Below are 933,521 nucleotides of genomic sequence, written 5' to 3'. Positions count from 1 at the left end.
TCCTCCGAAATGTGTGCAGGTCCCCAGCCTGTTTTAAGTGTGCATTGTGTCCCATAGTCTCCACCGCTTGGGACCATTAGTCAGGTGCAGTGGGTTTTAATCATCAGATGCATTCACTAGTACAGAGAATTCTGTTGCTGTTGGCTGATGCATTGGCATCTAGAAGCCATGGGTCTCGCCTCTGCCCCACTGTGGAACTGGTGGCTCCTTGTACATTTGTGAGCTCCTGTGCACCGCTTGCCTGAGCTCAGGTCCCCTGTGAGGTAACCTGGTTCTAGCCCTTCCCTCCGTGTCCCTGTCTGTCCCCAGCCTTACTGCTGTGAGAAGAGCCAGTGTGGCGGCTGTCCCTAGGCACACTTCTAATGCCTTCAGCTGGCATCCCAGCTGGTGAGCGCCTGTACAGGGCCAGAAGCCTCAAGCCCCACACAATGAAGAAGAAAAAAAAAAGTCCTAGGAGGAATCCCAGTGAGCAGAAAAGTGTCCTGTGAATCCAAAAATGCTTGCTGGCTCGTGAGTTTGGTCCAAATAGAGTTGATAAGTGTATTTCATTTTGTTCCTTTTTACTGTGGTAAAAGTGAGAGCACCGAGCAAGGGTGAATTTATACTGAGTCTACCATCTTGGGGATGGGGCTTGAGGTAGAAAGGCTGGAAGAATTTGTAAAAGAGATAGGACTTACCTGGCACTCTCTGCCCACCATGGGAGGAATGCAGTGTCTGGGTGCTGTCCTCCTCAGGGTTACATCCAGATGGAGCCTGGAGACAGGACATCGGCAGCCCTTGAGCAGGACAGACAGAATGAACACACGCCTAGACATGCAGACTCTCTGCAGGACACAAGTGCTCACAGTCGGTCCGCACACTCAGAACACATAATTCACATGTGTAGATATGTCACAGTCCTGCATTTGGGTCCCATGATGAAGGAAGAGGAGATGCTTGTTGCAGAAGAGCCAGGCCAGGCAGAACTTGTCTATCCCTAAGGGGTTCAGGAATAAGAAAAGGGGTGCTTCTGGAATCCAGTCTGAGTTCAGTGTAAATGCCAAGGGGTCTTTTTTTTTCATTGCTCCACAAGGCAGCTCATGACCTGGGGCCCATCTCTGAAGAAAATAAGGATAAATAGTGTCATGTGTTCCTATGAATCAAGCTCTATGCAAGGTATTTGGTGATAGTTGATGATGAGCGTTCAGAGAGGGGCCTGGGGATGTAATTCAGATGGCAGAGAGCTTGCCTTGCATGTGCGGGCCCTGGGTTTGATCCTGGGCATCACATAAACTGGGCGCAGTGTTACACTCCTGTGACCCCAGCCCTCAGAAAGTCAGAACATGACACCCGTCTCAAAAAGGAAAATATTAATGTGTTTGTAGTTGGCAAGAAGTATATTGGTACGTGGCTTGGGCTGCCAGAAGTGAAAGGGAATGGTCTAGGTGGGTTTTTTGATAAGCATAACCAGACTGAGGCGCCCATTTGAGGGCTGCCTGCATTATTCTCAAACTGAGGCCATGGCTCCTGCATATTAAATATGTGAACCTGTAGGAGCTGGGAACGTAGTTGAGTGTCTGGGGTGCCGAAGGAGCTTCCTTATTGGGGAGGTTATTCTTAGAAGCACCTAAGTCTTATTGAGCCAGAACTGGTGTATGATTGGTGCAGGCAAGCTGCCTGGTAGCATTTTGAGGTCAAAGATGACTATTATGGTCTAAAAGAGGAAGTCATAAAGTTGGGCCACAGGAGACTGGCTGACGACCAAGAGTAAAGTCTTCAAAAATGCTGCCTATTCAAGTGTGGAACTCCAGAGAGGGCACACTAGGGTTACCCCTGGCACGTGGCTTTTGGATGCCTCCTTAAGCCACCTTGCCCAAGAGTGATGTGCCAAGGTCTCTGTAACTGTGGGACTGGGCCTAAAGCGGTAAAACTATACAGCCAAGTTGTCCTTAGCTACGTGTCCCACAGTACACTCAAAACTAGGGGCTTTTCACATAGTTCTAAATTTATCTTGATTCTTTTTCTTCGAGACCAAAGCACTTCTTTGGGAAGAAGAATACAAAGTTCTATGTTTTCATATTTTATTTAAAACAGCCTGTAGTAGCAGAGACATTGTCATCTACCTAAAAGCTTTTGTTTTTAGAAATGGACATACATATCTCTTCTTCTTCTTCTTCTTCTTCTTCTTCTTCTTCTTCTTCTTCTTCTTCTTCTTCTTCTTCTTTCTCCTCCTCCTCCTCCTCCTCCTCTTCTTCTTCCTCTTCTTCTTCCTCCTCTTCTTTCTCCCCCTCCTCCAGCTCCTCCTTCTTTCCCCCTCCTCCTCTCCCCCCTCCTCCTCCTGCTGGAAGATAGGGCCAGGAACCCAGGCCGTGCACGTACCAGGCAAGTGCTGTGCCATGCTGTGAAGCCGCATCACACCCCAGCCCTGTCATTTCTTCTTTCCTAACAGTATCATTCTAAAGCGTTCACCAGTGTGTTAGGAGACAGAAATGCTTCTGTAGCTTATCGCTGGGTATGCGTGCTCTTTCTTTTCTCAAATCCCAAAGGGGAAAACAATAGGAACATTAAAGTTAAAATAATAACATTAAACTTTTTTAAATAATTGGTTAAAATAATAGGAACATTAAAGTATTAAATGCCAATCAACTCATTGTACTTAAGTGTCTCCACAGGATTCCTCTGTGTAATAGCCCTGACTGTCCTGGAACTCGCTCTGTAAACCAGTCTGGCCTCAAACTCACAGAGATTCACCTGCCTCTGCCTGAGTGGTGGGATTAAAGGTGTGCGCCACCACCACCCAGTGAAGTAACACTTCTTTATGTCTGATGGAGACTTTAGCCCACAAAATAGCCTGTGAAACCAAAGGGAGACCTTTAGGTATGAAGAGAGGCGGGTCCTGGGCTGCCCCTGTCACATGGGCATTTCCAAGGGACTGCCTGGTCGATTAAATGAAGGGCTTGATGCCCTTGTCCTGGATTGTTGGGAATGGGGTGGAAGTGGTTTGTCAGGGGAACTGAATGCACTCGCTTGTCTTTGGGCATTACATAGGCCTGTTCTACAGAGAAATTGACCATTTCACCCTGAGTTGCTGTGAGCTGATGTGTGTGTGTGTGCGTGTGTGTGTTGCTGGCCTTACGGTTAAATGGAGATGAAGCTGCAGTACGAACTCCATTGCCATTGTCCTGGGTTTTGTTCTGTACTCTTTGAAACCTGACACCCACGTTGACTGTGTGAAACCCATCATGAGAATGTTATTTAAAGTTGTATTATAAAGTCGCCTCCACTAATTATTCAGTACTGTAGCAGCAAAGTATTATTTGTAAGAATCCGGTTATTTTTATACTTATATCCACTTTAAGTCTGGCGTTCTAGTCAGCAAAAAAAAAATTGATGCAATAAAATTAATATCATTCCCATTGGTTTTCTCTTAAAACAAGCAAATGAGTGTGTAAGAAGTTGTGTTGTGTTTTGCTTTGTTTTTTACCAACATGTCATTTAAATAGCTGAAGTGAATAGTGGATTTCTGGATAGCAAAGAGAGGCCATGAGTCACCTCTCCGTTCTCAGTGCCCGGAAGTGAAGAAACACTGCTGAAGATGAATGGGTAAATGGAAGGGTGGATGGACAGACGGACGGACGGACGGATGGATGGATGGACGGACTGACCTCCCTAGGTGACAAAGGCCTAATTCAGATATTACATTCTCTCTGTCTCTAAATCAGAGGGTGTAACTAGGTCAGACACTGAGCATTTGCTCCTAACGGCTGCCTGTGACCAGTCCATGCCAACTCCTCTTGTCATGGAGATGGGACAGTAGCATGTCTGAGAATCTGTGGAGCTGTCAAATCAGGGTGGCCTTGGAATGTGGCTGCCTGACTTACAAAGGTTCACTAAGTATTTATTAGTTGCTTCCATGGACGCCTCTCACACACTTTACAGAGGGAAAAATAAACCCCTTGGCACCAGTGGAGGCTAATAGCCACAGCGTGGGGCATGAGGGCATCCAGTCAGCAGGCTCAATCAGGCTGTAGCTTGTCAAACATTCCTGGATGGCCAGTACCAGCTCTCTCTCCAACCCCTCCCTCCACTCAGCCTCCAGGAAACCGGCCCCACTGAGATCTTTACAGGGTCCTGATGTTGGTCCTGACCTGTTCCTGCTCAACTCAGCCAGACATTGGAAACCATGACAACTGCAGATTCCCCTACAACTGTATGCATTTAAGGTGTGCACTATGATGTTTGGTATGCACAAGGAACTGGTTCCTGCACAGACAAAGAAATAATCTATCATCCCTTGTATCTGTTTGTATAGTAACGTCAGATCTTTCAGCAAATATTTAGCATTTAATACACTCTTAACTATACTTTTTGGGTATCTTAGTTACATTTTTTAACCTTCTTTTCTCTGTCTAACCCACCCACCCCTCATTCTCTTTATTGTGACTCCTTCAGACTCCATGTGACTGAGGCCGGGACATGGGTGGCTTCCAGAGATCCACGTATTGGAAACTGGGTCCTCATTGTGGCAATTTGGGGAGATGGCAAGACCTTTAATAAGTGGGACTAGGTAAAGAGTCTCAGGTCAGTTAGAAATGTCCTCACAGAGGAGAGATTATGAGACCCCCCTTGTCTCTCTTTGTCCTCTAGTTTTGTGATTGTGATCTCTTTCTCGCATACAAACTCTTCCACTGTGGTGTGACAGCCAAGAGGGCCATCTCCAAAGCTTGGTCAGTCCGTGAGAATGTGTGTGTGTCAATCCTAGAGAATGTGTGTGCGCGTGTGCACGTGTGTGTGCCCTCTTCCCCATCTCCCCTTTATTCTTCCTCTCCCCCTCTTCTCTTCACTTTTTGAAATAAGGGCTATCACCAAACCCAGACTCCTCCCACCTCAGTGTCTTGTGCACCAAGATTACAGACTTGGGCCACCCTGCCTGGCAATCTCTTTTGCGTACATCCTCAGGTCTTTCATAATAGCAGTGAACACACACATATAATGTACGCTAATGCATGCATGCGAGGAAGGTCATGCAATATTTATCTTTCTGCCTAGCTTACTTCGCTCACTAAACTATCTCCCCAGTTCCACACAATCTCAAAATAGAGGACCCCTATCCCTTTCTTAATGCTAAGTAATATTATATATCTATACCAGTTTCTTTAGACATCCATCAATGGACAGTAAGGAAATTTCTACATTTTGACTAATGCAACATTTTGATAATGGGTTCAAAGCCAAGAGAGGAAGCCTTTTGCCCACACATCAGAGTGGGGGCTGCGTGTTTAACCCACTTGTGCCTCTGCCTGGCTGAGCCTCTGCCCCAGAATGCAGTTTGCTGGGAAGGAAAGTTCTCCAAGTGTCTTCAGACTCTCAGCCTGAAGACTTCAGCACCCACAGCCGTCTGTTTTCCAGCTTGGGAAGCAGATCCTGGGTGTGTGGTGTAGTGATCCTCCCGGGCAAAGTCCTCCTGTGTCAGTAGGTAAAAGCCCTGGCAGCTTTTGGCTCTGAAAACGGCATTGTGACATCATGCAACCCTTGGCATGGCGATCAGGAACTTCGGATTAGAAAGACAGGGCCATACCAGGAGTAAATGTCTCTGCTGCTTTTTACTGATTTTATCAAATCATCCAGCACCGTCAGTTGGTAGGAGGCATTCTTCTACACTTCCCTGCTATTTCTTCACAAATCACCGTGGCAGGCCTGAGTCTACCCCAGTGTCTGAACCTCTGTATCCTGATGGGAGGATTAGGATAATAATTTCTGCCTTAGGAAGTTGCAAAGATTAAAGTGTAACACCTGATTCTGTGTTACCCCCTCGGTACAGTTCGTGTGCGAGCCGGGCAAGGGCCTGGAGTTTGAAAGAACACACAGAGACCTGGGTCATTCGAAAGAAGATCAGCCTTGGGAAAATCCTTTTATACCTCGCTGCTGCACAAGGATTTCCGCCAAGGCAGGTGGGAAATTACCACACCAAAGATGAAGTCAACAATGCCGTACAGTTAATCACCAGGCAGGGTAGAAGGGGCACAGGAACAAACAGAATGTTTTAGCTGGCTGACCAGAAACTGTCCTCAAGATGCACCCCAGGAACAAGGGCAGACCTGGGCCCTACATTAAAGAACTCGTAGGAAATCATTCTATAACTATCAAGAAATGATACATATTGATTCTGGTGAACAAGAACCTCCTGTCACGAAAAGAAGGAAGAGACATGGAACCCTGGATGTCACTATTCACTGTCCCTGGTGGCTTGAGCTTGGCCCCTTCACTTCCATAGCCTCTCCCCCCCATCAACATAAAGGGACCAGTTAGCTCAGTATCATACTGTGAGGACCGACAGCACTGTAGTCGTGTCTGATAGTCCGTGCTCGGGTCTGGCCCACAGCTAGTAAGCAGTTACTAAAGCAAGGATGGATTAGTGGGTGCACGAATCATAAAAAAAAAAAATCCTTTAAAATCAAAGACTCTGGGCTTGGAATGGTGGCTTGTGCCTATTACGCTAGTACATTGGAGGCTGAGGCAGAGGGATGACAGCAAGTTCAAGGCCAGCCCGGTCTGAATCCTGAGTCAGAGGACAGATTTGAGGTGCCCAGCAAGGCACCTCTCTCAAAGAAAGAGGAGACAGAGGAAGACAGAGAGAGAGAAAGAGAGACTACCAGACGTGTCTAACCTGTGGTCCATGGACCACATTCAGGACCCCTATGAATGCTGCTCAGCACACTTGTAGATGAAGCATTGTATTCCAGTGTCCAAAGGTTGGACACCTGTGGCTTTGTGGAAGAACTATGCATTACAAAGCACTTAAAAAGAACAGACTAGTCTAACAGGCAGAGATGCTGCCCCAAGGCTGTTTCAAAAGCATTGTGTTAGGTGAACAAAAAAGAGGAAAGAAAACTGGGTGGGCTGGAGACATGGCTTAGCAGTCAAGTATGCTCACTGCTCTTGGACCCGGATTCTATTCTCCACACCCACATGACAGCTCACAGCTGCTTGTAACTCCAGTTCTATGGGATTGATGCCCTCTTCAGACCCATCTGGGCTCCTGCACGCACATGGTACACATACATAGCCACAAAAAATGCACAAATATTTTCTTTAACATAAAAGTCTACACACTGAGTCCATCTATAGTACTTTCTAGAAAAGATAAAACTGCAGAAAGTAGAAGAGTGATTGACAGGGTAGGTGAAAAGGAGATTGTTTTCTTCCAGCCATGTGGTAGCAGGCCCTTCCCCAGCCCCTGGAAGGGACCTGCTTTGACTAAAGGCACGGGAAGGAAGACGAAATGTGTCACTTCTGAGTGACACTTTAAGAATTGGCATGTGAGGCTAGGTGTGGTGGCGCATACCTTTAATCCCAGCCCTTGGGAGGCATGGACAGGTGGATCTCGTGAGTTCAAAGTCAAGCTGAGTACATAGCGTGCTGAGACTAATGCCAGAAGCATATCGCAAAGCTGGCTGGGTTCCAGTACAAAGTAAAAGGCCAGGCCAGGTAGCATAGGCCTGTCAGCCTCTCTTCTCAGGAGTCTGAGGCAGGAGGACCACTGGAGAGCCAGGCTCGGCTATACTGTGAATCCAAGGTTGGCCCAGGCAACTTAGTGGAATCCTGTTTTAACATGTGAAGAATTAAAAAGATCTGGAGATTTAGCTTAGTGGCTGTGTGCCTGCCTAATATGCACAAGGCCCTGGCTTCAACCGCCAGTCCTAGGCCCAGCACCGCGAAAGCAAACCAGAAACTTGCACTTCGTGGTGTGCGGAGCTTTGGGGGCTTTTGAGTAAAAATCACCTCAGTTTGAAACTCTCCAATACTGATCAATAGCCTTGGGGCCTTAATGAATTTCTTAACTAATCTAGCTTTTCACTTACCCATATTAATTTCTAAAACTACTACTATAATTCTTAAGCCAAATTTGAAGCAAGCTTTTTTTAAAAACAGGACAATGGACACTGACCAGGTCCATGCCTGGGATCCCCAAATTTGACCACAAATTACATCAGTTAAAGGCAAAACCCACAAGGCTGTGCACTTCCCACCTTCCTCCAAACGGGAGCAGAGGGATTGTATGAGCTGACCTGAGCTTGTGGGAGCTCATGGACTCTGGAGCAACAGTTAGGGAGCCTCCATGGGACCGACCTAGGCCCTCTGCATGTGTGTGACTCTTTGAAAGGCCGCTAGCAGTGAGATCAGGACCTGTCCCTGGAGCTTAGCTGGCCTTTGGGAACCTGTTCCCCATCTGAATCACCTCACCCAGCCTTGATTGCCGCGTGGGAAGGGGGGAGGGGACTGGGAGGAGAGGAAAGAGGAGAAACTGAGGTCGGTATGTAAAATAAATGAAAAATGTTATTTAAATAAAATTTTTAAAAAAAGAATAGAAAAATCTAGAGTGTTGATTCTTCTGATCATTTCTACTTCCGTCACAGATGTTACTCTACACAGTGACCATCCCCAATAAAGTGGGGATTGTACTGGCTGATGCAACACTATTTAATAATCAGTCTATTTTTAGCCTGGTGATAAGAAGGTTAATCAGGAAACAATGTCCTTCCTATCTCTCCACGTGCTCATTCCCAATGTGGCGTCTCCTGTTCCTCACACTGGGATTGGGTGGCTCGCTAGTTTTAAATTCCTCAGGACCCCCTGTGGTCTTTGTAAGCCCTGAATGCATCACCACCACACCCCACACACACATCACTCACACCCACCCCTCCACACCACTCACACACCCCCACACCGGTACACACACCACTCACCCCACACCCACCCACACACACCTCTCCCCCACCCCCCGACACCTCCACACCCCACACCCCTCCCATACACCCCACAAGCAGCTCTCACCTCGCCCATAGTATCAGAGAAGCTGTCTAGCCCTGAATTTGCAATCCTGCCTGGGCAGGGGAGCTGAATCAGCAGAAGTTATCGTAAATATATAAAATTGGCAAGGAGTTTTTTTTTTTTTTCAAAAGCCAAAATTTGTGCTCCATTTCAATGCTATCTTGTTGTGAGGAGATAATTTTCCTTCCATTTGTTTTGCTATAGACATGCTTTTATTTTATGAATTGTTTCTATCTCTGGGTTTTAAGTGACGGAAGACGAGAACCAACTCCTACAAAGTGTGCTCTGACTTCCACTTTTGAGCCATGGCGTGTGTATCTCTCCACACACAAACAAATAAATGTAAAAGAAAACATTTTATATAGACTGATGCTTTGTGAGTATTTACTAAAGGAAGGCATTGGGCTCTTCACTGTGGATGAAGCAATAGCAATGGGTCTTGGCTTCTGTGAGGGTCAAAGTTATGTGTTAAGTCTTAATCACTGTGCCTGAGAGGTCTGTGAAACTAAAAGGCCTCTGGTCTGCAAGCCCCTTGCCCAAGGACACAGTTTCTGAAACGCTGGCAGCAATGGTTCATGGGAGATAACAAGCCATGTGTCTTCACTCCCCTAAACAAGTTTGTGTAGCCAATCTGCACCAGGTGGGAGGTACGTGGGCAGGAAATACGTCAGGATGTATGCTTGCCCGTGATTGGACCTCGCAGGAAAGGCAGTGAACTATGGATTTTGCCTTTTTAAGCCCCTCCAAATCATGACTCGGGGCCATTTTCTGGGAAACCACAGAGTCCATCAGCCTGGCCAGTATCTAATTAAAGCTTACTTCAGATTTGACTCTAAATTGTGGCCGTGGCCTTATCCCCAGGCGGGATTAGCCTTCTACATACTGCCAGGCTTTTCTTAATCACATTCCTGATAGCCTTCTTTTTTTTTTTTTCCAACAAAGCCCCTTTTATTTACTTAGCTGTAAGAAATTTCCTTTATTAACTAAACCTCTGGGAATTTTCAGCATAAGATTTAGTGTATTAATGAGCACCAACACCTGGCTCTGAGGCTTGCTCAGCCTCTTCCAGTCCTTAGCCAGAGTTAGAGGAAGAGACATCATTGACAGAGACCAAGTCAGGGGCTGCGGTCTTCTTTCCCTAGCTGGACAAGCTGCTCAACTCTCGTCCAGAACAGGAAAAGAGGCGGTTTCTCAGAAAGATTAATAACGAATTTGACAACAAATCAGCTCTAACAATTTAGACTTATCAATATATTGGGCCAAACTCTAATTTCCTTTTTATGTTGCAGTTTATTCTTTTTGTATGTATATTTGTATTATTAGGATTTGTAATCCTAATAATTTTACTCTCTGTGCAGAAATGAATCAACTCAGGGCAAAGAAAAATCCCTCAACCTGGAATAGTCTCATCTTGCTTTGGGAAAAGGCTTCTGCTCCTCAGTCACGCAACTGATGAACACACATCCCCCCTCCCCTAGGTGTTACTTCTGGCCCTGGATGTTCACACAGGCAGCTTCTGATGGAACTATCAAGGCACCTGGAAGCACTCACTATGCAGGCAGCCTTTGCAAAGGTCTTAAAATCAACCCCCGTCAACAGTCCATGAGTGTGCGGAATGGCTGTGCTTTCCCAAAGACTTCTGCTATTCCATTTCATGAACTAGGCTCAGAATTATCAGGAGCCAGAGCAGCAGCGGCTGCGGCAGCAGCTCCCTTAGGTAGAACCTCAATCACCCGAGGTTTGTCAATGATACGGGGCTGTCCAGTTTCCCTTCTCCATAATGCCAACAACCCATGCTTGGTGACCCTCTCCATACTTGGAAGATTTGATTCTGAACAAAAGCGGGCCACCTGTTCTCTTGGCAGACAAATCAGGAATCCCCCAGAGGTTTTAGCTGATGTTCCTGGGAGGAGGCCAAAGCGCCCACTGGCTTTGCCAGTGGCAGCCTTCTTGTCAATGATTAGCAGATTATGAATGACGAAGAACACTTGATTTTGTTGTTGTTGTTGTTGTTGTTTGAGGTGCTGAGAGTGTCCCAAAAGTCTAAAGCCTGTGATGTCCATGGCTGCCTGGGCATTAGATGGGTGCATCAAGCTGGCAGCAGTTCTGTTTAGTAGCCATATTGAACATAGCTTCCTGATAAGCTGGCTCTACTCCTTCTCTGGAAACCACCATCTTGATTTATTCCATTTCTCAGGATTACCCAACCATGGGCGGGCACTGGCCGCAACCTGGGTTCCTCAGGGTTTGGTTAACACCAGGACATCTCCTACCACAGCACTAACAGGCATTATGAATTCATTTTGCTGACACACCGCAGTGGCAACCCCACCGGGGATAATCCAAGGGCTGTCCACTGTCCACTTATCAGTGCGGTTCCTCCCTCCTCTGCAGCATCAGGAAAACCTTTGATCATGAGCGGTGTTACCTTTTCTCCTTCCTTTCTTTCATGCTCTGGCTGACACTCAGTGATACCCATGGCGTAGAGGTCACTGAGCACACTGGTACAGGTTATGTGCCACCGTGTAGGGAATCTTCCACCAAGAGGTAAAAGAAATCGGCGGTCAGCACCAGCTACAGGCCGCAGTGCCTCAGGGGGAAGAGGCAAGCGTCCGTCCCAATGCTCAGCCAGGGGAGGGCTGAGCTTGGTTCTGGCCTGGCACCCAGGCCCCCTTCCTGCTCTTGACTCCCCCTACCAAACCTGAGGCAAGTGAGGGCTGCAGCATAGGCTGCAGTTTGAGTAGGGTTTCCTGGGGGACCTTGCAGCCTAACCCCTTCATGATGGAGAAGCTCGTCAGCAGTCAGTCCCAGTGCCTGGGACTCAAACTCCCGCTTATGGGAGTTCCTTCGGGCAGAAGGAACCCTCCGCCGTCACCAGCGCCACCTTGGCCTTTCCACTGGCGCCTGCCACCTCTGCCATCAGACAGCCTAAGGGGTTGGCTGGGCTGACCACAAGGCTCTGGTACCTAGGGGCAGGCAAAGGTTACCCGAGGAGATGGCATGCTGCACCGCACATGTGGGACCGGAGGACGCAAGCCACGTTGCCCCTGACAAACTTCTAAGCTATGAAACAAGTAGAGAGTCACACTATAAAGAGACAAACATACTAGCGATGTAGTTCAGATGGAGTGCTTGCCTGGGTTCAATTCCCAGTACCCCCCAACACACACACACCAACACACACATTGCTGCATTAGTGATTATTGATACAATAAAGGTTTGTTGATAACTGAAGGTTAGCTGACAGCTCCTTGGACACCATGGTCAGTGGTCAGTGACAATAGCATTCTCTCATTCTCTATCGTGTGTCTCACCCCTTCATTCTGGAGCAATGGCTAGTGGCTTGTAGTAACGTAGGAAATGCTCCTGGATGAACACACATGCTTGGCTTCTGCTTATAATATATTCCCAAGCCTGGTATGGCAGTGCATGCCTGTAGCCCTTGAGAAACCTAGGCAGGAAGATCATGTGTTTAAGTTCAACCCAGGCTTCAGATTGAGATATCTCAAAAGAATAAGACAACAACAATAAATTATTCTCAGCTGTCCTATGACTATGTCTATAAGTTGGTATTTCCGTGTCTTATGTCTATTAATAGAATGTGTTGTAGGCCTCATAGCAAGGTTCAGGATCCAGGCCTTCCTGCCCCTGTATGCAACTTCCCATTGCTTGTGTGAATAAAGGGATGTGGCAATCCAAAGGTAATAAAGTATGGTAGGTATCAATTGACTCATAGAGATCCACGCTAGATAAGACTTATCACTCGGCCCCCACTCCCTTTACCTGTAAAGGAAACTGAAAGTCAGAGGAAAGGTTAGATAGTTGTGAGGGATTTTAACAAGACCGAGGGTCTAAATATCCTGCTTATTACACTTTCCAGGGCATGTATCACTTCTGAAAATACACACTAGAAGAACATGGGAGTTACAGAATTCAGGAGGAAAGCTGACCAGCCAGCTCAGCATGGCTGACAGTTGAGGCCCAACTCCATAAGAGAGGCAGAAGGCCCTCCTCATTCTTGAGAAAGCCCGATTGGAGGAGACTAGGCAAATGTCTGTGTGAACTAGAAATGATGTGCTGTGCTGTGGTGTGCTGTACTGTGCTGTGCTGTGCTATGGTGTGGTGTGCTGTGCTGTGCTATACTGTGCTGTGGTGTGCTGTGCTGTGCTGTGCTGTGGTGTGGTGTGGTGTGGTGTGCTATACTGTGCTGTGGTGTGCTGTGCTGTGGTGTGGTGTGCTGTGGTGTGCTGTGGTGTGCTGTGGTGTGCTGTGCTGTGCTGTGCTTTGCTGTGCTGTGCTGTGCTGTGCTGTGGTGTACTGTGCTGTGCTGTGGTGTGTTGTGCTGTGCTGTGCTGTGGTGTGCTATACTGTGGGGTGCTGTGCTGTGCTATACTGTGGGGTGCTGTACTATACTGTGGGGTGCTGTGCTATACTGTGGGTGCTGTACTATACTGTGGGGTGCTGTGCTGTGCTATACTGTGGGGTGCTGTGCTATACTGTGGGGTGCTGTGCTATACTGTGGGGTGCTGTGCTATACTGTGGGGTGCTGTGCTATACTGTGGGGTGCTGTGCTATACTGTGGGGTGCTGTACTATACTGTGGGGTGCTGTGCTATACTGTGGGTGCTGTACTATACTGTGGGGTGCTGTGCTGTGCTGTGGTGAGGAAAGCACAACCCTTGAATCCTGTGGTTAGTGCCAGATTTGTCATACTTCATGTTACTTAATTCTCCAGGACCTGATTATTTTTTAGTTTATAAAAGCTGCTCAGAACTGTCTTCTCAGAGTTGACTTTCACAATGGACATCATGATATTCATCCCAGCACTAGAAAAGCACTCTGGAAGATAGGTTTGTGACCTCCACTGGGAGTCAGGTTTAGTCCATCCTAGAAGAGATGGTGACCACTCACTCATTCCTCTGCTAGTCTTCAAGATGCTTTTGAGCAAGGATAGGCTCACACCAGAGGGTAAGAATTCGTCTCCATTGAGCTGAGAGCCTAGAAGATGAAGGATTGACAAGCAATGCTGTAGGGATTAGTCCTCAGCTGTCTGTTCTTGGAGGGTTCACAAACTAGACTTTAGTATTGCATTTGAAATAGATAAAACAAATAGAACCATATTCTAGAAGACATTTAAAAGAACTGTATAGGAGCTAAATTTTCCTCTCTATACGTGACGTTAAATTGAGACACAGCCATGGTTTTGTTTGTGTCTGGCTTATGGCTCCTCTTGTGCCCTATGCTAGCTAGCATCATGCAGTTGTTACAGACTGTATGGTCTGCTCTGATTGCTTTGCCCTGCTACTTGGCACACTATATATGGTGCAGTTATAACACACCATAAATGCTGTGCATATGGGTGTAACCATGACATTCCATTCTTTCTTTAAAAAAAAAAAACCTTACCGTTGTAGTAAGTGTGAAAACAAAATGAAAAACATTTTCAAATGATTCACTTTTAGGTCACAGGACAGATTATTTGGGGATGAGGAGTATGAACATGGAGATGTGGGGAGAAAGTGTCACTCTGTAGCTCTGCCTGGCTTGGAATTTAGTATTTTAAACCAGGCTGGCCTTGAACTCACAAAGCTCTGCTTGTCTCTGCCTCCTGAGTACTGAGATTATAGGTGTGCGCTATCACACCTAGCTGAATTATTCAGTTAAACAAGTTAAACAAAGCACGGTATGTAGAGGTAAGTTAAAAAAAATAGATTGCATTAATATTGACATATCACAATGCAAGAAAACAACTGTCAGGACAAAAAAAGAGAACAGTTGAAAAAGACTATCTCATCAGAGTATATTTCTTCAAAAATTTAAATAATGAAAGTAAGACTGAACCAAGCTGGGCTGTAGTGGCGCACACCTTTAATCCCAGCACTCAGGAGGCAAAGGCAGCAGGATCTCTGTGAGTTCAAGGCCAGCCTGGTCTACAAAACAGATGCCAGAACAGCTAGAACCATTACACAGAAAAACCCTGTCTCAAAAGAGAGAGAGAGAGAGAGAGAGAGAGAGAGAGAGAGAGAGAGAGAGAAAGAGGCTTAAACCTAAGCAAGTTTTTGAGATGCTCACTGTCAGCCCAGCAAGGAGGGCCATGTCAGAACATGCCAATTAAATTGTACTTGATTTAAGCAATCAGAAAACAATGTATGCTGATGTAGGCCAAAAAGGCTTGGTTCTTTTTCTGGCTGCTCAGACCCGAATAATCACACAGGAAACTATATTAATTGCAACACTGTTTAGCCAATACTTTAGCTGTATTACTAGCTAACTCTTACATCTTAAATTAACCCATTTCTACTATTTTATATTTTACCATGCCTTGTTTATTAACTAATTGATGGACAGTCAGGCTTTTGTCTCGGTGGTGGGTGGGGCTTGAGGCTTTGGGCTGATCTGCATTTGTGCTGTCGTGAAAGATGCCGCAGTGAGTAATCATGTGTGAGTTTCGTGTGGACATACTTTCATTTCTCCAGTACCTAACTAGAAACAGAGCTGCTGGGCCCAAGAGTGATTCCACGTCTACTTCGGTGTCTCTGAAGCACTGCCGTCTTGGTTTCTAGGTTTGGCTGCATGTGTTCCCTTCTCATTCGCTGTGAACGAGAGTTCTTACTGTTCATCTCTACCAACAGAGGGCAAGGCTCTGCTTGTTGGTAGTCCATGCCGTGACTGCCTGCGATGCGGGGTTCCGCTCGCATTTAATTCCCTGGGTGGAGAAATTACCCTGCTTCCTTCTCCATGCTCGGTCCACATGGGAACCCAGCCCTGTAGAGCGTCAGGGCTCCTCCACTTAGCAGAGGGCGTCAGGCAGTGTGTCCTTTGATCGTTAGCTTTGTGGTCCATAAACCCAATTGCTGAGCTGTTCTCTAAGAAGATACTATTGAAGGGGAGGAGCTTTTCCCCCAAGGGGCCCGCAAACGTTTGCAGGGAAGTGAATTGAGGGCATCTTGACTTGGTAAGCGCTAGCATGCAACCCATCCTGGGCAGAAGCCCCACCTCCCACCTCTTCATAGATCTCCTTCCTCCGGTTCCCCAGACACTAAAAAGGGAGCATTCTGGGGGAGAGATGTGATATGAAATTTGCAACTGGCCTTAGGGCAAAGCAGAGTACTGAGTGAGGCTCTGGTGAGGAACTGGAACCAGAGAAGGGCTGTCTCGAGGGAGGAGCCTTGCTTGGGAGTCAGGGGTGGAGGTGGGAATGTCTTCGGGTCCTAACCTGCCTGGCGGCTGCTGACCAACACATAGCATCAAAGGCTAAAAATAAAAATCCAAGTACCCCTTCTCTAGCACACAGACCTTGAGCACTTGGCCTGAACCGGTGGCTTGTGTTACCCTAGAGCAATGGTTCTCCACCTCCCTGACACTGTGACCCTTTCAACCATAAAGTTATTTTCATTGCTGGCTCATAACTGTAGTTTTGCTATTGTTATGAATGGTAATGCAAATATCTGTGTTTTCCATTGCTCTCCAGTGAAAGGGGATCATTCAATCCAAAGGAGTCGGGACCCATAGGTTGAGAACCTGACCCATAATGGTCCCTAGTGCCTCACCCTAAAAGGCCAGTGTCAGAAAGGGAACTATGCTGCCTAACCAGAGAACGAGCTGTTTCCTTTTACCTATTCATTTCGATCCCTACACAGCAGACAAGGCCCAGTATCTGCTCTTCACTGCCCTACAAGGAAGGACCCATTCCCCCTGAGAAGAATTCTGAGAGCTCACGGGCTGTGTTTCTGTCCATGGTGTCTATTCTCCACTAAAACTTTGATAGTAGGGACCACGCTCAGTGGTTAAGTGGCTTACAACCACCCATAACCTCAGTTCCAGGAAGCTGACACCCTTTTCTAAAGAATATAAAAGGTATAATTAAGGATTAGTGGAGGGCTGGAGAGATGGTTCAATGGTTAACAGCCTGGCTACTCTTCCAGAGCTCCTGGGTTCAATTCCCAGCACCCACATGGCAGTTCATAACTGTTTGTAACTCCAGTTCCAGGGGTTCTGACACCCTCTCACATACATGCAGGAAAACACTAATGCACATAAAGTAAAAATTAAAAGAAAAAGTCCTAAAACCAAATAAAGAATCCCAATGAGGGCTGGAGAGATGGCCCAGAGGTTAAGAGCATTGCCTGCTCTTCCAAAGATCCTGAGTTCAATTCCCAGCAACCACATGGTGGCTCACAATCATCTGTAATGAGGTCTGGTGCCCTCTTCTGGCCAGCAGGCATACACACAGACACAACATTGTATACATAATAAATAAATTAATTAATTAAAAAAAATCCCAATGATAGGACACAGTTGCCTGAAGTTGAGAAGCTCTGATTCAGGCCACTCTGTGCTGTGACAGGGACGAGGCCCTTATGCCCTACAGGGAAACAACCAGAGAAAAGCACATGTAACTCATGAAAAATGTCCCCTCCCACCACTAAAAGAGGAAAGTGCGCAAGGGCTGAGCTGGACGTGGCTCTCCTCTCCAACTCCTTCCATGCTTAAGGCCCAGCGCACAGGAGTGCTGACTTCCAATTTTTTTGAGACAGGGTCTCATTGCAAATTCCCCTGTTTATCTCTGGAGTCCTGAGACTAATGGCATGTACCACCACATCTTGCTAACCTCAGGATACTTGACAAATTACAAATCTTCTCCATACTCTGTATATGATATTTTGCTTGAAATTCACTTGCAGTTTTAAAGATATAGATGAATTTTCTTGTGATTTTTAACATTCAATTGTTTGTGTGTGTGCATACATATGTATATTAGTATGTGCGCATGCATATCACAGCACATGTATGGAAGGAGTCTGGGTTCCAGGAATAAAGTGCCTCACACTTGGTGTCAGATCCTTCACTGGCTGAGCCATCCTGCTGGTCTATGAACTGCTTTTAAAGTTTACATCACAACCACAGACAGAAAAGAATGAATTTTCTTGGCTATAAATAGAAAGTAACCACTTTCTAATAATAAAAATAGAATATTGAGTCTAGGTGGACATTTTTGACTGCCAAAGGCCCTCCCTGAAGCCAGATCTCCTATGAAGAGAGCTACATCTGCATTCAGGAATAACTGAAGATATGCTTGGTGAGCCTAGGATTTCCTCTTTGTGTAATCAGAAAAACTGAAATAAATTCAGAGGCATAGCTTCACACGCGGGCGCACACAGACACACACTCACAGACACACACAGAGACACATATACACACACAGACACACACACACAGAGACACATTCACACACAGATACACACTCACACACACTCACACTCACATTCACAGACACACACAGAGAGACACATATACACATAGACACACTCACACACACAGAGACACATATATACACACAGACACACACTCACACACTCACTCACACGCACACTGAATCTATGTGACCTGCTGCTATGTATGGAGAGACACCTGAAAGCCACGGGGCTTCAGTGCAGTGTGACTCAGCTCTGCCTGAAACACATCCCAAGCCTACATTTCTGGATGGCTGGACTGTGGAAAGTGGACAGGAACAAACCAGAATGCCTATGAACCCCAGAAAGTACAGACAATCCGTTTGTCATTTATCGGCTTTCCTCCGGGCCAGGCTGCACCCTGAGGGCAAGTTTTCATCCCTAGACCCACTCACTCTTTGTTTTTTAAATCTCAGTCAAACTTTTCATAAATCCAGTTGGCAAGTAGAAGAGGAAGAAGTGAAAAGTCAAACTTCCTGGGGGAAGTGTAGTAATATGAGCGGCGGCAGGGCTGCGTCCCCAACACCCCAGCCACCTGCTCGGCTAGCTTATGCCCCAAAATAATTACATGGACACTGTATTCTTTTAATCACTGCTTGGCCCGTTAGCCCTAACCCTTACTGGCTAATTCTGATATCCCAATCAACCCATCTCTAACAATCTGTGAGCACCAGTCTTACCGGGAAGATTCTAGTTCAGAGCTTCATCACGTGTGTCTGCCCAGGAGCCGGAAGCATGGCGTCTCTCGTGAGGCGGCTGCTCCCGAGAGGAGAGCTGTCGAGTCTGAGCTCACTTCCTCTTCCTCCCGGCATTCTGTTCTGTTTACTCCACCTACCTATGTCCTAACCAATAAAATGGGCCAAGGCAGTTCCTTTATTAGCCAATGACCTTCCTCCATCAGGGAAGCCCCTTTATGGAACTTCTAGAAAATTCCATTCTAGAAGATAGATTATAAAATGCAATTAAGTACTGCATTAAATCGATCATGATGTGATAAAAAAGTATTAAGAGTTGACTGACTCAGTGGGGTGAACTGGTAAAATTTACAGGTCAAATCCCTGCCCCTCGGGAAGGCCAAGAAATTTGGGAACACGGAGCCAGTGCATAAGCCTCATGTGTTGAACCAGGTTAGATCACATCTAAAATATACACAAGTTTGAGGCCAGCCTGGGCTACATACTGGGTTCCAGGCTAACCTGGGATAGAGAGTAAGCTCCTATCTCAATGAAATAAAGCAAAGGGAACCAAAAACCCCACAGACTGGTATCTGAATCTCCCTTAAACCCCAATAATTCCACGTGGGAAGACAAAGCCACCATGAGCAAGCTTATCTGGTCCTACTGCCCCACAGGTCCCATTTGGTGTTCCTGTTTCCTTCCAGCATGTTCTTTCCATGGGCTGCTCCAGGACAATGGTCACTGGCTGCCCATCCCGCTCAGGGAAGTTTATTTCCTGGCAAAGCAAGGCTGTTTTTATAAGGGTTGAGGTTGAGGGTTTAGCTCAGTGTAGTGTGCTTGCCGAGCAAGTGCAAGGCTCTGGGTTTGAGCCCCAGCACTGGGGATGGGGGGACAGGGAAGCATGGCTATTTTATACTTTTTCTAACTCTTTAATCTGCTGCTACGTGGGTTTTCATCAAAGGAATTGTGAGCTGAGTTGTGTCTCCAACCCTGGGTGGAGATGTTTCACGGGGCCAGGAAGATCACTAGGTTACTGTCTAGCAGGAGGTTTACTGGCAAAACAATAAGGACAAACCATTGTCCTTACCCTTAGACGTTAATCCAGGGATAAGCAAGACGGCCCAGGGGATGTGAAGTGGCTTTACAACCTCTGTGTCCAAGGCTACTGCCCTGAGTTCCATCCTGACACCCACGTGGTCAAAGGAAAGAACCAGCTCCCAAAAGTTGTTTTCTAGGTTTGTGCACCCCGCCCCCAACCACCAGTAAATGTAATTTTAAAAACTAGTTCATCTAAATGGGGCTTAGCCTGTAGTCCCAGCAATTCAGAGACAGAGGTGAGATCATTGTGAGATTGAAGTTAATGGGTCCACGTAGCAAGTTCCAGGCCAGGGAGGGTTATATTGCAACACACACACGTGGACATGGACACAGGCACACAAAATAGCAAGTAAAACTAGAGTAATTTTTCTTTTAGCATTTGCATGCCTTTAGAATTTCTCCCACCTGTTCATTCAGCGATTGAACTTTCTCTGTTGTGAATTATTCGAGCATAGCAACACCCTTTTTGGAGAGCAAATGACCCAAAAGCCCAGTGAACCCACAGCCTCAACTCCTCGCCTTGCTCATTTTGCATTCCTGCTCCCTGCACCCAGAGCAAAGCCCACAGCATTTATCCACCCATTCTTTCATTTTCATAAATACTTACTGAGCCAGCTTTCTATCTGCCAGCTGTTCTGAGGGATGGAGACCGGGTGAACAGGGAGGGACCACAGTCAACTAAGCCATAAAGAGAAGAGGCGGGCTGGATAGAGTCCACTGGCTGAGCTAATCCTTTAGATAAGGCAACAAAGAAGACCTCTGCCATCCTTGTGCTGAGATAGCTGGTGACTTCTTAAGCTGCAGTAGGCTAAAGTCCACCCTGTGTGCCAGGGCCTCGGAAGTCCTGCATGATCAGGGCCAATCTGTCGCTGACAATACCTTCTCCCAGCCCACTAAGCCTCAGGGCTCCTCAATCCCGCAGATCTGCTGTTAGACTCCCAGCCTTTGTGCTGTCTGATGTATCCGCCTGGAGAAAAGCACGATTAATAAAAACTCGGGGTCAGAAATTGGGGTTCAACCTGAAGATCCGGAAAGCAAAACAGCCTCAGGCTCTTACCTCGTCCTCAGTCTGAAATAGCGATCCTACATCCAGGAATCTCAGAATGAGACTGTCTCTGAGAGTTGTCTCCCCCTCTCCTCCCGTCTTATATTCTTCTCTAAGGCTGGAATTAAAGGCATGCATCAGTGGGATTAAAGATATGTACTGCCTGGTTTCTATGCCAACTAGTGTGGTTACTAGGATTAAAGGTGTGTGTTACCATAACCTGGTCTGTGAGGCTGACCAGTGGGACTGTTTTACTCTGAATCTTTAGGTAGACTTTATTTATTAAAATGCAATTGAAATGCCTTTACACTGGGCTGTTCTGTTCCTCCTGAGTGTGGTCGTGCACACCTTTAATCCCAGCAATCAGGATGCTAAGAAGGGGAATCATCGACAGACAAGGCCAGCCTAGGCTACATAGTGAAAACAAAACAACACAGTAAGATTAATAAGCAGATAACAGCATAAAGAAGAGAGTGGGGAGATGGAGATGGATCAGTGGGTGAAGCTTTTGCCCCTGGATGCATGTAAAAGCCAGTAGGCACGGTGATGCCTATAATCCCAGCACTGGGGAGAGACAGGGACCCCCACCTCCTCCCAGTAATCTGTCTAGATAGACTAACCAGAATTGGCAAACTCTGGGTTCAACGAGATAAACTGCCTCAATAAAGTGGAGAGTGATCAAGTAGATACCTAGTGTTAACTTATGTCTCTATGCATGCGGGCACATACACACACACACGCACGCACGCATGCACGCACACGCACATGCACACACACGCACACACACACATGCACACAGGCACTTACACATGTGCCTCTTCTTCCCCTCTTGCTTTTTCTTCTTTTAGTACAAAGTCTCACTGTGTGGGTCAGGTTGGCCTCCAGCTCATAGTCCTTGGCTGGGACTTTACCTTCCTGGATCCATAGTCCAGAGCCAGGGTTCCTTCCCCACAGGAGAGATGCAGGATATGCAGTGAGTTTGCTCTTCTGAAATGACACTGCCACTCAGTTAGGGTAAAGTCAATAAAGAAACTCAAGAATCTGTGAGCCCAGTAAGAAGTGAGCCTCCACCACCCAGAAAATGCAGCAACAGAAAGAACAGGTTCCATAATTGTGGGATGTTGGAGTCTGAGCTGTACCCAGCTAGAAAGTGCTGGGACAGAAGACAAACTGATTGCTGGTTCACACTTTCAGGACTTAATAACTCCTCTGCTTTTATTTGGTGTGTGTGGTAAGAGGCTGTTTGTTTGTTCCCGGCTGCCCAGACCAGAAATAATCACACAGAAACTATATTATTTGCAATACTGTTTGGCCAATGGCTTAAATGTATTTCTAGCTAGCTCTTATATCCTCAGCTAACCCATCTCCATTCTGGGCATCACCAAGAAGTTGTGTCCTACTGGCAAAGTTTTGATGGGCTCCAGCTGAAGGCATCTGTCTCCTGCGGGCAGCTACATGACTTCTCCCTGACTCTACTTCTTCTCTCTGTATATCTCTTTTAGCCTGGCTTTATTCTGTTAAGCCATCGACCAAAAGCAGCTTCTTTATTCATTAACCAATAAAAAGCAGCACATATACAGAAGCACCTCCCACACCATGCCAGAGGAGAGTTGATTTTCAAGGCAGGGTCTCACTATCATAGCCCTGGCTGTCCCGGAACTCCCTCTGTAGATCAGGCTGGCCTCCACTCACAGAGATCCGCCTGTCTCTGCCTCCTGACTTCAAGTGCTGGGATTAAAGCATCTGCCACCATGTCTAGCCTCTCAGATTGTCTTGCTGCCTATATTTTTCCAGATAAAGCCAGGGAAGAGCCAGGGGACAGGGCTAGCAAGTCCTCCATCCCTGCCTAGTCATATTCTTTGTTCAGTGTCCACAGAAGTGGTTCAGAGGGTCATAATAAATATTCCCACTGAGTAATATGGCGGCAGCAGCAGACTCTGGTGTGGGAGTGTCGCAGCCACCCCTCCTTGGTATCTTTGTTGTTGCTATTTTTTGAGATTTATTGTTTTATTTGATGTGTATGAGTATTTGCCTGTATATATGTATCATATGTGTGCTCTTTTTAAAAAAAACTGATCTTTAATTTTTATTTTTTTAATTTTTAGGTGTGTGTTTTATATACATGTTATATATGTGTGATATATATGTATGTTACATGCATGTGAGTTTGTGGGTACATGTGCCCAAGTGGGCACAGGCAGAGGCCAAATGTTAGGAGGAGAATGTTGAGTCTCATCTTCTATTGCTCTTTGTCTTATTCTGTTGAGTTAGGGTCTCTCACTGAACCAGACACTTGCTGCTTTGGCAAGCTTGGCTGACTGATTACAAGCTCTTGTCTTGCCCTCCAGTGTTGGGTTAAAAGCATCTGTGGCCATGCCCAGATTTTTACATGCAAGTTGAGAATTTGGAAGCATGAGATTATCATGCTTCTTATATAGTCCTATATAGTGAGACCCTATCTAATACATACATATGGATGGAGGGAGAGGTGGGTAATAAACTCTTGGGACTCCAAAACAAGAAGACAAAAATTAATTTAAAATAGGAAAATTTGGGGCTGGAGAGATGACTCAGCGGTTAAGAGCACTGACTGTTTTTCCAGAGGACCTGGGTTCAATTCCCAGCACCCACATGGCCGCTCACAACTGTCTGAAGATCCAGTTCCAAAAGATCTGACACCTTCACACCAATGCACATAAAATAAAGTTAAATAAACCATAAGAAATGTTTTTAAAAAATAGGAAAATTTGGACTGGGATGTTGTAGGAGGCTACTTGCTCATTTCCCAGCCACCCAGACTCCTGAAATAACCACAAAGAAACTGTATTAATTAAATCACTGCTTGGCTTAGGGCTTTTTCTTATTAATAAAAAACCATAGTAAATTCATATCCTAGAACACTCTACAGAAATGAGGATTTATTGACACATATTATATAAATGATACACTATGTGAATATAAATGACACACTATAAAAATGTGTTAAAAGACCAAAAGGGAAAAAAATACAGCACATGGGTAGGATACCATTTATGTCAAACTCTAGAAAATGCAAATGAGAGAAGTAGATCAGTGGCCTGGGGCTGGAGTGGAGCAGGGACCAGAGTCTCTTGGTTGTATATCTGCAGAATTCACATGTCTACCAGTGATCAAAGTCCCTGTACAAGTGAACTGCACAGAATCTGCTATCATAAATTAGATCCCATTAAAGTTAATCTGTGAAAAAGAAATAAAACAGAAATAAAATTAAAAAGAAGAAAGCTGATGGAGGAAGGTCATTGGCTAATAAAGGAACTGCCTTGGCCCATCTCATTGGTTAGGAGATAGGTGGGAGGAGTAAATAGAACAGAACGCTGGGAGGAAGAGGAAGTGAGGTCAGACTCAGCTCTCCTCTCGGGAGCAGACGCTTCTGCAGAGAGACGCTATGCCCCGCTCCTAGGCAGACACACGCGATGAAGCTCCGACCTAGAATCTTCCCGGTAAGACCGGTGCTCACAGATTGTTAGAGATGGGTTGATCGGTATATCAGAATTAGCCAGTAAGGGCCAGAGCTAAAGGGCAAAGCAGTGTTTAAATGAATACAGTGTCTGTGTAATTATTTCGGGGCAAAAGCTAGCCGGGCAGGCGGCTGGGGTTTTGGGGACGCAGCCCCGCCGCCGCTCCCTATTACTACAAATGACGCCCAGACGTGTGGCTAACTAAACCCACTTAGAAAACCTGAGAAGGCTTAAAAATAAGGGAGAGAGAGTTTAACACAGATTTTTGCTGTTTGTTGGTGGCGTGCTGTAGAGAGATTTCCTGATTCGGCAACAGCAGCAGAAAAAAACGCTGTGTCATTTCAAAGCGTGGCTTCCTGGGGCTGTGCCGCCAGTGCAAACTCTGGCTTTATGTTTGTATTCCCGCTTGGGATCGGAAGGAGAGTGCTCTGAGACCGTGAAGATGACTCAGAGCTCCCCGCCTGCTCCTGGGCAGAAGGCAGAATCAGGCTTAGGCAGGCGGAAGAGCATGGCAGATTCCTGCCGCCATACAGGGACGTGTTTTCAGACTGCGCAGTGCTCTGCGTGTCAGATTTGGATGTTACTTGGATGAAAAAAATTTCTGTGCTGCACGCTCAGTCTCAGAATTAAACTGCTGAGTGCCGCTCCTACCTGGTAGCCCCAGAGCTAGCACAAAATGGTACGTCCTCCGTTTTGAAATTTTCCTGACTCAGCAGCAGGAACAAACCTGTGTTGTTTTAAAAATGCTGGCTTTCTGGGCCATCCTGCCAGGGCAAACTCTGACTGTTTGAGACAGGAGGGCCAGCTACTGAGAGAGGACTTGAGTGTTGTCTGTTGTAGCTTGCTGGCTGGCAGGGACCTTGAAACGTCATAGAGGTGTGGCTATAAACATGGCTGCAGCCTGTATATCCGCCATGAGGCTGGAAAGCTAAGGAATGGACTGGATCTAGCTGGCAAAGCCACGCTTTTAGTCCTACTGAGATTGCTTGCTAAATAAAGGACTCATGTGGTCAGAAAAAGAGAGATATACAGTAAAGAGAGATTCAAAGACAGAGAAAATTTCTGAATGGTTTAAAGTGTGCTAAAAATATATGCAAGCTGAAAGTTGAATTTCTTAAAGCAAAAAACAAAAAAGGAAGAGAGTTGTTGTGTGTCGTAGTACACACCTTTAATCCCAACACTTGGGAGGCAGAGGGAGATAGACCTCTGTGACTTCAAGGCATGGTAGCACACACCTTTAATCCCAGTGCCTAAAAGGCAGAGACAAACAGATCTCTGTGAGTTCAAGGTGTAGTAGCAAACACCTTTAATCCCAATGCCTGGGAGGCAGAGACAGGCGGGTCTCTGAGAGTTCAAAGACAGTCTGTCTGCAGAGTTATTCCAGGTCAAAGATATACGCTCAAAAAGCAAAAAGTTAACCTAGGAATGTCACAGCTTAGATTCTTAAGTGCCTAATGATTTAAAGGCGTAAATCAAAAGTGCTCCTGGATAGTAAAAAATTGCAGATTCACAATAGGACAGATTCAGACCACTAAATGAGTCACACTGTTGGATGAATATACGTAGGCTTGGGAGAGAGAAGAAAAAGAATATAGAAAATAAAGTTAATGTTAAAAAAAAAGGTAAAGTCTTTAAAGAGACAGAGTACAGATAGTTAAGAGATTAAAAGAAATAAAGAAATATAAGCCACGTAAAAATGGAAAATTCACAGAGAGTCTGGATTATGTACATTGTATTTTCTTTAAAATTTTTGACTGTGAAGGAGCTAAGTACAGAGAGACATTTCATTATATGGGCTGCTAAGCTGAACCTGCACATATGTTCTAAAGGTATTTTGATTTCAGAATTTGGATCTAAGGATATGATGCTTTGGAAAGGAGTTTCTTATTTTGTTTTCACAGAGGATGAGACCCTGTTCATTTCTTCTATTCCGATTTGGTATGATGGACCACGTCCTCCTGAAGGGTTGCTGTGAACATCTTCAGAAAATTGCTTTGCTCAACTGCCAACTGATATGAAACTAGCACACAGGTTATACTATGAAAGACCTAATTAACGACGCCCCCATTCAGCAGGAAGCGGTTTGGAGAGAAAAAACTGTGCCCATGTTCCCAAATATAGTTTATAAATGTTCTTTTACATTTAAAGGGGGATATGATATAGGACTTTTCATGACAATGAGACACTCTGCTCCTGGCAGCACCAATCTACTTCAAGAGGAAGATGGGCATCGAAGAGGCACCTTATGGAGTTTGATAGCCATTTGGGCAAGAAACTGCTCTTGCCTGGACTATTGCATAAACTGGACACAGAGAACCCGCAGAGAGAGGACTACTGAACTTGCCTAAGGTGAGATGATCTTTCGGGGTTCCTGATTCATGAAAGAGTCTGCGAGACGTTCTGCAGGACACAACAGATAGTGACTGAACTGACTTTGAATTTTCCTGCTTTGGGGAAATGTCTGCTGCAAACTATGGGCCTGTAGGCTGAAGATGGATGCCCCAACGGTACAGAGGAACTTTGAGTGACTGTCCAGGCAGCGAGATGTCTCTGTCATTTCTAGAGTTTTAAAAGTTGCTTTTTTTCTTGTTTGTTTAGGTAGTATTGTATCTTTCTGGAGTCTTTGATGGAGTTAAGAATAGTTAGTTATAGTTTTCCTTAGTTATGATAAAGATTATTGTAACTTTTACTTGATAACTGTTTGTTATATGTAATTTTGCTATGTTAAAGTTAAAGCCTTTTTTTTTCTTTTGTTTAAACCGAAAAAGGGGAAATGATGGAGGAAGGTCATTGGCTAATAAAGGAACTGCCTTGGCCCATCTCATTGGTTAGGAGATAGGTGGGAGGAGTAAATAGAACAGAACGCTGGGAGGAAGAGGAAGTGAGGTCAGACTCGACAGCTCTCCTCTCGGGAGCAGACGCTTCTGCAGAGAGACGCTATGCCCCGCTCCCAGGCAGACATACGCGATGAAGCTCCGACCTAGAATCTTCCCGGTAAGACCGGTGCTCACAGATTGTTAGAGATGGGTTGATCGGTATATCAGAATTAGCCAGTAAGGGCCAGAGCTAAAGGGCAAAGCAGTGTTTAAATGAATACAGTGTCTGTGTAATTATTTCGGGGCATAAGCTAGCCAGGCAGGCGGCTGGGGTTTTGGGGACGCAGCCCCGCCGCCGCTCCCTATTACTACAGAAAGCAGCTGGGCAGTGGTGGTACACATCTTAAAGCCCAGCACTCACAAGGCAGAGGCAGGCAGATCTCTGTGAGTTTGAGGCCAGCCTGGTCTACAAAGTGAGTCCCAGGGCATCCAAAGATACACAGAGAAGCCCTGTTTAAAAAAAAAAAACAAGTAAAAACAAAAACAAACAAACAAATGAATGACAAAAAAAGAAGAAGAGGAAATAAGAAGAAAAGAAAGGAGGAGAATATGGAAAAAGAATAAAAGATGCCTTTAAAGTCTGGTGCCATTCAAGCTGAGGGGAGCAGTCACAACATGGTTAGTCTTGGATATCGGTGGCCATCAGGGTTCGATGGGCACCTGTTGGAGTTCCAGGTCTTGTGTCCATGGACAGGGATCTGAATGGGAACACGCGGTTGCAGCAGAAGCAGAGAGACTATAGTGAGAAAGGTTAGCCACTCAGTCACACTGTTGTGCAAAGGATAGGGACCTGCATTAACATAGGCAGGCCATATGAGTCATTGGATAGTGCAGGGCTTCTCCAACATGCTCTGAGACATGTAGTTCTGCAAGCAACTTCATATGTCCCATGTCTGAAGCATTTGAATCTCCACCCAGGGGTGTGCTTTTTGATATTGTAATGTGCCGTAGGTGATGGAGGAAGGTCATTGGCTAATAAAGGAACTGCCTTGGCCCATTTCATTGGTTAGAAGATAGGTGGGAGGAGTAAACAGAACAAAACGCTGGGAGGAAGAGGAAGTGAGCTCAGACTCCACAGCGCTCCTCTCCAGAGCAGATGCCTCAGAGAGACACCATGCCCCAGCTCTGACCCAGGATGGACTTAGGCTAGAATCTTCCCGGTAAGACCGGTGCTCACAGATTATTAGAGATGGGTTGATCGGGATATCAGAATTAGCCAGTAACGGCTAGAGCTAAAGGGCCAAGCAGTGATTAAAAGAATACAGTGTCTGTGTAATTATTTCGGGGCATAAGCTAGCCGAGCAGGCGGCTGGGGGGTTGGGGACGCAGCCCCGTCGCCGCTCTTATTACTACAGTAGGTCCCCCTTCAGACACTGTGCGCTCTATGCCTCCATCAGTCACCCCAGAAGTTCTAGACAGCCCTCTAGAGATGGGAAGTAACTAGGGTAACTCCAGCCTTCCTCCCTGCCAGACGGCTTTTTCTGTTAATTTCATGTCAATTTTCAAGGCCTCCTGGACCTCACTCTCAAGCCTATGAATTTACCTCACACTGGCTGTAGCAAAACATTTTAAGGGCAGAAGAGATGGTTCCACAGCTAGAAAACTTCCCACTCTTCCAGCAGACCCAGGTTTGGTTCCCAGTATCCAAGTTCGGCAGCTCATAACCACCTGTAAGTCAGCTCCAGGACATCCTCTAGGGCTCCCCTGCTTATTCTCTCAAGACTGAATCTAGAGCTCACCTTTCCCGCTAAACTGACTAGTCCTTAGTGGTCCCTAGAAAGCCCCAGGATCTGCCGCCCCACCCCTACACGGGGGTGATAAACCTGCACTATTGTGTTCATCTTTTAGCATGGATTCTGGGGTCTTGACTAAGCTCCCCCACGTTACTGATTAAGCCATCTTATCATAATCTTTTTCTTTTTTGTATCTTTTTTTTTATTGTTTTTAAGGGCAGGTACCCACCAAGGCTAGAGGCATGGATTCCCCGGGAACCGGAGTTACAGTGTCAGTGTGAGCCTTCTGACCAGCACACTGAGAACAGATCTCCATTCATCTGTAAAAACAGGGAGCCCCTTCGACACCTCTAAATCAGCTCTTCAGCCCTCTGTCATATTCTTGAGTGGAGACTTTAAGGACAATAGGAGCTTCTGGGCGTTAATATAACTTTTAAATTGAGGACAGAGTTCAGGTTCAGGATAAAAGTCCTGAGAATTGTTGTTACATCTTCTTCTGGGTGGGGCTGGACCTTAAGAAAGGAAGGGATTAAGAAGGCCTAATCAGGTGACAGAGCTGGCTCTGGAGGCAGGGGCAAGAGAACAAAGGGCTAACCCAGCAGTCTTCCCCGAGTCTAAATCTGAGGCTCTAAGTGAGGCCTCACTCCAGCCTCCTCTCAGCTCCCTGTGTTCCGGTTGAATGAACTGGATACACGGAGCCCAGTGTAGAACACAGATGAACTTATTCTTGGGAAACTGGAGCACTCTCAGGGGAGAGAGTGGACAATGACCACAAAGGTCCCAGGGACCATTGCCATCAGACACACTCGAGGGAGGTGACGGTAGATGAAGACTGTAAGACCCATAGTGCCAACTCATACTAGAGTGAGGTTTATTCTAATTTTCCAAAGTTTTTAGATGGACAGCTTTTCTGAGGGCCAGTGTCTTATCCAGGTGATCAACAGGCCCATTTGGAGTAAGTTTTGTTTGTTTGTTTGGTTTTTTTTTTTTTTGGTGGTGGTGGTGGTGGTGTTTCAAGACAGATTTTCTCTGTGTAGCCCTTGCTGTTCTGGAATTCACTTTGTAGACTAGGCTGGCCTCGAACTCACAGGGATCTAACCACCCTCCTCTGTCTCCTGAGTGCTACCACCGCCTGCCCCATTTGGATTAAGTCTTAAGAGGAGGAATGCTAGTAATGCCTTTGTTTCTCCTCTAGAAAGCCAAGTTTCTACCCAGGGCCAGAAATACAACTCAGAGCTGAGCGCATTAGAAAGAGTGCTCCTCCATTAACAACAGCCATGTTTTGTCAGGAGGATGCAGCCTTCTCTTATCAAACCTCAAAATGCTGCTGCCCCACCTCTCTCCCTCCCCTCCCTTTTTTTAATAGCAAGAAAGGAGTGCTTTATTTTAGTTTCATGCTATAATTTGTGTGTGTGTGTGTGTGTGTGTGTGTGTGTGTATGAGAGACAAAGCCTTGAACTTCTAATTCCAAGTCCTGGGATTACAGTCACGTGACACCACGCCCAGTTTATTGTACACTCCAGGCAAGCCCACTATTAATTGAGCCAAGTCTCCAGCTCCTCTCTTAAATGTTAAGGAAAAGTGAGAATGATGTTCCCTCCCCTTTCACATGGGGATTGTTCTGTTGGTTCGTTTAGCTTTTGTTGGTTTTGAAGACAATCTCACTAGGTAGTCCTGGCTGGCCTGAAACTCTTTATGGTGGACCAGGCTGGCCTCCAACTCCCAGAGATCTGTCTGCCTCTTCTGCCTCACAGGTTTTCTCTTTGCATGTGGAATTTCAAATTCAAAGAAGAGGCAATTGTGATACTTGCCCCTTGTTAAAATAGGGAACGCCTCAGTTGGCCGCCCAAGCTGATTATAGGAAAGGGGGTCCTTCCCACAATGACCTACAAGCCTGTTTCTAATAGGAGCATGACAATTTGGGGTCTATGTTCAGGTAAAGTGACATCTGAGAGCCAAGGGAGCTTGAAGATAGGATAATAAAGTTTCTAGAGGTGAGCACTGAGAGAAACCCAGAGCTGGAGTCCACAGCAAAGGATGAGAGAAGTCAAGTCACAAATAGTTTGGGGAAACACCAAAGTACTAAACAGGGATGCTTGGAACCACAGGTGGAGAAATGGAATTCCTGGCAGTCAGAGGGGGGTGAGGCCTGAGGAGGTGACTCAGTAGCAAAGGCATTTGCCACTAAGCTGATGACCTGAGTTCCATCCCTTGACCCCACATGGCAAAGGGTCAAGAACCCTATGCATTGTCCCCTGAGCGCTGTGGTGTGCACACAAAATAAATTCTAGTTTTAAAACAATTAAAAGGAAGGCAGCTATGCTCACTACTATACCACCAACGCCACACCTAGGCATCCTCATGAATATTAACCTTCATCAGGTGATGAAAAGAGACAGAGACAGAGACCCACATTGGAGCACCGGACAGAAATCTCAAGGTCCAAATCAGGAGCAGAAGGAGACGGAGCACGAGCAAGGAACTCAGGACCGCAAGGGGTGCACCCACACACTGAGACAATGGGGATGTTCTATCGGGAACTCACCAAGGCCAGCTGGCCTGGGTCTGAAAAAGCATGGGATAAAGCCGGACTAGCTGAACATAGCGGACAATGAGGAATACTGAGAACTCAAGAACAATCGCAGTGGGTTTTTGATCCTACTGCACGTTCTGGCTTTGGGGGAGCCTAGGCAGTTTGGATGCTCACCTTACTAGACCTGGATAGAGGTGGGCGGTCCTTGGGCTTCCCACAGGTCAGGGAACCCTGATTGCTCTTCGAGCAGATGAGGGAGGGGGACTTGATTGGGGGAGGGGGAGGGAAATGGGAGGCGGTGGCGGGGAGGAGGCAGAAATCCTTAATAAATAAATAAATTTAAAAAAAAAGAAAAAAAACAATTAAAAGGGGTGGGGGGCAAGACAATCATTTGCATCTAGTTTACTGAGTGTTTAAAGACACAGTAGGCTTAAGCAAAGGTGAGAGGTCAACCCTGTCCAAGATATAAAGAGATTAACTAAACGCATTCACCTCTAACTGTGCAAGGATTTCTAGAAGAAACTCTGAATTCCCGAGTTGTTCTGGACTTTGAGTCAAAGAACTCATGTTGAAACTGAGTTCGGGTCATCTCCAGAGGGAAGCAGTCTACGGTATATGACCAGATTCTAACAACGCATTGCTTTTGTCCATATTGACGTCAGTTAATGACCGGACTTTGGACTTAAAAGACAGTTAAAACTCCAGGTAGCTAAGGAGAGGAGCTATTTCCTCCTTGGATTATCAAGCAAGAACAGCCACCATGAAAGCCTCCCTGCTTCTCTCTCTTGGTCTCCTTTTGGCAATCTTGGGTAAGAAACCCTTTTCATTCTTGTAACTTGATTACTTCAGTCAGCTTTGTGGCTTCCAAAACAAAGCTGCAGGCTTGTGCCTACCGCTTCTTGAAGCTACTGGTAGTCTTGACGTGGGACCATTTTCTATAAAGGAAATTTCTTGTCCAGCTGCAAAGACAGCGGTAGCAAAAGAAGTCTAAGAGTGACTTTGAGACGCAGCAGGGCAGAGGTTTGTCTGTATAAAGATGGCTCAGCATTTCAAGGGTCAGGTACCCTGCAGTGGCAAGCTGGCTCTGTCCTGTGATGGTCAGAGACCAGGGCCCAGGGAGAAAACATCTTTGTTTTCATCAACTCTTGAAATTGGGGATCACGGGCCAAACAGAGCATTCCCGGTGTTGGTTAGACAGGTGCCCCTCTTCGGGTCTGGGGAGTTATTTGGGGGTGAGTGGATGAGCAATTTGCCCATGTGTCTAAGAGAGGACTCCAGATCTGGAAGCCAAATGCAAAAAGGAATAACATTTGTCAGGGTGGAAAGAGGAAAAGAAGCTGAATTCAACTCAGAAGACAGTTTGTTTTGCTTTGTTTCTGAGACAGGATCTCAGGCTTCCAAGGCCGATTGTACTCTGTGTATAGTGGATGAGCTTCAGCTTCTGTGCTGGCTTATAGGCATGAGCCAACATGCATGGCAAGACGTGACTCTTTAAAAGGTCCTGTTACATGTAGGGGTGCATACGTGTAGAGGTCGGAGGACTTGCAGGAGTGATTGAATTCAGGCTGTCAGCCTTGACAGCAAGCTTCTTTCTTCACCTATTCAGTCACTTTTCTGGCCCAGGATTTGATTCTTCTGAGAGTGGGTTTCAAGCTTGGGGATGGGGAGCTGTCCTAACAGGAGAGCAGGCTTTACCAGACCTCCCCTGCCAAGCCTGAACCACACCCTGGGGCCAAACCTACAGGTCCCAATAAGAAGTGGTAAAACAATCTATGCGACTTCCCGGAGTCACCATGAAGAAGGAATGCCTTCTGTAAGACACGGGAAGAGGATACTGAGAAGGGACGCTCCTCTGGGAGGGCTTGGGCAGGTGACTGGAGGTCAGGGGAGCCATTGTCATTGATCTAAAGATACCTCTAAGGCATAGAAAGGAGTCTTGGCCCAGTGAAGTCCAGCAGGGGGGCAGGAGGCAGAAGCAGAGTCCATACCTCAGAGGAAGGCAGGCAGGGATCCTAACACTGTGCAGTGAGGGGTTTCTTCCTATGTGATAACAGAGAAGGCAGCTCTATACTGAAGAGTTGCAGCCCATGGCCAGAATCACCTGGGCACTTATCTGCCCTTATATCCAATTTGTTGTTGTTGTTGTTATTTTGTTATTTTGTTTTGTTTTGTTTTTTGCTTTTTTGAGACAGGGTTCAAGACAGAGTTTCTATGCGTTACAGCCCTGGCTGTCCTGCAGCTCACTTTGTAGGCCTTGAACTCACAGAGATCCACCTGCCTCTGTCTCCCGAGTGCTGGGGTCAAAGGTGTGAGCTACCACACCCTGCCCTTGCATACAATTTTTAAACATTTGTGTTTGCTCTTGTTTAAAAGTAATTTTAGTAATGTAGACTGGCTGTAAGATGTTCAGGCCACCCAGAAATGTTTGCAACAAAGTGAGCACCTGCCCCACCCTAGCATCCCACTGGCACATAGACTACAGGTTTGGTTTTGAAAAAGATTTTTTTCATTCCTATGGAATCTTGCGAATTTATCTGTATGTGTGGACGGAGCTGCCACGTCAAGCATGAGTTCCGCGTCAGTCTCAGCAGCCGAGGACTTGTACACCTCCAACTCCCCCACCTAAGTACTTACTGGACAATGAAAATGTGCTCAGATGAAATCCAATGTCCCCTCAGCAGGCACCGCTTGCCAATGTTTTGCTTTCTCTGAGCTCGATGACTGCTTTTTCTCCAGGGCATCTAGTGGGAGCCAACATCTCTTACTACTGAAGGACTTCCATCTATCAGAAGGATTTGATTGTGGCGCTCAGCTAGCATTAGCTATGATATGCACTGGACAGAGTGTTGGCCCTGTAGTATTCCAGAAAAGAGCCATTCAGGGAACACTTTTTTCTCATTTAAGCCAATGGCACCTTAGAGGTGCTCTGTAGGTGTAGGCTATTGTGTTGGTTAGAAAACAGCTCTCAGATCTGAGGGAATAAAAAGATGGAGGCTGGGCCTGGGGAGTTGCCCCAGTGTTTACAGCCCTTGCAGAGGACCTAGCCTCAGCTCCCAGTACCCACGATCATCTGGAACGCCAGTTCCAGGGGATCCAACACCCTCTTCTGTCCTCCACTGTCTCCTGCATGTCTTTCCACAGACCCCTGGCCAAGTTGTAGCTAACACAGTGACACATGTTGGGCATGGTGACTCACATGTGATATGAAAGTAAAGGGTGGAAGCCAGGCATGGTGGCTTAATCATGGGAGAACTTGGAGGCACTTGTGTAGTAATGAGGAGTGGGCTGCATTCCCACTGCCCGGCTAGCTTAACCCCTGAAATAACCACACAGAAATTGTATTAATTAAACACTGCCTGGCCCATTATCTCCAGCCTCTTATTGGCTAACTCTCACATATTAGTTTAACCCATCTCCATTAATGTGTATCGCCACTTGACTGTGGCTTACCAGAATGAGTCTAACCAGTGTCCGTCTCGGAGAGGAGAGCCATGGCATCTGCCACACTGCCTTCTTCCTCCCAGCATTCTATTCTGTCTACTATGCCCATCTAAGGGTTGCCCTATCAAAAGGCCAAGGCAGTCTCTTTATTAAACCAATGAAAGAACACATAGAAAGAAGATCCTCCTACACCATTTCCCCTTTTTCTGTTTAAACAAAAAGGAAGGCTTTAACTTTAACATAGTAAAATTCCATATAACAAAAGTTATCAAGCAAGAATTACAGTTACAATATTTAGATCTATTTTATCTTTTATCATAACTAAGAAAAACTATAACTATCCATTCTTCAACTCCATCAAAGACTCCAGAAGGATATAATATTACCTAAGTAAATGAGAAGTAAGCAACTTCCAAAACTCTAGAATTGACAGAGACATCTCACTGCCTGGACAGTCACCCAAAGTTTTTCTGTACTGTTGGGGCATCCATCTTTAGCCTACAGGCCCATAGTCCAGCAGACATTTCCACAAAGCAGGAAAATTCAAAGACAGTTTAGACACTTTCTTCTGTGTCCTGCAGACAGTCCCACAGACTCTGTTATGAATCAGGAACCCCGAAGGATCATTTCACCTTTAGGCAAGTTCAACAGTCCTTTCTCTGTGGGTTCTTTGTGTCCAGTTTATGCAACAGTCCAGACAAGAGCAGTTTCTTGCCCAAATGACTATCAAACTCCATAAGGAGCCTCTTCGATGCCCATTCTTCTCCTGAAGTAGATTGGTGCTCCCAGGAGCAGATGTGTATCATTGTCATGAAAAGCCCTAAGTTATTAAAACATTAAATGCCATATTCTGTAGTCTTTGAAGGATATGAAGAATGCCTTTCTAACTGAAATATATCTCTATATATCTAGAAAATCTAACTAACATGACTATAAGCTTGACTATTATTGATGATTATCCATTAACAACCTATATTTCCTAATTATACATTAAATTTTGAAATGAATTACACAATCACAATACTTTAATCAAGACCAGAAATATACATATAACAAGATTGGCCTTAAATTTATATCAACAAAGCAAAATTTATACCAGTGCAAATTATTCATATCTATATCATATCCCCCTTTAAATGTAAAAGAACATTTATAAACAATATTTGGGAATATGGACGTAGCTATTTCTCGCCAAACTTTTTCCTATTGTATGAGGGCACTGTTAATCAGTCTTTCATGGTGTATCCTGTGTGCCAGGTTCATCTCAGTCAGCAGTTGAGTGAAGTAATTTTTTGAGGGTGTTCACAGCAACTTTTCAGGAAAGCGTGGTCTATCATACCATATTGGGATAGAAACAATCCACAGGGTCTCATCCTCTGTGAAAACAAAAGAAGAACCTCTTTTCCAAAGCATCATATCCTTAGATCCAAATTCTGATGTCAAGATAGCTTTATAATACACATGTTGGATTAGCTTAGCAGACCACACAATGAAATGTCTGTATTTAGCTCCTTCACAGTCAAAAAAATTGAAAGAAAATACAATAATACACAGAATCCAAACTCTGTGTGAATTTTCCATTTTTCCATGGCTTAGTTTTCTTTATTTCTTTTAATCCATAACTATCTATACTCTGTCTCTTTAAAGACTTTACCCTTTTTTTTTAAGCATTAACTTTATTCTCTATATTCTTTTTCTTCTCTCTCCCAAGCCTACGTATGTCTAGCTAATACAATGACCCATTTAGAAGTCTTTTACGTCTGCATTTGTCCTATTGCATTGTCTGTAACTCTTTGCTGTCCAGGAACATTTTTGATTTGTGCCTTTAAATCGCTAAGCGCTTAAGAATCTAAGCTGTGACATTCTTAAGTCAAAAACAGGTACTACGGGCTTGCCCCACCCAGTCCAACATGACAGAATCGCTTGTGCCTCAGAGCCATTTGGTGCCCCTGAGCCATGCACAGTTACAGGCACACAGCAGTCCACATTGCCATCAAGCAAGCCTTAGCACTTTATTCACAAAATCCCATTCAAATGCTCTGTCTCCTGCAGGGGCCAGAGGTAGCGATGGTGGCACAGCCCAGAAACTGGTATTTCAAAACCGCCACTTTCTAGTAGACCTGATCCTGCTACCTACCCAGGCAGGAAGAGCTGTGCCACAGGCATGGTCTCAGCTACTTTGTTCCCAACCCTGAGTGGGCCCACAAATGCTCCATAGCCAGAGTTTGCACCAGCGCCAGGGCCCAGAAAGCCTTGTTTTAAAATGGTGTGGCTTTTTTTTTTATGGCTGCTGAGTTAGGAAAAACCGCTAGCAAACAGCAAAAAGCTGTGTTAAACTCTCTTTCCCTTTTAAGCCCTCTTAGATTTTATGTGGAGTTAGTTACCACGTTGGAGTGCCACTCTGCAGTAAATAGGGCGGCAGGCTGCGTTCCTGCCTGGCTTCTGGCTGCCCAGCTAGCTTAACCCTCGAAATAATTACATGGAAATTGTATTAATTTAAACACTGCCTGGCTAACTCTCACATCTTGATTCAACCCATTTCTAATAATCTGTATGTCACCACGAGGGTGTGGCTTACCAAGAAAGATTCAGCATGTCTGACCAGGTGGCTGGCTCCGTGGTAGCTCTCTCTGACCCTGCTTTCTTCCTCCAAGAATTCTGTTCTGTTCTACTACGCCCAACTAAGGGCTGCCCTATCAAAAGGCCAAAGCAGTTTTCTTTATTCAACCAATGAAAGCAACACATAGAAAGAAGACCCTCCCACACCACACTTGGGAGGCAGAGGCAGGCTAATCTTCATGAGTTTGAGGCCAGCCTGGTCTACAGGACAAGTTCTAGGACAATCAGGGCAGTCACAGAAAAACCCTATCTCAGAGAGAGAGAGAGAGAGAGAGAGAGAGAGAGGAGAGATCATCTTGACCCCATGTTAACAGGTTCTTCACACGTGGGCATTTATACCTGTCTCATAGGTCCCATCAGGCACAGAGTAAGCCCTTGATAAATGAGAACATTCCAGGAGAGGGCAATAGTGTCCACATGTGACTATGACCAGCTAATGACTATTTTCTTGGCCCTAGAAGAACAATCGCTTATCTCCTTGTCACTTCTGAGCTACTAGTATCTAAGCCCTGTCCAAAGTAAAGAGCCAGGCTGTGCCCCAGGGACTGCCAGACCTGTGGAGGAAGTCAGAGTGAGTCTTCTGAGTTCTGTATCACAGGGCGTAGAAGCTGCTTCCTCCCCACAAAGGTTTTTTTCCCCTAATTTGTATAATCTGATATCAATATCAGAGTTCTTAGAGACAAGAGGAGTTCTGGGAAGTGGGTCACTAAAAGTCACTCTTCCAAGCATCCTGGGTGTTCTAGAAGCCACGAATGCAGCTTTGATATCTACCATAGTCTTTAGACAAGGATCACTTACTTATATTATTCTCTCCAAGTAGATGTATCTAGACTTTTTTGTGGATAAATACACCAGAATAAAACCTGGGCTAGCACTCAGAAAGATTGTGAATTTGAGGACAGCTGGAGACCTGTCTCAAAACAAAGACAAAAACAAAAACAAATCCTGGAAGAACTTTAATCAGGATTTAATGAAGTATTTCTATACATTCTATGTAATTATTCTTTAAACACTTCCTTCTAAAGTTCCCCTTCTACAGACTACCAACAGAGAAAACTGCCATGCATCAGAGAACTGGAGCAGTTGCCTTAAAATAGAGGAAGTCACAAAAATCCTCTTCCTGGTGACAGCAGCGCCACCTTGTGACACTTTTAATTGTCTGGGAAATTATTAACCACAGATTGACAGTTTCCCAACTATAGATATACATTTTGTTATTACTTGGTACTAATCTCGTTTTTACTGGGATATGGTCTTCTGTAGCTCAGGCTATCTCAAAACTTGATAGGTAAAAACGGATGACCTTGAAGTCCCAAGCCCCTTCCTTCTGTCTCCAAAGTTCAGGTACTTATATCAGCATTTTTTGGTTTTCATTTTCATTTTTGAGACACGTATCCCAGGCTGGCCTCCACAGGCATATACATCCCCCTGACTTGGTACTCTTCGTAATAAACATTATCACCCCAACTCTACACTAAGTTCTCCATAGCCATTGTTAAGCTGCGTTAGGTGTCAGAGTTTTCAATAATATTTTCTATTTTTGCCTTTTTAATTTTATTTATTTTTTTGTGTTTAGAAGTTATGTAGGGGCTGGAGGGATATGTCAGTGGTTAAGAGCACACTGAGTGCTCTTCTAGAGGACCTGGGTTCAATTCCTGGCAACCACCTGGCAGCTAACAACTATCTGTAACTCCAAGATTTGACATCCTCACATAGACATACATGCAGGCAAAACTCCAATGCAAATAAAGATAAATTATTTTTGAAAAAGAAGTAGTCCTATGTTTCCACTTTTAACATAATCATATATATTCATTTTTCCAGAAAATCCTAAGTTGAGTACTGATTAGAAATGACAGTATTGCCATTATTTACCCAAGCACTGTCTCCTGACACTTGTCTTCTTTGTTCTCTCAACCCAAATCACAACAGCCTCTCCTTCAACTACTGCCATCGAGCCTGGGGTACCTGAGAATCTACTTGATGACAATGACAGCACAGAGTTTATTCTAGTCAATTTTGGTGATAATACTTTAACTGGTTCCTCTGGGACAACCAAGTCTGGCAGTACTCCCGATCCCTCTTGGGAACCCGGGTCCGGCAGTACTCCCGATCCCTCTGGGGAACCCGGGTCCGGCAGTACTCCTGATCTCTCTGGGACAACCGAGTCTCCTGGTGTCTCCTCACAGACTACCTCTGCAGGTAAGAGTGATCCCTAAAGTCTCCTCACTGGGGTGCACAGCACTGAGGGTGTGATGTGTTGTTGTGTTCTGGAGAAGAAGAGAAGTGGTCAGGGTAAAACCTCAAAGTTCAGTCATGACAGATGAGCCCCTAAACGAGCAATCAGTTGCATTATTTACCTTCCTGCTGCTACCTGTCAGCTGTGGAGTGCGTGTTTTATGAGTCTGGTCTTTGTGAAAGCTACCCATAGCAGAACTGGAAGCAGCTTCAGGTTCTCTCAAAAGACCAGGTTTGACTAAGCATTGGCTTGCCGGCCACCCTAGTCTTTAAGGAAGAAGTCAGCACTATCCTGGAATCAGTCAAGATGATGACTGATCACAATTTGGAAACTGAGTCAAGCCTTTGAATTTGAGCCCGAGGGTTAACAAGTCAAGCAATGGCTGTCTTCAAACAGTTGCTGACTGACCAAGGCCCAAGAATAGCCATTTGTGTGACACTAGTCAATGTTACTAAAACAGAAACCGCTTGGTTCATTTTGCCAAGCTTGGTCTAGAATAAGTGTCATCGAAGTTCGTTGGTGACAGAAAAATGGTACATATTTTAGGCGTTGTGAGCAATACAGGGTCTCTGTTAAAGCTGTTAACTTCTGGCATTTTAACATAAAAGCAGCCATGCCAATGTAAAAATGAATCTGGCTATATCCCAATTCAACTTTATTTATAAAAATAAAGGGTTGGTTAGTTACAGCTTAGGAGCCTTAATTTACCAACCTGGTCCAGATAACTCCTCAAACTCAGAGTTTAAAGTTCAAATACACTGTGCTGATCTCAGAGAAGGAAGATAGGACCCAAAGAAAATAGTGACTTGCCCAAAGAGAATAAGTTTGTATCTCCCAATACTTTTGATAGTTTTCCTTGCTAGATCTAAGAAATGAGTAGGTAAGTCAATAGAACTCAGCCTGTCTATGATGCTGCTTCCCCAGTCTTCTATGTATAGAAGGACAGAGGGATCACAGCCATGGGGACAGCTGTGGTGGACTCAGGGATGAGAGCTTCTCCAGGCCACTCCGCTTCCTCCTCAGCAGTCCTGTGTGAGCTGCTCATGCTGATTGGCATGAGGCAAACTGCTCCTCTTGGCTTCAGTGGACTCACTTAAGACTTTGTAAATAATGCCAGGCAGTGGTGGCACACGCCTTAGTTCCAATACTCGGGAATCAGAGGCAGGTGGATCTCTGAGTTTGAAGCCAACCTGGTCTACAGAGTGAGTCCCAGGACAGCCAGGGCTACACAGAGGAACTCTGTCTCAAACAAAAACAAACATTTTGAAAAATTTCCAGAATCTATGGAGAAGGAGATGAAGAAAATGGCAACCCGTGGCTGAGACTATAAGAGCACTTGCCTAGAGTGCGTGAGGCCTAGTTTCAATCCTCAGTACTGAATAAAGAAAAGGAAGGGGAGGGAGGGGAAAGGAGGGAAAAAAAGAAAGGGAAGGGTGAGGAAGGGAAGGGGAGGGAGGGAGGGAGGGAGGGAGGAAGGGAAGGGTGAGGAAGGGAAGGAGGAAGGAAGGAAGGCCAATCAAGATCACCATTTGCTCACCCACAGAATATCTTTCTTCCAATCTCACCAGCTCCTGGAAAGAGGACCTGAGACACAAGTGTCTGAGTTCAGGAGCCATTGTAATATTTCTTTATTCTGCATCCTCACTCACAGAGTTAAGGGTGTAGGGCATCCTAGTTCCTCCCCCCAGAAAGCTCACTGGGTTACCCAGGCCTTTCTACCCTGAATGAACCTGATATGAGAAGCTTAGCAGGGTGGGACTTGGTTCATACTTAAATGGGAGGAAGTTCACTGGGTTAATCTGTATTTTCTCTCCTTTATTGCTCCCTTTCTCCCTCCAGTTTTTCCTTCCTTTTGAGACAAAGCCCTTTTCTGTAGCCCTGGCTGGCCTGAAACTTGCTGTGTAGACCAGGCTGGTCTCAAACTCGCAGAGCTCCCGTGACTATCTCCTGAAGGCTGGGATCAAAGCATAAGCCACATGCCTTTCTTCCCTTCATGAATGTGTGCTGGCTCTGTTCATCAGAACACGACATCTCATTTCCCTTTGGGACTTCCAGCTGTCCTGCCCTGTGTGGTCATGCCACACTAGTCTGTAAAAAGCTGCCATATTTTAAAAAGGGTTTGGGGAGGCCTACCTGATGGCAGAGAAGCAGTCACTGAGGTCCCTGAGCTCTGAAGAGTTCTGAAGATTCTTCACTCCTCAGGATTAGAAAGCTGCCTTGCTTCTCAAGCAGAGCTCTGTCCACCAATCTCTAACCTTCACCATCAGGGAGCACTCAGCTCCGAACCCGTAGCATTGGTCTTCACCAGAGACCGAAGCAAACACAAACTGCTTCCAGCCCTTCTAAGAATGTGTTGTAGAGTCATAGAATAAGGGTATGGTGGCCAGGGGTGGTGGTGCACACCTTTAGTCCCAGCACTTGGGAGGCAAAAAGCAGGCAGATCTTTATGAGTTCAAGGCTAGCCTGGTCTACATAGCAAGTTCCAGGACAGCCAAGGCTACACAGTGAGACTATGTCTCAAAAGAAAAACAAGTGTGTCTAGAGGGAGGGTGTGAAGAGCAGACGTGAGTCACCAGGGGTTATGGCTGAGTTCTGTGAATTTGTAATGCCTTTCTGTTGATGGAGCGGTGGCGGGTTGCGTCCCGCCACCTGGCTAGTTTTACCCGAAATAATTACACAGAAACTGTATTCTTTTAAACACTGCCTGGCCCATTAGTTCCAGCCTCTTGTTGGCTAGCTTTTACATATTGATCTAACCCATTTCTAATAATCTGTGTAGCCCACGAGGTGGCTTACCAGGGAAGATCTTAACCTGTGGCTGTGTCGGGTGGGAGAATCATGGCAACTGCCTGACTCGGCTTCTTTCTCCCAGCATTCTGTTCTGTTTACTCCACCAACCTAATTTTCTGTCCTATCAGGGCCAAGGCAGTCTCTTTATTTAACCAATGAAATTAACACAAAACAGAAAACTCTCCCCCATTATTTCCCCTTTTTCTGTTTAAACAAAAAAGAAAGGCTTTAACTTTAACATAGTAAGATTACATATAACAAAACAGTTATCAAGCAAGAATTACAGTTATAATATTTATATCTATCTTATCTTTTATCAAAACTAAGGAAAACTATAATTATCTATCCATTCTTCAACTCCATCAAAGACTCCAGAAGGATATAATATTACCTAAGTAAACAAAAAATAAGAAACTTCAAATTCTAGAAATGAAAGAGACATCTCGCTGTCTGGACAGTCACCCAAAGTTCCTCTGTACCGTTGGGGCATCCATCTTCAGCCTTCAGGCCCATAGTATCCAGCAGACATTTTCATCAAGCAGGAAATTCCAAAGACAGTTCAGTCACTATCTGCTGTGTCCTGCAGAATGTCTCGCACACTCTTTCATGAGTCAGGAACCCCAAAAGACCATCTCACCTTTAGGCAAGTTCAGCAGTCCTCTCTCTGTGGGTTCTCTGTGTCCAGTTTATGCATCAGTCCAGGCAAGAGCAGTTTCTTGCCGAAATGGCTAACCAACTCCATAAGGAGCCTCTTCAATGCCCATCTTCTTCTTGAAGTAGATTGGTGCTGTCAGGAGCAGACATGTCTCATTGTCATGAAAAGCCCTAAGTTATTAAAACATTAAATGCCATATTCTGCTGTCTTTGAAAGATATGGAGAATGTCTATCTTACTGAAATATATCTCTATATATCTAGAAAATCTAACTAACATGACTACAAGCTTGATTATTATTGATGATTATCCACTAACAACCTATATTTCCTAATTATACATTACATTTTAAAAATGGACTACACAGTCACAATATCTTCAGAAATACATATACATATAACAAAATTGGGACCTTAAAATCCATACCAATGCAAATTATTCATATCTATATCATATCCCCCTTTAAATGTAAAAGAACATTTATAAACAATATTTGGGAATATGGATGTAGTTATCTTTCTCCAAACTGCTTCCTGCTGAATGGGGGCGTTGTAATTTAGGTCTTTTATAATATAACCTGTGTGCCAGGTTCATCTCAGTCGGTAGTTGAGTGAAGTAAATTTTTTGAAGGTTTTCACAGCAACCTTTCTGGAGGGCGTGGTCTATCATACCATATTAGGATAGAAGGAATCCACAGGGTCTCATCCTCTGTGAAAACAAAAGAAGACCTTTTCCAAAGCATCATATCCTTAGACCCAAATTCTGAAGTCATACCCTCATGATATCCGTTCTGGTTCCACTTGGCAGCCCATGTAATGAAATGTCTCTCTGTACTTAGCTCCTTCACAGTCAAAAATTTTAAAGAAAACACAATGTACACAATCCAGACTCTCTGTGAATTTTCCATTTTTAGGTGGCTTATTTTTATTTCTTTTAATCTATAACTATCTGTAATCTGTCTCTTTAAAGACTTTACCCTTTTTTTTAACCATTAACTTTATTCTCTATATTCTTTTTCTTCTTTCTCTCAAGCCTATGTACATTCATCCAACACTGTGATCCATTTATAGGTCTTCTATGTCTGAAATCTGTTCTATTGTGAATCTGTAATTTTTTTTACTATCCAGGAGCATTTCTTATAATGTTAAGCACTTTGTAAAAACTTAAGTTGCACCATGTAGGGGTAATACAGTACTTCCTGTTTACTGCCAGTCTAAACCTTAACTGCGCTGTTGTTATGGTAATTACGATCTTTCCTGCCTGAGGTCAGCACAGTTCAGCATGGAGCAGCCGCTCCTGCCTCAGATCCATTTGGTGCCCCTGAGCTGCCACAGTTCCAGGCACACAGCAGTCCACATTGGAGCCACAGTCAGCTGTTTAACTCTGAGACTGAGCGTGCAGCACAGAAACTCTTTTCATCCGAGTTACAGCCAAATCTGACACGCAGAGTACTGCACAGTCTGAAAACACGTCTCTGTATGGTGGCAGGAATCCACCATGCTCTTCTGCCTGCCTAAGCCTGATTCTGCCATCTGCCCAGGTGCAGGCAGGGAGCACTGAGCCATCGGCCCGGTCTCAGAACACTCTCTTTCTGATCCCAAGTGGGAACACAAACATCCAGTCCCATAAAAGCCATTGGAATGCTTTAAAGCCAGAGTTTGTACTGGCAGCACAGTCCCAGGAAGCCACGCTTTAAAATGACACAGCTTTTTTTTTCTGCTGCTGTTGCTGAATCAGGAAATCTCTCTATGGCACACCACCAACAAACAGCAAAAATCTGCCTTAAACTCTGTTTTTTGTCTGTTTAAAATTAACTTCTCTCAGGTTTTTAAGTGGATTTAGTCCATCAGGTAGGTGGAGTAAACAGAACAGAATGCTGGGAGGAAGAAGCCGAGTCAGGCAGTCACCATGATTCTCCCACCCGACACAGCCTCAGGTTAAGATCTTCCCTGGTAAGCCACCTCGTGGGCTACACAGATTATTAGAAATGGGTTAGATCAATATGTAAGAGCTAGCCAATAAGAGGCTGGAACTAATGGGCCAGGCAGTGTTTAAAAGAATACAGTTTCTGTGTAATTATTTCAGGTAAAGCTAGCCAGGTGGCGGGATGCAGCCCGCCACCGCTCCATCAACAGAGTGGCGCCCCACGTTGGGCACTAGATGAAGGCAAATGCGTAATTCACAAACAATCCCACACCAGTTTGGAATTATGATTTATAGAACGGTTATTTATTTAAAGGGGAAAAAACTTACAGATCACTGTCCCAGACAACAGCCCTCTGCACAATCAGGAAGGGAGTCTAGTCACCGGAAGCGGAGCAGGAAGTAAGAGAGAGAGGAGAGGGAAGTGGCTACTTTTTTAAAGGGAGAACGACCACACCCCAATGGGCTGGTATCTCAGCGGCTATTGGCTGAAGGAGCAGAAGGAGCTCCCGCAACACCTTTCTCCTCCATCTAAGGTCCCCAAGATCCATGCAAACCTAACCCCTGTGGAGGATCTGCTTCTTGTGTTAACCTGAATACCGAATGGTTCTGCGTGTGTGCAGAAGGCTACTACTATCAAAATACAACATCATCATGTGAGAAAGGTAAGTTCAGGGGATAACCACGCAGAGCCCTCCATCCATACCTAAAGTGGGCTTTAGCGGATCTCAAATGAAAGTGAAAGGGGCAGAAGACAAACCGAAGGCAAGGAAGGGCCAGGGAGAGTTTCTTGCTTTTGTCCCAGCCAACCCTGGGGGAGGAGAGATGGAGCAAGGCAGATTGCCAGCAAGCTGGACTGAAGGAAGGTCTGCTGTGGACTGTACTAGATAGAAACCTTCCCTCCGCTGCTCTGGGGTGTACTAATACAACATGAGAGCAAGCGTTGCCAGAGCCCTGAAAATCTAATTTCTGGGGATCTATTCTTTGTAAACAATCCCCCCAAAGCCCTTCTATTTTAAATAGTGAGCATTAAAGCTCAAGAATGAAAAAATAAGCCAGATATGGTGACACGTGTCTTCAATTCCAGCACTTGGGAGGCAGAGCAGGCAGTTCTCTGTGAGTCTGAGGCCAGCCTGGTCTACAAATGGAATTCCAGACCAGCCAGTAGCCAGGACTACACAGTGAGACCATGTCTAATGGGGGAAATGAAAAGGAAAGAGAAAAGAAGAAGAAGAAAAGTATCTTATGTTTTAAACATAAAATTGAAGCGGCCCTATTAACATTAAAGAGCTCAGAAAGGGTTTCCCTGGTTTTCAGGAAAGACATTCCCTGGAGAGATTGGCGTGAAAATGGCTGAAACAACTGGCTTGGATAATAAAACCTCTCCAGCCTATCAAGCCTTGTACAGAAAGGTTGTCAAATTTGTAAGTATTTTCCCACTTTCCCTTCTCACCTGGCCCTGCAGGGGGTGGAGCCTGTCTTCATGTGGTCACATGGCACAGTTGTGTCTGTTGTTGACAAAGTAAACTGTACCCCACCGGTGGGCAGGACGATCCCTCCGGATTCTTGGGCCTCCCAATGGTTGAATGGCTGTGCACGGGAGACGGAGCACCCAGCATAGACCGGCCATGCCTCCGGAAAGCAGCCTCAGGACGCTGCTCCAGACCTGCCCGTTACAGAAGTTATGGGTTGGTTTTGAATAGACAAGAGCTCTAATGGTGTCTTAGATTATTTCAGAGCAGGCTGGCGCTGTGACTTAGTAGTAGAGTATATTTCTAGCCTGAGAAAAGTCTAGGGTTTTATCCCATAGCATAACAACTTATTAATAATTCATTATTTTGTACTGGGGAATGTAACTCAGTGGTAAAGACATTTTTCTTTTTATCTATGTTCAGATTTGCATAAATTTCTATACCAATATGGCTTATTTTTACCTGTAATAGAGGAACTATATCTGACACTTTCTCCCTCCATTTTCAAAATAAATGACAAAAACATTTCTATTCTTGAGAGTGGTGTTGGCAGGGAAAGAGTGGAGTGTGGAAAGCCATTCTGGAGCCACAGTTGTTGGGCCTGGGAAACTCTCCACAGCATCCAGCCAGTCAGTGTTTAGACACCTGAGCTCAGCCAGGGCTGGGTGTTCCTGGGGGAGCCAGGGAGGTAGCAATGCATTCTTATTCTAAAGATAAGCCTCTCCACTCCACCGAGGCAATAATCCGAATCAGACCAAATCAAACCAAATTAGAAAAAGCCCAGGTTTAATGGATATGGGGGGTGGGGAGAAACAGAAAGACCATGTGTTTGTTCTCTGAGGGGCAGTTTAAATAGTTTGTGGATGTGGTCTTGACCCTCTCTGGAGAGGGGACACTGTTTGGCAGGCTTTTTCGGAGGTGGAGTCTGGACTGTGGCAACTCCCAGGGGAGGGGGCTTGAAATGGAACTTTCCACCCAACATTCCAAAATGGATGCCAGGAGCTGGGGTGAAGCCCCACCCAAACATCCCAGACTCTTTGGTATAGGAGTGTCAGTGGCTGGGGTGAAGCTTCCAACTAAACACTTATGGTTTCAAAGAGTGTTTTTGTTTACCTGGTTTTAGAGAGGTTTTTTTTATGCTCTTGCTCTTTTTAAAATATTTTGTTTTTTGTATGCGTGCATGCACAGTTGTAAGTACTGTCACAGTGTCTGTATCAGAGGACAATCTTCAGGAGCTGGCTCTCCTTCCACCTTGCTGAGGCATGGCCTCTTGTTTCAGGCACACTGGTGATACAGCTCATGCTCTTAGGGCCAGCACTAGAGAGGGGGAAGCTGGCCCATCTCTGTGAGTTCAAGGCCAGCCTGGTCTACAGAGCGAGTTCCAGGACAGGACAGCCAAGGTTATTCAACACAAAGAAACCCTGTCTCAAAAAACAGGGAAAGAAAGAACAAAAGAAAGAAAGAGAGAGAGAGAGAGAGAGAGAGAGAGAGAGAGAGAAAAAAAATGAATGAATGAATGAATTCTGGGATTACAGATGTGTGCCACTGCTCTTATCTTTTATTTCTTAAGATTAATTTATTCATGTATTTGTGTATATGAGTGTTCTGTCTTCATTCACACCAGAAGAGGGCACCAAATCTCATTATAACAGCATAACCATGTAATTGCTGGGAATTGAACTCAGGACCTCTGGAAGAATGTTCAAGTACTCTTAACCATTGAGTCATCTCTCCAGCTCCTGCATCCATCTTTAATGTGGGTCCTATGGCAGATGGCTTAGTGGTATAACACTTGCCTAGCGTGTACAGGGCCCTGGGTTCAATTCCTAGAACCATGAAATAAACAGATACCTAAATATACAAATGTAAAGTGAAAAGGGCTGGAGTAGAGCAGTTGCCTAATATGTGTGTAGCTTAGTCAGTAGAGTGCTTGCTCCTAGATTAGATCTCCAGCAGTTTATCATCTAGGTGTGGTGGTACAAGCCTGTAATCCCAGCATTTCAGAGGTGGAGGCAGGAGGAGAATCAGGGGTTTAAGGTCATCCTTGGCTACATAGTAAGTTTGAGGCCAACTTGGACTACATGAAACCCTGTCTCAGGAAGGGAGGGAGGAAGGGAGGGAGGGAAGGAGGGAAGGCAATAGGAAGGGATAAAAGAGGGAGGGGGAGGGAAGGAAAAAAAGAGAGAAGGGAGGAAGGGAAAAAGAAAAGAAGGAAAGCAACGTTTAAGCCTAGAATATAATTTTAGAAATGTTTCACCTTGATTTTATATCTATTCTCCTCCACAGTTTGAAAATGCACTTAATAAGACTAATTATGGTTTTGGACAGACTATAATTATTAAAGTGAGGTAAGTTTGCTCTGCCCCAGTGAGCTGCTTTGGAGGCAGCCTGTCTTCACTTCTGCTCTTCTCTCGAGCTCCCACGTCACGAGCCATCTTGTGTTAAGAAGAGACAGAGACAGCCATGGGGGTGGGGAGATGGCTCAGTTGGAAAAGAGTTTGCCCACAGCACAGGGAGCTAAATTTGGATCCCCAGTACCCATGTAAAAGCCTCACTCGGTGGCCCATGTTTGTGAGGCTCCCCAGTGCTCAGGGAGTGGAAACAGTGGATCCCTGGAGCTTGTTGGCCATCCAGCCTAGCCAAGTTGGTGAGCTCCAAGTTCAGTGAGGCTGTCTCCTACCCCTTCACTAAAGGGCCTGCAGGTCTATATAGAGCCATGGCGTTACAGAATGTGTTTGCTAAAGTCCCCAAGGATAAGGGTACTTTAGGAGATAACAAGAGAATTTAGGAGACAATGAGAGGGTAAAACTGGCTACTATGCTCAGAAATGTTTGGTGGTCTAGGACAAAAACAAGTAGAACACACCCACATACAGGAGAAAGCTCATGTAGCTGACAGGGACATCATCTTTCAGATTGCTTATGATGGATGGAAGGGGTATGAGCCTGTGCTCATGATCCACCAAGATACTATGTAAGAGCTATAGGCTCAGCTCTTGTCTGCTGCTGGCCCACAGGCTTCTCTGCAGGTTTGGCATGGCCAAGGTCTACAAAGGCAGGTGGAGGTAGTTAGAGAGGAACACACTGTGGTAAGCTCTGGTGGTCAGCCAAGGCCTTCACTGGCGGTTGGATGCTTCTTGCCAGAATGGCAACTGTAATAAAGTTTGGGGCCCAGAAAGGAGCTGTGGGTAGAGACTTATCCATCCTAGTAGCTCCAGGTAACTTCCTGATCATGGTCCAGTGAAGCACATCACAGGACAGGATGTAGCAGGTTATATGAGGGAAGAAGATGAAGATGTAAGAAACAGTTCTTGGGCAAACAAGATGGCTCAGTGAATGGAGACACTTGCTGCCAGCCTTGATGACCTGTGTTGGATCCCCAGAATTATGGAAAGTTGTCCTCTGACCTCCACATGTGTGCTGTAGCACTCATGGAGACATACACATGGATACATACACGTGTACACAAACACGCACACACACAAATAAATGTAATTTTAAAAAAATTTAAGTTCTTTCAGTATGTCAAGAACAATGGAACTCCAGACATGAAGGAGGCTATGAATAAGAAAACTTATGGCGCACACCTTTAATCCCAGCACTCGGGAAGCAGAGTCAGGCAGATCTCTGTGAGTTTGGGGCCAACCTGGTCTATAAGAACTAGTTCCAGGACAGGCACCAAAATTACAGAGAAACCCTGTCTTGAAAAACAAAAAACAAAAACAATAAAAAAGAAAAAGAAAGAAAGAAAACTCATGCTACTATGTGAATCTAGTAATGAGAAAGAGCCCAAGAAAGAAATTAAAAAGAAGTAAGGGCTAGAGAGATGGGGTCAGTGGTTAAAAGCACTGGCTGCTCCTCCAAAAGACCTAGGTTTGATTCCCAACATGCATGTGGTGGCTCACTCTAGTTCCAGGGCATCTAGCACCCTCTTCTAGCCTCTGTGGGGACCAGTCATACATACAGTGCATAGACATACATGCAAGCAAAACATACACACAAAATATAAAATAAAACTTATTGTAATATATTGAAATGTAGTAACCCCTCCCCCACAAAAAGAAATACAATGACCCCAAATATCCCTTGCCCAGAAAAAGATTGAATAGCTCAAAACAAGGTAAACGTCCTCAGAGCTTAGGAACAGTTTAGGAGCTAAAGTAGTTTTCTGTTATGTTTTTTTTTTCTCATAAACACTTATTGACCAAGCAACTAAAAAGAATGATATTAAGGTGGAGTGATGTCAGTCAGCTTCCATATGCAAGCACACACACACACACACACACACACACACACACACACACACACACACAGAAGAGGTGCCTAGCCAGAGCTCTCTACACAAGGAACTGTGTGCCTCGGTGATGCCTCTAATACCATATGGACTCAGGCCAGGGTGAGCAGGGTGTGGCCCGGAGAAGGAAGGCTGTTGGTGGTTGCTGGGCATCTTGTTCACATGGACCAGGCATCATATGAACTAGTTTGGTTGGATCCTTTGGTTACAAATCATACCTCATCTATCCCTGGCTTGAGAACTCCAAGTGTCTTCCAATAGATTGTCGTTTACATTGTAGCCTCTCTGAGTACTTGTTAACTAGAAGCCACCAGGCTGAAAATTTGACACTGTACCACCCAGGCCTCCATCTGTGGTCTACAGTTGTGGAGCTAGGACAGTGGGTCAGCACAAGAGCTCAAGAGAGTTGGACATCAGGGAGGGCCACATACCATGTGTTGACTCCTCGGTTTGATCCATCATGGACATCTTTATTTCAGTTTTAGTGTCTCCCCTTCTCAGTCAACAAGATCTGCAATGCGTGCTGCTGCTGAGACGATCGTCAATGTATCAGTAGTAAATATGTTTAATAAAAATACAAATCAAAATGAAAATACTATATCTGCTATAATTAAAGAGGCAGTTACAAATGACACCGACATGGAGAACTATACTGGTAAGTACTAAATAACTTTACTTAAAGTTCGCCTAAAGATCTAACTTTCTGTTACTTTTTCCATTATATGTGAGGAGGGTCAAGTCAAGAGAGAGACTGTTGTCTTCAAATTTCCTTTTTTGGAGGGTGGGGGTTGGGACAGGGTTTCTCTGTGTAATCATAGCTGTCCTGGAACTCACTCTGTAGACCAGCCAAGCCTTGAACTCAGAGATCCTTCTATCTCTAGTACTGTACTACCACCAACCAGCTCCAAAAAAATATTTTATTTAGTTATTTTTAATTATATGTGTATGTCTGTGTGTAGGTATGTGCACATGAGTCTAGGTACCCAAAGAGGCCAGATGTCTAGTCCCTTGGAGCTGGAGTAACAGCTGCCTGATAAGGGTGCTGAGAACTAAACCCAAGTCCTTTGGAAGAGCATCAAGTGCCCTTCACTTCTGAACCATCCTTCCAGCATCACATTTTTTGCTTTTTTAGTGACTAGCACCTCTCTGACCTAGTTTGTAAAGCCAATTTCTCCATGTGAGTGTGTGTGTGTGTGTGTGTGTGTGTGTGTGTGTGTGTGTGTGAGAGAGAGAGAGAGAGAGAGAGAGAGAGAGAGAGAGAGAGAGAGAGAGAGAGAGGTGGGTCTGGAAATCAACCCAGGTATTGTCCCTCAGGAGCCATCCACCGGGAGAGTTCTGAGCATCCCCCGAGTGCTGGGATTAAACCTAGGACCTCATGGATGCTAGTCAGGTGTTCCAGCACCGAGCTACTCCCAGAAGTCTACCTTTTTAAAGTCAAGGTCTCGTTTATCTTTGAACTCCCTGATTAGGTTAGGCTGGTTAGCCAGTGTGCCACAAAAGACTCCATATCCCCACTTCTCCAGAGCTAGAATTACCAGTGGGCACTGCCATGCCTGGCTTTTTTCTGTGGATGCTCAGGATTGAGTTCAGGTCCTCAGGCCTGCACAGCAAACACTTTACTGACAGAGCTGTCTCCCCAACCCCTAATTTCTGTTCCTTACAACATAAATAAGCATGTTTGCTTAGTTTCCCAGTACCCTTTCTCTTTTGTTGGGATGTTGTTTTGTTTTGTTTTTCGAGACAGGGTTTCTCTGTAGCTTTGGAGCCTGTCCTATAACTCACTCTGTAGACCAGGCTGGCCTCGAACTCATAGAGATTTGCCTGCCTCTGCCTCCCAAGTGCCTTTGCCTCCTCATGCCTCCAAGGCATGCACCACCACCCCCTGGCCAAAGACTCTTTTTTTTTTTTTTTTGGTTTTTCGAGTCAGGGTTTCTCTGTTGCTTTGGTGCCTGTCCCGGAACTAGCTCTTGTAGACCAGGCTGGCCTTGAGCTCACAGAGATCCGCCTGCCTCTGCGTGCGCCACCACCGCCTGGCTCTGGCCAAAGACTCTTATCAACATGTTAGGACCTGGAGCATAAGTGCTTTGTGACACAGCTCTCCTAAGGGGCCTCCCTCATCTATCCACCAATATGTTTCTTCTTGGGCTCAGAAGTTTGTCTAACATCACCATAACCTCTGGGCCCTGGGCCTTGTTTGGTGCTAGATAGGACTTAGCACACACATGAAGAGTCTGAGAGTCCCATCAACATGGACACTGAGCACAGGTGATCTTCAGCTAAGAACAACTAAGGCATTTCTCGGGATAATCTTCAGGATCCCCCCAACTGTAGTTTTCTTATTTTTACACTCTCAAGTCATTGCTATGTCTATAAACCCTGGTACAACTGAAACTAGTCGGTGAGTTCTGAAAAATGCTTTTTGGACCACCTCTCTGCACATCTCCCTCCCCCTGAAGCCAGTCGTGGGCACTTAAACAGATGAACTGAGAACCACAAGCTGACACCTAGAGATAGCCTCTGAGCAGACTACCCCAGACGGAAACCAGTGCCCCAGTTTTCCTGCTCTTCAGGTCTAGTCACAAAAATATATTCTCTTCTGGGCCTTCTTTTTCTCTAGGCTTTCTATTGGAGGTTCTATTGGCTAATTTTATGTCAACTTGACACAAGCTAGAATCATCAGAGAGGAAGGTGCCTCAGTTAAGAAAACGCCCCCATTAGATTGGGCTGTAAGCAAGCCTGTAGGGCATTTTCTTAATCAGTGATTGATAGGGGAGGACCTAGCCTATTATGGATGGTGCCACCCCTGGGCTAGTGGTCCAGGGTTCTATTAAGAAGGGTGGGCAAGCCATGAGGAGCAAGCTAGAAAGCAGCACCCCTCCATGGTCTCTGCATCAGCTCCTGTCTCCAGGTTCGTCCCCTGTTAGAGTTCCTGTCCTGACTTCCTTTGATGATGAGCTGTGATGTGGAAGCCAAATAACCCCTTCCCTGTCATCCTGCTCTGTGGTCATGGTGTTTCATCACAGCTATAGTAACCGAACTAGGGCAGAACTATTCTCAAGCTGCGGGGTTTGCTGCAGCTCAGGCTCTTTATTAGAGAGGAGCAACACCACCCTTCCACCCTGTACCCCCTCCACTCTCGCCTCTCACCCCAGCGCTTGCAATCCATAGTCAGACCAGCATTCTCGGAAAGCTGTTCTCTCAAGGCATGCTCCTGCTTAGAGTCTTCCAGAGGATTGTGTGGCTTAGGGAATAACAGTCAGGGCCTGGAGAGATGGTCAGTGGTTAGTAACGCTTGCTGTTTAATCGTGAAGACTGAACTGGAGCTTGTATTGCAGCAACCTTGTCAGGGGCCTAACAAATACCTTTAACTCCAGCTACAGAGACTCTGATGCTCTCTTCTGGCCTCGGTGGGAATCAGCATACATGGCATAACACACACACTGAAATTTTAAAAAAAAAATTAAACTTAGTGTCAAAAACTGAGCACACGCCTTTAATCCCAGCACTTGGGAGGCAGAAGCAGGTAGATTTCTGTGAGTTTGAGGCCAGCCTGGTCTACAGAGTGAGTTCTAGGGCAGGCTCTAAAGCTACAGAGAAACCCTGTCTTGAAAAAAAATTTAAAAAAAGGAAAAATTAAATGATATTGAATAGCGAGTGAGCATGAGGCAGTGAAGAGCTTTTGTGGATTATATGGGTATGCTCAATGTGTTTTTGAACTATTTATGCCTCATACAGAAGAATATCTGTGTGACTATTATGGCTGTGACGACAATGACGACGGCTGCCAGAATCCTTTACAATGCGCATGCAAAGCTGGGTTTACAAGGTCGACCCCACAGAATCCTTTTTGTCTTCGTAAGTGTCCCTGCTCCCAAACAGTCTTCACAATTCTCACTTTCTCTTCTCTAGTGTTTCCTTTCTTTTTCTTTTTCTTTGAGGGGGGCAGGCAGGGGTTGTTTCAAAACAAGGTTTCTCTGTGTAACCCTCCTAGCTATCCTAGAACTCTTTCTTTTTTTTTTAAATATTTATTTATTTATTATATATACAATATTCTGTCTGTGTGTAAGCCTGCAGGCCAGAAGAGGCACCAGACTCCATTACAGATGGTTGTGAGCCACCATGTGGTTGCTGGGAATTGAACTCAGGACCTTTGGAAGAGCAGGCAATGCTCTTAACCTCTGAGCCATTTCTCCAGCCCCTAGAACTCTTTCTGTAGACCAGGCTGGCCTTAAACTCACAGAGATCCGCCTGCCTCTGCTCCCTTCACCCCGCCAGGGCTGAGATTAAAGGTGTACACGCAACAGCACCACCTGGCGTCTTGTACTTTCAAAAGACAAACTTGACTGCTTGAGTTCCCATGGCCTAGGAGCTGCCTAGGTGGCCCATGGTCATCTTCACAGAAGACACATTCTTATTTTACTTAGAAAAGCCAGTGTACAAAATTGTATGCTATCACATGCTATATTGGAGTTGAAGAGACTGTCTCTGTGCTGGTGAGGTGACTCAACCAGCAAAAGCACTTTCTGAACAAGCCTGAATTTATTCCCCAAACCCAGATAAAGATGGGAGGAGAGAACCGACTCTGCCCATTAACTTGTCCTGTGACTTCACAAATGTGCTGTGGAATATGTCTGCCACCACACACACACACACACACACACACACACACACGTGCATACATGTACGCACACACACTTTTTAAATTTTTTTAAAATATATTCTTTCTGATAATGACATTGAAATCACTTTATCTTAAAGCTCTCGAGTGTTCTAGGTCCTGCAGTGCAGAGGAGAGGAAGCAATGCTTAAAGAATGGTGACGGACCACTGAAGTGTGCGTGCATGCCGGGCTACCAGAGGTCCACCGATGATGGCAAGTGTGAACCGTAAGAAACCACTCCATCTTTGTCTCGTCACAGCATAGCGAGGCTAGAACTTGCAGCACATATGAAGGTTTAGCATCAGCTGGTGAGCTGGCATGGGTTGGCAGGTTCAGCGTATCACTGTGCCATCATCATCCAAGAGTTTTGGAGCAGTCTGCATCTCCAGGAACCACCATAGGTAGGACCTATCATACAGTCGTGAGAAACGTGTTAGGTGCCCGCTGTGAGATGAGGAAACCAAGATGAACATGAGTGACAGGCTCTTGCTCACCAGTTGCCCCTTGAGAGAGGCCATGCTACTCCATGCCTCTTGGGTTCAATTTCGCCTGAATTGCCAAGCCTTCCTGGAGTTCAGAGGAGCTCTGTTCAGTCTGTGGCAAATGAAACCATATTGGATTGAGCACACCTCACCATACTAGAACCACGTGGAATATTCTCTTGGAAAAGTGGTAGCATGAAGAAGATAACAGAAAGAGCAAGGAGGACAGAATGAAAGGCAGACAGGAAGGGAGAAATGGAAATTGGGGTGGGAACTCCAGCATACTCTCCACAAGGGTTTTAATGTGGCTTCCTGTTGTGACTGTGTTCCAGGTGTCCCTTTGGCTATAGTGGCCAGGACTGCAAAGACCGTAAGTATCGACACCCTAAGTTACTAAACATCCAAGAAACACATGTGGACTACATCCAGAGTCCTCCCCACTCCGCCAGTCTTCCGTCATGCACTGAGAGAGAAACTCAGCTTGGAGTTTGTCTCCTGGGTTCTGCCTCCCATACCCACCCTAAGGTGATGGGCAGCAATAGTTCTGCTGTTGGAAACAACAGAACTCAGACCCAGGGGTGAGCTGGTGCCTCTGGACCCCCTCCAGACCAGAGAAGGGTCATTATATCCTTAGTCATCATACTCAATTTCTGTATTATAGACGGTGCTTCCAAAAATGGTGGGTATTGGTGAGCATTTAGAAAGCAGGCATTTAAGTTCTCTGGTTGGTCTTATTAAATCTTATTATTCATTCATTGGTTTGTTTATTTGTTTTGGAATCAGGGTTTTACTGTATAATCCTGGCTGACCTAGAACTGGCTATGTAGACCTAGGTTGGCTTCAAACTCACAGAGATCTTCCTGCCTCTGCCTCTCAGGTGCTGGGATTAAAGGTGTGTGCCACCACCACCTGCCATGAATGAGTTTTCTAGCGTTTGTCAGGTTAAGTGTTTGGAATTGGTGTGAGAGTTATGTTCACAGGCTATTCTTATGGTCATATTCCAAGAGTCCATAGCAGCCAGGCAGAGTGTTGAATGTCTGTAATCTCAGTACTCGGGATGCCGAGGCAGGAGAACCCATCCTGGGTTACATACCGGAAGGTCTATAGCACAAGTCTGAGGTAGAAGAGTGTAGGCATTCACAGTCTCCCCCTTCATAAGATATTCACTACCTGCCTCCTCTACTAATGACATGTTTAACCCTGACAGAGGGCAGGCAATGGCAGGAGAGATGGAGAGGGAGTGTAGACCTCAGTGAGGTCCTCCACCCCACGTAGCCCAGGAAGACCTGGCTGCCAACAGTGCCTTTTGTATTTGGGATTTCATAGCTGGCAAGGCTGCATGTAATGGTTGTGAGTTGCAGACCACCTAATGGTAGGGCATGGTTAGGGCATGAAGACAAGGAGAAGGTGGCAGCAGAGATGGGCACCTGTCCTGTGTGCCTCTCTTCAGGGCTGGGAGACAGGAACCTGATGGAGCTCACACTGAGACCCTAGAAACACGAGTCCCTATGCAGTAGACAGCAGGACCAGATTGTTGGAGGCCTCTGTTCCAGTTTTATTTCTGTTGCTGAGACAAACACCCTGACCAAAAGCATTATAAGAGAGAAAACTGTGTTTGGTTTATAATTCCAGGTTACAGTCTACTATTTTGGGGAAACCAAGGCAGGAACTCAAAGCATTGCAGTCTACAGCCAAGAGCAAAAGGAGAATGAGCGCATGGTGTATCGTCATAATGCCTGAATAAGCATTTCCATTTTAATTGCGGTCCACTCTCAAGGACCACGGAGCTCAGCTGGAGCCAGTCTGAGGGGGTTGCTCTGCTTGTTGTGGCCCAAGATTTTAGCATCTCTTTAACAAAAGAGGCATGCATCCCAAAAGTCATGACGGCCTATTTAATTTCTTTGAGATCATTCATACGGACAGGCTCCCATGTATCTTCCTTGATGACCCTAGGGTTTCTGGAACCAATCACCTTTTTTGTTGTTATTACTGGAAAGGCATGTAGAGCTGTAGGTAGAGCTTTGTGGAAATTGTCCCTAAGGGATTTATCCACAGATGTAGTTAAAATTTGCCTTTCTACCCTTTGCTCTTCTTCATCAGAATTTAGAAATTCCTCAATCTTTTCAATTCTATTCACCATTGCTTTTTGTAATGTCTGAATCTCCTGTCCAGAATTATGTTCCAAAGCCTTTATTGAGGATTCTAAAGTATGAAATTTGTCCATTAGAGATAACTTGTCATCTTTGGACATAATTTTTATGGCATAAACCGTGCCTTCTTGTATTGATAATCTTTCCGCCAATCTGTCATAAGCTTTAGACAAAATTCGATTGTCACATTCAGCAGTTTTGATTCTCTCAGTTAATGTTTCAGTTCCTACAGAAAGGGACTGCTGGAACTTACGATCTAATTCAGCTGTTCCTTCTTCCATAGTAATGAATTTCTCCTTAACATCAGCCTGTACCTTTTCTAGATTTTGCTCAGTTAACCGAGTCATGTTAAACAAAGATCTGTTTTCTTCCTGGAGAACTTCAAACTGATTCTTGAGAAGATTGTTGTCATTTTCAATAGTTTTTAAACGTTCAACCTCTGCCTTAAGAGATTTGATCATTTTCCTATTATCAAACCAAATAGTGCTAAGGAAAATTAAGAATCCCAGAAATATCCATAGATGTGGGGTGATAGACACCTCTTGTAAGATCTCCCAAATGGTACACTCAAAAAAGCTGTTGAAATCTGAAACTGTTACATTCTCAGACATTTTATGTATAAAAGAAAAAATTCTTTTACCTGTAATGACCAGTTCCTGCCAGTGGTGGTGAAAGAGTCCACTTGAGTCCACGTGGCCTAAGTCTGAAATAAATGACTCAAAAACAAAATTGAAACAGACACCAGACTGATAAGTAGCAATTGGGCCAGAATGGCAACAGAGAGAAAAGCCTCCAAAGTGAACAAATCAGAGGGATGCCGGCCTGCTGGGGCTCGCAGGGCGGCTGTCACGTGACCCGAGCACTGGCGGAGGTGGGAGGGGAACAGAGACTGATCACGCTGTTACAGAGGCGCTGCTGATTTCAAAACGCCAGGAGTGCTAGCTCTCCCGTCCCGCTTGATTCTCTAGCAAGCAGCAGGGAAAATCGAGTCACTCAGAATCTCAGCTGCTTCCGCGCACCCAGGGAGACCACCGCCAGGAGCAGTGGCCCCAAGAGGCTCCGATTTGGGCCGGGTCTTGGCAAAGCCCCACGGGGAGGGCACCAAATGTATCGTTGTAAATAAATGCAATGCAGATATTAAAGAATATTTACACTTTAATGATAAACTTACTGAACCGAAGTTCCCGCGTGGCACAGGAGGTAGGAAGGAAAAGGGGCCGGAGCCTCCTCCTGCGCACCCATTTATCTGTAGGCATTCACCCGAGGCAAACCCGGCCCCCTAAAGGGGCTGTCTTAACCCTACAGCATGGATCCTTGTTTGCTGCTCTCTTGCTCCCAGCTAGCTTTGTTCTCTCCTACTGTTCAGGACTGCCTGCCTAGGGAATGATGCTTCCCACAGTGGACTGGATCTTCCTGAATCAACTAACAGTCAAGACCCCTCTGCCCCAGGCATACCACATAGGCTAACCCCGTTTAGATAATGCCTCATTAAGACTCTCTTCCCAGCCTAGGTTGTGCGGAGTTGACGGTTAAAACTAACCAGGACACCACTCTTGTCTTTTCCCTTTCAGCGTTCCAGCTGATCCTCACCATTGTGGGCACCGTTGCTGGAGCCCTCATTCTCATCCTGCTGATTGCATTTATCGTCTCAGTGAGGTACGGGTGTGCGTGTGTGTGTGTGTGTGTGTGTGTGTGTGTGTAGATGCTGCTAGATAAGCTGCTTTCCAAAACATACTCGTGGGTGGGGAAGAGCAAACAAACAAGGCAGGCCTCTCTCCCACAATAATTTTTTCTTCTTTAAATTATTTTCCTTCATTTTAAAGGAATTGTTTGTTATTTTTATGTAAGTATGTATAAGTAGTTTATGCACACATTTATCTATGTATGCTTTTATAAGTCCGTGTGAGTACAGGTGCTTGAGGAATCCAGAAAAGAGTATTGGATCCCCTAGAGCTGGAGTGATAGACAGTTGTGAGGCACCCAGACTGACGTTGGGACCCAACAGTATGTGTTCTTATCCATTGAACATCACTCTAGCCCTTCCTCAATTTTACCTTTTTAAGTGATTATATATATATATATATATATATATAGTTTGAAAATTTTTGTTCAGTTTTAGTTTTGCTTCACACTAATCAGACCCAGCAATCAGTTTTCTGTGGCGTTAATCACTCTTCACAAGAGGCAAGTGTGGTGGTGTTCCCCTTTAATCCGAACACTCAGGAGACAGAGGCAGGCGGATCTCTGTGAGTTTGAGACCAGCTAGGGCTATATAGAGAGTCTCTGTCTCAAACAACAGAAAAACCACTTTCCCTTAGCACCATTTAACTTGTTATGCATTGCTATACACGCCTGTACTCAATCCTTGGAAAGTGGAGTCAGGAGGATTAAGAGTTTAGGGCCATCCTCAACTACATAGCAACAGGTTTGAGGCCAGCCTTGACTACATGAGATCCTACCTCACCAAAACAAAATCCAGGAACGGGTCTGGGGCTCAGTTGGTAGAGTGTTTGCATAGGCTGCATGAAGTCCTGGATTTGACCTCTCATAGCACAAACCAGATGTGGTGGTGGCTCCCTGTCATTCCAGCTCAGCTGGTAGAGGCAGGAGACTACATAAGGAGTTTCAGGCCAGCCTGGGCTCTATGGGGCAGCCTCGAAACAAACATATATTTAATTCCATTGATGATGTCAAATATAACTTCCCCCCAAAGCATGCACCTGCCTAGTACTCTGCTGAATGACCCTCAGCAGGGTCCCAAGGCAACCTCTGCAGAAACCCCGGGTTTTAAAGTGGTCAGGTCATCTCAGCTTGGTGCCTTTGGTCTCATAAGGGAAGGGAGGTGAGGTCTCTTTAGCCATTCAGCAATTTCTAGCGATGCTGCCGCTCTTCCAGCTGCCAGGAAAAGGATGCTGCTACCCTCTTCCCATCGGCATGTGCCCAGTGGGCTCCACATTGTGAGGCAGCTGCTTTCTCCCCTAATATTTAGCTCAGACATTCTGGCCTTTTCCCACTATAACTGTAGAGGATGGACAGATACCTAGTTCTTTTTGTTTTGTTTGTTTTTGTTTTTTGAGACAAGGTTTCTCTGTATAGCCCTGGCTATCCTAGAACTTGCTCTATAGACCAAGCTGGCCTCCAACTCACAGAGATCTGCCTGCCTCTGCCTCCCAAGTGCTGGGATTAAAGGTGTGCACCACTGCTGTCTGAGATATTCGGTTCTTATTCTATTGTTGCTGTTTTCTTCCACTTTGATGTTAACCTTTCCCAGAGCAAAACTAGAATAAGCCACAGGGCCATCCCCACAATATCTAGCTTTCTCACTTCTAGGAAGAGAGGCAGAACATTCTTGGTTTTGTAGTAAGCCTATGTCCTCTTAAGGTAGTTGGCTGACTGTTCTGGCCCTTCAGGAACCAGAGTTACTATAGAATTGGGTGGCCTTGTGACAGTTTTTTGTTTGTTTGTTTGTTTATCAAGACTTTTTTGTCCAGGCTCTTAGCTCATCCTCAGAGTCAGGGTTCTTGGAATTACAGCATGAAATCTTTCCTCCTGTGATCAGATCTTAGGGAAGAGGAGTCTTTGCTAGAGAGACTTTCAAAAACAGGGTTCCCAGGGCAAACTGAGCTAGCTATCTGAGGCACCCAGTGAATGCCATCCCCAATGTGACTGAAGCACAGGTGGCCTGCGTCGTAGATGCAGCTGTCCCTACTCTCTTGATCTGGGGAGTGGGACTATGGCCCGTGGACAGGAAGACAAGCAGGTGTATAATCTGGGTAAGGTAGGGCGATGGCCCTGTGAGCACAAACACTTACACTTGGCTTAGAATTCCCACACTAGAGGCCCCCCGAAGTGGCCCAACCAGTCCTATCATCCTGCCAAGCCTTCTTTCCTTTTCTCCTCATTGTACACGTGTGTGCAGTTTGTTCTATTTGTGTAAACACATATGTACTAGTGTAGGTACTATGCATGCTGGTGAACGTGTAGACCCAGGGTTGCTGTTAGGAGGCTTCCTCTGCTGTGGGCTCCTCCGCCAGCTGAGGCAGGAAGCTTCCTCTGCATGGGGTTCTCTGCTAACTGAGGCAGGAGGCTTCCTCTGCCGTGGGCTCCTCCGCCAGCTGAGGCAGGGGGTTTTCTCTGCCGTGGGCTCCTCTGCTAGTGGAGGCAGGAGGCTTCCTCTGCTGTGGGCTCCTCCACTAGCTGAGGCAGGAAGCTTCCTCTGCATGGGGTCCTCCACTAACTGAGGCAGGAGATTCCCTCTGTTGTGGGCTTCTCCGCTAACTGAAGCAGGACCTCTCAGTTGCACTAGGGCTCACAGAAATGGTTACTCTGGCTAGCTAACTTATTCCAGAGATCTCTCTCCCGAGTCCCCCCTTCCAAGTGCTAGAGGGACAGGTGGGCCTCCATGCATGCCCACCTGACATCTGTATGGACTCTAGGGATTCCAACTCAGGTCCCCACACTTCTGTGCCAAGTGCTTTGAAAGCAGAGCCTTCTTCTCAGGCTCCATTTTCCTCTTCTAAGACCATGGTATGCTGAGCGCATCTCACTCACTGGATGTTTCTTTAGGCATTTATTCTGCTGGTGTCAGACATAAGTCGTGGTTTCTCTTTCACTTCTATTAGCTTCATAACCAACTGAAAAGCACACCTAATGCCAACGTCGGCCTGGGCATGGTGGCACACCCTTTTGTCCCAACACTTGGGAGATCTCTGTGAATTCAAGGTCAGCCTGGTCTACATAATGAGTTCCAGGACTGTAAGAGGAGGGGGGATTGCTTCAAGAAACTTTGTTGCCATCCTTAAATCCTAATTCATTTTACTGATTATAGTTCCAAAAACAAAAAGAAGAAGGTAGAGGAACAGAAGTTGATTGATGAAGACTTTCAGAACGTACGAATGCAGCAGACCGGCTTCAGCAATTCCGGCTTCAGCAATTCTGGCTTCAGCAACTCCCGCTTCAGCAACTCCGGCTTTAGCAACAACTCCGACTTCAGCAACTTCAGAGCTGGCAACAGCATCTTCCCCAAAGTCAAGACCCAAAATCCTTATGTAAACCAGCGAAGCATGCCTCGCCCTGACTATTAGGTGAGTGACGCCTCTGACTTTGAAGCATGTAATGCCCAGGCAGGGGAAGCTGAAGCAGAGCTGGAGAGGCGGCTCTTGGAGAGGACCTGGGCTCGGTTCCCAGCACCACAGCCACCCCTCCCACAACTCTAGTTCCAGGGGATCCAATGACCTCTTCAATCTCTACTAGTTCCAGGCAAGCACATGGTACACATACATAAATGTAAGCAAAACACTCATGCACATAAAAAACAAATCTGCTGGGCAGTGGTGGCATAAGCCTTTAACCCCAGCACTCAGGAAGCAGAGGCAGGCTAGCCTGGACTACATGTGAGCTCCAGGTTAGCCCAAGTGGGGCTACATATCAAGACCCTAGGACATAAAAACAAAACAAATGTGTTGGAAAATACCAACAGCAGAGAAACCCAGTGTGCTGGGAGCAGTGCACATACCTGTATCCCAGCATTTGGGAGGGTGAAACATGAGGACCATGTGCCTGAAGCCAGGTGACTTAGTTACTTCCATTGCCATGATAAGACACCATGGCCAAGACCAGCTATAGAAGAGATTACTAGAGGCTTGCAGTTTCGGAGGGTGAGTTCATGGCCATTGTGGTGGAGTGTGTTGGCAGGCAGGCAGGCACAACACTGGAGGAGCAGGAGAGCTCATATCCTTAGGAGACAGAGAGAGCTGACTGGGAATGGGAATGGGCTTTTGCATGAACCTGCCTCTAATGGCACTGCTCCTCCGCCGGGGCCACACCTCCTAATCCTTCCCAAACAGCCTCCTCCCCCAGGGGCCAAGTATTCACATGTGTGAGTCTATGGGGGCCATCCTCATTCAAACCACCACCTCAGGCTAGGCTAAATAGATCCTGCCTCAAAACAAACAGAAACACCCCAAAGACATAAGGGAGAAAGCCAGAGAAGACAAGGGTGTTAATTGCCAAATCTCAGTGTTCTCTTGTTGCAGTTTGGAAATCTTTTCCAAGCCTCAGCTCTCTTCTTCTCTCTCCTCCTGTATAGAATGAGAAGAATTTGGAGCCCTCCCTAGCCCAGCCCACACGAGCTGTGATTTTGAGTGTTTAGAGGACAAGAGAAGTGGGCAGAGACAAAAACCTGACCTCCAGGGTTCTGTCTACCCCATCTGTCAACCCCTCTGAGTGTGGACCTGTATGAAGAATGCAGCTCCCTGAAGACACCTATAAAATTAAATGTACATAGACACTATGAGCCTTGTTAAGTGTTGATTTTCTCCAGTTAGTACAAAATGCTAAGATGGTGATTGGTGGAGGGCTTTTCTTTCCCGGTGGGCCAAAAGCATTTCCAATCTAGAGGGAGCCCCCTCATAACCCGTCCCTGGGCAGTGCCGCTCCTGAGCTCCAGACTCTGGCCACCTGTGAACAGTCAGTGGCTTGTGGTAGGGCCTCACTCCAAGAACACAGGCACGAGACAGAAACATCTCCCAGCTTTCTCAGGAGGACTGCCAGCATCCAGGAACCTTCCAAGGAGAATGAGGAGGCTTGGATTAGCTCTGTCCTCCATGGGGACATTCAAGTCTTTCAGATGTTAGTTGGTAGGAGAAGCATGGAGGGAAACCATGAGCATTAGGTAGTAGAGGGAAGCCAAGGAAGCCATTCTGGAAGGGCAAGTGAGGAAGAAGGGAGCCGGTGGCACCTAGTCCCTTGGTGTCCCTCCTCAGACAGCAAATGGGCACTTCTCAGGGGCTGCCCTCCCCAAGACATAGATCCTGGGAAAGCCATAAAAACAGGAGTCCGTGTGAAGTCTGGAGCTGTGTCAAATGGCCCAGGCATCCACTCTATGATGCAGTTTCCACGGGTACTTCACTGGGCCTCAGCCTGCTCCACGATGGAGGCTTAGCAGTGCCCACCAACACCCTTGTGCACACATACACGCGCGCACACACATGACAAATACACACAGTAGTCTTTTTAAATGTTTTTAATTGTGTCCTGTGTCTATCTGATGTCTGGTCCTCTCAACTGGTACTTTTATTTGTTAATATTATTTGTATTATTTGTTTTTGACTGTTCATTGTGAAAAGCAGTGATGCAATAAAGCATCTTTGATACACGGTACTTTGGTACTTCTTTCTTGTTTTGGGAGCTTTGGGGGATACACACAGCAGCAAGCCTCATTTTATTTTGTTTCTGTTTTGAGATAGGTCTCATATATCCCAGGCTGGCTTCAAACGTTCTACATAGCAGAAGATAATCTGAAATTTCTGACCTTCCTGCCTCCAGCTCTCTAGTGCTAGGATTACGGTGTGTGCCACCATGCCTGGTTTATGTGGTGGATAGGGATCATACCAGAGCTTCACGCATGCCAGACAACCCCTTAGCAACAAAGCTAGCCTTAGTCCCTAGCATATGTCTTATTTCATTTTTTAAGGATCTGTTTTATTCTGAAGTGTGTGTGTGTATGTGTAGGTAGGTATAGATAGCCATGGAGGCCAGAGGCTTTATATCCTCCAGAGTTAGAGTTAAGACAGACGAGAACTGTCTGAGATGCTGAGAACTCAACTCAGATCCTCTGCAAGAGCAGTAAGTACTCTGAACTGCACAGTCATCTCTCTAGCTCTCCTCCCCTCTCATTTTAAACAGATAATGTGGCATGTCACCCACACGCTACTGACATTTACTGCCTTCTTTAGGGGTTTTGGATCACCCACAACATTTTAACATGTCATAGATCATGTTGGCTGCTATCCCCCAAACACAACTCCATGACAAGTAGCCAGGTGGGACTCGTGCCACTCCTTGGTCCAGGGATGGGCCCAGGCTAATCAGTGAAGTCCCATTCTTCTGCCACTGGAGTGGACTTACGCAGAATACCTATGTAATATATTGAAAATCACCGCGTGCTATATCAGTTTGTTGAAAGTCCATTCTGGGAGCAAAAGAATCTCTTTTGTCCCAGACTCAGAATGTTTCTTTAAAGTATTTTCCCAAACTCTCTATCCCGTGACTGGTGAGATGATGTGGCTGATGAAGACCCTGCTGCCAATCCTGACAATCCGGCTTGGATCCCTGGGACCCACATGGTGAGAAGAGAGAACCAACTCCCACAAGTTCTCTATCCTTCACACTCAGAAGGCAGAGGCAGGTGGGTCTCTGAGTTCAAGGTTAGCCTGGTCTACAGAGAGAGTTCCAAGACAGCCTAGGCTATACAATAAAATTCGGTCTCAAAATAAAACAAAACAGAACAAAAAAACAAATAGATATACTTTTCTGTCCTGAGTGCCCAATTCTGGAACATGAGAAAGGAAAATAGATAATGATGTTAAAAGATGTTGTGTCCTTGAGAACAGCTAGAGGGTAAACCATTTTCCATAGAGGTTACTCTTGTTTATTCCATGGTGTAAAAATGCCCGTGGAGGAAAGAGAAAGCTGGAAGCCCATCCATGGAGAAAAAGCTCAGTCAGGAACTCCAGCTGGCTGCCTCAACCTCTGGTGTGGGAGGTCCTTCTGTCTATGTGTTGCTTTTATTGGTTAATGAATAAAGAAACAACTGACTTGGCCTATAGCAAGGTAGAAGGAAGGTAGAGTCAGGGAAAAGGGATGGCGCTGCCGGAAACAGACACTGGGAACTTTAGCTGGTAAGCCACAGCCACATGCGATACACAGATTAATAGAAGTGGGTTAAATTAATATGTAAGAGTTAGCCGATAAGAAGTTCAAGCTAATGGGCCAAGCAGTGATTTAAATAATACTGTTTTATGTGATTATTTCGGGGCTAAGCAGTCGGAACCAACAAGCGCCCATAATGCAACAAACCTCCCTAATTGACTTCTAGCTGGATGTTGTAAGTCATTGATTTGATGTGTGAACTTAAGTTCCAGGAGGAGGGGGAGGGAGAGAGAGGCAGAGGATAACTGTAAAGACAATTTTTTAAAGACTCACGTTGGGAAGAATCCTGTGACAGAGGGGTCTGGGTGCTCTATGAGTCATGGGAGGTTGTGAGCTACCTGATATAGGTGCAGAGAACGCAGATCCCGAGCCCAGAGGAGCAGCACAGGCGTTTAACTTCTAGCCCATCTCTCCAGCTCCCACAAAGCACTTTTGTTAGCTACTAGAGTCCACGAAGAGAAAGTCTGCGAAAACTGACTGGCTAATGCAATCAATCACCAATGTTGGTCTAAGTGCAGGATCTACCTTCAGTCAGCCCACCATTGCGATTTGCCATCCCAGACTTCACTTGGGGCACACAACCTCTCTAGTTCACGGGCAGCTTCAGCTTTAGTAAGCTTTGAGCCTGGTCCCTAAACTGTTCCATCTGTTCGCCTCTGACTCACAACGTGCCAGCTCCCAGCATTTCTCAAGCACCTGAGTTGACAAGTTTTCTGGGCTTCCTGGGCCGCTCTTCAGAGACTCGCTGTTGTGGTATGAATACAAATAGCATTCTGAAGACCAGAGGTAGTCATGCACACCTTTAACCCCAGCACTCGGGAGGCAGAGGCAGGCAGATTTCTGTGAGTTTCAGGTCAGCCCCAACACCATCTCAAAAACAAACAAACAGAGTCTGTAGTCCAGGCTGACCCCAAACTTAATTTGTAATCAAATATAACTGTGAACTTCTGGTTCTCCTCCCTTCTCCCAAGTGCTGGGATTGTAGGTGTACAGGATTTTCTGATCGAAACGGCCACATTAAAGACTTGACTGCAGTTTGTGCTGATACTACAAGTAATTAGAGATGGGGCCGGAGAGATGGTTCGGTGGGTAGAGGTGACCGCCGCTTAGCCTGATGACCTGAGTTTGATCCCCAGAACCCACATGATCAAAGGAGGGAACTTGATCTCTGCAAGTTATTCTCTGCCTTGCTCTTGCACATGCGTGTGTACACATATATGCATGCTAAAATAATGAAGTATGATTAAAAACTGAAAAGGCTTAGAGATAATGACGGAATGGCAACTCTTCTCTTCTCTCTAGTTACAAGTTATTCCCAAACTGCGTCCCCTCCTTCGGGTTCCGCCATCTGCTGCCTCTCACAGACAGAGTCGACAGTTTCAACGAGGAAGTGAGGAAGCAGAGGGTGTCCCGGAACCGTGATGCCCCCGAAGGGGGCTTTGATGCTGTGCTCCAGGCGGCTGTCTGCAAGGTAAGGCCGGTGGTGAGCCACCCAAGCACGCGGCTCCGTCCACTCTTACATCAGAGGCAGAGCTCAGCCACACCTCGGGGAAATCTCTAGCAATCAAGTCAGCTGGACTCGGGATGAGTTGAGCTTGTCCGATCTCCATGGCGGGGTGTGGCTCTGTGCAGTGGGATAGTGTCTTTGCCAGGCGACAGCTGTGCTGTGTTTATGCGTTGGCTTTTTCTCCCCTGCAGTTTTTTTAACCTTAAAGATTGCCTCACTGAGGAATCAAGCTGGGAAACAGAATCACTCAGTCTTCGGTTGCATGTCTGTGTTTTTGTTTTCCTTGTTTCTCTGTGACGTGTGAATCCAGAAGGAGGGCACAGTCAGAAGTGAACTTTGACTTTGAGAGGTTCCCAATTTGGAGAAATCTATAAGTGGGAAATTGATAACAACTTATTGTTAAAGTAATTTTCGGTCAGAGGAGCTTAACAGAAACAACAGAAGGTTAATCATTCTGCAGCTCGTTCCTGAAGCATGTGTACGGTGTCATTTGGCCCATCCTCCTGGTGTGTGTCCAGACCTCAGCAGTTCTCAGCAAAGCTCAGCAGTGTCTACACTGGCAGTGCGTTCTTGTTTTAAAAGATTTTTTTAAAAATGTTACATATGTGAATTTTTTTGCCTGCATGTATGTAAGTATGCATGCTCAGTGCCCATGGAGGTGGGAAGAAAAGGACCTCAGAGTCTTCAGAACTGGAGTTATAGACAGTTAGTTGTAAGCCTCCCTGTAGCTGAGAATCGAACCTGGGTCCTCTGGAAGACCAGAGAGTGCTCTAAACACTAAGCCATCTCTCCAGCCTCTTGATGATGAGTCTGGGGGTTCATCAGCTGTGGAGTGGTGGGGTTCACCAGCTATGGAGTGGTGGGGTTCATCAGCTGTGGAGTGGTGGGGTTCATCAGCTGTGGAGTGGTGGGGTTCATCAGCTGTGGAGTGGTGGGGTTCACCAGCGGTGGAATGGTGGGGTTCACCAGCGTTGGAGTGATAGTGGTAGGAACTCTTAGACATTTGGGAGGTCTGGAGAAGAGAAGAGGTTAAAACCTAGCTTTGAAGCCATACCTTTGATGCCGCTATGAGGACTTTCTCATGGAGCCTGTATTGTTGTTTCCAGTCCTGGCCCGACTAAGATTTTTTTAACCCCCCTGTAACAAGGACTGAAATGTGCCCCACGTCCATAAAGAGATACGCTTGTATGCCAGGTCTTGTGACACACGCCTACAATCCCAGCACATGGTAGGAAGAGGCGAGATTGTGGGGGGAGCTAGAGAGATGGCTCGGCAGTTAAGTCCCAGCACCCATATGGCCGCTCTCAATTGTCTGTAACTCCAGTTCCTGGGAATCAGATGGCCTCTTGGGGTGTCTGTGGGCACCAGGCACACAAACATTCATATATATAAAATAAAATTTAGGAAAAGTAATTAAAATAATTTGTTTAAAAGGAGGAGATTGTGAATTTCAGGCCCCCAGGAACAGATGGCATGACTCCGCCCACCCCACCCCCATCTAAATACATAAACAGACCCGTGGGAGTCTTGCTTTCCGTTGAGCCCGTGCTTCGATATTTCTAGCTAACCCCAATCTCAATTTATAGCTAGTCCCATCTTAGGTTCATTAAAATGTAAAATCATTTAAACTTATTTAAGTCTGGGAATAAGTAACTTTTATTCTTTTCTCTTTGGCATCCAGCCCACAAACGTAAGGAACCCTGAACTTGAACGCAACGGACTCTACCCGGCCTACACTGGACTGCCCGGATCAAGGCACTCCTGCATTTTCCCAGGACAGTATAACCCATCTTTCATCAGCGATGAGAGCAGGAGGAGAGACTACTTCTGAGTCCAGGAGGGAGAGGGCCCGTTTCTCTGAGCCACTTCCCCAGACCTCTGGCTCAGAGGACTGCACGGAGAGGGAGTGCCACGCACTAGCTGCTCCCAGGACTCGTCAGAGCCACACTTGAGGGGTATGACCACAGTGGAAGGGGACAGATGGATGCGGAACCGCAGAGCGCTCGTTCCGCGCTGCTATCACTGTGAACGTGAACGTGGGCCAGTACCGAGTCTCCGAAGGTCTGGCGCTTAGAACTGGCTGACTTCCACAGGCAACCACTAGGCGGCATCATTTCCAGGCCCCAGTTTCCCCGTAATTTGCACTTTAATAGATTGGGCAGGGAGGTTTCATTTTTGACTCATTCCCAGGCTGTTTCGGAAAGCCTTCCTTTCCTAGGATACTTCTACAGGCCTCAGTCTGGTGATTGACTGGCAGCTAGGTGCTGGCACTTTCGTTTTCCTGCCTGGTGCCTTGTGCTAAAGAACAGATGGAGGTAAACAGACCGCTGTGATGAAGCGATGCTGCAGCCAGGGCGTGGAATTTTAAGGTTTCTAGGTTGCCTGTGCTCATTTCCAAGCAAACACCCCAAATGAGAACTTGACCTTTGCAAGGTGCAGCACACGGCTTCCATTTGTTTTCTAAGTCAAGGTGACACGCTTGCTTACGATTTATTGATCTTACTTTTCCCAGCAAGAACGCATCAGGGTAGAATAGTTTTCATTTGGTATTGTTTCATTAGGCGTGCCCAGCTGCCCCTTAGCGAGTCCCAGCAGGCAATATCAGGCTGGTCCTCCGTGTGGTAGGGTGGTCTTGATCTATGAGGGAATGGCATGGGGGCCTGGGACGCTGACGCCCAGCGTGGAGCCAGAGTCTGCGTGGCCGTAGCAGAAAAGGGAGAGGCGATCTAGTGTGTCGCCACTGTAGTCCCCACGGCAGGATGTGGCAGAGGGCTGGACTGAATAACCAGGCCTGTTTCCTGCATCACCCAGCGTTTTGAGAAGCTGCGGGGTTTTCCCAAGGAAGAACAGGGAGCTAGGAGGGAGTCACAGGTAAGGGTGTGTGCCTTCTGATCTTTGAACCCACAGTGTCCACAAACTCATGGAAAGTTTTAACCACTATTTACTCGCTGGAGAGGGAACTTGGTCATTTCTCTCACCCGGTTATCAGAATGTCTGTGTTCTTGTGCAGCGCCCCCTGGAGACAGAAGTTTGGCCCGCCAGGGGTCTGAGAGCTTGCTTCGGGGAATGGAAGTTTTGTGTCTTGTTTATTGTATTGTGGGAGCCCTGTGTGTGTGTGTGTGTGTGTGTGTGTGTGTGTGTGTGTGTGTGTGTGTGTGTGTGTGTGTGTGGCGGGGGAGGCTCTGTGCTCTGCGGAACTACAGTCATTTATCAGTGTGTGGAATATCCTGGTTTTGGATGAAGAGGTCAAAGCATTGTGCCCCCCCCCCCCCCCCCCCCCGTAGCTGGGAATTCAGGGGTGTATCTTTCTGGAAATGGGGCAGCTGTTTGAAATAGATCTGTGTGTATTTGTTTGGGGTTCTCTGGTTCCTCCGAAATGTATGCAGGTCCCCAGCCTGTTTTAAGTGTGCACTGTGTCCCATAGTCTCCACCGCTTGGGACCATTAGTCAGGTGCAGTGGGTTTTAATCATCAGATGCATTCACTAGTACAGAGAATTCTGTTGCTGTTGGCTGATGCATTGGCATCTAGAAGCCATGGGTCTCGCCTCTGCCCCACTGTGGAACTGGTGGCTCCTTGTACATTTGTGAGCTCCTGTGCACCGCTTGCCTGAGCTCAGGTCCCCTGTGAGGTAACCTGGTTCTAGCCCTTCCCTCCGTGTCCCTGTCTGTCCCCAGCCTTACTGCTGTGAGAAGAGCCAGTGTGGCGGCTGTCCCTAGGCACACTTCTAATGCCTTCAGCTGGCATCCCAGCTGGTGAGCGCCTGTACAGGGCCAGAAGCCTCAAGCCCCACACAATGAAGATTTTCAGAAAAAAAAAAATCCTAGGAGGAATCCCAGTGAGCAGAAAAGTGTCCTGTGAATCCAAAAATGCTTGCTGGCTCGTGAGTTTGGTCCAAATAGAGTTGATAAGTGTATTTCATTTTGTTCCTTTTTACTGTGGTAAAAGTGAGAGCACCGAGCAAGGGTGAATTTATACTGAGTCTACCGTCTCGGGGATGGGGCTTGAGGTAGAAAGGCTGGAAGAATTTGTAAAAGAGATAGGACTTACCTGGCAGTCTCTGCCCACCATTGGGAGGAATGCAGTGTCTGAGTGCCCTCCCCCTCAGGGTTACATCCAGATGGAGCCGGAGACAGGACATCGGCAGCCCTTGAGCAGGACAGACAGGATGAACACACGCCTAGACATGCAGACTCTCTGCAGGACACAAGTGCTCACAGTCGGTCCGCACACTCAGAACACATAATTCACATGTGTAGATATGTCACAGTCCTGCATTTGGGTCCCATGATGAAGGAAGAGGAGATGCTTGTTGCAGAAGAGCCAGGCCAGACAGAACTCGTCTATCCCTCAGGGGTTCAGGAATAAGAAAAGGGGTGCTTCTGGAATCCAGTCTGAGCTCAGTGTAAATGCCAAGGGGTCTTTTTTTTTTTCATTGCTCCACAAGGCAGCTCATGACCTGGGGCCCATCTCTGAAGAAAATAAGGATAAATAGTGTCATGTGTTCCTATGAATCAAGCTCTATGCAAGGTATTTGGTGATAGTTGATGATGAGCGTTCAGAGAGGGGCCTGGGGATGTAGTTCAGATGGCAGAGAGCTTGCCTTCCATGTGCGGGCCCTGGGTTTGATCCTGGGCATCACATAAACTGGGCGCAGTGTTACACTCCTGTGACCCCAGCCCTCAGAAAGTCAGAACATGACACCCGTCTCAAAAAGGAAAATATTAATGTGTTTGTAGTTGGCAAGTATATTGGTACGTGGCTTGGGCTGCCAGAAGTGAAAGGGAATGGTCTAGGTGGGTTTTTTGATAAGCATAACCAGACTGAGGCGCCCATTTGAGGGCTGCCTGCATTATTCTCAAATTGAGGCCATGGCTCCTGCATATTAAATGTGTGAACCTGTAGGAGCTGGGAACGTAGTTGAGTGTCTGGGGTGCCTAAGGAGCTTCCTTATTGGGGAGGTTATTCTTAGAAGCACCTAAGTCTTATTGAGCCAGAACTGGTGTATGATTGGTGCAGGCAAGCTGCCTGGTAGCATTTTGAGGTCAAAGATGACTATTATGGTCTAAAAGAGGAAGTCATAAAGTTGGGCCACAGGAGACTGGCTGACGACCAAGAGTAAGGTTCTTCAAAAATGCTGCCTATTCAAGTGTGGAACTCCAGAGAGGGCACACTAGGGTTACCCCTGGCACGTGGCTTTTGGATGCCTCCTTAAGCCACCTTGCCCAAGAGTGACGTGCCAAGGTCTCTGTAACTGTGGGACTGGGCCTAAAGCAGTAAAACTATACAGCCAAGTTGTCCTTAGCTACGTGTCCCACAGTACACTCAAAACTAGGGGCTTTACACATAGTTCTAAATTTATCTTGATTCTTTTTCTTCCAGACCAAAGCACTTCTTTGGGAAGAAGAATACAAAGTTCTGTGTTTTCATATTTTATTTAAAACAGCCTGTAGAAGCAGAGACATTGTCATCTACCTAAAAGCTTTTGTTTTTAGAAAAGGACATACATATCTCTTCTTCTTCTTTTCTTCTTCTTCTTCTTCTTCTTCTTCTTCTTCTTCTTCTTCTTCTTCTTCTTCTTCTTCTTCTTCTTCTTCTTCTTCTTCTTCTTTCTCCTCCTCCTCCTCCTCCTCCTCTTCTTCCTCTTCTTCCTCCTCTTCTTTCTCCCCCTCCTCCAGCTCCTCGTCCTTTCCCCCTCCTCCTCTCCCCCCTCCTCCTCGTGCTGGAAGATAGGGCCAGGAACCCAGGCCGTGCACGTACCAGGCAAGTGCTGTGCCATGCTGTGAAGCCGCATCACACCCCAGCCCTGTCATTTCTTCTTTCCTAACAGTATCATTCTAAAGCGTTCACCAGTGTGTTAGGAGACAGAAATGCTTCTGTAGCTTATCGCTGGGTATGCGTGCTCTTTCTTTTCTCAAATCCCAAAGGGGAAAACAATAGGAACATTAAAGTTAAAATAATAACATTAAACTTTTTTAAATAATTGGTTAAAATAATAGGAACATTAAAGTATTAAATGCCAATCAACTCATTGTACTTAAGTATCTCCACAGGATTCCTCTGTGTAATAGCCCTGACTGTCCTGGAACTCGCTCTGTAAACCAGGCTGGCCTCAAACTCACAGAGATTCACCTGCCTCTGCCTGAGTGGTGGGATTAAAGGCGTGCGCCACCACCACCCAGTGAGGTAACACTTCTTTATGTCTGATGGAGACTTTAGCCCACAGAGTAGCCTGTGAAACCAAAGGGAGACCTTTAGGTATGAAGAGAGGTGGGCCCTGGACTGCCCCTGTCACATGGGCATTTCCAAGGGGCTGCCTGGTCGATTCGGCTATATTTTAAATGAAGGGCTTGATGCCCTTGTCCTGGATTGTTGGGAATGGGGTGAGAGTAGGAGTGGGGTGGAAGTGGTTTGTCAGGGGAACTGAACGCACTCACTTGTCTTTGGGCATTACCTAGGCCTGTTCTACAGAGAAATTGACCATTTCACCATGAGTATCTGTGAGCTGATGTGTGTGTGTGTGTGCGTGTGTGTGTGTGTTGCTGGCCTTACGGTTAAATGGAGATGAAGCTGCAGTACGAACTCCGTCGCCATTGTCCTGGGTTTTGTTCTGTATTCTTTGAAACCTGACACCCACGTTGACTGTGTGAAACCCATCATGAGAATGTTATTTAAAGTTGTATTATAATGTCGCCTCCACTAATTATTCAGTACTGTAGCAGCAAAGTATTATTTGTAAGAATCTGGTTATTTTTATACTTATATCCACTTTAAGTCTGGCGTTCTAGTCAGCAAAAAAAAAATTGATGCAATAAAATTAATATCATTCCCATTGGTTTTCTCTTAAAACAAGCAAATGAGTGTGTAAGAAGCTGTGTTGTGTTTTGCTTTGTTTTTTTACCAACATGTCATTTAAATAGCTGAAGTGAATAGTGGATTTCTGGATAGCAAAGAGAGGCCATGAGTCACCTCTCCGTTCTCAGTGCCCGGAAGTGAAGAAACACTGCTGAAGATGAATGGGTAAATGGAAGGGTGGATGGACAGATGGATGGATGGATGGATGGACGGACGGACGGATGGACCTCCCTAGGTGACAAAGGCCTAATTCAGATATTACATTCTCTCTGTCTCTAAATCAGAGGGTGTAACTAGGTCAGACACTGAGCATTTGCTCCTGACGGCTGCCTGTGACCAGTCCATGCCAACTCCTCTTGTCATGGAGATGGGACAGTAGCATGTCTGAGAATCTGTGGAGCTGTCAAATCAGGGTGGCCTTGGAATGTGGCTGCCTGACTTACAAAGGTTCACTTCCATGGACGCCTCTCACACACTTTACAGAGGGAAAAATAAACCCCTTGGCACCAGTGGAGGCTAATAGCCACAGCGTGGGGCATGAGGGCATCCGGTCAGCAGGCTCAATCAGGCTGAAGCTCGTCAAGCATTCCTGGATGGCCAGTACTAGCTCTCTCTCTGACCCCTCCCTCCACTCAGCCTCTAGGAAACCGGCCCCACTGAGATCTTTACAGGGTCCTGATGTTGGTCCTGACCTGTTCCTGCTCAGCTCAGCCAGACATTGGAAACCATGACAACTGCAGATTTCCCTACAACTGTATGCATTTAAGGTGTGCACTATGATGTTTGGTATGCACAAGGAACTGGTACCTGCACAGACAAAGAAATAATCTATCATCCCTTGTATGTGTTTGTATAGTAACGTCAGATCTTTCAGCAAATATTTAGCATTTAATACACTCTTAACTATACTTTTTGGGTATCTTAGTTACATTTTTTAACCTTCTTTTCTCTGTCTAACCCACCCACCCCTCATTCTCTTTATTGTGACTCCTTCAGACTCCATGTGACTGAGGCCGGGACATGGGTGGCTTCCAGAGATCCACGTATTGGAAACTGGGTCCTCATTGTGGCAATTTGGGGAGATGGCAAGACCTTTAATAAGTGGGACTAGGTAAAGAGTCTCAGGTCAGTTAGAAATGTCCTCACAGAGGAGAGATTATGAGACCCCCCTTGTCTCTCTTTGTCCTCTAGTTTTGTGATTGTGATCTCTTTCTCGCATACAAACTCTTCCACTGTGGTGTGACAGCCAAGAGGGCCATCTCCAAAGCTTGGTCAGTCCGTGAGAATGTGTGTGTGTCAATCCTAAAGAATGTGTGTGCGCGTGTGCACATGTGTGTGCCCTCTTCCCCATCTCCCCTTTATTCTTCCTCTCCCCCTCTTCTCTTCACTTTTTGAAATAAGGGCTATCACCAAACCCAGACTCCTCCCACCTCAGTGTCTTGTGCACCAAGATTACAGACTTGGGCCACCCTGCCTGGCAATCTCTTTTGCGTACATCCTCAGGTCTTTCATAATAGCAGTGAACACACACATATAATGTACGCTAATGCATGCATGCGAGGAAGGTCATGCAATATTTATCTTTCTGCCTAGCTTACTTCGCTCACTAAACTATCTCCCCAGTTCCACACAATCTCAAAATAGAGGACCCCTATCCCTTTCTTAATAGTTTCTTTAGACATCCATCAATGGACAGTAAGGAAATTTCTACATTTTGACTAATGCAACATTTTGATAATGGGTTCAAAGCCAAGAGAGGAAGCCTTTTGCCCACACATCAGATTGGGGGCTGCGTGTTTAACCCACTTGTGCCTCTGCCTGACTGAGCATCTGCCCCAGGATGCAGTTTGCTGGGAAGGAAAGTTCTCCAAGTGTCTTCAGACTCTCAGCCTGAAGACTTCAGCACCCACAGCCGTCTGTTTTCCAGCTTGGGGAGCAGATCCTGGGTGTGTGGTGTAGTGATCCTCCCGGGCAAAGTCCTCCTGTGTCAGTAGGTAAAAGCCCTGGCAGCTTTTGGCTCTGAAAACGGCATTGTGACATCATGCAACCCTTGGCATGGCGATCAGGAACTTCGGATTAGAAAGACAGGGCCATACCAGGAGTAAATGTCTCTGCTGCTTTTTACTGATTTTATCAAATCATCCAGCACCGTCAGTTGGTAGGAGGCATTCTTCTACACTTCCCTGCTATTTCTTCACAAATCACCGTGGCAGGCCTGAGTCTACCCCAGTGTCTGAACCTCTGTATCCTGATGGGAGGATTAGGATAATAATTTCTGCCTTAGGAAGTTGCAAAGATTAAAGTGTAACACCTGATTCTGTGTTACCCCCTCGGTACAGTTCGTGTGCGAGCCGGGCAAGGGCCTGGAGTTTGAAAGAACACACAGAGACCTGGGTCATTCGAAAGAAGATCAGCCTTGGGAAAATCCTTTTATACCTCGCTGCTGCACAAGGATTTCCGCCAAGGCAGGTGGGAAATTACCACACCAAAGATGGAGTCAACAATGCCGTACAGTTAATCACCAGGCAGGGTAGAAGGGGCACAGGAACAAACAGAATGTTTTAGCTGGCTGACCAGAAACTGTCCTCAAGATGCACCCCAGGAACAAGGGTAGACCTGGGCCCTACATTAAAGAACTCGTAGGAAATCATTCTATAACTATCAAGAAATGATACATATTGATTCTGGTGAACAAGAACCTCCTGTCACGAAAAGAAGGAGAGACATGGAACCCTGGATGTCACTATTCACTGTCCCTGGTGGCTTGAGCTTGGCCCCTTCACTTCCATAGCCTCTCCTTCCCAGCAACATAAAGGGACCAGTTAGCTCAGTATCATACTGTGAGGACCGACAGCACTGTAGTCGTGTCTGATAGTCCGTGCTCGGGTCTGGCCCACAGCTAGTAAGCAGTTACTAAAGCAAGGATGGATTAGTGGGTGCACGAATCATTAAAAAAGAAATCCTATAAAATCAAAGACTCTGGGCTTGGAATGGTGGCTTGTGCCTATAACGCTAGTACATTGGAGGCTGAGGCAGAGGGATGACAGCAAGTTCAAGGCCAGCCCGGTCTGAATCCTGAGTCAGAGGACAGATTTGAGGTGCCCAGCAAGGCACCTCTCTCAAAGAAAGAGGAGACAGAGGGAGACAGAGAGAGAGAAAGAGAGACTACCAGACGTGTCTAACCTGTGGTCCATGGACCACATACAGGACCCCTATGAATGCTGCTCAGCACACTTGTAGATGAAGCATTGTATTCCAGTGTCCAAAGGTTGGACACCTGTGGCTTTGTGGAAGAACTATGCATTACGAAGCACTTAAAAAGAACAGACTAGTCTAACAGGCAGAGATGCTGCCACAAAGCTGTTTCAAAAGCATTGTGTTAGGTGAACAAAAAAGAGGAAAGAAAACTGGGTGGGCAGGAGACATGGCTTAGCAGTCAAGTATGCTCACTGCTCTTGGACCCGGATTCTATTCTCCACACCCACATGACAGCTCACAGCTGCTTGTAACTCCAGTTCTATGGGATTGATGCCCTCTTCAGACCCATCTGGGCTCCTGCACGCACATGGTACACATACATAGCCACAAAAAATGCACAAATATTTTCTTTAACATAAAAGTCTACACACTGAGTCCATCTATAGTACTTTCTAGAAAAGATAAAACTGCAGAAAGTAGAAGAGTGATTGACAGGGTAGGTGAAAAGGAGATTGTTTTCTTCCAGCCATGTGGTAGCAGGCCCTTCCCCAGCCCCTGGAAGGGACCTGCTTTGACTAAAGGCACGGGAAGGAAGACGAAATGTGTCACTTCTGAGTGACACTTTAAGAATTGGCATGTGGGGCTAGGTGTGGTGGCGCATACCTTTAATCCCAGCCCTTGGGAGGCATGGACAGGTGGATCTCGTGAGTTCAAAGTCAAGCTGAGTACATAGCATGCTGAGACTAACTAATGCCAGAAGCATATCGCAAAGCTGGCTGGGTTCCAGTACAAAGTAAAAGGCCAGGCCAGGTAGCATAGGCCTGTCAGCCTCTCTTCTCAGGAGTCTGAGGCAGGAGGACCACTGGAGAGCCAGGCTCGGCTATACCGTGTATCCAAGGTTGACCCAGGCAACTTAGTGGAATCCTGTTTTAACATATGAAGAATTAAAAAGATCTGGAGATTTAGCTTAGTGGCTGTGTGCCTGCCTAATATGCACAAGGCCCTGGCTTCAACCGCCAGTCCTAGGCCCAGCACCGCGAAAGCAAACCAGAAACTTGCACTTTGTGGTGTGTGGAGCTTTGGGGGCTTTTGAGTAAAAATCACCTCAGTTTGAAACTCTCCAATACTGATCAATAGCCTTGGGGCCTTAATGAATTTCTTAACTAATCTAGCTTTTCACTTACCCATATTAATTTCTAAAACTACTACTATAATTCTTAAGCCAAATTTGAAGCAAGCTTTTTTTAAAAACAGGACAATGGACATTGACCAGGTCCATGCCTGGGATCCCCAAATTTGACCACAAATTACATCAGTTAAAGGCAAAACCCACAAGGCTGTGCACTTCCCACCTTCCTCCAAATGGGAGGAGGGATTGTATGAGCTGACCTGAGCTTGTGGGAGCTCATGGACTCTGGAGCAACAGTTAGGGAGCCTCCATGGGACCAACCTAGGCCCTCTGCATGTGTGTGACTCTTTGAAAGGCCACTAGCAGTGAGATCAGGACCTGTCCCTGGAGCTTAGCTGGCCTTTGGGAACCTGTTCCCCATCTGAATCACCTCGCCCAGCCATGATTGCCGCATGGGAAGTGGGGAGAGGACTGGGAGGAGAGGAAAGAGGGGAAACTGAGGTCGGTATGTAAAATAAACGAAAAATGTTATTTAAATAAAATTTTTAAAAAAAGAATAGAAAAATCTAGAGTGTTGATTCTTCTGATCATTTCTACTTCCTTCACAGATGTTACTCTACACAGTGACCGTCCCCAATAAAGTGGGGATTGTACTGGCTGATGCAACACTATTTAATAATCAGTCTATTTTTAGCCTGGTGATAAGAAGGTTAATCAGGAAACAATGTCCTTCCTATCTCTCCACGTGCTCATTCCCAATGTGGCGTCTCCTGTTCCTCACACTGGGATTGGGTGGCTCATACCGTTTTGTCGCTAATTTTAAATTCCTCAGGACCCCCTGTGGTCTTTGTAAGCCCTGAACGCATCACCACCACACCCCCCACACACATCACTCACACCCACCCCTGCACACCACTCACACACACCCACACCAGTACACACACCACTCACCCCACACACATCCACACACACCTCTCCCCCACCCCCCACACCTCCACACCCCACACCCCTCCCATACACCCCACAAGCAGCTCTCACCTCGCCCATAGTATCAGAGAAGCCGTCTAGCCCTGAATTTGCAGTCCTGCCTGGGCAGGGGAGCTGATCAGCAGAAGTTATCGTAAATATATAAAATTGGCAAGGAGTTTTTTTTAAAGCCAAAATTTGTGCTCCGTTTCAATGCTATCTTGTGAGGAGATAATTTTCCTTCCATTTGTTTTGCTATAGACGTGCCTGTATTTTATGAATTGTTTCTATCTCTGGGTTTTACATGACGGAAGGCGAGAATCAACTCCTACAAAGTGTGCTCTGACTTCCACTTTTGAGCCATGGCGTGTGTATCTCTCCACACACAAACAAATAAATGTAAAAGAAAACATTTTATATAGACTGATGCTCTGTGAGTATTTACTAAAGGAAGGCATTGGGCTCTTCACTGTGGATGAAGCAATAGCAATGGGTCTTGGCTTCTGTGTGGGTCAAAGTTATGTGTTAAGCCTTAATCACTGTGCCTGAGAGGTCTGTGAAACTAAAAGGCCTCTGGTCTGCAAGCCCCTTGCCCAAGGACACAGTTTCTGAAACGCTGGCAGCAATGGTTCATGGGTCAAGCCATGTGTCTTCACTCCCCTAAACAAGTTTGTGTAGCCAATCTGCACCAGGTGGGAGGTACGTGGGCAGGAAATACGTCAGGATGTATGCTTGCCCGTGATTGGACCTCGCAGGAAAGGCAGTGAACTATGGATTTTGCCTTTTTAAGCCCCTCCAAATCATGACTCGGGGCCATTTTCTGGGAAACCACAGAGTCCATCAGCCTGGCCAGTATCTAATTAAAGCTTACTTCAGATTTGACTCTAAATTGTGGCCGTGGCCTTATCCCCAGGCGGGATTAGCCTTCTACATACTGCCAGGCTTTTCTTAATCACATTCCTGATAGCCTTCTTTTTTTTTTTTTCCAACAAAGCCCCTTTTATTTACTTAGCTGTAAGAAATTTCCTTTATTAACTAAACCTCAGGGAATTTTCAGCATAAGATTTAGTGTATTAATGAGCACCAACACCTGGCTCTGAGGCTTGCTCAGCCTCTTCCAGTCCTTAGCCAGAGTTAGAGGAAGAGACATCATTGACAGAGACCAAGTCAGGGGCTGCGGTCTTCCTTCCCTAGCTGGACAAGCTGCTCAACTCTCGTCCAGAACAGGAAAAGAGGCGGTTTCTCAGAAAAATTAATAATGAATTTGGCAACAAATCAGCTCTAACAATTTAGACTTATCAATATATTGGGCCAAACTCTAATTTCCTTTTTATGTTGCAGTTTATTCTTTTTGTATGTATATTTGTATTATTAGGATTTGTAATCCTAATAATTTTACTCTCTGTGCAGAAATGAATCAACTCAGGGCAAAGAAAAATCCCTCAACCTGGAATAGTCTCATCTTGTTTTGGGAAAAGGCTTCCTGCTCCTCAATCTTTCAACTGATGAACACACATTCCCCCTCCCCTAGGTGTTACTTCTGGCCCTGGATGTTCACACAGGCAGCTTCTGATGGAACTATCAAGGTACCTGGAGGCACTCACTATGCAGGCAGCCTTTGCAAAGGTCTTAAAATCAACCCCCGTCAACAGTCCATGAGTGTGCGGAATGGCTGTGCTTTCCCAAAGACTTCTGCTATTCCATTTCATGAACTAGGCTCAGAATTATCAGGAGCCAGAGCAGCAGCAGCTGCGGCAGCAGCTCCCCGAGGTAGAACCTCAATCACCCGAGGTTTGTCAATGATACGGGGCTGTCCGGTTTCCCTTCTCTATAATGCCAACAACCCATGCTTGGTGACCCTCTCCATACTTGGAAGATTTGATTCTGAACAAAAGCGGGCCACCTGTTCTCTTGGCAGACAAATCAGGAATCCCCCAGAGGTTTCAGCTGATGTTCCTGGGAGGAGGCCAAAGCTCCCACTGGCTTTGCCAGTGGCAGCCATCTTGGCAATGATTAGCAGATTATGAATGATGAAGAACACTTGATTTTGTTGTTGTTGTTGTTGTTTGAGGTGCTGAGAGTGTCCCCAAAGTCCAAAGCCTGTGGTGTCCATGGCTGCCTGGGCATTAGATGGGTGCATCAAGCCAGCAGCAGTTCTGTTTAGTAGCCATATTGAACATAGCTTCCTGATAAGCTGACTCTACTTCTTCTCTGGAAACCACCATCTTGATTTATTCCATTTATCAGGATTACCCAACCATGGGCGGGCACTGGCCGCAACCTGGGTTCCTCAGGGTTTGGTTAACACCAGGACATCTCCTACCACAGCACTAACAGGCATTATGAATTCATTTTGCTGACACACCGCAGTGGCAACCCCACCGGGGATAATCCAAGGGCTGTCCACTGTCCACTTATCAGTGCGGTTCCTCCCTCCTCTGCAGCATCAGGAAAACCTTTGATCATGAGCGGTGTTACCTTTTCTCCTTCCTTTCTTTCATGCTCTGGCTGACACTCAGTGATGCCCATGGCGTAGAGGTCACTGAGCACACTGGTACAGGTTATGTGCCATCGTGTAGGGAATCTTCCACCAAGAGGTAAAAGAAATCGGCGGTCAGCACCAGCTACAGGCCGCAGTGCCTCAGTGGGAAGAGGCAAGCGTCCATCCCAATGCTCAGCCAGGGGAGGGCTGAGCTTGGTTCTGGCCTGGCGCCCAGGCCCCCTTCCTGCTCTTGACTCCCCCTACCAAACCCGAGGCAAGTGAGGGCTGCAGCATAGGCTGCAGTTTGAGTAGGGTTTCCTGGGGGACCTTGCAGCCTAACCCCTTCATGACAGAGAAGCTCGTCAGCAGTCAGTCCCAGTGCCTGGGACTCAAACTCCCGCTTATGGGAGTTCCTTCGGGCAGAAGGAACCCTCCGCCGTCACCAGCGCCACCTTGGCCTTTCCACTGGCGCCTGCCACCTCTGCCATCAGACTGCCTAAGGGGTTGGCTGGGCTGACCACAAGGCTCTGGTACCTAGGGGCAGGCAAAGGTTACCCGAGGAGATGGCATGCTGCACCGCACATGTGGGACCAGAGGACGCAAGCCACGTTGCCCCTGACAAACTTCTAAGCTATGAAACAAGTAGAGAGTCACACTATAAAGAGACAAACATACTAGCGATGTAGTTCAGATGGAGTGCTTGCCTGGGTTCAATTCCCAGTACCCCCCAACACACACACACCAACACACACACTGCTGCATTAGTGATTATTGATACAATAAAGGTTTGTTGATAACTGAAGGTTAGCTGACAGCTCCTTGGACACCATGGTCAGTGGTCAGTGACAATAGCATTCTCTCATTCTCTATCGTGTGTCTCACCCCTTCATTCTGGAGCAATGGCTAGTGGCTTGTAGTAACGTAGGAAATGCCCCTGGATGAACACACATGCTTGGCTTCTGCTTACAATATATTCCCAAGCCTGGTATGGCAGTGCATGCCTGTAGCCCTTGAGAAACCTAGGCAGGAAGATCATGTGTTTAAGATCAACCCAGGCTTCAGATTGAGATATCTCAAAAGAATAAGACAACAACAATAAATTATTCTTAGCTGTCCTATGACTATGTCTATAAGTTGGTATTTCCGTGTCTTATGTCTATTAATAGAATGTGTTGTAGGCCTCATAGCAAGGTTCAGGATCTAGGCCTTCCTGCCCCTGTATGCAACTTCCCATTGCTTGTGTGAATAAAGGGATGTGGCAATCCAAAGGTAATAAAGTATGGTAGGTATCAATTGACTCATAGAGACCAACGCTAGATATGACTTATCACTCGGCCCCCACTCCCTTTACCTGTAAAGGAAACTGAAAGTCAGAGGAAAGGTGGTATCCCAAGGTTAGATAGTTGTGAGGGATTTTAACAAGACCGAGGGTCTAAATATCCTGCTTATTACACTTTCCAGGGCATGTATCACTTCTGAAAATACACACTAGAAGAACATGGGAGTTACAGAATTCAGGAGGAAAGCTGACCAGCCAGCTCAGCATGGCTGACAGTTGAGGCCCAACTCCATAAGAGAGGCAGAAGGCCCTCCTCATTCTTGAGAAAGCCCGATTGGAGGAGACTAGGCAAATGTCTGTGTGAACTAGAAATGATGTGCTGTGCTGTGGTGTGCTGTGGTGTGCTGTGCTGTGCTATACTGTGCTGTGCTGTGCTGTGCTATACTGTGCTGTGCTGTGCTGTGCTATACTGTGCTGTGCTGTGCTGTGGTATACTGTGCTGTGGTGTGTTGTGCTTTGCTGTGCTGTGGTGTGCTGTGCTGTGCTATACTGTGGGGTGCTGTACTGTGCTGTGCTGTGCTATACTGTGGTGTGCTGTACTGTGCTGTGCTATACTGTGGTGTGCTGTGTTGTGCTTTGCTGTGCTGTGGTGTGCTGTGCTGTGCTATACTGTGGGGTGCTGTGCTGTGCTATACTGTGGGGTGCTGTACTATACTGTGGGGTGCTGTGCTATACTGTGGGTGCTGTACTATACTGTGGGGTGCTGTGCTGTGCTGTGGTGAGGAAAGCACAACCTTTGAATCCTGTGGTTACTGCCAGCTTTGTCATACTTCATGTTACTTAATTCTCCAGGACCTGATTATTTTTTAGTTTATAAAAGCTGCTCAGAACTGTCTTCTCAGAGTTGACTTTCACAATGGACATCATGATATTCATCCCAGCACTAGAAAAGCACTCTGGAAGATAGGTTTGTGACCTCCACTGGGAGTCAGGTTTAGTTCATCCTAGAAGAGATGGTGACCACTCACTCATTCCTCTGCCAGTCTTCAAGATGCTTTTGAGCAAGGATAGGCTCACACCAGAGGGTAAGAATTCGTCTCCATTGAGCTGAGAGACTAGAAGATGAAGGATTGACAAGCAATGCTGTAGGGATTAGTCCTCAGCATGTCTGTTCTTGGAGGGTTCACAAACTAGACTTTAGTATTGCATTTGAAATAGATAAAACAAATAGAACCATATTCTAGAAGACATTAAAAAAAACTGTATAGGAGCTAAATTTTCCTCTCTATACGTGACATTAAATTGAGACACAGCCATGGTTTTGTTTGTGTCTGGCTTATGGCTCCTCTTGTGCCCTATGCTAGCTAGCATCATGCAGTTGTTACAGACTGTATGGTCTGCTCTGATTGCTTTGCCCTGCTACTTGGCACACTATATATGGTGCAGTTATAACACACCATAAATGCTGTGCATATGGGTGTAACCATGACATTCCATTCTTTCTTTAAAAAAAAAAACCTTACCATTGTCGTAAGTGTGAAAACAAAATGAAAAACATTTTCAAATGTTTCACTTTTAGGTCACAGGACAGATTATTTGGGGATGAGGAGTATGAACATGGAAGTGTGGGGAGAAAGTGTCACTCTGTAGCTCTGCCTGGCTTGGAATTTAGTATTTTAAACCAGACTGGCCTTGAACTCACAAAACTCTGCTTGTCTCTGCCTCCTGAGTACTGAGATTATAGGTGTGCGCTATCACACCTAGCTGAATTATTCAGTTAAACAAGTTAAACAAAGCACGGTATGTAGAGGTAAGTTTAAAAAAATAGATTGCATTAATATTGACATATCACAATGCAAGAAAACAACTGTCAGGACAAAAAAAAAGAGAACAGTTGAAAAAGACTATCTCATCAGAGTATATTTCTTCAAAAATTTAAATAATGAAAGTAAGACTGAACCAAGCTGGGCTGTAGTGGCGCACACCTTTAATCCCAGCACTCAGGAGGCAAAGGCAGCAGGATCTCTGTGAGTTCAAGGCCAGCCTGGTCTACAAAACAGATGCCAGGACAGCTAGAACCATTACACAGAGAAACCCTGTCTCAAAAAAAAAAAGAGAGAGAGAGAGAGAGAGAGAGAGAGAGAGAGAAAGAAAGAAAGAAAGAAAGAGGCTAAAACCTAAGCAAGTTTTTGAGATGCTCACTGTCAGCCCAGCAAGGAGGGCCATGTCAGAACATGCCAATTAAATTGTACTTGATTTAAGCAACCAGAAAACAATGTATGCTGATGTAGGCCAAAAAGGCTTGGTTCTTTTTCTGGCTGCTCAGACCTGAATAATCACACAGGAACTATATTAATTGCAATATTGTTTAGCCAATACTTTAGCTGTATTACTAGCTAACTCTTACATCTTAAATTAACCCATTTCTACTATTTTATATTTTACCATGCCTTGTTTATTAGCTAATTGATGGACAGTCAGGCTTTTGTCTCGGTGGTGGGTGGGGCTTGAGGCTTTGGGCTGATCTGCATTTGTGCTGTCGTGAAAGATGCCGCAGTGAGTAATCATGTGTGAGTTTCGTGTGGACATACTTTCATTTCTCCAGTACCTAACTAGAAACAGAGCTGCTGGGCCCAAGAGTGATTCTACGTCTACTTCGGTGTCTCTGAAGCACTGCCGTCTTGGTTTCTAGGTTTGGCTGCATGTGTTCCCTTCTCATTCGCTGTGAACGAGAGTTCTTACTGTTCATCTCTACCAACAGAGGGCAAGGCTCTGCTTGTTGGTAGTCCATGCCGTGACTGCCTGCGATGCGGGGTTCAGCTCGCATTTAATTCCCTGGGTGGAGAAATTACCCTGCTTCCTTCTCCATGCTCGGTCCACGTGGGAACCCAGCCCTGTAGAGCGTCAGGGCTCCTCCACTTAGCAGAGGGCGTCAGGCAGTGTGTCCTTTGATCGTTAGCTTTGTGGTCCATAAACCCAATCGCTGAGCTGTTCTCTAAGAAGATACTATTGAAGGGGAGGAGCTTTTCCCCCAAGGGGCCCGCAAACGTTTGCAGGGAAGTGTATTGAGGGCATCTTGACTTGGTAAGCGCTAGCATGCAACCCATCCTGGGCAGAAGCCCCACCTCCCACCTCTTCATAGATCTCCTTCCTCCGGTTCCCCAGACACTAAAAGGGAGCATTCTGGGGGAGAGATGTGATATGAAATTTGCAACTGGCCTTAGGGCAAAGCAGAGTACTGAGTGAAGCTCTGGTGAGGAACTGGAACCAGAGAAGGGCTGCCTCGAGGGAGGAGCCTTGCTTGGGAGTCAGGGGTGGAGGTGGGAATGTCTTCGGGTCCTAACCTGCCTGGCGGCTGCTGACCAACACATAGCATCAAAGGCTAAAAATAAAAATCCAAGTACCCCTTCTCTAGCACACAGACCTTGAGCACTTGGCCTGACCCGGGGGCTTGTGTTACCCTCGAGCAGTGGTTCTCCACCTCCCTGACACTGTGACCCTTTCAACCATAAAGCTATTTTCATTGCTGGCTCATAACTGTAGTTTTGCTACTGTTATGAATGGTAATGCAAATATCTGTGTTTTCCATTGCTCTCCAGTGAAAGGGGATCATTCAATCCAAAGGAGTCGGGACCCATAGGTTGAGAACCTGACCCATAATGGTCCCTAGTGCCTCACCCTAAAAGGCCAGTGTCAGAAAGGGAACTATGCTGCCTAACCAGAGAACGAGCTGTTTCCTTTTACCTATTCATTTCAATCCCTACACAGCAGACAAGGCCCAGTATCTGCTCTTCACCGCCCTACAAGGAAGGACCCATTCCCCCTGAGAAGAATTCTGAGAGCTCACGGGCTGTGTTTCTGTCCATGGTGTCTATTCTCCACTAAAACTTTGATAGTAGGGACCCCACTCAGTGGTTAAGTGGCTTACAACCACCCATAACCTCAGTTCCAGGAAGCTGACACCCTTTTCTAAAGAATATAAAAGGTATAATTAAGGATTGGTGGAGGGCTAGAGAGATGGTTCAATGGTTAACAGCCTGGCTACTCTTCCAGAGCTCCTGGGTTCAATTCCCAGCACCCACATGGCAGTTCACAACTGTTTGTAACTCCAGTTCCAGGGGTTCTGACACCCTCACACATACATGCAGGAAAACACTAATGCACATAAAGTAAAAATTAAAAGAAAAAGCCCTAAAACCAAATAAAGAATCCCAATGAGGGCTGGAGAGATGGCTCAGAGGTTAAGAGCATTGCCTGCTCTTCCAAAGATCCTGAGTTCAATTCCCAGCAACCACATGGTGGCTCACAATCATCTGTAATGAGGTCTGGTGCCCTCTTCTGGCCAGCAGGCATGCACACAGACACAACATTGTATACATAATAAATAATTAATTAAAAAGAAAAAAGAATCCCAATGATAGGACACGGTTGCCTGAAGTTGAGAAGCTCTGATTCAGGGCTCTCTGTTCTGTGACAGGGACGAGGCCCTTATGCCCTACAGGGAAACAACCAGAGAAAAGCACATGTAACTCATGAAAAATGTCCCCTCCCACCACTAAAAGAGGAAAGTGCGCAAGGGCTGAGCTGGACGTGGCTCTCCTCTCCAACTCCTTCCATGCTTAAGGCCCAGCGCACAGGAGTGCTGACTTCCGATTTTTTTGAGACAGGGTCTCATTGCAAATTCCCCTGTTTATCTCTGGAGTCCTGAGACTAATGGCATGTACCACCACATCTTGCTAACCTCAGGATACTTGACAAATTACAAATCTTCTCCATACTCTGTACATGTTATTTTGCTTGAAATTCACTTGCAGTTTTAAAGATATAGATGAATTTTCTTGTGATTTTTAACATTCAATTATTTGTGTGTGTGCATACATATGTATATTAGTATGTGCGCATGCATATCACAGCACATGTATGGAAGGAGTCTGGGTTCCAGGAATAAAGTGCCTCACGCTTGGTGTCAGATCCTTCACTGGCTGAGCCATCCTGCTGGTCCTATGAACTGCTTTTAAAGTTTACATCACAACCACAGACAGAAAAGAATGAATTTTCTTGGCTGTAAATAGAAAGTAACCACTTTCTAATAACAAAAATAATAAAAATAGAATATTGAGTCTAGATGGACATTTTTGACTGCCAAAGGCCCTCCCTGAAGCCAGATCTCCTATGAAGAGAGCTACATCTGCATTCAGGAATAACTGAAGATATGCTTGGTGAGCCTAGGATTTCCTCTTTGTGTAATCAGAAAAACTGAAATAAATTCAGAGGCATAGCTTCACGCGCAGGCGCACACAGACACACACTCACAGACACACACAGAGACACATATACACACACAGACACACACACACAGACACATTCACACACAGATACACACTCACACACACTCACACTCACATTCACAGACACACACACAGAGACACATATACACACAGACACTCACACACACAGAGACACATATATACACACAGACACACACTCACACACTCACTCACACGCACACTGAATCTATGTGACCTGCTGCTATGTATGGAGAGACGCCTGAAAGCCACTGGGCTTCAGTGCAGTGTGACTCAGCTCTGGCTGAAACACATCCCAAGCCTACTTTTCTGGATGGCTGGACTGTGGAAAGTGGACAGGAACAAACCAGAATGCCTATGAACCCCAGAAAGTACAGACAATCCGTTTGTCATTTATCAGCTTTCCTCCGGACCAGCCTGTACCCTGAGGGCAAGTTTTCATCCCTAGACCCACTCACTCTTTGTTTTTTAAATCTCAGTCAAACTTTTCATAAATCCAGTTGGCAAGTAGAAGAGGAAGAAGTGAAAAGTCAAACTTCCTGGGGGAAGCCCCTTTATGGAACTTCTAGAAAATTCCATTCTAGAAGATAGATTATAAAATGCAATTAAGTACTGCATTAAATTGATCATGATGTGATAAAAAAGTATTAAGAGTTGACTGACTCAGTGGGGTGAACTGGTAAAATTTACAGGTCAAATCCCTGCCCCTCGGGAAGGCCAAGAAATTTGGGGACGTGGAGCTAGTGCATAAGCCTCATGTGTTGAACCAGGTTAGATCACATCTAAAATATACACAAGTTTGAGGCCAGCCTGGGCTACATACTGGGTTCCAGGCTAACCTGGGATAGAGAGTAAGCTCCTATCTCAATGAAATAAAGCAAAGGGAACCAAAAACCCCACAGACTGGTATCTGAATCTCCCTTTAACCCCAATAATTCCACGTGGGAAGACAAAGCCACCATGAGCAAGCTTATCTGGTCCTACTGCCCCACAGGTCCCATTTGGTGTTCCTGTTTCCTTCCAGCATGTTCTTTCCATGGGCTGCTCCAGGACAATGGTCACTGGCTGCCCATCCCGCTCAGGGAAGTTTATTTCCTGGCAAAGCAAGGCTGTTTTTATAAGGGTTGAGGTTGAGGGTTTAGCTCAGTGTAGTGTGCTTGCCGAGCAAGTGCAAGGCTCTGGGTTTGAGCCCCAGCACTGGGGATGGGGGGACAGGGAAGCATGGCTATTTTATACTTTTTCTAACTCTTTAATCTGCTGTTTCATGGGTTTTCATCAAAGGAATTGTGAGCTGAGTTGTGTCTCCAACCCTGGGTGGAGATGTTTCACGGGGCCAGGAAGATCACTAGGTTACTGTCTAGCAGGAGGTTTACTGGCAAAACAATAAGGACAAACCATTGTCCTTACCCTTAGACGTTAATCCAGGGATAAGCAAGACGGCCCAGGGGATGTGAAGTGGCTTTACAACCTCTGTGTCCAAGGCTACTGCCCTGAGTTCTATCCTGACACTCACGTGGTCAAAGGAAAGAACCAGCTCCCAAAAGTTGTTTTCTAGGTTTGTGCACCCCACCCCCAACTACCAGTAAATGTAATTTTAAAAACTAGTTCATCTAAATGGGGCCTAGCCTGTAGTCCCAGCAATTCAGAGACAGAGGTGAGATCATTGTGAGATTGAAGTTAATGGGTCCACGTAGCAAGTTCCAGGCCAGGGAGGGTTATATTGTAACACACACACGTGGACATGGATGCAGGCACACAAAATAGCAAGTAAAACTAGAGTAATTTTTCTTTTAGCATTTGCATGCCTTTAGAATTTCTCCCACCTGTTCATTCAGCGATTGAACTTTCTCTGTTGTGAATTATTCGAGCATAGCAACACCCTTTTTGGAGAGCAAATGACCCAAAAGCCCAGTGAACCCACAGCCTCAGCTCCTGGCCTTGCTCATTTTGCATTCCTGCTCCCTGCACCCAGAGCAAAGCCCACAGCATTTATCCACTCATTCTTTCTTTTTCATAAATATTTACTGAGCCAGCTTTCTATCTGCCAGCTGTTCTGAGGGATGGAGACCGGGTGAACAGGGAGGGACCACAGTCAACTAAGCCATAAAGAGAAGAGGCGGGCTGGATAGAGTCCACTGGCTGAGCTAATCCTTTAGATAAGGCAACAAAGAAGACCTCTGCCATCCTTGTGCTGAGATAGCTGGTGACTTCTTAAGCTGCAGTAGGCTAAAGTCCACCCTGTGTGCCAGGGCCTGGGAAGTCCTGCATGATCAGGGCCAATCTGCCGCTGACAATACCTTCTCCCAGCCCACTAAGCCTCGGGGCTCCTCAATCCCGCAGATCTGCTGTTAGACTCCCGGCCTTTGTGCTGTCTGATGTATCCGCCTGGAGAAAAGCACGATTAATAAAAACTCGGGGTCAGAAATTGGGGTTCAACCTGAAGATCCGGAAAGCAAAACAGCCTCAGGCTCTTACCTCGACCTCAGTCTGAAACAGCGATCCTACATCCAGGAATCTCAGAATGAGACTGTCTCTGAGAGTTGTCTCCCCCTCTCCTCCCGTCTTATATTCTTCTCTAAGGCTGGAATTAAAGGCATGCATCAGTGGGATTAAAGATATGCACTGCCTGGTTTCTATGCCAACTAGTGTGGTTACTAGGATTAAAGGTGTGTGTTACCATAACCTGGTCTGTGAGGCTGACCAGTGGGACTGTTTTACTCTGAGATCTTTAGGTAGACTTTATTTATTAAAATGCAATTGAAATGCCTTTACACTGGGCTGTTCTGTTCCTCCTGAGTGTGGTCGTGCACACCTTTAATCCCAGCAATCAGGATGCTAAGAAGGGGAATCATCGACAGACAAGGCCAGCCTAGGCTACATAGTGAAAACAAAACAACACAGTAAGATTAATAAGCAAATAACAGCATAAAGAAGAGAGTGGGGAGATGGAGATGGATCAGTGGGTGAAGCTTTTGCCCCTGGATGCATGTAAAAGCCAGTAGGCACGGTGATGCCTATAATCCCAGCACTGGGGAGAGACAGGGACCCCCACCTCCTCCCAGCAATCTGTCTAGATAGACTAACCAGAATTGGCAAACTCTGGGTTCAACGAGAGAAACTGCCTCAATAAAGTGGAGAGTGATCAAGTAGATACCTAGTGTTAACTTATGTCTCTATGCATGCGGGCACACACACACACACACACACACACACACACACGCACGCACACGCACATGCACACACACGCACACACACACATGCACACAGGCACTTACACATGTGCCTCTTCTTCCCCTCTTGCTTTTTCTTCTTTTAATACAAAGTCTCACTGTGTGAGTCAGGTTGGCCTCCAGCTCATAGTCCTTGGCTGGGACATCCCCAGACTGAGTCTTTACCTTCCTGGATCCAGAGTCCAAGCCAGGGTTCCTTCCCCACAGGAGAGATGCAGGATATGCAGTGAGTTTGCTCTTCTGAAATGACACTGCCACTCAGTTAGGGTAAAGTCAATAAAGAAACTAAAGAATCTGTGAGCCCAGTAAGAAGTGAGTGTCCACCACCCAGAAAATGCAGCAACAGAAAGAACAGGTTCCATAATTGTGGGATGTTGGAGTCTGAGCTGTGCCCAGCTAGAAAGTGCTGGGACAGAAGACAAACTGATTGCTGGTTCACACTTTCAGGACTTAATAACTCCTCTGCTTTTATTTGGTGTGTGTGGGGTGTGTGTGGTAGGAGGCTGTTTGTTTGTTCCCGGCTGCCCAGACCAGAAATAATCACACAGAAACTATATTATTTGCAATACTGTTTGGCCAATGGCTTAAATGTATTTCTAGCTAGCTCTTATATCCTCAGCTAACCCATCTCCATTAATCTGGGCATCACCAAGAAGTTGTGGCCTACTGGCAAAGTTTTGATGGGCTCCAGCTGAAGGCATCTGTCTCCTGCGGGCAGCTACATGACTTCTCCCTGACTCTACTTCTTCTCCTGTATATCTCTTTTAGCCTGGCTTTATTCTGTTAAGCCATCGACCAAAAGCAGCTTCTTTATTCATTAACCAATAAAAAGCAGCACATATACAGAAGCACCTCCCACACCATGCCAGAGGAGAGTTGATTTTCAAGGCAGGGTCTCACTATCATAGCCCTGGCTGTCCCGGAACTCCCTCTGTAGATCAGGCTGGCCTCCACTCACAGAGATCCGCCTGTCTCTGCCTCCTGACTTCAAGTGCTGGGATTAAAGCATCTGCCACCATGTCTAGCCTCTCAGATTGTCTTGCTGCCTATATTTTTCCAGATAAAGCCAGGGAAGAGCCAGGGGACAGGGCTAGCAAGTCCTCCATCCCTGCCTAGTCATATTCTTTGTTCAGTGTCCACAGAAGTGGTTCAGAGGGTCATAATCAATATTCCCACTGAGTAATATGGCGGCAGCAGCAGACTCTGGTGTGGGAGTGTCGCAGCCACCCCTCCTTGGTATCTTTGTTGTTGCTATTTTTTGAGATTTATTGTTTTATTTGATGTGAATGAGTATTTGCCTGTATATATGTATCATATGTGTGTTCTTTTTTTAAAAAACTGATCTTTAATTTTTATTTTTTAATTTTTAGGTGTGTGTTTTATATACATGTTATATATGTGTGATATATATGTATGTTACATGCATGTGAGTTTGTGGGTACATGTGCCCAAGTGGGCACAGGCAGAGGCCAAATGTTAGGAGGAGAATGTTGAGTCTCATCCTCTATTGCTCTTTGTCTTATTCCGTTGAGTTAGGGTCTCTCACTGAATCAGACACTTGCTGCTTTGGCAAGCTTGGCTGACTGATTACAAGCTCTTGTCTTGCCCTCCAGTGTTGGGTTAAAAGCATCTGTGGCCATGCCCAGATTTTTACATGCAAGTTGAGAATTTGGAAGCATGGATTATCATGCTTCTTATATAGTCCTATATAATGAGACCCTATCTAATACATACATATGGATGGAGGGAGAGGTGGGTAATGAACTCTTGGAACTCCAAAACAAGAAGACAACAATTAATTTAAAATAGGAAAATTTGGACTGGGATGTTGTAGGAGGCTACTTGTTCATTTCCCAGTCACCCAGACTCCCGAAATAACCACAAAGAAACTGTATTAATTAAATCACTGCTTGGCTTAGGGCTTTTTCTTATCAATAAAAAACCATAGTAAATTCATATCCTAGAACACTCTACAGAAATGAGGATTTATTGACACACATTATATAAATGATACACTATATGAATATAAATGACACACTATACAAATGAGTGTGTTAAAAGACAAAAAGGGGGAAAATACAGCACAGGGGTAGGATACCATTTATGTCAAACTCTAGAAAATGCAAATGAGAGAAGTAGATCAGTGGCCTGGGGCTGGAGTGGAGCAGGGACCAGAGTCTCTTGATTGTATATCTGCAGAATTCACATGTCTACCAGTGATCAAAGTCCCTGTACAAGTGAACTGCACAGAATCTGCTATCATAAATTAGATGCCATTAAAGTTAATCTGTGAAAAAGAAATAAAACAGAAATAAAATTAAAAAGAAGAAAGCAGCTGGGCAGTGGTGGTACATGTCTTAAAGCCCAGCACTCATAAGGCAGAGGCAGGCAGATCTCTGTGAGTTTGAGGCCAGCCTGGTCTACAAAGTGAGTCCCAGGGCATCCAAAGATACACAGAGAAGCCCTGTTTTAAAAAAAAAAAAAACAAGTAAAAACAAAAACAAACAAACAAATGAATGACAAAAAAAGAAGAAGAGGAAATAAGAAGAAAAGAAAGGAGGAGAATATGGAAAAAGAATAAAAGATGCTTTTAAAGTCTGGTGCCATTCAAGCTGAGGGGAGCAGTCACAACATGGTTAGTCTTGGATATCGGTGGCCATCAGGGTTCGATGGGCACCTGTTGGAGTTCCAGGTCTTGTGTCCATGGACAGGGATCTGAATGGGAACACGCGGTTGCAGCAGAAGCAGAGAGACTATAGTGAGAAAGGTTAGCCACTCAGTCACACTGTTGTGCAAAGGATAGGGACCTGCATTAACATAGGCAGGCCATATGAGTCATTGGATAGTGCAGGGCTTCTCCAACATGCTCTGAGACATGTAGTTCTGCAAGCAACTTCATATGTCCCATGTCTGAAGCATTTGAATCTCCACCCAGGGGTGTGCTTTTTGATATTGTAATGTGCCGTAGGTCCCCCTTCAGACACTGTGTGCTCTATGCCTCCATCAGTCATCCCAGAAGTTCTAGACAGCCCTCTAGAGATGGGAAGTAACTAGTGTAACTCCAGCCTTCCTCCCTGCCAGACGGCTTCTTCTGTTAATTTCATGTCAATTTTCAAGGCCTCCTGGACCTCACTCTCAAGCCTATGAATTTACCTCACACTGGCTGTAGCAAAACATTTTAAGGGCAGAAGAGATGGTTCCGCAGCTAGAGAACTTCCCACTCTTCCAGCAGACCCAGGTTTGGTTCCCAGTATCCAAGTTCGGCAGCTCATAACCACCTGTAAGTCAGCTCCAGGACATCCTCTAGGGCTCCCCTGCTTATTCTCTCAAGACTGAATCTAGAGCTCACCTTTCCCGCTAAACTAACTAGTCCTTAGTGGTCCCTAGAAAGCCCCAGGACCTGCCGCCCCACCCCTACACGGGGGTGATAAACCTGCACTATTGTGTTCATCTTTTAGCATGGATTCTGGGGTCTTGACTAAGCTCCCCCACGTTACTGATTAAGCCATCTTCCCAGCCTCCTTATCATAATCTTTTTCTTTTTTGTATCTATTTTTTTATTGTTTTTAAGGGCAGGTACCCACCAAGGCTAGAGGCATGGATTCCCTGGGAACCGGAGTTACAGGGTCAATGTGAGCCTTCTGACCAGCACACTAAGAACCGATTTCCATTCATCTGTAAAAAACAGGGAGCCCCTTTGACACCTCTAAATCAGCTCTTCAGCCCTCTGTCATATTCTTTTTTTTTAATATTTATTTATTTATTATGTATACAATGTTCTGCCTACACGTACCCCTGCAGGCCAGAAGAGGGCACCAGGCCTCATTACAGATGGTTGTGAGCCACCATGTGGTTGCTGGGAATTGAACTCAGGACCTTTGAAAGAGCAGGCAATGCTCTTAACCGCTGAGCCATCTCCCCAGCCCCCCTCTGTCATATTCTTAAGTGGAGACTTTAGGGACAATAGGAGCTTCTGGGCGTTAATATAACTTTTAAATTGAGGACAGAGTTCAGGTTCAGGATAAAAGTCCTGAGAATTGTTGTTATGTCTTCTTCTGGGTGGGGCTGGGCCTTAAGAAAGGAAGGGATTAAGAAGGCCTAATCAGGTGACAGAGGTGGCTCTGGAGGCAGGGGCAGGAGAACAAAGGACTGAGGAAGCCCATTGACTGACAGGTGAGCACTTCCTGATGCTTGGTAGAGGTGACTTCTGTGATGTCACCCAGCAGTCTTCCCCGAGTCTAAATCTGAGGCTCTAAGTGAGGCCTCACTCCAGCCTCTTTTCAGCTCCCTGTGTTCCGGTTGAATGAACTGGATACACGGAGCCCAGTGTAGAACACAGATGAACTTATTCTTAGGAAACTGGAGCACTCTCAGGGGAGAGAGTGGACAATGACCACAAAGGTCCCAGGGACCATTGCCATCAGACACACTCGAGGGAGGTGACGGTAGATGAAGACTGTAAGACCCATAGTGCCAACTCATACTAGAGTGAGGTTTATTCTAATTTTCCAAAGTTTTTAGATGGACAGCTTTTCTGAGGGCCAGTGTCTTACCCAGGTGATCAACAGGCCCATTTGGAGTAAGTTTTTTTGTTTTTTGTTTTTGGTGGTGGTGGTGGTGGTGGTGTTTCGAGACAGATTTTCTCTGTGTAGCCCTTGCTGTTCTGGAATTCACTTTGTAGACTAGGCTGGCCTCGAACTCACAGGGATCTAACCACCCTCCTCTGTCTCCTGAGTGCTACCACCGCCTGCCCCATTTGGATTAAGTCTTAAGAGGAGGAATGCTAGTATGCCTTTGTTTCTCCTCTAGAAAGCCAAGTTTCTACCCAGGGCCAGAAATACAACTCAGAGCTGAGCGCATTAGAAAGAGTGCTCCTCCATTAACAACAGCCATGTTTTGTCAGGAGGATGCAGCCTTCCCTTATCAGACCTCAAAATGCTGCTGCCCCACCTCTCTCCCTCCCCTCCCTTTTTTTAATAGCAAGGAAGGAGTGCTTTATTTTAGTTTCATGCTATAATAATGTGTGTGTGTGTGTGTGTGTGTGTGTGTGTGTGTGTGCGCGCGCGCGCGTGTGTATGAGAGACAAAGCCTTGAACTTCTGATTCCAAGTCCTGGGATTACAGTCACGTGACACCACGCCCAGTTTATTGTACACTCCAGGCAAGCCCACTATTAGTTGAGCCGAGTCTCCAGCTCCTCTCTTAAATGTTAAGGAAAAGTGAGAATGATGTTCCCTCCCCTTTCACATGGGGATTGTTCTGTTGGTTCGTTTAGCTTTTGTTGGTTTTGAAGACAGTCTCACTAGGTAGTCCTGGCTGGCCTGAAACTCTTTATGGTGGACCAGGCTGGCCTCCAACTCCCAGAGATCTGTCTGCCTCTTCTGCCTCCCAGGTTTTCTCTTTGCATGTGGAATTTCAAATTCAAAGAAGAGGCAATTGTGATACTTGCCCCTTGTTAAAATAGGGAATGCCTCAGTTGGCCGCCCAAGCTGATTATAGGAAAGGGGGTCCTTCCCACAATGACCTACAAGCCTGTTTCTAATAGGAGCATGACAATTTGGGGTCTATGTTCAGGTAAAGTGACATCTGAGAGCCAAGGGAGCTTGAAGATAGGATAATAAAGTTTCTAGAGGTGAGCACTGAGAGAAACCCAGAGCTGGAGTCCACAGCAAAGGATGAGAGAAGTCAAGTCACAAATAGTTTGGGGAAACACCAAAGTACTAACCAGGGATGCTTGGAACCACAGGTGGAGAAATGGAATTCCTGGCAGTCAGAGGGGGGTGAGGCCTGAGGTGGTGACTCAGTAGCAAAGGCATTTGCCACTAAGCTGGTGACCTGAGTTCCATCCCTTGACCCCACATGGCAAAGGGTCAAGAACCCTACGCATTGTCCCCTGAGCGCTGTGGTGTGCACACAAAATAAATTTTAGTTTTAAAACAATTAAAAGGGGTGGGGGGGGCGAGACAATCATTTGCATCTAGATTACTGAGCGTTTAAAGGCAGATTAGGCTTAAGCAAAGGTGAGAGGTCAACCGTGTCCAAGATATAAAGAGATTAACTAAGCGCATTCACCTCTAACTGTGCAAGGATTTCTAGAGGAAACTCTGAATTCCTGAGTTGTTCTGGACTTTGAGTCAAGCAACTCATGTTGAAGCTGAGTTCGGGTCATCTCCAGAGGGAAGCAGTCTGTGGTATATGACCAGATTCTAACAACGAATTGCTTTTGTCCATATTGACGTCAGTTAATGACCGGACTTTGGACTTGAAAGACAGTTAAAACTCCAGGTGGCTAAGGAGAGGAGCTATTTCCTCCTTGGATTATCAAGCAAGAACAGCCACCATGAAAGCCTCTCTGCTTCTCTCTCTTGGTCTCCTTTTGGCAATCTTGGGTAAGAAACCCTTTTCATTCTTGTAACTTGATTACTTCAGTCAGCTTTGTGGCTTCCGAAACAAAGCTGCAGGCTTGCGCCTACCGCTTCTTGAAGCTACTGGTAGTCTTGATGTGGGACCGTTTTCTGTAAAGAAAATTTCTTGTCCAGCTGCAAAGACAGTGGTAGAAAAAAGAAGTCTAAGAGTGACTTTGAGACGCAGCAGGGCAGAGGTTTGTCTGTATAAAGATGGCTCAGCATTTCAAGGGTCAGGTACCCTACAGTGGCAAGCTGGCTCTGTCCTGTGATGGTCAGAGACCCCAGGCCCAGGGAGAAAACATCTTTGTTTTCATCAACGCTTGAAATTGGAGATCACGGGCCAAAAAGAGCAACCCCAGTGTTGGTTAGACAGCTGCCCCTCTTCGGGTCTGGGGAGTTATTTGGGGGTGAGTGGATGAGCAATTTGCCCACGTGTCTAAAAAAGGACTCCAGATCTGGAAGCCAAATACAAAAAGGAGTAGCATTTGTCAGGGTGGAAAGAGGAAGAGAAGCTGAATTCAATTCAGAGGACTGTTTGTTTTGCTTTGTTTCTGAGACAGGATCTCAGGCTTCCAAGGCCGATTGTACCCTGTGTATAGTGGATGAGCTTCAGCTTCTGTGCTGGCTTATAGGCATGAGCCAACATGCATGGCAAGACGTGACTCTTTAAAAGGTCCTGTTACATGTAGGGGTGCATACGTGTAGAGGTCGGAGGATTTACAGGAGTGATTGAATTCAGGCTGTCAGCCTTGACAGCAAGCTTCTTTCTTCACCTATTCAGTCACTTTTCTGGCCCAGGATTTGATTCTTCTGAGAGTGGGTTTCAAGCTTGGGGACGAAGAGCTGTCCTAACAGGAGAGCAGGCTTTACCAGACCTCCCCTGCCAAGCCTGAACCACATCCTGGGGCCAAACCTTCAGGTCCCAATAAGAAGTGGTCAAACAATCTATGTGACTTCCCGGAATCACCATGAAGAAGAAATGCCTTCTGTAAGACACGGGAAGAGGATACTGAGAAGGGACGCTCCTCTGGGAGGGCTTGGGCAGGTGACTGGAGGTCAGGGAGCCATTGTCATTGATCTAAAGATACCTCTAAGGTGTAGAAAGGAGTCTTGGCCCAGCCAAGTCCCCCAGCAGGGGGCAGGAGGCAGAAGCAGAGTCCATACCTCAGAGGAAGGCAGGCAGGGATCCTAACACTGTGCAGTGAGGAGTTTCTTCCTATGTGATAACAGAGAAGGCAGTTCTATACTGAAGAGTTGCAGCCCATGGCCAGAATCACCTGGGCACTTATCTGCCCTTGTATCCAATTTGTTGTTGTTGTTATTTTGTTTTGTTTTTCAAGACAGAGTTTCTATGTGTTACAGCCCTGGCTGTCCTGCAGCTCACTTTGTAGACCAAGCTGTCCTCAAACTCACAGAGATCCACCTGCCTCTGTCTCCTGAGTGCTGGGGTCAAAGGTGTAAGCTGCCACACCCTGTCCTTGTATACAATTTTTAAACATTTGTGTTTGCTCTTGTTTAAAAGTAATTTTAGTAATGTAGACTGGCTGTAAGATGTTCAGGCCACCCAGAAATGTTTGCAACAAAGTGAGCACCTGCCCCACCCTAGCATCCCACTGGCACATAGACTACAGGTTTGGTTTTGAAAAAGATTTTTTTCATTCCTATGGAATCTTGAGAATTTATCTGTGTGTGTAGACGGAGCTGCCACATCAAGCATGAGTTCCGCGTCAGTCTCAGCAGCTGAGGACAGGCAGTGGGTCTTGTACACCTTCCTCCTCCCCCACCTAAGTATTTACTGGACAATGAAAATGCGCTCAGATGAAATCCAAAGTCCCCTCAGCAGGCACCGCTTGCCAATGTTTTGCTTTCTCTAAGCTCGATGATTGCTTTTTCTCCAGGGCATCTAGTGGGAGCCAACATCTCTTACTATTGAAGGATTTCCTTTCCCAAGGCATCTAGTGGGAGCCAACATCTCTTACTATCGAGGGACTTCCATCTATCAGAAGGATTTGATTGTGGCGCTCAGCTAGCATTAGCTATGATATGCACTGGATAGAGTGTTGGCCCTGGAGTGTTCCAGAAAAGAGCCATTCAGGGAACACTTTTTTCTCATTTAAGCCAATGGCACCCTAGAGGTGCTCTGTAGGTGTGGGCTATTGTGTTGGTTAGAAAACAGCTCTCAGATCTGAGGGAACAAAAAGATGGAGGTGGGCCTGGGGAGATGGCTCAGTGTGTACGAGTGTTTATAGCTCTTAGAGAACCTAGTCTCAGCTCCCAGTACCCACGATAATCTAGAACACCAGTTCCAGGGGATCCAACACCCTCTTCTGTCCTCCACTGTCTCCTGCATGTCTTTCCACAGACCCCTGGACAAGTTGTAGCTAACACAGTGACACATGTTGGCATGGTGACTCACATGTGATATGAAAGTAAAGGGTGGGAGCCAGGCATGGTGGCTTAATCATGGGAGAACTTGGAGGCACTTGGGAGGCAGAGGCAGGCCAATCTCCGTGAGTTTGAGGCCAGCCTGGTCTACAGGGCAAGTTCTAGGACAACCAGAGCAATCACAGAAAAACCCTATCTCAGAGAGAGAGAGAGATCATCTTAACCCCATGTTAACAGGTTCTTCACACGTGGGCATTTATGCCTGTCTCATAGTTCCCGTCAGGCACAGAGTAAGCCCTTGATAAAGGAGAACGTCCCAGGAGAGGGCAGTAGTGTCCACATGTGACTATGACCAGCTAGTGACTATTTTCTTGGCTCTAGAAGAACAATCGCTTATCTCTTTGTCACTTCTGAGCAGTGCACTAGTAGCCAAGCCCTGTCCAAAGTGAAGAGCCAGGCTGTGCCCCAGGGACTGCCAGGCCTGTGGGGGAAGTCAAAGTGAGTCTTCAGCATTCTGTGTCACAGGGCGTAGGAGCTGCTTCTTCCCCACAAAGGGTTTCTTTTACTAACTTGTATAATCTGTTGTCAATATCAGAGTTCTTAGAGACAAGAGGAGTTCTGGGAAGTGGGTCACTAAAAGTCACTCTTCCTAGCATCCTGGGTGTTTTAGGAGCCGCGAATGCAGCTCTGATGTCTACCATAGTCTTCAGACGAGGACCACTTATTTATCTCATTCTAAGTAGAGGTGTCTAGCCTTTTTAGTGGACAAATGCACCAGAATAAAACCTAGGCCAGCACTCAGGAAGATTGTGAATTTGAGACCAGCTGAACTGCATAGCAAGACCTGTCTCAAAACAAAAATTAAAACAAAACAAAAAGCCTGGAAGGACTTTAATCAAGATTTAATGGAGTATTTCTATGTAATCTATGTAATTATTCTTTAAACACTTCCTTCTACAGCTCCCCTTCTAGAGTCTATCAACAGAGAAAACTGTCACGCAACGGAGAACTGGGGCAGTTGCCTTAAAACACAGAAAGTCCACCTTGTGGCACTTTCAATTGTCTTCCTCTAAATAATCTGGGAATTTATTAAACACAGGTTGACAGTCTCCCAACCATAGTTATTAATTTTGTTATTACTTGGTACTAACTAATCTCTTTTTTATTGAGATAGGGTCTCCAGTAGCTCAGGCTAGCCCCAAACTTGATAGTTAGCAAAGGATGACCTTGAAGTCCTAAATCTCTTTACCTTGTCTCCAAAGTTCAGGTTTCTCAGCATCTTTCGTTTATGTTTTCATTTTTGAGACATGGCCTCATGTAGCCCAGGCTGGCCTCCACAGGCATCTACATCTCTCCTAACTCAGTACTCTTCGTAATAAATATTAGCAAACCAACTCTACACTAAGTTCTCTATAGCCACTATTAAACTACATTAGGTGTCATAATTTTCAATAATATTTTCCATTTTTGTCTATTTAATTTTATTTAGTTTTTGTATTTAGAAGTAGTCACGTGTTTCCCACTTTTAACATAATCATATGTATTCATTTTTCCAGAAAATGCTGTTGAGTATTGATTAGACAGTTACAACTAGTTAGACAATTACTGTATTGACTGCATTAGTAATGACAGTAATTGCCATTATTTATTCAATGCACCATCTTCTGACACTTGTCTTCTTTGTTCCCTCAACCAAAATCACAACAGCCTCTCCCTCAACTACTGCCGAAGATGAGAATCAGAACCCAGAAGGGAATCAAGCTGACAGTAATTCGACTAAGACCACTGAGGAGTCCGAGCTTTCCAGTAATTCGACCACTGAGGAGTCCGAGCTTTCCAGTAATTCGACCACTGAGGAGTCCGAGCTTACCAGTAATTCGACCACTGAGGCGCCCGAGCTTACCAGTAATTCGACCACTGAGGCGCCCGAGCTTACCAGTAATTCGACCACTGAGGCGCCCGAGCTTACCAGTAATTCGACCACTGAGGCGCCCGAGCTTACCAGTAATTCGACCACTGAGGCGCCCGAGCTTACCAGTAATTCGACCACTGAGGCGCCCGAGCTTACCAGTAATTCGACCACTGAGGAGTCCGAGCTTTCCAGTAATTCGACCACTGAGGCGCCTGAGCTTTCCAGTAATTCGACCACTGAGGCGCCCGAGCTTACCGGTAATTCGACCACTGAGGCGCCCGAGCTTTCCAGTAATTCGACCACTGAGGTGCCTGAGCTTTCCAGTAATTCGACCACTGAGGCGCCCGAGCTTTCCGGTAAGTCGACCACTAAGGCGCCCGAGCTTTCCGGTAAGTCGACCACTAAGGCGCCCGAGTTTTCCGAAGCTAACTCTACCACTAAGGCGCCCGACCTTCCCGGTAATTCGACTGAGCCCACTAAGACGCCTGACCCTGCCGGTAAATTCAACTCAACCCCCTATGACAACTGAGTCTCCTGGTGGTGTCTCCTCACAGACTACCTCTCCAGGAAAGAGTGATTCCTAAAAGTCTCCTTTCTGGGGTTCACAGCACTGAGGGTGTGATGTGTCGGTGTATTCTGGAGAGGAAGGGAAATGACCAGGAAAAAAAAATTCAAAGTTCAGTCATGACAGACGAGCTGCTAAGTGAGCAATCAGTTACATTCTTTTCCTTCCTGCTGCTCAAGCTACCTGCCAGCTGTAGAGTAGTGTTTTACGAATTAAGCCTTTGTGAAAGCTACCCACAGGAGAGCTGGAAGTAGCTTCAGGTTCTCTCAAAAGACCAGGTTTGACTAAGCTCTGGCTCATCAGCCACACCAGCCTTTAAGAAATCAGCTCTGGTCCAGTGGTGGTGGTGCACGCCTTTAATCCCAACACTTGGGAGGCAGAGGCAGGCAGATCTCTGTGAGTTCAATGCCAGCCTGGTCTACAGGACAGCTAGGACTATTACACAGAAAAACCCTGTGTGTGTGTGTGTGGTGGGGGGGAGTCAGCTCTACCCGGAGTCAGTCAAGATGGTGACTGATCTCGATTTGGAAACTGAGTCAAGACTTTGAATTTGAGGCTGTGGATTAAGAAGCTAAATAATGGCTGTCCTCAAACAGTTGCTGGCTGACCAGGGCCCAAGCATAGCCATTTGTGTGTCACTACCCATAAGCCAATGTTACTAAAACAGAAGCCTCTTGGCTTATTTCTCCAAGCTTGACCTAGAATAAGTGTCATAGAAGTTTATTGATGACAAATAGTACGTATTTTAGGCTTTGTGGGCAATACAGGGTCTCTGTTAAAACTGTTCACTTCTGACATTTTAACACAAAAGCAGCCTTGTCAATGTAAAAATGAGTGAACTTGGCTATATCCCAATAAAACTTTATTTATAAAAATAAAGGGTTGGTTAGTCATGGCTGAGGAGCCATAATTTACCAGGCTGGCCTAGAGGACTCCTCAAGCTTCAGAGTTTAGAGTTCAACTACTCCTTGCTGATCTCAGAAAAGAAAAATGGGCCCCCAAAAAACAGTGACTTGCCCAAAGAGAGTAAGTTTGTGTCTCCCAATACTTTTGATCATTTTCCAAGTTTTCCTTGCTAGATCTAAGGAATGGATGGTTAAGTCAATAGAACTCAGCCTGTCTATGACGCTGCTTCCCCAGTCTTCTATGTATAGAAGGGCAGAGGGGTCACAGCCATGGGGACAGCTGTGGTGGACTCAGGAATGGGAGCTTCTCCGGGCCACCCCGCTTCCTTCACAGCAGTCCTGAGTGAGCTGCTCATGCTGATTGGCATGAGGCAAACTGCTCCTCTTGGCTTCAGTGGACTCACTTAAGACTTTGTAAATAATGCCGGGGAGCGGTGGCATATGCCTTAGTTCCAATACTCAGGAATCAGAGGCAGGTGGATCTCTGAGTTGGAAGCCAGCCTGGTCTACAGAGTGAGTTCCAGGAGATACACAAAGAAACCCTGTCTCAAAACAAACAAACAAAAACTTTTTTTAAAAATCTCAAGAATCTATGGAGATGAAGAAAATGATGGCAATCTGTGGCTGAGACTGTAGTTCAGTGGTAGAGCACTTGCCTAGAGTGCATGAGGCCTGGTTTCAATCCTCAGTACTGAAAAAAAGAAAGGGAGGGAGGGGAAGGGAAGGGAAGGGAAGAGAGGGAAAGAGAGGGGGAGAAGAGGGGAAGGAAAGGGAAAGGAAGGAGAGAAGGAAAAGGAGGGAAGGGAAGGAAAGGGAAGGGAAGGAAAGGGAAGGGAAGAGGGAGGGAGAAAGGGAGGGAGAAAGGGAAGGTAGGAAGGAAGAAAGGAAGGAAGGAAAGACAACCAAAATCACCATTTGCTCACCTAAAGAACATCCCTCTTCCAATCTCACCAGCTCCTGGAAAGAGGACCTGAGACACCTGTGCCTGAGTTCAGGAGCCATTGTAATATTTCTTTATTCTGCATCCTCACTCACAGAGTTAAGGGTGTAGGGCATCCTAGTTCCTCCTCTCAGAAAGCTCACTGGGTTGCCCAGACCTTTCTACCCTGAACAAACCTGATCTTGTGAGAAGCTAAGCAAGGTGGGACTTGGTTCATACTTAAATGGGAGGAAGTTCACTGGGTTAATCTGCAATTTCTCTCCTTTATTGTGTGCTTTCTCCCTCCATTTCTTACTTCCTTTTGAGACAGAGCCCTGTTCTGTAGCCCTGGCTGGCCTGAAATATGCTATGTAGACCAGGCTGGCCTCAAACTCCCAGAGCTCCTGTGTCTACCTCCTGAGGGCAGGGATCAAAGCATAAGCCACCATGCCTGGCTTTCTTCCCTTCGTAAATGTGTGCTGGCTCTGTTCATCAGAACGTGACATCTTGTTTCCCTTTGGGACTTCCAGCTGTCCTGCCCTGTGTGGTCATTGCCACACTAGTCTGTAAAAAGCTGCTATATTTTAAAAAGGGTTTGGGGAGGCCTACCTGGTGGCAGAGAAACAGGCACTGAGGTCCCTGAGCACTGAAGAGTTCTGAAGATTCTCCACTCCTCGGGATTAGAAAGCTGTCTTTGTTCTCAAGCAGGGCTCTATCCACCAATCTCTAACCTTCACCGTCAGGGAGCACTCAGCTCCAAAACCGTAGCATTGGTCTTCTTCAGAGACAGAAGCAAACACAAACTGCTTCCAGCCCTTCTAAGAATATGTTGTAGAGTCACAGAAAAAGGGTATGGAGGCCAGGGGTGGTGGTGTACACCTTTAGTCCCAGCACTTGGGAGGCAAAAACAGGCAGATCTTTGTGTGTTCAAGGCTAGCCTGGTCTACATACATAGCAAGTTCCAGGACAGCCAAGGCTACACAGTGAGACCATGTCTCATGTTCTTTTGACTAGAAAAACAAGTGTGTCTAGAGGGTGGGTGTGAAGAGTGGACATGAGTCACCAGGAGTTATGGCTGAGTTCTGTGGATTTGTAATGTCTTTCTCCTCCATCTAAGGTCCCCAAGATCATTGCAAGCGTAAGCCCTGTGGAGGATCTGCTTCTTGTGTTAACCTGCTTTCTGAAGGAGTCTGCATGTGTTCAGAAGGCTACTACTATGAAGTCTCATCATGTGTGAAAGGTAAGTTCAAAGGATAACCACAGCCGAGCCCTGCATCTGTACCAAAATGAGCTTTAGCGAATCTCAAATGATAGTGAAAGGGGCAGAAGACAAACAGGGGAGAGTCTCTTGTTTTTGTCCCAGCTAACCCTGGGGGAGGAGAGATGGAGCAAGGCAGATTGCCAGCAAGCTGGGCTGAAGGTCTGCTGTGGACTGTACTAAATAGAAACCTTCCCTCCGCTGCTCTGGGGTGTACTAATACAACATGAGAGCAAGCGTTGCCTGAGCCCTGAAAATTGACTACTTGATGACAAGACCTTGATCATGGTGTGCCTTGACAATGCTAGGGCACAGAGGCAGAAGAGGGTAGCAGGCTGGGTGCCTGATCTGAGCTGTCAGAGTCCAGAAATGAAGTTTTGAATGACTACAAGCTGGCTTAGATCACCTGGTGCTGTGGGGACCAAAGCCTGCCTGCCTGTCTAAACCAGCCGCTCTCAACCTTCCCAGTGCTACGACCCTTTCACAGTTCCTCACGGTGTGGGGGCCACCAACCATTAAATTACTTTCATTGCTACTTCATAACTATAATTCTGTTATTGTTATGAATCATAATGTAAGTATTTGTGTTTTTCGATGGTCTTAGAAGGCCCCTATGAAAGGGTCATTTGACCCCCAAAGGGTTTACCTCCCATAGGTTGAAACCACTGCTCTAAGTGATTCCTTTTTGTTCTGCTTCATGAATAAGAAATGACTTTCACTGCTAGAGCAGGCAGTGGTGTAGGAGGTGAGTGCACTATGTTGCCGTAACAGTTAGAGATATGCCCCCAAAGTCTGTATCTTTAATACTAATAATCCAATTTCTGGGCATCAACTCTATGTAAATGATCCCCGAAAAGCCCTTCTATTTTAAATAGTGAGCACTAAGCTCAAGAATGAGAAAATAAGCCAAACATGATGACACTTGTCTTAAATTCCAAGACTCAGGAGGCAGAACAGGCAGTTCTCTGTGAGTTCAAGGCCAGCCTGGTCTACAAATAGAGTTCCAGACCAGCCAGTAGCCAGGACTACACAGTGAGACCGTGTCTAATGGGGGAAAAGGAAAAGGAAAAGAAAGAGAAAAAAAGAAGAAGAAAAGTATCTTATGTTTTAAATGCAAAATTGAAGCGGCCCTATTAACATTAAAGAGCTCAGAAAGGGTTTGCCTGGTTTTCAGGAAAGACATTCCCTGGAGAGATTGGCGTGAAAATGGCTGAAACAACTGGCTTGGATAATAAAACCTCTCCGGCCTATCAAGACTTGTACAGCAAGGTTGTCAAATTTGTAAGTATTTTCCCACTTTCCCTTCTCACCTGGCCTGCAGGGGGTGGAGCCTGTCTTCATGTGTCTGTTGTTGACAAAGTAAACTGTACCCCACTGGTGGGCAGGACGATCCTTCCGGATTCTTGGGCCTCCCAATGGTTGAATGGCTGTGCACGGGAGACGGAGCACCCGGCATAGCCCGGCCATGCCTCTTGAAAGCAGCCTCGGGACGCTGCTCCAGACCTGCCCGTTACAGAAGTTCTCGGTTGGTTCTGAATAGCCAAGAGCTCTAATGGTGTCTTAGATTATTTCAGAGCAGGCTGGCGCTGTGACTTAGTGGTAGAGTATTTTTCTAGCATAAGGAAAGTCTAGGGCTTTATCCCATAGCATAACAACTTATTAATAATTCATTATTTTGTACTGGGTAATATAGCTCAATGGTAAAGACATTTTTCTTTTTTCTATGTTCAGATTTGCATAAATTTCCATACCAATATGGATTATTTTTACCTGTAATAAATAGAGGAACTATATCTGACACTTCCTCCATTTTCAAAAATCATGATAAAAACATTTCACTTCATTTCTTTTCTTGAGAGCAGTGTTGGCAGGGAAGGAGTAGAGTGTGGAAAGCCATTCTAGAGCCACAGTTGTTGGGTCTGGGAAACTCTCCACAGCATCCAGCCAGTCAGTGTTTAGACACCTGAGCTCAGCCAGGGCTGGGTGTTTCTGGGGGAGCCAGGGAAGTAGCGAGGCATTCTTATTGTAAAGCTTTTACGGCCCAATACTACCCCACCTACGCAATAATCCAAATCAGACCAAATCAAACCAAATTAGAAAAAGTCCAGGTTTAACGGATATGGGGGGGGGGGGGTGGGAGAACCAGAAAGACCATATGTTTGTTCTCCGGGGGGCAGTTTAAATAGTTTGTGGACGTGGTCTTGACCCTCTCTGGGGAGGGATCACCATTTGGTGGGCTTTCTCAGAGATGGGTGTCTGGACTATGGCAACTCCCAGGGAACAGAGCTTGAAATGGAACTTTCCACCAAACATTGCAAAATGGATGCCAGGGGCTGGAATAAAGCCCCATCCAAACATCCCAGACTCTCTGGGTATAGGGGTGTCAGCGGCTGGGGTGAGGCTCCCAACCAAATACTTATGGTTTCAAAGTGTGTTTTTGTTTACCTGGTTTTAGAGAGGTTTTTTATGCTGATGCTCTTTTAAAAATATTTTATTTGTTTTTGTGTGTGTGCATGCACGGGTGTGAGTATGTCATAGTGTCTGTATCAGAGGACAGCATTCAGGAGTTGACTCTCCTTCCACCTTGCTGAGGCATGGTCTCTTGTTTCAGGAACAATTCATTTTCCAGGCTAGCTGGTCCTCCAGCTTCGGGAGGACCACCTTTCTCTGCCTCCCTCTCACCAGAAGAATGCTAGGATTCACTGGTGGTGTGTCTCATGCCCTTAGGGCCAGCACTAGGGAGGAGGAAGCTGGCCCATCTCAGTGAGTTCAAGGCTGGCCTGGTCTACAGAGCAAGTTCCAGGACAGGACAGCCAGGGTTGTTACACAAAGAAACCCTGTCTCAAAAAAACAGGAAAAAAATAAAGAAAAAGAAAGAATTCTGGGATTACAGATGTGTGCCACTGCACTTATCTTTTATTATTTAAGATTAATTTATTCATGTATTTGTGTATATGAGTGTTCTGTCTTCATTCACACCAGAAGAAGGCACCAAATCTCATTATAATGGTTGTGAGCTGACATGTAGTTGCTGGGAATTGAACTCAGGACCTCTGGAAGAGTGCTCAAGTACTCTTAACCATTGAGCCATTGCTCCAGGTCCTGCATCCATCTTCAATGTGGGTCCTATGGCAGATGGTTCAGTGGTATAACACTTGCCTAACATGTATAGGGCCCTGGGTTCAATTCCTAGAACCACAGAATAAACAGATACATAAATATATAAATGTAAAATGAAAAGAGCTCAAGAGTAGAGTAGTTGCCTAATATGTTTTTAGCTTAGTTGATAGAGTGCTTGCAACTAGGTTAGATCTCCAGCAGTGTATCATCTAGGTGTGGTGGTACAAGCCTATAATTCCAGCATTTCAGAGGTGGAGACAGGAGGTCATCCTTGGCTACATAGTAAGTTTGAGGCCAACCTGGACTACATGAAACTCTGACTCAGAAAGGAAGGAAGGAAGGAAGGAAGGAAGGAAGGAAGGAAGGAAGGGAGGGAGGGAGGGAGGGAGGGAGGGAGGGAGGGAAGGAGGGAGGGAAGGAGGGCAGGAGGAAGGGAGAAAAAAGAGAAGGGAGGGAAAGGAGAAAGAAGGAAGGAAGAGGAGGATAGAGAAAAGAAGGAAAGCAATGTTTAAGCCTAGAATATAATTTTTTTAAAATTTCACCTTGTTTCTACATCTATTCTCCTCCACAGTTTCAAAAAGCATTTAATGAGACTGAGACTCGTTCTGATTATGGACAGACTATAATTCTTAAAGTGAGGTAAGTTTGCTCTGGTCCAGTAAGCTGCTTTGGAGGCAGCCTGTCTTCACTTCTGCTCTTCTCTTGAGCTCCCATGTCATGAGCCATCTTGTGTTAAGAAGAGATAGAGACAGCCATGGGTGTGGGGAGATGGCTCAGCTGGAAAAGAGCTCACCCACAAGTACAGGGAGCTAAGTTTGGATCCCCAGGACCCATGTAAAAGCCTTACTCGGTGGCCCATGTTTGTGAGGCTCCCCAGTGCTCGGGGAGTGGAGACAGTGGATCCCTAGAGCTTGTTGGCCATCCAGCCTAGCCAAGTTGGTAAGCTCCAGGTTCAGTGAGGCTGTCTCCTAGGGTATACTGTCCCTACCCCTTCACTGGAGGAGCTGCAGGTCTATATAGAGCCATTGTGTTATAGGATGGGTTTGTTAAAGTCATCAAAGATAAGGGTACTTTAGGGGAGACAAGAGAATTTAGGAGACAATGAGAGGGTAAAACTGGCTACTATGCTCAGAAATGTTTGGTGGTCTGATGGAGGAGGGTCATCTGTCTGTTATTTTCATTGGTTAATTAATAAAGAAAACTGCTTGGCCTGATAGGTCAGAACATAGGTTGGTGGAGTAGACAGAATGCTGGGAAGAAGGCAATGAGGCAGATGTCATAGCTCTCCTCTCCGAGATGGACGCAGGCTAGAATCTTTCCCAGTAAGCCACCATCTTGTGGTGCTACACACATTATTAGAAATGGGTTAATCAAGATGTGAGAGCTAGCCAATAAGAGGCTAGAGCTAATGGGCCAAGCAGTGTTTAAAAGAATACAGTTTCCATGTAATTATTCCGGGTGTAAAGCTAGCCGGGTGGCGGGATGCAACCCGCCGTTCCTTCTATAGTGGTCCAGGAGAAAAACAAGTAGAACACACCTACATACAGGAGAAAGCTCATGTAGCTGACAGGGACATCATTTTTCAGATTGCTTATGATGTATGGAAGGGGTATGAGCCTGTGCTCATGATCCACCAGGATACTATGTAAGAGCTTTAGGCTCAGCACTTGTCTGCTGCTGGCCCACAGGCTTCTCTGCAGGTTTGGCATGACCAAGGTCTACAAAGGCAGCTGGGGGTAGTTGGAGAGGAACACATTATGGTAAGCTCTGGTGGTCAACCAAGGCCTTCACTGGCAGTTGGATGCTTCTTGCCAGAATGGAACTGTAATAAAGTTCTGGGGCCTAGAAAGGAGCTGTGGGTAGAGACTTATCCATCCTAGCAATTCCAGGTGACTCCCTGGTCATGGTCCAGTGAAGCACATCATGGGACAGGATATAGCAGGTTATATGAGGGAAGCAGTTGTAAGAAAGGGTTTTGGGATCCGCAAGATGGCTCAGGGGGAGGAGATACTTTGCTGCCAACCTTGATGACCTGCGTTGGATCCCAAAAATTCTAGAAAGTTGTTCTCTGAACTCCATATATGTGGTACAACACTCATAGATACAAACACAAATAAATGAAAAAAAAATTTAAAAATTTAAGTTTTCTCAGTATGTAAAGAGCTATGTAACTCCAGACATGAAGGAGGATGTGAATAAGAAAGCTCATGCTGCTATGTGAGAGAATCCAGTCTATGAGAAAGGGTCCAGGAGAGAAGTTAAAAAGAAGTGTGGGCTATAGAGATGGGGTCAGTGGCTGCCCCTCCTAAAGACCCAGGTTTAATTCTCAGCACTCACATGGTGGCTCACTCCAGGTCCAGGATATCTAGCGCCCTCTTCTGGCCTCTGTGGGCACCAGTCATGCATGCAGTGCACAGACATGCATGCAGGCAAAACACTGATACACAAAAAATAAAATAAAACTTATTGTAAAAAAAAATGTAGCGAGTCCCTTCCCCCTGGAAAAAAGATATGCAATGACCCAAATGTCCTTGCCCAGGAAAAAAATTGGGCAGGTCAAAACAAAAAACTTCTTGAGAGTTTGGGAATAGTCTGCTAAGAGCTAAAGTAGTTTTCTGTTAGGATTTTTTTCTCATAAACACAATACATTTATTGACCAAACAACTAAACATAATAATATTAAGATGGAGAACAACTGATGTCAGTCTCTGGCTTCCATTTGCTTGCACACACACATACACACAGAAGAGGTGCCTAGCCAGAGCACAGAAGGAACTGTGTGCCTCCGTGATGCCTCTAATACCATATGATACCATATGGACTCAGGCCAGGGTGAGCAGGGTGTGGCCCGGAGAAGGAAGGCTGTTGGTGGTTGCTGGGCATCTTGTTCACATGGACCAGGCCATCAGGCATCATATGAACTAGTTTAGTTGGATCCTTTGGTTACAAATCATACCTCATCTATCCCTGGCTTGAGAACTCCAAGTGTCTTCCAATAGATTGTCATTTACATTGTAGCTTCTCTGAGTACTTTTCAACTAGAAGCCACTAGGCTGAAAATTTGACACTGTACCACCCAGGCCTCCATCTGTGGTCTACAGTTATGGAGCTAGGAAAGTGGGTCAGGACAAGAGCTCAAGAGAGTTGGACATCTGGGAGGGCCACATACTATGTGTTGACTCCTCGGTTTGATCCATCATGGACATCTTTATTTCAGTTTTAGTGCCTCCTCTTCTCAGTCAAGATCTGCAATGCGTGCTCCTGAGACGATCGTCAATGTATCAGTAGTAAATATGTTTAGTAAAAATACAAATCAAAATGAAAGTACTATATCTGCTATAATTAAAAAGGCAGTTGCAAATGACAACGGCATGGGGAACTATAGTGGTAAGTACTAAATAACTTTACTTAAAGTTTGCCTAAAGATCTAATTTTCTGTTCATCTTTCCATTATATGTGAGGAGGAAAAGTCAAGAGATGGATTGCTGTCTCCAAATCTCTCTCTCTCTCTCTCTCTCTCTCTCTCTCTCTCTCTCTCTCTCTCTCTCTCTCTCTCTCCAGGGTTTCTCTGTGTAGCCCTGGCTGTCCTGGAACAATCTGTAGACCAGTCTAACCTTGAACTCAGAGATCCTCCTGCCTCTGCCTCCTTAGTGCTGGGATTAAAGACATGCCCCACCACCACTCAGCTCCAAATTTCCCTTTTTAAAATATTTTATTTAGTTAGTTATTTAGTTATTTTTAATTATATGTGTAGGTATATACACATGAGTGCAGGTGCCCAAAGAGGTCAGAGGTTTCTGATCCCTTGGAGCTGGAGTAACAGCTGCCTGATGTGGGTGCTGAGAATTAAACCCAAGTCCTTTGGAAGAGCATCAAGTGCCCTTCACTTCTGAGCCATCCCTCCAGAGAGCATCACAGTTTTGATTTTTTAGTGAATGAAATTTCTCTGACTTAGCTTGTAAAGCTAATTTATCCGTGTGTGTGTGTGTGTGTGTGTGTGTGTATGTGAGGGAGGGATGGTGTCTGTAAGTCAGTCCCAGGTGTTGTCCCTCAGGAGCCATCCACTGACTCTGGCCATCCCCCTAGTGCTGGGATTAAACCTAGGACCTCATGGATGCTAGTCAGGTGTTCCAGCACTGAGCTACTCCCAGAAAGAAGTCTACCTTTTTAAAGTCAAAGTCTCGCTTATCTTTGAACTCTCTGATTAGGTTAGGCTGGTTGGCTAGTGAGCCACAAAAGACTCCCTATCCCCACTTCTCCAGAGCTAGAATTACCAGTGGGCACTGCCATGCCTGGCTTTTTTATGTAGGTGCTCAGAATTGAATGCAGGTCCTCAGGCATGCACAGCAAACACTTTACTGAGGGAGCCATCTCTCCAACCCCTAATTTCTGTTCTTCACGACATAAACAAACATTTTTGCTTAGCTTCCCAATACCCTTTCTTTTTTGTTGGGATGTTGTTTTGTTTTGTTTTTCGAGAGAGGGTTTCTCTGTAGCTTTGGAGCCTGTCCTATAACTCACTCTGTAGACCAGGCTGGCCTCGAACTCACAGAGATTTGCCTGCCTCTGCCTCCCAAGTGCTTAAAGGCATGCACCACCACCCCCTGGCCAAAGACTGTTATCAACATGTTAGGACCTGGAACGTACATACTTTGGGACAAAGCTTTCCTAAGGGGCCTCCCTCATCTACCCACAGATCTGTTTCTTCTTGGGCTCAGAATTTGTCTAGCATCACTGTAGCCTCTGAGCCCTGGGCCTTGTACTGTTTGATGCTAGATAGGACTTAGCGCACACATGAAGAGTCTGAGAGTCCCATCAACATGGACACTGAGCACAGGTGATCTTCAGCTAAGAACAACTAAGGCATTTCTCAGGATAATCTTGGGGATCCCTCAACTGCAGTTTTCTTGTTTTTACACTCCCAAGTTATCACTATGTCTATAAACCCTGGTACAACTGAAACTAGTCGGTGCCAGTTCTGAAAAATGCTTTTTGGACCACCTCTCTGCACATCTCCCTCCCCCTGAAGCCAGTCGTGGGCACTTAAACAGATGAACTGAGAACCACAAGCTGACACCTAGAGATAGCCTCTGAGCAGACTACCCCAGACGGAAACCAGTGCCCCAGTTTTCCTGCTCTTCAGGTCTAGTCACAAAAATATATTCTCTTCTGGGCCTTCTTTTTCTCTAGGCTTTCTATTGGAGGTTCTACTGGCTAATTTTCTGTCAACTTGACACAAGCTAGAATCATCAGAGAGGAGGGTGCCTTAGTTAAGAAAACGCCCCCATTAGATTGGGCTGTAAGCAAGCCTGTAGGGCATTTTCTTAATCAGTGATTGATAGGGGAGGACCTAGCCTATTATGGATGGTGCCACCCCTGGGCTAGTGGTCCAGGGTTCTATTAAGAAGGGTGGGCAAGCCATGAGGAGCAAGCTAGAAAGCAGCACCCCTCCATGGTCTCTGCATCAGCTCCTGTCTCCAGGTTCGTCCCCTGTTAGAGTTCCTGTCCTGACTTCCTTTGATGATGAGCTGTGATGTGGAAGCCAAATAACCCCTTCCCTGTCATCCTGCTCTGTGGTCATGGTGTTTCATCACAGCTATAGTAACCGAACTAGGGCAGAACTATTCTCAAGCTGCGGGGTTTGCTGCAGCTCAGGCTCTTTATTAGAGAGGAGCAACACCAACCACCCTTCCACCCTGTACCCCCTCCACTCTCACCTCTCACCCCAGCGCTTGCAATCCACAGTTAGACTAGCATTCTCGGAAGGCTGTTTTCTCAAGACATGCTCCTGCTCAGAGTCTTCCAGAGGATTGTGTGGCTTAGGGAATAACAGTCAGGGCCTGGAGAGATGGTCAGTGGTTAGTAACGCTTGCTGTTTAATCGTGAAGACTGAACTGGAGCTTGTATTGCAGCAACCTTGTCATGGGTCTAACAAATACCTTTAACTCCAGCTCCAGAGAATCTGATACCCTCTTTTGGCTCTGTGGGAACCTACACATATGGCATAACCTAGACACACCCACACATATGCACTCGCACATGCACATACTACACACTATAAGATTAAAAATTTTTAAAACTTAGTGCCAAAATCCGTGTGTGGTGGCACACATTTTAGTCACCTTTAGTTCCAGCACTCAGGAGGAAGAGAAGGGTGGATCTCTAAGTTCAAGGTCAGCCTACTCTACAGGTGGAGTTCTAGGATAGCCAGGGCTGCACAGAGAAACCCTGTCTTTAAAAACCAAAACCAAACCAAACAAACAAACAAAAAAACCCTTAGTGTCTTTAACCTAACTCTAAATGTCACTGTATCTACAGATGAACCAAAGAATGCAGGCTTGTGGAGGCTCCCATTGTGGGCACTGTCATTTACGTTAGCTGACTCTATTCCCACAGCAATCATGTGAACAAGAATTATTAGTACCACAGGTGGAGGGAACTTGGACCAATCAAACATCAAATGACCTTGAATAGGGAGCGAGAGCGATGCAGTGAAGAGCTTTCATGGATTATATGGACGTGCTCAATGTGTTTTCATGCTATTTATGCCTCTCACAGAACAAACTCTGTGTGACTATTACGGTTGTGAACAAAATGAAGAAAAGTGCCAGGATCCTTTACAATGCAAGTGCCAATCTGGGATGTCAAGGCCGAACCCACTGGTTCCCTTTTGTATTACTGGTAAGTGTCCCAGCTGCTCCCCAGCAGTCTTCATACTCTCACTTTCATCGCTTCTCGGCCTTCTGGCTAAGATCAAGTGTATTAAGTGTCTGACTCTAGCTTTCCCTGCTCTCTCTTTCTTTCTTTCTTTCTCTCTCTCTCTCTCTCTCTCTCTCTCTCTCTCTCTCTCTCTCTCTCTTTCTTTCATTCTTTCCTTTTTCTTTTTTATTTTTTTCAAGACAGGGTTTGTCCGTGTAGCTTTGGAGCCTGTCCTGGAACTCACTCTGTAGACCAGGCTGGCCTCGAACTCACAGAGGTCCAGCTGCCTCTGCCTCCCAAATGCTGGAATTAAAGGCGTGTGCCACCATCGTATTTCCAAAGGCAAACATGATTGCTTGAGTTCCTGTATGTATTTTGACTTTAGACAAGAACCTGGGTTAAAAGCTGCCAAAATGGCCCATGATCAACTTCACAAGAGACACATTTACTTAGAAAAAGCAATGCACAAATTGTATGCTGTCACATGTTTTCATGGGGTTGAAGAGACTGTCTCTGGGCTGGTGAGATAGCTTCAACCAGCAAAGGCACTTGCTAAGCAAGCCTGAGTTTATTCCCTAAACTTGGGTAAAGGTGGAGGGAGAGAACTGACTCTGCCCATTAACTTGTCCTGTGACTTCACACATGTGCTGTGGAATAATAAGTCCTCTATCATACACACACATACACAAATTTTTAAAAAAAAATAATTTGTATTTATGTGCATTGGTGTTTTACCTGCACGTATGTCTGTGTGAGGGTGTCGGATCCCCTGGAACTGGAGTTACAGATAGTTGTGAACTACCATGTGGGTGCTGAGAATTGAACCCAAGTCCTCTGGAAGAGCAGCCAATGCTCTTAACTGCTGAACCATCTCCATCCTTGAGAAAAAAAATTTAAGAAGAGATTCTTTCTGAAAATGACCTAGAAATCACTCTGTTTTAAAGCTCGAGCGTGTCCTGGGTCCTGCAGTGCAGCAGACAAGAAGCAATGCCTAAGGAAGGATAACGGAGCACTGGAGTGTGTGTGCATGCCGGGCTACCAGAGGTCCACCGATGATGGCAAGTGTGAACCGTAAGAAACCACTCCATCTTTGTCTCGTCACAGCATAGCGAGGCTAGAACTTGCAGCACATATGAAGGTTTAGCATCAGCTGGTGAGCTGGCATGGGTTGGCAGGTTCAGCGTATCACTGTGCCATCATCATCCAAGAGTTTTGGAGCAGGCTGCATCTCCAGGAACCACCATAGGTAGGACCTACCATACAGTTGTGAGAAACGTGTTAGGTGCCCGCTGTGAGATGAGGAAACCAAGATGAACATGAGTGACAGGCTCTTGCTCACCAGTCGCCCCTTGAGAGAGGCCATGCTACTCCATGCCTCTTGGGTTCAATTTCGCCTGAATTGCCAAGCCTTCCTGGAGTTCAGAGGAGCTCTGTTCAGTCTGTGGCAAATGAAACCATATTGGATTGAGCACACCTCACCATACTAGAACCACGTGGAATATTCTCTTGGAAAAGTGGTAGCATGAAGAAGATAACAGAAAGAGCAAGGAGGACAGAATGAAAGGCAGACAGGAAGGGAGAAATAGAAATTGGGGTGGGAACTCCAGCCTACTCTCCACAAGGGTTTTAATGTGACTCCCTGTTGTGACTGTGTTCCAGGTGTCCCTTTGGCTATAGTGGCCAGGACTGCAAAGACCGTAAGTATAGATACCCTAAGTTATTAAACATCCAAGAAACACATGTGGACTACATCCAGAGTCCTCCCCACTCCGCCAGTCTTCCGTCATGCACTGAGAGAGAAACTCAGCTTGGAGTTTGTCTCCTGGGTCCTGCCTCCCATACCCACCCTTAGGTGATGGGCAGCAATAGTTCTGCTGTTGGAAACAACAGAACTCAGACCCATGGGTGAGCTGGTGCCTCTGGACCCCCTCCAGACCGGAGAAGGGTCATTATATCCTTAGTCATCATACTCAATTTCTGTATTATAGATGGTGCTTCCAAAAATGGTGGGTATTGGTGAGCATTTAGAAAGCAGGCATTTAAGTGCTCTGGTTGGTCTTATTAAATCTTATTATTCATTCATTGGTTTGTTTATTTGTTTCTTTTAAAAAAGGAAACACATCTTTATATTATTAAACAGGTGCAGCAAAACAAATGTAACATACCTTTTCAGAGTTAAAGTGATATCCCCCAGCATAAACAAATGTAACACATTTATTTGTTTTGGAATCAGGGTTTTACTGTATAATCCTGGCTGACCTAGAACTGGCTATGTAGACCTAGGTTGGCTTCAAACTCACGGAGATCCTCCTGCCTCTGCCTCTCAGGTGCTGGGATTAAAGGTGTGTGCCACCACCACCTGCCATGAATGAGTTTTCTAGCGTTTGTCAGGTTAAGTGTTTGGAACTGGTGTGAGCGTTATGTTCACAGGGTATTCTTATATTCCAAGAGTCCATAGCAGCCAGGCAGAGTGTTGAACGTCTGTAATCTCAGTACTCGGGATGCCGAGGCAGGAGAACCCATCCTGGGTTACATACCGGAAGGTCTATAGCACAAGTCTGAGGTAGAAGAGTGTAGGCATTAACAGTCTCCCCCTTCATAAGATATTCACTACCTGCCTCCTCTACTAATGACATGTTTAACCCTGACAGAGGGCAGGCAATGGCAGGAGAGATGGAGAGGGAGTGTAGACCGCAGTGAGGTCCTTAATCCCACATAGCCCAGGAAGACCTGGCTGCCAACAGCGCCTTTTGTATTTGGGATTTCATAGCTGGCAAGGCTGCATGTAATGGTTGTGAGTTGTACACCACCTAATGGTAGGGCATAGTAAGTGCATGAGGACAAGGAGAGGGTGGCAACAGAGATGGGCACCTGCCTCTCTGAAGGGCTGGGAGACAGGAACCTGATGGAGCTCACACTGAGATCCTGGAAACATGAGTCCCTGTGCAGTAGACAGCAGAACCTGACTGTTGGAGGCCTCTGTTCCAGTTTCATTTCTGTTGCTGAGACAAACACCCTGACCAAAAGCATTATAAGAGAGAAAAGCTGTGTCTGGAATTACCTGTGTAATTCCAGGTTACAGTCTATTATTTTGGGGAAACCAAGGCAGGAACTCAAAGCATTGCAGTCTACAGCCAAGAGCAAAAGGAGAATGAGCACATGGATCCTTGTTTGCTGCTCTCTTGCTCCCAGCTAGCTTCATTCTCTCCTACTGTTCAGGATGGCCCGCCTTGGGAATGATGCTTCCCACAGTGGACTGGGTCTTCCTGTATCAGTCAAGACCCCTCTGCCCCAGGCATACCACATAGGCTAACCCCGTTTAGATAATGCCTCATTAAGACTCTCTTCCCAGCGTAGGTTGTGCCAAGTTGACAGTTAAAGCTAACGAGGACATCGTTTTTGTCTGTTCCCTTTCAGCATTCCAGCTGATCCTCACCATTGTGGGCACCATCGCCGGAGCCCTCATTCTCATCCTGCTGATTGCATTTATCGTCTCAGTGAGGTACGTGTGTGTGTGTGTGTGTGTGTGTGTGTGTCTGTGTGTGTCTGTGTGTAGATGCTGCTAGATAAGCTGCTTTCCAAAACATACTCATGGATGGGGAAGAGCAAACAAACAAGGCGGGCTCTCTCCCACAATTGAATGTTTTTTTCTTATTTAAATTATTTTCTTTTTTAAAAGATTTATGTTATTTTTATGTAAGTATGTGTAAGTATTTTATGTACACGTTTATTTATGTATGCTTGTATAAGTATGTGTGAATATAAGCACTCGAGGAATCCAGGAGAGAGTATCATATCCCCTAGAGCTACCCAACCTGGTGTTGGGACCTGAACTCGGGTCCTCTCCAAGAACAGTATGTGTTCTTATCCATTGAACATCACTCTTCCTCAATTTTACCTTTTTAAGTGATAATATATATATATATATGTCCTTTATGTTTTAATTTTTTTTTTTTTTTTTGGATTTTCGAGACAGGGTTTCTCCGTAGCTTTTGGTTCCTGTCCTGAAACAAGCTCTTGTAGACCAGGCTGGCCTCGAACTCACAGAGATCCACCTGCCTCTGCCTCCCGAGTGCTGGGATTAAAGGCGTGCACCACCACCGCCCGGCTGTTTTAAATTTTTTGTTCTGTTTTATTTTTGCTTCACACTAATCAAACCCAGAAATCAGTTTTCTGTGGCATTAATCACTGTTCACGAGGGCCAAGTGTGGTGGTGCACCCCTTTAATCTGAGCACTTGAGAGACAGAGGCAGGCGGATCTCTGTGAGTTCAAGGCCACTTTCCCTTAGCACCATTTAACTTGTTATGCATTGCTATACACGCCTGTACTCAATCCTTGGAAAGTGGAGTCAGGAGGATTAAGAGTTTAGGGCCAAACTCAACTACATAGCAACAGGTTTGAGGCCAGCCTTGACTACATGAGATCCTACCTCACCAAAACAAAATCCAGGAACGGGTCTGGGGCTCAGTTGGTAGAGTGTTTGCATAGGCTGCATGAAGTCCTGGATTTGACCTGTCATAGCACAAACCAGATGTGGTGGTGGCTCCCTGTCATTCCAGCTCAGCTGGTAGAGGCAGGAGACTACATAAGGAGTTTCAGGCCAGCCTGGGCTCTATGGGGCAGCCTCGAAACAAACATATATTTAATTCCATTGATGATGTCAAATATAACTTCCCCCCAAAGCATGCACCTGCCTAGTACTCTGCTGAATGACCCTCAGCAGGGTCCCAAGGCAACCTCTGCAGAAACCCCGGGTTTTAAAGTGGTCAGGTCATCTCAGCTTGGTGCCTTTGGTCTCATAAGGGAAGGGAAGTGAGGTCTCTTTAGCCATTCAGCAATTTCTAGCGATGCTGTCTCTCTTCCAGTAGCCAGGAAAAGGATGCTGCCACCCTCTTCCCATTGACATGTGCCCAGTGGGCTCCACATTGTGAGGCAGCTGCTTTCTCCCTAACATTTAGCTCAGATCTTATATTCTGGTAACACATTCTGGCCTTTTCCCGGTATAACTGTAGAGGATGGACAGATACCCAGTTCTTTTTGTTTTGTTTGTTTTTGTTTTTTGAGACAAGGTTTCTCTGTATAGCCCTGGCTGTCCTAGAACTTGCTCTATAGACCAAGCTGGCCTCCAACTCACAGAGATCTGCCTGCCTCTGCCTCCCAAGTGCTGGGATTAAAGGTGTGCACCACTGCTGTCTGAGATATTCAGTTCTTATTCTATTGTTGCCGTTTTCTTCCACTTTGATGTTAACCTTTCCCAGAGCAAAACTAGAATAAGCCACAGGGCCATCCCCACAATATCTAGCTTTCTCACTTCTAGGAAGAGAGGCAGAACATTCTTGGTTTTGTAGTAAGCCTATGTCCTCTTAAGGTAGTTGGCTGACTGTCCTGGCCCTTAGGAACCAAAGTTACTGTAGAATTGGGTGGCTTTGTGGCAGTTTTTGGTTTGTTTGTTTGCTTATCAAGACTTCTCCATCCTGCTGCAGATCTAAGCTCTTAGCTCATCCACAGTGTCAGGGTTCTTGGAATCATAAAATCTTTCCCCCCTGTGATCAGATCCTAGGGAAGAGGAGTTTTTGCTAGAGAGACTCTCAAAAGCAGGGTTCCCAGGGCAAACTGAGCTAGCTATCTGAGGCACCCAGTGAATGCCATCCCCAATGTGACTGAAGCACAGGTGGCCTAGGTCATAGATACACCTGTCCCTACTCTCTTGATCTGGGGAGTGGGACTATGGCCCGTGGACAGGAAGAAAAGCAGGTGTATAATCTAGGTGAGGTAGGACGATGGCCCTGTGAGCACAAACACTTACACTTGGCTTAGAATTCCCACACTAGAGGCCCCCCGAAGTGCCCCAACCAGTCCTATCATCCTGCCAAGCCTTCTTTCCTTTTCTCCTCATTGTACACGTGTGTGCAGTTTGTTCTATTTGTGTAAACACATATGTACTAGTGTAGGTACTATGCATGCTGGTGAACGTGTAGACCCAGGGTTGCTGTCAGGAGGCTTCCTCTGCCGTGAGCTCCTCCGCCAGCTGAGGCAGGGGGTTTTCTCTGCCGTGGGCTCCTCTGCTAGTGGAGGCAGGAGGCTTCCTCTGCTGTGGGCTCCTCCATTAGCTGAGGCAGGAAGCTTCCTCTGCATGGGGTTCTCCGCTAACTGAGGCAGGAGGTTCCCTCTGCTGTGGGCTCCTCCATTAGCTGAGGCAGGAAGCTTCCTCTGCATGGGGTCCTCCACTAACTGAGGCAGGAGATTCCCTCTGTTGTGGGCTTCTCCGCTAACTGAAGCAGGACCTCTCAGTTGCACTAGGGCTCACAGAAATGGTTACTCTGGCTAGCTAACTTATTCCAGAGATCTCTATCCCGAGTCCCCCCTTCCAAGTGCTAGAGAGACAGGCGGGCCTCCATGCATGCCCACCTGACATCTGTATGGACTCTAGGGATTCCATCTCAGGTCCCCACACTTCTGTGCCAAGTGCTTTGAAAGCAGAGCCATCTTCTCAGGCTTCATTTTCCTCTTCTAAGACCATGGTATGCTGAGCGCATCTCACTCACTGGATGTTTCTTTAGGTATTTATTCTGCTGGTGTCAGACATAAGTCGTGGTTTCTCTTTCACTTCTATGAGTTTCATAACCAATTGAAAAGCACACCGAATGCCAACGTGGGCCTGGGCGTGGTGGCACACCCTTTTGTCCCAACACTTGGGAGACACAGGCAGGCAGATCTCTGCGAATTCAAGGTCAGCCTGGTCTACATAATAAGTTCCAGGACTGTATGGGGGGGGGGGGATTGCTTCAAGAAACTTTGTTGCCATTCTTAAATCCTAATTCATTTTACTGATTGTAGTTCAAAAAACAAAAAGAAGAATGTGGAGGAACAGAAGTTGATTGATGAAGACTTTCAGAACGTACGAATGCAGCAGACCGGCTTCAGCAATTCCGGCTTCAGCAACTCCCACTTCAGCAACTCCGGCTTTAGCAACAACTCCGACTTCAGCAACTTCGGAGCTGGCAACAGCATCTTCCCCAAAGTCAAGACCCAAAATCCTTATGCAAACCAGCGAAGCATGCCTCGCCCCGACTACTAGGTGAGTGACGCCTCTGACTTTGCAGCATGTAATGCTTAGGCGGGGGAAGCTGAAGCAGAGCTGGAGAGGTGGCTCTTGGAGAGGACCTGCGCTCAGTTCCCAGCACCCCCCCACACAACTCTAGTTCCAGGGGATCCAATGACCTCTTCAATTTCTGCTAGTTCCAGGCAAGTACATGGTACACATACATAAATGCAAGCAAAACACTCATGCACATAAAAACCAAATCTGCTGGGAAGTGGTGGCACATGCCTTTAATCCCAGCACTCAGGAAGCAGAGGCAGGCTAGCCTGGACTACATGTGAGCTCCAGGCTAGCCCAACTGGGGCTACATATCAAGACCCTAGGACATAAAAACAAAACAAATGTGATGGGAAATACCAACAGCAGCAAAACCCAGCATGCTGGGAGCAGTGCACATGCCTGTATCCCAGCATTTGGGAGGCTGAAGCATGAGGACCATGTGTCTGAAGCCAGGTGACTTAGTTACTTCCATTGCCATGATAAGACACCATGGGCAAGACCAGCTATAAAAGAGATTACTAGAGGCTTGCAGTTTCGGAGGGTGAGTTCATGGCCATCGTGGTGAAGAGTGTGTTGGCAGGCAGGCATGACACTGGAGGAGCAGGAGAGCTCATATCCTTAGGAGACAGAGAGAGCTGACTGGGAATGGGAATGGGCTTTTGAATGAACCTGCCTCTAATGGCACTGCTCCTCCGCCGGGGCCACACCTCCTAATCCTTCCCAAACAGCCCCCTCCCCCAGAGGCCAAGCATTCACATGTGTGAGTCTATGGGGGCCATCCTCATTCAAACCACCACCTCAGGCTAGGCTAAATAGATCCTGCCTCAAAACAAACAGAAACACCCCAAAGACATAAGGGAGAAAGCCAGCAAAGACAAGGGTGTTAATTGCCAAATCTCAGTGTTCTCTTGTTGCAGTTTGGAAATCTTTTCTAAGCCTCAGCTCTCTTCTTCTCTCTCCTCCTGTATAGAATGAGAAGAATTTGGAGCCCTCCCTAGCCCAGCCCACACGAGCTGTGATTCTGAGTGTTTAGAGGACAAGAGAAGTGGGCAGAGACAAAAACCTGACCTCCAGGGTTCTGTCTACCCCATCTGTCAACCCCTCTGAGTGTGGACCTGTATGAAGAATGAAGCTCCCTGAAGACACCTATAAAATTAAACGCACATAGACACTATGAGTCTTGTTAAGTGTTGATTTTCTCCAGTTAGTACAAAATGCTAAGATGGTGATTGGTGTAGGGCTTTTCTTTCCTGGTGGGCCAAAAGCATTTCCAATCTAGAGGGAGCCCCCTCATAACCCGTCCCTGGGCAGTGCCGCTCCTGAGCTCCGGACTCTGGCCACCTGTGAATAGTCAGTGGCTTGTGGTAGGGCCTCACTCCAAGAACACAGGCACGAGACAGAAACATCTCCCAGCTTTCTCAGGAGGACTGCCAGCATCCAGCAACCTTCCAAGGAGAATGAGGAGGCTTGGATTAGCTCTGTCCTCCATGGGGACATTCAAGTCTTTCAGATGTTAGTTGGTAGGAGAAGCATGGAGGGAAACCATGAGCATTAGGTAGTAGAGGGAAGCCAAGGAAGCCATTCTGGAAGGGCAAGTGAGGAAGAAGGGAGCCAGTGGCACCTAGTCCCTTGGTGTCCCTCCTCAGACAGCAAATGGGCACTTCTCAGGGGCTGCCCTCCCCAAGACATAGATCCTGGGAAAGCCATAAAAACAGGAGTCCGTGTGAAGTCTGGAGCTGTATCAAATGCCCCAGGCATCCACTCTATGATGCAGTTTCCACGGGTACTTCACTGGGCCTCAGCCTGCTCCACGATGGAGGCTTAGCAGTGCCCACCAACACCCTTGCGCACACATACACACACGCACACACATGACAAATACACGCAGTAGTCTTTTTAAATGTTTTTAATTGTGTCCTGTGTCTATCTGATGTCTGGTCCTCTCAACTGGTACTTTTATTTGTTAATATTATTTGTTTTTGACTGTTCATTGTGAAAAGCAGTGATGCAATAAAGCATCTTTGGTACACGGTACTTTGGTACTTCTTTCTTGTTTTGGGAGCTTTGGGGGATACACACAGCAGCGAGCCTCATTTTATTTTGTTTCTGTTTTGAGATAGGTCTCATATATCCCAGGCTGGCTTCAAACGTTCTACATAGCAGAAGATAATCTGAAATTTCTGACCTTCCTGCCTCCAGCTCTCTAGTGCTAGGATTACGGGTGTGTGCCACCATGCCTGGTTTATGTGGTGGATAGGGATCATACCAGAGCTTCACGCATGCCAGACAACCCCTTAGCAACCAAGCTAGCCTTAGTCCCTAGCATATGTCTTATTTCATTTTTTAAGGATCTGTTTTATTCTGAAGTGTGTGTGTGTATGTGTAGGTAGGTATAGATAGCCATGGAGGCCAGAGGCTTTATATCCTCCAGAGTTAGAGTTAAGACAGACGAGAACTGTCTGAGATGCTGAGAACTCAACTCAGATCCTCTGCAAGAGCAGTAAGTACTCTGAACTGCACAGTCATCTCTCTAGCTCTCCTCCCCTCTCATTTTAAACAGATTATGTGGCATGTCACCCACACGCTACTGACATTTACTGCCTTCTTTAGGGGTTTTGGATCACCCACAACATTTTAACATGTCATAGATCATGTTGGCTGCTATCCCCCAAACACAACTCCATGACAAGTAGCCAGGTGGGACTCGTACCACTCCTGGTCCAGGGATGGGCCCAGGCTAATCAGTGAAGTCCCATTCTTCTGCCACTGGAGTGGACTTACGCAGAATACCTATGTAATATATTGAAAATCACCACGTGCTATTTCAGTTTGTTGAAAGTCCATTCTGGGAGCAAAAGAATCTCTTTTGTCCCAGACTCAGAATGTTTCTTTAAAAGTATTTTCCCAAACTCTCTATCCCGTGACTGGTGAGATGATGTGGCTGATGAAGACCCCTGCTGCCAATCCTGACAATCCGGCTTGGATCCCTGGGACCCACATGGTGAGAAGAGAGAACCAACTCCCACAAGTTCTCTATCCTTCACACTCAGAAGGCAGAGGCAGGTGGGTCTCTGAGTTCAAGGTTAGCCTGGTCTACAGAGAGCGTTCCAAGACAGCCTAGGCTATACAATAAAATTCGGTCTCAAAATAAAACAAAACAGAACAAAAAAAAAACAAATAGATATACTTTTCTGTCCTGAGTCCCCAATTCTGGAACATGAGAAAGGAAAATAGATAATGATGTTAAAAGATGTTGTGTCCTTGAGAACAGCTAGAGGGTAAACCATTTTCCATAGAGGTTACTCTTGTTTATTCCATGGTGTAAAAATGCCCGTGGAGGAAAGAGAAAGCTGGAAGCCCATCCATGGAGAAAAAGCTCAGTCAGGAACTCCAGCTGGTTGCCTCAACCTCTGGTGTGGGAGGTCCTTCTGTCTATGTGTTGCTTTTATTGGTTAATGAATAAAGAAACAACTGACTTGGCCTATAGCAAGGTAGAAGGAAGGCAGAGTCAGGGAGAAGGAATGGAGCTGCCTGAGACAGATGCTGGGAACTTTAGCCGGTAAGCCACAGCCACATGCGATACACAGATTAATAGAAGTGGGTTAAATTAATATGTAAGAGTTAGCCGATAAGAAGTTCAAGCTAATGGGCCAAGCAGTGATTTAAATAATATGGTTTTTATGTGATTATTTCGGGGCTAAGCAGTCGGGAACCAACAAGCGCCCGTAATGCAACAAACCTCCCTAATTGACTTCTAGCTGGATGTTGTAAGTCATTGATTTGATGTGTGAACTTAAGTTCCAGGAGGAGGGGGAGGGAGAGAGAGGCAGAGGATAACTGTAAAGACAATTTTTTAAAGACTCACGTTGGGAAGAATCCTGTGACAGAGGGGTCTGGGTGCTCTATGAGTCACGGGAGGTTGTGAGCTACCTGATATAGGTGCTGAGAACCCAGATCCCGAGCCCAGAGGAGCAGCACAGGCGTTTAACTTCTAGCCCATCTCTCCAGCTCCCACAAAGCACATTTGTTAACTACTAGAGTCCATGTAGAGAAAGTCCGCGAAAACTGACTGGCTAGTGCAATCAATCACCAATGTTGGTCTAAGTGCAGGATCTACCTTCAGTCAGCCCACCATTGCGATTTGCCATCCCAGACTTCACGTGGGGCACACAACCTCTCTAGTTCACGGGCAGCTTCAGCTTTAGTAAGCTTTGAGCATGGTCCCTAAACTGTTCCATCTGTTCGCCTCTGACTCACAACGTGCCAGCTCCCAGCATTTCTCAAGCACCTGAGTCGACAAGTTTTCTGGGCTTCCTGGGCCGTTCTTCAGAGACTTGCTGTTGTGGTATGAATACAAATTGCATTCTGAAGACCAGAGGTAGTCACGCACACCTTTAACCCCAGCACTCGGGAGGCAGAGGCAGGCAGATTTCTGTGAGTTTCAGGTCAGCCCCAACACCATCTCAAAAACAAACAGGGTCTGTAGTCCAGGCTGACCCCAAACTTAATTTGTAATCAAAGATAACTGTGAACTTCTGGTTCTCCTCCCTTCTCCCAAGTGCTGGGATTGTAGGTGTACAGGATTTTCTGATCGAAACGGCCACCGTCTTCAAGAGTTCTGCTGAGCCTGCTTGCAAAACTTCATCATACCTGGGCCTGTTGACTGTTTACCTTCCTTCATAGAAGAAGGGGGTGGGGAGGGTCACGGGACCCTCACTTGCCTCACCTGAGTATCCACCACCACCCCAAATAGTTGCATGCAATTCTGCCCTGATGACGTGTGGTCATGGGGCACAGGACCAGAGAGGGTATAGGTGGGGAAAGATGAGGAAAGCGGGCTGTATCCATCTACACAGCTGTGGGGAAGCTGTGATTTCTGTGGGGTGCAGACCTTCCAGTGGGCTGGATTTCCCCCCAAGACAAGGTTTCTCTGTGTAGCCCTGTCTGTCCTGAAACACGTTCTTTAGACCAGGCTGGTCTCAAACAGAGATCTGCGTGCCTCTGCCTCCCAAGTACTGAGATTAAAGGCATGTGCCACCACTGACCAGCTCTTGGGACTGCTTTAAGAACACGGGTGTTGCTGCCCTTAGCCCTCCATAGAGCCCATTACTCTATAGAGTGAGCCTAATTAACTTATTGGTTCCCCCTGGTGGGCTTCTCTGGAATCACACCTGAGTTTGTCGTTGGGCCCTCAGGAGGGAGGAGTTTTAGCAACAGCACAGCTCTGCTTGGCTTGGGCATTGGGACAGCATACAGGACCAGGCATGTTACATTTTGGATCTTGAATGGTTCCCAAAGGCCCCAAACATTGCAGTTTGTGCTGATACTACAAGTAATTAGGACTCCTAAATAAGACCTGGCAGAAGGAAGTTTTTTGCGGAATATTATTTTAAGATGTGTTACATTTGTTTATGCTGTGAAATATTTGTTTAAAGATGCAAAGGTTGTTGCATTCGTTTATGTTGCATTTGTTTTTTTTGTTTTTTGTTTTTTTTTTTGGTTTTTCGAGACAGGGTTTCTCTGTGGTTTTGGAGCCTGTCCTGGAACTAGCTCTTGTAGACCAGGCTGGTCTCGAACTCACAGAGATCCACCTGCCTCTGCCTCCCGAGTGCTAGGATTAAAGGCGTGCGCCACCACCGCCCGGCTGCTATGTTGCATTTGTTTAACTCTATGAAGCCGTGTTACTTTGTCAAAAACACCTGATGGTCTAATAAAGAACTGAATGGCCAATAGGCAGGCAGGAGAAAAAATGGTGGGGGGGACAGCTGGGCAGAGAGAATAAGTAGGAGGAGAGGCAGGAGGAGTAAGAAGAGAAGGAGAGGAGGACGGTAGGGGCCAGCCACTCAGCTACACAGCCAGGCTCAGAGTAATAAAGAAAGGTATGTAGAATAGAGAAAGATAAAAGCCTAGTGGCAAAAGATAAAAGCCTAGTGGCAAAAGATAAATGGGATAATTAAAAAAAAGCGGGGGCTGGAGAGATGGCTCAGAGGTTAAAAGCATTGCCTGCTCTTCCAAAGGTCCTGAGTTCAATTCCCGGCACATGGTGGCTCACAAACATCTGTAATGTCTGGTGCCCTCTTCTGGCCTGCAGACATACACACAGACAGAATATTGTATACATAATAAATAAATAAATATTTTTAAAAAGCTGGCTAGAAACAAGCCACGCGAAGGCTGAGCATTCATAAGAAAGACTAAGTCTCCATATATTCATGTGGGAACTGGGTTGCAGGCCCCCAGAGAATGAAGAGTTAAAAAATCAAACTACAGAAGTTGGGCCACTGGGATCCCCTCCTTCTTCTCGATTTTACTTCCTGGCTGCCATGAGGTGAGGGGGATGGCATCCATTCCTGCCATGATGTCCTGGGTTGGGCAGGCCCCAAACAGCAGAGCTGAGATCCACAGGCCAGAGCCTTGGGAACTGTGAACCAAACACCAAGTTGGCCTCGAACTCACAGAGATCCACCTGCCTCTGCCTCCACCACCCCGACTCTTTATATGAATGTTTTAAATTTTATTTAATTATTTTTTGAGACAGTGCCTCTGCTATGTATCTCTGGCTGGCTTGGAACTCACTATGGAGACCAGGATATTCTTGAACTTACAGAGATCTGCCTGCCTTTGCCTTCCAAGTGCTGGGACTAAAAGACTGTTCCCCATGCCCGGCCAATTAATTTTTTTCAAGTGTTTGTGTGTGCATGTATGTGTGTGTGAATACAGACAGGCCTACTAGTGTGTACCACAACATACACGTGGGGATCAGAGAACAGTCGGTTCTCTCTTTCCACTGTCACGTGGATCCCAGGGGTGAACTCAGGAGCACCACCTGCTACCTGCAGATGCATCTTGCTGGACTCCCTTTCCTAAAGCTGATTTATCCAGTGTTCGTTTTGGCAATGGAGAGTAGAGTAACGTGGGGGGGGTCCAGATGTTCAGATACCAGCACACTAAAAAAAAATTATCTGAATAGATCTGGAAACCATCCTTGTCTCTGGCCAGGTTTTCCTAATTACATCTGCTCTCAGCCCAGAAAGGATGGTTCCCTCCTGTCCCAGCTCATTCCTAGATGCCAGGAAATTTGATGGTCAGTAGATGGCGCTGTCTCCTTTAACTTGTAGAAAATGACACTAGAGGAGCCATTCTTCCAAAAAGGCTTATTTCTAACGGCTGGTTTCCTTCCTCCCTCCCTCCCTTCCCCCCCTTCCTCCCTCCCTCCCTCCCTCCCTCCCTCCCTCCCTCCCTCCCTCCCTCCCTCTCTCCCTCTCTCCCTCTCTCCCTTGCTTTTTTGTTTGTTTTGGGACAGGGTCTCAGGTAGCCCAAGCTGAGCCTGAACTTGCTATATAGCCAAAGAGTGACTGACCCATCTGGCTACCACCTCCCAAGTGCTGGGATCGCAGGTGTACACTACCACATCCAAGTATAATCATTAACTTTATTTTTTAAAAGATTTCTTTATTTATTTATTATGTATACAGTATTCTCAGTATTCTGTCCGCATGTATGCCTGCAGGCCAGAAGAGGGCACCAGATCTCATTACAGATGGTTGTGAGCCACTATGCAGTTGCTGGGAATTGAACTCAGGACCTTTGGAAGAGCAGGCAGTGCTCTTAACCACTGAGCCATCTCTCCAGCCACCACTGACTTTATTTTTAAGTGTGGGTGTGCCAGCCTCAGTGTCCCCTCAGGGTGAGAAGAAGACTCACAGCAAGCGCAGGACTTAGATCTGAGGGCGAGATGAACCCTCCACTACATACCGTTCCGCATCACTTTCTTCATTCTTCTCCTGCTGTTCTCCTCTGTTCTGTAAAGTTTCCAGTTTATACACACACACAAAACAAAGGCAATTCTCCGAACTTGGACGTCCCTTTATCTCTGAAGGTCCCAATGTGATCCATATGAAAGACTCCTTTCCTGGCTGCATGTCCTGCCAAATGGAAGGTAGTTGCAGGGAGGTGGCTTCTGATATATCTCAGGGAACGCAGTGGAGCTGTGGCTGTGGGAACCAAGGTTATTGACTGTGTAACCAAATTTCCCACTGGAAGCCCCACAGAGTGGGGGGAAGAATGAATGACCCAATATACCAGTACATGGGAAAGAATTGTCCCCGATAATCCATACTCTGCTGAATCTTGCACCAGGGGAGAGTGCTTATGGCTTCACAAGAGAGCTACTGTAAGAATCAGCCGATATACAAAAGGTGGTGGGCCCAGAGCCTTGCGAACTGGGTTTATCTCCATCAGAACTCATTTGTTCTGGCGGGTCAGCCTTCTGCTCTACAAGCTGAAACCTCACTGCACGATTTCCGTGGACCACAGCACAATCCAGTGCCACAGTTTGCCTGTGAAAGTCGGAGCATCTTTAGGGAGTCAGTACTCTCTTCCATGGTGAACTCCAGGCACTGACCTCAGATTTTCAGACTTGCGAGGCAAGAGCTTCTCCCATGGGGTCGCGGGGATCAAACTACCATGCTGGTAGGGCTTCACGCATGCTGGGCACGCACTGTACCAACCAGACTGCTTTGTTGTTGTGTTTCTTGTTTAGGGGTTTTTGAAACCAGGTCTCACTATATAAGCTGTGGCATCCTGAAACCCACTCTGTAGCTGAGGCTGGCCTCGAACTTGTGATACTCTTACCTCTAACTTTATATCGTTGGTACTTCAGGAGGGTGCCACCATGCCTGTCTCAGTTTGATTTTGTTGAAACATTTGCATCATTTTCGCTTGAGCATAAGAGATCATTCATCATCTATTGGCTTCCTAAGATAACTGAGTTCTCAGTGCTAGAGGTTGAACCTGACTGTCATTCATTTCCCTCAAGCCCTGGATCTGTCACAGAGCTACGTCCCCAGTCCTGAGCAACACTGTTGCCACATCAGTGGCACATAAAACTAGGTACAACTGCTTAGATAATAAACAATTTATTTTGTGGCAATTTTATGAAATAAAACAAGAAATAAAGCCATTTACATGGGAAAATCCTTCGGTTAAGAAGAAAAACAAAAGGTTCCCAGTGAGAAGTTTCTGTCTTTCGTCAGCTTTTATGAGGTGAGCAAGGGCTGCTGGGATTTTATAGTGTTCTCTTGGTATTCTGATTTGTCCTCAGTTGACAACCCACAGCACAGAAAACAAGATTAGAGAGAAGCCTGGGGGAGCCTGGAGGAGCCTGGGAGAGCCCGGGGGAGTCTGGGGGAGCATGGGGGACTATGGGGGAGACTGGGGATCTGGGGGAGCCTGGGGGACTCTGGGAGAGCCTGGAGGAGTCTGGGGAGGCTTGGGGAGCTTGGAAGAGCCTGGGAGAGTCTGGGGGAATCTGGGGGAGTCTGCGGGAGCCTGGAAGAGCATGAGGGAGCTTGGGGATCTGGGGAAGCTTGGGGAGCCTGGGAGACCCTGGGGGAGCCTGTAGTGCATACGGAGTTCCATCTCACAGCTGGGAATTAGTCTCCTGTTGAAGGGCAGAGACTTGGGGCAAACCATCCAAACTGTCATTCTGCAGGCCTGGGAATACATTTCCTGAGCCCACATTTCCACAGCCACAGTGCCCTGGCCAATTCCAGAAAGCGTTGCTGTTTCTAGATGAAAAGCAGCAACAACAGCCAGCCTATTAGAGGGCATCCCTGGAAACCAGGCTCAGTTCTTAGTGCCTCATCTCTCCTCTCCTCATGATGGTTGTGATGTAGGCAGCAGCATTATTGCTCCCACTCAGAGGCGGAGAGAGGCGAGGTAAACAACTTGAGCAAGTCAGAAAGCTATGGCCAGGAGCACAGACTGCCCAGCTCTAGAGCCCAACTATATATCATTCATTCATTCATTCATTCATTCATTCATGCCAAATTATACACACAGGTAACTTTGGAGACCCACACTGAACTGGACACTGTCCTGTAGTTCCTGGACCTTGGTGACAGATACAATGGAGGAAATAAGGGGTTTATATTCCCAGAGCTCTTGAGCCTTTAGTCCGGAAGCTGAACAGAGCTGCCCAGGGGTTGAGATGTGAGGTTGAGATGCTGCTTGTTGCTCTTGCAGAGGACCTGGATTAAATTATTTTCTTTTATTTTTAAGATTATCTATTATTTTATGTGCATTGGTGTTTTTCCTGAATGTATGCCTGTGTGATATCAGATCCTCTGGAACTGGAGTTACAGGCAGGTGTGAGCTGTCATGTGGGTGCTGGGAACTGAACCTGGCTCCTCTGGAAGAGCAGTCAGTGCTCTTAACCTCTGAGCCATCTCTCCAGCCCATACCTGGATTAAATTCTTAGGGTCCATAAGATGGCTTGTCTGTAACTCTGATCCCATGGATTTGATACCCTCTTTTGATCTCCGCAAGAACCAGGTATGTGTGTGGTACATACACATACACAAAGGCAAAATACTCAATCACAGAAAGTAATAAATCTTAAAAAACAAAGTCACCTATAGTTTTCTGTTTTGTTTTATTTGAGACAGGGTTTCCTATGTAGCCCTGACTGTCCTAGAACTCACTCTGTAGATCAGTCTGGCCTCCAACTCACAGAGATCCACCTGCCTCTGCCTCCAGAGTGCTGGGATTAAAGGCGTGTGCTACCACCGCCTGGCTCACCTACAATATTCTTCTATTTGTTACTTATTACCTCAGGCCTGGCTCCCCTCTGTGAAGACCTTCCAGCTCTTTCCTACAATGCCCTGCTACTGTCTGACCAGTTGTGGTATCCTGCCCCTCTATGGTGATGGAAAGATCTTTGAAGTGTCTTCCCTTTGTGTGGAAACAGCAATGTCTTCATAAACCCAAGGCCATGCCCCTCCACCCCCATCTTGGTTCTCTGCTATGCAGAAAGTCCTCCACGGCATCCACGGAATGTAAACAGCATGCTAGAACAAAGAATGTCCTGCAACATAAAAGCAAATCAATAAAATCAAGGCTAGGAAAAGGCATCTCTGGAGGTTTTGTTGTTTTTGAAATAGGATTAAATGTAACCCAGACTTCAAAGTCCCGATTCTCTGACTCCATCTCTTGAACACTAGGATTTTAGGTGTGTGCCACCATCACAGCCGACAAAGCACCTTTGAGCCAATTCTGAGTGTGATTCGCCACTGTGGTGGTTTGGATGAAAATGACCCCCAGAGGCTCATAGGGAGTGGCACCGCTAGGAGGTGTGGCCTTGTTGGAGAAAGTGTGTCACTGGAGTGGGCTTTGGGGTTTCAAATGCTCAAGCCAGGCCCAGTGTCACTCTCTCTTCCAGCTGCCTGAGGATCCAGATGTAGAACTCTCAGCTACCTCTCCAGCACGGTGTCTGCCTGCAGGCCACCATGTTCTCTGTTATGATGATAATGGAGTTGCCATGGCCATGGTCTCTTCACAGCAACAGAACTTTGACTAAGACAATCACCATGAAAAATGTTTATGTGTGAGCATGTGCTGCATGCGTGCTGTCACAGATGTGCTACGGCACGCTTGTAGAGGTCGGAGGACTGCATTCTCTCCTGTCACCTCAGGAGATTGAACTCGGGACAGCAGGCCTGTGCACGAGGCCTCTACCAGCTAAGCCATCTCCCTGGTCCCCACTTCCATTTCCTTAGGAATACAATTACCCTCTAACCCATGCATATTCTCACTTCATTGTAGGACATCTGCCATTTTCCAAGGCTATCTTTTTCTGTTTTTAACCTAAGTTTCAATCTGAGAAAATGATATTACGGTATGGTTATAAGTAGACATTTGGACAATGGGCCCACCTGGATATTTTAATGGTGTCTCTAGTTCTCTCAAGACCTATCTCTACTGAAGCTTGCATGCTGGTGATTCAGAGTCTCATCTTCTGCTTCTATCCAGCAGGAAGGGGAAGCGTGGAGGACCGAGAGAAGAGCTCTTAGCTGTCTGGTCTGGCCTGGCAGTGACTCGGAAAGCTTAGTCGTGAGCCAGGACCCTCATCCCCTCAGCTTACTGGCTGGTGCCACATGCTGAAAGGCATTGTGTTCCCTCTCAATGGAGATTCAATTGTGGTTTAGGAATGAATGGCGCAAGGACAGCTCTAAAGTGGGAAGCTGTGTGTGGCTTGCCCTTGAGTCACATGACTTAGAAGACTAGTGATCAGAGGTGGCGTCCTAGGGAATCCTTTGCTTCCATTTCTCAATTTAGGAAATATAATGCAGATTCGATTAATGTTAATGGAACGCCTGCTGTGTGACAGGTGTCTTCATATGTGTGTGTGTGTGTGTGTGTGTATGTGTGTGCATGTGTGTGTGACCTAAAGACGTAAAAAGAAAGATTTATTCACTCCAAAGGAGGAGGGAACAAACAGACCTAAGGAAAGTTCTAAAGTCCAGCTTGGATCTTGGATTCGGTAGACGAATTTATTAGCATTGTTTATAGGAGTGCGGGTGATGCCCAGGCAGCTGTACCACAGAAAAGTCTGACTCCTGTCCACCAAGTTCCTTTGTTATTTATTTTTTATTTTTGGTTTTTTGAGACAGGGTTTCTCTGTGTAGCCCTGGCTGTCCTGGAACTCTGTAGACCAGGTCAACTTCGAACTCAGAGATCTGCCTGCCTCTGTCTCCTGAGTGCTAGGTTTAAAGGTGTGCACCACTACTGTCCAAGCTCCTGTTTTATGCAGTGTAATGGCATTCCTACTAGGGATGTGTGGCAAGTGATAAGATGAAGGATGCAAAGAAGGTGACTGTTAAGGATAAGGATTTCAACTCGAATCCATTCGTGACAGCTCCCCCAGAACCACGGACTCCTTTATATCCCCTAGGTGATCTGGCTAAATTAAAATAGGATGAAGGCCAAGCTCCTAGCAGTCCACAGATTGGAGCAGTAACTAGAACTGATCTTAGGCCTCTTGTCCCTTTGATTATATATTGGACAAATGGTTCGATTACTCAGACAAATGCTCTGGTGGATACAGGAGCGGAGGCCTCATTAATTTATAGAAATCCCCAAAATTTGAAGGGACTTCCTATTACAGTTACAGGATTAGGAGGAAGTGAGAGTCAAAGAAAGCAAGTCAAAGTGACAATGAGTGTATGGTGACTTCCCCGTGAAGAGTATACAACAGTTATTGTTCCCATCCCTGAATATATAATAGGGATAGACTTATTGAGAGAAATATCATTAAAATTAACCCATGGAAATTATCTTGTCATCCAAAAGTTATAGATATACCATGTTATTGTAGGGGAACTGCTGCAGGAGCCTGTTTAACTCCCAGATCCTACTAAAATAGTTCAATGTAAGCAATATCGAATGCAGGAGGGCATGAGGAAATTACCCAGACAATAAAAGAGTATGTGAGATCAGGCGTGATGATACCTGCAACTACAGAATGGAATAATCCCATCGGGCCTCTCCGGAAGTCGGCTGGCTCTTGGAGAATGGCTGTGGGCTATAGAGAGTTCTATAAAGTGACCCCTCCTCTTGAGGCTGCTGTTTTAACCCGGGAGAGACCTCAGTCAGACAGTGAGAAGCCCAAGCCCGTGATGATTTCTGGTGATGCATATTCCTGTGTTGTATTCCAGTGCAGTATGAAGAACGCCTATGGGTAAATTCCCGGGTGAAGTCCCCTGTCTTAGGGGCTTCCCACTCTAATTCTTTGTTTTAAATAAGCTTCCTTGTAGAATAAATTTCTCCCTATTAACTAATTTCATGGCTCTTAGAAGTTCTTTCTCACGGATTGAATTGAAAATAAAAGTCTGTGCACAGCAAAATGGCTAAAATTACTCGCCATTACACGCAGCTATAAGTCTACTGCACAACTGATACAAGATTGGGTTTAGTGTGCTGCCTAGGGCCTAGGGATAAAGCAGTTGGGTATCTCAGGCTTAGGCAACACAGTACCCAGCTGATTTAGACAGTTCTAACTTGATTATGTTCTCTCCTTGCCTTTGTCAGGGACTCTGATGGTCTGTAATGACTGTCTGATCATGAGAGAGATCGCTAGTTTCACTGCAGTATGGCATGTAGGACAACCAAGCTATAGCTTCCTGGAAGATGGAGTTACTCTGGATAGGAGTTAGATGACTAGCTCCATTACGGTACACTAATTTAACCTGTTTGCTTTTCTGAAACTATCACAAAACCAATTAGGTCAGAGTGGTATTGTACTTTAGAGGACATGAGGGTATGATGGTTCTTTTAAACAAACTCTAGTTATGTTGAAGATTGTGGTGGTTTGAAATAGTTCCTTTGGTGGAACTGTTTGGGAAGGATTAGGAGGTGTGGCCTCATTGGAATAGATGTACCAGGGGTGCAGGTATATTAGGTCTCAAAAACTCATGCCATTCCCAGTGTTCTCTCGTCCTCCTCCTTTCTGATCAAGATGTGAGCTGGCAGCTGTTCCCTGCCACAACGCTCTCACTCCGCCACCGTGGACCCTGACCCTCAGAAAATGTAAGCCCAAATTAAATGCTTTCCTTTACACATTGTCTTGGTGTTTGTCACAGCAACAGAAAACCAGTACAGAAACTAGTCATTTATGTGCATGTGTGCATGGCTGTGCATGTGGGATCCTCTGCAGTTGGAGCTACAGGTGGTAATGGTCCCAACACAAGTGCTGGGGATGCAACTCTGGTCTTCTCTGAGAGTAGTAAGCAATCATTCACTGAGCCATCTACCTCTCCAGCCCTGATGGAGGAAGGTCATTGGCTAAAAAAGAAACTGCTTGGCCCTGATAGGTTAGAACATAGGTGGGTGGAGTAAACAAAACAGAATGCTGGGAGGAAGAGGAAGTGAGCTCAGACGCCATTTCCTCTCCTCTCTGGGGCAGATGCAATGAAGCTCTGACCCAGGATGGACATAGGCTAGAATCTTCCCGGTAAGCGCACCTCGGTGCTATACAGATTACTAAAAGTGGGTTAGTCAACATATGAGAATTAGCCCATAAGAGGCTAGAGCTAGTGGGCCAAGCAGTATTTAAATGAATACAATTTGTGTGTTGTCATTTCTGGTGTAAAGCTAGCTGGTCGGGAGCCGGGCGGGACAAAAAGCAGGCCTGTAGCTCCTACAACACAGCCCCAAATGAACTCCCAGTTATGCGGAGACTGTCATATCTCACTAAAGATCAGAAATTCCATTCAAAGGGAGGCAGCTATGAGGGAAGAAGAGTAGGTCTTGGACTGAGGGGATCTTGGCACTACTGTTTCCTCTCACAGCTCAGTCCCAGTGTCTAATGTGTGGAGTAAATGTTCTCTCTGTAGTTGTGTGGGTTCACCCAATAAGGACCTGATGGGGCCCGTGCTTTGGGGTTCTCTAGGTCAGGTTCTTCTGACTCAGCCACTTAGGCAAGATGTCTATGAGACTAAGGATATAGGTACTATCCTATAGGTAGAGGACTTGCCTTGTATGCCTGAGGCTCTGGGTTCATCCCTCATAATCCCCACATAAACATGATCCCAGCTTTCTCCCTTTCTCTGTCTATTTCTTTCCATTCATTTTATTTTCTTTTTTAAAAAAGATTTACTTATTATGTATACAGTGTTCTGCCTGCATGTACACCTGCAGGCCAGAAGAGGGCACCAGATCTCATTACAGATGGTTGTGAGCCACCATGTGGTTGCTGGGAATTAAACTCAGGACCTCAGCAGTCAGTGCTCTTAACTGCTGAGCTGTCTCTTCAGCCCTTCATTTTACTTTTTTTTTGTAAATTTTTTAAATTGATAGTTATTGAACTCTACATTTTTCTCTCCCTGCCTCTCCCCTCCCCACTTTGACCCTCCCCCAAGGTCCCCATGCTCCCAATTTACTCAGGAGATCTTGTCTTTTTCTACTTTCTACTTCCCATGTAGATTAGATCTATGTAAGTCTCTCTTTGTGTCCACATTGTTGTCTAAGTTCTCTGGGATTGTGGTTTGTAAGCTGGCTTTCTTTGCTTTATGTTTAAAAACCACCTATGAGTGAGTACATGTGATAATTGTCTTTCTGTGTCTGTGTTACCTCACTCAAAATTATGTTTTCTAGCTCCATCCATTTGCCTGCAAAATTCAAGATGTCATTTTTTCTGCTGTGTAGTACTCCATTGTGTAAATGTACCACATTTTTCTTATCCATTCTTTGGTCAAGGGGCATTTAGGTTGTTTCCAGGTTCTGGCTATGACAAGCAAAGCTGCTATGAACATAGTTGAGCACATGTCCTTGTGGCACGATTGAGCATCCTTTGGATATATACCCAAAAGTGGTATTACTGGGTCTTGAGGAAGGTTGTTTCCTAATTTTCTGAGAAATCACCACACTGACATCCAAAGGGGTTGTACCAGCTTACATTCCCACTAGCAATGCAGAAGTGTTCCCTTTTACTACAACCTCTCCAGCATAAGTTGTCATCAGTGTTTTTGATCTTGGCCGTTCTTTCAGGTGTAGGATGGAATCTCAGAGTTGTTTTGATTTGCATTTCTCTGATGACTAAGGATGTTGAAGATTTCCTTAAGTGTCTTTCAGCCATTTTAGATTCCTTTGTTAAGAGTTCTCTCTTTAGGTCTTTACTCTCTCTCTCTTTTTTTTTTTATTGGATTATATGTTCTTTTGGTGTCCAATTTCTTGAGTTCTTTGTATATTCTGGAGATCAGACTTCTGTCTGATGTGGGGTTAGTGAAGATCTTTTCCCATTCTGTAGGCTGTCGTTTTGTCTTGTTGACCGTGTCCTTTGTTTTACAGAAGGGTTTCAGTTTCAGGAGGTCCCATTTATTAATTGTTTCTCTCAGTGTCTGTGTTGCTGGGCTTCTATTTAGGAAGTGGTTCCTTGTGCCAATGTGTTCAAGTGTACTTCCCACTTTCTCTTCTATAAGTTTCAGTGTGGCTGGCTTTATGTTGAGGTCGTTAATCCATTTGGACTTGAGTTTTGTGCATGGTGATAGATATGGATCTATTTTCATTCTTCTACATGTTGATATTCAGTTATGCCAGCACCACTTGTTAAATATGCTTTTTTTCCATTTAATATTTTTTGCTTCCTTGTCAAAGAGCAGGTGTTCGAAGATGTGTGGATTGATATCCAGGTCTTCTATTTGGTTCCATTGGTCCTTCTGTCTGTTCTTATGCCAATACCAGGCTGTTTTCAGTACTGTAGCTCTGTAGTAGAGTTTGAAGTCAGGGATTGTGATGCCTCCAGAAGTTCTTTTATTGTACAGGATTGTTTTGGCTATACTGGGTATTTTGCTTTTCCATATGAAGTTGAGTACCATTTTTTTGAGATCTTTGAAGAATTTTGCTGGGATTTTGATGGGCATTGTGTTGAACATTTTACTTTTTTATTGAAGTAACCATAAAATGGTCTGCACCCTTTAGGCACTGTGAGGAAACATTTAGAGAAATGAAAACAAATTATGAAAGTTTTGTTGGACTGGAAAAGGGAAGATTAAAGACTCCAACAGACTTCCTAGACTTCCTCTAGGTTGAAGGCCTGCCTGATGACAATTAAAAAAACAAAAAAAGATAAACTTTGTACACACAAGTATGGGCCCTCACATAGACACATATAATCATACACATGAATAAAAATTAAAATAAATGGCTTTTTGAAAATATTTTGAGTCAGGTGGTGGTAAGCAGTGACATTTGCCTTTAATCCTGGCACTCAGAAGGATGAGGCAGGCAGATTTCTGAGTTTAAGGCCAGCCTGGTCTACAGAGTGAGTTCCAGTACAGCCAGGCTTATGCAGAGGAACCTTGTCTAGGAAAACAAAACAAAAAACAACAACAAAAATATTTTATTATAGGCTGTTTCCATTAACATTTAAGACTGGCGGGCTAACAGCTTCTTTTGTAATCTGGATGCCACTTTCTGGCTCATTCTCAGAGGCCCTGAAAGCTAAATTAGTTTTGTCTACCAAGAATCATGGTGTATAAGGAGAGGAAAACTGAAAATAGGAAAAGTCTCCTATTCTTTTCATGGTAAAAGATACATAATGTAAAATTTATCATTTTATCCAGTTTAAGAGGATTGTAACAATATTAATATTCATGTTAGAATATTGGGTATTCTTTTTCCTTTAGAAAGCCAGGCAAGCCTTGAACTTGTGATGTATCCAAGGATGACCTTCCGTGTCTTTTCCCAAGGGCTGAGATTATAGGCATAAGTCATTGCACCTGCTCTAAACTGGCCTTTTTCAAATAAAAAATGATCTCAGCATTAAATATGTATATACTCCTGAGGGACAGTGGAAGGAAATGCCTTTAATTCCAGCAGTCAGGAGGCAGGCAGAACTTTGAGTTCAAGGCCAGCCTGGTCTACAGAGCAAGTTCCAGGGCAAACATTTAAGCAAGAAAAAACTGTCTGGAATAAACAAAAAGCCCAAAACAAACAAAAAAGTATACCCATGTTTCATAGGCATCCTCTACAAAAAAAAGAACCTTTAAAAATATTTATTTTATTTTTATGTATATGGGTATTTTGTCTGTATGTATGTCCGTGTGTGGTGTGCAGCCAAGTGTCTGCAGAATTCAAAAGAGGGTGTCAAACATCACACAGTTGTGAGCTGCCGTGTGGGTACTGGAAACTGAACCCAGGTCATCTAGAAGAGCAGCCACTGCATTTAATCACTGAACCATATCTCCAGTCTCCTATTCTTTTCATGGTAAAGATACATAATGTAAAATTTATCTTTTTATCCAGTTTAAGAGGACTGTAACAATATTACTATTCATTTCTAGAACTTTCCCATTATTCCCACCTGAAACTCTGTATTCATGAATAACTTCTTATTCTCTCCCCCATCCAGCCTCTGGTAACATCTGTTTTCCTCGTTCTTTGTTCTGGAGCCTTTAAACAGTAGAATGTCTGGGCATGGTGGCACAATCCTGCAATCTTAACCCTCAAGAGTGGAAGCAGGAGAATCAAGAATTCAAAGTCATCCTGTTCCGTTGCAGAGTTCAAGGCCAGCCTGGGCTAGATAGATCCCCCCCCTCCAAGATTTATATAATTGTTCCTTTGGGTCTGATTTATGTCATAGCACGTTTTCAACGTTGCAACAATTGTGTCAGGATTCAATTTCTTTATTTGGTTATTTGTTTTTGAGAAAGGGCCTTGTAAATAGCTCTGGCTGTCCTTGAACTCACTATGTAGATCAGGCCAGCCTCAGATTTACAGATCCGCTTGCCTTTGCCTCCAGAGTGTTGGAATGAAAGGTCTGTGCCATCACATCCAGCTCCATTTATTTTTAAGATCAAATAATAGATCGTCATATGTATATCTGACAACTTATCTGTGAACACTTTTGGATTCTTGTGTGTGAGGGGGTCATGAACCACAGAAGTTCTCAATTAGAAAAGGCATTTCCAAGCCAGCTTTAATGCAGCTTGGATTACTCAGGAGTCATGGCTTATGGCAGGTCTGAACAGGCTGGGGACCCGGAGAACCACCAGCTAAGACAGGAGGGGACTGGTGAGAATTAGGGCAAGTTGGATCATAGCACTTCCCAGGTGCAGTTTAGGTAAATGGTGGTCTGTGCCAGGTGTGGGACAAAGCGAGCTATTTCAGCAGCAATGAAGCACTCACCCTGAGAGCAGAGGAGATGGGTACTATGGGGCCTGAGCTTACAGAATGCATAGGAAAACTACTCTTGTACTTAGCGCAATATCCCTCCATCTAGCTGAACCATCCTACATAGTCCTGCCAGACAAATCAACTCTGGCACTGGCTGTCTTCCAGTTCAAAGGCTTTGATCAGTTCCCATTAGAAACACCACCTCCCCGCAGGAAGAAGTGTAGCCTCAAGGCCAATGCCCCAGGGGCAGGTAAAACCTGGGCTGTCTCCACAGCGTGATTTGTTGTTGTTTTGTCCTCTGGTCGTCATCACCCCCCACCCCCCACAGTTTCTCTGTGTAGTTTTGGAGACTGTCCTGGAACTCACTCTGACCACCAGGCTGGCCTCGAACTCAACGGAGATGAGTGCTGAGATTATATGTGTGCTCCACCATTGCCCAGTGCAGCATGTTTTTATCGGACAATGGTTGGCCTCAAGTACAAATTTTAAGTCAAAACAAAAGAAGATATTACAGAACAAGTCTAAGGATGAATTTTGAGGTTTGCTATGGATTGCTTCATTTTTGTTTACCCACACTACACTACGAACGGACTTCTGCCAGTACCATCCAGGCAAGAGTTTGGGAGGTAAGCCAAACAAAGCTCACGATCTAAATGCCTCAGGTAGGTTTTGTACCCACACCTACAGTTGGTTCTTGACCTGCAAAGGTTAGGCTGCCTTACTTAAATATTCTGAATTTGTGTGCAAAACAGCCCAGCAGTCACGTTAACCCTCAGTGCCTCAGTTTCCTCATCTAAATAACAGGAGAGATGTTATGAGTACTAAAGGAGTGAGTGAGTACACAGACAGACAGACAGCACTTAGCACGCTGCCTGTTCAGCAGTATGTCCTTGGCTTCACCTGCGCCTCTGTTCTACGTGTCCTCCCTTGCCCGTCCGGAGCGTGGCGTCTTGGTTGAACTAGGAGGACGCCTCTGTCCCATCTCTGGCGAGGCCCGGGCTGGCATGTGCTTCTGGAATGACGAAATGGCCTGGCAGATCCAAGCGGTACCTGCCGTCCCTCCTGAAGTCATACTGTGATTGTTTTGGCCCAAGTAATCTCTGCCGGTCTAAAGGAGCGTGCCCCGCCCCCTCCCGTAGCTGCTATGACCTGGGAGGGAGCCCCAAACTAGAAGTTTCAAACTCAGGACACCCCTCCCTACCCCCGACTCCCAAGTGCATCGGACGTGACAGCCACCTGGGCACCCCGGGACCTAGGCGTGCTGGCGGGTCCCGGAGCAGGGCGGAGCTGGTCCAGCCCGGAGCTCGCCCCGCCCCGTCCCGCCTAGCCGTAAACTGACCGAGTGGCGGCCCCCGGGAGAGAGGGGAGGAGAAAGCAGAGAAGAGTGGGGGCTGGCGGCCGAGGGAAAAGGGAAGGGTCGCTGAGAGCGGGCGCGCGGGGACTCGGCGAGAGTGCGTCCTGAGCGGCGACAATTCCGGGCGTCCCAGCCGGCCAGCAGGGAGGATGGTGGCGGCGGGGCGCGGGCCAGCCCGGCCGCGGGCGCCGTGAGCCCGAGTTCAGTGCCCGGCATGCGGCTGCGGTCCCCGGCCTCAGCCCCGCTCCGTCCCCCGCCGCGCGCCCCCGCCGAGCGGCGCGCACCATGCCGCGGGTGCCCGCGACCCTCTACGCCTGTCTGCTCGGGCTCTGCGCACTTGTGCCGCACGTCGCAGGTAAGCCGCGCCGCCCGCTGCGCTCTCGGGAACTTTGCTCGCCCCGTGGCCGCTTGCAGAGAGCCGAGGGTGTGGGGCACCCGGGCGCACCCCGGAGAGACGGTGGGGCGCGGGCTGCAGATCTGCGTGCACTGCCAGGTTCCCTCCCGGGCTGAGGAGGAGCCTTCCCTTCCTGTGTAAACAGCAGGCGTCTGGTGGCTGAGCCCGAGGGCGCTGGTGACGCGGGAGGGAAGGCCTCCCCGCCCGGTGCTGGGGCCCCAGTTCTGCTCTCGCCTGCACAAAGCAGCCCTTGTGGCCCACGGGGAGTGATGTGGGGGCCAAAGTGTGGCAGCCCAGCCACTCCGGAGGTCTTTAGATAGCGCAACTTTCTCTACGCCTGGTCTAAGTTGAAAGTTGTCACCTCTCTCGGCAAGTCCGAAGTCGTGGCCCCACCTGGGACTCCGCCGTCTGATTCTGTTCCTGTACCACGATTCACAGTGCTTTGACGGCGGAGTGGCTACTGGCTTTGCCTTAGCCAGATGTTCCCTTGTCCTGGCGGCGCTGGAGAAGCCTCAGATACCTGCGTTAAGTTTTCTGACTTGAAAGTAGCAGTTAAGTCCCTAGAGAAAGGATGCTAGTCGGCGCTGGGGCTGCCAGGGACGTGAGCTTGCTCTACCTTCTCCAACCCGCTCCAAGCAGGAGTTTTCGAACTTTCTCCTTTCCGTCGGAAGTCATTGTGTATTGATTACGGGTGCGCTATGCACTTTCAATACTTGTTTGTCTTTCTGAGCCCAGCCGTTCGTTGCCTGGCTGCTTGAGGGGAGAAATCTGTTCTCCTACCGCGTCTCATTTACATGAAGGAGGTTGAGGTTTCCATCTGAGAGCTGGGAGGGTGGTAGAGGAAACAAAAAAGTCGTTCAGGCCTCTGTCCTAACTTAATACTGTAGCAAGGCTGCTTTTATGGGAAAAGAAGTAGATCGGTGAGTCCCACCCCTTCCTATATCAGGCAACTAGTGGTGCCATCCTTGGTGTTCACGAGTCCCCAGGGAAACCCAAGGCGATTTAGCTTGAATCACCACCTTCTGGAATATATCTTTGTCTACTGACCTCACTTTAGGACAGTCTTGTAGTTTGAAGTTTATGCTCTTTTTATTGTTTGGTGGAAATTTTTTTCTTTCTTTTTTTATTTTGTGATGGTGTTTTTAAATTTTTTTTTTTTGTCAGAACAGCAGCCTTATATTAGTTTCGTGAAATTTAAGTTTGGGAATGGCTCTAGTTTTCTTCCAGTTAGACACTATTTGGTTCTAATGAAAACTCAAACATTTCCCATGGCCAAGACTTTAATCTTTATTAGTGGAGTACCCAGCTGCCTGTCTATCTGTCTCTACCCCAACTCTTCCCAAATTCACCCCTCTTCCTTATGCGCCCAACTTTATATCCATTTAATAAAACACAATGAAACCAGTTTGTGCTACCTAAATACTCCTAGCCCGGTGGTCTTCAACTTGAGCCTGGCTCTGCTTACCTGGGGCTACTACTATCTTAGAGAAAACTCCCTTCCCAGCAGTTAACTGTTGCCAATAGCTCCCTTTTAGGTTTTTGCTTTTTAAATGTATCCTCACCTGGCCTGGAACTCTACGTAGAGCATCAAATTTACAGAGATCCATTTGCCTGTACCTCCCAAGTGTTGGGATTAAAGGAGTGCCCCACCCCTCGAGGTGCCCTTCAAATTATTAGAGGCATTTGCTTTTCATTTGTATGTAATTTCATCTCCTTGGAAGTTGCCTTGCTTCTGAACAGGATTTTCGTCCCAGAGGTGGGCCCTGGAGAGCCACGTGGCTTCCCTTTGGCTTCAGGGTGGGAGCAGTGAGCCTAGGCCCAGGGCTGTTTGGTCATTGTACCTTATCTCGGAGCCTGGGCGGTTTGCTCCAGTGCCTTCAGAGTTAAGTTTTGTCCATTGCCCTGTGACCACAGCCTTGTCTTTTGCCCGTTTGTGCTGCCATCCCCCCACCCCAAGTCAGTAAAATGGTGGTAGACCACCAACCTCCGGTGTGGGTCACCTCCTCCTTGGAGTGCCCAGGTGCTTTGCCAGATCAGAAAGCATGGCTCATGCTGGCCCACCTTCTTTTTTTGTTACCTCTTCCTTGCGTCCTCCCTGCCCCACCCACCCCCTTTTGTCTTGAAAGGTGGCAGGAACTTTCTCCTGTTTTTTTTTTTTTCTCTTGCTGAGGGGAACATAATTTGAAAGGAAGTTCGTAGTTACCTGGGTTGGGGGGGTGGGGGAGAACGACAGGACATGGTGTTGCGAGGTTTGGTGCTCATGTGGGTGTTCCTAGATACAGTGTGTGGATCCTGCAGGCCACAGACCTTACATTTAAGGGCCGACTGGAAATAAGCCTGCCGTGTTGTCCCATCCTCACCCCCAACGGGAGGATCTTCTTATTTATTCCTGGGGCCAAGAGTCTCCGGGCTGGAACCTGACTCAGAAGGTAGCACAAACCAAGGAAGGGTTGCACGGGGGAGGCCTCCCATGCCCTCTCCCGCTCTAAGGCAGAGCGGGGAGTTTGGTCTCACTCCTGCTGCATGGCTGGAGTCAGGCTTGCTGCCGTGGTTTATTATTTTATAAGCAATCAAATGTCCTTTTCGTGGATGCTCTGCAAATCAGAATGCTTCCAATACCAAGAGCCCCTTGTTGCATTTTGAGAATGCAAGTTGGCAGCACGGTCCTCCTCACCCTGTCCCTGGCCCACCATGGCGGTGGGCAGATGCTGGGATGGGGGTGGGGCTGCTGGAATTTGGCTGGGTTGGCAGCTCCCTTTAGGTAACCAGGCCCAGGACACCGAAAAGCAAAGGGTGGCCTCGGTTCATAGACAACTGTTTCCCCTCTGGGATTTACGTTTTAACTCCACCGTCCTCAGTCAGGGGGGGCTTTTCATACAGGGGACTGAGGCAGAAGAGGGCAGGGTCTAATTAGGTCTAATTAGTATTCCTCCCCTGCTTGTTCTCCACGCTATTTAGCTACTGAGGCAACGAAGAATTAAAATATCCAAGTAGTTTGGCAAATCGCCCTTTGTGGCTGCCCGCCCTAGTAACAACTTTTTTTTTTCTTCTTCAGCCTGGTCATGGAAATATTCTGGGAAGTTTTTTAACAAGATCAGCAATGTGGGGGTGATTACACACAGTACTTAAATGAGAGGGCGGCTTTCAGAGGCTGGGGGCTGGGGGGTTCTCCTCACAGGTGTTTTCAGTTGGCTGGGGGAGAGCTTTGGAGCCTAAGGGGTTTGTTTTCCTTTTCTCCAGTAGGGGGAATTAGTTACTTTAAAGCCCCAGTTCTCAACCTATGGGGTCGTGACCCCTTGGGTCTCACGACCCTTTCACAGGGTGGCCTAAGACTGTCAGAAAAGCAGATATTTACATTATGATTCATAGCAGTAGCAAAAATTACACTTGTGAAGTAGCAATGAAAATAATTTTATGGTTGAGGGTCTCCACAACATGGGGGAACTGTATTAAAGGGTCACAGCTTTAGGAAGGTGGGAAACACTGCTTTAAAAGGCGGTAGACACCCATTTGCTGGTGAGGATTCTTTTTGCTTTGCTAGGGTGTGGGTTTGGGGTCGCGGGGTGAAGAGCCTGCTTCAAGACACCAGCTAACTCACTCAGGAGGCCGAGAGCTGCAGCGCGGGGCCCACCTCACTGGATCCCTTTGGCAGCCTTGCCAGAGTTTTTCTCTGTCTCTGGTAAAGCCAAGGACCTATCCCTTAGATCGTCTCGCCCCTCACTCAGAGTAATGTTAAACTCTTAGATCTCATTGGTCTGCTTAGATTCTTTCAGGCTTCCCGTTCTGCTGGATACCCCACGGCCTCCTGCCTTCTCTAACCACTGGCTCCTCAGGCTTCACTCTGCCCCGCTGGCCATGCTGCCCCCTGCCTGGACTGTCTTCCAGGTAGCTGCTGTTCGGCTGCTTCCCTCACACCCACAGGCCATGGGGTCTCCTGCTCAGCCATTCATGGCTTCTTTTCTTCCTTGACTTCTGTCCTCAGCACTTTCCCTCATCTACTGTCCTGACCTGCCCCTTCTCCATGTCTGTCTCCCACCCCACCCCCTCAGAGGCCTCACTTTGAAGTCAGGGTCTGTATGGGCAGCTAGCTGTTAGGAGGCACTTACTGGGGGAGGGAGACCACATTGCAAGGTGTCAAGATTCATTGAGCTGGAATCCATGATAAAGGCCTGGTCAGTGGCTTCGACCCCTGAACTGTGTTGTGTTGGGGAGGTTAGTTGACTTCATGACCTTCCTTTGCCATGACTTTAAAACCTTAGAAAGTCTAGAAGTTTAGAACTCCACACTCAGTTTTCCTACTTTCAGTATCTTACATTAACTACTGTTGTGAATTTGTCATAGCGGGTAAGCATATGGACACACTCTGGTTAGCCTAGGTCCTCTTCTGTTCTGGGATCCCGTTGGGGTACTACATTACTGTCATGTTGTCTTGGGCACCTCTTGACTGTGCTTTAGTTGGTTTTAACAGTTTAGAGTTCTGGTCATTCATTTGATAGATGTTGCTTCTGTTTATAGACACTGATAGGTTTTTTCTCTTGATTAAGAGGAGGTTTAGTTTTATTCTAGGGATAACTGGTTGCCTCCTCTCTCTCTCTCTCTCTCTCTCTCTCTCTCTCTCTCTATATATATATATATATATATATATATATATATATATATATTTCTTTTCAGTGTTCTACCTGCATGTATCCCTGTATCCCTGTGAGCCAGAAGTGGCACCAGACCTCATTACAGATGGTTGTAAGCCACTATGTGGTTTCTGGGAATCGAACTCAGGACCTCTGGCAGAGCAGCCAGTGTTCTTAACCTCTGAGCCATCTCTCCAGCCCCCTTTTTCCTCTTTTCAAGACAAGGACCCATTCATCCCAGGCTGGCCTCAAGCTCTCAGGTCCTTGAACTCATCCTTCTGCCTTCACCTCCTGGGCACTGAGCTAAATACTCCATTTTTGCAGTGCTGGGTCATAAACCCAGGGCTTTAAGCTGGAATCTAGCACTAACTAGCTACATCCCCAGCCTTTGCTTGCCTTAGTTGAGCTGTCTCCCGGGTTAGGAACACATGGAGCTCTTGCAGAGGACCCTGGCTTGATTCCTAGCACCCACATGAGGTGGCGCACAACGACCTGTAACTCCAGCTCCAGGGGATCCAGCATCTGAGGGCATCAGACAGGGTTTCTCTATGTAGCCCTGGCTGTCCTGGAACTCACTCTGTAGTCCAGGCTGTCCTGGAACTCAGAGATCTGCCTGTCTCTGCCTCCTGAGTGCTGCCACCAGTGCCCGGCTACTTTTTATTTCTCACTTAGCCATACTTTGGATAAACTTCGTAGCAGGGTCTTCATTCTTTTGTATAGCTACGTAGTATCTCATTGTATGGATAACTGTTTCAAAAATGGAAGGTTCACCACTTTGAGAGGTAGAGGTGCTAGGATCCCGAATTCAAGGCCAGCCTTGGCTACATAGTGACTTTGAGGCTATCCAGGGCTATGAACCCCCAACAAACCAATCAATTAAAACATGCAAGTCATCTCTGTAGAACTGGTGGTGTGGGTCTTTGGCAGATGTCTGATGTCCAGAAAGGCAGTCTGAGGATGGATAGATTGAGGTAGCACCTTGCTAGGACGTAGTTGAATTTTGTGGTACCATCATTTTGAGACATGACTATTTAGTTGCTGGATTCCGTGTTGGAAACCCTGTGTCTTGTATGACAAATGTATGGGGCACAGCTCAGGTGTGGGGAGCAACACCCCAGTGGCTCACCACCCTCAAGCCCGAAGGTTCAGGCTTATTTGGTACTTTCTTTTACTCACTTCCGCTATCCCGCGGGATGTTTTGCATCAGGGCATTATAACTGTTGTCTGTCGTCTTCACTAGTAGCTGTGCGACTTTGGATGGTCAGGGTGGGCCGCCGTGAGAAGGGCTGCCTAGAGCAAAGATGGCTTGGAGGGTCCAACAGAAAGTAAGGCCAGAGGACTGGCACCTTGAGCTGTTGGCTGTTGAGGGACCAGGCAGGAAGGGTTGGATTAGGAAAAACATTTCACACATCTTGGACAGACGATAGGCCGGACATGGATTGCCTGGATATGGCTGGTGAGAGAGGGGGCTGAGTCAATGAGTTTTGAAAGCAGAGTGTGTTTTTAGATCATATTTAGTAATAAACCTTGAGCGAGACTTGAAGTTACGGAGCTTCAGAGCGTGGAATCTGAGCTGGGAGCAGTGACTGCAGACAAGGAGAGATGTGGCTGCTGGCTGGCCGATAGCGCCTATCTCTGCGACCTAGACACAACATTGCGACACTGGTGAACTCGGGCTGCTTGGCCTTGTAGTCATTGCTTCCTTCCTTTTCAAAGGCTCCGTGGTGCCAGTGAGTCATGTGGCCAAATCCCAGCTCTGAAATATTAATAGGTGGAGATCAGATATGCCAAGGGAAGTGACTCTGTCACTGGGATGTGCGTGGCAGGCACAGCCTAGGGTTTGGGGTTGTGTCTGCTGCTGGACACCCCTCAAGCTCCAAGGAACAGCACCCGTGGCGACCGCTGTAGCTCTCACCTCCCCGGTCCAGAGCTCAGATATCAGCACTCACTTCATGCAGAGTGTCTGGAGTCTGGATTTGTCCCAAGGACAGCCTAATTTTAGGGCAGTTGAATGTCGTAAAACCACTTCATTATCGAGTGTGAATCTGGAGTATTAATAGAAATAACTACGAAAGCAGAGTCACTGGTGTTTTTATGGCTTTCCAATACGGTTTTTGTTTGTTCTTGTTTTTTTTTTTTGAGACAGACTCTCACTCTGGCCCAGGCTGGCCTGGAACTCATTATGTCCCATGTGTGACAACCCTGGCTCCCCCTCCATAGTGCTGAGATTACAGGCACGAGCGACTGCCCAGCCGGCCGACTGTTGTCACACCAGGTCTCCATCATGTCAGCCATCTCTTATTAATAGTTCAGGTCTTTGGAAGTGGTAGACCGGAAGACTCAGGACTGTCTATCAGAAAAGAGAATTTGCCCTGCTGGGCTCTGGGTCCTTAGCCTGGACTCCTGGGGCTCAGGTAATCAGAAGTGCTAGCTGTGAATTCATGTGGTTGTGAGGGCTCTGACCACAGACTCCTTTCAGGCCACAGTGTGATTAGCAATGTCTTCCAGGAGCTGTGGAGCTCAGCGGGCCACAGCCTCCTTGTGTCTGAGAGCGCAGGGACCACCTGCGGCACCCTGTGGCAGCACTTGACAGCTGGGACCCCTGTGTACCTCCTGGTCAATAGGACTCCTGTTCCTGGTCTTTGTCAGCTTTCCTTATGTGGCAGCTCAACTAGCTCGCCTGAAAACACTCCCACTTCTAGGCTCTAATGTCCCATAGTTCCATTACTTTGCAGAAGGGTGCGTGTGTGCGTGCATGCCTTTGTGTGTGTGTGTGTGTGTGTGTGTGTGTGTGTGTGTGTTTGCAGAGATGTGTATGTCTGTGTGGGGAGAGGCCAGGTGCTTTTTCCAAACAAGGTTTCTCTGTGTAGCCCTGGTTGAACTGGAACTTGCCTCAAGAGATCCGCCTGCCTCTACCTGCCAAGTGCTAGGATTAAAGGTGCGTGCTACCACCACCCAGTTTTTTATTTTCTTAAAAAACAAGCAAAAAAAAAAAACAAACCCAAAGCAAACAAACAAACAGAAATCCCCAAACCAGCCAGGAGGGCTTGTATGTGATGAGGTTGAAGAGGGGCAGAGAAAAGCAGCTTAGGTTTCTGACAGGTAAGGGCCATTTGGCCAAGACCGGAACATTTTGCAAAACACACACACACACACACACCTCTATTCTCAAGGGTTTCCGTAGATATTTGGAAATTGCTGCCTTACAACTGGAAAGGAGCCAGGCAGTGGTAGCTCACGGCTTTAATCCCAGCACTCGGGAGACAGAGGCAGGCGGATCTCTTGCCTGGTCTACAGAGCAAGTTCTGGTTCAACCAGGGCTACACAGAAAAACCTTGTTTGGAAAAAGCACTTCCCCCCTTCTCCCCCCCCACCCCACATACACATCTTTGCAAACACACACACACACACACGTGTCTGTCCCATCTCCATTTGGTACCTTTACTAACAATCTCACTCCTCACCCTGTGTGCCATGGCAACCACCATTCTGTTCTCTTTCTGTAGATTCCATGAGCTCGCTGCATGCAGCTGTGATTGCAAGGCTACATCCTTCTGTGCCTGGCTTATTCCTTATATCATAATATCCTTCAATGACTGGACTTTATTTTTAAAAACTTAACAGTTCGTTATAATGTATAAATTAAAATTTCATATCATTGATTATATATTTAAATTAAAAAATGTTTTTTGAGACAGGTTCTTGCTATTTAGCCTGCCTCTACCTCCCAAATGTTGGGATTAAAGGCATGTACATCCCTGCCCAGCAAAAATAAAAATAAATAAAACTAAAATATAAAATTTTGTATTTGTGTGTGTGGGTATGGGCCAGCATGGTCCCCTCAATGCATATGCCTTCAGAGACATCAGATTCCTTAGATCTGGAGGTATAGGTGTGGTGAGCTGCCCAGCCTGGGTTCTGGGAACCAGAGAGGCTCTTTAGCGGGAGCAGTATTCACTTTTAGCTGCTGAGTCATCTCCCATCCCCTGGTCTCACGGGGACCAGCCTTGACCTTTGGATCTTCCTGCTTCCTCTTCCCCAACACTGGGTGCACAGGTGTGTACCACCTCACCTGCTGTGGGAGGCGTTGATGGCGCCCAGAACTTGCTGAATGCCAGGCAAGCACTGCACCAAGCTACATCCTAGCCCTAGATCTATAATCCATTTTGAATTGCTTTTTGCATATGGGGTGAGTTAGGGGTATAGTTTCATTCTGTTACATGTGGGTGGCTGCTTGTCTCAGTGCTGCTTACTGAAGAGACCGAACTTTCATTGTGGTTGTTAGCGCCATTGCCGAAAATCTGTTGACCATAAATGTGAAGTTTTACTTTATGGGCTCTGTTTTGTTCCACTGATCTGTGTGTCTGCTTTTTAATTTTATTTTATATTATTTTTATTTTGGGGAGGTGTATTGTAAGGAGGTTGCTTGTTTGTTCCCGGCTGCTCAGACAGGCAGGGCCAGAGGTGGGGCTGGTTTTGTGGCAGGATGAAAAGCAGGGAGAATTTGGGGGCCGTGAGGAGGATAGGAGCCCCTCACTCTGGATTCTGGTTGAAGCCGCTCTGCAGAAAATCAAGAACAATTACCAGCTGTTTAAGGCTTCCTCCTTCCCATTTGTAAACCTGCAGTTTTCTAGGAATTTCGCCAGAATCCCCGTTTACAGAGAAAGGGCTTCCTCTAAAGAAAACCCTCAAGCAGCCTCTGGCTTCTGGTTTTTCTTTATCAGATTATAATCCCGCCAGAGGTGTCACTCTTATCAAGACACAACAGGAACTAGAGAGGTGAACGCGCAGTGATTAAGAGCACTGTGGCTCTCCTAGAGGACCCAGGTTTGGTTCCTCTACTCACAGGGAGGCTAACAACCATCTGGAAGTCCGGTTCCAGGAAATCTGACACCCTCAGGCATGGACGCTGTGCACCTACATCCGGGCAGGCAAAACTCTCCTGCACAAAAGCAAAATAAGTCTTTTCAGGGACCTCTTTTTCATAATTTATGTATTTTTATTTCTTTTATTTATTATTTTTATTTCTTTTGGTATTTAACTTGCATGTATGTCTGTGTGAGCCTGTCAGATCTTGGAGTTAGAGACAGTTGTGAGCTGCCATCTCTCCAGCCCCCTGTAAACTCTTGAAGTACCTTGAGAGACACCCAAATGGTCTCCATGGGTAATGCCTACTCTCCATTGCGGAGCCCACACTCACACATGGGTGTGTCTGACTTTCTTCTTATGCTAAAATGTCTTCAATCAGAATCTCCCAACTCTGCTTCAGAAACTGGCTAGTCCTGAAATTCTTCCCATGTTAAAGCCGTGAACCCTGCTTTGACCCAGGTCAAGGCCCGAAAAGATTAGGGAGCTCCATCTGCTGAGGGCAGTGGGAGCCGCTGACATTTTGATTAGTGTAGCTTGGTAGTGTATTGGAAATTGGCTAGTAAGAGACCGCCAGCTTTTGTTCTTTTTGTTCAAGACTGCTTTGCCTCTTTGAGATAAATTTTAGGATTTCTTAAAACAATTTTAGTGAAAAGTGCACAGGACATGGATAGGACCTGCATGGCTCTGCAGGTCCCTTTGGGTAGCATATGCCTTTTAAACAGTTATTCATTGTTCCAAGCCTTGCACATATCTGTACCAGGGTTTTTATTTTGGGCCACCAGCCAGCTCCCAAATAGCGATATGGAGACTTACTACTAGTTTTGAATGCTCAGCCTTAGCTTAGCTCTTTTCTGGCTAGCTCTTTTAATTCATCCTGTTTCTCTTTATCTACCTTTTGCCTTGGGCTTTTTACTTTTCTTTCCTTCTGTATATCTTTTACTGCTTCTCACTGGCTGGTGGCTACCTGGCTTCTGGCCCTGGGGGTCTCCCTTTTTCCTCTCTTCCTCCTTCTCCCTTTCCTCTTTCCTCTCAACCTAGATTTCTCCTATTTATTCTCTCTGCCTGCCAGCTCCACCTATCCCTCTCTCTTTCTAGCTATTGGATGTTCAGCTCTTTATTAGACCAATCAGGGGCCTTAGGCAGGCAAGGTGAAACAAATGCAACACATCTTTACATAATTAAGCAAATGCAACATAAACAAAAGTAACACACCTTTACACAAAGTAATATTCTGCATCATAAACAAGTGTAACACATCTTTTCCTAGCTAAAGTAATAATTCTCTAACGCATGTCACTCCATTTTTTTCCCTCCCAAGATAGAGTTTCTCTGTGCAGTCCTGGCTGTCCTGGACCTTGCCTTGTAGACAAGGCTGGCCTCGAACTCAGAGACTTGCTGCCTCTGACTCCCAAATGCTGGGATCACTGCCCAGTGTCACTCAACTTTTTAAAGCCTATTTAATGTGTGTGACTGTTTTGCTCAGTGTGTGTACATGTGCCATTTGTGTGCCTGGTTCCTGCAGAGATCAGAAGGCGGCACTGGATTCCTGACTAAAGTTACAGATGGTTGTGGGCTGCCATGGCCTCTTCAAGAGCAGCAGTGCTCCTAATTGCTGAGCCTTCTCTCTCACCCCTCCCTTTCTTTTCCTTTCTTTTCCTTTTCCTTTCCCTTCCCTTCCTTCCTTTCTTAAATTGGAAATCCCTTTCATTATTAATTTATTTCTGAGTTGTTTGCTCGTGTTTTGACGTTGTTGTGTATGTGATCGTTTTCTTTTCTTTTTACTTTTCTTTTTTTTTAGTGGGATAGTGGTTTGAGACAGGGTTTCTCTGTAGCTTTAGAGCCTGCCCTGGAACTAGCTCTTGTAGACCAGGCTGGCCTTGAACTCACAGAGATCTGCCTGCCTCTGCTCCCCGCCTCTGCCTCCTGTGTGCTGGGATTAAAAGCGAGTACCACCACTGCCTGACTGTGTTCATTTTCTTTATTTCTTTTCCAGATAGCTTGCTGTTAGTGTATAGAACTGTACTGATTATTTACAATATTAATTTTTTATTTGCTTTTGTATGTGTGCGTTTCTGTGTGTGTTTGCTGCGATGTGCGTGTATAGGTCAGAGGATAACTGTGGTTGACTCTCTCCTTCCACCTGTACGTGACTTCCAGAGATTGAATTTAGGTCACCATGTCCGGCAAGTGACTTTATCCACTGAGCTATCTTGTGGGTCTCTAGATGTAATTATTTTTATGATATTTAGTGGAACACGGGAACACTTTGCTTTTCCCTGTATTTCTTTACCATTGTCTGTTTAATTTTCTTTGTTTTACTTTCCTCCTTTAAGAACCGAACTGTTATCAGGCATGTTGATACATTTTTGTAATCATAGCCATTGGAGGCGGAGGCAAAAGGATTGGGAGCTGGGGCCAGAAAGAAAAGTAAGCAAAACCAAACAAAAACAAGAGTCGCGAACCTTCTTCCTCCACCCAGTGTGCACTTCTGTCCTTTTTACAGAGCAGTGACCAGTAGACCTGTTGGTCTGTTAGCGACTAATTGGGTCATTCTCATTCAGAGAAAATTGCTTGAGCCACACACACAAGCTCTGCTCTTGGCCAGAGGCCATCAGCACTGTTTCTGACAGGAAGGGAAAAACGGCCGTCAACTCCGCCAAGGACACCTGTGCTATTGGTGCTGCAGAGGAGGGATGAGGGAGGTCAGTAGATTTAATCTCACTGCCACAGTGGAGACCTTTCCCCCAGACAAGTGGGGTGGGAGAGGGAAGGCTTGTCTGGCTCCAGTTCCCTTCTTAGCTTCTAGCTTTTCTTTTACAATCAGGAATGTGTGCTGGATTCATTTTTAAAAGTCCTTTATTTTTATTTTTCGAGAAAGGGTTTCTCTGTATCCTGGAACTCTGTAGACCAGGCTGGCCTCGAACTCACAGAGATCCACCTGCCTCTGCCTCCCGAGTGCTGAGATTAAAGGCGTGCGTCACCGCTGCCCAGCGAAGTCCTTTATTTTTAAAAATTTATTTTCATGTATGTGTACGCACACGTTGGGTGTCCTGCTCTGTCACTGTCTCAGGGTCTCTCACTGAACCCGACCGAGCGAGGCTGGTGGTCAGCAAGTCCCAGCGGACTCTCTTCTGTTTGTTCCCCGAGCAGTGCTGGGGCTGCAGCTGTGTGTATGGCCAGGCCATGCTTTTTAGGCAGGTGCTGGGGATTTGAACTTAGGTTCTCGTGCTTGTGCCTCTGCTGAGCCATCTCAATAGCCCCAGAATCAACACTGCCCCTCTTCCTCCCTCCCTCCCTCCCTCCCTCCCTCCCTCCTTCCCTCCCTCCCTCCCTACCTTTGATAAGGTCTCATTCTGTAGCCCTGGCTGATGTGGTACCTGTCTGCTTCTGCCTCCCGAATGCTGGGATAAAGGCATGCACAACATTAAAACAAAACGTGAAATGAGTTTTGAAAGACGATCTCCCTGTGTAGCTTAGCCAGTCTGGAATTCTCTATGTAGCTCAGGCTGGTCCAGCTACTGATCCTCCTGACTCTCCTGCCAGGATTATAGACATGAGCCACTCTGCCTAGTGTTTTCTCAGTGCCTCACAGACACCCATAGGCTTTTCCTCCTTGACCTGTTAGATTTGCTAAATCGGTGGATTCTTTATCTTAGCCAGCATTGTGTTTCTTCTTCTCTAAGGGATGTGTGCTGACATGGAGTAGCTGCAGATTTTGATGAGATGGTATCCCAAGTAATTGGATTTCAGAATTTTATTTTTAACACCTAAGTGAAACCAATCTCCCCCCCCCCCCCCATTTTTGGGTACTCTAAGTGTAAAAGGACCTTTTCCTTCAGTCAAGGGAGGATGCGTTGAGTTACAGGGAAAAGAGATGGTGCCCACGTGGACACAGCAGAAGTAGGAGTTGCTAACGTAAAGGCACGTGCTTGGCAGCGACTCCGGAGACTGTGCTGGCTTCAGCAAAGGAACCTTGACCTGAAATTAGCACTGGGGTCCTCTAGCCCCACATCTGTTAAGGGAGTGACTCCCATCCTGTCCCTCTCCCAGGCACTTAAAGACTTAATTACTGATGTTTTATTATTATTAATTATTATTGCTAGCTCATGTGTGTGCACATGTGTAAAAGGCCAGGAGAGGGCATCTGATTCCTCGGAACTGGAGCTATAGTTGGTGGTGAGCTGCCGATGTGGGAGCTGGGAACGACACACTGGTTCTCTGGGAGAGCAGCAAGTGCTCTTAACCTCAGCCCTCCCTCCAGCCCTGCCAGTGATGTTTATGCCAGGAACTAATCAATGCATCCTCATCTCGCTTTGAAGGGCTCAACATCTGCACTAGTGGAAGTGCCACCTCATGTGAAGAGTGTCTGCTGATTCACCCCAAATGTGCCTGGTGCTCCAAAGAGGTAGGTGTGATGGGGAGGGAGAGGAGGGAGTGGGAGGGCTGGCAGGAAACCGTAGCACACAGATGTGCACCAGAAGCTGAACGGATGCTGGCCCACTCACAGGACTCTGACTTGTTCTGGATGTTTGCCTGAGTGTTCTACTGCAGATTAGACCTTCAGCCCTCACCTCAGCTCTCCGAGTTATTCTGAGACAGTCTTGTTAAGTTGCCTGGGCTGGGTTTGAATTTTCTGTCTAGCCTAACTAAGCAAGCCTTGAATTCGCAGCCTTCCTTATCTCTAGTACCCGAGATTGTAGGCCTGTGCCACCAGGCCCATCTCAAAGCTTCATTCTCTGGGTCCTTTCTTGTTTCATTTGTGTGTGCCCAGTAGGCAATGCTTTATTTAGCATTAAGCTATGTTCTTCCCTCAGTAGACAGGGTTGTTCACCGGGTCACACTTTTCTTTGTTTTTCATTATCGGGGACTGGATTCAGGGCCTTGATCTACCACTGAGCTAAATCCCCAGCCCGTAGATTCTGGCCCCTTTGTAGCGCTGAATGTTAATTGGAGAAACCAGATTGTGTTCTCTTTCATGTGGGAACCAGTGAGGGCTCGGCTGTGGTCTCCTGAGATTTAGACAAGCGTTCTGAGGAAGAGCTGAGCTTGGGAAGTGAGTTTCTTGTGTAACAATTAAAAGCAGGCCTTGGGCTGGTGGTCTCCATAAGTACCCAATGTAAAATAATGGCTCTGCCTTTAAAGGAAGTTTTTTTTTTTTTTAAAAAGTTTATTCTGAGCCACTGTGGCCTAGGGACAAGGATTCCAGTATGTTCTACCATGGACAAGTTAAATGAACTTTTGTAGTCACAGAACAAAAAGGAAGACAGACAGACATTTGCTGCTCACATTGGTGGCAGCATCTGGCAGGCTCTACCCAAAGCTGGGGATCTCTTTCATAGGTTCTCTTTTTCATTCATTCATTCATTCATTCATTCATTTGTTTATTTTTCTTTTCAAATTCTTAGTTAGAGACAGGGTCTCACTATGTAGCTTGGCTGTTCTGGAACTCATTATGTAGACCAGGCTGGCCTCCAACTCACAGAGCCCTGCTTCTGCCAAGTGCCGAGATTAAAGACATGCACCACCATACCCAACCCTCATTTTTTTTTATTTTTAATTATGTGTATATGGTGGGTTTGTTCAGTGAGTGCAGAGGCCAGAGCCATCAGATCCTCTGGGCTGGAGTTGCAGGTGGGTGTGAGCTGCCCAACATGGTTCTGGATCTCCGGGTAATATGCTCTCACCGACTGAGCCATCTCTCCAGTCCTATAGACTGCATCTTTTCTTCTGTAAGGTCAGTGATGGTCGCTTTTAATTGTCAACTTGGTAGAGCCTAGAATCGCCTGAGAGATGGGTCTCTGGACAGGCCTGGGGGTGTTTTCTTGATTACATTGAATGCGGAAGACCCATCCCAGTGGCTGGAGCCATTCCCCTGCCTGGGATCCTGGACTGTAGAACTCGAGAAAGGGAGAGGAGTGACAGCATGCTTCCGGCAGTCTCGGCTTTGTGATTGCGGGTGCATGTGAGCAGCTGCCTCAAGCCCCTGCTGCTGTGACTTCTTCAATATGATGCATGGTACCCTAGAACTGTGGGGGACCGTTCCTAGAACTTTGATGGACAGTTCCTAGAACTTTGGGCCAGAATAAACCCTTTCTCCCCTAAATTGCTTTTATTAGAGTCTTTCATCACAGCACCAAGAAAAGAAACCAAGACAGGGTCTGTAGCCCAGGCTGGCCTCAGGCTGCCGTGTAGGTGAGGATGACTATTGACTTCTGGTCCTCCTCCTTCCACAGGCTGTTCCTCCACATGTAGTGTGTGCACTACAGGAGGGTACGGAACTAAGCTGGAGACTTACACACACACACACACACACACACACACACACACACACGGGGACACGGGTCATCCTTGATACAAGAGCGCCAAATTTATTGTGCTTATATAGGGATCCTTATATGGGATTGTGCTTATATAAGGATCCTTAACTGATAGCCTCGTCCCAGCTCTCAGGATCTTTCAGCTGCAGGCCTCATCAGAACCCACTCCCCTGCCATTAGGGTCTTGTGCTCAGAGCAGCTGCAGGCACATGTGTTTTGCTCAGTTCACTCCAGCAGGCAAAGGGTCTGAGGCAGGCAAAGAAAGTCAAGGGGCCCCTATCACTCTTGGCTGATGTGGTGCTGAGGGTAGAAACTAGGACCTAGTACATGTAGGGCAAGCATCCTGCCAACTGAGCTGTATCCCTAGCTCTCTTTCATAGGCTTTTGATGCTACAGCACTCTTAGTTTTAGGATTGGTGGAGCCCGGAGTCTGCCATGCTCAGTGAGAAGTTTGTTGGAAAGTTGGATGAATACTATGGGTAAATAGATATTAAAGGGCCCAAGACTGCCCAGGAATATTTTGATTCTTGACCTACAGCAGTGAGGCTCTCCTTAATCATGAAGCTCTAGTCAGGTTGCAGGGTCCTTACTAAACACTCATCTTCCTTAGAGAACACCATTTCACTGTTTCCCATGGCATTCTCTCATGAATGTCATGGCGTGCCAGATGTCATGAATGACTGGCATCTTTAGTTATGGCCTATTTATTTAATGCTTATTAGATAGTTAGCCTCCATGGAATGATTTTATTTAAAAGAGATATAGCCAGGCATGATGGTGCATGCCTGAGATCCCAGCACTTAGGAGGCTTAGGCAGGACGACCTTAGGTTAGAGGCCAACATGGGCTACACAGCAAGACCCCATGTCAAAAGCCAAACAAGGGCTTGAGAAATGGCTCAGCCAGCAGTTAGGAACACACACTGCTTTTGCAGAGGACCCAAATTTGGTTCCCAGTACCCATACCCATGTGCAATAGCTCACAACCACCTGTAACTCCAGCTCCAGAGGGTCTGACACCCTCTTCTGCACTTGGAGAATAACTATGCTTAGGTGTACACATACCCACACATACAGACACACATATAACACATAATTAAAATTAGAAAGTAAAGTCAAAATGAAAATAAGACTGTCATTTTCCTTTTTCTTTTCTTTTTTGAAACAGAGCCTCACTATGTAACCCTGGCTGACTTGGAACTCTCTATGTAGACCAGGCCTTTTGCCTCTGCCTCTCAAGGGCTGGTATTAAGGATATAGTGTGGTTTTGTTTTATCTTTGGCACAGTGGCCATGCCTTGATCTACTGCTATATCAGCCAGCAGTTGTGACTCCACAGTTACAGGCCTGCTTCTCTGGCAGCAGCCCAGCTGCTCAGGCCATAGCTTGGCATGAATTCTGTTCCCCATGGCACTGTCTCTGCTACTGCTACTAAAGGTAGCTTTAACTAAATCTCTGTTCTGATTATAAATAAGACTTGAGATTCAAAGGCTGCAGTGAAAACCTGCTAGCTCAGAGAACTAGTTAACCTTCTCTCCTTACTGATATCTCTCTGAAAAGGCCCATTCTTCCAGTCTGCCGAGCAAACTGTGCCACTCCAAATCCCTCCCCGCTCCTTCTGGTGCATCTCTCTATCTCTTTCAGGTGCCCTCTTTCTGTCAACTAGTTGCTAACTCAGCCTCCTGACCCAAGGTTAATTTTATTTAACTAATCTAAGTGCAAACTCGGGGTTCACAGTGTGACCAAATATCCCTAACAATGTCATGCCCAGCTCTTTTTTTAAAGTCCTATAGGAAGGAATAGCTTGGGTGATGTTAGACATATTATTATAAAGCAATGCAAATATTAGGCAGTTGTTTTAGTGAGTGTTCTATTGCTGTGAGGAGACATCACAACTGCAGCAACTCTTAGAAAAGAAAGCATTTAACTGGGCCTTGCTTAGAGTATCAGAAGTTTAATCCATTAGTAGCATGGAGGGAAGCATGGTGCACACAGGCAGATGAGGTCCTGGAGAGGAGTGGAGAATTCTACATGTGGTTTGGCAGGAAGAGAAAGAGCCACTGGGCCTGGCTTGAGCATTTGAAACGGAAAGCCCACCCCCCAGTAACACACATCCTCTAGCAAGGTCACACCTACTCCCAACAAGGCCATACCTCCTAATCTCTCTCAAGTAGTACCATTTCCTAATGACCAAGTTTTCAAATATTTGAGCCTATGGAGGCTGTTTCTCTTCAAACCATCACACCTTCCTTCCTTCCTCCCTTCCTCCCTTCCTCCCTCCTTCCCTCCCTCCCTCCCTCCCTCCCTCCCTTCCTGGATTTACTGCCTTACAAATACAAACATGATACTCGGTCACTAGGAAAATGACATCATATACACCAGGATATATTTAGTATCAGAATTGCTGCCAGTTTGGCACAAAGCATGTCAGCAGAAGCAGGGAGGCATAAAGTACACTTTACCTAACATCTTGGTTCATGAAGGATGTGTGCTCTGAACAATGTTTTGCATGAATTAAGCACCATAGTAATCTCATTGTAAAGTATTAATACTTGGAACTCACTCTGTAGACCAGGCTGGCCTCGAACTCACAGAGGACCTGCCTGCCTCTGCCTGCTGAGTGCTAGGATTACATATGTATGCTGCCACGCCTAGCTGAGCTTCTTGTCTTAAAGGAAGTTTCCAGATCACTTTTCTAAACTGCTGTTAGAACCGTAGAGACAAACTCTCCCTTTGTGAGTAAAAGAAAGCAGCCCTGTCGTTTGGGCTGGCTCGGTCTGTGCAGTGTGGTGTGTGGGAGGAGTAGGGGATAGCTTCTGGAGCTAATAATAATGCACTTGTTTTATTGATGATATTCTGAGTCCCAGAGAGGTAGAGGAATTCCTTCAGAGCCAGACACATGTGTCCGGGCTAGCATTTACGAGCCTCACTTCGCTTCCCAACCTCAGATGACAGTGCCTCTTAGCGCATGGACTCAGCAACCCCCGTGCAGCAGGGAGTATATAACTGAACAAGGTACTCCCAGAAAGGAGTCTATATGGAACCAACCACTTCCTGTTTGTAGTATCTTTGTTATGAGCCTTCTCTGGAACTGTTTTTGGTTCTCTGTGATGTCCAAGACAGATCCAGGTTCTAAGGTACCTGCTTCCTGCTCACTGCTGTCCCTGGCCCACCCTTGACTGCTGAGACTTCTGAGTGTCACTTGGTAAAGCCCACATAATGCCTCACACTCCCCGGGGTGTCCCTTCTTCCCTTTGCTAACTACTTCTGCTTGTTAAGGATGAGTTCAAGCCTGTCTATTCTGTGAAAACTTTCCACAGTAGGCCCATCTGTCCGTCTGTCCATCCATCTACTCACCTGCCCATTCATCTATCAGAATATGAGAAAGGGAACTCCCTCCGCCGGTCACTGCAGGCATGGCTTTAATCTGCTCATTGCTGTGTCCTCTCCTACAGTTGCTCGCCTGTAGCGGTTGCTCAGTGGGTATCAGCTCGAGGACTTTGTCGGATGGCTCTTTATTACATGCCGTGTTCAGGTCCTTACTTGCTCATTGCTCTTGTCTCCCAGGATCTCTGTATTATGACCCTTCTCCCATACTTATCTCCTCTTACTGGGCTGTTTCCCTACCTGTTGCCAATGAAATAATCATCTTTTTTTGTTTTATTCATATCATACCCAGTATCCTTCTGAGGCTGGAACAGGAGTTCATATCTGATGAAAGAGGCTTGCTAAACAAGCATGCCGTGCATCTTAGGATGACTTTGAACGTCTGATGTCCCTGTTTCTACCCCCTAAGCCTTAGGATTGCAGGTGTGTTTGCTTGTTTGTTTACACAGTGTCTTATGATATAGATCAGGCTGGCCTCAAATTCAGCATCTGCTTCTGCCTCCTGAGTGCTGGGGTTTTCAGGTGTGAGGTATTTCACTGGCCCTCACGGCTACTGTTAATGTCTTAAAACATGAAATAAAGGTGACGTTACCCAGTGCCTAGCCTTACTGGATGTACATGAGGTTCAGACCAGGAGGGCTTCTAGTGAACTGAACCTCCCAAATGGCTGAATGAGTCATCTGATAAACAGCCGTTGCTGCCTATGAGCATATATGAGTAAAATGGGCCGTGGGTTCTGGGAGCCAGGGTCTCTTTTTTACTCTGTTTCTTCCTTTCTTATACAACACTTCCAAAAGCCTGACCTGATACTGACAATGAATAAATCATCCTAAGTGACACATCGTTGGTCTAGCCCACACACGGGGTCCCTGGCTAGCCCACACACAGGGTCCCTGGCTAGTCCACACACAGGGTCCCTGGCTAGTCCACACACGGGGTCCCTGGCTAGCTCACTGGGTACCCTCTCTGCTTGCACAGAGCCTCATTCTTGGCTGTACTGGAGCAGCTTCCCAACTCTGGGGTGAGCTGTCCCTGGGGCATCAATTGTGTTTTGGGATGCTAAGGCTGGACAATCTGGGAATGGTTTTGGTCTAACTTGTGCCTTAGCAAGACAGAGTAAGTACAACCCGTGTCTTCTCGGCCCCATTCTGGGATGCTGTCAGAGGAGCAAGGTCTCTCTGCCAGGAGCATGTGATACCCAGTGGACAGCCTCAGTGGGTCCTAGCCAGACTTAGCCAGAGTGGCTTTTTAATTTGTTTTCCAGACAGGACCTTAATCTGTAACCCAGACTGCGCTTGAACTCAGGATCCTTCTTCCTTAGCCTTCTGCAGGCTGGGATTGCAGGTGTGGGTGGGGTCCATCCTCGGTCACCACTGGCCTCATCTCCCGGGGACCCTCTGCCAGGGGACACTACCTCTGCATCCACTTTTCCTGCCACTGTATTCTTCTGTAGGAACTGAGTTGGGGGCAGCCCATGGTGTCCTGTCTCTCTTAGTACTTCCTGCTGGTTCTCTGCCTGCTTCTGCAGCATGGCCCGCTTGCCCTGCCCTTCTTGCTTTCGCTTCCTGTGGTTGTGGTGGGGGAGGGGAGTGGGGGGTGGAGGGGCTTCAGCTTGACTCTCTCTGCCAGGCTCTCCAGACCCTTTCCTACTGAGTAGTATACAGTCTGCCTTCTGTCTTTCCCTGTCCACTGCTCTGCCTCTGACCTCATGGCCTACTCCCTCAACCTGTTCTGGCCCACCTGACCCTGAGCCTCTTAGAACACTTACATTCCTTGTCCTGCCCAGCAAGGACACAGCAAACGCCATTAGTTTCTTATCTTCAGTGTTTTTAGGTTTTGGGACAGGGTTGCTCTGTGTAGCCCTGGCTGTCCTGAAACTTACTCTGTAGACTAGGCTAGCCTTGAACTCACAGATCCGCCTGCCTCTGCCTTCCACTGGGTCTAAAGGCATGCACCACCACTGCCCTACATCCACCACTTTAACTGCAAACTGTGCTCTTCCCTCAGTAAATTCAACAACCCAGCCAAGAATGAAAGCGGACACTGTGGTGGCAGACTGGGGCAGCTCACATGCTCTCCACTTCATTGTCTAAAACTCACACCACTACACCCAGCTACGACGAGAATGAGGAGATGGTGTAGCTGCGTGCCAGGACCTAAGGGAGAAGGAGTTGGGTGACCTAGTGATCTGTGCCTTATGTGGGCACACCAGTGTAGCCTGTAGGAGGCCAGGCTGAGGAGGCCATGGTCCCAGGAGGCAGGTTAGGGAGGATACCAAGGACAGATGTAGGCGAAGCTTGCACTCAGGTCTCGGGAACGTGGGTAGGTTGCTAAGGTGTGACTGTTAAGATTCAGTGAGATGCTGTGGTCCTGGACAGAACCAGGATGCTGGGAATTCCAGGAGAAGCACTAAGCCAGGCAAGGCTGCCATGGTGATTTTGAAGGGATTTGCATGGACCAGAAGTGTGGCCCCAGCTGGGGGAGGTGCCCTTGGCCTTGGTGGGTGTGGAAAGGAAGAATGAAAGAGTGGATAGGATAGGAAAGAGGTCAGAGTTTGAGGGAGACAGGTAGGGAAAGAGGAACATTCTGGGACATGGTGGTGGCAGGAAAGGTATCTTTATTTTATTTATTTACTTATTTTAGTTAGAAAAGAAATGAAACATGCACACACACATACACACACACACACACACACACACACAAGAAAACAAAGATAAAAACAAACAAACAAGCAAACAAAAAATTCCAAAAACAGTCTTTGGCCAACTCACAGTGAAATGTACATTCATTGAAAGAATCTCTCTGTGCTGGGCTGAGTAATCATAGTCATCTTGGTCTACTGTGGATGCCTCATAAATATTTGTGCACTGAATTAAATGAGCCGGTTGAAAACTGGCACAGCGATTTCTCCACCCCGCTCCCCCACCCCCAGCCACAGTGAGTTTCTGGCATGCACCACACCACACATTCTGGTTTGTCATCATATACCACCACCCCGCCTCCCCCTCCCCCTGCCCCCAGTGCAGGACGGCCTGCCAAGCTAGAGTGCAGCTTGCTTGTGCTGGTCAGAGGCTCTGGCCCTGCTGTATGCAGTGAGCAAGGCCAGCCTCAGAGAGTAGCCAACTCCCCTGGGCCCAGCTCCCCTGAAGTGTTCTCACCTGCTGGCCATGGCACTTCTTCCCTTTTCAACCCAGTGTTTGGACCCACTAGGGCCTGTGTTCTTTTCTAGGGCTATGGTTCCTCAGTCTCCCTCACTGTCCTAGAAACAGTGCCCTTCTTCCTACAAACGACCACCACATCTCTCGTCATCCGCAATGAGTATAGGAATGCTTTGAAATAGTGCAGAGATGGCCCAGCAGAGACAGAAGGGCCTGTGCACTCCGGCCTTGACGCCAGCCTGGTGGAGCTCCCCTGAGCCCTGGCCTTGACTGCTGGGAAGGGGATTTATTTGATTAGTGAACCGTGCAGCCTGAAACAGCACTTTCAAAGTGACCTCCAATTGGCAGGTGATGGAGGGAGGAGAGCCTGGTGTGGTGACTTGCAAGTTCAGGCTGGGAACACCTCCCAAGCCTTTCTTTGATCATTAGTGCTGTGTAAAGCTATCAAAGAGGATGTGGGTTCTCGTTTCTGTTCTGTCACCACTATTGGTCACTTGCCTGTAGCAGAGGCCCTTTGGGAGTCCTTAGGAGACTTGGAACAGGTGTTCCCATGTGGAGTCCTTGTTCATGTGGTGCTTGTTCATGCCCCAGAACAGTGAGCAGCTGCTGTAGCCATGCCATGGCCACTGGAAGTCCATCTTGAACTAGAGGAAACCTTTTTCTGTGTTGGGATAAGTCAGAAAGATGATCCATTTTTTTTTAAGGCCATCCTACTTGTCTCCCATCTAAAAGTTCTATAAATGTGCCAGACCTAGTATTTCCTCAGCTGCTGGATCTGTGGGGCGAGGTCTTCGGAGACAATGGCAGGTCTGACATTCGGGCAGAGGTCTGTATCTCCAAGACCACTGAGCACATCAGTGATACCGCTGCTCGGCTGGGTCTGGGAAAGGGGAACAGTCACCCTGCAGGTGAGATGGGCGGTGCTAAGAAGAGTCTCAGTGTGGTCCTAGTGCCGTTCCGTGTCCTTGCAGTCTGTAAGGGGTCCTGAGAAGAGGACTCCTGAGAAGCGGACAGGCTGGCTCTGACCTGGCCTTTGGCAGAGTCTAAGGCGGTATGGGAAGGACTGGGGGAAGATGGTCATGCCAGGTGGTGGTGGGGCTTTGTGATGGCCTGGTCCAGGCAGATGGAACTGTCCAGCAGTCAGCTTATTTGTTTGTTTGTTTTCGAGACAGGGTTTCTCTGTAGCTTTGGAGCCTGTTCTGAAACGCTCTCTGTAGACCAGGCTGGTTTACAGAGATCCACCTACCTCTCCCTCCTTAATGCTGGAGTTAGAGGTGTGCACCACCACCACTCGGCCTGCAGTGAGAGGGGTTCGGAGACTCTTTAGTTAAGGGAGCGGTGAGCCTTTCAAGCTCTGGGCAGCGCTTTAGGCTGTGGCTCAGAACCTCAGGACAGCAGAGTGCCTCGTGGCGCCTCAGGTATTGACTCTCCCTTCCCCTGTCCTGTTTCCTCCATCATAGCAGACCAGGTGTGACTACCTGGGGGCCAGTTTGGAAGCCTAGGCTTTGAAATCTTTGTCTCTGTCTCTCTCTGTCTCTGTCTCTCCCTCCCTCTCCTCTCTCTCTCTCTCTCTCTCTCTCTCTCTCTCTCTCTCTCTCTCTCTCTCGCACACACACACACACACATATACACTCCCCTTCCATGTTTATGGACTGTAGTCATTAAGAATTTTTTTTTTTACAGTGATGATTCTCCAGTGCTTAAACACATAGATTATTAAAAAAAAATTGGAAACACCAATCATTATAAAACCCAGAAACAAAATAACCACATGGGTCCAGGAGAGTGCATCTGCTTTACTTATTTAAAATACTGCATGCCGGGTGTGATGGTTATGCCTACAATCTCAGCAGTCAGGAAACTAAGGCAGGAGGATTACCAAAAACTTGAGGTCAGCTTGGGCTAAAACAATAATAAATTTTAAAATCTTCATGACTCCCCCACCCCTGACACAAGGTCTCACCGTGTAGCCCAGGCTGGCCTTGAACTCCCAGAGATCCACCTGCCTCCCAAGTGCTAGGATTATAGATGGGAGCTACCAATCCCAAAGCTCTTGACTTTTTAGCCTTAAAGTTTGCAGAGATTCTTAGAGTCATTGATTCGTCCTAGGACAGCCGCACCCGTGATGGAGGGTGTGCCCCACTGGATTCTTACGCTTCTGCCAGTAGTCTAGCTTCTGACACAGCGGGCTGGGGATACTGACTCATCTGAAGCCTTGCGTCCTTACTGCCAGCAGCCAGGGGTTGTGTGGCCCAGTGCTGGTATCCACCCCGCTACAGAAGGGAGAACAGCTTGGGCTCGCTTTGCCTTTGCCATAAAATGTCTTTTCCTGGTGGGACTTTGGCTCAGCCGGTAGAGTACTTGCTTAGCGTGAGCCCTGTCTTTCGCCTCTGGCACCTTATAAAACCCGTCCTAGTACTTGGGAGGCAGAGGTGGGTGGATCAGAAATTTAAGGTCATTTTAGGCTACAGGTAGCCAGCTGACCTTCAAACAAACAGTAACCAGATTTAAAAAACCAGACCCTTTCCCCAAAACTCCTCTGCACAGGTGTCATAGTTTATAGCAGAATAGATTTTTTTTTCATTTTAAAATTAATGTCTCAAACTCTTGGTGTCCCATGTTAGCTTTCCTTTCTCCCAAATCCAACTTAAGAATCAACCAACCCAATCTCAATCTTTCTCAACCTCCTTGGCCCCTCTCTCTTCTCTTTTCCTTTCAGGTTTTTTGAGATAGTCTCATGTAGCCCAAATTGGCCTCAGTCTTGGTATGTAGCTGAGCTCTTGAACTCCTGGTCTTCTTGCCTCCTGAGTGCTGGGAATGTCACTGAGACTCTCATCAACACTTCATCACATCTAAACATCAGTAAAGATGAAAATGGAAGTATTTTTAGTCTACTGCTCATTTTGTCCCAATGAAGAGAAAATACCTCTCACCCCCTCTACACCTACCCTGTGTAGAGGGGTTGTGTGCACCAGGCAAGTGTTCCATCACTGAGCTACACCCCAGTTCCTTGTTTTCATAGTCTACGTGCTTTGGGATTTCTGCTTAGTCTTCCTGTTTTCCTGTTTGTTATAATAACTCTTTGTAAGTGAGTGATGAGCCATGTTTTTTCTTATGGTTTAAGTTTACCAGATTGTAAGATTACCTTATCAGAAAAATGCAACATTTATAATTTATTTTATGTGCATTGGTGTTTTGTCTGCATGTGCATCTGTGTGAAGTTGTTGGGTCCCCTGGAACTAGAGTTACAGATGGTTGTGAGCTGCCATGGGAATTGGTCGTGGTTGCTGGTCCTCTGGGAGAGCAGCCAGTGCTCTTAACCTCCGCACCATCTCTCCAGCCCCCTTGTATTATTATTTTTTTTTAAATTTATTTATTATGTATACAGTATTCTCAGTATTCTGTCTGCATGTATTGCTACAGTCCAGAAGAGGGCACCAGATCTCACTACAGATGGTTGTGAGCCACCATGTGGTTGCTGGGAATTGAACTCAGGACCTTTGGAAGAGCAGGCAGTGCTCTTAACCACTGAGCCATCTCTCCAGCCCCGGTGTATTTTTTTTTTTAATGGTAAAAGACTTCAGCCAGGTGGTGGTGGTGGCACACACCTGAATCTCTGGTCTACAGAGCAAGTTCCAGGACTTACTGTCTTTTGGTTTTTCGAGGCAGGGTTTCTCTATGTAGCCTTAGCTGTCTTTGGCTGTACTGGACCTCACTCTGCAGACCAGGCTGGCCTCAAACCCACAGAGATCTGCCTGCCTCCGCCACCCGAGTGCTGAGATTAAAGGCGTGCGCCCCCACCGCCTGGCAAAGGCTTCTAGGAGCACAGCGCTGATGCTGTGTGTTCACACATATGCTCCCATGTAGCTTTGCTTTTCTTTCCTCTGCCCTTTCATGCTCTTTTCTTTTTGCACGGTGCTGGGATCTAACCCAGGTCTTGCAATGTAGGCAAGCACTATTTATACCAAGCTACAAACCCAGCCAATTTCTTCCTCTTGCTGAAAGTGTAGACAGGAGCATTTGATCACCAAAATGGAGAGTGGAAGCAATCATTTTATATGCTAACATTAGGTCACAGCAGACCCGGGTAACAGGCGCTTTGGTCCATCCTCTGAATCCTCCTGAGGCCTTGTCCGCTTTTGAACAGTGAAGACGGAGTGCGGGCTTCAGGCCCCACCCTGATGGCTGCCTGTTTTTGTCTTGTTTCTCCACCCAGTACTTCGGCAATCCACGGTCTGTCACCTCTCGTTGTGACTTGAAAGCAAACCTCATCCGAAATGGCTGTGGAGGTGAGATCGAGAGTCCCACCAGCAGCACCCATGTCCTTCGGAGCCTACCCCTCAGCAGCAAGGGCTCCAGTGCCACAGGCTCTGACGTCATCCAGATGACACCACAGGAGATTGCTGTGAGCCTCCGGCCAGGTGAGTGCTCCTCAGGGTGTGTTGTGTGCCAGGGGCTCAGAAAAGCCCAATGGGTGGGGTGTGCTAATGTAGAAAATGGGCTTGATTGAGGTCAGAGCCAGGACATGGTAATGGGAGGAAAGGTTCATACCGGGAAGCAGAGTATAAGGTCGCTGGAGATGAGGCCAGGTGGAATAGCTTGGCTAGGTTTTTTTTTAAGATTGTAGTAGAGGCCTTGCGTGCATGCATGAGGCACACATCATCTCTTCTGCAACAAACAGAATGAACAAGCAAACCCTGACCCCTCCCAAAATAACACAGTGTTATGGTAGAAAATGTGTGTGTACAGACATATATATATATACACATATGCTTGTATATACACACTAAATATATATTTAGTTACACACACACATATATATTTAGTCACACATCCTGCTAATTATTCTGCAGTTTCCAGTATTAGATAGAAAGCGAGGATAGTATCGGCTGTTATTCAGTGAGTGCAGTGTCAGGCAGGTGTGAGGGAGGGCCCAGCTCTGGGAGGATTGGTGATGAAGGTCAGCACTGGAAGGGTAGTGATGAGGGTCTGGCCTCCCGATAGGGACACGATAGGGACACACGCAAGCCACAAAGATGTTTTGGTAGAGATGAAGGCTTCAGAGGGGGCTGAAAACAATTGGAATCTCTGAAGTTCTAGCATCATTGTGAATATATTTCTCGAGACAGAAACTCTTGAAACCATGATGCCTCTCAAAATTTTGAAGACACAGTTTTAATATTTACAAAGAGAAACAGGCTTATGTTTATAAGAAACCCTCTTATGTGAGGAGAGGGAGTGTGGATGTTGTACTTAGCAAAAATCTCAGTTTACTGAGTGGATTCTTGCCTCCAGGGAGCTCTCCCATCTAGGGGGCAGCTGTCAGGGATGTGGGGACTAGCTCTTCCAATGTAAAGCTATAGCGCTACTTTCATGCCCTGCCCCCACCTCAAAATAGCATTTGTTGAGTAAAAAGGAACACTTACACAAGATCAGCCAAGAACAAGACTCAGCAAGACTTGAAAGATACCCCATGAAGGCCAGGTTACTATCTTAGGGTAGGTCTGAAGGAGAAGAGAGGGGGCTGGGTATTGGGGGGGGGGTAGGGAGAGGGAAATGGGGAAGGATTTCCTCCCTTATTCTAATTTTTTTTTAAATTTATCTTGGGCTAGAGAGGTGGTTCAGCCACTAAAAGTTACATTTCTTTGCCTGTCGTGGTGGCATACATCTTTATCCCAACACTTGGGGGGCAGAGGGAAGGCTATAAGTTCAAAGTTAGCCTGGTCTACATTTTGAGTACCAGGCCAGCCAGTGCTTCATAGTGAGACCTTATCTCAAACACAATTCTATCCATGCATCCATGCATGTATCCACTCATCCTTGCATACTTGCACACATGCATCCATCCATCCTTGCATGCATGCATCCATCCACCCACCCACCCATCTATCCACTGTGTGCCTGTGTACATGCGTGCGGAGGTCGGAGAACAGCTTGTGGAAATCTGTTCTCTGCTTCTACCACATGAATCCGGAGATCAAGAACAGACTGTCAGTCTTTTCAGCAAACTATCTCTCTGGCCCTTTGTTTTTATTATTGCTTTTATTTTTAAAATTTATTTTATGTGTGTAAATGTTGGCCTTAAATGTATTTCTGTGTCATATCCATGCCTGGTGCTTCCAGAGGCCAGAGGAGGGCATTGGATTCCCTGGAAAAGTTCCAGATGGCTTAGAGACACCATGTGGGTGCTGGAAGTCAAACTCAGGTCCTTTGGAAGAACAGCCAGTGCTCTTAGCCATTGAGCTGTCTTCCAGTTCCCCTTCCATTTAAAAAAATTTTTTTAAAAATATTTATTTACTTATTATGTATACAATATTCTGTTTGTGTGTATGCCTGCAGGCCAGAAGAGGGCACCAGACCTCATTACAGATGGTTGTGAGCCTCCATGTGGTTGCTGGGAATTGAACTCAGGACCTTTGGAAGAGCAGACAATGCTCTTAACCTCTGAGCCATCTCTCCAGGCCCCTAAAAAAGTTTTTAATTGCATTTTATTTGTGCCTGTGTACGTCAGAGGACAACTTTTTTCTGAGTCATTTTTCTTCTTCCATCTGAGATCAGACCCAGGCCGTCAGGCTCAGAGGCAATGTGCCGTGACCCTCGGGGCCATCTTACTCACAGCCCTCCTTGATTAGTTCTTAAGTAGTATTTCAAAACTGTTTTTCAAATTGAGACGTAATTCACATATCACACGACTGTATCATTTTAAAATGTTCGGGTCACTGGTTCTAAGTCGACTGAAGCTGGGTAAGCATCACACTGTCTGATTCCAGATCATTTTCCCACCAGCAGCTCAAACTAACAAACTATCTGTCCCCTTCTAAACCATCTTTTCTACAGTGCTACCCTCACCGCACACTCCTCCTCCATTATATAACTTCGGGCCTTAATTCATCCACGTTGTGAAATGTGCTTTCAGCTGGTGCTTTTGAGCCAGGGTCTCGCTGTGTTGCTCAAGCTGACCTGGAATTTGTGACCCTCCTGTCTTGACCCTCCACACCATGCCCCTTCCTTCATTCTTTTTATGGCCAAAGGATGCGCCATGTTCTTGGGCTGCGCTTTAGTTGACGGACAAAGTGTTTCCACTGGGCAATTCTGAATATTCATGTGCAAGATTTTTGGGGGCCATGTGTTTTCAATAATTTTGGGTCTATAGCTAGGAGTAGAATTGCTGGATCATATGGTAATTCTGTATTTAACTTTCTGAAGAACTGCCAAACTTTAAGCAGGGTTTTGTATAAATACAAGGATCATGTTTTTCATTTTATTTCAGCACTGGAAACCGTATGTCAGGATAAGATTTTTTTAAAAAAAATCCTTAACAAAAAGCTTGAAATTCTTAGGACGTGCATTTTAAGTAAAGCTTAGAGAGATGAGCAAAGGCAGAGATGGTTTTCAAACACCAGGACACTCAAAAGGTTCCTTCGAGTTAGTTATTCACCTGAATCTTTTAGTTTCTTAACTATTTCTTTTTTAAAAGTGTATTATTATTGTTTGTGTTGTGCACGCATGATGTGTGTGTGTGTGTGTTGCGCCACACATGTGCCCCAGTGTGTGTGTGGAGGAGAGAGGACACCTTGTTTTTGAGACAGGATTTCTCTATGTAGCTCTTTTTGGCCTGGAACTCACTCTGTAGACCAGGCTGGCCTGGAACCTGTAGAAATCCACCTGCCTCTGCCTCCAAGTGCTGGGATTAAAGGTGTGCGCTACCACGCCCAGCCAGAGGATAATTTTACTGATGGCCTGCGTTCCAATCCCTGGGATTCACATGAATAGCTGGATACAGCAGTGTCCTATGTACCCTTAGCATTGCCGAGATGGGAGGTGGAAACAGGAAAATTAGGAAAACTGCCTCCGAGTTTGCTGGTCAGCAGCCAGGAGTATATGGGTAAAAATACAGAAACAAGTGACCCCATTACTGAACAAGGTGGAAAGCAAGAACCAGCTTTGGAATATTGTTCCCTGACTTCCTCGTGTTGGATGCACAATGGGAACACACACACATGCACACACATGCACACACACACCACCACCACCACCACCATCACCGCCACCATTTATCTGAAGATGGCAGGAGTCTTTATTTGTGAAGATCCTGTCATGTCTTGACTTGTGAACAAAGCCAGTCTTGGAACTCTGTTCTCAGTCTAGCAGGGTTTCCCATCTGATGCCTGTTTCCAAGGACAAATGGGAGACTTTCTTATTAAAGGGAAGCCAGAGCAAAGAAAGTGTTAAAATCCCTTCCAGGCAGGCGGCTAGTTAGTACTTGATTACAGTGGGAGAACCTGTACTTAGGAGCGGAGCGTGGGCAGGAATCCTGTGCTAACCACAGGCAGCGCTGGGCGCTGTGAAGTCACGAAAACAGGGCAAAAGAGGGGCTTTGGGTTGAGGGAGGGGCTGCTGAGCTGGGGGTAAGGGTGGGGACCTCCTTTCTCTCAGGTGCAGGAGATCAGCTTCTCTTTGTAGTTCCCTTTATTGCGTTTCTCTGATCCTGCCGCTGGTCCCGAGATGGGGATTATGTGGAATAGCAATAGCTGTGCAAGCCTGTAGGCTCGCAGGTAGAGAGGGAGAGGGAGACTGGGGGGAAGGGGAATAACAGATCCAGGCATGTGGCTTGGGATGTTGTCACCAGAGGCAGGCACACACCAGCTCTGTGGGTGAAGGTGGGGTCCGTGCCCCCTGCTTAGGCCATCAGTTAGAGTCCCAGGCAGTGTAAGACAACAGCTTGCTGGGAAAGCGAGGAAGGGAAGAGTGTGTCTAAGTAGAGTCACACCCAAAGGTGGGAAAAGAGCCTGGACCTTTTCCAGGCAAAATCACTCCACACATGGCTCTGGTGCCACCAGCCTCCCTGTCACTTGCAAATCAGAGACGCCACCCTTGCTGGGCTGCCGGTGTCCTCCCCGCAGAGTGACGTCCCCACCGAGAGTGGATGAGAGTTTCCATCCCACAAAAACTGCTGAGGGAACACATTCCATGATCGCCAGAGCCCATGTAGGAGGGCATGGCATTTAAAGTCTCATATGTAATGGCCAGAGCTCAGCACGGTTGGTCCTACACTCCTCACCCTGTCTCTTTCTGTCAAACTGGGAGAAATCCTCCCTTTAATATTTATATCTTCCCCGTGGGGAGAGGCGTATGTATGCGTACACTCTCTCAGTGAGCTATTTCTCTTAGGATTTGGTGCCAAGATGTGGGCCACTTCCCAGTACAAAGTAGGGACATCTGGATTTTATACCTCACGTCCTTCTTCGCTTTCATAGGTGGAAAATTTGGAGTTAAATTTGCGTGCCTAAAGCTGTAGCCCAGGCAAACTGGAGTTTCTACAAGACCTTTCTGTCTCTTTTTATCCCTTCACGAATCGCTTTAATTTAAAATTGCTTGTAATTTTTAACTTTTTGAAGCATTGGCACCAAAGATTTTCTTGTGTGAGAGCTTGGATCCTAATGTGCAATATTGGTTTTTATCCACACTATGATTAATATCTTCTTCACTGAGGCAGAATTAAGTCACAGGTTGAAAGGAACTGGGGGCCTGCTGAGCCCTTAGTGACCAGGTGTGGGTTCAAACCTGGCTCTCCCAGCTTCGAGCCTGGTGCTGCCCTGCGAGGGGAGCCTCTCAGCTCCCCTGAATCCAAGCCACTTTTCCATCTGTTAATTGATGGCAGACTTCAGTAAGGTTGTAGTACATTCTGGATAGAAGATGGCCTAGGGGAATTGGGAGGATGGGCAGGTGTCAGACAGCACACCAGACCCTGTGAGGAGATCATGGATTTGGACAGAAGAGGCTCTGTCCACCTGTGGTCTGCCTGCCTGTGCGAAGGCCAAAGCTGGGTACACACAGGGTAGGGGCGACCTTCCTTCTCTGAGTTCCTTTCTACTTCTCACCTCTCCCCCAACCGCAATAGGCATCCATCCCATGGAAGGACCTGCCGTGTCTGCCAGATGGGAGCCAGAGGCATACCATAGCAGTTCGGAATTCATTTTGGGAGAAATCTTGAATATTCTTCTGTCTGAGTCAGACTCTGATTGTTTTTAAAAATAGGTTCACACCAACGGGCGACCCAAACTACATCAGTCTTGAGGCAGCTGGAACAGTGCATGCAAAAGCAAGTCAGGAGAAACAGCCACGCCACTCCAGCTACCACATGTCTGTTGTGCAAACGTTTGTCATTCTAGGCCCTGCTGTCTCCTGGAGGTGCATCCCGGCTTCAGTAGCTGCTCCCAGCATTGCTGGTGTCATGCTTAAATAAACCTAGGTCCAGGTAGCTTATGGAGTATGTCTTGTTCCCATCGGGAGGAGGAGAGGGAGCATGGAGAATTGGGTTCTATGTCTTACAAGGGCCAGGACTTAGCATATGGAGGAACGCTTAGCCAAGAGGGTGCAAGAGGCTTCGGAGCTGTGGCCCTGCACAACCAAGTGTGGATCCCTTGGATGGTGGCGAGGGCACTTTGGCTCTTGCATCTCTTAAGTACACACAAAAAAATATACCCAAATTTTAAATGCTCAAGAACAGTTCTGCCCCAGGCCAAGCAGGACACCTGGCAGCCCTGACAGGCCAGCGAGCTGAGGCAGACAAGTGAGCAGAACTTTGAAGTGATTTGTGTTTAGAAACAAAGACGTGATTTAGGGATTTTTATCCTTCAGTTACTTTCCTAACTTGGGCCTCTCTCCAAACCCTGGGTGGGCGGAGGGGGGTGAGCTAGTAGGTCTCCTCGCTTCCTCCCTTTAATTAATTCCCCCTTTCTATACCTGCTGGCCGTCTTACTAGAGAACCCTAATCGCTTTCTCTTCTTATATTTAGCACACAGTTTGGTAGTATCTTTTCTCCTTTTGCTCTTTTGTTAAGTGGTAAATACAGTATATATCCTGTACATAGTATGTGTATATTCTTTGACACTTTCATAGATATACTTACGAATTTTAGTAATTTTACCACCCTCCCTACCTAACCCCCGCTGTTGCCTTCTTTTAGGCTCTTCCATTGGAGCTCTTCTTCCTAAGTCTTCCTATTCTTAGATCTATGGTGTGTGTGTGTGTGTGTGTGTGTGTGTGTGTGTGTGTGTGTGTGTGTACAGGTGAAACATAGTCCTATCATTAAATCTGGAGCTAGGCTAGAGCCCAGCAAACTTCACTGGTCTTGATCTTACTGTCTCTGCGCCTCACAAATGTGCTAGGCCCCACCTGGCTTTTTATGTAGGTCCTGGGGATTTGAACCCAGGTCCCAATGTCTGCACAGCATCTCCCCGGCCCCAAGTTGCTGTCTTTGTCAGCCCTCCCACACCAGTTCTCATTCATGGCTTCCCTCCTGTTAATTCCTTTGCTTTCTGTTGGTCTATGACTTTCAACCCAGTTTGCATGGGCATATTGTTCTGTGTTCACAGCTACCCAGGGTCTTTTTTGCTGAGAGACAGAACACCACCACCCTTCTTCAGATGCACTGACATGACACGGTTTGGAGAAGACCACCTGGGGCTTCTCTCAACACCATATTCACTTCCAAGAAAGTCTTTCTTTTTGGTGGTGCACCTTCATCCAAGACAAAGAAGAGTTTTAATTGTGTGTGTTTGTATGTGTGGTGGTGGTGGTGGTGGGGTCAGACAAGCATTCTACAGCATAACTACTCCCATGTGGGAAAAAGATCTTTGGAGTGAGAATTCACCCTTTCATCTCAGCGAGTCATGCGGCCTCTAACGAGGGTGACCTCTCTGTCATCGCAGGTGATCAGACTGCCTTCCAGCTTCAGGTGCGCCAGGTGGAGGACTATCCCGTAGACCTCTACTACCTGATGGACCTGTCCCTCTCCATGAAGGATGACTTGGACAACATCCGGAGCCTGGGCACCAAGCTTGCTGAGGAAATGAGGAAGCTCACTAGTAACTTCCGGTTGGGTTTTGGGTCTTTTGTTGACAAGGACATCTCTCCTTTCTCCTACACGGCACCGAGATACCAGACCAATCCATGTATTGGGTAAGTGACTAGGAAGAGCCCATAGAAAGGCTAGTTAGGGGAAACATAGGCTTAGGCACTGAGTGACTAATGATGGCCACGTTATGTCCTTGGCCTACATGTGGGAATAGTGACTGTCATAGCGTTGTATGAGACTTATTTTCTTGCCTCACATGGCACTGTTCTCACATTAATATATTAGCCAGTGTCCTTGGAGAGCCATGGGTCCAGGGGGTGGGGAGGGGAAACAAGGAAAATCCAACTAGTACTTTCTCTTGGCCTGTAGTAAGTGGCATGCTCAGAGATACATGGTTTCAGTGGCTGGGGAGATGGCTCGGCTGAGTAAGTGCTTGCTGCCCACGCATGAGTAGTTGAGTTTGTAAATGCTGGGCTCTTGAGCATACTCATAGTCCCCAGCACTGGCCAAGGAGAGACAGATTGGGGTTTGATGACCACGAGTCTTGAAGAATTTGTGAGGTTCGGGGTCAGTAAGAGACTCTCCCCACGGGGAAAATGATACCTGATACTGATCTCTGAGCTCCACGTGCATATGTGCACACATGCATATGCATGACCACACACAATGCATACACACCAAAGGATAAATGCATTCGGGATTTTCCCTGTTGTTTATATCAACAACTATAATTTACTTCTATGTAACTAAATGAGAACCCTGTTTTAGTTTTAATTTTTTTTAGTTTTAATTTTGTATGTGTGTGTGTATGGTGTGTTTGTATGTGTATGCGTGTGCAGGTGTGTGCGTACCATGGCACATGTGTAGAGATCAAATGGTGCCTTTGGATATCTGCCCTCACCCTCCACTTTGTTTGAGGCTGGATGTTTTGTTGTCTGCCCTTGCACTGCATATCCAGGCTAGCTGCACAGGGTTTCAGCAATTTTGTCTCTGTCTTTTGTCTTGTTGCAGAGGACACTGGGGTACAGTCTGTCTTACTTAGGGTTTTCACTGCTGTGAAGGGACACTGTGACCATGGCAAGTCGTATAAAGAAAACATTTAATTGGGATGGGTTGCTTACAGTTTCAGAGGTTCAGTCCATTATCATCATGATGGGAAGCATGACAGCCTGCAGGCAGATGTGCTACTGGAGGAGAGAGTTCTACATCTTGTAGGCAACAGGAAGTCGACTGTCACGCTGAGCAAAGCTTGAGTAAAACAGGCCTCAAAGCCCACTCCCACAGTGACCACTTCCTCCAACAAGGCCATACCCCCTAATAGTGTCACTCCCTTTGGGGCCCGCTTTCTTTCAGACCACCATATTTCACTCCCTGGCCCTCAAGGCTTATAGCCATGTACAAAAGAGTGCATTCCGTCCAACTTTAGTACTAGTCCGTAACAGTTGAGTGATAGCCTTTCATAGTATGTAACAGTTTCAAACTTGTTTCAAAGTCCAAAGTTTCTTCTGAGATGCATGGCAATCTCCTAACTGTAATCCCCCTGTGAAAATCAAAATCAGATTTTATGCTTTCAATATATAGGATATACATTACCATTTCAAAACACAGGGAAGGGAACATAGCAAGGAAATACAGGACCAAAGCAAGACCAAAGATGAGCCCACAAAATCCAAACACTGAAAGCTCCATGTCTGATCTTCAACTGCCTTCAGTTTCTTGACTACAGCACACTTCTTTCTCTTGGGTCAGTTCCACTCCCTGTTAGCAGCTGTCCTCTGCAGGTGTCCCTGACACCTTGGGGTCTCCAGGGCAATCCAGGCTTCACCTTCACAGCTTCATGAAGTAGCCTCTCTGCGAGGCCTCCATTCAGGGACATCCCTGACACACACCTGGCCTCAGCAGCTTTATTCCGTAACTCCTTACTTCTGTCCTTAATTCTAAAGTCAGAACCATGTGACCGAAGCTGCCCAGGTCTGCTGCTTGCTAGAGCTGATACATGGCCCCCTCGCTCAGTTATACATTCACCAGCCTTCTGTGTTCCACTGCCTAAGCTTGGCTCTCCTAAAACTTGTTCAGTAGACCAGGCTGGCCTCAAACTCAGAGATCCACCAGCCTCTACCTTCCCAGTGCTGGGATTAAAAGTGTATGCCACTCCACCCGACTCTAAACTTTTTTTTGGGGGGGGGGGGAACGACAAGATTTCTCTGTAGTTTTGGTGCCTGTCCCAGAACTAGCTCTTGTAGACCAGGCTAGCCTCGAACTCAGAAATCTGCCCACCTCTGCCTCCCGAGTGCTGGAACTAAAGGCATGCAGCATCACCGGCCAGCCTGACTCTAAACTTTTAAATTACTTTTCATAACTTGGAAATTTACCTGGGTAGGACCTTGTCCTGAGGTCACCACTGCCTTTAGTCCATATCTTAATCCATTTATCTCCCTGGACACGGACTTAGCTCCATTCCACTTTCTGGTGCCCTTTTCTCCTCAAATATTTTTCCTTGCTCAGCTGGCTCCTTTTATTAGAAATCTCCCATCAGTGTTACCACTAATGTCCACACGATAGAGTCTGTACTAGACTGTTTGGAGATTTCTTCTGCCAACAGAATTAATCTCAAACTCTTCACTTGAGCCTCAGGCAGACTCTTAGGACAAGGACAAAAGGCAGCCACATTCTTCACCAAAATATCACAAGACTGGTCTCTAGACCACATACTAAAAGACTTCTCCTCTGAAACCTCTTGAGGTAGCGCCTTCCCCCATCAGTAGACTGGGCCACATCCTCCAACACTCTAACCTGATGGCAATGGAGTTGGTTTCTCTGTTTGCTAGTGTCTCAAGTGATCTGCGAGATGTCAAGATTGTGCAGTACAACAGCAGGCAGTGGTGATTGATAACTTCCAGCCTTTCCTTGTCTGAACTCCACCTTCAGCTTCAATGAGGCTGTGGAATTTAAGGCCCAGCATAGACACTAGGTAGGGGACAGCTAAGATTTTAGTTCATACTGTTGACAAATAGACACCTGGTTTAGATTATCCCATACATCCCATCCTGGCCTCCTCAGGTCCCTCGGGTCTCTACGCCATGTTTGCAGATGAGGAAATGAGGCCTGCAGAGAATACCTCACCATTATACAGATGGCTAAGGGGCAGACGAGTTTTAGAGCCTCTCACAGAATCCATTTTCTTCCTCATCTAAGATACTTTACCTGAGGCTAAGGAACAGCATTCGCTCCCACAAGCCCACCGTGTTTGCCTAGTCTGGACTGACAGTCCCCAAATCTCCACGGCTAAGTATCTGCAAAGCTGTCCTCATTTGTACAAAATCTGAGGAGGGCTGGATAGTGCTGAGGCTTGGCACCTCTCCTTCAGGGGGCCAGGCCTCTTCCATGTTGTGGTGGCTTCCTTCTGCCACAGAGGAGGGGGATGTGTTGTTTTAAAGACCCTGGGCCTACCCCCAAACAGCTTCCAGCTTCAAGCTAGGTTGGGTGTTGGGAGAGGCAGTGATGTCCCAGCAGTCTGTGTTATGAGCCCCCCTAGTCATGTTAATTTTATTCTTGATGCTGACCTAGATCTTCCTCAGGGTTCAGAAACCAACACAAAGATTGAAAAAAGTAAAATAAGCCAGGCAGTGGTGATGAATACCTTTAATTCCAGCAGATCTCCGAGTTCGAGGCCAGCCCAGGCTATACAGAGAAACCCTATCTAGGAAAACAAACAAACAAAAAATCAGAAAAATGAAAGAAAAAAAGCCCAGTAAGAAACAATTTTAAGTATAGATGTAGTCAAAGTTCTTTAAGCATAAAGAGAAGCTAGACATGATTTGTTAGGTGTAACTTCTTCAGGGCCACAGGTAGCCATAAACTATATAAACCAGGTTATGATTAGTGGATTTGGTCTCCTCCTCCTTTCAGCTGTCCCGAGGCCACAGTGTTGAAGTTTTGTTACTTACTGGGAACAACAGCATCTGAATCAAAACATTTCTTGGGATCCATTGGAACAGTGATTCCAAACTCTTCTTTCTGTCCCTGCCCTGACTGGGCTCAGACAGGGTGTGTGCACCCTCAGAGATGCTGGACTGGGAGCTGGCAGAGGATCAAGGACTAGTTTGGGGCTTAGCATCCGAATAGGCAAGGCTATTCAGAGTTCCCACTCGAAGCCCTCCAGGCAGACACAGTGGCAGACAGTGCAATTCTTGACAGCACTCTGAAAAGCTGTTCCTAAGACAGGAAATCAGTGAAGAAAGGGTGTTAGGTAGGAAACCTCAAATCTAAGCTGTGTAAATCTCTCTTTTGTAAGCCAGGAAGTATCAGGAAGACACTGCAGCTCTGGGGAGCAGGCTGAGCTTCCCACCCCGGGGTCGCTAGTCTCCCTGGGGCATCCCCTTTGCAATTTGAGAGGGACAGCACAATCCAGGTCTTGTAATCTAGCTGTCCCACATCAGGTCTGGGACAGCACACGGGTTGTTTGCTTTTCTGTTTTAAAGGCCTCATGAGTTAGTCACTGACATCTAAAAAGCAATTAGCCACAAATAACCAGAATTTTTAGGTTTTCTCCACTCAGCATAGAATGGACCAGACACACTAAATCTGAAGAAGTGCCGGGTTTACCGAGAGGAGAGAGAAGTAATGGAAGCATCAGATTCTTTAATCTGATTGACCAGTTTAATAACTGTCCTGAGTCACTGAGGGGCATCACCCGGAAATCCCGATACCCACTGACATCCCATTTTCGGTCTCCTGTTGAAGGACTTTTTTCTTTAACTGAGCTGACATCAAGATAGATTCATGTAAAAACATGGATGTGTAAAAACATCCCCATCACTGTTTATAAGTTTCTACCCTTTGAGTCTGAAGCCACAGTGGTCCTTGTCATTCCACTGCCTTCTGGCCTCTTTGTGCCTGAGGTGACAGGCTCTGCTTCTCTAATCCTGCTCTGTCGCGTGCTCTTGACTGCATCTTGGCTGGGGTTACTGTTGTTGACGTAGTTCAGAGCTTGATGGGCTGTGTCGTCTGTCTGGAAGGCTCTAGCAGTATCTCTGTGATTGTTTCCTCTCACCTACCTCCATGTTCATCCGCTAGTAGGTGTCAGATGGAGCTTCTCAGTCTAAATGTCATATTTCTTATTTTTCTGCATAGACCGTCTCCCCCCAGTTACATCATAGAAAGTTCTTCCAGGTTGCAATTTTGTTCTTCAGTTTGATCTGTATACTGAACCATTTTTGACCTCTGTGACTGTATTCTTCCTATCTATCTATCTATCTATCTATCTATCTATCTATCTATCTATCTATCTATCTATCTTGGTTTTTCGAGTCAGGGTTTCTCTATGTAGCCCTGGCTGTCCAGGAACTCACTTTGTAGACCAGGCTGGCCTTGAACTCACAGAGTTCCGCCTCGTCTGCCTCCCCCAAGTCCTGGGATTAAAGGTGTGCATCACTGCTCGGCTCTTTCTACAATTTTCCTTTGGTCCTTTTCTCGGATCCTTCTGTTTTAGGTACTTTGAGACTTTTAATTTTTGTTGTTTGTTTTTAATTTTTCTAGTCGTTTCCCGTCTGGCTTTTGGCTGCCGTTCTGTGAGCTCTTTGACTGTTTCAATGGTCCTTTTCTCAGGAGTTTTAGAGCATTCTGTTCTTGAGTGTGAGGTTTGCTGACATTCCTTGGGGCTGTTAGCCTCTCACGTGGTGTTAAATGTTTTCATTAGCTCATCTCCATCGGAGGCTGTTTTCCATCGATGCCATATGTCCTGGTGTCCTGGCTTTCTGTAGAGCAGTTTTAATTCCTGCTGCTGTCAGGGACCTTTCTGTGTTGGCAGTGGGGCTGGTTTTCCTGTTCATTTCTCAGCTGGGGGTCTCTCCTTCCTTCCTTCCTTCCTTCCTTCCTTCCTTCCTTCCTTCCTTCCTTCCTTCCTTCCTTCCTTCCTTCCTTCCTTCCTTCCTTTCTTTCTTTCTTTCTTTCTTTCTTTCTTTCTTACAGTCTCACTATGTAGCCCAGTCCTGGAACTCACAGACACCTACCTGCCTCTGCCTCCCAAGTGCTGGGTTTAAATGCTGGCCACCATCTCCCCGCAGTTGGGACTTTCTTTACCATCCAAGTTGGGAATTCTCATCACTAGGGACTAGAATGACTTTTTATTTATTTATTTATTTATTTATTTTTGGTAGAGGACCTGGGTCGGGTTCCAAGAACCCACATTGGTCACCTCTCAACTGCCTGTAATTCTGTAATTCTAGTTTCAGGGAATCTGATGCCTCTTTTTAGTTAGTTCCATAGCACCTGCATGTCCAGGGTACATAGTAATACATATATTTTTATTTATGTGTATGTATGCATGTGTGTGCAGTTGGTTGGTTGGTTTGAACTCATTAATAATAAACTCCAAGTCACCAATAATGAGTTGATGTCCCATTAAAGAAAGAGATAAAGCGCTCCAAGAGCAAGCCAGCTTTGACTCCTCTGGTTCGTGCTCTCCTCTGTCCTCTGACTGTCACATGAGTCTGACTCTAGCCTGCCTGAAGGCTCTCTTGTGAATCTGTCCCTGTCCCTAACAGAGGGCTTTCCTCCGTGTTTATTGAACAACACAGAGAGCAGCCTATGGGGAAGGAATGAGAGATATTTTTTTAATATAAATTAATCCATTTATTGCAGACGAGGCCCACCTCAAAAGGTAGCGCTTCCATCCACCTTTGGGGTCCCTCAGGCTTCTGACGGTGGACTTCACTGTGAGAACTGAAGTGGTGTGGGAGGTCCAGGCCCCAGCAGCCACTGTTTTCATGCAGGAACCACAGTGCCAGATGCCAACAGCTCATCTCTTCATCTTGGTCTTGCCACAGAAAGAGCACGTGTACTTGGCGTGCTGGCTGATTCAGTTTCTTCATCATTTTCCTGAGGGAGGCACTGTCGCAGGTCCCATCTCTGCTGGCGATCATGACCTTCTTGGTTTGTTTATGCATGTCTCTGGAACCTAAACCCAAGCCCAAAGAGGATGAGATATTTTATAGATAATCAGAATTTTGCAAGAGATTAAGTCACTGACGAGATAACAAACAGTATTGTTGCAAACATTGTTTATCACGTCACATCCAAATGTGATGTTCAACACTTATGGTAGATATTCTTTTTTTTTTTTTCGGTTTTTTGAGACAGGGTCTCTCTGTAGCTTTGGAGCCTGTCCTGGAACTAGCTCTTGTAGACCAGGCTGGTCTTGAACTCACAGAGATCCGCCTGCCTCTGCCTCCCGAGTGCTGGGATTAAAGGTGTGCGGCACCACCACCCGGCCTAAATATTCTTTTATAAAATTGTTTTCAACCTCTGTATTTGCTCTTTTCAACAAATAATACACATGTAATGTCTGAGTGGGGGCACGGAAGAGGACATAATTTAAGATTGCAGCTGAGCATTCGCTTAGGCTGTAAAAGCTGATTACATGGGAAATCCAAGGCATGCAAGGTTGGGTGCTACATTCTTCTCTTAAAGTCAGGTTAGATAAACAGGCTGGGCACACAGTAGGACAGCAGTCTTAAGTCTTAAGTGACTTCAAGATGTATTATTAACTGGGTGGTAAGGTTAGCCCCTTACTTAGAACTTGTGTATGTCTATGTTTGTCTATTTTATTTATGTGTATGCATGTGTGCTGTTGCCCAAGGAGGCCAGAAGAGGGCGCTGGAGCCCCTGGAGCTGGAGTCACTGGCAATCCTGAGCTGCCTGATGTGGGTGCTGGGAACTGAACTTGGATCCTCTGGAAGAGCAGCAAGCTCTCTTAGTCATTGAGCCTGTCTTTAGCCCTAAAGTGATTTTTATGTGAGGTTCTCTCTCTCTCCCCAGCCCCGTTTTATAAATTTATTTTTAATTATGTATGTGTTGGGTGGAGGGATTGTATGTCTGAGTGTAGTGCCTACGGAGTCCAGAGGTGTTAGATCCCTTGGAGCTGGAGTTACAGGTGAATTCAGTTCCTCTGCAAGAGCAGTCTGTGTTCCTAACCCCGAACTTCCTCTCTAGACCTCATGTTTTTCTCTCTTGCGCATAGCCTGCAGTGGATAGTTAACATCCTTGCCTCTTATTGTAGACTGGTGGTTGGAGATTCATGATTGGCTCAGTACTGCAGGTCTTGGTAGCATCCAGCTTTCTGCAGAGAGCGAGGCAGCTCCAGTCTCCCCTGGGCTCCTCCAGCTGCAAACCCAGGTTTCTTTCCGCCGACCTACTCCTTCTCTTCAGCTCATTCATTTACACGGCATTTTCTCTTCTCTTGTAGCCTTCAGTCATGGCTGTCTAATTGGATTTTTTAAATTATATTTTGTCTAGACTTTCTCTGTATTCAGGCTAAGAGAGGTGCCTTCCATACTAACTCATTCTACAATCTTGTCTTGAGTATTGCATCATTTCTAGAATTTGTCTTCAAACTAGATTCATTGTTTTTTCAAGATAGAGTTTCTTTGTATTCCTGGCTGTCCTAGAACTCTCTCTATAGACCATGCTGGCCCTGAATTTAGATCCTCCTGCCTCTGCCTCCTGGGGACTGGGATTAAAGGTGTGTGTCACCACTGCCCAGCTCTGGATTCACTTTTTACATGAATGCATTGGGGGGGAGGGGTTGTGTGCGTGCATGCATGTGTGTGCACACATGCACGCAGACACACACATAGAGCTCTGTACTTATTTATTTTTCATCTTCCTGGTTAATAGTCTTGAGTAGCTCTCTTCATAAATGTCCCTCCACTGGGATTCCATAGCATAGACACAGTATGTGTGGGGTAACCTCCTGCCTGGTGACTAAAACACAGATCTCCAGGCTACCCTGGAGCGACTCCAAGGACTAAGCCAGAAATCTGTCCCAGGTGGCGTGCTGTTTCAGTGATGCCTTCCCAGGATCTGTGTGGCAAAGCTGTGTCCCGTCAGAGGTGTCCCTGACTGGACTACAGCACACGGCCTGTAGTCCGGCTTCTCTGCAGGAGACAAGAGAAGGTCTCTTCAGTTCTCTGCAGCCAGAGCAGGTCTGCTCGCAGACGGGAAGGGAGGTGTAAGCGCTGAGGCACCATGGCTGCTCTTTTCTGCTCTCCTGCTTTCTCTTTCAGGGCAGTTATTAGGTCTCTCCTCCCGACTGTCACAACAAGCACACACCCAAGGCCGGGAACAACAGAAGGGACTAGGAGCTTGGAGGAAGAATGGAATGCATTTGTGGATGTGTTTCCCTCCCCTCTGTGCTTGTCTGTCTGTCAGATCGGTGTGGGCGGGGTCTCCGCTCCTTCTTCCAATGGGAACTCAGTGTCTACACTTGTTTCTATACAATGAGGAAGCTACACAAAATCTTTGGGTGGCCTGAGGTGTGGGGTTAAAAATAGCCGACCAGTCTAAGCTTAAGGTGTTTGTGAAGACTCAGTGCAGGCAAGGGAAAGAAGTCTAGCTGGAGAGGCTGGAGAGAAAAGACTGGCTGGCGGATTGGGGGGAGGGAGAGAGAGAGAGAGAGAGAGAGAGAGAGAGAGAGAGAGAGAGAGAGAGAGAGAGAGAGAGAGAGAGAGAGAGAGAGTGTTTTGGCATGGGGGAGTGGCGGGGCAGGGACAAGGGTGTGATCTGTCCCCAGCAGCTTGTGAGGTCTATGTGACAGTGGCATTGTGATTGTTAGCGGTAGGACCACCTCCTAGAGAGCCAGAGTTTGGCTCTCTGAAGAGGAGGGGAGCCTGCCTAGACCTGTCCTGGTGAGGCAGGGCTTGGCAGCAGGGATGGTGGGACCTCTTGCAGTTGCTAAGCCTGTTTCCCTTCCCAGGCACAGCCTGAATGGGATTCTAAAGCCTTCCTCCCAGGCCTCTTGTTTTTCTATAGAGAGACTTCATTTACTTGGTCACAGATCCTGCAGGTCTGGGCCAGACTGCCCCCCATGTCCGCTTAGTCTGCCCCCTTTACTCTGCGTCCAGCACACTGGCCTTCTTCTGTCTCCTTTCTTCATACGGCTCCGCTAGCGTTTCTTTTCTGTGGCTGCCACGCTCTGCCCCCTCCTTTATCCCAGGAACCCATGTAAGGCCTCTCTTCCTGTTTCTGTTGCCCAGGCTTGACGCTGTCATTGAGAACCACTTTCCTGTAGGAATGGGATCACTTACCGTGTCTCCTGAATACACGCATGTCTTTCAAAGCTCTCAGTTACAGATTCCCATTCGAAGAAGTTTAGATTTCTCTGGCGAGTGGATACTCTATCACTGCAATGTTATAAGCAAGTGATGGAGCAGAAGAGTGTTTTGAATTCCTGTTCCATTCCATATCTCTTCTTGGGCCAGCACTTTCCGGGGGTCACCAGTGAGCCCTTGGTCTTCCGGCACCTGCACATGTGGCCATTGTCCACCTTGGTTGTGCTGCTGGTCCCACTCATCTTCCAAGGCCCTCGTCCAATCTTCCCCCAGCCACAGAGTCTGCTACGATTCCCGCTTTGAGCCATTGCCCACACACTTCCGTGGTCTGGCTGTGTGCCTGCTGCCAGGGATGGCTGTTATTTATCTTTGTCCTCTCCACTCTGCTTATCCCAGAGGAGGCGGTGGGTGCTGGGTAAATGTTGATTGATGTTTTTCCTGGCATGCAGTGAAGGCCAGAACACTCGATTGATAGTTAGAGATGGGGCCGGAGAGATGGTTCGGTGGGTAGAGGTGACCGCCGCTTAGCCTGATGACCTGAGTTTGATCCCCAGAACCCACATGATCAAAGGAGGGAACTTGATCTCTGCAAGTTATTCTCTGCCTTGCTCTTGCACATGCGTGTGTACACATATATGCATGCTAAAATAATGAAGTGTGATTAAAAACTGAAAAGGCTTAGAGATAATGACGGAATGGCAACTCTTCTCTTCTCTCTAGTTACAAGTTATTCCCAAACTGCGTCCCCTCCTTCGGGTTCCGCCATCTGCTGCCTCTCACAGACAGAGTCGACAGTTTCAACGAGGAAGTGAGGAAGCAGAGGGTGTCCCGGAACCGTGATGCCCCCGAAGGGGGCTTTGATGCTGTGCTCCAGGCGGCTGTCTGCAAGGTAAGGCCGGTGGTGAGCCACCCAAGCACGTGGCTCCCGTCCACTCTTACATCAGAGGCAGAGCTCAGCCACACCTCGGGGAAATCTCTAGCAACAAGTCAGCTGGACTCGGGATGAGTTGAGCTTGTCCGATCTCCACGGCTGGGTGTGGCTCTGCGCAGTGGGATAGTGTCTTTGCCAGGCGACAGCTGTGCTGTGTTTATGCGTTGGCTTTTTCTCCCCTGCAGTTTTTTTAACCTTAAAGATTGCCTCACTGAGGAATCAAGCTGGGAAACAGAATCACTCAGTCTTCGGTTGCATGTCTGTGTTTTTGTTTTCCTTGTTTCTCTGTGACGTGTGAATCCAGAAGGAGGGCACAGTCAGAAGTGAACTTTGACTTTGAGAGGTTCCCAATTTGGAGAAATCTATAAGTGGGAAATTGATAACAACTTATTGTTAAAGTAATTTTCGGTCAGAGGAGCTTAACAGAAACAACAGAAGGTTAATCATTCTGCAGCTCGTTCCTGAAGCATGTGTACGGTGTCATTTGGCCCATCCTCCTGGTGTGTGTCCAGACCTCAGCAGTTCTCAGCAAAGCTCAGCAGTGTCTACACTGGCAGTGCGTTCTTGTTTTAAAAGATTTTTTAAAAAAATGTTACATATGTGAATTTTTTTGCCTGCATGTATGTAAGTATGCATGCTCAGTGCCCATGGAGGTGGGAAGAAAAGGACCTCAGAGTCTTCAGAACTGGAGTTATAGACAGTTAGTTGTAAGCCTCCCTGTAGCTGAGAATCGAACCTGGGTCCTCTGGAAGACCGGAGAGTGCTCTAAACACTAAGCCATCTCTCCAGCCTCTTGATGATAAGTCTGGGGGTTCATCAGCTGTGGAGTGGTGGGGTTCACCAGCGGTGGAGTGGTGGGGTTCATCAGCTGTGGAGTGGTGGGGTTCATCAGCTGTGGAGTGGTGGGGTTCATCAGTGGTGGGGTTCACCAGCTGTGGAGTGGTGGGGTTCACCAGCTGTGGAGTGGTGCGGTTCATCAGCTGTGGAGTGGTGGGGTTCATCAGCGGTGGAGTGGTGGGGTCCATTAGCTGTGGAGTGGTGGGGTTCATCAGCAGTGGAGTGGTGGGGTCCATTAGCTGTGGAGTGGTGGGGTTCATCAGCGGTGGAATGGTGGGGTTCATCAGCAGTGGAGTGGTGGGGTTCATTAGCTGTGGAGTGGTGTGGTTCATCAGCTGTGGAGTGGTGAGGTTCATCAGCTGTGGAGTGGTGCGGTTCATCAGCTGTGGAGTGGTGGGGTTCATCAGTGGTGGGGTTCACCAGCTGTGGAGTGGTGGGGTTCATCAGCTGTGGAGTGGTGGGATTCATCAGCGGTGGAGTGGTGGGGTTCACCAGCTGTGGAGTGGTGGGGTTCATCAGCTGTGGAGTGGTGGGGTTCATCAGCGGTGGAGTGGTGGGGTTCAACAGCGGTGGAGTGGTGGGGTTCATCAGCGGTGGAGTGATAGTGGTAGGAACTCTTAGACATTTGGGAGGTCTGGAGAAGAGAAGAGGTTAAAACCTAGCTTTGAAGCCACACACGGTGGCTGCTGCTTGCTTCCTTGGTGATCTGCAGGTGATCTTGGGTTTCTGGGTGTGTTTGCTGGGCTTGTCCTGTATTCACTTTCCCCTGTAATCCTTAGAAATGGATAAGAGCAAAGCCCACTGTTGTCATTTCTGAAATAAGATCCCCAAACAGCGACAGAGATGGCCAAGAGGAGGGAAAAGACATAGAAAACAGCAGTCTCTGCCTATGCCATGGAGAAGACCTGGGGGCTCCTTCAGAGTGGGAGATCGCAGTGGCGCACCATCGGGTGGCTGCTGGCCAGTAGCATAAGGGCTAATTCAGAGGTCGTGGTCCCTGGTGTGTTTTGTTTTTGTTTTACTTTTTGTAATCTGAAGGCCAGATGGAATCTTCTGAGTCATCTCTGAATCTTCCACGTGTCGTGAAATAGTTTATGGATTGTACTCCCCCACTTTTTTTTTTAACCAACATTCTGATTTTGATCAGAGAGGCATTGTCTTCACAGACATTCAGCCAAATTTAGCATTTTGTTAGGGGAAAAATAATGCAGGGGAAAAAAAAAGTAAGATTGCCCTCACCTCCTTACCCAGAGAATTTGGTAGATTTTCTTTTGGAGGAAGTCATCTTTAAAAACTGTATGGGGTGATGGGGTGGGGAAAAAACCTCAGCTGCAAGTCAGGCCTGGCAATAGATGAAGATGAAGATAGAGCAAGTGCTGGGACTGTTGGTGACTGGTCCCGAGAGAGACCAGAGTCCAACCTGTGTCTGCATAATCCTCCTTTGTCATCCCAATGGATGCAATAGTTCACCCTTTGAAGTTTGGGGTTTCAGAGGCTTCCAGCAGATTTCCTGAACTTACTCTTTGAACCTGGTGAGTTATCAATTGACTGAGAGGCACCGTGTGAGCTGCGTCAGCCTTAGACCTGTTTCATCATGGCCTTTGCTACAGGGAAAGTTAATCATTGTTTAGAATTCTGCTGTTTTCAAATTGCCAGTTTCTCTCTTTACTTTCTCTTCACGTCTGTGCTGTGGAGTTACATTTAGACGTGTGTTAACACATTTCTTTATCACTTGAAATTGCCTAATTTATAATGTCACTTTTCCTGGTTTATTATTGATTTTTCTTATTGTAGCAAAAGTATTAGGACTAGATAATAGGCTAGCTTTTGGTAAATGACTAGGCAGCAAAATCGTACTAAAAATCTTTAGCAGCTTGAGGGGTATGCTTATAATCCTAGCACTCAAGAGGGAGAGGCTGACTTATCTCTCTGAGTTTAAGGCCAGCCTAGTCTACAAAGTGAGTTCCAGCCAGCCAGGGCTACATAACAGGGCTACATAAGAAAAAAACAACGAAACAAACAGAATCTTTAGCAACTTGAACAATGCCTAAGGACAATTAAGAGTGGACTAATGAAGGCAGATTAAAAACCAGGGTTGCTAGAATGATCCTATTTGGCAAATAAAAGAAAAATGGGCTGGTGATATTACCCAGTGGATAGAGGCACCTCTGTCCTGGGAAGGAGAGAACCAACGCCCTCAAGGTGTCCTCTGGTCTTCACACAAATCTGTGCGCATGTGCACATACAGAGAAAGGAAAGAAAATGCTGGAAACAGGCCAAAATGATGGCAGTATTTTTAGGTTATAGAATTATATCTTGTTTTTATGTTTTTGAGAGGTTTTTACATTTTTGTATTTATCTAAATTTCTACAATGAATGTATATTATTTTTTATTATGAAGCATTTCAAACATAGTAATGGGAAGAACAAGAAATTAAACACCATGTCTATTGTTTACCCTTAGTGGTCACCGCTCATAGCCAATTGTGTTTTGTGTTCACAGAGACCCTGTCCCCCCATTATTTCAGGGATTGCTCAGATACCATTTACAGCATCCAAGCATTTCTTTGTTCACTGGGTCTGCTCCCATTTGCCCAGGTTAGAGGCTCTTCAACTTGGTCCTGCCGACTGGGTGTAACAGAGGAAGAAAGGAGCCCTGTGTACTTGGTTGGCTCTTCCTAAGGGCCAGAGTTGCCTGGACAGTCCGCCCTGCTGTGTGCACATGCGCTCCTCTGCTTCTGGTGACCTTTGCTGTTGGTGACGGTCGGAGAACAGGCCTGACTCACAGCATCACGGGTTCTTCTTGCTCTGGTTTCCCTGAGTTGGATTATTCATTATCAACCTGTGGGACTCAGGGTTCTGCATGGCTGTCTTGAGAGGCTCCTTCAACTGGGCGGTGGTGGCACATGCCTTTAGTCCCAGCACTAGGAGACAGAGGCAGGAGGACCTCTGTGAGTTCAAGGCCAGCCTGGTCTACAAAGCAAGTTCTAGGACAGCCAGGGCTACACAGAAAAATCCTGTCTTGAAAAACCAAATAAATAAAATAAAATCTACCTCTAAGGCATGCTGTATATTTCTTGCAAAGGTGTTTTTATGCAATTAAATTAAGAAATTAAAGGAACACCCGCTTCTCTTTAGGATTCTATTCAGGGCAAGGACAAGGCCCTACTTTTACTAGTGATAGCTTCTGCCAGCTGCTTGATTGCTGTCGGAGGCAGTTACTGCACCCACAGCTAAGTGATGTCTCTCTCACGCCAGCATCTCTTTCCAGTGTACAAATGGGTCAGAACTGAAATGTATCATTGCCTTTAATGCTTTATCAAGCCTTTAACTGAATTTTCTTATACCTTTTCTGGGTCAGGATTATGGTTTCTCCCTTTATCCGTTTTACTGTTTCCCTCAGAACTTTCTAGAAGTTGACTTTAAGTTGCTTATTCCTTATTCTAAAATTGTACTGGTTGATGTATGATGGGTGATTCAGACTGGAGCTATGCTTGTTTTTCTGATTTCCCAAACAGGAAGCATCCGGGACCTCAGGAGGATGAGGGGTGGGTGGGGTGGTGAACGTGGCCTCAGGGCTGTGGGTTCCAGAGTCTGTGTGCTTTTCCTTTGCAGCAGTGTCTTCAGGAAACTATTAAAAGTATTGGATCTCTCCCTGCCTCTCTCCCTCCCTCTCTTCCAACCCCCCCCCCCCGTGTGTGTGTGTGTGTGTAGGGAGAGTGTGTGAACACGGTGCGGAGGCCAGAGGATTTCATTTTTGCCGTGTGGAGTTAGGGTCTTGTCTCTGTTTCTGTGCTGCAGGCTCCAGGCTAACGGGCCGGCAAGCTTCCAAAACAAGGTTTGGAAGCATGACGCAAGTCTAAGGCCTACAAGAAATTAGACGGGTCAAGAGAAGCCAAAGGGTGACTCTGCTGTTTCCACCTCCCGCCTTGCCACAGGGTACTGGTGTTACAGATGAACACAGCCAACTCAGGTTCTGGATCAAATTGGGTTGCCGGGCTCGTGCAGCTAGCGTTTTCAACTGGCCCCTCGACTGTGATTTAATACACGATTTCCCATCACTCCACTAGTTTTTTGACGTTGCAAAGTCTGTGACCCGTGGTTTGCTGTGCTGGGGTTCTACAGCTGACAGCTGCTGGGTATTCTCACACAAGGGGTGGGAAATAGCTCAGTTTTACCAACAGCACTGGCAAGAGCTCATCTCCATCACCCTCTGTATAAACCAGCCACGTGCCTGCCTCCCTTCCCGTCATAGGAGGCATCTACACATGGCTGGCAGCCCCCCTCACTGACTGCGGCAGGGACAGGCAGCCAGGGGCAAGTCCAGGTGGCTCCAGGGTGCCTGAGGCTTTGCCTCTGTAATGGCCAGTATATCAGTTTCCTCGGCCTCCTTCATGGCTTCTGCACTCCAACTGCAGCAGCCTGGAGTCACTTATCCGACTGCAGCTGGGCTCTTGCACACGCTGCTTCCTTTGCTTACTCCCTCTCCCCGACACTCCTAGCTTTTCTTCATTTTCTGTCTTCTTAATAGAATTCATTGCATCAAGCTGTTTCCGCCCCACCACCTCCAGCCTCCTGCATCGCCATAGCCCACATCAGTATGGTTTGCTTATTCCAGCTCAAGAGCCGACGTTGACCCATTACACACACAGTGCATTTTACGCTAGGCTTCAGTCTTGGTGTTCGTTGTGCATTCTATAGATTTTAACAAATGCATAACTGCCTTCTTCCCATTACAATACTGTGGGGCTTCCCTGCCCCAAAGTCCCATGCTTGAATGCCATCCCTCCCTGAACCTGCTTTCCTTAAACATCAGTGTGTGTGTGTGTGTGTGTGTGTGTGTGTGTGTGTGTGTGTGTGTGTGTATACACGCATGCATGCATGTGTGCATGCGTGTGTGGTCAGGGGTGGTTCAGAAGTGGAAGACTGGAACTTGACCCTCTGACTTGCAAACATACTTGGACAAGCACTCTCTCCCACTGAGTGACCTCCCAGCCCCCTGGACTGCTTTCCCATTCTTTGCCTGGCCAACCTGGTTCGCTTGTGTTGCAAATGTCAGCTTGACTGTTTGTCTATCAGGGAAATTTCCCTGATCGATCGCCCTCACTAGGTCAGGGCATTACTTGAATGGGGTGTCTGCTCTTTGAGACACTATAGGTGCTGTCATTTTGCACTGCCTAGCACAGGCTAGGTTTGTTTACACACTCAGTGAGGGAACAGTGCCTTGTGCTCATAGGTGTCTCTGTGCTCCTGAAGGAAGCTCAGAAATAGCCCAGATCCCCCTGCGCCTCGCTCATCCACCTTCCCACCATGCTCTGCTGCCTCCGTGGCATCCATAGTGTGCGATACCCGCCCTTGGAAGTGGAGTTGGTAGTACGGTTATTAGCAATACTCTCAACTCAGTAGCCGCTCTGGTGGAGAGAAAAGGAAAGAAACTGAGAGAAGGACCCTGCTCTTAGGGCTTTGTGTTTTTTAAAGACGGGTTTCCCTAAGTTGCCTGAAACTCACTATGTAGACCAGGCTGGCCCCTTAACTCAAAGCAATCCACTTGCCCTGCTCCTAATCACTGGCCTTAAAGGCGTGTACCACCATGTCCAGCTACTGTTTTATTTGAGTTGGGGGATCCAATTGAGGGTAAATTAAGCATCCTTTTTATAAGCATTCCACTGGTTCGTATGAAATCATCGTTATTTGTCTGTCATTGATATTGCCTATCGGCATCTCTCCTACAAAAAAACAAACACTTTATTTATTCATGTACTTTCTATAGTGCTAGAAATCACTACGGGTCTTGCTTGCTCAGGCTACAACACTACCACTGAGCTACATCCTTAATCCCCTAATGGAAAATCTGTATAGTTCAACGTTCTACATTCTACATTCTACAGTGCCTTCAGCCCAGCTTGGCCCCTACTTCCCAGTCTGCACCAGAGATGCCCTGCCGTGCTCTCTGGGCTTTGGACTCGAGGTGGATGTTTGGACCCTGAGTCACAGGCGACTTCTTTCCTCAAGGAAAGAAATTCTACACTGTGGCCTCATTAACCACAGAGCAGATTTTTTTTTTCTCCCAAGTATATTCCATGGCAAAGTATGGTTAGAAGCAGGAAAAACAAACTCCTAAGGAGAACATGTTTATTGTTACAGAGTGATGGAAGCAGGCCCAAATGTCAGTGTGGTTGGTCATTCGGGAAGCCAATCCCACAATGAAAACTTGATTTCCCCCGTGGGCCATGTTTCAATTAAGACGCTTTGGTCCTCAAGCTCCGGTCTGCTGGGGAATCTGGCCAAACAAGCCGCCCCATCTCTTCCCTTCCTTCTCCACACCTGTTCCCTCTTCCTCTCAACCCCTTCTGGAAAGGTTAATGTACAGTGTTCTCTTGACAATCTGAAAGTCTGTTGAGTACTTACTGTGTACCCATGAGGTACAGTGAGGGGCGCGAGGTTGAGTTGGCCACAGATCTGCCTCTAAACTTAACCCTACTTGGAAGACAAAGAGAGAACGAGATCTAAGGAGCAGCTGGGCAAACGGGCCTCTTAGGACCCAATGGTAAATGACAGCCTTTCTCCCCTAAAGGCTGGCTCAGTCCTTTTACTTCTCCCGGGCTGTGCACCAAGCTCCACGGGTTTCTTTTACTCTTCCCTTTGAAAGTGATTGTACTGTCTCCTATCGTGACAAGTTAAGTAACATCTCCAAATTGCCACAGGTAGAAATGTCAGGGCCGGAGCTGGCAGGTGGATCCCTGTGCATGCATTAAATGTACTTAACTTTGACATTGGAGCCTGTGCCGTCTTTGAAATTACACAAGAGCAGAGAAGTGGGAGGGGTGAGCTTCCAACGAGAGCCTGGCCTAAGGCACCATTGCGGTTACCCACAACCCTGTGGGACAACTAAGATGGCCATACTGCTACTTCTCTGCGGAGTCACGACTTTGCTTTTCGTCAGGCACAGTTGGTCTGTAACTGATGGTGCTTGGGATTTCCACTGGGTGGTCCCAAGGCCAGCAAGCTGATGGAGCACGTCCCCAGCTTTCCTGTCTGTAAAATGGGAGAGCTTTGTGCTCTTCTATATCTGCCCCAGTTTTGAAAGTGGCCTCAAACCCACCAGTTCTGCTTCTAGGCTCTCAGGGAGTCAGACACTGCCATGGTCAGACACTGCATTTCGAAGAATGGATCGTTTTTAGCAGAGGGGAAGTTTGGGGTGAATGATTCTTCAGTGCCAGCTAGGACTATGGGGTAGTATTGACTTCCGGCTTAAGGACGTCTTCATGGTTGGAGGAATGATCTTGAGATGGGAGAGGCCCATCACCGAAGCTGATGGGCCTCTATTCTAGGACCGCATTTGAGTAGCTTTCCACAGAGATGTGGTGTTGTCTCCGCACTAGTGAGCCAGGGCAGTGAGCTACCAACACAGAGGCAGGCACCTCCTCCTGTTTCCTAAGATAGGAGAGACATGGTCTTCTCTCAGATTTCCAGACCAAATTCTCCGCAGGACATCCTTGAATGTGCCCCTCTGATTTGCCATGTTCTGGTGGTTCACACATGTAAGTAAGTGTTATGGAATGATTCTGGAGCCTTTGGTTCACTGTGACCCTAATGGAAGATGCATTTGACACAGGCCGTGTATGCAGGGCCCAATCAGAGGTCTGCAGGCCTCTGTCTCAGCCTTACCTTCCTCTTTGTGGACTAGGTCTGCCCTGGAAATTATGTTTTAAATGTATAGAGGGGTTACAAAGATAGCTTAGGGGATAAGAGCTTCCTGCCCTTGGAGAGGACACAGGTTTAGCTTCTGGTCCACATGGAAGCTCAGAACCATCTGTAACTCTAGTTCCAGGGGATCTGACTCCCTCTTCTGACATCTGCAGGCACCAGCATGCATGAGGTACACATACACACACACCAGGTAGACACACATGCATGTAAAATGAAAACTCTGTTTTAAAATGGTGATAGTAAGAAAGCAGAGATGGGTAGGTGGGTGGCGCTGTCCTCTGAGGGGAGATACTGAGAGGACTGTATTAACTGACTTCTCCTATCACAGAGGAGGGGAAGGGCCCTTCTAGCTGGAGGGGACACATGAGTAGCCAGGCGGCAGCAGCCTGGAGTCCCAGGGTTCCTGATAGGGAAGAATTTCTAACAAGGATTGCTGCTCAGTGCCAGAGCAGCTGCCTGACGAGGCAGAGAGTGGGTGTGGGCTCTGAGCCCATTGGCTCAGATGCCAGAGGAAAGATTCCTGCACCAGAGAGAGGCTGGCTCATGCTCACTGGGGTTCCTTACATATTTCCGTAAACACACATTCTTGGGAATGGCCCCTCTGACTTGCCATGCTCTGTGTGGTCCCTATGTGTAAATAACTTTTTACAAAATGGGTCTGTGGAACCTTGGGCAAGTCCTGGCATAACTGTTGTACTTTTTTGTTTTGTACTGGAGTTGAACCCAGGACCTGGTGCCTATTAGGCATACGGTTGTACCTCTGAACTATTTCTCCAGCCCTTGGGAGGCAGAGACAGGCAGATCTCTGAGTTCCAGGACAGCCTGGTTTACATAGTGAATTCCAGGACAGCCAGGGCTACGTAGTGAGGCCCTGTGTAGGAACCCCCCCCCAGAAAAAAAAAGTTTCTCTCCCCCAGTTCTCCTCCCTCTTCAGCACTCCTCTCCCTTCCCTCCTTCATTTCTCCCCAGCCCTCTTCAGGATTTTGGATCGAATCCAGGGCCTCATGCATGCTAGGCCGGTGCTCTGCCACCGAGCAGCTTCCCTAGCCTCCCGTACCCAGTCACTCCCTGGTGGTTTGGACTCGCAGTAGCTGGCTTGAGCCTGTTTCCTGCAGGTCTCATCAATATCCCTTCTTTGATTGTCCACCACAACCACCTCCTCCCGTATACACGAATTTTATTTGCTAAGCACAGTTTACTTTAAACTGGCGTCTAGCAGATCTTTCTGTGTCTTCCTCTGGTTGCCCATGTAGCCACTTTACTGCCCTTCAGGAGAGCCAGGAACAGGAGGGTGGAAACTATTCTCTGTCATGTGAAGGACCACTTTCCTTTGTCAGACATTGTAGCCACCGAGCGACTCCTTCCATCCTCAAGAAACTAACTTGCCCCATAGGTTAGAGACCTGTGCCCTCAAAATACAGAAACCAAGCCCCCTGCACCCCAGTCTCTTCTTCCAGACCTCAGGCTCTCTGGGGCCAGCTGTTGGAGATGAATAAGCCAGCGAGTCTGTCTGCGCCTTGGGGAGAAGCCAGCTTTTGTTTATTTTCTTAGACTGGGAAGGGCTGGTCCCCAACTCTCAGTCCCTACTTCTCCTTTCTACGGGCAGCTGAGAGAGGTTAGATTATGGGGAACTGAATGAGGAAACAGAGGCAACATTTAAGAGAGATGAGGCGTGAGAGTCCATTGGAGAAGCAGGGTCACAGAAGGGTTATGATCGCTGGGCTACAAGTATATTTTTAAGCACGTGGGAAGGAACCAGGGAGAGACTGATGGGATGTTCTCCAGAGAGGGTGGGATTTACCGGGCTGTTTTGTCTCAAGGAGGGAGGAGCCCGCCTTCCTTGGGGACAGTGAGATCAGAGCAGAGAGCAGGAGGCTTGAAGTTTTAGGATGGAGAAGAGGGTACAGACGACCATCATCTTTCTGGAGCTGCGGCACACTGTAGGGACTGGTGAGGAGGGGGCCCGTTGCTTGTCTTGTCACCTACACTGAACGTGGACTGAGAGGTTAAAAGCTGAAAGCTGGCCGGCAGTGAATTAGATACAGATCTGACCAGCAGACAGAGAAGCCAAGTGAACCGCAGTCCTGGCCGGGTACCAGGTTTCTTGCCGGAGTCCAGTGAGCTTCCGTTCCGCCCGCCCTTGACATTTTCATCCGAGGGCTGACCTTGATCTGTTTAATGACATCAGTTTTGTTTACGTGTTGATTTTACTTAGACTTAGAGAAGGGTTTAGCTGAAAGGTAGACCCTTTGGAAAATCATTTTCGAAAAGAGAACATTCAACTTGAAAATTAGGAAATGCAAACAAGGAGAAAGGAGATAAATATCACGGGAAGAGTGGCTGGCCGTGAGCTTGTGAGTTCGAGGCATAGCTGGGGGGTTTTGGCTCCATGAAAGGGGTGGTGGTTGGCAGTGAGTACAGTTACTGCCTCTTTACCACGCTGCAGGTCCGCCCCTGGCTGCCCTGTGTGGCGTTTTGTTTACGCCTTTCAACAGCTGTGTTTTATTAGCAGTTGTCGTCTTCCCCTTATAGATGAGCACACTGATATTTGTCAAACATTAAGTGCCTCGCTCGAGGTCACACAGGTAAGACGAAGCAGCTGTAGGGCTGGACCCAGATCTACCAGCCGCCTAACTTCAAGCCTGCAGTGGCGGCCAAGGAAAAGTGTCGATGTGTGACATTCCTAGTCTCCTCCTGGCCACAGGCATGCCCTTGGAATGTGTTGTGTTTAAACTACACTCTGAGCAAAACAAACCTTTAAAAATATGTGCCTTTAAAATGTTCTTTATTGCCTGGCGGTGGTTGCGCACCCCTTTAATCCCAGCACTCGGGAGGCAGAGGCAGGTGGATCTCTGGGAGTTCGAGACCAGCCTGGTCTACAAGAGCTAGTTCCAGGACAGGCTCCAAAGCTACAGAGAAACCCTGTCTCGAACCCCCCCCCCAAAAAATGTTCTTTATTTTATATTATATATTGTATATATTGTGTGGTCTTTAAAATAGCAACATTCATAAACCATACCCTGAAACTGTATATCTGGCATACTTTTTATCTTCTCTTTGCTTTGGGTTTTAAAATAGTCTCTTACATGTACCCCAGGGTGACTTCAAACTTGGAATCCTTCTGCCCTCAGCCTCCTGAGTGCTAGGATTACTCACACATATGTTCCACCGTACCTGGCCCCGTTTGAAGAAAATGACATGTATATTTACTCAAGAAACCATCATCAAATCCAAAATAATATCGGACTGGTGAGATAGCTCATCCAGGAAAGATGTTTGCCACCAAGCCTGACAACCTGAGTTTGAGCCCTAGGTCTCACTTAAATGGTGGGAGGAGAGAACCGACCCCCACAAATTGTCCTCTGGCCTCCACTTGGGTGCTTTGGCAGGCATGCAAGTCCCCCACCCCAGTCAATAAGCTAATGAACATATCATTTAGACCGTGAGTTTGTACCCCTGTCATTTCTCCTTCTGCATCTCCCCCAAGCAACCACAAACTGACTCTCACTGCACATAAGATGTACTTGCTAAAATTTTATATATACCGTACATTATTCTTTTTTGTCTGGCCTGTTAGACTCTGTGCCATTATTCTGAGAGTCCTCCTTGCTGGCAAATGTATCCACTCATCCATCCCTTTGTGGTCTAGCATTGCACCGTTACCCAGCAGTATATCTAACTGTTCACCTGCTCATGGATTTGGGCTGTTTCTAGTTTTTGTCTATTCCCAGAAAGCTCTATGAATATCAATGTTCTTGTCTTTTTTAATGGACATATACTTCTGTTTCTTTTGGGTTAATACCTGGAGCAGGTTAGCTGGTCTGATCATAGTGTTTAACGTGTTAAGGAATTGTCGGTGTTTTCCCAAAATATCTGTATCATTTTATAATTCCAGCCGCAGTGCTGTGAGGGGTCTGGTTTCCACAGGTTTTCATCAGCCTTTGGGACCAGGCGTCCTGGTTCCTTTTCTGTCCTTGTGGTAAACACCATGACCAAAAGCCACCTGCAGAAGGGTTTGTATTGGCTATGGTTCCGGAGAGAGAGAATCTGCTGTGGTTGGGGAAGCATGGCGGCAGGCAGCTGAAACAGGAAGCTGGCTGTTCACATCTTGTCACACAGGAAGCTGAGAGTAACCTGCAAATGGGGAGAGGCTTTAAACACACTCATAGCCATCCCCCAGTAGCGTACTTCCTGTAGCAAGGCTGCTCCTTCTAAGGGTTCTAGGACCTCTCCAAACAGTACCACCAAATAGGGACCCGGTGTGCAAACAGCCGAACCTCTGGCGACATTTCTCTCTTAAGCCACTACGCAGAGTCTGGCCGTGTAGTTCAGAATGACCTGAAATTCACTCTGCCCAGGCTGGCCCCAGACTCATGATCCTGCTTCAGCACCTTAAGGGCTGGGATTATAGGTGTGTGCCACATGGCCAACTTAACTTTGCCCACTTTAACGTGCATGCAGCAGGTTCTTAATTAATGCAGGGCTTTCTAACCACTTGCTTTGGAATAATTCATCATCCCTGTAACAGTTATGTGGCTTTACTACCAAGTAGTGAAAGAGGAGAAAGTGAACTGGTTAATCCTGGCCCTTGAATAATAATAATCTTGAGTCCCATGATAGGTTCCTTTATGTGCCAAGCACTTTTCAGATCTCCTGTGTAGAAAGACCCAGCAAGAGCCATGTCAAGCAGATTCAGTTCTGTTTCCCAAAGGCTTAGAGAAACGAGGGGCTCTTATAGGGCTCCACAGTTGGAGCAAAGCAGAGACTGAACGTAGATTCATCTCTTCCAGAGATGTTGGGCTCTAGGTCCCTCGGATGTTCTGTATCATAGTTCAGTAACTTCCTTTCAAATGAGGAATAAAACCTCCCTACCCAGTGTTGTCCCTCGTCTTGAACATGGAATACAAAACGCAAGTCTTCAACACAAATACCTTACGGGCAGCCAGACAGTAGGCAGTTTATTTTGAATATAAATACTCTGGAGTTGCCATGTTAAGTCTGCAAGCTGACAGCCTACGTGGGTGAGTTGACTGTGTTCTGACCCATTCCTGTGACCTGACCTCTGGGCCAAGGCTGTTGACACCGTTTAGTGATCAGGAGTCCACTTAGAGGAAATAGACTTACTGTTATTCGTGGAGCGGTGCCTGTTCCAGCTGCTTTCCTTCCAGCAAACGTTGATTTTGGGATCTAGCAGTCGTAGATTAAACACTGCTGTGTGCTGGGCTCTTTCCTGAGATGTCTCCTTCACTGTGCACACACATCCAAGTTCAGTGTTGTCTGACCCTTGCTAACCTAACCCCTCATCTGTCTGTGTCTCCCCCAGACCACAGAGAAGCTGCCAGAGAAAAATGAAACCTGAACAAAGCATTCAAAGATCAGTCTCACAAATGCAGTGCTTGTAGTTTAAAAAAAAAAAAAGGGAATAAAAAGGTTACTCAATCCAACTCCAAACAGATTACGGCATTTCCCCCTAATGTCTCCTGGTCTTTTAAAACAGAATTCTATGTTTCTCACGTGCTTGGTAATCATACTACAGATATCTGCTTCTTTGTTCCATCATCATTGTCTGAATGTAATTTCAGACTTTTTTATTCTGGTTTATTGAGACAGGGTTTTCTTTCCTCTGTAGCTTTGAAGCCTGTCCAGGAACTCACTCTGCAGACCATGCTGGCCTTGAACTCACAGAAATCTGCCTGCCTCTGCCTCCCGAGTGATTTCAGACTTCTTATAAACACAATTTCTAGTGTGGGGGAGGGGCTATCTCAGTTCACATCCCTGTTCCCATCTACTAGGATATTCATGTCTTTGCCCTTTTTTCCTTTCTCCCGATCAAACATGGTTATGCATAATTTCGTGGTACTTTTGTGACTAGAGTCCCGTGAAATAAAAATCACTGAGTTGACAGATAAATACTTCTTAAAGCTGGTGGTTCTTTTTAAAGTCTGGCTTATTGAGGGATAATTTATGTACTGTGGCATTCTCTCTTTTTAAGTGTATGCATACACATTTCAGAACGTGAAAATTAACAGACCAGGAGTCAGAGCCTACCACAACCCTGGCAGCTGCTCTACATCTTTTTCCTGTCCCACCAAGAAAAGCCTCGTCCCAGCTCCTGTCCCATGACTAGCTTGTCCTGGTATAGCTATGAGGGGGCTCCAGCTCCCCAAGATGTGGGGGTCTCTTTGCTGTGCCCCTTTTCTGTCTTTCTGCCAATGCCTAGAATGCCTGTTTCCTTTTCTGCTCCCTCCCTATTTCTTCTTCCCATTTCCTTGAAGGGTTCTCCTTCATCCTTCCAGAGCAGCTTGAGTTTTACCCAAATTGGGAAGGGCTTTCTTTACCTCAGCCCTCCATCACAGTCATCTCTTATCCTCCTCCTCCCCGTCATCATCATCCTCATCCTATCCTCCTTGTCATCATGAGCCTCTTCCTCCTCCTCCTCCCCATCATCATTCCCATCCTATCCTCATCGTCATCATAATCATCCTTTTCCTTCTCCTCCTCCCCATCATGATCATCATCATCATGTCCTCATCATCATCATAATCATCCTCTTCCTCCTTCCCATCATCATCATCATCATCTTGTCCTCCTCCTCCTCCTCCTCCTCCTCCTCCTCCCCTTCCTGGCTTCCGTTAACATTGTATTTGCCTTGCTTAATACCTTCATGGTATGTTGAAGCTGCTATTTTTTCTTTCTTTCTTTCTTTCTTTCTTTCTTTCTTTCTTTCTTTCTTTCTTTCTTTTTTTTTGGTTTTTCGAGACAGGGTTTCTCTGTGGCTTTGGAGCCTGTCCTGGAACTAGCTCTGTAGACCAGGCTGGTCTCAAACTCACAGAGATCCGCCTGCCTCTGCCTCCTGAGTGCTGGGATTAAAGGCGTGCGCCACCACCGCCCGGCCTGAAGCTGCTATTTTTATTTAAATGGAATATCTTTAAGAGCCAGAATAAGCTTTTTGTAGATCTGTGACCTTCCAAGGGATCTGGCCCACAGCAGGAAATGGGTAGCTGCTTATTGGACAAAAGTTACATGGTTACAAACCTGACTCCTCACTAGGTGACGGCTCTTGTCTGCAGCAGGTCTCCAGGCCTCTGTTGAACCCCTTTTCCTCTTCTCTTCCTTGTTTTGTTTGACAGTATGATATATTTTTCTGTGCCCATACTGCTTTTAAGTGGGATAAGGCAGCATCATAACTGTTCAGACGATGATGAGTGAGAGGGTGGTACTCAAGTCCTCATCTGCCGTTGAGAGGACACCAGCGTTTCACCTTTGGGGTCTATGAATCCCACCTCTGTGAGTTCCCTACCTAGTGGGTAGCATCTCTGACTCTTGGCAGAGCTTCAATTCTTCCTATAGTCAGCAATACATTCTGAGATGCCCTTTCCCCGATAGTAAAGAGTGATCGTGTATCCCAGTTCCTATGATAATTCTTGAGTGTCTTTGTACAATATTGTGGCTATAGTGGCTGCATATGAAGGTATGGAGCCCCTCCCTTGCCGTGGTTCTGTGTTTAGCTGAGCCTCAGATAATCCCACGTAGTGAAGCAGTATGGGAGAAATAGCTCATCTGATGCACTCTGGGCATTGAAGTGATTTCTGGAAGGACTGGAGAGCTCGCACCTACCAGGATAGATGGTATTTCTGGTGCTTCACTCTGAATGATTCCTGTCTACCAGGATCTGAAGTGTTTAACCATCATCTTCTACAGTGTTAGCCAGTGCATGTGATGAAGACATCGGGGTGGGGTCAGGCTTGTTCTGGAGCCCGAGAAGGAATCTTCCTGAGATGTAGCCTTTGGATGAAGTCAGGCCCGGGGAAGAGGGTGATGCTGGAGTGGGTGTCTAGGCATGTGGGCCTGTGTGGGCAGAGCTTGGCGATTTCTCATCTGTGCCTCTGTGGAGTGGGTCTAAGTGAGAGGCCATGCTGCGGGAAGGGCATGCCTCTGGTTCGGATGGTTTGGAGCCCTGCTGCCAGCTGCTGTCGTCTTGGATGATGCCCCTGGGCAGATTTGTTCAGGCTACAGCACCCTCTGTCTTCCATCTTTCAGGAAAAGATTGGTTGGCGCAAAGATGCTCTGCACTTGCTGGTGTTCACAACAGATGATGTGCCCCACATCGCGCTGGATGGAAAACTGGGTGGCCTGGTTCAGCCACACGATGGCCAGTGTCACCTGAATGAAGCCAATGAATACACCGCATCCAACCAAATGGTGAGGACTAGGGGGGCTCCCCTTACCTCTCCCTGTCATCCCGTGCCCGCCCTGTCCCTGGAAACTTCTTCCTTGGTCCTCAGTGCTCACTATGTTCTACTCCATCCTGGGGATCCAGTTTTGTTCATCATTTTGGCCTGTAACTATGGGACCTCACCCAGTGGCAACCACTGTACCCACCAATAGCTCTTAAAATCCTCATGGACCTCGTTAAACTGTTTCTTATCCTCCTTTCTCCTCACTTTGATTGACACCCCCCCCCACACACACACCTTCCAGCATCACTGCTCAATTCCAGAGAGCAGTGGCCTCCTCCGTCTTCCTAAGCCGTGAGCAGGATCGGCGGGCATTTGGCTAGACTGTTAGGTGCAGGAAAAGGAAAATTCTGCAAGGAGCACCCATAGGAAGCGGGCAAGCTAATTGGTGCTGGTGGCAGATGGCAGGAGGTGGAGGCGTAATGGTCCCCATCCCTCCTGAAGTGATGAAGGGGGCTACAGATCACACCTAAAGATGCTCCAGTCCTCATGCCCACATTTTGGGAGTGTCTGGTGAACCCTAGAGGGGCCTTTTTATGAGGGTCTCTTCCCATAACCTCTTAGTTCAGGAGTCGCTGTTGATCTTGGGGACTGGGCCCAATGGGGACCCAAGGGATAGATGCCTTCCGGGAGTTCTGCCTGCATGCAGGTCACATGCTGGTGGTGTCCAGCCAGTTGAAACTGTTGCAGTCTTGACTTTTGCCTTGGCCTTAGGACTATCCATCACTTGCCTTGCTTGGGGAGAAGCTGGCGGAGAACAACATCAACCTCATCTTTGCAGTGACGAAGAACCACTATATGCTCTACAAGGTATGGGGGGCGTGGCCTAATCTGGGTGCTCTTTCTGACTTAAAGCCGGTTGGTGATTAGAGTGGGAGTAGACAGGGTCAAAGGCAAACACTGTATCCCTTTCTAGCTATGCTTGGAGATAATAAGACTAAGGGGACTCTAGAATGTTCACATGACCGTGAGTGTCTTCACCAGAAGTTTGAACTGTTTTATCTAATGTAATTCAGAGAAATACCTAGAAAAATTGTATGAACTGTCATTATCAGAAGATGGCTGGAGACACGGGGCCTATTCCAGCTGAGAAGAAAAACATGAACTGAAATTCTGCATAGAGGAAACTGGAACAGACGCTAGGCAGCCTGCATGGCTAACTCAGTTTTCCTGCAGAGAGTGGGAGGCCAGGAGTGGCCCAGGACAGTAGCCCTCTCAAAAAGCAGTCAGTGGCCGAGAAAAGAGCCATGGGCTTGTTCAAGCCAACAAGTCTTTTCCTGGCTGTCACTCGGGCCACCATGCTGGTAATCACAGCGAGCTGCAAGTTGCACTCAAGCTCCTTGGAGAGTCACAGAGGACATCAGTCTAATCTCTGGCCCCTACGTGTATGATCTCAGGGTGGGTGCATACGCATGCACGCACGCACAAACTATTTGGCCATGCAAGAGCTCATGTGAGCTAAGTATAAACCCAGTTCACCCCTGATATCCTGTACATTGTGAAGGGGATGTTGTCAGGAATCCCTTAATCTCCTAAGAACTTACGCTTGATTGTGTCTCAAAGGCTCCTGCCTTATCAGTTGTGAAAATGCCACGGTGTCTCCTTGAATTCTGGATCTTCTTTGAGACTGAGCCTGTTTTAAATGATGAAATGGAAAGACACTTACTTTTTGTTTGGTGCAACATTGTGGGTTAAAAGTTGTCCACTGCAAACTGCGTGTTTAGAAGGACTGATTGCAGGCGCTGTATTGGGCTTTGTTTCACCAGGGGAGACATCCTCCTTGACTTGTCTCTCTCAGAATGGGAAGACCTGTACAGCTGAGAGCCAAGGGGCCTCTGGCCTGCTGTCAGCGCAGCACTCAGGAGTTGTGCTAGGACAAAGGGCTTTGTCCCAGAACCTACACATGGGTATCAAAAGGTCTTAGAAGGATACCCTTCATATCTTAGCTTCTTACTGATAAGATAGGGTGTCCCTTAGACACCTGGAAAGTGGCCCCCTCTGCTACATCTGAAAATGAGCCTGGGATTGCCAGCGGTGATGGCGAAAGAATCAGGAGGGCCAGGGTGGTCCCAGAGGGTGAGCAACTCACTCGCGGTCAGCCCTTCGCTCCCCTCCACAGCCGACTTGAGTGGACTCACCCTACTCTCTCTTGCCTCTCCCATGGCTCCTTCTCCAGCGTGTGGCATAGGAGAGTGGCCGGGCACAGTCTGTCCTTACTCCTGTCCACAGTGCACTGTTGACTCCAGGACGGAAGGTGTCTTAGATAGGGTTACTGTTGCCGAGATGAAACACCACGATGAAAAGCAAGTTATGGGAAAAAGGGTTTATTTGGGCTAGGCTTCCACATCTGCAGTCTATCACAGAAGGAAGTCAGGACAGACACTCCTGGAGGCAGGAACCCGGAGGCAGGAACTGATGCAGAGGCCACGGAGGGGGGCTGCTTACTGCTTGATCCCCATGACTTGCTTGGCCTGCTTTCTTATAGAACCCAGGACCACCAGCTCAGGGATGGCGCCCCCTACAGTCGGCTGCCCCCCCCTCCCGTCATCACTAATTAAGAAAATGCTCTCCAGGCTGTGTACAGTCCAAGTGTTAGGGAGGCATTTTCTCAGCTGGGGTTCCCGCCTCTGATGATTCTGGGCTGTGTCATGTTGATGTAAAATTAGCCAGCACAAAAAGTAATTCTTTGTTTGTTTGTTTGTTTTTCCAAGAATTTTACAGCGTTGATCCCTGGAACCACTGTGGAGATTCTGCATGGCGACTCCAAAAATATTATTCAACTGATTATCAATGCGTACAGTGTAAGTCACTGACTCGGTCCCCACTCCCGCCTCCATCCTACCCGTTCTGAAACACTGAGGCCTGGGAGCTGATCCAGGTTTGAATTGGGGCTTAGCTCTGTTCCCACCCCTTCTGTTGGGGACCCCTAGAGTTCAAAGTGTGGCTGGTCTGGACAGTGTCTCTGTATCCTAAAGACTTACATTTGGGCATTAGGGAAGATTTCCGCCTGGTTGCTCCCCACATCCCCTCTCACGGTCTGCACTTTGGTTCCTCACAAATCATAGTTTACCTTATACCTCCTGTGGCTTCCTGCTCAAACCAGATTTTCTCCTCCCTTCCTCTACACCCCATCCCCTACCCTGCCCCTTTGAGTCAGGGTCTCTCTACAGAACTGTGGCTGACCTTGAATTCACTGTGTAGACCAGACAGGCAGAGCTCCACGAGTTTGAGGCCAGCTTCTGCCTCCCGAGTGCTCGGATTAAAGGCTTATACCACATGCCTGGTTCTAGCTCTGACCTTTAAATCCTCACCTCAGCACCCAGAGCCAGAGAGGCAAAGTTTTCAATTTAACATACACATTTAATGGTTTTTAAGCTTTCGTTTACTTTTAGCAAGAGAACAGTTAGACTCATTTACGGGGACTCAATAGATGCTAAACGTGAAAATGGGGTTTGAGAAGTGGGTGCTTGTGTTTCAAGCTTGGGGCCCCTAACTAATGAAACCAAAGTGGGAATCAAACTGCCTGCCCCACACATTCACCTCTTCTCCCTGTGGCTGTCATTCCCTCTGTGGCTGTCAGAGGCTAGAGAGCCCACGGGGCAGAAGGTCTGCTGCTTTTCTCTCATGACCTGGTGACCACAGCTTCTTTCCTGAGGAGGGGTGGCCTTGTCTGAGCTCTGTGAGGTGGGACGAGAACATTTTTCTGGGCTTCTCTGGAAGAGCTACCTTTCAGAATTTCCATGTTCAGCCAGCTCCAGATCCTACAGACCACGGCATTTGGCTCCATCTGAGTCTGGCCCTCTGCTCCTATGACTTTGGTAAAAAAGGGAGTAATAGCCAGTCATAGTGAGCATGTCTTTGATCTCAGCACTTTAGTGGCTGAGGCAAGATGATTATGAATCCAAGGCCACCCTTGGCTATACAGCAAGACCTTGTCTTAAAAAAGCCAATAAAAAGGGGGCAAGCAGTGTAGCTCAATGGTAGAGCACTCACCTAGCATGCACACATTACCCTGATTCCATCCCCAATACCATAAATTGGCTCTGGAGAATTGGCTGTGTGTTGTTTGCAAGGATGGAGACACTCTCTGCCCCGAGAATTGCATGTAGCTGAGTGTTTTGTATGTCCATGCTTATGTGTGGGAACACTCAAACCATGGTGGGGTCTCCTGGATGCTTGGGGTGCTCTTTTCTAAAGATTATTTACTTTTATCTTATATTTTAAGTGTTTTGCCTACATGCGTGTGTGTGTATCTGATACCTGCTGAGGCTAGAAGAGGGTTGGATGCCCTGGAATTGGAGTTCTAGAGGATTGTAAACCTCCATGTGGATGCTGGGAATCCAACTTGAGCAGCCTTTGTGTATGCCTGGCTTAGGGGTGTTCTTTGAGTGGCATTTTCCCTGGCCAGGGTTTGTTGTGCATATATAAAATGGTTTCTTAATGGAAATTTGGGAACCTGGATGTCAAGGAACCAGGGGATCAATGGGGCGTCCACTCTGCCACTTAGAAACTGGGGTGGGGAAAATTTTTTTAGGCTGCGTTAGGAACTGGAGTGAATCCAGTTTCCCTGGGAAACTGTGGGGCCTTGGCATTGCTGCTTTGCTCTCTATCAAACTGCCTTCAGGGAAAACCTGCTGAGAGTGAAGGACACAGCAGTAAACACTGGAAACTCAACTGTGGAGACTACGAAACTACTAGACTACCATCGACAAGTATTCGGACTCAGCAGGGGAAGTTCTTAAGTTTCCTTCAGGCATAAGGGACACACAACAGAGCGTTCACATCTAAATAGGACAATCTGCTAAGTTGGGGACACGCACGCACCCATGAAACTTTCAAGTGCATTGAATGTGCCTATCACTCCCCAAGCTGTGGCCCTCTGGAGTTCCCTGTGTCTACTCCACTTTTGTCAAGATTGTGGGAGGTTGAATACAGACATCTGGAACTCCGGGTGCTGGAGGCAGAGCCCAGCTGGTTGCAACTGTGCTGTGCTCTGTCTCTTGGGAACCATGGCAGTGTTGCATAAGAAGAAACAGTGGTGTGTTGGCCTCTGCCCGGGTTGCTGACAGAGAATTTTAAAGCCCCTCTGTCCTAACTTTTGGTCTTTGACCCTGATCCCAAAGCTTCGAAGATGCCTCTGCCTTCCCTAAGGCACCGAAGCACCTTTTGCTTTAGTGAGATGACTCCTGGTGACCCTCCGAATAGCTTCAGGGTGGGCAAGACATTGGTCAGGCCAAGGCGACAGGGGTTTGAAACTTTCAGTATCACTCTTGACCTCCCTGGAGGGGACATGACAGAGATAGAGTTGACCACCCGTTGGTAATAATTTAAGCAGTCTTGTTCACATAATAAGGCTACCATAAACTTCCCATAAGGCCTGGGTACACAGCATGTACATATGGATGTGTGTAGAGGTTGGAACACTTGGTTCCACAGTGCACATTGCCCCATGTGCCTCTTCCATGTTGATCTACCCTTACGAATGTTCCAGTAATCATATAGAAGGTATCGTCCTGCATTCTTTGAGAGCATCCTACAAAGTCATTAAGACAGAGGTCATGGTAGGAACCCTGACTCACAGCTGGTCATGAGGATAAGTGACAACTTGTGACTCTGAAGGGAAGAGGCAAACCTGTGCTACGGAGCCCACAACCTATGGGATCTGGACACTGTTAGAGTCCGACATTAGAGTCTCATTGGATTAGGGCACAGCCAGGTGCTATCCATGGAGAGTTGCTTTTGTATGTGTAAGGGGTTCAGGTGGGGTAGTCCCACCCACACCCTGACGTCAGCAGTGTTGTTACATGGTGTGGAAGACTGAAGACGAGAGAGTAGGAAAAGTGGGGTGTTTTCCCTTCAGATCCCATCTTCTTGCTCCTGCCGGTCTGTCCGGTGGGAAAGCCTGCTGGACTTGAGGCTCTGGTGCCTTTCCTGCCTTGGAGTCTACACAGACCTCTCTTGCAAGAGGCGAGCTTTGGGCAGAGGCAAGGCTCTCAGTAGCTCTCACTAGCCTCCTTCCTGTGCTTTCCCACAGCCAGGGTCCCCCCATGGCTGTACGTGCTGGCACTGCCTTGATTGTTGGTACATTTCATGAGTCACTCATCTGTGACTACGTGTGGGTCTTGACTTTGCTCCCTTGAGTGTTGGCAGTGGCTTCATGGGGACGCTGGAAGATTCTGGTCAGAGTCTACGTAACAGATGAAAAGTTTGTGGTCTTTGGCCCGGTCTGGTTTGTGTGTGTTTTTCACAATGTGGAATTGTCAGCTCTTGGATTTGTAACGTTTTTCCAACTGTGCCAAACTCACTCTGTTGCTCTCTCTCTCTGCCCGAGAGTGTTTGGCAGCACAGTCTTGCACGGAGTAGAGCTGAAGGGAGATTCTCTTTCAGGGCCCGGGCCTGGGTGCAGGCTCAGAAGCATCATTTGGGCAGCAAGAGAGGCGCTCTGCTTATGAAGAGCGGCACCCAGACAGACAGACAGACAGACAGCACAGGGCCTCTCGTTTAAAGTGGGTGAGAGCAGGATGGGCTGCAAACCACTGGAGTGGCAGTGGAGGGTGACGTCAGAGTCTGTGGTGGATTCTGCCCTAGCAGAACACATGTTTCTCTTTTGGTTGTTGCCTTAACGTCTGCTCCAATCCCCGCCCCCCAACAGCAGACCCGACCTAAAGCGGTTGCAGATGTAACCTAACCTGGCACCGGGTATGAAACACAATAGCAGCTAAAGGGCTGACATTCTTGACATTGTCTTCTTTTTCCCCGATGGGGGTAAGAAACCATCTTCAGGGGCAAAGCTGGTAGCCATTGAGTAGATTCATGAGTCACACATGAACGTCCTCACGCGTAAGAACCGATTCCTGCGCCTTTGATCCTCTGATATGTGTTCCCTTCATTCTTTTCGGCAACAAATACATCTTAGGAGGCCAACTGTGGCCAGCATCGTATGACACGTGGCAGCAGGACATTGAACCAAGCACAGCCCTCTCCTGCAGGAGCTTGTGATGTTTGGGGGAGACCGACCCTTACAGCCACGGGGTGGGGCGACCTGGTGATTCACACTTTCCAAAGTCAGTCGTTTGTGAAGAAAGAAGCCTGTGGACATGGGATCAGAGTGAGGACTGGAGCGGAGGAGAGGTCCTGCCAGCTTTTCCTACCATAAATGTGAGGTCTGGACTGAGTCTTCACGATTCCTGCTCATGAAACAGCAAGGGAGGTTCTGATCCCAGAGGCTCTGTGGCAAGCGAGAGGGAAAATCAGCCAGCCAGAATACGGACTGGGGACTTATGGCCCATGTAAAGCAGAGCTCTCTCTCCCTCCCTTATTTTAAAGATTTTTTAAAAAAATTTTAATGTGTGTATGTGTGTGTTTGCCTACTTATATGCTGGCTCATCGGGTGCATGCCTGGTACTCTTGGAGAATAGAAGAGGCTGTCAGATCCCTTGAAACTAAAATTAAAGATAGCTGTGAGCTGCTATGTGGATGCTGGAAACCAAACCCGGGTCCTCTGTGTATAAACCAAGGATTTCAGCAGTAGATGTGAAAACTGACAATGACCGCTCCATGGTAGAGTTGAAGAGAAGGTTTTTATTGTAAACATGAGAGTACAGCCAGAGGCATCTGGAAGAGTCCAGAGCAGAGAAAGAAAGGAGGGAACTGAATATGACCAGCAGACTAGAGCAGGCTATGAGAGGAGATGGGGCAGGGGAGAGGCGAGCAGGAGAGAGTGGAGGACAGAGAAGAGGCCAAGAGAGAAGCCAGATGATGCATATGGTCACAATGTCAGGGTTATATGGGAATGAGGTGCTGGAGAAGTCTGGGTAGGGGTTGATACCAAGGAAGCCTGGAGGCCAGCGTGGCATGCAGTTGGGTGCACCAATAGGCACCACAGATAGCCATTTGGCCTGAGTGTTTCTGAACCTGAACCTCTGGAAGAGGAGCCAGTACTCTTAACCACTGAGCTATTTTCTGAGCCCCGTCTCTATACTTCTGCATAAATACAAATATAGTGCATATGCATGTATGCATTTTCCCCTTTGTGTATGGGTGTCTGCATGTGAATGCATATGTCAGTGCCCTGGGAGGCCGGAAGAAGGGTTAGCTTCCCTGGAGCTGGAGTTGCAGGAGGTTTTGAGCTACCCAGTGTGGGTTCTGGGAACTCTTCCTTTTAAGAGCACCCAGTACTCTTAAGCCCAGCCCCATTCTTCCACCCCTATTACCTTTGCATCAAAGATTTTATCTTCGTTTGGCCCACGCTCCTGAACATAACCATGGTTAAAAACATCTGTGCTTTCCGTCCATCTATCCATTCAGCAAGACCCTGTGCTGCATCCCAGAGGAGAAGGGCAAATGGTCCTTAGAGCCCACAGTGCCCTGGGAAGGCGGATCCGTAAATAGCTAATCATTTCAGCGGAAGAGGATGGTGTGTGTTGGGTTGCACTTTTGTGCCCTTTGGCCAGTTAAGGAATGGCACTTCGGAGAGGAAGCAGCTTTCAGAGGGATGGTATTTTTAGACTCCTAGAAGCCTTCTCGACAGTCTGTTGCAGAGAGAGACTAGTTTTTGTGGAGTGTTTTCAGCAAGCTGTGAACTTGCTGGGCAATCTGCATATGTCATGTATTCAAGCTTAGCACCACAAGCTGGAGTTAGCAAGTGAGCCTAGGTAGGGCGTGGGGGAGATAGCTGCACTTCAGTTTGTTCTTCATGGGGCAGCTTGGCTCTGTGTCTCCCAGAGTAAGTGAGTCCTGCTGTCTGTATTATAAACAGACATTTTTTAAAAAGTGCCTGATAAAATATGACTTCTAAATAAAGCCAGTTACATCATTTGGCCTCAGTTTCTAAAGCAACATCTTTCATAGTGACTTTTGAGACTGGGTTTCATTGTGTAGCCCTAGAACTTGTTATGGAGACCAGCCTGGATCCAGCTTATGGAGATCCACCCACCTTTCCCTCCTAAGTGCTGGGATTAAAGGTGTGTGGTATCACACTTGGCTATTACTTAGAGATTTTTTTTTGTAAGGGCCATGTGTGTATACTCATAATATTTGTATTACTTTATATTTCATACATGTATGTAATGTACTTTGATCTTCTGTTTGGCCCTAGCTCTGTAGCATCTTTTGCCAAAAGCGCCTCAGTTAAGGATGGGATCTCCTGAACCCCTCCTTCATTTATACCAGAATTATGGTTTGCGTGGTTCTGTGCAGACAGATAACCAGAGCTGCCTCAGCTTCATGGGTACAATGGCCGTGCCATGTTCAGAAGACACTTCACAATGTTCTTTCCATCCTCTGCCTCGTATTTCCTTTCTGCTCCCTCTTCTGTGACATCCCCTGAGCCTTGAGGGGGTGAAAGAGTGATATACATGGTGATATGCATGCCTCACTTCAGGCTGAGCCCTCGTAGTCAGTAATTCTCAACACCCTGGACAGTCCCGAGACTGCATCATCTGCTGTCCCCTGCAGAAGAAAGTTCCCCGGCCAAGTTTGAGCGCAGCGCTTACTTACGAATATGAACATAAACATTTCGCAGGCACTGTGAAACCTGATCATTTAGCAGAGCAGCAATAGCAGGTTCCCTACTGGTTATGGGAGGATTTTAAAAACCAAGAGGCGTATAAAGCATTCCACAAACCTTGTATAAACTAAATATACATAGGTATGTGACACCCAGGGGAAAGAGCGAATCACAGCCGGGCGTGTTGGCTCGTGCCTGTGGCAAGAGGATTACAGAGTTCACGGGCAGTCTAGACTACATAACAAGACCCCATTCCAGAAACAGAAATACACGAAGAAAACACAGCCAGGGAACGACATTGCCAGCAGTCCCTTGCAGAACTCCTTCTGTCACTGTCCCCAAGGGTAGCCATCAGTTCTGCCTGTCTCTGAATTTCACACTCCACAGCAAGGATACATTCCGAGAGACACAAGGCGAGGTCAGCCTTGTGCAAAGAGGATATCACGTGTGAACCTAGAAAACGGTGGAATGTACCGCGTGACTGTTTCTCTGTTGCTGCCTGTCACTCCTAGGCCCCAAACCTATGAGGCTGTCACATACTGAATACCACAGGCAGTTTAACAGTGGTGGCTACTGTGCCTCTGAGCATACAGTAGCTATGTACTAAGTGATGAGAAATTGCCGGCGCTCCGAATCTCTTGGGGCCACTATTATATATGATCTTCTGTGGACCAGAGTATCCTTATGAGAGAATAAATACAGTGTCTGCTCCTTTTCAGCAACGTTGTACACTTCAGTGTGTGTTCACACAGTTGTGTTTGATTTATTCTCTCTATTGTAGGCGCTCTGCTGTGTAGACAGACCGAGGCTTACTTCAGCCCATTCTGCTATTGGTAGGCTTTTGATTGCTTTCCCTATTCTTGCTCTGAAGTTGCTGTAGACATTTTTGGCAGCGCCTCTCTGACCGGCACATTTCTGTTGAGCATAATCCTCAGGGGAAGCTAGGACTAAGGTTGGCCTGGGTGTTAGAAGACATTACCTATTGCTTTTCCAAAAGCCTGCAACCAGCTTCCATTCCAGCCCGCAGCGTGAGGACCCCAGTTCCTCCCCGCTCCGTCCCATGACAGGCTACTTTCAGTCTTTCTTTTTCTTTCTTTTTTTTTTCTGTTTTAACATATTGTTTTTCCTTGGTGTTCATTTCACTCAATGTCTCGAGACACTAGTCTGCAGAAAAGCGTGGATTCTGTGATAATGTAGTTTCAGACTCATACAGGATGACCTCACCCAGTAAGGGATGGGTTTGAGTATGAAAAGAGGTGGGGTGGGTCCTGGATGAGCCGACTTTGCAGGATAGTAAGGAGCTAGCCTGGGGGAAGGCAGGTGCTGTCCTGAGTATGTGTGCACGCACGCATGCGCGCAAAACCCAGAGATAGCGTGACTAGATTTCGGTAACTGTGTACCTGAAGCGGAGGGTGGGGATGAGAGGTGGTTCTGAAGACGCAAGCGGGATGCAGGACAAAAGCCTTTTGAGGGAGATAGTATCACTTGACAGGTGGACCTTTATCAACCATTCCAAGCTCCCAGAGGGAGGCCCCAAGTCAGGTCTACCAAGGTGGTGTGTGGGACGCCCCCTGCCTCTAATTTGGCTTGAGCCTCCTGAGTTAGAGGAAACCATGTATTATGAGAAAGCCTCTGTGGAGAGGACCTCGCTGAAGCTGTCACTGAATTCTGAGGGCTTTGTTTTCTCCCTTTGTTCAGAGCATCCGGTCTAAAGTAGAGCTGTCAGTCTGGGATCAGCCGGAAGACCTTAATCTCTTCTTCACTGCCACCTGCCAGGATGGCGTATCCTACCCTGGTCAGCGGAAGTGCGAGGGCCTGAAGATCGGGGACACGGTAAGTGTTCATTCCTACTGTATAGGAGTTCTTGTTCGCCTGGGTGATTATTCTCTGATAAATGGTAGCTTTCTGGAGCCCTCTTGGGGCTTGTGTTCTGCCTTCTGGCCCAGCATCCTTCCAAGGCTGCTCTGTATTTTGTGTGACAGAACTCCAGTCCATAAACCCCTCAGGGCACTGCCACCTGAGGCTTCCTCAGTGATGCTTGGTGTTCTAGCCTGACAGGTGCAGTCAGGTAGACGAGGACAGACAGGAGTCTGGGGTCATGGCTTCCATTTCTCATCTTTTCTCTTAGCCACTAGGCCAGCCCTCCGGCCCCTCCAGTGAGCTTCACTGACCATTCCTTTCCTCAGAAAATAGAGCAAGGGAAAGCTTTTCTGTGCATGTTTCAGAGAATCTGGGTAAAAATAATAGTTTTTACAATGCCAGCCAATGTGGCAATAAGCCAGCTCCTCCTGCCTCAAGAAGTCCTGGAAATATCTGCGTATATCTAGCCAGGATATTAGGCTTTTCTCTGTAGTTGAAATTTTCTTTGGACTTCCAACCAGCTCCCAAATAAAGACACAGAGACTTATTATTAATTGTGAATGCTCGGCCTTAGCTTAGGTTTGTCCCACTCGCTCTTTTAACTTAATCTAACTTGTTTGCATTCATCTACATCTTGCCTTGTGACCTTTTACCTTTCTTTCTTTCATTCTGTATGTCCTACCTTCCTGCTTTTTCTGTGTCTGCCTGGCTAGCTCCTAACATCTCCCGATGTTTCTTTTTTTCTCTCCATCATTTTTTCTTTCTTCCTCAAGCCTAAATTCCTCCTCCTGCTTATTCTCCCTGCCTAGAAGTCCCATCTATACCTCCTCCCTCATTATTGGCCATTCAACTTTTCATTAGACCAATCAGGTGCCTTAGGCAGGCAAGGTAACACAGCAACACATCTTTACATAATTAAACAAATGTAGCACACGTTGCATAGTTAAACATATATTCTGCAACACCTCTCTCTTCCTGCCTATTTTCCACAGTGGTGGCCCCTCACCTACTTAGCACCACACAGGGAAACGTCCCACCTTTTCCCAACCCTACAGTGGTGTCTGACCACAAAAGGAGGCAGTTCAAAATATAGTCTGGAAGGTGAGAATAATGATAAGGAAGCAAATCCTTCTCCCAGACAGATTTTCCAAATACATTTCACATTTACCAACTTGAAAAGGTCAGCTTGTTAGGAGCATCATTACAAATGATTATTTATGACAATTAACTTAGGAGGCAATAAAGAACAGACCGATGTGCTTGTCACTAAATTCCCACTCCATCTTCCTGTTCATGCAGATAGGGCATTTAAGTTTCTATGGACCAAATAGAAATGGTGATAACAATTTCTATTTCAGCAATAAGTAATGTCAGTATAAAGATGTATCAAGTGTTTCTTCAACCATTAAAGAGACTCCTTTAAATAAAACTACTTGAATAATTGTCAAAAGTTGTATTTGTATTGTTTAGGTAAATGATAGTAATTTCTTAGTCAAGGTGAATTAAGAAAAAAACAAAAGTCTTGTTGAAGTCATGGGGTTTAAAGAGACAGCAGTTGGGGCTGGTGAAATGTCGCAGGCTTGCTGCCAAGTCTAGTGCTGGCCCGACTTTGATCCCTGGAACCCACATAGTGGAAGGACAGAGCTGACTCCCACAAGTTGTCCTCGGACCGCCACACGTGTGCCATGGCATACGCACCCCGTGCCCAAATTAAGTAGCAAGTAAATATAGGGACAGCAGAGCAGGCTGTTCTGAAGATGGCGGGTGGTGGACAGCCGTCAGTGGAAAAACAATGTGGGGTGAATTCTGTAGATCTCTGCAGGAGATGTGTGGTGCAGAGTCACTGGGCGTCAGCAGGCAGGCGGATCTGTAGCTGAGGAAGCATGCCTACCGTTGACAGACCTGCTCATCAAATGTGCCCAGGTCACAGAGCCGGGGCAAACAGCTGCTTATAAAACAGGAAAACTAAGATTTAAAAATTGTTTTAAAAACTGAATTCTGGTTAATTAGTTAATTATAATTAGCATCTTATATTTAGTTTACACTTTTAATAAGACAGAGGGAATGCAGTCTGCTAGTGTTTTTTGTTTTGTTTGTTTTTTAAGATAGGATCTCACGTGCCTAGTGAGTTCTGGGCTAATCTGGGCTACATAGTGAGACTCTGTCTAAAAATAAACAAACAGCTTGCTAAGAGCCAGTGAGATTTCTCAAGAGGGTCAAAGCACTTATTGCCGAGCCTTCTGGACCACATGGGTTCTGTCCCTGGGACTCACATGGGGGAATGAGACAACCCACTCTGCAAATTGTGTTCTGACCTACACATATGTGCCAGGCCACGTGTGCTCCCCCATCAGACCCTTACCCACCAAAATAAAGAAACGTGTTATAAAAATGTTCATAGTGTCCCAGTTGGGGCTGTGTTAATAGAAGTCTTTGGAACCCGAGACGCCAGAGATAACGGAGGCACTCTCCAGGTTACATGGCTTGTGGTTTTAGGGCGGAGTTTTTTTAGAAGGGAAAGTGACAAGCAGATGGCACATGCATTGGCTAAAAACATATAGCAAAACTGTGCTTGTGGGCAATGCCACCATGGGTTAGATCTGAAGTCCCTTCATCCCACCTTAAACAAACATAAGGAAACCGCAAGGATCGTCCATTGGGGCTCCTCGTGGAATACCGAGAAAGCACATTTCATCCCTCGATGGGCAGGAAACAGACTGGACAGGGAACATTTCTGTGTTCCCCTCGTAGCTTCCTGTGAGGAAGACATTGCTACCCTTGTGACAGATTAAAGAATCTAACCTATAGAATCAATGAACTGAAAGCACGAAGTTAAGGCTTTCCGTTCTGTAGTCCCCGTTCATTCTGTAGCCTGCACCCCCCACCACCTTACAATCCGGACCAGGTGTGGTGATGGGCCAGAACCTTCACCAGGGAGCAGTCTCCTCTGCATCCTTGTCATATCCAGCTCTCGTAGCCATCAGCATTGGTGGGCACAGAAAACCGTAATCCTGATGGGCAGCCTGAGACTCGAGGAGGGGAGTGAGCTGCCCAAGCTCACAGAGCTCCCTTGTAAGCTGTGGCCTCCCAACCTAGACTGAGCTATTTCCATCCAGACCAAGTCATCTTACCAACCATAGCCTCCCTGGCACAGGGAGCCATGTTAGCCGCCTGTACATAGGCGCTTACAGTGTGCCCAGTCAGGCGTTGCTGCTAACTCCTCCGTTCTTTTTAAACATTCATTTCTTTTATATGTGTTGCATGTGGGAGTCAGAAGGCAACTTGCAAGAGTGGGTTCTCTTCCACTGTGTGGGGCTCAGGAATCGAACTCGGGTCCTCAGGTTGAGCCGCACGTGCCGTTACCCACTGAACCACCTAGCCAGCCCGATTTCTGTGTCTTACAGTAGCTTTTCAGCTAGCTATAGTGCTCCATGTTAATGTGTGGAAATCTGAGGTTCAAAGAGGAGCCTGCAAAACTGGCCCCAGGTCTCACTCCCAACGAGCAGCAGGCAACAGGACCCAAATCACTAGTTATGCTACAGCCCAGGCCTTCTCCTTAGGCCTCAGGCGCAGTGGAGTGAAAGCTTCAGAGACGTTGGTGAGATCATGGCCACTGTCCTCCAACCCAGTGCACAGCTCTCATTTGTTTGACTGAGAGAGCTCAGGAAATCAGATGTCTGGAAATCAGAAAAAAGGGATTTCAAATGGAAATTTTCCTCCACACTGAGAAATCTCTGTCGTGAGACTTATCAGAGCATTTGAAATGATGATAAAGATGGTGTTTTCACCAATCCAGTTGCCTTTGGCCCATTTTTCTTTGGGATCCAGTGGCCACAGCCCTATGGAAATAGCAGCCGGTCCTCAGGCAAGCTTCTGCTGGCCCTTTGTCTTCTCTCTGTCCCGGTATTGTCTCTGTGTCCAAGGGCCACAGTCACATGGCCCCTCTGGCAAGAGCTGTGTGGTTTTGTTGTCTGGGTATAGATGGCTGCTCAGAGCTGCCCTTTGCCTGAGCTGGGTGTGTCGCTGTCCACCAGGGTCACGCAGATCCTGAGGGAGGGACTTTCTGGACGGTGTACAGCGAAAAGTGAGGTCTGAAAATTAAGGATTCTAAGGGGCAGCTGGGCATGGTGGTGTAGCTCAGGAGGCAGAGGCGGGTGGATCTCTGTGAGCTCCAGGACAGCTAGAGCTGTTACATAGAGAAGTCCTGTCTTAAAAAAACCAAAATAAATAATGAATGCATAAAAGAGTTTTAAGGGGCTAAAGAGATGCATTAAGGCTAAAGGTGCATATTGCTCCATATTGCTCTTGTAGCGGCCCCAAGTTCAGTCTCTAGCCCCCTACATTGGTTGGCTTACAGCTACACATTGTTCCTGCTCCTAGGGATCCAGGACCATCTTTTGGACTCCGAGGGAACCTTCCTCACGTGTGCACATACACATAAATTAATTGATTGATTGATTAATTTGGTTTTTTTTGGGTCCCTCACCTAAGTTTTGAGGTGGTCCCTCTCCATTCACCGATAAGCCTGACTGAGTTGACATTCTTAGGAGCTAGCGTTGACAAATCAGTATGCAGGTGGCAGCTTGCATTAGCACCCCACACAAAGGGCCCAGTGAGCCACTGTCACGGCCTTCGCACAGCATATTCCCCTGCTCTTGTCCATTCCTGGTGGCCCCGTACTTGGGGCCCACCTCTGCTTTTTATTTTTTTAAGATCCAAGTGGACTTGGCATCTGCAGAACCCTGGGATTAGGGTTCTGTATAGGGTTTGGGCAACCCTTTTGAGAGGGTAGGCTCCCTCAATGGAGAGCCAGAGCCATCCCAATGAGGTTAAGTCACCCGTCCAGCCAGAATGGCTAACTGCATCTGTGACCTTCATCTAGACTGAGTATCATGTCTCAGTATCATGCTTGTCCCTAAACCTTGGTTGCCAAGGAGTTGTATTCCAGTACCTTCTAGCCTCTCAGGGTTTGCTAATCCAGTAGGGAAACTGAACTGTAAGGATGGGAAAGCAAAGCAGACCTGTTTGCTGTTCCGACCGTGCTTTATATAGCATGCCTGTGTCTAGCAGGAGCCAAGACTAAGACAGACAGGGCTTCTCTCCAGTTATCAGACAGCAGGCCCCAAGCCAGACAGATAGACCTCTGGACAGAAGCCTTGACCGAAGAGGCCCTGGAACTCTGCTGGGGAGCCAAGCTCTCTTGACTTCTCAGACAGGCAGACAGTGTGAGTTTCCATGTCCTGGCTCTCTGTTCTCTCTCTCCCTCTGCCCCCCTCCCTTCCTTGCTTTCTGGATTTGCAAAGGTAGGTCTTCATGGGGAAGGAAGGTTGTGTTCACCAGAGTCAATAGCAAGTGCCCTTGGCCCTTGCTGCAGGCTGTTCTTTGCAGTCTGTTGAATTTCTGGTCTCTTCATTCACCAGGCACAGAAAGTGGCAGGAAGTAGCAGCCTCATGCAAATGTCTGGGAAGGGATGACATCAGCCTCCCAGAGTCTCCGCTTCCCTTCATTCTTCGTGGCCCCATAGATTACTTTACTCAGTCTCAGCCCCCAATCCCTGCCTGTGTGCAAGCTCAGCACATTCCCAGCTCAAGGCAGAAGAAAGCTTTGGAGAAGCCTATGACAGTCACTTTGGGGTCACCATCATGCTGTCTTTGCCTTGGCCAGGCAGCCGTTCTCTCTACCCAGATCTTTACATGAGTATCCATTGCCCTTTCTAGGAGGTGGTATGCTAGGGAATTCAGGCCTGTTTTAGGTGAACACCATCCCAGCTGGCTGTGTAACCAGACAATCCTTCTGCCATCATTGATTCCCTTGAAAGGAAGACAGCTTCTGCTGGGTTGAATGAAAAGGATGCTTGTGTAATGCTCATGTGTACCAATGCATTGTCATGAACAGATTTCAATGCTGTGTAGATCCCCTGTCTTGTTTCCTTTCCTGGAGCTCAGATTTGGACTTGTCAATCACTTCCCTTTTCTTCTTTCTCCCTGCCCTCCATAAAGATAATGGACGTGATGGGGTTAGCCTTGTCTGCAGCTAGTATGCTTCTCCTTCTGTCTTTTGATTCTGGGCTCCTGGACATTTTCTTCAGCTCACTTGTGTTAAAGTACCCTCTGTTAAGTATCATGGTTGATGCTGAGACCTGGGTGGTTGTTGTCAAGACCTCTGGGGCTAGCCGGGCGGTGGTGGCACACGCCTTTAATCCCAGCACTTGGGAGGCAGAGGCAGGCAGATCTCTGTGAGTTCGAGGCCAGCCTGGTCTACAAGAGCTAGTTCCAGGACAGGAACCAAAAACTACAGAGAAACCCTGTCTCGAAAAATCCAAAAAAAAAAAAAGCTGTGGTTTGCTGGCAAGCCCGACTCAGGCCTGTCTTGCTCAGTATCGCTACCCTGAATGTCCCCAGATGCCAGGGAATCTGGGAAGAGGCCTTTTGGAAATAATGCTTACACATGACCATTATCGCAATTGCACACCAAAGCAGGCTAGTGATGACGAGTCCTGGGAAATAAAGACGCCAGCCCAGATAGAAAGGTTCCCTTGAAGGAGTGACCGGGCATGCCTGCTTGAGGACGGGGTCCCCTCTTCCAGAGGAGTGCATCTTGGTGAGGTTCCTTCACCGCTCACCTGCTCGTCCTCATTTCTGTGGAATCATCGGGGCTTGTTCTGAAATATCCCAGGAGATTCCATCCCCACACAGCTCCTTCCTCTGACTAGGTATGGTGTTGTGGTCTAATTCCTGGAATTAGAATCTCCCAGCCTCCCTTCCCCTCCAGGCTGTGAGCAGCTGACAGGCAGTCTCCTGTCTGCTAGGTCCAGCTTGCTCTTGGGTCAAGGCAGCCTTTGAGAAGCTCCTCCCTAAATGTTTTATTTTTTAAAGTGTCCCTTTGTGTGATAGCTACTCAGGCGGTGAGTGTCTTTTTCAGCCTCGGGACTGTGGGCTGATGGGGAAGGATACAGCTGTAAGAACCGTGCTTGCAGGGAAGTGGGGCTGGAACATGAGAGGGACCTCGGGTGTGACATCCCGTCTCTTCTCCAACAGAGAGGGAAATCTCATTCCTGTGGGTCAGGTGACTGTTCTTTGCCCTGCAGCTCCTGCCAGGGGGCACCACCATCCCCCAGCATCTAGCCCACTACATACATTAGATGCTGGTTGAATGGATGATTTCTGAGATGGGAGAAGAGATGTGTACAGCAGTGGGAGCAGCGTGAGATGGCGTGGGAGATAAAGGGGAGAGCCAGAGCCATGCACACCTTACTCCTTGTGTATTTCTTCAGAGCCCCTCTCCTTGGGGTCTTAAAGGTGATGAGAATAGACCTTAAAGACATATGCCCAATTCCTGTTGAATATTAGCGTAGTCAACTCCTCTTGTCCATAAGATACCTGCGATTGCCAACCCACTGTCTCTTTCTACCAGGGTTCCACCTGTGTGCTGGACAGGGTAGATCTCATAAGGGGTGTATGTGGCCATGCCTCCTGGAGGTGAGGGGACGGGAACCCTGGCTTGCTATGGCTATGATGTCTCCTCTCCTTCTACCCAGGCATCCTTTGAAGTTTCCGTGGAGGCTCGGAGCTGCCCTGGCAGACACACAGCCCAAGCTTTCACCCTGCGGCCTGTAGGGTTCCGGGACAGTCTACAGGTGGAAGTCACCTACAACTGCACATGCGGCTGTAGCACAGGACAGGAGCCCAACAGCGCCAGATGCAGTGGGAATGGAACATACGTCTGTGGGCTGTGTGAATGTGACCCCAGTTACCTGGGCACCAGATGTGAGTGCCAGGAGGGAGAGAACCAGAGCGGGTACCAGAACCTGTGCCGAGAGGCGGAAGGCAAGCCTCTGTGCAGCGGACGCGGGGAATGCAACTGCAACCAGTGCTCCTGCTTCGAGAGCGAGTTTGGGAGGATCTACGGGCCCTTCTGCGAGTGCGACAGCTTTTCCTGCGCCAGAAACAAGGGTGTCCTGTGCTCAGGTAGGCCTCCGCCACCTTTGGTCCGAGCCAGACCCAGGCCTGGATGCTGTGTCAGCCCCAACCCTGCCCTTTTCAGGATGGTGGTAGAAACGGTCACGCTTCTGGCTGGCCTGGAAGAAGACTGGGGATAAGCCCTGCCTGCCACTGGCGCATGGTGGATGCCCACATGTGTAATATAACATCAAGTCTGAGGGGGTCTGCCGTGGGTCCCTTCTGGCAGGACTCACCCGCATAGGGCACTGATGGGTGGGGACTGGCCATGAAGGTAGAGCGTGAGGTAGGGCTAGGGGATGCGTGGAACAGGTCAGGCCCATGTGATGGTGTAGTATTATGGGATGTTACCCATGGAAAGCACAGGTGTGTAGATGTTAAGAGGACTGGGGGCTTCCTATAAGCAGAGCTCCTACGAGCACACCTCGAGGGTGGTCGGATTGAAACGTTCACAGTTGTTTTGGGAAGTGCAGGATATAGGAGTATTGTGGATGAAGGTGAGGGCACGTGAAAAGATTGGAACCCATGTGCCAACTCTATGACAGAGACTCTCCCACCGTCAGTGTGATGACACATTGGTGTTAGCTAGATGGTTCTGTCTAGGTTCACAGATAAAGTGGACTCAGGAGCAGCGGGTGTGGAGTTGTGAGAAACGAGACTGAACGAAGGACTCAGCACAAGCCTGGCACAAAAGGAGTACACTGGCTCCTGTATGGGTCAGAGCCGTGCCCTGGGAGCTGACGGTGCCAGGCTTAGCCTGTGGGTCCTTGGGCTGTGTTTAAAAAAACTCCCCGTGGTGGGATGGAGTTTCCTCTCCGCTTAGCTCCGGAGTCAGATATAACCGCTGGGAATGGTTTTGCTCCAGAATGCTGGTCAGCCTGTGTTCCCTGGAGCGGATTTGCCTGTGCAAATCCATCTTCACAGTGTGGTAGACAGAACTTCACTTGTCTTGACATTGGTTTTCCCATCTCTAAAGCTGACCCAACATTGCTTGCTTCTGCCTTACTTTGAGAATGGAAGGAAAAGACATAAACACGGAGCCCGAGTGAGCACAGAGCCCGGCAGGCACGGGGCAGTTGGTCCAGGATGTGTGAGAGACCTCTGAAGGAAAAGCTTAACATTTTCCCTCATTTGCTGAGTGAACTCACTTGTTTATCCAACCACCAGAACCCATAGTTCTGAGTTGCTGTCTTATACTGTAGAGTTCTGCTGAAGCATTTGTCTGAAAACTCCCTGCACCCTCTAACCCTGTGACCTCCAGGTTCTCATGGCCATGGATGCAGAGATGGGGGGGGGCAAGATCTGAAGCTCTCAGGTGAACAGCACGGCAGCTACTGACTTCCTAAGCTGGGGTGTCCCCCAACATACAAAAGTTAAGCTTGGTCCTTAAGGAACACTTGGGAAATGGGAAGTTGATGGTTGATGGCGGCGTGGTCAGATTGTGCTGTCTCTCTCCATGGAGAGCAGGACAGGGACCATCTGGCAAACCAATCAAGGGGCCTATTTCTCCCTCACTATTTCACATGTGCCCCTCCCCCACCCGCCCACCCTCTGTGTTGTCCAGAGAACTGCTTTTCAAGAGAACCGAGGATTGATTCTTGAATCTAGAATGTCCTGACTGATGGAAAGCAACGTTACAATCATCCATGCTTTCATCTCTCCAAGGGGGATTTTCTTTCCTTCCCAACCTTTCCTTATTAGTGTCCTTGTCTGCATCTGATTTCGTGTGTTGTCCTTCAGCCTCCCTTTCCTCCAGAGAAGAACTCGAATTACTTTAGTTAATTGCCGATCAGAACATTCTTGACTCTCATCGTACCTTCAGCTAGAAAAGCCACACTTGTTGAAATATGGAAGCTCTCCAGGTCTTCCTGGAGAAGGGGGTTTCTGCACTAAGGCCATTGTTGGGTTTGTGCATTTAAGGTGAGTTGAAAGCAAGCGTGGTTCTAGACGGGGAGCTCAATGGCCCGTGCTTCTGCGGGGAGGAGGTACCCCATGCTTCTTGTCTCTCAGACCATCTGGCCCTTTCTAGACGCAGCTGAGCGGTGGTGAACAGTTTCTTCCTCCAGCTCTGGCTACCCTGGCCAGCCTGAGCTTCCGCGCACACTAGTTTCTGGGGGTGGCTGCTCCGCTTGGGGTTTTCATGGGAGACAAAGTCTATTTCCTAAGCACTGTGTTCAGTCAGAAGATGCTGACTCAGGCTCTCAAACCATCCGCCTCAGCATTCTCTGGCACTTCTCCTTCCCCCTGGCCCCTGCAGCCCATCCTGGAAGTGGGTCTTGTGGTTGAGGTCTGTCCTGGGGAGGGGGGAGGGGCTGGGCAGTGTCCTGGAGGAAGTTGCTGAGTCAGAGTCAGGGCCAGGATTGATGGGGACACCCAGAGAGGCTTCTTCCATTTATCTGATTCTGTAAGTCCTCTGTAGGACTTACAGTCCTTGACCCCGACTGTGAGAAGGAGGATGGAAAATGCAAGAGCCTGCGGGTTTGGGATAGGTTTTCCATCAAAACAGCAGGCTGGGTCTGGAAGCCAGTGAGCAGTTGTTACGGTTCTGTGACACACCGTCATCGGACTCTTGCTGTGGCTCTCCTGGCCTCTAGAAGTAGCAATTTGCAGAATAGTTCTGTCCTCAAACCATTTCCGTGTGTAACGGGAATTTTCTGAGGCCCCTGTGAGGGTTTCTATTCGTCTGGTTCTTGGAAAGTGTTGACCCTTCAAAGTTTCTTTAAACATGAGAAGAGGTCTGGGTCTGGTGAGTTATTTTTAATGTGGTAAAAGAGACTTGCTCAGACCTTGTGCTTCTTGGTGATTTGTGTGCCCATCAGTCATCTCCTGGGATCTAGTCACTCTCTTACACGAAGCTGATGAGATTTTTACAGTTAATAATCTGATGGCCACCCTACCTCTTGGGTCTCACAGGATGAGAAATTTAAAATCTAATCAGTTGTAAAATTTTGAGCAGACCTTTTTGATCTTATGGCTGAGGCCCCCAAAGTACATTGTAATAGGGTTGTGTAATTTATACACCACTTTTATTATGTGGTAGATATTGAGAGCCCAAAGGACACCAGTAGATCTTTCCCGGAGATGGCAAATGGAGCATGGCACTTTCTTAATAAGCCAGAGCCAGCATCCAAGAACAGATCCAGGGTCTGCTAAGTCTCAGTAGACTTAAAACAGTTCTTCGGGCCTCTAACTAAAAGGCTCCTGCAATTAAAGGCTCAGCTTTGGGTTCTTGCTTCTTACCAAAGGAAGCACTGTCCATGACAATATTATCCAGGTATGTCGAAAGGAATTTCTCAATTCACAGAGATTAAGTAGGGCTTCCAAATTTAGCCTGTAAGGACAGATAGTTTGCATTCAAAGAAGGTAGGCCTGGGAAAGGGGCAGTGGTGGGAACTGTCTTTCCTCTGAAAGCAGCGGAGTCAAGATTTGCAGACTGGCAGGTAAACTCAGGAGACTGGGTGGTAATAACTTAGCTAACTGGTGCTAAGGACATGTCAGTGATGTCTCCCTTGCTGTCATTTTATTTAGGCATATTGCTACCTAACATTCAGTAAGAATTTGTTATACATTATACATTGATGACCCCCTACGCCAAGCATTATATTCTGCATGAATTAAGTTTTTCTTGCCTCTGGAATTTTCTGCTGGGGTTAAAGAATGGGCATATAAAACATAGCAAGCTTCTTCCTGCCTCTTCTGGATGTTTCTGTGAGCTTGAAAGATGAGAGGCAGTGGGGCAGGCCAACCTGAGCACCTGCCTTGCTCCATGTCTGAGTCAGTTCTTGGGAATGGAGTTGTCTCCCTGCTCAGGTCCTGTTTCCAGAAACTTCTTAATAGGTTGCCAGTGATTCTGCAAGGGGGATGATCTAAGAATTGGGTCCCGCCCCCATCATCCCTTTCTCTCTATTTGGAAAGGGAACTGTGCAGATAAAAAACCTCATTCCCAGGATTCTGCCTTTGATTAGGCCTGATCCATAAACTCATGAAGTTTGGCTTGAGAAGAACATAACAACATTTAATAAGCAAAATATGCAAATTTAGGGAGACCATGAGGATGCCAAAGCTTAGCTCTCCGTCATGCAGGTATAGGTACTATTAGCCATTAAACATAGAGGATAATGGTGTTAGAAATTTTTCAATTCATGCTGGGCGGTGGTGGCGCATGCCTTTAATCCCAGCACTTGGGAGGCAGAGACAGGCTGATTCCCATGAGTTTGAGGCCAGCCTGGTCTACAGAGCAAGTCCCAGGACAGGTTTCAAAGCTACAGAAAAATCCTGTCTCGAAAAACCGAAAAGAAAACAAAAGAGAAAAAAATGTTCAACTCTTAAATTTAGAAGTATGAGAGACCTCTGGTGGTGGAAACTAGTTGTTTCTGGTGCTCTTTCTTCTCTGTCTCAGGGGTTTAGCCAGCATTTCTGTTTGGTTCTGGTTTGGGGTACTTCAGTGCACTCGATCTGAGGGTGCCCTGTGTCCTTTGTGGGGAGTGTCCCTTCCTAGGAACACTGCCCTTGGAACACCAGCCAGATTCAGAAGTTCTCTGTAGTCTGGAATCGCTCGGGCTGTTTTCCTTCCTCTTTGCTGGGGCACATTTGGGGTTCCATTGCCCTCCAAGCTCATCCACAGCCCCTCTCCACAGAGTCCTTCAGATGAGCTCAGCCATATCGCGTTCTAAAGGAAGTCCTATGAAGGTGCTGCCTGATGCACGGAACTGACCTCAGGCGATGGGCAGGCATAATAATATAAGGAGACGATTTTAAAGCATTTCTTATGGGGGTGGAGAGATGAGTGGGGGTGTTAAGAGCATTGGCGGCTGGTCTTGCAGAAGATCTAGCTTTGGCTCCCAGCACCTATCTGGCAACTAATAACCGACTAAAATGCCAGCATAAGAAGTCCCCTATGCCATCTTCTGGCCTCCTTGGGTACCATGCGTGTGCACATACATACGTGCAGGCAAAACACTCATACCCATAAACATATGTCTTTTAAGCACTTCTTATGACATGGGGACTGTTTCCTTGGGAATAGATGGATGTTAGTGTTTTGCATGTATTGCTAGGAAATACTAAATAAGAGGGGTTTTGTTTATCTTGTATCACATGCCTTTCCTAATACCAGTCACACATAGTAGGTCAATATGTATTATCTACTTTGCAGAAACCGAGGCCCAGAACCTAGACTAAATTCCTTGAAATTAAAAAAAAAAATTAAAAAGAGGTCTTGCTCTGTTGCCTAGGCTGGTCTTACCCACTGGGCTCAAGCAATCCTCCTGTTTTAAGCTCCAGGCTAACTGGGAGGTGTGCACCACCCTGAATCACCTGCTTCCTGTGACTTTTTTTTTTATTTCGCCCTTTATTTTAAACAATTATTTTACGATAATGTTTTGAGCTATACATAGGTAGAATTTTTGTTTAGAACTTCTTTTACATTACAGTTTCCTAAGACCTGATAGTGCCAAGCTATAATGATTCAAACACAGTATCTAAACAAGTCTATGCAGAAGCAGCAGCTAATTCAAATGTTTCTGTGGGAAATGGTATATTGCATTATTAATTTTTAATGCTTAGAAACCTACCTACCTACTTTTCTTTTTTTTAATTAATTTATTTATTTATTAAAGATTTCTGTCTCTTCCCCCTTCTTGTGACTCTTGACTGCAGATGCAAACCAGAAGAGCCTTGAACTGCCTTTTACGCTGTGGCCATTTCTTCCAGGGTTGCCTTATTTTAGTTAGTTTGTGCCTTTGCCCAAACCTGGATTCCCAGTTTAGCCCTCAATGCCATCACCCTAGCATTTAGCCCACATTTCTATTTCTTGCCTAGTTAGTCTTTATCGTGGTCGAAACTTTAGGAACTACTGTGTCTGTTTTCCTAAAATGAATCTCCCTTAAGCAGAACAGGACTGAAGGACACGCATGGGCAAGGCGCTGAACAAGGTGCCCGTTGTGCTATTTATGACTCTTGTTTGCGGAAGGCACAGGGTGTTCCTCTCTGGATTTGGCAGATAATCTGGCTATTGTTATTGATTATCTTGAGCCCACCTTTATTAGCCTAGTCTTGTAAGGTGAACTGCCACCAAGCTTATGGAGTTGTTACTGCCGTACGTGGACACTGTGGTACTATTATAGATCCTGCCCCAGAAGAGCTGAGGAGGATGCTGTAAGCCACACCCTCACTGATTCTGCCTCGGGCCTTGGTCCAAGAAGTCTCCCTCCCCTGAACCTAGTGGGCTCTTCTCTGACCAGCTGGTCCTGCTGGCTCAACCCGGCTCCTGGCAGCTGAGCTGCAGTGTGGCCCACACATTTGGCACATTTGGCATTTCAGACCAATTCTGTCCGGTGAGAATGCTGCACCAGGCGCAGTGGCCAGTTTGGGGTGGAACTGGGCTGTGGTTCACCAACAGCAACGGTATGACACTTTGCCAGTGGTGTGACCAAGAAGGTGGTGAGTTCACACTTTCCAGACACGGCCTGTATCTCCCCAAGGTGCCTTCCAGGCAGATTGGGCAATTAAGCTAACCCCAGGGTGTGGAGCTGGCATCCCTGTTTCTCTTGGCGACAGCCTTCTGTTTCTCTTTCTGAGTCAGCACTCTTGGGGCCTTGACAGGGACTATGGTGTATTTTACCCAGAAGTATGCAGATTCTTTGAGACTAGAAAGAAGAGTTGATTAAAGAACATAGGATTCTTCTGTTTGTTTTGGGCTTTTGAGATAGGGTTTCTCCGTAGTTTTTGGAGCCTGTTTTGGAACTTGCTCTGTAGTCTAGGCTAGTCTCAAACTCAAAGTGATCTGCCTACCTCTGCCACCACCACCACCCTTTTCTTTCTTCCCCTCACTGCCATAATCTCCCCAGGACAGAGAGCTGGCCTAGAAGCCATGCCCTTTCCCTGCCTCTCTTGTGGTTGTTAATACTATCGTCATGGACCTAAGGGCCAAGGCCAGGAAGACTGTGGTATTCTTTGGGAGGGTCCTGTGGCATTGACAATGGAGCCTTAGCTTCCAGGACAGCACTGAGATAGCAAAGTAATGTGGGAATTTACAGAAACTCAGCTTAAAGCAATGCCACATTGTGATCATCGTTTGCTCCCCAGACCCAGGAAAAGCAGAGGATGAGAGCCACTCAGAGGAAACGCCATCAGTTGTCACAGTAAGCCAAGGAGAGAGGAGTAGCTGGCCCAGAGGCCAAGAATGAATCGCTGTGTGACTGCCAGCTGATGTGTGTGCTGGGAGATTGGAACATTGTATAGGAACAAAGCGGTGGGGCGGGGGAGCCTGTGACTTCTGTTGGACCATGGGGAGGGCCGTGGGAAAGGAAGGAAAATCCTCAGTTCTCTTCTTCATGGCAGCCCCAAAGCCTCTGGAGTTTGTGGATGTTTGTTGCTAATTTGAACTGCCTCGAGGATCATATTGAAGCCCACAGGAATCAGTGGTAATTGGTGTTGAGTAATGTCACGTTCTTTTTTTTTTAATTGAAGTTTTATTTATTATGTATATAGTACACGTATCCCTGTAGGCCAGACGAGGGCACAGATCTCATTCCAGATGGTTGTGAGCTGCCATGTGGTTGCTGGGAATTGAACTCAGGTCCTCTGAAAGAGCAGCCAGTGCTCTTAACTTCTGAGCCATCTCTCCAGCCCTGTGATGTCACTTTCTTAATGTTCATCATTGGGAGTCTCTTTCCCTAGGCCATGAGGTCTGTCCAGTCATCAGCAGCACGTCCTCGGTGTCCTCTGAGGGCCGGAAACCATGCTAGGCACCGGTCACACACAAATACAAGTTTATCATTGTGAGGGCTGATGGGGTAAGGAACACAAACCAACAAGTAGTGCACTTTCCAGGGTTTCTTTGCATATCCCTTGCTGGCCTGGAATGCGCTGTGTAGACCAGGCTGGCCTCAGAACTGTACTGATTCTCCTGCCTCTGCCAACTGGGTGCTGAGGATACAGGTATATGCTACCATGTCTGACTCTGGTCAGCTTCCAGACATAGTCCAGTCGAAGGGAGGAAGAGAAAGAAGAAGGGAGGGAGACGAGGAGGGAGGAAGGGCAAGAGAATGAATGTGAAAGTCAGGAAGGGAAATCAAAACTGCTCCCCTCAAGTGCCCTGTTCACGAGCAGCTCATCGTTCCTCTCTGCTCCCAGCCATGTTTCTCAGCTCTGTTGTCTGCAGGTGTCGGCTTCATTGGTCACTTCCCCCTCCGCCCTGAACTGAGTCCTATTTCGATCCAACCCTCATCTCCTTTGCCAGTGTCCTCTTTTCCTGCCTCCAGTCTCCTCTAGCCAGCTGCCCATTAGAGCTGCTCACATGCTCACCCCATCCTCTCTGGGGATTACCCTCTGGGGTACCTCCAGCAATTCTAGCTTGCTCAGCTGCACACACTCCCTCCTGAGTTCTGGGAGCCTCTCGCAAGCCCTTACTCTAGAATGTTCCCTGTTGAACTTTGTTCTTCCTCCCAGCCAGACCCTCCCAGGTTGTCTTTGTCTCCCTTTTGGTTTATCCAGTGTGAGGCAGAAGCCCAGAAGCTGCCCCATATCTCGCCTTCTCCCCAACCTTTCCATCCATCTCCACTGACCCTTTCCACTCCTTGGAAGTCCGTTCCTCCCCTCTGCAGCTACCACCCCAGTGTGTGCCCACACTGCAGCCAGAGCGATGCTTCCAAAACAAGACTCTGCTTGTGCCCAGACTCTTCGAGGCTGGCCAGACCCTGAGATGCCTAAAGAAATGGGCAGGTGGAGGATTCCAGGAGGTGTGGGGGGAGTCGGGTGGTGGGCTTCTTTGCAGAGGTGCATGAGGTGGAAATGCAGGTGTTATAATCTGAGGGGAGCAGATACTGGCTCTTGAACAGAAGCGCAGCACTGCCTGTGTCATATCAGGGTTGAGGGGATCACAGAGCCCCAGAAATAGATGTGAACACAGCATGGGAACTAGGAGAGGGCATGGGAGAGGGAACTAGGAAATTCATGTCCTCTAGGTCATAGGAGTTCATCCTCAAGCTTCCTCGGGCCCTGAAGGATCAAGTGAAGCTCTTGCCAGATCCTAAGCAAGCCTCCTGCTCCCCTCAGATGCCCTCCCTCCTCCACTCTCTCTAAAACACGAGGTTTGACGGAGGCATGCCCCAGCCTCCCAGCCCCAGTCACACACCAGTAGTGATGGTGGAGAATCAGCAGTTCATCTGTCCCTGTTCAACCGAGAAAATAAGGGAGGCCATGGCTGATTTAGTACCTCCGGTGGAATAAGCCGGGCGTATGCATGAGGCTACACCATCTTCACCATTTCATGCCTTGACCCTCTTTAAGCATTTAATTGTCAATCATGATTGGACTCCCCAGAGAGGAATCCAATCTACGTAATAGTTAGAAAACTACATAATAGTTAGAAGTACAAACTCTTGTGCTGGGTGTGGTGGCGCGTGCTTTTAATCCCAGTGCTTGAGAGGGAGAGACAGGTGGATCTCTGTAGACCCAGCCTGGTCTACATAGCAAGTTCCAGGCCAGCCACTGGACACTGTCTTAAATAAACAAACAGGAAGTATAGACTCCTGTTGCCAAGTGTTCTACCACTGAACCATATCCCAGAACCAAAGAATAGCTCCAGGGTCAAATGAAAATGCTTCATATTCCTGCCAACGGCCTGCTGTGTAGCTTGGGTGAACTTACTTGGCCTGTCATTTCCCACACCTGTTCAAATTAAGGTAATAACCTACTCATTACATAGAGTTATTGGGTAGACTAGGGTAGTTTGGGTACATGATTTAGAGTGGTATCTAGCTGTGTTAGCTTTCCAGGCAGTGACACAATGCCCAAGAAAATCAAAGAGGAGAAAGGTTTTTCTGGCCATGGTTTTGAGAGTTTCGGGATTGTTTCCTTGTCTCCTATGTTGAGGCAGCATAAGGGGCCTTAAACCTCATCAAAGCTGAGAACAGAGAGAAAGAAAGGCTAGAGGCCCAATGCCCTTCAAGGCCCCCCCCCCTCAGTGGCCTAGCGTCCTTCCACCAGGCCCCACACTGTCCCAGTAGTGCCTCCCTGGAGAGCAAGCCTTAAACACAGCCCCTTTGGGACATAGTCCCAGTCCAGGTGCATGGCTCATTGCCAGTGTCCTGTCCTTGGTTCTGAGCAGATATCTGTGGCCTGATCTAAGTGAGAGCAAACGTGAAAGCAAACCATCCATCCCTGTTCCGCGCTCACAAAGCCTTCCCCCACCCTGCAAGGTAGACAGGCACTCTCTCTGACTGTGGAAGGCAGTGGTCTGGCCAAGCCAGCAAGTGAGTGCTGAGATTGCACGGGGCAGAGCTCTCTAGACTAGCTGAGCTTCCTGGAGGGGCTGGAGAGAATGGCATTCAGTGGGGCTCTCTCAATGAGGCTGGCTTAACCAGCGGTGCTGCTTCCCTGTGGAGGAGCTGACCTGAGCTCAGGAGAGCTGATGAGGAAACTGTTGCAGGCAAGTGTACCTAGTTCCAACTGAGAGCCCTCACTATGAGGGAACTGGAAACATCCGTGCATCTCAGAAGTGTCTCTGTCACTAAGGTCTGTACAGGCAGGGGAAGTGTCAAACAGTGAGGTAGGGTCAGACACCCTGGCCAGCCAGGGACACCTGAGGATATCTATGCTCCCTTATATAACTTTAGCCTGTTTGTCAGCAGAGAACCAGGAAGAGTGTGTCTCCGGAGGGATTTCCCCTTCCTGTTCAAAGCTCCAGTTGGAGTCCTGGGTGTGTTTCTGGGCACATACTCCACCTGAGAAGACTGCACGCAGCCTGGCATCAGAGTGCCCAGGATGTCTGGGTGAGGAGGCTGCCACTCTTCCCACAGGCACAGAGGGAGACTGTGGGCCCTGACTCGGGGCATTGCAGGATGGAGACACACACACACACACACACACACAGCACACACACACACACCACAGCACATAAAGCTGTCACCTTGGTTCCTTATTCTCATGACAGTTGCTGGAAAGGTTTCACTCAGGTGTCTGGAACAGAAGTGAGACTGGTATTATGGTACCAGGGAAGTTACCCCAGAAGGACCAGGTCTTTCAGCACATACTCCTACTATTTATTTAACCACTTCCTGTTTATGGGTCTGTTCTGAGGCCAAGAGGGACTGTGGGAGATTGGTGATTGAGAGGGCATGAGAGTGGGAAGGCAACCTCGACCTCAGGGCTGTGAGGAGAGAGGAGGTGCACCCATGGGGGAAGAGGAGGAAGTGTATACACATGAGGGTGAGATGGGGGCATAGGGTAGGTAGGGGCCTTGAAGAGAAGGGTTCCAGGCTGAGGGCCATCTTCCCTTCAGCCTTCCCACAGTCAGAATGGGGGAGGAGCTGGTTTTGAAGGCTATGACTTCTGTTCACTTGAGACTCTTTGAGTTGAGTCTAGGAAGCTGAGACCCATTCTCCATTCTCCCTTCTCCCATCAAGCTGGTCCCTTTCTGGGCCTGTATCTGAGGCCCTGAGCCTGGCAGCTGGGCCTGCCTCGCTTTGCTGATTCAGAGTTTATAATCAAGTTTGAATTTGCTGGTGTTGAGGGCACCAGGGAACTCCCCGGGCTGGGCTCAATTGGCCTTTGTGCTGTCAGCCACTCCACCTAGACACATGGCCGTGGTCCAGCAGTCCCACCTGTCCCTGGTGCTGGCAGGCCATGTGGGTACTTTGTCCTGGGCATTGCTGCCTCAGCTTGGGTGTAGACCAGGTAGCCTGTGGGAACTTACAGCCTTGCAGGCCTTCGATCAAGTTGGCATGAAGCCTCCCTAACAACAATAGGAAGGTGGTATTTCCTGAATGCCAGGCATGTTGAAGTGTTTTCTGCAGGTTGGCTTACCTCACAGTACTACCTAGTAAGGAGGCATCTCTCCTAGCCTCGCTTAGAAATAAGACACCAAGACACCAGTCTTCAGTGCCTGCAGATGGGGGAGGAGGCAGCAAGCCAGAGTCTGATCCCAGAATCCTGCTGGCCACTGCCTCACGTTCTAGTGATTTCATTGTTTTTCCCACTTCTCTTCCATGGCCAATCTCGGCTTTATATGGACACCCCGCCCGCGCTTGTCCTGAGCCTGATGTCCCCATGAGTACAGAGTGGGCTAGGGAGGCTGGGCAGAGCCTCCTCTCTGCCTCAGTCCTTGGTTTTCCCTCCTTCCCCTCTAAGGTGATGCTGCCCAGCTGTCGGATCCCCTACTGTTCTTGTCTCTGATGTGGTCTCTCCTGTTTCCTGGAGTTCTCGGTGCCTACCTTATAGCTCTTCCTGCTGTCCAAGCCCCACTGTTCAGGGCAGCCAGTTCCGTCTTTCATTTCCAGGGCATTGCCACAAAGTGTCGTTTTCACTGGCAGGAAGGGAAACACCATGGGAGGGTTTAGGGACTTATCCAAGGTCACAGTACACAGGAAGGATTTGAACTTGATCCAGCCCACACCCCTACCCCTCCAACTTTCCACAGTCTTCTCCTCTCCTGCCAGTCTGTGGTTCCTTCAGAGTTCAGTTTCCTGAAGAATGCTCTATAATTCTCACGCTTGCTTCCCTCCTGTCCTTCCAGCTTTCCTGAAGGAGATGTCTGTGTGCACAGTCCTGCATGCTCGCCAGCCTGCTGGACCTTGGGACCTTGTCCTGGGGCCCCACTATCTGCCCCCTTTTTGACCTCCTTCACCTCCATGAAGCATTGATGCTGAGCTTCCTCTCACTGGCTCCTTTGCCTTCCAGGCCACTGGCTCCCCAACTCCAGCCCAGGCCTCTGAATAGCCAATATTCTGCTTGGTAAAAGCGGCAGGGAGGCTTGGCCCACAGCCCATACAAGCACTGTTTTGTGAATTCTGTAGAGCTGAATTTCTATATAAATAGGCACATTTACAACTTCCTGTCCATTTAGCCGCCAATCATTCTGATAAGGGAGGCACTGATCGTAAGTTACACGTGCAGGAATTCGTGGTGGTGCTTTTACTGTCCATAAGTATCCCTTCTCTGTGTGTGATGAAAATATATTTATGTCTGCATCATTGAGTTCAGTGCCCTCTGTCCTGACAGCATTATCATTTGGCTTGACTTCAAGGAAGAGGTCTCACTTCAGGTCCTCTGGGCCCTGTAGTGGTTATTGATCCTGGACGCAGGGGCAAATGTCCCTTGTCACTTTAATACACAGGTTTCTAGCACACGAGGAGAGGGCACAGCTGTGCAGATTCTAAGATGTTGAAGATGTTTGAGAGTGGACATTGGAATACCGATACACCGTGGTCAGACCGGTGGGGTCCTGATGCTGTGCGGGCTGCGCTTCCTAAAGGAGAATAGGAAGCTTTAAGCTGAGATGATACCAATTAACCTGCTTTGTAGCGCTGTGCCGTGGACTCTGGGGCTCAGCCCGCCTCCCTGGGAGAGATCACTGTTATTAGATAGGAACAACGGCCAGTGTGAAGGAGGCCACAGTGGCGCGTGCCACATCTCACCTAACTGCTTTTAGCTTTGATGTGTGTTCCATGGTACTGGGGATGGAAGGCGAGGCCCTGTGCATGTTCAGCACAGGCTGCACCGCTATACCGCCCGCCTACTATACCACCTCCCTAGCTCTTTTGCTATCTTTAAAAGGTAGCGAGCAGCCCTAGGTGTCATCAAACTGTGACTATTAGACAAGACTCCCTTAAGGACATGAGTGATTGTGGTCTCCACAGTGCCACCAAGTATAGGCCTTGGCTGTCCGTTCTCTGTTGGCTTTCTTTGAGTTTGCTTTGGAATTCTCAAGTACTGGAATCCAAAAGGCCACGTGTGGGGATTTTCTGTCCACCACAGCCCCTCCATTGATGTCCCCAGCCCTCTCCCAGGTAGCCTGGACTTTCACGCTGTCTGCACTGAGGGTTGGGGGATGCTTTCGGGACACATTGTATCTCTGGTGGGTCTCGTTCCCTCCAAGAGCTCTTGGTGGCCTGTATGTATCACCAGCTTTCACTGTCTCTTGCTTTTTGGATCTGGAGACCACTCGGCTATAGTACTTGGGCTGGGTGTTTGGAATTCTGGGGCCTGCAGCGGAGCTTCCTTGCTGCTCAGCCATCATGGATGGTGGAGCCCAGAGCTCTAGGCTTCTGAACCGAGCCTGCCTGTGCTACAGCAAGAATACCTGTGCATGGAGATCCTTGGTCACCAGAAAATCAAGGCTCCCTTCCCTTTAGCACAAATGCTAAATCTCAAACACAGCCTTGCCGTGGAGTAATACACGCCTCCAAAACTTTACTATCTTGGGATGTTGTTTGAAATTACGTGTGGACTACTTTATAATGCTGCCAAAGATAGAAGCAGAAAGAAAACAGTGCCTCTCAGTGAAACAGCTCCTGGTGCTCGGAAATAATCCTAGCCATGCCTTCTGCAATTCTTCCACCCTTTGTGAGCTATTGGAGAGTGTCAGAACTATACTGCATAGGCTAAACCTGGTGGGGCTTCCAGCTACTTGGGAGATTGAGGCAGGAGGTGAGGACTCCAAGGCCTGCCTGGGCTATAGTGTAAATTCAAGGCGGCTTGGTCAGCTCAGCAAAAGCCTGCTTCAAAATAGAAAATGAAAACTGAACTCTCCCATAAAGTAGGCTATGAAATGCATTAAAAAATATATACATGATGAATGGGTAGATATGATAAAGCCACATGTGGTACCCTCTGGCAGAGTACAGGAAATAGTCTTTACCTTTCTACAGGTTTCCCATAATGAAATGTTGAGCAAAGGTTGCCTTTAGCCATGAACCACTTTAATTTAATTTGAGCAATACAGTCCCCGGGGTGAGAGCGAGGAAGGCTGTGCATTTTAGATCCATTTCATATTTGAAGACTCCTGTGGGGGGCTCGCCATTGCTCAAGTCACATGCTGGTGGAGAAAGAGAGGTCATCCTGAATCCCATAAGTCTACAACCTTGTACGGGCACTTTCCCGCGGCATCTACATCACATGCCAGCTCCGGTGTAATGTGAGCTGCATTCCTCAGCCTCCTCCTGGCCTGCCTGGCATTTTTCCCTTCACAGAGGCCTGGCCATATGCCTCAGCCTATGCAATGCTCTGTGGCTCGGAGCCCCGGGGAGAGTGGAGAAGCTGTCATGTGAAGGAGGGTTGGGACACAGGGACACTCCAGATGGTCCTCCGGTCCCCTGAGCACATGAGCCAGAGGAAGAGGGCCAGGAGTTTGAGTGACCAGTAAAGAGTCTAAAGTTGGGTCCTAACCTGTACTATAGGCCGGATTCATTAGAGGTCAGGAGCATGCTGGGGTCCACTGTCAGAATAACCGACTCTGAAGTGGGGGTCACACTGAGCCCTGCCATGACGACGCCCACAGCTATGCTCTCCAGTCCTGCACTCATCTGTGGCTCAGTACAGGTAAACTCCTGGTTTCCTTGGTAACAGAACAAACACCAAGGGGGAAGATAAACAGTCAGCATTTTTTTAAATGAGCCATTTAGTGGGTGAAGAGATGGCTCAGTGGCTAAGAGCACCTGCTATTCTTGAAGAACCAGAGTTCAGTTCCCAGCACCCATGTCAGGAGGCCCACATCAGTCTGTTAAGTCTAGCTCCGAGGGATCTGACACCTCTTCTGGATCTGTGGTCTCCCACCCGCATATGCTCATAACCATACACAGAGACACACAAATAGAAATGACGCTTCCGAAAAGTGAGCCATTTATAGCACTGAAAAATTGAGATCCCCAAAGGACGAAGGGCCAGTAGTGCCCATGATTTTCAGGACACTCACATTGTGCCCCCTGGTACTCACAGTTCTCCGAGCAGTGTTGATGCTGCCCTTGGTACCTGCAAAACCTTGAGACAGTGCCTCCCTGTCCCAAACAGAATGATCTACATTCTGTGCTTTTGTTTTGAGTGAGTGTGTTTGCTAGGTGTCTAGCAAGGAGTAAGTAGCAGATAGACAGCCAAAACATCACATTGGGCACGTAGGCCATCCACAGAGATGACTGGAGGAGCCCAATGGAGTGAGCAAACAAACACCATGCTCACTGCAGAGATTTCCGATCGAGAGTCCCAGGCAGAGCAGAGGGCTTTCTGAGGAGGCGCCTGCGCACCTTCTTCCCACAACCGGCATTTTTATATCATGGGGTAAACAGTAGTAACCTCTGTTGGAGACGGTTGACCTTGCTGCTGTTCTCAAGAGCACAGTGTCTGAAACACCCTCAGCTATGTGCTGTCACAGGGCCAGGGGACATTTTCAGAGGACATTTGAAATAGACATGCTTCTGTTCTCAAGCGTCCACTTTTTGCAAGCACGTGGCAGTTTGTCAATTTAATTTCTATTACGCCTCCTCCCTGACGGGCTAGGGATAGGACCCATCCACACAAGGAGAGCTAGGCTGTCCCCAGTAGGTTCTCATGGTGGCCAAGCCTGCTCTGGAGGGTGTAGGGCAGGAGTTCAGGCCAAGGACACTGGGCTAGCTCCCAGGGCTCTCCTGCAGCTAGCTGGCTGACCTTCCATGGTTGTCTCTTCTACGCATCAGTTTCACCTCCCATGAGTTACACCTGCCTTGTGGGTTCCTGTGAGAACAGATGGAGCCAACAGCGCACAGTCCCCGCCAGACAGGACCGCAAGAGCACTTGAGTGCCAGTGAGGGTTGAGGCTCCACAGCCCTCCGTCTAGAGTCAGCATCTCGCGAGGACTCCAGAAGCAATCTGTGCTTGGTTTTGGTTGGGCCAGTAACAAGTCACCAAATGTTTTGAGCATCCCAGCAGTCTGGATCTGTTCTCTTGGAGTGCTGGAGGTTAGACATCCAAGTTTGTTTCCCCTGGCTGAAGTCGGGGTGCCTGTGTGGTTGTGCTCCCTCACACCCCTGGAGGTGCTAGGTTTGTCCAGGGCTGTGTTCCTTGCATTTGCTGGTTCTCATCTTCAAAGCCATTTACAGAGTGTCTTGCTTCCGTTGTTCCGAGTCACCTCCCCCCCCCCCCCCCCCCCCCCCGTGCTCCTGTCGTAAGGACCTTGTTGTGAGGTTTAGGGTCTACCTGGACCGTCCAGAAGAGGCTGCTCTGCTTATTCTCGTCTGCAGCTGTGCTTTGTGAGACTCACAGTTTCTGGAGTGGGATATGGGGGACTTTTTTCACTCATCAACTAAATCAGGAAGCTTTTCTGGACCAGGGTCTGGACCAATTGAAGCACCAGTCTAGACTCTGCCAGGGCATGCATACTGTCCTGTGGCATCCGCAGGCCCTCTTGGCTCTGAGGGTAAAGTCAGTGCCCTATTCTCTGTGGGATTCCTTATCCCTGGCGCATGGCAGGCACTGGGTGGCATGTGCTCATATATAAAGACCAACCAGCCCTGACTGATATACATGCGTGTCCTTTTAGGCCACGGCGAGTGTCACTGTGGAGAATGCAAGTGCCACGCAGGTTACATCGGGGACAATTGTAACTGCTCAACAGACATCAGCGCATGCCGGGCCAAGGATGGGCAGATCTGCAGTGACCGTGGCCACTGCGTCTGTGGGCAGTGCCAGTGTACAGAACCCGGAGCCTTTGGGGAGACTTGTGAGAAGTGCCCAACCTGCCCAGATGCTTGCAGCTCCAAGAGGTAAGGGCCTGCTCTCCACCCTCGCCCCAGGGCTGTCCTTCAGCAGGCAGCCCTCCCCAGCCAGCCTCCTGTCTACACACAGGCTGCCGGCCAAAACGTGCTAACAGTCACCAAAACAATAGCCGTGAAATGCTGGGGCTGGGGTAGGGAGGGGGTACTGGGGGGGGGGGGAGAAAAGTAAAACAGTTCACAAAAGCAGGATCACAGATCCATTCTAAGGAAATTTTGATATTGCGGAGTGATGGTTAAATGAGACGAAACTGGTTCTGGGTCCAGACAAAATGGAGCCTCGCGTGTGCCATAGGATAGTCTGCTCTCAAAAGGGAACGCGGTATACCTTCTTTCCCAAATGACTGAGCCTCCGCAGAGCGTCTCCCAAACAATGCTTCATAGACCAGGCCGTGGGAACTGCTGGTTTAAGCAAAATGTAATCGGAAGGCAAATGGGATGGAAAGGCGCCGACCTAGATAGGGATGCCTGAAGCGAGTGCAGGGGCTTTGGGCTTTTTCTGCTCTATTTATACTGTTAATAGCAGGGCTGAATGTAGAGCTTATCTAGGCTACTGCCACTGGCTCAGCCCAGAGGCGGGTCACACCACCTGATGACCGTCCTGGGCTCTGCGTGCCCGCCGGCCGCCAGGGTGCTACGCAGATCGGTTACAAGAGTCAAGTCACCCTACTGCCTGGAGCGCAGGGGGGACATTGGCCGGAAAACAGCTGTGTCATTCTCGGTGCTGAGGAACCAGGCAGCAGGGGAAACTGGGCACCAAGCAGAAACAAGGGGTGTTGCAAGCAGGCAGTGTTACTCTTTGGCGGAGGAGCGCAAGTGTGTGATTTTCTTTTGGCAGCTTTCCCTGCTAACAATGTCTGGCCAGGCTGATAATGAAGTGAGTTCATGCTCGCGGAGCCTGTGATAACTGTGTTCAGAAACGTTTGGAGTGGCTTGACCCTCCCTGGCCATGTGCCCCAGACAACCCTGGGCACAGGCAACTGAACCTGCCTGCAGATTGAGAGACAAGATAGGCAGGGAATGTGGCCCAGACACCATGCCCGAGTGGGTGGAATCCCAGCCCTAGTCAGCACGTTGTGTCCAAGGAATCCCCTGGCCCCATAGTTCCCAGCAGACCCTGGGGAGGTTCGCTCCCACTGCTCAGGGCACGTGAGGCTCGTGGGGAGGGGGCCTAGCTGGGGCAGTACACACAGTCAGTGAAAGGAACGGAAGCTTCCTCTACCTTCTTATGGAGCTGCAAGCAATGTGGAGCTGTCTTGGGGGAGCTAAGAGGCCTCAGGGAAAAACAACCCTTGCTTTGAATGTCTGAATTGCTAGGAAAGCCCAAAGATAGGGACTGGCCCTTCTCATCTATCCCAGGACCATTTTTCTTTTTTTTAAACAAAGTTCTTTTGATAACGGAATTTTAGGCCATTTTCCCACTTTCTGTTTTCTGAGAGGTTTTTGGATACTTTGGTCCTTCGTCCCTCGTGTTCTAGAACTAACCAAACACACCCTTCACTTTGGTGAGGTCACACTCGGCTCCAGCTGATTTTAATTAACGTGCCTTGCACAAACGCTCACTCCGCAAGCGGCGTGTTTTTGGAGAGGAGCAGACATGCTTTAATACACAACTGCGGTGCAGTCTGAGTTTCCCGGGGGCGGGGGGCCCAGTTCTAGGCTGCTGTATCCCCATGGGTTGTATGGAGTGTGTCCTAGAAGTGACCTGGAGCTGTGGCAATACAGGGAGCTGAGCGCCTGAGGGGAGGCGTGGGTTCCAGCCAACTGGAAACAGGCATCCTGTTTGCCGTGTGTTGATCCAGGAAGGCTGGCAGAAGGACCAGCAAGGGTCAGCATGAATGACCAGAGATAGGGCCACCCCTTTCTGGCCCCTGGCCAAACCTGCCTACCCTGAGGGGTGGGAGTGGGAAGAGGGACAGGACACAGATATGAGCCTTACTGTCTGGCTCCAACTCCGGAGTGTCTGTGTGAGATCAGCCCAAAGAGAGGAGCAGTTAGATTCCTAAGCTGTCGGTGTCCTCTCGAGAAAGTCATGGCCCTGTGTCTTCATGATCTACCCACTGTTCGGTCCTTATCGATGTCCAGAAGGTGGTCGGAGCATGTCCAGGAGGCAGAACACTGGGAGGAGCCCTCATCTGCTTCTCCTCTTGGTCTCAGCGTTCTCTGGAGAGTGGCCCTACTGTATGATGGTGCTCCCTCCGGTATCAGGGAACTTTCTAGACACCCAGCTCTTTTGGTCCCATGGAATAAGCAGGGTGACCTGCCCCCCTTGTGGCTGGGGTTTTGTGGGTCACAACACCTCCCCTGCACACTTGGCTCTAGAATCCCCACTCGTGTTCTTAGACTTCCAAGTGCCCTTCGCCAGAGCCTTGCTGCCCCCGGGCTGCTTGACCCCTACCCATTCTGTCTGCCATGGAGTTTGCTTTTCCTCCGGCACTGCCCTATTCCTCCCAAGGAGGCAGGGACCCTTCCTCTCTCACAAACTTTAACAGTGGCTTGGCTGAGGCCTGGCCACCCACTTGTGTCCCCAAGTTTTCTGTTCTGATGTAACCTCAGGCAGGAGACTGTCTGGACCCAGATTTGGTGTAGAAGGTAATAACTGTTCAACAGGGCATGATAACTAAACATCACAGGCGGTCACCCAACAGTGGGTGATAGGGAACTGAGAGGGCCTCTATTTAGAGAAAGCCTCTGTTATAAAACGTACCATCTTTAGTGTAGACCGGTTACCAGGTAAGTGGCCAGCAGGCCCTGAAGGACGCTGGCGGCTGGACACTGTGTGGGCATGGCAGGGGGAGGGAGCAAGGTGCCCAGACAATGGTGATCAAACCTTCCAGGAACCAGACTTGCCAGAAAGCCCCATCCTAGAGGTTGTCTCTGAGGGCGCGGCCGAGCCCAGGCATTGAGGCTTACTGCTAAAAGTCCTCTGGAGAGGACATAGTACAGTGCCCTCTCCAGCGAGTGACTCATGGGGATGCTAACACTGGCGTGACACAGGGCTTTGAGCACTGGCCCCAGGCACGTGGCGGTACTCCCAGGGACCAGGAGTAGTTGTTATTCCCCGGAAACCTTTACCATGTAGCTGACTCCTTGGCCAGTTCACTGAAGCGGGGTGCAGATTTGGTTTCTGCTGTTGGAATTGGGAGAATATGCAGCTGTATACCAGATATGCCTCTAAACTCACACATAGCTCTCTGAGACCCTGGGGCTTCCTTTTAACACCAGGGAGGTAGCAGAGCATCCTGTCCCCAAGGCCAGACTTGAGGAGTGCCCCCGAGCCTTTGGGATACTTTTAACACCAGGGAGGTGGCAGAGCATCCTGTCCCCGAGGCCAGACTTGAGGAGTGTCCCCGAGTCTTTGCGACATTGCACAGCAGCTAATGACCACATTCATTTTCTCAGAGACTGTGTAGAGTGCTTGCTGCTTCACTCGGGGAAGCCCGATAACCAGACCTGTCACCAGCAGTGCAAAGACGAGGTGATCACGTGGGTGGACGCCATCGGTGAGTGCTCTGGGTAGCTGTGGATAGCGTCTGGGGAGCAAATGGCCAAGCCTTCTGTGGAGCCCAGCGTAGCTTCCTTGGCATCATTGCTGGCTCCCCAAGGAGACCATGGGATGGGATCCTCACATACCACTGACAGGAATGTCATGCAGATATCAGTTTGGCAGCTGCGCAAAGGCTACTCACAGAATCATCACACAATCTAGCAACCCCGCTCTAAGGTATATGCGCAGAGTTGGGCCTGATTTTCACATGTTTACAGCCTTGGCTGTACTAGTCAATTGTCTGTTAACTGATGGATGATGAAGCAAACGTTCTATATCCATTCATAACAGGATTTTATTTTTAACCACAATGAAGAGCACTAATGTGATAACACATGAGCCCCCAAAACACTGAGCCAAGTGAAAGAAGCCACACAGAAAAGAACATAGGCATTACATGATGCTGTTTAAAATGTCCACAGTAGTCGGGCGGTAGTGGCGCACGCCTTTAATCCCAGCACTTGGGAAACAGAGGCAGGTGGATCTTTGAGTTTGAGGGCAGCCTGGTCTACAAGAGCTAGTTTTAGGACAGCTAGCATTATTATACAGAGAAACCCTGTCCCAAAAATTAAAAAAAAAAAAAAGAATGTCCACAGTAGGCAATGTCAAATTGAGAAAGAATGGGAAGGGGGTGGAAATTGAGATTATATGCTAACATGTGTGGATGTTTCTGGACACTGGTATAAAAATAACATTGTGAGTTTCCTAAATTGGCTACATTTTTAAATAATGTAACAGTTCCTGAGGGACTGCATATCTGAAGAGGGAGCGCTCAACCAAGGCTCGCCAGTGCTAGCCGGCTTGCCCTCTGCCTTGACCCCCGGCTGCTGTAAACTCCTGGCCCTCGCTGTGTCTGTCTCGGTCCTGGCTTCTCTCTGTAGACTCTCTTGTTCCCTCTTCCCTGGTTTTGATTAATTGCTTGGCCGGGTCATGGCATGGAGTATGCCGAGTCTGTTTATCCTGCATACATTCAGGGAGCACCCACCATGTGGCCAACCCTGTGCCAGGCTCTGGGGAGTTGAGAATTCTTCGCAATCTCTCACGCTCCTGCCTTTTGCCCTTCCCCTTCCAGGGCCTGGCTGAGCTCCTCTTGCACTAAGCACATGTAGTTAGGAAAGAGGAAAGGCTCCCTCCCCACCTCCCACAAACAAGCCTGCCCTTTGTGCGCAGCCCGATCCTCTGAGGGGACTCTACAGAGCAAGTATATGACTGACCCATCATTTGTCCCTAGGCTGGCTGACTGGCTTGCTTGCTTTTGTTTGTTTGCTTGTTTGTTTATATTTGAGTTAGGGTCTCACTATGTAATCCTGGCTGGTCTGGAAGTCACTCTGTACATCAGCCTGGCCTCAAACTCACAGAGACCCACCTACCTCTGTCTCCCAAGTTCTGGGATTAAAGGTGTACGCCACCACACCCGGTCTTATTATTTTGTTTCTGCTCTCAACTATATATATCCCAGGTTGACTTCAAACTTTCTATCCTCCTGCCTCAGATTTCTAAGCACTGGGATTATAATTGTGTGCCATGGTGTTCAGTTCTTCCTTGTGCTTTTTAAAACACACACATCCATACCGACTCTGAGGGGGCTGAGCGAGAAGGTTGGGTATTCATTTGGCCAACCATACCCGTTCATCTCCTTCCTGATTGAAGCTCCTGTTCAACCAGGTTGAAAAGGGGGAAGGAAGCACATTTAGTGTCATAGCATTAACCTGTGGTTGTGGTTTGGGACTAAGATGCCCTGTGGCCTGACTTCCTTTTCTCCAACCCCATTACCTCCTAAAGATCAGTCTTAAAGCCCTTTTGGGGACCTGGTGCTTGGGCAGTGACGCTGTCCACTCTAGTCAAGGGTGGTTTGGAGAAAGAGAAGGGCTGTGGCAGCTGAGGACGGGGTTTGTCAGGAGGGAGACCTGTCACAGGCAGAGCTGGTTCTTGAATGGCCTGACCTCTCTGACAGGGGCTCTTGGTATCACCGTGGAGTACCGCCATGAAGCCAGCCTCTCATCCAGAGAGCCTCGGCACCCAGCTCTTGGGGAGGAGCAGCCTCTTGTCTTCTTTCCTCAAATTAGCCCTGGAGACTCATCAGGTTTCCAAGGGCAGACACTCCCTCAGGCTGTTGCATCCAGCCCATTCATCCATGCCCACTCCCAACCATTGAAGGCTTCTTTCATTTTATGTCAGGACCAGTCAACACTTCAGAGGGCTGACAGTCCTAATGGGATCCATATGTCCCCAAAGTATTAAACTCAGCCCTGGGCCTGTGATCTCCATGTGAGGAATCTGAGCTCCCTTTAAAGCCCCGTGGCCCCTTTTAAGCCTCCCATCCTTTCCTGAGGTGCTAAGCTTCTACCTTCATCCATCGGCGGTTGGGCATTTCCCAGAGAGATGCTCAGGGAGTTTCTGCTTGCTTCTCTCCTAGTCAAAGATGACCAGGAGGCTGTGCTTTGCTTCTACAAGACTGCTAAGGACTGCGTCATGATGTTCAGCTACACGGAACTGCCCAATGGGAGGTCCAACCTGACGGTCCTCAGGGAGCCAGGTAGGTGAGAGCCCGAGGGGCCTTCCTCGGCCTGCTTTCTTGTGCCCTTCCCTATGGGGTGGTGTGTGCCTGTGAGCCCAGCACTCTGGAAGGTTGAGATGAGACATTCAGGGCACTTAAAGGCTAGCCTGGGCTACACGAGACCCTGCCTCAAAGTGCCTATGAGGAGTCAGCTTACCATACTGTTGAGGCAGAGGGCTGGGGCCATGGAGCTATGGGAGTGTTGCTGTGGACTGTGACCATGGAAGAAACATTAACATGCTTATTTAAGAGTTTAAAAAAAAAAGGCGGGTGGTGGTGGCATATGCCTTTAATACCAGGATTCAAGAAGCAGAGGCAGGTGGATCTCTGTGAACGAATTGCAGGGCAGGCTCCAAAGCTACAGAGAAACTCTGTCTCAAACAACAACAACAACAAAAGAGGTTTTGCAGGGAGGGTGCCGGGCAGATGGTCCCCCAGGGATGAGGTGTCCCTTAAGTTGAGGATCATCTGGGACTAACAGCCTGTGCCTCAGAATGACAGGGATTTCTGTATCAGCCTTTTCAGTCTTTGGATTGGGGAGGAAGCAGAAAATGCTTTGCAGATTCCAGGTCTCAGAATCCAGTTAGCAAGGTGAGCCCAGCTCCCTATGTGCTGATGGCCTTCTTGGCCAGAGGTAAAGGAGGTGTGGTCACGGCCCCGACAGCCTGTGGCCGTGAGGGCCGTGCTTAGGAAGCCCTGTCTTTGCTTGGAAATAAGCATGTTTGTGCCTTAGAGCTTGTCACTGAGGGCTGAGAAATGCCTGGCCCTAGCCCAGCCCTTTCGGAAGTGGTGCACGCTGTGTCCTCCCTGCCTGGTTTGTCCCGGAGCCTCTGATGTGAAAGCGGAGCTGTGGCCCAGCCTCCTACACTGGAGCTGGGCCAGGCTAGAGCCTCTGGGGCACAGCCCAGGAGGGGAAGTGTAGCCGTTCACCAGGGTGCTCATTTGCCACCGCTTGGCTGTGTGAGCTTGAAACAATTACTGTATTCTGTGAATCTTTTACTGTCTGAGCCTTGGGGAGACCACCCACAACCACCCCCAGCTTTCAGTCACACAGAAGTGAAGCTGGGCGGGCAGAAGGGAAGTTGTCTGTGGGGGGCAACCTTTCACCTCGGCTGAGGTCAGGAGGTGGGGGAGGGAGGGATGCTGATGGCTTTGCTCACCTGTCTCCTGGGCCCTTCCAGAGTGTGGAAGCGCCCCCAACGCCATGACCATCCTGCTGGCTGTGGTTGGCAGCATCCTTCTGATCGGGATAGCCCTCCTGGCCATCTGGAAGCTGCTCGTCACCATCCATGACCGCCGAGAGTTTGCCAAGTTCCAGAGTGAGCGCTCCAGGGCCCGCTATGAAATGGTAAGTGAGGGAGGGGTAGAGAAGAGGCTGCTGGCTGTAGAGCCAAGGCCAAAGGCGGCCAGTATCTTTGGTATTAGAAACAATCAATCCGATCAACAAAGAATGAGCTAGGTGTTGTAGTATATACCATATACACCTCCAGAGGCAGCAGGACTTGCAAGTTCAAAGTTAGCCTGGGTTTCTTACCAAGACCCTGTCTCAAAATAAAAATAATTTGGTGCTGTAGAGATGGCTCAGTGTGGTTAAGAGTGAGTTCAATTCCCAGCAACCATGTGGTAGCTCACAACCATCTATAATGGGATCTGATGCCCTTTTCTGACATGCAGCATACATGTAGAAAGATATGTATATATATATGTAGGGGTTTTTTTTTCTTTCTTTTTTTGAGTGTAGCTCAGTGGTAGCTCTGGGTTCGGTCCCTAGTACCACAGAACAAGCAAACAAATCTATGAACAGTGAAGAATCAGCTTCTTCCGTGCAGGGTGGGAGAATTACACACCCAGAAACCTCGAGGACATGTAGACCCCTGGTCCATGTTGGGTCTGCTGTGGGGCAAAGTGCCAGAGGCAGGCTCAAGCCCTCAGGTCTGGTGGGATGGTCGTGTGAACAAGTCCTTCCACCCCGGGCACCCTGCACGTTCAGGAGAGCGGAACTCAGAGGAAGAACCTCTGACACCTGAGCCTGTCTGCTCAGGCTACAAGGCAAGGGGGGCTTTCTGCCTGAGCATCCATTTCAGAGATGAAGATTGAAAAGCAGGGAGAAGGGAGGGAATCTCCCAGAGCCCCGAACGAGCCCAAAGCAAGCATCCCTGCGGGTGCTAGCCCTGAGATTGGACTAACGTCTGTGCTCTCTCATGCTTGCAGGCCTCAAACCCGCTGTACAGAAAGCCCATCTCCACACACACCGTAGATTTTGCCTTCAATAAGTTCAACAAATCGTACAACGGCTCAGTGGACTGAGGCTCCTGGTTGAATGGAGGGGGACCGAGGACACAGACTGATGCGTCTTGGATTGCTTTCCACCTGCTCACGCTAGCTAGGCGAGCAACGAGATGCCCTCCATTGAGCCTTAGGGGGCCTGCTACCCACACAGGAGGTAGCTGGCCATGACCCCTGGCTGCAGGCGGAGGCACGTGGGGCCACTTCCCTCCAAGCCAGGAGAAACGAGGAGACTCTGGCGTTCTCAGCTTCCCTGCTGCCTCTGACTTGCTGTCTTCCATGGCATGCTGAAGACGGGGCTGCCCTTCCGGTCCCCACCTGGCCAGATAGACTGGTATCTGGAAGAGTCTGCGTGTACAAAGCTAAAGCTCAGCCTGGCTTCTTCGGGTTGGTTGTTTTTTCTAAGAAATAAAAAGGTCACGCACGTATGGCGTAGCTCTGGTTACTGGCTCCCTGAGGACTGCCTGGCCTCTGGGGGTGGTGTGGTAGAACTGGGGGGGCGCCTGTTGAAGGTATTGCACCTTGCAAATGTTAGCCTTTCCCTCCTGTCCATGTCTGTTTAGTACTTTTGAAATGAAAAGGAAAGATTGTCTGGGATTAGAAGTAAAGACTGAAACCAAGCAGCTGTCAGTTGGTGTGGTGATCTGAGTGAAAATGCCCTCCCGTAATAAAGCCCATAGGGAGGAGACGTGGCCTTGTTGGAAGAAGTGTGTAACTGAGGGAGGGCTTTGGGGTTTCGAATGTCCAAGGCCCAGTATCTCTCTCTCTCTCTCTTCCTGCTGCCTGCGGATCCAGATGTAGGCCTCTCCAGCACCATGTCTGCCTGTGTGCCGCCGTGCTTCCTGACATGACAACAATGCCCTAAACCTCTGAACTATAAGCCAGCCCCAAGTCTAATGTCTTCCTTTATAAGAATTGCCATGGTCTTGTGTCTCTTCACAGCAACAGAAGCCCTAACTAAGACAGTCGGCTTCATATACTCTGGCCCGTGCCTCCCTTCCTGAGCGATCTTGAGTGGTCCCCGGTAGAGACCAACATGTTCATATGCTTTCTCAGGGACAGGACTTAACCAGACCAGTACTCCAGGCCTCCCTGAGGTGCTTAGGCAGTTAGGGTGCCGTTGGGCCTGCTGGGATGTGCTTAGAGTTAGAAACTGTACAAACCGTGCATGTTCCCACCTATGTCCTGCGTTGCTACAGGGTGGAGATGCGTGGCTTCTACACAAAACGTCTTACACTGTGTAAATCAGAGACCCTAACCAATACTTCCCTCATCGAGTTCTTCGGTCCTGCCTGGGGCCCAAAGTCCAATTTCACCTCAGCTTGTCTCCTCCGGTGCCATAACTCTTTAGAGGCCCTTCGGAGATGAGTGGTTCCCAAGTAGCTTCCTGACCTGTAACCAGGCTGTGGCAGGGGAGGTAGCTTGCTGAAGGTCAGGCTAGCTGAGGACCTTGTGGTACTAAGTAAGCCCTAGGCTCACGATGCCCTGCTTCCTTGACAAATCTTTCACTAACGTTATGATTCCTAAAAATTAATCTTTAGCCAGGCATGGTGACGCGCACCTTTAATCCAAGCACTGCAAAAAAAAAACCCCAAAAAATCAAATAAATAATTAATTAAAAGTAATTGATTTTTAAAAAAGTTTATGTGAATGAGCGTTTAGCTTCCATGTATGTCTGTGCACCGCATGCATGTCTTGTGCAGACAGAGCCGGAAGAGGGTATCGGGTCCCCTGGAACTGTAGTTAAGCTGCCGTGAGTCATCATGTATGTTCTGGAACCAAACCTGGGTACCGTGCAAGAGTCATCAGTAACTGCTGAGCCATCTCGGCCCCTCACTAATGGTTTTGTGACTGTAATGCTTCAAGCCTGCAGGACCTTCATTTCAAATCAATCTATTGTAAGTGTTGGACCAAATCTCCTTTATGTTCTTGGCCTGCTCTGGGGTGGACGCTTATTACCTGGGGCAAAAAACTGATTCTGAGTGTGCTTCCTCTTGTGGAACTTAGAGAAGGGGACGTAAGTCCCTTTACAAATATCTGAGACAATAAAATGTGGCTTTTTGAGACTTTCTAAACTGGAAAAAAAAAACCCACAATTTCGAAAAGAAAAAAAAAAACATTAGTTTCTCTTCCATTTACTTTGGGGTCTCCAGGAGACCATGAATTAACTTGTTAAAATCCTGTTTTCTACAGCCAGTGCCTTGAGCATGTGATACTCTTGAGCCACAGACTCAGGGTCACCGGATCCCTTTTTCCACCTGATGCTTAGATTAATTAGGGGTGTTTTCACAGCCACCCTAGAGGAAGAGGTGCCTGGGAAGGAACCAGCTGTCCACGGAGTCCTACTGCCCCCTGCTGGAAGTTCTTGGCGTAAGCAACCTGGAGACTGTGGCCCAAGGCCGGCCATGATTTCCTCATTTCTTAAGATTGCATAGTGAGCAGAAAGTGGTAACAAGAATGCTTCATTTTACAAAACCCAACTCCGTGTGTGTGTGTGTGTGTGTGTGTGTGTGTGTGTGTGTGTGTGTGTGTGTGTGTGTGTGTGTGTGTGTGTAACATGATTTAAGAGACAGGAATAGGTCCAAGAACAACTTTATGGAATTGATTCTTCCTATCTTTTTGTAAGTTCCAACACTGAACTCAAGTCTACAAGCTAATGAGGCAAGTGGCTTTACTCGCTGAGCTATCTTGTTGACTCTGTTGCTGGTTTTTTGTTTTTGCTGTTTTTGTTTGTTTGTTTGTAGCTCAGACTTTCTTAGAACTGTGCCGCCCAGCCTGGTCTTGAACTCATGGCAGTCCGCTTTCCCCAACCTCTCGAGTGCTGGGATACAGGTGTGCACTACCATGCTAGGATCAGGCAGGTGTCTCTCTGAGATTGAGGCCAGTGACGGGTGCCCTCCCTCAAGACCTCCTGTCGAGTCAGCCCCGTGGAGGAGCACCGCGGGTCAGCAGTGTGCATTCCAGGCTCCTGCAGAGCCAAGCAGCTGCAGCTGGTTCCGAGAGGCCCCCTCCTCCCGCTCCAGTGCTTGCCTTTCTTTAGTCCGTGCTCCACCCAGCTTGAGGAGACAAGCCCTTCACCTGTGCTTCCGCGAGCTCCTACAGCACCTGTGGTCACAGTGTAGGGCTCGTTCATCTGGCAGCCATGTTAACCAGTAGAAGCAGGAGCTGAAGAGCTCTGCAAGCCTTCGTCTTCAGCGCGGCGTCTGTTTGGAGTTTCCCTGCAGGGCAGGACCGACTCACATCAGCATCCGTCAGGGTAAAAGCTGGGCCAGGGTTGGCTCTGAGACTGAGCGGACTCAGCTCTGAATGATAGCTCTTAACAAAGAGAGAGGGTGGGGGTGGGCTGGAGGGGTGTGTGTGAATTTGAGACCAGGGAAGCAGCCACTCATCTTCCAGAACCTCAAAGAGAACCAGAATATTTGGATCAGAGTGAGGAAAAGAGGCGAAGCCTTCACTCCCACCACAGCAGAAGCCAAGGATCGTGAACATCGGTTTTTGCTGAGTCCCTTTCTCTCTACAGCCCACTTTTATGTATGTGAGGCCGTAGCGTGGCTCTGGCCCCACACCAGGCCCAACAGACCAGACAGAGGCAGTGAACCACGGTAACAGGGCTCTCTCGCAACGGTAAACTGGGTAAACCATAAGAAACAGGCCAACCTGTAGTGTGGGTCAGCGTTCTGTTGGTTGCCCTCAGAGGAACATGCTCTGTGGCTGTCAGGTGGGACTCTGCTGGCTTCTTACTGCCACTGGGAGGCCTGGGAAGACGCCTGCGTTTCTAAAGCTCTGTGGATTTGGGTATGAGGCAAGTTTCAGCAAATGTTTTGGTCTGGGCTATGGAAGTCCTGACAGAAACCAGCTTGGGTCCCGAAGAGGAGGGCTCAGTGTAGTGACATCAGCAGGGACAGGACTGGGTCCCTGTCAGACAAAACTGCACTGGGCTCAGTGGGCTGGTCAGGGTTTAGGTGGAGGGCCTAAGCCAAGGGAACCCTGAGACTGGATTACGCCGTGAGAGCACACAGCCTGGGCTCACACCTCATTTGTGCTGTGAGAAGGTCTATGACTTCAGAGTGGGCTGTCTTGGCTAGGCAGAAAGGTCAGAAATGCTCCTCCATTTAGAACTGCAGCCAATTTATGGTTTCTTTTGTTGTTTGTTTTTGAGTCAGGGTTTCTCAATAGCTATGGAGCCAGTCCTGGAACTCACTCTGTAGACCAGGCTGGCCTCCTCAAACTCACAGAGATTTGCCTGACTCTGCCTCCGGAGTGCTGGGATTACCGGCATGCACCACCACCGTCCAGCATAAATTCTTACGACCCCCACACTGGGTGCAATGGCGCACACCTGTAAGCCCAGCACTTGGGAGGTTGAGGCAGATGGATTTTTTAGTTCAAAGCCAGCTTGGTCTACAGAGTAAGTTCAGTACAACCAGGGCTACTGAAAGCTCTGACTCTAACAAAAAGAACCCCCAGAGCTTACACCTCTATTTATTGTGTTTAGAGATGGGTAAGCCCTAACGGGAACATGGGGTTGCAGAGACCATAGTGCAGGAGTTTGTAGGGTACTAGAAAAAAATAAGGCACCAAAGACTTTTCAGAAAGTCAGATGCATCTTTTGGTACAGGTTGCTAAAAGTTGTTTTTAAAAGTTGAGCACTCGGGGCCTTGAACCTTGGTTAAAATCTTAGCATGATGGGAAAGTGTTGTCTTGTAAGAAAGAGCCTTGTCTGCTGTATTAGGGAACCTCTCCCTGTGCTCAGTCATGTAGTTAAAAGCCCCAGGGTCTACTCAGTTCTGGAGACCTGCCTCGGTTGAAGGGAACGGCTTCTCTGATGGAAAGCTCTTGTCCACACCTGGAGGAGCAGAGCCCTTGGTGCTTCCACAGGGAAGCAACACCTGTCCAGCTTTGCCCTTGTCTTGGCCACGTGTCTGTCTGACAACACTGTCTTAGCAGTCCTGAAAGCCTAAGACTGCTTTAAAAGGGCCAGGGGTCCTGGACTCTGCCAGGTGGCTGAAGTGAGCCAAATGGTTGGGGTGAAGATCCCCTGGGGATGGATGGCTTCTAATGAATGGGCCCTCGGAGGGATAGAGAGTCACAAGTCTCTCCCGGTGTGGAGAGATCTGTCCTGTGATCTGTGGTTGAAGGCGTGGGAACCGCGGAGTCCATGCCTTTAGGGAGGAGTCGCTCTGCCTTTAGGGAAGCGAAGGGGACTCAGCCTTGCATTTTGCTGCTTTTCGGGTGTCTTTGGATCATTGCACAATTGATTCTGGATTTTGGCTTTCCTGAAACTCCAATGACTAACTCCTTAGATAATTTAAGCATAAACTGTTGATAATGAATAAAGCCTAAAAGCGTTGGAATCTATAAAGAATCTTGTAGTTTGGGGAAGCCCACTCTCCCGAGGTGTTGAGTAGTGGATGTTGGATTAGGTGATGGATTCTTTTAGAATTTATGGACCATTTTGAGGTTAAAATACTGAAACTTGCTCATTAATCATCCTTATTTTACTGTGATATGATGTGGGAGTGTCATATATCAATCTGTTGATTTCATTAGCTAAGCAATAAAGAAACTGCTAGGCCCATTGGATAGGCCCACCCTTAGGTGGGTGGAGTAAACAGAACAGAACACCGGGAGGAAGAGGAAGTGAGGTCAGACTCCACAGCTCTGCTCTCCGGAGCAGACGCTTCAGAGAGACGCCATGCTACCTGCTCCAGGGAAGACGCACGCTATGAAGCTCCAACCCAGGATGGACTTAGGCTAGAATCTTCCCGGTAAGCGCACCTAGGGGCGCTACACAGATGATTAGAAATGGGCCAGAGCAGTGTTTAAAAGAATACAGTGTCCGTGTAATTATTTTGGGGCATAAGCTAGCCGGAGCAGGCGGCTGGGGTGTTGGGACCAGCCCCGCCGCCGCTCCATATTACTACAGTGATAGAAGGTAGTTAGAAAATATTTTGACTACGGTAAATTCCCAATTTTGATGACTAGAAAAGGCTCTCTCTATATAACTAGTTATTCTGGGGGCTGGAGAGATGGCTCAGAGGTTAGGAGCACTGGCTGCTCTTCAGAGGTCCTGCGTTCAATTTCCAGGATCCATATGGTGGCTCACAACTATCTATACTGAGACCTGGTGACCTCTCTTCTGATTTGTGTATACAAATACACAGTGATGGAGTGCAGACCCTCAGCAGGCTCTTGACCAGTCTGCTGTTTCACATCCTGTTTGAGCAGAGATGCAATGCTAGACAAGGTGGGTGTGGTTCCATCCTTGAGGCATCACCGGTAACACACATCCATACACAGCACAGCATGAAATGTGAACAGTATGCACCTAAGCCAAGTTCTATACAGAAGGCGAGGGCCGCTCCTCACCTGGGCTTCTGTTTATTTGAAACAGGAGAGGTGTACTGTCCCATTTGGGAAATAGACTAATGGAACCAGGCAGTGGTGGCGCACATCTTTAGTCCCAGCACTAGGGAGGCAGAGGCAGGTGGATCTCTGTGAGTTCCAGAACAGCCAGAGACCTTGTCTCAAAAAACCATTTACTAACAGAGTATTGGCTTTATGTGGTATAGGGAAACCAGGGGCATTTTTGTTTGTTTTTGTTATTATTATTATTATGGTTTTTCGAGAAAGGGTTTATCTGTGTAACAGTCCTGGCAGAGTAATCCAGGCTTGATTTGGACTTAGTGGCAGCCTGAGCTTGTTTTGTTTTAACCCAGAAAAAGCTGTTTCTGAGCCGGGCAGTGGTGGCGCACGCCTTTAATCCCAGCACTTGGGAGGCAGAGGCAGGCGGATCTCTGTGAGTTCGAGACCAGCCTGGTCTACAGAGCTAGTTCCAGGACAGGCTCCAAAGCCACAGAGAAACCCTGTCTTGAAAAACCAAAAAAAAAAAAAAAAAAAAAAAAGAGCGGTTTCTGTGTAGCTGTTTGTGTATGTGCACACACATGCGTGGAGAGCAGAGCTCGACACCAGCCGTCTAAATTAACCTCTACCTTGTAATTTAATTTTTATGTGGGTGCCGGGTGTCATGGCTGGCACACAAAGATCAGAATCTTCAGGAATAGATTCTCTTCTCCCACCATGTCGGTCCCAGGGATTGAACCCAGGTTGTCAAGATTGGCAGAGGTGGGATTACCTGCCTGTCCATCCACTTTATTTATTTAGAGACAGGCTTATCTGTAGAGCGCTGGCTGTCCTGGAACTCGCTCTGTAGACCAGGCTGGCTTTGAACTCAGAGATCTGCCTGCTTCTGCCTCCTGAGTGCCATCCACCTTATGTTTTCTGGGGGGAGGGGTGGTTTTTGTTTTTTTTGAGACAGTCTCTCACAGAACCTGAAGCTCACCCATTTGGCTACACTAACCGACCAATGAGCTTCAGGGATACTGTCTGTCCATCTGTCCCACACTGTCAGCACCTCAACTTCTTGTGATATGCAGTAGCTTCTGGCTTTTACATGGGTGCTGGGGATCTGAACTCAGGTTTTCCAAGCACTTTACCGGCCACACGGGCAGAAATCCTGAGAGGATTCCTGCAGTGTTGGGAGCTGGTGGGGCCTCAGAACCAGACCCTGAATTCTCTATGAGTGGCTTGTTTTTCCTGTGTTTGCAGCTGCTCTGAGCAGGCTGCAGCTGCTCTGAGCACGAGATCCTGATGGCAGGGGAGTGGACTCTGATGAGTCTCAGCTGAAAGAGCCCAAGAGCTGGGGCATTGCTATCGGTTAAGGATCCCTATACAAAGCGTCCCCTGAGCTCAGTAAAGTTGGCACTCTTGTTGCTGGGGAATTGAACTCAGGACCTCTGGAAGAGCAGTCAATGCTCTTAACCTCTGAGCCATCTCTCCAGTCCTAAGTTGGCAATCGTATCAGGAGTGACCCGTCTCTGTATCTCTGTGTGTTTTGTATTTTTTTAAGTCTCTCAGCCCAGTTCCTGGCTCGTGCAACTGGTCCTGTAGTGATGCGGAGGTCTGACGGTCCAGAGCTACAGGTCCAGAGCTACAGGTACCGTGCCATATAGAGCATAGTACAGGACCACTTCGGTTCTAACACTGAAGCTATCTGGTTTCTTTGGTAGCTGCTTTACATGTTTGAACAAATTCTGCAAGGTTGGTGCAAACCAAATTGGCTATAGTAATCTTTAAAATATTTTCTTCATTTTAAGAAATTTTGTGTATTATGGGTGTTTTTGCTCTTGTCTGTACACCATGTGCCTACAGTGTCCTCAGAGGCTAGAAGAGGGCCTTCGATGCTCCTGGGACTGTAGACAGGCTGAGCTGCCAAGTGTGTGTTTGAACCTGATTCTCTGGAGGAACAGCAAGTGTTCTTAACCACAGAACCATCTCTCCAGTCCCTATAGTAGCCCTCCTCCTTTGTTAAGGGCTTTTTTTGAGACAAGGTTTCTCTGTATATATCAGAAGTGTGCCTGCCTCTGCCTCCCAAGTGTTGTGTTAAAGGCACACACGGCCACAGCCCAGCCCCTACAGTAGCCCTTTGATGCACATCTCTCTAGTCCTGAACTGGAAAAACAAAGCCAGTGTTTGAAAATTCTGCCTGTGGTAGCATAGGCCTTTAATCCCAGGACTCGGGGTACCAAGGTAGACAGCTCACTAACAGTTGTAGGCCAGTTTGGTCAACATATCTAGTTCCAGTCAGAGGTACAGCAACCAAGAATTCAGCGTGAAGTATGTATCACCATGCAGGGCCTGAAGAGCCAGCCACTTGGTTCCTTCCTTGTGTTTTAGGTCTCTGTGGTTGGTTCTGTACCATGTTACCTTTTGGAGCAGACAAGGGGACGTGAATGATAGCAAACACCAGAGTGGTGACCATTCTGAAACTGCTGGCACGTGTGTTTGGTAAACACACTTGGCATCTGAGGCTGAGGTGAGGTGAATTCAAGGCCAGGCTGGTTATATGACCAGATCATTTCTCAAAAAAAAATAAACCTACCAAAATGAGTTAGAGCCAATGTGTATCATGTCAAACCCCAGTCCTGAGATGAGTACCGAAAGTTCTAGTGGTGTATTTTTGTCCCGCAATTGTTAGGTTTCTATTGCTGTGACTAAAAGCACCTTGGGGAGGAAAGGGTCTTTCAGCTTATCACCCTTAGGTCCCACTTCATCACTGAGGGAAGTCAGGCCAGGAACATAGAGGCAGAAGCCATGGAGGATGCTGTTTCCTCGCTAGTTTACTTTTTTTTTTATGCAGTTCAGGACTACCAGCTCTGCCCACTGTGGACTGGGCCCATCAATCACTAATCAAGAAAATGCCTTCAAACGCATGTCCACAGGCCAATCTTAGATTTTCGCCATTAAGATCCCCTCTTCCAATGGGCAGTGGTGGTGCAAGAGGCGAATGGACCTCACTTTGAGACCATCCTGGTCTACAGAGTTCCAGGACAGCCAGGGCTGTTACAAAAAAAACCCTCTTCCCAAACATCCATGTCATGTTAACAAACACCTGGCACATTGATGGACCATCTGAATATTTACAAATCTCAATTACTACCTTTAGTGGGGCATAAATGTTCTCCTGATAGTCTTTGCTTATATACAAGCAAGAGGGCCAATTGGCAAGAGTAGTTGAGGCCACTGGGGAACACCTTTATGGAATAAACACTGGAGACATCTATTATTACAAAGCTATTTTCTTAGGTAAACTATGTAACTGTTAAATAGGGTGTTAGCATGACACTGCCATGCTGAGATCTGGAGAAGTTGGCAGCATTTTTAACTGAATTTTAGATGGATTGACTTGGCCAAAGATACTGTGTAAAAACCCAAAAGAGCCTGTACTACGTGCTATACGGTATTACACATGTAGCCACCACTACAGGACTTACTGTGCTACTACAGGACAGTATGCAACGGGAACTGGGCTGAGAGACTTAAAAGCACACACACACACACACACACACACATACACACGGGTCATCCTTGATACAAGAATGCCAAGTTTATTGTGCTCAGGGGAAGCTTATATAGGGCTCTCCATGCCCCAGCTCTCGGGATCTTTCAGCTGCAGACCCACCAGCCTGCCATCAAGGTCTCGTGCTCAGAGCAGCTGCAAGCATAGGAAAGACAAGCTGCTCACAGGGAATTCAGGGTCTGGGAGTCCACAGCCCCCAACAGTACTGTAGTTAGTTTAGTGGGTGGATCCACCCAAGACGTCTGTTCTCAAGAGGACCTTAAGCTTTCTATTTCCCAAAATGCTGACGTGAATACTGCAAAGCTTTAAAGCATTATGCTAATGTGTACTTTCCCTCTGACGGCCTGGTTTCCTAGGAATGAACTGAAAGATTGCTCTGGAACCGTGCATATGTGTGGACGTGAAACGTCAGGACCTCAATTTAGGTTTGCACCTTAACTCTGAAAGGATCCCTTTGGACTCCTGGAACCACCAGATGTCGGGAGACAGAGTAAGCTAACGCCTAGAAGGGACGTTTTCTTAGCATTTTCCAGGCACTAGTGCAAATTCACCCTGAGATCCATGGCTCTCTCTCTCCTGGCTTATGCCTTTACTTGATGGGATCATGCTGCAATTAGACCTCCTTCAAGCGCTTGCTGCTTCAGCTGCCTTGACTCCACTTTACTGGAGGGGGCATTCTTGCTGAGTGAAGTGTGGTGGCTAATCTTTTTATGAATGTGTAGACAACAGGGCGCTGTGTAAGCAAGTTAGCATACAGACTCTGACCATTCCATCTGATACACACCAGTATGCTCCAGTCTGGACTGTATACACACAGCTACCTGCTGAATGCTAACAGATCTTTCCTTCTGGCAGGAATAGGAACTTAAGGCCCCGCAGAAGATGTGTGGAGGGCAGAAACCAGGGTGATGGTGCTTTGCTCGTTAAGAATGTGAACCAAGGCCTGGAGAGATGGCTCAGTGGTTAAGAGCATTGCCTGTTCTTCCAAAGGTCCTGAGTTCAATTCCCGACCACCACATGGTGGCTCACAACCACCTGAAATGAGATCTGATGCCCTCTTCTGACCTGCAGGCAGACACACAAGACAGAATATTGTATACATAATAAATAAATAGATAAATATTAAAAAAAAAACAAAAACAACGTGAACCAAAGGGGGAAATGGCTCAAGTTTATCTGGAGAAGGGGGAGGCTGTGAATTCTATCTGCAATGGGCACACCTCTGTACTAAAAATTCTCCCTTTTAGCACCGGCAAAGACTAATTTAAAGAAAAGTTTTTTTTTTAAAATATTTATTTATTATATATACAATATTCTGTGTGCATGTCTGCAGGCCAGAAGAGGGCACCAGACCTCTTTACAGATGGTTGTGAGCCACCATGTGGTTGCCGGGAATTGAACTCAGGACCTTTGGAAGAGCAGGCAATGCTCTTAACCACTGAGCCATCTCTCCAGCCCCAAGAAAAGTTTTTATACATTTATGTGGAGCCACAGCAAGGGGAAATTGGATCCCCTCGAAGTGGAGTTACAGATGGCTGTGAGCCACCACGTGGGTGCTGGGAACTGAATGCTGACCCTCTAGAAGAGCAACAGTGCTCGTAACCACTGAGCCATTATGAGCCTCCAGTCCACATTAATGACGGTGGGGAACTGCTATTCCTAGGTGCAGCAGTCTGCCTCCAGATGAAGAGGAAGCTGGGGCTTTCTGACCGCTGAGAAGGATGAGCCAAAACTCCTGCTCCATGGTACTGAACGAGGTAAGTGGCTAGCTAACATTAGATGTTGGGGACTATTATTTCCAGGTGTCTAACTTTTGTTTCACTTTGTGAAGCTGTGTTATTGTGCCTGTCTAAAACACCTAATGGTCCTAATAAAGAGATGAATGGCCAATATAGCAAGGATAGGCAGGGCTGGCAGGCAGAGATTATAAATAGGAGAAATCTGAGAGGACAAGAACAAGAGGACATCGGGGGCCAGCCACCCAGCGAGTAAGGAGGAAAGGTATACAGAATAAGAGAAAGATACAAGCCCAGAAGCAAAAGATAGTTGGGATAATTTAAGAAAAGCTGGCAAGAAACAAGCTAAGACCGGGAATTCATAACTAAGAATAACCCTCCATGTGATTTATTTGGGAGTTGGGTGGCAGGCCCCCCAAAAGAACAAAAACACAACAATTAGATGTGACTGAAAGGAAGGGAATCAGAAAGGTGGTGGCTGCCCAACAAATACCAGTCTCGACGAAAGCAAGCTTTACAAAGAGCTTATTACAGTACCAAGACAGTGATTACACGTAAAGACCATGATATGGTAGTTCCAGAGTCTGTCTCTCATTGGCTCTGTGCAGAACCCCGAGCACAGTAAGGCACTGTTGCTTTGAGAACACCAGTCTTCAGCATCTTCTCATTAAGCAGCAAGCCTACCCAAATAAGCTTCCCAGGCAGCTTTTCTGTACACCTCAGCTGCTTCCAGCCGGTTAGATGCTGCAAGTATTCCCCGGCCTACAATGATGACATCAGAACCCCGTTTGCCAATCACTTCTTGAAGACTATTGTACTGTTGGCCGAGGTGATCCCCTGTAGAGAAACAAAAACCATTTACCATAATGCAAACTCAGGAGGTAATGGGACGCACTGGGTCAGTCCAAGATATTGAGGAAATCCAGAGAACATTTACTGCCATACACCTTACTATTCATAACCCTTTCTGCTACAATCCCAAGATCTCAGACCCTAATCCTTTGCGCTGGCACTGAACTCAGAAATCCTAGTGCTGGTATTAAAAACATTTGTCACCATACCTGATTAGATTTATTAATTTCTGTTGTTCTAGAAATGTTACGTTAAATGGGTTTTGATGCTTTTGATTCCTGAAAGCCTATGCTAACATGCGATCTGGTGAAAGAATCAGACTCGCAGGCGCTGACACAGCAGTCAGATGCGCTGGCTGCGGCGCTGTGCACGCCATCTCAGCGCCTCTCCCGCTGACTAAAGGTCAGGACTATCATCCCTCCACCCCACAGAGCCACAAGAGATTAAAGTAGTTTAGCCGGCTTTACTATTTTTCCCTCCAAGGGTGCTGCTCCCTGCTGACTGAAGTGATACTTCAAAACTGTTTCACAAACAGTAAAACCTAGTACATGCAAGGCCCCACTTTAGTCAGCTGGGACTAGTGGCCTACACACTCAGAGGGTGTGGTAGTGCACACTTTTAGTCCCAGCACTTGGGAGGCAGTTCCAGATAAAGAGAGATCCTGTCTAAAACAAACAAAAAAGTTGAGTGGCCTGTATAAAGACACCCGATACTAGAATGGAAGGGTTGAGAGAATGCAAAGACTTGAAAGACTTTAAAAAGTTCTGAGTTGACTTCCAAGGTCACTCTGTGGCGGGCTATCTGCTCCACAGATGTCATGTGCATGCATCTGCATTCACTGGTTTTCTTCTGACTCCCTTTCTATGAGTGTTTAACTCAAAGCAAAAGGCAGTGCTTTTCCCTAATGTTAAATACTATCTAAAATGATGTAGAAGGGATTCAAATACAAAGGCGCCCCCTGGTGGTAAACTACACGCACTTACAACAGAAGGTTTTGATGTCCTGTTCCATTTGTAACTAGGAAACAAACACCAGAGCTGGTTTATGAGGGATGAACCCCAGAACTTGTGTGAGCTAGGCAAGCACTCTACCAGCTGAGCTACACCCCTGAGTAAATAACCAACCCCCCTGTATACTGTGTCCTACAGTACAGTTACATTTTTTGTTGGCAGGCAGGGGTGAGGTGCTGGAAACTAAGCCCATAGCCTCATGGCAGCTAAGCACACACTCTGAGAATTACATCCAGCCCTTACACCCTAGCTTGCTCTTTTACAACTACATTTGAGACTGCTGAGAATTTAGGAGCCATAGCCAGGCACTGGCACATCAAAGCTGCTGACAATCGTCTGTTTAGCCAAGGTTTACCAGACGTGCTGGAACACGGAACAGGCAGCATACTCAGAGCACCAACTAGGAAATGCTAACCTAATATACCAGGTTTCTGGTCAGCATGGTGCCACATGCCTTTAGTTCAAGCACTTGAAGGCAGAGTTAGGCAGCTCTCTTCAAGTTCCGGGGCCAAGTAACCTTCTAAAATTAAACTGCAAGATGTCTTACAAATACAGTACAGGCCAAAGGGCTCGCTCATTGTTCTAGACTAAGACAACACCATCACAGCATAGCCCTTTACTCTGCCGTAACTAGTGAGCAAACTTACCTCCTGTTTCTAATTGAACTCCGGGGGTAAAGTGAAGAAACTCTGGTTTCATGCTCACTCGGGAGCCGGATATAAAGCCAATCACAAACCCACAGTGCTCCTCAGCCATCTCAACCTACACGGGATGTAACAGGCAGTATTACAAGAACACAGTAACAGAAAAATCAGCCCACGTAAAAGGTCCTAGAGATGACCCCTCCCGCCAACAAACCACGCTTGAAAAGAGCAGAACTTCCACAGTATGTGCATCAAACAAGATGCTGTAATTCTTAGGTGTAAACTGCCTGGAGACTCGCCTGCTTCCAAGGATACGAGGTGTATTTCACCATAGCTCTTGAAGATGTAGCTATTTCTTCCTAAGCAACGCCCTTCCAGCACTTTCCCTCTTTAGCCCCTGCTCTTCACTGGCTGCCTCATTCCCATACCATTTGCTCACAGGTACAGCGGGTTTGGCTTTCTGATTGGTCATTGCCTGAGACTCACAATGTCAGCCTTGCAGCCAGCTATTACCACCAGCAAGGGACAGCTTGTTCTTGAGACAGACCTCACTCCCAGACCTTTTATTTACTTTCAAGACCTGGGAAGCCAGTACTTATTGAGGGTGTTTTTTTAAATTTACCATAGGGGGCTGGATTGATGGCTCAGCAGTTAAGAGTTCCGGTTGCTGCTCTTCTGGAGGACCCACATTCCATTCTCAGCACCCACACGGTGGATCATAACCACCTGTCTCTTCAGTTCCAGGGAATTTAATGCCCTCTACTGGCTTCTGTTGGTACCAGGAATATACTGTACATGTAATCAAAGTGTTACTGTGTTCCTTCAACTATAAATATCATTTATCTACTTTCTAGATGATTATAGAACTATAAAATTACCATAGGAAAATGGGAAGAGCAATCTATAATTCAACCATCTTCAATTCTGCCTCAAGATGAAAAGACAAGCACAGATAGAGATGTCTCAACTGTCTGTAGTACATTCAAACCCTTCACCCGCTACAAGATCAAAGAGTTCAATCCAACTGATGTTAAGAAACTGTCAGAATAGCTGAATCGAGGAGGTGGGCATGAGAGGTTAGACCTTCAATGAAGGTCTTCTCTTGCCCTAAAACATGCAGCACACACAGACGCGCTCTCCACTCACCCCACACCGTCACTTACTGCTGCTTTGGTGTAGTTCCCAGTGGCCAAGGAGCCGGCAGAGCTCATTTCCGCAATCAGCAGGCATGCTCGATGTAAAGGCAGGCCCACTTCCTGCAAGCCTTTCACAACGCCTGAGCCTGGCACCACGTGGGCATTTACTACATCTGCCCAGGAAGCTATTTTAAAGATGCCACCTAAGAAGGAATAAAAAAGATATTTGCTGTGATTTAAAGAACAAAAATGAAGTAATTGCTCGCAATAGTTAAATTTCTTAGCCAGGCAGTTGGGAGGCAGAGGCAGGTGAATCTCTCTGAACTCGAGGCCAGCCTGGTCTACAAGGAGTTCCAAGACAGCCAAGACTATTACAAAGAAATCCTGTCTCAAAAAACAAAACCAACCAAACCAAAAAAGATATTTGCTAATTTTCAAACATAAATCTATAACCAACTATAAAGGGCTAGAGTTGACTACTTTTAAGTACGTTATCAGTGGACCCATCTGTAGCTCCGTCTGTACTACGCAGCTGACAGCTGGGTGAGAGGTCAGGAACGCTGATGGGCTGTTTCTTCTTTGTAGATTGAAGCTTGTGACTACCAATAAAGCTTATGCCATTAGAAGTTCTATGAAGATAGACATTCCCAGAGTACAAGCATAGTGACACCCTCAAATTCTCTTGAAGATGAAATTTTCACCCTAGAGAGATTTCTCAGCAACTTTACCCTCTACAGGTTCCTTGGCTTTTCCAATCTTAAGAGGCAACTGCACACATTTTTTGTTTTTTTGAGATAGGGTTTCTCTGTGCAGCTTTGGAGCCTGTCCTAGAACTCAGCTATAGACCAGGCTGGCCTCGAACTCACAGCCTCCTGAGTGCTGGGATGAAAGGTGTGTGCCACCATTGGCCAGCCTGTTTTTTTTTTTTTTAGATTTATTATGTATACAACATTCCATGTATGCCCATACACCAGAAGAGGGCACCAGACCTCATTACAGATGGTTGTGAGCCATCTTGTGGTTGCTGGGAATTGAACTCAGGAAGAGCAAGCAGCCAGTGCTCTTAACCTCTGAGCCATCTCTTCAGCCCGGCCAGCCTGTTTTTAAGAGCAGAAGTCTACAAGTGAAAACAGGTATAGGATTAAGCATTTCTCAGGCCACAAGCTGCTCTGCCTGTCTGATATCTGAAAAATAAAAGTGTACTAACACTTTATGCTGCAAAAAATATTACTTTTCCATCCTTTCCTATATTGGCAATTTTTAGCAGGGCCAAATCTTGTTTTGCCTGCCCAGAACTCACACATACCCGTCCAACAGCAGTTCACCCAGTTTTGTTTTGTTTTGTTTTTTTATTTAAAGGGAACTGACAGGGATCTCAGTCCAAGATGGCTAAAAAGATTTGAACCTTGTCCTTGCAGGAGCAGGAGTATTCCCCAGGGCAGCTAACACTGGAGTTTACACCCAGAGGTAGAGTGAAATTCCCTGCCTGAGAAACAAGTCAACAGAGAAAGCAGAATGAAGAACACAGCCGAGAGAGGGAAAGAAACAATGTTGAAGGTGTCACCTCACTGCCTGGATTCGACTGCACCTTTGCCAGCTTGCTCCATTGCTGACTCTCCAGAGCCAATTCACCTTCTCCCCCGTGGCCAGTCTATACTGGATTTCTGAACACACTTACCTTCATACTGCTTTTTTACTGTGTTTCCTATATCAGCAAACTTCCTGTCTTCAAATATTAAGAAGTCATGGCGTTTTGCCAGAGCTGCCAACTCCTCCATTACATCCAGAGTAAAATCATTCAGAATATCAACGTGAGTTTTGAGCATGCAGATGCTGGGCCCCAAGGTATCTGCTAGCTGCAGCAGCTCTCTGGCCTCGGATACATCAGCAGACAGACACAGATTGCTCTCCTTCTTCTGCATAAGCCTGAGAAGTTTTGAGGCAAGCGGGTGGACCCCGGGCAGCTCTGCTCGAGCACCAAAGCTGAGTTCTTTGCATGCTTTCTTCTCAGGAGGGGGAACGCCATTCTGATTAGCTGCTGCGAAAACGTTCTCCTGAATGAACCTCTTCACGCTCCCAACCATCTCGGCATCGATTTTTTTCTGCTGCTCGAGAATCTCCAGCATTTCAGACAGCGTGCACACAGAGTGGAGACGGATCCCGCGAGCCTGCAGCTTGTCCTTGCCCCCCTGCTCACGGTCTAGCAGCACAATGGCGTCAGTCACCTTCAGGCCCTCCTTCTGAAGAACTTCAACAGTTTCCAAAACACTGGCCCCACTGGTGACGACATCCTCAATGATCAGGCAGGTTTGCCCTGGATTAATCTCTCCTTCTACAAGACGCTTGGTACCTGAAACGGAAAAGCTTCAGTTGAAAGAAGTATATAAAATGTTTCAGCTATCTCAAGACATATCTGGGCCTATGCTTACTGTGTACTTACAAAGAGTTACGATTCTTTAAATAAGCTACTTTCTGTTGATTTTTCAGTGTGCCACACTGCTTCATTCGGTATCCTCTGTATCTCCAAATTACCAATTCTATAGAGAATGTTACAGTAAAACTGACAGTTATCTTACAATGTAAATAAACTCATTTTTCTGAACAAACGAGGAATTTCTTAAAGACCACTTATAATGAAAAAGAGAATAAGTCAGTATCATCAATAAAATCATTCTTTCCCATCAATATTGATGACAAGTTTATCACTCATGATCAACTGGCAATTTAAAGTCAGGTGTGGCACACGCCTATTATGTTCATACTCGGGAGGGCTGCTAGAGCCTTACCATCAGCACGAGGTCAGCCAGGGATGTGGGTGTGTGGGTGTGGCGCGCGCGGCTGGTGAAACCCTGCCTCAAACAAACAAAATAGGGGCCAAGGAGATGGCCCAGTGGTTAAGAACACAGACTGCTCTTACAGAGAACCTGGTTCAGTTCCCCGCACCCACACAACTGCTCACAGCTATTTGTAACTGCAGTTCCAGGGGATCCAATACTCCCATTTAGCCTCTGCTGGCAGCATATGCATGCGGTACACATACACTCACACAGGCGATGGGAAACACTTCACCACTTTTTGGACACCATAACCACAATTATATAATGAGACTTCTCTACCCTTAAGCCCCACTATAATCCACAAATTGTTAAGTAACTCAGGCTCTTCTTGGCTTCGTGTTCATTTTTGACACTCAATTTTGTATTTTCTACTCTCTATTATTTTGAAACAAAATAAGCAAGCATGGGAATCATTTTTTTCATCATTCCCATTTCTTTTCTCCTCACCCTTTCTTGACAAATGGCAGGTTTCACTAAGTCTAAGACTGACATAAGACAGAATACTTGCAGTTTTGTGAACACAAGAGGAAACAGATACATTCCTCATGGGCAGTTAATTTGTTTTTAGCTTTAAAATAGAATCAGCAAGTCACCACTTAACCCATGGCTAATAACTACACCCTCATTCCTTCCCCTCACAATGCTGTGTGGGGGCACATGTGTGGAGGTCAGGGGACCTGCAGTAGTGATTCTCTCCTTCCCGCATGGGACCCAGCGCCCATACTCAGGTCACCAGAGTTAGCTGCAGGTTCCTCTACCTGGTGAGCTATCTCTCTCAACTCTCACAATTTTAGAAGCAAATCCCAGATACTACAGTTTATCTTAAAAGATGTCTTCTAAAACTAACAAAGTATTACCAAATCAATATAAACAAGCAAAAATCCCAATAATTTTTGAATATCATTAAGTATCAACTCCAGTCCTGATATTTTTAGGTTGATTTTTCAGATTTTAAAGTAAACTACTTGATACTCTACTGTTATGGACCCCAACAAAAAATACGTTCCCAAGGGGTCTGAGTTTCCTAAGAGAAATCCTCTTCACGACTGCATGCATTTAAATATAAATATACCTAGAAGTATGTGTTCTTACAACATTTTGCTGATGAGGGAAGGGCCAATACAAAGGTCAGGGTTCACCAAGCACTCTCCCCAGTCAACACAAAGCTTTTCAGAATTACTACAGGAAGGACGTCTGGAGCATGTCAACAACTCAACAGCTCATCAGGCCTCTGAGGAGCTCTAGAATCACCGGGCCGAAAGAGAACAAAACCCTAGCAGGTTACACATTAACTTGAGGCTTATGCTATTTTTCTTTTACCATAATCCTTTGTTTCCTTCCTTCTGATGAGCATGGGAATCTGATTGGTTGAACAGATAACTGTAGCTAGTGGCAAGGCTGTGTAAGGAACTCCACACACACTGTCAAAACTGATCTCTGCATTTTTTGCCGTTTGGAATAAAATGTCTGCAACCTGTAAAAAAAAGGAACACAAACTTCCCATTATTACTACTACTTAGAATGCTACATGTGCACAGAGCAGCATGACAACAGAGAACACACAAACTTCCACTCTTACCTCTTAGAATGCTATTTGAGTTGTGCAATAGCCTAACAATATTGATGGAAATAAAGCCCCCAGGGAGTTTTTTTTTTAAATCAAATCCTAAGATATAAGTAGACTAATTTTAACAATTCACTGAGTATCTTAGCTCAGGAGAGAAGATATTAAGCAACTGACTTAGACCCATCACAATAATCTCGAAACCTGGCATGCAAACATAAACATGAACCCATTCAGCTAGATTCAGGACGACCTCTGAGGGCAACGTGACGTGGCTGACCTGAAGACCAAGGACACTTCCCAGACTCCCATTTTGCCTTGACTCTCTAGAAGCACGGCTGGTTCTATTTTCTGAAAGAAGCCTTCAATGAACACTTTCCTAAGTATAGAGCCTACTGAGTGAAATACATTTTATCTTTTCTACATAAACCATTCATATGGGGGAGGGGATTTCAAAACAGGGTTTCTCTGTGCAGCTCTAGCTGCCCTGGACTCACTGTGTGGACCAAGCTGGCCTCCATCTCAGAGAGCCGTCTGCCTGTGCCTCCCAAGAGCTGCTGGTATTAAACTCAAGCGCCACCACACCCGACCAAATCAACGTCTTAATTTCAGAATGCATCCTCCCATCCAACACTATCTTAGAGCTGTTCATAAACCAAGTTAGCTTTTCACAATATTTTATTCTTATGCTATCCATCACTTACTCTTGGGGGAATGGGCAGCTGTGTGTTTTGTAGATTCTCAAAACTGGACCTAAACTCAAGTTGATTTCCCTGCCTCAACCTCCCATGTGCTGGGATTATGGGCAGGTACCACCCCATGCCTAGCTTCTTTCTTGTGTTTTTAAAATTCTGTCATCATTTTTAAGTTGCAAAGTGTGCAATTTCTAGTACTAAAATCCAGAAGATATCGAGAATGTTTTCATCATTACCTGTAATGAATGTGGGAAGGCAGCAGGTGAGGGTAGTCCACACCTGGCCTGGTTACTCACAACCCAGGACCTGATCCCCACTAACACACAGGCATGTACACAAATGCTAGATAGATTATAAAAACTGGAAATTTAATGCTTCCCCCCAAATTTCACTTTGTACACAGAATTATTACATGCAATAATATGCAATACATATTTCCTCCTGTGGGCTTTTACTGATCTGTCATGCTTCTATACATGAAACTAAACTGATTTATATTTACATTAATTGAAATTTTTTGTTGTTGTTTTGTGTTTCAAGACAGGGTTTCTCTGTGAAACAGTCCTGGCTGCAAGGGCTCACTATGTAGACCAGGCTGACCTTGAACTCACAGAGATCTGCCTAACTCTGCCTCCCAAGTGCTGGGATTAAAGGCATTTTGTGCCACTGCCTGGCTTAATTGAAATTTAAGCGTACCAAGTTAAAAAAAAAACAAAAAACAAACAAAAAAAAAACAACTCACGATCTTAAGTCTGCTAGAGATTCTCTGGTTCTCTGGCACTATCATTTGTTTGGGCAAATACCTAAAACATAAGTCTGCAATCATAGAGTATAAGAAGAAATTTTGGAAATTTCTCTTTTAGTCAGATAAATATCATTTTCCTCCAACTGTTTATGAGTACATCAATTATTATTTATTATCAGGAAGTTAGAAGCATGCATACAATCTATTACTTTTCTGGGGGGCGAACATACCGAGAACACCTATACACATAAACTTCTTTTAAACTAAAAATGCTCATGAGAAAGTTCTCGGTAATACAGTTTCTCTGCACCAATGAGACACACCATTTCAAGATTCCTGAACGGCTGGACAGTGGTGGTGCATGCCTTTAATCCCAGCACTCAGAAAGCAGAGACAGACGGATGGACCTCGGTGGAGCCCGGTCTACAGAGTTCCAGGACTGCCTCCAGCTCCTCAGTGCTATCTTAACAAAGCTGCCTAGCCCGACCACCTGAATTTAATCTCTCAGCCCTCACGACACAGGGAGAAAACACACTCGTTGTTTCTGACCCTCACAAGAGTACCACGGCACGTGCACGCCCGCGCACACACACATGCAATAAATAAACCTAAATAGTCTTCACGGTACTCAATCTTCACACGAAGTGAGTAGCAACACTTCCACCCATTTACTCAGAGGACATCTGCCGATCAGCTGGCAGCTTGTTACGCTAGAAATGCATTATTTGACCGCCGACGTTGCGGCGACTCATATATAACCCACTCATGGTTTGAGAAGCACCCGGTTAGAAAACTCTAACGTGTGCAGTTTACCCCTAGTAACCAAATAAATACATTAAATAAAAATCTGCCCTCCTGGCATCCACCATGTGGCTTTAATTTCTTGCTACTGGCCATATACTACTAAATTGAATCCTTCGGCAGCTACTAATTTCTCCACCCGCCCGCCCTTTCCTCCCCCCAATTCTCACTTTCTGGGGGTTAGGTACACAGAACTCACTCAAGAACTTCTCCGCCTGTCAGAGCCCCACAGCATTTTTCCAACTCCCGCAAAGCACGTGTCGCACGGGTCGGTCAAGAACAAGGTCCCCAAGAGCCCGACCGACGGTTGCCGGCTTCCGTGCTCCTCCACTGACTCTCCAGACCAGCAGGAGGGTGGGTCTGCCTGCCTGGTCCGTGGGTTCTCCCTCATCCCCCAACTCCGGCCACACCCGCCACCTCCCGTTCTCCTTTCCCGCCACCCGGAGCCATCCTGTCCCTCTGGGCTGGCACCTGACTGAGGAGTCGCGGGCGGGACACGATGCCCCGCAGGTCGATGTAGATCGGGGAGGTGAGCCCGCTCTTGAGCACAAAGCTCCCGAACTTGAAAGCCTGCACGTCGTACAGCTCGGTGACCAAGAGGCCCAGAGCTTCGCTGGCGACCGCCATTCCCGCGCGCTCAGTTCGCTCTGGAAGCCCAGCCGCTCGGGGTCCGTGACGTCACCCAGAAGCCCCGCCTTTTCCGCCGCCCTTTCCGGCCTGGACTCCGGGGGTCTGTGCTTGTGCTAACTGCTTCCTGGTTGGGGCGCTGTGCTTTTAATATCTGCAAGCTGGATTGATGCTCAGCTTCTCCGAAGGGAGTCTGTAGGCCCTGCTGGTTTTTTAAGTTTTTAATTAGTTTTTTTAAGCTTAGCGTTTCCTTGAGTCATTCTCTTACTATAAGTATTATAGCAATTATCTTATCGTTGTTAGCCACCACTTCCCTAAATTCTTTCAGAAAAGTTCGCTATGACAGTGCTTGTGACTCTTCTTGAATTAACTTCACAACTGCTGGCATGGGAGAGTTGCACAGATATTTGCACATAGAACTAAATATAAAGCAGATCATTGTACACTCTGGTGCTGGCAAAGAAACTGCTTATTCAACCCTTACACCATCTGAAGTACTCAGGATAAAGAAGGGTGGCAAGGGGGTTAGGGAGGATGAACTGACAGTGTCAGGCTGTCTGGAAGAATAATGTTGGGCCGTTCGAAAACCCAAACATAATTGGTTTACAAATCCCTTCGCTGGCTATGGTGGTGCAGCCCTGTAGCCCTAGCTACTTAAGAACCTGAAGCAGGAAGATTGCAAGTTCAAGGCTGACCTGAGTGACTAGTGAGACTCTGTCAAAAATAATAATAAAAATAAATAATTATAGTATAATAATATAAAAATTCCTTGACTATATTTGTCTTATTTTAATGAAAATACCCCCAATGGTACTTATCAAACCAATTCTGAGATTTAATTTCTGTAGTCTTCGTTTTTCTAAAGAGATTTTGCTGAACTGCCAGTGTGAAAATCTATATATTCCTGTGTTTGTTTTGTGTTTGAAACAAGGTTTCCCTGTGTGGTCTCAGCTGGACTACACTTTATTATGTAGACCAGACTGTCCTCAGACTCACCGAGGTCCATCTGCCTTCTCTATCTCCTGAGTGCTGGGATTAATGGCGTTCACCATCACATTTGTAAAACGCATAGTTTCGACTTGAGAAACAACTGTCGAGGGCAGTAAAGCCTTGATTAAATAGACTTCAAATATTAAAACATTGTGTTCTTATTGCCAAATCAAAGCACGTTTCACCTTTGGGTGCTGCTAATTGACAGAGAACCGTAGCGTCACCTCCTCCCCACCTGTGCGGCACCGGGAGCCTTTGAAAGCCTGATCAGGCCTGTGTGGGTCCTCCCGGATGGTTGGACTCCTGCCAGCAGGAATAAACCTGTGCGATCCAGCGGGAGGCCGTTCTCTCCTTCACTGTGCAGTCCTGTGGATCAAACTCAGGTTCTCAGCCTTGGCAACAAGCATTGTTGTCTGTTCGGCAATCTTGCTGGTTTACTAATGGGATTTTTTTTTAAAGTTTCCCAAAAGCTTTCAAATATTTGGGAAGAAGAGAGAGAAAAATTACTCATGGGGGGGGGGGCAGGGGGCAAAGGACAGGAGTTTTAGTTAGAAAAAAAAAGTCAAGAGCCAGTGAGCTGGCTTGGTGGGCGAAGGGACTTGTTACCAAGCCTGATGACCTGAGTTCCATATCCTGGACCCACATGGTGGAGAGAATCAGCTCCTATAGATTGTCTTCTCACACACACAGACACTGTGGCTCAAACACACACACACACACACACACACACACACACACACACACACACACACACAGAGAAATAGATACAATAAGATTTTTAAGGGGGAGGAGACTAAAAATAGTATCTTCAGTATATTATATTTATAGGAATGCATAACATGTGAAATGTACATTTTGAAACTTCATCCACAACTTATAACATGTACTGCAGTAATCATAACAAGACAGCAGGTCGGCACTTTACAACATTACACGGAAGGGACCCGACTTACAAATAAAATATTTACAACCTACCTTTACAAAACAACATTTGTGCATACAAAATGAACAACTGCAGGAAGATTTAAAATAATAAAACAACCAAAACCCCAAACCCCAGAAGATACACTTAAGGCAGACCAGCAAGACACTGAAATAATTAAGGCTGTGGAATTCTTCTGCACCTTGAAAATATAGAGCTATTTACCAATACTGCGGAGTGATTTTGAATCAACTGTCACAAGCCTGGTGGAAGCAGGTACTTATATGTATATGTGTAATGGTCCCTATGGGGAAACCTGTCCGCTTATGAATAAGGCCTTTTAGCTGAATGGCCAGAGGAACCCACCACAAATTCTCAAAAGACTTTGGGGGAAGGGATCACTCAAAACCATGAAGTGTGGGCATGGTTTGCAAATCAGATATTAAAATTCAAATATAGGATGGGCATGATGGCGTATGCCTTTAATCTCAGCACTTGGGAGGCAGAGGCAGGAAGGTCTCTGGCCAGCCTGGCCTACAGAGTGAGTTTCAGGATAGCCAGGACTACACAGAGGGACCTTGCCTCAAAACAACAACAGCAAAAATAAAACAACAACAAAAACAAACCACACACACACATGAATTCAAATATAGAATTCTGAGTAAACAGAATCACATAAATAATGGTCCCAATGTGTTTCATAATTTGTTCGTTTGGCCATATGGACTTCGAAAGACATCAAATTAGTTCCCATGTGAATAGACTTCTCCACATATTATCCCTAATGGTTTTGAATGGTCCTAAATGGTTTTCCAGTAGAAAAACTGACCCACCTGGGCTGCCTGCAAATGGATAGATTTCTGCATATGAGCAATCACATATACATACATATTATACACTATATACATGTACAGATGTACATATATCCATATTTGCCAACAGTTTGCCCTTAACTGCTGCTGTTCTCTGCATAAATAGCATTCTCAAGGGTGTGTTTAGTTTTTCACAGTCTTCCTGTTTGTCCCTTTTCCAGTTTTATTTACTTCCTCACAGTAGTCTGAAGTTTGGCAGAAACAGAAGTAAAAGCACCAGGGGTAAAAAAATAAAAACAAAAGAAATTGAACACGGAGGTGATAGTTATGGCTTAAGTTAGTAGGAGAAGACAAATGCTTTGTTAACTTCAGGTTCATAGCCACGGTCTTTGAGGTCACAGTAATGGTCTCCAGGGACTCCAGGATTCGAACTTAGTTCTTGATGGAAGCGGGAAAACCTCCTATCCCTGGACTGGCAAATTGGCTTGGTTAAATTAATTCTCAGGAATTCCAAGACTTGCTATTTAAATGTTTTCTTGCTCTTCCCCATTCGCTGAAGGAGGTTTATCTGACTAAACTGTTAGGTTGGTCATTTGGATAAAAACGAAACCTGACCACAGTTTGGAATTTCTTAACAAACAGACTGATAAGAAAAGACAATAGCCTAGGAGTGCTAATTTTAGGCTTTTAATTAATAACTTTTAAAGATTAAAGCACTGTAGTAGAATGACTATATTCTCCTATAACTTCAACCTATATTAAAAAATAAGAGAAAATGTCTTTCATAAAAAATGTGGCCATATAATATTTCTGTACTCTATTTCCATATAGATTTTTCATGAAAAACATTTCCTATCAAAGCATCTAAGTTTCTGGACAAATTCCAGCCCCTCTGAGCTCTTTAGAATGAATGAGACAATGACAGCCTTGCGGTTTTCAGAAAATGACTATTGTAGTACCTTCTTTTCTGTTGGCGGACTCTATGTGAGCTTTGCCTTTAGCCTATCCTGGCTCTAATAATTCCTCCCCTAAAGGTATTTAGGTTTTTAAATAGAAAAGAAAACTCATGAGGTGCTTTTTACAAATAAATCTCTTGAAAGCTTGTATATGCTTGCCTCATCCAGACTCCATTGGAATGTTACCCAGGCAACAAAGGAGCACGGTCTACATTCCTCAAAACTCACCCAGTACAATTCATGGGCTGCCGTAGGACGTGATGTGTGGGTACCATGCCTACTACAGAGACCCTTTGTGTTCAGGGTATTTCCCCTCTCTTGGGACCAGAGGAGAGAGTTTCATTTAACATAGAAAAATAACCACTGTTTACTTTGTATCGCATTTTCTCCCTCATATTTTCACAGATATATTTTTTCCAAGTTCTTCCAGATAGGCATGAAAAAAGAAAGTAACGAGTGACTCCCAGGCATGGAGGTTTGGCAACGAGAGATTATTCTCGAAAGACCAGAGCCAAAGCTCTCCTTCTCTAAGTCCCATCCATCTTCTCCCTCCCCCCTTGCAAACCACTTGCCTTTTCTAGAAGATTCTTGTGAGACTCTAAAGAAACAAATTGGGACATGGGAGGGTGTTCGATCCTCACATCTGCCCTCCCGGTGAGGAAAGTAACTGCCTGGGTTCTTCACACAGTTTTTCTATATAGCTTGGGAAGAGAGGGAAGGGCTGGCTGTCTTGGAAGGCATCAGATTCTCATGTCTACCATAAGAAATACTGGAGAAAACAGCTTATGGACCTTCATGTCCTCGGCAACTCTCCTAATCTTTTCTGTAGATAAGCTCTTAAAGGGTGGAGATTATAAAATGAGACCAAATAACGTGTAGACGAGGAGCACCTGGAACTTCCAATAAAAAGCAATTGACAGCGTTTAACCTAGTGAGTTTGTAAATGGAATCTGAAGATAAGACTGTGGGAAACTGGAATGTTCAAAGTTATTGTCAATAAAATTCTACCACTGGCAGTGTGTAGCACTTTAAGGAAATCAAAAATATTTTATAGATGTGTCAGCTAGAACATCTTCCTCAACATTCTTAAGAGATGAATGTTCTCTCTCCATTTCCCCAAATTCCATCTTATCAATGGGAACATGGGGGCAGAAACAAGAAAGAACGAAATTTGGGATAGCTGAGATCAGTACTCAAAAACACCTGGTCCCGCCCTACATTCAGATGTTTTCGCTTAAAAGATATCTTAAACCTAAGGAAAAAATACTGCAGCATCAGCAAATCCAAATGCAATCTGACATCTTCACTCCCCACCGCCCCTCCGAAAGGCACTACTATCTGTAAAGGCTTTGCAAAGCACAAAACTGTGAGGCCAGCTTTCCCCTCGGCCTCCTCCACCCCCACTCAGGTTGCCGGTGGCTGGGAGAGACCTGCAGGATACATCACACATCACAAAGTTGTTCTTAGCAGTTTTTTACCACATTCAGGTCTGAGTGGAGAGAAATCTGCTTCATTTGAAGCGAATGAAAAAGGCGCAAAACATTATTAGATTTCTCATCAGGATCGTGGGTTGGCCCTGATCTTTCCCATCACTCTGTACCCCACCCTTGTAACATAAAACCAAGGAGCTAAAAATGATGAATAAACGCCAAACGAGGAACCTGGGGGCTGGCAGTTCACTCGGTAAGAACAACTGGGATGGTGGTAGGGGTGGGAGATTTTCTCTCCTCTCCCCTCTTCTTAGTAACAAACCACCCTGCCAAAACAGGTACAGGAGCGGGGCTCCCGGTTCTTCTTTATTTCCTAGCCCCCTCAATGGGATTGTTCCTAATTCCCAGCTTGTTAGGGAGAATTCTTGAGCAGAAACCATCTTGTTCCCTGTTGGAGGGACCAGGTGCTTTTGTGGCTAGGGGCCTCCCTGTTCATTTCAGTCCTCAAACTGTAGAAAGTGTGTCCCCTCTCTCTCACGACCTCTCTGACACTTGCCCTGTTCTAACGGCTGTATTTGGGCTGCCCCTCCATCCTTTCCTGTCTTCCCTGTGTACTCGAGACGACTCCATGCAGCTCCACAACTGGACCACCCCAACCCTGACACAAGCGTGCTGTGAAAACTTTGGCTCTGCCTAGCATTCTGTCACCTCACAACGTGCGTTCAATATGGCCTTTCTGTGGCATCTGAACGTCACTGTCCTGGGCTCTTTTCCTCCCTAGCAGAAACTCAGCCAGTCATAACAATCCTAAGTGACGCCACAAGAAGCCCCTCTCTCAAGGCAGCCATCATGGACAGAACAGACCTGGCCATGTCACTTTCTGGGTCTCTGGAGTCCTCGGAGGCTGCACTTTATCCCACAACAAGCCCTCTGGGCCCAGGCCTTCCTCCCTCATGCTACACTTCATCATAAAGACTTTAGTAAGCATGTTTTAAATACCATAGCATATGCTTTTATATGTGTGTATACATCATGGTTTAGGTGAAGAATGTGGAGGGTTAGCAAGCTCTGTGGGAGTGAGGCTTGATGACCCAGGGCCACCCGAAGACCAGGAAACTATACAGTCAGAGTCGGTTTCCACATATTTGGTTAATCCCCAAAGTACTAGGTGCTAGCTAATCTTATTGCTTTTGCTTTCCACTAATTTATTACTCTATAATCTCGGATGAGATGAGATGAGATGAAGGGTGGGTGATGAGTAATTTGGCTTTGAAACCAATGGGGGTGGGTGGGAAAATGAGTATTTTAATTCTCTATTTCCATCATGGGAATACGTGTTTTTATACAAAAAGTTCAGACTGTTCCCATCATTTCTTCTTGAAATAGTTAAAATAGTTTTGCAGCTTCCTTTCCCTCCCCAGATTCTCCGATTGCACTTTGTGCTACACGATTTCAGGTTCTCAATCCCTCTAGCAGGAGAGACACAAGGACATGAAGCCTGCTTTACACAAACACTTGAGTTATATTTTTAGAATATTATTTGCATAAAAGCATTTTTAAAAACACACTCTAGAAAACAAAGGGTGGATCATGTACAAACACAAAGTAACAAAAACTCCCCCACCCCCTCCAACAAAAAAAAAAAAACAAAAAACAAAAACCCAAAAAACAAAACAAAACCCATGAAGTGCCCTGGTTAATTTATTTTCCCTCCAGAGGGCACCGGGCAGTGAATAATCGTGTATGGAGAAAGCAGCATTGGCCTTGAATGCAATTAATCCTTTTAGTCCAGAGACGTTGGTGGCTGTGTGGTGTTAGGTATTGCTATCCCAGTTAAGAACCCACGCTGTGTTAGAGTGCTGGGTCGGGCTTTGCTCCATGGCTTGAGAAAGGACTTAGGACTAGCCTTTAAAAGGCTTATATGGCTGCCTCCTTTTGGTAAGCACCCCGAAGCTTCATGAGGGGTTAGGAATAAAGCGAGCTAACTTTCTGGAAACCGTATTCTACAGCTATGCGACCAGAAAGAACTGCTACGTGGCGCACAGGAGCTGTAGGAAAAGTTTCTATGTGCCCTTTTGTATGGACTCGTGATTTCCATCTACCTACGTCAGGCCTGGTGTGGACATAAAAAACAACCCCCCAACTCTTACTAGGTTTGGACCTATTTCCCGGCTTTCCCACAGGAAGAACTCTGAGCGATCAGAGAGTTCAGCGGGAACTTTCGATAAACAGAACCTCTCTTACTCAAACAACCCATGATGGAGGGGGACAATATCTCATTCACAGATCTCAAAAGGGTCACATTGCTTTCTCTTAATACACAGGTTCTGATAAAAGATTTCTATACAAGATTTATAAAATGCTCTAAAAAACTTGTCGTCTAATTGTGCTTAGTCAAAATAATGCAATGCTTCGGTAAATAAATTACTGTCTTAACGGGAGCACTCAAAGTTACCTAGGATTGATTTCATATAGAACTCTATATTATAAAACTCTGAAACCTGAATGGGATCTAGTATACTGTATGTGTATATGTATCCTGTTAAGAAACTATATCTAAGCCATCTAAAGCAGAATAGTTGACATCTCTGTTAAATAGAACTTTTAGCATAAATTTTCAACGGAGTCAGAAACCGACTACCCTCCTCACGGTGGGGTAGACGGCTTGCCCACTTAACCACCCATTTTGGAATGTACAATTAACATTTTCTACTGACTACTATCTTGTCAGCCTTGCCCTTCCTCTTTAATACTTCCTGCAGCTCTGCATGTTTACTTCTTCGGCAGAACCTTCTGGAATGCTCCTGGGATTAGGGTCACTCTTCTGCCACTCGGACCCCGCGGAACCACAGACAAGGTTTAAGGGAACCACCTCTTAATCCAGAGAACCACATGGAGTGAAATGATGAACACGGCTATTTACAGACACGTTCAGTCTTGCTTTGGTTCACACCGCACTTCTATGTGAAACCTCAGGGGCTGGGGGATGGCTAGGTCCCTTGGTTCACCCTATTGACGATGTAACTCTTGACATTGGGAATGGGCCGCACGTCGTTCTGGTGCTTGCGGCGCTCTATGAAGCAGGCCAGGCGGGAGGTGTCCAGGGGGATCTTGGAGTAGCTGCCATTGTGAGGCTGCAGCCACGGATGCTGCAGGCACGTGGCTGCCGTGGGCCGCCTCCGGAAGTCTTCCTGTAAGATGACGTTGATGAAATCCCTGGCGGCGTTGCTCACGCCACAGAAGTACTCGTGAGGGAAGCTGAAGTCCACCCTGCACACATTGATACAGGTCTCCTCTTTGCTCTCATCTAAGAAGGGGGAGACCCCACTAAGCATGACATACGTCAGAACCCCGATGCTCCAGATGTCTGTACTCAGGGAGACGGGGATGCCTTGGATCACTTCTGGGGCAGCGAATTCCGGATTCCCCAGCAGATGGTGGATGTGGAAGTGGCCTGAGATCTGGACAGCATCTTCCAAGTCGATGAGCTTCACTCGAGGTACTGGGATCCGGAGGTCAATGAGCAAGTTTTCAGGCTACAGGAACCCAGGAAGGCAGGGAGAAAAGAGGCAAGATCAGGTCTTTGCGGACTACCAGGTGGACTCTGTTAGCTAAATAGGATTCTGCTGTTCTTCAGTAAGCTTGTGCATGTGGGATATTCCCTATGCAAAGGCAAAGGCGGCTTCAAAGCATGGCATTGAATTCGCTAAGCTCTGAGTTTCGGTGGTACTTTAGATAAGTTGTTTGGCAGTGAAAATTGTGCCTTTGGGGGAGGGGTACAGGGCTAACTGTGTATTTCTGGCTGGCCTGGAACTTATGGAGATCTACTACAGTCTCTGCCTCCTGACTGCCGGGCTTAAACGTTTAAGCCCCTGCACCCAGCCTATGCTTCCCCACCCTAGTGTTAAGGATCCAACCCAGGGCCTTATGCATGCTGAGCAGGTGTTCTGCCACCAAGTCACACGTTATTCCAGAATAGCATGCCTTCTTTTTTTTTTTTTTAGTTAAATCACTGCTTGGCCCATTAGCTCTAACTTCTTATTGGCTAACTCGTACATCTTAATTTAACCCATTTCTATTAATCTGTATATCACAACAAGATCGTGGCCTACCAGCAAAATTTCAGCATGTCTATCTCCAGCTGCGGATCCATGGCATCTCTCTGACTCTGCCTTCCTCCTTCCAGCATTCAGTCCAGTTTTCCCTGCCTACCTAAGTTCTGCCCTATCAATAGGCCAAGGCAGTTTCTTTATTCATTAACCAATAAAAGCAACACATGGACAGAAGGACCTCCCACACCAGGTGAACACCTAACTGTGAGCCCCCTATATAGTCAAAAATACAACTTCCCAATATACATTCTCATTCCAAAAAAGTGGAACAGGATACAAGAAAAGATTCCACTGACGTAAAACCAAAACCAAATAAGGAAAACATTAATTCTTGCAGCTCCATGTCTTGCATCCAGGGCACACGATGGCATCATCTGAGCTCCAGCAGGCTTGGGCATCTCCTGACCCTCTGGCCCTAGCAAATTAGCATGCCTTCTTATTCAACCTTTGTTTTTGTAATGAATCAAGGAAATAAATAGCCTTTTAAGAAAACAGAAGCTTTTCGTTAAAAACAAAATTTTCTGGGCAGTGGTGGCAGACGCCTTTCATCTTAGAACTTGGGAGGCAGAAGCAGGCAGATCTCTGAGTTCAAGGCCATCCTGGTCTACAGAGTGAGTTTCATGATGGCCAGGGCCAGAGAAACCCTGTCTTGAAAGAACAACAACAACACAAAAACCAAACCAAGGAAAAAGAAAAAAAAATACAACTGTACATTCCTCAAGTTGGCCTCTGCTATTCTGCTGCAGCAGGTGCTGATTTTGCAATACCTTTATATCCAAGTGTGCCACCCTGCAGTTATGGAGGTACTGCAGAGCTTCCATGATGTCTCGGATATAGAAAGCTACTTTCTCTTCCATCAGCTCATCATGATTCATAAGGTAGTCCAAGAGTCGGCCATCATCCATCCTGAAAACAAGGAGGTGGGTAAAAAGCTGCTTGGGAGGAGACAGAGAATCGGCCCATGGAGAAAGCTTAAAAAGCTCTAAGATATCTCTTAATGGAGATTGGCATTACAACACACACACACACACACAAACACACACACACATACACACACGTCATGGGATATTAGTTGAGGATGGGTTACATTCATTTATGCTGTGGAATATTTAATGATGCAAAGATGTGTTACATTCTTTTAAGTTGCATTTGTTTAACTCTGTGAAGCTGTGTTACTTTGCCTGCTTAAAATACCAGATTGGTCTACTAGAGAGCTGAAGGGCCCATAGCTAGGCAGGAGAAAGGACAGGTGGGGTTGCCAGGTAGAGAGAATAGATAGAAGGAAAAAAAGAGAAGGGGGCGAGAAAAGAAGGAGAAGAGGATGCCAGGGGTCAGCCAGCCACCCACCCAGCCAGCCAGCCAGCCACAGAGTAAGAAGGAAAGAAAGGTAAATGGAATAGAGAAAGGTGAAAGCCCAGAGGCAAAAGGTAGATGGGATAATTTAAGAAAAGCTGGCTAGAAATAAGTCAAGCTAAGGCTGGGCATTCATAAGAAAGAATAAGTCTCTGTGTGATTATTTGGGAGCTGGGTGGTAGCACTTCCCAGAGTAAAAGAGTAAAAAAACCCAAAACCTAAAACTAACTATATACATATTTCAGAGCCCAAAGTGAGTGCCATGTTCAGAATAGAATGAATCACGTTACAAATGTGTTAAGCTCACCAGAAATCCTTAGAACCTTGCTTACAGAATGTTGACTTTAAGGTCTAACTGGCTTTAAGGTTAGGATGAGGGGAAAAATTGGTGCTTATAGTTAGCCTCATCTATGTTAAAAAGTATTTTCCCTTTTGACATTTTTAGATGGGAGAAATGTGAAGGAGGGTAAGTTTCGCCTTGGCATATTTGATTTCCTCTTAACTCCTTGGCCTTTCTGCACAGCTTGCCAAGTTCTAACCACTGCCTGGGAAAGTGGTAAGTGGAGCCAGGCATGTGCAAACTTGACGTCTGCTTCTTCTACTTCCCAGATGGTGGCTGCAGATAATCATTTAATCTCTCTGTCTTTTGGCTTCCCTGAAGCACACCATCTTTTAAAGTGGAAATAGCAACAGGACAGTGACATCAGTGACCTCAACAACAAAATAAGATCTGCTTCCTTGTCAGCCTTGTACAAGAACCCAGCAAAGCATTGAGGAATTAACACAACCCTAGTGTAATAAAGTGCTTATGGTAACTGAATGACAATGGCTGCTTTAGACTCAGGTTTGAATACTTGGTCCCCAGTTGGTGTAATTGTTTGGGAAGGACTAGGAGGTGTGGCCTCTTTGGAGGAAGTGTATGGCTGGCTCTGTGTGGGCTTCGACAGTTTCAGAAGTTTACAGCATTCCTAGAGGGTTTTCTGCCTTGTGCATGTGGATCAAGAGGCGAGTTCTTAGCTACTGTTCTAGCATCGTCTGCCTGCTGCCACGCTCCCCACCGTGATGGTCATGAACTCCACCCTCTGAAATGGTAAGCCCCGAGAGACTCTTCCTTCTCTATGACGCCTTGCTCATGGTGTCTCATTCCAGCAATAGAGAAGTAACCAAGACTGTGCTCAGTAAACAGCAGCTATTTCCAGGCTCCCTGTGCCCTTTTGTAACAACAAGTGATCCAACTCTTTAGGGAGCAATGAGTCATTTGAGACACATCTCAGGAAATGCCCACGTCAAGGAGTGTGAGCCAGGGTAAGAATAACTTCCAACCACATCTGAAACTTGCCTGACTGTTTTCATTTTCTCCTCTAGTTTGTTCCTTGCTGACAGGAGAAAAGGATGGAGACCCTGGAAAGTTCCCTACTTCCCTCTGACCTACTAGGTATGAACTGGGAGAGAACAGGACAGAGAGGGGTGGCACTGGGTTCGCTACATGCAACTCCCAGAGATACTTGAAGCAAACAACATTTACAGCAGCACTGCTCCAAGCCCACAAAGCACCAGCCACCCCACCCATCTTGGAGCTCTTCGCTAGTCTTCATCCTTCCTAGACCAGGGAATCGAAATCTCAGTTGCCTGGAAGAGGGTTCTACCAGCCATCCCTACTGACCATACAGGAGATCTACAGACAGAGCAAGATTCAGGGCATGGTTGTGCTCAGGCCTTGCTTCTCACACATCTTCCCTGACGGTCACACACACCTAACAAAAACCTGTTGCATGTTCTTGTAGCTCTGTCTAATGTATGATCCCTAGCATCTCCCACGCTGCATTTAAAATATTATTTATCTCTTGGTCTTAACTGTTGGATGTATAGCCTCAGAGTTTTAAAGAGCTGTGTCTTTCTAAGGATATTTATTATCAAGATAGTCTGCCATTCCTGGAATGTCTTGGAGGGAAAAGTTCCACCCTGAAAGAATCGGGTAGTAGAGTGGGGGTGCCATGACTATTGACTGAAGGACAAACTCCTGCCGTTCCGGCTCCACCCCGTCCATCGGCCTTCCTCCAGCAAACTCTTCTCAAGTGTCATCAAGCCCGAGAGTGCACAGTAGGAAGAAAATGAAATGTAAGTGAGAAACGCGTACAGATTACAGCTAGGGAAGGGAAATAAGTTCTGGCGGAAATAAGTACGGTGACTAGAGTTACCAATGTAAACTGTTAATATATTTCAAATAGCTAGAGAAGAGGTCCTTTTTTTTAAAATAAATGTTTTTGTTGCAAAGAAATGATGGATGTTTAAGGTGATGGATATGCTAATATCCTAATTTGATGATCACATCGTGTATACATGCAATGAAACACTGTACCTGATAAATATAAACAACCAAATAAACCTTAGAAAAATAAGAAAAAGTGGAGTGAGAAGATGTGGGTTCAGGGCCACACTCATCTGGACTTTCGTCGAGCTAGCGGTAAAGACCTTCTCTAGTCTCTGTCCTTGGTTTTCTAGTCTGTGGAATAGTACTACATTTACATAAGACAGGAGGGGAAAGGCTTATGTAGCACTTTGTAAACCATAAAACACGGTGAAAATGGAACTCTTGTCCATAAATTGTGGGCAGTGGACTGCAGCAGATGGGGACTTCTTTAGAGATAAGACCCCTGTACTCACAGTTCCAATATCAGGATGTAGGACGTGGGGGACTCGTAGGTGTCATGGAGAGTGACATATTGGGGGTGCTGCAGGTGCTGAAGCAGGGCAGCCTCGTGGGCAGCCTGTTCCTTCTTCTTCATTTTCTTGCTCACAAATTTTACAGCAACGTCTTTGCGGGTAGCTTTGTGGATGCATTTCTTTACAATAGAGAACCGGCCTCTGCGAGACAAAAGGGGGGGAAGGTTCTCCAAGGTTCATCAGTCAGCGGGGGGAGAGGGGGCCATTTACCAGAATACGTTTACAGTGTGTGCATGTGTGTGTGTGTGCGTGCTCAAGCATGCGTGTGTGCATGTGTGTGTATGTGTTTGAGCATGCATGTGTGTGTATGCATGTATGTGAGTGCTCAAGCATATGTGTGTGCAGGTACATTGTGCTCGAGCATGCGTGTGTGTGCTTGAACATGTGTGTATGAGTGTATGTGCTTGGGCATGCGTATGTATGTGTGTGTGTGTGTGTGGATGCATGTGCACATGCTTACTTAAATTGCCGAGACAGTAACATCATACAGGTTGAGTGTCCCTAATCCACATATCTAAAGCCCAAAATGCTCTAAAATCTGACAGCTTCTGAATGCAGACATGAGATCACTGTGGGAAGTTTCATACCTGACTTCATGTTGTGGTGAGTGACGGTCAAATGCAGGTCCACCAGACATAGCACATTAAATTACTTTCAGGCAAAGGTGTGCATGAAATATGGATGAACTATTTCAGACTTGGGTCCCATGCTCAAGACACCCTGCCGTGAACATGTGCACATCCCCTCCCCCATCAAGCAGTAGTAGAGATCTTTCTGGGGCTGGAGTCATAGCTCAGAGGTTAGGACCTGGGTTGGATTTCCAGCACCCAGTTCCAAAGTATCTGGTGCCCTCTTCTGGACTCTTCAGTCACAGGGCATACACGTGGTGTGGGTACATACATGCAGGCACTTAACTATCCTCATGAAATAAAAACAAATACATCTGAAACAAAAAGAGAGACCTTTCCTTCTCGGACCAGTGATTTGGCTTAGTAGAGAAAGGCACCCACTTTCTGAAGCAATAAGCCTAACAGTCTGAGCTTGATGCCTAGAACTCACATAAAATCAGGAGAGCAGGGACCCCACAAATTGTCCTATGACCCCTACACATGGGCTGTGGCATGTGTGCACACATCCCGCATAATATATACACATACACACTAAACATAATAAAATAAAAAGAAACCTTTCCTTTTGTACTTTTAATTATAACAATAATTTTTTTTAAAGTCATCTCTCTTCCTTAGCATCCTAGGGCTCTTTGAGATGACAAAGTATCATTTTTAAAAGATTTATTGATTTATTATGTATACAGTGTTCTATCTGCATGTTTACCTGCACACCAAAAGAAGGCATCAGATATCACTATAGGTGATTATGAGCCTCCATGTGGTTGCTGGGAATTGAACTCATGACCTCTGGAAGAGCAGTTAATGCTCTTAACCTCTGAGCCATCTCTACAGCCCCCCGAAGTAATATAATATTTTAGTCAAGATATTTTTATGCCATTTTGAGCATTACATAGAGGTGGGTTTCTTTTCTTTTCTAAGCAGAATATACTTCTGTACACAATAATGGAGCTGGGGAGATGGCTCAGTGGATAAGAGCACTGTTGTTTTTGCAGAATACCAGTGTTGAGTTCCCAGCACCCACATGCTGGCTCATTACTCTCCCTACCTCCAATTCCAGGAGCTCTAACACCCTCTTCTGGTCTCTGCAGGCACTAGGCATGCATGTGGTGCACAGACATACATGCAGGCAAAATAGCTATGCAGACAAATAAAATTAATTTTAAAAAGAAAGTAAAATGAAACCTTTTAAATTCCCACTTATTTTTATTTTATATGTATAGCCAATTTGCCTACCTGTATGTCTGTGCACCAAATGTGTGCAATGCTCCCAGAGGCCAGAAGAGAGTGTTAGAATCCTTGGGACTAGAGTTACAGATGGTTGTGAGCTGCCATGTAGGTGCTAGGAATTAAATCCATGTTCTCTAGAAGAGCAGCCAGTGCTCTTAGCCACTAAGCCTGAATACATAAAACTTTTCACAAAATTTTGTTATATTTTACCTACAGAGCAAGGCTGAGCAACTCCTTTGACCATAGGGCAATGAAATTAGAAGTGAATAACAAAATATAATTTAAAATCTCATACATATTAGAGCATTTTATGTAATTTCTACTGTATTGTAACTGGTTCAAAAATTAACCATAGTTGAAAAAATACCTAGAAATAACAATGATAATAGAAATATCATATATCAAAACTTGGTACATACAGCTAAAATTACACTTTTTAGGAATATTTTGTGGCTTAAAAATCTCCAGACTTTCTTAGAAAATGTTGATGAGACCAGCTTCCAACTCAAGCAAAGAAAAAGAAAAGTAGAAAATTTTCAGGAATGCACTAGCTGTTTTCCAACCACAGAGAATTCTTCTACACAAGATAGAAAGAAACCCCAGCTGAGGCAACGTGACACACACCTTTAATCACAGCACTCAGGGGGTAGAGGCAGGCAGATCTCTGTGTGTTCAAGGTCAGCCTGGCTTATAGAGCTAATTCCAGGACAGTAAAGCCACACAAAGAAACCTTGTCTCAAAATTGAAAAAAATAACACACAGAAAGAAAGACCAACAAAACCAAGTTGATCGTTTTCCTGTTGTGAGGTAGCTGGTCTCCTTACCTGCCAATCTCGTTCAGTTCGGTGTAAGCAGAATCAAAATTTTCCTTCCAAGAAATGGTGGCACCATCAGCGGCTGCATCTTTGGGAGAGGGAGAATCAACAAGTGACATTATGAATGTCATATGAAAAGAAAGAAAAGCTTCATAAAGAAAATCCAGCATAATAACCTAAGGAAAATAGCCCATTCTTATGACTAAACTTGGGGGCCTCCCAGTGGGAAAAGGCCGTGACTCTCTGGAAAGTTCTTTTTAAATGTCTGAGGAGAATTGACATGGCAGAGGCAGACAGGCACTCTCTGTCATCTCCTCGAGCAAAGGGAGAACATGGGACACGATCAGAAACGTAGTTGCCTGGAAAGTTAGAGAAAACATAGGAACGGGGAAGAACACTTTGAAGGAGAAGTCAGTGACGGTGAGGACCAGGGGAGGGTGCAGAGAGATTGAAAAAGCTGAGGGTCACGGAAGGAAAAAGGAAACGCCATGAGCAGAGCATGCCAGAGAGTTCTCTGCCTAGCACCAAAGTCCTCAGCCTTGGGCGAGTTCACCCTGGATACGGGATGACTGAACTTCAGCCATAATTGGTTCTTGTGTGAGATTTGGTAGTTCGGCTTGACCTTGTACGATGTGTTAATTGTCTTACACAGACACACACACACAAGCATGCACACTCCTTGGGATTTGTATTGTCTGCTGGGAATCGGGTCTTAGAAGTAACCAAACAAAAATGGTGGCCATCCCGAGCCACATTGAGCTGGTGGCTTGGAAAGAAGGGACCCATATTAGTAACTCAGTTCATAAGACTCCATACTGGTCCGTCACCTCAGCTCTCCCGAAACACGAGCTGGTGACACGCCCACAATGAATTCTGAGGACGTGTGGATCCAGGGTCAAGGTTTTCCAGAAAGTCACATGCCTGTCCATTGGCAGGCACCTGGCTGGGCTGACCATGACCTGCATGGTCATTTTTGGCCAAGGCCCTGTGGGGACTCCAAACTTCCTTTAACCACAGAGACACAGGTCTGCTGCATTTTAGGTATGACGACACTCCCACCCTTTCCTGTCTTGTCCTCAGCACACACACACCACATCTGTGTACTGCCTAAAGTGTCACCAATGGGATGTTTCTTCAGACCAGCAAGCTTCCTCCTTTAAAATGTCCATGGGACCAAGATGGGCAGAGAGCAAGGTGGGCAGAAGAAGAATCACACCGGTAATATCCATTTCTAGCTAGTTACATGTATATCTTACTTTCAATTTTATGTAGATAAAATAGATCTGTGTGGGAAACGAAATTCTGGAAAGGTGGGGCAAATAACATTTTATCTGATAGCAAAGTCCTTCGTCCAGGTTACTTTGCTCCCTCTTTTAAGCTGTTTAGCACTATAGTCCTGTGTTCAACACATGCTGGCCAGAGGCACCCAGGGGAAAACAAACTTAGAAGTCCCAAGAGGTCTCAGAGGAGGGCCAGAGCCAGAGAGCAGACTGGGACACAGGTCTCCTGCCTGTCCATCGAGGTTCCCCTGGGAAACCCCAGAAAGCCCAGGGTCAGCAATGGTGGTAGACCTCATGTTGGCTCCCATATATCTCCTGGAGACACTCCATCTGGTCTTTCAAAGGTGGCCGGATGGAAGCTGCCATGCAGCCCCAAGACCCGTCCCCATGGGATCAGAGATGCCAATGATTTTGCAACAGTGGTCCACTGCTTAGCTTCTGCTGGCTAGCTGCCCTAGGCTTGCTGGGACTCACCGTACTCTGGAAGGCGCACAAACTCCGAGGCTTCACTGGGGAGGCTGATTCCCCAAGGGTTGCTGGCACTGACCCGGAACTGATAAGGGCATCCGGGACTAAGGTCTTCAATGACGAGGTAAGTGTCCAAGGTTGAAGCTACGGACTGCTGCCAGACCTGGGAACCTAGTAGGCAGTTCCAAGGAGAGGGAGGGGGAGTCAAAGAGACGTTATTTCAAAGACCTTCAGCAGCCAAAGATAGGAAAATGGACAGAACCAGTTCAAAGGACAGGATGGCCACTGTCGGGCTCTGAAAGTTTGCAGTCCAATGTGGGGGATTTTGGCCCCGTTTCCTAAATAACATCAAATAAAGGCTGTGCAAGAAGTTGGCCTGTGGACTCTATCCCTTCTCAAATGTGCAAGCTGAGGAGCTAGCACTGACTTTACGTGGGGATATGTGGCAGCGTGATTGGGCTGTAAGAAGATACAGCAAAGTGAGAGAAAACATGCCTCTGGAAATTGAAAGCAAAATGAACACATACAGGAGCATGTAAGAATGTAAAAATACTCCACGCATGGCATAATTCTCCCCTTTTACTCCAGCTAAAGTTCACAAAAACCGGGTTGAGAAGGGAGCACTAGTCTTACTCGACAGAGGAAGAGATAGAGTCTCAGAAGTACTAAGCAGTTTGTCTACGAGAGCTTAGCTTCTGAGCGAGCTATGAGCTGAACTTGGAAACACTGAAGTAGGTTCTCTGGCTCAGCAGTCACACCTGGGCTGGCCTCCACAGCCTGCGGCAGACAGCTCAAGGAAAGGTGGAACTGAAGAGTCTTATAATCGCACAGCTCCCGCTTAACAAGGAAAAGAGGAAGGAAGAGCGAAGGTAACAATGGTGATGGAAAGCAAAGTAAAAAAATGATCTTGGGCAGGCAAGCCGGGCTTTCAGTCCAATTGGGTAATTTGTGATGTGGTTCGGAGCTGCGGTTGCGACAATCACAACTTCCTGGAAGTGCCTTTCTAAATGTATTATTATTTATTGTAATTTTACTATTATTGGGACAGGGTCTTACTATGTAGCTCTAGGTGACCTGGCTTGGCTTCGAACTCATGGAGAACCTGCCAGTACCTTCCAAGTGCTCAAAGGTGTGAGCCACCACATTTGGCTTAAACTAACTTCCTTCCTTCCTTCCTTCCTTCCTTCCTTCCTTCCTTCCTTCCTTCCTTCCTTCCTTCCTTCCTTCCTTCTTTCCTTCTTCCCTCTCTCTCTCCTTTCTTTCCTCACAGTTAAAGATACATATGTATATACATGCTATAGATTCTATCTGGTGGTGGACAGATAGATGTCTGACCATCCTACCATGGTTTCTGTTCTAGGAGAAAAACCACAGACTCGTCAACTACAGAGGAGGGTCTAGTGGGAGCTTGCCCCTTACTAACTACAGTGTTGTGTTTCTTTACTCCTTGGCCTCTGTTAAATAGGCTCCATTGCGCCCATCTATGTGATTGAGCAGGGTGAGTAGGACAATGCAATGGAGACACATTGCCACCTAGTGGCTGGGTCAGGAAGGCCCCAGGGAGTTTCCATTTGGAACCGCTGGCTGCCGTAGCCTGGCCCCGGGGTGCGCGAGCCAGGCCAAGTCCGGCGAATAGGAAGCTATATGAAGTCTCAGGTTCACGACCCTGAAGCCCTCCTGAGAGGAAGCAAATACAGAGAAAGAGCAACACACCTTCCTCGCGGTACTCCACAGTGTACCCCGAAATAGTGCAGTTCCCAGTGCTGGCCGGGGGCAGCCAGCGGAGGATGACGGAGGTGCAGCTCCTCTCCTGCGCGATGGGGCGGTTGGGGGCTGCGGGAACACCTGTGGAGACAGACAGCAGGGCGGGGCTGCTCCTCAGAACTCGAGTAGCTCCATAGTCTTATGAAGCCCTGGAAACATGCCAAACCCGCCTCAAATCTGGCGCATAACCTTGCCCAAGTAGCGCTCCTGACTCCAGGCCCAAGGGAGGCCTAGGAGATGGGCCCTGCTGCCTGGCAACCTCCTTCAATTAAACAGGAACCACGCTGAGGACTGGGGAAGGGCTCTTAGCAGGCATGCTTCTCTTCCCATTGGCCTGGGTTCTGCTTTAGAATTTGATGAGGGATCCTTTCTTCCCGAGTCTCAGGGTGCCCTGGCCATGTCCACTTAAAACGACCAATGTAAATTATCCGAGGCAGGAATAGGGAAGGCAAAATGTGGGCAGCCAAGGCAGTGGGGAGAGAAGAGGTTGGAATCATTGCTTAATAGGAACAGATGATAAAAGAGGCATATGGAAGGGTGGTGGTGGTGGTGGCCACAAACCAATGGGCATGTCCACAATGCCACCGAACTCTCCACTTTAAAGTGGTTAAGATGCTAAGTTTTGTTATGTTTTACTACAGTCAAGAATGCTTTAAAACAGATATAGATAGATAGATGGAGGGAGGGAGGGAGGGAGGAAGGAAGGGAGGGAGGAAGGAAGGGAGGGAGAGACGGAGGGGGGAGGCAGAGAGAGAGAGAGAGAGAGAGAGAGAGAGAGCACAGCATACCTTGCACCTTAACTGTAGCCGACGTGGACGCAGTTCCGTGGTCATTTGTTGCTATGCAGGTATAAATCCCGCTGTCTTGGGGCATCAGGTTGCAGATCTTGAGGGTGATTTCCCCAGAATCACTAGGACATTAAGTGCATCTCCTTCAGACAGTGAGGGGACAGTTGAGGGGCAGGTAAAATGCTGCCTGCTTGGTTCAGGGTGTGCACATGCCTCCAGCTTACCTACCACTACATTGTGTTACGTGGGGAAATATTTTTCTGGCTATTTTCACTGCCCAAATTTGTGTAAATAAGGAATAGAATAGGGATGGCATGATATATGAATTAGAAATAAATAAAATCCTGTAACCTACTGGTTTGCAACGCAATTATGAGTACTTTACACAAGTATCCTTGGGCTGAAATAGCTTCAATCTCATAAGTCAATAACAAATGATAAAACAGATTCAATAATGAAAATGTGTGTGTATTTCAAATCTTACACATGGGATCCTTGAAAGCATTAAGTGGGTGTTGGGGACATGGCTCAGTGGGTATAGAGCGCTTGGTGAACAGCATGAGAAGAGGAGTTAGTAACAAGCTGGGTGCAGCACGTGCCCGTGACCCCAGAACTGGGTGCTGGGTGGGTTGGGGAGCAGGCTGATCCAGAGGCTGCTGGCCAGCCAGTCCAACCAAAAGAGTAAGTGCCAGGTGAAGAGCAAGAGGTAAAGACACTTGAGGTGGACCTCTGTCCCCACGGGTACATGTCTAAGGGAGCGCGCACACACACACAGAACCTAAGTGGTAACTTTCTCACTTGCCCCAGAATGGCATTCAGAAACACCTCACAGAAGGAACTTCTCCGAAAGGGTTAATTCACAGGGAAGCCAGTCCACCCACTCTGTCGTGGATGGCTCCAGGAGGCTCACATGTTTAAATACTTGGTCCCTAGTTGGTGGAACTGCTAGGAAAGGATTAGGAGGCGGGGCCTTGTTGGAGGGGGTGTGTCACTGGGGGGGGATGTGGAGATTTCAAAAGCTCACACCAGGCCCCATCTCTCTGCTTGCTACTTGTGGATCAGATGTGAACTTTTAGCGACTGCTCCAGCCATGCCTGCCTGCCTGCTGCTATGCTCCCTGCCACCATGGTCATGGATTCTAGTACCCTCTGGAAGGAAGTAGAGTTTCCAAATTGAGTTTTCATGAGCTTCAAATTGAATGCTTTCTTCTGTAAGTCTCATTGGTCATGGTGTCTCTTCACAGCAATAGCAAAGTAACTAAGACAATATCCCTCAGGGTGGGACAGTGTTCTGAGATCTTCACGCTCTCTGCCAAACAACGACTCTCACACAGAACTGCTCAGGCCTATGATGTTTTATGGCCTGATCAGGCATCTCTTCTGGAAATACCAAGGAAGGCACCCTCACCTTTAACACACACACACACACACACACACACACACACACACACACACACTCACAAACACGTTAAGCCAATCAATGAAATGTGCTTGATTCTAGGTATTTCTCTAAGCGGCAGGTGAGCCATTAGAGCTTGTTATTGCTTGTCTGCTGCACGCAGCAATGCAGGGATGCTCAGAATTCCTGTGGGGGTGGGGACAAGCCAGCAGAATGGCTGGAGGCAATCACCCAAACAGAATTTTAGTGGAGAAGAGCCTTACATTTTGGAATGTACCTTCCCCCCTTCTCATAAAGTAGTTCTTAGGTAAGGACCAAATCACATCCCTATCTCTACGCATCCTGGCGGGCATGAAGCATTCCAGGGTGTTCGTTAGCTTTCAGTACTTGTGACAGATCTCCCGGGGGCCCTTGGATAGACTGATCATCTAATAGGGTAACTATAAGGCAGGGGCCACAGAAGCATTTTATATCCATGGTTAAGGCTTGGCCTGTGATTTCAAGGACAATGCTTTATTTGTTTATTGTAGGTCCAGCACAGGAACAAATGGTTCCTGTTAGCCTCCAGGATGCCCACCTGGTACTGGGCAGCACACACAATGCATGCTGGCACCCACTAGAAGTTCGGGCTAAGGGGCCAGCTTCAGAGTGAACAGTCGACGTCGTGCCTAAGACTTGAACACAGGGTGCTCCGGTGTGGGAGGCTGAGCCACCTGTGCCTTTAACTCAGTCTCTCTCCTAATCAAGGCCAAGTGTGGGACCCGGAATAAACTTGAGGGCAGCGCCTTGGGGGTGACTAGTAACCCAGAGGGACTTTTACCCAGAAGCCAGCCTCCACTGGGTGATCCACTTACCAGGAGGAGATGGTGGACGTGGCTGAACTGTTGTCAGTGTCTAGGATGTTCTGGTCTGGACCCTTCCAGGTGATGGTGGGCTTTGGCCGCCCACAGACTCTGCACTGCAGTATCACCGTGTCTCCAAGCAAGCAGGTCACATCTACTAAGGGCACGAGGAATTCTGGAGCCACTGCAATTGAATAGATGAACATCACTGTTACCACAACACGCTTACAATAGTCATTTGAGACTGTGTTCTCACCCCTAGAGATGGGCATCATGGTTCAAAGTGACCCTCAGCCTACCACTGTCTGATCAGAGCGCATTTCTCTGTATGAGAAACTCACTACGTAGACCAGGCTGGTCGCAAACTCACTGCGATCCCCCTGCCTCTGCCTCTGAGTGCTGGGATTAAAGGTGTGTGCTGACACCACACCCACCTTTGTGCCCCTCTATTTTACAGCAAACTTAGAAACAAGAGTCCAGCAGTGGTGGCGCATGCCTTTAATCCCAGCACTCGGGAGGCAGAGGCAGGCGGATCTCTGTGAGTTTGAGTCCAGCCTGGTCTACAGAGCTAGTTCCAGGACAGCTAGGGCAGAGAAACCCTGTCTTCAAAAACCAAATAAAAAAAAATTAGAAACAAAACAAAAGAGGGAAAAGCTCCGTGATGGCATAGTGTAGAAGTGGCATTTAGGAACATTTCACTGTACAATCTTTGGGCTTTATACAAACACATTTTTATTTATTTAGTCAAATATATTACATGCTGCCCACTTTCATTTAATAGTTTGTCTTAATTCCCTCTCCTTATCTACAATACAGAAAAATACAGAGGCATATCGCCATTGCTTAAGCTCCCAACCTTAAAGCTAAGTAGAATTTATGTAGCCAGCCCCTACATTCTCAACTCTATCCCCTTTAAAAACTCACCTTCTTGGATGAAATTTGGATTTAAGATCTGAAAAACACACGAAAGAAGAGAAAATTACTTGAATCTTTACGACTAAGAGAAAAATCATAGGCTTTACTGAGTCATTGCAAGTACCGATTGTGGCAATGACATCAGGACCCCACCCTGTCCCTGTGGTGTTATGGATGACCACCATCACAGACACCCTCTTCAACACCAAAGAGTTACTTCCTGTCTAAGATGGCCACTGGGCAGGCTGTGACCACCTTTCTTCCCTTCCTGTTGCGCTTTTTCAATATACAGCCCCACACCCCTCCCATTCAGGCAATCCACAGCGACGGTTTCCCCCACAAATCTCTGGCAGAAACAAAAGACCCAAGAGCGATTGGGCTGGGGCACTGCGGCGAACCTACCCAGTGGTTTCCTTCCAAAGGTTCCCTTCCGTATCTAGCCCTATGCAGAGCTTCCCTGGTTGAAGAGAAAGAGCAGTAGAGCCAGACTATCTATCTGGTCCCAGTCCACCTCTATGGTCCTGGCCTCCACAGGGGATGGGCAAACACCTGATCTTTGTGCTACTCAAGAGAGCAGAGGAAGAGTCAAGCCTAGAACATGTGATGTGCCCTGCCCAGAACACCTGGCTCGTCTAAAGGAGGCCACTCTAGGCTGCCTGGAAAGCTCTCCGTTCTCAAGAGGCCACTCACTGTGCTGTGTCCCCCCCCTCCCCCCCACGCAGTATCACCTCTCCCCAAAGGCAAATCCAGTTCTTAAACATCTGGCTTGTGGAAAGGCTCGAGCTTTTGTGAAGCCTGGGTCAGATGTCACCTGTTTTGTTCGCTGTGGTTGCATGCTCATTACTTAGGACCAATTAGAGATCATTATATCCTTCACTATAAAACGGAAGAAAAAACAACGCCCTATGACGTGCTATCACAGATACAGCTACAGTTGTATATGCCAAGTGCTAGCACGGTGCTTCTAGAATGAGGCCTGCTTAATCCCTGTTCAGACAAAGATGTGAGGCTCTAAGTGCCTCCCTCGTGCTGATCAGTCTGTGGGTAAGGCTCCCGACCTCCGCTGCCTCGTCAGGCAAAAGCTCTTTCCTTCCAGCTGGGGTGGAAGACACACTTGCCTTCCGGGAAGGAAAGCTCGGGTGCGGCTTTCACACGGGCCCCCAGTATCTGTCCCTGCATTCTACGAACGCGCACAGCTTCTGTGTGTTCCCATATAGAGCGATGTGCAGGAGCCCCCTGGAAAGATGCTGTTTCCTTCCTGGGGTTCCCCTTTGCACACTAACTGCCCATTTACACACAGGTTTTTCATGACCTGGGCTGTAGGCCCCCTTGCGATGCCAATTCTGGAACCCCGTGGGGACTCCAGCTTATTCAGTCCTCTCTATTAGTCTGAAAATGCCACTTAGAGCAGCTCGCTGAGCTCCTTTAAATTCAGGGGTACCCGTTCCTTTAAAACAGACAGTTCAGTCAGTGCCAGGACCGTATGAAGACTGCTCCTTTCTGAATCGGTGTGTAGTACGCAGCAGCACAGGGAAGAGTGTACTGGGGGTTGTACCCACGGCTTTGCTCGTGTTAGGCAAGTGCTTTGTAAATTGATTTATTTATTTAAAATGTTGATATAAGGCCTTAAAGCCAAAATGTTCAGGGCAGGCTTTAAACTAGGGTTTCTTCTGCCTCAGTCTTCTGAATGGCTGGGGTTACAGGCATGTGCTATTATGTTTGGCTGGCATTTAAAACAGAGAGAGAGAGAGACAGAGACAGAGACAGAGACAGAGACACAGAGAGAGACAGAGAGGAGAGGAGCGGAGGGGAGGAGAGAGAAGAGAGAGAGAGAGACAGAGACAGAGAGAGAGAGAGAATTCGTCCTTTGAGAACTGTATACATATATACAATGTATTTTGATTATATCAGCCCATTCCCTCTTCCAGCTCCTTCTGGAACTTCCTGCCACACCCCACTCCCAACTTCAAGTCCTCTTTTCATAGCCCACCGAGTCCACCCAGGGTTGTCCGTGTGCACGGGTCTAGGTGGTGCGCAGATAGCCCACCAGGGGCCGTTTACCCGAGGAACACCGACTCTCCCTCCTTCAGCAGCCTTCAATTGCCAAAGCTCCTTAGCTAGAGTTGGGGTTCGAATCCCTCTCCTATCTGTTGACTCTCTGACTGGCTCTGTCTCGTGCAGGCAGCCACTGCTGCTGTGAAGTCATGAGTGGCTCCGTGTGCCCAGAAGACACTTTTTGACAGCCATCTCCCTCCGTGGCTCTGATCATCTTTTCTGTCCCTCTTCTGCCACATTCTCTCCTGGCGGGGGGGGGGGGGGGGAGCTGTGATACAGCCTTCTCATTTAGGATTGAGCACTCCACAGCTATTGATGATAACTCTTACCAGCTGTGGGTCTCTGTATTAGCTGTTCACGGCAGAGAAAAGCTACACCAGTCTGTTGGTCCTGGGAGTTAGGAGGGATACGGTTTTTTTTAGGCCTCCTTCAGGCAAATTACCAGGCAGCCTTGTTGAAGGACCCCTGGAGGATGATCCGGTCTGTGCAAAGTAACTGATCTTCCACCCGCCAGCTTCCAGCCCTTGAGGCTTTTGTGGATGGGTGAAACAAGGAAGGATGTTACAAATAAAAGCTATTGAGTCTCACACCTAAGAGACTCTGTGTGAGAAGGGAGCAGAGCTTTACTTGGGGTAATCAATTAATTACGACAGCAGCACCACGGCACCAGCAGGGGGCGCAAAAGAGGTCGTTCACCAAGCAGTCTGGCTTAGGTGAGGTACACCAACCCTTTCTGTCAGTTATTTGGCAGAAAGAGAAGAGGCTAAGAATATTTCCACATGTTGATGGTGATTATTCAGTGCTGGGATTATAGGAGGCTTTCCTTCCCATTTAAGAAATACTATCTGATCTGTGTGTGGTCTTGTGGACACAGAAATACAAAGATATAGGCCCTACTTTCCATATTTATAAAACAGCATATAGTGTTTAGGTAACTCCCTCTCCTTTCCCCCCTCCCTTCTTCCCTCCCTTCCTCTCTCTCCTCCTCCTCCTCTTCGTCCTCCTCCTCCTTCCTCTCTCCTCTTTTCCTCTCCTCTCCTCTCCTCTCCTCTCCTCTCCTCTCCTCTCCTCTCCTCTCCTCTCCCCCCCCCCCTCTGAGATAGGCTATCTCTATGTAGCCCTGGCTGTCCTGGAACTCACTACACAGACCAGGCTGGCCTTGAACTCACAGAGATCTGCTTGTCTCTGACTCCCAAGATGGAATGCTATGACATTTGCATTCTAAGTTTGATGGATGGTAAGGACCAGCCCTCAACAGACCACAGAGCTCAAAACTTTGCTCCCTCCCATTTCCCGACTCAATCAGGACCCTGGGGACAAAGAACCTGAGTCTGAACAGACTGTCTGCAGGTGTGTACTTCCACCATGAGGGCAATTCCCCAGAGAGGAGGCGATGACGTCCCTGCCAGCAGGCTCACAGAGGAGACAATCGAACAAGTGGCAGGCTATCATATTTCATATATACTTGAGGCAGGAGGCATGGAACCCAGGACTTTTGTGCGCTAGGCAAGCACCCCACCGTGGAGCTACCTTCTCAGGTCCTAGTAGGAAAAGTTGAAGGTAGTGCTTCAATGAGAACACATCCCAGTTGGCTGCAGAGTGTGTTTGGCTCCTCTTTCTCATCATGGAATCCTGTGTCATGGATGCTACTGAATACACATTCTGTTTAAGGAATGCATACTCCTAGTTAGGATGTAGATTTAGTGGGAATGCTGGGGAGAAGCTTGACTGTAGGGTCTTATCTGGAAAGACCAGGGAAGCCACCCACCTTTGTTTTGGCCCTTTGGGTGGTCCATGGGCAGTTGTTGTCACCATGGTAATATTAGCACTGATCTAGGCAGCTTTATCTAATTGGCTTGAACTGCTCACAGCCACCTCCCTCGGGAAGCCATGGAGAAACACAGGCAGTGTGACTGATCCCTATCTCCTAAATGAGACAGGGAAACAAAAGTGTAAAATCCTACAATGACAGAGGGCTGGCTATGGGAGGCTTTGATTAGCTCAGTATGCTGTCCATCACAGTGTGGGGTGCAGTGGGCGGTGCTTGGGGAAAGCACTGGACTTTGTCATTGATGTCAGAGGCCCAAATGCTCAGCTTGGCTGCCTCTGTCCCACCTCTTTCCAGTCCGCTATAACTTTCCAGCAGGGACTAAGAACCTGGGCAAGGTCCATGCCAATGCTTTTGCTAGCTGGGACTGTGGATCACAGCCCCAGATAATTCTTTCCTTGTTCCACCCGAAGCAAATCCAAGTACGGACGCGAGATGCCCATGTTCTCCCACAGTGGTCTTCTTAGGAATGGATTTGTCTATGGCTCTCTATGGCTCCCAGGCCCATGAGGACAAGGACCACATTGTCTTCTTCATTGTTATTGCCTCCAAATTTAGCAAAAACTTGGCATGCAGTGGTCTGTATTTGTCAAACCATTGACATTTTTTAGGGGTTGGGATTCTAGTTCAGGGAGGTAAGATAAGAACACATCTTCTCCAGAAACTGGAATGCCTTTTGTTTTCTATAAATTGGCCATGTGACTTTCTCGGGAATCCCATTGGTCGGCCCAAGCCTGTGATTCAGCCAATGGTGATGGTGATCTTCCTTCCTCTGTGCTCTTCCAGTTGGCACCTTGGGGCCTCTGGTCACAAGCTGCCATGCATCCCAGCATCCCCTCTGTATTGCATATGTCACCAGTCACAGGTTGCAGATGGCAACCCTTCTGTGCTTTGTGTACCTTCAGTGTCATCAATCACGGTGTTAAACGCAGCAACTTCTGTAGTATGGGTCAAAGTTTCTTGAATCAGATTAACCGAGGTCACTCAATTCCTGGACTCGGATTTGGGTCTCCTGGCTGTCTTGTCTAGTGACTGATATTGATGTGTGCATGGACCTGAAGTTCTAATCATGTCTCAGATGTTTCTTGAAATTGAATGTTCCCTTCCCTTACAAACGTGGGCAGTCATCATGAAGGGACGGATGGGGAAGCCACGGAGAATTGGAATGTGAATAAAAATGGTTGTGGAGGAAACAGATGCTGTTCATACGTAATGTACATGGTCTCGCTCTGAGAGATGCAGGAGAGAGGGAATGCTGGGTAAAGTGTGTGGGGGGCGGTCGGGTAGAGGAAGAGGTGGACCGCTGGGGAATCTCGTTTTATTTGACCAGCAGAGGGCAGCAGGGAGCAAGGTTTCCCTGAGGCCGTAAGAACGAATTGCCAAGCAGCTTAGTTCCTTCTGTTTTTTTTTTTTTTCTTCAAAAAGCAGCGAAGCCAGGGGGAATGTTACAGGTCAAACCCACCAAGCCGAGTTTGAAGAGAGCTGGAGCCTTGTTTTTCTTGCCAGTTAGGGCCGAAGAGTCTGACTCCAAGAGGTGAGATTCTGTCTGGAAAACCAATTTTTCTAAATCCCCCATCACCCAATCACAAAGCACATGTAAGCTCCATATGGTACCGGATAAAGATGACTGAAGGAGACCCACACTGGATGCCCCCGACCATCTAGAGCTACCCGGGTGAAACAAAATCCTACACTGCATATCTCCAGCCCTAACTGCTCTATGTTTGCTTCAAGCTAATCTGAGCGCAGGGAAGGAAAGGGATTTAGGTAATATTTAGTTAGAAAGTAAACAGATATTAAAAAGATAATACTTCCTGGACTGAGGCTATAGCAGAGTCTTAGAACACTTGCCTCGTATGTGTGAGGTCCTGGATTCTACCCTCAGTGCAAAACAAAACTTCCTGAACTTTTTCTTGTGCATGTGGTCCTGGAGTTGGGTATGGTTTCTGATTTAAAGGTTTAACTATTCATAATTTCAACCTGACTGCAGCAAACAGTTTTCCATTTTCCTTTCCTTTCTCTCTCTCCTTTTTTTTTTTTTTTTTACAGGGTTTCTCTGTGTAGTCCTGGCTGTCCTGGAACTTGCTCTATAGGATAGGCTGGCCTCGAATTCACAGAAATCCCTCTGTCTCTGCCTCCTGAGTGCTGGAATTAAATGTGTGTGCCACCACTGCCTGACTACCGTTTTCCAATTTCTAAATGGTATTCCTGTTTCTCGGTGAACATTAAAGAAGCTGCAATTTAAAAATGCAGATACAGCACTGGAAAGCTAGCTAAGCGGTTAAGAGCACTGACTGCTCTTCCAGAGGACCTGGGTTCAATTCCCAGCACCTCCTGCTTACAAACGTCTGTTACTTCAGTTCCAGGGGATCTGATGTCCTCTTCTGGCCTCCTTGGGTACCAGACATACATATGAGCAAAACACCCATACACATAAAGTAAAAATACATTTAAATAAATTTTTTAAAAGTACAAATGCAACATAATCCCAAGAAGCAACAACTTGGGTTTTCCCAAGGATTTTATTGGCATTCAAGTCTAGGTATTTTTAAAAAAATCTTTCTCTTTCTCTCTGTGTGCGTGTGTATGTGTATGTGTGTGTGTGTATGTGTGTGTGTGTGTGGTATCTGTATAGGCCAGGAGAGGGTACTGGCTCCCCTGGAACTGGAGTGACAGGCAGTTGTGAGCTGCCCAGTGTGAGTGCTGAGAACTCAGATCCTCTGCAGGAGCAAGACTTGCTCTGAACTGCTAAGCCATTTCTCCAGCCCCAGACCCAGACAGCTTTTCCTGGGACTATGATTTCTCTCTGGCCCAACCGCAATGGAAATGTTTTCACTTATGCCGGTGTCGCAGCCTGTGAACTCTAGAAGAGGGTGCTGGAGCCGGAGTTAGAGTAGGTTGTGAACGGCCTGACTTTAAACCATTTATTGTTGTTGTTTTTATTTACTTATTTATTAGACAGGTTGTCCTGGAACTCGTTCTGTAGATCAGGCTGGTCTTGAATCAGAGATCTTCCTGTCTCTGCCTCCTGAGTGCTGGGATTAAAGGCGTGCACCACCACTCGGCTCAAATCATTATTTTAAAAGATTTGTTCATTTTATGTATATTGATGTTTTGTTTGCATGTACATCTGCAGACCAGAAGAGGGCATCAGATCACACAGAAGTCTGTGAGCTGCCAAGTGGGTTCTGGGAATTGAACTCAAGACCTCTAGAAGAGCAGCCAGTGTTCTTAAACACCAAGCCTTCTCTCTAGCACCCCAAATCATTTTTTAAAACGATTTATTTTTTATTATTTTATAAGTGTGTACATGTGTGTGTGTGTGTGATAAAGTGTGTCTATGTAATAGGCACATGAATGCAGGTGTCCAAGAAGGTCAAGATCCCCTGGAGCTGGAGTTACAGGGAGTTTAAGTTGCCTGACATAGGTTTAAACTCCAGTTCCCACCTCTCCAGTTCCTTCCAAATCTATCTATCTTTCTTTCTCTTTCTTTCTTTCTTTCTTTCTTTCTTTCTTTCTTTCTTTCTTTCATCATCTTGGTGGTTGGAGAACTTAGTTTGTATATGCGGTATTGATTTCTTGATTTTTCCCCCGAGATTTGCCTTGGGACTCATTAAGGAATGCTCCCTGAACTTGCAGGTGAACTTTGACAGAACGTGAATGCTTGTGTAAAGAGGTGAATGGGAGTGGTGGCTTCGTTCCTTCTAATGCTGCACTCTTGGGGCAACTCCTAGGTCGATCTGAAGCCTTATAGGTGTACAGCATAATGGAATGGGCTAGGCCCTCAGACTCGGGGGAGGTGGCTCAGGAAATACATGACTAACAGCACAGTGAGTGATGCCGGCCCAAGAAACCAACTAATGTCAACCAGACTTAACTTCCCTGGCTGCAATGGCTGTGCTCCTGAGTCACTGGGAGAGGGTGTGCCCAAAGCCCGGCATTTACCCCAGAAGCCAAGGAATCATAAAAATTGCTGAAGAAGAAATTCTCCTCCTACGAGCCTGAGCCTCTGCATTCAGACTTCCTGATGGATGTAGGTCAAGGTGAGGAGGGCACAGGTCAATAGCAAGGCCTCCTCTCACTGGTTGTATGACCTTATTTCTCTGAACCTACTTTTCTGGGAGAGGTGATTGGTTTTGATTTTTTAGTTTTATTGGTTTGTTATTGTTTGTTTGTTTGTTGAGACAGGGTCTCTCTGTGTAGCCCTGGATGTCCTGGAACTCAGTTTAGACCGGGCTGACTTTGAACTCACAGAGATCCACCTGCCTCTGCCACCTGAGTGAGGGACTAAAGGTGTGGGTTACCACTCCCGGCTGAGAGGTGGTTGTTAATGCTTATCGTCAACTTGGATAGAGAAGTGCCCCAGAGATTTATAAGCACAACTCTAGCCATGTCTGTGAGGGCATTTGCAGAGAGGATTAGTTAGGCTGGTGGTGATGGGGGTACCTGCTCTGAATGTGGGTGGCACCAGCCCATAGCCTGTTGAATGACAGACTGAAAAAAAGGACAAAAGGAGACAGCCCTCTAGTGTGGACATTCTCCATGTCTGTTTCCTGGCCACCATGAGTGACTGGCCTCCTCTCCCACACAATCCTGTCATCACCATCTTCAGCCTCATCTCTGGCCCAGAGTGTCAGGGCTGAAGGAACAATGACAGAGACCCGGGAGCTGTGTGGCTAAGCTCTTCCTCTGTTTACAACGGCTTTTCTTGGGAACTCGTCAGTGACAAAGCTATCACAGCTAGGTGACTGTGCCTCCCCTGATAGCCAAACAGAGCACAGCATGGAGGGAGGGCTGCCTTGCCTCAGCTAAGGTCCCTTCCTTGGCGGCAAGCTTCCATCAGTCCTTATAGGGAGCCAGGACAAATCTGGGCAGGAAGAACGTGCCTGGCTGCCAAGTCCATCAGATACCTTACAAAGCAAATGTTTTGTCAAAACGAGAGGAATGTGACACTCCACTTTCTTTTCCTTTCAAGAGTTCTTTTCATTAATTCTCTTATTAAAATACAAAAACAGGCTTCAGTGGAAACCTACTGGCAGCGCCGGGAGGTCGGCTGCCCGGCTGGTGTGCAGACGTTTCATCTGCGTGGCCAGGTTATTCTGAAGCCCTGAATCTGGGACGAGGATGCCAGAGTGTCTGAGGCAGGAGCAAACAGGCTAGTTCTTCGAGGCTTGGGCAGCTGGGACCTGGAATTGTGTTCTTTTGTGGGGTATGTGTGTGTGGGGAGATGTGCCAGTTCTGAACACTCACCCTGTTCCTGGAACCTGAGGTGGTCACCTCAGTTGCCATTCCCACCACCACTCAATAGCAGACAGCATTTCTTCCAGTTTGTTCTGCCATGGTCTCAGTACTTTGGGAGGCAGATGTGGTCCAGAGCCAACTCCCCTGACATCACCCCTCTGTGGTGTCCAGAGGGCTACATGTCAGTATCCACAGGCCTGCACACTAGGGACTGAGTCACCTGCAGGGAAACCCAGAGCTCAGGAAAGCTAACTGGCCCAGGGCCACATAGGTGCCAAGATCCAGAGTCCAGGTTTTCTGACTATGGTTTAGTCCCATTGCCTTTGTGCGGCTTCTGTTTCTGTCACAGATCAGCTCTGGGAAGCAGAGGAGCAGCATCCTCACACAAGGCGACTGGCAGTGGAAGACAGGCCTTCTCGGCCCCCAGGACCTGTGCTTTAGATTAAAGCCGGCCTGGAAATGGTGTCTTCTCAACTGTCACGGGAGGGGATGTGATGGGGGAAGAATGGTCAGGGAAGGCGAAAAACTGCCTCAGGGCATCTTCTGGTTTTCTTTTTTAAAATCAGTGTGTAAGTGTACACATGTCCACAGGCATGCATCTGTGTAGATGTGTGTGGATGCCAGAGGCCAATACTGCAAGTTCTTCTCAGTTATTCTCCACGGATGCAGCTAGACTGGTTGGCCAGCAAACCCAGGGTTGTCTTGTCTCTGTCTCTTCACCCCTAAGATGACCGTGCCCCACTTTTCCTATGATGCTGGTCCTCACGCGTGCACAGCGAGCACTATTGGCTGAGCCCTCCACCTACTCCTGGCTGCTCATTTTTTGAACTGAAAATTACAGCTTAGAAATTGTTTGATATGTAAGCATGTTTGCCTGCATGCGTGTATGTATGTGTCTGTGTGTGCCACATGCACGCCTGGTGCCCACAGAGGTCAGAAGAGGGATCAGATCCCTTGGAGCTGGAGTTGTGAGTCGTTGTGAGCCACCATGTGGGTGCTGGGAATCGAACCCAGGTCCTCTGGATCAACTGCTGAGCCATCTCTGCAGCCCCAGGTTAATCTTTTTGTAATTCAACTCCCTGTTTTAAAAAGGAAAAGAGCCAGGGAGATGGGAGATGGGGAGGCGGGGCAGTGGCTGTTGTTTAGTGGGCACGCAGCATGTTTGAGGTTATGGGAAAGTTCCAGAAATGAAGGATGGTGATGCTGCACAACATCGTAAAGGGATTCCCCATCACCGAGCTCCACACTGAACTCCATAGTAAGGATGCTCATCATGACACACCCATGCAAAGCGGTAAAGAGTCGGTGAGAGCAGAGGCTAGCTCCAACTTCCCAGGGCTCTCTTGAAAATGTTATTTTTACACTGATTAGAAATATCCTCCCCAATTAGCCTCCTGTTTTCAAGTGCCTTGGTTTGGCACCTTCAGAGCCCTTCTCCACAGTGCTTAGGGGACGTGTGAGCTCCCAAGGCCACCTAGCTGGCAGCTGGCAGCTGAAAGAGGCCAGAGTCTGTAGTGGCTCGGGTGGGGAGGGTCTTTCTGGAATCACAGCTTCTCACTCGGATAGACTGACCTCTGCTAAGAGGGCTATGGAGCTTTATTAAAGAAATTAAAATGCATGTAATCAATTGGGTTTGATGCAAGAACTGGGCTGAGGATTCTGATCCTTAGAGATAAAGGCCCGAGTCTGGAAATCGGTTCAGACTTTTCAGTCCCACTGATGGATTCAGGCAGGGGGGCAATGTGGGGCTGAGCAGCTGTGAAAACCCAGGGATGAGGTCCCCAGCTTTTCAGAGGTTTACGGATGGGACGTGGGACCTCCTGGCATAGGCTGTGAGTCCGAAGGGAACAGCCCTGGTCAGAGAGAGTGCAGATTTCTTGAGACAGGCCCTGACTGGGGGCAGGTGCTGGGCCTGGGTACTTGAGTCCTGGCTCTAGCCTGGAGTGTCACTTGTGGACACTGGGTGGTCATGGGACTGAAGAAGCTGGCAGGCAGCCATGTGGCTCTAAGCCTAGATACGGCCGTCATCAGTCTAAGTTGTGTGTGTGTGTGTGTGTTGTGAGAGAGAGAGAGAGAGAGAGAGAGAGAGAGAGAGAGAGAGAGAGAGAGAGAGAGCTGTTCCCAAGAGGTCCCAGCATTTCATTTTTATCCTCATTTGGATTTTTTTTGCATGTAACTTTCTGCACACTTCCCCTTCTCCCCAGGAGTTCAAGGAGAAACTAAACTGCAGGCATTCATTTTTAAAGTAGTTCCCCATGCGGTCTGGTGCCCGATGGACAGTCAGGTTGAGAGGGGGCTGCAGGGACCTTGTGCCAGTCTTGCTGTGACTGGTGGTATGGCCTGTAGTGCTGGTGTGTGTGTGACTACCACAAGCACTGGCTGACAGGGGAATGAAAAGCTATGAACAGTCTCTCTTAACATTAGGTGGCCAGGTGAATTCGAGGATTCGGTGTGCTTGACTCTCCTCTTAAACTGCTCTCAAGGTCAGCCTGTGTCTTCTTAAAGTTCTGTGAAAAGGCAAATACATGCTTGGATAGGATGCATCTGGTGAAAAGATCCCAGGAAACTGTCCTTAAAGGAACACACTCCCCAGTTGAGAGAAGTGAGAAGATGCTTTGGTGCCGTCATTCTCACGGAGGCAGAGGCATCTGTTCACAGTGTGCTCCGGGATGAAGTCAGCAGGGCGGGATGTCACATTTGGAGACCAGGCTTGGAGCAAGCACATGGGTGCACAGTGCCAGGTTCCGGGGTCCCAGGAACAGAGGCAGAGTATAGACTGGTGGGGCTGCTGTTCAGCTCACCGAGAATAGAATACACATCCAAAAGACAAGGTGAGGTTGGGCCTGCGGGACTTTGGAAAGAGGCCCCAAACTATCACCTTTGCTGCAAGAGGCTTTTTGGAGGAGGTGCAGCCATCTGGATTCAACCGGTCTTCAGCATGCACTAGCAGCCACGTTCTTCTGCCATCTTTGTTGCAATGATGTTCCATTTCCAGACCCCTTATGCTTAGCAGCTTGAGGTTCAAGATCCCGCTTGCTCTTTGTATCTTAAGTGGCTAAGCCAGCATCTGAGATGACAGCTACCATTCATTCAGAAAGCTCATGGATGCCTGGGAGGGTGAGCATGGATGGCCAAGGACTGTGGGACAACTGCTTTGGACTTGCTGGGGCCACCAGCATATTCATAGCCTCCAATCACACTCCCCCTTGAGGGGATGGGCTAGCTGAACTTTCTGCCTACGGGAAGCTTTGTACCCCAGTTATCGCCTTTAAAAACTTTGTGTTCACGTAGTGGCACGCTTTGGGGCTTTCTTCTGCCACCAAGAACATCCTGATGTCTTTGCTTGGGTGGCCAGTAGCACCTCCCAGGGGCCCATCTCACTCAGTCCACAAAGAGAACACCCATCTTAGAATATTAAGAACCTTAAAAATGGGTTCAACTTGCAAGCAGGGCTAAGGTGTGTGTGTGGGGGGGGGGTACGGAGCATCTGACTAGACCAATTAACTTTCTCACTGGATGACAACCAGCACATCCCTCTGTATCCACCTCTTCTTTTGCAGTGTGGGAATGTCATTCTGGAACACAGATACCTGGATCCTCCCTTCCCCTCCCCTGGCCTTCCTCTCCATTTAACTGACTCCTCCAGTAGACGCCAGCAACATCTAGGCGCGGTGATAAAAGTGCCACTTGTATCTAAACATTGGCCCGTGTGGGACCCACGCATGCAGCTGACTCTCCTATGAAATGAGAGCCAAGAGGGTCAGGAATCCCCTGGCTCCCCTGTTGCTCAGATACGTTTAAGCTGTGAATGCCATCACCACTTCCTCCCACACTGGAGTGCTTTACTGGCCCACACCTGCCAGACTTGGCTTCTGTGGCAGAACCCACACCCACAGGACACCGTTCTATTCTGGCAGAGCTCCCATTTCTACCACTAGCCTCTCAGCTCAGTTCAGTTCAGTCGGCTTCCTCCACAGCTGACACACCTGTTCTTAGGCCGCATGGTCTCTCTTGGGCTTTCTGTTGCTTTCACAATATGGAGGTGGCTTCTTAGGGATTATGTCAATAATAATAATAATCTATCTAAGTAGGTAAAAAGTTTTGGCTACACATCAAGGGTTTAGGGGAACCTACTGCTGTTGTTATGCTAAATGGACAAGTTGTCACAGTGTCTTCTAAATATTTATGTTTGTAGCCATGCTTGTAAGATCTGGAGGAGGCAGAGGACTTGATACGGCCGTTGCTGTGGTTATCTGCACAAGACTGGACCTGACAACATTATAGCAGGAAGGGGGGGGGGGTGACACATAAGGCCCTCCCCCTGAGGAGTTATTGTCATTGCTGGGGGTAGTGGGAATGGGGATGTCCTTTTTCTTCAGTGGTACAGTCACTGGTAGGCAGGGTGCCCATGCTCCAGTAAATAACACACCCATGCTCGTCCGAGGAACCCTAGCTTAACTCTGGGCACTTAAGAATAAAACAAAAACCATAAACATGGGAAGGTGAATTACTGGGAAGGCAGGGTTTGGAGTAATAGGGGGTAGATGTGATAAAAATACATTATATACATTTATGAAACTGTCAAAAACACACTTATAAATTATTTTGCATTAGAGGAATTCTGTAATTTTCAATCTATTGCTAGGAAGGGGACATAGATCCCATGTAAATGACATTCTAAAATGTCTTTTTGAGAAAGACATTTCAATCTACTCTGAAAGTCTAAATGGCAAGTCAAGCTAGCTCATGCTTGCTGATTCTCCAGGGTCTGTGCGTATGTAGAGACTTGGCAAAGGAGGTTCAAGATGGCAGGATGCTGTTCCAACTCCCATATACATGCAAACCTGGGGCATGGGAAAGGTCTTCCATATGCTCCTGCCTCCCTGCCGCTAGACCAAGTCTCTAGGAGAGAGGCTGCTATGTGGGGTTCTTCACTTAGAAACTGGGCCCTGGGTGTGGGCAAAGGAAGCATTAGTGTTAATCATTTCTTGCTTTTGTTCTTAACCAGGTGCACATAGTAAAGAGGAGCCAGGTCACTCAGAAAAACCTAGAGCACTGAAGAACTAGAGCCCAGAAGATCAAGATAAAGAGAAAAGGGGACAGGGGAAGAGGCAAGAAAATAGAGGAAGCTATAAGAAGAAAAACAAAACAAAACAAACCACCCAGTGGCTCTTACCCTTCAGCTGTGAACCAAATACCAACTAAGGCCGTTTTCTATGGAAAAACACATTCTATGTTTCAAATAATAAAGCTGGGTATTTTCTACATAAAGCCAAAGCTTCCCAAAGTGTTAAGGAAGCATTTGAGAGAAACACAAGGTTTTGTTTTTAAAAAGATACCAAAGTAGAGTTTCCTTCCCAAATTGAGGTGAATTTAGCTTTTCTTTTGTTTTGCTTTAGCTTGGACGGGACACCCTGAGACTCCCCTAACATTACAGAAGCACGAGCATCCTGGACTCTAGCAAGGCCACTGTCACCGAGCACACGGGCAAAGGCAATCATCGCAGGAAATAGGACAACATAGCTGCTTCTACCTCCATACTAGTATTAGGGTCAAGATCATCACACTCAGACTCCTCGGAACTGTTCGTCTCCTGGGTTGGCAGCATGGAGAAGGGGAAGAAAGAGAACACAGTTAGAACACAGTCGCCTGGCTGGAGAGAGGAGAACGTCAGAGAAGCGCGGACATGGGAAATGGGGCAGAGAAACAACCGGGGGCTTTTCAGGTGGAGTGTGGGTCGTCATGGCAGCGGCATGCTTTTGCGGGGACTGTGGACACCTGCGTATCACATCAGGAAGAGCAATGGGAGTGTCGAATGGAGCCTGAGTGCTGGAATGAAACTGGCCTCTCCCGCGAAGCCGGGCTTCCCACTTTCTTTTCCCCAAAAGGCTGGTAAAGAATAGGTTTTGTAGCTCTTTTGCTTGGGAAGGCAAAGCGCTTAGGACATAGTCAGTGTGTGATTTTCACTGTCCCCAGGCAAAGCATTTCAGAGGGGTCATCTTAAACAGGGAGAGCACATCCACGTTGCTCCCAGATGGGAGAAACCCCGGTCTGCCACACTCATGGTTGGTGAGTTCAAAGTAACAGATAATTTACAAACCAACTAGGACTTCACCAGTGTGCCTCCCTATTCTTTCCATGCACAGCGAGAATATGAGGACATTGTTCAGAGGTGATGCTGGGGAAAAGAAATGAAACTTTACTAAGGACACGACAGCCTTAAATGCCAAACCTCTGCCTTTGCAAGATCAGGGGTTTGGAGGGTGAGCCTGTAACCTGAACGTGTTCCCAATCCTAGGCTACTGGTAGCTTCGAGATGTTTAGTATGAGCCAAGCATCTTGCATCTCTAAGAAAAGAATGCAAGATGATTTTTGCGGTAAAACATCTTGCTTAATCACAAAAGGAAAGGAAACGAGAGGTACTTACTTGAATTGAAGGTGCCAGGAGAAATAAAAAATAAAGAACAAATTGATCTTGCATGCAAAATCCTGCTAAACTACTTCCCTTTTGGTCCCCACACCGGGCAGTAGATAAATAAGTAACCAGTCTCCACCCACCCAAACTGCCTGTGATAATGCCTCAGGGAAGGAATGGATGAGAGGGACCCAGGTCCACAATACCTACTCACTTTAACAGAGACTCTGTTGCCCAGAATATCCTTGGGTTTACGAGGCCCTGTGGCTTCATTTTTACCCGTGTTCTCCACTTCTGCCCGCTTTCTCATGCGTAGAGTATGCCATGAACATGACTTCCTGTTATACCAAAAAATGCACCAATCAAAATGGCAGGATGGGGCAGAGGGAGGTGGTGGGCGGGCTCACCACCACTGTCTATCAGATGAGATGCTCCGGTGAAGCCCCTGCCAGCTTCGGGCCCTGAACCTTCCGTGCCAGCTAATGTGGTGGCTGGGGCTGACATCACCTCCAGCTGGAGGTGAGGATAACTCTGAGCCTTCCTGAAAGGCATACCAGGTAAAGTGCAGCATTTGGAGAAAATGGGTACCGGGTCACCAAACTCGGAGATTTTTGATCATCCAATGAAGACTTCAAGGATCAGGGTGGTGTTTTGAAGGGCATAGTGGATAGGGAAGGGTGGAATCGGTATAGAATAGGAAAGATAAAGGAAATATATTTCATTCTGTAAAAACAAGCCATAATACCTCATATGTAAATAAGACCCAATAGAATGATTTTTGAGGTTCCCATGTTGTTATTTGTGTCTGGGGCGTGGTACGGTCAAGCACTGGGGAACCACCAGGGTTTCTGAGGAAGTTGCCGCCCACCTCTGGATACTTCAGGGCAAGGTTTCAACCTGTGTCCTCTATGTTATGACTTGTGACTCCAGGGCTCTGTCAGCCTCTAAAAGGTGTCAGAGTTTCCCTGCTGGAGCAAGGCCCAGTGTGTGCTCCCAGCGAGGTGACAGTAGCAATGCTCTTTCACATCGTCCCGATTTGGGGTCACAGCTACAGAGGGCAGGCTCAGAGCAGAGCCCTGGAATCCCACATCTGTCAGAGTCGAGGACAGCAAAGGCCACGACCTAAGTAAGCAGCATCAGGGTCCCGAGCAGCAGCTGCGTTTCATGCTTACAGGGTTTGCATGAAGTTAGTTCTTACACGGACTGGGTCCTGTGTTCCCCCCTCGGTGTTTCCTGGTTAAATATGGGACTCTGTAGACAGGGCTTGAGGGAGAAAACCTTCATGAAGGGAGAGGCGGGTGAGATTTAGAAGAAAAATAAACTATAACAGCAAGCCCCTCCTCCATGGTACTCCAGGGCCACCAGGAGCCTAAGGAACCCAATGTAGGTGTTCTACAAACATTTGCCGCCTAACATCCCGCCTCAGCAATTAACCTGAAGAGGAAAAATGCACCCGCAATTGTGTTCTCGCATGCTGTGGGAAGTGGGGTCCTCCTGAAGGCCAGAGCTCATCTCACAGCCTTGACCAGAAGCTCTCCAGGACTTCCCAGAGCCTCTGGCTCCAAATCCTCTACCCCAGTGAATCAGACGTGGACGAGACCTAGAGGACACCACTCTTAGAGTGCAGACTTTCGTCTCTTGTCTTTTATTCCCAAATCCACGCCCCTACCCCCAGGGTTATCAAGGACGTCCCCACTGAAAGGATTCCAGGGCAGGAGGTATACTATTTTTGTGTGCAGGTGGGGGTTATGCCTGCTTTTTGCCACCTCTGGGCTCCTCAGTGTGCTTGGTGAGAAATAAATGTTAAAAATAGTGTACCGAGGAGCGCAAGTGGCAGGAGGGGTTCAATTTCAAATTCTTCTTCCCAGAAGAACACGTCACCATGGTTTGGGGAGCTTCCATCTCTTGGCCACAAGCCCAGTGACTGATGTGAACATAGTCTGTGACATTATCCTGGGCACCATCACCAGTTCTGATCCCTGTAGTCATGCAGGCCCAGGGAAGGGGGAGTGAGTGGTCTTCGCTGAGAAACACCAATACCACGTTCAGTCAGCTGCTCACCTCCAGTGCCACCAACCCTCGTGAAACCCTGGCTGGCAAGAAACCCAGTGGCTAGTGGGTGCACCTATCTATTCTCTTTGCCCCTTCAACCTGTGACCAAGACATCCAAGGTGAGGAGGAAGGTAGACTCAGTGTCTTGGTAACGAGAGCACTGCCCTTTAAGAGGTACCTCTGTGAGATTCTGCCACGTCAGGGCTCTGTGGCCTTTCCCTCCAAGGTCTCCAAAATGCTCATCTCTACACTACACTAAAAACGGGCTGGGCTGATTTTACCGAGGGGCCACTTCTGGTTTCTGTGGTCACCCGGAGAGGCCAGGTGACATCAGTAGCTTTGGTTTCCTGACAGAGAAGGGCCAAAGCAGAGTGGTTCTGCTGGTGCCGGGGCTCTGTCACCTCATGGAAGTTCCTTGGATCCTCCCACGGGTGAGTGTGAAGCAGGGGAAGCTGTGGGAAAAGCTAACACCGCCTACACTAGTCACCCAAGGACATCAGCACCTCAAGGTCACCCTGTTGCTGGGAGCCCTCCGATCGCACCAACTTTGTATCGTTCCCCTTCTCTGAAGTCAGAGAAAATCCAGAGGGGGGTGTTTAGAGGAAAGGGCAGGGTCCAAGGTTTAGCAACAAAGGCACTTTTTATATAGGGAAAAACTGCCAATACAGTCAACCAACCCATAAAACAAAGAAAAGAAAGGAAAAAAAATCATTTTCACACTCAAAAGTCTGAGAATAATGAGATGGGGGAAAAAGGGTCAACTAGTCTTTAACCTCATTAAAACATGCTCATGGTGAAAATTTATTTTACATATTTAAAATAGTACATTTAAAATTATTAGTTACATTACAGGTACAATGATGAACATTGTGGCTCCTCATCATATTGCACAACCTGACTTTATCCATATGGGTTTCTTTAAATAGTGCAAAATGCTTTATACAGGAATGTGTCCAGAAGGGTTTTTGCAATCAAAAAGGAATATCTTACAAATTACCATGAACATATATTAAAGTGACAGGGGAGGAGAGAAATAAAAATAAAAAAGTTACAATCTGTACAGAGGAATTGCCATGGACAACCAAAAAAAAAAAATCCCCTTTTTTTTGGGAGAAGCAGCAGGCTCTGGCCTGTCCAGGCCTGGCATTTGTGCTAAGGTCGTTTTTGGGTATCAATCAAAAAATATATATATATATCAGTAACTTCATACAATATAAATAGAAGTCCAGTCCAGTGAGTCCCGTGGTGGGTCAAATGTAGCAACGGAAGGCATGTCTTTTGTCACCTAGGGTTTCAGTAGGGTTCTTTTCTTAACGAGTGGGGGGAAAAAGAAGGGGAAAAATGAACAGAAAATTATAAACAAAAGGGAAAGAAAATTCACCATCACCACCATCACCACCACCACCGTGACCCCAGAGCAATCCAGACACCCCAGCTAGCAGCAGGTCTGTTCCATTCCTCTTACCCTGACCCCACTGACGTCATCACGACAAGCAGCAGTGGTTCCCTACTGTGTTGGCATTTTGGGTTCTTTCAGTTTTGATTTTTTTTTTTAATGCACATGCTTCTCTCCCAGGAAGCCACGGAGGCACTTACTTGATGTTCCCGTCACTATTTTCTGCCACTGCTGTGGCTTTGGTGAGGGGTGCCAGGATGCTGCCTGGGACCCAGCCTTCTGCTGCCGGGGAATGGTCGCTGGCAGGCTGGTAGACCAGGCACATGTTCTGCTGATTGACGGCGAGGACCTGGACCACCTCACCTTGGCTCACACAGATTTCGTTCTCTTTCAGGGCATAGTAATCTTTGATTACCGCCATGGATGAGGTCCCGTTGCAGCCTCCTAGGTCGTTTTGCTAGGAGACAGGGGCAGAAGGAAACAAACACAAGGATGGTTCACACGGGCTTGCTCTGCACCCTTTGGCACGGCTAGAGGCCAGATGGCCCGCTGGCAGGATACAGAGCAAGCAGAACGCTCCTGAGTGAGGCCGTTTTCATCAGCATGCTCTGAAAGCCCTTTCGATAGCAATACAGTATTATAACCCAAGCGAACGGCTTCGGATGATGCCCGGAGAAAGCTAGACGCACATTCAACCTGGAAGCTCCTTCCTAGCATGCAGCCTTCCTGATGGCAACCTCTTGCTGATGGCAGGAAGAACCTGTTATCAGCACAGGGACGAGTAGGCACTTGGGCAGAGTGAGGTCAGGGCAAAGGTCAGGTCAGGGGTCACAATCCCCCTCTATAGAAAGAACATAGACCCTGGAATGCTACATTTTCCCCCTCTTTTTTGAGACCTCACTTGACACATAACCAGGACCTTGGACTCGTAATCCTTGCACCTCAGCCTCCCCAAGTGCTGGAATCACAGGCATGCATCACCGTGCCCAGCTCTCTTTATCCTTTGAAGAAGCATGGCTTGCCTGTGCTCCTCATCCTGGCCCTCTCTGACACAGGAGTAAGAATGGAGCTACGTCCAATGCAAAGGTAAGGCCCTGGGCTACCCTGTGAAATGGGAATCCTGACATCTCCCCGCCACTGTACGAATTAACACAGGAGGTGCTGCCCATGTGATCTCTTCATGCGAATCTATGCCCGGGCGGCTGTGTCTAGACAGACCTGTAACTCCCCAGGAGGCCAGGCTGCCTCCTAGGGCATGGTGAGAGCCAGAAAATCTTCCATAAGGCTGACAAAATGCCAAAGTGACTTCAACTGATTCACACGGGCAGGGTTTTTCTAGGGCAGAAAATTATTTCAGGTGATATGATGAAATAGGTGGGGGCGTGACTGCGTTACAGGACTGAACTTACACATCAACAAAGCATTTGAATAAAATCGGTATCAAGTAGTGATTTGGGAAAAGAACGGTGTCTATGAAATCGGACCATGTGGGTAAGAAATGCAGGGGTTCCGATTCCTAAGACCTAAGGTGTTCTGGAGAATACTCATGTCTGATGGGCAAATTCTCTAAGGTTGAAAAGTAAGTGAAGTCTCGGAGCTTGGAGCAGACACCAAGTCAACCGACTTCTAGCTCAGCATTTCCCCTCTTCTTTCCTATTCCACTGCAGTTCAGGATGAAGCCAGCTGCACAGACTAGGCCTCTGGTAGAAGGCCACTCAGTGGTGTTTGAAGTATGGACTATGGAGCCTAGCTTCCGCGGGTGCTTATCAATGACCAGCTTCCTCTTGCCACATCAGCCAATGGAGGGTGAGCTTCCTTCTGTAGGTGCGGGTGCGCGTGGCTGTTAGATGGGGCTGTCTCTTTCTAATATGGAAGCAGGAGCTGTGGTTCCTAATGTCACAAGAATCCTCCACATTTAGATGCTATCTGCCCTTTAACGCACCGTGCCTCAGCCAGGGGAAACTGGTTTCAGTTAATTACATGGGAAGAAAGAGAAATAAACGAGGTTCAATTAGACTTAATGGATTGCTCCTGCTAAGATAATCGACAGGAAAACAGGCCGTGTCCTTGAACGACCCCTGAGGTCTTCGAGATGGTGAGGGGATGAGTAACAAGCTGTCGCTTACCTTGCTAGCTTCAAACTTGTCCCCAGGCTGGTGGTAGTCGAAGCCCGGACTGCCATTGGAGGTAGATAGCTTCAGGGGTGGCAGAGGCGGGTTGTAGCTGGAGCCCTTGGGGGGCTTCTCGGAGCCCACAGGGACAGACGAGTAGGGTCTGGGGCTGGCTTGTGGGACCCTCGGAGGCTGGGAGCGGACCAGAGCTGTGCCCCTTTCCTTCCGCTGATACTCAATGGGTGACTGTAGTGCTGGGGGGAAGAAGAATGAGTTACTCTACTTTCAGGAAGCCCACAGGGAGGCAGAGGCCTTATGCTAGTGTGTGCGCATGCGCACATTTAAAGCGCTTCAGAAGGGGACTGGCTGCTGCTCTGACATTTAAATCTGCCGGAAGGAAGAAGTATGTGTAAATGTTGGCAAGAGGCAGTGCTCAGAATACATGAGTGTAGGGTCTCTGTGAAAATGGAGGGGACAAGGCAGGTAAGGGAAATGGGGTGCACGGTATCTAGGAAGGCTCAACGAAGCAAGATGCCCTCTGAAGAGGATGAACAGTGGCTGTATTAAGTAAAACTTAAAAGCTTTACATTCAGGTCCCATCGCTGAGGTGCACCTGAGGAACACGCACCTGGTAGCAGTTAGCAAACAGATTTAAATGGAGTAGGCCGAAGGCTTCCCACATCATTCAGGAGCCACTTGGAGGCCAAAGGCAAAGAGAAGCTAAGCAAACGTGGAAGGAGGAGAGAGCCTAGCTGGACCAAGCAAATGGCACTGGGGGCAACTCAGAGGATGGAGAACCACTGGCTTGGAGGGAAGGGTCAGTTCTGCTTCGCTTTACTGAGTTTAAGATTCAAGGCTCCAGGTCTAAGCAATAAAGAGGAACAGTCAGGAAAGGCCACCGTGGGCAACCACTGTATGAAGGGCTTTCAGGGCAGGCACAATTAGGGCATTTTTATTGGTGTTTACTGCAACGACTGTTTAAGTGGACTACCAGCTGCGGCCCTGTACACAGCGACGGGTGCAGCCTGCATTTAAAGACTGGACAGGGTCACATACCCCTTTCTCATCAGGTCTCGGGAGGGAAGATTGGCTGAGACGCCTGCACACATGTCTGTAAGCAGAAGCCTGGTTCTGTTCTGTTTTTACATCACCTTTCTTGAATGTAGAGAAATCTATAGTGGGCCTACCAGAGCACAGCCCCTAAGGCTCCTGGGAGAATTTTGTGGGCATTAACTACTTAGGTAACGATTACCTCGTTCAGCGACGTCCCCATCATTCACTATATTTAGGAGAAAGGTCTACTGGGACCACGTAAAATCTGAATGATTGACTGGGCCGAGAGCAACGTGGTTCCACGTTTATGTACATCACAGAACATTCCAGTACTTTCTTGCTAAGTAAGCGCTCTACAGAGTTGAGAAGTCTACCCATGGCACGGAATTGGGGAGCCACCTGGTTATGAGCAGTAACTACTCTCAAGCACTGGGAAATGCTGTTTTATTCAATAAACTTTGAAGGCTAGGCCTGCATTCTTTCACTAGCCTTAATTGGAATAACTACGCCTTGAGATCAGAAAGTATCTCTCTCACCTGAGAACTGATTCTGTCTCAGCCTTCTGATTGGCACAATTACAGACATGTACCACCATGCGAAGCTCAAAACGTGGGCATTACTAACAGTGGGCTTTTGTCTTTTGGATTCAGGTTCTTACTGCCTGGCTATCCCTCTCCCATGCTCCCCCTCCCTTCTCTGCTAGGGAGGAATCTCTGCTCTGACGCGGGGAACCACATGGAAGAACCTGCTCTGGAGTTGCCTGCTAACACATACTGTTTTTGCTTAGACAGCTTTCTTAATGGCTCCAAGTCTGTCTTTCCTCATCTGAAAAAAGGCAGGGTGATAATCCAGCCATGTCGTGCTGGTGTGGGGATGAAGGGTGAAGAAACAGACAGAACACTTAGTTTAACTCCCGATGCGGAGAAGGTGTGAATACATGGGAATCACTATTGTTAATTTACCTCTGGTTTTAGCTTATTAGTTTTTATTTTACTTTAGGTCTGAAGTGATTAGCTTAAAACCCTCATCCCCACTTCCATACTAGAAATCCATCATAGAATGCAATTTAGATGACTTACTCTATATATGCACATCTTTTACATTAAATCACCCTAACAACACGCTGTGTTCATCCAAAGTTGCATATTCGGAAATTATAAGCTATATAGATTTCAGTTTTAGTCCAGGTTGTTTAATTGTCAATATTTGAGAATAAAAAAGAAGCTTGGGGGCTGGAGAGATGGCTCAGTGGTTAAGAGCATTGCCTGCTCTTCCAAAGGTCCTGAGTTCAATTCCCAGCAACCACATGGTGGCTCACAACCATCTGTAATGAGGTCTGGTGCCCTCTTCTGGCCTGTAGGCAAACACACAGACAGAATATTGTATACATAATAAATATATATTAAAAAAAAAGCAGCTTGGGAGCTCTTAGTGCTCCACACCTTTTCCATTGGGAACATGGCCCCTAAACACTGTCTGTGAGCTAGAGACAGCACTGAATGTCCACGTCTGTCTTTAAAAGTCATGGGATCTTGAGCCGGGCAATGATGGTGCACACCTTTAATTCCAGCACTGGGGAGCAGAGGCAGGCGGATCTTTGAGGCTAGCCTGGTCTACATAGTGAGTTCCAGGACAGCCAGAGCTACACAGAGAAACCACGTCTTGAAAAACAGAAGTCAAAGGATCTTGTTGATAGCTTTCTCTTGTTTAATACTCAGGCTGGAACTCAAGATCCCACAAGTGCATGCTAAGCAGGTATAGTGTGGGAAGTCCTTCTGTATACGTGTTGCTTCTATGGTTAATGAATAAAGTTGCTTTGGCCTACGACAGGGCAAAATAGAGTAAGGTGGGAATTCCAAGCAGACTGAGAAGGAAAGAAGGCAGAATCAGGGAGACACCATGTAGCCGCCACAGGAGACAGATGCTAAATGGAACCTTGCCAGTAGGCTACAACCACATGGTGATGAATAGAGATATAAGAGCTAGCTAGAAATATGCATTAGCTAATAGACCATGCAGTAGATGTAGTGTGGGTAGGCCTGTCTTGAGGTAGGTGTAGTATAGGTAGCCATGCTGCCCTAGGGTAGGTGTGGTGTAGGTAGCCAATCTGTCCTGAGGTAGGCATCCACCTGTACACCCCAGCTTGGCCAGAACAAATCTAACTCCAAAGTCTCTTTTTCATAAAACAAGCTGAGTGAGGCACCGAGAAGCAACGTGTCTCACCCAAGGTCCTCAGCTAGGATGGCGCCTCTTACCTCTTCCCCCAGCAGCCATTTCCACACTATACCCATAGACAGTAAATGCTATGTTCACATCACCTAGAAGAGTCTAGAAACTGCAGCAGCAAGGAGACAGACCAAGGGAAGGCCTGTGAGGATATGTGTGTTTGTCCAAGTGCACATGGCCATGTGTACATCCCAACAGAGGTAAGTAGTACACACCAAGGTGGTCCAGTGTTATGTTCACATACATGTTTCAGTATGTATGGGAACAAAAAGGTCACATACCACAATCCTTGGTACTCACTAGTAAGAAGAGATGGGGCACCTGGGACACTTGTGGGCATGCACAGACATGTATGTACGGAGACATGCAGCTGTGTGTACAGAGCTCAGCTAAGAAGAGGCGATACACCTGAAAGCGATGTCCCGTGTGTCTATGTATGCATGCATGCATGTTTGTATATATACAGGTGCATGCTCATGAGACTGCCGTCAGCGTCAGGCCCAGCTCAGCAGAGCAGCACTGCCTCCCGGTCGTCCATCTCCACTCATACAAAGCTGCAGGTGCACAGCTGCAGCAGGGGCAAAAGTGAGACACAAACACCGCGTGTGCACGTGTGTTTCTCTGTGTGTGCACGTGTGTTTGTGTGTGTGTTTTAAGACGGGGTTTTTCTGTGTAGCCCTGGTTGTCCTGAAACTCTTTCTATAGACCAGGCTGGTCTCGAACTCACAGAGATCTACCTGCCACTGCTTCTCGAGTGCAGAGATTAAGGGTGTGAACCGTCACCTCTTACGGATGCCTGTAGGGTCCACATTATCTGAGTAACCACCAGTTTATTACTAGTGGGAAGCTGGGTACTACTGAGTTAGGCTTAGCAATCGTCTTCTTTGAAAGGGGCAAGGCCAGCTAGATGGGTAACTTAGCCAGGCTCTCACCTTCTGGGAAAAGAGGAAGGATTTGAACTGTTTTACCAAACTCCTAGGTATCAGTAGATAATCCTGGAGAGCCTATGAAAGGAGCAGCCACCCACTACAAGGAGAGAGAACAAGAATTACAGAACTTAGGTCCCTAGGATACAGGATGTGCCTGCTTGTTTTATAATTTCCCCTGAATTATTACCAGTTGTCCATGGGGACCACAAAGGCATACATACAAAATTTCCTATCGACAAATACCCCTTCAATTAAATACCCCTTTCTCCTACCTGTTTGTTCCATTTACGCCTCAAGTTAAGGGGCTTCTGAAGTTGTCTCTGGAGCTATATGAGATTGGAGACCATCTCCTAAGTCTCCTAAGTCTCCATGAACTTAGACCCAAAGATGCTCAGGGGTTAAGCCCCCTGAAATGGCCTTGCTAGAAGCAGGCCTATCACGTACCATTTAGGAAGTCCCTTTGTGTTTCTAGGACTTGATTGATGTCCTGCACCCAGGCCTGCTGGATGTCCGAGTTGGCAGCCTGCAGGATGACCCTCTCTGAAGTCTCCCTGTTCATGAGTGCAAACTTGCAGGGGTCATTGTCGACATTCTCCTCCAGGACCAAGTAATTCATCTGAAATGAAACCAGTTTATCCTTTTCATACTCAAGGAGCTAAACTAAATCAGAGACCCACTATTGTCCTTAAAAGCGGCTCTCTCTAAACTCCCACTTTGTTTTCACATGCATTTTATGTTTACATGGGCGCTCTGCCTGCATGTATATCTCTGCACCATGTTCGTGCTGGGTGACTATGAAGATCAGAGGAGGGTATCAGAACCCGTGGATCTGGAGCCACCACGTGGCTGCAGGGCACTGGACCCACCCCCTCTGGAAGAGCAGTCAGTGCTCTTAAGCGCCAAGACATTTCTCCAGCCAAGAGGACTTAAGGTTTTACTCTCAGGAAAGGTCTCCAAATCTTACTGTAGATCTAAGAGTAAAGTGTCTAGCTTCTTTCTGTCTTTGGGTGAATGGCATGACCAGGCATACTTCAAGATCATGCCGAAGACTAGACCTGGGCCTGTCATTGCTTCTCATGGTGATCACCAGGTAGCTTCAGCCCCCTGATGCTCTTTTGCTCTTTGCCCCTCTGCACCCCACTGCCCCTCTTTACCTTGATGCTCCTTTTGAACATGTAGCCTGGGGTGAGGGACCCCTTTCGGAGCAGTTCACTGAAGATGACGATCTGCTCAAAGAGAAACACACGCCTCTCCTTGGTCCGGGACTGCATGCCAGCATCCAGCTCAATCACATAGAATGTGTCTTGTTGCAGAAGCTTGCCCTGAGCGGTTAGGGTGCCCTGATAGAGACAGGGGTGCAGGGAAGGCCGTGAAAATCAGGGAGATGGGTTCAGCTCTCGCAGGCTACATGTTTCCTATCTCTGGGGAATGTGGAGATAGACCTGACACGAAAGCCTTGGGATCCTAGCCAGACACTGAATTGGGATCCAATTACTCATCTGGGATACGCTATGGAAATTTCCCTGTTCATGTAAGATTCCAAAAAGGAAAGGGCTCGGGTGATGGAGTCAACAAGAAATAATGCCCCAAATGCCAAAGGAACGAATGATCATGGCCTTATCTGTCCTTCCTTTTTGAGACAGGATCTCACTGCGTAGCTTTGGCTAGCCTGAAACTTGCTAGGTAGACTAGGCTAGCCTTGAGCTCTCAGAGACCTACCTACCTGTTTCCTGAGTGATAGGATTAAAGATAGGTACCACCTGGCCTGGTGCTTTTTTGTTCTTTTGTTTTTAAATTAGAGAAGATTGGTGATGTTTGGAGCTGGCCTTAGCCTATCCTCCCTCCCTGCTTTGAGAATCTTTCTGCCTGGTTTCTTTGTGGCATGGGCTTGGGGGTATGCTCATTGTTATGAACCTAGGACCAATTTGTAACCAAAGAGAGTACTAGAAACAGGATCTCAAAGAACCTGATGACTTGGGTCCCTTTCACCTCCTTCTATTCTTTAAGGTAAGGGTATTCGGAAGTTTTTGTTAAATAGATCAGCTCCAGTTTTTACAAGGCCAGAGATATTTCTCCGTATCTTGTGATCCTTCTTAAAAGGACTCCAGCTATCAAACCACACACCACCCAGCTGGGGTGGGAAAGCCTGTCTGCTTTCCTGGCTTGTAATCAGCGTCCCAGAGACATTTTCCAAGGGAATGTGTCCATCCAGCAGGTCTCACAGAACCTATCGGAAAGCGCCACCATTTTATCATTTATTTCTTTAATTGCTCTGCAATAAGAAGACTCTGACATCTGGGACAGGGGTCAGAGGGTCTATGAAATGTACTCTGTCTTAGGGACGACTTTTGCCCTTTAGTGCAAATCTCAGTCATGCCCTGCACGTGGTGCCATATATTCCAAGCATTCCCTGGCACAGGGGTCATTTTTCCCTTTGTGTTGCTGAGAAACACTGACTGCCAAGGTCAGCAGGAGAACAGGCTTATCTCCACCCGGTCCAAAGTTAATATTCAGCCAGTGCCCAGGTAGCCAGGAAAGCTCAACACTCTCCATTAACATTACCCAAGAACGCAATCTGGGGCTCAGGTAGTCAGCACTAAAGGGAAAAACTACAAGGTCTGAGAGGGAGACAGTGAGAATGAGGGGCCCAAAGAGGGAGGAGCAGCATGCTCACTGTCCTTCCCAAGCAGCTGTGGGAAGGCAGAGCAGATTCCCTGAGACTTAAAGAAGAAAATACAGGACAATGGTGCTTGATTTAAAAGAGAAAACTTCACATTCTCGTGTGTGGCTTTACAGTACACACAGACTCTCTCTCTCTCTCTCTCTCTCTCTCTCTCTCTCTCTCTCTCTCTCTCTCTCAGGTGGGTCAGACAGCACAAACAGATGGCCTCCTTCCACTCCATGGGCACTTCCCGAAGGGACTCAGAGAAAGCTAGTCAGAAAACACTAGGGCATCTATCTAGGTTGAAAAGTAAAAGGTAGCAGAGAACTTGATTTGCTTACAATAGCCCCAGACTTGGTGAAAGAAAAGGAGAAAATCTCTCCAGGCTGATAACAAGAAACCATCAATAAAGTCAAGAGCACATGTGAGCTCAGTAGCTCACTGATGTTAGCGTCTGACTGAGGTCTACCTTAGAGAGCTGGGAGCCCATGCAAACCTGCTGCCTGGTTCCTATCAGGCCGGGTCATGAAGGATGGACTAGAAGGGAGACAGTCCAAGGGAGACTAGAGGACAACCCCAAAACCAGGCTGTAGCTTCTCCCACTTTCAGGGACACCACAGCTGGCCTTCCTGCTGCACTTTATCTGGGCTAACCTGTGCTAATTTAGCAGGGCTGGTCTGGGTAGAACCTCTTTCCTAATTATCTCAACTTCCAGGAATCCCTTTGATCTAAAAAAGAATAATTCAACCTTAGACTCTGGGATTGCTGGGAAATAGGATTTTGAAAGGGGAGATTTGGACAAACACATAATATCACATCCAGAGGGAAGGTGACGAGATTCAGGAAAATGCCACTGGATCCAGAAGATGCTACCAACAAACTAAGGAGTGAGACTGGGAGGAAACCCTTCCTCACGGTGCCCAGGCCTCAGACTGGTGAGGAGACCTCGGTCATTTAAGCCACCTGATGTATAGTGTGTTCTGCTATGGTAGCTCTTCCAGACCAGTGTGTCATTTGGACATCTGCTTCCCTTAAGACTTGTTCCCTTGTCATGGAACAGAAAGGTGTGATATCTTAAACATTCGCTGATCTAAAAATCCAACCACGATACAGACTTCTAGAAAAGGCCTGCCCCTGAAGAAGAGTTCATTTCCCCACTTGGGTTCCTAGCTTATCACACATCCTGCAGATCCTTGCCTTTCTTAATCAGGAGGAAGGAGGGAGGAGACTGTGGCTCAAGCAGTCCCAAGGAACTCTGTCCCTTCCCAGTCCCCTTAGAATTCTGACCCCCCAGTTTGGTCAAAAGCGTATTCCTGCCTTATCACTGAACTTCTGCAATAGCTCCATCTTCCAGATCTGTGAACTGGAGGGGCTGTGGCGGGGTGCATGACGGCTTCAAAGGGAAGGACCTCTGTGGCCTGGCTCTTGTCTACGGGGGGCTTAGCAGCACTTTGAAGGGCTCACCTCAAAGCCCTGCAGGCGTCCCAGGTTCATCATGTCATTGCACCGTTTGGGAACAAGGCACATTAACTCCACCGCTTTCTGTGGGAAAGAACACATCACTCAGGATGGGGAACAGGATTTGGTAGGAAACTCGCAAATTCAGGGCTGGGAGGAGGAACTTATCTCCCCTAGGCCCTTTGTTTTCAGAGAGGGTGCGGTCCCTTGCTGCTCACTCTCAGGACTGTGTGGGGTTTAAATAGGACAGGCTGGTACTGGCACAAGGGCTCCACGTCAGTAGTGGCAACACAAGGGGGACATGTCACCTGGCCCATCCTTTTTCTACCTCTCGCTTTTTTTAAACTTTTCTGTGTTGCTTTCAGAATGTCCAAGCAACAGCTTAGTCTGGTTGTTAAAACACAGGCGGTTCTGACCTAAAATAACCTGCCAGGAATGGCTGCAACCTCTTTGGCTTTAAATAATCTCTATGGCGGCACAAAGGAACCACTTAGGAGGTAATCCTTAGTGTGTGCTGGGGGGATGGAAATGGAATAATTTGTGTTAGGGTCAAAAGGCACTTGGAGTCAGGGACAAAGTTGCATAATGAATCTCTGCAATTTTACCCAATGTCAAATGTCACCCTCTCTCCCTATATCCAGCAAGAGCCCCAAACATTAGTGGGCTCGGCTCTGGGCTGTTCCTGGACAGGATTCTGAAATTCTCAGAAACACTCAGTGTTCAGTAGCACTTGCCATGCCTCATGTTGCTGAGTAAGAGGGGAGTGGCTTGAACCCTGGACCTTCTGATCATCTTTTCCCTTTGGGGACGAGACACTGGACAGTCCCTAAGAACAGCGAGCATTATAAGCAGAAACCTACCTCGATATCTGAACACTCCAAACCAGCCTTCTCGCTGTATCGCAGGAAGTCCTGGCAAGGAAGGGCGTGGGAGGGTGAATCAGAGAGTAACATAGCCAGAGAACCATAAAAGAAAACTCATCGTAAAAATGCAACAGACTTCCCTCCCTGGTGGAGGTGGCGATGCTTTGTAGTGGCTGAGAAATGAAATGCCGTGAGTCATGTTTGACACCGAGAAAGGCTTCAGGATACGACAGCTAAGGCTGGGAGAAGGGACAGAGGGCAGGAGAGTGGCACCGAGACAAGACAGACAGGAGAAAGTCGAGTCTTTTCCCTTCTGCTTGACCTGTTTCCAGAAGAAAACACATCAAGCTAAGTCGTTTAGTATAAAATCAGATCTTAGGGACTATGGAAGGTCTCCAGGGCCACTCCTTCCCTTCTATTTCATTCTTCATTCTTTTCTTTTTCTTTCTTTCTTTCTTTCTTTCTTTCTTTCTTTCTTTCTTTCTTTCTTTTATTTATTTATTTTTTTGAGACAGGGTTTCTCTGTGTCGCTTTGGAGCCTGTCCTGGAACTCCCTCTGTAGACCAGGCTGGTCTCAGACTCACAGAGATCAGCCTGCCTCTGCCTCCTGAGTGCTGGGATCAAAGGCGTGCGCCTCCGACGCCCGGCTCTATGTCATTCTTATACTCTTGTTATTTTTGAGGGTTTTGCTGCTGCTTGTTTGCGATAGGGTCTCCCTCCACGGCCCAGGCTGGCTACATGCTCATGACCTTCTTGCTTTCATGTCCTGAATGCTAGGAGGACAGACGAGCGGCACCATGCCTGGCTTATACTTTAGTTCTCAAAGCACTGAGTGAATGGCTATAATAAAGGGAGACAGGGGGCTCAGGTGGAGATACTGTATGTATAGAGCTGGGGCCCTAGGCTCAGTTCCCCAAGTGAAAGAAGAAAGAGAAAGGGAGAGATGTGTGGGGAAGACAATAAATTAGAGAAAGAAAAACAAGTAGCAAGCAACCTTAAGGGCAGAAACGAGGGCCATGCAAGATTCAGGCGCAAGGCTGACATAGCAACCGGCCGTTTTCCAGGCTGAAGGGCAGCGGTACTCCCAATCGCTATACCCACTGCTCCAGTCTGAGGAGACACTTCTCCAGTCTGGGCACAGGTGCTCAGCTTCTTACCTTGAGTAGCAACTGGTACTTGGTTATTCTCTGAATGGGCTTGATAAGGAAGTCACTAAGGGTCAGCCTTTGATTGATTTCTTGTTTCACCTCCTGAAATACAAAGGTTCAAAGGGGTGACTCAAGCTCTCCAGAAAAACCTGAGAATCTTCCAGCTACAACTGCCTACCCCACCATTCATGAGCTAGGTGTCACACAGCCCCAAGGCCTTGCTTGGCTCCTGAGTTTTCACAGTGAGCACTGTCGCACCATGGTCCTCTCCCAGGGGCAGGTGGGGAAGATGGTGGCCGCAATCTGCTCAGGGGTCACATGAGAAGGACAAGAGTGTTCAGAGATAGTCTGTGATGGAATCTTTCTGTACACCAAGGCTTGGCGACAGTGTGTCCATAGAGGCACCCAGCGCTTCTTCAAGCCAAGGTGCCTATGCAGATGGCGCTGAGAAGCTAATGGCTCTGTGGGGGTAGGTTTCCTGTCCTGAAGGCCAGCGGCAGGGGCGCCTGTGGGTGGAGGCTCTGGGGTGTGTCTCAATGTGGCTGCCGTGGTGGATCTGAGTGGCTCACCCATGAGAAGTTGCTCACCTCAAAGTAGGCATCGTATTCAGCCACGATGTACTCGGAGCGCGGCTTGTTCTGGCAGTACCACACATAGATGTGCAGCTTCCGCTCCTGGGACGGCAGGAAATGTGACAATCAGGCACCTGCTTTCTGCTCACCCCTGCCCCCTCCTCGAGTCAAGAGCAGTTAAGAACAAGGAATGGTCACATGCAGGAAAGAACGGGGCAGTGGAATGACCAAGTGTGTTAAAAAAACAAAACCAGAGTGCTGAGAGAGAGAAAACCAGGAAGAACCGAAGAGAGCAGAGTTTTAGAATGAGTGGGTTGGCACCTGGGGAGACGGGAGACAGCCAGGCTCACACTCACGTGTTTAATGAAGAGCTGGGCCAGTCTGTCTTGCTCTTGGATACATTTTTCCAGTTCAGCCAGGAAAAAACTAAAAGGCAAGAGGAGAAGGAAGTTGTACTTCTTGGGCAGACACCAGAATGAAACAAGTGACTCCAGAATGAAACAAGTGACTCCAGAATGAAACAAGAGGCTCCCATCAAACACCCTGCTCTTCCGATGCGGGCGGGGGGCAGATGCTCCATTCCCGGTGGCACGGAACTTACTCTTTATGCCAGTCATAAATCTGGTGGATGTTTCCAAACACCATCTTGTCCTTTCCTCGCATGTCCTCAGGGACCCCCTTCTCTTCTATTCTCTTCATGAAGCCCTGCACAACAGAGGTGACGTCAGCAGAAGACTTTACAGACAGCGTCCTGGGCCAAGCCCCATCCCTCAGCATCCGTGTCAGCCCACACGCCCGCCATGTGGGGATCCGAAGACAGCACTAGGGTGGCTTCTCCCACTCAACCAGGCCCCAGCTCCCTCTACACACACTAAAATATTTCCTTCTTCCCTTTCTTTCTTCTTTCCTTCCTTCCCTCCTTCCTTCCTTTTTTAGACAGGGTTTCTCTGGACAGCTCTGGCTGTCCTGAAACTTTCTCTGTGGATCAAGCTATCCTTGAACTCAGAGATCCACCTGCCTCTGCCTCCTGAGTGCTGGGATTAAAGGTTTGTGCCTCCTCTCCCCCAAACATTAAAATACTTCAAGAAGAAAACAAAAATCCACATCCATGTTTTGTCTGAATTCTACTATTTTTATTTTCATTTCTGCAAAGCTCCCTAAAGTCCAATATGTACAGTCAATAGGTTAAGACACCTGGGCCCAGGTAGGGTCCAATTTGCTCCTGACCAGGCGAGCACAGATTGTATACACATTGTATACACACACACACACACACACACACACATACACACACACACGCCCCTGCTGCCATCTGCTTACCTCCACCACAATGCCCAGGTCCTTGACGTAATCCTTCTCGGTCTGCACCAGCTCATTGAGGACAAACCTGAGCAAGAGGTAAAGACAGCAAGGTTCCTATTCACTATCAAGCAAGGAATTTCCACTGTTAAGATCACAGGAACGTGATTTCAGAAAGCTTAACACAATACCACAGTCAAGACCCTCACATAACACACGAGAAAGATGTCTTCAGCACACACGGAGTTTCATTGATGAGATGAGGGTGCAGGGCTTGGGAGGGCCGTCCTCAGGGGGGCACAACAGTCAGGTGAGGGGGGAGTGTGCCCATTACTTTCCTCCCTCCCCCCAAGACAGGGTCTCATATTTCCCAGGCTGCCCTCAATTTCCCTAGACAGCCAAAGATGATCATGAAGTTCTGATCCTCCTGCCTCTGCCTCCTGAGTGCCAAGATTAGAGATGTAGGTTGCACAGCCAGTTCTAAGCAGTGCTGGGTATTGAACCAGGGACTTCGTACATACAAGGCAAGCACTCTATGAACAAAGCTACACTCCATCCCCTCTTGCAGAAACACAGGGTGGAAAGAACAATAACCACATTTTTGCAAACTGAGTTATGAAAGCGTTGAGACCAAGGGATCAGCATGAGACTTTTAGTCCTTTCTTTAGGCTCTGTTCTTATCTTAGTAAGAGAAGAAAGACGTTTGTGTGTTAACTAGCCTTGAAAGGCTGGGGAGATATTGAGTAAAGCTTCTACAATACATAATCTCCATTTATTCAGGAATGTATCCATGGTAACTGGCCTGGAAAATCCTCAGTCAAGGTCAAAGAACCTAGCTGACTGCAAATATTACGTGTTCAGAACTTTGAACACAGCATTCCCTACCCCACGATGTGGGACGGATAATGACAAGAGCATCTGCCTTTCTGGGTTCTTTATGAATTACTTTTATGTCCTAGAGCATTTATTACATACCAGTTACCCCATCTGGGTTTCCTCATGCTTATAACAAGGCAGGGATTGTAAAATCCTATCATCTAGATACTGAGATAAATGGGAAGGTTAGGGGGCTTGTTCAAACCTACAAAGTGAAGAGCAGAGATGGGATTTGAACCTAAGCATTTGGATCCAAAGACCATCCTTTCCCAGTAATCTACCGCCTAGGGAACAGACCAGCCAGGCCTCTGGCATCCCTGAGTCTCCACCCAAATGCCACTTCCTTTCTTCAGTTCTGAGAGTCACACACTGACTAGAAGACACTGTGGTTATGCACAGGGCCCCAAGGTCCTGTGTTTACAGGAGTCGGCAGGAGTTTTGCCTGGAGGCACACCGGCATAGTTTATTTTGGCCCAGTTGACAGAAGGGATGGCACTCTGAGATGTCAAAGAGGAGCGGTGACTGATACAACCCAGCAAGTGTTCTAACCCAGGAAGCAATTCATCTTCAATGCTTTTCTCCAGAGTGCAGAGAAGCTGCTGAGGTCAGGGCCTCAGAGCGCAAGGAGGTAGCAAAGAACACACGCTTGCTTTATCAGCGTTCTCTCCCTCCAACACACGATCCTGTATTTCAGGCCACAGGAAGGAGCTGGAGAGGGCAAATAGAAGCCTTCAGATGTATCTTTAGCATGGACCAAGTTACTTCCTGGAAGACAGTGGTAAGAGAAAACCCACAGGAAAATGAGAGTGGGAATTTGGGGCTGGCCGGCCCTTTGAGAGGAGGGCCAGTGCCTTGTTGCTGGGTACTGATATTTTTATCTTCAGTTGTTTGCTGAGCAATGGAGGTTGTCTTGGTTTTGGAGCCTCTAGGAAAGGGAACTACCAGGAAGATGAGATATCATCAAAGAAGTCTACCTGGTGTAGTGGGGAGCTCACCTAAAATCACAGTACTTGAGAGGCAGGAGAATTAAGAGTTTAGGCCAGCCTGGGCTCCATAACAAGACTCCTTCAGAAAACAAAACAAAACTAGATTGGTATACACGCTTCCCGAGGCAGCTCATGACTAACTGGCAAATGAGTTAGAAATAACGCAATTCTTTTCCATGTCCAATCCCTACAGTAAATGAATGGTATTCTTTGGTCTACCTAAAGTTCTTCCAGCTACATATGGACTTTGTATTAGTTATTTATCTTTTTGGTCTGACTAAATGCCTGAAAAAAGCAACATTGGTGTTCAGCCTAGTTTCCTCTTGCTTCCTTTCCACTCAGTACAGAACTCACACCATGGGATGATACCACATATGCTTGGGGTCACTCTTCTGGAAGTGTCTTCACAGATGGAGCCAGAATTGCGTTTCCCAGGGGCTTCTCATCCACTCAAGCTGACAGTGAAGGTTAAGCATCTTGTGACTGCCCCCTTACACGCTGGTAGGGGATGGGAGGCCTTCCACAGAGAATTCTGAGACTTGGCACTGGCTGGCCCCACCGCTAAGACGCTGTTCCTCCGTGGTGAGTTCCTTGCCTCTTCCTGCTCTCTGTGGGAACCCGGAAGAAGTAGTTTCAAACTGCAGCACGGTCTTACCCGTGCCTGATGTTCTTTAGCCTGCTCTGTTTTCTTTCTTCTCCAGGTTCCAACCTACTACTTAATTTATTTTGTTTGTCTGATTTCTCCCATTAGAATGTAAACCTGCCACAAGCGAAGATATTCTGTTGTTGCTATTGTTTGTCTTATCCATTGATTTATCCCGCTGGCGAGACAGAAGACATGCCCAATGGGCATCTGGTTAGTGGATGGGTGGTCAAAACTGAAGGGCAGCAAGTCCATTCCGAGTATCTTCCTCTTTCTGGACAAAGGCCACCTGAAATCTTCTCCCCTTGTACCTCTCACTTGGCTCTTTGGTGTCCTCCTGTCATCTGACTGAGCCTCCAAGTCTACACCGCCCTTCTAGCCTCTTAGAGTATTTACAACCGGACACCATTTCATCTGCTCTTTCAGGCTTGCCGTGAAGTCCAGCAGGTTGGCGTGAGGACGTAAACAGTAAGAGACATTCAACAGGTCGTTTCTCAAGGGGATTCAGGATATGGGAAGTGGAGGGTTTGATGAGAATCGGATGAGAGAGAGGCGATGGATACAGATGGGTACAGCTAAAAAGCAACAAGCGTTTCTAGCTTGTTCCAACAAAATCAAACATCTCCCTTGGATAATAATGTAAGTGCTACTCAGGCCCATTCAGTCGGAGAGACAACTGAAGGCACTGGCTCTTCCAAGGACCACTCGTTACCTCACAGGTCACTTTCCTGATAGGAGCTTCACTTCCCTGACATAAGCCGGGCTTCATTTTGACAAAAGACTGGAACCAGTTCCGGTCCCCTCCCCCGCTGGTGTCCCGACCACAGGAGAAGCTGGGGGAGATCACATGTTGGACAAGGTCCAGAAAATCTCACTTTGGAGATGACGGCTCATCCACTAAATTCTTGGGACCCTCCTGACCCTCAAAAGGCTCTGGGGGTGAACACAGATATTAGTTTACACAACACTTGCTCCTCTTCATGATGCAGTGACAGCCCTGCTTTGAAACCAGGCTCTCACTAAGATGTTAGCACTTCTGCTTCCAAGGAAACAAAGCCCTAAATGTTTACTCTGCATATCTGCCAGCAGCAAAAGGACTTGGCTTCAGTTATTTCTGCTCATTCTTGTGTCTGTGGCCTGGCGGATGTAAATGAGAAGACCCTTCACAGCTGCTGAAGAACCCATTCTGAGTGTTCCTCACAACCTCACACCCTGAGTTACTGGCAGCTTGCTTCTACAGGACTCAACTCCAAAGGAGACAGCTTAAGTTCTGGAAGGGCTCTGTTTCTGCTTTGCGGATGTTCAGAGTTGTCCTCAGAATCCCAAATCCCAGGAGACTGAGTCCGCATCAAGGTAGAGGACTCAAACCTTACACAGCACATGGGTTTTTACAAGATGTGAATTGTATCTTACCACTAGTCATTCAAAGCATAGGAGGTTCTTTCAGAAAGAAACCTACAAATGGATGTGAAGCCCAGGGAGAAGCAGCAGAAATGGGCCCCACCAGACAGAGAGCCTCTCCTATGTGTCTCTTACCTACTGAACCCGGGGGGCCATCTCTTCAGACCATCTCCACCAAACTTCTGCCACAGTCAGGGACTCTCTGGTACTGCAGACCCATGGTAACTCCCCCAGTTCTCTGAACCCTATTTTCTTTCAACATGTTTTACAGTTGTATTAGATCTTGGTTATAACCACACTTGTCAGTAACAGCTATCTCACAGAATATACCTCCAGCCCAAGCTTCATTAAGATGAATAATAATTATTATTCTTCAAAGTGGCTTGCTGATATCAGTGATGCACTGTACAGACCTGGTCATCTTCTAGAAAGGATGAGAGTAGCAGGCAGACAGCATAGGACCCCTTGGCTGCTGCTCAGCACACACATGTACCAGGGCGGGGTAGAGAGTCACTTACATTCTGCCTCTCAGAGCCTTGGCTTTCTGTTCTTCTTCCAGGTTTCTAGGAGGTGTGGGAGGGGTCATCCCCTCATTCAGGCAGCCTGTGGGGTCCTTCAAGCTCCCCCGATAAGAGCCTCCTTCCAGAGTCTAAAGAGAGAAGGATAAATAGCCTCAGAGCGAGCTCTGGTGAGTTATTTGCAAGCTCCGTGTCTGTCCAGTACACAGAGTATCCGTATGCCGCCAACTGCCCAGACATAATGAAATTGTCATGGCGACTTATCTCTGGGCGAGGGCTCCAGCAGGAAAGCTAACCACTGGGATTCTAAACCAAATATGGCATGGGAAAGGGAAACCAGTAGTAGGACCATTTTATGCAAATTGAGATGTAAAAGGAAGTGACAGGGCTAGGTGGTGGGAATCATACTTTGTTACATACGTGGCAGTACTTTGGTAGAAGACAACAAGATGCAGTCAAGAAAGAGCCAGCGGTGGTGGCCTTTTCTAAAAACATCTTTGTTAAGGTTATTTAACAAGAGCTTTCTTTTAGTAATCCTCATTTCTGTTAACCAAGGTGCTACTTAACTAATAAAAAAAATCAGGAAATAGATTAATACAGTGCTCTAGAAGCAGCTGAGATAAGGAACCTGAGGTCTAGTTCCAGGTCTGATGGGCACAGTGTACTCTTGCAAGGGACATGAAACTGTCTTGTGGGTCTCTGGGTTTTCAGATCAGATTCTCCATTTTAGCAAACTTTTAAGGAACAGAGATGATACTTGTACAAACTCCAGGAAAAGTTCCAAGTGCCGCACAGGTGAGTCTCTCTCTGGCTGGCAGTGGTAACAGTGACATACTCAAACCGTACATACTCAAGTTGTAACTGGCAGTAGGAACATACTCTCTGGGGCCAAACTAATATTTTAATGTATTAAGCTTACTTGCTTAATGTATATTTAGGATCTCATCACATAGGTCTTTGAAGATTTTTTAAAATTAATTTTGGCAGACATATATGCAATAAATTTTAGCTCTTTTCACTGCCCATTACCCCATTTCATCCCCCCACTTCTCTAGTTAAAACTCTTCTCATCTCTGAGTGTGGCAAAGAAATAGGGCTGTCTCATGAGAAAGGGTGGGAGGTTATTTGAGTAAAAGCAACTCAGCAGTGGCTGAAGAAAGTGACATCTCCCCCAACTAACTGTTAACAGCTGTTGGGGACAGGGGCTTAGGAGTCCTTTCCCCTTCATGATGAAATGTTGCTGGGTCTAATTCTGTACAGGTCTTGTGTAGTAGGATTTTTCTTTGAGACGCCAACTCACAAATGACGACATAGAGAATTATTATTAATTATGAAAGTTCAGTCTTAGCTTAGGCTTGTCCCGCTAGCTCTTATAATTTAAATTAACCTGATCTTACTAAAATATGTTTTTTTTTGTTTTATTAAAAATATTTATTTATTTATTATAGATACAATATTCTGTTTGCATATATGCCTGCAGGCTAGAAGAGGACACCAGACCTCATTACAGATGGTTGTGAGCCATCATGTGGCTGCTGGGAATCAAACTCGTGTCCTTTGGAAGAGCACACAATGCTTTTAACTGCTGAGCCATCTCTCCAGCCCTAAAATATGTTTTACCATGTGGCTTTTTACCTTTCTTTCATTCTGTATGTCTGACTCCCTCCATGTCTCATTGGTAACTCCTCTGCCTTTTGATTATCTCCTCTTCTTCCTTTCCCTCTACAGAAGTCCCGCCTATACCTCCTGCCTACATATTGGCTATTCAGCTTTTTATTACATAGCAATACACCTTCACACAGTATACAAATAGCCCACCACAGTCTTGTCAGACAGCCATAGTTGCTTTGAATTCATGTGTACAAGAGCCACACCATGTCTAGAAGACAAGGTTCTGCAAGATCCCACCCCGTCTTCCTACCCTTCCATTCTTTCCAACCCCTCTTCTGCAGTTTTCCCTGAGCCCGAGAGCTGGGCTGTATGTAATGCAAGTACCCTGGGCAAAAAGACCACTCAGTGACACTAAGCATTTGGTTCTGGGGATTGGTAGAAGCAATGCAGAGAGACAGTAATCCTAGAGATCAAGATAGAGGTGGGCATCTATAATACAAGCACGAAAGACACATGCCAAGGCGCCTGACTATGCCAGCCCCTATGGCTTCATTTAGTATTTGGAAACACCAGGCCTAAGACACAAGCCACAGAGATCAAAGAATGTAAAGTGCAGAGGTGGTAGAACAAAGGCTGTGGCTGGTCTGCACTTGGGAGCATCCATCACCAGCTCTCTCAGCTGCTGTATGTCAACAGAAGCCAAACAGAGGCAGGAAAGAACATTCCAGGGAGACGAGACAAAGCAAATGTGGTACCCGGTAGGAGAAAAGATGGAGAATATTAAGACTTGAGTCTTCAAACTTAATGTTGAACAGTGACATCGGCCTTCTCCCCGACTCCCCAAATTGGTAGACTATGCCAAGGATCAAACACGAATCTGTTGCCAACCCTAGAATTAAAAGTACCAATGATGTCTTCCAACTTGAGAGAGAGACAACTACTTTCCACTTGACATAAAGGTGTTTACAGAACAAGTAATCAACCGTGGATGCTGTTATATCCAGAGTAGCAGTATAGGCTAAAAATAAAGAAAGGTCGAGAAGGGTTGAGCTACATTTATAGACACAGGATTCGTAACCTGCTATTAAGGAAATTAGAATGTCTGGTGCTGAGGACCGAAAAGCCAGTGGACAGGCAGCCTTCCAGTACAAGTCCCCTGTGCCATCACCAGAGACAGGCTCCAACACAGATGGACCCAGCTGAGGACGGATCTGATTAGTGTCTTTACTTCCCATCTCTCTCACTGTCCTGTTGTGGCCTTTGTTCTGCGGCCTGTAGGCTGGTGGGAAGGCGAGTGTCAGGGCCAGCAAGCAGGCCGCTGTCTCCAGGGTGCATGGCACAATCAGCATGGCATGGTCCAATCTGTCTCCAGAGTGAAGGGCCTCTAAGGAGCTCAGTGTGCCACACGGGAATATCCGCCTTTCTCTCTTGACTTTGTTTGAGCAAAGAAGCCCGGCTATCTCTTGGAGAGGACTCTGGGCCAGTCAGGAGAGTGTCAGTGACAGGGAAATAAAGGGCCTGACCTAGTTCTTATGCTGGGCAGCCTGCCTGGAACGAGGGAGCTGGCTCTCCTGCTTATAGTGATTCCAGAGTGACCCCCTGTGAGGACCCAGCTGCCTGTGCTAAAGTTGGATACAGGCATCCAGCCTAGGGCCACCAGGGTAACTTGTCATCAGTGCTGTCCCCAGGAGGAAAGAGACAGTGGTTGCCAGTCTGTCCCTGTAGTCAAAACTTCTGCCCCACCTGTGGTTCAGGGCCACAGCATCCAGCAGATAAAAGAGAAGTGAACAAGGAAGGAACAATATAAGTTCCAAAGGCTAATCCAAGGTCAGGGGCTAGAAATGCAAAGAGGATTCAAATAGGTGGCTTACAACAGAGGAAGGCCACTGTCCCGGTGAAGTGAACGCGTGCCCTAGTCCCTGGGTCTTGGGGCACATGCCCTCGCTCTGCTCCCTGCTCATCCCTCATCACACAGTATGACAATCAATGCCTTATTTGTACAAAAACAAAAGCAATCAAGCATCTACGATATTAAAGACTGACTACCTGAAAACACTGGAGAAATGAGGCTGAATAGAGTCTCGGATCTTTATGATCTTCCGCACATTGGGTGTGCTGACAGAAGGACATGGAGGAGAGCGAAAGGGCCAGGCGGCTCCAGAGCGGGAGGGAGAGAGCAGAGAAGGACTTCATGGAAAAGGCTCAGACTCCCCAGGGGTCCCCAGATTCAGGGATGCTCAAGTCCCTTATAAAATGGCTTAGTGTTTTCATATAACTTACATTCATTCTCCTATATAGTTAACTAATTTATGTATTATTTTTAGTATAAAATGTAATGTAAATGCCATGTAATGATTGTTACACTGTCTTCCTTAGGGACCAGTGACAAGAAAAAAAAAGTCAATACATGTTCAGTGCAGATGCCAGTTTTCCCCAAAGATTTCTGATCTGAGCTTGGGTGAAGCCACAGAAGAGAAACACAAGGATGTGAAGGGCTGGATGTTCTGAGATATTAATTGGGAGGGTGAAGACTTCGCTGGATATAGCAACGGGAGAGCATTCCTGGCAGGGACTGCACTGTGAGAAAGGTCATGGAGTGGAATCACATGGGATGAGCTATAAACCTGCAGCAGGTAGAATTGGATGTGGGTGCAGATGGATGGACAGAAGACCGTGTTAGTGAGTGGCCCGTGTGTGTGTGTGCGCGCACGTGCGCGTGTGTACGTGCGTTCATGCTCTAGTGAGTGGGGAGGGGTGCTGGGGATCAGGGGTGGGTGGGAACCAGAGAAGGAAGAACTGACTTCACAAGGAATGACGTCCGATCCTGGAGACACACAGATGACATCTTAAAGAGTCTGTCTGGGGCAATTAAGTAGGAGAGTAACGTTGGACTTAAGTTTGAGAAAGATCACTCTCAACATTCCAAAGAGCTTTCCAGGTTACAGGAAAATGTTTCTGATGGAACAATAAAGGAGAGCGGGATTTAAAATCTTAATACTATGATTACATTATTGTCCAAAGGCTCTGACAGAAACACATGAAACCCTAACACTGAATGTATCCAGATGATGAAGATCTCTCTGCTCAGACTCTTGTCATTTTTCCAATTTTTCCTGAATGAGCATATATAAAGCTTTCATTAAGTGTTTTAAAAGGCAAGGCATCCCAATCACACATTGCCAATCACACAGAGAGATGCCAGACTAAACTCCGGGAGGGACTGGCAGCAACTGTACAGGCTGGAGGGTCCTTGGAGCATTAATCTTAGTGTGTGGACTTTAAGGAAGACTCCATGCTGGATTTCAAAGCTCAAGTGACTATCCTGTGGTCTCCTGAGTGGAGATCAAGGCTCATCCAATGAGATAACAGGGAAGACGCTGGCCCAGAACCAATCACCACGGCATACGGTCCCCTCTTAGCTGCTCCTATTATGGAAACTTCTTCTTTACACCCTTAGGATAGTTATTATACAGTGGGTGGGAAGAAGCAGAGGTCAGGGGAGAAAACAAATACTGGTTGGTGAGAGCAGAAAGAAAAGGAAACTTCACATGCTGTGGGAGGGAGTGAAGGGTGGGATGCGGTTCCTGAAGAGATGAAAGCTAGGACCATCATACCGCGCTCCAGCTGGGTGTGGTGGCACACGCCTTTAATCCCAGCACTAGGGAGACAGAGACAGGTGGATCTCTGAGTTCAGGGCACCCTGGTCTAAAGAGGTAGTTCCAGGACAGCCAGGGCTACACAGTGAAACCCTGTCTGGGAAACAAAACAAAATTCTGCCTTTTGCCACATTATGGATAAACTTGAAGAATCTGATGCCAAGAGAAATAAGCCAGACCCAGAGAAGAGAATGTCATATTATCTCTCTTATAAGAAATTTTTTTTCAAGAGTCAAGTTTACATAGAGTCAGAGAATGAAATCAAGGCTACCAGAGGTGGAAGGAGAGGGAGGGGGAGGAAGGGACAACAGAACTCTGAGGAGAAGGGTACAGATGTGTGACATGAACTGTCCCGCAGATCTAAGTCACACCCTGAGGGCTGCACTTAACATCAGGGACCTCTGTCAAACAGATTTGGGTATTCTCGCCACACAGGAAATAACCATGTGAAAGAAATAACAGTTGTGGTAACTTGCCTCTTAGTATAGTGAATGTGCATGTGTGTGTGTATGTGTGTGTGTGTGCATATATATACATATATATATGTTTCTCATGTTGGAAAGCTCACATTTAGACACTAATATACTTTAAAAAAAATATAGACTCTCTCTGACAAAAATGTATTAGAGCTAAGCCATTCTCACCAGGATGCTCAGCAATAGAGCATCTACACAGTGAAAAAAACTGAGGTGTGGGCTCTCCAGGCAAATGATACTACAGGATGGTGATTTGGGGTTTTAATTTTTGTTATTATTGTTGTTTTATTTTGTTTTTTGATTCAGGGTTTCTCTGTGTAACGGCCCTGGCTGTCCTGGAACTCACTCTGTAGACCAGGTTGGCCTTAAACTCACAGAGATCCATATGCCTCTGCCTCCCTTGCCCCTGAGAAGGACTGGGATTAAAGGCTTGTGTTACCACCACCAGGCAGGTTCTAAATTTGTGTTGGAATTCTAACCTTTCCTATTCCGAACCTTACGCATCCTTACCAGAAGGTTGCCGGATGACCCAGCTCCTGAAACATGCACCCCCCAGAAGGGGTATGATGGGCCATTGCTTCATCTCCTCTAGATTCTGAGCTTGTACTAACTCTACAAGAGCTATCGACTAAACAAGTTCATTGATGTAAAGGGACGGCAAAGCACAGACACACACATACCCTGGCCTGAGCCACATTCTGCCACAAGCTACCCTGGCTGCTCTCAAACCAGCAGAGACAGAGGGTAGAGTCTTGCTGAAGTCAACTTGTACATGTCTCAGTCACCAGGGAGAACAAATAAGAGCTCCCACTGGTCAGCCCTGCTACCTTGGAGGTGGGAGATTATCAAGACACAGCCACTGGGCCATGAGAGTGGAGTGAGCTGTTATGGTGTGCCACCAAAACAAGCACCAGGTGGCTTTCTTTCCTAGAGATTCAGTCCTGTGTAACAGGCAGGTGGCATAACACACTAGATTGTCACATGGCCAGGAAGATATGGCTGCTTAGCCTTGAAGGATGAAACCAAATGGTATCACCTACTAAACTGTAACATTCACCCACGACCATCTACTGGTTGGCAAGTACCAAGTCTCCATATCCCACACTAGGTCTTGGAAGCCAGAGACAACACAGTTCTTTTTGATTGCCCAAAGAGCTAACATTTGTAGATGCCTGCTTATCAGTGTGTGAAGCATGGCCGTGCCTATGCCATCACCTTGAGATTAGATTCAGGCCGACAGATTCATCATCATTAGGAATGCCGAAATGACAAGTCATTTCTCTGGGGCTATGCTATCAGTAGGAGCCCAGGACTGAAACCTTCACCTTCCTAGTTCTTCACAAACTTGCTACCAGTCAGAACCATAGCTGCTAAAGAATAAAAAAAAAATCTTATCAAGACTCACATGGGTGAGTGGTGGCACCTTTAATCCCAGCACTCAGGAGGCAGAGGCAAACAGATCTCTGTGAGTTCAAGACCAGCCTGGTCTAAAGAGCAAGTAGCAGGACAGCTAAGGCTACACAGTGAAACCTTGGCTTGAAACTCCGCACCTCCACCAAAAAAGACTCACATGAGGAAAGCAGAAAAAGTGTTTCTGGCTCAGAGTTTCAGTGAGCCCGGGAAAAGTGGGTTAGCTCTGCCAGGGGAGGTGTGGGCATCCTCTCATGTCAACAGACACACAGGCTGAAGACAAAGCCAGCAAGGAAGAGCGCTGAAGCGTCCATGATGCCCAAGGCTTCCCATGGAGGCTCTCCCGGGATTTATCTGTACTGCAGGCAAGCCTGCAAATCCCACTTTCATTCTCCAATAGCAGCTTCTGGAAAGCTGATGGGGAACCATGGTGCAACCATGCCCAAGGGACTGAATTGGAGCAGCCCTGGGACTTAGGGCCTGGGAGACCTCGCAGCCCTTGGGTAGAGCTAGGGAGCCAAATGACTTCTAAGCTCAGAATTTGATGTCATTCTTTGAACATTTAATAGAGAAATGTCTGACAGATTCTGTACTAAAGCAAACTGTAAAATGAAATGAGACTTTTAATTGGAAAGAACTCTGCTGGTTCTTCCTCACACCACATTAAGACAACTGCCTCCAGGTCCAGGTTCTTTCCTCTGGAGCAAGTATGAGACCAACCTTTTCCTTCCCACGGGAGCGCTTCAGGCATTGGAAGACAGCCTTCCCCACACGTTTCTCCCTAAACTTAATCTCCATTTCTTCAGCTTTCATTCAAATAACATGGACCACATGGTACAGGCTACTTCCTCCAGGGCCCTTCCACTTCTTTTAAGGACGTGCTAGATGGCTGCATCTAGAATGAATAGATTACTCATACACAGCTCATCAAGGTGTGGCTGAGCGGCTTGTAGTTCAGTGGCACCATTGACTCTTGACTTTGACTGAACTTTGACTGAGCAAGTGTGAGACTCTATCGTTGACACAAAGGCTCAACTTCAAGTGACCAAGTGTGTGAAGCCACTGGCTACTTTGACAGCCTCTATGCTGCTGTGCTCCATCAGATAAACCCAGAACTTTTTTATGAGCTCTTGGACTCTTTCTTTGAAGTGAAAAGCTAATGAAAAATAAATAGGAATTGATTTTAGAGGTAAAAAGGCAACTCCGTGTTCTCAAACACGGCTGAATAGCTTCCGTTTACTAATGTGCTCCACACAGTGGGTTGCTCCATGGCCGTGCTACAATGGGATGGGAAAGAAAGAAGGGGAGAAGAAAAGAATCAAATTTTGGTGAGAAAATTCTAAGACATCACTACTCCTTCATTCTTTTCTTAGTATGAGTTTGGTTTCGAGACATCTCTGCCACTGTGGGCTCCACATAGATCTTCAAGAAGTAATTATTGGTGGGAGAAGTTAATGCCTTTCTTATGGCAAACTCACCACAGAAAGGGCATTTTATTTGGTAGCTGTTTATTGAGAGCCTGGGATTGGGCCTGTGAACTCTGACCTCACCCTGTACCCCCTCCTCTCTGTCTGGGACATTTGCCCCTGTGGGGTATTCCAATAATTTTGCTCATGTCTCTAATACTAGTCCCATTGATCACATAGAGCAGAGCCAACAGTACGAAGGTTAGCAATAGTAAGCAGCGGGGTAAAGGTCTCCCCGAATAGAAGCAGATTCGAGTTTTTGGAACAAGTATTCGTGAAGAAGTGACTAAGTGTAAAGACCACTACGTATTAATGGAAGGAAAGAGCAATACCACCTCCAATAACTTACGAGCAGGGGAGAAATTGCAAATGCAAATACTCCGCTATTTTAACAATAACAGAGCTATTGCTGATAGCATGAAGCTTTGGGCACTACAGTGGGACTTCAGAGGAAATCTGGCCAGGACTGGTAGGGGACATCATTGTAAGAGATGAAACTGGGTGGGGCCCTGAAGGACTGCTATTGTGTATTAGATAAGCAAAAGTAAGGAGAACATTCCAGAGAAATGGGGGTGATAGGCACAAAAACTTGAGAGACAATAACAAGAGGGTGACTTCGTAAAGTCAACGCAGCGTTGCAGTGTCCGACAGCCACAGGGAAAGATGACAGGAAAGCGGACGGCCTCCAAGAACGTGCCTTCTCACCCAAACCACCATCTACTGACACCGTTTGTTCTCTGTTCGCAACCATGAGGCAAGGCGGCTGACCTGGGAGAGGACGCGCCACTGTCCTCCAGTCCCTAGGCCGAGGGGAGGAGGGTTAGCGGTGCCTTCCCAGCATAAGTCTGGTGGAAGAGCAGCGAATTAGTCGCATGAGAAGGGCAGGAAAAGCCAAACAGGTGGACCACAGAGAGAGAGACAGCAAGATGCTTGGAACTGCTGCCCTGTCGCTTACAATCACAAACATAGGGGGCCAGAGGGACAGCTCCAACCGAGCAATCCGCGTGGGAGGAGCATTAGCACACCACTGAAATCCTGAGCCAGCTCGTGCTAATTGCCCTTCCTTCTGGTACTGTGACTGGCCCAGAAGATAGTCACAGGCTAGACCAGTTGTTTGGGGCTCATGTTTGTCTTCCCCATGTGACAGAGATACATTCTGGCTCTCTCAATTTCTTGTGGCAAGGTTACTCACATATGCCTCAACTCCTTGATTACCAGTGGTCTCATTTCTAAGGCCTGGTAAACTAGAAAGTCTCCGAACGAACCCGCCCGGTTCTTTAGGAATCCACATTCTGTCTCAGCAGCACACGACACTGGCCTCCGGGCTAGCCTGAGACACCGCAGTCAGTGACTGAGTGCCATGTGTTGTGTCTAGGAACCAGCTGTTCAGTTTTGGTGAAGAGTATTTATTTGCCTTGGAAACTCTCCATATTTCATTTACCTCAACCATAGAGGCCTCCTTGAGTCCCTGCGCCGACCCCACAGAAAGCTGAAAAGGCTCCTGGGGCATTTTTCAGAAGCCACCATTACATGAGATTATGCTAGAGGAGGAATGAGTGAAATTAGGACACGGCTGACTGATTTGAGGCCCTGTTTGAGGCCCTGGACGCCACACGAGGTGAGACGCGACACAGAGCGGCCTCCGGGATGCCCACTTACCAGCTTGCTTTTGACCAGCTTTTCTATGGCACTGACAAGGTCGGCAGCAGTGGGTACGTCAGTGGGAGCCTGCCGGGCTGCTAGCAGAGAGGAGGACTGTAAGACATCGGACAGCAAAGGAAAAGCAGATTAGCCAGAAAAGAGGAACAGCAGTTAGGAAGCAAAGCAGACAGTCCAAAGTGCGAGGCAGGCTAGGAAAGTACAGAGACGACAGAGGGAGACGGGGTGGGGTTGGGAGGGCAGTCGGGTATAGGCAGGTCTACAGACCCCTTGTGAAAGTACTGGGCCTGGTTCTCCTTTGAGGCTGAGGGGAGCGGTCATTGACTCCCCCAGGAAACTCACAGGCAAGGGCTATGCAGACTGATACCAGGGCATGGGGAACTGCTCTGGGGAGATCAGGACTTCAGCCTTTTGTGGTAGCCCATTGCCGTTCCATGATCTGGGAGGTATGGGCTATTCCAGCCTCCCATGTCTATGAAAGAGATAAAGTCCGTGTTTTGCTACAGCTTTAGCCGGGGATCACCACTGTGTGTCAAGCAAGCTGGACACCTCTCCTCGTATCTTTTTCCTCCCTTTCCCTCCCATTTACACACCCGCACTCATGCACACATGCACGCACACACGCACACAAGGCACTGGTAAGACTCTCAAAAGTAAGTACTAAAAAGAGTTGTGTCCATGCTGGGGTTCCCAGAGACTACCCTGCTCACATCAAAGGGAGCCTCAACTACAGGCCTCTCTGTGTCCCTCCCGTGGACCAGTGGCAAGGCTTCGTGTAGTGGCTGTTTGTACAATGGCTGGGTATTCCTCCCACACATGGAAGGACCGGTCTTGTTTATTAGTCTGCTTGGTTTCTCCTTCATCCATCCTCCTGAAGGGATGTGCTGGCTCCCTCTGCAGCTATGTGTGTGCTTCTAGTCCAGGGCAGCAGGGCAGGGGGCAGTGACGGTCCCAGGCTGGGCCATGAGGGAAATGACTGGGAGCACAGGAAGAGCTACATCCTGGGCTTGACCAGGCTTCACTCTTCCCCGTCAGGTTGGGGAAGAGTTTCAAAAGGGCTTTTAATGACACTGGGATGTGTCTCTACTGCATGTATTGGCTTCTTGGGATCCCATTCTCTTTGGATGGATGTATACCTTGCTCAACCTAGATGTAGTAGGGAGGGCTTTGGACTTTCCACAGGGCAGGGTGCATTGCCGTCTCTTAGGATTGGAGGGGGAAGGGGTGGGAGGGTCCGTGGAGAGAGTGGGAGGGGAGTGGGAGGAGGGGAGGGAGTGGAAATTTGGTATTTTTATTTTAAGCAATTTTTAAAAAAAGGGCTTTTAAGCCTTTGCTTCTAAGATTGGGAGAGATCAAATACATGCAATTAAGAAAGACAACACCACTTCCCCCCCATATTTTGGGAGAATGCAGGAAAAATTTCTTGGTTTGGAAAACTGAGTTTCCATCTTTGATTTAGTAATCCTACTTCTGGGAACTCCTTCCAGGGTCGGCTGTGAGAAGGACAGACATGGGATCCTACTCAGGGATCCTCAGGGCTGTTACTCAGAGGTACAAAGACCGGAAACACTCGAGGCTGTCGCACAAAGGGCCGGTCATGACAGTCACGGAGCAAAGTCAGCACAGTATTCTCGGCTACTGAAACTACAGTTACACAGGTAAAAACTAAACAAAGCCAGACTAGATAAAGCACTGAACACGTCACACACATAGTGTAAGTGGGAAGCATCCAGACATGGAGGACTAAGCAGTCAGACATTAAATGGCTGAACTTTAAGAAGTTCCTGCCAGGACTGGTGGGGGGCATACCTGGAATCCTTAACACTCAGTAGGTGGAGGCAGAAGGACTGTGGCAAGTTCAAGGCCAGCCTGGTCTACAAAATGAGTTTCAGGCCAGCCAGAGATACATAGTGGGACTGCCTCCGAAAAATAAAACTGTTTTAATAAATCCAACCCTATTTGCTAGGAGTACTGAGACTTATACCAAGCCTGATTATTCCAACAGAAACCAAGTACACTAAACTCAAACAAGCCAGTGTGGGGACAGAGTTAATGCGCCTAAAATGGGACAGCTGCAACACACTGTGTGTGACAAAGAAAAGGACCACATAGATGCCTGGGGCAATCAGTTAAAATTTATCCAGGAACGACTTAACACACATTCACCCCCAACAAACTGTTTGAGGGGACTAGGAGAGGGTTCATGACCTTTCTGTTTTATGTAGGCAATGCAACCTGGGAACTCTACCCTCCCCCTACACACACACACACACACACACACACACACACACACACACACACACACTCTAGTACTGTTCATAGGACGTTTTACAAGGAGGGTGGATGAAGCCAGCAGGCGAGTTCTCATGAAGGTGAAGGGCGGTCCTCTCTGCCTCTGGGAATCCCTTTGGGCACAATGGCATGCTTCTGTTGTTTTATTTCCCAGTGCCCCAGAGTCAAGAGGCCTCAGAATCTAGGGTCTAAACATCTCTGTAGAAGGGGATACAACTGTGTGCTTCTTAGGGTGAGTATCGGCAGGCCGCCACATTTTAATCCCCGGTTGTCCCTCTAGCCTACAGAGGAAGACCTTGAGTAACTACGGGTTAACAACCAAATGCAAAGCAGACAAAATCAAGCTAAAAACCTCTGGAATACTTGTAAGCAGAGCCTAGGACAAGTCTGACATCTCTCTACGCTTGGCCTGCAGACTGACTCAAAGGAGGCTTTCCCAGTACAGAGCACAGGACAGAACACAGTGAGAGCCAGAAACAGCCAGGCCAGCTGCCACTACCTTTACAAAATGACACTCTGGAAGAAAACGGGAAGCACAACCCAGTGCTGGAACTCCCACACGGAGGACCAGAGTCACAAGTAGAAGCCACTATATAAGAAGGCATGGAAAACCCAATGGAGCACAAAGCATGGCTGTAAGGAAAGCAAGGAGAGACAACACAATAGAAGCTCCAGTTGGGCGTGGTAGCCCACGCCTTTACTCCTGGCATTAGGGGGACAGGGGCAAGTAGAGCACTGTGAATTTGGGGCCAGCCTGATCTACATAGCGAGTTTCTGGCCAGAAAAGGCTACACAGTGAGACCCTGCATCAAAAGAACAAAAAGCAAGCCCACGTTCCAGGTCAGCACCTGGGAGGCAGGGCCACTGGAACCGAGTTCTGCTCTAGAACAAGCAGAATGACCTAACCGTCCGGGCGTGTCACTGGACACGAACTTTTCCGATGCCAGCGAACAGGCCATTTTATAAAACAAAGGGCTGTGGCAACAGGGCACGCTTCACTTTTCCATGCTAGACGACACGCTTCCACTGCCAGCATCTCTGCCCTGCATGCCGACATTGCAGTTTTAGTGACACTGGCTCGGGCTGAAGGGACTGCAATTCGACCTGTAGAGCTGACAGCAGAAGACTACTAAAGCACAGGTTGTACGTCAGGCGTCACCCACTGATTGACACTTGAGCCCTCACAGATCCCTTGGAGACAACCAGTTGCTTTTGGCATCATCAGCCTGCAGATACAGTACCGTGACCCTCTCTCAACAGCGTGTGATCCCAGGCAGATTCCTGCTTTAACCAGTCTTCATGTATCCCTCAGCCACCCAGAACAAAGCCAAGCCTCAGCAACTGTGAGAGAGGACATCTACTAACCAACAGCACCTACGTCCCTGTGGGTTCTCTAGGGAAGGCGCTGATGGGGAGGGCAGCGCTGTTCCAGTCTCACAGACTTAGGAAGAGAAATCTCAGCGGGGCTCCTACCATCTCGTCCTGGGTGGGGTCATTGTCAAAGATCTTCATGGGCGGAGGAAGGGGTGTGTGTGACTCTTCATCTGGTTCATCTTCGCCCCAACCCTTCTTGCTCTTCTAGAACAAAAGAACGCCATTAGGTACTGCTACATCAATGAAAGACGCCAATAGTTCAGGACTTGACATTATTGGGAAGAAACACAAAGGGAGAAAGTTTGAAGACAAACCTTTAAACTAATTTTTTCCCCTCCTCTCCCACCCCGCCACACTTTTTCTCCTCAAGTGTCCAGGCTGGTCTTGAACTCATGATCCTGTGTCAGCCTGCTGGGTACTGGGATTATAGGAATGTTATGTGTCACCAGGCCAGGACTAACTTCCAATTTTTTCCAAAAGGCTATTAAACTATCATCCAAATCTCATCTGGTTTTGTGCCATTTACAACTTGAGAAATGGCGGGTAGAACAAAATTATGAGGGGGGGGGGTCTAGTCATGCATCGAGAAGACTGTCTTAGCTTCAGCCGACACTGGAATAGGATCGTTACACAGATAAAGCCAGCATTTTACCCTCCAAGATAAAAATGCATCCCCTATAGTTTTATTACAGAATCTCGGCTCTGCAAGCACTCAAGAGATTACCGAGCCTAACGTCTTGGCTAAAGCCCAGTTCTCTGTGACAAATGTGAGGTCAGAGGCGCTCATTATGGCCCATTTCATCAGCAGCAGCTGTTTCTATCCACGGTCCTCACGGAACTGAAACCTCGCCCGCTGTGACCTTCATACAGTCTTCAGAGCTACCCCTCTGCAACCCGTTATTTGTGTGTTTGTTTGGGATAAGCTCCCACCGTGCAGTCTCAGCTTGCTTAGAACTTAACGTGGAACAAGCTGGCTTCGAATTCAGAGACCAGCTGCCTCTGCCTCCCAAGTGTAGAACTAAAGGAGTGTCACACCACACACGGCATCTGCAACACCCTTGACCTGTGGCATTGCTCACAACGCTTGACTGCAGCTCAGCCACTCGTTTGCTGAGTGACATAGTCTCAAGCCTTGCCTTCTTACTCTGTATCTGGCCAAGTTTGATGCCACCTTCAGTAGAGGCAGGGGATCAACCGCCTCTTCTCTAGCTAGCGCCCTGTCTTGGAATCCGGCAATCTTTGTTTCTCTCTACTTGATTGTCTCAGTGCCTATCAGTCTCGGAATGGGGCATAAATCAAAGCAATCAAGGATCAAGAATGGAAAGTTCAAGATGACGTAGTACTAGAGACGGTAGACCCGTCTGTGTGGGAAGCATGTCAGTGGTCCCTCACAGCAGAAGAGAGCTGGCCCTAGTAGGTACCTCATCAGCGCTGTCTCCCTGAGGGGTTGTCTCATCCCCAGGCTTGGGTGATCCCAGGTCGAAGCTCTTCCTCCCATCGCGTACTTTCTTCTGTTTTTTGATGTTTCCATCTGCTTTCCCACTGTTGAGCCGACGCACGGGGCTGGTTAGCCACTTTTTAAGGGTGTTGGTGGAGCGCTTGGGACCAGGCGAACTGTGGATGGAGTTCAGGGAGTGTTGAGACTGAAGGTTGGCCACCGATTCGGACTTGCCTCCATTTTCCCCGGAGGAATGAGAGTAAGAATCTGAGGAGAAAGGGCAGACGGAAGCATCCTGTCAGAAGTGGTTAAAACAGGTGTTTGAACTGCCGGCTATGGCAGCTTCGTCCTCAGGAAGGTAGGTCCTAAGGCAGAAAGTCAAGGCCAGCTGTGGACCAGGCAAGGGACAGCAGTAACATCTGACACTGACACAAATGTTCACATGTGAGAGGCCAATCCAGGTTTTATGGAAACAGGAACACACGGGAGACAAAGGCTCCTGCTTCTGTGAAGGTTATATTCTGGTGGGAAATACAATAGACCACGAGGACAACAAAATCAAAAAAATGTAAAGTATCATAGATAATGAGAAGCGTTTTACCAGGAAAAAACCATAATATTGGGAAATGCAATGGGGAGGAGAGGGCGCAAATTAATGCTCAGGCAGCCTTGTGACTTGGCATCTGAACGTGGTCCTAATGGCGGCGTTGAGAGACAAGCCATGCGGCCATTTGACAAACGGCCATTCAAGCAAGCCGAAGATGAGCAAATGCAGATGTTCCAAGGTAATATGTGGGGTAGGCTAGGTAGTATGCAGAGGAACACTGTTAGAACTGAGGCAAGTGAAGCAAACGGGAGGGACCACCGGGACCTGGGGTCTTATTTTATTATTATTATTAACATAGCACATTATTATTATTATTATTATGCCTTTGGCTTTTACTTGCAGGGAAAATTCTTAAAAGATGGATACCATCTATCATATATACTAAAATGTCATTCTTATTTTTAACTGAGGACAGTGGACTCAGACTGTCTAAGAGGTCACCATATTCCTTTCAGCTGAGAGACGCTGGTAGCCTGGAGGATGGGCACCAGTGGCTATCAGAAGAGATCAGATTCCGGATTTTTTTGTTTGTTTTTTTTTAGAGACAGGGTTTCCCAGTAGCTATGGAGTCAGTCCTGAAACTTGCTCTGTAGACGAGGCTGGCCTTGAACTCACAGAGACCCGCCTGTCTCTGCCTCTCGAGTGTGCCACCATAGCCTGGTACTGGATATGCTTTGAAAATAGGACAGGCAGAGCTTTCTGACAGATTGTGCATGACATATAAACAAGAAGAGCCAGGATAACTTGGTGTTGCTCCGAACAACTATTAGGATGATAGTTGTTCATTATCGTTTCTGAGGTGGGGCAGAGCATGGGAAGAGCGGCTTTGAGAGTAGACAGAAAGGAGGCCAGTTGTGGCCGTCTGAGATCCTTTTAGACAGATACTAACAGACAAGCTGACGCTGCTGGACTTCAAGTCTGGAGCTCAGGGCTGAAAGTGCTGGTAGCTATCTGTGAAGAGATGGTGCTGGAAGCCATGAGAGAAAACGCCAAGGGACATGAGCACTGGGAAGGGAGAAGCCTGGAGACTCAGCAAGACGGAGGGGGACGAGGAGACAGGGGAAATGTCGGAGAGGCCAGGGGGATTGAAAGTAGTCCTTGGCCTGGAGGCTACGTGTGGGAAGCGTCTGTATGGAGGAAGGAGATTCAGCTGTGTCAAACACTCCTTGACAGGCCGAGGGTACTGACCAAAGAGTTAAGCCTTAAACTTAGTTACACCGACGTCACTGGTGACTTTGCAAAAAAGCAGCTGTGTGATGGAGGGGGCCAGGCTGATTACACAGAGTGGTGGAGAACGGGACAAAGGAAGGCAGCAGAGTGCAGAGAATTTTTGCTTTGTTTCAAAGGGACAATGATTGGAGATCAAGAGAGTTTGTTTTGTTTTGTTAAATAGGAGAAATCAGCATATTGTCTGTAAGCTGTTAGGCCATTTGTTGACTCTCTCAACGCTTTAATGAACTTGCAATAGCCTAAGCATTTTACATGGCCCATCTTATTTCGTTCTTTGACAACATCATGAGCTCATGGGGGTGTACGTGGGGTGAGTCTTATTATCTTCATTTTACTGAAGAGGAAACTGCCCATTTAGAGACATCGATCAATTTGCCCAAGGACGTACACCTCCTAGGGACAGAGTAAGAACTGTATGCCATTCAGCCGGATGGAGCAATAAACTATGCTACTCTTCCTTGATGCATTTCCATGCCCGGTACACCAGTTTCCACCAACTACAGGCACAGCAAACCCAGGGAAGCCATGCTATTGGAGTGAGACAGTTAGAGAAAGCACAGCACAGGGGAAGCATGTAAGACAATCCCCATTTAATTCCTCCAGTTCCTGACATCTGAATATCTGCTAATCTCTGAAGAAACCACCATTAGTTATACAGAGTTCAGCCTACAAAATATTTTGACTAATCCAAGGACATGAGTTTAAAGTCTGTTTCAGGTGTTGTTATAGCTCCTTCTGCTCAGGGATGCTCGTTTTTTTTGTTTATTGACTGTTTTTTAAGATAAGGTTTTTCTGTGTAACATTCCGGGCTGTCCTGGAAGTCACTCTGTAGATCAGGCTAGCCTCAAACTCCCAGAGATCCACCTGCCTCTACCTCCTAGGTACTGGGATTAAAGGTGTGCACCACCATCACAAAGCCAGTAATGCTGTTTTTTGTTATATTGGCATTGGGAAAACAGGGTCTCTAGATGGCTAGATGTTGCACAGCGACATCAGCATATTGGTACTCAAGTCAAGTACCAAGCAAGCATTATTAACTAGTAACAGTGCCACAGAGAAGGAGGTAGACAGTGAGTTCTAAAAATAGAAGACACAGGCTGCGTTTTCATTGACCTCTTGTCTAGCTCTACACACGCTCACATGCACAACAGCAGAGAGGCGTGGGGAGAGAGAGAGAAAGAACAGACCAGCAAGGCAGAGCATGAAACACAAAGATATTTTCGCAAAGCCGTGGGTGATTAAATTGCCAGCAGGCTTGTATGGCCAGACTTGCCTGATAAGTGAGCAGAGTTCAGGGAAGGGTCATATCTGTGTAGGAGGGACTGGCCTGAAGAGGCTTAAGGGAAGAGATGGTTGGAAGGGAGTGTTCCCAAAAGGTAGGATAACAAGAGTAAAAGCACAGTCAGGGAAATGGAAAATAAGTTAGCCAGGCCAAGGTAGGTCCTCGGTAGGGAATAAGATCGGTGGGGGAGAAACTGGGTAGGAGGAAACACTTGTGAAGACATCAGATAATGAATATGAATGTTACTATGAGATTCTGGTGGGAAATGACATGACAAAAAAAAGAGGTAGTTTTGTTTTTCAAATCAGTCTGGCAAGTCTATACCACTATCTTGGGAAGAAGGGTTTGGAACCCAGATGGTCCTATGAGGCCCATGTGCCCAGACTAGGGAATATGATACTGTTAGTGTCTGGGAGACAAGTTAAAGGTAAGTGTGTCATGAGTGCTCATCACTGCGGTCCTGAGACAGCTGATCTCCACCCCAGCCCCATGGCTGCCAGTTTGCATACTGGTATTTTAACCAAGAAAATGGTTGGGTATTTAAACAGTGTTCTTGTGGCTTTTCACGCCTACTCGGAGACTCATGATTTCCTGCGTGACTCTGCTTTAGACCTGGACAAGCCATCTCATCTGGCCTTGGAAACCCTCAAGCTTAGATGAAGCCAGTAGGGCAGAAAAGAAAATCCTGAAACCGAAGTTAGCAAATGCATTTGGCAACAGAGAGCTGCTCCCAGCATCTCCCATGGCCCGAGACCCTGAGCTCCAGGCTGGGGCTTGCTGAGCCTTGGCCCTGCTGGGGCCTTTCTCGGGGACTATTAGGGATTTGTGCATATTTTGGAAAGCAACAGCAGAAGATGGGTGTTTAGAAGCACAAACGCGGAGTTCCTAAAATTCCACAGTACAAAGGAGAATCTAGGGGGCTGCTCTGCTAGGGGGACATCTGGGGATTCACTGCTACCTCTTTATGGACAAAGGTGTAATCTTATCTCAGAAAATTCCTCCCTGGCTGGGGTCTGGCGTGTGTTGACATTATTTCTCAAGTGTTTGGGATGGGTGATAAGCATCTGCAGGAGCACTGATAGAAACAGGGCCTCTCTGCAGACAAGTGGCAGACTCTCCTCATTCACCAGGCCCCAGAGATGCAATGGATTCCAAGTTTTCAGAACCTAGATTTATAGCATGTGCCGTGTCAGCAAAGTGAGAGGCTCAACCACAGCCACTTCTCTTGGTTACCAAGCAAAGCAGACTACGTTCCAAGACGAATCATGGCCTGGCTTTGACATTCACAAATGTATATTAGGAATGGCCATTCCTCTTCCCCTGCTGCTATTGAGTTCTGCCTTTTATGCTTTTTGTATAAAGTAATGACAAGAGTAAAGAAAATGAAAGATCCAGAATATTCTCAGCGTTGTTTCAAGTTGGTTCCAGATAAACAACAGGAGTCACTTAGTGGTGGTCTAAGCAATGGGAATCCCAGTCCGAAGCAATTTTTGATTCATCATCCTAGCCACTGCCCTATCATAAGACAGAGCCATTTTCAAATCACTTTGCAGGGAAGGAGATGGAGTGAAGGGGAGAGGGTCTCACTACATAGTCCTGGAACTCACTCTGTAAACTAGGCTGGCCTCAAACTCAGAGATCCGCTTGCCTCTGCCTCCAGAGTGCTGGGATTAAAGATGTGCATCACCTTGCTTGCCACTCAACTTCAACTATCTGGTTAGGAAGAATGTGGATTCATTTGGACAAGGCAAAGCTTCCAAGTTAATGGTCTCTTCACGGTTATTATGCCCGCACCATCTCTGTAAAATCGCTGTGATTGGTGAAATGCATTCCAGATAGAACCGTTCCCGTGGCTGATTCGCATCAGCTACAACAACCACGCTGTTTCTCACCCAGTCATCATAGCTGAGGTAGGTACCATGCATTAGGATTCCCACACTGGGAAATTATAGTGGTATATTATTTGTATTTTAATATAAATCTTGCCTGAAGACCAGAGGCAAAGCTAAAGCCACTAGAGGTCAGGTAATGGTGACACACACCTTTAATCCCAAATTAAAGGCAGATGGATCTCTGTGAGTTCAAGGCTACCCTGGGCTACACAAGATCAACACAGAAACAGATCCAGCTAGGTGGTGGCCTACCCTAGGACTGGGAGTCACATGTCTTTAATCCCAGCACTAGAGGGAATATAAAATAGGAGGAGAGAGAGGTTCAGTCTGCTTAGTCTGCGGTCGCCTAGCCTTAGTAAAGGCTTCTCTAGTGGCTTGGCTGCTTTGCTTTTCCGGTTTTCGGGTTGAACCCCAGTTTCTGTCTCTGGTTTTTTATTATTCGTGCTACAGGAAATAGAAAATGAGAGTGCGTCAGCAAACCAAGGACTGCAGTCAGTGGCAGAAGCAAAACGCAAACCCAGACTTTGCATTGGCAGCCCGTGCCTTTAACCTTATTTCTCTACATGTTTATCCCACGTATTCCTTTAGCCTATATGATCGTGATTTAAGGGTCTATCCAATGGCTAGTCTATCCAGCATTTTAAAAATAAACTTACACATACAATGTATAAATGATAACATTTCAGTGTTGAAAACTATCTTCAGAAAACAGTCACACACTAGGAACAAAACTGGGACCAGAACCCAGGCATCCCCTTGACCACTTGGGGCCCTGGTCAATGCACGCTCTTCACTCTGAGATTTGGGGCTGATCTGGGGACTGGAGTTAAGAGTGAGAAGACAAACGGAACTGTGGACACTGTAGTAAATGAGACTCCCTGATCTGCTCTCTGCAACAACTCATTTCCCAAGGCAAATTTTACTATGGAATATTGTTTAAAAAAAAACAGAAAAAATGACATATCATCTAGTTATTTTAAATGTACACTTTTTGTCACATTTGCTCCAGCTATTTTTTTTAAAAAAATGAAATTAGCTGAAGACGTTTATTTATTTTTGCAATGTCACACCCTTCTTCTCCATCCCAGAGTAAAGTCGGCTCTGAGGTTGGTATGCCTCATTCACGTCGACGCCGTTTGTATATGCAAAGATGGTCTTGTTTGTGTTTTATATAGTCATAATATAGACGTTATTTTGCAACTTGCAAATCTCCTAGCTCAGCAATGACGCTTTAACATGGGTCATCTCCTAGAGATGACAAGTACCTCCTTCTCTGTGTGACCCTCAGAACAGGAGCTTCTGACAGACTCTGCACAGGGCAGGTGAACAGCCGGAGTTCAGGGGCTCAGCTGTTTAATCATTTAGATTAAACCTGCCCGTAGTGTTGTCAGCGTCTCCCTGGGGCCAGGGCTCTGTCATTCCATGTGGGTTTAGTCACCGTGCAGCATGAGTCCAGCAGCTCAGAAGCTAGTGCTGTCTGCTCCCCCGAAGATGAAATCTAGGGAAAGCCAGGACAGCTTGCTTGCTGCAGGCATCCATCCTCACAGTCCTGTCTAGGCAAACGCCATCTTTTCCTACACTAAGCAAGCCAGAAGGTACTGAAAAGAATATGGCTAGGAGCAGAATATGGGAGAAAGGACTATATCTCCACAGAAGGAGAAAACAGCTCTACTAGTTGTGAGTTTAGCATCCCCAAGGACCAAAACAGTGCACTGATAGGTTTCAGCTGAACCCCAGGGAACACATAAGAGGAAAACACAAACGTCGATTCTCTATTCCCAACACAGGTCTCACACTATACACACGTGGTTTTTCTTACATATCAAGCCAGCAATTGGTTCATCAGTGGCACCAGTTAGACGTCCCTAATTCAAGTCAACCCTGGCACTGTCAGCCTTAGAAGGCATTAGATCCCATAGGTCGGTGGCTCGGTCCCCGGTTCTGCTCTTCATTGCCACCTGAGAGGCCATCACAAGCCCTAGGTTGTTTTACCTCTGCTTTTATTGACCGGCCACAAACTGAGATTCCCACAGCCTCCTTTTTGGGCTTGATTAATTTTCTGCATTGACTCTCAGAGCTCAGGGAAACAATGCTTACTGACTTATTATAGAAGATCAATCAAAAGACACAAATGATAGTTTCTAGGGCATTAAAGGTGGCTCTTCCATCCCTCTTTAGATGTACTATCTCTCTGGTACCCACCTGCATCACACTACCCAAAGCTTCTCTGAACTCCATTCTCTTTGGGAGTTTCTAGGGAAGCTTCAATCTATAGACACGGTCGACTAAATTGCCAAACAACATAACCTTTAGCCCCTCTCCTCACCCCAAAAGTTGTGGGGTGAGGTTGATAATCCCAACTGTGTAATCCTGCCATGGTAGTTGGGTGACCTGAACCCACTGGGAGGGGCTCACAAAGAATCACCACTTTGGAGATTCCTATGATTTGAGATGTTGTATACTGGGAAACAGATAATAATGCCAAATGTGTATCAGGGTCCGTGTATGTGTAAGGTGACTTCCGGAGGATTTCCTAGGCTGTTCTGAACGGTACCTCTCAAGGTTGGAAAACTCATTTTCAATCCATTCTTATGCATTCAATCACGCCAACAGCATGTTTCCATATAATGTGTAATAATGTATCATGAAACTGATAAAAACACACAAGATCTAGTTGTTGTTTTAGACAGGGTCTTGGTGTGTAGTTTTGGCTGGCCTGGAATTCACTATGTACACCAAGTTGGCCTGTAACTTACAGAAATCTGCCTGCCTCTGTCTCACAAGTGATTGGACTTAAAGATGTACATACACCGCTGCACATGGCTAAGGGTTTAATATAAACCTTTACGTATCTGATTTAGATCAGTGGTTCTCAACCTGTGGGTTTCGATTCCTGGAGTGGGGCGGGGGGGGGAGGGGAGTCAAACAATTCCTTCACAGCGGTCACCTAAGACCATTGGAAAACATAGATATGTACATTATGATTCATAACAGTAGCAAAATTACAGTCATTAAGTGGCAATGAAAATGATTTTACTATTTGGGGGTCACCCCAACATGAAGAACTGTATTAAAGGGTAGCAGCATTAGGAAGGCTGAGAACCACTACTCTAGATGGTCGTTAGGTCTGTAAGTGGCTTCCTGGTATTTATCATAAGACTGTATGGGAAACTTTGACTCCGATGGTTAAAATAGAAAACCCCCAAAATTCCTAACATTGTGACATGTTTACAGAAAGGTCCTTTAGCCTCCTGGCTCCAAAAATACAGAAAGAGTTGTAAATCCAGCCAATTTATCTCCACGCCTTCAGTTATGTCAATATATTTGCCTGAAAAGGGTATGTACACAGATATCCGGGCTTTCTCTGTCTTTCTAGGAGTAACTTAGTATTTTTCATACCAGAATGACCATGTGGGAGTCTATAAGATGGGCAGACCAAGAGGAAAAATTCTCTGGATGATAAATACATATATGTTTGTAAGCATGTGTAACACAGACCTATAGTCAGTATGAATATGTCCTCAATGGCCTAGGGTAACGAGCTGGACAGGTCTTTTAAGGGAATGCTCATCAAAGCCAAACCCCTAGTTACATATTCAGCAGAGGGCCTGATGCTGTGTACCACCAGCTCTTGGTGTGGCTGGCTTCCCGGCAAACCATCTGCTTGGCATCATGATGCCTAGGCTGCTCAGTGCTGGAGAATGAAGCAAGCTGCTCCAGAGCCAGCAGTGGGAACTGAAGCCGAGAGAGAAACCTGGCTGAGCCGTGGGCACTTGCTGCCACAGCAGTTTAGCCTGAACTGAGCAAGCTCGCCGTGGCACAGGATATCCCGCTCCCCTTAGTCATTCTCAAGTCTCAAACACACAAGGTAAGCCCCTGCTCCTGCTGACTGCACCAAAGCCCTGTGCTAGCTTCAAGAGTTCCTCTCCAGTGAGTCTTCTACCAGCCCACCTCTCTTGACTGAGACTTGGCATCTTTATAAACGTTGTATATTTAAATTCCTATTCCTTTAACATTGGTGTCTGATTTTCCTCATTGAAGTACAAAATCATGGGCCACTCTGAACCCCGAATCCTTGGTCTTGGGTTCTGTCTTAGTTCACTTCCACTTAGTGACCCCTTCCTTTGCCCCATGCTGCTATTCTAGCACAGAATGCAGAGAAGAGCCACAGAGCTGATTCTGAATTCAGTGGCACTTACACAGGCCAGACATTCTTCTACCTCCACAGCCCTCTGGAACGTCAGTTCTTCACAGGACAGTCTCTGCTGACAGTCTTCATAGAAGACTCCATCTCCACAGGAGTCTCCTTAATTCCGTCCTAACTCAGTTCTCATTACCCGCAGCTCCTGCTGACTGTCCACCCATCGCTTTACCCTTCATCCCACGCTTTAGCTCCTTCCGAGCTGCCACAGAAGCAGAGGTTCACTGAGAAAGTTGCCAACCGCTTATCTTCAGGGTTTCCTTGACCCCAGCTACCCTTGCATCATTTCTGAGACAGAAATGGAGAAAAGGAAAGCCCTCAGGGGTCCTAAATGCCATCCTTCCTCAGATAAGCATGCCCTAAAGTTTGAGGCTCCACTGACAGGTTCTGCTGCTCTATCAATTCCTTCTTATTGTGACACCATGTCGCGGGCTTTGTAAGCTGAGGTCTGTCTCCACTGACCAGTGGTAGATTTAGAAGCTCGATCCATCGCATGAGGTGGAAGCCTGTGAAACTGTTCCACTGCTCCCCAAGGGCAAATATCCTAGACCTCCCTCCAACCTCCGCACCCATCTCATTCTCCTGGATCTGGCCACACGCTCTGGAAAGGGAACGTGCGCTCCTTCCAGGCTGCGTCGAGGTCTCAAGAACTGCTCAAATGAGCCAATAAATGAACATGGTGCAATGTTACTCATTCTGAACCAACAAAGGATGCACCGTATTCGCATTAAAACCAAAGTACAGAGCTTTTATTGTTTAAAAAAATAAATGAGTGTTCCATGTCAGGTTATCAACCCGTTGGCTCATATATCAGATATTTACATTATGATTCATAACAGTAGCAAAATTAGGGACTGGAGAGATGGTTCAGCAGTTAAGAGCACTGGTTACTCTTCCAGAGGACCTGGGTTCAATTCCCAGCACTCACATGGCAGCTCACAACTGTCCGTAACTCCAGTTCCAGGGAATCTGACACCTTCACACAGATATACATGCAGGCAAAATACTAGTGAACATAAAATAAAATTTAAAAAAAACTATTAAAAACAGAAGCAAAATTAGTTATGAAGTAGCAACTAAATAATTTTATGGCTGGGGTCGCCGCAACATGAGGAACTGTATTAGGGATCACAGCGTTAGGAAGGTTGAGAGGCACAGCTCTATGCGGTATCATCTAGCATTCCCTAGATTGCTATGAGGAAAGTCCTTGATAACAAAGACTGTGAGGGATGTAGAAGACGATGGGAGGCTCCTAAAGAAACAGGAACTGGGGCTGTCGATGCTGCACACCTGTAACCCAGCTCTCAGGAGCCCGAGGCAGGATTGGGAATGCAGGCTAGCCTGGGATACACAGCAAGACTTTTATTTTCAAAATCTGTACAAAACACAACAACAAACTGAAAAAAAAAAGAAATACCATATAACCCAGCAAGCAGCTCTCCTGGGGCAGTCTCTTATGCCCCAACAAGATTATGTGATATTATTTGGGGATAAAACCAAAGGAAATGAAAGCACAACCTAATAAACATATCTGTGTCCCAATGTTCCTTGTAGTGTTGTTCACCGTGATCAGGGCAGGAAAACTGCCAGTGTTTTTTTGGACAAATGCATAACACATGCATATTAGGCACATTTTACATAATATTATTCAGCCTTTAAAAATTTACCTATTTGTCACAACACAAATGAACCTGAAAGACAGTGGACTAAATGAGATAAGCCAGGCACAGAAAATGATTATATGATATTTCTTAAAGTGAAATCTTTAAAAAGTTATATGTATGTATGCATGTGTGTGTGTGTGGGGGGCAAATATAACAGAGGAAGAGAATAAAACAGTAGTCACCCGGTGCAGGGAGTGGGACTGAGAAGAAAGACATGGCGGTCAGGGGATGTGACGGGACAGACAGGTGGCTGACCAGGTCTAGAGGTCTAACGCACGATGGGAGGATCAGCATTGGCTTTGGTTGTCCTTGCCATGAAAGAAGGGGCAACTCTGAAATGACGTCTGGTTCTGTTTCACCATAGGAACCATTTGACTATCTATCTGCGTCCCTAAAATCATGTCCTGCAGCTTAAAAATATACAACAAAATTTACTCAAAAACAAAATTACACGCAACGACACTCTCCCTTCCCCCTTTTTGACAGTGTGCACATACTCAGTTTAACCCTGTTACATCACATGCTACAAACGACTCCCACAGGCTGTCGAGGCTAACTCAGTCTCTCGCCTGTCACGGGCTCTCACAAAGGGTTCTGCGCTACCATCTTCCTTGTATTGTCTGTCACTGCCCTCCTCAGCTCATTCAGTCCACCTGGGTCAACTCCACCACAGCCTCCACACTGGTCTCTGCATTCACTGGATACAGCTCTGCTACTATGGCAACCACACCACCTTGTTCAGCCACTCTCGCAAACCTGATCACCAAGACCCACTTGTCAGACTGTCATTGCATCTGCTTAGTCAGGCTCGAGTGAACCCTTTCAGCCCCTTCAGCATCTGGGCACCAGTCATAGCAAGGCTCTCAAACCACGGTCTTTAGGCAAGGAGTATCAGCCCCACCTAGGACTTGAGTAGAGATGGAAAGTCTCAGGTCCTGTGGTAGGTCAGAAACTATGTGGGTGGCTTGCCATGGGACTCGGGCATCTCAAGTTTGAAAAGCACTATTCCATAGGAAGGCTCCACTCTGGTCTAATTCCTCAAGTCAACAACATAACCACCATGCTACATGCCTCCTGGCTCCCCTTCCCCTTGAGGTGTCTGCTCTTCTGAAAATGATCCAGGAGTCTTGAACAGTTAAAGCCAGACACTGTCCTTTTCTCTGACAGCACGCTTGTGTCCCTCCTTGGGCACTGATGAATGCCAGTTTACAGTTACCTTGCTGTGGAATGCCCTTGAGGACAGATGTATTACCTGTCTTTGCACCCTGTGCATAAATTCTTTAGTCATTACATTACCAGTAAGGAATAGTGCAGGGCTAGAAAAGATAAATCATTGGAGTGTGGGTATTTTTAGGACCAAAGACCTCTAAGAAAAAGTCATTGTCAGTGTGGTCCCCGACTCCTAGACAGTAATGTAGCTATCAACACAGACTTCTGTTTCCTGCGTTCCTTAAGATGGTCAAGGTATTGCCCTTTTAAAGACAACTGAAATGAAGTCACTTGTTTCTTGACTATTTGAACCTTTAATACGGCAGCGTAAGTGCTGTCTGCAGAGGGAACGCAGCACTTAGCAAACGACTATTAAAATGTCCTTGGCCTCAGTGTGGCTGGCATGGATCTTGGCTAGCACTCCATTCAAGGCCAGGATACAAATGTGAACTGGACTCCTGAGGAGAGTGTCCTGACATCAGAGTTGCTGGTCAAACCCAAAACCTGTTGCAAAGGCCCCAGCAGGAGACTCGCCACCGTCGTGTTCAGTTATTTTAAGCTGATCTGTCACCACAAGAAAGCCTACCCTGAAGGCCGTGGGAAGCCGGCCTGGATTCAGGTGCTGATGTGCCCTTTGCAGTAACCTTGCTCAAAGTAACTTCCAGAGGCTTCTCTGCAGGGATGGGGAGGAGCTGGGAAGGGTGACTGGAAAGCTTAAGACTGTCATTAAGTGCTGCTCAACTCTAATGCTGACGTGGAAATTCTCCTAGGGAACAGAGACAAGCAAGAGAAAACTGACCTCGTGCAGGAAAAAGCAGCTGACTGAAGGTTAACAACGGCCTGTTCCAGTGTTCTGTTTTGGTTATCTACAGTGTGTGTGTGTGTGTGTGTGTGTGTGTGTGTGTGTGTGCCTGCGTGCATGTGTATGTGCATGCGTACTTGTACACACATAAACGTGTGTGCATGCATGTGTGTAAGTAGGGAAAGGAAATGTGAAGGCTCAGACTCTCCAGGCTTCACCCGATGGAAGATTCTTCAGTCTACTTCTGCCATGCTTCTCTAGTACCTGCGCCTAGGGGGCTTCCTCTGGGATTCACTCCCTGGACTTGGAGGAAAACAGCTTCCTCCTGCATTTCTCAGCACAGGGCTCTTTATACACGGTACTCCTGTGCCTGTCTCGGCCTCCTCACCCCCAGGGGCTCAGAGTCACGGCACGTGTGCATGGCTAGGGAGGCCCACTACCTGCCTGCTGGGGCTGGGCTTTCCAGACTGACCCCACCAGCAATATCTCTTCAGAATCTTTTACTTTGACCATAATTTCAGATCTGGAGAAAAGTCGCAAGACCAATACAAAAATCTCTACACACCCAGCCCCCACCTACCTTCTGACCTCAGAATGAATTACACAGATTTCTCTTTCTCTCCAAATATTTCAATGTGTTTTTTACTTAGTGAAGCAGAGATGTTTTCTTGCATGGCCATTGCACATTGAACCAAGCCTTACTTTAGCATGCTCTCTGTTCAGATGCCACCAACTGTCCCCATGTCCTTTACAGACAGGTGGGATTACCATGCTCTGTATACCTTTCACGAGGACAAAACAGCTCTGTTGCTGTGTGCCCCCCACTTTGGGTTTGGCAGATGTTTGGAGTTAGGGTGTCGCTGCTAGAGAAAGTCCCCAAACACTGCATCGGAAGCATAAGTATGGACTGGACGCTTCTAGGGCTGTTAACTTGGGTCCTCTGGCTGAAGCAGCATCTCTCACGGGCACTGTGTTCTAGCCCAGCAACTCAAACAGCACACTCCTGGAGCCCAAGCCTTTCAAATTCTCTGTAGTTTTGCCTTGCCTAACCTGGGGCGTCTCCATGACAACTTAGCTATACATAATGCCTGAGCATAACTACCATGTAACAGACTCAAGTTCATTCACGAGACAGTTCCCTGGGCACAAACAGGAGAGTAGAGAATTTACTGCTTCACACAAGACACGGGGAAACACATAGTGAAAGTCGTGAGTGCACTAAAAGTTAGAACTAGACTCTTAAAAATTAATAACTTTTAATGAGCTTACAAAATAATGGGTTCATTAGGACATTTTCACACATGGGTATCATGTACTCTGTTCACACATGCCCTTGCTCCCCCCTCCTCCCAGCAAGATTTTGTTTAAAATTTGCAAGTTTTGCTTAAAGCTACTACTAATATTTGAGTCTTCAGCCTCTCGGGGAAAATAAAATGTGCCAAGTTGAAGTGTTCATGTGTGAGCCTCATTTTGAAAGCTAGCCCCGGGTTCAGGTTCACACCCCAAACATGAACCTCTTCGGCAGATTTTGAACGGTCATTGAAAATGATGTGAGTTAGCTGGGTGGTGGTGGTGCACACCTTTAATCCCAGTACTCAGGAGGCAGAAACAGGTAGAGCTGAGTTCAAATCCAGTCTGGTCTACGGAATGAGTTCCAGGATAACCTGGGCTACATTGAGGGAACCTGTCTTGAGAAACCAAATATGTATAAAATGAACTTTTGTGGGGAGACATGATGTTCTGGCTGGATCAGTTGACTGCTTCTGTTATTCAAACACATGGGAAGACCCTCATGATAAGGAGCAACGGTTGCTCTTGAGTCTTGAGCAGAACAGACTCAATGAGAAAGCCGCAGGCTGAACAATGCTAGCAGCATTCGAAGATACTAGCAGGCAGTGGTACACTTCCATTCGCCCAGGTTGAATGTAAATGTAAAAGGCAGGAGAAGTGGCAAGGAAGTGTGAGAGGTCAGACTGGCAAGACCTAGGGGCTCAAGAGCTGGCTTTTGAGTGTGGACAGCAATGAACCAATTGCTCAACTGTTCTAGCGAACAATGAGACTTAAGCACAAGGAGAGCTGAGTCGAGCTTAGACTGGGAAGACGCCATCAGACCCTGGGAAGGTCACTTCCAATTATACTTAGGATTAGATACGGCTTCATCAAGCATCTACTGTCCTTGGGGAAGGTGAGACAAGTTGACACCTTGTTCTGTAGCCAAGAGCCAGTTCCCAAGATTTGTGAGCAGTATTTGAACATTTCCCAATCAAGAAAAACATTCAAGGTACCCAATGAGCTGCTAGGAATTAGGGAACTTGTTTACTTAAGGCAAAGGTCAAATCTCAGACATCTTTAGGGATCAATAGGCGAGACATGCAGGAAAACTGGGCTCTGGGCAGGCAGAAGTAAGGGCTGGGGCATAACGGAGGGTGGAAAGTCTGCTAAAGACAATTGTGTGTGTGTGTGTGTGGTTTTATGAGACAGGGTTTCTCTGTGTAACAGCTCTGAATGACCTAGAACTCACTCTGTAGACCAGGATGGCCTCAAACTCACAGAGATCCACCTGCCTCTGCCTCCTGCATGTTGGAATAAAAAGTGTGAGCTACCACCATCCAGCATGCTAAAGACATTCTTATTTGGGTATTTTTCAAAAAAGAGCCCTAAACTCTGCTACCAAACACCAAATGTCTTGGACCACAGGTCTGCAACTTTGCTTCTTTTGCCCAATGGTAGTGAGGCCTTCTCACTAGATTCCCAGACAGTGACCTAGGCGAAGTATGACTACCAGGAGTGACCCTGCAGAGGTAAACAGAGCTAGACTACCCCCAAAGGAGCACCTCTTTCTAGAAGCTAAGGCTCAATGATGCCTAGACTCTGCCCGCTGTGAGGGGTCTTCTATTACTTGAACACTTGGTGTTAAGATGTTGCATTATTATCAGTTTATTCAACAGCTGTTTGAGTGTCTTCCACGTGCCAGGTGATAGTCCAGACATGGGCAGTGGCGGTGCAGGAGGCAAAATCCCTGACAACATTCTAACGGAGTTAGCTAATAAATGAATAAATGAGTTAGAAAACCTCCCAATAGTATCTGGAGAATTAAAACGAGCAGGAGAGTGATGGAGGAGGGTCATCTTTCTATCTGTTGTTTCATTGGTTAAGTAATAAAGAAAACTGCTTGGCCCTGATAGGACAGAAAATTAGGTAGGCGGAGTAAACAGAACAGAATGCTGGGAAAAAGAAGCCGAATGAGTGAGTCGTCATGATTCTCCCACTCCAGACAGACGCAGGTTAAGGTCTTCCCTGGTAAGCCACCTTGTGGGCTACACAGATTATTAGAAATGGGTTAGATCAATATGTAAGAGCTAGCCAATAAGAGGCTGGAACTAATGGGCCAAGCAGTGTTTAAATGAATACAGCTTCAGTGTAATTATTTCAGGTATAAAGCTAGCCATGCGGGAGCCAGGGTGGCTGGAACACAGCCCCGCTGCTCCAACTACAACAAAGAGGCGATTTGGGTCTAAGGATATGATGCTTTGGAAAGGAGTTTCTTCTTTTGTTTTCACAGAGGATGAGACCCTGTGGATTGCATCTATCCCAATATGGTATAATAGACCACGCCCTCCTGAAAGGTTGCAGTGAACACCCTCAAAAAATTACTTCACTCAACTGCCAACTGAGATGACCCTGGCACACAGGTTATACCATTAAAGACCTAATTAACACCGCCCCCATTCAGCAGGAAGCAGTTTGGAGAGAAATAACTGCGCCCATATTCCCAAATACTGTTTATAAATATTCTTTTACATTTAAAGGGGGATATGATATAGATATGAATAATTTGCATTGGTATGGATTTTAAGGTCAATTTTGTTATATGTATATGTATTTCTGATATTGATTAAGGTATTGTGATTGTGTAGTTCATTTTAAAATGTAATGTATATGGGTTGTTAATGGATAATCATCAACAATAGTCAAGCTTGTAGTCATGTTAGATTTTCTAGATATATAGAGATATATTTCAGTTAGATAGGCATTCTTCATATCTTTCAAAGACTGCAGAATATGGCATTTTAATGTTTTAATAACTTAGGGCTTTTCATGACAATGAGACACATCTGCTCCTGGCAGCACCAGCTACTTCAAGAGGAAGATGGGCATCGAAGAGGCTAGTTATGGAGTTTGATAGCCATCTGGGCAAGAAACTGCTCTTGCCTGGACTGATGCATAAACTGGACACAAAGAACCCGCAGAAAGAGGACTGCTGAACTTGCCTAAAGGTGAGATGGTCTTTCGGGGTTCCTGGTTCATGAAAGTCTGCGAGACATTCTGCAGGATACAGAAGAAAGTGACTGTCTTTGGAATTTCCTGCTTTGTGGAGGTGTCTGCTGGATACTATGGGCCTGTAGGCCGAAGATGGATGCCCCAACAGTACAGAGGAACTTTGGGTGACTGTCCAGGCAGCAAGATGTTTCTGTCATTTCTAGAGTTTTGGAAGTTGTTTGCTTAGGTAATATTATATCCTTCTGGAGTCTTTGATGGAGTTGAAGAATGGATAGTTATAGTTTTCCTTAGTTATGAGAAAATATAAAGTAGATATAAATATTGTAATTGTAATTCTTACTTGATAACTGTTTTGTTATATGTAATTTTACTATGTCAAAATGAATGCCTTTCTTTTTTGTTTAAACAGAAAAAGGGGAAATGATGGAGGAGGGTCATCTTTCTATCTGTTGTTTCATTGGTTAAGTAATAAAGAAAACTGCTTGGCCCTGATAGGACAGAAAATTAGGTAGGCGGAGTAAACAGAACAGAATGCTGGGAGAAAGAAGCCAAGTGAGTGAGCCGCCATGATTCTCCCACACCAGACAGACGCAGGTTAAGATCTTCCCTGGTAAGCCACCTCGTGGGCTACACAGATTATTAGAAATGGGTTAGATCAATATGTAAGAGCTAGCCAATAAGAGGCTGGAACTAATGGGCCAAGCAGTGTTTAAATGAATACAGTTTCCGTGTAATTATTTCGGGTATAAAGCTAGCCGTGCGGGAGCAGGGGCGGCTGGAACGCAGCCTCGCTGCTCCAACTACAACAGGAGAGGGCTTGGATGATGTCTTCGGCATGAGAAGCTGGTGACGGTCTGTTTGAGAAGGGATGTCTAACCTAAAGACAGGTAGGAGATGGCCCTGGGGATGGAGGGGCTAGGCTTCCTGCTAAGGGCCCTAGCTGCACAAAGTTCCTGAGGCAGTGATGAGCTGGGGAAGTTCGAGCCCCTTGAAGGAAGCCCTTGGGCTGGCACACAGTTACTGAAGAAGGGACTGAAATGACACTGGACAGAGAGACAGAGGATGGATCTAGAGCTTTGTGAGATGTGATGGGGTACCAGTAATTCATCTTAAGTACGCCAAGAAGCCAACTGTGTATTGGCTTAGGCAGAGAGTTGCGATTTGTTTTCATTGATAATCTTGAATTCTTGTATAGCTAGACATGTTTCTCTTGAATTTGAGTCACTTTTCCACTAAGAATCACCTTTCCTTCTGGCAAAGGGTAAAAGAGATGGGAGATAGGGGAGATGCCGAGAGAAAAGTGAGAAGGAGAGGATGGGGGGAACTTAGGGAAACAGGATGATTGGGATAAAGGAAGGTTGGATAGGAGAGCACGGAAGCACAATTCTTAGTTAAGGGAGTCACCTTAGCGTTGGCAAGAGACTTGACCCTAGAGTGGCTCCCAGGAGCCCAAGGCGATGTCCCCAGTTAGTTCCTTGGGCCAGCTGAGGCTAGGGAACCTGAAATGACCCTATCCTATAGCAATACTGACGAATATCTTGCATATCACCATAGAACCTTCATCTGGTGATGGATGGAGATAGAGACATAGACCCACACTGGAGCACTGGACTGAGCTCCCAAGGTCCCAATGAGGAGTGGAAGGAGGGAGAAGATGAGCAAGGAAGTCAGGACCACGAGGGGTGCAACCACCCAATGAGACAATGGGGCTGATCTATTGGGAGCTCACCAAGGCCAGCAGGACTGTGACTGAAAAAGAATGGGATAAAACCGGACTCTCTGAACAAGGCGAACAATGAGGGCTGATGAGAAGCCAAGGACAATGGCTCGGGGTTTTGATCTTACTACATGTTCTGGCTTTGTGGGAGCCTAGCCAGTTTGGATGTTCACCTTCCTAGACATGGACGGAGGGGGGAGGACCTTGGACTTTCCACAGGGCAGGGAACCCTGACTGCTCTTTGGACTGGAGAGGGAGGGGGAGAGGAGTGGGGGGAGGGGGAGGGGGGGAGGGAAATGGGAGGCTGGGGGGAGGCGGAAACTTTTTTTCTTTTTTTTTTTCCTTTTCTCAATAAAAAAAAAGAGATGGGAGAAAACATCTTATTAAATATGGATGAATAAGAATGGCCAGGATATGTAGATCTGGTATCTGGACCAAACACTCCATGTTGAACTCACACATATATGGCCTTCTCACTGCTCCTGGCCAGCTCATGTGTCTGTCACCTGCCCTCTTTCTTCCTGCTACAGTGAAAGCCTTGTTGGTAGCGTTAGGAGACATGGCCAATGAGCTATGCTTCTACCTCTGATCTTGCTTATCCCTCTGCCCAGAGAGCTCTTCCCCAGATCCACGTAGCCCATTCCATTTTCCTTCGGACAGTTGCTAAAGTGTATTCTTCTCAGACAGCGTCCTCTGAAGAGCCACCCTCCACGTCACCATTCCCCATCACTCACCCTGCAGCACGAACTGCTATCCAGGCAGCTGTATTAACTCTATTTCTTTATTTCTCAAATATTTGTTTTTCCCTTTGATAGCCAGGACCTTGCTGATTCGTCAGAGGGCTGCTCTCAGAGCTGGCTAATTCCTCAAAATAGTCACTACCTTTCGTCAGCAAAGTCACCCACCCAGGTCCACGTCCAGATCACCACCTTGCTCTCAGCCTTACTTCTCCAGACAGCTCTCCACCTACCTTAGTCACACCAGGGCCAGGCACCCCATAGCTAGGGACAGCCTCTTACACTCAGTGCCTGCTGACATTACTCAAACCAGTCCATCTGAAACCTGCTTTTCTTGCCTTGTCCCTCATTGACTTCAGTCCCCTCCTTCTTTCTCCACCTATATAACCTTGGTGTTTTCCCCATGGCTAGGTATGATCTGCTACTCCTCTTGGAACTTTGAGCAAACTTTTTTTTTAAAAAAAAAATAATGATCTCCTGATCCACTGACACTGCTGATCTTCAATTTTTTTCTAATAATATGTTCTATTTTCAGATACCTACTGGAGAACTTCCTCGGTATTTGCCTGTCCTTATGTCCTCACTAGAATGCAAGCTTGAGGAGGACTTTGTCTGCTTCGTGGCTGTGCTCCCAGCAACCAGATGAGAGCCTAACATGGGCTAAAATGCTCTGACATACACTGGGGATAAGAGGACGTCATAGCAAGGGCTGCGTAAATATGTCTACATATTCAGTGCCAGCACAGGGAGCCCAGGGGTCTGGTGATGCGCACAGGGATGAAAACTGAGGCCAAGTGGGAGGTGAGATGATTCTGTGACTCGAGGTCGGGCTTTTTTCTGAACCTTTATTGAATCCTGGTTTCCTTATCTATAAAATGAGAATTATCTACCTCTGAGATGCCAAGATTTAATAGGGAAAGGTTGTTGTATGACAAAAGGTTGTTGTATGTGTCGTGATGTAGAAATGCCTACAGGCCTCGGGTCCTCTACTGGTCTCTGGCCTCACTACAGGCCCAGTGTGCTCTGTGCGCCCTGCTGGGAGAGGGTCTCCCACTTCTCCCCCACAGGATCACAGTTACAGGCAGTTCCCCACTGCCTGCTGTTCCTTATTCTGTTCAGAAGCCACTGGTCCCAAGTGGGCACAGATGCAGAAGCAGACCCTGGCTAGTGCAAACATCCAGACGGACTCAGAGGTGCAACAAGTGTGAACACGGGAATTGCTGCCACACTTGGGAACTCAGGAAGGGATTTTCTGGGTCCTAACATGCCCCGCCCATTTGTGACTTCAGGTTAGAAAACCCTTCAAGAACACAGCAAATAAAAAACCCTTAAATGAATAGGAGGACGTAAAGGGCGGGGCAGGGGGAGCGTGTTGCAAAAGAAACACAGTCATTACAGGAAAAAAATAGAAGAAAATTCAGTTTCTGTAAACAAGCCTTTACCAACCACTTCACAACATTCATTTCACCTTCACTGTGTGTGTGTGTGTGTGTGTGTGTGTGTAGAGCCGTGTAATTAGGGAGTGAATGACCTACATCTCCAGCCTAGAGATAGATGACCCTCTTCAGCTAGGAACCCTCTTAATTAAGTCCCTGGTAGCCTGAATATTGACTGGGTACCTTTCCTGGACTTTACATGGTAGCAAGGTTGGGACTTGCTTCTAACTCCCTGATAGAAAGAGCACGCAGCCCAGTCGTAGGAGCCTTGGGTACCAGGAGCTCAGATGCAGTTGCTAGGCTGCACACAAGCCATGTAAAGCATCTGCCATCAAGCTACATCTCCAGATTATTTCCCTATTAGAGTCTTACTCCATAAGCTTGTGTACTGGATGGCTAGCTCACTTTCTTTTTGATTTATGTGAATTCTATGTATTCTAGATATTAATCTTTTACCTATTATGTAGGTTATAAACATTTTTTCTAGCCTGCCATTAGTAACTTCCTTTATATAGCGTCTGTCTTGTCTGCTTGGGGTTCATCAGGGACTTCTTATGTATGATATGGTTTGGAAGTCTAATTTACCTTCCTTGAAATGCAAGGAAGTTTTTTTTTTTTTTTTGGTTTTTCGAGACAGGGTTTCTCTGTAGCTTTGGAGCCTGTCCTGGAACTAGCTCTGTAGACCAGGCTGACCTCAAACTCCCGAGATCCACCTGTCTCTGCCTCCCGAGTGCTGGGATTAAAGGCGTGCGCCACCACTGCTTGGTTTGGAAAAATATTTTCTGGTAGGAACATCAAAGAACTTTTAAGCCACCTCTTTTAAGGACCAAATTTTTAAGAGACAAGACCACGGGACAGGTTAGGAGGAAGCCCAGCCACACATCCCACTGTGTGCTGTCCTAGCTCAGTGGTGGCGCCATGCTGCGCCAGCACCGGAACTAGGACAGTGGAAGAAGAGACCTTGGGCTCTGGGTGGTAAGCAGTTCTCATGCTCCATAGGTCACCAGTGAGGACCCTCATCAAAGGCAAGGACATTCCAGTCTATCATTTGTGGCTAAAGTCTAAGGACCCAGGAATGTCCTAAAGAAGAGCAGCATATTAGCCGCCTTGTGCAAAGACTCCAACCAATGAGATTTTGTTTTTCTTTTTCATTACATTTAGGTTCTGTAATAGATGCTGAACAACTGCATGGGTTGGCAGGGGGTTGAGGTAGGTCTTCTGGTAAGGTTCTGGGAGAACTAGAAACAGGAACAAGGATACTTTGTGCATATGCACTTGTGCAGGTGTGTGTATGTGTGGGCACTTGTGCTGAGGGCTTACTTGTACAGAAAGGAAGGGGTGGGGCTAGAGGCAGATCCACCTGCTGCGGCCACTACTTTGCTTTCAAGTGTTCTAAGAGATTCCATCATGGGTGAATAACAGGGGGTGTATAAAGGCCCTTGGGGGCTGGAGAGGTGACTCAGCGGTTAAGAGCACTTGCTGCTTTTGCAGAAGATCTGTCCAGGACCTACATCAGGTAGCTCACAGCCACCTTGGGACTCCAGATCCAAAATATGCACCCTCTGGCCTCATCATATACATGTGTGCACCAGACACTTACACAGACACACAGACACAAGGACACATGCACACACAGAGACACAGATACACACAAAAAAAAAATCTAAAAAAAATTTTTTAGGTCCTTGAGTACAGATGGAGGTTCTAACAAATACATGGCACCTAAAATAACCCAGAGTACCAAAACTCAGTGATAAGGAGTAAAATACGGCCTGCCAATTTAAGTCACTGTGGCCCAGAGTGGCGCAGAGGGGGCAGGCACTGAAGGAACTGGGGGCACTGAAGGAACTAGGGGCACTGTCCTGTACAATTTCTTCAGTATAGTGGCTATGGAAATGGTACACAAATGACTAAGGGCACGGTCGGTCATTCAGGACCAGGACAGGGAGGGGCTGCACTTGTGATGTGCAGCTCTCAGGCCTGTGACATAGCCCAGCACACAGAACAGGACAGGGCCTGGAGATCGCCTGAAGTGTGGGAATCTGTCCTCCTTTTAAGAGATCACCACACTCTTACCCACTTAAGCTTTTATTGCATCATTTCTTTCTAGTTATAAGAGTAATTTTTATTGCAGGAATTTTGGAAAATCAGAAAAGTTTAATGAAGCATATAAAAAAAGCACTCAGGAATGGGGGATGCTCAGAGTACAAGGCATTTGTCATCCGAGCAGGAGGGCCTGACTTGAGATCCCCAGAATCCACAAGCCAGAAGCTCACAGAACTGTTAGGGGCATAGGTGGTGAACACAAACAAGGGCCTGTCTTAAACATGGTGGAAGGTGAGGATGGACACTTGAGACTTTTCTCTGACCTCCATTCACACTGCAGCACACACCTGAACACACACAGGTACACACACAAATGCACACACGCACAGGCATAGGCATAGGCACACACATACCCGGGTTAAAAAAAACCACTGACTTGGCATTTCTGGTCAAATTGCTTCTCATTTTCTTTTTCCTTTTCTTTTCTTTTTTTCTTTTTTTTTTTTTTTGAGACACGAGACAGGGTTTTTCTGTGTAGCTCGGACTGTCCTGGAACTCACTCTGTAGACCAGGCTAGCATGGAACTCAGAGATCTACCTGCCTCTGCCTCCTGAGTGCTAGAATTAAAGGCATGGCTACCTCTATTCAGCCATTCTCATTTCTTTCTTTTTGTTTTTTGTTTTTCGAGACAGGGTTTTGCTACAGTTTTAGAGCCTGTCCTGGAACTAGCTCTAGTAGACCAGGCTGGCCTTGAACTCACAGAGATCCGTCTGCCTCTGCCTCTCAAGTGCTGGGATTAAAGGCGTGTGCCACCACCACCTGGCTTCATTCTCATTTTTTTAAGTGTTAATAAACTAGCTTAATAAACTGCCTTTTAAAGTCTTGCTATTTCATAATGTTCATATATCTACTTCTTCTAAGGAGTTATATTTTGTTTAATTTAAATTGTGGTAAGATATATACATACCTCAAAATCATCATTTTAACCAGTCTTTTGCCTTTTTATTTTTGTTTTTGTTTCTTGTTTTTTAACACAGGGTTTCACTGTGTAGCCCTGGATATCCTAGAACCTGAACTCAATCTTTCTTGAACCAGGCTGGCCCCGAATTAAAAAATTCCCCAGCCTCTACCTTTCGAGAGCTGCGATAAAAGGTGTGTGCCGCCACCACCACCTGGCATTCTAATCAGTCTTAAAACAGTGCACAATTCAGTGGTGTTAAAAATTCTTCTCAATGTTGTGCAACCATGGCTGCTATCTCTGCTCTCTTGTATGCTGCCCTGTGCTGAGAACATACACCATGCAGGTGCGCTTAGAGCCCCAGCGCCTTTCTTGCCTCACGTGGAAATGCTCCATGTACACAGGTGCTCGTATTTGCCCATTTTGTCACTGAGACTGACATGAAGGGGTTAAGTTCCTTATGATGGATCACAGGGTCAGCAAGGCACATCTGTAGGGCTTCAAAGTCAATGCCTTACATGGTTTTGGGCTCCATTCAGACCGAGGACCACAGAGGAATGAAGGTATCTTAATGTACCTATTATGCCTACATAGAAAATGAATTTAAAAATACCTCGATCAAACTTTGAATTAGGAAGAGGTCTGAAATTTTTCTAACCCAATAAAATGGAAATTGCACAGTACTTGTTCACTTTATTTAATGGAATAATTCATTTTAAGAATCATAAAAGAATATTTATAGGGCTTTCATGAGTTCATCTGAAGCATTCAACTCCCAGACCTATTTTCCACCATTAGGCACCTCAACTTTAAAACCGCCTATCACAAGGTTATGCAGAAGCAGCCTCTGTGGTTTGCGAACAGAAACAGCTCAACAGTGCCATCAAGAAAGGCTCCTTCCAGGGCTCGAAGGCCAGTGACTGCCACACTCTGGAATGCACGAGTCACAGAGAAGCCTGACACACAGAAAGGCAGGCCTGGCCTTACTCACTTAGGGCTCTGAACTGGGACTTTTGGTCTGTCACCCACGTCACTCTGATTTCAAAAAGGGGGATCTCAGTCTGGAATCCAGGGCTAAGCCACACAACACAGAATCACCTGCATCCATTTCCTGGAATTCCCTGATAAAGGCACATAGAAAGACCCTCTCAAACACAGCTGCTGCTCTCCTCTTGGGCGACGTACTGTTGGGGTTGGCAGGGATGCAGATATGAACTATAGGGTAAAGTCACTTTATTTCATTTCTTTTATCTTACCAAGCTCAAAGTCAAAATGTTGTGGACTGAGCTGGAGAAATGGCTTGGTGGGGAACTGCTGGCTGCACAAGGATAAGGACCTGAGTTCAAATCCCTAAGCCCTTACAGAGCCAAGTACAATGACAAACGTCATTAATGAGCGTGGCAGGCTTGTGGGCCAGCTAGCCTGGTGTCTTAGACAAGGTGGGGGACTGAGGACAGATACCTGAAGTCACCCTCTGACCTCCAAATGTCTGCCATGGCACCGGTGCGCTTGCCCTTAGATATAGAAAGGTGTACATATACACATATGTGAACACATACCAGGTACACAGATACATAAAAATAAAAAATAATATGCGACAACTTTAATTCAAAGCAAAGGAACCAACACTAAGACATGAGAAAACTTTCTCTGAGGCAGAACCCCGAAGTATGCATGAGCATAATTTTGTCTTTTTTTTTTTTCTGCAGTGCTAAGTATTGAACTCGGGACACGGTGCATGCTGGGCAAGGTCTCTCTTACTGCTTCACTGCTGAGCTACATCTCCAGTCACACAAATCTTTAAGATCCACGCTGGTGAGGAAAGAGAGGAGTGAGAGTCCATGTTTTTCAAAAGATGTCTGCCTGCCTGCACACACAGTAGAGAACACAGGGCTTGTCTAGCTTGCACAGGGTTCTGGGTCCTGTCACAGCAGCACACGCGCGCGCACGCGCGCGCGCGCACACACACACACACATGCACAAGCACACGCGCACACACACAGACACACACAGACACACACAGACACACACACACACACACACACACACACACACACACACTGGCTGGGTCCATCCCCCCTGGTCACACTCCTAAGGAACAAACAGACTCCTAGCCGCTGGTGCTGCTGGAGAAGGCAGGTTCTGGGAAAGCTGTGACAGACTGTCGCTGCCTCCTCAAGAAACGCAATACTATTTTAAGAGATAAACAAGTGTGGCCGTGGTTAAAGATAATCACAGTCAGATGTTGGCAAAAGTAGGCAAACATCTCTAGGCCTGTGCTATTTAGGGTCTAAAAGTGTGTGTGTGTGTGTGTGTGTGTGTGTGTGTACACGCCAGCCCATGCTTATGTTAAGAGCTTTGGTAGCACACATTTACAGATACAAAGAAAACTAATACCCTACGGAAAGACGCTTCTGGAAGTGTTATCGCATCAGAGGGCCAAAAGGCAGTCAATAGGGAGCTGCGCTAATACAATTCCACCATAGTAACAAAAACCAAAGGGACTCAAGGCTGGAATTCAGTTGGGCCGCAGGGTAAATGGGAGAGGGAAGAGACTACTTATTTAGCCATTGGGGAGAACAGTTTCATGTCTCTGAGCTCCAGTCTTGCCCGTGAAACGTGTAGGTTGGACCCCAAGAGCCAAAGGCCAAGAGATACTGCAGTCACAGACCATAAACTGCTGTCTGCCTGTCTTTGCTAAGGAAGCTCCATCCTAATCCAGGCACCACTCCCAACCCTTCTAGACCCAAACCTTTCTTCACAAGGTCTCAGTGAACAGGGGTCCCTTCCCGACAGAGGTCTCTCTGCCCTTTGAGGACTGTGCGGGAGAGATGGGCTCTGTTCAGCGGTTCTTAAACTAGTACTGTTTCTCATCAGACCCAAGCTAACTTCACTGTAGCGGGTATCTATCTGCTCTTCATAGGAGCGCTTCAGACTTCCTGGCTTTGAGAACTGAAACGCCGCCTGTTCATTCTCTCCCCCAGCAGTGGGTCCTACAATAGCACGGATATTTAACTCCCTGAACTAGAAGGATTGATTCAAGGAGGAGGAACTGACACAAATTAGATGGCCCCCAAGGAAATCAGGACCTCTCCCTCCCCACAGAACATGAAGTTCTGTAAGTGAACTTCAGAAGCATGTTGGTACATGCCTTTTATCTCAGAGACAGAGACAGGAGGATCTCCGTGAGTGTGAGATGGGCCTGGTCTACAAAGAGAGTCCTAGACCTGCCAGTGCTACACAGTGAAACCTTGTCTAAAAACCACAACAAAACTAACTTAATTCTAGTATATTTACGCAAAGAATCAAGTTTCTTTTTTTTGTGTGTGTGTATGTGTATAAGAGTGAGAGATGTGGTTATTAAATACAAAAGGCTCTAGTTAGTTGGCTGCTATGGCGGAACAGAAATGAAATAGAGCCGGGCAGTGGTGGCGCACGCCTTTAATCCCAGCACTCGGGAGGCAGAGGCAGGCGGATCTCTGTGAGTTTGAGACCAGCCTGGTCTACAAGAGCTAGTTCCAGGACAGGCTCCAAAGCTACAGAGAAACCCTGTCTCGAAAAACCAAAAAAAAAAAAAAAAAAAAAAAGAGAGAGAGAAATGAAATAGATCAGATATTTACCAGAGCCAAGAAGATAACTATAGTAATTAAAAGAATACATTTCAGAGGATCTTGATCATGAATACAGAGTAATAGCACACAATGAGCAAAATTGATGGACCTTAGTAGTGGTTTGACAAAAAAAAATGCTTAAAGATTTCAACATAGGGCTGGAGAGATGGCTCAGCAGGTAAACAGCCCGCCTTGCAAGTATGAGGACTAGAGCTTAGATCCCCAGAATCCACACAAATACTACGTAGGCATGGCAACCCATCTCTAATTCCAGTCTCAGAAGACAGACATGGGATCCTCAGTGCAGGCTAGTGAGACTATGGTATCGGCATGCTCTGTGTTTGATTGAGAGGTCCTGTCCTTAAAGAGCCTGGTTGAGAGCTATCCAGAAAGAGTCCAGACATCATCTCTGGACCTCCACATGAATGTGCACACACATATGCATCCATGTGTGTGAACACATAAACACATAAACCACATATACAAACTCATGAAGAGAAGAAAAATGGAAAATTCAAAAGAAAAACATCCAACCCACTGGCCTCCTGGATTTGAGAGGAGCCCTTTCTGAAGAGAAACCATCACCTTTCATTAGCCCAAGATCTACAGACCAACAATGGAGAGGCTTCTGTGGCTCGAAGATTAGGCAGAAGGCCTAGACCGAAAGCCCATGTCCTGTGCTCACCTCCTAAGCATCTGCCAGAGATCAGAGGGACGCACAAAGACAAGCCACTCTGGAAGCGCCAGGCACGCCTATGGTATGGCACAGAGTGCTGAATGTGACCAGCCTTACAAACGGCAAATGTGGCTAAATCATAAGGAGCCAAATTTACAAGCGAAATTGGCTGCAGAGCTTGGCCGTTGCACATTGCAGGGCCTGACATGGCAAAGGCATTCTGCTAACTGGACTTCAGACATTGGTACTGCCCTGTCTCTGCCATATGCACCCACTGATCCAGGAGAAGATGCCAACTGAATAAAGGCACAAGCCAGCAACCTATCAACGTAACACAATGAGCAGGTTATATCTCGTTAACCTGGGACTAGTTGTCTTTGGATTAGGAGACAAAGGTGAACACATAACTGTTGGCAAGAAGCCACGGCAATTACAGATCCGGTAAGTTATGTCATTGACCCTTTACAATGGGAGGAATCTGAGAGGGTGGAGAACGTGAGGGACTTTCTCTAAGGGACCGAGCAGAGCTAGGATAAAGGCCAACAGTCTCCTGTCATGTCTCTCCCCACCCTGAGCTCCCCCTCATTTTCTCCCAGGGCTGGTTAGGCTGTTGGGAAGACTCACCCACCTTCCTGTCCACCTCCCACACACATACACACCCTGGGAACAGTCCAGCTCTGCTTTTGCTCTCACAGCTCTGGCTTGCTTAGCTGGCAGAAGGGTCAGAGTTAAATTTAGACCTGACCACCTCCCTGGGACTCAGCTGGATCACTAGCTACGCGAGGAGAGATGTAGCCGCACTCGTAGGGCTAGCTATGAACTCTCAACCGGAAGCTCTTCTTGGTAGTTAGGCTGAAAGTTAAACGGGAAAGGGGCAGGATTTCTAAACAAAATCACAAAAGGAATGGAAGATAAAACAAACTAGAAAGACTGAAATAAACCTTACAAGGGTTGCTGAGGTGCCTGCCCCCAGCAGAAGCTAAGTGAACAAGCAGGGTTATCTCTGGCTTTTTTTAAAATTTTTTAAAATTTTAACCTTTATTGTTGTTATTTATGTATATGGGTGCACACGTGCACAGCTGTGTACCACATGCATAGAGTGCTCGTGGAGACCAGAAGAGGGCGTCAGACACCCCAGAACTGGAGTTAACAGATAGTTGTGAGCTGTCACGCTGGTGCTGGGAATCAAACTCCAGTCCTCTGGAAGAGCAGACAGTGTCTTACCTGCACAGCTCTAGCCCTATCTCTGCCTTCTAAAGACTTTTAGGGAGTAGGTACTGGGCAAGATCTCAGAACTGACTTTGAACAATGACCCACAATCGGATCTGCAACTTTCCCAAAGAGGAGTGTTTAGACACAGTTGTGATGTGGCTCAGGACCACTGAAGGTGGCGCTGCAAGAGACAGCAGCAGCAGATGACAAGGTCTCCGGACCAGAGAACTCAAGATGGCCGGGAAGTGCCAGGGTGGGAGACAGTGGATGGGGCTCGGCTATGGCTATCGAGTGGATATCTGCTGCCGGGTTCAGGTCACAGGTTGACAGTTCCACAGGGACTGAGGTCATGAAGTAGGAAGTAAAGGCTCCACCATGACCCGTGGTGGCCAGAGAACACAGAGGCTCAGGGGTTTACAGAGCAGAGATTTTCACGTGAGCTCTTGTTTCCCTTCTTTTCTGAGATGGGAGCTCCCTGTGTTGCCCAGGCTGGCCTTGACATCCTTGGCTCAGGTGACAGTCCCAGTGTTGGGATCGTGGTGGGACACTGTGCTCAGGCTATCTGTGCTACTGAAACAAACTAGCTTCAAGCAAGGTGCGAAAACCCAAACTCCACACAGCCATCAAGGCCTTGTGCTCTTTGACTATGCTTTGTGTGCTCTCCCATAACACTTAGCAAGGCCTTTTGGAAAGATTCTTTAAATACGGCCCAGAGGACAAACAGTGTGTACTTAGGGACTCAGTGAAAGGTAGCAAAGAAGCTTTTAATACTCATGTCACACTCTCAGACAGGGCCCCACTTGTCCAACATTCTCAGTGTCCTATTTGTTTTTATCATTTTGTCTTCACTCAAGAGTACCTAGAAAATATATGCTTGTAAAAGACACACACACACAGAAACCTAACCCATGGCTCCATCCACAGTGTAAACAGATGAGGGCGGAGCTTTATTCTGCTTTGGTTTCTGTTTATCTCCCAGTCTGTGGAGGAATCACCCATGACTAGGAGTCCGACACACTCTGGAAGGACCTCATAGTCTTCAGTTTGACTGGACCACACTGGGTGTCCATGCCTAGCTTTAGATTAATGCTGATCTTCCTGTCCACCTAGCCTGGAGGAGTGATAGGAAGCTCCTTGGAAGTCTCAAAAGGTCTTCTGGCCTTGCTTGGATACTCCAGGTCACTCAGGAAGACTGTGATGGAATAGGACCAGCTGGACCTAGCGCTCAGCTCTTGGTTGTGGAGAATCAAGTTGTGGTTTTAGATGGACTTGTGTTCCTGAGTGGTAGAGGGTCCCCAGGATCCCTGTAGACATTTGTGAACACAAGCTATAGTGCTTACCATGGGAAAGATTTTTGGGCAAGGCATAGTTCTAGGAACCTGGAAGGAAATTCCAGTTCACTGGGCCCCCGTGTCCTAGATTTTTTTTCCCAAAAAGCTTGGTTCCCCCTGATCCAGTCCATTTACCCTCTCTATCTCCCCAAACAAAAAGAGCAGGTGCATTCTGTTTTTCACTACCAACCCTTCAAAGGCCAAATAATCTGCTCTAGTTAGCATGATGTCATTTCCCCCATTTCCATCAAAAAATAGAAAGAGGCGAAAGTACAACAGATAGCATTCAACACAATAATTACCTGCAAAATATTATCTCCATTCTAACGTGATAGCATCCAAGTGCTGCACACGCCCCGTTTTTTGTTTTTGTTTTTTTTTTTTACTGTGCCTTTGAAACCTGGTGTGTGCAGCAGGGGCACATCCCAATTTGAACTAGCTTCATTTCAAGCCTTCAAAACCCCTTGTAGTGACCAACAGATTGGACAGTGCAGCTCTGGATGGCCTCTCTACTCTGCTTTCTTCGTGGTCCTCTGAATGCGTTTGTTTCTTCATCTCCATGAAAATGGGTCTCTTTATCCCAGCTCTTTAAAAGCGCTCACCTGTCTTCCACTCCTTGGGACATCTGGAGGATGATTCCCGTTAGTTTCTGCTTAATCACACTAACGATCAGAGAGGAGCTTGGGGTGTCAGGTGAAGAGTTTAGTGACCAACTCTTTACCCTTCTGTTTGTTTGCTGTAACTGTTTCACACATATGGACCAGTTCCCGAGCCCAACTGCAAAATATTTGGGAGCATGGAAGCATTTTGAATTCTTCTAGGAGCACTAGTCTAACATCGGTATTCCCAGAATTTTGGAATAAAACAGAAAGTGTGTGCTTTAACATTCCACAGGATTAAGGAATGGCTGAAATCATTTTTTCTCCTTCCTTCCTTCCTTCCTTCCTTCCTTCCTTCCTTCCTTCCTTCCTTCCTTCCTTCATTCTGAAATCATTTGAACATGACCTTTGGCATAGTCTGCAGGGACTTCTGGGAGCTCCATAACAACCTAACCCCTAGCACTTACAACAAGCCAGGACTGAGTGGTTTAAATGTGTTCATTCACCTAAGCTTTGAAAAAAAACCCCATGAACAGATTCCATGGTCATTTCTACTTTCAAGAAAAAGAAACCAAGAAGAAGAATGTATTTATGTAATTTATACAAGGTCACGGAGAAAAGCAGTTGATCAGCACTCACGTCCACTGTGACTGCTGTATTCAACCTTTCAACTACTGCAATCTATTACCTTGCAATACAGAACCACAAAATGCAGTTCTATTTTTACACTGTATATTAGTACATATCCCAAGAATCAAAGGTATTAGTTTGTTATACTCTGAGCCGGGCATTTCTCTCATATAAAAGAATTAGGCTAATTCAGAAAATGTAAACAGAAATAAACAGTTGGGGAGCCATGAAATTCCAAGTTCCAGAGGGTCCTTTTCATAATCCTAAACAAACCAGCACGCTGTTCCTTCCAAAAGGTATGAAGCTACGAGCAACAAATGAGCCTACAAATTCAGATACCTCCCCAAGTTGAAGAACCCTCTTTCTAGGAATCTGTCCTTGGGAAGCAGGTACGGGCATGTATCATTATAATACTGTTTAGAGCAAAAGCGAGAAATTGCTTGAGAGGAAGATGATTAAATATGAACAATTCATATTGATACATGATGAAAAAGCATCTAGTAGCATTTGTCATGTCTTAAACCTGGGAACAAAGGGCCCCAGGTGCCTATTTAATGTATCAAAACAGACCTGGGTTTCAGCACCAGATGAATGGGAAAAAAAAGAATTAAAGGAAGATATAACAGGTTCCTAGGTATGGTGGAGAAGGTTTATGGTAGATATGAGGGAGGTTTTAGCCAGAGGCAGAGACTTGTGGGAGAGTCTTGAGTGAACTCATAAAAGGGCGGCCTGCCCCTGGGTGGGAAAGTTCAGGGTAGGGGCAGGGCATTCCAGCCATACCATGTAACAGGTAGGGACCAAGGGATACTGGGAGGACTGGGCAGCCAGGTAGGCTTTGATATGTTAAATGGGCACTTCAGTTTGCTCTTGGTCCCCAGTTTGAGACCCAACAAGTATTCAAATGAAATAGGAAGCCCAAACATGTGGTTCCTTCTATGGAGGGACCACTATGGTCCATCTCAAGTTATCAATGATTTAGTAATTTGTTCTCAAAGTCTAGGATATTTTGTAACTCTTGTTACACTAGAAGTTGTTATCTTTAGGTGATAGAATTTTATCTTCACTTGCCTATATTTAAAAATTTTTTTCCATTTACATATTTTTCTAGACAGAAAAATCGAAGCTTCCTTCTAGTTTGCATAGATTTAATTCCTCTATTTCAAGGAATATCTCAAAGAAAAATACAACTCTTGAACTTACTTTTTGAAATTAACCACATGACTGAGGGGAGGAGGGAGGGTCAACCCTGCAGCTCCAGCCTCTGGAGTTTATAGATATCCTGAGGGGACAGGTCTACGTGGGGAAAATCAGACCTGTGCAGAAATGGAAGCTAAGGAAGGCAAACAAACAAACAAAAAAAACCCAAAAGAACTCCAGACCAGGTATCAGAGTGCCCACACAGCCTGAACAACTCAGAAGCATCTTCAGCCTAACCCTCCTACAACTCTCAACTGCTACAAGACTCCCGCCAACAGTTCTCCAGCTCGAGTCTCTTGGCAGAGCAGTACCTTGGCCATCCTGGAGGGCTGGAGACATAGCTTAAGAGACAGTGTCCTTGCCCAGTATGTGAAGACTCTGGGTTCCATCACCACCACTGGGGAAAAAAATCCTGCTGGGTGGTGGTGGCACAGGTTTTAAACCTAGCACTTGGAAGACAGAGGCAGGCAGATCTCCGAGTTCTAGGCTGGTCTGGTGTACAGATCAAGTTCTGGGATGGCCAGGGCTACACAGAGAAACCCTGTCTTGAAAAAAAACAAATAAAAATGCTTCTGTCCACGTGGAAGATGTTCTCGAGGTGAAGTAAAAGCAAGCTCTAAAGCAGTATGTAAATTACAAGACGGTTTGCCCAGAACGAGGTGGACCATGCAGCGATGATGATTTGTCTAACGCTTAATTTTGTTGTTGAACACAGTAAAGAAGCAGAAGCAGCATAGTACTTGCTGAGTGAGATGCCCTCACCTCCCTTATCTCACCCCAGAGGACAATAGCACAGATGGCTCCAGATTCCTCATTCCCGCTCCTATCCTGCCCCCAGTGCAGGGACTGCGACTGACAAGGAGAGGCCTCCTTAACTTCCCAAAACGAGAATTCCCCAGGGGAGAGGTGGCCTTCTCACACAGAATGCTTTTTCTTTCTGGAGCTGGGGGAAGGGAGAGGGGAGATGGAGAGAGGAGAGAGAGAGAGAGAGAGAGAGAGAGAGAGAGAGAGAGAGAGAGAGAGAGAGAGAGAGAGAGGGAGGAGAGGGAGGAGAAAGGGAGGAGAGAGAGGAGAGAGAGAGGAGAGGGAGGAGAAAGGGAGGAGAGAGAGGAGAGAGAGGAGAGAGAGAGAGAGAGAGGAGAGAGGGAGGAGAGAGGGAGAGAGAGAGAGAAACCGAAAAGAAAAGAAGTCAAAGAGGAAACACAGTTTCCCACCAGATCAGGCTACTAAGCCTTTGTGTCTCACCCCCAGGGAGCGCTGAAACCACCTGGAGAGTTTGTTAAATCACAAACTAACTGTTAGATCCTGGGACTGAGCCGAGCATGTCTACCACAGCCCTGAGTGACCACTCTTAGTCACTTCTGCTCCTAGGCATTCTGCCAGGGAGGAGAGAGAGGATTCGCAGCCCTGGTGTGAGGCTGGACCTTGCAAACCGGCCGATGTGGACTGTCCACCGCTTGGGGAAGCTGGGTTCCCCCTGTGGCTGGAGAAGATAATACCCCTCCATCCATAAGAACACACAGATTCTCATGCAGGAAGTGGGGGAACTAAGGATGTCCTGAGAACTGGGGATGCAGCAGTTGCTCTGGGAGAGGAAACGCATGCTCACAAGTCATTAAACCCCAGGGAAGAGCAGACAGCTGCAAACGACATAGCTGCTGCTTTAACCCAGCAACAGAAAGGGGTTCCCTTTCTTTCAATTTGGGTTTCCTCGAAGTGGTCACCAGAAGGACAGGAAGAATGTGGAAGAACCAGCTCAGAAGCTCTCAAGTTTTCTCTTGGACAGGCAAAGCCATTGGCAACCTCTCAGCCACCTCAGGGTGTAACCGAGGCCCCGCTCCTTCCAGGAAGTATCGCACAGAAAGTCGCGCTGCCTCCAAAAAGGGGAAAGATAAATCCCATTAGTCACTGAAAAAGACCAGGCAGGGAGCCAAACCACCTTGTCCCTTACCTGTGAACTCTATAGGTGACCCTGTCCGAACACCAGCTGAACATCCAGATCTCAGGGGCTGCACTAATAGGCAGGGTGGGGTTGGGTGGGGCGGGGGTGAGTGAGTGGGGGGGGGGATAGTTTTTTTTTCTCAGTCTAGGCAGAAACAGTCTGAAGGTGCAACAAAGGCTGCGTGCCCTTAGTAGCTGCACTGTAGGCAGAGAAGTATGCCTTAGATTGCTAGCTGAGGTCAAGGAGCAGGTGAACAATGGCCTTTTCTTTTTAGAGAATGTGGGTTCTCAGGATCAAAACTTCTAAAACGACGACGTCGCTTGCTAATGTATGTGAGGCCTGACTTCCAGCCCCAGCAAAAACAAAATAATCCCCTGTGTCTGCACAAAAGAAGGACAACTTGGGGTCACTTGGGGTTCTCAGTCTTTGGTTGACTCTTTTACAGGATAAAATGATTATGACACTAGCAGCATTCATAGGTTTTAAAATTGATTTAATTATTTGTAAAAGGAAAGGACAAATCTGTATTCCCTGCTTTGACAACTCCACAACATTGAAACATAGTGACGATGGCAATGGCTCGAGCCAAGACCATTAAATACTTTAGGAATGCAGATTTACACCATTGCGACACAGAGGCCAGAGTCTATGTCTAGTATACTGCTGTCGTTAATAGCAGGGCTTTAAAAGCATGTTCCGTGCCTGGTGCTGTGCTGAGCCCTTCACAGACATTGTCCTAACCGGTCCTCACAGCGGGCCCCACTGTAGTAAACATCATCTTGATTCCCATCCTTTCCCAGGTCTCTAGTTCAGGGCTAACAGGTGGTCAGCTCAAACATTTGTCAAGTGAATTAAAATGCTAAGCATTACATAAAACCAGGAGCAGTCAAGGATGGAAGGAGAGGACTGCATTTCCTGGATGCATTTCCACCTGCAGGGATAAGCATTAAGAATGCGTGCCTGCAGTTCCGGCTACTTGGAAGGCTGGGGTAGGAAGATGAGGCAGGAGAATGGTTTGAGCCCAGGAATTGGAGGCTAACCCAGGCAGCATAGAAAGTCTCTTAAAAAATAAATAAATAAATAAATAAATAAATAAATAAATAAATAAATAAAATAAATAGACAAGAGGTTGTCTTTTGAATGAACTGAACCAGAGGTCAAAACATACAGCAACAAAATCACACGATAGGAATGATAAAGAGCTAGGCTGGCACACGTTGTCTTATCTCTGGATAGAAGAGTCTTTAGAGTGAACCAGGCAGACGGTATCATTACCCCCAAGAACAACAAAGCATTCCACAGTCAACATCTGAGCTTCCACTGGGGAGTGATGTCTGCACTTCTCAGTGGCATCTCAGTGAAGAGATGTTCCATGCCCAGAGACAGAGTAGAGGAAGGATCCTGGGAAGGCATTCTGGTCCTGCTACTACTAATGGCTGGTCTGGTCTCTTTCCTCTTCCAGAAAAATAAAATGAATTGGGCTTCCATCTGGTTCAGGACTCTTTGGGAATGGCTAGACTGGGTCTGGGGCTTTATTTGAAGTGATATCACTGAAGAGGAGCTGTTTTTTTTTTTTTTCGAGACAGGGTTTCTCTGTGGCTTTGGAGCCTGTCCTGGAACTAGCTCTGTAGACCAGGCTGGTCTCGAACTCACAAAGATCCGCCTGCCTCTGCCTCCCGAGTGCGATGAAGGAGCTGTGTTTTTAAGAGGTGGGGCAAACCAGAATGACCCTACTGATGAAGACACATTGGACATGGAGAAATCATGTTGGTATTGATTAGGAAGCTTTTTCCCTGCTGGCTAAATTCCATAGTACTGAAAGGTACTACGCAGGCTGTTGGGAGGAAAAAGTCATTAATGCTCTTAACTGCGAATCTTGTGCACCGCAATAATGACTGCTGGTGCAAGAAATGCATGGGTGCAATAGTGGCACTGATGCTAAAAGGGTAACCAACTGCTTGGATTTAAGGTCTGTTCCGCAAGAGCAAACATATGTCTGATATTGCAAATCTGGCTAAGAACCTGTGTTTGTGAATCTCATAAGCACTGGGGTGAAACTACTCCTCTTATTTTGCCAAACTGCCACAGTATCAAACTGCCCTCAGAATTCATATCTTTCTACCTATAGATTAGTGCAGGTCATCATCAGAAAGGTTTGTGCAGTGAATGGAGGTTTAATGTAAGAACTCAAACAGGTCAAAGTGCAGAGAATAAGTGATCATGGTGTGCTCAGTTGCAAATAGTACATCGATATCACACCCCCTCCACAAGGCTCAGAGATCATCATGGAAGTAGAGGGCAGAGAGATTCTAAGAGTCAGAGGTTGGGGAGGGCGGGAGCAAACTGGACATGGCAGGACCATGGAACTCATGCATTCATGACAGCTATTCCCGCACAGGCCTGCACAATATCAAACCAACTAACATCCTAGCATGGAATGGGAGAGGGCTCATGAGTCCCCACCCCTAACTAAGGAACCACTATCAGTTACTGGCTCCTGCATAAGGGAGAGTCAGTTTTCTTTAAGGGCGTGGTTCTTAATAAGTCCACCATGCTCCAGGAGATGGCCCCATACCCAGGAGTATACGAACAACACAAATTGGAGTTAGTGGGTAATTACATTTTTCAGAAAGCGGTTAAAAGTTCAGGTGTGCAAGGCAGGTTATCAGGATGGATTCTAGATCTGCTGTTCAAGCCCTGTATGTCCTAAATCACCCTATGGCATAGTATCTATCTCTGTACAACAGGGATGATAAAAAATTATTATCTGAAAAAGAGAGAGGGGGCAAAATTTCAGGGCAGAAGAGAACTAGGGTAAGGTTCTCAAAATGAATATCATGGAACAGACGTCGATAGCGCTGGAGTCGGGTGTGCCCACAGCATCACTGTAAGGGGTCAGGATAATCCTCAGGGTTCACCTGCATGCCCACCTGCATTTTAATGCTCCCTCCCAAAGCAGGATTTCCCGTCCAGCACTCACCACTGCTGTCTGGATCGTAGCTGACATCCCTGATACTCCTCACCAGTTAGGAGATATGGAAGTCAGAGACAGTTGGGGACAGTGTGTGGGAACAGAGTGTGTATTTGGTGTCGCTCCCCAGATTTGGGTTTATCCATGGGGTGGGGGACCAAGAGGTATGTTGGGGAAAACTAAATGTCAAATGGTGATTTGAGTTTTCAGGTCTAAGGTACATGGAGTTTTGTCCCTTGGGTAGTGAGTTAAAGCGTCCTATGGACCCTCTTCCAAGTGATCAACACCTTTTTAAAGGAACTTGGTGTCATGGTTTCACACATCAAATGCAGTTTATAAAGTGAGCTGTATCACATCAAGTCATAAGGCTCCTGGTTAGGGAGTCAGGGAAAAGGCAGGGGAAAAAAATTAAGATAAATATAGAGAAGGCTGACTTTGGATATCCTGTGACTTTCCAGAAATTGGTCCAGAGAGCCAAGCAGAAACTACCCCTGTTCTGAAAGGACCATGGGTGGATTTACGTAGACTAAGTCGTGGACCACCACCCTCCCCTCTGAGATGCTCAGCCTGCTGAAGTATCTCAGTGTAAGTGACAGCACCAGGCTTCACATATAAGGACTTGGGGATGGCAATAAACAAGCATGGCTAATTGGAGGGTTCTTGTCCACATATCCCAAGTGAATTACAAGCTGACTGGAAAATTGAGAGCCCTAAAATTGGCATCCTTCTAGAAAGATTGGGATCCATGATTTAAGTCACAAAATTCTGTGGAACATATACAGGCTTCTGGCGATTTAAAAATCTCCTTTGACACTCGGAAAGACATTTAAACAGTTTTATTTTTTCAATTAAATTCATATATTTACTCATTTATCATGGTGGTGAGTGAGTGTTTAACACAGTTTGCATGTGGAGGTCAGAGGACAACTCCAAAGAATCGGTCCTTTCCTTCCACCAAGTAGGTCCCAGGGATCAAACTTGTGTTGCTGAGCTTGGCAGCAAGCACCTTTACCCACTGAGCCATCTTGTTGGCCCAGGAGGTTTTTCATCTTGTTTGTTTCTTCTTTCTTTATGTTTTAGTTTGTTTGCTTACTGGTTTTTTTTTTTTTGAGACAGGGTTTCTCTGTATAGCCTTGTCCATCTTGGAACTCTGTAGACCAAGGCTGGTCACAAACTCAGAGATTCACGGGTCTCTGCCTCCTGAGTGCTGGGATTAACGGTGTGCATCGCCACTGCCCAGCTTATGTTCTTTCTTAAACTTTGAGCTAACTAAAGAAATCGCTTAAGTTGACCCACTTCTTAAAGGACAGTTTGGCTGCCTGAGCAGTGCCCAGTTCCCCCAAGAGGGTGACACCGGTGATTTATAGCCCTTCACACACACACATGCTGGTATCTACTTCTCTTCCTTAGACCATTATTGCACTTTTGATTGCTTTCCCTCTCAAAGAAGCAGCTGTAAATACATCGCTCATGTTTTTCTCCTCACCCTATCTCTATTTCCTTATAAGAAAAGGGTGGGCCTTCTGTTGTTTTCCCTTAGCACCGGACGTCAAGGTAGGTATTCTCTGTGATATTACTGTACTCAACAGAATCAAAATATAAACAAACAAGCAAAGAAGGGGGAAATCCCCCTTTTCCAAGTCAGAAGACAAGCTCAACTAAATGAGCGCATATTTTCAGCCAAATGTGAAGTTTATAGCCCACAAAGGGGCATTTACTGAATCCCTGGCTTTTTTCCTAGTGACAGCAACTAAAAACACATCACTCCGCCCAGAGACATTCAGTATGGCTCTCTAAGCTTCAAGCAAAAAAAAAAAAAATAACTAGAACTTTTGACTACTTCATTCCTTTTACTTTGTGCTCGGTGGGTTTTGAGTCCTCTACATTCTGATAGACAGGTAACCAGTTTGCAAACACCGGCTGACCTGGGGACCACAGCTGTGGGCTCTGACCTATGAGCTTCAGAGTCAGGCAGGCAGCAAGAGAGCAAATTCAGAGGGAAAAGAGACAAAATGATGAGCTGCCTTTATTTAAAGAGGGAAGTAGCTCCCTACTGCCTTCCTATGGTAGCAAGTCTGCAAGACCTGAGAAACTGGTTTCGGTGAGTAGGCCTACAGATAAGTCCAGCTGGTGAACACCCTACAGAGGAACCTCTCCCGTGTCCTTTCCTTCTGCAGTGGGGCATCCTCCCACAAAGTTCTGGGCTCCAGGCGATACGATGCAGACAGCTTCAAAACAGACCTTATCTTCTCTGTTTGCTGCTGAATCGATGCCCTGGGGCTGAGTAGAGACTCCCAGCTCCCTTTCCTAGCAGCACCTCAGATGCTATCTCACTCTGCCCAGCCCCCAGACAGGTCCAGCCTTACACCTTTTAAATCTAGGAAAAGTGAGGGGCAGAAGCCTGAATAGTGAAAGGGCAGCTTTGGTAGCAGCTTTTATCACCTCTCACCAGCTTTAGTTCATGATCTAGGGCAGCTCCAGCTAGCTCCAGCAAACCCCCTTTTCCCACGCCCCCTCTTCTAGCCACAGAGCTTGCAGCCACCAAATTCTGAATTCTCAGGCTGGCGCCCTGGGCCCCCCACTTCTCTGCTCAGCAAAGGAAGGCAGGGACAACTCACAAAACTGCACTGCACTATGTGGATCCAAGAAGGCCAGCTGCAGGGGACATGTGCACCACCACAAACCCCACATTCCTCTTTTACCGGAAACGGACTCCCAAGAAAGCCTGCCTGAAAACCCTTCATCCTAGGGCAGGCAGCACAGCCTTCAGAGCAAACCTATCCACTCAGATCCCACTGGCTGCTTCCGGCTTCCCCTCCTCCCTCCCTTCAGTTCCCAGCCTGGGTTTCCAGTCCCTGCCCACTCCGACCCCTCCTCCCTCTGAAAGTCCACTTTTGAAGCAGGATACAGCTCCGTTTCAGGCTGTTCAAAATTAATGAAGACATGAGAGAATCTGTTGCTGAACCTTGATGACACGGGAGAAGGTCCTTGAGATGTCATCGGTCTTTGGTCACACAGCTGTTTAGGACTGGGAGTTTGCCAGGCTTATGAGGGTCACTTGGGTAACTCCATGGGAAGGTGGTATGGGTGCTGCTTAGATTATGGGTCTTAGACTGAGGATCTGTAAATTGGACCGAAGTCACAATTGGTGGGAAAAAAAAATTAGGGCAAAAACCAAATAAGAGGTATGGCCTTTTGTCTCAAATCACACATTCTTTCTTCCCCACTCTCCAGGCTGAAGTGGTAAAGTGATATGAACAGCTTAAGGCCTCACCCCACCCCCTTTTCTTCCAGGAGAAGCTACACTACCCACAACCCTCCTTCTGAGACCCTTCTCACTCACTCTGTTTTGCAAGCTGCTTTGGGGAAACTAGTTGCTTCCTGCCAGTCTCTTCAATGACATTAAAATTAGCAGAATAATTAAATACAGTCCTAATTGGGTCCAAAAAAGAGTTGTTGGTTAATTAAAGAGCCAGCATCTGGCCCAAAGCCGTAAATCCACGTTGTTCTGTGAACGTCCAAGCAGAGAAAAGTGATCTCGCGTTCCCTAAGAAAACTGTCACTTGGAAAAAACTGAGTCAAGCACATCCCTCCAGCCAGGAGTCAGTTCACCGCAAGCGTATGTAAATGAGCACTGAATTGTGCCTCTTCCAAGTCCCTTTTCTCACTCCATACCCACGTCCCCCGCGTCCAAAGTCGCTGGGAAGTAATCCGTCCCCAAACTGCAACTCGGCATCCTCCAGAGCGCGCGCATTCTGCTGCCTGGGAAACGGAGCCCAAGGCAGTTCACAGCATACCCTCTCCCCAGAGATCTCACCCCATTCCCTCCTCAGTCCCGCCAGCTTGGTTAAAATGCCACTCACCTCTACAGGGAAAGCAACAGCAGCACTTAGCAAAGAACCAGCCCAAAGAGGGACCTCGGGTGTAAGCCTGATCGCCGCCCTTCATGCTGCAGCGCGCCCCCAGCGCTCCAGCATGGCACGGGCGCCGGCTGGGATGAGAGCACGGCGGGAGGAAACTTCTGCGCCACCCGCCAGCCAAGTCCCGTTCCCGCCCGTCGCCCTCCTCCTCCGGCACCCCGGCGGTGCAGGGACTAACAGGGAGTTGGGCCACCTTAGGCAGGAGGGAGGGGCTTGGCGACAAGGGCGGGACTAAGGGGGGCGGAGTTCCAAGGTCCAGCTGTTTGTTGGGGACGCCGCAGCAAGCCGGCAGTAAGTCGGCAGCGTCCCTATGTCTTACGAAATACGCAAACACACGTGTGTGACTGTGGGCATAGACAAGTACTGGGGGTTCGGTTACCTAGCGCCCCTGACGCAAAACAAATACTTATGTGAAATTTCCAAAGGCTATCAGAGTCAGTTTTAGCTTAAGATACAGAGCTAGAAGAGGTCAAAGAGATGGGCGAGGGGCAGATTAGAAGACTCAAAACAATACTTTGTCCCTATCTAGTTCCCTTATCTTCTCTCTATCAAAACTTCCTCAGCCTTTCTTTCCTTTCTTTCAGTGCTTACAACTAATAATGGCAGTGATCCCATGCTCCCTTATCAGCTTCCCCATCAAAATGATGTGCAAAAGCTTTCTGGGTTTGGCATAATAAAAACTGAAGTTCAAAGCTCACTGACTAATTCTGACCTTAGGCCAAACAATTCACTTTTTTTGATCTTTAGTTTTCTTTTCCTTTCTTTTCTTTTTTCTCTTCTTTTTTTTTTAAGACAGGTTTCTCTGTGAAACAGCTCTAGCTGTCCTGAAACTTGCTTTGTAGATCAGGTTGGTCTTGAACTCAACAGAGAACTGCCTGCCTCTGCCTCCCGAGTGCTGGGATTAAAGGCATGCGCCGCCACCACCACCGGGCTCCTCTTTCTTATTAAAATGAAAACAAAGCACAACAAAAACAGATGGGCGTGGTGGCATATTTCTAGGGAGGCTGAAGACGTGGGATCAAGAGTTACCAAAGAGCCTGGGCTGGATAGCAAGGACCTGTCTAGAATTTGAAAGGATACTCACAGAGCCCATGTTTAACAGTCCCAGAAATGCCTGCAGAAAAGAATCCAAGCACCTCAGCTACCTACTACCGAAGGCTTCCGTCCACTATCTCCTCTCTGCTACAATCCATGGATTTATCGCTCCTTTTCCTTCAATCCCTGTGCTTCCCCTCTTTATGCCTTTCTCATGGTTCAAAACCAAGCTGAGTGTCTTTCAGTATCCTCGAAGCTGACCTGAGCAGCATCAAATGCACCTTTCCACGAACCACAGAACAAACCTCAAACAGGATATGTGAACCACTAGTTTGTGCCCAGTTTTAGGAGAAATGCCTTGGGAAGGATGAAACACTCACAAAGCAAGTCCATTAGTTAGAAAAAATAGACTCTGGACTGGAACTATAGCTCAGTGCTAGAGGGCTAGTCTAGCAAGTTTAAGGGCCTGTGTTTAACACAGGAACCAGGCCTGGTGGCCCATACCTTTAATCCCAGCACTCAGAAGGCAGAGGCAGGTGGATGTCTGTGAGTTCGGGACCAGTCTGGTCTACATAGTGAGTTTCAGGACAGCCAGGGCAACGGAGTGAGAACCTGTCTCAAAAACAAAACAGAAACACTGGGAAAAGTCAAGAAAGAAGAAAAGAGAAACAAAGGCATGATGGAGGCTGGGGATGCTGTGGAGGAACGAGAACAGCGTGGCTTAACGAACACTCCTAGCTGACACTTAAGGAGCAGGCACACATGCCAAGCGATCTCCTCCATCCATGAGCCCATTTGTCCAGAAGGACAACAGCAAACCCTTAAGGTGAGTCTGAGAAATAAAATTAACGGTGCTGCTTTAGTGGGTTAGCTCTAAAGAAAAACTCTAAAAAGTTTTGCTCCAACAGAACCTTTAGGACCTAAGGTCCTTGTGCACCTGTCTGCCACTTCCCAGCAAGACTGGCAAGGTCATCTGTCTGCCGGTCAGGTGAGACGGGTGCCTCCGCTGTTCCTTCTGACATGGGAAAACAGGGAAATGGCAGTTCTGCTCACACAGCCTATGCCCAGGAGTCCCCTTTTCAACTTCATAGGATCTAGAATCATCTAGTAAACAAATGTCCAGGTGTGTCTGTGAAGGAGTTTTTAGATTGGCTTAAACACAGTGGGAAGACCCACCCTAAAGTCAGCTCTATTGTATATTCTAAGCCCTATTGCATATAGCAAGCACTAGTGCATATAGCAAGCACTATTGCATATACCAAGCCCTGTTGCACATACCAAGCATTATTGCACATACCAAGCACTAGTGCATATACCAAGCACTATTGCACATACCAAGCACTATTGCATTCTGCAAGCACTAGTGCAGATACCAGGACCCTGGACTGAATAAAAAGGAGACAGTTGGCTGAGGAGCATTTATCTCCCTCTACTTCTTTCTAATTTATTTTTGCTATTTAATAGTCAGTCCCTCCCTTCTCAACTGCAGAGGCAAAGTAACCAACTGCTCCTGCTGCCGTGACACCTCTGCCATGATGGGCTGTACCCTTGAACTGTCGGCCTAAGTCACTTTTCTCTAGTGTCTGTTAGAGCTACTAGAAAAACAACTAATTCAGGGAAGGTCAATATATTGCCTAAATAATCCACCTCTTTTGATACCTTGGAACATTCTTTTTAAATTACTTTTGTGTGTGTGTGTGGTTTTTTTTTTTTTTTTTGAGACATGGTTTCTCTGTATAACAACCCTAGCTGTTCTGAAACTCGCTCTCTGGACCTCAAGCTCACAGAGATCCACCTGCCTATGCTTCCTGTGATTAAAGGCATGCAACAACAGCACCCAGCTTGAAATTACTTTTTAATATTGGTGCATGAATTATATCTATCTATGGGGTACCCTGTGATACTTTTGATATGTAACATCCTGAAAGGAATTTAAAGATGCATCAGAAGTTTATTGGTGAGGGGCTAGCAGTGTACTCAGGGGGATACTTGTGTGGCATGTGTGAAGCCCTTAGTTCCATTCCTGGCAGAGTTAAAATAATAACATCCAGGTGTTGGTGGCACGCACCTTTAATTCTACCACTTTGGAGGCAGAGGCAGGCGAATCTCTGAGTTCCAGATCACCCTGGTCTATAGATAGAGTTCAAGGACAGCCAGGGCTACACAGAGAAACTCTGTCTCAAAAAAAAAAAATCAAATCAAATCAAATCAAAAAATAAACTCCTGCTGAAGATTCAACATCAATAACCCACAAGTCTCACTGTTGTCCTCAATGGCCTTTTAGAACAAGACTGACCAATGTCTGCAGACCAACGGAGATATCTTGAGTACCCCTAGGGTACTGATGTTGGTTTTCCCACTAACACAGCAACTATTTATGAGTGCTGTGTTCCAGACTCTTTCTTAGCCACTGGGTCTGCCTGAGTGAACAAAACCATTGGTGACCTTAGAAAGTAAACACAAGGGTACATTCGCCAAGAATATAATTTAGTCTCTGTAATGTAGCCTGAATGTAACTGGCCCCCATTATCTCACAGGGAGTGGCACAATTAGGAAATGCTGGAGTTGGCGTGGCCTTGTTGGAGGAAGTGTGTCACTGTAGGGGTGGGTTTTGATGTCTCCTATACTCCAGCTAAACTCACTGTAGACTTAGACTCAGATCACTTCCTGTTGCCTGCAGATCAAGATGTAGAACTCTCCGTTCCTTCTCTAGCACCATGTCTTCCCATACACCACCATATCCCACTATGATGATAATGGCCTAGATCCCTGAACTGTAAGCCATCCCAGTTAAAATAGTTGCTGTGGTCACTGTGTCTCTTCACAGCAATAGAAACCCTAACTGAGACAGACACCTAGCCTTTGTTACAGATTTAAGAAAATAAGATCCCAAGTTGAAGCAGTAGCTTAAGAAATAGTTCAGCAACCTAGTACTCCACTTAGTTGGGACCACGTACACAACGCTTTTCTATAATACACTTGACACATCAGGACTCTTACCTGCATGCACTATGCACATGCATCCCTCTCAAACAACACCCTTGAGACTCCCACCTTCATTGTGCTAACTGCATACCCTATCCAATTCAATTTTACTCCACCTGGGTTGTGTCCAAATACTGATCTAGCTGAGACTAGTTTTGAGTATATCCACAGTAAGACACACTGTGTCCTCTCAGTGAACTTTTAGGAGCGCCCCCTTATTTACTACCTCATGATTATGCATAACTGGGCATGCAGTATAATTAAATTCAGAGACAATGTGGGAAGGAACAGGTGCAATAGAAAAGATGTTATATAATCCATGTCTGCTGGTCAAAAATAGAGAACCACGCAAAAACACCCCTGCCTTTAGCCTATCAAATGAAGTCTCAGGCAATAGCCTGGGATCCTTGAGTAACCCCTACCCTCACTCATGGAGCCTCCCACCACTCCTGACAACACAGTTCTCTCTAGTCAATGCTAACTGGGCTTTTGTACAAAGTCCCCTTGGTACTTTGCAAATCTGCATGAGCCTTTGTTTCATTGTGGTAAATAGGAGCCTGAGAATCTGGAGACGCCTGGCCTAGACCCTGACAACCAATAACAAGACCGCCTAGATGCACCTAGATGTGTCACGTTTTCACGGTCACTTAGAAGGGGTGGATGACGGACCGTGGTTTTCAGCACAGCTGCCAATATGAACCACCAGCGAGCTTTACAAATCGTAGGTAATTTTGCTGGCTCCCCAGGAGGTTCCAAGGATTGAAGATTAATGGCCGAATGTCTCTTGTCCAGATTCACTGACTTGAGTGCATCTGGGAAGCAGCAGCTTTAAACATTCCCTGGGGGTTTGTATGTGATGTGCTGCATAGCCAGAGAGCCACTGGGGTATCAGTGATGCATATCAGAATAACCTGGAGAGCGTGCTAAAGCACAAATTCCTGCTCAAATCTAGTTTCTGATTTAGTGGGTATGGAGTGGACCTCAGAATTTTCATTGTCGCGAGTGCTCCCGTGACACTAATTTGGTACGGAAATTACAGTGAGAACCACTCACGTTGTGATTCTTTCCCTCATCCACTTGCCATCCACACTTCTCTCTGTACTAACACCTTTATCTTTTATTTTTATTGTTTATTTTGAGGACACGGCCTTCCTTCACAAGGTCAGGAATTGATTTTGTTTACCCTGGATCAGAGCTTGGTACAGAGCATGTTTTTGGAAGTGGCTAATATCTTCCCCCTGTCCATCCCTCTCTCCAAAGATGACCCAAACAAGACTTGGTCTTGCATGTCAGTCACAGGGTTTGGATGAGACTTAGCATCTGATCCAGTTTCATGCAATAATCATAACCATTGTTAGCTTAGCAAGAGCTAGTGAGAAAGCAGCTTTCTCTTTGCGGATGATTTTGAAGTGGGTACAGTGTTAGCCTAAGGCATCTGAGGGCAGTCATGTTGCAACCAGGGAAGAAGCTGCATTGGAATAAAGCCAACAGAGGAAGGGGAAAACGGAGTGGGAGGGTAGATAGATAGATAAACAGATAGATGATAGGTAGGTAAAAAGGTAGATAAGATAGATAGGCAGATAGGTAGATAGGTAGGTAGACTGACTGATTCTTATTTCAGAGAGTTTTTTAAAAAACTACCTTCCTATTTCCAAAGTTCAAGCTAAAAACCCCTGAACTTTAGCAGTATCTTTAGATTGTTTTGAATTTCCACAGGTGGCTAAATCTCACACTATTTTTGGCATTGTCTTCAGTGATAACAGCAGCCTAAATCAGTTAAGCTACCTGCCTATCTACCTATCAGTTCATTTTGTGTTTCAACTCCCCCTGCACCCAAAGGACTCCCGGGTCTTGGTCCACAGATGTCCTGGACCAGATGTCTCAATGTCAGGCCTGGCATGGGGTGCTAGAGTGACTGTTACTTCCTTGAGGTTAGCCTTGAGACACACAGGGTTGTCACCACAGGCACCCACTTCTCTTTTCAATCAATACACAGACGTCCCATTTCTTGCTATAGGAACACTGTTTTCAGATTCGCCAGACAGGGGTTTTCTAGATCACAGTATTTCTCCATATATCTTAGTGACAGCCCAGGTCAAAGACAGACGGGATAACAACTCTACCCTACCTCGGGCCTAGAGTTCTTTGTGTACCTTCATTTGGTGTCAACTACATTCAAGATCGCCCACGCCCCAGTTTCCCAGTGATATCCCCAGGCTCAGAGAGGCTGAGGGCATGATTCCTACTGAGTGCAGAGAGCTGGACCCACCTGTGCCACTATAGAATTCAGAAGCCCAGCAAAGGATTCCTATGTGAAGCCAGGGCAGAGAAGCATAGGCTCTTTGGGGCCTATGCTCTGGGAAGAGTCCAGTTGTGTATGTAGTTTAGGAAGCAGCTAACCATAGGCATCTTTGCTTTCGCCAATGCTGACAACTGGTTCCTCCATCAATTCATCTGTTCCTGTTCCTATTCCTCTTGTTGTTGTTATTTGGAGATGGGAGTCTCACTGTGTTGCCCAGTCTGATCTTGAACCTTACATGATAGTTGCATTTCATCCTCACAAGTAGCTGGGATGTCAGTGTGTGCCACCACGTCCGGGATCCATTCCTGATGCTCTATGATTGCTAATACATGTTCCTTAATCACCCTCTTTCCCGTGTTCATTTTCCAACGTCTGATCTGCTTGCCTGTTGGCACCGCCATAACTTTCTCCAAGTGACCCAGTCTTGGCTTTTCTTTGTGGCTATGGCTTACAATACATACAATTCTTGCCAGGTATTGATCACTTATTCCACAAGTACCCTGGCCTTAGAACAATTCCTGTCATTCTTAGCCAGAACTCCTAGCTCTAGGACATGATCCCTTAAACCTTGGCCCTCCTGCCAAGGTTTAAGCTGGTTTCCATGACAGATCAGAGAAGAGGGTATAAATGGGAATCTATATAGGAAGGACAACTTTTATCAAACATGGTCTCTGACCACAGACAAAGAAGAGCTGGGAGAATTCTAGAAGCAGTGGATTTGAGATTTTCTTTCTTCCTTCTTTCTTTTCTTTCACTCTTTCTTCTCTTTTTTTCCTGATTTTTTTTTTTTTTTTGGTTTTTCGAGACAGGGTTTCTCTGTGGCTTTGGAACCTGTCCTGGAACTAGCTCTGTAGACCAGGCTGGTTTTTCCTGATTTTTTGAGACAGGGTTTCTCTGTAGCTTTGGAGCCTGTCCTGGAACTCATACCGTAGACTAGGCTGGCCTTGAACTCACAGAGATCTACCTGCCCCTCCCTGCCTCCCAAGTGCTGGAATTAAAGGTGTGCGCCACCATTATCCAGCTTCATTTTTCTATGATGGACAAAGGAACTAAAGATGGAGCCAAGCCTGGGCATAGGTATTTCTTAACGTGGAAAGAGGAATGGAGCCGGGCGGTGGTGGCGCACGCCTTTATTAATCCCAGCACTCGGGAGGCAGAGGCAGGCGGATCTCTGTGAGTTCGAGGCCAGCCTGGTCTACAAGAGCTAGTTCCAGGACAGGAACCAAAAGCTACGGAGAAACCCTGTCTCGAAAAAAACGGGGGGGGGGGGAGAGGAATGGAGACTAGTGTTACCACTGGGCAGAAGCACTGGAGACTTTAGAAAGGAGGTGTGAGATATTTTCCTGAATTTAATTTTCAGAGCTTCAAGTAAGTCTTTTTCCAAACGGTGCAATGTCTATGTGTGTCACTAGTCTCAGATAATAGTTAATTTTAACGGGAATAACTACAGAAACAGCATGGCTGCCAGCATTATACACAGGAATCCCTTCTAGTCATCTTTGTTTGGCGTGGTTTAGCCATTGCTAACCTTGTGGGTAGCACTATGCATCTAGAGCTGGCTGTAGAACTCCAAAGATGTAACCGTAGTGAGCTCATCCCACAGGACTCCAGCAAGCGCCTTGTGAATGTGTTTCCCTGCTCCTGCCCACCCGGCATCTTCTTGCTTCTTCCTGGTTTTCTTATACCTAAAGGAGTTACACACCACTTCACCCGCCAACATCCTCTTTTCTTTAGTAAAATGTCTCAGTTTCCCCTCTGGTTTGGGTCAGGTCCAAGGTAGTAGGTGACCCAGACAAATTGGTGGAGGATGTAGGGTAGCATGGAGGACTTGGTGTCTCCTCAGCCTGGACAGTGTTCATAGTCTTCTGTGGAGACAGAGGTAGAGCTGTTGGTACCAAGGACAGATTCCTGGAGATCCAGGCTGAGTAGCCTCTGAGCTGAGCTCAGAGGAGGGAGCTATTTATCAAAGTGAAAGGTGGCTGCAGCTAGAGCTGCTAAAAACAACCATTCCAGGTTCTATGCATTTCCAAAAATGCTCATTTGTAAGTAGGTCAAAGTGTTCCCAAAGGAGAGGAGAGAGAAGTGCAAGTCTATCATTTTGACTGAGTTACACTTTAGGGAAGTATATACTTGCTGAGTGTTCACTGCCAGGGTGGGCATTTAATTTCCACTGTCAGAGGCACCTCCACTCCCATGGGCAGAAGATGCATCCCATGGCTTCCTGGGGACCAACAGGGATGTTCTGATGTGTCAGGTAGAAAGTCAGCTCTGGAGGGATGCAGTTCAAGTCGGTTTACTCGAGGTTTCCACTTATAGTCAGATTCAGGGACCTCACCTCATATTTTGTTCTAAATAAACAAGGGGTGCTTAGTTTCATGTCTCCACAGAGAGCTCAGCATGAGACATCATTCCCTACCCCATCCTCAGGTCTTCCTGCCAAGGCTTCAGTGAGTTCCCTCCGCATGCGGAACCTGGCTGTCTTAGTTAGGGTTTCTGTTGCTGGGAAGAGACCCCATGGCCATGGCAACTCTTATTTAATTGGGGTAGTTCCCTTACAGTTCCGAGGGGCAGTCCATTATCATCATGGTGGGACATGGTGGCATGCAGGCAGATATGGTGCTGGAGAAGTCGCTGAGAGTCCTACATCTTGCGGGCAACTGGAAGTGGTCTGAGTGTCACACAGAAAAAAGCTTGAGCAAAAGAGACCTCAAAGCTTGTCTCCACAGTGACACACTTCCTCCAACAATGCCACACCTACTCCAACAAAGTCACACCTCCCAATTGTGACACACCCTTTGGGGGCCATTTTTTCCATAGTCACTCCAAAGGGGTCCTCATTGCATGGCTCCCCTTCCTTGCTATAAATATTTCCTGAGAACTTACAGGTCAGTCACTGTGCTAGACACTGGGGACAAGCAATGATCAAAACAGACACCTGGAGGAGGAGTTTACAGGAAGGGCCAAAGGAGGAAAAGCTGATGAACACTGATTGATGTGTCTGTATGGATAAGGGAAAGGGAGGAAACCGAGGCAGGGGATGAGGTGCAGGGTGAGATGGGGAGGAGGGGAGGAGGGAAGTGTCCAATCTGGTAAAGCACACGCAAGTGCAGCCATCAGGTGTATGGAAATCTGGGGAAGCTGGGTGTTACAGATAGCAGAGCTAACAGCGGAGCCCCTGAGGTCTTCTAGTGAGAAGCTTGGTCAGACTGGTCAGGGAGTGGTAGGATGAGGTAGGCAGAATAACAACTCTGTCAAGTGGCACCCTAATACCCAGAATCCGTTCATATGCCACCTCACAAGGTAGGGCTGGGCAGGCATGACTCAGTTAAGGATTCTGACATAGGGAGGTTGTCCTGGGTTCTCTGGGTGGTCACAGGGTAGTTGCAGGCATCCTTAAAGGTAGAAGACCTTCTGTGTGATGCATGCACTAGGAAGGAGGATCAGAGGCACATGACACTGGGCTGTGGGGATACTGGAAGGGAACACAAACCAAGGGAATGCTGGTGGCTACCGAAGCTACAATGGCAGAAACAGCTGGTTCTGTGGAGCTTCTGAGAAGACGGCCCTCCTAACCTGTCAACTTTAGCCCAGTGCAGCTCATGTTGGAGTTCGAATCTCCAGAAGAGCAGGCTGATAAACTTGTGCTGTCTGAAGCAATGAAGTCTGTGACCTGTGTCAGCAGTGTCAGAAATCTAACACACAGGCTCCTGAGCTGTCTTTCGAGTCTCTCTGCAGTCCCAGCAAAGACTTGGTTTCTATTCAAGCGAGACATGAGGAAGACTTAGAGCTGAGAAGGTCTTCAGTTATGTCTCTGGGCACTGTCACCTCGTGGTCTGCTGTGTGTGAGGCCAGCTCTTAGGTTTCCTGTGGCCTCCAGGGTCATGCAGAACTAAGGTAGGTGCGCACAGTCTCAAGAGTGATTTATTGAGGTGGTTGTCGACCTAGTTGTGAAAACCCGACGATCCATTCCTATTGCAGGCTGTTTAGTGTCTATACGGAAGGCAAAGGGCCGGTATTTAAAATGGGTTCCCAGCCCCAACTCTTCAGATATAAGTGTAGTTCTTAGCCCTCATCATAGGAGAGGCTAGAAACCACCACAGAAGACCACAACTGGTCAAACTGTAGAGAACATCTAATGGCTGAGTGCCCAGTTCTAGCCGATACATCTACAACCTAATTCCTGCCCCTAAGGCTCAGGGAACATCCTGGAAGAGAGTAAGAGTCAGAAGCCTGGCAATGTGCTGTGAAATTTGTCTCCATAAGTGGCAGAGAAGCTACACCCACGATACCACAACAATATGGCTGCCTAACCAAGACTGAACAATAACGACACAACCAAGGCATGCTAATGCAGAGAAGGGAAATCTCAAGGAATGCCACCTGTGAACAAAGAATGACAGGTAACTAAGGACTGCTGAGAGAGGGCCAAGCTGTGCACAATACCAAGACGTCAGCCTTTGCTGCATTTATATATTCGTGTTAGTGTATATATAACAATAATATAAAAGAAAAAGAGGCCATAAATTTGAAAAGGAATAAGGAGAGGTGATATAGAAGGGGCTAGAGGAAAAAGGGAAAGAGGGGAAATGATGTAATTATATTTTAATAAAAATAAAAAGTATTGGGACTGGAGACATGGCTCAGTGGTTAAGCAGTTAAGTGACTGCTTTTCTAGAGGACGTAGGTTCAATTCCCAGCACCCCACATGGCAGCTCATAACTGTCTGTAATTAAACTTCCAGGGGACTTGACACCCATGGCAAACCACTAAAGCACATAAAATAAAAATAAATAAATAAATAAATAAATAAATAAAATATTAATGAAATAAAGCAAAACCAACCATAGCTGACAACATAAGGATGTCATGTGTGCATTTTCTTTTTTCTTTTTTTTTTAAGATATATTTATTTATTATGTATACAACTTTCTGCCTCCATGTATAACCACATGCCAGAGGAGGGCGCCAGATCTCATTACAGATGGTTTGGAGCCACCATGTGGTTGCTGGGAATTGAACTCAGAACCTCTGGAAGAGCAGCCAGTGCTCTTAACCACTGAGCCATCTCTCCAGCCCCCTTCATGTGTGCATTTTCAGTGCTAGGCTAAGATTCAATGAGGAGCTGGTCTCAAGGGCAGGCAGTGAGAAGGGGCCTGACCACCCTGTCCTGCCAGGAAGCATCAGAGTCCCACTGCCTAGTCCTCCAAGCTGCTACAACAAAGGCCCAGAGGCCTGAGATGCTCCTGTCTCCCCTAGGCAGTGAGAACAGGCTCACCGCAGCTGCCCAGACCACCGCACATACTTTCCTTTTTCTCAGTCACAGTCAGTGTTCTTGGGTTTCTCCATTTCTTTAGGGTGATGTCCTTTATAGGTCCAATCAAGGGACAATTTGCTGATTCTTCTCTGGGGGACACTGTTGGTTACCCCTTCCCTCCCAGCTTAAGCTTCTTCTGGTAGCGTTTCTTCTAGGGGACCAAAGCCCTGGTGCTCACTGCCATGCTGAGCTCAGCAGCTGTCCCAGGAGGCCACGCCCATCACACTCACACCTCCCTACTATCTCCTCTGGACAGTAAGGGATGCCCTCATCACCATGCAGATGTATTTACATTAGGGACAGCAGGTACCGAGGGAATTGACATTAGGCAGAAGGTAAGTCACAGGAGATAGATGGGATGAGGGAAACCTCTTGATCTCCATGGGGGCTGCCAAGGAAGGAAGTGGACAGTCCTGTGTCTCCTGATGGGGGCAGAACATACGGAAGCTCACAAATTAAGGGTACTTAGAAGGGATACCCTAGGTCAACTTAGCTGTGTGTTCTAGGTCAACCATCTCATGGTGGCTACTATATCTGTGATCCTTTTTTCTTCCTTCCTTCCTTCCTTCCTTCCTTCCTTCCTTCCTTCCTTCCTTCCTTCCTTCCTTCCTTCTTTCTTTCTTTCTTTTTCTTGTTTTTTTGAGACACAGTTTCTCTGTAGCTTTGGAGCCTGTCCTGGCTGGAACTTGCTCTGTATACCAGGTTGGCCTTGAACTCACAGAGATCTGCCTGCTTCTGCCTCCAAGTGCTGGGATTAAAGGCCTGTGCCACCACTGCCCAGCTCTGTGATTGTATTTAGGACACAAAAGGCTTGGACTCTCTTGCAGAGACCATGTCAGGTCAAGTTGGACAAGGGAAAGGACCTCTCATAGACCAGAAACAGATGCAGGGAGAGAAAACACCAATTGATATAATACTGAAAATCCCTAAGGTGAAACCAGAAACAGAATCTTGGCTCCTTAGACAGCCCCAAAGGGGGTGCAGGCTGGAAGCACCTTAGACTTGACCTGACGTGTGTGTGGCCTGAAAGTTGAGACACGGACATGGACGCTGATAATTCATCAATATACTTGGAGTATCTCAAAGTCACCAGCTGGGCAGTGGCGGAGGCAGGACCCAGACTTGTATTATTTACCAAGACTCTCAGCTATCCATCAGCTCTCAGCATCTCTTATTGCTCATTACACACCCTGGGAAAGCCTCCGGTCACTGCTGTACTGAGGAAGAGCCTATGTGCACAGCACTAAGACTAACCTCGCAGTTGAAAAGGCTCCATTACTTCACATTGCTTTCCTCAGGTCATCCAGGAACTCTGGGAGTCATTTTCACCGGTGTCATGGAGACAAGACAGCCCAGGAAGACAAGTGACTTTCCAGGTAAACAAACGCTTTCTCAAGGCACAGCCTGTCCTTTTGAAGTCCACTGACTAGTTGAGGACCACTCCCTCCTGTTTCCACAAAGGGCTGTGAGTACCCTTTTAAGGACAAGACAAGTTGATTATAGCACAATAGCGTGTGTTATAAACGGTGGTGTATGCCCATCACCCCAGGACTTGGGAGGCAGAGGCGGGAGGATAAGGGGTTCAAGGACAGCCTCTACAACAGGGTAAGTTGGAGGCTAGCTTAGGTTAGTAAGACCCTGTCTCAAAGACAAAAGCAAAAACAGAAATTCACAAGACATGCTGATCATCAGTCCTTTTTTACTATAAAAGTAGAAAGTTTGTGTGGTCTGACCCGATAAACTGAACATCAAAGTGAATATTAGTTCTATGTTTGGTACACCGAATGTAAGCAATTTAGGCTAATGACTTCAGATCCCCACAGGTACTTATCTGGTCTGCAGAAAGAAAACAGACGTGTTTGAGAATTCCCAGAGGCAATTCAGGAAGACAGATGAGGGTAATAAAACTGACCACTTCAGCCTAAAGGGCAGTATGGAGGGCTGTTAGGAGCAGGCAAACCTGAGCAGACATTCAGAGTGGAAGGTCCTTACCTCCAAGCCCTTTGTCTAGAGAACACCGGGGCAGAGGCTTGTGAGTGAGAGGTCAGCCCATGTGTAGGGTAAGCCTGGGCAGCAGAGTCCCCATCTCAGGGCATCAAACAAGATCCACATACACAATTAACACTCGAAAGAAGTAGGGGTGCTAGATTCATCATGTTTTATCTGAAGTCTCTGATAAAGGATTCAGGGAGCAACTGCCAGGTTCTTAGGCCTTCAGAGAGTAGTATTCAACATCTTAAAACTCTTTAGTATTTTATGTGTACGGGTGTTTTGCTTGCATGTAAGCACGTGCACCATGTGTGTGCCTGGCGTCTACAGAATTCAGGCTGGATCCCCTGGGTCTGAAGTCACCGTGAGGTACTGTGCAGGTTCAAGGAACCAAATGTGGGTCCCAAACCAAATGCGAGGAACCAAACTGCAAGAACAATCAGCACTCTTAACCACTGAGCCGTCTCTCAAGGCCCCTAATGTCCAAGTTTTCTATGTAATGTATCATACTTCATTCCAGAAAAAGATTAGGTAGATGGAGAGTGGGAAGGTTGCCTGGGGGATGGGAAGGGAGAGCTGAGCGGCCTGGGCAGGAAGCAGTATCTGGATTTGAGCACTAAGTATGAGGAATTTCCTAGGGCTGGAACTGCACTCAAGTCAGCAGACTTCTGGGATCATACACCACAGTCTCTGGGGTTTCTGTCACGCTTGGCTTGCCTCCTGTCAGGGACACTGCACAAGGAGAAGGGCGAGCCCATCATCTGTAATTCTAGGAGTCCAGAAACTCAAGGAATCCAATTTTTCCCTAAGGAGATTAAACATAATCAAGGGTCACTTACAGATTTTTATTCTATTATTTTTTTTAAAAAAGGGGGAAATTTAAATTCTAACTTTTTATGCTGAAAAATAACCAGGAGCTTCTTTCAGAATCCCAGTCACATCTTTTCATTTTTTTGTTTGTTCGCTTGTTGTTTTTGCAGACGGGGTTTCTCTGTGTAGACCAGCCTGGCCTTGAACTCAGAGATCTGCCAGCCTCTTCCTCTAGAGTGCTGGGATTAAAGGTGTGTCCACCACACCCGGTTCAATTACTATATTTCATTTTTTATTATAGTGTTCTGCCTGCATGTATGCCTGCAGCCCAGAAGAGTGTACCAGATCTCATTACTGATGGTGGTGAGCCACCATGTGGTTGCTGGTTGATGGGAATTGAACTCAGGACCTTTGGAAGAGCAGGCAGTGTTCAGTGTTCTTAACTTTTGAGCCATCTCTCCAGCCCCATCGATCACTGTATTTCTTTCTTTTCCTTTTTTTTTTGTGTGTGTGTTTCAAGATTTCAAGATAGGATTTCTCTGTCGTTTTGGAGCCTGTCATGGAACTAGCTTTTGTAGACTAGACTGGCCTTGAACTCACAGAAATTTGCCTGCCTCTGCCTCCCTAGTGCTGGGATTAAAGGTGTGTACCACCACCGGCCGGGCTTTATATTTCTTATTCAATGCATTTGTTTCAGGTACCAAGAGTATTGTGGCTTGTTTGTTGGGGGAAAGGATCTCGTGTGACCCCAGTTGGCTTGAATTTATTGTGTAGTCAAGACTGCCCAGGGCTTCTGATCTTGCTGCTTCCACCTCCCACGGGCTGGTATCACAGCGTTTGCCATCTAACCCAACAGACTGATTAAAACCAAACGCTTTACTATTTTTCATTGCAGGTATACTATAATGGCAATGTTATTACGGAATGAAATTGTATGGGCAGTGTAGGGACCCATTGTCTTCCTCATTCATCACACTCCCAAGATTCCATGAGGCAGTGGGCTCTGAATTTACGAATGCAGAGGGACAGGAGAAGAGCCAGCTGCCGTTTGTAACCAGTTGCTTAACGCCTGAGAGGATCTGTTTTGACAATGTTCATCCTCCCTGCCTCTTTAGTTTCTTATGGTTTTAGGCATGGGAGAGTAATCTGAAATCCAAGGTTACCGCTTTTAACACGCAGAATTATATTAAAGAGAGAGCGAAGGGGGAAGGGAGGGAGGGAGGGAAGGAGAGAGAGAGATAAGACCTTTAGAGGATTCTTCTGATGGGCAGAGGGACATTATTTTTCTAGATTGGATAGCAACAGGACCAAGAAAGGGGACCCTAAACGTTTGGGTGTTTGGCGCCTGGGATTTCAGTAGTGGAATGTGCTGTCTGTTGAACAGGCTGCAGCAGCTTCAAGGCTAGGCTTGCTCCTGTCAGAGGCAGATAAACACTGTCTAGAGTACTGCCCAGGACTGCTCTGCCCAAGCCTTCGCAGTAGACCAAGTACCGCGTGGTAGTTACTACTGATGTCAACTGGACAGGCTCTGCAATCACTAAGAAAACAAGCGTCCAGTCCTGTCTATGTCACCTCTACAAGAGGCTAGCGGAGGTGGGAGACCCACCCTGACTGTGGGCGACACTAGTTCATGTGTTGGGGTCCTGAACTAGATAAAAAGGACAGAGAGCAGGCTGAGCACCAGCAGGCACCACTCTTCATGTCTGGGCCATGGATACCATGTAAGCAGCGGCCTCGAGTTCCCATTGCCCTGGCTTCCTTCTCCACATGATGGCTGGAAAGTTGCTCTTATCAGGCACACCACAGGACAAAATCTGCCTCTGCTCACTTCTTTTCTTCCCAGGGAGGGAAGACTTGGGTGCCAGAGGTGAGTGGGAAAGTTGAAAAGGCATGCTCTGGTGTGTTCTGCTTTGTTTTGAGCTAGGGCCTCACGATCTAGCCCAGGCTCCTCTCACATGTGTGTGATCTTCCTGCTTTGCCTCCTGAGTGTAGGGACTACAGGCCTGAGTCACCAGGTCTGGCTGGTGTGGCCTCTGTAACAGGGTCGGCATTCTCCCAATCCTCATCCATGCAGACTGGTCAACTCAGGGAGCCTCTGACGGAAGGCAAACTGAAGTATACGTTCTGATGCCGTCAGCCTGGGGAGGATGCTGAGCAGAATGGAAGGACCAGACCCTGGGAACAGAGAGCCTGTGAACCAATCTAAGAGCACCATCTGAGAGCTTTACAACCTAAAGGCAAGTCACCTATTCTCTCTAAGACTGTTTCCTTGTCTACAAAACCAGGAAAACACAACTTATTGTCACGGAAGCATTAGCCCTCAAATCAGCCCAGAGTTAGACTCAATAAATGAAGACACTTTTTTGCTGTTGTTGTTAAGCAGGCACAGATTTACACACTGATGCCAACTTTCTCAGCCTTGTTTAGCGACCTCAGGCCATGGGTGGCATTTACCCACAGCCTGGGGAAGTGTCCCGAGGTCAGTTAGGCAATGACAGTGGAAACCATCAGATAAGTCCAAGATCTAGAACTGCCTGTGTCCAGCCAGGGCCTCCAGGCCCTCTGCCTATTGCTCCAGGCTCTCTGGATACCCAGGGATTGGCTTCACCCAGAGAGACAACTCTTTACACTTCTCCCAGACACTAGACCCAGCCAGAAGAAGGCACACAGGCATATCCCAGATATCACAGTAAAGACAGACAGAGATTGAGTTTTGGAGCCTGGGCATAAGAATCCAGGGCTAACTTTAAACAATCTTCACTATTTTTAAACATACACTGCTCTGGCATTAGGCGCATTCACTTTGAAAGGGGTTTAACCTGAGATACTAAAGAGTGTGTTCAGTGTGTTGTACAACCAAGACATCTCCAGAAGCCTCCCAACCTGTGAAACTGAAACTGTACCCTTGAACAATTAATTGCCTAATTCCCTCCTTTCCCTGGTCCCTGGAAATCACCATCCTGCCTTTTGCCTATGAAAAGCTAACTATTCAAAGTATGTCATATAGGTGAAATAACAGAGTATTTGTCTCGGTGACTGGGTTATTTCACTTTGCACCATGTCCCCAAGGTCTGACCATGATGTAATCTGGTGTCAGATTTCCCTTCCTTTTTAAGGTTGACTGATATTCCAGCACACGTGTGCCGTGTTTCGTGCATTCATTTGTTCACAGACACCTGTGGCTGTCACTAACAATGTTATGAACATGGGTGTGGAGACAGGTTGTGTCCTTGCTTTCAATTCACGTTGAAATACTCCCAGAAGTGGGACTACAGGATCATATGTTAAATACATATATACAGACACACACATACACATAGAGCTTGAGATTCCCCACAGTGTTTTCCATAGCAGCGCAGACATTTCACATCCCAACCAGCCATCCAGCCGTGTTCCAGCTTCTGTATATCCTTACAGACACCTGTGATTTCCGGAGGTGTGTCTACATTAACTAAGGCACTCTAATGGGCCCGCAGTGGGATCACATTGAGGTATTGGCCTGCATTTCCCTGGTGAACAGAGATACCCAATCTTTCCCGTGTTCACCGGCACCGGAGTATCTTCTCTGGTGAAGCATCTAGACAAGCCTTTGCCTGTATGCTAATCCCGTTGCTTTGCCCTCCCTGGCTGAGCTCTATGTCTTGCTATACCCCGATGGCACACACAACTGCCTCCCATCACAGTTTTCCGCATCCCAAGTCTCACATCTGGGGATGCTACTCCCATAACCCACAGGGCATCAGAATCAAGGCACTTTCAATACTGAGGAGGAGCATGTCTGAACTCTGGTCTAGGGTAGGGTGTGATATTGAAGGACCAAACAAAATACCTCTGGATTTCAGGAGCTGGGAATAACTATAAAGGCTTTGTCCTTTTGCAGGGTGTTGCCCACAGTTACCTGCTGCCGAGCAAGCGAGAGGGAGCTATGGGGAGATCAGATCTCAGAAGGCCTAACTCCAGAGAGGAAAGGGTGGGGAATGGAATGGGAAACATGGGCCTGCCCCGATTCTACTATTTGGATATTTACAAAGTCTGGCTATTTCTCCACAACCCCAGCATGGGTCACATCATGCAAGTATCAGAACAGCCGTCTTCTACCCCAGAGGCCGCCCAGGAAAGGAGGGGCAGAAAAACCCTAGAGCCATCTAGAAACCTGCAGGCTAAGTGTGCACAAGGTGGTGGTGGGGGGGGGGCTTGGCCTGGCCCATCTCCTTGTGGCTTCGTGGGACCAAGAGTCTCTTTGGAAGACGGAAGACTGGGCTGGTGCAGTGGTTCTCAACCCAGGCTGTACCTTGGAGTGACTTCTCGTGTCCAATACAGGGACTTTGACTCCAGCTGTTCTGGGTACTGCTACTTTCGAAGGCTTGCACCTTCCTTTAACGTGCACACTGGGTGAAGACCTGTTCTAGTGGCTCCCTGAATTACCTCCTTGATGCTGTGCAGTCCCTGTGCCCCCATTTCTGGCCCAGTTATCCATACAGCACTTAGCACACCATGGATAGTCCTGACTTCATACAGCATGTGAGGCAAGGACTTGCACCAACCCGGGAAGGTTGTTAGCAGGGCTAGTTCCTTCTAGTTCCTTTTCTAGTTCAGTTGGGAGTGAGAGTGGCTTCACAGGTTGCTGCTCTGTAGGCCCAACTAGCCAACTGCAAACAAAGAGCCACCAAAATGGGAGATATGGCCTGGTGGCCACTTCTGGAAGCCCTTCTGACCACTACAGTTAGCTGGAAAAGTTCTGCAGCTGCTTGCTTGTCTCTCTCCGTTCTTCCCCCTCTTTCCCAGGCCTGTCCCTAGCTCCCACTGTTAGCTGTATCTCCCCTAATCTGTCCAGAAGGATTTTCACTCTGAATGCCTGCACCTCTAGATGGCTGTCGTTACCCTCTGAATCTCCATCTTTGGTTTGATCCCAACCATCTGCACATGTAGTGGTCCCAGTCATGAGAGTATGCAGATCGCCCAGCCACAGCCCAGAAAGGGGAAGTCTAGGCCCCCCTAGTCACAGTACCCATACCTGGGATCTGTGAAAAGCCAGTTTTCCCCAGCCTTTCTCCCTTATCCTGCGCCTGCACTCTATGGTCTCTGGCTGGATTTGTGGGAGTCGTAGGCACTCTGCTGGGCAATCGGTGAGGAATAAAACAAAAGCAGCAGCTTACAACTACAGAGGTGTGCTATGTGTCAGGACCTGGAATGTGCGCGTGCGTGTGCAAACCTACTCCTTCATTTCACCCTCACAATAATCCATCCTCCATGGGCCCCACTTTTCCCCACCAAACTCAAAACAGAGACCTATTCACTAAGTTCCTGATTTTTTAAGTATCTGAGTTTTTTACACCAAGAATTTCAGAGGGGTGTGGGGCTTGGTTCTTCAAAGGACTGGGAAGCTCCAATTACAAATGCCACACAGCTTCCTGGCAATCACTCCGAGGTCATCAGGGGGAGGGGGAGGAGGCAGTTAAACCAAGGGTGAAGGATGCAGTGTGTGTGTGTGTGTGTGTGTATGTGTGTGTGTGTGTGTAAGAGGAACCTAGGTTTTGATTTGTATTACATCCAGAAAACCCCCCGAGTTTGAAGAGCTGGGCGGTCCAGACATGGCAGTCCACTATCGCCATCTAGAGGTCAGAAGCAGTAAGTCATGCTTGGCAGCATGCTCAGATGGAATTCCCAAACTTGCAGGTTTCCAAGCATTTAAAGTTATCACCTATCAGGCAGCCCTTTCTGGGTCCTCAAGCATTGATGGTGTCCCTGTGCTAATATCTGACCATTTATATCACTCAGCTCCAGACTAAGATTGGTTCGTTGTTAGTCTCGGGGCCTCAGTTTCCTCAGCGTAAAATGCATGAGTTCGAAGTCACACTGACTTTGGAAGCCTGTGTTCTCAGAGGCCAGGGTGCATCAGCTGCCTGGACTGCAAGCCGGTGTGGTCACCTGCTGAGAAGGTGAATGGGACCTGAGCATCAGCGCGGCTAACCTGTTTACAGGGCACGCAGAAGCTGTCCTGCTGGCCACCACTCTTGGAGAGCCACTGCGTTTGGGCTCTTTGCCACCAATAAAAAAAAAGGCACAGGGAGGGAACACAGAGTACACAGAAAACAGACCAAGGCCTGGGTAACAGGTGTGTGGTGGCTCTTCTTGGTTGTCAATGTGACTCTATCTAGAATTAACTAAACCCCCAAACTGGAGGGCACGCCTGTGATGGATTATCTGCTTGATTTGAAGTAGGGAGATCCACTTCTAATCTGCATCTTTGAGGTAGGAAGACGCATCTTTAATCCAGATCTTTTGAGATGGTGAAAAACCACCTCTAACCAGCTTCTGCCAGAAGCTTGTATAAGGCCGTGGAAGAAGGAAGTTTCACTCTCTGCCTGCTTGCTCTTGTCTCTTGCTATCAAGTCTATTCCTTCACTGGCATTAGAACCTCCTTCTTCAGGATTCCAGTATCTACTGAAGACCAGATGAGATACCCAGCCTCGTGGACTGACAACTACGGATTCTTGGGCTGTCTGTTCATAGTCAGCCATTGCTGGATTAACTGGGCCACTGCCTGTAAGTCATTCTAATAAATCCTATATATTCATTGAATGTATCAAAGGAAAAAAAGTGACAGGGGACCTTGAATTCTGAGTGGCAGAGGTAATGGCTAAGTCCTACTTCACTGTGGCTGGTTGCTGGGGTTGTTTGGTTCTTCTGTGAGGGTGCAGACTCGAATCTGGGTGTAGTGTGGGGCAGAGGGAAGGCTGGGAGAGAGGTCAGAGGTCAGTAGTCAACAGTTCAACCTTTATTTTTTAAGAATAGATGGACTCAGAAAGGTCGGATGGTTTTCTATAAGCCACACAGACACACTTAGCTTTCTCCTCAAGCTTTTAACATATCCCCTCTACCTCCATATCTCAGAGAAACCCAGCTCAATCAAAGTGGACTCCAAGGCCCATTCTGAGGTGCTCGGCCTGAGCTGGTCACCCTCCCTTCCATTCGTCCTACCTTTCACCAAGGGGAAGAAGCAGTCCATCTCTACGCTGCTGCGGGAGTGGGAGATGCACAGGGTGCTGCTGGGGACCAGGCCTTCCTGTGGGGGGCTCCGCTCTGTGGTCCGGACCAGACACCAGCCGGGCCTCTCACTCGGTCGCTCCAGCAGCTCCACCGTCTGGCCCACCTGGATGCTCAGCTCACTGCTGTGACCTGCGCTGAAATCCTGGAGGACCACGGTCAGCTCACATCCTCCTGAGAGCTTTGGTGGGTGGTGGTGGGAAAGGGGTGTGAAGGGTGTGTGTGTGTGTGTGTGTGTGTGTGTGTGTGTGTGTGTGTGAGAGAGAGAGAGAGAGAGAGAGAGAGAGAGAAGACGGGCACGAGGGAAGAAGACAAAGAGTGGGGGAGAGCAGAGGGGAGGAGAAAGGAAAGGAGGAAAGATGGGAGAGGGTGGAAAAAGGCACAAGAAGGTGGGAAAATGTTGGGAACAAACAGGAAGGAAAAAGAAAAGAGGAAAAAAAGCTAATTAGCACACTGTTATTGGACACTCCGCTCAGCCGAGCCGCTCTGGAGCCTGGCCAGAGCCAAGGCCTTTCATTCTAACTCCTTGCCTCCTTAGCGTCCCTTCTCTTACTTCTTTGTCAAGTTTCCTACCAACTGTGCCTTCCAACCCCTTCCCTGTGAGCCCCATTCTTCCTCCCAAGGGCTCTGCTCCATCCCCCATCCTGGGCCTCTCTGCCATCCCTTGGACTCAGATGTGCTGGCATTTGTTTCTCAGCCACTCTCATGGGACCCTAGGTGACGTTTGGGACAAACGCAGGACATGACCTCCCTTCTTTCTAAGCCACATAACACCCCATGTCTTCAACCCCTCCTGGAGCCATAAACCTGAAACAGGCTACAACGACACACTGGCATTTGTCCATCCTCTGGGGGTCAGGGAGGGGAATGGGAAAGGAAGAAGAGGGGCCGTGTCTTATTTAGGAGCACACAGTATGAACTCGGTGCTTAGATGGCCTATGTTTCCCTACTGCAGAGGCATAGAACAAGGAGAGACCCTGGGGACAGTCACAGGCCCCTACTAGCTGCACCCCGAGGTGGCTCACTTGTCACCTAGGGGTTTGCACCCCCTCCTCCCATCCCTCTGGCCTCAAATCCATGACGATCATTTAAGTCTGTACCATGCCTCACAGAATTATAGCTCAGAGCTTCCAGCTTGGCGTAGCAGCTGCATTTTGTCAGTGAAAAAGACAGGGAACAGAAGGGATGAGGCAGAGGCTTAGTCTGCCAGCTGCCATCCTCCAAGGCTCGTTCCAAACCCTTCATTCAGAGGGGATTCCCATACCACGCCTGGGGAATTCAGCTGCAGTCTATGAAGCTCTGATCAGAGGACCTGAACTGTCTGTAGCAGCAGCTATACCACTGAGTTTGGATGCCCAGCACGCGTGTAAGAAGCCAGCTGAAGTGATACATTCATGTGAACCAAGAGCCAAGAGGCAGAGCCAAGAGAATCCTGAGGGGTTTTGGCTAACTGGTCTAGCCAATTGGAAACCCTAAGTTCAGTCACAGGCCCTGTCTCAGCAAGTTAGGTGAAGAATTATGGAAGACGATGCCTGACCACTGACCTCTGGCCTCCACAGAAATAAGCATGTTCTCTCTCCTTTCTCTCTCTCTCTCTCTCTCTCTCTCTCTCTCTCTCTCTCTCTCTCTCTCACACACACACACACACACACACACACACACACACACACACACACATGCTCATCAGACTGACGCTGGCTGGCAGTTGACATCACCCCTATCTAAGGAGCAGGGAGGCTGTGCTGAACACATCTCATGGGTAGGAGAGGTACTTCCAGCACAGGCCAGGAAGGGAAGTCTGGAGGGTACAGGTGGACAGAAAGAAGTCATGGTCACTGGCTCATTTTCTCCACTTAACTTCCCTGGTCCCACTACATCAGCACACAGCCCCTTCCCCTACTTCCTGCTGCTGTCTTCCCAGACACAGCTAAGGTTGTTGTGGGAGATAAAAAGCTCCCATCAGGGTGTGGGCAGTATGCGCATGAACCATCAGCAGCTCACAGGCCAGCATGCGGAAGCCCCAAGGCATCCAGACCATAGGCCTGACAGTCACCTTAGGAGCTCACACAAGGAAGAGTCCTGGGCTGTGCCTCCCTCCAAACCAAGCCCTGACCACAGATTATAACTGAGCTGGCTGGGGCTGGAATATAAGGATGTGTGTTGTGCCAGGGACATCCCCTGCTGTGATTGTAAAAAGATGGTTTCTAGAACACTGAGAAACACTGGAGGGTTTTCTGTAGACACTGCTGAACTTGAACCCATATTTTTATTTTTTATTTTTATTTATTTATTTTTTTTTTTGGTTTTTCGAGACAGGGTTTCTCTGTGGTTTTGGAGCCTGTCCTGGAACTAGCTCTTGTAGACCAGGCTGGTCTTGAACTCACAAAGATCCGCCTGCCTCGGCCTCCCAAGTGTTGGGATTAAAGGCGTGAGCCACCACCGCCCGGCCTGAACCCATATTTTTAGTATGAACCCCACATTCCTTTTGACCCTGGGACACTGGGCATGCTTATTTTTGGCACGTGTCCATGCTTGGCTGTAGTGCGGTAGTGACCCGGGCCTCTGATCCTTGAAGTACACTATGATAGTCTCACCATGTGGTCTGGATTAGAATTCTCTGCATAAGTATTGGAGCACTGGACTCCACATCATGGAAGCACAACTGAGTCCTGATATCTGACTTTGGTTTTTTTTTTCATTTCCAGATTACAGCCCAATAAACTGATTCTTGGATGGATTCTTCTTAACAGTGTTCTCAACGCTGGGACCCTTTAATACAGTTCCTCATGCTGTGGTGATTCCCAACCATACAATTATTTTTGTTGCTACTTCATAACTGTAATTTTGCTACTGTTATGAATCATGATAGGGGAGTGGGGAAGGCTTTACAAGGGTGGGGGGAAAGGGAGAGGGGATAAAGAGCCAGGCTATGTGTCCACAGTTCAAGACTGAGTGATGAAGATGTTGCTCAGTGGTAGAGTGCTGGTCTACCATGCTGGAAGTATTGGGAACCCTTACTAGGACAACAAAACAACGTTGTAGCCAACTACCACAAGGAAGACTCAGTCCCCAAACCAAGATCCAGTGTCTCAGAAAAGCACCACTAGAAGGCAGTGTTGTTTCTCAAAAGCTGCCCGTCTTCAGACACAACAGGAGAGTGTGAGAATCAAGAGGCAGTTGCTTCAGAGCCCACACCTAAATGACAGCCACACATAAGCTGTAGATCCGACAAAGATAACCATTGTGGCTCAAACACAGGATGAATGTCCATTCACACCTCGCCTCTATGTCTTGATCAAAAAGATTTACCAGATCAGGTCTTACCCTACAGCAAGGATGGAAATGCAGGATGTTTGCCAGGGAATGGGGCTGGGACAAAGGCATAAGCGGTGCTGGGCAGAGCTGACCCACACATCCCTTCGCATCTCTCCCCAGAGCACCAGCGGGGTGTTAGGCTGCCCAGAGGATGCCAGCTCACACATGAGCAGAACTGCTTAGGAGTCCCGGTTAAGAGCAGAGCAGACAAAAGACCTTGGCACAATTACAGACCTTACATGTGATTCATTCATGATTCCAGTTTTGATTCAGGATTCCTTGACTGTGACGACTCACACCGAATGGAAGTTAATCTCACAGAGCATGTAGCTCATTCACCAATAAAAACCAGCTTCCCTCACTAGCGCAGCCTTATTTCTTAGACACGTTTGCGTGGGCATGGTATAGACAGAGGCCAGAGGACCATTCAGTGGAGCTGGTTCTCTCCTTCCACCTGCTGGGGACTGAAGCCAGGCTGTGTGGCAAGAACCTTGACCTGCTAAGCCATTTCCCCATTCTGACACACACTTCTCTGCCTAGACACATCTTCCCCATCTCTGACTGCTTGGTCCTATGTATCAGCAGGACACACTGTTATAGGCCCAGGAAGCCTCAGGGAGCCGCAGGTTCACATTCTTCCTCTTTCGGTGCCCACAGCATTAGCTCGTGCCTCCCACTCCACTCTCTCTGCTGCCTTGCTTCCTGACCCTCCACACAATATATCTGGAAAGTTCTCACTCTCTCCAGAAGCTAACTACATCTCTGGTCTCAGGAGTACAAATCCGGCTATGTTTATGTTGTAGAGACTGTTGCAAGTGGAATCTCTGTTTAATTTCTTTTCATCCCATAGCCTCTTAAGGACTATCTTAATGCTGTCCTCGGCAAATTGTTTGGTTCTCATTCTGTATTCCATGGTATGTTTGTTTTCTCATTTTCCCTTTAAGGTCTGTAGAATGGATGTTCCTTGCATTTGGCATCATTTTCCATGTCTCTTTTCAGAGATGGCCCTTTGTGTTTTCTGGTTTTCTTTTCCCCTGACAGCCCTGTTTCCCATGGTGTGTCTGACGCTGCACGCAGCTTGTCTTTCACTAATTGTCTTTTGACTCATTAACCACGGAGACACAGACACCCTGCAGTGAAAGCCGCCCGCTTCTTGATTCCCATTAGCTCTGTCTTGTGCTCACTCAACCCCTCCCAGGGCAGAGCCCAGCCCAGGTGGCAGCACCGAGGTCCCCATTCCAATCTCTTCTGTTTCTTTCACACAGATTTATTTTCCCAGCTAGCTTTGTTTGTCAGTTCCTTGGACATGCACCCACTTTTGAGCACAGATAGCTTCATCCCTCTCCAGTCTCCAATCTCTTCCTCCGTTTCATGGTTCTGTGCACACTCTAACTACCGGTTCACCCTTCTGCAGTTGGTGGCTTGTCCACAGATATCACAGAGTATAACCCTTCCCTTCCGATTCACAAAAGGACAAGTCAATCACCAGCCCCTCTCTTCCCTTAGAGAAGCTAAGAGACAAACAGGCCCTGCTGAGACGTCTTTCCTACCCACTTAAATGTGAGCTCCACTTCTTTGCCTTCGTATGCTGCCTGACTTCTCAAGATGAGCCCCTGCTTTTGATTTTTCTCTACGAGGTACCCTTGCTCCCATTCTCTCCATCCACAATGTTAACATCAGGGATGTTCGGGGAATTAAACCCAGGTCCTCTGGAAGAGCAGCCAGTGCCTTAACCACCGAACCATCTCTACAGCTCCTCTGCTAAGACATTTTGATGTTGACATTTTGATGATTTCCTTAGAATGCCAGCTGTGAGTCCAGGCCTCACCTAAGCTCTTGCCCACATTTCCCGATTCTCTCCCTGATGGACATTTCTGGTGAGATCTCTTCCCCTATTGACTATTCCCAGATAGATATGGCTTCTTCCACACTCTATAGGCTGCCTGTTAGGACCTTCCCTGTCCAGTTCCAGCCTGGCCATCTTTCCAGGATGCTTCCCCATGCAGGGACACTTTGGTGCCATCTTTGGTGGCCCATATAAGGGGCTGAGGGACTTCGTGTAAGGAACGGCCATGAGTTATGAACGAGGACATAAAACCAAGGGTTTCTCTAGTTCTAATTCTGTCATGGTCTTTTTGGTTTGGGTGGTGGATAAGTGAGTAAAACATGGTTGATACTAGAAATGTAAATTTGGTGTAAAGCTGTATAAAGTTTTAAAAAAATTAAAAAGAAATGACTGCATTAGATCTATTTTTGCTTGCTTAGCATTGGGAGGTAAAATGAAGCCTCTTCTTAACAGATAGGACATGCTGAATTGCCCCAGCGAGCATCTCCACTCTGTGGAATGTGAACACGGTTATTTCCTCATGGCCCTCAGTGGCACCAGAGAGCCAGGGCAGTGCTCTGCCTTGCTTCCTACTGTTGCCACGTCAGGGCCACAGGGTCTGTGCTTCTATGTGTCCCCAACTCTCCCTCAGGCAGCTACTCAAGTGTCTCTAAGGCCAGGTGGGGAGAAAGTGTGAGAGGGAACCTGTCTACTTGGCAAGGTATCAAGGCCATTGAAGACCCAGCCCCTGTCCAGAGACTTCCTTGTTTTTTCCTCCCAGGTCAGGTCTCCTGTTGCACCTCTGGATTCCACCAGCAGAGGACAGAAGCATATCATTACGCAATGCCTCTACCAAAAATGCCTCCAAACCAAGTCCCTTCCAAGGGCGCATGATGAGACTGGCACTGGAGTGCCATGCCGCTGCACCTCTTGGACTTTAAGCAGGAAGAGACCTGCATCGGCAATCTTCCGAAAGACAAAGACTTTACAATAATAACACGAAAAGCCCCTTAAAACTAAAATGCAAGAATCCACCAAGAGGAGAAGACTGTTTAAGTCATTATGGTCCATCTAGTAGCGAGTGATGAATCAGGCAGCCATTAGATTATGCATGTATGCATGTATTTATTTATTTATTTGTTTGTTTGTTAGTTTTTTGAGACAGGATTTCTTTGTGTAGTCTTAGCTATCCTGGAACTCACTCTGTAGACTAAGTTATCCTTGAACTCAAAGAGATCCTCCTGCCTCTGCCTCCCAAGTGCTGGGATTAAAGGCATGTGCCACCACTGCCCAGATTTTTAAAATTTTAACTAAAAAGGCTTTCTTAGATTTATTTTATGTGTGTGAGTGTTTTGATTACATGCATGCTTGTAACGTGTGCACTCTGGAACTGGAGCTATGGACGGTTGTGGATCACCTTGTAGATGCTGGGAATTAAACCTAGGTTCTCTGCAAGAACAGGTGCTCTTAATTGGTGAGCCATATCTCCACCTAAAAATAAATTTGGGGGTTTTGTTTATTTGTTTGTTTATGAGACAGCGTCTCACTGTATAGCCCTGGCTGTCTTGAAGCTCTCTATGTGGACGAAGCTAGCCTTGAACTCATAGAGAGTGCCTGCCTCTGCCTCCTAGTACTGGAGTTAAGGGCACGTACCACCACACCTGGCTCAGCCATCAGCTACTTACAAAGCTTTGGAATAGCATCAAGGCTGTGTATCCTGCATAATGTACAAAGAAACAAGTCATATATAATTGTGTGAAGAATATCGTTATTCATAGGAACACATGAAAATATTAACCTTGGCTTTGTTGAGCATAGTCCCTGGGTAATTTCCTCCCTGCTTTCTCACTCTCGGTACTGTCCAGTGTTTCTCATCTACCTGTTTGCTTTATAATGAAAATAGTAAGAACACTAACAATAACAACCTTGAAAACAAATCAACAAATATAACCGGGGGAAACCTGCAGCTATCCCAGAAAGGCATGCTAGGTGGAGAGGAAAGAGCAGCAGATGGGTAAGTCCACCGTGGAAGCTCTGGAAAACCACCACAGGGCTGATGGTGCCTCTACAGGGCGGCTTCAAAACGCCTCTAAACCCATGAGCCAGCGGCACTGGGGAACTCAGATGAGCACTCTGGAAATTAAGGCATTTTACAACTTACAGATGTGATTTATTTTGAGTTGATTATAACGTCTGAAGCAACTGTGAGAAGCAATATTACGAATTAGGAACATTATCACACAGCCCTGGGATTTCTCCAATTTGCATGGTAGCCCGGGGAACTGCCAGGTCCAATTAAGAGGCTACGGCTCAGGATGTGCTTTGTCTGTGCGCTGGCACTGGTACATTGCAACGGAAGGAGCATTTTTATCTCCTTTCTACAAGGCTTAAGAGTCCATGGTCTCGAAGGTCTCATGGGCTGCACAGTAATTAATAGTTGGAAGAACACGGGAAGGGGAATCAGGAGGCCTCAGAGCTGGTCTGGGACTCCTTGTATGTGATCCTGAATTCCGTTTCCTTCTTCATACCTCATTCTTAGGAGGAGGAATCAGTCTTGGGGCCCTTAGATTTAGCATTCCACAATAGACTGTATTCTATATGTTCTGTATTCATGGTGGAAACACAGCTCTGCTTAGTTACCTTGAGCACTTCATTAATGTGTTGTTTGTCACCTATACCCGCATCAGGATATATGATCAAGTTGAGCAGAAGTCTTCGTTTAAACTTGCCCATATCCTGGGTCTAGAGTGATGGCTGGCATGTAGTGGGTACTCAATAAACACCCACCGAGCACATCCGTGAGTGTGTCTCATGAATCGCTGCCTGACGTGTAGCAAAACAGTCTGGCTATAGTGCCGAGTATTCTCTCACTGGCTGCCTATCTGTTCCATCACTGTCTCCTAAGCCCCACAGTCCTTCTGCCCTGAGATTCCTACCTCACTTTTAAATCATCTCACCTTTTTTGATATGGCTATAAGTCTACCAACCTCTAAACCTGACAAAAATTATACAAGGAAAGTTATAACCTATGGGAACAAAGAGAACAGGAGATCATGTAGGTGACCATGTCTAAGTGAAGTCAACTGTTTTCATTAATATTTACTTTTTGCACGACAGAAAGTAGACACATGGAAGTACTTGACATGGTAGAACAGAGAGATGAGATACAATTCCTGCCAGTCAGTTAGCTTAGCACAGTCCCGTGACAGGCTTAGGAAGTAGAAGAGCCAGGCAGTACTGTACGTATGTGCTTGTGCGTGCATGTGTGTGTGTGTACATGTGTGTGCGTGCATACATGGAGGTGAGGCAGCAGGAAGGCTGAAAGTCTGTAAAGATCCTTAGCTCTGTCCTCTATCTTGTTCACTCTGTTCTGGAAAGTTGAAATTCACGCAGGCCTGCATACAGAAGGGGGAATGGCTACCACTGCACGCCATTCAGCTCCCAGAACACTCGTAGCCAAACAGAAACATTTTGGGAAGGTTTGACAATTATTCATCGGAGAAGCCAAGGGACTTCTAGATACTCAAATACTGACATCTGGAGAGTCTCCCCACCAGAGCTCACTGCAATGACACCTGCCAGACAATAGCTCTGTTCCTTATACAAAACATCTGGTGCACCTCATTCATATATGTGAACACTCCTCAGACCACCAGACTTCAGAAAAGCCTAAGAGGAGCTAAATCAGGTAAATAATGAGGGCCTGGAACTCACGTGAAGCCACTTACAAGCATGATACACTACAGTACCGTTATTCTTGGAGAGCTCAAAGAGGTTAGTGTACTCATGAAAACAGAGCAAGCTGCTACAGAAAGGGCACAAAAGCTCCAGAACGACAGAGAACTCTTGGGAATTAAGGCTGCCATGGTTGAACCGAAGCACTGCCTAATGTGCTAGGATTCTGAGGGCCAAGGATATTTCTCGAGATGGTAGAGCAAGAACATAAATGATGAACAATGAGAGAAAATAGATTAGAGACTCCACAAGTTATAGAGAGACAGAATGGAAAGAAAGCATACAGAAAATTCCCCAGGACTGGAAAGCAAGAATGGCTAAACCGCTAGGATGTTTTAAGAGGCTGACATGAAGAATTAAGACCCCTATTCTAGAACATAGCATTAGGAGCTAAACCGCTAGGATGTTTTAAGAGGCTGATATGAAAAATTAAGACCCCTATTCTAGAACATAGCATTAGGAGCTAAACCGCTAGGATGTTTTAAGAGGCTGACATGAAGAATTAAGACCCCTATTCTAGAACATAGCATTAGGAGCTAAACCGCTAGGATGTTTTAAGAGGCTGACATGAAGAATTAAGACCCTATTCTAGAACATAGCATTAGGAGCTAAACTGCTAGGATGTTTTAAGAGGCTGATATGAAGAATTAAGACCCTATTCTAGAACATAGCATTAGGAGCTATTTACTACAAGGCCACTCTAAAAGCCCGTGGGGAGGTTGAGGAGGATGAAGAATCAGATAAGCTATGACAAATCCAGAGTTTCAATGACAGTAGATTTCAAAAGCAACATTAAAACACAGAGAATGGGGCATTCCTCCAAAATTCAGAGGGCGAGTCATCCCCTTTCCAGGGTTTCAGGCCCAGTAAAGGATTCCAAAGGCATTTTCAAAGCACGGCAGTCCCTCATGTCCCTGTGTCCCTTGTCTACAGAGTTCAACAGAAAGTTACTGTGCTTACTACTTGCTGTCTTTTAAACTTTTGCTTTTTTTTTCTCTTTCAGAAAAAGATTTATTTATTATTTTCATATGTACCTCCTGTCTGCTTTTTGTTTTGTTTTTGTTTGTTTGTTTTTGAGACAGGGTTTCTTTGTGTAACAGTCCTGGCTGTTCTAGAACTCAAGCTGTAGACCAAGCTGGCCTCGGATTCAGAGCTCTGCTTGCCTCTGTCTGCGCTGGGGTTAGAGGTGTGCACCATTGCGGCCTCTGTCTGCGCTGGGGTTAGAGGTGTGCACCATTGCGGCCTCTGTCTGCGCTGGGGTTAGAGGTGTGCACCATTGCGGCCTGTCTGCGCTGGGGTTAAAGGTGTGCACCATTGCGGCCTGTCTGCGCTGGGGTTAAGGTGTGTGCCATCGTGGCCCAGCGGCCCAGCTGTTCAGTCACTTCCTCATCTCTGCCCCTCCCCAGGGGACACAGACCTGACACTGATTTTAGTTTGGGTGTTATGGGCAGCCGCTGTCCCTCCCCAGTTCTCGTTGCAGTTCTTTGCTTCTGGCAAGCCCACACAAGTTACCAACAGATATGAGACCAGGAGGAGCAAGTAAGCAGACCCTTAGCCCATTGGAGGAGACAGTCTGGCCAAAATAGAGGCCGCTCCCACCAAACCTAGAGCTTGACCGAGGCTGTCCACGCTGCGGCTCTGATTGTCCCTGTGGGAGGAAATTCCCTGCCGCAGGAAGAGAGGGAAGTCTGTGAAAACTCCAGCTGACCTTCAGAGGAGAGGGCGGGAGTGGCTGGGAGAAACCCAAGGTTAGAGAGAAGGGTGGGAGCTGTGTGTTTCTGTAGTTCCTCCAGACAGTCCCGCAAAGTGTCTGCCATCGTAGGACACTTAAAAGCTGAACTTCAGAGGAGACCAGGCCAAAGACCAGAAGCGACTGTTTCCACAGTGCAAACTGTTAGCAAGCCTCAGTTGTTCAGACGTGGGCTCACAAAATGACCCTTTCAGGCCACCGTCTCCCTTCCTGCTCCACTCGGCCTGATCAGGTCTACAATCTCACATGGTTCAGACACTGTTGGCTGCTGCTGCCTAGTCTGCAAGCCTGTAGAAGGTAGCTCCTTCATACCTAACCCCCCATGTCCGTGTCCTTTCTATTCAGACCCTGCTTCTCCAGGAGAAGAGCAGAGGCATCGCTGGCCACTAGAGAGCAGCAACAGCTAGGATCTAGCAAAGGAAACCACCACATTGCTTAGCAGAAGCCAGGTTCTGCAGAGATTTCTCCTGCCCAGCTAAGTACACCTCCACTCCAGGCAAAACCCCACAAGGAGGCCTCTGCGTATCATAGCTGGTGTGTGGCTGGCACTCACTGCTCACTGGAAGGGATTCCTAATTAGGAAAGGAGCAACCAGAGGCCAGGACAAGTGGTGGGGTCTGATCACTGTCCCAGGGCGTGCCAATCCCAGCTTCCCAGTCCATCACACAGTGCACCAGGCTTTGCTCTCTTCCTCCTTCACGCATGTCCCACTACGGCTGATCCTGGACTGCCCACCTGCCCACCCAGATCTCAAAATACTTTCAGACAAACTAGTTGAGATGCGTATACTGGGTCTAACAGCACTGGGAATTACCAAAACTCTTTCTCCTGCCTGCTGGCCAGCCCTGCACCAATCTTAGCCCTCTCTGCCCACCAAACTGCTTCTGTAAGTGCCTCTTTATGGGGTGGGCACCATCTCCACTCATCACGGAATAGACATCTGCTTTACATGTGGCCCCTCATCCGGGAGTGCATCCGGGCATTCCAGGCCTTCCTCATACTCCCCACTTGTGCAGTTTCCACCCGTCCAAATATTTTCTCCACTCGGTCCCTGGATAATGTCTTAGCTATGTTATGGTAATTTCTGGCTCCAGACTTGTTGATGGGCAACATTCCAGCTGAGCTGGTGTCCCCGTTCCTCTTCACTCCTGGAGGTCACAGTTTCTATATCCTCACATCTCTTACATTCTTTGATGGACATCCCAACAGGGGGATTTCCCAACATGAACCAATTTAGTCATTTCCAGACTTTGACACTTAAGACATAGGGCATGCCCCACATTTTGGATGATTTGTGCATGCATGTACATAAAAAACTCTGCTTTCTGGCTTAGTTACTGAAGCATCACTGTATGGCGGATTTTTTTTATTGTTAAAGACATGGTTTCTCTATAAAGCCCTGCCCTTGGCTGACCTAGAATTCACTAGATAGACCAGACTGGCCTCAAACTCACAGAGATCCATCTGCCTCCAAAGTGCTGGGGTTAAAGGTGTGCACCACTACGTTTAGCTAATAATCACCTATTAATAGTGGATTATTAATTTGTTCTATGTTCTCCTTTTCTATGGTACTGTTTTAACAATTGCACATCCTACAGCTCATGATTTACTATAAACTCTGGGTGTGAGTCCCAGTTCTATTACAGTCTGGCTGTGTATTCTGGGAAATGTTAGCAGTATGTCTGAGGTTTGTCTCTGAGAGTCCATTCCTCATCAGATATGCCCCACGTGCCAACTCACTAGGGGGCTATTTCTTGAAAGATGGTACAGAAACCACGTGAAGGCACACTGAATAGTAAGATGGCTCAGTCTCCTGCATGGATGTTTCCCCAGACCGGCCAGTCCCTGGCCCTGTTAAGCAGCTCAGAGGCACAGAGCAGCCAGGGCTAACACTATAGGATTCTGCCCCCGCTTCCTTCTGACAGCCAGGACTGGGTGGTGACCATGGTAGTGGTGGTGGTTAGATATTACAGAAGAAAATTAAGCTGTAGGTCCCAGAAGAATATTAAGGCTAGACTTCAGATTTAACAGCTTTGGCAGTGGATAAGATCAGAAGGCAAAATCCCTAAGAACCAGAGATGGGGGATTTTAGTCACTTAAATATGAGCCAATTATAACAAATATGGATTAAGAGTCGACAGATCATTTTAGAGAAGATAGAGAAAATTTGATTTAAACTATTTAAATATTTTATTATTCTTTTTATCCCCCTGTGCTGCTTCCCCTGGATTTTGAAGAGCGGTGGCTACAGTGGGCCACCTCTGCTTGAAACATGTCCTGGGCAGAATGACAAGGCATGCAGGGAGGGTTTGGGGAGCACCTCCACTGTGGGGGGAGTTCCTAGTGGTCATTTGTAGGTGAGGAACAGATTTTCTTATATCCTCGGGGGAAAGCCAGAAACTGGAGGAGTGCCAGATGGGAGACCTGGGAACTGCATCTTTGGGGATGTGCTGGGCCTCCTTCCAGCATCTGGGAGGCAGAAGGAACTCAGTCAGGGATGGCTAACGGTAGCATATCGCTGGGATCAGATCAGTGAGAAAAGGAGTGCCCCGATGAAGCCCAGAGCTGGCAAACCAGAGAGAGCATGTCTGCCATGGACACCACTGGATCTCAGGACAACAAAGGAGCTCCACTGGGGTGAGAAGATGGGCAGGTGGCACCAAGGGGCACGAAGCCCCAAGCCTTGGTCGGATCTTGAACCTGTCTTAATGGTATGGATGAGCAGGGATGAATGACTCGTCCACGATAAGGATGGGGCAGCTTTTGGAGCAGGTGCAGCTCTGCCTTCTCTCTCAGCCCCTGCAGGGAACTCTGCTCAGGGGGTGCTGCTCTTTTGGCAAAGGGCAGGGACAGAGGGTCTCATCCAAAATATTCTTGTGTCTGTGTGGAATCCTGATACTTCTGCATAGATGTGGATCGTGGCTACACACATATTTTTTTTCTTTTTAACCTTAATGTTGTGGTTTGAGAAAAGAAAGATGTTCTACACAGCAGAGCAGTGGAAAAAAAAGGAAACAGCATAAGAAAATCAGGATTCATTCCCTCAGCATTAAACTACTACATGTCTGCCACCAAGGTCACTAAATTTCCCAGGGCCTAACAGTAACCTCAGGCTGTTACAAGGAACCCCAGTATTTACAGTCTTACCCTTTTTATTCAAAAAAAGTAAGAAGTGAACATTTATCTGTCATGGTAGAAGAGATAGGATTACCCGGTCATCAGATTTCAGCCTATGTAGGTATGTGTAGGAACCTGCCTAGTATCACATACACTGAGATCTAGCAAGGCCATAAGGAAAATGCTCAGACTTCACCCCTCACAGGCGTCATACAGGCCAACCTCTTCCAACACTCTCTCCCACCTGCTCCTATGATATGATCCTAACTCTTACCCTGGAAACTTGCCATCTACAGATCCAGGCACACAATGGCCAGACCCTTTCTGCCTGGGGCACCCTTGTCCCCAGTGCCTACCTATCAAGCTGTCTTGCTCCTTCAGGCTTGGGTTCAGTTTCCAAATTCCAAGTAGATGAACTATCTCACACATTTGTCGAACACAAGGACATGGAAAACTTGCTATGTGCCAGGCTCTCCTATAGGAGATGGAATCCAGCGCCACAGACAAACACTTCTGTCTACCTGGAGATTCTATTGAGTGGAAGTCATCAGGAAACACGGTAAACAGGCAGAGTCAACAAATGTTAAGGATGAGTGCTAAAGGGGCAGACAGAAAAAGGGGCACTGTTGTGTCTGAGTGTGTGTGGTCACCATGCTCGTGTGTGATGTGGGGTTGCAGCACTTGTCAAAGCCCAGGGCTGCAGAATTGCCTGTCCTGTGTGCTCTCACGTACATCCCTGGTGCTGCTGGGACACTAACATAAGCCCATTCTCTCTTCCAGTTTGTATCTAGAATGTCTCCACAGGCTCATGTCTGAGTACTTGGGCTCTAGCTGGTAGCATGGTTTTGGGGGTTGTGGGACCTTTGAGACTTGGGGGGACTAGGTCACTAAGGGTGGGCATTTGAGGACTGCACCCACCTCCAGTCTAGCTGTTTCCTGGGCCAGCCTCCACAGGAGGAACTCTGTCACACTCTTCTGCCACCAAAGCCACTCTCCCATGCCTTCCCTGCCACAATGGGCCATACTCTCTGAATGAAGCTGTTTGTCCCTTAAATCTGTCAAATGTTATCTAGTCATAACAACAAGACACGCTGTTACTGTAGGCTTCATGGCAATATCTAATGCACAATAGTGTCTGTCGTGTGTTTAGACACAGCATGTATGTTATGCTATTTATTAAGTTTATAAGACATTATCACATCATGATATTTATCAGAAGTTTAGATATCTAGACTATATTGTTTTCTTTTTCTTCTTTGGGTGGGGGCCTCAGAATCTTACTATGTAGCCCTGGCTGGCCTGGAACTTTTTCTGTAGACCAGGCTAGCCTCCAATTCACAGAGCTCTTCCTGCCTCTGCCTCTCGAGTGCTGGCTCGCTGTCATTTTTAGTTTATAAAGTTATAAAGTTATAGTAACCATAAGCTTGGGTACCTATTCTGCAGCATGTAAGGGCGGTATTCAGTATCAGCTTCTCCCACTTGTCCTCCACATTTGGGTCATACTCTGTGAACTGGGGTCCCCTGAGACTCAGCATCCTCAAACCTGCGACTGCTCATTCAGTGTTTCCGCAGAGAAAACGCCGTCACAGAAGTCAGAACCAGCGCCCAGAGTCTGTGTTTTCCCTTTGGTTTTTGATCCATACCCCATTCTCTCATTTTATTCTTTTGTCTGCTACAATTTTTTCCTATTCTCCTGAGATGCTGCCATCGAAAATTAATTTCCCTTCTACAAATTATTTCTGAATGAGAATTACCCTTAATCAAGTAACTTTTAAAAAGTTTATGTTATAGAAACTTATTTTCAGAGAAAATAGAGCATCCCAGGTGTACTGCTCCCAGATACATTCATAGGTTCATTGTACCTAACAACAGATCTCTCTCTCTCTCTCTCTCTCTCTCTCTCTCTCTCTCTCTCTCTCTCTCGTTCTTGTTCTCTCTCAGATAGAATTTATATAACTCTGGCTAGTTCCAGCCTTGAACTTGGGGCCTCCCTGCCTCAGTCTCCCACAAGCTGAGACCACAGACATGAGTCAGCACAACCAGCCTATGGTTGGTAGTGTTCTTCTCCCTGCCTCCATGCACCCAGCAACAGTTCCTGCTGAGAAGATGGTGGCTGTGATGAAATGGGACCTCCAAGGCTGGAAGATGGGGGCACTCAGTGCCTCTGGGCTCTCTTGTATTACTTGCCGTGAGGGAAGCCAGCTGCTATGCCACAAGAACACTCTGAGAGCTCAGCCGAGTCCACGTGTAAAGGAACAGTCGAATGCCAAGAACCTGGTAAATGAGCAATGAACCCCAAGCCTACAGGGATGGAGCCCTGCTGCCATCTTTACCCCACCCTCAAGAGAAACCCCACACCAGAACTACTGGCCTAGTGTCCTAAATTTCTGTCTTATGGAAAGTTCCAGACAAATGCTTCTTGTCTCAGTTCTCTAAGTTTTGAGGGGATGTGCCTAATCAGATCTGCACAGCCTGCCGCTGACACTGAGAAAGCTGACTACCTGTTCTCCTTCTCAGATGGGTCAGAAGACTACGGACTCAAACACCACTCTCTCTAAGAAGGCACCAGAGGAGTCCTATGTCTGGGTCAGCCATGTAGAGAGCCCAAGAGTGACCCCCTGTATGATGTCTTCACCCTGGACAACAGGGGCCAGCATCTGAACTGCGAGCCCAAGCTTTGGCTGGGAGGTGCTCCTCAACTCAGCCGGAGCTCCCCGGCTACAGAGGAGGGTCCCAGAGAAGGCAGCGGCCTTTCCGTGCACTCCGTAGCTGCGGCGCTTGGAAGGACAACATCCTCCAGAGTCTCGGGTGTGTTAATACTTGGTCCCCAGTTGCTGGTGCTCTTTGGGTGGGGTTAGGAGGTGTGATCTTGGGCAAGAAGTATGTCACCAGGGGATGGAGGTGGGGCTTGAAGGTTTCAAAAACCTTATACCATTTCCAGTTTGCTTTCTGTGTCATGCTTGCCTGCATTTTCGGATGTGAGCTCTAAACTCTCAGCTTCCAGCTCCAGCCACCATGTCTGCCACTTGTTACCATGTCTGTATCCTAACCCTCTAGAACTGGAAACCCAAAGAAACTCTTCCTTCTATGAGCTGCTTTGACCATGTTGTCTTATCGCAGAAGTAGAAAAGTAATACAGTGATAGACAAAGTGTTTCCATGCCTACAATTTCATGGAATTCTCATCATATTCCACTTTCCATGTAGGAAGTGGAGGTTCAGAGAGTTTGGGCGACTCATTCAAGGTCACACAACTACTAAGTTCCAGAGTTGAAGACCGAACCACAGATTCCCTGTTGCTAAATTCTACTTCCCATTACTTTCAGCTGCCTCTGCAGGGATTTGCTTATTAGACTTTGAGTACACAGCACACACGAAGCGCTTCGTGCGACAGGATTGCAATGGCCTGTATGAAAGGACATCACAGTGCAGGCCTCGGGCAGCAACACTTGCTGCCTGAGTGGAGTCAAGTCCCTTTGTACTCACAAGGGATCGGACCAGGGTGAGTGACAAGTGACATGGCCCAGGGTGCAAAGACCGCTGGGTCAGCTAATTCCCATCCGTCAAGAAGAGAATGATGCATTTACCTGAGGAGGAAAAGGTTGCTATGGGGGAGGAGAGAGGCCAGAGGGGCCACAATCTGCCATAGCCACGCTGGGGTTTGTTAGATCACAGAAACTACGTAGAGGCAACAGGGTGAAGCAAAGGTCTGTGCAGACCGCAAGGCCTGAACGTGAGACGGACAGGGGGACAGGGGGATGGGGGGCAGGGGGACAGGGGGATGGGGACAGCAGGACAGGGTGACAACGGAACAGGCGGACACAGGGACAGGGTGACAGTGGGACAGTGGGGAGGGGCAGGGGGACTGGGGGAGAGGGGAACAAGACGGAGGTTTAGTTTCATGCCTTGTGGCAGGGCTGCCTGGGATGAGGACGTTAAACAAGACCAGCAAGTGAGGCCCCTCTAGTCATCTTGATCTAGTTTCATTCAGATGCGGGCTGCTGAGACCCTGATGTCCCTTGGTTACAAGTTCCCAGGAGCCATGAGGTCCATCCCGCTTGTACCAACTCCTGGTGCGATTTAACCCTGATCTGAGATGTCTGGGGAGAGTTCTTTTCCTAGGGACCAAATGGAACTCAAGCTGGCATGGCCGATATAAAATTTGAAAAACTAACTGTGTAAGGTTCCTATGTGCATAGCGTTTTCTAAAACAAAATCCATATACACGAAGACCCTCAAAAGAGCCTGACAGTTCAGCAACGAAAACACTCCCGATGCTCAAGACTGCTAGCATTTCACTAGCGGAAGTGAGCTCTACCCCTCACAGACTACACTGTGACTGGTAACCACCTGCCAGACAGCTGTGAGCAGACAGCTCCAAATGGCACTCAAGAGGTGACGCTGACCATCAGTTCAGAGGAAGACAAGGCCAACTGGCCAAACGCGGGTCCTCAGCTCTGCAGATGGGAGTGAAGGGGTGCAGTTAGGGAAACAGGATCACGAATCCTATGTGTCAATTGTAATGAACACAAACTAGTGCTTCATGCAAGACTGTGATTAGCCACATGGAATCTGCTGCATGACCTTTGACCTATCAAAAAAGTGCCTATATTAGCATCAGGACACAGACAGTATCAAGTGTTCTGGACTGAAAAGAAGAGCATTGGGTGTGCAAACCTATGTCCTTGACAAGTCATTTCTTTCTTTCCTTCCTTCCTTCCTTCCTTCCTTCCTTCCTTCCTTCCTTCCTTCCTTCCCTTTCCTTTCTTTCCTTTCTTTCTTCTTTCCTTTCTTCCATCCTGCCTTCCTTCCTTCTCTTCCCCCTCCTTCCTCTCTCTCTCTCTCTCTCTCTCTCTCTCTCTCTCTCTCTCTCTCTTTCTCTCTCTCTCTCTCTCTCTCCTTTCTTTCTTTTTTTGAGACAGGAACTTATGGGGCTGGAGAGATGGTTCTGTGGTTAAGAGCATTGACTGCCCTTCCAGAGGACCCAGGTTCAATCCCTAGCACCCATATGGCAGCTCATAACTGTCTCTAACTCCGGTTTCAGGGGATCTAACACCTTCATACCAATGCACATAAAATAAATTAGCAAACAAAAAGGACAGGAACTTATGTAACCTAGCTAGCCTTGAACTCGCCATGTAATTAAAGATGAACCTGAACTTCTGATTCTCCTGCCTCCAACCTCTGTGCCCAGTTTATGTGGTGCTGGGGATCAAACCCAGGGCTTCATGCCTGCTATGACAAGCACACACCCACAGAACTATACCCCCGGCTCCGTGACGAACAATTTCTCTCATTTATTTATTTATTTATCTATGTATTTATTTATTCATTCATTCACTCAATACAAGGTTTCTCTGTGAAACAGTGCTGGCTCTTCTGGAACTCACTTTGTAGACCAGGCTGGCCTCAAACTCAGAGATCTGCCTGCCTCCGCCTCCTGAGGGCTGGGATTAAAGGCGTGCGCCACCACTGCCAGGCTCTTTTTTTTCAACCACACCTACTCCATTATCAAACAAAAGTTTTACTGAAAGGTAATTGCTATTCTAAAATGGTCTACATGTATGGTTCAGTTGTACATCCCACGTATAGCTAGCAATTCCTCTAGCTATTCCCATTAGACACATTGTAACTATATCCTTATTTTATTCTAAATCTTCTCAAACAACACAAAGCAGAACATGAGGTTGGCTACTTTATGTACAGACCTGGGCCATTCTTCTAAAAGGGCCTTAGTGGGAGACTAAAAATAAAAGGGACTTCTGGGAACAGCTCAAATCTTATCTCATTCATATTGAAAACAAATCAAGGTCAAATGCACACAGCCTACTCTTGTCGCCCTTTCTCCCTTACTTCTTTCAAAAACAAGCTGGGAAACTTAGCTCCCTTCTTCTAGGCTTTTCTGCAAAAATGCCAGTGGCCACCACACAGCTTCTTTATTTAATGCTCTGCTAAACGCAGGGCACAATATCCACATCCCCTCCATTCTGGCTTAGCGTTGAGCTCTGAGCTGCCTGCCTCCTGGAAGGCAGGCAGGTGCATCTGGACACAGGGCCGGGGGCAGGTCAGTGAGGTGGATGGTCAGCTGTGGGGAGGGGCACAGAAGGTCAGTGAGGTGGATGGTCAGCTGTGGGGAGGGGAAGGTCAGTGAGGTGGATGGTCAGCTGTGGGAGGGGCACAGAAGGTCAGTGAGGTGGATGGTCAGCTGTGGGAGGGGCACAGAAGGTCAGTGAGGTGGATGGTCAGCTGTGGGAGGGGCACAGAAGGTCAGTGAGGTGGATGGTCAGCTGTGGGAGGGGCACAGAAGGTCAGTGAGGTGGATGGTCAGCTGTGGGGAGGGGAAGGTCAGTGAGGTGGATGGTCAGCTGTGGGGAGAGGCACAGAAGGTCAGTGAGGTGGATGGTCAGCTGTGGGGAGGGGAAGGTCAGTGAGGTGGATGGTCAGCTGTGGGGAGAGGCACAAACGGTCAGTGAGGTGGATGGTCAGCTGTGGGGAGAGGCACAAACGGTCAGTGAGGTGGATGGTCAGCTGTGGGGAGAGGCACAAACGGTCAGTGAGGTGGATGGTCAGCTGTGGGGAGAGGCACAAACGGTCAGTGAGGTGGATGGTCAGCTGTGGGGAGAGGCACAAACGGTCAGTGAGGTGGATGGTCAGTGAGGTGGATGGTCAGTGAGGTGGATGGTCAGTGAGGTGGATGGTCAGCTGTGGGGAGAGGAAGGTCAGTGAGGTGGATGGTCAGCTGTGGGGAGAGGAAGGTCAGTGAGGTGGATGGTCAGCTGGGGGGGCAGTGATCACAGAATCCTCTTCAGACTCATCACCTAATGGACACTCAGTGCTTTCAAGCGTGCAGCCTTTCCTTTCTCAGTTGGGGGAGGGTTGGAACTTTGTGGTCTATCTCCCTCATGGGATTAGGAATTTTGAAGAGAAGAACCAGGGGCCCCCAGAATGAACAGGCAGGCTATGTGCAAAGGGAAGGCTACGCTACATTTTAGTGTCCCCCACACAGGGCAGTTAAAGAGATTTTCCTCTAAAACCCTTTAAAACCATTTTTAGAATCATTTGAAATTCCCATCTGCCTGCGTCCCCTGGCTCTTCCTCTTCTGGCAGGCCTGAGTCACACCCCCACAGCCACATTCTTCTGGGCAGCTGCAAGACCAAGCATCACCGTCCCTCCTGTGGCAGCATGAGAGAGCTAAGTGGGGTTTGCCTCTGGGTGGATGGAGAACCTGGGCTCATCGCTGGTTGTATCTGAACTATTTTCTCATCTATAAAACTAGAACACTGGGCACCTGAGAAAAAAATTACTGGTGGCACACCTCTTTAATCCCAGCACTCAGGGGGCAGAGGCAGGCGGATCTCTGTGAGTTTGAGGCCAGCCTGGTCTTCAAGAGCTAGTTCCAGGACAGGCTCCAAAGCTACAGAGAAACTCTGTCTTGAAAAACAAAACAAAACAAAAGTTCCAACCTGGTGTTCTGATCCACAGCTTCCCCTGTAGAAGCCTGTGTGGGCTGGGGTGGGGGTGGGGAGTGCCAAGGACTCTGGCGAGCCTGTGGGCTGTTCTGAACTCTGGTTTTGGCACGGGAGTGCCATCTTGAAAGGCCTTCTGCTGAAATTACATAATCTTTACCGTCACAAAGCACTTCTGAAAGAAATGCAGGGACAGGCCTTGCCTCCTCCTGGTCTACCAGGCAGCATGTCTTAGCTCCTGTCTAAATTTCTCTCAGTAAAAATTCTCTTACGGAAAGTTCTTGTATCTACTTTCAGTGTCCTTGTGCCCAAGGACATTAAGCATGGCTTTAGGAAATCATTCCAAATATTGACTGATTCACAGTGTGCCCGCAGGTCCTGTCCTCCAACTACATAACACTACTCAGAGGTCAGACAGGGGTCATGTCTTGCTAACCACTCAACCAAAGGACAAATAGTGTTATCTCTTTTGTTGTGGAATATTAATTTAGCTGTGTAAAAGATGTCTTACATTTGTTTATGTCTATTTGTTTAATAAATAGAAGGAGGAATTTCAGTTTGAGAGAACGAGAGAAAAGTGAGAACAAAGGAGAAAGAGAGGGGGAAAGAGAGGGAGGGACCGAGGGAGGGAGGGAGGGAGGGAGAGAGGGAGGGAGAGAGGGAGAGAGAGAGCGATCACCAGGACCAGTCAAGCAGGCAGCCACCAGCCAGCCAGACACAAGAAGCAATAAAATAGGACACACAGAATGAAAGGTAAAAAGCTCTGAGGCAAAATGTAGATGAAGAAAAACAGGTTAAGTTATATGAGCTAGTGGGACAAGCATAAAATAAGGTTGAGCATTCATAACTAATATTAAATCTCTGTGCCTTTATTTGGGAGCTGGCTGGTGGCCCAAAAGAAAGTATGATTCATATTCTCCCTTGCCCCACCCAACATACATTGCATTAAATGTTGTCTTTCTTGGTTCCTGACAAGGTCATGGAAAATCTTCCCACGCTGCTGCAGGAAATGGTGCGAGAAGACACACATTTTTACATGGTTACACCCTTGCATTTGTCAAAGGTCACAGAGTTACTCAAGCCATCATGCTAGCCCCTCTGCTGTAAAGACGCACTCCCTCAGAACTGTCCCCACTACTCATCGGCCATGAGGGAAGGAGAGTTGGCCCTGAGGTCAGAAGGGCAGAAGAGCTGGCCCTGTCCCCCACCAGCTGCAACACTTGGGAGAGCAGGCCCTGCACCTCACCTGGGCAGCACAATCGAGCCAGTCCTATTGGCGGAGGTATGGGTGAGCTAGCCCCATAGTTGTGGGCATCATCTGTCATGTGGTGGCATGTGGAGAGAGATGCAGCTCTTCCCTGCCTCCTCTCCATCAATGCCTGAGGCAGGTGGGAGAGCTGACCCTGAGGTCACAAGGGTGGGAGAGCTGGCCCTGCTCCTCAATAGTCGCAGCACTTTGGGAGAGTGGCCCCCTACACCACCCCTGGACAGCACAGTAGAGCTGACCCTGAAGGTGTAGATGTGGAAGATCAGACCCTGAAGACGTGAAAGCAGGAGAACTGGTCCCGCCCTTGCTCATTGATGCAAGGCATGAACTTAGCCAGGACAATGAAGGAGAGCTCACCCTGGTGGTGAGAACAAGGGAGAGCTGGCAGGCTGACTGACCCTGCAACTCATTGACCCACCCCAATATTTACCCCATCTGTGGTCTGCTGGAGCACAGGAAGGGACCAGACCTCCAGACCCAAATCTGCAGGACCTTCACAACATAGGGCAGCAGCAGGATGACAAAGAGGAGATCCAGTGAGGGTCCAGCATAGATAGTGGAGCCAGACCAATGACTGCAATGAATGCTTACAAGTAAAGATACATGGGAAAGGGGTTTACTGTGTGACTCACTACAGCTTCCATAATGGGATTGGTTTTTTCTTTCTCTCTTTTTTCTTTTTCTTTTGTTTTTGCTTTTTTGAGCCAGGGTCTCTCCATAGCTTTGGAACCTGTCCTGGAACTTACTCTCTAGACCAGCCTGGCCTCAAACTCACAGAGATCCGATGCCTGCCTCTTCCTCCCGAGTGCTGGAATTAAAGGCATGTGCCACCACCGCCCAGATTCTCTCTCTTTTTCTTTTTCCTCTTAAATTTATTTTTTGCTGTGGAGGTTGCAAGGGCAGAGGGTGGATATGAAGGGGTGGGGAAATAAATGGGATGGAGATACATAATATGAAAGACACAAAGAACAAATTAAAAAGGAGAGAAAAAAAAGGACTCCCCTCCAGCCCCACAGTAAGGACTTGGAGGTTTCTTATAGCCTGCTGTTCCCTTTTTGATGACTCATCTAAACACTACAGAAGGATAACCCTCTCATGGGCAACAGTTCCGCCCATGCCTTTCTGAGGAAGGCGAGGTCATTGGATGTGAGCAAGCTCACCCTGTCCTAGCCTTTGCTGCTTAGAGAACCAGGTCCACTTCTCTGAGCATATGCTTCAGGACTTGAGGAACCAGTCTTTCCAACTCTCCAATGCATCCACTAGGTAGCTAGATCCTTGGCTTCAAAGAACACCTACCTTTGCTGCTTTCCAACCATACTCAGCATTTCCCCCAAGTCCTCGTCTCTAATGATTGTTTCCTTAGTTTGGAATAGGTATGCCTTTCTCTAAACCACACAGCTAATACCTCTAGGAAACCCTTCCCGAACTCCAAGCTCAGCTCCAAGGCAACTTCCCTATAAACTCCTTCTCCATAGCAGCCCCTATAAACATACACCCTTGCCACCAGCAGGCTATGGAATTTCCCCTTCGAGTCAACCACTGTTTGCTCCTTGGTTACAGCATCTTTTAGCCTTGGATAATATATCCTTATCCCTGTCCTTACTGGACTGAAAGTGTCTTAACAGCTGAACAGTACTTCTGTGTAGTTTTAAAGGCTTTCTCATAGAGACTGTCAAGCACTGCTGATTGGGGCTTCTGGAGTATATGAATGATTCTTTTCTTTCTTTCTTTTCTTGCTTTCTTTCTCTCCCCCTCTCTCTCCTCCTTCTTTCCTTCCTTTTCTTTGCTTTTTGTTTTTGTTTGTTTGTTTGTTTTGTTTTCTGAGACAGAGTTTCTCTGTGTAACAGTCCTGGCTGTCCTGGAACTAACTCTGTAGACCAGGCTGGCCTCAAACTTAGAGACCTACCTGCCTCTGCTTCCTGAGTACTAGGATTAAAGGTATGTGCCACCACCACCAGAGAGAATTCTGTACTTTTCTTAATCATATATTTGCAACATTTACATGCCCTGCTTCCTTTATCTGGGCTCTTTTTTGTTTAATTAGCTTTAACATCTTTCTCTGAGTTTTGATTAAGCTCTTAAGTCCTTTTGGAAATAGGTATTACATATCTCAAACTGCCTTTATTGGCTGATAGTCTTGGGCTTTTCATTGTACTGTGTTTTATAATTGAAAAAGATGCTTTATAATGGATGTTTTAAATTATACTTTAAATGTTAAGAGGGGTGTCCTATTTAGGGTTACTAGTGCTGGGACAAAACACCAAGCCCAAAAAGCAAGTTGGGGAGGAAAGAGTTTATTGGGCTTCCACTTCCACATTGTAGTCTATTACTGAAGAAAGCAAGGACAGGAACTCAAACAGGGCAGGAACCTGGCGGCAGGAGCTGATGCAGAGCCCACAGAGGAATGTTGTTTACTGTCTTGCTCCTCATGGCTTGCTCAGCCTGCTTTCTTAGAGAACCCAGGATCTAAGGACCCAGACTTGTTGAAAATGGGGAGAAGAGGGAAGGAACACCACAGAGTTAATCATGAGAACACCATAGCAGCAACACCTGAGTCCAAACTGGCTCATCGTAAGGTCCCAGATGGATTGAAAAAAGCCAAAAGCACTCACTTGGGCTGTCCCACAGAAGTTTTAGTAAGTCAAATTCTGCTGGGATAGGTAGAGCCTAGAAATTTCTAAGAGAAAAAAAATCAGTCTAAAAGGCAAATTCAGATAAACTAAGAGTAACTGATTCTGACTCAGGCTTTGTGAGAAGAGCTGTTTTCCCCTCAAATGTTGCTTTTCCACTTGCTAAGTGACCCCAACAGGTCCCCAGTAGGAGCTCTAGAAATTGCAAGAAAGATGCTAAAAAAGGGGAAATTCAGTTTCTCTCGGGTGGTCAGGAATCTTAAAATCTACTGAGTTCCCTTTAAGTCCTGATGAATACCAATCAACTTTAACTTAAGTTTTGGTTCATTCACTTCCTCTGGGGTGCTGGGTTTTGAACCCAGAGCCTTAGGAATGCTAAGCATGTATTCTCCCAGAAAGCAACATCTCCAGCCCCTCAACTTGATTTTTAACCCAAAAGAGATAGCCCCTTACTTCGCTAACCTTCTATATCTAGCTTTGCTCATACTGAGTTGAACCACTTATTTTCATGTTTCTCCTAGTGCAAAACTTCTGGAAGATTCCTATGTTCAGGCTGCTCAGAGAGTTCACAGTTAATTCTCATACTCAACATGAACCGGCATGAACTGGCACGAACTGGCATGAACTGGCATGACCTTTCCTCAGAGCTCCCATCTTCACCAGTGACCTCTTCATCCAAAACTCTCGCTACCCTGTATTCTTCCTTGGTGAATCTGGTCGGCAGCCCACAATTCCCCGCCTTGCCACGTGAAGGAAGCCTTGGAAACTGCTGTGCAGGTGGGAACTGGGGCTTCAGACATTCTCCTGCACACTATGTGGGAGCTGCCACATTGTTCGCCACCTGCTTTGCGTTGTGACTGGTCCAGCGGTCCCGGGACAAGGTTCATTCACACTGATGCTCTTGCTCCTAAGCCTTGCTCCGTTCCCCCTAAACCCACCCTGTGCACGTGCTTTCTCTTCTCTTTCTGGTCTTTCGAGACAAGGAGGTCCAGGCTAGGCTGAAACTTGTCATTTTCTGCCTCAGTTTCCACACTTTGGGATTATAGGCATGGGCCACCACATCCATTTTCTTTCTCTTCTGTGTTATTCTCTATTTCTTCAAAAAGAAGTGTGGGCATGGTAGCGTTCCCAATTCCATATCAGCTCTGCTGGAGCGTATGCGGCAAAAGCGTAGAGTAGGATCACTGACTGCATTTTCAAGCACACTCATTTATTTACTTATCACACAGACTCCCTGGTAGGCAGACAGACGGGGACAGGAGACGTGACTAGGTAATAAAAATGGTGAACTTCCAAGATGGCCGGCTTCTTCATTCTCCTGACCTACAAAGGCCCTGGCAGCTTAAAATGAGGGCTTGGTGGACCCTTGTCCCCACCAGCAGGACTCCCTTGTTGGTTGACAGGTTCAAGGCCAGATCCTAAGTTTGTGAACTCAGTACCTTCCCTGTCTTTCCTCAAACTAACCAAACCTAAATAGGGGGAGGAAGACCCCTCTCAAAGACCCTTAAAGCCCACCCCTTAAGAGGAGACAGGGCCTGGGTCTTTCTCTCTGTGTGTCCTGCTGTGTGTGTGTGTTTCCTCACTCCTAATAAAAGTCTTTTTTTCCTGACTGATGCTGTTTGCTGTGTCTGAGATCCACCCCCACCTTCACTCCTACCTGCTGGCCTTGAGATTTTTTTCTGCCTTTTAAATCTTTAACTGGTCGAGAAAACAAGCCATATGGAGATGTAACTGGAAAACACCAGGACTGTGTGTGGCACCTATGCCAGTGTGCATGTGCTAGGGCCCAGAGGACAGCTTAGTGGAGGCGGATTTCCTCTTCCATCCTGTGGGTCACAAGGATCCTGCTCGCGTGTCAGGCTTGGTGGCCTACCCCTTACACGCGTGTGCAGCAGCACAGATGTGGAGGACAGATGACAACCTCCGAGAGTCAGTTCTCTTTCTAGGGACTGAGCTCAAGTTGTCAAGTGTGACAGAAGGCAATTTACCCATGAGCCATCTCTCCAGCCCATCCTTAATTGTAGTTTATATCGAATACCCAAATTTCTATACCTGCTTCATTTTGGTTAAAACTTGCTTGGTAGATCTTATTTTTAATAATATTGCTTAAGATTTATATATATATTTTTTACAGAACATACATCTAAATTTTGAACAAAAAGCACCTAAAATATTTATATTTCAATTAATGTCTTGGATCTACTTAAATATACTGTGAGTCATAATATATTTAGGCTCCTGGCATTTCTGTTTAAAATACTTTTTTTTTTTACTTTCTTCTACTAGTATTGAAATTACATACTTTTATTTTCCCAACATAAAATTACACACTTTTCTTACAAAATCTAAGTTATTTCCTACCCCCTTTTTTTTAAAGATTTATTTTTTTTATCATGTATACAGTGTTCTGCCTGCATGCATGCCTGCACACCAGAAGAGGGCACCAGATCTCATTATAGATGGCTGTGAGCCACCATGTGGTTTCTAGGAATTGAACTCAGGACCTCTGGAAGAACAGGCAATTCTCCTAGTATCTAAGCCATCTTTCCAGCACCCCCTTCCACTTTTTTTAAGAAAGAGAGAGAGAGAGAGTGTGAGAGAGAGAGAGTGAGAGAGAGAAAGAGAGATCTTGCTCTGTAGCTTGTTCAGCTAAGGCTTCCCCAAAACTTGATTTTTCCATCTCCCCAGGGCTGGGACTACAGGTGTGAGGTCAGCTATCTTTACTCTGTTCTTGAGAACAAGGATCTCAGCTTGTTCTGTTTCCCTCTAAAGCTCTCCATTTTTTAAAAAAATATTTATTTATTATGTATACAATATTCTGTCTGTGTGTATGCCTGCAGGCCAGAAGAGGGCACAAGATCTCATTACAGCTGGTTGTGAGCCACCATGTGGTTGCTGGGAATTGAACTCAGGACCTTTGGAAGAGCAGTCAATGCTCTTAACCTCTGAGCCATTTCTCCAGCCCTAAAGCTCTCCATTTTTAAAAATGTCCTCCCCTCACTGTTTGTACTAAGTATTTAAAAATATCTGACAGAGTATGTTAGTGTTATACTCTGTATATCTTGTACTTACTTCCTTTCATACTTAATTTACTTTTTAAATGAAAAGCAAGGACTTACAAGTAATACAATTTCTAGGTTCTTTTTTGTCTGGAAATATCTTTCTTTCACCTTCATTTTTAATTATAGTTTAACTTGGCACAAAATTTTAAGTCATAAGGGTTTTACAGTAGCACACTGATACTCTTATTCCATCTTTCCTAGACTCTGTGGTGGAGAACACACACACATGTGCACATGCCACATGAGTATACACACGTGCATGTACACACACATACCACGTGTGTATACACAATACATGTATGCACATACTCATGCATACACGTATGTGTATACATGTACACACACACACACACAGAGGAAAGCTTCTGTTACCGTGCTTTATTTTGCTAGTTTGACTTACCCTAAGTGATGCATATTTTCCCTCTACCTCAGATATTGTACTTCATATGTGTAGAAGTCCAACATGTGCCATTTTCATCTCCTCCAGGTTTCTATCCAGCTTTTCAAATATATAAATATGACCAATAACTGTATATTTATATATGTCATATATAAAATGTCCTATCACCCCCCCTCCAGGTCTGTTTTTATATCCATGTCTGCTAATTTTAACACCAACTGATTACTGCCCTCGTTATTACAGAACACCTTTTCCTGCTTCTTTTGTATGCCTGATAATTTTTTTTTAATGCTAGACATTGTGGTTTTTGCTTTATTCTATCAATACTTTAATATTCCCACGACTATTCTTTTCTACTGGTGTTTGTTCACTTGTTTGTTTTATTTGTTTATTTCTTTTAAGATAGGGTTTCTCTGTGTAGCTCTGGCTAGTCCGGAACTCATTCTGTAGACCAGGCTGGCCTCAGACTCAGAGATCCACCTGCCTCTGCCTCCAAAGTGCTGGGATTGAAGGTGTGCGCCACCATGCCTGGCTCTCCCATGACTGTTCTTGAGTTTTGTTCTGTGATGCAGTCAGTTATGTCTCTAAGACTTATAGACAGAGTCGGAGCCATCTTTAGGCCTGGGCTTGCTGCTCCCCCTGATATAGCTTATACACTCTAACTGATGTTTCAGCAGCAAGAGGCTTTTCAGTCTAGGTAGGAACAGGGCTACCCTTCCCTGTATCAAAATCTAGAAGCTCAAAGCAGCAAGTTGGAGTTTTATAGGACTCTCTTTGTTTAGCTTCCTACCCCTCAGACATCTTGCTGATGTCTGGTGTTCATTGTCTTGAACATCACTTCATATATTTTGTCTATTAAAATTGTTTCAGGAAGGAAGAGAAATCTGGTCTTTGCTTATCTATCTCGGCGAGAATTAGAAGCCACACCTTCTTCGTTCAGGACAACTTGCGTATTCCAGTTTGCTCGCCCCATGACTCTACTGGCTGTGCATCTCTAACCCGAGAACCGTGATGCGCAAAGAGCTTTGGAGTTTGAATTGACTTTGGATGATGGATGGCCAACTGGCAAAGTGTGTCCAAATATTCCAAAGTTCCAGTTTCCTCTAAACTTCTGGTCCCCAGTGTTTGCATCAAAGATACTTAATCTGCATTGTGACTTTCTTTACCTCCCAGGATGCCTGCTCAGGAAGTGCCCTGCTCTCTCGGCTGGTCAGTCTCTCTTCTCTGTGTCCCTTCCTATGTGTTAGATGCCCTATAGCAGCGCATTTACTGATGTCCTCGATCCCCTTCCCAAGTCTGCCCATTTAACCCACGGAAGATGCTCAATAGGTTTCATAATGAATGGATGACCAATAGAATGGAGCATGTGGTTAATTTCTGATAACCTCACTTTGTTGCTAAGCAACCTCTCAAATGGACTCTTTTATGTTTCATGCGTTGCTCATCAGTAGAGATACCAGTGACAGTGCAGGCAAGTTATCTTTCAGATAGAAATATGATTTTCACAATTTGACATTAGTAAGGATATATTTAATATAATTTCCCTGCGAAGGTGAGGGGTCTATGAGTCATCACTAAGCCCCCAGAAAAACCCAATGTTTCATCAGGAAGGGAATTCAGACACCAGTTCCTGTTTCTTTCCAGTCTTATAGGTGAGGAACTAGATTTTGAGAAGGTTGATGACTCAGTTAAAACAGTCCCCAAAGCTCATACAAATAAGTTGATGCAGCACCCCACCCCAGATATTGTAGTTCTTCCCAATAGAAATCCAACAGTCACCATTTCTGATGTTTCTATCCAGATTTTTGAAAGCATGGAATATAATCAAGAACTGTATTTTTATATCCATCTGTTAATTCTAACTCTGTCAACGCAGAGTCAGTTCTGACCCCGTGTTCTCACTGTACCACTCTCCAGCTGTATTTGCAGGCAATTGGAATGTGTTTCCCACCAGGATCCACCCTGGCTTCCTGGTGACCCCAGATTTCATCAATAGTAGAGTACTCATGGGGTTTCTAGGACAAGGTCACAGTCGCACAGCGTGGCTTAGAACGGGAGCAGCTTGACACCCACTCACGTTCCTACACTCAGAAAAGTGTTCTCTGAAATGTTAGTAGCTTTGCTATGAGAAATTTAATAAGCTTCCATCTTAGCCATGTAGCACCCCCTGTGAGGGAGCTCACACCAACAGAACACTCTACGAGTTATAAAATGGGTGCGGGTACAAATTTAGCTCTTATGCAGAAGGTTCATCAGGACAGTACACCCCAGAAATTGGTTCCCTAAATCTGGAAAAAAGTTTTGACAAGAACAAGAAGAATTTTCATTTTTACATTCTACATAGACACTGAAAACCACGCTGATCCACTATATATAAAACCCGATATTCATGTGCACAGCTTAGGAGAAATTAAAGCAAGACAAGGGACCGAAGATAATGAGAGAAACATGAATAATGGCATTTCAGTGAACACATTCAAATTCACACGCACAAAGACACTTGTTGAGAATGGAAAAAAAATTAAAGTCCTATTATAGTCACAGCCAAAATGTACACACCGAGCTGGAACCAAAATAAACATCACCCATAAATATGATTGACTGAAGTTGGTAAGGTGGTTTTCCTCATATTTATAACATACTGTAGTTACCCGCCTTCTCAGTGCCATGCCACTCTTTTCCCTGCCTTTCTTGTGGCCGAGTAAGGGCACTGAGGTAGTTCTGGGCATTAATGTTGAACCGTTCCCCCCTGAAACATTTAACTGCGGGTACAAGAACCTTTCAGCATCCTCTTACTGGGATGGTAACTGGTAGCTATATGTTTATATGTTGATCCATCAGCAGAATGGATAATAAACACAGCCCTCCCTGCTGACATGGATGCACAGCGCTCTTAAAAATTTTAAGCCATTTCCGTACATTTGCATGCAAAATTCAAGAAGTCATTGTTTTTTACTGCTGAGTAGTCAAGGTCCAAATCAGGAGCAGAAGGAGAGAGAACATAAGCAAGGAACTCAGGACCGCGAAGGGTGCACCCACACACTGAGACAATGGGGATGTTCTATCGGGAACTCACCAAAGCCAGCTGGCCTGGGTCTGAAAAAGCCTGGGATAAAACCGGACTCGCTGAACATAGCGGACAACGAGGACTACTGAGAACTCAAGAACAATGGCAATGGGTTTTTGATCCTACTGCACGTACTGGCTTTGTGGGAGCGTAGGCATTTTGGATGCTCACCTTATTAGACCTAGATGGGGGTGGGGGTTCCTTGGACTTCCCACAGGGCAGGGAACCCTGATTGCTCTTCTGGCTGACGAGGGAGGGGGACTTGATCAGGGGAGGGGGAGGGAAATGGGAGGCGGTGGTGGGGAGGAGGCAGAAATCTTTAATAAATAAATAAATCATTAAAAAATTTGAAGGGTTGTTTATTACTAGAGCATAACTTGACTCATCTAACAGGTACATCGCTCTTTCTCTCTTTTCCGGAGGGAACTGTCTTGGGATAGGCGTTGGCAGGAATAAGCATTTAGGCACACTAGAGAGTGACACTAAGAGACAGATGAAGTAGGACCACCCTGAGAACCCAAGGAAACATGCAATTTTGGGAGACTTAGTAGATTTTAATTTTTAGTATACCTCTTCAATGGTTATTACTATGCTGTTATTTTTAAACAACCCAAGGATTCCTGTCATTATATACTGATTCATTCTTCATAGGCACTGAGAGAAGAAAGATGATTCTATCTTTGAAATCTCTTAGGCTGGTGTAAGAACTATTCCTAACCTAACTTGGTGTGAACTTTGTCCTATGAATATTTATATTTCTTCCCTCCCAAACAGACTACCGTTCTTTTGGCTAAGGATATTTTATACCTATTTTGTGTACTTCTTAAGAACGGTCCTAATACACAATACTCTTAAGCTGAAGGCCGGTTCTGCTGTCTATAAGGGACTTGCATTAGAGCCACAGTTGGCGATCTCTTGGTCTGATCACAGCGGACGAATCTATTCTCACATTCTCACTTCCTGAAGCTTCTGGACTGTTGAAGGGCTTTTGCAGTCTGCACTGTGCAGGCATCCTCCTCACTGGCAACCAACGCAGTGAAGTAACGAGACCCATTTTCAACCTGACTTCTCTGAACACGTGTTTCATTCCGGGGAACACGTACTTGGTTAGGCTTATTTTCCTGTTCACTGATTCAGGCCCCTGGTGCCTTCTCCACTCTTTTGATTTGCCATTCTTAATTAGAAATGGCCCACCAAACCCAGAAGCCAACTGCGAGATATAAAAAATCAGGGGTGGATAAGAGAAAAACAATGTCCTCTGGGAGGAGTCTGCATTCAGCAGAGGTCTCAGAATTGTCACCGGCTAAACCACACTGTAGCGTCTGGGCCACATCTGGTTGTGCACCCAGGATCTCAGTTCGCTCCTCCGCTGGAGTGCTCTGCTCCTTTACCTGGAGATGCTCTGTCAAATTTTCCCCGTTTCCCTGTCCTGGCTCTCGATCCTGGGTTTAGCTTCACTCATCAGCTCATGTCTTAGACCTGCCTACGTATGACGTTATCTGGAATCCAAAGAGTCTGCCATTGGTTTTCGCTAAATACGGCATCATTCTGTTCCACAGTACTTAGCCTCTAGTCTGCCTGCACTAAAAGAGGAGAATATTATTCTCTGTATTTCTGCACACTAAGGACACTGCACTCTCTTCCCACACTACCCAATTGACTTATAATGTACCTGACAGTAGAGAAGGCATTAAAGATGATGATTAAAACAGGGGCGGGAAATTGGACAAAGATACACTGTATATGTGTGTGTATATGAGATCAACAAAGAATAAAAGTTGTCACATCACAAAATTAATTTAGAAAACGTAAAGCAGACTTGAATCCCTGTCCTCACGGTACTCACGGTGTAGCAATCCACAATCCAATTACGAGCATGACTTCACATGGATCCTATCAGGCTAAACCCGCCTCTTCATCCAGCTAACAAGCAAGTTCAAAATGATTTTGCAATTCATAAACGAGGTCTTAGTCATGCTCAAAATTGAATTTTTATCAGAACGGGCTAAAAGATGGTTGAACTACACCAGGTATGGTTGGAACACCCCCAATAATCATTTATATAAAAAAGAATATAAAATAGAAAATAACCACATGTCACACTCAATTTCCCATAACTACAGGGAAAATTCTGTTTGCCATTAACCACTTCTGGACTGTTTTCTGGGAATCATTAAGTCCAGGAGTTGAGCAAGGCAGGGAGAAGTGTTAGCATCCTCCTCACTGGCCTGTACCAGGACCTGAATGGGGATGCACCTGTCCCATGTAGCCCTTGTCCAGAGTGGCTTATTAATGCCATATACAGTTGTGGTAGTCAACCGTAGTCTTGCAATGTGTTTCTAAAGCTGTAAGGCTTATAATACAATAAATAGGAGTGAGTGTGTGCTGGTGCCCAGAGTTCCCTTCTCATTTGGCCTTAACCTCCAAGGCTTGCCTCTGGAGACAAACTGATACAGAGGTGAGGAGAAAGTCAGACTCATACCTCACCATCCCATTGCATATGCTAAAGCAGTCCTAAGTGGGGTCTTGGGAGAGGAAACAGGGAATGAATGTTCATATTCCAATGATGAGGGAGCCACCTTCCGGCAATTAAGAACTCAGCCCTATGCTATGCTATCTACTGTTTGATTGGGTCCAAAGAACAGGATTCCATTAGGATCCTAAGACCTTGTCTCAAATCCCTACACCTCTTCCTCAGGTCTCCTGGGGTTCTGTGTTGTTTGTAATCAAACAAGACAAACTTTGTCTTTGTCTTGGTGACAGGCCCAGTTGACAACCACTTCCTGCTGTTACCAAGCATGTAATCTAGCCAGATGGGACCCCACAGCCTGCTGGGAGTGAAGGACACAGCCAAAGGAAACTAATATTTAAACTCACTAAGGACAAAGCCCATATTTGACCATCTCTCTCAGAGTTTGCAAGGCCCTTTCGAAACATCAGGCATATGAACAGTGTGTTGTATGAGTTTGGAGTTTCCAGAATTACATGATTTAGACCAAATCTTGATGTATTTTAACAGTCTCGTTAGCCATGTGAACCAGAGGGATGTAGCCTTCTACAGGTAAGGTTCTTGTTCACTTCGAGTGCATCAGATTCCAGGGACCTAGGGCCAGGGTCACATGGGAAGGGCTCCCCATTGGGTGGCTCTGCTAGGAGAGTAGTATGAGATTCTCACATGGCCTCTAGGAGACCATCTTGGCTCCAACAGGGACATGAAGGCTGAGTACCACGTGCCTGCCTGTGAATGCCTGCTTGTTGTGCTAAGGATGGACCCAGGGGCTCATGTATACTAGCCAAATGCTCACTACTGAGCCCCAATCACTCTCCTCCTGAATAAGATTGCTCCTCTCCAAGTCTTCTTTCTTCTGGGTATCAGTAATGAACAGAATTTTCTAAGACCTTATATATGTTTCTAGAAAGTCCTTATCCTACCCTCCCCTGAAATACAGCCTCATTGCCACTAGCCACCTGGAGACCATTTGGACAAATTGCGTCATCTATGTATCCCCAACTGTAGGTCACCATCACTCAGGTCACCCTTTCACTGCCCTCTAGACTACTGCCTACTCCACATATGTGCTATCAGCTGGCATCTTATGTATTTCACCTATATGTATTTCCACTACAATATAAGACCCAGCGCAGGAATTCTTATCTACTCTCTTGGGAAGGGCAGACTTGCTGTTGCTGTCTAAAAGAGTAGATGGCACACAGTAGGTACTTAAACATTTGTTGGATGAGTGAGTGAACATGATAGAGACACCCAGTTCCGTGTGAGAGCTTCTAATTATTATCCATTCACTTATTTTATGGATGATGACCATCTCATTGACTTCTGGAGGCTGTATTGGCCATTCCCACAGCCTCCTGATAAACTACCCAGAATCTGTCTCACACCATCACTCTGGGAAAAGCCCTAGACACTCTTCCATGCCAATGTTTCCCAAAGAGACTGTGTCCAATGCCATTATCCCATCTCTACCCTCTGCACCCAGCACATTCTTTAATAAAACATGTAATCCAGAAGAAGTCAGCTACTCAGATATTTTTGAGGTCTTGGTAAGACAGGAAAGAGGCTGTGATGATGGTCACATAACTAAGTTAGCAGGAACAGTAGACTCACTGATCTTTTTTACTATCTCACTTGAATTTCTGAATCACTCAGCTCCTCGGAAGCCAGAAATACTGGGTTGACGGCAATATGTCCTCTCCCGGAAGGCTGTACTCATGTCTGGCCCTACACTGAAGTCTTTTTCTGTGCTGTCATGCTGTAATAGCACCGTTTTTATTCTGCCACACCAACCAACCAATCAGACACTGCAAAGCTCCCTCTTTAATGACATGTTCCGTTATTGTCTGTGTGGCACTTCAGGGTAGGTAGATAGCACCTACGTGACCTGTGATGGCCTTGATTTGAGGACTGTAATCTATAAATTTTCAATGAGTGTTGCACTAGGCGGTTCCAAAAATGCTAAAATATGAAGCAACATATTAGACTCTTCAATCCCAAGCAAAACCCCAGGAAGTGTGAGCAGCATAGAGTCCCCTATTTTCATTCCAACCTTCCAGCTGGTCTTGGATGAGCTCAGCGATAGAAACCAGTCTTATCATCTTGCTCCCCTTGAGACCAAGTTGTCTACGTAAGTCCTTATGAATCTGTGAGAGCCCAAAACAACACACACACAATGCCGTAGTGATAGAGTACTCTCAGAGTCTCTGTCATGCTAATAATATATACATTATTTTTCTGCCAACTACACTTTAATCCCTATACACCTTGGGACATTTCTTCACTTGAATGTAAGCCCTAATCACCATTTAGCAACCGTCACTATAGCCATACCTACAAACTTGACATTGGACAGGGGTACTGGACCTTTGAATGGTCACCATTGACAGGCAGCAGAAGACCTAGATATCCTTACAAATAGAACAACACTCTTTATTTTGCCACCCTGGAAACTCAAAGATAGATACATAAAAACTTCTCTCCAACATTACTATTTCTAAGACTTCAGAATCTCTCTGTAGCTACCACTACCCATGACCAGGTCCACTATAGTAGGCACAGCTTTATTATCATGTCAAGGGCTCACTTGATGGACACTGGCAAGCCTGGGTGAAGCGCCCAGGTTGAAAGCTCCCTTCAGGATCTGGATAGGTTTGTGGAGTTGGAAGAAATAGACTTCAATGGACAGATTTGATAGGATTACTCTAAAATCTTGACATGGAATTCCACTTAGTAGTGACAAGATCCAGACTCAAAAAGCGTGACGACAGAGCCTGGACATCAGGCTACTGCCACTTTTCTGGCCCAGTAGAGATGGAAGGCAGGTGTGTACATGGGTCACCAGAATTAAAATTTCACCTTTTATTTCTGATTATACTTATTGTTTTCTTAACCTGTCTTTCTTTCCAGGCTTTAAATTTGGAATTTACATGATGAATTTACATCCTCATAAAAACCTATTATATCTACAGCGCCCGTCTCATCTCTATATATTTGTGACTACATGGCGTATATGCGTGCACGAGCCCTTCAACCCCACAACCGCCTGTAGGATCATGGTCTGAATCTCCTTTCACGGAACCTGAAATAACAGAGCTGGATGAATCCACGCATCCCACGCTCTTCCACAACCCAACGCGTCATCTGCTCATTCCCTGTGCCACTGATTGGCAGGAGTCTTCAACTTTTTTTGAGAAATAGTTACTTTCTTAGTATGCTTTTGAGTCAATCTCACCAAACACACTCACACTGGATCTTTTATCAGTGTTTTTTTCCTGATCCTCCAAGCATTATGTATGACCCATACATATTCCACCTCCATAGCTCACACGTGGAGTATGTACCACAGATGCTAGGTCCCAGACTGCTCTCTATGTATGATGCTTTCTGGCTGCCAACATGCAGCTATCTTTGTACATTCCCACAGCTCCAGGCTAGTGTTTTTTCCTGACCCACCATTTTCTTCAGGTATGTATATTTCCTAGTGGTGCCTCGTTTATGTTGAAGCTGAAATAACTTAACAGCTTGATTTCTAAGGACGTATACTGAATGAAAACGGAGAGGAGCTCCCGTTGACTAAGGCCTGGGTATGAACGTATGACTACCACCAAATGTTGATTATTTGAAGGGTTCTATTATGTGTTATGTTCTCTGAGAAGAGGATTATCTTTAATTCAGTTCTGTAGCTTGTTCAGTAGCCTTCACAGGGTCTGAGGCTTACTAAATCTTTATTGCATAAATGAGGGTCCCTGTAGCAATATGGATAGGAAGAAGTTGTCATAATATCAGTGTTTGGGAGACAGAGGAGGGAAAATTAAAATTCTAAAATCCACAGACAGGGCCACCACCCATGAGGTTCAATCCATCCTTCGGCTTTGAGGAACTGGAACTGGGGTGTTTGAGTATATAACTAAAACAGCAAGTACTAGGAAAGGAGATTTTAGTCTTCACTTCCTTGTTTGTGGGGCCAGGTTTTGAGCATTGATGTGATATAAGAGCCACCAATTGAAACGCACTCATTCTGTTGTACGCGTTAGTGATATAGAAAATGTTCCATTATATCTATTAATGGAATGGAAGCAGTGGCACAGGGAACCGAAACGTCATTTCTATTTTTCTTCAGAAAGTGGTAGGTGTGCTTTCCCCAGCAGGTTTGTTTGCTTCTGTAATGATTAGTTCCAGCTCAGGCTATTAATAAAATGAGTTAGCATTTCCTCTGGATAATACCTGGCCGGAGAAGAATTTATGGTACAGAGAGCTCACGCAGGGCTCAGTCCTTCCCACACTTAATCACTCTTTTTACACCGAGTGAAAGTTTCCAAGAAATCACAAGCAAAGAACAATTTTGTCTCAGACAACAACTTTCTAGGATGAGAATCCCAAGACAATGCTTTAGCTGATGAGATGAAGACAGTCAGGGAAGGAGGAACTCTGGGACCACAAGGCAGCTGACATTTTTCTACCATGAGGGGGCTAGATACCTCTTTGTGGATCAATTCCATCATCTGTAAAATGTTCTAGGTCAGTTGGCGAGGAGGAAGAAAGAGGACAGAAAGGCTTGCAGACATACTGTAGCTATAAAATACTAAGTGTTGGCGGGAAAATGTCAAAATACCACTGTCACCTCCTGTCTGGATGTGTTCCTTGTTTTACCTCCTGAAGACTTGGGATCTTGGGCTTTGGTTCTGATGCATATTCCATTAAAAAAGTTCCACTTCTAAAGAATTTTATTTTTCAAGGGCAGCTACTCTGATAATGTCAAGGAAACCCAAGGAACAGGTATATCCTTTTTTATGGAATTGATTTATTTTAATAGACAGTTTACCTAACTATAACACTTGGTAGATCTCAGAGTGTGATCCCTGAACCAACAGCATCTGTATTACCTGGAATTTGGCAGAAATGTAACTTCACGTATCTACTCCAGATGAACTGAATCACATAATTCTGAGAGTGGGGCTCAGGATCTAGGTTTTAACACGCCCTTGAGGTAACTCTCATATATATGATATATGTATGAATGTTTGAGAACCACTGTTTTGGCTCAAAGGAGGAAAAGGAAAACCGGGATTTGAACATCTGGATGTGCCAGAGAAGATGGTTTGGGGTCTTTTCCAATCACACTATTTAGCTATTTAGAGTTGGGCACAAAGTGACATGTTAGGTTGTGTTAAAGGTACTTCTCTGTTACACTTTACACTTAAAAAGAGCAGACACATTTACATGCATGTACTGTGTCCATGTACTGACCTGGTACATCAGTTTCTCAGTGGTTGAAAACACTACTTAAACATGCATCTCTAACTTCTGTCATGTTCTGCTTTCCTGCCTGGATTTATTTTTTGTAATACTTATTGCTTTCTTATATGCAGTGTTAATTCTTTATTTGTGTTTTTGTCTGTTTCTTCCAATGAGAATATACATATTCTGAGGGCGATGTGTTTTATTCTTTCATGTCCCGTATTTGCTGTGCCACCCTGAACATGCCCAGTCTCTGTCACTCATGTTCTTAGCACCGAGAACCATGCCTAGCAGCCAGTACACACTCAGTAAGCATTTGATAAATGAGTGACTGCTTGCTTTGGAAGTTGGAAGAACACTGGGATCAGTCTGAAACACTGTAGCACCTGTGCACCCCCTTATCCAGCAGTGTCATAACAGCATGGAGCTTTGCCTTTCAGTTCCTGTTCTGGGCTCTGAGATAAGTGCCAGCCTCAGGAGCTTAGTTCATCATTTCCAAATGTACCCTTTGGGTTTTAGCTAGTTATGGGGCAGTGTCTTGAGGGACTGACATGTTCATATAGCTGGCTGGAGCTAGACGGTGGTCTACAGCTGTGCAAAGGAATTGTGAGACACAGTAGGGAAAAGATAATACAGAAAGAAAACTCAGGGGTTCTGAACTCTGGCTTTTATTTTGCCCCCTAAGTTGTCAAATGTCCTTGGGCAAGCAGCACTGTTTGGTCTTGGTTTCATCTTACTGATCTCACATCTTCTTCAAGTTGTTATAAATCCAATCGTGTGTTGTCCGATTAAAGCCTGGATCCTGAACTGGTAAGTCCCATGAGGACAGGATCTATTTGCTCGCCTACTTTTTAATGCCCAGCAAGGAGTTAAGGCATTTCTTAACTACATGGTATGTAGAGAACAAACTGATAATGTCTACTTCATCGGCCTGTGAGCTACAAGTAACCAAGCCGCAGGCATGTAGATGTGTGTTGTAGAGACCCTGGCCTACAGAGCTATCCAGTCACAGGGAAGAACAGACTCCTGGTCTGCACTGGCCACTTATGGAGACAGTGGAGGTGGCTATGCCATGTTCATCTCAGGCCAGACACCTGGCTATCAACCGTGTGGCTTGGAAAAGCGTGGATATTGCAACGACAAACCACAGAATCACGAATCTGTTAGTTCTAGTTAAAGTATTTAAAGTTAAAGCATTCCTTCACAGCTCCAGCCTCGCCATTAGGGAAATAAACACAACATTGCTGGCCTCTCTGACTATGAAAATCACAGAAGTAAGTTCAACAGCTTCTTGGTGTCTGCCAGGAGAAAAGCACTCAAGGAATGGCAGCCTCCTTGTCTGACACTGCCTCTGCAGCCCCTGTACACACTTGCTAGCCAAAGAGGCTCCCAAGGACACCCAGCTCACCATGGGCTAGACTCTAAGGTTGTTGCTAGTTTAGGGAAGCACCCTCACCACTTTTCGCTGAAGAGAGCATTTCTCAAAATCTACTTCTCGGAGTATATGTTTCCCCAATGAGTCTTGCAATGTGCTATGGCTTACTATCAAAATTTGAAAATAAAAACTAAGAGTTGATCACCCCATGAAGGTGCTGAGACCTACCACCGCATCGAGCTGGTCTAAACTTGGCCCACCTGTTTGGGGCAACCTTGGCCTCTCTTTCCTTGCTCTCTCCCCAGTCCCTCCCTCCCTGGTAGAGTGAATTCTACTCCTGACTGGGCCCCGCCCTTTCTGCCTTTCCCCCACTGCTCCCATCTACAGATGGTCATTCATCTTTGTTCTGAAAAACAAGTTCTGTTGCTAGGAAACCAGAGATAAAATAGCCGTGGTTGATATGGTCCTTATTAATGACTGCAATTGTAGCGATGCCACCATCACACCATAGAGACAGACACGCTCTAGGCATCTGCCCTCAGTTTGACAGGTCTTTCCAGAAAGTGGGAAGGCAGAGAATCTAAGGGCCTCGGAGCTCCACAGAAATTCTTTATAAACCACTATATATCAACAGCTTTAGAATCATTTTATTAGAACACATCCAAGAAAGAGACATATGGAAAAAAAAAGACAGCAGCAGTTCCCATCATGCAAATGCCCATGTTAAGGTTCTCCATTGGATTTGAGTTCAAGTACAAATTACAGTCCTTTCCTGAGCCAGGTGCAATTCCAGAGAACGACACTTTGCATTGCGAGCACGTACCCTTCGCAAAGTTCAGAACACTGAACAAGTCACGTTCTCACAGTGAGAGTGTGAGACACATGGAAGTGTAAACTTTTAAGGACCCTCTCCCCTGCCCGCCCCCATCACCCAGCCTGGGAAGTGAGCCCGACTTTGGGACCTCTTAGAAATAAGGTGTAGTCTATTGAAAATAAAGCAGTGGGCCTTAAAAAAAGGTTAGAAAATGAGTGTTTTATATATATATACATATTTATATATATTTATATGAAATGGAATCATCCCTGCCTCTTGCCTTGGTGTGGGGGGGGGGCGTCCATGAAATTTTGTGAGGAGTTAGGGTTCTTTCTAGAATGTTATGGAAACTGGAGGATGTTAAAAAATTTATTATGAAAAATTGCAAACATATACAAAAGTGAGAATTGTATAATGAACACCACGTACCTACCATCTAGTGTCAACAATTATTGAGTGGTCAGTGGGTTTCCTCTAGATCTTTTCCTGTTTCCCACCCCACCCAACAGGATCACTTGAAGCAAATGGGACTAGAAAGGTGGTCTAACCCCAGAGACCTCAGAGGAGTGGAGAGGAAGCCGCATCAGACAGAATGTGTGGAGGGAAGTGGCTGCTGCCGGTGTTTGGGAACGGCTGGATTTGACCCTCACCACCTGTATCTCAAGCCCCCCACCTCATTCTCATGATGCGAGGGGGCGAGCTACAGTCGGAGGATGGCCTTTTCCAGATTAAAGGTGGGCACTCTTTACGGAAATGTCAACCTGAAGAGAAACTCACAGCCAAACGAACCCCTTTAGCTACTCTGTCAACTGGAGTTACAGACTTCTTGGGCAATGAGGGTCTGATGTGGGGGGACCCCTGGTGTTCAGGATGGGAGCTGGGGGTAGTACACGGGGCCCTGGGGCCTCTTGAAGTCCCTGGTGTCCCACCATTTTTGGACTTTGGATCGAAGCTCAGCAACCTCAAAATTGCACCCAGGAGAGAAGCAGGGAGGCCCGGGGTGAGCCCATGGCCCAGGCGGGCAGATTTTGCTTGGAACCTGTTGCCCTCTGAGCAAAGGCTGCACCCCATACCAGCCCTGTCAGAGCAGTCTCAAGAGAGTTGGGTGACTGGAGTCCTGGTGGGAGATCCCAACGGCGCCACGGCTAACCCGGTGAGCTGCAGGGACAAGTCCCAGGCTGCGCGCTAAACGTAAGTGGAGAAAGGATCTCCAGGTCCCAGGTGCCACCGAGGAACAAGGTTGCCATCCTGTTAAGAAAAGGGCTGGGCTCTGTGATTTGCATACAACTTTGCAGAAATCTGCGTGAGATCCCAGCGCCCTTTAGAGAAACCAGCATTAAACCATCAGTGCAGCCTACTCCTAGTAACCCAGTGCACAGAGTGCAACCTGCAGGCTATAACCATTCTTTCAGAAGAGAGGAGAGAGGAGCCGGGTAAGATATCCCTGGGTCTGAAGGTTCAGAAGAATCCGAGCAGGTCCAGGATCCAGAGGAGGATCACTGACTGGCCACTTGCTGCCAGAATCCAAATCCCTCTCCTTTCAACTCGTGAGACCCCCCCATAGACCAATCCTGCAGTGCCTGGGACACATACATAAGGGGAGCAGCAGGAATGGCATCAACAGGGGTGCAGGAAATAAGAGGTCCTACGGGGTGTGACCCTGTGTTCATTCGGTACCCTTGTTACCCTCTTCTTTAACTCTCAGGGTCTCATATCTTACCAAACCTAGCTGTAACATTTAATCAAGAAAGAGAGATATAGAAAAACATACTCATTCCTGTAGATGCTCGGCAGTATTGGGTTTGAGATTTGTGATTTGTGTGTATGGCCAGATCCCACGACATGCAGCAACCTGTAGTTTTCCTACTATGCGGCTAGTTTGGGCATGCTGCAAGGCTGTCTGAGGGAGTGAATTACTAAGTGGGTTAGTGAGTATGGGCAGATCGGAGACTGGTTTGTCTGGGGCTCACACCATGGAGTCAAAGCCTCCCTCGCACCCACCCCACAGAAATGAGAAATCCAGTTTGAAACTCTTCCAGTCAGAACTTGGGCTAAGGAGAGGAGACCCGAGCAGCAGGCTGAATGGTGTTTATTCTAGCTGCCCTGAGCTCAGAGGAGGTGGGAGACATTCCAGAGGGTGGCGGGAGCAAAGGTTTGCAAGGATGTCAGGAGCTGTCTAAATGCACACGTGAAGTTACTCACGGTCAAGGCCCTCGTGGCCCCATTCAGTCACTGCACTATGGTTAAAGGGGCTCAAGAATTTAAGCACATTTCCCTGAGTCTAATGTCACCCTAATATGAAAGAGGGAGGGGGCATGCACCAGTGGTCTCACTCGGTAGTCTCATGCCATGTTTGCTACCGTTCCTCGGCTTCTCGGTATGTGTTATAAGGCCTGTAGGGTTTATCTCAATGGTAGAACTGGATAGTTTTATACACACTGAAGTTTGCATTCTGCTGCTCTGTATCTACTCACTAATGGTTTATAAAATGTTGAATCTTCCATGTGCCACAGTGCTGAATGTTTACATGCAATGCAACACAGACCCGTGCCACGGCCTCACGGGGGTCGGTATCATTGCCCTCATTTTGCAGGCAGAGGCCTGGAGAGGTCCTGCCCAGGATCATACAACTGGCAAGTGGATGGTGGATGAGGTGAGCTCTGAATTGAGCTTTATTTGACTTATAAAGCTGTCCTTATAACCACTGCCCCTACCTCTTAAATGACTACATTTGTATGACGCTGCACCTAAAGTGTCCTTTACATACAAGTCTCTCTTATATTCTGGGACCTAACTGGAAGTGGCTTGAGTTCATTTTATTGTACATATTTATTAAGTTTTCTTGAAAATTCCTTATACTCTTTTCAACCTCAGGTTGTGATTTGGCTCTGGATGTCTGCAAATCTATTTGAAGATGGTTTGATGTAATAAATAAAGCCCATGTAGACAGACTAAGTGCATGGCTTTCTTGGAATCCAGAGAAATGCACGCACCTGCCCCAGAGGACACGGCCGGGTATTCCGAACAGGCGTGCCAACAGAGCGACAACACAAACGCGTGGCTTTTACTTCTCTGTCGTCGTAAGAAAACATCTCACCACGTAGCCCAGGCTGACTCCAAACTCACAATCTTGCCTCAGTGTCCCAAGTGATGGGATCCCAAGTGTGGACTACAATGCCCAGCTGCATAGCTTTTAATGTTTAAAATGATAGCTATTCATAGTCCTGTGTTCAGAAAATGGAAGGACTGGTAGGGAAAAGAACATCTGAAGTGGAGGAATAAACTGCTATTCACCTTTCCTATTGGAAAAATAACTATTAGCTTAGAATTCATAATCAGCTCCCATCCAGCTATCCCACGCCTTGGCTTTCCGTGTACTTTCTTGTACTTGCACAGGCACAAGGCCAGGGGCTAGAAATACTCCCCTGGTAGCTGCAATCCTCAGTATTAAGGTCTCCTCTATGTTGCAGCTGCTCATTTTCAGGACACAGAGTTGGCAACACTTTAGCAGTGTTTGGTGTCTTCCAATATGTGTCTAGAAAGGCTTATCTTTGGCATTTCCAATAAAGAGTAAGAATCAGGAAGACTCTTTATAGGACTCTGACTTTTATCAACTAGACTTGCTCAGCATTTTGGGGAAGGGTTATACTGAGATTTCCTTGTCTCCCTTTACCCGGTATAGTTGCCTTCATATGAATCTTGCACTTTATACACTGTAAGCCACGTTCTAATCCTTGGCTCTCAGAATAAAGTTCCCCGAGGCCTAGTGAGATGCTCTGCAGTCCCTGTGCACATGGGAGATAAGGCTAGACATCCAGTGAGATAAAACAGCCACAGACAAAGAACATATTTATTTAGGTGATAGCTTTATCCGCACTCAAGTCCCACAAAGAACCACCACAGCTTCTTTGCAACTGTTAGGTGAATCTTAACCGCAAATTGCCAGTGGTGTTCTCTTCTGTAACTTATCTGATGTGTGCTAGCAATGCTTCATCCTGATGGATTAGGAACCCTCTGAGGCAGGAATGCGGCCCAATTGCCAGTCTTGTAGCTAAGGTAATAATGAGCCTCCTCTTATCCCATGCCATGCTCTACTGGGCCTAGGGAAGGCGAGCAAATGACACACACAGTAAGCAGAACATGGGACATTCCTGACTTTTGAACTCAGGCATGTTCTGTTCTGTTTGGCAGCAGAGGGAAATGCTAGTGTACTATTTGAGCCAAATGTTGTTGTATATTTTGCCTGCATCATCCAATTTTTTTTTTTGGTTTTCTAAACTGGGCTTTTCCTGGGGGAGGCCATGGATCTGGAGAACAAGATTCAAACTTCAGCTCTATACTTTCTGGTTGTATGGCCCTGAGTGAGTTATTTACTCCCCGTGTGCAAAGTCCCTGTAAAATCTGTCATCTGCAAAATGAGGAGAATGATACGTACCTTGAGGACCAGGAGGCGCATCATGTTAGGGGCTTAGGCACAAAGGCAGGGGCTAGGGGTCAGTCTCTGGATTGCCTTTCTTGAAGGCAGCCTGTGAGCTTTTTTCTGCCTGTCTAGTGATACTAGTGATTTCTCAGGGAAAGGATGGCATCTGCCCCTTTAGACGGGGAGGGGATTTTTGCTTTGAGTAGGGACTATGTGTATACTGTCTGTGCCCTTCCATCATAACTAGGAAGTTCTGTAAATATCATACATAACTGCCTTATAAAAATTATTTTTTCGACCTCAAGTTTCAAACCAGAACCAAGACTGGAAATTCTCCTTGCTGTAGTTGTCAGAGTTGAAAACTGAGACATCCTGTGTGTGTGTGTGTGTGTGTGTGTGTGTGTGTGTGTGTGTGTGTGTGTGTAAGTGTGCACACGTGTGAAAAGCATCAGTGCCAGAAAACATTTTTAGCTCAAACTCTTCTCAAGGATTAACTTGTGTAGCTTCTTGTTTAGCTCCTTTATGCAGGCTACTACTCCGCTAAGGACTCCTGGGACCGAAGGTGCATTTACTGCACCATAAGCTCAGAGCTCTCCATCCTACACCCTGCGGGGAGGAGATGGGCAAGGGATGGAGGTGTGAGGTGCCGTTTGGGCAGCGTAAGTAGTGGGTCCGTATGTGAGGCACCTTGCCAGGACAGACCAGGTGTCCCTTCTGGAAAGAAGCCTGTCACCCCCAGCACTATCTCTCTACCTTTGCTCTTTCTGTTTCTTCCTCTCATCAGGGAATGCTCTGATCGAATCTGAACCTGGACAGTCTGTGCAATATCCTTGAAACTGCTCGCTCTGTGTAACTTTATGGTTTCAAGTTTATCGGAACCTTTCCCTCTGTCTCTGATTGTAGCCGAGGAGAAAGGGATGACCTCGAGACAAGGACCTCCTTCCTCTCAGAAACTCTGATGTCCATGAAAGCGGCCTCTAAAAGGAGCCTTCTGTGCCACCTGGAGTTGCTCTGGAGATCCTCCTCTCCCAAACAAGCTTGAATGGGGCTTCTTGTCTTTCCAGGGTTATCTTTGTGTGAAATCTCTACATGTACTTTTATGCTCCAGGATCTCCGTTGCCTTTCCCTCCCATCTCTACAGAGCAGAGCCTGGTGAAGAAGCCATCAGGCCCCTCTCATCATGACCTCTGGATTTTCCCTTCTCTTTCCCAGCACAGTCCAAGGCTCTGGACCTTTCCAATCAAAGTTGCTAGTTCCTCTGCTCCTAACTTTGGCCCATGTGCAAATCAGCTAAATTTACTCTCTGGTCACTTTTTCAAACCTTGAGACACCAATGAGAGGCCAAGAACTCTGCTTACCACCAGGAATCCTGGGTCATATAGAGGACAACTGTATCAGCTAAGGATCTCAGCTCTTTCTAGCCTTTAAAAAAATAATGCCTATTAGGGATTTTGTTGTTGTTAATAAAAGTACTATGTCATATTGTAGAGAAGTATAAAAAGCCACCTACCAGAAATAACCATAATTTATATTTTGGTGTATTTCCTTCATATATACATATATGTATACATGTATATATAGACACATATATGTGTATATGGACATATAAGCACAAACACACACATATGTACACGCACATGGTCCCCTTTTGTGTTTAGCAGCAAGATTAGTCTTTCATATTAAGAGAAAAGAGGTCTCAAAGCAGGTGGGAAAGAAAAGCAAGCCCAGACCTCAGCTCTGGTAGCCTTTGACGTGGGCCAGCCACGGTCATCACTCACTGCTGTGTAACGTCATAGGCCTGATGACCAGGAGAAGTCAGCATCACCCCTGTCCTAAACAATTCAGCAAATGCCTCTTAAGCATGTGGAAAGTATACTTGAAAGCACACTGATTCATAAATACAGACAAATAGGAGATACACATACAAAGCAAGCCATTCTTTCTGAGTACTTCCCATAGATGCCATTTTCCCCTTGGTGTGATGAAGATAACACTAGGTATCAGTCATGAACCCTACCTTCATGGACCCAGTGATTCAGTGGGTGAGATAAAAACCCACTCATGAGAAACAGTAGTGGACAGAGGAAGAGGTAGCTACTGTCTCACAGAGTGCTGAGGGAGAAATGCCAGGAAGCAGTTTAATAGTGCATGCGATGCATCCTAGGAGGAATCTTCCCAAGAGACTAGTCTATCAGGACAGGAAAGAAACTTGAAGGGATAGAGAGGTGGTATACAGGTCAGAAGACAGAAGACATGAATTAAGAAAAAAAGAGTGAAGATGACTGCATATATACCAGAGAGGAGTGGTCCATATATACCTGAGAGGAGATGTCTGCAGGTGACTAGGGGAGCAGAGTGGGGCAGGACAGGAGGCAAGGGTTGGGACTGTCAGGAAGTAGAAGGTCTTGGGGGATGCTGCAAGGGTTCAGAGCTGAGCTTCTGTTGCTGACACACCCAGGGACAAACTTTCTATATCATACAATGATGTGAAGCCAGGCTCAAGGACAGACCTTCTACAGTGGTTGTAGGAAAGCAAGAGGGAATCACCCATAGGACTTGGCAGCACACTGGCTATCAGAGACAGGGCCAAACATGTTCTGATAGTCACACACCTGGGGGTGACGTTGCTTCTGACCCAAATACAGAAGTCACAGCAGTTAACTGGGTTGAAGAAAAGGAAATAATTGTCTGGTGTTGAGACTAAGGAAGGACAAGACATCGAGTCACACACTTCTAGCAGTGCGCATGTACACGGTGACCCCTCTGACTCTCTCCTTGCCTACTGAGTCCCGAGTTTATGGGGTCAGTGTGTTTGTTTATCTGACTACTGCACCTCCATCTTGGAACAGTACACAGCACATAGCAGGTACTCAGAAAAAAGGTGGCGGATGATGAATACCAAAGCCCCACCAGGGTGAAGTCACTGCAGAGGTATGGGTTCAGATCTTTTGTTACGGGTGTTGGAAGTGAAGCGACAGAAAGACGGAGGAAGGTGGGAGAGATAGAAAGAAGAATCAGGAGCAGAGAAATCCAGCTGCAGTTCATCAGAGCATTGCGTCACGTGTGTTACATGGCAGGGGAAAGGAGGCATTTGACAATGTGGGGAAGAGGAAGTGATGAACTGAACACTGATGGGAGAGGGAAGGAGAGCGCCAATACATGTGCCGGGCTAACGGTGGAGCCCACCGAAGTCCACACGAAGAGAAAGGCAATTCTGCAGTCGTTATACAAAGAGATCACTGCTTCTTGGATGATGCTCAGAAAAGTCTAAATAGACGGTGTCGAGCACCTGCCGTGATCTACCTGACCTATCATTTATTTCCTTCAACTTAGCGCATAAAGCACAAACTTCAACCAAGCAAACTTACTCTCCTTGCCCAGGTTATCCTGTTTTCCTTTGTGAGCTGACCCTCCTCCCACTCCCAACATCTCTGCTGCCACAGTACGGTCTAGTTAGGAAAGCTGAATGTGGAACCATCTCGGACCCCTCACATCGGAAGCTTTGATGTTAGGACTCTGTCCACAATGCCAAGCACATCACGCTGGATTCATAGGTTTACTCTCCATTTGTTTATCAAGAGCCTTCTCGTAACAGTGAGAGAGCAGACGGCAGACAACAGTGTTGGAGCAAATTTCTCTATCAGTTCTGAATTTTCTGTATTTCCCTAGATGCTGATTGCTTGGTCTTTGTAACAGCAGACAGAAGTAACTCAGTCCTCCTATGTCAAGGAGCTGAAGACAAAGGCCAAAAGGCTGCCCATAAAATTGACACTGAAGAGCTTGATGTAGGTACAGATGTTTGGCTTTGTCATGCACAGGCTTCCTTCCCACATCTTGGATCTGTTTGTTGGGCAGCTAAGTGCCAAACTCATTGTATTTCTCATCTTTCTGCTAACATGTTTCACTGCTTTAATTCTACATTATTATCATACACTAATGTGTAGTAAAGAATAACATGAATGCATTTTAAATAATTTACTAGTTCTCATTTTTCAGAATTTAGGGGCTGACATAAACCTGTAGTATGTGTTGTCTTCATATCAGTACATTCTTCTGTGAATACATAAATGGTAAGCTATTCTGAAATACTAAATATAAAAAAATGCTTTTTTGTCATATCCCATGACACCCTAACTTATCAGTATATTGCCTTAAAAATCAAATTATATGCTTATCAAGATGCAAAACAGAGTTCCCTGACCTGTGGGAAGCCCAAGGACTGCCCACCTCTATCCAGGTCTCGTAAGGTGAGCATCCAAACTGCCTAGGCTCCCACAAAGCCAGTACGTGCAGTAGGATCAAAAAACCCACTGTGATTGTTCTTGAGATCTCAGTATTCCTCATTGTCCGCTATGTTCCCTGATTGCTCTTCGAGCAGATGAGGGAGAGGGACTTGATCGGGGGAGGGGGAGGGAAATGGGAAGTGGTTGCGGGGAGGAGGCAGAAATCCTTAATAAATAAATAAATTAAAAAAAGATGCAAAACAGAGAATAGGAAGACAAGCCACAGACTGAGAACAGATATATAAATTTATAATCACATAGATTCATAACTAGAATATAAACTCCTAGTATTGAATTAAGAAAAAAACAAACAAATCTCCAAGCAACCTACTAGACACAGATAAAAAGCTTGGGTTGACTTCGGGAAGGAGAAAATTCAAGGCCCAGGGAGATGTGCAGTCCTTTGATGAATCAGAGAAACACAACACCAGAAGCTGGGGTTACTACAGCCCAGCAGACTTCACACAGTGGGAGGAATGTAATTTGGCTCAAGGAGCATACACACGACCTACCACCTAGAAGTTCCATTCCTAGTTCGACACACTGGAAAAGCTGAACTGTGTAGGCCAGTTCATAATAAACATCTCACAACCTTCTGTGCAAAGAATGGATAAAGTTTCATGCATTGACAGGGCAGAATACTGTGTAACAGTGAAAATGACCAGACAGCTCTACACATCAGCATGGATGGATCCCATAAAGCAATGGTAAGTGACAAAATTGAAACAGAAAAGAATCCAGGGTCTGATGCTAGCCAGAAAAACTACATTATTAGTCCCATTGGAACTATATTACTAAGGGGCATTTATATAGGAGGCGAGACTATAAGATAAGAATCCTATAAATGTGAGGGGTATGGTTACCCCTAGGGCAAGAAACTCAGGACTGTGTCCAGGAGGGTGCATGGGGAATTCTGGGAATTGAGTGGTGTTCTATTTCACCGTCTGCATGGCTGCATCTGCTTACTATAACTGATCCACGGACATCTTCAGTTGTGCTGTGTATTTTAGAACATGTATTTCACATTTGGAGACATTTTAAAGTTTACTATAAATCAGATGCTTAGAATGCATTTTACAAAAATAAGTTTATAAATAATAGCTATTCAGAGTTACAGCTCTCCTGCGGTACACAGATGCAGTGTTACATGTTTCGATAAAGATAATAGAAACATAAATAGGCGCAACACTGGCAGCTAAACAAACTGTAAAGGAGCAAAATGAATAGCGATTACTTTAAAGAATCTGGCTGATTGGAGAATATGATCTTGACGACAGGCAGCAACTCTGCGGTGCCACCAGTACTCATACACACACCTGGGGAGTAGGGATCGATGTCAGGTGTTCTTTACATTCCTATGGAAATTTAAAATGTATATTCCCTTTGATGCAGTAATTCTACTTCCAGGGAGGTAACTTGTTAATAACAAGTGTGAAAATGGTATCCTCACAAGGTTACTAATTACAACCTCATTAGCAAGGGCAACAGACTAGAACCATCCTGCATTCCCATCAATGGACAATGTTAAATGCCCTGTGGTGCTGTAGTAATGGCGTGTGCCACCACGAAAAAGGAAGCAACTTCACGCCCTGCCATGAGACAATATTGCAGGTTTATTACATGGAAAAATCTAAACCAGTACCTACTATGCGCTACCTCTGTCTGAAAGGGTTTTTGTTTTTGACACTTCTTCTCTATTTATGCTTGTACATGAATGACATGGTGAACATGTGCAGGTCAGAGGACAACTTGCGGGAGCCCATTTCCTCCCTCCTACCAAGTGGGTTCCAAATATTGAGTCTAGGTCCTTGGGTTAGGCAGCAAGCATCCTCGCCCTCTGAGCCATCTTAACAGCCTGAAAGTTTTTTTTTTTTAAAGAATAATAAATAAAAAGAACAAATAAATGTCTAAGGTTTTATATTTTAAAGGAAGGTCTCTAGAAGAATATAAACATTTTATACTGCAAGTGCACCAATGCCTCAATAATTATTTAAACATCCCAGAGTATATCCCTTAGTTAAAGAAAACAGGTTGGATTAGCTGAGCAAGAGAAACTACAAAATGGTTTGGGTAAAGATGATATGGGAAACGTTTTCATAATTCCCATGTATTTTTTAAAAGTCTGATTCTATATCAAAATAAAGCACTTTTTTGGATACAAATGTTTCAGAAGCACTGCTCTTTGACGTATTATCCAGGATTAGAATTAATATTTTGGGCTCAAAATTGATACAAAAGAGACTAGAAAGGAAGATGAACTTCAAGGCAAGGATGCTTTCGACTTTTAGTGTCAAAATCTTCCCAGCTCCCAGGCTAAATTTGTCTTTCAAAGCAGCATTGTACTCGGGTGAATGAATCGTATCTCAACAGACACATTTATCTCAGCAACGTCTCTGATGCTCCCCACAGAAACTGGCAAAAAGTGAGAGTCAGCACATTTGTCTCATTCGAGGAACACACACACACACACACACACACACACACACACACACACACCTGCATGGCTGCTGCCTATGGTCACCTGCAGGACACCTGGGTGTGAACTCAGGGCTGCAGGCAAGGGCAGAGACTATCCTGTATAGAGCGAATCCAGGGTTCCAGTTATCAGGAACACTCAATTCAATGACACTGAATTTAAAAAAAAAAATGAATTCAGTGTGGTAACAGATTTGACGAAGTTTTCTGTTCTCCTCCCCACTGACCTTGTCCTGTGTTAAAATGTGGGAAATTTTCCCAGTAGCCTATCGTCTAAACAGAAAGTTTACTGATTTGGACTTCCAGCCAGTTTACTTTAAAGTCAAATGTCAGAGAACATATCCTGCAAAATTTTTTTTGGGGGGGGGGTGTCGAGGAAAGCTTCATGAATGAGATCAAGCTTCACTGGTCTCCCTAGGGTAGAGAGGTGAGATGGTGGGCTCCGCACTGGGGAGTTCAGAGTCCACCATCTGAGTGCAGCACACTCCCAGCTTCCCCTCTCTGTGGACTGGATCTTTTCACAATGCCTAACTTAAACTGACCATACCTGGGCTCACAGCAGCAAATGCTCCAAGCAATGTTTCTGTGTCTTTACTTATAACCTTGGCCTCTGTGTCTGGAACTGTGCAAGGTGCAGGGTAGGAGCTTAACAAATGGTTGATGAATTAATCAACCAGATACAAAGACAGCATACCCCCGAATCCTGAGGAGAAGAATTTTCTTGTCTTCTGTTCACTAAGCCAACCTGCTTCTCATTGCAAGTATGCTACAGAAAACCAAGGAACCTTCTGAAACTCACTCATGCAGCAGAGACAATGCAATCTCGAAGGAGCCAGGGATTAGAGAAAGCTGCGTCTACTTCTCGCGTTTGCTGTTGCCTTTCTATCAGTAGATCATAAAGTTCAGAGGGGTAGGGCAGACAGCAATGGAGGCAAGAGTGGACCATGGCTCAGGTCAGCAGGGCCTCATGGGGTCTGTGGGAATAACCCTGTGGAAGCTCTGTCTGTTAACAATTCTAAACAGGCTGTGCAGTGGTGGCCTATGCCTTTAATCTCAACACATGGGAGGCAGAGGCAGGTAGATCTACAGAGTGAGTTCTAGGACAGCCAAAGCTACACAAAGAAACCCTGTCTCGAAAAATATAAATCCAAACAGGACCAAAAGCAGCACTCTAAAAGACGACTGTCTTTGGCCTTCTTGAAGCTCATAAGACTCAGGATTAAGTCACTACAAAGAGACAGAAATCTAACCATCCTGCCATAGGGAAATGGCTGCTGCAGCACACACAAGGCCACACCCACCCACGGCAGGGCAGTAGTGGGGAGGGGGGGGCACTCTCTAAGGTCTGAGCCATATAGACCCTAACTACTTAGAGCAGTTTCTCTCATAGGACAGTCATCAGAGAAGAGGCGGCTGTTCCTCAAAGGGACACCTGCTGCCTGTCGCTCCTGGGAGATGTCCCAAGGTAAAAATTATGTCCTTAGTGTTAGCTCCTTGGAGAAATCTACCAAACGGGGTGCTTTTGATCTCCAGCAACAATGATCATATGACCTCATTCCAATGTTATACTCCCCCCCCCCCACCACAGTGGTCATGATGGGTTGCAGAAGTCAACAGGAATGAACCAAATGGCGCTCAACTGCCAGAGAGGGAAACCTAGGCAAGGCACTTCAACCAGCACTCAAGGTCAAGAATCAGGGCAATGGTGGGAAAGCCAGCCCAAGAGGCTTTCCCCAGAATGCTATGTTGCAGCATCAGGTAAGCACACTCGGACAGAAGGAACATTAGCTTTTACAAAACCACACCTTCAAACCAGTGTCAGTCTGCACTGTCCACCCTACCCTGCACTGATTCCCCGTGCAGTTTCTGCTTGAGGTTTCCAAAGGGCTAATGATCACGCTATTGAAAGAGGTCAACATAGGCACCACAATCCCAAAGTCACTGCTACTCATCCAGGAGCTCTGGAGAGCAGGCTTCCCAGTTTGCTCCACCCACCCACCAAGCAAAGTCAATCTTTCCTTCCTTCCTTCCTTCCTTCCTTCCTTCCTTCCTTCCTTCCTTCCTTCCTTCCTTCCTTCCTTCCTTCCTCCCTCCCTCCCTCCCTCCCTCCCTCCCTTCCTTCCTTCCTTCCAAATTCACAATACTTTTCCTCACCTAAGGAGGAAACAGAGTGCAGACAGGACTCTATGGGATCCTCCAGTACTTGCCCCGAATGCTGTCACTTTGCTCTCCACCTCTGTCCTCCAAACTGTGTCTGCCTGTCCATCTGTCCACCTCCTTGTCCCCAGCAGAACATGTGGGACTGGAGGCATACTCACTTGGGGCTTTGCTCTGGTCTGCCGCCAGTTAATCCACTTGAACATTGTGTCTTGTTTTCAGATTTGCTTTCGCCTTCCACCAAGACGTTAACAATGAAATAGGATTTCCCTTGGTGCAAACTTGGCGCAACTACAGCAGGGCTGAGTTGGTTCTGGAAACTCGCTCCTCCCAGGCAGCTCCAAGATAGGGATCAGCCTTGCTGCATCCCGGCACTCACTGCCGTGTGCTCAGAGCCCGACAGGACGGGAATCTTCTTGGGAGGCTGAACGACTCTGGGGCAGAATCACGCCCCCACCAAGGCCACGGCGTGAGTCATCAGTCCTTGGTATTAAAGAGTCTGTGATAGGCACTGCTACTCACATGCCAGCCCAGAGCCAGTATGGGCTATAGCACCACCTTGCCACTTGCTCAGGGTTGCCGTGGGTTCACTGCCTACGGGGCTGGGTGGAGCAGCAGCAGCACAAGAAGCGGGCAGATCAACAAGCTGAACTATGAAGGGCATAGCAACGGTACCGTTTTAAATCTGATGGAACTGGGAAGACGGACTTGGGTTTGACTATCAGGTCACACTGTCATCCAGTGTCTTTGTGACTCTGAATAAGTAATTTGGTTACTTTTCAACGATGAAGGATGTTGGTTGGTGATTGAAGGCTTGATCATTTCTGGGGTATTTCTAAATTTCCTTCCTTTCCTACTTCTTTTTGTTTCTGGTTTTCCAGGAGGGGGTTTTTCCACAAAGCCCTGGCTGTCCTGGGATTAGCTCTGTAAACCAAGCTGGCCTCAAACTCAGAGATCCACCTGCCTCTGCCTCCTGAGTGCTAGGATTTAAGACCTGGGCCGCCACCCCCCCCCAGGCTCTCTTCTCTAAATTTCTGATACCAAATTTCAGGCTCACCCTCAATGAGCCAAGGCCTTGGGTAATGCCTGCAGCCTTTACTTACAGCTCTAACCATTGGTATATAACTTGCCCAAACCCTCCCCAGTCCTTCAGGGAGGACACCCATGCCATGCCAACACTTAGAACAAAGATATTTTGTGCAGCCAAGGTTCTGACCCTGGCAGACAATCCCCAAGCTTCCAGTTAACTGCCATGGTTCAACAAAGTCCTCACCAGCCCCTGCCTTTCATGACACTTACTTGCTTTTTCAGATGATTGGCAGTTCTGATGACTGGTTTCCCGAGGGGGAAAATATTAACGGATGGAATGTTACTGAGACTTATTAATTACTATAATGTCGGGAGGAAAGGTTTTACTCTTTGTCCCCAGGCAGTGAAGTGCATTTCCTGTCATCTGGTGGACATTGCAGGGACTTGAACCACTCATCTGGCAAGCTGATGCTGTGATAAACATCACTGAGAAAGTGGGGACTGCATTTTCAGGAGGTGACAGAGCACCCACAGATGAGGCTACAGGCGTCCTGACAGTCCTGGACTCCTCTGCCATCTCCTCTCCCCCAGCTACCTGAGCACCATGGAAAAGAACAACGGGAAAACTATGCTAGGAAAAAATAATGAGTTTCAAGTCTAGCCCTGGATTTTAAGATGAGACATTAAATAACACAAAATAAATAAATAAAAAACCTAAACCACATTTGGGGCTTGAAATCGTAAAGTGGAAGTGGTATTTTCTTACAAGAAAGGACTAAGATAACGAGGAAAATCAGAATCTTTTTGATTGAGATTTATGTTGTGATTGCAGTCTAACACACTGAGGCCTGGGGTGTGAGCCCCTGAGAATCAAGGTTGCTTTCATGGCTCAAATTTCAATACATCCACCCCCAGCCCTGGTAGGTAGAGGTGCAACTGCATACTCTTCCCAGGGATCTTGAAGTGTTTTGTGATGGAATGGGAGGCAGCATCCCCCTCTCTATCTAGGGATAGTTTATGAAATCTTCAAGCCCACTGACTCCAAAGACTCAGTAAAAGAAGAGCTATAGCCCATTTCTCCCAGGCTTGCCTGGGACCTCAGAAGTCCTCATGGCCTGGTGGACAGCAGGTGGCACACACAGTTGACCAAGACATCTGTCATGATCACATGTCTCAAACTCAACTTGGGTGGTCCTCTGTGGCTCTTAAGAATTTCTTAAGTAAAACACATCACGTGAGCTTAGTCTCTGTCTCTGTACTGGTGGGCATTTGGCTATCTCTTCAGAGACAAAACTCAGTAGCCTGTGGCCTCTTCAAACTTCAGGTAGCATGCTGTTTATTTTCCTGTCTTGGGTAGCTGAAGTGGAGACCTTCCCTGAGCCCTGGGGTCCCCGAGTCCCACACACATTTTAGAAATGATCTCATCTGGTCCTTCAGAACTCTGGGAAAGACAGTCACTGTTCTCTTTGATAGGGTTGTGACATAATGTGACCATCCTAGATCATGAGCAAGTCAGTATGGAGTCCAGACCTGATCTTAGGACCCATCCCCTTGCTACCAATCACATGCTCCCTGTAGTAGATGCTACGGAACCCTGCCTAGGTCTCCTTTTCTACCCAGGCCACAGCTGGCGGTGGCCTCAGGCAGTGCACAGCTGGCTATAGCCTCAGGCAGTGCACAGCTGGCAAAAGCCTCAGACAGTGCACAGCTGGCTATAGCCTCAGGCAGTACACAGCTGGCAAAAGCCTCAGACAGTGCACAGCTGGCTATAGCCTCAGGCAGTACACAGCTGGCTATAGCCTCAGGCAGTGCACAGCTGGCTATAGCCTCAGGCAATGCACAGCTGGTGATAGCTTTAGACAGTATACAGTTGACCTCGCCTCAGGCAGCACACAACTGGTAGTTGCCTCAGACAGTGCACAGTTGGCGATTCCTGCCTGAAGCTTCAGGAGGGATCAGGCTGAGCTTAATACCATCTGAACTACATGTGTATCTGCCTTGTATGCCCTCAATAGATCACCTGTATGGGAATCTCAGTTAAGGCTCCACATGTGAGGGATTGGATTTAGGGTGTATTCTTTGAGGAGCTCTATCTCTGTCTGTACTCTATAAGACTATCTATTGTTTGTCCACTCATGAACTATTTAATTGAAGAGATTCTCCTTTTCTCTAAGTGATTCGTTCCTTTTCTATCCACAATAAGTTTTACATCTAATGAAAATAAACGAGGTGTTTATTTCTCTGATGCTCTCATCAGGACAAGGAGATGCTATTCTTTCTTCCCAATTATTAAATCAAAACTGGTCATAACCCAACACATTGAACTGATAATTCAGAGTTAACACCAGGCGTTAACACCAGCTCCTCAAACCTCCATACTTCCCCATGTATCTCCCCACTCCATGTCATACCAGCATCCCTTATCTACCCTGTATCTTGGCTCACACCAGCTCACTACTTAGGTTTTGCATTCAAATCCCACACCAATTGTAAGATGTTTTGGAAGTGTCCATTTCCTTATTATTTTTTATAGAGAACTGCGCCCACAGTTCAATTTCATTTCAACGTCTCTCTCTTCAGCTAGTGTGGATCTGTCCAGAGGTTAACAGTGCTTTTTGCATAGAGGGTATCTCCCCTAGGATGGATCTGTGTTGTTTAATTCAATCAAATTTTATTGGCTACATCCACCATGCCTGCCCTGAATGCATGCTCCAGGCTCATCGTAGTGCAGATGTCTGTATTCTACCATCAGCATCGGGCAGGCATCCATGGCCTGAAAGAAGACTCTCCTCACTGACGCCTCATCACTGCCTTCCTTGACTAGAGTTCTGTGGATCCAGATACTTGCTGTGTGGTAGCACAGAACTCAAGCCCCAGAACTCAAGGTCTCAAGGGGAGGGGCCTGAGTGGAGGCTGTCCTGCTCTGAGCAGCACTAGCAAACCCCCAGACAGACACTGTGGGATGAAGTAAGCACTTTCATTTGCCTTGAAGAAATAGCACCTTTGTGCAATGTAGGCCTGTGGAAAACCTAATTATGTAGATCCATTTGAGGATCAAACAAAAGCAAGTTTGGGAGAGTGATTAGTGGGATTTATCTCCGGAGGCGCTCAGCTCAGCTTTGCAAGGGTTTAATGCAGAATTATGAATAATGAACTAGGTTCTCACTAAGGGGGAGGCTCACAGCTTAAGCCAATAGTCCCCGCTCCTCTGACACAGGGAAAGGAGGTAGAATTTCCATCTCCTAAGGCCTTAGAGAGGGGCTAGAATAGGGGCTTCCACATGGAGGTGAGAAAGGACGCTGCATACTGGCCTTTCTTGCTAAAAAGCAAGAGCATGGAGGAAGGAACAGAAGGTTGTTCTGGGAGATGTAGCTAACACAGTGAACGGAGTTCTTTATATTCAGAACATGCTGGAACATGGGGTGGGTCTAGACCAGAAAATCGAGTGGACACAAAGCTGTTCTGTACTCAGATTTCTAAGTCACTTGCCTAACTAAGTCTGTCCACGAAAAAGGCATGGATATTACATGTGTAACACTGGGTACTAGAATAGACACCATGAGCATCTTAGGGGAAGTTCTGAATGCAGCAATGCTAGGGCATGTATTCATGGTCAGAGCCCATGTTCAAGTTGCCAACCCTTCTAAATACCCTGTTTTATATAGAATTGATACACTGAAGAAGTCCAATGGGAGGTAGCCCAGGAAATGGAATAATCTGGGAACATATTAATATAATCAGAGCTGGAGAAACCAAAGACTTCTAATATAACCTTCAAAGACTAGGAAAATGATATGACTCATGTCTCTAAATACCCACAGCCCAAGGGCCTACCATTGTTCAAAAGTAGTCAACTTTGGATTATTCAATGTCAGGCAGAAGTAGATCATAATCCACTAATAATAAACCAACCCACGAGTCAAGGCTAGCAACACACGTCTATGCCTGAAGAGTCCCGAGGCTAACATGCAGAGGGGAGGGGAAATGCCTCTCTCTTTACAGTCAGGTCAACTAAAGAAGCCTCCTCATCTTAGGACCAACACAGATAAGAAGCTGCTGGCGGCTGGTGATAACCAGAGATTGGAATCTACTCAAGAACTCATGAAATCCCTCTCAGTCTGCTGAATCATCACATTCGTACCACAATACTGCAAGTTAGCTTGTACCAAACGTCAGCCAGCCGCTTGTTCTTCCCAGCGACTCTGTGAGATGGTATCGTTTCCCTATTTAATAGATGGGGAAACTGATATGACAACCTGGGCAAGGTGACAGAGTGGCGTTGGAGCTGGGGTTTATCCAGCATGTTTTAACGCTTTCCATCATACTATGGGTGTGCAAGCACAATGGGTGACTGGGGGCATGCATCAGCACTAAGTGGGCTCCCCAGAGCCCTTCAGCCAACCAACAGCGCAATGCAAGTCATTCCTTTGCATCTGAGGAGGAAGCTCCTGCATGCTGAAGGAAGCCCACTGCTGGAGTGACTGATTCTGTGAGGTCCCTCCCCTGACCTCCCCCTGCAGCCGTCATCAGTTACCCTTCTGAGTCAGGCCAGAGTCTTTTATGTGGTTAGCTGGAAAGCAGGCTTCTCTGGTCTCCTAGGAGAGGTGGAAGGACCATCATAGGTTGATGACACCTATGAGTTTGAGAAATTGCTGGACGGAGAAGCAAGTCACAGGAGTCCTCACTGCTGGGTTGGGAGTGTATCGCCATCAACAGGCTATTACAATGTTTGTTTGAAAACAAGTGGTTTTTCTAGGCTTCATATATGGAGCAGAACTGATTGCCTCCTCACCTTCTGCCTGGCCAGAAAAGGTGGCTGGGGGCTGATGGTCCCAACAGGGCAAGTAGTCCAGCTTACTAAGTTTTCTGTTCAAACCTGCTGCGATTCTTTAATGTCTTAAAAAATAAGATGTTTGTATACTTAGATGCTTTTGGAAAACCGTTTTAAGTGGCCTCTTAATCCTCAGTTCCCTGAGACCTAACAGTACGTATGTATATTCATTGATTTCACAAATAGTTCCCGAGCCTTGACATACGCTGCATGCCAGGAGTACAGCCGTGGAACAGACAGACACAGCCCATGTCCGCATCGGGGACCAATGGCCAGGCCATAGAGACAACAGCAAACAAGAAATTGCACGGATGGGAGTCACACTCAACAGACAGTGCACATCTCGTCACAGTCTCCAGCACGTGGCTGGGCACACGGCAGGTGCTTGGACAGGAATATGTGTCTGGTCTGTGTGTGGCGTGTCTAGAAAGGACACCCTGCTGCTGAACTCAGCACCGAGAGTTCTGGCTTCTAGAGGGAGGGGAAAACGTGGCACTGGTCGGGCCTGAGTTCTGTTTCCTGCTTTAACACTGACCACTAAAATCTTCTTCGGGGAGTCACTTGGAGGACCCTCAATTTTACTTAGAGAGAAGTTTAAGTGTTAGCATCCCTTGTTCATACTAAAAGGCCTGCTGTCGAACGTGCAGCCGAGCCTCATTTACCTTGCCAGCAAGCAAAGAAACAGACAAGAGGCCCCAGCTCAGCGCTTTCTGTCTGTGTCAGGGTTAGCAGCTGCGAGGGGTGAGTCCCTCAACAACAAAGCTGGAAGTCTATGTCTGAACATGGGCAATAGCACACTTGACTTACCAACCAGGGACTGCTTAAGAAAAAGAATGCTTTTATTCACAGGAGAGTCTAGTGTGATCAGACAACAGACCGGAGGAGCAGGAAAACACAGAAATAGTCTCCTTCGTGTTTTCGTAAGTAGAAAAGCTTCAAATGCTCCATTTGCTCGGCTAGTGAAAACGGCTTTAAAACATGACAGCAGCCGCCAGATGGAATTAACCTCTAATGTCCTTGAGTCTAATAAAGTGTGGTTAGGGTGACGTGGCGCCATTATCGCAGCAGGGTTAGGGCACAGTCCCCACACTTAGATCTTAGTGGCTTTTTTTTCCCCAAGAACTAATGAATGCAGAAAAGTACTCCTAACTTAGATAACGTAACTGAAGTATGGACGTAGCCTATTGCTTGAGGCTGAAGGGCAGCTTGAAGGACCAGGCCAAGAAGTGTTTGGAAAAGTCTAACTTCATGGGAAACATTGCGAATATGCAGCAGTGATTTACCTCATGTTCTGGACTGTGGGGAAGCGCATGTGAGGGGCCCTGGGCCCTGCGCCCCTCCTCTCTTTGCTGCAGAGTTCAGCTACTGCTTTCTGCAGGCAGCTGGAGCAAATCCACGGGGAACGGTCTCTTTCCTGCATTCCCCTCAGAGCTCTTAGTGTGGCTTGCTTGCTCCAAAGTGTGGGAGTGAAGTGATCAGGATTCCTTTAGAGGACGGTGTTACCCTTCATACGCCACTTTCTGTCCCTCTGTCCCTAATCTCTCAGAAACGGAGGCCCAGGTACGTGGCTAGGGAAGAGTGTCATCTACCCACTAGAGTCCTTTTGGGTCAAAGTCCCTTACAGAGTCGTGTCCATGTGGCTATTTCCCACACCACTAGTGTAATTTTGAAATATGCCCCCATCGAGCCATTTTAAATAGGAGCCAGCCACAGCTACTGGTGTCCTAGGACACTATTCCAACCTCAGCCTCTCTGAGGTCTTCTCCTGAGGCAGCACTTCAGCAGCCCAGTGTGGTGTTTCAGAGGGATCAGACACCTTGCCTCTCTTACTGTTCACCTTTTCATACGGCATGGCTCTCCTGATCCAGCCTTGCACGTCCCTCTCGGTCAGCATGGTACAGCTGGGTCCTGCTGTTTGGCTCCAGAGTGGGAGGGATTTTGAGCACAATTCTCCAGGGCTGGCAAAACCAACCACAAGTTTGGGTGTTGGGAAGGCAGGTTGGGACTCTGTCTTACCTTGTCACTGTCCACTGTGTTCTGAGAGGTCCTGGAGGCGATGGATATGGTGTCTGGTTGGCTGCTCCCATCCCCCTGGCTGTCACCATCCTCTACTCCATCCCTGCAGGAAGAAGAGAGAAAAGAAACAGGGGTGGGGGTGGGGGGAGCCACTGTGGGTTTCGAGCACACAAGGCTTTCCCAGCTGGCAAAGCGGTGGCTGAGCAGCCCTAGCCGGATTGTCTAGCATTATCCCGTTAATGGGTGCAGCCTATGTGATTTCCAGGAAAGCTCATCCATCTAAGCACATGACGGCTGCAGGACGGAGCACAGCACAACGCAGGCCCTACGTCCCTTTTCAGCCCATACTGTAGGTGGAGCATTAAAAATGACAGCTACAAAAATTGGGACTGAGTCTGATATAGGCAGTAGGAAGATATATCATACTTAGAACCTGGGTTTCTAGCCAACTAACAAGCTTCCTTTTCCGTAGCCACAGAGGTCAAGGTTCTGCATGTTATAACTCAGATGGGGGTTGGCCTGCTGTTGGTATAAGGGAAAAAAAGAAAAACAGTGGATAAGGTACTCTTTTTTTCCCCCTTTTTTCTAAGATGCTGTTTTGCTATACTTGTTCACACCAGCCTTGGGTACCTGGGTCTAAGCAAGCCTCCTGCCTCAGCCTTCCAAGCAATTGAGACTATAGGCTTGTGAGCAGGAATTTATTGTCTTCTTTCTGATGGGTCTTACTGACTTCATCTGATTTGTGCTGCGTTCTCATCAACACAGAAGGGAAAGGCTCTTTCTCCAAGGTGGGGACAGCTCTGTCCACAGCGGCATTAGAGGCAGCTGTGCTCCTTGGCACTATTATGGCACTTGACCCCTGACCTGGGTCTTAGCTCTACAGTTTCTACAGCGAATTGCTCTGTCAGAGCTCTGCCTTAGGATTGTGTCCTGACTCTGTGCCGAACCCAGAGTCAAGCCATGGAGACAGTTGCCCGGGAACTGCTGACTAGTCTGTTAGGGAGATGTAAGTTGAGGTTAAAGGACTAGCAGAGGAAACCACAGCTATTCCCATGGACACTTTCACAGAAGTCACCCACGCTCCATGATGCTTGCTGAGGGGTAAAAGCCTGGAGAGACGAGGGGAAACTGGATGCAGGAGAATCCCACCGCATGGGCAGAGTGCCACATCCAATGACTCCATCTCACGGAGTCTGGACAACTATGACCTGGCATACCTGTGAGTGTACATGGACATACGTGTGCATGAGGGTGTCCATGCAAGTGTATATGTGTGCATAGGCCATCTTTCTGGGAAAAAGCAGTTTCTCCCAGGCAAACATTTCTAAGTTGACTGCTTCCTTACCACTTGTGGGCTTGGAAAATGCCAACTTATTTTAATAACATAAGCCACACACTCGTAGGAAGGCAGAATCTGCTGTGAAAAGAAATGATATAACGTATTTCTAAGCCCCAGATGAAGAACCTTTGGATCATCTGTTGTTTTGGATGGTCTGGGCCACCTCCCCTTCCTCCACTTGGAGGTGGTTGGGATCTGGCTGTACTTTCTGCTTCCTGCTGTTTTGGCCTATTATGGACTCTTCTGGTCCATTCCAGATGAAGCCAGTTCTGGGGGCTGAAAGGGCCGATCCAGGCAGCAGTGTGGGTGGCAACCCCCAAGCCAATATACTCCTCCATAAACCCTGCTGCTATATCTGGGAAGCCAAGGGAATGGAAGCACAGGCTGCCTGGTTTTCTCTGCAGGCTGTGAGGTTTCTCTCCATTCCTTGTAGGATAAGAGAAGAGGTAGGGTACAGAGAGAAGCTGGGGACATTTCTAAGACATGCCCTTCATGTGTTCTAGAAACCCTCCAACTCTATCTCAGATTTCAGAGAAACCCTCATCAGCCGCAACTAAGTTTCCTTCTCACACAGCCCTGGAAAATCCATTCCTTATAACAGTTTCCTCTCTGTATTCCTTGTTGAAGCTGGACCTCCCTGAAGCAGGGTCTATCTCCAGTGCTAAAATAAGCCTCGAGTCTAGACATGAGCACATACAATGAAGACGGGTCTTTTTCAATAGAGTCTTAATTGGCCCCGCAGCACAGGGGAAGCGATCTGATGCTGGCCATGACTTTGGGGGTGTCTCTGTTTCATTCACACTCTTCTTTGGGTCTCTCAGTGCTAGCATTCCAGGGCCACGACTCTGTAATGGTTCACCATCTTGCTTATCCTGGATGATACCGAAAGGTCAGCTAAGCCCCATGATTTGTGCCATTTGTGAACTGGGGAGGAGTAGAAACCATGCCACCACGGGTGACCACACCTCTCAGGACCACACTGTGCTGTATATTTTTTTCTTTAAGACGTATGTGAAATTGTTGTATGCTTTTCTCTAAACACCCTTAGCAGAGTCACCTCAAGTGATCATACCACATGGTAACTTGAGAAAGAAACACCTACGAAGCCATCTACGGCTCAGAAGAAGTTAGGGTTCAGAAGGGTCCAGACATATTCAAGAAATAGGTCCTCTGCTGCCTGAAGTCACTGACCATTGAGCGTGAAGGACAAAACCTCCTCAGGAGCTGCGGCTATATCCTCGATCATGCAGCCTACCCCAGGGCTGCATGAGACTCCTCTGCCATGCCACCAGCGTGGAGGCCTTCCCACTCAAGGAACTGTCCTTCCTGAGCCTTCCCCACCTCCACAGAGGGCCACCACTGTCCCCTCTTTGGCAGCATTTACTCTCTCTGGAGGCTACTGCTCTTATGTAACCATTCCATGAACAAGACGTGGTTTTTGGAAGGTCCTTGGGGGAAGCAACCTAACCTATACTTCCTCTCGTATTCTGGTAGCAAACAGTGCCCAGAGAACCCCAGCTGCGTTAACGGGCAGTGACTGGTGAGAAGTTCAAAGATGACAAAATTCACCATGGGCAGAGCTCGTGGGTCTTCCGAGATGGAGGAGAGCACAGTTCCCTCTAGAAACAAAGGGTCACCCTCATCCCTTTCCCTGAGGCACACGGGGCAGCAGAGCCTGGGGAGAGGTGCTGGTTACCTCTTACTATTGTTCCTCAGTTTGGCTGGTGTTTTGGGGAGCTGGATTGGCTCCTTCAAAGCTCCTTTAAGATGGATGATCCTTTCCTGAATCACTTCTCGAATGTTCTTGATCCACTCCTGCTTGGTTTCGATGTTGGAAGCCTAGAGCGCCACAGGAAAAAGCATTGAGAACCCCATCTCTTGTTGCTCATAAAAACCACGTTCAACTCCCCCCGACAGGTGCAGCTGTTATCCCCAAAATGCCAAATCTTTGGGGGGAATTTATTTTGCCCTTTATCCTTTGACTCTTTAATCTCAGAGACGTCCAACTTCAAGACTCAAATGTAGACCTTATGGGGAACTTGTAAAAATATTTTACAATTCCTTAGGCACTGACCAATCTGCTATTGGCCCTGGATGGCCTAGGTTACCGCTTGAATTGAGGACTCTAGGAGGCTCTGGAGGCACTTGAGATTGTGGTATCTGAAAGCAGTGGCTATATACCAGCAGGATAATGGGTATATGCCAGGATGTTTAACAGCTGTGCCACCCATACAGCCTGCACAGGCTGACAGTCAGTGTCGGGGTTCGAGGCTGCTAAATGTGCTTATCAGAAGCACCGCTCTCATGCCAATAATATTCTACAGTCTTCCTGGATCCTTTTTCAGATAATTCTTCATAGCAGGTAGCAACTATCCGGCAAATTAAGGGTGGACAACTTGTGACGCTTTTGCCTGAGCTGGACCACGTGTTCCTTGGTAATGGACACTTCCTTGACTAACCAGTGACCAGTGGGAGCTCTATTTGCAGTATCCCTACCTAGTCAGGCTAGTGCCACCACCAACAGTGACTCCACACCAAGCTGAACCTGGGGAGCTGAACTGACCCCTAGGCCTCTAGACTGCTGGGACTTAGTGGAGCTTCTGGAACACACATTTCCAGGGAATAGGGACCATATATTACACACGGCTCCTTTTTATGGCTCTAAACAGACAGCCTTGTATGTGGAGGACATTTAGGGTGATCTGCTGAGCAAACAGGGCACCTGAACTGAAGATGCCTTTGCTAAAAGGCTGGTGGCTTGTGCCACTGGAAAGGGACATATGGCAGAACCCAGCTGACTGGGCCTTGTTAGGGAGGCCAATGGGTCATTCTCCATCCTCTATGAACTTGAGGAGAATATCTGGCTCTGACATTCTGGGTTCACCTGCATGGTAGATTTGCCTCTCAGCACCTGCATGATGCTGTCATTCCCAAGAGAAAACCAGTGGCTCAGTGGTCCCTAGACCCTGCTTTTTGGGGTCCTATTGCGGCTTCCTCTACCCTCCCCTACTATCCCAACTCCCGTTTTGGGCTGGAAGAGAGCGGTACTTACTTTGAGCACTGTTTTATTGTCTGAGGATGGGGTGCGCCCAGACCACAAGGCGAATTTGCAGGGGTCGCCTTCTACATGCTCGGTCACACCCAGCTCTGAGGTCTGTAGACAGGAAATGCCTGTGAGAGGCGGGGAAGGGGAGGGCAGTGGGGGAAACTTAGGGCTGGGATAGGAAGGGGAAGGCAACAAAGAGGAGAGGGCTGAGGGAGGGGCTTCTGTCAATCAAGCTTTAACAGACTAGATATTTTGTTCATATACTCAGGATGAGAGGACCAGCAGGCATTTGTATGATTATCAGGTCAGGGAGGGATGAGGAGAGAGGTGCTCAAAGCAAACAGAAAGACCTGGGAACTCTAAGGTACACAGTGGAGGATGTGTGTGTTGGGGGGGAGTAGGAGGCATGAGCCTTGGTCCAGGAGAGCTTTGGAGTAGAAAGAGGTGAGCTGTATATGTCCATATCCCTTCCTGCCATAGGTTCTAAGGAAGCAGGGACTCTTGTCTTTTCCCACCTGCCCCACCTACCAGTAGCTTGTTCTTGTAAACATATTTCGTGTGTCCTGAAGAGTCTTTGATCTCCTTGCTAAACACCAAGGAGATCTCAAAGAGGAACAGGTGCCGCTCCCGCCCCTTCCGGATCAGCGACTTTGGGTCCCACACTTGAAAGGCATCCTGAAGAATCAACTCCCCCTGTACATCCAAGTTCTCATCGAACCCTGAAAAACACCCATGTCCACTGTGGAGTTTCTCCAGCACTACACTCAGGGGAAGCTGTGTTCTATTCCCCCTTGGAGAAAGGTTTCCTTCCTATTAGCCTCCGTGGAGATCTAACGTAGCATTTCTGCCCTTAGGAACCTAGCTAGACATCTCCCATGACCCATCTGTCCCATGTTTCCTACATACATAGGCAATATGAGTAGGGTTTTCTGAAAGATCCCATGTGATTCTTCCCTCCCCATGTAAGAGGGGCTGTGTGTCTCCCAAACAGGCAGTCCTCAGTCTCAAAGCATCTTCTTCCTCCACAGTTCCCTTGGCTCCTACCTCTGAGTGGGGCTGAGGTTGAATACTGTCTAGAAGAGTACCCTTGATTCTGCTTTATTCGTTATTGCCCCATTTCTCATATTCCATCGTTAGGGTTCTTTTCTTGCTCCTAAGCAGTGTGGCGCATAAGCTTTCAACACTTTCTATTTATACTTCGAATCTTCCAGAAGGTTCCCAAATTTTAGTGCACACAAGAACCACCTGGAATGCACGTGAAAACATCGATTCTGAACATCCCTCTCCTAAGAGCTTCTGGTTCAGTAGGTATTAGAAGAGTCCGTCAAAGTGCACTTTCAACCAGCTCTATTACACAGGGCCACAGACCATACTGTGTCTCTGGGTGAGGGAAGATCTGGACGAATGGGGCACTTTTATAAAGAAGGACACCCAGTACTGGGGAGCCCATTGTACACAGGAACGAAGCGGGTGGAGAAATTATGGCAACAGGAGCACCTTCAGGTGATTAGTGCTTAGTCTAGAGTGGACGGAACTGGCTCTACTGCTCCAAGACCTAGGGATTCTTATGCTACGGGTAGTAAGGAAGTAAGGCCACCCCGAGTCTCTTAGATGAGGGTAGTGGGAGTGGTGGTATTGTGGGTCAAAGCCAGGACAGAAAGAGTACCCACACACTTACTTCCTTAGCGTCTGCTTGTCAGACTGGAAAGTTAAGACTTTACCCAGCTACCAAATCTATTTATCGCCAGGCTGGCTCCGCTGTGCATCTGTGCGACAAATCAGGACCACGTCCCAGGAGCCTTACGTCATAGTGCACTTGGTCTGGATTCTCAGAACACAGTTCGAACCCACTGAAGTTCTGTCGAGGTCGCTCAGCTGGGCTTGCTTTCCTAAGGGCTAGTTGCTAGTGTTAAGTGGATAAATAATATTCCATAAGACAATGGTCACCATGGTAAATTTAAGTTATGCAATCTTTTATATTTTAAAGAAGCTGGGCATGATGGTGCACACCTACTGTTTTAAGTATTCGGTTGGCTTATCAAGGATCATTATTTCAAAGCACAGCCTGGACAGTTTAGAGAGACCATATCAGAGAAAAAAGAACTGTAGCTCAGTCGTGAGTATTTATTCATCATGGACAAGGCTTGGGTTCAATTTTTTTTGAAAAAAGGTGTGTGTGTGTGTCTGTGTGTGTGTGTGTGTGTGATAGGTATCACACTACAGCCACTGGTGTATACCGTGTAATCAGTACTTCCAGTTCTCCTGCCTCTGAAGGCAATGCAAATGACCTGTATATGAACAGGTCTGTGGGGCTCTGGCCTGATGCTAGTGAAGATCACAGCCTGCACTGTGATCTCATGGCACCTGGAGACAGGTGTTAGCCATGCTGGTTTGTGGTGCTCCTCACACAGGTAGCCAAGGACCCATTGAACACCTGGTTTTTACCCTTTTCCCGGCTTGTTCCTTGCCTGACTTCATGCTACTTCCCCTTCTAACACACATTCTCTGGTCTTAGGATGGAGGTGGCATCCCAGAGGACTGGGAGATCAGCTACCTTCCAGCATGCTGACATGCATGGCATCATTGGCTTTCTTGGGGACACTGAGCATCACCTCCAGGCCATCCTTGAGCTCCCCTTTCCCTTCTTCACAGCAAGTTAAAAGTTCCTGGGGAAAAAAGTCCAGACACAATTAGGATCATCTGCCCAGCTTCACACCCCTCCCTTTCCTAAGCCATCAAGTAAATGATACACCAGCTTCCCTCTGTCTGTAACGCTTCCCTCAGAGAGAGCTATAAAGAAAGTGAGATGCGGATTATTGTCAAAAACGCAGCGACCAGATGAGGTCTAGCCAGTCCAAAGGAAGCTAATCCAACCCAATTTCCAATAGGTAGAATTCTAAAACCAGAGCACTCTGTCACTGTGCAGAGTGTCACCGCCTTTCTGGAAAGGGAATCGCTCCTGCTGAAGAGAACAGTGAGGAAACAGAAGGTGTGCTGCACTGTCTTCGTGGGTCACTGCAGGCCTATGGCTGACACCATGGGTCTCTGCAGGCCTATACTGACACCGTGGGTCTCTGCATGTCTATACTGACACCGTGGGTCTCTGTATGTCTATACTGACACCGTGGGTCTCTGCATGTCTATACTGACACCGTGGGTCTCTGCATATCTATACTGACACCATGGGTCACTGCATATCTATACTGACACCATGGGTCACTGCATATCTATACTGACACCGTGGGTCACTGCAGGCCTATGGCTGACACCATGGGTCTCTGCAGGCCTATACTGACACCGTGGGTCTCTGCATGTCTATACTGACACCGTGGGTCTCTGCAGGCCTATACTGACACCGTGGGTCTCTGCATGTCTATACTGACACCGTGGGTCTCTGCATGTCTATACTGACACCGTGGGTCTCTGTATGTCTATACTGACACCGTGGGTCTCTGCATGTCTATACTGACACCGTGGGTCTCTGCATATCTATACTGACACCATGGGTCACTGCATATCTATACTGACACCGTGGGTCACTGCAGGCCTATGGCTGACACCATGGGTCTCTGCAGGCCTATACTGACACCGTGGGTCTCTGCATGTCTATACTGACACCGTGGGTCTCTGCAGGCCTATACTGACACCGTGGGTCTCTGCATGTCTATACTGACACCGTGGGTCTCCGCATGTCTATACTGACACCGTGGGTCTCTGCAGGCCTATACTGACACCGTGGGTCTCTGCATGTCTATACTGACATCGTGGGTCTCTGCAGGTCTATACTGACACTGTGGGTCTCTGCAGGCCTATACTGACATCACTTTTATTTACAGTCATGACACTACATGAAGACTGACATCCATCCTGCTAGGAGCAGCTTGAGGCAGAGACATTACAGGTTTATAACAGCTCAGAGTTATAAAAGAGTTTTAGATCACAAGGATCAGGGATTCCTGACCTGCGCCAGTGACTAGCATTCTGGACTAGGAGTGTGACAACCACAGAGAGTGGGTGAAGAAGAATATAGCTCCAAGGAGGCCGAGCATGACCTGAAATACAGGTCAGAATACACACCTGGCATTCTGCTCGCCACCAGTCTTTCCATATTCTCTGACCCCGACCCCCAGGGACAGAGCCTGTTACTTCCGGGGCATCATGCCCTCTGACTTTTGTCCCTCCATGCAGTCTCACTTATAAACTCACAACAAAAGGAGCACAGTATTTGGTGGTAGAAGAAAAGACCATCTCAACCATCTTGATAGCCGTAAGATCATTTGGAATGTTTTTTTGCCCCCAGAAAAGGCAGTTTTAGGAAATTGAGAGATCATGAGATCCCACCTTGTAAGTATGGTTATGATGCCTCCTGGGTAATAAATTAAAGGCACTTGCTAGCAGGAGAATTCTTTCCTGTGGGATCCTCCGAAGTAGGACATATCTGCCCTGCTAGGACTTCCTGTAGTGAACAAACCTTTCATGGCATAGCTCTCTGCAAAGTGACACAGAGGCTAGCTAAGCAGTTCTCTAAGTAAGAAACAAGCACACTTCTGTAGGGTGGGGCCATGAGGCACACCTCACCGGGAGAGCTGGCATGTGGATCTGGGCCAGAGTACATTGCCATGGAGCCTCACCATGGTTCTGGACTTCTCCCTGATTCACTACCACCTTGGGGTTATCTGCCCCATTAAAATCATCAGTAAAGCTCTCTTCTTGGGAAAATACCTGCTTAGTGAGAGTCTGAAACAAAAACCCAGCATCTGGATTTTTTCTGAGTTATCTTGGAGACATTTCCATATGAACAAAAGAGTTTGGGGGGGGGTTCGGGTAGAGCACACATTGGGGGAAGTTGGAGCTCTTGGTGTCCCGTCCTTTCCAGTTGACATAATGTCATCATTATTCTGAAAGGCACTTCTACCACCCCAAAGTCCTCTGACATCCTCACTGTAACCCTCCCAACCTTGTTCTCAAACGTCAACAAAAGAATGCCAGGAGAAGAGATGAGAACGCTTCTGTTTGCAACAGAAAACACCAATTAGTTTAATCCTCCTAAGCAATTTAGCAAGCCTATCATTCTACCAGCAGAGCCAATAAATTCTCCGTGGCCTGTGCAACAGTTCCTGATAAGGGGAAGCCTGCATATTTAATTTAGGCTCCGAAAAGGACAGCTACAGCAGATTTACAAGCAGACGATCAAACACGCCAAATGACGCAGTTTCACTTTTTGTGCAACGCCTAAGTGACAAGCCCCAGGGGATACTGATAATTAAATATCAATTTATTTGGAATTAAACTGACTTCAAAGGGAAAATAAATGCCTTGTTATTTATAGTAAAGCTCCACAAACCATTTTTACTCATCAGGCACTCTGCCAGGGGCACATTTTTAAAGAGGCCAAAATTACCTTTTTTACAGTTATTTTACAACTTCCCTGCAATAAAACCACTGCTACCTTGTTTGTTTGACAAACACTTCTCTCTCCCAAACACATAGGAAGTCCAGAGTGTAGCTTGCCAGCTGCTGAAGGGTAATTCCAACCTCCCTTCCCCTTAGCACCTCTGCGACAGAACCCATCTGAGGGAGCTGCAGCATTACAGGGCTGGAATGGAGATGAGAATGGCTGTGTTTCCCTTAGAACAACATCTTAATCGATTCCAGATGGGCAGTGTGGCTGGGAGCTTCGGTGTTCATTAATGTCCTTTCAAAAACTCACAACCCTACAATTCCTTCAAAGGCTTTATTTTTTAACTCAAAAGCCACAAAAAAATCAATTTTTAAAATGAAATTAAAGATGATTTTATTTTATGCGCATGAGTGTCTTGCCTCTGTGCATGTCTGTGCACTACGTGCATGCCTGGTGCCCGTGGAGGCGAGCAGACGGCATCAGATCGTCTGGAGCTGCAGTTGAGTCCTATGCTTCCAGAGGATTTAGGTCCTCTGGAGCTTTTAACAGTTGAGGCATCACTTCGGGTTCACATAAAAACCCAGGTTTTAAAAAGGCCATCCGCACAGAAGCTAACTTAGAGGGTCAGGCATTTAGCAGGACAGAGAAAGAGAAGGCTGCTGTTCATGGAGTTTCAGGCTACAGAGTCCACAACCTGAGATTCAAAGATTCCATAGCTCCCATGGCCTAAATATCAGAATCACACTAAGTTCTAGAAAAGAGACTTCTTGCCCCAAGATCTTATGGGAATGTCTCGTCTTTACATGAAAAGTTTTAAAGAGAAGTAAAAGCCATTCTGCCAGGCTGGGTTGCCTGATGGTCTGTTCTCTCTTCTGAAGGATGAGGAAGGAGGGTAGAGGGAGGGCTGATCGCATGGCTCCGCCCTTCACAGAAAACAGAATAAAGAAGTGACACATTCGCCCAAGGCACCGCCTCCCATGCAGGACCATGAGTGCTGTGCTCCCTTCCTAGAGACCTGGGTAGCAGGGCTGCGATGGAGAACGTGTGATGAGAGCCTTGGGCTTGAAAGTCAGACTGGTTTTCAGATCTGGGAAGCGAGACTATGTAAGATTCTGCAGGTTCTCTAAACATAAACAAAACCGAGCACTTTCTCTGAAGTTACACTACTTTTACAAGTCCCCTAACTGTCCTTGTGCCCCTTTCATTAGACAATCAAAAATATATTCAAAAGGTAGAAAACCTCCACTCTTACACATCAAGAACTAATAGAAACATAATGATATTGAATTGTCTATCTCCATTTTCCTGGCTTCCTATAGAAACAACATACTTTTAGAATATCGGTACATCTTTACAGAAGAACTTAATTAGTGTTTTACATAATCTGATTACTGAACTTTTAAAAACTAGACTTTGAAAGAAAATCCACTCTCTTGGTTGGTTCCAGAAGCACTCCTAACATATGGCTCTCTACAATGGAAGATGTCGCTAAGTTTAATACATTCCTTTGGACTATTTTCCCAGACACAGCAGTCAAGATGGAAGATACCAATGGATGTATAGACCACAGTTTCCCTAAGATTTCCACCTTGGTTCCAGTAGGTGGGATACCCACAGGAGGAAATCTGCTCAGGAAGGAACTGGTCAATAATACCGGAGGTGGTAATCACTGAGAGTTTGCAATGGTAGCTGGAGGTGAAAAACAGTTACGACTTATTCCTGCTCCTTTTCTTTCATCTCTACCCCCCAAACAAGAATAGGACACACAGTCTCGAGCCAACAATGGTGGCGTGGGCTCATCTTGGGCTCTACCGTAGGTAGAAGAAAGGCTTTAGGTAAGGGTTTCCCACTGTCAGGGGGTCTGGTCAGGAATGAGGGTTGGATGGGGAGGGGAGGTACCTTCAGGAGCAGCTGGTACTTGGTGACTCTCTGGACAGGCTTAATAAGGTAGGAAGAGATGGAGTTGGCCAGGCCGTGCCGCTGCTGGATCTCCTGCAGGGTGAGAGTAGGTGTAATAAGACAGAGAGCAAGTATGTGTGTGTGTGTGTGTGTGCGCACGCGCACGTGCTTATGTGTGTCTGTGTGTGCGGACATTCTAAACACAGGAAGACAGGGTAAGGAGAAAGAAGAAAATAGACAAAAGTCGACATTTATGAGTAGACGTTCTTTAGGAGAGTGTGAGCATGGAGCAAGAACATGAAAAATCCCAAGAGACCAAAGTATACAGACAGAGAGAAATGAGAACTGGCAACGAAAAGGGAGAAAGAAGCCTTTGGGAAAGAATCGGGTTCATGAAACAGAAGTGGAAACTGAACAGAACCGGAGAAGCGGGGAAAGATAAAAGTAGACAAAGAGCGAGCGGTGAGTAAGAGTCTGAAGTGGGGCAGAGGTGAGACAGTGTGCGCAAAGGAACTGAGTGGAAAGGCACGGAGACAGAGGTAGCACAGAGGCCGGGGAAAGCCACACGAAGGCAGAATGAGACTCTGGGACTCATCTGCCTGTACGCTTCCTAAAACTACACAAGGATACGGCTCTACCCACCAGCTGCCTCTGCTGCAACTTAACACATCCCAGTAAGATCATTACGTCTCTCACACATCGCTCACTATCGTCAACACCTCTCCCTGCTCAGTTCTCCTGAGCTGGAAACCAGAGTCAGTCTTAGGAATGTCCCCTATGTTGTGCAGGGTGACAAATCTTTCCATCTCCATCCACAACTCGCACCCAAGCCAATTCCATGGTTTTTAGCTGCTGTTGGTGTCTCTTGTCTCACCTCTTAATCCACCCTCTACCCTATTGCAATAGATCACCTCGCAAGTCGAACGTGTAGAGAGAGGACAGAGAAGAGTATATATTAGTCCTTGTACGGAGGTCAGAGAAGGATACATATCAGTCCTTGTACTCAGAAGGCTTATCATCTAGCTGAGAGTATGCCACATACAGGAACTAAAGAACTGCAGAGAACATAGAGGGTCCACTACAGCCAATGGAAACAGAGAGCACCACAAAGGGCAGTCACAGAGACAACGCCCCAGGGCTAACACAATTATCACTTTATTAGAAACAGTATCCAGACAAGACAGATTTATAGATACAGAAAATGAGTTAGTGATGACCAGGGCTTTCATTTTTTGGTAGGAAGTCTGTTAACAGCTAAAATGCGCATACCTTCTTTGTATGTGGCGGTATATGTGTGTGTACATGTTCACTAGTGTGTACCTGTATATGTGTGCATGTGGAGAGCAGAGGCCAGTATCAGGATCGTTGATGACTGTAACTGTAAGATGTAACTTAAAATTTTGTAGTCAATATATGGCAATCGCTAGATTAAGAAATAAAAATTATTAAAAAGTTAGGGGGACTTTCAGCAGAAATAATTGTTGATAGCCATGTTTCTCCTAGCTAACTGTAGATTCTAGAGTAGTATTTGTAGATTCCAAACTGAGGTGTGGAGCAAGAACACTGAATTGCACAGAGTGGGCATTAGAAGCCATGTGAACATGCCGCATCCTGTTTCCTGCAGGTAATATATTCCATATGCACTAACACGCTTAGGAGATGTTGGAATCATCTGTTTGTTTGCTGTAAGACACCAATGATATGATGTAACCAAGCAGACAGGTACAGGGTGCTCCCTAAGCTTCTCTGCAAGAGCAACACTGCTGGAGAAAGCAGCGGACTTGTCTAGAGGTGGGTACACCTGGTTCCACACTGCCCTCTGGGGAATCTGCACTGTTTAAGAATGCTTACTGGGTAGTTTTTTGTTGCTGTGTTTTTGAGAGAGGGTTTCTCTGTGTAACCCTGGCTGTCCTGGAACTAGTTCCTTAGACCAGCCTGGCTTTGAACTCTTCCTACTGAGTGCTGGGATTAAAGGTGTGCACCACCACCACCACCACCACATGATTCTCTAGGGTAATTCTAACACATCTGGGGCAGCCCCTCTAGATTCCAGCATGCTTCCCGCTGACAAGTTTGGCACCATCTTTGTAGGATTGACCTTATCAGAAAAGAGGAAAAAGTGGCACAATTCTTGGCATGTGCTGGACATTTCAGTTCAGAAGTTTGCAGAAGAGAGTTACCAAAATCTTAAGTGTCATAGGTGCAGGCAAGTGGAATATTAAATGATTTTCTTTTGAAAGGTGAAGCTCATGACGAGGACAGATTAAGTTAGAATGAGCAATATCACTCCACCTCCTCCATTAGACACGGACTAGCAATAGGGACATAGGTAGGACTATTGGAAACATAACCCAGCACCAGGCCAAAACACACAGGAATTAGGATGCACAGCAAGGCTCAAGGGTGCAGGTGGAGAGAGCATGTGTGTGCAGAGAGGTGCATCTGCCGGTGGATTGCCACAAACTCTATGACAGAGACACAAAGCACAGTGCATGCATAACGAGTAGGGCTGGTGTAGGATGCAGCATTTGAGCTTGTGAAGGACAGGAAGCATTCTGAAGTGATACGTATGTCTGCATCCATATGTTTAAGTGTGGGAGACACACTCTTAGGCAAAGGAAAATGCTGGACAAAGACAAAGCGAGGCATTCTGCGGGCACAGAAATTGTGTTATTAAAACGCTAAGTGGAAGAAGGACACCATCCATTTACAACTTCAAAAAAAGACCCTTGTGGATACCGCTGATGATGAATCAACAGAGACTTCTTATGGAAATGCACTGTCAATCAAAGAAAGGACAGTATAGAGGATCCAATATAATAGCCGATAAATCCTGGTACCAGCTTAGAGAAGTATTTCCCAGGATTTTACATGACCCCAGGAATTCCAATTTCAGACATCTGAGGCCATTTCCACATTAATTATCTATTTTAAAAACCATGTAAGCTTGCTCCTCCCCTAGCTCCTCCCACTCAGTCCCTTCACTAAGCAATAAGGTCTCCACAGAATTGGTCTACTATGCTGGTATTGGCCTAGAATGACGCTCAAGAGGTTTATTCTGTCAACTGGAGTACAAGACCCCTGTTGCAACATTTTTGTATTCTCCTGGGGTCTTAGCCTGCTGTCTTTCAAGCAATAGGAAATGCCACAGAAGCAATGAAGCAGTGGGGCATCAAGATGGGCTGACAGCTGTCACACATTGCTGAGCAGGTTTCTGTCAAAGCCAACAGGACCAGCAGAGGCCATCAGTGCTGTGCGCTCTTTCATTTTCCTCATCTGTAACTTTCTGACTCACACATCCCTTGTGTCTTGCGGTACCTTTTCGATCCTTCCACTTTCTAGCCAATAGGTCAATCTTTAGGGAAACCAACACTAAGGGGATTTGGATTTATCCCATTGACCTCCAAGACCATTCTCATTTAACAGTCAAGGTTCTGAGAAAGCAGAGGATCCCAGCCTTCTCTGATCTTGATGTCTACAAACAGTTTTCAGCTCTAGCGGTCACCCCAATACCAGCCAGAGTCAGGCCAACTCATAGCATCTAAAGCAGAGGAGCTAGGAATTTTTCAAAGATTGCTGGTAAATTCCAACGTCTATTCACAGTGCAAACGAAGGCATCGGAAGTGGTTCACAGACCCGGGTGGGTATTGGAGATACCAGTGGACCCCTTACAACCAAGAATACTGGGCTGTATCCAGAAGAGATTCTGTGAACAGACCCAGAGTAGGGAATCTGTGCTTCAGAAAGATCCTAGGTGATGCTGATGTGCCTGGTTTAGTGACTATGCCTGTGGACCACTGAGTGAGAAAGAAAAACACCCTGGCAGCACTAGCTATATCATCACAGGCCTTGCTAGGTTTGGTGTTAAAAACAGAGAAAAAATGCCTTCTTGAAAATTGCAATTGAGATGGGATGGGGTAAAACAAAAGACAGTGTTTTGTTCTAGTTTCTCAAAATATTTCATCCATGAGATAAAGATTTAGTATGGCTAGTAAAGAAGAACAAGGAAGAAAGGATAAAGACTTATTGCAAAGCAGAGGAGCGCCCCTTCCCTCCCTCCCTGTTCCTGGACTGTTGACAATGGAAAACCACAGCTTACATCAAAGAAGGTGCCTGCATGCTCCAGGATCAGCTGGTTGGAATCAGGCTTGTTTTTACAGTAGGTGACATACATCTGAAATTTGTCTGCCTATAAAGAACAAAGACAACAAAAGATAAGTATCCATTGGGTCCTCCCGTCTTAGTCAGGGGTTCTATTGCTGTGATTAAACACCATGGTCAAAAATAAGTTGGGGGAAAGGGTTTATTTCATCTTATGGCTTGTAGACCATCATCCATGGAAGTCAGGACAGGAACTCAAGGCGGGAACCTGGAGGCAGGAACTGAACCAGATGCCATGGAGACAAGCTGTTTACTGGCGTGGTCCTCATGGCTTGCTCAGCCTGCTTTCTTATAGCACCCAGGAGCACCAGCCCAGGGTGGAACTGCCCACAGTGAGGTTGGCCCTCCCACATTAATTCTTAATCAAGAAAATGTTCCCAGGCTTGTCCACAGGCCAATCTGATAGGAGCATTTTTCCCAATTGAGGTTCCCTCTTCCCAAATGACTCTGGCTTGTGCCAAATTGACATAATGCTAGCTAATAGACTTCCTTTCTTCAGAATGCCTAAAAGGCCCAGCATGGACTTTACAGGGTCTGAATTCCTTATGAAAAGTGGCATGTGTTCTCCTGGCCCATGGATGCTTTTCCCCTATTGGAGTGAAAAAAAAAGGCTGGTGCATAGAAGCTCAGTTTAATATCAGCCTGTGTTGGAAAGAAAGAAAGAAAAATGATAGCACATTCTGAAGTTGTAAAGAATTTACTTATTGATTACCCTAACTTTAAATCACCAATAATTACGCTCTCTCTCTTGAAAAAGAACAAAGGTGATTGAGGCAAATACAACAGGGTGAAAAATGAGCGAAACTCTCAGAGGGAGGTCCGCTTATATTCCAAATGCCTCCACTGGACGGAGTTTGGGAGCCTGTTCTCACCCCGACTTCCGGGAGTAAGGATGAGGGTGGAGGAAGAAGGAAGGGACACCCCCTCTCCTACCTTCAGGGTCTGGACAACGATTCTCCAAGAGAGTGTTACCTCAAGTCCCAGACTTACGTTTGGGTGAAAAGTCACTTATTTCTTTCATGACCTCAGTTCTCCACTTAGAAAGGGAGATTTGCTAACTACTTTTTCGGTTGGTAATGTCTTTTTTTTTTTTTTTTTTTTTTTTTTTTTTTTTTGGTTTTTCGAGACAGGGTTTCTCTGTGGTTTTGGAGCCTGTCCTGGAACTAGCTCTTGTAAACCAGGCTGGTCTCGAACTCACAAAGATCTGCCTGCCTCTGCCTCCCAAGTGCTGGGATTAAAGGCGTGCGCCACCACCGCCTAGCTTTGGTAATGTCTTTTGAACACCTGGGACATCCTCTCCTGGAGGGCAGTGCACATGTGCACTCATGAGACCAGACTTCACTACGTGTCACGTATATCGCATCACTTGGTCCTCAGGCCACCCCTAAACATTGAGGTTTAGAGCCATCCTAATCTGACCCGTGAGCAGACTGTGGCATAGACTGCTTAACTGACTTGAAATCCCCAGAGTTACAAGTGTCCAAGCCCAAAGCAACCAGGCTTCTTAGTTTTCATCAGTGCCACTCAACATATTATAAGCAGTTCTTTCTGCTCTTCATTCCTGGTCTGTACTCACACACAGACTGCAAAACATAAAAACTGAGATAATTCTTGGCAGAAGGTGCATAGTTTACCCAACCACCAAAGGTTTTCTCAAACAGTTTTAGGGGCTTTACACCACTTAGGAGTTAGTCATAATTACTAAGAGACAATAAACTGTACTTATTGATTTCAAAGAGAACAGCAAGATTGACAAAATCAACACAAAATGATCCCTTTTCAATAATATCCTTGTTCAATCTTGCTTTTCTTTATATTGGCTGTGCAGGGGATCATAAATTATTTTTATCAGCATCTTTATGGGATATGTACCAACTTACGCACTGGCACAAAGTAAGTTGGTAGCCTGGGACTTTGTGAAAACCAAAGTCTGCTTAGAGGCAAACACTGAGAGTTCATGCAGTGAAGGCCTGTCTGGGGGTCGGGCCCTGAGCTGTAGGGTAGCCTGGGCTATTCGTTATGTGTCAGAGGGCCTACTGCCTCTTACCTAAGATATACCCAGGTTTGAAATCTAAAACAAATCCACAGTCTTGTCCACTTCTAAGCATTGGTTCTTTAGACCGTGAAGGGATTCCGAAAAGCCATTTTGGGTACAGATTAGCACTCAGGAATAATTGCAGAGCAGAATTCCTGGAGGATGTGTAGTTGAATTTGGTGTCATAAGTGGACTCCCAAATGTCTCTGATTCATATCCTTGAGTCTAAGCTCAGGATGCTGGGCAATGGAGATGCTACTGAAGTTTATTTTTCCAGTTTAGATAATTAGAGCCTGGTATATCGGGCCAATAACTTTGCCTATGGCAACTATACGCTCATCCTTTAAGTCAAAATTGGGGTGGAGAGCGCAGGAATCTGTTCTCTACTAAGGAAAACAGTGTAACCAATAACTGGACAGATGGTACCTGCAAATTCTAACTTCTAAATCTACATCCTGGAGAAAGTAACTGGTGGACTGGGTTGCTACACGGGCAATAGGTTTCTCTTTTCTCCTGACCTCATCATTTAGAAAGTTCTTAGAGAGTCAGAGGTGGATCTTAGGCTTGATTGACATCATAGACACCCCAGGGATGGCTCTGCTCTCCAGAAACGTACTACCTTTCATAGACCTACTCAAGTCGCCTCTGCAGAACCCGGTCCGAAGAGAGACAGGGGACAATGACAATCCTGAGGCCAGGCATGGAGCAGTGGCTCCAGGTGCACCCCTGGAAGCATGGACAGTAGGGGAGGAATTTAGATTGGTTACCCAGGTGACAAAGCAGTGTCCCACATCCTCAGGCAGCTGCTCGTACTTCTCCAGCTCTTTGAGGAAGATGCTGCGAAGGGAGAGAAAGGCTGCATCAGATACCTCAGTATAGAGAACCTCACGCAGAGGATTGTACTGGGGCCAATACAACAACCATGACTCAGCTACACATGGACTGTGTGCTTCGTAAGCAAGGTGAGGAGCCAGCTCTTACGCTGGAACTTGTTCAATTAAAATTATGGTAATCGACTAACTAGTGCTACTTAAAACGGTTCCCCCTTAGAGGTTCATGAATTTGACATGAAAATAGGTAGCCTTTCATTTGATCAGCAATTCCAAGTTTATTGTGTTAATTCAACTACTCTGAGCACACTGTAAATATTTTTTTAAAAAAGAAATATTAAAAGGAAAACTCAGAATGAATTCAAAGATGAGATGGAAAAAAAATTTAATCCTTTACGGGCCTCTTTATAATTTTTAGCTTTCCTCTTCCACTGAGAGAGCAAGTATTGTCATATGGACATCTTTAGGGAAGACTCTAATGATAGGGAGGGGAATCACAGTATATTTTAAAGAGGAATGGAATTACTGGCTTATCTGACATTGCAGGTGTCTAAGTCATGGATTTTTTCTATGCTAACAAATTATAAAGAATTGATTACTCCGACTTTGAGTTAATGTATGAAATAATACTCTTAGATTTAGAGGATATAAGTTCTAACAAGCAAGCATTATCAGAATGAAATTTGCGTTTTAAAATGTACTCAAGATCTTGAAAAAAATAATTATGAGGCCTTAGGGAAGCTTACTTGTGGGAGTGGGAAATGAGGTAGTCTTTACAAAGAGCAATCTGAGAGAATCAAATTGGATAGAATCATCAAGGTCAAGATGTACTCATCTTTTCTGGAGACTTGGAATTTCTCCTTATAATTTATTTATACATATAAGATGACATATACTCCAGAGCACTAATAACTATACCATTTATAATGGAAATATGGTCAGTAGAGAACAAAATACTGGGGCTATGGCATATCCACAGAACTGAATACTTTGTAGCCATATCTTCAACCCCCCCCCAAAAGACAGCACTTACTCTATCTCTTCATATGGAAGATCTCTTAACAATCAAAGTGGAAATAGTGCGGGGTGGGACAAATGTATAGGAGATCATGCTGTGCAAGCAGGAAATATGTATTCTATTTCTAACCCAGAGAACTAACAAAACCATTACCATAGAGAACCAGGTGAAGAAACGGCGGAAACTGAGACTTCTCAATGTTAACTTTTCTGTTTAATTTTAATTTAAAAATGTAACGGATGCATACCTTAAAAACTAAATGAAAATATCTTGCATTAGCCCATTACTTACCTCCACCATCAGGAAATAAAGTTCATTTTGATCTGATTTATTCTGTGTGGTTACCATTATCTATATACCTTGGCAGTTTCTTATAATTGATTCTTAAGTAGTTACAAATGTTATGCATGTTGTTTATGGTTTCAATGATATAGCGAGATGTTTTGGTGGTAAAAATAAGTATGTGTATAAATAAGATATATCTGGAGAGCAAGAATGTTAATAATGATTAGTAGGACTGTAGGTGCCTTTTTTCCTCCATCAGTCTGTAATTTAAAATTTTGTTTACAATACATGGCAATGACTAGATTAATAAAATAAGACAGGCATTTAAAAACTTGAGAAGCTACCAGAAGAACTCATTTAGGTAATAATCTTTCTCCTAGCAAGTCTGAATTTTAGAGTTGCTTAAACTGACTTGTGAATCAAGAACAGTTACGAGTGCAGTTCGTGCTTTAGAAATGTAAACACAGTCTCAAAATCAGTACAGTGCCTGTCGTGCCTGCTCTCGCCTTCAGCAGACGACAGGTATACACTTCATATACATTCTAAAACAGAAATCGGGAAAAGTGCTAAGGACTGCTAGAACTAAAAATCAAAATTAGCTCAAAGTACAAAGGGAAAGACACGTTTTAGTCGTATCAAGGCAATTAGGCCTATCCTTGTGGATGTAGGTAAGGAGGTGTGTGTGTGTGTGTGTGTGTGTGTGTGTGTGTACGTGTGTGTTTCATATACACAGTTCTTTTAGTCTCTTGAACTGAGTTCTAATATACGTTTATTGTGTGGCCCCCATCACAGGGAACACCAGATAACACAAGCATGATGTCTTCTGAAGCGGCTTTTCACAAGGTGTTAGGTAGTTGACATAAGGTGATTCTACACATTGGCGTCTTATATGAATCTCTGAGAAGACATGGAGAGGAACTCAGCTCTGAGCCATGGTGGGCTGCACAGTGCCTAGAGGAGGGGCTAGAACATCCAGGCAACTGGGTAAAGAAAATCTGAGTTGTTCTAAAACAAGAACCTGGGGGGAGCTTGGAACAAGAGAGGGGAGAATCTGGAGCCCAGAACCTGGGATAGCACACTCGGAATGCAGGATGCTTCCAGGGCCTCACTTCCGTGTGGATCCTAACACTCTGGCGTCTGAGTCCTCTGCCGTGCAGGCTGAAGTGGCCAAAGCAGCAGGATACACTCTGCATCCTAACACTCTTCATAGTGTGTAAATTGTAGTTAACACTCTTTGCAGTGTGTAAATTGTAGTTTTGTTCTTGGAGCTGCAGACACCAGAGTAACACGGAGCTCTTCCCTTTCTGGGACGTCTGACTAAGATCAACTGGCCAGGCAACTTCATCATCCATTTTAAGTACACAGTGTTAACTGTAGCTATTTACCTGATCCAAAATGAAGATAACGGTATAATTTTATTTAAAAATCCTAATAATTTAACCAAAGTAATATTTTTTTTGTGAAAAATATCAGCAAAAAATAAAACAACCCCCCCCACAAAAAACCTACAAGAAGATGTTTTGTTTAAAAACCCCAGGAAATGAAAATATTTGCTGAACTAAATGCATGGTATGATTCTATAAGACCTTTCTGTGGAATGAAGGCATTATATATCTATTTGAGAATCCTTATAAGAGATTGAAGTCTGAGGAAATGACTAACCCACGACACGTGTTTACTTTTGGGGTAAGAAAGAATAAGTTTGTAAAGGAATGAATACCCGGACTAAGTGGTAGATTCCAGAGTTGTCACCAAGGGCTAAGGTTGGGGGTGGGAGATATTGATAATCAGGAATATAAGACTATTTGCTTCTAAAATTTGAAGGTCATGAAGAGGACAGATTAAGTCAGAGTGGTCAATATCACTCCGCCCTACACTGAGATGTGTTTAAACTATAGCCCAATAGCTGGCAAGGCTTCCGCAGATGCTGCATGCTCCCCTGGTTGTTCTGCAACAACACCGTGGCCCTCACCACGTTTATGACTGCAGGTAACAAATTGCGGAGGCATGAGCAGAGCATGAGCAGAGCAAGGGGCACAAGATTCTGCATGAACACCTGGGGCTCTTTTAGAAAGGACTAAAACTTCTAAAGACTTGTCAAAACCTAAGCAATGCCATCATTTGTTAAACTATTATGATACAAAGCATTATGCAGAATTTGGAGGAATTTTGGGAAATGACACTGCTGGCATTATTGATAGAACTCTCCCTGGGTTTCGCCAGGGACCCCAGTGGGAGCAGTACCATCCTGAGCTTTTCTCGCGGTACCGCCCCAAGTCAGTTTGCTCCTCTCTCCATCATTCTGGATTATAGCCTCACTGCAAGGCTCGCAACCTTGCTAGGCAGGCTGGATGTGACGTTCAAAGTTAAACGTGCATCCCAAGGTCAAGTGGTTGGAGCCCTTGTGTACACGTGCACATGCTTGCTGGAATGCCAGGAAGGGTGAGAAGGGGAAGGCTGTGGCATGGGTAGAGGAACAACAAACAGCACACATAAACTTGAAGGCAGGCGTCCAGGACACTGCTTCCTGGTGGAGCCAGGCTGCATTTCTGTACTCATACCAGGGAGCTAGAGTTGAAAGAATCACTAGATGCGCAGATTCACAGCCTGACTTAAGAGGCTGCAGGGGCTAAGAGGTCAATTAACACAACAGATAGTCCTGGGTACAAGTAAACAAGGGGAGAAGGTGAATTAGTCAACACAGTTCCCTCACCCCTTGATTACCTAGGCTGAGCATGAACTCTTGTCTCTGTCTCTTCATTTAACTCTAGAAACTTTAGTCTGGGTGAAGGGTGGGCAGAGAGGCGCGATATCCAATCTCAAACACGAAAGCAAGCATTGCTGCAGAGTGTGCTTTCCGACACTTCTTCACTGTGGGTAACTCACGTGATTTCGGTGAATTAGCTATTGTTTGCACGCGTTACACCACATAGTGTTGAAATAAGGTAAAACATAAAAAAGAACTTGCCATTCAATGTTATTTAGCTCTAGTAAGATGTTGCTTAGCAACAAGGCAAGGGAGCAACAAAATGTGCACAACTGAAAGGAACACGACTGCGAGGCACACAAGTTGGAGCGCATCTTTGTCTGGGTCCTCAGTTGTGTGCAGTCAGCCTCAGTGATGGGAACTTACAGAAAGCACGAATAACAGCATCAAGATCCCAGCCATCTTTCCCTAGGCTCTGCTTAAGGCTGGAAGTTATTCTTAGACTGAGGGTTTGGGACCCAGGAAAGTTCACGGGCTTTTGCCCTTCCCTTTTCCCTAATATCCGGGTGTTAATAAAATGACGCCTGCATTCTTTTCTGTGCCATTAGTCGGTCAGAGCAGGTCAGAAAGGTGTCAGTTTCCATAAAACAAGGGGGCAGAACTAGATTATTATTAAAGTCTCCTTTGAGCTTTTCCATTGGGCATTTCCGTGATTTCTGGTCAAAGGAATAGGACTAATACCACAGGCATTGGTGGTGGTGGGGGGTGCGCACAGAAAATGTATACTTTAAGCAAGGTTGCCAGTGGAAAAAGTAGGGGCAGCCTGCGGGTGGCCCCAGGCAAGAGCGGCACAATCTTTTTCTCTCCACTTGGGGGAGCCAGTGCCTCACCAAAAACTGTAGTGTCCGCCCTTTTCGCTTCACGAAGTAAACCAACTTATAAGTGGCAAAAAGGAGGGAAGACATAGACCCAAATCCAGACAAACAAGTGTGTGTTTGTGTGTGTGTGTGTGTGTGTGTGTGTGTGTGTGTGTGGTGTCAGGACATGATGACATGATATATATTCTCTCTCTCTCTCTCTCTCTCTCTCTCTCTCTCTCTCATATGAGAAAACACGTTTTGCATACAGCTCCTGAGGTAGAGCTTCTCCCAGAAGCCCAGTTTTCAGCATCTTTCCCTCCTCTCCCCATTGTGCCCACTCCACATCTCTTAACAGGTCAGTCTACACCCCTACAGCTCACTACACCCCATCCCACCACTCCTTTTTTCCTCCCTCCTCCCCCCCACCTACCCACTCTTCTTCCTCATTTCTACTCTGTCTCTGCAGTTTGGTTTATTTTCTCATCTGGACAGACCCCTCCCTTTTTGGGCCCCCACCCAGTCAGATTTGACTCAGATTATCTCCAGGGGCCACCTCCTTTCTCCCTCAGTCTCAGAGACAAGTCTGTGAGCACCTAACAAATGGGCCAGCATCCATTCCCGGCCATCACGATCCAGGGTGGCTTTGAACCTCACTCTTACAAACTCTTTCCCATCCTGCCTGTTAGACTTGTTACCCTGCCTTGGTGGGCACTTGTTCAAATTGTTCCTTTCCATTAAAGAAGCCATCTCTGCCTGTAAAATCTCTCTTTTAGTTCTATCTCAAATGCCCCCTTCTCTGTTAATGCTGTCTGCTGCTCCGTTGGACACCCCCATCTTCACTCTTTTGAACTGGTAGTTTTGCCTTCCTCATGACTCCTCAGAACTTTCTGCTTTTCACAACAGGTCAGAGACTAGATTAGAGTCATCACTGGATAGTTTAATTTCCTAACAGGAAACGGTCTGACACAAAGAAGAAACTCTCGGAAGATGATCAGAATACGGCTCTGGCCAAGTGTGGCAGCTCACACCTTTAATCTCAACCCTCAGAAGGTAGAGACAGGGGCGTTGCTGTAACTTTGGGGCTGGCCTGGTTTTATTACTTTTAAAACATCCAAGGGTACATAATGAGATCATGTCTTTTAAAATCAGCAGTCAGCACTTAAAAGCTCTCCTGGCATCATGGAATTCTCCCAGCCTGGTCACCAGCACTTCTGCATACCCTGGCTGCTCCTGGCTGACCCTGGCCTGGCCAAATCCTAGCTTCCAGACATGCCCATAAGGAAGGAGTGCAGTATATGGGGGCAGGGGTGGGCTACTGGCCTTGGTTGTTGGCCCTCAAACTTGCCCTAACTGGAAAAAGATTTTTTTTAGGTTATTACTATAGCGGTGTGGGACCCAACTGATGTAGCTGTAGAATAAATAGGTGGAGATGTTCCTTAAATCGTTAACTGTGAATTAAAATGTCTGGCTTTGATGGCCACACTGGGCAGCAAGCACCACAATGTCTAAGGAGTAGGGGGCAGGGAGAGAAGACTGAAGAGATTGTTGTTTACTTCCTGGAGTCCATGTCTGATCCAGAGGAGAGTGAGTGTGTGTGTGCATGCATATGTGCGCGTGTACATGCAGGCGTGTGCATGCATACACGCATGTACATCTGTGTGAATGTGTGACTCTGGCAATGCACTACTTCTCTAGTGTCAATCTTTTTACTATAAAAGAAGAGAGTTAAACCTAATAGTTGAGAGGACTCTCTGGACCCTCACAGTACAGACTGCATAAAAGTACTATTTTCAAACTCATATGAATATGATTAAATCTCCAAATAACTAAAAAGGAAAAACCAGAAATGGAATTTAACTGAAAGATAAGTATTTTAACAAGAAGCTGTCATTATCGAAGCTGAATTATCTAACAAGGAAAAGCGAAAACAATTGTTTTTTTTTTAATTACAAATTTTAGATTAAGCAAAACTTTACTCTTTGGAGGATCTATTTATAGAACACACTCTTTTCTCTAAGTGTTCCAGAAAGGCTTAGCAAAATGCATTGGAAACAGGCACAGGTTCTGTGCCGACAGCACAGTCATTATCTCTTATTTAGCTGTATAAGACGGGGATAAAGTGCAGTGGGGGGGGGGGGTCGAGGGCAAGGCTCTCATCCCACTTCACCTTCTAATTGGGGTGAAACTACTGCTTTTAGGTACTAAGTCCTGCATATCCTTTAGAGAAATAGAGAAAGCAGGGTGTCTCTGCTTAGCATCTGCAAAGACAAAGGTTTTGAGACAGACCCCACCCACTTGAACACACATACAACTAATCTTGGCAGTCATTTTTCAGAGACACCATTTAGCTGGATCCATAGTAACCAGCTGAAAATGCAATGTCTTCACCATATAACCTTTGGTCCAGGTACCAATTTCCCAGTGATACAGATGATTATGTCACTAAGGTGGGTCTGACCACTGTCAATCCTTTCTCTGAATTAGTCTCCCATAGTCCTCCCTTCTCTGCCCGGGCTACAGATCAGTCTTAAGAAGAGTACATTTCTCTGGTAGACAGCACTGAATTGCTATGATTAAAACATAAACAAATGGAGTGAAACAGAGCTCCTGACATACTCAGGCTAAAAACTGATCGTTTCAGAGAAGTACAGTATCCCTAAAGAGTGAGTGGATAGGTGTTATAGCAACTACATGTCTTCCTGCGAAGAAGCTCCCAGGAAACCCCTTCATTTAGAAATCCCATTCTGCCGGTCTAGGCCCTTTGGTAGTAATGCTGGGGGTGGGGGGGAGGAGAGGCATATATAGGAGCTTTTCTCTGTCCTGAGATATTCACAAGCAATTAGTCAATTATGACTTGAATAATTAACATTAGTTACAAGTTTTCAAGATGTAATTTTATTTTTTAGCCTATCCATCCGTCCGTCGTCTGTCTGTCCATCCATCCATCCACCCACTCACCCACCCACACATTCATTCATCTGCCCCCACCCCACAACTATTTACTGTAAATTTTATGTGGTACCAGGTTCATGGTACCAGGTATTGAATAAATAGAGAATGTCAATTGTTTATAATCCTGGTATTTTCTAAGTTTTGCCAATTACCATTTTAACTTTATTTATTAGAGATTTTTGAATTATTATATTCTCTCTACTAATCAAAACCTGTGTGGCATAAGTAGAATGCACACAGCACAGTAAAACCCTAGCCCACAGCTTGATATTCTTGGATGTTCCTTCAAATTATTGATAATATAAAACATTAATTTCTTTTAGTCAGTAGCCTTCTAAATCTACTATAGAGTTCCTTGATTTAAGTGCAATACAGCGATACAGAATTATTACTAGCATCAGTTATCATGTCATACTGCAACACAGGGGCTTTGCTGGCCAGCTAGTAGGATGCAGGATGCGCTGTATAAACACTGAGCTATCCTTGACTATGATGATGCCCCAGGCTATCCCTGAGCCCTCGATTTCCTGCTGCAATCTCCTGAGTGCTGGGATCATAGGCACGGGCCACTAACCTCTGCTTTCATTTTTGTTTTATTCTCTTTCCCCTTTCTCTTCTGCCATATTTGTCTTCTTTCTCTCAAGTTTCACAAAACGCTGCTCACTCAACTACTCATTTGTTCAGGTACCCGATTTTTATAATATTTATTGCTTCTAATTTACCATAGTCGAGGAAACAATATAACCATGAGGCAAAGAGGCTGGTGGGGAGGACAAAGAGATGTTGCTATGGGAAGAAAGCAGTTTACTCTTTGCAACATTGTTTAGTTGCCCAGGGCTGGCTTTCACATTTGCCTGGTTCTTTACAGTGTTCTGAATAGGTAGTACCCTTGGCAGTGCTGCTGGGAAAAGTGTCTACTCCCTCCCTTCACAGAGTGCAGGTTTCAAATGCTTTAATTTGAATTTAAAAAGAATTTGTCAGAACTACATTGTGTAAGCTATAGGTAGGGTTACAGCTATTTAGAGAACTATAAAACCATTTACCATGGATCGCTAGGGCGACACCCTGAAATCAGAATAAGAAGCAGAGCGGAGCTAGGTATTTTGCTATTAACTGTTCAGTTTTAAAGTGAATATTCTTTCCCCTTGATTTTGCAATAGCAGAGTTCATAAGCAGCGCACGCTGTGGTGTCAGGATGTCCATATAAGCTGGTGTATTTGTGAGATTGGGTTAATGACATTCAGAGACCACAGTCAAATAAATAAAGTGATGTGCTCTACCCTCTGCCAGTCTGAGACTTCTCAGATATCCTGGAGGAGATGGGGTGATGCTGGGCTCAGATGATAGAATTTGGGGTCAATGGTCAAGAACAGATTTATTAGAGTCTTATTAATGACTGTCATAAAGACAAAATATCGTGTCTGGAGACTTCCAGGCTAACCAAATAAGGATGTTTATGATGGGTGAAGAAAGAGTGGGAATTTTAATCAATAAGAGGCAGAACACATGCGACTTCAGCCCTGAGTTTCCAGACAGGTTAGCATGTGTCGGGCCCCAAAACTACTACCTTGACAGGGGTGAGTCCTCACGACAGGAACTCTCCATCCCTTTCATGCCTACTTGTGCTTGCCTGGAGGTCATTCTTAGCATAGAGCTCTGGGGAGGCTTCATATTCCAGAGTGGGATGTCCAATAGGGGAGCTATTTTTCCCTTATGACTATTTAAATGTATTGAAATTAAGAGCAATACAAATTGAGGTCCTTAGCAGTTCAGTAGCTACACATATGCCCCGGGCTACTGGGTTTGACAATGTACTTCCTACCTCTGCAGACAGCATCCTGGACAGTGTCATCCAGCCTTGCCTCAGGAGGGTTCGCTACTTGTGCACATGCTTTCCTTGGGACTTGTGAAGCTGTCTTGTTACCTACAGGGTTTCTGTCTCAGCTCACCCAGTCCCAGGACTAGCCTCACCAGTTTTCTCCGGAAGACTCCTGCTCAAAAACTTTGTATCACATTTCCCCCTGTATCTCAAGGTTCTCTGTACTTGAATTTTAGAAACTAAGTTATTTTTACCAGTTGGTCATAGTATTTTTGCTTGTCCATTTACTAACAGCAACTATGTTTAGCAGCAACATAAAGGGTCCTTACATCAAGCTTGGAGTTGGAAAGACGGGCTGTGAGGAGTTAGTGTTCTAGGATTCTATTTCAATGAGAACAGAGAGGTGATTAATGATGTCTTCTGTAAGTTATCAAGAAATGTGATGTGCCAAATATTTTGGTATATCTATACATATAAGTGGTTGAGGGTAAGGATGATGGGGTAGTCAGAATGGAGGAACTAGTTTGAGACAAAAGGTGAACAGAATTTGAAACCAAGAGACCACAAAGGATGATTAGTCCCAGGTGAATGCTGAAGTCAGGATTTCCACAGCCTTCATGGGGACAAAGCCACTCTTGCTTTCTCCGTGCTCTGACAACCATGCTGACTGAGCAAAGGAGAATACGGTCTGCTCCTGTGAGAACTGGAAACGGGCACCACAGAACGATTCCTTCTCCTTCCACTAAGAACTTTGTACCATTGTGGAGACAGAGTAAACAAGAAACTAACTAAGATCTGACTGAATACCGTGTCAGGAAAAACAGCAGGCTTACCGGTGGCTTTGATCCACGGCTGGGCAGTCAGCTGCCTGGCATTTACACCCTCAGTGTGCTCAATGGAACCCCCCACCAACATACTTGTTATGGAAGTCGTAGATCTCCTGGATGTTGCCAAAGATGATGTGCTCTTTGTTGAGGATCCCAGGGGGTATCTCCTCCACACCACTGGTCATTTCCCACAGGTAGGTCTGTAAGACAGTGCTAGAGTCATCACTGGCAAGCAAGCTGCGAGAAACCAAGATAAAAGAGGCCCCTCCACCATGTGAGGCCAGAGGAGAAGTATGAGTGCATATGAAATTCACAAGGCGAAGCGTTTAACAAGTGGAGCAGAGAGAAAACCTGGCCACTCCATCACTCCGAGCCTCAGCATGGCCATGCACTAGCCTTGTTATTAATTAAATCTGTGTCATGGTTTGTATTTTGAAATGAAGTGCCTGACATACTTCCCTTCCCCATTTTTTTTTGGTCTGGGTCTAGTTCTAGCTTGAGAGAAGTGTAGACCTTCTTTTCCAAAGCACCTTAAATTCCCACGAATTTGCCTTTTACTCTGGAAGATCTCCCCAACTGCATTTTTACTTTCCAGCAGAACGGCAAGAACGCCGGGCTGCTCTCAAGGAGTTGCCAAGAGTCAGTATGCCTCTTCTGCACCAGGGCTGGAAACCAATCACCGTAAGACTTACCTCCAAGCACTCATGTAAGTCCCTCACATAAGCCTTCTCCGTCTGGAGCAGTTCCGCCATTATGAATCTAGGAGGAAACAAGTGGGCTTTCAGTTGCTTGTACACACATTGCTTCCTCACCCTGGCACTTGTGACCCCACTTTACCAGTGAAACCCTTCCCTCTCCTGAGTCACTCTCACGCAGGTCATTTGCTCTCCATCCCTGCTTCATGTCTGCGCTCTGCTGATTCCACGCTCTTCTGCTTTTCTGCTCATTTCTATAGTGCTGATATGCAAGCACAACCAACTGCATGTGCGCACAGGCACGTGTGTACAAGATACGGGACCGCTCACACTGCCAACTGCATGTGTGCACAGGCATGTGTGTACAAGATACAGGACCGCTCACACTGCCAACTGCATGTGTGCACAGGCATGTGTGTACAAGATACGGGACTGCTCACACTGTAGCACAGCAGCTAGACCGCAGTTTCCTGACCTCTCTTACAGCGCCCAGAATGCTGTCTGCTCAGTACTTTATAGACTTACACTGAAGCTCAGTACTCAGATTAAACAGGTGCCAGGGCAGGCAGAGATGTCCAACACATCACTGAGCTCAGGGCTTTACAAAGTTTCTGTGAAGAACCAGGTTATATTTATGGGCTCTTCAGTCTCTGGCACAGCCACTCACCGCAGATGCTGTAACATGAGAGGAACCACAGAGACAAGTGCAGATGTGTTCCAATGAAACCAGGCCACTAAAAGTTAGACATGTCCCATACGTAGTCTCTGCTTGATTTCCTCAACCAGTTAGTATATAAGAATCATTTTTAGATTATAGAACTATATAAAACAGAGGATGAGTCCAGTGTCGGCCACAGTTTCTGATCTCTGACCTTGGCTGGTCCTATTCAGTATTTAGGCAATACCTCCGGTGAGATTTATTTGCATAAAAAATCTATGGGCACAACACTGGCATGCTCAGTATTAATTCGTAATGTTAAGTGATTGATGTTCTTCAGGCTCCTGTGAACAGAAGTTTATACTTCATATTTTTCCCTCCAAAGACAGGGTTTCTCCGTGTAGGCTGGCCATCTTGAAACTCACTCTGTAAACCAGGCTGGCCTTGAACTCAGGGATCTGCCTGACTCTGCCTCCTGAGTGCTGGGACTAAAGGTGTGTGCCACTGTCGCCTGACCATCACCCAGCTGTGCTCTGTATCTTTAAGGAAAGGACTCCCTCCTTGAACCCCTAAAGAACATAATGGACTTGAGCATGTATGGTGTATGACTTCATTATTGTGCATCTGTTTTACCTTTTATCTCCATAATTTCTATTAGAAATAGTGCTTCTTAGCTGGCGTAGGATAAACTAATTTAGTAAAAACTATACATTTACACATTTATCTTCCATTTTCAGTATCAGGTTTTCACATAGTTCATGCTGAGAACTCCTATTTTCAGGTGTTCCATCACATGAAAAATTTGAGAAACTATATCCCCAAGGTGTGTCCTTTTGAAAACATGACCAGAAATCCTGTGTGGGCAGTATCATTCAGGCGATCTTCATCTTGGTGGTTTTTCCCTAAAGCAATGTCTCACTCTAACGGTGGCTGTCTGTTAACGGATTGATTTAAAGACTTCACTTTCACAGAAGTCAATTAGCCACTCTCTTCTTATTCTTCCTCTGTTGGGAGAGAGGAAAGAGTGTGAATATTGGAGTAAACAAGCAGGAACTGAATTACGGGTCTGTCAATCACTAGACATAAGATCAGATTCTCTAGACCACAGCTGACCACCCAGGACTGCTGCAAGGATTGAGTAAGATGGTGTGAGAAAAGTGCCTGGTGCAGAGGATCCTGGGAAACGCTCAGAGGTTAGGCCTGTAGGCCGCTATGAAACCGGGAACAATCTGAAGGAGCACAGCTGGCCCTGGGAAGACACCTTTGGTGTTTGCATTGGCTTTCCTTTCTTCTTGTTCTTTCTTTTCTCTCTGTTTCTTCTATGCTAACCTTCTTTACAATACACTCCTTCATTTTCTCCACTGTCTCAGAAAGAAGTCAGGAGGGCTGGCCAAATACAATTCTCTCCTTGGCTTCTCTGTTATGGCTTGAACTGCATCCCTCAGCATTAGTCTATCCAAATCCCAACTCTCCGTTCCTCAGATCTATTGGAAATAACCATTGGAGTATGAGTAGGATGGGTCTCAGTCCGAAATGGCCAATGTCCTTACAGGAGGGGAGATTTGCACACAGGCACAAATATTCGGGAAGACTGTCACAAGAATATGAACATTCCACTAACAAGTTAGGAGAAGGGCTTGGAGCGGATCTTTTCCCACTACCCTCAGAGAAAACTGAACCTCCTCACTCCTAGGTTTCAGCTCTCGGGCTTCAGGACAAGTAAGTTTCTGTTGGTGAAGTCACCCAAGTTGTGGCTCTTTGCTACGCAGATTTATAACCAACACAACCTCACACGAAAGACTCTGACTCTCCACACCAGCGCTTGTTTCTTCAGGCTTAAGGAAGCTGTAATCCCCTTTTCATTTTGATAACATTAACTACTTAATCCCAGACACATTGGTGTCTTTCGAGCATCACTCAGACTATCATCAAATATTCTTTATAAAGCTCCTCCCATGATCTCTGCATAAGGGTGATTTTTATACCCTCAGCTTAAAGAAAATAAAATATCAAGATATCTTAAGATTGACATAGCTCATTCTTCCTGTCGTTCTTGAATGTGAAATGTGGTTCAATAACCACCTCCTAACCAACCAATCAGGACAGCAATGTGTTTTTGCCTTGCTGAGGTCAAGATTTACTGAGAATGTATCCTTAAGGGATGAATCTAGGATCCCTGTGGGTACCCCAATCTACAACTGTTCAAGTTCCTTCTGTAAAATGGCATAGTATATGCATATAATTTACACACATCTCCCATATACTTTATATCACTTCTAGATTACTTATACCCAAGACAGTGTAAGTGCTACACAAATAATTGCTATATTGTACTGCTTAGGAAAAATGACATGAAAATAGTCTGCGCATGTTCAGTACAGGCAGTTTTTTCCCTGAATATTTCCAACCCAGGGCTAGTTAAATGGGAGGATGTGGACTCATGAATATAAAGGCCTGGCTGGACTTGGAGAACAGAGCAAGAATCTAATGATAAACTGGTCCTAGCTCTCTAAATGGATTCTGGCCCTAGCCATTCTTATTCTGAGAAAAATAGGATTCAATACATGGAAATCTCAGGCAACTTCAGATTCTTCCATAATGTTTGAATCTTAGCATCTTCTATCTCGCTGCCTCTTATCCCTATGGGCCAACTGTGACACAGGAGTAAACTCAGGTATCACCTTTACCTCTGACCTCCAAAATTCACTCTCAAGGCCAAATTCAGGGTGCATATTTCTTTCCATTTAAAATATTATTCACCAGGCAAAGACTGAAATCCAGATATAAACTACAATTGTTTTTCCTTCCTTTCTTCCTTCTTTCCTTCCTTTTCTCTCTCTTCCTCCCCCTCCCTCACTTCTTTCTTTCTTTCTTTCTTTCTTTCTTTCTTTCTTTCTTTCTTTCTTTCTTTCTTTCTTCCTTTCTTTTTAAATGTAACTCAGACTGGCCCTCAAACTGCCAGTCTTCCTGTCTTAACCTCCTGAGTGATGGTATGAGAGCTATGTGCCACTGTATTCAGCTATGGGGTTTATTTATTACATAATTTTGGGTACCTTCTTGTCTCAGAACTAAGGTTTCAGTTCCAGATCCAAAAGTATTCCATAAATGCCTCTTCCACAACCGTGGTATACCTGTTACTCTGGCAACCCCTGGTTTATATAAGAGGGTATAAAATAATCCTATCACAGAAGAGTTTATATTCTAGTTAGTGAGACATGATCACATAACAAGTAAAAGAAGAATAGATGTTCAGAAAGGAATGGAACAAGGGCGGCAGGGGATGTAGTAGGAGTTCATAAAAGCATGTAGTATGAGCTGGACTTTAAAGGATCCATAGAGTGGAAAAGGGGGGACCAAATAAAACCACACACACACACACACACACACACACACACCGAGAGAGAGAGAGAGAGAGAGAGAGAGAGAGAGAGAGAGAGAGAGAGAGAGAGAGAGAGGGAGAGAGAGAGGAGAAAAACACCAAAACAAAACCAAAAGGGTAGGGTGCTAGGCTGGAAAACTGCATGAATAACTGTATTTAACGTTCTTGTCAATGAGGGAGTCAGTGACAGTGGCCTGTCTAAAGTGTGTCACGTGACCTGGGAAGCGCTCTGAAATAAAACTGACTTAGGTGGGGCCAGATGGTGGGTGTTGAGTCTGATCATTATTCAGAGGGCAATAGGAAACCATCTGAAATTTGGAGCTAGTGAGAGACACTGGAGGGAACCATGTGTATGCAATGATGAAGAGGCAGAATTCTGGTTCTATTTATTACACACTGATCTCGGCATTGGGGAGAGTTGCTTAGCTTCCCTGCTCTGGATTTCTGTTACGTGAAGTGGTTTGGTTTGGTTACTGTTGAGTTTACTGTGAAGTAAAATTTGATGTTCCAAGGGGTAGGTGTCCCCCAGGAAGTCCCTGCTACATGAAGAGCACTTGGGTTTAGTAGGGAATGGAGAGGCTGAGAGATCTCCAGTGAGTCTCTCTCCTCAATGGCCATCCCCACATCTGCAGGTAGACCAGATGACATTGTCACAAGGGATGGGTAGCAGGGAAGAGTAAGGAAGAGCCTGCTCGCTGCAGGGGGAGTTCCACCTCCCCCCACCCACACACATACTCTTTCTTCCGAGCTGACTTCCGCTTCTCTTCATTGACCTCGTGGTTAGCGTCCCGGAGCTTAACCTCACGATCCGAAAGGCTTGCTGGGATGATGTCCAGTTCTAGGTCCTTGTTATCCTGCATGAGAAGTGTCACAGAGGCCAGGTCACCTTGGTGAGGTTTTAGGGAAGCGGTGTAAACAACCTCATGGAAGATGACGAGATGAGGGGGGTCCCACAAGGTCCCGCCCACAAGCCTTCTTCATAGGGCAATTCTTGCTTTCAAGCAAAAAAAAAAAAAAAGGTATAGGATGTTGTAGCCAAACATTTAGTGCTACTATCTGTAGCTACAGACATTACGTATCTGATTTCCAGACCTCTGATCTTGATTAAATCTAAACAGAAACTAGCCAGAATTGGTTCTTCATCAATAAAATAAATGTGAAACAGAAATACAGGAAAACACTGAAAAACCTCTCATTTGTCAAGAGAAAATAACTTAAAAAAAAAAACTAAACAAGCAGTTTCCTGTGGAAACAGGAGCAGAATACCCAGTCAGTGACTAAACCCTGTTGCTCGTCCCTGCTTGCTTAAGCCATCTTTGGTATTGTGTATGATGGGACTCCACCATACGCACACAAAAAAACCCTCATGCCGGGGGGAGACATTATGAGCCTCAAATTTTAGTGGTTTGACCACTTTACTAAGGCTGCTCTGCCTCAGCCCATGGGGTGGTTTAAAGATATATGAGTTAGAACTCCTAGGATTAAGTGATAGACTGGATTTAGCTTTTTAATTCATAGGTCACTGACCTCTATTATAAAAAAGAGATTAGAAGTCCGTTTTCCTTTGTTTCGTGGAACTTCGTACCCTCTTTCAGTTGAAGTGTCAAACAGCCCTCGCACAAACTGTGACCCTTATTCCTGAGATCCATTTGCATACATGCTAGGGACTCTAATCATTGGCTCATTAGCATAATTGGTTAGATGACAGTGCTGATGAGATCAAAGTAAAGGGTTTTGTCCTCAGAGCCAACAGTTAACTACACAGGAAAAATATAACAAAACCAAACCTCTGCTTTTTATTCATAGGTCTGGCTCCTGGCTAGCCAATTTTGTAGTACATAGATCATGGGTGTGTGTGTTGGGGGGGGGCTTGAAATGAATGAATCAGTAAGAGTCCCCCAAACCTATTTAAACTGCACGAGGTTCATAGGGTTCACAGCTCAGAAATGTGCTCCCTCAATGAGGTTAGCGGTACTGAGGGAGAGAAGGGAAGGAGATCCGGCGGACAGCACCTGATACGCACCTCCGTGTTGACTCCCAGGGCTTTCTCCAGGGTGTACCGGTACTTGCCCATCCTCAGTGAGAAATCTCGGTAGTGCTTGTCCACTGTGGTCACCCATTTCCTTATCTCTGTGGCATGGATGTGGCCCTTTTCCACAAAGCTGTCCGCTAGCTGGATCAGAAGCTTCACCTTCTCCTTCGTTTGCTGCCCGAGAGATGGCCTAACGTTACTGGATCACATTATTCTCGGGCCCCTTTGCCCTAAGCCCTCCTCTGCTCTGCCCAGCAGCCATAGGTACCTCAGCTGAGAACCGGCTTTGCATGACAACTTTGTCGCTTACCTTTTAGGGAGCCTAGAGCAAATTATTTAAATCTCCCATGCTCTGTTGGTTCCTTTACCCATAGGAATCATAACAGTACCTGCTTCATAAAGTTACCACAAAACATTAAAGGGCCAACAATATCTACTGCCTAGACTATTTCTGGAGCACAGCAGGTGTGCACAGGGGCCACTGTAAGAACCCGGCTGTGGACCACTGTCTTCCAGGCAGGATGTGGCCACACCCTCTTAGACTGCCAGCAGCTGTGATGGCCTAAAGGAAAACTGTACAAGATTGAGCCTATTGACCTTCCATCATGAAGGATGGGTAGGGCTCCGGAGACCCTACTCTTCCCAAGGATTTTAGACAGTTAAAGGTCATTGGGGGAAGGATTCACAAGGCCATGCCAAGTCTAAAAGACACATAGCAGTTGCTGGGATCAGTGACATTTCCTCCACTGGCGTAGTGGCCTGTAAGTTTTCCACAGTCCTGTAAGTAACCTTTCACACATGTTCCTATTGAGCAGAACTGCTTCTTTGGTATGTCTCCCTAGTTCCTTATCTAGGCGATAAGGCGTTTGCTCACGTCTCCAGAAAAGGTTCATTCAACTAGTTAAGTCAGAGATGTTGGCCATTGCTATTGATGTGAGGTTCTCTTAAACCAACATAGTGATTTGGTGACTTATAGAACATGTTACGAACACACCTGAGACTCATGTGTGTTTTAAGGCATCCTTAGGAAGTATGCAGGGGTGATGGACAAGTCTCTGCAAGCCAGATGCAAAATCCCGAGGTTCAGCTTGCAGAGCTCGTCCAAATTCATACCACCAACAGGGACAGCAGCATTTGTCGCTGATCCTTTGTTCCTAGTCCCGGCCTGTCTCTGTACCCGAGGCAGGCACTAAACGTGCAAGCTGGCACGGGTTAGCATCTGATGAACCTAATTCACAGACTCCTATCTGCTCTACTATGAGATTCTGTCTTTGTTTCTGTTCCAGGGAGATAAAGTGATTAATGTAGTCAGTGCCTATTACAGGGCTAACCAGCTAAAAGTCTGACAGGTGTTGAGTTAACTTCATTTGTAAAGAATTTGTTCAGCATTTCTTCCGTCTACAGTCCTCTGCAGAGAGCTGTGGGTTGAGCTTGGGGGGTAAACAAATGGAGAAATAAAAAAAAAAGTATTCATTTGCCCTACCTAAAATCTCCAGAGGGGACAAGATTTTCATACAAAATAGTTGGCAGCTCGGGGCATCATGTAATTGAATGTCAAAGTGAGAAGTGTGTCACGGCAGAGGGACTTTACAATAGAGGAGATGAAGGCAGAGCAGAGCTGTGGCGGAGGGCAGAGGAAGTGACGGCTGCAGCAAACACCTGCTCATATTTTAGCACACTTTTGAATTTTGAAACTAAAATTTCTCAGAAAAACTGAGACATCTTTGTTTTTTTTTCATTTTGGTTTTTTCACTGTAGCTTTGGAGCCTGTCCTGGAAGTCGCTCTGTAGACCAGACTGGCCTCGAACTCACAGAGATCCACCTGCCTCTACCTTCTGAGTGCTGGGATTAAAGGCGAACACCAACACCGCCTGGCTGAGAAATCTTAAGGAAAATGAGATAACATTTAAATAATTTGCTAGAAGGAAAATGTTCTTTTAAGAAAAGGAGGTCCAAAATTTGGACCATGCTACAATCTAGAATAACGAGGCTTGAAAAATCATGAGAGCTACAGTTGAAAAGATAACGTATCTTTCGGAATATCTTACGAGGTGGGAAATGAAATAGCTGTGGGACACCAAGGAAAAGACACCTGCAGCCAAGAAGGTGGTGCCACAGGCACAGCAAAAAGGGTGACCCTAAAGTGAAAAAGAGGGAAGTAAGTACTTGTCCGGGTTGGGGAAACTGGTAGATACTCCCCTCCTGCTGTGCGGTCAGAAAGTGCCAGCACAAGAGGAAACACTCAGCTGCGAAGCCCAGGACTGAAAAGTGGAAAACGAAAAGATCTAGCTACTGCCACAAAGCTGCTCAGGGCTGACGAGAAAGCTTTGCAGAATGCCCAGATCTCCCACTGAAGGTGTGCGTGGAAGCTGCTGGGCACAGCACAAGCCCCTTGGCAGGTGTGAGAGAGGAACAACATCGGCACTCTGGGTCATCCTTAAGGAGTACCATGGGAGCAAGAGGGTGGTACTAACTAACTTGCTAACTGTAGCTGAATCGTCCCCCTCAGTCGAGTTTCTCTCTGTAGAACCCATCAGAATTGATATCAGCAATGTGAACTCCCAAACGCACTGAGGTCACTTGAAGATGCAGCCATGGCAGCCCAGACACCTGGAAGATGAGGTCTTCACCACAAAAAGAGAAATATGAGGCTACAAGACCAGCAGAAGATTGATGTTCTTCTTTGCAGCTTTTGCCAAAGATCAAAGCTACTCCTCAGTTCCTGGGCTACATGTAATCCATTTTTTGGCTAACAAATGGAATTTACCCTGACAAATCAGTGTTCCAAACTTCTTACTGAGAATTTAAGTAAACAGTTGATTCATTACAATGAAACAAACAAAAGAAGACAGCAGGGCGTCTGTTTATTCAACCACCCTTGTCCTTTAACAGCTCTATGGCACACACACCCCTTTCTAGGCTTGTCCACACCCCTTCCTAAGAGAGGAATGTCTGAGAGAGGAGCAGAGCGCTCTGCCTGATGTACGGCCAGGGCACAACACAATTAGCCTCTCCTCTGTCAGCATGGTGGGCTGGCCAGGGGCTGAGAGTCAGGGGCTAGCAGGGCTTTGGAATGGAAGAGAAGAGGGAGGTGTGAGGATTGGAGGACTATCCCTCCATCATGAACCAGCAACAGTAACTACAGCAGAACTGGCTAAGACAAGAAGCCTGGGATCCTAAAGACGTACATATCATTTCTCTTAGGGATTTTGTCTTTTTTCTGGAGGGAGGTTCTTTCTGGTTTGTTATTTTCTTAAGAGAGCTTGACTTTTATTCTAATAATCAAGAGACCTCTTCTTATATAAAAGTCCTGGAAGTAGCTACTTTCTACTCCTGGTAAGGTGAATTCACTTCAGATGGTGCCTGCAGCCAGGTATTGGCCATTTTGCTACCTGAATCGGGAGGTAGCAAAGCTGACTCGGACCAATAAGGGCAAAGCCTGTGACTGAGATGACCCCGTGTCCTTGAGGAGGCTATGGAGTGGACAGCCAACAAGCAGTGTAGAAAAACTCTACCCAACCTGGCCCCACCTGTCTCTGGAGGAGCCTGTCTCTGAGGTTCTCCACTCCTAGCCTACAGCTGGGCTGAGTGTCAGCCCTGTCCTGCTGTGGGGATGGCACCTGTGCAGCCTACCCTCAGCCAAGTGTCCTCCCTGCAGATGGGGGCGGGGTTAAGTCCCCACAGTTCCATGCACAGGCCTCTATTCTAGCAAGGGTCTCGCACAGATGCTTGTGTGTCCTCTTCAGGGGCCCGAACCTCTCTACAAGCGGAGCTCTATCATCCCCATCTCCCTGTATCCCTGTCTAGAAAGGAAGCAGCACACTGTAAGAGGTGAGTGGAGGGGTGGGTGGGTGGGTGAGCGGAGGGGTGGGTGGGTGGGTGAGTGGATGCTAAAGCAAAGCTCAGCTCGATTAGCCCCGTGGAGCACCAACCATGGTTATGGCCCCCACAGAATATGATCTTGAAACCCCGTGACCTGTCACATTCCTGGCTGCAGCTGATGAGATCAGAGGCAGAACCTTGTCCCACCAGGACAGCCCACCAGTAGGTGGCCAAGCACTTTTCAGGTGTCCTGGCTTTAAAGCCTATTTAAAACAGACACTGAGGGCATAGGACTCAGCTGAGGGCGTCTCCCTGGTGATGTGAACTACTGGGACAGGGAGCAGAGGCAGGCACAGAGCAGAGGCAAATCCACAGAAAGGCGGGATAAGTATGGAGCAGGGATACCCCAGGGCACTTTGGAGGCAGAAAACAGGAAGACCGCTTGAGCTCTGGGCTCTGAGTCAGCAAGGGTAAGGTAGTGGGACTCCACCTCTGTCACGTTTCTCAGGACAGGCAGGAGTTGAGCTGAGGAAGATGTGAAGGCCCTAGAACCTACACACACTGCAGAAAGCTGCTTTCGAACTGGAAGCTCCTCCAGATGAAACAGAGAGGCGCCATATGGCCCAGTCCCCGCACTCCCACATAGACATAGAAGAAACTGAAAAACATGCTCACAAAAACTTTTATGTAGAGCTAATATGACATGATTCCTAAACCCTCATGAAGCATAAAATTCATAAAACTAAATATTATTCATGTGATAAATGGTAAGTAAATATCCATCTGATAAACGATACAGCTGTATCTGTGTAATGAAATACTATTTAGTCGTCAAAAGGGACGAGGGGCTGACATGCACTAAATCACGGGTGGAATAGGGAAAGCATTATGCCGAGGGAGAGAAGCTAGACAGGATTGCATAGTGAATGACGTGTGCAGCACGGGCACACGCCTGAGGAGAGAAGAGAAGGAGGAGCTACTCCCAATGCTTAACTCTGAGCTCCACTCAGCTGTGGCAAGGATTATAGAGCTTGTGATATACTTAAAAAAAAAAAAACAACACTGGACTGTAAAAAGAAAAAAAAATCTAAAAACAATTTTGTTTTCAGAAGAAACAGAATTCTGACAGAAGCTGAGGCATTCGGCTTCCCCGTTATCAAGTGCTGGTTCCCCTATAATTTTGGAACAATAAAAAGTGTCATTTGTATTCTAAGTAGATTGCCTATAGGCGTACCACATCGTGCAAGGGTGTGTTCCTACCCTTGCCAAATCCCAGTCTCACTTTGTTCTTATGTTTGAAGGTTTTGATATAAAATTGCCTTTCTGTATTCAGTGTGTCTTCTCCTTGATCTTTCTTTTTGGAGCAGAGTATAATAATCTAGTATAACCTGTTACACTATTCAGTTGTGAGGGCCACAATATTTCTTCTGCCATTCAAGGTCAGTTTGCTTTCCACACCAAATTTTCATTTCACTGGTTATAAAAACCAAAAGCCAGAGATGACTGGTTACAAGAGGGTTTGCCTCTGGGGAGTTGGCTGAGGTGGAGGCAGGAGGCTTCAGGGTCCTCAGCTGGGCTGTTATCCAGTAGATACTCTGACACAAATAATTGAGATTGAGAACATGCCAGATAGGAACACAGTAACTGCTAACAGACATAGTTCAGCTGGGAGGAAGACAGGAAATGAAGGGCCAAGCTAGAAAAGTTATACGAGCATAGACCCAAATGTAGTAGTTCTGAGATCTATTCAAAATTCCTAATGTTTATGTCTCTTTGTGACTTCCTTTCAATGCATTAGCTACATCAGGTAACCTGGGGAACACAGGTGAATAAAGGGGGTTCTTGTCCTTGGGGATATAGCAGGACACACCCCCTTACAAAGACTCCTTGAGATATTCAGATCATACTGGAGATATCACTGCACAGACCCCTGGAAAAACGTGGCTCTTGTGCCAGCTGCCCAAAGGCCATACAGATAGGGGCTGCAAGTGCAGCAGGGAAGGGCCCTGGGGGTATTCAGCAGGTAGACAGGACCAGAGAAGAGGTAGCACTGGACTGGAAGGTGAGCTGCTTTCCAAAGCACAAACTAGAGAGAAGGGGCACTACTTCAGGTGGAGAACTTGCAGGAAAAAGGCAAGGGTGGCAAGTGGATCTCCTGGAGGGTAAGAAAGCACACACACTCTGCTGAAGCCCGAGCTAGCATAAAGAAACCACTGATGATGGAGCTAGAGGGTGGGAGGAGGTGGAACCTGAAGACACTGAAGACCATCAAAGTTCCTGAGGGGAGGGATGTTCTGGTCAAAGTGATCCTTTAAAGATCAGAGGAATAGAATTGACTAGAAGGAAGGAAAAGCCAGGAGAATGCAATCCCATGAAGAAGCGACTCCAGTTGAGGGCAGGAATGATGGGTGGAAGAGGACAAAGCCATGAAGCAGATTGTGAAGGATAAACTAACATGACTGAATTCTCTGCATGTCCACTTCGGTTATAAACAGACTCTCATGGTAAGAAGTTCTGGCTACTGCTATAGTCTACCCATGCTGGTGGGGCCGATGCCATTGATCCTCTAACGGTCCACTAAGGATGCTGTCAGAGGTCAGATAGATAGAAACTTGTAACCTCAAAAACCCCTTTCATTTGGATTTGAACTGGGTCCTGGTCATCTTCTGCCTACTTTGTGCCATTTCTCTAGCTGGTGTTAAAATGAACTTCTGACCTGAACTCACAGCTCTAAACAGCAGGCAAAGGGCCCAGAGCTCCCAACAATGCAAGGCTACCTGCCCATTGTGGAGTTCACAGCATTCATAATGCAGATAATTACTTGTGAATACTGGCGCAGGAAGGAGGTTATGAGGTTATGTTTGTGAAACCAAGATGGAGGAACATGTGCTGAGATACTGAAGGAGGTCTCTGCGGAAGATGGCAAGAGTGTGTTATCCTCCTTGGCTCTCGAACAAAACCAGCTCTCACCCTGGAAAGGGTATCTTCTATGTGTGGAAGGGAAGCTACGAAAAGCAGGGAGATACATAGGGTACTACAAGGAAAGGTCTATCACACACCAGCTTCTCACTCAAAGCAAGGGTCCTCGGATCAAATGCTGGCAGTGAAAACTGGTAAAAATCTGGTTTTCTTCCATTACAGCATTCCTGCTACCTCACGAAGGTGTGCACAGTTTGCTCCCCAGAGATCTGACCTGATCACCAGCAGGTTGGAGGGCAAATGGAAATAGGTCCGAAAACTGGAAAAATCACCTGCTCTATGAGCCTGTCCTTAGTGGCTTCCCAACACATAGTTCTGTCTACACTGCCTGCTCTTGCTTCTCTAACAAGGTGACCAGAGCAGGGGTGCTGAGTGAACTGGAGGAGGTTTAGGGTACACCCTATTTGGTAGGCACCCTGAATTTTAATCAGTCTCTGAATTGTTGTTCCATCCCATAAGGTACGCTTCCCAAGACATTCAAATGTAGATATATGTAGAATTTAGGTGTGTCCAACCTGCAGTCCCCAGGTCACACGCATCCCTGGTCCAACACATTTGCAGGTGAAACCTGCTATCCCTGGAAGATGTTTACAATGCAGGCAGAGTTTTCCGTGAGTATGTCCTTTCACAGGCCTGGGAGAACAAAGGAGACCCCAGAATCTGCAGCATGATGATGAGGTGTCTTAGCAACCAACTTCCTTTGGAGACGTAATTTGGGGAGCTTTAGGCTCCAAAGAAGATAACCCCAGACATGCCTTCCTCGTGCCCTAGGGCTACATGGTTCTGTGTCCAGAGACTGCTCTTGCTGCCGTAAGGTAAAGGTGCCCACGAAGGGGAGGAGCAGGGGCACTTGGGGAGGGGCTGGGATGCTCCCTACCTTGGCAGGCACCCTGAACTCCCCGTATTCTTTCAGTAGCTCCTGAGTCTCCTCCGTGGTCTCTCCAGTGGAGGTATGTGTTGAGAGGTAATATTCTCCTGTTTCTTGGATCCAGTCTAACGCCTGTAGGAGGAAACACCACCACCAGTCGCCCAGAAGGCAGCTGTCAGTAGGAAAACCTGCCACACTGTGAGGAAGGGACCCAGGAAAGGTGACAGAATGGTGGGCGTGTAGCTCTGAGAAAGTTATTTTTTAAAATTCTATTATTGGAACAGCCCACCACAAAGCAGTAAACTGGGGTCCTTTCGTATGTCTGAGACAGTGAGTATCTATGTATCTATATATAAACTGGGGGGGGGGGGTTACTATAGGTCAAATCCAGTGAGAAGCTGTGGGGTTATCATGAGTCAGACTCCGTGAATACCTATACAGCTCATCATGACTTCTGGTGTCAAACTCAGTATTGAATGAATGCCCCGAAAACCTAAATTACTGACAAGGGGAAACTGGCTATCCCTATTCTGTCATCGCCTGTCATCTTAACTGTGCCTGCTACTGTGGCCATCTGCACACGGCCCAGCAGTGAGGCAGAGCCAAGGGAACTCTGGACATACCTGCTTAGCACTACGCTCGAACACCACATATTGCTGACACTGGTCTAACCGCCGCTTCTTCAAGGTCCAGAAGTGCAGGACACGGTTCTCCCTCTGCAAGAGCTCACTCAAGATGGCTGTGGGAAGAGGAGGTGAGCAGCATCATGGGACTCTGCACCCAGTCCCAGCAATGTCAGTCCTACTACCAAGGGGAGGGACTTACAAGCCTCCCTGTAGGACTAATAGAGCATCAGAAGGAAGAGGATAAAACCTGGAGACGGACACATCTCCCCTGGGGTCCACGAGTGGGAAGAGCATGGGTGGGACCTGTTTCTGAGGATCTGTCAGTGGACCACCACAGACCCAGAGTCTCTTCACACTCATCAGTCCTTATTGTAAGAGGCTTTGGAAAGTGAGCCCCTAAGGCGACAACTGACACAGTTGATCTGGCAAACATGGATGGGCTCTGCTAGAACTCTCAGGCATTCCTGAGGAGCTATGGAGGAGCTGAGCAGTAGTGAGAATGCCGGGAGGACATACAGCCAGCCCACATTATGAGCCACCATCTCAGCCCTGCACAGGAGTCAAACACAGGGTACTTTAACAGCAGAGCCACTGTTGCCAGCTTCTGAGCAGAGGGAGGGTGGAAACTGGGCTGCACTAGGGTCTACTTGTTGTCTTGGGCCCAGACTCCACACAGCTTTTGAACTGATCCTGAGGAAGGCTGGAAGAGCTTCTTATGTTGTCCCTAATGATACTATGAGAATATAAGTAAGGCAGTCAGCATGACAAAGGAGCCATAGGAGGTATTCATCTGTCTCCTTATTCTCTTAACACTATCTCATCACCTGGATTGCTTGACTGGTTTCTTTCTTTTCTTTCTTTCTTCCTTCTTTCTTTCTTTCCTTCCTTCCTTCCTTCCTTCCTTCCTTCCTTCCTTCCTTCCTTCCTTCCTTCCTTCCTTTCTTTCTTTTTTCTTTTTATTTTTTTTGAGACAGGGTTTCTCTATGTAACAGCTCTGGCTGTCCTGGCACTCACTTTGTAGACCAGGCTGGCCTCAAACTCACAAAGATCCACTTGCCTCTGTCTTCCGAGTGCTGAGATTAAAGGTGTGTACCACCACTGCCTGGCCATAGATTGATTTCTTAAGTATTTTAAATAATATGATCTATGCTTGAAGCAAGCAAATGCATTTTGTTTTATATCTACTTCTTGTTTCCTGCAAACTGTTAAATGTTGGTAAAATATACAGTGATGAGGACATAGATCATCGGTTTATTAAGCATTCATTGTGTGTCAGGTGCATTTTTATGATACTTATGATGTGTGTATCTTTATGGTCCCCCTTTGCAAATGAGGAGACTGAGGCAGTCCTGCATGTTCAGGCTCATTCAGATAGGAAGGAGCAGAGCTTGAGCATGTTCAGGCTCATTCAGATAGGAAGGAGCAGAGCAGGATCCTCTGACCCGAGACCACATCCTTATCTACCCTTGGTCTCCCAGGTCCCTGGTAAATGAAATATACATTACTGAACTTTACCGAGATGGTACAACCCAAACTTCAGTGTCTGTACTTAATAGTTTCTGTTGATTTTACTTATTCCTTAATTCCCCTCACTGCCTCTGTGCCTGGACGTTTGACTCCAAGGATAGATTCTGTCTGTACCCCTTTCAGGCTGAGAGGTTCCATAGGCTTCAGTGGCTCACCATAGATGCCTTCAGCAGGGAATTTCAGCTCCCTCCTAGAGTGGTCAAATATACTTGCTCACTCTCAGACTGACTTCTGGACTTCGTTGTTAACCCACATGACACAAACAGGAGTTTGAAATGTGTCTGTAGACTTGACCTGCCCCTTGCCTCCCTGTTAGCCCCATGGAAAGAACTCTTGGGTAGCCTTGGACTCAAGAGCTCAGACTGAATAGACAAGAACCTTAGCCAACATCTGGAGTCTGAAAGACAGCTGCATTGCTGAGCTTAGCCATAACAGCTGATGGCATATTGATGGCTGCAACAACTTGGACAAAAGATGCTCACGGCGAGCCACAGAGAAGGTTTTGTTCAACAATCCGCTCCTCTGTTAAGACCCTAAACTATGTGGCACTAGATTTGGATCCAGGCAGCAGATGAAGGGGAAATAGGAGGTCTTGCCTGCAGTGTCTGCTTCTAGTAGGTGAGGGTAGAAGAAGCTCTTATCTCTTTAGTGTTTGTGCCTGCAGAAACTCTAGGTAAACAACATAGTCCAAATCCTGGACAGCTCCAAGCATTTCAGGTGTCAGTATTCCCCCTTCCCAAGAGCTTTCACAGATGGAGCTTTACCAGCCCCTGCTGGGTACCCACCCCATACAGTGGAGGTGTGAGTGATCCAGCCCCTGCTGGGTACCCACCCCACACAGTAGAGGTGTGAGTGATGGAGCCCCCTCTGGGCATCCGCCCCACATGGTGGAGGTGTGAGTGATGGAGCCCCTGCTGGGTACCCACACAGTGGAGGTGTGAGTGATCCAGCCCCCGCTGGGTAACCACACAGTGGAGGTGTGAGTGATGGAGCCCCCTCTGGGTACCCACACAGTGGAGGTGTGAGTGATGGAGCCCCCTCTGGGTACCCGCCCCACACAGTGGAGGTGTGAGGGTGGACTCTCAGTGGCTTGGCCTCACCCAATCAGCCATCTGCAGAGGTCAGAACATATACTTTGAGATGTGCTGGAAGGTGACATGGGGTCAGCCACTACAGGGCCTCATTCAAAGACAAAAGGACATGTGAGGCAGGAGCTTGGGTTCCTCCTCTTGTTTAACTCTTTTTAGTGATTTGGATCATCCCAACTCTCGAGTGATCTGAGCAGGGAAGGGAACTATCAAGACCGCTGATCCCCATTCTGATCATGGTGTCAGCCTTCCTCTCCAGAGCTGTGAATTTCTAACTGGACAAGGAAATGCGTGAAGGCTAGTTTCTGTATGGCAGGAGTGACCACTGGGAAATGAAACGAGGACTAAGGCCAAGTGTGATCAGTTTTAAACGGTATATGCTATTTTTCACATACTCACAGACTTCATAGAATTCAGAGGCAATAAAGATGACCTAGATCAATGGTTATATAAACCCTCTCTGCATACAGAACGCAGATTCTGTAGATCCAAGGGAGCTGGAAATTCCCTTTGTATTAGCTTCCAAGTGATATCAGCGTTCCTCAACTGGACTCCATGTTTTGTGTAGCAAATGTTTAGACAACTTTCTGCTAAGCAGTGTGGTCCAGGACTTGCAAATATATTTTAAAAACTTGGGGAAATCTTTCTGAATGTTAAGAAACTGACTGTGAATCGCCAGGGCTGGTTTCACATCATTTCATACCAGACTGTTTCTTCTTAAAGGAGAAGCACCAGGGAACTTGAGATCACGGAGGGTTAGGTACACAGCCTGTTACAGGGAGGGGAGGGCCGGTGGGTCTCTCACTCACGCATCTAAAGTGACCTGTGGCTGGCAGACCTCTTACTCACCTTTTACTTGCTGTTCGGGTGCCCTGGTGTGGCTGGCAACACTGGGCATGCTAACGTTGTTCCTGTGGATATACTTGAGAAACACCTCAGCATTCCGCCGTGCCAGAGTGCAGGCCTAAGGGAGACAGAGAAGTGAGGCTGTCTCCAGTGGACTCCAGGACACGAGAAGAAGCACCTTTTTAGAAGGCTTTAGGACTTGGTGATGAGTACGCTGCAGGGACCCAGAGGGAGCAGAGCTCTGGAGGTCACTTCTGGCTCACAGGGACACTAATTCCCATGCTCTGAACTTTCTTTAAACCAAGTGCTTCTTTTTCTGTTTCAGACAGAAATCAGCCAGCCCTTCTCTATCTATATGCTGCCTGGTCATTCCTAACAATCGCGCCCAGGATGGTTTTCTTTTTGTACAAGAGAATACTTTTTACATGACCACTGGTGGAAGCCCAGGGAACAGAAACCCACTTTAGTATAGTACATTTAGCAAACATACTTGATGTAAGAACAATTTTTTTCAAATTTATTTGAGTGCCAATCATGTTCTCTTTACCTAAATAACACTAACAAATATTCTGTTTTTTTTTTAAAAATATTTTTAAAAGATTTATTTACTTACTATGTATAGTGTTCTGCCTGCATGCATGTCTGCAGGCCAGGGTACCAGATCTCATTACAAATGGTTGTGAGTCACCATGTGGTTGCTGGGAATTGAACTCAGGACCTTTGGAAGAGTAGTCAGTGCTCTTAACCACTGAGCCAACTCTCCAGACCTAACAGATAACTCTCTTGTTGGGAATTATTAATCTTGATGAAAGAGTGGAAGCCACTGTACACAACCATCAGCAGTGGCTGGTGGAGAAGGCCACATTTTCCTCATGAGTAAGACTGAGGGCTGAAAAGAGCAGCAGGAAGGAAGTACTTCAGATCTAGAATTCAGATCTACTGACAGAGGATGTCTAGTGTCCCTTAAGCCCTTATAATTTATGAATTTCTCTAAAAATCATTTTTCCATGGCTATAACACTAGTACATACTTGATTATTAATTTAAAATTAATAAATTATCTGTGGATCAAACTGCTAAATTTAAAAATCTTATACTTAGCTTTTGAGCAAACAAATTATATACTTTCAATGACTGTTATATAATAAATATAACTTATAAGTTGATGGGAACTAAAAGGCTCATGAATTGGAAGCCATCAGAAGAGGTCCAAGGCTAAGGACTTCTAGATGGTTCAATCAATGAAAACAAACAGAAAGGTGTGTGTGTCTGTTGGGGACCGATTTCCTACACTGGTAGGAGTTTTTCTTCTACGCTTTAGGCCTATATGAAAAACATAGGTCCAAGAGGTTTTCTTTCTTCTTTAAATGAATCATTTAATTTTATAAAGAAATAATCTTTACTTTTCTCTCTCTGTGTGTATGTGTGTATCATATACATGTACGTGCTATATTGTGCAGGTGTGTGTGGGTGTACATGCCCACACATGCATGTGAGGAGGCCAGAGGAGGAGATTGGGTTTCCTAGTCCATTCTAGGGCTGTATCAGAAACCCCTAGGAAATGTGTTTCTGCTTTCACACAGAATAAACACTGATATTTGTTGTTAATTGAAAATGATTAGATTGCTAAATAGTATCGGAATTTTTTGATTAAAAGATTCATTTTAATAACTTTATTGAGTAGGCTTATGCTCTTCAGCCAAAAGATCATTTTAGGGTTAGTATTATTGGTCAATGGCAGGGTGCTTGCCTAATAGGTACGAGGCCCTGTGTACAATGTCTAACAACACAAAAGAAAAAAGAATACTTTTTATAAATTGAATGTAGCAGAGTAAAAGCTTGTGACCATGTGATGGTGGAACACCCTAGCACAGCAGTGACAATAATAGTGCATCCTATACCTGATGATACCAAAAGTGTCAAGAAAGAAGTGAGTGTTTAAAGTGTTATCTTAGGACTTTATGAATTACCTGGGAGATAAGTCTCCAGCCCCTCCAGAGGATTCCCTTCCCTCTTTACATGAGAGGCAGGGGAAGCCCTGACGGAACAGTAGGTGGGTGCTGGCTGGAGAGAGGAGAGACCCTGTGTGGCAGTGTGCTCTGACCTTCAGGAAGGCCTCCTTCTGTTCCAGATGCTTGCTGAGCAGCGGGATGACGTGGTCCATCTCTGCCGCCGGCCCCAGCTTGTCTCGCCCACCGCACCAGTCCTCGTCCCTCCGGTACTCCTGCTCTAGGCTCTCCAGAACACTGCACACCTAGTGAATCATGGGAGGAAAGGCTCGGTGAGGAGCTGCTCAGCCAGTGTTCGCTGCTGACTTCAGCAACAGAACTCTACACAGTGACGCTCTGCATGTGAAATTCAGCCTGGAGATTCAGAGCGGCCACCACTGCCAAGATACTCTGAAGAGATGTGTGTGAGAACCCTGTGACTGGAGCTTGGACTGTGATGACTCGGGATGGAGACTGTAGAATTACCCTTTACAGCTGATGGCTTAAGCTACAGAAGTTGATAGTTTTACCCAGAAATATGATGAAAAGTAAGAAATTAAGAAATAGGTTGGATATTTAGGGAGATTCAACATGATATATCATATATATATGTACACACATATGACATATCACATACATATATCCACATATGTCATATGCATCTCACAATATATACATGTGTATATATTGTATAGCTATATTGTTCTAATCTCATGATAATTATGAATTATGTAGACCAGGCTTGGAGAAGATACTCAGTGACTTGCCTCGGCATCTGTACTTGTCTGTCAGGAGCCTCAGCAGTGGTAAAGGGGAAAGCTGCCTCTCTTGTGTGATTTATGGGCCATAAGCAAAAGTCATCTTTCTACTCCCTTGGGGACAGATGTTCAAAGTCCTACCACAAGGCAGTAACATCTTTAGGACATCTATTATAAAATCATATTTCTTTCTGAGGGAGAATACATTTGAATTAACCTCAAAGATATAATCTTTTTCTTTTCAGTTATAAGAATTCAGAGAGGCCATGCTGAGTGACCTTGTAAATGACCTCAGAAGAGATCAGAGCATTCAAAGAAAGCTCAGAGGGAGATTTAGGCTGAGGGTTACAGTGAGAGTCTCATGGCAGCCTTGTGTCATTGCAGGGAGGGTACAGAAAATAAGAACCCAGCAGACACTTGCCTAGCATACAGAAGAAGATAGATTCCATCCCTAAGGTGGCAAAATGCAATCAAGCAAATGGAAAGCAGAAACCTGAATTCCTCTACATCCCATCAACAGCATTGGTTACTTCTTGGACATAGAAGCAAGGGAGAGCAGCTGCAACAATCTTGGCCTCCTCTGAAAAAGTCACACCTCTTGGGAAAGAGTATGATCACTTTCAAGACAGGGTCTCATTAAGCCCAGGTTAGCCTTGAACTTTCTATGTTGCTAAGGGTGACCCTGAAATTCTAATCAAGGGCTTGCTAAGCGGCACTGTACTAACTGAGCTATATCCTAGCCCAAAGATGCGATTTTTGATAGAATGCTCACTGAATTATCAACTCAGCTGGACGACATCACAGCCACAATGCTTGCCACGTCACGAGAAGTCTGTCCCTGACCTCAAGGTGACCTGTTTAGCCCCACCTTTGCTACTTCCTTTAATACAAGACACAAAGCATGCAGCCAAGCTCAGGTCTTGAGAAAATAGATAACAAAGATGCAGAAATATTAAGACTAAGACACTTGATACCTGTTTGGTAACAGGACAGAGTCAAGAGCTTGAAGTGGTCTTGTGGAATAGATTCGGATTCTTGACTATGAATGTATTTTAAGTAGCTGCTGGTCAAGAAGGATAAAAGACACATAAACAAGCTGGATGCAAGGTGCAGTTTGGAGTCTGGATATACCAAGCTCAGCAAAATCAGCTTGTCCTTAGATATTTCAACAGGAAACAAATGCCAGCGTATAGCGCCAAGTGTGGGGTAGCTTGTCACACAGCACTACTGTGATAATGGCTGACTGATACACTGCTCAAATCTAGTATTCAAATCTAGTATTCATCGCACCCAGTTTCTACTTTAACACCTCCATATTTTGATCTGACGAGTTTGAGAAATTTATGGAAAAGAAGAAGAAAAACCCCACATGGTTCCTTGCTGTAAAGGGGTAAAAGATAAGAAAGCCAATGGCAGTGTCCCCACAGGCCACTGCTTTATTCTCAAAGGTTAGTGTGACAGGCCTGGCTTTTTGATGCTGTGCCACAGTGTGGGATAGGAAACAGCCTCTTCCATCTTCAGCTCACTTCTCACAGCCTTCCCCTCACCTGCTCGGAGGTCTTGTAAAAGGCCACAGAGGCGTTGACTAGCTTCAGCCGGTCTTCCATCTTTAGCATGAGCTGCTGCCAGTGGAGGGCCACCTTCTCGGCACATTCCCGGATGGCGTCGGCATCGTAGTGGCCAGCCTGGAGCAGTGCCTCCGCTTTCTGCTGGACCTGCAGGGCGCTCTGGTGCGTCTTCTGCAAGGAAGTGGCGTGAAAGAGGGACTGGGCGCCAGGGAAGGAGAGCAGCCCAGGTGTGATATGGGAGGGGGTGGAGTGAGGTGTGGTTGGAAGGATGCAGAAAAGTTAAAGAGCTTTAAATGACTGATCCATTTGTCACGGTGATCAATATAATACAGTATTGTCTCTTAAAGCACATTTACAGAAGGAAATCACATATTTTCATTCGTCTCTCAGGATGCTAACTCCTGACCTCATTCTTAACTTTTTCCTTTCATTACCCTAGATTTTAAGGACATTTCAGTTCACAGAGAACCAGAAGTTGTGTAGAGACATGACCATTTTGTTTAATCTCCCTTTCAAATCTAATCTTAATATTGTTCATCACTGAACTTTCAATGGTTACTATGCAGCATTTCACAGATTAAGGAAGCATGTCTTCCCCTCCAGCCCCCAAACACATGTCACACAAATCTCAGCTGGCAGTGCACAATCGTAGACATTAGCAATCAATTAAAAAGGTTTCTGGCAGAATGGGTAAACTTGGCCGGCAGGGCACTCTCACCCTGACCCCAACTCCTACCTCACAAATACTCCACCAAAGAAGCCAGCAGCAGCCAAGAATGAGCAAGGCAGGATCCCAATGTTATCTACAACGGCTTTCAGGATCTCAGTTTACGGTTTCTGATTCTGGCTATCTGTGCTCTGCACCTTAACTGCAAGAGGATGGGGGACCTAGCTGGAGGACCAGGTGGCAGGAAAAAAAAAATAAAAACAACCACCCCCCATTGAGGTTCAAACTTTGCAAGACAAAACACAGATGTGATTCCTGTGCTGACTAGTTTTATGTTAACTTGACACAAGCAGAAGTCATGTGAGAGGAGGGACCTCAAATGAGAAATTGCCTCCATAAGATCAGGCTACAGACAAGTCTGCAGGGCATTTTCTTAATCAGTGATTGATATGGGAGGACCCAGGAGACTGGATAAAGTGCCATCCCTGGGCTAGTGGTCCTGGGTTTTTATAAGAAAGCAGGTTGAGCAAGTGAGCAAGCCATGATGAGCAAGCCAGTAAGCAGCACCCCACCATGGCTTCTGCCCCCAGGTTTCTGCCCTGCTTGAGTTCCTGTCCTGACTTCCTTCAGTAATGAACAGTGAAAAGGAAGTGTAAGTCTTTTCCCTTCTTCCCCAAGTTGCTTTGGTCATAGTGATCTATCAATCATAACAACAGTGTCCCTGACTAGGACATTGGTCATGGTGATCTATCAATCATAACAACAGTGTCCCTGACTATGACATTGGTCATGGTGATCTATCACAGCCACAGTGTCTCTGACTATGACATTGGTCATGGTGATCTATCATAACAACAGTGTCCCTGACTATGACATTGGTCATGGTGATCTATCACAGCCACAGTGTCTCTGACTATGACATTGGTCATGGTGATCTATCACAGCCACAGTGTCTCTGACTATGACATTGGTCATGGTGATCTATCATAACAACAGTGTCCCTGATTAGGACATTGGTCATGGTGATCTATCACAGCCACAGTGTCTCTGACTATGACATTGGTCATGGTGATCTATCACAGCCACAGTGTCTCTGACTATGACATTGGTCATGGTGATCTATCATAACAACAGTGTCCCTGATTAGGACATTGGTCATGGTGATCTATCACAGCCACAGTGTCTCTGACTATGACATTGGTCATGGTGATCTATCATAACAACAGTGTCCCTGACTAGGACATTGGTCATGGTGATCTATCACAGCCACAGTGTCTCTGACTAGGACATTGGTCATGGTGATCTATCACAGCCACAGTGTCCCTGACTATGACATTGGTCATGGTGATCTATCACAGCCAGTGTCCCTGACTTGAGGAAGTCATTGCAACCTCAGCTGCATCCATTTGCCTTCCAGATAACAGTGCTGGCTAAGCTCGTGGTGGATAAGGGTGGCGAGACACACAGTGACACTCCAGAAATCCTTTCTGCTCAGCTTGGACAGCAGGGTGGAGACCATTCTTAACAGCTGATTTATTCAGCTCTCTTTGGGCCTGAGGGTGACCGCCCTCATTTTTTACCTAAACCTCTCCCTGGTGCCCACTGCACCTGCCTTTCCCCCTCACCAGACTATATGCTGCCCAGTCTATAAAGCTTCCATGTGCTCTCCACCCCCCAAACCTGCAACACCTCTGCTCGCGAGTCTCTGCCAGCATCCCAGGCCTTGTACTTTTGCCTTCCTCCTGATGAGAGCTACAGTCCTGATACTATGTCAGTGCTGGGCTACTCACTGCTAAACAAAGCTGGAGAAAGTAGACTAAAGGGTGGGACAATCATTACCAGTCCCTGGTTGTCTTTGCCTTACTGGCACTATCCTGTTTCCTGAACACAGAGGTGCCAAGGACATCCCTCACTGACTGTTCACGTCTCCAGAGCCCTTAACTACCCCCTTGGCTTCAGTTCCTCTCTGAAGGAGAGTCCTAGCAGCCCTCTTCTTACTGTCGAATCTTCCTCTGCAATTGTCATCTCCTGTGAGGAAGCCCACCTCTCACCCTTCTGAGGTGGTATCTCCATCTGCTACAGGGTGGATGCCCAATCCTCCACAGAAGCCAAACCCACCTCTTTAAACAGGTCCCCAAAGTTACTGGCCACTTGAGTTGGTGGTCTATTCCTTCTCATTTTCCTTGCCACCTAGAACTACAACTTTGACCTCATCCCTGACTGCTGCTCCAACCCAGCCCAGCCCTCACAACTTCATATATGCATTTTTATGGAGGAGAGACGGCTATTTCTTGCCTTCCAGTTATAAATGCATAAACCCATTCCTCATGTTTCATTTTTCTTTTCCTTTTCATGTGGTGTGGTGCTAGGATTTATCTTGGGGTCCCGAACATGCCAAACGCACATTCTACCACTGAACCACATCCCCAGTTCATGGTGAACATTTCTGGCAGTTTTATTTAATTTGATGGAATATGGAGTGCTCGTATTATAGTGACTTACTCTTTTCATGCCTAAAGCTTTGATTTTTAACAGTACCACCCCTTAATTTCAGTTCAAAAGTCTTCAATGGGTCCCTCACTGCTTCAAAACTAGGTCCAATCTGGCTGTCATAATAGCCCTCCATGATATGGTCTGTAACTGCTTCACAATACTAAGTACACCCCAAACCCTCCGAAAGCCTTCCTGCCTTGCTCTTCCTTTTTCTTGTCCTTGATAAATGCCCCAAGCTCCTGTTAGCCCACCTGTCCTTTGAAACTCATCTCAAATCTGCTCTTCTTCAATGAGCTTTATCATGTGGCTTGAAACCCAGGGAACATCTCCCTTCTCTGAACTCCCTTTTCACTTAGTGAACTCCTGGAGGGTTCCAGTTGCTTAGAAGGTAAAACTGTCACAGTGTGTGCGTGTGTGCGTGTGTGTGTGTGTGTGTGTGTGTGTGTGTGTGTGTGTGTGTGTGGTGGGAGGGGGTCATTCAAATGGCCGTCACTTCTCTAAGGGTGTGTGTGTGGTGGGAGGGGTCACTCAAATGGCCATCACTTCTCTAAGGGTGTGTGTGTGTGTGTGTGTGGTGGGAGGGGTCACTCAAATGGCTGTCACTTCTCTAAGGGTGTGTTTTGTGTGCTCTCTGCTGGGCCCTGTGATTATGCATGGACTTTCCTGGTTCACACAAGCCCTTCTATGAGGTGGATTTTCTTTCCATCTCGGAGATTAAGACATATAGGCTAAATGACTTGCCTCAAAGCCGACAACAAAACAAACAATAAAACCAGACTCAGGTTTGACCTATTCCCAAACTTAGATTCTTTTACAGCTGGTTACTTGTTCTCTAGGATTAGAATGAACTCTACAGCATCTTCCGTTTGATGGAAGGTTCTCCAGATGAACGGCAGTGATAACAACAATTATCTCTGCTGCCCTTTACGGTGTAAAACCAGCATAGAATTGTCATCATAAACTTGTTTTAATGTTTTTCCCTCAGAGAGTTCAGAGTAATCTTGACTTTTCTATAATTTGTGTCACGTGATAAACTCTGCCCTTTACTCCAAAGCTCATTATTCTGTAACAGTTCTGAGTCCGCCTTCCTCTTTAATTTCCTAAATGATAAATTCTTACCAGTGTGGCATAATCTTTGCTTTGTTGAGCTTAAGTTATTATTTTGCATTTACTATTACTCCTTATCATCTAATCCTATTGAGTGTTACAGTTTTAAGATGTGGATTATCAAGGACATTAATATTTAGTAGGCAGAGTGCAAGAAAATTGAACTAAATCAATTGAATTTATTATCCATTCTTAACCACTTTTCTGGTATAATATTTATGCTTAAATGCACAGGAGGAGTTCAAATAAAAATGGATTTTAAATTGAGCTTCTCTCTATGAAGGCCACAGCTCTTGAAGACACGTCAATGCATCCAGGGCACTAACAAAGAAGGATCCCGTTTGCTAATAAGCGACACTGCTTTGAGACACTGTTTGGTTCTCTATTCGGGATGTTCTGGGGACATTTCCCCCCAAAACAAGGCTGTATAAGGAACAAATTCTGACCTTTCAAGGAAACCACCAAAGCTAGGCTTAGCATTATCCTGGATTGGCTAGTACTATTCCATCGTATGACAGCTTTTCTAGCTTGATTATCAATAACCTTCTGTTTCACTTTTCCCTTTGTTTTGTGTAAGATAGGGTCTTTCTACATAGCCCAGGCTAGCTCTGCAACCCTCCTGCCTCTGCCTCCAGGAGTACTGCAATTATAGGAGTGGCCACTACACTTGGCACTCTCTTTACTCTTAAAAATGTCTAAGCTTATATAACAAATTTCATCACTATCTCACCAATAACTATTTTATTTTTTTTTATGGAACTCTTGAGCTTGTTTGCTTTCCTTCCTTCCTTCCTTCCTTCCTTCCTTCCTTCCTTCCTTCCTTCCTTCCTTCCTTCCTTCCTTCCTTCCTTCCTTCCGTTCTAAGAAGGCAAATTATACTCCTGCCCCACCCTCCAGCAATCAGCACAAAGGCCTGTAGTAACACCGGCACACAGAGAAAGCCACACCAGGCTACTTACACTCCCTTTAAAGTGGTTTGCATCTGGCCAGGCGTAGTTGTACATGCCTGTAGTCCCATCACTTGGGAGATTGAACATTAGGACAGCCAATAGTTTGAGTCCTGCTTGGGCTACATAGTGAGTTCAAGGTCAGCCTGGCCTACATAGGGAGCCTTTGTCTCAAAAAAAAAAAACATTGCTTACATCCTCTCTGGCATATTTTTATCCTGATGCAAAGCCCAGTCTAAACTTAGTTTACAGAGGACCATTGGCTGTCTGGAGAAGGAGCATAGGAACAATTCTGGTTGCACTCCTTGTTTATCTTGCTATACCACAACCTGATGACCTTCCATTACCAAGCTGTTCTGTAGGGAAGACTCAGCCAATCACCTTGCTTGCAGGGGGAGGGGTCCCCCAAGGATATTTTTTACTTATAAAGATTGCGGGCGTGCTCCCCGCCTTCCCTTCTGTTTTCCTGTGCTCCGCTGGAACTTTTGGTTCTGTAAGTCTATTTCCCAATTAAAGCTGTATATATTATTACAATTTTTGTCTGAGTTCATTTAAGCCGTTATAATGTTCTAATAGTTCTACCTGCTCTGCTATCCTGGAGATCACAGACATCAACCCTAGCATCAATCCCACAAAAGCCCAGGAGTGGCTAGCAGACAGGCTCTACTATGCAACAATGCAGCCTCTCCTTAAACGAACATGTACTGTATGCACAACCGTACAGAGTTTAGTATTTCAGTACACTGTGGAAACATTTACCTACTCTTTCTCATGGCTCACTGAGACACTTTAGTGTGCTGTGTCACTTAGCCCAGCTTGTCAGATATTTGAGTAAGAAACTGGGAGTGTAATCACCCAACCCAAATATTCTTATCCAAGGAGGAAGAAGACCAAGACTCATCTCTGTTGAAATCCCCCACAGGTCTTTATCATGCCCCTAGTCTGTTGCCTAACACTCATGGCTGCCCAAACCTGGAGAAGGTTCTCAACCTTCTTAATGCTGCGATCCTTCACCACAGTTCCTCATGCTGTGGTGACCCCTATACAATTATTTTGTAGTTACTTCACAACTGTAATTTTGCTACCGTTATGAATTATAATGTCGATATCTAATATACGAGAAGGGTCTTTTGAGCCCCAACGGGGTTTTAACCCACAGTTTGGGAACCACTGCTATAGACACTTAACCACTAAGTACCTGATCATAACCCCAATCTAGGTCTCAGCTCCACCACTATTGATTTGGGGATTGCCAGTAAACTGTAACAGAGATATAAAAAAAAAACAAACCAACAACTCCTTGCTTCTGGGTAACTCTTCTGTAGCAAGTGATTTGCTTATGCTCTTATGTGCAATACACTGTTTGCTTTTCAATCTCAAATCCCGGACAGCATTTACAGGCTAACAATAGCTCCTAAGAAGATACCAAGTATCTAATGGAAACAAGTCATTCATCTTAATGCTATGTTTATATGCATATAAGATGGCTTCTGGAAAATTAAATGGCTGAATTCAATTACTATTAGTTTACAAAGGGCTAGCAATCAGTTGGATTGTTACATTAAAAGACATTTGTGAGCACAGATGGTTAAAATTCATTATTTTTCTGCCATCATTATGTAAAAAGTTTTGCTAGTGGTAATTTTAAAGGAAAATAGCCCCTTTATAGTTTTCACACACTCAGAAGCAGGTGAAGTTCTACACGGAACCACATATAATAAGTAGCTGAGATTTTTATTCGTCTCTTTCCCCAGTGGTGCTGAACTTATTTTGTTTTTAATATAGTTCCATGCCCCATTTTTATTCTTTCTCAGATACCACTCTGGGAGAAGAAGGTCCTAGTAGGAGATAATTGAAGGTATTATTTAAAGCAAGGCAACATTACTTTATCCTCAGTGGAATTTCCTTTTAAATTTTAAGAAGCCCCAGTTGGTAAATTTTGAGTTGCAGTTTATTCTTCAAATGTGGCTTCTGCTGGCATTACTGAACAGCCATTTGCACCACATAAACTATATGGTACAGTCTGTTGTGGTCCCTGTTAAGAGCCAAATTTTAACCTAGAATCCACGTGTTTAAAAGCCTCATTCCACTTTACTATTGCCTTGCACACCTGCCTATTCTCACTTCTGTCTTCAATTGGAAGCCTTTGTTTGCATTTTTCACCTGATGCCTAGTTTGTAATAGGTAAAAATCTCACTGCATCAGGGCCTTAAGGCACCACAAGCAGCAAAGATTCTCCTGATACCTCGGGGCAGAAAGACACCTGCACTCTGCATACCTGAGTGTGAAGGAGGTGCCTGCACTATGCCACCACCTGAGGGAATGGTGGCATTTCAGACAGCCCTCCCACCTAGACCCAGAGTCAAAAAGGGGAACAGAAGACAATACATTCAGATCTGGGTGTTACCTCGATGGCTAGTTGGAACTGTTCATGCTCCCGCTGCAGCTGCTCCGCCTCCGACAAAGAGCTGGCATTGACCAGGCTGGCATTGAGCATTGACTCGCCATTGCGGATCCATCCCAGAACCTAGGGAGTTTGGAGAAGCACACAGGTGAATGGCCCTCTGCAGTTTCTCCAGAGCTGTTGCCTTCCCTATGAAGGGCTATCTTCTATTCTCTGCTAAAGAGAGGACAGAAAGGATCCGGAATGCTTATCACCCAGGTTTTCCCAGTGTCTGCTGTCATAAGCCATGTGCTTTATGTACCAGCTTTATTCTCAGCTCCACATGTCACTTCCTCCCTGCATCACCCTGTTGTCCCGGTGTCCCCACCAAATTAACATTGTTTCATCTGACTGCAGTTTATGCATGTCTAAAGGTCTTTTAGAGCAGAGAATGATATAATTAAATTCCAATTGTTGGCATCTTTTTCTTTCTGTTTTTATTTATTGAAATAAATACAGTATTATTTTGGTCATATTCTTTCCCTAACTCCTTTTTTCCTTGTTTTTAAAGGGTCCAGTCAAATAATGACTTCTTGAGTTTGTCCTCACCCCTCTTGTTAGAAACAATCTTTCCCTCCCCCAGTTTGACTGTGCCACCTTGTATCACTTTAATGTGGCTTCCACAGAATGACTTTTCCGTTATTTCAACCTATACTTACCTCCCTCTTAAAAATGTGAACTCCCCAAAGTCTAGAGCAATCTTCTAATCAAATTCTAATCTCACACAGTTCACATAATAGCTGCTGCCTAGCAATGTTTTGAGAGTAATGAAGATTACCCAAGTCACATGTGAGCAGCAGATCCTTACTGCCTCCTCCTTACATAACAAGAACATATAAGCTTGAGGGAGCCAAAAGCTCCAAGGAAGGAAAGAGAAAGCGAGAAAAATTCACACAACAGATAATTTTCAAAGGGAAAGCAAAGTATAACCAAATTACATTACCCAGTGGTCTGAATACAACTTTTATGTTTCCTAATAAGTTACAGAGGGTGTGTGTGTGGGGGGGGAAACACCTGCAGTGGGGAGTACCAGGAGAGAGGGAGTCAAGAGCCTTCTAGGGCCTAGCAACATTGCAATGATCAGGATAAGCACAAATAATCAATCTAAAGGGAAGACGTAGGCTCTGGAGCTACCTGGTGTGTGGTCACTAGAACACTGCCAAACATCTTTTTTTCTAGGGAAACTTGTTCGGTGAGGAGAAAAAGTTCTGAAATTTTAAAATCGGTGAATAGCATCCATGTGTCATTCCTCGTAAAGGAGAAGACACTGCAACCTATTCCAGGTTTGTTCTTAAGCTCTCTACTTCCCTTCACTTTCTTGCTGAACAACTGGAAAATGCTACGCCTGGTCTCCTGTAACTCTCATAGGTATCTTGCAAAGTTCATTCCCAAGCAGAAACTGAGTGACGCCTTTTGTGCATAGACAACACGAGAGATAAATCCTGCTGGAGCTGCGTGATTTGGACGGAATTGTTAACTCATGGCCAATCCAGCAGATTGTGGATGAGATGCCAATCTGTAATTAGCTGCAGGAAATAACTGTTTGGCATGCATGTGTAAAATCCTTGTTGTCCCTGGTAGACTGTGGCTGGCTGGCGAGAGGTGCTAACGACTTTAAAAGCTGCCTGTTAATCTGGGTACATGCATTCACAGACTGCATGGCCAAGTTCTTTGTGTCTTTGGAGAATGAAGCCCATATTGTATACTTTGAACTATGTCCCTCTACTATGTTTCACTGCTTTCTGCTTGCTTTGGAGGCTCATTTGTGGGTGTCATCAAAATACCTTCTGCAAGGGTACCTACCACAAGTCAAGGTTAGTCTAATCCTCAGGAACCTTGGATAGAATATTTTCCTCAAGTTCTAGCCACGTCAGTTGTAACTATGGTGGTGGGAACACTTAGTTACCAGCATTCCACTGAGTATCTTAAGTAAACTGTAACATACTCTTGCTCACCTGTAATGCCAAAATGCTCTTTATAAAGGCATTCTAGAACTTTAGAGTCCTAAAGATTTGACTTTGGGAAAATGCACAAAAGTTTATAGTCACGACTTTAATCCCGCTGACACCAAGCGCTGAGTCAGTTCTGGAAGCGGAGCTGGCACAATTAACAGAAGCAGCACACTTCTATTTTTTTCCTGAGGTCAGAAAGCCTGACTATGTGCCTTCCTTAGCAAAGCCACTTTAACTTCCCTGAACCCCAGTGGTCTAGTCTGTGTCTAGAAAACCCTCTCTTTCCTTTTGGCAGCCCAGAGCTGATGCAACATATCAGGAAATGTCAAGCCTGATGACATTTGACTGTGTATTGCTAGTTTTGATTTGCAGTTTGAAGCAAATATGGGTAGTGCTACGATTCTTCAGTTATAATTCTCCCAAAAAGAAAGAAGGGTCATCTAACTCTATTCAGTTTTTTAAATGAACTTGTTGGCATCATTTTGATGTCAGATCCATTTCTTGGGTTAGTATCATTATTCTTGGTACTCAGATCACTGTTGTTTTGATTTTTGCCCTTTTGAGACAGGGTTTCTCTGTTGTAGCTGTGGCTGTCCTGGAACTCACTTTGTAGACCAGGCTGGCCTTGAGCTCACAGAGCTCCACCTGCCTCTAGGTCCCCGAGTGCTGGGATTAAAGGTGTGCGCCACCACACCTGGCTCAGATCACTGTTGGTACAGCTTTTTATTATGAGGCTCTTCCTATCCTCCTGGCTTGTTAAATTTGTTAGTTATTATCCCTTGAGCATCCAAGTGTGCACTAGGTGGTAGCAGAAATATTGTAACTAAAATGAGAAAATATTGGTTCTATTAGTGTCCAGCGGTGATTTTGGAGACATCATTTAATCAAAGGTCAGTGTTCTCACCTGTAAAATGTGTACGTTTTCCTTCATGAACAAAAAGGCTAGGCTAAAAATAAAACGCATAAGGTAAAAGCATTTTTTTTCAAACCATAACAGTAAGATTTCACATTGATCAGCTGCAGTAACAATGCACTTACTGGGCTAGTGTTTGGGTGTAAAGTGTCTTCCACAGGCTTGTGAGTGTGAACACTTAGTTCCAAGATGGTTCCCGCCACAGCGTTCGGGAGGAGTGGCACACGGAGTGGGTAGCCCTCAAGGCTTTAAACAGTGACCCACTTTTAAGTTTCCTGAGTGCTGATGCTTCTGACAGCATGCCTTTTCTGCCTGCTGCCATGTCCTCCCCACCATGACAGTCTGCATCTTCCTAGAACTGTAGACCAGGAGAAACCCTTCCTCTTGCAAGTAGCTCTTGCCAGGATATTTTATCATGGCAAGGAGAAAGTATCTGAGACTTTAATGGCCATAGATATCTTTATCTATTTCCTGCTCTAACACCTTCCCACTTCTTTAAAACCCAAAGATCATCCCTGCAACCATAGGGTTTCAGAAAGAAATGGACTGTGTAGACATCAGAGACTGGAAAGAAAACTTCTGTTTGGGAACGGAAGGGCTAGGCCAAGAATTCAGCATAGTCTTTCTTTGCTTTGTGAGAGAGCTAAAAATTCAGGCCTATTATTTCTCCAGGCCAAAGGGGGCTCAGATAAGTCAAAACCAGCAGAAGACAACGGCAATCTGCAAGTGAGGATGCCCTGAGCTGGGCAGCCAAGACTGGTTCTCTTGCAGGTTGGCGAAATGGCCAACAGACGACCATTCTCCAGCTCGTACCTACCAGAAAGCTGTTCTCAAGGCAACCGACTGGATTGTTGCCGTAGATGACCTCTCTTGAGGTACAGTTAGTTCTGCAACTCCAACCACAAAATAAATTCTTGGCTCCTTAGATGTCTACCTTCAGAATTCCTTAGTTCTGAAAGTTCATGAGGCTATATGTGTTCATCATTTATGGTTTTATAGGCTGTGTCCATATTCCTTATGTCTTCTTAATTATCTCCGTTTGGAAACAATGTCCTTTTGTTCCTCTCACTTGGCGCTGCCCCAGCTCCTTACCAACCCTGATACACAGTCATCAAAACTGAACACAGTATTCATCACAGAAGTATAAGGGCAAGCTAATATCTTTTTCTTTGTTTTGAGTGTCCACCCTGATTATAAGCAAATTCTGGCAAGATTTTGGCCCAGAGGAGCAATCCAATATTCTACAAAAGCATTTTAGCTCGTTTCATGTTAAATACAGTGCTGTGCAGGAATACATATGGAAATGCATTCTATTTCAAACCATTAGGTCATCTACCTCCCCAAACGTCATGAATGTATCTGATGCGTGTGAGGTCATCTTTACCACAAGTAGTAATTTTGCTGGAAGAGACAGGAGAATTCCATGGGGTCTGGAGAGTGATCTGAGGGGCATGTGGGTGGCCTGGGAACGTGGCTCATGTGCTGTAATCAGTGCAGCTGTTTCCTTGGAAGGTCTGCCTTTCTTCAAGAGTGCATACTGCCTTATCATAGATACATGTACTCACTAAGGAAGAAATCGGTGGCATTATCAACTGCATCTGTGTGGATTAATTGAAGATAAATCTCAGTCCAATGTCTATGAATTCTTCATTATTCAAAGCTTCACCTTAGTATAATTTCCAGGTAACTACACTGAAGATTATGATGGCCACATACAGTCAAATCTAAATCTAACCTTTAATCTATGAGCTCCGACAACAGAGCTATATCATAATACACTATTGTTCCCTCCTATTCTCGGCCTCATTAATGGCACTTCAATTAATATCTCTCTTTTTTTTCTCTCTCTCTTTCTCTCTCTCTCCCCTCTCTTCTCTCCTTTCTTCTCCCCTCCTATTCTCTCCCCTCCCCTCCCCTCCCCTCCCCTGTCCTCCCCTCCCCTCCAGACTGCATCTGAACTTAGTTTCACTGATCAATACTGACATCTAAATTAGCTCCCTTTTCCAAGTGTCAACAGCTTAGAAATCAGTATTTCCTGCTCCACCAATTTCCATCAGACACAAATACTCCCTCTGAAACTGGACCAGATGATCCTTGAGGAAAGAGCTTGTACTGACAGAGAAACAAACCTGATGAGCGGTGGCTTAACCAAGCTGCAGTGCCCTGGTGCTGTCAAGGACTGCCGTCCTTAGGGAAGGCCGCTCTGGGTTTCTCGAGAGTCAAATGGATGTTCATTCTTTTTTGTTTCTTTGTTTGTTTTTGTTTTTGAGGAGGGTTTCTCTGTATAGCCCTGGCTGTCCTGGAACTGTCTCTGTAGACTAGACTGGTCTTGAACTCAGAGAGATCCACCTGCCTCTGCCTCTCAAGAGCATTCATCATGCAGATTTGAACTAGGATTGCCCTATGGGTCATCCATGCCATACGTCTGAGAGATACCTGCATCTGTCCTCTCATTCATGAGATTATGAATGGGAATGTATACAGATATCCGTCCATTGATCCTGGAACAATACATAAAACCAAAACCAAAACTTTCGGGTTTTCTTCAAAGTCCAACAGGAATGCTTGGCTCTCCACTTGGTTTGAAAGTTCCTTCCTGTCAGCCGCTGCTCATGAAATGGCCAGGTATGGGCTCATGGGTAGACTCTGACATGCTACAGCCCTGCTGACCTCAAGCAGAGCCATCTCTGTGAAACCTAGGCTACCCCTGAGTCCAGGCTACCCCCACCCATCTTAGACATGGTGAGGCCACCAAAGCCCGACTGGGCTCTCCTGCTGGCTCCTACAGCTTCTGCATGTGCAGGGTGGTGGTGGGGCTCTGTGGAGGAAAACCTTGGATTTTGGAGGTGTGAGTTCTAGCTAACCTCTCCAAAGGCCCGGGCTGTGCTTTCATCCTCCAGTACCTCAGGTTTCTCACAGACAATACTTTCCCGCAAGGGCTCATTCTCAAAAAGCTGGATCTTTCTTTTTCTTCCATATGAAAATAATGCGCCTACCATGACTGTTGAGAGTGTTAAAATGTATATGCATGTTACTGTTCTCCATATGAATAACAGGTGGGGCCCTGGTGTGACTAGGGTGAGAAAGTCTGGATGGCTCAGTTGACAAGACAGGGGTGTGACTCCTGGGTCCTCAGTGCACACGTGTGTAGGCTCTTGCTGAGTGCTGACTGGAAGAGAGGGAGAGTGGAGATCATTTCCCCCAACACAACAACCTTATAACAAGTGTGGCACAAGCATCAGCCAGGGCCATCCTAAATGTAAGCAACTGAGCGATAGTTAAATGAGACGACATGCTTATGCCAACTTAGCTGATTTCAATCTAAGCTCCAGTCATCACTGCATAGAAGAAAAAAATGTTTTAAGTGTAGAAGACGCTTCTCCATCTAGAATAATTGTGGAGGAGGAGCTTGGCTCCAAGAAGCAGGACAGTGATTCCCTTAGGAGAGGGCGGAGCAGACAGTAGCAGTCACTGAAGTAAGATGGCGTCTGCTCTGCAGAAAGGCATTCCTAGACTCTGGGAGGGTGGTGGTATGCTCTTTCCTTGTTGTGACCATTGTCTGGGGGACCCTCTAGGCTTTTGTGCCTCATCTGAGGAACAGAAATAGTGTCTGCCTCAGAGAGAAGCTGGGAAGATTGCTGGACACAGAAAGGGCCCAGAGAAGTATAACTCCTAATGTTTTCACTTCTTCAACCTCACTTTGTTCAGGAGAAGCCTCCATCCACCGTTTACAATAACTGCTACTTAGTCTGCTTATGATAGCAACATTTACAACTGGGTCACTGTGTATACATCTCTGGAAGTCTTAGCAACATCCTCGGGTAAAATGCTCAGTATGAAACCTTGTGCAGATAAAAGTCCTCTGCCCTTAACATTATTTTTTTAATGGCAAGAAAATATTCTTGTATGATATATATGTATTTATTCACATGTGTGCATGTGTGATTGTGGCTGTGAGGGTGTGTGTGTGTGTATATGTAAACATATGTGTGAACCTGATGTCTGGTATCTTTCTCAGTTTCTCTCCACTTTCCATGTGGATGCCGGGAGCCGAGCATGGGTTCTCCTCAAGAGCAACAAGTGCTCTTAACTACTGAACCATCTCTCCAGCCCCCACACTGCTTCCTGAGATAAGATCTCTTACTGTACTGGGAACTCACCGGCTCGGCTGGACTGGTGAGCCAGTGAGTTCTAAGGATTTGCCCATCCCTACTGCCCCTGCCCCATCCTTGCTCTGTGGATGCACAATGTTTCGGCTGCCTCGTTTGTGGGGTCTGGGGATCCAAACTCAGTTGCCTATGTTTGTGTAACAATCACTTTACCCAATATTTCCAGTTCCTAAAAGTGTTATTTTAAGAACACCTTGGAAACAATGGTAATTGCTACTACTTGGTCATTACTCACCAACTCTGTGTCAGGAGCTGGGCCAGGCCCAGAGGTGCCCCAAGGAGATCAACCTGGCTCAACAGTGGAGTATGTTCACTGAGAAAGAATTTTTATTTCTCACTGAATATGTGACAGAATCGAGCATGGGAAAGGAGAGAATAATTCAGTAAAGAACACCAATAATCCTCTGTAGTGTTCCTAGATTATAGGATGGGACAGGAACAATGCATTTAAAGTTTGAGCCATTGTCCCACTGGGCCTTTGGTGACTACAGTCAAGCCTACAGAAATTAATCCAACTAGTTCACACCCCAGCTTTTTTTTGAAGGCATACCTGTGGTTCTGTGCGCCTCCTTTCAGGAGGGCAGGTGCCAGGCTGACTCACCTGTTTGACCTCGGCCTGAAGGTGCCGCAGTTGGAGACACTGTTCCAGTCGCTTGTGAGTCTGCTCCGCATTGAGCTCCAGTTCATGCTGCTTCTCGTGGAGAAACTCCAGCAATTCCTGCACCTGAGCTGCCAGGTCAATGTCCTTTTCACAGATTAACTCAATTCCTGGTTTTAAAAAAAAATTGCAAGCATTTAAAAACCAGGCTGCATGGTGATGACAACATTGCCTTAATTATGTAAGAAAGATGGACTTTGGGAGCGGCCATTATTGGCCCTCTCCCAACCTCTACAGAGCTCTCGGTGCAGCTGGACAGATCCTGCAATTAGTCCTTGCTTAGGATGCTAGGAACATGCTGGCTCTTTAGAATGAATGAATCCTTTGTCCAGGAAGCGATTTTCAATAACGACAAGACCAGTTCCTTTTCATAAACAGGAGAGAGGGCGCTGCAATTCTGGAAGCCCATCCTAGGCAAGACAGTGCCTGGCGGCACCTGTGTGGAGACTTATCAACACCCAGACCCTTAAGCAAACTTCTGAACCATCTCGGAAATGATAAAGCCCAATCAAAAGGACCCTGTCTCAGGAACTCCTGCCAAGGGCATATTCTATTTTAACTGCTTAGCTATCATTTATGGTTAGATGAAAGTAACTACTTAAATCTCCTAAGAAATCAATGTTACCTTCCAAATAGACACAATAAATATTCCCAACAATAACACAGGGACACTGAACATTATTCATTCAGAAAATCTGCCAGCTTTACGTTTTGCCCACACATGGAGCTTGCTCACTGTTCTACTGACTCAAAGCAGTTCCAAGGCCAGTCACTTGCTGATTCGTGTTTCCAGGGTTTATGAACATAGCACCCAACCCAGAAAAACAGCCAGCTTGTAATGGGCATGACAATCAGTACCCGCCAGCCAAAGGTACAGCTCTGTCCTGGTCACCTTCCCACCTTGCCCTTTCTGTATTCCTCTCCTGACACTTTAGCACAGACTTGCTTGCTTTCTTCTCTGTTCATCCAATGTTCTGTTTACCTATCACCGGCAGGGTCCAAGACAGCCTGCCTCTAATGGATTTTGGCTTCAGTAGGGTTACTGATAAAGCCATTTCTTTCCCTTACTGGTGGCTAGAATTTTAGTGGCTTTTGTTCTGTTTCGTCTTTTGTTTTTTAGCTTGCAAAATCCAGAGAGAATGTGTACTCGCTCTAGACCCAGTCCTGAGTTAGAATCCTGACCTTGAGCACGTCACTGTAAGTCTCAGAAGCTGGGATTTTCCACAGCTACCCACCTCCTACACACACTGCACAACTAGATGAGACGATGCACATTAGGTGTCTGTCACCTACACACGTGGGTATGGTGTACATGTCACACACACACACCGCCAACGGAGAACAATGTTTACACAAGTATAGACCTGACCCCTTGTTCCATCTCTAACCTCGGACTTACAACTTCCAGTCTTACACGCACGCGTCTTGGTTCCTGTCCAGGATGCAAACTGTGACCCATGCTGCTCATGATTGGTTGTCTACTTATTGGAGGGGTCAGCCTGGCCTGGTTCTTAGCCCCGGGGTAATTCTAACTCAGGACTGCCCATCAGTTCTGATCCTTGACTCTACCTTAGAGTCAGGTTTCTCATCTTGTAGCCTCTGACCCAAAGCAGTTGAGGTCTTGATGCCTACTTACATCATGTGTGAGATACAGCAGACTGGGGTCCCAACAAAAATGGGGTTCATATTAAAATCCCAGCAGCTAAGCTCCCAAAGGAGCACACCAAACTCAACATATGGCCGCCTACAACATCAATCATCTCTGGGAGATGCCTCCATTACCCTGGCATACCATCAGAAACCCATCCCTGCCACCCACATGCCTGCATCTGCATCTGGGAAGCACAAGGCACGTCTGCCCACACGGGGGAAAATTCGTTTCTGGAGGCAAAAATAGTGTTTTATATAAGGACAATATGGGAGAGTGGGAAAAAATATTTTCTGGTGTTACATGATAATAATTTCAGTATCTCTTCATGTTTATTTTTTTTTCTGTGAGTTTCATAATTCCAAGTCCCTGCTCCTGAAATATCTGTGGGAGACGGAAAAGAACGGCTTGTTCTTTTGGCAGCCAACCCCCTCTGGTTGCTATTTTCAGTTACCAGGGGGGTGCGGCAGGTAGAACATCTCTTGGGATGAAATAGAAAGAAGAATCAGAGCGATTTCTACTCCTCGTGCCTCGGCGGGGGAGCGGGGATGACCTCCGACCCTACGCTGACTTTCTGCAAATGCAATTTCAGCTCCATCTCTGCTTCGCTGAAGTTACAGTCTGGCTCTGTTCCAGCTCATCTTCCTCTGTCGCATCTCTAGTCTTCAATATACTGGGCTCCCTCTTTCTTTGGGAGGCAGGGGGGTGAACCCCTGTCTCTCTCATCACATGTGAATGGCTGCTCAAAGTTAGAAACTCAGCAGGGATGCTTGCTCAGCATGTCACTGAGAACCAGTACCCCAAGACCCAAGCTGTGCAATTCTGCTTGTGTGTTGCGGTCTTATGTGATGAAGGCAGGGAATGCAGGGGTAAGGGAATGTTGACTGCACTTCTTCAGTTACAGGTAGCACAAAGAGAGGACCATAAAGGCTTATCCTCGCCACATGCAGAGGAGCCCATTCCACACTCTTTCTTCCCCTGCTCTCGCTGGTGTGAGTTCAGCTAAAGCCAGCTGGTGACAGGAAAGTATCCAGATGTTCCCTGGGTAGACTTTGTCCTTGTCAACACTGCCCTCAATTTGATGTCAGACCTAGCTGCCCTGCTTAGGGGTTCAGTAATAATGCAGAATGACAATAGTTACTTATTCATTTTGGTCATCACGGAGTGGATATATTTGTCTTTCATTTTATTTTTCTTTTTAAGATTTCTTTTCAATGTCCCCCTACAGGAACCCGGACTGATCGCCCCTCAAAGGTGACTTCTTAGACCGTGCTCATCCTGTGACTGGAATGTAGGCTCTCTGATGTCAGGGCCAAGTTTGTTCCATTCATCATTGCCTCTTCTGACTGTGTGCTCGGCTCATATTACTCATGCCCAGCTCTGGCCAGTGAGCGAGCAGGCCTCTTTAGGGATGAAGTGGGTTTGCGTAGCCTGTGGAGAGCTCTGAGTAGCGTCAGACTTAGGTTTAAAGCTACGCTCTGAAACTTACAAATGGTAACAGTCTGGGGTCTGTACCCTGTCCCAAGCCTTGGTTTCCTCATCTGTGCAATGGGAATCATAACTACAGACCGCAACAAGGACTAGGTACAGTATATATGGTGTCTGGCACTTCTGTCAGCTCCAAATACTCGTTTTCCACGGTGACCTTTTTACTTGAGGGACATTCATGAGAATATAGTGCTGATTCCTGAGGAAACTGCTAAATAGTTTACACACACAAAATCTAATGATGGGCATTCATGTACTTGCTCAATGTATATTGCCATACACTATGGTGTTTTGAATGTTACTAGATTAATGTTTTCACCATGGTTCACACTGGGTTTACCTGGAGAACCTTTGAAAACCACCATGTCCTGTAAACACCACAGGCCTAGAATCTCTGGCTGGCTGGAACTTGGCCATTAGATATTCATAAAGGCCCCGAGGAAAGGCTAACGACAATCAGAGTTCATAAGCACTAGACAGGATGACAGCAGCCACAGCCCAAGAAGCAGATATTTCATTCTATACCCAGTTTAGAGCACTCTGCGTTCATGCTCCAGGTCACGGCTAATCAAGTGGCTCTCTGTAGGTCATGGTACTATCTTACTATTGTTTTTGTGGAGCTAGAATTGGACCCAGGACTGTGCACATGAGGCAAGTGTTCTGCCACTGAGTGACAATCCCGGCCTCCACCATCACTTTAATTTTCTCAAGAAAAGAGACAACTCAGTTAGGGACCAGAGTTGGGCATCCCTGGCTATACCACCAGACCCAGAAGGCTCTCAGCTGTTTCTGTTCTTACAGACAGTGTTTGCCTCAGCTAGAAGACATCTTCTCTTCCCTCCACTCCAGCCACTCATCTTTCTAGGCCATTTTTTAATCATATTTTTTAGATCAGTGTTGTCAACCTCAGCACAGAAGCTTAAGGACAGTCTAAGCCCACTGCAGACCAACCGAGGATGACTCCCAGGCGGTGAATCCCAGACACCTGTATTTTAAAGTGTTCCCCAGGTGACTCTCAATGTGTGGATCTGTTTTGCACCACTGGCTTCCGTTAAGATTCTTTTCCTTTCTTCTCAGTGCCAATAGTTCCCATCCCTGCTAAACCTAGAGTAGCTTTTCATTCTGAAAAAGAACAGCCTTTGCACTTCCTTTCCATTTATGGCACAGAGAAAATGACTTGTGGTCTATTATTTTTGCCTTCATTTGTCCCACCCACACCAATGTTCATTCTTGTTTAATTTAGCAAATGTCATCATTGAGCATTCGCTATGAATAAGACATAACCACCGTGCTAGAGGCTGCTGTGTGGAAAGACCTCACTCACGTGGTTCAAGTAGCTACTGGGAACCAAGCAATCCCAATAGGATGCTCCGTGGGCTAGAATGCAAGCATGCCACTGGATACCTCGTGCCTAGCTGGACCACTTCCATGCTCTTGTGTGACCGCATGTTGTATATCGCCTTTCCTTAGAGAAAGGCGAGGCTTTGGGGAGATAGGATGACAAGTTCCAGGACACACAGGTGGGAAGAATGACTGGCATTCACCCCCGTACTTCCTCTCACATTTGTGTTCTTAGCCTGCATGCTGCAGGAGGCTCTCCACAAGCACACTTTAAGTATGTATTTCCTGGTGGTGCAGACATGTAATCCCTGAGATTTAGGAGGTAGAGACAAGAGAATAGCAGGTGTAAGATCTGCCTGGGCTACAGAGTGAGCCAAAGAACAGCCCGTGCAACTTAGTAAAAACTGGTCCCCAAATAAAAAGTTAAAACTAAAAGAGACAGAGGTAGAATGTGTCCCTAGCAAGTGTGATGTCATAGGTTCAAGTCTCACTGCCACCAACAGAATGTTCAACCGCTGAGCTGATATTCCCAGTAGGAGCAGCCAACTCAAGGCATTACTGACACAGACGCCAAGGATATTTTTGTGCATGTGCATATGCTTAAGTGTTTATATACAGTAATGTAGTGTGTACCTGTACCGTGTGTGCGTGCTTGGAGGCTGTACATTAACACTGATTGTCTTCCTCTATCATTTTCCCTACTATCTTTTGAAAAGGCTCTCTTCATTGAACCTGGGGCTCACTGATGGCCTCAACTGGCTAAAAAGTGAACTATGGGGACTCGCCTGCTTCTCTGCCTCGCCTGCTCCTTTCAGGGTTAGGATCACAAAAGTGTGCCACTGTGCCCTGGGATCCAAACCCAGGTCCTCGTGCTTCAACCACTGAGCCATCTCTTTAACCATCCACAAGAAATTTTCCAGACTTAAAAACGTGACGTGAAAGGGGAGCTTGATACTTTCAACCACAAAAGCAACAAGTCTGTAAGTCATGACGTTCTTGTCTTAGGACTAAGGTCCAATGTCACAGTTGGCTGGATCCAGGACCTGGGTAGAAATCAGCACGACAGGAGGCTGAACCACGGCAAACAGGAACTGGAAGGGATTTGCAAACCAAGTCCATACGCTAGACTAAACAGAGAGACTGAGGTCTAACGAAGAAGAAACAGAATGTTCAGTCAGGCTGCTCTTGGGCAGCAGAACTGGACTTGGAATTCAGAGAGCAAGTTTTCCTAACAGCAAAATCTACCACCACCCAACCTGAGGGTCAAGCAGACAGAGCTGCAGTGAGGAAAGGGTGGGAGCTGACTGGGATAGTTTTCCTGTTTCCCCAACTCCTAAGGGGATGCTGACTCATACCAAGGCTTTTGCGTCGGGTAGTACTGTGGGTATACTGGAGGCTTCTGGGAAACCTGACTCAATGCTGTGAACATCACACCTGAAAATAAGCACATGTAAATTCGGGTTTTGTTTTGTTTTTTTTGTTTTTGTTTTTTTTTTTAGAGCAGGCTGGCCTCAAACTCACAGAGATCCCCCTACCTCTGCCTCTGAGTGCTGGGATTAAAGGCATGTGCTACCACCGCCCGGCCACATGCAAATTCTTCAGTTCCATGAACTACTAAAAATAACCAGGTATAAGCCTTCATTAATGTAGCAGGAAGGGAGAAAAGTCTTCATTTTGACCATTGTCCTTATTTTCTGGTACAATTGTTTATTTTTACCTTTACTCAAAATTCATTCTCAGACCTTTATCTCTGAAATTCTGCATTCCTTAGTGGAGTCCTGCTCTGCATCCACCACCACCCCCACACTCTCCCCCCAGGTCCAGAGTGACTCTGACCTGTTGTGCTCAGAGTGGCCCAGATGCTTCTCTGCAGGGAGGGGCAAAGACAGACAGTGAGCCTTCCTAAAACCCAAGGATCCATTTCCCTTTCTGTCTCACAGGCTCTGCCAGACTGAACAGCTAGCTATGGTAGGCGGAGGGGAACAGGCAGTCTCAGTGGAGAGGGCTGAGGAGGCCAACCAAACTTCAGCAAAGCTCTGATCTAGAACAGGATATTGTGGGGGTGGGCAGCCCATCTGCCTGGGGGTACTGTCACCCACTCAGCCCTCCTGCTTCAGATGGATGCCAAGCACAGCCAACCTCCAGTCACAAGCAGTCCTCAGAGGCTGCCAGCTCCCAGCAGTCTTTCGGGTACCATGGGTATTTGGATCTGGAGATAGAAGTTGGCTTGCTGAAGGTCACATCAGTACACGTGTCCATTTGAGGAACCACGCAGAAAGATGAAGGACAAGCGTCTGGGCTGCTCTGCCCAGCCTGTCTTCTAGTTACCGTGTATCTCTGGACTTCCATCACAGCTACATGGCCAGCTGTAGAGAGCCATAAAGGGAGCTGCAGGGGTAAACCAACCCCTGAGCACAGATAAGATGCTCAACCATGGAAAAGGGACCACCAACAGGATGCTCAACCACAGAAAAGAGACCACCAACCACTGTGCCATCCTCTCCCTGCGTCTCAAATGTCAACAGACATCCGATCTACCCAGAGATTCTGTTTGCACGGAGACTCAGACTTGCACTCACAAACATCTCTCTGAAGGTGGGCCCGAGCACTGCCGTTCTGAGAAGTCCCCAGGAAGACTGCGAGTGGACAGCCCTTCTTTGTGGGCTGTACACTTAGAGTGAGCTGTGTCTCACAGACAACTGCATCCTGTTTATGACACAGAAGGAAATTCATGGGATGATTTTGGTGTAAACAGAACTCAGTGGGCTCTCCCTGCTCTGGTCCAAGGTGATGTTCATTGGAACGGCTTACAAGGCTTGCTTTTCAGACTGCTAAAGTAAATACAATATTGTAAAGTTCGGTTGGACTTTCAGGTGCTTTCTGTCTATTTCACGGTAATGTTCCCCACCAGAGGTGTGTAGCCCAACTGTGTTTTAAAGATGTGACAGCCTCAGTCCAACTGCTTCGGCCTGGATAGCAGGGAACATGACAACAGGCTATGTGGGGATGGAGAGGTGGCAGAAGCCCGGCCTTGCACAGCTCGTAGAAAAGCCAGGTGCTTTCCTTTGCTCTGCACTCCCTATCTCCCCGAAATGCTTTGCCTCGCTCTAGTTCCAGAAAATGCGATCACATGTTTATTGCATACGTTTTGAATAACGTTTCTTGAACAGAAAAAGCCCTAAATAATGTCATGATTTCCTAAGAAGTGATGAAATTACATGATCTTCCATAAACTTTTATCAGCACTACTTAAACTCATCTACAGATCAGTCATTAAAAACAACAGAACTCAAGGATTCTGGGAAGTATCAGCCAGAGATCAGGGGAACGCCTACGAGGTAGCAGAAGGAGCCAGGACTGAGGCATCAGTGGCAGAGTGGCATAGGAGCTTGCTACCACCCCCCATGGCACAGGAGCTCACTACCACCCCCCATAGCACAGGAGCTCACTACCACCCCCCACGGCACAGGAGCTCACTACCACCCCCCACGGCACAGGAGCTCACTACCACCCCCCATAGCACAGGAGCTCACTACCACCCCCCATGGCACAGGAGCTCACTACCACCCCCCATAGCACAGGAGCTCACTACCCACCGCAGCAAACAACTCTACAGGTCTCAAACTGCTCTTGGTTTGTTTCTTAACTACCACTTTTAAAACCTTGCACCAATTCCCACCACTGATTCTTCCACTCCCTCCTGAGAACCCAGAGACTTTGGCTCTAGTCTCTCCTTTTCCACAGCCTAACCTGGACGGCCCTGCATAAGTTACTTCAGCTCTTACGACTCTGTTTCCTCTTTAAAACAGAGGCAAATTTTATACTCTTTGTCTCTGTAGGTATAAATCTGGAAGACCTTTGCTTCCATCCTCACTTCTGCCAAGGGAACGAGAAGCCACTCACCTGAGGCCTGCACCTCCATGATATACTGGTGCAGGTCCTGGCCCTGCTGGATGACCTCAAAGGTCATGTTGTTCATGGCCAGCTTCCTCTCCGTGTGGCGCTGTAGCCGCTGCTCTGCCAGGGTCAGATCCTCCGTGTTGAAGTCATTCATCTGCCGGAGCAAGTCCTCATTCCAGGCATCCAGCTCTGCTGTCACCTGGGAGAAGCAGCATCATCAGATAGTGCTTGCTGGGCCCACAAGAGGCTGCTAGGTCACAGCTCTTGGCTGAAAGCCTTATCAACTAACCCACCCCTGGCTTTCCACTTCCCAAAGGTTTCCCCAGGGCTCAATGTCTATAGCAACAGCAAATGAATGGCTGTGAGCATCTGCACACTGAATAACGGTTTATAAAGTTTTGGCATATTCATCTCATCATGACCCTCACAATGGCCCAGCCAGGCTGGCGGTATGGCAGTCTCCGGGTCTTGCTTCACTCAGAGAGATGGAGTAGCGTGGCTGAAGTTCGCCTTGATAGGGACACAGTCGTCCAGTTCTCCCATCTGCAAAGACTTTACCCATCGTCTCACAACTGTTATTATAAAATATTTCATAGATGAAGAAACCTTCAGAGCTAAGTAGTTAGTGTACTCCAGAAGCCAAAATTGGGGGCTAGAGAAGCCTGGGGAATGGCTCAGGGTCTCAGTTAAGGGTCTGGTGAATATCAAAGCCCGGGTTTCCCTTCTGGTTACTGTGTTCCATTGTGCTAGATTCTCTCTCTTCATTACAAAGGCTGAGAGCTGAAAAGTGTGACCAAACCAAGAGTATATACATAACATTCCATTCGCAACCTGTGGGTCACAACCCTTTGGGAGGATTGAGTGACTCTTTCACAGGGGTCACCTAAGACCATTAGAAAACACTGATATTTACATTATGATTCATACCAGTAGCAAAATTAGAGTCATGAAGTAGCAACGAGAATAGTTTTATGGCTCAGGATCAGCACATGAGGAACTGTATTAAAGGGTTACAGCTTTAGAAAGGCTGAGAACCACTGCTCTAGAAAAACCCAGCAGATTATAATCTACTGAAAGCAGTAATGATGCTAACGAAGTCTTGAGCATGGAATAAATAAAAGCATTGCCCTGACGCGGACTGGCTAGTTGTTCATGCTCTACACCTTAACTCAAGTGAGTGCACCTAACTGCTTCCAGTTGTCTGCTAACAAACACCTCGTCCTCCACCCTCTTCACAGTCTCTGCAGTAAACCACAGAGAAGGACTTCCAAAGCACTGGATTACACTATTCCACAAATCAAAGTTTCCATGATGCCTTGTGTGTCATACCCACAACCACTGAAGGAAAGCATGTGTGTGGCCATCTTTTCTGAGGACTGGGAACGGAAGTCTCTCTGGGTCACACAGTTGCAGCGTGGCCCAGTCTAAGTGCATGTCTTGGAGCTTCAGTTTAGTGGTTTCCATTACACTGGGTCGCATCCCAGCTGACAGGTGGCATCATTGTTATAGTGACCGAATGCACGTTGCTCTAAAGGCATCGGAGGACACCAGGAAGTAGAAGCCAGCTAGAAGCAAAAGCAGTGCTGCTGTATTGCAAGCTATGGACCATGCAGACTTGGTTGGGAGAACAAAGCAGTCCTTTGCAAGGGGCTGCTTGCCTGGGCTATAGGATTCCATTTGTTGTCTAAGGGTAAGATCTTCCTTCTAGCAAAACAGAAGCAGACAAAAGCACAGCAGCTGGCTTTGAAGTGGCGATGCAGGGACTGAAGAATTCCTCCCTGATGGCTCTGGTTCCCACTTCATGCCCCAGATCTTTTCAGTAAGAAAACAGATTTCTGTTGGACCCTTGTCTTTGAGGAACACTTTACTTTCTAACTGCAGTTGGGGTTAAATGGAGAATAAGAGATACCTCATTTTATAATTTATGAATGGACGTGCTGCTATAAATGCTACTAGAAGTCGGCTTTTGCCTCCTATATTGTAAAAAGTTAGGAGTATGATTCACATGAAGTGCACATCTTTTGAGCACTCAGTTCTGAGAGTTTGGACAATTTCCTACGTTTGGATAGATAGTCATCACACAAAGTAAAACACAGACCCATCACTGCAGGGAGCTCATTTTCAGCCATTTCCTTGTGCGTCCCTTGCACGAGGAAGCACTTTCAGAGATCTGTCAGGGAGGGCTGCCTATTCTCGGATTTTCCATGACTGAAATCAGAGAGCACACACTTTCTGCCTGGCCTTGGGCTCAGCATGCTTCTTTATGTAAGTCAGTGTTGTATCCATTGTTGACGCCTTGCTGGAAACGAGTGGAATCCATTCCCCAGATGGCTCACAACTTGTGTATTTTCTCTCCTGCCGACCAGAGTGTGTTGTTACTGTGAGTAAGGCTGATGTGTGAAGTCTCACACCACTCTGTCTGAGGGCATAGCGTTTCACTGCTTTTGAGTGGAATGGGTTCGTGTTTCTAAGCAAGCAGCAGGGTCCGTCAAGGGGATTATAACGTGTGACGGCCCCAGTAACAATGGATGGAAGTTCCAGGTGCCCACCGCCTTCACCACCTTCTGTCACTAAGGTCTGTTCAGTCTTGACACTACCACATGGGAAACGATAGATCACTGCCGTTGTAAAATGGACCGACCTCGTGGCTATTGATGTGGATAATATTTTTATATGCTTTGCTGACTATTTTACATCTACCTTTATAAAGAGCTTTTTTATTCTGTCGGTGTTTGTTTTTTGAGACAGATGTTGCCATGTAGCCAAGGCTAGCCCTAAACTGAAAATCACCCACCTCAGACTACATGCTGGGATTATAGCAATGTAACCACCACATCCAGCTGGTGGATCATCTTCAGGCTATATATCTGTAAGTCTCCTCAATATGTTTGAATATAAATTCTTTATGAGACAATCTACTGAAATAGGCAAAACCATAACTTTAGGTCTGTTCCTTGCCTGGAAATACAGGGAATCAGGGTGAAACTAATAACAAGGCATGAGGAGGGGCGGGGCCTGCCCTGTTATTTCAGTTTCAACGTTTGCTTTGTTTCTACAAAACTGATCCTACAAATGGGTCTTTCTGTCACAAGAGGATTCCAGATGGTCCCAAGGCCAGGAATCTCTGTACAAGCTGGTGTTGGGGTCAGAAGACGGTTTCAGGTGGGAAAAAGAGGCTCCGGGGTCTGGCACCTTGGGACTACGTCCTAAGCCAAAGGGAAAATCTATCGTCACCTGTGTTCAGTGTTTCTACACTCTGCCTCCTCTCTTCTCACCCCTCCACCCTCTTCTATTGACAAAGGCAGGCTGACGCTGAAGGCCACTGTGTGGCCTGAAGGAGGAGGGCTGCCAGAGCCAGCTGTTGAACATCTGACTTCAGGGGCTACTTCCCCGACCTATAGCTCTTCAGCTGCCAGCTGATTCATTCCTTTTCCTAGTTTCCTGAAACACAGTCAGCCAGAGTGCTCAGTCTGACCTGTATGTATTCAACATGTCCTGGGGATAGTCTCTTTCAGGAGTATTTTATGTCCTCAAGGAACATTCTTTTACTGGTTTCTTTTCCACTTCTTTCTAGGGTCCACGGCTGGCTTACAACAGGGGCTCATTTTGTCCTTTTGCTCCTAATTTCACCTTACCTTACTGCTAACGAGCAAGGTCATTTTCCACCTGTACATTACGCTCTTCTGTGGTTTCTTGCTGGTCCTGAGAGTGAGCTCAGCCTAATCATCACCTGGTACCACAGCTCTGAAACACCTTTGATCCTAAGAGTGGCTCAGCCCCACCATCACCTGGGTACCACAGCTCAGCCCCATCACCACTTGGGTACCACAGCTCTGAAATGCCCTTGTCAGCCTCCTAATCTACCCAAGTAAGTTCCTGATCACTCTTCAGAACACACCCTACACCTCAAAAGCTTCACAATCTGCCAGGCACAGACAATCACCCCAACACTTGGGGTGGTGGAGGTGGGAGTGGGGGTGCATCTGCTCTCACAGAGACAAGACTGAGAAGTAGAGCCTGCACTGGAAATGAACTTGGTGATTTAACTAAATTTGGAGAGGATTTGGCTAAGCTTAAAGTAGAGCCTGAACCAAACAAAACAGAGGAGATAGAAGGCTCCCAAGTGCACCCAGCTTTTAGCCGGCCTGTTTTGTTGTTTTCTTCCACTCAATTAGCTCCTCATCAACTCCCAGACTGCTTAGCAACCCCAGTGGCCCTGGGGCCTCTGTCTTCTTCACTCGCTTGATTCCGAGTTTTCAGATATGATAACTAAGTCCAGTGTGTGGCTGAAGAACGAGGCCCTTCTCAAGGGGCCTGAAGAATGATGGCCTCTTTGAGAGATATTTTGGAATGAATATTGTTCTAAAAATTGTCTGTTCTAGAGATACCCAGAAGGGAATTAGATAAATAGCTAAAACTTCATTTTTTAAAGAGAAGATAAGAAGTGAGAGAAGAAGCCCAAGACTTTCCGACCAGAATTGAGTCACCAAGATCAATATTGTGCTGCTAAACAGCTGGTGGACAGGAGTTATCCTGTTCCCGTACAGTCCTCAGGCTCCTCCCATGCTCAGTCTTCTGACGTGTTTAGGTTTGGAGAACTTGTTAACCCTCTTCCGCAAGTATTTTATTCTACACCTGTCTAAATAAAAAAAAATTATCTTCCTCTTTTCTTATCTTCCCTTTCTTTACTCCTTTTCTTTAAAAAATAATCATAAATCAATGTGGTGGTTTGAATGAGAATATATTTAAATGCTTGGTTCTCAGTACATGGGACTGTTTGGGAAGGATTGAAAGGTATGGCCTTGTTGAAGGAGGTGTGTCACTGGGGGTGGGAGCTAAGGCTTCCAAAAGCTCGGCCATTACCAGTTAGCTCTCTCTGTCTCATGCTTGTGGATCAGGATACAGGTCCTCAGCTACTGCTCTATTGCCAAGAGCCTGCCTCCCTGCCGTCCACCATGCTCCCCACTCTGATGGTCACAGATTCACCCTCTGAAACTGTATTACTTTCTTACACAAGTTGCCTTGGTCATGGCGTCCTGGAATAGCAATAGAAAAGTAACTAAGAAAATCAGGTGTTTTGTGTTTGTTTGCTTTGTCTTTTTTTTTTTTTACTTGAACTTTTAAATCAATATGTTCCTTGACTGAGTCAATAAATTAATTGTTTATGGCCTTGTGTAAATACTAGGCCTAATTTACCACTGTAAAATAGTATGCTTAACTTTTTACAGTAGGGCATTTTGGAGGCCAATGGAAAATACTTAGTTTTCAATTTTTTCATTTTAAGAAATGTCAAGTCTCCCAAGGTGTTTTTTTTTTTCCAACATATATTTGTTGCTCATTCTTTACCTGGCAGAGCATGAGAGCTGGGCATCCTTTTGTCCTGGGTAAGCCACATTCCTGGCTGTAGAGTGTGTGTCTGTCTGGTGCTACTGCATCTTTACTGGGGCACAAAGGCACACAGCATGGAACCTTGATGAGATCATCTGAGCTCCAGACCTAAGCGTCCATCAGGGATCTCTGATAATCTACTGAAAACCATGGCTCTTGGGAAGTTGTACATATAAACGAGTGCTAATGAGGGTTTTTGAATTTTTATTTTCATTTATTCTTTTGAAGGAAGATGTTAGGGGAACCTCCCGATGATTCTGATACGAGCTTAACAAAAACTTTAGAGGCAACTCTTAATGTTTTGAAGGAGGCTGACTTCACTGTATTCATTATGTGACCCCTTCTCATAAGTATGCTTAGAAAATGCCACCAAGAAGAAAAACTTTAAAATATGTCCTCAAATAGACCTTGTTGGGAGGGGTTAGTCAGTATTCAATCCTTTGTAGTTTCGCAGTGTAGCAAGGGAAGAAGAGATGAAGCTAAGCGGGGCAATGAGGTCCTTAGGTGGCATGGCCCACTGTGACCATGGAGGGTTACTGCTGTGTCCCTGGAGAGGTGTGCCCACTGAGCACCACAGAGTCCTGATGACTGAGGCCAACGTTTCAAACATCTACAAGCTTGACAGTGACATGAAAATTAAAGGCTCTCTATTTTCATAAGTTGTAGGACTATGCAAGCAAAAAAACAAACAAACAAAAAAAACAAAAAACGGAAAGAAGAAAAACAAAGAAAGAGAAAGAGAGGGAAGCTATCACATAAGTTAGAAAAAGAAAGTTAGTATATTAAAAGCGCCTAGCTCAGGGAAGAGAAATAGCAACACAAAGCTAGATAAGTTCGGGCACGAGGTCATTGAAAGTCCCTGCCTTCCATGATATACACTGGGAGACGCCAGTCTCAAGCAGGACACGTTCTCACCATGGGCTAGCTCGAGTCCCTTTCTCAGAGGGCATTGAAGAGCAGCGACACTCAGAGGTCACGCTTTTCTAGAAGGAACTGGGAATGCATCTCACACAGACGAGAGATCTCTGGGTTTCCAGATACAGGACAGAACCGTGATGGACATACTCAAATATTTTCAAGAATTTGAAACAGTTCCCCCCTATTTTCTAATTTTCTCAGGAGACAGTCAAGAACAAAAGTAAAAATGGTCAGAGATTTTGATTCAGTAAAACAATGAAATCCTGATTTTTCTTCCTTCTCCTCAATCCTCTTTTTCTGAGATCTGGAGATTTTTCTAGCTGAGATGGGAAGACACCCTCCAAGTTGCCAAATTCTGGCCCCTGGTTGGCCTTCTTATCGGATATAAACTCATGAGAAAAATCCTGTTTGCAGCCTGGCTGGACCAGGTGTTGCCCATTCTGTATCTCTACATACTGTGCCTCCCTATCATAGACTCAGCATGCTGATGATTCTGTCCACGTGTTTCTCTAACTTGCCCCCTCAATGTTCTGATAAATGTCCACTGAGCTGAATTTCTATGCAGGAGAATAGCCAAGAGAACAATCACATTTCAACCTAAGACATTAACATGTACACATTGAATTATCTGAGAAGTCAAGATCAACAGTAAGGTACAGCCAGCTTTCCTTTCTTTGGGCAGAAGCTTCCTCTTGTAATGAAACCTTCCCAGGTTCTGCCTGATTCCCACTCATCCTCATAAAAACCTGATAACTTGAGAGTTGGTGGCTCTATTTCTTATTAGGGTTAATAATAGTTCGTATAACTTTCAAGTTCATTAAGCAAGCTTTGCAATTGTAGACTGAGAGATATTTTGAAAGACTCTATCTGTGGTCCATACTTTCACAAAATTACTTATTTAGAGTCTATTTTCTTGGTGTTATTTTGAGTACTCCTCCAAGCTGTGCATGCTCCCCTCAAGGAAGGCCACAGTCTGATCCGAGGACAAGCGTCCCTCTATAAACGTGCATCTATACACATTATCTGCACACATATTTTATCAGGCCGGTGAGAAGTCTGCCCCATTCCTCCAGAGTCTCACCAGCAGATTGGTGATCACGAGGCAGTTGGCAGATTGGTACAGAGCAGGAGAGGGCTTCTTAGAGCAGGCAGCAGCCACACTCAACCCCGAGAGGCTGCCCGTGGCACAGCTGTTCATTGTTGTCAGTGTTCTTCAAGTTATTGCTCTTTTCGTGCCCCCATTAAATGAATGTATCTATCGTCTAGTTTACACGAAAGCAACCCTGCACGGAGACACATGGCTTAGCAGATTCCCCGCAAAGAAAATGCTGTTTGGAGAAAACCCAAATCATGAAAGCAAAAAAGCACTGAACTTCCTGTCAGCTACATTATGGGCTAAAGAGACAATGACAATCAAATCAGATCTGTTAAACAAGCAAAATATAATTGGAAACTATCAGAAGACTACTTGAAATCTGAAATCACAGCACCTCATGAAAAAGTTAAACCTCATCCAAGGTTACTATAGAGTTTTGGGATTACTAGCCAATTACTGAACATTTTTATAATTAAAAAACTACTCTGTGTGTGTGTGTGTGTTAAAGGGGGGCTATACCTTCAAAAACATTTTATTGAAAATGTGAATAATCAAAAAAACTGAGACCACTGGCTTATTTCTATTTCTAAACACATTTATTTCTGATTATTCTAGTTGTAGAAAGCTTAGAAATGCAAGAAAATATCAAAGATAAAATAATTTTTCCAAGTCCTTGCCACCATGAAATACACATTATTAGCCCATGTCTTCTGCTCTCTCCTGTCACGATGAATTCATACGAATGCCTTTCACAGAGGGGTGGAGTCTATAGACTTCATAGGGCTGCACTCTGGGTCTGGAGACAAGCTGCCCAAGAAGGTATGTCAGGAATGCAGCCACATCCTGGTACTGAGCTTAATAAACCTGGGACTAGTTTCTCTTCCATGGTGAACACATTATGATCTCATTCCAGGTGATAATGTGAAAGCCACATGTGCCACCCTGACTGAGCAGAAAGAGGCAGGGCAGCAGTGTGTGCTTTCCGAATGTTTAAGTTAATTAGAGCATCTCAGCCATCAGTGTGATATGGCTGAGGAGTCATGCTTAGATGGCCCAGATGTCAGGGTAGCGGACCTGCTCCACTTCCAGTAATCCCTAGAAACTTGGACTGTGTCCACCAAATGCCTTCCTTTAGGAACAAAACCAGAGCTGCACTGTCCCGGCTTGTGTCAGTTCTGACGTGGCTCTTTTCACAGAAACCACCCTCAGTTTCACACTCCGAAGCTTCTCCAGCAATGAGTTCCTATCCCCACACTGAGGCACAGTTGGTACTTGAGACAATCTCATCGCCCTTAAAAATCCCTTATGACCATCTGACTTGAGGCAGAGCTTCCCATGGGTCTGCAGGATTTTCATTTCTAGCTAGGATTGGATGCAGCAGCTCCCTCCAGCTTTCTACCTGCTCCCAGGTGGGGACCAGACCCTCTGAAACTTGATGTCATATTTCATGTCAATAGATGCAAAACCAAACTACTATTTTTATCCCTTTCATTTTATCAGCCCCTCATGCTATTTGCCCACCACATACCAAGTGTTTTAAGGTGCTGTTCCATACTAGGGGAAGGGATCTTGTATGTAGAATAGCTAAAGAATACAGAATCTATAAATGAAATAAAAACCCCTCTGCCAACATTTGAGTTATTCCTAACTTTAATGTATTTGACTTGCATTTCTTTAAAAGGTTATTCTCTACATATGCTACGGATTGTCTTTCTTCTTGGAGCTGCCGACTTCACAGCTACAGTGTGACGTCCACTAACGCCCGGCCTGCGTGCATCAGCTAAGGCGGCTGCCTAACTTGAAAACCTTCGCTCATGGAACCAGGGAGCCCTGTGACATTCCTTTAAGAACCCCACACCCAGCCGTGCAGTTGTTTAGGAACCAAGCAAGATGTAATGAACAGTGACAAAAAGCTGCCCAGTGCAGCGGCCCACACCAGGAGGTGAGCAGAGGGGCTCTGCTCAGCAGTCAGGATGGAGGGGACTCGTGGGATGTGAGTCCTGTGAGTTCTAAAGTGACGTCTAATACACAATCCCTCTGATTTCTTCACGCTACCTACCACTCTGCAGATGCAGCAGTAGCCTCGGCCGTCATCCTCCCCGCCCCTCCCTTCCCGTCTTCTCTCCTGCTTCCCCGTACCTCGATGGTGTACTGCTCGAAGATGCGCAGCTGCAGGAAGATGTCCAGCTTGATCTTCCGCTCGTGAAACAGTTCTTCCATCTGCACCTGAGCATCATCCAGCTGCTGGAGGACAGACTCGATATGGCTGATAGAGCTCGTGTGGGGCGTCTTGTTGTTGGACACAGCTGAGTCCCTGTGGCAGAGCACGGAAAGAAGAGAGAGAGGGGGCCTTGCTGTGTTAAAAGTGATGGAGGAGCAGGGTGGTTCTCCGCACCTGGGCAAAGGGGATGCGAACAGGTTAGCCTTTTAACAGACTCTCAGAGGGCCACTGTGGCCTGATACCATCTTCTTAGCAGGAAAACCAGAGATGAATGAATTCACCCTTTTTGGAATTCATACTTTTATTTCCAAGATTTGCTGCTCTCCTATCCTCAAAGGGATAGAAGGAAATAAACTGAGAGAAAGGTCATAAAACATCAGAAAAATAGAATGACTCCATATACATGGCTAGTCTAAGATACAGCTTTAACACACACACATATGCACACACGCACACACGCACACAACAGAAAACATAAAGGTAGACAAAGGAATTTGAAAAGCAAAACCAAAAACCTTCCTATTTCTACCTCACAGGACTGTTAAAATAAAATGGCATTATGGATACCAAAATTATCCGCCTACTTCACAATGCTGTGCTTACACTGTGGGCTGATGTTCTGAAACAGACTTCAAGCCACAGTTAGGGAAGCATAGGATCTAAATCCTGTAAACACAGTTTAGGTTCCTGTGCTGACCTATCTAGGCTGCTGGCCTTGGGAAATCACCAACTCCAACCTCTTTTGACAAACAGACTTCATCTCTCCCTCCTCACCCTACATTTTTGCCACGAAGTAGGCAGTTGTGTGAACTGTGGCCAGGCACAAGCAATGAGCCTGAAAGAGCACAAGGAAGTGTCAAGGGTTTCCCTAGGGCGTGGTCAACCTGGGAGGTAAGGCTAGATCACATGGGCTGGGACAAGGATTTCAGAGAGGATGGGTTTTGATTTGGCAGAAGGGAGGAGACTGTTCCCTCAGTGGCCCCTATAAAAGAAGTAAGGATACGAGGCGAGACACATTGCAGAGTGGAACCAGGTTACAAAGAGATGGACTTGTTCAGGAAAATGACTTTGGAGGTGGTGAGACCACCAAAGAGACACTTAAAGTTATGGAGCTTATGAAACATAAATTCTGTAGAACCCAGAATCCAGAACTTTAAAATGTGAAATGAATTTGCACACATTCACTGTGTGACGCTTTGTTTCTTACGCAGCGTAGAAGGTGGATGGACAAAGGAGAAAGCCACAGTGTAAAATTCTCTCTGTAGCGGTCCTGAAGGCCAGGCACTTTTAGTTTGGGCGTGTCTCAGAAGCAGCAGGGCCTGAGGACACACTATCTGTTCCTGAAGCTCCTAAGGGCTCTTATGTCAAGTAGCTCTTCCTATGCCACTCAGAGCGGTCCTAGGCCGACCTCCTGTCCTGCTCTTGGTGCATCAGAGCCAGAAACGGGCACAGTTTCTGTCTCCACTACTGTGTAAATACTCCAGTCATAAAAAGAACCTGAGGTGTGGCTAACAATGGTCACCGTGTATTTGCCGAACGTCTTGCTATTGGGAGGATCAGGCTGTTCTCTCAGACACTCCCTCATACGGTCTCCCAAGGAAGACACGGATTTCTACCCTGGTGTACAGCAATTGCACGGCGTCATACTAGGAATCCCAGAGATGATCCACAGCTGCCTCAGAACTCTAAGGAAGCGTGTCAGAAACACGGAAGACACAGAGAAGCCATGCTCCCGAGGTAGATGAGAGACCCTGCCTGTGTCCTCTGAGCCCCACTCATGGTATACTCTTTGAAAGTTCTGGTGTCAGGGCGGGAAGGATAAGACAGAGTCAGGCAGTGGACAAACGGATGTTACTGGGCTAGGCGAGAGTCAGGCCAGCGGATAAATGTGGCTGTCACTGGTGCTCTTGGACACGTGTATATGGTACTTGCTAAAAAAAAATCCATCAACTTAAACATTGTGGAGCCATCATCACTCACATTGTGGCCTCCACTACCACTGTGCAGCCTTCAGCCCTAGGGCACTGTGTAAGACTAGCAGTTGGGAAGAACGTGTGGCTTCTGCAGGCTCGGCCCTACAGAATAAATCCAGCCAGCCAGTTTGTGAAGTGTTTCAAAGAGAAGACAAAACCATCATAGAATCCTACAGCTGGCAGAGAGTCCAGAGTACGTGCCTTAATTATACAAACGAGGCAGCCGAGACTCAGCAGGCTAAGTGACTGCCCACTAGTTAGACTTTTCGTTCAAAGCGAATGACAGTAGAGTTTCCTAGGTAGGCAGACAAAACCACCATGCATTATATATTCATGAAGGTGAACTGGGGGGAAGGCAAAGAGGCTTGTTAGTATGCAATAGGAAATTTTAGTACATCTCGTGTGCATGTTTAGAATAGAAATGATTAATTTCCAACAGGAAAAAAAAACTTGCCAGGGCCTCCTAAAGGTAATTTTTCATTGTTTATTTAATTGGACAATTGGTATGGGGGAAAAGCTTTCTCCAGTTGAAGTAATACCCTCAGGCCTGAGGGCTGGCCTGGGACTTGTTGATGAGATTATTTCTGTCTATAGCTGGCAGAGGTCCCAGCACTTGGCGATTTGGGGGCAGGAACAAGTCCCTGAGGGCAGGCATCATTAGCACCATCAAACCTTATTTATGCAGCACCTGGGCATGGGACTGGTTGCTGAGGGCTCGCCTAAGGCTTAGTGACAGTTTATCTGAGGAGTCAGTGCCCTTGACAGGGACAGAAACTAGACATTGGTGCCAACAGAAAACAATCAGTGGTGCGGGCAATTCCAGACAAACACTCAGCTTTCAACAGGGTTTTCCTGTTGTACTCATTTCTGTGTGCTAAAGTTGACAACGAGGGAGTTTCATTATCTAGACAGTAAGGGACCGTGAGAAGGTCATAGTGGACCTTCCCTCCATCCTTAGGAACCCAAAGCAAAGCAATGGGGCTACAGAATTCAGAGCGCAGCCCAAGATCAAAGGATAGATGTGAGGAGCAGAGGAGGCCCTGAGTGTGTGAAGGCCTGAGTGGGTGTGTGTTGTTGGCATGAGCTGGCCATATCAAGGACCATAGCCTCAAACCTGCGGGAAAATGGCAAGGCCTCCCCACACCCTACAAGATTAGGCTCAAAGGGATGGTATTCTCTGGTCTGTGTGGACGGTGAAAATAAGTGCACAAAATGTCCACTGTAGATTTCTCCCCTTGGATATTTATGGTCTGGAGTCTGCTCCCTGATAGAGGCTGCTGCTACTGAGATTAACTAAACCTCTTTGATTCAGGTGTATACCATAAACCCTGCCTCCTTGTTTAGCTGCCTGGAAGAACCCCACTTCTAAGTTGAACTGTATAAAATAAACACACTGAGCTTCCAGAGCGGCTGCTGAGACATCTCCATCAAAGACCCTAGTTCACTCGACCCCAGCTCCTTTTCTTCGTTCCCTTCATTCTCCATCCCTGGAGCTGTGCTGGATGCAGCAGCTGGATAACACTGCATTTACTAATGTGTATCTCTCTGCATGGCCAAATATGTCATTATTCTTTATGAAAATGCCATTCTTTTTATCGATTGCTGAATATCATCAAATAATACTCCAAAGCATTAGAACTTTCTTTGAACGCTTCGGTCTAAACTCAAGCTGGATGAGGTAAAAGCATCTGTACGTCTTGCAGACAAAGCAATGGAAGCTCACACAAAGACCACAAAACAGGCGGTGGTGGAGTCAAGACAAAGACAGAACTTATCTTGTATCTAGCCCGAGGTATTTCCCACTGGAAATCACTGCCCATGCTGACCTGGCCTCGGTGGGCTCCCCCAGGGAGGGAGGCGCTGACCTGAGCTGCTGTATCAGGTCTTCGCCTTCCTTGATGACATTGAGAGTGGCATCCAGGGTGGCGGTCTGCTGCTGCTGGAACTGCTTGATCAGTTCCTGGACCGCATCCACAGAGTCTGCACAGACATCCTCCAGCATCTCCTTCTGCAGGTCTTCCATCCATGTCCACAGCTGTTTGGGAGAGAGCAGAGACTCTACTCAGGGCTGAAGAGAGAGGTTATCCGGGGCGAGGGCAACGAAAACTGGAGAGGAGTCACATCCTAGACCAGGAGCCGCTGTCGTCATCAGCATACCTATGGGCCAGAGTGTGTTTCTACACTGATACTCGGTACCCATCTTTGCCAAGTTCACTTCTTGAGTACTGATACTGCCTAAGGATGGGAAAACCAATTATTTCGGGGAAACCTGCAAGCCTGTTTGAGCAAATCAATAATTACTCATCTTTGAGAGACCAGGATGAACAGGAGACTGGAGTAGATGAACATTTTATCTTTTAGAAAAGAGCAAGTGGATGGTTCTGCACACTTCCTCCAGGCATCTAGAGACTTGCTTCCTGGAAATTGATCGAGATATTGTATAGAAATTGATCATATTGCAAATATGCAAAAGGATGCCACCTGGTAAGAGTCAAGTAGAGATGAAGTGTAGCCTAACTCTTGTTCTTTTTACCATTGCTAGTTTATTTGGAAAGTTGGTGGTAAAGGTGCAGCTTCTCTACATTTCAGTGAGAGTGTAAGACATGTCCACCTTCTACTCAAGATGGTGAGATGGGGTCAAGATGACATGAGCGGACAGACAACTTTAAAGAAGCCAAACCTAATGTTTTGAATAAATGAGCCCAGAAGCAATGAAGGATCAGAGGAATTACTGAGAACTTATCATTAATTGCTTGCTCACCTAGCAAAACGTGTTTTTTGTTTCTAGACCTCTGGATCTAATGGAGCTGTATTATGGCCCATTGCTCCCTACTTGAATACATGACCCCTGCTCTGTCCATTCTTTCTCCTAGAACACACATGGTTCTAAACTAAAATCGCTATACACAATGGGATGGGACTAATTTGGGAATCTCTGGGACCTCGTTAGAATAGAGTGGTTAAGAGAGCCCTTTAGTGGTGAACGTAGGTCAACCTTAGTAGTTTAACCAGTGAAGCCAGAAATGGTTGGCCAGAGTTGCTGTCCTTCATGATTATCAGGGTGCCAAAGAAAAGGGCAACCAAGAAAAGCTGGAGGGAAGGGGATAGCCAAGGAAGAAAAATGGGGAGGGGTGGGGTGACAATAGTGGTAATAAGGTTTGTGGATGAGTGGTTTACATTCCCCTTTCTCCCTGCTGATTGGCTGCTGGGTTGGTTGCATGTGGTGATCTTTTGGGATGCTGAAAGGTAGCATCATCTCCACAGGCAAGCTTCACCCTTAGCCACTTGGAAGGGATTGTTTGATTCTCTTTGTTCTGTTTAATTTCTGACACTAGCTTTAGTTTCTTACATAACTACCACGCCAGTTTGGTAGCTGTGATGGCAGATGACCTTGTTTCGCTCTTGAAACCATCATCCTTTCTGAAGACTCAACTGATGTAGTTGGAGTCCGGGGAAGGCAGGTCAACAACATGCACATATGTGTTTGTGATGTATGGGTTTCTATGAGAAACAAAGGAAGCATAGACTGATTTCACAAGGAAAGACACAAAATGAAGTGGGCATTTAATACAGCTGTCTAATTAAGAACTGATATCGTTACTCTGGTCATATTTAACTTAATACTCACATTCTTATTAAAAAAATCTAAAAAATGATACTTTGAATGCCCAGGGATGACAATACTCCCATGGAAACACAACAAGGAAAGAGAATTCTGTCTGGACAGTCTCTGCAGACAGATGACCTGGACTCCGAGGCCTTGTCTCAGGATATAGGCTAGGACATTTCTTCCTTCCCCAGCTCTCTAGACCAGCAACTTGCCTGTTGCCCACTGGCCTAAGACAAAGGAGATACTCAAAGATTTGTATAATCTGTGCTGATCTCTGGGTGTATAAGAAGGACCCAAGCGTATTCCTGTCATCTCTCTTTATCAAGTAGTTCTTCTCTTTAAGTGACTATTAAAAATGTGATCTGATATAGATGCAATACTCATAAAGTTCTCAAAAATAAAATTAAATTAAGCAAAATTAATAATAAAAGTTGTGATTTTTAAGGGGTATCACAAGTGCAAAGTGCTTGCTAATAGGATTATTCATGGTTGCATATCAAAAACAGAAATAGATACTAAGGATTTATTTTATAATTTATGTGTGTGCCCATGTTTCTGTGAATGCGGATGTGCATACAGGTGCCCACAAAGGCTAGAAAAAGTTGTCCAATCTCTTAGAGCTGGAGCCACCCAATATGGGTGCTGAGAATCAAACTTGGGGTCTCTGAAAGAGCAACATGTCCTCTTAACTACCGAGACATCTTTCCAGTCTAAGCATAATTCTTAAGAATCAAGCACAATGCCTTAAACTTCTTGGTAGCCTTTATTATATGTGATCAAAATTGTGGTCATACTGGAGGGTTATATAATAATCTTTGGCCATGTAGGTTCTCAAATGGCCACGTAATACTTTATTACACTGGTTGCACTATGATTTGTTCAGCCAGTCGTGCAGTGTGAAACATTTATGTACTCTCTAATTATTCAAGACTGAATAACAGTGTAATGAAATGAGCAGATGATGTTAGTCATCAGAATCCTGTGCTTGAAATAATTCACACAATAAGGCCAACAGGGTCTTTAAAAAACCCTTTAATCTGAGGAAGAAATGTGATTGAATGTTATCTTTTTCATATCCCCTATTTCCTCTCTGATCCTAATTAGAGTAAACCTTTTGATGTGGGAAGCAGACAGAGGTAAAATTATGAACTTTGGTCTGCAGAGTCATAGGGAATCTAAGGTTAAGGTGGACATTCAGTTCTCACACAGAAATCTCCCATAAATGGAGTTTCTATTCCATAAAGCTTATATCCCATGATAGCATTCTATTATATGTCAGCACTAGGGCAAACCTTTAACAAATGATTGGAGGAAGAAAGGGAGAAAAGGGGGAAGTAAGCTGGAAGGAGCTGGCCTTAGCAAAGCAGAGGGGACCTGCAACAGCACCAGGGCTGCTCAGGGCCCCAGAGCAAAGCTAAGCAGGTGTTCCTTCAGTAACACAGAAGGAGGGAAGGAGGGGACAGCCGTGGCAAGCTAGGACCCTCTAAGAAATTAGCATACGAGTAGATGTTTGTCTTAGAGACAAGCAGGAGTCAAGGGTGAAGGACCCCGGCACCAAGGAAGGGGCTTACTTACCAGGTTTGTGAGGTGGCTAGTCTTGAGAGGTGTAAATCAGCCTGGAGGATCAAACCCCAGGAGTCCTTCATCAGAACAGGGGAGCTTGTGCCCACCTATCCACCCACAATGCACGCTGCCTGCTAGGCAGGTCCTTAGGAAAGCTCCTGCTGGAGGTTCAGGTTCCTCACCCTGCCCCCTTTATTTTTATTGTCCAGAGAGACGAAATCAAAAAACTGGGGTGAATGAAAATGCGTGCGGCAGTATGGGTGTCCCTCTCTTCCCCTCTCTCTCCCATTTCCTTGTTTTTGGTGAGACTACTAGGATCCTGTTGTCAAAGAATGCTAGCAGGTCTACATTTCCCAGTCATGACCTACTTCCTCATCAAGACCCTGTAAAGGAGGAGGAGAATGAGGAGGAGGAGGAGCAGGAGGAGGAGGAGGAGGACGAGGAAGAACAGAGGAGAGGTGGAGACGAGGAAGAAAAAGACAGCTACAGACCGTAGTTACAAAAGCAAGCAATGCACAGGTTTGCACATTAATTCATAAATCTGAAATCCAAAATGCTGTGAAGATGCCAAGTCTCTCACGCTGTTATTTCAGATTTTGGTATCTGTTATGTTGAACAGGAGTTCAGAAGGTGCTTGAAGCCTCAGCTGTTCTACTGAGACACTCTATAACCTTAGACAAGTCTCTTCCTTAACATTCCTCATTTGAGATTATGGCTAATAAAATCTGTGAGTTATCACAAAGATTACACAAGGTGATGTATTTGGCTAGTATCAGGTATTTAACAACACCAGAGCCCAGTACACACTTACAATGTTTGTACTTACAATGAGACAAACCTTAGATGAGGAAAATCACCTATACTCCTTCCGGCTTACTTATTATTATTAATTATTATTATCAACATCTAATGGGGAAGAGAAAAATGAAACAAACAGAAGGAGAATTTTGACTTATGGTAGAACTTAGAGCACCAAGTCTGTTTAAATTATTTCATAAAGAAGGGAATCTAGGGCTGGGGACACAAGAGACCTGCACAAGTTCAAGAAGCTTCCTAAGAGAGGATCTGGAACAGAATCCCAGTCTTCTGATTCCACTTACAGAAGCCAGGCCATGCAGCTAGATAGCGCTCCCAAGATGAGGTTGCCGCGGGGGTGGGGGTGGGGGCGGATATCACTGCCATGGGAACTGGTGGCAGACAGCCTCCAAACAGGCCACAACCCTGCTCTGGAGGAGTGTGACTCTCCTCATCCACACTCCATTCATTGCTTTACCCAAAGGCCCTTAATGAGGAGGGCATCCTCATGCCTTTGATTTCTGAGATTGTCATTGAGAGTCAAGCAAGCTGACAGTCAGGCAGGAAGCCCCGGATTAGAGTTAATCCCCTTGTTTTACAGACACTCATCTGAAAGTGACTGTGGGCCCCGGGGAGATGAAGCAGAGCCACCTTCAGTGAGCTCACCCAGCCTTGATCTACCCGGAGAATCTCAGTTTAGAAAACATTATCTTTGCATGCTTTTCCCTGATAGGCACTGCAACGACCCACGGTGGTTCTGACAAGTGTCAGAAGAGCCCGTGGATTCGTGTCGGCTTAACGCGCTCCCCAACCCCCCCCCCAAAAAAAAATCAACTTAATTAAGTAGGGTTACTTTTCTTCCTGAGCAGCAATCAAACCTTAATTAATGCCCTATTAAAATGAATTCCTAGGGGAACATAAACAAGAGTTCCTCTGCCAAGGATGCTACCACACGAGATGCTAAATGGACCTCCTTCCTGTCCACTTACTCAGGGCAGAGTGCCCCTTGGTAATCAGAAATGGAAAGCAATCACAGGCTTGCCACCTCCTCCTCCTAGGGGACCTCCACCCTGCCAAGCACTTTGCAGGCCCCCCACCCCAACCACTCCCCTCTCCTTTCTCCAAGTGATGAATGATTCTGTCTTAGGTTTATCCAGATGATGCGAAGGACATCTCAGTCCCACTTCCCTTACTGCCCATCATCTCTGTTCCAGACAATGGAAACATCAATTTTAATACCCGCCTCCCTAACCGTGAGCCACAGACCCTATGGCGAAGACTCAACGTTTCAAAGGATCTGTAAAACAGAGCTAGAGGGATGGCTTGGTGGGTGGGAGTGTTTGCTTCCAAGCCTGATAACCTGAGTTTGAGCCCAGGACCCACGTGAGGATGAAAAGAGTCAACTGGGGCAGGATGACCCATGACCTCCATAGTTATGCAATGGTACACACAGTATTCTACTCCCCCCAATAACTGTAATAACATTTTTATTTTAAGAAACCTGTAATGTCAGAATAGAATATACTTGCAAAGTCGAAATGCTCCTTGCTGGTAGCAAGACACCTGATCAAAGTACCGTAATTGATTTCTGACAGGAAGAAGCAACAAAGAGAAACAGGTTATATGGTAGGACATTTTTGTTCTTATAGCTCCTCTTTCACCTCCTATTTCTATACCAAAGGTTTTGAAATTCCTTGAGCTGTGGGCAGAACGTTCCAGTTTAAGTCCCTAAAACAACCTGCCTCTATTGCTCTTCCTCCTCTAGAGAGGATGGGAGAGGATTTGGTAGTGACCTAAAAGCAGGTTATCAGACACAGAGTGCTTAAAGGCTACTATCCCATAGCCCCTTAGGACACTGGGTAGGAGCACAGTCCACTTTCCCAGGAAGCCCAACTAACCCACCCACCCAGGGGGCAGCACATCTTCTCACCCCTTACCTCTTTGGTGTGTGTGTGGAAGGAGACTGACATGTCCAGGAGAAGCTTCCGCTGCTCCACCCTGCGCACGAAGTCTTGGATGCGCACCTCCAGGTGTCGGGCTGCCTTGTAGATCTCCTCCGGATCACATTCCCCAGTCTGAGCCAGCTGCTCCGCTGCTTCTAGGAGCTTGTCCGCATTGGTGTATGTATTCTGCCAGCAACAACAGTGAGGCAAAGTCAACTTGCAGCCAGGGAAGAAGCTTCGCGCCTTCTCACAGCCCACCCTGGGACTCCCAGAAGAGTGGGCACAGAGGGTGGAGGGAGGCGCTGAGCCGACAGCTCCCCGATCTGGCACCACTCTGAGTGCGCGGAGCTGGCACCTTGCCTCCTAGCAGGCAAGGAGTGGGCTGCTACACACAGCGGGCACTGGTTAGGAGCCTTGCCTGCATCTGGGATGTCTCAGAGGTGCAGCGTTCCTAGAGATAAGAAGGGAGGCCTGTGAGAACCCCCATACCCCTTTTGCTCCCAATTCCCCTCACAGAGCCCCTTCATGGTCTTCACATCTCAGGCTGCTTCTGCCAGAGTCGGAAATAGCACATCCACAAGGATGCTCTGTGCTTCTGTATGAGAGCCATGAAAACACCAACTAGGAGGCTTGCTTTGCCCCCGCCCCCAGCTCCCCACCACTCTGCTGTTTATCTTTGGGAAAAGAACTAGCTCCTTGGAAGGAAGGGAAGCAGGCCACGGGCAGGGGGAGGAGATATAGATTAGCTCCTATGCTCCTGTGAAGGGTGCATGCTTGCTGGCTGCTTAGCAAGGGAATCTGCTGGACTTGACTATCATGAGCTACTGTGCCCCATGCACACACGGATGCACTCATGCCTCCAACACTGTCTGTACATGGGGTGGTATTCTCACAAGCGTTTCAAAAGACAAGCCACTTGCAATTATTGCTCATCAGGATGGCAGCCAGAGCTTTAAAAGTAGTTATTACATTGTGTATCATGAACACAACTCTTCCTCATTGGTTTACTCTTAATACAATTCTGACATCCAGTCTGTGACTCTGATTCACATAAATTTACCCATCTCCCCCAGGTAGGCACACTGCCCTATGACCAGGAACTGGTGCTGACTGGCTATGGGGACCTAGAAGCAGAAGTCACCAGCAAATACAAGGTGAGTCGAGATTCAAAAGTGGCGACAGCCAAAACTGTACAGAACTTGTTTTGACTTCCCTGGGGATCTGAGTGTCAAGGGATGAATTATGGCCTAGAAATTAACACCAAGGATGACCCTCAGAAGGCTACTGACCCAGCTCTCCGTTGCTGAAAACACGAAGCTGGTGATTAGGAATTCCCAGAGAGGTCCCAAGACATTCTTAAGAAATACTGTTGGGGCAGCAATGGCCCAAGGCAAGCGTTGTCCTAATGTCATCCAGATAGGGTTCAAAGGAAAATTTTGTGCCAGCTAGGCAATTCATGAAAAAGCAACAACAAATAGACTAGCTTAATGTAAAGAAAGGGGTTCCTCCCCACCCCAAACCTAAAGAGTGTTCACTCCAGACAGCACATGAAAGAAGCTGTTCAGAGCCATTGGAGAAAGGCAGAGATGAGGAGGAGAGGTAAGGGAGGCCTCTGAGGTAGTGGACCAAGTCTAAAAAATAAAAAAGAGTTTCTTAGGGTGTTGGACACAATATTCAGTCCAATAGACCTATATATTTTTTGAGGAAGATTTTTTTCAAGAATTCTCAAATTCCTGCTTTGAACTCTAGAGAATCTCAGAAGTACAAAGAAACTGGAGGTTAGAACTCTACATTTAATCCACTAAATAACATTTTGTTGCAAAGCTCACAAAATAAATGTGGTTTCTTTTTTGCTTGTTTGTTGTTTTTGTTTTGTTTGGTTTTGGTTTTCAGTGAGGATTTCTCTGTGTAGCTCTGGCTGTCCTGGAATTCACTTTTTAGACCAGGCTGGCCTCGAACTCAGAGATCTGCCTGACTCTGCCCCCCCGAGTGCTGGCTGAAATAAGTGTGTTTATAAGTTGGATTTAAAACCAATAAGATGGGGAGAAGCAAAGTGGAAGTGCCTGTTTCATTCAGGGTGCCCAGTGCATCCTTATTGGCCAAAGGTTTTACTGGTTTTAGCACAGCCAGTCCTGGTAACCAGAAACCCCCTAATTCTGGGGAAAAATTGGCCGGCTGGTCACTTTAATACTAGCAGCATTACAAGCATCCTAGGAGGACAGAAGCATACTTCATTCTAGGAGAATAAAGTCACCGTGGAGAGAAACAGCACATAAACGAGGCAGCAACATAACAGATAACTAGGGACTGACGTTTCTTTTTTATTAGTATTGATTTTTTATTGAGCTCTACATTTTTCTCTGCTCCCCTCCCTGCCTCTCCTCTCCCCTTCAACCCTCCTCCAAGGTCCCCATGCTCCCAATTTACTTGGGAGATCTTGTCTTTTTCTACTTTGCATGTAGATTAGATCTATGTAAGTCTCTCTTAGTGTCTGCATTGTTATCTAAGTTCTCTGGAATTGTGATTTGTGGGCTGGTTTTCTTTGCTTTGTGTTTAAAAAGCACTTACGAATGAGTACATGTGATAATTGTCTTTCTGTGTCTGGGTTACCTCACTCAAAATGATGTTTTCTAGCTCTATCCATTTACCTGCAAAATTCAAGCTGTTATTTTTTCTGCTGTGTAGTACTCCATTGTGTAAATGTATCACATTTTCCTTATCCATTCTTCTGTCGAGGGGTATTTAGGTTGTTTCCAGGTTCTGGCTATGACAAACAATGCTGCTATGAACATAGTTGAGCACATGTCTTTGTGGCACGATTTAGCATCCTTTGGATATATACCCAAAAGTGGTATTACTGGGTCTTGGTTGTTCCCTAATTTTATGAGAAATCACCATACTGACATCCAAAGGAGCTGGACCAGCTTGCATTCCCATCAGCAATGCAGAAGTGTTCCCTTTTCCCCACAACCTCTCCAGCATAAGTTGTCATCAGTGTTTTTGATCTTGGCCATTCTTACAGGTGTAAGATAGAATCTCAGAGTTGTTTTGATTTGCATTTCTCTGATGACTAAGGATGTGTCTTTCAGCCATTTTAGATTCCTCTGTTGAGAGTTCTCTGTTTAGGCCTATACTTCATTTTCTTTATTGGACTATGTGCTCTTTTGCTGACCTATTTCTTGAGTTCTTTGTATATTTTGGAGATCAGACCTCTGTCTGATGGAGGGAGAGGGGCTGAAGTTTCTTGACAAGGTACAGGTGCTAAGACGAAAATGACGACCAAGTAAGGATAAGAATGGCTAGGGTAAGTAGGTATTTTCACCTTGCCAAGAACTATTAAAATCTTACACATAGTTCTCCTTTAGTTCTCACGGTAGCTTGGGAATTGATTCACTCTTTTCTCATGTGAATAAACTACAGAGAATTGCTGGTTAAGGGTACACAGCTTCAAAACGGTACAACCAGCATTACCCTGCCCTGTCTTTCCCACAGTAGAGGCAGGCGTCTGTGGATAGGTTATGGTTTGTCAAAAGAGGAGACGGAAGGTCCAGAAACAAGACACTTTCTTCGTGCCTAGGGGACTGTATGTTTATCCTGTACCACAGCCATTATCACACAGTAAAGGAACCATGTGTGTCCAGGCCACCTTGTATTGTCATATGAACCCTGTAAAGGAGGGTTCTATATCTTATTCATCTTCACCACCCCTAGGCCAGACACTAGGTCTGGTCCACAGCGAATATCTATCTACTAATTGTTTATGGAGTAGACAAGAATAGAGGTGTGTGAGTGTAGAATTGCCCAGATAGCCGAGTCAACCTAACTAAAATCGGCTGGGTCTGTGCCTAACCTTCTCCCCGACTATTACCTGAAAGAGCTTCTCAAATTCAATCCAGCAGATCTCCTGCCTACTTAAAAGTGTTTGGTGGTTTCCCAACCCCTCGGGATAGATGCCTTAGCACGGCATGTGGGGCCTTTCTTCATCCGACCCTGGTTTTCCCCTTCTGCGTTAATGCACATCACCCTCCTATAAACTATCTGTAGATAAACTGCTTGCCTTTTCAAAACCGCTGGCAATGACTAGCTTGTGTGTGGTAGCATCTATTTCTTCAGGTCAAGATTCACTTCCTTTATGTTCAGCAAGTCCGGTTTTATCCCAGGCTTTTTCAGATGAGGACTACTGAGAACTCAAGAACAATGGCAATGGGTTTTTGATCCTACTGCACGTACTGGCTTTGGGGGAGCCTAGGCAGTTTGGATGCTCACCTTACTAGACCTGGATGGAGGTGGGTGGTCCTTGGACTTCCCACAGGGCAGGGAACCCTAATTGCTCTTTGGGCTGACGAGGGAGGGGGACTTGATTGGGGGAGGGGGAGGGAAATAGGAGGCGGTGGCGGGGAAGAGACAGAAATCTTTAATAAATAAATTAATTAAAAAATAAAAAAAAATCTTTTTTAGATTAAAAAAAAAAGATTCATTTCCTTTGTTTTTCTACATGACTGACTCTCACTCTCCTCTTAACACCCTGCCACAGCAGCACTTCCTCTAGGAAGTCCTCTCTTATACCTTCTGTTTTTTCTGGAGGCTGACTTATGAGTCCTTTTCTGGGTTTCTGAAAAAGTGATCTATACCATCCCTCACTCCCATGGCACCTGCCATATTCTCCCCTGCTTAGGTCCAGATGATGTCTTCCATTATTTTTTTATTACTTAGCACCAGCAAAGTGTTCCATAAACATTAGTGAATAAATCAATCAATCCCCACTAATTCTAATATTCTACTCTGATCTCCATAAATTATCTGATATACGACTTTACGTGTTAAAACCCATGTTTTGTTGTTCATTCCCAACTAGCTGATCCTATCACCTGATTCATTCTTGAAATAAGAACCTGTTTAGAAGATATCAATTGAAATATTACCAAAGACATACACTGACCCGAAATCAGGACAAGTATTGACAAGAGACTTAAGCTTACCTTCTCATCAAGTCAACAATGGGTACTGCCCCGGGCCAGACTTGACCTCACTCTGACATAACTGTTGGCATGTATCAGTGCTCCAGTCTTAGAACCATGCCTTGGCCTTGAGCCCTTGCCTATGTTTCCCACCTGGCATGCCAAAAAGACATTCAGGGCTGGGATTTTGATCTCTTAGCTGCTGGGTCTTTCATAGAGGGCTTCTGGTAGCCAGAGCCCCCGAGCCACAGACTTGGGTCATTCAGTTGGTTATATGCTCTTTTATTGCTCCCACTTCCTCTCTGCATCAGACAGGTAAAATAGTCCCCATAATTTAGCTCTTAAATCTGCGTTCGGCTCACTCCTAGAGTCTTGCCTCGTTGCCTTTTTGTTTGCTCCCTAGGGATGCAATGAAGCATTCTAGGCAATTTATCCACAACTACAGGAACTCCAGCAGCACAGACATTGCTTCCGATTTCTTGGGACAGAGCAGATACGCCTTTTAAAAGCAAGGGGTGGAAGAGATACTGGATGAAAACCTGTGTGTAATTAAGAGTCAGTTTCCTTGGTAATACAGAACTAGTTCTTTGGGAGGAGAATGTACGAGGCCTAGAAGGAATTCTTTTTATTCAAAAGTACTAGTACAGCCAGGCGGTGGTGGCGCACGCCTTTAATCCCAGCACTCGGGAGGCAGAGGCAGGTGGATCTCTGTGAGTTCGAGACCAGCCTGGTCTACAAGAGCTAGTTCCAGGACAGGCTCCAAAGCCACAGAGAAACCCTGTCTCGAAAAACCAAAAAAAAAAAAAAAAAAAGTACTAGTACATCCTGGAACGCAGGCCAGGTGGAGGACCAGTAAGGGACACCTCCCTGACACTTCATGACTATTGGCCCCACAGCTGGAACCAACATGATTTGAAGGACAATACGCAAAGGAGTACATGCACTGAGGTGAAAAAAGCCACGGAAATACGGGCATTGGAGAGCAGACTTGTTGATAAGTTTGATTATGAACTATAACAATCAAGATCATGCCCCAAACCTTACACTGGGATAGCGCTTTATAGATGAAAATAAAATCTGCTCCTTCTTTACCCTTTCTGGATAGGTCAATCTCTGCACATGAAGCTACCTGAGGCTAAAAATGAGACCACCAAAAGGGACTGGACAATGGTACCCAGGATTCACACAGGGATAGACATAGTCTCTGTTCCCACCACTCAATCCTAAACCCTCTGGACTCACAGGATATTGGTACTCAGTAGGTCTTGCTTTGAACAGGTAAACTTACACACTGCTTTGGTCTTGCTTATCAAATTTTAAGGCTTAAAAGGATCAAACTTTTCCCAAGCCACTTAACTTCCCAGAGAACTTAAGAGATTTATAAAACTAAAAATACTCAGCAAAGGCCAAGGCAAATTTCGCACTGTCTAGCATAGAAAAGAAAAAGAAAAAAGTCTGCAGGCCTACAAAAAACAATGTGGAAAACAACCCATGTGAAGAGAAAAATACATCACTCAAAACAGACACAGAATTTACATATGTTAGAAATAGTAAACAATGACAAATAAAAATAATCTGCTGTCCACGCATTTCACATATCCAGAACACAGAAGACATGACAGAGCAGCTTAACATTTTACTCTTAGTGACAGCAAAGGCACTGGGTCACATTAGCAGCAGATTAGACAACTGCAGAAGACAAACTTACTGAACTTGAAAACGTAACAGTAGAAACTATTGAAAAGTTGGGGAGAGGGGCTCAGTGCAAGCATGAGGACCTGAGCTTAAGACCCAGGTAAAAATTTGGGTGTAGCAATGTGCATCTAAACACCCCAGTTCTGGGCAGCAGAGCCAGAAATAGTGCTGGGCCTCATTGACCAATCAGAAGCTCCAGATTCAATGTGAAATCCTGTCTTAAAAATAGGATGGAGAACATTAGAGGGGCACACACCCCAATACTGACCTCTGGTCTCCACTTATGCACCCTCTCCTCAAATACCTCCCACTGCCATACACAGCCACTGCTGTGGAATATTCCTTTGCACTGTGTGGATATATGTTGCTGTGTTTGGCTTAATAAAGAAGCTGGCTGGCCAATAGATAAACAGGATAAGGTTAAGAGGAGAGCTAAACTGAGAATGCTGGGAGGAAGAAGGGCGGAGTCAGAGGAGTCACTAGCAGAAGCAGAGAGAAGAGCAAGCTGGACATGCCATACTGAGAAAAGGTGCCAAGCCATGTAGCAAAGCATAGATAAGAAATATGAGTTAATTTAAATGCAAGAGTTAGCTAGTAACAAGCCTGAGCTATTGGCTGGACATTTATAATTAACCTTAAGCCTCAAAGTGATCATTCAAACTGAAAACTCTACAGTGTAGCAGTAAGGGATGGGGGATTGAAGAAGGAAACAGGAGCATCCCTAGGAGCTTGGGACCAGCTAGTGTTGTGTATGTAACAGTGGACAGAGTATCTCAGACAAGGTGGAAGGGTGAGAGGCAACATCTGGAATGTCTTCTGACCTCCACATGTGTAATTCAGCATGTACCTGTATCTACACATGAATGTGCATGTACACACACACACACGCAATCACACAAAAAATAAAGGAAATTTTTCAGAAGAAAGAAAAACAGTGTTATATATGGAAAACTGTATTTATACCTTTATATCCAAGAATGAAGAGCACTGGTAATGCTAACTACACTAATAAATGTGTCTTTTTACTACCACTTAAATATCTTTTGCTTATAATTCACTGTTAAAGCAAAAACAATTAGCAAACCAGTGTGGGATTTATAGTGTAAGTACATGTAAAATATCTGACTACAATAGCACAAAGTTCTAGAAGGTAATGGAAGCATGCAATGTAAAAATGGTGTCACTTGTAAATAACTGCGATAAGTTAAAATCCTACCTACTTAAAGCAACTATTCAAAATGTTAGGAACCTAACAAAGGAGATAACATCCATCATCGAAAATATTCTATTCATCCAAGCAAAAGGCAAAACTGAGGAGGGAGAAGCAACATGATCACCAATAATAGACATAAAATAGGAATAAAAAACAAGATAAGAGATTTAAACCCACATTAAGTACCGACTGTCAAAATATCATAGCCCAAAACAGAACTGTCATGAAAGATAAAACAATCAAGTCCAAACTCTATACCATGCAGCACAATGTCCTTTAAATATGTAAGTAGGTTTGAAGTGAAAAGGATTTAAAAATATCACGATAACCAAAAGAAAGCTGTGTGGTTATATAAACACCAGATACAGCAGACTTGGGAGTAAATGATATCACCGAGGAAAAAAGGAGGTCATTTCACAATGATCAAAGGATCAGTTTATCAAGTGCACTGAATTATGCTAAGCATTTATGTGGATAAAGACAAAGGTTCAAAGAACATGAAACAAACACTAATAATTACGCAAAGAGAGTGCTACAAATCCACAATTACAGCCAGAGGTTTCATTCCCTCTCTTAGTAAGAACCAGGGAAGCAGATTTGAAGACCCTCAGCTGGATTGACCTACTTGACTTCGACGGAAAATCTGCTCAACTACAGCAGAACACACATTCTTTCTGAGGGCTTGAGAACATTTACCTGGACAAAGCTTATTTTGTGGCATAATGGCAAATTCAGCGGATGCAAATCACCTGTTTTTCTGGCTATAACACAATTAAGTTAGAAATTAATGATGAAAGTACCTGTGGAAAATCTCTTCACTATTAGATACTAAATAGTATGTGCTAAGTAGCCAGCAATAGTTAACCCAGGTGCCCACACTACGCTGGTCTTATGTTAGGGCCTTTACCTACAAAATCTCCAAGTTTGGGGGATCAAGCACAGATAGGTACTATTAATTTCATCTTTAAAATGGGTGCCAAGGATTGAGAGTCTCTTATTTCTAGAATGTTACATAATGACAAGCCAAGCCAAGTCTCTAACCTACAAACCTCTACTGCAAACTTTTCACTGAACCATCTTCTCCAAACTGCACTGTAAGCTTTCCATCCCTTCTTTCCATCATGACTTTGCATTCCACTCACTCTGCTGGGCTAATATTCTAACTGTGACACTAGAGCCATGTACTGGCAGCTGCCTTTGTTGCTGTGGCTCTGAAACACACAGTGCACGCACACCGAAACACGTCTCCTGTGCACGCACACTGAAACACGTCTCCGGTGCACGCACACTGAAACACGTCTCCGGTGCACGCACACCGAAACACGTCTCCGGTGCATGCACACCAAAATACGTCTCCGGTGCACGCACACTGAAACACGTCTCCGGTGCACGCACACTGAAACACGTCTCCGGTGCACGCACACTGAAACACGTCTCTGGTGCACGCACACTGAAACACGTCTCTGGTGCACGCACACTGAAATACGTCTCTAGTGCACGCACACTGCTTTCCAGAGGGAACCTCATTCTTCCCGCAGGAAGGACTCCCAGCTCAGGACCCATCAAGGCACCGACTGGGCCCAGTGCTCTCCTTTCAGTGGTCATTCAAACTGAAATTTCCACCATGTAGCCGCAAGTCTAAAATGGATTCTCCCTTTCTATGTAGGCTGTGTGCATCTCTAGAATGAATGGCTGGAGAAGAGTCCTTTGTAAGTGATACGTCCCAGCTCCACTTACCACTAGAAATACGTCTTCCCTGTAAATGGGAGTTAGGTTACCAGGATAAATTCAAAGCGATTCACTTGAGCATTTAATATGTCTGAAACATAGTACCGATGCAGCATACGCCGCATAATCAATGAGGGCAATAGAGAAAAATGTTTCTCAGTGTGCAATATGGGGCACCAGGCAGTTCCCTGTCTGGCTTGTGTGGAGGTTACAGGGATGGGCACTGACAATGGAAGTGTGGCCAACAGTGGGAAACACAGGAGGAAGCCGTTTCTGACTACCAAGGATGAACTCACCAGCCACACTGCATTTGCTGGAGGGGCATCTTCCTACACGCTCCGAAGAATGGGGCGGGCAAACAATAGCTGCCTCCACGAAGGCAACTTCTATGTCCAAATAAGGCGTGTCTAATGAGGAGTCCTAGCCAGATGCTCCCTAAGCTGGACACTGTCCATAGGAATCTTCAGTTATAATTGGGATTGATACCAAAAATAACTGTGGTGGATGCCAACACTTCCCAACAGAAATACTAGGGGCAATGTGATCATCTCTGGGAACCTAAACACCAACTTTATCACTTTTACATATGTAATCATCACCCTGTCCATTCCCATATATATCTCGACTTGCTAGAGAGTGTTTTCTTCTTCAGATCTAAAATGCCTCAGCACCTTTTCGATGAACAGTTTATTTTTAAAGTTTTGAATTTCTTTTAATTTTATTTTCCTAAAACAAAACTCTCTTAGTCTGTTATTGCTGCTAAACAGAATGCCCGATTAGTTTCTAATGAACAGAAAAACATTGGCGTACAGTCCTGAGTTTCATTATGTCACCTGAAGGCAGAAGGTAAAAGAGTCAATAGTGGGCCAAATTTGTTCTTTCATAAAGACAAGAATCCCACCTAGGGCGATGGAGCCCTTAGACCGAGTCACCTCTTAAGTGCTCCACCTCTTAAGATTGCTGCAATAGAAATTAAATTTCAACATAAATTTTGAAGGGGACAAGCATTCAAACATTAGTGCTAACTCTACATGGTTAATAAAGAACCTAAAAGCCTTTGAGATGGCTTAGCAAGTAAAGGCACTTGCTGCCAAGTCTGAAGACTCAAGTTTGATCTCTAGAACCCACATGATGGAAGGATAGAACTGACTCCACAAACTCTCCTCTGGTCTCCACACACATGAGCTGTGCTGTGTGTTGTGTGTGTGTGTGTGTGTATACAATACATTAATGTAAAAATATGAATGATCCTAGGTCTAGCCCTAGAAACCCTAAGAAAAAACAGCAGCTGTTCCTTGCTAGGGCACCCCCTCTTTCATCGATTCTTTTTCCTTTCTAATCATCAATTGCCCTCTCCACTTATACACTGGTCTTCAAAGGCACTTCCAGGCATTTTGTCTTATCATGGGCTAGACCTGAATGCCTAGGTGCTCTCAGGAAAGGGAGAAAGGGAAATACTGAGGACCAACTATAGGCAAGTTATCCATTAAAACAGCAACAATGAAACTGTACTTTTCAAGTAAAGGCATGGCCAATCTCAGAGGCTGTGGCTATGAGTCACAAAAAACAAGTGGACAGGAGTGACCAGGTCCAGCCTGTAAGAAAAGCCCAATTAAGATTCCAGAAAGTATGGCGGCCCGCATGGGACTGAGACATAATAAAAGAAAGGCTTTCCCATGACTCCACTGCGTTTCTCCTTCAAGGAATAGAGAAGAGCAATGGAGGACAGATACAGAGCTGGAAGACAAGGCTGGGGCGCCTGGGTTAGCACTGAGATCAGAAAACAAGAAGTATGGCAAAGACTAAAGAGAGACTAGAAGCCAGAAGCTGGCCCAGAGCTGCTGCATGGGACAAACCAAGGGGAACACCAGGGCTCAAAATGTGGAAGTATGCCATGATCTAAAGACACACAGCTCTGAAGGTCTCTCCCTGTGGCCAGCCGGCATTTATACTGCTGCCAAGAAGCAGCTCACCATCCTGCATCTGGAGAGCACAGCCTCTGCCCCTCTGCTCACATCCCCTGACATGCACACCTTGATTCTACTCAAATCGGCCAAATACTGAGTGGGCACACGAAGCCTCTTCACAAGAATGTGCACAAAAATCGTGTAAAGGTGAAGAACCCAGATGCAGATCCGCAGCACATCGGTGGTCTTGCTCCTGTGAAGTTCATTCTCCTGTGGAATTCTTGAAGCCAGAGAAGCAAGCAGGTGGCATGACAGCAGCCACACGGCTCAGAATGAGGCCACCTGCTGCAGGCTTTGGCAATCAGAAAGATACGGGTGGGTGGTGGGGGGATGCACCCAAAGCAATGTTCTCTCTAGAAAGACGGCACTTCCAAGTGTGGCTGTTTTTCCTGTTTTCCATATTCTAAGTTTGGCTGTCTGTGGGAGGTAGTGGGTGTGACAGGGAGAAGGCAGGGCTTGGGAGAGACAAAATAGCTTGAAAGTATTGCTCAAAACTTCGGGGCTTGTGGATTTCTTTTTCTTTTCTGCCTCACCCCTAAAAAGATAGAGGGCAAGGCTGTGCCTGGTCCAGGGAACAGTAGGGTCAGATGACAAAATGTCAGAAGCACTGGCTGAGGCACACATGTCTACCACCCCAGCTGGTGTAATATCCCAAACTCTTCCCCTTGTCTGGGTCACAAACATCCTTGTAGATCATGGTGGTCACATCTTAGAGGTTGACAGTGGCCCGCAGCTTCTGCGCTAAGGTTGCTGGTCCTCTTACTGACAGCATCTCTGCACACCCTACCCTTCCCACCAGTCTTAGTCCGTTCACACTGCTCTGCCCTTAGACCACATGGCTTTTAAATAACAGAAATCTCCAGGCATCAGTTGGGGGTGTTGGTGTGGTCCAAGGTCAAGGTGCTAGCAGATTGGTCTCTGTAAGGGCTTGGTTCTGGGTTCATATACGGTATGGGGGAAGTAATGCCGTTCACAGGACTTGATCACTTCTCAAAGGCCCCACTTCTAACAACATAATTTTGGGGATTAGGTGGGAATTCGAAGACAACACCAACACTCAGCCTATATAATGCCTCTCTCCTGTCCTAGCTATCCTCCCTGGGGTGACGCAAAGGTGATAAGGACCATTTTCTCAATAGCACCGCAATTCATGTTTTGGGTTGGACTGCTCCTTCTTGGAAGGGCTCTTCCAGGTTGAGTTCTGTCCTCCTCACAAGAAAGACAGGTTGATGCTCTCTCAGCATCTGACAGTGTAACCTTATTGTAAATAATTACAGATTTAGCCAGTTAAGATTATATTGAATAAGAATGGAATAGCCCATTATAGAGTATGATTGCTTTCACATCAAAAGACATCATGGAGAAACAGATACTTACCATGTGTCATGAAGGGTGAGACTGGAGTGTTATAGTTACAAGCTAAGGACACCCAACTGCAAGGACCTGGGGATAGCTTGAACTTAGAACAGATTTTCCTAAACAGAACTCAAGAAGAACTCAACCCAGCAGATATTTGAACTTGGATTCCTAGCCTCCAAAATTTTAGTCTCTCCAGATTATGTCGCATTGCTAAGGTAGCCCTGGGAAGCACGTATCACACCTATCTTGCATATAGCAGGACAGTTGACAGCATCCTGTTCCATCCCACAGGATGCCCTTAGCAGCCTCTTTCTCAGACACAGCAATCAAATATATCTCCAGAAGCAGGCAAATGTCTCAGAGTGAGAAGGGGGACAAAACTACCTTCCTGTTGAAAACTACAAGATCACAGGGGAAGCCCCATTAAGAGAGCCATCCAATTCTCAGTGTTTCTTTGCTACTCTTTCAGATGGCTGGAGCCTGAGAAACCATCCAGTCCTTTGGCTCTTGTGGGTATGGATGAGAGAGCAGTAAGGGCTGGTAGTGGGGAAAGAAAGCCAATGTGGAGCCTGGTCCCACGGTACTTAAGTCAAGATGGGTTGATTCCAGTCATCTATCCATGTCAAGATCAGCTCAAGTCCTGGCTCAAATTCAAGGGTGACCTGGCACAGGGGCAGCACCTGTATCCCACATGCCGGGAGGAGCATGAATTGGAGGCCAGCTTGGGCTATGTAATAAGATTTTCTTTAAAATGAAACTGTGATAGGGATTTACTTCAGTTGGTAAGGTGCTTATTCAGCATACATGAAGATCTAAGTTCAATTCCCAGCACCCCATAAAAACAGATGGAACAGCAAATACCTGTAGTTCTAGCAATCTGAGATATGGAGGCAGAAAGATCAGAAGTCCAAAGTCACCTTCAGCTATACAGTACCTGGTCTATAAAACCACAAATTGTATTTTTCAAAAGTGTGCGTATGTGTGTGAGTATGTATATGTGAGTGTGTGCATGTGAACGTGTGTAAGAGAGTATATGTGTGAGTATGTATTATTTATGTGTGTGTGAGTGTTTGTAAAAGAGTATGTGCGTTTGTGAGTGTGTGTGTATTTGAGTGTGAGTGTAAGAGAGAGTATGTGTGTGAGTGTGTGTATGTGAGTGTATATAAAAGAGAATATGTGAGGGCATGTATATATGAGTGTTTGTGTGGTGTGTGCAGTGTCTGAGAAGGCCAGAGAAGGCACTGATTTCCTAGGGCTGGAGTTACAGGTGGCTGTGAGCCACCCAACCTGGGTGCAGGGAACCAAATTTGGGCCTTGGGAGTAGCTCTTAACAGCTGAGTCATTGTTCCATCCCAGACTACAAATTACTGCTAGCCTAAGTGTTTATCAATTAGAACATTTCACCTCACCCTCTAAGGTTCACAGGCCATCATGGGAGAGGGAAGGGAAAGATCGTAAAAGACAGAGGTCGGGGAGATGGGATCAAAACAGTATCTTCTGGACATGACAGGGCCGCTCACTCACGAACTCACAGTAGATGTGGTTGCCTGTCAACATTCCGACATGGAGAGGTGCGGTCATCATGAACACCGACCCCAGGCTGAGGAGCTAGAGGCAACTCATGGCTCCTAGGGGAGGGTGAGTTGGTCTTCCTTAAGGGTGTGGCTCCTGGTAGGTCGCCAATTCTCCACGAGTAAATAGGCAACAGAAACAGGACTGATGGGTTATAGTAACAAAACAAAAACGAGGACGCAAGTTGGGAAGAGGTAGAGGAGGGTGGGGTTAAGAAGAGCGGAGGGCAGATATAATCGAAATACAAGGTGTGCATTGATGAAATTCTCAAAGGACTAACAAAGCAGATTTGGAAAAGAAGAGTTCACTCTGTGGTGTCACATCCCCATGTTAGAGTATGATGCAGCTACCACAGTCATGCGTTTAAAGAACATTTGAGGAACTGAGGAAGAATCAATAAAACATTAAGTGATGAACTCAGGATAAAGGCAGCCACAGTTCTAAATTTACTCTCTATTTTAAAACTACTACTGATAATGGCTTCGGTTTTGGGCCAACTTGGAAGTATTACACATGGTAGGTTATGCTATTATAACAGAGACGAAAAAGAACCTGAGGGAGTCCTCATGATGGCAAATGGGAGATGCTGACTGGGAGTTCACTGTGGGCCCCAACCAAAGCATTCTTGGTATTCTGCTGGGTACAGCTTGTTGGTCGGGATTGACAGTGGTTATCTCTAAGTAAAAATAGCAATGAATTATCTTTTCTACTATGTCTCTGTTTTCCAATTATTATATAATGAACATGCATTGGTTTTATTATTAGAAAAAAATCACTTAAGATATAAATTTAAATGCAGGGCATTCCCTAGCAATTAATCAATCTAAAAATAATCAGATTATATTTACATGCTTGCCACGATTATCCGGGATAGATGGAATGAGGAACCCAAAGGAGATTAGTAGCTTATTAATTCGTGTATCATTGCAACATACTACAATAAAGAGGGATTTCTTCAAAAAAATACAAGATAAAATGAGTTTCAAAACATAAAGGCAAGGATTCAATATATTTGTCAACCAAAAGATGATGACTTGAGTGAGCTTGGAAATGCCAATAAAGTATCATTATAAATGTACTTAGAGAGGGGTGTGCTCTGTCTGGCCAGCCACAGTGAAATCACACAGCCTGGAAATCTTGCTTCAGCTCCAATCAGATATTTCCTCTTTCCCAGTTTGAATTTGGTGACATTGCTCACCGTAGGTTAGAAGAAGCATGGTTAGGGTGTTATATATACATGCAAAAGGAGATTAAATTAAAAGCAATCCCCTAAGAAACCTTAGAAATTATTCTCCCTGGCAGAGTGCCAGAGGCATATGTACATGACCCTCAGATGTCTGTCCCCAGCAAACCAGGGAGAGATTTGTCAAATGAGAACACGCATCAGCGAGGCAGGTTCCTGGCCTGGGGACTCTCAGTTTTGGCTGAAGGCTTCCTCATCACTGTCAGACACCTGTCAAAGCTTTATCACGGAGCTGACAGCCGCATGAGTGATAAGCGTGACGCTGGTCTGTGGTGCTTCCAGGGATGAAACTGGCAAGCTCACATGGACTGAAATGCTTAATCTCTGTATATAAAAACCAGTAAAATCAACGTGGAGCGGTGCAAGCATGAACTAGCTAAAGGAGATGCCCAGAGCTAGGGGAATCAGCCCTGCTTGCTTAGTTCTGTTGTTCCACTCCGGAAGTGGAACCCAGCTTCAGAAACTACCCTCACTGACTACGCTATTTAAAAAATCATCATTGCCAGAAATAAAGTCATCATTGCCAGACTGGACAGTGCTCGTGAACTCCTTTAATCCCAGCACTCGGGAGGCAGAGGTGGGAGGATCTCTGTGAGATAGAGGCCAGCCTAGTCTATAAAGCAAGTTTCAGGGCAGCCAGAGCTACACAGAGAAATCCTGTCTTTAAAAATCAAAACCAAAACCAAAACAATCACCACAGCCATGGGCTGGTAGACCAGCTCGGCAGGTAACGCATGAAGCCTGACAGCCTAAGTTTGATTCCTCGGCCCCACGTGATGGAAGCAGGGAATTCACTCCTGGAAGTTGTTGTCTGACCTCTACATGTGTGCATAAGTGTGTTCATGGGCACACATGCTTATACACAAACACATTAAATAAATAAAATGTTATATTTATGGAAAACATCATTGTCACCTAACATGGCTATAGGACAGGGAGGTGCTCTAGGGCCTACAAGGAATGACCTACATACACCACTGCAGGGACTGGATTCATGGTCAGGTCCCCTTGAATACAGGCCAGCCTGAGCACTGTATTGCTGGGCTGGAAGGAACCCTCAGTGAAGGGGATAGGAAAACAACCTTAGCCTCCACGCTGGGCCTCGGCAGGATTTCTACTCATCACGGAAATTAGTGTGCCCTTGGGCATCAAAAAGAGAGTTCTATATACAATAGCCTGTATATAAGGCATAGGAAGTAGAGATTGTATTTCAGAACTGTGTATTATTTAGCACCAGTAAACGTGAAAGGAGAATTTCAGCAGGAGACCCTTGGGGTGAAATCTTAGTTCGCTATAAAATTAAATCATGTAGAACGGTCCCCTCTCCAGGGCCCTGGAGGAAATGAGGTGAGACACTAAGTACAAAGTGGTAATCTAATACCGGGGCCATGTTAGGCAAAGGAGCGACCAGGGCAAAATGGGGGAAGCCTTGAGAAATTGTCACTAGGAAATGAGTTTTCGAGCCAATCTTAAAATCAAAATGTGAGGTCAGAAGAGGTACTCTTCCAAGCGAAAGACAGGCCCAGTGGTCAGGAGGTACCAGGAGTCCTGGGGAAAGGTTAAGAGGTGGTAGTGAGCGTTTCTCTATTATCCAGGCTAAGGAGAGAATGCTGGCTGCAGAGGACCCTTGAGAGGTCAGGTCAAGGGGTCACTGTGTGGAAGGTGCAGGGCAGGATGGGGATGGGGCAGGGAGTGAGGAAGATGGAGGAAGGTGACCCTCTGTCCCCAGTACAAAGCACAATACTGTTTCTCCATTGGCAATTCCTTTGCCCCCAAAGTCTCACTGACCCAGCTTACATAAACATGAGAACAAAGATCCTTGCTCAACACATCGTTAGCCTCAGCTTCAGAATGTGCAAAGAATTCCGGCTAATCCAGTGAACAAGCCTGGGAACCTGGCCCTCAATCAGCGAAGCAACCCAGGGTGTCAAGAGTTCAGTCAGACCGAGAGTCACATTCCCTCTCTTGGGAAACTCCCAAGTTTGTTGCAATATCATCAATCTCTTCTGTATCTTTAGTTCGTCTTTTCTGAGTAGGTTCCAGACATGACCTCATCCAGTCACCGTATCTCCTGAATAACAATGATAACGATTTACATTTGTTCTGTGTGCTAAGTGTATGAAAGGGCTACTGAGTGTATTTTCCTACTTAATGCCTAGTTCAAAGAAAATGGAAGAGACAGTATTCCCACTTCGTAGATGCAGAGACTGAGGCTCAACAAGGTTATGTTACTGGTGGAGCAGCACTGAGTCTCCTACCCACATGTCCCAACCCCTGTATCCATCTGTGGAAGCTTAGTTCCCATACAGGGAAGAAATCAGGAAGAACCAGTAACTGGCATTCTGTAGATGGGGAGACCGTGGTACTCACTGATCAAATGGCTTTCACGGAAGAGACAGAGCAAAGAAAAGGAGAACCTAGAAAACTGTCCTGTGTTCAAGTCACCTGGGATCACACATCTGGTGTCAACCCCTGGAGTCATAATAGGATACGATTTTTTGAGTAAAATCCAAACTTTAACTCTTTCTAACCTCATGAACTTGCAGAACTCTCACCGGAGTGAAAGCTACAGCAGGTGGACCAGCCAGAGCCCAGGCATGACGGACCGTTTGATTGGAGTGAAAAGCATCTAGCTGATTAGAAGGCAGACTTCTGGGACCACCCGTGAGGATGTTTCCAGACAGGATTCCTTAAGGAGGGAAGAAGAGCCCTAAATGGGCACAGTACCCCACTGCCTGCAGCATGGGATGCAATGGAAAGGGGTGGGAGAAAGTGCTTGTGTGCAGAAGCTCTCCCTCTCTGTGTATCTCGGATGGCCATCTTACCCTACATCCCATGATGCTCTGTCTCACACTGCAGAAACGGCCGGGCTCGGAAACTGCAGGCTAAAATAAACGTTCTTGCTCTAATTTTTTTCTGTCAGGTATTTTCTGCCAGCATCAGAAAAGTCTGACTGATCCAAGGTCTCGATCTGAAGAACCTTTTCTTCTTTAGCTATAGCGTTTTAGGCAAATGAGAATGACCCAGACACATACTTGTAGGCAGAGTTCAAGCCTCATGGAGAAGAGAAATGAAAATGGAGCAGGCCCATCACATGGTCTGGAGTTCTCGTTTTAGACTTTCTCACTGCCTCCTCCCTGGATGATATTTTCAAGTCCTAGGCATGTGATGGACTGAAGTCCACCAGAGCTATTTCAGTCTGAATTTGGCATTGTTGAGTCTAAGATATATGGTACAAAATAGAACACAACGTGAAACACCATGGAGTTATGTAACTGGAGCTGAGGCTACCCAAATTTTGTGCTGTTAGCTCCTCGATTATGGAAGGACAGCCATCTATCAATCTCAGCATAAACTCCACAGGCAAGGTGTTAGCCTAGCCTTTGCTTTGAGCATCCCAGGGCAAATAGGCATAGATCCTGATGAGGCTAGCATGTCCCCCCAGCTACTCCTGGGAGGCTGTAAAAACCAAGACCCCTTTATCAAACCTGGCTTCCAGGTGGAAGAGCTCAAATTTGTTTCTGTCAGAAGTTGGCAGTGAGTTTTTGAAAATTATTCCAGACAAATGGCTTACGAAAATGTTTCTAGTTGCTCCCTGGCAGAGAAAGAAGGTACAGATCTGCCTGGCGGGTTGTTCTGTTTGGTGATGCAGTTTGGGATTTGCATAACACTCCAGGAGCCCCTTCATTTAGGGTCTTTGGACTGCTTTTTGATACTCATTGCCTGCACCAGGTTTCCCACTCACCCCAAGTTCTCAAATACCCTTTCCTTTAAGAACAGACACTCCAGATTTACTCCTGTTGCCTTGAGTGTCACACCAAGGAGGGACTTGCCTTGTGGAGGTCTCAGGGTTGTGGAAGACACTGTCCACCAGAATGAAAGCACACTTCAGACAGAAGAGGCATAAAGATAAAGGAGAAGGGGAGGAGACAGAGAGAAAGCAATGGAGAGAAGGAGGGAGAGGAGGAGGAAGACAACAGCAATGACGAGGAGGAAGAAAGGGGATAGAGACCTCACTGCTTACAATGCACTCCCCTCCACTGCACACTGCGCTACTCCCCAGGCAGGCTTACAGGCTCAGTCTTCACAGACCTCTAATGCGCATGCCTGCAGAGAGGAACATGTAAGGTCTTGGGGGGGAAATAGCCATTTTCTGATGCTTTGCCTTGGGAAAGGACTTGTTTGTGTTTGCCTTTTATGAGGCAGGGTCTCATGGAGCCCAGGCTAGTCCCAAACTTAATATATAGTAGAGTCCGTCCGTCCCCCCAAGAACTGAGATCACAGGTATGTAATATCATGTCTGGCTTGGGTGCAAAGATTCTCCATGATTATCTCAAAACAGGTCCTCTGTTTCCAATGTCTATTTTGCTTCTGTTTGTAGCCTTACAATTATAACTGGTTTTAATAACCTATTAAGTTACTAGAAGCTAGAAAATAATACAAGTCTTTATATTAAAGACTTTGTCAACAAAGAAAAAATAGCATGTATTCATTACCATGGCGATTTCATTAGAAAAGCTAGCCAGGAAATATACCCATAACACAAACTGAGAAATATCTGGGCGAATAAACACCAAGTATTAGCAACTGTGAGACAGTCAGACAACTGGGTGGGTAGACTGTTTCTGTTCCTTTGTGCTTGTCTGAATTTTCTATATTGAAAACATGTAGCTTCATAATTAAAAATAAGAGATAAACAAAAATAACATAGAAACTTCCTTTAGAAAAACAACCAAAAGTAGGGTTGAGTCAGCCTGTTTCCTCCAAATGGATGCATGCTGGAAGCGTGGGTTCTGAGACACCCTGCTGGGCTCAGATCCTGCTTCCTTCCCCAAGCCCAAACTCCTAAGCTGGGAAGATGAGGAAAATATTAACACTAACTCTGCTTCAAGGATCAGATGAAAGATTTCCTTGTTAAAGTATGCTTCGATAATTGGTAGTTTTCACTTCTTATCATACCCTGATACCCAAATTAGACAAAGACCCAAGAAATAAAGAAAATAAGAACAAAATCTCTTGGAGAAACATAGATGCAAAATTTCAATAAAAGACTTACAAGTCAAATTCAAGAGCACATTCAAAGATTATCTACCATGATCAATCTGACTTCATCCCAGAGGTACAGAGATGGTTCAACATAAATGTCAGCAACCATGTAAGTAGACTCAAGGACAGAAATCACATGATTGGAAGCAGAAAAGGCAATTTACAAAATCCAACATCTTTCATGATAAAAGTCCTAGAGAATCCAATGATACAGAAAACATATCACAACATAATACACAAGTCTACAGGGAACATAATGCTAAAGAGAGGAAAACAAAAAGTGTTGCCACTAAAATCAGGAACAAGACAATGATGTTCACTCTTTCCACTCATAGTCAATATAGTGCTTGAAGTCTTAGCTAGAACAATAAGACAAGTGAAGGAGATCAAGGGGACAAAAAACAGGGCAAAAATATCTTTATAAAGATACTTATAAAAATATAAGTATCTTTATGAGAAGTAAAAGTATCTTCTTTTTGTTAATCTTGTTCTACACATGAAAGACCAGAAAGACTCTACCAGAAAAGTTTCTACAGCTGATAAACATATTCAACAAAGTATTGGGATACAATAGTTTTCTATATATACAAATGACAAAACAGAGAGAAAGAAATCAGGGAAACAAACCCATTTACAATAGCCTCAAAAATATCTTGGAACAAATGTCACTAAGGAAGTGATGACTTTTATAATAAAAGCCTGAAGACATTGAAGAAGATAACAGAAGTAGCTACATCCCTAATGGCAGTTCTCATAGTGCTGCAAGGTGATAGGCACACTACTGAAGATGTAAAATAAACAGCAATCTTACCCAGATGGGAACACTGTAAGCTACAATAATGACTGCCCCCGCAAGATGTGCTGCAAGTGCAATAGTGGCCCAGATGTAATGGGAGTAACCAACCACTCACACCTGGTGCTGTGAACAGGGCCAAGAAGCTGCAGCTAGATAGCTCACCATGTACTACAGAGGACCTACTATTATTATTCTGCTAAATGGATATAGTACTAAAACAACTCCTAATGGCGTATTGCTATCGCTATAAAGCATCTCCTAACTCTCATCTGAGAGACTTCTTGCAGTAGATGACAGTTAACACAGTGACTCACAGTTGGTCCGTGTGCAAAGAGTAAGAGACTACTGAGTGCCCCTTTTAAATGGGACATCTATATTGCACCCGCCTCCCAGGCTCAGGGGGATCTTCTCAAAGACTATAAGAGACAGGGGTAGTAGACAACAACAAGGAAACAACAGTGTTTTCCAGACCCAACAGGGCAGTTGCACAAATGAACAAAAAGCAGTTGTGACAGCAAGCTCAAAAAAGCCTTGCACAAGCTCAAAGCAGACAAGACTTTACCTTTATCAGAGGTAAGTGGGCATGAAGCTCTACCCAAAGCTGAGAAAATATCGTCATTTTCTAGCTGCTGGAAGAAGGAGGGTATGTTTTCTCTAAGAGTGTGACAGGCTAACGAAGCTTCAAGGCCAGCCACACACCTAAGAATATTTAGGAACACAAATTGACCTCTATAGGTTTTTGTTTTTTGTTTTGTTTTAAGAGAGAAAACATGAAGTTGGGTAAGGAGGGAGGTAGTGGGACTCAGGAGGAGTTAGGGGATGAATAAGAACAAAATATGTTTTTTTTAAATTCTCAAAGAAAAAATATGATATAAAATTAGAACAGTTCAACACATAAAAAGAACTCAGGAGAAGGATATGATTGCTATTGTTGTTTTTGTTTTTTGGCTATCTTAACAAGAGGGGAAAAACTGGCAACCATCAAACACAACATATTGGATACGATGAGCTGCTCTGATTCAAAATTAGGATACTGAATATAAAATCAGTATGTAACATTTACTTTTTGTTTCATTTTGGCCTTTAAGATTGCTTTTAAAAGGCCAAACGCAAAGGTACAATTCCTGTAATCTAAGTACCAGGGAGGTGGTAGAAAGAGGATAACTGTGAGCCCAAGATCAGCCTGGACCATGCAGTGAGACCCTGAAAAAATATCAACCTCCCCCTATTTTAGCTAATAGAGTGAGGTCGCTAAAACTTCCTCTGGGGAAAAACACAGAAACTGAGCAGGGCTGATCAAATGGGCTTAGTAAGAATCATCAGTTTCTTACCAGGAGTGGTTTATTTTAAGTTAAAAAATTCAAAGAAATCATTATAGTTCAAAATTCAACCCAAATGACTGGTTTGTTTCATTTTTTAAAGCGCCATATTCTGCCTAGGTTAATGTTATCTCACTGCAAACTCATTCTATCAGTGTATGGTTCTAGGTCTAGGATCTGACAGCATTCATTCCATCTACCTCTCTCCCATCTATCACCCTTAGAGATCACCTGGCCTGAAACCCACTCACCAAAGGGGCTGCTGAATCTATACCATTCATTCACGTGGTTTTCAAATAAGTACCCTTGCATGCTGGCTTTCTGTGCGAGGGCTGGTAGGAAAAGACAGATCAGATAGCATTCCTGATCTGAGGAGGGGACAGGCTAGTGTAAAGCTAAGCAAGACTGTCAAAGCAGGGCTATGACACAGGGCTAGTGTGAAGCTAACCAAGACTGCCACAGCAAAGATAGAATGTGAGGCTAAGAAAGGAGCTCCGGGTGTGAACCAAGTGAACTTCGGGGATTTTCTAGAACAAGGTACGGTCTATGATGAGTTTCAAGAATGAATAGGGGCTGTTTGAGTGACAGGGTGAGAAAGATTACACAGACAGCATTGAGGCTCTTAGGCATGGTGTGCTCAAGAAAACTCCAGGATAGCAGGAACACAGGGTCAGAGGGGGGAACGGGGAACCCTAAGAGGCAAAGTCAGACGAAGCAGTGGGAGACTGATCGGTTGATGAGGTTTTAACATTTTTTTAAAATATTTATTTTATTTTATGTGTATGAATGTTTTGTCTGTATGCATTCCACATGTGTACCTGGTGCCCACGGGAGTCAGAAGAGGGATTCAGATCACCTAGAACTGCAGTTATGATTGGGCAGTTATGATTGGTTGGGAACTACTGGTGGATGTTAGTAAACAAACACCAGGGTCTTCTACATGAGTAAGATCCCTGGTTGATAGCTTGATGTAAAATCATCTATAGCCTCTGTGGTAGCTTGAATAAGTATAGCTCCATAGACTCATGTGTTTTAATTGGCCCATAGGAAATGACAGTATTAAGAGGCGTGGCCTTGTTGGAGCAGGTGTTGCCTTGTTGGACTAGATGTGGCCTTGTTGGAGGAAACCTGTCACTGTGGAGGAGGGCTTTGAGGTCTCATACATGCTCAAGCCATGCTCACTTCCTGTTGCCTGCGGATCAAGATTAGACCTCTCGGCTCCTTCTCCAGCACCATTTCTGCCTGCACACTGGCATTTCCTGCCATGATGATAATGGACTACACCTCTGAAACTGTAAGCCAGTACCAGTTAAATGTTTTCCTTTATAAGATTATCCATGATCATGGTGTCTTTTCGTAGCAATAGAATCCCAAACTAAGACCTCCTCCAAAGCTTATGGACTAAGAACAGCATGATGAGATGTATAGTTCTAGAAATCAGTTTGTATCGGTGTGGGCATGAACATAAGGCGACTGTGAATGAAAAGCAAAGCGGAAGCTATGGCAGTGATCTCAGCAGGCAACGAGACTCTTATCTAAAGCGGTGCAATGTGGATGGAAGATAAGGGACTTACTGAAGAGGTGGAGTCACTGAGCAAACTGGGAGAATGGAGACTATGGGAGAGGGTAGAAGAAGAGGGGAGAGGAAAAGAGGAGAGCGGAGAAAAATATATAGCTCAAAAAAAACAATGAAAAAGGAAAAAAAGAGGTGGAGTCATTAAGCCTTTGCAATGACCTCAATGAGAGTGGAGAGCAAGGAAAGAGCCAAGAATGAGACCTAGGTTTTAGATTGACTAACTGTGCAGCTGGTACCCTCCACTACTATGGGTAATACAAGAAGAAGCAGATGCCTGGGAAGTGTGAAAAGGAGATGAAACTCGTGAGTTTCTCATTGAGAAACTGAAACAGAGGTGTCTAGAAAACCAATGAGTTTATGCATATGGGTCTCAGGGCGAGATCAGAGATGGAAGAAGGATTTGGGAGCCAACAGAAGATGAACCTAGGAAAGACTATAAAGCATTCAGGCATGTGCATGAAGAGAAGGTCTGAGGAGTTGGTGCTGCAGGGAAGAATGTAAGAAGTACCATGTGGAAGGGCAAAAGAGCAAGAGCCCACCATCCGAGGCTGGGGGAGGAGACTTGGAAAGGAGGTAGTAGATCAATGGGATCAAATACTAAGAAAGAAAATTTAGCATCTGTATAGTGTCTTTCAGATTAAGAAGCAAAAATTGGAGACTTTGGTAATCACCATAGAGGTTGGATGTGGTAAAAGACATTTACCTCATGATGGCCAGGAACCAGAATAACAGAAACAGGAAGGAGCCATGGACAAAAGAGTCCCCAAGTAACTGCCCCCAGTGACCTACTTCCTCCAGCTAGGTCCTACCTCCCAGAGTTTTCAAAACCTCCCCAAACGGCACTACCACCTCATGACCTAGACTTAATAATAATAATATATGAGCCCCGAGTGGGCCATTTCACACTCAAACTACAACAAAATCATTTACTCAAACTGGATGTATCCAAATTACTTTAACTTCTCATTCCTGGCAGCCTTCCAAAAACTACAGTATGTTTTGTCATTATCTTTTAAAAGTGTAATTTTTAGAATTAGGTATACTATATGTGATCTAAACAGACAGATTTTTAGAAAAAAAGATTATTTCTGATGTAAAAATTCTATTTTAGTTTATAATATCTTTCAAAAGCCTTTATCATGCTTCAGTGTGCCAAGAATCATTTACACCCTTGTCCCCTAAAGACCAAGTTTCTTGGGAGCTGAAACAGCATACAGTGTTTGAGGTTTTTAAGAAACACACAATTATTACTTTCTACTATGTAGAATCTTTTTCTCTTAACAATTTAATTGAGTGTGTGTGTGTGTGTGTGTGTGTGAGTGAGTGTATGTGTAAGATAAAGCTGCATCACAAACTTTCCAGGAGAAGCTAGATTAAAACTCCCATCGCCATCATAGTTTCCTCCGGAACTAGAAGCCCATCAGAATAGCGTTCTCACTGCCTTCATCTGAGGGCGCAGGCATGGCTTGTGCGTATGTACTTCTTGTGTTTTCACATCATTTCTTCATATTTCTTACTACTCTCAGGCTGTAGATGTTATGAAGACACGGAATGGACAAAACTCCCTGATAAATTCCCTCTCCTACCGGAAGGAATTCTTTCAACCAAGACTCCTCTTCCCGAGCCACTTTTCTAGTTAAGGGGCTGATCCACTGAGGCCACAGGGAAATTTGACACATTCGTCTTCTTGGGTCAAATGGTTAAGTGTGCCACTTGCTGCATATGCCATAGGTTAGTTTTTAGAAAAAGAATACAAGTGCAGTTTGAAGTTTTGTTTGCTGGGGCTTTCTTAGATTTTTAGCCCAAGATGATCTTCACAGTGCTCCTCTCTATAGTACCTGAGTGGAGCCTGAGGCATTTCTGGTACTGGTTTGACTGGGGTTATTTTCCCAGTAAATGAATTTCCTTCAAATTCATTTACGTCCACAGAGCAGCACAGAGCAGCAGGGTTCTCTTACAATTGGTATCCTTTCCGTTCTCCGCAGCACGGGCTCGCCACCCTGCCAGGAGACCATCATAATCACTCCATAGACATGGTCCAGAAAACTTCAGAAACACACTTCACACAGACAGCCATTTGTTTCCCAAAGCTTCCCTTCTTTGCCAGTCACTACATCACATGGAAAGAGAGCTAAAAACACCACCTGTGCTTGGGAGGCTTTCAGTGTGTTAGAGTCATTAGGAACACAGCCCCAATGTCTTCTGAATGTACAAGAAGTAAAAACAGAGGGAGATAATCCACAGGTTTGATAAGAGACACGTGGAGACCTTTCCATGTCTTCCATAGTGGCTCCTAGCCCAATTATTGACCTTCAGGCCTCTGGGTTGGATGTTATCCACACATAAAACATCCCTGCCCCCAGAGAGTGGTCACAAGAGCCTTTCTCCATCAGTTCAAGCTTGTAACTTCTCCCTGGGGTCCACAGAGGCAAGGCAATGTCCTGAATCCATCTGAAATGTCACAGAAAATCCAAAGGGCAAGGCTGCCCTTCATCTCTCGGCTGCTTCACATCCTTCCACTTGCCAACTTCATGACATTAAATTTTATACATATGCTTGGCTTTTTCCTTCAGAACTTTTTCATCTGTCTAAAAACCTCTCGTCCTTGCGAGGAAGCTGGAGTGTGAAAAGCACCTATTTAGTCTCTCCCACCTTTGCCATCTGCTGTCGTCTGCAGCTGCTATAAACGGTCATCATCTCAGCCCGAAGAAAGAAGCAACGGATTTCAAAGGTCACCACGCCACCCTCGGCAGCCATGTTTACTGCATCACCAGACGAAGTAACACTATTCTTAGCTTTCACCCACAATTCTCTTTAAAAACTCCAAAGGGGCAAAGAATTTTTCTTCTCTTAAGATGAAACTTTTGAGAGAGCTAAATACGCTTGCTGTGTTTTTATTCGATTATAGAAACGTATGTCTCAATGCCCAACACTGAGACTTCACGGGCATGGATATTAGTGGTGGCTAGTGGTCACTTTCAGGACACAGGCTTTTAATTCCTACGCATGACCCTGGCTTATTAGCCTTTAGCACTTCAGGTTTACTGACGACACGGAATATCCAGACATTAAAGATGCTCTAATCCACTAGAGCCCTTCTATTTCCACACATTTTATTTTGGTCTCAAATGCAGAATGGATTTTTAAACATATTCTATTCATGTCTGAGAGAAAAACAGGTTATCATACAGCAAAACAACTAGGTGGAGACTTGTTGGCTGAATCACTTCATTGTGTCCGTGTCTTATTATTTCTTTACGTTGTCTATTCTTTCCAAACTAGTGCACTAATGCTACTTAAATGTGCTTAGTGGGTCAAATGGGATTTGGTGTGTTGAGACCTTAGGTAATGTAAATCCAAAGCTTCTAATTTGGAACTACCTAGGCTTATAGAGACTCCGGCCTTCCAGATAACGAGACCACAAAGCAGACCGCTCACAGGGCAGCACAGCTGCTCTCTACACCGTGGGCATATGAGTGCTTTCCCACCACATAGCACAGTATCTCCGGCCAATACAACCATGGCATATTCCAAACCGTGACCTGGAAAGACATGGGCATGTCCATCCCCCACAATCATGCTACTAAGGGCAACAACTCAAACTTGCTGATTATCCCAGTGAAAATGTACCCCAGGAATACAAATGCCTCTTAAAATCTGCTTTATTCTATGACTGTGTCATTTGGTGAGTTAACGGACAACTTGAATTGAGTTTTTTGTTGTTGTTGTTGTTGTTTTGGTTTTTGTTTTTTTGCAGGATCAGGGGATACTTCTCCCAGTATCATGGTGTCACATCTTCTGTAGGAGCAAAGCAAGTCCAGTGATGCTAATTCGAAGGTCTGGGGACACATTTCCTGGAGAATCCCTGGCAGGGCCTCAGGACCTGCACTCTGAGAGCCCCTGCCCCCACCCATCCTGCAGATTCTAGGGACTGCTGCCTTTCCCCTGTGTAGCTTGTTCCAACAGCACCATCTGCAGGATGGCTGGACACTCAACTACTTTATCTTCAAATAAATGGTTGGGTAGTGGATCGCTATACCAATTCTTTATAGAATTTATGACCGTTTGAGCAGTTGCCTTAACTGTCTTTACCTCAGGGTGACCAATCAAAGGTACCTCCAGCATCCCAGAGTGCAGATTCATTGGCTCAGGGATCTTACTGCCATTCAAGCTCTCCTCAGGGTTAATCATTTCCTTCGCTTGAGCACTGAGAAAACCAAATTTCTGGGAACCACAACAGATGTAGTAGCTCTCTCCCTGACACGGCTTAAAACCCAAACACAGAGAACGAGTGCTTAGAACTCAGTCCTCATGTCGGTCTTACATCAAAGCCTCCTAAGATGATGAGGCTCAAAGAGCCCTCTAGGGCACCGCTGTCAAGTGGCCTCCAGTTTGTTAGTCTACAACATGAGGTGTGGACACATGACCAACCGTATTCTTCCTGACCATTCTTCCCACAGCAACACCAAACACACTGAGCAAGGGCTATGGCGTTCTGTCACGGTGCTCTATCATTGTCCAAGAATTTTCTGTGCTCACACACACCTATAATCCCGGCATTCGGGAGACATCAGCAGGAGGACAAGTTTGAGGCTAGCCTGATCTACTAGTGAGTTCCAGTCCAGGCTTGGCTGTATAAGAGAGGTTCTATCTTTAAAAAGTTACACTTTTTGATTATATCACTTCCTTCCAGTAGTCCTCATCTGAGACCAGAAGCAAAAGAAAAACAATCCTCTCCTGAGGGATGGCTCTGTCTTCATCTCCAGTAATCATGTCCCACAGAGCAAAGCCTGTCTCAGGCGCATGGCTACCGATAGTTAGTCCATTCGCTCTTTTTGTGGTCTGATTTTCTTATTAAAACCATAAATTCAAGGTTGCTAAAAAGCTCAAATAGTTCAGAGTGAGGATGGGACAAAGAGAGAGGTCTCATTAATTTTCAAACTACAACCTCCACCTTTGCTGGCCCACTCACCAAACCTCATGACTCCCTTGCTTGGACTCTTCCCTTTTAGCCCACCTTGCTCTTCTTTATTGAGGACACATCCTGAGCCTTTTGGAAGTCACAATGCCCTTCTGTTTGAAAAAAGATAGGATCCAATCAGAAAGCCCATTAGGGAAATATGACTTCATTGGAAGGGTCAGAGAAAAGCTGCAATGACTGCGGAACAGAATGGTACAGCTGCTTCCCCCCACCCATTCTTTCTGTGGGGCACGCATACCGTATGTGCCAGTGGCAAGGTGATGCGGCCACATTAAAGAACTTTCTGAGCCTCCATGTCATCTTCTATAACACAAAGCTGACATTATCTATAACTCAAAAAGGTGGCCATTCTCCCTGTAGTATGAGTTTAAGTTAGTGTGCCTCTTTTGATAACTGAAAAGCACTGTTCCAGATGTAAGGAGTCTCAGGCATTGGTGGAAGAGTCAGAAGAAATGGGGTCATGGTGGACACAGACTTATTTGAATATAACAACACACAAAAGCCAATAGGCCTCTCGAGGCCTACAAACCAAGATTGGAGATGCCCTTGAGTTTGTAGCCCATTACAGACAATGAGACAGCACTGAGGAAAGCTGAGCTATGTCTTTTGTGACATCCTCCCAGAAAAACGAGGGTCTGTACTATATAGCACAGCTCAGAAAAGAGGATCAGCCAAACTATGGAATGCCTCTACTCTGAGAGACCACCAAGTACAACGGCTCCACTCTCTGTAGAGGGATGCACACAGGCTCACCCATCCCTTGTATCCTAGTAGACTAGAGAGATAACCAGAGCATCTGGATCATAGCTCTGTCTTGTCCATCACAGCCCACACAGCACCTGTGTCCACGCAACATCGATCAATCACAGCTAGTCCTACAGAGTGTCTTCATATGACTATGGGGCTTTAAAAAAGTGTGGTAAGCCATGGGGTGGGTGGCTCATGAGACTTTGTCTCTAGCAGAGGGGCTACTGGCAATCCATGGTGTCTGGGGAAAAGAGTCAAGTTTTCTTTAAAGGTGAGGCCTTGTACACAGACCATGTTCCAGTGGATGTGCCCATACCCACGTATATATGGGCAGCACAAAATGAACTCAATGAGTTTTTAATCTTTGTTTTAAGAAAGGACACGAAGCTGGGAGTCAGTGAAGGGGTAGAGAGTGGGCCTGGGAGGAGGGTGGTGAGTACAACCAAAATACACCGTGTATATAAAATTTTCAAAAAACCAAAATATTTTATTTAAAATTGTAGTAAAACATGCACAACCTGAAACCATATTTACAACTTTAAGTGTAAAGTTCTGTGCAGCCATCAACCACGTATCTTAGGAAGCCATCTTGCAAAACCCAAACTTTGCGACATACTCGTTTTCCTACTCCCTGATAACCACCATTCTCCTCTGTCTCTGTGAACGTGGCTACACCAGGCTCCCTAGATAAAAGTGGAACCCTTCAATATGTCTCCTACTGTGACTTGTCTCCTTCTCTCAGTGTAAGGCTTCAAATTTCATCAACACTCTGTCACCTGCTAGCATTTCCTCCCCCTTTGAAGTTGAATGATAATTTACTGTATGTACGTATCACATGTGTTCATTTTTCATCCTCTGATGAATGTGATTATGTACCGCTCCCACCTTTGGGCTATTGGGAATAATGGTTCTGGGAATATGGGGGTACAAATACCCCTATTTCGCTCCTCTTAGTAATACACCAAATGGAATTGCTGGATCTTACTATAATTCTACTTTCTCCCCCCTCTTCTTCTTCCTTTCTCCTATTCCTGAAGGTCTCCTCGAGACACAGTAATGCTCCATAGCTCTTCTGTCCTTAGTTAGACCTCTTTTAGAGCCTGCAGGGGGCTGGCTGCCTTCCAAGATGAGGGTCCAGGCTCTGCACAATGCTCAGGGTAGCATCTACATTGCAGGCTACCTGCAGGTAGGCTCACAGCCTGTTCTAGCTAAAGCTGTGATGTGACAAGACACAGCTTTGTCACCCTCGCTACGTCAGTGCACTGACCCATACGTTCCATTTGGACACCCGGCCTAATCCTACCCTCACGAGTTTGTTTTCCACGGCAGCTGATCATACCTTTAACAAACAGCTGTGCAGCAATGCTTCATCCTGAAGATGAAGGCTTTCAGGATCTATGTGGAAACTATGCCAATAGATGAATATAACAGAGTCAGGTTAAGTTTTGGAGGTGGACAAATAATCAGCCATTCAAACCATGTCCTTGCCCAAATGAGAAAACAGCATTCTTTTTGAATGTGCATCCTCAGCTAAAAGACTGAATACTGAGCAAATTTTAAACTGAAGATGGAAGTGACCCTAGGCGCAGTCTTGGAACATATCTGCCCCATAGGCACAAGGCTGACAAGCAGGTCCCATCTCCTCCTTCAGGTCTCAGATGGTACACAGCTCTGCAAGCAGGGCTGTGGCAGTTTCAGCTCCCACTTAGCAGGAGTGGCTGTCCAAAGTGGAGACCCTGGGCTGGAGACAGGACTGACAACATTACCCTCCTGCCAGCAGCACCTTGTGCATATGACATTTGTATTTAAAATTCACAGTGGTAGGAAGAGTTTCTAAGACCTTGAACTGACCGCTCACCTGGTGGTCTCCAAAAGAAGACAAAGGCCTTCTCATATTAGTCAGGAAGACAGAACAGCAGACATAAACTCTCAACCCAATGTGTTTCTATTCAACACACACTGTGTGCACGCATGCCGAGTATATTACCTGAGCCACTTCTTCAAAGTCATCGTGCCTCTTCTGTAGTGCCCGTGCTCGATGCAAGGACTTCCCAACCCCAGTATGCTTGCTGAGAAAGGCCTCACCGTGGTTCTCAATCCAGTCCAGCACCTGGCCAGAGAAGGAAGACAGGAAACAGTGATTTCTCAGAAGGAAAAACAAGTGGCCCCGCGTACAACTGCTTGAATCCTACTCACCCAGCCCCATGCCCGTGAGAACAGTAGTCCAGATAGAAATGCCTGACCTATTGTGTAGTGATATTTTGTTTGTGTCGTAATAAATAAAGATTGCCTGAAAATTAGCTCTATTGGCAGAGCTAAGCCAATAGAGGCCAGGGAGTGGTGGCGTACACCTTTAATCCCAGGATTCAGGAGACAGAGGCAGAGGAATCTCTGTTAGTTCAAGGACACTTTGGGCTACATGAGATTGAGTTGGTCTACAAGAGAAAATGAGCTCACATGAAGGTGATCCCGGCACTTGGGATCCCACGCCTTTAATCTCAGCACGAGGGAGGTGGAGACAGGAAGGGACATGGCTGGGCAGAGGGAGGAATATGAGGCAGGAGGAGACATGAGCTCACTGCAGTCTGGAGATGCAGTCTGAGTATGTGGTCTGAGGATTGGCAGACACATGATCGCCCCTTCAGTCTGAGGCATGGTAGAGGTAAGCTGGCTGCTCTGCTTCTCTGATCTCTTGGCTTTCACCCCCTAATATAGGACTCTGGGTTTTTATTATTAATACCAATTAGAATTCATGCTGCACCATGAACACAAGTCATTGGCAATGGAATAGTCCCACCCTAAACTAAATTCAGCTCAGTCATTTTGGTCTTAAGACTAGCTTCCCATTCCTTTTTTGGTTTTAAAAGCCCTAACATAAAGCAAAGAAAAACCAGCCTACAATCCACAACCCCAGAGAACCTAGACAACAAAGAGGACCCTAAGAGAGACTACATGGATCTACATAGGAAGGAGAAAAAGATAAAATCTATTGAGTAAATCGGGAGCATGGGGGTCATGGGAGAGGGTAGAAGGAGAAAGGGGAGGAAGGGGGGGGGAGCAGAGAAAAATGTATAACACAACAAAAACAATAAAAAAGAAAAAGCCCTAGTCACCCCATTATTTTATTTATTCCTGTTTGTTGCTATTATTTTTGTTATTTGGTGCTTAGGATGGAATTCAGGGTTTCCAACATGCCAGTCCATTGTTTGAAATGAGCAATACAGGCTACCAGACACAGGTGAACCTCTCCTTGGCTTCTACCCCATCAAGTAAAGTCAGCCACACTGATAAGGAATGAGGTGACAGCAGTGAAGCAGGGCTAGGCTACTCGCCTGTCACTCCACCACAAAACAGCATAGCATGGCACCCGACACAGGTCCCTGCCTTATTGAACGCTGGAAGCTCAGTCTTGCACCCCCAGCTGTTCAACATGGGTGATTGCAAGGACAACACCTCCTCTGCCTTCCTGCCACCTCTCTCCAACCAACCAACCAACCAAACAACCAAACAAACAAACAAACAAACCAGTTAAGGTCTCTGCATCCGAAGGCCTAGAGTATTTATCTTTCTAGAATGCAGTAGAAACTCCATGTTCTCACAGGCTTAGCAATTTAGCCGAAAGACGTTTTCCATAAAGTTTAAGCCTAGAGTAACAGTAGCTACGACAGCAGAGGGAGGAGAGAGATGCTAAGATGAGAGATGCTTTCCTAAGGGATGATTGGGAAGGTGCACAGAGGGACAAAGCTTTAAACGAACATTTTCATCTCACAAATATAAATGCATCCCAGGGAATAGGGAGACAGCTTATCATCTGGTCTCTGGGGAGTTGATGCTGGTTGCAGTGAAGTCAGAGTTATAGTACAGTACAGGCATGCTTATGATGCCTGTCACTATACCACTGGGCCCATCTGCTCTTGCGTTACAGGCTTCTACCCAAGCACCCAATTAATAATGTAACAGCCTTCTCAGATGTTAAGAGGAAGTTTCTGGAGAGTGATTCAGATACAGTAGGTTTGTTTAAAGGTGTTTTTTTTAAAAAATAATATGGATTTCCCTGTGGCAAACAGAAGCAGACTGAACTGTTCCACAGGCTGCAGACATGTGAACTCTTCCCATACATAGGGAATCACTTATTTGGACACTGAGGCCAGTTAATGTCTGCAATATGCAAAGTATGGGAGTCTTTGAAGTCTTCCCTCTCACTTTCAGAAGCCCATACTAGGGTGGTGCTAGTGACAGAGATGCAACAGCACCAAATGTTCTTCAAGGTGAGCCATCTCTCAGGCCCCAGGAATGGAGACTTATAAAATTTCAAGTGGCAGACTCCGGCTCTATACACACATGTTTAGAGAGACCCTGGAGGTCCATTTGTGGGAAGACAACTATGATCGTGCTATATTCCTGCTTTTCAAACCCTGAAAGGCAGCAAGTAAAGGAGCTCAGAGACTCGTCTTCAGGACAAGGAAAGTGCTTCACTAGTGGGATTATCTCGACAGTCACTCCTACCTTTTACTGTTTTTTTTTTTTTTTTGTTTTTTTTTATCAGCAGTTTTAAGAAGATAGGCCATTCTAAACCATACTGGTTGAAGAGGAATGCTTTCAACCTACTAGTTCACATAGAGCTCCCACTTTTCATCCCATGCAGGGTGGAGGGATGATCCTACAATTTCTAAGCCTTTTTTTTTTTTTTAAAGAGCAATTTGTTTCGTTTTAAAGTAATTCTGCTTTCCTTAAAGCAGCGATTCATTTTCAGTCAGGGACACTTAGTTTACTTAATTAGCTCTGCCTTTATTACTCAAAAAATCTATTTATTTCATATTTGAGAGGCTTTTATTCAGTTTAACGTAGCTTCAATTATTCTGTGATGTTATACTGAGAATACTCAGTACAGCTTCTGCCCGAGATCTGAAGCCGTAGAGAAATACATGCAACCTGAATAAGCCTTCAAGGACTGTGTGGAAATCAATTCAGCAAATAAAAAAGCAAGTGATTTAGCAAATTAATATACTAACTTTAAATATACTTACACAAAAAGTACTTAAGGACATATGCAGACAACCAATAGATAAAGTGCTATTGAAAGTGATACCTTCTGCTCATTTAGTTTCCAATGGTTCAGCTGGAGCCATTACCCCCCCCCCCCATACATACATATATATAGCACAAGCCATCTTGATCCTGACCCATCTGACCCATGGCCTTCAGTGTAACACAGTTTCCCAGGCAGACCTGCACAGCAGGGCAATGTGCTTCTCAGTAGACATTGGCAGTGTCAACAGGTACACCACACCCTGAAATTTGGCGTGCAGTTCGGAAATTTGGACACCCTTGAGTTTTTAGTGAGTTAGTATATGTGAGCCAGATCCCAGAATCTGAATCAATGAATGAAGACGAATCAGGGCTCTAGCTATAAAAACTCTCGGTCCCATGAGTATAACTCGGCATCAAAAGCACCCCTTGTATGCATCCCCCGTTTAGCTCCCCTTGTCTGTCTAGAAGATAATATTAAAGATACTCCATGATAAACTATAGTCAAGGTTGATATAAGATGAGAGCCATGCAGATGTGATGATGGCATCTGAGTTGATGTTTAAGTATTTCTGCCGCCGGAGATGCTGTCTTGTTTGTATCTAAAGAGTCCCTGAGTAGCAGAGAAGAATGGAACATGAATATTCACATATTCCTATGTTTACTTATTAGTCTTAGTGGGCCCTAGAGGCAGGCACTAGAGCTACCCCATGGATATGAGGTTAGAGACAGCCATGAGTGCTCGGTCCATGGGCTAACAAACACTAGTCGTCAAATCACACAACTTCTTCATTAATTGTTGAGGCGCTTTCTAGGTGGAGTTGGGGAAGGTCTCTGAAGAAATGAGATTACTGTGGTTCAAGAGACACTATTACTTAACTAAGTTAGAAATGGAAAAGATGCACACATGCATAGCTCCAGTAGGAAGGAAATAGGAAACAGGCCCAGAGAAGTCTGAACAAAACTGCAAGGCGTTATGGTGTGCTGAATGGAAGGTTCTAGTAACCATTTTGATAACCATCCAGCGAAAGGCCACAAAGGGGAGAGACACCATCAGATCCCCATGGGAAAGCTATGGCTTTGATTATGGAAAATCAACCGGAGGGAAGCTTGGGAAGAGGTGGGAAAATGAGACAAAAGTTCAAATTTTGATGAGGCTTAGATTTGGAAAAAAACACGGCCAGGACTGTGTGGTGACAGAGGAGAAAGCAGTATGGTTGATCCCCAGGAGCACAGATTGCTGGGAAAAGAGGGAGGCAGTCATTGGACACAATCAAAGGAGCAAGGCAGGCTAGCTCTGAGACGCTGACTTCCTAGGATCTCTCTCTGCACGCATGCACTGGTATGTTCATAAATGACAGTGACCGTTGTCACCCTGAACTTGCGTGGAAAATATCCTCTAATGACAACTGTCAATCTGATGTGGCAATCTGTGCCTCTGGTTTCGAAGATGTAATTTATATGCTAAGGGTTAAAAATAAATGATACATCATTAATGTATGGGGCACCATTAAAAAAATAAAGAAAAGGAACACTAAATCCATTTTTAAAACACAACTTCAGACTTAAGTGGAATTGATGCCTATGTTTTTTTACTGTGGTGTAGCTTTGAGAGTCTCCTTAACCTGGCACATAAGCCTAAACATCTGTGAAGGCCCTGCTCACTCTCAACTGGCTAGTGAAATTCTGTCTTACCTCCCCAAACCCTGCTCTCTCGAGTTTTGTTCCTAGTGTTTACCTCTCCAAGGTAAGTGGCTCTTGCCTTTTATGACTTGGTGGGTTTTGCTATTGTTGTTTTTGAGACAATGCCATCTTGCCAGACTGGCCTCAAACTCAAGATATACTTAAGGCTGTCATTGAATTTTAGATCTTTTACTCCATCCCCCACGTCCTGGGATTATGGGCATGTACTACCATACATACCATTTGGTATCCATACCAAATCCTTTGATTCTGTTCAAACTACAATTACTAATTGGAATGAAGTATAAGGCCACACAGGTATGAAAATACCATCATGAAACCTATTACTTTATATGAGCAAAAATAAAAAAAATACACATAGGAAAAAACCCTTCACAATTATGGCCCAAAGGCCTGACTTTCCCATGGGATTGCAACCTCCTCATAATTCCAGGATTCAGCCCAGGCCATCACTGAACATATTGTGGTTGCTTAGTATATTCCCAACTAGACTATATTCAAACCGATCCATCTATAGACCTTTGGGAGTGGATGTAAACATCCTCCATATCCCTACTGTTCACAGTCTGCATTCAAACTTATCTCTGTGTTTCTCTGTCCCCTGTCACTGCCCCACATGACAGGTAGTTCCTAGGAGAAGGAAAGAAATTTGAGGTGTTCACACTGAATCTGATCCTCCTCTTTCTTCACCACACAACACCCTTACTTGCCCCTCCTGATTAGGGGGTTGGTGATGAACATTTATGGCCACAGGTTGCCACACACATCTGCTGCGGCTTCTGCTCTCTCTGTTGAGCCACTCCAAGCCTAATTTGCTTAGTCACTAGAGTAGCCTGGCCTCACCACGTCAACAACGAGACAGTCTAATAACAACTTGTAAAAAAAACTCTTGCTCCATTTTCCTGCCCTGGCATTTCAACCAGAAATAAGTGCTTGCCCAGAACAGCCTTTTCTAAGAGACGGTCACATCCTGAACCAGATCTGGGAACCAGTTATACGTGGTTTCTTAATCACCCGTTTCTTTCTGTCTAGTTGTGTTTAGGTCCATCTAACATACAATCAAGAGGAAATGTTCTTCAGGGCAGGAGGCAGTCTTCTAGTAGCCAAGGAGGAGGGAAATAACCTTTTGAAGGAAACTACTGATCATCACTGAACAGTGGCCATGAACAAAACTGAACTAAAGAGACTATTCTTGGTGACAAGGGCTTTGTAGTCCTGTTTGACACACCTGGACCCTCTTCTAAAACCCATACTTAAGTGTTTTTATTCAGCTCTTTATTCCTATAATCATTCACTACGGCCGTGCAACACATACATGTCTGTTTAGTTTGAGCCCTGTTTCATTTCCACCCACATGAACTCCATGAGGGCAAGGGCTTTGTTTAGTTCATTGCTGTGTTTTCAAATGCTAAATAAATGAACAAGTGAACTAAAAGAAACATTATTTTACCACATCCTACATGGACAGAGGCAACAATCCTGAAAGGAGATGGGTGCCTTTTGCAATCAAATATAGAATCAGAATCCCAACCCTGTGACTCCTTATCTGGCTTTCTCTGATAAATTACCTTATTCAAAATAGGCTTTTAAGTTTGCATACTCAATTGGTCCATGGTAAAATGAGGGCTTCTAGTACACCAAATAATTTCTTCCTCCCAACTCCTATGTGCCAGTGCCCCAGCTCCCCACCATCCACCCAGAAAGCCATCTGAAGTGATTATGCGCCGGCAGGCATCAGGAACATCTTTTGTTGTTAAAAGGCTCAAGTACACACAGTGTGCAAGAGCGCCCGGGAGAGCCCATCGAGTCGCCATTCTCGTCTATTCACACAGCACACTGTGCACTGTTCCCAACCGAGAACAGTCAGGCTGAGGCTGGAGAGCAGGCAGGCTACACCTCAAGTGCTCAACTGCCAGTCACTCACTTGGTTTTTTTGTCCTCTATTTGAAACAAGTATGATTAAAATAAATGTCACACTATGGCAGGAGAAGCCACCATTCCTCTGGGTGGGCTGAGCTAAGGTTCGTTAGCAGGCACTCAGTCTGTCCTGTCCTTCCCCTGAGAGCTGCAGTTCTTCCTACTAACAGGTCCATGCCAGGTAGAAGGCAGCCGAGAGCCCATGTCTCAGTTTTCCTCAGTGGGGGCCTTGACATCCCAGACATCCTATACCTCTTTCCCTAGGGAGAACTGAAGCTGGGGTACCTATAACTTTTTCGAAAGACCCTCCTCCGTCTGGTGCCAGTTTATAGATTCCCCTTTCTTCCCAGTAAGGCTTGAAACTGCTGTCAGAAGCTCTGGGATTCTTTTAAAATAGAGGCACCACTCACCCCCAGATTCTGAATGAAAAAGTGTGGAATTATCTCCCACAGGGTGCCTGATAACTGTCCTCACTCTGCTCAGCTGATGTCAGTGCCAAGAACCCAAGGACCAAACTTTGAGAAACACAGTTCCATATGCACACATGAAAACTCCTTTGTGTGTATATACACACACGTGTGTGCGCACGCGCACCCATACACATAAACAACACATTTTAGTAATTTTCACATAAATGCTTTCAGACCCACAGAGCCCAACTTTCTTCGCTCACACTTGCCACAATCCATTACTGTAACTCCCCACTCTCCCCCTCCTCCCTCTCTACACAGCTCACCTGTCAGATTACCTAAGTTCACTCTGACTTTGCTTCTCCTCTGCTCACAGTCCTCCCATAATTCCTTGTGAGTAGCAAGACTCCTTTAGCCTGGTGCTCAGTGCCCTAGAATTAGCATGTTAAGGCCTGAAGATGTGCTAACCATGGGAGGTGACCCTGAAGAATGGCTTTCTCATTACTTACAAGCATAATTAAAAATATATTGAAGATAGTAAAGATGTTGTAAGCCCTGCATCAGGGAAGTCTAAAGGGTCAGCAACCCTCTCCAAAGAGACTTCTTCCTCTCACTATCTCCCATCCTCCAATCAACTTTTCCTGAACACAGCAGAAGTGCTGGGCCTTCCTTGCAAATCCTCATCTTGGGAGAATCACTCCAGTCAGAATAGAGTTTTCACTAACACACACACACACGCATGCATGGACATGCAAGCACACGAGCATACACACATATGTGTGTTCATGCAAGCATGAGTGTGCGCATATACACATTCACACACATGCATGTACGCACATGCAAACACACGAGAACACACATGCATGCACATACAAGCACACACACACTCATATATGAACATGCAAGCACACACGCATGCACACAAACATGCACGTACACACGCGCACAAACAGAGTAAAGACACAGAAGAAGGCTGTGGTGGGGAGGGGAGAAGGGCAGGTTGGGTGTATGATGGAAAATAGGAATCCAGAAGGAAAGGGTAGGAGAGATCCGTGAAATGCCCAGAAGAGGGATATGCCCATGCAAGCAGCCAGCCTCTAACCTGCAGAGACTAAAAAGAGAGGAGAGGTACCCACTGCCTCCTCCTTATAGGGGAAAAGGATGGAGCATGTCCACTAGGATGAGGACACACAGAGATGGAAATATCCCTATCTTCACTCCAATCAGAAAGCGACTGCCCACCTTCCCTCCTGCCTCAGGTCCAGCGAAGCCTGCTGATACTCTGGCTGGATTTTCTTTCTGCCTAAAAAAATCATGTATTTTTTACCTGAAAATATCTTGATGAGTGGATTATCACCATTAAAAATTTAAGTGAGAAATAAACTGCTAATTACTGCCACCGGCACGTGGGTAGTATTCAAATCTATGCTACAAAGGAAAGCCTCACCAAGGCTGAGCTGACATCACTGACTGAAACACAAGAATTGGGAGTGGGTGTTTGGGGTAATTTCTAGTATAGATAAAGAGGTGTAGAGAGCGATTCTTAAATGACAGAACACAAGGAACAGGGTCAATCCGAGGCTGTCAGTAGCTGCACAACATTGGGAAAATCTCTTCCTGTGGAACCAAGTGCTCCAGCAGGGCTGTTTGATCAGTGACATTCTAGCCCCTTGGCCCTGGCTGTGTCTGACTCCCACCCCTTACAGTAGAGAGGCTAACAGCACCAGCTCTGATGTCAGGTTAACTTGGGCTTGAGGCTGGGCTCTGCCAGCAGGTGTTGGATCAGAGAGAAGTGAGTGTACTTGACCTCAGTCTCCTCCTCAGAAAGATGGGGACCAAACTGCCACCTGCCTCATGGTGCTGGGAGATTAACTAGGAGAAGGCAAGTGAAGGGATTAGATGTCCAATCATACTTCCTCTTACAGCCGGTGAACTCTGAGCTCTGAACAATGCAGCTTTTATAAACAGTTCAGTCTCAAGGGTTGGAACTAATCTTTCCTTTGATGTTTGAATTTCTCCCAATGCTCTTATCATAAAGACAGTCCATTTCAAGTCCTGAAGTTGGTTCCTCAGATGTGTGTTCTGAGAGCTGACAGTGTGCACAAGGTGTGTGAGCCTCTCATTCCTAGATGTCAATCTTTTCTTCTATAGGAAAAGTTAGTTTCCAGATCACCATGTTTTGGTCCCCCCTTTTGTTACTGCTGATCATTCTCAAGGCAACCTGCAATACTCACTTTTTATTCAGCTTTTATTACATAATACTGCCAATTGGATTATTCAATGGCCAAACTGGCTTCATCTGATTAAAGAGCTACAGTCACTACAGTTGGTAAATGGCTGGCTATCTGGAATTGAACACTCACAAATCTCTTTCGGGCATTGTTTTTCTTTGAAAACAAAGTCAACAAAGTAAAATCTATAATTTTCCACATGAGGCACCAAGAAAATTAATGCAGGAAGTTTCCCTCGCAGTTCAGGAAGTCTGGTTCTAATAGCACTTTTTATCAATTCTGAACATTGCGGCCAAGCAAGCTAGATCTTGCTGCCACTCCTGTTAGCTCATAGGACTGGATGCTTAATAACAAGATGCTCTTTTTAGGGGAGGCCATAGGAGCCTCAAAGGTGCCATTGCCCCATTCATGACACCGTGAACAGACCCACCTTCTTCCAGCCGGCAGCAGGCATTTAGCCAGACTTCCTATTCCTGTTCTGCCTGCCTATGCACCAAGAAGCAGTGTAACTCTCATCCCCACCAGAGGGAACTCTGCTGGACTCCACCAGGCTGTCATTCTTTTGCTGTCTGGCCTGAACGTGTGCCACTAGTAAGTCCTAAGGTGCACATGTCCTCTCTCCGGGGTAGATGCTTCAAACATCTAGCACAGAGACTTGCGTACAGTAAACATTCAAAAAAATGCTTTATAGTATAAAGACACCTTTAGAAAGTTCAGAGAATCACCATTCAAAACAAAAGCCTGTGGGAAGTCCAAGGAACCCCCACTTCCATCCAGGTCTAGTAAGGTGACTTGATTGGGGGAGGGGGAGGGAAATGGGAGGCGGTGGTGGGGAAGAGACAGAAATCTTTAATAAATAAATAAATTTAAAAAAAAGAAGACTGGATTCAGATTGGGTTGTGGATAAAAACTAGCATTGTAAACAACCCCCCATTAATGTACTGATCCAATGTAATTCTTAAGAAATGCTATAAAGAATTTTAAGTATACTCCAAAACAAAAACAAAAACAAAAACAAAAACAAAACAAAACAAAAGCCTGGAGAGGAAGAAGGGGAGGCTGAGCAGGATGACCTGCTGCGGTGTTCCCAAAACAGTTTCTCTGACCACGAGAACACACAAGCAATTTACTTCTCCCAGAAAGAATAAATGTCTAGTTACTCCTTGTTCCTTCCAGCCGTTTGAGGTCTACGTGGGCTTGGAACTGGCTGTTTGCATACATGGGAAGCCAGAGGAGTGTCAGGACCATAAAAGGCTCAGGGTAGGGAATGGGTGATGCTGTCATGGCATGCTTTTATTGCTGTTGCCCAATATTGTTCGACACTAAACTGAAAAACAAAACCAGGACTGAAAAATATTCCATACTAATTGTACAGCAGGCATCCTTCGCTTTCTTCAGTTTAATGAGTCCAACTCCAGTTGTTCCTTTAAGATGAAGTTCCAGCATTCACCTAACCCAGCAGGGAGAAAGGAAGCTGAGAAGACACCTATTGGGACCACGAGAAGGGAGAAAGGCCATTTCTGGAAGCAGGTGTTTTAAATAGAGTCTCTTCCTCTGACATCTTTGGATTATATATTTCCACTTCACCCTTATTTCAAGCCTTAAAGGACAAAATATTCCTACCTGGGCAAGATCTAACTCCAGAAATGTCAGTGGGGCAGATGGCAGAGGCTGGCGCGCTCTCCATCATCCCATTGGGGATTTCTAGCTCTTTCTTTTGTCTGTCTCTCCATTTTACATTTCATTTCACCTTCCTCCCCAGCTACACCCGTTTTAATGCCTTCCATGGTTAAGTCTGTTTCCCTCCCTTTGCTCACTGTCTATCTCTATCTCTGCCTGGGATATGTGACCTGTCTTCTGTATAATGTGCATCTTTATGTCCCCCACCCCCAGTCTTATTTTATGACTTTCTGTGTCTCTTCTGAGGCTTTTCTTAGGGCACCTGGAATATGGATCACATGGCCTACTTTCTGGTCCTGGCACTCTTAATAAATGGCTGTGTGGTTATAACCAAATCACTTCACATCTCTGGGACTCAATTCCCTCAACTGTACAGCAAGTTTTACAGGCTGTGTTTTCCGGCATTGAGAGTTTTGAGAGTCATGGAATGAAATGGAATCTTTATCAGGCAACACACATGGCACATGCTGGGGAGTCCCCAACAGCACAGGCACCAGGGGGCACCCGAGGACCAGGAGAGAGAATGTGCTGGTTTGTGCTAGGCAGGCACTGTGTTTGCATTCTGTGTCATGAGGGAGGTACTATTGTTACTGGTCCCGATTTAGAGATAGGAGAAAAACAAAAACCCAGAAGCATCATGAGACGCAGTAGCTTGTCTATGTCCTGCTGGCCACAGAGGCAAGACATGTTCAGAACAGGATTTGCTGACTCCGGAGCCTGCTCTGGTGTCTGCCAATTCTGCATTGCCCTGGCTGATGATAGCTGCACAGGAGCCTCCCCTGCAGGCTCCGGAGAAAGCATCTCTGGATCCTAAATGTGCTTAGGTATCTTGGGTCCAGACTAAGAACTCTCTCTTCCTTTAAGTCACCGATCCTGACTTCTCCCACCATTGCCTGAACTGTTCCAGGAATACTCAATTACTCCACACGGTGCCATGCTCTGCTAGATCTGTTCTTTGTATTTTCTTGTATCATTCTAATTACCCGACCAGGTATCTCAGCAGTATTTACTTCAGTTCTGGGCCCATGAAAGAGACCTGAACTTCTTGAATAATCGGTGAGCATCATGGAATGCATGAGCACTGAGACTGTATCCTCTGTGTCCTCAGCCTGAGCCAGGAACATCAAGAACCTCAAGATGTTATACCACAGTTCTTGTAGGCTGGTTCCACATTCACCAATAAAACTACCACTGCATTGGTGAGGGAGAGCTTCTATTCACTCGACAGAAGCAGGTGGAGGGGGTTCTCTAAAATTCCTGGTCAATTCTTCAAGCACAAAGAGGAGCCCAGTTTCATGTAAACACAGCTAAAAGCTACAAAGAAATCAGAAAGAAAGAAATCCTGATCTCTGCTCTTGAGCACAAACAGGGCACACACGATTCTTAAATGATGGTGGGGTTTGATGGTGAGTATGCTATCAAGATTTTATTTCCGGAGACTCAGCCTCATGTAGCTCAAGCAGGCCTTGAACTCACCATGTAGCCTGAGATGACCTAACATTCCTCATCTTAAGTGCTAGAATTACAGGCACATACGTCCACACCAGACCGAAGCAAGGAAATAACCTGAGTGGTCTTCGTCCCCAAACTAGGATCACTCATGCAAGGTTGGGAGTCAACAGGGCATCCATCACCCCAACCCTCAAGCATGTGAGTTCAGTTGCCTTTTGAAACACAGTCCTGATAGCTGCCAGGCACTAATGATTGAGTAGATGTCAGGTAAGCAATTGGGATGCACCAATAGATTTCTTCCCCCTTCAGGTTTTCTCCCACCTCCATGCATGTCTATATGTACAGAGAATAAATGAGTGAGCCAATGATGAAGCAAGTGGGATGATGAGTGAAGAGTTATACTCTCAAAAGTCACACTTACATACCCTGAAAAGTCACACTTACATACCTGAAAAGGGCAGTGGAGTTGACCCTTCTGAGAATCCAGGGTTCAAGAAATATCCGAGCTCCTCTCACACCAACCCCCTGATCTTAATCTGCTTTTCTACTTTTCCAACAATACAATAAACAAAGACACTTTTTTTTTTTGATTTTTCGAGACAGGGTTTCTCTGTAGCTTTTTGGTTCCTGTCCTGGAACTAGCTCTTGTAAACCAGGCTGGCCTCGAACTCACAGAGATCCGCCTGCCTCTGCCTCCCGAGTGCTGGGATTAAAGGCATGCGCTACCACAGCCCAGCAAAGACACTTATTTTTAAGATAGAATAGCCATATATGCATCCTATTATTCTTCCTTATGGTATAGATGCCATATGGCTACAAGAAGGTCTGATGACTACAGATCTGTGAGAATCCGAGTGTGACATGCTTCCCTCCCCATAGCTGTCCTGCAGCTCTCCAGAGGCCTGCCTGTGTCACAGCAGGAGCATGACGAGGAGCCCAGCACGCTATCCCATGTGTACCACTGGCCATTATTATCTTGGCGAGTCACAGGGAGTTTATAGAAGTAGCCACACCCCTCTTTTGTCCCTGTGAGGCTGGCCTGGCGCCGTACTCATCTGTCTCGCTTGCAGGTCAGACGGCTTCCCTGATCTCTGAGCTCCGGGTGATGAATTTATCTGGACAGTTCCAGATGGCGTGAGCAGGCAGCTGCCTTGCCCGCTTCTCCCTTCCTGCCAGTCCCAGCTCTCAAAGTTGATTGACACACCAGCCATGCTCACCCCTGGGGACTGACATATCCTTATGATGACTCTATCACACGTCAGTCAGGAATGGTTGCCACATGGGAGTCCAGGGAGCCCAAGAAGGAAGAGTTAGCATGAAGGTCCCTGTACTTATGCCAACTCCCAGAATGTGTAGCAATGGTGGGGACACTCTCTCACCTGCCTGTCCCCCTTGGGCACCTAGTACCAGGCTCCTGCCAACAGCAGCTGTGAAGACATGTAACCAGGCTCTCACCCTCTCATGCTTTCTTGCTCTCTCTGGATTATACTCCCTCCCACAGGAGAATGGAAGGAGAGTGAGCTGACACTTCCTGTGTAGAGAACTGAAATCCCACATGGCGACAGGAGTCTGACGGCGGGTGTTTGCACCCAAGGTCTCATCCTGCATCCCAAACAGAGTGAGAGGAGCATGACCTTGGCTTTGATCTTGGGTCCAGGTCCTACTCAGCTCCCCACTCAGCACATGAGGCCTCTGGGCAAAGCTCCCAGGGCCCCAAGGACAGTGAAACAGAAAGTATAAAGGGGAAAGAATGGTGATTTCCTCTGAGTGGGCGCTTCTGGCATGGCTATATTGTTACAGTCAGAAACAATCATTTCATTACTATCTGCAGTGACGGAAGAACAGGGACTAGCACAATAATACAAAAAGACAGACAAAGCCAAAGTGGCCTCTGGCCATGAGATGTACAGGGATTGATAACCTTGCTTTAAATTGGTTTCAAACCTCCAGTTTTGCCAATAAATCACAATAGCCCCTATGCCGCCCAACCCCTACTCTGTTGGTTCACCTTGACCTTGATCAAGGAATGGGCTCACTTTACGCAGAGCACCTCAGAGTTGTCTAGTGCCTCCCTGCCTGCATGAAGAGGACATGTGTTACCCGACTACAAGGAGTTGCTACTCCTCCCCAACACTACTTAGAGCTGCTCAGCACGATGCATGCCATTGACAAAGCCAGTTTGTTTTATCTGTTTCCCTCTCCTGTGGTGTGTGCAGGGACAGCTGAGGCCTGAGCTGCAATATTCCCTTTCTCAACGCAGACCTCCTCGAGCCTGGTAACCACTCGCCAGCATCCTGAGATGGGGGACGGGACGTGGGGCGCTGAGCCTATTACCTGCTGCACGTCCTGCTGGAAGACACATAGCTGCAGCCGCTGGTGCAGCCGCACCTTGCGGTGCTGCCAGATGCTCTCAAGCCGCCGCTGGTGGTGCAGCACCTCATGTACCACGTCCAGCACCTGGTGTACCGCCTTGGAGTAGTTGGCTGTGGCTGTGAGAGACTCAGAGTTCCCAGGACTCAGGGGACGCTGCAGGACGTCCAGCAGTGCTTTGCCATCCTGGCTGACCTGCAGAAAGGAAGGGAGTTCAGGTCAAGAGCCCCTGATCAAGGGAGAGCAAAACCAAGCAGGGTCAGTCAGAGAGAGGCAAGAAGGGGGTCCTGAAGAGGCCTGTTATCCTCAGTCCTCACCAAGCTCATCACAACCATGGAGTGTGCCAGCCATGGTGTCTACAGCCTAGAGAACAGACCATCCAGGGTCGAGGGAGAGAGGGGCAGCAGGACTGCTGGCCAGTTGTGTGTGAAAGCCTCTTTCCCATCTCCAAGTATAGTTGACTACACAGGGCAGGGGGTCTGCTCCGTTCTCGGCCCTTTCTCTGATGTCCTTGACAGTGCCTTGTCATATGGTGGATGCTTCCTAAGTATTTCAAATGACTCTCTGACTACATCAGCTGGCAGAATTTCATGTCAGAAGGAAAGCCACATGTGTCGCCACCCTCAATCTCTCAACTTCCTCTTCCTCAGCCTCCTCTGCGTGGCTCCAAGTTTCTAGACATGCTAACAGAGGAACTGGTCCTCGGTGTCCTTGTCTGTAAACGGGAATGGCGGTGGGTATTAAATGAGCTAGCACACGCAGAGTGCACAGGGCCCAGAACACAGCACCATTATCATCTTATCTTCATCTCTTCCACCTCTCTTGCTACCTTCCTCTTGTATTTCTTTTCCTTTATTTCTTTGATCTTTATTGGTTCTTTCACCCTTTCTTCTCCCCCTTCTTGAAGTGCATCTTTCTAGAAGGTGCAGAGTAGGGTAGGGACCTTCAGACTGTGGACACCCCACTCAAGTTCCTGGACTCCCCGGCTTTACCCTTAGTGCTGGTGGCAGTGGGTACTGTATCCCTGTCATTTCTGTCCCTGGTACCCTGCCACAATCAGAGGCACTGCTCATTCTGGGGAGTGGCCTTGTAGGATCAATACCCATGGCCCCACTGTGCCTGGCAGAATTCCCATTGAATGTGTGCCCATCCCTCTTGAAACAGTGGATACTGGAAAAACTGACAGAAAATTTACAACTTCAAAGTTATTTAATTAGAATCAAAGTTGAAGCAGGCGTGGTGCTGAAATGGCCTTCTTTTCCTACTGGGAAGGCAGAAAGAGGTGTGCTTCCCTATCATCTACATGATGAGCCAGGAGCTCTTCCCAGCCTTGCACCCCCCCATAGTTCGCCTCAGTCTCAGGTGGACTCCAGAGCACAGAAGCAGCTACGTTCTTCTTATAAGGCTCAAAAAAATTTGTTGGGGCTAAAAGAAGTGATGTAGTAGAGTTAGGTTAAGGCAAAAGAGGAAAGTACCACATCCCCCAACACACCCATCCATGCCCGCCAGTCCCACCTCCTCAGTTAATGGCTAAGGGGTTGGCAGTTTATAGATAACACTCTGGAGATACCCTCCAGAGATGTGAACAGATAGCGTCCGGGCTAAAGCCAGGGCAGTTCTCCATGGGGAACTCTGAACAAACACTGTATCTTAATACTCTACCAAGGGCTGGGTGGTGAAGACAGTGGGCCATGTCCCAGACATTCGAGTCAACATAACATCCATATCTGGTGTGGGAGAATTGTCTGTATTCTGTCAATCATGTTTTAAATAAACGCTGATTGGCCAGTAGCCAGGCAGGGAATATAGGCAAGTATACAACCAGACAGGAAGTAGAGGCGGGGCAAAGAGAACAGGAGTATTCTGGGAAGAAGGAAGCTCTTTCCCCAGTCCTTCCCAGACCACAGAAGAAGCAAGATGTGATCTACCCTGCCGAAAAAAGGCACCGAGCCATGTGGCTAACAATAGATAAGAATAATGGGTTAATATAAGATATAAGAGTTAATACAAAGCCTAAGCTAATGGGCCAATCAGTATATCATTAATATAGACTTCTGTGTAATTTCTTTGGGGCTTACCGGCTGTGGGAACTGGGCAGGACAGAAACCCCAACAAGCAGCCCCTCCTGTTACACATCTCCATGCCTCGGTCTCCACCACTGCAGAGGCTTGGAGGAGCTCCAGCTCGAGATGAAGAGGGGCAACGGTTTGTCCATCTGTGAATGTCCCCTCATGGATATGAATGAGTGGTTACAGGCAGCAGCCTCATCTGCTCTCTACTTTGGTAAGAGCATGTTTCAGAACTGGGGAGATTTGATTGAGCTCAAAAGCACCCTGTGTGCTTCCTCTCCTGACCAAACTCTTCCCCGTCTGCCGTCCAGGTACATGACACACATCATCCTTACATTGCTTGACGCGACTCAGGAGGTTCGCTTCACAGAGGAACCCAAAGCCCAGCATGCGGAAGCTATTTGACTGGGGTCACACAACTAACAAGCTGGGGAGTCCAAGACTCAAAGTGTCTTCACTCTGGCAAAACCCTCCCTCTGACCATGAAAACCCACCTGGAGCAACAGTTATTAAAATGCAGGTGAGAATCCCCAGTTTCTGGCATTCTTCTTCAGTCTAGAGGAGAAGCCTGAAGACACAGCCTTCTCAGGGCAGTCAGATGCAGGCAGGGTGGGAAGCCATGGCCATGACCGCTTCTCCCCAACCTTGCCCCAGAGGAGACGGGTCAGCGGATCTGAGATCAACTGCTCTCTTTATCTGGCTTCCTAGCTGCCCATCTCTTTCACTCAACCTTTTCCTTGGAATCCAGGCTAGTTAGCAACATTCACACTTGTGTTTGCCTACACATATGTACATGTGGCCCCTTTGGGAGTATCCCACAAAATTCCTGTTTTCACCTTCCACCCTTCAGCATTTCCGGCCTTTGATTTTTTTCTTTTCAAGTGGAAGAGGCTTTCACTTTGCCCTTTGCATGAATGGCAGCTTCTTATTCCTGCACGCAATGGAATTTCCTTTGGCTCTTTCAGGAGAAAAAAGCATTTGCTCAGTGGGTTTGTTTGTTTGTTTGTTTACTGGGGTGTGAGCGCTGGTGTTACGCATTCTTTTATCAATAGGAAGGCAGATTCTGAAGAGTCAGCCTTGCTTCTTCATACCTTCCCTCCCACAGGAGAACATTCACCATCCACACAAGGTGAAGTGGTGTCTAGGTATATGTGCAGGGGGCAGAATGCACCAGAGCGGGCCTGGTAAAAGCGCAAACCATATCTGTCCCTGGCTAGAGACTCCAGAGCTCACAGGTCAAGGTTCCTAAGGATGCCTCTGGAAAGAGGAAAACTTTCTTTCCTTAAAGTCCAACCCAGGTTATTCAACATTACAAACACTAGCACTCTAGCCCCGTCAGCCAACACACACAGATCCACAATTGTCCTTCAGGTTCTTACCTCCGTGTAGGCCTGGGTCACCTGCTCATACAAGGACTGGTGATGGTGGATGGCCAGCTCCAGGTCCTGCATCTCGGAGGGAAGGCCACCTTCGCTGCACATCTTGCACCAGGCATCCACTCCTGACAGAAACTGGAAAGAGATGGCAGGTGAGCGAGTCTGGGGCACAGAGTGGAGAAGGAGTAAGTTAAACAGCAGAGAGGGCCAGACACCTTGGGAGCAATGAGGAGAAATTGTGGTACTTCAGAAATACCTTCAGAAGGCTGAACTAACCCCTGCTACAAAGTTCAGCCAAGGAGACATTTGGAAAGTATAGTTTTTACAAGAACTGGGCAGGGCCAGGCATCTGGATGTTCAATAGGGTGTGCCCATGCAACATCTGCAAAGCACAGGCACCTATACAGCCCACTAGAGCCCATAGATAATGGGCACTCTTTGTCCATTTGGGCATGTGACGGGTTGAATGAAATACAATGAGAGTTTGCTAGCTGTGCTTTCTGTGCACAGGGAATTATGGGGAGAGGCAATGAACACCTCAAGAGTATCCTTGGCACCTCCTATAGGGTATGCAGAGTAAGGCTCAACAGGACTTTCATTTGACCTGTGCTCTTGAGGGCTTAACACAGAGGGACATAGCAGGGCAGACTGCACAGTTCCTATAGAGGCAGTGGGTCTTGGGATGTGGTACACAGACAGACCTTAGCAGACAACAGATTATTTCAAAATTAAAATTAACAACTGTAGAAAACTGTGGGTCTCCGTGTACAAATGGTGAGCTATCTAAAACCACTCAGGTTTATTGGGTAGAAAAAATTCACCTTTAAAAGTCAAATAATTCTTCACCCAACAGTCTGGAATGGTACTGTCTGTGATTCCCTTGCCTGGGTGCATAGTTCCATTTAAATTAATTGCCTAAATACCTTATTATCTCATTGCCTAGAACAGCCCATAGAGGACAATAAAGAGCCGCCTAATTAAACACATAAAAAATAGTCTTGAGTCCGTCCTTCCTTCCCTTCCCTTCCCTTTCCTTCCTTCCTTCCTTCCTTCCTTCCTTCCTTCCTTCCTTCCTTCCTTCCTTCCTTCCTTCCTTCCTTCCTTCCTTCCTCCCCAACCAAAGAGAAACATGGTTTTGTGACTCTCCCCAAAGGACTGGAAACACTTGAGGAAACTGTGCTAAAACAGACACAAATAAACTTGCTTTTGAGGCAAACCAATCCAAGGCAGAACATCCCAAACCAGCAGTTCCTCTCAGTTCTGGCCCCGTGTTTTCTTCTGCAAATATGTGACCACTCATGCTGGCATCTGTCAGTTTTTAGCCCCTGGCCTGTTGGCTGCTCCACTTGGTTTTATATTCTGTGTCTTTAGGCATCTCTTGGCAGCTATAGAAGAACTGCCAGGTACTACTCAGTGTCACATGGGACATCCTGGGAAGCTTCCTGCTGGGTTATTGTTCTACCCCTCAGTACTTCACAGAGGAACCTGGGAGCAACTTGACATTCTGGGGTCCCCCGAGGAGAGAGGGATTTCCCTGTTTCAATCATAGGAGTCCTATAGCAGGCCCTATACGGCTAAAGCAAGGAAGCCAGAGACAGAGGGAGAGACCAAGTCTTCATTGCTAACTAGATAAACCCAGAACAAAGGGAGCAAACAATAGAGCTGAAGACAGAACAGGCTGGACACCAATGTCCTTAGGATCCTAAGAAGGCACCAGCCACTACTTAGTTCCAAGAAAAGATATGCCTAGGTCCCTCTCAAAGTGTAGGCCCATGGTTTTGATTCATAGCAAGTATTTATCTCAGAGTGGGGGACAGCTACGGATGGAACTAAACACAGGTGAAAAAAATAAAAGGATGCTGGGTCCGTGTGTTCAGCAAATACACATGGTAATAACAGCGGCCGGTTGTAACATATTAGGTGGCTTACTGGGCCCATCCATCACAGCCTGTCTCCTCCCAGCAGCCCTTGAGACAGACAATAGGCTCACACCAGAGAAGAGGACATGGCGTTGACATGTCCAAAACTTAGGAAGTAGGGGACAGGGGACAGAACCCTCATGTCTGGCCTCAAAGTCAAGGATCCTTCAATGGTTCCATGTTGTTGCCGTCCCTGTTAGACTGGTTAGGAGGAGGAACTTAAGATACCATTATGTGTCTGAAACTCCTTTACAGGTTGGGCTACCTAACCAGAATGCCACGGAAAGGAACTTAGAAGATTACAGGTATTTAATGTTAGTCACTTCTGGCTTCAAACCTCAGCAGCCCAGACTGTAGGATTTTAGCAGTGGATTTGAGAAAATGTTTAACAATTAGTACTTACATGGATGTGTGTGTGTGTGTGTGTGTGTGTGTGTATTGATACGAGTACATTACAAGTTTTATTAATATAAAGAATATGTAATCTACACTTTACAGAGACTAGCACACACAATGCCTCATATTGTAGTTTCTTGCGGCCTCCCATTCTCACAGGTGCTTTGGATAAACGCTTGTGTCCACAGCCAACCTACAGTTGGTAGTAAGTGACAAGCTTCAATCGCTCCCACACAACGCTGCGATGTCTTTGCTTACGTTAAGGAGTAACCCACAGCTTGCCCCTCGGTGACTTGAGTGTGCATACTGAGAGGTATTCCTGGACTTTATGTGCTGTTCACACTGTAACTGCAAAATCTCACCCTCCCCTTTTCTCAGCACTCCAGAGAAGATCATCTAGCCCTGCACTGCAGCGTTTGATGGCTTCCATGATGTAAGACTCTCCCATTTCTAACACTTTAGCCTACCAGTGTGACATTACTGAACGTGAAGTGGGAAGGGGGGCCTACTAGTAGCACACAACTCTATGGCATTTCAGTCACAGAGAACATAAAAATAACCCCAAAACCATAGATTATACTGAGATGTAGTACCCAGGAAGTGGTGAGCTTTAAGGATGCTTTTAACATATGGCAATGTTACTGACAACTGGTTCTCCAGGATCTGACGCACCACAGGCTCTAAGGCAGGTCATGTGCCCTGAAATTCAGTGTTCCTCTTTGTAAAATGGGCGCACACAGCTACTGCATGTAGCAACAGTAACCGCTATTTCCACCCATTGCATCATTACTAACTTATTATTACCCACAGCAAATGCCTAACAAATGCTTCATGTAAAATTAGACTCCTCTGCTTGGCCCTCAAGCTGGCACTCTTCTTCCATTCCTCTGTCTCCATTCAGAGTACATTAGTCAGATAATCAAGACACACGTACACACACGCACACACGCCATACATAGATATGGAAAACAAGGCTTATTACCGAAGCTATTCAGCAGGACTTTAAGGTTGTCTGTGGAGAGCGTGCACGCATGTTCCTGTGCTGCCGTGCCCTGCTCTTGCACACTTCCCACGACTACCGTCTACGACAGGTCTCTGGGTCTTACCTGCTCTGCCTTCTGGTGGAACACGGCAGACATGGCCAGGATGGTGCTACGTTCATCCAGCGCGGCAGCAAAACTCTTCCACTCCTGGTCTAGCTGCGTGGAGATCTGCTTGATTTGCTGGGAGGCATAATGGCCTGCCTCTGAGAGGCGGGAAGCGACAGACATGATGCGGTTGATGTTGACGTAGGCATTCTAGGAGGCAAGGCAGAGTAAACACTTAGTGGTGGGGGGCAGATTGAAAAGGTAGCCATCACTGGGGATGGCTGGGAGAGGGGTACCTGGAGAAGGGGACAACCCAAAACCAAAAGCCTGAGAGACTGGAATAGGTTTGGTTTCCATATCTATAATAGACCCCAAGAAAGTCCCTGTGTAAAGCTGAGACATTTCACCTGAGAACCAGCATGGACTGTATGCCAAAGACTAACACACATCAGCACAATCACCTTATCCAACTCCTATGGAATCCTCAAAGCCAAGGAAGCTACTTTCCACACAGCACTCTTTGGAAGTAGTGGATCATGGGATGAGATGAAGGAAGCAAAGTATCTGTCTTATTCTAGAGAGGGCTGTACACAAGGCGTAACTGTGCCCTACAATATGGCAGAGATGGTAAAGATGTGGTAATGAAACAGCTTCCTGTCACCAGCCAAAGGTGTCCTTCCTTCCTACCTCCCTCTCTTCTCATGCCTGCCAAAAGACCTCAGGTAGGTAGGAGCCACTAGCCAGGGTGTTCATAAACTCAGAATTTAGAGGCCGCAATATTTTCTTCCATTCGAAAATAAGATCTGTGGGCCCCCTTCTTCTCCCTGTGTGACTTGATGTCGAACGGCACCAGGGGGTGTCCCTAATGCATCTGCAGGAACTTCCTCGACCTGCTGTCTCCTTTCACGCTGGGTTTTATTTACATCCATTCCCATTTTTGCCTGCCTATTAAAAACTTGAGAACATGTATGTTGTTTCCTACTAGGCCAGCAAAAAGCTCTCCGGGAAGGAATGAGACAAAAGGAAAACCCCCACCAACACAGTGCCGTGGCGATCCTGGTTATTTTGAACGGTTCCCTCCTATTAATTGTCTATCAAAGTAGCCATGTAATGTGGCATCCTCGGGGAACTCTTCTGCACACATGATGCCCGGAGGACCAGGAGCCAGGTTTTCACACTCCCACTTTTTGCTACAAATCTTCTCAGATGATGATAAATGTTCCTCAGTGGCAGCATTTACTCTGGGCTCTGTGAGCTCCATTGTAGTTCATTAACACCGGGGAGGCTTAATGAAGGTTCCTTTATTTTCCTTTCCCACAGTCCCCATTCATTTCAGCTGTCCCCCACGTCCACATGCTCCATCCCAAAGCTGGCCCAGGCTGATAAGGTCTCTTAGTCTAGAAGGTCTCCGTGGATGTTTAAAGGTTAAGCCAAGCACGCAAGCACAAATCCATTCTGATATCTAATGGCCTTTGAGCTCCATCTCTGTTTTTAGCATGGCATGAGCCCTTCTGTGCATTCCCTTAAGAGAGCTAGAATATCTCCGGCTGTTGTCACGTGAAACAACTGTCCTTTACAGAATTACGGATCATTATCAGCACCGTTTGCTGACTTAGAACACTGAAAAATTAGACTATTTATAGAACTGTCAGGGGAAAAAAAAACCAACCTTGCGCTTTGAAATCGAAGAGGGAAAGTGAAAGAAAAAGGAAGTGCTGGCTTTAATAGTTCTGCCTTCTACGGGACAGCACTGAAGTCCTCCCATATTTCCTGCTTCTGTCATTGTTTTTGTCTGGGTTCTTCATGAAATAGACCTTGGTGAAGAGATGTCAGGAAAATCCTCAGTTTAGACACTCTCCCCGGAAGCACAGCAAGGGGAAGGAAGAGCTGGGATGGATAGGGTTTATTTATCAATGGGTTAGAGTAGCTGGGTTCATTCTTTCTGGAGGCCTTTGAAGAAACTATAAAATGTACCTCCTCGTGGCCTGGCTGACAGGTATGGAAGTTGAGCTATTGGCACGTTAAGCTTCACTGTGCAGTGGTTAAGCCCCTTCTAGAGTAACTCTGGCATGTGTAGCCTGACCTCCCATAGGCCAACCATGCCCAGAGGCCAGAGAGCCACCATCTCAGAGAAACACAGGAAGCTAGGGGCAATCATCAGCAGATGGCCCCCAGGGTAGCTATGGGCAGGGGGATAAAACACTGAAAAGGCCTCACAAGGCTGTCCTCTCAACTAGGTTCACACCCGGGAAGGCTCTTCTTCTCCCATTTATACACAACTCTCTACAGTTTTCAGGTTTCCTGTCCTGGAGGGGAGCCCGGTGTTCAGCTTTGGTCACACAGGACACAAGAAAAGCAGAAAACACTCATTACCTCTGTCACTGCGCTGTTTCCCTTCTGCCCCTACCCAGGGAACACAGAACTTTCTAGTTATTACAGATGTCCCACTGTGGCCAACTCAGGAGCCTGTTAGCAGCTTGTCACTCGTTCAAATATTTATAGAGAGTGGGGCAGGCGCTGTGTTAGGGGCTGCGAGAGATCAAGGAGTGGGACGGGATTACTGCGCACCCCAGGGTTCACCATGTAAGACAAACCCTCAAATAACTATGATTTAAAGTAATATTAAATAAGTTCTTCCACAGAGATAGAAGCTAGATAGATAGAATGCAAGAAGAGAAGGGTTTAAGCCACCAACAGAGGTGGTGGGAAGGGGCTCCCCATGTCTGAGGGCATGGGGATGTTGGCAGTTCTCCAAGATCCTCTCTACCCCAAGCCTGAGAGCACAGAGGAACACTAAAATCAAAAAAAAAAAAAAAAGACCAGAGCTAGCATATTCTAGAGACCACCACAGAAAATGTTTTTATGTTTCCTCATCAGTAGGCAGGGAGCTGTCGTGCTAAAACTAACAAGCAGTTACAGGTCACAGAAAATGCCAAGGCAACACCCTGCACAGCAGCGGTAAGAGACAGCTGGCTCATGTGTTTGCTCGTGTTCTCCCTACAGTTCCTGTGCAGGACACCGAGACACCCAGGCAGTTACACACCAAGTTCATCATGCTACTTATAACCTAGAACCAGAGGGAAACGGGCAGTCAGGTTCTAAAATGGCCCCGAGTAAAAGGACAGTTGCGAACAAAACGTGAAAGGCAGGGTGGCAGGGAGAGTCCACCGCCTTAAGAAAGAAAGAGGAAAGTTAAGGAGCCTAAGTGAGCGAACCATAGGGAGCTGGGTGAGCAGAAACAAACGGCTCCGCTGGGCCTGTGGCCGGTCCGCTGAGCGGCTCTTTTGTGTGATGGTTCTGTCTCTTTTAGAGAACACCGAGAGTCTTGTTTGTTTTTGAGACACTGCCAGCAAGAAAGGAGATCACGGTTCTTTAAGCCTTTTCATCTGTATAGCTGCTTCTGTCGCTCTCCCCCTCTCCCTGGCTCTCCCATATTTTTTCCTTGACATCCTCAAATGCACAGCTGTCTATCAGTCAGGGCATCATTATCACTGGACCAGAAGGAAACATAGATGGATTCTGCTCCTGGCAATGACACTCACTTAAGATAGATAGCATGATGCCCCTGTGACTCAGTTTCCTCCCCTATAAAATAAGAGAGTAGGGATGGTTTGAATAGGTATGGCCCCCGTAGAATCATGTGTTTGAGTGCTTGGCCCAGAGGGAGTGGCACTACTAGGAGGTGTGGTCTTGTTGGAGGAAGTGTGTCACCGTGGTGGAGAGTTCTGAGGTCGCATATGTGCTCAAGCCACATCCAGTGACGCAGAGTCTTTCTGCCGCCTGTGGATCAAGATGCAGAACTCTCAGCTCCCTGTCCAGCAGCAACCATAACTGCCCGCACACTTCCCCGTATCCCATCATGACGATAATGGACTAAACCTTAAAACTGTAAGCCAGCTCCGATAAAACATTTGTAAGAGTTGCTGGGGTCATGGTGTCTCTTCACAGCAACAGAAACCCTAAGACAGGAGTTGAGCTAAGTGATCTCAGATCTTTCATTTCTGGGCCAGCAGAGCCCAGGAGGCAAAGACAGCACTGCCTACCCGAGAAGTACAAAGCTCAGTCTTACGGTCCATGGGCCACATCTTGGCTCTTCACTGCCTTGCAGCACGAACATCGAGTCTGGAGCTGTATCTCCTGAGTTCTTCATGTTCTACACAACCAATGGCCCACCCTCCTCACTCTCTCTTTCCTCTTCAGCCCCCCTCCCTCAGCAAAGCTTCTCAGACAAACCAGAAGATAATAACTTGACTTGAGGAGTATCTTTGTATACAAACTGACATCAAACTCATTTTGTAGCTGAAGCTGACTTTGAACTCCTGGCCCTTCTGCTTCTACCCACTGAGTGCTGGGATTACATTATGCTGAGCAGATGACTATCTTCTAACATCCTTCAGAATAGATTAAATTCTCCATATACACTCGGCACTACTATTAGCATCATCATCTTTTAAAGTGCAGTATACTACGAGCTATTACTTTGATCTCCTCTACAGAATGCAGTGTGGTTGCCTCATGGTCTGTTGTATCTATTATTATCCCTCATCATTTGGTTCCGAGCAGGAAAAGAAATGAAGACCAGCAAAATCCTGCTGATGTGCAAACCTGGTACCCTGCCTACTTTTGCTACCTATGAAGTTCCCCACTCGTTTGTTTCATTCCCAAAGGCATTAACCGGAGATTACATATGGATAGCTCCTCTCCTGTGGCCTTGCCATCTGCTGTGACCACTGAAATTAGAGCAGCCACTTTCCTAAGGACTACTTGGCAGAATCTTGAGCTTTCAGCCCTACCGAAAGGGCTCTCATTTCAAACATGGCTCTTGGCTTTCCCCAAGTGGCTATGAAAATTGCAAAGGTGCTTACTGACCAAGATTCTGATAGCTTTCCATTAAAAAGTACAAGGAAACATTTTCTGTGAAGCAGGTTTCTTTTGTGGCAGACTCTGAGGAGACAGCCGCTGTAGAAATAAGCTATGGCTTTAGGAACCTAAAGCTCTGGCACTGGGGCTGGTTTCTAGAGAAGATCATTGCCAGGTGTGTGCATTCTCTGACTCCCACTCACTTCTAAAGACTGAGACAAACTTCATCGTTCTTTGGTCACAGACACCCGACTCTGGCCAGACACTGTGTGTTACTGGAAGCAACACAAAACATCCAGTCAGTTGCCTGGTAACCACTAATGTGATGAATGGCATTGTCTTTTCCCTCATCCAGTTTCAGCAGACTAGCATTATCCCCCAACCTGTACAAACGAAATCAAAGTATTAATAAATGCACGATAATAAGTGTGTCGACTATTCCAACTAGAAGTACCAGAAACAGCCAAAGCCCCAGCCTGTTTTCACAGAGAGCACAGTGCAATGTCCCTTACTGTTCCTGGGAAGATGCACCTTCCTTAAGGCCTGTCACACGTGTGCCAGGCAGCCCGACTGCTGCCAGTCCCTGCCCCACTTACTACACCTTTTCTGGTAGGTACTCTGAGTTATACACAAGGTTTTCCTTGACCCAGAAAGGACTGAGAATTCAGACCTTGCTAGTAACACTGCCTGATATCATGTTCTTTCATTCCTTAAGGTGGAAAGATAGGTAGCCGAGTCTTAAACTAGACTTCTCGAGACACCCCCACTGCTTGGCATGTGCTTGCCACATCCAGAGAACCCATAGTTCCACTGTCTTGTCCTTACCCAGGACTGCTTCTCTCTGTCGGGATCCCAAGGTGGGGAAGGACCTCTCTCTCTGGCTGGGTGTGAGGCCCTTCAGTTTATGCTCTAGGGACAGAGTGACTTATTTCCGGAGACAGCAGAAAGTCATCAAAGATCTGTTTCATCTCCACGTCCCAGGCATGGATCTTAATTCCATACCCATTAATGGAGCCATGACATTTTCATGGTTACTATGGTTATGGAAGTAGTGACCAGGCTATCCAATCAACATGAAGGCAAAGTCTAAATACCACTCAAGGACTACTTTCCCTAAAAGGGGTTTCTTTTTTTTTTTTTTTTTTGGTTTTTCGAGACAGGGTTTCTCTGTGGTTTTGGAGCCTGTCCTGGAACTAGCTCTTGTAGACCAGGCTGGTCTCGAACTCACAGAGATCCGCCTGCCTCTGCCTCCCGAGTGCTGGGATTAAAGGCGTGCGCCACCACCGCCCGGCTTTCCCTAAAAGGGGCTCAATCCTTTTAACAAATACTAGAGCCTTTGACCCCAAACTCAAAGTTAAGGAGGGAACCCAGGCTAATAACTGGCCAAGGGCCAACAAGCTCAGAAAATCACTTAGTATTGCATCAACTGAGATAAACACTGTGCATGCCAGGGATACACATTTGAGTGCCAGTAAGCAAGCTCTGTACCAGCTATGCGTGGCAATGGGTAGTTCTCTAGAGTCTTTATTATCTCAGTGTTCCTAGACATATAAAAGCTGGCTTAAAATACATTCTAATTAGAGAACATATGGATAATTATCAGGCATATTTGTTTCCTTAAATATAAATAGAGGAGATTCTCTTTCTAACCAGTTCATAACCAAAACATCACCTCTCAGTGTGCTAAAGAGCTAGTGGGCTTTATGTTCACATCCTATTTTTATCCAGCTCATTATTTTTTAAATCAGTGTTGAGGAGCGAACCCATGGCTCCACATATACTAGGCAAGTGCCCGAGCAACTGAGTCACACTCCAGCCCTCATTCTCACTGAGGAGCAAAAATGGTTTGGAGTTTCCTACTTCTCCATTTTGAATTCTTTGAGTAGCTGTGAGATATTTTTATTGTTAACAGATTTAGTATTTTTAATTAAAAATTAAATTTACTAAGCTCATTTAACTATTTAAATTATTTAATAGATCTGGCCAGGCTGTATATAGTCAACATTAAACTGTCTCACGTTTTTCCATCTCTTCTGAGTTTAGTAAAGTGTTGTTATTTATTTATTTATTTTTTAGAAGAGTGGAGTGCGGATTTGGGAATAGTGAAACAGGCAGGTTTTCGTGACTACTGCTCTTACAAGGAGTATAAACTGTAAACTACTTTGTTTCAGAAGCCAAGCTCATGTAAAAATATCAATTTTATACTTAGAAAATAAAAACAGAACATAGATAAGTCTTGACTTCATTTAGTTGATTCTTAATGTTCGTTAAATCAGTTGAGTGGTGTCTTCAGTCACAAAAAGATAAAATGCGACCGAACCAGGGCTTTGGTTCCCCACTCTGCTGGACCCCTTTTCTCATTACAGGAAGTTATTTGTAGATTTTCCCACATAGGTTTTAGTGGTTCTGGGGAAAGAGTCCAGTAAGATAACAGACTGCACGAAGGCAATGGAGAGCGCTCCGCCTCACCTTTCCCTCCATCTTAATAAGACCATATGCATCATCTACATCTTTGTAATCCCAAGCCCACTTTGGCTCCTGGAGCTGCTAAAGCATCCGTTTATGATTAATTAGTTTAACATTACTGTGCAAACCTGCTGATCCCGCCTTGAAACATATGGATACCTGGCCGGTAACATCTGGAGTGAGAACTGACAGTGCTCAAAGCTGCGCCGTAGCAGCCATGGGAAGTCATGAGCAAAACCTCCAACCCCGCCCCACAAACCACAGGATGCCCTCTGGAGGGCAAATAGAGAAGCTGATGGATGACTCTCTGGTCTGGTTTGGCCAGACAGTAGGTCAAGCCAGGTGGAAGCCATCTGTCCCGGCTAGCTAGAGAGAGGAAGGGGTAGGAACGGACTGGCACTCAGCAGCGATAACATTGGCCCACAGATCCCTTTGCCCCTCTGGCCTGGCTTGTTGTAGGCGTGTTTCCTCCAGCAATTGCTTCACAAACCATTAAACAGCCATGAAAACAATCGCCTGGCCATATGTTAAAGGGCCACAGAAACCCACCGCAGGTTGAAGAAGAGAATCATCCTTCTCTTCTTTTCTTGGCACTGAGAGAAATCTCCATGGGGATGTGTGTGTGTGTGTGTGTGTGTGTGTGTGTGTGTGTGTGTGTGTGTAGATGATAGATAGATAGATAGATAGATAGATAGATAGATAGATAGATAGATAGATATAGATGATAATAGATAGACAGATAGATATACAGACAGACTGACAGACAGACAGACAGACAGACAGACAGACAGACAGACAGATAGATAGAAAGATAACCTTCTGCAAGATTATAAAGGTACGTACAGCTGGCATGAGATTCAGGGACCCCAGCAGAGAAAGTGATTAGGAATAACACAGTCCTTCTGCAGTGTGGTAATTCTAGGCTGTCTTTAATGTTGAGTTAAACATATTCATCAGTATCCATCTCTCCTTGGCCTTCTTATATGGGGTCTAGTTAGAGTATGGTCTGTGGCGCCAAGCGCAACAGTAGCGGAGAGCTGGTCAGCAGTGCCGAGTACCAGGTACACATGACCTTCTGCATCAGATCAGCACTTTAACAAGGCATGAGCTTGAATGTTTGAGAAGTCCCACAGCTGGGAACTCTGAGGAACTGTCCCAAACAAAAATTACTATTATTATTATTATTTTTTTTTTGGTTTTTTTCGAGACAGGGTTTCTCTGTGGTTTTTGGGTTCGAGACCAGCCTGGTTTACAAGAGCTAGTTCCAGGACAGGCTCCAAAAATTATTATTTTTAAAAGCATTTCTGATCCAACAACAAGAATAGGTGAACATTTGCCAAGTACAACACCACAAGTGTTGTGCCTAAAAACAAGGCCACATTCTATCCTAACAACATTCCCAGCAAAGGCACTGCCCTTATCCGCAGGTTACAGAGGAGATGGTGAGGAATTTGAATACCCTGCCTAAGACTACACGAGAAGAGAAATGCAGAGCTGCAGCTGGCACCCAGTGTCCTTGCTTATTCTTGCCGTGATATTTCACTTTGCCCTGAATGCCAACAAATCCCGATTGCTAAGTACGTTCACCACAGGAGACAAGACGCAGTGAAGCGACATTTCATCCACAGGTATCAAGAATCGTATCCCATGGAAACAGAACCTCTAGAGAGAGAATGAAATGTCCCTATCCTTGAAGCCATTCTGTTGTATCCTTGACTTGCTCTGGAAGTCCTAGATTAGTACCTTTCTAGAATGGGCAAGGAGACCTGATGGGTAGACTTCTTCCAGCCTCTCTCTTTGTGAAACAATACTATCTACCAATGAACCCAAGGCTACAGAGGAACAGGAATCTGTCTACATAGAACACAAGAAGTCCAGGATTTCAAGACTCCTTTAGTTGGTGTCTTGCTTTATTGTTCAAGTCTTAACTTTGTTATCTTATATATTTATTATCTGTCCATCCATCCATCCATCCATCCATCCATCCATCCATCCATCCATCCATCCATCCAGTTATCAAGGCATGAAACAAGCAGGAACAAAGATGCAAAAATTCTTCTGCCCATGGGTCTTGCACGTCATTAGGAACATTAGAGAGGAAGCCGATGAAGATTACTAAGCATACATTTCAGTGCCATGTAAAATACAGCTAGGGAAGGATAGAACATAAGGGTTGCGGGGGTGTTGCAAAAGATGAAGAATCAAAGCGTGCTTCTCAAGCAGCAATACCTGGGCCTGTCCTTGGGGGAAGTGGGAGAGGGAAGCATGTCGGGAAGGATAGACTCCCCATAGCAGGGGAGCAGCGAAGCAACAACCACCAGAATCAAGAAACAGCAGGAAATGCAGGTTAGCTAGGGCAGATGAGCAAGACATAGGGGTTACAAAAACTGATGTTGGTTTGGAGTAGGGTGGCAAGAGGTCAGGCTCTGGCAATGCTTTGAGATGAGAATCAAAAGAATTTTCTAAAGGAAATCTTTTTATTCTTCCCCATTTCTAGTCCTTCAGCTGAGGGAGGATTCCCCTCTGTATGCTGTGAATACCACTGGTTAAAAAAGAAGCTGTTTCGGGCCTGATAGGATAGAATAGAGCTAGGTGGGGAAAACTAAACTGAATGCTGGGAAAAAGGAGGCGGAGTCAGAGAGAAGCCATGTAGCCCTGCTGGGAAAAGATGCTGAAACTTCGCCTGTAGGCCATGACCTTGTAGCGATGCACAGATTAATGGAGATGGGTTAAATTAAGATATAAGAGTTAGCCAATAAGGAGCTAGAGCTAACGGGCCAAGTAGTGATTTAAATAATACAGTTTCTGTGTGTTTATTTCGGGTTTGAGCGCCGAGTGGCTGGAACAATCAAGCGGCCTTCCAACAACATTCAGCTGTGTCATCAACTATGACCTCTGCTTTTTACTGCTCCCTGCCCATCCATCCACCTGGCCCTGACTTCTGACACCTTGTAAATATCTGAGTTGCAAATGTTTCAGTCCTATGCCTTTGATCAGACTCTGCCTATTACTTGGGCTCCTGGTCAGTGTTGTCCATGGCCAAGGTCGCACATGAGCATGGCTACTGCCTTTTACCTCTGACACTTCCTACAGGTGTCCTGCTTTTCAAGTTAGGGCTTTGGCGGACCTGATCTTGCCTGACACACCAGGTTTCAGGGACCATTTTATGTCTTTCTTTCAATTCTTTGACTGTAAAGAAGAGGCATCGGTCAGTGTTGGAGGAATTTCACACAAATTAACCCCTTGGTATCTGTAGACCAGGACATAAGCAGACAGTCCTGTAGATCAGTGTGTGGAGATGTGTAGGTGAACTGAGGGAGGCTTGGGGGAAAATACAGAGGATAACCCACAAACAGCCCAGGGGAAAAACCGTGAGGAGAGAGAGTCCTCAGAGAACAACAAATGACAATGAGATAAGAGATGTCAGAGGTTTGAGCAGAGAAACAGTCGTAAGGTGGAGGAGACCAAGAGGAGGTAACAATCAAAAGAGAAGACTGAGCCAGGTCAGTGCCAAACACATATCAAAGGCCTAAGTTGGGAGACGCTTTTCAGAATCAACCTGGGCCAACGCTGAGCAGCAGGTGTGGAAGCCTGTGGAGTGCACTGGAGTGACGGTGAGATGCTCTTCCCAGGCCGAAGGACTCCGTGTTTCCCATAGAGACATGGCTGACTAGGGAACAGTGCACAGAGGCCAACAGGCATCAGAAGAATTGGTGGGGAGCAGGAAGGGGTGTGGACAGGCAGGTGTTCTCCTGAATGCTTTTCACACTGGGTGGTGGTGGTGGTGGTGGTGGTGGTGGTGGTGGTGGTGGTGGTGGTAGTAGGGGGCTCCACCCTCTAACAAACTCTGCAGGGTAATAATCAGCTGTAGAGCTTGACTCAGGTCTAATGCGAGCTGACTTAATTTCTTCACATTGGACGGGTGATTCTCCAACTGAGTCCTAATCTTGTATAGATTTTCTGGGACCCAGTATGTAGTTAAACCACAATCTAGAGTAGCAGGAAGCAAACGCAGCATGTTTTAGAAAAGTCCTCAGGTGACTGAAGGAACAGTAAGAGTAGAGGCCTGCTGCCTTCCATGTAGGCACATACTTCCCCATGGCTGAGTTCTGACCATGCTCTGTTCTGCTTTTCTCCCCAGTCTAGTTAAATGTTGACGGTGGAAGCAAACACAAATATCATAAATGGGTAGGAACTGAGTGTGCAGAAAAGGGAAATTCCACCTGCAAGGCTGTTTGTAGAGAAACAAACGCCGCATCCTGTTGAGCTTGACTGGTAAGAATAGGCTGGCTGGCATGCCCTTCGGTACTTGGCAATCTCAGGTCCTCTCACAGGCCTGCCTAAGGAACCCCAGGGTGACCCAAGGTCAGAAAACAGATGGTCCTTCCTCCTGTCAGCAAGGAACATGCAGTAGCCAGTCCACTTCCATCTTTAGGCTCAGGATCTCAACACAGAAGCTCAGGTCATATGAACTTTAAAGGCTACCAAGGCCGATAATCCCTGGAACCTGCTCATGTTGGGCCTACAACACATATTTAGCCACAAAGGAGGTGTGTTGGTGCAACTCGGTATTGTTACTCTAGGCAATGGCTGGATGTTTTTCCATCCTTGTATATTCAATCAGTGCATACCGTTGAAGCCCAAGTATATTTCCTGTAGAAAGCACATATTTAGATCTCAGCTTTCTAAAACCTGACAATCTGAACCTTTGCTTAATTGTTTCACCTCCAATGCCACTATCTTTGTGTGTATATATGTTGTCTGAGTATATGAACATATTCATGCTCATGTGCATGCCCATCCTAGTGTGTGTGCAGGTCAAAGGTCAACGTCTGGTGTCTTCCCCAATTGCTCTCCACTTTATTTTTTAGATAGAGTCTCCACTGAACCTAGAAATCAGCAATTTAGCTAGATGGGCCAGGCGGGGAGTTACTGGTACACAGTGAAATTCTCAGCCTTTTACATGGTGCTGAAGATCCAAACCCAGATCCCCATGCTTGCCCAGCAAGCATTACACGGAGTCATCTCGCCAGCTCCTACTGTCATTATTGACGCAGTTGAACTTACATTAGCCATTCCACCTTCTTTCCATAGGCCACACATTTCTTCTATATCCCTATTCCTCCTACACTCCTGTGCTAAGAGCGTATTTTCTAATGCAGCACTTTAATATCTTTACTGATTGATTTTTCACTATTTTTAACTTATCTTCTTAGCTACCTAAGAAACATCTTATCAGAATCAGCTTCTGATACATACTGTTTAATTCAGCGAATATAAAACTGTTCCTCCCGGAGAGGGCTTTATGTCCTTTCCCTATGTATTGTGGTATTGTTCTTGTATGTTACGTTCACAAATGCTTCAGACCTAACATCCGAGTGCCATAATTATTGCTTTTTATAATTGTGTGTGTGTTGGGGCTGAGATAGAAAAGGCGACCTAATGTATGTGATAGCTTTGTTTATTAGCATCCTTACGAATCATTTCTGCATGGTTTCATTTGCTCCTGGGGATTCCAGTTACTACCTGGAGATGTTTCTTTTGACAACAAAGATCTTCATCCACATGTTACCTTAGGAAAATTTCTTGCAAATGTATTACATTTCTATGTTATAGTCCAACAATACATACACATATTCTCCTATACAACAGCTTTTAAGTCAGTTAAGAGATGGCAGGGGAGGAAGTACGTAATACCTTGTCCTTCATAGATACAAAATTAATCTCTGCCAGTGCTGTCCATTATGGAAGACTCAAATTACTTTTTTTAATATATATATGTACACAATATTCTGTCTGTGTGTATGCCTGCAGGCCAGAAGAGGGCACCAGACCTCATTACAGATGGTTGTGAGCCACCATGTGGTTGCTGGGAATTGAACTCAGGACCTTTGGAAGAGCAGGCAGTGCTCTTAACCGCTGAGCCATCTCTCCAGCCATCAAATTACTTTTTGGGAGCACTTGTTTCCAGCATAAGGAATTTCCTTTGTGATTCTTTTTTTCCCCAGTTTTCTCTGCCAAACTATCAGGTCTACATCTCCAATCCCTGCCTTTTACCAGATCCTCCCAAGGGAACCTTTAAGAGCTCTATTGCCTTAAATGTCTGTAAACTCTATTGAGGATAAAGTCAGTTCCTTTGGGGGAAGATTTGGGACTTGATTTTGAATATCACGTTTCTACCCTCAAGTCAAACCTCTAAGCCATCTATGGCTCTAAGGTTGGGGTTGTAGGCAATGCGGTGTTTTCCTTGGTGGTACCTCGACTTTAGGAGCTAACTTTTCTGGGTAATAGGTGAGTAACCTCTAGTCTCCATGGCTTGTCTCTCCCAGCAAGGAGATACCCTAATATTCTCCTAGCATGGCCCCATGGTACAGCTGCCGTTCCCTGAGTGATGTCTTTGTAGGGGACTAGATCTACACCTCTAGTTTACACTCACCCATGACCAAACCTTGGCACAGGTGGCTGGGGCAGGATTAGAGATGTCCCACCTGGGAAGACAGTCCTTTAGCCAGGAGCTGGAGGAAAGAGGACCTGCAATCATAATTATGGTATGCAGTGATTTCATCCTACAGTAGTGCAAGGGCAGAGGAGAGAGGGGACCTTGACTCAAACACCATGGATACTGTTCTTAATGAGTTTTTATGTGTTCTTTTTTAAAATACATGTTTCTTTATTTTCTGTATGAATTTGGGATTCTTTCCAGAGACTTTAACCAATCATTAAAAATAATTTTCTCTAGTTTTAATACAGAGAAGGTCTATAAAGGTTCTTGGGCTATCTCACTGGAAGTCTTTTGGGTCTTGAGATGTTTTGTTTTAGGGAGTAACTATTTTATACACATAAGTGTTACAGAACAAGAGTCTTTAGCTGTAATGTGAACATAACTAATTTGGAGAACTTGTCAAAAACACATGTTCCCAAGGCTTTGCTCCCAGAGATTATGATTTTCTAAGACAGGAGGAAGATGAAGGGGAACAGGAGGAAGACGGGGGTGGAGAAGAAAAGAAGACGAGAAATACTTATTTTACTCAGCTTTCTACATGATTCTAATTTTTAAATATGCATACAACATTTACCCCTTCCTCCTCTTCATCCTACTCTTCCTTTTCCTCCCTCTCTAAGATTATAAAAGATGCTTTGCTATTCACACTTACATTAGTGTGTAAATATGTGTTCATATATGTACGGCATGTGTAGGCATGTGTGTGTGTTTCCATCCAAATCTAGAAATTCTGCTACTCTAGGAAGTGCAGGAGGATTCTCATTTGAGGCTTCCATGAATCAGCAGTGACAGGTCACCCCATAGCAATGTGTCTGAGTGGAGAGTCACCAGCCTAGATTCTTCCCGTCTCTTGCAACAAATGTGGCTTTTCCTTGGGCTGTCATCTGCAACGTGCCCTCCAAACAGAGAGACCACTGCAAACTTCTTTGCGAGCGGCTTGATTTACATACAGTCAAATGCTATATTTACCTCTACTGTGTGAATTAATGGTATTGAAGCTGCTATGAAACACGTGCTGGGGGAGGGCTTCCTACTGCCCAGATGCACACTGTGAGCCACTACTAAGGATCCTCCTAGTCGGTATAACAACAGAAAATGAATACCATTCATATTTTACAACTCCAGACACAGGCTGTTAGCAACTCGCTTCTTCCCAAAGAACCAGCTAATTAAAAGTGTAAATAAGGCTGAGTTGGGTTTAGAGATGCTTCTGTCTCATGAAGAACTATCCATGGATGGCTACATGACTGTTCTATGTAGACTAGGCTCAGACTTACTTCCAGATGCCCTCACTGCCAGCAGAGAAGGTCAAGGAATGGAGAAGTTTACTGACAGAGGCAAAATTACCTGACTTTCTGAGACACTGTAGGAAACCAGAGGATATTTTCTTAAAGGGTTTAAGAGGGTGAGAATCATCATTATTGGTCAGAAACAACAACAACAAAAAACCCCCAAAACCCATACGATGAGAAAAATCTAAAGTAACCAGTTTTAGCCTTTTTACTTCCGGAATTGTTCACGTACAGACTCTCTTGGTGGGCTTTATTGGTACCAATTCATAAATAAAACCGAGGAAGTTTCTGATTTTCTACCCAGGACATATGCAGTTATTTCCAGATTATGGACTAAAATAAACTCACATCTCCATGTTGAAGTTCCAAGCCCTGGAATCTCAGAATGTGTTCACATTTGGGGAAGGTTGTTAAGGAAGTAATTAATTTAAAATGCAGCCATTAGTGTGGAACCCAATCCTGTGCCTTATAAAACAAGGAGACCAGGACATAGAGACACAAGGGGGAAATGTGTGTATCCACAAAGTGAAGGCTATTCAAGATCACACCAAGAAAGATACCTGTTTTGGCAGATACCAAGAGGGGCTCAGGTGAACCCAGTCTGCTGGCACTGGGCTCGTGTCCACACAGCCAAAACTGAAGATAAAACATTTCTGACATTTGTGTTTTGTTGTGATGGTGTTGCTGCGGGTAGAATCCTGGTCCTTGCACATGCTGGGCAAGTGCTCTACCACTGAGCTGCATCCCTAGCATTTTTTTTGTTGTTGTTGTTTTGTTTTGTTTTTTGCCTGATGTTTAAGGCACACTGGTTGTGGTATTTGCTATAATAGTCCTAGAAAACAAATACCTTCAGTAACCATCACCATAGCTAGAATTATACATTTAGTCAGTAGATAAACAGTGGACACAGGAAGAAAACGTAAATGGGTAACTTATGAGCTAATGATTTTAGATAAAATCTGATATGCCTAGGACTTCATGTATATCAGTTAATCCACACATTATGCATGATTATCAGTGAGTGAACTGGAGCTGGTCCAGCCAATGCTGATTGCTAATGATCAATGCACTGAACCCCTCTTCTTCTGAACCCACCACTGCCCTTTGCCCTTGCTGTAGCACTCCTTGCTGTGCTGATGTCAGACTACTGCTTTGTAGTTAGGTATTTACTGGTGAAGTCATACATTTCCCATCTGTTTCCCTTATGAAGTTCTGTGGGCACAGCCTTCTCTGCCTTTGTTCACCCCTGCAGGCCACCGTCCAGCACCTGACTCCTGGTTACTTGTTCTTGATTAAAAGAAGTTATCATATTCTTGACTTCTGAAATTGGGAAGGTTGAGCATCTAGATCTGCACTGTATTGTTTCCCTTAGAGGTATTTAATGAGTGTGTGTATATACATTCCTCTGCGGAGAGGACACACAAGCTTCGTTTTATATAATAGGGCTCTGTGACCTCCCACAAGGGAAGACCCAATTCAGTAGTTAAACAACAAGGCTAAACAGCAAAGGACTCACCTGAAACTTGAAACAGAATATGCTAAAAATTATTTATATGTTCAAATGTGTGTTTGTGTGTGTGTTCCAAGAACGGAGACTGAAATGCCTCAATGAATTCGCAGAACCATCCATATCCCTGCCCCTTTCCCCGACTCTCCCTGAAGAACTGATCATTACGGCAGTCATTGGCTGGCGCAGTGAGTAGCTGCTGGCATTCATCTGTTTCTTGGCAGTGTCATTCATCACTGAGGCCAGGGAAAAGCCTGTAATTCCCTCCATTCACCTGTTTGGAACGTTGCCATCCCTCTATGTAGGAAGCCCCTTTTAATAACAAACCGGTAAACTTCGCAGGAAACAAGAGCACTGGGCTGTGTTTATGGAGCACTGGTGCCCATGCAATTTGATCAAACAATCCTGGGATTTCCCTTCTCTTTCCCAGCAGCCCAAGAGGGGATCCAGCCTAATCAGGCTACAGACGCCTCTGCTTGCTGCTGGCTGGCGCGTTCACTGAGGAGCTAAGGGAGGCTGCGGATGGGCTGCTCTACACTAATTGGCTGTTGGGCATTAAACCTTTCGTCTCCCAGTTGCAGACGACACCGCTCTTCACGATTTCTTCCCTTGCTTGTGTCCTGAAAATGACTTCCACAGCAAATCTGTCAGCGTAAAGGTTTTCCGTGTGCCATTAACTCGTAGTTACCCCACACTAACTGGGGAGAGCAGTAAATGCAGATAATTCAAAGCCAAAGGCGCTTTCTGTCTAGCTTCCTAATGCGTGACTTCAAGGGGCTCGGTGGCAGACTCACCTCCCTAATTATGCCTGTCTTGGTTGCTTATTAAAGTAAGCTTGGCCGCCTCTGGGTCTGGCAGTTCAGTGATGTGAAAATTCTGACACAGAATTTGTGAATGTCATCAGGGAAAAGCCACCAGGCACACAGTTAATCAGACTTGACTAGATCTGAGTTCACAGTCCTAATCACCTGTGATCAATTACTTTGTTCTGTGGGACTGAGTCTGGGGATAAGAGATGATTGTCATCGGGAGGGAAGGAGTCTTTACATTTAGAAGAGGACACAGCCAACAGGATCCTGCCTCCTTGAAGTCAGAGGTGGTGCTGTGACTGACATTGAATACTGAGAAGTGTATGAGAACCGGCCAGCGGAAAAGAGGAAAAGAAGGCAAGCATGGGCATTTAGAGGATTCTCCCTCTGTAATTGTTGATCTTTAAAATTCTTCCTCCAAACCTCACGTCAAAATAATTTCTCATCCCTTATCCTATTTACGAACGAATCAATAAAGTTAACGAAAACCTGAAATTCCCAAAGTCCTTGGAACTTGTGAAGACGGGAGTGTTCACTCCATGTCCTTCTAGGCGAGACTGTGCTGTGGTCCAAACTGAGCACACATTTATGTTGGTTCCTACCTGGCCTCACAACCTTCTTTTCTGCAGCCAGTGATCTTTCTGTGCAAACTTCACATTGTATGCCGTTACCCAGCAGCCTCTGGTGGCTCCCTATGCTTGCCGTTATGGTGGTCTTTCACCACCAGCCAACAGGATCCTGCCTCCTTGAAGTCAGAGGTGGTGCTGTGACTGACATTGGCTGCTGAGATGTGCATGAGAACCGGCCAGCGGAGAATGGGCATGCCACTTCCAGGTGGCAGGTCTCAGAGCCAGCGGTGCTTGGTTTCACACTTTGTCTGGCTCATCTGAGATGGGGGCTGCTCCTGACTCTGTTGCCAGTGCCTGTGATGAGCCTACTTCCCACTAGCTGGTGAGGAATGTATACCAGGAACAAGAAACTCTGGCTTTCAGCCGCTTAGATTTCAATGCCCTCAGTTAACTCAGCAGATCTGGTCCTGCACATATGAGGCTATACTCTAGCTGAGTTTTCAGCTCGGCAAGCGGACAACGAAGAACTGAGAGACGGAATCATTTCTTCTTCAGCATGTTAAGTCTAGTCCACAGCACAGTTAAAACAAGTTGGCTGGTGGCTGACTATGAAAGTCTCTTCCTTCTTGGCCCCTGCCATCGTTCAAGTTTGCATTTCTCTTAACACTCTCCCTACTCCCAGCACAAAGCCACAAAAGATAAGGCACCTTTGGTTTTCAGGTGCATGGGGGATGCTGGAGCTCTGCCTCTGGACCAACAGCCAGAAGGAAGACCTCAAAGAAGGGCATCTTTGGTGGAGACATTCTTAGGCTCCATATGTTTGGAATATAATATGGCTTAAGGACAAGTAAGATCTCAAAGGGAAGCCATGGAGCTATCACACAGAAAACATGCTATGCCCAAAGTCATCCAGACTAGACTCACAAGTCCCCATCTATCATAACATCAGCATTTACTGATGACTTGCCACGCACCAGACACAGTTCCAACTGCTTTACAATTAATTCATTGATTACCCGAGCAACCTCTAGCATCGTTATGATTTCTATTTCATAGATGAAGGAATGGAGATTAAGAAAGGATGAAACGTGGGGGTGAACGCCCTATGGCCGCATTGAGAAGAAATGGTCTTCTCTTAATCCACGCATCCTTGAACACTCCCGTGATGTACACCCACTCCCACCATGTACCACCTTGGCATAAGCCACATGCTGCCCACTCCACAAACTACCATCCTCTAAAATCTCCTGCCTTCTAAACTGACATAAAACAATTCTCCTTTCTCTCCAAACCAGCGTTCAAATATTTGAAGGCAGCAATCATGCGTCCCACAGGGCTCTTCTTCCCACTATAAGCAGCCACGACTCACTCAACACTTCCCAATACACTGTAGCTCCAAGCCCTTCTCCATCCCTGCTCAGTGACTCATCCATGCTAGGGACCAAGAAAATGTCAGTGCAGTCAGCAGGGTGGAACTGGTGACTTGCCTGTCTTTTAGTCTTGCGCTGAGCTAATCCCCCTCAAGCACATTCCTTTCATAGTGTGAAGTGGGGTCATGATCTGATGTAGGAACAGCTGGCTGGCCCAGTGCCCTGCACAGGTTCCCATTCTGGGAAAAGGACTGCTAAAAGATCTGCAAGGTCAGTGTTCTAACTCCAGTCTGCTGTTCCCTCTTCTTTGCCATGCTCCTTTCTTGCCCCAGCCCAGCGGCCTGTTGGAAATGGCCTTCCCACTCACCATGGAGTTCATAGCAAAGTGATTGTGCTGTGTCTGGAGGTCTAGTGCATGCTGGTAGCTGACTCCGATCTCGGTGTGGCTCTGAAGAAATAATTCCTTGTTGTGGCTTATCCAGTCGAACATCTAGAAGGGAGAAGATGGACAGGGGGGGTGAGAAAAGTCATAAGTCAAGCAGGACAAAACAGTAAAAGCTGCAGGAAGAATAAAGCTCTTTAGTTGTTTCTCAGGGAGAAGCTGTCATCTCTCTGGAGTCAGGGTGGGCCACAGTCTGGTTTCACAGGAGAATCCTCAATTTTTAGTATAAAGACCTACAGGCAGCTTCTGTTTCTCTGCAGAGCCTACCATCAAAATAGAACAGGAGGGAGAGAATTGAGGAGGTGTAAAGCCTTTAGAATGCCCAGGAAGGTCCCACACATGCTTTGAGGACAAGCAGTGATAAAGCAGGCTGGGGGTCCTAGCCTACTCATTTAAGAAGTCATGTCTCTTCCAGGTAGCCCCTGCACTGAAGGGGACTGATCAGAACCCCAATTCCAGTTCCTAGCTCTTCAGGATGTCAGATCTAAGCCAACCAGTGCATAATTCTTCCTAACCACTCAATTCAGTTTGTCTCGGAAAACAGAATGTGACCCAGGTCAATACAGTAAGATACAAGGAGTTTGCGAGTTCCTCGGATGCAGCTTCTCTTCCTTGGACACTGTCCTGTTTGCCACCTGTCTTGTCTTGCTGCAGCCATATGCTGGGAGCCAGTGGAAAGGAAAGGGCAGAGACAAGGCAGCTTCAGCGAACAGTAGGGCCTGACTGAGCTGGGTGTGAGCTCTATTGTGTCCCTGGACGTCTTAAGGTGAGAATCCCTCTCTATTTTCATCCCAGTTTAATTTAGGGTTCCTATAGATTACCGCCTAGAGCAACCAAGTGAGACGGGTGTGAGCAGGAAAGGTGTGAGCAGCACCTGTGAAGAAGGGCACTCTTCTCAGGTCAGGTGCACCATGTTTACACGCTTAGGTGTATGTGTGCATGTGTGTGTGTGGGGGTGGTGCTGCAGTCACTCCCGGGGTGGTGAGAGGACCTGATGAGCTCTGAGACAGGGGTATGAAGGCTGTACCAGTTTTCCCCTGCTAGCCCTTCTCTTTACACAGGAAAGTAAGCTTGCTTTTCCAGTTCCTCGAATAGTATCTAGGGGATACCTGCCATGTCCAAGGCGATGGAGGGCCAACAATGTCAAAACTGTGTTTCTTGAAATTAGGTGGCTTTTATAAAGTGTAGACAATTGAAGTGGATTCAGGTTCTGTTTATTTACTTTTATTTATGAAAATTTCATACATGAGTATAACACATTTTCATCATTGGCACCCTTCCCCTTCCCCAACTCTTCTCGTATCCCTTCAACATTCTCAAATCCACGTCCTCTTCTTCTGTGTGTGTGTGTGTGTGTGTGTGTGTGTGTAAAACTCTGGTCTATAAATATGATAGAGGCTAACATGAGATGCTAGCAGAGGACAAAGAACAATACAATACATTCCCCAGGAAGGAGGATCCTGTGTTAGGCCTTCATGTAGAGAGCTAGGAGAAGGGCATCAGGCTAGGTGACCTTGTGAAGTGAGGGAGGGGTACTGGGTGAAAATTGAGGCAGCCCAATATGTCACAGGCACTGAGACTACCTCAGTGGTGATTACTGTGCCTGGCTTGACAAAATGCGGCCGGGGAGGCACAGGCCGCCCATGAAGGGCGTATGCTTTAGAGATGTGGACCACATATTGGTAGCACAGTGCGGGGAAGGGTCCTCAGTGGAGCTATAAAGTATGAAGGAGCTGTGGCAGCAGTTTGGGATGTGGATTAGGGAGAGCCAGCCAGAGGGAGATGGCATATTAATCCAGGTCTAGGTAAGGGCCTGGAGAGGCAGTAGAGTCAGAGAAGTTGATAGGTTTGAGAGCCCCTTTGGGCAGGACCTTCCCAAAACTCATCATCACTTAGAGAGAAAGGGGCGAGAAACAGCTGGAGAGACAAGCTGACATACTGGTCCCTGTAATCCCAAGTACCACCATGGGGGCTGCTGAAGAATGAGGATAAGAAACTGCAGGTGGGCAGACACAGTGAGCTACCGTTTGGATGTCCTGCGTCTGAGAGGCACAGGAGAGCTTCACACACATATGCCTGTGGGCTGCTAGGTTTATTTGTCTGGGCCTAGAGAGAGACATCAGGGCTGTTAGCAACTCACATTAGCTGCCAAGCGCTCATCCGGAGGCTCCCCCAGAAGCAATCGAGTGGCAGAGGGTTTACTTCAGGCTGGGGTCTCCTCAGCAGCCCAAGCAGATATCTGCTGCGTGTGCTATTCTGCACCATCAGCCCCCGGCAGCCCAGACTGCAGGCAGCTGGCCCGAGCTTCCCCAAGCCCTAGTTATCACTAACGATGAAGAGGAAAAGAAGGCAAGCATGGGCATTTAGAGGATTCTCCCTCTGTAATTGTTGATCTTTAAAATTCTTCCTCCAAACCTCACGTCAAAATAATTTCTCATCCCTTATCCTATTTACGAACGAATCAATAAAGTTAATGAAAACCTGAAATTCCCAAAGTCCTTGGAACTTGTGAAGACGGGAGTGTTCACTCCATGTCCTTCTAGGCGATCTCAGCAGCCCAGAAGGGACCTTGTATTCTCTGTTGAATAACTAACTACTCTGATGCACAACAGGCAGATGAGGTATGTACGGCGCCACAGCAATTAGATTGCTGGGCACCAGGTCCCTGCTGGACTGCAGAGAGAGGAGAGCTGGACATAGGCCAGGCGAGGTGGACAGCAATGCAAAGGGGGCTAAGAGCAGGACAGAGGTGGCCGCAGCAGCCTTGCACCCTGCTGAATCAGCACCTCACAGACTGATGCTGGCACCGATGCCACCCCCAAATTCATGTTCTGCTTATGAACTACTTTCTGGACGTGAGACACCCTGACAAAGCCTAGCTTGTTCTGGAGAAACTGGAGTAACCTGTGTCCCAGGAAGAGATGAATAAGCCTGGTCTGGGGAATCGATGGCGTCATGTGAATATGTGTTCTGACTCTTTGGGAAGAGCCATAAAACTCTTTAGAAATTTTGATTGAAATATATTGCAAGGGGTAGAGTCCTAGAATAAAAGTGGGCATTCTGGCATTTATTGAATAATATATCATATATTCTTATACATATTACATATTCTGATTTGCAAGGGACAGATTCCTAGAATGAAGGTGGGCACGCTGACTGACAAGTGGCACATTTTTGAAACCCATGAGAAACGGTTTTTCTATTCAAAACAAAAATTAATTTCATGGACTCTCCTGGGTTAGAAGGTATATATATTCAGGTTTCTATAGCTCATTTTCTGGCGATTAAGGAACATAGCAAGAACACTGGCCTTGTTTTACAGTTGGAGAAAAGCAGCTCCTTAGTCCCCGACATGACATTCCTCAGGTGCTTTCTAGCTGAAGCTCCATGTCCGTTCGCACCCTCAACCCGTATCACGTGAGGATACCATCAGGTCCTCTCCACAGAGAAGGCTCAGAGAAGTGACATTCTAGAACCATGGTTCCACCCTGTGCTGCATGGCTCTGACTGCCCCAGCCAGGCTTTGAGAGGCTGTGCACACCATGATGCCCCAGCCAAGGAAAGGTGCTTGCAACCACTCATTTGCCAATACCCAGCTACCTCCTCTCTACGGCTACACTATCGGCAAGGATCACAGATGCCTGAGGATAGTATTCTCCCAATAAATGCTGGAAGACATAAAGGAAACATAAAGAGGAGGGGAGAGGGCGAGAACAGGAGAGAGAGAAGATGGCAATTGGCCATGTCTAGGGTTGTGAATGTCCAGAGAAGAAAAACCTTTCCAAATATTCCTAGCCTCAAGCCAGAGCCAGTTATAATTTGATTCATTTGAATTTGACTATCTGGAAGACACATGAGTCAGACTAAACTAAAGATGTAACGGAGGAATAAAGCAAAGGAGAATACATCTATAGTAGCTTTGGATTCTTTATATCCCCAACCCCGTGTTTTGAGAAACTACAAATGTTATAATCAGCAAAATATAATATAATAACAACCACAACAAAATTCTTCCAAGAGAAAGGGTCATACCTAAATAATGCAATTATCTTTCTGCCTGAAGAGTACACAGTTTTCTCTGTCTTATTAAGGAAGATGTTACAGGAAAGCTACTTGAGTTGTTTTTTCATGCTTTGTTTTAACTAAGCTAAGTAATTTTTTTATGCTAGCTAACTTCAGTAAAAATACACAAATCTGGTTCTTCATAAATAGTCAATGTTGAAGGAATCTATTTAAATGCAAATTAGGAAAATAAACATGACTTTTCATTTTATTTAAAAAATATGGGATAGCTAAAAGGTTATTATTGTTCTTTTTTTAATGAAGCTTAACTATTTCATAGAGCAGGGACATTGAGTAAAAGTCTTGTGTTTATTTTTCTTTATTTAGTGAAAGCGTCTGACGTCACCTAACTCTCAGACCACCCGACCATTGTTAGTGCTGTACGCTAATTATAGATTTCACTGCAAATAAGATACACACACTCAGCCTTGATCAGTTGATTAAGGGAAACGTCAGAAACTAACCAGTGGGTTTCTTTTGGCTGGTTATGTACATCCTAGGACATGCAAGGAAACACCCTGTACCCTGATAAAACGTGCCCCGAAAGGTCCAACAACCTCCTGGAGTTGAATTTTGCTAAGCCCTGGAAACAGGTCTTTTATAAAACAAAATCCTCTGTGTTAAAGTCCAAACAGCAGAGAACACAAATCACTACAAGCTACGGAATGAACTTTACCAAGCTCTATCAAGGGTTCAAACCCTGGTTTTTGTTTTATCTATAAAACAGGAATAACAATTTATACTATTTAAATCTTCGGCTACCAAGGACATTCAAATAAAATGATGGGCTGGGAAAAACTTTGTTGGATGCTACATACATATGGATTTTTCAATCCATAGAATGAGTATACTCTAGCCTACTCCCAAATATTTTCATTTAAATCAAAACAAGAGGTGAAAGGTGTGGGTGTTAAACTGCAAGTTCATACCTGAAAAAAGTGCCACGGGCTAGCTGGACTCACACCTGCAGTTCTTATGCGTACAAGATGCTCACAGCCCACTCCCGAGATGTTCTACTAGAGCAACCACAGGCCTCTGCAGAGAGCGGACCAGAGGCGCCAGCATTCGCTCACACAGCGATCCTGAGAGTATGTCTTCCTACACAACCCTCTCCACCAATATACTTGGGTTTCTAGTGCCTTTCTACTTCCCTGGATGGCCTGGCCATAGTCTGTTAGGCTAGACCTTGTGCCTCATCCGATCTCCCTGCCTCCACCCAGCATGAACACAACCACACTTCCCTTCTCCACCCCTCTGCCATGGCCCTGCTCTTTTGCTCCTAGAGATGCACTCCCTGTGGTTTGTAACAGCCCCTCACACCCCACCCGCCACACACTTTCAGGAGAGATGCCTATTAAAATGCCATTTTTCCTGTAATCCTTTTTGGAATTAGTTTATCCTGGATATAGAAGGAGCTCAATAGGCCCTTTCTGAACACAAGGCATGGCTGTGATTCTAAAATAAGGTGGCAGAGGGACCTTAGACAAAAGATGAGAGGCCCTATAAGCATCACGGGAACCAGGCAGATTTCCTGACTTTACAATTCTGCTTTCAGAGAAACCCTGGCTGCCCCGGGGCACATGCTCTTGTGCAAAAACAGTACCACACAGTTTGCATGTGAGTATTCTTGCAGGAGTCTTAAGACCCTTCAACCCCGGTTTTCTGCTCTCCTGGGATTAAGCTTTCCTGGTTTTCTAATGAGGAGAAGAAAGGGAAGAAGGGAGGGAAGGGGAGAAACAAGGAAGAGAGAATATTAAGGCCTCCAAAACGTCAGCCTAGTTTCTAGGTTTCAAGACCTCTCACTGTAGTCAGTTACCTCTCCTGTTCTGACTCTTCATTCAGTTCTTCAGACTACGGGGTGTGAATGTGGCGGGGGCGGGAGGCGGGCTCTGAAGAGACCATCCTTACACAGATCTCCAGAGAGGCAGAGACATGCCTGATAGCTGTCCTGGTAATAAACACCTACTGGAGAAGACAAGGTGTCCTCAGCTCTGCCTGTTTTCTGTTATGCTGGCAGCCATGTCTGCCTATAGACGTTTACACATTGCATGAAGGAAGCTGCTTTCTCCTGGTCACAAACCCTGTCTGCTCCAGGGAGGAGGGCCCAGCTGGCTATGTAGGGGACAGCATCACTGTTTGCTCATTCATCAGCTAGGATGCCAGTGCTACCGACTGGGCTGTGCCTGTAAATACACTGCTGTCCCATAGCTCATTTCCTGCATCTTCCAACCAGATTCCTCATACCTAACATCACTGTTGTTCACAACTTAAACAGTCTGGGTTTCTTTATAACAAACAAATGCCCACTATGAGCAAAACCCTTTCCTTCTGCATAGCAATCTAACCCCCAGTTAGCATCTAGATTCTGTTTCCATGGCAACAAATAAAGATGCTTCAAGCCAGCATGTTATTGAATCTTGGCGAAACATAAATAAGATATTCTCTGACTGGAAAGCTGTACCTGAATTGGGAATAACTACAAAAAAAAAAAACCCCTACATAGGCCTCGATGTGGACATCAAAACCTGGGCTGCCTTGAGTAGTGACTTTTCTAAGGAGCATGCTCTTTGTGAGGACCTTGTCGGTTGTGTCAAGTGTTACAAGATACAGGGTGCCATGGGGCACTGAGTTTAAGCATGCCCACACTTGTAGTTGCCAAGGCAGATCTTATCTCCTTGCACTTGAGCCGGGCTTCTGGGATGGGCATCTGAAAGGACTGACTGGTAGCAAGCTATGAATAGCATTCTTATGGACGGGTGTCAAACACGGCTTCCTGAGGTTGTAAGTCTAAATGCTTAGAAGGGACTAAGGCTCCCCAGCAGCTGTCAATTGCAATGTTAAACCCAGAATACACTGAACACAGTACTGTGCTTTCTCCTTGTCTTCTTCTTTTCCACCCCACTTTCTCAATTTCAGTTTTCCCACATAACAAAAACTGTAGGAAAAAACAGTCCTAACAGTGACTATTTATTAACTATTCTCATGTGCTAGATACTGTCCTAAACATTTGACATGTATTAATTTACTTAATATCCCAATAATCTCATAGTTATTTCCCCATTATTAATATCCAGTATCATCACTCCATTTTACAGAACAGAAGGCATTTTACAGAACAGAAGTCTGTTTGACTTTATTCTCATGAAGAATGGATGTGTTTTCATTTTCTGTTTTCCTGACACTACCTGGCTGGCCCGCTTAGCCTGGAGCTTTCTACAGATCTGCCTAGCATCCCCCTTCTTTCCTGGCACCCAATAACACTGTCTTGTGGAAACGGGGGCTTTCTTACACTTGAACTCTTTCCTTATATTTATTACCTACTCTCAGCATGATGGAAATGGCAGGAACCTCCTAATCCTGGAAGCCTGCCAAGTCCATTGACTTCTCTACACGTGCCTTCCACTTCCCTGGCTGCCCACTCATGGCTCCCTTTTGTGTCCCTTGAACCTTTACTATGATACTGTAAGGACTGGACTGCCACAGTTTGGCTCAAGTGATCTTCACATTGATGTTGTTACAAAGAAGGCACTGTCAGTTCTGTTTTAAACATGGCAAGAATTTAGTATGGCTGGCTCTTCATTGCTGAGGATTTTTAATATGGGGACTTACTATGATCAAAAATATATGAAAAAAATTGTAACTGTACAAAATGCATGCAGACTTTTTTCAAGACATTATTCCCTAAATAATGCAATAAAATATTCATGTGGCATCTCCACTGTGTCTCATAAGGAATCTAGAGACCACTTAAAGTACGTTGGAAGGTGTCTTTAGGTTATATGTCAAGATTATGTCATTTATCACAAGGAATTTGAACAGCCTCAGGGGCTTCTGGGCCAACTCCCCGCAGATACTGAGATGATTGCAGTAAGAAGCGAATTGCCTAGGATCACACAGCTTACAAGTGATGAAGATAAATTCAGAATCTAATGTCCATCTGAACCGACATCCCATGCAATTTCCTGTTTCAGGATGCTCTCCATCTGTGACTTCTCAGATAACTGACAAGAATGAATAGGTGCCAGGTGCCACACAATGGGGTTTATACACATGACCTCAATCCTTACAATAGCTCTAAGGGGTGACAACGGCCATCACCGCCCCTTTTCCTAGGTGAAGAAACAGATTCGGGAGATTCAAGTCAAGGTCACATGGTCAAGCTAGCATACTAAAGACAGATCTGAGTTTGCCTGCTGGGCTCGCCTGCTGCCGAAATCCATGCATTTAAGCCACTATCAAGTTATCTTCTAAATACACATGGAAATAATGGGTTGTCTGTGGATACAACATAAATGACCCCTTGATATCCTGGCCACTTGTCAAACTGCCATATCCTTTCCAACAGATTATCACCTTCTCTTGACTTTCCGTCCCAGAGCCCACCTTAGGTGTTATCTCTAATGCTTCTGCTACTCACATCTCAGCCTCTCTTACCTGGATTATTTCAGCTACCTCCCTATGGTCTCTCCAACTCCATTCTGTCTCTATGCCAAGCCACCTGGGCCAGGTTTATTCCTGTCAATTTATTCACTGCCATGCAAGCACATCAGCAGGGCATCCCCTCAACCCCCAACAACTGACTGCTTCTAATCTGCAAAGCAAAATCCAGTCTTCTTAGTGCTTCTCACGCATCTGCTTCACCCTGTCATTTCGCAGCACCCTTCCACACCGACCATCTTCCCCAGCCAAGGCAATTCACTCACCGCCGTGCAAGCATTTCACACCATGCTCATCTCCTTCCATACCGACCATGCTCCCCAGCCAAGTCAATTCACTCACTCCGTGCAAGCATTTCACACCATGCGCATCTCCTTCCATACCGACCATGCTCCCCAGCCAAGTCAGTTCACTCACCGCCGTGCAAGCATTTCACACCATGCACATCTCCTTCCATACCGACCATGCTCCCCAGCCAAGTCAATTCACTCACTCCGTGCAAGCATTTCACACCATGCGCATCCTCTTCCACACCATGGCCCACATCTTCCTCTAGCCAAATGCTCCAAGCCCCAATCTCCAGATCATTCCTTTCCTTCTAAACTGAAGTCTCAATTTCTCCTAATGCCTTCTTTGACCAGAGGAAGCTCTCCTGACAAAGGTTTCCTCTACATTTCTTTAGTGTTTACCTTAGTAGTTCATAAGCCTGGCCTTAATGAAGAACTATCTGAAGGGTTTTTCTTAAAATTGACAGATTTCTGGGCCCTGCTCTTGAAATTTAGAGTTAGTAGGGTTTTTATTTTGCATTTTTGTTTAACAAGTTTACGTGAACTGTGGTATGTCAGTGGTAAGGGAACCCCTGTTAGACTCCACCCTACCATCAACAAGCAGCATGGGCTATGATCTTTGAAGGGAGGGATACACACTCAAGTCTCCCCCTTTTCCCCGTTCTCTCCCTGCTGGTATTTCCCAGACTATAGAACAGGAAGCTAGGAGCTTCAACAGCAGTGGTTCTATTGTGGTTCTGGGGATTAAACAAGTCAGGCAGGCTCTTTACCCATGAGCCACTTCTCCAGCATGGCGAAACTGGTCTTGGCAAGTGTTAAAAATAGAGATAGTATTCTGGCCAGGTACCTGGGATTTAGGAGACATGTAGAGAGGAGAGAGTGCTAGAAAGGATTCCTGATAATTTTTACCATGACTTTATACAGGTTCCTGGTCAAATCCTAAATCAAGGATAAGACTCCTGAAAGTCTGACAGACAGAAGGGACAGGAGGTGAGGCTCACTGTGAGCCTAACAGAAAGACTCAGTTCACATGGAGCTGTGGGATTCAGCTCAGACCACAGGAAGAGCACGCTGCAGGGAAGGGCCAAGGCTTCGGAACGAGAATATGCCTGGAACAGGGAAAACCTGGAAGTGCACCCACCACAGCAAAGCCTACACCAAATTTCTGTAAGGTCAAGATGATCCACTGGTGGCCTCGTCCTCTCCTCGGACAGCCATCACGGTAGCTACAGGAAGATGACCCCACCAGAAACGTCTATAGTGTATACACTCTAATACAGAGTCTGAATTCTCAGATATATAAAGAATCAAAGAACAGCAGCTTATAATAAAACATTACTCAACAGGAACAGACCTAGAGATGATTTAGAATTGAATTAGCAGGCAAGTCCTCCAAAATAACTGTGATTAGCATCTGAAGAGGACAGGACAGGGCAAGGAGGGGTGTTCTGGGTTAAGTCACAGAAGACTGCAATAGGTCTGGAATTCACAAGAAGAATCATGTGGGTAAGAGTTTGACTCAATGGTACAGTGCTTACCCAGCATCACAGAGACCCTGAATTTGATTCCCAGCACCAGAAAAAAAAAAAAAGAATTACACGAACACTCTAGAATTAAGAACTTAAGTTCTTTTTTGTGTGTGGATTTAACATCAGAGTAGACACAGAAAAGAGGATTAATGAATGCGGAAACACATAAATAGAAAGTAGCATACTGTCTCACAAAGCAAGCAAACAGGAGAACAGCAGAGCCCTGAGACATAGCTGAACTATCCCCAGAATGCTTCCATGATGACAGGCACTGCATCTGACTATCCAGCAGGGTTGTAACAAACACATGGACCTACCGAATACCTGAAATGTATCAAGTGCTGCTAGTTTAGAATTGTATCCTTTAAACTATGATTTAACTACCGAATGCCACAGCCCCTGAGGGAAGAGAGACTGTGTAACATGACTGACCCTAAAGAGTTCCTCCTAGAAAATCAGGTTGGACATTGATGCTCAGCAGCATCCATTCCACACTAAATGGTTTGTTAAAAACAACCATGCTAGTTCTCTTTCTCCTTATTCGCTGGCTCAGGGATGAGCAGATCTCATCCAATATAAAGCAATGAAATTGAGAGGAAGCCGGTGTTTGTCTGAATGTACCCTCTTCCTTCCTTTTTCCCCCCCTTTTCCCAACCCACTGGCCTCTGGGTGAAACAAATGAAGCCTGTTGCTCTGACTGTTGGCTTTCATCTTAGGACGACAGGGGAGTCGTGGGTGACGCTCTGAGGAGAACACTGGGGTAGAAAGCTCCTGGGCTTTTGATGACCGACTTCACTGGTCCATCTCTCTGCCTGAAGCTTAGCCTCTGCACGTCTATTTAAAGTTGAGAAATAATACACGCCTTTGATATTTAATCCTCTTTCAATCCAGTTTTCTATTTTTTTTACAGCCCAAAGCACCGGCCGCATACAACCACGTGTCACCATATGTGATACAATGTTTCATTCACCTGTTAACTATCCACTCAGTCCCAGACACTGGATTAGAGACGGGTGGAAGACCAAGGTCACAGACTAGCAGGGAGACAAGCACAGTCACTATTCTGCTAAAGTCATCGAATGTGTGAAGCACTTTAATGAATTTATAAACTAAGGGCTGACAGCACAGGAGCCTTTGGTCCAACGTGGCAGAAGAAAGTAGGGCAGAGCATAGGCAGCTTTTGGAAGGTGGTAAAACTTATCACGTGAAAAACAATAGGGTTTGGTCAGATAAAAAGGGTATACAAGGAAAAACCATCGGGATGAGAATGAATCACTTGAACAAGGTCCTGAGGAGTTAAAACAGGGTCCTAAATGGGCACATGTGCAAGGCAAAGTGCCAGGACTTTACTAGCAAAGGGGAGCAACTAAGGGAGAAGGGATATAGTCAGGTTTACTTTATTCCTGATGGGGGGGGGTGCTCTAAGCTAACCCCAGTCTTTTTTTTCAAGACAGGGTTTCTCCGTAGCCTTTTTGGCCGCGAACTTACAGAGATCCGCCTGCCTCTGCCTCCCGAGTGCTGGGATTAAAAGCGTGCACCACCACCGCCCGGCTGCTAACCCCAGTCTTAAATACAAAGGCATTTAATGTATTTTAGACTTCTTACCAATTCAGCCTCTGCCTCCACTTCCCCAGATTCCTTCCCCTCCCCACCTCCGTCTCACAAACCCTGCGACGTCTGGAGCAAAGCAGATAAAGACGGTGACGTGCGGAGGGAGCCGAACACAGTGTGATGCACAGCAGATCCGGAATGCGTGCCAGCTCCTTCCCACTCCCTTGGCGCAGACGGGATAAACCCACAGTCACAGAAAGCAGTTGCTTTCTGATTAGAGAAGCCCAGGCTGCAAAACCTCATGCTAAAATCACACCCTGTTCTTGACAGATGCAGTGCAGCCCAGCTCTGTCTGGAGGGGCACACGATCCTACAGAGCCTCAAAGGGCCTTTCTCCGCACGCTCATCCTACTTACACTAAGGACGAGGTTGGAACGGTTGCCATTCTCTAATTCGTATAAATATTTTCAGGCGTTAAACAGAGTTTTGCCTCTTTTTGCATTTTATTTCCAACCCGTGCGCCTGGATGGACTGCACCCCCCAGGGCTCTGGCAAGCCATGCATTGCCCTCCTGGGAGAATGGAATGGCCACCCAGCAGCCAGCAAGTCACGCAGATAGGAACTAGAACCAGCCAAGCCAGGAGGCAGCCCAGGCAGCCCTGGGATATTGACTCTGAATGGCTAAATTCTTTCCATTTAAACCACAAATACTGATAAAATACTTTCAGGATCGGAGTAAGGGAATGCACTTCACTTGCTTCCCAAAATGTAGAACTGAAGAGGTCAGGTCCTATTTAACAAGCTGAGAAAAGAGTGCCCAACTTTATCCCAGAGCTAAATTTAGGCATCCACCGAGATCTGGCCCCTTGGCAAGTTAATTTAGATGAACTAATGGCTGTTCCTGGCATACAGGATACACTCAGTAAATGGGAACTATTATTTTTACTGTAAAAATGGAGTGTCTGGTTGATGTTCTCATCCAGTCCTCCTACGCATCCTAAAATCGGCTGTGCCAGTCATTCGCACATCTGGGAAGAAGATTCCACCGGCGGCTGAGCAGGCAGCAGCCCCCACTTCTGGAAGCCCCGCTGTGGGAGAGATGGACACTGTATCGAAGGATGCTGGGCTAGGCAGGCTGAGGAAGAGGCCCAAGCACCCTGTCCCCTCTTGTCCTCTGAAGCCCCAGCAGCCTTCAGGAAGTGAGGCCCAGGTACATGTGTGAGGAGAGGCTTGGCTTCCAGACCCCTCTTGACAGAGTTTCCTATACAGAGCAGAGAAGCAGCGTCCTGAATGGAGCAGAGTCTGCCCAGTCCTCAGAGGACTGAGGTAAGCTTCTATGGGTAAGACAGAGCCTGCTGTTCTTGAGGACCCCATAATGCACAATCGTGCTTTAGAGACCTTCATCACCTCCTCCACTTTTCTGTGCCTCAGGAGAAATGCCACTTTGGATTTCACTTGGTTACTAATCCTTCTCCCAGAATAACTGAGGGACCTGTTGTTCCTCCTCCCTGTCAGTCATCAGTGACGCCGGCCTGGCATTCCCTTCATTTCCTCTCTGACGCTGGCTCACCACCTGCTCTCACTTCCTTTCCTTGTCTCCAGGACTTTTCTTCCCCCTCATACCCTATCTGCCACTCCACCTGCCCTCACCTGGGTTTGTACAGAAGGACCATGTGGGATCTGCTACAAACTCTCCACAGTGGGAGGAAACGGAACAGCAAGGCCTTAGAAAGAAACCCTTGGAAGGCTCAGCAGTAGGTGGTGCTCTTGTGCCAGCTCAGGGCTAGTGTTCAAATGCTTGGTTCTGACAGCCCAGGGAGGACACAATGTGCCTCCCAGGAACCCAGAGTTATCAAAACCAGAGTTATCAAAACAAGCTGGCTGTGATCTGCAGGCTCTGTGAGATGAGGCCTGCGAGTAGTTTGACGACCAGATGGGATGGCCAGGGCCAATGGGGGGTTCATACTCACTCTTGATACCTCTTGGTATAGTCAGCCTCCCAGGGAGTTTTCAGGCAAGGCAAATATCTTATAATGGGGCAATTAGTCAACCATGTGAAAAACACCCCCTTTTCCCTCTCCATATGCAAAGTTCATGATTTCTCTAACCAAGTCTCCCCCCCCCCCATTACACACACACACACACACACACACACACACACACACCAGTTGACTAAGGAGGGGCTGGGGTTGGTAAAGGAGCACTACGATGGATTTCTTGGACTGGGATCACGGAGGAAAAAGCCACCTGGGACTCCAACTAGAGTCAGTACTTCATGGAACTGAGATGCCTTCGCAGGAGGAGCCGGACACAGGGTGATGCTGCTTCTGCAGGCGGTGATGGTTTTGATTCTCTCCATGACAAGATGTTGTAATTTCTGCCATGCTTGGGAAGATCAATGGGACTCAGATACGAGGCTGGAACAACACATGCCCCTGAGTTGGGCTTCTCCTTGAGGAACAGAGACCACCACTGATCTGGACACCAGTAACCTGTTAATCCAACACACCCAAACTGGAAAGTTATGCCTATCATTACACGTGAGAAGACAGTCTTCTGTGTTTACACATGGGGCTTTCTGAGTGGCAGACCGCCCTTCTCTGAGTGGGGAGGCCCGGGGTTTCCTGATGAACAGCAAGAAGCAACTTCACCTCCTACCACTGCACACAAAATCTTTGTCTTGCCCAAGTAAGCGGGACCAAAGGTTGCAGACTCCTCCCTCCTCTCCCATTTGAAAAGTTGGTTCCAGGAAGGCCACACTGAAAGTAGAGGCCCACGACAACGCAAACAGACTGGAAGAACTCAAGGGACTTTGTATGGAGCAGAGGCTGGAGAAGGACTATGAGGGACCTAACCAGCCTCTGAAGGGCTGTCCGAAGGGAGCAGAATGAGACTGGCTTCAGGGCATGGCAGGGACAGGGCTGGGGCTACTGGCTGAAAACTTCAGAAGGCTTCCCCGAGTCCAAACTTAGTGTTGTCTCTAGAAGCCTGGCTTCTGTGGCCTGTGCTCTCTGCCTTCTGCTGGAGGCCTGAGTCACACATGTGGCTCCTCCTCTGCTCTGGCATGGAAGGAAGCAGGGATGCAAAGGGAAGGAGGAGCAGACTGATCAGAGAAACATTTACAAACAGGGTGGGGAAGGCCCCCTGCTAAGGACATGCACCTGCGGGGACAGGAAATGGGGAAGAAGGAAGTAGGAATGAGAGTCCCTGTAAAGAGAAAGGAAAGTGATTGGTTCAAAGTGAAATTCCCAGAAAGGAACCTTGAAGAAGCTCCCCACCCAAAACAGACACACACTTTGTTTTAGTTTATGAATTATACCACAGAGTTCTTGGCTCTTCAAAATGAGGACCCAAGCTGACACTGGCCAATGCAGGCCTGTAATCTAACTCAAGAGGCAGAGGCTGGAGGATTCTGAGTCTGGAGCCAGCCTGGCCTCACAACAACACAACAAGATTCTGTCTTCAAAAAAATGAGGGAGGAGCATACCCTAGCCACGCTTCCACTTCTAAGACTGAACTAGAGCTCAGATGCTGTCTTCTTTCTTAGACTACCACCTGTTCTCTCTCCCACACACCTCCTCATCCTATCTCACCCAGGAAGAACAAGTACCTTGGTATCTGAACTCACCCAAGCACTAGCCACTGAAGTGGTTCCTGTATGGAAGCCATCTCTTTCTTAGATAATATGGAGCCCTGCATCCGTGTTCCTGTCTGATGCCTGAGGAAAGAGATCTCTGCTCCTCAGAACAGGGAAGGGTGCATAGTAAGTCGCAGGCATCCGGTGACTAGATGAGTTAGCTGATGAATGTTTCTCAGGGGCTGTTCTGTGCACCCTCCTGACATACACCCTATCTTTGATTGGATTTCCTTGTCTGGGGTCCATTCATAAGTAGCGGCTGCACAGGTAGACTTTACATACAGCCTTGTGACAGGGTCACAGTGGAGAGCCAAAGACTCCCAGGCCCCAAACATTCCTCATAGCCTCCTTCCATGCTGCTCAGCCACACTCCCAAGAAGAATGCTCCGGCCAGGATATGAACTCGAGCTGAAATACAGGAGGAGGAAGAGAGGAGGATGGAGGAGGAAGAGAGGAGGCTGGAAAGGATGCGAGAGGGAGAGAAGCGGTTTGGGGAAGCACTTCCACCTCCAGCCTGCACAACACTACGGCTTGGATTATTTTCAGGATCTAAGGTTTCTAACGTTCAAGAGGAGGAAATGAGGAGAAGAAGTACAAATTCCCAGGGCCGGCAGACTGGAAATAATTCGGAACACTGTGTTCTGTGTCAAGGGGGTGGGGTACAGACACACTTCCTTGCCCTGAGCCCAGTCAACAAGAGGTGAAGAGGTTCGACTCTTTAGGTCTGGAGAGGAGTGGGGGGGGGGGAGGCCAAGAATTAAGTGGGTACCAGAACCTTTTTCCAAAGAAAGCAGGAAATTACACACTGCCCAGAAAAGATCTTGCCTTCTTGGCCTCACAAAGACTGCAGCTCTCTTTGAAGCCTCCTTCCCAATGAAATAGGCTGAGACTAATAAATCCCATGGAGACTCGGCACAGCCCTCCACAGCTTGTCCAGGGCTTGGTCCTTCACCACAGAAATGGTTAAGGGCATATGGAAGGCAGCACTTGTCCTCAGGCCCTTGACTACCCTGTTGTTGCCTTTTCTGTATGGCAAGACATCTCTAAATTATAGTCTGTGTATGGGTGTGCAGATAGGAGTATTTGCAAGTATATATCTGCATGCCTTGTTCCCTCTCTCCTCCTCATGCCCTGTGTGTGTGCATGTGCATGTGATTGTATGTGCATGCATGTGTGTGTGCATATATTTGTGCACATGCATGTGTGTGTGTGTGTGTATGTGTGTGTATGTATGTATGTGGGTGAGGGCAGCACTGGCCTCAGAGCTCCCATCTCTCTCTATCCCAGGAAAATTCTCCTCATTACAGGCCTTGGCTTTTCTACCTGCAGAGCAGGTAGTAGATCCATGCCTGCCTGCCCTACCACATGAAGAAAATGGCAGACCAACATTGAACCACTGACTGCGTGACTTTGGGTGGGTCTCTGCTCTGGTCCAAATTCTTCTATGTAAAAGGAAAGGGCTGAGCCAGAAAACCTCTAGGCTCGTGGGTGTGAGAACACTTTCAAAACTGTCAATCAAACCCGTATCAAGCATTGGTATTGTGATTAGTACAAAAGCACTTCACTTTGACAAATGGCTGTGGAGTCACGCTTACTGTGGCCTTCCAGGACACTGGGCTGAAGGTCAGGGGAAGAGAAGAGACAATGGGACCATTTCCAGTACAGAAGGAGAAGTAGTGGAATTTCTCCACAACTGACCATACTGATTCTAGCCAGCCCACTTTAGGTTCTGCTTTGGGCTCTAAAGAGTGATCAGAACCACTTTGGTTTTGGAGGAAGAGAACAGGAAAGAGTCAAGCGTCCTGAAGACTCTGCCCAGCAATGGGGCGTCCTGGGAATGTCTTGAAATGCTAACGTGGCTAACAGGTCAAACAATTCTCAAAAACACATATGCACACAGCCCTTCTGCAGGGGCCTGCTGCCTACTGTGAGCCCCTTCACCCACGGGAGCCCCACACATCTTTCTCGTTGTGATTAATACGAAAACTATATTACTTTATTTGCATAGTCTTCTAAGAATATAAAATGCATACATATATATCCTGGATAGATTATAAGAAACGTTTCTGACCCCTTGTTTATAAAGGTTTAAGACATGGGGCTGGAGAGATGGCTCAGTGATTAAGAGCACTGGCTGCTCTTCCAGAGGACCAAAGTTCAATTTTGAGCACACATGGTGACTCATAGCCACCTGTAGTAGTAATATCCACTCTATGGGTTCGAGAGACACACATGGTACACAGATATATGGGCAGACAAAACACAAAAATAAAATAAAGTGATAAAATAAAATGAAGACACATAAACGCCTAGCTATTTACAAAGCAGATAGTAGTGAATCAGATGTACAAGGTGATAAGAAAATTCATGGGCTCCCTCAGGAAGCTAGAACTAATCACTTTCATCTGGGGCTACTTCAAGGATAGACAGTGTTTGCAGAGACCTTTTCCTGCAGAGGGTCCCCTTCCCATGCAACCCATCAAGTGGGACCTCAACTTGACCTCCTTTCCTTAGCCAAAAACAACTGCACAACCTGCTTACTTATAAGGATCCCGCGGATCTATGTCTTAACTCCAACTTCTCTCAAATATCAATTCTTAGTTGTGTTTCATTAGAAGTCACTGAAAGCCAGGTGGTGGTGGTGCACGCCTTTAATCCCAGCACTCGGGAGGCAGAGGCAGGTGGATCTCTGTGAGTTTGAGGCCAACTCACAGTGGTCTACAAGAGCTAGTTCCAGGACAGGCTCCAAAGCAAAGCAAAACAAAGAGTTTACCGAGAATCCTCTGAAGCAAGTCCACACATAAGTGTGCTAGTTAGCTTTTTTCAGTTTGACACAATCCTAGACACACCTAGGAAGAGGAACTCTTAAATGAATAACTGCCTTCACCCACCCGGCCTGTGGAGCATTTTCTTGACTGGCCTGGATGCAGGAAGGCCCAGCCTACTATGGATGGTGGTCCTGAGTTGTATAAGTCAGGCAGCTAAGCAACCAGTAAGCAGTTTTCCTCCTTGCTTTCTGCTTCAGTTCTGGCCTCCAGGTTCTGCCTTGAGTTCCTGCCCTCAGTTCCCTCAGGGATGGCCTCTTTCTCAGTAGTGTAAGATGAAATAAACCCTTAAGCCCCCAAGTTCTTTTGGTTAGTGTTTCATCACAGCCTCAGAAACACACATGAGGACAGTAAGAGAACATCCAAGACACACAGCACAGCTTCAGTGGGCAGCGGTGGCTGAAGACTGAACCAGGATATCAGTCATGTAGAGAGAAGACAGGAAGTCAACAAGGGAAGCAGCAGGCACTCAGGGGCCAGGCATCTCCACATGCATCCCCATTACATCCATTAAATCCCCTGGGCAGCAGCGTGGCTTGCTAAAGCAGGACGGTACTTAGGAGATCACCTGCTGAGAAAAGTTTGCTACTTCCCACCATTCCCAAACCAAGAGGACCTCCTGCAGATATGAGGGGAGCAGGGAGGACAAGACAGCATACGGTATTTTAGAATTGTTGAACTATAAAGGGGCTCTGATGTTCTCCAGTGTGGCAGGTCTCACGGAAAAGGGGTAAGGGACTGGAGTGCGGGACTGTGTCAAACTACTGTGAAGACTTTGATAGGTCTCCTTCAAAGTGATTATCTTGGCAGAGGCAGGAGGATCTCTGTGAGTTCGAGGCCAACCTGGTGTGGTTTACAAAGCTAGTTCCAGGACAGTCAGGGCTACACAAAGAATTACTCTCTCAGACAAACAAGCACAAACAAACAAAAGTGTTGATCTCAGCCACCTCCCCTGACACTGGCACACCTACAACAACTATGACTATGGCCACACCACTTCATCCCCCTCAAAAGATGTCCCTGTTAAGGGAGTGTATTGACCATGACAATACTGCAACACGGAAGCACAGGGCAAAGAGCACTCAGTCAGCCCCAGTTCTGGGTTTTGTTGAAATATAATTGGAGGTCAGGAGGTTCTAAGATACGCATAAAGTGTCACAATTGGCCACTGGAACCCCAGGACAAATCCTAAGTGTCAATCTCCACACCTCCATTTCTGTATTGACATGGCATAATAAGTACGAATGGAATTTCACAATGTGAGAATAAATACACAACCAAGTATATGAAAGCCAGGCCCATACGAGAGATGGAGGAGGTCTTGTCTTATTTTGGTCACTTCCAAAGTACATGTTTATATAGGAAACAAATAGAACATGCTAGGCAAAGCAGTAATCTGGTTTCAAAGCTCTGAAGCCCCACTAGGTCACCGTACCGTGATCACTGTTTGAAAATTCACCAGAATAAAAAAAAAAAAAAAGAAATATCCACTTTCCCAGAATAGCGGTGGGCGGGCATTAAATGGCCGACTGGAGAGACATCAGGACAGCAGGCCTAGTCAGGAGTGAGTGACCATGGTTTCCCAATCACTTAATCATTTTATCAGGGACTCTTCTGAACAAGTTCCCTTCCTGTAAAGATAGTCCGGAAGGCAGGTGGTGAAATGACGTCAGGATGTTTTTTCTGATGCTTCTTGTAGGCATCGACTTCTAAGTGGGCATCATGAGTAACAATCTCTGACATTACACAAGACTGAGCCTTCTTACCATGTGTGGGAGGTGTGCTTTTGTTTTAAGATTCCTTCCAGGCCTAACATGTTAAATGTTACCCAAGGCTCTCAGGACACAGCAGCGCCTACGGAAGAACCGCCTCTGGAAAGTGTTCACCCTTTCCTCTTCCGTAGGCATTGAGTCTGGTGACTGACTTTTGGTTCCACAGAGTCCACCCCTTCTCTTTGATAACAGGCTATGGTTATATGGCAAAGATTTTCCTCACATGGGGAACCACTGCAGCCAGGGGCAGATGTAACTAGAAACGAAGCGGGATGGAGAACAACTATCTGCCCCAGGCTAATCTGTGCGAGCAACTGGACGTATGTTCTGCGAACACAGTGCTGTATGGGCCCATTAGTTACAGACCAGAGGGCTCTGGGCCGAGGCAGAAGTGGTTCATCTTCCATCATCATTGGCTAGTTAAATCATCTCTGGATTACCCAGCACCCCCAGCTTCCTTATTAGGCCTCTCCATCACTCCAGAGTGCAGAGTGCAGATGATCTCTCATTCCTGGGAACTCCCAAACACAGCAGCTATGCCTAAGGCAATTCAGGCCACAGCAGACATTAAGAAAGAGTGAAGGGAGAAGGGGAGCATTCAGAGGGTGAGAATGCCCATGACCTTGATCACAGTGGTGGCTTCAAGGTGTCTCCTCATATCTATGTCTCATCAGATTGTCTACCTTAAACATGTGCCTTTTTTACATCAATTAACCCTCAAATCTGCTTTGACACATAAAGAAACAGGTATCTGTCTTTTTGTTACTGTTGTTGGATAGTGAGCTCTGGGTTAGAAATTTTAGCCTTCATATTTATCCAAGCTCATCTGTACAAAGAAGGACAGCTTCTTTATGCTCACAATAATACAAACGGGAAGCCTGCTCTATGACATTTGTAGGATAGAGCCCCCCTCCTGACTGGGAGAAATCGTGGCTCTGTCCCTACCATCTCCAAGACCTGTATAAAACAGGGGCTGTCACAGGGGTCAGGAAAGGTGGTAGGAGACAACTTCATTCTCCAAGGACAGTGGGTAAGTGGGGAGTCACCAACCTATTATTCATGCCTGGAAGGCAAGTGGTCACCTTGCAGGGCCAGAGGAGACACTCTTTGCCCACTTCTGTTATAAAAATAGGAGCAGAGTGGTCAGTGAACTCAACTGACTGCCAAGAGCTTCCCAGATCTGGAGACACTCCACCGACCACCCCCGCTGCCTGAAAGGAGGCTGAGATGTGGCTCATACAGGAACTATTTCCTCAAGCCCTTGTTTAGATGTGGATGTGCACACAGCCCCACTCCAAAGCATCACCCTCCTGACCCTGTCCGAAAGCACCAAATAAGTCAAAGGCTGAGGCACAACTTTAAAGGACTGCTTTTCTCCCTGGCTCCACACCCAACGCATTTTCTGTGGCAGCTGGGTCAAGCTTGAGCGGCAGTCTCAACACTGACTCAATGTCAAAATATTCCCAGCATCCCTCTCCTTAGCTCTGTTTTGTTTTTAATAATTTAATTCTGTCCTTCCCTGAATATCCCTACATACACACAGAAATGTACATTCATACACATGCACAAACACACTTCTTTTTCTTTTTAAAATGCTGTATATTATGTGTATGTGTTTTTTCTGCATATGTATGTATGTACATTATGTGTGTGCAGTATTCACAGAGGTCAGAAGAGGGTGCTGGATCCCCTGGGACTGGAATGACAGGCAACTGTTCATTACCATGAGGGTGCTGGGAATCTTCTGAAAGAATGCCCAGTGCTCTTAACCATCGATCCATCTCTCCAGCCTCACTTTTTCTCTTTCAAGGTATAAGTACACCACAGAAGACGGGTTCTAAACTGAGTTCATGGGCTTAAATCCATAAACGGTGATAATATACTTACATGGGGGCACCATCATTTTCAATAATGTCTAGCTGAAATACAGCATTCCTCTCCATTATGAACACAGACAACCAACGATCCAGACTTAGCTAAAGCGGTATTTTTAATACCAGCAGCAACACAAACATTTCCACATAACATCAGCGCTGCCGTCCTGAAATACCATTCATGTTTATTCCTGTTTCCAAGTCATTGTAGCCATTAGACTTCAAGTCGATCTTACATTTGTCACGTTAATAAAGAGGTACATATTTTTGAAAAGCTAATACTGTATTTTATTTGTTTTATAAACCTATGTATATTTTTGTCTGTACTTACAAATATTATTGTGAGAAGTCTGTATGTTTTTCCAGACAAGAAGTCCATATCTCCGGAAGGGGAAGGGCTAAGAGTAAGCATTAGATGGTGTGATTTGGGGAACTAAAGAGATGACTCAGTGTCTAAGCGCACTTGCCATACAAGTCTGAGGACCCCAGCTCAGGATCCATAGCCACGCAAAAATCCAGATGTGGCCACATACATGCCTGTAACCTGAGAGCTATAAGGAGCAGGGACAGGAGGATCCTTTGTACTTCTTGGCTACCAGTCTAGCTTCAGGTTCAATTAGAAATCCTATCTCAAAGGAAAAGAGAAAGACAATAGAGCAAGACACTTGATGTTTCCCTCTGGCCTTTGTGTGTATGAACAGGTGTGCATGACCACACACAGGCAAGTGTACCTGCACATAGCTCTACACAACACACACATGTACATGCATTCACACACCCAAGAAAGTAGAAATGGAGACTTTATTCAGAATATCCACACATTAGCCAAGTGACCTAGGGACACATAGTTGTATACAACACACACATACACACACAAAGTGAAGTGGGAGACTTTATTCAGAATATCAACACATTAGCCAAGTGACCTAGGGACAAACAGGTGGTTGGTATTCAGTGTTAGCATGAGATGAGTCCTGGGAATAGAGAGGCAGGCAAAAGGGTTCCCGGAGAAGAGCTTGAGGAAGCTGTGAAGGCCAACTAAAATACCGACCCTGTTTAGCCAGAAGTATGATCTTGGGCAAGCCACTCCGGGTCGCTACCCAGGAATACTGATGAACTGTGCAATTCTTGGGAGATGAATTGAGAGGCTCTATGAGGGACAGCTACCCCTGGCTAGTTGAATGGAATGCAGTTGACTCTAGAAGGGCGGCCTTCCCACCTGGGAACTTCGGCAGCCAAGAGATGCTCTTTTGTCTTCGAAGCAGACATTACTGGTGTTCTATGCAGGCTTTTCATAGCTTTGAGCTACAGGGACATCCTAAAGTGATCTAAAATCTAAAACATAGCTAGGCGGATATGAGCCCCTGTCTTTACCTGTCTCTGGTTCATTGGCATAACCTTTCCCAGGACAGGCTTCAGAATGGAATTCCTGCCCTAGACCATAGATCTCAAGTGAAACTGGAAGTATTTCAGATATCCCAGCACTTAAAGTATCGGCTCTGGTTTTCCTAAGAGCTGGTTCCTGACCTGGCCTGTGGTACAAGGGGTTCTGTGATCTAAGCAAGTCAGGCAGGGTAGACCCAGGCTGCCACATCACTGGGCACAGAGGTCTAAAGGAGGTCAGGAAACTTTGCATGGCTCACCATTCAGGATCACAAGTTTACTGTAGAAATGGATATGAATTCTTTCAAAACTACATGGATTGATTTTCTAGTGATCACAAAAGATCAGAAAATTTGCCTGCCCATCAACATTAAAACCATTCATAAGTCTGGAATTTATAAATTAAATGTATCCATCTATGGTAATTTTTTCTACATATATAAATTAGGATTGTTATGTAGAAAGTTTTAGATCTTGATTTTACTTCTTCAAAGTACCTAAGATACTTTCAATCTTGGTTCTGTGTGTGTGTGTGTGTGTGTGTGTGTGTGTGTGTGTGTGTGTGTATGTTCATGTGTAAGCATGTGTGTGCATATGCAGGTGTGCATTCTCATATGTGTGTGGGTGCATGTATGTCTAGGCCATAGTGGTCAACCTCAAATGTTGTCCCTAAAGAATTGTCCATTTTATTTGTTGAGATGTGATCTCTCACTGGGACCTGAAGCTTGCCTGTTAGGCTAGGCTGGATGGGTTACTCATATCCGAGGATTTATCTGTTTCCTCCTCCCCAGGATTGGGATTGTGAGCATGTACCACCATGCTCGGCATTTTAGGTGAGTTCTGGAAATCAAACTCAAGTTCTCCAACTTGGAAGGTAAGTACTTCATCAGCTGAGCTACTTCCTCAGACCATGATCTGAGCTCTTAAACACCTCTGTGTCAGATACTGTAAAATTCACAGGTTCCTGAACACGCCACAGTATTTCAGAGAGCAATGCCATACACTTAAATGACAGTCACACCTAGAAACCAATAGGAGGGAGGGAGCCAGTTTCCCTCTTCTTCAAGGGCACCTAGGAGCAGACCCTTCTTTCTCCACGTTAGTTTACCAGAGAAGGTGCTTTCATGTTCTCGGCAGAGACTCTAGGTGTCTCTTATTCTGTTTTCTTTCTCACAGCTTACTTTTCCATGACAAGAAGAAAGCTTTGAATATGTACTGCTGGGAAAACGGTATCTTATCTGAAAACGGGCTTCAAAAAGAAGTGGTATGGCCAGGAGAGTCTGGAACTCGGAAACAAAAGACTAGATTCTTAGGTCAGCGTTGCCAAGAACAAAGAGCTTCGGCTGTCTTGTGCCAAGACAGATACCACCACCTGCCTCACAGGGGTTGAAGGGATGTCCAGATAAAACAGAATCCATACTTCAAATTTCCTAGAAAGGAAAGTCCATGAAGGGACGATAATGGTTGCTAATAGTGCTGCTGTTTTGGCTGCTAGCAGCTCAATTCCCTCGCTCATCATAGGCACAGAGGGCAGTGTCTAACTGCATTGATCCAAGCATGAACTCTGCAACCAGATTACACTCCCACGCTTAGCTAGTTCCACCGGAAGATGGAACCATGGTAGTCCACTTACCTCTCAGGACTCCGAGGAAGGCTAACACAAGTTAATCTATATAGATAGCCAAAAGAACAGAGCCTAGCATATACTAAAAAATAATGTAACAATAAACGTTAATAATAAGTGGTCAATGGCCAAATATGAGATTGAAATAATTTAAGCTCTCTGAAACCAAGGGGCATCTTTTAAAAAGGATTTCAACCAAATTTCTCCAAGCAAAAATTTGGACCAATAACCCTAACAGTTTCCCAATAAAGTTATGCCCCACAACCCTCAGCTCAGGCTTGGCCCACTCCCTTCCTACCTTCTCTGCATCCTGCTCGAATAGCCGCAGTTGGAAGCACTGATCTAGCTTGAGCTTTCGCACATGCCACATCTGGTGCAGGTGTTGCCGGGTGGAATGCAGCTTGTCGAGGAGGCTGGTGATCTTGGGGACAAGGCTCTGGAAGTCAGCGCTCCCTGGGATGCAGTTGCGCCCTGAGAAGCCATCACTGCAGCGGATGCACTGGAGCAGCCGCTGCCCCTCCCGGTCCAGCTCCTCCACAGGGGCCTTCAGCACCTTTTTCTTAAGTTGTGTGTGCTCATCGATAAGCCTCCGGGAACCCTCCACATCCACAGGGAACTCCTTCCGCGCCAGCATCTCCTGCAGGTCCTCAAGGCGTGAGAGCAGGTGTACCGCACTGTTGAAGAACTCCTCCAAGGAGAGGCGCAACTCAATCCATTCCTCATGGTTGTAATCCAGGGAACCATCAAACTCCTCTGTCAGCTGGGAGGGGTCCACCAGCTTCGTGAGGCCCTCCACAGACACCATGCTTGTCTGGGAAGGAAAAGGAGACACATTGATGTGGGTCGGTGGGGGAAGACAGAAGGGCAGAAATAAGCAGGAGGGAAGAAAGACAAGTCCATGCAATTCAAACCACAGCCTGCCTACAAGAGGGTACGAGGGAGTCCATAGGGCCCACAGGTCAGGAGCCACAAATCAGCCAGGATCACAGGTTGAACAGATTGCTGTTTGCTTCAACAAACCTCTGCACGTGACCACAGTCATAGCCAAGGAAAGACTGCCCTGTGTTCCATCATCTGCCCTCCTCCACAGCCTGAGTTCACCACAGCTGGGCCTTCAGAGTCTACAAACAAAAACTGGATGAAAAACTAACCCAGTCTCTGCCATGGAGATAGGGGCTGATTTTCTCTGACAACCTGAAGCCTGCGGGCCAGGGCATCATCATGGGTGGGTTCAGCAATGTGATCAGTTGCTGGGCTGCGAGGATTTCAGAGACTGTCTCAGTGGCCAAACTGGAACAAACTCATCTCCCTGGTTCTTCCAGCTCTACAGCACATTGAAAAGAACTGGGGATAGGTAACAGTTGGGCTTTTCATTCGAAGTGGAGACTACTGTGTCCAGGAACAGTGTCTCCAGCAAGCAGCCACCCTACTGTCCAATAAACACCTTTCCCTTCCTGCAGAGCTTTGGGCTTCTCCCCGCTCTGATTAGGCTCTCCCTTACTAATGTCATGATTTAGGACAAGCTATCTAAGTTTTCAGGGACCCAGTCTCCTTCCTTGTAGAGCAGAGCTAAATCAGGTTGAACCTGATTAAATGTGTCCATGTGTGTCAGGTTCAGAGGAGACCAGGTGCCCCACCCACACTTACTGTGGTCAGAAATGAAGGTCAGCGAGTATCTAACATATTAGCCAGCAAGAGCTGCCCGTCCCTGTATCTCATGGCTCTCTGAGTATCTCCCCCCCCCAAAATGAGACACGAGATGGAGCTTCATGGAAAGGAGGGCTGACCTAGAGCAGAGACTCTCATTCTTGACTGCTCACCACATCCCTTAGGGCAGTGGTTCTCAACCTTCCTAATGCTGAGACACTTTAATACAGTTCTTCATGTTATGGTGACCCCTGGCCATAAAATAATTTTTGTTGCTACTTCATAACTATAATTTTGTTGCTGTTATGAATTGTAATGTTAAACGTCTGTGTTTTCTGATGGCCTTAGGCGACCCCTGTGAAAGGGTCATTTGGCTCCCAGGTTGAGGACCATTGCTTTAGGGAGTTTGAGGAAACAAGCCCATAGAGATCCCAATGTCATTCTACCAGAACTCAGCAGCGGGTGACTTTAAATGTCCTCAGGTGATTCTAATATGCAGCCAGTGGCACAGAACTCTGTAGGTCTTGGCTACTCCAAAACATGGCATTTGGACCATCAACATCCGTGCCACTGGAGAGCCTGTCAGATGGCGTAGGCCCATCACAGGCTAGAGGCAGATTCCATGTTTTCCAGATTCCCAGGGGGTTGTGGGCATTAACGCTGAGACTCCTCACTCTGGAACACGTTGTCTTCCCAGCTTGGCCATGCTCACCACATCTAGGAAGTTAACACTCGGGAGCTGTTGGCGGCTCACTGGACACCTGCTGCAGGCCGAGCCCCCGCCCTCCTTCCCATCTCGTGGGCTGCCTCGGTCTGAGCAGGGACTCCATCTGCTGTTGCTAAGACCACTAAGGCTCCTAATTGCTTTGCTGAGGAAAAGCTACCACCCATCTGCCTTCTGCATCTCTGCCTTAGGAGGCAGAGACAACTTTGTTCAGCTTGGGGTGAAGAGGGTCATGGAGCGGGCAGGACAGAGAAGCAAATGTTTCCAGAGTTCTTAGAAACCCCCTTTTCAGGTTCTCCCCCTTTTAAATGCACAGGTGTCACTAGCACTGTAAAAACAAACCAAAAAGGTTGAAAGTGTTTTCTGCGGGACTTGGAGCTTTAGGTAGGGCTCTGGGAGACTGTGTGTGATGTTTAATGGTTTTTGTACCAAGACAATTTTCTTGGGCTATTAATAGAGAAAACGTCCTCAGTCAAGAGGTCAGGCCGTTTGTACTCAAATTGCAGCCAACTGGGGCCACCACCCCAAAACATATGCACTCCTAGTCCTCGGGGACAGCACTCTAGAACGGGAAACTGAAAGTTAAATGCAGTTCTGTCTTTAAAACAACCCCCCCCTCCTCAAATTTGGCTAGACCAAGAAATGTTTAAACCTCTGATTTAATCTTATGTGTTGTCATCATGAAGTCTCAAGAACTTATATGCACTCTAGAGAATTTAGTTTAAAAACAACATGTTTTCATGGACATGAAAGTCGCTTCTCATCTCAAAAAAGGATAAAAAACCATGAATAAAATAAAGCCCATTTTCTAGTCGCCTTAAATAAGGCACTGCACACAATTCCACTTCTCAGGCTCCTCTTCACAGAGATTAAAACCATTCAAGATCACACTGCCAATACTGTTCTATGATATGCCTTCTAAAAATTATATGTCATGAACATTGTGTAATATTTTCTAAATATGATTTTAATAGCTTTATACGATTCCTATATCAGTGTCACCAAAATTAATGGCTTGTTAGTAAAAAGATCAGTAAATGCATGTACATGTTAATATATTATATCTGTATAAGTATATATAATAGACATATTATATTATACACATATAATATATACATATATACAATATATATTCTCTTTGAAAAATGAACTATAATGAAAATGTTCATTGGCATTTTGTTTGCAATTTTAATTTGTTTTAATCTTTTTGTTTTGTTTTATAAGAATAGTTTTTCAGAAGAATTACTAGATCAACAGATACATTCTTAAAAAGTTTTGATACAGTTGCAATGTTGTTGTCAGAAATATTGATGCCATGTACACTCCCATCAACAGTATATAGGATTGTATAATGAAGTTGTGCATTTGGGATCATTTCTTGAGCCTCTTATTCATACCGGAAATGTAACTGGTAAGGCCAAGATGGCCAAGGCATCTGCAAGTCTTTGCCCCTGACATCTTGGCCATCATAGTGTAGACAGGGAAGGAAAGGGAGGAATATACTGACTGCACAGAGGAGCAGAAGGGAGGGAGACAGGGGTCTGTCTCACCTCAAAGATGAACTTGGAGCTGCCGAAGTTGGTCTTTTGTTTCTGCCAGAAGTTATCGGGCTTGATGATGAGGGCCACATGGATCTCGGCGGGAAAGGCTTCTTGCAGGGTTTTGAGGAGGGGCTTGATGAGGTCCCACTTGGAGCCCCGCATGTCGATGATGACTGTGAAGCCACGTTTGCAAACGTCCTCGCTATGGGGAGATCAGAGTTCAGACACGGTCACTTTGGGCGGCAGAGACTCTGAAGGACACAGGCAAAAAGTAGTGGGAGGCTTGCATCTTCCTGACCTGGATCACCCCCCCCAACTCTTGTCATTTGTCTAGCCAACTGAAAGGGTACTGCGTCCCAAGCCCTCCCTACACTCACTGCATAGGACCAAGGGCTCAAACAACCCACTTCCTCCCACACTTAGCCAACACCTACTCTTCTTTTTGAGTCAGTTGCACTTGGGAAGTTTATCATGTGGGCTCTCAGATTGCACCTAAATTTTCTTTTAGCTTTGGTTTTCGAGGAGGAATCACATTTCCTCATTTGGATTAAAGCTCCCTGAAGACAGGGATTCTACTGCTCCTTAGAGATGAGGAGTCTGCCTCATGCTCCCGCGACAGGCGGTACACTTTACCGCCTGATACAAATCAAGCCAGAGCATCGTTCCAATGCGTGCCTCCAGGCCAACTCTGCCAAACAGTTAACTATAGCATGTAAGGCACTAGTAGCATGTGTTTGCCAGCATGTATTTAAAACAAATCACAGGTAGTTGAAAATGTGTGCCAGCTTTGAAATAAAGGGCTGCTGAGTCACACTGAGCACTGGAGGGCAGAGAGGGTGGGGCTGACTTGTGGGGATCCCATGAAGTGTCTCAGGCTCCACTTGATGGGGGTCACAGTTCGGTTGTTGGGATGGGGCAGTAGCTCTTGAAATCCAGACCAACTGGGGTGAGAGTGAGCATCTTGAAACCAAAAACTATAGGCAAATCAAAGGAACCAAGATGCTGCTATATAACTTATAAAATGCTTATCTTAAATACCCAAACCTCAATTATAATTCTTCAAAATTGAACAAAAAAAGTAGGTAAAAAATAATCAGTGATATCTTAGTTAGGGGTTCTTCCTTTTATTTTTGGTTTATTTTACCCATTCACTTTTTAAAACCCCATTTCTCTATATACGGTATAATATTTCCGGGGGGGGGGGAGTGTGTTCTTTCACCTATTCTCCCCACCCTAGGTAGTACTTTTGTAAACTGTTGTGTGTGTTACACTTCTTCGCATCACACTTGCTTACACGTGCTAGTTGTAAGGCCATCATTGCAAGGCTGAGGCCACAAGAGGAGACCAAAAAAAAAAAAACAAAAAACAAAAAACGTTTCCAGGATTCATTGTTCAATGTCAATTAGTAACTGTCTCAGCTCATGGAACTTGTGTGTATCCCCACACATACCAGCTTGCTCAGGTCTCCCACTTAGATGGGTATTCCCCGAAGAGCCCCGAAGGAAGGAGCTCTCTCCCCAACCCTGCATACCCATGGAAAGGAGTTAGTACCTCTTCTTCTTGACACTTAATAAATCCTCCCATGGCCAAGGTTTGATAGTTCCTGTGAAAACAGCCTAATCTCCCAAGGTACTCTGTATGTCTGCCATGCACAGCTTGGGGAGGGGGACAATTTAAAAAAAAATCTTGTGCTTATTCTGGATCAGGAACCATGGACATTTACTATACATTATTTCATTTTATCCTCACAATAACTTCATAAACTAGATATGGTCGTCTCTGTGTAGAGAAGATAATCGTGAAGTACATTTGCATAAGGCCCTGGCAAGCCCCTAGTGAGGAGACAACCAGACTCTCTGAGACCACAAGCTCTTATGGTCTGTCCCCTCCCCAATCTACTCTCACTCTCTTACAAGTTTCTCCTGGGAATCACACTCTCAAGCCATTTGCTTCCAAATCTCTTCTCTCACAAAGATGCAGTCTGACATTTTTTTTTATATCCCAGGTAATGTTAATATAACTGATGCGTTTCACACATTTGTGACATTCTGAAGACATTGTGATATATGGCTCAACACTGCAAGAAAAACCTGGGGTGGAAATGTAGATCTGGGAGCTGCCCAGTGCCTGTTTGCTGAGTGGTACTACTATGAGTGGATGTGTGTTCACATGTGCAGAAGCAGGTCGGATCATCCAGCGACAGACAAGGGTGAAAAGAGCCGTCTTCTGAGGCCCAGATGCAATAGACAGGAATGTCAATGCTTACGAGAAGACAGCAAAAAAGTAGAAGCCCAATGACAAGACACAGAGGTGAGTGAGAACCAGGAGGGTATGAGGTTACAGTGTTCAATGCTGCATCGCTCAGAGGTACACACAGGACCACCAAATGCTGCATTGCTGCAGAGGTACACACAGCAGCACCAAATGCTGCATTGCTGCAGGGGTATACACAGGAACACCAAATGCTGCATTGCTGCTGGGGTACACACAGGAGCACCAAATGCTGCAGCACCACAGAGGCACACACAGGAGCACCAAATGCTGCATTGTTGCAGAGGTACACACAGCAGCACCAAATGCTGCAGCACCACAGAGGCACACACAGGAGCACCAAATGCTGCATTGTTGCAGAGGTACACACAGCAGCACCAAATGCTGCATTGCTGCAGGGGTATACACAGGAACACCAAATGCTGCATTGTTGCAGAGGTACACACAGGAGCACCAAATGCTGCAGCACTGCAGGGGTACACACAGGAACACCAAATGCTGCGGCACTGCAGGGGTACACACAGGAGCACCAAATGCTGCAGCACCACAGAGGCACACACAGGAGCACCAAATGCTGCATTGTTGCAGAGGCACACACAGGAGCACCAAATGCTGCAGCACCACAGAGGCACACACAGGAACACCAAATGCTGCATTGCTGCAGGGGTACACACAGGAACACCAAATGCTGCGGCACTGCAGGGGTACACACAGGAGCACCAAATGCTGCAGCACCACAGAGGCACACACAGGAGCACCAAATGCTGCATTGTTGCAGAGGTACACACAGCAGCACCAAATGCTGCAGCACCACAGAGGCACACACAGGAGCACCAAATGCTGCAGCACTGCAGGGGTACACACAGCAGCACCAAATGCTGCATTGCTGCAGGGGTATACACAGGAACACCAAATGCTGCATTGTTGCAGAGGTACACACAGGAGCACCAAATGCTGCAGCACTGCAGGGGTACACACAGGAGCACCAAATGCTGCAGCACTGCAGGGGTACACACAGGAGCACCAAATGCTGCAGCACTGCAGGGGTACACACAGGAGCACCAAATGCTGCAGCACCACAGAGGCACACACAGGAACACCAAATGCTGCATTGCTGCAGGGGTACACACAGGAACACCAAATGCTGCAGCACTGCAGGGGTACACACAGGAGCACCAAATGCTGCAGCACTGCAGGGGTACACACAGGAGCACCAAATGCTGCAGCACTGCAGGGGTACACACAGGAGCACCAAATGCTGCAGCACTGCAGGGGTACACACAGGAGCACCAAATGCTGCAGCACTGCAGGGGTACACACAGGAGCACCAAATGCTGCAGCACTGCAGGGGTACACACAGGAGCACCAAATGCTGCAGCACTGCAGGGGTACACACAGGACCACCAAATGCTGCAGCACTGCAGGGGTACACACAGGACCACCAAATGCTGCAGCACTGCAGGGGTACACACAGGAGCACCAAATGCTGCATTGCTGCAGGGGTACACACAGGAGCACCAAATGCTGCAGCACTGCAGGGGTACACACAGGAGCACCAAATGCTGCATTGCTGCAGGGGTACACACAGGAGCACCAAATGCTGCAGCACTGCAGGGGTACACACAGGAGCACCAAATGCTGCAGCACTGCAGGGGTACACACAGGAGCACCAAATGCTGCAGCACTGCAGGGGTACACACAGGAGCACCAAATGCTGCAGCACTGCAGGGGTACACACAGGAGCACCAAATGCTGCAGCACTGCAGGGGTACACACAGGAGCACCAAATGCTGCAGCACAGCAGAGGAGCAGAATCACTGGGGTTGGTGTCTGGGAAGCCACAGTCCAGGATCATTATTGTGAGGACTGAGGCAAAACTCATGTTGGAGCAGTGACACAGTTATCCTAGATGGCGCCTGGGATGTTTAGAAGAAATAGCAAAGTCAGATAAAGCTGCCTAGGGCATTTGAAACCCCAGGGCCACAGCACTTTTGGAAGCTGCCAGGGTCCACACACTCCCCAGCCTGCTCCCTTCCACAGGTGCCCGTTGCCAACCTCTTCTCTCCCCACAGGGTGTACTCACTGGGGCCTTTTCTCCAGTCTAGTTTATGCAGTGTGGTCACTAACAGGCCCACCTGCCCCTTAGGCAGTTTACCTTTAAAAGAGGTTTATGGGTCCAAGTGAAGCTTTGGGAGTTAGAATTCTGTATTGTGCACTGTGAGGATAGAGTTAGAAAGAGGCAGAACTGGGAGCAGCAGGCTTTCACATGCATTCTAAAGGGGGAAAGGCGGTGGTTCTCCCCACTTCCCACCCTCCATGAAAGCTCTCTGCTTGCTTCCCAGCTGGAGCTTGGGGTCCCTGGAATCTTGGGGGATGTCTGGCAAGCTTCCCAACATGTCTGATAAATCACAGTTCCTTCAGACTGAGCCATGGACTGCTCACAGACAGACTCTCTGGGCCTCTCCAGCCCAGAAGTCATAAATGTATATACTGAGTGACCGGATGATTGATCACCCGCTTCAAGCACTCGACTCTAGACCATTTACTCTTTTGTTCATTAAATGTCACTGGAGCTGTCTTCACTTGGTGAGTGTGTGCTATCTCAAAAAGGCATTTTTACTGCTTTACACCATTGCTTCTCTGACGTTACGGCCTTTCATTTCTACCCAGGATGTTCATTTAAAAATGCTAACTTGGGGGACTGTCCAAATATTCTGAGGAAAGTTGTTCTGGGATGAGGTCCAGGAGTCTCTTTCAGGACTGTGGTAGTTTGAATAGGTATGGATCCCATAGACTGATGTGTCTGAATGCTTGGTCCATAGGGAATGGCACTATTAGGAGGTGTGGTCTTGTTGGAGTGGGTGTGGTCTTGTTGGAGTAGGCATGGTCTTATTGGAGTGGGTGTGGGCTTGTTGGAATGGGTGTGGTCTTGTTGGAGTAGGCGTGGCCTTGTTGGAGTAGGCATAGTCTTGTTGGAGTAGGCGTGGTCTTTTGGAGTAGGTGTGATCTTGTTGGAGAAAATACGTCACTGCAGGGGCAGGCTTTGAGATCTCATTTGCTCAAGCTATACCCAGGGTGTGGCACAGTCTCCTGCTAACTGCAGATCAAGATGTAGAACTCTCAGCTCCATCTCCAGCACCATGCTTCCTGCCATGATGATAATGGACTAAACCAATGAAACTATACGCTTCCTGCCATGCTTCCTGCCATGATGATAATGGACTAAACCAATGAAACTATACGCCACCCCCAATTAAATATTTTCCTTTGTAAGAGCTGCCATGGTCATGGTGTCTCTTCACAGCAATAGAAATCCTAACTAGGACAATAACCAATGATATTGTTTCTCCTGGGTGTGGTATGTGAGAGTTTAATGACAGATTCACTTTGTCTAAATCAGATACTAGGATGTACATTAAAAGCCACATGTACCACACAACCACATCAGACAGAGCAGCAGTGACACACAGTCAGAACATCTGTCATGGGAACCTATAATCACACTCTCTCTGTCGTTCCCTGTTCTCGCTTACTGGCGAATAAAGCCCATTGTCACCAGCACAGGCTTGGGAGAATTCCGGACCTCATGAAATTCCTCTGGTTCTGTAGACTGGGGATGCTGCCACTTGGTCTAAGGAGCTTCCCTGAAGGGCTGGGCACAACCTTTACCAGGTACGGCTGACTGAGCTCAGACACTGCTGAAGTAGCTTGTTCCCCCTCTACTGATCTACATGACCACGGAATCATGGTAGTGTGTCTGTTCCCCATAAATCTGTCCTGGTAGCTTCATCTCAATTACTAGACCAAGTCCTGGCTGTCTCTCCAGGGATCTCTTAGGTCTCGTCCACATCTGGTGCCCCTAGAGCCATCTCTTGACCAGAAGCACTGTTAGGATGGTTCCAGGTCTGAAGGATCCAGGAGAGGAGTGCTTAGCTGGTGGGTGGATGAGGAGTGAGTGAACAGAACTGTGACAGCGGCCCTTCTATTAGTGGCCTCTTCTGCTTAGCGAAGACTCCAGCTGCGAAGGCCACAGCAGAAGCCAGTCCTCACAAGCGGTTCTGCCAGTGCTTTGTCTCTGCAGGAGACTTGACTCCTGATCTTCAGCCCACTCCTATTCATTCATTCACTTACATGACTCATCTGTCAGCACCAATTTTGCTTCTCTGGGCGTCTTAGCTACCGCTGTCACACAGCCTAGTTTCGTGAGTTAAAATACTCAATGGCCTTAGCCTGGGGAGTGAAGACTAGGTGTCTCAAGCCACCATTGACTTGGTAATTGGACAGCAACGCTGAGTACCCATCAGTGGCAACCCTATGTTATGGCATCACACTGGGTACAGTCTGATTTTAGGAAGCCAGGTACCACTTCCTCCTCTCTCACTTCCTAACCATTGACCCCGGCACTCCATCCCACCTGTCTCACCAGATTCTCTCCTGGCCACTTTAGTGAACCACTCTGGATCTGACTCACAATCATGTGACCAAAGACTAGATCTTAATACTACCTTTTCTTCTTCCCAGATCTCCCGCGTCACAGTGATCATTGCCCCATAAAACAGACACCATGTTACTCCTGCATCTCCCAACCGTCTTTAGTTTCTGTCTGCAGTACACTTGCCCCTCATCCCTCTATCAACCCCACCTCTGCCAAGAGAACTTCTAATCGCATTTCAGACTCAATTGACAAGACTCTCCTCCAGACAGTTCTCTCATAGGATGCACCCCTCCTCCTCATCTCTACTTGTCGGGGGGATCTTCTAAACTCACATTTACCTGGCAAGGCACCGTCACCTGAGTAACAATGGGCAGGCTCTGAGGGGTCAGTATCTATGTCCCTATATGTGGCTTCAAAGGGAAGACTTAGGGATGGGGTGCAGTAAAGTGCACAAGCATGAGGACCTGAGTTTGATCCCCCAGAATCCACTTAAAATGTGAAGTGTGATGACATGTGCTTGTAATCCCAGTTTAGAAAAGTGGGAAACAGACGGATCCCCGAGGCTGGCTGGTCAGCCAGCCTATCCTACTTGGCAACCTTCAGGCCAATGAGAGAGTCTATCTCAAAAAAAAACAGAGTGGGCAACTGAGGAATGCCACCAGAGGTTGGACTCTGGCTTATACACACACACACACACACACACACACACACAACTTGTAAATATACGAGTGCACGTATATGTATGTGCACATGTACACATACAATGAAAAAAGCAAAAAATTAAAAGGAGGACCTCATTATGAAGGTGTTCATAATAAACACATTGTCACCTAAATATACATACTATGCATTAATTTATTCACCTAATAAGTACTTATTGAGCACTGATTTTGTAGCTGGCCTAATTCTAGGGGTTTGGAACATAAATATGGGCAAAGACAGAATTATGAATGTTATATTCTAGAAGGAGTGATTGACACAAGACTGCAGCTAAAGAGAACACATAATACTTAAGACCTCAGACACTCAGGGCAAGTTGCTTGGAGAGCAGAGACCTAGACACTGAGAAGTACTAGCTAAGGGAAGACCAAGAAAAGAACTCAGGAAGAGAGAACAGCCCATGCAAAATCCTTGGGGCAGAATGGGTGCTGCTGCTCTGCCACCAAGCAGGAGACAGGAAGAGTGGAGTCTAGTAAGAGAGCAGGGGACCAGTAGCCACACTGGACTGGAGAGCTACATTGTGAAGATAAAACCTCAGGCTGGAGAGACATCAAGAAGACTCCCAAACACTGCAATATGAAGAAACTGGTTTGATAAAAGTGAGAATTCATATGTTAATAAAAAGCTAACTTTCACAGATTATCTGAGATTCTGTATATAGTAAGTACTTCATATATAAACATAATTTATCCTTCGCATGAAACTCAGTTGAAGGCAATAATACCCCCATGGATGGCTAAGAAATCATGGATGTTTGGTGTAACCTATGGACTACAAAAGTTCCAACACAGGAGTCAGGGCCACCCTGATCTCTCTCCACTGTGCCACCACAAGGCCACCATCAGTTGGTTTGCACTCTGCTCTGGTCTGACTATTTTTGTCCCAGCCACTATGCCACCTGAGATTCACCTTGTTCCCATGGATGTCTGGGATTCTCACTGTAAACAGCTACTGCAATAAATAAAATACAAATACATCCTGGCAATGGCTGAGGGCACAGAGATCAGCAGCAAACTCCCCTCCAGCTGACCAGCAGAGGAGGCAGGGCTGAGCTCCTGTGCATACGTCACCAGGGCTGCTTTGTTGCAGTGGTGTGTGTGTGTGTGTGTGTGTGTGTGTGTGTGTGTGTGTGTGTGTGTGTGCGCGCGCGCGTGTGTGCATGCATGGAACACGTACATGTAAGTGTATGTGAGTGTGTGTGTGTTTGTATGTGTATGTGTGTAAATACTAGTGTGGAGCACAGGAAAGACCAGTGTGTTTTGATTGAGGTGGAACAGAGCTGACCTGTAAGTCAGATCTATTCATCAAGTTGTCAGGGGATGGTAACGAATTCACAGGCTAGCCTGATCATTGAGGGATGGGTTCAGAGAGGAAGGACAATTCACATTCAGGACTCCCTGTGCAATGCCACCACACTGCTGTGGTATTACAGCTGCGTACAAGAATGCCACCTGCAGATTAGGTACAGAGGAATCTGAAGAGATCTTACTACGGCTCCTGGTTGGACTTCTGTACTTGGAGACATCACCATGAGCAGAGAGCAGAGAAAGGAGGGGAATGGTAGCCTCAAACAAACCATTCACTTTCCAATCTCCTGGTTCTGCACTGCTCCCGTGCTCCTTAAATCCTCCCATAAACAGAGTGAACTGAAAGAGAAAGGGAGAAACCACTGCCCTGGGCCCTATTGGAATTCTACAGCACCCTCGGAAGCACAGAGGCTCTGGCCTCTGCATCCATGGATCCTGCTTTCTGCTCCTGAGTGCTGCCAGTTCTCCGCTGATGGCCCCAAACCAGGCCATAGCTGCTTCCCTAAACAACCAGCAATCAGCAGGCGTTGGAGAAAACTGTTAAGGACACATTAGCACTTGCTCTGAGCTTTTGTCATCTGCATACGCAGAGGTAGAAACAGGAACACTGGAGGAGGCCCTGCCTTCTGGAGCCATGAGCCATTCTCTGGGGAGCGCTGCCAGTAATGGATGCTTGCTCCCACAAACAGCTCTCTAGGCCGTCCTTCACAGAAGAGGGCCTCTCTATGACTGTTTCTCCAAGGGGAAGAGCAGGACCAGTGGACCCCCGTGCCTGTCACAGATGTCTCTCCATTGGGTCACTGCGAGGCCACTGGGATTTAGCTGCCATTGAGGCCACCTAGGGAGCCATACGAATTCATCCGAATATTTGGTTTTGGTTTTGCTTTGCTTCACTGGAAGACTGTCTGCTTTCTCAGTCATTATTCTAAAGGACTGGTGTTACGTGTGTCTGTGTATATTCATATAAGTGCCCATGTATGTGGGGGTACGGGAGCACTTGCATAAACGTGCTCATATATGTGGATGCCACAGGTCAACCTTGGTTATCATGCTTCTGGAGCTACCTATGCACTTTGAGTTTTTGAGACAGCGTCTCTCATTGGTCTGGAGTGTGCCCAGTAGGCAAGGCTGTCTGGCAGAGAGCCTCAGGAATCAGCTAGTCTCTGCCTCCATTGTTGTTAATGTGGATGGAGCACAGGTCCCCATGCTGGTCGAGCCATTTCCTTAGCCCCAGTAGGTGTCTTTTCTATGTCATGCAACAATCCATCTTTTGTCTCTGAATCTCTTGTAAAGTAAAGGCCGGGGGGGGAGGGGGTGGCAGGATAGTATAAAAGGATGCTTTACCTGAAACTCAGAACCTTAAATCGGCCTGTAAAGAGTGTCTAGCATGCAGCCTACGGGCCACAAGCCGCCAAGGATAGCTATGAATAAAGCCCAGTACAAGTCTGTAAACTGTTGTGTTATAACGTCAGAAAACTGGACAGTCCGGGAGATTCCAATGGACTTGTGTGGGGTGAGGCTGTGTACTCTTCAGTGCCTGCTCCCCAACCCCAATGATTCTAGCACAGGCTGCAGCAATTAAGACTTAAAACGCTTCTGTCCACTTACATTACAAGGATGTACCCTTTGCCAGCTGAACTCCCCAGGTTTGCCAGGACCGAGCCTGACTCACAGGAACCCAAAGTGGAGGCCAAATAAGGAAGATTGGTGCTTCCTAGCTCTTTAAAACTCATTACCTAACCTCACCCAGAAGAGGCTGCTTACAAATGCCAAGAGCCGCGAGTGGCCATTTCAGTTTCTCTCCCTGAACGAGGGAAGGCGAAGCATCAGACAGCAGTGACCCAGGCATCAGACTTCCATCCTGTGTTTCCATGTGTGGTCATCAAGCCAGAGGTCCAAACTCACTCAGTGAAACTTCTCATCCACAAATCATCTCCACAGCTGCCTTTAAATAAATACAGATGTGCAAATAAAGGGTGGCCAGGAAGGACAAAGACTTCCCATCCTGAAGATGCCAAAAGGGCACCGCCGTAGCAAAAGGACGTCACAAAGAACTCAGGATCAGTGTGAGAAGGACAGCATGAAGCCTCCTGAAGAAGATGTCCTGTTTGTCATCAGCAAGGTCATTTCAGCCGGGCTCTGAAACAACTTGAATTCATGAAGGAGGACACATACAGGCAGCTGGCCTGGGATGTGATGGGGAGGGAGCCTCCCTCTCCGAGAGAAGACCACCTTGGACACTTTTGGAAGACTGCAGCCACTTCACTTCTGGGATTCTAGGAGGTGGCAGAGGGGAAGATCTGGGGATGGGCGGAATGGAGATTGACAGGTCTGCCTAGGACAACAGCCTCTATCCTTTCTTCTGGGTTACTCAAAACATGAAGCAGAAATGAAATAGCCAAAGTAATGGATGAAAAAGAAGTCTGGAAACCAAGTGCCACAGCCTCTGTATTCTCCCTCTGCCTCCCCAGCCCTCCTCAGCAAGCCTGAGCCCAGTCACTATGGTCTCTCCATCTGCCTGTCTGACCAGGTAGGTCAGAAGGATGGAAAAACATATCTTAATCTAAAATAGTAACAGTGTGATTACTACTCACATCCGTGAGTAACAGACCAAAGAGAGAATTTCCAGGTAACTAGTAAGCTTGACTGTCGCTTTGGACACATTTTGGTTTTCTCTTTCTCCTGGATCTTGGACATATGACCAGACCATGATCCTTCTTGAAGGCAAAAACTGGTGCCCCCAAACTATCCCCAATAGTCTGTAATAGAGAACAAGCTGAAGATGCTATAGGATCACTTGACCAGCCCCTGGGGGTTGGTGTATGTAAGAGACTTTCCTGCACACCCCCAGAACTGAGAGAGCAACTCATCATGGTCAGGGCTGGGCAGTGGCAGGACGGGCTGGCCCTATTGCCAAGACTATGACAGGGAGTTTCTCTTCAGATGACCAGTTGGAAAGCCAGGTCTTCCCACATCCCAATCTGGAAATCAAGAATGTTCTCTTCCCTCAGGGAACCAGGATGGGGTGTGTCACAGCTTCAAACCTTGGCTCAGGCACCACGCCAAAAACCAGCACATGAATGACTGGTGATGGGGACAGATAAAATTCCAGCTGTGGACAGAACAGTCCGAGAGACGTGAGGGAGAAAATGCTTTGGCATCGGGACTTTTGAGCTCCCCAAACCAGACCTGGTCCTCACGTGACCTAATACAACTGGGAGTTTGGGAGGGAAGTTGCCTCTGGGAGAGAAGAGGCAGGGCCATCAGGACACACACTGGGATTATGTCAGTACATTATCCGGAAACATATTTGTCCTCGCTGAGTCACCACGCTGACAAGAGTGCTCCGTCTGGGCTCTGGAGAACTGGCTGTCATCCTCGCTCAGTTTAGAAACAGCAGCACCTCCTCCGTGAGACAGACCACGCCTGCTGCCTCCAGGCCTGTGCAGGCTTCGTCCCATCAAGAGGTCCAGATTCCTTGCAGACCCTGACAGGGCACGGGATATCCTGAAGGAGGCCTACTCTGGCGACTTCGCACTCACGAGATTCCTGGTAGTGTTTAGGAGGAGTCTAGGAATGAGGTCCTGCCCTTTATCGAGGTGCTCTGCAAACTCGGAGATGAATAGCAAGAGCCACGCTGCAAAGCTTTCCCTGGTCTCAAGAGCACACGTCCTATGGCCAATCTGACCTCGTGAGAGAGACCAGGCCTTCTCCCTGTGACAAACTCTCTAGGCTCAATGGTCTTTTTCAAATTTTGTTCAAGTATTTGTTCTTGGATATTACTAGGCAGACGAGGGAGACTTGTAGAACATATGAAGAACATATGTAGAACATATCTCATCTAAGGCAACTCCAGACACCGTGAGGTGGTGGACAAACACTTTCAGTAGAGGGGAGGAGCGTGGAAAACCCTGGAAAGTATGTTCTCCCATGTTCTTGTCTTCCATGTGCAAAGAAGAAAAGCAGCATTCGACAGGAAGGATTTGAAAAGACAAACTAAGACTTCACCTCCAGCTCTGTGGTTGGCAATGGTGATGAAGACTGTGGGCATCCTGAGAGATAACGATGCCCAGGGCACTTCCCCTCTCCTAAGACTGAAGACAAGCCGGTAGCCAGTCTCACTTTTCTTTAACTTTTCAAAGTATGATTTTATAAAAGAAAGGTAGGCATTATTACATAAATGCTATATTCTTTAAACAAATCTCCCCCAAATAGCATCATTATAAAATGCCCCATTTCAGCTGGCAATTGTTTGTCTAAGCTAGTCATTTCTACATACAACATTTTATTTGCATTTACTCTTTTTATCAGAGAGAACTTGTGTTAAACATATTTTTAATGGATGAGCAATAATATATATAGCTATTTAACTGTTCGTATTTACTATTTTTTTAAAGTAAAGCTGGAAAACACAATACCTGATGAGCAGAGAACAGAATGTTACTAATCTGGAGCCTCTTCATACTCTCCCATGTAGCTGAGCAGAGGTACTCTACCACTTGGTGGCAGCACACCTGAATTACCAAAAAGTACCTAATAAAGGCAGCCTGGGTACAAAACCAGTGTTGTGAAGTATCAGTATCCCACAGATGCTTGAAAACAAATACTACTCATAGGAAGACCAGCAAAGGGCACAGCACAGGAAGACCAGCAAAGGGCACAGCACAGGAAGACCAGCAAAGGGCACAACACAGGAAGACCAGCAAAGGGCACAGCACAGGAAGACCAGCAAAGGGCACAGCATAGGAAGACCAGCAAAGGGCACAGCATAGGAAGAAGACCAGCAAAGGGCACAGCATAGGAAGACCAGCAAAGGGCACAGCACAGGAAGACCAGCAAAGGGCACAACATGAGACCTAACCATTGGTGAGTGTGGAAAGTCACAAATGGGAAACATGCTGTAAATGTCCCTGAAACGGGGGAAGGGAAGTAGCACCTAAATCCAGTACCGGCCAAGAAAACAACAACAACAAAAAACAAATAAACAAGGAAACAAGCCCTTCATAGCTAGGCTGTGTCTCAGCATCTGTATTCAAGGGGCTCCCTTGTTTGCAGCCCCCTTACCAGATGAGTCCTAGCTAAATTCAAATCAGCCTGACCACCATGAACATTAGGAAGGCCTGACTGCACTGGGTCTTATTTCACCCGACACTGACGCTCGCCTAATCAAGATTACAGCAGACACTCTGGCCTCCTAATCAGCCTGTTCTTGGTGAACAAGGACTCCAGTGGGCTAAAAGAGTTAAGGACCACACCTGAGCTGCCCAGAGATGAACTCCCAGGAGGCCTCACTTTGCTGAGAGAGGGCATATGAGGCCACCAATTCAGCTGGGCATAGAGGAGGCTGACAGCTTCACTGAGCCAAGTCGGGGATTGACTGTTCAACCAGCTGACAAGCTAAAACACACACGGAGGGAAAGCTAATGGTTCACCAAGGACACAATATTCTGGCCTTGGCTACATGTCACAGCAGCTCGGAACACTTCTGTAAGGTCTCTGTTAGGGGGTCATGCTATTTTAAGAAAGTTTTTTTTTGCCAGAAGGGACAAGTCCTGTGACGATCCCCTTAGCCTTACACAGCAGGAACAGAGTCTCACTGTGTAATGTGTGTTGGATTTTCTTCATGATGGCGGAAACAATGGACCGTGGTTCCTGGGCAGTGGTGAACAGCTACATTTACATTTGTGTCAAAGTAAGAATTCGAAGTTGAAGCAACTCACACTGGGAGTACAAGTTGGGAATCTTAACAGCAATGTGGTCTTACCCGCCTTAACAAATATTTCCATCACTGCCACAAATCTATAGCAAAGAAAGCACTTACATCTATAAGCAACTGAGGAAAGCTGGGGACAGGAGAACTGACCTTCTCTGAGCATACCAACTAGTTGGCCAGTGCCCAGTCATCAGCCTGGACATCACATACAGGTAGCAGTAGCACTGTGTGGATCCAACAGGTTCTGTTTGGGAATATGTATGTCTATGCATGCAATAACAACTAGAAAGAGAAGAGGTCATGAATTTGAAGAAGAGTGGGGAGAGAAAGGGTCTATGTGAGGGTTCGGAGGGAGGAAGGGGAGGGGGAAAATGTTGTGATTGTATTACAATCTCAAAAAATTCAAAAAGAAAGAAACCACTGAAACTGTTAATAAGGTTCATACATAATGTTTAAGAAGGATTACTTATGACAGCGAAGTTTCAGAAATAATCTAGATGTCTTATTATGCTGGTTAGTGCTTTGCCAACTTGACACAAGCTAGAGTCTTCTGGGAAGAGGAAACCTCAAGTGAGGAAATGCCGCCATTCGACTGGCCTGTGGGCAAGCCTGTGGACATTTCCTTGATGGCTGATTAATATGGGAGGGCCCGGCTCATTGCAGGTGGTGCCCCCTCTGGGCAGGCGGTCCTGAATTATGTAAGAAAGTCCTCTGAACATGCCAGGAAGCAGCAGCACTCCTCCATGGCCTCTGCTCCACTTCCTGCCTCCTGGTTCCTGCTTGAGTTCCTGTCCTAACTTCCCTTCATGATGGACTGTGATTGCAAGGTAAACTGATATAAACCCTTTCCTCCCCAAGCTGCTTTTGGTCATAGTGTGCTTATCACAGCAACAGGAAGCCTAGCTAAGACACTTCTGCTAGAGTTAATTTAAATACGATACATCCCATGATACAACTTCACAATGTTAAGAAACTATCTTGTGGCATAAAACTAAGTGAAAATAAGATGAATGATAGGATTCCCTGTGTTTTTTATAAGCTCTAAAACACAAGGAAGAAATATGACAATATATTAACTCTCATTATCTCTAGATAATAAGATCTCTAGAATTATAAGTGCTTTCCAAAAGATTTTCATTTTTCCATGCTTTAAATTAAAAATACTTTATAAATACGTTTCAATGTAAAAAAAAAAAGAGGGCATTAGACATAGATACGTATTCCTTCACCATTTACTACAGGCCTAGTGTACGTTTTTAGGCTATAGCTTCACCACCACGACACAAGCATAGCTCCACCCCTAACTTTGAGGGAGCAGTGCGAGGAACAACATGGCAAGGCAAGGGAAGGAATTGCCACGTCCAGTCAGCTGTCTGGGACAGAGCTGCTTCTGTGTCTTATCCCACTGAACCCTCAAGCACACTGTGGTTCATAAGCAAGCAAAGGGTTAGTGAGCACACACACACACACTCCTGAAGAGGGCAGCTCCTCTGGGCCAGAAGTCCCCACAGAATTGGCACCAATGTCCATAATTCCTCACAAGGCTACTCTCCCGGCTGGCACACTATATCCTTCCACGAGGTCAGTGGCAATCCCCAGAGTCCCCTCTGCGAGGCACACGGAAGACACATGAAGCCGACACAACAATCCCTCTACTAGGATTCTGACACGCAGAGCTGAGCCTTTGATTTATCTCCTGAAGGCACTTCCTGGTTCTTGGGATACTCAAGGCTGCTCCTCACAGTAACTCATGGCCACATGGTTTCTGTCTCAGCTTGCCTGAGCTGTCCTTCTCCAGGGAGTCACAAACGCTGCCTCTGTGTTTGAAGCATTCTGCTCTGTTCTTCCCTTCCTCCCTACAACCTGTTTCTTTTCATTCTTGGCCCAGCAACAGTTGGCCCCGCCAGGACTGCCCAGACCTGCCAAGTCCTACAGCAGCGGACAGATCACAGGAGTGAACCAACCTCAAGCTGCTTATCAGCTGACTAAGTCCAGAAACATGTGCCTGACCTCAGAACAGTACCTCAGAAGGTAGAAACAGACAGGTAGCTGTGTGAAGACCCACCTGAGACCCAAGGAAAAAGAGCACGGAGACCATTACTTCACACACCTTACCCATTGGATTTGCACGTGCGCAGGGAGGACAAGATGAGGAGGGGGTCCCCTGCTACTGACAGTCTTTATCTCCTTAAATAATCCTACAGTTTAATTGCTTTTACGGTTTCCCTACATCCCTTGGTGCAATCTGGTGTTTTCCACAGTTGAGCATAAACAAGCTGAGTTTGCTTGTATGGGACTGAACAGGAACACGAGGGATAAACTCTAAAACACCGACAGTCTCCAGTGTCCTAAACTACCACAGCCACAAGTCAACCTGGCCGGCAGAAGCTTAGGTTTGTGTGGCAATCACCACTTACATTTCCTGCCCCAGTGACCTTTACACCCAGCTTCCATAGAGAACTTTGGGGGTGCAGGTTGGGAGGATGGATGGTTGCAGCCCATGATAGCCCCAGCTCCTTCCTTCCTCCTCTTCTTCCCCAATTCAGTCTTAGCCACCTTTGAGCCCACCTCTCACTTGTCAGTCCCCTGCTCTGTCACCACAGCCACACCCTTTGCTCTGGTTTCCTCGTCTCTTTGATGCATAAAACACAAGCTTTGATACAACAGAAACCATCTAGCTTCAAATTATACTGGCTGTGTCCCCAACAGGTAAGTCGCTTAACCTCCCCAGGCCTCAGCTTCCCCTTAAGTGAATTGGGAATAATAACATGACCTCAAGGCACGGTGAGAATTAAGTCAAGGTTTGTAAGTTCCTTCTGACAGTGCCTGGGGCTGCTCTAGTATGGATTCAGTAAATGCCCGCCATTATTATTATCTTGCCTCTATATTAATACAACCATCCATGCCCCAGCCTTCTCCATCCCATCTTCCATCCAGCTTCCAAAGTCAATCCTCTAAAATGTAACTTTAATTGTCCTCCATATGAACACCTATCAGGAAAACTTCTTAATTGGAACTATGGAATTCCTTTCTGCCACTCTCAAAAGTCCTTATGTTTCTATCCTGAGCTTTTGAAACATAATTTGAAAACCTGACCTCCCCTGCCTCACTCTGCCCTTGCCCTGAGCCCTTCCCTCTATATGGGCTGCCCCATTCCTAGCAAGAGTTTAAAACAAGAGTCTCCAGAATTCCAGCCTATGCTGTAAAGTCTCCCCCACCCCCACCCCAAGGCAAGAACACTGGGGGTGTCCCATGTTGCAAGCACTGGGCTCAGCTCTGCACCCAGCACCGACCTCAGGTGCTGCTCATGCTGGACTCTTCCAGGCCACAGAAGGAGAATCTATCTACCCTCTGCACCAGGTCAGCACTTGGCAACCTTTACTCACTTAACAGCAATCACTGAATTGAAAAGAATTCCACTTATTCTTTGATATCAATATCAATTATAGCACCTCTTCAAAGTACTAAAAAAAGTAATCAGGATTGATTTTCCTTGTTTGAGTTAACTAAGAGGAACTTCTCAGGGGATACCTCAGCGCCCCATTTATCTTCTATTAATAATTTGGTTATGAGTCCTCAGAGTCAAAAGTTGTTTCTTTTTCACTCCGAATCAGAGTTGAAGATTTGTCCATGTTTGGCTTATTTCTCTAGTCAGGAAAGCGACTCACAGAAACCTGAATATGGCACTAGCAATATCACTTTACTGAGCTCCAAAACAAGCAAAACAAGACTGAACTATGGGAATTGGGGTGAACTATACCAAAAAAGGCTAAGGGGAAACTAAACACAAAGCTCCAGGCAGTGGCTGTATCTGGGGGCATGCTGGAAGGGGAAGCAGCTGTGGGAAGCATCAAGAGTGGAGATCACGTTCAGCCTCTCAAATTGAAGGCTGGAATGAAGAGCTAAGGATAATCCCACTACCATGCTTTGCAATGCTCATGTTCAGTATATCTGTTCTTTTTTTAAATTGCATGTATTGCTGTGTGCTCATTCATGTTTTAAAATTATGACTACTGATACCTCATAGTATCAGTAGTCATAATTTTAGAGAGCAATGATTTTTGGGTGACTGAAAGCTTTCTTCACGACATCTTGATGAGGTAATTCCAAATCAGGCATTAGAATACTGGACTAAGACAAGTGGAATAACAATGCAGATCAGTCCCCAGCACTGCCCCATGCCCCTGTCTCACCCTAGACCAAATAGCTCCCATTGGCACCCCAAAAGCTCATTCTACAGTAGACAGGGTCTTAGAAGGCTGGGCCATATCAACTACATCCATAGGCTCCCTTGCCACCTGACCTCTGGGAGCACTCAGACAACAGCAAAGCAGGAAAACAGAGGAGAGTAAGGTCACGATATCAAGTCCTTGTCCCCTTCCCACCAGGAAGTCACTATGTAATAGTGACGTCTCTCCCCCAAACCCACGGCTCCGGAGCCTTTCTGTTCCTTCCAAACCGTGCCTCCTCAGGCCTAGAAAGACTCACATTGCCCTATAGGTGTTGTTTCAAATCCCAGTGTTTTCCCCAAGCCTCCTCACATCTTTATAAGCTACCCCTCAATGTCGTCTTAAACTCTGCAAGCGGAGGCCACGTTTCTGTGTAGAACTGAGAGCTGAAGCTGTGATACCTCTCCACCCCTCTCTGCAAAGGCTGGTGAGCCGCTGAGGAAGGTGATAACTAACAGTGGCATCTACTTCTGTGGTTTTATATTCCTTAGCCACATAATGGAACATTATTTGCTCTTCGGGACCAATGTTATAAACAGCTAACAAAAGAACACTTCACTGATATTGCTGGAAAATATGTGTAAGATGCAGAACATGTAATAGAAACAATAAACCTTCGACTCAGGCAACAAAAAACACTTAAAGTGGCGTTTAAAACATAATTTTTAGGCAAATGTACATATAAACAGTGACCTACTATTCATACTGGTCCTTTTTCCTGGCCTTTCATCACTTTGATTTCTCCCTTTACCTTCCTTTAATTGATGGTCCCAGAACAAAGGACAGGGCACAACAGCACTCCCTGACAGGTCCTAATAACAGAGTGTTTGTGGTAGTGACACTTTGGAGAGCTTCCGCTCTCTCGTGCTAAAAACAGTAGGAAGAAACCTTTGCAATTCCTCCTCCTCTTCCTTTAGCTGTCTTTCTGGTCCTTTCTGCTTATAATTATTTTTCAGCGATGTAGCACAAAGACAGTTCTGGCTTTAAGCCCAATTTATCTTTTGCTGGAATCAATAGAAGACGAGGTGCAAATATTATCAAATAATAAGCTACAAATAAAGGCACTTTGGTTTGACTGGCATTCAAGAATAACCCATCTTAATCTCTTGTCATCTCTCCTCGCTGGTATGACACTTGCATTCCTTGACACAACACTCAGCATCTTGGCAGCACTGCTAGGAGCAGAATTGAAGCATTTGGTACCTTAGGAACAGCAAAAAGATGATTGCGACAAAGCGGGATAACAGTGTCGGAGAAAAGGGGCAAGTCGCTGCGACAGAAACAAGCTTCACGGCTACCTCAAGTGTTCGGCCAGCTGCCATCAGTCCGCACTGTGGATGATGCCTGGACACCTGCTTATTTCCAGTTTGCATTTTTAACCCTATCTCTCAACTCTGGGGGACACTCACCAACTGATCATGTCTCAGTTTTTCTCTTGTAACTACATGCAGATAGTAGATCAGAAGGGCAATAAAAGGTAGATAAGCATATGACTGCTGACAGTGAGAGAAGATACCATGAGAGCTTGTGATGCTTCCTGCCTACGGCCTGGCTCATAGCAGACAATCAGTAAGTCCGTATTGAAGTTGGTGAGTGGAAGGGAAGACTTTTAAGGTCTTTCACAACCTATGATTTCTCAGAACAAGATGCCTAGAAGAGACTCAAAGTGTGGATATCCAAACTCATCAGATGCAAGATGAGAAAAGACGTCAACTCAAGAAGTGCCCTGAAAGAGTAGCTTAGAACTAATGTGAACTGTTATACCGTTGATTGATCTCTGGCCCCAGGTAATGCCCCAAAAGTCACACCAAGAGTCTTAGGAGACGAGAAAGCAGTTGTCTTAGGACTGAAGATATAGACAAGATGCCAGGCAATGTGTTATTTAGGGAGCCAGAGAAGGACGTGACTGTTGGTTTGAGATCCTGGATTTTATGGGGCAAACATTTTCATATCACAGCAACCTAGAACTCAGGACAGGAAAGAGACTTAGAAACACAGTCTGTTTTAGCAGAGTCATTCTTTCTACAGCATCCCTACCAGAAAACTGTCCAGTGTCCACTGATCTGAGGAGAGGCAGAGCACCGCTGCTGACAGCTCCCAGGCGGGCAAGCTCTTCCCTCGAGTCCTGATCTCTATCTTGTACTAGGGATGCACTGGTAAATTACCCAGATCCTTCCTCATTAGGGCCGCACCTCTGACCAAGTCAGGACTGTTTCTCTCTTCTCCCATTGGTGGATGCTACAGTGTGGCTACTTTGACAGCACTCAGCCTGGTGTATGAGACTGACAAGGGTGATGTTGCAGAGTTGAATGCAGCGGCCTTGGCACGGCATCCCTGCACAGCACACAGCATGATGCTGCAGAGTGGAATGCAGCGGTCTTGGCACGGCATCCCTGCACAGCACACAGTGTGATGTTGCAGAGTTGAATGCAGCGGTCTTGGCACGGCATCCCTGCACAGCACACAGTGTGATGCTGCAGAGTGGAATGCAGCGGCCTTGGCATGGCATCCCTGCACAGCACACAGTGTGATGCTGCAGAGTGGAATGCAGCGGTCTTGGCATGGCATCCCTGCACAGCACACAGTGTGATGTTGCAGAGTTGAATGCAGCGGTCTTGGCATGGCATCCCTGCACAGCACACAGCATGATGCTGCAGAGTTGAATGCAGCGGTCTTGGCATGGCATCCCTGCACAGCACACAGCATGATGCTGCAGAGTTGAATGCAGCGGTCTTGGCATGGCATCCCTGCACAGCACACAGTGTGATGTTGCAGAGTTGAATGTAGTGGCCTTGACATTGCATCCCTGCAGAGCACACAGTATGATTCTTCATTTCTAATCATTACAACTGCTGTTAATCATCTTTCCTAAACAGGCTGGTCCCTTGTGGTCCAGATCCTTCCACCTCTCAGTTGCCCATCTTGTTTTGTCTTCTGCTAGCTGGTTCAATTCTATGCTCCAGGATAGCCATGTCTGCACTGTTCTTTCCTGTTATTTGGATTATGTAGAGAAATACCCAGGCTTCTACTTTCCTCAGTATGTCTCCTCCTGCTAATCATGAATCCTCAATCTGCCTGGCATGTAGAGTCAATAAATATTTTGTTAAATAATAAATAAGGGAACGAATAAATGAATATCAAATATCACTTACAGATTTGAGCACACTGGCCTGTAATGAATACTTCGTCTCCAAATTGAAATCTACTCTTTCCAGCATCCTGGACCATGACCCAGGATCAATAATTCCTTTTCCTCAGAATCATCCACCTGATCTAGCTTCATTCCACACCCAAAGCCACAACTAGCGGAAGAGCAGCACACTAAATTCTCAGTTTTCCTAGCATACGTCACGGTCCTTAGAATAATTCGACTGTAGATTCTGTACCCACGAGTGATGGTGTGTGAGCATCCGGCCAACAGAATTAGGGAATAGTTGGTAGGCACAACTAGTTGGTAGATGGAAGCTGCTGCTCACAGTCACAGTGAGTCCAGGTCCCCTTGAGGGGAGGCGAAGGACTCAACAGAAAATTCTTGCTACCGAAGATAACAACAGCTTCCCACCTCCCACCCACCGGAAGCTGCAAGGAGCCAATATGCCCTGGGGGGGGCACAGACTGCCATGCTGGGAGGCAGAGAGCAGCATGCAGGGTGCCCCTGGCAGAGAGGGCTGTCATCTCTCCTTTGTTCTCACGACCTTCCTCTCAGCCAGCCCTTCTGGGGATTTAATCTTTTACCCAGCAGAAATCTCTTCCTTTCTTAATTGCTTCAGATCCATTTTGTCCCAGTCTTTGCTTAGCAAGTCAGGATGAAGGAAAGTATGCTTTCCCAACTCTTCTGCTTTTCTTCTATAGGAGGGATGAGCCTGTCTGGGCTGTAGGGATGCCATGAACACAGAGGAAGAAAAACGCATCCTTTGCTTCTGCTGGGACTCTAAAGGAACTGAGAGTCTATCACGAGTTCCCACAAAAACTACTCCAGTAAATGGCTGCAGAGAGTGCCTCGTCTCACACCTACCAGAGTACTTGCGGAAGGCACGTTTTAAAACTGCTTAGCCCTATAAGGCTAAATAACCAAATTATATAGCGCAATCATAGCTTATTTCGACCACATCATTGCTCAGAGTCGGACGGGAGTATTTCTTCTCTCTAAAGACCTCCAGGCTCTTTTAGTCTCTAGTTCACTCTCATGCATTCATACTTTAAAAGTTCTTTGGGTATAATCCAAAGTTCTTTCACTGGAGCAGAAGACCCCCCTGGATATCATCAAAAAAAAAAAAGATCCTTTCCCACATCTGTTTGTTTACGGCCTTCTGCTCGGGGCTCTCCAGGGCTCACCACTCCATTCAACATGTGTGTTAGCATGTGACACTGCTCCTAAAACTCCTTTACCACCTGCCCATCATCATCTGTCAACCCTTCACATTCCCTCCCCTGGAGCTTCCCGAAATGTGCTGCTTGCCTCGCTTGACACCTGCTTCAAGAACTTAATCAGCACATTCAAAAATATCCCAGGTCTCCTTGCAAAGACAGAGTAGAATTTATAGTTCCTCTGACTAATTTACTAATTCTCCCATAAAATGAAAATCCTGAAAGCCCAAGGCACCACCTCTTATCTCCCACAACCAACACTCCACAGGCACCCACTCTGGCTACGAGACAGAAAATAGCATTGCAGATGAGGAATGGGTACCAGGGCTGCAGTCAGGAGGGGCGTGTCCCCTCTGCAGCATCCCTGAGAGCCACTCGCATGCAATGTCAGCCCCGTCTTATATTTGAAATGCCAAGTTTCTTTATTCATTCACCAATGCCATACATTTGCCCAGACTGTTCCTGAGGGTTCTTCTGCCCGTTACATTGTAACTAGTCAAAGTCTCTTCTCTACCTTCTCAAAGGCACAAACCACGGCTGTGGCATGCCCTTCACCAGCTATCTCTAGGGTGTCATTGAGACAATGTTTCCCAATCTTTCTTTTATTATTACTCTTTGCCCTGGAGGAATCCTTTACACCCCCAATCTCTTCATCAGTGAAATTTAATATCACACATATATTACATATGTCTACATGTGTGTGTGTCTGTAATTAATACGTACAAAGTGAAATTCACTTGCTGCCTCGACAATCACTCTTTACCTTCCTCTTCAGCAGTATCACCCTGCTTGAGAAGCCAGGACTGACACTGAACCATGTGCTGCTTCTAGGTGAGTGACACAAGAGAAGCTGTTTGTCCCCAAATCCAAGGGCCATGCACTTAGATTCAGACAATGTAAAAGTAACCACTGTGTAAGCCAGAGCGGGACAGCCAGAAGTTGTGATGAAAGTAAACAGCAGCTTCCCATTCCTCCAAGCCAGGCCAGGCTATCTCCTGTCACAGGCCCCACAGCAGTCTTTGTAGCCTGGGATTCTCACCTCTGCCCACAGTTACCATTTCCAGATGAACCCCAGCAGGAACAATAGGAAAAATGGGACTGTGGTGAACAATGGCTGATAATGTTCCAGGAACAATTAGAATCCAATCCAAGGGCCCCTGGCAGGCACAGTGGCTTTCTCAACTCACTGGCATCAGCTCAGCTCCCCCTCCCTACAGACGGTTCCCCTTCACCTTACCTTGGCACGCTGGCCAAATACGTCACGAGTTTCCGTAGGTCTTCCTGTCTTATTCTGTCATGATTGCTTCGGGCAGGGAAGGTCAGGATGGGTCCGCCTCGCTTATCACGGCCCCCTGGAGGGAGCAAGAGAGGGAGTTTAAGAAAAGCATCCAGGAAAGCCAACTACAGATGAAAAATGATGTGTCAGAATGTCAAAGAATGGGCTGTAGAGCACCCAGATAAATCAGGGTAGGAGCTACATGACGGTAAGGTGGATGACTTTGGGTAAGTCTCTTTAGATCTCTGCTGCCTCATCTACAGATGATAAAAAATGACAGTGGGCACATTGCAGGGTTATGACAAGGACTGGTAAGACAGCGAGAGAAAGGCCACCGAGGAAAGAAGCACCCTCGGCACATGTGAGATAGTAAGTGTTGTGACTGTTCGTGCTGAGAAAACAAGGTAGGCAAAAGTGCTTTGTCTAGGAAATTGAACCTTCAGTCGCTTCTCTTTGCAGACACCAGCGATGTGGGATCATGCTCCAGGAGTGATTATGTGAAAGGCCCCAGAGGCAACTGGATAGCACTGCCGGGAGTCTTGCAGATTCACGGAAGATACACTGAGAGGTCTCCCCCCAGCCCAGAGGTCAGCTCTACCCACTAGCTGCCTGAGCTGCCACCTGCTACATCTGATGGAGAAGCTCACAACTCTCATTAGAAGTATGTATGTGGCCGGTTGTGGTGGCGCACGCCGGTAGGATTTGCTGAAGGAGGCAGAGGCAGGAGGATCACGAGTTCGAGGCCAGCCTGGGCTACACATTTATAAAAAAAAAAAAAAAGAAGTACGTATGTGCAGGGTCTTACTAACTCCACATGTGAAAAAAGCTGGAAGGAGCAAACCAAAATGATCACCACTGTTTTTATTAGAAGGGGCTTCAAGATGGCTACCGTTTCTTTGCTCAATTTTCCAAAATGTCTCTTTACTATTATTGAATAATTTGAATTCATTCATTAACAGACAGTAAAATTATAAAGCAGGCCAAGTTTCTAGGGGGGTTTGGCGGGGCTGAAGCTGAAGGGTAGTGACATCAAAGAGCCCCCCATCTCTGTAGTATGACCACAGATGCACACATGAATCTCAAGCATCCACTGACATCCGCACAGTGGTGACCAAAGGGGATTTAATGGGAGAAAGATGGGCACATGACCATAGCGCCATAGCGACCCTAGAAAGAAGCCCACACTGGCTCATTTAGAAAATGATCTCTTTTTTGACTGAGTGGCCCAGGTCCCTCCCAATTGTGAGCTCAGGCATAATGCTCTCCTCTAGTCCAGGAATACACTGGTGTCATTGGGCGGCTTGGCAAACAGTGAATCCAGAACACCTTAAAGGATAAAGAGACTTCTGAAGGAGGACACCAGGTGGATGACTCCATGAGTGAAGTGCCTTCTACATACATGTGAGGACTTCAGCTCAGATTTTCCAGCACCCCCATAAAATCTGACATGATGAACCCTAGCATCTGGGAGATGGAGACAGACTGATTCCCAGAACTTGATGGCCAGCTAGTGTAGTCAGTCGGTGAGCTAGATGAGACAGAAGTCCGTATTTTAAAATATAAGGTAGAGAGCAATTAAGGACACACTTGGTGTTAACCTCTGGCCTCTGTATATCCACACATGTGCATAAGCATCAAGACATACATGCACTCCCACATTAACACACACACACACAGGGTTGGAGGAGGCTGTAGGGAAGAAAGGATTAAACAAAACCAAGCCACTGAGCGAGACGAACATCCAAGTCCCCATTTCTACCCAAACAGGGTAGATTTGTACAGATAGAGAGTTGAGAAACAGGCTCCCCAAGTCCAGACTTTCCATACCCCCAGTCCTACTTCTTCATATTGATGATCACCTTGATCTCATCTGCCTTGGAAGAAGACCTTATCTCCCACTGTGATCCATGATCCATATGAAGAAAGGAAACAGAAGGGTTAGAGAAATGGGTTCTCAGAAGCTAGAAGGATCTTAGACATCATTCTCTGCTAGCCTTGATCTCACCACACTAAGCATTTCCACCCTTGGAGAGGAGTGTGTGTCTGTTTATTTGTCTGTCTGCCACAAATGTTAGCTTTCTACCTGATTTTCCAATGAAAACCTTATAAGTAGGGCCATGTGGATGTGAGGAGCAGAGACTCCCATGGGCAAAAAGAGCCCAGGTGGTTTGGATGGTTAGTTGGTATGGTCCCCCTGTCAACATGAGACCAGTACTTATCTTTGAGACAAGAGATTCGGAATCACAGTTGGAGGTAAGGTTCTGAGTATGTAGGGGGCCTCCAAAGGTGGGAAATTGCCCCTTTTGTCTCCACAGGTGTCTCTTTTGTATGGATCAAGAGACAAGAAAAGGCAGCAGGATCCATCCTATCTTTTTTTCAGAATGGGAAAGACACCCAAGAATAAAGAGGAAGAATAAGTATAGTGGAGGAGAAAAGAAGTATATGCTGGGAGGCTGGGGACAGAGGATGGAATGAGGCCCCACAGTAGGGGAAAGATGAAGGACCTTGCACTCAGTTTACAGGGCTGTGCCTTTCTCTCTAAGGCAGGCTACAGGACCCAGGAGGAGAAGAAAATAAGACAAGTCATGGAGAAGGACAGCTAAACCCGTCTCTCTCAGAGAAAAATAAAAGATCGCAGATGGTGTCGTGATCTTTCGTCAACATCACCATTCACTTGAGCAACAAGTTCTTACCCTTTCCCTACCTGTGCCAGAAGCTACAGGATAAGGATGCAGACAATGGGGGTGGAGTGGTTGGGTGTTCTAGAAATGCCAACAGCTCTCCTTCCCTGTAGACAGGAAAGCAGGGCTAGAGAAGGAGGAAGGCCCAAAGTGAGAGACATCGTTTCATTGACTGAAGTAGGGGAGGGCTCACACTCTGAGGAGGTACCAGGCTCCGGTTAGGGTAGCATATGGAAGTCTCGTGGGAGGGAGACACATCTCAGGAAGCGTACCAAAAGTTGGATTCAAATAACAATAGCTCTGCAAGATTTTAATGTATTCGCACACATTTTTAAAAGGAACGAGGCTATTTTGTAGTTGGAAATGCCAGGTTAGACGAGATAAAGTTGGTTATTGTAGGTTTTTACAGAGCCTTAAAATGTTAATGTGTTTCGATGGGTGGTCCAAGTTGAGGGTGGGAGGACTTTAATATTCAGCAAGTCCCAAACTTCCTTCCTCATTTTCAAATATCATCTTATGGAACACACTTTGAAGCTTTGGGGTCTAGAGTATGAAAAGCGCTCCCCACTAACAGGGAGCATCAGTGAGAACAGTGGAAAATGATGGCAAGGGGTCCAAAACCAGAGAAGGATCACCCAGGGGTGACCAAAGACAGGGTATAAATGTGTGGAGACCCCAGGGATGCAGTGGTTCCTACATGGGAGGACTGAGTAGAAAGAAGAGATACGGGGGCTGTGAGTGGGAGGCCAGGAGCCCACCGCTGTGCGCTGTGGAGAACAACACAGCACAACTGGGACAATAGAGACACACCGAGGGATAGACACAGCCACCATCACACATGCCCACCCACAGGCAGAAGTGGTTGGGTTGCCCTGGCCTAGTCCAGATGTCCATTGTCATGGCAACATGCTTTCTTTTACCTGGCCAAAGCTGAGATGCTGGCAGAAGAGGGTGGGCACAGCTAATGGTCCGTTTCTCTGCCTACCGTGCTCCTTGCTTTGCTCTCAGAATGAAATGCAACTGCCACACTGCAGTATTTAACCGAGGGGATTTCCTCTACCCGGTTTTAATTTTGTGTTTTGTTTTCTGACTCGGCGTGTATGGAATAAGGAGATGACTTTTTGTTTTCCTTTTCAGTTATCATCCCCCGATCACCCTTAGTGCCCTTCCCAGGCATGGGAGGGCAACGTTCCCTAAGCCCAGAAGCTCAAGACAAGCAAGGATGAGTCAGGCTCAGCTCGCGCGGGCACACAGCAGTGCGTGGCACACTGCCAGGCCCTTTACCCTCTCTGCCTCATCCCTGACTGCTTTCCTGGCTAACTGCTTCCATGAGTCCCACAAAGGCAACTCCCTCTCTCTTAGTGGGATTTCCCAGGCCTGGCTGGGCCCCATTCACATTTTAATTGACTATACATGGGAAAAACGAGGCAAAAACAAGGAAATAAGGGTTCCCATGCCAGAACATACTATGTCTTCATTGTCCCTGATGGATGCTGAACAAGATGTTGTCAGAAATCATGGGCTAAGTCTAAAAAGGCCTCTGGAGGAGGGGAAGTGGAGGTAACTGGGGAAGGAGAGGAGGAAGCTGGCAGGTATAGGAAAGGTACTCTTGAGAAGGAAAAGATGTAGCATGGGACAAGCAGGGGCATCAGCAGGACACCCAAGGGGCAGGAAGAGCATCATCTTAACTAAGGGCCACAAAATGGGAGGAAATGGGCTGCAAGTCTGTACTAGGAGTTGAGGCTATGAGGCCCGGGGCACATTAGTGAGCAGAGACCACCAGGACTTCTACATGGGTTCTTTCCACAATTCAGGAAGCACTCCAAACCCTAGCTCACCTTGAGGTTGTCACATACATGCCTCTATGATGAAATCACACCCCAGGGAGGTTGGTCTGCTATGACTCTACACCTTAGTAACGAGGAGCTCACTACCTAACGCAGCAGGGCAAGGCAGCGTTTGGAGCAACAACTGTGAGAAAATACCACGCCACCCCCTGCTGCGGTATTCACATGTCCTGCAAAGGCTCCTGTGTACCTAGCTCGGGCCTGCCTCCCTTTCCATACCACATTGACTTGCTGTCCTCTATCCTTTATGATAAGGTGAAGACAATGGTTTCCCTGTGGAGACAACTCAAATATGGTTTCCCTTTTCCACTGAAGACCCCCCCTCTCCTCTCTCCATCTCTCCCTTCTCTCTACTATGGTTGGCATATCAGCCGAGCCAGCAGAGCCTATGCATGGAGTGAGTCGTTACACTATGGGAGCATGCTCACTCATGCCCTGTGGCTCCATGACCATTCATGCAGAAAAGACAAAGGTTCCAGAAATAAAGGCTCTGTCTACAAGGTGTAGCGCCAGGGCTTCTCTCTCAAGAAAAGGCCTCTGCGCTGGTCCCACCACCCAGATCAGGCCCAGGGTCTGCCAAGTTCTGATCCAGAAGGACCCCAGTTCAGCTGTTAAGTTTGTGATGTTATGGGAAACAAACATTATACCTAACCAAACACACGTAGCCAGGTTCCAATCAAACTATTTACAAGAAGCAGTGGATGGCCCGAAGGCTGCAGATAGCTGATGCTCCCATTACATGCTCAGAGACCTAGGTGTGTAAGATAGGCTGGGAGGGAAGCAGGGAGTCAAGATTTGGAAGTTGCCATTCAGAAAATAAAACAATAAAAAACAAACAAACAAACCAAGAAGAAAACTTGAGTTCCATGTGCTAAGAAAACAGATAAGGAGAAGCTTCAGCCAATTTAAGGCCATTCAGAAAATAAAACAATAAAAAACAAACAAACAAACCAAGAAGAAAACTTGAGTTCCATGTGCTAAGAAAACAGATAAGGAGAAGCTGAAACCAATTTAAATCTCCTGTGTGTGTCGCACTAAGGAACAACAGATAAAAACCCTGAGGAACATGTGGAGTAGACACTCTCTTTCTATAGGAATCTCTCACAGTGCCATAGCAGCCTTGCCAGAGAGGGCAAATCAGGCAACAGTGTGTGAGATGTGTGTGAACCTGCCTATTGTTGCAAGTGTCCTCTAGAGTCTCCAGGTGAGCCCGGAGCCCCCTGTGCCTGTCACTGTAGGGAGGAAGCAGCTGCTACAAGCCTAACTGTCAATGCTTCTCTTCTCATAGGTCCACAGAGGCGAGCGAGTGATCACACACACACACACACACACACACACATACATACATACCACACCACATCAAACATGTACCACATCAAACATGCACCACACACACACAACATCAAACATGCACCACACACACACACACACACACACACACACACACACACACACACACACACCTCAAGGAACATATGAAGATACTCACCAGACACAAAGGCCACTTTCTCCTTTAGGATGGGAAGGACATCTGAAGCTTTCAAACCATCATTCCGAAAGGATCCTGTAGGACGACAAAACAAACAGAATAAAGATGTCTGCTACCTGTCAGGTCCCACGGTCCCACTCTCTGTCTCTCAGACCCATCATCCGGGTTTATGCAGGTCTGTAGCCCAGCCCAACACAGGGAGCATCCCCATCATGATGAGGTTAAAGTCATCTTCTCTTTTCAGGAGGGGACAGTTCAAGCCACTCCTCTGCTGAGTCCATGATCCAAGGATGCACTGGCAGCCCTGCGCTTGTTGAGGGACTTGAAAATGGCAAGGTGTTTTAAAAGCATGTTTGTACCTCTAGCGCCTGGCATGGTGTCACCCCGACAACATGTAGTATAAATGAATAGCAAGATAGTTTACAAAACCCTAAATAACCCTAGATAACACCGTTAGACTTCATTTTACCAATGGAAAAAATAACTTACAAAAATCCAACAATTGGAAACAAAGTTGATGACATCCCATACCCACCCCACGCCTAATGTCACCACCAGTCCTCCATAGAAACAAATCTCCTGAAGACATGTACTCTGTCTGTCTGGCCCTTTAAGTCTTACTTCTTGTTTGTAAAGCATCTCCAGGGTCTAACCAAGTTCCTATTAGGGTGCTGGAGGCAGATACCTGGAACTCACCAAAACTGGGAAAGATTCACCTAGAAAAACTGTACTCCTAAAAGTAAAGGGCAACCCAGTCCATATGAGGAGTGTGGGGAGAGAAGACCAGCTTTCACACATGCATAAAACCCCAGGCTAGCCCCCAGGCTAGACCCTGTGATCACAGCAGTCAACCCCAGTGCCTCACAAGCACTCTGGAAGAGAACCACCCACCCTTTCCCTGGGAGCTGTAACTGGGGTCTCTGCAGTGTGTCACCATTAAGACATTACACAGAGGATCAGCGGTTCTGCCAGCTCCAGGCTACAGAGCCCGGGACCACGAATGCTGTTCTAGCGCCTTTGTCCACATGCTGTGAGGGCAAGTCTGAAATCTAAAAAGGAGAGTAGCATGCTGGGCAAGCTTGTCTTTACATCCAGTCTCTTGACAGCATAAGAATTTTACCAACAAACCAGGAATTCGTTCATTGGCCCAGGGAAAGGGAAATTTCATGCTCCATGCACACCCAACCAAGGAAGAGAAAGAGGTGTGTCACCGAATGCAGGTGTCCAAGGTCAGAGGTCATAATCAAATCCCAATCACATTTCCAGTGTCTGACCATTTCATCTCTCTCCCCTTTTTCATGTTTCCCTGATGTAATGAACCTTTAACTCAGCAATTACGTCTCTTCAGAAGTTGGCACACAGTGGATGGTGTGCAGCAGAGATGCAGGCTCACTGCGCTGCAGCGAAGAAAAAAGCAACACTGGCAAAGAGTTCTGACTTCAAAGACCGAGCCTTGTTTTATACCTCTTCCTTAGTTTCTTCAGATAGCTGCGCTCAAATCTTATCCCCCACCCCCAAAACAGTCACATCTCATGGAAAAGACTAATTAGCATCAGTTCTTACAAAATTTACAAATAGTTCCTAGGATTTGCTTTGTTTTTTCTTTTCTACCTCACGCAACAGGAAAACATTTTAGCTTCTTAACCATCTTTAACTCGTGACATTGAAGTATCAAAAAACTTATTTTTACAAGTGAAATATTTTTCCTCAGTTTTTTAAAATACTCTACTTACATTAATAGTCTCACTTAATTCCTGTAAAAAGGCTAGTATAAAAAATAAATTCTATCCTGACTTTTTTCCAGATTATTTACAAGCCCAAAGTAAGCCAGGCCTGGCAGTGCAAGTCTGTAACCCCAGAAGGCCAAGGCAGGATGGTTATAAATTCGAGGCCACCCTTGGCAACTTGGAGGAAGGACTGGGTATGTTATCTTCAAACCACTCTTAGCTGCAGAGAGGGGACCCTAGTCTCATCCTTCTCTCTCTCTTCCTTCTCACTCCAAGGTCCAGAACCTGGAGGACGGCAAACTGTTCCTCCATGTAGCTTGTGATCATGGCTTCTGGTAAATGTCAGTCCTGAGCTGGCCTCTTCTAAGACTCGCAGGCTTCCAGTTCCTGGGCCAGAGGCCTCTCAAGCAAGTTTAGATTAAGGTTGGGCTATATGCCTGACTGTGTGCCCACCACAAGAACTCCCAAAGTACCCAGATTTACTCAGCCATTACTAGGAAGTAATCATTCCCAACAGCAGCAGCAGCAAGGTTTTTCACATTATAAAAGCATTTGCTTAGGGGGTCTTTTTAAATATAAAAGTTCCCTTAGTGGTTTAAATTAGCTTTTCATTTCTCAAAAATTGAATTACAAATAACTTTTCAACAATACATGCATTATGTAAAGCCAAGCAGAGCTAAACTAATTAGCCCAGGGGCTCAGAAACGGGTGACCTTGCATATAAAACCTATTTGCACTGGCTGAAGAGCCTATGTATGAATTCCCCCAAGGCCCTTGTGAAACCGGCCATTAGAATATATAATAAAGGGTAAGTTCATTGACCGCTAACTCAAACAGGATCAATGAAATTGGAACATGTTTTCTCTAGCAGGTACACATCCCGGTAGACTCCTGGTAAATGGTCAATAAATATTTGATGAAAGAATAAACGACTGAAAGTTACCCCTTCCTAAAGTGGGGTGCACGAGGTCAGTGGCATCACCGGTCATATAAACACTAGTGAATCAAGTGGATGATCGCCAGGTGCCTCTCAGCTTTAATGTCCTAAGCCTTTCTAAGTTGGCTCTGCATCTTTATCGGCCTTCACGACCAGACCGCTATCAGAGCAACAGGTTTTGAAAGGGATGTATTAGGAGCAGATTCTTCCTTCAGTCTCAGAGTGTTCTGTACAACTAGAACAACTCCTCCCTCATTCCCGGCCCATTCTTTCTTGGGGTCGGGTGGGGAATGTAACTCTTGCAGGTAGACCAGTTGCTGAAACGAAAGAAAAGTGACAGAAGAACTCTAAGTACCCATGCCCTGCGGGTGGCAGCTTGCACCACAACCGCTAACTCTGACACAAAGTACATCCGATAGCATTACTAGGCTGTGAACAGGAGACCAACGGTAGACCAGTCTTTTCCCTAAGACAAGCTTGCTGAAACAGTAGATCCATTATTGCCTCTATAGAAGGCCTGAGAAGAAATAAAAGCCCCTAACTCCTTGGAAGTCCTATCAGGCAAAACAAAACGAGTCAGCGGGAACCCTTGTGGACCTGACCCAGTGTGGGTGTTGCGCTTTCTCTTAAGGACAAAGCCATGCTTGGCTAGCTTTCAGTGCTAAGCCCACCACATTCGTGTCCTGCTGCTGTCAGAATTACAAGCCTGCTGTTCCGTTAATTAGCAAAGTTGAAACACTCTGCATCTATTAAGGAAGTAAAAATCACCACCTCCACCCCCCCACGACCCTCCAGCTCAGGCCTCCTCCCAGGCCTGTGTCTGCTCCTCGTTGCCCTGTACCTCCAGTACCATGCTCACATTGCTGCCTGGTCCCCCTCACACTTTTCCTCCTCGCTGCTTCTCATACGTAAAATGCCCAGGGTCTTCACTATGGCACCCAGCCTGCACTTCTTGCTCTAAAGAAGAGCAGGGCTGGGCCTTGTGCCATGGGCCCTGCCCATGGTTTCTTGGGCCTGGGAAAGTAGTGACTCCCTTAAGGAAGCAGAGTGCTTGGGCTCCGGGCCAGTCTCCTCCAGAAAGCAATCCTGATCGAAACAAACATAGAAACAAACAACTGAGTGAGCATTTGGTGAGTGTTCAGAAGTGCAGGCTGCCAGGGCCCGTGGAGTGCTCGCTATTTCCTTTTGGTTTTCTGTCGCGCTTCCACAATTTTCACTTATTTAAGAGCGACTGTGCAAGCTTCGCACCATGACATCAAGTGGGGCTGAGTCCCAGCCCTCCACTAAGACGGCAAACTTCCCAGCGCGGGTCCCTGCCTCTTCTTTCCCTCCATCCCGTTGTACTCTGTGCAGGTGGTGTACTATCTCTGTTGAACAACTCAGTGTCCTATTGACACACCTGTCTATCACTGCTTGGACCTCCCTGGACAGCAAGCCCCACTTCTTATTTGTCTTGGGACTACCACAGTCTAGCCCAAGGCCTACCTAACATGTAATAAATACTCAGCAAGGAGACTCATGTATGAATGACCTCAGACGAGGGAAACACAAAATCACACTCACATCAGTGTTGGCTAAGTGAGCTCTTAGGATGCTCAGTATCAAGACAAATTTATTCTGTGCAGCATATACATCAGTGACTTGGTATCACTTCAAAAGGATTCCCGAAAACCAGCACTAGAGTCTTCCTCTTTAAAGTAATGTTCATTGCTTACTACATAGGACTTGATAGAAACCTAGGATCCCAGGTCCCACTTGAGACCTATGGAGTTAGAACCTGTGTTAGAACAAGAACCCAGGTGACTCTATTCACACAGTATGAAGCAAAGCCAGCTTCAGAGAAACTGCCTCACCTAGTCTCATCAAGGCTTTGACTATCAGCTCTAAGCTGCTCTGTCTCCTACTGACCCACCATAAGAAGATTCCTCCTTCTGCTCAGGGTTTCAGAGATTCAGATCTTAGCTGTAACCCATTACTTACTTCCCAGGCTGAAATAAACAATCACCCAGAAGATATGTATTAATAATTCATCTTCCAGGCCATTGAGAATGGACCATGTCTTGTTTTGAAGGAGCATATTTATAAACCACACCTATCCAGGATCTGGTACCTAACTCATTCCCCTATGCAACAAATGTCTTAATTTCACAATAAAAATACTGTTTCTTATTTTCTGAGATCTGCCATCTTACTCTCAAAAATATTGTCAGTGATCATATTTATGGATCAAAATGCCATCTTTGAGAAGACCCTAAAAGATAGGAGAGCCAACTTATGCCTCTCTATCCCAGCTGATTCTGGACCCATAGCACTGAACACCAGGCAATGCTGGACAAGGAACAGGGAAAGGAAAGGCTCTCACCCAGAGACCTCCACATGCAAGAGCACAGGGTACCCATTTCATGGAACTCCCCACCCCCAAGTGAGGGGGAGACCACTTTCTGTCCTCTGGGTGACTTACAGCCCCCAAATACTCAGTGCTAATTTTCCCTAATACTGAGTATCTACCCGACTCTACAGAAAAGACAAGATACTGAAATTCTGATAAAGAACTCCACCACTCCACCCTCCCACCCACCCTCCACCTAACCACACAGTGTCAATGCCATCCTTATGATGGGTGTTAACCACCCAGTATCCATGCTACCTGATTATGGGCACTGCCCATCACCGAGGCATCCAAACAGAAACATGGGTAGCATCCTCGACATTCATTTCTCCATCACACTTTTCAAGGCAGACATTCAATTATGTTGACTCTACCTCCTAAATCTCTTTCAAATCCATCATTTCTGTGTGGTTTCCCTGACCTCTCAATCAAGTTGAGCTGTCCCCAGTTGTACCTTATCATTCTTGAATGGCATCCGTGTGTTTCATTTCACTCCCCATTAACTGATCCTGACATCTCCAGGGAAAGGGCCTTATCATACTTATTGTTTTACCCTCACACCTAGCTCAGTGTCTGTCACACAAAAGGGACTCAGGAAATACTGAACCAAACTGGAGGCACATGGTTTCAATGAGCTCAGAGCTGGAGGTGGATGGTTAGGGCAGGCTCACCCAGGAGAGGATGTGGACCGGGTTTTGAATAACAGACGGAGAAGATGGACAGGAAGGGACCCAGAGCTTACTGCTGAATAGGAAAACAGAGTGGAGGCAACAAGAGGCAGAGCAGGGAGCTCTGCAGTCTTATTTCCAGAAGTTGCTCCTCTGAGGAAACCGCATACGCCTGGGGAGCTACAGAGAGCTGGGCTGAGCTGCATCAAGGAGATGAGAAGGGAGGAAAGGAGCGTTTGGCTGGTCCCAGAGGAAAGGTGAAGCTCAGAGCAGGGTAGTGTCCCATAAGCTCTGACGTCAACTTCCAGGTCACTCCAGATCTGTGGATGAGACCAGGGGAGATTCAGACGCAAGGTGGTGGTAGAAATTTCTCCTGATCTTTCCCCTAAGTTCCAAGAGGACAATTGTTCTGGCCCCTTCCAGAAGCCAGCCAGGCCAGTAGCAGGCTGGTGGCTTGTATAGGACCCTGTGAAGATCCTTTTAAAGAACTGACTAATAAATGAAGAGACTTCCTCGTGGTTGCTCCTGTATAGTACACAGCCGGTTTGGAAGAAGATGCTGTCTGTAACAGGGGCCAGGGTTAGCAAAGAACTTATTAGTGGCGGAGACAAGATGCCCATATCCCCAGTTCTCTTTCCTAAGTTAAGAGACGCAAAGGGATGTGACTGAGTGGGGGTGACAAGAAAAAAAGAGAGAGCTTGTGAGAAAGACACATGCACATGCAAAAATGGTGCAAGTAAGGATTTTGTTTTCTCTTTACAGATGTGTATGAGCTATTGAGGAAATGGCCTGTTGGAAAACCCGAGCAAATGTAAATATATTTCTTGGAGCGCTCCTTAAAACAACTACCACCGAGGCAGGAAGTATATGCTGAGAGGAATACATCTGGCAGAGAGGGACGGAACAGATTCATGTCAACAAGAAAACAATACAGCATGGAGTCCCACAGGCCTCTCCCCAGCCTGCAAATACATCCAGCATGAAAAGGCCCAGGCATCTTCTTTATCCTCACCACGCACAAATGTCAAAGAGCGCTGGAGACATCCTGTTTCCCTACCCTGCAGGTATGAAGGGAACAAACAGGGCAGAATTCTCCTCCCTGGCCATGAAGCTCCCAAGCAAAGGACATGCAGGGTCCTCTGTTAGTCTGATTCCAGCATACACAAATATCAAAACAAAGGCTTCCTCTTCTGGCAGCTGCTAAAGACACTGAGTTTTCCTAAACCAAGTGACCATGCTTTACACAATGTGAAGCAGTAGCCAGTGACTTGGCAAGGTAACCAAGGTGGGCAGTCTTTATGAAGAAAGGAGGCGATGCTGATCGTTACCCAGCTCGGACATACCCTTGAATAAAGGAACACTTTCTGCACACTGAAGTCTAGCATGCCTTCCCTCAGTACCTTCTCAAACTTTCACCCACAGCAGGTCGGGCTGCTCCCCCTCCTCGTGCAGGTCCTTCTTCACTGCCACTGTCCACTGCCACATCTGGCTCTCTCGCTAGACCATAGCTAGACTCCTGAGGGCAGACTAGGTGCTTACCCAGGTGGCTCTACTGCCTGAAGCACAGCAGGCGTTAACTACAGGTTAACTCCACGGTGCCATGGAGCCTTTCACACAGAGGCACTGGCCGCTGTGCCTCCCTCTCGTGTGCAGCCCTCTTCTGATTCCAACCTCCACCTTCATCTTTCTTCTCTTCCCATGCTTCCACGTGAACTCTGACTGTAGCCAATTTCAATACTAACTTCTAAAGTCAATATCAGATAGAAAGACCTGGCTAATGGGCTACTTTTAAAAAGCAGAAATGTGTAATACTTGCCACTGCTAAATTAGCTCTATTAAAGTTCACTTATAATTAGCACTTTAAACATGTGGGTAACACCTCTCTAAGCCCAGCTAATGAGCAAACTGTTTCTGTTTATTCTTCACAAGACTTAATATTATCCGGAGCTGAGACCTCAACCGCAATTCACACATGCTCACTCTCCCTCCTTCCCCCCAAAAGTTGGCATCCTTGAGTGTAAGGCAAACACCAGAATGTGACCACTCCAGGAGTGCCTCTGTCTATCCAGCACATTCCCTGTCTTCTAGCGGAACGGGATATGTAAAGTGCTCGTGTTACATGTATCATTGAGCAATGCTTTTGCAAAGGACCCCCGAGGAACACGGAACGTGAGGCTGCTGGAGATGAACACCAGCCAACTCCTGAACATTAGCAATATAGCTGCTATTCTATTTAGAGAGAGCTGAGAGGCTGGTGCTGTAGCAGTTCAGGCACGCCAAAGGCTTGCTCCTTAGGGCTCGGTTCCCCTTCTGCTCCTCGGCAAGAATGTCAGCTACTGACTCTAAAAGCAAACCTTGACTACGCCATAGCAAAGGGCACCCAATCAGATGTCACAACCTGACATGGCCCAGGACCTCTCTAATGCTCTCTCTCTTCTGCCCTCACTCCGTGTCCTGAAATGTGGATATGATACAGATAGCAGCAAAGCAAACAAATCAATGACAACAATAATCCAGCAGCCATCTGTGCAGCTCAAGGCAAGAGACCCTCGTGGGAACTTCACTGGCGCTCTCCCTGCCCCACCTCCACTGTTTCATGTTACTTTATGCTCCTGTTATGGCCATGAGTGGAAGAAAGGTCACAGGAACGTAACAGCACAGACTGGACCCAGGAGTTAGGGTCAACGTGATAAACAAAGCAGGTCAGAAGGAATACATCCAAGCCTCCAGCAGCTACAGGAACTTCTGCAAACCAAAGCACCCTCCCCTTTCCAGGCAAACATGTCGCTGTCCTCGGTACTGAAGCCACGTATGCTTGCTACTCCGCATGGCTGCTGACCAGGCTGTCCCAGAGTATGTGAACCAAATGAGAAGGCAGCTGAGAAGAAAGAGATGGCACACTGTGTCCCGAAGACAAGCATGTGTGATGAAATTCTGGAAGAACACCATCAAAGGAGGGCTACTGATTACTGCAGAGAACCAAAAGGCTTGGCTCCTTATTGCTTTCAAATAATTGCAGGGACCAAGAAAGGCCTGTGCAGGCATGCATACACACATGTGTGCACACACGTGTGCACACACACACACACACACACACACACACACACACACACTACTCAGATCCCATGGAAATGAGGTGGCAGAAACCTTGCATGTCACCCGACATATATTTGGATTATTAAATCAGTAAGTTAACCATATCCAAAGTGGATGGGATGCCCCTGAAATGATTTCTAGAGTTTTAAGCAACTTTTGAATCTCTCCTGAAGAGTTTTGTCTTAGTCACCTAAACACACCAGATTAACTAAATTTAATATTCATTGAAAAATATGTATGTGTCAAACAAGACGATTACCACTGTGAGAATAATGTAAGGTTCCTCATAACAAGGAACTTAAGGTTTAGGGGGAAAGAAAGTCAGACATGTAATTTCAATGTCAAAGCAAAGTATGGAGAAATATTCAGAGATTTACAAAAAGACAACAAGACAAACTCCAGCCTAAGAAGGGACTGTGTGATGAAATGGCTGAGAGTGAAGCAAGGGCAAAGGGTTGTGGGAGCGTCAGCAAGGTCTAGGTTAGATGAGGCTGTGGTGAATCTGTCTGCAGTGTCTCAGACAGAAAGGCAGTGAAGTCAGAACAAGTTTTCCTGTGACCTGCACATTCTCCAGAGTAACAAAGATTGAGTTACTATCTGTTAGAGATAAGGCACAAAAGCTTCCCCGTGGAGCTGGCATGACCAGAGCCCAGCATGAGCTGGCGAGTGGCCAAGATCAGGAGAGAGGCCAGAAAGTAGAACAAAGTCAGTGGATGAAGTAACCCACAAGACTGAAACAAAGCGGGTGCGGTGCCTTCCCATGACAAGTCACACTGCTCAGGGTCCTATCGGCACGGCTTCTCTGAATTTACATGGCTACAGTCTGATGTGCTGGCCTTGTCACTTCCTTCCTAACTCTTACCCCCACCGCCCAGTCCCTAGGAATCTATCTGTGCTCCACACAAAGACAAGCAGGTCCAGATGACATTTCTGACAATATATTCTGAAAGTCAGGTCACTGTCTAGATGAGGGAACCCCAATAGCACCTGAAGGCAACTTCAGAGCTGCACAGGAGGCAATCGCTGCCTTCAGGGAAAAAGGAAGAGAAGGCTGAAGCAGCCCATATCCAAAAATTCAAACTATCAGGCAGTAGAGAATGAGGGTTCACAGAAAAAAATGAGCGCAGTTAAGTCGTTCTTCATTTATGACACAGACTTCAGACCTAATATCTGCGGGCTACCAGGAGTGTCAACTCCCAAACTGCCCATGTTCTCTGCTGTATGCTCTCTGAAATGCTCTCCTATGTCTCCAAGTAACCTGTAGGAAGCTGGGCATCTGGTCTACTTTGCCCTTTTCCAGCTTCCCTAAGAAGAGGGAGTCCTTATCAGAACCAGGTGGCCATGAGGTGGCTCTATGCATTGATGAACGTACATATGTGCCTGGGACATATAGACTTCATGCTAAGACCAGATCAATGTGAAGTTGTGGAGTTAATGTACTTTACACAGCTTTATACTACTGAAAACATAGGAGCAAGCTACATGTTTAACCTCAGAGGATTGGTTAAATAAGCAGAGAAAAATCCACTCAAAGTGATCACTAACTATAACATGAACAATAACCACTGCTGTAGAAACTGCACGGTATATTGTTAAACGGGAAAAACAGATTACAGAATAGAATGTATAAGCTGACCTCAGTTGCATAAATGCAGGTTTCCATCTACATAGAAACCACATACAGATAACGCACGAAGTGATTATTTCTGAAATGTGCTATTATTGCTAATTTTATCAATGTTTCCTAAATGTTTTTTGATGTAGGATTCCCCTCTCTATGCTGTGAATATGTTTCATTACCATTGGTTAATAAAGAAGCTCCTTTGGCCCATAGCAGGGCAGAATAGAGCTAGGAGGGGGAAACTAAACTGGGAGAAAGAAGGTGGAGTCAGAGAGATGCCATGTAGCTGCCAGAGGAGAAAGATGCTCACACGGGTACTAGTAAACCATGAACCTCGTGATAAAATATAAAACAATAGAAATGGGTTAATTTAAGATGTGAGAGCTAACTAGAAATACACTTATGCTATTTGCCAAACAGTATTGCAATTATTTTGTTTTTTGTGTGATTATTTCAGGTCTGGGCAGTTAGAAAATGAATGAGCAGCCTACACCAACAGTTTCCCATGTTTAAATATCATTTATTGTCAAAATTGGAAAAGAGGCAAAATCTCTTCATTTGTATGTTTATCTCTTACATACAAGATCTCTAAACTTTCCTACAGTTTAAAGGTTTAATAATCAAGCTACAGATACAACAGCGAATGGCATTTTAAAGGCAAACTTATTTAAAGCTGAGGACAACTGTTACACATCTGTTCACCATGATGAGTTTTATAGCAAATAAAAAGTGTACCATTTACCACAGATAAAGTTGTCTAAGAGAGCCATAGTTCAAATAAGTAATAAAAGAAATTTTCATTTTCATAAAATATCAAAAATTTGCCATGGATGCAAAGAGAGCTTGTTTCAAGAATTATTTGAGATGTTAAGGACTCAATAAAATGAACATGTTTCTGCTTATGGGCAATCCATCTATCATAGTGAATCCTGCTACGGAAATCTCTAAGTGTGTGCTATGTGTCCACCATTACCATTCATAAAGGAAATGCAACTCACAGTCATAACTAAGTACCACCTTGCTCCAGTGTGAATGTCTACACCCAGAAAAACTAAAGTATACACACATGGACAAATGTTTGCACAAGGCACACACTGGAGTCAATGGACTATTAAATAAAACAAAATTGAAGACTAAAGATGGCAGGTATTGATCAGGATGCAGAGAAAAGGAAACGCTTGCTCACTGTTGCGGCAACATAAATCAAACACTGTGGAAACAGTGTGGAAGTTTCTGGAACTTTGTTAAATGAACTGCCCTATGATCCTGGTTATAAACGCAAAGGAGAGGAAATCAGTACAACAAAGAGACATCTGCATTTCCATGTCCCTCACACCACTGCTCTACAATGGCCAAGAAAATGGAAACAAGCTGTGTCCATCAACTGATGAGTGGCTAAATAAAATGTAGAACATATTAACAATGTGTTAGTATTTGGCCATAAAAACAATGGGATTCTGTGATTCGAGACAACACAAATAGAGCTGAGATCATCTACCAAGTGAAATAAGCCAGGCATAACAGGAAGACAAGAACCACGTATATTGATTTCCTGGAAATGGAGTATATGGTGGCTGACAGAAGCTATGGAAAGGAAGGGAAGGGGAGAAGGGACCATAGGTACTAAGGAACAGCTATGCAGGAACAAACATTTCTGGTGTGTTATGTTCAGCAACAGCAGGTGATTACAGAGAATGGTGAAGAGCCATTTCAAATAGCTAGAAGAAAGGCTTCTGAAAAATTTTCACCATAAAGAAATGGTGTTTAAAGAGGACATTTAGCTGGTTTTAAACACTATACAATGAGGACATGTGTTGGAGCATGACATTAATATGCGAAACTTTAAGTATCAGTTACATTTCACTTTGGAATATAACATAATCCCCTTCATCCTTAATTTCTTCAACTTCAGGCCTTTCTTCATCTTTGTTTGTTCTTCAGCTTAGTGGCCTGTTCTATAATCTGGCCATTGTTATCTGTTTCCTAAAGAAGTAGGGCCCTAGGAATCTAACATCCCCTTTCCCAGAATAGCCAAAACTCAGGAGATTTTGGTGTCTAGAGGTAGTCCGAGCTCAATCAGTGAGCTGAAGTACCACAGAGCAGGGAGAGCAGGCTGCCTCCTCCCATTCTGTGTTGCTGCTATGCCTCCAAAACTGTCTCATGGCAGGCTCCAGGGAAATGGACTTGGAAGGCAGTTGTCCCCACCCAACATCAAACCATGTTTCTATGTTCTAACTGGATGTTGCTGGGGTCCTGACTTGTGTCTCTGGGTGGCCACCCTCTCTTAGCACTTCCAACATATGCCCCGCATGGAGCACATGAAGTGACAGGAAGGACACCAGACAAAGGACCAGGATTGCCAACTCAGTGACTCTAAGCTGCTGTCCAAGCTGACCTTCTTCAGGTAGAGATTCCAATGCTGTCTCAGTAAGCACCAAAGGAACTCAAGGTAAACCATTTACTAACTACAACTCCCTTGACAAAAGTAATACATGATTTTTTACATTGTGACATTTCTGTGGAAGCAATTACTGGCTTTCTGAACTTAGGGCATGTCTGTGATTTAAGGCCTTATGTAAAGACCTTCCACTACATCTCAGGGAAGAGGCAAGCCCACATCAGTAGCCATGATCAATGACACCTGTACCGATAATTCAATACCATTTCCTTGTCCCATATTTACAACTATTTAACAGTTTACTCCTGATTTTTCCCCTGCCTTTCTCTTTCCTTTTGTATTATTTACTATTTATTTCTGAGTGCTCATTATTCACCTCTCCACTTGTGGTGCAATTTTCTTGCCGGGTCCCTCATGTACTCCCTTGTGTGGCCTGGCCACACTTTTGTTCACTTGGGGATTTACTGGTCAGCCCCACGTTGGGCGCCATTGTCATGGACCACACTCAACAAAGATACTTCTTGCCAGGGTAGGGCCGTGGGAATTTAGAAATGTTAGTAAAGAATATGAAGACACATAAAAATTTTTAAAACAGAAACCACAGAATAGTAAATACTGAAATCACCTGTGTTTAATTTTCCATAGCTTTTCTACCTAATGTAAAGTGGGAGGGGGAAGAATGTAACAAAAGACTTCTTTGGCATGATACAAAGGGCAACTCAAACAGCCAATCTCTTTAACACTCTGAGACATCACAACATTAGCATTTTGTTGTTTAGGCAGTGGATGTGCCCTAAACCAGGTATCCTGAAGGCAGCCACTCCCCATAGTTACAAAAGAAGGAGCAGAAATATATTTGCATATCCTGACCACCTGTCAGGATGGCATGGACCTATCTGAATGAGCTATTTTAATGTTAAAAGAATCAAGCAATCACATCCTGAGTTGGGCTGTGCAACTATGCTTGTCAACTATTTGAGTAACCTCTAATTCTCTGACCGGCAGACAAGGTGAAGATGGGCCACAGTTTTGGACCTCCACAGCCCACTACTGGTGTATGCACAGTAAATCATAAGGAGAGAATGATGGTAGTCTAGAGCTCTGTTAGTTAGTTCTGACACTTGCCGTGCGTGCTTTTAAAATTCCAATTATATGAAATTTATCATTCTGCTCCTTAGTTATATTAGTCACACCAAAAGTGGCCAGTAGCTACTGTACTGGAGAGCATAGGAGAAGACACGCTATTGTGGTTCTCTTAGTAGCTATGATACACACATGAATAGACTCATTACAAAGGTCAGAGTGCCCTGAGGTCAGTTGGTGTCCACCACAGTGACTGAATGGGAAATAGCATAGGACGCAATCTACCAACAGTGACTCAGAGGCCATGAAACACTGATGCGACATCCAGAGGAGGCAATGGATGGTTTCCCTTTATGCACAAGGACCTGGGGAAGAAGCAAGTGTCCTGTGTCTCACTGTCACATATATATGGATTAGTGCTGGCTTCTGACAGATATGCCTAGTGTTGGTGCCCTGTATCTTCAGCCACATTCGGAGGTAGTTTTTTGCCAGATGGCTGAAAAGCCGAAATGAGAATGTAACTATTTAGATTCCTTCATGGGAAAAGAAATCTTCACAAAGCCTGGAAACTTTGAATTTTCCAGAGACATAAAACCTTGTAGCTACCCTTCTCCATGGTGTCCTACCCAGTTAGTAAAAGGCCTAGAAGCTGTATCTGTGGCTTCCATGCCAGACCCATGGCACCCTGCCCAGTGGCTTCAGATACCCACAGACCAACATACAGAATGATGGGATTTAACCCAAGGGACCAGACATCCTCTAGTAAAGGAAAAAAACCCTTTGCAAACAAGACTTCACCTGCCCTGCTCTATTTACAATGTCTTATAATTACCAATAAAATATGTTTAGGAAGTATAAAGCCTTCAATCAATGTAGCTCCTTAAATAATACACTAAAACCAAAGGAAAAAATTTTACTACTTACAGAAGCCAGAGAAAGACCAGACCGCCTGGATATTTTCAAGCCCTGGGAACACTAATGATGCATGAAACAAGGCAAAGGTCTGACTTGTGTCCTTCTGGCTCAGTTATGAGTGACTGACACAACCAATGTGGAGAGCTAATGGGGTACAGAGAACCCTTTTATTGAGGCAGCATCTTACTTCTATAGACAAGGCTGGCCTGGGCTGGACGTCTATGTAGTCCAGGCTGGCCTCATCCGTAGACAAGGCTGACCTGGACATCTATGTAGCCAGACTGGCCTCAAGATCACTGTAATCCTTGTGTCTCAGCCTCCAGTACTGGAATCCCACACCGTGTATTTTCTTTTCTACAGTCTGTATTTGTGTACAGTCTGTAGTATAAAATGATCCATATTGCAATTTTAAGATTTTTTTTTCTTACAGGTTTAAAGGTCTCTCTTAGTCGTGACTGCTATATCACTATTCTTCACCTGGAAGACTCACCAATGTCCAAATCAAGATCTTTAAAACATCACCATTCCTCAGTTTTCCCATCTGCAAAATGTATGTGCTAGCAAAACCTCTTGAAGCCACTTGTGACTATTAACTGAGATTGTATGTGTACTTGAGCCTAATGGGCAGAGCAGGTGCACGGAAGTGCGAGGTGGTGGAGTGAACGAGTGAATCAATGAAGTGTCTGGACGGCGTGATTGATTCGTCACTTGGCTCAGCTGTGCGAACCTGGAAGCAGCCAGATTGCAGAAACGGCTCGCAATTGAAGACACAGTCATCCACATGCTGTCAGATCCCGAAACTGCAGACAAAGAGCCAGGAGGAAACGCGCTGCCTCCAGACAGCAGCAGGCTTTGCAAATCCAGCTGCCGCAGCACAGGTGAGAGCATCATAGCGCCCATTTTAACAACCCTCCCCTCTGCTCTAAAACTCTATGAGTCTGTGTGAGAATGAGAGAAAAATGGTCCATGATCCAGTCTTTACAGCCTGGGGACTCTGGCATGGAAATCTGTTCCTCAAAGCCCATATATAGTCTTAGAAATACTCATCATCAACCGGGCTTCTTCAGCACAACTGAGTCATAGCTGAGGAACTGTTGGCATGGATGAAAACCCCAAAGATCAGGCTGCCTTTGGGTGTTTTCCATATTTCTCTTTTCCCTGGCCTTTATTTCAACAACAGTAAAATCAAGCCACACAAGTCCGACAAGATGATGGCTGAGACCATCCCTTACCAGCTGTTTCTTTCCCTAATTTTGCTTTGCTCTAGAAGAGATATAAATCCTGTAAGAATCTAGGGAAGGTGGCATCCCAGCACAGAAATGAGACCCTCGGGGTGAGACTCACACTGGGGAAATGCCACATTTAATGAGTTGTAAAATGCATCATTAGCTTTTGTACCATTAAGAAAGAAAAAAATCTACTGCTTATTAGACTACTACACTCCATAAACTATAAAATACATGATTTCAGAGGTGGCGAAATGGAGGGGTAGGAGAGGAAGAAGATTCTAAAAGTTAATAAAATACAGTGACCAGCCTTAACCGGGAACTTGCTAGATTCAAGGCACTAAGCTAAGTGTCTTTTTCATGTTATTCCATTTAACCCTAAAATAACCCTGTGCAGTTAAATGGAAGCTCATGAAAGATCAGCATGCTACAGCAGAGAGGGGCATGGAGAGCTTAGAGAATTTGCTTACAATCATCTGACCAATAAGCATAAGAGAAAAATATGAACTTGTACCCATTTCACTTCAAATTCCACCTTCTTAACTCCTTTTTCCCTTGGAAAAAGTTGAATGGCTGCCAGAGTCAGCATGGGATGAGACTCAAACACGAGAATGTTATGTCAAAGTAGCATACAAGATGAACTACGTGGAACCAAAAGGAACCATAGAGATTCTGAACATGTACTTTATGGATAAGCAGACTGAAGACCAGAAAGGTTATGGGTCTTGCCCAAGGTAGTTGCTGCTCTTTAGTGCAAAACCCGAGATCCTACAATTTTACCCAGTAATAAGGTTAAGCTTGCCAGTCTGAACATTTCTTTCTGTCTGCCAAAGTTCTAGACACTTTCCTGTCTTTATGAGTTCTCCGTGGCATCTTGTAAGTGGCACCATTAACAACTCCCTTCAGGCCCAAGGTGTTGAGCCTTCTTAGAGCAGTGCACAGAAGAACTGGATCTGCTTCTACCGGACCAACTCTAAGAGCCCAGCACATTGACTCTACATTGTGTAGACACGTGTGTGACAGGAAGGGCACAGCACAGCCGCACAGAGACCGCGCACGCACAGTCCCCACGGCACACAGTGAGCAGACAGTGCACGCACAGTCCCCACGGCACACAGTGAGCAGACGCCTGAGAACAGCTGTCATGGCTCTGAAGACTGAAACAGTGTGGGGCATTTCCCCTTCCCTCGTCTCTTTTGGTTAAGGGTTTTGCACAGCAGGAGGTTTTGCATTCTCCAACCTAAAGCACATTATTTGGTCTGAAGTCTGTACAAATGAAACCAGCCTGCATGCCTGCTTTCTTCGTCTTCCTTTACGACAGGCTGTCCTCCTCAAGCAGGGAACCACAGCCTCCTGTCACCGCTGCTCACCGTCTCTTCTCTATGTGCACTGGCCCAGTTCCCTTTGGCTTTTTGTACAAGGGTTATAAAATCGAGCTCCTTGAAGAGATCCCTTTCATTTTGTAATCTATTCCTGCTGTTTTAAAGTGAAGGCCACCCTCCCCCCAAGGCAGGGCAGCCCTCTAGGCTCATGGCATCGCAAGTTCAAGCTCAAGACCATTTTATGTCATTTATGCCACCTTTTATTCAGGGCCACTTATGCCACCTTTCAGCCATTAGGGTCTGAGTTTGCGTAAAGGAAAACCTCTTCCTATCATCATTTGTATGTGCTATATATCTAGTTACATACAAGTTAGAAGGCAAGGCATGGTCACTATGCTGCAGGCTTCTAGGAGAAGGGCAAGCCCTGTGACTGGGAAGCAGGAAGTGCCCATGACACTGAGTCGCCAGGATGTAGGCTGACTTGAAAGCTCAATTTTTCATGTTGCAGGCATCTAGCTGGGGGAAAGCATGTGCCAAGCCTCAAGTTCCCTTTCTGTGGAAAGCTCATCAGGATTTGCAAATCAAGCATCACAAAAGCCTGAATTTCAGCCCCTACCTTCCCAGGCCCTCCTGGCTGTGGCTCCCTTCTGGCTTCTTTTGTGGGGCTTAGAGATGTCTGTCACCACTTACTGATGGTTACTAGCTAGGCACAGGCTCCCAGGTGCTTTGCACTCTCGGGTTTAATCCTTCCACATCCTCTAAGGGGCACATATTATTTTCCCCATCCAGTGAAAATGGAAACCCAGGATTAGAGAAACCAAATAGCTTACCCAAGACCACTGAGCTAGCAAAGAATGAATAATGATGTAAACCAAGTCCATTCCACTCCCGAGTATATGCAGAGTCTTTCATGTAGGGGTCTGTATCATCCAGTAGCCAAATCACTCTCATCAGGGCACATCTACAGCTGTCTCTTCAGGACCAGGACATACCTGTGCTTGCTATAGATCAAAACATAGCATTTGATGCGCCTGGACCGAGCCCCAGTTCCTGGGTTTCTGTGGAGTCACAGGACAGCCAGACACAGAGAGTTTCTTTTGAGTCATGCAGTTAGCACTGCCGCCAGTTAACCCTTCAGGGTCTTGACCTCCCTTTGCCACGACTCCCTCCTGACAAGAGTTAGAAGGAACAGCATCCTAGACTCCGTGTCCCCAACTTCTTCAATGAGAAAGGAATGGTAGTCTAGTGATGTGGAGTTTGTCTGACCCTGACTCGCTCACCCTTGTGGACTCTGCTGACACCCAGAGGGGTGACTACTTGGGATGGAAGTGCTGTACCTAAAGAAGCTTTGTGTGTGTGTGTGTGTGTGTGTGTGTGCTGCATGCTGGATCCCCTAATTTCAGTGCTGACTGTTCACTACCCCCACTCAGCCTGTAACTTACCAGTTATCCTGCCAACCCCATCAGCAGTCAGCTCGTGCTTTAAAGTAGGAAGTCGGTTTTCAACACAGAGCAAAGCAACTAAAATGGCCCGTGAAAATGGTCTGAAGTATTTCCGACAAACGGCTGAATTAGAATGGGAACAGCCTATGTAAATCGCCACCCCATATTATTTCATGTTAAGGACACGAAAATTACAAACATAACAGCAAATACTGCCACAGACTTCAAGTGTTGACTTAAAACCAGCTGGTGCACCAAGCCAGACTCTCCAGACCTGAAAAGTTCTGGGGACTCAGGTAACAAGATAAACTCAACAGCCTTACTCCTGCATCTCTGAGGTCGCAGCCTAACCGTGAGAGCGAGGCTGTGCTTCTCATCATACCACACTACCCAGAAAGCCCTAGGGCGAAGCACAAACAAGTCTTTCTGGTGACCTGGGATGAACTCTACCGGACGCTCCTCAAGCCTACTTCCCTCTCTAAAGCACACAACGCTGGTGCATTTCCCAGTGTGTAGGGACCGTGGTTGTGAGAGCCGTGGGACTGATTCAATGTGAACAAAGCATCAGGTGCCGTGCCTAGGACGAAGCCACCCCTCATCATATCTCCCGTGCTTCTTCCAATCTCCAACAGTTAGAAGCAAAAGTACCAGAGAATTCCAAGACCCAAGGGATAGCAAAGCCACCAAATAAAAACAGCTCGGAGCCTGGGCTCCAACAGGAATCTGTAACGGGCCACAGAGCAGCACATAAGCTCCCATTACATTAATGCTAACCTGCGGCTTTCTGCTGCCAATCTGTGCTGAGCAACGAGCAGAGAACACTGCTGTTGTTGGCATGATTTTTGGTGAAATATTAATTATGGAGTCTGTGAATTGCTTTCTAGCTCATTTCAAAACCTTATGCCCAATGTTAACATATCCTATAGAACATAAAATCATTAAAAGCAACAAGGGCATTATCAGCGATCTGGGGCACAAACTTCAGAACTCAGAGAGAGTACAGATGAGCACGGGAGAAGGAAAGTTTGGAAAGAATTCAGTGCCAACAAACAGTGGTTAGGTGCTTTCCGCTCTCCAAAGGGTTCATCCAGGGCCATGCCTCTGTCAGACACATGGAAGAGCACTGGGTACATTCTAGGGAGTGATCAAACATGAAGAACTATGCTCGTTCTGTTTCCCAAACCTACACCTTTGCCTCTCCTAGACTGGCTGCAGCTACATCTTCAGCTAGCATGGAGTGCCTCTATCCCGGTGGCCCCCAAAGGAAAAACCTCCTCTGCTGGCCTCTACTTTGCAGCTCCATTGTGCCGAAGAGGAGGATAATCAACTGCTTCACACTTACCCCGTGCTGGAAACAGGATGGAAACGATCTCATTAAAGCCTCCCATCCTTTCCTGAGATAGACACCACTGCTCTCGTCTAACAGACATGGAAGACTGAAGCTCACACCAAATAATTTACCCAACACCACAAAGCCTAGCTAAGTAGGAGCTTCGATGATGCTCTTCATTCGTGCAAAACACCATACCCGATTGGAATTCTCCCTTGAACAGCTAACTGCACCCAGCGAAGCGAGGAGTCTGCTCCTTCTAGCGGCAGAGAGACAACTGCATTTCCAGGTTTTTCCAGCTGGTTCTTAAACAGGTTGGTGTCTTGAAAGCTGCTATAACATAAGCACTTACACAATGGAGATCAGTAAATGCTACAAATATAGCCACCAGGGCTTTTATTCCTCCCTAGAAACCTTACTGACTATGCTTTCCTATCTGACCCCACTCTTCGGTTGAAATTCCAGGAATAGTTAAAAGCAAAATCCCCTTGCAGACTTCATTAACAAAAACTTACAAAAGTAAAGGCCAGTGTTACACAGACAAGAAGGACAAGGAAGAAGCATGTCTCCTTTCATAAGGCTTGAGCTTCTGCTGCCTCCCTTGGGGGCTCTGCAATAGCAAAGGAGAAGCAGACAGGAGAGCAATGCCGGCTTCAGATGGACAGTTACTCAGTTGCAGGTCAGCGTTAAGACAGCAAAGGAGAGAGTTATTGTAAAGCAAGGATGAGGAAGGCATAATAAACCACCTGAGGTAAGTTAGAAAACAGCGATTTAAAAATGATATTGATCTATTTGGGGTTTGTATATGCATATGTGTTTGGGCACGTGCAGGCCACAGCATGCATATGGAGGTCAGGTGACTACTTTAGGGAGTAGGTGCTCTCCTTCTACCATTTGGGTTCTAGAGACGGATCTTGGGTCCTCGAGCTTGGCGGCAAGTGACTTTACCTGCTGAGCCATCCCACCAGCCTGACTTGTTTCTTTAATGAGCAAGCCCACTAACTGCAGTCTGCACTTTAATACAGAGGTGAAGATAATCCCAAACCACATGATGTGTTTCAAAACCAAAGAGGAATATTTGAAATTTTTTTCTTTGATCAGTAGCAAAAGATTTACCTTCATGAATCAAAGTGCCTCTTAATTAGATGGAACACAGTCTGATGTGATACGCAGCAACGGGGCAGAGAAGCTTACGGAATACTTAGGGGCGGTCATACTGAATTTATTCTTTCTTTTTAAGTAAATAATCCACCTATGCAGAAAAATCCTGCATGAAAATAAAGGCATTATTGTTTTAGCTGGTAACCCAGAACTATTCCCAAAGTTGAATGATCATTAGATTCGGTGGAGATGACTTAAAAATATATACGCTGTTATCTGTATTTAGATACACATTCATAAGTCTATGAAAGTATGTGTTTGCCAGAACTGAACCAAAATATTCCAAAAAAACATATGAGCAAACAATAATTATCATGATAATGAAAGGATTCTAAGAAATCTAAGTAAATTTGACCCATGTATAGTAGGGAACAGAAAAACACTTAGAGGATTCCAGACTGACGCAGCTTTAATAGATGCAGCAGGACTTGAAGAGGAAGTCAAGCAGGCTAGTTGCCAAATACTGGCTCTTTGTACAGGGCAACTCCTCTCTACACACCAGAATCCTCATCTGCCACACAGAGGGACTCACAACTGAACTGCTGAGCTCCAGGGATACACAAAGTACCCAACCAAGTACAATGGCCCACTGACAGAGAGACACCAAGCCATCAGAAAGTAAGACACTGGTTTCAGCTTGTCTCAGCCCTGAACTGACTACAAGAACAAGCCTCCAGTTTCCCTGTATCTTAATCTCCAGCCCTTGTTTTTTTCTTTTTTTTTTCGAGACAGGGTTTCTCTGTGGTTTTGGAGCCTGTCCTGGAACTAGCTCTTGTAGACCAGGCTGGTCTGGAACTCACAGAGATCCTCCTGCCTCTGCCTCCCGAGTGCTGGGATTAAAGGCATGCGCCACACCGGCTCGGCTCTCCAGCCCTTTTGATTAGCATAAAGGAACTGGATCTATCTTAGTCCAAAGCTCTGCTGAAGAGCTCAGGGAAAGGGTTAATGAGAAGGCTACCATTCAGCTCAGTCTAACAAGCCCACCTGCCACTGTCCCTGGGAGCTTTCCTGCCCTGGTCAGGAAGAATGCTGGCACCCCCAAACTGCTGCCCTGAGCTTCGGTTAATTGGAAGCTGGATGACAGATGACACCAGGCTTCTGGGAAAGGAAATGAACTCTCCAGCCCCAGCCTGCTGCAGTCAGAAGGAAGGAGGAAAGGGAACTTCCCCAGAGGAGCCCAGTCAAGGCTCCTAGGGGCAGGGAATAAAACATAAATGGAACTCAAGCCACCACCAGAACGTGTCAGGGAGTAAAGGAAACAAGCGAAGCTGAGACTGGAGAGTGTTGTTGGCCCTGCCTGCCAGCTGGCAGGACACCCTGGAAGTGAAATGCGGCCAGCCAGACAGCAGCAAGACAACTTCAGAGGACCATGGCAGCACCAGGAGTCACGGAGACTCTGGGAGTCTCAGGAATTAAGGCAACAGCTCTATGTTCTTTACCAGAAAGCAAGGAAAGGTGAGAAAGCCAGTGTTCCAGGAAGGCCTGGATTGTGCCTGCTAGGGAACGGATCAGAGACATGACAAACGCCATGGGCGGGAAGGAGGCATCAGCAAGAGTCACACTGTCTGAGCTCCGGGTAAGGGCTTCAGATTTCCACTATTTTTGCCACTTGTTCACCCAGAGGAAGTTTCTAGATCTCCATGATAAGGATTTTTCCCCCAATTTAAATTTTCAAAATCATTTCATGTCACTGAAAACATGCCAAACACATGGGCTTTCACACTTCCCACTCATCGAGCACCGAAGCTGCTGTGTTTTCTCCTGCATGTGAAGGAGGGAAGGAGACGGGGCTGGGCGGAACGGATGTGATTTGACAGGAAACACTTCTCGCTCCATCCCTGCACCTGGCCTGTCTGGCCCCATCGCTGGGCCCCAGCTGGCTGCAGCTTGCCCACTGCAAAGGCCCTGTTTCCAGCCAGTTTCCATCACAGCTACAGAGTCATGACTCGCTAGAGAAGAGTCCCCAAGCCTCAGCGAAGATTCTTCTCCCCCAGAAAAGGACTTTATCAAATCCCCAAATTCGTCTATCGATGCGCTCTCTATCTGATCAGTTTGCACACCCTTAGAGGGCACATTCTCCAGAAGGCCACCATCCCCATTCTGCTGCTTTCTCCTGTTTAGTGTCTTCTAGCAGACTGGGAGCTCCTGGGCTAGCTGGAGCCTTGGAGAATAGGGCCCACACCCACTCTTACCTATTCCAATCCCAGCAGAGCCTCTACTCAGCAAGACTTTGCAATGAGAACACCCTTTGAAATCCCTGGTTTTTTTCCATAGGATTTTTTTTTTCAGAGAGAGGAAAGCTCTGAAATCTGGCACTATCTATTAGAAAAGAAAACATATCCAAAGCTCCAGTCCTCCGAGGGAATTGCCAGGACACTGAAGTGACCAGGAGCTCAGGCAGCCGGAGTCAAGGAGAGCCATTGTCTTTTTTGGGAAAGAATGGCCCCACGCACCATGCACTGTCTCCTCTGGCTCCAAATTCAGCAAGCACTTCCCAGACCCGAATTCTGCACTAGGATTACGTGTGGCTGAGAGACAGAGTGAGTTCTACTAGAGTGAATGAACCAAGTAAGGCATTTATTTGTCGTAAGCAACAAGAAGTGTGGAACCAGTACTCACTGCATTAGTGGAGGGTATTTTCTTAAGCTAGCACCCTTGACCTTTATCTCCTGGTAACAAGACGGCTGTAGCACTTATACCCATTCCATGAAGAAAGGAGAGTGAGCAGTAAGTAACCATTGCTTTGGCTGATTTTGTCTTCATTTAGGAAGAGAAGGCCGTCCCTTTAATTTGTGCCTATATATTTATTCTGTGTGTCAAATAGTCTTCCAGGGTATTTCACCCTTTACTCTCTATAGTAAGGGAAGGAACAGACACTGAGTACAAAGACTGTGTGCCATATACACAGATTTACAAATGAAAAGGGCCCTGTGCCCTCCTAAGAGAGGCATATTCGATGGCTCTTGACCTTCCGTGTTCTTAATATGAAGAGCTCTGAAGTATATCCTTGACTCCAGTAAGCTCCTCTGGTTCCCACACATGTTCCCATCCACTTAACATGCAGACACACTTCCATGCATCCTGTCATGATTTCTCCACTACCGCTCCTTGGGGCAGGTGCTAAAAGCTGACGTATGCCTCCACCCCAAATCCTGACTCCCTGTGTGGTATCTAAAGGCAAAACCTTAGCAAGGAGGATTGAGTCATGAGAGCGGGGCTCACATGAAAGGGACTAGAGCCCACTCTGCCATGCAGACGGATGGGCTCTTATCAGATAAAGAACCTTGATCTTGTATTTTTTTTTCCTGGCTCCCAAACTGAGAAATAAAAGTTACGTATGCCACCAGCCCGATATTTTACTATAGCTATACAGCATGGGTAGTGATAAACAGAAAGGGAACACTGCACATAAAAAGAGAAAATCTCCGAGAGGCAGAGTGACTCGTCAAATTCTGCAAGAAGTGGTGAGACCTAGGTCAGACACAGCCTTGTAGTGTCGGTCCCCCGCTCTTCCCACTGCGGCACTCTTCAGTCTTCACATACTACCTACTGCCTGATCCTGCGACTGCCGCCTGCTCATGGCGCTCCTTTTCCTTGTCTGCAGGAGGAACCTGCCTGATCCTGCGACTGCAGCCTGCTCATGGAGCTCCTTTTCCTTGTCTCCAGGAGGAACCTGCCTGATCCTGCGACTGCAGCCTGTTCATGGAGCTCCTTTTCCTTGTCATCTGCAGGAGGAACCTGCCTGATCCTGCGACTGCCACCTGCTCATGGCGCTCCTTTTCCTTGTCTGCAGGAGGGGAATCTGCCTGATCCTGCGACTGCTGCCTGCTCATGGCGCTCCTTTTCCTTGTCTGCAGGAGGGGAATCTGCCTGATCCTGTGACTGCTGCCTGCTCATGGCGCTCCTTTTCCTTGTCATCTGCAGGAGGAACCTGCCTGATCCTGCGACTGCCGCCTGCTCATGGCGCTCCTTTTCCTTGTCGTCTGCAGGAGGGGAAGGCTGGTCATGGAGAATCTATCAAATGTTGACAAGATCGAGAGCCTCTGGGTCTGGCCAGATTCCGTGTCCCTTGCTTGGGTGTTCCCTTACAGAAGAGGAACTAAAACCCAAAGATGGAAAATGTCTTCCTGAGAGCACCCTTATCTGTCTGCCTCACTCCACCCCTTTTCTAGAACTCCTGCTAGGACCAGCTATCCCCAAGGCATTCTGTGGCACAGACGTGTATTGCTCAGGCTAGCCAGACATTCACAGTAGAGCATGTAGGTAACTCCACAGTAGTGGGCCTGTTCTGCTTCCACACAAGACTTTTCAAGGGCTGTCTAATTCCAGATTGCTCTCCCAACATCTGACATGGTACCTGGCACAGTGTGCCATTCTCCGTAAAAAATACTTAGGCAGGTGAATACAGCGCTCCGATCCTTCCTGTTCCGCCTACATTTCTTAATCTTCAACTTCTTTTTCTTTTCTTGTGGTGCTGAAGACTGATCCCAGAGTCTGCTAAGCAAACACGCTGCCTCTGGGCTGCATCCCCAGCAGTGTCTACACGGTCCTTTTCCCCCTCTTCAGAGTACAATGACCATTGAGAACAGACCCAGAAAGGTCTTAGAACAACGTGCAGGCGTGTCAGAGTTTTGGGCATTAGATATAGTCTTTCTGCATTATGTCATGAGAAGGTAAGGAGAATGGGTCCTGAGGGTGAAGTTCTCCTTCCTAGGTTTAATTCACTTAAGAAAGAGAAGCCAGAGGTCCTGCGTCTCCATTCTCCCATGTGAGATCACACAGAAAAAAGAGACACTGTTCATGAAAACTGGCTCTCATAGACCTGTGTGTAGGTACCTTAAACTTGTTCTTTCCAGCCAATAAGAATTCTAGCAGGCAGGACTTGTGTTGCAAAAGGAAGTAGAGAAAATGAAAAAATCAGCCAAAACTCACCCTGGGAGAACCAGGAATGAGCAGCAGGATGGTCTGTGGTGTTCAAGATTTACCCATAGGTCCTCACTCAGAGGATCGGTGCAACAGTCCCCTAGGAGCTATAGTGTTAGCTTCAGAGACTCCCACTTTTTCCTAGAGTGTCAGTGAGCTCTGTAGGCGTGACCCATGCCTTTCCCTGACCCCTAGTACCTGATTATTGCTTTCTTTCAGCACTAACTCATCACATGGATTATGACATATGGCTTTCTTGTACTTCCCAAGGCCCTATGACCTTCTCCCTGGCTCTGATATCTATCTTCCAGGTCTGCCCATGTAGTCCGCAGTGGCTGTTGATGCAGGAAAAGGATGCAGTCGCCATGAGTACCTTAGAATGGTGGTTTCTACCCTCCATGGGCACTAACCCATTTGGAAATCTGATGAAAACCAGAGATTATTGTCCTAGGAAGTTGCACATATACACAGAGCCACAGTATTCTCATGCTATTATTGGGGTTGGACAGAGTCTCCCCAAAGCCCGCTCATAGAGCTAATGTAGGAAATCCCGATCCAGGAGAAGTCATGCATTTATATTTTAGAGATGTGCTCTCTCTGAGAGAAGGCTTCAGTGGCTCAGCCAGGGACCTCCCAGCTTGTCTCTCCCTAGGGAATCATTAGAACAGTGAGAATACACATTGCCTCTTGATCCCTCCCACATCCAAGGCTTTAATGAGAAAAAAAATGGAGTACTTACTGTGAGGCAAGTTGTGGAAAGCCTAGAGCTTGGCATAAATTTTTCTAGAAATCTTATCTTTACATTAACTTGTTAAGCAGATATTATTCCTCTTTGCCACGGGGACTAGTCGGCTTTAGGAAGGTGGGGACTTAGCAATGGTAACACAGTTACAGAGTATAGAATCAAATCCAGACATACCCAAAGTCTACACCTGCTCTTCCCAGCATCACATTCTAGAAACTTCCTAGGGGAACTCGCCTTGAGAAACAAGCAAGGCAAAGCACTGTTCAAAATGCAGTGCTGTTTTCTGAAAGTCACACAGCGCCTGCAGAACTGCAGCTGGGAGCAGAAAATGACCCTGGACCAGTGTGAACCTGGAAATCGCTGTAGGTGACCCTAGGATGGGAAACCCTAGAGAGAATAGAAGGGTGGAGTAGAATAAAAGAATATAAAGGAGTTATCTCTGAAGATACAACGAAGATAATTAGCGGGCAGAGGGAAAACTGAATAGTAAGAGAAAACCGATAAGAGTGTTTCTGATAGTTCTTTTCCAAAGCATAGCAGTACAGGGCGAGAATCTGAGTAGAGGACTAGCCCTGCTGTACCAACTCCCCGAGAAGGCAATGGAATAGACGGTCTTTCTAAATCACCATAGAGATGCTGATGCTGGGCTGGATGCTGATACAGGAGAGCGAGCAGGAAAGATGCTGCCCTTGTTGGAGATACTCTGTAGCTGGAAAGATCAGGGCTAGAGACAAAGACCAGAAATGATGGAATCCAGGAGATAAGGTAAGAGAAATCATGTTAGATTAATTGAAAGAGGACACTGTATTTTGTGTGTTTATTTGGAAACAACACCTGGGCTGGCTTTCTGAGGCCAGAGACCAGGGCTTAATGTGTGAGAGAACTGAACTCACCTTGTGTAGAGGACCTGGAGAAAACAGTCACCTCTCTAATATCCTAGATGGTCAGAAAGATCAAATAAAACCTAATACCATCAAGTACACAGAAAAGGCTCAGCTTGTTACAAATCTACAAGATCCCACATAGTTCAAAGATAGCAGGACAATGCAAGGCAGATTTAGTCAAAGGAATTCCTGTGAATCTATACAAAGAGTAAGCCACGTGCCACAAGAATGTACTTTCCCCCTTTGAGAGGGTCTCACTATGATCGTTGGCAGCATTTTTGTAATAAGAACTAATCCTTGAGCTGGCTCTGATGGCGCATGCCTGTGTTCACAGGACTTAGCAAGTGAAGGCAAAAGAAGGCCAATCTGGCTATATAACAAGACCCTGTATCAAAAAGCAGACATTATAATTCTTAAAATCAATGATACATGTCTGAAGCATAAACAGTAGTTCAATGAATGAAGGTTGGACTGTGTCCTTGGTAGGCGTATGCAGTCTAAATCCAGAACTATCAGATCAGATCCTGGCTCTGCCCTGTAAGGACTGCATGAGCTTCAGAAAGGTACTTATATTCAGCCACAGTGTGCTAGTACATGCTCCTAATCCTAGCACCTGGGAAGGGCTGAGGCAGGAGGATTACTGGGTTTAAGGCTAGCCTAGGCCTTAAAGATCCTGTCTCTATAAAAGAAAACAGCACTCTGTAAGCCTCTGTCTCCTAGCCTAGGAGGTGCGAAGACAGAGCCTGCCGTCTAGTGCTGACGCCTAGCACAGTGCTTGACATATCTCCAGGCAAGGCGAGCAAGCAAGCATTCTGGGTTAGCAGTGACAGCAGCACTGATAGATGCCGCCACGTGATAAAAGACAATTAAGCCAATGAAAACTAATTCCCGCAAATGTAAGTATAATGAAATATGTCTGCGGTGTGTTTTGCTTTAAAATATTACTAAGTAGGTATGATTTATTTTTGTCACACAAACATTTACGTATTTCTATTCATATATTTCATATGTGTATATATTTGGGTCTTAAGAAATGAAATGAAGACTTATAAATAAATAACCAAGGAAAAATTATTTTTGCCTTCAGAAATAAGGAAAAGACCTACTTGAATTTGAATACACACATACACACACACACACACACACACACAGAGAGAGAGAGAGAGAGAGAGAGAGAGAGAGAGAGAGAGAGAGAGAGGGAGGATGTGCTCCTGAGGAATTTCTTTGATGTAAGCTTATTTTAAAAAAGACTGTCTCTCCTGTACCCTGTTTCACCCCAACCTTCCCCCTTGATCCCATCTGAGCACTTGGATTTCAGCTGGAAAGGACAGCAGCCTCCACTGCTATCAGCACTATGGACAATAACTACAGCAAGTCCTAGCTGGAAGAGCACATCACACACCCCCTTTAAAACCACCTCTGCCCAAGCTGTGAATCCAAGATAGACTCCGCTATAGCTCACATTTCAGTCCGACACAAAATGCCTCCGGAGGCCAGGAATAAACAGAAAGCAGGGAAGCTTGCTTCAGCCACACTCCGCAGGTAGAGTGACATGCGAGACAGGCGGGGCATGGCAAACACCGTCCTCTGAGTGGACATACAGGGAAGGAGCTCTGAGTTCTGCAGAAAAAGCCAGTGGTGAAAGAAATGTCCCCGGCTCCCTCCCTCCCTGCTCCCAGGAGCTCTTCCTTCTCTCAAGGCAAAGGAGCACTTCTGACAGGAACCAAACAATTCTGAGCATACTGGTGTTGCAGGTGAGTTGGACGCCAGGGTCTGAAATTAGATTTCTGGCTGGTTGGCAGGCATCTGTAGGCCGCGGCAGCTGTCCTTTTGTAGAGAAACATGGACAAAGCACCCCGGGCTCTGCTGCTAAACTCAGCTCCTCATTGTTACCCAAATAATAGAGCCAAGAGGTGACTTCCAATAGAGGCCAGGATGGGTTCTTGTGGAGCCGAAATACATGCAGAGTCCGTGATTCGGTGAGACTCTGCTCTGAGGCTTCCCTCCAGGGCTGGTTGGGTAAGGTGAGTGATTCCACATGGTGATGGGCCCAGAAAGGGAAGACTTCTTTCCATCTTCCCACCCTGGCCAGGAGAAGGAGCCATGAATGTGAACAGGCTTTATTGTAGCTTTCAGATAGTCTGGCTTCCCAGGAGGCCCCACCACTGGCAAAGCACCCTATCTGCTCCATGCTTTGGTCCTTCAGTGCTGATCCCTGCAGCCTTATCAGGTTAGAGTGGACAGCTTCTGGAGAACAGATCACAGAGAAGGGCTTTTCCTTCCTCTGTGAGAGAAAGAAAGAGGCCTTGGGACATCTGGTAAGCTCTCTCCCTCTTCTTGGGTAAGCTCCAGAAGAGAAGTTCCATGACACAGAGTTTTGTAGTGCCTCCACACCTGAGGGTGCATGCTCGTCTCGAGTTCTAACCTCCTCCAAGTCTGCTCCCTGAGTCTCTGCTAACAGTAAACAATCAACATTTCAAGTACATCCCAAAGTCATTTGGGGACACAAACATTTTGCACCAATATGCAACTATTCCCCCGACACACTTAGTGCTTCCCTCACCCATTCTCCCTACCATCATTACCTTCTCTTCCTAAAAATACGCATCAGTCAGTTCCGAATCCTCAAACGTGTGTCCCTCACAAGCATCCTTCACATCTTCAGAGCACACAACCTCTCCTCCCGTGATGCTGCAGAGAAGAGCCTGCCCAGGAAGGGAATGGGGCCAGGCTGAAATCGGAGAAGCAGCACTGAGCTATACCCCAGCACAGTGCCCTTGGGTTCAGCTGCACCAACGGATACATTTCCACATATAACACGGATTCTAACTCTCCTGTTCTCAGAGCGCAGATTGTTTGTGCGTTCAGTAGCAGAGAGACAAACTTATAAGGCCAGGTGACAGCCACCTCATTCATGGAGATTCTTCACCTCTGTACTCACCTGGGAGAAAATGTTCATCTTGTAGGGGAATAAATAAGACTGTGTAACTCTTCTGAATGCTGTATTTCACTCCACAAGGCAGGAAATAGTACAGGTTCCCAGCCTGCCTACCGTAGCAGGACTAACATGGCTGCTACTAGCCTATACCTCCCCTTCTCATGAAGGGTTTTTCTTCTTCTCCAGGCCCATGGCTCACTTACTATTCAGATCATGTCGCAAGAAGAGACTTGGGGATCAGTCAGGCTCATATTGATCTCCCCACGTTTTTTATTGCACTCCCAGTCTGGAGACTTCGCCCAGCAATTGACTTCTTTTGATTTCCCTTTTCTCTGACTGCTTCATTCACGCCCTCTTGGCTTCTAGGTACCTCTACTCCCATGTCTCCTCCCCCTCTCTCGAAAACACAGCCCCCACAAGCCCTCAGTCCATGGCTACAGAACAACCAAATTTAGAGACACAGACGCAAAACCTAATTGGCACACTCCTTTTGGAACACAGAATCTCCTGTCAGAATTCTAGCTTCTTAGTCCATAAGTTAAAAGTGATGTTATAAAGAATTCTAAATTAGTGAGATGCTGATGATAAAATGCCAAGCTAAAAGACAGAATGCAAAAAATAGATACACTTTGTGAGCTTAACTATGTAAAAATGGCATAAAAATATTGGGAAAGTGGAGAAAAAGAAAATGCAAAATCTAAAGGAAAATACGTCAAAGGTTAAATTTTATCAAAAACAAGTTGGACTGTAGAAGACTGCATCTTTTTCATTTATTTTTATTTCTTTTAGAAGTGCCCCAAACTGCAGTTTAAAGCATTCCAGAATGAATGCTAAATTGGACTCTATGTGTAGAGAAAAATCTGTGTGCTTAGGAACACAGAGCTGTGGGTGTCTATTTAAATCAGGAGAAATATTAAGCAGGCATATTACTCAGGGTCCAAGCAGAAAAACAAAAATTACTCCAGGAATTAAAAACAGGAAGTCCAGTGTAGGAAACTGGTTGCCCAGGTCATGGGATGGAGGAATATCAGCAGCCAGGGCTACACTGTGGAAGTTACAGCTGCAAGAGCGTAGCCTTGTGTCTACACAGAAAATGGGGGATCTGGGAAGGCCCCCCTTTCTTCCTATTGTCAACATTACACCAGTGCCTCCACCCACTAAGATCACCCAGGAGGCAGTGGTCAAGGAGCCTACGAGGTGTAGTCTACAGGGGCTGACACCCAGAAAAGGAGAAGTTGGGAGACGTCTCTGAAGACAAAGCCATTTGAAGTCGGCATGAAGGGAGCAAAAGTGGGTCAATTATCAAACAGATTCTGGGTTAAAAGTTCATGAAGAAGTGCCCGTGCTGGCAATCTTCTGAAGATAACGTTTATACATATGAGATACAAGACAAGTGAAATCGCTCGTTCACGCTTGACTGTGTATTAGTCTATATGGCACCATCCAGAGCACAACTGAGTGTCCCTCAGACATTTGTTTTCTGACAGTTCTAGAAGGTGGAACTTCAAGATCAAGATGCAATCAAGTTTGGTTTCCTCTAAGCCTTTCTCTGGCTTGCAAACAGTTGGCATTTGTACCCTCAACCTCCTTCCCACTGAGACCATGCTCTTCTATTAATAAGGACATCAATTATATTGGGTCAGTGCCCACTCTAACAGTCTGATTTCAATTCAATAACCTCTTAAAGGCTGCACCTATAAATGTGGCTGAATTCTGAGCCATGGCTTCTGCATATGGATCTAAAGGAGACATGATTTAATCCCTAACAATCAGTGTTCTGTTCTTGACCTTCCCAAGTGACTAAAGAGTCCTCTGTGGTCACTTGAAATCATACCCCACCTAGAGATACAGTTTTATCCGGTAGGATACATTAAATTTAAATTGTTCACTGGTTCTCTGAGTAAGAAACACTCTAACTCCCGCCCCCTTCCATCTAGATAGGTCTTCATGATTCACATAGCTAAGAGAATGTAGCAGACAGAATAGTAGGGGATCTCTGAGGCCTTAAATTCTTTGTCTAAGAGCCTAAAAGAACTAGAGAAAGCCAACAAGCTCTAGAGAGGTGTGACCCCACTGATACCACAATGATGTGAAGAGGCCCAGGCATGGTATATAGAAAGATCATACAGAGAGAGAAAGATGGCCAGTCAGTCAGCTGATTCCGTCCCAGTACCAGATAATGTTGCAGGAAAACAAATAATGGATATTCTGGCCCCAGGAAGCACAGTGTAGGAGAAGGGATACCAAGGAGTAATTTGGTTTATGAAATGTGTAGTGGTTTTTGACCCCATCTCCAGACATACAACTTCTGAAACCCATGGGATGATCCTCTAGACAGCTCTAGAAGAGGGAGAGCTATTACCAGAAAGATCATAGAATGATTAAAGGATTGGGACTTTTAGTCCAACCAACCCTGGAGGGAAGTAGGGAGAAAGTAGCCGAAGGTTAAGTTAATCACCATGGCCAATGATTCAATTAATTGTGCCCATATGATGACGCTTACATAAAAGCCCAGGATGACCAGTCCAGGATGCTGCTACACAGGAAAATATGTGGGGGTTCTGGGACAGTTTTACACTCCTTTCTCAGGGCCTTGACCTATTCCCCTCTTCTATCTGGATGTTCACTTATCTGCAAAACCCTTTGTAGTACCCCAACACAAGCACTTCCCTGTGTTTTTCTCTTGTGGACAGAGCTAAGAAGGTCCTAAGAACTCCAATTAACAACTAGGCACTCAGAAACACAGGTTCCAACTTGGGGGTTCCAAGTAGCATTTAAAAGAATGCACTTATGGATCTAAGTCTAAGTTTTATGATCTGTTACTGTCTCCAGGCCAGACTGTGTCAGAACTTAATAGAATTATGGTGTACTCTAGAGAACAGAATTAATTTGGCTGCTGGTAGAGAGAAATACCCGCATATATTGGTGACTTGAAGTAAAGTATTCTATGCCAAGTATAGTATGATATCTCTGTTATAGCTACAGGTATAACTGTAGCTCAGACACATGGCTCCATGTATATGCTCTAACCCATGTACATACTTACTACCTTCAGCTATTGAAGCCCACAGGCCTTGTGAGCACAGAACCCCCACATATTTTCCTACTCTTCTAATTCTTTTTTTTTTTTTTTTTTTTTTTTAGCCAAAGGACATACTTTATTAGCTCCTGAATTCTAGTTCTCCTTCTCCTGTACAGTTTTGGTTCCACGTAGTCGCCCAGTCCGGCGGGCAGCAATGAGACCCACTTTGCGTCCAGCAGGGGCATCTCTTCGGATAGTGGACGGTTTGCCAATGTGTTGATGGTTACCACCTCCGAAGGGATGCTCTACAGGATTCATGGCCACACCACGTACGCGTGGCCAGCAGTTCCTCTTGGCCTTGTACTTGTGGTAGGCACGGCCAGCCTTCCAGATAGGCTTGTCAATTCTGCCCCCACCAGCCACAACACCAACGACAGCTCTGTTGGCTGAGGAAATGACCTTCTTGGACCCTGAAGGCAGCTTCACTCGCGTTTTCTTGGTCTCCGGATTGTGGGAGATGACTGTGGCATAGTTCCTGGAGGCTCGTGCCAGCTTGCCCCTGTCCCCAGGCTTCTCCTCCAGACAACATACGATAGTACCTTCAGGCATGGTGCCCACGGGCAGAACATTGCCGATATTCAGCTGGGCCTTCTTGCCGCAGTACACAAACTGCCTGGTGTGGATTCCCTCTGCAGCGATGAACAGCTCCGTCCGCTTCTTAAACCGGTAGGGATCACGAAAAACCACTTTGGCGAGGGGAGCGCCGCGACCGGGGTCATGAATGATATCCTTTACAATGCCCTTAATGTAACCGTGCCGCTCCGCGAAGTCCACAGCTCGCAGGCGCGCGGCGCCCTTACGGTGTTTCACGTGCGCGCGGAACACAGAACCGGCGCCTTTCCTCTGCCCTCGGATCACACGGCCCATGGCGGCGAGTCTGCCGGCAAGCACGGCCGAAAGAGGAAATACGCGGCGAATTCTTGACCCACAAAATCACAAGCCCAATAAAGTGGGTTTCTATACACCACCATGTCCTGAGGTCAGCAATAGACAAGGGGGCTCTGGTCGGCATTGAGTAGCCTCTGAGATAATCTGGCTAACCCCCAACGTCACATTGGACTGTGTTCCAAGTAATGCCCATGGATAAATGCAGCACTGGTGGAACAGAAAGGGGGGAAGAGGAGGCCTTAAAATGTCATTGTTCAGACACATAATTCCTTGGGAGGGAAGGCCGGAATCCCTGGAAGGGATTAGAGGCAATGCGGGGAGGCCAACCACAAATCTCCCTGTATGATTCGACTTCTCTACCAATATATCCTGGTGTCCTCTGCTGTCCCTGCCCTTTTCTTCACCCTAGGCCTTCATCACTTCCCACTGCTTAAAAGTTCATTTCTGGAGAAACAGTGTGACCTTGACTGATCCATCTTCGGAAGGGCAAGTAGTCTGGCAAAGTATTTTGTAAAGTTCTGTTTAAAAGTGTGTGTGTGTGTGTGTGTGTGTATTCTTGTTTATATGCCGTTTTGTACACAAGCTTGGATATCTTCTTTGAGCAGCAAGAACAAGATGGTTAATAGGAAAAACAACGCTACCTCCTATCCCCAAGTCCATTTCCAAACTCCTGACATAAATGGTATGCTCTGAGGACACAAGGTGACATCATCTGCAGCACGGTATTTTCTTTTCTTTTCTTTTCTTTTCTTTTCTTTTCTATTCTTCCTTCCTTCCTTCCTTCCTTCCTTCCTTCCTTCCTTCCTTCCTTCCTTTCCTTTCCTTTCGGTTTTTTGTTTGTTTGTTTACAAGGTAGGGTTTCTCTGTGTAACAGTCCTGGCTATCCTGAAACCACCTCTGTAGACCAGGTTGGCCTCGAACTCACCTGCCTCTGCCTCCCAAATGCTGGGATTAAAGGTGTGCACCACCGATGCCCAGCTGATATTTTCAAATGTCAACATTATGAGTGCTTGGGTAGTGTCTCAATGCACTCTCTGTTCCATGCTTAGATTAATCACCATGTTCAGTCTTCCCGGGAGCTAGAGATATATAGCAAGAAGACCATAACTTCCACTGCTGGGAGTCCACAGGAGTTAGGGGACAGTTCTTCAGGGTTCCCCATATTTTTGCATGTCTTATAAACAGCTTTTGTTCCGAGCAGCAGCCTTGAGAGATACAGATATCATTTCCCTCTGAGTCAGAAGCCAGGTTTCTGCTGGCAAATACAGCAAATGTAACACTCCCACTGAGACAGAAGCAGGCTGGTCTCAACCGTCTATAAGGCTGCAGTCTCCTAAGGTTGGGTCACAATGAGGACCATCACTGTACATACAGTGTGTACCTGGTCCCTGAAAATGAACACAAAGAGGCTGGAATTCATGCTGCCTGTTTGCCATGAGTGGTCTTGCCTTGGACAGTGGTCTAGGATTCTCAAGTTGTCTGCCAGAATCCATGAAGCTGGCAAGCTAACTTCTTAGCCTGCACCTCAGTAAGATCCCAGAGCCTGACACTTCACAGCTCTGGACACCAGGAGCCAGAGAGCACACCTCCCGCCAACACCTGCTCCAGCTCACACTCCCTGTCCAAAGTGCTTCCGTCTCTTGATTACAAACCCCACTGCCTGTGCTGCCACCGTCCAAGAGCAGCCGAAGGTAAATGTAATTAAGTGACTAAGTCGAGTGCGAGAGACCAATTTCTGTCAGAGCCAGCCATGCTGAGGGGTAATGATATAGTAACTACAGCAGCATTTGTAGGAAGAGAAATCTTTTCAGAGATGTCTTTTTCCTGCAAAGTGTTTCTCTGCCACCACCTTTGCCCTCACAGCCATTTTCGTGCTGCCTGAAATGTTCACATCCTCTAACCCAGCTGCTACTGCAGAACCTGAGCTGTTCCGGAGACATTTGGTAACATGCAGATTTCTGCCCCTTTCTTAGACCTACTGGACTGTCTCTAGGAGAGAAGTCCAGCAACTTTTAAACAGCTCCAGTATGCTAACATTTGTTCTCAACCCTGTGGGCTGAACCCAGGCCATGGGTGAACACACAATACACAGGCTCCTGCCTGGACAGTCTTGCTGTTTAATTCTGGAGTGAGGCACAGGGTGGGTTTATGGTTGATATTGGTGCTTACTTGGCTGTTGATTATGCTTTGTGTCATTTTGAGAGGTTTGAAAAATCCTTTCCCCAGGAGATTCCATTTGTAGCTAGGGTTGAGGACCTGTAGTTTATCCACACTGCTGGGAAGTGCATCCTTGGAGGGTTTTCTCCCAGTATCCCCCTACTCCAGCATCCTGTGCATCTTTCAACAAATTCATTGAGCCTGCAACACATGAGTGAGGTCAAGAATTTGCATGCCTGGAATCCATGTAAAAAGCCAGGTGGGTGTGGCAGCCTGCCTGTGATCATAACATGGGCAGGAGGCAGAAACAGATGACCCCGAACTAGCTCAAAGGGGAACCCGGCCTCAATATAGTACATATGGAGATCAAGGTAGACACCAGTTGTTAAATGAGGTTTCTCAACACTTAAGTACACACATGTACCCACTCATACATGTACACCCACTCACATGTTAAAATACACGCACAGGCATGTACTATACACGTGCATGTCCTAAACACATATGCACACAATTTTTTTTCAGAAGAATTCCTCCTACCTTATAGCTTTCTAATGAAGACTTACAATAAAAATCTACTGCCATGCTGCAGAATGAAGGGCCTGTTTCCTTGACTCCACACTGGCAGACCAGTAATCCATTTACAGCTCATTGATCCTGTCAGTCCATGTGTGCCTTCCCAAAGACATCTTCAGAAACAACTGAGTTTCTCCCAGCCTGTTAATTACTCTGTCATTCAGCCTGCCCATCATAGCCCCCAGCACCAAATCCTCGGGGAGGAAGAAACCCGGATGAAGACATCCCTATACAGCAGATGTTTGGTAACAGGTTGAGTCCAAAGTTTCTGGAGATCCTTGTCCTGACTCCCCCTCCTTGTCAGGATGGGTACTCAGGAAAACATGTAATTCTTATCTTGAGGTCAACTCCAGCCTTGCAGAGCTGATGGGGAAACCCTGCCTCCCTCTGTTCTTAAGAGTGAGGCTTGGGTATGTGGACCCCTGCAAATAGACGACACTTGCGTACTTGCTCGAAGGTACTCGTAGGTTGTTAGGGAAGAAAAGGTATTAGTGTTGTTACCCAGCTGTGGACCCCACTGGCTGCAACACTAACCAGACAAGTAATGTCATTCTGGCATGACTGCTGGGTGGGTAGCAAGAGCTTACTGGTTAGCTCAGAGACCCGATCCATGAGAGGGAATACACTCCTACTACTGCAAATAAACCCGGACAAGGGACTTATGCCTGGGGATGTCACAGGTCCTAGTGAGGAATGTACCACTGACGGTTTGCAAAATGGACGTGCAGTAAAACTGCCTTCTAAATATTTATGTTTATACCTACAGGCTAATGCTGCTCTCAACCTGTGTCCGAAAAGCTTTCAGTGGCAACCATTAATTCATGGAGTCACAACTGGTCAAAGTGCTGAAAAATGGTGGCTGTTGAGTAGTAAGCTATAAATGGGACATGGATATCACCCTTCCAAAACCCAGGGAACATTGCAGAAAGGGGGAAGAAAGACTACAGGAACCAGAAGATAGAAATGCTATGAAATGTTGGATATGGCAGGGCCACCGTGATCATGATTATGAACATAGCGAAGCTGTGGATACCTGCATAAAAGTGTAAGGCACAACAATATAAAAGTGTGGGGTGGGACTAGTGGGAACACAGCAGGGGTGGGAGAGTGTAGATGGAGGCTGCTCATTCATTCCCAGCCGCCCAGACCCAATATAATCTCATGGAAACTGTATTAATTAAAACACTCTTTGGCCAATCACTTAGGCATGATTGCTAGCTAGCTCTTATATCTTAAATTAACCCATTCCTGTTGTTTTATATTTCACTATGAGGCTCATGGTTTACCGGTAAAATTCCCAGGGGTCTTTCTCCTTCAGCAACTACATGGCATCTCTCTGATTCCACCTTCTTTTCTCCTCTATCTGTGGTTGGAATTCTGCCTTGCTCTATTCTGCCCTGCCAGAGGCCAAGGCAGCTTTATTCATTAACCAATAAAAGCAACACATATACAGAAGGACTTCCCACACCAGGAGAGAGTGAAGAAAGAGTAATGAGGGGTGAATGTAATCCTAATGAATTATATACATGTCTGACATTGTCCAAGACATAAACAATGATATTTGTTTCTTTCAAGAGGTAGACACCTAGATGTGGCAGCACACATTGTAATCTCAGAATTCTAGCACTCAAAGGCTGAGGCACCCCTCCCTATGCCATGGAAGTAGAGATGCATCTCTAAAGCCAGGACACAGGAGACACAGTTTAGTGACCAAGAGCACTTGCTGTCCTCACAAAAGATTGAGCTCAGCTCCTGGAGCCCAGATGATCAACACCATTTGTAACTCCAGTTCCAAAGAATTCAATGCCTTCTGACCTCTGTAGCACTAGGCATGTATGTGGTGCATATACACACATGTAGGCAAAACACTCCATCTCAGTTGAGGTTCCTTTTGCTGTGAAGAGACAACATGGCCACAGCAGCTCTTATAAAGGAAAACATTTAATTGGGGCTGGCTTACAGTTCAGAAGTTTGGTTCATTGTCATCATGATGGAAACCATGGCAGCACACAGGCAGACATGGTGATGGAGAGGTAGCCGAGAGTTCTAAACCCAGACTGGCAGACAGTAGGAAGACACTGGTCCTGGCTTGAGCATCTGAGATCTCAAAGCCCGCCCCCCCAGTGACACATTTCCTCCAACAAGGCCATACTTTCTAATAGTCACTCCCTGTGGTCCTACGGGGACCATTTTCATTCAAACCACCAGGGACCATTTTCATTCAAACCACCACATACTCATAACTATTAAATAAACATACAAAATCAAATAAAGTTAGTATAATCTACACCTTCTAGATCCTAATTTCTGTTTATTCAGAACTATAGCCTGGCCAAGGCAAGCTCTGACCAGTGCTGCCTCATCATCAAGATCAACCTTTAAAGTAAATCACCAGCTTGTTCTCAAAAGGATCATTTAGCCTCACTCCTCTCTACCTTTCCACGCTGACTCCATAGTTACCTCTGTCAAAACCTCCACAGAGGGACTACATACTCACGCTTGGAGGACTGATAAGCCTCGAGATGAAAATGTCTTACATCAGAGGAATAAGAGACTATGTGGACACTTCTGAGATGGGCAGAGTCCCTAAGGGATTGAGAGACAGATTCCGCTCCTGGAGACAAAGGAGTGCATTTATTAACCTTAGCTCCAGCCCAGTGAACAGAAAATCCATGGGAAGCTGAGCGGTCTTGTCACTTACTCACAACAGACTTGGACTGGATGGTATGGACTCAGTGTTGTGTAAGACAAAGTCTCTTCTCTCCAGCTCATGAAGGAAACTGCTTATTAAGGGGCCTTTGAAAATAGGCCATGTCATTCAATTGCTAAGCACAGTTCTAACCATCTTTTAAAAATTAACTAATCAGTTGTTACTACAACCCAGTGGAGGTGGTCACTGGTTTTCACCTATGGACACAGAAAGGGAGTAGTGGAACTTAGTCCATTTTGGTGATATACCAAAGTAATTCAGTGTGGGTAATTTATAAAAACTGAGAGTTCTTTTGCCCACAGTTCTCTAGAGGCTGAGAAATTCAAGCACGCCGCCAATACCTATTGAGGAGCCTCATTCTATGTTATAACATGGTAGAGAAGGGTTGCTTAGCTCAGGTCTCTCTTCCCTTGCCTATGAAACCACTAATCCCATCAAAAGGTCCCCATATGCATGACAATATCTTCCCTATTTAACTTCTTCAAGTATTACAATCAAACACATCCACTGTGTGAATGTGGGAGTTAGGTTTCTAAGGTTTTAAGGGGCACATTTAAACCATGGTAAGAACCAGGATTCAACATAGGGACTCGGGCTCTGGAATCCAAGTATCTAACCACTTGGCAAATGTCTCAGAAGATCAATGGCAGCAAGCGCTCAGGGATGCTGAAATTGTCGAAGACAACTCTGTAAGAGGCAGTGCTGCCACTGCCCAGAAGAGACCCACGGTTCCTCTTCAGGAATGCTCTCTGATTGCACACGCCTTGTTTTTCTCCAAGGAGACAGCCATAAGAAACAGCCATTCTCATGACTGAAGAGCAGATCCCACAGGTCTGCCTCCGGTTCCCAATACCCAGACCCACCCAGTGCCTGCGGGACTGAATCTGCTTTTCCAACAGTCACAGCAGCAGGTGATGGACTGTGGGCGGGAGAGGGGCACTGCCTGCACCGCAGAGCCGGTGAGATGGGAGGCTGGGGCTGATACTAAGCTCCTGGAATGCCCTGGGGCTTTGCAAACCTCTTCTCCGCATCCCTGGCCCAGGGTGTGAGTTTATGAGGCAGCTCCTCCAAGCAAGGCAGACGGTGCTGGTACTGTCGTTCCGGGCATGCTTGGGTCCACAAAGTGCAAATACTGAAGCAGCTGGTAGACAGTGGGAGAGGGAAGCAGACCTGTGGGGTCTGCTGCTCCTGAGCCATGAGAATACCTCTGAGCCAGGTTAGGAGGGGCAGAGGCAAAGTCTCATATCATTAGAGTTAAGACCTACAATCAAGTTTTTAAAAAAGGCGCGTACAATCAGGGAAGACTCCTAACAAGGACAGATGGGTCTCTTCTGGGCAGTGACAGTACCACGAAGGAGGACAGACCCCTGTGAAGGTTCCAGAAGCACACAGAAGAGCTCTGATTAGAGCTTTGAGATACAGAAGTGGAGGAAAAAGGTGAAACCCAAGTGTGTGTCTTCTCCAACTGTGGGTGTGAGAAGAGTAGACAAGCAAGGCTGTGGCCTTGAGTGTGAGTCCTCGCTTTTGTGGCATGTTGAAACATTTTTTAAACTCCAAATCTGGAAACAACGGCAGTGGCTAGCTAGGCACAGCTAGCACCGTCTCCTCGCTTAAACACATGCACACAGCTCACCGTCAACAGCTTCCCTTTCTAGCTCAGCTCTGCCCATATCTCAGACTTATAAACTGAGTTCCGAGGAAAAGGGGGCCACAGATGAGGATAGATTTTACAAGGCTGGTCGATTAGGACTTTGGGGGGTACAGAGTGAAACCGTGCAGATCTGGAGTCCAGTTTTCTTGGGCAGTCTTTAGCCATCTTACAGCCATTTATGGTTCGCTCTATGTCCTAACATCCTTTGGGAATGTAGTAACAGACCCACTGGCTTCCACCCACCCCAAAGCTGAGAATGTCATCACAGCATTGAAAACCTACAGCAGTGTTTACCCCACTTTCCCTGAAGTTCCCACCAATGTATTTGAAAAGTCCCTTGATTTTTTTCTTGTAATTATTAAAAAATGTCCCCCAAAAAAGCCCCTGTTAGAATGCTAGAATATTTGAGGTAATCTGAAGTTGCACTCAAAAGCCAAGATCCTTCATATTTGGCTCAATTATAAACTGTGGAACTGTTTTTGCATTAATACACCATTACTATACTATTACTATATACATATGTATCTCTATTCATTCAACAACCGCTCAAGGTAGGCCTACTCTGTGTCAGAAGCCAAAGACCCACAACTTCAAGGGAAATGCATAGTTCCGCACTTCAAGGGCTCTCTGGGCAAACAAATAAAGAAGCAGAGCATAGGTGTGAGCCCTGCAGCTGTAACCGGTGAGATGGTAGCAGGGCTGAGTGTAGGAGGCTCTGAAAAGCTTTCAGGGGAGCTGAGGACTCGCCTGGGTCTTCGTGAGTATACAGTAGGGAGAGAAGCCGGGTAAGAGGAAGAAGCACAGCTGCCTTCCTTCGGGGTTGGAACAAGAGTGAAGCTTGGAGAGTTAGGGAGGGCTCTGCTAAGAAATTCATTCCACAGAACCACTGAGAAATTCAATGACCTGAGATCTGTTTTTCCAAAGCAACTGTAATGCCAGATGGTTAGACAGACCTAGTGTTCTTGTAAGCCCTTCATTCTCATCAATTCTTCCAATCCCTACAAGAACCCATGAGCCTGCATGGTAATTATCCTCACCTTAAAGACGGGGATTTCCGGCACAGACATGCTGACCCGTCTGGAGTCACGGGGCTACTAAGAGGCAGAGGCAGATAAAAACGCACGTCCATTGGACTGCTGCAGCCAAGTGCTCACACTGGGGTTTTCCATCCATCCTCATATCCTTCCCCTTTCCATCTGAAAACTCAATCCATCCTAAGGAGCAGCTCAAAATAAAGCCCCCTCCACTCCCTCTATCCCCCCAGTATATACGTGGGGCTACAGTGGTGCTCATCACACATTCCGATTTGTTTGCATTGCCATTGATCAAAAAGATGGTGAGATCTTAAAGGCATAGGCCAGTTGTAACTGCCCAGCCCTCCTCTCCCGCAGTCCCCACGAGAAAGGTATATCAGTAGTCACTTGTCCATTGTCATGACCACACTGCACACTACCCAGCTGAAGGGAAGAACCATTTATTTTGGTTCATTTATTAAGTCATGCTTTCTGAGGCTTTCAGTCCACTGTGGCGAGGAAGGTATGCCACAGTAGCTCAGATCACGGTGCTGGGAGGGCATGGCAGAGGCTGTTCACATCATAGCGAACCAGGAAGCAGTGAGAGCATGACCAGAACCAGATTCTGGCATTCTCATCGAAGGCCTGCCGCTAGAGACCTACTTCTTCCAGCCTGGATCCACATCCTAACAGTTCCACGGCATGTCAAAATGATTCCACCAGCTGGGGAATAAGCCTGCAAAATGTGAATCCATGGGGAGACATTTCCGATTCAAATCAGAACAAAGGTGTCTATTAACAAACATAAAACTGATGAAATTTTACAATAAAGATGCTCCACGTACTAGCTTCTGGAACCACCATGATTGGGTACCACAGCCTGGGTGTCTTAAACAACCAAAATTTATTTTCCGCAACTCTGAGAGATTCAAGTCCAACATCAAGCAAGGTGGGTTTCCTCTAAGGCCCTTCTCCTTGGCTCGTCAGTAGCTGCCCCCGATTTGTGTGCTTACAGTGCTGTGTATCCTGTGTAAGCCTCTGACATCCACCCTAAGAACCTCATTCTCAAATAATCACATCTTGAATGGACTTATCAATAAATAGAGTCGCACACTGGGGTAGCAGGGGCTAGGACTTTTAACATTATGAATTTTAGGATCCAATTCAACCCATCACACCCTTTCCTTAATACACAAATACTTAACGCTTTGACCTTTCCTGTTCCTATTCCCCACCGCTTTTTCTATGCGTGTTTTATATGCAGTACTAAACTGTTTAACGAGAGGGAACATGTGTGAAGATGCCGTGTTGGTCAGAATGGATGAGCAACAGAAGGAATTTAAGCAGAAGGCACACATTTCAAGACTGGAGGCTGATCACTAGGCAGTTAAAGAGGCCTAGACGAAACCAGAGACAATGAAACACAAGATCCTGTCATTTCCAAGTTCTTAAATGTCCTTTGGGAAAAAAACCCCGAGCCAAGTGCCAGGGATGTCCTCCACTTGTGTGCCTGCCAGGGGACTTCTTCACCAACAGAAAACGGCAATTGGTGATTCCGCTACCTAATACAGTGGCTTCTCCTTGCTTGCTCCCTTTCTTGGCTTTGCTGAGGTAAGCTGCCACACTAGAGGTCCTCAGAGCAGGGAACAGAGGTCCTAAATCTAAAGCTCCTTGGTGGGCTGCCAACAACCAGTTAGTGTGTTAGGGTCTAGGTGACACTTTCACTGAAGTTTAACAAGAGACCATGGAGTAGAGGAGCCAGTACACTACATCTGGATTCTTGACCCCAGGAGCTGTATGTCAAAAAAATGTGTTGTTTAAGAATTCTTTTTTTTTTACAACACCAGATAGCTACTATGTGTTCCCTAGAACTCCGCCCCAGACCCCAAATATTTGCAACCCTGTTGTTTTGAGATACAACCAACATTTTCCAGCATCTATGTGTATATTTAATTCTCTCAGGATAATTTTGTCTTGCATAAATTTTCATCAGATTACTGTTGCTTAGCGCAGGAGGACAGTCATCACAAGGCCAATAGGAAAGCATCCAAGCTTAGAATAAAAGCGAGACTTCTTTTGGAACCCAGGTCCAAAACACTCACAAACGCTCACCCTCAACTCCTCCTTCTCCTTCTTCCTTTCTTCCCTGTCGTATCCAGCACCCATGTCCACTGTGGGCAGGGCTGACATGGTAAATTCACACATATCATCAGCACAGCCACCTCTCCTTTTAGCTCCAGTTCTTTCCAAACTATCTCAGGAAGGGTTTTCGTTTCTCTCCTCTCTACTTTGTCATCCCTGCTTAGTTCCATTTTAGGGCCAAAAAGAATCCTAATCGTTGCTGCTAACCATTTACACCTGCAGCAGGAGAAGGGCGCCTGCGCATTTTGAAGTAAATTAGAGCTATAAAGAACCAAAGCCAGCAGCTCAGAAGTCTTAAAAGCACCCCGAAATCAACATCAGAGCCTCTACCGACGTCTTCCCTCAAACCCCTTCACCTTCTAATTTAATCTAACCTGCTCTGATCACGAGCAGCAATTAGAGCAGCTTTCCAGATGAGAGGAAAACAGGGCTCTGCTTTGCTGTGGGATTTTGCTATTCTTGTTATTAAAATAAAGCTCCCTCCTTTCTTCTCCTTCATTACAAATGTATGATAGGTGTGAGTCAGGGTTTTTTTTGGGGGGGGGGGTCTAGCCTCGGACTGTTTAACCATCATACATAAGGGTTGTAGGGTTAAGACAGCCCCTTTAGGGGGCGGGGTTTGCCTCGGGAGAATGCCTGCCAATAAATGGGCGCGCAGGGAGGCGGCTCGGCCCTTTTTCCTTCCTACCTCCTGTACTACGCTGGAACTTCGGTTCTGTAAGTTTATCATTAAAGTGGTAAATATTCTTTAATATCTGCATTACATTTATTTATGCCGATACAAAGGGTAGGCTTTGAGATAGGACACCTGACATGTAAGTGGGTTTTAGACACACTTGTAGGCTGTGGTCATAGATATACACAGAATGAGAGCTGTAGTGTTGTTCACCGGCAGTGAGGGAGACAGAGACAGACGACACTGAGGAGAACCAACGGAAAAGAAAGCAGAGTGACGTAAGCCACGTAGGAAAGAAGAGGCAGGATAGAGCAGTGAGAACATGATATTATTGAGAACTGTGTGGAGGGCGGCACAGAGCTGCAGGTTCCCTATGCAGGGGATCCACACTCGGTCCCACCTGGGAGGTCGCCTGTAATTTCACAGATAAGGTGACTGGTTATTTGGGACGGTCGATGACCAGCCATGGGTCACACAACTGGCAAGTGATGAGGTACAAATTCCAAGTTGGGCCTCTCTGGAAAGTCAGAAGAGCCTATTTGTGACTTCCCTGTAAACCACTCTTTCTTCCCCTCCACGTTGTAAAAAAACGTGGAGAAGGGCAATTTAGTTTTCTTGGTGAGATTTGGGGAAAGCAACACTAAATGGGGGTAAACTAGCAAAGAAACTGTTGGAAATGCTATGGAAAACTCAGTCGCCTTCAAAGTAGAAGCTGGAGGCCTGGAAACACTAGTTCCAGAACTATCTGGGAGCAGTAGAACAGGAAGACTAGGGTGCTCCTTCCAAACAGGAGGAAAGAAACAGAACAGCCCTGCAGAGATTGCCACAGCTGTGAGACCAAGCAGGGATGGACGGGCACAAGCTCCCCAAGCTCAGGTTTAGCAGCTAGGAGACCAAGCAGGGATGGACGGACGCAAGCTCCCCAATCTCAGGTTTAGCAACTAGGAGACCAAGCAGGGATGGACGGACGCAAGCTCCCCAATCTCAGGTTTAGCAGCTAGGAGACCAAGCAGGGATGGACGGGCACAAGCTCCCCAAGCTCAGGTTTAGCAGCATCCTGGTCAGGGTGTGCAATGGCCATGGTCACAAAAGGGAGACCATGGAAAAAAAGAGTAGACACGGCCATGCATTCTGAAAGTGTTTTCTCTGAAAGAATTCTCCTTCTACCACTTGCTTACTAGGGTCTTAGTATCCCCTTTAAATAGAGAGGTACGCTGTGGATGGCACAACAGGATTGCACAGCGTGTAGATCTCATCTCAGGCTCTTAGTTGCCACTGTGTGGTCCTGTAGGTCTGGACTTACTCTTAAGGTATGAGGCTAGGAAAACTGCAAAGAGAACTATTTGGATTATTGCCCCCTAAAATACAATTTTCTCTAGCATAAATCAAACCCACCCTACCAAGCATTTCATGATCAGCTTTTCAGTGGCTCCTTAGACTCCCTTCCAAAGTTTCAGGTCTCTTGGGGATACTCAACTCCCTACGGTGCTCCCAGCTAACTGGCTTCTATACTACTTTCTAGATTATGTGTGTGTTCAAGGTTCAGCCTGGATATTCATTGTAGGAAAAGTGCTAAGGTGTCAACAGAGGGCTTTATCCAAGTACACAAATGTCAAACAAAGGCCTTGCCCTTGACCTGTAGGTATGAAATATAGCTGCCCTTCCCCTAAGCAGGACAACTGAAGATGTCTCTATCCCACACACTAGGAATTCATCATTCTCCCAGGTCCCATGGAAAGGGGAAAGAAGAAAGACTGTGAAAGTACCTGTCCTCAGCAGTGCTGTCCACCCAGACGTTTCTGTCTACCTCTAACATGGATGGGCCCCTCCTCCCGTTCTTAGGGAAGTCAGGTGATCTTTACTAAGTGCTCGGTACCCTTGGGAACAAATGGACCTCTCCACCCCAGGAGTCTGACAAGAAATCAATCTGCTATCTCCTTTGTTTTATAGATATTATAAATGTCCATCAGGTAGAAGGTCTCTCCTGTGGGCCATACTCTAATTCCTTTTTAGCCAGGATTCCCAGCTTTTGGCACAGGACAAAGACATAGCTGATCTCAAGTAGGAAAATACAGGCATTTTCCAAACTCCATTGAAAACAGAGGACAGCAGTGGGATGAACAACCCAGAGATCACAGAACTGAATTATATTTTACATCTGAAAAACAAAAACCAAACCTAAGGCCATACTGGGAAAGGGACTTGCATACAAGGTGATTCAGCCACGGGTTGAGTTTGAGCTGTCAACATGACTCTTGGCTTCCTTACTTGTTTTACACCATGGCTTGGGTCAGCTATCTTTGGCTTGACTGGTATGCCCTGACTTTAAGCACCCAGGAACTACTTTTTACCTTTGAGGTAAATTTGACTCCACTAATAACCCAAAGGGTCAAAATTCCTAATCATAAACCAAACAACTGATAAGAGATAAGGGCCATGGTCACAGAGGAGTAGCAAAGAGAAGACAACCCAGGATTCTTAAGCCATTTTAATGTATCACAGTGGTGGTCAGAGTTCGACCATGATGGCCTCTGAATACCACTGGAGGCCTTGCCTCGCGTGGGTTCCCTTCATTCTACTCTGTCCTATCCTAGTGACTATGACAACACCCAGATTAAGTTATTGCTCCAGGATGTAGAGATGGCCCAAAGGTGTTACTGCTTTAACAAGATGGTTCTGGGAGAGTAAAAGGAACAATCCAAGACCAGAGAGGCCGGCTAGGACATTCTCAGTCATCTTCACAAGAGGCAGGAAAGGAGGAAGGAAGGCAAGATCTAAAGACTAACATGAGGCCACCATGGAAGAGAAGATGATTAAGAAATCTGGTATTTGTAAGCCTTAAGAAAGATAGAACATACTGAGAGGAGACTATGTTTAATTTTAGACAGGTGAATAAGATATTCACCTAGGACCACACAGCAGACATCTAGAGGAAAGACGGTGAAGAGGGTGGTCACATGCGGCACCCCGTGAACTCGGTGCGCTATCACCCCCCTCCCCACCCAATGCCTCACCACACAGAACACAGGGAAACGCCAAGTGCCGAACTGACACCCTGCTGGCTGAGCATGCAGGCAGGCTCTGCTTCCCCTGCAGGACCCACAAATCACCTCATCTCTTTCATTAGTTTCCATGACATTAGAAGTCAAGCTGGCCCAGTGCCATGGGCCATTGGTCCTGCCAGCTGTCCCTCCTCTTGGAGCCACACAAAATCTTTCCCCAGCCTCTTGGTGGTTTAAATTCAGCTACTGTTTGCTCAGTTCTGGTGCTAGCGACTGACAGATAGCACAGACACCATCTTCAAGCATCCCCCCTCCCAAGGATGGTAAATGCGGAAACAAGGAAAGGTAAGACTCTGGTGTTAGAGGAAGCTAAGATGCCTCCAGGGTCCAGGATCTTGCAGATGAGACTCTAGCCACATTTCCATCATGGGCAAATGGCCAGCTCTGGTTCCCACCCTGGAGCCTGGTGTGAAACCCCATTTCGACTTTTCCATACTATCTTCTGTCACGGGAGTAACAGGACTTACACCTTTCTTTCAAGGCACCTGGGAGAGCCAGGCAGACTAGTGGAAACCGGATGTTGCTACACACCTCAAGCAAGCACATGTGGACAACCCTCCTGAGCTGCCGTCACCCAGGCACCCTTTAAGTAAGGACTTCCTCTTTCCCTACATTCACCAGAGGGTACTGCGAGCTGCCACACCATCGGGCATCACAGGAGCTCAGAGAGACGTCCCGGGTATGGCCCCTCCTATTACCTCGTCTTTGTGGGATTGGGAAACAACAGAAAGCCTGACCTAAGGAAGAGAGCTCAGCAGAGCCTTCCATTCCTGCCCACAGCTGTCCCACAGAACTCCAGCTGGAATCGTCCACATGCCTGAAACACCCTTCCCCCACCTCACAAGAAGAAACCCTCCTTCTCTGGGTCAGGCTCTGCTGCAGACCAGGCCTGCTGTACAGCAGAAGGGAGTTGGCAGAGGCGCTGCTCCAGGCCAAATGTATGGGGCCCGGGGAGAGTTCTTCACTTATGTGCTTCTCCAGGGAGACAGCTGCAACTTTGGACTTCTGGGCATGTTGCCCAACAGTCTGACATCCTGGAGATGGAGGAGGGGCCCAGCTGGCTTCAAGAAAGAAACCTGGCTTGAGGGGTTTTGGTGTGTGTGTGTGTGTGTGTGTGTGTGTGTGTGTGTGTGTGTGTGTGTGTGTGTCAGGGATCCCAGACCTGAGGAGGGAATGGTAGTGACTGCCTAGCAAGGAGGCTTTGTATACAGAAGATAGAAAGGTTGTGGTTTACAACATCCCCACCTCACTGCTGCAGAAAGCTTGCAGAAACATCAAGGACTCCCAGTAATGATAAATGGTGGAGTACTCTGCATTTCACAACAGCGAAAAAATAATTTCTTCCAGATTCCCTGACGGGAATTTCTGAGGATTTGCCTTGGTCTCCCCAGTTGGCCATGACATGTGGCCACTCAGAAGAGCAGAAAACTTCAAACCCTTCTGCCCTAACCCCTCCTCCTATGAGAGGCAAGGAAGCCAAAGCAAAAAATACTAACCAAGTAAATGAAGCATCACGGAGTTACTGACCGTCTCCCCCCTCTTCATCCCCTAAAGTACTCCAAATACACAAGGTACATGCTCCATCCTCAGAATCTAAGAGAGTCGGTGTCTACTGACAACCTTACCTGCCCATGTCTACAAGATTCCCCTCCAGCCCAGGTCACCCAGGCCCTCATCCAGACCCAGATGGATACTGAGGTTCTCCTCTCTCAACCCTTCTCTTTTAAATTCACTTCTTATTTTAAGCATCATGAAGGTGATCCACATTCACCATAGTGATTTTGCAAAATAGACACAATAATATGACTTCATGTCTTAACACTATCCTACCCCTTGGATATTAGTTGTAATTTTTTCACGTATTTCTGAATTCCATTCTACTTGTTCATTTTCACCTCTTTTCCCACCCAGTCTGGATCACACAATTTAGTTCTGTCACTAATTACACTGTATGCTATGCTCCATCTCCCGAAGCCTACTTTCCTGGACAGAATGCCAATGGAAGCTGATTGCAGCAACTTTGCTCATACCTACGACATCTGTTTTCCAATGAACTCTTTCTTGAGATCAATAATCAGGTCAGTGAAAAGGAAATAGGATTCAAGTTATAAAAAATTCACATGACACATGGCTTTTTAAAGCATAGCTATTACATCCCAGGAGGCAGCTCATTTGAAGAATGCAATGGACTTCCTGTGGAGTGCTCCAACACACAGGGAAAAGAGGTGCACAACATAGAGAGAGCTAAGAAAAAGAAGGCGCTACCATTTTACAGTGTGCCTACTCTGCTCCAGGAACTTAGCTAAACTCTTACTAGAATTATCTTCTCTTCTCAGCAGCTTGGCAAATAAAATGATGATCCCCAGCAAAACATACAGAAAGCTAGGCTCAGACAAGTTAGACACCTAGGACCTAGGAAGTAGAAGGCCTTGCTTGTTGCATCTAAACCTTGGTCCTCTGTATATTGGTCCTGCCTGTCCCACAGATCTCTTGAACAGAATCTCTTGTCATCTGAGGAAGACCACCTAGCTTGTTTTCCTAACACTCCTCTAGCTCATTGCAAGAAGCTTTGGCAAGTGATGGAACCCCATTTTAATCTTCCCTACTGCAGCACTCTTGAGAAAAGGAGACCGGCAGACGTGTGAAAGTGTGGGACCGGCCTACCAAGGTGAGGTGAAAGAAAATAGCTTAGAGATGAGGTGCGCTTATCTCAGGGGTTCTGAATAAAGAACCTTGGGTTCCTGGTACCCTAAGACTTTTTTCTAACAATCATCAATTGCTGAATGACTCCCCCAACTAAGCACAAAAATAGAAATATCCATTTTTATGGGTGAGAAAATAAAATTTAAACGAGTCAAGTAACCTATCCAAAGCCATGCGGTCAGTCATAACCAAAGAAGAACTAGCCGAGTGCAGGTCTCTCCAACCTCCAAGCCTTTTTACCTCACCAAGCTGCCTTTGTCATCCAGTCTCCAATAGCCCATGGGAATAGCACAAGGTTTGGATGAGGTCACTAAGAACACTTGTCAGAAAAAGTAAGATTATTTTATTCAGGGACACTGATGGAATTGCTTGCAGGTGCTGAAGCACCTGCCCAGGAATCTGAACCCTGAGCAAATACCCACAAACAGGAACATCTCAGAGACCAGGCAGCGGAAGGACAGTGACGGTGAGTGAAACCAGACCTTCCAGGACAGGGGCCAGTTTATGAAAATGGCCACATAGAATCCTGTCCATCCACAGCTTGCCATGTGGCTTCGCCTCCTCTCATCAAGAGGCGGATTCATGTCCCTGGACCCTGATCTGAGCTGGTTCACACCTTGCTTTGACCACCAGAATATAGCAGAGGAATCCTATGTGATCATAAACCAGCTAGTGAGCCAGTTCCAAGTGACAAGAAATTCTATTCAAAGGATACAAGGAAGAGCCAGAAATGACACACAAAACATCTCACCACTGCTTAGGAGAAAGGTGTGAGATTGACCTCATTGTCAAGAAGTCTGGCAGCTTCTATTCTCCCTCTCTCAAAACCCTTCTTCAATCTTACAAAATAACTCAGCCAAGTATTCCACAGGTAGCCTCCAAGCGAAACAGAAAGACACCCATATGACAGCCACTGCTAACTCTTAGATGTACAAGTGCACCTATATTTAACCATCCAGGCTCAGACAAGCTGCCTAATGATTGTAGCTCTATGATACCCCAGGGCAGATCAACAGAAGGACTTCCTAGCAGATCCCAGTACAAATTTCAAGTAAGTAAAGAGCTGTTTTAAGCCATGGAGCTTGGAGTATTTTGTTACACGGCAATAGCTAAGTAATACAGCCTTCCCTCTACTTCCTCTCACCTACTCCTCTCAGTAATGCTCGTCTACCTGTACAGTGGAGAAGTCTCCACTCGTTCTCAGCCACTCCTGGGAACCATGTCTCCTAGAAACTTCTTACTGATAGCCTCATTTTATACATACATACATACACACACAATATACATAAATGTATATTTTGTTTTATATTTACATATTATATAAAATAGAAATATATACTCATGCAGTGTATATTTCTGCTGACAGGCCCAGGATATCCACAGATGTGTAAACTGAGGACTCCATCCTCAATGAGTATTATAAACATACATTCACTGTTATAAATACCAATACGCCAAACCCCTCGAAAGGAGAAAGAATAGAGTCTGAAGTGTGCAGCTTGGTACTGTATACCATGTGGCTGGTGGACGGAAGTAGTGTGAGGTCCACTTCTCCAGAGTGCCCTGCACAGGATTACTCCATGACATGAGTCCACTATTTCTGAGGGCAGAAGTGGTACAATGATCGCGGGTCTGTAGACGACTGGAAGGTAGACCTCAGCAAGACAGCCAGCAGTACTCACGCCCTGAGACTCTGCAGGCTCCAAGAAACCCCAAGACTGGAGCCAAACAGGAAACAGTTTTGACTACATAAAGCAAAACCTAGCCCAAGTGTTTCACAAGGGCTCATAAAAATGAGAACAGTTTAGAGGCTGCTTTTATTGATCTGCATTGCCTCAGTGAGCTCTCAAGAGGAAAATGGCTTCTCTCATATATCAAGCTGTTAGTCATAATCAAGAGCTCCCTGCTCCTTTGAAAAGAATTCCAAACCTGTTAAACCGATGTAGGGACTGTAACATATCTGAGGGGACCATCAGCTCTAGATTTCTGATCCTACCTATATATTCAACAACCATGTGGATTATAGGCAAGACAGGCATGGAGATGATACTATTATTATAAAAACAAAATTGACATTAAAAAAGAAATTGATATAACAAGTGTTCAATAGTATTTCTGATAGTCACTGGGGAGAAACAACATGTAAAGGCCAACACCTTCTGTGCCACTAAGGAAAGAGAGCTCATTCAACTAGGGATGGTGCTACCTGCCTATAATTCCACAGCTTGGGAGGGGGAGACAGGGCGATTCAATATCATTCTTACTACATAGCAAGTTCAAGATCAGTTTTGGCTATATGAGACTCTGTCTCAAAAAAATTGTAAGAGCAGGGGACTAATTGTTTCAAAGAAAATAATAATATGCCTAGAATTTTTTGCAAAGTTCCTATGCTTTCTGTATCCATGGAATATATGTAGCTAAGGATTCCTTCAACCTCAGACTGGAGATATTGTGGGAGAGTGTCTTGCCTAGATACTGAATGTGTGAAACCTCTTTTTCTTGTCATTATTTCCTAAACAACAAAATGTACAACTATTTACATAGCATTTATATTGCGTTAGGCAATATAAGCAACCTAGTGCTGGTTTAAAATATACAGAAAGATGGGTGGTGATTATATGAAATTATTGTGTCATTTTATATAAGGGACATCACAGATTTTGGAGCCTTGGAACTAATCTCCTCTGGCCCCACAGGAAATCATATATCTACACATCAATCAAGTAGCTAAGGAAGCCTGCCAAGGTATTTCCTGGGTAACAAACTCTGAAATGCTCTTGGCTCAGTTTTAACCAAGCCAGCCCTCCACGCCACCCTGCATTTCCATAGCCAACAAAGGGCACTTGATTCCAAGACAACTGTCTTACATGAAAACTGATTCCCCTTTCCCAGTTCCTTTGGTCCTAACTGCTTTATCCCAGCAAAGCATGCAGCCCACATCCAAGCAACTGAATCCCAGGAGAACTGTCCCTGTGCCACCATACCTCCTACTCACTACTGATCGTAACTCCCAACACACACAGACATATACATCGCATGCCACAGAGTAACAGGAAGCCGAAGAGAACTAACTCTCCATCAGAGACCGATCAATACCACTGATAGAGACAACATTTCATTGAACTCGAGGTGCCAGGGCAACACCGAGCTCCTCCTTCCCACCTGAAGTATGCACACCACACCACATCAATTCCTGGACTCCCTTTGCTGGCAGGTTGTAGATTACCCTCAACTGTTAACACCAAATGCAGTTAAACCCGTGGCTGGGGAACAGTTCAAGCTGCTAACATATCAATTGCTGGCTCAGTATTGAAGAGGAGACTCATCCCGACCTATAAACCCTTATCTCATACTGAGTACCTCCCTGAATCACACAGCCAAGCCTGTTCCAAATGCCCAGAGAGCATGCATGCCTAGTGAAAGACAGCATCTCCCAGTCTCTGAGTACGGACTCTCCAGAGCTGCTGACTCTCCTATCCACATCCTCACAGATGGAAAGGAAAGACTTGGTAGGTGACTCGATGCCCTTGTTTGTTTACATACCCATGCATTGTTTCTTTTCTAGACTATCTTCAGGTTAAGGCATTATTTCCAGTTCAGGAGTAAGTGGAGATTCACAGAACACCCAAGATATCACAGTCAATAAACAGGATTTAGGTCAAGGTCCAGGTAACTCACTTTCTACTCAAGGTCCAACCCTGAGAGTTACATTTCCCTAGCTGCCATGCTTTTAACTCAGGGACAGAGTTTGCACCCCTATCAGATGTTCCTATAGATCCCAGCATAGTGTCTTGTGCCTAGACATAGGGTTAGCAATGACACAGCTTCAATCATTCCCAGAGTCCTCGCCCATCAGAACTTCGCTGGAACCGGACCCAAACCACAAGTGTGTGACAGTTGTTGCCATATTTCTTCCAAGGTCATGCCTTTCCTACAGTATTCAAATGCTAGATTTTCATGACAGAGGTTAAAACCAGGACAACAGACATGAGAGGGGCTGGAGAGACGGAGCTTGATCCCCAGCATTCGTGCTAAGCTGCTCACAAGGACCAATAACTACAGCTATAGGGGATCTAATCCCTCTGGGCTCTGTGGGCACCTGCACACATGAGCACATCCTTACACACATACAATTGTTGTCGGAGACTGTTCGTTTGTTCCCGGCCTCTCAGAGCCAAAATAATTACACAGAAACTGTATTATTTAAAACACTGCTTGGCCAATAGCTTAAGCATATTGCTAGCTAACTCATATATCTTAAATTAACCCATTTCTATCAATCGGTGTATTGCCACGTGGCTGAGGCATACCAGGCAAATTTTTGGCTTGTGTTTTTCTTTTTCTGTGACTACATGGCATCTACTGACTCTGTCTTCTTTCTTTCTAAATCTCTGTTTGGAGTTCCCACCTGGCTTCACTCAGCCAGGCCATTGGCCGAAAGCAGCTTCTTTATTAACCAATGGCAACAAAACATATTCACAGCATACAGAGGAGAATAAATGTAAATTTAAACCCCAATAACAACAACAACAAGATGTGAGAGGAAGGACAAAGAAATCTGGCCCGGAGACAGCCAGAGAGTATAGCCAGAGCTGTAGCTTTGCTATGAGTTCGTTCCTCATCTAGGAAAGACGATGGGGCCACTAACTGCTCCTTAAGAATCACCCCTAGTTTCCAAGCTGAGGTGATTCTGTTGCAAGTCCTCCATGTGAATCTCACTGCCATTCTGGGGATTCCCCTAACATTTAGGGAACCACAAACTGAAGCCCGTATTCCTCATTCTTCCCTTGACTTTCCTATATTCTTTCCAACTCAGATTCCCAGAATTTGGACAAAGGAGAGAACCAGTTGCCAACGGCAACCAAAGCACATTGTTTCAAACCTGGCTTCAGTTTGATTGACTCAGAGGGATAGAAATCAAGAAGGAGCCAGGGCCAAGTTGTCTTCCTATCTAATGCATTGACCCAACACTCTAAGCTTTGTACTTGTGTATCACGGACTTAGATGGGCTAACCAGCATCTTCTGGGCGTCATTTTTTTCTCCCTGCAATTCTCAGGGTAAGTACCAATGCCCTCAGGCAAATAGAAACTCCCTGCAGTGGTTTTGCCCCGTTCTACCAGCCTCAGCCCCTCTGGAGACTGACAGCCAGCCCTTCAGCAGAGAACCCACAGAAGTGTTCCTCTCCTCTTCCTAATCCAAAGCCACAGACTCACTCAGCCTTCTAGACGATGGATGATAGCAGCTCTTTCATTATCCACCACCTGAGGGCAGGGGTGCCCTCTAAACCAGCAGTGTCCAATAGTGCAGCCTGGGAAGGTGAAAGTACACACACTTATCCTGTCCAATTAGAAACTGTGTTAGGCAGAGGAAAATAAACACCTGAAATGTAGCTAACACAACTGAGCAGATGAATTTTAAATTGTATTGTCGCAGGTCTATTTATTTACTTTAAAGTATGCATAAAGGCATGTGTCTGTCTCTGGGTTTGTGCACATGCGTACAGTGCCCACCGCGGTCAAAGAGGACGATACCCTGGAGCTAGAGTTACAAGTGGCTGTTAGCCCCCTTCCTGTGGCCCCATCCTCAGCCTCCTGTGGATACTGGGGACTGAACTTGGGTCCTCGACAAGAACAGCGTGTGCTCTTGGCCTCTGAGCCGCCGCTGTGGCTCCTGTCCCACAGATTTTACCGTCAGCAGACACACGTGGGACGATGCAGCTGCACGGTGACCGGCCACACTTAGCTGCGGTCGTAATTTGTCATGTCTATCTCCACCACACAGTTCTGCAGGTCAAAGAGGACCGTGGAAATTTACATGTTTCATCTCACCTTTTATCTTCACCTGCCCAGACAGCTATTTGGAAAGCTCCCAAATGTGTATGCTCCTTGTGCTCCCTCCACAAAAAAAAATAAATAAATAATTCTGTTCTCTTCTGAGATCAGCTCAGAGACACATCTGTTTAAATGTTGGGCTTCCTGACAAAACTGGCTTCCAGAAGAATCTCTTTCCCTTGTTATGTGCTGAACGAATCCTTGAAAAGAGGGGTTTCCATTGGAGTACCTCCTAAAATGGAGGATTTTGAAATTCCGGAGACACATATTGTTTCCTTATAAAAAATATATTTGTTTTCTCCTTTTAAAAACCCTGGGCATTAAGAAACATAAATATGCACAAGCCTCATTGGCACTGATATTATTTAGAGCTCTTTGGTCATCCTGACTGTTCAGAAAGCAAGTCTGTGGTACTTAAACACTCATCCATCAGACACTCAGCAAACGCCTCCTTCTAGTCACTGCTGAAGGCACGGCATTATCTTGCAGGGAGACAACATTCACCTGTTCAATATTTATTGAGCTCCCACTAGACAGCCAAAGTCCCCATCTTCATAAAACTTGCATCCCAGTAGCAGGAGGCTTCTGCTAACCTTGTACACAAGTGAGCACTACCCCTCAGATAATGTAAGTTCTAGAAAGGGCATCACAGCAGAAGGGAGTGCGCTTAGGGCCTTGGGGAAAGGGAACTGGAAGGTGACAGGTACACGAGGGCCTGAGTAATAGAGAACCGAAGGAAGAAAAGAGATGTCACACGCAAGGCCCCGGAGTACAGTCACAGCGTGCCTTCGGGATGGAAGGCTGGCGAGGTCTGAGTAGATAGGAAGAGGTAAGAGCTTAAGTCTGAAAGGACAGATTCAGGTCATCCCAAAGTTCACAGGCCACGGATGGCGTGAGAGTGTCACTGTGAGTGAAAAGGCAAGGCATCTGAGTGGGGGGGGCTAAACATGAGAGAGCTGTAACTATACATACACCACCACACCCGGGAAGGACGAGCAAAAGCTAGTTGTTATAAAGTATTTCAGGTTCAACTAAGAAGAAGTCTACGGTGCAAACAGAGATCAGGAAAGATGACCCCTTTTAGGATGATGGCATTCCAGGCCATAACAGCTGATGCAGACATGGGGAAGTCTGAAATCTAGGGTTAAATATGGCACGTTAAAGGGAATCACAGAGTAGGGAGGACATGCTGGGATAAGCCACGGCAGAGGAGGGTACTTAGACACCAGCTCTGGGACTGGGATGGATTTTCTGATCTCTAGTTCTTAAGTCTGTCTCCTAATAAAAGTACTAAACCTTAAGACCCAAGCCACAGCAATTACATCAAAATTCCCAAGAATAGGAAGGCAAGAACTTACTGTGTGGTTACCACACAGCCAGGTCTAAGAACCAAAATGCAGGGGATAATTTCCGGGAACCAGATGGGTTTTTAGACAAGAAGGAACAATTATTTACTTTTTATAGCAGCATGGTTTTTTTAAAGATTATATATTATAATACATTTAAAAATATAATGTATTCAGGTGACAATGACTAATTAATTACTTGCATTAGCATTGACTTTGCGTAGATGGGTACAGGAGGATCTACAAGTTTCCAATCCTCTTTAACACCGCATCCTCGGTTTAACCACAGTTCTAGAAGCTACGCAAAGAAGAAAGCATCTGCCACGCAAAGCCGACAGATTTCATGGCACACCCAATTGCAGAGATGCAGAAAGAGGTAGAGAGAGGTGCCAGGACAAGGACAGGGTCAGTGGCCAAGGCTTAGCTGGAACCCAAGCTCCTTCCATCCTACCACAGTGATTCCCCATTTGGACTTGGCATTTTCTCAGTGTGAAATAGGAAGTAAAAGACTGACTACTTCACATCAGAAGAAATACTAACAGAAACTCGGGGTGTATAAAGGGATGGGGATTTAAGCCCACACACTCTATTTTTCAGATTATCTCCAGTTAAAGACCTCTACATTTATTACTTCCTCTAACTTGATACTTTCATAGGTTTCTATATACTGACAGTTTTTAATATGACACAAGTGTTCTATAGGGCAGTAATTCTTGTCTAAATCATTCATTCTGAGATGTAGAAAGATCTAGAAAAGACTCACTAGATGAGAGTCACTCAGAAGGCACCCACAGAACTGAATCAGCTGTCAGAATCAAACACCCATGGGCTTCTTGAGCATAAGCTTGGAGATGTCCCAGGACTGGAGGACTGAGGTGTGCTGTTTGAAGGTGTGCTATGCAAAGTAGCTTGAGTCCATCCGCATTGCTACTGCCACCTTTGAGCCCTGTGACCAAGCTTCAGGCGACAGCAATGGCCACCAGGGTGGCTCTTCTCCACTGCCTGATGAGAACTTGCACTTTGTTCTCCTCTGGACAAGACAGAAGAAATTGTGCCTGGAGACTTTAGTGCCTGCTCTGCGTGCAGGCACGGCTCTGCAAACTGATCCTGAACATTTAAGAGCATGAGCTATGCAGAAAATTCAAAGAGATGCTTCCTGCTTCTCAGCATGACCACAAAGGAGATGGAATTGAAGCTAGACTGTCAGCTGTGAAGGCTGTGGCAGTCCTCAGCGGGGATGGATATCACAACTAAGAAAAACAGTAACACTGACCACAGTAATAGTTGGTCCGACAGGGTTTGTTTAGACAAGGGTGGGAGCCAATCGACTTGCATCCAGGAACAGGTGGCCAAATTGCAAGACTATAGAAAGGGAAGTCTGGTAGGAGGAAAGCAGGACCATAAAGAAAAGCATTTAACTGGGGATTGCTTAGCATTTCAGATGTTTAGTCCACTATTGTCATTGTGGAGAGCAGGATGGAAGCTCCATGGAATCTGAGCATCCTATATCTAGAACCTCAGGCAGCAGGAAGAGAGTGAGCCTCTGAGCCTGGCTGGGGCTTCTGAAACCTCAAAGCCCAACCCCAGTGGCATACGTTGTCCAACAAGGCTACACTTACCCCAACAAGGCTATTCCTACCAATTTCAAATAATGCCGCTCCCTAATGACCAAGCACTCAGATCTATGAGCCTATGGGGGTCATTCTTCTTGAAACCACCACACATGCCAAGTGCCAATTATTTTCAATACTTCTGCAAACTCAAAACTCAAAAGCCAGCTCCCATGTCATTACCATGAATCCATGGTTCCTTCCCGCTGTGTGAGTGACCTAGAAAGTTCTCTAGCAACTACCTGCCTTCTGTAAACATTTCCACTACCCATTTAATAGCCCCGTTCTCAAGAGGTCTGCAAGAATGTCTTCTAGCCAAGGGGCTGATGCCCACGTGAAACTGCCAATATGCAATTTCAGGCACTGCTACCAGGATGTAAGGAAGGCAGAGGGCTTCCTTTCCAGCTCCCTGACTCTACCCCCAAATTTCGCCTTCAGAGTTCATGGTATCTGTTAGCAAGTGTTATTAATACAGATGTGAGCACTTTGGATAATGCTCCCCTATGTCGCGGTGAGGTTGCTACCGAGGTAGCGCTGCACATTCAGAGTATACCCCCACAGTTACTCCTCATGGACCGCCCCACATGGAGCAGGAAAAGGTTTCAGATGGACATGTACTGACAGGTATCGGAAGTTGTGTTCATTTCTCACCCTCCCTGAGGAAGGCCTTCCATCTGCATGAAGGAGGGTTTCTTTTGCTAAGAAGAGAAAGGACGCACCTACAATAGTGTTTTCCGTGTTCTCAACAGTCCACCCCACTATAAATAAATCCAACTGTAGACTTCAGGGGGCATGATTTCACACCTTGGGACTAAGACTGAGTGTTTGGCTTGCTTCAGAGCAAAGGGTCATGAGAATTCAAATTTAAAATTAGATACATTATGGCAATATGGCACCTAAACTAAACTATTAGACTTCAGCAATATGTAAACTCATGCCTTTTACCAAAGAGATAAAACTTCATGATTCTCAAGTTAAATGGCCACAAAAGCCTGAGTCGCTAGGTCCTTCCAATGCCCACACCCTCACACAGGTTCCCACTCCTGCCTCTCCTGACCACTGCAGCCCTCAGTTCTTCCTGACATTCCCCAGAGGCCCAGCAACCATCTGCTTGGTGAAGACTTTTACATCCCAGTTAGGAGGACTGGGACGCATCTTCCAACCTGTGGAGCAAAATCCAACCAGCAGCAGCCCATAAGGAAGCACCTCACTGTTTCCTACCCCACAGATCCGCTTAGAACACTGACTGGCCATCAGAGACCCAAGAAGCCATGGCATTTGAGAGCCGAGTCTCCCTCTGTGCATGGCAGCAGTGTACAGTTTTAAAGTTCCTCTTCGTCATGCCCAAGTATTCGGACATCATACACTATAAAGCTGATTAGGGGTCTATGGTATCTGGGAGGGTTTTGTTGTCATCGTTGTTTTAAGATTGTATACAAGTAACATTAGAGAATGCTTCTTTCTGTGCCAGGCTTATTTATTTCTGTGGGTCTGATCTCCAAACACAGCTTAGAGCCGAAGGAAGAAGAAAAATTGGGAAGTGATACCAGGAGTTTTTTGATGTGGATGCCACAGGTCTGGAATGAAATGATCTAGGAGGGGAGCATATGGCTCTCAATTCTGGAAGTGAAGTCTTGGCCAGAGGACCAGGGGCTGCAATAACGAAGGACATTTTGTTGATGTTCATAAGGCCCTAGGAGACTCACAGTTCCATAGCACAGATGTAAATATATTTCTGCCCTCATCCACTCTGATAAATAGTAAACTAGGAACCAAAGGGAAGCAAGGAAAAGATGTAATGGGGATGGATAGTAACTCTGAGGGCTGAGCAGAGTAAGCAAACCGATCCCAGATCGTTAAGCACACTTTACAATTCATCTCTACCTCAATACTTTTAAAGACTTTACTTCTTTTTTTTTTCAGCACACTCTGACATTTATTTCACTCATCCCGACAAGCCTTCCCTGTCAAATTCCGAAGAGCACTTTCCAGATCCCCTTCAATCGTGGTATTAAATGTGGAAGTTGACCATCAAACCTTGCTCTCACTGTGCCCAGTCTCTTAGCTCTGTAGCTGGAGCACTGGACTTTCTGTAACTCCTAACTGTAACTGTCATAACTCAGCTCACAGATCCAGCACAGAAATGCCTGCATTTGAGGTGCTCTTGGGTCAGTTTCTCACACAATGAAAGACCTTACTTCTAAATAAGGTGGTATTCTCAAGTTCCAGGTGGACAAGAATTTTAAGGAATGCTTGCTTAGCTCTGTGCAACTCCCTTCCATCTTCAAAGTGTATCAGATCCAGCTTCTTGCTTTCACTGGGTTCTGCCAGTTTTTGCCTCCAGCAACCATTCTACTTCAAACCTGTCACTTTGAGGAGCTTGGAACATTCCTACCCCTCTCCCATTAAACACTTCTAGATTTCATTGTTAGATGGGCTTATGAACACAGGTCAAGAAGGAAATAATGTTTAATAGTCCACACAGAGTTCACTATTTCAAGTATTTATATATATATTCCTATTCAACCAGCAATAGCCTATGGTCTTCTCATATTCTGAATCGGACTGAAGGGCACAAGGGGTCCTGCTCTCTGGGGACCAGTGCACATCTACTAAAACAGAGAAGGCAAAAAGGGACTAAGTAATTTTAACAGTATAGGGAGTCAAAAAGATAAAGAGGCAAATAGGCAAGAGCCAGGGGAGCCGAGTACTCAAGAAAGGTCTAGATCTGAGCCAGCGGTGCCAAGTTCAGAAGACGTTGTCAACCTAGGGAAAGGTGTGGAAACTTTATGAAACTGTCTAGAGATTCCACGTGAGTGCACAGTTAGCTGTGCTGTGGAGTGGCCTGCACTAGAGATCTGATGTACACGGTGGCTTGCTGGTATATGACTACCTGATCCCATAGGGCCTTCAGTCCAGGCCAAGAGGACCCATTAAGGAACTTAAGCAATTGGGGAATTAGACTAAGTGGCATTCAGGGAAGCCAGACCTGGTTGGGTGTGGATGATGGACGGCAGGGAGAAAGGGGGCTGGCAGGGGAGCCTTGGCTGACAGCCCAGTTATGATACAGGCTCCAGGGCCTGCTTTTTTTTTTCTCCACCGTCAGTGGCCTTGTGAAAGCCCAGCGAGTCCTCATCCATTGCCATAACCTTCCGTCAGACTGCAATCAATATGGCTCTCCGACATGGCTGGCGCAGGGGCCCCCTGGCTGGCTGCCCTCCAAGCCCTCCTTCCCATTAACGTGATGAGTAGCAGAGGGCATGTCAGGGAGCGTTTTCAGTGAATTCCAGGAATGGAGAGCCCCTCTGCACAAACTCTCCCCCCAAAAGACAAAGAGGAGCTCAGGAGTGCTTGGCAAATCAACCCATGAACACCTCTGGGGGACAATGGCCTCTACAGAAAGGACAGGCTGGCCATCTCGGTTCAGATCCTGATTCTCCCATACTGCATGAGCGTTCCAGAGGTAGCCAAGAGTTCCTCGGCTTGGGCATGGTTTCCTACCAGATAAAACCAATTACTGTCGCCCAGCTAGACCAGGTGCTTCCAGAAACAGTCGGCCTGACCCTCCCTTCAGACTCCCATCTCGTTCTTTCCGGCACTAGACACAGGCCATGGAGGTTGTAACACATTCCGTATCTCCAGGCTCTCACTCCACCACAAATGGCCCTGCGTGCTACTCTGATAGCTAAGAGGGGGTTGAAAAGTTACACAAAGGGGACAGAAGCAACTCTAGAGAGTGACGGGCAGACCTCTCTTGGATGGTCACAGGCACATCTCTCAACATAGACTCTCCCCAGAAAAAGGTGAGCAGAGGGGAAGCGCCAAGAAGAATAATGGCAGCTGCCTTCCGTCTCCCTTCTCCTTAAAACTGTCTGGTGCACCATTGCGAGGGCCCAGGCCCCAGATACACAGCCCTGCAGCCCGATATTTCTGCAGGGGAAGGATCCAAGTAGGGTTTTCAGACTGTGCTAAAGCAAAATAAAGCAGAGCCATGTTCCCCACTGTCCCTCTGGCACTGTGAGGGTTCAAGCTTCACAGAAGCAGAGACACAGGGCAGTCTCATGGAAGACCACCTCCTCCAGTTGCTCTCACTGCCGCTATCCATGTAAGCTGTAAGACACAGCAACTCCCTCCTCCGTACTGCACAGGAGGTACAGACAGACGATCTCTTTAGACTAAAATGAAGCTTCCTCTGTGTAACTTCCTAAGGTATTTACATATTGACTCTGACTCACACTTCTGATCTGGAAAGGGTTTATTAACATAACTCCTCATCTTAACCCATCCTCTTGGGATTCATGGCTCTGGCCCAAAGGACATTTTGACTATTTCCACATTACCTTAAATCCCGGCCCTGATTAAAGTTTCATGACAAGCACATTCACAGACTCCGCGGGAAACTCCTGAAGTCTCTGGATAAGAATTAGTGGAATGGGAAGTGAGAGGAGGCCTCGTCCTCATGGACCAAGGGCTGGCGTCCAGGACCTTATGATACCACTGGCTGTGTGACGCAGTAGGTAGCATCCTCAGTGCTGCAGACCGAGCACCATGCCTCATCCTCCCCTAGCTTTGACACCTCATGATTGTAAAAGACATTTAAAAATGTCTCCATAGAGAGAAATCTCAGTTTATTTAGACACAAGAAGCCTGGATTGATGGGATCCAGTATCTCTTAGCTCTATATGTCTGTGATTCTACTGTACACAATGGTTTTTAAATGTGCAGTGATGTGAAAATTAAATAAAAAGTAAAACAAACAACACTTTTTAATATCTATTTTTAAAGAATAGAAATTAAGGAGTCTTGATCTCTCAAGATAGTCAGCATATACATTATTATTACTTTTAATTTAGGTTATTCTTTTCTTGTCCAAATGAATGGATGTGATCAAAGTTATACAACATCTAGGTTGTCGAAGACTTATAACAATTCTGATTGCTTTGTTAAAATAAATAAAGCATGATAATTACGGTGGCACTATTATCTTAACATGCAGCTGTAACTTCATGTCACTTTTATTTTATTTTTGCATATATGTATATATGTGGAGATAAGAGGACAGCTTATAGGAGTCAGTTTCTCCTTCCATGTTGGTCCCAGGTATCACACTTATGTCTTCACACTTGGTGATAAGCACTTCTACCCACTCAGTCATCTCACCATCTGGTTAATTTTTTATTTTTTGTTGTTAGGCATGGGGAGAAGCTGGAATCCCAACATATATATGGCTTTTTATAAAGGAAATATTTCTTTCCAGACAGTTCATCACTCCAGAGTTTGAGTCTAGGCTCTGGGATAGCAGAGAAATATCTCAAGACCCTTCAGAAATCCAGGAAGTGGGTTGAATGAGAATGTCCCTCACAAGTTCATATATTTACATGTACATATATATTTGCATCCAGTTGATGAACTGTTTGGGAAGGGTTAGGGGATGTGGCCTTGTTGGAGTAGATGAGGCCTTGCTGGGGGAGATGTGTCATTGGGAGTAGGCTATTGGGACCAGTTTCTCTCTCTCTCTCTCTCTCTCTCTCTCTCTCTCTCTCTCTCTCCCTCCCTCCCTCCCTCGCTCCCTCCCTCCCTCCCTCTCTCTCTCTCTCTCTGAGCCCTTCCACTCTTCCTCTCTCCTTCTTTGCCTGTTGCCTGATCAGGATGCAAAGTTCTCGGCTTCTCTTCAGCACCATGCCTGCCTGCATGCTACCATGTTCCCCACCATAATAACAGACTAAGCCTCTGAAACTGTAAGCCAGTCCCAAATTAAATGTTTCCTCTTTATAAGAGTTGCTTTGGTCATGGTGTCTCTTCATGGCAACAGAACAGTGACTAAGACAAGGGGCTTCAGTGGGTACTCAGCTGGGACATATTACTACATAAAACTATCTGTGTTAGGATCACCTCAGTTAAAAAAACACAAGGAGTAGCTCAAGTCCTGTTAAGGCACAAAGTGGAGGAGAACAGGGGACTGGGGGATGGCTTGGCATTTATTAGCCCTTCATTGCTGTTCAATTATGAGGACTGGATCCTAGTACCCACATATGCCTGTAACTCTAGCTCTGAGGGACCTCATGCCTTTTTCTGTCCTCCATACCATGGACCAGGATGCATGCGCATGCCTGCACATGCACACACACACACACACACACACACACACACACACTGGGTGGGGCATGGGGTGATATATACATGCACAAGCACATACATACACAAATAAATACATCTTTAATAACAATTGGGTTGAGATTTTCTCAAAACCCTATAGCAGGAAATAGGAAGAAGCAAACATCAGGGGATCAAACATTGTGATGGTTTTTAGACCATCGCTTAACTGTCTCAACTGTCCTCAAAGTACCAGCATACAGAGAGTGCTCAGGGGTGCTTTCTGAGCAAATGGACACTTACAAGGAAGTGATTTCTCCAATGAGGTTTGCTTACTGAACAATGTTTTCCATTCAGGCACTCAGACTTCAAATGAGCCTCGGGAGAGGTGAGCAGAGGCAGAAGACAGTTAAAGATAAAGGTGTCATTTACCACCTTTAACTTAGGAAACAACAGAAAGAGCTGCACTGCCTGGCGGGAGAAGACTCTGCAAGAGTTGTCTCTATTGTTTAAGTTAGACAGGACCCTTGGAAAGGGATGTTTATCCATCTGAGGAAACCTCCACATTAGCAGATCCCAGACCCAACTACCTGAGACTCATCAAACACCTGAAAGATGTCAGGGTGCTAGACACATTTGTACACACACAAAAGCTCCCCTCTGAGTAATTAAAATAAGCAGGATCATAAAGGCGTCTAATTCCTGAATACCCCTATCAGGCAGATGTGATAAACCCCATAAAATGGGCAGAAGCCAAGCCTGTCTGCAAAGAGGCCTCCCCCGTCTGAGAGAAGAACCTGCTTTGGGTGATAGAGTAAAAATTGCTTGCAGATGAATCTTTTGATAAAAATGTATTTAATTGGAAAGTAAGTATTGTACTCTGTTACATTCTCACATTTGATGATACATGTTCGGGCTTCTTGTTGTTTTGTTTTAGTTTAGTTTGAGAGTATGTTTATTTAGAAGTTCTTTTTCATTGTTGCTTTGCTTTGCATTCTTTGAGGTGATATTTTGTTATACTGCTCAAGCTAAACTTGAACTCCTAGGCCCATTTGACCCTCCAACCTTGACATTTCAAGTAACTGGAACTAAAGACACGAACCAGCACACAGAAAATCCATCTTCTAATAGAGGGCAATGTATTAATTGTCTGGCCTATTGACGGGTGATCATATCATGATTCTACTGCAGCTATTTTACCAGAAAAACTCATGGACCAATGTATTTCCTATCTGGGGACCTTCTGGACCTCAAATCATATCCTGGCCCTTCTTAGTCATCCATGCCTGTGCCAAGAGACTATCACTTATTTAGTATAATCAAACTCAAAGTAGTGCAAGTTATTCAGTGTCTCCAAACAGACTCACACACTTCTAGTCTTCTTACTCGTGACAAAGGTAACACTGTAGTGCTATGGGAACACCACAGTCGTCAACAAATGCTCTTAAGTCTACTGGTAAAAAGAAAACTCCATCAACAATACAGACTGCACTTCAAAACTGATTGTGTATACAAATGTGAAAATTAAAACAAAAATATTTGTATTAAAATAATTCAAAACAAAGTCTTCTTAAACAGGACAGAGTGTCCTATCTAAAAAATTAAAGGATGATAAATTAGATTACATTAAAATAAATGGCATTGTATTTATCTAAATATATCATAAATATGAACAGAAGATATTCAAAATACAGACAATTCATAACCGACCCATGTGCACAACATATAATGAACCTTCACAAATCAATAAGAAAAAAGCAGATAATTCAACCAAACAGCCAGTAAATATATAGAAAGCAGTCTCTTTACCTCATTATTACCAGGGAAATAAAAAGAAAGAAAGAAAGTCACCTACACGTGACATGAACACATGTGTAGTGGGAAGGCTAAAATAAAAAAAAAATTAAAAAAACAAGTGGCAGCCAGTTCTGTCACAGGTAATATGGGGAAGTCTCCTACCTGATGGGGGGTGGGGGGGCTGTAAGCAATACAGCTTTTGGCAGACTACTCCCGGGATCTACCAAAGCTAGCATGTCTGTGCCTGAGGCTTGGGAGTTTCTGTTGTGGACTCCCAAAGTTGGATGCATACATTCATCAATAGAAATCTGTAAACCATAAATCTGTAAACAGAAATCTGTAAAAGATAGCAGAATGTATAAATAAGCTTTGGCATATTCATACCAAATATGGAGTAAGACAAGAAATGCAGATGACCTGCTACATAGTATGACCAACAACAGTAGAGACAAAAATGGAATCATATGTACTTTAAGATATTTTCTATGAAATTTCAGAACAGTATCTATGGTGAAGTAGCCACAGAGATGGCTCGGGAGAAGAGAAGCTAGGGTAAAAAGGGGATGCTGGTGGGGACAGTGTACTAGGGGACTTGCACGGACGGCTCTTTGGGTACTGGGTGTCAAGCGTGCTTACTGTGAACAATTTTATCAGACTTCATAGGTTTTTACGCTTTTCTGTATATTGTACTTCAGTAAAAAGCTTATATCATACAGAAAATGTAAACATACAATGAATTTAGAGAAACAAGTGTCTGCAGGGGAAACCCTGAAAACTGTGTTGTAAGTCCAAGCTTACTAAACGAAACAAAATCGAAAACTTCTGGTTATCCCCAGGTTTCTTTTGTACAATGGAATCTTATCTTTTGATTTATTTGTGACATATGACCTTCTTTCTAAAAGAATTTGAAGCCACAGCCTTATTTATTGAACACAAATAGATTAGAGGCTCATAGTTTTTCCTAGAAGTTTTGGGGACATCAAAATTGTTCAATTTTCCTTAGTTTACTTTTACCTTTTTCCCATGTTAATATTAAGAATTTAAGTACCATTTCTCTTGGCTAACACCCTCTCATAAAGATTAACAAGCCTAATATTTACATAACAAGCAGAGAAACTAAGCTGAGAGAACACAGTCCACCCAGTCAGGCTCTATGGACAGCTTTAGCCAGTGACTGTGGTTCAGGTCTAATAGCCTTGGGTTTCTTAGAAAGAAAGAAAAAAATTGAGTAGTTATCTCAATAATGTAAGCCAAGAAAAATGGCCATACTACTCAGGATAAAGAGGGGCCACTGAGACCAAGCCTGCCCCTCGTGAAATGGAGCCCAGCTGGTCAGAAAGAACTGGGGTTTCCACTCTGATGTGTTTACTGGCTTTCAGCCCTTCTGGGCGGCTTTTCAGGGACAAGGCCATTCTCACATTTGTTTAACGTCTCATGGCTTACCAGCCCTTCTAGAGTCTAGATCATGCTCACCCTAAAAAGGAAATGCAGAAGGTGGTCGTTCTTGCTTATCATTATGACGGCGGGGGTGGGAGTGATGGAAAGACTGAAGCTCATGTGTGGGGAAGACAGAAGGCCACGTGGCTGGTAAGTCCCTCAAAACACAAGGCAAGAACACATTCTGTGCGCTGCTTTATCCTCTGTGCCAGGAGATTCTCTTGCTTTTCTAGGGTCCTTGATAAGAACACAACCCCAAAACTTAAGGAAAGTAAGTATTAGGGGATTAGGCAAGCTGCAATCAGGGCCACGGTGCAACGACAGGCTTCTCCTTTGGGGTCACGTCTTACTGAAGCACACAGAAAGGCGTGGGTACAGGTGAGAACTGGGACTCGTTAAGTTGGTCAGGGCAGCAATGCCCATCAGACTCTACTTCAGGAAGGTTCCACCAGCAATGACGAAAACCCTTACCACCCGGGCAGGCTCTCCCATAGAGTGGGAACTGACACCTGCGGTCACGGAGATAGTGTTCTAACATCTGCTCATGGGCTCAGTAGACGTGAGGTTTTTCCTGCTTGAGGTAACACGCAGCCCATATTTCAGAGCCCAGCAAAAGTCGCTTGGAACTACAGTTGTACCTTTCACTTGACTGTGTCTCAGAACAAGTTACTTCTTGCTCCAAGTATCAAGTTCTCTGGCCACAATGTAACAATGATAAACCAGGTGTGATGGCACAGGCCATCCCAGCATTCAGGGGGCAGAGGCAGGAAGATTGTGAGATCAAAGCCAGCCTGGGATACTCAGTGAGTAGCTTGTCCATCTCCATCTGTCTGTCTCTTACTCTGTCGCTCTCTCTCTTTCTATGTCTCTCTCTCGCACACACAAAGATAATACCTACCCATCAAAGTCATTGTAAAAATAATATTGTGCCATATAGTAGGCAATAAATTTTAATCTTTTGCAGCCTTTCCATGGGGTTTCCTCTGAGTGTTTAAAAAAAACAAGAGATTAATATTTTGTGTCTTCCTTTTCAGATGGAATGAAAGGCATATATCATTTGTATCCATTCCATATATAAATATAGAATAATAATGTATGGCTGTACAATAACCTCAGGTGGTCTAATGTCAGAGCCTGCCTCCTCCCCCTTTCTTCCTTTTCACACAGAATTAATCTGATTAACTCAATGCATGTGTCCCTTTCCTGGAATAGAAACGGCAATAATCTTTGCCTTAATTTCAATAATTGATTAAAGTGGCAAATGCCTGTCTCTTACAGACCTGCCTTTCTAGGTCTGATGTTGTCAAATACTGCCTGAAAGAAAAGACAAGTGTCAATTTATAGTTTCACTTCAGACGTTCCCTGGACATGCGAGTCACAAAGTGAAGGGTTTGGGGTTTTTTTTTTTTACTATATTATATGTTTATTAGGGGTGCATGTCACAACACAGGTATCGATGTTAGAGGATGACTTTTGGAACTCTGTCCTCCCCTTCCACCGTGTGGGTGCCAGGGATCCAACTCAGGTCAGGTTGGCAGCCTTTTACCCACTGAGCCATCCCACCAGCCTAGTAAAGGGTTCTTAATCCGTATTCCTAAAAGTTTGCTTCAAAAAGCAGTCTTTTCAAAGTCTATAGCTGTTCTTCTGTAGCAATGTTCTGCTGAAGCTTGTCATCCTATGGCTACCCTCTACACCCAGACCTGACCTGCTCTTCCAGTTGTCCCATTCTGTCCACGGCCCAGGCTGGCCTTGAACTCACAGAGTTCCGCCTGCTTTTGCCTCCCGAGTGTCGATATTAAAGGTGTGCACCAGCACTGCCTGGCCATATTCTGAGATACTTAAACATGAGAGAGAGACTTTCACCAAAGCCATAGGGTTTAATATCAAACAAGTTCAAAAACCATTTCCATTAGTTTCCTGCTGGTCTCCTGCTATCGACTAAACACCACCAGCCATGACTATTTCCCTACTGAACTGCTGCTTCCATATCAGGCTGCAAAGTCTTCACTTTTGTCCACCTGCCCCCAACCCCACACATATGTCTAGTCATAGCGGTGCCTTCCAGAACAATAAGAGATGGGTAAGTCTTGCCCCTTCTCCACAATGGAGGGCCAGCAATATGGAAGAAAACCATTGTGCTTGTATGCATGCCTTATTGAATCAAGCATGCAATACAAAACATTTGCTGAGAACAAACCATGTATGCAGTACTGCTATAGATGCTAAGACTGGAGCCCTAAGTAACATGAGTTTATAAACAAGAGTCTCACAATAGCCACCTAGAACTTTTGGCTGTGACCTGGCTTCTGGAATCACCCATGTCTTCTGCCCCTAGATACATCAGATACATCCTTTATTCTTCTCTTAAAATATAGAAGACAAAAACTGATATGTAAGTCTAAACATTAGACCCATGTCCATTTCCTAGTTCCAGTACTGTACCATTGTTGAGTACAGCGCTAATAGTAAGGCATGCTAGGTGAAGGCTACATGGGGCTTCCCCACGTTTCTTTCAACTTCCCAGAAATTCTAATTATTTCAGTTTTTTTAAAAAAAAATTAGATAAGTGAGATTTCAGTGACAATTCAAAGTCTAATAAAAGGCCTAACCTTGGATGAGTCTACCCACTCCAATACTTCTGGAAATATGCATAGGAAAAAACTGAAAGCAGAAACTTCTAGACAAAGGCTCACACTCTACTATCCCTCGGGGACTTTGTCATCCTGGGCTCCAAAAGTCCAAATATGTGTAGAGCCTGCTCCTCTTTGCAATCCTGGAGCATCTGGAAGCTCAATGCATTTGTCCACATTCCCTGTCACCCGGAGGGTCTACCTGGGTAGGACTCAAACCAGCAGGCCTTAGAATTCAACACAGCTGACGCTAAAGCACAGGTCACCACTTCCTAGCTGTAGTAGCCTGGGCACATAATTTTCCCTCTTCAAACTCTGCAAAAGAGAGCTGGTGGCAGGAACTACTATCAATGTGTTGAAGAAAGAGTCATTAAATAAAGTAATTAGTATTAATCTCACAAGAAGACTCAGCACCCACCAAAATGCTTGTGCAGGGACCTCATGCAGGAAAAGGTCTAGGTTTCAAGACACACTCTTATTTGCTTTCCGGCGTCAGGTCATCCGTCTTTTTTCCATATTCTGGCACCTCCCCAGCCTGCCGAGACTAATCTGATTTCCAGTTACTCCAACCCAGGGCTCCTCAATCTCCAATGAATTACCAGTTTGAATTTTTATGTTTTCTTTTATTTTTATTGCAATCTGTCAGCAACTAATACTTCAGGGGAAAAATTAAATTAGCCGTTAGAGAAGTATAATTTTAAAAACAACATAGAAGCTCTAATTTTTTAATTCTTCGATTCAACAGACACGTTACTTTGCAAGCCAGTAGGATGTTTCTAAAAGCAGCCTTTCCATTTCCATCCTCCTCACCACGAGCAGGCACCAGGCATTTGGCAGAGTCGTGCAGTGGACTCTGCTCAGCAGCATCTTTCTCCAAGCTCCTAAGAGCCGGGGAAAATTTAAGGACCGAGCTTTTCAGTCTCTGTGCCTTGCATCCTGACTTCCCTCACTTAGATTTCAAGCTCTCTGGATGCGAGGACTGTGTCCACTGGCCCTACCATGTGACCAGACGCCTTGTGGGAGTTTAATTAGCTGCTGACAACCTAAAGATTTAAACAGACAGATTATTTACTTTTACCTTTTCACAGTTTAGACAACTTAATGGGTGCATTCGTAAAGACCTGCCCCAGGAGATCGTTCCGTCCCTTGGCATTCTTCCTTGTCTGTCTGACTCCCATCTCTGTTTTTCTCCCCTGCTCCTGGTTTTATCTTCACTTAACTGGAATGAACCAACATGGTCACTGCTTCTCTTCTACTGAGGGAGAAGACAGAATAATTTGCAGAAAGTGCCATTCATCAGGAAAGTCAACTTCTGGCTCGCTAGATAAACACACAAGGAAATGGAAGAGCGTCCATTAATTTACTTCCCAGGGACACCATCAGGCTAATCTTTTGGTGTCTCTCTGACACTGGCACATGGTGGCTGCTCAATGAGCATCTGTGTGAAGGAGAACAGGGTGCCAGCAAGTCACCTCTTCAGTCACTCACTGGTAATGTATGCGCATCTGTGACCAACATGGTGCAGTAAATGGCACTGACCCAGGACGGGTTTAGGGTGCCCTAGGGAGGTTGTCTACTCTGGCTGAACAGTAAAATCACCTGGAAAAACTTGTAAAGATACTTATGTCTGTACCTCAGCCCCAGAAACCATTTAACGTGAGTAGTCTAAACCATGCCCAGGGTATCCATATTTTTCATGTAACAAGGAAATTCCTGCATGCAGCAGTATAAAAAAGTATTGACTTAGAACCCACTCTTCCATATGGGGACTCAGCAGAGGTCCTTAGAATTGTGCTCAGTAGACAAATGACTGGACGGATGGGCAAGCAGAGGGGCAAACAGAAAGCTGGTCTTGACCCTCTCCTCATACCCTTCCCACAACCGCTCTTCTCCCAAGGGTTAGTCTCAAGTTCCAGCCAGCATGCATCCAAGAAAGCACAAACTGGCCTCATCCTTGCCTTTTTCAAGCAGGAAACTTTGGGCTTTCTGGAAGATACACCCAGAAGGTATCAAGCCTCACTGGTCTCTGCTCACACAGGAGGGGAACACTATATCATTTATTTCTTGCTAACCTAATGGCTGTTAGTCGATTGTTTTTCTGGAAGCCCCTAAGTTCAGGATGCAGTCTGAGACTGCAGACTTCCAGAGGCCAGAAGGGGGCGGGGAGGACCAGATGACAGCTGCTTACTGAGGGCAGGCATAGGTAACAAACACACAGACTCCTGGATCACCCACCATCTCATGTCAAAGGGCAAGGGAGGCTTGGCTGAACTCCCTATCTCCATCAGCAATGTGTGCTTGGGGCACCCGAGCTTCTGACCTCTGCATGCCTCCTGGATTGCTGCCCCTCCCTAACCAACCCCCACCCTCCACCCCTCCACCCTGCTTGCATGACCTGGAGGAGCCCCTGAATTTGTCATTCTCCCTCTGCATCCTAGCCTTCCCACTCCTTGAGTCGCATACTGAGCTAATTCGGATGCTGTGTGGGGATGTTTGGAAGGAGAGGAACACAGGGAAGCTGGGGAATCTGTTGTGAAATCCAACACATTTTTTTAAGGTGGAAAAAAAGAAGCAGCAAGAAAACGCATTAGCTTCTGGGAAAGCACTCTCAGCCAAACACTCCTCAGGTCTCCGGTCCTACCCACCTAATAGTTTTAATTGTCCAGATGATTTGTCCTACAACAGAAAATTGTTCTTTTCTTTATTCAGGATATCTATCCTGCTTTTAAAAAACAGTTTGAAGCTGCAGACTTCCTTGCTGAACACATACTGTGTAGAGCTTTTTAGTCATCACTGGAAGCCTGAGGAACATTGAGACTGCTAAATTTTGCTTGTTTTATCCCCCCAACCCAGCCTGCCTGCATATTGATGATGTGCTATGGCCAGCATTTACAAGCATTTTCTGGGTAATTTTGCCTCTACGCCCAAATGGAAAAGGACACCTGTTTCTTAGCACTCTGTTAGGCTCTATTTGTGGTTTCCCTTCTACAATTCTTACAGTTCAGGAGCTAAACTTTGGGCTCTACTCAGGTCAGCCCTCTTGCAAGTGGTATAGCCAAGATTCAAGCCCAGGCTGACATCAGTGCTCACGGGAGATCGAGCATCTTCACCTGACAGCAAGCTTTGCACAACACCAAAGAAAACCATCTGGCCCGGTCTCTTGAGACCACTTCTCTGTCAGTGCAGGACTCAGGAAGCCCCAGCTCACTCCCACCTCCCTCATGACTTCACAAACCGTGCGGCTTGCCTGAACCATCAGCTTGCAAAAGAGAGGGAAAGTATGGTCACCATTCACATGCAGGTGGACACGAGGACACACACGCCTCTCCTCAGTGCGGCTGATAGAAGGGAGGAGGGTGGCATCCAGCCTAAAGGGGTAACCTGCGGACTATGTGATTCCTAATAACGCTTCCCCTTCCCAGAAGCACCTCTTAACTGCAGGGATCCCGAGAAAACGATTCATTCATTCACCATCAAACTGGCGTGCACTACACACCTAGTGCGTGCCCCGTATGTACTAAGAACTGTACCAGGATCTGGAGACAGAGCGGTGAACAAAGCAGCCATGGTCCCTGCTATGTTCACCATCTTCATAAGCCCAACTGCTACCAAGGAGCAAGACGGGGGTTCCACGGCTTCTGTGTGGTGACAGAACCTCCTGACACACTACCTTAAATTTAGAGCTGAGGCACTTTTGTGGGTGGAGAAGGAGGAGTATAGGAAACCAAACTGGTTGCTATGCAACAGCGATGATTTATTCTTAGCAGGAGCAGGAAGAGCAGCATGAAGCGGGGAAAGCAGCATGGCGCAGGGGTGGGTGGGGGGTGGAGCCGGGTGTGGGGGAGGCTGGAGGAGGACAGAGAGGGAGGCAAAGTGGTGCACAGCAGTGCCTAGGCTGCACCTGCAGCCCTCACCCCAGAGGCTCTCTCAAATGGACCTAGCACATCATCTGCTCTCCCGAGGCACTGGGAGAGTGTGGGGACAGCCCCAGGAACCGCAGAAAAGCCCTTGTTTGGAAACCTGAAATTAACCTTCAGGTATAAGTAGACTTGTACTGAATACCAAAAAGGGACAAAGAGTGTAAGATTGAAGATAAGAACCCACCACCAGGGAACAGGGCTCACATGCGTAGAAACGCTTGGCCAAAATTTCCAAAGCGCCTCCTCCAGGTCCATTGTCACCTGCAGCAGAATGGGGAGGGGCAGGAGGTGACAGTATCTTCCCAAAGGAATACATGTGCCAGTGGTGTGCAGGGGAAGCTTACTGATGACAGATACATCCCTGTAACCTGGTGCCATGCATAAGACTAGCTAAGCACTGGGCCTGTTCCAGGAGACATATGGCAAGTGAACTCAACACATCAGGGCCTCGGAAGCCTGACCTCTAGCTAGAGAGACTCATTAAGCAAGCCTTTGCATGTGACACCTGTCTGTGACACTTGTCTTTGACACTGGGCACACATTAGCAGGTTTGGGTGAGTGTAGAACCAAGGGTCCTGTGGAATACTTGGGAAGGGCTGCCTGGAAGAGGCGGGGCTGAGAACAGTGGAGCAGGGAAACTGCTCATTGCTGAAATGGCAGGGCATCGGGAAGGCTGGGCAAGGTTCTCGAAGCTGCGCCGCAGAGCTGGGGTGCAAACCCGGAGCTGTACAGGCTCCATTAACCCGTGCTGCCTCTGAGACACTGAGGAAAGGGGGTGTGCGCAGAGTCTGACAGATACAAAGATGCTGAAAGGGGGCAGGATTAGCAAAGGAAGAGTGCTGAGTGAGGACCAGCTATGGCCAAAAGGAGAGAGCAGTGGACAGAAAGAATAGGACCCAGGTAGTCAGGAACCTGCCATGCACTAGATGCTATGGAAGACAACGGTATATGAAACGGACTTGTATTTGAGTGAATTTATGATCAGGAAGATGAAATGTGAAAATGAATAATTAGTGAGGTATTACAAAAAGTATCAAACAAGGTATACAAAAGTAATCGTAATACTGTTGACATGGTGGATGACTGCTTCCAAGCATGGTGTCATAGGGGGTTGGACCTGGACTTGGTGGATTCAGGCTGAGGATGTGCAGGTGAGAATAAAGGTCACCATTTGAGACAGGAAAAGCTTCACCTAGAAGGTAAAGACAGCAAAGGCAGGGGGCAGACCACTCTGCTTGGAGGTGGCCTCTGTGCAGCAGTTCAGAGACGCTAAACTGGTAGAACGCACCGCTTCGACTGCTGGTGAGGACTGCAGGCTTCAGCCAGAGGCTGGGAAAGCCCGCTGACTGCTGGGTCAAGAAGATAGATGCTTAAAGAGGGAGGAGGTGGAGCAGAGGGAAACAGTGACCCTCAGAGCCCAGGAAGGAACATGTGGCCTGGGGTGAAGACAGCCGGAACCAGTGAGTGGCACTGGCCTGGCAAGCACCCCTGGGCTCCCAGGTAGCTCTAGAACAAACAGATAAGCCTTTCTCTCTGGGGAGAACAAAATTCACCAAGTCTCAAGAGAAAAGGGATGCCATATTCAGAATGAGAAAAGCCCAGGAAAAATAATAACGAGGGAGAGGGCGGTAATGAGGCAAACTAGCTCCACTTTACAACTCTGCTTAAGGTTCCTCCAGGACACGGCGTGCAAAACAAACCGTAATTCAGTTTAAATGGGTGAGCGGTGCTTCCCAGTGCACTGCCACAGGGGACTCTCAGGACAGGAATTAGACCGTGACTCACTCCATGTGAAACAGCTCTGGATCTCAGGACAAGCAAGGCAAGGTTGCAGGAACAGGAGATGGGTCAGTAGTCACCCAGGGTGATACAAACCCTCCCCTGATCCCTAAGCACCCAGGGGAGACAGGACAGCTCGTTTGTGACCTGGGAACTGTATGTTCTCTTAAGAAATGTCACAAGGACTCGAGCAGACTCTCAGAGCCAGTGCTCAATTATTCCCACTGAGGGAGACTTATGGGTCCTGTCTAGGAAGAGTCCACTTCCTATTTGAAGCGGCAGTTCCTGCTGTGCTATTGTGTGGAATATCATGGCGGGGGGGGGGGGGTGCCTAGTGTCTTGGTGTATTGTAAAGAATCAGACAGTGGAGTCAGGAGGACTATGTGAAAGGCATAGCTGTTCTATCTGGCCAAGTGTGGGAAACCCTCCACCTCTCTGGAAAGCAGACACACGCTGAACACCTGGCACAGCGCAGGACATAGGCCACGCCACACAAATTTTAACCACCCCAGAGAGGAACTTCACTGCTATCCACTTCTTGTTGGTACAGTTTGACTGCCAATACCTGCAAGCTATATTCCCTGAAACAGCACACACACACACAAAAAAAATAAGTGATTTTCTTCTTCTGTCTGTTATATGTCAATCATGATTCTCCTGATCAGCTGATTTGGGTCACCTGAAGCTGAATTTCTTCCTCAAAGTCTGAAAGAAATGAAGAACTCATCTATAAATACAGCCTGGGGCCCCACATGACACCTTTACCTGCCAGGCAGGGGTAGCTGGAATTTCACCGTTAGAGTTTTGTTTCCTTGGCTTGTTTTCCTTGCATTACAAACTCTTCAATGAGAAATAGCCCACTACATTAAGCTGCTACCACTCACAAGTAAAGAGTACCATATCAGATGCCTGCAGGAGCAAGCATTTTAATGGCTGGGGGAGGAGGTGGGGAGGAACGCATTTTAGGGCTGGAATCACCACTCTTTGGGTAGGCTGTTGAACTGTGAGACCAGGGGGACACGGGGTCTCAAAAGGCCAGTTTCACTGCTTCATTTGGGTCAGCCTTGATCACCAGATGAGAAGGGGTCACAGAAGAGATAATCCTGCCGGCTGCAAGTCCCATAAGACAATGTGGGACACAAAGTACCACAGAAGGGTCATTTCTATCTCCCACGAGAAAAAAATAATGGAGACCAAGGTATACGATGAGAGAGCGTGATCAGAAACCCAGAAGCATGTTGAGATGGTGCAGAACTACAGGGCTCTCCATAACCAACCCATGCATCCCCTGTGCCCTCTCTGTCCCGAAACTCCCCTCAGGGATATCCAAGCCCAAGACTTGGTCTCATCCCCACTCCTCAGCTCTGACACCTTTGTTCCCCTGGCTTCTCCCCAACATCTCAACCCCTCTTGTGGTCCTCATTATACTGTAAAGCTTTGTCTCGCCTCTCCAGGGCACCCTCCTTGCCCCTCCCGGAGCAGAGGGACACTGTCCAGCAGGGAAAAGCGGCGGTTAGAAGGCCTGAAGCTGGCTGGTGCATAACTCTCTGCAGATGGAATAAAGGAAGCTAAGGCACTAGAACGTCAGCCCCGCAGTGACTCAAGAGGATCACACCACAGGAAGCCCCACAAGGCACAGCCCTTGGTTCTCTTTCTGAAGGAGCTTCCCTTACTCAACACATCCGCCCTGACTGACACACAGCACCCACAGGGCATGCTTCTGCAGAGAACAACTCACGGGGCGTGCCTCTGCCCCTCATTACTCTGCTCCTCTGTATCCTAGGAGATGCAGGGCTCACAAAGGGAAGAGGAGTGTTCTCAGCCCCTCAGCTGGCTCCTTAGTGCTACAAAAGGACTCTGATGTGACCCTGCTAAGGACATTGCTACATTCCTCTGACCCCATGCATCAATTATCTCCACAAAAGACTCCTGTCCCTTCACATCGTTATGACAGGCTCCACGACAAACCCAGACATGGGCGATGTAAGAGAACACCACGCTACCTCTGGCTAACATACTTTCCCCCAGCAGAAGCACCAGGAAGATGAATGATATGTCCCCCATGACGGCTTTCTGAGGACAAAAGCCACAGCCAGGAGACACACATGAGCCCCTGACTCTTCTTTCTGCCAGTGCCATCCCCTGCATTCCAGTTTGCACTGGTAACTGGGTAAGGAACTTCATAGAAGGGAGAGGCATGAGGATGCACGAGGCAGGTGGAGTGGGGGGAGATGCAAGGAAGGGGAGAAACTTGAGGAGATCTTTTCAGACCTCAGCATCTCCTATCTCGCCAGACTTCTCTCATCTCCTGCCTCTGCCACCCTTTTCATCTTTGGCGCTGGCACTGGTATTGATTGAGATCTATCTTCTGACCTGATTCTCTATCTCAGTCCATTGCATGTGAAATGCTTGAATTTGTCAGATATTCTGAGCACCAAAGCCCAAGCAAGGAAGTTGCCAAGGCAACAGAGTATTCTTTGGTACAAATGCTCATAGTGGGGGAGGGGGCAGAGCTCAGACTCTTCATCCCCTACTCAGATTCCCTCCTTTAGTCAGATCTAGAAGACTTCAAAGAGGAAGAGGCCTGATGAGAAGGTTAGCCAAGCTGCTAACTAACAGGTAATCCAGCAGACAGAATTTGTAGTTCTAGTTAAATGTCTAGCTCACTAATCCCAGAGGACACAGCTGGAGACAGAAAGAAGGCTTGGGGGGAGGAGCAAGGATAGTTTCAGGGGACTCCAGAAACTGCAGGACAGACCCTGGGAACCTTGAGATGCCGGCCCATCTCACACTCTGGCCGGAGCCATTCTTGTCTCTTCCTCTCTTGATCTTTCTTGATCTCCATACTTCCCTTCAGACCCATGAAAACACAAACTCACAGGATCAAACATCTGTATCCCCATGCTGTTCAGGAAAAACTGTGCCCCACAACCCTGCCCTTCACAGACCCCAGTGTGCTCAGAAACCCCTGGCCATGCCCCTGTGTCCAACCCACACCCAGAACATCATTGCCAGCCATCTCCCTTCTCTGGGCTGCAGTCTCCCCCCAGAGAGGGGAGCTTCCCTCTTCTTCCAATCTGCAATATTTCTGGAAATGGTGAAAAAAAAAACCTCACCATTTGCCTGGGAAGGCTCCTCAGAGATCCTTCCAAGAAGTCAGTGGCAGCATCCCTGAACCAGGACTATGTTCTCAGGGTGGTCCCCCGCCATTGCAGCTCCCAGGTTCTGAGAGCGAGATGAGAAACCAATGCAGAACACGACATCTTCCACATTCCTACCACTCTACTCCAAACGTTCCACAGCCTCCAGCATGAGCCGTTCCCTCCGGTGAAGACCCCTGCCCCTCACCGCTCCCTCCACTACTCTGTGCTCACTTCCATGAATCCTTGAGGCCATCAGGAATGGACCTACCCCTTCTGAAGCTTTCCCCACCAGGCAACCAGGGGTCTCTTGCCCTACTCTGCATGCACCGGTCTCACCCTGTATTGTATTGTTAACAGATTTACAGGTGGTCCCACAGCATCTGGAACAGAGATCACACTTATTATTTGTTTAGGGTTTTCCTTATTCATCGTTCAGCAAAACCAAGCGAGATGAGTCTCTCTGGGCTAAACACATCCCTTGAGAAGAGGATTCCATTAGCCCCAAGTCTTCCACTTTGCTTTCTCTCCCGGTTATACTCTCCCTGCTGAGTCCCACACATCCTTCCCTGGTACCCAAACTGTCACAGCTGCTGCATCTGCCACCATTCCCCTTGCTCATTCAGGAAAGCTCAAGGCTTCTGTCCCATCTCGGAACCACTAAAGCCACATCCCCACCCCCAACCTCTGGACTCCCCGTGCTGTGCAAATCAGGCACAGCTTTAAGGAGCAGCATCACCATCTTTGTAACAGACACTCTGGGGCAAGCAACCTCAGGACCATCTTTTCCCCGGTCATACACCACCCTGAGCATCTGTGTCCAACGTCAAGACTACGGGAACTTATGACTACTCTAACCGTCCCCCTCTAACACCCTCAAGGCCTCCTGGCAGGAAATGGTTATTGTTCTCCCCATGAGGAATTTCTGCCAGTCAACACTCTACCATCCTCCCAAAAGTTATCCAGACACCAAACCCATCCCCATTTCATCTTTAAGGTCCTTCCAACTGGCTATTCCATGGTAAGAGGGTGGGCTCTGGTTAGGTGATAGATCTGATTCCAACTCCATCCCACTCAGTGATCTTGACATTGGTGAAATTCATTCAGCATTTGCTAACTGCCCACTCTTTTTCTAAGAGATCATGAGCTCTCATAATGGAGTCCCCAGACCAGCAGCATCAGTGTCACCTGGAAACTTGTAAGAAGTGCAGAATCTTGGGTACACCAGGACCTGTTGAACCTCAGATGCTCCCTGTGGTTCTGATGAATGCGCAACCTTGAAGACCCCTGGATTAGCCCCTGTGAATGCACATGTATATGGGCACACACACACACACTCTATAATGAGTCGAGGGCTGGAAGTGTATCTCAGTAGTAGGGCTCTGCCTAGCATTCATGATGCCCAGAGTTCTGTCCCTACTATCACACACTGAAAAGTTGATTGAAAATATTAAACAGCCGTTCTCCGCCCTAGCTGCATATTAAAATCAGCTGGAAGGCTTTGAAAAGGACCCTAAGGCCTGAAACCCACCCCCAGATCCATATTATCAGGACCTCTGGAGTGGGCAAACCATTACAAGGCAATGTGCTGAGAGCCAGGACTCTGTAAGGCATGCAGGGATCTGAGAGGGGAGATCAACAAAACGGGGGTCAGAGCAGGCATCTTCACCAACCATGCCTCCTTTCCCATGTCTAACACATGAGTGTGTTAATATGCCTCTTGTAAAACTTGAGTATCCCCAGATGATGTGTGAAAATGCTGGGTGTGTGGCTGATGCTCAGGCCAGGTCACTCTCCTCCTTTCGCAGTCTGGGGCCCATACTGACTGAGCAAAGAAGCTGGGCCGATGTGTTCATGACCCCTGTTCCCAGCACATCACCAAGAACGCACCTCCTCCCACAGGAAAACTTCATATCTGTATAACTTTAAGAGTTCTCTTCAGCGTCTATCCTGAATCCCCACTGTTCTGAATTGCTACAGCCTAGAAAACAAAACAGCCCAGGTCCATGGGAACCTCATAAGCCAGCTCCTAGCATAGACCCCAGGCATCTGACAGCCACAGCTCTTTGGAAAAGCATCTCTATAAAGCAGATAGACAAAGGCCACTGGAGTTACACTAAGAACATGCTGTCCCGTTTCTGGGCCTTCTCAAGTCCACTCTGCTGCAGCTCCCGAGAAGTCTCCTGACCTCAGGGTGAAATCTTTCAGCATCAGGCAGAGTCATTCACTACTCAATCTTCCTCCCCTAGAACATGGGAACTTGGCAGAACATCAGGTTCATCTACCAGCTCAGCTCCTCCCCCCATAAGGCACAGGAAGAAGTCTGCCATTGCAAGGCATGTCCTTCAGGGGCTTCCTCAATGCTACTGAATCACAGGCTGCCCCACGGCCACCTGAACTGCACATGAGCACGTGGGCGTCGTCACAGCTGCCCTCGAAGCTCAGTGTTTAGCCCAGCAGGGATGAAAGATGTTCTGGTCTTCTCCTAAGTACATCCTTCGCTGTCCTTTTAAAATTAAATAGAAGGGACTAGGATGGTTGGTTGGGATGCAGAACTGGTAACTATGGTGATGGCTCAGCCAGTAAAGTATCCTCTGTGCACATTATAGGACCTGAGTTCAGCTCCCCCAGAACTGTGTAACAGTCAGATGTGGAGGCACATGTCCATAGCCCCAGCAAGGGGCTCGGGTGGCAGGCAGATTACTAGAGCTCACTGGCTGGCCAGCTACATTTGGGAGCAAGCCTCGGGGCAGATAGTCATGCTATTGTCTACTACGTGTGGTGGAAATGGAACTCCTACATCAAGCAGGAAAGAAGCTAGGGAGGGGACTGGGCTTTAGAGAAAAGAGTTTAAACCCACAGTAGCAGGATAATTTTCCAAAGAGGTTGGGGCTGTCAGGAGGAAAATAGCATTTTTTCTAGGTCAAGACTTTGTGGGGCCTTCAGAACTCTCAGGGGGGAATGTGGGATGTGGGACAAGAACAGCAGTTCCTTCCAAATAGCCATGGGAGAGCAGGAGAAGCACAAGTGTGTCTGTCCTACGGAGCCTTCCCAACAACCCTGAGTTGTGAGCCCCTGACTCTCACCAGACACCACAGGCACCTGTCTGGACCCATCGCCCCTCACCTTCCTCCTCCAAGTCCTGTGTCAAGAAGAACCCTGCCCCGCATGGACAGAGTCAGAGGTGCTTTCTTTGGGTCTGCATTTTCCTTCAAGATTAACAAGCTCAAGCCAGGCAGGAAGCCCGAGGGTGAAGGTGGGGATATCCTAAGACAACCGCCAATTTCTGCTCTATCCTGGCCCTGTGTTCTCACTGCTCTCGTGACGCTAAGCAAACGTGACCAAAGCGGAGCATCAATAGCATGCACCTTTGCCCATCAAGACATATTAGCTTGGAGCGCCAACAGGACAGAGGGAAGTTTAAAGGAGAGGAGACATATAGAATCCAGTGGCACTCAAATCGATTGCACTAAAGGTACAAAAAAAATATGGGGTATTCAAATGCTAGGCAATCTATAATCCAGAATAATTGATATGGTTTGTTAGGTTACAATGAGGCTTGGCTGAAGAGTTGCTACTTAATGATTTATTGTTCGGAAGAGGTGAACATAAACTCCCTGCAGACAAAACACAAGAACAGTGGGAAACAGTCCCGTGAAATGGGGAAGACTTTAAACTGAGAATTGCTTGAGTGGGGAAGGCACAGAGGAAGTTAGAGCTAGGATAGCAGTCAGCATTCACCCCTATGTTACAGATGGGGGACTAAGGCCCGGGAAGGCAAAGGCACTGCCTTATCTCCCGGAATCATCTAGCAGAAGCACCAGAGCTAGATACACGTGTCTAACAGAACACTGTGTCTAACAGAAGTCTAAGTATAAGCACTGTTTTTGAAAATGGAACCCTCTTCCTGAATGCCTGCTGCTGACAGGGTGTCACCTGGACCCTGCAGGCTCCTGGCAGTAACAGCTTCAATAATCACCACGGTCACCTGTTCTGCACCCTGATGTCACAGCTGTCACTAACAGCCCTGAAGCCAAACATGATTCCTAAGTCACTGCCCAAGTAGCTGAAATCACATCATGGTCTTCACTGACAGTGCCTTGAATGTTTCCAACAGGTAAGCTGCTACCAGTTTCTCCAAGGTCAAATACACCTAGATCTTGTATTTCAGGAGCCATTTTGATTTCCCCAAAACTCTTTGATATCTTGTACCTTCATGTATGTTTTCCATGTCCTCTGGGACCCAAATGTCTACTGAACATCCTTCACTGAACTTAGCCCTAAAAGAACAGGGAGACAGTGGAGCTAAGAGGTGATAACAGCAGGGGCCTCCTGGCCTCCAGACCTAAGCTCTGTTTAGAACAAGTTGAACAAGAATAACGAGCTAAAATTCACACCCGCCTTCAGAGGCAGGGATCATAAGGATGCTGCCTGCTGATGTTGAGTGAAGAGCCAGGGTCTGAGGCCAGTCATCTGGCTCCCACTTCAACACGACTTCCTTAGTATCAAGCATACCTCACATGTAAGAAAGGATGACATAGTAAGGGAACAGGTTGGGTGAAATCACATATGCATGTTCTAATGGAGTCAGGATCCAGATCAAGACTTACACCATTTACAGGTGCCCAAAAAGCTCCCTCGGGACCCCTTCCAATCAAGACTAGCTATTAGGCTGAGTGTGGTGGCTCATGCCTTTAATCTCAGCCAGAAACAGGCAAATTAAGTGAGTTTAAGATCGACCTGATCTACATATCAAGATCCAGACTAGCCAAGGCTATTTAGTGAGACCCTATTTCAAAATTTAAAACAATTAAATAGCCATTATTCTGACCTCCTCCACTCTGTTTCTTTTTTGATTGCTCATACCTCTATGTGTTTAGTATATCGACAGTGCGCGCTCTCTCTCTCTCTCTCTCTCTCTTATTCCACATTCTGCTTTATCAATATACAACTATTCAATTTAATATTGACAGAAATAACTTTTCTTCTAGTTTGGGCTGTTATGAATAAAGCTGAAGAAAGTAAACATTCTTGTGCATGTTTTGTTAAATATAAACACTGATATTTATTGGGTCTATCCAGATATATAATTATAGGGTCACTATATACATAATATATATATATAATATAAGATATATAATAGATGTCACTAAAGTGACTATAATAATACATACCTCCATCAATACTTGGTATTATTAATAATAACTGATGATGCAGACTAACAGCAGGGCACTTGCTTAGGATATGAAAAACCCAGGGTTTGATTTCTAGGGCCATTAAATCAATAAATAAGTGAATTATCACTGAGAAACAAGGAGACCTGGGTATCTTTCCAGATAAATGACTTTTAAACAGATTTTTTAAAAGTCTAACAATTATACATTTTCATATAGTATAAGTCCTTGCAGGCCACACTGAGAAGTACAGAGAACAACCTGCCTCTGTATTAACTATGTAGGGATTACATGTCCCCTCCATCATAGGGAAGCATCATTAAAGTGTCAACAGAGCACAGCAGCTCTCTCTGGCCACCATCAGAAGAGCTTTGAAGATGGTCCAGGCAGGAACTTAGACCTATACACTATGCCAAGTCAGTAAGTTCTGGTCTTATTGGACACAGCCATCTTTGTTAATAAAAGACCACTTTTCTAAAATGTCATGAATGGCAAAAACTGTCCCACAAATAAATGAATTATTAATTATCCCATTTGGGTTTGGATTTTGCTGGTACTGGGCACAGAATCCAAGGCCTTACATGTGCAAAATAAGCGCATCTCACTTGTTTTTATGTAGCTTTGCAAACTACAAACTCGTTACTCGGCTATACAACAACCAACACACTTATAAGGCACATATTCTATGTTACTATGAGCTAGACAGTATAGAAGTCTAAAGAATGATCAATATAGCTCCCTGAAGGGGGATAGAGCCCTAGAATAAATCATATGTAATGTGGTCCTCTGACTTCTCATTTTGCCTACCTATAACTTCTTTCATAAATAGAATAAGGCTAAAACAAACATAAATGACCGCCTTAGCCTGAAAGAAGGGAACTGAATCCTATAGGATGGGGTGGGGTGGTTGGAAAACAAAGAGGAGAGAACACAACTTTCTATAGGGTAACAGTGATAATATAAATGGGTGGCTGTTGAAGGTGATGCATTATCATCTGGGGTGATTTAGAAGAGAATAACAAGCTCTACTTTCTCCCTACCTTCTCTAACCTCCACTGTTACCATCTTTCTACCTCCCAGGGACTACCTCTTGATGTTACTGTCCAAGTGACTAAAGCAAACATCACATTCCTCCCACACCTTCAGACCACTAACCACAGTGGTCCAGGCAAGATGTATTCCCTGACTGCCTAGCACATAGCAACTTAAAGAGAGTATCTACCAAAAATCACGAAATAGAGGTTCCAGTCTAGATGGTAATCACTATGGATGGGCTTTGGCTACTCAGTCCTTACTTCAGCTAAGATGTAGACCACAGCAGTGAAGCAGTGGTGAACAGTGCTCTGTCCTCTAGTGGATCAAAGGACAAGAAAGGAAGAAACAGGGCCCTTGGGGCCTGTGCCTAGAAAGGACAAGTGTATATAAATGGCTTTCTATCTTCTGATGATGCTAGGTATCATCTGGCTAATGTTTCTGGGTAAAACTCAGCTCCATCACTCAAACTAGGAATGTTTCTATTAAACAGGCAAATGAGGCTGTGCACAGTTTGTTCATCAGCATCTACATTATCAGTTTCTACAACTCTTAATTCAAGGTTGGCTCTCTAGATGTCAAAGGTCAATACATGAGACTAGCTCTGCCATTTCTACATAGATAGCAATCTCTTCTATCCCTGTACAGAGTGTAACCAAGCCAACCATGCAGCTGGCATTGGATGTGGGGAAAGAGGCAGGGACAGGCACACAAAGCTCAGATTCATAAAGTGTTTCTAGACCCCAGTCAAGAATGCATAGACAGCATAGCATGGAAGAGGGATGCAGGTGTGACTACCTCAGCACTACCCAACACCCATCATGTGGGGACAATTTGCATGTTATGACACTCCCACTTGCCAGACCAAGTTCTCTGCCAGATGTTTTCTGGACCTAAATCTAGGACTTCCAAAGAATCTTATCCCATCCCAAGGGACAACATACCTACCTATTGCTGCTCGACTTGAATTTTTCATTGCAGTTTTTTTGTTTCCCCACCCATTTTCTCAGAGGAAACAATTTCTCTCTGGATTAGAGATAAAGCTACCTCCAAGTTTCCAGTTAATAAAATGACATTGGGCTAAAACTCAGCTCTCCAAACAAAAGTTTCCCCTTCGTCTGATCTCCTTGTCAGTATCTCTCTAAAGTTCTCAGCAGGAAACTCATCTTTTCTAGGCACAAGTAACTTTAAAAATACATCAAGCAACAAGCTGAGAGGGGAGCACTGAAGAGCCATTATTATATGATTTGAAAGCACCCACAACATCCCATTTCCTGTCCAAGAACCAATCTTACCTGAAATAAAACAAACAAAGAGCGCAAGATGAAAGTGGAAGAGGGACCATTAGAGAAGAGAAAGTAAACAGCAGAGGGGCGAGACTGAGTGATTAGAAGATGCAAGTGTGCTCAAAGTACACAGTGCTCGTGCGTGCACATCATTGTGAAACTCATTCCTGTGTGTGATATATACTGAGAAAATATGATGGGGACACCCGCTGAAACAGCTTACCTGAGCTAATGCGAGCTCACCAACTCCAGCAGGACAGGGAAGGAACCAGCATAGGACCAAACTAGACCCTCTGAATGTGGGTGTAGAGCTGGGGCAGACTGAGGGCACTGGCGGTACCACCAGGATTTATCCTTACGGCTTGTACTGGCTTTTTGAGAACCCATTCTCTTTGAATGGATACCTTGCTCAGCCTAGATATAGTAGGGAGGGCCTTGGTCCTTCCCCAAAGCAATGTGCCTTATCCTCTCTGAGGAGTGGATGGGGGTGGGGTGGGAGGGTAAGTGGAGGGAATGAGAGGAGGGGAGGGAGTCAGAACTGAGATTGGTATGTAAAATGAAAAAAGATAAGTTTGTTTTCTTTTTTAAAAAATAAATTTAATTAAAAAAAAACAAAATGAAACTGATTAAGAGAGGAAAAAAAGAACTAATTTATTCTATTAATAATGTGACTGCAGGTAGACTGAATAATTTGAGACAAGTTAGAGCATGACTCATCAGGAAGAAATGTTTTAGAGCAAGGGGTCAGCCCAGGTCACTGGTGCCTCCTCAGCACTTACCATAATTTAGTACTTAATAAATATTAATTGAGGAAATAGATGAACAGAATAAAGGGGCAATAATTGAGTAGTTCAACGCATATGGTACATATCACATAACACATCAATTCCTCAGAGACACCAAATAATGGAGAGCTTGGCCTATAAAACTGTGGATTGGAGTAATAAAGCAAATGAAGCATAAGAGAAAAGGAAAAAAATTAAGGAGACACAGGCACGACCAAAAAGTTTAACATAAACACATTAACAAAAGACAACAGGACAGTAATAACCACTGTCCTTAATTGTCTGCAGAACCCCAAGCAAGAAAGAAATTGTATGTCTACGACTCGAGGGAGGTGAACTAAGATCAATGTGCCTAAATTAAACAGTCAGATTTCAATTACATAAAATAATTTACTAATAATTAGATCTGTCCAATAACAAAATGAGTTGTTTTGTTGGGTCACAAGTACCTTGTTTCCCAAGACATAAATTGCCACTATTCACAGATCATTTAGAGGCAATTCTTTCTAAACAGAAAATTGGACTAAATGGACCTTTACGATATCCTCTACATCTTTCTACTAACCCAGTTGGCCAGTGTGGATTGAGTCGAGAGAGCAGAGACCCCAAAAAAGGAGAGTTTAGGCAATACTAGGAAAGGGGTGACAACGAGAAGCACGGGTGTACATTTGAGTACAAGGCCTTGAAACCTCACCAAGCGTGCCAAGATTTAAAAAGTCGTTGTGCACCGTTCTGTTGGGGACATGTTAGGATACAGAGGCATTATTCTCAGAATTATCTACTTTAATTGAGGCTTTCCTAAATTTAGCAGGTCATCCTTACCTGGATCAAAATGAAGCAGGGAAAGCCTTATCAATTGTGTAATAAGTTAATACAAATGGAAAAGTCATAGAGTTGGAAATTAAAGGGAAGCAGCATGTATAGCCCACAAGTCTGTAATCAATTTGAAATTTATACATGTTTGTCTTGGGGCTGCCATCATAAATGCACCCATCCTGGCAGCCTTGGATTCTTGTCAGAAGCTAACCAGGGACCATTATTTTATGAGTCCAACATTGCAGTTGAGCCAGACGGACAACAGAGCCTTCTTTCATTTGGCTTGAATAATGGCCAAATACAAGTCACTTCACTGTGACTTCAAGAGTATTGTGCCCATATGCTCACAATCGATGGAAATAATTGAGGGGTGGGGTGTGCCAGGCACTCTTGGACAATCTTACGGAAGTGGGCTGAGAGATTTTTGGCCATTTGCCATATGACAACGATTCCTTTATCTGTGAACATATGGATTTGATGAAACTGTCACTTGGGGAGCACAGTGCAACAGGCTTGAGCCTTTCCATTTCCATAAGAAAATTTACATAAGTTATAACAATATAGTAGACTTCACCTTCTGTGCTACATACATCATGAAAAATTCTTGCAGGCATACAACTTTCTATGTACCCTTTAGGAGAACCTAGCCTTGTGACTCAAATTAAGACAGGGACATTATAATCGAATGGCATCCCCCACCATGAATTTAAAATAAGACACCAACTCACAACAAAGGACAGAAGACCAGGGGACTCTGAGACCACAGAGAAGCCCCTACAACTTATTTCCCTTCCAATAGGTGGGGAGCAGCCTGGAACACTTGTGCGGATATTGGATAGTATAATGGAAATAGCAGATATAGCAAAATCTTACCAACAATGGCTAAAACCACAGATGGGGTAACGGGCATCATCATTAATGGTCACCAAGGTAAGCTATGAACACAGGGGAGATGCTGACAAGGAGGACAGAGTGTCAGAAAGGACTGGCAGTAGGTGAGCTGTGGAAACTTAGTAGTCATCTTATTTTCCTCCACAATTGCCTTAGGGACTCAGAACCCAAAACAAGATGGCGCCTGCCCAAAGTGAATAACCAGATCAGGGCAGCAGAGCTCTAATGAGACAGACGGGTTGATCGCCTAATACTGAGTCATCCAGGCTCTGAACATTACTTCAGCCCTCCTAAGAACTGCAGGGAATCAAGGGCAAAAAGCAGAGGATATTTATACTCTGAGTCATTTTGTTTTTTGTGGGCAGTGGTGTTAAAAGTATTTCTAGAAAAGGGGAGATTAAGGTATTTGTATTTCCTCTGCATGCCTTCCAGCCTCCTTTGCAAACCTGGGAATAATAAAGAATTGGTCTATAACAATGTTTACAGTTCTGCCCGGAACACCACATACAGCTTTCTACCCACGAGGTCACATCTCCTTCACCTCTGCATGAAGTTCAAAGTCAGCAGCTCCTGGAGCGCCTTCCTACACGCTATGCTCTCTTTGACCTTGTACCTCCCCTTTCCTTCGCACAGTCTGATTGCTATGCTATTAGCATCTCCGTGTCATGACATACCTATCTATCTGTTTTTCTAATTTGAAACTGACAACAAGAAGTAACAGAGCAGATCAAGAGCCTCACAAACTGAGGTCTTAGGTTCAAGGCTCATTTCCGCCTGGGCAGTTCTGGCAAATCTCTTTTCCTAGTGGAGCTTCCATTTCTCCAACCGTGAAAATGCCTGGCTATCTTCCAGGTAGTGGGGTGGGGTGGTGGCATTTCAATTGTATTTTAATAAATAAAGCCTGCCTAAAGATCTGAGAATAAAACAGCCCCACTGGTCAGCCTTACAGACCAGGTTATGGTAACACACACCTTTAATCCCAGTAGCCACACTAGTTGCCATAGAAATCGGGTGGTGCATGCCTTTAACCTCAGTGGTGCACGCTTTTAATCTCAGTCCTAGAGAGGAATATAAAATAAGGGGAGACAGCTCTCAGACACAGGCTCATTCTGAGATCCCAGGAGGCAGGATCACCATTTCAGGCTGAGGTAGAGGTAAGAGCCAGTGGCTGGCTGTTTTGCTTTTCGATATTCAGGTTGAACCCCAATTTCTGACCCTGAGTTTTTATTAATCGTGCTTCAGGGTGGATATGTTATTGCAGCCTGTATAGCTGTCAGAGGCAACGCTCCACTCTCTTGATGTCCATCCCAAAGCCCAGAGGCCTTCGGTTGCCATCGTGTCTCATGTTTAGGGTCACACAATGCCACGCTGCAGAAGCCCCATCTATCTCACAAGGCTACTGTGCATTTCAAGTGTCATAACCTGTGTGGAGACTTTTGACACTGTAAGCATCCTGTTTCTGTGGTTGGTGCAGAGACCACGTGTCTTCTGTATGGCCTGCATCTGTGCTGACTGCCTACCTCCCCAGGCCCAGAACAATGTTGCTAAAGTGTCAGTGAATGCCTTACAGTGCTAAACACAAACCTTCTCCCAAGCTTTGCCATTTACACTCAGAAACCAAGCGTCTATGCATCAGTATAAAGATGCCTATCAAGTAGGCTTCTGTATTCTGACCTAGTGCACCCCCATATGTGAGACAAGGAAAGTGGATGAGTACCTCAGAGGCTGAAGAAGATCTGAGCAGCAGGGTGACACCAGTCTTTGCAGACAGAGCCCTCCTGGTGGCCTGACACCTCCTGGTGTCCCCCTTCTCTGTAGCTGTAACCTACACCACTGCCACAACAGCTGAGCTCCCCAGCAACGTCAGCCTCACCATTCAGCAGACACAAGGACTAGAATCCCCCAGTGGAACTTGTTTCTCAGAGTCCATCATTGCCCAACAGAGAGCACAGGGAGACCCAAAGGGAAGGGCACGGTGTGACATCTGAGGCCACTAATTGCCCATCTTCCCTTCAGCGATCTGCTGACAGTGTCCTGTCCGCTTCCCTAAGTGGATGCTAACAGGTCAGCCTGGGATTGCAGCACCAGCTCTGCACCGCTCCTTGTCTTCTGGCTTACCGGCAATAGCAGACACCACTAAGGAGCAACTTTGTTTCACAACAAAGCAAGCTCAATAATTAATGGCCTTGAGGCCTCTTTCTAAAGGCATTCCCGAACTAGAAAAGTGTTTCAGAAATAAATCACCATTTCCCTCTTCACCATCCAGCCAGGTGTCGCAGGCCCCAGCATCAACTCTTCTCTAATGGTCTGATAAAAAGAGGTAGGAAATAACCAAGCGTTCATGGGTGACTTGAGCAATATTTCACAAACATGAAAGAGAAATAAATATCAGACTGCCTTGGAGTTGCCAGTGATTTCCCCTGAAAAGTCTGAAATGTCTTCTTCGCTGCTACTCAAATTCTACCATAGTTTAAACAGCTGGCTCAGGCTTGATTGATCGTCCCAGACTAGAAAAATTCATTCATCCACTTAACATTATTTAGTGGGCATCTAATGTATACTAGACAGTGTACTGGGTTCTAGAGAGACAATAAAAATAGTCAAAATCTCTGTCCAGTGACTCCATGTCCTGATCTACAAACAGAAGTAGTGTTTATATCCATACATCAAAAAAGAATTTTCTGAGAATTCTTGTTATTTTACAAGATAATTCTGAACTTTTGAACTTTGGAACAAGTCTCATAAAGTTAAGGGTGGTTCTGATTGGATGGTCTTCTCAGAGAAGGGCCTTTACCATGTTGAATTAATGATCGCTCAATTGTGTACAAAGACGACTTGTGTGTCTATATCTCATTTTCCTGGATGGGCTCTTTCTTTGAAGAAAAAAAGATTTCTGTTTGAGCTCTGGTGTCTCTTGGAGCAAGCAGCACAGCACTGGGCACTTGACTGAGTCTCTGTGTATTTGGTTAAATTCAGTGATCCTGCTGGAAACGGGAGTTCCTCTTCCTTGCTAATATGATTGATCACACTCTAGATTCAGAAAATGGGAAGTTGACAACACAGCCTGAGGATGCGTGCTTGCAATTCTAGCAGAGGCTGTGGCAAGAGGATTGTGAGTTTGAAGCCAGTCTGGGCTATACAGTGAATCATGAACGGGCCAGTAAACTTTGTCTCAAAAAGAAAGAAATGGAAGGAGCAGAGAAAGAGAAGGAGATAGAGGGAGAAGTTTGAGAATAACAACATAGTCATCCCTTAATGCTAATTCCTCTAACACACTGGGTGATGCTTTCTCCTAAGAGCACTGTGCTTATGGGAAAACTTAAGTTTTACTTCCTCTGTGAAGACTAGCCTACGCCACCTCTGCATCTCAAAAAGAAAGTCAAAATGAATCTGAAGGCAAGACCACCATGAAAATGTCCATCATGTGACATGCTCGCTCGTCAAAAGACCTCGGACCCAGGATTCAGAGCCAAGTGTCCTGTGAGAGATAGAGCTGCAATGCCAGAGGCCTCTCCACCCTGCAAACTCAACGCTTCTTGTCTTTTGGCTTACCTCATGAAATCCACCTTCTGCCATAGCCACCTTGGACCTGACCAGCATAGCTAAGAAGCCAGTGAGCTGAAGGTGGTCTGTGGGGTAGGAGCCTTTGTCATTCACGGCTCCAAGTGAGATCAGCAGAACTGCTGATGCCTTCCCAGTCCTCATGGCCATCCTTGAAACCCTCATCCAAACACTGAGGAGCATATCATTACCACGGGCAAAACATTCCCAGCCAGCAGCTCAGGAATGGCATTCAGACATCTATGTTAGCCTACGAAGGAATGAACTTGACTCATGAAGCCCTGAGTTCCAGATGCCCTCAAAGGACACCTCAGTGTTTAACACCTGAAACCCAGGGACTTAGCCTAAAGCTCTCCCACCCACCTCCCCAGTTAGAAAATCTCCTAAAGCCTCCAAACTCTGTGTCACAGGACTAAAACCTAATCTGCTTTTTATCCCAGATGCAGTACTAGACTTTAGTTCTATCTTACCATTTGGATGATTTGGTCCTTGCTTTGGATTGGTCAGCCGGGAAGGACTCCTACGTCCTTGTCCATCCGTGCAATCCAGAACAAATCCCAAAGAAGGCAGCCATGACACTCGGTCATGGAAAGCAGCAATATGACCTCACATCCCTCAAAAAATAACTTATTGACATTCAGAGAAGAGAAACCTTATTTATGACTTTATGTTTGCCTTAATGATTCACAGCACAGTTAATTACAATTAAATATCTATTTTAGTATCTTCTTGAGTCTGAAAACCTTCTTCCCACTCATCATTGAATGCTTGTATATGGAGATATTGGAAACAGCCTCATTCTGACTCAAAGTTGGGGTCCCCCAGACCTCGTCTGAATGATTAACTATGCCATATCTATGTGCTCCCTCTAACCCAACTCCACTCCCGAGGTCTTTCCAGTCAGTCTTCATTCCCTGCTGCCTCTCACCTTACATTTTGAAGCTCCATAAACATTTATAATAAACTAACATGTTCAGACACCACTCCCAATGTTATAGCTTAGATACTGAATGTCCCCCTAAAGCCATGTACTAAAGGCTTGGATTCCAGGATAGCATTATTTAAATGTAAGGTTTTGCACAAGGTCTTTAGGTCATAAAGGTTATGTCCTTACACGGAATTTCCTAGTCTCTCCCTTTCTCTTTGCTTCCTGGCTCATGATGTAAGTGGTTTGCCCTGCAGTGTATGACTGCCAAGGTGAACTGCCCTGACCACAGCCCGAAGCAGCAGGGTTACCCAATCTTTCACTTGAATCTCTAGAACTGTGGGTCTCTTTCTAAGTAATGACCTTGTATATTTTGCTACAGTCATGGCGAGCTGACTAATACACCCCCACACACAGAGCCTCAGAAACATTCTCCTAAGAATGAGAGATAGGTGAGAGGAGGGCTGGGCACAGCTACTAGTGTGGGGGACGGAAGGGCAGGACTGGAGCACAGAGCTCCGAGCTCAAGGTCCTACACCAGTACTTCATGGACAGACAGTCTCAAGTCAGCCACTCCTCTGGCCACTCCCCACCCATCAAATGAGTTCATGTATACCGTTGGGAAAACAGTCAAATGAGGTAATGGATGTGCTTTATAAACTGTAAAGCACTGGAACTATCTCCCAGTATTATGAAAATTAAAGAAGAAGCTGTGTTTCTAGTGCTAAGGAAAAAGTAGGTATTTAATATTTAAAAAAAACAGTTATAAAATGTGAGAAGTGAAAGCTGTTTACTTTTATTAGAGCTCAATGGCCCTTCACTCATGGCTGAGTCATTTACATCTAGCCTAAAGGATCAGCTCCCATTCCACAAGCAGCAGTGACAGTAACGCCCAGGGCCTGTGTCGGGCAGAGGGTTCCTGTGGAGGGGTGTGTGCATGGCACTTGTAAAATGTGCATATTCCTCCCTCCTACAGAGATGGTGTAATCCCCACTCAGTTGCTAAAGCTTCCCTGGATCCTAAGAATAACAATCCCTGCTTACTTCACAGGGAATACAGCTGAAGCCACCCCCACCCCCTCAACCCCACCAGTAGCCCCTTTTAAGTGGCAGCTAGAACCACCTGCCACCTGTGGTCCCTCACCCTGCACCCTGCCTGGGAGACCTACCACTCGGACTTCCTAAATCTGGCTCTGACACAGAGGGCAGTGTTTCTTGCTTCCCCCATTGAAGATTTCTTGGACCTGGGAAGTCCTGCAGTGGCATTCTGGGAAGACCCTTCCCTCTGCTGCTTCTGTGCTGTCCTGGGGAAGCTTCCAAGGGCTTCCCTGAGAGGAGTCAGTGGGTCTTTGAGGAGAGAATGAGTGGCTTCCTAAGGCATCTTGAGATCTAAAGGGACTTTATCTTTTACATTAATTAAATGTCATTTTAAAAAATGTTGAAGTCCTGGCACTGGGAGAAAGACTTACTATGCCTAAGCAAAAAGGGGCTTCTGAAAAGTAATTTTTTATAATTTGCAAGTTAATATCAGCCTCGTACCCTGTACTACTGGAGCTAACTCCATTATCTCCGAAGCTAAACTGACAAGCACTATCTTGGTGAATGCTGGGCCACAGCTCCTGACACACAACACCAACAGCCTGGCCCCCAGGAAGCCATCCCAGAATATCTCCCACCAATCTGAGTCATTCCATTCACCCTAGACACCACCCGCCCCGCTCCCTCCTACTCCCTCTCCCCCCCTCCACTGCCTACTGCTCCTCTACTTCTTCCGGAAGAGTCTTAAATTAACACCTGGGCACATTATTTTAGCATTCATTAAAAGAGCAGCTATCTGATATTAACTAAGGGACGAGTGAAACTCTAAAGTGTCCAGGCACTGCCAGGGTCAAAGGGTCTGGGCAGGGAACCTTTCTCAGGGACTTTTAAAATCACGGGTTTTTTTATAAAAACATATTATTAGCATATACTCATTACACAAGATGAAGCGTTTCATTCTGATGTTTCCATTTCCACACATGTGCATCACACACTGCCCAGTCACCCTCTGTTATTTTCTTGTCCCTCCTTCCCACTGCCCCCTTCCTCCTTCCTCTTCTCAAACGTTTCTTCTGCTTTCATACCATACAAGAGCACATTTAATTTAGATTTAACATGTGAGGAAAAATATGCAGTATTTGTCTTTTTGAGTCTGTCTTATTTCAGTTAATTTGCTAAGCAAGCCCTGGTTGCATCCATTTCCCTGCAATGACATAATTTGTTCCTTCATGGCTGAACAGAACTCCATGGAGGGGCTACGGAAAGGTTCAGTTGGTAAAGCGCTTGTCATGCAAGGATGAGGATCTAAGTTTAGACACCCAGCTCCTACGTAAAAAGCCAGGCACGGCGGAGAGCATCTGTAATTTTAGCACTGGGGAGGTGGAGGCAGGAGGATGCCTGGAGTTTGTTGACAGCTACTCTTGGCAAATCGATAAGCTCCAAGTTCAGTGAGACACTGTCCCAAAGAATAAAGAGAAATAGAGGAAGGCACCCTTACATCATTTGGCTTGTGACCTTTATAGTGCGCGAGTGTGCGTGTGTGCGTGCGCGCACACACACACACACACACACACGCGCGCATACTCATATACACACACATATATACACACACAAAACCCTTTCACTAAAATCACTCCCCTTCTGCCCTCCCCAGAAATGATTTGATAAATGTTTTAGTTATTTATATATCCAACTTTTTATTCTTCCATCCTCCATATGCTCAAGGAAAAATGTTTTTCTTCTACACAGAAGAAAACCCTGTAATCGCCCCCATCCCATGGCAGCAGGACCACGTAATTCCCTTGCCCATACACCAACCAGTCTCTTCTCACTCTGAACTATGTAGATCACAATGCAGCCCAAGATGTCTGAAACCTGATCTTCCATCTGTCACCCCACACCCCACCCCCCACATTCGGCAGAGGGCTAAAGGCAGAGCAAGAGGACCCCAGGGCTTCACTTGGTGATGAGCAGATGTTAATTTGGACTCCAAAAAGGACAGAGGTAACTTAGCTTCAAAACAAAAAGAAGGCCAAGATCACAGTCCAAGATACTTCGGGGGCTGGAAGACGATCCAACGCGATCGTGAACAGTTCACCATCTGACTCTACCTCCAACACCAGGGGTCCAGTGTTCTCACCAGGGCCTCCAGATGGAGGAACGGAGAGGACGAGGTTTAGGATAAAGAGCTAGGTTAGAATACCACTCTACCTGCAGTGTGTAAGCCAAATGACTTAGGCATGTCGTTAGATATTTTGCCTCAGTTTCTTGATCTGCGAAACACGAGCTATTAATAGTATGAGAGTTGATATAAGGATGCTCCTATAAGTTCCCAGTACATAAAAGTATCTTATTTATATCATAATTAAAAACTAATTACAGTGCAATCATTATCATTGGGCCATATTCCCAGGTTCTTTTTTTTTTATTATTAAGTCTAGACTTTTTTAATCTTCATATTTTGGTTTATTCCTTGAAATTTTCATACATGTATAAAATGTATCTTGATCATATTCACCCCTCACTATGTCCCTCCAGCTCTCCCCAGGACCATCCCCCATCAAACCTCCCTCCGATTTCAGGTCCCTCTTTTATAACAGTTCATTTATTCTTAGCCCACTGATTCCAATTAATGTTACCCATAGGCACATGGGCATGGACACCCTTCCAGTGGTCACACTCCTAAAAGTGACTTTCTCCCAGCAGCCAGCAGGTGCCAAGAGCTCCGCAAACGGGGGGGGGGGGGGTTGGAGCCTAACCCCGCTCCATGCAGAAATGATTAGCTGACTTGGCCCTGTGCAGGTCTTTTGTAGGTCACCACAGATGCTGCACATTCCTGAGCACAGCCATGCACTGCCTAGAGGACAGCGTTTCACAGCTCTCCTCCCAACCCTCTGGCTCATACACTCTTTCCACCTGCTCTACCGAGATACTCCCTTGTGGGGAATATGGCCCAAGATTAATTGTATTGTGATTTGGTTTTTATTTAGGACATAAATGAGAGACTTCTTTTTGTGCCAGGAGCTCATGGGAGCATCCTTACATATAAACATCCCATCTATAGATGAGCACTCATTGTGAATTCTTCCCATCACTTTGACCAGTAATGCTTCTCTGCCTTTACCACCACCCACTTGGGAGCGACACAAATCTATGGATATAATCATAAATATTTAGAAGGCAGTATGATTATATGACCATTTAGAAAAGCAGCAATATCATAGGCTTTCCCCTAGGGCCTGTGACTTCTCTAGCCCTGAGTTCTGACTACGTTATAGTACCAGACATAAGTTCCCTCCTGTTGAGTAAGCCTCAAATCCAAGCAAGAGAGAAGTTGGTTACCCCCATAGACAGTCTCACCACTGTTGTCCCGGTGAGCACACTGTGCCTGGGAGGTCAGTACTGTATCATATGAGGCCCAGTGCTGGATGAGGTCACTGATGTCTTTTCTTGCCTAGCAGCCTGAAAAGCACCGTCCAGCGCTATGAAGTTAGCCAGCAACGAGCACTTCCTGGTCAATTCAAGAGTGATTTCTCTGTGCGTGGTGTCCTTAGCAACCCTGTCTTACCATCTAGTTACGATAGCTAACCAGGAGCAATGACAAGCGTCTATATTGCTTTGGGTGCCTCTGGGGCCTCTCTGACTAATAACTCATAGGGAGGTAACCTGTGTCTGACACCAAGATTGTCACTTAATAACTGTTCTTCTTGGGCCTTTGTTTCTATGATAAAATGCCAACCAAAACCAACTTGAGGGAGAAAAGGATTTATCTGACTTACACTTTCACAATACAGTACCATACCCAGATAAATAGGTTTTTATCTTGAAAAATGTACCCCCCTAACTTTGCTGACAATCCATTCTTCCACACTAGGAAATGTTCCTGGACTTGGGTCTGTTCCTAGAAACCAATTTAAATTTATGAAGCTTCTGGTACTTATGATAAAGTGGAAGTAAATCTAACTGAAGCAAAGACTTATACTCCCATGACAACTTGCTCACACCCAACTCATATGTTGCCCTGGCTCTATCCAGCTCTCTTAAGAAACCCTTGGTCATTCAGAGGAAGAAAAAAGAAAACATTAAATCAAGGAACACACCCTCTATGGCCAAGGTCAAGACCCAGGAGGAGTAGCAGGGTTTCCACAGTGGCGGAAAGACTCCACCCACATAGCACTTTGAACAGAAGCTCTCCTCTAACTGGAAGCACAGAGCTGCTGAGCTGGAGCACACCCAAAACAGAGAGGTGGGTAAAAATAAAATCATCACCGCTCCCATGAGAAGGCCAGGAAGAGAACATACTGAAACAATCATGGCCTGCAGCCCTGCTAACACCCATGCAACTAAGTGACCTCGGCCAGGAAACATCAAACAAGTTGCTTTCCTCACTCAAAATCTCCCAATGGCAGCCTAATAGAAGCAAAATCCCTAGTCTCCAATGTGGGTCATAAAGCCCACTGAGCCAGTGGTCCCAGCTTTGTGCTTCGTTCTAGACACAGACACACACACAATCTATACAGACACAAGATTATTTTCCAGACTCTCTCTTCTCGCCTGTGCTCCACCTTCAGAGGTCCAGTTTCCTCTCATCCTTAAGACCTTCTAAGTCCAAGTCCACATGCAGTATTTTCTTCTCTGCTTCCCAGGTACCATCCAACCGAGCATCTTTCCCTTCACTGTAGGTTCCATGAAGATGAAGACTCTGCCCGCCCTGCTTATGCTCATAAAAGATGGTGTGGATATTCAAGGAGCGTTTGTTGAGTAAGTAGTGCTACCTCATAATCGAGGGCTTTCTTCTATAATTTGTTTACTAATCTTCATCACTTAAGAAGCGTCCTTAACAGAAGGAAGAGGGCTCTGGTTTGAACTTCTTAAGTCTCACCCTTTTGTATTCCCGGTGCTTGTATTTGCTCTCAAGCATCCTGCCAGCCACCCTGATGGCCTCTTCTGTTGTAGCTGTCACTAGAGGATGTCTAAAACAGCTTTAGTGGGGCCACAAACCCGTGGTGTACAACCCAGGGCACAGGCTCCAGGCCTCTCAAATCCCCACAAGTGCCTAGCAGCCTGAGTTGTTAGAGTCTCCACTAGACTATGTCAAGTCCCAATGGCAGTTTGGTCCATCTTCCTCATTCTGTGTTCACAAGCTCAACATCATCTGCCCCACGTGTTACAGAGAACCCTAGTGAAAGCAGCCCCCTCCACTTGTGCACAGTGATCTTTTCCTCAGGGTTCAAATGTCAACCCAGAACACTGGCTAGAGAAGAATGTATATGCGAGAGAGCTCACGATCTCTCCCAACCCACTTGTCCTTCCACCCATTTAAACAGGTACCAGTGGGTCTTTGCCTTTCAGATGAGTGACCAGAACAGACCAAGATGCCCACAACAGCCACACTTTATCTCTGACATAAACTCTCTTCCAGGACCTGGACTGTCCTCCCTCTGCCGGAAGTGGTGGCTACAATCGCTTTTACTACCTGAAGAGGGGACCCTGTCTCTTGATGTCTTTTAAACATCCAGCCCAGGGCCTGCTGTCTACCTACCAGCACCTCCAAGGGATCTATTGCCTCTGCCACTCCCTGGATTAAGAATGACATTCACTACCATGCTGGGATCCTTCAGCCCTGAAGTGGTCGATAAGAACAGGTTCCAGCAGATGCTGCCCAGAGCCTGAAGATTTATCTGTGCTGGAGCTTTCTAATGCCTGCCAATTAGTGTGTCCATTATTCAGGGCTGGCCATGCAATCCCTTAATTTACTTAATGAAGAAGAAACTCCAGCAAGGCAGGAAGCACCATGACCTTGGCTGGCTAAGGCCTCCTCAGAGGAAGCTCACTTCAGTTGCCTGGCAAGCAGCCTCAAGGTGAAGAGGACTGAGAAGGACATTGATAGCCAGCCCCTACTTGAAACAACCAAGTTCACAGAGAAACCTAACACAGAAGTTTTTCCCCAATGCAACGGACAAAATTCAAGGCAAACAGATGCTGATTTTGTTGCTCTATCTGCCCAGACATTGTCTCAGTGCCCGTGAGTTGTCTCCAGGACCTCTCCAAACCCAGGTCCCCTCTTGGCCACGCCACCATCCTCTTCTTTTTAAAAATTCAGATATTAAACAATAAAGATTAAGAGTTAGTAGATAACATTTTAAGCAATAAATATGAATAAGGTAGACAAACGTGATATTTGTTAACACGTGGACACTGAGGTCCAGAGACTAAGTGATACATTTAATGTCACAGCTCAGTAAGTGTTACAGTCTTGAGCTGACTCAAAGCCTCCTCATGCTGAACCATTCAACATACTGCCAAAAAAGAAAGCCCATCTACAAAACAACCACTGAGCTCGATATTTTCAAATTTAATTGTTGTAGGTTTTCATTCATTTTTAAATGAAAAAAAAAACATGTGGAAACCTACTATTTTATAAGCTATACAGACAGAGGTGGATATAGATAAAGTCAAATTGCAGTTACCCCAGAAACCATAGGTTGGCAAGTAAAAAGCTCAGGGTAGGTAGGGGACACTTCCCCTTAAGTTGTTCTCTCAGAAACCCCCAAACAATATAAGTTAAGGTCATTGCCCTTGTTTTCTCAAGATCCTATTGTGGAAGACACCACAAACACTGGTCATAGGACCTAAAAAAATCAAGTCAGTACTGACCGGAAAGCTTCCTCCCTGCTAGACAGCTATCACAGCTCTCGAAGGTGCTACCCCGGGTGCCGGTCAGGGTGAAAGCATCAGCTGTCTTACCCACTGCACATCCTGAGAGCTGCAAGGACGGTGGCATGAATTTATGGGGGTAACCAATGCTAGAAAGGTTAGATTTAAGACTCACTCCAAAGGAGTAAACACATGTAGAGTACCGTAAATATGGCCAAGAATCCATGGTTGGGGAGCTCCCATGTCCCTGGGGTAAAGCTACTATTATTACTCTTGGACACAGTATCAAACTGCTCTCTAAATTCTATCTTGTCACTTGGATAGTAGTGCAGCTCTCAGAGCTCATCAGAGAAGTTTCTTTGTGCAGAGGATGAGGAAAGCAGAACCTCAGAGATGATCAAAGCACAGAGAACACGTGACTGTGGAGTGCTCAGCCAAGAAGGAAGCACATTGTAGTAATAAGAGCAGCGGGGCTGCGTCCCCAGCACCCTGGCCGCCTGGCTAGCTTATGCCCCGAAATAATTACACGGAAACTGTATTCTTTTAAATACTGCCTGGCCCATTAGTTTCAGCCTCTTAACCCATTTCTAATAATCTATGTAGCACCACAAGGTGCGCTTACCAGGAACGATTCAGCATGTCTGACCTGGTGGCTGGCTGCATCGCCGTCTGCCTCAGAGAGCAGAGCTATCGCATCTGCCCAGGAGAGGGGAGCATGGTGTCTCTGAGCTCACTTCCTCTTCCTCCCAGCATTCTGTTCTGTTTACTCCACCCACCTATGTTTTAACCTATGAGGGCCAGCCAAGCAGTTTCTTTATTTTTTAACCAATGACCTTCCTCCATCACACATATAACATAGCCCTTCCTCAATAAATGAAGTAATTTGTAATACAGCCACATTTTGAAAATGAATTTCCATTAAAGCAATTGTTTCTGATATAATTTTAATTTTGAAATTTATTATACTTTGATCACGGGTTATCTCAAACTCCCAGAGTTTTTAAATTATAAAGCATGTTTTCAAAAACATTATTTGTATTTCTGAAAACTTTATTAAGTTTAACTACCTCCCTTCTCTACCTTCCACCTTGTTGATTGTGATTAAAACCAAAGGACCAACTCTTACTTTCTAAATTTTTAAATTATAAGTATTTATTATTCATTTATGTATACATGCTTGGGTATGTGTGTAGGGGTCATAGAACTGTTTGTAAGATTTGATTCTCTCCTCAATCCTCTGAGTCTCAAGGATTGAACTCAGGTCATCAGGTTTTCCAGCTAGTACTTTTACCTGCTGAACCACCTCACAATCATTTGGTGGTCTGAGATAGACTAACCTTGAACTCATGATCCTCCTACCGCGTGCGGGAAGTACAGGTATGTGCCACCACACCCAGTCTACGTTTTCTGGAAACATTGGCACATGTGGGTTCCCAGGTACAGCAAGAACCATAATTACACTTCTCTTTCTGTCTCTCTGTCTCTGTCTTCCCGCACCCCCCCTCCCAAACAGGATTGTTAAGATTTATTTATTTTTATTTTTCATGTGTAGGAATGTTTTGTCTGCAAGTATATATAAGCCCCAAATGTGTGTCCAGTGCCTGTGGAGGTCAGAAGAAGGTGTCAGATCCCCTGAGATTAGTTACATACAGTTGTAAACCATCACGTGAGTGCCAGGAATCAAAGCTGGGCTCTCTAGAGTAGTAACAAGTGGTTTAAACCAATGAGCCGTCTCTCCAACCCAATGGCTACATTTCTTAAGTGTTAACTTCAGCTGAGCCCAGCCTGCCAGTGACTTGTTTACACCATTCATCCCTGCTCACAGGGCTTACCTTTTGTTCAGAAATCAAGGACCATGTGCTTCAGGCACAGGGAAGACACCTTCCGGCTTCACATGTGCTATTACACGCTTAATTACAGCAAACTCAGAATTTGTTATCACCTTCTAGTGATTTATTTGGGAATTGTTGGTGAAAACATGACCTTTGAATCATGAAAACAGTCTAATGGGCATCTGGGAAATAGTCTCCTAATCTTTTTTGTTTTGTTTTGTTTTTTGGGATAGGGTTTCTCTGTGTAGACCTGACTGTACTGGCCCAGGCTGACCTCGATGGTGCACCTGCCTCTCCTTTGAGTGTACCACCACCACTTGGCTATATTCTCTTAATCTTAAAGGGAACTAAGTGAATATATGCATGAAGAAACAGGCTCATTGGGTTGTCAATTCTGCCTCAACATATGGAGTTATAGCCACCAGCTTGGTGCTCTAAGGATGGTAGACTAGAGATGCCAGGAGTTGGGTCCCAGACTCCCCATTTCTTGTGGTAGCAGGAAAAATGAATGGGTTCAACCCTTCCACTGGAAACAACTGCTTTCTATGTTTGTTTGCATATTCTTCAAAGTACTTTATTTAAAAAGAACTAATAAGGCAACAACGAGTCATGAGGTCAGAACCCAGGAGAAGTTGAAAATCCAAAGACCTAGAACACAAAGAGACTTCTACATGAAGAGCACTTGCCAATAGGCAAGAAACAGAAGCAAAATTAAACGATGCTTTGGGAAATCAGAAGGAATGACGGAAACAGAATCCAAAGTTCAAGACTTGCCCAAGGAGAAGATGTCCACACAAAAATAACTACTCCCAGCTGAGCTTCTTCCCAGGGGACAGCATCATCTTCTAAGTAAAAGTCTCGCAGAGATAAGCCAGCTCTCTGGCACCCTGAAACTCAGTTGCCTGTGACCAGTCTCCCAGAAACCGCGAGCACTCACTTAGGTTTAGGTGCAATTAGACTGGTGGCGTTACCAGGAGCCTGACAAAAGAGAACGAAAACTGTTCCAGGGAAAGAGTTGCCATTCTAGGTTTCAAGGAATTGGGGTCTTGGAGTCAACTCCTTAAAAGCATTAGCAACCAAGAGCTAACATAATTGCAACAGTTACTAAGCCAACAGCTGGAGAATCCAAAGAACTCGGTCCAGAACACAGAGCAACTTTTGTCTGAGAACATCTGCCAATCTGTAAGAAACAGTGGTAATTTAAGGAATTTATCCCCATAAAAATGTTCTCAAAATAGAGAACATGACGTAATAAAAAAAATAACCAAACCCGAGAGGAAAAATACACTATGAGCAAAAACCACCAGGAACAACAGACTACAAAAAAATGACCTACATCTACGGTAGTGACTTCACAACACACACCTATATATCAAAGATCATTCCATAGGGGGAAGATATATTTCATTTTTATTTGTCAATTTAACCTATGGGAAAACAAAGGGAAACCAACACACAAATCTTCACAGATTAGAATTATCCAACAAAAACAATGAAACAAATACACCAAGTCCAAAGAAATTAAAGATGAGCTCAAAAGTGTTTCATGAAACTGGAGAGTAGTTTGGAAAACAGTTAACTAGGCATCCTAGCACGAAAAAGTACAATAATTGATATTAATAAGTCGGTGCACATATTTAATTGCAGATTAGACACAGCTAAGTAGGTAGTTAATAAGCCAGAAGATAGATCTGAGAAAATTGTCTAGAATGTATTAGAAGACATAAAATTATGAAAAATACAGAAACAATAAAGAACGCAGAAGACAGAATGAGAAATCTCAACATTAATCAAGGAGAGAAGAGAAAAAGGAGATGCTGGTAAAGAATTTTCCAAAACTGATGAACTGTCTCACCGCATGGGTGTGGTTCATCTGATGAAGACAAGCAGACTACATAAGAAACAATCTGACAATACGGAGCTGCTGACCTAACTGCCCAACTTCTGAAACGCTCAAGAGAAAGCAGAAGAGAAGACATACATTTATTGTTTAAGGCATTTTGAGCTGGGAGGTGGTGGCGCACGCCTTTAATCCCAGCACTTGGGAGGGGCAGGCAGATCTCTGTGAGTTCGAGGCCAGCCTGGTCTACAGAGCGAGTGCCAGGACAGGCTCCAAAGCTACAGAGAAACCCTGTCTCGAAAAACCAAAAAAAAAAAAAAAAAAAAAAAGGCATTTTGAGTTTGAACTCAGTCACACGCAGCCAGCACCATCCTAAATGATATCCATGGGGTGAAAAAAGCTGCTGCCATTTATAGGGTGACATGTGCCACAGATTTATGGTGTTTTAATTCTGAGTGAGTGCTGGTTCAGTCGGTAAAGTACTTTCTTTGAAATCATGAGGACCTGAGTTTGATCTCCAAAAGCTGGACACAGTGGCAAGCACTTACAGTCCCAGCACCAGAGAGGTAGAGACCAGTGAATTCTTGGCGCTCACTGGCCACCAAAACAGCCTACTCAACAAGTTCTGGGTCCAAATGACAGTCCCTATCTCAAAACAAAGTGTCCTCTGGCTTCTATGTACACACACACACACACACACACACACACACACGTGGTGGTGAGGGCTCTAATTAATACTTCTTCCTGACATTTACTGTTATTCTAATCACTCATCTATTGGTACGAGGTGAGAAGGGTGAGAAGAGAAATACGGTGATGATAAGCTCTCTATAGAGACAGACAGAGTGCCCAGCTGCAGCCCTCCTCATCTACAGAAGCAGGGGATGAAACCAAGGGAGAAATATCAGAACCTTCTCTTTGTCTTTTCTCTGGGACTTCCCTATAGGGTGAACATAGGTCTGCAACTTCCCCAAGAAAATTAATGACTATTTGGACTAAGGATTCTCACTATCTTATATACTCCAGGTGTCCAAGCATCCTTAAATGGGGAAGAGAGTGAGCTCACAAAACTGTTATGCCCATGCCTAGTTTCTTAACTTTGATCTTTCAAAGTCCAGAAAGCTTCCAAAGACAAAGAAGACCCAAGCAGAGAGGGCACTTGCCCCTGAGGTCCAAACCCAGAAGGGGCCGCCTTGCGCTCTTGGGTCCTCAGGACCTGCCTATGCGCTGGACTTTTCAGCCTGTGGAATTTTATGGATTTTCCAGCGATGAGAGGCAAAGCATCCCCATCTCCTATACCCAGCAACAATACTGTTTGTTCACTTTCCCTCCAGCTCCCCACATGCACAGCAGGCGATCTCACTCCCCACCTCTGCTGTGCACACGCAGCTCCCAGCCTGGCCCAGCCTCCTGCATCTGGGATTCTCCCCCTGCGGTAGAGAAGGAGTCAACACCAGGGCTCTCATTTATTCATGTGCATGAGGCAGCAATAAGAGGGAATGGGGAGAAGAATGGACGGAAAGGGAAGGTCTAGAAGAAAGTTGTGGTGGGCCAGACACTGGTGGAAGAAATATCTCTATAATTTCAACTGCTTTTCAACCACGCTGTCTCTAGCTGGAGCCCCCTGGGTGAAAGGTTTGTGTATTACTGGGGATGAGAGTTTGTAACCTTAATTATGTCTCTACACATTTGGCTGTGCTCATCTTGAAACTTCCAGCAAGGAAAAAAAAATGTGGTTTCCATTACAGTATCACTGCGGGACTCGTACAGGGGCTGGGATCATTCAGATGAAAACACGGATGAGTAAGCCATGCCATTTTGTCTCCAAGACTTACATCCCTCCTCCACCCTCCACCCCTCCACCCCTGGCCCTGCACTTTATTTTTGAGACAGGCTTAAAATAGTTTATAAAATATGGAGCTCATTATCCCATCTATCAGATTTCATTTTGCATGAGTATAGATTAAAAGCCCCATGCCAATTCTTCCTCCTGGGTTTCTGAGGAAGACACTCTACAGCCTTTAACCTGGGCTGGGTGGGATCTTGGGGACACAATTCTGTTGCAGCAGCAAAGAGGCCCCACTTCTAACTCACTCTGCTGCATGCCCACCACCAGGAAGGATGAAGAAGTACAATTGTGCTGTTGGGGCTTCTGCAAAGTTCACCTGCATCCTTACAAGTCTGAACCTGAACTAGATGCCCCTCAAGCTCAGGACACTAAAGTCTGCTCATTCTTCCATATACAGTGACAATAGCAAGGTTAATGGGATAGAACTGGAGTTGGCAATGGCAGCACAGATCTAAAACTCCATCATTTGGAAATATGAGACAGAGGGGGTTCTTTGAGTTCAAGGTCAACAGAGCTATACTGAAACTATGTCTCAAAAATGTAAATGTCGCTTAGTGCTAAACTACTGGTCTAGTATGTACAAATCCTGAGTTTCCACCTCAGCCCTGAAAAGAATGCAGGGAGATGAGGTGGCAGAATGGAGCTGAAAACGGAAAGATAATGGAATAAGGCTTCAGCATAAAGTTTTCTGACGTCACCTCTGGTTCCGCTAATAACAAACTCTGTGGTTTTGGCAAATTAAAACATCTCTCAGTACTGAATTTCTTTATCCCTTAAATGAAGAGGTCTCTCCCATCTAGATTCTCTTTTTGCTAGGGATAGATACAAACATGGTCATAAAGAAAATAAGGAAAACAAACCATTTCTCTTATCACTGACCTTGGTTGCCTTGATGTTTCTGGTTTCAACCTGATCAAACCCCAGCTTCGTTCCGTTACATTGAGTATGTCTGCTCTTCACTCCTTACCGTCATGGTCCTTTTCCTTTTCTCTGGTCAAAGCCTTGATCATCCAACTATTCCCAAAGGCAAAGAGTACAATAACAAGTGCACACAGGGGTGACCTGACCGTCCAGTCTTTAACCGCTCCACATGCAGGTGCTGCTTCCACTCCAGGTCTCCTGCTTGATGTAGAGCAGGGAGAAAATACTGGACTCTTCATGACACAGCAATCCTCCCTGAGCTGACCCTTGGGAAGTTAGTCCAATGACAATGTATCCAGGTGAGCACACAGGCATACATACACACATACACATGGATACATACATGCATAATACACACACACACATATACACATGCATACACACATACACACATGTATATACACATATATATATAAACACATACACACTTATATACAAACATGCATACACACATACACACTTATATACACACATACATACACATACACACATACACCGTTTTCCAGCCCCGGGTTTTCTCGGTCCCTCTAGTTCACTCATCGACAGAGGAAGAATGGCATCCTCTACAATCACGGGGTAACTGGAGGTTTGAATGGAGCAGAACCAACCTAAGGTCACACCTACCTCCTATCTCCAGTCTTAGTCCATGACATTGACTATTTGCTAAACAAGGCATCTGAACTAGAAATGTTAAAGTATTTCCTTATTTTTATTTTCTCTATTCAAAAGAAATAATTATAGAAGCACTCCCTCCCAACACAGAGAGTAGCCCATTCTCCGGTCTCCCAATTTTATCTGCAACTTCTAATTTAGCCAATTCCTGCTTTCTGAGTCACTTCTGGACTTTCTAGCACTTATTGCAAGTTAGTATTATAAATTCAACTGTTGCTGGACCCGTGTGCTACCTGCTCACTCTCTAGAAGGCAAACTGCATGAAGACTTCATGCTTTCTTCATGGTGTCTCCCCAGCAAACAGCACAATGCCTCGAACGTCTCTATTCACTGTTGGCGCTCAGTATTTACAAGTCGATCCGTAAGCCCATTTCTTGATCATTTTCTAACTTCTGTCACAGTCCCATGCCCCCACCTTAAAGAGATTCAGGCCTCCCTTCTTGACCCCAGTGCCCCACCAATCATTGGTCTATTTTTACCCTGTATTTCCTGACATGTTTCTCAAGCAAACGGTATGCGCTGGCTGCTGCCTGCCCTCACCACTTCCTCCCACTGCAATCTGGCTCCTCATCATGAAGGCACTGAAACAACGCTGCAAGCAGCCATCGGTGCCTTCTGCTACCAAACCCTGCACCATGTGCCATCCCCCTGCGCATGACGAACCCTAACTACCCCTCTCACTCCCCTGAAATCACCGCTCCTCCCACCCTTCAGAAATAGCTTCTCGTGTCTCTGATTTCCACAAACTGTCTACATTGTGCTGTCTTCCCTGGACTATTGACGGTTTCACTGTCACTTCTGGGCATCTTACTCAAGATCATGCCCCTGCAGCTTTAGCTGCTCCCTAGACCCACAGATGTACATACTATACTGCAGCTGCATTCTGTGATCTAAACCCAAGGTTTCAGCTTCCTTCCAGTGTGACTTTTCCAGCTAAACCTAAGCATGGCCCCTCTATCACCCTCAGATATGAAGAACCCAAAATTCCTGTTACTCTTGTCATGCTGTTCTTAGGCATCCAAATCCACCAGAAGCAGGCTCTTATACTCAGGAGTTCCCTGTGTCTTCCCTCACAAGCATATTCTGGGTACACCGACCTCCTCTTCTTCAGCCAGGCATCCCTTACAGCCTTCACTGTGCCTCCACCCCTGCTTCACTGACTGGAATGTCTGACTTCGCCAAAGTTCTATTTGATGCTGTGGAAAGATAAACACCTCCAGGTGAATAGTTTTTTTTCTTTCCTCCTATGCAGTTCTGGTTATTTTTACCTACCAATTTTGTTGCAAAGTAATTTCCATGCATCCAAGTTTTCTTAGGCCATAAGCACCCCAAGTTATGCATCTTAGGATTCCTAGATCATAAGTCCACTGCCTGGATCTCGAGTATTGTTCAACACATGCTACTGGAATGCTATTACCCCGCCACCAATTGTTTGTAACTTGACATGTAAGCATAGAGTGACCGCACCCTCTCTCTCCGGCTTCAGTTCTCACCACCTAAGTGTTCTGCATCCTCTGACTGCCACCCTCATAATTAAGTTGCTGTATTGCTTATTCTGCTGACATTGTGGCTCCTTGCACTAGATGTAAAGATTCCTGAAGACAAGCCCGCTGTTTTCTTCAACACTATTTCCAGATCCTCAGAGCATAGCACATAGTAGGTCCTTGGGGTTACTTATTGGATGAAGAAGCACGCCTTTCTTCATTCCGCCCACTTAATTCTCTTATTTATGTTGCACTCATTTAGGGATTTAACCTGAAATAATGCACCCTGATATCATACATAAGTATTATAGGTATTACTGGCGTGTGTTTGGTGGCTATTGTAGGTATTGTTGCATGGAACCGTGACACACCAGAGTTAGGAGAAAGAATCTACTTACAGGTAACCCACAACTGGATAGAAGGATATAAGAGCCTCACAGAGGCAACAGCAGGTTTATTGGTGGTGGTGTTGTTTTGCTGTGTTAAATCTTTTTCTTTGTATGGATGTTTTAACTGCATGTATATCTATCTGTGCACCCCGAGTGTGCTTGATGCTCACAGAGACCAGAAGAAGGCATCAGATTTTCTTAGAATTAGAGTTACAGATGGTTGTGAGTCATCGTGTAGATGCTGAGAATCAAGCCAGTGTCCTCCTAAAAGCAGGCAGAGCTCTTAACCACTGAGCCCTTAACCCATAGCTTTTGGTTCTTTAAGATCCTTTCAGGAGATGAATTATAACATTCCACAGAGCTAGAATCTGATCTCCAACCCCTCAAAGGTCCCTGTAATACCTGTAGACAGGTATTACTACTTCAACTACTAACACAATATCTATGGCTCTCACAATTTCACATATCACCTCCATCCACAAAGAGAAAAGCAGGCCATCGCTTACACCAGAAATTCATTTGGCTTTCTGACCATCGAAGAAAACACCTTTTGGCCTTCAACAACCATTAAACAATCCTCAATGGAAGAATCAACCCTGGGAGGCAGTGTTACCCCAGGGGAGCCTTGCTACTTTCCTTTCCTCATATCATAGTAACCTCTGCCCACTGCTTGGAAACCCCATCCCAGCACTCCAAAGAGAGGCTATCAGTGTCCTCCTTCCCCCAGGACTTGGCCTAGATACATCGTACCTGGCAATCTCACACCGCGGACAATGCAGTACAGTGATACCCTCTCCTCCTGCCAACCAAGGAGGTAGCTAGACACAGTTTCACATGCGCGCCCAAGATGGAGATGCAGGGAATCATGAGACACGGTCAGCATAGGCGCTAACCCTTGCTATGTGGAAACAGAGGTTGTGGCTTTTCTCTTAGTGCTTGCATGATTTCAGCAAAAATACCTCCATAAGTCCGTTTCCCATCTGTGAAATGGGAACCGATGTGGCCTGCCCCAGAGAAGGGCACTGCAGACCAAAGGGGAAGGTAAGATACTAGCAGTTTTCAAATTCTCACTCTTCTCCCTTTATCTCCTTAGTAAGGCGGTGATGATTCCGTTCCCGGGAGTGTTCAGATATTCTCTTAGTCGACATTGTTTGCTAGATTTCCTATTAGGATACAACTTTGACCCAGGGGGAAATTGAAAAAAAATGGTGGGGACAAAGCCCTGCCCTCCACTCACAGTAAGGAACACTGACCCCTGAGAAGAAATTAAGCTACAGAAATCCCAGAGGAAAAGCACTGAGTGCTTGCTCGCCTTGGGTGCTGGCCACACATCCTGACTCCTTCGAAGCTCACGGCAAAACCGGCAATACCTGGAGGCATGTATTATTTATTACTCTCCACAGGAGCACGGGGAGCCCCTGGTTCCTGGACCTGGCACCTGAGGGCCCGTGACGCAAACCAGAACCAGGTGTGAATAATTAGGGGTACTTTCTCTGGAGGACACAGGCGTCAACAGAGACTGAGAAGGGGAGGGAAGTGGGTCATGTCTATAAAGAAGGCTTCAAACAGTTGGAGAGAAAACAAAGGGAGGTCTGAGGAGGCTCTGGGGGAGACAGCACAACAGGGGGTTGCTCTGGGACAGTGTTTCCAGCCGCTGATCAGGTAAGAGGTCTATCTAGTTCCTATAACAGACATATGCCTGTGATTTTAAAAGCTAAATTAAAATAACTTGGTCTTGTATGAATATTCAGCCCAATGGGGAAGGAAGTTTACAAACAAAACTCCTCTTGTTAGAAAAACTCCAGCCCAGGAGAATCACCCAATACACTTTTCATGTTTTCCTCTTCTTTTTCTCAGTGACTAGTCAAAGGATGTAACGCATCACAGAAGTGCATCCAAAGAAGCCACAGGTCATACCAAGAACACACACAGCCACTAACAAGTACAGGAAAGCCATCCTAGGTGAATAGTCAGAGTCTGCGGCAGGCTAGTCTAAGTAGAGATTCCGAGTGCACTCCAGACAGAGGCCAAAGTTGTGTAGGCTGTTAGCAAGCTAGAGACAGGGCATCTGCCAGTGACAGAAACCAGGAACAAGAGCAGTAAGGATAAGACTGTCCAAAGAGCCTTCACGACCCAGGACATGTGAGCTAGCTGCCTCTTGAGCCTACACTGCACTCAGGCAAAATCAGTCCTTGGCTTGGAATGGTTGGGAGTTCTGAAGGTTGAGACAACAGAGAACAGTCAGTAGGGGAGATGGGAACACTGGTGAAAATCTCAGATTCCTGGCCGGAGTGGAGCCTCATGCTATGACGTCCATGGACAAGAATGCCCCTCCCCTCCCATCTCTCCTACAGTATGAAAAGGATCATCCTTTCTCTGATTCCAGCAGAAGGTGGGCAGTGCCTGCCTAACAATGTAGAACTTACCTTGAACAAATTAGGAAAGATTTTTCACATGCAATGTAGCAAATTGTCATCCTAGGTCCAAAACCTGAGGAGGCCAGAACTGGGACCTATAAACCTAAAGTAAGCTGGGGGCCAATCAACCTTCTAGAACACTGGACGAATGTTTCCCCAGGAATATGATGGAAACCCGAAGTTTAAGTTAGGTCATGATAGGAAATGTCTATAATTTCAAAAGAGAGTTGTATCAAGCATATCGAAAGATTACATTCCATTACATTTTGTTACTAGTTCATCTTTACTCTGAATGTGCTATTCTCATGGTGACTCTATCATTTCTCTTGTTGTTTTACCCCAGAGCCATTTTGCCTTTGCTCTCTGACATCACATTAAAAGATGGCAACTAGCAGCCCCCAGCCTTGGCTCCATCAGAATCACCTACAGAGATGCCAGTGCCGGTCCATGCCAAGGGTTCCAGTCCAGCTGCCTGGACTGGGGTTGGAAAGAGAACGTGAAACTATGTACGCTGAGGGATGGGAATGTTGACCGAAGTTTCTGTCCCACCTGGTCCCGCAGCCATTCAGTCCCAAAGAAACACACAGAAGCTTATAATAATTATAAGCTGTATGACCTATTAGCTCAGGCTTACTATTAGCTAGCTCTTCCAACTTAAATTAACCCACAATTCTTGTCTACGTTTAGCCACAAGCCTTGGTACCTTTTCTCAGTGCAGCATTTTCATCTTGCTTCCTCTGCATCCTGCTGGTGACTGCGTCTCTGCCTTTCTTCTTCCCAGAATTCTCCTAGTCTGGTTGCCCCTCCTATACTTCCTGTCTGGCTACTGGCCAATCAATGTTTTATTAAACCAATATAAATGACAAATCTGTATAGTGTATATGATGGGAACCAGTAGGTTTCTGGTTCAAAACCCCAAGCGCTTTATGATAGTCATCAGAATGCAGATGATGCATTATGAAGAAATCAAGCAGCTTATAATGTATGCTATGTATGCTTCCAAACACCATTTTCACCATACCCATAACTTCTACACTATACTTTCTTTTATATTATTTTTAATTTATTCCAATTTATACATAAATTTATTTTTAAAAATAATGGATTGGAGGTAAAAGCCCAGTGGTGAAGGGGGCTAGAAAGACAGCTCAGTCTTTAAAATGTTTGATTTGAAAGCATGAGAACCTGAGTTTGGATCCCCAGAAGGCATAGACAAAAAGCAATACACAGTGGCACATGCTTATAATTCCAGCACTGGGGAGGCATATGGCAGGAGGAAACCTGGAGGTCACTGGCCACCCAGCCTAGCCTACTCAGAGAGTTTCAGGCTGAATACAAAACCCTGTCTCAAAATAAATAAATAAATAAATAAATAAATAAATAAATAAATAAATGGAAAGAATGAAATGAAAAGAGAAAAAACTCAACTCTTAAGGAACAGCAACCAACGTTGACCTATAACCTCTATAAGCACACATGCACAATAAAGAGAGAGAGCCCACAAGAAAAGGCGTGACACTGAAGAGAAAGAGGAATTCAAAGTTAGAGAGCAGGAAAAGGAGAGGGAGAGGAGGGTGCAATGGCCCAGCCTGGGGGTCAAAATCGGCAGAAATTTGGAGATGGACTGGAAAGTAGCAGGCAAGCTGTGGGCAATGGGGGTACAGGTATCATGAGTGTGTACTAGTGTACCAGGACAGAGAGAACAGGCATGAGGGGCAGAGGCTGAGGGGACGGGTAGGCTGGACAGCCAGACACCCGTGGCCCCAGGTTAAGGCAAGAAAGTTGGAAGGGTACAGAGAAGGCCGGAGTGAAAATGGGAAACTAACGAATGAAGAACACATAGGGTTAGAAGAGTCCACATGGATGCATGCGGTAAGATGAAGCACAGGCAGCATAGCAGACTCGAACATTGGGAAGAATTAATATCCTCCAAGCTAGAAGCTCAGCAACATCTGTAAATCACCAAAGACCACCACACGGGCTGGTGGTGGTAGACTTTCCCACATGCTGGTGAACCCTCACTAGACCCACCAGGTCCCTGCAGAAACACCAAAACTCAATACTAGTGAGGTTGCTTCTTGCACTTCTTATCTGCATGAGCTTTTTTTTTCTCTCGTGGATGTCTCCATCATGGCAACTATCTCCTTAGCCAACATCTGTAAGCCCCCGAACCACAGGCAGTAGAACGGATAAACACCAGGCAACACACACAGTAAAAACTGCGTCTGTTATTAATGAGAATAACTCATCCAAATGCAATGTCTGAGCAAACTGACGGTGCGTTATCACATAAACCCTCCTATGCAGCAAGTTAGGCTCTCGAAAACAATAGGCTTAGCTTTTAGGTCTTACCAATAGCTGAACAGTGTGGGGGGGGGGAGATGAAAAACATGTCTATGGTAAGGAAGCCCACACAGGTGTTTTCTGAAGAGTTTATTTCTGCTCTGCGGTGTGTTCTGATGTTTCCCTCCCTTCAAATGTGTAAGTCACAGACTCGTTTCTTCTCCAGTTCAGCCAAGCACACAACTCAGGCTGGCAGACAGTTTCCCGGGCTAACCTCGTCATCCCCCACTCCTCTCCACTCTTATCCCCTCCTTGCCTTCCTGAGGCTTGTGACTTTCAAGATGACATAAAGCACAGCAATAGCAAGGGAAAGATAAAATCCTAAAACAGATGAAAGGAGCTAAATTCTGTTTCCCTAGAGATCTGAGGGAAATTTGTTCACTGCTCTGCGAGGCAGGTTCATCACTCACTAATTCATTAATTCACTCATCCAACTAATATTTACTGAGCATTTCCCATGAGCTAGCTCAGTCCGCAAAACATGCCATTTCCTACGCAATGCTGGCTAACATTACTCTATTTGCTATAGAGAAAAATCTTGCTTGAATGTGGATATATGTCATGTGGACATATTGTTCATAATACTGTATTGTCCATCAGCTAAAACTGAGAGCCAGGAGCAATGTCCAGCCCATGACAGACTGGAAATCAGATGCCCTAAACAGTCTGGATCTTCACATTAAGGAACTCCCTACAGACACTGCGTACAGGAATGACCATGAGCCTACACATCATGGCCAAATGTGAAATACACAGATACACGATTCTGGAAGCCAGTTTATGCTATCTAAGAGATCCATCAATCTGTAAATTCACTACTGTGTGATGCTTTTACAGGAACGAATACGTTCCCTGCAAACTCTATGGTGTGGGTATTATTAATCTTCCCTTTCATGAGCCAAGACTAATGAGCCAAGGACAGATTATTTATTCAAGGACCCTTAGAAAGTAATGAAGCTAGCACCTGAAACAAGTTTGCAGTTCATGGATTCCAGCATTTTATGGAAATTGAAAATAAATTATTACCATGGCTTATATGTTGGCGTCTACTTTCTTCTTTAAATTGGTGTGATATGCTAATCTGAACATGGCCTCTGTTCACACAACTATAAAAGCTCTCTATGCCACTAGCAATCCCTCAGCAGCGTACTCAGCTCGGGGTTGTTGCATGCCACCTGTTCCTGTCTTTCCCAGGACACCTGCAGGAGAGAAGGGACCAGTGTGCCCCTAACAGTCAACAAGGGGTATTCTGCTCACAGGCAATGGGATGGGTAGTTCATCTGCAGCCTCTCACTTAACCCCACAACAACCACTTAAATAGGCACCACGACATCGGCATCTCTTTATACAAGGAAGGAGACAGACATTGCAGGGTACTAACTTCCCTGAGATCACACAGCAAAGGGTGGCTCTCTTACCCCTCCCCAGTCTGGGATCCCTACCAGCACAAAGTTCTGGCTCCCTTCTCAATCCTCATCTCAAGTCTGGCTTCCCATGGGTGTTTCTCAGTGCTAGCGAAAGCCTGCTTCCCTAGTGTGCTGGCTTGGGTTCCTCCTTCTTTGATTTCTCCCCCCGATAAGGCCCTGGTACATCTGTTCTGGGCAGCTCTGCTTCCCCCTAACATTTGCCTCCTGGTATACCTGAGACGACCCCTGATTGGGGAGGGGGCAGTTTGGGGTAGGTAGTAGAGCTTTTTCAAGACCATATCTTTCATCAAAGATTTTTGTCTCACTCTTGCCAAAACTTCTTAAAGGAGCCAGAGCTCTCAAATGCAACATTAAACATTTTATAAACCAATTACTACACAAAGCTCACAGTGGCCTTTCTTTACAGTGGAAGGTCTGGACTTGGAAGATACTACCGGGAGATTTGATTACATTAATAAATGAGGGTGAAATGAATTAAGGTCAGAGTAATTTGAAAAGTCAAGCTGTCTGTCTCTTTTCCTTTTCATAACCACAAATTCTGCACAGGATCTGTGTCTGTAGACAGTCCACAAAGGGAGCTGTCCCCAGGAAAAGTGCTGTAACTCCATCATGCCAAGACGCAGTTAAAGGGGAGGAACTTCGCATTTACTAAGCACCTAGTGAGCACACTGGCTATGATGGTATGTCTTACATGCAGAGATTAAGGAATTCGTGCATGGTAAGGCAGAGAGGTCCCAGAATGCCCATTTCTCAGATGGGGAAACAAGCTCAGATGAACACACAAATCCATGTAAGGTCACAGAACTGGGCTGAGACAGAAGTCTGCATAGGGATGCCCCAGCTTCCGCTGCAGGGACTAGACTCCTCTCTACATCACTCCTCAGATTCTGGAGAGCCCCACAAGACAGCTTATGTTGCTGGACCATAACACTGAGCCTGGAGGAAAACCCAGCAAGAAACATGATTGTGCTGTACAGCTGCTGCCCCAAAGGCTCTGTGCTCCCCGTCTCCAGCTGGGTCACTCGTGTCCCCAGAAAAGCAACCTTTCTTTTATCTGCCACGGTTTGCTCCCTGCTGTTGCTCCATGCCTTCTTCTTCCTTTTCTTCCCCCACTTCCCTTTCTCCATGTCTATGTCCCTCTCACACACACATGCTTCTACACATACACCCATACACAGACAGACGCACGACCAGATACGCACTCAGGATACCTCGATCCAGCAGCCGAAGCAAGCGGAGATACCAAAGATACCACTGGTCCCAGAAGCGGTCCGTCATCCCACCCTGAACTCATCCTTCACAGCCAGTCTCCAGGGCAGAGCCTCATCCCACCACCACCACCGACCGACCGACTCAAGGCCAGATTCGCTGATGTTGGGCTCACACGCAGCCTGCTCTAAGCAAATGCCTGCCTACAAAGACAGCCACCAGTCCTCCCACACAGAGGCTGACTGTGCCGGGAGCCCGTTTCACAGCAACAAAGGAGCAAGTGCAGAACAACGCCTGTGCAGACTGAGCCTGCATGGACCCCAGGGAAGGCTGGAGTTGCAGGGGGAGGGGGGAGTCAGTGAGGGCTCTTGCACAGTGATGAGGTTTGAGGTAGCCCTTGAAATGAAAATCTACAGACAAGGCCACCGTTAAAATTTCATTCTAGTATCTCCTACCATACTGGCTTCCTGCACCTCCCACACAGAGGCCAGAGGCTCTTCCAATAGGACGATGAATGGGAAGCCAGACGCTCAGCCATTCTGGACTGTAGAACTAGTCCAAAAAGTCCAAAAAGTCCATCTGCCTCACTGCGAGACCTCAGGTACTCTCCATCCAAGACTGCTAGACCCTCACAACCAGAAAAGGGTTTGTTGCTCCTTTCTTCCTCCTTCCTCTCACAGATCCTATTAGGGAGACAGCGTGGGATCTGAGGTGCTGCATTCAAGTTCAAATCCCAGTTCCTACTTAATACCTCCTGGCCTTGAGCAAGCTACTTCAGTCCTTCTTCCTCAACTCCCTGGGGGAAGACCAGTATTTGCTTTACAGAGGAACTGGGAGGCTCAGTGCATAGGAGGGAAGCCCCTGGCCTCACTGGAGAGTGAAGTAGACAAAAAGTGCCCTCCGACCTTCTCCTCTGCCCTTAGAACCTTGGTCCCTGTACCTCTCACCCTTCAGTCCTTATCCGGGCCTCTGCTCCAACACCTCCTGCCAGAGCCCAATCTCTCTATGCCCTTCTCAGGGCCAAACCCTAAACTTTCCAAAGTCTGACTGAAACACCACAAACGACACAGAATCTGGGCAGCCTCCCTGATCTCCCTCCTTTGTATGTCTTTTCAATCTACTTCCTCCCTGGTTTAAGAAACTTCCCTTACTGGACCATCAACTGCATGGGGTTCGGATCTGATCCTTAACCATCCTTGGGTCCTCCAAAGCACCTGACACAGTGCCTTATCTCAGAAGCATTAAGTCAACAAACACGGGATTCCAGGTAAACCACGCCATCTTACCTGGATGGCAGAAGTTTGCTACTGCACCCCAGCCTCCCAACACTATTTCAGGCTTCAAAAGGTGCAAGAGGAGGGGTGGAACGCTCTGTTCTCGCCTGCCTCCGGACTGCTTAGCCAGCGAGCTGGGCACTTACACGAGAGGGCTGTCTTTCAGGTGGCAGGGTGTCCTGATGACAGAAATGAAAGCAGAGGGGACTCCAGGTCTGGAGCATCTCCATTTCAACAGCCATGTGCACATCATTGCTCACAGTTTTGTCTAGCCTGGCCTCCACCCACCCTCCTGGCCTCTATCGGGCAGCTGGAGAGGGGGGGGGGGCCTCTAGCATCCACCATTCCTGAGACTCTAAGGTGAAATAGTTTGCATGTTTCTGAAGGACTCAGACTAGACAGGAGGCCTGTGGGGGAAGCTAGGAGAGAGGGGGGGAGTAGGTGAAGCCACAATTCTGCCCCCTGTCCCTACCCAGCATCCCTATTGCCTTAGCAGGCCTTCTTAAAGGGCAGCTGTGGAACACAGCAGAGTCCTCGCCGCCCAAGAGGCTACGGCTCTGTTACTGCAATTTTTTTACTGCCTTAAATGGACAAGAATCTTGTGAGTAGCTACCACAAGAATGCAAAGCCCCCTCCTCTCTCCAGCGAGAAATGACCGAGTTCTTCCCCTTTTGTGAATAACAAGAATCCCTTGCTCACACGTGACCAGAACTTTTTAGTTCAGAGTACTTTCACATCTGTCAACTCCTCCAGGCCCAAACAACCCTGCAAGAATCACCTTCCCCGTCTGCAGAATGCCAGACCCATGTTCCAAGAAACTGAACAATTTACATCAAATGATGCATAGGTGTGACCTGCCTCCCCCTTGCAGAGGTCTCTGGGGCTCACTTCCAGAGCGAATGTAACACCTTTCCTTCATAAAAGGGCCAGACTAACAGCAGCGCTTAAGAGGCAGGGCAGTGCCCGCATGCCATGCCACAGGCAAGGGAGGGACAATGACCCGACAAACAGCCTTTGACATTGTGCCTTGGAACCTGGCTTATGGTTGGCCAGAGAGTACATCTCCAAATAAGAATGCCAAAGTCAAGCACGAACTGTGAGACTCCTTCCATGGCAGAAGACCTGGACAGAGGGGCCGTGAGGGATCAGCATCACCTGGGAAGCAGACAACCCTCATGCCCTTATAAGACCATGTACAAACTGCAGCGCTCTCCGGGTGCTGATACTGGGCCTGGAAAAGGACGCTACCTCTGTCCTCTCCCTTACTGGGTTCCATTCTCCACAGAATAAAGACTGGTAAAGAACAGCATGGGTGTAAGCACTTCCCCCGCACACAGTGAACCCTGGGGCACAGCATCACCCATTGGGTCAAGCCCAGGAGGAACCCATTCAGTCTGGCATTCTACTTTTGGTTGGCTTCAACCCATTAAGCAGGGCTCCTTGGTGCCCCCAGCCCACCACCGCTCATTTCTACTATTCCCACAGAGCCTCACAAGCCTTCCTTGAAAACAGCCATTCTAGAAGTTGAATAAAATGTTCCAAGAGACTGCAAGGATTGTCATTCAGCTGGAGAGCAATTAGAAAGGACGGGATATTGCCAGGACAGGGCCTTATTAGGTAGGGTTTTTGCTGTTGTTTTGTCTTAAACAATGATGACACGGTGGCTCCTTCTTTCATCATGGTCAAAGCAGGCACAGCCATTCCTGCCGGCATGGCTCCATCAGCCCACTGCAGGCCAGCAGCACCCAGCCACGGCAGAGGGCTGCTGCCTGCCCGGATGCCTGCAGTTACTTAGTGTCTTAACTGCGACGTGTTCTTTTCTTCCCAGTGTTCCTTCTTCCATTCTTGGCACTGCTCTCTCTCCATCTTTTCACCCGCCCCAGAGAAAAACACTGTGTTCCCAATCAGATAAAGCCAGCATTAAATGGATGGAGCAGAAGGCAAGCAGCAGCGAGGGAGGAGAGAACCAATCACATCCCAAAGCTCTTCCGCTCACCTCCCAGGACAACTGGGACCACTGATGGCTCAGCAGCCCTAGCCACACTCCTCAAGCATGTGCCGCTAACTGGCAAGTGAAGACCACACAAGAGGTGGCCCAGCTGCTGGTGTCTGTGAACCAGAATGGAGACTGTTTACATGGTGTTCTCCTCCTACCCCACTCCAGGAAGGAGGCTCCGCCAGGCTGCCATTTTGCCCTGCAGTCTGCGCTTCGGCTGCAACATGAACCAAACGCTCTAGCAGACACCGTCCTCAGCCACCTCCCACGGCACTTCTGGCCCCTCAGCAATTAATGCCCGAGTGGTAAATGGAAGTCAGCAGCAACAGCTCAGAAACTTCACCCGGAGAATGTCACGGGCACTTGCCAGTCTCTCCTGGGACAGTCCCGTGTCCCCAGGTGAACAGGCTCCTTGGGTCCACACAAGAGGATGCTATCTTTAAAAAGTATCACCCAGACGCTGAAATTCAAGTCCACCTCTCCCAGGAGGCCTCTCCCAGCTAATCTCACCCGTTCTCATTCCGAGTCCTCAAACTTTAATGGGCAGCAGATTCACCTCCCAGAGGCCTGCATCTTTAACCAGCTGCCCTGGGTGACTCAGAGATGGTGGCTTGTGTGCCCAATCGCTGCTCTCCTCCCTTCAGCACTAGCTCCACTGAAATAGTTTGATTGAATTCTACAAAGTACCCTGTCTGCTCGCACACCCCAGGAGTCCAGGTCAGAGTGACTCTGAGTTCCCTGTCCTGGCAGGCTAAGGGAGATGTAGCGGAGGGCCACACAGGAAGGGCAAGACGCCATGTACCTTAGACCCAGAGCTGATCCTCAGCTCTCCACAGGTTTCAGAAGACATTGCCGCTGCCGGACCACTACAGATCTGTACAATGGCTTTAAAAGTCATCTCAAATATTGGTCCGCAGCAAGGAGGAGAGACCAGGGCTGATTAGTTCCTGCTTTTGTGTAGCTTTCCTGTCGCTCACCTCTGACCTCTGGGAGATCTTATCTCTCTCCCTTGACCTAGAAAGGTATCACAAAACCTCTTACTGCACTGGCTCAAACCACACAGTCAAGTAGAAGAAACTTAACCTCCCACCCTTTTCTGCCCTCCTAGCAAGCCACAAGATGCTTCACACTGCCCTGAATCTCCAGCTTCGCCACCCCCACAGCCACAACCAACCAGCAGCCGTTTCTCAGTCTTCTAGAGCCCCTCTCTTCTGGGTCCAGGTCCCTCTTGAGTAAGCCCCGTGTATCATGGTATGATAGATAATCCGATCCCTTCTGTGGTATTCGTGATAACAGACTTTACTAGGCCCTTAGGAGATCTTGACACTTGGGCCAGAGTGTGGCCTACAGTGAAGGATAAGACCCCACAGAGCTTTTCACCTAAATCTCCCAACCCTCCCAAATTCACTTTCCTAGTAAGACCATGATGACCTGGAAGACAGCCTTTCCTGAAACACCTACATTAAAAGTGAAAGCCAAGCAACCTTGGAAACCAGCTTGGAACCCAAACCGAGGAGGCTTGTCTATCCAGAGGTCATGGTGACCTGAACTCCTTCGCAGCATGGCCCCTCCATCTCATTCCACTGAGAGCAGTTTCTTCACCCATGAAGGAACTGCTGTGGCTCCATGACCTGAGGACACCTTGAGGCAATGGGCTGCCTGCCTCATAGGTGGTGAGTTTTCTCTCTGCCACATTCCCAGCATCTGAGAGTCAGGAAATTGAGGTTACCAATCACCGCCACAGAAAGCAAGCTCACATAGGCCCTTCAAGGAGTCTCTCGAGTCTCTCCCGTCTCTCTCATCTCACACCCTTCCTCATCTCCCCCAAACCCTTTTCAAGTCCTACCGTACCAATTCGATCCGAAAAAACCAAATCACCACACAGTTAACACCACAGTTGGCAACTGTGAGCAGAAAGCACAACAGGATGAAAAGAAGCTCACTCTTCCCCCAAAGAAACACTAAATTTTGGTTAGCATATATCTAAAGCCAACATTTTAAAAAATATTTTCTGAGAAATTTCTCCTTTTAAAGTGTATAACATTTGGATGAGAAAACCCGCAATTAAATCAAAGATAAATACCTTAGTATTTGCATGCATGCACCATCTAAGGTAATTTGAATATCTTGGTTCTTATTTTCTTTATTTTTACTTTTTCTAATTAATTGTGTGTATGTGTATGCACGCATGAACCTGTGTGTCTCAGAGGACAGCATGCATGCACGTGTGTGTCTCAGAGGACAGCATGCATGCACGTGTGTGTCTCAGAGGACAGCATGCATGCACATGTGTGTCTCAGAGGACAGCATGCATGCACGTGTGTGTCTCAGAGGACAGCATGCATGCACATGTGTGTCTCAGAGGACAGCATGCATGCACGTGTGTGTCTCAGAGGACAGCATGCATGCACGTGTGTGTCTCAGAGGACAGCATGCATGCACGTGGGTGTCTCAGAGGACAGCATGCATGCACGTGGGTGTCTCAGAGGACAGCATGCATGCACGTGTGTGGCTCAGAGGACAGCATGCATGCACGTGGGTGTCTCAGAGGACAGCATGCATGCACGTGTGTGTCTCAGAGGACAGCATGCATGCACGTGTGTGTCTCAGAGGACAGCATGCATGCACGTGGGTGTCTCAGAGGACAGCATGCATGCACGTGTGTGGCTCAGAGGACAGCATGCATGTACGTGTGTGGCTCAGAGGACAGCATGCATGCACGTGGGTGTCTCAGAGGACAGCATGCATGCACGTGGGTGTCTCAGAGGACAGCATGCATGCACGTGGGTATCTCAGAGGACAGCATGCATGCATGTGTGTGTCTCAGAGGACAGCATGCATGCACGTGTGTGGCTCAGAGGACAGCATGCATGCACGTGGGTGTCTCAGAGGACAGCATGCATGCACGTGGGTGTCTCAGAGGACAGCATGCATGCACGTGGGTGTCTCAGAGGACAGCATGCATGCACGTGGGTGTCTCAGAGGACAGCATGCATGCACGTGGGTGTCTCAGAGGACAGCTTGAAGCAGTCAGTTCTCTCTTTCTACCACATGTGTCCGGGAATCAAAACTTAGAAAATCAGTCAGTGGCAGCACCTATACCCACTGAGCCAGCTCACTAGCCAGAGGTGCAACTTTTACCTATAATTCCTTACTGAGGAGGCTGAGGGAGCAGGAACACAAGTTCATGGCCAGCCTGAACTACAGAATGAGCCTTTCTCAAAACACCAAAAAAAAAATAGTTTGCAGTAATTATTTTCCAACAAATCAATTACACTGATGTTTCTTTAAAACCATTAGCCATGTGGCCAGCCCTTAGCACCACAGAGATGGGAACGTGAGTTTCTACGAAGGTGTTCAGGTGGAGAACAATAGTGAACCGGTTGGAATCGGAAGTCCATCAATCCTGGCCTCCAGTCATGGGCAAATATAGCCTTGGCAAAGACATCAAGAAACACAGACTACATGCCATCAAGAAGGAAAGCACTAATAGACTTTGGTGGGAAGGTTTACCGGAGCATGAGATAGACGTTTTTCTTTCTTCCCTACTCTCTAGATGGGCACACAAGGCACGTGAGAATCGGGGGCTGGACAGCAGCCATGAGAGGCCTACTTATCACTGTGTATGTTTTTACACTTTTTGGACTTTTATCATTGTACTACATTGGCTAACTTTTTTAAAGACATTTTAAAATAACAGAGTCAAGAGTAAATAAGGGTCTGAAAAAGCATGGGATAAAACAGGACTCGCTGAACATAGCGGACAATGAGGACTACTGAGAACTCAAGAACAATGGCACTGGGTTCTGATCCTACTGCACGTACTGGCTTTGTGGGAGCCTAGGCAGTTTGGATGCTCACCTAACTAGACCTGGAAGGAGGTGGGTGGTCCTTGGACTTCCCACAGGGAAGGGAACCCTGATTGCTCTTCGGGCTGATGAGGGAGGGGGACTTGATTGGGAGAGGGGGAGGGAAATGGGAGGCAGTGGCGGGGAGGAGGCAGAAATCTTTAATAAATAAATAAATAAAACGCTCTTGGAGTTTCCTGCCACATAGAGGAGAACCGTGCTAGACAGAAATTCCTAGGAGTCCCAGCTTCCATCTAGAAACAGCTTCCACCATGTGAAATAAGGCCACTTTGGAGGTTCCTGCCCCCCATCTCTCCAGTAGAACCTAAGGAATCTGCACAAGTCAGAGCAGCCTGGCCACCCCGATAATCATGAGAAGAGATACAGTGTCTAAACCATTACAACTTGGGGGAGTCATTGTAGTGTAATAGACAGGGAGTGGCAGATGCATGAAGTGCAGGCAAAGGCACAGACGAGGTGAGATCATGAAGAGAGCCTTGCAGAACGACTGCCTCATTTCACCTAGAAGACAAAGAGCATGGCTAGTCTATTTATCTACCTGTCTACCGATCTCAGAATTAGGATCCTGAAGACAGGGTTGTCACCGAGGGTGTCTAATTAACATGCTTGCTTGAATTTTAAAAAGAAGTCAGACACTCTCTGACAGGAAGTGAATGCATCTGATTTGGCTGCTTGCTCTCATGAGACTTGTGTTTTCCAATTCACGGGACTCTACAGCTCCAAGATTTTGAAGAAAATATATTTAAAGCCTATATACAATATTCAACAGGCTAGATAATCTATAGCATCTGCAACTATTTAAACTTAATGCTAAAAAGAAGTTAAATGTGTGAAACAGCACACGGTTTTCGATATTCCTTGAGGATACACAGGCGCGAAGAAGCTCAAGGCCTACTCAACTGTGGCAAATCCACACGATGGGAGAGCATCGTGGGAAAGAACCAGGAGGCATTCTGTGAATTAACATGCCAAGATCTTCGAGATGAACCATTGAATGGCTGGGGCTGCAGCTCAGTGGTACAGAATTTGCCTTATATGTGCAGTTTATAATCTATTAGTTTTAATCTTGGGTTTAATCTCCAGCACCACTCCCATCCCTAAAAAATAATTACGTTTTAGAAAACCATTTATAAGTGAGTACAGGTGATAATTGTCTTTCTGGGTCTGGGTTACCTCACTCAAAATGATGTTTTCTATCTCCATCCATTTGTCTGCAAAATTCAGGATGTCATTATTTTTTCTGCTGTGTAATACTCCATGGTGTAAATGTACCACATTTTCCTTATCCATTCTTCAATAGAGGGGCATTTAGATTGTTTCCAGGTTCTGGCTATGACAAACAATGCTGCTATGAACATAGTTGAGCACAAGTCCTTGTTGCGCGATTGAGCATCCTTTGATATATTTTTAAAGATAAAGCATAGAAAACCAGCCCACAAATCATAATCCAAGAGAACCGAGATACCAATGAGGACCCTAAAAGAGACATACATAGATCTAATCTACATGGGAAATAGAAAAAGATAAGATCTCCTGAGTAAATTGGGAGCATGGGGACCTTGGGAGAGGGTTGAAGGGGAGGGAGAGACAGGGAGGAGAGCAGAGAAAAAATGTAGAGCTCAAGAAAAATCAATAAAAAGAAGAAAAATAATAATTAACTTGAAGATACAAAATGTAGAACAGCATACAGGAATACGTTAGCCCGAAAACTGATGGGACCAGAAGTATTTCTGATTTTAGTATTTCAGATTTTTCAGTATTTACATAATGCTTACTAGGTAATCATTACTAACCTAAAACTTTAAAATGTTCCAAAATCCAAAACTCTGCAGACAACATTTTTGGTTTCATGTTTTAAATTGTTCAGCCTAGAATTAATATTCAATGACTTTTGGTAAAAAAGTGGTGATGTATAGATTTAGATTGCTTTTATTCACAAAACAAAACACCCAAAGTATTCACAAGAAAATAATAATAATACTAATGGCCACCTGTGGGAAAGTGCCATGGTGGTCAGGCAGAGGGGTTATATAAAAATCCCTATAATGTATTGACTGGATTTTTTTAACATTGTAAATGCATTATATTTAAATATATTTTAAGTTATCACAGAAAAAAGTTGTAGGTAAAATTATAAAATCATGAACAAGTGCCAAAATAATACCCAAGAGAAAAATGTTTCTCACATTTGCAACAATATATAATTCAAAAAATTAAGATTTTCAATTTACAAGGAGCTACTAAGAAACATTAGGAAAAAATTAACAACATGATACAAAAATAACTAAAGATATAAACAGACAATTCACAGATACGGAAATACAAATGTCAGAGAAAAACTCTACGGAAATTCAAATTAAAAATAATAACAGCTGGCCACATTTTATTAATCAGCTTGACAAAAACAGAAAACAAAACCCAGCCTAGCTAGAGAGAAAACTGACATAAGATTTTTAGGTACCAACTTGGCATTACTCATCAATATTGCCAGCATGCATAACTTCCAACCCAGCAATCCTACTCTGAGACCCTAGTCTACCACAGGGCCACCTCTTACACACATCGCAGTACATCAGGCTTAGTAAATAAAAAAAGGAAGAGCAACCTAAATTCCTAACAGTAAATAACTGGTTAAGATAAACTATGATAGTCTGTACTATATTTAGAAACCTTTAACAAGGACAAGCAATTCGATGTGCTGGGATGTGAAAGAACGTCCATGCTCTATTGTTATGTGGAAGAATACAGTTTTCAAAATAAATGGTGATAATCTGTGTTATTCCACTTTGTGAACACACACACACACACACACACACACACACACACACACACGTATATATTTCAATGTGCATCAAAAAAGAGTTCTGATAGAAAACACACCAAACTGGTAACAGAAGTTGTCCCTAAGGACCAGGGGAATTTCACACTCAGAATTGTGTTTTATACGCTTTTATGTTATAACTTTTTAGCATAACCATTTGTTACTTTGGTGATTTTCACAGCATTTCAGGCTGACAAAAATAGAAACCCAGATCTTTTTTCCCTCAGGGACAGGCAACAGTTTCTTTCTCCAGACTCCCTACTCACAGGATACAGAATGTGAGATGGTTTCAGACAGCCCGCAAGTTGGAACCACCACCAGACTTACCCACCTCAGCGGCCAGTGGGTGAAGTTTTATCAGAGGTCAGACAAGAGTGCCATTCATCCCCTGCTTTGCTCCGCATCACTCCCTTGCCACATCAATCCAGACAAGCGCTCTGTGAACTCAAAGAGTTTCACCAGGAGCCCCAGCTCCTTGCAGGCTATTCAGCTATCTGCCACGTAGACGTCTTAAGGGGCTTTGGTCAGTGATGACAACATTGTCTCTTCTCAAGTTTCAGTCCTAGCCAAGAGAGACTGGTTATCTAGAACAGTGGTTCTCAATCTTCCTATGCTGCTACCCCTCAATATAGCTCCTCATGTTGTGGTGACTGCCAATCATAAAATTATTTCTTTGCTACTTCATAACTGTGATTTCGTACATTTATTAAACATATTGTAAATATCTGACATGCAGGATATCTGGTATGTGACCCTGTGAAAGGAAGAGGTCACAACTCACAGGTTGAGACCCCTGGTCTAGAGCTTTAGATCAATTCTGAATTCACAGGGAAGACACTGGGGAAAGAGCTGCATGGTCCCTTAGTGGCATCTGCCAAAAACAAGGTGCTGAGAGTCATAACATGTGGGTGTTCTAATGGAGCATCCCCACCTTCTGCTACAGGCTCTGACTTACCCACATCCCTACTCTGGGTGTGGGGAGCTGCAAGTGTCGGCAGGCAGGTAGCACAGACTAAAGGAAGGCGGTGTCTAGTCATGGCCGTGTCCCCTATAGTACATCTATCAGCAGACACTGTGGAGGTAGTGAGGCTAAGGGAAGTGAAGCAGCTCTCAGTGGAGATGTGGCTCCAAACAGATGCACACGGATAACTCCAAACATATGGGTACGAAGCTGGCCTGAGGTAAGCCCCGAGCCTGAGTTCCATCTGTCATATTTTACTGCTATTTGTCTCGAAGACTTGACAACTGTACCCACGTAAGAACATGCCTTTCACAATTTTGAAATTTCCAAGTACCCTGTTAGCTGAGAATTCACTCATCTTCCCTATCTTTATAACCAAAAACAGAAAGAAAAAAAAAATCCAAAGCCAAAAAACCCCAGTCCTTCATGTGTTGTAACTAAAAACACTCAGTAAACAAAGCCAGTCCTTGGGCTCCCTTGGGGAGGAATTGTCTAAGAATGCTTCTTTTCTTTCATCTGGTGAAAGAAAAAGACACAGACTTGCTAAGGCCGTGTGGAGAGCATCTTGAAGACATTAATTTTTCCGAACACAATGTGTGGCTCACGTGTTTTCTTCAGAGCAGGCGGCAATAGGCACCCTTAATGCCAACTCTGCTTCTGGCAGTCACGGTGCTTCCAAGGAAGCAGTCACTGTGAGCCCTGGGAAGAGGATAGGGTGAATTTATAAGGCATGGGGCCAAGATATGGCTACCATGACCTGCCACAAGACCCTGAAGACTTGGGGGTGGACCATCAGTTCTGAAGCAGGTAGAGAATAAGCAGAATCAATACTTCCATCCATCTCTTTTCCTGGCCAATCACCGCTCAGCGCAAAGGCGTCAATCAACTCGTCTATCTTTCTCCATCCGTGTCTTAAAACTTGTAGCCCCAGCAATCATTCAAAGAGGCTTGAGCCCTAGGAGAAGTTGCCCTACCCCTGAATAGTGGTCCTTGGAACATTTCCATCTCTCCTCCTCCCAACTCAGAGATAGGACCATTCTCGTTGCCCCAAGTTTGTTCTTACCTAGGAGTTCTCTTCACAGAGGACAAGACGAAACAAAGCCATCCACTGAGGCTAAAAAAGGAAAACTCAACAACAAGAATATGCCAGCAGCTGTCGGTATCAACTAGACATCCTCTAAGTTAACCCACGACTATCAAAACCCAGGCATAACTAACTGTATACCAAGATTCCCACGGGGGAAGAGTCAGTGCTATACAGAGGGGTGGGGAGACAGAGAGAGAGTGCGTCAGAGGCTGACTAACTGAAGCTTCACCACTACCAAAACCATGGAACCAACCACCCTCATATGCCAGTGCTGGCATCTAGTCATGTCATATTGGTCAAATCACTTCAGCTTTCTACGACTCTGGTTTTTGGGGGTTTGGGGTTTTGTTTGTTTGTTTGCAAAATAAGAAGAGTTAGTAACACTTCACTAAGATAATAAATATAATATCCCCCACACAGCAGCTACTATATATGTGTGCATGTTGTGATTATCACTATGATGTTGCCAGCTTTCACTGTTGATGCTAAGATATCTCTTCCCTTTGGACTATTGCACGTATTCTTTGTAGGCTTTGGAAGGTCGTACCCACTCTGCCTTCACCCAACTCTCCAGGCCCACAGAAAACCTTCTCTGGTCCACTCAGTCGGGCCCCACACTGGACTTCCACAGGATCATATTACATTTAAGCTCTTTCTATCGTCTGTCTGTCCAACCAGCTCCTATTCATCACCGTATCTCAAATTCCTGGCTGAGAAAAATCATGGAGTAAGTGAGCGCCGAGTAAATGGGTAAACGGAGAAAGAGCGAAACGCAGCCCCCACTTGTTTACTAGGGCAGCGCTAACTCCGAATCACATCCTGAACTATGACTGAGATACAGGAAGGAACGGAGACCCTGGCTGTGATCACAAGCTCTCAGCTGAACCAACAGTCTGCCCTGCAGCAGCAACTCAGGAGAAAAGGGGATTGTCAGGGATAGAACAGCTGAGGCTAGACTGGGACAAGCTGGTCCTGGGCCACTCGACCTGCCTTGGGCCATCCCTGGGACACCAGGGCTGGAGATGTCGGGACAGCCAGGAAACATTCAATGTTGGAACTAAACTTTGGGTATCAAACCTGAGCTGACAGTGCTTCTTCATACAGTCTTTCCCAGGCCCTCCGTACAGATGGGGTACTGCTCCTTTGAGATAAAGCAGTTCCTGGCCTGTGTGACCCCTCTGAGTGACCAATCCCTGTGACAGGGCTTCAGTGGGCCCTTAAGCCATGCAAATACAATCACAGTCTAAAACCCTTGCCCTGTAGAGTCCTGTGCTGGGGTTATGCACTCACCCAACCCCTCAACAACAGCTAGACCATGATGAAACTGTACCCAGTTGCGGGTGGGAGTACGAAGACAGTCTCTCACCCCACAGATAATACAAGACATAAACACGCAGTTAAAGAATTTATTTTAGGGGGGGAGATGAAAGGAAGAATGGAATGGCCCTGTCCAAAGCAAGAGGTCAAGTAGATACAATCTTTCCGGGAGGAATGCAGGTCAGTCTAGGGTGGGTTTGTTTAACTTGAACTAAGCAGTGGAAACCTTGATGCGGCTTGCCATCCCTGCATGTTGCAATTAAAAGTGGCCTGCAGTTTGTGGGGGAAGAAAAGGTGACCTTTTCCTTATAAGGAGTTTACCAAGTACCAGTCCAGTTCATCCAAAAAACCTGGTCAGTTCATTGTATCCTTGCTGTCTGCAGACTGCCTTTGCCAGACTGAACTCCTGGGAGACTCCTCTGCCTATCATCAAAAGCCTCCCACAATGCACTGCTCAGGAAGGACATAGCAGAGTGAAAAAAAATGACATCAACTCGTTCATTTTGTGTCGCTTCTTCCATTCGGCAATCCTCATCTTTTTTTTGAGGCCTAGGTTTCTTTGTTGTTGTTTGGTTTGAGTTTCTTTTTATTTATTTTGTCTAAGTTAAGTAAAAAGAAATAGCCAGAGATTTTTGTTTTGTTTTGTGGTTGTTTGTTTGTTTAAATCTTGTTTCTTCTACTTTTCTCTTTTGAAGCAGGGCACACACCACCGCTCCACCCCCAAATAAGACCACCTGTGGAATTATGGAGAGATACCTGCCCCAAACTCTGCGTTGAAAATTTGTTAGCCTAAGCTTACGTGAGCACAAAGCAAACAGAATTTCTATTTCTAGTAAGAAAAAACTGAAGTAACTTTCCCTTGGCAATTACATCAGAGGCGCCTGAAGTGATGTTTTCCATCTTGGTTGTCCTAAAAACAAAGGAACATACCGTTTCCTCAATGAAAGTCCAGGTGTCACTACTTCTAGAAGGGCAGTGGTACTCCAACCAAGGGAACATGGCAACCCGGAACACATTACCCTGGTGGTGTCAATTCTCCACCTCCAATCCAGGACATAGGTCCTACCATCAGAACAGTTTTGAGGACCATCTGTAGCATTATAGCACATTCCAGTGCTGGACAAAAGTGACCTGGGGGGTTGTCCATCATTTCCCTTCCTCTTCCGGGTGATGCAGAGTAGAAACCCAGAAGGCCTGTGACTCGAAGAACATCCTATTACCTCTTTCAGCTGGTGAGCGCATAAGACGATAGCTGATAACTACATGTTAATGCACAAATATATGAATGTAGGTCTGTTGGCATGTCTGTGAGAGAGACTCAATATACCTTTGTATGTACAGTGTCTACAGTTTAGACACATTCACCTGAATAACACTGGAAACAAGAAGCTGAACCTGTTGGTAAGGCAGCCGTATCTCAGCTATCATTTCCTTTGGAGACAGCTAGACACAGTAAGAAGACCAACTGGGAGCCAATTATTTCTTCCTGGTATCTTTGGGATTGGATGGATTGGATATGTTCTTCTATGGAGGCACATAAACACACCGCTCATTAAACAGGCACCAGGACCTATTTTGAAAGCTGCTCACCCTGAGGCAATGCACGCTGTCCCGATTGCACTCCATGACAGAGCATGACAGTGGACAGGAGAATGTGGCAGAACATGTATCTGGATTTCTGATTAGCGTTTGGCAAATGTACTTCAAGATACTCTTGTAGATAAGAGGGTAAAAACTGAGTGAGGGTCCAACTGAGATGAATAGCGTGGCGAATAAACTCTAAGATCCAAAGGCTTTTTACTAAGACAAACACATTGTGTGGAACAGGGCTCTCTGGTGGTGGCTGCAGACACCACAGCGCTCCAAACTCAACTGTTGGCTTAACTTCTATAAAAAATCATTTCCTCAGGTTAAAAAATGCCAAAGATGATGCTCATAATATGGACAGATGAACTGGTATAGTAGACTCAGTAGCAAATGAACAAAACAATGACAGACCTCTTGGACAATTTGAACACTGAAACAAAATTAACAGGGGAAAGTTTTATGTCTGGAGATCTACCTTTGGAAACATCACATTGCTCCACAAGCCATTCTTGTCTTTCTGTCTACCCTCCAGACACACTGTGCACAAGACTCGTGCTGACTGACAAGTGTCCTCGGCAGCACAACAGCTTCTGGGATGCAAAGTGAACATTGCTGAAACAATCATGGAATATGTGCACTAAGAACTACAGCCATGAAGAAAAGCTGCAAGATATATAAAGCATGATACGGTAACCTCAGACACACACAGGCCACCCTTATAAACCACTGGTAGGCATATAGCTATATGCAAACGCAGAGTGCTATCGTCAGAATTTCCCAGTCACAGGAGGTCTGTCTCCAGACAGATGCTAAGTTGGCATAGACTACAAGAGAACTACAAATTTGCTAGTAACATCTGAAATTCAGAATGCAGGTTTTTGGTTAACCCTGAATAATGACATTTTTCCAAGTCTTGATTTTATCCAAAGGGGGAAAGTTCAAAAATACAGAAGAAAACACAAATTCTTTGGTTTTCCATAATACAAAGTTCAGAGAAGTCAGCACTATGGAAAGATTGCAAAAGAGCCAACTCATGCCATAGAGAATGTCCAGATGGTCAGGCTGTGGATATCAGTACCTGGAGACCTAGCTGGAGCCAACCCTGGCAACACAATTAGGCAGGGGCACTGGACAATGCCGCTGCAGGAAACAAACGGCTAGGAGAGATTCTGAAAGGCATGACACAGCAATGATTGACAGAACTGCAACTGTTTAACCTCTAGATAAGATTACAGGTTCAGCCAGGTCCCTTCAAATATTTGAAGGGCTATTATGCAGATAAGGCAGAATAAACTTTCTTAAGGCTGTTAACTTACCACGGGAATTTCCAGAGGTAGATGCTAGAACAAATAAACACAAATAATCTTTTCTTTAGGGAAAGAAAAAAGTAAAGAAGGAAGGGATGGAGGGAGGAAAGGAAGGGAGGAAAAAAGGAAGGAAGGAAGGAAGGAAGGAAGGAAGGAAGGAAGGAAGGAAGGAAGGAAGGAAGGAAGGAAAAGAAAGAGTTCAACTAAAAGAATGAATGGTAACAAAATAGTGGGAAACCATGAGTTCCCTATTATTGTATTCAAGTAAGTATTATTCAATATGTATTCAAGTAAGTAAAATTATAAGTATTCAAGTAAGAAATGGTCTTTAAAAGCATGTTGATTTCATTCCAATAAAAACATAGGATTTTAAAGATCTCTAACATTTCTAATATTCTGGGATTCCATAATTCAGGGGCAGAACTGGTTTTCAACGTATGTACTCAGCAGTTCCAAATCCCAGCAGTGGTATGCTCTGCCACCAGGTGGCAGTAGATGCCTTGGACTCCGGGTTCTAAATGTTAGGTGTGGTCAAAAATAAATTAGCACCATTACCAACTTTTAAGAGCGGGGTGTGGAAGAACACGAACCCCAAAGCAGCCTCCTTAAAGGGAACAGATAAGCTTAACTAAATACTATTTCCTATTATTATACAACAATATTTTTGAGGCAGTCTTTGTAAGCCTGGGCTGGCCTAGAACATATTATGTAGTCAGGCTGGCCTCAGACTCGTGGAGAACATCCTGCCTCAGCCTTCCACATGTTAGAATTACAGGAACACACCACCATGCTTGGATTTTGCATGTGCTTTTTGATCTCTGAATTTCTTGGGGGAAAAAAAAAAACACCAACTTTGCTTCCTCTGCAGCTGCAGTTCGCATCTACTACCACAGTCTCTCTGCCAGACCCGAGGAAAAGAACCATCAGGAGGGTCAGAGACACACGCCAGCCATTTCCTGCTTCCAGCTTTCCTGCCCGGCATCTACACACAAGCAGGAAACCAACAACAACAGTGGTCCTCCCCTTGACAGCGTGGAAGTACATCACTATCATGTTCTCAGTTCACTGGACCATTTCCCTACCCTGCTCCAGCCATAGCTCCCTGCTTTGCTGCTACTTGAAACCTACACATAATCAACAGCCCCTGTCCCAGCTCCACCTGGCGACAGAAAATCTGTTGCTCACGAAGCATTTTGGTTAAGGACTTGTAAGTGGACACAAATGAATGATATTTGTTCAGTCACAATCCGAAGCAGTTGCCTCACAGTTACCCATGTTCTTGACTCCGGGTGCTGCTCTCTGTCTTTGTCTTTGGAGAAACACACTTTCTTCCAGGAGCTCTCAGCATAAGAAGGCTATGTTCACTTCCTGTGCAAAGTGCCACACACGTATGCTCTGCCACCTTCCCGTGTCACGCTTCTGCATCTGCCCTCTCACTTTTTAAGCACACACACTGCAGTGGGCTCTCTACCCATGTCCCTGTTACAGTGCAGCATCCATGAAGGCCTGAGCTGTACTCCCAAACGCAATAATCCCCAATAAGCATCCATGAAACCATTTTTTACATGTATGAGTGTTTTGTCTGCTTGTGTGTTTGTTCTACGTGCACGCCCAGTGCTCACAGAGGCCAGAACAAGGCACCAGATTCTCTGGAACTTGAGTCACAGAGAGCTGTGAGCCACCACGTGGGTGCTAGGGATCAAATCTTCATCCTCTGTAAGAATAGCCAATGTTCTTAACCACTGAGCCCTCTCTCCAACCCCAGTGAGACTACTTTTTACAGAGAGACATTATCAATTAATCATCAATCTGGTACCAAGTCCAGGCTTTCCGCTGAGAGTGACATCCTCTTCACAAACATTTCCTGAGTGTCTGCAGTGCTGGGACGGTACAGGAGAGGTCAAACCTGTATCCTGCTCTCAGAGAGCTCACACTGAGAAAGAAAATGACGGCAAGAACACAAACATCCATGCATCAAAGCATGCCCAAGAGCAAAGTCAGGCATGGTGGCTTCATACCTGTAACCCCAGTACTGGCGAAGTTCAAGGTCAAATTCAGATATATAGAATGGAAAGTCAGCCAATTTAAGACTCAGTCTCAACCGGACAGAACAGAACAACAACGAAAACTCACAACACCAAAAAAAAATGTGTATATTAGAAAATGGAAAACCAGAAATTACAGACAGATATGTGCACATGGTTGAAGTATGGGCTAGGTAGTGGGGGTCCCAGCTAGAGTCCCTGGATTGCTCTTTCAGTTGAGTGGTGGCATGTGCCAAACCAAGCCCTCCACACGGATGATCACATCTGTTCCTCAAAACAACCCTATGTAAAAATCTTCCATACAGAGTCAGCAACAAGCTCAGTGAAGTGGGGAAATTACCCAAGACATCACAAGCCTCTACCTGGTAGTGCTGGATCCCCGGGCAGCCAGTCTGATAAACGGAGCAACCACACCTCAGCACTTGAAAACCCAGGACGCCGGGCAAAAGCATTGCTACCACACTGAATGAGAACATGTCAAGATCCATGCTTGTGCTTACACAAATCTATCCGCTGGTGATGGACGGACCAGAGAGAGCGCTCAGACTTGATGTCTACTGCAACTGTCCCACTGTTGCACGAAATTCCTGACCAAAGAAGATGGCGGCCTGACTAGAAAGGGGCTTCCGAACTGAGGAACTCTAGAGAGAGACGGAAGACGGTCACGGTGTGCACCTAAGTGTCGTGGCACGCAAGCTTGCCGTGGAAAGAGGAGGAATGGGTACAAGTCCAGGCGCGCAACAGCTTCGGGGGCTTCAAGCCAGCTCTCCCCAGTCCCACCTCTGCCTAAGTATTCTCTAGACCTGCAAAAGCCCTCTGAACGCCCCTAGCTGTCTTCAATATAAGCCCAAGCACTCACGAATGCAGAGAAGCGGTGATGGGGCAGGGGACGTTGCCCTGTCCCCTCTTTCAGGGCCACAGCCTACGCAATGCCTAGTCCCAGACCAACACCAAGCAGTCCAAGGCCTGAGGAAGGAATTCTCTTTCACCGACTCCTTATAACCTTAGACCAGAGGCTCGGTTTCTCTGGATCTCAGTTTTGTTTTCTTTTGTTTTTATCTGTAAAATCTGAGTTTGGACCAGAACCAAAAAAAAAAAAACCTGCAAACTGGAGATACATAAGTCAAACTCATCTACAAACAGAATCTTTGATCAACATAATAACTTTAATTGAATTAGTCACCATACTTAAAAACCTGGCCATTTCACAAAGGGGTATATTTGCAGCCCTTCCAGAAGAACCTACAGTAGGATGGGGCCCACATGCCTACATGGCCTGCATCAGCTGAAACCGGCCGGGTACCTACTGTTCCTCTCAGGTGGGGCACCGCCCTCACCTCATCCGGCCACGGCCTTTTGAATCAGCACACTTATGTGGTCTGTCCCCTACAGGCGGCTGTGTTTACAGCCCCTGGAGAAGATCATCTAAAACACCAGCATTGCAAGGCTCAGAAATTAGGGGCAAAAAACTAAAGTACAGAGGAATAACAGTGAATTCCCCACGATAGAGCATGTAGGCTGCCGAGAGGAGCTGCAGGCTCTTGCTGCGACAGATAAAGATTCGCGAACAAGTGTGTCAGGCCTGCCCACTCCCCCCACGCACACACCCCACCAAGGAGGCACGAGGCCAGATGACATCAGCCTTGGACACAGTCAGAGAAACCCCATCATGAAGCAATTTGTTTCCCCAGCCACTCTAATTTAACAATTACCTTAACAACCCCGGGAAGGCACTTGCTGCAGGAGCAGGAAGTGATCCTGATCACTGTCAGCTTCAGCCTGGAAGGGAACTCCACCCCTACCCCAACCCCACTGCCCTTGCTAAAGGGTACTCATCTCCTCGCACAGATGCATTCTAGATATCACCAGAGACGGTCTATTGTTCTTTGAGACTCCCATTAGCTTTGCCTTTACCCCTGAAGCCACTCTCTCTGAGCTTGTCCTGAAAGATTTTGACCTAACCCAGGAAGCATATTGGGCCGGAATGCTCAAACTAATCACTTCTGTGGTCCTCTGAGGGTAAAGATGCTAAGAGTAACCCTGAATATAGATTATGCTGCAGAGGGAGATTGGTATATCCCAGGGCTGGCAGCCTTGGGACATCCTAGGTACACACCCTGCCAGTGAACAAGCCCCAGAATTAAGTTCGCCCTGACCCAGACAGCACAGTCAGTATTCCCTATGCATCATCAGAGCACCTCTGGGGGACATGTACAATGCTTTCTCCCTCAGCTGACCCTGCTGGTAACTCCAAGACCTTTCTCAAGCTGCGTCCAAAACCCAAATGTCAAGTTTCAGAGAGAGACCGATAGAGATGTTGTAAAGTAGAAATCAAAAAAGAAAAGTTGATAATGCCATACGTCCACAGTAACCTGGAGGCTATTTTAAAGTAGAGAATTCTAGGATGGATGGGGCGAGGTCAAGGCCCAAAATAGCAGAAAGAGGAAAGCATCCTGATGTGACGAGGTAGAACTTTCAAAGACAGTGGAGGCAGAAATAACATGTAAAAATGGAACAACAACCCGGGATATTAACCAGGCCAAAGATAACTAAGCTTGCCCAACGCCATACAGGGATGATTCGACTCCATCAAAGGGAGATGCTGGGACAGAGAATCAGTTGGTGACACCCCTGGCAAGGCACACCCTGGAGAATAGAGAGTCCCTCTCAACTTGCCCTCCACACAGACAGGAGAGAAGTCAGCGTTGAGTGACAAGTGAGCTGTAAATAAGTCACCAGGACCATATGGCATCCGCCTGAGTCCTAGAGGAATTCAAGGGTGAAATTGCAGAGCTGATGCCCAAAATGTGTAACCTCTGATTGCAAAGTCACTCATGCTTGCCACTGGCAGAGAGCCCACACAGTTCATTCATAAGGAAGGGAGGCAGAGACGTCTCATCTTCACACCAAGCAAGTCGGCAGGGAAGATGCTGGGAAGAAACCTATGAAGCAGTACTTAGATAGTGGTTCTCAACCTTCCTAACGCCATGACCCTTTATACAGTTCCTCATGTTGTGGTGACCCCCGACCATAAAATTATTTCCATTGCTACTTCATAATATAATTTTACTACTGTTATGAATTGTACTGTAAATATCCGTGTGTCTTCCGACAGTCTTAGATGACCCCTGTGAAAGGGTCATTCAGCCCCACCGCCAAGAGGTCGCGATTCACAGGTTGAGAACCGCTGACTTAGAGGAAAGCTAGCATAGTGCTTGTGAGGGCAGAACACATAACACAATACACGTTCTTGAAAAAGTAAACACAAATGTGAATTAAATAGAACCTGTGGGTGTTGTTCACATCTATTTTCAGGAAACTATTGACGAAGTGCTATAATAAAAACTTTAAGTTTAATATTCATGAACTTTCCTGGGGATTGACTTGGAGACCAGAAACAGCGTGAGATAGTAAACAAGGGGAATAAAAAGGAGGTGAGAGCAAAGGGGAGATCAGACACGTAAGATCCAGACCCGCCAGCTGTAATATGTTATATAGACCACAGTTGGCCTCAGGGAAGAAGATGGGAGAGGATAATGTCACATCTCTGAACTGAGTGATTAGGTGGGGTTGCTGAGGCACCAACATTAGACAGACCCGGAAATGTGCAGAAGGACAGTGAGGTCTACGGGTCTGTGCTCTTCTAGGTGGGAGAAAGAAAAGCCGATAGAGAAACGACAGGAAGGTCACTCTGTGCTCTATGCGCTGACAGAAGAGGTCGCTGGGTTTCAGTGGGATGGTCTCCCCACCTTGTTGCAGTTCTTGAAGTGTCCTCTCCCTGTGAGTCTGGCTCCATTCCCTCAGCTGGTGAGCTATAGAACCAACATATGCATGAAAAACAGGAGAAGCTTCCTAAAAGCTGTCATGGAGGCTGTGAGTCAGTCAAGCCCACGGGGAGCCTTTGTCCCTTCACCTATGGTACTCATCCAGTTCACAGAACTTCAATTCTACGAATCCAGATGTTCACAGGGAACTCAATCTAGCGCTATTCACCAAGAAGTCTAACACAACAAAAAGTGTGGATTTGCCCATTTCTTTGTATTAATATTAATATTAACTTATTATTGCTTCTCTATCTTAAACATACAGCAGAGAGTTGAGTGCAGGTAGAAAAATCTAAGCAGCCTCATCTTTTGTCTCCAAGTTCCCTAGACCCCTATCCAACTACCTATTTGACTTATGCTGCTTCTAACATGGGTGACTGACACACAGTAGAAGCCATGGAACAACTCCCCCATCCTGCTTATGCAAGTCCAATCATTCCTTCAAAACTAGAGACAAAACACCTCCTTCCTACAGCAACCCCAGAACATCGGAGACCTTGAAATCTCTCTATCGTTTAGGTTTGAGATCAAGACAGGAAAAAAGAGTGCTATGTTATGTCACCTGCTAAAAAAGTCTGACATGACATAGTACCTGGGTGCGCAGGCTCCAATGCTGCTCTCCTAATCCCCAGCGGAGCTAAGGTAAAGCTTGACATCCTCAACTGTCACGTGGGAAATTAGGTTTATCTGTCTGAAAGAGCACTCCTGGAAGCCCATTATGGGGATATTCATGAGGATCCTTGGTACAGTAACTCGTGAGAAACAAGGAAACAATAAATATGACTAACAACATCTTCTTCTCTGAACAGACTTATGTTCCTTTCTTGATTTTTCTCAATTTATATGTAGCTTTTAGAAAAGCTTCTTTTTCTACAGTTACCTAGCACTCAGGTGTCTTTTTATTACCTTCTTAGAAGTATTTGTTTAGACCTGTTCATGTATCATTTTGTAAATTATGAGGTCCCTTCGATGTAACCATATCAAGAATGTTCTTGAGTAAAGTGTGCCTGGAACAGGTAGTAAGCCTGTGGCATAGCCTAGGAGTGTGCCGTATGTTCCCAGGAGTCTCCACAGATGACATTTTCTTTGATTACCCACCAAAGTAAAGGTTATAAAGTTACGCACTCTGAAACTAGACTTTTTTTTTTTTGAAAAGTAAATTCATTCTTGGATAAGACTCGTGTTAACCAAGTTCCTGAGGCTGATTTATGAGTCAGAAGTTCTACTTATTGAGTGCCAACAACAACAAATGCACCATCCACAAGGCCCTAGAGTGCTCGGGTCAGCACTGTAGACTGAGGCCCCGGGAAAGCCAAACTATCATCAGAAGGTTGAACTGCAAGTGTGAATCAAGGCTAAAGAAGTCCACACAAGTACAGCTCTGTGGTAGCAAACCACTGCTGTATCTGCCCCAACAATAAAGTTAGGCTTGCCAGAGACCCAGGAGCCTGGGGTAGAACCTGAACAGACATGACCAGCTTCTGTTTCCTTAACTGTCTTTACAGTGTATCCCCTGCCAATCAGTACACAACGTTTCCTCAGTCTGTGCTCAGGGCACGCAAATAGGCTTCACATTACTAAATTACAGTCACATTTCAGTACTGCATTCCTGACATTACACCCAGATCATACTAATGGGGTCCCGCCTCTTGCTTCCCACACTCACAGGATGTCCCCGGGCAGTAGGTCACATCTACATAGGATATATGGATGGACATAATTTAACCCTCGGACACAGCTCATTTCTATGACTTCCCAGTAAGGGGGCCAGAAAGAGTGGTTAACCTGTATTAAACCTCTATGATCAACACCCCACCTTATATTTTATACCACTGTTATTTACTACGTAAGAGTTCATGAACAGTAGGAAGCCCTTCGGCAAGGAAGACATAGACACTCTTTACTGACAAGAAAATACTTTTCAAATATTGGTCAGGAAGAGGGAGTAGAGTGACGCTAAGAAAGGGAAAGGGGGAGCAGAAGAGAGAGGCAGGAAAGACAGGTGTGGGAGCAGATAGGAAGAGAACGAGTCCAGTGAGCGGGCTGCGCTGAGCTGCTGTCTTTCTGAGGACTTGCAGAAAGAAGCTCCACGTTCCCAGGTTGTACTTAGAAACCTTCCAGCTCCTCTGCCATGACATTTATCCTGGCCAATACCCTCTTCCTGATGTCTTAGCTCAGGGAAGAACATTCCATTTTGGTCAGGAGAAAGAAGCTTAGAAGCAGACAGAAAAAAATGTTTAGCATTGTCATAAGTCTCAGACTCCTGAGACTAGAAGACTACCGTAAGTGGTCTTTCGGGCATCTCTAGGGCTCAAGTATTGAACCTGCAGTGGAAAACTTAGCTGAATATTCACCTTGCCGTGTGGGAGATCCCTGCCTTTCTATATGGACATAGCATGGGTGTCCGCAGTCCTTTCCTAGGTGTAACCTGCAAGACAGTACTCTTGAAAACAGCCCAAGCTACGGAGCCAGACAGCCTTAGACTTTGACAGCTTCTGGCCAATCAACTATCCTCTCCGAGCCTGTTTTCTCAGCTATAAATGGAGTAACTGCTACTTTTAGAATGGATGGGAGGACTAGAGATGACATTTGAAAAGTGCTTAGTCAAAGGCTGCTTTTATTTAGGGTGACTTTCCAGAAACTTGGCATCTGCAATGGACAACTCAATTAGAGAAGTTACCCACCAGATGGAGCACAGATCGCCAAGCACCCCAGCATACCCACTCAAGAACACCATGGCACACCTCCATGCATTCAATCAAGCACAACCCCTCCTCTTGGTCCTCTCTCTCTCATGGAAATACAGCCTTCCTAATCTTAAACACAAGCTTCTTAACATGAATAGGAACCTGCCCATGACAGGCACCTGCACACCTGAAAAAATGTGAGGAGCAGGGTTAAAGACAGACAGGAAATACTCCTCACAAACCCAAATCACTGAAATGGAGACACAGGCAAGATGCAAGAGGAGGGGAAGGCCAACGTCATGTTTCTTAGCTACAGGCACTGAGAGTTGAGGGAAGAGCATCCTCTGTCTACTAAGAGAACAGCATCCTCCTAGCTAGCTGCACAGACCACACGGAGCACTGGGAACAGCAACATGAAAAGAGGTTTGTGATGAGAAGTCATGGGATGGCTTCAGAGGGATCAGAGCTAAGAACAAAGTCACCAAAACCCCTCTTCTCAACATAAAGAGGAACCCATGAGGCCTCACAACACAGACAGACTGACAACAGGCTCCGGAAGAGATGAAGAGAACATTCAAGCATTGTCTGGCAGGAGCAGAGTCCTGGAGTCCACCGGGCATGGTACATTCTCAGTCAACAGGGACAGAACTCCAGTAGGTTCTTCAGGGACCTAACTAAGCACCTACATGCTTCCTGGAGTTCTTACTAGGAATTATAGAGCTCACGCTCAGAAGAGGGAGCTTGAAAACCCCAAGAGTCTAAGAGAACGCCATGGCGCTAGGCACTGAGTTGCACACAGGCGCTGGGGGAAGGCTGTGACCAGGCCATTGCTGCAGCCACTTTCATCCCTGCTCTACAAACAGCTTTGCCTGGCTGTTCTCGCTGCTATCATAGGACAGAAGTTGGCTACCACTTCCTCATCACAGTTTCTGCCTGTCTTTCACTATCTAAAGGAGGGTCAGTGTAGAGCCTGGAAGAGCAAGTCCCCTGGAAAACAGGCACAAACCAATCTGACTGTACTAAACCTCAGTCCTTCCTCTTGCTTTTCCTACCTGAGTTTTCCCTCTGTCCCTATCTCACCGCCTGTTTTTCCTGATTTTACCTTGTGGTATATAAGCTGCTGCCCCTTCTTTTGGAAGCAACGTGGTCTCTACATCCAGGCCTGCTAGATTTTCAGTGCAGCCTGACAAGGAAGGTTCTTCAGTCTCTCTCCTCCAGAGACACCTTTGCTCCTCAAATTCATCTCTTTAAGCCAAAACCAACATCAGCTTTCCTACAAACCTTTCCCCAGCTCCCCAAGGGAAGCTCAAATCCTCCTTCTCCAGAAGTTTTAACTGCATTGGTAACTACTAGTCTTTATAGAATGTATCCTAATCCAGCTACAGTCTACTCAACCCTAGTAAAAATAATAATAATAATACTTTTCCTGAATGGAAGCAGTTGTATTCCATCACTCCCTCACTCACAACCCAATGAGCAGCTGCTCTTGCACATCTTACACCGACTTACCTTAGATTCGGTCCCTACTTCTGCCCTTTACACCTGGCAACCTAAACAGCCTACTCTCCTCAAGCGCACGTGGTTCTCTGCCACAACCGATGTGTTTCTCACATCCCTGTTACATGGCTAACACACGAAAGGGCACATGACCTCCACTCCAGGAGATCCCCAGTCTCCAAACTATTTATCTTCCTTCTGTATTTCTTCTTCCTCTCCTGCCAGGTTTCTGTGAACCTATTTCCTCCTGAGGATGCAACAGAAAGAACACTGACTACGCAAGTGAACACATGACCGTTTGGTTCAAATCTTCCTTCGATCTGTCAGTTTCTAACTGTGTGGTTTTAGGTGCATTTCTAGTTCCTCTCAGACTTTCTTAATCTTAACAATTAGAGATCACAGGAGTTAGAGAGACAGCATGCTGAATCAAAGGACCAGAGTTCAGCTCCCAGCACCATGTAACTGTAGCTCCAGGGGATTCATGCCCTCTTCTGGCTTCCACAAACACTGCATTCATTTGCACAAACACACACACATACACATATTCACATAATCTAAAATAAAATCAGCATTTTCATCAGAGGCACTGCATTGCCTGGAGGCCCTTTCCCATCACCCACATCACTGCCTCACAGGGTGCACGACCACAGCTCTCAAGATAAACTCTTACTCTACAGCCTATGGAAGACTCATGTCTGCCGGGGACCATCATCAGTGTCGTAGGCATCAATGAGCCAACAGTCCTTTCTGTCACTATCTCAGAGAACAGCCTGGGTGCGTCTGTGCTGCTCGCAAGCTGGCAGGAAAGGCAAGTCGCATGTGGTAAAGGACTCCAAGAGCTCATTCAAACACATCTGAGTTCCACAGACAGAAGGAAGACCTTTAGAAAGGAAGACTATGTTTGTCCTCGTCCCCACCTTAGAACTGGCATCTGATGAGTTATCAAAACTGTCTCTCTCTGTCCTCTTTGAAGAAGAAGTTTTCAGAATAGCCACCCAGGGTGAAAGGCAAGGCCCATGGAAAAGAAGCCACTTCTCGTAACAGCACAGACCTGAGAAGGTGCATAGCTTCGGGGAAGCGATGTCATTAGGAGTGTGTATGCAGAGGCTTTAAGCTGTCTTTTTATCTGAGTTACCTCTCACAATGACCCAATTCTGAGATGGGGAAACTAGGGTAACTGGAGTTTACCAAAGTCATGTATTATCTCCTTCCTTTAACCTTTGTATCGAAAATAGTGGCCACCATTTTTTTTCATCCCCAAAGCCTAGAAACAGAGCTATAAAATGGGAAATGTAAACATTCAGCCCAAATACATAGAGAGTATCATTCCATCATTGAAGGTGGTTCGATTCTTCTGCTCAGAAAACAAGACACACAAGCAGAAACAACATAGATAGAGGCAAAAAGAACACACATAGCTCATGAGATATATTAGAAATGAGTATGAAAAGTAGAGCTTGCATGTATTGAAGCAAAGTAAAGCAGGCAGCAAAGAGGTGCCTCACGTTCACGAAGGTCAGGGACCGCTCACTGATGACGCCTGTTCAGAGCTAAGGGACCTCCACCCTAATTGTGCACACAAAACTCAGAGATCTCTCTGGGAGAGCAAGTATGTGCTGATCAGGCACCTCCTGCTTACTGTGGCTTCTTAAGCACCTGCCAGTTCTGGTTGCCATGACTACATCATCATAAGCATTTCAGGCTGGCATGGCACCAAGGCAGACAGGACGGATGACTCTTGTATATAAAGCAGAAGTTGGAAATGTGGTTCTTCTACCACTTGCATCCTACTGAAAGTATATAAACTTATCCCATGTTTTTCCTTGCGCATTATTTATTTGTTTGGTTTCTTTTCTGTATGTTTGCTACTAAATCAAGAAGTCATGTGATCTGAGCATCCTAATCTGGCATTGAGATTTCAGTTCCGTAATCTGGTTAGGGAGCCCATTTAGGTACTGCAGTGGCATCAAGATAACCTCCCATCACAACAAGGGCAAGTTGAGAGGAATGGGGAAGAACAGTCAAGGTCAAGGAATGAGGAAAGAGTGGAAAGTGCCATTTCATGTCCGAGGCCAAAGGAGGATGGCTTTTCTGAGAGCCAGGATATGAGCAGCCTCTTTCTAATTCTGTCACCTTGGGAACTCAGTTTTCCTATCTGAAGGAATGAGGTGGGCAAACTCAAGCGTCTCTAGTGTTCCTTCTGGTTCCTTCTGGAGCTCCCAGTTGAGAAGTTAAAATCTGCTTCCAGCCTGCTCGTCATAGCTAACACAGCATCCTAAGGACATGGTGCTGTGTTCAGTTTCTGCTCGTGGAGAGGACAGAGACCAGCTGGCTCCTACATTAGCAAACAGGAAGGAATTGAAAGGGAGGTTGGGCCAAACTTTTTCCACTAAAAGCCTCCTATTCTCTCAGTTGATGTCACTTGTTTGCCCCCTGCATATCTCTCTCTCTCTCTCTCTCTCTCTCTCTCTCTCTCTCTCTCTCTCTCTCTCCCTCCCTCCCTCCCTCCCTCCCTCCCTCCCTCCCTCCCCCCCCCTCCTACTACATCTCTATCTCTTTCCAGCCCAGAGGCTTGTCTGTAGGAACCACACCTAGGTTCTCTTGCCTTTTGGTGTTCTGATGGCTCAGCCACTGGAAGTAGACAGCCTGCTCCCCAAGACCAGGGAAACAGCTCCATTGGTTGATCATGAGGACCTAGGTTTGATTTCCAGAAATCACAGGTATGACTGCACATGGTTGTAATCCCAGCACTGAGGAAGCAGAGATGGATGGTTCTCTGAGGTTCTCTGGCTAGCTAGCCTTTCCTACTTGGTGAGTCTCAGATGCCAGTAAGAGACTACCTCAATAACCAAGGTGGATGGCCTCAGGCCTACACACACACACACACACACACACACACACACACACACACACACACACGTTTCTATCTCACTACAGCCTTCCTGTGGAGCCCTTCCTGGACCTGTACATGAGCCTTTGAACAGGCTGATCTCATCCACTCATCCACTGCCCACATCCAAGTGCTGCTCTTCTCCTCTGACAGCTAGGCAGCCACCACCATCATCACTGTACTGTGTGCCCCTTGCAGCGCTTTCAGCTCCTGGGGAACTCCCTGCAAACAAAGACCCCATCTTTCACTCCAGCTCCTTAGACCTTCCATCAGTTCTTGCACAAATCTAGTCGAAATCAGTTTTTCCTGAGTAGAAAAGACCCACCTTCCCAACTCAGCTACCACCAACTACAGCCATGCGCACAGGAAAGATGCAGCAAGCGACATGCTGTGACACGGAACTGCTTCATACCCATCGTGAGCATCCAAGATAGGGGAGAAAATGGTGCACTCACAGCAACGGGGCTGGACTACTTATCGGACTCACCAAGAGGGTGGAAAACTGTCAAAATTTCCTCCATATCCTTCTGCTTTGGACGCTCTTACACTAGATACCACGTGTCTGATGCCCAAGAGGTATCGGCTGGAAGAGCAGAGCAAAGCAGGGTCATTCCAGATGCAGAAGCGAGGCAGGGAGTTCTAGAGCCCCAAGCGAAAGCACTTACCGCACACATACAACATTCCGCCCTCCGAGCCCACCTAGTTGACCACTTCCTATCCTAGCCAGATGCCATCCTGGGGCACATTTGTAGGCCCATATTTTTGTATGGTGTAGTAGCTAGGCATAAAAAGCCATAGGCCCGGTCTGAGCTGATCACGTAGCTCTGTAGACAAGCTGTCTCTGCGAAACAATAGCAAGGATGTACTGTTCCTTTCTTTCTTTTGTTAGAAATGTAGATCTCCTGAGGAGAGGTGTTGGCTAAAGCTGGTCAGGATGATTGGTGCTTATTTCTTGGTAATTTGGAGGAAGTCCTATAGAGATGCTGATTTAGGCCTATGCGACAGCTAGCATACGGATCGTGACAGAAGGCCATTCACCTGGTTACCTAATAGCCTAATGTATTTTCCCGCTCAATTGATATAAAACTGTTCGAATAATAAACGTGAGAGATCTTTAGGAGATCGTCAAGAGAAAAGACCCTGAGATGCCCTTCCATCATGACCGTGTAAGCTGTGTCTGATTATTCCTCGCGACTCCATACCAGTCCCAGTTAGGGGAAAGAATTATCTGTGTTGGACCCACACGGGCTTCAACACACATTCTCAGAACCTGTACGATTCCTCCCACCCTGGATGAACAGTGTGCACAGTGAGAAGCTGGCAAGGGAAGGAGTCCAGCAGTCCTGCCGCTTTCCTCCCTGCTTTCGATTTCTCTCGGGAGAACAACAATGCAGCAAGGCATGGAGAAAAAGTACTAGAGAACAGAAAGCATCATCTGAGTCTGCCTACTTGAGAGCTGAAGTCCCTAATACACCCCTAAGCGCCAAAACCACATGCCCTGCCTCTGAATGGCTGCCAGAGAGGAATCACATCTTCATCTCAAAAAAAAAGTCAGCCCTGAAAACTACATTCAAGTAACATTATAAAGACAGGTTATATTTAGGAATATCTATGTATATCCGTACACATATAAGCACGTAACAATTAATAAAAGAAGAGGCCATGAGTTTGAAAGAGGGGGTTCTGGAAGGAGGAAAGGTACAGGAGAAATGATGTAATTATATTATAGTCGCAAAAAGAAAAGAAAAATGAGCCATTCAAACTACTGCTTGATCTTCAAGCCTTAATCAAATTCACCTCCTGAGTTTGTTCCTATTTGTGTTCCCTTAGCATCTAGTGATGGCCCAATTGCAGGGTGTCAGGATGAGCTGTAATTATCTGCTTCCACAGATATCTATTTCTCTGGACTCTGGTCTCCTTGAGACTAAAATCAAGTCATGCATCTACCCTCTATCCTTAACTCAGTAATGCTGGTCCAGAGAAAGTGAAGTCTAGAACTTCCAAAACCATCCTCTGTTAATGGCATTAGTGTAAAAATCATTTTCTCATTTGCCCCTTTGATAACGAAGTTACACTCCAGAGAACTTATGTCTATGCAAACAGAGAGTGTAAGTCTGCCTTTTATGGAGGCTTGGATGTCCATCAATCTCTTTTACACCATGCCTCTTGACAGGGCAGTCCAGCCCTTCCCAATCCTCAGTCACCAAAGGCTATGCACACATATGGCACACCCTAGAGAGATGCTTGTTGAATTGCCCTGATGGCTGATGGTGTCCGTGGTCCAAACTCCCTGGAGAAGTGGACCATCTGCCAATACAACTACAGTGTGTTTGAATTATGTTAAGTAGCTGACAAAGTTCAAATGAGGAAGAAAATTACCAATCCCTCCTGGAAGTGGGCTGGGAGAAGGGCTTTCTTGCTTCCAAAATGTCCTAGCATCTTGTTAAAAACTGACATCTGTTTGCCTCCAGCTTGCTTCTCCCAATGTTTGCCAACTGGCCAAGAATGTTTTTGTCTTTACCAACCATCTTCCCCCATTGCACCCACATCACTTCCTTCCTCAGCTGGCAATTTTACAGGCACTATCATGGAAGCGCCATGGGAGAACCAAAGGAAATACTCCCCCATTAAGATGGCCAGGACCCTTAAACTGACCCCGTGGTTCCCGACCCTGCAAAAGTACCAAGTGCACCCAGCCCCGAGCCAAAGCCTCTCACTTTTCTCCTCTGCTTCTCGCACTGCCCTCTTAAATTACAGACCTGTACACCTGCACTACAGAAGACGACCAGCCCTTGTTGCCAGAGTCCTTCTGGAGACGACTACTTTTCCCATAGATGGATGGCCACTGGCCCACTCCATACTCTTCTCTTCCCAGGAGATTCTCGCTGACTCTCGCAGCCTCTCCAAGCTCTCCTAGGATGCCTCCCTGACTCTTCTTTTCCTCCTACCCACGAACTCTGAGAATCCCTCCGAGTTGAGGCCTGAAATCCATGCTGCTCCCTCCTACACTCACACTCCTGGAAGGATGCGGGGGCTCCAGAAACACCTTACACTCTGCTGGAACCCTTCCTTTTCCCTTTACAGTATCAGTGCCCTAAGATGACATCATCCCTAGTCCTTCAGCAGACACCCCTAAATCTATTCTCTGTTCTTGTTCTCCACTGTGTGCTTCTGTCCCACAGACGAAAGGGTTTTCTGGGTATCTGCATTTGAATCCCATTGTAAAACGCAGTGTTCCCCCTCTTCAGATCAGCTTCCCTTCCCAAGTCTCCTTTCTCCCACTGTGTCTCCATGCAACCATCTCATTAAGGCATTGGGGAAGTGGACAAGGAGAAGGAGGAAGAGGAGGAGAAGGAAAGAGAGAGAAACAAGGAGCCAGTAGAGACTCGCTTGTGATGAGTAACAGGAGAATTAGAGTGTCATGCCTACCCTCAAGAGGAGGTTAAAGATGTAGATTTCTAGGACCCGCCCCCAGGGACTTGAATTCAGGAACTCTAGAGCCTAGGATCCTGCATCCTAACAGTGTCCCTAAGTGATTTTGATGTAAGCAGTTTAAAGTCACATTCTGGGGAAATGGATTTTAGCAGCTGAGTGTAGGTGAACAGACAGTTAAAAATATGTAAATGCCCAGAGGTGGCTTTAAATAGAAGCAACAAACTATTACAAAGCTATGCTGCTTAGGGAGTTTTACTAAAACTGAAGAACTGGTGGAGACAGCAGCAGAGATCGCCTCAGCTTCTTCATTTAAGAGAAGACAGGACTAAAACTCAAAGGAGTTTAGCTGCCTGCTGAGGACCACATAAACGCAAGGCAGAATGCTTAACCCAGGTAGGCCAAGGATGCCCTTTGTCCATGGAATTAAATAAGCGGAACACACGCATGCATGCACATGTGTTTCAAACAGTTTTTTAATGTGCAAATAAATTCATGCCTAAGGCTCTTTGAAATGCACAGGCCCTGCCTGATCCAGGAGAGGGTATGTGGCTGGAATTCTGCATGCCTAACAAGCTCCCAGGTGATGTGTGATGTCCGTGCTACTAGTCCACCACTTCCCCCTGAGTAGAAGTCTCAGTGGGTGAGATCGCTGCTCCTCAGGTGTTAAACAACAAAGGGCCTGTTTCTTTGAAATGAGCATCTATGCCGCAGAAACCAGTCTTACCTGGGTATCCTCAGGCACGCTTACCATGTGAACCAGGAGACTTCCTGCTAGGCTGCCTCCAAGCTCAGGTCACAATCACCTATCGAAGGCCAGCAGAGGTGGAGAAGCCTGGATCAATAAGATACTTAAAGGCGACAAAACTGGGTGGTTGCTTCTAAAACATTCATATGGAAAGTGTGATGATTTGATTAAAATTGGAATTTGAAATGATGTATCCATGTACCATCCTTAAATCATATTTGGAAAATTGAATTGTTTCATGTTGAAGGACACTTTGAAAATCAAAGTAAAGATCCTTGTTTAGAAATATTGGCAGAACCTAACAGAAGCGTTATTTGTAACTAGAAAATAAATGTGCACTTAGTGCCCTCATTAGGAGCAAAAGCTGGATGGCACCAAGAGCCAGCGTGTGCTCCGGTGCCACACTGGCGCAGTCTGGTGCCACACAGCCTGTGTTCAAAATTCAGTTCTGACACTTAAATGCCAGAGAGTCTGGAGCAATTCATTTAACGTCAGCTTTCTTGCCTATAAAATGGGATTGCTGCAGGAGTTAAACAAGTTACTGACACAGCGGCATTGGATATAAGCTAGCTCCGAAAGACACGCGTGCGGCCAGCGAACCACAGTTTTGTGCGTTCCTAGGCTGCGAGGGACTGGGCTTGCTCGGGCACAGTGCATGTTTACATTTTTGAGGGAAGCACAGCCGTGCGTAGTGCCTTTCAGACATCGCATAAGCCACCAGCGCAAGCTGGTTGTCGGTTTTGCATTAAACTTATCCTCCATTCTTTTCAATGACATCATATTTTGAAAATGGGATTTGGACAGTTACTACAATAAAAAGCAAGCACAGCACAAAAATCATCGCAGAACAGGAAATGAGAGGAGAAATATCCAATCTGGTCCCAGCTTCTGAGAAGTTGGGCAGTGCCCAACAGGCACACACATCTCATTAGAGAGTAACTGTGGTTAGTTTAAGATGAAATAAAATACTCCTCTTTAGGACTGGGGAGATGTTGGCTGAAGGATACTAGCCTTCAGTTGGCCAGGAAGAATAAATTCAAGACATTGACTGAATAGCATGGCAGCTACGGTTAATAGTATTGTACACCTGGAAATAATGAATTGAGGTAAAGAGGTGTATCAATCATCTCACTTTTTGGTCATTCTACAATGTATACATATCTCAAGACATGTAACCATGGATATATATAATTTTAATTTTCAAAAGAAATACCTAAGAAGAAGAAAATACTTCTGTCAATGAATGTACTTTCATTTTTCAAACAGTTACTAGACTGGGAAGACTTAAGTACTTAATGCAGCTGTTTAGACCTTACAGCCTAACTGGCCTAACATTTTTCTGGGCCTAAGGACATGGGAGAATTACTAAGAAGTGAGGCTCCAGTGAAATAAGGAAAGTGTGGGATCCTCTGCAATAATTACCTTTTTATAAAGACGAGGGTGTTTTGGAAAGGGAAAGCAAGGAAGAACACAGGACACACATGTGCTGGACTCTCCCCAGACACGAAGCAAGAGTCACTGCAGAGCAACGCTTCTCTCGTCACACTTAGAGGAACCACTTAGAAACCGCAGACTTTTTCACTGGGAATCCTTGAGCGGGGAACAAGATGACAGATCTGGGTGCTTTCATCTTCAGCCCAGAGTCCAATGTGGAGAAGGCCAAAGGAACAGTTCAACCTCTGACTGAAGAACGCTCGGTGGACGCTAGAGGAAAAGCTCACTGATTTCATTGGACTAAATCAATGCCGGTTAAAAAAAAAAAATCTCAGGAAAACCCAATTGCAGGTCAAAGCTATGAAATCTGTGGTGCCGAGCCAAGCCACAGGCTAGTGTTCCCTGGTACCAAAGGGAGGGACACGGCTGCAACTTCATCAGGCTTGGGAAGGAAATAAAAACTTAATTGGTGGAGGACTTGGGTCAGAAAACAGTAAGGGCCTCCCTTGGCTACAGAATAAAAGCACAAAGATAATGGACCTCTTCCATTTGAAACCTGTTTAATGTGTGACCCACTAACCAAAATAAGTGAAACCACCCCGAGGACTGAGGACAGAGATGTGGCAACTTCCAGGAGTCAGATAACAGTACGCAGGTTGCTGTTCTATCATTCCCAGATGGGAGGATTACATATACAAAAAGTCTCAGGCTAAAAGATAATACTCTATGGAACATTTAAACACACAGCATCTCAATTCCTTAATGTGATCAAACACTTTGAACTTTCAGAGTAAAATGTTGGCTTAGAGAATCAGTCTAGACCTTTGCAGGCTCACTGAATGGAGAAGACCAAAGATCCAGAAGCAGCAGGAGCAGAGAGGTCCCTTGAGAGGACTTGTTACAGAGCTAAGTACGGGGACAGCGGCTGATGCCATCAAGGATCACACCTGCCGAGGTGATCTCCATGGACTCCACTGATCCCTACCAGCTCCCAGCTTGGCATCTGCACATGCAGAGGGCAGGGCTTGGCCAAGGCAATCACCAGTCACTGAGGGATGAAATTTGTTGTTTCTCTCTCTGCTCCTTCAACTTCTGCAAGTGCCCTGGGTGCTGAATAGACATTTTCCTGCCTTCCTAGACTGGTCATGAATCATTTCACCTTCCTGGTCATCCACCCACCCAATCCTTGACCCTGCTGTTATTCTAGGACCTGGCTCTTACTCTAGGAACTCCTTGCCTGTTTCCTCGATCTCACTTCCTTACTCTGCCCAGCTCCAGGACATGGGTCTTGCACCTGAGAGGCAGAATGGGAGAGATGCCAAGAGATACAACAGGCTATGTATCTAGAGGAAACGGAAGTCTGCTGAGCAGATATCTGCCCCATTAGCCATTCACCACGACTAATGTAGTAAGGAATAAATGAATGGAAGTTAAAACTCCCTCTAAGAGAGAGGAGAAAGACCTGGCAGGACCAGATGGATAATTCATGAGAAAAAGAAGTTCAATTTTGAGAACCCAGAGCTTCTGAGCTGATCCAAAGAAGAGCTTTTCTCCTTTCGAAAAAACATCATACTGAAGAGCAGTTGTCGTAGAGACTGTGGCTAGTCCAAAGTCACTGGCTGCTCTTTCTTGGAAAGCTCACAGATAGCTGGTGGGTCCTATAAAACTAGACTAAGAATGGTACAACGGGTTTGGAACCTCCCTGTGCAGCCAGCATGCTCAGAGGCTGCCAACAATGGGAGACCCATATGCCCAGGTTTCTAATGGCTAGGGACAGGTACCAGCTGGTGGAAGTTTACTGTGAATTTCCTTGTCTGGTCTGAGAAAAAGGTCTTCAGGCATAAGACAATCTCCACAAGCCTGGCATTTTTCTCAGAGTGGAGTCAAGCAGAGGAGGCTTACCCTTAAGTTCATTGCCAGGGACACACCATAAACTTCCAATTGAAGGACCCTTAACAATTCTCCAATTCCACGTGTTCGCTTTGAAATGAAGACGCCCAGGCCCAGAGAGGTGCAGTGACCTGCTTAGAATCCCATGAGGTCTAGCACACACTGAGTGTGCTGCCCAGGGCTCCTGGCTCCATCCCAGGGACACAACACTTTCTTTATACCGCACTGAAGACACAACCTGCCCAGCAAGATGATCTAAGGGGTTGTTACAGCCATCTGAGGAAGGGTAGACTGATCTCATTTGGGGGGAATTCCTTCTTCCTCTTGGAAAAGACTTCTCTGTTTTAGAAAGACGCTCCAACTATATCATACATATGAGCCATAAGACAAGAGAATGGTAAAAGAGGCAAACACCCCCGAGAGGGAAAGTGGAAAGCACTGAGTTAAAAGGACTGGTACCCAAAGAGAAAATTTCTCCCTTCTTCTCAACCTTCACAAAGGCTCTCCAGAAATCTGCAACACTCTCACCATCTGAGTTCTTAAATGCACAGATCAAATTAAATCCAACAGCATGGAAGAGGGAAAGCACCAGAGAATAAGGTCTCAGTTCTGAGGGTCCCCAGCAGAATGAATAAAGTGTATACCCGAGTACAGAACCATCTACATAAGAGTGGGAAAGGCCCGGGAGGAACCGTTCCCAGCAGAGCTGGCAGCATCCTAGAGACCCAAATGCAGGGTGGATCTGGCCGCACCACCTATGTAGTGGGATCCTGTCAACTCTGAAGTCCTGTGGCCCAGGGAAACCTAAGGGAGGATGTGATGATGAGCCTATCAGATGGAACCTCACCTCCCCAAGTCTTCCTCCCAGGCCAACAACAACAAGTCTGCAAGGAAAATAACAAATATGTCTCTTCAACACCTAGAATCAAGCTAAGGAGAGTAATTATGGTGGTCTGAAAATATGTCAGACGAAAAGCAGAGAGAACAGGAGGACTGTTAAGAGTTTTAAAACTGGGCCAGGGTAGAAAGAAGAAATTAGATGACCTCCTTTTAGAGTCAAGAGATGTATTTTGTGGCATCAGGAGACAGGAAGAGGAAATAATGGCTAGCAGTTAGGAAACCTCTTACGAACCCTGCACCCCCAGCAGCCCAGTTACCCTGGCTCAGAAGCCAGACATCACAATCAGATCCTATGAGAATTGCAGAGAATTAAACTGCATAACAAGCCTGATGCTAGAACTGATGCATAACAGGATCAGCCGCGAAATGCTCAAAGTCGTTTCTGTTATCAATTTATGTAAATGTTTTTGGCAAATGGAATCCACCCTCCCTAACAAAGTAACTGTTGAACCAGACACCATGGAAGTTTAGCATCGTACTGTTTATGTCGAGGATTTCACAAGGTTTCTTCCTCAAGTCCCTAAGGCCCTATCAGTTAACGGTTGACTGAAAATAAAGTGTTTGTTATGATCTGTGTGAATTAAAGAGTTGTGCTGAGTTAGGTTATAAATTCACTCCTAGGGAAAAGCTGGCTGAAATTGGTGATAACCAAAACACACAAATTTGAGATTTAAGATGAATAGATGCTAATCAGAACTCCAGGGAAACAGTGCACAGCTATTCTCAAGGAGAGAGTCTTGTCACATCCCGTCATCTCACAAGGCGCCTAGTGCCAAGTAACTTGGTCCAGCAGTGGACAGTAGAGTCTGGACACCCGCTGTAAACAGAAGAGCTGTCTAGGGAGTTCATCTTTGGGGAAGACAGGCAGAAGGTCCCCAGGCTGCTGTCTGGGTTTGGCATAGCATAGTAAGGCTGGCTGGCTGACTGAATCCAATTACATGAGGGGCTGTTAGACAAAGCCTGGGGTACAGTCTGAGGACTCGCCAACCTTACAAGTAAGTATTAGGACTGAGGTGGAGGATGAACATCCCCAGAGTTCTGTAAAGTCTGTGCAATAAGCAGGGAAGCAAGAGAATTATGGATACCATTACTTTGTGCAACTTTTAAATAAAGCACTCATAGGAAGAGGGTCATAGAGGAGAAAGCAGCATTGTACCTGATGCTACCCAAGCCTCTTGGATGAAGCCATCTCTGCCAGCCCTATGTTTTGGGAACAATTACAAAGCATGCTGAGAAGGTTGGGGAAAGTATCCAGGCATAAGCCCTGAAGGTTGTCTAGACCCAAGATTGACTTGACCTCTGTCTGAGATTTGCATTAGACAAGAAGCCTGGGGATTTCCCCAGTTTGCACATGGCAGACGCTCTCCCTAGGAAGGGGGAAAAAATTAATTTGACACAAGCAATCAATCCCACTGGAATGTTTGCGTACAATGAGCCAAGCCGAAATGGATCCTAAAGGGACTATTTCTGGGAGGTGACGGGAATTTCAATGCTGAAAAACAACACTGTGTCAAGAACCCAGTACAATAAAAGGAGCAGATGCATTTGCACCCAAAGCAAGAACAGCATCGCACACATGCACACATGCAGCTCATATATGCACATGCAGACTTGCTATCGACCTGGAAAGGGCTGTCAAAATATGTAACTGTTCAGCTATCAGTCACACTATGTTCTGGTTTTTATGTTTTCTATTCAAGATATTTAGAGTTTGGAGAATGGAGCAATGTCAAATCCCAAAGGCAACAGGAGCTTGAGAAACGCTCCCACCTCCTGTGTGATTCCTGTGGCTGCAGGCTTGGCGGAAGTCCGTCACCCTTTACCACAACCTAAACAACCCTAGTGAATTACCTGTGGCTTCAGCCTCTCCCTCAAGCCCATATCAACTAAACCCCGCGGACTCTCTCGCCACTCTCTGCCGTTCTTGCTCCATCAACCATGTTTTCATAGGCTCCTCACTTGAATTCCTGTCTCTAATTTTGCCTCTTGCTATACAATACATCTCAGGAAGCTCCTAAACAAGGATTAAGTTGTGATTTTATTGTAGCATTTTAATGCTTAAAAATTTTATAATTTCTCACTGCTCAGAAGACAGACGCTATCCTGGAATACAAAATCAAAATCCAGAAACTCGGAAAGCCCAGCACTCACTCACACCTCCGCATTCTCTCATCCTGCCACCCTCTAACTCTCCCTCGTCTTTGCATAGCTCCTTCGCATGGTTTCGCCTACATTTTCCCCTCTGCTTGGAACCCCCTTCTCACCCTGGACACTCTCCACTTGTCACACTGGACAATGAGTCTGTCTTCCCAATGTCACTCACATCTGTCCTACTCGATAACCGTTCCACAAATGTCCCAACAGGCTTCACCACTCTCTCTATACCACAGCCAACCACAAGGGCAGCCTTATGACAAACCAGAGACGCTATGAGCTTAAAAGTAGAATTCATTCCCCTCTACCAAAACGTGAGTTTTCAGAAGGTCCAGAGACTGTGGGGTAAGGAGATGAAGTTCTATGGAAAGAAAATCAAGATGGTAGCTTGATTATACAGACTCTCTTTGTGACAGGACAGAGCTGAGCTGAGTTTATACATGCCCTAGGGAAAGATGGGAATTTTATTGCTTTTACCACCTCCACTCTCCCACTCCAGAAAAGGTTCAAGGACATGAGTTACAAGATGATCAGTAAGACAACCCTCCTCATACCTTGGCAGAGCTGGCAGAGGCGGTCCCTAATGAAGACATTATCTAGAGAGCTTGACACATTCCTAATTGCAGATTTGGCATCCAAAGAAACTGGCTGAGGAGATGCAGGCTTTTCAGCACAGGCTCAGAAGTCCCAGAAACTTGGCTCTGCTTTCAAAACACTAGTAGGGCCAAGATGGTATGAGACCATCAAAGTGACTCCCCCCACCCCACCCGAAAGGGATCAGGGCTCCTGTTCACCAAGCCAAGACGCTGAGTCACATCAGGAGCTTGGGCCTCACAGGGCATGACCAAGCAGTCTTGAGCCACAAAGACAAAAGGCTTCTGATGGGCAAAATGTCTCCAGAACAGAAGGTCAGAAAGACCCTAATACCACCTGCCACCCAGCTCCTATCCCCTCTCCATCGTGCTGGGAATGTCTGTGGACAGAAGACACACCCAGCGTGCTCAACCTCGATACTGGCCTCAGAGTAGGAGAGTGATTTTCCCAAACTGAACAATAACAACACTGGTCTCCTGATATCCATCCAGTCCACGGCTCTCGGCTTGGACCCATCCATCTACCACCACCACTGACTGCTGCCTGTGAGGCCGGGTCTTGCTCTATGGGCCCAGGCTAGCTTAAACTTGCCCCTTCCTGCCTCTACCTCCCAACTGTTGGGATTACAAGCATGCCCTGCCATGCCTAACATGATGGCTTTATTTTCAATCTAGATTTACCTGGCCTTCCACTTCCTGCATCCTTCACAGGGGACAGAGTGGCAAGTTGCCTCAGTCAAAATAATAATAATATTATTATTATTATTATTATTAATACCTTCTAGCACTGTTTGAAACACAAAGGTTTCTGCATAAGAACAATTTTAGTTTAAAACCACAGCACACAAACAGCTTCACCAAAGAAAAGAAGCAGCCTTAAGTTGGACTCTGTTTTCTACCTGTTACTAAAATTGATCTTATTAATATTTACCACATTCTTCCTATAAAATTGATGTTCACAGATGCCTTGCCTTATATTGAAGGAATGAGCATCATTTGAAAGAAGAAAAGCTGACTGATATGGTTATTTTAGAAGGCTATTTTATTTAGAAAGTTATTTTAGAATGACCCGGGAATCAGATCCTGGTGAGGTATAGGGAAACTAGACCCAGCACAGGCTCCTACCTCAACCAGTAGACCTACGAGGCCCAGAAATCAGCCTCTCAGAACGCGGGCCTCTGTGGGACAGCTCAATATGGAGTCATCGCTGCTCCACCCTTCCTGAGACCAAGAGCCCCCTGACCACTGCGCTGGATCTCTCTGTCCCACAGCAGAGACTGTGCACCAAGTGATCATTAAATGCTTGCCCGAAGAATGATCCCCACCACACCCTTGCATGTTTACATCTCATGCATGTATATAAAAGGAAGTTAGAAGCCGTCTGGAAGTTAGAAGCAGAATTTCTCAATCCTGGTTGCTCCCAAATCATGTCTAATTTGGGTAATACTTTTTAAAGTGTTCTATACTTTCCTCTTTTGCATGTCCTCGCATATATTTAACCTCCCCCTTGCTCTACCAGAAGCATTTATTTGCCTCAGGGAAGTTCAGGATAGTTACAGCAGCAGGCAAAGAGAAAATGTCAATGCGAGGCTGTTGATACCCGGGATAGGATTTTTTTAGTATTGCATCTTGAATAACTAAGTTCCCATGAACACATCAAGAGCCAGCTTGAGTGGACCTAGCAGCGAGGTTACTTTGAACCAGAAGGGAGAAGTACTGGGGATGCAATACAGAGGGGTCCCCTGATATGAGGAAAACAGGGAAGACCTTCTCAAGCATTAGAGATTGCGGGGTGAGAGCAGAAAATGTGGACTCGGCCTCTTATTCCTTACAGTGCCATATCAAGACTGGTCAGATTTGAGGGAAGGCCGCTTTAGAAATAATCCAATAGGTATAACAGGATCTAACAACTCAAGGTTCACCTCTCCCTTCAGCCCCACTCCGGCCCCAGAAAAACCAAACAACCCACTTCAGCTCTGGAGCTCAGTTTCTACTTTCTTCTCACCTCCTCACAGGTGGCACCAGGTAACCAAGGCATCCATAAATCTCTTTGTTTCTTGGCGGTAGTTCTGGGAACCAGAGACCAGAGAAAGGCCTGGGGTATGGTCTAAGTGGCTGTAATGTACCAGGACTTTGACTTCAATCTCAGTGCCAGCCATCACTTTGGGCACACTGTGGCCAACACCCATACCAGAGAAAGGATCAGATCAGCTCCATAGGGAGAGCAGGGGAAACCAACAAGCATGCTGTGGCTCCATTCTTCTCTAGCAGCACGAGCAACTCTTTGTACCCAGACCCTGTTCTGCAAAGAAGTGGTAAGCATGTGGGAGGTGGGGATCTATGCAACTGAATAGTTAAATCTCAACAAAGCACTAATTCAAAACAGACTAGTCAAGAAAAGACTATTAGAAAGCAAACAAAAATTGGGTACAAACATATGAATTCGCTCCACTTCAGGAAATATTAAGAGCTACATTTTCTCTGCATCTCTGGGTAATAAGAAGTAAGTATGTAACTAAGTCACATTGCTGCCCAGCAGAAGGAAACCCTAGGCCGCTCTCGACAGGCAAACCAGATATTCCTTCCTATGAGCGTGTCTGGGGAAAGCAAACAGAACATATCACGAAGCGTTTCATTCCATCTCCCTGCTGCCAATTTCCTATCAGACGTGAAAAGATGCAGTCCTTGAGTGTAGAACAAGCTGTCACTCTTTTCCACGTCCCCTCGCTCAGCTTTCAGCCCACACTCAAAACCAAAGGAGACCCCAGAGAGGAGCTGACAAAACCCCTTCTCGTGGAGTCAGCAATTTTGTTTTTGCAAAGTATTTTTCTTCGACCACCTCACTTTATCTCATGCTATTCCTATGAAGTACGGCAGGGAAGTATGCTGACCTCTTACTTCAAATGAGGAAAGAGAGGCCCCATCTGTAAAAATAGGACTATAAACTGGCTTGGCCAACTCACCAAGACGTTTCGTGGTAGGAGGGATCAGGATCTCCTGAATCACATTCCTGCATGATCTTAGCCAAGAGCAGACAACTACATTTACATATACACTCTGATGCCTGCAGCAGCAGAGTTGCAGAGTTAACATGCACTGAGGCCCACATCACACATGTGGCTTTGAGGAGCTAATTTTGACTGAGAACCTGGCTCTTAATTTACTTAATGCACACAGTAAAAGAGGCCAGGGGGAGCTGCCACCAGTCCGCTAACTGTCACTAGCAAAGCATCCTTAAACATACCACAGGAAGTTATCTTTGGACAACAAGGACAGGTTGTTCCCCTCTCTCCTGAGGTTAAAAGCAGAAGAAATATCCAGAACCCACAGTAGTCCTAGTCACCTTTGAAAAGGATCAAAAAAAGGGGGGGGGGGCCTCTTCTTAGTATGGCTTGAACTAGATAGTGTCCCAGAAAAGAAAAAAAAAACCACTAGTCCATGGAAAATCTGGGTTATAAATGTCTATCCTTAGGAGGAGAATGGTAAACACAATATAGCACACAGCATAATATAATATAGCACTTAAAACAAATAAAGCAGAAATGGATTTACTGACATGGAAAATTGTCTGTGACTATCAAGTTATAAGAACAATTTGCAAAACACCAGCCTATGTTGTTACATAAAAGAGAGCCATGCTTTTATGTAAACACATCTATCCATTAGATTCATCAAAGTATTACGGGGGAAGAGATTATATGTTCTGGATATTTGTTCTATTTAAATCTTTTTATTACAATAACTATCAATGTCTTTACCCTTTCACACAATTGAGGAGTCTTTTGTGTTCCTACCTTCATAGAAAGGTTATTTGGTTGTCTTACTTTGTACAATGAAATATACGTGTACTAGTATGTTTTACAGTTAAATTAAGTAGAAAAATGACTTTGTTCACAAAAAGTCTAGCTGCCATTCCACAATTTATTTTCCGTCTTAAGTAAAAAATCAAAAGCAAATGATGAACCTAAAGAACAAAAGGAAATATCTCAAGTTAGTAAGCAAGGGTTCTCTGGGCAGTTGGGACTGGAGTAGCTTTTGCATCTTCTATGTTTCACTGTATTGTCTAAACACTCTACAGTAAACAGCAGTATAGAAACAGCAATACTGCAGACAGCCTTGAGAGACAAAAACATAAGTGTTCTATAAACAGATACCTTAAAATTGATCTTTCTAAATGAACGTTTTTCATACTATTTAAACTTGTTTAACTTAATGACAGTAAAAACATATTACGTGATTTAATGCATCCATGAAATTCCCTTTCTAGTTGATCTCTGGCCATTTTCCCCCTAATTCAAGACCATAAACTATTCAAGGAAAAGAACTGTGAGTTTCCATATTTAGCAGCTCTATTTACTTTTCCAGTGCTTATGAAATATGTGGATATTTATAATCAAGTGTTACAAAGGATCCCCTCTGACTAATTCAGACTCAACAAGTAGCTACATTCCAGTGTTGACTTTACAAGTCTTTTTGTTTAAGGTAGAACTGCCTGTCCACAAAAATGATTTTTATTTCCTTTGCACGGTATTGAGTAACTCCCAAATGGCATATACACCAATAATTAGCTTTTAAAAAAAAAGAAAAGAAAGAAAAATCAAGCCAACAAATAATAGTTAAGCAACTGTTATCTCTAAGACACTCAGCTGGGTGCTGAAAATACAAAAAAGTCCAAAGCAAACAAAAATACACACACACACAATACAGCCGTGTCTGAATACAGACATGTACATTTTCCAAGTTAAGGCCTCCAGAAGATCTCGGGGCTATCAGTTTCTCTAAGGATCTGTGATGATGCTGGTGTCCAAAACAAGTCTCCTAAGTACCTTATTTCCATACCAGACATCTTGTCTAAGACACCAGCCAGAGACACAGAAATTCCTATTTTTATTCCCAACCAGAACCCACAGAATGGATCAGCATGCAGAACCCTGGCATCCTGGCCCACTCTGACCTAACTGGCGAGATCATCTGTCTATGGAATTCTCATTCCTTCTCCAGAGAATATGTCCAGCTCCTCTCTTTCCAAGTTCCAGCATCTCTCGATGTTGGGACCATTTGGAGTCCTGGCCTCCAGTTGCTCTTCCCTGCTAGAGATCTTTACTTTACTTCTGATTTGAGTTACTAAAAGCTGTGTTCAAAGTTGTTTACCAGCTCTGCTTCACAAGCACGTGTTGCCTTGGCCTTGAGGATCAGAGGATAAGGTTTTCACCTGTTGGCCCATTTGACTGTTGGGTATATAAGACTCCATGGTGCTGTTGAATAGAGGGGCTTCTTTTCAGTGACGAGAGGTCCACATCTCTGTCTGTGTGTCTTTGTATGTTTCAACCTCCAGCCCTTGCCCAAAACTCGCGAACTGTATGGTAGCGCATAGAGCACAGACATTGCACGCTGCATCTCGGTGCTTGATCTTGGTTCTCACGTGCAATGACAGCTCAAGTCAGCTTAATAACAGCTCTAGCCTCTGGCCAGGAAACCACCTAGGCTTCCACGGATCCACAGAAGTGGTCACCAGCCCTTCCAGAGTTAGCCATTTGCCCAGGAATCTCATCCTTTTCTGGATCTTTTGGAATCTGACGCCCACCCTGATAACTTCCCCCTAGGTGTTCTTCCACTTTTTAACACGTTCAGGCTCTACCATTGTCTCATTCTGTGACCTTTTCAAGCAGTCAAAGGGTTTCTACTTGAGAGAGAGACAGAGAGAGAGAGAGAGAGAGACTTCCTCTGTAGACCTGATAACCCATCTGATAACCCATTAAAATATTTTAATAAAGTTTATATGTGTACATAAAATCACACATGTAAGTCTAAAACTCTCTCTCTCTTTCTCTCTCTCTCTCTCTCTCTCTCTCTCTCTCTCTCTCTCACACACACACACACACACACACACACACACACACACATATATATATATATATATATATATATATATATATATATATATATATATATATATAACAAGTGCTCCCAAAAAAGTGTTCTCTGTGCTCTCCCCACCAAACTCCCTGAATGGCTGTCTATAGTCACTGTGCTCATTTCTACCATGTTTCCACACACATCCAGATGAGGTTGCTGATCCCCAGCACTGTCACCATCATCCTAGAAACCGTGCTGATCCAATACTTAATCGGGCATCTCCTTGGACCGCAGTATCTGAACATGCCTCGTGCTAGTGCACTGGGGTAGTGAGAAGAGGCAGGGAATCGTGTACCTTCCTCCTCAGCTAAAACTGTGGCATTATTCCATCGGAGCATCTCCAATAGCCACATCCCGACAGGGAGTCCTGCCAGTCTCCCGCTCCAACTGTTGATGAGCAGCTCCTGCTTGCCCACACCCTCCTTCCCAGAACAGTAAGTAGACAGAGATGGAAATCCCACAGGACTTCCAGACCCCTCCCTCTCAGCCCCCTTTGCCACTTCCAATTAACCATCTGTCAGCCTCCAAGACCCCTTCTAGGCTCACTGTCCAGCTGCCAGCTCAACACTGTGCGCCTGCTACCCCTCCCCATGATGCTCACTGTCCCTGAACTGTGGGGTAAGAGTGTAAAAAGTGGAGATTTTAACCACATCCCTTGTCCCTGCATGCTGTGCCTGAAACAAATGCAATACCAAATTTAAAACTAAGACCCCTACCTACCTCTACACAGTAAAGGAAAGGGGGGAGAACAGGAAGAAAGGAGGAAAAGAAAGAGAAAAGGAGAGAGAAGGGGAGGGGGAGGGAAGGAGAGAGGAAAGAGGGACCTACTAAATGTCACAATTTTAATAATTTGGATATGAAGGGATCCATCTAACCATTGATACAACAATGTTATATATGTAATATAGTCACACTAGTCACACATATAACCTTATATTACTAGCAACATGAGCTATACATGACTACTTATAACATGAATATAACTGTCCAACAGAGTTAAAGGGAGCGCTTTGGGGACAACAAGGGTGTGACATCTTCCACTGCTGGGAACTGGAACATCATGGGTAGACACCAGCTCTGTCTGGTGCCATCTCCTGGTGGCCAGGGCCGGACCCCTCTACAGGAGGCTGCCCGAGGCCTAGCCTGAGTTAACTCCCACTCTACTCTCTCAGTCCTTCCCATCCACCACTTGCCTCGCTGGCTCACTTTCCACAGAAGGTGATTCTGCAGAGCCCGCTAGCCTAGGGCTGATCCACTTCAGGGGTGCTAATTTTGCACCCCAGCTGTTCTGCACAAAGACCTCAGAGGATCACATCGTCCAGACCACCCACCTCAGAGAGTACACATCCCTGACCCCTGCGAGAGAGCGATTCTTTATACAGGAGCTAGCAACCAGGCACCGTGGGTGCTTGGGTCCTGGATCAACATCGTCTTTCCTGAGGTCTGCCTTCCCTCTGGTTCCTAAAAAAGCATCCTCCTATGGGCCAAGGCAACCCCTCAGCTGATCCTGAGATCCACCCCTTCAGACTGAGGCTGGGAATTTAGCTGAGTGGTAGAGAATGCTTGTCCAGAACCCCTGAGGCCCTAAGTTGGTGCCCATGGCACAAAACACATATCCAGGCTCCTCCAGATCTTTCTCCATCAACTGCTCTTCTCTTTTCCTACCTCCAGTGTGCCGTCTCCCTCTTCCTCACCTCAGGTATTCACATAGCTTCCCTCCCTAAAAAAAAAGCCTACCCTCAAGTCTGCTCCCCGTCTCCAACTCCCTCACTATTTTTAACCTTCCCTTCGCAGCCAAACCTTCCCGAAGAGTCATCTACATGCACTCCCACCACTTCCTCCCATCCACTCACTCCGTTCCCCTATGCAATCTCAATTCCACCTCCCCAGACAGGTTTGGAACTTACTTCACAAGTTACCAATGGTCTCTCTGACTGCAGAACCAGCCCCATGGCTGAGGGCACCTCACAGCGACATGAAGCCCCGCCAATCAGCCACTTTGGTTCTCCTCCAGCCCCTCACGTCAATCTACAGTTCTGCCCTTGGCCTTCTGCCCCTCAGTCTGTGTTAGCTTTTCATTTATTATCTCATCTATCCTGATAGCTACAGCCACAACTTCTTTCAGATATCTCCCAAATCTGTATTTCCGACTCTGGCCTCCCTCCAAGGCTCCAGACTCCCTTTGATACTCGCCTACTGAATCAACGCTTCCCTTAGCTCTGCACTGACACCTAAAATGCAACATGTCCCGAGCAAGTTCTCCAAATCCTCCCTTTCCTCCTGGTCCCCTCTTCCCAATTCCTGGTTTTCACCAAGCATAACTCTATCCTCCCTGTCACCAAGACTCTAAGCTTCTGTTCCAACCTTCTTGACACCTCATCGGGTCCTGTAGGCTCAACCTCCACAAAGTCACCTCTTTTCCATGTCTACCTCACTGTCTCAAGTCCAGGCCCTCCTATAATATTACAATAATCTATCTTTCCCCCGCCAGCAGCCTCTTTCTCCATCCTTAGAGAAACTCCACAGGGCTCTCAAATTCATGCTCCTCATCACACCTCTGTCCGTGTTCAGAGAAACCCACAAACTCCCCAAACGACTGCAGAAAGATCCAACTCGTTGACAGTCCATTCTAAGCATTCACACTTTAATTCATGAATGAAAACATTCAATCAATCAATGTGGTCCCCACCCTTCTGAGTCTCAACTCCCAATCATCCTCTACCTTCATCCTTTGGGTCACATAGACTGGACTGTGACTGTTGCCAATTGAGCATGAATGCCCATGTCTCCTGCTACTGTTCAGCCCGGGAATGCAACACTACAGTCTACGAAGACATAACCACTCCTATAACTGTACCGATCAAACATCACTTCTCACTCCTTTGCTTGTTTATTCCTGGTATCCGTGTTCCCTAGCAAGTGCCTGGCTCACTTCTAATGATGCTATGGGGGCGGAAGGGGAGGAGACAAAGCTAATGCTCCAGGTTTCTTCTTTCCCTCCCTGAATGAATGCCTCTGTCCTCCCTGCAGATACTTTCTGTTCCCTCGCTCCTCAGCAGACACGATCCCAGGCAGCTCTATTGATCCAACAACTCTATGGCTGTCAGTCATTCCCTAGTTATTTTACTGCTAGTCATCCACACAAAGGAGCGGCAGGAAGAGTCTTCACTACAAACAGAGAAGGAAGAGGAAGGGACTGGTTCTCTGCACCCACCTGATGCTCAGCAGAAGCAAGCCAGCCTGTTTCCACCAGGCTCCTGCCATGTGGTTCAGGGCCTCGGAAGGGGCTGCAGGGAGCTAGCACACTTATCGCTTTGTGAAAGAGTTAACAGAAAGTGCCCTGACCTGTGTAATAAGATGGCCCTCAATCCCCTTGCAGGGGGAAGAATGATCAGGATCCTCTCTCCTCCCAGGCCGAACAGTCCTGCGGAGGGGAGATTAAACAAGGTACTACACGTCGGAAGAGGCACTTAGAGAAACATAATGCCCCATTTGAAATAACCATCTGCAGATATTTAGATAGCATTGTACAACTTATAAAGACCTTTTACTGTATCTTATTTGAATCCATCAACAATTCTGTAAGGGAACGGGGGTTGACGAGATTATTATTCCTTTCCCATAGATGTCAAACTCACACATACAAGTCATCCAGATAAGTAGGGAGCAGAAAAGAGTATGGCCTTCCTGCTCTCACGCACGACCTTCCTCAAAGGCTTTCTCTCCCCTTTCAGCCCATGAAGTCCACGTGCTCCCAGAGGGAGACTATTTATATTTCCATCCATTCCCCTTCCTGCTCTCGCATCTCCCCTTTAATGGTTCCATATACTTCCACACTGCATGACGGCAGCAGACACTCAATATGGATTTGTCCAGCAGGTGAGCACTGAGGCCCAAAGATGGCCTCCTGAATCCACAGGTAAGAGAGGTCCCTGCCTCCCTCATGCTGCTGTTCTGGCACCCTCCCATGAGTGAGAAACTCTACCCTTCCAGAGATGCCCACTGCATAACTACAACAGCGGGAACAATACCCCCCCCACAGTATACTCTTTTTCTACTTAAGTTTTTCAAACCGTAAACAAGCTTACGTCCCGTTTTGCAGAATTCCTGAAGATGAGTGTAATTTACCCAAGAGCAACCTAGTTAGTGCTGAGCTGAGCTGATCCAAGGCCCACAGTCTTCTGACTAGTCAGGGCTCCCCCATCAGTACTGTTGACAGGTTTTGATTGGGTAATTCTTTCTTGTGCACTGTAAGACATTTAGCAGCACTTTGGCCCTATCCACCAACCAGATGCTTACAGCAAACTGTCCTGTGAGTTGTGACAACCATAAAAAAAAGTCTTCAGGTATTGCCAAATGTTCCCTGGGGTAGAGAGCAGCATTTCTCCTGGCTGAGAACCACTGTGCTATATGGCCCAACTCAGATATAAAGGCCAAGAGCAACCAGGAGGAACTCCAAAAAGGATTTGCTCTCCAAAGTCTAAGCAGAAACCCTAGTTCATTTGCTTGGGTTGGAGATTCCCAAGCAGGAATGGTTCTCCTACTTTCTGTAGCTCTGGTTTGCCCCAGTGCCTCCTGTCTTACTGTGAAGGACTACCAAACAGAGCTGAACAGAACTGCCAATAACTGTGCCATTGGCAGCCAACCATCCAAGGATGAAGTCCAGCCTCCCCAGCCTTACACAGGTAGACCCAGATGCCATCAATATATTCTGAAATAGAATACTGCAGACATCACCTGACTAAAACACAATATCCCCTCTCCAGAAACAGAAAGTCCTCTCAATACTCCTCCCAAAGTTCCTGAACAAGGGTAGGACTAAATTCCCAATTCATGACTGATGGAAGCAGAAGAGAATTTAAAAGACACAATAGCCATTGAGCTGAGTATGCTGGATGGTTTATGACAACTTGACACAAGGTCAGGTCATTTTGAAGGAAGGGATCTAAATTGAGACAATGCCTCCAAAGGACTGGACTGTAGGCAAGTCTGGAGAGGATTTTCTTGACTGATGACTGTAGTTGGAGGGCCCAGCCCTCTGTGGGTGGTACCACCTCTGGGCAGGCAGTACCAGCTCTGAGAAGGTGGTCCCTGGGGTGTATGAGCAAACAGACTGAGCAAGCCAGGAGGAGCAAACCAGGCAGCGCTCTTCCACGGCCTTTGCAGCAGCTCTCCCTCAAATTCCAGCCTTATGTGAGCTCCTGTCCTGACTGTTCCCTCAGTCACGGACTGTGACGGGGATGCCAAGCTGAAATAAACCCTTTCCTCCCCAAGCTGCTTTTGGTCATGGTGTTCTAGCACTGCCACAGTAGCCCCAACTAAGCCACTGGGCATCGTGTTTGCCTTGTGAAAAGTCAAGAGAAACGTCAAAGGAAATACCTTCCTTGGTTGCAAAAAGAAGTAACAAGATCTCTCCCTTTTCAAGTACCTGGCAATGTACAGACTATGGGTTGATATTTACTCAAAGATCTGCACACAGATTATGTTGTTATTTCAAAGTCTTCCTTTTCTGTGGTTTGGACTGACAGGGCCTTGTTTTCTTAGCCAGCAGGATGGAGTGTTCTCTAAGTTAAGAACGATGCACTGAGTAGGGACATTGTCATCGCCTTGATCCAACAGCGCTTACATTTGGGCCATGTTTGTTATATCTCTGAAGGAAATGGGATCTTTGAGGAATTGTAAAATATTTTAAAGACTTTATAATTACCTCCAAAAATAAATAATTTTGATGGGGAGATAGGCCCTACATATAGGAAAGGCTAAACAGTAATGCAATACCACCAGTGCAGTGAGAAGACACTGGGGCTTTCCAGAGGTTGCTGTAGACTGTAAACTCTCTCGAAAAAGCTAGAACATAGAATGTCTTGGATTTGGAGGCTGTGGAGTAGGAAGGGAATGAATCAAGATCCAGGATGCTCTAAGGCATGGGGATGGGAAGCTAGCTAGAACTGAGCAGCTAAGTATGGACTTGACCCACAGGTACCAGGGAGTTACTGCAGGTTTCATAAATCAGAGAGTAACATGATGAAAAGAGTGTTTCTGGAAGTGCTATAAGCCTCGGGGACAGTGTAGAGAGGGGGCAGATTCTGAAGGATGAGAGGGGTCTGTGGAAGAAGTCCATGGAGGACTGGCCTGAGGCAACAGGCTAACTATGGAGGACTATGGAGTGAGGCTTGTCAGCCTAGAGAAATTCCCCCGAATTAATGCCAAGGCTTTGAACGTGACTAGGAAAGAAAAGATGCCACTTACAGAATGAGGAAGTGAAGAGAGAAGAAGGTGGTCTGGGGTGTTTGGAAACAGAGAGCTGAGCCAAGCTTGGCCAAAGCCCCGTTAACAGTATCTTTCCAGTGAAATGTCTGGATGCAGAAGCCAAAGCTCAACAGGAAGCTGAACGTGGAACATACCTCACAGCAATGTCTTCTCATTATTTTGAGCCTTTTGCCTTTGCATTTTAAAGAAAGAGGTTTCTCTTTTGCTCCCCAAAGCTTAGCTCTGAGCTGTTATGGAGCATACTCTTCTGTCTCGTCTCTGGGATCCCACGCAGCCATCCTGGCATCTTCTGGCTTTCCTCTCCACAGCTCGCTCTCCGTCATCCCAAACCACCCATGACACAAACCCAAAACTCCTTTCCTGACACTAGGGTTCCACCCCGTCTCTTGCTGATAAACTCCAAGTGACTATGTCCTCCTCGTCACCCCAAATGCCCACACCGAGTGCCCCTTCTGATCCTGTGCCCCCTAAAGTCAGCTCCCGGTGTTTCATTTTTCTATTCCTCCTACTCAGCCTGTCTGCCCCATCATCACATCAGAGCTCGCATGGACTCTCTGGGATCTCCAGGATCCAGACTCTTTTCTGCTGTTTCCAAATTAAGACCTCCTTGCCCTTCTTCCTCCACCATCTCCATCTGGAAGCTTCAAGTACACCAAGCCTTCTGAATCAGCATGACCATTCCTGCCCATGCCTAGAGTCCACATAGCCAACTTCAAAATGAATCCACTTAGATGTCCACATCCAGTTCCTCATATATAGACATACAGGGATGCTGGGAAACTGTCCATCCTTGGATGTCAGTAAATATCGGCACTTCTGCCTCTATCTCAAGCCTCTCAGAATTAGCTCTGGCTCCCCATCCTTCCTGCCATCGAGATGGGGCAAGCTCCCCAGCCTCTACCTCAGCCTTGGATGACCTCTGCATCTCCCTAGATCTTACCTTTATTTTTTTTCACTTCATCAACAAAATTTCCCAGAGACTAATCTTTCCAAACACTACTTTCTCTATGATGTATCCTTGCTCAAACACCAGCAATGACTCCTTAGTTCCTTTGAATCAAGTCCAAACTCCTCTTCAGAAGGTTTCAGACGCCCTTGGTTGTTTCTGTTATACTTAGTCAACCCTGCTCCTGTCCTTATTAACCCACCGTTTCCCCTCAGTCAGTCCAGGCTCCCCAAAGATCCAGCCTTTTTACCTTTGTCAATCTCCCTGGCGCCCTTTCAAAGACAACCCTAGGCTCCACCTTCTCTAGTTTTGGCAACCCTCTAACTTACAATGTCCTAATCTTTAGCAATCAATTAGTTAGCAATCTGTAAGTTCTTGAGGACAGCAATCACTTTGAGTACTTCTCCTGTGTCCCACAGCACCCTGGACAGCAGAAGGTTCCAAGTAGGTGTTAAATAAAAAACATTGTGGGTCAATGTTTTATTGTCCCAGTCCTGAGTTTTCCTATCTCCTTTTGCTACCTTACAACTATGATCAGTAAAAATTTTAAATTAAAATAAAATTAAAAGCCAGCAACATACCTTCTCAGGCTTGAAACAGAACTCTTAGGAAGACAATCAGGACTTTGTCAGCCTATACTATTCTATAGGATAGTGTGTAGGAATAATTGTGAAAAAGTAAGACTGGAGAATCTCATTTAATCAGTTGGTCATGAGAAAAAAAACATCCAAATAATCAGAAAGCAGGTAAGCTAAACAAGTAAAATGACTGAATTATTTAAATCATGCCTAATTAGAGACATAGCATGCCAGAGTTTTGACAAAGTAATTGCCAGTCTGGTCTTTGTACATGCAAATTTTTCCACCAGAAAGAAGGGGGTACCCTGGTGCTGGAAACTTTGAACAATCTGTTTGATGGTTTCTTGGTTGCTCGGTTGAATAAATTTATAATTCAGCCAGCCAGCCAGGTACAGAGCTATGTTCCCCACAGAAGGCATGAATCAAAAAGGAGAAGGCTCAGACACATAGTCTGTCCAGGCTTAAGAATCCCCAACAAGGGCCTCTGGCATAGACTGCGAGGAGGGCGAAGGTCCAGGGGCAGAGCACAGAGGCAGGAAGGCACTATTCTAGACTTACCCCTTTAGCAGCTTGTCACGGGCCATCCATCATTTGCAAGTTTGTGTATAAAGGATTTAAACTGTCTCTGACTCTAAGTGCATATGAGGTCTAGCATCCCTCACCACCACCACCTCCTCCTTGAAGCAATGGAAGGACATTACCCCCAGTAGGAACCTGACCCCAGTTCACTTCTTACCCTGAGACTTGAAACCAGCCTGGACAATGTAAGCTAAGATTTGTTTTTGAAAGTCTCTGGGGAAAGTAATATATTCATAAGTCTCCAGAATTGAAAGCTATAAAACGAACGCCTATCAAAAGGGAAAGTAGACAGAAGAAGAGGAGAGGAAGATTGTGAATTCATACCACAGTGCTTTTTCCCCAGAGGTAAAATATACAGCTGCTTGGCCAGGTTGGGATGCAGGTGAGGTCTGTAGACCTTGTGAGTGTCTGGATGGCACTGAGCCCCCAGAGCCTCTTTCCCTAGATTTAGGGTTACAAACTCTGGTCAGGCACCTCGTTTACCCCTGTTTAGGTTTCTAAGAGAGGGAAGGTGAGCAGGAGAGAAAGGAGGGGCAGAAAAGGTGGAAAGGGCAAATGCTGACTCCCGGGAAGGGAGAGGAGAAGAAAGAGGGAAGGCTGAACCCTGGAAGCAGGAAAGGAAGACAGGAGCCTCTTCCCCTTCACCAGACCTGGCATCAACTCCTGTCCTCCACCTCCTTCCTCTCCAGACCAATTAGAGATGACCATATGGGCCAATTAAGTCTTGACTTCCAAAGCCACAAGTTTCCCCACAAAAGGGCCCCACTCCCTTTCTTAGAGTGGACCTCCAGGGTAAAGCAACAGTGTTAGGAAACAAATGGACATGAAGCCTCCAGAGCTAACCTGACCCCTGACCCCCACTAGTTCATGTCCTCTGATCCAACTTTCCCAAAGGGAGGGCAGATGTGTGGGGCACCCATAACTTATCAGAGTCTTGGGACAAAGATTCCAGACAAAATGGTTGCAGACGTGTGGGGGAGCTAGGGAACTGCACAACGGAGCGGGAGCTGGAGGAAGCTACAGGTACAGGAGAGATGGGGACTCCTTGGTGATGAGATGTTTGAAACAGGGCTACAGGTGGTAGGAGATGAGGGTGATCGGTGTCTGTTCTGGTGAAGGGACGGTGGAGCCAGCGAACAAGAGCAGCTACAGAGCTGCTGCAAGCGAAGTGCAGAGAGGCAAAAAGCGCTAGAAAGCCAACTCATGCTCCCCGCGCCACAGGCAAGCAAATATTTGGTGGGTGTGTATTGAGAGGGATGCTCGCTAACTCACACTTCCAGAAATAAGCGATTCTTAGGTAAAAACTCATCGGTTCCCCGAGCTGGAGAAATGACCAAGGAGCAGGTCTGAGGTGCCCATGGTCCTCTCAGCCGGTCAAAAGTCCCAGACGCTGCTTCCCCACACGCTCCGGCACGATCTCGCGTCGCCTGGCTCCTGCCTGCCTGTCAGGCTGCTGCCTGAGCGCCTCGCGACCCCTGCTGCCCCTCTATGCACATCAGGGCCCCGAGCCCTGGAGAGAAGAAGAGACACCAACCTCGGGAGACCCAGGAGCCCCGCAGTCAGGCACCGTGGGAGTGGGGAGCAGAGGGAGGGGTCGGGACACCGGGAGCTGGAAGCCGCGCTCTACAAAGTGATCCAACATCGCCAGGAGAAGGCGGCCCGAGAGGACCGCCTCCGGCCTCCCCAACACAGACCCCCGCAACTGGGGTGAACGCCGAGGGGCGCCCAGCCCCCACGCCCTCTCCAAAACGCAATCAGCACCGCCAGAACAACGTGAATCTCCACAACTCCAGCCCCGACGACCGCAGGGGGCCGCCTCCGACTCGCACGCCCAGGCGGCAGCCTGCCGTCCCCAAACTTGTCCGAGATGCGGCGTCCGAGGCGGTCGTCCTCACCCCCCGCCCCGGAACCCTGCCTGACCTTACCTGTCCGGAAAAAGGCGTCCACGTCCGAGTCGGCGGCTCCCACTTCCTCCGCTGCCCCCTCCGGGGGGTTCATGACTGGGGGAGGGCGTCCGCGGGCAGCCGGGCGCCGGCGAAGCCTGGGGCCGAGGGCAGCGCGGCGCCCGGTGGGCGGAGGGCGCGGTGTCCGTGGCCACTGAGCCGGTGGCCACGGGGCTCCGGGCGCGGGCGCGGGGCGGGGGGCTGCGGCGGGGCTTAGCGCCGAGCCTCCTCAGGCGGCGGCGCACGGCGGGCTGGGGGCGCCTGCCGCCGGTTCCCCCATGGTCCCTTCCCCGGGGCGCTGGCCGCCTGCTGTCTGGCCCAGGCCGGGGGTCCCCGCTGCCTGCGCGCCCGCGATGCCCGGCAGCGGCAGCTGGCTCTCCTCGCCCGTCCGCCTGTCTCTATTGTTCAGCCCCGCTCAGCTCTCTCCTCTTTATTTTTCCTCCTCCCTCCCACCCTCCCCGTCTCCCTACCTCCTCCCTTCCTCGCTCTGCTCGCTCTCTCTCTCTTGCTACCTCCCTCCCGGCTCCCTGGCTGGCTCACGAGCTCTCGGGCTCCCCCTCTGGCTCCCGCCGCTGCAGCTCCTGTGGCTCCTCCCGGACTCCTGCTCCCTTGGTCCCGGCCAACAATGACCCTGCGAGCGCCGCGCTGCGGGGACGTTCCCGCGGGCCCCGGGCCTCGCCGCGGGCACCCCGAGGTGCGACGCGCCCTTCCCCGAGGCCCGCGCCCGCCCTCCCGGAGCTCAGCCCGAGCTATTGTTCGCGCCGTTCTAGGCCGGCTTCCTGAGCCCCGCAGGAAAAGCCCGGGCCGAGGAGGCGACAGGGCGGAGGGCGGGGCCGACGGGCGCCCTCCGGGCTCGCGAGGGGCTCTGCGGCCGCTCCGTGCTCCGCTGCGCTCCGGGTCCCGCCACCTCCCCGCCCCACCCTGCTCTCAGGTGCGCGCTGGGAACCCCGACCTGCCAGCCCGCCTCCTTCAGCCCTCCCGCTCAGTCCCCAAGCCGGACTGGCCTGTCCCTAGAGGCTGGACTTCATCCTTCTCCTTCCTGACCAACCCCTGGTCGCCCTGCCCTCCGAGACCATCCCTCTTTTGAGATGTTCTTCTCTGCCCCCATTCAATACCCCTTTCAGCATCTCGGAGCGACTCTGAGAATCCTTGTCCCGTTTATTCTTCTGTGGATGCCTTCCTGCGTCTCTCTCCTGTCCTGTCACTCTTTTGTGTCTCTCATTTGTCTCTGTCCTGCCTTGGTCCTTGGCCCGAATCTCAGGGCTCCTCTTGGACAGCTGTCAAAACTCCCTAATCCCGGGGGCCTTCTCTGTTCTTCTGTCCTTCTCTCTCCAGTGAATGGAGAGATCCAGTTGGCCTGGATAAAGGGGGTGTTACAGAAAGCTGAATTTCGATTAAAGTAGAAAGAAGAGCTGAGGAGAACAGACTAACAGCCAGAAAAAAAAATAAGGAAAGAAAGAAAAAAAAGAAAGCAGGCAGATGTTGTATGAAGTAATTAATGCAGTGATTTAAATGTGGCAAACGTTTTTAAAGCAATAATTAATTAAACAATAATTAACCGGTAGTGTATTAATGGCCATAAAACCCACAAAACGGGGGGGGGGGGCTTTAGACCTGAGAACTTCAGGTCATGTGTCCGGCTATTTACTGCTGCCTTCCCCAAACAGTTGGAGAGAGGAGGTGGTCCTTGACCTAACGTGTTAGAGCACACCTAACAAGAAAAGCAGGTGCTCAGCTAAAACTGATGTCCCGTTACTCGTTATCGCTGGACTCCTGCATCTGTTTACTCTAGCAATCTAATTTGGTTCTACCTCTCTCCTGGGACCAAAGCACCTGGGAAAGGCCACTCCGGATCCAAGGGTAACCCTGGCTGCAAAGGAGAGGAAGCGAGTTTTTAAGTCAATGCTTTCTGCACTCATCTTTTCGCTTTCTCAGCCTCTTTTTTCCACCTATGTTTTAAATAACTATGCCCTCTTGTGAACACCTCTCAGACGTAGGTAGAAATTTGAGAGCCACCAGACCCCACTAGTGACTGTGAGATGACAAGTTAATTGCCATAAGACCAAATCCGTTTGGCCCTGGTAAAATCAAATGGTTTACAAGCAGATGTCCTGCTTCCTTCTCTGACAGTGGGAATACTGGTCATTTGTCTTTTCTCATTCTTCCTTTCTCTTCTATCTAGGTCTCTTCCTGACCTGCCCACTTGCCCACATGCACATGCCCATGGCACCAAAGCAGCAGCTTCCATTGAACGTAAAGAATCAGAACCCAGTAAGGGATTAGCTCACAAGCAATGTTGTATGTGTAAAGGAAGTTCCCTATCAAAACCTCAAAAGATAAAGCCAAAATGGGAGACTATCATATATAATGACAAATTTTCTAATATTTATTAAAACGTTGAACATTCATGGCTATATTGAGATCAGAAAAGAAGATTTCAGAGCAAAAACCATTACTACTAATAGTTTTTACTACTATTTGTTTATGATTATTTATTACTACTAATAAAAATTACAATGCAACAAGTAGACATAACTAATGATCCTGAAGTGTACAAACCTTGTAAGGGGCTTCAAAATGCACGAAGCAAAATTGATAGGGCTCTTATTGGCTGGAATTTATCAACATGACACAAATTTAGACATATCCTTGGAAGCTGGAATCTTAACTGAGAAAGTGCCCCCATAAGATGGACCTGTAGCCAAGTCTATGGAGTGTAATTTTGACTAATTGCTGTGGGAGTGAATGTATGTGGGACCGCCACCCATGAGGACAGTGCCACTTCTGTGCAGGTGTTCCCGAGTTGTATAAGAAAGCAGTCTGAACAAGCCATGGGGAGCAAGCCGGTAAGTAGAGTTCCTCCGTGGCCTCTGCTTCAGTTCCTGCCTCCAGGTGCCTGCCGTGAGTTCCCACCCTGACTTCCCTCGGTGATGGAGTGTGCCCTGAGAGTTGTGAGATGAAATGAGCCCTCTGCTCCCAAGTTACCTTTGATCATGGTGCTTATCACAGTAATAAGAACCCCAACTAAGACTGGGCCACAAAGAGAAGCAGACAATTTCATAATTCTAGCCGGAGATTTTAATATCCGTGTCTCTTAATAATTGATCGAATGCGGAGACGAATCATCAGGCTTTAGAAGACTAAGCAACACTATCCACCTGACATTGACATCAATAAAACATTTATAAAGCTCCCCTTAAAAACAGCAGATAAACGTCTGATTTTTCCAAGTAAATGGGTAATATATCAGTAAAAACCAAGTCTAAGCCATAAAACAAATCTCAATAAATTTAAAGAAATTAAAATAATGCTAATGCAAAATGTTGCTTTTAGAAGATCACAAGATGCATGTTGTCTAGACATAACAGAATTTAAAAATCCATAACAAAAATTAAATCTGGGACTCTCCCAAATATTTGGAAACTAGAAAAACAAATATCTAAATAAACCACATCAATTAAAAACTCAAGGCGGAGGGGCTGGAGATGGATCAGCAGTCAAGAGCTCTTGGTGCCCTTGCAGAGGACGAGAGTTCAGTTCCCAGCAACCATGTTGGGCAGCTCAAAACCAACCACCTGTCATTTCAGCTCCAGGGAACCAATGCTCTCTTCTGGACTCCAGCTGGCACCTGCACATACAGGCACATACCTATATACAGACACATACATATACATATAATTCTATTTATTAAAAATGAACTAACTAAAATGGGCTACAGAATGAATTCACACCTGCAAAAGAATGAACGTTGAGGTATGGATGGAGAAGGGATTCAGCGGACCCAAATGATAACTGCTTAATTGTATGTTATTGATAGATTCAGGGGATGAGGAAATCATTGTTTTTCAGTCATGTGCCCAAGAATGACACCCCCCCCAGGCACCCATGAACACTTCCAATCCATGGTCATACAAATCCTGGCTAAACTAAATGGGTCACAAAACAAAACCAAAAGTCATAAACTTGGGAAAGAGACTGATAGGAAAAAGGGGGCCTGAAAGGCAGGAAAGGAGATCAAGAAGGATAGGATGAAAGTCAGAAGAGTACATTATCTACGTGCATGAAATGTTAAACAAAATCAGTAAAAGTTATGAAAAGAGTATTAGAAGGATGTTTAAAATGAATTAAAATGAAAATACAGCAAAAAAATAATCTGTGGGATGCAGCTGAAGCCAGACTTATAAATCCATAGTGCTAAACACTATAAAAAGAGTTCTCACAATGCAAGCATAAACGAAAATGGCAGTTAAAACCATCGACTTGTGCAGTTAATATTCACTAATAATTATAAACTTCTACAAAAGACCAACTCAAGTTAAAGCAGAACAGAAAATTTGAAAGGCCAGTGCATAAGACAATATATTTGATACAAGGAAAAAAGAAAAATAAATAAATTCAAAGCTTGCTTGACAAGATTAAAAAAACAACAACAGGTGATCTTCTAAGCACATGTTAAATAATAGAGAAAACTCATACTATATGAGAGAAGAGGCACCACTACAGACTTGACGGATACAGAAAGAGTTATGGAGAAATATCACAAGAAAGTTACATTAAATGAACAAATTGCTTCAAGGGTACAACCACTAAAGCTTACCCAAGAAGAAATAGATAAGTAGTCATATGACTATTAAAGACATTGTTTATAGCTTTAAAACCTTTTTACAAAACACTCTAGTTTATAGGGCTTTAGTGGTAAATTCTATGAAACATTTAAAGAAGAAATAATATGATTTCTATTGTTGTTGTTTTTTGAGATAGGGTTTCTCTGTGTAGTCCTGGCTTTCCTGGAACTCACTCAAAGACCAGATGGCTCATAGAGATCTGCCCATGATTGCCTCTTGAGTGCTTAAAGGCATGCGCTACCACCACAACCCATGATATGGTTTTCTATAAGGACTTCCCCATAAATGTGAACATGATGGAATCGTTACCAACTATTTTTATGAGCCCAGCCAGCATTATCCTAATAACAAAACTAAATGGAGCCCATTTAAAAGTGTAGGATACTGCAGACCACAACCCTTATGAAGACAGTGCAGAATTATTAGTAAAATGTTAGCATATCGAGTCTAGTATAAAAAGGGTTAAACATCATGACCAGGTGGGGTTATTTCAAGGAATTAAAGTTTATTTTTAATTTGAAAAATCAATCAGTGAAGCTTACCATATACTAGGAGTTGCTTTGTATCCCACAAAAGATACGCTGAACACCTAATTCATGAATGTGACCTTATTTGTAAACAAGGTCTTTACAGAAGACATTAAATCTGTATGAGGTCATTAGAATACAACTTAATCCAATATGATAAATACATGTTGTTATATTATATACAAATTATTATATACATATTAATATATGTGTTATTATATGTTATATATTTTTAAAGAAAGTTATACGAGGATCTCAACAGATGCATAAAAAGTCAAATGGATGGCAAAATCCAAAATTCAGTTCTGATCAAAACTCTTAGCAAACTAGGAATTAAAGCAACTGCCACTTAATAAAAAGCATATACAAAAATCTTGGTTAACACCCTAGCATTCACTTGACAATGAAGGAAGGAATGAATGTCTCCTGACACCACAACAAGGCAGGCTCATGCCTACTCAACATTATCTTTGGACAGTCCACTAAGAAAAAAGTAAAGACATTCAAATCAGAGATGAAGAGACAAAAATGCCTTTATTTAAAACATGATTGCTGTTTAGAAAAATCACATGAAATCTGTCAGAAGGCTGCTAGCACTAATAATAAGCTTAGCAATACAAAATTGTACTTCTAGGGACTAAAGAAGAGAAAGTGGGACTTAATATTTTTAATTTTTAAGATTTTATATATTTGGTTGTATGAATGTTTTTCTATATATTTTTATGTGCACCATGTGCATACAGTGTCCACTGAAGCCAGAATTCCCTGGAACTTAGTTCCAAAGGGTTGCCCAGTGAATATGGGAAATGGAATCAGGTAGGTCCTCCGCAAGAGCAGCTAATGTTCTTAACCAATGAGCCATCTACCCAGTCTTAACCAAAACGTTGTAAACAGATGTGGAACATTCAACTATGTAAAGATGTGTTACATTTGCTTATGTTGTGGGGTATTACTTTGACTGTGTAAAGATGTGCTACAGTTGTTTCTTCTGTACTTATTTAATTTTAAAAGATGTGTTGCTGTTTCAGTTTGCCTGCCTAAGGCATCTAATTGGTCTAATAAAGGCTGAATAGCCAATAGCTAGGCAGGAGAGGGGTAGAGGGTTGCTGGCAGACAAACAAGTAGGATGAGGAATCTAGGCCTGAGGGAACAAGAGGAAGAGAAGAAGGATGAGAGGATGAAGGAGATGATAGAACGAACTCACCCAGGCCCAGAAACCAGGAGCTGCCAGCCAGTCAGACACTGGAAGAAGAAGGAAAGTAAGACAAGCAGAAAGAAAAGGCAAAAATCCCCCAGGCAGAAAGTAGATAAAGAGAAAAAAGATAAGTTAAAAGTGCTAAACAGATATGAGCGTAAGCTAGGCTATGCATTCAGGACCAATATTAAGTCTCCGTGACATGATTTGGGATCTGTTTTGTAGCTCAAAAGAATAGGCCTGGTACAGTAAACATTACTGTGTGAACATGAACAATATGAAACATGAATATTTAATCTGGTTAATTGTGTGTGTGTGTGTGTGTGTGTGTGTGTGTGTGTGTGTGTGTGTGTGTAGACACACACGTCCCAGGGTTGCACTTGTGAAGGTTAGGAATCAGTGGTGTCAGTTCCCTCCTGTCGTCTTATGGGATCTGGAAATCACATTCAGGACGTCAAGCCTGTCCATGAGCTCTCCTCTATGCGGGACAATCTCAACAGCTTTTGATCCGATTTCTTTTGAATATGCAAGATCCATACAGTATAAAATACTGTACACTGATAAATCAAAGAAGACCTAAGTGAAGAAAGAACTATTTCATGATATGGATCAGAGGATTCAAAGTTGTAAGACACCAATTTTATTCAACTTGATGTGTGGATTTAGTGCAATCCCAGTCAAAATCCCAGTAGGCATTTTCTTAAAGAAACTGAAAATACAAAGAACCTAAAATTGTCTCAACAAACTGTGAAAATAAAAAAAAAAGAAGAAGAAGAAAGCTAGTGGATTTCAATTACCAAATTTTAAACTTACAAAGTTATGGTGATCGAAGCAATGTGACATGAACGTAAAGACAGACAAACAGATGAATGGAATAGAATAAAAACCCGAACCATCACCAATTGATTTTCAACATCAATCAAAGGAATTCAATGAGAAAATGGTACTGTTGGCTGGGTGTTGTGGAATATTAAGGTGTGTTGCTTTTGTGTATGCTCTGGAACATCTGTTTAAGGATGCAAAGATGTGTTGCTTTTGTTTATGCTGCATTTGTTCAACAGCTGTGAAGCTGGGAGTCTTTGCCTGTCTAAAACACCTGATGGCCTAGTAAAGAGCTGAACAGCCAATAGTGAAGCAGGAGAAAGGATAGGCGGGGAGTACAGATAGAAGGAGAAATCTGAGCAAAAGGAACAAGGAACAAGATAGAACAAGAAGAGGAGGACCACGTCAGAGGCCTGCCACAACCACCCAGCCAGCAGCCACAGAGTAAAAGTGAAAATAAGAAAAACAGAAGTAAGAAAAGGAAAAAGCCTAGAGGCAAACGGTAGTCAGGATAATTTAAGGTAAGAAAAGCTGGCAATAAGCAAGTCAAGCTATGGCCGGGCATTTAAAAGAATAATAAGCCTCCGTGTGTATTTAATTTGGGAGCTGGGTGTCAGGTCCCCCAAAAGAGCGAAGTGTCAAAAGAGTTAGGAAACAACAGCCGGGGATATAGCTCATTTCACAGGGTGTCTGACTAGTATATACAAAGCAGTAGGTTTGATCCCCAATACCAAACAAAAATATGCCTGGTGAGGTATTCTTGTAATAGAAGACCTCAGGAGCTGGGGGTAAGAAAGCGGGAAGTTTAAGGCCAGCATGAATCGCATGAGTCTCCGTCTCAGAAGGAAAGAGAGGGGGAAAGAGGAGGAGGAAGAGGAAGAGAGAGAAAGAGGAAAGAGGAGGAGGAAAGGGAGGAAGAGGAGGAAGAGGAGAAAGAGGAAGAGAAGGAAGAAGAAGGAGGAGGAGGAGGAGGAGGAGGAGGAGGAGGAGGAGGAGAAGAAGAAGAAGAAGAAGAAGAAGAAGAAGAAGAAGAAGAAGAAGAAGAAGAAGAAGAAGAAGAAGAAGAAGAAGAAGAAGAAGAAGAAGAGATATTGTTTACAGCATTTCAACAACTGAAAATCCATATTGATTTTCTGCGACTAATGCATCAAGTTTCCAAAACTTTGATGGAACTTAACATACATCTTATCTGAGTCAGAGCACTGAGAAATGGAAAGAAAATTATGTTATTGTTTAGAATTCTAGAGTCCAGTCAGAGCATGCCTCGCTGAGTTAAAACTAATGAGCTAGGAGTGTATTCTTCCTGGAAGATTTAGAAAAGGATCTATTCCTTCGCATTTGCCTTCTGGTTTTGGCATTGCTCTCCTCTCCCACCTCCCCTGGCACCTCTATCTTCTAATCAAGCAACAATGGACAAGAGGTTCATTTCATATTACCATCTCTCTGATCCTCTCTCCTACACCTCTCTCTCTCTCTCTCTCTCTCTCTCTCTCTCTCTCTCTCTCTCTCTCTCTCTCTCTCTCTCTGTGTGTGTGTGTGTGTGTGTGTGTGTGTGTGTGTGTGTGTGGTTTTTTTTGGCTGTACAGAGACTGAGCCCAAGGCCAAGTGCATGGTAAACAACCTCGCTAGTCCTGAACTACATTTCCAGCCTCTCCTCCCTCTTTCAAGAGTCCCTATGATCACACTGGACCAACACAGATAAAACCCAGGATAATTTTTCTACCTTACTTAAGATGAGCTGATTAACAAATTCCATTCATCTCTATTCTACAGTTTTAATTCCTGGTTGCTATGTAACCTAATGTATTCCAAGTTTCTAACGCATAGACCATCTGCGGAAAGGAAAAGATTCTACCTATGGAAATGTCCCTAAGCCATTGGTTCTCAACCTGTGGGTTGCGAACCCTTTGGGGATCAAACAATCCTTTCATGGGTTGTTGAATATTAGATGTCCTGCATATCAGATATTGACATTATGACTCAGAGCAGTAGAAAAATTACGGTTATGAAGTAGCAACGAAAATAATTTTACAGTTAGACGGTTCACCACAACATGAGGAACTGTATGCACCAAAGGGCCGCAGCATTAGGAAAGCTAAGAACCACTGTCCTAAGTCAAAATACATAAGCTTAGATCCATATCTTGTACCATTCAAAATTAATTCAAAATAGATTGTCAACCTAAATGTAAAACCTAACTGTAAGATTTGTAGACATCAGAGAAAATCTTGTGACCCTGAGTAGGCTGTAATTTTTCCCACTTTAACACCAAAGCATAATTGCGAAACATAAATGATGATTGATCTTTATCAAAATCCAGCATTTCTCCTCTTCAGGAGACATTGCTGTTTAGGAGAGATATCCGAAAATCTCGTGTCTGGTGAAGGGTTCTGTCCAGAATATAATCACCCCTAGGGTGTAGAAACGTAGAGGCTAGGGAGAGGTGGACAGGGATGGGAAATAGAACTCTCCTTCACCTCTGTCAAGCGCGAAGCAGCACAATGACCTCAGAAATTAGTTTGGCAGTTCCCTAAATAGTTAACCATACCCTTACCATGTGATCAATCATTTCACTCCTGATATTTACCCAAGAGAAATAAAATACCTATACAAAGACGTGTACAAAAATGTTCACAGTGACTTCATTTATAATAGCCCCAAACCAGGAAGTGATCCAAAAATCCATCAGCAAGTGATTGAATAAACAAATTATGATATATCCATATAATATAATGCTAATCAGTATTTGGATAAGTCTCAAAATAATTAGTTGAGTGGCAGAAGTCAGACTGAGCAAAGTAACCTTCACTGACAGAAGCATATCAATGACTGTCTGGAGAAGACCACAGTGGGAGTCCAGAGAGGAGAGGTTGCAGGATAGGATTGCAAATAGAAATAAAGACGTTTTCTAGATGATAGATGCCATCTTGACTGTGGTGTTATATGAAGATGTCAAATTTGATCCAACTGTATGCTTTACCAAATGTTGACTGTACCTCAATAGAGATGCTTTTAAAATGTTTTAAATAAACAAGACAAAGAAGTACACATGCCAACAAGGAAGTACAAATTATCCTATCGATTATTAAGTACAATTTTACAGTTTTTATGGCAAGAAAGAAAGAAAGGAAGAAAAGAAAGAAAGATGGGGAGAGAGAAAGAAAGAAATTATTGCCCTGGACAATTTTTTAACATGTTGCATATGAATGTCAGGGTAGAATTTAAAACAGAGATGCTCAGATATCTGTGTTTAGGGGAGAAAGTCTCTAGCAGTCTCGACAAGTGTCCCCTTCTCTTCAGCCCTCTGTAAAGACTTGTATAGGGCAGGTTGAAATAAGTGTTTCAGGAAAGTAGGTGAGCCCAGAAGTCTGGCAAGAGAGCTCAAAGCACAGAATTATCCTGAGAGGAGACGTCAAGTACCTCTCCAAGGATGTGGCCATGGGCTGAATCGGAAATCTCTGGAAGTCACGGAAAAGATAAAATAAGAAGGAAGAAGCAGCAGCATGTGTTGGGGGTTTACATATGGAATGAAGTAGGTGTAGGCAGGAAACAGGGAGGAGAGAAATCCCAGATGCCTCCTGGGCTAGTCAAGGTAACTAGAGAAGAGCGTCATGACAACAGGAAAAAGAAAATGAGGAGGAGGAACCAATGGGAGAATGTAAGAGGGAAATTTATATTTTTGGTTGTCAGCCTAGCTTTTAACGGCTGAGCCATCCCTCCAGGCCAAGAGGGAAATTTAACTAAGATCTTACATAATCTAATTTCATCGAGACAGCTGTAAGGTAGAGAGGAAAATGACTTGTCCAAAGTCATAAAGCAAGACCCCAGAATTCAGTTTCTGCGATGTTTCCCTAATGCATACGTCCCTCTTAAGTGAATGGTCTGAAGTGATGATGGAATCCTGTGGCTAATGCTTAATCAGCAATTAGAACTGTCAACACAGCCTGGGTAAAGGCTGGAGAGCTAGGAATATTGATGGGAAAGCTAGGAGCGGGCTGAAGCAACAAGAGCAAATGAGATAAAAGGCTTTCTGTCCATTTCCATTAACTTTCCCTTGGATGAATTATCCACTCGGACATTCTACTTTCTGCTTAAATCAAATCCACCTCAGAATGGCACCTCTTCTCACTTTCCAGCTGTCATTATTCTAGTTGCACAGTGTAGAATTTGAGGCATGTGTTGAGTCCCTGCTCCCCCCCCCCGCCCCGCACACCATGTCCCATTCTTCCCGCATCCACAGCATCATGAAGCCACTGCTTTTTCCTTAAAGTCACCAGTTGTCCCTTTTTCTCCAGTGCCATCCGAGCCCAGCCTGTCCCAACTCTCAGATGTTCTGTTCTGTTTCTTCTGTTCTGTTCTGATCTGTTCTTGTTTTGAGACAAGATCTTGATGTCTCTCTGTGTTGTGCAAGCTGGACTCCAACTCCCAAACTCAAATGATCCTCCCACCTCAGGTCCCCAAGTCGCTGGGATTACAAAAATTGAGATTACATAACTGCCATTGTGACCTTGAATTTCAGAGACCATACTAACTGTCCAACCGTTTGGTAAAGGGATGAAATGGGAAGGATTGATTAAAAGAAAGATAAATCATATGGACAGGTAAGTGAGGGCAAGTTGGCCCCTATAGGAATTAGACATACCGGAGAGTGTCAGGTGCCGAAGGCAGTGAGAGGCAATAAGACATGAGACTTGAGTAAGGAACAGGCAAGGCTGTGACTGAAAAGCAACCTTTAGGAAGGGACGAGGGAAGAACCCCACTGTGGAGACAGTGTGTAGTGTGGAGCAAGGGCAGGAAATAGGACCCACTAGAGCACTAGAGGCAGGTCAGCAGTCAGTTTGTCCCTGAGGAAGGTCAGCATCAGAGTGGAAACATTTGCCCAAAATATTTCAATGGTGAAAAAAAAAGTAAGGACAGGCAGTGGTGGCGCACACCTTTAATCCCAGCAGGTGGATCTCTCTGAGTTCGAGGCCAGCCTGGTCTACAAGAGCTAGTTCCAAGGATAGCTAGGACCATTACACAGAGAAACCCTGTCTCGAAAAACAAAATAAAACAGTACTAGAGCGATAGCCAAGATTCCAACGTTTAATGTGTTTTGTCTTCAAAAGGGGGCTAGGAACCCATGCTTAAAAGTTTGGGTTAGAGAAGACGAAAGGAGGTAGAAAATTCTGGAGCTGGAAGACTAATGTCATTTAAAAACTGGGAAGATGGCTGGCCTTCCGGGTTACAGTGAGCAGCTCATCTACGTACAGAAAACTGATAAAAGCTATTTGGGCTTCCTATCTCGATCCCCAGCCCTCAGTCCACATCGCACAGGAAGTTTCCAACAGAAAGCTGTTTCCTGTGTCACACTATTTTCTGTCTAGAGTGAGGATAGGAAGTAATCCGTCCTGTTCTTTTAACAATTCCAAAAGAACACCAAAACATCCCCTAGCCGTGGCCTTGCTGGACACACAGTTGCAAGAGTCCCAAAGTTCTTCCTGTCTTTCCTGTTAATCTTTCCTGCTGTGGTTAGAGGCTGTTCCCTCTCATCCCGTTCAGGGGAGCATGGACAGAACAGAAAACAGGCCTGGATGAGGAAATTTGAAAGCTGGTGGAGGGGAAACGGTGACAGAGCTCCTACAGACCCTGAGGAAGGTGTTCTTGGAGATTCTACATCTCTGCTCCTTGACAGCCTCAGCATGGCCCGGGGGCCCTAAATGATGAAAGAACATGCAAATAGACTTGACTAGCCTAGGAGAAGACTCTTTAATCACGACAGTGATTCAGGTGCAAAGAAGCCAGCAGAATCACACAGCTGCCAAACTGAAGCACACTGTAAGCATCCCAAGTAGAGTTAGTGATACTTAAGGTAGCCAGGCACGCAATGCAGCCGCCCAGGAGGGTCTCTGCCAACAAGTAGATCAAGAGATGAGGAGGATCCACCAACCATCCTTCAAGAACAGGTCTTACAGAATTTTAGAGATGCTCCAACAGTTAAGAGCACTGGCTGCTCTTCCAGAGGACCTGGGTTCGGTTCCCAGCCCCCACTGGGCAGCTCACAACCATCTGTAATTACAGTTCCAGGGGATCTGCCGCCCATTTATGAATTCTTTGGGCATGAAGCACAGACATAGTACACAAATATACATATACATATTTTATATGTTTATACATATAAAAATAAACAAAAGAATATGCTTGGTAGCATGCAACAAAAAGGGACTGGGATGTAGAAGAGAGATAGAAAGAGGCTTTTCCTGATGTTCACTTGCAGCATTGTCTCCCAAGTAAATAAAGATTTATTGGTACACAGACATGCCCAGTTGTATGCCAACAAAGACCGCATGTCAAAGTCAAAACTGTTTGCTATCTGGCACTCACGCCAAACAACTCCTAGCTGACTCCCGACTGAGAGTAATAATAATACTATAATTTCCCCTATTAATAATAATAGCAGGCTTTTCATAGATTTTCATTTTTTTATCTTGTAATTGTCTTCAGGAACTATTACCCTGAAAGGAACCAAGGTTGGATCCAAGCAATAGGAAAAATCATTCAGTGATGGCTGTAGCTTGAAAGCCTGACAAAAGTAAAGTTGCTCCAGGATTCTAAAGGAACTGCAAAGCTAAAGAGTTCTGCCTCAAAAAGACCGTTCTGAATGAAATGGGAAATACAGAGGAAAATGAGGGTAGATGTGAATGCAGTTATTTTAGAATTATTGAGTACTAGTTGTCAATACATATATCCATAGGAATGAGTATATATATTTATATTTATATACCTACATATATTTTGATTCGCATTATGTGTCAGTATAGAGATTATTTTGATTTCCTAATTGATATCTAATAAAATTTAAAACCACAATTGTGTCATGCTAAGAAGGTTGATATAATATAGAGACTAAAAGAGTGAGCAGAGTTGATCAACACATAAATAACAAAGCTGAAATGCTGCTACCAGATGAATTTCAAGAAAAGAATACTCTTTCCGCGTTCCCATCGTCTGCTCTGATATTAGCGTGCATGCACAAGCTTGGGAGTGGCGTTCTTAGGCCTCTGTTCAGGTGCTGGATCTCATGAGGAAGGAGAGGGAGCTGGGGATGCTGACGTCATCTATTGAAGCTAAAACACAGGCTGTTCCAGAGCTTTAGATGAGAGAGAGCTATGACTCCTGCATTTGGCTCATAATTTTCCAATATTTTGTTCAGATTTCTCCTCTCCACACCCTGTAAAACATCCCACGCCATCGTGCCCTGATTACACAAACACACAATTGTTCAGCAGTGCCTGGCTCGCCTCCATTCATGGGCTTCTGCTCAAAGGCACAAGTAAGGCTGACTATGCTCCCCAGCGCACCCTGTCCTGCCTTCTCACTACGGACTGCCATACCGTTCCAGACTCCTTTGCAGCTAGTGGTGGCCATGGAGCCTGCTTATTGTTGAAGAAGAAAACTTCTGCCAGGGATTGGGGACCGGGTATTTTTCTCCTCATATAAGCGTTATATTTTTTGATTCTTCCCTACCCCCTTCCTTTATAATTTTTATTCTTCCCTCATCCACACCCATGAGGCTTCCAGTGGAGCCATCATCTTGGGGACATGAGGCAGTAAAGCCTCAAACTACGGATAGTGAAGCAAAAGGCAAAGGGGGAGTAAAATGTTAGTGAATCTTGAAGCTGCTACAGCAGCCTTGAACTTCTTACTGAGCGGACATAAATTATATACGCCTTCCTGTGTTACACATCACGGGTGGCCCGAGGAGACTAATTACCACAGTATTTCCTCCTCCTTTTTCATTGAAAATATTTTTTTATACAGTATATTCTGATCACAGTTTCCCCTTCCCCCAGCTCCTCCCAGGTATTCACCCGCCCACCCATCTGCCTCATGACTTCTTTCCCTCTCTTTAGAAAACAGGGGGAAAAAAACCCTCAGAGTTTTTAAAAGAAAACAAGGAAAAAAATGCCCGCATACACACACACACACACACACACACACACACACACACACACAAGTCACAAAAAGAGAAAATTGGAAACCATAACATACAAACAAAAGACTAGTAAGGTGAAAAAAATGCCCAAACAAAACAATATGAGACAAAAAAATCTCCAAAAGTACCGTTGAATTTATTCTGTGTTGACCCTTCTACTGCTGAGCTTGGGGTCTACTCTTCAGTGTAGCTACTCTATATAACCAGTGAGACTCCATTTGAGAAAACTAATTTTTCTTTTGCAAGCAGTTATCACTTAGCGAAAGCTTCTGGGTTAGAGATGGGGGCCTGTGTACACCTCCCTGTCTCAGTGCTAAGTCCTGTGGTTTAGACCTATGCTGGCTCTGAGCATCCCACCACAATCTCTATGACTTCATATGTGTGTCAGCCCTGCTGTGTCTGGAAGATACTGTTTCCTTGGTGTCACCACTCCCCTTCTGGCTTTTACAACCTTTCTGCATCCTCTTCAGCATAGATCTGAGCTCTGACGGAAGGGGTTTGATGAAGGTAGCCCATGTAACGTTGAGTGGTCCAGGGTCTCTCACTCTCTTCATATTGTCCAGTTCTGGGTCTCTGTATTTGTTCCCATCTACTGCAGGAGGAAGCCTCTCTGACGACGGCTGAGCAAGACACTGAGTAGAGCGGAATGTCATTAGGAGTCATTTCATTGCTGTGCTCCTTCAGCAGGACAGTAGTATTTGGTTTTCTCCTAGGCCTGCTCTACCTAGTCTCAGGTGACTGGTCACCAAGCAGTGTCAGTCATGGGTCCCGTCTTATGGAGTGGGCCTAAATCCAGTCAGGCAATAACCAGTTGTTCTCCCGATGTTTGTGCCAGTATTGCACTAGCGCATCATGCAGGCGGTCACCATTGTAGCGTGCAGGGTTTGTGGCTGTTTGATATTTCTATTTCTCTTATGGTAGCATGCAGAGTAGCTTCCAGTACCATGGACACTCACCAGCAGGGGTGAAAACTCTAGTTAGGCACCAGCTCAGCTTCTCCATGGGCAAGGAGATATATAAGGGTTGTCCTCGGCAATAGACTTCACCATCAGTTTGTAGTGAGCAGAGAGTCGCGTTGGCAATGGCCTGGGTTGTTTGAAGGTTATCCTGGGGACCCAAGCTCAATTATATGTAGCCCATTCTTGGCACTGAAGGTTTTGCTTGGTGGTAAAAGATGTCTAGTGGGAACTTTGTCTCCTCCGTTTCTCAATGACTCCATTTAAATTTCTGTTATATATTTAAAGAGGCTTCTTCCTAGTAGGTTTCCCTATGAGCTCTCGAATAGCTCTTAGTGTTTGTTGTCCCTCTCTGTGGTTCCTCCCTCACACCCTGCTTCTTTCCTTCCTCTCCATGTAATCCGCCCATTCTTCTCTCCCCTGTCTCTCCATAACTACAGTATTTCTTCTCGATCCTTGTCCCCAAGTCAACTTTTTTTTTTGTATCTGGCTTCTATGTAGATAAGGTGAGAAAGGTGGCAATTAGGGAAATAGATTTTAGAAATCCTATTCATGTTTTGATGATTCGGAAATAGTGCAGAGTTGATGACCATTTGCCTTGTTGTGTAAACTAAGATGAAAAGAAGATGCCAAAATAAGAAGGTTACCAAAAGGCCCAAACCATATGTCTTAATGTCTTCGTCTTCATATGATAGAACACCATGACAAAAAGCAATCTGGGGAGGAAAGGGTTTATTGGGCTAACACTTCCATATCACTTTTTATTATCCAAGGAACTCAAGATAGGAATTCAAATAGGGTGGGGATCTAAAAGCAGGAGCTGATGCAGAGGCCATGGAGGGGTGCTGCCTACTGGCTTGCTCCTCCTGACTTGCTCAGCCTGCTTTCTTATAGAATCCAGGACCTTCAACCCATTGGTGGTCCCACCCATAGTGATCTGAGCCCTCCTGCATCAATCAGTAATTAAGAAAATGCCCTCTGTGCTTGCTGCCATCCAATCTTATGGAGGCATTTTCTCATCTGAGGTTCCCTCCTCTCTGACGACTCTAGTTTGTGTCAAGTTGACATAAAACTAACCAGCAGAGCAGAGCTCCACATCATTACAGCAGTGCACTGGTTTCAACCAGATCCACCTCTAATCATACCTATTAGATGCCATCTATTTGTAATTATAAATCCAATTACATTTCTAATGTGAATTGAATGTATTTCTCCATACATATCACTTGTTTATTGAACCCAGGGCCTTATACAAAGCATAAGCATGCACACTACTACTGTTTAGCTACATACCCAAACTTTAATGTATTTCTTTTGATTGATAAATTTATTGGAAACTCACTTATTGACAAATTTTCTGTCACCTATTATGAGCCACATATAGGACAATTAATTTTTCCATGTTGCCATGGGTTTACAGTTTTCCTGAAACACAGACTGTTCATAGCTAGAAACAGGAAAGTCCCATGGAAACCAGGAGGTCTCTTATTTGCTACTAGCTATAAAGCAGAGGAAAGAATCAATGTGTCCTCTTCCAGTGTGGGGCTCTAGTTTAACTTGGGCCTCCTCACAATTACACTAGGCCCGCATGCCATAGCCATTTTCAAATCAGGCATGTCCGAGTTTGTTGCACATAACCAAGGCCATCCTGCACTTCCAGGTGTTAACAGCACCAAACTCTTGGAGCACAGTTGGCTGTCTGTCTGGAGGAAAGATGAAGGGCTTTGGATGAGGAGAGTAAGCAGAAGTTCAGTTCATGAATGTGGTCATTGTTCTGCCAGCTGTAAATTCCGACCGACTGCAATTGCAGCCTGAGCCAGTTGCCTGTTGTTCTTGGACCAACAGGCAAGCTCCATCTCCAGGTCCTCAGCTTCTTGCTGACACTGACTCAGACCTGTCGGGTGGAACAGTGCCTGTTTCGGAGAGGGCCAGAGATGTCAACTTGTCTTGGGGGAATGTGGAGGTGATCTGATGGTGACATTTGCAGATTTGGGCCATCATAGCGGACTAGGGCTTGACATATCTCCACTGTTATTTTATGGGCACTCCTCCTAATGGCTGGATACTAGGTTAAGGAGAAAAACCCTCCCGTTCTTGGGTCAAGAGTATATGGATGATTTATTACCCACTTAAAATATTAGTCCGCTCAGATAAATAACATACACTCCTGAGCTTAATACTTTAAAATTCTATCCCTCCTCCCCATACACACACAGAGCAGCTACTCAGCGAAAGCTAAGACTTTGGTCTCTTCATGCCCAGGGGGTGCTGAACTCTTCTCTCTACTCCTCAGCCTTTCTCTCCGGCAGCCTTAATAACAACCACCATTGCTTGAGAATGCCCAGGGGCTAGGCATCATGCCACATGTTTCCAATCCATCATCGTATTTAGATGACACAAAAGCTCCAAGTACATATTATTATCCCCACTTCCAGATGAAAAGACTGAGGCACAGGAAGGCTAAGGAAGCTTTTTGAATCATGCATTGTAGACGGACAAGAGTAGAATTGGAATCCTATCCTAGAACTCTCTACTGAGCGTTGGTGTACTGATCTGTAGGAAGGCAGACGTTGCATACTTGAAAAGGACCCTGGAGAGTTCTGGGTGCTTACAGTGTGAGGAGAACTGGAGAGGAGGGGATATTTTATGTCTACTGATTTGTTATTATCTGAGAGGGGTTGAATGGGAAGGGGAACACTGTGAATCAGAAACCCTTGTCAAATACCTCGGGCTGGAGCTGGGGAGATGGTTCAGTGGATAAAAATGCCAGCCCCATAAACATGGATTCCCAACACCCACATAAAAGCTGGGTCTGACGTATCTGTAATCCCAGAGTCGGTGACAGGGAGAGGCAAGCAGATCCACAGCTCACTAGCCAAATAGCTTAGCCAGTCAGTGAGCTCTGGGCTCAGTGAGAGATCATGTCTCAAAGCATAAATAAGGTAGAAAGCGAGGAAGAGAGCCAACGTCAACCTTCAGCCTGCAGACACACACACACTCACACACATATGCACCTACATGAATATATACATACATAAATACGACATACACACAAAGAGAAAGAAACTTGGCCTATTGCCCTGCATAAGATCAGATGTTAATTTGACTTATAATTATATGTGAGTTTGAGATTTGAAGCAATAAGGAATTAATTTCAAAAACTGCCTTAGAAGGGTTTTTAAGAGCAGTTTTTTGACAAACAAAACTAAAACGCTTAATTTCATTTCCATGGAATTTTTAGAGCAGAGAGGCCTTAAGTGGCCTGGAGCCACCCTTTGGAAAGAAACAGACCGAAAAAGTTAAGGAATCTTATATATGCCATACAGCCTAGGCAGAGTTATCATTGAGGCACGGCCTTGAGGTTCTCTGAGCGTAACCACATCATTACTCATGCCAGCCGCTGGCACAGTTGTCGGACTAGGGCAGAGATTCCAGAATGAGCATTTCCAAATGAGAAAAGGGAGACCTGGAGCTCTCTGTCCCAGCGATCTTGAAAACTACTGGCTTTGTGGTGGTGCCGATTTTATTGACTAGATAAGGAAATAAATAAGTAGAACAAGTGATTTCCCACAAGGTCACGTGGCAGGGACAAAAATCCAATATACTGAATCTTAATTCCATGTCTTGATCTAGTTACATCACCCTCTGGGTGAGCCTGGCCAATTTTGAAATGGGTACTTGGACATCAGAATACATAGGGCACGGTGCCTGACTTAAGTGATATCAAATTTTTAATTAAGGATATGGGAAAGATGGAGATGGCAAAAGCTTCCTATTATCTAGATGCCAGGACCACTCGGTATCTGGTCTGGTTTCCCCGGGACATCTGTTCCACCTCACCAATTCCTCTGCGCTTTTATGGCATGCACAGTTCACACTGCAAAGTCAACAAATTGTTATCGTATGTGTGGTTAGTCATTCTTTTGCTGTCTCCCCCCTGTGTTTGATCTGGCTTACGCTACTGCATTTTTTTGGCTGCCTACTCTCCCCCTGCTTCTGTCAATCAAGTTTTGCTTAATAAACATTCCAAAGTCCTTGATCACTAGCATCCACTTGGGTGCTGTATCTGTTGTTCTGGATTATCTGTGCTATGTACATACATATGTATATATATGTATACACACACATACACACACATATATATATGAGAGAAGATGCGGAGGCTTATGAACATAATTTTTGGCAAGAAGAACATATATGTATGTGTGCATATATATGTGTGTGTGTTTGTGTATATATATATATATACATACATATATATGCACAATATAGGTTGGTTCAACTAGCCCTCATAGTCTCTGGGGATCCTGATTTACACTCAACTCTGTATAATCTTTGCTAATGTAGATGAAGATAAATGTGGACACACAGCAGATATATGGTTTTAAAACCAAAGCTTAGTTTGCCCCACCTTAACCGCATTTTAAAGAGTTTCCACAGTTTTATAAGCCTAACCATCAGCACACTCAAGTCAGAGCATCTTCCAGCATCTCAGAGAGTTCTCTTATGCCAAGTCTCAAGCAACCTGCTCTACTTTGACTTGAGACAATAACCAATCCAATTTCTGTCACTAGATTAGATTTGTCTTTTCTAGAGTTTCATCTAAGTGGGATCATAGAGTATATATGTACTCATTGGAGCTATTTTTATTTGACTTTGGACTTGCTTCTCTGGTTTCCTTCTCGTGATGTCTGGTTCAGACTGATATTAAAATGAGTTCATGTTCCTTACACCCACTCAGATTTGACTGGGCGGGTAGAACCGAGCCTTGAAAAAAAAAATCTGAGAAACAAGATGAGGAGGCTTATGAACATAATTATTGGCAAGAAGAAGAATGTTGGCTCTTCCTAAGGTTCTTAGAATATGACAAAGAATGAATTCACCTTGTACCCCAATCCTAAACATTTTCAAGATCACTCAATGTGTGTTCTTTCCCTTTGATGGACAGTCTATTTGGAAACTCTGGCCTCTAGACAGTCACAGAGTCATTGCTCCCTCTGGTGTGAACAGGGAGATGTGTCGCCTTTTATTGAAGCAGTCCCACCCCTGCAGCCCTCTGGGTCAGCAGGAGCCCAGAGCAGGAAGGAAGCACCAGGCTCCCCTCCGACCCCCTTAGGTTGATGGGTCAGAGGCTCAATGTTTGAACACGTGAACAGAAAGGATAATTAAAATTCAGATATGAGCGAGGATAGGACCAGGAAACGGGAAACCTCCAGAAGACAGCAGGCTGGGTGTGAAGAAGGAGAGGTGCAGGCCAGAGGCAGCCGGAAATCCAAACAAAGCACACCGGGTCGAGGGATGTGTATTTCTTCCACTTTTGAGACGTCCTGAAAATTCACTCTTCAGTCAGAAACAAATAGATTCAGACGCCGAGTAGGAGAATTCTTGAGGAGTGAGTTTCAGCCCGGGAATCCTGACAAATCCCTAAAACAACCTGCATGCTTCCAAGTGCCGCCGGACCCGCTTAAGCCCTTTAAACCTCCAATACTTCAACTATGGTGTTTAAAGTCTCATAAATCTGCACTAGCTTAAAATAGGGAAATATAAATCACAGTCAGGGCCTTCAGGGTAGGGCCGGAAGACGAGCACCCCTGTGCCATTTAAAACCACAACGCAGGCTTCTCAACAAAATTTCCCAAGAGAGCTAAACAGAAAGTGCTGGAGTTTGGGGGTTGTTTTTCCATTTGTTCTCAATTTCTCCTTTTCCCATTTGTTCGTTTGTTTATTTCTAGTTTGTTGGGGAGAAAAACAATTCAGCCCAGTTTTACACAAAACCAAATGAAGGAACAAAACAAACGCATGACCAAAAGTCACCAGAAAAGAGCACTGGTCTAGTAAGATGCCAGTAAACCCCTGTCTATGTTTTGTTAAATGGTTCGTTAATGTCCCCAAATAAAAGTTACAGAAAACATTCTGCTAGCTACAGTCACGTGCCACTCTCATTCACGGGTGCCTTACGTTCATGGCTTAGCTTCATCCTCAGCGCAACCCAGAAAGAGCATCATTTTAGAGGTGTCTGGTTTCATTTTATGTGTATGAATGTTTTGGCTGCATGTATGTACGTGCAGCATGCACATGCCTGGTACCCGAGGAAGCCGGAAGAGGGTTTTGGACCCCCTCCCCCAGAACTGGAGCTACAGGTGGTTGTGAGATACCACGTGGGTGCTAGGAACTGGTTCAGGTTCTGGGCAAAGCATCAAGTGCTCTTAAGGGCGGAGTCATCTCTCTAGCCCTGAGAGGTGTTATTCTTGTCTCTGTCTTACAAACGCGGGAATGAGGTTGACTGTTTATGTTAATTCGCTCAGACTCACACAGTTCTCTAAGGAGGGGAGGAAGTTTGCAGAGTTTCTTCAGACAGCCTAGTCTTAGCCGGGATTCCTACCTTCTGCAGAATAGCGGCTCCGACTCATGGAGCTTCTGGAAGGCCCTGCAGGTTACACTCTGAGGGCTCAGATGTTTTCATTCTTCTCTTTTCTGGCCTGGTCCAACGACTTCTTCAACCTGCTAAGTCGTAGAGAACCCTGTTAACGAATATTTCCTCAAGGTTCAACCTCCGGAGACAAAATGAGAGCACTGTTCAACTTGCTTTACACCCATAAGCCTGAAGCAATGGACGCCTAAGGATCCTATGGTCAAATGGAGGCTGAAGAGCCTTTGTCCAAAGCACCTGAGACTAGATATGTTACAGATTTGAGAGATTTTTAAAATCTTGAAATATGTATTTAGATTTTTATTGGCACCTACCCCACTCCCACCCCACCGCCCAAATAACTCACTAAATCTAGAATGTTCCAAAATCACAAAACTTGCTAGATATCAACTGGTGGGATTTGGGACACTTTAGATTTCCATTTTCAAATCAGGAACACACACTGTTAATGATCTATGAGACCTCTCTCCACAGTTGTGGGAAAGCCACTTGGAGACTGTAAAGCCCAACAGTGCTGGATCTTATGAAAGCAGCACCTTGTAGATCATAAGGAATAAGAATTTTACTAAAGTCTGGCATCACACAAAGAACTGAGGGGAAAAGATGTTTCAGCCTCTAGAATGAAGTTCAGAATTTATTTTTAAACATTCATGATTGAAAGATGTGCGTTTAGAAGGCAGAATGTGTCTCTTTAGTATCAATTCCCAAACTTATTCAAGTGGGGTATTAATGGATGTCTTCCCATAAGGTCTATGGTCATAGAGGCTTAGAAAACACCATAGATGTGACCCCTCTTAGAGAATCACAATGTACTTTGCCCTACAAAGGTCCTGAATAGTCCTACTATAAAACAGTTTCTGTTTAATCTAGAGAGTCCCAAACTTCTGACCACAGAGTTTCTATCAGCGTTGCCTGAACACAGTTTGGGGGATGTTACTCCAAGTGAAAGATTACTCCCTTGCATGCCTAACCAGCATAGCATCTGGCTTGCTCTATGACCATCAACAGTCCTTAATTCAACAATTCATACCACGGTGAGGAGACTCCCCAATATGCATTCACAAATTTTCACAATCCTGGGCCCTACACTGAGCAAGGAACAACCACAAATCTCTGGGCACAGTCCTTACAACCTTGAGTGAGAAGAGGCAGGAAGGGGAGGAGGTGTGCCTCTCACTTCGCGTTTCCCCAGCTGTCTGTTTAATGATACTGACTTAAACTTTTCCTAGTTTGGGGACCTCTAGAAGCTGACCTGGAAACTAAGACCTGAAAGGAACTGGTCAGTGTGGAAAATAATCCAAAGAAATGCCAGCAAGAGAAAGGAAGCGAGTCAGGGAGGAACAGACAGCAATAAAAAGTGAATTATTAAGCCAAGTTTAGAGTAGACAACGGTAGCTTAATTCTGCAGGCAGCTCTGGGGAATGGTGTAAAGCATCCACCTCACAATTATCCTACCTGAAGGATGAGGTTGCTTCGGGGAGACATCTCCATCACTCATTATCAAAGGATACTTCTTGGGGGGATCATTTATCTTGGACATAATAAATCCTATGGTTGCTAATATAGACTTCAAGCATCAAGATGCAGATACAGTCATTGGAAGATACTGGAAAACCCTGAAGCAGTAAGACCTGAGGGATATGGGTATGTCTCGGGGTCTCTTGCTTGTACTGTGTTTCCAAAGGGAAAATTCAAGATACAATGAAACACTGTGACCTCTGACAGTCCTCCCTCTCAGTGACCTGTGACTGTCCTCCCTCTTGGTGTCCTTTGACTGTCCCCTCTCTCGATGTCCTGTGACTGTCCTCCCTCTCAGTGACCTGTGACTGTCCTTCCTCTCAGTGTCCTCTGACTGTCCTCTTTCTCAGTGACCTGTGACTGTCCTCCCTCTCAGTGTCCTCTGACTGTCCTCCCTCTCAGTGACCTGTGACTGTCCTCCCTCTCGATGTCCTGTGCCTGTCCTCCCTCTCAGTGACCTGTGACTGTCCTCCCTCTCAGTGACCTGTGACTGTCCTCCCTCTCGGTGTCCTCTGACTGTCCTCCCTCTCAGTGACCTGTGACTGTCCTCCCTCTCGATGTCCTGTGCCTGTCCTCCCTCTCAGTGACCTGTGACTGTCCTCCCTCTCAGTGACCTGTGACTGTCCTCCCTCTCGGTGTCCTCTGACTGTCCTCCCTCTCAGTGACCTGTGACTGTCCTCCCTCTCGATGTCCTGTGACTGTCCTCCCTCTCAGTGACCTGTGACTGTCCTCCCTCTCAGTGACCTGTGACTGTCCTCCCTCTCAGTGACCTCTGACTGTCCTCCCTCTCAGTGACCTGTGACTGTCCTCCCTCTCAGTGACCTGTGACTGTCCTCCCTCTCGGTGTCCTGTGACTGTCCTCCCTCTCAGTGTCCTGTGACTGTCCTCTTTCTCAGTGACCTGTGACTGTCCTCCCTCTCGGTGTCCTGTGACTGTCCTTCCTCTCAGTGTCCTCTGACTGTCCTCTTTCTCAGTGACCTGTGACTGTCCTTCCTCTCGGTGACCTGTGACTGTCCTCCCTCTCGGTGACCTGTGACTGTCCTTCCTCTCAGTGACCTCTGACTGTCCTCTTTCTCAGTGACCTGTGACTGTCCTCCCTCTCAGTGACCTGTGACTGTCCTCCCTCTCAGTGACCTGTGACTGTCCTTCCTCTCAGTGTCCTCTGACTGTCCTATTTCTCAGTGACCTGTGACTGTCCTTCCTCTCAGTGTCCTCTGACTGTCCTCCCTCTCAGTGACCTGTGACTGTCCTTCCTCTCAGTGTCCTCTGACTGTCCTCTTTCTCAGTGACCTGTGACTGTCCTCCCTCTCAGTGACCTCTGACTGTCCTTCCTCTCAGTGACCTGTGACTGTCCTTCCTCTCAGTGTCCTCTGCCTGTCCTCCATCTCAGTGACCTCTGACTGTCCTCCCTCTCAGTGACCTCTGCCTGTCCTCCCTCTCAGTGACCTGTGACTGTCCTCCCTCTCAGTGACCTGTGACTGTCCTCCCTCTCAGTGACCTGTGACTGTCCTCCCTCTCAGTGACCTGTGACTGTCCTCCCTCTCAGTGACCTCTGACTGTCCTCCCTCTCAGTGACCTGTGACTGTCCTCCCTCTCAGTGTCCTGTGACTGTCCTCCCTCTCAGTGACCTGTGACTGTCCTCCCTCTCAGTGACCTGTGACTGTCCTCCCTCTCAGTGACCTGTGACTGTCCTTCCTCTCAGTGACCTGTGACTGTCCTCCCTCTCAGTGACCTGTGACTGTCCTTCCTCTCAGTGTCCTCTGACTGTCCTCCCTCTCAGTGACCTGTGACTGTCCTCCCTCTCAGTGACCTCTGACTGTCCTCCCTCTCAGTGACCTGTGACTGTCCTCCCTCTCAGTGTCCTCTGACTGTCCTCCCTCTCAGTGTCCTCTGACTGTCCTCCCTCTCAGTGACCTGTGACTGTCCTCCCTCTTAGTGACCTGTGACTGTCCTTCCTCTCAGTGACCTGTGACTGTCCTCCCTCTCGGTGTCCTGTGACTGTCCTCCCTCTCGGTGTCCTGTGACTGTCCTCCCTCTCAGTGACCTGTGACTGTCCTCCATCTCGGTGTTTGTGACTGTCCTCCCTCTCAGTGCTTCCCCGGCAGTGCTGAGGTAAACAGCTTTGTTCCATCATGCCCTCTCTGGCAGAACCTCCTCTCACGGTAAGCCCAAAGCATTGGAGCTAGCAGATCATGAGTTGAAAACTCTGAACAGGAGCCAAAATTAATTCTTCCTCTTTTAAGGCTTCCCACCCCCTGCCTATTTCATCACAACAATGAAAACTGATGAACACAAGCAAATAGAGAGGGAAGCCTCCAGCACAGTAGTAGTGACTCAGTGTGCTGTGGCTCCGCGTGAGACTGCTATCCAGCATCCAGCTCAGTAAGAAACCAGAGGGTATTTGCCTTGTTTCAAGGAAGTGTCCCTTTTTAACTCCTCCTCAAAAACACACTGCTAAGCTTGCCCCTTCTCTGAGTTTTTTCGATATTAGAAAATATTTACAAGGGGAACTAAATTGGGAATAATAATGCCACATGAGCTACCTTGCCTTTACCGTATGCCTAGAGCCCCTCTTTTGTCAGGTTATGGAAAACAGATTTGAGAAGAAAAGCAGCATTAGTGGGAGAAGCACCTCTTTGGCTCTTAATGAAAACCATCTTTGGTATTTATAATTGTCCCTCAAGCCTCCTAAGCATTTGCACTCCAAGTATCTACTCTGGTGGCCTAACGCTGCTGAATACAGCTTTGAGGGAGGTGTCAACAACACTATCCAGCCTGGCACTTGCCTCTCCTGGCCCCCCACACCTTTCACAGCAGTTCTAGGGACTCAGTGAGAGAGTGACCTTCATATGCTGACTATCTGATGACCTCCACCTGTTCATATTGCCTCTGGGAAAGGAAGAAATCAAGTCATCTTCCCTTCATCCCATACCTCTTACTCTGTACTTCAAAAAGAAGTAACATCCGCTTGACATAGAGATTTCTTGGGTCGAATGAGCATTGCTTAGTGAAGGGCAGAGTGCCTTTCTTTGTAGCTCTCCTTTCTCCTCCTGCTCTTTGTGTTGGAAAAAAAATGGATATTCGGTTCATTGAGTGCACACCAGTTGAGCAGGAGAGGGAAAGAGGTAAGCCAATGAAGATACTGATCACTCCCTCCTCACCTCCCTTTCCCATCCCCCTGTCTCATCCCTAACACTGCAACAGACTGCCTGCTGCAGCCTTCCTTCCCCCACCCCCACCCCCACCCCTCCCACATCTCCTGTGGATCCCACAGATCTTTCCCTCCTGGCTTCCTCCCCCATACTAGTCACCTTATCTCACCCCCTTTAAGGAAATCCCAAAAGACCACAAACAAACAGTAGAAAGAAACAAATAAAACTATTCAAGACCTGAAAAATGCAAACACAATCAACAAAGAAAGCGCAGATTGAGGGAATTCTGGAAATGAAAGTTTAGGAATTTAAACAGGAAGCACAGAGGCAAGTTTCACCAACAGAATACAAGAAATAAAAGAGAGAAGATCATGGTTGAAGATATGATAGAATAAATTGATACATTGACCAAAGAAAATGTTATATCTATCCAAAAAAAAAAATGACAGAAACATCCAGGAAATCTGGGACACTATGGAAAAAACCAAACCTAATAACAATTGTAATAGAGAAAGGAGAAAAATCCCAGCTCAAATGCCTAGAAAATATTTTCAACAAAATCACAGAAGAAAATTTTTCTAACCTATAGAATAAGATGCCTATAAAGATACAAGAAGCTTACAGAATATCAAATAGACTGGATCAGAATAAAAGTTCCCCTTGGAACATAATAATCAAAATACTAAACATACAGAACACAGAATATTAAAGTTTGCCAGGGGAAAAGACAAAATAGCATATAAGGTAGGCATATTAGAATTATACCTGACTTCTCAATGGAGACTCTAGAATCCAGCAGAACCTGGATCGATGTGCTACAGACTTTTAAGAGACCATAGATGCCAGCCCAGGCTACCCTCACCCCACCAGAATCAACTACCATAGATGAGGTAAATAAGATATTTCATGATAAAGTCAAATTTAAACAATATCTCACTTCAAATCCAGTCCTATAGAAGATGCTAGAAGGCAAACTCCAACCTAAAAAGGTTAACTATACACATGAAAACACAGGGAATAAATAATATCAGAAAATAACACACACACATTCACATACATGTGCTACCACCACCAACAACAACAATATCTCACTACAAATCCAGTCCTATAGAAGGCAAACTCCAACCTAAGGAGGTTAACTATACCCGTGAAAACACAGGGAATAAATAATATCAGAAAATAACACACACACATTCACATACATGTGCCACCACCACTAACAATAAAATAGCAGGAATCAGCAATCATTAGTTATTGTTATCTCTCAATATTGATGGTCTCAATTCCCCAATTAAAAAAAATTCAGACTAACGTAATGGATGCCAAAACAGGATCCATCCTGCTGCTGCATCCAGGAAACAGACCTGAACATCAAGGCAGACATTACCTTAGGGTAAAGGGTTGAAAAAAAACATTACAATCAAATGGACCCATTTTAACGTCTAGCAAAACAGAATTCAAACAAAAACTAATTCAAAGAGATAGGGGAGGCCACTACATACTTATCAAAGGAAAAATCCATCAAGATGGCATTTTAATTCTTAACATCTGTGCCCCGAACACGAGAGCACTCAACTGTGTAAAAGAAACACTACTACAGCTTAATCACATATTGACCCTCACACACTAATAATGGGGGACTCCAATACCCAACTCTCACCAATGGACAGGTCATCCAGACAAAAGCTAAACAGAGAAATACTGGAGCTAACTGATGTTATAAAGCAAATGCACCTAACATATCTGCAGAACGTGTCACCCAAACACAAAAGGATATACATTTTTCTCTGCACTTCATGGAACTTTGTCCAAAATTGCCCATATACTCAGAGCCAAAGCGAGTTTTGATAGCTACAAGAAAATTGAAATAACTCCCTGCATCCTGTAAGACCACCATGGATTAAAGTTGGAAATCGGCAACAACAGGAACAACAGAAAGCTTACAAACTCATGGGTACCGAACAACTTCCTACTGAATAAAAAATGGGTAAAGAAAGAAACTAAAGACTTTCTAGGAGTCAATGAAAATGAATACACAGCACAGCCATACTTATGGAACACAGTGAAAGTGGTGCTAAGAGGAAAGCCCATAGCACTAAGTGCCTACAGAAAGAAATTGGAGAGATCTCGTACTAGCAACAGCACACCTGAAATCTCTAGAGCAAAAAGAAATAAGCACACCCAAGAGAAGTAGATTTGCAGGAAATAGTCAAGCTGAGGAAGAAATCAGTAAATTAGAAACCAAGAGAACAATCCAAATAATTAAAAGAAAAAGAGCTGATTCTTTGAGAATATCAACAAGATAGACAAACTCTTCTCCAAACTATCTAAAATGTGGAGAGAATATCCAAATTAACAAAAATCAAAAATGAAAAGGGCACATAACAACAGACACCAAGGAAATCCAGAGAATCATAAGAACATACTTTAAAAAACCTGTACTCCACAAAATTGGAAAATATAAAAGAAATAGATAACTTTCTTGATAGGTATTACTTATCAAAGTTAAATCAAGATCAAATAAACAATTTAAACAGACCGGTATCCCCTAGTGAAATGGAAGTTGTCATTAAAAGTCTCCTAACGAAGAAAAGCCCAGGACAAAAAGGTTTTAGAGCAGAATTCTACCAGACTTCCAAAGAATTAATTCCAACACTCTTCAAATTATTCCACAACATAGAAACAGAAGGAACATTGCCCAGTTCATTCTATGGGGCCATAGTAACCATGATACTCAAAACTCACAAAAGCCCAATAAAGAAAAATAATTACAGACCAAGTTCCCTTACGGACAGAGATATAAAAATACTTGCAAACTGCCAGCCTGGTCTACAAAGTGAGTTCCAGGACAGTCAGGACTGTTACACAGAGAAACCCTGTCTCAAAAAACTAAAAACAAGCAAACAAATTTAATACATTCAAAAAGATCATCCATCATGACCAAGTAGACTTCATCCTAGAGATACAGGGATGGTTCAGTATATGAAAATCAACAAATATAATCTACCACATAAACAAACTGAAAGACAAAAAAACACATGATCTTCTCATTTAGATGAAGAAAAAGCCTTTGACAAGATCCAACACATCTGCATGATTGAACAAAAATGTCCTGGAGAGATTAGGGATACAAGAGACATATCCAAACATGATAAAGGCAATCTACAGCAAACCTATAGACAACATCAAATCAAGTTAAATGGAGAGAAACTCAAAGCAATTCCACTAAAATCAGGGACAAGACAAGGTTGTCCACTCTCTCCAATATGTCTATTCAATATAGTACTTGAAGTCTTTTTTTTTACAGTATAAAACAATTTTATTTGCAGGAATGCAAAATGATTGTTTGCCATGAGCATTTTGAACATATGACATGTCTAATTTTCTTGTTAAATTTGCATTTACTGGGAAACTGGTGTGTATAAAACCTTAATTAGGTATAAGCTCTGATCTTCATCATGGTGCCTATTAGTACTTGAAGTCTTAGCTAGAGCAATAAGACATCTGAAGGAGATACAGATTGGAAAGGAAGAAGTCAAAGTATCATTATTTGCAGATAACATGATAGTATACATAAGTGACCCTAAAAATTCCACCAGGGGACTCTTACAACTGATAAACATTCTCTGCAAAGTAGCTGAATACAAAATTAACTCTCAAAAATCCTATATACAAATGACAACTGGAAGAAATCAGGGAAACAACACTTTTCACAATAGCCTCAAATAATGTAAAATATCTTGGGATAATTCTAACCAATCAAATGAGACTTGTATAATAAAAACTTTAAGTCTTTGAGGAAAGAAATTGGAGGAGATATCAGAAGATGAAAAAAATCTCCCATGTTCATGAAGCAGTAGAATTAACATTTAAAAAATGGCTAGCCTACCAAAAGTGATCTACATATTCAATGCAATCCCCATCAAAATTCCAACACAATTCTTCACAGACCTTGAAAGAATGATTCTCAACTTCACATGAAAAAAAAAAAAAACCACAGAGTAGCTAAAACTATCCTGAGCAATAAAAGAAAGAACTGCTGGAGGTCTCATTCCTGATTTCAAATTGTACTATAAGAGCTATAGTAATAAAAACCACATGGTACTGGCATAAAAACAGACACTTCATCAATGGACCCAAATTGAAGACCCAGACATAAATTCATACACCTATGAACACCTGATTATTTATAAAGTCAGAAATACACACCAGGAAAAAGACAGCATCTTCAACAAATAGTGCTGGTCATACTAGATGTCTACATGGAGAAGACAGATCCATACTTAGCATTTGCACAAAACTCAAGTCCAGTGGCTCAAAGACCTCAACATCACACCAGATATACTGAATCTTCTAGAGAATAAAGTGCCAATACCTTGAATGTATTGGCACAGAAGACTTTCCGAACAGAACACCAATAGAAAGGCACTATGATCAACAATGAATAAATGGTTCCTCATGAAACTGAAAAGCTTCTGTAAGGCAAAGAACACCATCAAAAGGGCAAAGCAGCAGCCTATAGTATGGGAAAAGATTTTTACCAATTCCACATCCAATAAAGGACTAATCTCCAAAATACATAAAGAACTCAAGAAACTAGATATCAAAAGCCCAAATAATCCAATTTTAAAAATAAGGTGCAGGTATAAATGGAGAATTCTCAATAGAGGAAACTCAAATGACTGAGAAACACTTAAAGAAATGTTCAACATCATTAACCATTAGGGAAATACAAATCAAAACTACTTTGAGATTCCATCTTGGACCTGTCAGAATGGCTACGATCAAAAACAAAAGTGATAGCTCATGCTGTTGAGGATGTGTAATGAGGGGAACACTCATACATTGCTGGGGAGAGGGAAAACCTGTACAGTCACTGTGGGAATCATTGTGGCATTTCCTCATAAGACTGGGAGTCGATCACCCGCAAGATCCAGCTATGCCACTGCTGTGGGACAATGGTCTTTTATCATGTCACTTGTATTATTTTTAATAAAACTCTGATTGGCCAGTAGCCAGGCAGGAATTATAGGCAGGGCAATGAGAATAGGAGAACTCTGGGAAGAGGCAAAGTCAGTCTGCAGTCGTCACCCAGAGACAGAGAAAGCCAGACACAGAGCAAGCAAGATGGGACTGCCTTGCCGAAAAGATACCAAGCAATGTGGCTAACACAGAAAAGAATTATAGGCTAATATAAGTTATAAGAGTTAATAAGCCTGAGATAATGGGCCAATCAGTTTATAATTAATGTAGACCTCTGTGTGTTTCTTTGGGACTGAATGACTGCAGGACTGGGTGGGACAGAAACCTCTGTCAACATACCACTCTTGTGGTATATACCTAAAGGACGCTCCAACCTACCACAAGAACTTGCTCAACCATGTTTATTACTGGTTTATTCATAATAGCCAGAAATTTGAAACAAGCTTGATGTCCCTCAACAGAAGAATGGATAAAGAAAATGTGGTACATTTACACAATAGAATATTAGTCAGCTGTTTAAAAGAAATGGCATCATGAAATTTGTAGACAAATGGACAGACCTAGAAAAACATCATTCTGAGTAAGGAAACCCAGGCCCAGAAAGATAAATATGGTATGTACTTGTTTATATGCGAATATTAGCCATTAAGTAAATAATAGCCAAGCTACAATATGTAGACCCATAGAGGTGAGGTATAGAGAAAGGGTCTAGGGTAGACACTTGTATCTCCCTGGGAAGGAAAAATAGAATAGATTTTAGGGGTGGACTGGGGATGGGTGTGGACAGGAATGGGAAGATCAGGTAGGGACAAAGCTGGGGTAGAAGGAGAGACAGCTGGAACTGAGGGGCTGGAACTGAGACAGCTGAAGTTTGAGGGATGATATGGAAAGTGAGTATAGTGAAAATTTTCTAAAATATATGAAGGTGATGCCAATGAGGTCTCCTAATCATAGGGATACAGAGTTTCAACTGGCCATCTCTCGTGACCAAACGAGGCTTCCAGTAGTGGGACTGGGTTGCATTCGGTTGACTTATTGGTCATATGCATACCCCCTAAAGAATCTAGGTTATTGCTAAGACAATGGGTTGCTCTCTGCAAGCTGACAATGTGATCCCATTGCTGAGGGACAACATCCACACAACTCATTGAATATGGAGACGTCTATCTGGTGCTTATGTGGAATCTTCATTCCCACATTCTGGTGTCTTTGGTGTGGGAAGGCACCCTGAAGGCTACCAAAAGATGGATGTAAACACCAACCCAGCCACAGAACCTTTGACAATTTGTCTTACCTGCAAGATATATCAGAACAATAGCGACACAGGATTTGTGGGAGCAGTCAACCGACGTCTGATTTGACTTAAGACCCACTCATGAGACAGAACCCATAAATGATACTTCTTGGGAAACCAAGACCAGAGACTAGAAAGCCCAGAAACATTGGGGTGGGGGGTGAGGGGAATCAAACAATACTGACCTAAGAATAGGAGTGGTTCAAATAAAATGACTCCTAATGATATTCTTCTGTACACATAGATGAGTGCCTTTCCCAGTCATCCCCGGAGAAGCTTCCTCTGGCAGCAGATGGGAACAGATGCAGAGACCCAAAGCCAGACATTGTGTGGAGAGAGAGTCGAAAAGAGATGTCTTCTTTAAATTCCGCTCCTCAGAATTCAGGAAATCCTGCAGAAGATGAGGCAGAGGAAATGGTGGACACCGGGCTAAAGTGGCCCTCTGGCTCCACTAGACAAGGTGCATATGAACTCACAGAGGCTGAAGCAGCAAGCACAAGACCTACACAAGCCTGCACCAGGACCTCTGTATACATCATAGCTATTAGACTAGTATTTTTATGGAACTCCTGAGTGCCAGAACGAGATTCTTGTATCTACTCTTCAGACTCCTTTCCTTCTGTTGAGCTGCCTTGTCCAACCTCGATATGATGTTTTTTCTTTATATAATTGTATTTTATTTTGTCATACTAGACGGTTATCACTTAGAAGTCTGGTCTTTTCTAATGAGAGAAAGGGAGTGGATCTGGAGGAGAGAAAAGGTAGAGGAGGAACTCGGAGGAGTAGAGGAAGGGATATACTGTATGGGAAAATTATTTTCAATAAAAGGAAAGGAAAAAAAGAACTGATATTTAATCACCGTCTCCCACATTTGCTGTAGTAAGCACTTTTCTTTCTGTAGGGTCTCATCCCATTAGGAAAGTCCCCAGTTCCGGCTCATGCTCTAGAGAAAGCAGAGGGACAGGAAATCCTCTGGGCGAGCCATGTGCTCCCAGGATGCCTAACAAAGGCTCAGCCTTTCAAACACAAGCTCATTGAGCACTGCTGGCCTTGGCTATCGATTCCTGGTTATATATTGTCCCTAGGAATGTCATGAGGAAGGGAAAAGGCAGTGTACTCTGCATGGGGCAGGCCTTGGGCATTTCCTGAGGCTTGATGAAGGTCTTTTCCCACCTGACACAGACCACTTTAAATATTTCAAGCACAGAGAAAAATTCTAGGAATAAAGAACACCTATAAGTCCTCTTCCTCCATTTTAATTGCTGTGAATCATTTCAAAGTAAGTCGTGCATACCATGAACTTTATCATCAATGATTCAGAATTTCTAAGAATAAAAACATTGGTTTTTCAAGACAGGGTTTCTCTTTGGCTTTGAAGCCTGTCCTGGAACTAAAAACAAAAAAACAAAAAACAAAACAAAACAAAAAAAGGGGAAAAAGAATAAAAACATTGTCCTCTTCTTATATAAGCTGATTATTATTATTATGTTATTATTCCTAAAAATGTAATAATTACAGAACTTCAGGTTTGCCTAATTTTTGTGAGAATGTCATTTATAGCTGTTTTTATTATGATAAAATATAAACAACACAAAACTGACCATTTTAGCCTTTTTAAAGCATAAAGTTCAAGTTCAATGGCATTAGGTCCATTCCCATTGCTAAAGTTCGTCTCCATAACTTTCCATCTTCTTCAATGGCAACATTAAAAAATAACTCTGTATTTTACTTCCCTGTAGGCCCTGGCAACCATCTCTATACATTTAGCAGCACCAGGTCCTCACAGAAGTAGAGTCCCACTGCTTGGCCCCTTCCTTGTGATGATAATATTTCCCTTAGTGTGCTATCTCCATGGTTTGTCTGAATTGGTAGCATGTTTCAGAACTTCCCTCCTATTCAAGACTAAATGATTCTACGCAGAAATCATGTTTTACTACTCCAGTCACCCATTGATGCTATCTGAGCTTTCCCCGTCATTCAGCTAAAGTTGCTATGAGCATGTGTATACCAAGAGTATTTGAGTTCCTTGCCTGAAATTCTATATTCAGAGTAGATGGTTTCTTTATAGAAAAGCTCATTATGTCTTTCTTTTATTTCAATTTTTCTTTTCTGCTTTCACAGTTTTGCTCTTCATTTTTCATTTTAAATTATTATTAGCTCTGAGTTAGCTTATGAAATAAAGGGTTTTGTTTGACATTTTCATACACCTGTATCATTGTGCCACCTTCTGATGTGCCTGTCCTTCACTGCCTTTTTCCATCGCTTTTTCTCATCCCTGTAGCTGGACACACACACACACACACACACACTCATGCACACACACCCATGCGCGCACACACACACACGCACACACACACACACACACACACACACACAAAGGCCAGCCTGTATATATAGTGAGACTTGTCTCAAAAAAAAAAAACCCAAAGCAATAATAACAGTAGTAATAAAACTGAAAGGTGTACTTATGGCAAAGTATAATCTCTCAGATTATTTATAAATCGCAAAGAGAAGATGTACTTTGTAGCTTAGATACTTAGCAACCCACCTGTTTAACTAGGTAACCCAGCACAGCCCCCAAGAGCTTCAGAAAGTTTGATACTGTACACTCTGTGCTTGATACCTTTGGAAGCACACAACAGGATCCATGATGTGGTCTGAACAGAAGAATTTCACCTGAATCTAATGAAGTGTCTAGTCCTGAAATGAGATAATATAATGTGAGCCATATAATTTAGCATTTGATAGGAGCCTATACCAAAGTATAGGCTGCCATATCTTTTTTAAATGGGTAAATTGTACTACATCAAAATGGAAAACTTGCGAGCATCAAAGAACACAATACAGAGAAAAAGGCAAACTGTATACACTGGGAGGAAATATTTACAAGTCATATATCTGATGAGGATACATGAAGAAGTCTGACAATTCAATGATAGCATCAAAATTATGTTAAATTGTGGGCAGAGGACTTGAATGAACATTTCCCCTAAAGAAAATATGCAAATATCAAAGAGATCATATTCATTGGGATGGACCTTATCAATAAAAAGGAAAATGATAGAAAATAATGCATGTTGGTGAGGGTGTAGAGTGGCTAGGGCCTCTGTGCCTTGCTGTGGAGATGGTAAAATGGCTCAGCTGTTGTAGAAAACAGTTCAACTGCTCCTCAAATAATTAAACCTAGAATTACTGCATCGCCCAACCGTCTGCTTCTGGGTAGAAACCCAACAGAATTTAAATCAGGAAACCCAAATGCTGTTTGTATACACATATGTATGACAACATTATTCGCAATAGCTGAAAGGAGACTGCCCAAATATATGACCATGGGACATCTTCCCCCTCAACAGCTGTATGTGGTTAGGAGCAATCGCTTGGACCAGTCATTCTCACTGTAACTATGTGCACCCTGGCTTCATTTCCTGTGGTTACTCACAAGAGCCAAGAATTACATTTTTAAGTTTCTTTTTTTTCTTTTCTTGTCCCCCCTCTCTTCCTTTTCCTTCCCTTCCTTTCCTCTTCTTTTTCCTCTTTCTCTTCCCTCTCCTCTCTTCTCCCTTCTTCCTCCGTCTCCCCTCTCTCTTCTCTTTTAGCCTCAATCCTGCTTCAGTCTCTGCAGCAACGGGATTCGAGGTGTGTCCCATCACACCCAACTGCTTCTGTATTTCTGATCATTCTTACAGACAGTCTCTCGCGCACTAAAGGAAGTGCCTTGTTTTTAACCTCTTCTTTTTTTCAGTGATTACACTGACATCTATGCCCAGACTGGCGGTTCTTGGGGCAACAAGCTCCTGCAATAAAAGTGTAGCTTTGTGTGCCGCCCAGGATCTCCTGGGTGGTGCCACGCTGAGACTATGAGGTGTAGGACATGCCACCCCTGAATGCCAGACTCTGCTCACATTCTTTCCTTTACCGCACAACAGCTATCAAATCCTAGCCTGAAGTTTCTGCTTGATTCCCCAGAACGTGGTTCATTGAAAGCATCCAGGATAGATACATGCCACCCTCCCGATCCTCCTTTTCTCACAGGTACTTCACCAAGAATGCTTCCCCCTTCTCATTACGTAAATCAACTCCTGGATTCCTGCCCTTTCCCCTCAGAGGTGACATAGTAGAGGACAGTTTTGCCTTCCCTTTAGGCTCTGAATGGACAGTCACAGTCCACTGTGCTGGTTATGTTTTTTGTTTTGTCACTTGATACAAGCTAGAGTCATATGAGAAGGAATCTCAATCGATAAAATGCTTCCATGATTAATAACTGATTTCTTGATTAATAATTGACATGGAAGGGCCCGGCCCATTGTGGGTCGTGCTACCCCAAGGACGGTGGTCCTTGGGTGCTTGAGCAAGTCAGGAGGAGAAAGCCAGTAAGCAGCCGTCCTCTGTGGTCTCTGCTTCAAGTTCCTTCTCCAGGTCCCTGCCCTGAGTTCCTGCCTTTACTTCCCTCAATATACTGTGATCTGGACCCATAAGCCAAATAAATCCTCTCCTCCCCAAGTTGCTTTTGATCATGGTGTTTATCATACCAAAAGAAAGGAAGCAAATGCTTCTGTATTATAATTCCTAAGTAGGAGATAATTTTTCATTTTCTTCCATATGTTTGCGTTAGTTCATTTTCCATGGCTATAAGAGAGTATCACGTGCTGGGTAGTTCAGAAGTTTTATGAGCATACTGCTGAGAAGGCTGGGGAGTCGAAGAGCATGTTACTGGCGTGATGTAAGGGCCTTCCTGCTCCATGACGACTTAGCAGAGAGCACCACGTGATACGGCAGAGCAAACACGCCCACTCACGTCTCACCTGTCCTTTTTATTTATTTTTTATTTTTTTAGTTTATTTTTTATTATTTTGCAACTTTCATTGTCAGTTATTATAATGAGTATTCTAGGAAATATAAAAATAAATAAAATATAGTATACATACCATCTATTTACTTCTTTTTTTTTATTATTATTATTATTACAAATTTTCACCTCCTCCCATTTCCCTTCCCCTCCCCCCGTTTTCCCTCCCCTTCCCTCTCCAGTCCAAAGAGCAGTCAGGGTTCCCTGTCCTGTGGGAAGTCCAAGGACCTCTCCCCTCCATCCAGGTCTAGGAAGATGAGCATCCAAACAGACTAGGCTCCTAGAAGGCCAGTCCATGCAGTAGAATCAAAACCCAGTGCCTTTATCATTGGCTTCTCAGTCCGCCCTCAACTGTCAGCCACATTCAGAGAGTCCAGTTTGATCACATGCTTCATCAGTCCAAGTCCAGCTGGCCTTGGTGAGTTCCCATTAGATCAGCTCCACCATCACAGTGGGTGGGAACACCCCTCTCGGTCCTGACTTCCTTGCTCATGTTTCACCTGTCCTTTTTAAAAGACCACTAATATCAATACAGGCTTCTCACCATTATGATTTCATCGAATCCTAGTGGCCTCCCCAAACTCCACCTCCAAATATCCTTATTTGGGGATTAGTTATCTAGCACGTGAACCTTCAGGGCACTTTCAAACCATAGCAATGTCTGTGAAGTTGTAGGCCAGATGGATGATGATGTAAAGGTTCCAGGTCTTGAAGCTTGTTCTTAGTGTGGGTAAAAATAGATGCTAATGACCTATCTAGAAAGGCTCTATGGACCCAAAGATCCCAGAGGCCAAAAATAAAGAATATACATAAAGGTCTTTGTTTGTTTGCCTGTTGCTATGATAAAAACACCCTGATAAAAGCAGCTTAATAAACGGGGTGGGGTTAGCTCATAGTTCAGGGTATCGCTCATCATAGTGGAGAAGTCAAGGCACCAGGAACTTGAAGCAGCTGGGCACATCACATCCATAGTAAGTAAACAGCAATGAATGCATGCTTCTGGTCAGCTCCCCTTCTCTGTTTGCAGTCTGGATCTCAGCCAAAGAATGGTGCTGCCCACTGTGGGCTCGCCTACCTCCTCAATTAGTGCAACCAAGACAATCCCCACAGACTTGATTAGAGGCTCATCTCCCAGTTGATCCTAGAAGCAAGTTCACTTGACAATTAACACCAATTTATAGTTCCACCCCTTGTCAACTTAACTCCCAAACCAAACACTTTAAATCACAACCTCCCACTCCTTGTGTCTGTCGGCTCAGAAACAGGCTATAATGTAGAATGCATCCAGACTAGCATAAGAAGCTCCATAGTCATTAACCATTCTGACCCCTTAAAATCCCAAAGTCTCTCAACTGCTAGCGTCTATAAAGACAAGTTACATATTTCCAGCATATAACAGGATGGACATTTCTATTCCAGAAAGGAAGAATGGGGGCATAGCAAGACACGACTGGACTAAAATCCAGCAGGGCAAACACTAAATCCTATCACTTCGTATTTGACATCTGGAGCTTATGACAAAGTTGGTTAGACTTCAAAGGACTGGGGTAGCCTTGCCTCTCTATCTCTGTAACCTGTAGCACACACAACCTCTCTCTCCTGCGGCTGTGTACATGGCTCTTGGCAGACATCCCACAGTCTTGGAATCCCCAGTATTGGGAGGTCTCCGTTGTAACTTACGCTTCACCTTTAACAGTTCAGAAATGGCCTCTCGGGGCTTCCTTAAAGGGAATCTGACCCTGCGACACATCACTCAGCCTCAGCCATTCTCCAAAACTGTGGATTGAGACTCCTTGATCTTTCGCCTCTCCTGCGTCTAAAACCAGCTCCGTGTGGATAACCTGGCCAAATTCTACTTCCGGGTCTGTATGCACCCTCCAATGGCTGTGAGTTTGCCTTCAGGAGGTCTTTCCTATTGTCTTAGTGGAACACAGAAAGCTTCTTTTCGGTGGTGCTGACCTCTTTAATAATTACAGTTGCTTTCCCAGGCCCCGCCTGAATGATCTCCTGTCTTGAAATCGCCTCTGCCTAATAAATTACTACGTTATCTTTAAGTTCAGGTTCACTCGAGTCATCAGGACACTGAGAGAATAATGCAAGATTCTTAGGCAACACAGCCCACAAATGGTCCCTATCCTGGCTCCTGATACAGTCCTTGTTCCCCTCTGACACCTCATGGCCTGAGAGCCTGCTGTTCACATTTCTCTGTATGCCTGTCTTCCAAGCTCCCACTAAAATGGCCCATTAATCTCTGCTTACAGCATTCAAGAATTTTTCTAGCCCAAAGTTCCAAACTGTTCTACATTCATCCTAAAAAACGGTTCCAAATTGCTAAGCACCACATGGTCAAGCTTATCGCAGCAATGACTCAGCCTCTCGGTACCAATTTTCTGTCTCAGTTTCTTTCCCAGTTGCTGTGATAAAAAATAGCCCGAGAAAAAGCAATGTTATGAAGGAAGGGTTTATTTCAGCTCATGGTTCGAGAAAAAATACATTGTGGCAGAGGGAAGGCAGCGGGACTGAAAGCAGCTGGTCACATTGCACCTGCCACCATAATCAGAGAGCAGTAGATGATGCTGCTCAGCTCCCTGCTCGGCATCTCAGCCAGGGATGCCACTCAAAGCTGGTGGGCCTTCCCACCTCGCTTAATGCCATCAAGACACCCGCCAGGCATACCCAAAGGCTCACCTCTCAGGTGTGTTTCTTTTTTTATTGTTTTTATTGAGCTATATTTTTTTCTACCCTCCCTCCCTCCCCTCCTCTTCTGCCCTCTCTCATGATCCCCACACTCCCCATTTACTCTGGAGACCTTGTCTTTTTCTGATTTCACATGTGTTTCTATCAAGGTAACAATTACACTAACCATCATGAGTGATGTAAATCTATGACCATACTATGTCTAGAAGAAATTAGAGGAGAAATTGGCGGGAGAGTAAATGAAGCATTTTCACTAGAAGAAAGTGTAGATGATGAAATTAAAAATTGGCAAATTGGATTTAATAAAAAAACGTTTTTAAGTGTTCTTTGAAAGAGACTGTTTTAAAGTTAGCATGAAACTATAGAGTGGGACACAATGCAATACACATATTTGGCAAAGCGCTTGTGTACAGATATATAAAGAAGTCTTATCACTTAATATATTAAACAGTGTGTTAAACAGTATAGTTTTTAAAACAAACAAAAGAGGCCAGCAAGATGGCTCAGCAGGCAAAGGTCTCAAAGGCTAAAAACCTGTTCAATTCCCGGGCCCCATGTAGTGGGAGGAGAGAATGAACCAATTATGTTGGGTACTTGGCCTATGACATGTACGTGTGTGTCAAGGCACTTGCTTGAACAAGAGCACACACATAAAACAAATAAAAGTGTAAGAAAAGCTTTGAGAGTAAAATAAAATGAGCAAATATTTGAAGAGCCCCTTTACCAAAGAGGACATATGAATGGCCTTTAAAGACATTACAAGCAACCAACATAATTAGTTACGAATGAGTATTAGTCATTATGCAAATTTAAACCACAATAAAATACATCATAGCATAGCCATTAGCATTTTAAGAAATTAAAAGCACTGACCACAGCAAGTTAACACTGGAATCAACTGGGCTCTTCTAGAGTGCCTTAGGGTATGGAAAATGGAATAGCTACTTTGAAAATGAAATGAAGTGGCTTCTTAAAATGTTTAAATATACGACTGTTATATGAATGAGCCCGCCATTGAACTTCAAAGCATTTATCCTTAAGAATTAAAGCACATGTCTACACAAAAGCTTGTATATAAATATTTGTAGCAGCTCCAGTGATAACAGTCCCAAACTAGAAACAACTCAAGTCCTTCAACAAGTGAAAAGATAAAAATGCTGTGTAATGGAGTGCTGGTTATCAATAAAGGAAATAAATTATAATATGCCAATAAAATAAATGAATCTCAGCATAATTATGCTTTGCAAAAAAATACATGCATGGTTAAATGCACACAATATAATTGTATTTATTTCAATCTGGAAAATTCCCACTTCCCTGAATTGACAGAAAGCAGAGGAACAGCTTATGACTCTAGAGACAGAGAAGATGCATATGTGTCAGGGACATTGAGAGATCATGGACTTGTACACCATGCGATTTCCTGAGGGAATGGATATTTCAAAACTCATCAAATTGCACAATTTTGCAAAATGTCAAGGAGGGAGTTAAAGAATACAGATATTTGGAAGCTGAAATTCAAGAGTACCCTCACATCCCAGGGAAGTTCAGTGAAGACCTTCCCCCCTCCCTACAAGCATAAAGGGGGAAGAATAGGAACAAACTACAAATGAGTACCAGGTAGCCATGGTGAAAAGAAAAGTCATCTCCTTATGCATAGAGACCGCCCAGGAGTGAATCTTCTGAGTTTCTGGGATCTCTGAATGCATCTTCCCTCCCTTGAAGGCTTTCTCCTTTTCAGCTACACCCAACATTTGTAATACTCTCTTACTCCAAGGGTTGTTTTCTAATTATTTCTGTACCATCCACATTCACAACATGACTTCCACTCAGTCATCCACATTCCCTTCCCTAGCTAGCTATATAACTGTATTGCTTTGGGGTCAGATATGACCAAATATTGGCAAGGAAGTGAGGAGAGAAGACCCTCATTCTCTGATGAAACAGCTGTTCTGAAAAACCATTAACCCGGCAAGCCCACCCTACATTTCTGTACCTAGGGAAATTCTTCACAGGGAACTAAGGAGCTTCATTGCCACCCCACTGGGAAGAATCTGAACTTCCATCTCTAGCAATGTAAATGTGGGGCATATAAACAAGAAAAGGAACAAGATTTTCATGCAGATTCCTGAAAATCTCTAAAATGGACCTGCAGAGGAAAGAGAGGTCAGGGGAGGGGGGGTTCCACAACACAATTCCGTCCACCAGAACCACACATATATCAGCAGGATACATTTTTACTAGGGTCCTCTCACTTCTAAAGAACTGTCAGGAGCATTGGGAAAACTCCATTAAATACCTTAGAGCATAAGCTTTGGGGAGGAAGCAGGAAGATTTAGAATGATAAAAGTGAAAAATGATAACTTTTAAAATATTTCAAACACAGAGAAGGTCCTCCCATAGATAGATGATACAAAATGGGAAACAAGATTGCTTTAAGCATGTGTACCTGAGTTCCAAAAACTACAAAAGAAGGAAGAAAGGAAAGAAGAAAGAAAGAAATCCAGAATAACTTCCATATTTTGAATTCAGCTGACTAGCAACCTCAACTCCCCTTTGCTATGTCAGGAAACACATTCATAGTTTCTGGAAGTCAATAACATGGATTGTTAATGTTATTGTTCTACTTACTGCAGCAAAGCACATGGCCATAGAAAAGACACACAGAGTCTCATTTTTAAAAACTGTTTATCAGTTATTCAGCCACATAGTAAGATGTGGATTTATAATATTTGTTATAATATTAAACAAAGCCACACAATCTCAGAAAGAAAAAAGAAACATGTTCTTTCTCATCTGCAGATTCTAGTCAATAATATATGTATCTGCGTAAACAAATGTGTATGTGGTCCAGTGTAGCATGAAGAGACCAGGAAAGGCTAATATAAGGGGATGAGGAAGGACTGGGGTAAGTAATGGACAAGCGTTGTGTAAGAGGATCTGGAGTGAAGGGTTTCTCTCGTTCTAATTCTGTCATGGGGTTTTTGGTTTTGGTGGTGGATAAGTGCATAAAATATAGTTGATATTTAAAGTGTAAAATTCAATGTGACGCTCCACAGCTTGTGTTCTGAATGCCTCTCCCAACTGTATAGCATTCATTAAGTTGTATACTCTTTGGGTCTGGTTAATTTTGATGTGTGATGTCTTTATTTATTTTCATTTTTATAATAAATCCCGGGAAAAATTTAAAACCATATGTGTCTCCTTGTGTGCTAGGTCTATGTGGTGAGTATCAAAGTTCTGGTAGGGGTGTCAGAAACTGGAGTTTGTGATCGCCCTTGGATTTTAACTAAAATTCTCATTCTACATGGGAATGTGCTAAATGGAAAATAGCTGCATCAAGTTCTTCATAACACGATGTAAATGGCTGGCCTCTGATACCACTCAGGCGAGAAGCTGTGCTGGCTTGTCTTTATGTCGACTTGACACATAAGAGAGGAGGGAACCTTATTTGAGAAAATGCATCCTTAAGATCCAGTTGTAGGACATTTTCTTAATTAGTAGTTGATGTTGGAGGCAGTCCATTATGGGTAGTGCCCAGCCAGCATGGTGGTCCTGGGTTCTATAAAAAAGCAGGCTGAATGAACCCTGAAAAGCAAGTCAGTAAGCCGCGCCGCTCCATGGCCTCTGCATCAGCTCCTGCCTCCATGTTCCTACTTGCTGGTCTTCCTTCAATGAAGGACTATCATGTGGAAGTATAATTCAAATAACCCCTCTCCTTTCCTCCCCAACTTGCTTTTGGTCATGGTGTTTCCTTACAGCAATAGTCACCCTAAGTAGGACAGAAACTAACACAGGAGTAGGGTGCCGCTGTGACAGACCTGGCCATGTTGTCACTTTGGAGCTCTGGGCTGAAAGCCATTGAGTGTTGAGGACTCCGTGAGTTCTGTGGTACTGAGTTGTTATGCTGGACACAAGGCACATTCCAGTTATCTGAGCACGGGGCCGCTGAGGGAAGAGGATTGTCATGAGTCTGAAGGCCAGTTTGGGCTACATGAGCAACTCCAGGCCAGCCTGAATGTATTAGTTGCATTTTGGTGGGTGCTATAAAACGCCACGGCTAGTACATCTTATGGAAGGCAGATTTTATTTGGGCTTACGGTTTCAGAACGATAAGAGTCCATCTTGATGCAGAGGCATGACAGCATGTGGCAGGCACAGTGACAGAAACAGAAACAGAAAGCAAGGCTGGAAGTGGCTCAAGGATTCAGATTATGAAAGTCACCCCTAGTGACCCATACTTCCTCCAGTAAGACCACACCCCCTAATTTGCCCAAACATCACCATCAACTGGAATCCAAATGTTCAAACGTCTGAGACATTGAAACATTCAAACCAAGCCCACTTATTTAAAAAAAAAAAAAAAGAAAGAAAGAAAAAAGCTTTTGGTGTTTTAGGACAAAACCAAACTGCTCCTAAAGTTCTACCTATCCTATATCTTTATAAAATGACTAGCTATGTCACATGTCCTAAGCAGAGTGCTATGTTAGCATTCCTCTGGAGCATCTACTTGATGTCATGGGCAGGCCTCCTCGGCATCTCTCTGGGTAGGAAGCAATCGTCTAACATGTTGTAGTTCATGCACTCGGTCTCCTCAGGCTCAAACTCAGCATCCGTGCAGTAGAGAGAGGAGTAGGAGGACGGCCTTAAGGGAAGCAGAGATGCTCTGGCTACAAAGAACTTAAAGCTATCTATGGCCAGCTGTTAAGCAGGCTGATCTCCATGAGAGCTGTGTGCTGCTTATAGATTGGATTAGGAGTCACATGGTTCTCACCCACCTTGAGTGAGTATTTCCCCAGTTATAGAGGTATATTATATAGCAGGCAGCTCCTCCACACTGCATGGATAAAAATCTATATAAAGGAGAAGTATATTGATCAATATCGGTCAGAAGGGCTGAAAGGGTGACTCCCTGGTAGAGCCCTGGGTTCAGCCCTTAGCCCTACAAAAAGAAAGCCAGCAAACAAGCCAGACACTTGTGACAGAGTCTCTACCCAAACCTAGTGTATAGACCAGAGCCAGCTGACATATTCAAGATCAAGTCTGGTTAATGGTCATACTAGACTTGAATGCTCTTCCGCTTCCAAGAGCATCTCCTACCACAGCCCTCCTCAGCCACAACTGAACCATCCTTCCCCACGCCTGTTGGAAGGCCGTCTTCTTAGAAATTCAACAATACCTTCGACTACACTCATCTTGAGTGGGATGCCAAGGACTGCTTTGGGGAAATGGGAAAATGGGAAAATGGAACAATCTGATTAACTGGGTCTTCTATCTCATAGGCCTGTCAATCTTCCAGCTTGGGTGTGGGGAGAGAGAGGAGAATGTACGTGCATGTATGCATGCGCAGGTGTACTTGTGCATGTATGTAGAGGCAGGAGGACAATCTCAGGTGTTCTTCAGGTACTATTCAGCACCCCCTAAAAGGACAGTTCCAATTCCCTCTGATTTAAAGCTCACCAAGTAGACTAGGATGGCTGGCCAGCAAGTCCCAGGGACCCACCTGTCTCCACCTCTCCGGTGGTGGGATTACAAGGGAACTCCATCATCCCTGCCTTTTTTGTATGGGTTCTGGGCTTTGAACTCAAGTCTTCATGCTTACAAAGCAAGCACTTGACTGACGGATCCATCTCCCCAAGCCTGGATCTGAGTTTTTACCGCTTTTCCTGGCCAGTCTTGCTTCCTGGCCACAGTTATCACTATCATTCTATTTCCAGTTTAGCTTCTTCCTTCCTGCTGGGGAAATCCTCGCCCTTTGTCCTAGTGTTTCCCCTCCATCTCCTCTCATCTGCCTAGGGGTCCATCTGACCCCCCCTTCACATCTCTCTCAGTTCTTCCCCCCTTTCCTTTTCTCCACTCTTTTCACCTCCTCCCTCCCTTCAGCTTCTCTTGGAGCAGTGCTTCCGAATTCTTATCTCCACCAAAACTGGGTGGCTTTTCACTCTCTCCTGAAGGGGAGTTTGGCTGGGGTGGGGGAGCCGTGAGAGCCCCAAATGCCATCTTTCATCTTCTTTCCTATTTTCAGCACATTTTCTATTTATAATTCTGCCTCCCTCGTAGCAGATTGACACAACACTCTGTGTGGTTCCCAGAATAAATGCAATTCAAGAATGAGAGGCGAGTCCAGCTCTCGGGGCTCTCTGCAGCCAGGTGTTTGTTAGAATTCTTTCTGCCAGGCTTCAGTGAGCATCGCTGTGGTCGTCATGCCTACCTCCCGGGGTCCTGGAAACTCCTTCGTGCAAGGGTTTTTTTTCCTGGCAGATTTCCTTTCCTATTCCTGTCTGGACCAAGATTAAATTAAAAAATGGTTTTTATTCCTCAAGCATAGCTTGACTGCTCCATTCAAGGGTGTTATTTTGCCCTTATGTGTGTGGTATGCATGTATGTTTATACACGTGTGCATGCTTGTGAGCGCACAGGCGGGTGTGGGCCATTCACACGTGTGTGTGTGTGTGTGTGTGTGTGTGTGTGTGTGTATCCATGGAGGCCAGAGACTGATGTTTGGTACCTTTCATAGCAAAGCAGAGTCTCTTACCTGAACTGGGGATTCAACAATTCGGCCAGTCTAAGTGGCCACCTTGCTCTGGGGGGTGGGGAGGGGGGACGGTCTCCACCTCCAGCACTGGTGGTATTACAGCAGTATTTACAGGGGTGTTGGCATCTAAATTCCTGTCCTCACGCTTGCACACTTAAACTCACTGATTCGTTTCCCCAGCCCACATAAAAGGTTCACACCAAATATTTGTTGGGAGCCAGGATAATTGCTTAGTCGGTGAAGTGCTAACCTTGTGAGGAAGAGAGCCTCAATTCCATCTCCCAGAGCCGACATTTTCAAAAGAAGGACGAAAACCAGTGAGGTGTGGTGGTGTGTGTTTGTAATCCCAACACTGGAAAAGTAAAGTCAGGTTGATCCATGGGGCTTGGTGGCCAGCTAACCTCCTCCATTCAGTAAGTTCTAGGCCAGTTAGAGACCCTGTTTCAGAAAACCAGGACTGATGAACCCAAGAAGCAACACCTAATGTCTTCTGACCTGCATGTATATCCCACACACCTGTGCCTGTACAACACCTATTGTCCTCTGACCTGCATGTATACCCCACACACCTGTGCCTGTACAACACCTAATGTCTTCTGACCTGCATGTATACCCCACACACCTGTACCTGTACAACACCTAATGTCTTCTGACCTGCATGTATACCCCACACACCTGTACCTGTACAACACCTAATGTCTTCTGACCTGCATGTATACCCCACACATGTGCCTGTACAACACCTAATGTCCTCTGACATTCATGTATACCCCAAACACACATGTGCCTGTACAACTAGCACAGACATGCATAAAGTTAATATTTGTTGAATGAACCGGTGAATACTCAATACTGGTATATTAAACATTAAGCCATGAACAGAGTAAGTGTGCACTATTGGGAATTGCAACTAATCCACAAAGTGAACTGTGTGTGCAAAGTCACATTTTTAAATTAAGAACCACGTTCGCATGACACCCAAAATTTCTTATGTTTTTCTCATCAAATAATTTTATAATCTAAAGGAAGAAACAATGGTGCAGAGTGCCTTCTACTTTAAAAGAAAATGTGCTTTACCTGAATGGTTCTATTCATTCCACAACCTCTGCCGTGAGTATTAGCGTGCCCGCTTCAGATGCATAAAACTGGGGCTTGCACAGGTGAACAACTTCTCTTTATAATATGAGCAATAAGGGGTAAAAATGGATCCAGCTGAACTTGTCTACTGTCAACGCTCATTTCAAAAGCCTGAAGGGGGCTTGAAGCTGTGAGCAGGGTCAAAGGCAGCACGTGACATTAATATCTGTTGTGTCCTTGACTGGTTTCTTGTCCGTGTGGCACAAAGAGGGTGATCAAACAATTATTTGTTGAATTGAACTACTATGTAAACTATCTTTTTACTAGGTGTTATGAATATAAAATGTCCCCTATGGGTACAAGTAGTGGCATTTCATTTTTATTTTAATAAACAAAGCTTGCCTGAAGATCAGAAAAGTAAAACAGCCACACTGGCCAGTCTTACAGACCAGGCAGCAATGATACACACCTTTAATCCCAGTAGCCACACTAGCTTGCCATAGAAACCAAGCAGTAGTGGTGCATGCTCTTAATCCCAGAACTAGAGAGGAATATAAAAAGAGAGGAGACAGCTCTGAGATGCAGTCTCCTTCTGAAGTTTCCTGGAGGCAGGATCACCGTTTTCAGAGTGAAATGAAGGTGAGAGCCAGTGCCTGGCTGTTTTGCTTTTCTGGTCTTTAGGTTGAACCCCAATATCTGTCTCTGTGTTATTAACCGTACTTCAGGTATTTGTGTTAAATGTTTGGTCCCAGCACTGTTACAGAAGGTTCTAGAAACTGTGGATGGTAGGGCTTGGTTGGTGGAAATAAAAGGAGCTATGTCTTCAAAATACACAATCCTGTCTGGTCCTCTATTTCTTTTTGCTTCTTATCCATCATGAAGTCACACACACACACATGCACACACACACACACACACACACACTCCCTGCTGTGATGTTCAGTCTTGCCAGATCCACGTTACCATGGCTCAGCTTACTCTTGAAACCATGAACTAAGATAAACAATCCCCCCTAAGTTCTTCTGGCAGGCATTTTGTCACAGACATGCAAAGCCTAACACACCTGGTACTATTCTAACATTCAAGGCCTGAAGTCAACACTTTAGGGGAAAAAAACAGTGTCAACCTGGGTTTCTGTAATATGATATATGTAGAAGGAGCTGCGGGCCGCTTCCCGCCTCCCAGCTCCAGGCCACCTGGCTAGCTTATGCCCTGAAATAACAACACACAAATTGTATTCTTTTAAACACTGCCTGGCCCATTAGCTCTAGCCTCTTCTTGGCTAACTCTCACATCTTGATTAACCCATTTTTAATAATCTGTGTAGCGTGGTGTCTTACCGGGAAAGATTCAGCATGTCTGACCTGGTGGCTGGCTCCATGGCGTCTGACCTACTATGCTTTCTTACTCCCAGCATTCTGTTCTGTCTACTCCACCTATCTAAATCCTGCCCTATCAAACAGCCAAGGCAGTTTCTTTATCAATGAGAGTAACACATAGACAGATCATCATTTCCTCCATCAGATATGTTTGTCATTATGCCAACAATTATAAAATACAGGTTTTTATATTTTTAATGGAGGAAAGGCTCAAATTTGCAAAAGTAGTGAGGGCCCACATAAAAACATAATATGCTTCTATATTGCGGGAGATCCTCCTGCTCCTCCAACCTATAGCTGCTGAGATACCAGCCCATTGGGGCGTGGTCTCTCTCCCTTTAAAAAAGCGGCCACTTCCCTCTTCTCTCTCTCTTCACTTCCTGCTCCGCTGGTGACTAGACTCCTTTTCTGGTTGCGTAGAGGGCTGTTGCCTGGGACAGTGATCTGTAAGTTTTTTCCCCTTTAAATAAATACCACCCTATTAATCATAATCCCAAACTGATGTGGCATTGTTTGTGACTTACGCCTTCAGTTCTGGTCACTTAACCTGCATCAGTTTCATAGAGTCGTCGTTTCCAAGCCTTTCCATGAAATCATTGAGATGGATTACGAACCACAATGTCTGTATTCGCTTTCTGTTGCTGAGTAAACAGCAAGATATTAGGATCTGAACTCGCTACAGAAAAGCAAGGCACCGGGTTTGTCTGAGGAAGGCTATCTGGTAGGAACACAGGAGCCAATGCCCCTGATCTTCAAGAAAAGATGTGACACAATACACAAGCCACAAAGGAGAACTAAGGGAAGCACCAGAGTCTGTGGACCAGGCCCCTGAGGAAGACAGAACGTTTTGTGCGCAGAGCCTGATGTTTTGAGATGAGCCAGACTCGGGGGGCTGCAGAGGCAGGCATCAGGAACATCTCGTCTGCATTTGGAGCAACAACGAGGAGAGAATGTTTGCAGAAACTGCCTGTTCAGTAGCATCCTCTCCATGGCAATGTGAGTTGTTCCTTTGATTGCTCTCTGATGCGTAGCTTTAATTGTATCTTTGCTTTTATGTGGAGAATAGAGTCGTGTTC

The 933,521-nt window shown here is 46.1% G+C and overlaps 6 protein-coding genes, 2 long non-coding RNA genes and 3 pseudogenes across 40 annotated transcripts; 4 read left to right on the top strand and 7 right to left on the bottom strand.

Annotated features, from left to right (window-relative positions):
* Nucleotides 1-10,463: 10,463 nt before the first annotated feature.
* LOC142839351 (selenide, water dikinase 2-like) lies at nt 10,464-11,731 on the bottom strand (annotated as a pseudogene).
* A 20,462-nt stretch (nt 11,732-32,193) lies between these two features.
* On the top strand, nt 32,194-64,910 carry LOC142845994 (mucin-13-like). The gene is made up of 12 exons (XM_075965751.1): nt 32,194-32,311; nt 39,495-39,764; nt 45,705-45,833; nt 46,486-46,592; nt 48,927-48,988; nt 51,419-51,588; nt 54,669-54,788; nt 55,692-55,818; nt 56,407-56,444; nt 59,796-59,880; nt 63,053-63,308; nt 64,313-64,910. The coding sequence occupies exons 1-11, from the start codon at nt 32,263-32,265 to the stop codon at nt 63,306-63,308; spliced, it is 1,413 nt and encodes a 470-aa protein (XP_075821866.1). The 5' UTR covers nt 32,194-32,262; the 3' UTR covers nt 64,313-64,910.
* Nucleotides 55,797-58,953, bottom strand: LOC142846007 (uncharacterized). Its single transcript, XR_012910014.1, has 3 exons — nt 58,865-58,953; nt 56,087-56,186; nt 55,797-56,000 (listed from the first exon to the last, which is right to left on the bottom strand). It is a non-coding gene; the product is annotated as an uncharacterized LOC142846007 (long non-coding RNA).
* Nucleotides 64,911-68,243: 3,333 nt separating the features above from the next.
* LOC142845892 (uncharacterized) lies at nt 68,244-75,313 on the top strand. Its single transcript, XR_012909997.1, has 2 exons — nt 68,244-68,407; nt 70,125-75,313. It is a non-coding gene; the product is annotated as an uncharacterized LOC142845892 (long non-coding RNA).
* A 6,982-nt stretch (nt 75,314-82,295) lies between these two features.
* On the bottom strand, nt 82,296-83,560 carry LOC142839350 (selenide, water dikinase 2-like; annotated as a pseudogene).
* A 34,466-nt stretch (nt 83,561-118,026) lies between these two features.
* On the top strand, nt 118,027-126,193 carry LOC142846000 (mucin-13-like). Its single transcript, XM_075965764.1, has 5 exons — nt 118,027-118,127; nt 118,716-118,753; nt 120,474-120,558; nt 123,895-124,135; nt 125,130-126,193. Exons 1-4 carry the CDS (start codon nt 118,084-118,086, stop codon nt 124,133-124,135), a joined length of 408 nt encoding a protein of 135 aa, XP_075821879.1. The 5' UTR covers nt 118,027-118,083; the 3' UTR covers nt 125,130-126,193.
* Nucleotides 126,194-145,080: 18,887 nt separating this feature from the next.
* On the top strand, nt 145,081-253,065 carry Itgb5 (integrin subunit beta 5). Its single transcript, XM_075965429.1, has 15 exons — nt 145,081-145,320; nt 159,176-159,261; nt 171,932-172,136; nt 179,430-179,679; nt 190,405-190,573; nt 207,203-207,364; nt 208,114-208,209; nt 210,111-210,200; nt 218,606-218,740; nt 226,305-226,734; nt 244,016-244,238; nt 247,650-247,750; nt 250,211-250,330; nt 251,533-251,699; nt 252,563-253,065. The coding sequence occupies exons 1-15, from the start codon at nt 145,251-145,253 to the stop codon at nt 252,656-252,658; spliced, it is 2,400 nt and encodes a 799-aa protein (XP_075821544.1). The 5' UTR covers nt 145,081-145,250; the 3' UTR covers nt 252,659-253,065.
* Nucleotides 179,957-186,522, bottom strand: LOC142837109 (large ribosomal subunit protein eL43-like; annotated as a pseudogene).
* Nucleotides 253,066-264,650: 11,585 nt separating the features above from the next.
* On the bottom strand, nt 264,651-275,264 carry Umps (uridine monophosphate synthetase). Its single transcript, XM_075965415.1, has 6 exons — nt 275,048-275,264; nt 272,092-272,245; nt 269,613-270,284; nt 267,962-268,137; nt 266,802-266,916; nt 264,651-265,129 (listed from the first exon to the last, which is right to left on the bottom strand). The coding sequence occupies exons 1-6, from the start codon at nt 275,201-275,203 to the stop codon at nt 264,960-264,962; spliced, it is 1,443 nt and encodes a 480-aa protein (XP_075821530.1). The 5' UTR covers nt 275,204-275,264; the 3' UTR covers nt 264,651-264,959.
* A 1,729-nt stretch (nt 275,265-276,993) lies between these two features.
* Nucleotides 276,994-882,864, bottom strand: Kalrn (kalirin RhoGEF kinase). 33 transcript variants are annotated; one of them, XM_075965457.1, is made up of 60 exons: nt 882,417-882,864; nt 706,294-706,368; nt 700,238-700,352; nt 675,967-676,159; nt 672,344-672,856; nt 646,990-647,112; nt 627,266-627,457; nt 623,848-623,979; nt 620,364-620,594; nt 605,595-605,717; nt 573,402-573,593; nt 567,323-567,531; nt 563,442-563,616; nt 553,904-554,099; nt 545,467-545,633; nt 537,796-537,915; nt 530,154-530,372; nt 527,965-528,114; nt 525,865-525,979; nt 522,398-522,513; nt 521,784-521,906; nt 514,097-514,279; nt 512,809-512,927; nt 508,034-508,100; nt 507,432-507,541; nt 496,811-496,880; nt 493,947-494,036; nt 489,848-489,940; nt 485,102-485,213; nt 483,076-483,266; nt 482,554-482,655; nt 481,198-481,340; nt 478,163-478,265; nt 415,313-415,559; nt 351,729-352,012; nt 350,407-350,511; nt 346,642-346,737; nt 336,364-336,494; nt 331,961-332,027; nt 331,242-331,345; nt 330,997-331,066; nt 330,656-330,742; nt 330,078-330,170; nt 328,918-328,968; nt 328,064-328,141; nt 325,092-325,277; nt 324,382-324,553; nt 319,745-319,983; nt 317,819-318,075; nt 314,385-314,508; nt 313,289-313,348; nt 298,641-298,668; nt 297,729-297,900; nt 295,477-295,598; nt 294,638-294,769; nt 292,931-293,095; nt 291,186-291,264; nt 288,443-288,643; nt 285,193-285,331; nt 276,994-283,849 (listed from the first exon to the last, which is right to left on the bottom strand). In XM_075965457.1, exons 1-60 carry the CDS (start codon nt 882,487-882,489, stop codon nt 283,304-283,306), a joined length of 8,970 nt encoding a protein of 2,989 aa, XP_075821572.1. In that variant the 5' UTR covers nt 882,490-882,864; the 3' UTR covers nt 276,994-283,303. The 33 variants fall into 33 exon arrangements, with proteins under 33 accessions (XP_075821572.1, XP_075821581.1, XP_075821609.1 ...); XM_075965466.1 differs by having other exon boundaries at nt 350,407-350,508; XM_075965494.1 differs by having other exon boundaries at nt 530,154-530,345.
* LOC142845877 (large ribosomal subunit protein uL2-like) lies at nt 740,214-741,089 on the bottom strand. Its single transcript, XM_075965401.1, has one exon. The coding sequence runs from the start codon at nt 741,045-741,047 to the stop codon at nt 740,274-740,276; it is 774 nt and encodes a 257-aa protein (XP_075821516.1). The 5' UTR covers nt 741,048-741,089; the 3' UTR covers nt 740,214-740,273.
* Nucleotides 882,865-933,521: the final 50,657 nt, after the last annotated feature.

The sequence above is a fragment of the Microtus pennsylvanicus genome, chromosome 1 (assembly GCF_037038515.1).
Source record: "Microtus pennsylvanicus isolate mMicPen1 chromosome 1, mMicPen1.hap1, whole genome shotgun sequence".
NCBI lineage: Eukaryota > Metazoa > Chordata > Mammalia > Rodentia > Cricetidae > Microtus > Microtus pennsylvanicus.
The sequence above is the reverse complement of the archived record's forward strand: the minus strand, read 5'-3'. Positions and strand labels throughout refer to the sequence as shown.

Coding starts and splice junctions, on each gene's coding strand:
- LOC142845994 (XM_075965751.1), top strand. CDS start 32,263: ATGAAAGCCTCCCTGCTTCTCTCTCTTGGTCTCCTTTTGGCAATCTTG. Junction 45,834..46,485: donor AACATCATCATGTGAGAAAG/GTAAGTTCAGGG, acceptor CCTGGTTTTCAG/GAAAGACATTCCCTGGAGAG. Junction 46,593..48,926: donor ACAGAAAGGTTGTCAAATTT/GTAAGTATTTTC, acceptor TCTCCTCCACAG/TTTGAAAATGCACTTAATAA.
- LOC142846000 (XM_075965764.1), top strand. CDS start 118,084: ATGCCGGGCTACCAGAGGTCCACCGATGATGGCAAGTGTGAACC. Junction 118,128..118,715: donor GATGATGGCAAGTGTGAACC/GTAAGAAACCAC, acceptor ACTGTGTTCCAG/GTGTCCCTTTGGCTATAGTG. Junction 118,754..120,473: donor TGGCCAGGACTGCAAAGACC/GTAAGTATAGAT, acceptor GTTCCCTTTCAG/CATTCCAGCTGATCCTCACC.
- Itgb5 (XM_075965429.1), top strand. CDS start 145,251: ATGCCGCGGGTGCCCGCGACCCTCTACGCCTGTCTGCTCGGGCTCTGC. Junction 226,735..244,015: donor CAAGGGTGTCCTGTGCTCAG/GTAGGCCTCCGC, acceptor GTGTCCTTTTAG/GCCACGGCGAGTGTCACTGT. Junction 250,331..251,532: donor GACGGTCCTCAGGGAGCCAG/GTAGGTGAGAGC, acceptor GGGCCCTTCCAG/AGTGTGGAAGCGCCCCCAAC.
- Umps (XM_075965415.1), bottom strand. CDS start 275,203: ATGGCGGTCGCCAGCGAAGCTCTGGGCCTCTTGGTCACCGAGCTGTAC. Junction 266,917..267,961: donor GGAACTACACCAAAGCAGCA/GTAAGTGACGGT, acceptor CATCCCGTGTAG/GTTGAGATGGCTGAGGAGCA. Junction 265,130..266,801: donor AGTTCAATTAGAAACAGGAG/GTAAGTTTGCTC, acceptor GTTTCTCTACAG/GGGATCACCTCGGCCAACAG.
- LOC142845877 (XM_075965401.1), bottom strand. CDS start 741,047: ATGGGCCGTGTGATCCGAGGGCAGAGGAAAGGCGCCGGTTCTGTGTTC.
- Kalrn (XM_075965439.1), bottom strand. CDS start 825,958: ATGACGGACCGCTTCTGGGACCAGTGGTATCTTTGGTATCTCCGCTTG. Junction 298,669..313,288: donor ACCCTAATACTAGTATGGAG/GTAGAAGCAGCT, acceptor TGTGTTTTTCAG/ATCTTAAATCCAAATTTCAT. Junction 288,644..291,185: donor GAACTGAACGAGATTGGCAG/GTAAGGAGACCA, acceptor TTTGTCTCGCAG/AGGCCGGTTCTCTATTGTAA.